This window comes from Tyto alba, unplaced genomic scaffold (assembly GCF_018691265.1).
Source record: "Tyto alba isolate M040663 unplaced genomic scaffold, T.alba_DEE_v4.0 Super-Scaffold_5, whole genome shotgun sequence".
Taxonomy (NCBI): domain Eukaryota; kingdom Metazoa; phylum Chordata; class Aves; order Strigiformes; family Tytonidae; genus Tyto; species Tyto alba.
In genome coordinates this window covers 17,373,468-18,526,900 of record NW_024881326.1, presented here as the reverse complement: position 1 = coordinate 18,526,900, position 1,153,433 = coordinate 17,373,468, and the positions used below count along the sequence as shown (strand labels likewise).

The 1,153,433-nt window shown below is 36.1% G+C and overlaps 1 protein-coding gene across 3 annotated transcripts; it reads right to left on the bottom strand.

Annotated features, from left to right (window-relative positions):
- Positions 1–199,321: 199,321 nt before the first annotated feature.
- On the bottom strand, positions 199,322–709,304 carry PCDH11X (protocadherin 11 X-linked). 3 transcript variants are annotated; one of them, XM_032982731.2, is made up of 7 exons: positions 708,742–709,304; positions 657,266–657,849; positions 632,565–632,612; positions 627,082–629,568; positions 463,477–463,548; positions 336,241–336,439; positions 199,322–202,225 (listed from the first exon to the last, which is right to left on the bottom strand). In XM_032982731.2, exons 2-7 carry the CDS (start codon positions 657,803–657,805, stop codon positions 201,834–201,836), a joined length of 3,738 nt encoding a protein of 1,245 aa, XP_032838622.1. In that variant the 5' UTR covers positions 657,806–657,849; positions 708,742–709,304; the 3' UTR covers positions 199,322–201,833. The 3 variants fall into 3 exon arrangements, with proteins under 3 accessions (XP_032838622.1, XP_032838623.1, XP_032838624.1); XM_032982732.2 differs by lacking the exon at positions 463,477–463,548; XM_032982733.2 differs by lacking the exons at positions 199,322–202,225; positions 336,241–336,439; positions 463,477–463,548 and adding an exon at positions 616,767–620,716.
- Positions 709,305–1,153,433: the final 444,129 nt, after the last annotated feature.

Sequence of the window (1,153,433 nt, the reverse complement as noted above, 5' to 3'; positions counted from 1 at the left end):
TGCATAGTGAACTAAGCAGTGTTTGAGGAGGAGGAAATAGCAGCTGCTTTCTGACAGGAAAGAGTTTTTTTCCTTAGTAACTTTGATACTATGAGCTGTTTAAGGAGCCTCAAGGGATATTGTGGAAGGGAGCATGGGTTGAAGGTGAGATTTGAGCCAGTCAGAGAGCAAGTAAAGTGTGTCACAAATCAGTGTAGCACAGCTACAAGAGCAGGCCTCATGCATGAGCTACCAAAATCCTCTCTGCCACTGCATACTGGGTAAAACACATAATACCAAACATTTTCCCTTGTGTCTTTACAGGTAGATGTGAATAAAATGTGGGACTAGGGCTACATTCTTCATGAAGAAAAACAGATGTACTTTTTCTTCTCCACTTTCTCTTTCAGTGAATCAGTTGAGGGAGCAGCCTGGGCAGGGATACATCTGACTTTAAGCAGGGCTTTTGCTTCAAACAGTTGTTACAGTTGTGCACAAACTCAGGAAAGTCTGATGGCTGCCAAAAGTCTGAAGAGTTTCAATAGATTGTGTGTGCTTTAAATCACAAGAACTATCAGACAGTTTCATAGCTACAGATAATTGCGATTAGCACACTTGGGAAAATATTTTTGTCATTAGTGTCTTTCCCTCAATGAAAGTCAAAGATTAAATAAAAAGGCTTCCTCCATCTGAAAAAGGAAAATAGGTTTTAGAATTTGTCTGATAACTGTAAAATATAAAGAACTCATTTTATGAGTTTTATTTGCACTTCTCAAAGCTTTTTATAAGTGTGTTAAATAATGAGTGTGGTAAACATTTAGCTATCACATTTTATAGCTAGGTCAACACTAAAAGCAGAGATATTGATGTACTCTGCATTGAATCCCTTCTTGTACACAGCTTTTATCTGTAATAGTAGTCATACAGATATGAGGTGGTGTACTGGACAGTTGCCTACTCTGAATATGTTAAACATAGCTAATACGAACTTGGAATAACAGAGTTCTTTGTTTTTATCAGTTTAAGGGGATTTTTTTAATGCTTTGGGATAACGCTGATGTGTAAAAGGGATTACTGTTCTTCTAGAGATGAACGTCAGACAAGTGTCAATAATGCAGGTGATAGATTTTCCTGATACATTATGCTGTGATTCAGGTTCAACTATACCATAAATGAATTTCAGAAAGTTTTTGATACTGGAAAAGGGTGGTAATATACTGGGTGCAGGAGCAGGGGAGCACTGACAATTCAGTGCTGGGTGGATGTAAAGTCATGGAAAGGTGTTGACCTCTAAGCATTAATTATGTTTACATTTGTCCTCTACACTCCCAAATGCTTTGCCCCAAAATGGCTAATACCTCACAGCTGGCATTAAAAGCATTGCAGCCTGGACAGTCTCCATTAAGCAGGGTGACTATATTTTGTTCAGTGAATATTTTGCAAAAGGAGTGGGCTTAACCATATATTTATTAAAAATAACACACTTTGGAGGTCATATATGATAACATAAAGAAAAGTCAAGGTGGAACAGTTAACCAGACAGATGGCTCTTGCCCACCTAAGCATAGTTTGGAATTGGATTTCTCAAAAAAAGATTTTTTTTTGTGTGTGTGTGTGTGTGAACTAAGTAAACCTGTAAGGAACCCTGCCTGAAAAACCAAGTTTCAACAGGTTAGAGCTTACTCTATTTATGCTTTATTAATAAAGTTCAAACCCCAGGCAGAAAGTGAGTGTTGATGATGATCACTTTGTAATGCCCGTATAGCCAAATGAGAAAATCAGCTATCAAGATATGATATAGGCTGAGGGAACAAAAGCATCTACTTCTGATATTGCATTAGCTCAAAGTATAATGTTTCCATTTCTTATTTATTTATTTGTTTAAGATTGAATACAGAGGACTGAAACCACTTGTAATTAAATAATAAACTTTGGAGAAATTGGTACGATGCACAGAAAAGCACTGAACATTTTAAAAATAACTAGAGTTTTTAACAGATATATTCACTTGTGAGGAGTCCCTGTGTAAGTTAACTATGGAGATGTATTTTAAATGTTACAGCTTTAATAAAAACATGAAACATAACCATAATTTTGATCTCTATGCTGATGTAAAGGTAATAAGGAAAATGAAGCTCAAGCTACAGCAAACATGAGAAGAAAAGGGTAACATTTGTAGAAAGTTTGTTTTGAATTGCACAAGAAATATTTAGTACTTGAAAAAGGTATTTATTTGATTGATGTGCATAGTATTTAGCTAAATAATATATCAAGATCTTTTTCTATGAATTCTGTTGGTACACATATGTCTCTTCTCTAATTTCACTCTTTCAATTTACAATGACACAAACGTTTTAAATTTAATTTATTCTAGGTGGTAGACCAAAAAATAATCCTGAAATCCATAAGCCCCTAAAACTGTAGCTTGATACAATGTTGGTTTTGGAAAAGAGATTTTGATAAATTAATTATAATATTTTAAAATTTTTGAGGCAGCAGTCAGTGAAATACATCCTATAAGTAGTAGTCACTGTGGAAATTCATTTATAGAGCTATTAGCTAATCTGTACCTGTTTTCTGAAATTTCTTATCTAATGTGGAGAAATTGTCTCTCACAGCTAGTTTTATTTTTTTTTTCTATCCAGCTTAAAAGATATGTTTGTTTTTAATTCTTCAGAAATTGTTAACAGAATAAAAGGGAAAATATAAACTATCTATGTAGTAACAGTCCCTATGATTTTGCACATTGTACAATTGGCATCACAAGACTGAACTACATTTAATGTATTTAAATTCCTTCTGCCATTTCCGAATCTTTGAGATAAAATAATAATGAAATGGTCAGTGGACTTTTGAGGGTTTTTCTCTGCCCACATCTCAGCTTTCATTTAGATAAAATACCATGGAAAAAGTCCAATCTCACTGAGCATCTGCATGAGCAAAAACCACTTCTCACAGAGTCTTGTGTAAGAAATCTGTGAAATTTCAAGGATATTTCTCTATTTTTTTCCTTTTAATATTTCTCAATTCATTGGGTATAAAAAGAAGTTATTGCTGATATTGTACCTCACCAGCTGACACCTGTCAAATTTCTAGTAAAGTTTTAGCAGGGTTACAGTTTAACATGCTACAGCATCTTATTGAGGTTTCTTCTAGATTAGACATTTCAGAAAAAGGTTTTTTTCTTCCAGTTTCAGTGGTGTATGAAATATAACTAGGCTGATTCGGTATGATAGAATTATTCAAATTGTTTCAAAGGAAATTTGTCAAAAAAAAAAATCCAAACCAAACAAACCACAAAAACCCTTCTCAGTTAAATTAAAAGACCACTTCAACAGTCAAATGAAGCAGGTTTTTCAGAAGAGACACAATTTATGAGAAAATAGAAGTTGAAGAGAAATATATAAAGATGCAACATTGAATATATGTAACATTTTTTTATACATTCAGGGCCTTGGCTCCCCCTAAAATTTATGTTTGTGAACTTCAAGGAATTTATCTATACTGAATTCTTTAAAATTTGAAGTTCATCCAGCACTTCATATTCTTTTTTTTTTTTTTTTTGGATGTAAAATATTTGTTGACAATACAAACCCTTGTTTTGAGACCAAAACTATTTTTTTACATCTGTTTACAAAATCCAGAAGAGGTTTTTATACCAAAATCTTTCTGAAGACTTGGATAATAAAATGAAATAGATGATATTCACATGCCTCAGACTTTAATGAACAAAGCAGAAAAGAGATGAGATATTAAACACACAGACATCCCTTAGGAAGAGTTAAAAAGCACAGACAATCTGCTGAATGAACACAGCAGTATTTTCTGTTCTATTCGTGCAACAGGAGATTGCGGGGGCTTAGTGGGAGTTACTGAGAAGATTGTACAGTTACTGGTGAACTTGCTCCAAAACACCTATAGATGATGAAAAGTCCAAAGCTTTGCACGTATGAGCTAATATGAAATATATACCGTTTGATTTCTCAACTATTCTTTCTTGAATTAAAAAGTTTGTTGTTGTTTTTTTTTTTTTTTTTTGTGTGTGTGTTTTTTTGTTGTTGTTGTTGTTTGGTTTTTTTGTTGTTGTTTTTTTGTTTTTTTGTTTTCAGAAATACTAATGCCAAATTTTATCCCCTGAACCCAGAAAACAGGCACCAAAACCTACAGGAGTTAAGTATATCTTGTATGAGAAAATTCTTGATATTTACAATAAGAAATGTTTAAAGGTATGAGTCTGTGTAAATAGGAAAAAGAAAAAATCTCCCCTTTTTCTCTCCCCCGCACCCTGAGTGCTGTTAGTGTTAGGGACAATGAACTAATCTTATTCTGTAGCAGTTCACTCAAATTTATTTACTGTTAACCTTTTTTTTTTTAAATAGAAAATATTACGACTAAGTACTTTTAAAAATTGTTCTGAAACAGGAATATGAGGTACCAGACATTCATTATTCCCTTTATTTAGCTTATCTGACTCTCCTGTTGGTACAGCTGGGAAGGGAGACCAGACTGCTATGTGCAGACAAACCCAACTGCTCAAGATTTGATAAAGCCTCCCTAAATTTTTCAGCCTGGATTTCTATCGCAAATCCAGTACTCTTAGGTGCTTATACTTAGTTGTTTATAAAACACCCTTAGTAAATTCAACCAGGTAAAAACAAGCTCAAGCTGAAGGCAATGGTGCAGAAAAGTACTCTGGAAAGCTTGATCAAAAAGCATAAACTTCAGATTATGTGGTAGACAGAAGTTGTATGAAGTTAAGAGGTAGGAAAGTGAATGTCAAAGAGGAGTGCTAAAACAGAAAATAAATAAACCCTAAGTATAACCTGAAAATGTTTTCTTTTGTTTTGTTTTGTTTTTTAAAAAAAAAAAGTGTAAAAGTAAAAGCTATCTTGTATAAATGTAATAACTAAAAGATTAACTAAAAAAAAAAATTGATATAGAAGATGAGAATATTACTTTAACTTTTTTTTTTTTTTCAGAGACACTTAGAGGCAAAATATAGCATCTATGATTTTTGTGTTGGTGTCTAAAAGTGGAAATAGGAACTTCTAAATTCAGTGTATTTCCAGTCATTTCTTTTAGGAATTTGATCATGATATAGAAATGTAGCTTGTACTATCTTTGTAAGATCACTTGTAAATTGCTGGCTGAGTTTCAAGTTCTTTTTCTCTTGGGAAGTCAAGTCTTTTCCAGCTTCCTAGTAATTAAAAATAAAAAAAAAAAAAAAGACTCCCACTGTGAAGGTATGGCATATCAGCATAATTTTTATAATGCTGGAACAGAATGATTTCATAAGCTTTGGAAGGACAAAAAAAAGATTCAGTGCTTTGGTGGTTCATTAGTTCATATTCTCTAGCTACTGATTGCGTTCTGGTGTTGTCATTTTGCAACTCTGAATTTGAGCCTTTGTATGAGAATGTGTATGCTTATATGTTAAAGTCCACCTCTTGGAGATCAGTTTGCTTTCTGTATCTCAGCTGTAGTTTACTTGAAAAGATAAATATGTGTTCATGTTTTTAAACTTCTCAGTTTTGTTGTCTAGTTTACAAGTCAGTTTTCTGTGTTCTTCAGTCTTCCCTAAAAATATACAAATTAGTCTGAATTCAATAACAGAGTACTTGACTTGAGGTGTGGCCATTCAATCTTTAGTTTACATACTGTAATAAGAGAGGAGGCAAAAGGGCTTGCTGTACAGCGGGAAAGCACTGGTAATTATGATAATTCAGAAAATACATGCTATAGGTTAATCCTATTGTCACAAATAACTGTAAAGAGCCCAGAAAGAAAATACAGGCAATTTTGTATGCGACTGAAGTCTCCGAAAAGAATATCACTCTAGTGCTATATATATTGTATTAGATCAAAAATATACAGGTGGTGGTGGGTTATAAATATAACCAGAAGGATGTGCAGCTAAGTCTCCACTGCAATGCCAATTTAAACGGCTGTCTGTAGTAATCACAATTCACAATTTGGACCAGAGGAAAAAAAAATGTAGTTTTAAAAGAAGCAATAAGCAATCCAAGAAGAATGAATATCCCATCAGGACAATATCATGAGATGAAGTATTCTATTTATATTTGTATTGAATTCCTGCTGTGAAATGAAATGTTAAAAGTTTACAACATCATGAAGAACTTCATGTTTCTTTAGATGTGAAGGTGTTCAAGTGTTTGGGAAAGTTTTTTTTCTCAGTTTGCTTTGTTTCTGTAGCATTAGTTAACTTTGACTAAAGAGTTGGCTGTGAGTTGGCCAAGGAGTATGACTCACACATCTCATAGCTGCAGGAATAATTCAGACCTCAGACAATCATTTAGGAAGCATAAAAACATTTTGAAACTGGTTTGCAATGTTTTTACATCATCTGTATCTCCCCTTTTCTTCATGTCACAGTGCTCAGTGTAAACTGCTGCTTAAAAGAAAGGACTTTTACCATGGCTCAGTTTTGGACTTTGAAGGTATGGGTCTTATAGGTATCAGGTACTTATATACTTTTTTTGAGATATGGTCTGAAATAAAATAATCTTATTATATAATGCTGTTTTCTGAAGATTGCCTGAGAAACCTTGTTATCACCTAGTCCAGTATGCTGGGCTAGAAATGCTCTCTGAAGTAACACACTCATTTAAAAGTAAAGTAAATTAAACTAAATGTAACAGAAATATTTCTATTTTCTGGAGAATGAGAAAGTGTAAAGAAACAGTCCAGAATGTCATATCCAGTATGGGCAGCTACCTAACTGTTGTGATTTGAGGACACTAACATGAGGAATAACTAAGAAATAGATGGGATAAGCAGAGCAAAAATGGATCTGTTCTAGTAACTTATTTCATCTTCCTGGTAGCAGGATTTAGACCCACTTCTGTACTTCTAGTAGAACTCATTTAGAAACAAAAATAATAAATGACTAAGCATGATAACTGTGGGACTCTTTATCAGGGAGTGTAGTTATAGGATGAGGTGGTAACAGTTTTAAACTGAGAGAGGGCAGATTTAGGTGAGATCTAAGGCAGAAATCCCTCCCTGTGCGGGGGGTGAGGCGCTGGCCCAGTGTGCCCAGAGCAGCTGTGGCTGCCCCCTCCCTGGAAGGGTTCAAGGGCAGGTTGGACGGGGCTGGGAGCACCCTGGGCTGGGGGAAGGGGGCCCTGCCCGGGGCAGGGGGGTGGCACTGGGGGGGCTTTAAGGTCCCTTCCAACCCAAACCATTCCATGATTCTGTGATTCCCTGTTTGTACTTCAGACACCTCTTTGAGTTGTCTATATCCTGGAATAGTATTTTAAATTTCCTCATCAGCATCCCTCTGTTCTTCCTGGTTTGGGTTACAGAAATGGAACCTTATCCTTTTTGGTTATTTTCTTACAACTGAAATTCTTTGTTATCCCTTAAGAGAATATCTTGATATTTTTTCTTGATCACTTGTATTCATTTAGTGATTAGTGGTAACTATTTCTTGCATTACAGGTACAGAATGTTAAGATATTTAAATTATTTCAAATGGACATAAAATATTTTCCTGTACTATGAACATATGTAGTGTACATGAAGGTACCATACAAAAGGTTTTACTAGCTCTCATTTAGGATGCTCACCGGAGCTGACTCATAAGTTTTGCTGCTTGTGAGTAATGCTCCAATCTCATACACCTGCTACTGTAGCTTTTGTGCTGTTCCACATCATTGTGCATGCTTTATAGCAGTAGTTTGAGCACAAGTTTATGTGTTAGAAACTACAGAATCCTGATGCATGTCAGAGATCTAGCTCGGACTGATTTGGATACAAATTCACATACCTGGAGCCCTTCTAATGAAAGACCAGCACACATATTTTTTAAAATAAGGAACAGATTTATTAGTTAATAAGCATTCAAAAACATATGCTAGCTATCATAAATGATAGCAAGAATTCAGTGTCAGAATCTGCAATGACAAACTCAATATGATAACCACATTATGAAAGATGTACAGTGCCATCTATTCAATCTTTATTCAAAGAGCTGAGCCAGGAATGGTCCAAAGATGGTTGAAGGTCAAAGGAAAAGTGCGACTTCAATAAAATCATTATATGAAAAGCAAATTCTTGCTGGCTGAATAATACATCTGCCTTTTATGTTGTGTCTGTATAGCCATAGAACACTGCTGTCTGAAGATATTTAGTACTTTTAAATATTATGAATCCTTTTGTTCTTCCAGGACTTGCGAACTAAGTTTTCCTAAGGAACTAAGGTTTTTGACGTGTTTATTCAATGGTTATGATTAGGTTTAGATTTGTTCATTTATTTCAACTTAATTTTTTTTAAACCCTAACAGAAAAAGTTTGAAAGCTCAAATATGAACAGTTACTAGTTGTCAGCTTTATATGCTCTTGCATATATTCATTCTGGAGCAAATAACAGTTAAATACAGTTGCTTCATCCACCACCAAGTAATCCATGCTTAAAAGTTTTAGGAAGACCAGGTATCCTTATGCTCTCCTAGCTTAAAAATTCCTATCACTTAAACATGAATGACTTAATGTTGGCTTTGCTCAGTGTCCTTGTGCTCATGTAAGTCATCCTCCAACAACATTAAAAGCTCATTCAGAAAATCTTATTCTGTCAGAAATGAAGGATTTTTACATGACTATCTGATTTTTACCAAAACATTTTAGGTCGATTGTCACCATCTGAGGAGCTTCACTGAAATGTCAAGCTAATGAAACATAAAGCTTTTTCCTTTTCTCCTTTCTCCAAGTTTTCAGTCATTAGAGTAGAAACAGGAGGAGTATATGATGACGTTGATTGACATATATAGGAGAAAATTAATTCATTTAATGTGGAGGAGAAAGAGATTTAAAGTAGATTAATAACAGGTAAAGTACAAGCTTCATAAATGATTAAGGAAATCTTGGAAATAGAAGTATCTACTCTTTTGGGTTTCTTTTTTCTTTTTTTTTTTTTTATTTTTCGAGAAATAATCTTTACAACATTCTTGAATGACAGATATGAAATGACAAAATCTGATACTTGCTGAGAGGGGAGGATGGTGAAAGATAACAAAATAAGAACAACAACAGAAAATAAGAGAAAGATGTGGCTTTTCTTTTGTATGTATTATCTGAAAACTTCTGTTTTACTGTCATACTACATTTGTCTTCTAATAAAACAGGGTACTTTTATTTACAAAAGCTGCTCTTTTATAGTGTTAGGGAAAGGAGAACTTTCAGGTTTAAATCCCTCAGTGAGCCAGAGAGGGGGGAAGTTATCTACTTCCTCTAAAGACACAATTTGTTTGTTGTCTTATAATGACCAACCTTCTTTCATCTCTTTCTGACCCTTTTCTCCCTCTCCTTCTCTTCTTTCCCTATTCCCCTCTTTCTCTTCTTCTTTTCCTCTTTCTCCTTCTTTTCTGTAAAACTTTTGACATCTAATCCAATTATTTTGTAGTCTGTCTTCTCCATGCCTCAATTTTCCTTAATGTTTGAAAGTGTTGGGTCGCATATTCTCCTCGTGGGCTGCCTGAAGAGTATCTGTTCTCTTCCTTTTGGAGAAGGTTTTGTGAGACACCCACATTGAACAGCTAAAGTCTGTCTTTGACAGGAATACATACACTGACCTTCAATTAAGCTGCAGGTTAAGACAATACAGGAAAAATCAATAGCTCATTTTCTGTCTTTTGTGCTCAGATTTTGATGTTTACTAAGATAAAGGATGACAATGCTAAAGGCAGGAACCTTTCCTGAACATTCGTTGATGTTGCCACAGGCTCAAGGGCCAGGTATGGCCTAATCTTTGCAAAGCTTCCAAACACCAATATGTCAATAGATATAAACTGTAGCTTTATACAACATCCACTATCTCTGAATTTTCAATCTCTGAATTTTCATAAAGTAGTGTTCTCCTCCAGTCTTCTGACCCAGAGATTCCCAGGAAGGGTCATGAGTAATGAAAACTCGGTTCACTGGAAGTTAGGGTTACTGTGGAGAAAATCTGTAGCATGAAGGTTTAAACTGTTTATATCTAATTTTTAGGTTCAAGACCTAACTTGTAGGTTCTGGTGCCTGCAAGTTTGAGTTTCCTCTTTTCTTTTTTTTTTTTTTTTTTTAATATGTGTGTGGGAAGGATTGGTTTTGTTTACTTATACAATATAAATCTACCCTGATAGCTTCTTCCTTGTCTCAGCCCTTTCAGCATCTATATGGACACCCAGAATAGAGAGAGGACATTAAACTCCACTTTTAGACACATATCTATCTGGTAAGGTAACTACTACCTCCAACTAACATTTGCCTATTTGTACACACAACAGGAGTATAACCTGTGAGACCAAAGTCAATGGTTCAAGGCAGGACCTTCCTTACAGTGGCAAAAGATAAACCATCAGCCAAAAGAGAGATAATTTTGTATATGACAGGAGTAAATGTATCTTAACTGACTTATTTTCTTTTCCATTTTGACAAATCTTGAAATACCAAAACTTAACTTTTAATCCAAATATGATTTTTCTGAAAGCAAAAATATGGAAATTTTTTTATTTAAAATAAATACTATTTAAATGTTATGAGCATCTATTAAAAATACTTGTAGCAGTGAAAAGGGAAGGACATGATCCCAGTGTGAACACATTCAGTCCTGAAGCTTCTCCCTGTGGCATTTCAGGAGAGCTCACGTGGTGAGGCTGACTGCCAGGGAGAGATGCAGGACGGGAGATCTGAGGAAGAAAAAGATGAAAATTAGAACGACGGAATAAAAGGGGAGAAAGGCTAATTATCTGTCTCCCTCTAACTCCCTTTCCCATTTACTGCTGTAATGACAAACTGTTTGACCTTAACAGTAGCTGGAAGTTATAAGTAATGCACTGGATTTATCATAGATGCATTCATGTGGGCAAACAAATTGACTAAGCAAGTCAGATTTCAATCATAAGAAATTAAGTATTTGCAAAGAATGAAAGTGAAATTTGCTCCTTGTCCTAAATTCATTTCAATTTTGACCTGAAAGATATTGTTGTCAACTCTTATTAAACCTTCACAAATTGATAACTCTTAATAAACTCGGTCCAAATATGAAAATCAGATGTAAAATCTGGACTTTGGAGAACAGTTTGATATGTTATGTCATGTTGTATTGGAAACAGTCTTTGGCTTTGCCCTGATGTCTGTGTTAGGCCTGCAAATTAAACATTTGTTAGTATTGCATGTTGACCTGGCTGGCTAGAGTAGTATTAACTAACTCTGACTGTCAGCCTCCAGTTCTTAGCTAAAGATCTGGTAATTGTGATGTGAGACCCTGAAGCAGAGAAGTATAAAGGTCAGAAAACTTATAATGTCCCTTACAAGCTCCTGGAGGGAGGATTCCCAGGAGACTGCCTGTTAAGCAGGAATACAGAGAGAAGTGGAATAGTCGTGTGTGAAGGAAGTGAAATGTAGCCATGTTCGTGTATATGAATAAGAAATCTTCCACTCATTCTGTGTTTTGTGCTGGCTCCCAGCGCACTTTTTATTTTCTTTCACATTTTTTGCAGGTTAGCATCTCTTCTTTCTTCAGGTCTATTTTTTGTTAGCCTGGCACCTTGAATTCTAAAAAGAATAAAAAAGGGTACAATTCTCCCCAGGCAAGGTTTCTGCCTACCCAATAATCCCACTGACATGCTGCTTTCTGAGGCACTTGCTGTGCATGAGTGCAAGATTTTACAGAGGCAGAGTAGCACAGGAGTGCTGGGGGCGTTCTTCTAACGAGCTGTCCAGGTTACTTTCAGATTCTCTATTTTATATGCCTCCTTGATTCAGGAGAAGCTAAATACTGGGATCTCCCTATCACTTCTTTCCATGCAGATTTTAGAGAGAAGAGCCCACTTCTTTCCTGAGCTTTTTCAGTTTTTTATTTTTAGTAGTAAAACTAATAGCAACGTGCTCTCATACATGAATAATGAGTGTTCATATCTTTAATATTTGGTATGGTGATTCCATCCCAAACAATGCACTCAAGTTCATTTCTTATGTGATTATTTTATTATCTTTTTAAAAACTGAAAATAAACTCAGCTTTTACATTGATCATAGAAAATCAAAGAAGCAGAACATAGTATGCTGTTTTCTTCCATTCTTACAAATCCTGCAGTGATAAGTAAACTAGAAGCATCTTCACATAGGAATAGGAAGCCTGGATAAAACTTTTTGAGCCCTCTAACTCAATTTTTGTATTTTTACTTTGCATGTTTCCTAACAATGTCCACAGCTGGTAAAATCCAAATATATTTCTGGAGCAGAAATATAAGCAAAGCTCTGATTCCAATGTAGTTTAGCAACTCAGAAAATAGTAGTAAATTCCTATAAGGACAATTATTGAGGCTCTATTTCTTCCTCAGCATAATGTGATTTTGTGAGAAGTTCTTCAAAATGTGATTACAGCATTATAGAGTGAATTTTGTATGAAACTATCATTACTTTCCTTAGAAGATGATTGTATAGATTAATGCTTTAATTCATCTTTTATGCTGAAAGTTACATGAGCAACACAACTGGAATCTTTACTTGAAAATGGAGAAAAATATATACGAATTTCAGTTTTCTTACCAAGAAGTTTAATGAACCAAATAAATAATGACTCACTCAATAAATCAAATAAAGCTGTATTTTCCACAGCCATCACCTGTTATTTCACTCTTCTGGAGGAGAAAAAATAATCTGGTCTTAAATGGGCTGATATGGAAGGAAAGGAAGGACAAATTGTGTGCAAAGCTGGCATTGGAACTAATATTGGATTTGCATTGTTTCCATGCAAAAAGTAATCAGGAAAAAAGCCCTATCCAATTGACTTCTACAAATATGATTTTCCATGAAAACTCTATCAACTAAAATTATAATTGAAGATTGATGGAGCTAAGTGGTTAATATGTTCACTATAAAACCTTAAGCCTCTTTTTCTGCTTGTTCTTTGTGAGAAGATTTTTTTTTTTTGTTTTTAAACAAATGTTAATACTTTATTTCAAAACTTTGATTTTTTAATTTTGAACTCCAGAGATCATGAGCAGTTCCGTAGGTATTGACTGCTGGAGGTTGGGATTAAGTCAGATAAGTCACATAGCAGTAAGCCCTTCCAGCACAAATACTTTAGTGTGTGGATTTTACTTTCTTTTTCCAAATACTGGTGCATAGTACTTTGAAATTAACTTTGCACAAATGTGCATGCCAATAAGTTAGTCACTCAAATGTTCATGAAAATCAAACACCCCAAAGGATGTGAGCATGACCTAGGAGAACCGATTTAATAAAATCAGCTGAATATTCAGACATACTGTTTTCCTCAAGAAAATTGTTATACCATGGACAGAACCTTAATGCTGGCAATTTTGATAAGTACCTCTGTAACTGTAAAGTGATGTCTTTGCCTAGGAGGCCTCATGCATTCAATCATAGCCAGCTTACGGGGAGATTTAAAGTATAAATAAAGAATGACAATGGCACAGTTTACATGAGGTAAAAATATCTTAGATTCTTAGAGATTGAGTGAATGCAATTGCACTCACTTCTGTGTCATTCCAAAGCCTTTGGAGTCCATCAAATGCAGCTTTCTCTGTGGTTTAAGTAGCAGTGATACAATTGCATATCTACTCCCCAGATCAGGCTCTGCACTGGATGAGGCTGTGAGAGATTTTACTTGGTTCTCAACACATCCACTTGGGAAAACCTTACTTTGGCATAGTAACGACTTGTGAAGTGGTTTCAGCTGTGGTATTCCAGCCGTGTTTTGCAATCTATACATCTCATGTGTCTTTCAGCTGTGAGGCCTCCCAGAAGAGTCCCACTGAAGTCCTTTTCCCTAAGGATGAAAGGAACTTGTCAATGAAGAATACAGATTTTATTCCCAGAAACTTCTGCTATTTATATGTAAAGCATTTATATATCTATATATATATTCAATTTTTATATTTTTATATATATATATTTTGATTTTTGAAAGCCTTCCTTAAAAATTTTTAGTTTTGTGATGGTGAGATTTCAATATTAATTTTGTGAATAAGATTCAAAGTAACAGTTCTTGACCAGGTCCATGATCCCAGACCTAATTTAATTTTCAGAAATCATCTTAAGATGTCCAATAAAACAAAGATTACTCTTTAATGAGGTGCTGATATAATTTGTCAGCTGATCTGACAGATTGGAGCAACCTGATCTAGTTGAAGATGTCCCTGCTCATTGCAGAGGGTTGGTCTGGATGACCTGTAGAGGTCCCTTCCAACACAAACTATTCTATGATTCTATCCCAGTAGTTTTCACTAAATAAGATCCCTTAATGTGTCCAAATTACAGCCAGCAATGACAAAAACATTAGATTTGCCAGGACTACTCTGGGTGTAAAAAAATAATTCTTAGTTATGAAATGGCAGGACATGGAGAATTATTGCGTATTCTAAAACTGTGCAGTAGATTTTCTTTTTCTTCATAGACATCCAACATTTAGAAAACAGCTCATTTGGAAACAGAAAAATGAATAAAGAATACAGATAACTGCTATATATATATTTGGTCTTAAAATACAAGCATAGCTTTGTATTGTGGTTTAATAGAATTTAGAAGTACAACTTGAAGGTGCCATTCAAATCCCTATATAACTAGTAAGTTAAAATTTAGATATAAAAGCATTAAAATCAATAACTTTGTATTTAAGGTCCAAATATTAAATTAGTTCTTCATCTCCACTGAAAGTAACCATAAGAGCTCTAAACTATGCTGGTATAATATTTCACTGGAGTCTACTTTGTCATCCAGCATCTGGAAACTCCTTCCAAACCATTGCTGTGTTTCCTGTATAGAGTTGAAAAGAATGACCAAAATCTGGAAGTGTTTATTTATATCCCTTTCCTGTATCACCTTCTATTTGTCCCAAGCCATTGTGTGGGAATGTAAATAAGAACAAAGGTATGACCTCTCTATGCTGAACATGACAATTATTTTTTAAGGCTTCTACAGGGTTTTAAACTGAAAGCTTGTAGAGAGTTTCTGTTGTTCCGCCTGTGTGCAACTGCTTTTTAACATTGTTCTGAAATAGCAGTTGCGCAGATCAACGAAAACAGGGTTAAAATGAAATCAAAGACATTGTGGATACAATTTGTTAAAAAAACTTTCTAAGTAATGCTCAACATCATGTCATTTCACAGGAAAACTGTTCTTCAGTGTTTGTCATGCAAACTCACGCTTAATGGTTTCAGGAGTGACCAACCAATTTGTTCTGGTACAGAAGATTTTATCCATGATTTTAATTCATGTGTTGCCATTTAAACCGAGACCAAATTAATACTAATGTTCTCTGACCTCTTCAAATGCAATGACAGTTATATGCTATTCTCATTAAAATGAAACTGCCTTCACATCTGGAGCAATGAGGCTGTAAACAGTTTGGGGTAATCTGGACAGGTTATGATGTGCCACCATCAAAATACACTTTAACTATAGATTACACAGGACCACACTTTCTCTTATTAAATTCTCAAAAAAAGACTAAGTATGAATTTAGTGATTTTGTCAAAGAAGCTTCTAAATTCTAGATGGCAGATTAATCTGGTATTGAGAACTGTTGGGTTTGCATTTTGTTATTTGATGTCTGGTACATGTCTGGTGTAATAAGTTCACACATGTTAAGAAGTTAACCACCGTTTTAAACAGCAGTTGTTGTGTTACTGGATGCCTTATGGTTTACAATCCATAATCATGCATCCATCTGGGCTAGATCATCATTATAGGTCCCTTCCAACTGAAATAGTTTATTCTATTCTATATGAATAGTTTATTCTATTCATGAATAGAATACTGTAGATGGCTGACCTGAATCATGAAAGCACATTCTTGCCACAATTAAATAATTTGAAAAAGAATAAAAAATCAGTGACTGCAGACGTGACATTTGCAATGTAGCACGTTAAATGACAAATTGGTATTGATGAAGATGTATCTCAGAATAAGTGGCAGATGTGTAAATCATCTTTGAACAAGTACCGATGGCTCTTTTATTTCACTTCATACTAGGTCATCCTTTTAGATTCAATGGTTTTGTTCTGTCTGAGGCATGTTAGCCAATATGGTAACTGTTGTTATACTTTTAAAACTATCGACATGTGCTTCTGAAAATCCTGCCAAAGTAGATTATGAATTCAATTCAGATTGTCTGTGCTTTGTGATTATTTTTTCTTTTAATATCAACTATTGAAGTGCCAATAAGGCATGACAAATGAAGGTGGCTCGTACACATTCATGGCTAGAAATAGTTTTATGGCTGAGCTATTAACACATATCATCAAAGAGATAGATGAAATAACAGTAAATACAATCTGTTTATCAGACAGAGTCCAGACATGGAGGCAGAAACAGTTATGATTATGGAAAGACCTCTGTTTGAAGAGAGACTAAAATGAATAGGCCATAACAAATACAAGAGTAGGCTTGGCAAATAGAAGAAACAGCATAGATGAGCTGATTTCCTCTGGAGTTTACACGGAGTGTATGTTTATGAATTAGTAGACTTTCATTCTTTAGTTACTACTTATGTGGTTGAAACTAACCTCAGTTCTCTTAGAAGAGCTAAGCATTTGAGACCATCCATGTGCTAAGAGGTACAAAGGAACAAAGTTATTGTTAGAAATTATTCATCAGATGTCCTGTAAAATGTTTTTGTACACTTTCTGTAATATTTGGATAGTAAACTTAGACTTTTTGTGAGGTGAAATAGTAATTTTTCTTTGTCTGTGCTGTAGGAAAAAGGAATGCCACAATTTCATACAGTAGATAGAAAAGTATTGAAGCAATTGTGATCACTAATCTGCCTGCAGTGCTTGAAATTTGGTAGAATGAGTTAAATGTAGTGCAGAAAACCCTTCATGCCTGTAAAAAAATGGAAGTATCATGGTATTCATTTTCATTGTGTGCTGCATTTACCAGGTGCTTTCCATTGTCTTAACTGTTATAAGGTGACCTTGATTTTCTAGATTCAAGATTTTTATAGTTCTTTTTACTGAATTCTGGTGATCACAGCACAGCAAACAGTATTTGCACACTGAGTCCTACTAACTTGCAAACATGTGGCCAGCTGAGCCAGAACACAGAAACATAGAAATTCTATACAAAAAATTTGAGTCTGAATTACATTCTCCTGTATAAAAGACATAAGGATACTCCATACTGAATTAAAGGCAAATTACATGTTTAGAATTATATTCTCTATAAATATCTGTAAAGAGAACGACTGCATCTAGCAAATGTAACATTTCAATACGGTTATACTTCACAGCTAGTTACTAAATTCCCTCATGCAAAATACAAATTAATAAATGGGCCTAAATATCACACTGCACACTTCAGCAGAATTGTTCATGTGTCCTTTAAGTATATTTTATTTGGAGGTAAAAAGACTCTGTTGAAATTTAGACCATCACAGTCTATAAATTTAGCATAATTGTGCAAAAGCTTTCTTGTATTTTTGGTTACTATTGCTGATCATAATTCTGTTATGTATTGATAAATTTTCCTAAATTTTAGAGGTTAGAAAGGAAGAGAAATGGTAAGATTGATAATAGAAACTTCTTGTCACTGTCAGGAACATCAATATGACTTTACTGATATGGTGACCTGGAAAACTGGGATTATCATGTTGATAAATTTGCTGCAGGTGAGTTGAGGATGTCCTTATACAGAGGCAGATCTTTTTTAGTATTGTTTCGATGTATGTCCTTTAATGGCTTTTTGTAAGGAACTGAAGGAATTGATCCCTCAAACATTCATCAACGCAGAAAGCCTCAAGGACGAGCTGTGGTCTTTGTGATTAGTCTAAGGAACACTGCCCAAGGAAGTGTGGAGTGTGTTGAAGGGTGCAAATCTTCACTCCCTTGTGGTTGTACTGCCAAATTCCTTAGATAAGCCCCAAGGCGGGGGGAGACATAGACTCAGTGAAAGCAGATGTTGGGTTAATGCCTACACTTCAATTTATGACTATACCCTTGAAGAAGGGCTAAAAAGACTGATAACTAAAGGCCAGACAATTGCCCAACAAGCAAAAACTGAGGAAGAAGTGAAGAAGATAGTATGGGGGAGCACAACCACTGACTCAGTTGAACAAATGGATTGGTTCACTCCCCTTCCCCCTCAATGGATATGCAGAACCCATGCTCCACCCTTTTATTGTCTCTCATGGAAATGGGTTCATGGAATACCTGCTTCTCTTGGTCTACTATGCTAATCAGCTGATAAAGATGAACTTAAAAGGCAACAGAAAGTTTTGCTCTGGGTGTACCCACCACCCAAGATTTCTGGACCTGAGACAACACTGGAACCAGGGGGGGCGACTGGGCTCTTCTCCTTTCCTTTTCTTTTCTTTCCCTCCTTTTCTTTCTTATAGATTTATCAATAAGAGACCACATTGCTTACTATCCTTTTACAAGATTAAGTTGTTTCTACTGCAAGTAAAACATTTTAAATGGTTGTTTGGTGTTGTTTCACCTTAATTTAACCAGAGGGGATCACAAAACCTTTGCAACTCCCCGGGGCCCCCAGTCTGGATCGTAACACCCTTGTGCTATTAAAGCTTTCTTGCTTCAAACCGACATATGCAAGAGCAGGATAGGATACCATATTCCAAAACTGTTGCTTATAATGTAATTTAAATTTGGGTGTTCTGGTGTTTGTGTTCTCCTTGTGAGCACAGATCCCTATTACATGTATGAAGTAAAATGATTTAAAATTCATGAATAAATGTGCTTCTAATAGTGCCCAATTATTTCACTCACTATTCACATAAAATCACTTAGAAATTTCTAAACAAGGAGAAACAGGTTTGTACCCAATCCTTTCTCAAGCAGAATTTTTGCGAAATGGAAAATAAAACTGGTCAAGTCATCACCTGTTAGAAACATTTCCAACAGTTAGAGAAGTGTCTTCAAAATTATACTTGTTGCTCTACAATGAATTGTTTGCTTTTTCTTTATTAAAACTATTCTGATTTCTTTATTTTGATTATCCTTTTATTCAGCCATCATCATACACTATTAGATATTTTAGTGTTTGGATGTTGGGTTATTTTGCTAATTTCTTTGGACTAACTCTCATTCCAAACCCATCAACTACATCTTTTGAGAAATACAAGTGTATTTTATCAGTGTCATATATGTATTAGTTTAGTGGTTGTCCCTCTTTTAGCTTTTCATTTTCTTGTTTCCCTGGAACACAGTTGGTATATTTTCTAAGTATAGTCTTACCATATTGAGTTTATCCTCCCCATTTGAGGTTCCTTTCTGTTGTCTTTTTAAAAGAGGAATAAAATAATTATTAATAAATTCTTCCTGTAAAATAGGGTAATTAGTTGGTTGATGACAGCAGTATTGGGTACTACAAGAATTAGCTGTAAGAGATCAGCATATATTCACTCAGAAGACATCATTAAGTAGTAACAGTTGCATTTTTATGACCAGTACATCTATATGGATATATAGGACATGGACATATGCATCTTATTTTTTAACTATATGACTAATAAATTAATCTTCTACCACTTTGAAAAAGTAAACTAAATAAATCAAAATAAAAACCAGTTTTATAAAAATAGTGGAAAGAAGTTATAAAGATGTAAAATGTACATGAAATACAAGATGATGATTACATGTTCTAGTTCTTTAGTCTCCAGAAACTTTTGTACTCCAGGGGAAAAATATAGCATAATTACTATATTTTATGTCACTACTGTATGCTGCTTTACCTTATTTTCCTTAAATATACAATAGTGATCTTTTTTGATGCATTTGGAAATCAGTGGTATGCCTCCAGAAGACAAAGCTGTATCAGCACTTTATGTGATGATATAAAGTATCTATCACACATTTATCCAAGAACTGCATATAGCAGGAAACATATATCCATGATATTTGAATGATTAGAAAACTTTCTACAATTAAACCAACAATATTTTGTATTCTCATCAAAGGTAAAAATCACTGTTTAAATGAAACAAATAGAGTTTATAATTAGGTAAGCTACTTTCAAACTGATAATCATTATGTTTTTCAGAAAAGGAATTTTACCACTTCTTTTTAAATTATCATATTTTAAACAATTATTTCCTTAGAAATTCTTAGACTCGGTGGATTATTTTATTTCCAGGATAACCTTTTAGCCACTGATTCCCAAATTCATTGGTTTATAGCCCATTATTTACCGTCAACAATTCTCAGACTACCATGGATCCTTATCATAAAACTTTTAATAGAAAATGTTTCAACAGTGATAAGATTTGGAGGCCACCTGTGGAATACTTGGTAATGTATTAAAAACATAATTTGGTAATTACAGCCCTAAACTAAGAATCCTACAAATAAGAAGCTATTTGTCTAACAATGAGTTTATTTGTAGCTTTGGGGCATTTCTGAAGTGATATGCTAAATCGACTCTCTAAATCAATTAAATTCACTTCTGAAAAAATTAAGACTCACTCTACAGCTGTCACGGCATAACCAGAAGGAAATGAATATCATGGGAAAACTAAACTCTTACCTCTCCTGGGCTTTTCTTCAATTATATGTTGGCATGTCACAGGAAAGACACTTACTGAAATTTATGAAGTTCTATTGAAATTTATCTTGTTTTTTAATAATACTTTGAAAAAAAAATCACAATTTATTTGTGGAATTGGATTCCAAGCTCCACTGTAAATTGTGTACCTCATCTATGTTTTGTATGTGTGTGAATTTGTCAAGTTGCAGTGTGACAGACAACATTTTGTTGAGTTCTTTGTTCTAAATTTGCATCTTATTTCTTTTATTAAGGAGTGATCAGGCAAGGTGACACTGTCTGGAGAGAGGGGAGACTGTACCTTTCCTGGTCAAACACTGAGCATTGTCTGGGGAGATTATGCCAGGCAGAAGAGAGAGACAGGGTCATAACAGCAAGCTGGACATTCACAAAGGATCTGTAGACTAAGCAGTGTAAGGAACATATTTCCAGGCCTTGACAACCTTCTAAATAACCTTCATTGATCAGCAGGGATTATTAAGATTTTGCCACCATTCAGAATAGTGCACAATAAACTGAAAACCATGCGGAAGCAGGGATGTATCTGGGCACTTGTTTGTAGCTTTTATATTTTTACCTGGGTTTAGCTATTTTGAATTTTCTCTATAAAAACAAATATTCAAATGTATTTTCTGATAAATCCTAACTTCTGAGTTAATTTTGTTTTAGTCTTTTTAAGAGCATCAAGACAAAACTACCCCAGAGGACTGAGTAATTTAGAATTAAGTTGCTGTGAGTTTTTTCCTTCTGAGTAAATATCTGTTTACCTTTGATCAGAAAGTGAGGAAAATTAATTCAAAATAGATTTAATAATTTGTGATATAATATTTTATGAAGTCAGTAATATAGAAAAATGTGTAAAACTGAAAATTTTCAGTTATGTCTATTTTTACACCACATTCAGTGTTTTGGTTGTTTTGTTGGTTTTGTTTATTTAAACAGCAGTAGCCTTCACAGCAGTTCACTGAAAAGTGTAGTGGTTCTTTTATTTTGAATGTTTGACTGAATCAATAGAAATAATCAGGTTTCAGAATTTCCTTTCAATAATATTCACACAGAAGCAGAGCATACTTTTTTGGTGTGTGGCATATAACTCAGCTACATTACCAGTCTCACTTCTGAAATTGGGCTCAAAAGCTCAGGTTTAGTAATTTTTCAGTTTATCTGTCTGTAATTTGATTGGTGCTTCTGGTTCTCATTTTGCTAAACTTTTCCTTCAATTTTCCCTTGCCACCACAGTACTGTTGCACAAGAACAGCATTTTTATGATAGAAACATAGCCTTCTGCAAGGATGTTAGACATAGCTTACATATAAATAGACATCTCAACGATGAGCTGCTTTTATATGAGAAGATAGAAAAAAAATTAATCCTATGAGTGTTCACTCACTCATGTTCAGGAAAGAGCATAGAATTTAATTATCTTTCTCAGCTTAGAGATGAAGATAAATAGGCTGTTGTCTGGACCATGCTTTGTTCTTTGGAAGACTCTCTTGAATTGACATTGGTTAAGAGAAGGATGCTCATTCACTACATCAGAATTCTTGAATACACACAGTTTGCTTGTTCTAATCTGTTTTGCTGTACTGTGCTTGTAACTAAGCCTGGGTGTGAAGAATGAGGATCTCATGAAACTCATTATGCTTCATTCGATTTGAAAATTAAGTTTTGCAATTTGAGAGTTGTAAACACTTTTGAGGAGCATTGCTTCCTGTAATGGATAACACCACATTCCTACAGTGTTGTTAGGAAATAAACTTGTATCATGAATCTTTAATAAGTCTTTCAATATGTTGTGCCCTTGGGCTATCGATACACTAGGAATCATACCTGTATCCTGGAAAAAATGTGCAATATGGAAATCTTTTATTCTTTCCAAGATGTAACAATTTGAATCCTATTAAGTTTATAATAAGCCACAGCTATTTCAGCCTTTTCTTCTTACAATAAAGCTTCTCAAAGATAGATAGCTTTCTGTCATATCTGTTGTCCACCACTAAAATTTGACATGTTTGTTTCAGCAGTACTGAAAAGACAGCATAATTCTATTAGCTATCACCCTTTCCAGTATATATTGCATATATTTTTGGTATCCTGTAGGGTTCATGGTTGAGTTAGTTACTATTGTATCAGACTTTCAAGACACTATACAGTGGATAGTCTCCTGCCCATACAACTTCAAGCTATACACAAAGTATTTATTAGAAGGAAACTGAAAAGAGAAGACCATGTTCTCTTTCCAGAGGTCTAATGTAGAACTTAATGTGTTATCTGTGGATAACAATATAATTTGTGTATGACAGTACAGTGTACTCTTACACAGACTCTTTAAAATATGCTTTTTTCTTTGAAAAAAAAAAAGCTGGGTTCTTTTTTGTGTTCACATGCACTCACATTCAAGTATGTTATTTAGTAACTTGAATAGATTTAAGAAAGTCTAAAAGAAAAATACTTTCAATACCTTCTATATAAAAAGAAAGCTGCTATTTTTCCAGGTGTTTTTAGAATAAGTAGACTTGTAGATTAGATAATTAGATTTTTGAAATTTCTTTCCTGGAGTTAAAAGAAGAAAGTATGTCCCATTTAAATAGTTTCTGGCTAAGTTTTCAGAAACCTTGACTCTTTTTCTTCCACTTCAAGAAGTCATTGCACCAACCTGTTTCTGATTATATTTTTTAATTTGAAAAAATAGAGATAACAGCAATGTTCTCCTTTGGTCTTTTCTGAGATTAAAATTCTTCATGTAACAGTTACTCTTAAAATAACCAGTATTTTTATTTATTCCATGGATGGTATTCTTTTCATAATACTCTATTAAAAACAAAACAAAAGAAAAAAAAACAACAAAAAACAAACAAACAAACAAACCAACAAAAAAAATCCAAACAAACAAGGAAAGCACTCTCAACAAAAAGAACAAAACTATAACAAGCAGAAATAAAGGTAACAGCTGATTCTAATATTTCAATAATTGTTCTGAAATTCACTGATGAAGGCAGGGGTGATCAACAGCTTTTCCCACTTGTGTAACTGGATCATATGTTTTGTCTCATCTATTTTGTTTTGTTTTGTTTTGTTTTGTTTTGTTTTGTGTACTCAGACTGGTATTATGGAATTCCTGAAACAATTGTTCATACTGAGTATGTGGTCCTAGGGCCACACTTTTAAAATATATTGAACATTGTTACTTTTCTGAATAAATGCATTCAGAGTACAATTATTTATTTTTCTTAATAAATGCACTCAGAGTACAATTATTGAGCATCTAGGAATCCAGGATCACTTTAGAATGAAATTTTAGAAGGAAAGAAAAAAAAAAAATCATTTCAGGTAAAGGATAATTTCCTTTGAAGGTAATTGATTAGCGTCTTTGCAGACCTTCAGAAAGAGCAATAAGAATTTTACCAGTTAGAATATTCTGTTAGTTCAGAAGCAAAAATCTGTTAACCATAACTTCTCTCCAACTTACACATTTTGACTTTAGCATTATGTTTGTTTTCATCTCATGCTCAGTAACTTCCATTCTGTTGTAGGATCCTATCACTGACTTAAAGCTTGTTTCACTTGATCCTCAAAAAAAATATTTCTAAAGCACAATGTAAGAGCAGAAGATAAAGCTAAGCTGCTATAGTTATCATTATTATGATTAATACTTCCAATCTGAAAAGCTGTGCTGTAGGAAAGACCAGACCAACTCTTTACCTGTACAAAGAATGAAAGAGCTCAGGTTAAGACTAAAATTACTATTGTGTGACTGACCAATAAATTACCTTTGAATGGCAATAAATTAATACAGTCAACATAATTTAATATAATTCTGAGTAAAGGTGATCCAAAATAATGCAGAAGAGGAAACTTAAATACTTATTTCATGCTGTATGGAACAAATCTCAAGGAAATTATTTTTTCAAATTTTGACTCTTGCTTCTCCCTTCCCTACTTGAGGAATATTAAATTCTCTGTGGTATGATGAGGTGAAAGACACATATGACTGTTCCAATGTTTACTTGAGTTAAAAAAATAATAAAAATTAGCTTACTTAGGAGAAAGATCTTCACTTTACCATATTTATTTCCAGTGCACAAAATATAATTGAGAGAAGGCTTGAGAGAATTTAAACAGAACTACCCCCTTGTCTATACTCTTCATGTAACATTGTTCCTGGTAAAAGTTTATCTAACATATTCCTTAAGATCTCCAGTGGTGGAAACCCTACAGCTGCTCTGTTTTTTTATAGTCTAGGGCTTCATCATTGCTGTGAGAAATGTTTCCCCTTCCCTCCCAGGTCTAACACTAATTTTTCTCACTGCAATTTAAACCCACAAACATTAAAAACAGATTATTTCCTTTCTCTTCATACGGGCCTCTTAAATTCATAAAGAACTCAGTCTTTCCTTTCAGTGAAATATTATCTAACTCTATCTTTACTAGTACATACTTCGCTTTACCTCTTATCCATCTCATTGCTCTCCTCTATGTATCTCTTGGAACACAATGTCCAAAACTCCTGTTTCAACAGAAATTCTACCCATACTGTGTAAATAAGGATCACTTAATATATCTTGCAAGTATTAACTCTGGTTTGTAGATCCCAGTATGATATTTGCCTTCAACAATATCTTGACGTTGACTCATACTTTAGTCGCAATCTAAAATAATGCCCAGATTTTGTTCTGAAGAACTTCCATCTAATCTTTGATTATTTATTGTGTATTTGCAAAACTGATTAGCCCTACTTCAGTAGCTCCCTCATACACAAATTTGTTTTTAGAAATGTGTGTGTAGATGCATGTAAGACTACAAAAGTATGTAAGTGGAATTAATGTACTTTAGTTGCATCGCTTGATTAAGACTAGGTATAATGCTGATAAAAAATTTGTAGAATTGTTGAGTTTCAGTGTCTTGACCTTAGTCCAACAAAATGTTTAATATGCTCTTAGAAGTAAAACTCTGAAGTCGCATTGTCGGGCTGAATTAAATAATTAAAGACAGCAGCAGACTCAAGGCTCCTGCACAAGAAATTGACTTTTGGTCTTAAACTCCATACAATAAATTGTTGGGTTTTGTTTTTTTAGGTGTGTTTTGTTTTTTTGGGTTGTGGGTTGTTTTGGTTTGTTGTTTTTTTTGTTGTTGCTGTTGTTCTGGTTTTGGTTTTGTTTTGTTTTGTTTTTTTACATAGCATGGGAGGAAGACATTTGTTAAGTTTTCATTTAGTTGTGCAGGTTAAATTAATATAAAAAACTGTTGTTCTTTTTGTGCAAGCTAGGTTTCAAGTTAGCAATTGACTATTGTGAGCAGGGAATATGAGTAAGATATAAACTGCAGAGAGAGAACCCTTGTGTAAGGAAGATGGACTTTGGTCATTTAAATGGCTATGCCTTGGCATTTCAGCTTCTGACTTCTGCATATGAGCTTTGTCTGTTTTACACTAACAAGCTGAATTCTTCGACGGGGAGTGAATTCTTATGTTGAGTCACATTAACTTATGCAGCTATTCACAATGTAAATTGGGGCAAGTTACTATGGTAACCTGCTACATAAAACAGCTATCTTTGCAAGCTGAACAGGCCTGTCTGATGTCGAACCCCATGGTGTTCAGGATCTCCTTTGATCCCAAGGATCCAGTGTCAGATACATGGTGAAGAGGACAATATTGTACAGCCATCCTGTTCTGTGTGTAATCAATGTGCATGTTTGTGCTATGAAACTCACAACCTGCTCTTCCTGTACATGAAAAACACCAGCCACACATTTATTTTTTTAAGGATTTTTTTTTTCTTATGTTGAAATTCAGGTAAGTGATAATTTGTGACAATTAACTGTGACCTTCAGAGTTTTGTAATGACAGAACTCTTCATAGTTTTTTCTAGTGAAGAATTATTTATTCTGTGTTTATATTAATTTCTCCATTATAGTCCCTTTGTATTTGTCTAGAAGTTAGCCTACAAGTCTTCTTTTTGGATTTGCCTTAGTCTTTCACTTCAATAACAGAAGCCAGTTTTATTTAATTTCACTAGAAAACACATTTTTGACATTTTTAGGCAGAGTGAGCAGACTGCACTAGTAGTCAAATATTATGCAAAAGGCTTTAGAATGGTTAAAAACACAGCAATGCTGTTAAAACACAAATGCCATATCATTCACATCTTGCTCCTTAAGAGGAGCAATGTTTATAGAAAGGCTTAAGGCATACAGCTAGAGTAGTGCAAAATATAAAATAAAGCAAGCAACCAAAACAATTGATGAATTGGTGCAGAGATTATCTTCATGATACTCATTTTTCTTTCCAGTCTGTATGCTAACAGCCTTTACCATGGAGTCAAAGCGTTCTTGTGTTTTTCATTGAATTTGCAGTATAACCTGGGGGGTTCTTTAATTTTCAACTAAACTGCAAAGTTTTCTTGTTAATTCATATGTAGGCAAATCTGATCTCATTTGCAGAGTCCTCCCAACAGTCGTGTGCCTTTTCCGAAGCATGCATATCCCTTTAATGTCTCACTGGACAGCACCTCAGTAGGCTTGAAGAAATTTCAACAAGCCCTTTAATCTTATTGGGAATACGGGCTTAGAAAGGCCTTCCTCTGCTGAGGTTGGTTCTTTAAATTTGTTAAGATTAATTTTAAAATTAATGTATTTTTTGCTTTGTTGTGTTTCCCTCCTCTCTATCCCATTAGCCCATGAGAAGGCTGCTTCAGAATTGTACTCTTCTGGGAGTTATAAACCGGTTTCGTGTTTAGAGCCTAAATTTTTTCTTTCCTTTAATGCTGATGTGACAACACTATCAGGAGCTTTAACAGCTTTCTCCTCGCCAGTGGTTGCTATCACTAATATATTTGCAAATAACAGTTGCTCAGTCAATAAATAAACTTTATTGTGTATTTAACCTAATGCTTAAAGTAATTCTGGAACCAAGAATGCCAACAAATTTTAACTTGATTCCCAGCGACAATTTAGCTTGAGTCCTGCAGCTCTGATGAAAGTAAGAATGTGCTCGGAGACTTGTGCAAGCCCATTCCTTTAAGATAGTAGGAGCTAAATTGCTTGTTAGAGGTCCTCAACATAACACCACCACCACTTCTTTTTTTCCATCCCTACTTCTCCACTCCAGGTCTATTGTCAGCCTTTAGAAACAATCCAAGACTCCAAACAGAGTCAAGACAGTGGACTAAAATGTATAATGTAAGAAACGTCATAAGAAGATGCTTATGAAGAACTGTGACTCCTATGATTTGAACAAGACAAGGGTGACCATCAGGGTTGACTGTAAATCTCAGTATTGATACATAACTACACTTTTCTTATTACATGTGGGTAATTATCCTTCAAAAACAAATCCATCTCACTGGACAAAAGTTGAGAGCCTGGTATATATTGTAATGTGTTCTAAATATAGAAGTTTAGAGAGAAGAACGTAAAGCACACAATCGAAAATTATGATTTTTCTGTTGAATTGATGCAAACAAGTGTTTAAAAAGAAATTTACTCATTTAATTCATAATAGCATGATGAACTCTAAAATTATTAGATCCAGTCAAAATAACTTTCAGTCCATTAATGTATTCAGTGACTTGAAGACAATGATGACTTATGCATGTTTCTGGTCTTAAATCCCTCTCTGAAAAATATTTCGGACTATACAGTTCAGTGTAACCTTCAGTAAAAAGTGACTGTTGTTTTAGTGGCCATTGCATGTACTGTTTTTCTAATTTCTGAAAGAGATTGGAATATTACGATTTGCAGCATTGAGCAGAATGTGGTTAAAGGCTGGATGAGTGACAAATGCCTCTGGAAACATTTAACGAGAGCCATCTTTTTCACAAGGACACTTAAGAAAACAGCTTTGAAAAGAAAGAAAGATAAACTTTAGAGCAATCACTTCTGTATCAGAAAAAAATGGACTATATTTTATAAAGAGAAATACTCATCTAGTAAAACAAACAAAAAAATAAAGTTTCGTAGTCCCAGGACATTGTGTTAATAGTTTTATTTCACTGCATATAATAGTTCATTTATATACCATCATGTGGCTTTTTTCTTTACAGTTAGTACATTTGATGTTCAAAGAGATGTATTTCTTGTTCAGCACGGCAAGGTCTTGTAGAATCATCTAAAACAAGGGAAATTTTGACAAAATTTTCAGTCCCCTAAATTCAAAACTATCCTGATTTTCCTTTATTTTCATTGATATGTAATCTTCGATAGTCATAAGTCAAAGCATGTTAGCATCTTAGAATCTGGATTTTAAATGATAACTGACAATATGAGTCTTCAGTGGTCATAGATATAGAGATATATAAATAACTGTAGCTACATGGTTATGTAATCAGGTAAGAATTTGGAGTTTAAATATATTTTAAAATACCTGATCCTTGGAAAATGTATTTTTTTTCCAGAATGACTTGTGTATCATGTGAGGCACACAGTTGTATGTGTGAGTTTGTTGGTTTGCTACTCATTAATTATTTTCCTTTGAAAAGAGCTTGTCTTAAGTCTCAAATTTAGTGGAGAAGACCTGGTCTGGCAGTGTGGGATTGGAAAAGCTTGGAAATCTGGTCAAAGGATTTTCTGGATATTTTTTTTTTCTATCTATTATTTGTCTTTATGGTTTAGTAATGAATAACAATACTCTTTAATTGGATACATTCAGAAGGCAAGAATAAAATTTAAGACTTATTTTATCACCTTTCATTTAAAGATCAGTAACTAGTTTGCTTTTGGAAAAAACTTTTTAGCACTTCAATTTTTTAAAGAAAATATTTACATGACAGAGAGGGACTGCCAATTCTGCTCCTTATAGTTATTAGTAATTAACAGTTAATTCAATAAGATGTTTAACACGTGACATAAAAAGCAAAAGCATGTTGTCTTTAAGCCAGTATTCTTCTGCAGACAAGAAGTTGTTTAGAAGGAATAGTACTATAGAACCCCATAAATATTCAACTCTTACTTTTTCAGCTATATGTACAACAATCGTTTTCTGAACTGCTGCGTTCTGTAAGCAAGAATATTTTAAAATTAAAACCAAATTATATTAGACACAGATCTGTCAGCTTTATGTATGCATCATTCATATTATGATAGTTACAATTTACTTGTTCTCTTGGCACAGAAGGGAAGAAGCAGGAGAGGCCAGCATTTCACCTTTATGGGATTGTTTTCATGAAGGACAGCAGAAAGATGAAAGCACATTGATATATTTGCATTAAAAATAAATTTAATTTAAAATATCATAGGAAAGAATCAGGTAAAGAATATTTAAATACATTCCCAACCTGATATTAATTATTTCCAACTTAAATCTCCAGCATCTGATTAAATAGCACCACTGATTCCATTAAATACATGTGTGGAAGGAATACACACTTTTAACATTAGGTTCCAGAAGTAATTTTAATTAGAAAGAAGCAAAAGTTTTTTATAGCATGTAAAATTTTACTTTTCTTTTTTTTTTTTTCTCTCAGTTTTAATTCAGTATGGTTTCCATTAAAGTTATTGGCTGTCATGATATGTGCAATTCTGGACAAGGAAAATGCACCTTCCCACCACTAAAGATAATCTACCTAAAAGCACGAGGTTTATTGTAACTTTTGAATTCACTTAATGAGAAAATTCCCATTAGGGATCTGGTTTTCCCCTTTGTCAAAAGTATTATTTATGATATTATTAATAACCTATCTTTATCATTGCTTGTTCACAATAGTAGAAAATAGCACTTAAATGCTATTTGTTTACACCAAATGCCACTTTACTCAAAGTTGACGTTTTCTTATTTGTTACTTTTACATCTGAATTTGTTTTATTAATAACAAAATAAGCATCTGAGACTGTTTTTTTTTTTCTCTTACTGAAAAATGTATATTAAAATATATATAAAAAACTGTATGTAACAATCTTTACCCAAAACTTGAACAGTGTAGTTTAAGGGGGTAGATTGTACAAGAATGGGAGTATGCTTTTGTCAATTTACTTTCCACACTGGAATTTGCACTTAAGCATTGAAGTGAATATAAGAAGTGAAGCAGGGAGGCATCAGTGTTCAGGGAGGAAAACTAAAAGAGAAGAAACAAAATAGATATCGGAGGTAAGTGGTAAAAAGTGTATTCTTTCCTCTGTCTATGCTTAGTTATATTAACAGTAAGACTTTAACTGTAATTGTTTCATTTTCCCTCATTAGAAAAATAATGGATGTTATTCTGTATTTGGCTACATTATTTTTATGTTGGAGTGACTTTAATACAGCTCTTGAAATCAGAAAACTCAATTCAATATGGATATCACAAAGCACAGTCTGCATCCACCTTGTGTGAAATCCTGACCCAGTGAAATCGATGGCAAAATTCCCATTGACTTCAAAGAGGGTTGGATTTCACACCCAATCTCCTCTTTCTTTTTTTCTTCAGCCTCTCAGCTTTTGTTAAATGGGATTTTTTTTTCCCAGGTGGACCTCTTAATGTTATGCACAATACTCATTTCAACTTTCTTTTATAAATGATGAGAGTCTTCTAAGGAAAATTCTGTCTTTTCTTCTTTGGTTTCTTTTTAGTACAGTACTGATTTCCTCCGTAAAAAGGCCAGAGTGCCATCCCCTGATCTGTTGTCTTAAGAGTATTTTGTCTCATTTTTTTTTACTCACAATTTAACAAGGCATGGCTTTCAGAAGTTCAGATTTTAAATGTAACTTGGCTATATATCAATGGAGCACAAGTTTTAGATAAGAACTATCTTCCACAATGAAGGATTATATCCAAGTCAATTACACAAACAGCTAAACTGCAATGTATTTTAAAACAAATTTGCACCTTATACATAACCTCAACTCTGCTATATTTTAATCGTCACGTTACCTTCTTTATACTTCTTTGAGAAACAAACTAAAATTATTTATGTTTATATACTTTGAAAAATTTGAGCACTAGTACTATTTTTGGCATTCCATTTAGAAGTTGAATTGCTCATTCTTGATTAATTTAAGTTTTTTTCCATGAAGACTACCACCATATTTGCAGGTATGGTTGTTCCTTAGATCTTTCTATCTATTGATTATTTACTAGGTACCTAATGTTTTATCTAATTGTTATGCCTTATCCCTAAACATCTTAAAAGTGCATTCATATTTCTTTAAGGATTACCCTTTTCCTTAAAAATAGCTACTGAATGAGGCTAAGCAATTTATTAGAAAACATTGGACCTGACGTACAGTCATTTTCTTTGCAGTGGTTGCTGAGTAGTTGTAGCTTTTATGTTCTGTAAATGAGGTAAAATCTTTTTGTAACTTGTTACATTATGAGCTATACTTGTGATTATAGTATTAATCATAGAGAAATGAAGCATAGACTAAGCCCTCAAGTGTTTGGAAGTTTTTAATGTCATCCAAATAAGAAATTTTCCATAGGTTTGAATGGCTTACTCTTGCCTGTTGATCCAAAGCTGTAAGTCTAAAACATTCCCTTTTGTACTAAGCTTTTTTGCATCAGGAGTATACTTACTAAATAACTTAAAAAAATATGTAGGTAACTCAGACAATAATTCGAATGAATTTATGAAAGACTGACTGAACCCTGACTGATGTTGAACCCTATTATGTAAAACGTGCTGACTACTGTATGGACATGAAGCTCTTAATCACACTAATTGCTGACAACAGTCGAAGATCATCTTTCTGAAATGTTTCCATTCTGCTCGCTTTTAATCTTTCTTGAGTTACAGAAAAAAACCAAACCAAAACAAAACAAAACCAAAAAACAACAAACAACAAATCCACAACTCTTAACTCTAATAGTCTTTTTTTTTGTATTTTGTATTTTTTTTTTTTTATTTTGGATCTGCTTGACCCCAATTTATGGGTTTTTTTCCTCATAAATTTGTCTGTCTCTTTTTTTTTTCATTTACTAGCTGTATATGAAGATGAAGTCTTTCATTTACTATTATTTTATCCATTCCTTTTCATCCTCCCTTCACTTTTTTTTCTTCAGACATCTGTATGTCCTTTCTTCCTTGTTTATTATTTCTTTCATACTAATGTAATAAAAGCAATATGCCAAATGTTTTTTAACATCAGTCCCCCCAGATGTTGACAACCACGATTTATATCCTTTGCAGCTATCCAATATAAAAATCCGTGCCACAGACCTGATTATTAAAAATTCAGATATTCTGATGTCATTGAGAACGTAGCCAGACTCTACATAAACCAGTCATGTTCTTAAAACATCACAGATAAAACAGTAAGGTTCTTTAAAGTTATAATTTACTTTTAAATTATAACACATAAATATTTTCCTGTGGTTATAATATCTAATTTGCAGTTAAATTCTGTCTGATATGCTCTTACTCTCTAAATATGTAATTTGACATTTCAAAAGTTATTTTTATGTTTCACTCCCGAAGTACCTAATTTTTGCCATAACACTGTTTCATTTTCAACACCTTTGAATAATTAATATACTTTAAAAATCATACATAGCTTTTCATGGAAGGTCTACAACAAATAGGCATACAGAAGCATGCAATTATCATCCAAAACAAATTCAATTTATTGAAAGCAATTAATACACTAGATTGGTTAGCAAAGGAACTCTTATGACATAGGTTGTACAACTGTTTATTTTTAAATACAGGCAAATTTTTGACAATTCTTTTCGTATTACTTGGTAGATTTGCTGGTAGCTATCTTACTTAACTCTCAGGCTACTTTCTGGTTCAAGTACCTGAAAAACAAAAACAGGTCTAAGTGTATCTTTTTTTTTTTTTTTCCCCCTACCCTATTCCCTATTGCCAATAGCATCCTTGAAGTTCAGCAGCATCCCCTCATGTGAAAATGTTCACCAAGGCAAGAGTTTGTGTGCATATCTATGCTAGGCTGTTAAATAAGGCCTTGGATTATTTGACATTACTTGGGTGTTTTAAAGCTGTGATGGAAATACTGGTATTAATTTACTACATGATTTTTCTCTGCCATTGTGGGAATACTTACTGTCAAATAATCTGTGAAATACAGCTTTCCTTTTCTAGTATTGTCTTCTGATATTTAATTGAATTGCTGACATATATAGTTCAGTCCCTCCTTTTCCCAACTATCCCCCATTATAATACCTTTACATCTGTCACTGAGGTATACTGGAGACATTCTGATGCTAGTTTCTAGCACTGTTTGACTTCCCTCATGGTGAAAACAGCATTCCTTACACATACTTGGAATTTCCTGTGTTGCAAATTGTGTCCGTTGTCTCATCTTATCACTAGGCATCTCCAAGAAAAGTCTGGTTTCATCTTTTCTCTGCCCTCTCACCACAGAGGTGTAGACAGCAATATGATCTCCCATTGACCTTCTTGTCTGAAGGCTGAACATACTCAGCTTCCCTGGTGCTCCACGCGGTGCTGTACCTTGGACTCACTCCAGTATGTCTATGTCTGTCTTCTACTGAGGTGCCCAAAAATGGACATACACACAACTATCAAGTAAGAGGCAGTAATCATGTCCCTCAGTCTGCTGGCTGGACTCTTGCTGAGACAGCCCAGGATGTTTTCAGTTGTCTCAGTCACGAAGACAGGTTGCTGTCTCACGTTTGACTGGTTCACCAGGATCTCCAGGTCTTTTTCTGCAAAACTGCTTTCTGTCCTGCTGGCCCCAACCAGTGCTCGTGTGTGGCGTTATTCAGTTCCAGATGCTGAACTTGCATTGCTTTTTGTTGAACTTTGTGAGATCTTTGTCAGCCCATTTCTCCAGCATGTCAAGATTTCTCTGAATAGCAGCAGCTCAGCCTTCCAGCATATCAGCTACTCCCCCTAGTTTGGTATTATGCAGATTTTCTTAATGTGCACTCTGTCCCCTATTCCAGGCCGTTAATCAACATACTTATGTCTATTTACCACAGTATTTGATACCTGAGGAATGACGTTATTTACTTTGAGCTTTGAACTCCCAGTCGCAACCCAACAGTTGATACAATTTTCCATTCAATTTATCATCGATTTACCCAGTTTGTATCTTACCAATTTGGCTTCAAAAATACTGTAAGTAGCAGTGTCAAAGGCCTTGCTAAGATTCCAAATTATATTAACATCAACTGATGGCCTACAGAGCCTGTCATCTTGCCATGACAAGCAATCAAATTGTCAGGCATAAGCTGGCTTTGGAAAGGCTTCCAGAAGGATTTGCTCCATAGTCTTTCTATGGACAAAGGTAAAGCTCATCAGCTTCTGAAGAAAGCTTCATCTATATCATCATTTTGATCAGCTGATCTGTAGCAGATGCCTGTCACAATATCACTTGTGCTGATGCCTTATCTTTTCTGACATGCTCTCCCCTGGCCCATCGGCTGTCAGAGGACAAAACCATATGTGTTCCAGCCACTCCTCAGCATAGAACATAACCCTTTCTCCACACCTTCCTAGCTCTTCAGGAAAGAGACTCTATTTTTTCAAGTTTGATTTATGTAGGTAAGGTATGATTTTGACTGTTGCACAAGAAAAAACATGGTCTTTGCACTTCATGTTGAGTGTTGGAATGGGAAATACAGGAATCTTTGTTCTAATAACATTGTCTCACACTGTGTCTGTGTCATCAGCTGCTACAAAGAACTACTCCAAAAGAGATGCTTTCACTTAAAATTTGGGTGCAGGTAGGAAATAGAAGCAATAAAGCTAGGGATTATAAACAAAGATGTTTTAGAAGAATAGTCTTAATATTGCCTGTGACAGATAAGCAGTGTTTGAAGAATGTTTGAATTACTACAAACTACCCATACATTCTAATTATATTTTCTTTTTATCTTTGAAACCATATCTTCTTCTAAAATTGTCACAGACACATGCAGAATCATAGTTCGCAATTAAGTAAGACTTTCTGACAACATTAACCTGTTTTTTTGATTTTAACAATTCTCTTGGAGTGAAAAAATTATATCCTCTGGTAAGATAAAGGTAAAGTGCTATGTATTCCTTCAGCAGGATTTACAGCTTTTTTCTCATTTTGGTTTTAAAAGCTACCTGGTTTATGGGATAGGAGCTATAGACCTACCACAGTCTAAGAAGTAGTTATGATAACACTGTAATAAATTATTAAGTAATGAATGGAATAACTTTACAAGTTTTTGCCATGGAATTTTTAAGTTCTGTATGAATGTTGCATTTAAGGGATTTGTGAGTATTTTGTCCAACTACTTTTTTTTTTCTACCAATATGAATAGTTGAATGTATTCACCCATTTCTACTCCTCTTGGAACATCTGATCTTGTGCAAAGGGTGTTTATTTTTGTAGTCAGAAGAAATATGGGACTCAAAGGCTCAGTGGGATTCTTCAGAATGACTACTGAACAGTAGTCAATAATAACAGTAGAAAAGGAGTCTGAAATATTTTATCTTAAATATGTTTTGACTGTCATTTAAAGCTAATTGGAAATCATACTAAATATTTACCATACTTATCCTGGCATGATTTTTTATTTTTTTCTTTTTTTTAGATATTTTGGGCCTATTAGTGCAAAATTACTAGTAATTATATTAGAAGTATAAGACTTATAAATATTATCATAATAAGTTCCATCAAAGGTTGGTTTCTAAAATAATTTTTTATGCAGATTGATGGTACTATAATCACTGTTGTCTCTCTTTAAAACTAAATTACAGTTTCTTAGCTGTAAGAAGTCACACACTCTAGAAAAAGTCCTAGGTAAGAACAAAAAATTACAGTTTTATGATCTCACAAGGAACACCTCTAAGGTGTATCTAGCATGATGATTAAAAGTAACACTTTTGTACTTAATAAAATTTCAGTATTAGACAATAAAAGATTTTAAAATTAGATACAAGAATTTATAGAAATTCAGACTAGATAGATTTATCTAGAATGTTATTTATTTCTATTATGCGTGTAGGAAAAAGTTAGAGAAGTTGACCTTCCACTACCTAGCATGAAAGCATTTATATCTCTGCTAAACTGAGGATGTATGTTTCAACTAGTCTCTGTCTTCCTCTGAGGCATCTAATTATGCCAGCATTTACATTAGTTGGAAATAAAAGGAATTATATCAGTAACCTGGAAACATGAGTTGATGTATCAGGATTGTGAAACATCATGTTTTCTGATTTTTTACTTTTTAATGGGTGGGACTCTGCTGCAGCTCTGAAGCATGACACAGAGCAAGGATTGCAGATAGAAAATATCCTTATAAAAACTGTCCTTACTCATTGGCCTTACAGATATGTGCATCCATTCTGAATAGTCTCATGTTTGGGTTTTTTTTTAATATTCACTAATAATAAATGGAAGTTGGTCACTATTTTATCAGCTTACCAGTGTTCTGAAATTTTACCTTCTTGTTTTCTAAATACATAAAATATGCTCTTATGAAACATTTACCCTTTGGGCTTATTAATAGTTTTTAAGTAGTGAAAAAAAAAAAAATAAAAGTTGCAATTTACATCTATTTTGACTTAAGAATACTAGAATAAACTGAATGGAAATGATAACTCCGTGGAAAAATTTTTTTCTTCTTTTCCTGTAAACTTAGTAAAGCATTGGGACAGATGAAAAATTAAACCTCATAATGAAATTCAGGTTAGGTTCAGATACTGCTGCACTGCTCTTAGGTGAGAAAATAGGTTTTCCAGTTGTCTAAAGGATAGGATGATATAATTTAAAATCAAAGTATTGTCTATTACATTTGCTTACAGTCTGGTAGGGAAATTGTTGTTGCCCCAATATCTGACAAAAACTCTTTGATGTTTTGTAGAAAACTATTTTGATATTAAAAGTTTGTATTGATTTCTCAAATTCATATTAGCATTTCTATTTAAAGTCTGTCATGGTATGAAAATTATGCATAAAGCCAACAATGGCTGGAAGGATTAGCAGAGTTGAGAGGAGAGAAAGTCTTTTAACATGCTACATGGAGAGGCTTGATAGTCTTCCACAACATTTCCCTGTTGACCAAATCTATAATCCTCTTCCAGAGTTTGACTCAAGTGAAATGCAAGGAGCTTCAATTCTTCATCTGCTGTCTTCAGGGAATGCTTTTTTTCAGTTTCATTGTTTCCCTCAAAAAAAGAAAGATGATGATGAAGTGAGGAATGAGGAAAAAAAGGATGCCAAATAATTTCAAAGGTCAAACAAAAAAAGAAAGTCAGAGATCCTCTTGTGAAGCTTTTTAAAGTTAATCAGAAAGTTGGTTTGACATCTGCAACAGTTTCTTTGACATTTAAATAAGGTTTTCACTTACATGTTAAGCGAGTAAGTTGTGGTTTATGTTATAACATTCCATATGTTTGTAGTCTGAACACATTTTGAACAGTGTCATTAATGACTATTTTATGTCTGTCAGCAGTTAGTCAAATCATGTTTTTTAAAAAAGGGTTAAAAGAGACTTTTCAAATTCCTAAATATAGCATCTATTTAACAGGCTATAGTAGATGATTTAAAATTCTTTGATAGAACATAGGTTATAAGCTTTTATGCCAGATCAAGTAGCTACATTTTTCATAGCTGAATAACTTAAGTGAAAAGTGCTGCAGGCTAAAGCGTGTATAGAGTAGAACATAAACTAGATAAAATTTATCTGTGTTATTTTGATATCATTTTGAAATACAGCCTAATTTAAGGCTTTTATTAATGTAATTACCCTACTGACTTGTGAATGAAGAGATGTATTCTGATACTATTTGTATAGTTTAAGTGAAATATACTTACATAACTTCCAGATTTAGAGTCTGGAATACTGATTTCTGCTGAACGGAATGGTCTTACTACAAAATATGTCTTGCTAATGGGACCATCTTGATATTAATTTCTAGCTGAAAAATGTGTATTGATTTGTCCATTATCTTACAAAAAAAAAAAAAAAAAAAAGGCAATATAGTTTATCCATACCTTCAGTTCAAAATTCTAATCAGTAATCACATAAGTTCCGAAGTAATTTTTAATTTTAAAATATTTGGTTATTATTTTTTTCGTTTACTATTTCCTGTATTGCGATTAAAGAAAGACAGGTATTGTGTAAACAAACTGAGATCCAGTGGGTCAATCTGCAGTAGATCATGTTGATACTGAATGTCCAAGATCTATGAGATGAGGACTGTATTTTCTGTATTTTCATTAGTTCCTTAGGTTTGAATCTGTAATTTGGTAGAAAAGCTTAAAATTAACAATATAACACGGAAAACATTGTTATGCAGGTAAAAAGGAAGACAGAGCTGTCAAACAGGAAATACTGGAGTAAAGCATGTACTTCTACAGAATAAAGCAGCCTGTTTTCCTGATTACCCTTGATTTTCTGGTTTTTTTTTGGTATCTCAGTTCATCTATAAATTTCCAGAAATCTTGGATTTCTGAAAAGATGCACATTTTGTATTATTAGTTTAATCTGATTGATTTTCATCTTTACCTTCCAAGAGCTCATTATTAAATCTCCCAGAAGTTTTGTTTCAGAAAAAAAAAAAAATGTATTCTGAGTTGTCTGGTAACAACCTGGTGAAGTTCATACATTATTCTTACATAAATTGACCTTTAGGTATTTCTTAATGTGCTTAGTCTTTTGCAAAAGTATTATTTTACTAAAACTGTTGATGTTTATTCTCTTAAACTGCATTTAATTACCACATAAATTTTTCAGTTAACAGAGGGAACTGTTTCCATTTATCTGTATACATTGCTTTCTCTAGCCAATTAACATCCTGACTTTGGGGATCTAGTCAAGCAAGGACATTCTGCAGGGTCATCCCCTCATATCACACGAAGGTCTTCTGCCCAGATACAACTTCAGCAAAAATAAACAGTAATGTTGTTAAACAAAAGCTAATTATCAGAAGTGAACAATGAGTTGCCTACAGCATGCTATGTACTGAAGTAGTCATTTAACAAAAAGACATTATGCAGATTTCCAGTGATTATGAAAATACTATTTCACCAGCATTATATGCTCTCAGAATCCCCCCAAATCTGATGTTAATGCAAATATGTGAGTGAAAAATTAGGAAATTTTCTGACAGTGGCTCCTGTAGACCTCTTACAGTATATATTTCCATTGATAAAATTTATGCATGATTGAATAATACATTTCCAAATTAGGGAAAAGCAAACGAATTTGCATTTACGATTTTTGCCTTTCCTAGTATTTTTTTTTTTAATGGGAGTGCCAAAATTCTTTATTCTATTATTTGACCCACTCTGTTTTTTTCACAGCAATGTTTCCTAAGTGGAAGACAAAACAATATTTAAATCAACCCTTCTAAGTGCCTGATTCCGCAGATGCTTTTGAACTAAACTTAATATAGATATATGCCTTTAATTTTGGAGGTCATTTATCCCTCAAATAAGGATTTGTTCAAGCTGTATACAGTTTTTCTATCTTACATCATTCAAGCTACCACAAAAAAAAAAAAAAAAGAATTACAAACTTTCTCACAGGTCTGGTGACTAAATCATTACAGGTTCCTTCTATCTGTAAAAACTTTATGAATATAGTTGTTTGTACCATCTGGATACAAGGAGAGATAATATTTTTTTATCATTTTTTGTCCCATTTGAACATCGAACCAGAAGGGTGTTTTTTTAACATAACTTCATAACATAAAGCATTTCATTTTTGGCATTGTCTTGAAGGATAGATTTGTGACAGAGCAGAGACATACATTATTAGTTAAAGGGATGCGTGGAAGCTATTGGAAATCTCCAAGGTTGAAATTCTACCTCATATATCCAGTTACGTGGAGCAAGAATTTGGTTTACTTTATTGCAAGTTTCCAGCCTTGGAACAATAAAATAACTATTGCAAATGAGGACACAACTTACATTCCTATAAAAAACACAATCCTATGTAAATCTCATAAGCTAATTTTTAAAAAGTTATTTTATTTTATACTGCAATTATAAAGAGCTTTCTTAAAATGGCTTGAAGGATTTGTAGTTTTTAATCATTTGAACACAAAAGGAAGTCTACTGTGGTTACCTGGGGCACCAGGAGAAAAACCTGAACTACAAAGTTCTCTCTTTCTTTTTTGGTATTGCATATCTAATTGTCTATCTAAACTGCAATAAGGACCTCAAAGCGTAGCTCACACTTATTTCCAGTTAATAACATTTAAAGATAAGAGAACATTTTCTCCTCAGTGCTCCACAAAAACAAAACTCAGACTGAAATTGTTCTTTTAAAATGAATGTAGTTAAATGCGATTTTGCAAAGGGTAAAGCAGCATATTTATGATAATACATGCAAAACAAATCACTTGTCTGTGATTTAATTGGTACATTCATGAGACAGTTTCCTTCAAACCATTTGTTACAGTTATTTTAGCCTCGTGTCCTAAGGAAATAGTATTTGTCTGATAGCGCTCTCTGTCTTGCTCCCCTCAGTAAATATTGAATCTCTTGGACAATTTCAACCAGATTTGACAAAGGGACAGCAGTCTCAAAGACAATTAAGTTCCTACAAATTTCATGAAACATACTGTGTTTAAAGAGGTGTTTTGAGATTTTTTAAACATATAAAATATATCACACATTGTGATATGTCATATATACTATCTATCATATATGCCATGTAATGTAATTACCAATGAAATGATAATACTAAGTGCAGTACTACTGTTGTATTAAACTATTCAGCATAATTTATAAGCTTTGATGCATTTAATTTGCAGTATGATTAATAAGATACTAATGTAAAAACTCAGTTGAAATGCATCATAATTAATGTTTAAGTTAATAATCTAGGTTTATATTTCACACTTACTAACAGCAATGAAATAAATACTTCTCAGATCTCTGAGTATAGAATGAATGATTACAAGTAGAGGAATGATAAGTGAAGGACTATTTTAATTCTACTAAGTCTAATTTGAAAGCAAAGGATTTTTTTTTAATTACTCTCAATCAAAAAACTGTAAGTTTAGGTTCTATAAAATATTACATCTTTGGTCTATTAAATGTATCATTTGGAATTCAATTATAAAGAGCATAAGTTTCTTGAATGTTTTTTCTCACAGAAAGCAATGTATGGTAGTGATAAATATGTACATATTTTCATGGGGTAGGCAAATAAAACTGTACAAAGTTACACAGATCATTAAATTAAAAAACAAAACAAAACCAAAAACATACAAAACTTTCCTTAAACTATATGTAGCTTCTACGAAGTGTTCACCAAAATGCGTACATGAAAGATAATTTTTTTAATGCAGTTTAGTTTTATATGAACCTGTATGAACAAAATAACTATCAAGCTCTACAAGTAGAAGTCCCCAAGTTTTTATTTATTTATTTATTCAAATCAATACTTTTTAGCTTTGTTCTGGCAGAATATTAATTATGCATCAGCTTATTTACCTGCAATAGATTTTGCAGATTAATGCAGCCTTGCCTTGTGTTTCCTTATTCCTTTCTTTCAATTTGTCAAAATTCATTGCAGGAATTATGACAGGAAGTTGTATTTGAAGTTAAAGACAAAGCAAAGCAAAGCAAAGCAAAGCAAAACAAAAATCCCCTAAACTTCTCGCTAACCATAAAGAACCAACTGGGATCAAGATTAAAGACAGAAGTGGCAAAAAATGCATAAAAGTATTCCAAACCTCTAGGTGTTGCGAAAGATAGAACATGAAATGTTAATATAGATAAGGGAGCCCTCATGAAAGAACAGAAATTTGATCACTACTGAATTTTATCATGACATTGTTTGGAATAAGAACTAAGGATCAAGAAATATGACAGCCTTTCAGCAGATAGGTAGCCTTACAGAGTTATCTCCTTTATTAGTCAGCAAACAATAAACTGGAAAGAGGCAGAAAGGAATTGTGTCATGGTAGCTGAACCAGATATGGTAAATTGGATAGAAGTTTGGGAGTGTCTTTGGAGTGATTCAACTAGGGAAAATGCAGGCAAACTCAGGAAATATATTTCAGTAGACAAATTAATAATAATATTTAAACATTGCAGCCTCTTGAACAAATATAAATTGGGCAGAAAAATTATGTTTGTTCTTTAAACATGCAAGGGAGTTTATGGCAAAATAGTGAGCACTTAATGTAAATCAATATCAATAGAATAAAGCAATAATAAAAGCCATGTTATGGTTAATTCTAGTCTTCCCCTGACTCACTGGGAGCTAAAACCAATAGATGTTTTGTGATCTATATGAAATTCTGGAATCTCTTCTTTGGATTCAGGAATCTACAAGAGATTACCTAAGATGTCACTAGAACACCTATGTACACTGTATAGGGCCAAGTCCTACAGTTTAACAATTTTATAAAAACAGAGGTTTCTGAAAGCCATATAACTATGTAGGCATCTTAGTAATTCAAGCTGCAGTAACCGAATCATTCAAAGATCATAGCTGTATTTCTAGCTGAAGAAATATTTCTATTCTAGAGTAGTCATGAGATGCAGAAATATGTAGGAGTCTATGAACTGTACATTAATGACAACAGTTTTGACTGGGTCACCTAATTGTGTAAAGAAAGAATGAAAAATACATGGTTTCTTGTATTCAGAATATATAAAAAGAAAGATCAACTATCAACAAACTTTTAAAAATCCTGTTTTAAATTAAGTCTCACAAAAAAATTTCTATTCTGCTATATTATAGTCTACCTGTACCAAGAAAAGTGGATCTACTATGTAGCATATTATTTTGGGTATTGGCAAGATATTAATAAAAATATTTTAAATATTTGAGGGAAAACATTTAAATCCATATTATACCTTCAAAATAAATATTAGAATTGCACATATCCTGCCAATATTCAAAATATAAGTTTCTATTATAGATATTACTGTAAGTATGTTACCTTTTTTTAATGATCCCTAACTAAAAAGGCAGCAGTCTTCATAGATTTCTTGCTTTAGAATGTTACATTTGCTTTCCTTTGTCTGCATTTTGCAGAGACTATTCAAGATTATTTTTTTCCTTAATAAAGCAAATTGAGATCCTCTAAGCTTTGAGTTGCAAGAAAAAAATATGCTGAAGTGTAATCTTAGCTGTATCCACGGAAACCAGCTGCTTCACTAGAGTATATTCTGTATTCCATTCAATAGATTTGTGTACCATAAAGACAAAAAGAAAACTGGTTTGGACTGAATCATCCTCAAGAAAGCATTAAGTCTAAGGTTATCATAAAGGTGTTTATTGTTAAAAAGCATTCAGCCTAATAGTCCTTTATGAGTTTACTCTGGATATCTAATCAAGGTGTCTGCTGGCCCGTCCAGACTCAACAGTTTTATTATGGGTCTACACTAATGTTTAATGGATAGTAGAGACTGTGGACTCCAAATCACACTTGTGTAGTAGTGAGGAAATTTTCTCTAAGACTTCATCAGCATGTCTGTTGGAAACTGCTGGATGAAAGCTCTAATCCTAAGTGATTCATAATTTGATAATATTAAGGTTTTGTTGTTGCTGTTTGGGTGGGTGCTGATGCCTGTATTTTAAAGGGTATGATTCATTGAAAGAATTCACACATTTCTGCAGAGCTTTAGTATATATATCCCTCTTCTGTATATGGAACAGTGAGGAAAGTGAAAAGTATTTTCCATAAATTACTTCCCTCTCCAAAAAACTGAAATGCCTTGTTAAAAACTGTCTAATATTGTTGTCGTCCTTTCTCTGTCTAAGAAAGCTCTTGCAAAGTATAATGAAAACTTTCTGAAAGTGTGAAGTGTATTGGTGTCAAGAGAATGGAAAAGAGGCTGCCTCTGAAGAAGCTGAAACTGGAAGTTCCAGGACTTGCCTGTTGAGGAGGCAGCAGCCTGTGCACCAAGAGTGGCAGGTGGAGAGAAGTGCCTGAACTGCTGGGAGGGTTGCTTGGCAACTAAAACTGGCAAACTCAGAATAGGGGCTGAAAAAATTCACCCTCAGATTCCATCATAATCTTTGGAATTATCCAGCTTTGCCTGAATTTCCCTGATATATTCATAAAATAAAAAGCAACAAAAAGGAAGAAAAAATTATTCACCATACAACTGGAACAATTTTATATAATGGTTCCTCTTTATTTCTTTGTGAAAGAGGTAGCATTGAAGAAAAGCAATTACAATACTGAATAGTTTATAATATTATAAAAACACAAGGCACAAGTAGGAGGGCATTATAGGACAATTACCCTGAGTACTCTGTTAAAAACGTCATGCCCTTCTTTAATTAGATAGTGGTCCTGGCATAGATGGCAAATGGGTCCCAGGGTTTTGTGTGGGATGAGGTAAATTAGAAAACTAGAAGCTAAGAAATTGAGGTTATGTATTGGGTTGTTGTTTTTAAGTGATAGAAAAAAAAAAATGACACGGTATCATTCCTGCTCATGAAGTGAATTGGTGTAACTTGATTCAGGTTAGTGGTGACTAAAAATGGATGAAATTCATTGTTCTACTGTTTCATACCTTCAAATATTATACTGTTAACAACTTAATACTTCATTTATACGTAGTTATAATAGCAACCTACATTTCTGTAATTTTGTTCCTCTGAATGTATCATTGAAATGTAGACATCCATCTTTGTAAAGCCTTACAGTGCTCTACTACTTTGACTTTCTGAAGCAGTCTCTGCGGACAGATCTCAAAGGGCCTGATAACATTTTAAAGCATAGCTTTTTGGCGCATGAGTTCAGAAAGACCTGACTGTACTGTGAAATGGGATTTCACAACTCCTTGACCAAGTCTGTTAGTGAATGTTAGTAAAACTCTTAGGATTCATTTTTGGAGTCTGAATAGTGAATAAACTTGACTAGAGAAATCTTTTAGTTTTCAGAACTTTAAAAAACTAGTCATACAACCTGTCTCATACTGAGCATCTTATAATCAACAATCACTTCAGAAAACAGAAATCCTGACTATGTCTCAATTTCTGTTTATGTAGGTTCTTGCTAACATCTAGAATAAGGACTTACTGTATATGTTTGAACAGACTTCATGATATTCCTATAGCAGAACTGTAATGGTTTGAGAACTGAAGTTTTTAAACTGAAATTTTAATTATTTTCCTTTTGAAAGCATTTCCAAGTATTTTTTCAGAGAATATTCTAATTTTATTAATTAAGTGTATATTTCAAAATGAAAATAATTTTGGCATTGTTTTCTTTTGATACTTCGTCTACATTCAATTTCAACATATCAATGCCTCTAATTCAGGCCACTACTAAATGTCCTCACTCTCATGTAGTTTAACTTCTTAGGGTTTCTGATGTGGCCGCATATGATGTCTATAAAGAATTACTTTTAAACACCTTTATGTCCATTCATTTCAAAGAGAAAGAGCAGTAGCCTTTATGTCATCAGTTAGAGATTAATATTGACTGAAATCAAGAAAGGTGTTTTGTAAAACATGCATCAAACATTTGACTTCTTTTAAAACAGTATTACAACTTTCACAGAACCCTAACCGTGTTATCATTCCAGTGACATTTGTCTTCTCTTTTATTATTAACTAAATACTTTTGATTAGGGCCTCTACATTTTTTATACTGAAATAAAATAATTGTTTGATCAGTGTATTAAGTAACTAAAAAGGGCTATTTCCAATAAGAAATGTACAAAGTAGCTAAATTTACAGTCTACTTTTCATACAGTAATCAAATAGTTTAATCAGCATTCAAAGATATATGTGTCCTGATTAGTATCTGAAATCAAATAATTCAATCTCTTAGCCATGTTATTCAGTATATTTCAGTATCTGAATGCTGTGTGACATCTTTACTTTATCTACAGTGTTCTAATAATTTTGAAAAGTTTTCCCAACTAGTTAAAGTCCTTTAAAAAAAGAAACCATAAATTATTTGAAGTGTCTATGGTAGGATTTGGAGTAAGGACTAGTTTCAGAAGATTTTAATACTAGAAACTAGGTGACAGCAACTTCTTTTTAAGTAATAATAGATAGATTTTCAGACACAGTAAACCTAAAATGGGGAGCAAAATGAAACCAAACCTTTTTGATTGCATTTTTTATGTTTCTGAAGGAATAGAATGCACTATTATGGTCTGTTTTGTTTCATCTCAAGTCATTTATAGTGCTCACTTAAAACATAGATTGTCAAAGCTTCATTATACAGTTATATAATTATGCAAAGTTCATTCTGTAATTCCAGTCAGATAATGAACCCTGGGGATGGTAAGTTTGCATTGAGCAACGTGACAGTTTTTCTGTAACTACTGAAATGTAGCTTTGAATGTTAAAAAAAAGTTATTTCAGCACTTTTTCCAATCAGGCATCTGCTTAATACCAGCCAAACCGCTCTTTCTCTGACAGTGTGTGGTAGCAATGCTGCTGTTACATTCCTGCCCCACAGAATTGAAGTAATCATCCAGCTCTTTCTATGTGATCTGTGACAACATTTACACCTTACATCTTTCCTTTTGTGGCACTGAGCTGGTGCAGTATTGGTGAGACAGAGAATCACAGAAGGAAACCATGTAATATTGTAAAAGAGTGAGTTATGCTTTATAACCTTACACCTGACTCCAGGAGTGATGTGTTCTGTCTTTCTGTAAAGACATGTGGAATGCTTACGGAAATAAAAAGAAGAATTGTGTATAGATTGAGAAAAGCTGGAACAGGAGCTCTGTTGGTTCAGCCAGATACCTGCTAGCACTACAGAACTGAGAGCTAAGCTGCAGGTGGCATTGCTTGCTGGATCAGGCAGCACTGGATCTCCAGCAAAAGGGATGATGCTTTAAACATCACAGTTAAGAATAACTGCAAAGTACTGAAGTCATTGCACTTGGGGATAGCTCCCTATGTTCAATTCACATATTTCTAACAATGTATCTTGGACCAATAATGATTGTAGTTAGACCAGTATAGTCTAGAGACACTTTTTGATTTTAAGAACTAAAATGAGAAATGGTTCCAAGTATGAGTTTAGTTGATGCAATATGTTGTCATGGAAATTTCTTTTCTTGCTGTGTGCTCCTTTTATACAATCTGTGCAGTTTATATGGGGAAACAGACCCAATACCAAGGCTGAATGCACCATTCAGACTGTATTGCCAAGATTGACTAGGGTTATGGTGAGGAGAGAAGAACAAACAGAAGAGGTAACCTGCAGTGATGCTTCTATCAGCTCGCACCTCTGTGTGGCTTCTGCTGTCATTGTCAAGTTTTCCCACATTACCGCAATATGAAGGGATGTGACCTTAAGAGACATTCTCTTTAGCTGCAAATGCTTCTTCAGCACATTACATGGGACAGTGGCTTTTGGTAGTGGAGTGATGGAGTGACCTCTGCAACTTTTTGCACTGATTGATTTTCATTCCCACTGCTCCAGTACTTTACCTGAATGTACCAATTGATCTGTGACTATATAATGTTGAAGAGCATTTCATTTTCAAAGTTAATAAAATTGGCATTTAAAAGAAAAAAAAAAAAAAAAAAAGAAAGAAAAATTCAAGCTTAAAATATTTCTGAAACAGACATTAGTGATGGTAGAAATAAAATTGTTGCTACTATTTGGCTGACATTAATTTAATGTGTATTGATTTCAGTGTACTTATTCTGTTGAGGTACTTCAAATAGTTTTGCCTAAGTCTTTCCCTTTTAAATCATGACAGACACTTAATAAAAGCACTAAACTCTCTAAATCTTGGAGATACATATTCTCAGGGCTGCAAGAACAAAATAAGATACTTAATACAGTAGTCTGGGAAAGCAGAAGTTTTTATTACTTCAGTTAGCTGAGTATCATAAAGAGTATATCTCCCCATAAAACAGAACATCATCCTCCAACACCCAGAAAGAATATGTAACGGTGCAACTTTCAGCCAAGTAGGGTTTGGGGTTTTATTGTCTTGTATTTGGGAAAGTTTGATTGGGTGTTTTTTTTTTTATAATAGTGGATTACTCCTCATTGTCACTTGGCTTGTCCAAGACAAGCTGATGTCTGACAGTCTTATCCGTTATATTCTTTGTCAGTCTAATGTTAAGGTTTTTGTTTTTTTTTTTTTGGTAAATTATCTGAAAGAACTTGCACAGGTTTAAGGCAATAAAAATGTTTTCAATATGGAGATAAATGGACATTTATAACTAAGAAAGACTGATACAGTTAATAATCTGTAAATTCAATTTCTAAAATCTAAAATATCCTTCACGTCACTTAAATTGTCTTACTCAAAGGCAAGTTGAGAAAGAGAAACATCTTTCTTTATGCTACCTTACTTCTGTATTCAGAAATGCTCATTTTTGCTTCAAGTTTCCTTCATAACTTTATGCATGAATATGAAAGTTACCATAAAGTTCTGAATTCCCACTCCCAAGGAAGAGTTACTGAAAGCAATGAAGGATGTGTTCTTAAATTACGCTCTGAAATATTGCAGGAGTCCAAGAGAGGAGTTAAATTTATTTTTTAATGCCATTTCAAAAAACACACTCTGTTTATCATGAGTCATTTTCTGGTAAGCCCTAAAATATGGATATTATGCTTTAATATCATTTTCCGTAACATTAAATTTGCAATGGAGAAAAGCACTAGATCTGATTCATCATTTCATTACATTGCTCAGATTTCCTTGACTTCAACAGAGCAAATTATACTAAGATAAAGGACAATCTGGTTTCTCTTCTCTTACAATTTTTCTGGTTAACTATTTTTTTTTTCATTCCAGAATTTCTTTTGTTCTAATTTGAGTGAAATCATGTACCAGTTTAAAATGTTTTTGGTTTTTGTTTTTTCTTTTTTTTTTTTTTTTTTTTCCATTAAAAAACACCCCGAGTAATCTGGATTCAATGGAAGCAAACTGTAACTAAAAAGCTTCTGGTATTGCTTTAGAAAAGATTTTAAAGAAATATGATTTTGCGATAACTTCATTGTGATTCAAGAAGAACTGAATGCTTAGATGAGAGAAAGAAAGTTCAAAAAGGCATAAACGCAAAGAATAAAAACACATTTACCTATTGTTGTCCAAAGATTTTCTCAGATTGTTGTTTAAATTTCCCTTACTCTACATTCATCTGACTTCTTCAGATGTCTGTGCTTTTAATGTAAATGAGGCTTGGCAGATTCTAACTCTCGTTTTTAAGTATATTTTGGGTGATGGTTCTAGGACCACCTTCCCTAAAGATGAGTTGCCAATACTCAGTGACTTGTGCCAACATTAAGAGCCTATCCAAATGCTGAACACACCTTTATCCTATTTATAATTAACTTATTTGGCAATAGCTGATGGCTAAGAAAAGTATATAGATTACAGTTTTGAATTAACTGTTTTAGATCACATAAGAAATGTGTTGATCTAAAACAAATAAAAACTCCCAACGCCCCAATAATTCTTTGCTATCTGGTGTCTTCCTTGTTATCCTTCGATTCTGGATGGAAAATCTTATGATATATTACCAGACTTTTATTCTTTAAGCTTATTGAGATCAACAGGAGTCCTAGGTCACTGTTAGACTTGTAGCTCCTCAATTTTTATTGCTTAGTTTGTGGAGTGGAGTCCAAGCTCAGTTCAGCTTCTGTCAATGCATGGAAAGATTACAAAACTCAGAGTGAAAATTTCTACATAGGAAAGAGGGAGCTACCTTATCCCAAGGATGTACTCTTAAATCTTGCCCTTCGGAACTTAAGCACGGTGGATTCATTGTCCTCCCTACTCTGAAGCTCTTCCTGTCAACAAAGTATGCTGAGCAGGATTGTTCCTGTTCTTTCCCCTCCAGGAAGGGGTGGAAGATTCAGAGGATATCAAACATAACACCACCACCACCCCCCCCAAAAAAAAAAAAAAAAAAAAAAAAACAACACAAGAGAAGCCTTGATAAGGATTTTTTGCTATAGAATTATTTGTGTTCCCTAGTAAGAGCTATTGTGCTCAGGCTCTGGCTGACTGACTTTAATAAACGTTGAGAGAATGCTGTCTTCCAGTCCATCCCACAGTCACTTGTGTAAGCAGCATACAGTAAAAGTGCAGGAAAGACATAAGACTGTAGATGGTTATTAAAACTGGAGTTCACATTAAAGCTGGCACTCATAAATTACATACAAGATCCCCAGATTATCACACCTCAATCCTCAGAAAATAATATGAACCAGAGTGTCATGATATTTCACATCTTCCTGTAACTTGGAATCCAAATTATTCTCTGAGTAATGCATAAACAAAGATTACTAGAAGTACAACACAAATTCTTCTAACAGTGCCTCACTAGGAATGAAGACTTTTAAAACCTTTTTTTTTTTTCCTAAATGTCTTAACAAATCTGAATAAACAAGAAGTAAATACAGTCATAAGAACAACAGCCCAAACTCAAGACTGTTCTCAGAAAAGAATTTATCAGAAAAACAAATCACAGTGCTAAGAAACCTTCTTGGTTTCCTTCTCAGCCCAGTGAAGTGATGACTATATGAGCAATTACCACTGTTCTCACCCACTTGGCATCTTTTTCACCGAAGTAGTGACAGATGAGAGCAGCATGCTGAGAGAAGGTACTGACAATACCTATCATATTTATTATATACAATGGATTTGCACAAAGAGTACCACAATTTTATGCGTGCTATCTCAGATGCAGCATTGAGAAAGACCTGAATATATATTTTACTCATTGCACCCAGCGTAGCTTCACTAAAAACTAACGCTCTACTGGATATTTATGGAGGACACCAAGACTAAAGGAAGATGGTATTTGCAATGGAGATATCTTTGAACAGGGAGGTGTGAGGGTGGAAATGTTTTCTATATTAATATTCAAGAACATCAGAGAATATGCTGCAGGTCCAACATAAGTGCATGGCCTTCAAGATACTGTAGTTTATGGTGTTTCACTGTGATTTGCTGGGTAGCATGTTTGTCAGAAGTTTTTCTAAATTTATGTCCTTGTACAGATAGTTGTTATTTTGGCTAATTACTGTTTGTTGAGCTCTGGGACATTTTGTTTGTGTGAACTTATTTTCATTATAGTTTGAGCTTTCTTTATAAATACCTCCATGTGAATGTATTCAGAGGAGTGCCTTGAAGCTGTTCTGTATATTGATGTACAGATCTTTCTTATGAAGTAATAGTACAGATATTTAGTTATATAGAATAAATAGGAGGTCTTTAAGACTTAAGACTGATATTGATGTATTGTTTGTGATTGGTCAAAACTTTTAAACCAGCCTTGATAATACTGCAGAAACAGTCTTACTGCTTGAGTCTACCCATAGCTAACTCTTTTCTTCCTTGGAGGGACTTACTTTATATGTATACTTTAGACTCTAAAGCTGGAATCTTCCAGATTCCATATATAAAAAAGGCTATGCAATAATAGCTACCATCATTTCTGTGTAAAGATCACATTTTTTCTGCTTACAGAAACTACTACAGTTCTTTTTAGACATCTAAAGGCAGAAACTATTTTTATTTAAAAAGACAAACTAATGGAATCAAGCTGCTGTTCATGGACTGTGTGCTTGTCTCCTGGGAATGATTTGTTGTTTTGAAGCAGACATGGTTATTGTAGGACACTAGCTGCAGAGTACCATATGACACAACCACCATTTTTATGAGCTGGTCAGCTTATACATCCCACATTCCATTTTTTTTTTCCCTTTTTCTCTTATAATAGAAGTTGAAACAGTTAAAACTTTTTATGAGAGCAGCCAAGATCATAAATTCTGCCTGATGAATAGACTGGTAATAGCCCTCCTCTTAGAGAAAATTAATTCACCAAGGTCAAATGATGTGGATAAAGATACAAAGAACAATCAGAATAGATGGAACATAAGGATTTCTCGATATTATTTTTCTTCTTTGTCTGATAGATTAGAGATCTATTTGTCTTACCTACTTGGTGCAAGAGAAGTCTGCTTTTTGCATCGTGGAACTGACTATACTGGCTATTTTAAGAGCTGTTCCAAAGCTGTTAACTGACTACTCTATATTGGATGCAGTTCTCTAGATACTATTTGGGCAGGATACTGTTTTATGCCAAACAGTCACTCAATGAGTAAAGTAAGTATTCACTGGATGCATGTGCATAATTAATTCAAGCACTTGAATAACAGAATGGTTTAAGAGTTGATTTGGAATCCAAATATACGTCCTAAACATTTAATAATATGAATGTATGACATTGTTGAAATCACCCAAGATGTCAAATAGTCAAAAGGTTACCCTGAGTACAGCCTTATTATAATTTTCTGAGGCTTGTTCATTACTCAATAACAACTGTGACTTTATGAGAGGAGCTAAATATTAAATTAAACAAAGCTTAAGTACCTTAATTTTAATGTAATCTTCATGTATTTTTATTATTACTGAATTCAGCCCATTAATCAATCCTACAACAAATCATGTGTGCCTACTAATAATTGAACCAAAATAACAAAAAAGTCAGTGTTTTATGCATTACCAGCAGAATTGTCCATAAGAAAAAGCTTTCTGAAAAATTTCTGTGAGGCATCAGCAGAATATCTAATCACACGTTAAAGCAGCACTTCTGTAGACCTAGTTAAACCAGCCACCAGGTATCCACAACCAGCTACATTCTTTTATTTTCTTCCCTCTTCCCATGTATTTTTTGGTCTTTCTGCAGCTGCTATTATTTTGGATCACAAATTCTCTTTCTATTATTGTAACAGACAAAAATTAAGGTTTTTAAGATCTTTCCATACGATACCTTTTCTGTAATATGATGTTTAAAGAAACTGTTTAAAGAAATTAAATAGGTAGGAAAAAATTACTAATGACATAGTTTAGAGGAGGGTGATAGGAATATTTTTGTTCTTCTGTATGAGTAAGAGATGAAATTTCAATAGGCACTTCATATTTTTAAAACAGAGAACTTAGATGTTTTAGAGCTTTCCACTTATAGAAAATCTATGGGTAAACTAAGTGTGTCTGGTAGGCTCACATTTTCATTAGATGTGTGATAATTTTTCAATATTAATTCTGGATGTAACTAATTATAATACTAGCCAAAAATAGACATCTGATTTACCATAACTGATTATGTAGGATATGTAATTTATGTTTGTTTACAGAAGGAACTTAAAACTGAAATTTTTCATCTCATTTCAGTAAATGTTAAATCAGACTCCACCTGGAAACTTGCCTTTGATTCCTAGGCAAAACTTCCACATATCATCTGTAGGTCAGTAAAGACTGAAACTCTTTACACAGGCTTCATTGATTCAACATGTACTCACTAGTTGCTATTCAGGCTCATCCTGCTGTGCTGCTGAATTAACAAACCATAGAAGTTATGGTTATCCTAATTTTCTTCTTTTAGAAATATAGTTTCCTGTCAATTAATATGTGCTGATACATCCACTGTTTTTTTTCTGAAGACAGGAATTACAGCCAACTTCTCTTAATTTATTGTTTAATGACCATGCTTTTCAACATTCAGGAATGTTGTTCTTGTTCTTTATTACTAGTCACACATACAATTTTTGCTGAAAATATCTGTCCAATGATAAATTCAACAAATTAATACTGTTGGAATTCTTACGGTCCTGGAATCTAACTTATTTGAGTGCAGAAACATGACAATGTACGGGACATTCACCATTGAACAGCATAATACAAGAACACACATATTTTTCCCCCAGTCACATTAACTGAGCTCTAAAAAGTGTAATATGTATATCAGACAATAACTTTACTAAAATAGTTAAGATGTCCTCAAGTAATTTAAACATGGTTTTACTTCCTTTTCTGTCTACAAAGTTATTATCTGTGTTTTCTGGTGAATTAAAAAATTAGATATTAAACACAGTTTCTTTTTAAATGCACTTACAAGTGGGTGGGTAATAGTCTGATGTGTTGGCTTTCAATTATGATTCACAAGTCTTAGGTGATTATGGATATCTTCCCTTTCCAACACATACTTCCACTGACTTTAAATAATATTTTTACTTCAAAACCACCCCATTAAAAATGTTGATGCTATTTCCTTGTATCTGTGCTCAGCAAAACAAAAAGGGCCAGCAAAATTTGGCTGAACAGCAATTAGACTGATGCTAATATTTGATTCTTGCAATATTTAGTACGTAGAACATCAAATTTTGCCCAAAACTTAGGGGAGTGAGCATGAGAGACTTAGAAGCCTATGTAAGTCCTACAAATGTTAATGGATATTTGGCATGCTGTATGTCATAATATAAACATGGTCCTCCTGGCAATATTCTTTAACAGGTGCTGAACATCTGTACCTTTTATACAAGTTCTTTGGAGCTGTGGATGCTAAGAGACAGCTTTAAAATGAAGCTGTTAATCTCTCATTCTACACCTACTTTTTCTCAGGCTTAGAGCTACTCTGCTTATAAGGAATATTGGAAAATATTCTCAGACTAGAGATAAGAATCATGAAAAGTTGTTACTGTTCAAATTTGGAGCCTTAAGTATAAGTACATTTATATGATAAATGCATAGACTGAATACTGACAGTTTAGTCAGTTGCTGGCATCTTTTTGTTTGGATATTTTTGGCTTTTTAATGAAGATTTTCACGGGATTCACCAGAGCAGTTGACAGTTTAAATATCTCAAAAAAGTATTTTTGGAAAAAATGAAATTGGGATCTGATGCAGAATCAGCTAACAAGAATCTTATACCCCCAAATGATGCCAGTCTGGCCATATTTCCAACAGCTTTGTCTTGTCTTTCTTATAAATTGTTTCTAAAATTCCCATTGTCATGAGGATAGGTATTCTCAAAGTTCCTTCCTGATGAGAACTTTAAAATTGAAGAGTGAAAATTGTTGTTGGAAAAAACTACTGTGTTCTTTAAAACAATACTTATCTTTTAAATAGTCTAGAGATGAAAACCTAAATTTGTTTTTTCTTTTATCAGAACACATTCACCTGTTCAATAAAAAGTAGAATGTAGCAAAGTGTTATATTCAGCTCACAAAGCATACTCATCAATATCTCTACTAGCAATATAATCTGAAAAGTAATTCACTTATTGGCACATTTAGCACTCCTTATTTTATGCATCACTCTGTCAAGCCTGATTGGAATCAAAGCAGTGGAACAGTCAAATTTACTAATTCTAACAAGCAATAGCCTCTGGTTACTCAGTTATCAGAACAGTGCCCTTACTGAGCCCACTGCAAGGTGGATCAATACAATTATCATCCACTGACATATGGCAAGGAGCTATGAGTATTTTCACATGAACTAAATTGAATGGGACATAAATCATTGACTTATGTCAAGGAAACCAAAGACAGCGCCTGAAATACAGCAAATTTCAGAGGGGGCTGACAAGCAGTGAGAGAGGAAAACAGAACTGTGTGTTGTTGATACTATTCTAGACAAAAATCACCCAGCCACAGTGCAGCTTAATATTTGCTTTGTCATCCAGAACAAGTTAAGTAGTGCAGTGTGATCTGCTTCCGGTATGTCTTTATTTATGCTAGTATTTTCTTGTTCACTTTCATATTCTTTCCAGAGGGTAAATGCCCTTGTTCTGTTTAACAAGTAAGTTTGGTTAAATATAATCAGGAATGCTATAACTGCTGCTGACAATCTGTACAGTAAATAACAAGGGTTTCAATAGTCAAAATACTTTCCACACACTTGCCAGCCTCAGCAGTGAAGATAACAGTTTAAAAGGACTATAAATGCCACATTTTTTTTCTTTTTTTTTTTCATTTTTCTTTTTCTTTTTCTTTTTTTTTTTTTTTTTAATCCAAACATAGACTGTCATTTTATGAAAAAATGTAATAGTGGTAACTTAATTTAGTTTGAATACTGGAAATTCATTACAGCTCATTAACTCCACATTTCTAGATGGAAAGAAAGTGTCGTTCAATGTATTTAGTTCAGCCTATTTTGTACATAAAGAGATAGCTGCACCATCAAACTTCAAGAGCTTTTGGTGCCTAAACCAGAAACTAATCTCCTTAAGCCTCCAATGAAATTCATGACAAGAGAAATAGATTTCTCCAGAGAGTAACTCAGAGTAAGAATTTAACTTAGGTGCTTTGAAATGGACTCCTCCAGAGAACATCTTCCTTCTACTTTTAGGTATATAGTGTGTGAAAAGCTTTCTAATTTAGGCACTTTAGTTAGGTGAATGAAAAACCATGTGAGTATCTCCTTATAACTCCATGAAGTTTTGGAATGGGACAAACATTTTCTTGCTAAATAGTGAAATCTTTGTAAAATATAATTTGCCTGTCTTGAAAGAATTCATGGATATGTGTAAAATTCACAAAATGAATGTAATTCTGCAGATAGGTTGAGTGGAGGAAAGTACAGTTTGCTGGCAAGTGGTAGCTGTGTTTTTCATAATTAGTATATTTGAATGTTATTTCATTTTCATTATACTTTTAGAAAATATGAATTGAGTAGGCTATGAATGTGCAAAGGTTAAATATTTGAAAGAAAAAAGTAGAACAATGATAAAAAATGATATATTTTTATACTATGTTCAATGTATTTGTCACTTTAAGTAAATGTTTGAAATAGATTTGCAAGTTGCCTTGAGTGTTATATATTTATTCAGATACACAGTTGCTGAATTTCATATGATGTATTATTTCATTTTTTTAAGACTTCATTTCAACAGCTAGTTTAATAAAGTTTAATCTTGCAAGCCACTTTGTTTGACCAATATGCTTTTAATGTAAACCAAAGACTGTTTTGATATAAACACTTAAGTAGGGAAGTCAGCATATACAGAGCACACAGTGAAAGCAAATTCAGCTTGGCAGAAAGTTCAGATAATCTTGATCCAGGTTTTGAGCAGTTGAAATCACTGTACTGGGAAGGGTAGGGAGAAAAACACCCAGTAAAGCTCAGACGTTCATTTCATAACTGTTAGACTAGCAGGACCCCCTGACTGCTTTCTGCCAGTCCAGTTCTTCAGGAAAAATGGAAAACAACAACAGAAAGCAGCAGCCTAAGGATTCACTTTAGTGCTTTTTGAGTTTTCTCCCTTTTGCTTCCCTTGTGGTTGTCAAAACCACCTTATTCTTTCAATTACCCCAGGCCTGGGCACTCTCTTTCCTTAGACTATTTCCTTCTAAATGCCTTTTGGCTTTTACTCAAGTCTCCATACATCACAGATTCATTCTGAAAAGCTTTAAATAGAGCAGCTCTGATGAAAACTCTGGAGAAACAAGACAGCTTTCTGGCCTTTCATATACTGACTGGAGAAAAAAAAGAATGGAGAAATAGGCTTATGAGAGTACACAATGAGTTGATATTCAGTAGAAAACCAAAAATACCCAATGGCCATTCTAATCCAGTCTGTCCTTCAGCTGACAGCAAAAAGATGGCTCAAAACCATTTTTTGCTTCCATTTTTGATGTGTTTTAGAGGCCATCGTGTTCTCTGGTAAGAAAGCACCCTCAAAGACTGCAGCCTCTAAGTTAAGCTCTAACTAACCAGAGTGACGTGCTCCCACCATGTTCCTGTTAGCTAGTTGGGGAAATAGCATTGGTGTAGTGTTTCTCTAACAGTTCTGTTCTAACCTGAAGAAGAATTTTTCTCAGAGGCCATGCTGAATGTGTATTCATTAGCCATATAAAAAAAGCTCTAGTGAAATGGAGATTATAGTAACAGGAAATTTGGACAGCAAATACTTTCAAGAGTTACTAAGAATTAATGAAATCCAACTATATCCTTATGCATTTTGATTCTTACTTTTCTACCTGGATTTGGTTATGCTGATTATGTTTCCGTTGATTTTTTTTTTCCTAAATGTGTTTTAAGAAATTTGCAGCCCAAAAATAAAAGTCTCTTATCCTATACCATATAAGAGATGCTTATTCTATTTAGATGAATAATTGGGTGTGCCTATGGTTTAACCATATCCCATCAAGTCCTAAACTTGTCAGTGATAGCTAATACCTTAGCTGAGAGTTTCCTTTAATAATTGTCAACTTCTTTTTAATTAATGATGTCTTTGTTTCAAGTAAGTGTACAAAATCACAGTGGTGTTTTGCTAGATCTGATATGCCTGAATACACCTGTTATTTTGTTTCTGTTGATAACATGTTCTACCTTTTGGTTTTCTGCATGTTGCTTGTCTTCTCCCATCAGAAAAAAAAAATTACAGTTTCTGTCTGTTGAAAAGCCTGTGCATTTTTTATGCTTTCAGGCATAGAACAAATTACTGAGTATAGTATACTGTAAAATTTCTTGGCCACCCACTCTGAGCTCAGAATGGACATCTTTCAATTTCACATTAATATGTACTTAATCAAATAAGAATTCAGTAGACCTCTGTAGATAACTTTTTAAGGATGAAGGTTAAAAATAATGTTATTCAGAATTTCTGTGGTTTGTAAATTTCTACCAAAAAAAAAAAAAAAAAGAAATGTTAGATCAAGGTTATAACATTTTTCATCACTCAGAGTGAAAGAGCCTTTTCTGAGTTTAAGTCTACCACACATAGTTTTGCCAGTAAGTACTAGGGTAAAAATGAATTTGGATATTGCTGTGTTGCACAGCAGTCACTGGAACACAATTAACTCTCAGCAAGCTAATCTTTAAGGAGCAGATTCTTTTTGCCTTCTTAAATATAAGAAGCTGTTACCTAAGCATTATTGTATGATTAATTTATTTTAAGACTTATACTTAAATAGCTTGTAAAGTAACAAGACAAAGACAGTATCAAGTAACATCATATTCATATTCAGTATTCATACGTTGTATCAGATAATTATTATTAAGAGACTTTGTGTTGAAATTCAAATACTTCCAAAAGTGACTATAATAAAGTTTATACATCATTAAGTATTAGAAGGACAGAGGAGGCGTTCAGGTCAAATAAAAACAAGAATTAGAAGTAACTGATACTCTGATTTATAGAGAACTGAATTTCAGAGTACTTTTACGGTATGGGAAACCCTGGCTAGAGATTTCATACAGCATGAACTTCCTTACTACATCTTTTCTACTCTCTTCCCAAGGAAAATAAATTGTAGGGCTTGTAAAAAAAAATCTCTTTTAAACTGAGTAAAGGAGGAAAGAGATGTGTGCAAACAATATTGTCATACACAATTCCTTTATTTTGGGGGCTATCATTTTGGCTGAGCATGGATGAAGATGTCAATGTCTGGTACAAAGCTTTGCAGGGAAATATCAATGAAACTATGATGCTTGCATTAAATAAATTCAAGCCTATTTATACATACATACTTTTTTTTTTTTTTTTCCAGATCAATGCAAGAGTTTGTCGGTACCATGCAGAACATATAAATCTGGTTAGTAAGTTACCTGTAAGTGTATGTGATTGAACCTTGGATTCATTGAAAGGTCAATGTACCGTAAAGCTCAAGGTAACTACATGACAAAGCAATGAAGGTTAAATTCTGCCCTTAACTAATATTTTGTAGCTTCCTCAATGTCATTCTTGTCTTAAATGGCAGAAAGTTGCTAAGAGTATCTGACTTCAAAGATGTGTAAAGGTATTGTAAGGACAGTGAGAGGAAAAACAATTGGTCCAGAGAGCATTCAGATAAAACCAAGTCTTATCTCTTCCGTTGTACAGAGAAAAACAATTTAACAATTGTGAAGCTTCTCTTCCCTCAAGAATCTTGCTGCCTGCTCACTCCAATCCTGCACTCAGCTGCTGTTCTGCTATCCATTTATTGTCTCTAGCACCACTTAAAAATGGGTGATCATGGACCGGGAAGCAGCATGAGCTGAGAACATGAACCTTTGCTAGAAACTGCAGCTGAAAAAGAAGGAAGGAAAGGGAGTTCAGGAACTCTGAGTGCTGAAATGCTCTTGCAGCCTTTCCTTCTATTCATACATAGCTATATCTTTCACAGATGGGAATAGAAAGCAGATTAATGGACACATCCTATCCTAGTTATTTTTATTTGTAAGAGACTGATTCACCACTGGCAAAATATACTTTTTTTTTTCCTAGTATTTTTATCCTTAGTCTTATTTATTTTTGTGTCATACTGACTTGTCGCTTAAATGGGATGCATTTATTTTTTCCATAAAAATCACTTTCTGATGCATTTAAACTCTGTTATTTTATTAAGCATTTTTTTAAGAATTAAATTAAAAACTGAAGTAAAATTTTATTTGCAGACCCATACTTAAGCAAGTAGCTACACCAGAGTCAAGCAAATCCACAGATAGTGCAAAGAAAGTCCTGCAGCCATATGTGGTATCATATCATTTCAAACATATGGAAGAGCATGATTCTGGTTAGCCACCAACGGGAAGTTGTGAGCAATATTGCATTGATTGTATGCCATCCAGACCACTGAGGGCTGCACTATCTTAATCAACAAAAGTATCAGTAATTCTGATCTTTAAAAGCAGTAGGAATATTTGCTCCAATAGATATAAAGATATATAATACTAACTATATTATAAACCACATAGATTGGAAATAATTAAATGTTTTGTTCCCTACATTGTTCTCTAAATAAAGCTACAGTGTGGAAGGCAGTCATCTAGGTCAAAAAGAGACAGTAGAGCAGCAATAAGACAGGATAAGGGATATAAAAACAGGAAAAAGGCAATAAAGACAAACTACTATTTAAAAGATTCATGCAATTACTAAAGGGGATAAAAAACAGAAATTAAAATATTTTTGTTTTGTTTTGTTTTTTTTTGTTTTTTTCCTGGTTGTGCTAAAAGTACCACAGTTAAAAAGGAATACTAAAACCAAGTGGGAATAAAGGAAACTCACAAAATGTATCCAGATTTTGGATACATTGTCTTATGTTGCTAAAGGTGGACTTATCCATAAGGAAGTTGAGAGTAGACTTGCTCTCTCCTTAGAAGTGTTTATCCATGGATGCATACGAATAGTGTGAGGTATGAAGATCCTTCTATCCAAAGACTGTAAACTCAGATTAGAGAAATTCATTGCCTAATTAGGATATGATTTCCTAGCACTCTGACAGATGATGCAAAGACACATCTTATTCAGAATCTTTGATGTGAGTTGGAACAGTTCTGGAAGATGTGTACAATTTAATTCAGCTTTTCTGAAGAAATCTTCAGCCTATGTGTACTGAGGAATCATCCTAAACCTTTCAGGTGGTTTAGTGCACCTTCCTGGAGCATTTGGTGACACATTCTTTTTGCTCTAAATACTCTCACAACAGTTTCACAATAATGTAACATTTATTAGTCTCATGCTTCAGAGCCTCATTTAGTCATCTGACCAGTCAGAAATTAATATTTGTTTCCCTTCTGCGCTGGGTTTTTGGTAGCAAAGGAGGGATCTACAATGGTAGCCCCCCATAAGAAGCTTCTTGAAGCTTCCCCGGCTCCAAGTCGGACCCACCTCTGGCCAGGTCCGAGTTAATTAGTGACAGTGTCTGCACATCTGCAATAAAGTATTTAAGAAGGGGAACCTGAGAGGGGGTTGGGACTTGTGAAGAGGCTTTACGAGAAGGACACCCATGTGAACACCGAAGTCTGGAAGGAAGGAGGAGGAAGAGGGGGAGGTGCACCAGAGTAGAGACCCCTGTATCCCATGGTGAGATGGCAGGGATGCCACCCATGGAGGTCACTGGTGGAGCAGAGGCCAACCTGAAGCCTGTGGAGAAGCCCACACCAAAGACAGGTGTCTGTGCTTAAAATAAGCCGGGACTCCGAGGTGAGGAGCAACCCCCACTGTTGTAGTTCAGCACTGGGAGGACTGCAACACATGGAGGGTGACCCACGTCAGAGCAGCTTGGGAACAGCTACATCCCATGGGGAGGGCTCATGCTGGAGAAGGTTCATGGAGAACTGTCTCCAGTGAGAGGGGAACCATGTGGAGCAGGGGAGGAATGTGCGGTGCCCACCCCCCCTCCCACAGGAAAGAACTTCGAGCTGACTGTAACCCCCATCCCCTGCCCCCTGTGCCTCTGGGGGAGGAGGGAGAGAGATCAGGAGCAGATATGAGCCCAGGGAAGAAGGGAGAGGTGGGGGGAGATGTTTTCAAGATGTAGTAATGCTTCTCACTGTCCCACCTTTTTTGTTGTGTTGTTTGTGTTAGTGTTTGAATTAAAGTGATGTTCCATTACTCTAATGGGTGAGCCACCCCTCCCTGTCCTTATCTCCATTCCTGAGCTTTTTACTTTATTTTCTCCTTCCCAATCTTGAGGGGAAACGGGTGAGTGAACAGCTGGCTGGTGCTCAGTTGCCCTCTGGGCTCAAACCACAACACCCTTCCATAGGAATATTACTTTACCATGACTTGATAGATTCTTTTCTCCTCTCTGAAACATCAGGGTTTTTTTCCAAATTAAGACAGGATGATACACTGTGGGTGCTGCAGGGAGGTATTACAATTGCTACTGAAATGACTGATATACTTGTCCCTCCTGCTCAGGGCAGAGCAAGCCTTTCTTCAGCCTCTCTTTGGTAAGATAAATATATAAAGATTCTTAAACTTTGCAACACAAGGCTGATTTTCCAATTTTGGGATTGTTCCTTTCTTCGGTGTGTGGTAGAACTCACCAGCTGGATCATCTGTGTATCTCACTAAACAGATTTCCTGCCATTGGGGAGGTATTAGGTATCAATGGTCTGATAGGCTTTTTTTCTATTCTGTCAGTGTGTTTTGGAGGGTTTTCTGAGAATTCAGAATTTCTGAGTAATTGAAATTGCTGTTTGTTAGAGGCAATTCGAATGATACAGAAGAATATATGATGTACAGGTGGTTGACTTCAAAAGTCTAAAAGCCTGTCTGAGGACATTCAGCTAATATCTGTGTTTTAGTTAGGTACCTAGTCTACAAAATGCATCTGGAAGTGATCTATAGTCAGTGAATGTGTTCTCCAGAGGACAATTCAGCCCATCAATTTTAAGAAAGAATTTGTTATCTTTTGGTAATTGATGGTGCAATAAATTGATATTTTAGGATTGACTATACTCCTTACTTTTCGGTGGATAAAATTAGGTGAGCTGGATGACACCTATTATGATAGAAAAGTCTAATAATATATTTTTTCTAATTGAAATATTACTAACTTCACATCTGGCTACAGACAGGTGATATACAGCATTTTTTATTTAGATAATCTGATTCATTTTTCAGGAATTGCAGTTACCATAGCTGTATCATTATATTAGCAATTGCCACATAATTTTGGCCACACTTATAACAACTACTACAGAAGCTCTGTAGTTATTAAATGGGAAAATGAAAATTGGTTTCTTGAGCAGCATCATTACTTATAAATGCTCCCTTTGTTATATAATATTATCTACTGTATTTTTCTTTTAGAATGAATAACATTTAAGATCAAAACAATTATGCCAAATGTAGAAAGTAATTGTACAATATCTATACTCAGACACAAGATTTATAATAGATAATAAGAACATGATCAAAATACAATTACACATGCAATTTGTTTTGATGTACATGTTTTTATGTGATAAAGATGCTTTAATTCAAGCCTTATTTTTTTGTTGGATTTGGTTTGGTTTTAAATGTCCATTACTATAAGGATAGGTTAAATTAAAGAAATGGCAATTATTAATTGCAGTCTAGCTTTTGGTCCGAATTATTTCATCCTCATAATAAGTGAAGCATGAAACGACATGTGTCTGCTGCTGTAAATTGGAAGACCTAACCCTCAGGTTTGGCTAATACTTTCACTTATTTGGGGGTGTATTATAAGATATTCATACTGTAGAATAGAACCATTGTTAATAGGGAATCCCCTGCCAGAACTGTGATCTGGTGGTACTGGGTGAGAAACTGTAGTAAAGAGATAGTACAAGGCATGAAGTGTTAGGATTAAGGACTTTACTATTTGTTTCTTATCTTGTTGTTATATATGGAATGATCTGCAAATGAATGCTTAAAAACACCGTGATTCTGAGAGGAAGTTCACTATGAGAAAATTATGTAGCATATACAGCACTCACCCCTTTGGCATATTGTCCTGTTATAGCTTTCATTTGATGTTCTGTGGCATAGATTTCCAAGTGGCATTAGAGTGAGGATCATGGAAGTTTAAAATTCAGATCCTGTGCTCAGTGTGATCTGAGTCATCTATAAAAACAAACACCTTAGAAGGAAAAGATGTCTAATAACCCCAAGATTAAGTTTCTCTTTTGCTGCATAAAGCTATGTGTATTTGGGGGTGAAGGATAAGGAAGGGTTATCCAATAAATGATGTCAACACATTTTCTATTTCTAACGTGCAACTAGATTTCTCATTCAAAACTGGAGAATTTTTCTCATATCTTATTTTTTAAAATTCAAAAAAAAATTAATTAATCTGATCAAAGGATGCATATAAAAATCTATATTACAAATAGATTTATGTAGCTTTTACTATCATAGCACGCTTCCTGATAATGAAGTAGTTTCTGTTAGCTGCTGGAGTATTATGTAAGACTTCTGTCCAACAAGCAGTTAACACCATCATCACATTATATGACAAGTCTCTATGCATTCCAAAACATGATGATTTTGCTGCCCCTGCCTTATACTGTTTCATTAGTCTCTATTCTGAATTTTTGTACTAACCATTTACTACCTCATTTTCACTGGGATATCACAAACAAGAGAAACTGTGTGTAACTATCAGCTTGTTTTCATGCACAGCAGAGATGTAGGTTGAGTGTGCGCATGAGCTTTTTCATTTTTTCAGCTCTCTCCTGCTATCAGAGTTAAAATAGCTGTACTCCAACTCTAAGCTTGAACTTCCTGTTAAAAAAGTAAAAGTAACTGCTAGGAAGGAAGAACTAACTTACTGGATGTCAGAGGTCCCTTGACGATGCTAAACTTTAATGGAGGATGAGCTGCCTCTATTTTTCCATGCTGAGATGCCTACCTATTTTGTCTGCTCAGACTGACAGGTCTGAAAATGAATGATTTTTCCTCAGTCATGATGGATACCATTTCTAGACATATTGTAGCATAATGGACAAATAACTTCTCTTAAAGACTTGTCATATAATTTGAAGGAAAAAAAAATTGTGCCCCTGAGACAGACATTTCTATCTATATCCTGTGGGAATAATGAGACCTTAGAGCAGAATCTAAGGCTAAGAGTTGGTTCAAAATACTATGATGTGATGTGCCCTTATCTTCTTTTACAGATAAGACAGGCAGACTGTTTCCTGCACAGAAAATCAAAGAGTAGGCTGTAAAATCATATGAAATAAAAAACGACAACTGAAATCTCTCCTTTCCTTTGAAAAAAATGTCTTCCAGAATTTTTTTTTTCCTCTCTTTATTCCTTGGTGATCCTCACTTAACAAAACTGTATTGGCCATAGCTAAAGCCCAAATGATTCATCTGAATATGGAAAATATAAACCTCTACATTTAATTTCAAATACTTGTGTTGTTAGTAAGCCACCTCAAAAAAAAACCCCAACCATTTGCTAGTTAACAATAAGAACACAGAGCTCGAGACCATTAAGTCCCTTACACTCCCAAGTTTATCAGAGAGACATTCAGAAAAAAAGAGAGCTTTGTAAATTGGTATATTGATCTACACTCTTCCCTCAAAGCCCTTAGAAGTCCCTTGGGATTGTCTTAGAAGCTAGTATAGATGTTGTGACCCTTACTTAGCACGAAGAGCTTGTGAAGCACAACGTGATGGGAGGTCTGGGACTGCTGCAAGACATGGTCAGATAGTGATTTGCTTGTACATTTGTATAATCTCATTTGTACAATGTTTTTATTGTCCTCTGGGGAGGAGGCCACTGTTACCCACCACCCCTCTTCCCTTGAGCCCTAACAGATCTGTCTCCTACGGACCTTTGAGTTCTATAGGTAAAGGTGTGCATCCATTTAGCAGTGACCCTACAGCCAAAAAGTCATAACCTCACACCTGCACAAAGCATCATGCACACACTGTGACCATGGCAGGCCTGGGGGCAGTTCACTGTGCTGGAGAAGATGGCCTATAAACCTGTGAGGATATTCCAGGTTGAGGAGGAGCCAGTTCCATGGCATCAGGTGGGAACTGCGCAGCTGGGACAGAGTTCTCCTAGGAGAAGACATGGAGCTGAGGGGACCATGTGTGGAATAACTAGCAGTAAATTCATGATTGCATCTGAGAGGTGTGTTCACCTGAGTTCAGAGGTCATCGTCATCAGTGTGTAAAGAAGCAATACCTTCAATTTCCTTCAGCCAATAGCTGATTAGTTTCCTGTTATCAGCACAAGAGGTCAGATGGTTGTCGTACAACTTTCTGTGCTTGCATCAAAAGCTGGTTTTCCTCCTCAGATCATAAAGTCAATCAGAGCCCAAGAGGAAGAGCTGATTGATGAATATGCCTATCTGTGGATCATAATGGTAAAGATGCTCATGATGGGCTCTGAGAGGATATTCTTTTTCCCAGCTCTTCTCATCTATAGTGAAGAATCTGTCATATGTGCTGAAGGCCCTGCTGGAGGAGGATGTCAGGGGCTGTTACTGTGGGATGACTAGGATGTGCCCAAAATGCCACAGTACTTAAGATTTTGATTCTTTCCATAGAGAAAAGGACACCTTAGCAAATAATTTAGAGAATGTTAAAAATAGACTCAGGGAAGATGTGATATAAAAAGAAAATATTTTACAATAAAGAAAAAAGATTGGCATCTGTCAAATATCATTAAGTACAACAAATATTAATCATAACAAAGGATTTAATTTATTTTAAATCTGCATAGTAATACACATAGAGAACATTATACTATAAAGTATGTAATCAGTATTTGGATACATGATGCTTGGGCATGACAATCCGTCACTCTACCTATTTGTTTTACAAATTGCTGTGTGGACTGATTAATTGTTTCTTGTTCATTAACAAGAGAGTCCTGGTTATTTCTAAGTCTCTCAAGGTTTCAGAATTTCTTATTACTACAGCCTCATCTTTTTGAGAATATAGAAAGAATGCTGTTTGATATGCTTCATTCAGTGGCAGTGAGTAGCAGTCACCTTCTGTGGACATTTAAACAAAGAGATATCTGCAGCTGGGTGAAATGTCCAGGGTGACTTGGGTCTGCAGATTCATATAGACTGGCAAAAAGTTGTGAGTAGTTGTTTTTTTTTTTAATTATTAGTATTTGGCAAGTACATTGCACTATCCATACCAAAAAAAAAAAAAGTCAACTAAAATTCCAGAAAGACATTTTAATATTTGAAAAGAAAAATATATAAAGCCTTTTTTTTTTTTTAATTTAGAAAAAACATTTTATCTAGAAAGCTGCCTAAGACTAAATAGCAGATTTTAAGGTTAAAACAGATAGCTAAAAACAAAGTTTCATTTGACTCAAAACAGCATCTGTTGTTTGTTCTAAGCAAACTAGAAAAAGATTGACCCAGAATTGATTAAAAATTGTAGTCTCACCAAGACAAAAACTAATATTTTTTTCACAGATTTAGTGAAGTACTTCTTAAGATTATATATTAAAATATCTGATTTGTATGTGAAAACATCTTACAAAATCCCTTCTGCTATTTATGAGGAAAAATATTGTTTGCAGCCACTAACCAATTCCTATATGTCATTTCTCTGGATTAAATATGATTTTTTTTTACTGGAAAAGTGTCTTTGATGAACAGACTGTAATTAATAAAACATATCAGTCTGTTTTGCTTTAAGTATAAACCAGACTTACAGGATGGACCTGTTTCTTCTATAGATGATGCGAGTGATCCTACAACAGAATAATGTATCCCATGTTTGATTTGACTCACAAGCATTTACCCATTTTTCACAGAAAAAAAAAAAAAAAAAAAAAAAAAAAGCAATAAAAGCTTTTGCCTCTCTCACTCACTATTTGGTCAAAATACCTCTTCATTTCAATGAGCTTCTTGCCTGATAGGAAAAATGAATTGTGAGTGGACAATGTACAGCATCTTCCAGAGAAGGACCACAGATACCTAGGATGTATGAATCCTTGAATGCCTAAATTTTCCTAGAGTATGCTTTCTACTGTTTTATCTGGGATGCAGAAAATGTAAGGCCAGAAGTTTCAAATGTTGATGCCCAATTGCCGAAAATTCTACTGTGACTGGGTACCTGGAGCGTTGCAAGTGCATGATAATGGTGGAACTCAAGTAATTCATTTAAAGGATATTTGAAGGCTTACAAAATTTACTTTAGTCTTTAGAAAGGGATACACTGAGAATTAAAGCTCCTAAATTTCATCTTTTATTGTTGCTTCTTAAATTACAGTGGAATTGCAGTCCACAAATTAAATCATTGACCATGACCCTCATTAAAAGTCAATATTTATGGAAATTACTGCATTCTGGGATCTGAGAAACTGAAGTATTTCTCTATACACAGAAAAGCCAATGACTATTTCTATGGCACACACATTTAATAGCACCACCGAGGCGAAGTACCTCAATTATAACTTCAGCATCTTACAATGAACTGTGTGTAAATCTCTGAAAAATATTTTAATTTTCTTCTTTTTTCATCATAGTGTTGGAAAAGACATTCTTACAAATGTAAGCATAAGTACTATGCTTAAATAAATCTGTTTATATAATAAATTCTGAGATTCTAGTAGCTAAATGAGTTAACAAAAATGCAAACCAATTCTAATGGAGGACAAAAAAACAACTGACCGTGGTTGCTCTGGTAACAAATTGCCTTTCTCTGTGAGTGTGTGCAGGCATGCATGAATATGAGACAGATATCTGTCTATAGCTCATAGCTGGTTGCATATTTGTATACGTTCATTTATGTATGCATAATTCCCTCTCTCAGATTCCTTCACATGTTATATTACCCAGGGATCTATCTATTTTTTTCCCCTTTAAATTTCATTAATCATTCTTGTAAATGGAATACTTCCCTTGAGTGACATTTTTATGTTAAAATTATATTATATTTGATTTGAAAAGCAACATAATTAAGGTAGGCTTCCTGTAAGCTATTTAAGTCTCACCTCCCAGTGGAATCATGGAACATTTAGAAAAATAATGAATTACATCTTATATAATCTTTATTGCTACTTTTTAAAATGAATAATATATTCAGTTTGGGTTGAAATAACATATCCCTAAGGTACAATTCGTTTCCACAAATTAGATTGGTCCCTCACATACAAGATTATTAAGCATGAAGAAGAAAGGTAGTGGGTTCCGTGTGCCCCATAGGAAGAGTGGCTTTTTCCTTCACATCTAAGCTTTAAATGTAGCCTGATTCAAGACAAATCTCATAAATAGTTAAAAAAATGATGCAGTTTCTTGGGCTTACAGATTAACCTTTTTTTTTTAAATTTTCTTCCTTTTTTGTTTTGAATACATGATTGAACTGTACAGCTCAATGTGAAACACAAGGAACAGAGATATTACTGTGATTCTCCATTTTTATAGGTACTGGATGGAGTTTTAGTTCTCTTTCTAGCTTTCCCCAACTTTTTTACCCATCTTTTAGTTGATTAAAAAATTCACTGTGATTCACTTTGATTGTCAAAGAAGGGTTGATTTACTATTTCTAGACAAAAATGTAATTATACCAGTAGTATGAAGTGGGGTGAAACATGTTCAACACAGAGTTACCATTAAATAATTTATGAGTCTGATAATTCCTCTGGAAAGGCTTGAATAACAAGTTATGTGATAAATCAAGGAAAATTATTTACAAATTATGGGACAAAAAGATTTTTAAAAATCGTTGCCTAAGACAGTTATGTTGTTCTCAGTGTGTTCTCTTTGTAATTACATTAAATAATCATTTGGGGTTTTACATAGAAGGTAGAGGTATATATTTGTTCCAAGTCACTTTAATAGCTTGAGGAAAACAAATACTACTGCTCAGAGCTAAAAACTCCACTCGAAGTTATATTTTAAAGCCACAGTTGTATTTAGTGTTTATACTAAATAAGGAAACTAGTAAAAGCAAAATAAGATCATGTAGTATTTCCTGTCATATCTGTTGATTCTGTTAAAGCATATTAGTTGATGTAGTGAAAAAACAATAGTAATTTTTTAAGTGGTCTGGTAATTATATCTAAAAGCCCTGTTGAATTGGAACCAAAAAATAAGAAATTTTGAAACTGAAATGAATATGAAAATAATGTTTCTTTAACTTTTTTTTTTCCTGAGAATTTTCCACCTTTCTTATTAAATATCTTTTTAGACTAGTTTCTACAAGTTATATAAGCTTGTATTCTGCTAGTTGAATATCTATTCATCCAATTTGTTCAGTGCTACAAGTAAGTTGTCCCAGTCTGTTTTTCACCAACATCAAAAATGCATGTATTTTAGCTCTTAGATTTCTACGCTTATGGTTAAGATCATCCAAATGAGTGCTTCATGCAATTCATAATGATCAGAATATCAGATATCCCAGAAAGTTCCAACTGTTCTTGTCACTGGTAGCATTTGGAAAAAGCTGTTGCAAAGAATGCCTAGAATTTTAAACCCCATTTTCATCTAGCCTTCTAGCTTAAATGTTACAACTGGTAAGAGCTGGGAAGATCTAGCCTGTATAAGATCTTATATTATTGCTTCCATCTAAGCTAGGAAGAAAAGATTTTAAGAAGTAAATGAAGTAAAGCTACTGAGCTCATTAGAATTTTTAGCATCTTTACAGATCAATAGTAATAGACACTCATATTAATCTTGGATTTTGTTTCTTTTATTGGAACAAATTTTGTTCCTGCAAGGCAAAGTATGAACTTTCTAAATTTTCTTCAAAGAAAAGATATTCTGATGGTTAGAGAGCTAAAAATTAATTGGGAAACCAAGGCTCAACTGCTTGTTCCTTTATCTGCACTGTAGATCTCAGAAGAGTCAGCTGGAAGGTAGAAGTAGGGATTTCTCTCACAAAGGTGAAGGTGTAAGGAGGTCAAGCTCCCAAATCTGCCCAGGGAAAGAAATGGACTACTCTAGCTAGTATTTTGGAGAATAAAACTTACTATAATATCACAGTTCTTCAACTGAAAAATAGTAGAAATCGAACGGAGAGATAAAAAAAAGGTCAGAAATATGGTTTTGAGGAAAAGTCTATCACATTGTCCTCTACAGGGGTACTATGACTTGTATATCAAGGAAACATGTATTCCTTCCTTAATAGATTTTTACCCAGTAGTCAGACTCTAGGTGTTTGACTATTTAATGCAGTAATATATTAAACCTAGCCTATAGTATGTGTACACACATATAGAACAGCAGAATGAATTACACCTTTCTGTTCTTGAGTGTGGATTTGCTTTTCCTTTGTTTTTTATTTAAGGAGAAAAGTTGATAGCTTTTTATCATAACTGAGGGGCTGTTTTATTTGATGAGACACAGCAGATTTTGATTTAAGAATAGGCTGGTTTGTCTTAAGAAAAACTCAATGTGTGAAACAGTGAATCACTCCCAGGTAATTGCTGCTATTCAACCCAGCCACAGCTGGAACTAATTTCAGGTATCTCAGGTGTGCAAGGGAAGTGGAGCATGGTGGTATTGCTGGTGTGGGTGAAACATGTGGTTGGTTGTAGTGGTCTTTATGGTTCCCTCTGGCCTAGGGATCCAAGGAATTCTCTCCACATGCAGTAGAACTTCAGTGTCATAAAGCTGAGTGTTTCTGCGTGAAACATGTTCTGAAATGTTATAACAAGGCTGTTGTGAGCTCTATGCAGTTCTGACTCACTGAGAAGCAGAAAGTACCTCAGTAAGAGAACATATGTATTTATTGCTATGTTTCCAGTCAGTTGTGTTTTTGTATGCTTCAATTGGGTAAAATGTGACAGCTTCAAGTATTGTTAACATAAATTTTTCCTTTAGGAGCTAGCATGATGTCTTGATGCCTCTCCAAATTCTTCTGTGTCTGAGGTAGTTTGCTACAGCACTCCAGTCCTAATACTGCTGGAAATTGCTCTGCTCCAGATGAGAGAAGTGAGGTGCTCTGCCATGTAGACTAACTGGGGGGCAGGTCTAGAACTGTGTCCAAAGCATGGATCCCGAGTGCTTGGACTGCTGTTGATAAGAAGGCTGTTGACATAACCTTACTGTTTTTTTTCTGAATTTTCATGACTAGAGCTTTATTTCCAGGCAGATTCTTTGCAAAGTCACCTTGTTTGGAATTTTTCCAGTTTAGATTATAGGCAATGAGTTAGGCAAGGAGTATTTTTCTTTTTTGTGATGGTATAAAATAATTTACAATTTTTGTTTGTTTAATTCTTTGGTCTCATAATGTTTTTCTTTCCCGGGATTAATCTTTGGAAGGTGCCTATTCTTCATTATCACCAACTGTGAATTCAACTTCTATACTGCTGTGTCATGCCAAAATCTTTTTTTACTTTAAAATTGACAGTGGTGTCACCAGAGGTCTGGGAAAGTGAGATATGCAAAGACAGTGCCATGGACACTGATCAAGAAACACTATTGTGTGTTGAACATAAGTAATGATTATTTGCCAAAGAAGACTTAGAAAAAAAGGAGTGGGAAAATGGAGAGCAGAGAAAAAAGAGAGATTTAAAAAAAATGGTGGATGTGGTTTTTGTCCCTGGACCCTAGCTCTTTGAAAATACAAAAGCCAGAGAGGATCAATAGTGCTGATTCTGCATACCAGCTCACTCTGATTCATCTTCCTGAGTTATTTTTGGCATTTGAATTGAAGATTAACAGTTATTATTTACAGTATCAGATTTTGCCACCATTAAGGAAATCTCAATAGGATCATATGACACTTATAAGATTTAAGCAGGAAAGCAGTTTACCTGGAATAATTTTTATTCAAATAAATATCATACCTATTAAAGCTTTCTGAAATTCCTCTTTTGGTTATCATAATGACTTAATCTAGTGCAGCTGCTATTTCAGTCATGGTCTCCTTTGAAGAGATGTTAATGGTTGTGCTTTTTAATATAAACCTAAAACTCTAGGGAGACTGGATTTCCTCTTGTGTCTGAAATAGTTTATGAATTTTTCCCAGTAAATCTTATTTCCACTGAGGCCAGTGGAACTTTTCCATTGACTTCAATGGCATTACATTTTTCACCCTTAATCTGTGCAGGTGACAAATAGACCATAGCTTATACGTCATATGACACTATTCCAAAGTCATCAGAATGCCTCTGAATCATCATAACCAGAATTTCATGCACTCTATTGTATCTTGGCCTTCTAGGAACTTGAATTAATGCTCACAAAGACTCAGTAGTGAAAAAAAAAAATGGTCACCTGTTGTAACGGATATTTGTTATCTCACCCCCTTCCTGCACTGAATTTATAGAAATTCCAGGTTCCTGTTCCAATATGCATGATAATTACAAATCCAAGGCTTGTTTTTTATTTTCTTAATGAGATCCACAAATAATAAAGCTGTCTGATTATATTAAATTGGTATTCTAGAGAGGGGAAAAATAACATTCATAAATTGTCTTCAGTTAATAATACCCTTTTTATTTATCTTAAAGAACAGATTTAACAGTATGCTTAGGATGGACAGTAGCTTTTATTTGCAAAAAAAACTTGGAACTTTTGTGTGTTGGAAGAGTGGAGGAGTCTTTTTTTGAAATATTCCAGAGCAGGAACAAAAATTAAATACAAAATATAAGTATTACCAAAAAATAGAGCCATGGTCCAATTCTTTCTATTGTATTCTGGGCATGTGCCAAATATACTGAAATACCTTGCATTGCTTGATATATTTGAGATGCATTCATTCTTTGACTTTATTCTATCTTTGTGTCATTCAGTTTTAAATGTTGAATGATATTGCTGCTTCATTTGGGAGGTTGGGGGGTTTATTTTGTTGGGATTTAACATTTTTTCTCTTTTTTTTTTTTCTTTTAAATACATTCACTACTGTATAATAATGCTTTCCTCAGAAATTAAACCTTCACCTATTCAAGGGTAGAGGTAATAGAATAGTAGTAAAACACAAAGTTCTAAGTAAGTCATGTTTAGAAACCTTTTCAAAGGAAACCATGTGCATATTAAGAAAGAAAGCCTTATCTTGAAAAAAATTCTCTGTCACACACTTCACCGTGTAATACTTTAAAAAGTCTGGTATTAAAAAGGATGCATCACATAAACTCAGTGTTGTTGAAGTGAATGTATTTGAGTCCCTGTTTACTGTCACTTAAAACAACTTGCTGTACTTGGCTCTGTAAAGTTTTGTATGTCACCCTTCCTCACTGCTTTTCTTTTCATTCCTGTCTCTAAAGATTTCTTCAAGTAAACCTAATAGATCAATGTGAAGACTTCTTCTTGTGATTTTTATCCATGCATCTCACATGCTACTTTTCCACATTGTGAGTTTGTCCCGCTCACCGCTGCTGCTGTCAGAGAAGCCCAAAAGCCCTTTACGCTTCAGGGATGTCTCTGGCCTTAAAACTCATTTTGTCCATTCAGTCCAGATTATTCATAATATGCAAACCATTTGAAGTAGCACTGTAACTTCTTAGATAGTGGCCAAAATCTGTTCCAATTCCAGCATCTAGGTAATGTTTCCTGGATTTATCACTAGCCTAAATTCAAAATTCAGCCAAGCCGTATGTAATTCATACGTAGTATTTTCCATGAAATGTAATGTGTGAACCTACTCAGTAACAATGTCTCACTAAGATGAATAAATGCCAAAGGCTAGTTTTTATTGCAGTCAATATGATGGCTGGGGTGATAGGTTGTTTTTCTTCCTTTCTGTACGATGTTCATAATTTCAGTAGCTTTGTATTTTAATGACAGTGCCTAATGCTTTTCTTTTAGTCAGTAAATATACTGAACAAATTACACAGAGCAACAATGGATATATTGGTTAAAATGTGGGATCACCTCCAGAAATGACTCAGAGTTAAATGGCAAAATATCTATCACTGTCTGAAGCACTAGAAAGGATTAACTTTGGCTTCTTTTTTGTGTGAAAAGATATGTGTGCTTACTAGTCTTTTTGCTTATTTGACCATTTATATTTAAAAGTGAGTGATAATGTCCAAATCAGTTCGTAAAGCAAAAGCTTTACTTCGGAAGTGCACAGTAGAATGTCTGCTTTGCAAGGCAGTTGGTATTTTCTTTGTTATCAAGCAGCAGGAATACTGCAAAGCTAAGGCAGAGTGAGCAATACAAACCCATAAAGACTTGTCTTTGTTATTATAAGGATGGTCACTGGACCAACAATCGTGCTATAATCTCCTCATGTAGCAATAAACAGCTTCATTTATCATTAGCTTAACAGTTTAAAAATTATCCTGACTAAATCAAAGTATGCCAACTGATGTTATTGCTAAATAAAGAAAGTTTGGTAAAAATCAGTTAGTGTTGAATGTTCGTGTGAGTTCTACAATTGTCACATGAATTATGACTCTGATATGCAATAATATAACCATATAAATGAGTTCACCAAGATTTATAGCAAACCTAATCTGTGTTCCACTTGCAATTCATGAAGAGGAACAATCACATTCGCTCTGTCTGAGAATGAGAAATCTGCATCTGCAAATTTCCACTGACTGCATTTTAAAGTTTATTACTCCCTTTCATGCATTCTTTGTGCTTGTCATATTAAGATGTAGGAGGATAAAATTTAGCAAAAAGAATATTTAAAATAGTAGAGCTATGCTATCTGTTTTGTGTTGAGGGTGTTTCTAAATGAAAGAAAATTAAGAAAGGACATACAGACTTGGAATTTAATGTCTATACTTACTATATTGGAAATCAGTATAGATTCCAACCCCAAATCTGTGTAATGCTTATAGTTCCTACATGACATATTATATAAAACATAAAAGGCAGTCTGTACTCTCCTTTTATTTTAGAAGCAAATTGTACCATACAAATTGCATAACAAGCTGCCTAGATGAATGTTCCAGGATTTCTTAAGTTTGTAAATAAATGGTGTGTTTCTAGAAGATATGCAAAGTGCTGCTGTCACTTTTCTTATGTAATATGTCCTGAGTGGTGTAAGGAAATTTGTTCCTAGAAGAGTGCTTGAATACCTAAAGCAAAGTCAGTGATTGAAAACTATGTTATGTTCTATAAGATTGCTTCAAATGCTATCACTTGTAGTTCTCTTGTGCTTGAGATACAGATTGTGTCTGAATTCAAATAAAGTTATACTTAATGTATACTCAGATTCTATTTAATTGATTTCTTCTCCACTGGGAAAAGGTCTTGCAAGATCTTGAATATTTTCTGCAACATTCCAGAGAGACAATAATGTCACTTTCTGTCAATTTTAGAAATAAATTGGTAGTACAGTATTGAATAATTTCACAAGAGTTGAAAACCAATTGTAATTAGACCTATTTGCAGAAAACTCTACTCTTGTGCTTTTAAAGAAGTTTGGTTTGAAATCTGTAACTCCACAGAATCTTGTAATTAAGCTGTTAGTTTTTTGGGAATTATTATTATTGTTGGAAAGAAAACTGTCATATGTTATGTCATGATTTGCTTGAAAGAACCTATATATAATTCAGAATCTAGCATAAGAAAGTAACAGCCTGTGCTCAAAAAGCCCATGTAATTGTAAGATAGGTAACTGTACTTCCTATGTATGGAGATGTGAGAGAAGGAGATTATTAATTTTTAGATTTTTTTAAGTGGTCAAAAAGAATAATGTAGTGCTTCTTCCACTTAAAGGTTGAGATATGGCCCTATAACCTCTGAGACAAGACTACGGACCATCTGTCAAGGCAGAGCTTTCTTTAGTATGTCATGTATGAGCTATGGAGAAATAACTGCTGAAATTCCCTGCTTTCAGACTCTTCCTTTCTGTAGATAGTGCTAACATGAAAATTTAGCTTGTGTTTTTTAGTTTATGACAGGTATGGAACTGTCTTACCCTTTAACTGTCTACTTATGTACTGATCGTATTTTTACTTTATTAGATAGCTGACTACTCTGTAGCTGCTGGAATATACTTGCAAAGCTCAAGCAACACAAAAGAACACTCTTGAGTCAATAACATATTTCAGAATTATTCTGCAAACTGTTCCCACATCAGAAATTCAGCAGCTAAACCTGTTGCTAACACCACTAAGACCAAGGTCCAGACTGGCAGTGGGTATTTTTGCATGAAGTTCACCTATTCATCATTGCTATATTATTTTAATTTTTCACTAATGCCAGCCTTATGATGTTTCCAAAAATCCAGATTCATATACACAACTCTCAGATATGAACTTCACCGACAGCTTGTCCAAATGACAGGTGCAGTAAACCAGAAATAGATGGGCCCAGCCATACTTCTAGTACCAAGCCATCAGAGGAGATGTCAGAATAGGGCTCTCAGTTACACACACAAAGGTTTCTATCACATTGGAACTTTTCAGATAGGTTTTAGACCTGTTTAGTTGTGAATTTTGCTTCAGCTTTCCTTTTGGTTATTTTCCTATTTAGGCAGTGGTGACTGAAACGCAATTGTTCTTTCTGTCAGAACATATGATTCAAATGTGTCAATTTGTAGGGTATAAACACCTATAGATGGAAAGGTGCCAATTCTACACTAAGTCTGTCACAACATATTTGAGCACTGAAATAGGATGAAATAGTTATAATTAGTTCTTTGTGAATGATTTTTGTGATATTTAAAGGGCAAAACCCATGAAAACATTAGCAAAAAAAAAAAAAAAATCAAAATGTAGGTATTGGGAAATAGGAAACAAATTTCAACATCACTAGAAAAGTAAGAAACAACTGCAAGTATTCATTTTTTCTAAAATCCCTCTATACATATTTAAAGAGTCTCACACTGAGCATCGTCAAACTTCCAGCACTCACATAAGGAAGGGTAATAATTTAGGATGTACTGGTGACCTATTTGACTTCATGTCTGTCCTGGGTTTGAGTAAGTGGTGGGGTTTTTTGGTGGCAGAGGAGGGGGCTATAGGGGTGGCCCCTGTGAGAAGCTTCTCAAAGCTCCCCCAGCTCCAAGTCAGCTCCACTTCTGCACCAAAACTGAGCCAATTGGCTGCGCCTCTGCAATAACATATTTAAGAAGGGACGTGGTGAGGAGTAGTCAGACTTGTGAGGAGGAGTTGCAGCAGCTGCATGAACACCAAGGTCAGTGGAGGAACGGAGGAAGAAAGAAGGGGGGAGGTGTACCAGAGCAGAGACCCCCCTGTATCCTGTGGTGAGATGGCAGGGTGGACCCCCCTGCCACCCATGGAGATCTACGGTGGAGCAGACATTGATTTATGGCCTGTGGCTTCTGCCCGAATGATCAAGGTGCTGTGCTGGAAAAAGGCCAGGGTCTTGTGGGAAAAGGTATCCCCGCTGTTGTAGTTTGGTGCTGGGAGGATTGCAGCATGCGGGGGTGTCCCACGCCAGAGCAGCTCGGGAAGGGCTGCAGCCGTGGGAGAGAATCCAGTTGGAGAAAGCTAGTGACTCATGACGGAGCAGTGTTGGGAACGCTGCGGCCAGTGGGAGGGACTCATGTTGGAGACAGTTTGTGGAGGACTGTCTCCTGTGAGAGGGGGACCACGATGGAGCAGGGGGAACAAGTTCCAGAAGCTCTCCCCACTGAAGATGGAAGAAGTAGCAGCACCAATTGCACCCCCCCATTCCCTGCACCTGCGCCGCTGGGGGTGGAGGTAGAGATATTGAGAGCAGAGCTGGGCCTGGGAAGAAGGGAGGGGTGGGGGAAGGTGTTCTCAAGATGTGGCGATGCTTCTCACTGTCCTACTCTGTTACATGTTATTAGTGTCTGTAATAAATGTATGTTCTTTTTTTCTTCCCGTAATGAGTCTGCCTTTTCACCATAATGGGTGATCTACCCCTCCTGGTCCTATCTCGAATCCTAAGCCTGGATCATCTGTCCCTTCTTATTGCTGGAAGAGAAGGGGGAGTGAGTGGCTGCATGGTGTTTGGCTGCCAACCAGGCTCAAACCACGACAATGTCGTACTGCCATTCCTCCCCATCCAGTTGATTAATTCCAAAGTAATTACCAGAACTGACTTTTTTTTTTTTCCCCACGGTGGTCCAGATTTAATATTCAAACTCTTGTACCAAGGTCAGTTAATCTTTTAGAGATGGTCCCTCCTTGAATACATTCAAATATATTGAGTATGAGGGAAAACTGAACTATAGAGTTACGCTGCCTGTTCCTGACAAGATTTCTCTCCTGATGTCCTAATTTCCATTCCAGGATGATCCATCCGTGCAGAAAATGTAGGCTGCCTCTCAGTGCAGAATCTAAGTTCAGGCAGTCTACAAATTATTTCTGAAATCACAATAGGTGATGCCTTGGTGTCCTTTTAGGAAGGACACTGAAACCACTACAAGAAAGGAATCAGAGTTGTCTATTTTATCTATCATGAATACTGAAAGAATGGGCATGATAGCTGACATAGATTTGGATAATGCAAAAAGTGCTAAACTGGCCCACAGAGCAAGTAAATATACCCCAGAGGATTCTTCAGAGTTTACCCTCGAATTGACCCTGAGGGTTTTCCTACAGGAAGTCAGCTAATTTGTTTTCAGGACTTCTCTGTATAACAACTACTTTCAGCTTTTGGTAGGGAAATGTGAACCCAAAATTGCATGATGTATGACACATACAGAGATGTATGCATTTCTCTGGTGCTGTAACTGTAGGTTGAGTGACTCATCATACAGAAAATACAAAAGACAGAAAAAAAAAAAAAAAAAAAAGCAAAACCACAACACTCACCACCATGACTTTGATGACTTTGGTTCCCCTTTTCTTCTATGTGTTATTTTTATTCTCTAGTTTTTCTTTGTTAATTTCTTCATGGACTTTAATTAGGCTCTTGCTAGACTTCTGACTTTACTTGCTACAGAATAGGGCTTTCAAATCCTCTGCAGCTTTAATCTGAACTCTTCAGAAGAAAACAGTGCTTTCCAAATGTGACTCAGGATGACTAAATTTATGATTGGAGATGCCTGAAATGGTTTATATTACTTTTCTCTAAGGGCCTTCCGTCTTGGGGTCTATTGATGTTTTTTGGTACTCTCACTATTTCCTCTGTTGGATGAAAGAAAAATTGTTTAAAACCTATTTAGAAAGCTCAGCACTCTGCATTGTTGGCTGTGTACCGAAACATGCCACTGTCACAAAGGTGCAAGCAGCAGATAGGCAGAACACTTGTTCAGGGTAATGTGAATAAGGATGTTTCTTTAGGCAGGCATAATGTCTGTTCCCTCCCCCAGGTCTAATCTAGGACCAACTACTTGATATAACAAAGATATGAATAAACACTGGTTTTGTCTTCCAAAACAATTCCCTTTCCTGTCAGGGTTTCCAACAAATTGTTTCATTATGAAGACTTAATCATTGCGTAGTATAGTGTTCCAAACTTTAAGATTCTTAGATTGCACAGAAAAAATTAGGAATGTAACTTCTTACCTAAATCTCCCCTTCTCATATTTCATTGTATCAGTATTGTTGTACAAGTAATCAGTATCTCACTGAATTTTTGTAATAAAATAAAACATTTCCTAGAGCATGCAGGCACATTTTAGCACAAGAGATCTGATTTGCCTCCTGCAGTGAGGCAAAACAGGGTAGAGGTGGTCCACGGCTTTTTGACATCATTAGTCCTAAATTGTCATCAGCACTTAGACAATAGAGCTGATTTTGCCATTTCTTTGTTTGCAGTCCAGCAACCCTGGTGCTTTGAAGCAGTTGGTGACCATATGACACAGTACCTCCAGTGAGGCTTGGGATAGTGACAGTCACTGTAACACAATGACTTATTTTTTCTGTTAAGATGTGCCACTTTGTAGCTGATGGAAAGCTGCTGGAAAATGGGAGCTATGTATATTATTATCTACAAAGTACATTCTGTCTGGCTGTTATATTCAGTGCACTTGAGACGAATGCACTTTTTCTTCTCTTCACCTTTCTTTGCACTCAGGAGTAAAACTATAATACATGATTAATCCACAGATTGTACAAACACCAGCTGATAAGAATCCAAAAGATCCCTTATTTCATGAAATAAACAGTAAAACTTAAAATAAACACAGTGGGCAATTGCATTTTTTTTTCTTTTTGAAGTTCAGATGTGAAAGAGAAATTGCAAAATGCAAATTAGCGGAGATTGAACTATTGAAATTAGCATATGATTAGCTTCCTGTAGAACCTGACTTCTTGCTGCATCCTGTCCCAAGTATGTCTCTACAAGACTACTTCCTAACGTGACATGGCCATACTCAGATAGTTTCCACCTCTCTGTGTTTTAAGTTTATTGAAGACCCCTTTCTACCTCTTTGAAGAAAATGTTCAAAAGCAATGCACTGAGTATGAAGGCTGGGGACTTATCTTGGGTAGCGGTGCAGAGCACTACTGAGCTCCAAGTATCACAGTCCTGTTTATTGTGTGTGAGTATGCCTGACTGTGGCTCGGTACAATGCACAATACGAAATGCAGTCATGTGGAATCCATTTTGGTAGGTAATAACTTTGCATAGGTTGCAGGAGCTGCATAACAACAGTCAAGTGCGTACTGGGGGCGTGAAGTAATCCTCACATCTAAAAACATTTATAGTTTTGTCATTTGTGCTCTTTTCAACCAGCTGTGTCAATTATCCTGACCACTTTATTTTTTTTTTTATATAATTTTAAATTTAAGAATAATTTGGGGATTTAACTTCTATTCTCTACAACACTTTATACTTACTGTGTTGTAGTTCAGTTTAATTTTTGAAAAACTTGGTAGTGGTGAGCCTCTGGTCTCATATATTCAGGTGATTCAACAGCACAGTACTTACCTTATATAAAATCAATTGTGTGTATATGTATGAATCACTTTGGCATCCACATAAACAACTGTCACATAATGCCAGCCTTTTCTGGACCTAGCTGGGCAGGGTACAAAGACGAGGGATGTGTGTAGCCATGAGGAGCCATGGAGACTTGATGCAGCTATCCATATATTTCAGACTGTTGATGGTATGCATGGCAAGTCTGATTTTTGGAGGGTGTTTGTGAAGTAACACTTAAGTTATCATGAACATGGTTTCAGAGACTCAGATGCAAACCTGTTCAGATCTCATACAGAGGGAGGACAAAAGGTACCCACTGATAGCTCAGGGGAACTTGCTTTATGCATTTGTAATCACACAAATAAGCTCTGCCTCATCTAACATGGCATATCATTCATCGAGGGAAGTGTTGGAAGTGATCTGTGACTGCCTTCTGTCAAGCAAAAATGAGTGGGATCCTGATTTACTTCTTCCTATGCTTATTAGCAATGAAAGCTGTATATTGACCCTCATTAATCCTGATTGCGAGGTACCAGTGCAATTTGCAGTATGCTAATGATATTATGGCAGCCAGTCTGCTGTGCATTCCCACTTTCTTTTCAAGTTCAAGTCTTTTAGGAAGATGGCATACTCACATACCTGGAAACACCAATATTTTTTCTTACTGCAGCTCCTGCTTCAACCCACCATATTCATATAGTGAAATGGCTGTAGGTTGGTGAACAGACACAAGCAGGGAACAGACATAAGAGAGGGAAGGTGGCATATAAAAAATGTCATTAAGATTAGAATCTCTTGACTTTCTTAAGAAAATGAAAACAAAAATTACCAGAGCATTATTGTGATGGTAAATTATTAAGATAATGTATTATCTTCATTCATTACAGCCTAAAAGTATTGCAGTGGAAGCAGCAAAATCCAAACAATTTAAAACAAAAATCAAAATGTTATTGAAAATCATGAGACTGTGAAGGGAAAAAATTACCACAGAGGCAATAATCTCTGTTATTGTTTGTGCTGCAAGAGTTTTCTCTAATTTCTTGGGCTAACAAACAATCACATTTAATTACAGAAACATTCTTGTTGATTAGGGTTGGCTAGTCTTTGCTTGCTTCTTACTGTATTTCATGAACAGATGAACTAGAAGTTCTTGACTGTGTGACAGTCTCGGACAACTGTTGCTACAAATTTAAAAAAAAAAAAAAAATAATCTGAATGCAGTTCAGCAACCTCTATTTGTACCTTTCCGGGGCACCAAATATCCTATTAAATCCCTTTGCACAAAGTCTTGCATACAAAGAGGATAAAGAAAAATAATGTTTTTTTTCCCATGTAGCAGTCTCATTCCTCTCAGATCTCTACCAGCAGCCATCAGTCAGTATTCAAAGCCTGGAGCGTTGCTTTGCTGTGCTGGGTGACCCAAACAGGAATGGCTGCCATCAGTTCTCCAGAGAAGCTGAGGATGAACCAAGCAGAGTCCTGTGGCCACGCTGCAGAACTTCAGGCAGAAAAAAGCAGGCAGTGTACTTCAGTGATGATTCAAGTAGCATTGCTTTTGTGCTATCTACAGAGGGCCTTACAAACTAGTCAACAGTTCCTAGCATCCTTTGAGTGTAACATATCGCATAAGTTGTAACTAGAATGCAGTGGTAAATGTACCGTGTGCCTATAACCTCTACCCTGTGCAGTGACAAGTGCTGCAACACAGGCCTGATACCTAATGTAGTTACTTGGTAACTTCAGGTGACAGATAGAATCTAATATTCTTAAGCAAATGCGTTGAAGCTCTCAGTGTATAATTCCCAACTTAGAAAGAAAGCAAAACAAACAAAAAGGTGTTATAGGGGTTTCACTTTGGCTTTACTGTTTGTTTTTTTCTTACCTCTCTAAAGATTTCCCCTTTAAGAAACCCCCAAAAAACTGATTGTCCTGAAATCTAAAATTCAAACTATTGGAATATGCCAGGATAATGACTTACCTGTCTCTTTTGTTTTCATTTGAAAGTATAACAAAAATATCTCCTGTTTAACTGAAAATCACTCAGAGTGAAAGTCTCAAAACAAGATTTAGATTAACATAGGACTGAGAGCTGTCTTTTTGTTACATTAAAACTTTTTTTTCCTCACACAAAAAATAACTAGTTTAACAGTTGCTGAGATCTGAATTGTACTGTTGTGTTAACTTCAATATTATATTCTCTACACTAATGCAATAGTTTGTTGAGCTGAGTAGGAAAAATACACTGATAAAGGGATCTTTTATAATTTAGCTAGATTTTAGTCCCATCTAGATGAGTTTTGCCATTAATTATACCTGAAAGTCTAATGATTTGATTGTACAAAATGCTTCAAAAATGGTCTCCTTTATTCAATAAATATTTTTTTCTTCTTTTTCTTGCAAGGAATTTCAAGCCAGCTTTAAGTCTGATCATGTTTAAAGAGTGAGAAATTTTCAATTGATCAGTAATATTACATTGTATAGAAAGACAACAGTTTTTCTAAAGCTAGTACTGTTTAAGTGAAACTTTTTAGAAACTTTCCAGCTAGAAGTATTTTTTCCTCAGAAAATTCAGTGTGTCTAAATTAAACTAATCAGTTATGCTGTACTTTGATAGTGAAAGACTGCTCAGGCACAGCATATGGTCAAGGACCCAGAATAGATGAAGAAATTTGGGATTTCAACCTTGCCACTTGAATGAGGTGAAGTTGAATCTCAGTGTTCACAGTGAGATTACAAATCACTTGGATCTGTAAAGTGGATCCTAACAGCATTGAGCAGTATATACCTGTCAGTAGGGTGTCATGTCACCAGGAAAATAAAATAAAAATAAATATATGACATATCAAAAGATCGTTTTCTCATTTCAGAAAATACATTTCTCTCAAAAAAAAAAAAATAGGCAAGAATGCTGAAAAAAGCATTCCATAAAGCAGGTGAACATTTCACTTGGCTATCCCAATTTCTGTGATAACAGTGAGATATGATTACAGACAAAGGCAGGAAAGAAATCATTTAATGGTATTTCAGTTTTCTAGCTCTGTTTATCAGGATTATCTTGAATCAAATGAATCCATCATTTACTAAAACCAATTTCCTTTAATTAAAAAAAAAAAAAAGTATTCAGTGCAAATACTTGGATTATTTTTGTAAAATCTGTGGCAGTCTGGGCTCTACACTTTATCACAGTGACACCTGAAAGCACTTCTAAATAAAGCTTCTATCAGTGGTTTTCATTCTAAATTCCATTTTTAAGTCAAAGTGATTCACTATTTTTTCCTCCACTGTCCTTTCTGAACTGGCATCCAGCATGTTAAGCTACAGACCATGTGAACTTCTGCAACACAGAAAATAGTATTCCTGCACCTAAAATGACAAATTAATGACAAAATTATAAATTGCTTCCCAAGTATGAAGATAACATGGATAACAGCCTTGGATGAAATAAACACTAATCTGGCTCAGATTACTCATGCTTCCTGCCATGGTAAGAGCAATCACATAATGGAAAATGCACAACATTAATAGCTGGGATATTTAACTTAAATTTTCAGTTCAGCTAACAACTTCTAGTATGGGTTTAGGTAGGTGTGTTTCAGTTTTCCCAGGATAAAAATGGGTATGTCTCCTCTCCTTGGAAATACTGTGAAGACAGCACATTTGATTCCAGAGTCAAGATGACATATAACAATTTTTGTTTAACTTGGAAATGTAGCTGATAATAAAGAATGGGTAAAAATCTCTCATGCTACTGAAATGTCATTTGCAGCAGCCTGCTCTTTTGCTTGTACAGAATTTTGTGTTTATAATTGTTTTATTCAATACATGTAGCTGGTATTAGATTTGTATGCATATATGAACACATACACAATGTTTATTTTAATTTGTATATACTTTATTTTTACATATACAGGTTATGTACAGATACCATTTTGTAGTACAAGTCTGATATTTTTTGAATGCCTAAATGAAACTACATCTTGTTACCTGATCATACTTAGTGTCAGCTTAGTAGCAAGTCTAAGCACTTTCTTCCTACTTATATAGTAAACAACATACTGAGAGGAAGTGCTTTAGTGTGCAGATGCACCTGAACTTTATTGAGAAATAAATTATAATCAGTACTTGACTTCGCCAGAACCTTCCCTCAAGAAACAGTACAGTTTACTTAAATGGGTTATCCTAGTACCATATTTAAACTTCCTAGACTTAGATCAGCTCCCAGTACTTTCTGCACTGTCTTGCACAAGCAGCTAATAACATTTATTGCAAAAGAGAATTTTGAGGCTAAGTATATTGGTAAATTGAAAATTATGAAGTTATGAAACCAGTATGAATGTCCAGCTTGGGGGGTAATTTTTCTCCCTTCCACTCTTACTAGTGAATAAGAGGCACCTGTAACTACTGATAAACAAGTGAGAACTATAAAATGTAACAAGATAATGATGATGAGAAGTAGTAGAATAATCAAGTTAGCCCAAACTAGTAAAAATAGTGGGTTTGGTTACTGTAAGGTACTTAATTTTTTGACAAATAAGGGATGACATGCATTCTCCATGCCTATGAGTGGGACAGGACAGAATCAGTCAGGACCCATGGCAGGATGCACGCATACCTCAGTTAATGTTCTATCTGTGGCAATGAACGGCAACTGCATCCTGTAGAAGGGCGCTGGTATGCAGAAAGAATTAACAAGAGAGAGCTTGAATAAGTGTGATCAATGTCAAATTTGCTCCCTATGTTTTAACCATACATGCCAGGCAAGAGGTTGATGGTCTGACTGGTGGTCAGAAATAAATTTCTGGTGATAGCTTAAGAGATCTGTTTAAAACAGACTGAGATGCAGCTCAAAACTTGGTGCATGTGATTAGATTATCAAACACACAAAATAGAAGAAAATCAGTCTAGAGTAGAGAAAGCAGCTAATAGGGATAATTAAATATAAAAAAGAAAACGGTTGCAGACAAAGGAGAGAGGAGAATGGGAACCAAGGACAGTCTTCTGGAAGCCCATAGGGAAATTTGGAGATGAGCAATGAAAAGGAACAATGAAAAAGAGAAAAAGGAAAAGGGAAAAGAAATATAATTGCAGAAAGACAAAAAGAAAAAGGTAAAAAAAGAGACAAGGAAGATACTGAAGACATCTTACAGGTTGTGACAAGATTCTGAGTCAGCCTGCGTCCTGAAGAGGAGCTATCAGCAAGAGTTTTAAATTGAGAAAACAAAAATGTTTCCAATCTTCATATAATTATACCTTAGAAAACTAGTTACAAGAGAGTAGAGAACTTTACATTGAGAACACAGATTTGCTAGGTGAGAAATAATGCAATCTGAGGTAAATTCCTTTACCCTCTTGGATAGTATTTCCTGAAAAGAAACAGTAAAGAAATTCATCTTAATATGAAAAGGCTCTGTGCTATATTAGATTAAATGAAAGGAATCCTCTCAATTCCATGTTTAAGGTATTAAGCAGAGGGGTTTTTTCTGCATTTGGCTAGGAATGCAAAAATCTTAAAATTTAAAAACCTATTTAAAAACCTATTGGAAAGTTGCCTGTGGGAGCTGACTTTTTTTTTTTTTTCTTTTTTTTTTTCAAATAATAATTCAATTTGCAAAAAAAAAAAAAAAATACACCTTTCAGTTAGTTTCTTGCTTTACCTCATTGTTATGGTGTAGTTTTTCTAATGTTCTCAGTTTTCTCCATGAACAAGCTATGGGAACTTTACTTTGCTTGGCATAATTTTTTACAAGTAACTTGGTTTATAAAATATACGTAAAAGCCATCAGCAATCTGTCATTTTGCATCTCTAACAAAGTCCCTCATGCTTCCTAAAGAATAAGGGTCCAAACCCATCCTAATGCAATTTTATTGGCTTACACTTCACTGAGGCTTGATGCACTAAACAGCACAGATTTAGCCTCAGTCATTTTTTATGATATTCCTGCAAAACATTCAGTAACTTAACTGAAGGCAATGATACAACACCAAAAATTTGGTGCCTGGGAGAGAAAAACAAAATCAGGCAACTGAACTTTAAATCTCACTGGAAAACATGTTAGTGGATCCCTCTTCTTTCCAAAGGCCCATCTTTTGCTGGCACAGAAATACTCAACAGATATTCACCATACAGCTTGTTGTGAATCAGGATCATGATGTCACTTCTTTCTTTTGGAAACATTTGTTCCAATTTTGTCTGTCTGAGAGTAGTGTAAGATGACAACAGTGATATCACATGGAAGTTGAGCAATGTAAGCTAAGAGCTAGGCTAAACAGGTTAGTGAACTTCAGATACTGCTGGGAAGAGAACAGTTTGGAGCATTAAAGATATCAATGGAGACGGTATTGCTGCCTCATAACCTTAGCAAATTAGCCTCCGGATTTTGAATAGGTCAGTGCCTGCTATTAGTACAACAGGGATTTACAGCCTTCAGATTTTCTTCTCAAGTTTTTATACTGCTCTTAGAGATCAAAAGGCACACCAAGAGTTGCATTGTAACAAGAATGAACAGACTGACTATATATTAACTTAGTGCTTTTATTTCTAGACTTGAACAGAAAGGGAAATGGTACTTGAGGCCATGGAGATTTGAGTCAGGTGGAATGGTAGTGTCTAGAGAAAGGAAAATATTTTGTTCCCGCAGTCATTCGAAAAAAAAATCTAAAGAAAGTGCCTGCAGGCTAAAACATCATCTTTTCTTCTGTTCAGTCTCAAACAAGGGAAAAATGGGAAATAGCAGGTAGCAAAGAGAAAGTTAGAATATAAATAGTCAACCAAGTTCTTATTTTAATTACAGTTGTATATTCTTCATGAAAGCTGTAGCAAAAACACACAGCACAGAGATCCAAAAATTACATAGATGGGTTTTGTCTTTATCAGTACCATGACTGGATCATAAGATTTCTACTACAAATATGCCTATACAATATTTTTTTTTTTTTTTAATTACACTTACCCACTTCTGCTGCAGTCTGAGACTTTCCAGGCTATTTCTCCTATACACCTCCCAAGATCTTGTCTTACTAATTTGAATGTTTTAATGATAAGTGACTGTCACTAGATTCTTGGCAGAAGAATCCAGGGAAGAGCGATACATTAGGGCAGGCTCTTAACTGGATAAAAGTACCTTAGCTTCTTCTTAGGAACTACTGTTTATCACTTGCTAAATATAGTAATTTTTATATATTATTTATAGAATTACTTTGTAGTATAATAGCCTTCTCTCTAAAAGTGCTTCCTCTTTATCAGTGATGCCAGTGAGTTTTTGAGTACTCGAATGAACTTTTTAAGCAGATCTAAATTTCAGATGCTGATCGTAAAATTTAATGTTTGTGTCCTGGTTGGGGCTGGCCTAGAGTTCCTGTTGGTTCAGCAGCGGGAGGAGTGCTGCAGCACCCTGAGACCCCAGGGGCTCCCCAGGTCCCAGTGCCCTCACCTGTGTGCGGGGGCGGGGGGAGCACAGCTGGAGGGCTGGGCCGGGATTGGCTGATAATCCATGTCATGTGACATTGTGCCCACTATATAAAGGAAGGCATGAGCAGGGAGGGGCTCTCGCTTCTGGGGGTGTTGCTGTGGGGCCTTTGTGTTTGCAATCGCCAGGTGGGGGCAGGTGGGTGGTGAGCAGCTGTATTGTCCGTTACCCGCTGATACTGCTGTCACTGTATTGTTCTGTTACTATTATTAAACTGTTTTTATCTCAACTGGAGAGTCTCCCTTTGCCCCTCCAATTCCCTCCCCATTCCCGAGTTGGGGGAGGGTGGGTGAGCGACTGCGTGGCATTTAGCTGCCAACCAGGCTCAAACCACAACAGTTTGCAAAGCAGGTTAGATCTCAGGATAGCAAGCAAAACTAATAGTTCAATAATATACAAAGCAATCAACACAGGCAGGAATATTTTCCCTAATAATCCTCGTGGATTTAAGACAAGAAATAATTTTTTATTTCTCCATTTCCCAAGCAACTTTAGCCATGTACTTAAAAATTATTCCTTTATCTCAGCTATTCCCAAAGTTGAGTTTGGTGCTTTTGTTCATTTTCTTGAGGCTTGTGATCTGAATCTGACTTTTATCTCTGGGCTTAGAATTCCAAACCAACATAGTTTTATAAATACATTATTCTTTTTGTTTACATTTACAATATCCAAGACACTATTTTATCTTTTCACTTTTATTTGTGCTACTGGTCTTATATAAGTATACAAATTCACTTACAAGTGGAAGATGATTATAATATGTATTTATTTGACAGATCTCTTACTATATTTTACTGCTTCTTCAGTCTACAGTTGCAATTGTTTAGGAGATCATGTAATCGGAGATAAGAACTCTGAAAAAAGAGCCAGGATGATTTTAAGATCTTTACAGACTCCAAACATTGATGATCCCTTTTAAAGCAAATAAGCATGGCAATGCCAAACTGCTATAAAAACAGACAGTATTTTCCAGTAGTTTGTTTTTACATTTCTTTTTTTTTTTTTTTCAGTGATAATTCCTGGTCCCATTTAATTCTCCTCTTTCATTCTCTCCTGAACTGGTACTTCATTTGTTTTCAGTCCACCTGCTAATTATTGCTTTTGCAGAATTTCTTTCTGAATATTTTCAGTATAAATCTGCCTTGAACAAACACTAGAAATGAAAATCCTCATTTTATCCCAGGATAGAAATTTTTCTCTGTTGGATGCTTTCATTTGATTTACCACTCCCTGAAGTTTTAACACATTTTTACAATAGTTCTAATTCCAATCTCTAAAAAAAATATTTCACTGCAATTGACAGTGGAAACTTTGCAGTTCATTTCAGAGCTGCAGGTAATTAGACAGTCATTACAGTATGCTTCAGTTAGATGACAGAGCTTAGTAGCATTTTCCAAGCTACCCAGTCATAAGGGCATGACAACTGTGTGTTATTTGCCAATGACTGCAAAATGAAAGCTTTAAGTTTAGCATGATAAAGAAAAAATTAACCTTTACAATAAGCTCTATGTTTTAATGCTATATCACCTCTGAAACTGCTATCAATCTGTGCTTTGACCACAGCAGGGGAGCATTTGATTAACTACCAACAAGAAAGAATGCAGGGAACAATGAGACATCAAAGACGACAGATTTCTGACAGCATTTATTGAACAGTGATTAGTGAATGACATAAATGAAGAATGTATAACCTCCAGTATATTTAAGAGGGCTAATCGAGTATCATGAGGTGAAGTTCAAGAGTGTCATTAATTGTTAAAATAAAGAGCAGCAACTTAAAAATATGATTAAAATTTCACATTTACTTTGGTTTAAGAAAGATCAATTGTATAGGGTGACATAGCTAATATTCATATTGCAACTTTATTTTGTAATGAAAAGATCTTCTTAGATAAATTTTTCCCCAAAATTAAACTAATATTGATTTCAAAAACATTACAATAACTCTTAAAATACTGGCCATGCTTTAATAAAAAACAGTCCTAACTTACAGTCCTCATTTTTTTATCATAGCTAGTTACTGTTTTCAGTGGCAAAACTGAAGGGTTTAAGGAAGAGCAGAATTATTAGAAATATCAGTGATCTGTAGTAAGGTGAGAGATAATTGAATGTTATTAGCACTTAAGTAATTTTTTTCGTGCCCTTGGTTTATGTCACCTATAATTAATGGCCCAAATATGTATGTAACACATTTCATTGCAATCAGATACAATGTTCAGACCAGTATTAATCCTCTAGTTTGCTTATAATTCTCTTGTGCTGCAAAATCCCATTCATACTGGCCAGAGTGTGATGATGTTGTCATCATGTGGTCAGAAGCTCAAAACTGTGAGAAAAGTAAAGCTTGCCAGTTTATGTGCTGCTTTCTTCCTGGCAGCTGCTTGATGCTGGTTCTCCCCTTCCCACATATCTTCCTCACCACTCAACAAAATGCTCTGCCATAAATTACTTGGTCCTTTAATTTTTCATATCGCATAAGTTCCATCCAGCTGGAGGGAGCGAGGGCCGATATACCTAGTGGAATTCACAGTTCTTTTTCCAGGGAGGAAGAGCTGGTAACATGTTCAGATCAAAGCCAGTGTGTTAAGAGGTAGGCTGTGCAATCTGCATAAACAGTAGCAGGTGCTAGGCACTCAGGTTTGTCTCAGTCTTAACCAATTTCTTGGAACTGAACAAGACACCCATCCGCAGACAGAGTGAGGCATGAGTAGTACATTGCTCACAGAAGGTGACCACTAGAAGCCCTCTGCTCCCCTTGGTAGTAGCACAAAAATGAGGACAGTCGTTGGAATTAGAAGAGATCAGATTCAGCTCCCTTCTCTGCCTACAGGGATTGTTAAATCTCTCCAAAGAGTCCTAATTAGTGTGCTATGAAGTATTCCATGGAAGAATGCTCTTGGTCATTCCTGATGTTATTGCACTTGGCATTAAATAATTAAATCTTTGCTGGAGAAAAGATGCAGGGGAAAGGCAGGGGACAGGATGGGAGGAGAGAGAGACAAAGAGAGAGCACACCGACATGACTTTTAAGTATAATGTCTGAGAAATTCAGACTTGTGTTCTCATTCCTATAAATACACAAACATTTCACACTACATAGTCACTGAAGAAGGAGACATGCACCTCCCCATCCCAAGGAGCTCCCTGTCTACTAGACAAATCTAATTCTCTTTTAATTAAATGTTAAGAGATTTTTGGGAGACGCACAGAAAGTCTGTCGTTGCACATGTTCATAACACTTCTTTCCTGCAGGGAGGGTCAGACACCTTCACTGAGCAGAAATGCGTTAGTGGCCCTGAGTGGTTGGACTTGGAGATAAATCCTTTCATCTTGGTTGCTGAAGAGTGCAAGGTATCTAGGAGGGAGAGATTTATATTTGTGATCTTGATGCTTCTGAAGTGAAAGTTTAACATGTGATAAGGCAGATGTATGGCTGAAGTATTTAATTTGACTAGGAAGATTTAAGACAGAGGTTTGTATGAGTGCTCTGGAGTCTTTCCTATATGAGATCACTATGTTGTTTTTCTTATTTGGGACATGACAACAGATGGAAAAGAGCTGCTCTATTTGGTGTCAATCATTTTTGTGACTGAATGACCTATGTAGTTCTACTGATACAGCTACTTAAAAACATACAATTGTAGTGGGGGTGTGTGGGTGGGGTGTCTGCTGTGAGTGAGAAATTTTTTCTGACTTTAATACTGGATAGTAATATTTTTTGTGCATGCATCTACATACAAAACATACTAGAAAGATATGCTTGGGAAGTGACTGGTGACAATTGTTTAATTGTATCTGTAGTCTCTGTAGGTGATAGCCTAAGGATATATCATTTTCAGAAATGGCATATTGAGGCAGTGATGAACATGTTCAATAATTGTTATTTCTGGGCTTTTTGTAATGCTTTAATAAGACAAAGTGATATCTGAAGTTAATACTTTTCTGTGAGAGATTTAATATGTAATCTACTAATAAGGAATTATCATTCCAAGATAGTAAATTTTCTACATTTATCAAATGTTTTGGGGGCTTGAGAAAAGAATGTTCTTTTCTTGAGACTTCTAGCATTGCCTCAGTCAGGCTAAAAACAATGTTCCACTGCTTTTATACCCAGGAAAAGTCAGTTATAATTAGTAATGTTAACTGAAGGCTTTCAAAGACTCTGTTACAGTCTGAGAAGGCTGCAAGGGTGAGGGAGGGCAAGGTCCCAGTTTCCAGTGTTATGATCCTATTAGTACAGAGCACTTAAGATAATCTGTGCTGTGTTAAGACTTAGTTAACACCAGTGCTCGGAAATGGTGCTGAAAGTTCAATAGGCAACACTTAAGAGTTGATATGACCTCAGAGCTTCTGCATGGCATGAAAAACCTCCCTGGCAGTGGCTGATACACATGCCTTATTAAGTGCTCTGGCTGCAGGTGCACCATCGTGTTAGTGAAGAGAACTTGTTGTACTGTAGCTCTAATTGTGCTGTTTGTGACTAGATATTCAAAGTACCAAATATGCTCTCCCCTACTGAGCTACCTGGCTTGAGTCTGTCTGGAAATCAAGGTCCATGCATCTTGCTAGACTCATATTCAAATATAGATCTGTATAATGTTCTCAATTTGGTGTACCCTCTTCAATCCCTCGTTATCCCAAAGGAGGATTAATTTCAGTGATGAAGGAAATTATCTCAGTGCTCAGTGATGAAGGAAAGTGTATTTTTTGGTATTCCCATGATTCAAAGGCACATTATAAGTGTAAAATAGAAATTTAATATTTTGATCTAAAGCACCAAATACAAAGTTATTAAGCTCCTATTCATCTGAATTCTGGCAAAACCTCTGGTGTCTTATGGTGATATTCTCTGTCTGCAGCTGTGTTGTAGAAACCAGATGGCACTGCAAAGCTTTACATTTTGCATACTCTTTATCTGTGATCCTGCATGAAATTCAGCTGCAATTACATTATGAAGAGAGATTCTTCTGCACTCATCTAGAGTAGAAGAATAAGAAGCAAGAAGCTTCCAAACTTGAAGAAAAAATGAATTTAAATGTTCTAGCTCCAGAGGGTGATGATGATGCCTTCTACTCTGAATATTGCAACACATCTTTACTTTCAGAAGTCCGTATTGTAGAAAAGAGGTTATCTTTTAACTGAAATTAGCATTTGACAGTCACTGTGGTCATTGCAGAATTTACTGTCTTTGGGTTTTCTTAGTTGTGATTTTGATGTCAAGACGTGCATACAGATACTAGTATGCAGCCTGCAGTGCTGTGTGCTCATTGGACCGAGATCACCACGCGTTCTGGCTGTCTTAAAGGGCTGCTCTTTGACTTGGACATTTCTCTAGGCCTTCCCATGTGTTATGGGTTTGTTCTGTGTTGGTTGTCTAAGGAAACATCTGTCACAGCAAACAGCTGAGTCAACTCAAGACTCGGTTATGGCAATAGCTTTTCAACATCCTCTGTCTTGACAACTGCCATCTGCATGTTTCTTTGACAGCTCTGGGAAGTTGATCTTTCATGTATCGTAATGCTTGTAGCACTTCAGTCTTGGCATTGTTTTACTGCTGCCTCCTGGCCATGAGGTGAACAAGAAACTGCACCCCATGCTCATTAGAATTGTGATTTCCTGTCTTTCTCTTTCTAATTGTTCATTGGCCTGTTTTAATTGAACTGCCGGATCTTTACAGCAGTGATTATTCCTATGACATCATACCTTGAGCAATGATAAAAAAATTATGGAAAAACAGCTTATAAGTGAATTTGGAAAACAAAGTGATGAACAGAAAAATTTCTTCCTGATTATTTACCTTATTTTTTTTAAAAAAATGTACAGATTAAACCACTAAATTCACTTAATAAACTAATCACATATGTAAAGTTCAGCTATGCTGATGTTTGTTATAATCAGGAGATTATTAAAATGCAACAGATTTTAAATGCAATGTCAATGACCCACTGAGCCATGAAATAGAGTATGTCAAGCCCTGGCCATGCTCTCTGCTTCCACTGCTCACCTCTCTAGTGTGTATGAATCCCAACACTGGACTCTTGGGCTGGTGGGTTGCTGAGCGGGAGCAGACTGTTACGTATAGGTCTGCAATTTATACCAGTCTATAACCCGGCTGTGTAGGCCTCTTGGCTCTACTTTTTTTTTTTTTTTTTTTTTTTTTTTTTTTTTTTTTTTTTTGTTCTGCAGTAATCTGGGTACTTTTTCCTCTCCAGGATCTCCAAACTTACAGTACTAGTGTTTCTGATGGATTTCAAGAGTATATTACTCCTTGACAGGTTTTTCTTCTATTGCTGCACTTTTTCTACTGCTGCTTATTTCTGGAAACTCTTTAAAAGTGTAGAGGTTTAACCTCAGCTAAGAGCTTTCACTAAAAGTGACAGGAGCTTGAATTAAGGTGTCTATCTCCTTTTTCTCCTAAATTAGATGTTATAATCTATGTCTATAAACATAAAGCCACCACAAGAGAGAAATTAAGCTTGATATTGTATGAAAACTATCAGTTTGTCTTCATTTTATCTATTTATCCTGCATAAGTATTTTCATGACATCTTTCAAGAAGGGCCATTTTTCTCAGCAGAAGTTATAGGTGTTTGCTAGAGAAGTAATGATACATAATTTGCCTTTCCTCTCCTACAACCACTTCTTTTGCACTGCAAGTTCAAGGCTCTGCTTTATCCACTTGTATAAGCGCAAGAAGTTACCTCAGCAGAGGTTGGTATTTATTTACAAGTTCTGTAAGTAAACTGATTTTATTTGTTATCTGCCTCAAAACTTGCATTCATTCTCACACCAACATACTCAAGCACAGGCATGTGTGTGACCAAATAGTCTGTCCAGGATCACCCATGCTTGACATAAGATAACAGATATGAACTAGCAAATCCTGTCTCCCATTACATCATGTCTCTGAGCTTCCTGTGTGGCAATTTTTGGATTTTCAGACTCTTGGGAGTCCACATGTGTTGTGGAGCAAGCCTTCGCTTCCAAACCATGCCTGCAATAATCTCCATAAACTGCAGGCAAAGTTGCTGTCTTGTTGTCTTGTTCTTGTTTGAGACAGACCCATCAGTATGATGACAGTCTGTTTTCCTGGTGGGCTAACTGGAAAAGGAGCAGGCTACTTGGCATGATGTAACACTGATGCTATTGCTCTGCTTGCAGAATGCAGGGACTTCTGCCAACACACGGTCATGGCCTTGGTCGTATCAGAGTGCAGGATTTCTGGTTTTGACAAAAGCAGCACATTCATCTTTTTATTGCTGGATATAGTTTCATGTGTTATCAGTATAGGACATTCTTTTCAATCCTTGTTCTGTTGCTTCATCTCTTGCTTACATACACACATTTCTATTCGTACTTTGTTCATACCAGTCTTTGTACTTCTATTACTAGTCTTTCAGAGAACACTTTAGCAACGTGCTGAACTGAGCAAATTACATTGCATTAACATATTAACATTGTTAAATGCATTATATGCCAGCTCTGAGATACTACCAGTTTCATATAAATTGTCCTCCAGAATACAGTAACAATGAAGTGTTCTAAATATGTACTCAGATTGCAGCCTATAGCAGCTATGCTTGTTTTTTCCTTCTGCATTTGCTGTTTTCCCTCTGAACATTAAGGTCCCAGATATATTTTTTCTGTTTGTCATAATTTTGTACTGAAGACTTCTGGAAGATGTGGAGACTTTTGGAAAAAATAGTTATCCAAATGGGAGAAAAAGATAATATGTGAGTTCAGCCTTCTGCATTGCTACTTCATTTACCTATGACATTCTCAAGCTTGTTGCAGTATCTTTAAGGAAATATGCTAACTTAATTGCAAAGTCAATGTTAAATGAATTTATAAGTCATGCACACTTTGCACAAGTATCTTCTTCCATTAATTTGAATTGTCATGTTAATTCAGCTTTCTCCTAAAGGGCTTTGAGAATGATAATCTGATTTTCTCATCTAGTTTCACATGTAACAGAGAAACAGAGATGACGAACTACTGGCCTGGAGCACAAAATCCTTCAAATGTATAATAGTATTTCAGGAGTCGTAAAATATAGTGAGCTCAGTGTTTTCTTTTTAAAAATATATTCAAAACCTGAAAAATATGCTGCATAATGAAAAGAGATATGAAGTGATTGCCTTGAGAATAACTTATAAAGATGACTTTTACCCTTCAACTCATACTCTATACCGAGCTTTTCTCTCACATATTAGTTTCCAAGTGGATTTTTCTGCCAATAAATAATAAGTCTTTGAAATGGCTAGAAGTAAGGAAAGTTCTCCTCTTAGGATTAAAGAACAGTTTTTTACAGAATCCCCTCAACCCCTCAGACTTATGCTGGTAACAATCTGCAACTATAGTTGATAATCAACTCAAATTCAAATGGGCAGTCAGCTGTGGGCTTGTCTGAATGCCCAAGGGGACTGATATGGTTCTTAGTTATATGAAGAAGAGAGTATTATATAGAAAAATTCCAGAACCTTTTAATTTAACAGAACTGTGATAATAACAGGAGTAAAGAAAGTGGTTATGTTAGCTGTATACTTGATAAGGCACACATACAAAGTGACAGAAATTTGTGCAACACACTTGGGTGTGTTTTCTGCTTCACTCCTCAATCATCTTACAGTCTGGGAAAGCATAGAAGCTCCAGTTAATGTCAGAGCTCAAGAGAAGCAGATCTGAATGTTTTTTGGGAAGATCTGGAGATTATGAACATTGATGGCTATGCAAACTGAGTGCACAGGAACTGAGAAGTGGCAAAGAGAAGGTGCATGTAAGGAGGAGTTACCCTACTGAACAGGTTTTTATTCCAGAGGTGCTTGACCTTTTCAGAGCAATTTACTGCCGTAGTGACATCCCTGAAACTCAGAAAAACCACTATATGTGGCTAGTAAGGCTTACAAATTCAGTCTGAGCATCAGCATTACTGGAAACAAGTCTGGCTCTCATACAGCATGTGGGAACCGAGCTTTCCAATACTGGCATTCTGAGAGAGATTACACCACCGGATAGAGTATCCTCAAGAATATTTGACAGAACAGTATAGAAATAAGTGTGTCTTCAAAAACCAAATCAGACCTTACGGCATTGGGTGTGTCTAAATTCATATTCTTGGCTGCAAAAGACGGTACAAGATCAGTGAAGCTTTCCATGCACTGTGCAAAGTAGGTTTTTCATAACATCTTTATCTCATGCTACATGCTAAATAAGCCTCCATTGGAACAAATTTCTAAAAATTAGATGATTTTGGTTTTCTTTGAAATGTCCTAGTCAAGCAGGAATTAATTCAACAAAATCTATTGGTTTGAGTTCAGCAGGAGGCTCTTTGACATCATAATCATGGTTGTCTCTGAATTTTAAAACCTTGAATCTTGACTCTTAAGCATTCTTTAATATGTTTCCCTTCCATGTCAGCTACCATACAGTGGTTGGTAGGATTCCCAGTTGAGGTGGAATAAATTGTCCTCTGGCCAGAGCCGTGTGCTAGGAGAACACGAAAAAGGTAGGTTGTATTTTGTCATATGAATGAAGTCCTCTGTTTCTGGACTCCTGGACAATAAACTAAAATGGTTCCCTGTTAACTGTTTTATTGAGAGAGATTTCCTTTCCTGGTGTTTTAATCTGGTTATAACAATAGGCAGGATGGTTGTGAAGATTTCCTCCTCTTTTGTGATAAGGAACACATGTCTGTGTTAAAGATGGAGGAACATGATTCTCTAACTTTCTGTGAGTAAGCCTTATCTTTCTTTTTTATTTTGACACTTAAATAAGAATGCCACGTATGTGCAGAATTCTTACCAGTGCCAAAAACTTGCCTACAAAGACCCAGTATCTATTATGAGAGCTGCCATTTTAGAAGCCATGCTCTTAATTCTAACAGAGATTCTGTTGCTTTTAAAAGAATAAATAATTGTCTACTGTCCTTGTATCTGTCTCTCTTCCAGCCTTCTCTTGGTAATAAAGAGTACTATAAATGATAGCTGAATCTGGTAATTAGACAAGACTTCCCTTTTCTGTCCTGGGTTTTTTTTGCTGTAATTCATTTTTTCTGTTTACTGGCTTGAGGTCCCTTCCCCCTGTGAGACTTATCTTTTTAATGGCAGTCATTTTTAATATGCATAATTTTTCTGTAAGCATGACATTCACTATCTTTATAATAACAATCATTTGGCTTATGATTTAAACCATTACAGCAATGTACCATGCTGTGAGACTCAAATGCTGGCTTCACTTTTACATTGTTTACTTTTCTATCAGCATGTTGACAGTTCATAACTCTTGGCTACTTCCACACTGACTGCAATTGCTGTAAAGCTCTAGTGGAAATAAAGAACTCCATCAGACAATTGCTTATTTGGATTACTTGCCTAAGTGTGCTGTGGAGTTGGTAAACTCCTAGTAAGATACTGAACTTGATAGTAATTCTAACATGTCACTAATTTATAGTAAGGTGTGAAATAGGTGTAGCATAATTTTTTAAAATGTATCTTAAGTCTTAAATGTGATAAACAAAGATCAATGAATACTTTTTAAAAATATAAATATGAGGTGGGACATATAAAGTAGTAAATGAATACACTGACTGTTGCTGGACCAATTTTTTTTTCCTTGCTCCACCCCTCCCCTTTTCCTCTTCCCCACCTCCCCTCTCCAAAGAATACCTCTCCATTTGAGTGATGCTTCTTTACTTGAACATTTAGCCATGATACTCTTTGAAAGTAAAGGAAACAGAATGGTCTGGTTTAGAGGAGATGGTTTTATTTGGATTAGTGGAATTTATTTTGATTATCTAATGGATCTACAGAGATGGTTGTTCCCTGCAATCACTTTACCTATTTGTACTGCTCTTCAGTTTTCCAAATAAATCTCTGTAGCCAGCCCAGCCAGCAGGAACATGAGAGTGCATTGCTAGGGAAACTCATTTTAGTGCAATTGGACTCTGGAAACTTAGCACAAAAACTCTTCTATATGAGCAAATGACTGGGGTTTGGGGTTTTGAGAGGTTTATAACTTGAATGAATTGACTGGAGTTTTTTACAGCTGTTTCTCAAGTCATCTCTGCCATAAGATTCTCAGCAACAGTTTGAGTCTTGTCCTATTTCAAAGAAAAGATCTGAAGAATTTTTCACATGGAAAGGAATTATTTTTCAAAGACAGCCAACCTGAGATGTACATACGTTTAACTTGGGCAATGTTTTATGAGGCAGAGGGTTTCTAGTCTGCATATTTTAATCTTTATGAGCCTTCCTTATAAAATACACTCTAGTATTCTGGTCTTCTATACATGCAAATGCATGTGTTGGTATAGATCAAAAATACATAATAAAGCTGAAAATTTTTGTTGTACTCATACATCTTTTACTATGCACTTTTATTTCTTTTCATAATTTTGTTTGTTTTGTTGCAACTGTTTGTTATTAAAATGGAAAATAGAATGAGGGAGAACTTTTTGTCTTAAAGATGGTTGAATCTGGCTGTCATAAACAGTGCAGAGTCAGAATTTGTTTTATGAAAAGATAAATTTCTTTAATAAAATCTCATTTTCCAGCCTTTAATACTAATGAACTGGGGAGTTTATACTTTCAGATACTATTGATGACTTACGAGTATGTTATGCTACATGAGTACAGTGTTACCTAACTGCACAATTATACCACAAATTTGTCTTTCTTATATGTAAGCTTCAGGAAATTTGTGATTATACCTCTTAAAGAAAATATTTCCAGTGTGCTTCGTTGTAGATAAAAAACCTTGAAATTTTGTTTAAGTATTTATTCTAAAGGCTTAAAACCTAGAAAAGTTAGAAATATTTCAAAATGTTTTTTAATAAATCTTATGTTGGGAAACTAACTGAAAATTTCTGACTGGAGTTGTAGTGTACTTTTTGCACGTGGCAAGTATTGCTCATAATGAATGGGCATGTACCTGTATCTTCTTTAAGATAGGATTGTAGGGACAGGGTGAGTGAGTTTCATTTCATTCTACTTTTGGTTAGATGACATCTTGTATGCCCTGAGGGCACCTTGCCCTTTCTTGATGCCTGGAGGTGAAAACGTTTGGGTTGTTTGTGGTTTTTTTCTAGTTCTTAACTTCCTTATAAGTGTTTCAGTGAAGCTGGACAATATAAACTGATGACATTTTTAAGGAATATTTTATTCCATTTTACAATCTGGATCATGCTACTGTAGAAATATATCTAAACTTTACTTCTCATTTATCTTGTTTTCTAGTGACTCAATTCATATTCTTGTAAAAGTAAGTGGGTAGAAGGAGAGTAGGGTAGAAACTATTCTTGAAACATTCTTCCACTTGGATCTTGCCTTTGCTTTTCATCTTGAAATTAAAATTGATGGACAGAGAATAATTTGTGTTGGTGCAGCTGTTACTCAGTTTGAAAGATGACTAACAGGAAGATAGTGCTTTTAGCTGGGGAACAAAGGGTGACAAATGTCATTCTACACATCAAGTTTTTCCAACACTGCCTCTGAAGCAGACAGTACACTAGCTTAAAAAAAAAGAAAGAAAAGAGCATTTTAACCAGTACAGTGTCAATATGCTAGAACAATCTCTTAAACCTCTTGTCATCTGTGACAAGGACATCAATAATAGTCATTGTCAACATTCATTAAGTTCAGATCTTCCATTTTTATGTCCCTCAGCATATTTTCCATTGATATTTTCCCTCAAAAGAGAAAAGGCCCTACATCAAGCTAGTGTATAAAGTTTGATTCCTTTCCTCAAGGCTCTTAATTACAGGAGAAACAAATTATTTTAATTACTCTTTTTCTGGTTTAGGTTTTTGGTGGTTTTTTTTTTTGGTTGGTTTGTTTTTCTTTGGAGTTCCTCTCAGTTATTTAACCTATTTCTAGATTCAGAAGAGCCCTTGTTTATTACTCCACATAATAAAATCTAGGAAAATGGGAATGTTCCACTTGCAAACAAATAAAAAGGATGATGTCAAGAAAATTAGATCCATGCTTCCCCTTCTCCAGGGATTTGTCTAAACATGGTTGATGATATTCCTTAGTTTACACATGTCTAGAGTTAGTTTTTTAGATTCTCGTTAGCTCTTGCAGGTTGAGCTACCAGTGACCAACACCATGCAAGTTCTTTACTTTTGTTGGTTTTATTTTCTTTGTTTGTTTCGTTTTTGTTTTATTTATCAGAAAAGACAACCAGAAGATAAAATTACTGAATCTGGATTGAGTTTTAAGTCTTTTCAAGCATAGGAGATAGGTGGTTTGGAGAATGGCTGTTGATACTTTCAGAAACAAGTGTCTTAGCTTACCATTTGATTTTTATTGAAGGAAGAGAAGGAAATAATTTCTAAATTCATTCAGTGTTTTGCTCTTTTCAGTGCTCTCAGCAGTTCTTTCCAATGTGAGGAGAAAATATACCATGTCAGAGGAGGAAGGTTCACACATTCAAGATTGTTACAATTTACAAGGAATTGTATATATTGTACCCGAAGTTTTAGGAGTCCATGACTTGAATTGTTGCTCCTTGTGAAATTATTTTCTTTACAATAAATTCTTTTTCAGACCTTGTTAGAGATTGTTATTAGAGAAATATTCTCACACAAAAAAAAAAGAAAACATCGCAAAAATACTTGGAAGAGCAAGCAGACTTTCCTGAGGCTGCAAAGAAGTGAAACCAGATATTAAGTCCAAAGACACTTCTGGTATTTTGCGTTAGTGGTTTTTTTTTTGGTCTAAAATTCAGAATATCAAGCCATTTTATGGAGCTGGTTTCTCATGCTGAGAACACAGCGTTTAACAGAGGTGTTCTTATAACTGGAAATTTTATAATCCAGAAAACATTTTGGTGCCAGTTCTGTAGACCTCTGTGAATTCAATTGCGCAAGCTACCTTGCAAATTATTATTTAAATGCTATGTAATTTTTACTATAGATTTGGTAGTGTTACACTGACAGTTTTGTGTCTGTTTACCCCAAATTTGATCACATTTAGAAAAAAAAAAAAATTACAGCACAAAATAGAAATAAGTCTATTACAAAATCCCTTGAACTGGATGTCATTTTCTGCTTTCAACTAGATCTACCAAAAAATCATCCTTTTTTACTATAACTTGTCCAGCTGAGTTGAACTGCATGTTCAGGTTCAGTTAGCAATCCAACTGATAGTAAAGCTTGTTAAAGAAGTGAATATACTTCCAGCCTAGTTATAAATAAATCTGCTCACAAATTCTCATAAATCTGAAATGAGTTTCCAACAAATCTAGACTGAAAAATTTAAAATGTGAATAGCAGTAAATATAAATAGCTCGTTGGGAGATATCTCAGATTCTGTGATCATATTTTTGTGTGCTAGGCAAAGAATTTGATGAGTAGAAAGACATGTCTGCTCAATGTAGAAGCTGGGGTACATGAAATATTACTTCTTTAAAAGTATCTATCAGTGGAGTTCCATATAGCAGTTAATTTCTTTGCTTGTTTTTGAGGCTTTTTCTTTTTTTTTTTTTTTCTTTAATGAATTTTGATCAACTGATCCCACTTGAAGTTTCATTAGTGCAGTGTTTGCAGAGCCCAGGAAATTTCTTTCTCTGACATCACTGATAAGAGACTCTTCAGGTGGTGAATGTACTCATCATCCTTCTTTTGTCAGTGTTACGGGACTTCATTACAGTGTGCAAGCACTTAAAAGGGCAATACCTGCTGTGTGAAAGACCTGTACAGCTTATGAAAGAAGATATCCTATAGTGTCATTATGAGTTGTCAATGCAATTGTACCTCAGGCCATTCCCACAACATATCTAATTCTGTTCCCCTCTGACCCCTTTCATGCCAGAAAATGGTAGAATTGTGCAGTTCTGTCTTTGAAAAGTGGTGTAGAACCTGGCACAATAGATTCCTCATAATATCATACAGCATATTCAGTTAGACCTACAGAGATTTTGAAAGAGATGAAATTATGCTGATCATCATATGGGAGAGCTAAATCTTACTTTTAGTCTTAAAAATAAAACATGGGCCTATATTTTTTTTCTGTTGAAAACCACCCTATAAAATGATGCATGAAATGATCTTGACAGTCAGTGTCGGCCTGAAAATGCACCCTATTTTTTAAAATAGTTCAAATCCAAGGATTCTGTGTGAAAGTTCCTAACACTAGAGCACTGTCTAACGCATATCCACCAAAGGGAGTGAGCTTTGTGAAGTAATTTAAATGTCTCTGGCATCTGAAGTAGTATAACGCTCTAAGAATTTTTTGCATGCATGAGGAAACTGGAAAGACAGTATGGTTCTCTAATGTGTCTTATAAATATCAGACAACTTATGTTTTTCTCTTAGTGTGGACTGGAAGTGGTGTATGTGATGTAGCCCTTCCTCATCCCTAGTGTGAACACACAATCTAAATTCATTATGTGAATCACATGTTGGTGAGAAAGCAGTCACTGTGGCATCTGGTCACATCTTCCAGCCATTGCAGGAAAGGGATGGAGTCAAAGGTTTTTGAGAGGAGGGAGGAGCATTGCGGGATCCTGCTAGGTGTAGTTTAGGGATGACAGACATGCATGTGAATCTGGAATTTATGTGCAGGTAAATACTTCCCTTCCTTACTTCACTTTTACACTTTGTTAAATCCAGATTTAGTGCCTGATTTTCTTCTTGCTATATAGTTGTGAGGACATGTAGTCTAGAAAATCTTGATTTGATTTACTCCTTTTTCCTCTACCTTCCCCAGTTTAAAGCTATACTTCCTGGGAGAAGGTGCAGGAATATTATTGAAAGCAAAATTAGGTTCACCTCCTGATTTTCTGTTGGAAGTGTAATATCCAAAGTGTTTTCACCATATTAATGTGTAGCTCAGAATTGTTAATATTGCCAGTGTTTTACTGATGAGCCTCTTAACTTTAAGCAATGCTGTGACTCAATCCCTTTCCCTGTAGCATTAAGAACTAATTTGACAGTTGCTACAGGCAAAGCTGCAAGATGACTCAGATTGTCAAATGTCCTTTGTCCTCACAAATGCAAAATCCTCCAGCCAAGTTTCAAATGCAATTCCATTTTATTCTAAATTATTGTTCATTTCTCTTCTTGACATAGCAGCTCCCTAACAAGTCTGTACATCATTACTTAAATGCTTTCTCACAAAGGACTGTTGTCAATCACTGGCACAGAACATCAAGCAGAAAGAATGTCTGATCAAACACATTTTGAAAGGTCTGCCACAACAATAGAGAAAAGCTGAATCAAACTGGGGGGAAGGAAAGGGCTAAACAAGATTTACTTGTAACAAGCAGATGAGATTATTTTAAATAGGCCTAAAACTGTGAAAATCATGTAGAATTAATTAATTTCTAGATATTCTTAGAGTGTATATTTTTTTAAGCAATGATGATAATGCATGTAGTGAATAAAGTAATAATACCAATGAACACAAGAAGAACAAACCATCAGACCATTCAGACCTTCCTGGGGCTGCAAAGAACCTTGTAGTCAGCCTGAAAATTCCTAAAAATAAAATGAGAAATGACTGCTCTGAGGGTGAATCAACCATGGGTAATCTGTATTAACAGTAGTAAGAGCATTTTTAGTAATCATATTTTTTTCATGTATCTTCTTGAGTCATGACCTTGATATTATTTATTTTTAAATGCCCACAATAAGAGAATATCTGTGGTTCAGTTTTACAAACAATATACTTGTTTTTAATTTATTCTAAGATATAATTGTTCTTTACATACTGGATCAAAGCCTCCATCAGTTCAAGAGGTAAACTACACAAAGGAATTGATCAATTTTAAATTCAAAATACTAAAATAGATTTTTCATTTTGTGTACCTCAATGAAAGTAATTAGATTTTTTTTTCCTAATCTGAGAGGAATTTAACAACAGTGTATAGCCTTGAACTTCCCCTGATCTATGCACTGTAGCTGCATAAAAATCAATAACACACTTCACTTACAAGACTTTATGTCCTTGTCAGCTCAAAATTCTGGTCACTCAGGACTGTCACGCTGAAGGTGAGCTTTGCACATCTCTGTGGATTTGTTTATCACTCCTGGTGAGGCAGGGAATGGGGGTGGGAGGAAAACAGCAATGGTTATATGATTCTTTGCCAACCCAACTTCACCCCAAATCTTAAAAATAACAAAGTCTTTCTCACAAATGGGAAAATGTCTCAAACCCTATGGAATTTCTGGTATGACGTTCCTCTGAGGACATCTCAGTGTGTTGGGCAGCAAGAACAGCTGACTGGGTTTCAGTTGTACTGAACATGGTTCCCACTTCAGGCACTGGGGCAGGAGACCAAAAGGAAAAGCAGTATATGATAATTTAATATAGTAATAATTCACATGCATAAAAAGACAGTGAAATATGGATAGAGTTATTTTATCTCTAACTTTTACGTGCTTCACTGTAAAATTGCCTTTTAGATTGCTTTAATGTAAATTCCCTATGTTAGGGCGTTTTTAAGTAAACAAAAAAAAATGCCGCCAACTCCATTGTGTGAAACTTCAATATTCCCATGGTCCATCATTTGGCTTTATATAGAGATTCTTTTGATGAATTGAAAAAATGAACTAAAATCATTATGAATGACTAAACAAAATTACATAAAGTATATGAATATTCTTGAGGTATGGTTACAAGAAATCTAGGTAGGAAGCACCATTAGTCTCATAAGTGCTGAGCAGTTTGAGACCAGCATGCTGTAAGTGTGTGTCCTAAACTAAAATTGAGAGGAGATCTGTTATTTGAAACAAGTCCTCTAATCTCCCCTTCGTCAGTATTTGCTGGGTCTTGTTGGGAGTTTCTTCACCATTTGCTTCTTTGTGTCTACCTGGTGATCTGGAGCACCCCATTCTCTAGTAAGAAAGTGGACATATTGCACAATCCCAGCCATAACAATAATAAAAATAAATAATAATAGTAAATTAATATCATTATTTTTAATAATAGTATTCTCATTCTGAGAGCCAGCCACTAGAGGTAAAGAGACTTCTGCTGAAAGTGAACTCTTACTGATCATGAGAAAAACTGGGACCTTGAGTCCTGGACTCAGTGGCAGGGTCTGGAGTATACTCCTGTGACTGCAGCTCAAAGCAATGCTATTCATGGAGTAAATGACAACATAAAGATGTTATAACCTTTTAAAAAGACTCTGTGGAACCTCTGGGATTGTTTAATCTAGAAACTGGTGGCATAGTTAACAGCAGAGACTTGTAGCTTTATTAGCATTGGCATTCATCCATGATAGAGTTTAGAATAATGAAAGACTATGTGTATTGGAAAAGGCAATGGATAAATAAGCTACATTTATTCAAGGGTTGAACTCAAGCAACTGAATCTACTCGATGGAGGGGAAAAGCTCCCATAACATCCTCTCTTTATAATTTTATTAAGAATATTATGTCTTGTCTTCTGTTATAGCATGAAAATATAAAATAATTATTCAAAGATACCATCAAAGAAATTAATGATATCCAGAAGCAATGGGAGGTCTTTGGTAAACCTGCAACACGATTATATCAGTTAAATTTTTGAATAATTTAATCTCATAATCTCAAAACTGGAGCACATTTCATTAATTTACCTATTAAAAAATTTGAGAAAAACTTCTAGGAAAATATCATTAAAATTAATTAAATTGTAAAATCTATTCAGAGATAGCTTCAAATTTACACTTCTAGGAAGAGAAAAAATAATATACTAACAGTAGATTCTTTGTTGCTTTGGTTGATGACTGTTGGTTAACTTAATAATACCTTGGAATACCGCAGATCCAATGGTATCTGCATTAAAAACTTCTAAATCAGTTGCATGATTTAAGATGTGCTTGTCCTCTACCCACAAAGTATGTTGATTTAATATCCAGGGTTGTTGGTAGCTTAGGTTCTGTTTTGAAGTGTCTTTTTTCCCCATGTATTATTGGAGGCTCTGAATTGAGTCCTGGTTTCAGTTCAGAGATAAGAAGTTAGAGGAACAGTAATAAGTATCATCTGGATTGAATAGAAAATGTAATATATATTAACAGTGGGTAAAATTGAGCAGCATCAGCTGGAAAGGAAGCAAAGGAAAGCACCAGTGTGAAGTGATGTATTGGTTTGATTTATATTGGATGAGAAAATTGCTGGTAGGTTTATTTTATTGAAAAATTAAGTAATGACCAGTAGAGTTTTTAAAAATGGACAGATTGCTTTTGAGTTAACAAACCATAAAACTGATTCAGTACTACAAAAGTGGATAGCCATTGTTTTATTCTTTTCTCGGTTTTCTTTTTGTGATTGTATGGATCACTACTGTGTCATAAACTAAAATCTTAAAAGTGAGCTTGAGACAATAAAAAGAAAAGCCTTAAAATATTTTCCTGGGATTAAAAGACTGTTTGATTTACTTTTAGCTTGTCTGAACTTAGTTGTATTGACAAGGTCAATATTTAAGTCATTTTTTCATACTATATAATAGTAATAACTGGCTGGGGAAAAGATAGCAATTTCTTCCATTACACCTCGAGCAGAGAATGGATTGAGATGTAAAAGTGAACCTTTTTGTAAAGTCGTCATTTCTAAACAGCCTTAGGTAGCCTCCAGTCTGGGGAAATCCATATAAAGGAGGAATTAATGATTCATAACACCACCAAATGCATATTTATTGCCGAGGTATTTATCTTCTGTCCTTTATTTTAATGGGAATCAAAGAGTCCATACAACTCTTCATAAGCAAACAAACTGTTAAACTGGGGTTAAAAAAGCTTCTGGACTAGATAAGGTTGTTGAATGGTTTCACAAACTATGTACTCATATCCTGTAACTCCAGAATGCCTAGAAAGCATCAAAAATACTGTATGTGCAGGCAAAAGCCTTTTGCAGTAAGTCTAGCACCTCTTAATAGTAGTATCTTACTGCAATGAACTTGTATTTGTACAGGAAATCCTGTGAAATCTTAAATATAGAAAAATTATCCACTGTCATTGACGTAATTCACACTTCTATTCCTCCCATTTATCACACCTATCTCCTTTGATATTCTTAATTCTATAGTATGAAAACTAAAAATTGTTTCACTCAGGAGACACAGAGCTTCTGTGTGTTACCCAGAAACAGAGTCCCATCAAGAGCTAAACCCCTTCAATAATTTCAAAATAAAAGATCTGACAAAAGAGTTAATTCTGTTAAGGAATGACTCTCAGCAAATGGTCAAACTAAAATGTAGCTGTTAGCGTCAAGCACTACATGTGCAGTTTGCAGAATAAATGGGTTTACTTAGCGCATATTCCTCACCCCCTAGAAACTAAGAAGAAAAGGCAGCAATTCTGTTAAAATCCAACCTTTCCTCTGTCTTGATTCCAGGTACTCTAACAAAACATTCCCTAAACTGATTGACTTTCATCAAGAGCTCTTTCAATGTCACAGAAATAGATTCCATTGGTTTTGACAGCCTGGCTTGATGCTAAGCTTGTATCAAAAACCTACCAACAGGAAAAAGACTGCTGAGTTGAACATAATGGTCATATTAGGTATTTTTGCTGTGCCTGTCTCTGTGGTGGATGTGATTTCCTATATTTTGACCCCAAGATGCTTGAACAGCAGCTCATTTAAAGTTCATGTCTCCAAAAGGAAAACAGTGGAAATACAAAAAGCAAAATGATCAACTGCACTTTTATTTTGAGTAGCCCTCCCACAGTCTGTGAGCTCTGCAGGGAAGCAGGAGCTGGGAAATCAGTGTTGCCCTTAAAACAGAAGAAATGTTTTCCTAACATAACATACATAAAGCACTTCAGTATTCCCACTCTCTGTAAATGACTGAAAGATAGTAGGTACAAAATCTAACAATGAGGCCAGCTCTTCTAAATCTCTGCCCTCTTCAAGCTTCCCATGCTCTTGTTGTCTTTTCCTATACACTTGGCCTCCTAAGGGTCTGTGAATAATATATCTATCAGCAACTTTCACATCTTCTGAGAATCTTGCCATGTTCTAAAGCAGTTTGGATCAAGGGTGTAATTGAAACAATACACTGAACTAGTGCTTTTATACTGGCCACTCTGAAATCTGGTCCCATATTGAATGAGCCATTACATATTTTTGTATCATTTTATTTTCTTGTATGGAAAACCCCCACACAAACAGTCTAACACCTCCTCTGAAGACACAATCATTCCCCACACTTCCATTTTCTTTGTAGTCAATCAGTAATATCAAGTAGTGCAAACTTGAGAAAGGAAATACGCTGTCTCCTTCATGTACCTGGACAGAGTATTTTCTATATAAAGCTGAAGAAGGACTATAGTCCTTCATTCTGTTTCTTCTTGTCTGGTCAATGGCAAGGTCATTGCTATAGTCAATAAATCCTGTATATGTACACAGCCTCTCTGGCCATGCAGTTTGTTTGGTGGTGACATCCTCTCAGTGTGTGATACAGAGCTGTCTCCATGGTGGAGAGGGAGAACTGGGAACACAATAACTAACAGGCAAAATCCACTTTTGCCTCCCACTCTTCCCATCCTCATTAAATAATCCTGGTTTGGAAACAGAAGAACAAAGACAAACCTGTAGCCTTTATGAAACTGTAGCAACATCTTAAAACTTCACAAGTTATTCACATCTGCCGGGTGATGTTTATACTAAAGTTTGCTCACATTTTTGGCAAAGAAGCAGAACTAAGTTATACTTTTATTCTTAGCTATGACTTTTTGTGAGTGTGACTCAGGCACGGAAGGGACCTTGTGTTTAATATTCCAGTTTAGTGATGATGTGTGCAAATCTGTTCTCTTAACACATTTTTAGATATTTTTTTTGAAACTTTTTTCCCCTTTGAGTTCATATAGATGTAAAACTTCTCATGTGAGATGTGGTTCAATTAGTGTAGAGAAATACAGTTAATTGTTAAAAAATATTTTTTAAATGCTGTTATTTGTTACAAATAACTTGAATTATAAACAGCAAAATTAAGCTTGGTACTAATTTTTCTTGTGTTCCTCCCAGTTGGCAAAAATAGAAAATGGCTAGTCAGCTTTCCCATTGTTTACATAGTTTTGAGTTTTTAATTAACATAATCTGCTTATTGCAATGTAGCTGTTAATTGCAGCCAGTTGAAGGAGAGGGGTACAAATTGCTGTGTTTATGTGGTAGAAGAAGGAGCCAAATAATTAGGGAAACTGTTTCCCATATAGAAAATGATAATATTTTCTTTCTTTACACGGAAACGTAAATAAATCTGTGACCAACTGTTCAGACACTATTTAAAAAGCACTGTAGCAAAGCAAAGAACTTCAATACATTCAAATTGGTTCAATTCTCCATCAACTTTCCTGATCACATTTTTCTTTTTAATTAAAAAGAAGCTAGTGTTAGAAAGAACTCCATGGTCAGTTTCTGAGGATTTAGGGCGACGTCTGCAGAGGCTCACTGATCTTTCCCAAGACCACTCCCCAGTAGAGCTCTAAAGGTGAAGCAATACCAGTTATTGACTTTCAATATCTGAGACTGTTTGTGGAGTTTTTCTGAGTCTGTACAAGGCTGAGTGTAAGTGTCTGTGAGCATTCCAGGGCTACTTTACTGTCTTGTTTATTTGTAATTAAACTGATGACTGTTTAGGCACTGAGTATTTGTATTTATTTTCCTCCAAACTGAAATGGTTTTAGTAAGGAAAAAAAAAAATCAATGGTGTTGACAAATATTCAGATAACCAGCCTAGCTCTAACCATGCTTTATTATTATATAAAATTCTGCAGGTGCATCTTAGGCAAAAAGAACCAATAATTTTGACTTTTTCTGCAAACGTAAGTAACAGAATCAAACCTAATTACAGAACTGACTTTTGTCCCAGCCATATAATCCAATGTGCAAATTTTACTCTTCTTCATACTTCCACTGCAGCCAAATATGGTAAAGATTGTTAAGTATTCTAATATCATAAAATAAAAAGGAACAAAACCAAATGCTGTTAAGATGACTAGGTTCTCTTCAAACACAGCAAGATTTACTTTATGCTAGGGTGAACAATGATTAAGAAGGTTTGACTGTATTATTAGGTATCTTTAATTGCAAAAGGAGAAGCAGCTATGTATTTCGTAAAATGTAATCAAAATCATTTGCACTAGCAAATTAAATATATTCATGAGTAAAAGTTCCAAATATTTTATCTGTTGACCTTTATTGTACATGGTAAAATTTTAGTATTGGTGTTATTGTATAACTTTAGAAACAACAGTGCTGAAATGTGTGGACCTGATTCTGATTCCACTTACATCTAATGTAATTTTTTTGAACTCTGGAAGCAACTCTTGATTGGCAATGCTAACAGCTAGTTGGAATCATGCCTTATGGCTCAAAGATTGTCTACTGTACCTGTTAAGGAAACAAGTATATTGTCTTAAGACACATGTAAATGCATTTAGAATGCATATAGGGGTGACAGTGTTATTGTTCTCTCTTCCTGCTTTAAGAAAAATAAAGAAATCAAAACTTGTAATGTATTGAAGAAGTTAAAAGAATCAAGTAGATTCAGTGTTCCCAGCACAGAGCCTGAAGCTGAGTTCAAAATCCAAATTTGTATTTTATTGAAGTTAGACTTTATATCTGAGACTGGTGAATAGTATAAAATGTTTGATCATGTAGCTAAAATATATGTCAATGATAGATTAATAACAAAAGCTGTGTCCTTGAAATCCTAAAATAGTCTTTTATAACATCTGATATTTCCTTTCTTCGAACAATGTTCACAGACTCAACAAAGTAATATATCAAGTATGCATGCACGAGCACCAGTTGTGTAAAAGAGGCTCCATGTGTTTGAGCTGACAAAGAGGATGACTGCATGTTTGGTATGAGCCAACAAATTCATGAAAGAGAAATCAGTTAAGGGTTATTAAATACAAAGAAATCTCCTCTGGGTATGGAAGTCTGACTTGCAAAGTATTGGTGGCTCTGAGAATAATTATTCATGTTTGGCCTGTCTGTATTTCTTCTGTGAGGTCAGCACATGTTAAGGAGTAGTTGAAGTTGTCATGCATGGATAAGAGAATACAATTTTAATATGTACTCTACTTTTCAGCTTGCACTAGGAAGTTGCAAAAACTCTCCTACCAAAAAAAAAAAAAAAGAACATTTGAGTTAAGAGTTCTGTTCCAAAACAACAAACTTAATTTTTTTTTCCCTAATTCTTCTCTTTTTCTAAAAAACAGTTTGGACAGGTGTCAACGAATATTTAACTGGGACATAAAGTTTTATACCCTAATTCAAACTCCAGGATGGAAGCAATCTCAATTGAAGCTAAAATGTTGTAGATCTGTGTTATAAACAAGACAAAATTTGGACCTTTATATATTTTTAATATTAGCTATTTTCTCAATGATTTTCCATCTTTTTTTCCTACAGTTTATTATGCCAAACTTGTTAGCCCATCACATTGAAGTGAGCTCAACACTTCCTTCCTTTTTTGTGTTCGTTTAGGAGCAGTACCAAGACTGCAGGTGTAAGGTGTAACCTGAGTTCTCCAACTGCATTTTCAGACCTGGCTGCTGCCTGGCATTGCAGTGGCAGCGGTGACATTGCACAGAGGATGCAAATGGTTTTGTAGTCATGCAGACTTCGGCGTTTCTCATTCTGCCATGATGAGGCCAAGTGATGTCTACTTTCAGAAAACTTTTCTGCTGTTGTTGGCTACATAGCACTTAACACAGTGTTGTTAATAAAGCATCTGTCATCTGTGACAGAGGACTGGTGTTTATAGTAAGATTTAACTCAGTCTGACGCTACAGAAGAGTGTCCCAGTGAATTGTGTTCAGTAGTTTAGCAGAGGATAATAGATCCTGAAAAAATCCTAAAATGACCACTGATGCTGTTATTCAGGAGAAGCAGTTCTCCTATTTACAGGATATGAAGAGGGGTGATAGAGTGCTTTTAGACAGACAATGAAACAACTCTTAAAACATCCTAATGACCTCAGAATACTACCTTGCTCCCCCTCTTTCTGGTTCTTTATGATTCCAATCTCCTTTGAGTGAAAATGCTACAATGAAATATATTATCCCTTTTATCGAAATGACAGAGATAGAACACTTACCAAGCAATTTAAGAGACGCAACTGAACCTAATCACTCCTGAAATCAAAAGAAGTAAAGGAAAAATTCTTTTTACCCTCCTTTTCCCTGGTAATGAATGTGAATACTTAGTTTTGGACTACTTTCACCATTCTGCCTCAATAAATGAGCAGAGGCAGGGAATAGATCTTCACATCGCTACAGTGCTCCAAGCTTAGTGCTTCTGCTCCTTTATCCTCTGCTCCATTTCTCTAGTGTGCCACAAAAAAAAGTGGGTTTGCAACAGTGGTTATCAATCGGTTCAGTTTGCAGAACAATTCTTCTATAACTATGCTGATGCACAGCGTGAGGATTAAAAAGAACTTGCATTTCATGTGAGTCAATATTCCTGATATACAACAGAATCCCTTAAAATTTGTTTCAGTTTTTTCTGTCTGCATAAATGGGTCATTCAGGTTTTTGCACAAGAAATTTCCGGGACCATGTCTGCTGTTCTGCCCACAGGGTAATTAATAGCTTAACTATCAACTGGTTAGAGACAGGATAATTTAAGCAGGTCAAAATTGCTTGTAAATCAACATAATTGAATGCTTTATTTAAGAGAAGATAAGGAATGCATAGGATTTATGCTGAAGTCTGAACCAGGCATGGGCTTTGTTAGTCCTATTAGTGCTAGAACCCCTCTGATTGGGACTCACAAGCAGAAAGTGAAAACAAAGACAGGGCTAAAACAAAATGATGCAATATATGCTTCTGCTAGACCTTGCTCCTGCAAAAGGTGTCTTGTTTCAGCTGGTTTTGTGGTGAGTGACCAATGGCCACCACCACCAGCAGCACCAGAATGCAGATGGTAAGAAGATAAGAAGGTGTTGCATTAATCAGTTCACATTATTTTGCATACTTCAGTAGTAACTTGTGGAAATTGGTCCAAAACGGTACTGACAATTTAGAGCAGATTAAGCAACACATATAATAGACTATAAGACAAGCTTTAAGTAGTTTGCTGGTGGGAAGAAAGATATTTGGAGGGGACATGTGCACAATACACTGTATTTGATTAATTTAAATTGCAAAAGAATCAGCTAGTGGAACGTTTCTTTTTTTTTTTTTTTTTTTTTTTTTTTAACATTCCAAATCAAGGGAACAATTCAGATGTTATAATAAGATTTTGTCAAAAGCCCAAGGGATAAAGGAAATAGTTGTTTGATACAGTGGCATTTTTGCAATTCAGATGGCTTCTAATGATAAATAGGAACATCCAGAAACACTTATTTTGTTTTATTTTCACTTTAAACATGTCTTGGTAATAAACAAGCTCTATGAATAAATACACATCATGAAACTGTGAAATATACTATGTGCTATTGAAAATGTTCCCCCCACTGCAGTGTAGTAGTTGGAAAATTATGATACAACCACAGCGACATAGTTCCCCCCCCCCTGGAGCATTTTTGCAGCAAGACAAGTTAGAAGTAAGAATAAGATAAAATGTTATTTTAGGGCCATTGATCTTCTGTTACCTAAAAGAAATGAATATAAGTGTCACAGCTGACAAAGTGCTAAACTATCCCAGCCTATGCAAAGCTCAGTACAAAACAGTGAAAAACAGCCTTATCAGATCTTTTCCCAGCTTAAGGGGGAAGGGAGAGAAGGTGTCCTTTAGAACCAATAGACTACAAAAGTTGTCAGGTTCCCAAACAAAACAAAGTTTGGATGACAGCTGCAAGTGCATACTCTATGAAAATATAAATTCCACTTTAAAAAAAAAAAATTGCTTTCAAGCATCAAGTCTACTTGCCAAGTAATATCATGGAGTCAGATTTTATTGCCTAGTTATAAAGTCCTAATACAGAGATTCTGAAATAGAAGTGTTCACACAAAATGATCTATAGAGACTCCAGCAGTGCCACTGGAATGGTGGAATTCAGAACTGAGAGACAGGCTGTCGCAGGAGCTTCCTACAGACCAACGGTACCGCCATCCAACGACACCAAACTCTGCCGCTCATCCTGCCATCTTGTAACAGACTGGCATGTGTAAGCACAAATTCCTGATGCTGCTGTCTAAGCACTTAGCATGATTTGAAGTGCAATTCTCTTACATACTCAGTGATAATAATAAAAATTCATTCTTCCCTCATGCACTTAGTGTTGATCTGTCTTTTTCCCCTTTCCCCTTTATTTTCATTCCTCTCCCAGTCCCTTCAAGTATGAAGATCTTTCTACTATGTGTCTTTACCCGCAGAGGTACAGCAAGTCAGTACAATGCATATCTCAGGGTTGATTTTTTTTTCCTTGACTACCAAATCACATGGTATGTCTCTTTGAATCAGTGCTTTTTCTGTTTTGAATAAATTTGTAAAAGATTTACTCCAAAGCTTATATACCACACTTATGCCACATTCAGCATTGACAATCTTACCAGAGTTAGAAGTAGAGCAATTCACTGATGTAAATAATTTCGAAGTAAACTGACAAATTCTATCTGTTTTGATTTCTTTTGATTTCCTACCCATGAATCATTCAGGAACTGACTGAATATTCTCAGAACATACCTCATTTCGTCTCAGATGGGACTTGCTTGTAAACTCCTCTTTCTGTCACCTGGTCAGATGACTTGGTACCATTCAGTATGATTTTAATGAAAAAGTGGAAACTACTTGCTCAAATATCTCTCCTCCTCTCTCATCTAGAGCTGTGCTTACAAAGGGGATTCTTGTGGAAGAAAAATGCCATGAGGGTGCTCATGTGTACTCTCTGCTGAAGGAATTCTGTGTTAGGAAGAAGTACTGCAGTATAATATCATACAGCACAAAAATGAGTGCTGAAATGTGAAGAGCTTGTTTAGTCCACCCACACTTACCCATCAGGGGCAGGATTAGCCTCCTGCATCATTCTGACACGTTTGTCCAACCCAGGTATCCTCGAGGTGTCTGTCTGGCAGTTTACTGTGCTGTGAGGGCACAGAAGTGTGGTGACAAACCCCAGTATCTGGGTAGAGCACGTAGCCGGTGGGCGACGAGGCATTAGATGTGTCCTGTGAAAGGCTCAGCGAGCAGCCGTGGGACTGGTGCCCATGGTGACGGTGTGCTGGGGGAACTGGCAGTGACTGCAAGTGATTTTGATTCTGGTCTAATCTGGTCATTTTGAGACTGGTTTAATCTAATCTTGAAGCTCTCCAGTGAGGGGGATTTTATATTGCTGTGTCAGGCAATCTATTACAGTGTTAAGATCTCCTTTTTGTTACAGAGGTCTTTCCACTGCTTCTCAGTGTATAAATCCCTGCAGAGGAATGCGCCCAGCAGCCAGGATTTAGCTGCAATCCAAGGAAGGTGGACATTGTCTGAGTGACCATCAAGTAAGATCTACCTTTAGGCTCTGGCACCAATATTACTAAAGTTTTCCTAAATTTGTTTTATTTTTAAAAAGTGTAGAATATGAGAAAATCATACCAGAGTGTTTCTTGTGAGCACAAAATCTGTGTATTTCTTTTTACTGTATATGATCAAATTGTGAGTAAAGGAAGGATAAGGTAACACCCAGTGTGCAGAAGCACCCCACCCTCTATTTATTAATATATATGCCAACTAAAATAAGTAGCAATGGCATGTAAAGAGCATGAAAATAAATGTCAGAACAGAGGTGGTAGTGAGGCCAGGCTAGTGGCTGCTCTCTACCAATGGTCCTTCTAACACCTGCTGTGTGGGCCACGACACCCACTAGATCTTGCTGCTTTTATTGAGGAGATTCCTAGGAAAATAAATAGCTGGTGGGTTGTGACAACAAGCCAGACATCTTTCCAACTAATTTCATAGCACTGTTGTGTGTTTATATACTGGTTGTGTTTTCTTTACCTTAGAGAAAACACTTTGAAGTAATACAGGTGAGTTTTTTTATGGTCTCCAAGAGATGGTTTATATATCTTTATTATTCCATATAGGCTATGTCTTACCTGATATGTGGAAACACAATGGTCAGCATTTCATTTGCAGCAATGTTACTTAAACATAGATACTAACCTTGGAGTCTTTGGACAGCATCTGTTAGAAGGTTGTATCTGAAAGAAAAATATCTGATAAAGTCTCTATGGCTAAACAGCCATAAATGATGACCTAATATGGACCTTTTAACTTCTCGGCTGCTTACAAACAGCTTAAAGGGGTTTTACAATCCTTAATTCATATGCTTACAGTTTAAATTTTTTTTATTTCAATATTTATCCTAACACAAAACCAATCATATTGTTAATTATTCAGCACAGTGTCTTGTCTTAGCAGGAATATTATCAAAATACAAGGAAAACTGTCATTTGTGGGCATCACTCTGTATGGGAAGAACTGATGCTCAAAATCCATATTAGGTTGTTTTGTCCACGTCTCTACAACAGCTCATTTGAGGAAATGTATTTGGATGTAATTTTTAAGCCATTTTAGGATCCAAAATTTGGTTTCCACATGAGCCCTTAGACAAAGAAAAATGCACTTCTGCTGGGTGATGAGCATATACAGCCACTGTCATGGGAAAATAAGTTTTCTTCTATTATGCCTGTCCTTATTATTAAATGTCAAATATAAAATGGAGAAGATAGCAGCCAAAGACTGTGCTGAAGTGAAATCCAGTGTGAGACCACCTCCATCACTTTTAAGTTTTAAAGATAATTCAAGCCTATATGTTGCAATGGAGATGTAACATCTGTATTACGTTCAGCTTGAGTAAAAGATGTGTTTTTAGACTTTGTCCTGGGTTGAGTGGTGGGGTTTTTTGGTCGCAGGGGAGGGGGTTATAGGGGCTTCCCCCTGTGAGAAGCTTCTCGAAGCTCCCTCAGCTCCAAGCCAGCTCCACCTCTGCACCAAAACTGAGCCAATCGGCTGCGCCTCTGTGATAACGTATTTAAGAAGGAATGTGAGGAGGAGGAGTCAGACTTGTGAGGAGGAGTTGAAGCAGATGCCTCCTGTATCCTCTGGTGAGACGGCAGGGCCCCCGCCCAGCACCCATGAAGATCTACGGTGGAGCAGACACTGATTTGTGGCCTGTGCTTTTCACCTGATTGATCAAGGCGCTGTGCCCGAAGAAGGCTGGGGTCTTGTGGGAAAAGGCAGCCCCGCTGCTGTAATTCAGCGCTGGGAGGATTGCAGCATGCGGGGGAGTCCCACACCGGAGCAGCTCGGGAAGGGCTTCAGCCGTGGGAGAGAATCCAGTCGGAGAAAGTTAGTGACCCACGCTGGAGCAGTGTGGGGAACGCTGTGGCCTGTGGGAGGGACTCATGTTGGAGACAGTTTGTGGAGGACTGTCTCCTGTGAAAGGGGGACCACGATGGAGCAGGAGGAACAAGTTTTGGACACTCCCCTCACCGAACATGAAGGAAGTGGCAGCGCTGACTGCACCCCCCATTCCCTGCCCCTGCACCGCTGGGGGAGGAGGTAGAGATATCGGGAGCAGAACTGAGCCCGGGAAGAAGGGAGGGGTGGGGGGAAGGTGTTCTCAAGATGTGGCAATGCTTCTCACTGTCCGACTCTGTTACGTTTTGTTAGTGTCTGTAATAAATGTATGGGTTTTTTTTTTTTCTTCCCCTAACGAGTCTGCCTTTTGCTTGTGACCACAAAGGGGGATTTTTTTCCCCATCCCAGTCCTATCTTGAACCCCAAGCCTGGCTCTCTGTCCCTTCTCATTGCCGGAAGAGAAGGGAGAGAGAGTGGCTGCATGGTGTTAGGCTGCCAACCGGGCTCAAGCCATGACAGCCTTTTATATTAACTCCAGCAGTCCAACTTCTGCATTTATGTCCTCTATGTGCTTTTCAGATACTACGGTTGTTGGGGTTTTTCATAAAAATCCATGCTTTCTGGTCAATGAGATTAAGCAAATTGACATAAAATAAAAACTAATTAAATAATGTGATTATAAATTGTTTATCCTTAGAGATAGATTATAAAAAATGAAAATAAATTACGTCAAGATGCAGTCTGAATAATAATAAATTATTACAGCTTTTGGCTGCCAGTAGCCATCTACCAGCTGAGTCAAAATCTACCCTCGTCTCCTGCTTGCTGCCTTTGAACAGCAGTTATGGATTAAGTCTGACAGTGTGAAAATAAATGGGAGACTGTAGCTGAAGCCAAGCATTTATCAAGACTGGTTGTACTCTATGCAAGTCTGATACAATTTAATAAGATAACAGAAAACTTAACACTGTCTTCAGGATGTCAAAATATGGATTTATGCCCTGTACCAATGCTACTACTGTTAACTTGATGAATTTTAAGCTATTTCAGGTTTTGGGTCTAACATCCATAAGTCTGTGGTGCAGTAGGAATAATTTTCAGATACAGAACTGAATACTTGTGCATACATATGGCAGGAGTATTCAAAACTGTCAGTTACCATAAAATGGAGTGAAGAACTAGAGATAGCATTGAGATAACAAGTCTTCTCTCTCATTATAGGCTATATTGTGCCTTGCATTCTCCAAATGCATTGTTTCAAGAAGTTTGGGAACTAAGTCTGTGAATGCAGGAAGAGATAGACCAATAATAAATTAAAAGAACATTTCTTTACCCTTTTTTGTTACCCTTTTGAAATTGGAGATGTCTGTCACACACCCTCTTTTCTCTGTTCTTCATTACATTTAAACTGAGCAAACTTAAGATGCCTTAATCAACAAGGTTATTTTCTATCACTCAGTTAATATCCTTACTGGTTACCAAATCTGCAACTAAAGTAACATCCTACTTGGTGGGTTTGGTGACTTTTTATTGAAGAATCCTTTGAACTTTCACAGCAAAGTATATATGGACCCGACTGTTGCCCATAGCATTTATCTACAATGAGAGAAAATTAAACAGTTGCAGGTGGGTTTTGTCCCTCTGTGTAATAAATGCTATTAATATATCAATCATGAGTTAAGGTAACCTTTTGGACTACATAGAAAAAATCTTCATAGTCTCTCAATGGCTATTTATCATTCTTTTCAAGGTGATTTTGACCCAAATGGATTGTTTTCTTGTGCTACTCTATCTTTATGCCTTAGTCCATCTTTAACATATGGCACTATCCATTCTTGAGAGTGCAAAGACTTTGATAAATGTACTCCAGTCATCACTGCTTTTTCATACTAGGTATCTATTGATTCTTATAATATCAACTTTCATGACTTGCATCATTTGTTAGAATTCCTCTGTTTAGTCTTGAAGGCTGTCTACATTTATATACAAACAATTAAGTTATTTCTCACTGGTTCTTTTCAGCATTCTTTATAGCTCCTTTTATCGATCATATCTGCCTCAGTTTGAGTAGGACATGCCCCATTTACTCTGGCTGTTCAACGAAGTACCACGGAATTGGGTCCAGAGCTCTGCCAGGGTCAGGCCTTTATACCGAGCAGAGTGAAATGGAGTAAGTAGGTGATATTCCTGAGCCCAATTTCCAGAATAGGAGGCTATGTTTAATACAGAGAAGTCAGTAAGTACTTTTTTTGTCAGAGACGAAAGGAATGGCTTTGCCTTGATCTATTTCAGAGATGATCAAAGAACAGATTAAAAGGCCTGAAAGCTCTGTTCAGCCATCATTCATCTGTGTGCTGTATAACAATGCCGCCATGCTTCCCTCCTGCCTCGCTGTCAAAGAGGTAGATGGGTAGCTCAACTTAGACTGGCTTTTTTCCCTTACGATGATACTTCTTCCCCCACCATTCACATGTTTTCATAACTGCATGTGTAAAAGCTAATTGAATTTATCTGGCAGCAAGTGGGTATATGCTTGAGGTTAAATGAAAGATGTGTCCAATAATAGGTGCAGAACTTCCATCAAATATAAGGGCTGCTTTCTTGATGGGGTGAAGGCTCTTCTACACTCATACACTGGGATGGAAGCTAGGAGGCCAAGGAACAGGAAAGATTCTCAGTGAAGTAAAATGGATGCAATTTTACTGCATAGCTTTTCCTGCCGTCAAACAACAACAGTTCAAGTCTTATGAACAGTCTACTGTTTGGAGACAATCAGAGAAATAACTTGGAAGATAGCATTGTAAAGAATAACATTTAGTTGAAGGGATATACAGCAGTCATACCTTTCATCTATTTAAGAACAGGGCAACTGGGCAGCTATTCTACATGCAGACACTGCACCTTCCATTCAGTTATTCTGTTCTTTGGTTGACTTACTGGCTTATTGGTCTGCTAAAATGCTAGCCCGTGGTTAAAATTACTAGAAAATGTTTTTCCATTACTATTTTGTATATATAATAAATTGCCCATAATAAAATGTTTTTTTTACCACCAACTATTGTGATGATTGCTTCTCTGGAGTTTGATGTATGAGACATGAGGCTATATTGCTAAATTCTATTTTAATCAAAGGAAATGAAAATTTTACTATTGTGAAATGTTATTTTTATTAACTTATAGAAATAGTCCTAATTATTAAGAAATTAGGTTATGTCTTCCACTTCAGCAAATGTGCCAATACATCTTGCTGATGTGAGAGCTGATAATCCTCTTTGTTAGATTTATGCGGATTCAGACACATCTATCATTTAATCAAAACATCTATTTTTAAAAATAAGTTAAAAAAAGGAATGTCATAGATACTAATTCCGTTACATTGTAATGAAAGAAAGAAAATCAAAGTCAGTGAAATCTACAATAGAAACTTTTTCATAAGTTGGACACTCTTTCCCTTTGCATTCATTATTCAGTAGGCTGAAAAAACACTTATGCAAAGCAGATGCTGATCTTGTTTTCACTTTTGGTAATGTTGCCAAAAGAAATCTATAAATGTTGTAAGAAGACCAAAGCTGACAAGGGGTTGAGGGCAGGAAGTGGTGAATAATGGCATTTTTTCAGAAGAAAAGTGAAGCACAGGCAAACCAAGATGAAACCTTGGTTGGTGCAGTATGAAAATTTTGCACTAAAGAACAAGCTGAATGAGGTCTTTTTTCTCTGAATTGCACTGTTCATGGCTGCCATGCTCAGAAGGAAGAAAACCAAAATATGTTCTATTAACAGGTTTTTCTTTCCTCTTTGCAACCACATTAAAGGAGCCAAATCCTTCTAATTCAGTTTGGGCTAATCTTTACGTACTTCAATTCAGTTTAAAGGAGCCCCAGGTTTGGTTCGCTGGGATCATGGCCTAAACACTAATCTGAGTATGGAGACACTCCACAGTTTTAAAGAATAATGAGTTGATTACATATTGTTCTGTCTCAAATTAAAAAAAAAAAAAAAAAAGAAAAAAAAAAGCATATTTAAAAGCATATTTCTCTATTGTGTAAGAGCACTATCTATCCTTCCTGGAATACTTTTTGCTTTCTACACAAGAGTAGAAAAGGTGAAAGTGACTAATATCATTTCACTTGATCTCTTAATGAAAAATGGATATGGTCAAAGTTATACCTCTCCTGGCAAAAATATGACAAAAGCTTTTGACAGGGAACAGGTAAATTAAGAAGCAGGAAGACCCAGGGGAGAGGTACAAGCTGGTGGGGCTCCAGTGACATGTGAACTTGTAAGAAATTGTATGGACCATGTGCACTTGTTAAGCATGTGAAATAGAGCTGGTGCTATATTTTCAGGTCATAGATCAGAAACCTGTAACCACCTCAGAGAACCAAGAAAGGTCTTAGAAGAATAAAGGAATTTGATGAAGGATGTTGTAATGACAATCCAATCCTGAGTGTTATATCCAAGGCAGTGAAGGAATGATTGCAGTATAATGTGTAATTCAGAGTAATAGTCAACATTACAGAAGGTGAATGATAAATTGGAACTGCACGGTATGGAGCAGGGAACAGTCACCAACACTGAACATTGTGAAAGGATCAAATATTTTATGAGATAATTACCTGAACAGTTTTCAGGTGAATATGGTGCACTGTTCAACTTACTTATTGGGAAGTTAGATAATTTAAAGAGCACATACTAGAAAAGTGCTAGTAACAACAGACTGGCAGTTAGACTATTTTATATCTGAACAATATTAGGCTGAACTAGCACCTTACCATTTTACTGAGCAGTGGCCTATTGTAAGTCACAGATTACAGCTCAGAAAAGAAAAGAAATACAAATAGTACGATTTATAGAAAGAAAATAGTCATTTTGTCTATTAAGGGATAGTCAAACTCAGTGCAATGTAAGGGTGAAATCAATATGCTATGACTCATAAATGTAAAGGCAATATAAAGGAAATATGGAATGATTTGAAGGTGAACTAGCTACAATGATCACTTTATTTTGAACATGGTAAGCAGTCTGACGGTTTCAGCAGCAAAGATAAGAAGTTTATAAATTGTAATAAAACCCTGAAAAGCCAGAGCTTTTTGTTGAGTCACAGCACAATATTTTTTGAAAGAAAATGTCAGCCATGTGTCAGATATTTCACTGTTCTGGATTTCAGTACCCATATTGAACTTCTGTCTTCTTTCAGGAAAAACTGGACTACCAATATTACCTTCCAGATTTAAATAATCATAAAAGGAGTGATTGTGATTTCTATTGTCCACTTCATAGGAATCCATGCAAATGAAGGCATATAACCTTCCTTCTCATGATTAACAATTTTAAAGGGCTGTTCTGTCCTTTTGTGGTTTGTTTTTCTTTTTTTTTTTTTTAACCTTGAAATGCAAACCCAACAACCACATTATACATGGTTGAGGGGATTTTACTTCAGATTGACTTTAATCCGGTCCCTGGGACTAAAATCCCAATAACAGCTGGTGTTCCACCACATGAAGCAAAGCATAGTGAGTGGGGAAAGTAAGATCATATATATAGGGTTCTTAAGATTGAAGTATTTAAAATAATAAAAATCTTGAGATAAACTGACTAATGAAGTAAAGATCTTGAAATCTTGAGCTACTTAGAATCATTGAATTCCATGCTTATTCTTTACTTGAACAGTTTATCTTCTGTTTAGTCCTTTACAAAGCTGTCAGGTCTGAATAATCTGGTTTTAAAGCTAACATTCGAAACTATAACATCAGTTTTATATTTATTTTAAATTATTATAAAACAGACTTAAAGTGTAACTCCTTTGTCTTGTTTTTGAATGTCTTTATAAATAAGAATAATATTATTTGTTTGTACGTTAACATACAGGCACCCTACTTACAGATCAGGAAATCTGTTGTCCTAGCCACTGAAATAACTGGAAAGAAAAAGATGTCCCAAGATACACACCAAATACAGGCTAGTTATTGATGTGTGCAGAATTTGAAGATGATAAATAACTTAATTCCCGTTATGGATATACTCTGTAAACCCATAGTTTTACCTTTACTAACTTTATTGTGGGAATAGTAGCAAGGTGTTTTAAAGTGGGGTTTGTTTTCATTTTTTTTTGAGGTGATAAAATCTCCTCAAGTGTGTTAGTTCAGCCAAGTGGAAGAGTGGAAGCTGTAAAGAGGGAGCAAGCAGCGTACAAGCAAAAGGTACTTATTTCTCCCTGAAAAAGACTGCAGGAAAACCCTGAAATGGCCTTGCATGTGTTTTTGTAGAAAGGACCTCTAGACTGTGAAGAACAGCACAACACAAAGAACAAATGTGTTTGTCCCTAACTCTAGTAAATATCTGAACAAGCTGAGATCAGAAGCTAATCAGTGGTGGCACTTGATGTATCAGTAGCTCATGTGAAATGATGAGTCGGAGGAAAGGCCATAAAGGCACATGACAGTCAGGTTATCTGTAAAGTGACAGAAATGGGTAAAAAGGAAAAAAAAAAAAAAGGATACAAAAAGAGGAAAAGAGAAATGCTGCTTGCAGAAGCAACTCAGATGGCTGTCAGTAAGGCAAATTTGTACTTGTAAAATCTGCAGAAAGATGTTGCAGATATGAAACCTCCACAAAACTGTGCAGGTGAAATATGGTCCACATGATTACAGAGCCCTGAGGTCTGAGCCCAGATGTTATCCAGGTAAGGGACCTCAAAAAGGAGCATGCAAGTTCTCCTGGGTCCACTTAGCACATGGTCCTGTCTCTGAGACAGACAAGTTTCAGATTCCTCTGGAAGAGAAGCAGTACATAAACAGAAGGAAAGGATGGCAATACCTTGAGGAGATGTTAGGATATTTGGGGACAGTGAGGACTGACTAAGAAAGCACAGCTAAGCCAGACTCCTGTTGGACGCTTCTTGTTGTCTCCAGTTTCTCACAAGTAAGACTGCAGCTTGAATAGAAAGCTCTTTCTCTCCTACCCCTTTATCACAGAAGAAACTGCTACTCTGTAGTTCCCTAAAGAATTGCCCAACAAAATCAAGAAATACTAAGCTTAACAATGATAATGTTTCTGAAAGTTAATGGAGGGAGAGAAATAACCCAAAACCAAGAACAACAAGCCAAAGATTTTCACACACATTATAAAGAAAAAGACAGAGATTCCCATTTCCTATCATTGTAGGTCACTCTTCAGTGTTTCATCTTGATATGAATAGATCCCTCAATAGTTAACTTAGCCAAGGGAGGATTCAGATCAATCCTCCTCAGTCCAGCCATGCCTTCTTCTAAATCAATAATGGCTGATGAATACCTCTGCCAAGCTCACAACACAGACACAATGGAAATCCTGCTCTTTTAGAAAGTGCCTTTGCAAGCCCTTTGGATAAGGGGTGCTTTACTGCTTCTCCACTAAATCTTAGCAATGAAGCTGAATTCCTGATGCTGCTGCCATTCTGCAGAAACAGCACTGCACTGGTAATCTGCACCTTTCTGCTCTTCGAGGATTTAGCAAGAGCTGTTCAAATTCATTTGGAAACAAATTCAAACACAGGTTCTATATAGCTTTCATCTTTAATAAAGTCTGTTTTTATGAGTTAGACTTTGATTTCATAACACATGTAACTTTGTTTTTCAGAATATCTGATAACTGGAGATTTTCCTCTTTTTAGTTTAGAGTTCTATAAGGAATGAGAGCTATCTGAATTAAAACTGAGTTTAAGGGGTTCATCTTCTGCAAAAAAAAAAGAAAAATTAAAAGAGGGAAAGATCAGCTGGATCTTGTAGTTCACATTCATAAATCAAATCCCTCAATTGCACTGAAGCATTAAAAGGAGAATCACTTTTGTTAACTTGAAAGATAGGATGCACTTTTTTTGAAAGTCATTCCTTTTTGATGTAGATATTCCCAGTAAAAACTATGCCTGATGTCATGGTTTAAGCGCAGAGGGCAACTGAGCACCACATGGCTGCTTGTTCGTTACTTCCCCTGCCCTGTTGGATGGGGAGGAAAAAATATAACAAAAGGCTCAGGATCAAGACAAGGACAGGGAGGGATGACTCACCCATTATGGTTATGGGCAAAAAGCAGACTCAACTGGGGATAAAAAGAACATCAATTTAATTTGAACACCACCACCAATTTACCAATCAAAGAGAGTAGGACACTGAGAAATACAACTGCATCTTAATATCACCTTCTCCCTACTCCTCCCTTGTTCCGGGGCTCAACTTCACTCCTGATTTCTCTCCCTCCTTCCCTGTAGTGATACATGGGGACAGGGATTGGGGTTCTGGTCAGTTCATCACCCTTTGTCTCTGCCACTCCTTCCTCCTCAGAGGGAGGACTCCTTACATTCTTCCCATGTTCCAGCGTGGGGTCCCTCTCACCGGAGATGGTCCTCCATGAACTTCTCCAACCTGAGCCCTTCCCACAGGCTGCAGTTCTTCATGAACTGCCTCAGCGTGGGTCCCTGCCATGGGCTGCAGTCCTCCCAGCAACAGACTGCTCCAGCACGGGCTTCCCTCAGCATCGCAACCTTCTTCAGTCACAGCCTCCTGCTCTGGCATGGGATCCTCCAAGAGCTGCAGGTTGGCATCTACTCCATCTGTGACCTCCATGGGCTGCAGGGGCACAGCCTGCCCTCTCAGCAGGGGCTGAAGGGGAGTCTCTGCTCCAGTGAACCTCCCTCCCACCTTTCTTCCACTGACATGAGTGTTTGCATAGATGTCACCCTTGCAACTCCCCATCCCAAGTTACCCTTCTTAAATACCTTATCACAGAGGTGCAGCCACTGTCACTAATTGGCTTAGTCTTGGCCAGAGTCCGACTTGGAGGCAAGGGAGCTTCGAGAAGCTTCTTACAGAAACCACATCTGTAGCCTCTCCCCTGCTACCAAAACCTTGTCACACATGAACTCAATATATCTGATTATAACCTACAGTAGCATTGTCCATATTTAAAAAATATTTTACAGGATGCTTTTTCAAAACTCCCCAATAATTAATAATAAATATGTCTTTTCAACAACATACGAATCTACAATAATAAAAATGAGGTTACAAGCATACCACTCTAGATTATGCAAACAGACTTGGCAGTTATAAGTGCAGATTTATGGCTGGAAGGTTGCGTTCTCCTTGAGGATATCTGTGCAACCCACTTATCAGAAGAAAGATATTTCCTGGAGATTTCCTTTAATTAGTTGGAACAAGCCATTAGTAAAACAAGCAACTAAAAACATAAGTATATGAGCTATTAGTCTTCTAGTATAGTTTATTTTTAAAGATAAATAAATTAAAATATATCCCAAAATCCTATGAGAGAGTGACCAGGTTCAGTAATAACCATTTCTGTGTGGACTACAATGCTTATAGGAATGTAGGAAGGGAAAAGTTAGCAGTCTGCCAGTAAAGAAAATGAGAAAAGACATGATCCATGTTAATGTGGTGTATATTCCTCCCTTTTTAAGCTTCTGAAAGACTCCACTTATTCCTGTGGCAATTAGGAGTAATCATGACTGCCAATGATGTATTTGTGCTAGGTAATCAATACAATACAATGTCATTTCCAAAAATTTTGAATCAGATCAACTTTAAAGCTTGAAATGTAGCTATTTTACTTTTACTGTTTACTGGAGTAGCCACTGCCCAATGTGATTTGAATATGAATTGCGAGGTGCATTTTCAGCAGCTTATGTGAGGCATAGTTGTGTTTCTTCTATTAACCATAATGAGAATTGCATGACTCATTCCTCTCACACCAGGCTAAAATGTATCCCTGCGGTTCTGTACTATGTATATTGACTTGAATGAAGCTTTGTGTAATAAGATTTAAATTGTAATGAGTCATTATGTCAACATTTTTTTACTGGTATTTTACATAGTAAGTCTACTGCATCATGTGCAGTATGCTACTGCAGAAAAAAATCCTAGAAAGTATGATAAATTGACTGTGGGTAGGTATTAAAACAAAAACAAAAACAAAAACAAAACAAAACAAAAACACAAAAGCAAAAAACAACCTACCATGAAAACTTCTCAGAAAATCTTAGCATGACTGTAGTTTCAAAAGCCTATTTTTGTGTGTGTACTTATTAGAGCCATTATCATCAGTCCAAGATACACTCCTGAATCCATCACATTTAGATATATGACCTCATTTGCGGTTAGTGGGACAAGACAGTCTTCTTTATGTGGGCTTGAGGTGAATACTGTCAAAGTATTATTTTTCAAGATTGTTTAAGCGTTGAGACATGCACACAGGCAGACACACACAGAGAGCTGTTTTCTAATAATCCTTTTATCAGCCTGAAGCTGAAATAACTTTCTTTCTTGAAAGGATCTATTATTGAGAGTTTCTTATTAGTAACTAGATGCTGACATTGATTTCATTAAAAAACAAGTACAGTCCCAAAGAGCTTTTGATTTATTTTTTTTTTAATTGCACAACATGTAGAGTATAAACACAAAATGCTTTGTTTAGAACTGTACCTCTTTAATTGCTTGAATTAAAAGGATTTTTGGATCAGTATTTTCTCTCATTTTTTCAGTGGCATGTTACCAAGGTACCTCTGAAACCACTAAAACCAGCTTAATCTGAAAGTGATGTGGAAAAATTATTTTTGTGTTCATTGTAAAGAGTGTTCAAAACACACTAAAAAAACCCCTTTAGTTTTACAATAACAACATAATGGCTATTTTGTGTAAAATCATCTGTAGTTAAATATCTTTTCTTCTTATAAAGATTACCTATGTAGGACCTAAAGAATTAACAATGTCTTGAGATCCCATTTTGTGTCTAGTGGCTTTAATAGACAAAATTTGTTAATCTACACCAAAAAGCAAACAGATTCTAAGACCTGACTGTGGCTCTTTGATGCCATCTTTTTAATGACAGAGGCTAACAAAACTCTTCATGAAACACACACACATGGCCATAAATGCCTTTTTCTATATGATTCAGCATGAATCTACAAAGAGCTATTCTCTGAAATTGAAATTCTGGTGTTCCCTATTTAAATATCCACAACAACTATGAACATGCTTCTCTCCTTCTGCTCACTTCTTGACTGAAAATTTAATATTGGCAATTAAATGACTGAATACTAAAAGAGAAGAGGTTGGGGAAGCAGGAGAAGGACCAGAAGATTGACAAGGAAATGGGAAAGATAACTGAAGCTTAAAGATTCTTATAGTCCCTCACGGAAGCTCATATTACTCTTACATTTGTACTATTTCTTCTCTTAAATATCTAAGTGTTTACAAGGTAGACACCAGAGGCTGTAATTGAAAGCTACAGAAGTGGCAAATATCAATATCTAATAGCTGGTACCCTTCCCTGTTTTCTCCCATATTATATATTGCTTGTGAAATGGTGTCAGTGAACAAAAGATCACATAGCTGGCTTTTTATTTCCACAACTCATCCTTAGATGTACCTTTTCTCACCCTTGCAGCAAACCGTTAGGTATTTTAAGAGTGGTTTGCTTGTCTTTTTTTTTTTGCTGGCAGCTCTTCCTGCTCTCATTAGTACATGAAAGTCTAATTGTGCTGGGCAGCTCTGTCTTGGCAAGCAACTTACAAATTATATGTGAAATGGGACAGGAATCTTGGAAAAGCCTTGTACTAGACATCATTAATTCTACTCTTAGTAGATAAGTTTTCCTCAGGTTAATGATGTGCTCTGCTTCTTACCTAAAAAGACACTGTATTTTTTTCTAAGTCTTCTGCATTGTGATATCAATTAAGGTATATAAAAAATATTCCTATAACTAATTAGAAATCAGTGAGAAACTCAGTGTGAAATTTAGAGACAGATTAATACAATAGAGAACCAAACAATTAATTTATGCTCAATCATCTAGTGACTCAATATCCAGCTTGTTACTTCTGCTTATTTTTTTATCAGTATCTTAATTCAGGAGCAAGCAGGGAATATATCCATATGTTCTACTTCTCTTGTGGAATTAGCTTAAAGGAAAAAAAAACAAACCAAACCAAACCAAACCACCACCAAAGATAGGATTCCAGATTCACCATCTTTTTTCCTGAGAAGATCATAAATTATTTAAAGTTTCTTCATCTTCAGACTGCCCAGATGAATTCACTGAAATATTCAGAGGTTAGAACCTAAAAGATTATACAGGTCATTCAATAATTCTTGCCAATAACTGACATAAAAATCATGCCTTTTTCTTTATATTTTAAGTATGAGGAATTAATTTTTCTCTCTTAATTTTCCCCTGTATCAACAAATCATTTAAGATACATCAGTATTAAATTAAAAGACATAAACATAGCTGAATTGCAAATGTATGCTATCAGTCCATTTTTATTTTCCTTGGAAATACCTTTTCACTTTTTCCACTCAGTTCTCTATACTTGAAAAAGCTATATTTCTTCATGTGTACACTGATAATTAAGTCTCGTATTCATATTTTTTCTATTACTACTTTTCTTGGGTTTTATTTAAGAACTTTGTTTGCAAAGCTGAATGCACAAGGTTCCTTTTCAACACTTGTATTGATTTTCTTTTGTCTGTTAACAGACAGTAACCTATGCACAACATGGGAAAAATAACAAGCAGCCAGTGCTCAAACAGCAAAAATCAACATTCTTATTCTTCTTCTAATGACTATTATGAGCAAGCCAAGATCCAGCAGTACCCCAATAGAAAATGAGACTCCTTTATTTCTCAAGTATCAATGTTATGGTCAGTAGTTAAATACAATAGGTGTCAGGTTTTTCCCCCTCTTGAACCTAAAAATGAAGAAATAAATTCAAATGCAAGTTCTTCAGCTTTTTTTCTTTCCTTACTTGGCTTTTCAGAATACATGAGCTACTTGAATTCAGGTGCCTGTCTAAAAATGGGATGCAAATATGTTAATCCAGCAGGGCATGGAAAATTAAGCTTGATTAACATTGTCACTATAGTCCAGATAGTCAAGATATGGGTATGCATCTCAATCCTCTGTGCATAATCTGACAGGAATACAATGTTATCATAGCATTTTTTGTACCTACTTTTCAAAGTTCAGTTGTGTGTGTCACGCCCTTCTGCATGAAGTTGTGCAAAATGTTCCTAGAGGTACCAATGTGTGTAGATGGAGAGGAAGTTACCAGAAAATAGAGAGGGTAAGTATGTGTGGAGAGATAGTGCTTAAAAGCCTTCCAAAGTCTGATAAGCTCTGAAGACTATTTGAACCTGCAAAAATGGATAAAATGCCAAAAGTCTGCTGAATTTGTCCAAAGCCACCAGTACACTAGCATCAACAAGGGGTTGTATCACTCAGACCACAACCGAGAAGGTGGTGGCTACTGTATTCAGAGATGCTAATGTCATACACATACATTTGAGCATCTTCCACACCTACGAAGAATCTGGCTGGCATCACCATGACTCTCCATGTGGTTGGCCTCCCTTTTGTTTCATCCACATAACCATGAATCACCTCATGTGAATGTGTCTATGACTGAACTGTATGGGGAGTAAGTAGACGTAGTTATCTGTAATTGAAAATAAAGGCTGGATTCTATTAATAATACCAACTTAATAAAAACCTTAATAAAAGTTTTTAATAAATATTGGTTGTGATCTGTGTCTCCCCCAGCTTGATCCCCCTACCAGGGAAAAGGGAATTTATAATACTTGAACATTTTTTCTACTTGGAAAAGACAAGGGATGAAACATTGAATGCCAGGTCTGCTACAAGGTTGCAGAGAAGTCCGCTCTCATGGAAGTAACTTCATTTCCTGAACACACCCATCCATTATCCTCTGCCAGCCATAAACACCTTCCGATTTCTGTTTAGTAAGATCTCTATGAGCCTTCAGTTCATGTTAAAAGGGTCAAATTCTTTTGTGTTTTGACAAAGCAAAGGATTCTGATTTGGTTTTTGTTGGGTTTCTTTTGGTTTTGTTTTTGTTTTCTTTCTTTTTAAATCTTAGCTATAATCAGAAGGCTGGATCATCAATAGAAATAATACATTATTATTAACTACATGAAGCAATTTTTCTTGTACAGTTTTGCTAGTGCAGACATTCTAGCTTTTAGTTTAATCGAATTTGTTGATAAATCTGTCATGACATGCTTTCTATATATGAACTTTCTACAGAAAAATTATTTCTACAGAAAAAAATTCACCTCTTGAATAGGATTAGAACAAGGCTTGTACATTATTTAATCACATATTGAATTGGTTACTACTAATCAGTAGGAATGACTTAGATTGGCCCTCTGTTCATTTATGATTTTCCCATTAACATTTCCAAAATAGGCAATGAGAAAAAACAAAACAAAACAAAACAAAACAAAACATGTTGAAATTATACATTTTAGCAAATGTTTTCATTACATATTACCAACTTAATCAATAAATCCAGTAAAGAAATGCACTATTGCCTGCAATGTCTTTTGTATTGGAATTTCAGTTTCTATACTTGTCCCCAAGGCCAAGAAAGAGCATGACTTTACGTCGCCGATGTGCTTTGTTTCATCAGGTTGTGTCTTAGTATATACATGTTACTTTAGATCTAAGCAGATGTGACAGAAGGTAACAGACTATACTGCGGTGCTGCAAAGTCAGCCTGTGCACCAGAAAGATTGGAAAATGCTATGCTGTAAGCACGTTGACTGGAAAGCAGAAAACAAACATAGTAACATGTAGTTTTCTGACAGGAAGTCAAATAATTGGAGTGCACACGCTCCTTCATTGCAAAAAACCCTGCTACTGCCATGAGAATAATAACGGTTTGCTTTTCCTTTTGGTTTGACAGCAAGTGATTATCACCTTCAGCAGATCTGAAGCAGACAGTGAGTACATTGTATATACAGGGAAAAGGAAATAGAGACTAGGCACTACCAGATTTATCACATTTTATTACTGCATGCAGTTTCATGGATTTAAAAAGTGGAAATAATTTTCCCTTTTTGAATTCTGATTGCAATAATTTTTACTTTTTTAAAATGAGAATACTTTGGCTTCTTTTGGCATGTTTCTTGATAATAAGACTGTCTTGGTTATTACAGGACTGTTTCATATCTCTGACCACAATACAAGATGTTCCATTTACTTAAAGCTTTCTTGATGTTATCAGACCAAGAAAACTTGCTCCAGTAGCCCTTGAAGCCATTCCAGGAATAAGATTTGATCATGCACTCAATTATCAGTCCACATTCCATCAAACATCTGTAAGGAGGTTAAACAAAATATAAGGACACCCAGGCCTTAGATTAGCCAGTAAATGTTACCTGGGAATTGACTTTTTTTTTCCCCTAATACAATAAAAATTAATGCCAGCAAGTCTATTGGTTGTATCAAAACTAGGCTCACCTTCATGATGCCAAACTGTTTTACAAACTCAATTATCAGTCATTTTAATTTCACTATATTTCACAAAAAATGCAGAGGAGGACTCACATCTCAGAAGAGGATGCAATGCCAGTGTGGTCATGCAGAACAACATTGTCCTTAAAAGTTATTAAAGCCAGTCAGTGGGAGAAGGGAAATAAAATTAGGTCATCTTAATTCAAAGCCCTATTTTATTTTCATTGTCATTTGGCTTTTGGTAATCATCAGCCTTATCCAAACATCATACTTACATTGTCTCTCTCACTTGGTAATTATGTTTTCATAAACAAGCAAAAGTTTACCTTTGGAAGTGTTTAACTGTCCAGCTTCTCATACTTTTCAAGTAGACCTTTTAAATTAAATGTCCTTTTGACATTGAGTAAATTGGTTAAATACATAATGAGTTACCATACCTTCTTATGTTACCAAATCAGGAACTAACCATTAAAATTATTATGAAAGATGAGACATGCAGTTATTAATTTGGTCACTGTGGCCACTTCAGCATGCTGTGTTTTAATGACGAATTCTATGAAACTTACCATGGTCTAAAACTAAAATGGAAGATTGTCTTTTGGTATTAGTAGTTCAGCTAGGTTTGCCCACTTGCATTTATAAGCACACTAATGCATATGACAGCACAGGAGGCATTGAGAGAGAGCATAAGTGCCTTACGAAGTGGAAAGACAGTGAATAACCTTAAGGATTAAAGTGCATCAGATCCTTATATCAAGTGACACAGGCCTGTTGTCAGTTACAGGAAAAATCCTCTGTTCCTTTCATGAAGTAGCTCTCTCTGTGAGGTTTCAAGGACAAAATTAAAGGGTTTGTTGTTTTTTGGAGGTCTGTTTTGCTTTTCCATCCAGTTTTTAATATACAGGCTTGAAGACAATCCAGGCTGCATGGATTTTTGACCTGCAAGTGGCTTGCTGCTGTTTTAGGGCACGATAAACTCTGACACTCCAATCCCTATTTGGGGTACATATTAATAGGTGCTAGACCCAAAATAAAGGCACATGTTAACCAAAAGGGTTCACAAGTTTGTTGGTTTAGTGTAGCTGTGAGGAAGAAAAAAGCCCAGAAAAAGCAGATAAGAAGGTCTAAGCAATATGAACAACTTGTTAGCTAGTACAAAGAAAAGCCATGTAAGAGAAGAGTTTAAAAGAGAAAAAAACCCTGAAATTAATCAACCCTTCATGTTTCCTTAACCAACAGAGGAAATTGTGTGGTTATTTGTAAATATTACCAAGGAAAAAACTAACTTAATAATGCTATTGCTTCTTAGTAGAAGGAACTTGTGTCATGCTTTGCCCCTTCCTCCCCAAACATACAACCCTTTCTGGACATAAAGCGTAAAACTACAATAGCTGCATTCCAGGATGTTTCAAAAAGGAATGGTTTTTAGTAATATTTTCCCATCTGCCATAGAAAAGTCAGTTCTGACTTTGGGATATGAAGCAAATTTTTATCTAAAGTCTGGGCTCCTATTTAAGTGCAATATTACCTCCGTGGAACAAATAACTCCTATAAATTAGACAGCTCAGGAAATGTCTTTTATAATAATAATAAAAAAAATCTTTTACCATCTTAACCTCTACATTGATGCAGAGATTATTCTAATCTACTTTTACCTCAGGTGTTAAAAGGATCTGCCAAAAAATAAAATGAGTTTTTTAGAAGCTGCACTTCTCCCCTAACCATGAATACGAGTGTCCACTATAGATCTGCTTGTTTCTGAGACAGAAAGCCAAACCGTGTAGGAAAAACTAATATATTTTCGCTTTTTCCTATAGATCTAGCCTTTCACTTAATTACAAAATGACAAACAGCTACGTTCATGGAATATTCCTACACAAACTCATCCTTTACTGCTATTTTAAGACTAAAACTGAAAATAGCTTAGATTGTGGAGGTTTAACTTAGCTAAACATGAGACAAACCTTCAAATTTCAGGTGTGTTACACTATTTCAAATATCTTTGGGGACTGCTAACCAAGTTTTTACAAAAAAAAAAAAAAAAAAGACACAGGTAAAAAACTTTATTAAGTGGTTTCATATCCAGTATGCTGAAATCTGGGACAGAGAACAGCAGATGACATGTATGTCAGCTGTTCACTCAGGCTCTTCAATTTATATGTTTGAATTTACAAAATCTTGACTGATCTGCATGCTAGACACTGACTGAAATCCAGAACTCTTGTTTTTCAGGCAACCCCCATTTACACAGGCTACTGCAGAGACAGACTTTGTGCCCACAGCCTCAGCGCATAGTAGGACAGAGTAATAATTCTCAGTGACAGTAAAAAAACCTGAACTCTTGTGTCACCGACTCAATTTCTTGTTTATGTGGGTTTTGTACAGCAGATTACATTGCTGTCAAATGAAAAGCAGCCTCATGTTTCTCAGTAGTGTTAGCAAGTTGGATGGGTTGGGTAGAAATATGTTGTCCTCCTGAATGCTCAGGACATGTCTATGGAGCTGCTGAAGAGTAGCAGGATGGTTGCGGGGGGAATTCTGGTTGACTTCTGGTTTGATGACAAGAGGTCCTTAGGGACAGTTGCTTCTGTACTTGGCTTTCTGTGAAGAAAACTTGGGTGAGGGTGTAGCTATACATTCCTGGCCAAGTTATGAAGGACCAGGGAGAAAGGCACATGTCCAAAGACAGCTATTTAGCACTTCGAGAGAAAAGACTCCTTAACTGAATCAACACTGTAGCTCTTAAATTTAAAGTATGAATTCCATCATTTTTAAGTTTTGTAAAAAAACTTCTTTGGCTCGTCCTTCCCACACACAGAACATGATGAAAACAAGCAAACAAAATATATAAAACATGCCTGACTCAAATCTTGCTGTGTCCAGCACATGGTAGTGTATCAGGGGAAACCGTAGCCTAAGACAGAATATTCACCATTTAGCATGTGGAGATTTGTCTGGTTGGTGTTTGCCATGTGATTTCCCTCCTCCTTCTCCATCATATACTCTTGGACTATAGTAAGTGTCTGTCTTAATGACTTCATTTATACATGTCCAAAGATAACTGCAGTAAGTAGGGCATATTTGTTCCCATAACATCAAATGATTTCAGCTACCTAGGGTGGAGACCCAGAATCTCTCAGAAGGCTGCCCTACCTCTTCCATTTAGTCATGGAAACATAAAAAGCAGAATCAGGCTTTTAGTTAGGTTATTTTTCAATTACACTGCTGCAACCGAAGTCTCCTCTACGAGGTCTTATACAGTTCTAAACATTGCAATGACTCTGAGATTTTTATTTTTTTTAACATATGTGTCCATCCACAGGAGCTTGTTTTGCATTTCTTCAGCAGCTATACAACAGCTTGGTTTCATTTTTGAAAAAGTACAAGAAATTATCCAGGACTCAAGACAAAAATGTTCAAAGCTGAGTTTTTGATCATTTAAACGTCAATACCACTGCCTGCACACAAACTGTTCACAATCCTTTCGCAGGGTTAGCAGAAAGCAAAGAAAAACATTTTTCACAGTACTGCTATCAGTTAAGCCTCTTGCATCCCAAAGGCAAGCTCATGACTTTGGATTTGTCCTTTCCCAAACAGATTTGGTCACTGGCAGCCTCAAATAGAAACCCAGAATGTCTTCCATGCTTTGATTTCAGATATGTGGTTGTGTAAATTATGATTGACATTCTTATTGTAAGAATGTAAGATATACTGGAGAAAGCAGAAGCTTCATGGGGGAGAAATACCTATTTTTTCCTCTCTAGATATAAGGTCCAATTGTCTTGGTTTCTTGTTGCAGTCCTTAAACTATGGTAAACAGTTTGCCTAGGACATTAACTGACTCCATTTACTGTCTGGTTAGGCAACAATCGGGTATTGCATGTATGTGCAAGGTAAAACCTAAACAACATTTTTAATTCACCCAGCATCTCTGCACTTAATGAAGAAATCCAGGAGCTTCAGCAAGCACAATGGGTAGTAGTCCTAAAGAGATAATTTTCCTTGTTCTTTGATTTCACTTAGCAAGCAAGATGAAGAAACAGGAACAAGAACATTCCACAAAGCATTTCTTTCTTGCATGTAAGTGGTTCCAGTTCCTCTAAAATGAGGAGATGATACAAAATAGAATAAACTCTGTGAGTTTATTATCTAATGTTTCATGCTTGTCCACAGAATGTCACTGCACAGCCATTCTTGTTTCCTCCATTAATTTAATGATGCCCATGACACCTTCAGGGCACCAGGTAGCAGAAGCCTAATGAAACCTCTTCTGAAGAATTTCACTCACTCATTGTCTCCTGATGCATCCAAACAGCCTTATAGCCCAACTGGAGCTCGTCTTTAAAATTAATAAGTGAGCAGTCACTGGTGTTTTAGTAGTTATATATATGTATATATATGTGTGTGTGTGTTTAGTATCTGATATATATGTATGCATATGTATATATTTTATATAAATACTGGCGTTCTTTTAAAAAATATTAACACATTAAGTGCCTGAGTATCATTGTCGTACCAGAGGCATTAGCTTTAATTAGGTAGCAAAAATAGAAACTGGAATCTGGTTAATAGCTTCCAAAGCTGATCTTAATTGGCTTATTAGTTGAAGACCAAGAAAATAATTTTTTCAGGCATCAGTTTAAGTGAATGCTGAATAAGTTACTCAAAATAACTTTGAGATTCTAATAATTAGACAAGTAATACACAAAGTCAATAATGTGTGATCATCAAAAAATTACAAATGTATGAACAATGGAACAGTATTATTCTTTTAGTTCTACTTAGCTGCAGAGAGTTCCTGTGTATCCATCAGACTAATTGTTTTTCCCAGTTATTACATTCATTCAAATGTATAAGAAAGCAAACCATTGATTTACTGCTGTCAGGGAGTACTTAGTGCTGCAATTTAAATAAAGCATGGCTGTTTCCATATATAATTCATGTTTGTTATAAATGTAAAGGAGAACAAAAATGCTACAAGAGTATGTGTAGGCTCAGCTATGTAAATTCCTGTTTTCTGAATGTAATAAATACAATGTTTACCTGTAGAAATAATCAAAAGGAAATTTCCTGCACTGAATAGGTAATTTCCAGAAGGAGAGACAGTGTTATTAAGAGCATTCTCCAACCACTGATTGCTTCATTCTAAACTAAAGCACATGATTTGGTATTTAAAAGCTGTTTGGATTTGCTGCTCTTTGTTCTTAATATGCTTGACACATATGCCTCACAAATCTTCAAATGGATCTAAAACTTGTACTCAATTATTTCTTGCTGGGATAGCACTGACTTGGAGAATGCACAATGGTGCAGTCTTTCCCCCCCCTCTGAACTGCACTCTTCCCTTCTTGAGCTTATTGTAATTCAAAGAGTGTTCAGATATAAAAAGGGCATTCAGATCCTGTCACTCTCACAGACCTGACTGCAAGGCTGAGTTATATTTTGGATTTAGGCTAGTAATATATCAGTGGTTATGTCAAGTCTTCGGAATTTTGAACTTGTGGTTCACTCCATTTCATTAGATGAGGTTTTCTCCTTTCCCAGCTGTGAGCACCACATTACAGCAATGAACTCTCTCTCCTTCCAGGAGTCTCTAATGCCTTCACTGGTTAGCCCCTACTCCTTTCCTATCCTAATAAAAAGTAGATCACTCGGGCTTTGTTCCTCAATTACATATTCTCCAGTTAACTCTGACATAGGAAAAGTAAAGTTCTAGATGCACATTTCTAATTAAAATACCACTTCAATTATTCACTTGAAATCAGAATCCTACTGTGCAGTGGTTTATTATGAAATATATCTGAAGAAAGCAACACAGGGCAATTCATAACCCCTTTGTTTCAGTGACTTCAGCAAAATAATAGGTCCAGAACACGAAGATATTCAGATACAGCATATGAGAGTGAACTGGCGTGTGTATAAGTCCCTTGAAGGCATAATAATGATAGTGCTTTTTAAGGTCACCATTTTCATTTCAAACTACAATAACAACTATTTAAAAAAATAATCTACAACCAAGAAGAACTTGGATTTAGCCCAGTGTTGCAGCGTATTTACAGATGTTATGTCATGTCAAGTCTATATTAAAAAAACCCAACAACTTTGAAAGTAAATAATTTCAGCTACCTGAAACACATAAACCTACTTAGACCATAAAGAATTATCAACCAGGAATTCTAAATATTCTGGATAACAGGAGTAACCAATCATCATCTATCTACCAGTGTCGATATGTATGCTTTTAGAGAAATTGTTGCTGTGTTAATTCTCATCTGTTTCTTTGCCTGCAAGGTCTTAAAAAATTAATAAATCTGATCTTGAAACAAATAAGGGTTGAACTTCTCTTATACTTTATTATAATTCTTAGCAGATTAGACTTGGTAAGAGTCTTAGCATTTTAAATCTTAAAATACAGTCTTTAAATAAGCTTGTCTTTGCTGACCTGTCACCTTTAAGTTATTTGCAGAGAACTTTGATTAAGTGGCATTAACTAAGTCTTCTCCTTAAATGATTTAAAAATGTAACTTTAAATAGGTCATTTTTTAAAAAAACTTTCTGAGCTACTTTCTTCAAGTCTCTCCCCTACGGACTGTCTTAATAGGTAAAGCGCTGTTGGCATTTGCTACAGGTTGCAGCCTTTACTGGCAACAGTCAGTGTGTTCAGTCAGACAGATTCCTACAGAGACCTCAGAGCTTTCATGTGGGACCGCTGTCTCTTGGAAATGATACTCTATTTTACACAGAAAGCACCTTTCTCACTCCCACTCCTACAATCACTGAAAAATGTTGAGTTCTGCAGAGCACATTCAAAACTTTCTGCAATCCTATTTAATCAGCTATTGAGGTTTCCCTCCACAGCTATGGATTATTCTTACTGGCCACTATGACCTTCCTGTTTTATCAAAATACATTCATGGTTCTCACTTGGAATATATTTCTTTTTCTGTGTGAACAACCTGAAGCTCTGTTTTGTGTTTTCCACTTATGGTTGGGGTGAACAGCTAGTTGCAGTCTAATAATTATGAAAGAAATAGTGGTTTTAAATGGCTTATGTTTCCAGAGCTCTTTGACAATCTGCAAACACAGAGCATCATGCTTACACCCACTATGTGAACTTAAATAAGTCTGAAAAACTGGCCTGTTCAGTTTGTAGAGCAAAGCTCTTTCAAACGCTGTTTTCCATCACACTAGACAAAGTTTAGGAGCAGTGCAGCATCTTAATATTCTCACATTCTTGGTTTTGACAGAGGAATTCAAAATGAAATTTCTCACACTTTTTTTTTTTTTTTTTTTTCAAATTTCAGAGAAAGCCTAAGCTAAGGACTTGAACTTCTGTTATTTTTGTCAAGTCACTTTCAATAGTCAGTCACCACTGACAGACTTCAGTCACTGCTAAGGAAACATTTGCAAATGTTTCTAAAATAATATCTAAAATCTAAATCTAATATCTGAAAGTTTGCTCCTACAAACTGGTGACGTAGAATTGAAAGGCTTTTGTGACACTGGTAACTCCCTTGGTCCCAGGATCTCCTGAGAGCTACCAGTTAGCAAGGGAAGACTGAATGATACACAATTTCATTAGCAGATACATTCCTCTTACCTTTGAGAACTGCATATACAGCTAAAATTTTCCATAACAGTTTATGTGGCTGGTATATCACACTTCATTTTGTTAGGTCATGCATTGGGAAGTAATCTACAGCAAAAGCAAAGCAACTAGACATATTTACTTACCAATAAAAACACCCTTCTTGGAATATTTTCAGCTGACCTTTTTGGTCTTGTTAACTCAAGAAGGAGATGTTACTGAGATTGTTTCAGATGCAATAATTTTTTAAACATGACATTTAGGATTTGCTTAGAGGTGAGATGCAGTAAGGCACCTTTTTCCAGCCAGTGAGCAGTGTCTTACATTTATTCCTGTGCTCCTATCCTCAGCTGTTCCTAAACACATATCGTACACACGAACCTCTCTAGAGGATGCAGGAAATTCTCAGCCTGTAGGAAGTTTGAGCTGTTAAGAAGACTAGCATAGCACTAATAAAATCTAAACACTTATAGTCAAATCTTATTCCTGATGCTGCTAAATGGGAACTTACAGCTTAACATAATAGGCAATTTAGCATATAAATGTGTCCCATAAAAGCAGGATGTTGGCAGTGCAAAACTATAAATGTTAACCTTTGGGCAAGCTGTTACAAATGTGCTACAGGCTCTTGCAATTTTAATGAACTTGTTTGCTCATATGAGGTTTATTTTGTACTAAACACTAGGATACACACACCCAGTAAGAGGAACATCTTCAGAAATTCAGACCTTGTGAGTTCAACATGAAGGTCTGGCCTAACAAATTTGTCAGCTAGCATTTTATTTTTTTAAAAATCTTGCCATTCTGAAGCTATGTCCTACTCATGTGTTACCAGTGGTTTATACCAACATGCAAGGAAGATGGCTTTTTTACTCTCAGAAATGTGACAGAAAAACAATACATAGCTCTGATAACAGTGTTAGAGAAGATGGGAAGGGTTTTATAACTACAAGGGCCTGTGGTCAAGACTTATATCCTGGACAAGTACAGATGTTAATGAATGTGATTTTCCTGAGTTGTTATTTCATTTTTGGTAAGTTCCTGGAAAGACAGAGGATGCTGAAAATGTGAGAAATCTATAGTAATTTTAAATCTAAATCAGGGCTAACATTTATCTTATGAACTAGTTAGGCACCTGTGACTTTTCCTTGAAAGTAATTTGGGTTTAATGAATCAATGTCTAAGCATTTTCAAAACCAGATAATCCTGCAGAGCAAGCAAATTAAGTTGCTCCATGTCAGGGAAGCATTTACAAAACCACACATTTTCAGGCAGTTTTGCTGGTCATAAACACAATTACTCATGATCCAGACTTGATGGTAAGTATATTTTCAGTCCAAGTCTCTCACATTGTTTGGCTTTAGTAGGCCACTTCATTCCAAAGCAGAATTATTCAGTTACTCTTTCAAGCTAAATGTGTGAAAGATGAATCATAAAAAAATATGATATTTCACTCCTATCTGACTTCACTGTCAAATTTTCTTCACCTTACAGCCTATGATTGTCTTAGCAAAATATCAAGTTTTCAGTTTGCATTCACAGTTTAATAACATGATGTGTACTGAAACATGTGTAACTAAGAACATTTTTACTTGCTTAGTCCTTCATGTAATGAAAAGGAATGCAAAGAACTTTCTTTTTATTTGGCTATGAGGTTCTTTTTCCTTGGTTAACAACCTTAACTGACAACAAAGCATGGATCTACGTTGTAAAGAGAATTCATAAAGAGAAAGAAAAGTACTTATCACGTATTTCTCCTCTCTCTAACAACTCATTTTATTCCTCATTGTGAATATATGTATCTATACACACATAGGTAACAATCTGGAGACTCATTAAGAAATAAAGCAAGAAGAAAATGATGAGTTTCATAGTAATTTACATTATTGTAAAGCCTAAAAAATTATATGTATGTATTAAATGTAAAATTAAAACATGAAAGAGAGAGAGAAAGAAAGAAAATGTAGGGAGTGTAAAGTGACTAGAAGGTTGCATATTTAGAGACACAGCCAGTGAGAAAAGATTGTCTAATGTTATCCTTCACTATGCAGTGTGGTGTACTGAATTTGGATCCAAAAATATCAGAAAATATTCCACTTTATGTTTACTTGCATACACAATAAAAGTTTTATTACAGGTCCCTGTGAGGACAGGGCAACCTGTCTTTACACATCTCTTTTCCAACATTATTCTGCTGAAAATCTGCTGAAGTTCTCAAAAGATTTATATTACTCTTTTTTGCATTTCACTATAAGAAAGATGTAATAGGTCATGTTTCCTAATTCAAGCAAGCAGTCAGGAGTCATCTTCCATCCCCACCCAAGCCAAACTAAAAAGTACCGCTCATAAAACCAAAACTTTACATGGTTTTAAAAGCATGCACTAAGTACCTCACAGCACTTCTGATTGCAGAGTTCTATAACTTTGAAGGACTTTTGTCCTCCAAATAAGAACAGTTGCTTCCTTTGGGGAAAGAATCTATCCGCTAAGACTCTCAGTTATTCACCTGACCTTAGGTAATGGGCTAGGAGATCTGTACTCGGTGTGGGGCCATGTTATGAACTGAAGGAGTTAATGCCTCAAACATTCCTCAACACAGAAATCCTCAAGGACAAGTTATGATCAGTCTCAGGAAGGATGCCTAGGGAAGCACAGAGTGTACTGAAGGATACAGGTTTCCCTTCATTGCAGCTGTATTGCCAAATTCCCTAGATAAGCCTCAGAGGAAACTATATATTCAGGGCAAAAAGACTGATAAGCTAAAGGCTGGACAATTACCCAAGAATCAAAAACTGAGGAAGAAGTAAAGGTGGTAAGGGGAAGCATGAACACTGACTCAATGGGACAAGGGTGCACCCCATTCCCCCTCAATGCATATGCAGAACCCATGCTCTACCCTTTCCTTCTCTCTCATGGAAATGAGTTCATGGAACACCTGCCTCTCTTGGTCTAGTATGCTAATCAGCTGATAAAATGAACTTAGAAGACAACAGAAAACTTTGCTGTGTGTGCACCCACCACCCAAGATTACCAGATTTGAGACAACATTGGAACATGAGGTGGTGATCTGAGCACCTTGACTCTTCCTCTCTTTTCCTTTCTTTTTCCTTTCTTCTCTTTCTTACAGATTTATAAGAGACCACATTGCTTATTATCCTTTTACAAGTTTAAATTGTTTCTACTGCAAGTAAAACATTTTGAATGGTCCTTTGTTGTCATTTCACCCTAATTTAACTTGAGTGGATCACAGAACCTTTACAGATACCTGGACTCCCAGTCTGGGTCATAACAGGCTAGAAGTGTCAGTTTCAGACACAGTCTATTTTTTTTCATGTCTTAATAAAAAAAAAGCAAATCTTTAGTTACAATGCAAATCCTTCTATAGCAGAAAGAAGCAGTATAATTGTTAGGATTCCAGTATGTCCCAGAATTTTAACGCTGGTCTCAATGACAGCACACAAGGAAGTTGAAGTATATCACAAGTAATAATAAACATGAGTAAACTGAAAACATAATATTTCCATATTCCTTATCTAGTTACAGAAAACTTGCTGGCCTATTAGTTAGCTAAGAATTAACTTCATTGACTAGCTTGCCTGGAAGCCAGATCAAATAGTTTTTAGTGGATCAGATTTGTTTGATTGGTATGCACAGACTGTATCATTTTAGTAAAAATATATTTTTTCCCTTGGGTATAAGTGCAATACAATCAGAAGATAAAAGTGCTTTTCATGTACCTATTCCAAAGGTAGCTTTTGTCTAGCACATTCATGTAGCAATAATTTTATGAGCTTGGTAGCAAAAGGTACACTCTGAGTTGTAAAGGCCTGCAGAGATCCTAAGCACATGCTCAGAGTGTCACTTTTATAGCCATCCTGTGTGTGTCTTTGTGACTGACTTACTGTCACATTCTCTAGTTGAGCATTGGCTAGTTCATCTGGAAAGTAGCACAGAAAGTTACTTAAATAATGGAAGTATCCCATTACTTTTAAAGAGTCCACTTATTTAAACTAAATATTTTGTACAAAATAAGATCGAAGAACACAGTATTTGTATTATCTTTCTTCCCTCTGAGCTATCTGAAAGAAATTTGATAATTAAAACCTAAAACCATGTCTGAAAACTGAAAATCAGAGGTTCATTCATTTAAAAATTCATTTTCATTCATTTAAAAATTATTTCATAGTAATACAATTACATATAATTAATGGAATTATTATTATTGTACTGTACTATGTATGAGTAGCACTTAGCACACACAGGTTTAGAAGATGGAATATTTTAGGTTTTAAATTTAAGAACAGAACTTCACCTGCATGGTTGGTTGCTTTTGTTGCTTTGTGTTATAACAGTTTACGTACTGTTAAATATATCCTTTAACTTTCTGTAGAAAACTACTAGGAAAATAATTTGCATAACTGTAAAAACAAATCCCCTTCAAGTCATTAGTATTGAAAAATAGTCATGTTCATTTAAACTTGGCCTATGAAATGTATAGTTCGGTGATTTCCAGTTGGACTTTCTTAGTTTAACTTAATCAAATCTAATGTTGCAAAAGTAATTATCTGTCATCTTCTAAGTTCCAGAATGTAATGAAACTCGTTACCTTAGGAAGACGATTTATTACCTGTACAATGACAGAAAAAGGTAAAGAAAAAGCAATTTATGGTAGATCCTTCAACACTTATTGTATTAGTTGCAGTGCAGGTTAAAATTTTCATCTTCTTAGACTTAAATTTACGGAACTGAGAAAGCTTGTGAATACATGAGATGGAACATGTAAAATAACAGTGAAATTACACTTCTTGCCTTAGTGTAGCTATATTTATATAACAGATGTTGATTCATTCTTTTGGTGTTATTCCAGAAATGTTGTTTTATGGTATGAAAAGTTACCCTGAAGTACAGAAGGAAAATCCTTGGGGTTGCATTCTCTTTTTCAGGTTGTTGCCTATTATGACCCCTTGGCAAAAAATGTTCAGTCACATTGTGGCTCCACTTATGGCAAAAGACAGAATCAGGACAGAAATATATTTCTCATTGCTCCTATTAGTCCTGTGGAAGATACTCAGTGTCAGTAGGACTTGAAGATAACACAGATTATACAGACCATTGGACTAATGTTATAAGAAGCTCAGCTTCTTCAAGACTTATTGAGTCTGCCTTTTCTGAGTATTATTAGTATGTCAAATAAAACAAAAAGAATAGAAATATTTTTCAGACACACATTTTCTGAAAATATCCCAGTAATAATGGGAAAAACTTTCTTTTTCATTTTCTGGTTTAGGAAACCCAGCAATTTCTTTCCATATTACATCTGTAACAATTGCACTACATTTGCCTAGAATGTCAGGAAACTGTGAACCTGAAATACAGCAGCCTCTCTTTGGCACATACTACTGCAATATTTATGGGTTTATATATTTTCTCCTTATGTGCCAAAGTTATTTTGTGTCCATGGTGCCCAGTCTCTCTCATCTTTCTGATCCAAGAAACTTGTATGTTAAGATTCATGGGGAGATTGAGAATGATGCTTGACTGAGCTTGACTGATCTGTCATTCAGAGTTTAAAATTTATTACAGGTTGTTGATTATCTACACAGATATTTCCTCAATTTTTTTTTGCTATTTTGTCAGAACTAGTTTGGGAAAGCCTTCAAATCTAAGGTGGTTGTGAGCTATGTGAGTTCTCCTCATTTACACCAAACATCTCCATTCCATCTCTCACCAAGCATAGTCATTTTTGTTTACTATTAAAGAAGATTGTGTGTTTGTACACCCAAAATTAGCAGTTGTTTTACAATCTGATTATTCTAATGGTATTTTTGTTTCTCCATTTTCAAAGCATGTTAATTATAAAATACAGACAGAAAATGAACTATCATACTGTATACATGTGTGATTTCATACTGAAGTTCAGAAAAAAAAGACCATGCAGTGGACTATACTCTAAACGACATGTTATCCATTAAATTTGTGATACCACTTCCTGAATGTTATATAATATTCAGCCACTTCCACTGTTGCATTAGATATAGTATCCACAGCATGCATCCCCTCACATCAATCAAGATGCATCACCTTTCAAACAAGAAACATCACCTGATTGAATTAGATACATTAAGAATTGAATCTAATACATGGTATATTAAATCACTTGATGAAATCAACTTGTGATTACAGAATCATGGAATGGTTTGTGTTGAAAGGGACCTTAAAGCCCCCCAGTCCCACCCCCTGCCCCGGGCAGGGCCCCCTTCCCCCAGCCCAGGGTGCTCCCAGCCCCGTCCAACCTGGCCTTGAACCCTTCCAGGGAGGGGGCAGCCACAGCTGCTCTGGGCACCCTGGGCCAGCACCTCACCCCCCCCACAGGGAACAATTTCTGCCTTAGATATAATCTGTATCTACTCTCTGTCAGTTTAAAATCATTACCCCTCATCCCATCCCCACCCCCCTGATCCCGAGTCCCTCCCCACCTCTCCTGTCCCCCCTTTAAGCCCTGGGAGGCCACTCGAAGGTCTCCCCGGAGCCTTCTCTTCTCCAGGCTGAACCCCCCCAACTCTCTCAGCCCGGCCTCCCAGGGGAGCTGCTCCAGCCCCCCCAGCATCTTCGTGGCCTCCTCTGGCCCCGCTCGAGCAGCTCCGTGTCCTTCTGCTGTTGGGGGCCCCCGAGCTGGCCCCAGCACTGCAGGGGGGTCTCCCCAGAGTGGAGCAGAGGGGGAGAATCCCCTCCCTCGATCTACTGGTCACATGTGTAGTTTCCCCACTGGAATTTTATGATTAAGAAGGCCTATGTCCTTCAATGAGACTGACATAACTGTGTGACTTTTCAGAGCTGTAAGAGCTTATTCATCTAGATATATTCAGGAATACTGGTTAAAAAAAAAGTAAATTCTTTTTCACTGTATAACTATTTTACTGCCAAACATACCTCAACGACTCCTTTTCTAAGATAACTATATTTTTTCCCTAAAAGTGCTGATAACCTGTTGCCAAGCTTTCCTATCTACTCTTTGGTACCATTCAATAAAGTACATTCATTATACTCATGCAAAAACCTCTGTGAGATTGTGCTTATCAGAAAAAGGGTTTCTGAATGTGTATGGATTCACTTTTATGGTCCTGTTTCAAGACTAGCATCTGTGTCTAGATATGCCAGAGTAGTGATAAATAGAGCAAAAGGATTGTTTATTACAGACGTTTGCTATCTTGACTGTCTTGCCATCTCCTTACAACATGTTTCAACTTCTGCATGGTCAGGTCTCTTACATGCTACTGCATTCATGTAGGGAACACGTATATTTAAGGTGGTAGCAGAGTGAAAGGACACTATTTCTAATAATTTTAAATATTCTTTTTTCATTATTTTTAAAACCAGAAACTGATGACTCTGTATCAAAAATGTAAAAGTTTCTGATTTCCAGATTCTTAGACTAAGATGATTATGGTTAAAGCTTAGAACTGAGACAAAAATTTATGACAGTCTGGGTCACCTGAGCTTCTGAGAGCTGTCAGCCAATCAACACATACAGACAGTGAAAAGTATGGATTCCTTTTGCCTCAGACTCCCAAAGCAACTTTAAGGTCACTATGGTACCATGAGGACTTTCAGACTTAGAAATTTCAGATAAGATGGTGCAGCATGTCTTTTTTTCTGCCCTGGTTTCCATAATGTCATCGTGTCATTTGTGATATAAATCAACATGACAAATTTTACCTATATAACTCTATACAGCCTCAGTGGAATATTCACAGGTAGATAATCAGGACATACTCTGTATGCAACACTTATTTTAGCTGTACTCTCAATGAGCTCTGTGAAGAACCAATTTTATTATCGTATATAGCAAGTAATGAAATTATAGTTAATTTCTGGAATTCCTTAAATAGATGAAGAAATTACTCTAAAAATAAAGAACAAAATTCAGACCTGACAAGTGCATCAGCTGTTGGAAGTCTGCCTGGCAGCTGATTAAAAGTGGAGTTACTTAGATGTAGTTACCAGGGCCCCTCATGTTTTGCATTGCTGGCTCCCTGGATGGTGGGTGGAAGGCACCCTGTGCAAGCTCACGTCACAACGAATGGGCCCAACTGCACTGGTTTCCTGGATGCCCTCACTGTCATTCACAGGAATCCTAAAAGATTGAAAAAAATCAACTGATAGAAACCTATCAACAAGGTTCAACAAGGGCAGATGCACAGGCACGTCCTTGGGACATCACAATCCCATGCAACTGTACTGGGAGTGCATCAACTGGCCAGTAAACAGGTCTGCAAAAAAGGATCTGGGGGTCCCAGTGGAAAAGTTAAAAAATTATACAGCAGTGGCAATGAACACTATCTTTGTATTATGCTTCATTTGCAAAAGCATAGCCAGGAGGTCAAGAGAAGTAATTATTCTCTTTTACGTGGTATTTGTTGGACCACACTGTGCTCACTTTGGGAATCTCAGTATCTTGCCTAACTTCTGTTAATGACAGATCTAATATCTGTTATAAATTACCTAGTGAGTATTTCACAAGGAAGACAGAGGCCAACTTTTCTCAGAGACGCATGACAAGACTTGTAGCAATGGATATAAGTTGTGGCAAAATATTTTTTTTATTAGAGCTAAGAAAAACTTTCTTCATGCTGAAAGTGGTCAGACATTGGAACAAGGGCCCAGAGAGGCTGTGAGATCTCCATTATTGGAGATATTCAAAACTCGGAAGGAAAAAGCACTGAACAACCTCAACAAACTAAGCCTTATTTTTAAGGGGGTAGACCAAATGATGTCCAAAGGTCCATTTCAACCTAAAAATTTCTGTGGCTCTAGAATGTTACATCTACCCATCATTTGTTTGCTTGTATCTCCAGCCAGAATTTTCTATTGTGTTTGGTTTGGGTTTTTTTCCCAGGGGGATTAGGTGCTGAGTTTTTCTGATGAAACTACCCTTAGCATCTATTTCTCAAAATAAGAATCTAATGTCAGAAAGATTCTTCAAAAGACATTGACTGACTGAAATTATTCCATATTACAGATTTCCAAGGAGGGTAATTCATGGCAAATATAATGTTTTCCTCATACTTCCTATAACCTATTTCTTTGAGATCCAAATAAATGCTGTCAGAACAACGAATAAACTGTTCTTCCAGAATGTGAGAAGAGCAATCTTTCCACATTATACTATCTCACTCTCTAAGGAGTGAAAAAGGATTTGCTTCAGTAAAGAAAGCACTCTGTTATATGACTCTCTTTTGTAGTCTCATATCTTATGCTTCAATGGGTAAACTTTGCAAGTCAGATTTATATTCAAGTCTAAAGTTATGTTTTGTTGCAGTAAAATCAAAGGAAGAAATGACAGATTGATCTATAGAAGAACAGGTGGGAACCGAACAGACCTTATTAATCTTTTTCTCTATTTGGTGGCAGTCATGTGCCCTTAATACATGGAGAGAACTTTATCTGTGGCATGTAAAGTTAACCTTGAATAAGACTTAGAATTCTAAGCACCAGCTGCAATTGTTTCTGAGTTAATACTTTAATATATTATACTTTTTTGATATTTTGAAGACTTTGGCAATGTGCTCTTGTCCTCAGTGCTCTCTGCCCAGCTGAGCAACATTTAATGTGGATCCCCTTCTGAGATATGTCTTCCCATGTTTTACATCTGAGACAGTGAGATGAACTCCCTCTGTGGAAGAGAGGCTGATGGAACTAAACTTTCAGGCATCTCAGTCCACTATCTAAGGCATTTTAGCAATTTTACAGTGCATGATAAAGAATTTCATCTTCCTGTTGAAGCTACTTTATTTCAGTTTAAGGCATAAAAATTAATTGAGCTAAATATAGGCTAGTTTAAGCATGACATTGAAGTCTAATGACTACAAAAAAATGGGAGGATCTTGTGTTCAAGAACCCACTGCTCTGTGTATTTTCCATTAAAAAGTTTTGTGTAAAATACAAACCATAGAGCCCAGACTGACATGCCTCTGCTGGCTCTCTTTAGCTGCCCATCCAAAAGACACAAGTATAAAGCTAACCTGTAAATGGGGTCAGAAACTAGAACACTGACATTACAAGTATGGCATATATATTAGTCAACTGTCATTATGCATGCTAAACAGTTTTAACTTATACCTACTTAAATTTAACTGAATTCAGAATATTACCAAGCAGTATCTTCACTACATCATTTATTTCCTTCTGATTAGGACACTGTATTAGTTATCTAACTAGGCACTGAAAGAAACAAGTGAAATTTTGCTGTCTTACACAAAAGCCATGGACATAAAGGCAACATTATTGTGATAGCTGACCAGCTTTCATCCTGAGAGAAAATGAATCAAGCTGAAAGAGATGCTATGGGGATGTGGTGACTAGGAGGGGAAATCATCCCCAAACTATAGTGCTAGTTTGCTTTTTATACTAGATCTGCTTATTGAACTGCTTATTCTGGCATGAAAATTCTCAGGAGCAGGACAGAAACTGAAGACCTGTGTAAGTCACTGGTTGTTGTTGTCTTTCAGACAGTTTTGAAAAATGCATCTACTGGTGTTAATGCCATTAAAAGAATTTAACAAGTTAATGCAATAAAATTTAATTATCTTGATTTGAGTGTGTCTCTAGTTGTTGCATTTACATGATGAAAGTGCTATAAAGCTCATTATCTTAAATAAACTCCTAATTTTCTACTCACAGTTACTAAAAGTGTTGTTCCAGAATCAGCAGCACCAAAATGAACATTTCATTCACTTCTGCATGGTTACAAGTCTTCAAGCTTAAAAACTGTAACCCTCATGCCGTGATTGAAAATAAATTTTTCTGTAAGAATGCGAAATTGCCATTGTTAATAACAGGCCACAGGCTTTGTCCTGAGTTTGCAAGACATTAGGACTAAGGCAGGTCAGGCTCTATCCAAATTTTACGTGAACTACCCAGAGGTTTCCTTTTCTCTTGATTTTGCTGCAATAGCAACCTTTCTAAAGACCCAGTGACTATGCCTAACTTCTTTTGGTCATCTTTGTATGATACAGCCTTTCTTTTTATACAGAGAACAGTAACAAGTAGTTTAGTTATTGTGTATTACAAGATATTTATGAATGAAGCATAATGACTTTGTGTAGAGGAATACGGGTATGATATGATAGTAGAGGTATTAAGAAGTGGAGACTCAGGATGCTGTATAGAAGTGTGCAGGCTTGGGATGACAACCAATGGGCATTGTTTGGCCTCAGTCACTCTATAGCACTGTTATATGCAAGCTTCTAAGTTTCTACCCCTTTTTCTGGTGCTACACTACCCTTTCCACTTCCTTTTGGGTGTCCTAATGTTGATGACTTCAGTCTGGTTGGAGGGAGTTGGAAGAGTGGAGGAGTATGGCATTTCATCAACATTCTAAGTCCTTTGCCCTGAGAAGTATGATGCTGATGTTGTGGGTCTCTTTCCTTCCCTCCTTCCTTATCTTTCTATTCAGCTGCTGCCATTTTAGGTTTCCTAACATACTTTCACATTTTGCTCTTTTTTCATTGACCTGCAGCTGCAAATTATATCCAAATTTATTAAGTATGGTGCATCTAGTGTACGTCAGCTATTTGTTTGTTATCTTCCACCCTTGAAAACAATTCTGCCCAGATCCCAGTCTGCCTCTCTCTAGCTGACCATCTGATTATATATAATGTCACCTAACTGCAAAAATCAAGATGAGGTTCTTGAACTAGCTAACTGGAGAAAGAATGTGTTATCCTTAACTCACCAGGGAAAAAAAAAAATATTAGAAATTTTGTTTTGCAAGCTACAGGATGAAGAAATGTAACAATAAAAACAAAACAAAACAAAACAAAAAAACCATTCTATTGTGCATACAAGCCCTTCAAAGCAAAAGACTGAATTTGAATAAATGAGAAACCAGATTTTCTGCTCTCAGGTTTCATTGGTGAAACTTCCACATGAGGGTGTTGCATTGTAACAATTGTAGTCAATCACTCAGCAGTAGGAAATCAGTCTGAATATGTGACAAAACAAACTTACCATTTTCTAGCCACCCCTAATAGCTTAGGTAACAGCTCTGTGGTTTTCATCAATATTGCAGTTCATAAGTCTCTTTCAATAGCAAGTCTTTTCAAGATGAGGGGTACACATTTGTTTTTCCAAACTACTATCACTCATGAATAGTCCTTCCCGTGAGACCTGAATGACAGAAAATATTAGTCAAGTGAGTGTCATTTAGTTTATTTTGTCAGAAGACAGACACATTAGTATCTTTGGTGACAGAAAAAAAGTTAAATTTAGTACATGGTACATTTTTCAACTTCTGTAGGAGAACGGTTAGTCTAAATAAAAACATGTCTTTTTTAAAAGGGAATTGGCTTCTTGCTGTTTCTCTGTACAACTTCTTAGTAAGCTGAATCATTTATTTTTAAAATAATACCACAGAACATTAAGTGGGTTGCTGATCAAAAAAAAAAAAAAAAAGAAAAAGGGAACCAGGGGTGTGTGTCTGTCAGTCAATACACTAAATAGGTTTAATGAAACTACTTACAGAGAATAATTTTTTTACCATAGTCTAAACTACACTTTGATCTTGTTCTCTACTCTTTAACAATCATATATTGTTATAACTTTATTAGAACAATGGCAGACAAAAACGGTCTTAAGGCCATAACAATTTAATTTAACATGTTAGATAGTAGCCAAATATCATCATTCTGTTATCAAAACCATTAATATGCTAAATGAACACATGAACAACAAAAGTTCCTCATTTATTCTCCCTGCATATCAGCAGAATTACTGTTAAATACTTTCCAGCTTTCTGAATAAAATATTCCTTGTTTTCAATGTGATAAATGAGAAACAAATCTCAGCCTGAACCTTTTAATGAGCTGATTATTTTATATCATGATCTGTACTTTTTTGGTAGGCCCAAGTTCCAGGTGGACCAGAGATAATACCAGTCACCCATCCGTGTTGCAAGAAAGGCAGCAGAAGACTACAGAATGCTAATCCTCAATATTCTGTTCCTATCCCTGTAAAATTCAGAATTTCCTATGAGTTGCAATTGTGATCTGATTCCATTAAAATAAAACTAAGATGTATGTTAAAAATTTTCCTAACAATCTTTAGGATATTCCTTTTCTGGTGCAGAGACCTGTGGAAATAACCACTCTTGTTGTGGGCTGTCAAGTACATGAATGCACATTATCAGAGACTGTGTGATACAGCATCTAAATCTCAGAGAAGTAAAGAGCAATTCTATTTGCTCTCTCTGTAGAGGATAAAATCAGGTCTTCCTTGTTTTGTCCTCAGAATCATGCAAAGACACTATTAAAATGGTTCTCTCGCTTCATTTAAGGGTTTATTAAAAAGCTATTTTCTTAAATTATTCCTGGAGTCTCTAATTTTGCAGAACAGCCTAGACCTAACCACGGCACAAGCTAAAAATGAAATCTGGAAAAAACAAACTGTGATATAAATTTAAATCACTATCTCAGGATCAAAAACATCATTTATTGGTGTATAAGAACTTCTCTATGAACTATGAAGCGCTATATATCACAGTTAGGAAAACCAAAGGAAATCATCACATATTATACAAAAGACCAAATCCTTCACTCTTCCAGCCTTACAAAGAGTACTCTACAAGAACATTTTTATGCAGAAAGAATCCACATCTAGAGTAAAGGAAATCAATTATTTATGCAGAGGTTTTTTCAGATCATTTTGTTGTTCTTCAGAGATTGGACTAGAATGGAAAGAGGAATATTTTAAGCTAAGGAGTCTTAAAGATTCTCTGCTAGGAATTCCCAACTTTATTAATTTTCTCTCGCAAGCAATACAATTTTGCTTTGAAATAAATTCCCCCTTAGTATCATCTTCCTTCTTTGGGGAGCCTTTAAGGCTGTTCTAAGAGTCACATTCTGCATATTCAGTCAGAGAAAAAAAAAAAATATCTAACTGTGAATTTACTAATGCCAAGAATAACACCTCTAAAATGAAAAAAAGCTTATCTACTAACTATTGCCAGAGACAAGGCTACAACTTTCAATTCAGCTAGACTAGATAAAATGCTGTTTATGAGCTGCGTTAAACCATTTGGAATAATCAAAGCAGCTACAACAGAAAAAAGAGAACTGGAAATTTCTTCCTAACTCACCCAATAGCAGATCTCATCCTACCATTTTCAGTTCCAAACTGACACATGCAAAATTTTTGATGGCTAGATACGAACATCATACAGCCCTAAAGTTCACTTTAATATTAAGGAATCTAAAAAGCTACAGCTAGTGATAATGAAGTTATCAGTACAGGTGCAACTGATGTTCAGGACCTTCAGAAAATTTTCCAAGACAAATCTTTCTAGGGAATTCCACAGAACATTTGACATGACCTGCCCTAATGTTTTGCTTAGGATTTCATCTGCCCCAAATCAGTGCAGCTACATTGAGCCCAGACCTTCTGAGTAATCTTAGCTGGTTTTTAATCAGTCAACATCCTATGCTACACACTGTGTACTGTATAGGCAACCCTGTGCGATTTTATATTTAGATTCTATCCATTATACTGTGATTCCAAATTGTAATGTATCCCTAGAGAAGCAGTACTGATAGATTTGTGCAGCCCTCCGTGTTGTCTTTCCTAGTTCAGGAATCAAATTTTAAACAGCATCACAGAAAGAAAAAAGAAAAAATAAAGAAAAAAAAAAAAAAAAGACCTTTTTACCCACCTTCCTACTGAATTTAAATTGATCATTGGATCAAACTGCTGTGAAGAGCCTTCTTTTTCTTCTAATTGATTTTTCTTGAGGTTATTTAGTGTTTCTGGAAATGCTTTATTTTTCCCAGGGATACACAGATTTTGGTTTTTAAACCACTAGTACCATAGTGGATGATCCCAATTCTTTCCTCTTTCACATCTCTGAATAAGACTTTCTGCAGTCGTTCTGGTGCTAGTTTGACCAAGTGTGAAAGTTAATTCAAGGGATAAAAGCTTTGTATCCAGAAGTTCTAGTTATATCTACTGTGTTCTGTGCAGATTTGGATATCATTTCCTACAAAATTAAGTACTGCAGAAGGACTGGTAGGAAAAAACTTCATGGTACTCCCTCCCATATGAAGTTACTTGATTTATCAAACAAACAATAGATTGTGCTTTGAAGTCTCATTTTCATGATATTGTTTCTATTGTATGATATGCCATTTTCTATTCTTTTATATATATATTGGCCTGTCAATTAAATAATGGTCTATTTAAGTTAGTAATTTGAAAAAGATCATTTATATTTATTAAATACAGGAGTCTCTATGACAACTAATTGGATTGTATATGAAATTTATTGACTTGTAATTAGAATATATTGGTTTATGTGTAGCAAACTGTTTATACTATGTGTGCTGTCTGCCATGATCAGTAATCATCACATTTAAAACAGATGGGACTGTATATAGAGCATATTGTGGTTTATGTACGTTATAATACATTGTAGCAGTTCATATGCTCAAATATATATATGGAGTTACAGAACTCTATTAAATAAATGTTCTCTTTATATCCTCCAGCAACAGATCCTATATACTTCAAGAAACAGTCAAGCTATTAAAAATGTTTATTTATGATTCTATTTATTCTATTCTCATAGCGTGTCCAAATCAAGGAACTATATCCTACTAGCTGTTAATGAAATTAAGATTCTCATTAGACTGTATGAATTTAACATGAGCATATTTTTGCCTTTGACATGTATATTTACTTGTATTAGTATATCCAAGACAATCTGATTATTGATAGTCACCTGGAAAAGTTGTAAAGTTGTAATCAATTATTCAGTATGCAATACAGTGGAGAACCAAGGTTCAAAGCAGATTTTCCGTTTTCTTTTGTCATAGTAAATTAAATCCATTAAATTAAGGCAGGATTATGTGTGGGATTGCAGTCGGCCATTGTCCATGGCAGTCCAGCTATTCCAAAGATCATACACAATGCCAGCATGCTCAAAGTCCTAAATCAGAGGAAGGAGAAAACACTGCACTAAAAGGGTTAAAAGCTAGAAACCTAGTTTCAGGAAAACATGTAGAGGAGCCATTTATGGGAAATCTGAGCACCACGTGACATAACCCACTTTAAACTACACGTAAATATGAACTAGCTTAAAAAAGAATTACATCACTTTGGGTGCATATTATATAGTCATATTTTTAGCAAGACTGTAACAGTGTAAGAAGTCTTACAATAAAACATGAGAAAATACAATGCTGAGATTCTCTAAGGAAAAAGTAAATATATTTTTGATTTTTTTTTCTATATGTTTAGAGCCAGTACAGTAAACTTTGGACCAAACCTGTTAAAAATTCCTTCGAATAACATGGTCCTCAATATTGACTCATCAGTTATTAAAAAAATATATTAAACATTGCATAGTATGTACAGGTTCATGATTATTTTTTTTTTATTTTATTTTATGCTATTCTATATATACTGGTATATATAACATGCAGATGATTCCTTCCAAAAAGCTAGATATTTATTTGACTACAAGGGTCGTATGTGGTCTATTTCAATTAAGTACTGAGTGCCCTCAAATTTTATGGGACGTATTTGTGCCCTGTTAAAATAAAACAAATTGATTGAGTCTATATATATGTACTGCAACAAGTTCTTAATGAAGAAGTGCCTGCTCATCAGTGGTGCTTGGGAATCTGTGCTTTATGGCTTTCTCTGGTGTTTATGGACTTCTCTATTTCCCCTCTGGTCTTTATTCTGATGATCCACTATTCAATACCAAAAACTTTGTAAACACCTTCATGCCTTCTCCTTGGATGGGCAAACCTCTTTTCTTTTTGGTCTCTTATTGTCAATATTCTCAGAACCTTGCAAAATTTTCAGAAATAATTCAGATTGTGGCATCCAAAGAATGGATTTCCCAAAAAGCTAAGGCATAAACTAAAAGTTGTACTCCACTAACACATATTTACACGAAGCCTTGCTGAGTCAGATTCATTGTATCTAATACCTTCTCAAATCCTAGTATGAGTCATGAAGTGATCACATTTCTTTTTGATTTATATAATATACATTATTATGACCAGAATGCTTCCACACTATACAACCTACTTATTAAAAGGGTCAATAACTTTTCATTATGTTGAATTATTTATATTATTTTGATAGATTTGTGACTTTGTGCAAGAATATTTTACAATAAAATTGCAATGATCACAAATGTACAAACTACTAGCTGCTACTTCATTTCTCCAGCAGCACGCACTGTATCATTAAAGTTGTCATCTACTTCACACTGAAGTTAATAGGAACATTCAATTTTATCATAAATAAAATGGGGATCATATCCTAGAAAGATATTCCTAACAGCATTTATTACACAGCACTGCTTTTTTATTATTTTACTTTCCACAAAATTAGGGGGAAAGTTTGAAAGATTTCTTGGTGAAAAATAGAAAGTCCTCACTGAGTTTGGCAAACTATCCAGAGACTTTTATGGAAGGGAAAGAATCATGAAAAACTAAACCTCAGGGTTCAGTATTTTAAGATATTAGAAAGACCAAAGACTACTACAGGAAGAAGACTTCATGGTTCTCTAACTAGAATGGGAACCTCACAGTAAGCATTTTCCTCTGTTCTTTATCAACTGTCCAGAAGCATCTATGATTATTCTGTTCAGTAGCAATAAGCAATGAAGTTGCAAGCTGTTACTTTGACAAAAATTTGTTTACCACCCGCTATAGTTTGAGCAACACTATGATTAGCTCATAAATATATGCCACAGGTGTATATGGAAAAGGGGGTTAAAACTAGATGCATTTGCAAAATTGGATAGCCAGCACCTACAATTAATTGGTTTGGATTGTTTTTTCACTGCTTTTCTGAACACTACAAATCTGACCTAAAGACCTTATATTTTTAGAGATTTCTGATGACTTTTGATAATGTCTAAATTCATACTAATTTCCTGTAGAGGACTGCATGTTAAAGACATTTCTGAGGACAAGAGAGTTTCACATGATACAAGCAGATTTCCATATTTCAAAAGGTCATTCAATTTTAGAAGATAAAATTGTAAGGGACCACAGACCAGCAGAGCTTCTAAAGCCAATTGTCTGTATAAGAACTCAATCAAGTTGTAGCAAGATGTGGGATGTAGGATTTGATTAGCATTTGCTTACTAACAACAACTATTACTCTAGACTTTTTTTCACTAATATTAAATACATTTTCATTTGATAAATGAAAATAATTTAATCCATTTCATTTAGATCACCAACCTGAAAGTTTAAAATGTAGGACTTTTTTTTTCCACAGTGTATGAACATACTTTAAAAGAGGTTTATGAACATAGTGGGTAGCAGTTCTGAAAAACAGATGTATGTAGCACCCTAGTTCTGGCAGAAAAATGGAAAGCTTTCATCACACCTAAAATGTTTTAAAGAGTTAAGAAGAACATTTAAAAAACCATTCTCAGAACAATTTTGTCTCATTTTTCATACAAGTTCTATTTAAGTGGAATTATCTCCATGTTTCCAGAGGCAAAAAAGGGGGCAGACATTCATATAAATCCTCCAATTTCTCCCTGGAGTGTAAAGGGGAGATGAGAAGTCTTCAAAGGACATTTTTCTGTTTGTGTACATCTGTTTGCAGAGTCCTGTAGCTTTGAAGAGTTGATGATTTCAGGTCAGTAGGAAGCATCTGGTTGATAGCACAGAGATACTTAGTATGTAACTAGGTAAACTGATCTCAAATGCTTCAGTTGGAGCCATTCATTGACATGTCTACTTGGTAAAATCAAGGGCAATGAGAAGTAAACAGGATGTCCTGCAGCAGTAGGTCATTCTCTAGGCTATAGACATGACAGTTTTCAGGAAAACAGGAAAATGAAGCAGTGAAGTACCTATTCTAAGCAGAAACTTTAAGAGATATTGAAATTAAACAGAACAGAGATGGAAGGAAACAGCTATTTCATCCTGCTGACAATTTTGTAGTGTTCCTGTGAGTATTAGCATATTGTTCAGAATGGTGTTAAATATTCCCTGGTAGGAGCTGCCTTTCTTTTTCTTTTTTTCTTGAGAGACCATTTCAATTAGAACAAGTCTTAGTATCAGGAAACAGTCTTGTCTGTACCTTAAATATTCGTATTCCTTAATTTCATTCTATTATGTCTGCTTACAACATGACACATACTGCTCTGTCAAATGTCTATCTTGGTTAACTCCTTCAGATACTGAATACTGCTCTAGTGTCTACCACAGATTGCTTAGTCAGAAATCAGTCCTGTTAAGAGTTCTTTTCACACTTAACCTCTTGTTTCATGACTGAATTATTCTGCTGTTACTGCCATCATATCAAATATATATTCTAAATGAAATAGAATATCTGAAATTTGTCATTTAAAAAGCAACAGTGGGAGAACAAACTCCAGTGTGAGTTATTTTATGTCAGCTGTCATTTGCTTTAAAAGTTCTCATCAGTCTGCCACAATAAAGTATGAAATAGAAGACATACGTTCCTCTGAAAATATCCCCAAAGGTTCAAACTTAAAGACTCCTACTGTGTCAAATATCAGGCAGTCTGCCAATAAGCTCAATTAGAATTTTTGACTAAATTAAGTAGCATACAATCAAAGCACATGAATGAAAAAAAGCACCCTCCAAAAGAATAGCTTTCCTGTGGGTGTAACAAAATCTTTCATTCACTGTTCAAAATAAGTCTCAAATTATATTGATGTTATTTGACTTTAGGAATGCACAGATGTGTTAAGTATTTCATTGGGAATAGAGTGTGGTTAGTTGGACAAGCATAAAGCATACATAATTAATTTCACTCTTGCAGTGTCTCTGCTCTTTAACAAGATATTTGTTAAAGTAGCAAAAGAAGCTTACTAGACACCATGTTTAGCTGACTACATTGAAGGGAATTGTTAAAACAAGAAGAATCTGTTTTCATTCCACTCTCAAATTTGCACCTAGTTTCAGACCGTATGTCTGCACTTAGTGTTTTAAAGCAAGCACAAGAAGAATGGCAGGTTCCTGCAGAGAAATATGTCACTGGTGATAAACAGTCCCAAAGTCAGTAGAGCAGATAATGCATTACAGGTCAGAAACTACACCCCTGACAATACTGCACATGCAGGTAATACACCAAATGTCACATCTGAAGGGGGTAATGCTTTTTCTACTGCTACATCCTCAACAAATTGTAGTAGTTACTTGCTGACATGGAAGCACAAAGGAGTTTTAGGAGGCAGAAAATACAATGAGAGACTGAACAATATAGACCGTCAAAACACAAAAATCCAGCAAAATTAACAGCCCAACTCTCATCAGAAATATAAACCAAATAGTAAATCATCTTCGATTGTAATTGTAGCCTATAAAAAAAGTAATTGTTCTTTATAGCTCTGTATTAAAAGAGTAAACCCTCTAGACAGAAAAGCATCAAACCTTAATAAGGTAAAAAATTGCTTCCTTGTTTTTATTTAGTCTTCACACATTTTATCCTTTATGTGCAGGATTTTTAACAGCACATTTTCCTTTAACAGATGCAGTTGAATTCATCTATGTTGCTCATAATTCTTAGTTACATACATCTTGACTTACATCTGTACAGCATTGACATTAACTCATTCATTCTTACCACACATAGATGAGCTGGAAATGAGAGGAGGAGACAGTACTGGAAAAACCTGCCTAAAATCATACTGGCATCACTACTGGCGTGCAGTGTTCCTGCATTTCACTCATGCTCATTCTCCCAGCCCACGCTTCCTCTTCCTCACCATCCACCTGGAGCACTGAGGAAGACACAGACTCTAGTATTAATTCACAGTCTTTAATACAAAGCGCAGAAACCACTAATGGGCACAAGTACCTAATTAAGTTTCTCATCCCATATCTTGGGTGAACATATCAGAGGTCAACACCTGACTGCACAAGCATGCACACATACATGAAGCTAATGCAGAAGACTCTAATCCAGAACAGGGTGGGGTGGAAAGAAGCACTGTCAATTAAATAGCCCACCTGAAGTTCCAGGGCAGCCTAAAGAATGAATTTTAAAGGGGTTTCTTTTGTTGTACACACTATGCAGCTTCCAGATTAGCTTCACATAAAACTGCTAAATTCAGCAGAGCATTTTCAAGCAGGAATATGTTAAAATGTAGAAATATTTTCAGTAGCAGAGGATTGCAGGTCTATTTTCTATAATGAGTCACTTCTTGATGATATGAGAGTTTTTCTTTCAGATTTGGAGCCAAGTAAAAACCTGGAATATTTTTGAATCATCACTTGTCTTAGCCAGCATGTAATTCTACTTGTGGTTAACTGACCCAGTCTTGTGCTCACAGTTTTAAAAATAGTTTTAAAGTAGATTTTGCTAAAAAGTCATGCCATCTTCCATGGACAGTTTGATCATTTACAGAAATGAGTCAGATGATGTAAGGACCCATCAATCCACTAGTTTTGTTATTTTTTTCATTTTTCAAAGTGCTCTTTGCAGCACATTCTAATCAGGTATATGGTGATTCCCAGGATTTGTGGAGATAGTACCAGGAGTTACAGAATGGATAGCTATACACAAACATGATGAAAATCGGCAACAAACCATTAACCTTAGTTCTTTCTATGGTATGCAATGTCATACCCAACTCTGCAGCCTTGTCAACAATGGTGTGACACCTTCTTGTGCTAGATTTTTAATTTTCAGAATACAGAGGAAGGAAATGCCTTCTAAAAGGGAGAGGCACCATGTAAACTTCCTGGAACTACTACAGTTCTTTATTTTGTTTAATCTCTTGAGTAGATGTTCACAGCAGTGATTCACTCTACACGGCTGTATCTCCAAGTCTAGCTGGACGCTGGAGCTAAGACATTGGGATAGTGAGTAAACTGGAAGTTTGTTGAAAGAAAAAACATGCTTCATCTTTTCAAACTAAGTGAAATACAGTGTTTTATCAAAACCATATTCATGGGCTAATAACATTCAGGTACTTCAGATTTGTCTTTGGTGAGGAACTGATGATGAACAGAGATACTGAACCATAAATACAAAACCTTACCATGTACTGGAGGAAGAAAACAACTACATTTCTTACTACATAGATGTACTCTTGTTGGAAAATGAGGATTTGTGTTGTGGTGAGTTAAGCCTGTCAGGGTGCCAAATGCCCACCAAAAACTGCTCTATCACTCCCCTCCTCAGCTGGACAAGTGACAGAAAATAAAACAAAAAGCTCCTGGTTCAAGATAAGGGCAGGGAGATCACTCACCAGTTACTATCATGGTCCAAACAGACTCAACCTAGGGGAAAAAAATAGGGGTTTTAAATTAATTAATTATTTTTAAAATTAAAAATAAATGTTATTTAAAATAATTTTAGTTAATTAATTACCAATCAAATCAGAATAGGATAATGATAAATTAAAAAATAAAACAGAATCTTAAAAAAAATACACCTTCCCTCCACACCTCCGTTCTTCCCAGGCTTAACTTTACTCCCGATTTCTCTACTTTCTTCCCCACAGTGACACTGGGGGACAGGGAATGGGAGTTACAGTCAGTTCATCACTTGTTTCTGCTGCTCCTTCCTCCTCAAGGGGAGAACTCCTCACACTCTTCCTCTGCTCCAGTAGAGTCCTTTCTATGGAAGACAGTTCTTCAGAAAATGCTCAAGTGTGGTTCCCCCACGGGGTCACAAGTGCTGCCAGCAAACCTGCTCCAGCGTGGGCTTCTCTCACCATAGGGCCACAGATCCTGCCAGGAGTCTGCTCCAGCATGGGCTCCCCACAGGGTCACAGCTTCCTTCCGTGTGGTGTCCTCTACAAGCTTCAGGTGGAGATCTGCTCCACCATCAACCTCCATGGGCTGCAGGTGTGTACCTGCTCCACCATCAGCCTCCCCAGCTGTGTGTGGTACCTGCTCCACCATGAACCTCCCCAGCTGTGGGTGGTACCTGCTCCACCATGAACCTCCCCAGCTGTGGGTGGTACCTGCTCCACCATGAACCTCCCCAGCTGTGGGTGGTACCTGCTCCACCATGAACCTCCCCAGCTGTGGGTGGTACCTGCTCCACCATGAACCTCCCCAGCTGTGGGTGGTACCTGCTCCACCATGAACCTCCCCAGCTGTGGGTGGTACCTGCTCCACCATGAACCTCCCCAGGCTGCAGGGAACAGGCTGCCTCACCACAGGCTTCACCACAAGCTGCAGGGGAATCTCTGCTCCAGCACCTGGAGCTCGTCCTCCTCCTCTGACCTGGGTGTCTGCAGACAAGTTCTACAGTGTTGTTTCTTTCACTTATTCTTACTCCTCTCTCCAGGTGCAATTGCTGTTGCACAGTAACTTTTCCCCCTTTTTAAATAGATTATCCCAGAGGTGTTACCACCATCGATGATGCACTTGATCTTGGTCAGTGGTGACCAAGTGGCTCATCTTAGAGCCTGCTGCGCTGGCTCTGTTGGACATGAGAGAAGCTTCTGGCAGCTTCTCATAGAAGCTGCCCCTGTAGCCCCCCTGCTACAAAAACCTTGCCATGCAAAATCAGTACATATGTTCATAAACAACCTAGATTTACCTACAAGACCATCATGAAAAGACAAATTTGATCTGGTACATGATAGGGCTGTCATATAGCCAGCAGGTCATCAGTGGAGAGCTACTGTTCATGCACTTCACTTTAATTACATTACTATTTATTATGAAATCTGATACAGTTTAATGTCACTAGTTATCATTAAGAAGTTCTCCCACATGGGCAGGACAACTTAATGCAACATGCTGTTTGTGCTACCACCTTTTACCTTTCAGTGTTCATGTATTTTCCACTACTGAAAAAGAAATCTTCATATGCCTGTGCAACAACTTATTTTAAGTTACAGAAAACTTGCAAAGCCTGTCATGTCAAATTCAAATATAAAATACGTGATACAGCAATACCAGATCAAAATGGCAAGCTGTATATATGACAGCCATCTGTAATAATAGTCTTGTCAAGTGCTGAAATGATGGTTAAATGTTGATGCAGGGACCAGGTAAGGAATCACGCTTCCTGACAGACAATGACTTTAAATACTTCATTTTGTAAGTCCAATTTTGCCTTAATTTACACAGGTTCAGCTGATGTCAACCTTTGAGAAAAGATGTGAAATCTTATTTTTCCTGCTCTTAAAAATAAAAATTATAAATATAATCTATAGTAATAGTGTGAAATTCTTCAAAGGAGAAAGGAAAATTTCTGTATATGGAATAAGCTCGTACTACGGTCTCAGCATAACCAAGAATCCAAACAGAACCAGCTCATTATGATCTTCCTAATGCCGTAATTATGCAGCTGTTCCTGACAGAGTAACTCAAAACAGATAATTGGATTTCTCCATACTATTTAGCAGCCACTGCAGTGGACTGATATCCACTGATTCCTAAATCAAAGAATCTTGAATCCTAATCTATTTCATAGTTTCCAGTAGAATATTTTCAGGGTGGGCAATAGCACTTTCTGTATGTCTGCAAAAGCATTAGAATGATGAAAATATGCTGTCAGAGAACACAAACAATGGGTTGATTTGATACGAAATAACATACAGGAGCCCAACTCCCTACTAAACTTGTTCTTTCTTTGTATTTTGATAGATAGGTATCTGCTACTGTCTACCTGGTGAACTGCTTTCCTCTAAATATCTCATGAAGTCTAAAGGATCCCATTAGGATAGAGAGAATTTTAAACCAGATGACAAAACTAAACCCATCTCACGTTAAAGGGAGATTTGTGTCTCTTTCAAAGGAGAATTGATCTTGTAGTTTAACACCACTGCAGTTCACAAGCCTGAAAGCTGAAAACCACTTGTCACTCTGTCAAAGCTGTCTCACATTGTGATATGTCATTATTAAAAAATAGATATTTTTTTTCATTAAAATTATTAATTTACTGAAAAAAGCAAACACTGAATACCAGTAATCACTGCCCTGACCAATCATTTCTGCCTCAGTTTCTGGTGAACTAGGATGATAGTGTCTCCTACACAGTTTCCAGAACAACCTCACACCTCATGCTGTCCTACAGTTCCTTTCCAGGCATTGGGAAGTTGTTTAGACAGAGAAAATATCCAGCCACCTGAACTGTTTGTAGCATGATGTGAAACTTGTGAAATGCCTTTCTTTGTTCACATACAGACTAGGTGATTGCTCTGATAGCAACAGTTCATACTGTTACAGACCTAAACTTAAGATAAGAAAGATTGGAAAAAATCCTGGGTGAAATCTGAAGGGTTTTAGCAGGATAACAACTTCTTTTTCTCACTGAGGGGAGCCTGGTAAGGAAATCTTGCAGGAAGAGATTTGTTATGTATCAAAAAAGGGAATGAAACAGACAGCTTTTTCCTCTGGAAAAACTTAAAATGTTTTCTGTCTATAACCCCTGTTGGTAATTTCCCACCAATACGCTGATTTACACTTTTTTCCTCACAGCTCAAGTTGCAGACTCCCTTCACTGAAACAGCCCAGGACTCTGTGTTTGGACCTCATATGCTGGAACTGTGCCCATTTAGGTTTCCTTTATGCTAACCAGCACTGTCATTTTTAACTTTTTGACATGCTTCTTGAGTACAACTTTTGTTTCCCTGTCTCAGAAATGGGCATTGCATTGCCCTGAAGTGTGTGAATGCATCTGACCTTTCCCAGGGTCCTTACCGGCATTAGTGCACTATTTCCCAGAGTCCCAGACTTTTGGACAGGCTCATTTCTAGTCTGTCTCTGAACAGAAACAGTGGGCTGATGCGTACTTTCCACAGACTTTGTGGATGGGCTTGGCAAAAACAAATAGTCTTCACTTAAAAATTACAATAAACTTATCAAGAAGAAAATATTCTCGTATTTCTTCACCCTGCTATGCTATCTGGAAGCATTCCATGTGTTGAGGTTGATGAACTAGAGGTTAATGAGTTGGGGGATAACAATCCTCCCTTTTATGTTCTGTTTCTGGCTTCCTCCATTTTTTCTCTAAAAATCTGGAAGGACTCTCCTTTTATAAATGCAAGATCATATTGCTATGAGAGTCTGATAAAATTCATCTGGTGTCCAGAAGGTGTGTAGTTTTGCACGGTTATTAGCCTTTTAAATACTATTCCTAAAAGGGCAGTGTGGTAAATGCAAGATGTTCTAAAATTTCCTAAATATTTTGACCTAGTACAAAGGTGTGCCTAAGAAAAATACAGAACTATTTTGCAGTAAGATATGATCTCAAATGTTTTTTCTTCATTTTCTTACTAGCATTTGTAAGTGAAAAATTAACAAGGATCCATGACCCTATAATTCTTAATTTATGCTTTCTGATGCAGTTCAATCTGTTACTATAAATAAAAATAATAGATAGATGAATCTTGGTCATACAAGTCTTTAGTATGATTGTAATTTCCAGCTGATAAAATTTCATCTGAATTTGTCTTTCTCTTACATCTTCAGCATGGTTTTACTTTCACTGCAATATACTTAGCACACAGACTAAAATGAGTAAAAGACTGAAGCCAAGGAGAGACACTACTAATAAGACTGCATAAGGATTTCATATTATGTTTACAAAATATGAGACACTAATATGAAACCAGTTTCATCAGCTTGGTAAAGAGTATAACTTTCATGCTTGTTATCTTGCACATATAATTGCTCTCTTCTGTCTATTGAGTTACATGTGATTCAGCTGAAAGTAAACTGCTCTGTAAAAGCAGAATAAAACTGGGTTTTAAGAGAATGTTGCCACTGTCTAGATTATTTACTTATTGAACTGTCCTGTTGAGGATAAAGTTGTATCAGTGCACTGTTAATATTAGTATGCCCTCAAAGTTACAGAGGAAGCAAGGTAGTTATTTAAAAGTTAGGAAAGTAGGATAGGAATGAATCAGGCAACTCCAGTTAGATAGTAAATCTCAGATAAAGACTTTAACTTGCTTGTAGAAAACTTTTTCTGCTAGCCTTCCTTTTCTCAGGAGTAGAGATATCACAGAGGCTGTATTTGGATGGGTCACTGCTCAGTATGCAGTCTGGCACTTATTTGTTACACTTGGCCTTGCAGCACCATCATGTGGTTACTGTTGAGGAAATAAGATAGCCTATCACCAAATACCACCTGCCTGCCATAAGTACAGATGGAATTTGTAAGCAGTCTAGTATTAGATGGAGCAAAGCCTATGTAGAGGAGAGATGGGAATAACAAGAATGAGGAGTGTGCTTTCTCAAGGTCATCTGGTTTCTTCTCCCTCATTAGTAAGTTTAATAATTTATACTACTTGAGCTGTTTCTGCTTTCCCTGTATATCTTTCACATAAAGAATGGGATTTCGATATTTGTTTAGGCTTTCTGAACATAAAACGATGGCTGATCTTCACTCTTCTATATTCCACCTGACTTTAATGTGTTAGAACTTTTCTGCTAAATATTCTGACCATGGACAAAAGTGTAACACCTTGAATTCCTGCAGTTCCTCTTCCATTTTGGGGGGGGGGAAGGAGGGAAGATCCTCTACTAGTGAGAAAATATAGGGTTTGTACATGTTAATTCACTGAAAAATCTCTAAGTGAATGATTAAGAAACATGTCTGAGAAGTAATCGAGCCAATTTTATTACATGTGTAGATGCAATAAAGCTATGGTCTTATCGATGTAGTCATAATAAAATTTCAGTGGTTAACTTCTGTAGATAATCATAACGTACATTCTTTAGGTCACAAATGGCACAGTGTGTCATTTTAGAGTATATTATCCAAAGTGGCAATGGCCTATTTTAACTAATAAGCAAGTCTTTTCTTCCTCCTAAATTAAGAAATTTGCTGAAGCCATGGTCTAGAATGCATTTACTCACCCTGTTTCTTTCCAGCTTCTGGGTGCTAAATGGGCTTTCTTCTCTATTCATCTTCCCAAGTTACTAAAAAAACTCCTGTGTGTAGGAAAACAGTTAAAATCAGGGGACTGGCAGAGCAGGATAGAAGACATTCATTCAATACAATTATTATACTTTCTCACTCTTAAAAAGTGTTGCTCATCTTTCTCTACATTGGTCTTGCATAAAATAAAAGTGAATATTCACTATCCTGCAGAAAAAAAAAATTCTATTTATATTGGAGAACATTTATCACCAGCTCCAAAATTCACAGGCTAAAGTTTGTTAATATCTGACAATACAGTAAAATAAAGGAACAGCAAAGTGCATTGCTATAGCAGGGTATTCAGCAAATCCTCTGAGGAAGGTAATGCAACATTATCATACTTTGTGCTTCTCAGAGACTGACTACATTACTCCTGGTATTCCTGGGACAGTTGGATCTTTCTAGGCATACAGCTTGTCATGTCACAGACTCTGAGGCTAGCTCCTAAATTGTTTTGGTGTTTTACAGACTTTATTGATCAGTCAGGCTCTTAAACTAGATGGGATTATTGGCAGCATCATTGTGCTATTTTCTGTAATGCTTAAATACTTGTTGTCCTTTTCTATACTATTTACCCAGCTACTATTCACTAACAAGAATTTAGATGTCCTAACCATGTGTTCATTATGCCCACTGCATAGATAATTGGTTCCAAGGAGCATCTCTACATCATTATTTTCCACCAGTTTTGTTTTTTTCCCCCAAGAAACGTTTTATCCAGAGCATTATAACTTTGAAATTTGAGGATTTACTGCAGCTCTGGGATATATTCAAGATATTACATGTCCTATGTGCTCTGTTAAGAGATATTACAATAAGCCTGGATTACCCACAGTCTGATTTGGGAATAGATTATTTTGTGATAAATTTACAGGACTACTCAGTATTCAGCATTACTCATGAGGAAAATCTCATATGTTTTCATGCAGAATGAAGCAATTTTATTTGATTAGGGAACATCAACATTCTCAACTTGTCAAGAATTCTGTTAAAACAGCTAGTCTGTGGGAGCCTGTACAGTTCAGCTAGAAGTGCCTTAAGCGTTAAGGATATGACTGTTACTTAGTAGGAAGGAGATAACAGGTCTCTACTCCTGTGAATCTGAGTACTTGTTCCTTATTTAAGAAGATAGACTGAAAGAATAAGTTGAGCAGAAGTCAGAGCAGTGCACGTGGTATAAAACACTATTGCAAGGAAGAAGGTCATGCTTTCCATGTTCACAAGAGTACAATAAACAGCAGTGGATCCCTTAATATTGCAGCAAGACAGACTCAAATCAAACATTACCAAAACCTTTGTAACACTTGAAACAGATAAATTTTGGAACACCCTTACCATACAGACAGTTAATGACAGTTTACAGGAAAGGGATAGTCCTAGTGATTTTTTGAGCTCTTTTGGACAAATTTCTCAGTCATTATTTCACTGTTTTTCTGTATTTTGGCATTTAATGCAAAAGTGACCAAGTCAGAGTATTTATTTCCAGTCTTCAGCTATTCTTTTATTTTTTACTCCAGACAAAGAATTCAAACATTTTAAATAGACAAAGAAGGGACCTGACTTTAGTTATGTTTTACGGCTTTGAATTCCACAGATAGTCTTCAGCATAGTCACTTGAATAACACTGCTAAACACTTCAGTGATTTTGACAGCTTTCCAGCTATCACTTGCTGTTGCTTTCACAACTTAAAATCAAAGTTGTTATCCATAAAATATGAATTATAAACACAAATTGTAGCTTTCCACAAGGTGTCAAGCTTTCATGGCTTTCTTAGGCAACACAAGGCACAGTGTACCAATGAGGTGATCAAATTGGTACTTGTCTTCATTACTGCTTTACCATTTACCCATCCTTCTACTGCAGAAACAAGCCACTGCTGAACAATACACAGCTGCTGTCCCAGGTTGAAGATGCAAGAAGCTGACTGAGAAATCATTAGGACCAAATACACAAACTTTTCTCTTCAGTCTGCCTCATTCTCTTTCTTTTGTAGCGTAAGAGTTGGTCACACAATTCACAGGATTTGGCCTGATAACTGAGTAGAACTCAGAATACATGGCAGAACTAACGTGACATTCAAGTGAAAATTAAGCTTACAGGGATGTTGCTATATCTTGCCATACTTCATTTAAAGATAAACTTGAAATATTGATTTCCAAATTTTAAATGGAAGAAAAATGGCAACATTTATTTTAAAAGGCACCATGCATAATGGATTATAAAACAATCTCCGACTTAATGCAATACCTTTAAAGGGTAGAAAATTGAAATACGAGACACATCGAAGACCTTTCCTAAAATTTCTAACAACTTATCTGTATTTTTTAGTTTCAAATTCAGACTATTTCTTGTTTTACTTCTGGTAGTACACAGGGTTTTTCCCTTTCTTAACCACGATAATGACATACTATTCCTGTAGAGTTTCATTAAAAAACATCAGTAGCTTTCTTGAGTTGGAGAGTTTGGGAGGTGTGTGGGGTATAACAGAAGTAAAGTTTTTTAGTAAAGAATATGAAAATACAAAATGTTTATTTATAATAAAATGCTTCAGACACCTCCTCCCCAAGTACACTTTATATATGTATAAAAAATACAGATTTGCAGAGGGATTTTGTACCCATTAAGATTTCTGCAAGTACTTACACAGGTTTATGTGCATATATTTAACTACAGGCCTGGTGTTACACAGGTTTATGTGGGAAAAAAATAATGCAGATACCAGTACTTCTACTAGTAAGAGAAAGTATTTTAAATTTGTGCTATGTACTATGAAACTACTCAAAGAAATACCTGTGAAGGAAAGGTGTAACATGAGGCAGTACCCTGAAGGACAGAGAAAGTGGTTGCCTGACTGATGATCTTCTGTTAAATTCCTGAGATGGGAAAGGTTTATTAGTTATTTTGATACTGCTAGAAATTTGTGCTCAGATTTTGTATGTCACTGTGTGGGCTGAGCTGATACGTCTAAATGCTATTTCAGGGCACTGTTGCATAAGCTAGATGTTACATTTAATCATGTTTCGGCCACTGCTAACAAGAAAAATCAACACAAATTCCAAAATATTATTAAAGCATTACTACCCAGGAAAGTGTATTGGTATATTAAAACCAGTATACTTATACCACTCTCTATGTTAGTACAAGTCTCTATCTTTGAAATTTAGTGGGTTTTACTTCTTAATTTTTTTTTTTTGTATTTTTGATGGTTTTGCTAAAACTGAGCCACTTCCAGGGAGACACAAATAACACTTTAAACCATGTTGTAAGTCCTGAAACAGTGTGTTTCTAGTGATACTCATATCACTACAGCTATATCACTAAATTACCCCATTTTGATATTCCTTGTGCTATGCTTAAGCTTATTTAATATCCTATAGCCTGTTGTTTTGTTCATATGAAAGTGGCATACAGAACAGCAGAGCTGCAGAATCACATTAGATAACTGCAATGGCTGTCATGGTGAAATACTAGACTCGAGTCACTAAATGCATGAACTGTGCAGCACAATGCTCATGTATTGCAAAGCACTTTTATAGAACTCTACCCCCATATCTTATAGTAATCAGTAAATTAAAACTTTGCTGAACTATTCTATCTGCTGTTTGACAATGTTAGATTTAGTGTTATGATGATAATACAATATGTATAAGGAAACACCCTTAAACATGAAATCAAACACATTTTAAAAAGCAAATTGTTTAATATTCCCAGAACTCCAGATGGTACGATCAATTGGTTTTTTTGTTTTTTTGTTTTTTTAAAAAGACCGTAGAGAAGTTACTGCACACGTCTGCTAGTTTACTGCAATTCTTAACATCTTCTGTAAAACTGTTGGAAGAGTAAAGGCTTTCCTGACAGGAATAAAATACATACGACGAAAGAGCAGAAATAAAAGTGAAGAGTTCAGGAAGTTCAGATTAATTCTCGAATTGAGGCTTTCACAGATAGCTCTTAGTACCAGTCACATTTATATGAATTGCATTCATCTGTCATTGACTTGTCATTGATTTCTTACCAATTTTTTCTCTCATTAATTTTATTGCCTTAGATTTTCTTACTCATTATATAGAGAATATCTCTACAAATGGGAGTTACTAACCTCCCATTAGAACTATTAAATCTTAGAGACATTAAGCAATGCCTTCTATTCAATGGAAAACACTTAATGAAACCCCAATACTGGTGAGTGCAAATAGAAATTCAAATTTACAAATCTGATATTTTTTCTTTAAAAGGTAAATAAATATATATTTACTTGTCTTTGCCTGCATCTCAAATGATGCTGACTCGGGAGAGAAAGAAATTTTTAAAAAGTAACAGGTAGAGTTAATGCATATCCTAAATTTAAGATGAAAAGGAATTAAACACATTAGTGAAATGCTTTTAAAACAATGAATTCTTTTTAAACTGGCCACTGCTCAGAGGACAGGTTAGCAATTTATCGTGTGGGAGACAGTCTATTCATCTCTATTCAGCAGCCCATAGTAAGACTGCCACAGAACAGGGAGCCAAGAGCCATAGCACATGAACAAATTTGTGAGGCAGCTCCTCCTAGTTTTTGGCTACCACCCTATTCCAAACCCATCAGAAGGGTGTTATTGGCACCACTACCTCTGCATTAAGGAAAAAATCAGTAGCATCTTACTTCTTGAGAAGGAAACTCAGCAGGAGTCAGGAGACGATGAGAACACATAACCCCTAATTTGGAAACGAAAAATCAAAGTTAACACTTAAATGAGGTTGCCAAAGTCTAGTCTGCAGGCCAGACTCTCCAACTGTTTTGTTCAGTGTTGTATAGGAAATGAACACAGAGTGTGGGATGATGTTTAAAATTGACAGGCTCAAGGATATTACATTTGATAAGAATTTATTTGGAAGAAAGAAACTGGCACATATATGTTTGTACACACACAAAGTACTACAATAAAATGACATTTAGAGAAGTTAAAGAACACTGAATGATTCCTACCAATATGAAGCCAGTGCTGGTCCTTCAGGACCTGGAAGATCTATCTATTAAATGAAGCTTGTTTACCTTTCAATGGAAAAGGCATGAAGGCTGTGATTACAATTAAGTTTTGCACAAATAAACTATGAAGAGATCATGAACTGACCCTACTTAAAAATAACATTTTTTTCAATAATTAATCATGACCTACCCTCACCTTGGGTTTAACTACAGCCAAATGATAAACTAAGATAAAATGAAATGTTAACCAATAATCCCAGCAATCAAACCTAACCCAGCCTTTGGATCATCTTTGTAACAGAGAAGCTATATCACAAACACTGATCAATCTCTACAGTGGCACAAACTCAGACCATGTAGACTCCACCAATATACCCCACCCATCAATTCTACTTTTCATACACCTTGTTGTGTAAACTGTACATCCATCAAGAAAGTTTTTGCCATCTCCAACCCTCACTCTAAACGTTAGGACCTCAGCAATAAACTGAATGTACAGCCTCCTTCCAAGCCCAGATCTAACCAAGCGCTTATGCCAAAACTAACCACCTGCACTATGTAGAGGTTTAGCATTACATAGTCTATCTGGAATCTTACTTCAGAGACTCTTTTCCTAAACCCCAGCTTAATCCTTGGTCCTAATCCTTGATTATTCTAATTTTATCCCTAATTTAATGTCTAAATGTCACTGACACATCCTTCACTTGATCTAGGACATTCAATAACACACTATGTAGTCTTCATGCATTCATAATAATCCCAAAGACATCTCTAGCATCAAAAAGTATTAGCCATCACTATATTTACTTTTGATATAAGCTACTGGCCTTAACAACAGTAGGCTTCTCTCTAGACTCTCCAGGATAGAATAGCCAGATATCTCCTCAGGTTTTTTCTTTTATTATAGAAGTAACTCAAGCCACAGTGCCAGCCTAGACTATACATGTGAGATCGGGCCTTTATTTCCCTTTTCAAATCTATTTGTCCTTAAGAGGAATAAGAAGTTATCAGTATAAGAAATTTCTGCAAAGCAGAACAGATTTTGAACTCTTCAGAGTGATGTTAAATTCCTTTTTTTGAGCGTCTATACCAACATACTGCACGACTTCTACTTCAGTGCTGTAGAATCAAAGGTCACACATATGTCTCCATCATTCATACCTTCAGAATACCTCCTGTTATCAAGAAGACATTTCTAATTACAGTTTCCCAAACTTGTGGTGGAGCTAGCATGTCTCATCACAAAGTTGTAAGCATTAAACTATTATTTTTTGTCTGGGTAGGAAGGTTTGTGATGCAGCACTTACTATTAACCAAAATAACATAACATTGTATGTATGAAGAGCTATTTTGGAGATAGTCTGACTGAAGATGTGGACTATATGTTCAAAAGACTTGGTAAATTATCATAAGTAGGAAAACCAAGTAAATAGCTGTAAAGTAATCAGTTTATATTCTAAGTTCATTTAAAGAAAACAAGCTGAATAAATATCGGCTTTTATTTTTTCTTTCTACAAAGAACTTCTTTATGAAGAAAATCCTGAATTGGCATTTTTTCTTCAGTTTACACTTATAATAGGAAAGCAAATCTTTCATGGCTTTAATCAGAAACATTAGGGCTTGAAGTCTGAACAACTGTTTACTATTTCACTATCTGATAAAACTTCAGAACCATAGGGAAAATAATTTAAAAGAAAGGCCTGAGATCTAGACAAGCTACTGCAAATCTAAAACTAGTCATCCAAAATGGAAATGAGAGAGAATTTCAGTTTACCTGATAAATCTCTATTTGAACAGTAGTGCTATAATTAATGAACAATAATGAATAGAAGAACATGATAACCACTTCAAGTTCCTCAATCCATAACTCACTAGAAATGGAAAGAAAACAGGTTTCAGGGTAATTTTATGATGTAATGCAAACTACACTCTAATGAAAAAGGAAATATGCCTAACTACTTAAGCACTGGTTACAGGAAAAATTAAAAAAAAAAAAAAAACAATGAATGTTGCTAAATTGAGCTTTGATTTCTTTGACTAGCTTTAACTAGAATCTTCAAGGTGTTTTGGGGTAAATTTTATTCTTCATAGCTGATATATTAAATATCACTTAGACTGTTAGGAAGTTAGAGTTATCAAGCCTTGATTAAGCAGAATATTTAAGCCTCTAAATAAGTCCTTCCCTATTCAGCAAAGAAATGTATACGCACATTTATGTGCCTGACATTATATAGGCTATTGTAAAAAAAAAAAAAAAAAAAAAAAAATTGACCTTTGAAGGGAATCAAATTAAATTACAAAGAGGAAATAAACATATTTTACTATATTCAAACATATTTCCACTTCCTTAAAGACCTTAAAAATGTTTTAGCACTCCCTGCATCTTATTGGACAGAATAAAGCATCCTGTTGAAAATGAAGTGATGATAAAACTTTGGTAGATTAAACAAACACAGTAAGTCAATCAAAGAATTCAAGAACCAAGAGGCAAAAGGAATCAAAGCTAGCCATCTTTTTTTTCATATACATCAATAGCAGAAAATCTTTCAAAAAGTCTATAAGGTCAACACATATACTCCAAGAGAAGCAGTCAGAGAGGCTAACTCTATTTCTGAGAAGACAAATTCTTTGCATACAGCCCCTGTGACGGAGAGAGAGGAGATTCCTACTCTGGAATCCTTTTCTGTGGAGGACTCAAAGGATCTGTCTGAAACTGAAGTGACTATAGAAGAGATTTCGGGACATTTTTACATTATGAACAATATAAAATCACAAAGACTAAATGGTATTCATCTAAGACTTCTAAGGGAAGTCAAATAGTCAAATTACTCAGAGGTGAATAACCATTCATTTAAAATCATCTTGGCATCTGAGTATTGGGGAGGGAAAAATATGGTACAAAATTTTAAAAAGATGCCAGGATAGATGTGAGAAATAACATGTCTGGAAATAAGACCTCTATAGAAACGATAAAGAAAAAATTAATGGACATCTTGAAAAAAATAATGTACTTAAAGAGAGTCAACCTGCCTGCTGTTAAAGAAAATTATCCCTCACAAACCTAAAAGAATCGTCCAAAAAGGTCACCTCTGTGCAGTTCAAGTGATCCAGTTGATAAAAGTCTATGTGTATTTCAAAAAGGCTTTCAACAAATTTCTCCATTGAGGCTTTGAAAGAAACTAAGAAGCTATGGCATAAGAGGGAATGTCATGGATAAGTGATGGCTTAAAAGACAGGAAACAAAATGTAGGGATAAATGATCTGCCCTTATGAAGAAGGGAGGTCACTAATGGCATTCTTTGGGGATGTATACTGTGACTTGAACATTCACAAGATGGAGAAGGGATTGAGCAGTTAGGTAGTTAGGTGGCAGCTCAACAAAACAAAGTCAGTCACAGGAGTAAAGACAAAGAGCATCCGTGAAGAACTGCAGAAGGATTTTAAGTTAGAGCAGCTAGGCACTAAAATCAGACAAAATTTGATGAAGAGAAATATGAAGTAGGTAGGGTGAGCAGAACAATCCTAATTTCATATATAAAATGACAGGCTCTGAGATAACTATTATTCAGGACCAAGAAATTGGGATTTATTATAAATAGTTCCATGAAAGTACTATTAGTATAGTTACATAGAATAGTCCCATGTATAAGAGAACAGGATAAAGCACCATAAGCAACAGCAAATAAACCATGATTCATTGATATCTTGCATATTGCATCCAGTTCGATTGTCTCAACTCAGAGAATATACTAGACCTTGAAAAGATTCAGAGAAGGGCATAAAGCATGATCAAAGCTATGAAAAGTCTTCCTTGTAAGACATGATCAAGTAAGCAAAGACTCCTCTGTATCCTTCAGATGCAACAGAAATATGTAACTGAGTAGCACTGAGGAGGTGGCTCTGAATCGGTTTGTTGATTAATCACGAGCCCTTCATATAGAAGAACTAGATGTCATGAAATAAACTATCATGATCCAGGTTCCAACCTGCATTAATCCACCACCAATGTAACATGTCATTAGGAAGGGAAACTTCTTGCCAAAGAACATCATTGATGCCAAAAGTTCATGTGAGTTCAGTAAGAGGATGGATGATGCCAACGGAAGAGAAATCCTGTGTTAATTAGGCATTACTAGCTACATAAAAACTACATCTAGTTTAGTAAGTAGCCGACCAAAAATAGTTGAAACCAGGAAAAGTATTAGGTCAAAGTCAGCTGTTAGAGGAACCTGTTATTCTCTTCTTCAAGCATCCACTTACATCCACTCTGGGAGGTGGAATCCTGGGCTATATGAACTTTTGACACAATTCAGAACTATCAGTCTTATGTTGCAGTGAAATAAAGTTGGTAAGATAGTCCTGGAATGGTTTCGTCCTTAAAGTGGGACCTAGAAACACTTATCTCCAAGGATGTATACCCAAGGACATCCTAACAGCTTTTCAGATTGTCTTCTGTGTTGTCTGTGCACCGCCCTCTGGTTGCTACTGGACAGAAATCTACTGCATCTTCATTATCTAATTATCTCACCTGAAAGGCTGGGAATAAGGCTGACAGGGCATATGCCTGAAGGCACCTGTCCCTACCTATCCACACTGCCTTTGGGACTAATCTGACACGGGAATCCTAAATAAAGCCTTAGAGCTGACACCAACACAAAAAGGTGTAGGAACAAATTAAACAGACAGTCCATGTTACAAGAGATGCTGTCATCCTTTCTGTCTACTAACCACGTCATAAAAGTCATTATCCTCTTACAATAGATATCTCTATTCTGTTCTTTCTTCTGTTATTTTCTTCTGTTATGCACAGAGATATTCTGGGGACTAGTACAAGGTTAAGAGCAGAGAATTTCTATATCCTGATAGCAAAGACTAATGAAAAAGATACATTATAACAGCCATTTCTGTTTTCTTTTAGTAACAATCCCTTTGCAGAAAGGCTGACAAAGAATGTTAGCAATAAGTAAAAGTGCCCTATGAGTTTTTAGCAACACCTGTGTGGTAAGTAGGTAGCTTCTTCTGTGAGACTAATATTTACCCTATTTCACAATTTTTTCTTAAGACATATATTGTATGAAATTCATCTTAGGGAAAATATAACGTCCCAGAAGACTCATACTGATCTGAGGCTATACTTTGTCTTTCCAAAGCTCCTCCATTGAATTTTTCAGCAAAAGATCTCTCATGTGATTTTTGAGATAATACAACACATCACAAACAAAGTGTTGAGGAAACCCATAGAAGGAAAATGTACAATTTATAGTAACTACTCCTAGATAATACATTGTGCATATACTGTGTCGGCTGCTCCATCAGAAACAATGCAGACTTTCAGTGATACACAACCTCAAGCATGGTGTTCCTGACACTCTTGCTTTCCCAGAAGATAACTAAAACAGGGCACCAGAATGATAATTCTTTTTTACCACAACTTAGCTTACTTTTCCAGAAGCTAAAAGAGACATAACAATGCAGGTTAAACATTACAATCAGAACAGGACCTATGGGAAGAGAGGAAACTGCTCCTCTGGCCTTTTTTTTTTTTTTTTCCAGAAAGCACAAAGGCAGTTGTACATGAGGGTAGTTTATATTTAAATAATAAAAAAAAAATAGGAGAAGGCAGAATATCTGAAGCTATTAAGAAAAAAAAAAAAAAAAAACAAAACTTTAATAGAAAGCCTGAAAAAGAAGACATGGCAGCCTATATGGAGTAAGATTTTAGCTCTTAGAGCAGTTGTGCCCATAGCATACTCTTGATTAATTTCCTGGTTTACTGGCTGGCTTACCTTCCCCTCTCTAGTCTAGGGATGTGAACAAAATGTTTTGTCACACAGTTAAAAACTACAGACTTAGAACAATAGAACAGTTTGGGCTGGAAGGCACCTTAAAGATCACATAGTCCCAACCTCCCAGCCCCGGGCAGGGCCCCCTTCCCCCAGCCCAGGGTGCTCCCAGCCCCGTCCAACCTGGCCTTGAACCCTTCCAGGGAGGGGGCAGCCACAGCTGCTCTGGGCACCCTGGGCCAGCTCCTCACCCCCCCCACAGGGAACAATTTCTGCCTTAGATATAATCTGAATCTGCCCTCTGTCAGTTTAAAACCATTAACCCTTGTCCTACCCCCACACCCTCTGATCCAGAGTCCCTCCCCACCTTTCCTGTCCCCCCTTTAAGCCCTGGGAGGCCGCTCGAAGGTCTCCCCGGAGCCTTCTCTTCTCCAGGCTGAACCCCCCCAACTCTCTCAGCCCAGCCTCCCAGGGGAGCTGCTCCAGCCCCCCCCAGCATCTCCGTGGCCTCCTCTGGCCCCGCTCGAGCAGCTCCATGTCCTTCTGCTGTTGGGGGCCCCCGAGCGGGACACAGCACTGCAGGAGGGGGTCTCCCCAGAGCAGAGCGGAAAGGGAGAATCCCCTCCCTCCACCTGATGGCCAGACTTCTCTTGATGCAGCCCAGGATGTGGTTGGCTTTCTGGGCTGTGAATGCACATTGATGACTGTCAGTTTTCCATCCACCAACACCGCCAAGTCCTTCTCTGCAGGGATGCTCTCTATCCACTCATCACCCAGCCTGTCCTTGGGAATACCACAACCCATGTGTGCAGGACCTTGCACTCGGCCTTGCTGAACTCCATGAGGTTTTCACAGGCCCACCTCTCCAGCCTGTCCAGGTCCCTCTGGATGGCATCTCTGCCCTCCAGTGTGTCAACACACAGAGCTCGGTGTCATCAGTGAACTTGCTGAGGGTGCACTCAATCCCATGTCAGCAAGAAAGATGTTAAATAGTGCTGGTCCTAACATCGACCCCTGAGGAACATCACTCATCACTGTTCTCCACTTGGACATCGAGCCGTTGACTGTAACGCTTTCAGTGTAATCATCCGCCAAGTTCTTTATTCACCAAGTAGTCCATCTGTAACATCCATGTCTTTCCAAATTAAAGACAAGAGTGTCATGTGAGAGTGTGTCAAATGTTTTGCACAAGTTCAGGTAAATGATGTCACTTGCTCTTTCCTTATCCACAAATGCTGTAAAGATGTAGAAGGACACCAAATTGGTCAGGCACGATTTGCCCTTTGTGAAACCACGTCAGCTGTCACCAATCACCTCCTTATTTTTCATGTGCCTTAGCACAATTTCTAGGAGTATCTGCTCCATGATCTTGCCAGGCATGGAGGTAAGACTGACTGGTCTGTAGTTCCTCAGGTCTTCTTTTTCTCTGTTTTTAAAAATGGGGGTTACGTTTCCCCTTTTCCAGTCAACGCCATCTTCACTTGACTGCCATGACTTTTGGAATAGGATGGATAGCAGTTCAGCCTTTTAACCCATCAGTTCCCTCAGGACTCATGGATGCATCTCATCAGGTCCCATGGACTTGTGCACTTTTAGGTTCCTTGGATGGTCTCAAACCTGATCTCCTACAGTGGGCATTTCTTCATTCTCCCAGTCCCCACCTTTACCTTCTGCGACTTGGGCAGTGTGGCTGGAGTATTTGCTGATGAAGACTGAAGCAAAAAACGTCATTAAGTACCTGAGCCTTCTCCATATCCCAGGTATCCAGGTCTCCTGTTTCCTTCTGGAGAGGACCCACATGTTCCCTAGTCTTCCTTTTATCACCAACATACCTACAAGAAGCTTTTCTTATTGCCCTTGACGTCCCTGGGCAGGTTTAATTCTATCAAGGTTTTGGCCTTCCTAAATGGATCCCTGGCTGCTTGGACTTTAACAAAGGAAAATTCTTATTCATTTTGTGTTATGTTTCTACTACTTCTACAAATTATTCTTTCACTCTCTCCTGACATCAAACACCAAAAAAATCCCTCTCACTAATCTATTTTAATGTCAGTATTGAACCCTGAACACTGGTCATGAAGATAACAAAAAGTAAATTTAAAAAATGCCATTGGTAAACTTAGAATTTCAAAAGCAATTTGTTTTTGTTTGTTTGTTTTGTTTTCTTCCAGGAATGTTATTCATAAGTTCTTGTGAGAAAGTATTTCAGGCTTTCCTCTTCCATAAGCGGAATGATAATCAGGAAAAACATGCAAAAAAAAATAAGGAAATGTTAGGTAGGATATTCAAATTTCACATAGGCTATTTCTGTTAATACTTTTATTCAAATCTACTGCGTGTGTAGTGCCGAAGAGATGTATTAAAGGCTTACCAATAGGATTCCTAAAATCATAGAATAATTTAGGTTGGAAGGGACCTCTCAAGCTCATCTAGTTCAATCATCTAGCTTGCAGCAGGGCTAAGCAGATCACGGTTGCTCAGAGTTGCCCAGATGAGTTCTGAGTGTCTCCGATGACAGGGATTCCACAAACCCTGTGATCCCCTGTTCCAGTGTCTGACCACTCACGTGGTTAAAAAAAGAAATCTTGTATCTAACTGGCATATCCCTTGCTTTAACTTTTGCCCATTGTGTCTCGGCCTATTCCCTGTGCATTTCCAAAAAGAATCTGGCTCTGAATCCTCTAGATCTTCCCATCAGGTAGCTATAGAGAGCAACAAGACCTCCCCTGGGTCTTCTCTTCCAAATGTTGAACAAACTGATTTCTCTGACTCTCCTGAAGACAGAAAAAAAGGCCACAATAGCCAAAGAATAGTCCATAGCCAGTATTAAGTGTCACTCTTCAGGATGATCCTTCTGCTTATATATACTTGAATGCTTAACAAGGCTTTTTAATAGAAGCACAGCTTAGTCCAGCTTGTAAGGAACAGAAAAAGGTCAAAATCAGAAAAAGACTTACCCCAAAGTTTCATATCTACTATGCTACTATAGGTAAACTTTGTGCCTGTAAGATGCATTTGTACTCACACATTTGGCCAGAACATGCAACTCAGCTGAAAGAAGCTCAGTTCAAGGGTCCAGGGGAAGGCCCCGGGCCCTGCCTGCCACCCCAGACAGGCTGGTGTCTGCCAGCACCAGGAAGTAAGCCCGCAGTGTGGCCCCACCATGGCGGAGCACTCCCACACCTTCCCCTTCCTGGACAGTTTCCCAGCTCCAGCCCCCAACCCGCCAGGGACAGCCCTGCCAGCCAGCTGCCGGGTAGGCACCCACTTACCAGCTGGGGAGGTGTTCCACCCCAGGCAACCAGCACACTGACCAGTCAACAACTGCCCTCGCAGGCCTCTTTTATTCAAGAACCAGCCAATCAGGAATCAGCTACCAACCACAAACCTGCCAATCACAGCCCACAGAAGCTGTGGGCGGCAGAACCTTCTAGCAGCTCCCAAAAGCAACTGCAAGCAGCAGTCTAGTGCTCAGAAAAACAAAATGCAATGCAACCACAGAACCAGAAGCAAACAAGTAAGTAAATGAACAAGTTCTAATTTGATATAACTGAAAAGTAATTCACAAGGAGGGTAATCAGGTGCTGGAACAGAGGCTGAGCAAGGCAAGCCCCAAGCAATCTGACCTAACCTTGGCTCTGCCTTAGTGGGATGGACCAGATGGCCTCCAAATGTCCCTTCTAAACAATTTAGAAATAGTTCCCTGATTTATACAAGTGCACATGCATAGATTAAACAATGTCGTGTTAATTGACGGTCCATACTTGAGCTAAATAACCTAAATGGATGGCTGTGAATCAGGAACATAAGAGAGTTTGAAGTGGATTCAAGCCAAAATTCTGACTAGCCCAGTGGAGATATACCTTGATGAGACAATAAGAGAATGTTAAAGCAGGTACAGTACTTCTTCTTGTTACTCTCTCAGGATCCAAACATCTGAAGCTTCAGTATTTCCTGAGCTGACATTGTTACTATACATTTAATAAATTACTCTGAGGATTTGCTATGTCTCCTCTTGAACCCAGTAAGCTCTAAGCATTAACAACATCCTGTGACCAGGAATGACATATGTGAACTGCAACTACCTGAAGAGCCACCTCTTTTTGTGTGCTTTGAACTTTTGCTAGTTTTGTTCTAGTTCTTTGATAAACAACTAATTCCTCTTCACGTGTCAGACATCACTCATCATTTTCTAATATAGTTCTAATCATTCTACTTTTGAGTTTATTGCCACTTTACACATGCAGTTATAGAGTGACAGGATGCAATGAAACTGTGGCTGTAGGGTAGGTATAGGACTTGAAGAGATTCAGGCTTAGTTAGACAAACCTGTCTTGCAGCTAAGTCTGCTCATGAGGAAGGGTTCGAGTATTAGCTTTTCTGATAGTCCCAAGATGACGGCTTCTCATCTGTGCATACACTCCAGCCATTCAGGGACCTGGACAGTGCTGTGTTTGTTCCTGATAGATGAGCTGTATCGTCAGGTGTCATTGGCTTTTGAGTCTGGAACATCTCATGTTACCCACTGCTGATCTGACAGATGTTGAATAAGATAGAGGACAGCATTAGTTCATGTGGGACTGGCATATGAGAGCTTTCAGTATTAAAAATAGCTGCCCGTCTCAGACCTGTGAGATATAGCAGAAAAGAAATGAGTGAAGACAGGATAATGTCATCCTAACGATTCATGCCATGTTGTGCAGCTGGACCAATTATACTTTATGACGGACTGATAAGACAGGAAATGGAGATATTTTTCCCAAACATTATCAGTGCTTTGTGTTCCCTATATTATACTTGAAACAATTTTTTACAAATTATTTCCATTAGATTTTGAATCCCTCCCAAAACTTTTACATAATCAGCATACACCAAACTCATCCTGGAAAGTGGTCCTCTGGCAGGCAGCCATGCCTTCATCCAGAGCTCCTTCTGTATAGTTCCCAAGTTCAGCCTATACCAGATTAGATCAACATTTGCCAAATACCAATCTCAAAATCAAAGCATACCGACATTGCATACCACTTTAAAACACTTAGTACACTTGCAATTATTTGTCTAGACATATTCTTGTATAAAACTACGCTGCAAATAAAGACATTGTTTATTTTAACGTTCAGCATAAGGGCTAAATATTCTGGAAGGAAAAAGGTGGTGTGTAGGATACTAACAGCAGGGCAACTAACATACTGAAAATACTGAAGGCATGAAGAGGGCTAATCTTCAAAGTAGATATTAATATAAAAAAACTTCTACCAGCTAATACTAAAAATGTTATCTTTTTGACAGGCAGTGAGGCATATATTTCAGGACTCTCTAAAATAATAATTATTAAAATATATTTTTTTTTTCACTGCTATAAAAGAAGCCATATTCATTTAGTACCTGATTCAAGGTCCACCAAGAGCTGATAAAAATTTTTTATTGCCTTCAATGAGTTTTGGATCTGATATCTCAGCTCCTGGAAAATCCAGCCCCCAGCAAAGCATATGGATAAGGACTCAAGATTTAAATGGGATAATCTATATTTCATTCCAAGATATATTAAAGAAGAAATCTGGATAAAGAATGTTCCTAACCTTTTATCTGTAGCATTTTGCCAACTCAATCATTCATCTTCCTGCCACATTTGAAACTAGGAAATGTTTTGTCAGATAACTCTCAAACTGCAGCAGAAGTTTTATCACAGGTTTGAAATGGAAAGTAATGCTGCTGTTAAAATCTAGTCTTGCCAACATATAAATCTACTGACATTATTGAGGTTGCCCTTCCAGTGCATTTCAGCATGTTTTGCTAGATTTATGATGAATACATGTAGATGGCAAAACAGATGAAATTGAATAGAATATGTAACAAATACATTCTCTCTGGCTCTGCTTTGACCTGCTCACACTGTAATGAAAAAGAACTTGTCTGCATATATAGATATATAGCATATCACCATTCACAGAAAATAATTTTCAAGGTAATCTATGTATGCATGTAAACATGCTCAAAGTTGAGTAGAAAAATATATTAATGCTTAAGTGACTCTTTCTTACACGTCAATTAAATCACATAGAAAGAGCTCAGTACGTACTCAGTATGTTTCTAGATTAATGTTAGGTTCTGAAAGAAATTTGCATGTTCTCCAGGCAGAAGTTGCTTTTCTTCAAGACTATTGCAGATTTTTCAATGTTTTTGAAACACAACCAGATAAAAATATCTTTATTCCAGAGACACAGCACATAAAGCTAATGGGAATATAGGTATTTGGAGACGTTTTATTCCTTCAGGACTAAACAAAAGGGGGTTGTAAATCCCATAGCTCCAGCTTGTGGCTTTCCTCTAGGGAAAACTATCCGAGGTGAAAAAATTCTCTTGCTCTTTATCCTTTTTGTCACAAAATACTAAGCACATTTGGTTTGAACAGATGGCCACTGAATTCGATGGAAACAATTCATTGATTTCAATATTAATTGGATCAGATCTCAAACTTTCTACTTGATTTGAGCATTAATTTGATATCTCTGGTAATAGGATCATGGGTCAAGGTATGTCTCCTAAACCTAAGGTTCCCAAATGGAAGCTGCAATTCCCAATCTTGTTCAGAAGTGTACTACTTCCAGGTTGTTGACGTAGTTTAAAAACAGCTGTGTGATTTATATTGCAGCACACAGGTAAATTCATATTAGAATGTATAAAATACGTTCCTTCAGCACTGGCTCTCAGGTTTACATAAACAAAATTCTCATATCATAAAGGCTGCTCAAAACTATTCTAGCCACTCTTTAACTTATCAGCCCCAATGACATGAAGTCAGACACTGTGAGTGTGTCTGAAGTAACATGCTATTAATTTTCAGATGTTGAGAGATAATATGATAATATGTATGTCTTCCTGAAGATTTCTTCCTTCCCTCTCACTCTGTCTCCTCCTGAGAAAATTTGTTGAGCAGACAAACTAAAACCAAGAGGGAAGAATTTATTATCTCAAGAATTCAAGACTGGATCACAGAACCAGAAAGGAATAGAATCACCAAATCCATTCTCCTATAGGAGTTTATTGCTTTACTTCTTTCTGATGACTATCATTACTTTTACCAATGTGACATTCTTAGCAGTTCCTGAGCAGGTCTATTGGAATTATGGAGAATCTATTCAATAAAACCATCTAAATAAATCGGAAATCTGAACATGACATACTGTTGCACAGGACTTAGGAGGCTCTATTTGTAAGAATGAGATTTTGCAGATGTATTTAGAAATGTGGTGCAGCTTCTGTTTGTTTTTTTTCTTTTTTTTTTTTTCCAAAGAAAACTGTTACTGGGGAATGCAAATATCTTTGGGGGTATACAGTATAAATAACACACTGCAAAAAACAGGGTGCTGTAGTGAAGAATTCCTGAGGCAGTGCCAGAAAATTCATTGACATAAATGGATCGTAATAGGGAGGAAACAAACTCTGGCTGCAGGAGCTATTTTTAATTAAATACTTGAGATCTCATCATTCCTGTCTTGCCCTTGATGCTGTCACTCACTGGTTCAAAATGCCATCAACTCAGCAATGCTCACTTTCTCACAACAAATGGTAGCATTTTTCACATGTTCTCTGCACAGCTGTTTAATGACTGCCAACCTGCAGTTTACCATTAACTGAGACATAATTCTGTTGCACAGGAATAGTTTTACCAGCTTCATTTGAAGCATGGGGCACCTGCCCTGACAACTGTTCTTATGAACATAAACATTATTTAGAAGGCTGGTTAAAGGTAACTAAATGCAGAAGCTTACTCCGCACCATTTTGCCCTTTCAAAGTGGGTAAAATATTTACATTTATTAAAAATAAGAATAAAAATCCCATTTCCTGTTATGAAAATGGATTAGTTAATACAACTAGAGATTCTTTTTGTTACATTGTGAATATTCTATTCACAATATTCAATTTGAGTACAAGTTGCACTATTTGAGGTCCTTTGAATAATTCAGATGCATTCATTTACTCTTGATTAGTGGATCAGGTTCTTCAAAAAGTGAGTATTTATTTTATTTTATGACATGTAACATTAATAATGTATTACCATTCTCACAAGCTGCTTTTTAAAGAAAGCAATAAAAAATATTCAGACAAGACTCCTGAATAGATATTATGGAACCATGGAGCCACTTAAGCTGTCATTTTGAAAATTGCCTATTATAACTGCTATGTCTCAGGGACGAAAAATAGTCTTGATAATGCAAAAGGGTGAGTAACCTAGGTTGAACAGATGATGCAATGCTTGAGTATTACAGTACTGTTTTCCATACAATAAATGATAGAGACCCAATCGTATTCCATGCCTTCACTGTGATGAGTATGTGTTTGGAGAACAACTCTGAGTATTTTTATGAAGTACTATATGAAATTTCTCTGGATTATCAAATACTGTTTGAAAATTGCAGTGGGAAAAGGCCAAATAAAATTACTAGGACCAGTAGTAATATTAGTTATGGCAAATGAAAAATAAATCACAGCTGCAAGGTCGGAGGACTTTAAAGCTTGCATTCAAAGAAGAGTAAATGTTTTTAAAAACATCTGCTTATGCAGAAACTCTTCTGAAGAGGGGTAATTTCTGCAGACATACTAAAGAAGTGGCTCCTGGGAGACATGATTAATCTCAATGAGCTGTGAGCACTGTTAATTATCCAGATGTCCTTGACAGACTGCACAAACACATGAGAAATGCCCTACTTGGTGAGACCCGAAGTGTGTCCAGCTCTGTGTTCTGGCTCTGATGGGGGCAGCTGAACATGCTGCTTAGAAGGAGCAAGTGAACTTATTGTATCTTCTGTTGTCCAGGCCCCCCACAGTCCTCCAGTGGCCACACTGTGTTAACAATGTTAGAAGCTGTACCCCTGTCCATCCCTTTTAGTATCTGCTTATAGGTTTGTTGTCCATGAATTTGTCTGATCCCTTATTGGTCATGCTGTTGCTGTCTCCCTGTGCAGCCTCCTGTGACACATATGTAGGTAAGTATGTAGGAAAGTTAATGACAACTAATTAAAAGGTTGCTATCCCTTGTGAGTAAAACCTTCATGTGTGCTTTATTTTTTTGAAAATAATCTCTTCGTTCTAGCCTAAAATATGAAGATGTGACAAGGACAAGGTTAAAACTAGTAATAGTAGAATAATATTTTACATCCCTTTAAGGATACATTTTTTTAGATAGAGAGCCCAAAGGGGAACATCTGACAGTGTAAGAAGTTGAATGTAAAAGTTACCACGTTAGTATAAATTTTAGTGCTAATTTTATTCTCTTACAGAATTCAAACCCTAGAACTTCACGATAGCTTTAGAAACCACGATGTCCTTTGTCGACAGTTTCCATATTGACTGCCTTCCTTGAACACACAATTAATGCAACTGTTTTCTCTTAATTTAACTTGTTGATAATTATATTAACATTAGGAAGGCTCAGTTAGTTTTGTTAGCTTCATTTCTAGCATCACAAATTACTCTAGAATGCAAGCTCCCTTAAACAGAAATTGAGAGGTAAATTTGTTTTCATTTTTGCTAAAATCTTTTTTTTTGTTGCTGAAATTGTGGTAGTTGTATGGAAGGACCAGAGAGGAACAATCTGTCTTAGTATCCAGAGATATATACCCAGACCTTTTGTCATTCTCCAGCTTTTTTTAACTGTGCCAGTTATAGATAGAAGTATGTTATGTAATACTTATTGATTTGTACAAACCATCTTTGTCATAGTTGCTTCAATACGTGTAATTTATCACAGTATGAGTACTACTATAAATTAACACTTTTCATGACTAAAAAGTAATTTTACTACACCATCTACTGTAATAAATACATTAAATACATGTTGGTTTTTTGTTTTGTTTTGTTTTGTTTTTTTTTTTTTTAAATGGACAAGGTTACAATAACCTTGACTAATTCAGCTTTTTTACTGAGTAATAGTTACCATCTGTTTATGTCAAACTTCTTAGACTTATGCCAAACACGTAAAGCCTCTCTAGAGGGTCAGCACTCAGTTGATTACTGCATTTTAAATCCTTTATGCAAACTATGAATTATAGAATCAATAGTCACAAACTCTGGCTTTTTAAGTTATTGTTCATAAACTGAGCAAAAATAGGCACATTCGTCTGCACAAAAATCTGTAAACCCTTTAGTTACTACAGCTGTCATAAACCCCATTTAAGAAAATGACAAATCAAGTTTATAAAGTCTGTGTGAAATACAAAATGAGTAAGTAACTTTGTCACGTGCCTGCACTTCAAGGTAAGAATTGTAATGTAGCCATATAAAAGAAAAATTTTCTTACTCCGGATATTAACTTTCTGTACTGAAATCACAAGAACAACTTTGAACTTATATTTGTTACGATTATATTTTTATGTCACATCTGGTCAGTGAAGGTAACTGGCAAGGCAACTAAGCTGTAAGGATTCGGGAGAAAATTGAGAAAAAGGTGAATAACTCACAGTAAGAGGAGTATTTTTGAGTAGTTAAATGGTTTATGACAGAAAGACTGAAGTTGAGGGGAAGATAGAGTGGAGATGATTCAAAAATATAAAAAAAAATACATAGCTCATACTTACATTACTGTGCATATTTATGCCCAGCTTAACTGAGAACAAGGTAAATGTAACTTTTATATTATTAATAATTTCCTTCATACCAACATCCCTACTTTTACTGCCTGCGCACATTTCTCATTTTAATCTTATCTCTTGGGTCATTTATTATCTAAGAATTGACTTAGAGAATACCACTAAAGATGCTTTTCAATCAGACTGAAGTCACCATTGCATGTGCTGCAAACTTTCTACCGCTGGTGTTACTACAGCTGGCATTACTTTAAGTTGCTTCCAACTACAGCCAACTATGACCTTACATAATAGGTGCTTCTGGAAATCTCATGAGTTGAGGGCTTTTATGGAAAGCAGAAAGTTGCCAGACCTGGCAAACAAGTCCTAATTCTGGTGCCACATGCTCTAGCACATGTGGCAGATGTAATGAGTAAAGCAGCTGCTATTAAGTTTTAGGATTTTGGCAGCTCATTCTTGACCATGTAGAGAACATGTAGTATTGACACAGTCCAGCAAGTATCTAACAATTAGTAATAAACTGTCAAAACTAATGGTGCAGGCTGGAAAAAACTTGTGAAACTTAAGTGAGAAGGAGTTTGAAATGTGTATAGAAGGAGATGCTACATATTGAAACAATTTCTAGAAAAACATATTTTAGTACTTTCCCTGTTAGAAATGGCACTGTCAGATTTGTGTGACACAGGATGATGGCATTTCAAGAGATTTCAAAGTAAAGGGGACCTGGGGATCCCACCCAGGTCAGCCCAATATGACCTTCTCACTGAAGTGCTATTTCCCTGCATGTGACCTTCCTTCAGGTGATCAACTGTTAAACTGAAGCTGAGGGAAAGCAATTTCATTGACATTATTGTTTCCTTGGTTTGTTGCAGCCCCAGGTTGTTCAGATGTAAGCACTTGGCAAACAGGTAAACTCATAAAAATAAGACACTTCTTCCCAGTTCAGAAATTTTGTTTTTTTTTTTCATGAAACGACAAGAGCATTTACCAATTTCTCTGCATTGTGGCAATGCTTCTTGCAGAACTTTTTTGCTGTTGATGTTTCTCCTGCACAGAGAGAAACATTATTTAATGTTTTCATTTGGTTCCTCTATGGTACAGGTGCACATGCCTAAGCACAGTTGGCTCCCTGTTAGCTTTCCGAAAGACTTGTCACAGAAAAGAAAGTGATGTGCCAGCACAGCATTTAGCAAGGGAGTGAGGAAAGGGAAGTGGAAACCCAGCAACTGTACCTACCTTCTTAAATAGATTCTGTTTTACACTGTAGGAGCACACTTCTCTGCATGGCTGGCTCTTGTGCTAGTTAAGCAAAACTTGTCACAGGAAACAAAAATATTTGCCAATTTGGCTTTAATGCAAAACCTATTCTTTGTTCTTTTGCATACATCAAATGTCAGCCTCTCTATACCCCTCTGACAGGAAACTGGCACGAAAGACAAAACACAACCAGGTGCATCCTGGCAGGCAAACCATTCTGAAGAGGCTAGTAGTCATGCCTGGTGGGAGAAAAGGGGTTGGGCTTGTTTTATTTGATATCCACCAATCACACTAATTTTCATACATAGGATATAGAATAATCTTTTATGCAAATAATAGGTTTTGGATTTGTTTTATTTTAGCCATCTGAAAGGCAGATATGTATTCTTAATTCTCTAGCTTTCTTCCGTCATCAGCTGGGCACATAAACATTCTGAAAACTGAAGGAATTACCCCTGCAAGCACCTTTTCCCCAATACCCAGCTTAGAGGTGTTTTAGAACAATTAATTTTGACAAAACACCTCCTTAATTTTAAGACTGATGAATCTGTCCTTGGCTATTGTGTTCAATTAGAAGTACATAGGAAGAATTATTTTTGATTCCAATATGTAATAGGCAAATGTGCATATATATTTATACGTTTGTTTCTATTCAGCTTACAGTCTAAATTTACTTTCATTGTAATTAGGTTGAAGTACTCACATCAGATGTTATGATTAGAGTAAACTTTAACATTCCTGAATTTTCATTACATTTCATATATCCTGTGAAACATTTATGTAGAAATTCAGTAAAATTTTAAAACATAAATCTTCAATATTAGTGTTTTCCTGGTCCTTTCTGTGTATTTTAGTAGCATATTTTGAGGGAATTTCAGACAAACATTTCCAAAACAGTAATAGGCTTCAATAACTGCCTTTTGTAGACTGAAGTAACAGCTTTTGGGCTGGAAAAATTGATATTTTCTTTAATATTCAGTAGTAATACACTGACAAAAATACATTTATGATTCAGTAGGCTGAAATCTGATAAAAAGTATTTAAAAATCCAAGTAGATTGTGTGTAATCATTACAAGAGAGTGAATTCAGCTAACAAAAGGGCTTTCTTACCATTCTTCACTGTGAAAATTTTACTTTTATATGGATATAGCTGTGCAGCACATTATTTGCAGCATATAAGCTGCAAATACAACTCTTTAGATTATTTTTCTGCATTTAAAATACTTGTTTAGAATTTCAGAGACATGTTTTCTTTGCCAATTTCCTCAGTGTTGCTTTTATGAGCCAGTCAGCTCAGACAGTCTAATCTTTTTAGATGTCAAGGTCTCGTATTACATTTCCTGTGCTACCAGGCAGGCACAGTGCTAAATGTCTCCACTGCAATTAAAATAAACAAACAGCAACTTGTATCTGCCAAGACAGGCGGCTTTGACTTTGTGCACACTTACATAATATAATGAATATTTTTAGATTATAAATAGTAATTGGTGTGACGCTCAGGGATGACATTTGTCTCTTGTACATAGATGAACTTTGAAAACAAAGAAAATTAAATTGAGAGTGTGTATATTTACATGTAGATTGATTACACATCTTTATTTTCTCATTTAAATTTAGTTTTTAAACCATTATGGCCCATTCTGGTCCGTCTAGTTAGAATCACTTGAAAACATTAGCTCTTGCACAGCAACAGGAAGAGTCCCTTTATATTTACTAGACATTAGCTTGTTGGCCTACCTGGTACAAGGGCCTTTTAAAATAAGCCTAAAAAGTAAAATTCCAAGTATGCCTTCTTTGCAATTACAGATCTTGATTATGATGACTTTAACAGACATGTATCTGCAAAACAAAAATTTTACATATCTACAAAATTATAACAAATAAAATTAGCATTGCACTGCAAGTCTGCAGGCAACACACTGAATCTTAGTATATCTGTTAGCTGGAAAAGTCACCCATTTTACCTGCTTCCCTGAGTCTTTATAGCATTTTTGCTAAAGCATTCACCTTTTTCCCTCCCACCCACCCACCCCTCTTACTTCATTGTTCAGACTGATTTTAACTTTTCTCTGTTCAGTCTCCTGAAACTATACATTGTCTTACTGTAGTTCCATACACTTGTAAATTGAAGCTTGATCTACACAGCTGAGAAGCAATACTACATCTTTTATAGAACAGCTGACATTTGGAAAGTTTAGACAAGCTTTTGGATACAGCCTTTTATCATTTCTGATAACTAAACAACAACTGAAGCTAAGTACATGTTAAAAGCAGTTTCTCTTAGTTTAATCTCATTATGTTAATCAACTCTTTTACTACATACATAACAGCTGCAGTAGCAATGAACAACTATATTTCAGTGCCTTAGAAAATGTCTTTTTCTTTGCACATCCTACTCATCTGCTCTAGAACACATCACAGCTGGTAGCTTAAAGCTATGGGTTGAAGTCTAGTACAGTGCTTCCAGGCATTTCATTTATCTGTCTCTTTGATAGGTGTACATGCTAACTTTCTTTTTTATAAATACAGACTTGTTAATCCTAGTGGAAAAAAAAAAGGTGTAAGAAGAGGTAGCATCAATTTCTTATTTAAAAACTATCCAGAAAGCATGGACCTACAGATTTAAGTTTCTGCATTGAATTGCTTTGAATTAAATATGAAGACATCATACATGCATTTACTTTTAGAGCTTTAGTTTTAAGCGTGAAAATAGCACCATCCAAAGACCTCTAAATCACTAAAATAATCAAAATAAAAATGGAAATCATTAGTTTCATTGTAGTTATCATACATTATATATTTTCATACAGGATCATGAATGCCAGGACAAGGACAAAAAGATTATATCTTGGAAAAACATGTTTTTTGAAAGTGGAGTCCATATGTACCTTCTTAAAACACGACTTTCACCACCACACAAGGGAGCAGAGCTGTCTTCTATTTGCTGTAGAAAGTACCTTGCTCATTTCCTTCTCCTGTTTGATATGTAACACTTCTGAGGTGGAGCAGAATAGCTGCTGCTCAATCAAACTACAGCTCAGCCCTCAGGTTGCACCTGGAAGAAACCTGAAGAAAAGACAAGAATGCTAAATAATCATATGGACCGCATATCTTCAAAAATGCCTGCTATTGGTAAATATATGTTATTTAAATAAATTTATGTGTACATTCTAACAAGGCGTTACCTCACCACAAGTTACCTAGCGGAAGGTCGTGGAGTCCATCTTACAGGTTAAGCGATGTAGTCCCTCAGGGCTGCACTGCTTTGGTGAAGATATTGTGCTGTATAGAGCTACATGGCAAATACCTGGGATTCAAGTATTTCCAGCATGCCCAGAGAAGTGCTCCAGGTACTCCTTGTGCCCACAGGGAGGAAAGCAAAAATATTACTTCCAGGGAACATTACTTCTGCAATCCCCCTGCAGTCATACACAGTGACACCAATGCTAAAATTATGCACATCTTCAGATATTACATAGTTCTGCCTTGCTCTGCTATTCTGGTTTATCAGATCTCTGTGAAATTCCACAGTTTCATTTGCCTCCTGAGGTTGCCCTTCAAAATATTACTGAGACCAGCTTAAGAATTAACCATCCAAACCAGGGAAACTCTTCATGTCCAGAAGTTTTTAGCCTCTTTTTCTTTTTTTAATCTGTAGACTGAATACAGCCTTTAGAATAACAACTAATGTTTCAACAGTTATTGTCAGCAAAGGAATATACTTGTGTACAGTTTTGATGCCAAAAGAAATATTAGTTTCCTGCTTGAAAAGATCCCGCAGACAAGAAAGCTATGCTTGCAAAGTCATAACTGTGTCAGAGAAAAAGATATTACTGCCTTAGTGTCAGGACAGCTATCAAAAGAGTTGCTTTTTAAATATGGACTTAAATAATATAGAACAATGCATAAAATATTGTTTCATTTGACAGTTATTTCTTTATATCATATTCAGGGTGAGATGATAATCCCTTTAGCTCAAGAACAACTTGTTAACCATGTTCTCTCAATTAGAAACAGCTTATTTTCTAATGAAACAAAACCCATAAATACCCCTGCCTCCAGCTCATAATGATTTTCTATAAGTAAGTGTATCAGAGGCATAGTAGAAGGAGGGAGCTTGATATGAGAAGTGACACATAAATAGAAGATATTTATGATAATATAAAGCTAGATTGCTGTACAAATTGTTTCTGAATATTTCTACTGTGTACCAAAAGCCTACTAAACTGCATGAAACGACTGCAAATTAAGTTAAATTTTCTTGACTTTCTGACAGTTTGGGGCTTGACAGAGAAATGAGTTTTAGAAAGCTGGAAATGGGAGAGAAGAGGAATACTTTAAAAGAAGAGAGAAGCTGGAGGAATACTTTAAAAATCCTTGTATTTCATAAACACAAAGAAAACAGTGCAAAGGAGAAAACTGCTTTTGTGGATCTAGTTTATTAATAAGTATTGTAATTAACAAGACAACATGCTGTACAGAAACCTGAAATAGAACTACTGCAAATTTACTGGACTTTAAATGCTGCTGGACTGCAATATATGATGTCCAACTGCATGATTTGTAAAGTGTGCTTAGGGCTGTTTCAATACACAGACATACACTGCTCACTCTCAGATCCTGTAGTATGCCATAGAGCAGGGAGATTTCCCAGAATTACAAACTCAAATATTTACAAGAAATCGTCAATCTCTTTCTTCACTAGGGATAACATAAGTTATACACAATTTTCCTATGTATACCAAATAAAATCTTTGCCTTCAACTTTACTTTGTGTCCACACAAACCAATCCCTTCCTTTTTATTTATCCAGTTAAATAATGATAGCTAACTGCACTGCAGTCATTTAACTGATAATCATTTACTGAGGATTGGTATTGAAGCTGCAAAAGCAAAACTTAAGCAAACAAAGCTAATTGTAAATTTTCAAGCTTTAAAAACTCAAACTTAATAAGCTTGAATCAAACAACCTTGAGCTAATCAACCATTACTGACTAGAAACTATTTAGGTCTACTGTCTTTGGCTTGACCACGCTGGAAGCAGGGTAATAATGGTTGCTCAGGGCTGATGGGGTTCCACACTCAATTACAGCTTGCTCAGAATACAACAGAGCAAACTTTCACTTCTCTTACAAAAACCCAAACAGATCTATACACACTGGGGTCATAGATATCTGATACAAAGCGGCTGCTCTCCTCCAGCCCTACGCCAAGCAAAAAGGCCTGGCTGGATTCAGAACCACATAACTAATGTTATGTCAAGCTGGCTGTCATGCTAACATTCATAAACCCTCAGGTCCTATTAGCATGGGCTCATTGCCATGATAATTAGCTAAATGACCTGCATCCGGCCAGCTCACAGCCCAGAGAGAGCAGGTGCTCAGCAGTCTCTGTCTGGCTAAGCAGACATGCCTAATTATTCTTTCTTTAGAATTAAGTTACACTTCAGAATTCAGCACAGTTTAGGAAAACAAATATCATATTTTACTTCAAACAGTTCGACTTCAGTTCTTTTTTTAAGTTTGGTTTTTTTTTTTTTAGGGTTTTTTTGTTTGTTTGTTTTTTTTTTGTTTTGTTTTTTTTTTTTTATAATTGATTGCTTTACAATATGGAAAGAAGTACCTTTCTTTCTGCCACCACTAACTGTAACTCTGATGCAATACTTAGTAGTGCAACAAGCATGTACTGAGCCTAGGGGGCATGTGGGGGACTAATAATCTAGGCTAGACTGTGTGACACAATACTTTGAAGGCAAAGGTTTTCCTTTAATGTTACACTGTATGAAACAAATCTAATCATGTAACTACCATTTTACTGCATATTGTATATAGGATTGTTTTCTCCACAAATTCACACAAGTAAGATAAAATAAGTTAAATGACTAAAAAAAAATTACACAAAAATATACAGTCTATGTACTAGATAAATTATTTATATATATGACAAGATGTGTGAAGAGTCTCTAGTAATATTATTCCTCTGGATACTGACATGCCACTCAAAATGTTGCCTTGAATGCATAATTTTATATATTAGAGATGTAATATATAAAAATGAGGGAACCATTTAACTCCTGATACAACATGTATTTACAATTAATTGTTCTGTATCTTGTTGACAGAATTTTAGAATATCACAACATGATTTCATGGATATAACATTTAATACTTCCTATAATCAGATTAATCTTCACAGTGTTTTTAGTTTAAACAGATTTTTGTTGTTTGGTTTTGGTGTTTTGTTGATTTTTTGTTTGTTTTCAAGAGAAAGAGAGATGGTTAATTGCTTCTGTACCTTAGAGGAAAAAAAAAAAAACACAAACCCTTAAACATTCAAATGTGAAGTTTGTTGTTTTTTTTCCCCTACTTATGAAAAGCCACTAATTCTAGTTCCTTCAACTTTTCCTGTGAAAAACCTGAACTTGTAGAAATAATTCTTTGCCAAGAAATTTCAGTTACAATTTTCAGCCAGAAAGGAAATGTTGCAGGCAAAAAAATTAGAGTTTTCCAGTGCAGCTGCCAAATCTGTAAACATTTGGTATGGCAGCCCTCTGTAATAAAAACTAAAGTCCTCTGCTTACAATAGGAAGCATTAGCTGTCAGCATTTTCTAAATTTGCACAATTAATATGTTTGTTAAATCTGTGTAAACTACAGATAAGCTTTTTTTTGTGTATGCCTGACAAGGACTGCTGAATTTTCTCATCATGATGTCTCCAGAGCAAACCACAATGGGCTTTGTATATATTAGGTATGAATTAATTTGTCAAATTTTTAATTGTCCTGGAATTGGAAATGAGTTGTGTCAGCTATTGTGTGTCAGTACCCAAAGGATTATTATTTTTTTCCAGGATTTACATGCAACTGGAAGCCAGTGTCCCACATCTTTTCTAAACGTTATTGAAAACTACATTAAAAAAAAAAAAAAAGTACATCATTAGATAATCTGATGTTCATTAATTAAACCCTATCAGTAGGTTAAAAGTGAAGCTTCTTTTATTTTGCACATAAAATCTAAATGTGATTTGAATAGATTTACAGTGGGGACAGCAATATATAAAGCTACTTATACCTGCTGGGCACATAAGAGAAGCTCTTTTAGCATTCATTGGAAACCCTCAACAACTTGAATTTTTGTAAATTTTACAAGCAGCTAATATTACAGCATTTTTACACACAGTTTTGTTTATAAATTACAGATTTAAGTTACAATATGAAGCCTACATAGAATTCTATCCATAGGAAATATTCACACACTGTATTTTTTCCCCTCCATACAACTTCGATTGTCTCACTTAATGTAGCAATAAAACTAAACAAAGTTATGCAGCTTTTTAAAGAAGAATTTTCTTGGTATGTACATACTATAAATGATTAAATGGTTAAACAGCAACAAAATACTAGAAGGAAAATGTGTTTTTTCATCAAGGAAAGGAACGTCCTTTTTATCCACTATAGAGTTTACTAGCTTTTTTCTGCCACTATAAAGAATATATCTTCCAGTACATAGAAGACTAAAAAAAAATCCCTTGTCTTTAATGAGAATCATCTTGAGACTTTCTGAAATAATATGATTGGGGTGTGTTTATGATTACATTTGTCCAGCTTTCACTAACTAGATTCTTCTTTCTTTGCTGAGAACTGTCAGTCATTCTCTAATAAACTAAGCCACAATGACGAGTACTCCTTCATCTAATACGTTTGTGGTGAAGTAACTAATATTATAGCTAACCTTTTACTGAATACTTACAATAGATGAATATAGCTGTAAGAAAAAAACCCATATATATCACTATAATATTCTTTTAAACACCAGTAGCTTGCAGCCAAGACATCACATCAGCCAAAAAAGCTACCCCATTTTCCCACTGTTTTCAGCAGTGCCCATGTAATTTTCAACAGGAACAGTAGCCAAAGCAAGCTCTGCAATATGAAAAAAACAAACAAACAAAAAAATTGAAATAGACTTATGGTTTGAAAAACATAATATGTATCATATTGTTGCTTGCATAACTGAAAAAAGGAAAATCTTGGAAATTAAAAAAAGTTATTTATAATTTTTTTTTTCCAGTTTTGATCTTGCACATCCTATCATTGTCATGGTGTTTATTTCACACAGAAAAGCCTAGTTGGGAGCTTTCTATTTCACCTATTGCATTCTTTCAAAGAATAAAAGCCTGTAGATTGAGCCAGTAAAAATTAAAATCAAAAGCAGTTGTCATGTCTTTAAGTATATTTTCCTTCTTAATTAGGTAAAAGATAAATTTTGGTGGAAATATATATCATCCTTCTTAGGAGTTAGATTTTAGGATCTTGTTCATTCTATTATGTAAGGTAATCAAATGAGAAATTGCCTGCTTGATCTCTATTGCTAAGCAAATGGAAGATGAAATCTATGAATATGCTATAAATTATAATGACAAAGAAAAATTTGAGTAAGCTATATTTAGACTGTAATATTCCCCAAAGTGTACTAAGAAATTGATTTCAACAGGGAGGAAGAACTGCTGGCAGATTTTTGCACTATATGGCCTGTATAAGAAAATGAACAGGATTTTGTGTTTTAATTTTGATAGTTTCTGGTTTGTGGGTTTTCTTCTCCATTTTGTGGATTTTACCAAGAACTATGGTAAATTTATTTTATGTAAGTCCTAAGGATTTAGCTTTTCAATTTCAAATTTAGGATTCTATATACATAAGTATTCACAAGCCTAACAAGTTTGTATACTCACTAAGAACAGTGTTAGGCTGTGACTATATACAGTCACACTTAAAGCCTGAAATAATGGATTTGTCAGATATGCATTTATAGCTGGTGCTCGTGTATAAACATAGTGCTACTCCCAGACACCGGTGCCTGGTGGGACGCAGCGAAGTTTGCCAGAGGAATGACTTTGACAGGGTCTTCGCTGGCACAATGTCTTTCGCAGGTGTTGTAGAACTGGGGCCTGGGCCCACCCTGGCCTTTGTCAGTGTCGTCCTTTGGAAGGGGCCTCCCGAGAGTGTGCCGTCCCTCCGGCCTGGCTCCTCGGCCCCAGCCTTGCTGGAAGCCAAACGATGGCAAAGGCGTGTTGGACTGCTGATACTGTGTCAAAGAAGGTGGCATCCAGCAGTTGTCAGAATGGCCTAGGATGAGACACTCCTGTGTGCAGGTTTCAGAGGCTTCAGCCAGGGCTTTCTGGAGATTTACTTCAATAGCTGGAAGGATGGAAAAAGACAAGACGTTATCAGAGGTCCTAAGACTGATGTGCCCAAGGAGTCAAGGTTAACAAAGCAATCCCAATTCTACAATAACGGTCACAGTTTGGAAAGAAAATACCTCCAGGCATACAACTTAAGCGAAGGTTTAGAAGTTTGCAAGTTTGGGGCCCACAGTGTTGTCATTGGCTATCATCAGAAAAATGTTAATGTTTAATGAACAGATGATACCATCATTACAACTATGTTACTAAAGCCCTTGTATAGTCTACTTGCAATGACCTTTTCATTTTTTGAAATTGTCATTTGTGTAATAAAGATAAAAGCTTTATAAGAATCTAATACCATAATTCTGTATATTTGCATACAAACAATTGGAAAAATATAAATATTAAAATCAGGAATTTTTTGAATGTTCTCTTAAAACTGGATTTTTGGATTCTTTTGCTCTGCTTAAGGCTAAGCAAATTAATTTGGACACATAGCCAAACATGGTACATTGGCTTCAAAGATGTACTCATCTTTTAATAAAAAGGCAGTATAACAGCTATATTAAAGAGAATTGATTTCTCCATGCATTCAATACTGGAAACCTTGAAAAATCCAAGGACAGTAGCAAAAGAAGATGTAACCTCTGTAGTTTACTAGCAATTGAACCAGATTTCTTCACTAGATGCAAGGTTTGTGATCTTGAAAAAGGATTATAGAAATTATAATTTGTTCAAAGGCAAAGTAAACTACTAAATCTGAAAGACGTAAGTTGCAATACATAAACAGTCTTGATCAGTTTCATTTAAACTGTGGCTTTGCCATGTTGTGTAAATTCAAACTAAAAGAATTAATCTTCTACAAATCATTCATTGAAAAAGTTTTCATATTATATGTGTTAATTTTATATTCTCTTGCTGTATACATGGTTTAAATACATCGAGGAGCAAAGAAGAGCATATGATTAGATATTTCACTGTGCTGTCTCCACAAAATTTTCCAATGAAAGATACATACTTATTTTTAATACCTGTCTTCATGAAAATAACATTTAAAATTGGATTCTGGCTCCTAACCACTGGAGAAAGTATGCCGCTAGTAATTACTTATTGTAATGTGTGTTCTGAGTAGGAGCCTACAACCCTCTGAGTTTTATGTTTAAATACATGCCGCATTTCTGCTTTAATAAATACTTTGCATGTTGAAATATGGGTAAAACTACAAAGCACAAATACATATTTCCATGTTACATCTCAATACAAATGAATTAAGTTTTTCCTTCAGGCACTGAAATACATAATACTGCTGTCCAAAATACAGGATACATCTTTTTAAAATCTACCACATTTTAAGTAGACAACTGGTTGCTTGTCGCATCATGAATACTATATTCTTGATTATTTCTCCTTAAGTACGTTCTATGAGTAGGTGCCAGTTATAGAAATGATTGTTTATAAATGATATTTTGCCTTATTACTGCCATTTCAACATGTCTTCAGTCATTTTGTCTCAGTATTTTTCAATGTAATCCTGACAAAGCTGTGGCACCTTGCTGTTGAAATATTAATCCAGTTTTGATGGGCAGTACGAGACATAAATATGGAAATAATTCAGGAGAGGCAACAGTTCCTGCAAAAAGTTAGTACTGGTAGATTAGACTAATCTTTCTGTGTCCTACTATCTTCTATTAGAGACATAAATTTGAGTATATAAAAGTCTTGCTAAGCTCTTTAATAATCCAGGTTTGCTTCTCTTCTGATCAAGGCAATTCATTGAAATCAGGTACAACCTTGGCAGAATTATCCCTATTTTATACAGAAACTGATCTTTTTTGTATTTATTAAAAAAAACTTTTTTATACTCAGTACCTCAGCATTTCTTTTTATCTCAGACTTTCTAATCACTCTTAAAATGCTATTAATTCTGTTAAACCGAAAAATACACAACTATTTATTTGGAAATAATACTAATGCATTTTTAGTCCTTCACAGCAAGTGGTTGCAATACTTACATTGCACTATCTCTCTCAAACTTCAAAAAGTAAACAAAGCCAAACCATCAAAATAAGCATTTGGCAATAAAAACTTAACATTTAATCTTTAGACAAGGCAACTGCAGAAATAAAAGGTCACTTACAAAACATTCTCTACATCATCTCAACAGATCAGTAGGACAGTAATTTAGTGCCATGTGTTGCCAGACTACCTATAGACTTGGAACTTGTTACCATGCTAAGAATAAGAACACTGTCAGAATGACAGTCTTGTTTATTCTGTTAATAAAGAGATATTTTTATCTGATTTCTAGTTTTATCAAGAAAATAACAAAAACTTTATAACAAACCTGGGCATAATCATAAGTTATGAATACAAATTATTTTGGCTCTGAGTTGGAGTTTTGTTATACAAACATCTGCCAATGCAGGATTGTTTAGAAGATACAGCTTTTGTAGCAGTCATCATCATTCTTTCAGTGTTGGTATTTGGTATACATAATCTTGATTGTCAGAGTATGTTTTTAATCACTGCTTATGACTAATAACATGTAAAATATACTGTTTTCCTTAACTTTGAAAAGACCCTTTACTGCTGAGCACCTCTGCAGTATTGCAGAACAGGAAATAAAAAGTATTTAGCAAATACATGTACTTTTCTGTATGATGTCTGACTCAATTTTTTTTTTTCAATGGTAATAGTCAAAGTTTTTTTTATAATATACTGCACTCATAAAAAATAAAAAAAAAACAGTGATGACCTTAACCTTTAGAATAACTTCGAAAGGAGTACATATTAAAAAAAAAAAAAAAATCACAGTCATGTGGGTTTTTTAAATCCAAATCACCTGTGTATAGGCCATAGCATTACTGCAACCTTGAGGTAATCTTTATGAGACTGGCTATTCTGTAGGAAACCAAATTAACTAAGGTTGTTACAACTAATATAGTGTGAAGCAGGCAGGGTCCTCAATATGTGCTTTTAAAGGAAACTTAGAAAAATCTCATCAAGAAATCTGCTGTAGTGAATACTACTAGCAAGAATAATTGGGATGCAAACCAGTTTCTGTTTGGTATAAAGTCAAAATAAATAAAACCAGCAGTGTGAAATACTATGTTTTTAGCACAATGAAATAGAAATGAATGTTGAAGCATTATTCATCTGTTTTTGAATGAACCTAGAACAAAATGCAGGAAATTTCCTGCATGAATATTCACCAGGCATTATCTTTTCTGCCTGCCCTTCCAGGCCATGAAATGTAGCTTCTTTCTGTCAGTCTAATTAATTCTCTATTTTCCTAACATATCATCATTCTCCTGCTCCTTTAGCACCTGAAATCTTTCTAAATAGCTACTTGGCACTGGCATTGTACTGTCATCTAAACCATGCTTTACTTATTAAAAACACATTTTTAACAATTCCCTATTTTATCAGCGAAGAGAGCTTTATGTCAGCAATGTATTATACTAGTGGTGCCAACTTATAATACAATGCAGCTGATTTCCAAATACTCTGTTACAGACCTAACATGCAAAGAGATCACTGTCACTAACACTGAGATGTTGTCCTCAGCACCCTGCCTGGCTTCCCCTCCACCACTTGCTGCCTACTTCGAACAAAGGATTCTCTGGCTGGCTCAGCCGAGCATCCCAGAGGATCAGCTGAGGAGGAATTCAAGCCACACAGCTGGGTGAGTGTAAAGTTCAGTGCTCCAGTGGCCATTTATCAGAGGCTGTATAAATTGACCATGGCATTTTCTAGCTGCTACTCTTTAGGCTTCCTTCTTTTTTGCATCTTTGCAAGTCATTGCTAAATGTGGGTGAAAATAAAATTTTCGGAGACCTTATCTCTCATTTGGAATTACTAATGTAGGCAATTATTCTGCATAGTCCGATAAGTACTCAGTGGTAGGAAACATCTGTGACATCTGCCTCTACTAATCAAGTAAAAGAAGGTTCCTGCTGCCTCTGAATATTTTCAGAAGAAATGATGGTTTTCGCTACTGAAATTCAGTATCTAGTAACATCTTCTCAGATAAGATATGACTGGTTTCTAGATGGAAATAGAAGTGTACATATCCCCTCATGTATTATGAATAAACAATACATTCCATCAAACTCTTACCAGTCTACCTCATTTCTTACTTCACTCAGTAATAAACCCTTAATTTTTGTTTTTTTTTCATACTACATGGAGACTCTTCAACCATCATATACAAGTAATATGAAAGAGAATTTTTAATTCATAGAATAGATCACACTCATGCACATGTGAGTTCACCACTTTGATTTGAACTCCAGATTGTTTTAGGAATTAAACTATTTTTTTAAATTGTCTGCCTCAGAACTAAGAACATTTTTAAAGAATGTATCTGTCAGCTCTTCTGAAATGTTTAGATCAGAACTGTCAAACAAAACTAAAAGCACAATAGTTAAGACTTTCTTCATTGTTCCACAATCTTTATCATTTATAGGTCAAAGCAGTTTTCAGTAAGAATATTTACTTTCACTTAAGAAAACACGGAATTCCAACCTTGCCAGGTAGTGGTCCTTCAGTCAAAACAATTATTTTAAAATACTATTTGATATTTTATTCCTGTTTGTTTTGGTTACAGTCTTTCTGTGGTTATAAAATCTGTTTAGGATTTTATAGATAGTAAATGAAAATGTTGGTTATTATCTTTGCTTTTGGGGGATGAAAGCTGAAGAAATCTGCAATGCTACTCTCCCTCTCAGTCTACAAAATATGTGGCACAGTACTGCCTACTCTGGCATTTCCAGCTTAATATTATGTTCCAGTTTTACTTCTCATAGAGGATTCTCAGAGGAAGACAGCCTGTTAGCACGACTGTGTTATCAACAGTCTCAGAATGTTGGAAAGTTAGAATCATAGAATCATTTAGGTTGGAAAAGACCTTTAAGATCATTGAAGCATATACTTGGTGTATACATGATACACTTTCTTTCCTACCCCTATGCCCTCCCCTGCACCCCCAAAACGGAGAAGTACTACTAATACAACATCAAGAGGGTTGGCTCTTTTCTCAGTCTGCCACAGAAGTTATCACTTGTGTCACAGAATCACACGAAGACTGAGGCTAGAAGGGACTTTTGAAGATGAGTGGTTTCACCTTCTGCTCAAAGAAGGACATCTTGGTCAAAACAGAAGAGAATAGTTTTTCCAGAAGTTTAGGTCAAACTTTGAGAATTTCACATATAACTTAAAAAAAAAAATATGAATGCATGTGTTAAAAGGGAGATGTGCATTCCTAAGAGCTGAACAATCACAAACATGAGCTCCTGGAGAAGCCTTAAAACATCTCCACCTTTATCCACAAGTGTAATAATGATCAAAAGACATTTGTAAATGTATTAATTAGCATAGTACTCAGATGCATTAGAAGTTCAAAAACTGTCAGACTGCACTGTATTGATGTAGGTTTAGGAGCTTATAAATTGTGCAAAGAGAATTTCAAAAACAATTTTTTAAAAAATAAGAAAACAACTTAAAACACAGAATATAGAGTGCTTGAATTTTAAAGCCATGTAGCTGAAGTCTTAATGAAAAGCCAGTATTGAATTTGACACATTTTGGATGCAAACCATCCAGTGTTACATTTAGAGCACTCTTGTTTCATAATAAAGCAAGCAACAATTAGCAAGCAATTAAGCAAATTGCCCATAATTATGCTATTGCTGAGCTATTTTTCATATTTTCACAACACAGCACGTATATGAATACATGGCTTGCAGTGCCAATGCTATTCTGTCAGCATCCAGAAGTGCCTCTCATTTACTGAAGCGTTTCGTATTAAACAGCTCCCATCGCACTTTCAGTGCTCTCTGCTCAGCAGGAACCCACCAGAGTAATGAAGATGACAACCTTATACTACTCATCTCAGCCAATAGCTCCTAAGGAATGGGTCATGTCCCCCCCATTTTTTGCCCATGTGTATTTACTAAATGTGGTACTAAATCTAAGCAGGAATTTGAGCATAATATAGGGAAATTATAGTCCAGAATTACCCTGGTGACCAAAAGTGGCCACTTGAGTAACATCATTTAGCAGTCTCCACTATATGAGGAGAATAGAAATGATATTAACAATAAAAAAAGGAGGGGAGAATAGTTGTTAGTGTAAACTGGGTTACTTTAATAAGGTCAGGAGGAAGAAACTTGAATGTAGAAACCCTAAATAACTGCTGCTATAATATACTCTACTTTTTTTGGTTTAATAATAAAATGCCTCTGGGAGAAGTTTCCTATGAATATTTTATTTCTTGTACATGTCTCAATAAATTAAAAACCTAGAAGAGTTACTTAAGTTCTAGCCTTGGAACCTTTTTATTCAATGAACAAGTAGGACACATCACTTCCTTTAGTTTTCAGCTGTGGGTATAGAGCTTGCCTTGCTTGTGAGAAATCATACTTAGAAGAAGATTGATCCTCCAGATGTTCTAACCGAAGAATCAACAGGCATGCAGGAAATCACACATTTTCATGTGCTACCTGGGTTTGCCAGATTTTACTGGATATCTTGCAAGAATAAGCTCTGCTTCCATTCCAGTGAACACAGTTTACATCCTAACAGCCATGGTTTTAATCCAAATTTAATCCTAAAAATTGCCATGAGTTATGATGCTTCTTATAAAATCCCAATGGTAGGAGGTGTGAGTACTTTGCACCTGGCTTCAATTAGTCAAGCAAACGTTATCAAAGATGTCTGGGAAAAGTTAGTGAGGAAGAAGACAAGGAATGGAGGAAGTATCAGGGCAAAAGAGATAGCATATGGTAATTCCTATATCATTAACTATGCTTGTGAAATGAAGTGAATCTTTCCTTCACAAATAATAGCCATATAAATAAAGCACATTAATTTTTGATTAAGTCATCTCCTATTGTTATTCTGACTAGAATTTCAATCTTGTATTAATCAAAACCAAGAAATGGTCTAAAAGCAATGCTCCCATAAAAAGTTCAGTTTCAATAATTGCTGTTTTCCACAGGAAGAGATTTCATCAAAAACACCCCAAGCTCCCTGCAACCTCTTCTGTTTCAGCCTAATGAACACGGGTGTGACAGAGTTGTAGAATACATGGCACTGACCCTTACTACTTCAAGTGTCCAACTGTATTCACCTTTGCTGTCCATGTTTTGTTGCTAATTATGGGAAAACAAATATGGTAATTTGCAAAGGATGCATGTTTCTTGGCCTATGAAGTGTATATTGTGTTATCAATGAGAATTTTAACCATAATTCATAAAGTATAATGACCATATAAAATGAATAGCCTAAAATCTACTGTATTGATTACAATACTGGATAATACAATGTGCTTTATTTAATATTTAATTAACTGCTTCACATTTGTACTGAAGCTTCTTAATTATTAATACATGGTTCATTATTTAACACAGAATATAAATTTAAATTCAAATCAATTAAACAAGGTGAAACGACATAGTGAAAAATGGTTTATCCTCCAGCAATAACCTTCGACCTGGAAACATAGTGAAGAGTGAAATTTGCATTTCTTCCCCCATACCCGAGAAGACTATGCATTTTAGGTGATAGATATTAAGCTCTTCTACTGATGTAAAGTTTCTCTAATAAACTCAACAACCTACAAAAATATGCTGTATGAAAAAGGGCTTCAGCTGTCACTTTTCATCTCTGGTGCCTGAAAGAGGAAACATTTTCAATATGAGTTTTCTGTAGGGCATCAGTAACACAGCAAACTATCTCTCTTGTTGTGTAAAACTTAATTTTAAGCCTTTCAAGATACAACTCTTCTTATTTACAGCAAAGGAAACAAGAGTCCATAGAAAGTTGTAGATACCCAGCAATTATCACCCTGGAATGATTGCTTCTTCAAGAAATATCTTTATCTTAAAGTAGTGGGCTGACACCAGCCAACAGCTAAGCACCACACAGTCACTTGCTCTCTCGCTCACTCCCAGCCCCTCAGCGGTATTGAGAGCACTGAAAACCTTTTACCTTCTCTGGAAGATGAGCTGTGCTTATCAGTGCTAGCTGTCACAGTGAGCAGGAGAAAAGAAAGTGTAGTAAAGTTAGTGTATATGCAAGCATTATTAGAGTCTGAAGCAATAAGTACACTACTTTCACTAAATAATTTGATGATGTTTCTGAAGCCTTATTGCTCACACATGTATACACATACATAAAAAAACAATTTTTATACTTTCTTAGATATCCTTAAACATTACTTGAAATATGAGATGTAGGAGATCCATTAAGTATAGTGTCTCTCATACGGACTTCTAGAGATTAAATTTCAAATGTTCAGTAAAAGTTGCTCTTAAATGTGCAAGTGGAAGTCATCCCTTAATGTCAGTCAAGTTCTGCTCTGCTGTGACTGATACTTCTTTGGGAATTAACACCCTTTAGCAATTTCCACCTAAAAAGTTACTTTTACTATTTAACAGTCTACACTAAATAGTATTAGAAAAAAAGTCTAAAAATACCACAAAATATAATCAATAAGGCAAAAACTGGACTAGAAATAACTGATTATATGTTTTCTCATTATCATAATGCAGACATATTTTTCAACTTAAAAAAATTATCTAGTCAAACATGTTAAAACAGAATGGGAGCTAATTGACAGAAAAATCACTTAACCAATTCAAGGCAACTCTGTACACTCTGAAATACCATTTATATCTCCCTTTGGTGATCAGATTGTTATTCAAATACCTCATAAGGAATGTAGATGAGGATTCATTACCACCAATTAAACAGATGTGTATTTGCTTAAACTCATTTATTTATTTAATTCAGAGTCAGTTCAACATAGTATGTTCTTTCATTTAATTCAACATTGAGGAGAATCTTTTGCATGTGGGTTTGCTGGGGAATTTAGGAGCATATCAATACTATTTTAAGAGGAAATCAACATGTTAAAAGGATAAAACAAAGTGAGAAAAAAGAGTGGAAATCTGGCTGCTACTATATTTTCCCCATAAAAGTAGGAAAAAAAAATACATTAAAACAATATAGAGTTTGAAGATTTCTCTGTACAGAAAAGTTGTCTGTCTGAAACAGTGAAACGAGCAGTCTTCAAAATGCAGCTTTGTATAGCTCATCTTTAGAAAAAGAAATTAACTTAGCAGCAATTTCTACTGATAATTCTTAACATCTGTTCTCTCTCTTCTTCAAACATAGCTAAAGAGGTTTCTCGGTTTCATTTACACTTGCATTCAAATATATGTTTTAAAAAGAAATAAAAATCTTGCTTACAATATCTACAATGTAAGTATACTAGAATATCATATACTCAGTTTTTAAGGTTTAAGTTTTAAATAAAATGTTATGTGTGTTTGTGTGAAGGACAGGTAATTTACTGATTTTACTATAAATCACTAAATACTTCAGAAGGGTGAAGACTCATCTTCGTAGAGAACTAAAAATCACTGAATCTACATAAAGTCATTTGGTGTAGAAGCAGCAGAAAATACATTTCTTAAGTTTGGGCTGTGGACTTTGTAACCAAAAAATCAATTACCTTCTGTTTCTTTGGCTAGAAAACAAAGATCTGGGCTTGAAGATAAGAAAAAAAGTGAACTTCTAAAACACAAGAAGGGAACAGAATTTCTAGGTGGAATAAGGTCAGTAGCATTTATTCTTGATCATAGACCTACATTAAAATGTTAGTGTACTATCATACTACTCTAATAATGAATTCTAATACTTCTGACAATAAGCAGATCAGGTGACTCATCCTCAGCAGAATGCAGAATACAGACAAGCTGATGAAGAATGGAAAAAGCAGAAGTTCATTTTCAGTTGTTTGAGATACCTCACATACGACAAGTCCTTCAAGGGATAAGTGTGGGATAAAAGGCCTACAGTTCCACTTCAAATATCTGTATTCACACACTTTATTCAGTTCAGTAAGAGTTTCTTGATGTATCTACATGCCAAATGGAGCTTTGTTTTGTTTTTGTTAACTATACAGTAAAAGTAAACAAAAGTTTGATTTAAAGTAGAATTCCGAGAAATTATTTTAAGTGTTTGAGGAATTATGGGCAATTGTTCATGGTTCAGACACTTCAACGAAATGTTAATTTTCAGAAGGAAACCATAGAAAACCCAAATGCTAAGGAAGCTAGTAAGCGTATCTTTCCTGTGATAACATAAAATCTAGATGTCTGAAATAGTGTTTTCATCAGATATACACAAACAGAAATTTAAAGTCAAAGGTCACTAGAGCAGCAAACAAAAAAAGCCTATAACATTCTAAAAATATTCTATTACTTTTGTGCTATGTCTCCAAATGCATTTCAAGAAAAGAAAAAAAAAAAAGCACGTTTCTTTTAATTTTCAAAGATTTGATTTTTTTAATGAATACCTGACTTTATTGTGTGAATACTTCTAAACATTTTTACAATATACACCTATGCTGATATTTCAGTAACACACTAAGCTTAGTTGAGTGCTAATAGATACTATGTTTGACTGGAACATCAACAATATTAAATCTGTTTATTCCAGTTGAATATATAAAGCTCACTGAAGTTTTTTTGATAAAACAATTTTCCATCAAAAAATGTAGTTTCAAAGGTCAACTGTTTTGTGATAGTGTTTAGTCAAATGACATTTTGGGGTATAAAGTATGTAAACTAATAGTTTCCACTTTATTAATTTTATTTTCATTTAGATTTTTAAAATATCAGAATCTTTAATATTTCCCCACTATGCAGAAATTAAATTATCAAAAGGAAATGTTCTTATTTCTTCAATGCTTTTCCTCAGATTTTCCTTGTCACAGTAAATTCCACGTTCAAATTATGATTCTGAAAAACAACACTGTTTACATTTCATAGCATCTCCAACATGGCCTAACACAATCCAAAACCATTTCCTTTTTCTCAATTTCCTGTGACTCCCTTACCATTATGACAGAAGAACAAGCCTTGTTCTCCACTTAAAAACTTGAATATCCAGAATAATGAGTAATCAGGATAACGATTACAGGACCAAGAGGGCACACTTTTTAATTCCCCTAAAGCAACCAGTAACATGTCAGTTCTGGTGTGTTATTAGATTCCTTAATGACAATCTACAACCTTGTGGAAGGATAGACTGAAGGAGTAAAACTTTGAGATTTCATATCTCCACAGGACAAAAGGATTCCCCTCCTGCAGCTTTCGTCCTCCCCAAGAGGACACTTTCCTCCATATGGCTGCAGCTCAGGCTGGTTTTTCTCTTGGAAAACCGTCTGAACCACAGACTCCTTCATGACTAGACAACATTTTCTAACCAATTTTTCACAGCAGTTTTCTGTCATTATCACTTTATCAATCTGTCACAGACTACCCTCAGTGGAACCATGCAGATACTCATCCCTTTGACAAAGACCCCCAAAAGTGTGAATACATGGAAAGGGCCATGTTTGATTAACAACTTTGTGATTGCTGTAAAAATGAAATTTGAGAAGTAATAATTACATTTGTAATTACTTAGGTCTAAATCTCTTATGTTTCCTACTCCCTCTATTACTGGGCAGCTGGAGCAATGACTCATTAATAATAATAAAGTCATTTAACCCTGCAGGCACATTACAAGGAGAAAGATGTCATTTGTCACCAACGCAAACAGAACAATCACTGAAGGATACAGAAAGACCACCATTTCATAGTTATTGCAAATGATAAAAGGGACATTTTGCACTCATTCTCACCATGACATCCCAATCTGCTTTTTAATTATCAGCAAACATAAGGGGACAGCATACAACATATGAGGGACTACTAATAATGTATTGTCCTGCGGTGACATTTCCATAATCACTTTAAATCTACCCTATACGTATGTACTAGTTAAAGCTTTCAGCTCATGAAATCATACCCCCTAGTAAGGAATGAATTATCCTCTGCAGATTGAGCACACAAAAGCAACTCTTTCCCAGAGTTTGAGGGTCTGATGGCTAATGTATGTATTGCTATTACTTTATGTGATAAGGTTTGGCATTCTGTTGCACTTACGATTGAATATAGTATGACTTAAAAATAAGTACATTGGTACACTTGTATATTTAGGACAGGAGCTTAACAGCTATAATTCTCACTGGCAGTAATTGGACTTCTGCAAGTCGCTTAATTTTCCAGTGCTTTTCACTACTGTTCTGTACTTCCCTACTGCAAGGACTCTGTAAGAAGTACTCTATCTTAGATGAAACAAATATACTTATTGGGAACTCAAGTAAGCAACTTGGAATTTACTGGATTTTAAAAGAATTACTGATATAACTGCCTGTCTATGAAATAAACTTCTGAGGAAAACAAAAGACTATTCTTTCCCTAAATGATTTATTCAGGAGACATGAAACCTTGAGGAAAAATATGGAGAGGAATTTCTATTATGGTATTAGTATGAAAACAAATGAAAGGAAGTTTCATGTAAATAGAAGTCACCATAACCTCAGTTTCGATTATATCAAGCTAGAACTTCAAGTTCTTTGTTGCTTTGCTTTATCATCAGCACTTATCTAACTATCAGGCATGTAGAAAGACCGGAGAAAAATTGTACAATATGAAGTTATAAGCTGTTATTGTGTAGGGTAGAAAGGAGGTAAGCAAACCTCCTAAACCTGTTTATGTTTTCCCCAGGTACCACAGTAGGCTATATAAAACATTATTTAAGCAAGTTAAATAAGTAATGTTAAGAAATAAGACACATCAGGAAAGAGTAAAATGCACAGAGTAAAATGCATATTTTCACTCTGGAGATAGTGACAACACAGAAAAGCTTATACATGGAGTGAAATGTTTTGTCAAATTGAAAAATGGAAATAATATGAACACTACAATTTTCACATCAATTTCAGGTAAAATGTTTTGAATTACAGTCATTTTAATCTTGTTTTATAAAGGAAATTACTTCAAATGGGTGATAATTTAAAACAGCATAATCCAAACTTCATTGTGCTCCAGTCAGGCATAGAAGTGTGGTTTTGACTGATTTGGAGCAATCTTTGCACATTAGCTCAGACCCTCATTCAGAATAGACATGTGAAGAAGAAAAAGGATGCCTGATTAAAGTTTCCATCCTTTACCTATAAGTTCAGAATTACTTACTGTGATGGCCACAACTTCCTAACTGGGTCTTTATAGGCATTGCTAGCACCTTCAGAAATTTTGGTTCCATTCTGATGAGTCAATACTTCCACAATTGTCTCTTTAAACATTCAGTTGTGGCCAGTTTCTCCACTGAAGGTTTGCTGTTTGGCAGTTTCTCGTATCACTTCACATAAGCCTTTTCCAACTATTAAGAAGTTTTTGGCACCAAGGAGTTTTGCTGACAGGATAGAAATATAACAAACTTTCCCCTTTTCCTTTGCTGAAAGGAAACATATTAAATGAGGTTAAATATTAGCATTCAGATTTGTCAAGGAACTTATCACTTCCTTTATTATGCAAGCCTCAATCAGTCATTTCTTTATTGCGTATGACAGAGGATCCCTTAGAAACAGATTTAAGAAACTCTCAGTTCTTATAGTCACTGAAGCTTAGCATCCAGCTCTTTCAAAAGCTGGAATTTTCAAACTATGGAAATCCTGGACATAGCAGGCATACATTAAAATTAACCAAATAAGATCAAATCACAACAGTTCATTTTAGGAATGGAAGTTCATATACTACCCTAATCTCTAGTTTATAAGAGCAAATCCACAAAACCCCATAATTTATTTTTTCATAAACTCTACAGAAAGGGTATTTTAAGTCTGCAGTAAGTGCTGCTCTGGCAGATGTATACAGAAAGCTGTCGCCATGTTTGGCACACATATTTCTTTTTAACAGGGTACAAACCTGAATGTCTGAAGCTGATGTTCCTTAAGCTTCAGTGGAGTACATTTGGCAACCATCTTTTCTACAGTTAGTATGGATGGCAGGAGGAGTTCATGCTCAGTCTGTATTCTAAAAGGTTGCTTTAAAATCTTTCTATGATTTTTAATTAACCATAGGATATAAAAGGACCTAAATGAAAAGCTACCAGTCAATTGCTGACTAAGTGTTCATCAGCCTGTTATTGAACCTATTTCATCTATTTATTCCTTAATTCATCCATAGTCTCCAAGAGATGTCATTAATATGCTCAAAGTTAATTTATTACCCTCTATTGCTTCTATTCAAGCTCATGTTAACAGAATAAATTCATCAAAAATGATCAGACTTGAAAAGGCAGATTTAGATTCTGACAGAGAATAATTTATCATGGCTGGGAAAAAGCCTCCCACCAACTGGGCTGTTCGAATTCTGGGAGATGAAATTGTAATGACTGCAGAGCTTCTGCAGAAAAGGACGTTAAAGTCTCAAGGGGAAAACAAACAAATAAAAAAACCCCAGAGTCTAACTCCCAAAATATGTAGGTTCCTGACACTGACTCTTTTTTATTTTCACCCTCACAGGTCCTTTCTCTCACCGTCTGTGCTGCCTTGAGGCAGAAGTAATCATTAAGGCTCTGCTCTCTGTCATTTGCATACCACAGAGCCTAGAGATATGGGGGGGGCACCATCACACAAGTACAAGGAGTGACAGTGACATTCAAAGCTGTACAGAAATGGTACTGATACTCAGAGGGCCAGAAACTGTTAGTTAAGAGATCCATACAGCAAAGGACATAATTGTAATGCTCTGTAAAGTAACACTGATTTACTTTATTTATGATTTGTTGTAATCATCCCTTCTATAACAGTAATTAATAGATTTTAGGTAATCTACTACGCAAAGTATTATACCACACTGTCTACATATCTACAAATTATCGGACTTCCAGAAACAGCTGGATATAACAGCATTTATAATGTTTCAGATGCTATTACAATGAGAAAAAAAACTAATCAAGTTTTTTTTGCCATTATAAGTACATTACGTAGTACAATTGGAAAGCATTGTGATACTGTCATGAATGTGGTACAACTGTAATTGCAATATGGGTTGTGGACATCTATTTTAAAGCCTGGAAACATCTGATTAATCACCGCATTACAGTCAATATTCTAGCTGTTATTGTTTTATTCCCAGTTGCAGCATAGGGAGAATTTCCCCTTCCCTATAGTCGAAGTTGCTTTATACTGAACGTGGCCCCTTCCCTAAGGGACTGTTACTCCATTTATCCATCACTTCATTACTTATATTCTAATTCTGTATATACCAGAGCCATTTCCCTGCTTCTAGTCTTGTTACACTGAATAATTATGCAGCTTCAAGACTTGAGTAACTAAATTTCCCCAGGGAAGGGGGGAAGAAGAAACCCAACAGTGAGTACTCCAGGCCTGACCAAAAAATACATAACTCACCTGATTCTGCCTAGATACTTTACAGGGCATCTTAAATATGAGTATAGTCACAAATATCAGTGCTCCAGTATGTGTACATTTGTAGGGTTATCTGGCTGACTCAATCAGAACATACATCCTAGCTCCCTTTCCTCCCTTTCTTCTATCATATGACAAAACCCGATAGAATTGTGCTTCCAACTGCACTGCTATCAATATTTGGTATTTCTAACTCAAGATCTATACTTACTTATCTTTATTATATTAATGCCTTGAAACTAAGAAATTCAGTGAGGAAAACATGCCAAGTATCTGAGCAGTACATTATGGCATACTGAATTTCTTGTATTAAAAAAAGAGTTAACATTTCCTAGTAAAGCACTAAAAAGTTAGGAAGTGCAAATTCTGCAATATTAATTCATCTCCCTCGTGTAAATATGTTTTGATGCAAACTTTAATTAAATTATCATATACTATTTTTCTCACAGGACCCTTGGGCTCAATTCAGAAAGTAAGTAGTTATTCAATATTTCTCTTTATCTACTCTAATCAGCATGTGGCCAGACACCTATTTAATTAATACTTTCAAAGCCTTGTGTTGAATGTAGATTTATTCATTTCCTTGTGTACATTTTTGTTGTTTTTGTAGCACAATCAAAAGCTTCATGAACATGAATAATATCCCACTTGCATTATTTGTTTTTCTGAAGACATTTACATCTGGGAAACTGAGGCATGAAGAAATTAAGCAAAATTATGCAGTCTCCATTATTTCTGCGTGTCCAACTTGACATAGCTTAAACCAGATTTTTGCACACTTGAGCACTTGATATTGTACTAAGCTTTCAAAGCATATCTGTTGGAGTAGTGAATAATGCCCTTGGAACTGAAAGAAACCTGAATGGCACAACTTCTTAGCAAAAATTCAGTTTTCTCTTTCCACCAAAAAGCTGTGTTGTACATTTCAAAATGTACAACCAAAAATAAACGTATTAATGATTTATCTTTCACAGTCATTAGCAAATCTAACCAAATACAACATCACAAGCCCATACATACCCTTTAAATAGTCCTCCTATTGAGAAGAGCTCAAAATTTTAATAAAGCACTAAAATTTCCAGGATTTTATGTGCTTTGACGATTTGATATGGTATCAAATCTTTCCAAAAGATATATCTGAAAATTTATCATTAACTCTAATTTAACAATTTCCTACAATTTTATATAGTAAACCAATTTCTAGAAATTTCTCAAAGTGCTTCTTGGAATCAAACTTTAATTCTTTTGTAAAATAGATTGGACTATAGTTACAACTATTCCCATTATAAAATCTCTGTGATTTTTGTATGTAAATTAAGTTAGGCCATATGTAATTAAAAATAGACACGTACATCAGTATTTCTTAGAACTACTGTGTTATTACCTCTAACCAATGTGTATTTTATTTTGAAGATATTTTTTCCTGTATGTTTCTGGCATGGGTTATAACCTTTCCTTCATAACCACTAGAGACAGGCTACAGTTTCTATGCAGCAAAGTTAAATACTTATTTCCTTAGGGAACAAGCCAAATACAAAGACAACTAATGAACAGAAGGGAAGGAGATACATGCAGAAGAAAGTAAAAAATACTTTTGATAGCAGAAAGTCTGCTCTCCCTTTCTATTTCCAATACAATCATCATCTGCGGAAAAGTAAATCTTACAAATTGTTATCATACAGATGGCAGAAAGTTAAGAATTTATTCAGAAGGGCTGTGTACAGCTATGTACAGTAAGAGAGGTCTATTCTGCAGTCAGCACAATATGCTCAGCAAAATTAGTTATACCCAAGCCAGCTCAGGCATAACTACCATTATGGCTAAGCAACAGGGAGCTCAGGATAACAACTGTGCAGCTTTTATGTGACTGTGTAGAAGCATTTAAGATACACCCATGTTACTGCAATGCAACACTTGAATTTCCTTGGATAAGCTTTCACCCCTTTTCGCTAGAAAGACTATGTTTCAGATACAGAGGAACTAAGAAGCATATAAAAATGGGTGAGAGCTTTCCATTTCATGTTAGTATAGATTATATCAAAGTAATTATCTAACAGTGTGTAAATGGGCTTGAGGACAGATACAAAGGAGGAGAGGAAGGCGTATCTAACTCTTATCACGTAAAAAAAGAGCTTCACATTTAGCCCCTATACTTATGTCAACTTGAAGAATCAAAGTTCTGAACTGAGCAGTCATATTCTTGTAATCCAAAGAAAAGAAGAAAAATAGGAGATATGACTATCTTTCATGATAGAAAAAAGAGAAGTGGGGAAAGGAAGACATACTCTAAAAGAGTTCTGGTCTATCAGGCTTTAATGCCAGATTTTTTCATTGCAAGGTTTCATCTTCACAAGCAACAAATTGCTGGCCACCCCAGAGGTCTGTTCAGAAAACTGTATTTTCTAATTTAAGCCTTAAGTACCCACTAGAAAGGCCATTTGTCCAAAGATTTTTAGATACAATTGTGCTTCAGAAATTCCACAGGCTCACAGTAAGCATCCTGAATGTAAGCTTCTCTCTTCCTCCAGCAAAAAAACCTGTTACAAAATCTTCACAGCTTAAACACACCTCAAGCTAGGGCTCATAAGTTTTGCTGGTCCTGCCAACTGACCTGAAATGATAATGCACACATGTTGACATGTCAAAAAAAGAAAATATTAAAAAAAAAAAAAAATGCCTGGAGCACATAGTTTCAAGTATGTATTCAAATCCAAGCTAATAATTACTATATTCCAGTCAAATGATAAAATGTTAGAAGAAACTCCTGAAAAAAGAATATATCTGATGTAGCCTAAGAGTACAAGCAACTGTGAAATAAAACGTTAAAGGAAAAATAATCTGTTCTGATAACTGCCTTTCAGCCCATCCATTGACCCTGTATGATACCAAAATTTGATGCATTCATATACTGCTAACCATGTGATTCATTACTTTCTGCTCTGAAATAGATATCATTTTCTGTCACTCACCAGTCATGTATTGTCCATTACAGATCCATTTTTTTTGACTTATTTTATGCATCATATTACCTCATCATATTACCAAAAATGGTTGAAGGGAAACACTTGGCTTGCTGAAGAGGAGGCACAGGAAAGTATTGCTTAAATTTAGATTTTAAAATGGCCCTGAAACCTTGAATGGCATTATGTAAACTCTTAAGAACATGTTACTTTCTGTAAATTATTGGCCTAGGTTTCTTCATCTGAAGAATTATCTTCTTTTATATTCGTTACTGTTTTATCTTGTTCATCAAAAAGAAATACAGAAAGGAACAAAAAACTACAGGGCACCTAAAATGTATCTAGTATGAGGCAAAAAGTTTCATCAACCTCTTTTTAAGCAAAGGCTTGATCTTTTTATTTCTTCTGCTTCATAACAAAGCTAGCTAATGCACTGAGAAAACTTCATTATATTCTCAGACAAGCTTTTATGAACCTGATAATACTAAAATATTACCTCCCTAAATGGTATGCCATTACCATAACACCACATTAAATCTATTACATTACCATGCTATTTCCATGCTAAATGATCAATACTAAATTACTGATCATGCTAAATGATCAGTGAAGTAGATCTTAGAGAACATACTTGATTTCCAGTCAGCCAAATGTGGCCTTCTTCTCATATATTAGACAAAAAACAACAGAAGTCACCTCTATATCCAAAGTATTCAAACTACTCTTATACTTTTCTAAAATTGGGTCAGAATTTTAGATCCTGAAACATATTTGAATTCAAGTGCTTCTGTACATGAATCCCAGTGACAGTTCATGCCAATCATTCTGTGGAACTTCTGACATAAAACATGTTGAATAACTTACAAATTATGCTGGGAAAGAAGAAAAAGGTGAAATGAAAAAAATTCCCTTGAAATCAGTGTTTTGAATTTCACTTTTTTTTTTTTTTTTTTTTATTTTAGTACAGACATCTGAGATGATTAACAAAAAGTTGGTTTAGATATGTACATCATGTTATCATAATTTTGAGAAGATCGGTAAGGATTGCTGGAGATGCTTACGATAAGATGCAAGAAGAATGGATAAAGGAATAAAAATAAACCCATGGGAAGATATTAGGATATTTCTCTTAGCGACATTTTACTGATATTGTTACAGTAAGTAAGCCTGCAATATGCAATAGAAAAAAATTTTAATATTTTGTATTCTAATGTGAAGACATTTCAGACTACTTTTCATAAGCCCAGAAGCACTGATAAAGAATTATTTTAATTTTATTTTTATTTCTAAGGAAGATTAAATGTTATTTTAAGAGGTGACTGGTTACAGAGGTACAGCAATACAAAAAAAATTAAAAGTTAAGTTGTATACAGAATGTAAAGATTTCAATTCACAAAAGATTCAATATTTGTCTAATTTATTGCTTGTTTCTTCTTCTTTCCCTTTCTTTCCCCTGCCTCCCTCCCTCTTTCCCAAACACCGTATGTGCAGCTGGGCCCTTCTGTTTAGTCTGTAGCCAATTACAACTTCTCAGACGCAGTATTTCATCCCAAGGCAATTTGATAATCTTACACTGATTAATTAAACTAGGGTCTCTAAACAAACTGTTAAAACTCCTATATTCACAGCTTGCATATCTAATCCAGATAACAGGATAAGTAACATGATTGTCAAAGTTCATGAAGAAATGAAAACAAGAATACTCTGTATTCATTCTTCTTTGTAGAGTTCCTAAACAAAGAATAAGTTGTACTTCTAGGTAGAAAATCTAATCTGCATTTAAATAGAATTTCTCCAAATAATAAACAAAAGCCTGAAGCAGCATTTTTACAGCAAGTCTTGCTGCTAGTTCACAACCTAATCCTTCTATCTCTATCTGTAATCCTTTCTACCCTTGTGTATTAATTTCCTTACCAGTTTATCAAGGCATTTTAGCAGTTTGAGCTCACAATAACAACACTAACTTTGTACTTCCTGAGTCTAAAACTGTTAAAACTTTGGGTGGTCAGCAACTCAAGGCAAACTCATATAGAATCACCTTTATTAAAACAAGGGGAAGCTATTAACCCAAAGAGTGAGAAGAATGACACATAGAAGGGATGTGCTTTGCACATGAAACACTAAATACAATAGAACGGTTTCCAGGCTGTGGCTCCAGTGTACAACGTGACATTACCGAAAAGCTCTGATGCATTTGAAGTTGGTATTCTCTGAGCTCTAAAGAGCTGCCCACGCAGATCCTAAGGAGAACTACACATCTCCCATGTGATCCAAAATAACCAGAATGCCGCACCAAATGTCACTGAAATCAGCAAGCACATGTGGATTAACATGGTAAACAGTTAACCAAATGGCTAGCAGTGGTGAAAACAAGCCTTTTGGGAACCTGAGCATGGGTGACATTTCTATTCCCTTTTTCTGACCATGACTTTGCTTCTCTTTCAGGCTGTAGGGTAGCACCTGTGCCCTCTTGAGGAAATCTAAACCAGTGGCAGCATAGAACTCTCCAGGTGAGACGTTTATGTTTAGAACAGGAGGATGCTAAATGCTAGAGATTACTTTTAAAAATCTGTTGAAATAGAGAGAAGTTCAATTTTCAGATGTTAGTTTGCTACTCAAGCAGAGTATTTTATTCTTCTGTTTGAAGGCAACAGATCTGATTCTAACTTAAAGTACCCACCTCTTCTACTGCTTTCTCTCTGAAAGTAGTATTTACATATTTCAGTGCAGAAATTAAAAGATAACCCGAAACAAAGAGGGCTCTGTCCTAAATTTAAAAACAATGAAGAAAGTTATTATTAAATGAAAAGATGCCTCAGAGGAAAAGATGGAAGGATACAATTAGCATTCTAGATGAGATTTACAAAATTCTCAGATATAAAGAAAATTAGTACCATATGAGCAATAACTAATTTAATCCAGACAGATCTACTTTAATAAAGGTCACTTCTAATTAGACAAATGCCCACTAGATTTTGTCTACCCAATTCCCACTTTAATCCTAATATTGACAGACCATCAGCACATCATCCTTGAAAATATTTTCTCATTCTACAGCCCAACAAATTTGACCTATAACTCTGCTGCATTATTAGACGTTGTTCTAAGCTGGCTTATTCTTTAAAGGGACAAGGAAACTTACCTGCCTTTGAACCACTATAGTTTACAGGCAGAGTGATTCATCTTTACAGGACTCAACAATACAAAATATTTTTTTCCTGAAAACAGACTTGTAACTCACATTTTGTGAAAGACTTTTTTGGGATTTCAAGGAAGAGTGGTAACTTAGAAATCGGCTCTCCTCCAGACTGTCTGTAGCATTTATTCACATTCAGGGAAGAAAAACAACAAAATTAAGGATTCTGTAAAAGGACTTGATAAGCTTCTTTGGTAAGCAGGGAAAAACCAAACACAATTACTCTATTGAGGAAACATTCTCTTTAGGAAATGAAGCTGTGTGCCAATAAACATTTCTTATGTTTTAAGTAGAAGACTCTTGCTCTTCAAGGTAGGAGATGGTCACTGCATAAATTGGGTGTTAAACTGAAGGAGAAAACAGTTCTAGGCAGGAAAGAAACCAAATAAAAGAAAAAAAACTTTCCACTTTACAACTACTGAGAGCATGGTAAAGAAAGAAAATGATAGACATTTGCTATTGATGGATTAATAATATATTTATTAGAGACAGAATAATAAACTTTGCATCACTAGACTGCCACATATCCAGAGACTATAAACTGTTTTGCAAAATATACAGGGAATATTTTAGCTATGGCCAGGGGCTTAATGTTTCACCATTCCACTGAAAAACATGTAGGCATCCAAAGGGAAAACAGTCTCATGTAAAAATCAAACCACAGCAAGAATAATTAAAACACCATTTTATGCTACTTGTATAGTTAACTATGGAGATTGTTATTGCAAGAGGTATTACAAAAGGTCAGGTTTCCTCACCTAGCTGGCAGATACAGGGATACTATACAGAACTTACTCAAACCTTTTTGTGCAATCAGTTTAAAAGTTAGGTACAGGACAAACGTTGGCTCCCTGATGAGTAACAAGGCATGATGAAGTGAAAGACAAGACAAACTTTAGGTATTCTCTCATTTCTCATCTGGTCAGGGTTACACTAGACAGAGAATTAGCAACTTATATCTCAAGGTCCTTAGAGAAGAATATGTAGGGTTAGCAAAGAGGCTGACATCTGCCCTTCTTTCTTTTTTGTGGAAAGTAAGTGCATTTTTACACTACATTTGCTATGTTTTGACACCAAAGACATCCAATGACACACAAGAATTGTCATGTTTCTTAAACCTAAGCAATGAGATGACTTTGAGAAAATCAAATTCAAAGATCAAGCAATACATCACATTTGGGGAACATTTTATAGAGCTGCATTCACTTGTACCTTTATGATTTTTGCATCTTCAGGACTCATGTTTTGAAGCTTTTTATCTCAGTCCACATAGGTAGAAGCCTTTTATCAAAAAGTAAGTCTCTCCAGATTCTTAGAAAACTGAGATCCTGATCAAGTAGCATGAAAACAAAAGGGGGAAACTACTAAATAGATCTGAGAATCAGCAATTCAGAGAAATTATGAAATTGTGAGTACAAAAGCTGCTAGACCTACATGTAAGAATGATTACATTCTCCAAATTATAATCTCTTAGAAAACAAGTTTACCTACATAATAGTCTATTTGAACAGTACTTCCTGTAGGTATTTTGTTATTTTTAATGAAAAAATCACAATATTATCAGGTTCTCCTTAAGGAATCATACAATACAAATAATGGCGTTCATAAAGTCAGTTAGAAGTCAAAAGTAAATAAGTGTTGAACTGAAGTAATTAAACTATGCAATATAAATGATTAATCCATTAGAGTTCAGAGCAAAGGTAAAATGCTGATCTTGCGTGTACAGTGCCCCTAATGGAGAATAGATCTAAAAAACCCTCTAATTAGGTGGAATTAAGTGGTCACCTCTCTTAATTGGAAGGAAGACAGAATTCAAACTTAAAGAGAAGCTCATGTTTAATACAGGAACGTAGCTCTCCCTCGCCCGTGGCTCTGTCACTTCCCCGCGCAGCACCACGCACCCCGGGTTGATCTCGCCCTGTTCCCACGCGCCCAGCTGGCCCAGCCGAGAGCAGCCCCCAGCTCACAGCTCCGGCTGCTGCCTCTCCTTCAGCCCGAGGAAAGGGTGACTGCTGAAGAGGTAGTGCCAGCTCTTCCCATCTTTACTTCGAGGAACGGAACACGCTGATTTCTGACTAAATTACTGACAGTTCAGCTGGAGGGATGAGATGGAAATAAAAAGGTGTGATCTATAACTACTGGGTCAGTGGCCACTCCAGTAAAACAAGTATATTGCTATATTTCTTAGAGTAGGTATTAGCAAACCTGCATCTCCCCTTCATGAAGTTAAATTTTACCTTGGGTGACTGTGGCATTTGCTACAGATTCAAAGATCAGGGGAGATCATTCCAGAGCCAGGTAACAGACAAAAGAGCAGACTGTATTAAACAGTACCACCCCAGGACCCATGCCCAAATTATCAGTATACCACCATGTTACCATTTTCTTGGCAGGGTGAATCAGAATTTTAGCCTTACACCAAATGAAAGGGGTTTCTATTTTTGAGGAACACAACTAAAAATCTACCAGTCACCTCTGACCACTTTTTTTTTGTTTGTTTGTTTGTTTGTTTTTTTTCTTTTTTTAAATTCAGTTTGTTGTTAACATAAATCACACTTCCCCTACAATCTTCCTGGTACACATGTGGATACCATAGCAACAATCGCAACGTACAAATCCTAAGCTCATAAAACACACAACTGAGTGATGAAAGGATTGCTATCTCAAAATCCACAGATCTGCAATCACCCCTTAGCCATGGCTTAATAGTGTAAGTAATTGTAGTATGGGTTTTTTTATATAGAAATCCAGCAATAACAACAACAGAAAATCAAATATTGCTTTTCCATTTGAGCTGCATCAAGATATGCAGCATTACAACTCTCTTAAGAAACTAAGTAATTAATCACATTACCTTCAGTATTAGTGAATAACTGTCAGGAAGCAGACTTAAAACTTGGATTCTGTTTTAATTTATGTTATTTATGGGCACAAGTGAGGCCTCCAGGTCACCCAATACAAAATAAATAGAACTGTGAATGTTAAAAGACAAGTAGATTTAAAATAGGGATAGATTTAAGTAGAACAGATACTTAAAAGAATTGCTTGAAAACAAACAAATCAACCTGGCAACCAGAGTAAACATAAGACTGGGAGAAGGAACACAAGGCCAACGTGGAGAGGAAAGCAGGACTACTCCCATCCCTGGTAGTCCACAACTATATCCCCAAGTTAGCTGGGATAAACTGGGGTCTAAGGTGCTAAAATATCTCTCTGTAGCAACTTTTCAGACTCATCTCACATCTTTTTGAAACAGTCGTAGTTAGAGCATGCCTTAGAAGATTTTCTAATGAATATAAGCTTGTTTTTAAAAACATTTACTTCTGGTTTAAGTCAGGTGAGGAAAAGTATATAGCAAAATGTTATATTCAGAACTGCTCTCGTTTCACCTGAATTGCCTTTTTTCCTCCATCCAAACTAATTAAAAAATGTTCAGAAGAATGAGATTTCCTCAGCTTTCTTACCATGGGCAGGGATTTGTTTCTGGGTTACAGGATTGCATAGGTATTATTCAGATAATAAAAAGGGACAGAGATTTGTAAACAGTGGAAAAACAGCTTAACCATTTGATCTGTGGTTTCCTAATGGTCACAATTACAGAACTTATTTTGTTATTATATTACCTTCTTCCAGAAATCTCAGGAAAAATAAATAGTTCAACTTATCCTTGAAAAACGTTTTAGTTAATTTTAACAAAACTTAAAAGTTTCTGAACATTTGTATGCTTAGATCTGTACTGCATAGGACTCAACAATTCCTGTAAAGCAGAAGCCCTAAAGAAGAGTCTCTTGGCCACATATTCACTTCACAAATTTCCAGATGACACAGTTTACAATATTCCACTGAACTTCTGACTTTCATCTACAAAGCTCAGAAGAGAACTCAGCCAATGCCATGGCATTACGTTCACCAAAGGACACCCATTTGATTAAGGCTAGCGCTTTGTTCTCCAAATTTGAACAGATAGAGTAGGAATTGGTTTTTCTTCTCCTTCTCCTCAGTATTGCAGTTTTTTGTTTTCGGTGCAAGCCTCTGTCATATAATATTTAGCTATAAATGAACTAAAAAAGCAAAGAATATCTTCATGGTAGGAATATATAGATTACATACAGAAGTAGATGGAAAGGTACAGAATTAATTTTCAAAGGGGTGGTAAAATCGCACCTGAAATATCTGAAAATATCTGAATCTATGTATTTAAATACCAATGTGATTAGTGCTTTCAGAAAACAGAAGAGCCCCTTAAACCCATCTTTTAATGTTTGAAATTTAAAAAATTTTTTGTGTGTGTTACAGATTTACTTCTTCACCTCAGCTCATATAAACACTATTTGCTGCATACAAATGCTTATGTATGATAGTCCAGCAGTAAATCTATTGTGCATTCACCTCTAAGCCAGTGGCAATTAAAGAAGCAATAACTAGTGCAATAGTATTTTATTACAGCAGGGCCAGAGTAATGAAAATGATCAAGAATCTAATTAATATTTTTGCCATCACGTGCATGACAACTGCCATTCATCCATATATGTCAACAATAATATGTAAGTACATAAAATCATAGGATGGTTTGGGTTGGAAGTGACCTTTCAGATCACCTAGTCCCACCCCTCTGCCCCGGGCAGGGCCCCCTTCCCCCAGCCCAGGGTGCTCCCAGCCCCGTCCAACCTGGCCTTGAACCCTTCCAGGGAGGGGGGACCCACAGCTGCTCTGGGCACCCTGGGCCAGCGCCTCACCCCCCGCACAGGGAACAATTTCTGCCTTAGATATAATCTGTATCTACTCTCTGTCAGTTTAAAATCATTACCCCTCATCCCATCCCCACCCCCCTGATCCAGAGTCCCTCCCCACCTCTCCTGTCCCCCCTTTAAGCCCTGGGAGGCCGCTCGAAGGTCTCCCCGGAGCCTTCTCTTCTCCAGGCTGAACCCCCCCAACTCTCTCAGCCCGGCCTCCCAGGGGAGCTGCTCCAGCCCCCCCAGCATCTCCGTGGCCTCCTCTGGCCCCGCTCGAGCAGCTCCGTGTCCTTCTGCTGTTGGGGGCCCCCGAGCTGGCCCCAGCACTGCAGGGGGGTCTCCCCAGAGCGGAGCAGAGGGGGACAATCCCCTCCCTGGCCCTGCTGCCCCCCCTGCTCTGGCTGCAGCCATAATAAAACAGTTAGCCTTCCTGTCTGCTACCCAGTCACACAAAAAATAGCATAAAAGTGCCAATACAGTAAGCAAACAAACCAGACAGCATCCATCATAAAGAGTTACAGAGGATTCACCTGGCACGTCAGATGGACAGTTACTGCATTAACCAGCAACTGCAGCAAGTTGTGACTACCATTGCCCTGTAGGGAATCACAGCTGTGTTCTCTTGCAAGTGTAGTGCTCAGAGTCATGGACTAAATTGACATTGGTATTGAAAATGCTGACTCAGATGTATCTAGTCTGAACTAGCCATACAAAAGCATAAAATGGTTGTGGGGTGGTTTTTTTTTTGTTGTTTTTTTTTGTTGCATTTTTTTCCCTGTATGTGAGGGATAATGGCAAACCCATCTGTGTTCATTATCATGAAAACTCTCTTAAATCCTTCCATTTGGCCAAGGCAAAATATGTCTGTGAATCATTTTACTTGCTCTATGTTTCTGGGAACCTTAATTAAAAAAAAAACCAAAAAACAAAAAAACAACCAAAAAAACCTGTATGTACTGCTTTAGCCTGAAGAGAATCAAATTATTTTTAGCAAACATCTTTGAGAGCTATCATTAACATGAGACGTTAAGATGTTAGTAACATGTTGTTCAAAAAGTATTCACACATGTACAAACGCAGACACACATGCAAATGTATATATTCTTTTGCTATTATGTAACTTGAATTTTCAGGGATCCTGAGAAATTCAGGAACCCTAGAGTAATAATGTTTGTATAACCGAGAATATAGTAAGGGAATCTTGAACTATGCTTGGAGAAAAATGAGTAAGACATGGTTCAAAATATTGTTAATCTGTTACTGAGGAAAAACATATCGTGATGGATGGTTCACAGATAACCAAGTTATGAGAAAATATATGGTCCACAAGATGAACAAGTTATATGAGAAAATGTAATTGATGGATGTCCAGAGAATGAATACATTAGCAAATTAAAAAAAAAACAACAACAAAAAAAAAAAAAAACAAACAAAAAACCAAAACAAAACACCAAAACCCAACCAACCAACCAACCAAAAACAAAACCCTCAAACCAGAAACCCTTTGTGGGAATTAACGCAGTACATGAATCACACAAATAAATGTGGAGAATCAAAGCTGACCATAACTAATAGCACAAGTGAAAGCACATCTAAATTGCATAAGTAATACTACAACAAACCTTAGTGAGCTGTACACAGTCCCCTTTTCTTCAGAGTTGGGTGAAACAGAATTAATCATTCTGACAGCCTGTACTGCACTGCTTCTTTATATATAAATTACTGTCTTATTATCATTAAAAGGAACTGTATCTTAGAATCTTGTTTAAGGTTACTTGTGTTGTATTTGATTGGTCTGGTTATCTTTGAGGACTAGCTGATAAGACTGGATGCAACAGTACAGAAATGAGAACACTGGTGAAAATATGAGCTGTTTTCATTCAAGTCATAATACCTTATTATATATTAAAATTCATTCTGCTGTGTCAGAGTCTGCTAAATGTAATAATTAGGTGCCATGCCCCTATATAAATGTAAGCAATATGACAACCACTAATAAAGAAAGAATTGAAGGCTAAGTGAAAAATAATGAATTAATGGAACAGCTAGAGATTCAACAGAGGAATCCCAATTTCTACTCTAAATACACTTCTGATGAAATTTGTCTAAGGTCTCAGATGAGACTTTCTGTTTTCTGAATTGTAGAGTTCGGACATTTAGAAAAGATCTAAGTTAGTTCTAATTAATACTACAACACGAACAGCAAATTCACATGTTTGGCCTGAACTTTAAGGCACTCATTGCAATATCCTTGAAGACATGACATTATGAGAACCCCTCACCAATTAGCTCACATAACAGAAAATAAAACTGAGTTTACCCTTCAGTAAGACAGAGTTCACAGTCTTCAGGTTCTGAAAGTAAAAATTGGAGCTGAAAAGAGGCCAAATTGCTTTAATATTTAACCAATTTGGATCAGCCTGACTGAAGTCTACGGTCACAATGAACTAAGCGAAATATAAAGGAAATGATTCTCCCATTTTGTTCTACTGAAAAATGGGTTTCTGGTAAAGCACAGTTAATCACAGTGAGGAAATGACACGTCATAGTTATGGCACAATTGTGACAGCTGTGCTGCTGCTAATTTATGAACTCTGTTACCATTTGTGATTCTCTTTTGCATGTAGCAAATCAAAGGCTGATGACCAGAGTATTCCAGGTTTGTGTATGATTTTGCTTTGATGGCCAGCTTGTGCAGCATAACCTTATAAGATAAAGATATCTATTATACTTACCATTTTGAAAGTTTGGGAACCAACGCTTTAGGATAACTCATCTAGGTACTACTGCATGGCTAAAGTTTTGTGGGGAACCCTTTTGCCTTTTTTTTTTCCCCGAGTGATTTCAAAAGTAATAAAAATTGCCCTTCCTTGCAAATAACACACCAAGAAATACCACCTAGGGGACAAGAACAATTTTTGATAGATTGAGGACACACTTTGCCTTAATAATGTTTTTATTTTACATTTGCTGTCTAGGAAGTTGCTTACTGAAGAACGGAAAGGGACACTGCCGAACAAAATAGTTTATTAAAAAGTTATTTCACACAGATGAATCTATGCAATGGAGGTCTATTTGCTACATCATGTACTGGCTAATGAGAAAAAGTGTCCCAACTTTTAAATCCAATTCCACTTCAGCTGACCTACAGTTCTACTCATACAGACGTAGACGGGAAAAGATAATTCCCACCTGACCCAAAATTTCAAGACAGTAATAAACTTCAAAAAATTATTCTTCCTTAGGCTGAGTAATCAGAGAATTTCTGAGAAACTGAACAGTGAATATATTTCTGCTGATTTATCCACTCCAATCTGATGAAAATAAGTTCAGGGAATTCACACTATTCAAGAATTTTATGGCCTGGGAACCACAGTTACATGATCCAAAAGGCTAAATTTCATTGTTAATGAGAATAAGTACAGTTCCCCACTTGGTAGCTTATGCTCTAAGCAGAACCATCCCAGTTTCTGCTTGAGTAAAGCAAAACCCATTCTTCAACATGGTGGCAAGCATGTTAAAAAAAAAAGTCATTCCAACACAAAAGGTGCAACGATCACATCAAATTACATCTGGCCTATAGCAGACATGCTGTGACTTAGATGGTACCTTAATAAGCAGGAGGAAGAATAATCTTGTTTGCTGAAGACGTAAAATAATTTTGAAGAAACTGAAATTGTTGCCTCTGTATGTGGTGGGCTTAAACAATATTTAAGTGGCTATTATTCCACTTCGGAAATCTGTTCTGCTCTGTGTTCCACTGAATTAGATCAAGAAAAATTTGGATGATGTTAAAGTGCCAGCTCCATCAGTGAGCGTGGAACAGAGATCACACTCAAGTCAGAGGAATAAAAAGAATGATTAAATGAGGTCTACGTGCTTTTTGTAAGATGTACAGCTGGAGTCTCTTTTATGTGAATTGAGTTCAAAGTTACCTTGTAAGAGTACATTAAAAATAAAATAGCACCCAGAAAAGATATGAGAGGGCAGAATTTTTACCCTGAAAGTTTCTGCTTTTTGTGGTAAATTACAGATAACACTCATCAGTGGTACTTAAGCCCACTTCTCTTCCAAGAACTTGACAGTGGAAGCTAGGAATGTGGTGACAGTCCAGTTTCTTTAAGTGGTAAAGAGACAGCCGAGAAACTCCCAAGTGACAGGAAGATAGTCTTAAAGGTACAATGATTGTAGGGACAAACCTCTACATGCAGAAGCCATCTACTGCATATACTGTAATAAGGACAATCCTTCAGCACAGAGAAGACACTAAACTGTACTTTCTAATCTCAAACACTGACTTTACAGATTGATATTTGTAAATTTACATACACCAGTACTTACTGACGCTGCATACAACCTAATACTATACATGTGCACCGATGGAAGAGATGGTACTCTGTCTTTATTAGAGTAAATATATTTGGTATGCAATCCTTATTTTTTTTTATAGTGTCAGATTTTATCCTGATGCCTACACATTTATGAAGCAAAAAGCCTAGAGATGGAGTTAAATTTTATACTTGTGATGGGAGTACTTGCTGAGATTTTTCAGCCAATATACTATGTCTTTAACAGACATTTAATATTAAATTCATGCCAATATATTTGCTACATAGCATATCTGTGAACCACTTAGATGTTTCAAATCTCTTCTCTCTCTCTCTTTCCACTAACTTGCTTTCTCATTACAGAGCTGTAACCTCTTCAAGGATGTAGCTGTAGTAAAGTTGCCAGTAGAGGCAATTCTGGATGAGAGGAGCCATCTCTTCTGCTCTCATTTCAGTAGTGCTGCAAGTATCCTCCTCCTTTACCCATTCCTGTGTCAGCCTCCCATCCACCTTGTCCATGGAGTTCCTCTGCTCTGTGCCCCACCGATGGTAAGAGGAAGGTGCTCAAAGCTAAGGAAAGGAAAGGGGGCATGGCCACCCTCAGATCTCCTCCACTTCCACTACCAGGTGAGCTGGGAGTTAGACCAGATTCTGCATTCTGGAGAAAAGGAGGAACAAAGATACTGCTGTTATACCTGTGCCTACCACCTCTAGTACGGTTTGGTATCACATATGTACGGCTGAGCATTCTGAAAGTATCACATACATGAGAAGATCAAAAAGCAGATCTTTAAAATTGTGATATACTGACAGCATTGATATATTATTGTCTATCATCATCAGATATTAGAGACAAACTTCAGCCTACCGACTTTCAGATTGAAAACTTGATTTGGCTAGTAGTTGGGAACTCTTACATCTCATACTGACTTCAGGTGAAACAGTGGAATAGAGAGTTTGTTGGTTGAACAGGTGCACAATACCATGCATGTCTGCATTCTTATTTTTAGGCAGATGTTAATATCTGATGATATACAGCCAACATAGTATTAAATCAAATATTCTTATAAAAATATATATGGGTTTATATTTTTAAGTGAAGAAAAACAATTTAAAAATCAGGTATTTATACCCAGCAAAACTGGTAGAGTTGCGCTTACAGTGAATAGGTAAATTTTCAAGAAGTGCTGATGATGGTTGTCAGGTGGTTTCAAGAAGTACTGAATATTACTTACTATGTTTTACTGACAAATACACAATCTGAGTGTTTATAAATGAAATTACTCTATCAACTAGCACAGTGACAACTTCATTCTTATTAGCAAGAATTTTTGGGAGTCTATTTAGAATTAAAGTTAAATTGAAATTAATAAAAGATTTCATGTATTTGCAAAGTAGTCAAAACTATCTTGATTACAGCATTTAAAACTTTTGATGAACAACATTATGATGTCTTTTCACTGAAAAAAAAAATCCTGTGTGTTATTACTTTACACAGATTTGGTGTTTTATCTAAAAATGGAAGGCAAAGGGTTGTTAAAGCACTAGCAGCCTGAATTTTGATGATGACAATTCAGAATTTTCAGTGTCCGAGTCAATTCAAACTGAAAAGCAATTTTACTCTTACATTTACTTTCAAAAGGTATTCTACAACAGTAACTTTCAATTTGTAAGCCAATGTGAACCCATTATTACTTACAAAGCATGTCAGCATTTTCTTTAACCCTTCAATGCACTAAGGAATTGGTAACTTTTAATACATTATCTCTCTATGGATCTAAGGTAGGATGTCACCGTGACTCCATTTTGGAGAACTAGACCTGTGGAATCACTTGCCTAATGTTTTGCAGAGAAAGGGACACAGTATCAAATGAGGATTTGTTTTCCCATTTGCTGTGGACTGACAGCTCACATCACCAGCCATGAAACTAGGGTAAAAGCTTGATGAAACAAGGATGGAGAAAACTTGCCATACATAGAGCAAGAAGAAAGCTATACCACCTACCACTTCTTGCTAATGCTAACTTTAGCCATGCCCCTTCCCAGCAGGAAAAACAAACATGAGACTTCATTATTTTATATTTTCCTTATCTTAATTCTATTTGTGAAAGACTGCATTTTTTTGCACAGAGGCTCAGCATTTCTTGAAATTTTTTTCCACTTCCTGATCTCTTACATACAATAAACTCTATGCAAAAGACCCCCATGTATGGAAATTAAGCTTGTGATCTTCTAGATACTTTGATGCCTTTTTTTGTCACCTAAGTAAGACTGTACACAATATAAATACAGGAGATATGGCCCAAAATTAAGCTATTTACTCTTGAACAACAATAAAACATCAGTCATCTGCTATATTTTCAGATTACCTCACTATTATTTGTAATTTATTAATAACTGTGGATTGGGGGGAAAATGGAGAGCAAAATAGAGGCTAGAAGGGGAGTTCTTACAAAACAGTTCCATTTGTCACTTTTTTTAAACTTCATGAACTTGAAGACAATTTCCAAAAGAATTTTCTCCCTTACAAGTTAAATCCTTTTTCTCCTTCTCCTGTTCCACTGCTGTTAACAAAAAGCAGCTCATAAATCAAACTTTAATCAAGCTGAAAATCCCAATTTTATTTCTTCACTTCCCTAGGGGGTCAGAGCATTTTGCAGAATCTTTTATATTTTGAACTTCTTCACTTCAGAACTTCTGCTTGCTGCTTGCTTTCTCTCCTAATAAAATTACTTTCATTTAAGATTACCACCCTCCTCTCCTTCCTGACATTGCACTTGCTTCTTCAGCCTTCTGTGATTGAAAGTATTTAAAGCTCTGCAACTTAATTGGAAAAAACATGATTGTAAGGGATTAGCAACCCCTCAATTCAATATACAGAATTATGTTTACACAGCCAAGGAGAGATTAATCTGCTATTTCTCTAATTTTTTTGGTATTTTCCTAGCTTTAGACTTCAAATCTTTTTAAACTAACACTAAGACCATATTCAAGTAGGACAAATGACAGAAGCACAGGACACTGTCACTAACTACTCATACAGTTTACAGTGATTATGCTGAATTCACTTCCTATAGATTTCAGAAATACACAAAATTCTTTCTGACACAGCTGATGTAATGAATCTTGAAAAAATTCCCAGATTACTTTATCGTGGAATGAAACATGACTTTTAATTGACAGATAGCACACAACAAAACATTCATTTCGGACAGATCAATTCTGCTTTAAAATTGGACTGGATTGTAAACTTTTTACCCCCCATTCTGTGTTATTATTTTAAAATATAGTTTACAATGTTAGATTTGAGGCACCACAAAGCCTCTTTAAGGCTTATTTTTGAATAGAACAGAGCAAGAATTAATAAAGCTATGCAAGCTATCGTTGGATAGCATGATACAAGAAACTCAACCAGAGTAAGCAAATGAAATGAATGTTTCCTATGAGACTACCTTATGAGATTTCCAGAATGACTAAGATTGTCTTTAAGGTGATAAGCCAAGTTTTATACTGCAGTTTAGGGAATCACTTCCCAAGAATGAATAGAATTATGCCTATGGCATTTAGTAAAAATCAGTGTTGAAGGACAAGAAAACCCCACAGCTAACACTTATAAAAATCTGCCTCTTTTGCTTCATTCTGTTTCCTAGTTGATTTCTTGTATTATAGGATGGAGATAGCTCTGAGCTGCAAGATGTGAATAAGAGAGAAAACTTCTTCAAACAGTGAAACTTCCCAATTCAATCTGTAGTAAACGCAGGCATTCCAGATACGGAATTTAATTTCTTTTAAACTTACTTCACTACTCAACAAAAAAGATAAAAGCACTACAAGCAAGTAAAGAGAAAGTTTTACACAGGAGGAACCTTCTTTATTTCTTTTAAACAAGGAGCTATTTTCCTCCAAAATAAAAGTTCTGAGTAAATCAGTCAAAATGATATATCTGTAAAAAACTTCCCTGAATCAAAGTCCCATTCCAAGTACATATTTTTATAGCACAGAACCCACGACAAAGTTCAGAATTGAATTTCCTGTCATATAGAAGTGGAAATGTGTGGATCCTCAGGACCACATTAAGGAATTAATACTTTTGGAATGGTTTGCTTTAAATGCTATAACTGTATAGAATACTCACATTAATATCAAAGTAGAATATAAGTAATACATGTAAATCAGCACTAAAATCTACTCAAGTGCTACTTGGACCATGTGCAGGGGTTTAGAAGTGATACATTGCAGACTGCCTGCTATTTTGTTTCTGAAGTTCTAAAGTCTCTCCAGGTACTTGCTGTGTTCTCCTGATTATGATGAACAGTTTAATATTTTTAGATTTTGCTGACTACCACTTTTCTATTGACAATTAATTATATTGTGAGGTTTTTGAGCAGTACACTAAAAGTAATAAACATTGATTGTCAAGAAATCTTCCAGTGAGTTAGCCCTTTTAAGCTGAGATCATCTTGCTAGTATAAAACAAGTAAAAGCCTACAGCAAGGTCACAATCTACGGATGTTTATGTACCACTAGATTGTATCACCAGAAACATTTTTTTCTGGGGTACAAAAGTCATCATAATAAATTTGGATGAAAAATCTTTACAGCTGATTTAAGTAGGCTGAATGATCTGGTTCAGTCAGTAATATGAACAACAACAACTGAACTCATTATTAATGTATTTTAATTTTTTTTCTTTGGTTTTGTCTCACTGTTCAAATAGACTTTCAATACAGTAACTTCAACAGTAACCAATAATGGATTAATTCTTTGAGGAACTGTTATTAATTCAGCATTGAATGTCATGAGTTTATCCTTCTCCAAAAGTTTCAACTGCTTTTATAAAATTTTGTTATACCCTTAATGGGACCTTAGATAAAACTAATTCTCAGAGTAATTATCCATATTAAGTAGTTTACTACCTCTGCTACAAATGAAAATGTTGAATACATCCAAGTGTGCTTCACTTTAGGTGTTATCTATCTATCTAGTCTTCCTGTGAACAAGACTGCACAGTTCAAATATGATTCAATGAACTGTGTAGATAGTACACGCCATCACTTTCAAAAGTACAGGTAGGAGAATAGGGATTTGCGTGAATGTGCTGATGCTTTGGAGAAATGGGGGACTACTTTAATGTGTCCTTCACACAGCAGATGGTACGTGAAATCTGTTTCATGGTTGGTAAGCTTTGTAAAGGCTTGTAAAGATTTGTTGCACACCACTTTAGCCACAAAATGAATATATATATCCACACCAAAAGCATCAAAAAAATCAATTGTAATAGCACCACCTTATAGAATAATCCAGGTTTGGTTTTTTTTTTTAAATTAAATAAATACTTGGGTTTAGTTAAATCATGGACTTTAACATGACAATGAGAAATTTTGCACCCAAAGAATGAAACTATGTTCATATTCCTCTGAAGCCATACTCTGCGATAAAAAAGAAGATATAAAAAAGTAGAAACATGTATTACAATGTTCAGTAGAATGTAAAACACACATTGCCACAACACTGTATAGGATGTACATGCATAAACAATCAAAATACTGGTTATCATAAACTGGTGAATCCAAGGTTTCTCAGCTGAGATCAAATCTTTGAACACCCTTGAACCTCTCTCTGACATTCACTAATCTATTTTCTCATGTGCCATCTATCAGTTTGCAACTTCTTTTTTAAGTCTTTTTTTTTTTTTTTTGTTAGTGTAGCAGATTGGAACCTTGAAGCAACACTGTTCTAAATTGTTTATTTACTTTTACCCTATTTTTAGTGTCTTATCAAGTTTCTAATCCAAAGCAATAATTTACCTGACAATTCATGACAACTTCTTTTCTATTAATCTGTCAGAAACTTTAATCTTTTAATATTCCAAGGAATTATTCCAACAGGTTTCAGTGTATCTGTTATTCAATCAACACAGGAAATCCTAAAGAAGCAAGATGGGAAAATGTACTATTACAGAAACTATGCCTGCATAATTTAGTTTTTTAGGATTCTTTTCAGACTGATGGGAGGTTTTAGATCTTTTCTCAACAAGTTTTCTCATTTTGAAATGATCCCAGGATCATTTCTAGCATTTTGTAAAAACTAGATACAGCAGCTGCAACCTTCTTCCTTCCATCCCTGTTTATTTAGATGTAAACTACACACTTTTGTTAACAGCTTGCTCATGTTAGTATGTTCTTTCGAAATTCATAGATCAATATAGTCTACACTTGATGATTTTTTACACTTTTTTGACATGCCCTGGCACCTCCATTTTTGGCTCAGTTTCTAATGGCACTGGAATAATGCAAGTAAATGATCTTGATTTTTCACTGTCTCATGATTGTTAACTATGATGTTTCCTAGTATTCTGACAGACTTGCTGATTCTTTTACAGTCTTCATATTTCTGATTGATCTAGTACATGACATATTTTCCATTGGCTTCTACTATTCTGTCTACTTGTTCTACGCTTTCTTATTTGGCTCATACAATTTTTTATTGACTTCATTAAATTTCCATTTGTTGGTGTAAAGAAACTTATTTCAGACTCTACTACCAAGACCTTTGAACTGATATATAAGCATACATTCTGATATATGACAATTCCTTTTTGCCAAGAAAGAAGATCTAAAATACAACATGCAGATTTTCCAGACCTATCTAACAAGGGAAACATCATACACACAGAATACTTCATAAGGTACACTGAGGTGTAAGTCCTTGCTCTAGTTCATAGCTTGAACAGTCCACAGCAAAAGGTTTGCAAAGACTCACAGACGAAAAGCTGAAGGTAGTAGATAGGTTTCCACATTCTATTCTGCTGTATGCATTTGATTAATTGTCTCTACTTCCCCAAGCTCACTGAAAAGACCCATAAATGACTCTTTACACAACTGAACTACTGCTGCAGCTGACTGGAAAGTAGAGGAAAAGGTGAATGACCAGCTAATAGTTGTAATGAAGCAGAGAAACAAAGCTGGCAGCCTTAATGGCTTCTAAATTTACTCACTTATAATTTCAACTCCTTATTATGGTATTTCTATCTATTTCTATTCAGAGTAGTTGTCCATTAAGAATTTGTGTTTACAATATTATAAATATTTCAGAAAACTGTAATACCTTGCAAGATCCTTGAAGTCTTAGCCATGATTTAAGGATGCTGGCCATGCAAAATAAGTCAAGTTTGTTGATTACAGCAGTTACATTATGATTCAGTTCAGGCTTTAAAAGTGGGTATTAATACCCTATTATTACACATATAACATACAGATGTATATATAAAAACCATAAAATAATTCTACTGAAAAAGTTCTTCTTCTGAGAACATATAACATTTTGAAAGAGTATTTTTATCTATTGGTCATATCATCATGACATATTATCATCTGCTTTCCAAAAACATCACAGATAGTCTAAATCATATCGTAAAAACCCTACAAAGCATTTCCATATATAATAACATCTTTTCCATGTTCTCCTATTCACGAACCAAATACTGTGAATACTAGAATTCTGTAAAAATTTATTTCAAACGAAAATACTACAGAACCAGAGACAGTGATATAAAAAAGCCATCGTTCCTCATCATTTTCCCTGACAAGGAGAAAAAAAAGACATCTGAAACCACATATTTTATTGTTTTTAAATGTGAAAAATAAGCAGTGTGCCTCTCATTAGTGACTTTCCTCCTCCTTGACCTTATTTTCCCAGAGAAGATATAGGGTTTCTTTTTTAACCATCCCAGCTTTTATCTTACAAGATTTCTAAAAGCTACATTTTGGAAATTGAGTTTATGCATCATGGCAGGTCTGGCATGTGAGGAAATCAGCTACACGCTGGATTTTCCCCTCCATTCCTGTCCAAAAATACGCAGCACAATTTCCATCCCATCATTTCAGCTAAGAAGAAAATCTGACAATTTATTACAGTCCTCCTGTGCCAGATAATAGTCCAATTGATGGTATGTGACAGAGCAGCTTAACTTCAAGAGCCAGCGTTTTTTCATATAACTGCTGTCACTTTTGCTTTTTTCAACTGCACCTCAGTAACTGATTTTTTTTTTTTTTTACTGCTGTTTTAATTTTGGTATGTCTTGTTTCCTCAGGAAGTTCCCAAGAAAGTGAATAAAAATTAGGCTGATACAAAATACTCTGTATAAGGTACATAATTTTCCATCTAATGTATCCACAAAGAAGAACAGTGTGAAGATATTTGCCACAGATCTGCTGTATACAAACAAATGCTTAAAGTGTTCAGTTGGAGAACTGCCGATCTGTCTATGCATCTGCACTGAGAAACCCTGTAAATTAGTTTAAACCAAGGTGTATATTACTAGGGTTAGCCTGCTACTGTACTAGTTCGGCTGAATTACTCTGCAGTCACAACTAAGCATTTACAGTACAGAAATATATTAGTGTAAATAAGGTGGAAATGATGAACAGAAGACTAAGAAGTTTTGAAAGTTTTGGGCCAGGTAAGCACTCTATTTCTGTGCACTCTATCCTACCAGTTCAAGAGCTTTTATAAATTTTGCAATTTGCCAAATGTATTTATCATTTATACACATATATCTCAATGTCATAGAATTCTCCCTCAGAGAATTGCCTTAACCTCACTATAAAAGAACATTTGCACTGGGTCATGCCAAAAGACCATTTCCCCCAGCATCATGACTCTGGCAATGACCAAGCAGATGGCTATAGTATCCCCAGCCTGACCTAATTTGCATCTGAGGAACCACCTGAACCAGTGGAGGGGTTGTGTTCATGAGAATTGGAAATGCATTGCAAATGAGTGTTCATGTTCATTCATTATTCTCATAGAACTCTACATATATACCCACCCACACAGAGTGTTTTAGAGGCATAATCACTAACACCTCCAGGTTTTTCCCCTAGTGAAAATTTCTCCTTTAGGGATGCCTGCCTCAATTGTAAAAGAAATCAGTGAGAACAATGCAACTGTTGTAATTATACTTTATAAGTAATGTAGTAACTTTAATTTATCCATTTGTAAAATAAATAATAGTAATAATAATTAATTGTAGAACACAAAGCAGCTCAATTCTTGTCATATCAAGACTGTACTTAACTGGAGACTCTACAGACATGGGATGAAATTAAATCTGAGTTATGAATTAATGCATATACTTAGACTTTTAACATGCTTAAAGTATTTACCTTCACAAGGGCTCAAGAAGTAGTACATAGTGATATTCATACATCAGATATTACAGTATCTTAGATGTAAATTAAACAACAGTTAATTAACTTCTCTCAAGGTTATACAGGGAGTCCTTGCCAGAAACTAAAACTTTATTGTCAGAAACTGAAACTGAAGATTTTTAACTATTAGCTGTTTGGTTTAAAGGTTGCACAGAAATTTTTTTTGCAGCTGTATTTTTTATTTTAACAAACTCTTTTCTAAACAGAAAACAAGAGTTAGAATCCTTCACTGATGCTTGCTTCTTTCTATAAAGTATCCGAACAGCCTGTATGTTTGAATCTCATGTTACTGAACCATACTGAAACCTACTATTACATTACAGCCTTTAATGGCTGACCACTTTTGAAGAGATCCATAAACCATGCCACGTTCCCTGCATCTTTTAAAGTAACAAAAGCACTTCTCTGAAATACTTAAAACTTCTTATTTCCTTTTTTGAACAACAGAAATTATTTTTCTTTTAGAATTATGTATTTTCTTATAATGCTTCCTGGCTGCAAGTCTTCTCAAACACAGATGCATTTAAACAATCAAAATGTGATTTGCTAACACTAACACAAAGTAAAACGACAATCTGATTGCACTTTGGAGATAATGCTTGCATCTTGTCTCCCCTTCCACTCCTCTCTCTTCTCTGCCACTTGCAAATAAAAGTTTGGGATAGCTGCTAGGCTAGACAAATCTAGTCAATACTTAGTACCTATTCAGACACTGGAAAATAAAAGGTGAATGTTGTGCATTCTAATGATGTGTTTATTACAAGTATCTTCCTTCAAAGTGTTTGTTTGTTTTATTTACATACTTATACATCACTTAATAACATGGGAATAAAGCTTCACTGTTAAACATACATTGTGTGGATCATCTTTCAGTAGAACATTTATTAAATTAATACATAATTTAATACAGTATAGAGAACAACAACAGAATTCAGAAGCATTAGTATTTTTATTGAATCTGAGCCCCTAAGTGTTTGGAAAGTATTGTAAAATTAAAAGCTTTTCAGCCTCAGCTCCTTTAGCAGTCACAGTTATTTCACTGGGTTTGCCTGAGAGTTCAACCCAGAATCTACTGAAAGAAGGGCTTTTGTTGAATTAAGCAAACAAAAGGAAAAGCACTAAGCTCACTGGATCAATTAAGTCACATTGCAATTTGTATATGGTTGAACGAGAGAAGAGTAGTTAATTCCGTCAACATGGATCACCCTTGGATCTTGCTCTGAAGTTCCTGCCCACAGTATTCACATGCTAAGTCATTTCTAGAAATCTCTTTTGGACTGGAAACAATAGATCTCCCACTAGACAAAACTTGGGACTATTCTATGAGATAGTATGGCAAAAGCTGCATCAGGCATCACTCCTTCCAGCACAGTCTTCCAAACAACCTTTCAGAACCACCCTCAAACGTCATCTGAATGCTTCACACACTCTAGTATCCTTCTATAAAAATACATATACAGTTCTCTGTGAGTCATGCTGAACATATTATTAAAAAAAAAATAATTTCTAAGTGATCCACATAGAAATTGCATGTTTCAGAATTACAACATTGAGCTAGGCACATGACCTTGTGACAGTGTGTCTCATAGTATCACAGCCTTATCAGGACTACATGTACTCCTGTGAAAATCTCCTTGGCCACTTTTGTTGCAGTTACCTTAATAAAACAGTTTGAATCCTAGAATATTATTTTGATTTTAGTTTAAAAGTATGATTTTGATTTAACATGAAGCTACAGTAGTTATGAGAATATGAAGTACACTAAGGCCCTTAGGAGTAAGTAAATAGTATGCTGTGTGCTTTGAACATTATAAGAATCGTTATGGACTCTGAATTAATACAATGGGTACTGGTTATGGATCTTGACTTGAAACAATAGGTACCTGAGGAAAACTGGTTTTGGTTGGAAAGATCGGCCAAGGGAGAGGTGAACATTAACCAAAGATGGAGTGAGCATGCACAAGGATGGAGTTCAATCAGCCGACACAGTGATGAAGACTATCGACGACCACCAGAGGACCCCCGTCCAGTATAACCACGCATGCGTTAGGGACATTTGCATATGATAATAATTTCCAGGAAATAACATGAATATGCTAATCATTGTCCTCCCCCAATTCTATTTAAATCAATCAGTAAAGATGACCAATGATTTCTGTAAAATAGGAATATAGATAAGATGAGGTAATGGAAAGCCAATCATTATTAAGGTCAACTTAAACTTTATGAATTTTGGTGATCTTATGTAACCATGACTGCTGAAAAAGTGTATAAATATGTTGTGCTTTGTACCTGTCGGCGAACACGTCTTTGGCGGAGTTATCCCCCGTGTTCCCCAGCGCTGGAATAAAGAAGTGCCTGCTTATCTGATTTGTGTAGATAAGTTCTTTCGCGATTGCGACCGCTAACACTTTCAGGAACTTCTGACTTAGAGTCCTGAAAAACCCTGGTCAAAATACAAAATGCTCCCAAACCTTCATTAAGGTCCTATAATGAGAGCTGTAAAGGTCCTATAGAATACAAAGCAGAAAGGATTAGGCATGCTACATCCTCTGGGTTAGAGACCCTGGGGATATAAGCATTTATCGGGCAAATGCCCCAAGCAAGGGACAGCTGTGAGAGCCTTGTGGACTGCATGTACCAGACTGCCCTACAAAATGTAGGTCATATGTATGTGAATACATCTTAAGTTAAACAGGCAGAGATCACTCCCAAAATTGGATTAAAGCAGAGAAGCATCTTAAAAAAAAAAAGCCAACCCTCAATGTAGGCACAGCTACTGATACACACATAAAAGAGCTCAGTAGAATTTCTTATACGCAACCATGAGAAGAAGATCTATTTTTTCTAATCAATTTTTAAAAAAGTCTTCTTCACAGAAGACTTTATCATTCCCACCCCTCCCCAAAGTAAAAATCTTCACCTGTTATCGATAATTAGAAAATATACTTTTAGCAGAGTCATAGATGCTTATACATCAAGAGCTTTTTAGCATTAATGGCAGTTTTAAAAATTAGGCTTTCTGGATCAGCATCTGTTGTGTTAGATGATATGTCCAAATATTTGTAGATCTCCCAGCCTACTGGTTTCAAGGTAAGCTGTTTTTCTATGCAGTGTCACTGATCCTTAATAACTATGATCCAAATTTAACGCCACCCAAAAATACAAAGGATGTTTATTGAATTCATACAACCATATACTCTTCTACGAGCTGACATTTTAGGCTACACTTTTCCAGTGAGCATTAGATAAACTAAGTTTGTACAATAAGAGCAGCTTAAAGTTTAAGATCCTGAGCCAGGATGGTCATGGTTAGGAACGATTAACTACCAGACTGTATCACAGGATTTTCCAAAGACTGGAGACTTTGAATACCACATGTGTTGTGAAGATGTCCTAAAAGAAGAGGCTATGTAGTGCTTCAAGTTAAAAAACAAAAACAAAACCCAAACAAACAAAAAAAGAATTGATAATTTTTTTTTATAAAGAGAAGATGTAGGATGTAGGGTGGAAGGGGAAAGAGGGGGAGAGGGGGAGGGAGAAAACAAGCATGCACCATTAGTATTTCCTCCAGTTAATCAAAATAAAATCATGTAACTTCTAGACAAGAAAACACAATCCTATTGTTTAATTACTTGCATAACCATTATTCTGCAATTCTTGAAGTATGTACTATTTAAACAGTATTTTCACCAAAATTAATAGCCCAGTTTATGACATTATCTACTTGTCAAAGGCATACTGACCTTCATTAACAATAACACTTTTCAATAGATGTAAAATGCTAGCATTTGGGAAATAACTTCAGACATCTGCTTATTCCTCTCTCAAACCTTTCTCAATCCAAACAAGGGCATTTTTTTTTCTGTCACTGTTTAATACATGCAACAAAGACAAGCTGAAATCTTTAGTAGGTGATAAAATAATCTTCAATAGATTTTTTGATACCCTCTTAATTACAGTATCACAGGTTACTCAAACAGGGTTAATGGCTCCTTAACATTTTCATTACTATCAACTACTTTTGAGTAGGCGATAATTTGTCAGTAAATGTTCACTGCTGCCTAAAGCTTGACTGAAAATCTCAAGCCATCACAGCACTCTGTCAGATCATGGAGCAATCCTCCATCTCCCAAGGCAGCCAGATGATCAAAAAATCTTCAAGGAGACAAGTTTTACTCCTAGAACTCCTTGAGTGGAGTTTCAAGAGGAATGGCCAGCACAGATCAAAGCAGTCATCCATCTGATCCCAAATCCTGTCTTGAACAGTGACATTTTACAGAAAAAAAAAAAAAAAAAAAAACAAAAACAAAACAAACAAACAAACAAACAAACAAAAAAAAAACAACAAAAAACAAAGACACCAACTCTTCATTTAGGAGACAAATCTACCCTGTGAAAAGTGTCCTTTTTACCACATGTGCCACAAGACCATTTATGCAAGGAAGCATAAAGATTTGTAATCCTTTCAATACTCTGACATATTTTAAAATACAAATCATTTCAAGTAGAGTGTTATTTTATTCTTATTAATGTTCAGTTCAGGATACCATATGGCAATGAGTGACGCAGATTAATCAGTCCCAAGAGAAAAACAATCTCTCTGCGCTGGTTTTGAATAGGCTAGTTTTCCATTTCTATGCCCTTCCTCCTTAGAACATGAAGAGTTTAGAAATTATAAATCTATCCTCTCCACATCTTCCATGATCTCATATCACAGCTTTACCACATCTCTCCAAAATTAATTCTCTCCCTTCTATTAGGAGAGTTCAGGTTACTGAAAATTAAACAGGATTATTTTCTTCATATGTGTACTAGGTTAAATGTAAGGTGAGAATCAATACTTTGTAGTTTTAAGCAATGTCAGGGAGATAAGGAGAAGGAACACGATAGGCAGTAGGTGGAAGAATAGACCACCAAATAGCTGGAGAGCTGTCCTACATCTGGAGACCCCTTCCAGTTACTTGTACCTTCTGCATGACCTTATTGTTGTTTCCATTGGTTTTCCCCTGTAATAAATTTTGACCTCAAAATTGCTTTTTGAGGTTCAGAAGGATTCTCAAGTACTCCAATACAACATTAATGGACAACACATAACTACAAATATAAGGATAAAGTAATTAGGTCTGTAGTGTTGTAGTGAGTGATAGCTGTACTATAAAAATAAATGAAACAGAAAAGATGGAGAGAAGTACAGGTAACTGATACGCCCTTTTTTTTTTTTTTTTTTTTTTAATGGGGGAAACTATAGTCATTGAAAGGAAAAACTACAGGTTTCTGGTCACATTCTTGCTTCTCACCTTCCTGTTTATTTTGTGTAAGCCCTTTGGCATCACAGGCAATGTAACGATTTTGTACAGTGCCTGATATGTCTTGGAGGCTACTATTAATAATATATAATCCAGCTAGACTTGCAAATTTTTTTTTTACATTTGTTATAACTGTTCAGGCAAGTTTGACAGGCTAAAATATTCACTTAAACGATGCCTCAATTTACCAGAATATATTGCAGGCCAGTATATGCCATAACTTGCATTAATACTTTAAGTTAGCCTTCCTAAAGTAGGAAAGGTATTTAATTAAAACACCAAATCTCACGTCATTCATGATAACTTGTAAACTCCCTTTAGGAAGTTTATACCAAAAATAACGGTAGGTGTGGGCTTTGCTTCTTGGTTGCTATATGGCTGATTAAATACCTGTTTTTCTTCTCGCTGATGGCAGGTGATTTTGGCCATATCACAATTATAGACAGTGCTAACAGCTGTGCAGGAGACAAATGTCAGTGAAGCCCAGTCATACTGCAAGACCTGAATTTAGGTGTTCTGTGAACAGAGTAGATACTATTCTTTAATAAATGAGACAAAATAAACAACCACAGACAGCACTATTACTGTACTAGAGATATACACTGGCCTTCCTAGGTACTAGCCATTTAGCCAACTAGATATTGGCCATTTTATATTCTGAGTATTTTTGTGGGAAAACGATAATACTTTAGCATACACTCCTGAAACAGTGGCTGCACAAATTTGTACTGCTAAATGGAGTCCTACAGATGATAAAGAACTGAATTATTTGCAGATGTAGTTGTCAAACATACATAAAGTGACTCTCATATACGATGCTTTCTGTATGGATATAAGAGAATGTATAAGTACATTAATTAACCTAGGATAGGCTACCCAATGGGAAAATACAGAGACAGAAACAATCTTAAAATACAATATAAAGGGCCAAAAAGAAATAACAGTGGAAAAAATAGATCAACTGCAGTATGATTACAGGTGCTACATGCAGAGCAATTAGCAAGAAAAAAACAAGGGACATAAAAAGTTCTAACTTGAGTCAGTTAGATTTATGCCTAACATCACAGGCGGCATAAAGAATTGATGAGCCATATGCAGGTTAGGAAAATCACCTGAATAAACACTGCTTTCAAAGTGTAAATTTGTCATATAATGACAATGTAAGATTGGTCGTGTTTGTGCACATTGTTCCAGCATGCCAAGCCTTTTTTTGCTAGGAACGTCATTCTGTTCAAAGTGTTCATAGTGTAGTGTCAACTGGTTAAGAATAACCAATACTGTTATTTTAGGGGAAAGTATGGGAAAGACTGATAAAAAATAAAATTCAGAAGTGAAAGAACTAAAGCATTTGGTTTTCCTATGTCCTCATGTACTTGGGAACAACAGGCAGACTCACTGATGTAAGAGTTAGCTGCACAGATCTTATGCCATACAAACATACTGGTATGAAAGCCACATGGAGACTGTTCCCATTGGTGCTTTCTCACCCAAAAGGAGAAGTCTCTAGAAAAAGGGAATAGCTTTCAGCTCCTTCACTTCTCAGCACTCTGCAGCCTGGCTGGAATGATGACTCACATCCTAAGAGGGTTCTCATTAATAATTGTTCACTAAGTAAGCGGTCAGTGTTACCCTTTTGTCCCAATGAAAGAAACAGCCTGAGAAATCTGTAAATATTCACCCCTAAGCATATATACAGATCAGCGCTCATTACGATGTCACAATGAATTTTTGCTATAAGTAAGAACAAACATGCAGTGTATAAAACTGCTTCCAAGTAGTATTTCCAGCTACCTGGACAGAGTAAATCCTATTGCAGAGCACGTAACTATTCTACCTACTCTCTTTTTCTCTAGACTTTTACATGTTTATGTATTCCGTAAATTATCCAAGTAAAAAAAGGGCACATTACTACAGTTTTGCTCTAAAAAAGTTACTGCAGAAAAAAAGTCTGACTACACATGATGTCAGTTTTTTCTTTATAGAAAAAAGTGATAGGTGCACTGCTTATACAAGTATCATGACAACCATATCAAATAAACTTCATTTTTCATGGAGTAAACTGACAGTGACATTTAATATGGGGAACAGGGGACAGATTTTCAAACCTATGGAAATCTTTGACAGCTTAGATACAAAAACAAGCTAGGATACCTTAGACATGGCAGGGCCGAATTAAATCCAACTTTTTCACAGACTATAGACAGGATTTTACAACTTACATATTTATAGGCTCATTCAATTACTCTGCAGCAAAGAGTATAATCACTATATTTTCTCAAATCAATCAATAATTCACATTCATCATATCTAGCTACTCTGCTTTAAAAGGGGTGTTGCATATCTTAAAAGTTCAGGTGCAAGATTTCTCATGGTTTGCATTTACAACATGAAAGTCATATATCCAACAAATAAAGGACAAACATTTTGGTTTGAATAATATTTAATTTTTCATTTTGTGGGGCAAAGAGAGGAGAGCTTTATAAAATCTGTAAAAGCAATTCTGCAAAATGATACCAGTTTCTTTACCTCAGTCCCTGGAAAGTAACTGGAGAAATACAGATATTCACACACTGAACAAAGAGAAACTTTAGATTTCCATTGTACAGTATGGGAGCCAGATTACTCCGGAATCCTAAATGCAAATTATTGCTAACAGTACTGTCTCCCTATGACACAACATTATTTTGGTGCTATAAAACAAAAAGAAAATCAGCTTTACGTGAAAATGGAATTTTGAGGTGAAACAGTAAGAGAAGCTTATGAATTTCAGAACTTCCTACAGCTTATGCTTTATTCAGTAAGATTTTGAACATTTTAGGTAAAAAATTCTAATTCTTCTGTTTCCAAAGATAGACTTTCTATTGCACATGAATTCATGGCTGTCTTGTTTGCTCACAACCAAACTGAAACAGCAAGGCATTTACCAAGGCATGAACAGCCCCCATTTATCTGAATAGAATGGTAACATCCAAACACAGTTTTCACAGATTAAATGTTAATAAAATGCATATGGATAGTTTGTTAACAAAAAGTAATAATTAGCTACTACAACTTTATATAATGCTGCTAATTCAGGATACAACATCATTGAAATCATAACTATATTGAAGTCTGGCTAACTACAGTTTCAAAATAACTATGAGGCCTGTATGGAGGTAGTATAGATTTCAGCTTTGTAACACATAGCTTGCCTATGAAAAGCCAACACAGGATATAATTACACAATACATTTTCTTCAGAAGTGGTTTAACACACCCAGCCCGCCCATCATTCTTGTCACTCCTTTTGCTGGCACTCCATACTGCATCAGTACAGCTATTTGCAGGCCTTTAAGTCAAATTAAAAACAACAGTTGAAAAAACATTGGTGTTTATTTTTTTGGTTGGTTGGGGTTTTTTTGTTTTGTTTTGTTTTTTCTGTTGTTGTTGTTGTTTGTTTTGTTGTTTTTTTTTTTTTTTTTTTTTCACGTGCATGTGTGTATAGGGTTCATCTAGACCATTTCCAGGGTACAAAAAGAGATTATCAGTACATATTGGGAATCGGAGGCAGGAGGACAGAGATGGCAGCAAACCTGATGTAGGAGTGAGAAGGGCAGACAGAAGCAGGGGAACAGAGCAGGACCTTCTCGAACAAGATATTCTGCTGAAGAAAATATGTTGTCTAATTATTCTGAATTAAGTATCTCTCAGGAGTTTGTAGTGTAAGACTGTATGAGCAATGATTATAAGCAATGACAATGATTGTTGATAAGAAAACAGTATAAACAAAATAAAGCAACATGCTGAAAACTAAAGAAAGATATTGCAAAAAACCCACACATTTTTGCGTTCAACATAACACATGGAATAACCCATTATCTTACATTTATCTTAGTCATATTAAATAATGTTAATTTTTGTCACAATAATGTCAAGAAATACGGTAGATCTTCATACTGAAAAAACAACCCAAAACCCAAACAGGGATCTATATAACATTCTATATGTCATTGTAAAATATGATTAGATTTGCTTACATATAGAACCAGAGTTCAAGGTAGAAGTATGTACTGTCATAATTTTTGTTCTGAGTGTTTTTAGCACACCACTTTTTTCTTTATTGTGTGTGTGTGTGAAATACCAGGACTCAAAGCACCTGTAGGAACTTAGAAGCAAATGTTAGGTTTCACTGAAAGCATGGTGGAATAAACCAGCTTGGTAGTCACTAAGTTTCAGAGGGGCAGGATACTATCAAGGAGCTGACCAGAAGGACCCTGCTTCTGAAAACTAGTGATTTTTGACTCCTATAACCTGATGAGGCAGGTCATCCAGGATATACAAAATTATTTAAGATTAAATATATATATATATATATATATATATATAAAACTTCAATTTATTCCTGAAATGACAGTCATCGTTCCAAAATTACAAATAATAAAGTGGGTATGATTTTCCTGCTCTGTGCAGCAAATTCCACTGTAGATACTTGGACTGCTCTCGTGAATCAGGTAATCAAAATGTTCCCCATACCATACTCCTAGGCACATTGCAATATTCTATTTTATTGTATTTGCATGTTCATGTCAAAGGTTTGATTTTTTTCCCAGTGAGAGAAATTCAGATATAGTTTGAATTATTCAGAGAAACAAGTCAGAGAGGCAGCAGTCCGTACAGTGCATAAAAACATGAGTATTGTAATTCCACAAAAAAAGAAAGTACTTAAATTACTTGGTGTCTAAAATAGGCTGCAAACATATAGAAATAAACTATCTTTTATTGTTCAACTCTTCTGTGACAAGTTTCTCTTCCACACAGAGGGAAGAAACCTGTAAGATATTACTTTCCTTGTAAAGACACAGGGGGGATATGATAAATGGGATGACATAGAGCATAAGCTTACCCACGACTCTGGATGTCAGAATGATAACTGATTTTATAGATAAAGGACATGTGGTAGAACTAACCTATCTGAACCTTAATATTAAGTATTTGACACATACAAGAAACTATTAGTTAATCTTCAGAAAGTGGTAGTAAAAGAATTGTAAAGACAGATAAGGAACTGTTTAAAGGGTATGTAGCAAAGACATTGCAAAAGAAAAAGGAACAAGTGGGCTGGAGGCTTCTTATCTCATGTTAATGTATTCCATAAAAAAAGGTACTGGTGGGGTTTTCTAGTAGCAGGAAGTTGGAAGCCATCAGCTCGAAGGGCACTAGAATATCAAATATGAAGAACTAGATGACCTTAAGAATGATGGTAGAATGAAATTTAACACTATTAAAATTTAAGTGTACTAATAACAGGAAATGGTAGTCCAGGGGATAGTTCATAGGAAAAAGTTACAAGAGGAAAATATCTTTTGAATATTAATTAAGAGGATGAGTGTGTCCCAACATTCTTCCACCCTACCAACTCCCATTTACTCCCCCATACTTCTTTTTAATGCCTGATTTTCCCATCTCTGTTTCCCTTTCTTCCTTACATGACATATATTTAAAGAATTACAGATGCATTTCTGTCTGGGAGAGAATGGGTCTCTACAGAACTGCCCCAGCTGCTCCTCTCTCTAAGCATTCCTGGTTAACATGATCATGAAGAAGATAAATGTACTTTGCTTGTCTATGCAAGCATTTTTGGTACTTTTCTATAGATATTGGGAGTCATTCATGCTCTAGTTCAATGCATGAAGGTCTTACACAATTCTTGTAAACAGCAATGAAAAAAAATAAGTTAAATTGACATGGGTGTACAGAAGAACTACTAAGGAAAACCGGTGAATGGTGAACTCTACAACAAAGCAGACCAAAGGGTGCTTGCTCCTTTGTCTAGTAAAATTAAGTCCAAAATACAATTATGATTACAAAAAGAAAAAAAAAAAAAAAGTAACAGAAGAGTAAAAATTATTGATTTAAAAGAATAATGTTGGTATAAAACAAATGCCATTAATAAACTGGAATGGAAATTAGAAAACCTAGGAATCATTAAAGGAATTTGATAGCTCTAAGCAGACATAAGAATCAGTTTTAAGACAGAGCCTGACATAAAAGACATTATATGACATGGTTGCCAGAAACAGAGGCTGAATTTGTTTACCCAGAAGTGTTCTGTGATCATAACTCTGAATTTGGCAAACTGCTTGTGCCTAAAATATGTGATGTACTTTAATCCTAGGAATCTTTCTTGGTATATATATAGAAATATTCCCATAAGACATTTACATTAAAATATGTATATATTCAGACAGGTTTAGCTAGAAAGAAACACATTAGATCCTTGCATGAATAATTTTACATAATAAACATTTTTCAGTTGCTATTGTTTTATGAAAAAGAAGCATATACATTTCAATTATATATATACATACACAGGTATGTCTGCATGCTTGTGCACAAAACTGTGCTTGAAAAATGTATATACTTGGAAAATAACCACTGACATTTTTTGGTTTTATTCTGGATTCATTTCTGCAGTCAACAAAAGTATTTGTTATAACTACGAACACGAACAGTAAAACTTCAGTGAGCTACTAGTTGGTCTATTAATTGCACCAACACCACTTCTTCCAGGAGTGGAGGGTCTGTGTGCAGGTCCAGTGGAACCCTCTATTATTTCTTACAGTTTAAAAAGTCACTCTACACAAAACACCTTAGCCCCAAGATTTTTTTTAGTAGACAAAATTTTATTTTTAAAAATTCAGCCCCATTTTTCCAGAATAAAAAGTAAAACAGTTGATTTGTATTTTTCTTCTATAATATGCATTAGAAAAGTATGTAGGGGAAAGCCCTATATTTTTGGTCAGCGGATCTTTTTAGAGGTCTTTTTTTCCTCAGTTTACATCCATGGTCTCTCTGCTTCTTAATAATACTAATTGAATTATTTCCATTTTTTGTCTCCAAAGGCCAGCTACTGCATATTTCAGAACACCCTCAGCCTCTGAGGCACTTGTCACTTATATAACCAGAATATAATTCTGTATGTACAAAAACTGCATTGCAATTTTAGGAGTTTTAACTCATATTTATGGAAACAGGAGTGGTGTAACACGGAAACTCTTTATAATTCACATCTGCTTAAACCTAAACCCTATGGTGAAAAAGACATACATAGCAAAAAAAAAAAAAAAAAAAAAAATTTATTCTCTGAGTAAAAGTTATGCTAGCCAACAGCTACTCTAAGTCACAAAAATAATTTTAAAAGCATTAACTCTCTCTTAGTGGTGGTCAGCAATTCTTTTTGGACAAATATCCTTAAATCACCACACATAATGACTGTGTAACATCTCACACACTAGAGTCTTCTGACTTGCTGCTTTGAAAACACCCCAACGGTTACAAACTGCTCAGTTTTGTTAAGGCATCAGTTTAAATGCCTACAAGTAACAAGTGAGCCAATGTACAGATAAGCAACCCAAACCCCGCCGTTTTACTCACAGGCTGACTTTTGGGGGTTCAACCCGTGCAGGACCGCAGGTCACTGCCCTCTCCCCAGGTGTGTGCCATGCAGGGACACAGCCTCACCGGTGCATTCACTAATTCACACCACCTGCTTAAAAGCTGGTGACCTTAAACCCTCCTCCCTCCAGGACAGAAAGGTCTGGGCCTACCAGCCAGAGCCCAGGAGCTGCTGCCCAAGCCCCATGTCCCTGGGGGAGGCAGGCCAGAGCCGGGGCAGTGAGGCCGCCCTGGGCTGTCTGAGATGGGATTTATTTTGTTTGTGCTCCTTTGGTCGAGTCCCTTTTCTTTAAGTGACTGGCACAGGAAGAGCCCTGGGGAGTGAGGGAAGGCTGGAAGTGCTCCAGAGAGCAGCAAGAAGGAGGATAATGGGCACAGCCCTGGGGCTGCCACGTCCTACAGTGAGGTCTCTGTCTGCTCCTGCAACTTGCTCAGGCCCACATATGTGGGATTTTTTGTTTGTTTAATTTAAAATGAAAGCCTCTTGGAAACCCTAAAGAAGGTATATTTGATGCAATTTATACATGTGATAAATAACAGAATAATTTTGCTTTTGCTAAAAGTAATTAAACAATTACTTTTATCGAGTTAGGCTAAAGCTATTATTAGTACCACGATCCAAATTTTAAGAAAAGCAAAAGAATTTACTACTGGGAAAATAAAAGAGGGGAATTGATCTGAAGAAACACTAACCCAAAAACACTCCCCCCCCCCCCCCCCCCCCTTGGGATGCTCACCAGATGGTCCATATCGAAGGCTGGTAACTCCTTTGCAATGGAATGAGAAAGAACAGGATGGGCCATCTCTGGTATCTCTTGTCCTTGAGATAAGAGAGGAACTAAAACCACTGAGCCATAAAGACAAAGGAGCTGCAAGTTAGCCCAGACTTGAAGGACAAGGTGTAGGTGACTACAGGACTGAGTTTGGGCAGAAGTAAGGGTCAGCTAGTGAACACAGTGAAGAAGACTATGAGCCTTCATCTGAAGACCCCTGCCCATGACCACCAGGGAGCACTACGCAAGCGAGATGGGAGGAATTTGGGGTGGGGGGATATGTTAATGGTTTCTCAGAACTAATCGTAATATTTCCTTCCCTATCCTTGGAGTAGTGATGCGTATGTATTAGAGTAGATGAATATGTAACCTTTTATGCAATAAAAGGGAGCCCCTTTGGCTCCAGAGGGCACGCCATTGCGCCCAGCGCTGTATTCTTTGCTCCACTGACTTTGTCCCCAGTGAAACCTTTTCTTTATATATATGTGGGCTTGTTTCTCACATACATATGGATCTAAAATTTAAGAGTGTTCTTTGTTTTGCTAATTGGCTGCTCATGTGACTTCATTAACCCTGAGAATAGGCCTCACAGTGCTATCAGATCAAACTAGTAAGGAAAAAAAAAAATAGAAAGCGAAATATGTATGGTCCTGTATAGTAAATGTTTTAAACAAAGATTAATTCTTTAAAAGATGGCTTCATACTGTTCATATGTAGTTCAAGCATTCCCTTATTATATGCAAATAATAAATGTTTATTTCTTTGGATGGCTTGTCAGTATATGTCAGGTTGTGATGTTTATGATAAAATGTCAACACAAATCCTCAGTATATAAGGCCCCTTGTGTTTTAACCCATGTAGTGCTCATAGTTCTATCTCAGTAACTGTACATGAAAAAATGCATAATATTTTTTTCTACTTGATAAGACTACACTTAAGGGATCCTTGTGTATTAAAACAGTTATGTATGCCCTGCAGGTTACTTTATTTTTTTTTCCCCTTCTATTTCTAGATCCTAATTTATTTTTGTTTTTAACAGAATTTAAAATTAAGATTATTTTAGAGCAGATAAAACAGTCAAGTGCTCACTGATGCTTTTAGGAAAATCCCTCTTTTGAATGCAAAAGCTGTTGCAGTTCACGCTATCAGTTCACGCTATCCATAGCAGATCACACAGAAAAGTCTAACAAGCTTCTGCTGAAGCAGTGAGCTTTTATTATTATTATTCCAGTCAGTCAACTGACAACAGCTCCAACCCGGTTAGAAATCCTTTAAACTGCACTTCAGCAATCACCATCACAATTACTACTAATTGGCACTTTTCTGGCAGCCTCGGGAAAAGAAAGAAGCCTGGAACTGAATGGGCCATGGAGGATGAGCTCCCCTCCCGTCAGAAACCCCCTCACCAGAACAGGGCTGATGCACCTTCCTGTAGCAGTGGGGGTTTTTAAAACAAAACTGCCCCCAGCCCAGTCCATCTAGGCTCTGTTTGTAACTGGGAAATGTCACTCTTGGGACTGGCAATTCCAAGTGTTCCAGGGATACTAAGAATAATCTAGGAAAGGCTGTTAAAATATTTTTTTAAAATGGTTATTCTCTAAGCAATTTGTTGCAGGTTATCTTGTTAGTTTTCTAGCTTACCATCTAGAAAGAAACAAATTGTATGAGGCTGGATGAAAGAAAGCTATGAGCTACTGCATGCCCTGTGAAATCAGAGCTGAGAGAAGTTTAGAATACAGAATGAATATATTTAAAATTTTAGAAACTGTATTCTCATTTTTAATGAAGCTATTAAGTCTATGTGCCGTGATTACAATCTGTACAGAACTAATCTCCTAGCCCACTTTCTCTGGTACAAACGTTTACACAGATCGTGTGTAGTAAGGCTCTTAACTGAAACTTCACAACTCTTTTTTATAAACTAGTATTTCCATGACCTGTTTTCAATTCTTTTTGGTACCTAGTTGTATGTTAGGACCATGAAAACAACCCCTAGGTTTTGTTAGGAGCTTATTGTGAACCATTTAACTTAAGGAAGACTAGGCCTTAACTCATGTTAGAGGAAAAGCTGGTTCACAAGTGTGAAACCTGCAGAAATTATGTAAATTACCAAAGTGATTACCCTATTGCTTCTTTGATAAAATGGCTTTCCTAATGTGTGGCCATTAAAGGATGGTGGCACTTCTTTCTTGAAAGGCTAGTTATTGTAAGTCAGACAAATACAAAGATTTAGGTTTGTGCTTTACTTGGAAGTCCCACTGCACAGCTGGATGCACAATATTCCCCTGTAACTATTGAATTGCTGACATGGTTAGTCTTGCTAAGCATAGCATTAGCATAAATTAAAGCAACCTGTTCACTAAGTTCAAGGAACACAGAAGAAATTATTATACTTATTTCATACATTAATGGACAAACACCATTTCCCCATTTTGAGCATGTCTGTTTTTTTGCTGAAAGCTTTTCAATGTCAGACATGCAATAGCTTAAGGACATTCATGCAGTTAAGACTAGGACTTGGGCCTACTGCTTGGATTTCCTTACTATTCTCCCAAATGATGGTTTAATGCTGCAAAGGTGGAGAATTGTAGATCAAACACACCATCAGTTCATTGCCTCTGCACCATTTAAAAAGACATCTTTAGTCTCTATAAAGCAGCTGACTTTATCAAATTACTGATCCTAGGCTGTATCACTGCACAGAAAAGGAAACAACCTGTGCTTGCAAATTCCTCTCAGGACCAGGTCAAGAGGTCTGTTGTGCACTATAGAATAATTTGGATGGTTCCTTGGATCCATCCTACTTTGATGAAATATCTAATTTATTTCTGCAATCAGGGTAGTACAATAGTTAAAGTGTAAGTCCAGATATAAAATGTGGTGCTTCAGCTGCTTAAAACTATATTGAAATAGCCCAGTCTAAAACATTGCTCTTTGCTAATGTAGGCACCAGAACTGTTAAAAAAAAATTAAACAAATCCAAAAAACCACAACAAAGCCCAAACCTCTTGGCGTTGCAGGTCAATTGGGTAATAATTGAACTCTTCTGGTTATTAAAGGTTAAAATGTTCTTGTCAATATCCATTGTGTAAATATCATGAGATATAATAGTTTTATGCCAGTTTAGTGTAAACCAGAAAATAATTGTTTTTTAGGTATTGGGAAAACAAAATTTAAATCACTTTTTTTCTCCTTACAATGGAAGCAGTTGCTAGCAGTATTAAATATTTTTTCAACTTAGTGATTTATTTATTGTTCTGTCAGGCTAAGAATATTTACAGTACTTCTGCATTAAATATATTCAGCTTCAAAAAAATCATGTACAGAATGAGGTGTCAGAAAAAAATTAGCAAGATTTTTTTTTTCAGTGAAAGTTGTAACAAACAGAGCTTTATATTTGGTGCAATTTAACTTTTACTTTAAAGTCAAAGTTTAACCTTTAAAATAAACTGTGGAATTTAAAATTGGAATCCAGATTTTCTGAAGAGGAATTTAGAAACAATATGTTGTTATGTATATAATTAATTAATGGAAATTATTGCACAGGCCCACATTTGATTGACACCTGATATTCAAGTGGAAAATGAGTAATTACATTACGTGGTTTTTGTTCAATATGTTAGTCAACTGCAGTAAGGCTGTGGAATATAAGCATTAACACCCACCAAACTGCTAAATGAAAAAAAGGAAATTACTTAACTACAAAATATTAACAGAAATTTTCACCAAATTGAAATCTCAGGGGAAGGTAACTTTAATCAGACTGCAATGGACTTTGTAGCATGACTTTTAGTATGCTAGTTAAGACTTCTATGAATGGTAAAACTGACAGATACTTAACAGAGACAGGAGGAAGGTGATTAAAACATAGCTTTTTCACTCTCTTGGAGTTATTAGTCAACTAGAGAGTGCTAAACTATACCTGATATTCACTATATCTTATTTTTCACAAATGCCAGGTGTTAGAAAATACCTTTTGAGATTCTCATTTGCTACCTATTATCAGGAGTAAAAAGTAGTCAAAATTGCAAATTTAGTTTTAGTAGCAGTTGCTGGTAGCAAGTGCTGGGGAGAGTTATAGATCCTCTTACAAATTTTTCCAGAAACTTTCTACACAGTCATGTCAGATGAGAAAGGGAAAAACATTGTTTGATTGGTATGGTTAAAACTCTGGAGTGGAAAGTATAAGAATCTTATTATACTGAATGACTGAAGTAAACTGAAATTCAGATCATGTCATATCATCATGATAGACTCTAACTTTAATGGGCATTAGCCCTTATGCCAGTCAGCTATGACAGCAGTAATAGTGTATTTAGGAACCTAAGTTACCATGGAATAGTCAAACACTGAAAACTTTCAGTCTATATGATTTAATTAATTCTCCTACTTTGATTAAGCCGGCAGCAAAATGCTTGGGGACAGTTGTTTTTTGCTCTCTCTATCTGAGAGGTGTTGTATCCTTAACTCTTAACATATTTTTTACAGGTATAAGAAAATTGGACTAACTGGCACCAGCACTGACTCCATTTCAACTATGAGTGGAACCACTTATTACTCCTCGGGTGAGTTTGCCATGGCTTGAGTGATATGCCTCCATTTAAGACCTAAACCCAGGATAATACAGAAGTGGAAAACTCACTATAATAATATATCTTTCAGGTAGTAAACCTCTTTTTTGGAAATAAATATGATATTATAGACACTTAAAAATGCATTTAAAGAAGGACAACACTGTACTTGACTTGTATGACTAATTTGCAGTGCAAAGATAAGAAATCAACTACTTGTTCTTGACTCATATTTTCAATGAGCTTGTTATTTGCTTTGCTCAATGTTTGTGCAAGAAAAATTGATCATTGGAAAGTAAAGTAGAAAAGGACAAAGGAAAATATTTTTAGCTTAATTTTAATTTGTGCATGCTGGGTAAACAGCATGCATTTTCTTGTAAAAATTGTGGTGAAATTGGAGCTGTTGAGCTAGGGAGTGTTCGATCTCAGTTTTGCTTGTTTAACCAGTTCTTGATTTCTATGCAAGTGATTCTAATGCAGTATACTTGGGGATGTTTCTTACTGTATTTCATTACAGCTGCTGAGAATTTAAGGCAATTAGCTTTTCATGTTTCTCACTGTTTCTTTTTGTGTAGTGTTCCCTATCATGGGACCGCTCTTATTATCTCATATGTTAAAGCTCATCAAATTTGTATCCTTGTTTGTTAGGCCAAAATTAGCTATGAACTATATGAGCTGAGCTTGAGTTATATTATGTACATGTTTCCTGATTTTACAATATGCTCCTGTTCAAAGATCAGCCAGTGGATTACACTGGTACACCTTCAGGCTTAAGTAGATGCTCTCCTTTTTGGTTAGTTCATACTAATTTGGACACCAAACATTTAACATTATGTGTCCTTGTTGTTGAAAATATTTGAAGAAACTCCCATGCTGTATAGTAGGACATGAATTCTAACTGGTGAGTTATGGTTCTGAAAGAGAAACTGTACAACAGTCACTTTATTTTGCACAAATGGGGTGATTTTTTTAACCTGTATAAAGCTATCCTACATCCTGATTGCCCCTGTATTTTGTGACCTTTTTTGATAATTGTTCAGATTTACACTTACGCAAAAGTGCACGCAACTCCCAGAAACTGAGGGAGGCATTCCATTAGTTTAAAACAAGCTCCCAAAATCTCTAGTAAAGTTTCCTCAGCATATATGACAATTTTTTTCTATTTTTCAAGCTTCAAACTGGAGTAGGGAAACCTATTTAAAATGCTAGAAGTGGTAAGAAATTGCTGTTTCATTAGTCCCAGGAGTGCTGCCAGTGTGCTGCAATCATTTCTCAATAATGCAGTGCTTTTTTCAGTGTTTTAAGACTGAGATGATGCAAGACTCCAATTCAGTCAGGCTTTGAGAGCCTGGATCTGTGCAGATTTTTGATTTATAATGAGGCCAATAGACAAAAGGGCTTTCAAATGCAGAAGGCAAGTTTGGTTAGAACACACCTGGAGCTATTAGCTTATTCAGTAGTTCAAAATCAGGATGAGATAATAAAACCAAAGGATTTATAAACAGGTCACCCTCTTTGTCACTGCTTCTTTACAAGATACTGAAAGGGCCTTTCTTTCAGCCCTGCTCTCAGTCTAGCAACTTTGACATTGTTACAAGCTCTATTCGTTCTGCTCTAAGTCCCTAAGATGTTTCTGTCTGCTGCCTCTCAGGCCTCCACATCTGTCTGCATGTCGTCTCCCTGCTGGTTGTCTTTCATTCTCAGTCCTCTCTCCCTTTCTTACCTTATGCCAAAGAAACTTGAGAGTTGGATTAGTTGCCCTCTTAATTTAAGAGCAGATATGGAAGAATTACTGCTCTCTATCCTTCTCACTAGGTGACCCAGTCTGCAGCCAGCAGGCCAAGACAAATAGCAGTCTATACACACACTTTTTAAAAAGAACATAGCAAAATAAAATGCAAACAAATAAAACACTTTGCAAAAATCTCAGGCTTGTGCACAATGGGACAATGATCACAAAATCCTTGGCAGAAAAACTTACAGGTGTGAGGCTTGCATGGCCTATTTTGTTCAAACTAGAAAAAAAGAGAAGAAAGGGGGGAAAACCCCAGACAAATAAGACTACAGTTTTGATGAAAAACACTGAACTTGTTGAAAGCTTATTCTGAAAATTTAAATGTGTCTGAAAAAATAATCTAACCTTTCTCCGCAATGGACTATAGCCCCACTCAGAATCCCCTGTCTGTGGCACTCCAACACTGTGCACTTGGTGTCAAGCATACAAGGGACAGAAACACAGTGCCATAATCTCTGGATAGGAACAGGACAGTCTACACAATCAGATTCATTTCACAGAGATATATCTTTCCAGACACTTTAATAGTTCACAGCCTTGCTGTTGATGAGCAGTAAACTTGTACTTGAATGTCATTCTTGTTTTCTACCACTTTCTGGATGCACAAAAATACACAGGCCATAAAACGAGCATTTCATGAAAAAGTATGAGTCCTCATAGTTGTAAGCATTTCCTATTTAACTCATGTTAAAGACATGACAAGAGCTGCCTGAGAAATATTTTCAAAATTGAAAACTCTGTTTCTATCCTATTCATTTTTTGCTCTATTGCAACAGTTAACAATAAGCAAGTTAACTATGGTGCTCTTTTAGTTCTACAGGAAAATAGTCTGTAACAAAGCTAACTCACCTTTAATTAGAATGTGCAGTAGACAAACGAAGCCTACATAATAATACAAGTACTACTTTAAGCCTTCTGAATGTAAGAGAAAGTCAATCTTGCCATCCCAGGAAAAAAACCTGTAGCCAGTCCTAGATGTTTTTTTCCTGTAAATGGTTGTGTGTGGGAATGGAGACCTTCCTGACTGCAGAGGCTGCCTTTACCCTAACCCCACCTTGCTGATGGAGCCGTTGTAGTAGGCACAGCTCTCTGAAGGTCTGGCATAAACAAGATAGTGAAACCACATCTGGTCCTTTCCTTGTTTTGTTAGTAATTAGAACGGATCCCCATCTTCACACTCTCCTTTCTTGAAGACTCAATTGTGTGTCGTAGTCCCAACTCCCCCAAGTTGAAGACAGTATCTAAGACATTTTCTTACATCTTTTAAATTTTGATTCATGTGTTCTATTTCTTTTAGTTTGGGGATGGGTTTGGGGTCCTTTTCTTAAAACTGTCATATGGGTAAAACTGAAAGCTTTTTTTTTTCTTTTTGTGGAATATAGTGAGTGCTTTACATCTAAACCTCTGTTCTGCATTTTGACAGTAAGCTTGAATCTGGTAATCTAACAGAAGGAAAAAGCAGTCTCAGCAGACATGCTCCAACCTTGTCTTCAACCATATTAAGAATTAATACTTAGTCTTGCCGTACAACCCAGCTTTAATAAAGCTACCTAAATCCTCTTGGCTGCTGCTTTGACAGGGCAGCATCAATCAGAGTGTTCAACTTTTGTATTTGCTAATTCAATAGGCAGCCTGACAAGGCTTTCAGATCTGCGTTTATGGGATAATGAGGCTTTTTACATAGTTTCAATTTTTGCTATGTTGACAGAAAAAAAGCATTTTTGAGAATGATGGATTTGAAAAATATTTTCATAATAAATGCTTCCTGCATATTGAATGTTTCTGATAGGGCTAACCATTTGAACTTTCTTTCAAATTGTTTAGTAGCTCTTCAGGAACCTGGGACTTCCGATATGCCTCCTTTTTGTAACTTCACTGGCCATTTTTGACAGAGAGGAAGCCTTAAATCATCAAATCATCATTAGGTTAGAATGAATATAAATCTAAGATTTCAAAATGGAAGAACAGGCTTTTTGTGTCTTTTTTTCTTGCATTTTATGTAACTTCTACTTCTCTAGAGTAATACTGCTACCTTTTTTGGCAGTTTCAATTACCTTTTAATATTGTAAAAGCACAAACGTACATGTTTAGCTGGTTTGTGCATCTGAGTGGAAATTCAAAAGATGGCTTAGTGTCAATCTGGTTAAACACACCATCACCCAAAAGAATTTTGTCTCAAATCTGCCCACATACAGTTCTTTGTTAAGCCTCATGGTGCAGCAGAGCAGCTCATCTGTATGTTGTCCTGCTCTGGCTCATTGGATGGGGAGCACTGTATAAATGTTAACTTAGTGATATTTTAAGACTTGTTATGAGAGTGAAAGGACTCTGTTAGGCTTTGAACGATTCTTAAGCAGATTTATAAACTGACATACAGAAAGCTAAATGTTGGCAGCAATGATGCATTGTGGCAGGTACAGACAAGAATCACAAATTCTGATTTGAGTACCTTATCCTGTGTTTAATTGATAAAGTTTTTTAAGTAAGTAGAACTGGTCAGATGACTTCTTTACTCTTTTGGCTCAAATGATTTGGGAATGTGCTTTTTTTTGTAGACAAAATCCAGACTCAAAGTGTCAAGGACAAAATTCAGACAGATTTGATAATGCCAAAATTTTACTTATGATTAAGGAAGATAATTTTCCAAATACAGTTCTTTAAGTAAGCTTTTTTCCCCACTCTGGAGGCTCTACTCTGAGACCTCCTCTCTTGTATCTTTGGAAGCTTTTGTACCATTCCATTTGATTTTTTGTTTATGGAGTTCTTCTGTTCACTTCTTTTTCAGTACATATTTAATCATGTTTGGATCTTGATTGGGAATTTTGACCTCTGAAGTGTTTCTGTTTTAAAAATACCTGTAGTGATCAAAATAGTTCTGATTTAAAACTCATTAACATGTAATATTTAAAATCAAGAGTCTTTCAAGCCTAACTTCAATCAGCAGTTAGGGACTATGGTAAAACTGTTGACTTTGGGATATCTGTTCCTTATATGAGTGCAGTTCTACGAGTATACACATGTTGTCCTGAATCTTGCTGTACATTTCTACGAGAGTTAGATGAGAAGTAAGTATAGCATATATTCAGGTAATGGACAAATAAGCCATGTTACAGGGATTTGCTTACCTAGCTGTTCTGACTTAATTGGAACTACTCATCTAAACAGATGATATTACATATCTGCAACACCACCTTTTGACCTATTAGTACTCCTCTCACAATAGGTGTTTCTAAAATGCTATATGAACATCACTTCAGCTTCTTATCTATCCAGTATCCTCAGGGTAACCTCAGTTCCAGCTTCTGTCAACTATGCATACTTAACATTTTGCTCACAAAGATGGTGAGGTGGTTCCCCTGTGACTCTATACTTTGACACTCAATCCTTAGTAAATATTGGTCTATATAATTTTTTGATGAAACATCATTTCAGAGGCTTTAGCCTTTTGTCATCTCTGCAACCAGCTGTTTTTTGGGATTGCACAGAACAGCATTTATTTAAAAAAACAAACAACAGAGTTAGGAACTCTTAAATTACAATAGAAATTGAGAGTGTATGAATATACAGCCTCCTCTCTCATTCTTATTTTCCTCACCCCGCTGGCAGAGACCTTGTCTCTGTAACCTGATAATTTAGTTGTTTCAGGCTCTGAATCTTTTGACATTTACTAAGGTCCTTCATTGATTTATCTTAGTTAAGTACATTCATATGTTGACAGCTCTTGATAGTTTATTCTTCTCTGCCCAATCGTGGCTGTACCACCTAATCTCTCTCAATCTTCAAGGAAATAAATTGCCACAAATCAATGCCCTTAGGTAACAACAGAAAACTTGGTGGGCAAATTTTGCTAACTGAATCACCTGTTACCTCCCTAAAGCAGGTTTTCCTTACTTCTTCCTCAGTTTTGGAACCAACCTGAAGAGTGCCCAGAATGGATTTACTATATAATAAGATTCAGCTGTGTTACTAGCTCTATTTATGAGGTTAACTTGTGGAAAATGTTCCATAAACAGATGAATTTGACACCTTGCTGTTTAAGAGCCATCCTTGCTACTTACTCAAGTCATGAATGGTAGTGCTGATGTTGTCAGGGAGTTAGTCTCCTATAATACCCAAGTGAATGTAGATGCCTGTTCACATTAAAAGCCATTTCTCATGCAATATACAGTGTTGCTCAAAATGTGAGTTTGTCCCCTGCTGCTGCTGAGCCATCCCTTCACTTCACACGCTTCTTTTGCCCAGGGACATGCTGGTTTCCATTCATGAAGGCTTCACATCAGTGTCCCACTGCTGCCTAATTGCAGCTAGGAACTCAAAAGAGCAGTACTGTGGCTTTCTCTAATGGGTTGTGGTTAGAAATTCCCATGCATAATACACTGTGGCAGGATATCAGATTCCTGTCACACAACAAAATTCTAGTCAGCCATTTGAGTTGTAATTGTGTTAACAGCAAATTGGCTGTTGCTGAATTCTTTTTGCCCAGTAACAATTTGTAAAAATATCACAGAGTTTTAAAAGTAGAAAAATAATAATATTTTCACTAAATGTGTCTATAGTTTTCCCTGCCCTGGAAGTACTGTATGCATTGCCATTTCTAAGCCTCGTAATTGAGTGAGTTACTGACTCCTGCACTCTCACCATGACTGTAGGTCAGAGATGGTGACAGTTTTGCAGTCTTGAAAAACCTCACTGATCTCTGAAGCCCTGTAATGACAGTAGATTTACACAATTATCAGCATTTTTAGCTCTAGCCACTATGGGGTTTGTGACTCAGTCATAAAAATAATCATGCAATGCTGAAACCTGACATCTAACTTGTAGAGCTATTAATATTGGTGATGCATTTTAAAAGGAAGTCAATGAAACATTTTTCACATCATAAATATATGACAAAGAACAAACCAGTGTGGAAGCTGTTATTATTACATCCTTCTATTGTCAGATCTCTTTCTAAAGAAGGTATTTGACAAGGTGAAGCAATACTGATGACTGCTGGTTATTTAATGCACTATTGTTGGTTTGTTATATACATACACCTCCGAGCACAACGAAGCTTTGATTGTCCTTGAATTACATACAACCACTAAATAAACCAAAAAATAGACTACCTACAAACAAACGTTATACTTTGAACTTTGTTTCTTAACCACTGGATGTCCAAAATGACTGAAAAAAGGCATAACACTTCTTTATACCAGTCTAACTAGTGACTTAATAAACAGGAGAGATGTTGTAAGAAGTGACGATTACATAAGCTATTAAAAATATTTTACATATTCTGAATTGTAATAACAACAGAATATGTTGATATAACTGAATTAATTAGTGCCAAAAATGATCTACAAGTTTTTGTAAAATCAGTAAGTGGAAACTATACCAGCATTGTCCTCTTTAAAGAGACTACTGTCATTAGATAAAAAAATAGTTTCAGATAGATTTATTACAGGCTTTTATGTTAAAAGTTTGTTTAAAGTTTAAAATTTAGAAGATAATCAGACTTTTTAACAATTTTAATATAATCCTAAAGGATTTCGTAAAAGTAGAGATGATCAGTGAGGGCATATTTTCCATGTGCTGTAAAGCTTCTACTTTCAGATCTTCTCTTCTGTCTCCAACAGTTGTGTGCTTATGGGCAAAAAGCATTAGACATACCATGTATAGCACAAAAATCTAATATCATTAATTCTTGATATATCTGAAGCATTTGGAGGTTACCTCGCTACACAATCACACATTAAAAATGCCAAACTTAAAGTTTTTAATTATAGTTTACATTGATCTTCTATAGTTTAACTGGAAAATGTATTTGTTCTCAATTTCTGTTCGCAAATTTCAATGGGGAAAAAAAATCTACTTGTAATATTAAGATTCATGTGTGAATTCTTGTTTCCTGTATTTTAAAGAGAATATGAGCAAGAAAACAAGTTTTACTGATTAAGTGTTGTCTTGGTTTGGGCTGAAATAGAGTTAATATTCCTTTTCAGGGACTAGATGAGTGCTGTGTTTTGGATTTAGCTTTGGGTTTGGTATGGGAAAAATGCTGACAGCACACTGGTGTTTTCAGCTGCTACGGAGACTTCAAGGACTCTCCGACTCCCCATGTCCTGCCCGTGCGCCAGGGCACAGGGAGCAGGGAGGGAGCACGGCCACAGCACCTGACCCGAACTGGCCAGTGAAATATTCCATATCATGGAACGTCATGCTCACTATATAGAGGAGGGGTGGTTGGGAAGGAGCTCTCTCTCTCTCTCTCTCTCTCGCTCTCGCTTCCGGGATTGCGATTGTGGGATCTTGGTATCTCGGGGTCGCTGGCCGGGAACGGGCTGGGGATTGGTCAGCAGGCGGTGAGCAATTACGCTGTACATTGCCTGTTTATATATTTCTTTTTGTTTTCCCCCCATCATCCTTATTGTTCTCGTTTTATTGCCATTATTAAACTGTTCTTATCGCAGCCTGTGAGTCTCCCTTCACCCCTCTAATCCCCTCCCACATTCCCAGGTGGGGAGGGGGAAGGGAGGGTGATTAGCTGTGGTGGTTGGTTGCCGATCAGGCCCAAACCACAAGTGTTGATAGGTACTTGAAGAAACTTTATAATGGTTATCACTGGGATCTATAAATGAAAATATCCAGACTGAACTAAGCATATCATAAAGCACTGCTAATCCCACAGATGAATCTTGCATTAGAAGAGGAAGGTAGAAGGACAAAAATAAAGCAACTAGAGATGCTTCTTTAAATATCTGAGTGTCAGATTTATGGAATCTACAGCATTATCCACTTGTAGTGTGAATAGTCTTCATCTGATACCAAGAGTCTAGAATCTTACATAGTAAAATCTTTCATTTCTTAAAAAAGATCCTGTTGTTTTAAAAATAATTTTCAGTTTTGCATTTTAACTGCTGAATTCAATATATAACAACACATTCATAGCAATTTCAAAGGAAGTACTTCTCCATCAAAATCCAGGCTTAAATGGGACCAATCAATATAAAATATACAGCACGGATTAAAAAAAAAAAAAAAAAAAAAGTTCAGGTCAGATACTTTAAGACATATAAAATGTCATAGTTAATTTTTCATTCATCTAGACTGGAGAGGAACTACTGAATTATCTATGAAAGTGAACTAACTTTGATAATTTGGCATCAACGCTGCATAACATCATCCAAAAGAGTATAGCCACTCCATTATTTACTATCTTGCATGCAATATCTATTAACTAATATATAGATACACACACACACACACAGAAACAGGGAGCCTTTGAAATTACAGTATTATAGTACAAGATTAATTTTGGGAAATATAGAAGAAAATGTAAATGGTGGAACTAAAGGATGAGTGTACGTATATGCTGTGTCTTTCTCTCTCTGTCATGCCATGTATGTAATGCTTCTACAAGCCATACAAAACTATTTCTATGCACAGACTAGGTTTGGGCCATTGCAAATTAAATCAGTGTTTTCTACAATGTTAACCTTAATCATTTTATTGAAATTAACTTCTGCAAACTGCACTTCCACTGAATTTTATTCTGTCTACTCAATTGGCAAACTGTTTTCCTCATCTTCAGTTGTTCAAGTGGCTGTTTTTTAAAAGACAAACAAAAAAGCCTCTCACTTGTTAAAAATCCTTTGAAAGATTTTTCTTCTGATTTTCCTTCCTCTCAAGTATTCACCTTCAAGCTTTTCCAAGCCAAATGAGAATAATCAGTAGCCGATGTTAATGGCTACTCTCACACTGAAATTGCAAACACTTATGCAAATGTCCTGTCTATCAACTTTAAATAAGATACCTGTAACAATCTCATAATGCAAAAAATCTGAATACTTCCTGCAATTTCTAACTATTAGACAATCCTTTGCCTTCTTAGACCCTACACTAGTAATATTTTCTCCTTTGTTTTTACTGAGACATTTTTCTAACTTGTCTTGGTGGTAACTATGGTGACAGTGATGTCAATGAAGAACAGATCAAAATATATCAGATAAGATAGAAATTATGAGACCCTGAGATGTATGGAGATTGTGTGATTCTTGGTATGTTAATTTGTATTCAATAATTAATCAGTCAAATTAGGATTTCACATATAGATATACAAAAATACTGGTATCTAACTGGCAGCCATCAACTTTCTGCAGCCTTGAAAATGAATTCAGGATTGGATTACACACACACACACACACAAAAAAAAAAAAAAAAGCATCAGTCATACTAAGCACCCATCTGGAAATTAAATGTCAAAGATAAATGCAAGAGAGGGGGAAAAAAATCAAATGAGAAAGTCAGTGTGCTTACAGGAAGACACAGTCTGTTCTGAACAAAATTACCAAAGAAATGAGATATTTGCTGAATGTCAAATACTTGCTTTGATTATTTTTCCATAGTATGACCACCTAAGCATCTTTTAAAAATATGATTTTTTTGGTGAACTTTCATTACAAAATTTTCTGTGATACCTTTCAGAGGAATTCAGTTCACAAAAAAAGTACAGTTACACTTCCATTTTACAGTTTACAAATTGCAATTTATTGACATGTAAGGAAAAATCTTAATCATTATATCTGTACATGGATATGTTCTTTCCCTTCTGTTTCTTGAGCGGATTTCTCCCCTCCACATGTCTTGCTAGTGACTGCCATTAGATGACTGATCAAAAGGGCCACATTGTAAAATGCAAAACTTCCATGTGCTTTTATGGCATGTAGGAAATTATCAGATTTATATGTGATATACTAGCAAGCCCATAGAAAGACAGGTAGAACTATAGCTCCATTTCCTGTAAACTTCAAGGAAAAATAATGGTTCTTCACTCTCTAACTTATTCTAATGGCATCCTTCAAACAGACTTTTTAAATGTGCGTCACAACTATTGACAATCTTCATAATTATATATGTGGAGATATTCAGACTTCTGTTGGAAGAAATCACCAGAGCCAGCACATGGGCGGTTGTAGAAAACCTGAGCATTAAGAAGGCTGTTGAAAGAGAAATTCTGGCAGGTCTTCCCGTGATAATCTAAGGAGTTACCAGCTGCTTCTGCAATGCTTCTGCTGGATGTTATCACACACAAAGGAGTCGGTGGAAGAACGGTGAGAACAGCTGGTGGCTCCATAGATTCTCACACCCACAGCAGTTGACAAAAGGAAATGTCTGCGTGTATCTTCAGTACTTCAGTACAAAGTCTGAAAACTGAACTTAAATCAACCTAGCAGTGAGATTCTTCAGAGTTTACTTATTAATACCCTCTGTTACCTGCCAGCATTTTGGTAATGGGAAATCACCTTTCTTACTGAGCTGCTATGAGGAAAGCAACAGTTTGCCTGAGAAATAGGGCTAAAATCAACTCTCCCACACACATCTTGTTGCACAGCCTATGTCTTTATTTTGATGGAGTTTATCAGTTGTTAGGCTACTTCTCATTTGTCTCAAATGTGTAGTTGTGAAAACATGGAAAATTCACATCAAATTCAGGTTTGGGATCTTAATCACATATGTTGCTGGACACAGGGGGGCCAAGTCTGCTTCTGTCAGTTTTTATATCAGGGGTAGAGATTACCAAAGTAATGAGAAATATATAGTTATACAAGTATGAATATGCCCTGAAATATTTGCTTATTGCTGTAGTCCTTATTTCATTATACACTAGGTCTTGACAGGATGAATGGTGCTGCTACTAGTTTTGCAATAACTTTCATGATACCTTCCTAAATGTGCAAGTACAAACAAGGTGAAAGTGTCACTGAATTTTATGACACACAAACATCAGAGGATATAACACAGTGACTAACCTGAGCGCTCCCTTACTTAGATTAGGTGCTCATTAATGAGTGATTCAGACGTTATATTGTCAGATTTGAATTTCTGGGAAATAATCCTTTAATCTGCAAAAAATTGTTCTAGTGTCTGACACAAATTCAACCATTCTGTACCTTATTGATTTGCCCCTCTGCACAGAGCTAAGCCACCTCTTTTTTGTCCTGAGAATTTTTCTCACTTGAGAGAAAATTACTGCAGTATTGAATGCTATTGATGGTAGCTGTGAATCAAATGTAAGTTATCCTTGAGCCAGTCCGGACCTTTTTTCCATCAAGCTGGAAAACATTCTTACAATTACACTTTGTGAACTAGACTTAGGTAACTCAGTTACTTTCTTGAAAAAAAATGGAAAAAAAATTGGCTGCCCTTATTTTGAAAAAGAAATAGTAAAAAACATAAGTGAGAGTATTTCTCTGAAACTTTTAGGAGAATGCTTATAGGTGTTATAGTGCAATGGTGAAGTTCAGATTATTTTTACTTTTAGTGACAATGTAGGAAAGAAAAGAAATTTGATAATTAATTATCAAGAAATATCCTGAGATAGCCATTAGGGACTAATCTTTATGAAAGCACTACCATAATCAATTAGCAGGGATGCATTCTTAATGAAGTTCAAGCAATGGGAATGGTATATGCTGTAATGCTAGTACTGAGTTAATAATTTGTAAATAAGACTGTGGGTAGAAAATGCAATGTACAATTCTTATAAAGAATCCACTCTAAGAACAATTATACATTATATTTACTGTAGATCTGTCATTTTATGAACTTTAACCTAAACTAATTAAACTCAATAATAAGATTAGAAAACACAAAGTGTCTGCCAAGCACTTAAAAATTACCTTTGCTTTAGAAGTGACCACACAAAATCACTAACATGAAGAACATGACCAATCACTAGAATGAAATATTTATTCAATTTCTGCTGCAGAAATGAAAGCACTTTTTAAATGATTTTGACAACTTACAGGAAAGTAGTAGAAATATAAACATATTTATCATGCTGCTTCTTGAAGCATGCAATTCCAGCATTCATCGGCAACTGTGTGATTGGTCTGTGTTCACCAGGAGTACCATTTCATAAATTAAATTACTGGGTATGACATTTTATTAAAGTTTCACTGTTCTCAAAGCCTTTCTCCAGGAAAACATAATTTCTATTCTAAGAATTAGATTCTTTCTAAGATTCTTTCTTACAGATACAATAGAGCAGCTAAGAGCAAGGAGTGACCTATACCACTCCTATAGACATCAGCTTCAATAGTGATATTGCTGGACATCCACTACTTTGGCTTCTCCACAAAGCACTTCACATAGCTTGCCCTTTCGAGGTTGTAGTTAAGACAGCCTTTCCTGTGGCATACAAAAGTACTTATTACTTTTCTTATTCTGCTGGAAAGAAGAACAAGATTTGTCTTGGATTTCCTATATAAATAAAGATCAAGAATAAAATCTTTACTTATGAACAGTGTTGTACTGCTTTTCCAGTGGCATTTCAGTTTTCACTTTAGATGACCCCCAGAGGTTCTTTCCAACCTAGGTGTTTCAGTGGTTCTAGCATTATATTTGCAATATTTCCTCCAGCATTGGAGAAGTTTAACAAGCAGGTCATAAACTATAATATAATAATGTAAGAGTAGAGCTATTGAAAGTGGTGTGAGCTTGTTAGTGTGTAAGCATAAATGAAATGATAAAAAGAATTTTCTACAACTCTGACTAGTTTTTATCCAGAGCCATGTCATCTTGGAGAAGAGGGAGAATGAAATTTTAATGTTAGATTTGTAGCTATTATCACATATCCAATGACAGATATGTAGATGAGTTTTCATAAACTGGGTGAGTGGTGTGCAAGGAAGCCATTAGTGCATACTGCTTGCTTTTACTGGCACATCCTAAAATTGAAGGATGACTCCTGCCTCAGGGTTTATTTATATTATAGTATAACTGAAATAACTAATAATCACACATTACTGTCAAGAAAGTTATTATTTAGCCAAATCAAGATATGTAAAAATAAGATTTTATTACTCTGCAATACCCATGCCTGTTAGGATCACAGAGTAATAACGTACTAAAGGACATTAGTAAGCCACTCTTGAGAGTACCTACACATTGGGTCTACATCCAGTTACTTCTCCTTGGCTCATGCTTGAGACTCTATGCTTGCTGGGTAAGAACTTTTCAACATTGTTTTCCCTGACTCTGTGAGAAAAAGCTCTTAAAATATGTATTGGTCTCTAGTTCTGTCAGTATAGCACAACTCTAAAACATTTTCTGCATACAAATTTGTAGCTGTCATCACAGTTTTGGCATAGCGCTGTTTGGGTGTCTGTATGTCCCAGTTAGATTTGTGGTGTATGTGACATGCAAACAGTCTGTGCAAACACAATAAATCTGATGTGTCCAACATCAGGTTTACTTTGCATGCACAACTTGTCTGCATGGAAAATGTGCACTTGCTCTGAAAATCTGATGCTGGGCTGGTGGGTTTGGGGGATTCCTTCACTCCAGAGGCATCAGGCCCTGAGCAAAGACCATATGAACCCAGAATACAAATACCTGGTTTTACTTTTCTCTGGGTTTCTACCATTCATCTTGGATTCCTTCATGTTAACCATGAATTAAGTGGGGGAAGAAAGAGATTGCCCTGAGGTACCTCTAACTTTTGACTCACTATCATAGTTTAGCTATCAGTGTATATACTAGTGTGCATTTCCAGGAAGAGGAACATAATTATCAATTCATTTATTTTTGGAAGTGGAACAGCCTTCAGCAGTAAATTCTAACCACTAGGCTGCAACTCCACACATTGCTGAGTGCCTCATTGCAGGGGACACCAAAAAAGATGGATCCCAGGCTGGATACTTTTGGCAAGATTCTGCTTCTTTCTTCACTTAGTTCATGAGGAGGCAGACTGGAAATTTCACCAGATTAGAACCTTATGTAATTTTAGTTTTCAGTCATCTCTTCATTCATTAGTATCTATTTGTCTTCTATGTGATCAGCTGAGGAACATGACAAGTTACCAAAACTACCCAAAATATGTATTTTTTACTAAATCAGCCTTAGATCCTTTGTCTCTCACATTGCTTTTCAGTATATTCTGTATAAAGAAGCATATTTAATAGTGGCCCTCAGTAGTGAAGAAATGCATACTTAGATGTTAATTTTGAAGTGACTTACTCATTTTCATGAAAAATTGTATATTCAATATTGGATATACATTAGCCAAAGGCTATCTGTCCTTAGAATATGCCTTGTTAACTTTCCAAGGAAATGGGATCCAAAGATATTACCATAGATGAAGCATATAGTGACGGAGTCATTTTTTGAAATGCCTTTGATTGAACTGCATTGCTATAGCAGGTATGCAAGAGTGCACGCTGAATGCATTTTCAAAGTGACCCTGTCAAACTCATAGTGACTGTATCTTCTCTCTCTGAACTTTTGATTAAATGCTCATGATTACATGCTGATTTTGTCGGAAACTCCATCCAGGCATGAACAGTGTATCTACTGGCAGCAAGGTCACGATATAGCAAGTTTCCATCCCACAAAATAACCTACCATTAAGAACTAATTTTTACCAATTTATTGCCAAAGCTCCTGTGGAATGTATCTATAGATGTTTTCCTTTTACACACAGCTTAGCAGATGATCTGGTATCCAGTGAATTCTAACAACTCAGAGAAGTGCAAAGAAATGCTACGTGTATACAGCCTGTGTTAAAAAAGTATCCGGATGGCACACAGCACTGAGTCAGGAAGCGTTTTCATGCATTGTTAGTAGTTCAGTTTCCCATGCCACTATCATTTTAACTATCCATATTATCACTTGACTGCATTTATCTTATAAAAATCTAAATGGTGACAAACCAACTTCCGTATATTTTTACCACTTCTGCAAATGGATTTGTTGGAATACCTGCTATTACCAGGGCATCATCTTGTATTCAAATTTGATATTCCCTGTTAAATCTAGCTGTTCTTTTTTCAGTTTGTTTTTCTACATCTTCTGCTTTGTTTTTATTCTAGTTCAAATGGAATAGGAGGAATGAGATAATTTCATTGTATTAAATAGACTTATGACAGTGAGAGATATTTTTGAGACATACTATAATTTGCTTACATTTTGTTCTTTCTTAGAATCTGAATGCTTATTCTTTCTCCACTTGAATACTTCCTTTAACTTCTGTTTCCTCTCTCTTTGGCAAAAAACGAAAGAAGGAAAACAGATTTCTGTTTTATTCTGGTAGAGCTTTAAGTTCAGCAATAAAAACCACAAGAACAACTGATCACTGCTTGTGAAAGTGGCAACAATTTCTGAATCACAGTATGTTCTGTCTGACCAGATTTTAAGATGTTCCCCACAAAAATTCTGATAAATTCATTATTTTGAATTGTGTTCAGTTTGTGTTTTGGTTTGTGTTTTTTTCCCCTAAGTTGTAAGTTCTCCCCTCTTTTTCTTCATAGCACTGTCTTAATCCATTACTCTCTTAATTGTTTTTTTGTAATAGCATAATTATTTATTTGTCTGTTGATGGATTTAAACCACACCACCAAAATAAACTTTCATGATCTACAGTAGAAACTAGTCTTTACATATTGACGCACAGATGAAAACTGTTACTTGCATTATTTAATAACTGCATAGTCTACATTTTTTTTCTATAAGCCTATTGAATGGTGAAATCTAGAGTCTGCACTTGAATCATCTACTTCTAAGCTCTGTCACAGAGGTCTTCAGCCACACAGTTTTCCCTATTTCTCCATGTTAAATCATAAGACCTCATATGAAAAAGGTTGTCTAGAACATTATAGGAAGTTAGTAAAGACTGAAGGGAAAAAAAGTTGTAATCACATTTTCTATAAACTGCATTTTTCATCCTCTCTTACTATTTGTCTCTTGTTTCCATTTTCTGAATTTAATATAATTTTAGCAGTGTTCCATTTTCTACAGTCTAAATAGTAGTTTTTCCTTCATGCTTAGGCAGTTTTACCTGTCAGGGCATTAGGGGGTAAATGCTTTTAATGAAACTCGTTCACCTGTGCTGTATATTATTTGAACTTTCTTTTCTCTCCCCAGGAGGAAAGAGTTGTGTACCCTACAGGGTGTCTTTTGGTTTACTACTGAGTGTCTTTTGCATGACAACAGGCAACTGAATACAGTAAGAAAAAAGTACTTATGCCATTACAGAGATTTGCTGCATTTATGAAGAGTCCTATTGCTATTTTAGGAAGCAGGTACAAAGAGTTTGTTAAAAATAGAAACAAAAGTCATTAGGTAGTAAAGGCACTGGCACTACACTTTGATCATTTCCCAGAGTCTCTAGCGTCTTGAAGGGGTTATTGATAAGGCAGCTTCGTGCAACTATTTAAAAGAAATGCTACAGTTTGGAAAGCATTCAGTGTTTAACTGTAAAGTGAATAAACTTCTGACAGATGAATTTCCTTGCAACAACTTCTATGAAATACTTAAGAAACCAGTTCTGACTGAGTCATTGAGACCTGACGAAATATTTAATAAATACTGAGCTTTTTTAAATTCTCCCCCCTTGACCGTCCTGTCTTCTCAGAGGAAAATAACTGCTTAAAATTATTTACTTCATAACTTCACAATCCTGCCACAATATACAGTATAATCACATCAATTCTTTCCTTGTATACTGACTTTGCTGCACTACATAAATGGAGAGAAAACTTTTCTGTATATTCTGAGTATTACAGATTGACAGAACCGTGTTATAATGATATCTGTCAGGACAGGCCAGATTTGATATAAACATGAATCCTTGCACAGTAGTTGACTTGAAGGCCTGTTACTGAATTAGAAATCTGTTTTATATAACATGGTGTTTGATGTACTAAAATATGACATGGGTGACAACATCACTAGTGGAACCAACCAAAGTATGTTAAAATAACTACTTAGTCATTTCAGAAGTGTGCCCTGACATATGTCTTGTAGTATTGCCAAGGAATCTTTCTGCCATTTCTTAGCCACCTCCAGCACTGGCACTGACTTTAAGCTTTAATACTGCTGCAGCTGTCAGCCTCATAATTCTGCAGTAAGGTCATTCTTGAATTTTCTCAACCTTGACACTTTCCAAGGGAAAAGCATCTGATCTTTAAATCCCTAGATGACCTCTTGCTCATCACAGATCTGAGAGGAACACATACCTTTGTTTTGAAATTTAGATTCTTCCTTATCATAACCACAGTGAAACATCACAATTTGGAAATTGGTTTACAGATTCTTCCAAGAGCTGTTCTCTTTCTTTTCATCTCTTGGTTGGAGATACTACTACTTTTGTTCCTTCAAATGGTATGTATTAACTCTTACAGTGTGATCTTTTAGCTTAGTGGCATGGACAATGACAAATGCAAGAAAACAGGGTTTTCATACTTCTGTAGCGGTTAGACCTAACCTACCTCTGATCTGTACCAAATAGTAGGCTTCTTATCAGCATGACAATAAGACCATCAGTCTTAATTTACCCTTGGCCTACCTGCAAATGAGTGACTTTATAATGCTGCTTTATGTTGAGGATAGTAGGAACTGCATGACAACCTTAATTTGAAAAATCCAACACAACAGTGCTTGCTGTTGCTGTGCAAATGGCTGAACCTGCTTAACGGTTATGTGAGTCGAGTTTAGTGCTCAGATTCTACTAAAGATCTTGAATATTCAGTTTAAGATTTGCTACACAACTAAGCTTATTTAAAATATTATCAAGGTTTCTATTTCAGAAAAGACATTAGTACTCCATACATATATGTCTGTGTATTTGATAGACATTATTTTGTGTAACTGTTACTTTAGAAATACTCTTTATCATTCTAAAAAACTCATTTAAATTCTGCCCTGTCTGAAATTTTTTGTAGCATTTTGCCTTTTTGCCTCCTGTCTCCCATTCTGTCTGGAGAAGATACGTGATACTGTTATTAATTAACAGCCATACTTTGTGGTATGCTTTTATGTTGAATTAAACTATTTGATTTTATTTTTTTCTATACAACTTTTATACTTTGCAGAGTCTTTTTTTTTTTTTTTTTTTTGGTAATTTAAAGCAAACTGTATGTGAGTAGGATCTTTTCATGCAGCCTAATAAAACTTCGATAGCACAGGCTTAGAGTGAAAATTTTTTCTGCTTACTTAAGGGTTGGTGACTCTCAGATAGTGGTGTTATAATGTTATGAAACTGATATGCAACAAAATGAACAGAAAATTTCTCAGGTTTTCATGGCATTGACAGTGATAAGTTCATTATTTGTATGTTAGGGTTCAGCTAGCATTTGCCACTCTCCCAACAATATATGTTACTCTGCAGTAGTATCTCAGAAAGTAGTATCCACTATAATTGTCCTACCTCTGTGTTCACTTGCTTTTTGAGGTGTTATGCTGTAAGAATATTCACAATTTCCGGGGGCTACAGGAGAATATTACTGCATAAAAGTACTTTTTAAGTTACTCCATATACTCATCAAATACAACCATTTAAATATCATTATATCAAGAGTGTAAATAAAAATATAGTGCTCATGCATTTAATAACACACAGAGAACACCAAAGAGCAGGTATAAGAAAAAATATAAAAACAAACTCAGCTTTGTTCCTATTCTTATGAATGTTTCTATGTTTCAGCAAATTATATATGGTACATTTGAGTAATAAAATACCTGAAAAAGTCAGAAATACTTTATTAATTTACTTTTTTCCACCCATTTTCTTCCTCAGCTGACAGCAGGTATATCTGATTCATCTGTATATTGAATTTTTTCCTTACGGTAAATTTAATTGCACTGAACAAATTGAAATGTATTTCAACAACCAAGAATTTGTCTGTAGGAGAAACATTAAAACTGTTACCTGACAAACAATGACAAGACTCATGGACCTTCCATTTCAGGCTTCAGAACAGAACATCCTCTTGTGCATACTTCTAGTATTAACAACCAAGTGTAGTCTTTGTCATAATATTGCACAAGAATTGCAGAATGTTTTTTGTGAGAAACTTCCAGCAGTGACCTAGCATGCCTGATTTGAGCAAGAGTTAGAAGTCTGCCAGAATTACAATCATGTGTAAAAAAGTTTTATAATAAGCAGAGTATTGAGCAATGTTAATGAGGAGACAGCACTACCATATAGACTTCCATAATTTATATGAAACTATTTTCCATTTTCTAATATTTTTTTTAATGCAGGAATTGAGATAGCAATTTCCTCATGTCATTATCAGGACAATAGTTCAAGCACACAAGAATAAAAATAGAGATTTTTTTTGAAAACACAGACTATTAGCAAAAAAATGTGGAACTGATTTTCTTTAAACTTACTATTTTTTCCTTTTCAGTGACAATTAAACACTCCAAATCTGACAGTTTAAGTTGTATAGTGGTTTTTGGTAGATAAGTACTGAATTTAGAATATGTGCCAAAGTACAGGAGGTTTTTGTATATTTACATAGTTCAAGAACAAATTTCTTCTGGTCACACTTTTCCAGTGCTTATTTTTTGGCTGACTTACCCATAAAAAGTTTTAAATTAAAGAGGTACTTGTTTGACACATTGTCTGCAATAGTGCTTCTGAACCCAGTGATTTGCTCAGTATTGACTTAAAGTGCAATTTATTCAATGAAAAGACTCTAAGGAAAACTTGGATGCTTCAGGAATAGCATGAAGTATTGACCTAATCCAACCTTGCTTAGACAAACTGGCAATATCAAAATTGAAATAGTACATCTGGAGGCAAGAAGAAAAAAGTCTGGTGCCTCTACAATTTACATATTCTTCCAAGTAGCAGTATAAAATAAAGCCTGAACTGCTTCTGCAAAGCAAACCTTCTGGCTATGTGTAAATTTCTGCATAAAATTCTGGTAGCAGATCCTGAGCTGACATAGACTTCAGACACAGTGATTTACATCGGCAGATGATCTAGCTCTGCTTGGCTTTTTATGCTGCAGTGTGATAGAAAGATCTGGAACCATATTTCAAGCACCCAGCTTATGAAAACCATTTCCCATATAGCTCATTGATCCCACAAAGATCACTGCATGATCTGAAATTACTGAGCCCCATGTTTTGGCTCATAGTGAAAATTTTCACAGGCACAAAAAGACACATACTTTACAAATGATTCCTGAATCTTCAGTTGCAATCTGTGCTGAACTGCAAATCAAATACCACCACTGCATATAAGCAGGTGTGGCATCCTTAACAGCAGAGACAGAGTTGGAGCCCGGCATTTCCTTCTGATCTTCCTCTGTTTGTGTGCTTTGTAAGGGCTGCACATCTTTTTTTTCAACACACCTTTTTTATCTTCTTTTCACCGTAAGATATTTAAAACGTTTGACATGCATTCATGCTCTTTGTTATGCCCCCAAACCAGTTCCACTCAGCTTTTGTGGTTGCATTTCTCCAGTGAATAGTAATTGGCCATTTGTGATCTGCATTTATACGTTTGGGATCTCTAGTATCATCACGTGCCTGCTCTTTCCTCTGTCGCTTGTACCCTTAGGGGCATTTGCAATACAGTAAGCCACAATAGTTACATGTGTTTTCAAAATGTGACATTTTTTTTGTTGTTGTTCTAGCTCTGTATGCCATATATTTTCATGCTATTTTTCAAAAGCTAATTCAGCAGCAGTTTGGGTTATATATAATTAAAGGAAATAAAAGTAGAATTGTACCACAAAGCTGTACTCCCTCTACACCATCTCGCACTAACCATTTTTGTCCTGTAATCTACAACTGTCCCTAACCTCTGCCTAAGGCTGGGGAAAGGCTTGGACCAGAAGGTGCCTTGTTGTGGGGAGAGTCGCTTCACCCACCCCAGCTCACGGCTTGAGCTCCCTTTCCAGCCTAAGAGTGCCTGTCTATGATTCCCTACTGTATATTCCTACCATAGCAGAGATTTTTTTGAAACAGTGAAATAACACTCTTTAATAAATTTTGAAGGAACAAAATGTACAAAAGTCTGCTTATTCTGATGGCACTTGTAATTAAACATTTTTTTCTTCATTGTTCTTGTTACTCCTCTAGATTGCAGTGAATCTTTATTCTGGGGGAAGGGCTTTTCCTTCTGTTTTCACTTCTAAATCAGTATTAGTTGTGAAAGAAGATAATTGGTTAGTTTCTCTCTAAGGTTAAACAAAAAGTAAATTATTGACTATTTTCTACGCGAGGTCACATGAAAACTACAGTATTTTAGATTACAGATTCATGAGTTTAATTTTAGACTTCAAGTAAGATATTATTGAATCATATATGGACAATAATAATCAAGATTGCAGAAACTATTATTCGATGTTTAAGGGCATTTTCATTGAAAAGTTGAATTACTTTAATGCAAGAATCCTACACTTCAGAATGAGCTTTATGGACACAGCTTTATGAATATGTATTGCATAGCTGTTTTTCTTTTCTAACTTTATACAAAAAGTCTCATATGCTAATTCCCACTGCAGAGAATCTCTGATGAGCCCTAAATTTACTTCTATATTATACTCTCATTTTTATGGACTAACCTTAGAACGTTCTTTCTCAATGATCAAAACCAAAATTTACTGTACTAAAGGTCAAATCATGTGGAAAAGTCCAAGTAAAAAACAGCACACTTGAAATATGCAATGACATAATGATCCAGTATCTCTTTCCTGTAAACAATATTAATTTTAATACTGTTTTAACACTAATAACAGGTGCAAAAGTAGTCAGTCTTTCCTGACATATATTTTTGGTGATTCTGCTTATAAAACTCATATGCAACAGTTATCCTGTACTCACGTTGGTGGTTTCAATCAAAACTTTTAAAGACTGGATCAAATTTCCAGTCGTAGGTTCAGGAAATATTAGTTTCACAATCTTATTGTTAACTAGAATGTTTTGAAGACTGGGGCCACTTAGAAGTTTTATATGTGCATGTTAAAAATGAGATAGATACCTACGTACTTTGACTGCAATGCCAGCAGATTTTAAACTATTCCCTCTGATTAGCTACAAATTGCAACCCTGCTCTAATGCCATTTCACTGAAAACCATAGAATTGCAGCATGTTGTTCTCATTAAAGCAGCTTAATCTACTCAGCAGCAGAAGTTGATGTTTTACAAGCCATTTCATTCCTCTCATGTCATGAAGTGTTTTAGAAACATTTTGTTTACACAATGCAATTCTGTCGTATACAGATTGTATGATATTCCATGGTAGTTTTTCAAAGATGTGTGCTGGACTTTGGTGAACAATTCTCAAAGGTATTGGTGAAAAATATCCACAGACTTCATGCAGTTTTGAAAACTTTGTATTTCTGCCTATAGACTTTGACATAAGTGAATGTTTGGGTTTTTTATGAAGTCACTGAAAACCACAAAATACTTCCTTGGAATGACTTGATATAGAATACACTGTAGGATGAAGTATTGTATTTTGTTTTATTTTTCCTCTCCCACTTTTGTTTATATGATGAAACATCACTAGTCTACTAAGAAAATAATGTAGCATTGTAATTACTGGATAAAATATTTACACTGCATCCAGGTAGGTATGATTATTACCCTACAGCTAGCCCTAATTCACAGTACTCTATATGCTCCTTACTACGTGAAAATGTTACTTAGCTTTACACATTTAAATAATGTCCTAAAATTGTTAATGCTTGTGCCATGCTTAATTTTAACCATTTTAGTTCTATAAGCCATTTCTGTATATGTTCTCAAATTTCTTTTCTTACTTAAAGTTTACTAGCTTCTTTGAATGAAATATGGTTTAAGAAAAAGCTAAACTCATTTAAAATGTTAGGATTTGTATTATTACAAAAATAAAAGCCCTAATTATGAAATAAAAAGGTGTGTGTTCTTAAAGAACAAAATACATTAAGACAAATGAAAGACAGGTACAGCCGAATTCCACAACAGGATGGAATAAGCAAACACAAGGAATTACAAGATTGAAAAAAAAAGAGCATGGCTGACAGGTAAAAGCATTGATAGATCAGGTAAGATGAGAATGACTTTCAACTAAAAACGTGTGATTAAAAAGTTGATAACAGTAGTTTTAGCTTAGTGCAGAAGCTGGAGTGGGGTAAGATTGAGAGAAGAGCTCCAGACAAGCTTAATTAGAATACTGCGTAGAACAAAAGAAAATGGGGAGAAGAGCAGAAGCAGTGTTTGTTTTTTTATAAAGGTTGAGAGGCTTAAGGCTTAATCATGTTTTTATTGTCATGGGAAATAAAAGGGAAGATAAAAACAGTGCAAGAAATATAAGGAAATGTGATGGGACAAGCAGAACAGTTAGAATAGGAGATAGATGAGAAACTTGTGGTTTTTTGTGTCGAAGGATGTTTGTGATGGAGAAAAGAATGTCAAACCAACAGGAAGGCATAGATAAACACCTCATTTTGCATTTTTTTTTTTTTTCCAGAAGAAAGCAACAAGATATTATACAGTGATATAAAAATTAAGTGGAAGGGAAGAATAAGAAGGTAGCACAGATTTGAGAGAATTTTAAAACAAGTCCAAAAAATGTAGGGCGCTACACGAAGGAAAAAGCTGATGGCAGTATTGAATAAGACATCTGCAGAAAAGCAGAAACAACAACATGCCTCAAAGAAAGAAGAGTGTTCAATAAAATAGTAAAGAAAAGCTATTTTGGTGCAGAGTAGTGTTGTAGTAGGGCTGTAGATTAAATGAAAACGTGAACAAGGAAATACACAGCTCAAAAGGAATTGGTCATTAGCCTGTAAGCTGAAGCATCCAGAATGAAGTAGGATATTGCAAGGAAGAAATCAGAGAACCAGGTGGAAATCTGCTCCTGCTAATGGGATAGAGCTGATTGAAGAGTAAATGTCAGTAAGTTAGAGAAAGAAAGGGACAGAGAAGCTGCTTGCAATATTGCTCTGGGGAAGAGAAATGATGTGAAGAGAGAAAACTTGTTGGAAAATAAAGTAAATTTATTTCAGGTGAGGTGTATGAACATAGCCTGTCCAATATCATGTGATTACATTTAAACTTTTTTAAAAAATAGATAACTGATTATTTTATTTTTAGAGACTATTCTCACATTTAATATGTTTGAGCAGATCATAGTACAGAAAAAGATTCTGGAGCCTTGCAATTAAAGGTCTTGAAGAAAGGTCCTTATAAACTTGAAATTTATTGCTTTTTGATAAAGTGGTCTTTAAAAGTTTTAGAGAAAAAGAGCTGAAGATTAATTACACTCTTTGCATGTACTTTTGCCTTACCTATCAGAGTTGATATAGTACTAAGCAATTAAATATTAGGTGCAGTGTAATGAAAACACTGTGCAACTGAACTCTGATTCAGTTTGAAAGGAATGTATGGTAAAGTGACTTTCTATTTCATTCAAATGTATCTTCTCATAGGCAATATCTATGTGATCTCCATGATCTATTTGCTGTGCACAAACACACAAGTGTGCACACTGTAACTGATAGGGAAAAGGTAACTTGGAATCTGTATATGAGGATGAATATTGCAATCTGCATAAGGATGAAAGATAAGGATAAAATTCTGAACCTGACAATGTAAATAGTGAGTTGGGCTGAGCTGGAATAACAGAACGCAATTCTGATTCAAAATCTGAGCATGAAGCCAGATATTTCAAAGGTTTTTCAGGGTGAGTCATGAGGGCTAATAGTCTTCCAAAGTAATGGTCTCACTCAGTTGGCATAGGTGACTAGAAAAAAAACACACCCCCACCCCCACCCAAACCCCCAACATCCTAAACCCCAAAATGGGATATAACTGTACACATGATAAAGGAGTGTGACTCCAATGATGAAGCTGTGAACTGATGAGAGAAGTATACATTAGTATGAGTACAAATGCTTAGAATTCTAGAAAAAGTGAGATTCTTGTTATTTGGAGTAATGCTGAAGTTACAGTCTTTCGTACTGCACATGCATTTATGTAAACATAGAAGTGTCTGGGGTATTTTCTTCTTCATTAGAAAAGTAAACCTAAAAAAATCTGGAGCCTAGTTAGACAAAGCAGAGTAACATACCCCAGAAGAAAGAACCATCTTCAAGAAAGTTGTTCTCTGATCTCATTCTGGAGAGAGATGCCAGAAGCACTCCTGTTCATCTACAGTACTACACTAGAGATAGCCTGTTCATAGGAATTTACCAACATGACGATGCTCAAGAAGGTTAATTGGAATTAACTAAAATGTATGAACTTTGAAGTGGATTAATTACATTATCTAAAGTCCTTGTGTAACTATCCTTATTTAAAATTGAAATGATCTTAATTTAGTTTATCTTATTTCACTCCTAAAGATAAAATGAATTAAGATAATTTCAGAACTCATTTGCATTAATTTTCCTGTGTATACATGTGTAAACAAGCACTAAGATCCTAAAACTTAAAACCTCATTCAGTTTCATTAAGCATATCAATAATGCATCAGAACTGTAAGATAGGTCTTCCGACACAAGCTTTTCGTGATGACATTGTTTAGGAAGATCACAATATCCAGAATAATGGAGACCACAAGTCTACTAGCTCTGTAAAGTTTTAAAATCCTTTAGAAACAGAAAATCTATTTTATACAATTGTACTAAAAAGTGGGTCAGAGCAAATAGAAGATTTTATAAACATCCTGATTTATAAATATTTAATCTTTGAAATAATAGCATCCTAAAGACAGAAGAAGTTTGCAAAGTACTTTACAAAACCCAATACAGGCTGTGATTGCCTTGCTTCTTTAAAGGCCAATGAGCATAAAACATGAGAAAATGTGGAATTCTGTAATATACAATTAATATAAAATAAATTTTTCAGCAGTCTGACTGAATGAAGGCAGACTGTATATCGAGGTTATTCAGCAAATGGATGATGAAAAAGGAGTTCTAAAGAAATCTAAGGATATAACTCAGGTATTCTAAATAAAATGCTAGAAAAACGTGTGAATCCAATGTCACAGACAGTTTATCTCACATTATTAGCAAAAATCACAATTGTCTAACAATTGTAATAAAAAGAACTCTAAAAAATACTTTTAAGGACATTATCTCTGGTGCAAATTTCTTACATTTTTTTATCAAAATTAAGGAATACATAGATTGGCAAAAATATAATCACATGAGAGAACTGCTGGAATGTTTGTTGTGTGACAAAATGTTCCAGTGAAAACAATCAGAGACAGTAATAACACAATAGGTAAATTAAATCTTACTGAATAACACTACTAAAGGAGCAGTGCACTGAATGCCCAGAACCACTATGCAGTAATTAGGAGGCCTTTCACCAATAAAATAATTACAAATTGCATTGTATCTGCCTAATGGCTGAATCTTACTAATTATGGATACATAAATTGGTAGAGTTGAGCTATATATTTAGTACTACTGTTAGACTGATAAAGAATATTTCTTAAATATAAAACCTTTACTAATTAGTTTTTCCTAGAGGAAAGTTGTGACAAATGTGCTTTAAAGATGTTCTTTTTGAATGGAGTTCTCACTGTCTTTTACCCTGTGTGAGGACAAAATTTACTGAATACTATTATGAAGAAGGGGTATAAAATACTGTAACAATGCAAATAACAGGTAAGGAACAGGAATCAGGAGAGACATTTGCTATTTCTAAATCTACCACTGGTGTCTTGTGTGTCCCCAAGTATCTAAACTTTCAGTTTCTCCATTTTCAACTGAAAACAGTATTTGTATATCTTTATGATACATAAATCTAAATAGAGATACAAGAAAATGTCATTCAGCTGAGTAAGGATTTTATTATTGTTAGGCTAATTAAAAGAAATACTTTCAAAGCTGTTGTGCTTACTCAGTTGTTCCCTCAAGAAATGGGAGAATGCCTAAAAAGAATCTGTAGTCCTTACTGAAAAATGAACTTGTAAAAAATAGTGGAGGTAGATTACCCTGGATTAAAACAGTTTTGAAAATAATCAGAATGTAATGCTTTCTTTTAGATTTCTGTCAAACTAGATGTTCTTTCTGCTATGTTTTACATCTTATAATCAGACACCATTTGTACTGTAGTTTTGAACTACCATTCTCCCTCATCTTAGGCACACTGCTTTGGCAACTATTTGCTGCTTTTTCACCACAATCAGAGCAGTTAGAGAATAAAGAATAACATTAGTTCAGATTGCTGCTGGTTTGACTGCAGTTATAAAACAGAACCATGCCTGGTTTGTGTTCATTAAATAGGAAGGTCACAGGTATCTTTGAAATGACAATCATTCTTTGTGTGCAAAGACATTCTCTTTCATGTACTTACCCTGCCTCGTTCATACTATCCAGTGTGAATTTTTTGACACTTCTTAAAATATTTTAAAGAGAACTTATTTAAAAATTGGGAAAGCCAACTCATTAAATAACGTATTTGTAGTAAGAACCTTTTATCTTCCACTGAAGGCAATAACAACAGTCTCTCTGAAAATTTTCAACAGACAACAAACAACCTCTTTGAGTTCAGTGCTTTCTGAAGTGACTGATCATGACTTCCTCAGAAAGGTATTTTCCATATGTACTAGATATATGGAAACACTGCAAAAAAGGAAAGCATTCTAAATTACATTTACTAAAAGTGATACCATTTTACATCTTTAGATTTATTGAAAGTCATTGAAAGTCATATGGCTTTCTTATTATTGCCTTTATTTATGATGGCTTAATTAAAAACTAAATTCACTTCTTGACAAACTGTACACTAACTGATTGTGACCAGCAGGACCTCTGCATGTAATCTGCATACGTAAGTGATGCAGTTAATAGACATCTCTCTTAACAGGTACATAAGTAAATTACAACTCGGCTGATAATTCTGAGTGGAACCTAACTTTGATTTTTTTTTTTAAAAAAGCATCATTCACAAGAAGATCTATCCAACATTAACTGATAATTACGTTGATCTACAATAAGTATGTGTTGTTGATTCTACCCTGCATGTATGCAGAACAATGCAAGAAACTGAGATTCCACTATGTAAGCACCAAAAAATAATCACTGGCCTGCAGGTCAAGAATTCAACAAGAGGCTGAGTTAGGAGCAATATGGTAAGTGAAAATTCTTTCTTCTACAATCCTAAAATACAACTGTGGTATACCTGCTGCACTGAAAGATGTGTCTAAGATGTTAGTACTTTATCTGAAGCACCTCATACATTAGAAGGAAAACAAGGTTAAACTGCCATTTAAAGCAGAGTATTTGGGCATTTGCAGATTGCCTGTAGGTCCTCCACATTCTTTATAAGTTTACTTTTGGTTTATGTATTTTTTTTATTTCCTACTAGTAATTTTATAGGACAACTAAATCTCAGTTCTTTCATTCCTCTCCATTTAGGTGGAGAACAGATAGTCATGTGTTGAACTAGTTCTTATTTGAACTTCCTAGTTTAGAACTGCTCAGCCAGGAATGCAAATTACAGATCCACGGTGATCCTGTAAATTATGTCACTCTAATGCTCCTCACACCTCAGCAGACTCAAACTTTTTGATACCATGATATGCAGAACCAGAGAAGCACCTTAAATACGCTCAGTTGTAATGCAGTCAAGAAAGAAAAGGAAGAAATGTGTTTTTTGTAAGTCTGTCTTTTCTGTATCTCACACTGAAACTATTTCTAAAAAGAGCAGAGATTTTTACTCATTTAAAAAAAAGTTATGTGATGATTACCTCAAGGAATATTAACCAAAACATGAGAATAATTCCATCAAGGCCTTTAAAAACCTTGTATTCAATTTGTCTTTCTTTTCTGAGGGTTAAGAATCTAAACTGCAACAGCAGAAACAACCATTTATCTGCCACTGTTCACTCCCAAGAGTTATTCATAAGCACTGCATTAGTTTTCAGAGGGAGCTAACTACCTCTGCTTTTATTCAGAACATGTACTGTCTGCACTGTTCATTGGTTGGGTCACATAAAATTTACTCTTTTATGCATTCTCATCTCATTTTTGCTTTCTTATTTAAATGCAGTTTATTTATTGTGGTGTAAAAAAAAAAAACCCAGTCTCAATCCAAGGTGATTTCTAAGACAAAAAAAGCAATTAAGTAGCTTTTGTCATTACTGCCCACATAGTGTAATTTTCTACATAGCTGTGCCTAAAGGTGGGAGAGTGGGAGGTTGTTGGGGGTTTTTCCAGGTCTTTATTTCTAAGATAGTTCTTATATTTTGTTTAATTATAGAGATGTCAGTAGTCCAAAGAAATCTAGGAAATTAAGAACCAGAGGCATAACACACCACAACAGCGTATGATGTTGGCAGAATGGATTTTAATTGCTGTTGTTGTTACTTCTTGCTCTTTTTACTTCTTGCAAGTTTAAAAAAAAAACACTTAAAAACTATGAATTATGCTATGTACAGTTTTCCACATGCTGTAAAAATATATATGCTTTGGCCAATCAGTAGGAATCATGTGTGCATACATATATTCCCTCACACAATAATTTCAGACAGAACACTGTTAAGTTTGAAAAAGTCAAGTACTCAGAGAAACGATATGCCTGAATTAAGCTTGTGTTTGCAACCTCTGAGGCCTCAGTATGTATGAGTTTGATATAGTGTTTGATTCTATGGTCTTGGACACAGACTTTCTATTTAACACATAGTTCATTTTGTTGGTGTGTCTTCGTTAGTGTGTGACTTGTTTTATTTTCAGTGCACATTTCAAACTCAGCTCTCAGGTAAAGAGATCTGTTCACCTCTTGATGGGAGAATTATTCATCTCTTTACTATCACTTTGTAACATTCATCACTGGGGTATCTGACTCTTCACAAATAATAATGAGTCTACCTTCATGGAGTCTTCATGAGATGAAATATGTGATGGAGAAGAGCTAAAGGAATTAAGGTGGGAAGTTAGGCAGTTAGGACCCACAAATTCAGAGTACTTAGAGCACTTTACAACAAAGCTTGTTGCAAAAATTCTATAGGAAAGTTTTAGTTTAGAATTTACTGATTTAACAGAATTGTAACATACACTGAGAAATACACTATTTCACTGACATAATTATACATGGTCTGGGCTTCATGTTTAATTAAAGAAATAATGGAAAATTAAATCACAACCTGCTATCTATCCACCCTTATAAAAGATTATGTAAATCATCTTTATACCCAAATGTTAGTAATACTACCTGAGAAGCATTCCGTCTTGTTCCACTGATGGTCCATAGTGTGCTAAGATAACATCGCACTCTGAATCTATGCATTAGAAGAATTAGGTAGCCCTAGTCTCCATGTTCTTAAAACAGAAACTCAGCAACCAAGAAACATATAAATAAATCCATCAGTTTGTTAAACAGAAATAAAAATAAGTGCAGTATTTGTAAGAAGAAAATAACAGAATAAGGAAAGGAAAAAGACAGTTGTGACTAATGCATATGCATGTCATTTGCTTTGCACAATATATTTCCTTCTTAATCTCTTTAAATAAAAGGTATAGAAGAACATAGTTACACTCAGGCAGGTTTTAAGAAGTTTGCCAGAGTAGATTCTAGTCATTCTATCAAGTTCTGCTATCTCATTACATACTTCACTTTTGCATTTCTACATGCATGGCAGCCATTCTACTTATTTCCTAAAGGCTTACTTGTATTTCACTTCTTTCAGGAAAGCACTGTGTATTATCTGTTAAGGGGGATGATACATAACCTAAGTTATAGTGTGTTCACACTGGACTTCAAGCAGGCATTGCAGTAGATACTCCACCCAGTTATGAGGAGGTATGGGGCAAGATAGTCCTTTTCTGGATCTAGAATTATTTCCCATTAAGCTGCCTAATGACCCTAGGATATTGGTGAGTCCTAACCATTTCTTAATAATGGTTACTATGACTCATCCATCCATCCTGCCTTACTTTTCAATGCACCACTGCAAAGATAGGAAGCCGTTTTAGTAACATACCCTAATATATCATAGCAGTTTAACTTCTAATAGATTTTATTATTAGTTTTAATTCTTGTTTCTTTCAAGAATATTGATTTTGAGAGTACACTATTCTTGCAATTAGGTACAACCAGTTTTTCTGTATGTAATCATTTTTGCTTTGTAACTTTTGCAGAAGACAAACTGCCTTAATATAACCTCTGATCTCTCTGAGTCATATACAGATGTTAAAATAACAAGGACATAAATATGATACACAAGTTAGTGAATACAAAACAAGACTGGACCTATAATATGTTAAAGAAATGGCTCTATTGTCTGACTTGCCAACACTCTAAAACCTAAAACTGATACATACTTGCACACACACACAGCACTTACAAAGCAGCTAGGTAAAGCAGCCTAAGGTAACAGCTCGGTAACACAAAACACTCATGTTTTTTTTAAACACTCATGTTCTCACAAATAGTCTACCAAGAAATGCAGCAGGCATCTCCACTGCAGTCTCAGACATCCATTTCTCAGCAAGCCCATACTCCATCCTCTGCAAAACTATTCTAGAAAGAACATATTTCATGGTCTGCTTCTCTGGGAAAATTTACATAAAACCAGCAAGCTTCTTCAGTTAGAAGGTGGTGCTTTACAAGGCTAGATCACTGTTTGTTCTATCAATAGTACTTGTTTAAGCATTACACTGTGAGCTGCTTCTCTTCTATCAATGATTTTGCTGCTGTTCTGCACATAATAAGCAGCTTCCCTAGTGATGCAGAAACGAGGCATTAAACCATGACAAGAAACATTATTCTAATATTATCACAAAAAATATATTATGTTTACTATTCGCAGGAGGAGAATCAGTATTTCTGTTTAGTTCTTTTGGAGAAATAAAGTGTTAAAAAGCACATGCAATTTTGTCGGTACCTTTTTCCACAATTAATGCTGATTGCTATATGTATAACCGAGTTTATTGTCATAATCTATGTCACTCCATCATAGCTCTTTTATTTTTAATTCCAAATTATCTTTTATTTTTGGTGTACTTAGAGCAAGAAATTGTCATTTCTTTAGATAGCAGCAGGGTGGTACAAGTTCTTTTTTTTGATGATGTACATGAAAACACAGTCATTACTGTAATATGGAGTTTGGTGTTAGTACAGACAGAATTAGCCCCACGGTGTCCTTCAGACTGTAGCTTGTAATTATCAATGCCAGAGTAGATAGCAACTTCCTGGCAGAGACTATAAGAAACTAAGCATGGCTACTGGTTTGTGGTCCAGAAAAGAAATAGTTATTTCTCATGATTCTGTCAAATTTAAGTAGGACTTAAACGACACAAAGATGTCAGGCATAATTCAGTGACAAAGCTGTCTTGTTTTAGACACCTTCAGTGTGCACACCAAGCCTTTAGTCAACAATGCCTCAAAACCTTTTTCAAGCAATAGTAGAAATTACCATAAAAACTTTCATATTTTGAAGTGATCATGTTCTTTTCCTGTCTGTGATTTTGATTAGCACCTTTTTTGAGAAAGCACCAGAAAAACTGAGTCACAAACCAACCCTAAACACCTCTGGAACAACACAGAAATCACTGTGCTCCTAATCACCAAGAGCTGTCCCAAAACAAAGCACCTGGTCCTGTGAGCGACCTAAAAACTAGTAAGAACAAATTCAGGAATTAGCCATTTTGTTTCTCTTTTTAGTCACGGGAACATAGTGACATACATTTTTCTACCTATATTTCATACATTACATACATTTTCTACATAGTATATCTTTTTGTGCTTCTAAGAGAAATAATAGCTTGTAGTGTATACAGCATTTAAGACACCAAATGTACACCTTTCCTCAGAAACAACAAGCTCTGCACCAGCACGGGTATCTGAAATATTTAAAACTATAAAACTGTCTAAGACCATTATTGATTTTACCGTGTATAAAGCAGCTGAAGCATTGGACAGCAGACATTCCTAGTCATAAACATTACAAGGTATCTCTGTATCTTCAGCAAATACATAATGCTGCTATTAATGTAGCAGATTATTCACTTTGGATTCCGAGTCCTGGAAATGTCCTTGGTGTCAGCTTCTACATACTTCAGCTGCAATGACAATCAGAAGGGCAAGGCTACTACTACTTATTACGATGTAATGCCATGTTAAGCACATACATGAATAGTCATTTTACTGGGGACTTATCCTTGTAATTGCAGTTGCAAATCTGTCGTATCTGGAAGCCTCTGGAACTTTTTGTAGCCTTATTAGACATGAGAGAGTCAAGCAAGCTCAGTGGCACTGTGCTCATGAAAAGCATCCCAAATCAACTTAACTGACTGTATCACTGGTTTTACTTATGGATATCATAATTCTAAATTCTATAAAAACCAAAAACCACTCAAAAGTGTAATGGCCTTGTTTTAAATCACACACTGTACTGGGATTATAAAATAATCCCTCTTTTAGGTAAAAAGATTATCATGCCACTAATTATTCTCATCAGAACAGGAGAGATGAGAAAATAATCTAAAACTTTTCCTGATGGAACTAAAGTCATGACTAGGCTTAATAGGCTCATTATCATTATCAACAATTTTTGCTTCGCTAGTTCCAGAAAGAACTGTTACTAGGATAAAATTTGAAGCTGACTTTCCATATACAAAAATTCTGTTGGCTGCCTACACTATTACACAAATAAAGATGGAATAATCTCTTTGTAGTACTTTGGAAATAAATTTAATTAAAAAAAAAAAAAATCTTATGATTTAATGGTAGCATATACACAACCTGGGGCAGTTTAGAAGCATCTAACCCGGGCAAAGGAATATGTGGGCAAATTTGGGTAATGGAGCATGTTACCCATATAAGCAGGGAAGGCTAACAGCATTCTTAGTGCCCCAGCTAGCACTGCTGCTCTGTACAGCTCAACACTGTTCCACTGAAGGCATCCTTTGCAGCTGGTGCTTAAGCAGCACAAAGCTTTGCATCTGCTGTGCTGCCATCTAAAGGCTAAGAAAAAATGGAGGAAGTTTAGATTTTCTATGCACTCTGTGAGAATTACAAACTAATTGGCACTTAACTATCCAAATTCTAGGCTTTAATTAGAACTGCACTTGAAAGCTGAGGGATATTTCTAAGTGTTGACTCAATGTAGTGGACTGGATCACCACCAGCAGTAATGTAACGCTTGTACTTTTAGAGACTTCATTACATGGGAATGTCAGGAGTCAGAAATTATTTATGGACACTGCATGACAATTTACAGCTCAGAAGAATTAACACAGATAGCAGATACTTGTGTAAACAAGAGCCTCAATATATTCTTTTCCCATTCTATGACTGAGTAATCAGACATACCAAAGTCCTCTTTAGTTTACCTCTGCAATGACTTGAAAACAAATTGGAACTTAGTAATATAAATTAATGAAGTATAAGCTCTTACTCACCAGGTGGGTTTTCCCAAGAAACCTACAATGCTAATTATAAAACTTAATTAATAACATTTTAATTTTCTGTAGTTTATCACAGCTTTATGTTTATACTTTGCTATCAGATTTTTAAAAATTATTTGCATTTTTTGCAACTACATTTTAATCTACATTTAACAAACAAACAAACAAAAGATAAAACCCAAGTATCTTAGGTCCCATTAAGATTTTAATCTCACAAATAGCATATTTAAATTTATGTAGTTTGTTTATACACAGTATTATTCAATGATGGATCACAAACCAAGAAGTATAAACTATTAGAGAATTGGTTTTTTCAGTTTTTGTCCATGCACTTTGTTTTAGAATTTATTCTGTGTACTGTAAAATGTTCTTAAAACATGATCACCCTGATGTTCACTTCTTGCCTATAAAGAAGACAAAGGTATTTCCTCAAATCCTTGGATGGTAAATTGTCCAGTCTACCTTCAGACACACAATGGAAAATGTACTAATTTCTAAAGCCATATAAGTTATTCATATGAAAACAAGGCAATTAAATCACAGACTGGAACTAGACAATATTATTTGCAATTAATCCCAATTTCATATTGAAAGTCATCATTTTTGGTAGCACTGATTGCAAAGCTCACCCTTAGGTTTATGGCTGGAATACCAGTAAAAAAGACAAGCTGTTAAAAGAAATAAATAGAAAGAAGTAAATATAGGTAATTAAAAGAGCTTTTGTTTAAAGAAGAAATATGAATTAACATAAAAGAAGGAACGCCAAATGAAGTGAAACTGCCTATTAACAGATTATTTAAATTGTTTTTTTACTACGGAGTTACCATAGTCATTACACATTGTTTCAGTTGAAACCAGTCAGAATAGTATGAACGGTCTGGTGATTAAAGAACTGGACTACAGTAAGAACAATTTCCTGTCCATCATGGAGTTTCTAGATGCTAAAAATTTTTTATTAAGTCTTCTTCTGCCCATGTTTCCAGCTTTTAGAATGGAATCTGATCACACAGGAAGCTTTATGGAGATAAACTGAATAGTGTTGATGAAGTACTTGGATAATGTAGGGGAAAAGGTCAAGAAGAAAATTGATCAAGCCTTTTTTTGGAATAAGTATTTATTTGAACAAGCGAATACACTGCACTATGATTACAATAGAACACCAGTATGATGTTACAAAGATTTCTGCCTTCTTAAAATCAATGAGCTCAGTGGCCCTGAAATCTGCACATTTGTCTTCCTAAAGATAGAAATTAAACATATCCACTTAGAAACTGTAGAAAAGTATACTTAAAATTGAGACTGTATAAGCAAAGATCAGAGAAAATTTCCCAGGCACTGTTCCCAGTGGACATGACATGGAGCACCAAATTCAGGAAATTATGATGATCCCTTACTAATTGATGTTACTTGACCTACAACAGTAACCGTGCAAACTCCTGACAGAATTTTAGTATTTTTCCGCACACATTCCAGAGCAAATAGTAGCTACTGAACCACAGCTACTTGAAGTCAGATATCCAAATCTCATTAGCTAGTATCAGGCTGTCAATTCTGCTCAGCCAGATCCCTGCAAATGAGAAGGTTTTATAAGGTATATTTTATGTAGTCAAGTGATGAAAATAGTATATATTTTCAGCAAAATATGCCAAAAATTCACAATGATTATTTCATTCATTCTATGGCTTATATTCTGTAGCAGAAATGAACTTTAAAGTATAACACATAACACAAAAGCACTGACTTCCCTAACATATTAATAGAAAAAGTACTTGTAGAGAGGTTTGTATATGGAGGACAATGAAATGTGAAATATTCAATTCAATTTTGTACTATAAGAGTAACCAAAGGTGACTTTAATCCACATTTATACATGCCACAGCATGAATTAACCAGCTCCCTTCCTCATGAGTGGGCAGAACAAGTTAAAGCAACCGGTAACATGGTTTGATTTATACTTTCTCCTGTAGTCACATTGAATAGTATCTACACCGCCATGCACTGGGCTAGGATCCCTGCCATGTGTCCTGTCTGAGAACAGACTATTTGATCTAAAGAAAAATCATCTTTGTTCTTTTCCACTGATTTTAGAAGAGCTTTAATACTTTTTGGCTGCAATTGTATTTACTCAAATTATAAAAAATAAGAGCAATTTTATTGATTGTATGCATTTGCTACTGAAAACCAAAACACCCTGAAAAGATTGAAGACTTTGACATTTAAATAATAAAACATTTACTTAAAATAATTCCAAAATGTATCTTCATTATGTTTTTTAGATTAAAAAAATTTATTTGAAAATACAACGACAAAGTATGTGTTTTTATCCAAAAATAGTATTTTAATTTAATTTTCCTGAGCCACATTTCCAGTGTTTTTTTAAAACAATATTTTAGAATTTTTATTTAACTAAATATAAGATATTTGAACACCTCAAGTAATTTTCTGGCAGGTCTTAACTGTATTATAAAAATATGAGTTACTGTGACAAATGAACAGCTCATCAGAGTAGTTGACAGCACATGAATAAGGACTGATGTATGTTTCAGTTTGTATTATTAGTTGAAAAATAGGACTTCCAGGGGTTTTCAATACTGGGTTTGGTGAGGATAATTTTAGAGGGATGTTTAATATATTGAAAAGTATCAAATATTTTAAAAATATAAATTCATATCAGTACTTGTCTGTCAGTAGTTAAGAGTAATAAAAAGTAGTAAAATCATTTAAAATAAAAGCCTAATGGAAAATTAGATCTCCCTGAACACACTCAAGTTGCAAAGAATCACCTTACTTATCTTCTGCAAAATCCAAGTAAAACCTTTGTCATTGGAAGCTGTAATTACAGAGGCCAAATTTATCTTCCCAGACAACAATGTGCATCCACATCTTCTATGCACACATTTTATTCATTTAATACATGTTTAGAGCTCTCTTTCAACTCGAAGATCATTGCTTATTTCACTGCATAAGAAGCAAACTGCAGACTATGACATGGCAGGAAAGCTTCAGTGAATCCTAAATCAACATAGCTCATTTGCTGAGGTCTTAAGAACTGCTGAGTTTGTGGCCAGCTACTTTGTTCTCATATTTTTTTGTTTTGGAGGAATTATCTCCTGGCTTATTGCAAGCTTTTGCAATAAGTAAGACATGCAGGGCAGAAGTTGGATACATTTACCCTAAAAACTGGGTCAAAAGATTGCTCTTTTAAGAAATATTCAAAAATATCCACCCTACACAAATGCACAATGCATTATCCAGGGCAAGGGGAAATATGGACTGCTTTATCTTGTGTTAAATAAGCTAAGACGGTTAGAGCAGCAACACTCTGGAATTATTTATTAGATGGAAATCACCGCCTGGTTGCAAAAAGAATGTACTTTAAATGTTGTGGAGTTTCTCAAAGAGAAGAAAACAGATAAACTTGGAGATACGATGTTTCTTTTTATGTGAATCTGATCACACTGCTTTTAAAAACATATTTCAAGTGTGGGATGGATCATATATGAAGTAAAGTTTGTACCTTCCTATTAAATAGTATAAAAAGGTCAGGTTGCATTCCCCTAACATACTAAAAATTGCAACAAGGAACGTGACTCGGACATGCTGCTCAGAAACTGAAAAAGGCTCATTTCAAAATTATTGGGAGATTCACATCTACTTATATTGAACGATGACTCCAAGGCATGAGCAAATAAGGAAATGCAAGCATATTTCTACCATACCAGCTGTAAGCAGAAGGGATAGAATTAATTATCAAATGGAGTTAAATGTAAGATAGATGTGATGTTCCTTTGCAGGGAAACCAGGGCAACACATGAAGATCTCTAGGGTAACATGAAGTTAAAACTGTGCACTGTTTGGATAAACTTAGGCTGTCTCACAGTTTAAAATGGTATTTTTTCTAAGGTTTAAGAGTAATCAGTTGAAGAATGTTGGTGAGTCTGCTTGCCTCCAATTTCTTCTTAGCCTCTACGGATCATTGCACCTGAGAGTTTATCTCCCTTGGGAACTTATTATGCAGTAAATAAGGCTGTAAATTTATAGGGGACTGTGCACTTACTCCACTTGTAGACACCGTTAATGTGCCATAAGAACCCTCTGCAAGAGCTCACTCTCACTGTTCAAAAGTGAACAACACTGAGCATAGGGAATCTACATGGGGAATCAGTATGGATCGCTGAATGGGATGTAATTTCCCATCTACATTTACTTCATTGCAAATACAAACTGATCTATGTAGAAAGAATAGTAAACTTCAACCTATAATGCCAGATCATTTGCTGCAGACACTCCTTACCTAAGCTCAGGTTTCCTAAATCCAGCAGCCTCCACTACCTATTGCCACATGTAACATGTAGCTTTCTCTCTACTGTAGATGTCAGAATTGTCCCTCCTTATTAAAGAATGAAAACAAATATAAATCAATACAGAAATAAATACAAGTGGAAATAACAAAAACAATTGCAAAATAGAAAATATTGCCCTCAGAGATATATTGTGCTTCAATGTCTCAGAAAACACTGTGTACAAACTGCAGTGCCACTCCCAGTAACCTTAGATATAATTTATACTGAATATTAATAGTAATAATAACAAACGCACAGATGTTTTAAGAGCTAAAGCATGGAATGGCAACCTAGTTGTGAGCACTGTCTTTGCTGAAGTTTCTGAGTTCCACTAGAGCTTGAAGCTTACAACAGATTTTATTTCTTTTCAGTAGCAAGTTAAACATTTGCAAATGTTACAATTTAACAGACTTTTGTGGCCTTATCCTAAAGCAAATGCTCAAGATTGAAATTGAAGGCACATATTTAATAAAGTTGTGATTTGTTTTGTTTTCTTTTTTAATTAAATTAATTAACAAAAACTAATAGCTGCTTTTCTTGTGCTAAACTGAACCGAAAAGAAAATTTTACTTAGCGTTCCTATCAGAACTTCAGATGGTATGGTATTTTATAGACCATAACATAGCCTGAATAAGCCTTTGAATCTTGCATTCTTTGCTCTTGTACAATTCATTTCTTTTATTAAAGCATCAGCTTGCACACGCATAATGGAATTCCATTTTCTGTGGTGAGAAAAATAAAAACAAAGCAGCAGTAAGAGTTCCAAACCCAGCAGTGCTTCTATCATTTATGGCTACAGAGAATAACCCCCAGAAAATACAGCAAGTTTCACAAGAACAAGTGAAAAAATATCCAAAGCAACACATCCTCAAGTTTCAATATTAATACAAAAAAAGAGCCTCATGATTCTTTCTAGAGTGTCCTTCACTAAATTTGAAAACATGGGAATATGACAATAGTGAGAGCACATTCTTCTTTTGTATCCACTGCAAGTGACCAAGTTGTGGAATCGGAACCAGGAATCAGGTTTTTTTTCTTTCACTAATGTCTCGAAAAGTAGAATTTTCCAGGCAGTTAATGCTAACAGTCGAAGCTGATAGAGAAAACAAAAAAGGCACAGAAATAGAAAAAAACAAAGCAGTACAATGTTAGCACTACTCAATCTATATGACTTTATGACTTTAATAGAGATACTTGACCTTAAAGGATTTTTTTCCAATATTTCAATATGCTGTATCAGTCTGAAAACAGAAAATGATAACGCTCTGCACAGTCAAATAGGTACACACACATATACATGAGCTGAATTATTTGAGGATAATTCAACTCATCACATTATTTGTAGCATTTCTTAAAGCAGGATGTGAATATATTCAGCTGAAGGCTTTCCAATACAATTTGCAAGGAGTTATGAGAATTGGATGTATTTTTCCTTTTATAATATACACTCTATCACTTCTCCAAAGCTACTGCCATTCTGTAATGAATATTTCTGATTATTTATAACAGACTAAGGGTCAGGGAGCATTAGAAATTGAACTCGGGCAGAACAGAGCTGCATCTCAAGATACAGTGCTAGCAGGCAAAGTCTGAGATTTCTTTCACTCTGTTGTTCGTGACCTCAGTCCTGACCTGTCTGTAAATGTGAGAGGTAAATATGTCTGCTTCCAGCACAGTCCAAGGTCTTTGACAACCAAATATCAGGTAGCTGTATGTGACTGAATATGTCCATCTGCTGAGCCTTCTTTAAACTGCAATCCATAAACCTGTCATCTTGAATTTGAAGAATATTATTTTTCTCCCCAAGCCCCGGATTTGATGGAATTTATTTATTCTTTGTTATTTTATGTTAATCAATCATGTTACTCATCAAACAACTATCAACTACATTTCAAAATTGGTTAAAACATGCATAATAAATTCTGTGAATTGAGGAATCAATTCCAGCAGTAGCTAATAACATATACAACCTACAATAACATACACTATAATAAATGACCTTACTCCAAAGTAAGGGAATAAGTGCAGCAGTTATATATTTCTCAATATGATTTGGTATCTGTGAGTATCTGCAATAAATTTTTACCTCAGGACCACTTGCAAAGGAAAATTAAGTAGATATTGTTCTTTTTTGGACTGGGAAAAGACTAAGCTAAACACCAATAGAAAAACCCGGAAGAAAATGTGCTTGGTGTACATATGCATTTCCTGTGACTTCTGCTTTGCAACTGGTAATTCATAACCTCAGTAGGTACACATATAGTCTAAGAAAGTAAGATAGGAGACATTAATAAGAAGAAAATTTGGTATAAAATTATTGGAACTTGTAAAAGCAAAAGAGCAAATAGATACAGATTATTTTATAAGAACTGTTTTCCAGGGTATTTTGTACAACAGTAGGGTGATTTACAATTAGAAAATCCTGATTGCTTTCACTGTGCTGGTTCAAGATAAGCATCTGAACAACTTTTTTTCTTCATCAGTAATACTGTGATTGATATTTAAAAAAAATCTGCATTTGAGGTTTTCAAGTAGGTATATTTTTGGTTGATATATTTTCATTCACTTCAGATGGCATTGAAGTTTTCATTTTATGCTATTGGATTTGTGTTTAAAAACAAACACAATTTACTGTGTTCAGTAAGTAGACGGAAGGTTTATTAAAGATCAAAAGTAAACATTTTTTCCAAAATACCTTCCAAACTTTCGAGGAAGTTTTTTAATATGGTATGAATCATGGAAAATATCTGAGAGATCTCTAATGAATATAAGTGTTACCATATATTTCACATTCCCTATTTTAGCTAACATTTCCCCCTCCTTTTTTGAAAAAGTCTTTGACAAATTACAACCAGCACAGTTAATAAAAGGGATTGATATGACGAATGTTGAATATACGTGTATCGATAGACACACAGATATACTTTTCTATAATATAGTACACATACAACCTATTCTGATAAGTTCTGTCTGAAAGAAGTTCATACACAGCCTGGAAACAAAGACAAAAGCTGTATGATGTTGTGTTACTCTTTACAAGTGTGTTTGGTGGGGGGAAGCCTAATCATTTCTTCAAATTCATGTAGTCAGCAAAGTTGTATTCTAGTATTAAATGGATTAATGCAAAGCTACTACTAAAATCAAAATTGTAAAACAAACAAAAAAGCTGTTTTGCTCGCCAGTCCTGTTCCTTTCTATTCTTGACCACGTCTGTAAATCCCAATGTACTAATTCTCCACCTGCAATTCTTTTGCTACAGTGACAATATTCAGAATATCACCTATGGAGTTAGATAAAGGGTACCTGGGGTGCCCTACTCAACTGAGACACAAAAAAACCCAATCAAGCAACTACAGACTTAAATAAATCATTTCTGCAGATTATGTCTTTTGCTATTCAGGGAAAAAGAAAAGCTACTTCCTCTCATTCTCAAACATTTTTAAGACAAGCAAAATCTCTATTGGCAAAAAGGTTAAGTCAGATAAACATAGTTTTATTTAAATCATTATAAAAAATAGTTTTCTTTGTAGAGATACACAAATGTCAGATATCACACTTCCATATTCCAGACAATATAATTTTAAAATTACAAGCTCTGAAATCAGTCAGAAGATGTTCCAAAAACGCTGAGTAGTCAAAACATAAAGACTGAAATTAGCTCTACAAAGAAAAGGCAAATAAAAAATACTTTGTAATGGTAGACTTGATAAATGCTTTATGAGGGACCTGTAAAATAACCCACAGGACACTCCAGGTGGCTGCAAAACCATACAATGCTGCATTCACTGTTTGAGTCCACACTGTGACACAGATTCAAGTTTGATATTTACAATTTCTTTTTGTAATCCCTTATCATACATAATAATTTGAGACCAGGATTTGCAGTGATCCCAACATCTTCCTGCCAGTCTAGACATTGACTGGAGAACTTCTAAATCTTTTGATTAAAAGTCTCTTGGCAAAAGTTGAAACTGAAGCAAATTGCAATCTATACTTTTCATTTTGATATTTCAATAGCTAGGAAAGTTTATCTACGCTTGGATGTTCAGATGGCAAACAGCTTTTCATAAGCATTTTAATTTTAAATTATTTGGTTATTCTAAAATTAGTGAATGCATTCTCATATATATAAAAATCATAATTAATGCTACAAGCATAGTACACAAGGAAAAGATAAGACTCAGATCATGGGAGTCTTTAGAGATTTATCATAGTTATCAGATCTTGTGAGTTACAAAGTATTAGGAACTAAATCCATAAAACACATGGGTTTTGCCCTGAGCACTTTTAATGGGTTAAAAGACATTTCACAGACAAAAGCAATTAGTGACTATGTTCAGAAATTGGTACTATCATCTTGATATGGAGCTGAAGATGCCAGAGGGTTCAATTTGAATCTTTTTGATGTTCTGAATTTTAGTTAATGATAAATCTCTTTCTGCGGGAGTTCTGCATCTATCTATTTTCAGACAGTAAAATTATGTCTGTGTCCTCCTCAAACACTACCCTACCCTTCCCCCCACACTTCTTTCTAAGAATTATGGATAGTTATTAAGATTAGGAAATACAATTTTTAAAATGTTAATGGTAAATATAACAGAAAAGTATGCTAATTCTGTGCTGATATCCAGAGAATGAACAGCCCATACAGAAGCTGAAAAGTATAAATATTTGTACATAGACATATATTTAAGCTATTGAGGGGAAGTTCTGAAATGAAGCATGCAGTTTTGTATTCAAACCCGGTCTCATGATATGTAAAGCCTATCCAGGTAGCCTTTCTAGATTATAAAACAGTCTATTGAATAGAAGATAAACAGTGTAATATTTGTTCTTGTTCTTTCCTATATTCCCTGAAAATTGATGACATTCTTAATGGTATTTTAAAAATAGAAATGTATATCTGTATGCATACAATACATACATATTTTAATATATAAACTGGCTTAAAAACATTAACATATTAAGAAAAATAGTCTGCACACCTTTGCAGAATGCGCATTGAATTGGTATAAAATTGAGCTATTTGAGAACACTCTTGCCAGCATGAGACAGCAGGAAGGAAGGAGGGAAGGAAGCTTACTGTTTCCAAGCATCTCCCACTTTGTCCTCAGCGCAGGCTGTGTGGTATGCAAGGCTCTTGGCCAGTAGGCCTGGAGGGCCACAGCTCCCGAACTGACAAAGTAGAAACCTTTACAGTCAATGTGGTTTAAATCCATTTTTCCAGTTTGGGAGCTGGCAACGGTGTGCTTATTACAGCAACCTGCTGAAATCAGTAGATCCAGCAAGATGGTAATTTAGTATTAAAATATGTAGATAATTTATCTGTTAAACTACAACGTGAGGGAATTAAAATGTAATAAATACAAGTCATCAGAAGAAGCAGAAACTCCATCCATGTGTCCTTGTAGTATGAAGGGCATGTGTGTGTTTGTGTGTGTGTCTGTCTGTCGCTCAGACTGCTATGTAAGCGTGTTTTAGTTAGAATTTGAAGAATCTTCTATATCTTACTGTTAAGAAATAAATTCAGAAAAGGAATCCATAAGTCCCAGTCTCTTTCATGACTTCCTTGAGTGAAGTTTCTCCAGAATAAACTGTAATAATATTATAGATGTAAATAACAGACATACATGCTTTTAAATAAGGAAATTCTGAGATAAAGTTCTCTGTGTAAAAACACACACAGAACTCTGAAACCGATACTCTCTGTATGCTTCATAATTATGTATATGTACCTAAGTAACCTCCTAAACTGGGACATTGGACTGGGGGGAGAAGAGCAGTAATTATTTGTAAAGAGCATGTCTGAAGACCTCAGAAAAATAGTTTGAACAGAGTAAATTTTGTTATTTTCAACAAATATGCCATCACCAGTCTCAACCAAGCTTTTAAAGCAGTCACTTTCCTTCCAGAATTGCATACTGAAAGGAAAATAATGTTTTGGTTTCCATCTATAAAAAAGGAAATACAATAGAGAAAAAGGCAACTTCATACTTCAGGATGTTGTACCAAACTCCTGAAACCATAATGAACAGCTTCTTTGTAAAAAGGTTAGTGCTTGCAGTGATTACATCCTCTATTGCTGGTATATGAATCCCTGAATATTAAATGACTTTTGTCTATCAGGCCATTCCTTGCAAACAAATTATTAATGAGTTATGACTGCAAGTGGATTATGAAATGACATGCAAGACCTTGCTTCTGCATGGATTATACAGGTATATCCGCCAATGCCTTTTCACAGTACTGTCTTTAGTTTAATGTTCAGATATACAAATATAATTCACCGAGCTATCATTTTTTGGTAAACTGCACTTTGCAGACAGTGCAGAGCGATTTGATGTTTCTCAAGGTGGATAATAGCATGAATAATTCATTACATTCACTGGAGTTAATGCTGTTGTACTCAAGGTTAAGTATTCCCCCATCTCCATATAAGGAATTACTTGATTGCTTACCTTAAAAATGAACTTTCTTTTAAAAAGCCATTATATAAATAATAGGATATGTCTGACAGCCATAATTTGTAAACTAATCCATCAAGGTACCAGCAAATAACTATATACAGAACAAGCTTATGTTTTTTTTTCAGATATGTTACACATCTTTACAACAAACACACCCATTTAGTAAAAATATCCTTGCTCTGAGATATTTTTTACTCCTTACAGTACCTCTGCCAATGATAAGCATGATTTTATTTATTAAGGACTATAATAAAAAATAAAAGAAAAATCAAGGGACTGTGTCCAGATTGGCCATGAGCTTATTAAAGGTTAATAAAATTACCAAGAGTAAAGCAATGTGCTATTTAGTCAAAATCACAAATAAGCTGTAGCATTCAGATTATCCTTGGACAAATTGGGGGGAAAAAAAAAACCTCTAAGAAACAAGGCCATGGAAACAAGCCAAGTTATTTGGCTGGTGGTCGATTTAATTAAAAGCAGCATCCAGACAGCTAGCTACATTCAACTGCAGCTAAGTAAATGGTTTCACCGTGTCCTCTACGAGCAAGTCCTTCTGCATGGGAAGATCAAATCCTGCAGAACAAAAAGTACTTTCTGACAAGTGCAGCCTTCACCTCTAGCTAATAACTTGCTGATCAAACTCTGATTGAACCCAGTAGGAATCAAGAACTATGTTGAATCACTCTGAAGGGACTCAGCATTTTGAAGAAAGGTATCTTTGTCTCTCCAAGTGATAACATATTGCAGATTATTTGGAAGATGACAATGCCACAGGACACCGAAAGAAACTCACGTCAGTATTCAGTGGACACTAGTTACCTCACACTCTCCGATTCTTCAGATATCCCCAGTCTGGAGCACATATTAGAGGATCATTTATGTTTGTGTTTAATTACGTGACTGGCTACAAAGGCTTGTTCAGCTGCACAGGTAAGTGAATGTTGAAACTTCTGCTTCCTCTGCTGCAAGATGAGGCTTTGTACGCATGCCTACACAACAGCATGCTCCATTTCAGAATATTGATGCTATCCCGAATCACACTGACGGAACAAACACAAGTTGATAGCACCACTGAATGTTCATCTATTATTAACACACTGAAGGTGGTAAACAATTGTAAGAATCTACTTCATTTTTATTGCATTCTACCAGTATATTTGGAGGGTTGACTGTTAGTGATATTTACTTGGTTTCTACAACTGCAGTACTCCTGCCTATTTAGCCAACTTCCAGTTCTCTTATTTCTTGCTTCAGCAAATGGTAACAAATTATTAATTTGTCTGCAGATAACATTTACTGCATAAAGCAGAAAGCTACACCAAGGAAAATGGTAATACAATAGCTTAAACAAGCCTAAGTGCCAGCTACCAGGCACTGTCATTGGTAAAATAAATTAGCGAGATTTCTGTTCTGCTGATGAAATAATAGCCCATGCTATGAAAACTGTACTCGTAAAGTGATACTGAACTCCAAAGAAAGATTCACTTAACAAGTCACCAATTATCCTTTATTCACATTTAACAAAGACTAAATTCCTTGCCGGGAATTGTAGAAAGAGAGTATGTTGTCCTAACATTAGCAAAGGCACAGGACACATGTCTAACTGGGGATTTCACAGCATTCAGGTGAAAAAGAAAAGCTATGTAAAATTTTGTTATTATGGCAGATAGATAATGACTTTTCTAAAAGCTGTTAACCAGCAAAGTCAGGAACTCCTTTTCAATGTGTGTATGCACAAATTCTTTTTTTTTCTCACAAAACATGGATACAGCCTGAATACTATAGAAAGTTTGGAAGAATCTACCTTGAAATTACAGTTAGTAGTTTCAGAATTCCAGCAGGCAGACTTAAAAATAACGTTACCTTTTTTTTTATCTTAAATCACAAATATAAAGTCATAACCAGAGATTAATTTAAATCCTTATGTATGTACCTAACACATCAACCGTTGCATGAACAGAAAATCCATTAAAAGAGACAACAGGTTTGCATTTCTTGACTTCCATTCGGAGATCTTACCTAGAATTTCTTATAACTAAAAGTAACTACCCATGCTGAATGAATAACAGCATTTTCTCATACTTAAATAACATGAATATATATCTATGATTTCTACATTATTTTAGGACCCTTTTAATTGCAAGTATAAGGAGACAGAGTACAGCATCATGTGCTTGTCTCTGTAAGCATGCTGGAGAAAAATTCACATTAATTTCACAAATAAGAAGGTACTTGCATGCCATAATAAAACTACGCCAAAACCAAACTGAGCAAATCAAGATTTATAGGATAACAGTGGCTACAGGTTCCTGGCAAGCCGTATAGCTCTCAGCTCCAATTTCCATCGTCACCTTTACTACTCAGATTACACAGTAAATGATTTTATAATGCTGGCAGGAATGTTGTGTCTAGCTAACGTGCAGTTGGTCACTAAGTTCAGTCAATCACTATTGTCTCTTGCCAAAACTCAGGAAAACGTTCTCCATGACTGTTATTCCAGAAACTTTCCAAACCATTTCAGTTGAGTGGGCTTGATGAATTTTTTGTCTAAATTTTCATGAAATGCATCTTTTCCACCTATAAATCTTACATAGATAGCCTTTTCTTAAAATTATTCTTGGTCTCAGACATCAGTGACAGCATATAGCAATCACACCAGGAAGTTTATGAAGACAGAGATGGCATTGCTGGATTAATGTTTCAGAATAATAAGAATGAGTGATGTCAAACAACAGATTGGCAAAATGAAAAATGTCAGCATAGCTTTGAAAAATACATGTGAAGAATTATTTCTTTATTCATTTCTATTTGTTGGATTATTCTTAGCTTTTTCTTATGTTCTACTCCTGGAATTTCAGGTTTAATCTTACTTCAAATCTCCACCTCTTCCATAATTTCATTTGAAAATTTAGTTATTGAGTGTAGACTGGCAGAAAGGTGGGGGTTTTTATTAATAAATTACTTAATCTCTGCTTCTACAATAAAATGTCCCCTAAAAAAAAAAAATCTTATTTCATAACTGCTAGGAAAATTCCAACTCTTAAATACATCAACAACAGAAATTGAATAAAGCTTCTTAAAATTTAATAACCTTTTCTTACATTACCTTGATACAAACATCATTTGAAGTTGGCTATCTAGGAAATTATTTAATTATAATAAACACTTATGCGGAATGTTTAAAATTATGAACATGAAGAAAATATTTGAGAAAAATATACATATTGACCTCTCAATATCTGAAAATCCCTGTCATTTTCACTGCTTGACAAGCCTCCTATAATTAACTACCTGACAATTTTCCCCTGATGTAATACCATTTTCATAGTTTCATAACTCATTTATCAAACTTCAATTTAGAATTATCAGTTTTTATTATATTTGGTATTTTATTAATGTCTTGTAAAAACAAATGAAAACATATTAAACTGTTTTTAACTTCCTGAACAAAACCAGTATCTATTTCATCATTTGAGACAGTATGGAAAAAAAATCTGAAACAGCACCAAGGACAAACCAGTGACACAATTTTTTCTTACCTGCCCCATCTTGAAAAAGAGATCTTATTTCAAGTGATCATTCATACTGATGAATATCTTAGGGGAGACTATGTATCCTGCCTACAGACTGAAAAGGCAGGCAAGTGTCTATTTCCTAGTACAATACCCAACATATCTCTGTATTACATCAAGATACGTGGCTAAGTGGGCATTTACAATAAAGTAAAAACACGATATCGAACTTCATGTAATGGGGAAAACTTTCATATATCCTTCCATAATATCGTTATTTGTAAATATAGATGAGATATGAAGGACATGGGCTAAATAAAGTTCTCAGAGATGCTGACAGGATGTCATCTTGCCCACTTCTGCACTCTAGTTTATTTACTGAAAAAAAAATAAATAATTTTGCAGTTCCTTGCCTAATCCTGCTGAAAACCATTTCATTGTCACATTATTCAGGATTTATGAATATTTCTAATATGACAAGACTACACATCCTTTCATTACTGCTTTTTAGCTATCTGGAAGGCATGTCACAGTCTTGCCAGGTTTTCAGATACTGCTCTTCATTTATCATGTGTAGCTAGTTTATCATATTTGTTAGCCACAACGTTGCTATTTCTCTATTAGGTGAAACAACTATCAGATAATACATACATACTTTTACTGTTTTGAATGTGGAATGGAAACATCTCACTTTTATCAAAACATCTAATTTCTAGCAACATATTAATATTTCCTTAAATATAGATTATTATCCATATCTAATACCTATCTTATAGTTTGTACAGAGACAGGTTTTAAATTTCCAGTTCTAACAAGATCAATAGTTATTCAGTCAGCTTCACACTGAAACAGTTTTATATCTATCCTTTTTAATACCTTACCTCATTTAGATTATTAGTGTTGCCTAATCTTTAAAGAAAAACAAAAGCATCCCCTGCCAAAGCCTCAAATAATTTAGATTTCCTAACAACATTTTATATTTTCAGAGAAAACAAACTGGAAATGCAAGGAAGCACAAAGAGTAGAAAAAGATCACTTTCACCTCCACATTTGAGACATACGTATGGTATCTATTGCACTTACTGCATAATAATACCTCCATATGAATAAATGAAGTCTCTGCAATGATTATGTGTTATTCATAAGCACATCATTTATAATATTCTGCAGAGATACTGTGAGAGTTTTTCACGTTGAGGGTCTCTAATCTCAGTCTCTTTTCCCTTCTAATTTCATGGAATTTACAGAACCAGAAGAGATGGCTTGGGATGTCGTCCTTCTCCATGGACATTTGTGCTGTTCTTTCCAAGTCAGACAACTCCAAGCCTGTATTTGCCAAAAGCAGCAGAGGCCTGAGATTGTGACTCTGCTGCTAATGGAGTAAGCCAGTCTAAGAGAAACAGCTGGTATGATCTGTTGTCTGGAACAAGTATGACTACTATTAAGTTCTGTTAAGGGTATATGAAAGTCTTGATATATGATGCAGTTATGTAAAATAGGGACTTTTCAAGACAATTAAACCTCTGTATGTTCCTTAATATATATATACACACATATACATAAACTGAAGTGTTTGTAGAGAAATAGATTTAAGTTTAATCCATTAAATTTAAATTTATGATACGTATTCCACAGAGATTGAGAAACTGTTATACATTACTATTGGAGAAAAAAAAAAAAAGTTGAATAAAGGTCAGCTAGAAGAGATGAAATCTTTTTTTTTTTTTTTTTTTTTTTTTTTTTTTTTTTTTTTATATTTAATCCATCTGCTGTTCTCTGGCAGAAAAATGTATTTAATCAAAGATAATGAGATTATTAAGGTTTGTTAGAAGGAGAAACTAAAGTCAGTAGCTCCACACTGCAGTCTCCTCTATTGGACTGGTAAGATAGATACTAAGTTTATAAATCACTGGTATCAGGAAAAAAAAAATTAATTTAAAAATGAAATTTAAATTTTATGTTTTCCTCTTCATTTTGTTCCTGTTATTATTATTAGAGAGTTGTTACATTTTTAACAAACTTCTCTATTTAAAACAAACAAGCTTCCTGTTTGTTAACTTTGTGGTATTTCCATTGAGAAGTGCAGTTAAAACATAAACACTGCCTGTGCAAGTTCACTGGACAGATTGAATGCAGCAGGGTCAAAATTCATCTTCAACACAAGTTTTCTACTTTTTTCATCAGTTGCTAAACTTGCCTTATGCTGAAAGTATAACACTGTATGATCAGATCAGCAAAGGAAAAATATATATGCATGAACTATATATAATGGATGTTTACAGTATACTTCTTTCCAGCTCTTCTATCTTGAAAGCAGTACAGTCTCAAGTGAAACATGAGTATCTTACAAGTGAAGCACTGACATTACATTTATTATTTACCAGCCTTTCCTTCAGGTTTCCAGCATTTTTATAAGACATGTTCGATTGTTGTGATGATTGATTGTTATTTTATGACTAGACTTAAAAATGGCACGATTCAAATTTTTGTCTTTTATTTTTAAATACATCAGAAAGGGTGACTTTTTTTCACATGAAGTTATTTATATAGTGGCAAAATTGTGATTTGACAGCATGATCAAAAGTGAAGAGGCAATGGATCATGCTCTGTCAACCCCACACGGGAAGTTATCTTCATCCTGCATAACCCCATGCAGCAGTTTCACCTCATTAAGTATGGCAAGGGAGAATACCCAAACAGGTGTTTTCTTCCCTTTTTTGGAGGAAGTCATGCAAAAATATGTATTCCTGAGGTGCATAAATTTTTCATCATTGCAGTGTGTGGACAAGGATGACAGTATCAGTACTGCGTCTGGGACAGAGAGCCCAGCCATTCTGGATGAGCAGTCCTCATTCATTAGGGAGAGAAAAGGGATTCCAGCTCTTGGCATTTAATGAAAAAAACGCTAGGTCACTTTTAGCCTTCCTTGCTAGAAGTGCTCGCCAAAATATTTGAACTAAAGAATCCATTCACTGAATGATGGAGGGTAGAAGAGTGCTCTAAAACCAAGAACCTTTTTTAACAGAAATGTCTCAAATGTTTTGCCATAAAAATTAACAGCTTGCTTACAATTCTTTTCTGGGCTCCCTTTTCCCCTCAATGAAAATGAACAGAAAATATGAAAGGAATAATCTGATTAAAAATTCACCCAATTCTTAGAAACGAACCCCCAAATTAATGATATGATTTATGAAAGACTGTTGGAAATCATAGCAGACCTAGAATGGTTGCCACAGAGCTGCTAACATTTGGGCTCCTTAACAATATCTGATAAAAGAAAAGGAAGGAAAACATTTAGCATGGTATCAGCCTTTCTTCTAAGATAATTAAGCCAAAGACAATATTCCAAGTATATTCTATCTAGACTAATCAGATTTACTGCAAAACAGTGTGCTACTCTATTAACAGAAATGGGATGTGCTCAGCTTTTGAGCTACAATGTCAACTTGAAGTTCAGCAGATTTTTTGAGGGTAAATATTTTAACGGTTCTTACACAAGGGGAAAAAAAAAATAATCATAGAATCACAGACTGGTTTGGGTTGGAAGGGACCTTAAAGCCCCCCCAGTGCCACCCCCCTGCCCCGGGCAGGGCCCCCTTCCCCCAGCCCAGGGTGCTCCCAGCCCCGTCCAACCTGGCCTTGAACCCTTCCAGGGAGGGGGCAGCCACAGCTGCTCTGGGGAACCTGTGCCAGTGCCTCAACACCTTCATCAGATAAAATGGCATAGAACAGATTAGTTTTATAAAAGGAATTTATATCTATACTATTCAGAGCATCCTGTGAAACTACATTGCCAAGTATTAAGATTTTCAGTGACTTTTTGCTACAAGTGAAGAATAAATATCAGTTTCAGGAAATACACAGTTAAAATTCCACTAATTAATAGGGAGAGAACTTTGTCAGGCAGTTAATTCCAAGGATCGCCAATAAAAAGCAGATGCTGCAAGCTGATATTATCTCCGACACACTCGCTGCAGCCCGTGCTAGCAGGCAGCTCCTGTAGCCACTGCAGACACGGCAGCCTTATGGCACTGCCTCACTCCTGTCTCTTGCTCTCTTGCTGCAAAGTCAAACCATGGTGCAAACTCCATGTAGCCTCTACATACATGTCAGGCTGACATTACAGATAACTCTTCTGAATATTCACTCTATCCATTATACAGAGTATTATAATTATATTTTTATAGCTGCTGGATAGGCACGGATAAGAGTTTCTGCAAGATTGTTTTCCCATTTGTAAACAGAAAAATATTGTCACAGCTACACTGTTAAAATAGTTCTATTATAAAGATCTAGCAAACAAAAGTTCTTGGCTAAACACATTTAACTGGCATTACAATTCAGTATAATAGAGGTTGTTTACAGAATTTATTTTAAAAAGGTGTTAGGGAATTGGGATTGCAGGTCAGTAAAAAATCAATGTGTGTAACTAATGAAACGTCTTCCATTTTTTAAACTTTTTTCAGACTGGATTTCAATCATCGTTTTAGTGAAATTCAGTGACTAAAACTAGTGCAACCACCCATTTGTATTTACCCGCTTTTATGGCTGCTTATACAGGGAAAATTAAGTCTCACAAGAGAAGCTTGAAAACATGACTCTGGTGTTTGTTCTGTCAGATATTATCTGTGGACAAAGCTTTGCTTATCTCCAGGTCTCCTCTGCTCTTCTGATTGCAATCTCATTTCACTTGTCCTTGGGATCTCATGTCTGCTATGACCTCTAGCTTGTTAAATATTCAGCAGAAAGTTTATGGACTTTCCCATAACCTTGATTAAAAGCCTATGGGGAACCTGAATGCTGAAAAAAAGCCCTTTATTGGAAAAGAAACTTGAGTACACCGTGCTGATTTCTGTTTCACTAATAGTATTTATAATCAGCAGTCACTGGCACAGAGTTGAGGCCAGAGGAAAAAATGATGATTCAATCTTATCTGTTTAATAATTATTGTATTATCATGCCAAATCAGAATTTTATAGTAGAGCTTAATTTAACTAAGTGGAATTTGTGGGAACAATGCTGAGAGGAAGTGGAAAGTACATACTGTAAAAAAATTGGTCTTTCAAAGAAAACAGGAATAGTATTTACAGAACTACAGAATTTTATATCACTGTCCCCTTTCGAGAAGGAACCCTATCACTATGTTGAAAATGTGAGTTTTCATGGTTTTGAGTAACTCCAACTCCTAATCCAAAGGATTGTTGCAGCTCTGCTCTCTCTGGCGCTCCAGGCCAGTGTTCAGGCTGGCGGCTCGCCACTGATGTGGATGTGTTTCCACACCTCAAGCCCTGCATGCACTCTGGGTCCACCACTTCTGTTTTTCAGGGAAACATTACAGGAAAACAAGCAGACACCCAAGTTGTCTAGGGGCTTTTCAGTATTTTGTGTTAGAACAATTAAAATATAAAGCCAGATGAAACAAAGCTCAATGTACTCAGGAAAATGTCTGCATTTCCCTATTGCTGTTGAGCATCTTTAGGCACCAGTAAGAGTTTTTAGATAGTACAGGAGACCCCCACCCCCTCAAATAGTTTAGTTTGTCATTGTCTCTATTTCTATTCTTGTTTTTTTGTTCCTCTTTCAATAATGGACAGAGATCTTTTCTTTTATAATTGTCAGGTGATTAAAGACTCATCAGGTAATTTTGTGCTTAACTATTATATCCTTCCTGCTTTAGGCTTCAAAATAATTTGTTCTGAGTGATAGTCCTATTTCTGATCAAGACACACTCACTAAATGGAAGATGTCAAATTTTATTGTGCCTTTACAACTCTATCAGTACAAGATGCTGTAATTTTCTTCATCAGTGTTTTGAAATTATCTCAATATGGGAGGAAAAGACAGCATGAAAGGCAAGTAGTGTCAAAAATTAAAACTGTATTTAAGCCTTAAGTAGAGCTATTGCAGGGGATCCTATCCTGTCAAACACAGTTCTCAATCATACATCAAAAGATCTGCCATATGATACTAAGATTGTTTCATGAAGACAGAAGACTATATTATACAACATGTACAGTGGAGCAAAAAATCGAAATACCCGTTTCACAATAAATTAGATATAACATAATGCTTAACATTTCAATAAGTCTTTTTGTTCATAAAAGCATTTTACAGCTATTAATCAGTGTTTTCTTTCTAATTCTCCCTCAATGATATAATAACAGGAGGATGAGCGAGATGCAAATTCTAACTCCAGCCCAAGGCTAAAGAAGGAAATAAGAGAAATATTACTAGCCTCAGGAAATCCTGCCTCTTCATTGTATTGGATTACCATAGATCAGAATACTTGGAAGAAACCCTGTAATAAAATAGGAAACATATGTTGTCTTTCATTATTACTATCTCTTATTTAATTATCCTTGAACTGAAGTTACTTTGTATAAAGTTATGTTTGTTATATACACGATTACCAAGATGCATACAGATTATATTAAACTATAATCATACCCACACAGCATCACTTTCTGAATGGATTATCTATGTGTTGCATTGATTGGGACCCTTGAATAAGTTGCAAACCACTAGAGAGGTTTAAACAGCTATATTCTTTCTAAAGTACTCTTTAATTAATGTTGTCTAGAGCACTAATTATGAAAGCTTGTAAAGCCTAAAGCCTGAAAACACTTATGCACCTACTTAACTTTGCTCATTCAGGGTAGACCCACTGAATTCATTGGAACCGCTCAGAGTATGTAATTTCATTAAAGCATGTACGTGGGCTATTGCAGGTTAAAAGCTAAACACTGAACACAGCTTTGCACACTTACAACCATGGTGGGCTTTAAAGCAATTTGTTATTTCCAATTACAAGTCTGTCTTCCACGGGCATATTTGTCTTTCCGCAACAAAGCATGGAACTGCTCCCTGATAGTCTCTTTGATAATGTTGGATTGAGCAAAACTGAGCCATGAGTCAGTGGGATATGAGATGTATACATTTGTATGTACATATGTTTAGATGCACATATAATTTCTTCACATTATGAAGGCAGGTAAATATGCACATATGTGCATATATACAAGCATATCACCTACACAGTCAAAAATATTGAAATTAGAATAGAAGACAAATTGTTGTCTATTGTCAATGGAAAATTAAGTCTCTTTAAAAATAGAATTCTCACATTTCTAGTTAATTTATTTTAACATTATAAACCATTTTTATTTTGCTAAACAGATTTCTATCTAATTAACAGTTGCAAACAGAAAAAAATTTTAGCAGGATTAACAACCTTCTAATTTATAAGCAGCCATTCAAGCTTTTGTTATTATCCCCCTCCACTTTAGCTGTAAACATTATGTCATTGGAAAGTTCTGACACATACATGCTTTGAAAGTGGGACTAACAGCTGTTAAAAAAACCTCACTAAAATTCCTGTTCTTTTTAGAAAAGATTCTTCCTAGATTTCCACACCTTATTTGAAAGAAGAGACCCTGACTTGAGAAAGAAAGTGGGACACTACATGCCCCAGTTATATTTCAGCCTCCTCATATTCTCATCAATCCTTTCTAATTTTTGGCCTGGTTGTACAACCTCTGGTTCACATGTGCTGGTTGGTCAGACAGGAGGCAAAGATCAGATTTTCTTGTCTCAGCTGTTGGCAGGTCCAACAGTAGCTTTGGAGGCAGTGCTTGGCCAAGGGGGCATAAAGTTCCCCTTTGTAGACTTGTTAGAAATATGTAGCTAAATCCTATCATCATATCCCAGTCCCATTCTTCTGCCCAGCAAAACTAGATTGTCTGTGCATTATCCCAAAGATCGCTCACTGACAAATGTGCTAGTGCCAACTGGAGCATTTAACTTTAGAAATATCTCCACTGCACTCCCCAGCTATCTTCATAAGAACCAAGGAAGTGTTGAGGAGCAAGAGGAACACTAGTCTTTATACAGGGTTCAATAATTGCAGTATTATTAAACATTTAAAATAAAAATCGAGAGGCTTCTTATTCAAACCACACTGACCATCCTATGACTAAATAAGCAAAATGTTCTGAAGAAAAATAAGATTTGACCCAAAGATCAACTGAATATCATGCAGCATATGCAAAAGACACCAAATTAAGACTATGTAAGAAGTCTTGATTCTCATTTTACCCTCTTCTTCATGTTCGGCTTTGAAACCTTAACAGACTCTAAATGTAAATCATGGGCATACTGATAATAATCATATAATTCAGGCTTAACACAGAACCCCTGCAAACCCTCATATTTGTGAAATGAACAACTACATAATGAAAAGTCAAACCAAAGAACTTTAATATGTTAAAAAGTAACGTTTTTCACATTTAAAAGCACACTAGAAGAAGGGCATGTGACTCATCAGAGAATTTATCTACAATTCACTCAACATAGTGTGTCATTTATGGAACTATGCCATTAACTAAATAACACCATACAGTGCAAAGGCATCATTGGTTCAGACTGATACCTTTTCCCTCCCCTGCATCACATTACTTATGCCTACTGCCTTAATGCAAGACATCAAGTTCTTCAATGGAAATTTTGTATATGCTCATAGATTTAAGATAGCATAAGGTACTATGGTGTAGTAAATTATACATGGACATGAACAGTTCCCACAATAAGGAACACACTTGCTTCAGATTTGGCTTTTATCATAGAGGGATCTCACTGACAGGAGACCCTGAAAACCACATAACAGTGGTACAAAGTCCAGGAAGTAACACAGTTTCATACAGTTAGTATTATATATGCCATATAATTTCTAGATCATTTGGGTTTTTACATACAGTTTTTGGGGAATGCTAGGGAATAAAGCCACTCTGTCAACAGCTGGTGTCAGATATCACAGTGATGGGTCCATAACATAAACCGAAGATGCAGATAAACACTTTTCACTCTCAATGGAGAGACATGAAAAAGCAGTGGATGCAAGATGAAAGGACAGACTTTGAACTTCAAGACGCAATCGCACTAAATATGTGCAACTCTTGGAACAGAGTATAACATTATGAAATAAGTTTATTCTACTGCCACAGCCTGCCTTATCCACATGATTCACAAGGAACAGAATTTGAGCCTCCAGGAAAAACATGTTGTTTATAGTTTTGACATGCATCCAGAACTTAGCCAGTGTGTTTCTCAATGTATAGAGTACTCTAAGATAATTAAAAAAAAAAAGAATATTCCACTGTATAAACAGAATATTTAATTGCTCCACTGATGGTCTGTCCATACAGTATATTCATTAATCCCTCTCATGCACTCTGGTTTTCTATAACAAATGGGTCATTATGATATCAATATGATAACATAAGAATTTGTGTTGCTCTTACAACAACATCGATACAAGGCCCTTTAGTATTCTTAACAGTGAGACCTTGAAAAACTAACTGGTGTGGATTTGATAATAAGACAATCCATAAAATCTTATCATGATCTTGCAGTCCTAATCTAATGCCTGTATTGCTTGCTCAGTGTTACTGACCGAATGATGCTATTTCACTAACATACACTGGCAAAATACATAGAAAACTCATTTATGAGGTCATCTGAATTCTATGAAAAGTTAGAGACAGACTGTATGGAGTGGTACAAGTGGAATGATAAGAGAAAGGTTAGACTATACAACAGTTAATCTGTGAAGATGTGGCCAAGTCACACTAGGGAGAGCCCAGAAGAATCTGAAGAGTAAGTATTTTTTTCTTGAGCAAAAAATGTGATTTAGTATGCTGATATGCCTAGAGTTTTCAAGACAAGCACAGCTCTGTAGACCCTAACAAACCCAAATCTTCTTCCCCCTGATACAATGCGATCAGTTAGACACAATTTCATGCATGGATTCAGTTGATGGCTGGAAATACACACAGACTGGGGGACTTTTCCATGTTTCTGCCAGCTTTTCAGTTACTCCCACAGTGGGGTAGGATGGAAGCTTGTGACATTAGCAACAAGAAAAAAGGCTTTTTCTACATCTACATATTTATTTAGAGAGCATCCATGGGGCCCTGACAACAGGAAAATAGGCATGTCCTCTGTCCATCAGCCTGCTACATCCAGGCTGAAACTGGACTAACATGTAGTTACATTTATGAATCTATCTTATGAAATTGATGCTGATGATGGAATGAACAACATCCTTCCCTTCCTAGAGTAGTGAGTAGAAGCAGAAGCAGACACTTTGGCTCAAGTCACATTTCATATGTACATCCCATGGTCCTAAATCCCAGACGAAAAAGGGGAAACTCCACATTGAGTTTTTCAGCATACTGCTGCTACAACAAAGTTATCACCAAGTCCTCCAACTAAAGAGATGGATGACAAAAATTACACTACATATCTACGTAGTCACGTAGAGCTAATGCTGCCTTCAGTTGTACATTTATCCCCAAAGACCTTAGTAGTGTCACACTTCCAAACAGGATTGAAAACATATTTCATACAATGTGTGATTTGCTTGAAACAGTATCATCTGATTCTGTAAGGTGTGTGAATGGGATTATTGGTACTATTTAAGGATCATTAAGCCTTTTCTCATCTCACACAAAAATGATGCGTATTTGCAATCCATTTCTGTAGTTGCTTTATGAAGTGCAATAGCGACTAGGGAACTGAGAGAATACAAATGAGACATTATCATTTGATCTACAGAGTTTCCTTAAAATTCCAAATCTTGCTACAGGACCTCTCATGCATGTTGAACACTATCGTCATTAGATAATTACTCATTATAAATGAGCACAGGCTAAAGCAGACATACTGTTCAGCTTTCTGCACACATACAAGTTTCAATGTTAAAGTGAAAATATAATATACTTCAAAACAGTTTTTACTGATCAAATGTGCTGGATTTAAATCTAGGAGTAGTTTGTTTTTTTGGTGATTGGAAAAAAAACTTGTCTCTGTAGTATTTGGTGACTTTCAGAATCTCAATGTAAAAGGTTATTTAAAACTTAGATTAATATATTTTTTCCTTTCTGAGTTCCAGAACATAGACCTTTGGAGAAAGTAATTTATAGGACACTGCATGTTAACTAGATCTTGGGTCAGTATGATGCCTGTAAGTGATGTGCATTGCATTACCAGCATGTGTTATCTGCTGGATGCTTTGGAAACTACCTGGTAGTTTCACTTTACTTTCCAGTGGGAAACTGGAGACATCCATCTTTCAAGAGCCCATGACAGTAAGTGTAATACATTAAAATGTCTGAAGCCAAAGTATGCTACGTCCCTTGGAAATACAGCCTAGGATCCATGTTGAACTACTATTATTTCTTGTGTTGTGGATGAACAATTCAGCCTTAACATCTCCCACTAATACAGCCACATTCTAGATGTGGTTGTATGCCAGCAATGGTCTTCTGTCTATTTCCTTCACTGTTGAAAAGCTAAGTAATCTCCTTCACCACCCCAAGCCCAAACTTTATGTCCATTTTATTGGCATTTCTTCATAGAAGATGTTATTTCTGCAGATCTATCACTTTATTTATACACTCCACTTCATAGTGAAGCTTAGCCGTTGTGCCTATTACACTGGTGCCCAGAGTTTCCTAATTTATGTTTTAGCATTCATAATTGCAAATAGCAATTGTAATGATTTATGGATTGATAGCTCTTGTTATTAACCACTCCACAGTTTCACCATATTTGGAGGCAGAAAGCATCTGTCCCTCAAGCTTGTGTCATGTACAACTTCTACCCCAACCCCAAAGTTAAACTAGAAAAATATATCTACCAACAGGCAGAGCAGGACTAATCAAAATCACACTAATACCAGAGGCTCAGTCAGTGGTAGATATGTTTTTAGATAAGATCCTGGGTGGCAAGCCAGGGCCTTGCGGGAAGGCAGTGCTAAATTCCATATGCTTGGGGAAAAGTATATTACAACCCTATCGTACTGATGCTGAAGTACATGAAAAAATAAGAGAAAAGCTGTACTGCCTGAGTGAACTGCTCTGTCCAGAGTTTCAGAGCTCGTTCCTTCTCAGACATTCACCTGTCTGCTCTATTTAATCAAGGCTGCAAATTGCCTAGTTCAGTCAGGGTTGCTTATTTTTTCCAAACAAACCTCGTACAATCAATGCAACATTATTGTTATATATTACATATCTTACACATTAAACTCAAATTATTTTCACATCAAATAAACCAGGTCTTTTAGTTCAAGATTCTCAAACAATAATTTACAAATACATTTTACAACTGAGTCTTCTTCTGACATCAGCAGAAGTTAGATAAATTCCTGACACAATGGGAATAAAAATGCAAGTTCCATCAAGGACTCCAGAGAAAGCTTTCTTATTATTACAAACCTTGAAAGAAAAGCAGTATCCCACTTTTCAGCTGAAGTTTTTCTCTGGAAAAAGGAATTTGTTGAAATAGAACTACAAAGTTTGGGGTTTATCTTACTGGTTTTACAGTGAAGTCTGCTAAACACAGTGCTGTTGTTTCTTACCAATAGCTTTACATACCTGTACTCTCAGACTGGGTTTATTTTAATTTTTCTCTCTTCAGTACCTGAAATTATTCCTTGTGTATTACCAAGAGTCAGAGAGACTGCGAACAATCCAAAGGTAAGCTTTGAGCAGATGGATGGCTTGTACAGTGCACAGTGAGAGTCACAGAGATTGAGGAGTTAAAATTTTGCAAGGTTTATCCACTTGTATCAGTAATCTATGAAATTATGTCTCTTTACAAAATGAAATCAGAAGTCACTCATAGAATCAAATGGAATTGTTAAGATGATTTAAAAAAAATATATATGACCTCTTTTTTGCAGCCCAACTCATATCTTCAATTAACAATTTTTTAATTTCCCTCCATGAAGAAGTCACGCACATGCTAAGCGGGAAAGAGGTGTGTTTATGAAAAAGGATTGCTTCAGAGCAGAATCATAACAGAAGCTCAGACAAAGTGTGTAACATTCAAATGTGTTCCACAAATACCACTGATCCTTGGGTAAAAAATCCATTGGTTCAAAGGGATTTCTGTTGAGAAAAGAGCTAGTATATTTTCCTCTTTTTCTTACTATGGACATCTGAATAAAGATAGTATACTTTTACTGGAACCATCTTCTACTGCTGTGGAAGAAAAAAAGTTGCCATCTGCATTAAAATATGGCCCTCTGCAAGTAGCTATACATGCAAGAAAGATGATGATAATTTGAACTGAGTACATATGGACCAAACACCTGAGAAAAATCTTGCCTTCATACAAATATTTTAACAATGGAAGACATATATGTCTTAGTTATATATATACTCTGACACTGGATTTTAAAAATCTTTTTATGATGTATTTTGTTGCATTCACAGCTCTTTTTTTTTTTTTTTTTTTTAAATCTCTTTCTTCCTTTACATCAGCTTAGTTTGAAGGAATGCCATCTTTAACCTTGAGATCCCTGTTCTTGCCGGTTTGTGTCATAAGCTTATTATTTAAAAGCAATTCTTTGTATTTAACATCTCACCTCAGCACGCAAAATGGTTATGGATTAGAGTACATTTGCTAGGGGGGAAATGATAGAGGGAATTAGAAATGCTGGCTGCCTGGCTGGGTCACAGTTTCGCTTCCAGCTTCTGGACCAGAAAAATCTTGCTGTGACCCTCCCCGTCCACTCTGTTTATGTGCTTATTTCTAAACTGTGCATTACTAGTCAAAGACTGTTTAGCGCAGGATGTTAGATCCAGATTCTCTCAGTCACTGTAAATAGTAAGATACAGTTACAGTATATGCTTAGAGTGTAATCAATTTTTAAAGCATAAATGGAACACAGTACTGTACTATATATTCTGGATCTTCATCACTGTTGCCAGTAAGAAACTATGTTCTCGCCTTGCAGTGCAGGCAGCTGTCTGGATCTGGTTTCTAAATTCATAGATTGGACCATCTGTAATTCACCTTGCTAATGATTTGGCTAAAAAGCCAAGATCTTTTCTGACATACAGTCTATACTAACCAAATAACCTAGAAAACTACTTAAGTAATGCCAGTTCCAGTTGAATAATACGGCGAATAACCTGTGTCCCCACGTCAGTGGTGATCACACACGCTGCCTGTATGGCTGCCCAGTGTCCAAAGCACTGGGCCGGGGTGTGCAGGCACCCCGGGCTGCTCCCCAGGCGCTTCTGTCGGGAAATGGGGCGATGACTGTCAGATTCTGCCATGAGAAAAATGGCAGCTCTATTAGAGAGCTAAGCACTTATTTTTTCATGGTCAGGAAACAAGACCAAACCAGCCCCCCATTTCACAGAGATGTTAACTTTCTGTCTTGATGAAAATTAGCAGCTACAGTTTCTTTTAAAGAAATTCTGAAATTTTTACTGGATAACGCATTCCTCTATTCCTGTCAAAGAGTTGTGCAGCACAGCTGTTTTTAACAAATTCCTATTTTTACTCTCTGACTTTTGACTATCATTATGTATATGAGTTTCTTCAGCCTGCATAGCACGTTTTAACAAGAAATATTAATGTCCCTCTACATATATCATCTTTTCTCCTTATTCAGCAAGAAGAGGTGTTATACAAAATAGAAAACATCTGCTTAGTTGTATTTAAATTTCTCTTGAACTCATTAGATTAGAAATACAAAGTTGATAGCAGAGGTTAATGATGAATGTACGAAGCAGAACCACGTTTCTCTGTAAGTATGTTTCAGAGGGAAAACAAATACTAAAACTCAGTATTTATAAAAAGCATAAAGAGAGAATTATGAGGGAGTTTTTTGTTAGGACACCTTTTAGTGGCTATATTAATATCTTAAATTTTGTAATGTTTATAATGATTCACTCCTAACAGATGAATTAGAACAAGGTCAGGGCATTTTCTTATTTTCCCTGCTCCTAAATATCTTGTCTCTTTTGGGATTTGTCATAGTATTGTCTATCAGAATGTTTAATTTTTATGTCAGTGCATTGCATTAGCATGATGTGGACAGTTGTCTCCGTGGCAATTTTAATCATGCAATGCGAATCCTTCTTTTCCGCTCTCTGTTTTCAACTGCCGGGGCACTGTGCAAAGAGCTCTGACTGCAGGATGCCTGTCATGGCTCTGTCTCTGCTAGAAACAAACACTTCAGGAAACACTCCTCAAAGGCCTCACCAGACTCCCCTCATCTTAGCTCAAAGACAGAAAATCTCCTACTGCATTAAGATTTAGTGAGTCAGCTTTCTTGTTACAGATAGGTAGTTCAGATAAAACAAGTGTACTGATTAGGTACATTGAGCAGTTAAGTGTTAATGTTAGAGCCCTACTAACTATCATATTAGCTGATATCAGTAGCAAAGAAAGTCCTACTAACATCACAGCTCTTTCCTTGGTGCTTTCTTCTATTGTGCCAGTTGTAGGATGACATTTCGAAGCTGTGACATGTATTTGGCAATCTGCTGCATACTGACACAAATTAAGGGCCAGGGGCTGTACAATGATCCAGACACAAACTCCCTCCACAGAAATAACCCCACTGTATCAAAAAATTAGATTTCAGAGGGAAGAAAAAAAACAAATTGCCCTTTTCCAACTCCAGAATAATTCACAGCACTGCACTTTTGAAACCTTTCTCTAATTTAGCAGATATAAACAAAAATAAAACTGAGGAGAAAGTACCTTATCCTTTTCCTAAAAGCTAAATATCTTGTAATTATGAATCCTTAAGTGGACAACTCGATACTTCAATATCCAACCTAATTATTTATCTGTTAATATGCTTTACAAAACATAAACCCCATACTTTAATCATCTAAACTCCTAATTATCATATGACAACTCAGACCCCACACACAGACATAACCAAATGCTATTCCATTCACAGGACATAGCAGTGAAAGGTAAAGGACCTGTTTTATTTAAAGATCTTCTCTGGCATACATCTTTTTCACAATGCCATGAATACGTTCCAGTATTGGAGTAGGTCAGAGTAAAGTTGACTGAAGATGGGTCGACAGAAAGAGATTCTTGTGATCTTCACAAAAAAGAGAAATAAGTAGATAATTTTAGAGACAGATGTATGAGAGCTACACCCCAGCAGAATCTGTAATCAGCGATATTTGACCCCCAGTGAAAAAATGAGCATGCGTATAAAGAAAAGCTTTAATATCGGTTGTAATAAGATAAAACCGATTTTTGCTTTTATAGTTTTCAAAGTGCTTTCTCTCATCATTCCTATTTCCCTTTATTGATACTGTTTTTCTTCATATGTACTACTCCTGAGGAGGAGAGGCAGAGGTTGTCTTTCTTTTTCTAAACAGTTCTTTGGTATATGATGAGTACGTGACATGAGTAAAGCCTTTCTTGGTAGAGAAATGTTTGCTTTCTTTTAAAGTATTAGGTGAAGGCTAGACTTTATAATGTCTCATCCTATAGAGGACACATCTTCTGGGACACTGGTTTTGCAACATCAGTCAAGACAACCAGATAAAAGAACAGCTATTGAAATAGTGTCATTGTTCTTCCTGATATTTCAAAGAAACAGAGTTATTTTGGATGAGAAGAATTTAAGTACAGTAGGCCATACAGAATCAGCTAACCATGTCCTTATCCTGGAAACAGCATTTTAGATGGATCAGTTGTTACTTCCTATTGTTATTTAGAGAGAATTTTAATTTGATGCACCAAGGCTTTAAGTAGAACTTTAAGCACTGCAAGGACAAGAATTGCAACAGTACTGCTTGGCAGCAAGGCATATCAGAAAGCAGTATTTTTTTTTGAAGCACAAAGCAAAAAAAAAAGAAGGGAAGATGTTGTTAACTCCTGTTCCACCTCACTATCCCATCCTATTATCTCATCTAAGCTAAGATATTCAGGATGCAGCAGTGTTGCTCACACTGACAGAAGTAACACAAATCCGAGGAACACAGAAGCATTTGTTACAGGCAATCAGCAAGTTAGTGTTACTAACATGCAGAGATGGAGGGGAGTATTTGCCAGGCAACTTATACAGTAAGGTGTAACTTCTTGCTGCAAGAACTCCTGTGAAACAGTTGATCTGGCAGCTGGGTGACTCTGCAAATTAAACCAGCACCATCCTGGCCCACCACAGGACTGCTGGGCAGTGTTAGCACCTCTCCTCGTCCACACATGGCTCCTGCCTTTTCACAACATGATGAGTTACCCAGTTCACATCATCATCAAGAGTGTGGTTGAACTTAAGGAATCCAAGACAAGACAAGCTAACTATTTTTACAGGATGAAATGGAAACAGAAAGATGTGATATGCACTTAGAAACATTGCTAGTATAGCATATGCTATTTGTATAGATCAGCACCATTTCTATTATACCAGTATTAGTGATTATTTTTGCTGCAAATAAATAAAATATAAAACCAGCATAACAGCCACATTGTGCTTGGAGCCACACAAATACGTAGAAAAATTTCTGTCTGTAATCCAGGGATTTTACCACCTAATTCAAATGGAAACATGTGGATGGTTATGTACAAATAACCAGGACAGTGAGAGCAGGATAAAAATTATGAAAGGAATATGTGAGAGAGGAGCTGCTGGCATTACTGAAATCAGTAATGTCTAGAATCAGAGTTAACTCTGAAAACATGTATGAGCAATTGGAATGTCACTTGGTTTCATTATAAAAGTACTGAATCACACAGCATTCTGAATAGAACACAACCTATACAAAATACTGCAACTAACTAGAAAGCAGCAACATTATTTATTGGTATTAAACACAAAGGTGAGAATCTCAACCTCTGATGTAATATAAATCCCAAAGTATCAACATAAATATTTTGCCTAGGTCTCACCAGCTCAACCCAGACAAATATATTTTATTTTTCAGAATGCGTATATAAACCAATGGGTTTCAAGAAAAAATGGTGTTATACTGTCTAGATCAACAGCATGTACCAAGGACACCAGCCCTGCGTTCCCCTGATGCAGAGCCTGTGCAAGGGTTTCTGAGCCTTCCCTTGACCTTACTACAGAAAAGTCAAGGTTTGAAAAGCATCCAGAAAATAAAAAGATCACAATGCAGATTATACAACCTAAAAAAAATACAGAAACATCAGTTTATTAAAAACATACTGCTTTTCCAGAAGACTAAAGTCAAAAATATCTCCTTTATTCAGGAATATATGGATGTACACAAGCTTTTTGGAAAAAAAAAAATGTAGCTGTTTCTAATGCATAGTTCAAGATTGGATCTTACTTCCCTACCAAAAGTTCAGTTAAAAGGAAAACATCAGATTAAAGGATGACTACATCTCTACATAAACAAGGACAACAATCACTAGATTTATTGAGTTGATCAGATTTGACTCAGCAAATGTTGTGACTTTAAGAGCACTGTCACTGGACGATCTTCTTTTTTCAATAAATACAATTCTTCTATTTAATTTCTAAGACAGATTGGTAGCTGCAGACAGTCATTAAGTATATTTCCTGATACATTTTTCATTAATCACAGTGAAATCAAGTAATAAATTATGATGCTTCAAACAAAATTATAATCATGCAATTTTTCACATGGCTTAAATGATATAATATTTTTTAAAAGTTTTTTTCTATATTTCTGTTTTTAAACCAGAAACTAGATGCTAAGAAACACCTTAATATTTCATATCACTAAAAGCTCCTCCTGGTGCCACTGATTATCTTGACTTGACAAAAAGAAAACAAATTGCATCATCTGTTTCTTCCTTAAAAATATGAAAGAAGTGAAAGCTTGAGACAAGGTAAGACAGACAGAAGAAGGACATAAAATGAATTGCTTTGTGGCTCATAAGTAGTAGAAACACAAACATCATATGAAATTATCTTACTGTGTGAGTGGCCTAATGAAAATTAGAAGCAAAGAAAGGCTTATTGTCCCTCGGACAGGGGCCTCGCCAGCGCGGGGTGACTCTGCCCCGGCTTCCGCTGCCGCCTGGTACTCCTGCCCGGCCGTCACACTTGTCGTTTGCAGACCTGGTGGACAAGATAAGGGATTGCTTTGCTCTCACAGGTCTGCTTCCCCGTGATAAACTTCTATCTCGTCCATAACAAGATTTAAGATACGTAGGATAAACTCGTCTTCAAAGCTGTCATCAGAAGGGAACTCTATCAATGACTTCAGCTTTCATATGCTCCAGATAAACTTTCCATTTTAATCTGTGCCCTTTGTGACTTTTCAAGCTATCGTAACCATCAAAGCCCTAATACACTCCTGGATACAGGATGCTCCAAACCAGATTCCATTTACCCAGCCAAACTTAAGGGCCTCTGTTTAATGCAAATATGACAGCGAGTCAGATCTAGAAGGAGTTTAAAAGAGTAGAGGGAAGAAATTTGTTCTCTCCCCACCTCTGCCCCACCAGACTGCTTGCTATAGTGATATATTTTAAAACTTTTGTAAACTTCAAACAGAAGAAAATAGGATTATCCATTACCATGTCAGTTTAAGTGATAACATAAATATATATCACAGAACATCTGCCACTAAATCACTATTTATAGATGTCAGATCTCATTTATTATTTAAAAAAAAAAAAAAAAACAAACAAATAAAAACCAAAACCACAAACACTTTAAAGCCTTCCTTATTATTTCACAAGAAATGACTGATTTCTAAACTACAAGGTGGAGTTATTCTTTAGAGTAACTTCTATTATAAACTTTAGTCAATAATAACATTAGATGGTATTCAAAAATACATTATTATCACGTGAATTACTTCATCCCAGTATGGAGTCTAGAAAATCCAACAGATTTTCCCCACTGATTTTCCTCATCAATCCCCACTGATTTTTCACAAAAGAATATGGCACATCTCGGAAAACTTGTTTTTATCTCACATTTCTTTGACCAGTAGGAAATGTACATCAAGGCATTATATTCCAATATCAACAATAAAACATCTAAAATTTACTTTTAGAAGAATTTACAGAGAGTGCTCCTTTTTCACAGAAAGTATGAGATTTTAAGAATCAGAGTCTGTGTTTGACTGATAGAGTCCAAGCATTACAATATTATTGCTTTTCCATTTTGTGTCAGCTGCCTTAATGACTCTTAAGTCAGGCACTAAGGGATCAAATTACCAAATCATGAAATTACTTCTGAATACGCAATCTGTATCCTCTTAGGTACAAGCTAAAATCCACTTGCAAAAGCCACTCATCCGTATCATTGCACATTCACCTCTCCAATCTGACCTCTTCCCCCCCTCTCCAGTCTCCAGTCATCAACAAATCAAGAATATCATAGTGTTTAGTTTTATAGGAGATTCTCTTGGCTTGCTTCACTGTACATGCTTATGACTATGACAGTTACGTTATTTTAGAAACAGATAGCTAAAACATCTGGAAAATACACACAGTTGTCAGCCCTGTGACATTCAGTGCCCTCAAACATATGCCATGCAGATATGAAGTTGCACTTCTAAAGGAGACATATTTGAAAATGTGAATGTTGAGCACATCCTAATTTTGATGTCTGCCAGTTCCCCATCTTTTAAATCAAACACCCACTTAATGATTGCTGTGGAGGTTTATAGATACGTGATTCATGGGCATGCTCTCAGGAGGTCATCGGAAAGGTTGGTATTTCACAAAGTGGTTCAGTACCATAGTCAGCCGTTACATTCTCCCACCTACATACAAGCTAATTTGATTAAAGGCAGAAGATCAATCAAACACTATTGCCTCAGAAAGATTAATTACCTCAGCACTTTCTGAATTAATTATTAGTGTTCCGCCGTGGGGATAGAAAAACCCAATACAGTAGAAGTAAAAGGACCCAACAGGCAGATGTGGTAGAGTGGGATGTATTTTAGCCCAAGATTTATTATCTTTAACTAATGACAGTGTCTTCCTTTTTTACTCAAATTAGACCTAAGCACTACAGTGTGTTTATAACTTATCAACAACCAAATTCAGATATCACTGCTACATTTCAACCTTATTGTGGAACTAAAAGTACACAAGAAGAGAATAAAAATAATGAAAACAGCATTAAAAAAAAATTACATCTGCTGGCAAGCACTCTTAGCCCCAGTTTTCGGACAGGGAACAAGACACTTAAAACTTTGTAGTTTTATTTTCTCTTGTGCCCCAGCATGAGGTCTGAAGTCCAGCTGCCAGAGCAGTCTTATTGATGATGTTTAAAGAGTATATTTCAGCAGCTGCAGAATTTCTGATTATCAGACAAGTCAGCATGGCAAAAAATGCAGCCGTTTTTCCTAGGGAGAGCGAGCTTCCATCTTCAGCTGTCTGCCGTCAGCGTGCAGCGCTGACCCTTTCTTCTTTGAGACGACATTGATGAGATTTACAGGACCCTGCGGGCCGTCGGGAAGGCAAGTGTCTCCCAGCGGCTGTGAAGGGCCAGCTCGTGCACCGGCCTGGTGTCCAGTCTGGGGCTGGAACTGGAAGCCAATGCTATCTGAGCCTCAGCAAACACACACACTGACAGCTTTTATATTACCACCCTAGAAAAGGGACCTCTTGGATCGCAGACTAGATTTGCTGCTATTACGGAGGGCAATTTATCTGCCCTCATAAATTTATCAAGCTTCTATCTAAAACCAGTTAGCATTCTCATCCCCTGCTTTTATACTTCCTCGCTGATCTTGTTTGAAATCCCCAAATTTCTGGCCTCTGCTGCTTTACAGACAGCACCTGTTTCTTTGCTTGGGAAGCAACCCAGCACTTCATTTTGGCCCCCATTCTCTGCTATTACTTGTGCGCAGTCCTAATCCCCAGCCAGCCTTTACCTTGCAGTTTAAACAAGCCAGTATTAATTCCTTTTTCTGTATATAGGCATTCCATTCCCTTGTTATTAATAATATTTCTTTACACCTGTTTCTCATGTGAGTTCACCTTTCTTTAATGTGGGAAGCCAACACTATTTATAATAAGCCACTTGGGGTATCATCAATGCCTTGGGTTTTTTTTTCTTTTTTTTTTCCTGTTCTAGGAGTAACACAGGATTTTTTCACAATCACATTAGGCACTGGTGATTTATAGTTTATCTTTGTAATACACAGTTGTTTTTTTCCTTCTGTCATTTTCAGCTGGTGATTTATATACTAGTTAAATACACCCATTCCTATGAGAAAGACTCTCAACTATTAGATTTCATCCCACTGCTATTATTCCAAATCCTTAGCAAAATCCAATTCTTGTGTCATACGCATCTCCTCCTCTCTATCTTCAGTGATGCTTGGCTTTGAGATAGCAGAGTATTTCATTGACACGTTCCTGCTTTTTAACGTCAAACTCATTAATGAAGATAATGATGGAGATCTTTCCATTCTTGTATTAATCTGTGTCTTTTCCTTCTTAATTACTAATGCTCCGGCTTAATGTCATAATAATAGTTATTAGTTCTTAAATCTATATAGACTAACTATACACGTATTCCCCAGTATTAAAAATACATGTCATTGAAGTGAAGTAATAGAGCTAATCTAGTACTATTCTTGGGAAATATACGATATTTATTGTTTTCTGTTTACATATATTTTAGTTTCTTGTAAATGTTTTGTAAAAGTAGCAAAATGTGACCAAGCACTTTTTTTCTTGACACTTTGTCTCATAGAATTACAAAAAAATAAGGAAAACACTATTAGTTTTGATAACGTGGGAAGAAGATTATCTCCTCTCCTCCACATGAATGCACTGAACCTGCTCTGACTTTTACTTCCATTATCATCATTCTTCATCAGCCTGTCTTGCTCTCATCAACATCATCCTTATCAAAAATTAAAGCAAGGTGAAAGCGTTCTTTTAATTTTTGGGAAGAAATATATGCTATCTTTAATCCTTTCTGCAAGCCTCCTTCTTATGTGGCTAAATACCATAGATTACAGTCGTAATTCTTCTTTAGACTAATTCTCTTGAAGTCTGATCATCACTTAAAGCCAGCACAAGCTTTGCCCCAGATACTCATTCACTCGTTTGCTGTCCACAAGTAGTGCCTCATGTAACGAATGGAATTGGGGAATTGATCTATTTAAAAATAACTTCCCCCCCCCTTAAATCAGGTTGAACCCAGGTTAATTCTTCTATCCAGTTCCAGTTCACCCAAATAGCTCTACAAATGCTTGTGCTGCCGCAAGAGAAGGTGCAATTGGGAGACACAAACAAGCAGCCGTAGCTTGAAGTGACCATGAAGTTACAGTACCTATCAGCTCACCTTTTGACCATCCTTTTCTTACACTGATTCATGTTAAATATCATTATGGAGGCCCCACCCTTAAAACACCTGTTTTCTCCCATTCAAAACCCTGAAATCTCAGTGTGATTTGCCTCATTAACTACTCCTATAATTTTCGACTAGCTTTGTTTATACTTCCATTTTCTTTATAGAAAATAATTGCAATTATTTAATTGCAGATTACTTGCAGGTTTTCTGGCCTTTTTTTGCCCCAAAGCTGCAATCATATTTCTCTTTCTTTGCCCAAGTTCTTAGCTGAACTGGGTGAATTCTACTTTCTCCAAATAAAAGTAAAAAAAAAAAAAAAATATTCTTTAGAGAAAAAAAAAAGCCATATTGTTTTCATAAGGCTATAAAAACAGGTGAAGTATGAAAATTTGTCATTAATATGTTTCACATGTATTAAATAAACAAGCATAACTGGGGTTAACATGTACCTTTCAACCCCATCGGACTACATCACTGCTTACAGCCACTAAGTGGGCACCATTGAGAGACAGTTTGCTAGGGAAGTTTACTCAAAGAGAATTTGTTACTTTTTACCTACATTCATAGTGTGTTTTGTATTTAAACATAATACGAGGGTGGAAAAGAGAGGGAAAAAAAGAAGAAGTGGTATGGTTAAAATCCTTAGCATAGGGAGTTATTGGAGCACCCTTATTGGTTTAAGAAATTTATGAGAAGAAAATATATGAATAGCACATACATTAGTCCTTAAAGGAATGTTACTTAAAGGTAACATTCTCTACAAACCTACATACGTTTTTACATTACTATTTACTTAGTGTGACAATTTATTGGCATCTCTTCCTTATGATGCATCTACAACACTGCACATTATGCTTTTTTGAGGAGGCAACTAAAGATAAGACAAATAATTTTAAATAGCCTATTGCTAATTTTAATTAGTACAGTCGATTAATTTTAAAGGTGAACATCTAGATTGCTCATAGTTTTCTAACCACTTGATTCTTACAGTTATTCCTTCCCCCTTGTTTCAGTCCTATATTGGATGTGAATTTGTAAGGCTAACTCTCAACAATATTTCTTGGCTTCTGTTGGTTTAAATTATGCTTATCTTTTTCAGTGGTTTGTAATAAATGTTTTGCTATTGCTAATAAATGGAAAGTTTCCAAAAGACAATAATTTCCAATATTAGAGAAACAAATAAAATGTAAGAACTGTATTCAGGAAAAACAAGAGGGAGAAAACACTTTAATATATCCCTGTGTGATGTGGCATCTGCCATCAGCTTTTCAGTTGCCATCAGTAGGCTCTAGATGTTATTGGAGTTATTTCATCCCAACTCTATGTCTGCTTGGTAGCCAAAGTTTAACTAAATCACCATCAGATAACTATTGGGCTTAATGCTTTAGACAATTTTTCAGATTAAGACAGGCCAGATATTAAAGATCATGAAACAGGATGAAGGCCACGCTTATTCTGTTGTACGAATTCTACTCAGACTTTCTGACCATATATTCCTTTCTCTTTTCACATTAACAATAGTTTGGCCCATGAAACAAGAATAGAAACACTTTGAATATATCATGCCACTCCAAATTAGATGAAAAAAAACAACACTAAATAATCCAGCAGCATGTTTGTAGAGGGATCTATCCATTCAGAACGGTTTTCACTATTTCACTATTGACTATGTCATGCATGCACATGTAAACAAAATGAACCTCGGGCAGCACACTTTCACCAATTAACACACAAGATATTTTGGTTGCTCTTACCTACAGTAAGTCACTTTGCAGCAGTATACTGAATAAAAATATGCTGTGGGTCTTCCCCTTCTTTTTTACTTAGATGTATGAGAGCACACTACAGATAGCTATTTATATCTGGTTGTTTATTTCTGCCACTAGTTGCTGCCATTAATATAAACCTAAAACACTAAAAAGGACTGCAAACCACACTTTCGGCACAGCAAGCATCACGCTATATTGTGTCAATTAAACTCTTTCAGTTTACATGTTAGAAGGGCAAAAAATCTTCACATAACTTAAATGCTAATTAAACCATGACTTCAAGTTTAAAACTGAACTGTCAGATAATTAGACAGGTGATTAAACTTTCTTCAACTTCACACTTGAAAAGACATCAGATGCCTGCTTAGTCTCTACACAGTGATATGTGCCAATAATATTCAGATGTCAAAGCTGTATTACTTTTAGGGCAACATTCTAGAAGAGTCATGATCCATATTTCTTCTGAAATTGCAAAAACTGGGTTCAAAAAGCATTGGTAAATCCAAAACCTGAGCCTCTTAGTAAACAGCAAGACAGGATCCACCTGCATGTTCTAACAATTCTTCACACACCAGGTCCTGTCCCATGCTCTCTGCATAGAAGGACCCCAATACTGATTTCATGTACATCATGCTCACTTTAGTACAGCATAAATATCAGAGTTATAAACAACAAAACAGAGCCGGAAAGCAAGTTCAGATCATGAATATGCATAGCAAAAGCAGCAAGCAATATATGTAACTTGATATTTTCTTTCTTTGGGGTTATATTTGTAGCCCTTTAGACCCTCATTCTGTGAAGAATTAAGTTTTTCTGCTTAGAATACTCTTAGGGGTCTATTACAGAGTCAAATGTATAAACACAAGCAAGAGCAAATGATGAATAATGTTTTCAACATAACATCCAAAAACTCTGATGGTTCTTGTCAGCTATCAGCTCAGAAAAAAATAATATTCTGGCATTATTTCAGGAACCATATAAGTTCACAAACTTTCAAAAGTCTAAAACTGAGGATCCCCAGTTAATACTTTATGAACTAAAAGGAAAAAGAGAGAATGGACCTTGTCTGTGCAGACAAGCCCCTCAGACTCCAGTCTCGGGCAGCACAAGGCAGAGGCAGCAGTGGGATTTCCAAGAGCCAGGCTGAAGTTGTCAGAGACAGCTCAGAGTCAGAGGTAATGCTCTCTGCTGGATGCTGTATTTGCCAGTGCGGAGATGTAACTACCTTCTCAAAGAGCTATTTCAAGTGCATAGGACTTACTAATTCATTCTTCATGTTACACTAAAGCAGCTGAAATACACCTTTCGGGCCAAGGTTTGCCCAGAACAGATGTATTTTCAAATCACTTATTAGGCCGCTAACAAGGCCTTAGAGGCTTACACACATTCAGGTGTCTCTTTATCAATGGCACAGTTCAATTTAATCCAGATAAAGAGCCCCTGGACAATTAACGATTGACTAAAGTACAGTGGAGTCTCTAACTGGCTATCACATCACAGCAGAGAGAGCAATACCAGTATCCATAGCTCTAGCGCGGTCCTGAGCTCACCTTGATTTTGCCTAACTGTTTTCAATATCATGAGAAGCCAGTGATAATGGCAGAAGGTGACAGATTCTTTTGAGATTATTTCTACATACCATAGCTGTTCTCAAAGACCAATTAAGAAACCCTTATTTCTGGAGACTGCAGTCTCTTCACAGACCTACTCATCATCCAGAAGTTCTTCCTGTTAAAACAAGCTACAATGCGCAATAGTGTTGGATAGGGAAACACATTAAAAAGCATAAACTCCCTCAGCGCAGTATATATGACTGTAAGGGCAACAGTGTTAACCTCATCAGAAAGCTCTTCTGCACATAGCACTGCAGCTCTATAAAAATACCAGGTCATCCATGAACTCTTTACAGCTTGAGAGTGTTTTATTTCCAACGGTCAGGCTTCACATTTTGAAAAATATAGGGCTTCTTTGGCCACATTAAAATCAACATTGAGTTTTAATAATTTCCTGAAAAAGGAACCCACTTCCGATACTCAAATGATTTAACAACTAAGATGACCAGAGTTCATCACTTACTGGACTCCGGGTCTGAGTTGCCGTCTCCTTCTGTCCGGCTGTTGGGTGAAGCTTGCTCATAGTACTCCTCCTGGGGGAAGCCGAGGGGCAGAGGGTGCGATGTGCTAGCACCGCTCGTGGGTTCATGGTCTCCGAGCCCACTGTCACTGCAGCTTTCCTGGGAGCCATCTGGTAGGTGAAACGTGACACGGCGCTGAGGCTACAAGGAAGGAAGAAAATTATATGGTTTCCACTACAGTATCAGTAATTGCTTAATGCAAGCAATTTAGGAAATGTATTATTTCAGTTATCTGCTGAAGATGCATTATCTAGAGTTGTGCACAATTTTAGGCTTTCATGAACAGGCAGCCTGCTTTCAAACCCGCTTCACCTGACAGCACTGCTTTCTTCTATTTTTTAAAAATGTAAGCCCTGATGCAAAATGAAAGACATCTCAAACTAAAGAGATTCTGTCAGACTTCACAAGTCTTTGGATGCCTTTTGTATATTGACTTGGAGATTTCAATCACTTTTTGAGGCTCAATTTATTTCACTGCTCAGTTTTCTAGTTTTCAAAAAACATTTTCTTTCCCATTAAAAGCTGTTCCACACTTTTGGGCCTAAAAAATGTGACACACTTCTAATGTTGTCAGATTCTTCTAAGGCAGAGAAAGAACAAACAATAACAAGCCTTACGTATTGAAAACAATTTTATTGGATTTTGCACATTCATTAAACTAATGAATTAAAAGTAGATTCCACTACTCTCCTTCAGACATTTCATTATGACACCTTTGATTCCTGTTAAACCACAGACCTGTGTCTTAGCTGTAAAAGTCTGGAAGCTGGGAAACAGAAAGCTGAGAAAGTAAAGCATAACAGTACAGCTGTTGAAGGAAGGCCCAGGTGAAATGAAGCACCTGATGCATCAGGCATAGGACAGTATTTTTGTTACCTAAGTGACTCTCCATGATTTAGGAGCTGAATAACTGAAATGTAAATCTGTCCCAGTATTAAAAGAAAAGATGAACAAAGAAATAAGCAGCTCTCCTGCTTATTTCCATGCATCTTATTTCCATTAGTTTTGGAAACACGGAACATGAAGATGCAAAATAAAAAAAAACAAAACAAAAATTGAAAATGTTTTTAGCTTGATGTTACTCAAAATTATATTTGAAAGGCAAGTCAAAACTTCCCATTTCCACAACTGCTGGCACTGGTAAAGCTGGAGATCAGATTTTTGATGCAATTATGCAAAAAAAGTAGACACTGTGTTTATAATACAGCAGATGTTGTCAGAGGTCTCTAGATATTTGATTCCTATAGGTGACGGCGTTGAACATCATCAGTTATATGAAGGTTTTGTTAAAAAGTTAAGTTCCTCTATTTTTCAAAATCTCTTTTTATTACTGTGACATTATTACATATTCCTGCAAACAGCTGCTGTACAGTGTGGTACAGCCAAGGAAATGGCAAGAACAACTCCACCTGTGCAATTCTGGACAGATGTGAGTAAAAACTCTTCTTAAAAGCTAGCAGTAAGAAATTCATGGCTTTCCTAGACCTGTTCCAGTGCTTCACCATTGTTAATGGAGAAATTTTCTTCTAATGTCTAACCTGCTTTTTTCTTGTTACAAAATAAATCACTGCTTCAGTCCCATCCATCATGGTCTGCTTATTCCCACTCATCTTTCTGGCATTTGGCACTTTAGTCTACTTCAGAATAAACAGACCTTATTATTTCAATCTGTTGTGTGCCTTCTGATATCTCTTATTGCTCCCCCCCCTGCACACATGCTCACACATGCTTCTCTGTGCACTGCTCAAAACTCGTTACAGAGCTTCAGCTGAGATCTTGAAAGCGTGGAGTAGAGCAGAAGGATCATTTCACATCTCCTGCAGGCTCCACTAATGCTTTGCCTTTTTTCATGGCAGCGTAACATATTTTCCTTGCCAACCACCATAATGCCCAGTGACTTTTCTAATGATCTTTTGCTAGCTCTTCCCTTTCTGGTTATTGCCATTGATTGCTGGAGCCTAAGTGTGGCACTTTGCATTCATTCTTCCTGCCATTCTGTTTTTCCAGATGATTTCATCTGTTTATCATCAAGTACACTTTGCCTTGTAGTCCTGCTTTCCTGTTTACCAAATTTGCAGATTTTAGACTCTCCCTCATTAGGCAGATCTTTAAGAAAAATTGGAACAGATTAAGCCAAGACATCAGTTGAGCTCTGAAAACCTGAACACAGAATGACTTCCTATCACACAGGATGGAAAGGCGAGAAGACATCCCCCCGTGCCTGCAGGAGAAGCCTTACAACCTACTGAAAAAAATTCATATGGTGAAAGGTTCACAGCTAACACCCCCACATCCTCCCCCCATACATTTCTGATGTCACCAGGAGAATCTTATTATTTAACTCTCTAGCAAGCTGTCTGCAGCTGCTCCCAGGGCTTTCTGTAAGGCTGGCTGGGACAGTGGTCCTGCTCCTCCCACTGGCTGTCTCATCCTTTTCCCACCACAGACGGGTAGAGATACATGGAGTGTCTCTGCACAGTGCAAAAACCAGATGGATCAACAGAAATTATTGATATGAGTTATACTATTCTCCTTGTTAACTGTCAATTGACTCTCAGAGCCCTATTCATACTAGCAGTTTCAGTCAACTCTTAACCAAAAGTCCCAATAACTAAAGTTTTATGGAGTTGATCCAGTGGAAATATTCATGTAACATTTCTGATTTACTCCCTGTATACAAAACTGCACCAAGCTTGCAAAGATGTTGTCGTGGTTTGAGCTCAGAGGGCAACTGAACACCACGCAGCCGCTCACTTCCCCTTTTCCCCAAATGCTGGGAAGAAGAAAATGAAGCAAAAGGCTTGAGAATTGAGATAAGGACAAAGAGGGGTGGCTAACCCATTATGGTCACAGGCAAAAGAGACACTCGTTAGGGGAAATAAAAAAGAACACATATTTAATGCAGACACTAACACCACCACTTTACAGAGTAGGACAGTGAGAAGCATTACCACATTTTAGATACACCTTCCACCTACCCCTCCCTTCTTCCCAGGCTCAACTTTGCTCCCGATCTCTCTACCTCCATTCCCCAGTGGTGCAGGAGGCAGGGAATGAGGAGTGCAGTCAGTGCTGCTGATTCTTCCTCTTCAGGGTGGGGGGAACTCCTCTCATTCTTCCCCTGATCCCTTATGGTCTCCCTCTCACAGGAGACAGTCCTCCACAAACTTTCTCCAACATGAGTCCTTCCCACAGGTTGCAGTGTTTCCCATGTTGCTCTGGTGTGGGTCACCCCTGCATGTTGCAGTCCTCCCAGTGCCGAGCTACAACAGTGGAGGCTTCTTCTCCCCTCAGAGTCACAGCCTTCTTCAGGTGAAGTCACCTGCTCTGGTGTGGGCTCCTCCACAGGCTGCAGGGGGGTCTCTGCTCCACTGCAGACCTCCATGGGTGGCAGGGGGGGCCACTTTACCATCTCACCATGGGACACAGTGCAGGTCTCTGTTCTGGCGTGCCTCCTCCTGCTTTCCTCCTCTGTTCTTCCACTGACCTCAGTGTTCACACAGGTGTCACAACTCCTCCTTCCAGGTTCCCTTTCTTAAATACATTATCACAGAGGCGCAGCTACTGTCACTAATTGTCTTGGCCTTGGTGAGAGGTGGGTCTGACTTGGAGCCCAGCAATCTCCGAGAAGCTTCTCACAGTGGGTCACTGCTGTAGATCCCTCTCCCACTACCAAACCCCACCACACACAGACCTAGCAGAGACATATAGCTATAGCATGTGGAACTGGAATATACTATTTATTTGGTTTTAAATAAGTCTACTATTCACAGTATCTACAAAAAATCAACTTAATTGTATGAACTGTTTGCAAAAACTCTGCATATTTTGTGAGACTTACATTGCCTTCATGCTGTCTCATGTTGCACATGTGCTGTTTGGTACTCATGCTTGGTTGTATCTTCTCAACTCCACACTATCAACGAATCTTAAGAATAAGGTATTCTTCAAATGTTATTAGCCCAAGTTTTAGATTTAGATACCAGTATTAGCTTTTGCAAATGGCTGGGAATGCAACGGTTACTATTGGTGCAACCGGCATTCACTAAGTTTAAACAAATGAATATTTCATGGTTTGTCATCAAACTAAAGCAAAAGATGACAGTAAAGGAGATCAGAAAGTCACCAAGTCTTTTTATAAACTGCCTAGCCTATTGAGAAAAAACAAAAGGCATTCCCCAAACAAAATTAAAAATCTCACTAAGCCTAACATTCAGTAAAAAATTGTAAATATTTACTTACATAAATTGAGATGTTATTAGCAGGAAATATAAAAGCCATACGATTTAAAATAATCTAGCATCAGCTAAAGGCTCATGATTTTTAATTTGATATTGTCCATGACTATGTCACACCTGATAATGCTGATGACAGAGCACTTTTAGAAGAATTTATCAAGATGAAAAAAACCCCAGCTATTTCTCTACATGGCAGTGCTGCCATTTTCTTAATTCATGCAGGCATCAGACAACGATCTGGAACAAGTAATTCTAATAAAATTTTGCCAAAAGCTGGGACTTATCTTCTGTCACAATTATTTTGGAAATTTACTCCTTGGGGCATTTAAATTTCAATTTATAAGATTACAAAATATCCTCAGACTCCAGCTGCTTTTCTATTTGTCTCCAAAGGGAGTTAGCACTGATAGTAATAGAATAACAAGGATTATGGTTTGTTTTATTTATTTGACTGACAGTTCGTGTACTTTTTCAAAAAGAGAGAAATGCAAGCAAACCCATTATGTATTCTTAGTGGATTCTGAAAATGCTGATGTAGGAACTTGTAATACAGACAATTAGACTGATGGGGGAAAATGAAGTGAAAATTTAAGGAAAAATGTACAGTAGTATATCGTTTCTCTGACATATTTAACAATATTAAATTAGTCTTTAGTGATATGAAAAAAGAATTTTGCTTCCAGAGATGTCACGAACCCAGACACAAATTCTGTCAGAGGTCTCACATGGCATCCACTGCATTTTGTAAAAGCAGTGTGTGTCTGGAGGGATCAAATTATCTCAGAAAACCGCAAACCTTTTACTCTCATTATTGAAATTTATATGAAGACTGATCAAAGCCCCAAACTATTCTGAGTTCAATCTTTCACTACAATAATTAGACTGTGGCAGTGGGAATAATAAAAGATGAGTCTAAGTAAATAGCTTTGGATACATTGAAGGGATGATTTCTGGAATTATACACCAGGGGTTAGCCAATTTATATTCAAAATCTGAAAAAAGGTAATAGAAAAAGCAGCAGATATCAACTGAGGAACATTAAACTATTAACCTTATTATCTTAATTCATTGAAGCAAATTAATATCCTTTTAAAAAGAGATCATAAAGAAAAAAATGTTACTGTTTAATTTATGTTGAATTAATTATATTATTTAGATTATAATTCTGATTTAAACAGACCTTATTTAGGAGATGCTGTAAGATAGCATAAAAGTAAAAGAATAGGACTACTTCAACATTTTTCTCCACTATTAGCAGCCAGTGAATAAAGAAACAGTCAAAAATATTTTTTTACTTTAAAATCTAGTCTTGCTATTAATATTATTTTTCTCGGTAGCATATGTCTTTCAAATGCTAGGAAGGTATGAAATGCATGACAACAACTATCTTCAGGTATGACCAGTACTTCTCAGTTGTTAAAGAAAATCCGTAATCAAACTAGAATTTCCAGCTCAAATCTTTTTATACTCAACTATCACCTTTTGTTCCAAAACGACTATCTTTTGTTACATATGCTTTGATTGAGACACACAGGACCCAACTACTATGCATGTAGAATTCTCAGAATAACATGAAAACAAACAGCTCGAAAGGATGCAACTACAAACCCAATGGGAAACATGTTTTTGTGTTGAAACTGAAGAAAGACAAGCTAGTATTTCTATTTTTCGTTTCCCTAAACTGAGTAGTGTACTGCACAGCTATTATGGCCCAAACTGTTTCTATCAATTGTTTTATAAGTCTGTATTTCACATACTTATTGCCTCTCAGACCATTACATCTAGGATCTTACTATGTTATCTCAATTGCTTTGTAATGGACAAAATATATAATGTAGCTCATTAGTCTAATTTGAGTAGAAAATGATTGCTTCAAAATTTTTACCAACACTGATCTGTACCTTCTCTTGGAGCATCTATGAAGATGATGAACACTCCTGGTCACCTTAATTGCACACAACTAGAAACACTTCACTAATAATGAATCACTGTTGTAATCACCTGTTACGATTTAGCAGTTGTTTTTTAATGATTTCTTCAATATGGCCTGCAGTGATCCTGCAAAGGACTATTTTGTTTAAAACGAGCAAAATGATGAACTTGTCTACTGGGGGGAAGAGGAGAGGTAGTGTATTTCAAGGTGACAATATCCAGCTGATTTCAGAAGTCCAAGATTTGTGGACATTAAAATCAGTATTTTCCCTATCTCACATGAAAAAATAACACCCCCCAACTACTGCCAGTACTGTTAGTCTTATTTGTCACCTCATAGAGATCAAGCTTATTGAACAAGCCCTTCTTTTTACTGAACAAGTTCAGCTGCATCAGCTACAATCCTATCTTTATTGATTGCAACCCTTTCAGCTTCTGATTTTCTGTATGTTTGTCAAATCAAACAGACATACCGTTTTCCCAGTTTACCTTCAGAAACACAACAGAATCCTTTTGACATTCTTGTTATAAATTTATCTAGTCCTCCTGCTCTAATATCATTAACATTAACAACTGTTATCATACATCCTCACAAATTACTAAGGGAAAATACAGTACCTGGTTTCCTTCTAAAGAAGAGAAAGCTTTGAAAAATACTTTTACTTTTCCTCACTCTGATTAACAATCTAACTGTTCTATAGTAGTATATGTAAATAGTTTTAGGCTTTCACTTATTATTGATTTAAATAAGCCCTCTCACTTTATTAATTTATTCAGATGTAGTAAGCATAATCTATTAAGTCCAAAAAAGCAAGTAAAAGCTTGGTTGGCTGCCCAGACAAATGAAAATTCAGTATGGATGGTTATCCTAGACAGATTTGTAGTTTTTCAATGAAAGAATTAGTAACACAGCAAAACAGTGGAACAGACGGTGCCCCTTTACCTGTTCAAATGGAAATTACTTAAAATTGTCAGATCCTGTAGTTGGATTCACTCACACAAAGATTTGGCTCAAGTGATGAGAAATAATCTTGCAAGACTATCATGTAACTACCACACTCATTTACTCAGGGTGCCTCTTTAAAATTATACTTACATGCCCCTACAGACATCTCTTGCAGGCATGTAAAACTGCGCCTAAGTGATAAGCAAAAATGTCATATATTTCATCTATGGGCGACTGCAAAAGAACAATACAGTGAAACCCTTTTTCTTGTGGGTAAGCAACAGAAATATTTTTAACACCACCTGCTTTAAGAGGCAAATTTTCACTGATGCCATTTTTCACTGAAGTGTCTAGAAGCTAAGCTGATACTCCCATCTTCCTCCTGTGGTACAGAGGTCATGGAACAAACACATTAGCCAAATCATTGCTGATCAAATATGTTATAAAACTGGAACTTCACAAATTTCTGATTAACAACCTCAATTGGTATTTATTTTCAGGCCCTAATCCTTGTTGTACCAAAGATTATATCTCATATGACAGTTCCCAGCAACATTTAACAATTAAATTGTATTTTCTGAGCTTCTTGAAATAACAACAAAGAACTGAAATAAAAAAGCAAATAAAACTGAAAATAACATTTAAAGCATGTCAAACATTTTATTTAGCTTTTGAAAGGCAGTTATTGTATGCTAACTAGATGTCAAAATGATAGCTGAAAGCATGCTTTTTAAAGTTTAATCCATGTAAGTCTTCAATTTGACATGTGATTAAATAAAAATTACACATGAAAGTTGCACTATGGCTGTGCTGTTGCTAAGGTTGAGAAACAGGAAAGTCTCAATTCTGATTTCTTTTTTTTAATATGTTCTTCACTTTCCCAGTTGTCATCTTTGATGTTATTATCTTGAATGTTTGATTTCTGATAGGTAAAACCATTTTAGTTAAAAGAACATAAGCATAAACAATAATACAGAAACATTTCAGTAATATTTGACATCACTTCTGACTGCTGGCCCAACAACATGGATTTAACAGGAATATTGATTGTGTGTTATTACAGTTCTGAATATTTCTTTTAAAAGCAACACTACTGCTTACCTAGTATTTAGTTTGTATTAATACTGAAATAGAGCAGAATTTATACTTTCATAAATGTACATAACACTCTAGCTCTAATTTCATTCTGTTAATTTATACATTAGTTGTGGCTCAGAGAAATAGATTTCATGTTTCTTCATGAGTAAGGTATAGATTTATGGAACAATAAATGTTGTTCCAGTGAATTACTCACTGACCTCCAACCCTTACTTTTGCATCATAGCAGTCAAGGATAAGCCATTAAGTTCAAGCATGATGAGGTGGTTAGAGCTGTAGACACCTGGAAGAAATCTCAAGAACCTGATTCAATTTCCATTTGCAATCTTTTTTCTATTCAGTTTTCCATTCAAAGGTCAAACCTTTCTGAAGCAATACACATGCGTATAGCTTCAGAAGCTATCACAAGTATTCACTTGAAGAGGCTTGAAAATGTGCCTTCATCATTTCTAACCAATAAGTGGGGCTATTCTTATCAGTGTTTCCCAGAAAAGGGACTTTAATTTTGGTTCTTTGGGTTGAAAGTGTACCAAAGTCAGAAGAAAAACACAGACACGTACTTTCAGTAAGACATGCTCAAGCAGTATACTTAAATACTCTAGCAGAAGTAGTTCTGTATCACTTTAGTTGTATTTTACCCTATAAAATAAGTCTTGGCTCGACAGAATCTTTTCCTGCAGGTGTGGATAGGATATCTGAGTGGGACGATTGTCAAGCAGTTTGTATGTAACACAGACATGGAATAACCTTATGTTTGGTATTCACATATGTAGTGGTAGAACGTGAACTCATTCTTTTATGGTTAACAAAAAAAAGGTACACAAATTAGGGCAGAGAGCAAGTATGCAGTATAAGCTTAGAACCTGAAGAGGACGAGGTACTTATTGTATAAAGAGAAAGACAGACAGACCTCCTCAATTTCTTCTAGAAATAAGCCCCATATTTTTGGATCCAAAGTTTTTCTAGACTACATTTCCAATAATTTTGACATAATTCACAGTAGCCCTCAAAAGCCTTGGGGACCACCTGTTGTTCCTGGTCCCAGGGAGCAGCCAGACCTTGATACATCCTGACATAGTAAAGAATCAGGATTTCTGCATTATATCCCTAAGAAGAGTCAACACAAAAATTAAAAAAAAAAAAAAATAAAGGGCCTTTAAAAGTGAGTAGAAAAGCAGCTCTTTAACATGCTACTATCTCACTACATTTGTTATGAGAGTACACCTTTGTTACAACAGCATTTAAATTGTTATAGCAGCAAATATATAACATTCGATATCGTATGTTTGATTAGCTAGAATGGGAACTAATGATAGTTAAAATGAAAGCATAAAACTAATACATTTTATGCAGCTTTGAAAAAAAGCATCTTGCTCTTTCTGGAGAAGAGGAAGAACAGAGAAAAAGTTACCTGTTTGTCCAAAATGAGCTATCTGGAAACTAAAGATTTGTTTAGAGTGCAGTGAAGGCGTTCTCTTCCTATCTATGTATCAGTATTTGCTTGCAACATTTCTCTTTCTGGCCTTTAGGAAATATCTTTTAACCACCTAGATTACCCATTCTTAATTTTAAGTGTACAATGTGTTTGCCATCTGAGGTCACCTATCTAAAGTATATTCTCATGGCAACAGTAATTAGTCCACTTTCAGATAAAATGGTTAAGGAAGAGGTAAGAGAATACAAAGAAAAGATGCTGGCCTGTGTAAAATAAAGCTGTAGGCCAAAATTTACAAGCAGTGATGCAATTCATACTGTATTTGCTTTCTACAAAGTAAAATTCCAGTGTTTCAGTACAAAGACTTTTATCAGCCTTACACTTATTAGTGGACTCCAGTGGTCCAGGACAATCTTCTCTGGATCAAGAAAATTTTCACCAGAAGAGGTACCACTAGAGAAGAATCCAAGAAAGCTTCCAGGGTCAAAACACCTATTCTGAAATTGCCTTTCCAACTGTCAGTCAGAAGTTTTACTCTCAATATGAGAAGTTATTCCATATACTGAAATTTTTGACTGGTACACTTTGCTTTGTTTCAATCTTCTGTTATTGTAAATAGGAAAGATGCTATGTGATAAATGCCATGGTGAACACTGTTTCAATATTTGGTTTTATTTCAAATATTTGAAATAACCCTTTTTCTCTCCAAGTTGTTTTAAGGAAAAACATTATGTTTTTTGATTAAAGGCATAAATCTCCCATTTGCATCACTATTTTCACAGCTTATATTATCAGGGTGATAATCAGTAAGTTTTTAGCTGTTGTTTACAGTAGAATACATGAAATATTCAAAATTACTGAGGCGAGTTGAGCTACATGCTACTAACTCAATCTTAAATGGATGTCTGAAATACTTACTTGTAAATGGTAAAAATTTTACAAATTGAAGTGCTGTATTGTATCATTGCTACCATTCTTTGTTCCTACAGAGCAATGACTCTGCAATTGTCCTTTCAGATAATCAGAATATATAACTGTCTGTCAGAATTCACCACCTGTGTAATTTCAGTAAAACAAAATATAAACCCATTAGCCTTTTCTTGTTCTTTAAATCTTCCTAGCTTATTTTCATATTCAGTGCAGCCATTCTTTCCGATTATTAAGATTACTTACTCATCTTTCTTCACAGAGCAAAATATACAGTACAAATTACTGAAGTCATGCAGCATATGTTAGTTTGCATAAGGAAATATTGCAGTTGTGGGCAAGGGGAATCGAGGGACTCCAGCGGAAGCCTGAGGAAAGTCGCTTCCTCTCACAGCGAGCTGAGAGCTGCTGTGTGCCGCCGAGAGCGGGCAGCCAGCCCACGCCAGGCCTGAGAGCGGGCAGCCAGCCCACGCCAGGCCTGAGAGAGAGTGGGCAGCCAGGCCTGAGAGCGGGCAGCCAGCCCACGCCAGGCCTGAGAGCGGGCAGCCAGCCCACGCCAGGCCTGAGAGAGAGCGGGCAGCCAGCCCACGCCAGGCCTGAGAGCGGGCAGCCAGCCCACGCCAGGCCTGAGAGAGAGCGGGCAGCCAGCCCACGCCAGGCCTGAGAGCGGGCAGCCAGCCCACGCCAGGCCTGCGCGCCGGCGGCTGCCCCATTCCAGCCCGGCCGCGACCTGCACCCCTGGGCCTGGTGCTCGGAAATCACCCTGAGAGTGCAGCTGTGGAGGGGAGGCTGTAAGTGAAGCTCCAGTTTTGTGAGGTTCAGGGACCTGGCTTTATAAAGCACAGACCTGTGACCTCAGGTTGCTTTCCTGACAGTTACTGAGGTGAGTGAGAGAACAGGTGAACTCAAGACACGCACAGTAAGTAGAAACTGAGTCAGCAGTAACTCAAGGAGTCAAGAAAAAGGTATTAATGCAAAAATATATAAAGCACCAAGGGGAAATAGTAGAGAAGTCAGCAAAAGTGAGGACTGGGTGCTGGCAGTGAGCCACAAAGGCCAATTCTTCCTCACCAGGCTGCCGAGCCCCCACAGACCCCTGAGTGCCTCTGAGCATACCAACATTTTGCTTAAGAGTAACTTAGTCCCAGCCATTTGCTGTATAAAACCAAAAATAACATTACTGTGTACTCATAAATAGCATAATCCTGAGTCTACGTCCCCACATCTTTGGAAAGATGATCAAAGGTGCCCCAAAGAGCTGAGAAACAAAAGGGGCAGGGGAGGGAAGGCTAAAGGCATGGGGAACACTGCTTCTGCAACTCAGAGTGCATCCAGTGGCTACCTCTACTTCCTCACCTGCCACGCAGAAGATTGACACTGGTACTGTCTTTACTTCAGGATTATTCAAATATGCTTAAATCAGAGGTAAATGTTATTCTCTATACAAGCAACACTGAACTTCCAACCTACGAATCTGCAATACTTTCACAATGCTTTCTGACAGCAAGGAGATCATCAAGAAAGGCAACGGTTTACTCTAGTTGATCCAGAAAAATGCGACGGTGCAGAAATCTCCTGTAACATGCAGTCATGCAAGAACAAGTTCAAGGCTTTGCATCTACACTGTACCCTTACAGCTCAGGTGAAGGCAAATTGTTGTAGATATCTGAGAACCAGGGAAGACCTTTGAAATAAACCAGCAGGAAAAATGTGTGTGCGGAAGGGTAATAACATTAATGTCAGCAGAGCTGACGTGACACATGCGGGCAACAGGGAGACACTGTGGGCACGAGTATCTTCCACACACAGCTGCACGTACATGCACACAGACTTGTATTCCTGTATCAATTACACTATTGAATACCCATGGTAACTGCCTTGCTTGCTCACCCTGAAACCATCGTCATACATAAATTTTCCCAACTAAAGAATTCAATTTAATTATATTGTTTAAGATATTTCTTAGCGGTTTTGTATTTTCACTGGCGTACAGCGTCTGCGCTTTGCACAAACCAAAATGCACTTCACACATTTTCAAGGCAAAACATGTAAATACAAACTTGCAGCATTAATTATGTTCTTCCTTCTACTGTTTTTAATTAATTTGACCTTTGGTCCTATTTTTGTCAATTCAGGAGGCATATTGCAATCAGAAGAAAGCTACGGTGTAAATATTCTATTCTGCAGGTCACCAACTAAATGAGTAAGCAATGGAGGAAAATCTATAGCATGCAATTAGCATTATCCTTTTCTTTTTTTTTTTTTTTTTTTTTTTTATCTTTGCAGAACTCATTAATAACTTTTAGTAGGTAAAAAATTGAAGCTAAGAACCCTCCTACACCTTAGGTGTATTATATTCTACCTTTGCACAAAAGAAATTCTTTTGATGTACTAGAAATCTTATTAATACATTCACCAGAAAACAAGCATGTAAACTGGCAGAGGCAATTGCAAGAGGTAAAATGAATGTAAATGACAGATGAAAGAAAATTTCCATGCCATTCAGATCAATATAAACAAAAGTGCTGCAGCAACTACAGCACAGAGATGAAGGGAATTCATCAAACTTGTATTTCAGATTATTTGTCCTGTTCCAAATGCGCCCTCTGTGTTCCTGAACTATGTTCTTCCTTTACCCAATTAATACTGCATTAAGATGCACTCCTGCAGGGGCTTTTTCCTTATGTTGTTGAATTGAAGTTTTTCAGTGCACTCAGATATGGGAGGAGGGGAGTGTAGAGAATAGCTTCTTGCTTCTAAATACTGCCATTTGGAAAGCCTGTAATTGCAGCACTTAATAATTTTCTAAATACTTAAGCCGGAATTAATTATCCCTGCTATTATTGCAGGAGTATGGATCATATATTGGGTATGATGAAGAGAATGTGTGATAGAACATTTTATTGTACTCAATGCATGCAGTGGGTCTGCAAGGCACTTAAACTGTTAGAATTAACAGGCTTCTCTACTTCAATTATATCTCAGTATGATCATCTGATATCTACAGAATCAGTTTTGCTCCTTTTGTGCTTTTTGTTGTTGCCTAATTAAACACTTTCAGGACCCTTCTTTACACCAGGGACTAATCATGATTTTAAAAAGAATCCTACTTTATTTAAAATCTTATTGGTTCTTGGTGAAGAATTAGAGGAAGGTAAATGCTTATTGTTAAACAGCTTCCATCTCAACAGACTTTGAAATGTATTTTCATTAGTAGCCAGAGATCAAGGCACGTCATGAACTTCAGCAACAACCTTTAATGGAGTGAATTCTATAGTCTTCTGGTAGTTTTATATGGTGTTGAGGAATTGGAAATATCTGTAGCCACTGTTACAGCTAATTGCTCACATTGTTTAAAAATCCCTTTATGCAGAAGATGGGTGAATGCAGGAGGGGTGGTGAGAAGGGGAGGAATAGCTGCAGAACTGGTTATAATTGATTCAGAAGTAGAAATACTAACTGTAATTTATAACACATTTAAAAATTTTGAGATATACAACAAAGAGAACACATAAACATGGTATTTGCAAGGGGGAAATCAAAGTGACAAGGAGATGAAGCTTCACTTCCAGAACACTGGATTCAGACCTTTGCGCAGAACAAACTAAAGCAACTTTGATCTCATTCTAGTGTGTCAAAAACCAAAAAATAATTTCTTAAAAAAAAAACAACCACCCTCTCTCTGAAAAACCAGTGCTTGTCTGAGATTTGGTGGAATAATATTAAACTGTTGAGGCAGGCTCATTGTTTGAAAGAAGGCTGGCAGCGTTGCTTTGGTTTCAAAGTAGTTTACTGGGAAACCAGAAGTGAAGCAGCAGCCTGAAGCACACCAGCTGACTCTCTCTAGAAGTTCAAAAGACTTGGGCTGTGTTGCCGTAGGTAGCTGAAGCACAGACAGGGATATATTTACTAGAGAAATGTACTGTTATCTCTCAAATGAACACAGTCAAAATCAGCACAGATTTCACTCAGTGTTCATGTAGCAAGCTGTCCATATACTAAATGCCATCAGAGGCAGAGAAACAAAAGTGATCCAGAGCAACACTTTGTCCCTTTCACCTACATCTCTAGAACTGCTTTTGAGGCTCAGGACCATGATACGTTCATTTATTTCAAAACAGAATTAATGACTAATGCCGAAACTCTCTGATGAAAGAGATCAGGCAGCTGTGGAAGTAATTTCCCTATTTGGGAGCAAATAATTTCCTCTTATGTTATATGCCCTTCTGCTGGCTCACTGTAACCTCTGCCAACAAATTCCCTTTCTGTAATTGTTTACATCCCTGCCTCAAAAGATATACCCCATTTTCCCCCCACAGTTAAAGACTATAAATCCACCCTTGGTACAGACTACAGACTAATTGCCAGCTGAGTCCCCAGGGACTTGCAGAAGAAAGAGAAGACAAACAACAGCTACAAGAAGATGACTCTCCAGCTCCAATCAATAATTTGCCTGTCACTCCACAAGCGCATCACCCTATCGGCATAACACTGCAAAGTTCTTTATCAGTGATGTACTCTTATACTTGCTAGGTAGACGTGAAGCATTTTTGCATCCCATGGGGTTTGCATTTCACTAAATCTCCTTCTCTCAGAAATACAAATGTACAATAATGGCCACAGACTGACAATAGATGTTAGAAATTTGAAAAACAGCCTATAGCGTAATAGTACTTTGCGCATATATATCATTCTTTACTCAAATGGGTTTTAGAAAGATTAATTCAGATTCAGAATAACAGAATAGAAAAGACAGCTATTATAACAGTTTACAAATCAACAAACCAAAGCACAAATGGCTATATCCTCTTGAATCTCATGATTGAAGGTTAGGCTAAGTATGTGGCAGAATCCAAAAATGAAATCAGGAGTCTTGGACCTTCTGTTAGGCAAGTTGTAATTACATTTCACATTCTCCATCTAGCATGCCACCCCAGAGAAAAAGCTCTTCTCTCTCAAAATATACCAAAAAAAGGTATTTACATTTCAATAAACTATCACAGGCTGCCTGAAATAAGGAATTATGCATGTGCATTTTATAAGAATAATGCACATAAATACAAGCACATAAAGCATCACTTAAAACTGTATCAAAGCCAGACAATTCATCACAACTCCAAAAGAAAGTGACTCAATAAAAACTGTTTTCTTACTAGTTTGGTTAATACTACTGGGTATTCACTGAAGTGAGCGCTAATGCAGTCTGTTTCGATGGAGCCATATGGATTAAAAAATGCCATTAGCAACATCATCTAACACTAAACCTCTGTGAGCAAGTGCGAGAACAATAATGATCTTATCTGCTCTAACACGACTGAAAAACTGGTGACTGCAGAAGATTCATTCTGCCAGATATTCCATCTGTGAGTAACAGACCAGTTCATTAATGGAAATCTTCAAATTAGAGCTGAGAAACCCATGGCTAAGAAAGGACTGCCTTGACAAGCAAAGGTCCTGCTTAAAGCTCTAGAGGTTCATGAGGCTTAAGACTGAGTCATTACAAATATCTGCTATCACTTTTAAATATGTTTTTCTCTCGTTCTGAAGTTGCATTGACAGCAGTGCTCCTTGCCAGCATTTGCCACTTGTTCCATGAGAATAGTCTGAGCTTTGGGAGGAGCTCTAAGAACAGAGCCTGAAATCTGTCACGTCCAACAACTCACCAGCTCTGCAATATAATGCAGAATTTAGATTAGAAGCATGGGTGTTCCTTTTAGCATTTAAATCGATCTTACAATCTGCTCAGATTTTTGAAATGCTTCAAGGTAGTACCACCATACCCCTGACAGTTGCATTACCTACGTATGGCAGACTTGATCCAAAGCTCCCTGACATACTGCCCTAGCCCTACCTCCCCACCAAATAACTGTGGGGTGAAGTGACAGATAAAGTGTGAGCAATTTGAAGATATACAAAACAGGGATAAATCTTGAGTCCCAACAAGCTATCATTGGCAAAACCAGACATCTTCAGATGAAAAATGGACATTATTTAAAATTTTAAGTTTCCCTTCACAAAGGAAACATTAGTAGAGAAATGTTCAGTGATTTTCCCACACCAGTCTTGCAATTCAATATTGACGCAACTTGTATCAAAATATCGGAAGAAATTACATCCTACAGAAAATGACCATAACATTTTTCCAGAAGATTGTTTTTAATCAAACACCTGCTATAAAGCGGCGTAAGAGAGATACTTCAGGAATGCTAGCACAGAAGTTTCATGAAGCTTCACCATATTAAATGAATGCTGAAATGTTTTATTGTTACTCATTTTAGAAACTCAAACAGAACACCAGAACTCTGTTCAGCTCCAGGCCTACTCCAGATTTTTTTCATTTAATTTTTCAAGTTCTAAAGCCAGGCAGGAAGGGAGCTGCATTCGGCAGGAGGGCAGAGGAGAAGCGAGTGGCATGTATCAATACAACATCTAGGTAAAAGCCTAATGGGGGATCAAACAGAAAAGCCCACATTTCTAATACCAGCCTAGAGGTAATCAAACAAAAACACAGGCAAATCGATGTAAACCAAATCCAGCCAAAAGGCATTATATCACAAACTAACACATCTGTCTGTAAAGGTTTGATTTTGTCTGAGCTTAAATCTCTTACAAGCACACTGCTACAGCTCCAGCTGGAAATACTCTCAAATAAGCAGCTGAAGTATTGAAAAGTAGCAATACTGAAAGCGATAACAGCAAATTTACCTGAACAGACTATATGTTTAGGCTGAATTATTGCATAGGTACCCAAATATGCTGCTTCGTTTTAAACACCAACCTGTGGAAAACCTGCTAAAACCCTGCACATCACGCTCCTTAGCAACAGGCCAGCCAGGAGAAGCGCACGGCAGCAAAGAACTCGGTCAGCTCCAGCGCGGGTGTGGAGCTGCCGTGGAGTCACACCGCGGGGGATGAGTTACTCAGAAGGCTCTTGAAAACCGCATTAGTTCTCACACCAGCATTTTTTCATTTATGCTGTGTTCTTTCTCATCTCACCACAAGCAGCACATAGATTAACCAGTTCTTCAGCTATTTTAAAGCCTTTAAAAAACAAAAATAATCCCCCCAAGAGAGCAAACAGGAAAAAAACCCTTCCATCTTTTAAAATTTGTTTACAATTCGCTTGTTCCAGGATAATTTCTGGAAATATTTAGTGATATCATGGTTAAATCCAAAACAGGAACCAGAATGGATCCAGCTAATTTCCAGACAGCTGAAAACATCATGCCAGATTTTTACTGTTTTGGTCATTCAAAATAATTATATTATTACGTGGAGTTTGACTCCTACACTATTTTAAGGATACTCTTGATATTTCCTGTGAGAAAAACTAATTTGAATTTTGCACAGTTTCAGTGACTGAAAAATACTGAAAACCAAATTGATTTTAGACATATTTTCAACCACAGCTGGCAGATATCTTGTACCTTAATGCAAATACGCAAATAGATTTTTCTTTTTCTCCTTTAAAAGGACCTCTTACCAGGAGAGAGGTCATTTGTGAGAGTTATTTAGCTTTAAATTGCAAAATGCTTGGTTCATTACAAATAAAAAAATAAAAATAAAAAGGTCAAATTCTGCTGTTAATGATGGCTGAGCATCACCTCCAGAACGTTGTCCTCCCACGGTCAGATGCCGCATCACCCAGATGTGCATTCACCTCCCTGCTTCGGCTTTCTTCAAACAAAGGGATGACATTGAATTAGAACACTCCAACTAAAATACTTGTGATACTGGTTGCTTGACAAGAAAGCGTAAGGTACATTTTCTCTCTAATGAGTCTGTTTTGCAGCTCAGAAATCCAGCGCAGACTCTACAACGTGCTGCCTTAACTTCCACCCGTGCTGTAAGTGTGCATGTTTGCAGAAAAAGCTGAAAACCTGATTGATTTGCAGAGGTGAGAAAGGACCAGACAATTAACTTCAGAAATGGAAAGTTGAAACAGTCAATGTCTCCTCAGTGCATGTTAATGTCTGACAAAGGTTCCCACTGAGATACCCCTACCAAAGGCAGAAGGTTCAATTATTGCAACTTATATTTTAAGTGTAATGATTTGCGTTATCCCAGCTAGCGTTAAACTTGAGTAAAACAATCAATGGCTGTTTTCCCATCCATGAAAATAAAGCATTGGAAATGTGTTTTTTTGGGGGTGGTTGTTTGTTTCTTTGTTTTATTTGTGAACTGGATTGTTTGTTTTTAATTTAAGTTTACCAGAATGGAAATTCAGGCAAAATCCAATTTTCTGACCCTATAAAGATATGTCCGAAGCCACCAAACAACAATACTGAACTTCTGCATGAAACTGAAGCAAAACTTAGGAACAGAAGAAATTCTGAAAATACAAAATTCAAAACATACTTAACCTTGGCTTTACATCATTCTGTTTAAATTATTTTAAAAAATCCAACAAAAAAAGCAAAACCCCCAACCATTCTTTTCCTACATTACCATATTTGTATAGTATTATTCTGCCATCGGAATAAATCCAAAGGTTGTTACTCTTCAGGTCAAAATTCATGCCCATCCCTCTGAAGTGAGGTTCCAGCTGCTGACAGCTAAACACAGACCCACTGCTTTTAGCCACTACCTTCTCAGTAGTATTTTAGTCATCTCTAAACCTAGTAAACCCCTACAGACAGGTCACACAAAATCTTTCAATGCTGAAATTGTGGCTATAATCTGGCACATATAGCACTGTTTGCCACGCAAGCACGCTCCCTCACCCTTGGGTATGTTGCAAGGAAGATTGATTCTTCCATGCGCAATAAAAATGCTACGATGCAGAAGCAGTATTACCATAAAACAGAAGCCATGAGGCTGGAGGTCTTCCTCCAGCACCAGGAGGGCACTAAGTCCCTCATGGGTCCTGAAGGAGACACCACGTTCCTTTGTTTATAAGACCTGAGTTACACCTAGAGCTATTTTTAAGTTACTCCATCAAAACCAAGCATATTCCTCTGTCTCTCCCAGGAGGAAAAAGGGTATGAAAGAAGGTGACTGCACACCAAGAAAGACTCTAGCAGAAAGAAAAAATGTGTCATTCCTAAACAATATGTACATATTTATTTCTTACCACTTAGATGATTTTTGGCAAGAAAACAAATGAGAAAATAGAAATGGGGATAGGACACAACACAACCTTCATTTATACCTATAAATCACTTAAGTTCAGAGACATTTATCTTCCCTGATTAGGTGATGTCTAGTGACACAATGGTCTATGTCTATGAATAAAATATATTTCAGACACTGTTTCTCTACTGTGTTTATACTTCTGACATAGCTATATAATTTGTCTGTCAAAACCACAAGCTTGAAGCAGACTATATATGCCTCTGTGGATGGAATTCCGGTAGGCCTTACAATAGGTAATGAAAATGCAATACTGAATTGTGGAATATCATACAGAACTATTATACAAAATCCTGCTTTTAAAAATATCGTATAACAAAATATATTTTTTCTTTAAAGAAGAAAGGAGGGTTTTTAAAGAAGATCAAAAGAAAGAATGAGCTACCTCTTAATACAAACAGTAAACAAATACAAAAAATAGTGACTGCAAAGTTGCTCCACATAGTTAACATCTCCTTTTTTATTCCTCAGTTACACAAAGGTTGTTCACACTCTGATCCAATCCTAAAATCAATGTAATGACCAGTATAGTGGCCAGCCATACATCTTAATAAATGAATCTTGATTAAGCAGTCTCCTAAATCCTTCAAGAGCTGGTCTGCCACTTGTAAGTGCTAATGAGAGGTCAGCAGTAATACTGCAAGTAATAATTTGCGACTGAACCACAACCTCTCTTTTGCATTCATTATTTATTATATACCGTGACTCAAATCAGACCATTGTGAACAGAAGAAAACTCATTTCAGACAGTGCTTGAATGGATAATTTACCTTAGTACAGTATCAGACATTAGACTCCAAAGTTAAGCAGAAATCTTCACATACTGACCTTTGGCAAGGCACAGGAGCTACAAACTGGGGAAAAAGCCAGCTGGTGTGACATCTCTACTTGCACAGTAAGAGCATAAAAATAGCATCTGTTGATTCTCAAGAGGTACAGCTAACTCAATAAGATAGAGGAATATTTTAGGGATAGGCTGACAGTTTAACTTGCTCAAATAAAGGCTTATTATTCATTTGGGTCCATTACTGTAATCACAGGCATTATTGTCAGTGTACAGGCACAGCAATGCAATAACAGCCTGCTTGTGTCCCCTATTTCACATGTACATTCTCATTATTCCCTCAAACCTTATTTTTCAGAATCACTGACCCAGTCTAATCTATCATACAAAGTCCTTGAGAGCTTGGACAAATAAATGAAAGCCTACAGAAAGCCTACAACATACAAAAAAAGGAAAATGTTTCAGAGGTATAGCAAAATATATTTTCTTCTCCTTTCTCTCTTCTTCTTTGCATTTTTTTTCCAGTAAAAGCAAACAAGCAAAATCATAAAAAAACACAATAACATTCCCAAATCTGGAAGTCAGTACAGAGAAGCCTTAGACAACACACAGTTTATGAAATGGGAAACTGTGGTTAAGGTGAGCTTGAATCTGTACCAAATCAGCATTCCATTTATTTCTTAAGGCTTGAGGAGCAAGTCCACTTAACAGCCTTCTGGGATATTTAGCCTTTTGACACAGAGGGAGACTCTTTTAGGCTTCTGAAAAGACTAATTACATTATATAGGCATACAGTGGTCAGATTACATGTTTTGGTAGTGAAGTACATAGGAGAGCCTGCCCATAGAGACTCATCAGGAAAGCATTTCTATATGCAATTTGATTAGCAATCAAGGAAGAGGAGAAAAAATGGGTGCTGAAAATCACGGGGGGATTGAGCACTTTTACACTTAATACTTGGCATTACTTGTAAGTGCTTATTGCAAATTACTTGGAGTCCAGAATTTTCTCTTTGTGCTCAACATCTGCACCAGACACAGCCATGTTGCCTCTGCCCAAAACACAACATTTAAGAATGCAGGGAAGGTACACAGACATAGATTTCATCCCTATTATTCATTATTAAGAGGAATCATCTATAATTTTCCAGCATTCAGAAGATTCCACTCTGGTATCTTTCAAGAGTCATCTACAGGTAAAGAAAATGAGCACAGCAAAGGGCAGGAATGAGCCAAGTGTAGCAGATGTAGGTAGCAGCCCAAAGAAGATGGACTGTTGGTATAACAAGGTTAAGTTTGCAAAAAGGTAAGTGTGAAAAAGGCAACTTACTGTGGTGAAAGAGAAAAGAGAAAGGTTTAGTTTGTGATATGCCAGTGGAAAATAAAACTGCTTTCTTTGTTATATAGCCTAGTAGCCCAATAAATATCATGTTGCCATTGCTTGGAACAGGCCAGAGGCTTTGTGCTAAGCTGCAGCACAGGCCTCAGGGGGTCCCAGGCTTGGCTCAGACTTGCCTTGGCCAGACTGAGGTGTGCTTTGCTTTGCCTTCCTCGTTTGTTTGCTTTGCTTGTAACAGCAATTCTCAGAAAGGTGCAATTGTTTCTGTGCTTCTGGTATGGGGAAGCAACTGTTGTTTTATATATACACATATAAGTATATGAAACTAATAAATAGAAATACATGCAGCTATTCAAGGTAAAATGAGCTGTCTATGGCTGTAGATAAAATGCATCATAGAGGTGTACAGGTATGGGATGACTGTAGGGGCCTTAAAAGTATAGGCACAGGATGATACTGGAGGCCCAAGAGCTATAAAAACCCACCTTAGTGGTGAATGCACCCTGGGATCTGGGTAAAACTAGTTTTAGGGTTAACAAAGGGAACAAAAAACAAGTATCTCACATATGTAAAAGACACTATATTGTAAATTTGGACCTAAGCAGTCCTATGAAGAAAGAGCAAGGTGTAGGACATTTAGCAAGCACATAAAGATGACCCCAGCTGAACTGAAGGGCGAGGAAGGAAAAACCAGCAACATCAGCAACACATTTCTGGCAAAGGACTCGAACACGCATGACTGAGGTATCCTCACATCCCTCCACAATGAAGCTACTGAGCAGCGAGAGAGTGGAAAAGTAACATAACACCTGACAAATGGGCAGATAATGGAAAGTTTGCATATATTAAATTTGACTGTATATAATTTGAAATATAATTGTAAGTATCATTGTAACTAGTCTAATAATAATTCTTTAGATCACTATGACTTCAATTAGACTAACAAAAATTCTCAGTTTTGCACGGAAACTGTGTTTTCTTTTCCTGTAATAAGATTTTGACTGCAAAATTATGGAGAATTCAAGCAATCCTCTCTGTAATTTGGATGCAACAAACCAGTAATAGTGAAAGTGTACAAGACTATGTTTGTGGAAGCAATTGGGAGAGATGCTTACTCACTTGAGTGACTATGAAAACTGTCACATTAAACCTCTGACATTATCCTACATCAATTCCATTTTCAGAAAATGGAACTGAGAAATTGAATTGAGAAACTGGAAAAGACCAATATTGATCTTATTCCTTACAAAGTTAATTAGTGTTGTTCCTTCTTCCTAAAAAGCCTGGCTTTAGCATGCTTCCCAGATTAACTAAAATATTATGTAATTTGAGATGATAACAAGCAATTACAAATACCTGTTCAGCTTCAGAAAAAAAAATAAACATGCAATAACAAGAAAACTTTAGCACCTTACGCTATAAGCATGTAAACACTATTATAAAAAAGCAAAAAGCAAAAGTCATTGTGCTGATGCTTGCATAAATGTAATTATATTTAATTGGCATATCAGGACCTTTGACCCTAGTTAGTTCTTCATCTCTCATTTCCAAAGGTGTGCTCTTAACATCTCTCAGAAATGCAATGGCTCCCTCAGAGCCAATTCTGCAGCCAAATCTTTGTGGTTTACTGTTCAGAAACCCCCCCACCCCAAATTCTGACAAGCAACAGTGTGAGTAAGGGAAGATGAAAAGCAGCATGTACTCTCTGCGAAGATAAGGTCTGAATCCTGAACAGAAATTTCAGAAAACCAATTCTGATACCTGATAGTCAGAACTTGTAGTGAACAGTTCACTGAAGCTCTAATCATCCCTCCATTTGTTAGAGGTTGCTCCAAAACCAATGTCCTGAAATCTAGCACCTGGCCAACAAATATAATTAGCTGTGATAAAAAGTGAGTTAAGCCCTTAATCAATATTCTTTCAAGCTGTCCTGACAGACTACAGCAAAAGAGGTGGTATAACTAATGAGATGAAACTCCAGCACCAAAGGAGTTCCATCACCAAAGCGTTGTGCAGCCATCAAGGGGGAATCATTTCAACCTTTTGAGCTGTAGCTAAGACCACATCAGAGCAACCCTGAGTTCATTTCTTTTGTTTCTGCAATAAGTAAATAGGCATTGGTGTCTAGGGTTTTCATTACTTCACCTTCTATACTGCTTAACCCCAATAACAAAAAAGTTGAAAATCTACTTCAAAACTTAATTTGCTTTGTGAACAATAGTAGTGGTTGTAGAAAAACAGCAGGAGGGTGCAGAGATAACAACAGGGGTATAGGATATGGAAAGAACAAAAATCTGCTTCTTTCCTAGTCAATACCCTAACTCCACGTATGCCACTTCAGCTCAGCATGTCCTCATCAGGTCACAACTTCCTTGCACTCCTGAAAAATGGATTGGGATGTGATCCACATTCGTGGATGACACAACTCTGAACTTTCAGCATGTGTCGATGCCTAATACAGGACAGGTATCTTTCCAAAACCACAAACTTTCTTACAATGACCACTTAGAAATACCGTGGAAAGATTATTTTTGAGCTAAAATAAAAGGGAATACATGTTACTGGACCTGTCATAAACTGTAATGAAAGGGTAGATAGAAAGCAGGAAACCAGAAATATAATTAGATATCCATTCTTAACCTATTATTTCTTTTAATAGCAACACAAACAGTGGAGCATTATCAGAGACACTACCTTTCTGGTGTTGTAGCCACCTTATCAGGACTCACAAGGACAACTGTCTGTGCATGTGTCCATTCTTTTTTAACTTTTAACAAATGACCTTCATAAAAGGAGGTGAATCCCTGTAAATTTTCCCCTTGAATACCAGGAGTGAAATAGGAATAAAATGGATAACATCCTGTCATGCCAGGACCAGCACCCTAATACTAATCATGTGCCTGGGGGAAATTCAGTAATAATGTGAAGGAAATGTCTGCATATCTTCTGCAAGATTATATGAACATGAGTCTAAGTATAACATCAAGTCAAGATAACACTGATGATGGAACCACTGTGCCATCACTTCTTTAATTCCTTTACTCAGTGGTAAATCCGAATGCAAGCATTTTAGACATGAACTTTTGTTTCTCTATGCAAAGAAAATACAAACTGGATACAAACTTAATTATGGTATGGGGTCTTTACCTCTTTGCAGCTGTATTTTTCCTGGGGGGTAAGAAACTCAGAACATTTAATGAAGTGGGCAATCAGACAGTGCTAGTAATGAGAAAAACTGAGCATCAGAGCAATTCACAAGCTGACATCTGTCTGCAGGAAATACTTAACAGGTAATTCAGAATAGGAAATTCATAATGATGAAAGCTTGCAGATGAGAAGAAAAGGAGGTGAAATTTGTCAAGTCGATTTGTTCATTAAGCCTAGTCCTGCTAGGTGTACTCTGGAATATTCTTTTCCTCAATGTATGCCAAAGCATGACCGCCCGCCTTTGCAGGTGCTCAGCACGGTTTGCTTTTCTTTTCAGCTGTTTGTTGTCTGACTGATTTCACATTATTTACTGTTTGTGTGAGGGTGGTGGCAAAGTAATAAACTGCCTTTTGGGAAATGGTCTGACACATGCTGAAAGATGCCTATGTGATCCAGCAGGTTCTGTCCCACAGCAATGTTCACTTGCACATTTCCTCTCTCATCTCCACCCCTGTCCATTGGCTCTGGTGGTTACAAAGCAAGCCAACAGAAAATCAGTCCATATAGCACTAGCAAAACACATTGATCTCAAAGGGGACGTATTTTGGGAAGAGAAAGAATTATAAGATTACTTAGGCAAAAACTAAAACACACACATGCTGTCTTTCTGCAGGACCGGGTCCAAAGGTTTGCTGACCTCAGCTGACTCTGATCATAGTCCTAGAAAACAACACTGACATAGTCCTAGGGATTGCTCATTACAAGTCAGGGATCTTTCTTCCTCCCTACAACAGATTTTATTAAAGCCTCTTCTTAAATGTTGGCTGCAAATACCCTGTTAAAATACTCCGGAATAGGAAAAGTATACTTTGTTGCAGGAAGGAACAAAACCAACTTGGAACATTCAATTCAGCCTCAAAGTACTTGCCAGAATATATGGAATGCTGTTTTGAAAAAGATGTAGGCAATAGTAAATTTTTTTAAAAAAATTTAATGCTTGAGATGTAGAAATAATTTCTTTATTTTATTATAATTTACTGTGTGTTTTTTTTTTTCTTTTTTTTTTTTTTTTAATACTTAAATTCAATATTCTTTTAAAAGCAACTTGCTTTCAGAATTAATTTCCAAAAACTTCATCAACTTTTAAGAATGAATCCTCAAAGTGTTCCTTCATAAATTAATATTATCCTCATTCAATCTAAAGCATAGCAAGACCAGATGACTAAAATGCAAGAGCCTGAACCAGGACAGAAAGCTTCTGGAAACTTCTACAAACCCAATTCCTTAACATAGCAACAGGCATCTATTAAAACCTTTCTGAAAAATATTACTGTTTATGGACTCTGAACCCTAGTGTGATAATGAAGATTAATATCTTTCCTCTTCTGATCAACATTGGGGTGGGTGTTCATCTAAGAAAGAAAATTATGTTCTTGTGATTGTTCTCATTAGACAGAGGGCTCAGAACAGTGGCCACATATGTCTGGTCAAAAGGTCCTTCGGGTCTTCCAGAGCTGCTCCTTCTCATACATGGCACAGAGCACTATAGTTGCCATGTAAGTCCTAAAATTTAGGAGCAGATCCAAGCAGCCTGGTGCTTTTTTCTTTTTCTTTTATTTTATTTTTTAAAAATAATTAAAATGCATCAACTACATATTCCACTGAAATTTTTGAAATATCTAAAGGTCAAAGATCTCTATAAATTAAGCCATTTTCTTCAAGAATGCAGATGCTCAGCATAGAAATACATATGGGTTCAACAGAGCAGCAGAAGACAATGTAATCAATGGCAAATGTCATTCAAGAAAATATACCTGTGCTATGACATTAAAGGTAAATTCTTAAAAAAAAAAAAAAAAAAAAAAAAAAAAAAAGGAGAAACACAGAGCCTGCCCTATAAGAAAGGTGATCATAGCACTGAGAACTCAGAAGACCACAAATTTACTTTTCAGATTTCAGCTAAGCAGACTCCAACTGCACTTATTCTTGTCACTATAACTCATTAGTATCCCTGTTAAACAGGAAATTAATTTGAACGATGACAACAGCACCTATAATGGTAATTTCAGGCAAAGGGAAGTGTTGAATCCTAGGCAGACAATGCTCAGAATAAGGGGCATCAAATATATTCAGTACGTAACCTCACATGAATAGTCAGATAATTTTGCTTGAATGAGAAATGAACACTGCAAAACAATATCGGATCTACACAGTGATTGAATTAAAAAGCACAATCAAAGCACTGGAAGCATTCATTTCTTCAATGATTCAAGTCCCTTATGGTCATAGGCAATCAGATTATACATGGGCATTATAGAAAGACCTGCAGAACAACTGTTTCACAAGCCACTGCACAAAGAAGCTACTAAATAACATCCTAATGTCCAATAACTAACTCTATTGCTGCAGTTTTAAAAAAATAAATAAGTAAAATAATGTCAAAAAATGTCAAACTATGGTGTGTTGGAGGAATATGGAGATCACAGACATCAAGCCAAAAAGTGAGCCGAGCCCTGCCTCATGTTCTACAGAAGTGATACTTCAAGCTAACAGTTGGGCAAAAACATGCTCTTAACTTGGCAGTGCTACTGGTATGATGGGGGAACGTGGCTTCCCAGAGTATTGACCACAAACTTTTGACAAGTCAGACTGGTATCTGACCAGGAAAAGAGTTCTTTGTTCTAAATTCATTACTACTTCTTCATTAATTAATGAATTATTAGACATTAAATCACATCTATGAGTTTGGCAATGTGATAGCCCAATCACTAGCACAATGATTGTATCAATAAATCTGCACGCATAAAAGCCTCGAGTATATTGTGAAACCAAGGTGGAAGGGCAAACAGCAGCAACATTGGCTACATAAAGGGAAACTTGTTCCTACTAAAATAATGCAACAAGACAGGGAGACATAAACCCCTATTTGTAAGCAGTAAGATAGACGGGTTACCAGCATGGATATAGAACTGATTTTCTTAGAAGACTGGCTGTTCTGGTCAATGCTCTGATAAATTTTGACTTTGCTCATTACCTGAATTTTAGAAATTCAGAAAAGACTATGTCCAATGTGATCCAAATTATTCCTGTGCCCAGTATCAGATGAAGTGCATACTAAAGGAGAATATTTTATCATTGCTTACAACCTACGGAAAGCATAGAAATCTGAGTTAACAGCAATTATGGAAAAAGCAAATAGTCAATTGCTTTTTAAAAAAATCTAAAGACACATTCAAGGTCAATGATGCTTGAATCGTCTGAAAACTGAAATTTTCATGGGCACTATGGAAAACTACTGATGGTTTGTTTTAATACTTTGAATGTCAGCATTCCCTAGACTGTCAGAATGACAGCTGTAGAGGAAGCAATGTATTTATGTCTGTAGTCCCAGGGGGGGTACAGCGATAAGGGTAAAAGCATGCAGCAATAAATTTCATGTGTACCTTAAGTATTCAGCTGACTCATCACAGTATATTCCCTCTTATGGGGGGAAAAAACCACCATGAAGCAAACAAAACAGCTGAAATACACATCTTGGGACATGCTTAATAAAACCTACCGTGCTCTCGAAGGAGAAGGATGTCTCTAGGCTTACACAAGACAGAAGTGCTAGAAAGGGGACATTTTTAAGCCAATTAATGGAAAAAATTCAGTCTGAGAGCCGAAGATTTAGATAGAGGTGACTGCTGTGTTTGTTGTGAGTATATGTGTATATATAAAGCGTCAGTGGACCCTGTTTAGCACATGAATTTCACAATATTGTTAAAACTCCAATGGCTAAGTCTTTTATTTTAATGAGTGAAGAATGAGATAACCAAATTAACAACATTAGCTTTGAATATAAATATAAACTGAGTTCTGATTTGCCTAGAGATATTCCTGCCTTCCAACATACTCTGGCAAAAATAAACAAATGTGACTTTACAGTGTGGTCCAAGTGAAAAAAATACATAGTCTAGGGTGTTTTGTTATTGTGGGTTTTGCTTCTCTGCAAATCTACAAAGAAATCTGGTGGATGTAGTTTGGAAAAGGTAAGTTATTATAAAAGGGCAAATGAAATGAAGAGAAAAATAGTATTTCTTGCCCTAGGCATGAAACAGTGCCCTTGAATTATGTGTTACAATCAATTTCTAAGCTTACACTATAGATAACATCTTTCAGTGATGTCTCATCAAACAAATTAGATCTGACCAGTGAAATACTGTAAGTTAGCTGGAATTGATGAAAATATTAATGCACTTGCTTTACTGACCCCCTCCTTTTGAGACCAATAGCTACTTTACGCTCTGAGCAGAGTATAAAACAGAATTTAACAAAACCTATGTGGATTTACAGTTAAGAAAGAATAGCATTCTGCATTAAGCAAATGCTCCAATTAAAATCTGGACTGGTAGAATGTGTCTTCTGCTTATTAGATAACAGTATTTTGGGAGAAGAGTCCCAGTGCAGACATGGGCCAGCATTCAGCAGGGTGAAAACTTAATGGGCAGCTGCACTTGGGAATCCTGTAATTCTGTCAGGTATCACAGATCTGAAAACTTATATAAACGCACAGGAGTCATCTTAAAAAGTTTGACTTGAACATAGTTTATAGGTGAAAATAAGCTTTGATCCAGAATTAAATCTTCACTATTAATGTCACTATGCCATATTTGTAAGTTCTAATAAAAGTGCAATCAATATATTGCTTATCAGTACATCAGAGATTCAAGATTAATTCCAGGGTTTAAACTGTTTATCTTGCTTCTTTTTCAGAATAAGGTGTTTAAATCTACATTCCCATTTATATTTTTAGAAAATCAAAACCTGTCCTGGTGAGGCAGATGGGGATAGCAAGTGACTGGCATTTAGAAAAATTAGGTCAAAACTTACTTAGGAACCTAAATCTTGCAATTTAATTTGTACATCTAATTTGATGTACCTGCTTGTATGTACCCTTGCTTTCATTTACTTGGAAGTCAGAGCTCCTACTGATGAATCAGAGGTATATCATTGCTACTCAAACAATATGGGATGCCTCCACAGTGTAACAAGATGGGCTTTTATACTAAGCTGCACTCTTCTTTCCGAAGAAATGGAAATGCCTATTGTGCCTCTGCCATGTAAAGACATGAGAACAACATCCACCTGCAGAATAGGATAAATCATATTTATATTAGCAAAATATTTGAAAGAATAAATTCATAAATAAAGGGTTTGCAATAAATTAATCGTTAATTTTGGTGAATCCAAACTAAACAAGTCATAGAAGCCGAAGCTTCAAACTGATTGAGTAAAAAAAATAAAAAGGGATAACGGTTAATCTGTAGCCTATGTTTTTATAGGCATGAAACGCTTTAATACTGATAATGGGATTTCTTAAGGAAAAAAAAAAAAAAGGCAATCTAAATTGCACCTTGCCTCCAGGTAAAGTTAAAACAGTTCTATGCATAAAGTAAATTAAGTTCTAGTGCATCAAAGATGCACATAAAGAGCAGTTGGATTTTTGCTTTGCTTTGCTATTCAGATTATCTCCCAGGGACTACTTCCCTCATGGATCAAAGGGTGACTATTTGCTAGGAGCACTGACATGGAAAAATATCTCCGAATGTATTCACACCCTAGAGAGCCCCCGTGCAGGCTCTGTGCTCTTCTGAATCTCTGCTATTGACTCAGAGCACAGAGAGACTCTGCTCATGCCCAGAGCCCAACATGCAGATGTACCATTTATGCCACCAACTATGTAAGTCAGCAGAACTTCTCCTAATGCTCTGCTAGGATACTTGAAGGGCAGCAAAAAAACAGCGGTGCTTTGGTTTCCTTCAAGACATGCTGAATGTGAGAGTCTGAGGTTTAGGCTGTCCTGAGAATTACAATGACGGGTTGGATTTGCACAGACATTGGACATCTGAGATCACTGCACTGGAGATCTTGGTCAGAAACCCACAGGTACTTCTCAAGGTAATGACTCCTATCACCATAATCATACAGTCACATTCTGTCTTAATTTCTTGCTGAAAGTAATAAATAGGACCTCATATATACTATCACACATGCACCACCGAGCAGTATCACTAATTGTTTATGTTACAACTAGTGTTGATTACAAGCATGCCACAATCTCTTCCCTGCAAATCTCCATCTGACAGAGGCTTTAATGCAGAACAACGCAATTCCTTTTGAAAGAATGTATTGGCAGTGCCCCAGACCTAGTCAAGCACAGAGCAAACAAGCAGCCTGTAATTTGCTGATGCAGTAATGAAGTAAGAAAGATCTTTACAGATTAGAGGCAATCAGGGAGAGTTTCACTGTATGATAACTGCTCTGCTGGCAAATGTGGAATATGCTTCGGAGTGCTAATAAGGAAAAAAAAAATAACAAACATGGTGGTTCATGATTCCCTCACTAAAGTAAGCTTTTCAATCAAAATTGAAGAAACATGTTGTATACAATGCTAAAACACAGGATGACATTTTAAAAGGCCTCAATCCCAACTAACAAATTGAACACTGCATCTGTTAACAAGTACAGAGCAGACATTTAGTTGCATACCTAAATGCAGATTAATAGCACATACAGCTGCTGAAAAACATGAACACAAAGGGGGAGAGATAGTGTAAAGAGAAGCAAATGATTTGTGATGTCTGTGCTTTATTTATGAGGCTGGATTGGCTATGGGACAGGCTTGCTTTCCTGTCAGTGATCATGCAAAATTCACCACCATTCCTGCATTTAAACATCCTAACTTTCTTAATTTTATCTCCCTGGACATATATTTTCAGGGATAATCTTGTAGAAAATTTTGGACTATCTGCATGTGAAGAAAATTATTCAAATGCTAAATGAGGAAGTTATTCTGCTGCATGGTATCAAGCAAATAATGTAGGAGAAACTACAACATCGTGCTTTTACCTTTCAGTAATCAGGTTTGTCTTTACATTATTAGCCCCAATGTTAGTCAGGCATTTCTTTTCATTGCTCTCCCTAAAAATGAAGAATCAAACCCAATTCTAAAGACAACAGATACTCAGAGAAGTCAAACCTGCATTGTTATTCTACCTGACCTCACGAAGCCAAAAAAGTTTATATAAGGGATTTTTCTGAGCTCTACATAAACAGATTTCAAAGCCCAAAACGATGGAAGGACTCAAACTGATTGAGGCATTTATGACCTGACCTGTACAAACATGTCAAGAAATGTCACTTTGTCTGTAGTTATACCCTGTACAAGCCACAGATAAAAGTTTCAGAGATCAGTAGAGTTAGTGGCAAATCAGAAAACTACTCTAAAACATTTTTATTTTTCCAAATCAAATAAATATTTTTGTAAATCAAGTTTTTAAAATCATTTTCCATAAACAAAATGAGGATAAAATTAAGGTATATGTCAATTAAGCTAAAACATTTGTTCAGTTTTCTAACTGAAGAAAAAAAAAGGAAGTTAATTTATCCAGTAAATTTTAAACATATTTCCACAAATGAAAGAGGAAACTTCTACCTCTTCTATTTCAAAGTTCTCAAAGTTTGAAAAAGCATTTTTTAAAACATTTATTCAATCTTGATATATTCCTCTGGGAGAACACAATGCAAAGGTACCAAATTTATTCCCTGAAATCTCCGTATCATAGGACTTTATCACATACAATCTATGCACTATGAGCCCCCCATTCTCAAACCATCAAACCTCCAAGGCACACCCAGGAGATGCTCAGTGATTTGGATACACTCAGGGCCTAATGGATTTACTGTGAAATCACAGATCACTGCCCAGCACATACAGAGTTGCTCCAATCATTCGTATTGGTCATTGTTAAAACAATCATTTTTTCCGAGCATGCCTGAACCACTATCAGGGGCTGCCATATGTCAGGCAGCCTCATGAGATAAATATTCAGAGAGAAATAAATCTGGCACGCCCTTTGAAAAAGAGGAGCATATAATAATTGAAGACTCTTTGTAGAGACATGATTACTTTAAAACACAAAAAAACGTTCTTAGTATTAGCTGATCATCACTTGCGTGGACACCAGATTTTCTTCTTATTCAAAAGGGTCCATTCTTGATGCTTACTTTTAGATATGCAAAAATTTAAACGAAGACAAACACTCCTTCGATGTCTATGGCTAAAATGTTGACCAGTATTGTCTAGAGTGTGGAAATAGTGTAATAATTTGCAATTATCAGGTGAATTTTAAAAGATCAAAAGTTATAATACTACCTTAAAAAATAAAAATTAATTAGTTAACAGCATTAAGAATTCACTAAAAAGAAGTATTTTGGGATTTTCTAGTAATGGCCAACCCCAATCTTACTCTTATTCACTTTTGACAAATCACCTCAAGTTGGGACACTAAATTTCAAAATATGAAAGTGGTAGGCTCATAAAAATCTTGATCAAGATCCCATTGAAGACAGTATCTGCTATTTAATGGATGTAAGCATATGCTGAACAAAACTCATAATTGGATGCTAAAGAGGTTCATGGAAATACATGGCTGCCAAACCTAGATGTTCATCTTACGAGACTTTCATAGCATGAGACTCAATGTACCTGTAAAGATAAATTTCCTGGTTGGGCACAACTTATAAAGAAGGTAAATGGTGCTCACTAAACTAGAAGCTTTTCCATATTTCATTCTCCTTGGTTATTGTAAAGAAGCATACTGTATTTCTGTATACTTTTCTAAGAGTTTTCTCAAACTTCAGATGAAGACTTCATTACTGATCTTCCTAATAATCTTCTACACTATCCATTAGTGTAGTTTCTTAGGAATTCAGACACTAATTAAATTACTATAACAGTAGTAATAGTAAAACATTTTCGGTATACTTTTTTGTAGTAGCAGTAAAGAGAAAAGAACCGATCTAGAGAAAGGACAGGTTTCAAGGGGACTGTAGTCAGTTTTTACACAACAAAAATGTCCACCCATCCCCCTGCTATCCCTTATTCTTCCATGGCAGACAGCAGGCACACAGAGCTCCCCCATACCCCTCTGTCTTCAGTGGTTCTTGCACCTGGAACTTCATACCATGAACCTGATTCATACTAATGCTTTCCTAGGCAGATAAAAAATACAATTATTTCATAATGAATATAAAAAATAGGACTGATAGTTTCACTGAAGCTGTATTTCTAGTACTTTCTAATTTTTCAGTGACTGATTTTGTAATTTTATTTCCTTTTTCCATGAAATTTCCTAGTTTTCAAAACAACTCATTAATACCACCAAAACAATTACAAATTCAAATCCTTTTTATTTGCCATATTACATATATGCTCATTCACCTGACAAAATAACTGACAGCAGAAGTAGGTTCTTGTCCCCTGTAAGAACCAGAAAAGGACTGAAATACAACTTGCACCTCACATCTATTTCCTTACGGTTAGGAATGATAAAACTCAACATCCTCTGAGTAAATCACAGATTTTACTTCTTCCCTAGATTCAATTCCTGTCCCCTCAAGCCAAGTGCCTTTTAGATCAAAAGATCATTTAAATACCCTATAACGTGCATGTAAAGTTGCTTCAGGAATAAATTGTCTTCACTCAAAACCACTGAGGATGCTACACAGTTTAGAGAAACTAAGATGCATTCCAGCTTCATCTTACATTATCCCACACACTATCCCATGACAGACACTGCTACAGGGCCCACTTTTTCTGGTAAAACCCCTTCAATTGCTGAATTCAGGGAAGTATAACAGATGGCTATGCTAGAATAATGTTAGATGCATGTGAAAAATTAACTTTTTTATAAATACTGTTAATATCTAACAAAGTGTTGATATATATTGTCATTACTTGGAGCCAGAGAGATTGGCAACAAAACTTTCCATGCTGAAGTCAGAAAAATGCAAAAGTTTCTTCATATTTCCTGCCATTAAAAATCTGAGGAAAACAGGAGAAAGAAAATCTGTAAAATAAAGGTTAAAGCCAATCTTGTAGAAGTCAAGATAATTTTAGGTTCTGAATTGCAGAAGTATCTGATTAGGCATTATTGTTTCCCATGGTCTGGAGAACAATAGAACTGTGATCACTGTAAATAAATAATTTGCTTTGTATGTTGGTTAAAAGCTGGAAATCAACTGCCAGGCTTACTTTTCCCCTCTGAATTGTGAAATGTTCTGTATGGGTTCAAAGCTCCTAACAATCAAAGGCAGAAATGCAGAGATGACTGCCAATTTCCTATGCCTGTTACTAAGCAAATATTTTATGACAAAATAGAAAATAATCAAGGCAGTTGTAGAGAAGAAGAAAACATGTTTAATAACATAGTGAAAGGATGGAATATAAAGCATATCACAAAATTCACACGCCTACATACATTTTGAGTTTCCCAATGGAAGTCCCTACAATATTATCTTCCTATAACTGCATTAAGCAAGACAGTCAGATTTGTTTTTTTTTTTTTTGTACGGAGTAACACAGAAGCTTATGGGATAAGCAGGCATGGTGTTAGGGTGTCTAGATACTTGACCTATAACTCAGCTCTAGGTGATTATTGATGCTAAAGTAAGTTTTGTCAGTCAAAACACAGCATGCATTTCCCATTTCCGCTGGAAATGTCTTAATATTTCTCCCAAAGTGCCGAGGAACTACAGCTCATCCAATAACTTTTGCTTTCCAGCACAGAACAAGGTGATGTGCTATTTTCACTTCCCCTACCCTTAAATAAAGGATGAAAAAAAGTTGAAAAGAGTGTTTGGACATTAACTTTTGTGGTCAAACTGAAGTATATAGCAAGATTTCCATCTGAATGAAAACAAAACAGGGATTTTTCCTGTGCATCATGAGCTTTATGGAAACACAATTAAAAACTATGTGGATTTCAAAGACTGTAACTAAGAGGATCAATGATATAGAGGAGTCTAAAGCTCTCAATTTCCAAACAATACTTTATACTAAACCAAAGCGCATGTGCATCCATCCCAGGAGAGGGACAGTAAGCCCTTGCACTGTATTTGAATTTAAAACCAAAACAAAAACACAACAGTAATATTAACCAATCCAAGTTTTCCCCTTTCTTCTCTTTAAAGAAAAATCTTGGTCATGAGATTGGTTATAAACTAATTCAAGAATAGCTTTTACTACCTGTCCAATGTTTTCCTATCACAGGTAAACTGTTAGGTAAGTTAAATTATATTTAACTATAGTACTAGAACTACATTTTTTCATTAACTATATTTTTAGAATATTAAAAAATGAAAAGTAACAGAGCAGACTTGATATTATGAGAAGAGAACAAAATTCCAAAACAGAATTCACTGAAAGGAAGAGGACAAGGATAGAGTCCAATACTTCACAGCTTGAGAGACTGGGATGCAAAATGATTTTGAAGTTGAAAAGCACTTGGTCTTTTTTTTTTTTTTTTTGTTGTTTAAAACTTGTCTGAGCTTTTAATAGATACACATTTACAGAATGTTGCTATTGTCTGCTTTCCCCTTATTTCAATTTTCTGAAGCATTTCTGAAAGAAATCTACATGCTGTAAGCAAACCTTTAATGGACATGTTAATACAAATTATACAGATGGGTGAGCTAAGGATTTATTAGGAACTCCAACTGTTAAATTTCCTTTGAAGTGTTCGGATTCAGCACATCCGTGATATAAACCCAGAGGTGAAGTGATAAATTTTGTAAATTGAAAACACAGACACAGTAAGCTCCCAGTTATTTAAATGGTTGCTCAAGGGATTTAGGGCAGAAATTGATTAGCTTATGAAAGAAAGTTAGATGACACGGTTGCCGAGGATAACGGGGAATCCAACCGTGCTCCAGTCACGGGTTCCTCATCTGCCACAGCTGAAACACACCTTGTATAACTGTTATGGTGCGGTAGTGAAACAGCAGAGAGTTGTCCAGAACTATCCATCCTCTTAAAACTCAACTGTTTATTTCCAATATAAACTGTCCTTGATTTCAATTGCTGTTATAGTTTAGACTTTACCAATATTTTGATTTCTCCTTGAGCTTCAGAGTCCAATGCTTTGTTGCTTGTAAATAGCAAACATGAAAGAATAATTATTAATGTAATTATCAAACTTATCATGAATGTTGAAAAACAACAACTCTTCAATAAAACCTTCTTTGTAAGATTAAAGCTTCCCAAGAGACCCAGAGACATTTACATGTTTTGATCTGGAAAGGAATGTAAAATAATACTAATGATAACAAATCACACCATACATTAACAACTCATTGCTCCTAACAGTAACAAATCACACCATACATTAACAACTCATTGCTCCTAACCAGAAGGTATTGAAAGAAAGCAAAATTCCAGAATAATAGAGAAGAAGGTAGACAGAACCCTGCCCATCAAAGGTAACTCCTGAAATCTAGGACAAAACACTGTAAAGGTACCTGTCTATACAAAATTGACTTTGCTGCTGTGACCTGTGCTCAACTGACATGACTCTTGCTTTGTGGCTTATGAGGACTGTAAGTTGATGCATGTCCTCTGTTTCTATCAAAAAAGCCTCCAGGTGGTTATGATAAGTAACAAAAATCAGGAAAAATAATGTTTGATAATGAACAATGAAACCCAAGTGCGGAAGGTAGAGGGAAGGGATTAAGAGGAAGATTGATCCTGAAAGAGAAATTTTAAAAAAATATTACCATAGGCAAAGGTGGAGTAACCAGTGACATGAAGGTACTGGAGAAAAGTAGAATAAATAGGAGAAAATCAAAAAGGGGAAGAGGAACATAGGAAAAAGTGGCAGGAGAAGAAAAATTGAAGAGAGTAACATATAACATAAACTAATTACTTATGTTTATTTTTCCTAGAGTCTTAGCTGCCAAAATATTGACCTCACTTGCTTTATGGTAACTCCATAAGGACTGTAATTAAGTCCCCTGTTTGACTAAATAACCCCCACTTCCTTATTTTTGAATGGCTACTGCTTTGCCAACATACCTAATACTAACAAAGACACTGATTGATTAAAGTGTATTGCCAGGTCATTACTCCTGATAGCGTAGGATCTTTTTAAATTGCACCTAAAGTATAAGAAACTATTTATAACCAAGTAATGCCGTATTTTATATTAAATATTGTATTAAGTCAAACTGCATGAATATGCAGTGCAATATAATTTGCCATCACTTCTGAAATTCCTTAATAGGCTATTTCTGTGAAAGAGTTATTTCAATCATTATTTATTAAATAATATTCACCAATTATTGCCAGAAATAACGTGAAATTGTTAGCTATTAAAAAATGTATCTTTCTTTGAAGGATATTCCTTATGTAGAAGGGCACAGTGAGAAAAAGCTATGTAGCTAATTAAAAAGCCTCACATGTGCACACACACAGACACACACAAAAAAATACACTCATCTGCTAAAATTATTTTAGTTGCTGGTAATATCAAAACTTCCTCTAAGCATATCAATTTACAGGTGGTTCAATTTTACCCAGTTTTATGCCAAACCTCCATGTGTACAAACCATTCAAATGCACATACGCACATTTAACCTCAAGGTAGACTGCATTTGAATCCTTTTTATTTTAAGGTGGGGAAGAGTAGTAGTAGTTCAAAAACATAACTCCACAGAGTAATAAAGTAAAAGCTATTGCTCTTATTTCTATAATTAAACTATCATGACTTCCAACAGTAATTTTTTTCCATTTTTATAAAGCCCGTAAAGGTTTAATAGAAGAACAGAATCTTATTTTATCAATAAAGGAAAGCTTTAAAGTAATATTTTTTCGAAATAAATCGTTTACGTAAATATATACGTGCTAGAAATAGATTCCTAAGACAGATGAGAGAGATGGAATAAAACAAAAAGCAGTACGGAATTGAAGTTGTTCCCTTTACAGAGCTCAAAGTCAAACTTTATGTATTAAAATGCTTTTATTTACTATCCCTTCTCTTTTGCCTTAAGAACACCACTGAGCACCACTCATCTTAATCACTTTGGTCAATGGTTTGTTTGGCTTCTCTGGCTGTACGTTTAGCCAAGAAGGAAAAAGGACTTGCAAAATCCACTCTGATCAAAAAACGTGAAATATTTTAATGTAGTAATATAAGCCTGAGCTCACTGAGTCTTTCATGATGTTAGATACCCGATACAAGGATTATTTTGTCAAGAATGCAGAGGCTGATTCTGGAGGAGAAAAGGAAAAAGGTGGACACTGCATGCAGGGAGAATCATGGTGTAATGGTAGAGGAATCCCATCTGAAAATGACTTAGGATACTTAGGATTCTGTTATCAGAAGGTTTAAGTAGTATAAACTTTGAGGTATAAGATAAAGTATAGATGCTTTGCTCCAACATGAATCTCCATCTGGGCTGTTCACTGACATTAAACAGACATTTCTATTTTACAGGAGACTATGACTGCCTGATAAGAGAGACATGACCTTTCCTTTTCCTCTCTCTTTTCCTCAACAAAAATGGTCTACTTCAAAATGTCATGGAAGTGTAAGAACTTAATCTCAAATCTGTCACAGGACCAATAGATTCATAGCCAATTCAGTATTTTTTTCTCCGTTCGTAACGTGTGGTAAATAGCAAATCAGCCTTTGCTTTCCTAATTACATTTGCTTGTGATCTTACCCTCCACAGAAGTACAGAATGTAAATGACAATACGTTAGATGAACTGCAGATTCCCGTTTTAATTATTTATGTAGGTTATCAAAATCAATTCAACTGTCCATGACAATCTCTCATATGCACGCAATAAACTCTTAATATAAACTGAACAAGTATGTGAGTTTGTGTTTTGGATGAGATTATTTAATTCGTAAAGTACTGATTTTTTACTTTAGAACACAACAAAAAGCTGTAAACGCTTCTTGACAGTGGTCCTGAAACCCTTCAAAATTTAGCAGCGTAGTACACGGTCATACTAACACTGAACAATTCAGAAATAATACTACAGCTGATTTTCTGAAGGCAGGTATTTGCTGCTGACCTGGAATAGCGGTGTACAGAGTGGTTATATATCTGAGCATAGTTTTCAGACTGGAAGAGTGAAAAAAATAATAGTGTATTCAAGCCCGTTCTGCAGTTCTGTATATGAGAATTCTGTTTCTTCCATAGCATACTTTATCATGAAATATATTCCCTCTAATTTCAGTCTTGTAAGTAGATGGGACTGGAAGATATTAAACTTAGTTGTCCGCTTACCACCTCTCAATGACAGCCTCTATCTTGCTGAGTTCTCATTCGTAGAGTAAGGTTTCATGAATTATACTTGAATTCTTCATGTGAATGCTCTGGAAAGATCCATCTACTTTTTCTCATGATTTTGAAACACCTTCTTCTTTGGGATAGGGGTAATTTAAATTCATTTTGGGAAGAAAGTGGACATATAAAGGATGTATAAAGAACAGATGATTCATTTGATTTTCCAGTCAGCTTTTCTTTTTGCAAATGATACTATTAAGAAAAGCAGAATTCTTTACTTCCATTTCCCACTAATTCTTGATTAAAATATAGCTATAATACACGCCTTTTAATTGACTTCAGATTATGTCGAAATGTGGTATTATTACACATATTACCTGTTCAAAAGAGATCAATGGAGTATCTAAAATGTTAAGAGAGTAAGTTACAGTGAAGACAATCTTACAATGAGCTCGATGTCCTCTGCTTCAACCCATATGGCCTTGGTTTCCATTGACTTTAAAAAAGGCTGAGAGAACTCAGTACTTTATAAGATTGCATTTCAAATGCACGTACTTTAACACTGATTCGTGAGGTAATATTGAGTTCAAGGACAAGACTGTTAAAGCTGATGCCATTATGGCAAATTTTTAACATCATTTTACTCAGTAATTCGAAAAATCTGCTTAATCACTAAATGCAAGTAATTCAATAAAGTCAGAAAAAGATATAAAGAGTGTTATGTATTTCTTCACATAATTTAATACTATTCTGTTGGAATTTATTTTCAGGAAAACTCTACAAAGCTCATGCTTGGAATCAAACCTCTTAAGAATTGCTCTGACTTTTAGTGGGAGCAACACAGACAGATAATCAAAAAGCCTTTAAGGAAAGAGTTTTGCATCTCACACACTAATGGCTGAGCATGCTACAGCAAATTACAAATTAACAACTCATATCTAGCAGACTGTCAATTATTTGCCAGCACTCAACCTGCATGTATTTCTGAAACTTCCCTGATGCAACACTGTGTAGGTTGCATCATGGGCGAAGTTTTCAGGCATGCAGCACTGCGATGTAATTGCCCAAGTATGTGAGAAAATACATGGGAAAGCATTACAAGGCAGTAAAACATTATTATGCAGTGGAAAGCATCCAACTTTTAAAAAAGCCTAGCTTTATTTATGTGCTATCCTGCAAATTCAATTACAGGATTGAAAATTAGCTACAGGTTTTCTACTTAAAAGTGCTTGTACTCATTTTAGTATAGACTTCTTTCTATCTCTATGCCTATATTATTCCATTAAACACAGGAACACAGTGACAATCTTCTGCAGCTGCAAATTCTGCTCAGTGCTCTCCTAATGTGGACTGGTCAGATTAATACAGCATGTAACTCATCTCCTCTGAACCACCAGTATTTCATTTGCCATTAACTTTATGAAAAAATATCAAAGAAAGAAGAGGGAGCTATCTACAGATATATGCCTGAAAGGCCTAGGCAGGCAGATTTCAGCTGCAATTGTACTGTGTAAGAGTATCTATGTCATCTGGAAAGTGTCTAAAGGAACACCTACAGCTATTATCTCTCAGTACGGTTTTACTTACATGTTTCCATTTAAAAGTTCAAAATCAATGTTTGCAAGTGGAATCATTAACCTTTTTCTTTCTCCTTCCCAGTACGCTTTGAAAATCTTTAGACTACAGGACTGTTTTAATTTCACTTGAAGAGTAATGTAAAATTAGCAAAAGAGGGATTTTACAATTTTATTATTTTAAAACTCCAGTTTGGAAAAGAAAATAAGGCAAATACAAACCTGGATAAAATGTATATTTCCAGTGACAGTTTACAGCTAAGAATCCACATATTTTGAGAAACCTACAGTGTCACATTTTTATGAGCTCAGGTAGCAAGACCTCAAACTCTGTAGCCAGATTCTACAACCAGATTCTACAACCAGATTTATACACTTTTCCTGGTCTGACTGCCCTATACCATCCTGGAATACATTTTGCTGCAAAGACTTATTAGACCAAAAAAAGATAAGCATGCAAACGAAGCTGTCATTGTATGTATTATAAACTAAGCTTGTAATGGGATTATTCTTTGGAAAATTTGTAAAAGAAATGAAGTTCATGGTGCAGCAAGCTTAGAGAAAAATTAATGAATTCACAGATGTTCACCTTAATGAACAACAGATTGAGAATATATTATTAAATTCAAAAGGAAAAGTTTGCATATGTTGTCAAAATTAGGTTTTGATCTTTACAAGCGTTGTGCTCATGTGAATAATCAATTAATAATTGATTAAAGGCTTCCTCCAAATTTATCATGTCGGTACAATTTATTTTTTATTTAATTTCTCCTGAGAACTCAATAGATCAATGTGTGAACAGGTTCCTCCTGGGTACCTTAATATATAATAACTATCTCTGATAGAAAAAGTCCCATTAAAGTGGTTAAGAATTTGTCATATTGTTACAGCTAAGCAATAACAACCTTGGTAGCACAAAAAACCTTTTCCAGATTTTTTTTCACCTTCCTCATGACTGTGCTAAGTAGCAGTTACATTAGGAATCTTATCTTCCACTCAACATGGAAGGAAGGATGTATTTGATCTGCATTAGCCTTGTATCTGTTGCAGGAACCACTCGCATTACAGAACAAGAGGTGGGAAGGCAGGAAGGGAAGCATGGCCAGCTCCCAAAACTTACATGAAACCCAGGCATCGATCCCCTTGCTCCAGGGAAAAGGCCATCTAATTCACAAGGCATTTAGAAAATGTGAAAGTAGTGCCACATAGAACTGCAATTTATGGCACTGTAATTTAAGAAATGAAAGCTAACTACAAATCTATTCCTAAAGAGTTACTTTGCATTTAATCCTCAAATAACTTCAAATTCAGGACTGGGAGAAAAACTCTACCAAACAAGGGAAGAAATTTGTTATTCTACTGCTTCTCCCTAAACTGCAGTCTGGACCTTGGGCCAGTCCTGTATGCAATGCCATATTAAATTAACAGCAACAAACATCATGGAGCTTAACGAGCTCCCTGAGGATGGTGGGGAGGCACTCGCTGGATCCTGCCTGCTGACAATCAGCAATGCCTCAGACAGTAGAAACTGCTGTGATTTCAGTGGATTAACTATTCATATCAGCATTCTGAATGTTCATCCCTGCAGGACAGGAAGACATGGTGAGAAAATATTTTACTATAAATAATTACATCTTGGTTACAAGAAGAAATGATATCCCTTATGTGACTTTTGCCCTGTCCTATAAAGTGAAAGGAGTGTGGTATCTACTACCAACCATGTGTCAGAGAAGAAGACACAGAACAAAATCAGTACTCTGTTTTTCATCAACAGCGTGGCAGTGAAATGATGGTGAAAAATAGTAATGGCAAGTCAAGCCATTAAAATGGAGCAAAACCAATACTGCGTGTATGGATTAATGTTACTCCTTTCAGGTTTGTCTCACATGGGTTACAACAACATATATAAGACCCTTAGAAATATACCTTACTGCACTAGATCTGGCTTAGAGGCTTAATAAAGGTTAATCCACATTTAATAAATGCACTGACATTTGTTGCCATAAACTTTGTATCTGTAAACTCAATAATTTAGAAAAAGCATAAACAGAATAAATACATCAAGATTTTTTTTTAAGGTCTATATAAAAGTAGCCCACATGCTTGTACCTTACTATATAACACTCAATCCATAAACCAGCCAAGAATACAGCCTAAATACTGTTTTATAACTGAATCAGATTCCAGAAGTTGTTTTATGGGAAAAAAACAAGAAAACAAACAAAACTCTTAAAGACAGATAAGACTACAATAGACTATATTGAAGAACCCAGATTTCTACCAAATTCAGGCAAATTATAAAGCAAACTGCACATTCAAAGCTATGAAAGGTCAGAATAAAACTGCCTTTGAAATATTCTTCCACTATCTATTTCCTTTGGCAGTCACAACATGGAATATTCCTCATTTACTCACAAGAGTTCAAGCCCTCAACTTTAGCATGGAGCAAAGTGCAAAGGGAAAAGCAGTGGAGTCAGGATGGTGCTCGGTGTCCCACTCACTTTCTGTGTAGCCGGTCACCCTGTGCAGTATAGTAGAAGATGAAATTTCCAGACAAACACCACCTGCAGCGCTTCAGCACAGTTAACTCACTATTAGAGGCTTAAATCAAATTGGCAGCAAATTGAACTGGGACAACTGGGGAAGCGACTCTCCTTAGCAGCCTGCCCAAACCTGCTCCTGGAGGATGCTACTCTGCAGCTCCACCGCAAGCTTGCCGCCCAGCCTCTCTGCTAATGCAGCTCACGGGCTGCTGGGTTAAAGGGAGCAGTTTCTGTTTTCTTCACCCAGTTAGGTTTGAAGAGAGACATTTCAGGAGTGCCTGCATCCCACCGCAGCCATCCCCGTCAGGGACGTCACCCTCTGTAAGGCAGGTAAACAACTCTGCTGTGTCAGTTTAGTGCAGAGCTCCTCATGAACCAGCACCCAAAGTGTTCAGCACTCCTCCTGGGCACAGGGTTTCTTAACAGCTTTTCTTCTAGTGCTATCTAAAATGTTGAAATGTCATGGCAAAAAAACAGAAAGGGAAATAAATTTCATGTACACACTCGCAAATACATGGAAAACACAAATAAAATCAGCATACATTGGGTAGCAACTGAATGGCTCTTTGATGTAAATGCAACCTGTCCCTACAGGAATCTTAATACAATGTAAATAGCATTTTGGGATAAGATACATCATCACTATCACCTCGACAGCTCTCAAAAGTTGTGAGAGAATGTCTTTGATTTATAGCACTGTATGCATTAGCAAGCTATAACATAAAGTGAATTTATGCCACCATAAAAACAGCTAAAACTCTCCAAACAAAATGAACGCCATCTTGCCAGGACTTAAATAACAGAGCTTATTTTCTAAGGGATATGGGAAATAAGAATTCATTTCTATACTAGTTCTCTTTCACTGAAATTCTAAATTTTTCAAATAATAACATAAGACTAAAATGATTTCCAGGTTTACTTCAAATGAGCTGGTTTTTAATACCAGTAATTTAACTCAGAGTCACAGAGCCTCATCCAGAATATTTCACAAAACTATTCCTCACATATCAATTCATTTTAAAATATTCTAGATAAGGGCATAATTTAACAAACCTTTCATCTCTAAAATAATAATTTGAAACTTGGCAAAAAACCTATCTTGTTTGAATGCAGAATATTCTGAAACCTAGACAAATAGAATATGAAATAGTGTACTTTGAGAGGGCTGATAACAGAGCTTGTAGCAAAGCATTATTTTTCACCTGGCTTTTGCAGACCCTAGAAAATACATTCAACAAATTCAAATGCATATTAGCACATAATGGAAAATACCCAGATACTCTCAAGATTCATCAAAAACACTGAAAGATAGGCCCTTCTGAACTGTCTGTATTTGCAAATGGTTTACAATAGTTGCAATACATATGGAAACTGGTCATCAGAGACATTTGTTTAATAGCTTTATTACTTCTCTTTGTTTATTGAAAGTCCTTAACCAAATTGAATATTAATGTTATTTTCTGCAAGACATCCCAACAAACCTAATCCTCAGATGTGTAGCAACTAATTAAAAAGTTGCATGGATGAGAATTGGGTTACCCTTCACTTTGTCAGCAGACTTGCACATCGAAGCATAGATTTTCTGTACTTACTTAGATTGAAAGTGATTTAATTATGAAACAGAATGTAACTGTAATGTAAATGCAATTTATTGAAACAAAAGTTCCAATTGTAACTATGTAAAAGTGTAAACCTACAGACTACATAATCTTTTACTGTGTTATGGTATGTTTTTTGAAATACCATAAAAACAGCAGTGAAACGTTGAAGACCTGCAGTAAAACTAAGTAAAAGAAAATTAAAGCTTTATAACAAGAAGAGCTCCTTTTCTACAGAATTGGTCATATTTGCCAGAGCTACTGCTCTCATACAACTATTCTTATTATCTTCCCTCATTTTAAAATTACTTTGAGGCATAAGAACAAAAAGAATAAAAATGATGAGTATTGAACGGTTGAGTCTAGACAATAGACTCAAACTGGCCTTTTTCTTCTCTTGAGAGACCTTCTGAGATGATGAGATGCAGTACCTTTTTTTTTCTTTTTGAGAAATGGAAGACTGAAGTCAGCAAATAATTTAAACAAAACCCAGCTTTCAAAAGCCTAGTCAGGAGAATATTTCTCTGATGTTTTATTTTCTTTATAAGAATGCCTCTATTCATTTAATGCATTTAAATACAAAAAAAAGTGGCACTAAAATGAGGGAGATCTTAATTTCTGCTCCCAAGAACTTCAAAAGAACAAAACTATTATATAAAACCAAATCAGACAATATTTTCTGGTTTAGAATACTAGGTCTTTTCTTAGACCTGAAGAACAGATGAATTATGACTATTCATACCATCGTTTATATGAATTAGTACTTCTTTGCCACCCAGAGTATTATTACTAGGTGCCAGAGATGAATGTAGAGACATATAGAGACATGGAAGTGCTTTATGTGTTTGCCAAGATTATAATTTGTTGTATACTTAACATTCAAGACTAGAAATGCAATGTGCTGGCAAATACTGTTTTTCTGTGAAAAATTATGACTGATATTCATATCCCTAGGAGACAGCTTTCACCTGCTTACAAATAATCTATTTGAAAAACAAAAACCAGAGCAGAGAAGAGATGTAAGGCAAATGGCCTATTAATAACACACAAAAAAATCCCCACAAACCAACCAATCAAACAGAAAATTGGTTCCTTTGGGTTTTTTAATATATTTTTTCCCATTTTCAGTATTAAAGATTAAAGCCCCACGAACTGTAAATAATACACCGTTTTGAATTTGTAGTGAAATGTGACTTAAGTAGTTACTATGGAGTTCACACATTTAACAGACTCTGAGTGAGGCAGAGTCTAACCTTGGCATTGTCTAGTTGAATCTCAGGTTTAGTAATGCAAGACTGAATCAGTACTGAAGCAGTGGCTTGCGTGGTGCTTAAGGAGGTATTCCCCCACTGTAGAAACTCAAGAATGAACCATTGCTCCAGCAATATGTTAGTACGAGGACATAGTTAAAGTTCCTAATAACTGGAAGAAAAATCAAAGTCTTCTTACATGATTAGGTATCTCCCGCCCTGATTTTTAAGACAAAATGTCCAACTCGTCTAAATTGCAATATTTTGTCTTGTAAACTTACAAGCATAAAACTGCACAGTGAACAAAACCAACAGTTGTTTCAAATTTGCAACCTTGGACTCCTCAGTACACTTTCTGCCACAATTAATTTGAATGCAAATTTCTCATTTTCTTAGACACACCTTCCTCAGCCAGTACTTCTGTCAATCCCACCAGGCTTTTATAGTGGCAACGTTATTCTAATACTTGAGAGCAACCACAGGCAGTAACCAATGTATTATAACACAGTAAGGACCAACCAAGACAGCTCTAGACATATTCTGGAGAGGTCTTTAAATGTCACTTATCCTTTGTTCCAAAACAGCCATTTGTTTCTCCCACGCTTTAAAGGCTGATATGCACAGGCTTTTATAACAAATCAGACATTACACTAAATTAAAGGACATAAAAACGTATTAAAGGTCTGGTATAAATGCTCCTTTTAAAAATTGGAAAAAAAACAAACAACCAACCCACCAGTAAATCTTATTTCCAGTGAGATGTCAAAAAAACCCCAATCATTTTATGACTCAACTTCTTGCCATACCTGCCAAAAGAAAGTTATTTATGTCACTGGTAATTTCTTTTTTGTTCCTCCTAAATTAAATAGAATTTAAATGATTTGAGAGTGGTTTTGCTTTCTCTGAATCATAGATATGATTAAAAATTAAAGCCAAAGTTCCATTTTCCACATTTCTCTGTTAGAAACATATGGTATGTGACATATGCAAGACTTTGTTTCATTGTGTGTGCATGCCTCTACATAAACTCCAAGAAGCCTATTCCCATCTTTGAAAGTCTCACAGATACAAGCTCTAGACACAGATCTGTTCAGTTATCAAGTAACACATGGAAACTCTGCAGGCAATATGAAGTATTTTAAGACACTCTGAAGCAGGGTTCCTGCACGCTTTGTACAGCAGTCCAGTGTGCAGTCAGCAGACTGCAACATCATAGATGAGAAATGAGAAATTTTGAGGGCAATTGAGCACAATGAATTTTCACAGTGGATCAACACGAAGTCATTTAGAATGGGTATTTCTGAAGCACTGATACAATGAGCACATTTACAGTGTTCAATGGCCCTAAAAATTCACCCTTTCACCTGTGGCATAGCTACTTCTGTGAGTGAATTCTTAGACTGTTTTTAAATGTATATTTATACGCACTGTGCACAGATATACATGTAGATACACACACATGCATACCTCCAACGTACCAATCAGCTTGTTGGCACATTATGAAAGAAGGTATCTATTGAAATAGAAAAGCTTCACTGAGCTTTAAAAACCTGATGCTTTTTGCCTCTTTCCGGCTGCAAAGCAAACTCCATGGTAATGGCAAACCTCACCTGAAGAATACAAACCCCATAAAGCTAGTGAGCTCCAGAAATCTGATCATCTTAAAGAGAATGAATGGGATACCATTTTCCTCTACAGTTCTTTTCTTGCAGGTAAAACAATGAACCGAAGAGTGGGTCGCCATCAGCTCCCTGTGCACACTTGTGGCAAGAAGCCCAACTATGGTGAGAGAGAGTTGTTAACACTGTCTTTCAGCTCCTGACAGTCTTCCTATTGTATTTTATAGGATGATACACATACTAACAGTTTTCTATTTTTCTTTTGGACTTTCATGATTAAAGTCATCTGGGTTATTAAGCAACAAACATCAGATGTGTACTTTTTACCATTCAGCTATTTCATCTGACCCAGTAACTCATTTGCCAGTGCTGGATATTTTAAAGCAAGCCTGTTTCTGCATCAAAGCCTTGATTTGGTCAATAGCTGGTTATTATACCTGTAGACGTGGCAGCTAACAACAGGCGACACCATTCCAATTTTATTCTGCATCACCTCCATGCTTCTCTTCTCAGAGATTTAGTACCTTAAAGCAACCATCTTGTTTCTATTTCTGTGACCAATGTCAGTTATTTCTGAAATAGCAATACATGCCTCAGTAATAACAAGTTATTTCCCCTTCCTTTGACTGCAGAATGGATTTGCCACATACTTCTATGTTAGTATTTTCAAGACCAGTCAAATTAACCTTTTGCCTGTGTAACAGCCCGTTGTCAGTGCTCTGTGCCCTCAGCACAAGCTGTCAACACAGTTAAGTACAGCAGAACTGAGAGATTCCAAGCTACCATTCAGCAATTACATAGCATTTTGGCACATGTCTCTTCTGAAGTTTGGAGAAAGAACGTACTACTTTTTTCTTACACAGGGGCTGCACACCAACCATAAGAGTTTCTTTTCACAAGTAAAGCATGATAGAATGCATTGCAGTGTCAATAAAGCTGTTCTGAGAAGACAGAATAGGTCTATACAATATTACTAAACTATAAGGTTAGGTCTATTCGTTATTACTAAACTATAAGATTGTAAACGATCAGCATGTGATCATTTTAAGAGCAGGTGAATCCTCATTACCCTATTGTCCTTTCCCTTTTGACTTCTCCAGCCATCGAAAGGCTGCTGATGTCTCAAGTAGCAATGACATGAATGTGTGACACCAAAAGAGAACATCTACTAACAAGACAAGACACTTTCTAAAATAGGGAGCTAGAAAAAGGATATTTAGCTAGATAGTGGCAAGCCTCCAGTGGCACTCCTCACTTTGATATACATCTCTAGGTTTACAGTACAAACTTTAAGGTATTAACAAAAAAATCTGTTTGTTGTTTGACATCTTTTCAAAAAGCATTGTGATCCCAGTGGTATGAACAGTGTTGGAAAATTATACTTTAGTCACCACTAATTCTCTACAGTTATTTTCATGAGTGGTGCTATCTAACCCTTTCCTATTACAGAGATTTTCTTTCACTTAGTAGAAGCAGGAACAAAGCAGTAAGTAACCCTCCTAAATCTTGTTTCAATTCATAAACTGTTGCACTAGCTGCCAAAGGTGGTTCACCGAGGTATCTCCTTATCTGCACCAGCCAGTTTATAAAGTCCCTAAAGGCTCTCAAGACCCAAAGTGTCTTCAGGATATTGATAGGTATTCACTCACTGCATCCTTGTACATTTAATAGCCTGATGCAAATCCTCAGTGCCAAGATGGAAATTAATCTGTGTGAATCTCGGTGATAGGCAAACACAGGCTGTCAGAAGCAATTGCAGTCGGGAATGGGAAAGCAGAACTTCATCTGGAGAGCTGTTAGCTTTTTGACTTTGGAGTTCGACAGCTAAAATACGATAGGGAAGACAGTTGAGGAAATACAAAGTGCATAGATTAAGATGTTATCATTTGTACCAAATGCAGCATTCATTTCCACTGCCACCTCATTCCTGGGAGCATAATTTAAGACAGTTTATTTCTTGAGGTTCTCAAAGAGAGTGCTGAGATCTGAACAACCTTCATTGGGTTTTCTGGGTTTTTTTCTCCCATCTTACTCATGGCTTTTTTCTACAATGGCAAATATTTGTTGATTTGTACTGGTTTCTGCGTTTGCACAAACAGTAAAATGAATCTTCAAATAAAAAGTTGTTTGTTTTTTTTTTCCCTTAACTGCTTTTGTAGATGATGAAAATATTTTTACAGTATATTGATGGGATAAAAACTAATCAGAGAGGAAGAAAATAATTTTGATTGAAAGCAACTTCTGGAGCTCACCTAGTCCACCTACTCAGAGTATGTCCACCTGAAAGATGTTACCCTGATCCCTGTCCAGATGGGTTCTGAATGTCTCCAAGGATGGAGATTCCAGAACATTTCTGGGAAACTGCTTCTGCTGTTTGACCACAATCATAGTTCCTCCATCTTTTCTCTGCTCTGCTCTTTTTAAAGACATCTGCAGATTGCAGTAAGATCTTCCCTTCACCTCTTCTCCAAGCTGAACCACCCAGCTGTCTCAGCCTCTCCTCACAAGACATGTCCACCAGCTCGGTGACTATTTTGGTGGCCTCTGCTCAACTTGCTTCAGTAATTCAAAGTCTGTCTTGGAGCAGGGAGCCCAAGCCCAGACACAGCACTGCAGACTCGGTCTCACAAGAGCTGAATAGAGGGCAACAATAAAGTCCTTATGGACCTACTGCCTGCACTCTTGCTAATGCAGCACAGTATGTGCTTGGATAACTATACATACAGTGTTTTGCAATTGAAAATCTCTTTTCCATCCAAGGAATCCTCCGAGTCAAGGAAAAAACATGCCTGTCCAAAATATATTAAGGTCTCAGAGTTCAGGCTTTGGAAACTTCTGTTGTAAAGGTTATTATGTCAGAGTGTCCTCCCAGAAAGGGCTGACAGAGGAAGAAAATCTCAGAATATGACAGAACATACTGTGCAATGCTTTTCACAGTTCACTCCAATAAGCAACCAAGGACACAACCTCAATAAATTCTTAATAAGTTTACAAATGCTTAAACTACAGATGCTCACAGACCATTTATATCTAGCTTCCAATATATTGCATCTGGTAGTACATGAACTTTGTAGAGTCAAATAGAATTTCTTTTCTATACTCAACAGAAACAAGAGAAGCAAGTATTTCAGATGCTGTCATAAAATCAGTAAAAATACAGATTAGTTTAGCTGTCAACATTCTAATAATCTAGACTGTATTTATTTTAATATTTAATTGTATTCTGAAACTGCTACAGAAATGTTGCTCTGAAACTGATACTATCATCTACTTTAAATTATTGCCCTCATTCTGAACTTATGAATTCACTTTGTTGCAGTTGCCCAGACAAAAAGATGATAAGCTTTGTAAATCCTCTCCACATACAAGTGAGAAACTGGGGTAAAAGAGCAGATCCTATATCATCCCTGTCAACTTAATGAATGTAATCAAGGGACTTGATATATATGGCTTGTGCTTCTCTGCAGAAACAGCTCTTATTTCAAAGAGTGACCCATCAAAGAGAACGGGGTAAAAAAGTGCCTTTGATTGTGATCACCCTCAGGATGTTCTCTGTACTTCTCAAACAGAGCTCAAGAAACTCCAGAATTGTCCACCTTTTTTTTTTTTTTTCATGTTCATTCAGAGTTACTGAGTAATTCTGGCAACTGGTTTACAATTTGACAGTTAACTTGTGTTTTCATCAGATGAACGACAATTTGAAAGAATTGTTATAATTTCACTGAGTTTATAAAGGCTGTTTACAAGACAGCACACACAGCCATTCCTTGTCTGCTTCAGCACTGTATATTATATCTGCATATTATTTGCTCAGATATTTCTGGTCTGATCTGCTTTTTAGTGGCTTTCCTAATAAACTCCTTTAAAAAGATGCAGACTATAACTTAATAAGGTTAAATAACCTGAAGAAACTAAATTATTTATAAAAGAAAGTTGTACTACATTTTACCATAGTAAACCTCTCTTAGTATGTAAGGTTACGTTACCTTTCTCCACAACAAACCTAGTCAAACTTCATGTTGGTTACTTAAAACAGTTGTGACTGTGACTTCAGTTGCTGCCCTGAGCCAAATCTTCACATTAAAGGCTATCTGCAAAATTTTTAGCTACAAATAACGTGCAGCACAAGGTGGTGCAATGGACTGAGGTCCATGGAAGGCAAGTAGATGCAAGGAGACAAAACTATTGTAATATTTAATTGCAGTTAGTAGCTCTTCTATTTACCCATGCAGCACTCCTTTCCTGTTTCAGAGAGCATATCAGAAATAGTGCCCACCTGGCCTCCTCTCCCAATATTATGGCATATGTTGCAGACAGGGGAAATGGGAAAGCTCAGTGAGAGAGCGACATACAAAAAATGAAACATTTTTATTTTTCTATAAAAGCAGAAACCAATATAAAGGCAATACAATGCCAGCTAAACTGGTGTCATTGACAGGTGTAAGGATTTAAAATATGCCAACAATTAGAAGCCATGGCTAAAAAAACCAAACAAACATATACAACTTTCAAAACCATGCTACTACTGTACACATTTCAGCCATCTCAAAGCACTGGTATTAGTTTGCAGCTGGCAAGTAAGGAGGACCTGCCCTGAGGGGGATCCTGTGTGATTTCTCTCCGATCTAACAACCCCTTTTCTCAGCACTGAACGGGATCAAATACCTTTTACTTCAAGAACCTGGTCTGGAGCAGGAGGCCCAAAGAAAAGTATTAAGCACCCTTACAACAAAGACAGCAATTATGAATATGAATCCTTCTCTGGTATCGAAGTACCTTTCATCATGGGAAAGGTGCTCCACATGGGTGAAGCATTCAGGAACCATCTGCCACCTCCTCCTGATCCTGCTGGATCTGCCCTGTGGAGCAAGAGCCCTGGCTGGTGCAGGCACTTGTCCTACAGCTGTCTGGTCCCATGCAGGAACCTGGAGGAGCTGCAGTTTCATGCTGACCCCAGCATCTGAAGATAGAAGCCCTGATGGAGAATACTGAACATTTTTTGTTGTTGTTTTTTTTTTTTTTTTTTTTTTTTTTGTTTGTTTTTGTTTTGTTTTGTTTGTTTGCTTGCTTGTGGGTTTTTTTTTTGTTTTGTTTTTGTTTTTTTTTTTTTTTTTCAAAATTTCTTACATTTTCATATTTTTTTGAAATAGGCAGGCAAGGGATTGAATGAGGCTTGGAGGCTTCTGAGGGCAATAAAGCAGGTGATTCAGTCAGGACTCGGGGGCATGCTGTACATTGTGAGGTTCAGGTTTTATTTCCTCCTCTGGTAATTTGTCAAACAGATTGTTATAAAGAGTTACAGAATCAAGAAATGTCAGACAAATACAGAAAAGCTTTGAAACCTTTTGTGATAAAGCAAAAGTAACAAGTATAGTTACAACAGCTGCATGCACAACTGTGTTTCCAAGGCAACAACTCACAATCCTTACAGCTATAAAAAATCCTATACACCATGGGGGAGTTGTGAAATTAGGGAGACTCCAGCTAAAATAGAATATAGAAAAACGGACTAAAGCAGAGAAGCAGCAGGAACACTGAAATTATGAAACTCATGCTGCTTTTAACAGCTGCAGCCTGAGAGGACCTTGGCGATGTTTTGGTGAAGTCAGTCACACCGGTTTCCCTTTGTCTCCCAGGTTCCAGATCGCTCACTCATCGGTGCCGTGGGAAAAAAATTATTAGCCTAAAATTGGCAGTGCAGTTACTGTCACTCTGTTTACTTGTAGGATAATGGCACAGTCCTGCCCCTATTATTTGCTGGCTTAAGCAAGTGTCTAGCTTATCCGCAAACCAGTGCGCTGGGATAAACTCATACTGCAGAATCACTTAATGGAAAGAGAGATGAAAGCTCATTGCTTTCCTTTTAATATTATTGTTGTGTTTATGTGACAATAAAGTGTTAAACTTTAGGATTTAAAAAGTAACATTTGTCTTGTATGAACTGATTTATAAACATTAAATTACTCAAAAAACAACTTGCAGGTTCACATACAGAACTTCTCCAGCTTTTGAAAACCTACAGCTGCCTAATTCCCAGCCCCTGAGTAGCCAGAGGGAGGCTGGGTCACTCCATAATGATGACTGCCTGTATGATTCCTAGAGTGCAGAAGAATAAACTCTGAATAATTTTCAGTTACACACATATATTCAGTAAAAGCTAAGTTTGTAGCAGAGGCTCATTTGTAAGTAGCATAGGTATTTCTTAGATGCACTGGATTGCATTTCATGTAAATGGGTATGTGGGTGTGCAAATCATAAACAGGGAAAAGTAAATTTTGGGAGCGAAAAACATGAAATTAAACACCCCATATGGGAACTGATAGGAACTATTAATTTAAAAATACAACAGGCTTTTTAATTTGCAGTGTGAAAATTAGAAAGGTACAAAATCAAGTTACGGAATTTAACAGATATATGATTGCTAGCCCTGGTAGTTGGTACACAGATGAAAGTATCCTGGACAAGTAAATAGGCACTGAACAGTTTTACATACTGGTATACAGGAGTCTCCTCTGTTTCAGTTGTGTGAATCCAGGGCAATAGCACTGAAATTAATAGTTATTTTGCATTAAAAACAAATAAAAGTACACCACTGTTCAATGCTTCTGTAGAACCATTGGCCATGTTTCTGTGCCATAGGATCAGCTGTACATTCAGTCCCTTAAATTCTTTCCTCTAAATTAAAGACACTAGTTCTCTCATGCCTTGCTGCTAAGTGCAGTATTACAAACACTTGATTGGCACGATTTGCATTTTTTTTTTTGCACATAGTGAAGTTTTCAGTTAAATCCTAACACCCTCTCCCCTTCACACCATCATTTCCCCCTGCTTGACAGTGCTCAGGACACACAAACAGTGTGACTTGATCATGGAGCACAATTCTCCTGTCTCAGCAACATTTCCTAGATAGGTGCTGATCAAAGACTAAGTGAAAAACTATATCCCGAATCCTACTTCCATCTTTCATCAAAGGACTATAAATAAGAGATGACTACAAACATCTCCGCAGACATACCTGGGGAATTTCTAGATCAAGATTCTTGTTTGTTTTGCTTTTTTTTTTTTTTCTTTGTTATTTATGTGAGTAAAACCACATTTTGATTGTGAGGCAACACTTTACAAAGATGGCTCTAGATTGACTAATGTGAGCTCTTCTATACCTTTTTTCTGTTCCCATCCATTTTCATTTTAACAGTGATATCTGAGCCACAAGGAAAGATTCATGACTTCAGGTATCATGACAGTGGCAGAACTCAGGCCAGTGCTTCCAGCCTACTCAAACACTTGTATTTTGATAGTTAAAAGCCTTCAGGGGTACATTAACCACCGTATACATTATATATACTTATTCTAGAGTGAAGGCAGGAAAGCAAGACAATGTATATGCTCTGCTGAAAAGAGCTAATTTTCATGAGCTAATGAAGTGACTAGTGAATTTTAATGCTTTGTGAAGCATTAATCACTCATTTCTATTAAAATATTGAAGATATCACATACTATATCACAACTCCTACACATTCAGTGATACAAAAGGCTATAAAAAGAAATATGAATATAGACTTAACGAAACGTGTGATTTTCTTCAGTCTTCACTGCACCATTTTCTTATGTGTTTGGTAAAAATGGGACTGAGTTGTGCTTTGCAGGTTGAGTTTGTTGTGCAGTCCTCAGTGTGACCCTGTCCCCAGACACGCTCGGTTTGGTACTCTTGTATTTCCAAACGATGCAGAGCTCAGTTTGGCCATACTGAAGATAAAGATTTTATAATTCCATTAGCAGAAACCTTGGACCCACTCTTTCTAGGAAATATCGTCATTCAAGAGAATACAAATGGACTATGAAGCCCCACATCCCCCCAGTGAGAACAGATTTTGCCTTTTCTACTGAAGGTGTTGCTAGCAGCTCAACACAAGGGGAAATATCAATAGGTTCCTTGAGAATTAAAGCAGTCTGTATATAACAATGCTTTTGTCTTTGATGATAAAGCTAATTGTTCTCTACTTTCTAAAATGCCTCTGTCTCTCGTATAGATTTTCCATACATTATTTTTTAGCCACTTCTATTGGAAAATGTAAAGCTTTCTTAGCATTTCAGTCAATAAATGAAAACATAAAAGTCTTTATTTACACTAGCAGACAGGGGCTCTAATGCAGTCCTTGTAGTGCAATACATCACAGGTCTATAGCTTTCCTTAGGGTTTATTCTCTCTTGTACACAACTACAAACGGGTCTAAATCAAACCAAACACCTGGAGACTTTCCAGTCGTATTTTCCTATCCTAAATGAGTAGATGTCGCTCTACATGTCATATACCAAATCCATACAACAGTGAGCAACAGTTTTAAAGTATTAGGGAGAAAAGGAAAGAGTCACGCTAGCATATCCTCCCATTTGTATGATGCAATAATTTGTTCTTTTGTATTTATGAAGAAAAACCACTTTTTTAATTGCCTGTATCCTTCAAATGGAAGGAACTCAACTTGTTCTAAATAAAGTAACAGTAACTACTTGCAAAAATTTCAGAATGAAATAGCCCTAAGCCTTTCCAGAAGCATCTGCACAGATTGAACTAGATTAGATGCTAAATCATTTCCACATTTCAGATACTTGATATTTTATCTGTTTAATAGGTTTCCCATTTCTTTTCTCTTTACAGCTGTGACAGCAATTACAAGTGCAATGAATATTGATATGACATAAAAACAAGTCATTTTTTCCCTCACACTGCTTTTAAATATGTAATAGATATTTAGACACTACCAGTGTTGTGAATAACACATTTCACCAACATAAATGATACTACTGTGGACAAGAGGTGGCTGAAATGTCAAGCATAACAAATGCTCAGCAATAAGGACAGACTCTTAGGGTAAAAAACAGATGCACATGAAAGAGAGAGAGAGATTACAGGGAACGGAAGATGAAAATTTGTTCTTTCAGCATCTGAAAACAAACTACTTTTGAATTACCCGTGTGCCTGATTGATTTAGGAAAAAATCCACATATACCCACAAGTGTCAAACAAACGTGAGATTATTTTCAGACATGGGGACATTGCAATACTTTCAGACACACACGCACCACATACCAGCTCTGCACACAGTTCTCATCTGAGGCTCATAAGGAGAACTTAAACTGCAAAGACTATGAGAGTACTTCTTTCGCTTTTTCATGTGGTACATTAATTCATGCCTAATTGTGTGTAGCTTTTTTAAATTTCTGCTAACAATTAGTGTTCTGAGATACATTGGGGATGAAATCAGTTGGGATGCTTGATGTATGTTGTTTCAGGGTAATGAAGATAGCCTAGCAGGTACACACTATAAAATTAAGAAGGGAATATTAAAAAGTAAGGTGAAATTTGTGTGTATTGCATGAACATATATTAGAAACACACCTTTGTATTTAAGAAAAACTCAGTATCTTCTTAATTTCAACTCATGTCATCCAGTAATTTGACTTCCCCAGTAGAATATCAAATTTTGATGAATGCTCTCATATAGAATATTTACAACTTGCACAAATTTCCAGACCAATTTACACATGAAATACAACTTAAATCACAATGTACCTTAATTCAACCTTCTCACTGTTACTGATAAATCATATACTTTTACATAGTTATCATGACTGGATGTGAAATCAGAAAACAAAAGCCTCAACACTGAGTTACTTTACTACTCCTTTGCAAATTAAATGTGTTTCCTTCCATCTGTTTTGGTTTTCTCTATATTGAAAGCGTACCCAGTCATATTCTAAATGTGCTGATCATTTCACAGAACAATTATTTAATTAATCAAAAAAATATCAAAACAAGAATAGGGAAAAGTATCAAATAAAGGAGACTTGCATTTACCAACTTATATATACATACTCAACAGTGACAAACAAAAACCCGATACTTTAAAAGACAGACCAACACCTACACAAAAACAAGTGCAGTTTCCTAATGGAAACAGAAAAGCAACATGGGAATTTTTCTTAAACACTGTATGTTTCTCTTCAGTTTGGAGTTCCCTCATGCAGAGTGAGTTTGTACACAAATGGGAGGCACGTCATGGTAGATCAGTATAACTAACTCGTTGAGAAAGAAGATGGCCTTGACCATAAAGAAATGGTCATTATCAGTCATGCAGGATTATGCTTGTAGAAAATTAATGTTCTTTGCAAAGCTTTATCGTATGATGTATTCATCAGAAGTTGTTTTTTCTTAAATCAAAATCACAGTTTTAAAAGCAGAGTAGCTTATTACATAGGTAATATCTGTACAATTTAGCATCCATTAACTTTACAACTGTATCGTTTGTAAAACGTGGGGGAGGATCAGTTCCTCTTCCAGAAGTAGCATAATGACATTATCAGATTCATAGTGTTAAAATAAACATGATGAAAGCAAAACAGCTAAAAAAAAAAAGTAACTGCTTTATACCTGACATACAACAAAATTTTTAGAAGTGTCTCAAGTGACTGATAGCTTTGAGCATCCAACTACCCAGCATATCTTTTATCCATGTGACCATGGTTGCCCTCTATTACTACGATCTTCCAGTATTGCTTTCATATAATTATATCTTGAAGATTATGATCATTCCGATGGCTGTCATGATCAAACAAATACATTTGCTGTAACCTATTCTGGACAAAAGTTCCTGCAGTTAATTTTCTTAACATAAGCCTTTATCTACTCTTCTGAAATTTTGCCAGCACCGCACCTCAAAGATTTAAATTTTCTTCCTGTCAGCAGTACTTCTTTCTCATGGTTCATATTCTGGCTACTGCAAAAAAAATGCACTTTTCCCAGTCATGTCTTGTATAATTCATGTTTCTGAATTATTTTACTTGGGAATTTTGAGAACTCCCAACAACTGATGCATTTAACTGACAAGTAGCACAAACTAGCAAATAGTGTAAAAGAGCATAGGTTGGGTCCTAAGTAACTATTAATTTACTGCCTCTACAGTTTGATAACACTGATGTCTTGCATCTCATTTTCATTAGTGAAATCTAGATTTTTGACATAATCACAAACAGTCCTTATCCTCTGCAATATTTTGTTGGTTCCAAATTGGTGTCCGTGGAAAGATGCTGTTTTGTTGTTACAGCTGAAATCTATTAAAGGATTTTAATGAATGGTAAATCAGTTTCACTGTGTAAGGTCTTTTCCTTAACCTATTTTATTTCCCCTGCCACACAAAGGAAGGGCTGCAAACTGAATACATTCTTGTCTCATACCCTCCCACAACCCCTTCGCTTGCTGTGATGACTGAAATTATCTGTCTTATACATATACACACATATTTTTAGACACACACACACCATCAATATATATATACATGGACAAAATAATGGGAAATAATGTTTCTAAGTAGTCACTAAACCAATCTTCAGTTGCTCGTTCTAACCCGTTGTGGTGGGTTGACCCTGGCTGGACAACAGGTGCCCACCAAAGCTGCTCTATCTGAGGAGGGGAGAAAAAATATAATGGAAGGCTCATGGGTGGAGATAAGGACAGGGAGAAATCACCCAGCAATTACCAACACAGGCAAAACAGACTCGACTTTGGCAATAAATTAAATTAATTTTCCCCATCAAATCAGAATAGGATAACAAGAAATACACCAAAATCTAAAAACACCTTCCTCCAACTCCTCCCTTTTTCCCAGACTCAGCTTTGCTCCCAGTTTCTCTAGCTCCTCCCCCGCAACAGTGCAGGGGGATGGGGGTTGTGGTCAGTTTATCACATATTCATTTCTACTGCTCCTTCTTCCTCAGGGGGAGGACTCCTCACGCTCTTACCCTGATCCAGCATGGAGTCCCTCCCATGCAGACAGTCCTCCATGAACTTCTTGAACACAAGTCCTTCCCATGGGCTGCTGTTCTTCACAAACTGCTCCAGTGTGGTTCCGCCACGGGGTCACAAGTGTTGCCAGCAAACCTGCTCCAGCATGGGCTCCTCTCTTCATGGGGCCCCAGGTCCTGCCAGGAGTCTGCTCCAGCATGGGCTCCCCACAGGGTCACAGCCTCCTTCCGTGTGGTGTCCTCCACAAGCTGCAGGTGGAGATCTGCTCCACCATCAACCTCCATGGGCTGCAGGTGTGTACCTGCTCCACCATCAGCCTCCCCAGCTGTGGGTGGTACCTGCTCCACCATCAGCCTCCCCAGCTGTGGGTGGTACCTGCTCCACCATCAGCCTCCCCAGGCTGCAGGGCACAGCAGCTTCACCACAGATTTCAAGGGAACCTCTGCTCCAGCACCTGGTGCACCTCCTCCTTTCCCTCCTTCACTGACCTGAGTGCCTGCAGAGTTGTTTCTCTCACATATTCTCACTCCTCTCTCCGCCTGCAGATGCACGGGTTTTTTTCCCCCTTCTTAAATACATTATCCTAGAGGCACTACCACCCTTGCTGATGGGCTCGGCCTTGGCCAGAGGTGAGTCTGTCTTGGAGCCTGCTGCATTGGCTCTGTTGGACACAGGAGAAGCTTCTGGCAGCTTCTCATAGAAGCTGCCCCTGTACCCCGCCTGTTACCAACTGTTGCAGTTTGAGCCTACTCAGCAGCTAAATGCCACACAGCCGCTCACCCACCCTCCCCCCACTTGGGGATGGGGAGGGAATCGGAGGGGCAAAGGGAGACTCGCAGGTTGAGATAAAAACAGTTTAATAACAGTAACAGAACAATACAGTGACAGCAGTATCAGCGGGTAATGTACAATACAGCTGCTCACCACCCACCAACCAACACCCACCTGCTCCCAGCCAGCAATCCCAAACACAAAGGCCCCACAGCCCCACTCCCAGAAGTGGCAGCCTCTCCCACCCCTCTCCTGCCTTTATATGGTGAGCATAATGTCACATGACATGGAATATCAGCCAATCCCGGCCCAGCCCTCCAGCTGTGCTCCCCCCGCCCCCGCACACAGGTGAGGGCACTGGGACCTGGGGAGCCCCTGGGGTCTCAGGGGGCTGCAGCACTGCTCCCGCTGCTGAAACCAACAGGAACTCTAGTCCAGCCCGAACCAGGACACCAACACCTTGCCACGCAAACCCAACACACCCAAGTATCTTCCAGTAATTCAAAGGGGCAATATCCTGAAACATAAAACCATTATTTGTAATGGCTAAAGACAATTTCCTCTTATTAATCTATTGGAGCTTCTAGCCTATAAATCTTGCCACTATGTGCCACTTGTGGATCATCTTGTCTTTTATACTTTGACAAAAAGCATACTTACTGTCTCTCTGCTGCATTCCTTCCTGTTTGTAGCAGCTGCTGCTTGTTGATTCCACACAGATTCCACTTTCTAAAGGCACTTTCTCGATTGGGAGTCCATGCCATCCCAGGAATAAAGCCAGTCAGAGCTATTTGCCACTTCATAAGGTTTGAGAAGTTTCAGAACTACAGCTCAGCTCCAGCTGCCAGTCAGTTACAAATGCAATTGCTGAATATGATTCTCGTAGCTGGACTCAACAAGAGTGATAAGATTTACATGAGATTTGTGTTAAAAATGCATTCCCATTATCCAAATGAATTTGTCTGAATACCTAACAAAGTACACATTAGACAGAGTCATGACATTATTTTCTAACTGTTCTACAAATGAGCATAAAAAGAAAAATGTGCTCTAGAACAAAAATCATGGAATTATACCAACAACTCTAGAGAAACTGCCATTCATCTTTGCGTCTACAAAGGATCAAGAAAGTAAAGATTCTGAACCTCCTCCAGCCACCTGAATAAACCTTGTTGATAATTTTCCTGCAGCCTCCACACTATTCTCTACACCTCAAGTCTACACATCTACATTAAGTTGGTTATTTTAGTTTCATCAATACTTTGACTCTGGGACTGCTCTTTTGTTCAACCTAAAGACTGATCTTAAGTATAGTATTTTGTTTTTCAAAGAACTATATCTATTTTTTTTTTAAATCACCTCTAACCTTTTTCTATCTCTCAATTACCTTCAACTGTTCTTCAAAGGAGGTTGTCTGTATTTTCTCTTCATCAGTCCCATTTTAAATTATAGACAGTAATATAATCCAGTTCCTAAACATCTATCTATAATCTGCATCTTTCCATGCAGTTAAAAACATTCTTAATTCTGTTTTTTCAGCAACATAATTTCAAATCTATGTTCTTTATAAGCAAACCAATTTCACACTAGCTTCAATACTGCTTTCAATAATCTTGTGTAGCACATATTTACCTTCCTTTAGCACTAACCCCACTCTTTCTGAATTCAAATGGATTCTGTATTTTGAGATACAACTCTTCCACTACTATTTCATTTTTAATCTGTTATTGTCAGTAATTTCACTCTATAAATAAAATCATGCCTTATGCAATGAGATCTTGAAACTCACTGCCAATTGCTGCATTATTAATTGCTAAATCAACTAGTGGCAACAGGGATTCCAACTGCTGTCTCTGGAGGGCCAAAGGGATTGTCAGAGAAGTAGCTTCTTTTATCAGCTGCTGTGTTTTCTTTCTTTCTTTCTGGGAATGCAGTCTGTGTTTTTTTCCTGAAAACATGCAAGAGGTGATAGAATGTAAAGAAATCCTACGCAATGGACTCAGTATGCTCTAAGAGAAGCATACTTTAATTAGATTATGTCACTAGACTTGCTTAGTAATGACTATTGAAAGGCACAGAAGAAGAATGCTACAGCTATAATTATAGTACCTGACAGACCAACAAATTAAGTACTAGGTACCTCCAAATTTACCAAGCTTTTCCTTTCCTGTCTTTCTACTGATGCAATATTTTAAATGCTTCACACAGATTCATGCATGTGCAGCATGACAATTGATTGGCACGAGGTGATTTGTTTTCCTGAATGATGCCGGTATGATCCTCACGCACAGTCTTTTATTGATCCTGGAAACAAATATCATCCTGTACTGGTTTCATTAGACAGGCTCTCTCTTGTTAATTACCGCTCACTCAAATCTTTTGGTGTTTCATTAAGGTGAACAAATTGGAACAATTAAATAAACAATCCATGTCAGCTGACACTGTGGCGTTCTCATTCCTGGTATTTAATTCCCCAGAATGCCAATAAGGAAAAGGTTTCCCCCCCCCCGCCTTTCTTTTTTTTTTTAGTATTTCTGACATCAAGTCACAATAAAGTGGTGCAATGCACCATAAGAATTGACTAAATCAAGTTGGAAAATAGTCTAAAAGGCTTGGCTGACTACATCCCAAATCCTTTTGGACTTCAGGGAGAGCTCCTCTACCTCACTGCAGATACACGCAGTTTCATCAGCTTCTCTGAAACAGATCAAAGAGAGTTGTTTTCCTCTATTCACAAGGAAGAGAGTGAAGGACTAAACAGCAAAAATAATTTGTATGGAGATTTCCAAAATGAGTGGTATTAAACCGCTCTGATAAAAACATTTGAAAATTGATTTTGGAGAAAAAAAATACTTTCAAATTTCCTTTACAAATAAAATAAGCATTTTCCCCCAATGGGTAAAATCTGGAAATCTGAAAAAAAGGGAGAAGTAAAAAATTTACTTGTTCCCTACACTGGGTAGAACTGATTTTGGAAGGCTGTAGAACACTAGACATTGGAATTAGAGAACATTCCCTATAGTCAGGAATACCTAATACAAGGCTCAAGATTCAAGATGATTAAGAACAGCCAGGGCACTTTTTCCTAATGAATCTTTTACTCTGTATGTTCTCAGGCTTCTGGAAATGACTAAATCTCCCTAAGCGTATTAGCAGCTTTATCAGTATTAATGTAATGATTCCCACATGTCTTTTCATTGCACTGTCATCCAGTCACTAACAGATTTCTTTGTGACTTGCAGTGAACCACTAGAAAAACAGAAAGCAGCAGAATTCAGTGGTAGCTGCTATTTTTCAGAATTTTCCTAAAACCAGAAACATCTGAAAATAATTCAGCTGCTGCTTTAAGTACCTTTTTCCCTGTTCTTTTCACATCTTTACTTGCTTGTTTTCTCCACGACACAACCTGTGCCGAAAGAAACCCCAAGACCATCTAGAGCTAAGCTGCGATGAATAATGGCCCAGGAGGGGATTTGGGTAAAAGTCTACTTTCTGTTTCCAAGATAACCACACTCTATGTCATATTTACACTAAAGAAAGTGAGAGAGAATAATCTTACGGTGTAAACTAGATAGTCACTATCTGCTTCAAGATGTCAAAAATCTATCCTGAACCTATGCTTTTGGTTTTGGGGATCTGAGGGGGCATTCTAGTTTTCAGTAAACATCTGCTCAATTTCAGAAGGATAAAGCACAAAACCCAAGAATTACATGGATGACCACCACTGTCAGTTGAAAGCTGTAAGAATTAACAGCAATATTAACATACATTTAAATGAACCAGAGACCAAAGGAACAGAACTACAAAGTGAGGTTGAAAATACTGATTTGTCATCTTCCCTTCCTCCTCTATCCCCCTTTCACGCCCCTTTTCTTCAGTTTTCTATCTTTTACTCATCTTTATCTGAAAGGGACCTATCAGCTATTATGTGGCTGACTGGTAGTGATGAGACTGCCAAAATGTGACAGCCTTATCTACAGCACAGCCCTGCAAATTGCCAACCATTGATCCAGCAGTCTGTGCCAGCTGATCAGTGCAAAGCTGTTTTGATTTCTTTTCTTCTGGGAAAGAAATGAACTTCTCTGCCAGCAGCCACTATCCTGCCAGTGCTATTCCCCAGCCAAACAAAGGGACTGAAAATTAGAATTTAGTTAGATGAATTAACATGACATCCCTTTCTCCTCACTTGATTTTTGCTGTATTATGGATGTTGCATCACATTCTGAAATGCAAGGAAAAACAATACAATTGATTATAATAATTTCTCTTCAGGCTTTATGTACATAAATGTCTTCTAGGTACATAGTTTAGAATTGCCAGATCCCCAAAACCTTGTATGACAGGAGTTTTTTGAAGCAGTCTTCCTCTGTTATTACAATCAAATTTCACTACTGAAGAAATTTCAGCTAGTTATGTCCCACTGAGAGAAGGAACAATATTTTGCTTAGTTTCTTCTCCACAAATTATGTCTTTGTGGGACCATTTGAAAAAGAAAAGAATGAATCCTAAAAAGGCAGTCTCAGGATTCTGTTTTCACACCTACATTTTATAGCTTATGTACATTTGTCCCTCAGTCTATAGGAACTTTACAGAAATAAAGAACGTGTGTATGCTTCAACAGGCAGAACAGGCTAGATATACCCAAGAAAGATCAACAATATCACTTTCTTGGCTAATTCACTCAAAATGGGGTGTTTCATAGCTTCTCTCTGTTTAACTCTGAAATCTATATATTCTCTTCATGAGCAGAGGTCTATGAATAGGTTTTTATTTATTTTTTTAAATTAATCAGTGACTCTGCTGAATGAATAGCCCAAATGTTGGCAAAGAAGAACTTGCTGACACTGGAATCAGAAGAGATTCGTAACTAAAAAGATACAGTGTCAGTCCTGAAGCTTTGACTCTTGCTCTAATATACAGCAGGATTAAGTGGAAAAGCGTAACATTCAAATGATTTTGTCTCTCTTTACACCAAATTGCCTATCTAAACTGAAAGATTTGGATTTCTTCCTTTTTTCCCCTGAAGCATTTATGTTTCATCTTTCACAGGTTTTTAATTTTGTAACATCATTTCCTTTCCTAAGTATTTCTCAGTTTAGCTAAACTTTCTGCAGAGGCATGATTTTATTGGATTTGATTTTACCTCTGAAGACACTTTCAGACTATTTTCTATTTTATTCTGAATTTCTGAAACATTTTATGGAACTTTTAATTGACTTCATTACAACATTCTGTTGTCAGAATATTTACCAACCTAAATAGTATGTTGCAGTATGTTTATTAACCTACAGAGTAAGTTAGCAGGGTATTCATTTAAACCCTTCCTGTCTTCACGAATCCAGGTTGAGTGTATCAGGAAACCCAACTCTTCTTTCCAGTTGCAAAAGATTTGTTGGTCCTTCACCCAAAATAACACACTTCATATTGATGGACATCTTCTGGCTCCAGGCAAGTATAAATCTGTATAGCCAGCTCTAAAATGTAACATCAGAAAGGAACTCACACCTCTCATTACATCAGAGAAAGATGTAAAATATGCATCATGGCAGCTGAACTCTTCAGAGGAAACTGGGTTTGTCACACTTTATAGCACTTCTTTCCAACTGCTGCGTTACCTTTAGTGAACTTCAGTGTATGGGATAAATCAAAGGGGACACGGGCAGTCAGACATCCACAGGCAACCACTAAGTAACATTAGCACAGCCTTCTGCATATACAAGGCTCTATGCAAGTCCTGAGGAATATTACAATGCTTTTTATCTTGATTCCTCTATGCAGATTGGAATGAGATCTCATTCTTCTTTTTCTGGGAAGAATGTATTTAGAATTACTGCAACACTGCTTTTAATTCCTCTTTTAGATGTTACTCTTGCTTCCCCTCCCTTTGAGCTTGAAGTCTTCATTACACTTGGAAAAACACACAAAAATTCAAAGATGCTGTACTAATAAAAAACACTTGAAGAATGAAAAGCCATGCAGAAAAAGAATGAATTACTAAAAGATTAGTGTACTAATTAGCAAGCATAAGCTAATTCACACTGGTAACACATGAAAGAAATAACTCTACTTGTCTCCAGTTCCTTCACCAAGAAGTACAGACTGTAAAATCTGCTGCAATTGTACAAGTTATATTCCATATTCAGCTTGAGCACTAAGTAATGTTAGATGGAGAAAATATCATCCACATCTAAATAAAGCACTTACAAATGACTTAGCTGAAAGCACATAAGTAACTGAAATTAGAGTATCTAGTTAACTGAAATTAAGTGGGCATTTAAGTGCTAACTTAGATTAACATAATTTTACTAATTTTTTATCTTGGTATCTTCTTCTGCATATTGGAGAAGCATCAGTTTATAGTTCCATGGGAATACCAAGTTTGGAATCATTGCAACACTCTTAATTTCTCATTAGGATTTTATTTGCTGACTGCAGATGTGATGGGGTTTAACTGCAGCCTACGTTTTAGGGTTCATGAATCAGAGTAAGTTGCAATTACAACAGTTTTCTTCCATTTTCTTTCACTACTTGTATTGGTCTCAATCACCCCCCAAAATTTTAGCCAGCCAGAAAACTCTTACCAAAATAAAAAGTCATTGACTGACTACAAGCAATTTGCCAAAGGAAAGATTCAGTCAGAACCAGCAGCAGAAAGAGATAAAAGCAAAAGAATCCAAGCCAACATTTAATGAGCTGAAGGTCTAACAGCTTATTGACAAAAGCAGGCAATCCCAATTAACAGCAAATTACATAAACAGATGACTGTGCAGTTCTGAATTCAAGACTACATTCATCCACTGCCTACTTACAAAATTAACATTTGTTGAAAGCCTGGGTCAGGAACTTTCAAAAATCATATATCAAATATGCCATTCTATGCTTCTTATTTTATTTGGAAAGCCTTGAAAAGTCTTATTATACCGATTATTTAACAAAACCAGACAATTAGACAAATAAAATAATGATGAGCAAGTTTCAGACATGAGTGAGAATATCATCAATCCACAACTTCAGCACAAAGAATTAGATAAATTATTCACTTAGGATGATTTTTAATGATCTTATACTTCAGGAAAAAAAAAAATTAGTGAGACAGGCTAGAAATAAAAAGAGCTAGAATAGCACTGTAAAATGGGGATGCAACCTGGTATCTTTCCACTTGTTTCAATATCACTCCTGTGATCTCTTCAAAGCCCAGCAACCCATTTTGCATACTGCATCCTATGAAGCATAAATTTTATGCTACTTCCCAGTGTATTTGTAATCTTTATACTCATCACAACTACTAGCTAGGTATGATGTCATCCACAGACTATGTAACAGATCATCACACCGCACACTACACCACCATACTATTTGATGTCTCAGAATACTTGATGAAGGCAGGAATGAAATCATTCTGCTATCACATCCAGAGTCCTGAGCTGGTGCAAAATCCCGAAACCCACTTCTGTTTGGAGCATTGAGCCCAGACAGTTCTGTAGCCATAAAACAGCAGCAGTCATTAACTTTCATGAATTATGACGTCTACTGAGTTTCCCTGGTATTACAGGATCACAAAAACCAGAAGCAGAGAGATAATATTTAAGTCACTTTATTTTTATGTTGGCAGAAAAAATAATTTTGGTTCTCCTAAGGGTTTGCATTCTGTTCTGTTTTAAGAAAATACTTGATGCAAACTACCTGTAACTCCACAGGTCTTTCTTTACACTGACCTTGACTGTAAAGAAAGGAGAAGCCAATTCCTACCTTATTTTTAATACCTTTAAACACAATATTATTCTGTCTACAGACACAAGTAACTTTGTAGTTTTCCGTTTCTGCAATGTCTGCTTTTCTCTTCAAGGTGAGCGTGTGTATGAATTAATCCTGAATGCACACACATGAACCTCCACAATTATATACACAAATACATTGAAGTCTGCTAGCGTGAATTCAACCACAAAAATGAAATTATGAAGATAAGTTTTTTAATTAGTTTAACACTGGCATATCTTTGTGTTTGCTCCCACTGCATCTGTGAGCTTCTAATGAAGCTCTGGGAACATGGCTAACTGCAGAGACTCTCCTGCAGGCTCCCAGTGCAGCCCAGTGAAAGAATAGAGCTTCTCTTCATTACAAGTTTCTGTGAACAGCACAGAGAAGATAAGTGTACTGGGGTCATGAGCCTGGACTTCTCCTGAAACTGCCAGCGAATCCTCCAGGCTACGGACGAGCAAGGGGAGGGATTGACAGCAGCTCAAAGCAGCGCAGGGTTCTGTGTGGGCAAGTCAGCCTGTGAGAAATACGTCCTGCTCAAAGTGGTAGCACTGTGCTGCTGAATAAAATGGTGGTTTATTTTTCCTTTTATAGGCTTGCAGGAGGAAGGTGAATCGTTACAGGGATCTGACCTCTGCTAGCTGCTGTCCATTCCTAACCCTCATTATCCACTGGAGCACAAAGCCTGCCAAAGCGCTCCCAGGCCGCAAGATAAGGGCCCTGCCACAGACAGAGGCAGCCCTGATTTAACCACACTGCTGGACGAGGTTCTTGTAAGCCATTATTCTGCTGACTAAAAAACTAAGAAAGATTTTCACATTTCAGAAAGATGAAAGCACCACTTGTGCTTAAAACACTCATGGTGTGGCCTCTGCTAAGAAAAGTCTATTTAAGATATACATCTAATTATTGCCCATTCTTACAGGTACCAATTTTAAAGAAAGTTGTATTAGATGTTTCAAGTTTTTCCTTCCCCTTGAAGGGCTGCTGTCATCTCCACTTCAGTTCTCCAGTTGATTAGAATTATTTCTCCCAGCATTTTGCATGTACAACCTCCCATCAAGAGCTAATGATGTCTGTGCTGGTCTATTACTATCACATGGCAGCTTTTATTTTGTTCATCCACAGTTTTTCAACGAAATCATAACATAAAATTTTGTAATTTTTCAGCACTGCCTACTAATTGGTTTACACCCTGGAGCAGGAAGATTAAGAATCTTAGTAAACAATATCTTATGTAATTAATAATTTTATTTACATGCTGTAAATATGTAATCCTTGACAAATCTAAGCTATTTAATTGATGAAGTTATGCTGTGTTAAATGCCACATTTCTTAATATAACTTCATTCTTCTTCCCTTTTAATATTTGAGATATAAACAAAATGCACTAATGAGAAATGAGCCAGAACCACTTTTGTTAGAGAAAAACTGTAAATGCCATTTCTGTTCAGCTCCTTGAAAACAGAAGTCAACCTGGACAAGCAAAAGCATTGAGAATGAGAGCAACAGAATGGGGATTTCAAACTAGCTGGTGTTTGTATAGTCTCTGTTGCAAAGCTGGATCATCTTTACTGGCTAGAACAAGTTTATCCAGTAGAAACAGCAGCCTGTTACAAAAATGTTAAGTCATATACCAAATAGTACCTGATAAAACCAACAATGACCAAGCTTTACCACAGTAAGATCCTGTAAATAAGTCTATTGCCAAGGAGGAACAACACTGCATGACACACTCACAAATAAATGCTGAATTTTTATTTCAACTGCCATGCATTTGTTAGAGCTGTGCAAAATCTGTAATTATTTCCAGTAACATTTATTTGTATATGAAGCCCTGGATCAATCTGTTATTTAAGTAACGCTCAGCTCCAGACTTCTCTATATATTAGACACCTTTCAAATTTTGATGGAGAGAGAGAAAAGGCAAGAAATAAACAGGGTTTGACTCAACTCAGGGGAAATTTGACACATATCAATAATGGGGAAGCAAATTAATCTTAAAATTACTACTGGGTTTGACAGTATAATACACACATAAAATTTATTTCCATCTTTTCCTCTGGAATATATTGAGCTTGCAGTGTTTCTTCTTACACTTACCCATGTGGTTGCATCTACTCCTCCCCTGAGTAAACTGCAACAATTTCCTTCCAGGTGGAAAATTTCTGCAGAGGCATGTTTGTTGATTTCCGTGAACAATCCCAAAAGATTCATGCACGATAGAAAATTCACCTTTTTGAAGAGGCCAGCATCAAGCACTTATATCAGTAATATCTTCTTGGCTGTAATTCAAAATGTCATTTATGACAAATAACTTTGATATTAAAAGGTAATACCCTACTGAGGTGAGCCACAGTTAGACATGCCGAAGGCTGAAGCAGTCTAGGACTAATTAATGAGAAGGTAATGGCACAGTATCTAAACACCAACAGATGGGATAGAGAGAAGGTTAGAGTATGAATGAGGAGCATCCTTAAAACTAGAAGTACAAGAACCAGGACCACAGAGTACATACAGGTGTATTCTGTGTCCAAAATCAAGTTGCCTTCTTGTACGCCTGTTATGTTTCAGGGGTACACAATGCAAAATAGGTATGCTGAACAATTAAGAACAAATAACCTAGATCTGGTATTAAATAGATTCCACAGAGAAAGAGAATTTTGCATTTTAGCAACTACATTCACCTTGCTACTCAATGGCTTCATAAGTTACCATTAAATACTGGTAATTATTTGCCATAGCAACTATAAAAATATGTAATTTATATATAGTTTTGAGCTGTAACGATAGGCCCATTTTATTAAGTAGCACATCTAATGTGTAGTGAAAATATACTTTCAATCAAACTAAAAGAAATGTATTTGACAGCAGGGAGAGATGGCTATTTGTCCTTATTTTGCAAAAACACTTAATCATCTGTTTTTCTTCAAAACAGAGTGTATTTCTGTTATTGATTGTATTAAAGCAGATCAAAGCATTTAGTTCAGTAGGAAAATACAAAGTCAGTAATTTAGACAGTTGCCATTTAGCTTAAAAACAACCAAACCTCAAGGTAATTTCTATAGAAATATTTAAAGGCATATTTTAAAAAAAAAAAACCTTCAGGGTTTTTCAGCCATGCCCATTAGCATGTATAAAAACTTACATTAATCCATTAATTTCACCACTAGTGGCAAAACTAGAAAAAAATAGAAAAAACACATTTAGAAAATAAAACAGAATCGTGACATTTCACTCAGATCTTTTCCACATAGCTTCATAAATGTCTGATTTTATTCCCTGCTCCATAGAAGCCTCTTAAGAAGAAGGAAATCTATTTTATGATAAATGGACCAGAAAACCTGATCCAGATGCTTTAGGTTTTTTCCCACAGTTGCACAAATCTGAGCCTGTCACTGCTGGTGGGAGAGCTGGGGGGTTACGAAAAGCTGCTACAGTGGTGTCAGGGCAGATCATGTGCATTGAGCATTGCAAACCTGAGAAAAACCTTTGGATTCACCACAAGAATCCCCTGATGGTAAATGAACAAAAAGAGTGGGAGAAAATCAAAAGCCCTTAGAGATTAGGAAAAGGAAATGAAGGGTTAAAGGAAGATTAATGAAGGGTTAAAGTATTGGGAGAAGGCAGGCAGATTTGATGGAAATCAATAAACAAAGATTGGGAAAAGGGAAAGCAAAAAGCCAAAGAAACACGGTGGTTCAACCCTGGAGATACACCCAGGAGGAGAAACAGCTAGAGACTTGTGCCCGTTTTGTGGACTGACAGCAAAGAAGTGAACCAGCAACCCAAGGACAAGAAGGCGCAACAGATTTACTGAGCGCCTTTGACAGATTACTGTAGCTCTCCATATATTGTTTCATGGTGCTGCTGAGGAGGGACTCACTGATGTTAAGGAGGAAAAACATGTTCATCCTAGTATTTAGTATTTCGTTCCTGCTGCGAGCCTGCAGACTCATTTAGTGGGAGCAAAAAAAAAAAAAAAAGCACACTTTGCCACCAATATACATTTTTGTGATGTTAGAAGCTTTTCTTGTGTCACACTGCAACAGAGATGTGGAATTTTATACTAAAAACTTGTGGTAGACTGTTTTACATGATGAAAAAAAAACCCACAAAAAGAAACCCAACTGCAAAACACCTTTAAAGTGTTTGTACAAATTCAAAGCAAAATACGAGATGAATTTCAGCAGATACAAAGCCACGTTACTCTTTACAAATCCAACATAAATCCATCAGTAAATATACACTAAAAAAATCTACTGTGTGTACTCTGTTGTCTTTTCCAGCTTCAGATGAACACAGTAATATCGCAGTCCAAGAAATCTTGCTGTCACCCAAGAATTTAGCTGGGTATTGCATTATTTTAGAATAATTACTGTATTTCACTGGACCGCTTCAATCACTCATCCATTGGAATCCTTTTAGCCTGATTTTGATAAAAGCTACCCATAATCTGCAAAACGGTCAGGCTATTAAGGATATCTGACACAGAAGCCAAATCAAATAATGAGTTATCAAATAGCTCATTGCAAAAATATTCTCAAAAATGAGCATATTTATTAATGCCTTCCATTGCACCCGTAACAGTTTTATTTTTGCATATCAATAGTTAACAAGCTTTAATAGCAGTAGCATTTTCTGAACTCATTAGATCAATCTGAAAAGAAATGTCTTCCTAAGGAATCATGCATTTCCACTAGACATTGTACTATAATGGAGTTAAATTATTTAAATGTAATTACAAATACAAGCAAGGCACTGAAGCCATGTACCAATATTACAAGCTGACGTGATAACAATATATAATGCATTTCTATGAGGTGTGTTATGAATGTCAAGAATTTTTTCCTTGTATACAGAGTAGATTTTAAACTTTATGGACCGAGAGAACTTTCATCTTTTTCATTCCCTTTTGTGACACTTCAACACGTTTCTTGTACAAATCCAGGTACAGTGTGCCAACTAGATGACCAGGCTTGATTTAAAGCTAAAAAACAAACAAGAACAACAACAGAAACCCCAGAAATAACAAAAACAACAGCAAAACCTACTGCAGATGAAGGAGAATGACAGCCGAGTGACAGAGAATCACAGAAATACTTTTACACTCCCTCACTCGGAAATAAGTAAATTATATTTCACATACGAAAGCACCACGATAACACAGTGCAATTGCTTGCAAAGTGAAACCATAATCCTAATATATCCATGTGACTTCAAATCTAGGCTGTTATATCCTGTTGAAAACCGATGCATTTTTCCTTTTAGTACACATTTTAGTAGAGGAAAAGCAGGTTGACAAAAGCATTTGAAGTATGGTTAGAAAAAAAGAACAAAAAGCAAACAAAAAAGCAGCAGGCTGACTTTTAGTAGTTATCAGCTAGTAAGTCAAACTCTGGAGCTTGAGGGTAAGTGGTGGAAGGCAAGAAACAGGCTATAATAAAGATGAACAGAAAATGGACAACACAGACTAAATAATAAGTACTTTGAGTCTCCTGCCTGTATTGTAATCAACTTTTCCCTTTGTACTGAGTCTGAGTGATCAAATCAAAAGCCACACAGACATTTGGACATTATTTTGCTGCAGCAAAACTGTTTTAACATCTCTCTCATACTTCCTATTCAAGAGAAGCATTAAGACACACTGCAGTCACAGACCAGCTGGAAGCCTAGGATTTATTTTTTGTATTTTCACTTGGCTTCTGGACCCCTGAAGAAATCTTTGAAACAAACAGTGCCTCCATTTCCTCCAGGTGCCTACTGTGTTATGAAGGCTTCTGAATGTTACAAATCTCAGTTTTTAATTGAAAACACCTCCTATCTAATATTTTCCTTAGATCTCTGCTTCTAGACATGTGATTACATGACACGCAGAGACTGAAGAGATTGCAGGAGGATTTAGTGTATGAATCTTAATCAAAGCTGTAAAGCAAATGCAAAAAAATCTTCCTAAAATATTCAATGCAAATATTATGATTTTCAATCCAGTCTTATGATCCCCAAACAAATGAGACTGGAAATGTTGGATAAAAAGTTCCTAACTTTGGAAAAAAGGATAGGTACAAGTTATTAATTTATTTTTCAAAGATTTCTGACATTACCAGATGGAAGATGCTATATACTTCATGTAGCACAGTGCTAATTAAGAATTCCAACAGAAAACTCTGAAAGATGATCTGTCCCATCACCCCAAAGAAGGAATAAAACAAATAGTTCTGTCATTTTTTTCTTATATGCTGTTCTTCTAGGACATTGAAGATATCCTTGAAGGATAGTTAGCTGTGATTGTGTTTATACGAATCAAGAAATAAGTGCACCAGAAGTGTCTCTCAGGACATTTTCTGAGGGTGCCTGCAGAGCAGCAGCTCCCACCACTGAGCTGCTGGCCAGGACCTTCCTTTTCTCCGAAACACTCTCGTGCAGCAGCCAGCAGCCACTCTCCTTCCCGACGCACCTTGGTGTTCCTGATAACAGGACTCTGTCCAGGTGCCCTTTCCCATGTTCTTTTATAGGTTCACAGCTTCATGGAAAAGTCAAAATGAAGAACTGCTAAAAAGCAAAGCCCTTGCCCAGTCAGGATATGCTCGTTTCATGTCTTCTCTTTCCAAAGCCAGCAGATGTCATTGTCTCCTAATCTTCTTTTTCTTATCAGAAGTGATACATTTAACTCAAAAGCTCTCATTTACAAGTCATCCAGACAAATTTATCTCAGCTAGAAACGAGGGAAATTGGCTGATTTGCCACTTCAGCTCTTTCCAGAGGATTCCAGCATGTCTAGGAAGTCTCAGTTCACAGAGACTGCTCTGCAAGGTCTCTACCTGCACATACTGCAATGCTAAAGCTCTCCTTACTTAATTATCATTCTGTACCTTCTGGCTTCAGGTCCTCCCTTGCGTGGGTAATGCAGGCACACGTTCCCTGGTGGGGAGCAGTCCCCCTCCATGCAGCAGCAGCAAAGCAGGAGCATTTCAAATGATAAGCAGCCCTTATGCTTTGTAAGCGTTGCTCTGACTTGATTTCAAAGGGGAGCTACAAAATAAATGGTCTGTGTACGGCTCTTAGCAGTCCTTCCTGAGTGATAGTAATCGGATCAAAGCAATTAAAGTTGAGGGGGTTTGGGTTTTTTAAATATTTTCTGGTAAGAACTCTCCATCCACTTCACAGATTCAGTGAATGGAAATATGGGGGTGCACGGTGTCTTGTTAGAAGAAGAAAAATTAAACGGATATGAAAATAGTGGTCACAAATACAGAAAAGTCTTTTTAAAATGTACTAGGTTTTAATTGTCAAACAGGGAGTAAAATTGACATTTTTTACACAGAGTCTGACTTTGTCCTCCTATTCAGAGTATGGATTTTTACATGCCAATTTTTTTAAACTATTTATGCTTTCAGTCCCACAGAACTCAGCTCACATAAGAAGTGCCTTTGATTTTCTTTTCATCATTAATATGTTACTATTTCATTTACTGCAAGAGCATCAATGTTGGTTTTATTTCCCGATTTGAAATATACTCATATTCTCACTCAACAAGCACAAAAATACAATGCCACATTGCTAAGGGTGCTACAACAGAAAAAGTCAGTCACAATCATTTACCAGTAACAATACAGTTTTGATTGGAAGTCAAAAAGCTTGAATGGTGATTCATATACCTGCTTTATACATAATTTTGTCATATTTAATACAAATGATCCTTCAGACTTCAATCATACTATGAGCTGCTCCTGCAGAATTCAATTCCGTAATAAAAATACATACTTCTGCAACTAATGAACACAGAAGAGGTTTGCTCATTATCACTCTAATCATTGCCATGATTTTAAGGACGTCATTAATATTGTTACATTCTACTGCTTTTATAGAAGTTCACAATCCAGCAGTTGTTAGTGCTGCTGCAGTAGGTAGAATTAATATTTTGAAAGTGGTACCATTGTTAAAAACATAACAGAAAACACCTCCATGGAACATGGAGAGCAAAACATAATGCTACTGGTCTATTCACTGAATTGTAAGATCTGGAGCCTCCCTTGTTAAATTAATATAAGCATGATTTTACTATGAATAAAATCAAAACCCCAAAGCCTAGATTTGGTTTTGAGATTGAGGCACAAAAGTAAGAATAAGGATTTCTTGATTTTAATGCCAAGTTTCTCACTAAATAGATGGTTTGGGATATAGTCAACCACATTTAAAATCAGAAAAGATGGAGATTTCATGTGTATTTATATTTCACGATTACAGAGCAGTCACACTACTTCAATATGAAATTCAGCTCTGTACAAGGAAGCCATGCAGGTTGTTGAGCACCTGAAATTGTACTTTCTCCTAATGTATCTCTTAAAATGGATTGCAAAATGTATGCAAGACTTTGGACAAGAGGGAACTGCCATATGTCAAAGTAGATAATATAAATTTTTTACTGAGATTCTTATTTCACTGTTCTTGCATGTTTCCACACAAAATGTATATGTCTTAGACTTTGCTGTAATCTTGAGAAGAGTCTACCAAAAAGCCTGACACAAACTAACGTAAAAAAATAAGATTGGAAGTGATAATTCCAGCAGATATCCACATAGCAAATATGCTGAAGAATTCATAAGGTTAAATGATTACATTTTCTTTCTATTATTTGGGACAGCACTTATGGGTTCTTAACCTATTGCAATTACAGTGTGTGCAAGTAATTTTTTTCTAATAAGTCATCCCCTTAATTTGTCACCAGTAAAGTAGTAGTGCTAATATAAATGCTACATGATGAAGAGAATAAGATTTTTCTCAGAGAGATTTATTCATTTTGAAATTTCTATTGTAGTATTTCTTTCATCAGGTGTGTGTGTGCGCACTGATCTCTCCTACATACAATAGCAACACTGAAATAAGAATAGGCATAGGATTTGCCTTGAAGGATTTATTGCATCACCAAATGAAGCATTAATTTCTATTTTAATTAAATAAAAATTTTAGTCTTGCTTTAACACTAACTATTATTTCAATTCCAGATTTACCTGTGTGGTCAACACAACACTTAAAATTGGATGGCTAATTGGCTGACCCTTGATTAACCTTAGATACCTTTAATGCTAGTCTGACTTGGATTGCCACATTTTATTCATTGATAACAGAAATTATATGATAAATGATACAATAATGTATTTAAACTCTATATATCTTTCAACACCTGTTTTCGTCATCTGAACACCATCTTCATGCCCTAACACTGGTTATGTGTGCATGTGCTCCTGCTTATCACTGAATAAAAGAAGGTAGCTGTAAAATACTGAAATATTAAAGTTTAAAGTTACATTAGACTGAGATTAGCCGTGGTTTAAGCATTTTTAAATACATACTTGGGAGAAAGATCCTTAACTAAATATGAAGCCTGACAGAAAAGATGAAAGAATTTACATTACTGAAAGGGCATCATATGCAAAAGGATTTCAAAGGGTTACTTCAAAACATATCTAGCTGTGGGATAATCCAATTTCATATCTAAGAAAACAGTTTGTGCCATGGATCGAAAGCAATATCCTTCTCCTTTCACTAGGAAGAGCTGGGAAGACTACATAACCTATAATTGTTCAGAAATTATTTCATACTTTTGTCTTTGAGCCTTGCCTCATTCAGCTAATCAGAGTACAATCAAATGCATTGAGGAGAAAACAAATGGTGCAAACACCTGTATATCAGAAACCAATCGGTTAGCGTTAATGTCATTATATTATTCCCATCTGTACAGATATGGAAATTTATATACATGTATACTAAAATCTCAAGTTTACGTTAAATGACTCCATAATGTGGGTATCCAAGGTGTATGAAAAAACTGAACTTAATTAAGAGTAGGCACCACCTTTTCCTATTCAACAATTTCATTAGAGTTTGCAATTTAGAGAACTAAAACATTTCTGATCCAGTTAAACAGGAGGTACCTTAGCTCTGATATTTATATTTTTGAAAGACCTAAGCAAAAAAGCTAAAAAAAACCCCATCTCTTACACTATCTATGGGACTTGATATTGTGCTTCACCAGCTAGCTGAAGTGTTTTCAGTAGTTCGGTATATCTCATCGGGATTTCAAATGAAATGTGAAATACAGCACCTGATGTGGTAAGCTAGTATTTTGTACACAAAACCACTGAGCAATAGGTCTCTTCTTGCACAGTATTTTAGAGAAATTACAATGCACTAGTAACATGCAATCCAAAAGAAAAGTATAAAATTGATAGTCTAGAAAATATCCCATGTAAAATATTAAACTATATTTATAAAAAAGAAAGAGTTTCCATATAAAACTATGTCCTATAAACTTCTAGATGAAGGTGAACCTTCACCTGAAGAAAAACTGTTCTGTCAATAATATGCTAGTGTTTGCTGCAGACAAACAAGCACTTAGAAAGCAACCCTAGTTTACTGCCAATATAGCCCTGGGTTTTTCATTCTAAGATTTTATGAGGACAAAACCACCATTTGAATGTCAAAGCTTTTGAGGGAAAGACTATCAAAGACTTTGGAAGCTAACATGTGTATTTTTTTTTAAATTTGCTTATGCATGTCCGTGTGTATGTGTGTCTCCTTATTCACAAAACACAGAATGTCTCTGTCCCTAAAATGTCCCACAAGTGTCTTAGGTTTTTTTTCTCTCCATCATGATCTAAATTCTTCATAATACTGCAGTGTGACTCAATAACTTCATCAACAAATGGAGAGTATAATGTTCTGTTAGCGTTATGATGAGTGAAAAGACAAAATAGTTAACATTCACAGTATGCTTGAAGGTATTCAACTAAAAGGCCTTACAGAAAAGTCAAAATGTTTTTGTTTTCCTAATCTTTAAATAAGTAAAGCAAAAATATAGATAGATTAAATCTTCTTTCACTGGAAACCTAGAATGTTTACATCAAGCAAGTTGCCAGAAGTTAACCTGCACTCTTGTTCAAAACATGGAACCATTTTACAAGGCCTAAAACCCCCAAATGTATTGTTTCCCTTTGAAAGAATTACCAAAACACACAAGGAGTTATATGCATATATACTTAAAAATAGAGAGACATCAAGACTAGCAGACTTTTCAGGTTCTGTAGTTTGGTTTTCCTTCACACTGCCAAGGACACCATAGTGGAGTACCAGTTCACAGGTACTTTCCCATGGCTAGCTGCCCCACATACTCGGTGACATTTGTCTCCCAGGAAAACTTAATTCCAAAGAGTCCATGTATACCAATGTGGATTTGCCTCAAAGGAAAACAATTTCCTGTACTACTCTTTAGGTAACTGAAGAGTGGACAAGTGGGCAGATTTTATTAGAAGTACGGGATAAACCATGCTGCTATGGAGCATTTATTTTAGAACCTCTGCAAAACCATACATCACAGCAGGAGAGGTGCTAACCCCATTGTGTTAGAAAATAATTTGATTCATGGCACTTGATAGAGAATCATCCCGAAGCGACAAATCAAGCTTTAGACACTGCATCAAAAGCTGTAAATGGTGAAAAATGTATTTGGAAGCATAGATTCCATCTTACTGGGCAGTAATACAAAACAAGTCCCATATTAATGATATGGTATTTCAGATGAAAGGGAAGTGTGTTAACTGAGTGACTCCATGCTTCTGACACCAGTCTTTCAACTTAGACATCTTTATTTCAGGACAGGAAGCTAAAAATAAAGACTGAAGAAAGCTACAGTTATTGGAAGTCACAGGACAACAACGCTTGCTGTGACTTTGATCCACCATTAGCACCTTCTCTCTCCTTCAGAGAGTTCCCTCCACACACCACCACTGACCTTCAATCCAGAATCAACTAACTAGTTCAATTATCCCAATCTTTTTAAGCTACTAATGCAATTATGGAAATTTTACTTCTTTCTCCAGATCACAGCTCAATGTATAAACAAAACTTCTCTCAGGTTCTTCTATGTCATAGAATTAGAATCACAGACTGCTTTGGGTTGGAAGGGACCTTAAAGCCCCCCCAGTCCCACCCCCTGCCCCGGGCAGGGCCCCCTTCCCCCAGCCCAGGGTGCTCCCAGCCCCGTCCAACCTGGCCTTGAACCCTTCCAGGGAGGGGGCAGCCACAGCTGCTCTGGGCACCCTGGGCCAGCGCCTCACCCCCCGCACAGGGAACAATTTCTGCCTTAGATCTAGTCTGAATCTGCTCTCTATCAGTTTAAAACCATTACCCCTCATCCTATCCCCATCCCTGCCCAATAAAGAGTCCCTCCCCACCTCTCCTGTCCCCCCTTTAAGCCCTGGGAGGCCGCTCGAAGGTCTCCCCGGAGCCTTCTCTTCTCCAGGCTGAACCCCCCCAACTCTCTCAGCCCGGCCTCCCAGGGGAGCTGCTCCAGCCCCCCCAGCATCTTCGTGGCCTCCTCTGGCCCCGCTCGAGCAGCTCCGTGTCCTTCTGCTGTTGGGGCCCCCGAGCTGGCCCCAGCACTGCAGGGGGGTCTCCCCAGAGCGGAGCAGAGGGGGACAATCCCCTCCCTGGCCCTGCTGCCCCCCCTGCTCTGGCTGCAGCCCAGGGCACGGGTGGGTTCTGGGCTGCGAGCGCACGTTGCTGGCTCACAGTCAGTTTTCCATCCACTACTACTCCCAAGTCCTTCTCTACAGGGCTGCTCTCTATCCACTCCTGGATTTGTGCTTGGGATTGCCCCAGCCCATGTGCAGTCCCTTGCACTTGGCCTTGCTGAATTTCATGAGGTTTGCACAGGCCAACCTGTTCCTTTCCAGAAGCTTCATAAGACTCTGTACAGACCTTCTTTGTCTGTACAGCCGCCCTGTACAGACCTTCTTTGACCACATAGCATGTTTCAGCCCATACCTGGAATCACTGGGCATGTTTTTCTTTATCAGCAAGGTTCTAATGAAGGGAGCATAATAATATATGTCTAAGAAGATGATGGGCAGGGTAATGGTTTTTTGATCACAGGTGCATCAGTTCTATCATGTTGCTTGCTGAAATAGGTGTCTTACGTTTTTAGTAGCTATATGCTATACAGCTTGTTCCTCCATACAGAGGGAAGATATAAATGTTTGCTTTGCAGGCATGTGGAATTTGTAATGTGCATGATGATTAATTTAAAACTGTTACCTGACATCATTATTCTACAAGAAGCTTTATAGAGGCATATTCAGCCGCCATGTATATTTACATGTATTTTCATGGATCTCTTTGAAATCTGTTCAATTAATATGGACACCCAAAGCTGAATGGATCCTGGAAAATGCTAAGGAATGCTTGTGTCAACTGGAACTTGTTCATGGACTAACAACATTCAAAACCGTATTTACTGATAAGTTAACCATACAATCAGCAACCAGCTAAGGAAAAAGAAATTGAACCAATATTATCTCTGTGGCTATCTAGTTCCTTTGGACAAAAGAAAAATACAAAGATAGTAAAATGTGGCTCCATGTTTAAAGTAAAATATTAAGCTAAACATCCTTTGCAATGGAACAGTTTCCTATCATTTTGTTATTTTCTTTAAATTTTCAATACCAAAGGTCTGCTTCAAATTGCTAGAAATTAATTTATCTTTAAAACACCTGATCTAACCTTACAGTGCAAATTACCACAGACAAGAGTTCTGGGGATTCTTGAAGACAAAACTCAGTTGACTCTATACATTATTTTGTTGACAATGAGGATATACAAGATGCCTTGTCCTCAAGAATAAGACCATCTTTTGGGCAACCAAAACACTACTACAGACTCAGTGATAAACACAGATTAATTGATCTGGGTTCAGATGATTTCAACATCTAAATTAAGCACTTGGTTTAGACTCTGATTCTTTCATAATCTGCCTTCTTTGATCCCAAGTATCCTCTAGCTACTAACCTTGAAGGTAGCACATAGATTAAATTCAGAATGATGTACTTAAATAAGTTGCTGTTAGCAATGTGTTATCATGTGACACTTGAGTCTATGAATTCTTTCAGTTGTCAATGACAGCTCAGTGATAAACTTCCCTCTCAGCCATAACATCGCCTTGATGCACCTTATTTTCCCATTTGCTTTTATGTTTAGCAAAATGTCACACAGATACAAACAAATAGGAATATATTGCATCAACTATTACTCACACTAGCACTTTCTTAACAGACAATGACACAGACAAGAGATATATTTGTTTCTTTGGAAAACACAAGAAAATCTCAATGAACCATCTTGTTTGTCTTCAAGCTTAGACCCCTAGAACAGACTGCATACCTCATGAGATTCCTTCTCTCCTTGTATTTCCAGTTCTATAATAATGTATACATTCATATTCTAAAAGGTTTTTTTTAAACCCATTTTGACTGTCTTCCATTTTAAGCAGTTGTTTTCCCCCCTTCTGATCAGAAAAGTTAAAGAATCAGGAAGTCTTTTTAAAGCTGGTATCGAGGACCTCACGGAAAGCATGCAAGTGCCATATTAATTAAGGTAACTGCTGCAGAAAAGTGTGTTATGCTGCCTCAGCATCATTTAGCTGACCCAAAAAGAAGTTGTTTCTTAAGCCATCTAAGCTCTGTGTAAAATATAACAATAGCAGACTAAGTTGAATTGCATTTAAGACACAAGTTTAAGCATATTTTTCTTCCCTCTGAAAAAAGAAGTGGAAAAAAAAAAGGATATAGAATCTTGTGAGTAAAGAGAAGAATATCAATATTCAGTAGATTATAACACAGACACACATAACACTCATAGTACTGTGTGAAGCACTTCAATGAAGGTGCAGAACCCCCAGTTCTTTACTGTCAAGAATACTGCCAGGGATTTTTTTTTTTTTTTTTTTTTTTTGTTTGAAAAAAAGGAAGTAATAATATCATTCTCTGCCAGCAAAAACAAGAAACATCAATAATCAAGACATGTTACATAGTTCAGGGTACAATAAATATTTTCTTTGAACAAATCTGTCAAGCCCACATCAGAGATTTTTATGTAGCATAGATGAAATACTATATGCACATAAATGATTTCTTTCAACAGGCCATTTATTAAAGTGGGTCAATAATCTCATTTATTGCTTACTGTTACTCAACCTCTCTGAAGAATTTAAGTGGTTGTCTTAGTGTTCAACACACACACACTCATGCACGCCAGATAGTTACAAGCACGCCAGAAAATAATCCAGATTTCCTGATAACTCAATTGCCTTAACCAGGAGTTTTCTTTCTCTGCGCCATGTTCACATGTATGCACCCAGAAAAGGCTATCTTTCGATAACAACAAATAGGGATATACATGCCCCATTTCCAGATGAGGTTACTTAAGGAAGTTTGCTATGCTTCATTTGCCATGCTATCCAGCCTAGGAGATCAAAGTAATATCACACCTTCTCAAAGGTTTTAAGAATATGAGCCTATTACAGCATGGAAAAATTTAGGTATTATAGATGAAGGTACGACAGAAAAACTCCTAACAAAATAAAGCAACTTATAAATGAATCATTCAGCAGTATTCATATTCTGATACCTTCTCCCAGAGACAGCCTTCCCTCTGGAATACTGAAAGAGACACAATTTCATGAAAAGATAGAGCTTTATAATTTCAAACAGCTCTTATTAAAAGCATGAATAAAAGTAATAAACCTACATAATTTGTAGTTTTAATGTTTCCAAAATACATCTATATTTTAATCCTGCCATACTATTACTGCTATGAGATGGATAAACTATGAGAGGATGTGAGCAGAAGGAATGTTTTCCAGCTGTTGCTCCAATTACTCAATAGGTATTCCAATATTGTATCCAAGAGCTCTAATGTACATCATAGAAACACAGGGGCAGACAGCAAGTTGAGATTGTGGACCTAGAGAAGCCTTGTTCACTCTCCTGCTGGCTCCTGCAGATCTACCTTTACCTCCCGCACCTCCAGCTACACACTGCTGCCCATCTCTTGTGCTAGTTCTGATCATCCAACCCTTTCCTAAGCCATTGGGCTGGTAGAAAGGCTAGCATGGTCCCCGGGTCTGAAATTCTTTTTCAATAGTTTAACTCAGTCATTACATCAGTATATGGGACAGCATTGTAATGAACCCCATTACCCATATTCTTCTCCCACTGGAGAAAAGATAAAAGCAGCAACAACCTCTTAAACCAGCATTAAAATACTAGAACTAGAAAAGTGAAACTAAAGAGGTTTCACTCTTCAAGAAGCAGCACAGGCAGGGTCCAGACTAGGTATTGCTCACTGGAAGCTCTCAGAATTCTAGGGAATCCTATACTCCAAAAAATAACAAAAATAGAGTATTCTAATTTTAAGTAAGCATACACACACAGAGAATCCAATTAAAAAGGAAAAGGGCTTAACACAGGAAATAAGTGTATGAATCTGAAAATCAAACTCGTACAAAAAAGCATTAGTACCCTTAGAGTAATAAGAAATTATTTAACAGAAAGAAATTAAGTTAAGAATAGCCTGAAAGGACTGACAAGATTTATTCATTTATTTGGCATCAATGCCCAAAGATCAGCTAAAAGAGGTGGCTGGAAGAAGAGATACATATGTCCTCTTTGACACTGGTTCCAGCCTATTGACAGTACTGAAAATATATGCTGATGCTCACTTATGATTATCAAAACTCTCTCCTTAAACAGCTGCAGTCCTATGAAAGAAAGAAATCCACAAATATCTGATTTTACATTAAAAGCCTAATTATGTGGACAAAACTACTTTTGGCAAGTACTCTGGGTTTCCAGGACTTAAAGTATTGGAACAAAGTGACAGCTTCAGAATTCGTTATTCCACTCAGAAATAGATTACATCCTTCCTCAGTGAAAAATAATTTGGTTTTGGATGCTGAGGCTAGGATAGGTCTTTTGGGGGGAGAGGGAGGGAATTTTTCTGTATTATTTCTCAAAGTATTCTGTTCATTGCCTATTTTGTCCACCATATTACATATTAAATTTTTACAAGTTAAACTTGGTGACACAATATCAGACTTCCAATTTTTCTACTATTAAACCTATGACTGAATACAGGTAAGGTGTGAGGACATTGATTATTGGCTCCTGTCCACCACCACCTTTCTAGCAAATGTGTTACTAAACCAAAAACCACCCCATATCCTCTGAAGCTCTGTGGGAAACACTACTTCACAGTGAATTGTTTCCTTTACTATACAGATGTGTGTATGTGTGTATTTACATGTGCATAGTAAAAATACGTCTACATGGCAATTCAACTTGAATAATCTCAGAGACAAGAATTAGCTCTCCTTCATACATGTATGTGCAATATTGGTCATCACTAGCGACCTGAAATACATAGTTTCTAAAGCTTCAGCTGTTGAAAGATTTGTGTATTCAATGAAAATTACAGGAAGGGTATTTTAGGCTGGAAGCTGAGTGAAACCTATCAAGGACTACATAAACTATGCAGATACAAGTCATACAGAGGAGTGAAATTTTAGTGTCTACTCAAGATCTATAATTTTCCAAATACAGCAGAAAATGTTTCAACATTAACAGCCAGATATCTGAAACAAATGGTGCTGGATAAAACCTCCCCTGACTTTCAATATTTGAACTATTTCCAGACCAAGAACACACTAATCTAATCAGTTTAGAAGTACAGATTCCAGTTGCTGTGGAATATGTAGGTCCCTCAGCAATCTGTGGTTTTCATCTTTTGAGTCGGACTTTGCCTTGAGTTCAACAGAACTGTTTGGTGTGAGAGTGGTGCTCAGCATGAGTAAAAGTAATGGTTCAGATAACACTTCATTTCACTGTTTAAGATGGAGAATTTACTTTAACTGCATTAAAATCCATGAACAGCTGAATTATCATCCTTTCTTTACAAAAAAAATAACATACACAGCACACTGTTTTATCAGTACTTTGTAATTTATATGGGATAATAAAATTAAGCTAATGTTTTGGTCTTTTTCCTAAGACAGCACAATATACTGAGTCAGAATTAAACCAGTGCAGTAGCCTAAATATTGTGTAAATGAAACATTTTAACAGGATCTTGAACAAGATGCTTCTTAGTTGACGTGTCCTCGCTGAAACTTAAAGACATAACTACAGTCTCTGTGTCCTCATTCAGCAGGTAGAGATATACAATACTTCATCTTTTTGACTTGCTATTTTACACAGAGATTTAATATTTAAATGACTGCTGGTGCCCAGCCTCCAGGTAGCTAGATTTTAGTGAAACATTAGGGGCTGTTACTGTCAATGCAGTCACCATCATATACAAAGTATTACAGCATTATAGACCTAACAAGTTGTGCTGGCGCACACTTTCATCCACTGAAACTGGAATTTTTGTTATTTAGTGTTTCAGTAGAAACTAGTACAGAAATGTCTTAGTTCCATGAAATAAATAAGTAAAAAAAAAAAAGTATTTCAATTATTCGCTGTTAAAAAATGTGCTAGAAAGTGTTCAAATTACAAAGACAAATATTACTATAAGATTAATATATGACACCCAAATCCATAATACACACCTATTTGAGACAGTTTAGCAGCACTTCATCAGCCAAAGAATTTGCATGTTCAAAATTGCTACGGCAGGCAGAACATAACGCCTGATGAGAGCTGACAGGCAAGGGATTAACAAGAATAAAGACAAGTATTTCCACCATAGGTTTTACCTGCAACTGACTCAGGTAGAAGTATTTAATTAATTATTCCAAAGAGATGAGGGGAGTGGCAGAGCCCTCCACCTGTCTCTTATCAGCTCAGGCACTGTTTGACAGCTCTTGGCACCTGGCAGTATCCTGCATAAATTCTAAATGGGATTGCTGTATTACTCCCATAGAAGCAGGAATTAGTTTTAAACAGGTGAAATGCAAACCGACTTTGCAGTCCCTCATGGTGGGATCTTGATACTGAATATGGATATAAATCCATACACTAACAATATTTTATATTACATTGTTACACTTCTTTCTCATGACAGTGGAGAAACAATTAAGCAACTTGTTCAAGAATATATAACAATCCCTGTACAAGGAGTCCAAGCACTCTGACTTGCTGGTATTATGTTTTCCTTGGAGGATCACCCTCTCATTCCCTTGGCTATCTGCGTGCATTACTGAATATTCATTTTGTGATTCACGGGACTACAGCAGTTTTTAGTTTGCCTCTGGATCAGAGATAAAATTTCTGAATAGAGCTTTGTAGCTTGGAGTGTTTAGTTTTCCTGTAACATCATTACTGAGCTAGCTACACACATCCTAGGACATCAATTCCAAATATCCTGCCAAAGATCAGATGAGATCCAAAGGACTGCATTCATTAGCTGCCAAAAAAATGCTGGGGGGAAGGGATATAAAATTGCTTACATCTGTGACAGTGGAAAAAGAAATGCAATGTAGTTAAATATGAAAATACAAGCAAATATTTACACAAGTTAAAAATGAGCGTAGCAAACCAAATTTTATTTTCAAAACACAAATAAGCTTGCTGAATATTATAGAGAACGGATTTTTGAACAAAGCCTTACAAAACCACTAAAGGAATATTGTCACCTGATAGTTAGGTAACACTTTAATTTGCTTACTTTTGTACTGTGTTCTCATAGTACTCTCCCAGGAAGAATGTGAGCTGTTTTTCTTGATTGTTCCATTATAGAGCCTGAATATTCTGTATTCTCTACAGATGGAGCCGTATATTAACAGAGTTGGTTTTGTACAAACAGCTCAATCAATATAACACAGGGATTAAACATCATGTGCCTGATTTCCAGTAAATGCAGGGGAGAGAAACAGGACCTTGCAAGAAGATTCCTTTCAGCCCTCAGGAGCTGTGTGTTTTTCAACCTCTTGAGACACTTGGGCCTTCAATGGAGCAGAAAACATTTAATCTTCCTACTGGTCGGCATCCACCTAAGTATCCTGAAAGTAGTATGAAAGGAGCTGGGGCATTAACCTGCTTCCTGGCATTGTGCGTCTTATAAACACACACTCCCCTTTTCAAAGCCCTCTTATTCTAAAGATGCTTTATTTTACAGCTTCCTGCTCAAAGGAAGCATTTGACTACTGCGTGCGTGTCTATACTGCTCCTCGACCAGCTGGTTCAGTCCACATACTAACTGAACAGCAACGGAGACGGAGCTATGCTGTTCATCCTTCAGAAGGAATGGTGATTACATGAATGGCTGTACATTAAAGCAAGATACATTAAGATCTTTATCTGTCAGAAGTGTGATTTATTAAAAATACACAAATATATTGGTTTTCCCCTCCATTCTATGTACCTTTGTAAAGTTAATCTGAGACATGTAACCTCATCAGTACTATAGTTCCTGGAACTGGAAATAGAAGTACAACAATGCCGACAAATGCAAAGCAAAGACAATTCCATTTTCTATACTTTGTTGCTAGCATATTGTTAACTGATACAATATTATCTTGTTAAAATACTGTTTATCATTTTAAATGCACATATAAAGTTTCAGAGTAAGGTTTTTTTCAGTAAGAAACAGCCAGTCTTATTAATTCCTATTTAGACTACAGTTACAATTGGAATTTTTCTTCTAGAGTTATTTTAACTTTATATAAACTGTTCAAATGTGGCTTTGAAACCCATATGCAATGGTGAGAGGGGTAAAAGAATATAGAAACTTTATTTTAAGTTGTTTCTTAATAGAAGTTTAATTCATAGAGTAGGTCCATCAGTACTTTAGACAGTAAAGAACTAGTCTAAAGGAGAACACAGACACAGAATTTGTAAGTTTGTTTGCCTAATGGTTTTCATGTAAGTTAAATAACTGCTTAACATTATGTTTGAAAACTAACAGGTAATTTATTTAGATTACACAATAATTTCTAAAATGTGTTTAGTACTAAAATTTTAAAACATACAAAAGTATTTATAAAACACAGCATTATACTAGAATCAAGAGGAGACCTCCTCTTTTAAAAGAAATGGAAGAATTTAAAAGATTATGTAAAATTATTTTAATCTTAACCAAGTCACATGAACCTGCCTACCCTTTGAATAGAAACAGGTGTAGTTTCATGGCTCTTTATTCTTCTTGCAAGACCTTTCTGAGCCCTGTGTTGACAGTACCTTACTTCCTCTACTACAGACCATCAGCTCTGACCAGACAAGCAAGCAAGTACAAAGAAACAGTGATTTCTTTCCATATTCATCATAAACCTACACATCAGTAAGGGTAACTGCAGTGTAGGACTGCATACTGATACAGGAGTGCCATAAAGCATCACAGACTTACTTCAAAGCTCATTCTGAGAACTGGAAGACAATTTAAGGAAAGGAAAAATGAGAGGGATCTTTCAGCTGCTGCATCCATGAGCTAAAATAAAAAGGGGCTCTTGAAACTCTATATAAAGTTCTCAAAAGGCAGCCAGTACTATCTAAACATGGGGTGGCTTGGACTACATTTCTAAAGAAAGTCTGTAGAGCAGAACATCCATCTGAATGATCCTTCACAATGGCTCTATTTCCTCCCGCTCTCCCTCACACCCAGTTATTTCTCTTTGGTGTAGGAGCTCAATAAATTTCCCGCTTCAGAAAGAGGATGTAACAGGGAGCCCTGCTAACCACAAAAGTCTACATAATTAAGCTCTAGCTTCCTATTTTACAAATCATCTTTGACAATCCTTAATAGCTACTTAGCAGAATAACAGCATAAATATTACTTTTATAAATAGGAATGATCTATTTAATACCTTTTTCATTAATTAAGGCATTTAATATAGAGGAAATAAAATTTCCCTAGTTTGAAGCAGTGCATGCAGCTTGCATTCTTGAAGTTTGCTTCATTTAGACTATGAAACACAGAAGAGACCTGAAGGATCTGCCCTCTGATAAGCACAAGCTGTACTCCAGCCACTTGATTTGAGCTGAGCCTTACAATTTTACAAGGAAGTTTGGACTCTGAAAAACAAATGCATGAAGCACTGTCCAAAGCACATACTGAAAGGTGGAACTGAGTCAAGATCAGAAGAAAATTGTTGAAGGAAGTAATTTCCTAGTATGTTGTAAAGCCACGAAATGGTTAGTGGGATACCTGGGGACAAAAAGGTGCAGTATGACACTGGCAGGTGAACAGGGAAGTTCGCATTCAAACACATGTTTCCTGAAGGCCTGAGCGGGCTCTGCACGCCTTTGCGTCAGCACGAGCGCACCGGCAGCACCGCTGACAGCTGCTCTGAAGACGAGCGGCCAGGGGCAGGCAGCGACTTTTACATTCCCAGCTACTGAGCTCCTATTTCAGTTACCTGCTCACCTCGGCGATAGGAACCACTTTGTAACTTCACCTCAGGCAAATACAGAGTGGTACGTACTGCGCTCCTCTGAGATTCCCCCTCTGTTCAGCTCCTGCCACCTCTTGTTTAGCACTTTGGTGAACACACTCTTTTACAAGGCTGGCCATTTGCTCAAGGCCTGAGGGCAATTTTGTTTTAGACATTAGTGAGAAAAAAAAGCCTCCGTGCTAAGAGAGAACCTTTCCGCCTTAGGATCTATAGGCCAATTTAACTAAGGGAATGATGATTTTTTCCTCATAGGAATTCCACCTCTGTGAAATAGCTACACAAAGAAAAAGAGTCTCAGAGGGACAAAACCTCAGCTCTACCTTTAAAAATACTCTGGAGAAAGTCCTGAAATATCTACATATATTTACATGCACAGGTACAGATTCACTCCATAAGTGTCTTGTATAAAGGCAGCAAAATAACTCAATCCTTAATGCATTTTTAGTTGGCAAAAATGTGGTGAATTTGTGCTTATTTGTGTGATATTCATTGCTCTCTTCTCTAATGCCCTTGCTCAGAGAAAATTGAAACTTGTATTAATTAAGAAAAGTTCATTAGTTCAACAGATTCATTAACCTTTTTTGGGAAATGTACACTGAGCACCAAATTAATCAACATCCTGAAATCAAGTCACAATTTACCTCCATGTGTATCATTTTTAAAAAATATTTTTCAGTATAGATGTGCATAAACCCACTATACATCAGCTTGGGAATACTTATTTCATACTATAATTCCCTAATTGTCAGTTCTCACATAAAAATACAGTTTTTTACCTTATTTAAACAAAAGACCAATTTAAAAAGCCACCAGGGATTTCAAATCTGTTTTCAGACATTATTAATTGAGAAGTATTAGGCTGTGCCCTCCTCTGACTCCAGCAGTGCCCACTGAAGAAGTCTTTCCACCAAATTACCCCAATCCCCACTGATAAACCCTCTCCAGACAGGTGTCTCTTAATCACTTTCAGCCAAATTAGTTCATTTAATTTTAAGCTCAGTTTTTACCTATCAGGCCAATTTTATTTTACTTGTAAGGGCACACCTGAGGCTGTGGCCCATTTTGGTCTGGTTCCTTTTGGCTGCAGATAGCTCCCACAAAGCTACAGTATGTCGAGATGGTCAGGCTGGTGACTACCAAGGTTGCCCACCAGTTCCTTGGGTATCTTACTTGTATTTGTTTATAAAGTCTCCACCAGATGTTAATAGTTCTGATTGACCTTTTTTATGGCCATTTCGATGTAGTTCATTACTCAAAAAAATGTGAAAAGTACATTATTTTGACTGAATTAAAATCCTATCATGATACTTTATTTGAATTTTTCTCCTAGTTCCATAGTTAAGGACATGGAGCTTGTGCCAGTGATCTGCTATTTGTCAGGCATGTGAAAAGCTGACTGTACTGCAAAACCTTTATTCTTCATAAAAAATAAGGGCAACAGCCTGCAGACCTAGGCAAGACAAGCCTAATTTAGGATCGATCAAGTCCTTTCAGTGGCAATGTCGACACAGATCTGCCGGGTGCCCTTGCAGCAAAGGCCAAACACATCATCATTTTATCACCACATTTGTTTCAGAACCCCTCTCATTACTTTACAACTCCTAGTCACTAATTTTTGGCACAGTTAAACTGAGAATTAATATCCATGTAGTTCCCTTTATCACTCTGTGTTACATTTTAATATAAAAATATTTCAAAGTGATGTTGCCAGCTGCATGTAGTTTCCAAACAGAAGGAAATACATTATTGGTGGGAAAATAAAGTCAGACTGAAAACTGCTCACAAGATGAGCATCAGTGTTAGCACTTTAAAATACTTGTCTCACAGAAATCAGCACATTTATATCAAACAAAAGGACCCCGGGAAAAAGTTCTTATCTCCAGTCACATGTAACTAGCATTTAATTTGCTGTTTCAAATGAGTTTAATTCTGAAGAGCCTCTATAGTCTTTAGCAAGATCCCAGTTTCAGAAGAAACACTAACTCATTTACAAACAAAGAGGTAATTGTAACTGCCTGATCAGCACAGGAAATAATTGACAGTTAATTGTATTAGTTTTTTAACTGTTGATAGACACGTAAGTAACTGATACTGTTATGTTAGGATGCTTTCTTTGCTTCTTTTTACAAGTTGTTTATACTTATCTTTAAATTGGCACCATTGTGTCTTATTTACTGTGTTGGGACTAGACTGGGATAGTCGGAGGTGAACATCTATGTTTGGCTTTTTCATCCCAGAGGACACAAAGACCCAACAGTGCCTGTGATACAGCAAAACCCAGAAATATTCCAAAAATGGTCATCTGAACTTCTTGATTATCATCATTGCTAGCCATTACCTAATTCAAACCTGATTAAAAAGCACTACACATGGCTCAAAGCTTACACACAATGTGTGTGAAGTGTTAGGGATGAATAATATTAAACTGGTAAATTTTCTCTGTAATTTTATAAGGAAACTCGTTATAAGCTGTTTAATCATAACTAAGATTTTCTCGGATATGGTCACGTCTCAGTCCAGAACACAAACCAAATCCAATCCACATCACTCTCGTTACTCCTGGTAAGTGAAACTGGTAACAGATTTTGCCCAAGTTTACACCTCTCTGCTCACAGATGTGGTGACTTCATTAGCACACGAGAGATCATCCTACACTTGACCTATTACATACATTTCCTTAACACAAGCCACATTTGCATTGCTTCCTTGTTTCTTATTTTTGCACAATTTTTACAAAGTGTTAAGCACATAATATCTTCCAGCGCCACTTGGGTTCCGTTATTCACCACAGATCCAAAACACTTGGATGATAATGATAATATGGGGGAGACTGAAATTCTTGTTGAAAAATCCATAATCTTACATTTTAAATATTCCTACAGTCTAATTTAACTAGCTCTTCAGAACTCAGAGCCTAGGAAGCGTCTACTTAATATTCAGAAACTATCATACCTGCAAGAAGGACCATTCCATTCTGAAATTAATCCAAGCTGTCATTTATCTATTACTGTTTACTAACTTTTTTCAGCATATCACTAAATCCTAACTGTCTGGAAAAACACTGCTCGTTGCATTGGTTTAATTCCACAATCTCATCTATTCCATTAACTGCTAGAAACTAATTAGCAATAGTAAAGCCAGTGAAGACTGCTATAAATAATTTTATTTCTCCTCCTGTTAGTGAAGAAGGAATTTGGTGTGCAAATTGCATATAAATACATGTTGCTTATTGTTCTGGGTTGAGTGAGTGGTGGAGTTTTCTGGTGGCAGGGGAGGGGGCTATCGGGGCAGCCCCCTGTGAGGAGCTTCTCGAAGCTCCCCCAGCTCCAAGTCAGCTCCACTTCTGTTTGGGAAATTGAGCCAATCAGCTGCGCCTCTGCGATAACATATTTAAGAAGGGACGTGGTGACGGGCAGTCGGACTGGTGAGGAGGAGTTGGTGCAGCTGCGTGAACACCAAGGTCAGTGGAGGAACGGAGGAAGAAAGGAGGGGGGAGGTGTGCCGGAGCAGAGATCCCCCTGTATCCTGTGGTGAGATGGCAGGGCGGCCCCCCCTGCCACCCATGAAGATCTACGGTGGAGCAGACATTGATTTATGGCCTGTGGTTTTTGCATGGAATGATCAAGGTTCTGTTACCGAAGAAGGCTGGGGTCTCATGGGAAAAGGCAGCCCCGCTGCTGTAATTCAGCGCTGGGAGGATTGCAGCATGTGGGGGAGTCCCACGCTGGAGCAGCTCGGGAAGGGCTGCAGCCGTGGGAGGGAATCCAGTCGGAGAAAGTTAGTGACCCATGACGGAGCAGTGTGGGGAACACTGCGGCCCATGGGAGGAATTCAAGTCGGAGAAAGTTTGTGGAGGACTGTCTCCTGTGAGAGGGGGACCACGATGGAGCAGGAGAACAAGTTTCAGACACTCCCCTCACCAAAGATGAAGAAAGTGGCAGCGCTGACTGCACCCCCCATTCCCTGCCCCTGCACCGCTGGGGGAGGAGGTAGAGATATCGGGAGCAGAGCTGAGCCCGGGAAGAAGGGAGGGGTGGGGGGAAGGTGTTCTCAAGATGTGGCAATGCTTCTCACTGTCCTACTCTGTTATGTGTTGTTAGTGTCTGTAATAAATGTATGTTCTTTTTTTTCTTCCCCTAACGAGTCTGCCTTTTGCTCGTGATCATAAAGGGGAATTTTTTTTCCCCATCCCAGTCCTATCTCGAACCCCAAGCCTGGCTCTCTGTCCCTTCTCATTGCCGGAGGGGAAGGGAGAGAGAGCTGCTGCATTGTGGTTGGCTGCCAACCAGGCCTAAACCACGACACTTATTGACATCTAAAAGCTGGAAACTTAAATAATGGAGATATTACCTAGAAGCTTCTGTTATCAATTTTTACTTCATACCTGTGATAAATTCTGATGCAATACAAAGATAGATTTTAGATTAAAATTTTGGGTGGTAGTTTACTATTTTGTATTGATTATTGGCCTTTAATCATAACGTTTGTCTTTATGTCTCTCAAATTTTACATAGTGTTAAATTTAACAGTTCTACCAATATGGAGCATAACTTAGAGGCTACTATCTATCAAACAAGCCCCTCAGAGACAAAAACCAATGTCCTAACTAAGCACACAGAAATTCAGGTGTGGTTAAGAGAAACTAGATGTCTTGCAAGAGTATGAAGAAGAAGAGCACTAGCCAAAGTGTAGTTATAAAATTCCCAGTCTCTGCAGGCTGGAAGTACAAGGACCTACGTGAGTCTATTGTTACAAATTGTGAAATTGTTCACCTATACAAACAACCTTCCTAAGACTAGTGGCCCCATATTGAAGGTCCCCGATGCGACCAAGTCTTGCTGCTGACTGAACATAAATCTCACATCTTACTCCTCCTGCCCCTTTTGATTATGAATCTATAGAGCAATCTGTGCAAAATTCATTCTGTTTTCCTTAGGAAAGTCAAACTCTATTGCATGCACTCTCTTTTAATAGAAATATTGGATACCGCATCCCCAGAGAATCTTGAAATCTTGCAGTTAAATGGAAAGAATACACTTGACCATAGATCGCAGACTGATGGAGATACACTTCAAGCAAGTAATATAAATAAAATATTAATTCTACGGTAATGGGAAAAGTGCCCTTCTAAACTTTCCTTCAATTTTAAAAGACTTGAGACTTTCTTAGCTCAAGACAAAAATTCCAGCAAGTTTTGAATTTTTATATATGCAATAAAATACCTTTAGCAAAAAAAAAAAAAAAGTTCTCAGATCGTCAAAGGTATTTAGACATTTTTCTCTCTGCTGAAATCTTGTAAAATTAGGAGTCATGCAATTCTGAAAATGTGTCCGAAATATGGTTTCGCACCAATATAAATGAAGATTGCACACACCCTTAAAACTAGATGAAGAACTTAAAGTTTAACTAATGCAAATATAGTAAACATATAAACCTGTAAAACAGCTCATGTGGATGGCTAGAAACACCCATCTCCATGCATATTTTAATTACTAGTCAACATTTAGGAGTGTTTTGGCGAGACACATGATTTATATTAGTGCTGTTATAGACCTAAAGCTGATTTCATAGAGGTCATGCTCCAAGGCAAAATTGCACCACATAGCAGTAAGCCAGTACAACAGGCAGAGTATTAAATCAATGCGGTGTCTTGCATTAGCTAATAAATTACAAGTGTGCTATCAGACCATCTGCTGGGGGCGAAGCATAATGAGTTGCAGTGATCGTGCTGATTGACATTCTGGTTTGAACATCTAGTCAGAATTAGTTCACCTTCTTGGCTTCAATAACTACTTCACTCATAATACATATTTACAACATTGTTCATGGGGCTAGTAAGAGGCAAGTTCATCCTCATCCTCCCATAATCCTTCACACTTTGCCTAATAGAGTCTCCAGAGAATGGAAAAAGTAAACACAGCATCATTTGCAACTGGTTACATTAAGCTGATGATTTTTAAAAATTGAGTTAATGGTTAGATATTCTTCACCTGGTTTCTATAGTATTAAACTATCACATCAACGGTAAGTAATTTTGAAACCACGGAAGTACAGTTTTTAATATATTCTGTAAGAGGATAGAACTGAAACCTGAAGGAGAAGAGCTACATCCCAGATGGGTTTTATGCTACGGGAGAAAACCCACAATCCTTAGGAGTTTCCCAAAGTCCCACCCATTTATCCAAAAAATGTTTGTCAACCATTTGCCTTTGTTTGTACATGGTTGGGTCACACAATCCTCTGTTCATGGCATATAGGATAACAGACTGCTTTGGGCCACACTTTGGGATCTCTTGCACTGCATCTTCTGCATTTTGATCCTGACATGCTATTTACTGTTCTCATCATAACACTTTGCATTTAACTTTTCACCTAAGGATGTCATAGGACTTAAAAATACCAGCTGGTTAAGCCTCACAAGAAAACACCCATACATCAACTAATTATCAACTAATTTTTAATATATACTTTATACATATAATAATATATGTGTGTCACATATAAGATCACTCTTTTGTTGAACTGCAGTCATTCCCAAAGGTAAGGAAAATGAAGACTCAAACACGGATGACACTTTTTAAGTAAACAAATTATCACTTTCTGGTGGAACAAAGGAACATGAACTGTGCTGTTGTATGGCACATTTCCAGGACAGTTTCTTTGGGTGCCACAGCCACAGTGAGGTTAGTCATGATAACTAGTGATTTAAGAAACAAACTGTAGAGCAAAAATGTTTGGTTATGGTTAGTCTGATTCATCAAAAATAAACAGCTGAATTTGAGTTTCTGGCACAAACACTGTTGGAAAGCTTTGCTCATTCAGCAATTTGACCTCAGCTACAACAGAAAGGGTGACCAGCAGAAAATTCTGACAGTCCTGCCTTTCAATACAAAAATATCACATTATTAGGTAAATCTACAGTATGAGGTAATTCTAAGCATAAGCATTCCAAAGATTACAGCACAGTAATAGTTTTACAGCCTTCATATTTAACACATAATCTTACAATTTGAAGTCTGCAAATCTGTTCACTGAGCTAATTTGACAAATCAAGACACAAACAGTAATTCTCCAAAAACTCACAGGCAATGTGCTAACAGTTCAGAGATTAAATATTTCTATTTACTATACCTCTGTTCAGTAAAACAGATACACGCAATGCATATGGAATATCACCTGAGCACTGTAACTGAAAGTACATTTCTAAAACCTTTGCTTTTTTAGATTTACAGTGTTGATCAACAACCAGGAGATGACAATACTTCACCAACAATGGAAAAGCACTGCAAGTGACATTGCTATGCCAATGCAAGGAACTCAAGGCATCACATTTGCTGTCATTCACATTTGCTGTCAGTCAGCAAAAGATTAAATGAGGTAAAACCCAGCAGAACCGTCTTTGTGCTGCTCTCTATATAAAGCTACTTGAACTTAGTGACAGAAGTTAGAAAATAGGTTTCTATCACCTGGGTAAGTCTGAGCAGACTTCAGGCAGCTGAAGCGTTCCCTGTGCCATGGAGGTCACCTAACCAGCTTTTCACAGCCTAATGCAGAAGTGCCGCACTACACCAATAAAGCATTGCCATCTGGCCACATCTCTTCCATTGCCTCTAGAACTTAACAGAGGACGCAAGAGCATCTATGGAAATAACGTACTAAAAGGTGGCCAATATACCCTTGAAAGTCAGGTGCTTCAAGTGTGGCTCCCATGCTGTAGCCCTCCACTGTGCTTGAATTGCACTGCCGTAGTCCAAATCTGCATATAAATGCAAAAAAACGTGAGTGAAAAGAGACTGCTCTTGCTGAGTGGCTGCTGAACAGATGCAAACCCAGCCCATGTCCACCTCTGTGGGAACAGAGGCAGTCAAAAATCCTGTCTGTGAATTAATTATCCCTCTTCCCAATCAGCTTCATAGGTCCAGGACATACACTTTTGCCCATAGAATCATTTAGGTATGAGGCTCTCAGATTTAGATATGTGATTGTGCTGACCTGTAAAGACCTTTGATTTCACAAAACCAGTTAGAGGTTTTACATGACAGACCTGTTGTGTTTCATGCAAAAGACACCAGTCTCTTCTCTAGGATGTTCCCTACTTGTGAGATCAGAGCTTTGCCATGCAGCACCCTCTCTGCCCCAAGATCTATCTCTGCTAGACCTGAACAGCAAGGTATGTCTCAACAGTGAAGGTATTACTCAGCATAATGGCTTCATCACCTTTATCTTAGGAGAATTTCTGTACTGGGGATGCAGAAAGTTGAGTCAACAAAAATGGTTATGAAAAGTTCAGTAATGGAAAGGTTATCACATCTAGTACAGCAGTGACAGCAACTGGGCAAGGCAGCTCCCCTCTGATACATGAACTGCAGCACACATTAAAAAAGAATGCTAATGAGATTATTAGTAAGATACTATATTTACAAAGCAATGCCACCTTTGTTACAGAGTGAGTAAAAAACACTGCAGAGTGGAACAAGCAAAAAACCGTAAGAAAGAAAAGATACTGAGAAATTTTCCCTTTCTAATATTGAAATGATGTCCTTAACTGTTTAAAGAATAACAATGACCATATTTTGCTCAACAGAGAGTTGTACAGAGCGGCAAGTAAAATCTGGTGGAGGTTGGCAGTAAAGTCAAAATTTACAATCCGTAACATGCCCATGTCTTGACATAAGAATTACTTTTATTGAAAATGTTGTATATTCTCCAACATAGTTTGAAGCCAAGTTGTTCCACAGATGGCATCTATAATGAAAACAAACTCTAGCAAACATAAGACAACTTCCACATTAGAGCAAAGCACCAGTAGAAAAAAAAAAAAATTAAAAAAACAAACATTTATTGCTAAAAATCATTATAACAAAACACTGCATGCACAAGGCTGTAGACCTGATATATACAAGGACACTACACCTACTTGCAAATACACCTTCTGCCAAAAATTAAAACAAAGAAATTGAAAGATTTCCTCAGTTGGTATGCAGCTCTAGTTCAAAGTAAACTTGAAATACTAAATTACAAGATGCAAAAAGTGCCAACAAAATTTACTGAGAGAGCAAATTATATATGCTGAAACAACAAGAAAGCCCTAGAATCTACAGTAAATCTAAGGGTAAGATATGGGATAGAAAAAATTATTCTCCTCTTTGTCTAAACAAAATCTCCACGTAACTAGTAATTAATATCCTTCTGCCCTTTGTTAAAGGAAGTTTTAGGGAACTGAAGGATTGATGTAAATGGGAGAAAAGCTTCCTCACATCATTTACAGGAAAATCTTCATATCCTATTTGTGCCACAAGACTTAAGGGACTACCTTTACTGAATCAAGCTAAAGTATCCAAAACCCTTTTCCAGGCATAGATTTTAAAGTAAAATATTCTCATGGAAATAAAAAAAAATAAAAAATAAAAAAATTAAGAAAAGCTTATAAATCTCTTGATTACCATAAATATGTCACATAAATTGTATGACCTCTTTTTTCTAAGCTGAAGCTCCTACTACTGGAAGATACAGTGAAAGAACAATAATAAAGGTCATAAAAGGATCCTATACAAAGGTTTATGAATATTGGTTGTTCCTAATACTCATATGTATAGTGATTTTACATAACTTCTCTTTACTGCATATTCATTTTTATTGCATATTCATTTTATCAATGTCAAGTGAAAACTAGTCTCTTCAACTGATGGTAGAGTGACTTCCTTTTTCTCTCTCTTCCTTAAAATCCATTTCATTCTTGCCCTTCCCTTATTGTAAAACTTCAGGCTGCAGTAGTTATGTTCAGTAGCATATATTTGGTACTAATGAATCACAGCCTTTCACAACCTGGGCAAAATGAGTCATCGTAATGGCACCTTTTGCTACACTGTATTTATTTGCCAGCAGGATCCCAAATGGCAATACCTGCTGTAACACAGGTTCTGCTGCTGCTATTTTCAGCACTTACAAGAAAGGGACAAATAAGGAAATTTTATTATTTGTAGTACTCATGGAAGAGAGCCTTTTTCATGACCCAAAGAGTACTAGAAATTGGCTGCCCTGAGAAGTCCAATCTTAAATGCACACCAATAAACATGCTTACACAATACAATGTACAGAATTGCTCATAGAGAAACTCCATTCCAGAGTAAATCTGAAGTATGTTGATCTGTAGTATCCTTAGTTGAAGGTGTAATATCATACTGCTTTATTTTTTATACAGCATATATAAAAATCTGTGACAGTATGAAAGAAAGTATGAAGGAAATGGTGTTAAGAGAAGAAAGGAAACACGTATTATAAGAACAAATAAATAGCTTTCTGCATTTCTTTCTTACCATGCTCTGGTCTTCAATATGATCAGCAAAGCAAGATAACTGTTTTAAAACTCATGTAAGTTTTCTATAATATTATAAGTCCTTTACATACCTGAACACATTAAACCAGATTATAAATGCATTAAAAAACCCATGGTCATGAGTATTAGGTAACTATGGCACGTAAAGCACACGCCTTCAGCTACTACTTAATATAAACCTTTAATAACAGAAAAGAGTATATACCTATTCATTTCTAACAAACTGGGATGGCATCAAAACACATACAGGCAAAAATTGTTTCCACACCACCCTTAGTAGTGCTGAACTCTAGACATAAGATGAAAAAGAGAACATTTACCTAAGCGAAGACAAAAGATAGTAATTCAGTAGCAAGTATGAAGATGGTGATTATATTCAACCTCAAAACTAGTTGCTGGGCTTAGCTCCTCCTGCATGAAAAAGTGCTACCAACACTATTAAAGAGAATACAAAAAATAACCATATTTGTAAAAAAGTATTAGATAAGCCTTTTAAGAACTTGCAGCACTTGCCAAAAATCTAACAGTAAGCAAACAATTTAAAAGAGTAATTTGTTTTCTAGAAACATTTTTTTTCTCATCCATGCTGTTATAAAAATTCAGCTATCTTCATTCATTTGGTCTATGCTGAGACTTTCACTGTTTATGATATCATTTAAAATGAAGAGACCATCCCAGTGATGTCTTTTCAGACTAGTAACTTCAAACTCCACCTAAAATTCTCAAAATTCTATATGTAATCATCTTGTGGTGAACATCAGTGAATTAACAAGAATGCAAAAGACCTTTTTTAATTTATTTGAAGCCAAAAGATTTTCAGCCAACATTTCTTCACAGATTATAAATTTTCCTTGTATTATTGCATGGACAGCATAACATAAGGTAGGGGAAAAATGTGAAACATCTCTTCATAAAGGAAGGAGAAAGGGAGAGGTAATAACATCAATTGAGTTTTAAGTTGAAGATCTTCAAATTATTTCTATTCTTATGTATCATAACATGCTTGTATTGAAGAGGATGGCAGTCACCTGTTCTATCTGTAATAATAATATCATATAATTTAATCCATGAATGTTAAACCAAGCACACCATGGAAGCTCAGTCCAATTGCTCTTAAAACATGTGGACATTATTTTCTCTCTAATTTCAACATTTTGTATAGAAAAATGAGTGTTGCTCAGGAACATGAAAAAATGCCATACAAGTCGAGTGAATGTCCCATAAGAACCAATTCAGCTGAATTCAGAAGACCACTGTTCCAATCTTCACACCAGTTCCCCTTGCAATGGTGACAAGCAACAACTTTTGTGTGTACAAATTCTCCTGAGCAACAGCCTCCAAATTCTCCCATCAGCACAAGCATAATTTACAGAAGAGGCGCCTGCTTACACATGGGAAAAGGGCAAAAGTCTTAAAACCCACCTGAGAGAACCAGGATTTAACTGAGCCTCACAGAGAGGTGTAGCTCCTTATAACTCCACTGAACCTAGTTACTAAAGATACAGTTTCTGTTTCTTTACCCTAAGCACCTAAAGCTTCAGAAGCTGTATGCAGTCCTCCCTTTAAGATGCACGCTTTGCGAAGCAGTACGAGCAGTAACATCGGCTGAGCTGAATGGATCACATTTGATTGTGATGAAGCAAACAGTTCAGAGCCTCAGTTAAATGAAAAATAATAGGAATAGCAAATACCATGCAGAAAACCAAAACTTACTTTCAAACAGCCTCTGAATTGAAAAAGAAGCTAAATTCACTAACTGAATTATTTACCATTAAATTATTTGAAAAGCTCATTTTCAATAACAAAGTATTTGATTGTGTTGGCTTCAGCTCAGATCATTACTTTAAACTACTCAGATTCACCTCAATCAGATGTGATTCACCTAATCACTGGGTCAGAATTTTAATTCAACTTTTCAAAACCATGTATTCAGTTCAGAGACACCTTGTAAAGCAGTTTTTCCATTTACTTCTACTATTCATTAGGAACTACCTGACACTGTACCACAGGACCCTACACCCTTGTTTAGGGTGGCTACCTCGGAACAGCAAGCCACCCACTCTGCTGAATAAAGGGGTGATACAGAAAGAGCACAGCTCTAGTACTATTCCTTCAAATTAACAGTTTTGAAATAATGATCCAGGTGGTCTTTTATGTGTATATATAAAATAATTCTATTGTTCTACAAGATTAATTATCCCATGTATAATCAGCCTGCTTCAAACATCAAATCAACATCCAAAATTCATTTGTTTTCAATTGTCTCCCTGGCTTTAGCACATTCAGTTCAATAATTTTATTTCAGAACAGGTCTTATCTGAGTTTTTCTCCACATGGGGAAGCTGCTTTATACACTGGCACCTGCAAGGTCTACGCAATATCCTATGAATACTGCAATGTGGAATCACTTATAAAATCACACACAATTCGTAGCTTAGAAGGTTTAATATGGGAATCTTTAAAATGCTCTATTTGTTTTTAGAAGATTACTTATAATCTTCTATTCAAAACCAAAAACTTTTGCAGAGATTTACTATAAACATGAATGACTGATAAATATAAAGTGTTGATAACTTCAACAGATATTCGTGTTTCTGACAAGTTTCACTTTGGCTGAAAAGAGTTTCAATAAGCCTCTGGAAAATGTATACAACTCCCTGAAATCCCATTTATACCAGCTTCCTTCTGGTGTCAAATTATTATTTCAGTTGCCTTAGTTACATCATTTCAGTATCTCAAACACAGATACCTGTGGCTTATCTCCACATATAGATTTTAGAAAATTCATTATTTCTCTATGCATGGAGTCTTTATTTTCAGAATGTTGCTCGCACATTGTTGGCTCAATTTATTTGTGTACTTAGAGCAGATAAGAGAGCATGCTAGTGAACTCGAAGAATTTCTCTGGAAGATTTATACAAAAAATGCTCCTGCCAGCTAGAGGTCTGAAACAGCAGCACAAGATACATTTCCCTATTTTTGGCATAGCTGGACATACTGGCTGTTAATGCCATTAGAAAGTTGCTCTTTGGTTACAGAAAATCAGGCAGAGCACTCTGCTAATTTACCATTTAACCACACATCTGTTCGAACCTTATCAAGAAGCTGAGGCACAATGAGGGAATTGCAACCAGATGTTTTTCAATGCACAGATTAATAAACAGACTATGTCCTTCATTTCAACATCTTTTTTTCCTGTCTGAGAGTGAGCACCACCCAGCAACTGGAAAGCCAAATCGCCACAGAGAGATCCAACTGTAACAAACCATCCAGCTTTGAATAGAATTCGTAAGTCAGGTTAAGTTTATTAAAAGCTTTAAACATTTATAAATCTCCGGGGAAGCATGACTTTAATGCATAGCATTTAAAGGTAAATCATTGGCGTAATAGAGAGGCTCCTTCCTGCAACCTCCTGGGACCAGAAGGCTGGCTCAGACGATGAACTCTTTTATCATCCTCATGCTAATTGTAGCACATCTTGAAATGATTAGATCTATTGTTAGAACAGGCCTTCTCAGCAGCTGGGACATGGTGATTAATAGAAATTTCTCTTTAATTCCTTAGGATGTAGAAGTATAAAGCCACAGTTGAGCCCTGGACCCCAATTATTAGGTGATTAATGAAATTATAATTGCCACCCTTCTGTTCACATTCATCACTAGGTTTACTATTAATCATTAGAGGTAAAGCACGGGAAAAAGAAAATATTTTACAACTGCTATGCTATGGATACATGGGAGAAGCATAAATGGGTCAGGAAAATATTCTCCAATGCACCAGGCTGCAGCAAATGTGTATCATTACCAACAACTTAACAGTACTGACGGTTCAAGTAAAGGTCAAACTTGCTAGTAGGAATCATTTTCTGCCTGATAACAACAACAGCTACCACCTTATCCAGCACTTGAGAGACAGATACAGACGAGTTGGCCATCAAGGCAGAAGAAACAGTCTTTAGCATCCCTGTCAGTTAACGGGCCAATCAACCCAAATAACAGCATTCCCTTCTGAGTTTTCAGAATGTTTCTTTTAAAATCATGCGATACAGAGATCGTATCTATACACTGTGTGTGCCTGTCTGTGTGCACAGACAGCCTTGCACCACTGAACCTGTCCTCTGGACATCACGTACCTACAGCGCAACGTCACACAGCTGACAGCAGCTGGGTCCCTGCTAACGCTTCCCTCCGCTCCCGCTTCCCAGCGGTTTACTCACCGGTGCCTCTGAAATTTTATGGGTCGTGTTTCCCAAGCCTGATTTTTTTCTCAAAGACAACTCGAAGTGGCCAACACTGTTCCAACAATTAGGAATTAAATGAATAATAATTTTGTCTATAAAATACGCATTTGGAAAAGAAAAAAAAAATAAAAATTAGAGGTGCTTTAGCCCAGTAGTGTTAATGTCAGGAAAGGTCCAATCCATGATTTTTTTTTTTCCCTTCTCAACTGATCAGATTTTACAGAAAGAGTAATTAGTTTTTCACAGATCAGAAAACTATGTAAGGGAAGGAAATAAAATGCAATTGAAGAAAAAGACTGAGGGCCCTTTATCTCCTTTGGCATGAACTGCTCTTAACATTTAAAGGGCCAAGCAGCCATCACCCCTAAAGACAGACTGGGAGAGGAGTAAGGAAGGTTTCTTGGGCTGCCAGAGACCTGTCCATGCCCTCAGGAAGACAAAGGGACAGGACTTCACCCCTTCCCACGCTGCAGCCTCTGCTCTTCAACACTGTAATACCTTTACGTACACTTGCAGCTACATGGTGTAATGTAAATGACTATTTACTTCGCACTGATCTGTATCAGGTGAAAAATCATCATAATTTAGACCTCATTTGTTTATATAATAAATAATTTGTTTATACTGAACTTGATGTTTCACCTCAGCTACTTGAAGTTTCATTAAATAACAAATCACTTGTAAAACCATGCCTAGGTAAGTCAGAAAAAGCAAGTCTGTCACACACGCTCTCTCTGTATTAACATCCAAAGCGCACAAACACTTTACTGTGTTTACCGGCAGAAAGAAATGATTTCTGTGATCAGCCATTTCTGAATATGTCTGAAACTCTGATTGCAGGTGCCTTTTTCAGTGCCAATTTAAGCAAACATCACTCAACTTACATCCTGCGAATTTTAAAACTGGAGGTGGGTGAGGACAGAAATGCTGGTTAATTTTCATAATGCTAAATTTCAGTCTCCTGGGAAAAATAAAAGACCTCACTAATCTCTGATGTAATTCATCTGAGCATATGCCAAAGTGTACTAAATCGTGTAAGAAAGGATAATAAATAACTACAGTGCATGACAGAGTAGGAATAAAGCGCTGTGGAGTTCTATTGCAGTGTTCAGTTAGACGGTTGGGTCAGTTAATGCATGAGCTCAAGGCTGAACATCAATCTCAGCAGCGGCTGTGACATCCAGCATCATGGACACCAAGCAACTCATTCCTCAGCTGGCTGGGCATGAAAACAAGAACGTTGCAGAAATTTACAGAAATAACCGATATTATCAATCACTTTACCCAATTCATTTCCTATAAACCAGTAAATACTCTTATGAAATCTCATCATTAAATTGGATACTAATATCTCCAGTTTCTGTTGGAAACTAACGTATATCTGTAAACTGGGATACAAATTTGGCAGAGGCCTATGCTTATTTCAGATGTCTCCTACTGCAAATTGTAACAAAGTTGCCTGTCCATCATTTCTTAATCTGAGGTCTACATGCCAGGTACTAGAAAGTTGTTGACTTTCTAAACCTGAAGAACTGCTGAAAACCGAGGGCGTTGGTTTTTTTTTTTTTTTTTTTTTTTTTTTTTTTTTTACATTCAGATTTCCATAGCAGAATAAACTATTCATTTCTCTTTTCCCCCAGTTATGGTTTAATAATAATTTCACAGTAAAGTAATACAGCATCACCTAAATGCTAGGAAAGATTTTGAAGTCATATTAAGGTTCTAATAATTCATTTCTAGTGGTGAGATGACATTTATTATGCTAATATTTAGTCTAATGATGTGGAATTTTAATGATTTTTTTCTTCTAGTAAAGCTTACAAATTTTCATACTTTGGAAAAGATACTGTTAGTGTTTAATGTGCAAGTGAACTTATTAGACAAGAATCCCTCAAAGGCTGGTGTATATACTCTAATCAAACTTTTCACAAGCACACAGCACTCCTCATTTCTTCTACATACACATGTACACAGCAATTTTACTTATTTTGTGTTGTGAGGGAAATCACAGCAACTTTGTTCACAAGAACAGCAGAGCCATTTTACAGATATGATCACAAAATATAATTTACTCTTCAGAAGTAGAAATTAATTTGCAAAGGTTAATCACAGAAATAAAAATATCATCCTCCATATACTCCTCTCTGGATTCCTTAGCAAACTGATAATTGTCTGAATCATTAACCCTTTGAGAGCTCTATACACAAAATGAGAAGTGACTAATTGAATAAATTATTTATGGCTGCTGGTTCATAGTCCGAATGTGACATAGCGTGGCAGGTGCAGGCAGTAGGTAGGTGCAGGTAGGTAACTAACGCAGGTAGGTGGTTACACAAAATAAGCTAGCTAGCTAACTCGGTATGTATTTGGACATGCCATGGAAAGATGGACTTAAAAAGAAGCTGAAATTCGGTAGCTTCTTGAATAGACTAACTCTAGGGAAACAATGGCTTTCTAAATAATAGAGCACATATTATAAAGGTTCATATTTATACTGACTTTATCAGACCCAGGAGAGAAACTACAGTAGTTGTCTTTGATCTATTGGCCTATATTAAACAGTGATATGCTGGAGCACTGGGAAATGTCCTAATTTATTCCTGGAAAATATGTATGCATATTGACAGATGGAGTATTCTTTATACTGTGGTGGTCTATTATATGGGGAAAAAAAAAAAAAGTAAAAGGAAACAGAGAGGTATGTCATTCATCCAAAATTGAACAGAATGGTTGGCTAAATTGCTGAGAAGCAATTTTGATTGAACTTCTTTACATCAAGATATTTACTTCATTTTGTCCAACAAAATGCCCCTTTTTAAGCTCATAAGCAAAGGGAAAAAAGCTTGCAGGGCTCTTCCAGTCGACTCTTGGGCTTGGGAGGTCCAGAAGTGGAACAGGACTGTCACATCTCAAACATCATATGAACTGCACAAAGATCTGAACACACCCATAGAACTTTACAGTCTTATATCTAGTGGTAGTGTTCACAAACTTCCTGACCTTTAGAGAGTGCTACAATTATACCAGAACTATGCAAACTACACCATGAACTCCACACTCATTCCAGCTTATTTAAGAGTTTTGGTAACAAGTGCTAATTAAAAATAACAGAGCAAAAAACCTGCTCCAAGACTGGCAAAGAGATACAGCTCTGTTCTCAAACGCTAGATACGTCATCTTTTTTGGAGCACAAATAGCAAACAGAAAAAGAAATCCTTTTCCTTTACAGTTTCTAAAATTGAATTTTCCCTCTTTTCCTCACATGCTCTCACTGCACTGCAGCATTACAGTCTGACAATACTTTCTGTAATGGAAAATGTTACACATCTGTTTCTAATCAGAAGAATTTAATAATATTCCATCAATGGAGGCAGTTTGCATCTCTACCATCACGTTTATTTTTTTCATAAGAAAGAAGTGTGAATATTCTTTGCTGGCCAGAGTAGTTGTGGCCATGAATAGCAGTCTAACAGCCTCCCTCTGCATACAAAAAGCATACCCCTTGGTACCAGCTGAAATTCTAATCAGAGCTCCCTCACAACACAGATATTGTAGGTGTGCTGTGCTAGTCATTTCTGTTATTATAAACGACCTTTCAGGAATTGAAAAAATTGTAGCTTGTCAGTTGAGACTTGTAATCGTTATCCATTCAGCTAAAGGATTTAGCAGGTCTGCTTGTAAAGGGAGAAAAACCAGATTCCCTTCTCACTAATCTCAGAAAGACACAAGTGGTCTAAATTAACAATTACCTTAGACATTGAGGGAGATTTCTAATAATGCTGTATTAGAATGAAAGTTAGTATATTCTGATGGGAATTTAATAACCACAATCAGCCGCAGCCTGACCAGAACATGTGTGGCAGTTTGATTACCAGAGAAGCAGACGTGATTCCTGTCCCCCCGAAGCATCATCTTAAATGTGCCCAGTGAATCCCCCTCCTTGGGTGTCACCTGCATTGGTTACACATTTAGTGGAGGCCATTTGACCAGGCTGAGGGTTCAAGGGGCACATGAAATAACAAAGAAAGGTACATAACCTAAAGCAAGTAGAGGCCACATGACACATTTACTGTAGAAACAAAAGCTGTTTAATGTCCTGTGTAACCCAAGAGGATTTCCAGTGCCTGGTGGTGTTATTGCAGCCTTAAATGGAATGTTATTTTAATATGTTCCCTTATGATAACTTCAAATTGCTCCTTAAAATGTAATAAATGAGAAAGATGGCTTAAACTTTTGGTTCTTTAACTTCATATTTATACATGTAATCTGTATAACATGCTTGTCCCTGTCTTTTCACAAAAAGCAAACTTACTTATATTCATAATCTGAAGTACATGTTACATTATTAACACTTCAAAATATTTAATAGCCTTTCTAGATGATAGCCTGTATTAGAAATAAACATTCGTGAATAATTCATAGTACAAGCTGATAACTATGAGATAAGCAGTGAAAAAAAGATAATAAGGAACTTGATTAATATTAAAGCTGTTGTACTGGACTATTGGAGAGGAAAAAAAAATAGAAGGTAACCACTGTTAACCATAGACTTGAAACTATGTCATCTTCAAAACAAACTAGAGAAACCTAAACCGTTTGCAAGTATCTCTGTTCCTAACAATATTACTGAATTATCAAATCTTATCATTCTCCGAGGAGGGGCTCAGCCAATAAAGTTAAGCAGAGCATTCTTTTTTCTCCGTGCTCTCCTGTGTTACTTATGCTGCTACAACCCCAGCACTGCTGTCAAAGCAAGTTGAAATCACACTGTCCACTTGGTCATAAAATCAGAGCCACCTTTCCTTCACATGAAGCACTTCATACTCTGGTAAGCTTAACAAAAAGTATGAAGCGCTCTAGGGAGAATGGCTGTGTAATAAAAGCATAATTGAAATGGCTCTTCTGCTGCCTTATTTCATCACTTTCACTGGCCTCCGCTTGTTAAATTTTAAGATCTCTTGGGAAACCAGCGCATAATATAACTATACTCCAGAGTGTCAAAACAACCACTGCTATAACTTATCTCATGCATGACATCAAGGATCTATTTTAAATTAAAGATTTTACCAGTAAAACAAGTCCTTAAGATTTCACAATTCCCTTAGTTTAAAGAATGTAGGCTAAAAGTTTTGGAGGAACTTAAGGAATTTTTAGACTTCAAGTTGTCTTTGCCTTCCAGGAATGTTTGAGTCTCCCTACTCTTTTGCATACCCAAACTCATCATAAAAAGAAAAGCTAATGTTGACTTCTTGAACAAAGATTAGCATAAGAAAACAAAATTTCATCAGCAAGGCAACTAACAGAAGAAAAAAGAATTCAAATGAACACAAAATCCATGGAAAAGTTTTAAACTAAAGAATTTCTAAGTAGTCTTGTAAATTATTTTAGGTTCCATTCAATACACAGGGATTGTAAATATTTCTGGGTAACACACATTAACACCTTCAGGAAAGGATATCTGGATACCCAGCAGATACACTTCCCATGCCATGAGGTGCTCTCCTGGGCCACCTCCCCACTGGCCGCTCTTCCTGCTCAGCGCTTTGCAGTGGCCTTTTTTAACTACAGCTTTACTAACATGCTGAAGATAAAATCTTAACAGCATATGTTTCTCACTTTTGTTATCTTCTCCTGTCAAAAGCAACTTGTCATTGTCCTGACTTGATCTTTCTTATGACACTGAGGAATTTGTCACCGACCTCCAAAAAAAGTAGGGATCTGCATATTTGCTGCGGGAGCATTTAAAGCTCTCTTCAGACAAAAATAACTTGAATCTATATAAATTGTTCCACTCTCATATGTCTTCTTTAAGGATAATATGACATAAAATGGGCTATTACCTCTCTTAGGAGAGAGGCAATATGATGACAGAGGCAAATGATACCTGCATTTCTGCACCTCCTTACTAACTTTACCAGTATCTACAATTAAACTGGAAAATCCTTAAAACCACAACTAGCATTTGAAAAATTCCTTCTACCTCACACCGCAACATTTCTTACTTATTCCTTACTTATTTCTAAGGAAAAGTACCACATGCACAGCATCAGTGCCATTTATTCATTTGGCCTTAATTTCCTCGTAAAGCCCACCACAGACATATGATGTCACCTATAAGAAACACACCATAAAATTTATTTTGTCTAGGCTTAATTAGCAGTTATACATTTAGTTCCTTCTACTGCACAGAGAAGCCTTGCCTGCTCTGTAGTAATGCCTAGAAGTCAGTAATAGGCCATATAACATACAATATTACCTTTTGCTTTCTGTTCCAATAGCTTACGGCAGCTATGGAAGATTGATCACTTCCAGTATGTTTTTATTTGGAGGCAATTTCTTCTTTGTATTAGGAAACTGTCGCTAACTCTAAGGCAAGCACCCCGACAGAAGAACATTCAGAAGAATACTACAATAATGATTTAAGCAAGCACTTTTTACACCCACCCACCCTTCCTCCATAAAAGCTGTCCAGAAGATCAGAACAGGCTTAGAAGTGACCAAAGGCAGTTTCCCTTCCAGATCCTACACCTGCTGTTTTGTTCGGTACAATGCAGCCACAAGAGTGTGTGTCAAAAGCTTAGATGTTATATGTGCCATGACACCCCAATGCTCTACCTCAGAGGAAAACCAGCAAGAGGACACAAATTACAAGGGAGATTAAATCATCTTTTTGAAAAATTCACCAACAGTAGGAGTAGACACATCAGGTTTTTGTTCTTTGTTTTAGTGTTTCTTCCTTGTAGATAGATAAAGTGAAACCTTTAAATTATGACTACTGTTCATCACTTAGTAACCCTCAGTTTATTCCAGCATTGACTGGCATAAAAAGAAGTGCATTTCCTAGGCATTGATAAGAGAAGAGGACAGCATGCTCTCACAGTTAAATTTGGTTACCAGCTGCCTTTCATTCTTCCAGCGAGTGCTGATCATTAGTCCTCAGCCCTCAGAAAGTGGCAGAACTACCAAATAACACAGTCAGATCAATGCATAAGGAAACATGTAACTGAAGCCCCGTGTCTCCACACTGTTAACATACCCTGTCTATTCTCCCTATTTTCTATATAAATTTAAACAATTCAAACCTTATAGTCTAAAACATATTGGGGAAGTAGAAATCAATGGAAGCTTTGTTATTTTAAGAAAGCAATTCCAAAGAATCTGAAATATTGTCTCCTTAAGACTTCAGTTTGCATTTTCATGTAATTGTGTGGCAAATTCTTTGACTACAGAAGAAAAACAAATGAAGGAGCTGTGTGGATTTTTTGTGCAATGTTCCCCATAGAATAAAATGAATCACAGTACTTGACTTCCGCTTTGCATAAACAGTACAGGTCATTATTTAACTTTCAAAAAAAAAAAAAAAAGATTTTTATTGTTACAGAATCTAAACTCTTTCTGAACTCTGCAGTTCTGCCAGGTGGATAGACTGTAATGATCAAGATCTCAAGGTCAGAAATATAAAGAACCAAGTAAAACAGTAATTTCACACTGTGTAACAGTCTCTGAGAATGCTGGCCCCTGACATACAATGCCATGAAAGAAAACAACGAAACTTTCGTTTTTGATTTAAGGAGTGTAAGTTTACTCAAAGGTGCTTTACTATCCCCAAAAGTTTTAGAGCAGTATAACCAGACTTTCTCACTTGTCAACATTTAATAGCCTACACCCCAATGATTGATTTTGTTCAACTGGATTTTTTTTTCTCTGCAACTCATGTATTTAGCTTTTAGCTGCAGCAAGTTGACAACGCATCTATCATAGCTAAACAACCTTATTCAGAAGCATTTATTTTCTGCGGCTATGTTTGTTTGGTCTTCTGCTATACATATTGTGTTCTGTATGTTCACATACCAACACAGGTTTACATCGTGTCTGTCTGCAATATCACATAAGCTGTTTTGTACCTCCTCTTCATTCTGCATCTCTCTGTTTATCATCACGGCTGTCACCTCTGTCTTCTAAAGGAGCTTGGTTTACTTGGAGAATGAAGATCACTGAGTAAGGACCAGTATAAGTGTTTTGGTAGTTATTAAAAACCATTTAAAATATTCCTATGCTCACCTCATTTAAAAATATGATCTCTCAAGACACTATTTAAGTGGAATGGGAATTTTCCTATCCAAAAAGGTGGTAGTTATACTTCCTAACAGTTTAAATGATGCCCTCCAATAATTCTGATAACCGAGTGCAATTGATATACACTATTTTAAATGTACAGTGTCGGTCATATTCCTATGTTTCTAAAGCAAAGTGATATCAATGAAAAAAAGTTATATAGCACAGCTATAGATAAAACTTATCCCTGAAGACCTAAAGTATGCTTCCATGGAGGGTGAAGTAATTCAGCAAAATACACAGCACGAGTTACCTGCAATCCCTTAAACTAATACAGAAGTCACAGGGCTTCATGAAGCTATGGGACTGACTTTTAAAAGAAAATAAATAATAATAGTGGGATCTACTCTGAGCTTCACCTATCTCAGAGTGTGGAGATACAAAAGAGGGAGTTAAAGACTGTGTAGGAACAGAGCAGAAGCAGGGCGGAGGGGAACCTTCTGACAGCAATCTTTCTGCTTCAGGAAAACTGCACTAGGCAATGTTTTTAACATGTTTCTTAAAAGCGAAGCCCCACCTCCTCTGTAGGAAAATAATTGGGAACTGTCTTTCATCTCACTGTTGTTTGGTAGTTTGGTGAGGGCAGGAGCAATATACAAATTACTTGAGAAACAGCTGAATTAAATCATGCCTGTTTGCAAAAACTAAAATCTGTGAGGGTCTGAGTACTGTTTTGTAAAGTATCAGTAATGGATTTGTAGTCCACAGAATAAACAAGTAAACTAATATTTGAGGAGTATGTGAGCAGCAACTATTTCATATGTAGGAAAAGACTTCTTCAATAACTGCCCATCTCACAGCTATTTCCCAGCTCCTTCTATCAGCTCTCTCTAGGTAGTCCTAGCATGCAGATTTATTCCTTATAAATATTGGTTTATGTTCTGAGGGCCAAAAATCCTTTTTTTTTTTTTTGTTTGTTGTTGTTTGTTTGTTTTTGTTTCATTCAGAAAAAGTGCAATAAAAAACTTGATAGAGAAGTTGCCTGAACAGAGTGCAACTGTCAGGCACGACTGGTTTACTTTACAATAGCTAGCAAGAGAGATTCATTCCTTCTAAGGGGAGAACAGCATTTTTCCATTAAGTGAACTCTTGTATAATACAGCAGCATATCTCTGCTTCTTAGAGTCTACGCAACACTTGCTATCCATGTTTCCAACTGAGTTGTTTACTTTCTCTCAAATCCTCAACTTGGCAGAGCTTGTGAACAGACTGCCACTCTGCCAAGCACAGTTCCACAAATATGAAAGAAAGAAGCAATTCTGAAGGAAGCACATCTGAAAGAAGTAAGATAAAATAGTGATGGCACGATTATTTTTATTTTACCAAGTTGCTGTAAAACTGCCAAGCCCAGAAGCCTTCCATTTTAGCTGTGTTCTGAAAAAGAAATAAAGCAAGCTAGTCCCTCTCACTGCTTCTCTTTTAAAAAAAAAGTTCAGATACTTCTAAGTCACAACACTTGTAAATCCTGGAATACAGAGAATGAAATACATCATAAAGCATCATTGCTTTTACTTAGACAAAGATCTGTGTGTTAGACATATATATGAAAGCAGTTAAAGAAAAAATGATCAGAGTTCAAAAGCACCACAAGCCTTGTTCTCACTGAGACCTGCCTGCTCTGTCCCATCACCTCACAGGCAGGCTGCTGAACAGGAAAATAAAACTGGTGGATGTAAATCGTAAGAATCCACTGTGGACAGCAAAGGTTTTATGGACCTTGAGAAACGATCCTTAATGTTCAAAACAAAATCTGGTAGGAGAAAACTGTAACATGCATGCGACAGATGATCACTGTGAAGACCAGGATTTTCTATAGGGAAAAGTGGAAGAAAAGAACAAGTAAAAGCCAATGAAATACATGAGCATGGTCAAACAACTTTATTGTTCATCTTTGATTATAAAGACTGTGCTTCTTTTCAGAAAATAAAAAAAACTCACAAAATTTTCTAAAGGCCTTAAGTAATAGCATTGTCAAAACAAAACAAGCCACCAGTTTTAGACCACAGGTTTTTTCCACAAAAGAATGAGATACAAAATCATAAGCAATACTTCTGTATTTTGACTTATTTGTATAAAGTTAGCAAACAGAAGAAGAACCAGGTTTACTGTATACATTTCTGTCAGTATGCTTACACTGATCACAGGCATGGCCCACCACTGACATACCTGATAAAATGACCCTTTGGTCTGTGGAAGGCTGGCTAAGCAATGACACGTGTGAAGTGAGACATAGCAAAACTTATAAAAAGACTGAATCCATTTTAAAAGCTTTCTGTACTGCATGCTGATCCATCAATACTGGTTATTATCTTGATGAAAAGCCATCACAAGCCAACATTGGTATAAGATGTACATCCCAGCTGCAGGACAGACAACATGTTCCTTACACTCCCCACTCTACCTGGTCAGTGCTGCTTCAGGGTCAACCTGGGGTTTTTTACCAGTAAACCAAGGAACTGGATGCACATATTCCACAGCCTGGTTGCACAGAAATACCTGGATAACTGTTCAAGACCCTCCAGCAAACATATGCTCTGTATCAAACACACAGAATAAAGTAGATGGTATTTTATCATGTCATCTGAAAACATTGACCCAAGAACTACAGCAATATGGAGAGTAAAAATGTAAGTATACAATATGACCAGATAAACAACCCAGTAATAAAAATATCCCCATATTGTAAATACTTAGGGAATTGTTAGCACTTCAGATTAGGACAATACTGCCCTGAATACCTTGAACTGTAAAAATGAGCACCTAGAGCTAACCTTCGCCATTGCAATGACTGTTTGTGGGCACCTTGGGGGAGGAATTTTCCACAAGTGGTGGCAACTTGACTATTAAACATCAATCTGCCCAACAGTGAAGAGGTATTTACAATAAAATCCTAAGGGACAACAGTAGCACAAAGAGAGGGCATGACAAAACATGAAGTGCAATTTCTCCCATGGTTCATAGTTTACACCATCCACATTGCACCCACATAGTGAAATTCATCACATTACAAAGTACTGTGCTACTGGTGAAAATCTAAGGATTTAAAAACAAAGCAGTAGAATATGCATCTTTTCAGGGATGATGAATTATACTACAAACACCAACCACTGTCCCAGGGTTTGCAGTATTAATTCCTTTCTGGGTCTGAGCTACTTCTAATCTCTGTTAGAGTTAGAAAAACAGCATAATGCACAACAAATATTTTTACTATCTTTATATGGTATTTGGAAAAGCATAGAGGCATTTCAAAACAAAGTAAAAATGCAGAGTTTTGACCATCATTTTCCAAACTACAGTCTTGGTCAGCAGCACCAACATCTACTATCTGAAACCTGGCATTCTTTTCTAATGGCATTTTCCCTAATTTAACTTCATAAATACACAGATCAATTAGAATCAGTTTGTAAAATCTGTATTCATAACATCATGGAAGAATGTTGTAGAAGCCTTCCAAGTGAAGAAGTTCATACATAGGAAGAATAATATATACCAAAAAAAACTTACTTTCATCATCAGAGTTAATTGCTAAACAAAAATATTTTAATTTCTAAAAGAAGACAAATACTATATTATACAAATCTACTTTAAGCATCTTTGGAGTTAGCACATACACTGTGTTGTTTATCCGTGTCCTTCAGTCACAAGCAGGCAGCCTGCAGGCTGGATACACCATTTCAGCAACAATTGATTCCAGGCCACCATCTTTTCAATACCCCCTGTAATTTGACTCCAACTGTTACAAAAACTGATGCTGCTGGAAGGTGACGGAGCAGGCTCAGTCAGATGGACAGAAGTGGCTTGGAATCATATGGCTAGAAAATCAGCAAGTGCTCCTGCTTTGCAGGAATATGAGATGGGAGAACATGCGGCACAGAAGGAAGAGATCTGGAAGAATGTCTTATTTGTTGAACTAATTCTGAGAGCACACACTTGCCTCCCTACACATTGCACAGACACTTGGATGTAGCTCAGGGGGCACATGCAATGGAGCGGCGTGGCCAGGCTGCACTCTGTCACTCCCAGCTCAGCATCAGAATCTGCAGTCAAAAGCTATCAGAAAACCTCCATATCTATTTTATTTTATTTTATTTTTTATCCCCTCCCTATTTTGCAATGCCTTTTAAATAAAGATAACCCACAATATCTTAACAAGAAGTACTGTGCAGCTTTGCTTGCCAGCGAGCCTGGGGGGCGCGGCCCGAGGAGCGGGCAGTGCCCGTCCCCAGGGCCAGCGCTGCCCCGGGCTGGAGGAGCGCAGCGCGGGCACCCTCAGCGGCCCAGCAGCGCCTGCCCCCCCCGAGCGGGCACCGGGCTCTTTGCAGTAACATGCACGCTGTAAACGCTGAATATAATGCGATCATCTTCCCTTATATGCCTCGTTATTTATTGGATTCTTTCTCAAAGGCAGATGGAGAACAGTGGTGTTAATCTCATTTGGGTTCTGAATGGATACATAATATCCATTACCATGTAGCCATTGGAGCACCAAGTTGGAGAGTATCTGCTTTGTATGCACTAATTTGCAGCCAAAAAATTAATCAGCCCATAAAATATCCTTTAAGAAAAACAACTGGCTTCGTAGATCAGAAACTAACCGAGAGGGTAAGTGACCTGGCAACAGCAAGCCAGAGCCACCATCTCCGCTACGGATACACAACAATAATCATACAATTTAACAGACTGGTGAAATACCTCTTTTCAGTTAACCAAGCTCAGTCAAAAGCTATTTTCAGCATTGAAGATATATGAACTATGGTTTGGTTAGTGTGTACTGGGGGTCCTAATAGCATTTGTGAATAGTTTGTCCCCCTTACCTGAAAGCTAACACTGGATTTCAGTCTTCTTCTATCACGATCAATAGTAAAACATTCAGCATAACAGATTCGTGACCAGGATGGACATCTCCAGGTGAACAGCTCACACGATGTGACAAGACCTTATGGTAGTGTCTGTGTTTGCTATCCAGGAAGATAAAATTTGTGTCGCTAATCAATCAGGAGGAAAGACATAATGTTTTTACTAAGCGTTGTAAAAGTTTATAGTAAAAAAACCTCATCCAATCACAACTAAACATGCCATCATTAAACAAAAACACCACCAACAAGAAAAAGGGGTTAAAAGTTTCCTAAAAATGTAATGTGGGAAAGAAAAACCTCAGGAGATTAACAGACAGTGGAAAGCCCAACAACTCTAAAAGCTTTCCCTCTTAACACTCACTCTTCATGCAAAGGTTCACACTGAAGCCAGTTTGAGGCTTCAAACACAACACCAGAAAGCTTTTATTACATTCTTGTTTTCCTAAAAGCTTTTCAGACCACTCCCCTTACTCTGAGATGCAGAAATATATCTACTGGCTGCAGAAGTGAAGAGGATGGATCTGTTCCCATGCACAGCTCCCACCCAACATTACAGCTAACTGCTTTGTGAGTGACAGCAAACTGGACACTGGAAAAATGGACACCTCAGTGAATCACACCTCGTTTATGGTTTCTGTTTTAAGATTTATGCATGTTGAGCATAGCTCAGAAAAAGTAAGTTACAGTCCAATGCAACTTAATGATATTGATAGTTGGTGCTTTCTCCTAAATAATGAGGACGTCTCTGCTTTCTCACCACATGTGGTGATGGCAGAATAAATACCATGGGGAGGAAAGCCATTCTGAGCATCTCCATAGATAACTAAGCACCTCAAAGATCTCATCTACATTTTCTGAAAGCAGGCCCGTGGTGATTTACGTAGACATTGACAAGGCTTTCCATATCTCACAAGATGAAGGAGTAGCTGTCTACCTGCCCTTTTTAAACAATGTCATCGGATATTTCACTACTGAGTACCTCATCTCCTCCAACTCAGCATATGGTAATGGAGAATAAATCAACTGCCCGCGTTGAGCAGTACAGCTCCCTCCTGCAGCTCCAGTACGATGCGCACTGACAGGAGCCTTTCTGGGGTTACCTGTTTTCATGCACACTGGGTTGAATTCCCAGGTGACTCTCTACAGCTGAGCTTGCCACTTCTGTTACCAATTCCTTCCTCATTTACATCACTGTTCAGGTCCATAACAACAATGCTTATATATCAGAGGCAAGAGGAAGGAAAAGATTTAACACTGTGAGCCAAAGAAATTAGACAGACAACAACGCTGTCATGGTGGTCAAAAAAGGAAAAGATCTTCTTCAAAGTCTTGGTGAATGACTTAGAAAAGATTTAAATATTTCAAGGTAGTAAGCACCTGAAACCTTTGTTATCCTGCAATTTTCCACTCAGCAGCTTTGACATTTGGGTTCTGAAACTACATGGAACAATCTGACAGAGATGAGCGTGCAAGTGCCTGTCCTCAGAGATACCGCCCCCCAAAGCAACTGGCTTTCTGCTTCTGTACAGCTAAACGCCTGAAAATATACTGAGTACACTGTATGGAAACTGTAGAGTTCTCATTTATTTTAATTAACTCATAAGAGATCTGTAGCTTAGCTTAAATTGAGAGTTTTTATTCATAGAATCATGAGCTGGTCTGGAAAACAGACAGATAAACTTAAATGAAATGGGAATTTTTTTCTGCCTTTGTAATGGTCTCCCCTGCTGAAATCAATAGTAAATTCAGTGCTCACAACTCTGCTTTTTTTTTCTTATTTTCTCTGAGTGACTTTTCAGCTACATCAGCTACTAACTTCCAATGCTCATAAGCTATGGCAAAACAAGATCTTGAAAAAAATATGTATTTATATATATATGTATAAAATTATAGCCTGTCAAACGTACCAAAATCTTACTAGATCAATACAAATAGAGTTCTCCCTGTTGGTCAGGTTATTTAAGCAACCCTGTTCCACTGCAGAATAAGTCTCTATTTAGACTATAACGATATTTTTCATTTGCAAACATCTCTTCATTAAACTTCACTTTTTAAATTTACAGTTGAATACTCCCAGTGGCCTAATACAACCACAACATATGCTGATATACTGGTTTATATATGGCATATTGGTATTCTTCTATTCCATATTGAATGGAACAATCAGGAAAAATGATCGCTAGACAGGAAATGGTTAATGCCCACTTCCAATTAATACTTTGCTTTTCCATGAAGTTACCTTCCAGAACTGTACCCTGATTTATGGATACATTATTTGTACAGAATGTCAGGAATACCTTACAGATTATAACCTAGAAACAGGGCTAAAATGAATTAGTGTTTCTATCTGTGAGAAGCCAGGTTTGTACCTTTCAGCAGCCAGGTACAGTACTAGCTGCTGCTGGAAAGTTTAAATGTTTATGAGGGTATACACCATAATAATTTTCAAAGTGCAAAAAGTAGCATGTTTTTCCTCTTCTTTCTTAATAAAATACTATTTCACTCCTGCTAGTACTCAAATCAGACCAAAAAAACTGTCTGCCTCCAGTTGGCTTATGGCTGATGAAGGCTCAATTTTGAGAAACAAAGTATCAGGTTTTAAGATCAGAGTGTTCAAAACCAGTTCAGATATTTATGTAGGCAATTCTAATTGCTTTTAGAACCCCCACACCTTCTACTCTGATCCAGATTTTTTTTTTTTTTTAATTTACTAAGTCTTTTGTGCTAGAACTCAGGATTACAACTGAAGTTCCATTAAATAAGAAATACACTTGAGAGATACGTAAATTTATTAAGGCACCAAACAAAATGGGAATATTTTGAACACATAGATTCTAAATACTAAATATAAACAGGGTATAACTAGACTGTGTATATCTATTTAGGTGATGGGTTTGTATCTAAGCTGAAGAGACCAAGTCAGAAATAAAGTTTTACTTTCATTCTGACTTTCACTGATTTTGAATCCTAAAGGCTGAAGCTGTGAGGTAAGTAAACAGAGCACACCAGGAATTAATGAAAAATAATTCAGTTCCCATGAACTGTGGGAACAAAATATGAACAGAATTCTTATTAGTTTCTTCTCTTCAAATATTTGACCACAGTTGTTAATATTTCTTCCCAAAGTAAAACACCCTGTTCATAATTTAAAAAAAGAAAACTGTTTTTCTTTTGACAGCTTTTTAAAACAAGATAAAAACAAAAGCCATACTGCAATACATCTCACTGGTCAGTAAAATTGGGGTCTAATCTAAGTGACTCAAGCCATATGTATCAGAAGCATAGCAGTGAACGTGGCTAGATTATACTTATCCCTGGCAGCTCCTCGCTGTGTGCAGGAGGCAGACTGGCTCCATCCCTCCCCAGCACGGCAGGTGAGGGGAACAAGGTGAATCGCCAACTCACCTAACAAGACATCTCTGTCAGAGGGTGTTTGGAGACTTCTCTCCAGAAGTCTCTGGTTTTGCATATTGAAGGTGAAAGAGTGGCTGCAGATTAGGGTACAAAACTGATGAAAAGAACAAAAAGTACTGCACGTGGTTCTGCCTGCAGTTGCCGGGCATTTAGAGGGAATGAGAATTACATGACTTGATTTACTTTACAAAAACTGATTAGTAAAACCCCCTGTGGATTTCTTAACTATACTGTGGAGGGATATAAGATTAGTGTAGCAATTCCCATCATCAAACGTATTTACTGTTAAAATATTGGATTAGTGATGTTGTTATCCACTGTTCCAAGATTATAAAGTGATTCTTTAAAATTCAGCAGAAAAATACTACACTCTATCATTTGTAATTAGATTTCAGTCTCAGTGTTTTTGCCTTTCCACAAAAAGTAATTCTGCTTTAAAAAAATCCGAAAACAACAACAAAAAACAAAACAAAACAAAAAAAAAAAAAAAAACCAACAAAAAAAAAAGGACTGTGCTCTGCACACAAAGAGAAAATAAAACTATAGATGCAAAATAGGAAACAAATTATTTGCCTCTTCTGCTTTTGAGAGATAAATGGTTTCACATGGTCTGTATCTTATTGCTCCTGCTTGTCTTGCTCATTGTTGTGGCAATGCACCACCATTACCACCTGGTGTAACAAAGTCATGTTGGTGCAAGACATTGCTTATTTTCAAGACACACATGAATGTGCACTACCTGAGCCTGACAAATCTTAGACATTGGATATTTAACCCTCAGAGAGAACTTCGAGGAGAACTATAAAGCTTAAGGGTCAAGATTGTCTGGATTTCCAGTCACAACATGGACTGTGAAGGAGGAATAGCACAAGGAAAAGGGAAAAATTACTGTGTTCATTAGAGTAATTATGCTACATTTAGGCCATGAAAAATAATGCAACTGTACCCTGGCTTTTTAGCCATTATCTTAAGTGAGTGAGAACACTTGGAGTTTTTACAATTAATAAACAAATAAAAAGCTACAGCACTAATAACACCACCTTCTCACATTTTATCCTGCCAAACACCTCTAGAAATCACAGTATGCAGTATTTCAGATAGACATATAATAGGAAGTGATTAAAAGAAATTTTAAATTGGAAATACTCTGCAACTGAAGAGTCTGAATTTTGCTGTATCTGCCATGCTGGTAAACCTCATTATTTGCCACTACTGCAGTTTTAAGCTATATAACCTTAATCATTGTTCTTTTTCCTTACTTTGGTAAATCCTTATTCTCTTTCTAGATTTATCATCCTAGAAATTTGGAAGAATAAAGCAATTTGTTTCTGAATCAGAATCATCATAAACACTATTATTTCATGTCTCTACCACATAAAATTCAGAATTTAAAATAGTGTCAGCAACTTCAAAAATTTTAAACAATCACATATTACTATGATTTTAAATTGTCCTGTTTCTGACCACAAAACTAGAGGTTATAATGTCATTTATCAGCTAAATGTTTAATTATGCAAAGCAGCAAAAAACAGAACCACAGAAATACATAGTATTTAGCATTTAAATAAAGCTTCTAAACCAATGACAGGTCTATTTGGGCAACTACCACCACACATGTTCCTTATCTGCAAAGGTCTTGTCCCAAACTTATCGGAACAAGTCTACCATACTTTATTTTCCAGGCAGTAACATCAGTTTCCATTCACTGAGTTTGCAGAAAAAGATACAAAAACCAGGAAGTTAAGATGCATGGCCATGAAAAGGAATTCCTATGTTGCCAATGTCTTATTGCTCTAGGAACTTATTAAATCACAGCCAAAAAACCAAAACCATAAAACCAAGAACAGAAACCTCACCACAGAATAAGAAATGAGCCTGACAAAGCACTACAGTTGTTCTTTTTTTGTGTAATTGAATAGTTCAGTTTCAAAATTTCCAGCTACCTGGCTGCTTCTAAGATGAAACCCTGAACAAATAAGGCAATCGAGAGCCACGACAGCATAGGCAACATAAAGCCTTTCCTCCCTCTGCACAAAAAGCACCATTTCTTGTTTCCCCCAGCCTATAACCTCTGTGTGAAATTGCCCGACCGCTAACAGGTCCCAGCTTCTCACCTCATGCTATCAGGGGCCAGATGTGGTACTTTCTGCTTCACTGACTCCTTGGCCCTGCACACTGAAACTGTGCTCACAGCTATTTCATTCACTCTGTTGATAAAACATATCCCACAGCAGCTCTCAACATTGAATGGCAGTAAGTAGCCTAAGAAAATGTAATGATTTTTTCTTCTTATTATTAGGTAGACAAAAGTAGCGAGTCTCTCCCTTTGGGGGTGGGGGCAGGATCGAAATTATTTCATGTAAATAACACCTTTTTGTAAATAGGAGTTGGTGTTATTCACGGTTCATTCTGGTGGCTTTTAAATATATTTTTCCTCCTTTTAGAGTTGGGAACCATTTGCTTTATGAGCACCATTTGGATCATTTGCCTGTTGCTCATAAAATAGACAAAGCTTTTATCCATGCCATGAATTTTTACTCACTTTATACAAAATATCTAAGGAGGGATTTGCAGGGGCCAGAATCACATCTATGAAAGAATTAACAGCTAATTTAATTTTCTGTTACAATAATGGTTCCAGCAGTTTTTGATTTTGTTGATTACATTTCTTCTCTCCATGAAATAAAAAAGCTTACAGGTGTTAGCTTCTTTGTACATATTCTTTTAAAAGGCAGATTTCTTCTACCCCAAAATTAATAGAAATGTCAAAAACATTTCCAATGTTTTGGTCCATGTAGTTACTAAATAAAGCAGCAGTAAATGCAGCTTTCAGAAGTGATCAGATAACACGGTGACAGTCTGTATACTCAGGAAGAACACTGATTCTCATCAGCACTGGAACAGTCCAACAGAATATTTCTTTGACAGTGCTGCTGGCAACAGTCACACAAACCACCACTTGCAAGAGCTCACCTCTGACACCCACGTTCATGCACCAGGGCTCCCCTAAATGATGATCACCGCATCAAGCTGCTTCAATGCCTCCTCTCACAACTCAGAAGCCAAAATTCTCTCTTCTGTGCCAACAAACCAAAGCCCAGCCCTAACTCCAAGCTCTTTACCTGCCTGCTCTGCAACACATGCTGTAGGCAAGGAAACAGGAGGAGCCTGTCAGCCCCCCCTTAATGATTCATCAGCTGGTTAGCAGTAACTGCTGGAACCAAACACTTTGCTCAACAGTTTTGTTCCTGCACATAAGGAGTTATTGTCTATTAGTAACTATGGACCACAGCAAGTTGCTGTGGTCCTGCACATAAACATTATTGATTGCAGACACAGATCAATGCATGCTTAACTATTGTGATTAGCAGCTGCCTGGGTAGAGGTGTTTGGAGGTTTGGTCATGCAGTCACTGGAAACAGTCAGGGCACACGCTGCACCTGTGAGCCTTTTATTTAGGAAGGAAGATCCTGTGTTTTGAAGAGTAACAGTTGAGGGTTTTCCCTACAACACAAGGCTTTCATGTTTACAAATAACTCTTCTTTCTGTATGTAAAGGTACACAAACATAAATACCACATATCTGTGACTAGAGTGCAGAATTTACCATTTAAGAGCTACTATATTTTAATCAGCTGTATAGATTGTACCATGAAAGCCTGCACAGTTAGCACTTCAACTTATGAAAAAAAAAAAAAAAACAAAAAACAAAAGCACTCAAGCATGAACAAAGGTAGCAGTAAAAGAGATACTGAGTTTTTTTAATTTCTGCTTCTAAATTCCTACACTGTATTTGCCACATGCTTTTGGAGTAAACATGACTAGATCAAGACTAAATTCTAGGATTTCATAGATGTAGTTTGTAAAAACTAGAGACTAAATAGGAGAATATTTGTTTGGACAGAGCGCTTACAACCTGAAAATACCAGGCAGAGCCTACTTAGACTACAGACACATTATAATTACAGATCAGGGGTTGCTACCTCTGCCTGGTTCTCTCCATCTTTGCCAAGAAACTCTCAACTTGGGCATTACAGCTATAGATTCACTGCTGCCTTTAGCAACAGGTGAATCCTGCAAAGCAGAGGTAAGTGTTTCTGTCAGGAAAAGGCACTTTGCCATATGAATTTCAGATGTGGTAGCTGCTAAAGGAAAAATGCCCCCACATCCACACGAAGCAGCAATCTTCCCCTGGGAATTTGAGGAAGCAGCCTGATTCTCCAGGTTGTTCTTCCCATCACACTACTTCATCTCCATCCCAAGCCAGCACATCCTCTTGTACAGCCCCAAGCCTTGTCCCTGGAACAGCAACATCCAGTTTCACCTACACTGTGAACCAGCTCTTTCCTTCCCTCCCATCACCTTCGAAGCCAAAGATTTCAATGTGCAGTACAGTACACTGATACACAGGCAATAAACAGCAAAAATGGCTCTGAACTCCTAAACGTAAGAAATTTATAACTGATTTGTTCAAGTAAGTACACAACTGCAAGGCCAAAACATCCAAAACCACTTTGTGTTAAGGAAGATTGCGCATTAATATCCCTATTTCTTTATCTCTTTCTGCATGATTAAGTATTGCTTCATTTTTGATTAAATCCTTAGGATGTAAAAGGTTGATCTTTCAAACCTTCCTCTCAAAATAACAAACTTCCACAAACTTTATTTCTACACAAGGAGATGCTCATAGTTTCTTGATACACCATTCAGAAAGCAGTTTTGTTGTGTAAAGTCCTGCAAAGTTTAAGTACATAAGGAACACAAACTGAAGGCAAGACAATCCTGTGATTTCTCCCTTAGAATAAATCTGAGACTTCAACTAAAAGGACACTACTGATAGTCTGGGCAGCCAAACATCAAAACAAGTATTTTTGACATACGATGCCGAGAACCACAGAGCTACCTCTTGCAGCATTTCTTCAGAGCCCCATATTAATTCTAATAAGATTTACGGAAAACACATTATCAGAAAAGTTGTTCCAGCCTACCTGTGGCTGAGTCCAAGGCTCCAAGGTTGTTTCTTTCAAAGGAGTTTGTGGCCTTCCCATTTCTTTTGTGTGCTTTTAGGAGAGAAAAGTATGCATCAGTTATATGTCTAAACAGCATTCAGCATTATTTTCCCTTGAGGGAATAAAAGAGTCAGGTACAAAATTCATACAAAATAATGGTGACATATCACAACTGCATACATTTGGAGTAGACTGTAGGTCTGGTATTTTTGCAGCTAAGTAATTTGATTTTTATAGAGTTGCTTTAACTTTCAAGGTGTGAGGGTACACACCTTCATCTGTGTGTACAGATGAAAAAACTCAGACAAAAATATGAAATGATTTGCCAACAGAGTAAGGTTCAGGAGCAGAATTTCAGAGGGAACTCAACTCAGTGGGCACCCTAAAAGAACAATATACACTGCAGCAGAACTAATTTAAAATAGGTGAATTAAAAGAAATACTATAGGAAATTTTTTTAAGGTCTGCATCAACTGTCTCCTCAATTTTCCACTACCTTGGAATATTTCAAGATTGACCACTCCAAATCAAAAGTCCGCATAATCAAATAGATTAAAGTAGTCTTCAAAGAAGTAGACTTGCTGACCCTTCACACTTCCTTTTTTTTTAATATTACCAAAGCATCCTGCAATTACTTGTTAACGTCTGTAATTGCTTTGCTTCAATAATAAATATGTAATGCTTTTGAGCACTGGGACTGAGCACTGAATAAGATGTTGGTTCCTTTTAATTTTCTACATATGCATCTCCCAGGAAAGGAACTTTACACATTGTTGCAACAATACAGACAAGTCTCTCAGATTTTCTTTCTCCCTAAATTCTTTCTGTCATAAAATGGAAACTGACACTCACAAAAAAGGTCCTCTGTTGAATCACACCACCGAAGTAGTGCCAGGATTCTCCTCCTCCTGAAATACATCTCTAATGTATTACCCTTTGGATACAGCCTTTGACAATATGTAAGAAAAACAGCATCTGATCCAGGTCTCACATCAGAGTGATCTAAATGCCCATGGAGACTGCAAGGACTGACAAAGAGAGGATAAGATACGCCATTGAATTTTCTGTCATATATAGTAAAATATGGCCACTTAAAAGGAAATTTTTTTAAATGCAGAATTTGTGGGCAGCTTCAGCTAGCATGGAGCATTCACAGGGCTCATTTCAAAAAACCACCTTATTAAATGGCAATTTTGTTTTGGCAGGTTGGATTGCCTGTAATAATAGATTACAGGCAATCATTTTTACCATTTTTGTTATATTTTGGGGTAGCAACGGAACATGATTCATTCTTGAAATAGAACAATAAGTGCATTTCAAAGGAAAAAAGAAATAACCACAGATTTAGTGAATGCTAAACAGAGTTAAAATGAATGCATCTGGAAAGGTAAGGTTGTGTTTTTCATATGTTCAAAAGCAAATGTATTCCACCTTATAATCTTTCTTTAAATGTAATAATCAAGCATCAAAGGGACACAAACACATAATGAAAATTATTAAACATATCAATTGTGGTGCCAAGATACCATAATAATTCCATATGGGATAACCTGCCAGGAACTGACATTTAAAAAATCACACTATTTCTCAAGAAATAGTTTTCCTTGGAATTTCGCATCAGTTTTTTATACATTTGTTCAGTCCTATTTTAGAGCAGACAGAAAAATGAAGAAGTGAGTGTGTGAGTATAGGAAGGGATGCAAAAGTACCTTTAGGTGAGACAATACTTAAAATGTTTAAGTAACACCTGAAAAGCATGATCTAAATCTTAGATATGGCTTAATGAAGACTCAACCACCTCTTAATGCTGAATTTCTTATAGACTAGCACCTTGTGTTCTTCATTTACTTCCTACTGTTTCCACTACTCAGCACCCAGAGACCCTTTCACCCCTCCAAAGACAAGCGTCAGAAAGTAGTAACAAAACACAGAAAGAGTGAAAATAGAGCAGATTCTGGGGTAACTACTAGTCAGTCAGCAGCCTGCATCCTGGAGCAGGACAGAAGAAATAAAAAACCAAGCAGTAACTGCTTTCAGCCCCTCCAGGCTTTCCGCACACAGTACACATCTTTCTAGCTCTCATTCCATTTTTACAATGCCGTTTCAGAAATAAAGGACTTGAGCTCGAGAAGTTAAGGGCCCTAACACACAGCACAGATCTGGCTTGCCACGGTGAACCTGGAAGTGTTGCATTGTCACTTCTCAGTGTAGAAAAACATCTTGTACGTGAGCTTTGACTACACACAAGATAGCTTACAATGAACCAGCACTTGTACCACTAACTAGCAGCACATCTGGTGCAGCTTCCAACCCAGCATGCTGCAGAACTCAAACTGTTCTGAATTCCTGTTCTGAACTACCTGCTACTATAGCGATTGTGCTTCTAGTACACCAGCTCCCTACTTACCACTTGCTGAGATATACACACATTCTTAATGGATCACATAAGCAGCACTTATTCACGAGTTCTCTTTTCTCTTTCTTAAAGAAGAAGAATGTGGTAATGAGAGACAATCCTCCCGGGAGCTTCTTTCTTCCAGCACAGATAAAAAACCTCTTACTAAAAGTGGGAAGTTTTCAGAAGCCTTTATCCCCCCATTTTGCTTGGAGCATCTTCCCACAGCCTTCTGCAGCTTCTACAATTCCTCTAAAGAAACAATAGAATATGCCCACAGTCTTTTGTTTATGTTCCCTCCACTTCCTCAATTTAACATTTAAGTTTCACACATAGAAGAAAATTGTACTCATAATGAGATAAAGATGGAATGATTTCAGCCTGGATATTACATTATGGTTTCAGCAGTGCCATTAAAGCTCCCTTAGCTCTTGTGCACGCACTGATTACAACTTCTCTAGCAGGCAGGCTTGACTTCGGGAATAAATTAGGTTCTTTTCATGTTTGATGAACCACCCGTCACTTCTGTTACAGCCAACTACCGTCCCACAAGCACAGGGTGTATCCGGACAATTGATTCAGTTCCTACCATTCATCCAATGTCTTCTGAGATCTCCTCCCGCCGCCGGAGTTGAGGGATACTCATTTTGCTCTAAATCATTACCTGACACCCTGTACTGCTGCCCTGGTACAGGCACTGAGGAAGGCAAAAAAAGACAGGAAACCACCTAAGGTCTTGCTGGTTGTAAAAGTTTCCTTTATCTCAGTAACCCCTCTTGCCTAGTGGGAAACACAATACTGTCAGCTGTTCCTCAAGGCCTGGCAATCCTGTCTATTCACAGCAAGTCCAGTTTTCAGGTATTTTCAGTATGAAAGAAGTTTTAGTTTGCTGACTCTTCATATAGCTGGTCACATCAGTCTTCCACATGACCACCTAGAAATTATCCTGATCAATTATGTTAGCAATCAATAAATCCCAGCATAACGTCCGGGTAGTAAAAAGATTGTGCAGAAAATACTTTGCTGATATTTGGGATTTTCTGTCTAGTTTTAACAGCAAAAGAAAGTTTAATACTTAATCAAGGTAGTTATTAAATCTTTTTTTAGGGAAAAATTAAATTCATCATGAATATTTCCTATTATTTATTAGGAACAATAAGTTAACAAACATATAATTACCTATGACAGCTCGACAGGTAATATTCAGGCTTATAAAATCTACTAGAGAAAATAAATTGTAAAATATCTTTTAAAAGTTAATAAAGTCATCCTTTTAAGTCAGATCTCATTTTTATCTTTAAGATGCCTCACTGGTGGTCCCCACTCTGAAATATGAGGGGGAAATCTCTTGTGCACCTGAGATAGTTCAAACCAATCTTACAACAACCCCTCGTGCACAGAAGATCTCCCTTCTGACGGCATCCTTCCCCTGTGCTACTCGGCTCCTGGTGTCCGTAGAGGTTAGGCTGATCTGTACAAGACAGATTTGCTCCACCTGTTTTCTCCATCGGACTCCGCGCCGCTCCGCCGGCCCTGCAGCACCAGAACAGCTCGCTCTGCCTAGGCCCTGCCCTGCCCCGCGCAGCTCCGGCGGGCGGGGTGCAGGTGACGAGGCAGAGGGATGCCCGCTCCGGCGATGCTGCCCTCGGCCTCCCGCCGAGCTCTCCCTTTGCCTCTCCCTGGGCACGGTGCCTCGCCCAGCGGCGGGAAGCTGCCCGGCTCCCCGCGGGGCAGGAGGCCGGCAGCCGCCCGCCCTCGGCCTCCGCCGAGCCCAGCCCGAGCCGGCCGCAGGCCTGCTGCGCCCCGCCGCTGCCTACGGCCGGGACTCCTGCGCCGCCAGGCAGCCACCCCTAGTGCTAAATACGTGCTCTGAAACTGTGGGAAAAGTCCTTCCCTTTTTGCTGGAGAGAAGCTAAATTATGTTCAATTGGTTGGCCTCAGCTTTGTGAGCTAGGGTTTTAAAATAATCATAAAAACCTCTAGTAACGTGAACCATGGATATGACTAACTTTTCAATGACTGTCACTTTTCCAGCCTGCAAAGGGAATTTGTTCCGGCCCTCAAAATTTTTATTCTAATACTAACTACTGGATCTGTTCAGCTAGGTGTCATCTCCTTTTCATTCCACTTCCCTATTGACGTTTTTTTGCTTTTCTTCAAGGTAAATCTAGATTTATGAGAATTAAAAAGAAAATAAAAAGTTATAACATGACAATTTTGGTTTATGTATTTTGATTTCTGGAAAAGCCCTAAAATTATCTAGACAGATACTACCTCCAATAATTCTAATGGTTATTGATTGCTGTGAGAAGCAAAAGCAGACTGAAATTCAAAGATAACACAATGCATTTTTCTCTGGTGCCTTGCAAAATTGCTACAGCAGCATTAAGATTGTCTGACTCAAAGTGTTCCACTCCTGCACTTTACAGAAAAGAAAAAAGAGTGCATTACAAAATTGTCTTTCAAGATGAAATCCTGTGTGGCTTGAAGTGAGATTTAGGAAACAAACAGCAAAGGACATTTTGTAAGTAGTATATTAGCTATGTTACACTATTGAAGTCTGGTTGGGATTGCACAGTTTTATTTGGGGCAGCTTTTGTCTTTTCTAGTTATGTTTAAAGTATATGGCCAAAAGCTACATTTTAGACAGGAACTGCAGACCTTACTATTTTTCTGTCCCACATTATAATCAGGAAATCATGTATACTAATTTCACTGTCCAGGCAGAACATCTTTATTATTACACTGAGACAGAGAAATACTGTGATCCCGAGAGGGAGATTGTCTCCATTAACAATGTCTCCTTCTTGCCTCTAAGTTGATTTCAGGTAATTGGATTTCTGCAGTCCTCTCCTTCAGCCTCCAAAGAGGCTTCATGTGAAAGGTGAACAGAAGGGTTAATTTAAATGAAGAAAGTATAATTTTATGTAACAGATTGCTAGAACAAATTATTTTGTTCCACATTTCCAAGCTTTATATAAATATGAAAATAAATCTGTATGACAGATAAGTATATGGGAAAGCCATAGGACAGCTGAAATCAAGATGTTAGCAAGGATTCATACAGGAGGGCTGTTGCTTTGTGTTCGAGAAATACATTAGGTCTGCCTTTTGCCAATGAAGAAAAATACAATTTGGAACTCACAGATAAAACCCCCTTTATGGAGGTATCAGCGAGGAACCCACAGTCTAGAGTGCTGAAATGTGACTTAGGAACGATGGGAACAAACAGCTTTCCACACCAAAAAGCAACCTGGAATCACCAGACACAACTTCTACACTGTTTTGGCTGTAACAACTGCGGCTCCATTTCTGAAAGTATCAAAATGCCTTGTGATGTTGCTATACATTCTCCCAGTGATTCCTTGGCCTCAAAAGCCACAATTTAACCCAGCAAGTCTCTAATGGTTCTGCCAACAGGCAGCTTTTATCTTGCAATTACCTCTTCAAAGATGCAATAAATCACCTACTGCATATCCAGCCAGCCAGCAATTATAAGGGCATGATTTCCAGAGGTGCAGCACACCCCCAGGCTCCATCACTTACAGCTGTTACACTATTCCTGTAGAAAAATCAGCCCTTCGCTTACTTATTTTCTTCTTTTGTTCCAATATATCTATGAGCAAAGAGGGTGTCTGTCAGGAGACAGAAGAATGGAAGATAAAAGCAGGGTGTGGGGTGGGGGTTGAATGACTACAGCATACTGAGAAAGCTCAGAGGTTTAACAAAGCCTGACATGAGATTTGCCAGATGGTTCTGTACCAGATTGTAAAACTTTAAACTAATCTTCATTTAAGAGTTTTAAGGGCTGTATCCCTCTTATAAAGCCTCTTGCTCTTTTGCCTGGTTGATTCCGGTAAATTATAGATCAGACTTTAGAAAACTGCTTCCATGAACAGCGGCTCCTTAAATCTCAGCTAAACTAAGCAAGAAGATTACATGTTATTATGATGTAGCACAGCAGGATTTTTGTACAGCAAACATAATGATGTAGAGAAGGATAAAACTATCATTCTGTGCAAGGAGGTCATCCATAGAAGAACAATGTTTTTTATACAGCTAGGAAATCCATACATACATTGTGAATCTTCACATGGCAAATTCTTTTTCTTAATGTCTCTGTAAAAAAATCCAACCGTAAGCAAAACCCAAATCTGTATTTCAGGATTCAATGATCAAGCATCCTACAGGAAAGGAGATGTCATTTGGGATAAATCATTCCAAATATTACTAGAAAAAGTATCTATTTCAAGGTCAAATTTAGGGTAAATGCATCCTTTTGGTTTAATGCAAGGAGAAAGGATTTCCTCTGAATCCCCAGTGAAATGTCTGATACTTGTATGTAGCATTAAAAATTTAAATGCTTACTAATCTTACAAGTGCATATATATACTTTTAATTGAAACTCAAATACAGTTAACATGGAAAAGCACAAAGTAAAGTCAGTATACTAAGGTGTAGAAATTCTTTCCACCTGCTGTCACTATTTGTAATCTTACATGGTATCTTCACAGTTGAAATTAGTAGTAGAGAAAATGTATAGCATTCAGACACAAAATGAAGACAAAGTTTCAGTGGGAACAACGGAGAATAAAACCAAGCGCTCGGTAACTAGCAGTAGCAAAATTTAAAAAATCAAGAGACTGAGACGACCAAGTTCAGAGACTTGATATAGTAATTTGATACGAAAACTGTGGCCTATCAATCTTTTGAACAGGTGATACAAATGTTTAAGCCTTCAGCTTTGAGTCAGCAGCCTATTGCATTTGCTCTAATTTTCTTTTTCTCTACATGATTCTGTATGCAATGTAGTAATGTCAAATGGCCTCCTCCTTCTCTCTCTTTTTAATTGAAACATTATTTCCTGCACATGAAAGCTTTTGACTTGAAAGCAATCAGGTGTGATATTCACAGCTCTGGTCTTTTCAAAATGTCATGCACAGGAATTATATGGATTTATCCTAAAGCTCTCTGTAAGAATATCAGCATTTTGGAACGCCTAAAAAAATGCCTATCTATGAAAATATGCTGTTGAATACTTACTTGCTCAACTGATTTTATTACATGTAAGTAACAATCAGATATTGTGTTACATTTCTGTTTTATCTTTCACATCATTGCTAACATACTTCAGATTCCCAAATTTCAGAAATGACAGAAAGCTCTTAATCAATGGATAGTTAAATTCTTTCTGATATAAGAAGAGGCATTCCCACAAATGCAGACAATCCTAAAAGAGCAAAATTGCTTTAAAATTTGATAAACACAGAACTTTTTTTCTTTAGTTTGTATATGTAAAAATCTTAGTGGTAATAGCTGATAAAATACGCTCACACTACATGTTCTGACTTGAAAGTATTTACATATATAAAACTAATGTGACATTATATGCTAAGGTATTCTTACATCAAGTGAAAGGGGAAAAAAGAACATCATATCAAACAACTTGTTTTAGTTGCCTGAGCTCTACTTAGCTTTTAAAGAATGAATATAAATGTACACAAATCCATTTTGTGACTCAGATATAAAGCATCATGTTAAAAATGTAGTACATGGTAGCAAAACTACAAATTTTTATATTCCTGCATATTTTCTTCGGAGTTGTTAAAATTCACATTTCTTGTTATATCCCTTCATAAAAACAGTTTCTCTTTCTGTAGGTTATTCAGGAAAAATAGCATAGCCTCTGCCAGTATCCACCTTGTCCAAAAGTTTTTTTTTTCTACGGCTTGTCATCTTCTTTCTCTATGGTGTGACTAAGTTACACTTTATAGAAATCCAGCTTCTTATAATGAACATTTGCAATTTAAATTGCTCTTTCTCTCCGAACATTAAGTCTGAATTGGATAAAGATGTTAAAAGCTAATGCTTCCTAAGTTTTTTACTTTACTAATCAAGCAAACTAAAATTACATTATCGGAGTCGGCCAGGTGTAGCATGAACCTGGCTGGTGGAGAAAGACCTGAACAGGAATCTCACTGAGATTATAGCCAGGAGAGAATGGCTGACAAAGCCCTATACTTTAAGCTTTGAAGTGTGGCACAACTAAGGAAAATGTGCCACCTTAAATTAGATTTTTCCAGAAAGTTGATAAATAGGCTTACTTATAAAGAGCAGCAAGACTAATCTGCAATTCTCCTGACATTAGAGACAACATGATCTATAGGAGCATTGTTGGATCATCAGCTCTTTTCATTTGATGTCACCCTATTTATATTCCTTATCCCCAGCTGTTACTATTTGTCTTATAAAGTATGTTTGATTTTTCTAGTGCATATTGTAGTTCTTAGTATATGAGGTAAAATAAAAAGTCAGATTGTTCTTCAGGTGGCAAGAGTATGTCCAGAACAGACACTTATGCCATAAATAATCCCTCAGGAGATAACAAAGTATGCTTGGAAATAACTTTTTTTTCTTATCAAGTCTCAAAGTAAATTATTCAGCATTTATCCTAACCTATGGCACCAAATTCAGACTGAATGCAAACAGTGTAACTTTTAAAATAGGGAGGAACAGGGAAATGCATGTAGGAGGCACCAAGGATAAATACAGGTAGGAGTAGCTCCATCTATTCTAAGGAAGGTCAGTGCAAGGGAGATCCATCGCCCTGCTTAAGACAAGAATGTCTGTGGGGTATATCAGCAGAACTTGTGAAAAATATATATGAGTATTTTATAAGCATAGATGTATGTAATCACAGACTCCTGCCATTTGTTACTTTACATGTGGTGAGGATAGAATCTGAAATCACAATATTATAACAGTAAAATCAATTTAAAGTTATGTTGCATTCTTGTTAATGAAAAGAAACTGGTGCCCGTCTGCCTCTCTGAAGCTTCTTCCCTTCCCTTGGAAAACTATGAGTGTCAGCTTTCCGTCAAGAAAAACAGTACAAAAATACTTATTTACTTGTTCTAGTGGGAAACTGCTATCCACAGATGTCCACAAAGTCCCATCACATTTCCCCTGATACTCATGTTATACCAACCCCATTTTCACTCTATGTCAGGAATCGCTTCTAAATTTGCAGAAAAAATCCTAGCTTGATATCATACATCTAGCTGTGCTAATAGGGTTTGCTGTCATGAGAACAGTAATTCTATTTCAGGAAGAATTATAAAATTCAAACTTTTTTTCAGCTAAACAAAATAAATAATAACATTATGAAATTACTTCTCTTGCTGCCCTATATACATCTGTCTGCTCTGCTGCCTTTCTGTGAAGAGGGAACCTCCAACTCATCAGAAGCCTGGGTGGGCCAGGGCCATCACCTAAGGAGGCTGCACTGAAGCACAAGATTTCAGAAGCCCTGAGGCCAAGGTACACCAGTGCCAACATTTCACTGATACTTAACGGCCTCTGTACTTTGGGTAGATTTGTATGTTTGGGACACAGTGGCGGGATTGCAAATCAGGCAGGCTCAGAAACATTCTCAGTGGTTTTTGAGGTTGTGTATTTTGGAGAGGTTTTTGTTTGTTTGTTTGTGTTTCTGGGTTGGTTTTTTTTTTTTTTTTTTTTTTTTTTACACACATAGTTACAAGTAATAGGCCCACCCAGGAGATTTGGGGAAGTTATCATAACACAGATGTGCTCTCATTATTGTCTAGACATCATTACAAGATTCCTTGGCCCAGATATTGGGATGGCTTTAAAACATAAGTACTTATTAAAAGTATTAACTCTAGTGCCTCTATTATCTTGTCCCTACTCTCATCAGAAATATGCTCAGAGCACAGGCATGGAGCAAAGGCAGAGTTCATCTGCTCCTGTCGTGCCCAGCACCAAGTGTGGCAAGGACACAGCAGCGGTGTGATCAGCAGGGATTGCACAGCCTGTGCTGAAGCTCACATTACTGCAAAAGTGTACTGCTATTGTAACTGAAGACAGATAAAGTTTAGAAGGTAAAATAATGAAAACAAGAAGAAATAAACCCCATGCTCTCCATAGGTTTTATAGACAAAGTGAGAATTAAGAATGCAAAGAGATCAGGGGAGATCCAAGTCTTTTAAATAATGGGGAGGGCAGGAGGAGTATTTCTGAAGTACTGAAGAACGCTGACAAGCGGGTCTTACAGTGGTGTTAAGGATGTCTAAACTTAATCCTGTGAGGTGTCTTCACTTACGATAAATCAGTTTCTGACAGTCTTCTAGCAACTATATTGTACCTAAATCCAAGTGCATTTTCACCTTCTACTTAAAGCTTATTTTAATCCTGACATACCCTGTTTCTCAAATATTTTTCATAGAATCACAGACTGGTTTGGGTTGGAAGGGACCTTAAATCCCACCCAGTGCCACCCCCCGCCCCGGGCAGGGCCCCCTTCCCCCAGCCCAGGGTGCTCCCAGCCCCGTCCAACCCGGCCTTGAACCCTTCCAGGGAGGGGGCAGCCACAGCTGCTCTGGGCACCCTGGGCCAGCGCCTCACCCCCCGCACAGGGAACAATTTCTGCCTTAGATCTAGTCTGAATCTGCTCTCTATCAGTTTAAAACCATTACCCCTCATCCTATCCCCATCCCTGCCCAATAAAGAGTCCCTCCCCACCTCTCCTGTCCCCCCTTTAAGCCCTGGGAGGCCGCTCGAAGGTCTCCCCGGAGCCTTCTCTTCTCCAGGCTGAACCCCCCCAACTCTCTCAGCCCGGCCTCCCAGGGGAGCTGCTCCAGCCCCCCCAGCATCTTCATGGCCTCCTCTGGCCCCGCTCGAGCAGCTCCATGTCCTTCTGCTGTTGGGGGCCCCCGAGCGGGACACAGCACTGCAGGGGGGTTTCAGCAGAGCAGAGTAGAGGAGCAGGATTCCCTCCCTTGATTCCCAAAACCTTCCGTGTTTTCTACTTTATTTTCTGTTATTCACAAATTTTCAATGAGAGATTGTTTCTCCCCCTTGGGGCAGGGTGCAGAAAGGACAAAAGGAAACCCCAGAACACAGTATCTGAAATCTAATCTTCTGTAAATACATGATAAAATTAGCTTTTGCAAGTCTTTCCCACTAATAATGCCTGCAGTGGAAAACCTTTCAAACACAGTCCTTCTGTTCTATAAAAACAGTGATGAACTGATTATTAGTATCACTTCTCTAGAAGGACAATTTTCTTCATTTTAAAAATGGTAAACTAAACAGGAGAGTCACACATAAAGTAATCTTTAAAGCAACAGAGAATTTTTATTCCTAATGCTAAGATGAGAGACAAAATGCCCTCTCTTTAAAAAGATTGGGAAGAAAGCTACTGCCATAAAGCAATACATTAGAACACTAGAAGTAGATTTCATAGCACAGAAGATTAGAATTTGGAAGACACCTTTCAAAACAGATGCATATTCACACACATGCTCTCTTGCTCTCTGATTTCCAGAGCCATTCCAGAATTCAAATATTTCAGATGTGCTATATGAAAATGTATTTGATTTTTGTTATGCATTTTTATAAAACAGACTCCGTTACATTATAGAGGGTACTCTTATTAAGCAATGCACTATAACAATCAAGCTTTTTTTCTAAATCAGTGCAAATGATTCTTTTTCTGCATCTGACTTCCCAGCAGTATGTTACAGATACGAGGCACATGAAACCTGAGAGAATGAATTAGATGATCTGATACAACAGGTACAAGCTCTGGCCCTAATCAGATCAATATGAAACCCTTGGAATTTCAGCAAAATATTAGCAAAGGATTTTTAATGTTGAATCCAAAACATGGTAACATGTACACATACCTGGTCTGGTTTAATTCTAACTAGTTCGAACACCAAAAATAGTGAAGACATGATAGCACAGACTTCAGTTTGAGACATCTTACAAAAAAATACAGGAAGCTTTGCAAGACGCTCCATTTTTTTTCTTCACCAAAACTCAACGTGTTGTTAGAAAACAGTGCAAAAACTTGAATTTGTAGTTTCAGGTAGATAAGCTCACAGATATGAACTCACAGAGATCACTTTAAATCATCCTTTTTTGTTTATTTTGTAGAAAAAAACCAAACAACCTAGTGGATTAAGGAAAACAATATCAAAGGAGCTACTATTTTGTACACAGAGCTGTTATGCATATTAAAGAAAATGACAGTTTGTTTATTAGGGGGAATTGTTTCAATTCTTCCAGATGATGTACCCCAGGAATACTTTGAACATTTAAAAATAGTTAGAGATAAAAATTGCTGAAGCATCATTCTGATGGATGTTGATGGTTTTGCATCTCTTACTTAAGAGATTTGCAAATAAACATTTGGAGCATGTAAAAAGCGATGACAAAAAACCCCAGAAAATCTCCATCACTCTGTTTCTAAACTATTTACACTGAATTGCTACTTATCTTAGATAAAGCACACTTTCAGTGAAATAATATATGGCAGTGAAATCATACACAGTAGCCACTTTCATTAATTTATTATTCTGTCTATATGCAATAGACTGGGAATCACTGCATTTAGAAACATTGTGATAATTTTATAAAGGGTTGTGCAAGTTTTGTATGATCTTCTCCAATACTTATGATTTATGTATTCCATTAAAAAAACATTCTGTTATCTCAGGATTATTTCACTGAACCTGTGGGTGTAAATTCAAAATCTTAAGTAAAAGAAACACTCTCACACTTACATGACAATGGCCCTTAGATCTTTTCAGACTGTGTTCTTTCTTATTCCAATTCCTACATCCCATGAAGTACTATTGAAACAAAAGATCTGAACTCACCACAATCAACATTTATAGGGGAAATAATGGTCTAAGGCTCACTACAAACACATCACCCCCACTCCCACCCCAATAAAAAAATATCCACGGTTAGTATATTCTCTATTTTTACAGTTATTTTTTTTTTCTAAATGCAAATATAGTTTATATTATGTGTGAATTGAAACTTTATCAACAAGAGAAATCAAAGAAAATTTATTTAAATGATCTCGTTCTGAAGTGGGGAAATGGAAATCACTTTGTCCCACAATTATTTAAATATTCCTGTCACTCCCTTTGTAACATAAATAGATAAAATGCCATTATTACAATAATGTAAAGCTGTTATGATCTATCTATACATGTATAAAGTCTCCATGTTCAAAGGTATAAATAGTATGTTTCCTTTCTTTACTATTCCAGACTTATCTCAAAGGGAGCAGTTGGAAAGAAAGAAGAGGCCGCATAAAACTTGGTGACTGAACCAAATGGAATTTTCTAAGCAATCACATGCAGTACAGATATGCTGGCTATACAAACACACCAGCTTCTCTTCCCCTTCCTTCCCTACGTAGCTGAGCACATACAGTGATGTTCAATATTAGTGAAGTGGAACTCAAAAAGGAAACATTATAAAACTTTTCATGTCCTTCAAAATTTCTATGTTCAATTCTGATGCAGCAGTGTACCTGGTACAAGAACACTTGGCAAGATTTATATCAGCCAGCCCAAGGAACCTATGCTGACAACATCCTAAAATAATCAACCCATTCTGTTTCTTTAGCAAACAAAAAGTTGGAATAAAAATGAAAATGAGAAGAACTAAAATGTCACTGCTGCTCAGTCACTGGGTGCTAAGAGAACCTGCTGATTAAGATAATAACTGAAAAGCCCCAAAAGACAAACCTTTTGAAACAAGGAATGAAAAGATACTTGTTCTCCTTTGTAGACATGCACTGATTATACTACGAAAATTTAACCACTGCAAATATAAAAATCATAGCTAAAATAATTAATGAAAATGACACACCAAAACAATGACATAAAAGAGTTCCCTCAAAAACAGCTGCTTTTGATACATAGCAAAATGAGCATGTGTCACACAACTGATGTTAGACAAAAGATGTATCAGCAGGGATGGAGGAAGACTGTTGGAAAGCTGAAGATCAAATAAAAAAGTAAAACAATTTATGTGTTATGTATGATAAATATAAACTTTAAGACAACAGACATAATCTTGCATTGTCTTGAATCCTGTGAGTTAGGAATTTTACATAACCTTGCATAACCTGTTTCGTGGAAATTTTTAAAGAACTGTGTTACATCAGTGAATTTTTAGACTCTTTTTTAAACAGTCTGAGAAAGGCCAATAGCAATAAATAGAAGATAGCAAAGTATCATGACATATTATACTTCTATTCTTAACACATCAATGAATCACACTGAAGATTTAAATTACATGTCCCTCTCCTACTACCCATCACACAGAGAATCTAGAATCACTCTTCACTAGACGAAATACCAATAATACAGAATTCATATTTAAACTTCTGTTCAGATTATACATTTAAATTCATGAGCTATTTTAAAATCACAAGATATACAGAAAAAAATCCACTGTGGAAAAAATTTTTCTACTTCTCTATTTCCAAATTTTTCCTACATTTACCTCTTACTTTAGAGAAATACTCTGCTGTAGCATAAGATACCACAGATTCACTTTAGGGAAACCAGCAAAAATTATCGTGGAAGAATTTTATCATAAAAGGCTAAAATGGCTATAAAGGAAATTACACAGCTCAAGTAAAGTCTTAAATAGTTATCTCCTTACAGAAGTTTAATATTATACCTCAACCAGAAATCAGATTCACTTTAAAAAACTGTAACATATCTCTCCCAGAAACATACTGGGATTTGAGGTTTTTTTTCCTTTCTCTTCCTTTCTCAGTCCTTACAAAGCTATCCCTAGTTCATAAAATTTCTTCAAGCAATTTTCTGCCAACAATTGGCTTCTTTAATTTACCTCTATCATAAATTCCCAAGCACAAGAGTAGTTCTTTGCTGCTTTGAGATCTGCATTTAATTCTACATTCCTTCCTTTCATTTCAGAAATGTCTGCCTTTATCTACATCATTTTACTTTGGGGCATTATTTAACTTAGTCCTCCCTAGCCACAAGTCCTAGCAGACCCTCCCACAAACTTCTCGCTTCGGTAAATTGATTTGCTGTCTCCTCTAACTATCCTTCACAACAAATCAATCCTTTGACTCCTCCAACTTTTCTGAAGGCTAACCTCTTGCCTGCAAGAGAAAAGTTGTAATCATCCTTCTTCTCCTCCTTTTTTTTTCCTCTCTCTGTGGCAGTGGGAAAAGGTTCATCTTGTATTAAGCATTTGCCATCACAACTGTGTTCAGACTGAGCCAGTGGACCAGTCAGTGCTCCCTGTCTCACTGCCATTACTGTCCAGCAGAGCTGAAGGATAGCGTGAACAGTTGTTAATATGCTGCCCCACAGAAAGGAGTTACTTAAGCCAGGAGAGGTCCTCCACACACTCACACACACCAACACGTACCAATTCTCTTAGGATATGACTTTCCACCTCATAGTTTTGGAATACTTTCACTTCTTTCCATTTGCCTCACTCACTGAGCGTACCAGAAAAAGGTATCAGGGAAAACAAAACAAAACAAAAGATCAGGATCTGGGACTTTATCTCAACTGACTAATAACTAGAATTGGCCACACGAAGAAATACCATTAAGAAGCTTTACTGAGAGTGACTGCTGTACCTCAACAATCTAGAGCATAATTAAAGACTGAGCCAGTTGGGAACAAGCCAGTAACTTCATATGAGACAGTTTTGTATCTCTGAAAGACCACCACATCATTAGATAGGTCACAGAGGCAGGAAGAAAATGCATACAGATAAGGTAAACATACCCCTCCTACAAAAATATTACCATGAATGACATTGTTCATCTTAGAAGAAAACCAAAATCATGACATATGAGGATATATGTACTGACACACAGAGGTACATTTGTAGGTCAAGTAAATGATATGGTGCTGCTTGCAAAATTCTAGTTCAAGAACTGCGGGTAATCAAATTAATATGTTGTTTTTTTATGGAATAAAAAAAAAAAATTGTGCTCTGTGGTTGGAGTGCTGAGCACATCATGGATTTCACAACATGGCATTAAAGAGTAACAATATTCAGAGCTATAATAATTGAGACAAAATAGACACAATCTCCAGAGAGCAGTGCAGAACCTTATTTTCCAGCACCTTTAAGCTATTCTAAGCTGTGGGAGTGAGATCTTTATAAGTGATAATTCCACCCAATGGCACTTCTAACACATTTTTCATAAACAACTCACATTTGCCCGTGTTAGTTCTGGTGTACTTTACAGTTTTAGCAACACAGTGTTTCTTGTTTCTGCAGATTTGCATTTGTCCGCACACGTTTGATGTAAGCTGGCAAACTATAGCTTGTCTCCAGAGTGAAACAAGCCCCTGAACAACACAAGAGATCCTGCTGATAAGCAGGCTATGCCAAGATGTCACCATGTGTGTGCTCCAGTGACTTAATTTCAGTAACTGAAAGTCAGAGCTCTAAGGACATGACTCTCCTGGTGTAGGCAGGGCACAACACAGCATTTCATGGTTCTCAACACAGCCCACGTCCAAACCGCATGACCACAGCACCAGCAAAACCTGCAGAATCACTGAATCATTCAACAGTTACCATTTCAGTAAGTTACAGTGTGGTGAACTGTGTTTCAGCAATAATAAAAATAGTTCATGGAAGAAACCACTAGGTAGCAACAGGCGATCTGTTGTCCTGCATTTGCTAGAGCATGTTGTGATAGTTGCCTTCCAATCCTGTGCGTTAATACAGGAAAATTAGTTTCTGACTCCGGAAGAAATCAACAGACTACAAGTTTTAGGAGAAAAAGCTGTAGGGTGTAAAGGTTTTAACACAGAGAAGTAAAAAATAATAAAATAACAACAAAAAAAATTCAGGGAATTTAAAAGTAAAAATAATTAAATGTGCTGGGGCATTAAGGTCAGCTCCCTAATGCACAGTACGCATTCACTGGCATAAAGAGCTTTTATGGTTTCCTCAGGCTCAACGTGTTCTTTTATGCTTTTAGATGTCAACAGGATCATCCTAACCCTGCTCTTAGCATTCATAAATCATCCACTTCATTATCAGCCAGTGTTGATAAGCTGTGCAAGTAAATCTAGAGAAGTTAACTACCAAATGCAACAGCCCTGGTGCAGCACACTGTACTGAATTTGAAACTTTTATTTCCAAGATTGCCCTCTGTGCCAAACACACAGAGAAGATCACCTCGCTGAGAGCTGCAACAAATACAGGCTGTTGTGAATGCAGCACTGACCAACAAAACGCAAGCACCTTGGCTTTGTCAACCCAGTGTTAAAAGTTATAGCCAAGTTCTTCATCAGAATCATTAACTGCTACGTAGCACAGAGGAAACCGAGGCAGTGCAGCAAAAGGGCTCGCATGGAGCATTTCATGCTAGCTGTCCTCCACAGCTGCCACCACACAGAACCAGGGGAATAACCCCCCCAATCCTTGTTGCTGGGGATAAAACCAAATTGATTACACATTTCCAAAGATTCTTCCAAAGCTGAAAGATCTTCTATTTCCTACTGTATATAACTTTGTAAAAGTGAGAGAACAGATTCAACTGTAGTTCATTGTCATTCTCATTTCCAAAGAGGTTTCTCCAGTGTTTCTACAGCTGCATCCATCCTGTCCTTTGCTTCTTTGGTCCTGGTTTCCCAGTCTGAAGGTTTGTTGGAGTCTGTAGCTTTGATACATACATATATAGAGACATACACGTTTAGGTTTCTTTCATATAAAGATGAATTGTTATTTAAAGTTATCAGGCTATAATAAGAAGTCTTGTGTGAGGAAAAGTCTTCTGGAATCTGATTTTTAAACCCTTTTTATGAAGGCTGTATGAAGGTTTTCTTGTTTGTTTGTTTGTAAGATTCCTAACAATATAAAACAGTACTATGAAATCCCATGCCCATAAATATCCTGGTTTTACAGAAAATCAGGAATATATGCCCATTTGTATGGAACTCACAATGTGGTATCTGGCAGCACAACAACCGCATTTTATATAAGTTGTCACCAAGAGACTTATTCTGGCCAGAATAAATTTGCTTACCCCCAACTGGTATGTGCAGGAATGTCCCACCAGTATGAAATGACGTGCTTTGTCCATATTCCATAACAATTGCAGTCAGAAAGTAAGAATGCTTTCAACATAACTGAAATTCTTCGAAATTCCTTAGTCTACTGTTTTGTTTATGTGGGAATACAACCAAAACTCTGCTCAAATCTACCTTCCCAAGGAACAATGAAAGCTCATCTTTTGTGCCCAGTATCTTTATAAAGAACAAAACAACCAGGGATGTCTGTGCTACTATTTATATCATGCTAGTTGTTACTGGGTTACGGCATACCATAAAATATTAATAATGATTAAAAGAGTATGATTATTTTCATACAGGGCATAATACAGACTGCATATCAAATGACAAGTATTTTATTAGTTTTTATATTTTGTTTTAGTATATGAATAAAAATGCTAAACATAATTAACATTTATCCCTCTTTTGTACTCTTCAGATATATACATACATACCAATTTAGATAAGTAATAAACAGCGCAGTATATTTTAAAGGCGAATAAGCCAATTAAAAGAATTTACTAAAGTACTTAATCATACAATAATAATGTCATTTGTTTCAATTATGCAACTATTGTGAACTTTAACATCTCAAAGTGTCTAGTTCAGATATTTTTTTTTCTTTTTCAATCGATAACCTTCTCCAGTCTCTCAAAAATATGTTTAAACATCATAGGTACAACATAATTGCAGAACTACGAAGATCCATTACAACTGACATGACACTAATAGTCCTTGTGGGTGTACCTTTATTTTAAGAAAGAATGAAAACTTTTTGTTTTCTTTGTCAGAAATTGCATTGTTGTGGGTTTCTTTTTTAAAAACATGTTCAAGTACTTTCCTCACAGCTTTTCTTCCTCTTTTCAAAGCTGAAGAACTTCTTCACCGTTTCAGATACAATAGAGCAAGTAGGCCTCCTACTGAACTGCCAATGTTTAAATTACTGAACTAACCCTTAGTGCAGTAAAAGTTGAACTTCAAATGTTTATTTAATTTCACTTACTCCTTTATCCTTTTAGTTATCTATTACTAGCCATCTGGATTACCACCATCAATAAAAACTGTTTTGTGTTGTTAGACAGGGGTCAGCATCTTGTAAAGGCTCTCCATCTAATTATATAGATTTACAATTACAACAGTGTAGAACACTTAACAACCACATGTTAAAGCTATAACTTATAGCCTAAACTGAAATAATTACAACAGTGAATACTGTTATGTATTCTGTTCCTTTGAGATAGGCAGTGTAGGATCTACTCACAACCACTGTCATGACACCTAAGGAGATGCACGTCCCAAACCCTAGACTAAACCATAAAATGGCAGCCTTCAACAGGGTGCTAATGTGTGGAAGAATAAGAAGAGTTGTAGGTACATCTCCTCACTTCTTCACCCAAGGGCTCCCGCCTGGGTTGGCCTTCGGGCACCACCTCTGAGCACCTCACAGCTTCTCTACAGTCAACTTCGGTCTGTGTGGCAGAAGATTTAATGCCAGCTTTCACCCCCTAGAGACGCAGGGCTGTATTTGAGCCATCCTACAAATCAGACACTGAAGGGGAGAATTCACAGCACAATTGAATTATAAAACAACAGTCTCCTGGATTTTGACATAAAGTAACCAGTGCAAAACTTCTGAAACCTGCTGGTCAGTAATCTCATTGTGTTGTTCTTAACTACAACATTAGTACCCTAAAGTCGTTCAAGGCAACTGGAAACCTTCAGAAAGCACTTTTAGTGACTGCCAGGATGAATGGCTCCAGTAAATATATTTTAGAAGCTGGAAGATAAAGATCTGAATTTATCTTTTGTCTGAAAAGCTCTGTCTTATATCCTCTTCCCCCTCCCACTGCTGATGCCTCCAAAATACAAGGAATCCACAGAGTTGAAAGGACAGAACTGTGGAAGTCACAGACTTAGCTTGGCTTCCTTACAGGTCTGCTTTTATTTGAAATCTCTTTTTCCACCTTTTCTTTCTCTTTACACACTTTAGCCACAGAGCTAATTCATCCTTATAGACAAAGAATGACTACTTTTCTTTTAAATACAAAATGACATGTTTGGAAAAAATTCAGAGATCAAATTAGGACAATATATGCATATGTGTATTACCATTTTATTTTAAATAGGCTGTTAAGTAGAACAAGGCAGAAATCTTTTCAATTCACTTCTCCCAACAGATGCTAATAAGAGAAAGATATGAGTATTTTAAATTAGAGAGGTCAACAGGTTTTCTAAAGGTGAAGTAGAGATATTTCTGTTACCGTTCTTATGCAAGTATCACCATGGGAAAAGGAAAGCGCTACCTTACACGTAATGTATACATCATGTTACACGTATTGCCACAGAAGCTAGCCCCATTCTGAGTCTTTTTATTTCTTGAAACAAAAGAGTCATCCCAAATATCTTAGTAAATGCTGTGAACAGTATGTAAATTTGAGCTTTACTTACAGATATACTATCCTGAACTGTATGCTTGGTTAGAGCGAAAAGATGGCATTTGCAACATTAACTGGCCATTACTAGAACAGATAACTTCTATCTACTGAATTAAATTTTGTTTTGTTCTTTCTGAGTTGGATGATTTTTCTAAAGATTAAATATGCTTGGCAGTATTTTATAGCTCTTTCAAATGCTAAGTAATTAATTCTCCAAAGCACAAAGACTAGAAAGATATCAGTGATTCAAATAATTCTCACTCTACATAAGCACTATTATCCTGTGTGGTTTTTTCAACAACAGAAAGATAAATTGAGAGATTACATGAATTGTCCAAGGTGGTATGTTGAGAAATTCATAGAAACAGTATTAAGAGAAGTAGCACCTCCTAACACTAAAACATTTAGTCTAGCAGACTAGTAATGTTCTAGATGAAAGATGTGATGCCTTTCTGCACAATATCATCTGCACATTTTACTTCAGACATCAAGTAATAGTGCAACAAGTGCTAATGATCCCTCTTAAGTGAACAAAACCAGATATTGCACAATGGAGCAGTAGGATGAAACCATGCTGTTCATTTCCATGAATTATTTTATTCAGATGGGAATATATATTTCCAGAACAGATGCTTTAGCATTTGATTCTTGAAGAAATACATCTGAAAATACTTACAGAAATAAGGCAAATTCAGACTATATAAAAATTAGTCACAACTGTTACATGAATTTTTTATGCCAGTTCTAGATACAATACAGACTACAGTAAAAGGTAAATACGTATGCTATATCTCAGTTTCTGTATTTCTTTGTGTCACAGATCTTGCAAATTAGCTCATTCAATAGCAAACACACAATTTAACAATAGGAAATCTATTCATTTGACACAGAATTATTCAATCTGTTAGAGAATACCCAATTTCACCAAAGTAGTAAGAAGTCAGACAAAAGCCTTCCTCTACTCAAAGTACAAAACACAGACCACACTAGAAAGAGAAGAAACAAATAGGATGGAAGCTAGGAAATGTAAGGAGGTACTCATCTTGGAAGTATCAATTTAATCAGAAAAAAAGTTAAAATCTCATAAGTAAAAATTTCACTCTAAATTAAAAGTTTAGAAAGTCTCTGACATACTTATAAAGATGTATTTAAATGTAGAAGAATATTTTCCACTCTGTTGAAGATCTCTTTCATAGTGCACACAGTTTCAAAATGGTCATCTTCTGTTTTAAAGACTGTTTTTAACAGTAAGTTACCAAAGTTTCCAAGACTTCCAAAGTTTTTGCGGGTTTGTTATTTTCTTTTTTTTTTTTTTCCTCCCAAATAGCCAATCTCATACAACAATTATAATAATCTGTCATGACAGCACAAAAAAAAAAAAAAATGCAGGTGTCTGTAGCAAGACACCTTCTTCTTTTGTTTAGAATCAAGAAAAGTGTAAGAGTAATACTTCATTAATACCACCATTCATAATGCTGAAGTTATTTTAAAAAGCGTACTTCCTTTAATGGAATGGATGACTTCTTTGTCTCTATGACTTTCTTTCCAAACTGCACGTACTTTATATGAAACATAGCTTCGAGGCTGTCAATTGAGCTTGAAAGTTAATGTTCCTGTAAATCACCAACTGCCAAAACGAGTTACACCATTTACCTTGTGACTGTTTTTTGAAAGTTATCACTGAAGTGTTTAGCTAATTGCACTTCAGACCCTGTTTGTCTCCCAAGCCTGTGTGGCCAGCAGCCATTCACGTATACAAGACTGAACAACAGAACTGCACGCTCACTGGATAAGCAATGTTATGGTAAGTCATTAGTGGGCTATACCAGTGATAGATTTCAGAACAGAAACTGCCATGAATCATGTCATGAACTTAAGATTCTCTTTCCATACTAATGCACGTTATGGCAGAAGAGCCAGAGAAACAGCAGGGTATTTCAGGAAAGTGCTTCTCAGAGAACTCAAGAGGTAAAATGAAAGGTTTTCTTTCTTTAAATGCACAGTTTAGACAAACAAGTTTGCAAGCAGAAATCTTTATTTTTTTTCTGTATAGAATCTTCCTAGATTATTTGTTCGCTTATTTTTACACTGTTCCTTAAATCTACTCAAAAAAAACCCCTACAACTATGTCACAGCCTTAACCTCATACAGTGGGAGTAACTGCCTGAAGTTCAATAAACATTAGAGGAGGTAACCATTGCTCTGACTCAACTCAACGGCTGAAGAGAGACATTGTGCAATATCCAGAGCAAAAGACCAACCAGCTCATTCTTATCACTTACATTGCTAAGTCTCAACTGAGCATGGCATTTCAAAATAAGGACTGGAAGAGACAAAGTTTAAACTACAATATCAATATGGAGGAGAAAGCTCAAATCTGAGAAGAGATTGGAGTCTGTGAAATGGTTGGTGACTAACACAGGTGGTTTGTCCTGTATGTGTTTCAGGAGTTTCAGTCTAGCTTCAGTTTGGCCCCATTCTTAACAACCAGTCTTCACTGAAGCACAGAAGGTGTCCTCCCAAAATGTATCCTTCACTTAATGTTACCTAAAAACAAATCCAGTTTGCATTCCCCCAAAACCATTTCAAAAAAATAAATGAGGTACTGAAGTAGAGATCACTTTATCTGAACAAAAATGCAGACGCACCTTCTGCATCCAACTGGCAAATTCAAGATCATTTTCCAAATGTTCAAACAGTCTACACAAAACTTCAAGAGATAGCTTATTCTATCTAATATTTATAATAATAATTTATAGTCAGCAGTTTTTTAACTTAAGATCAGTTAAAATAATCTGATTGCTAATTTGTAATTACAGGTTTTAGTCAAGCATTCCCAGAAAGGAAAGTAGAACAAGGAGCAAAACTAGTCTCAGGTTGAGTACCTTTGGTAAATAGCATGTTGCCAAGATGCCATTTATGAAAAGACTGTATTAGGACACTAAGAAGGGTCTGCACTGTTGTAGACAGGTGAGGGAAAAAAGAAAAAAATCTACTTCATTTCCATTTCAGTAGAAAATAAATTTTTATTAAAATTATGTTTTGCTTGATTCTTTAAATCAGTGGAGGATCCCTATGTCATTACAAAGTTATAAACAGCACTTCAGCAATGATTATATGCTAGCATTGTAATTTCTTCCTCATGCTTATTATGGGTCATATTTCTACTTAGATTGCAAGATTATTGTAATGTTTCAAGACGGCAAGGATTAGTAAAAACAGTACATAAATAATACAGCATGCAACTGAAATCAGGGTTTTGAGGAAAGGAAGAGGAAGGTATGGATTTTAAGTGACAGGGAACTGATTACTTTAATGTTCATAATAATAAGACCTGCCAACAGAATAAGGAATAGAGTCATCAGTTTACTACAGTGGTGACATTTCTTGTTGTCATTCAGCAAACTAATTGCCTCTTTTGTCAGGTATGAATTCCTTTTAACAGAGATGTTAAAGGCAATGGTGCCTGGCCAAGAACATACTCTGATTCTTAAAGGTTCCTCCTGTTTCCCAAAGTTCCTTTTCAACTTTGTTTATCATTTATGCTGATGTCTGAGGAGTTACTGGGTTCTTGCTTTTCAGAGGATGGGATAGAAATAAGACAGAAAGCATTATGAAGCAATTTGCCAGCCTGTATATAATAACCTAAAGCAAGTACCTATTTCTTCTTCAGAGAACAGGAAGTATTTAATCATTTCTGAAAGACCTACTTATAAAACTGAATTACTTTAAGCATCTTTCTATAAATCACAAAGAAAAAGCATTTTATGTTTCCAGAAATGAAGCTTCTATTGCAGTGAGTGGAAATGTTAGCAAAACAAACACATCATATTACTATGCTAAATTCTGCAAACTCCTCTAGTTTCCCAATGCCTACTTTATGAATAAAATTTTTGCTCAGCAATATCACTCAGTCCAAAACCAGTGATAGATAATTAACATGTCGCCTTCTTAACTCTAGCAGCCCACCTTTAAAAGATACACACAGTTCTGGGGAAGCCTGTTTCTACCCTCCTGAACTTTTGCTCTCCTCTTTGTAGGCACCCACTGAAGCACTTTCTGCTGTCAATCCTGAATGACTGAGTTCAAGAAAATTATTGATATTGATCAGGATTTACTCCTTTTGCATTATCAGGCTATATATCAAATTATCAGCCTGAAAACAAGAATCATACCAGATCTAGGAGATTTTACTTAAAACAGCTGATGCGCTCATATCAAACAGAGCTCCTAACATTAATATTTGACTTCTGTTTGCCAAATAAAACCTTTTTCTCAAGAATTCAACATTTACCTCAGTAAAGCACTTATGGTTTGCATTGGTATCAAACAGACAGCAGCCATTTTCCTTTTCTCATTTGCTTTAAAATCAATAATATGTCATCCTTACAAAAGGGCAGCAGAGATACAGGGCATTACATAGTTATAAGCATACACATTTACTGGAAAAAAACATGAACAAAAACTGTCTTATGCACAAAATTTCTTTCTCTTAGTTTGAACATCTGTAACATCACATACATAATGGTTTCGGCCCAAAGAGAAAGTTTTAAACACCATTTTCATGTCATGTATCTTTTTTCAGAAGAAGAGAGGCCAGAAGGCAAAGTAGCTGAGCACATTCGTGGTTATCCTTTCTATTTACAAAGCTTATGTGCCATTACCAGTAATGACACTTAATTGTAAGATCAGAACCATGATCTGAGCTACTGTACAAGTCTCTTGAAAGCAATGATATGTCCTATCAAATAATATTCTGATATTATAACTGCAGCACACATGAACACATGATTGTACAGCGTATACACTGCTAATCAGTGTGCCAAAAAAGCACAAGCATCTTAAAATGTCTCCCCCATTGACCAAGTGCAAAACTGGAGACTGAAAATTAGTGAACAGCACGAAGTAGGGATAACAATAACATTGCAGTTCATCTTCAGTTTCCACCAATTGGCTTAAACCTAATTTTAGTTAAAAGCTATCCTAATTTCCTTCAAAAAACCTCTGGCACTGGGATGACCTCAAGTTATGGTTTAGCAAAAACAAACTGAAATAGAAGTTAGATGTCTAACATCAGATACATTGAGAAAACATTTCTAAGCTGGTACAGAGTTGGGGATGTTAGCGCTCAATTCAGCCTTAAAGATGGATAAAATTAATTCAGTCATTTTCACAAATCAAATGCTGACTCCTAAAATTTCATGGTCTTGAACATAAACTACAAAAAGGATAAACACGCTCTGAGCTCTACATATAAGATTGCAAACTTTTCAGATTCAAGCAGCTGTTAAACACAGATTTAGTTTTACTAACTCACTACCATTGCCCATACATTTCCTTCTGTAACAATTGGTAATCTATCAATATAATTTGCATTTCTGAAGCTACAAAATTCTATCAGAGGAAACCAAATAAAAATATCTTTCATGTTTTTGTTTCCCCATGAAAAAGGATGTATTTTAAAAATACAAGTTTTAGGGTCTCCTCTATGTTAGCACATACCTACAGGTATTTAGAAGAATTAAATTTAGGTTGAGAAATATGTATTCAATTTCTTTTCAATTAAATATTCCCTACAAAATTTTATCCTAAGAACTTTATCTAGCTGCTTCATGTGAGTGCTTTCAAAGTAAACTTTTTATGGCTTGCTGCTGATAAGATATACCCGAAACAAGACCAACATGGTACCTTTCATGGTCTCCCTTAGGGATATCATTGCCTTTCTGATAAAAACACCCTAAATTTTTAATAAATCACCCACAAATGTCATCAGAATACCACATAGGTTATCAGGACTTTCCCAATAAAGATTCACACTAAAACACCAGCGGCAGCTACAAAGCATAAGGCAGTTTCATTTATCTGTGTTTCCATAGCGTGTAACAGAACACAGTATGACCATGGTTAACTTAGTTCAAAGTCTTTTAAAACAATGGCTGAACAACATAACTATTAACAAGAACTTTTGTTTTATATGCAGGGTCTTTTTAATCCCTCTACTGTTACTTTATACTTGATTTCACTTCTTTACTGAACTCACTTCATATTTTAAGCTATCTCCAAACACAATTTGATCAGATAGTTTCAAATCGAGAAGAAAACAGAATTTGTCAGTGGACACAACGTGCCCTAATTTAGATACACAGTTAATTTAAGATGGAAGAGGCTTATTCCACTTACTTTCTTGTTCCTAAATTTGAACAGCATGATAGTTGTGAAGAATCTGTGAAATGTTTTCAATAAGAGGGTATTTAGGAATAATTTTCCCTGGAGAGGAATATTTTTCATGCATTCAAAAGAGAAAATTCCCCTCTGTTTTCACACACTCATTTTATGACTACATGACTTAATACTGATGTTATGAAAAGAAGTAAATCTTTTTCTGGTTTTGGTATTGTCAATCAAGCTTTTCTCCAGTGCCCATAACAGGATCCAGCCCTCGTTGTACTATCCACTTTCATGCTGTGCTGCTAACTCTATACTAGGAGATGTGCAGTTTGAAAGAAAGCCAGACATTTTATTTGTCAGTTATTCAGCAGTAAGATAAGAAGAGAATCCAATTTGGAGTGGGAGGGGGCGGAAAATATTAATTATATCAGTTCTTACTAAAGCATAAAGAGTTACTTATGGTCTCAACATATAAACAGGTTTTCACCTTCCTGCTCACGTACCTTAAAGTATTGAACAATCATCCGTGTGATTTCAGATGGACTGCTTGTGTATTTAATGTTAGAAACACAGCCTAGCCACATACCGATGCAAAGCCACTGAACATAGTGTAAGTGAGCTATTTCACTGATGTCTACTTTTGCTGCATGTACACAAGGCTTTGCATGTTTTTTGCACCCTTGAAATCAAGGAATAGACTGCATGAAGGTGGCACGTATCTGAGACTTCACTATATTTTTCTTAGTACATTATATTTCAACAGAGGACTATTTTAACATTCTGATAATATATATAAAATATGTATACACGTCTTTATGACATTCCAGTCACCAAAGTGCAAAAAGGTTTTTCCTTCCTTAACCATAATTAATCATCATTATCAGTATCCCACCAGGACACAGATACATTTTTGTCATTAAAAATTAGGTATTTTAAGACAGGAAGAAAAGAGACATAAATTGGTTGTGATGAAAATACAGGAACTAGTATGAGTGAAGGGGTTTGTGACAGAACACTGATTAAGCTCCTGAATGGATACTGATTATGATCAAAGTGCTAAAAACGGTTTCTCAGCAGATTTGCTAGGTGTTACAAAACCCCCTACCTAAGGAATGGAGCTACCTTGAAATGTTCTAAATTATATATAAGCATCAAATATGTGCTGACTCTGGTCAATAAAGTATTAGTTACTGATATTAAAGCTCCCAGAAATAATAGTTATGAGGGTACACAAATACTAGCCAGAAAGGAGTTTGAAAGCCCAGCAAGGAAGTGCTGTGTCTAGTATAAGAACATTGGTATAGCATAAATATCATATATAAGCCTACAACTGAATGTAAGTCTACAAAGGAATGTAATAGTAAAATAATTAAGCAATTGACCCTGTGTCACATTAACACACAATTAAATAAACTAAATAACATGCTCCATCTGTTTTAGAATTAACATTTTAGCCTTTAGCCCACGTTTTTCAAGACAAAATGAATGTGCCAATATTCTGACATAGGCGATATTGTAATACAAGGGTGATTTAATTTCAAATAGTAAATCAGTAGGATAAAATATTAAAAACATCATGAAAGGCCTTAAAAAATGATACAGCTTACAAACAGCTGTGAACTGGATAGTTCAGAAGTTATAAAAGATACTTTTCTCTGTTTCACAAAGCACCTGTCAATTTTGTTCACATACTCAGGCAGTTTGCAAGTTTGATGACATTCTTAGGGTTTAGTGTTGTTAAACACCTTATTTATTAATGTTAACGAATGTTAAACAAACATCACTATTTCTATAGTACAAGCATACAATACTTAATATAATAATTTATATAAGTTTTAGTTTTGCATGACTTTAAAAAGAAGACCTAATTAAAGAGTATACATTAAATAGACCTATTTTTATCTGTATCTAAATCAAGATTTAATTAATAACCTTTTTTGAGCCAACACTTAAATTTTGCTACTGTTCTTCGAGGTGTAAGGAACTCCACACTTTAACAAATTCCATACTCTGAACCTCCCCAAAGATAATTACATTTGCATTGTACAGTCATAACAAGAGAAAACTCTGTACGTATTTACATAATATGGATACTGTAATAAATATCACATTGATCAAAGTCTCCAAAGAAATAAAGTCTGACTCATTCAAAACATCTAAAGGCATACTTCATCAGCACTGAAAACTAGTCACTTCTGCTTGGGAAGTCTTTAGTTCTTGTGGCAAGAGCTGTGGGATTTAAGGTATAAATGAGTTGTATGTATCAAAGTCCAGTTTGTGCTTGAGTTACACGTGTGGTGGAGATGGGTACGAGGGCTGCATCTCCGAGCACACCCAGCACACTCAGCTCATGGATTCCCTGGGAGGCCCAAGAGCTCCCAGGCCCGTTCTCCAGATGGATGACTCTGACTAGCAACCCTGAAACATTGTCTCATAGGGTTATCAAGTCCATACTTAGTTCTCAATGCACATATATTTTCCATGTACCAAAAAAATGAAAACTGCTGATGAAAAAAACAGCAGGGACAACTGCTGCTGAAAAGGCAACCATGACTTAGAAGCCTACTTTGTAGACTTGAATTAGAACAAATTTTAACAACAACAACAAAATTATCAAAACATGTCTAAAGCATTTTGATCCTCTATTTATGCAGTGCACATTTAGATTGATAAATAACAGTCACAAGATTGAGGAAAACTGTGACAGTTTTATTTTATGTAAGTAAACAATCCAAATCAAACCTTATGGGGGGGGGGGGGGGGGGGGGGGGGGGGGGGAAAGAAAAAAACCCCAAATCAACAAAGCCAAAACACTAAAGACTGTGTTTTTAGCTTTCGCTACATTGATCGAGACATTTTCAACATTCAAAGCATTCATAAGTGTTCACGAATGGTAACAGAAGCTACATAAGCAAACATAAATCTGCTATATCATTTGCCAACCTTAGGGAAAAATCAGTTCTTTTGCTTGAAAATCTTCAGGTACAATATTTGAAAGAGCCAAAGAGTAGTTCACACAAAACTAAACAGTATTAGTTCCTATCATTGTACTCCTATGAAAGTATAAAAGAAAAAATTACTCTCTATTCAGTTTGTTAAAATATAGTTTTTGGGGACATTTACTAGCTGTGGCTGTTGATGCCTATTTATCCCCCATCCCTCACCACAGGCCTCATGATCAATGAATACCCTCCCCAATATCCTGCACAGCAACCTCACTGCTGGTTGCTTCTAATTTTGGAGATTCCTGGCTTTTCCTGGTTGCAAACACCCTGCAAGTACATCCACTGATCTACTCTATCTTGAAAAATAATGCATGCAGGGCTTGCTAGAGTTTTCAGAATTCAATCTTGCCAACAGTCAAGTTCAAAGCAGAAAACCCCTCCCAAACTTGAGTCTGTTCTCACCAAATACATTAGTGATTTTAAAAATCACAAAAATTAGAAACAAATAAAGAACAAAGTGCAATTAAACATGAGTAGATAACATCTAACAATCAGACTCCACGCTGACCCTAGTTGCTGCATTACTAAAACAAATACAGACCTCCTCCCACTTTCCACAGAGCTTTCTCCCTGGAAAGCTGTTTCTGATTCTTCATCTTTTTTCTTTAGGTTTATAAACTTGGTGCACCCTTTCTAGCTTAAACAGCCTCCCTCCTACTCACAAAATCATGAGAAGCACTCACTGTACCGACAGATAATGAAATACAATCTCTGTACCACTATTTATTCTTCACTGAGAACACTCACTCCACCTTAATAATGCAGGTAACTTATGACACTCACCTCTCCCTTCTCTTGCCAGTCTCTTTCCCTCAATTACCTACCTTCTGGCAGTCTGTCAAACTGGGTAAGATAGGGTACCCTGTCTGGTAACTGATAAATGAAGCACTGAGAAAAGCTCTAGAGTTTGCCCCGTCTTCTGAGATGATTAAGTTGGCAATTTAGTAGATGTCTTTAGCACTCAAGTTCAATGTCAATTGAGAGTTCTGCAGATGAGATGAAGTAGAAGATGACACTATCTCTTGAAAAGGGGGAATTGAGGGGGCATTTGCAATCTGCTTTGGAGCATTTGTATTTTCTGACACAGAAATGAAGTTTTCAAAATAACATATATGATGACTGAGAAGTATTTGGTGCTTGGAGCCTGAGGTAAGATAAATGCTTACATTCACCATGCAGCATGGATGGGAAGGCCTGGGAGACAGTATCACCACAGTAAAACAGGTGCGATATTCAGATGTAGAGAGCTGGCAACTGCTTTTATCTCCACTAATGTCACACTTACATTGCTGTCCCTGTGATAGATTGGGTATGGATACCATGCCTAGGAACAGAGCTCAGTATAGGACATGAAGACCAACCACATTGCAGCATTACGTCTATTGCAGGAGTGTATGTCATTTTATATGAAATGTGAATGACTGTAGCAAGGGCAAAATAAAAATACATTTGCTCAAGAAAGTAGCTTTTGTCATAACAAAGAGATTTTCAATTCATTAAAACCAGAAACCTTCTGACCTTTCAGTCAACTACAGACGGGGGACATTCTGTTTCTGAACTATGCAAATGGTAATACAAAAATTGAGAATTTTTTTTATCCTTTTCCATATGCATAAACCACACATTCCCATTTTAAAATTACATTATACTGTGGCCTTCTAACTCTGAGTGACTGTTGCTAGCTAAGTTTCATCATTTAATATGTAGCACCTGCATTTGGCATAATAAAATTAAGCATTCCCTTGGAAATCAGATAGCTAGAATGTTTCTGTTTCTTTTTTAGACAAGGAGAAGACCTGCCTCCAAATTAGTATCTTTGATGTTGACTTTTCATCATTAATAGAGAACCTGGTTTAAAAATTAAAAACCCAAACATCAAAATGCATGAAAAAGCTGTTAGAACTATGCAGTGAGGTAACAGTACAAAGTCACTGGATTTGAAAGCTGCTTCTGCTCTTTAGGATCTGATGAAAAAAACCCAAAATTATTTGGGAATGAAAGCAGAATAATCTCCATGAACTTTCTGTCGATAAAGCTAAAACCGGCTACTATCAAAGAAAACAAGTATCTGGGTTCAGATGCAGGCTTAGCTCCTTTAGCTCTAATTCAGGCTTCCTTCAGAAAGCTACCCTATGCTAGTTGAGAAGTAAGCGGGAAAACTCTTCAGTCTTGATAGTTTCCTAAATGTTTTTAAGTGCCTGCAACCCAAGGGGTGGGCTGCCCAGTGCTGCGCTGCGGCACAGGGAAAGGAGAAGTGGTGGTTGTGGAACGTCTCGGGAATAGTGAGGACTCTGCCTCCTGCTGACAAGAAGAACACAGCACCACAAAGGTTGTCCTGAAAAGGAATACTGTCAGAAACTGCTTTTAGACTTGCAATCCTGGAAAAGGACTTACATTCAGCAGATCGGGTGCTGCTCGCAAGTACTTTTTCAGCTCCGCCTAGGCCGACGTCTCTGTTTAGTTATTCTGAATGCTGTTAAGTACAGTGTACATGTATGGGAAATAAATCCTTTATTCACCTTCTTTTTCTTTGACAAAATATATGAATGCAAGCTGTGATCATAACGACTGGTATATGTAAACCAGTTATACTCTCAGGAGAGATGAAAGCTGCATCAAAGAAAAAGGAATGGGCAAAAGAGACTAGGACAATTTGAGCCATCACTTGACCAGGCTTAGCATCAAGGTAAATCTTTAGACGTGCACAGAAATTGGCTACTGTGTTAAAATCATTGTTTTTGGACAAGCTTCTTTCCTACTGCATAATACTGGTAACTGACTGATGAAAGAAAAAAAACTTACAAAAAAAAAAAGTCAAAACAAACCCACCGTGGTTAAGAAAGTGAATCACACAATGAAGTATCCACAAATCCAGTGGGGAAAATGAAGGGTGACACTTGAGATAGGCGAGATGCACAGAAAATGCTCAGAAAGAACGGGGGCAAAGAACCCCAAAGGCTTTGCTAACCCAGTGAGCATTTCAAAAGCGGTTGCAAAGTGCCCTGTTTAAAGTACTGAGAGCATTTAACAAGCTAATTCTAAGCTCCCTGTAGTGAATAAATGAATGACAGCAAAAACACAGAAGCTATGGCAGGACAAAGCAACATAAGAGTGTCACACAGCACTACATTTGTCCTTCTGCAAGACATTAACAGAACCTTCAGATATTTAGGATTCCACAGATCTACAGACACACAGCATAAAAAAAGACATTTCTTCCTCTTCACACTGATAACCACTAGCTCCAAACAGCATTGTTAGCCTCCTCTGAAATCTGCAAATGACGTTCTGCAATTACAGGGAAGCTCCTCTCACTGCCATGATGGGGGCAGCGGGGGGACAGAAGCAGGGAGAGGAGAGAAAGATTTGCAACAGATGAATCCTTTGCTTTCCTATGCCCTGTGCAGCTCCAAAATGTCCCTCCCTCTCCTGGGAGTACCTACCATCTATCCCTGGTCATGGTGTTTCTGAATTGTTATTCACCATCTGCAATTTTATACCAACAAAGTGATTTTATGATCCTACCATATTTATGAATCACTTCACACACTTCCTGGGCAAAACACAAACTATTTACCATTGCATAGCAAGCTACATAATTGTTCACAAAATGAAATCAAGGAGGCTGCATCTAATTAAAAGTACATGGGGAATCTACTGTAAGCAGAAGGTATTGTAATCATCTTGTTTCAATGCAAATGTACCCAGTAATGAGAACAGCATAAGCAAAGTATCTAGCCTTTACCTTCAGGGACACACAGGTGAAGCTAGAAACACTTCTGATGATACTACACATGTAAACACAAAACCCCCTGTCAAATAAAATTCATACTATAAAACTCTCAGATGCTTGACTTTTAAATGGGAAAACTCACTCCAAATGTTAGCAAGTTAATGCATTACATGCATGTGTGGGGGACTTTTCCAGGTATTTCAAATTAAAAAGCAGTTGCAAAATGCGAAACTAAGAAACAACCACAAAACCTATCAATAAAAGGTTTGCTTATAACATATTGTCAAATTTTACTTTGTGTCTTAAAGAAAGTGTGCATGTGATTAAACAGGCAGAAACTCAACTTTAAAAATTATTTTCTGGGTTTCATTATTCTGTAGTACAGAACTGTAATGTATGTTTTATTTTTTCACATTACCTAGACATAATTGCCTGCAATTTAATAAAGTTTAGGTGAGTAAATGTTCTGGCACAACAGCTTACTAGCTCCACAAACATAACACGATATTTAGCAAGACCCCAGCTTTCCTATGTCAGTCAGTGTGTGGGTAGTGTTCGGCCTGTTTTCTTCTTGCACACTAGCATCTTCTTTGTTTGATGTGGGAGACCTGGCAGGACTTCTGTTAGGTCTCCTGAGAACAACGCTTCTCCAACAGTGTCAGGCTCACTCATGGAATACTGCTTTCTGACTTTTAGCTCCTTGCTCAAACAACATGGAAACTCAGATAAATATAAGAAGATCTAAAAATCCCAAACAACAACAAAACAAATATAGTTGTAGATAAATGAGGCTCAAGAGCATCTGCTAAGTGATTCTAGCAGCTTAATATGAGCACAGAAAAATCCCCACCAAGTTTAAACACATTTTCCCAGAGAAATCCTTCCTTGTGTGAAGCTGTGTGTTCCTTCACTCATCATTTACCTGAAATATCAGGACTCATATTTATTAAGCTATGGCATAACCTTATCAATATTTAATTTCTATTTGATTTGAGTGGGATTTATATACATGTCAACTCCTGCAATATGACTGAAGTACATGGAGAAAAATCTAGGAGGAAATGAAGGAAGAAGATTTACTCAAAAGTTCAAATCACACTGACTTACCAAGCCACAAAGACTTGTGGAGGATGAAGTAATAAACCAAACAAAGAAATAGATTTTTTTGGGGGAAAAAAAAAATCAACACATATTACCTACAATTATTTTAATTAGAAAGTGAATTTCTCTCCCATATACCTCCAACCACAATATGAACACGATTTTACTATGACAAGGAAATAAACCAGAATGAGGCATAAGAAATAGTGATAACTCCTACATGACAAAATATGCGCTCTTCAGATTTGTCAAGCAGTCAGTGTAAATAAATCTGTAACTAAGAGGTGATTTGTTTAGCATGAATCTTCACTGAAGCTTCTTTCTTGCTATATACATATCTGTGGTGATCCCTATATGGATCTGATGGGAAAGGCTATAGATGTAGCTAGGCTGGGATGTGCTCTTTAAGATGAGGAAATGTACCTTAACTGCACTTTGCTATTTAGGAAAGCATTTTTTCAGTAGAATAGATAATATTAACTTTGAAGAATGTTAAATCACTCCCCTACAAAGGAGAACAAAAAAATTAAATGGAGGGTAAGCCACTAAATTTATAGAACCAGTGAAGACCTAGTGCTAAATGTCTGTTCCACGCTATTTGGTTTTCACTTCTGCACTAAGACCTCAAAAGCAAGTGCCTACAAGCATTTTTTTTGAATGTATGTAATCTGTCTCACAGTCACTAGGTGAGCTTTAGTGCAAGACTTGAACTTTCCATAGATGCACCACAGCTCAGAGAATGTCCATTAAGTGGTGGTTTGCAGTGTCTGATCACAAGAGCTGATTAGCCAGAAAGTAGGAAAGAAGGCTGCCAAGCATTAGCCTGCATACATTAGAAGCAAGAAGAAACTACTTCTACACCTAGAAACTATAATTTACAAGATGTAAAAGGGATGAAGTAGGCAAAATTAATATCTAGAGGATAAAGAGGACAGAATGAAAATACAAGATTTCACAGAAACAATTTGTAATATTTAAGCAAAGGAGACAAATAAGCTCAAAATTCTGTTATCAAGCCTGCTGACAGCTGGACACAGCAGCTGTATAAACTGTTCTAGAGCATTTGACTGTAAATGCTCACTTCAATTCTGAAGTTAGAGTGCAAAAATAATAATAAATCCAGACAATTTAATTAGTTCAGAGTAAAGATTTGTCTTTGAATATGGCTGAATAACTCATTTTTACTCAATTAAAACACCATCTTCCAGCTCAGATGAGGTGCTGATAGTATCTTACTTTATAAAAAGGGGAAAGGAAAGTTCATGGAGGAAAATCTAAGGTAACTTGTTTAATTTTTGTGTATACATGATGATCCCGCATTCTGTCAAGCCAGAGCTCATACAAAAAACATGGCATTCTCTGGTTTGTTCAGTGTCGCTGCTTTTAAATGCAATACATTTAGTAATAATTATAAAAAATTATTTGGATGCAACAGCAACATTTCCAACAGTGGCACGAGTAACACCAGAGAATGTGCTAGTGCTCCCATTCACGCATTCCTCAAGAACTCCACAACCAGACAGGCAAGCAAGAACCACTGCATTTTCTACCAGTCGATAAGGGCTGACAGGGATTTCAATCTGCCTGGTTGTTTCACGCTTGTATAACCACCCATTTGGCCTTAAGCCAACAGCCTCAATTCAGCAAACCACTCCCTTCAAATTAATAGTGGTGTTTTGTCCATTTGAATTGAATAGTGGCTTTTAATTTTGTCCAGGTTTTCTTTATTAGGGATAAAGTTAATCCTAGGTTTAAAGTGCATGTAGATAAAGAAACAAAATGAAGAAGCACCTCATAGGAATAATCATTTTCATGTTGGCTAATTCCACCAATACAGTATCGTCACCAATAAAAAGAAAATACAGATATAAAAACATACAAAATTTATCTTGGCAATGTACAGGTTAAGGAATAAAATTAATTACCATAGTAAAATCAACCTTCGTATTTTGATCACTGACCTGCCAGTAAGTTCACTGATAGAACAGAAATTAAATACAAATTAAGGTCTGGGCTACACAGACATACCAAAATGCTTTAAGTTTGCCTTACATTTCAGTCATGCAAGGCAGCTTTCCTGGCATTGAGGCACAACCAAAAAACTATTTTGGTGCTGTATCCTGACTGGACAACCCATATCATCTGTTCTGAAAAATAAGAGAAAAAAGGTCTGCACAGCTACTGTAATCTGGTAGCCTTCTCCAATAATGAAAAGAATTTTCTAGTAAAATAAAATTCTTTTTCTGATTCCTTGTACTGACTATTTAATAATGTATTCTCTGATTATTTTATTGATAATGTACAGATGTATGCTTATTCCAGTAGATAACCTGGAAAATACAAGAGACTATAAATCTCTAGCTTTCTCAGCTCACACTGGTGACCTGTCAGTGGAACAAGAATGAATGATGAGCTGTTTGGTCTCTTCTTCTTTTATCCAATAAGAGAAGTTCTTATAAGTGGGTAACCTTTGTATTTTTAAGCTCTAATTCTGGTAAGCAGAAAAAGGCAAACCTTTTCTTAAAAAAAAAAAAAAAAAAAGATAGAAAAAGAAGAACAACAACTTTGGAAACACTCTGGGTTAGAAGCTGGGAATTTGGGCTATTTCAAAATACAAGCAAAGAAAGTAAAGAGGACAGATAATGGGGATACACTTACTTTGCTTTTGAAATGAATATTCATGTGACATGTATCTTACAGTCTTCCCTGGGATTTGAATCCTAGCGATAGTTTTTTTCTGGCATGCTAGAAAGACCAAATTTTATCACTGGCCCAGTGTTTCTATAGGATAAGAGTCCAGTCCTTGGACTCTTTTTTTGTTTGTTTGTTTAAAGGTCAGGTAAAAGTTTAGAAGCTAAGTCTGCATGCAAACATGCAGTCCAAACACAAGATACAAGTATATAAGGGACTACACAATAGCACTATAAAAGTCCAAAAGCAGGTCTAACTTAATTTGTGATAATCTACTTGGCAAAACAGCACACAAAGAAAGCAAAGAAAGGAGAGTTACATGTCTATTGTGTTCATTTCAAACACTGCAAAGAAGAAGACATCACACTGAGGTTGAGGAAAAGGAAATTATTCTAAAAATTTCAAATCAAAGGAAAAATAACTTCTGTTTAAATTAACTGTTCCAGACCAGATGAAAGCAACCGATGAAAAGCACACTGTTTGATAAGGTCACTTATTTGCGAGCCAGGTGATCAGCATTCATTAAAAAGGGAAAAGTAAAAGTTGTGTTATTCACTAGCACAGAAGCACAATAACAATTTTAACCAGCTTTAATTGAAATGTTTCCTTTGCATTTCCCTCTGCAACAAACCAATCTTGTAACAAAGTCTAATGAACCTTCTAACAAACAAACTAAACCTCTGACAACTTTTCTGCCAGACCCTGACTTGCTGCAGCTCAGAGAAATTTTAATATTTTCTCTAGATTATCTACTTCTTAAAGAACAGCTATCTTTTTGCCAAGAATTACCATGCCTTGGATCTGAAATGCTCCAGCAAAATCTTAAAATGTTTTTCTATAAATCAGCAGTACCACTAGTCTTTCTAAGTCCTTTCATCATCTCTTGTAGGCCAGCAACACTGTGTGCATTCATCCTCTCACTGCAGCTTTGGCCCATTTCTTACCAATTTACCTTTAATTGGCCAGAGACTTCAGAACAAATAATTCAGTTCACCATATCTCCTACTTCAACAAACCTCCTAGACTTGTTAGGGAAGGTAAAAAGTCCATTTTGCCAGTGAGAAATGTCAGTGCAGGAAAGACCCAGGAAAAGGACTGCCCAGTAATAAGCAAAGAAAAAAAATAAAGACTGTTGAGGTAAAACTAAAAAGCAGAACTCACTCTGAAAAAGCAGTGTAAGGTCTCTCACCAGCTGGGGGTTTCATCTGTCCTTACAGGAGAATGAAAGACATTTAAAGCACAGGATCACAACTGAGCTGAGTAAGACGAATAGTCTTCCTTGAACCTAACTCATATACAATGCCAGCAAAGAAAAAAAAAAAAAAAAAAAAAAAAAAAAAAAAAAAAAAAAAACAAACAAAAAACCCACAACAAACAACTCTGTTCTTATTTCTCTCTACTTCCAGCACATATTCAAGATCTACCCAGGACTGTGGTTTTCTTCCTGGATAATGCAAATACCACCACCCCACCCCCACTCCCAGATATAAAATATGCATATACACGCCTATAGACAGGTGATTAGGAAGTAGAAGAAAAAAGCTGAACAGCTCAGATTTTACAAGGTTTGTCCAATATTTGAAACTCTTTTAAGAAATGTTTAATATAGGTATCTGACACCTACTTTTACATTTTAGAGTTGAGAAACTTAATGTGTAAGCAGAATTGGTCAGAAGATCTCCACTAAATAAAATATTGACAAAAAGAGGTTCTGAAACCAAGAAATGTTAATAAAAACATCCTTCTCATGATCAACAGCAAAAACCCAGCAGAGATCAGGAAAAAAAAAAAAAAAGAAAAAATCCATCCGTTGTATTCCTAAAGCACAAATTTGGCTCTAATATAATAAATGCCTAGTCAATAGACAAAAACAAAACCAAAGTAACTCCACACTTTACTGGGAATTCCTATAGGTACTCGTTAGAGGCCAACCTTTGACTTTCTGCTTCAAAACTCCCAGTGAGTAATTTTGGCAATAGTGCTTTGTCACATTGTAACTCTAACAGTTGAATACAGCTAATGCTCCTGTAACAACGGGCCCTTTTTTTCTGCAGAATCCACCAACCACACACAAAACAAAGTACTTTAAACCTCAGTCTTACAAGAGTTCTTAAGCACTGTAGAGGCAGCAATTCTAACAAACTAATGCCGTACACAATACCTGTTTGCAGATCAGGTTTATATAAGTAGCTCTTTAAAAATAACTGTGCAGGTGTTGCAGCATGGCAGTGCTTATGAACTACCAGAAAAAGATCTTCTGAAGCATGACTCCTAGATGCAGGGAAGTGGCCTACTGCTGAATATTGATGGGCTCCTGAGACTGATTTTATTTTAAAAGAACCAAATCAAGAACGAATGAAATTTTTACCAGAGCCAGGCACAGCTGAGCTAACCAGTAAGCTTGTGGGTCATCAATAACTTGATGTGCAGTGGCTCCTCGTGGTAGAAGAATATCTACAGTACAGGCTTCAAGCTTGCGTGAGAAACTAGCTGTTTGCAGTAGTAAATATTCTTGTTATAGAACAATACCGCTTAGAAAATTCTGCCACTTGAATTGTATGATAAAGATAAGACCAGCAGTACCTGTGAAAACCCATGGAAGTTAATGCAAAACACTCAAGTCAGCAATACAGAATATTTTTCATTAGATCTGTTGTGCCATTTCTGATATAAATCATCCAGGATTGCAGAGAAAATATGCCCAGTTTCCCCACTCTTACATGGTGGTAAAGTGTTGCATGATCCTTGGCTAAAAGGGTCAGGGGTAGGTAAAAGATGGAAAACCAAAGGACTTGTCAGTGATGAGCTGCAGGCTATGGCTAGACAAATTCTTTTGTGAAGTGCTCACAGTTTTAAAGACAATATTTTTAAAATTTGTTTTGTTACCCCAAAGGTCCTAGTAACGTTGCAACTGGAAACACTGAATTTATCTATAACCTATGCAATCTATAACTATGCATTAAACCTCAATTCTAAATCATTGGTCAGATGGGGAAAATTCAGGAAATACCTCTGGGAGCAGTTCTAACTCAGGCAGAAGACTAGATTTTGCTCTTAGTCCATGTATATCAAATTCTATCCATGTATTAAAATAATTTCTTGTTTGCATATAGGAACATACATATGGTTCTCATCTATTCTTTTATTAGTAGGGCACAATACTTCTTTCTCGGTATAAAACCCCATGGATACCATTTTCTATACAAAGAGGATTTCCTGCAGTGTTTAGTTGTAATTGTGCAAAAATCAGCCCCATCAGAAATAATTGACTGAAATTTACTGTGCACCCAGCAAAAAGCCTGAAACACTGGGCTTCTAAAACTGTGGAACAAAGAGAGAAAGCTTAGCAGATCATGTTTTAACATAGCAATCTATACCGTAATTTGTTTGCTGTTGTGACATCCAGTGTGTTAATTTCCAGTGTCATGCTTAAGAGAGTCCTCAAAAATTCCTCTCAAAAAGACAAAGGCTAGTTCCATATGCAATTTCAATTATTCAGCTTAAATTGAAAAAATAGACCAGACATCAGGACAACGCTTTAAATATTTAGGATCGCTGTTCTGTACATCTTTATTGTCTTCTCTTAAGGCAAGTACTGCAGTTTACTAGGAAAAAAAAAAAAAAGCATTAAAAGGAATCTCAAACTGTGTCACCAAAGGAAGTGTGCAGAATCTGACGAGAAAGCAGTCTTCTCTTGCACAGCCATTCACATCTGCAACAGGACTTTATGGCCAGGGATTTATGAATATTCATGGTGTCTACCTGCCAATATGGGTAACTCCCAGGGAAGTGTTAAAATTCACGTCATATACTGGAAACTAAAACATGTCATCTGCTGTGCTTTTGTGGTAGGACAGATAAGTAACCATCTCACCTGAATGGTGTCAAGCAGACTGTGTCATGAGCTCAGCTATAAACCAACATAACCAGAAATGGCACTGACACATTCTCAGAGAATACGAGAATAAGGGAAGAATAAAGGCAGTTATCAGTGAATACAATACACAAACATCATGTTTGCAGCATGCAGAAGAAAGGCAGAAAAGCTCTTGCTTGCAACTGCCAAAGTCTGATTTGGTTCACCTCTTGAAGCAGCAAGTCCCGAAAGCATATTTTCATTGGTATTTTAGGGTGGATTTTTTTGTTGTTTTTTTAGTTTTTGCAACTCCATCATGTTTCCCCACTTGCTACGCATATTACATTATCGGTAGCATGGCTCTCATTTCTTTACTCTTTGAAGGTAATGTTACTTCAACAAAGAAAAATTTTTGATAAGTGTCTTCTCACTTACAGTTTTTTTTTAATAAAATACATCTTAAGTTACAGATGTAACTGAATAAACATTTGTTTTCCCAGTGTTTCTTTAATGCATGCTTCATAGCTTTCTGTTAATATTTGCGTTTGCTTTTCCTGCTTGGATGTAGCAGGAAGGCTAAAGATCCAGGAAAGGGAAAGGGAGGAGGGAAAAGAGACAGCTTTTTCAGATAGTGATTCTATCTCCTAGAAAAACTGAAGTGTGCCTTCAGACATAACTAGATTAATATCAAGATACATCACAGCATAAAAATTGTTGCCAAAGTTCAGTCATTTAAATAGAATTGTAGTAATCAGATCTCATTAAGCAGATGTTTCTATATTCTGGAATATCAACTAAACTCTGACTCCAGTAAATGAGATCAGTTTGTGAGTGTACAAAATCCCAACATGTATTGGGGGAAACAATACATTGTAGGAAATGATACAGCAAAATTCATTTTAACGTATTACATATAAACACATCATGGTTTCTGAAACTCCCATTGGAAAATGGAATTTTCTTCTCTTAAAGTTATCTCATAGGCACATATGCTTCATTTGCTGCTAGAAGTAGCGATAGCATTGTGTGAGGCAGCCAGCAGGACTATTCAAGGCCCCAAATCTGATCTTTGGGAGAAAACAGATACCCTTCAGCCTGAAGAACAAGGTGTTTCAAGCTGATTGTTTTCAAATACACACTCACTCTCTTTCCCTTTATTTTACCAGATGCTATATTTAACACACATAGGTTGAAGCAAGATGACACCGTTTCTCTGTTAGGTACAATCCAGGCAAGGTTAATCAGAGATCCTGCAAGCACACAGCAGCTTATCTGTCCCAGCCGCTCACTGGAAGGGCCAACAGGGTGGAACACTTGCACTTGAGCCTCCACATTTGCAACTTAATATAGGAACAAATCACATGATATTTAAGTGGCTATATAAAGATCAGCTCACATAAGCATTCTTATCTTCACCATGTCCTGGGGTCTATTTCAATTACAGTAAAAATAAATAAATAGATTCCTTCTGTGATATCAACTGTCTAGATTTGTAACAATTTTCTCAATAAGTCTATTGCTTTAAGCCTGTATTCAACAGGACTACCCACCTGATTAATTGTTCATCAATATAAACTTCAGTTTTATAAGACAAAATTTTAACTGGCTGGGATAAGAGAGTTAATTCAATATATATTCACCTTTTAAACATGTGACAGTGCTTGCAGATTCTTTGTTATCACGCTGTTGAGAGTAAACCTGCAGAATGAGGGGGAACAGCTCTTTCTAGAAACACTCTCACTGATTTCTATAGGTACAGCTGACACTTCAGTATGTAACAGTAGGAAATAATTACCACACATCCAACCATGCACCACGACCTTTAATGCTTTTTGCACTGTGGTTGTCAGCTTAATAGAGTTTAGCTACTTACAAGAGCTAATTAACATTCCAGCAAAGTAGACTCATCTTCACATATCCAGCTGTACTATACAGGTGTTTGCACCTTGTGCTCCCAACAAATAAATGGCAGGAACCCACTGGCTAGATGCCATTCAGACTGACTTGAATAGTAAATTCAGGCACTGCTTTCAGAGAGAAGTGTCCATGATTTCTCAGGAGCTAGCAACAAGTTATTTCTCCACCTCCAGTCTCTTTCTAGTATATTAACTCACTTTGGATCAACAGTCTAATTCAGATTAACACTTATTAGTCAATGTTGTCTTTCACATACTTCTACTGTTTCAATCTCCTAGCTGATGTTATGCAGCTGCCTGCCCAGAAAACCTTGCTACAGTCAAACATCACATAGGACACTAAGGAACTGACATTTTTTGAAAACTACATAAATTCAATGAAAATGAGATTAATACAGCTGCCTAAAATTTAAGTTATGATTAACTACAACATGGAGCCTCAAAACTATCAATTCTTTGTAGAAATACTAACAAAGCTGTAAGTGAAAGACAGAAGACGGACTTCACTCAGCTCCAGTGAGACCTCAGGAGGAGCAGAAGACAGAGACAGACCAGAGATAACAAAATGGTCAAAAGTTTAGAAAACATGATATTGGGGGGCAGACTGGGGAAGTTAAGAGTTCAACCACCCTTTAGAAAAGGCTAGGACAGAACATTAGAAATGGTAGAATATTTGTCTTTAGGAAAGAGTGATGTCAGGAGTGTCTATGTGTTTCAAAGGCTGATGATCTATTTGGTCTTCTGCCTTTTACAATGAATGGTATCAATTCAGCATTATCTACAACTGTCTTGGCAGTAGTGTTTATTTTCACTGAACTTCACAAGATTGTTAAGGACCACTCCTGTCAGGTTAAAGCAAGCATTCAAAATTTTCTTCAAGTGCAGCAAAATAATACTTTATTTCTCTTTATGCCAAGCCCTGTAGTAGAAAACATGATTATACAGATGAATGAAGATTTTGTTAATTGTTACATTGCTCGGTTTTTGGAGGTGATGCAGTGCAAGCCATGCTCTGAAATGAAACAGGAATGCTGAATACTGAGAAAGAAATTTGTCAGTACCTTTTCTTAGGGGAGGATTCTTGGTGTTGCTGAGCAAAAGTAGCAACACCTGCACTCAGTGGCTCAGAAGGTGTTTCGGTTGTGAAGCATGTGCCACACTGCTCTGATTCCCTCCAGCTTGTTCAAGATGATCACTTAGTGAGCAAGTAACTTTCTGGACCAGTTTTCTCAGGTGTATAACCCTCTCCTTACTGTACATGAGATTTAAACTATAGGTTTAGGATTCCACCATAGGGGCAGAGGTTAGACACTTGCAAGTTGATTTCTGCAGTGCTTAAGGCATTAATGGGATTTAGTCCTTCAAATCTGTTATGTCCTCAAAATCATTCCTCATTTAAAAAAAAAAATTATATATATATATATATATATATATATATATATATATATATATAAGGCAACTGAAGTATCTGATCATTTCTCATGGGAAGAATTTCTTGTTTTCCCACGGCCTCAAAAAGATTAGTTATCTATCTCATGCCAACACAGGAGAGCCTTTAAACTACACAAAAGATTAGCATCACTCTCCTGAGATAGACGGCCTCATCAGAACCAATTTGTCACAATGATAGTCTAATTAAATGCATTATTCTTCTTCAGTAAAGAAGTGAACACTTGACATGTTTGAGTTAGACATAGAAGTCTACCCCTCTTCTTCAAACTAGACCTTTCTTTGTAATGGCAGGCCTGCAGGGAAAGCTATGGGCCTTCATTTACAATGAAATCAGTGAATGTAAGAGTAATTTTTTTACAACCGTTTTCTGTAATGGTTGGATGAATAAACCCCATGTGTTCATAGGGATCATGCTTCAGGGTAAACACTGAAGTTAGCTTTGGCTGGTCCTTTTAATCAAAACATTTCTGTTATTCTAAATCAAGCAAAATGAAAGTGCCAGTGCCTCAAGGAAAATGTATAATAAAGCCTTGAGATGTCAAGTTGGCCTGAAAGGTAGAAGCAGCTAGCTGGCTATTGTCTTCAGTAAATACAAGGTCAAATGTCCAATTTTTCCTCAAAGTTACAAAAAGGACAGTACTTCTCCCTAATATTATTTTAATCATAAATCAGGCAGCAATTCAGAGTAATTTCAGCCATTTTGCAGTAGTCTAGGAGAATTCAGTTGCATGCTTGTGAAACTTGCATGATGTGCTCTGCAAACTACAAGAAAATCAATATGGTATAATGGAAAAGTCCAGACTTACGGACCAACTCTTCCTGTGACAAAGTGAGAACTGGGTTATATTTCCCAGCATTTCACTGTTTTAACCTCACAGTAAGATAGAGAGGACCTTTACTTGCTGTATGTTTGGTTAGAGATTACTTCTTTTTGGGTACTGAAGTTAGTTATATTACACAGGATTTTTGATATCATCAGAAATTCCTTGCTATTTCCAACAGTAGTTAAGCATAAAACTTCAGACTTGTTTATTCTACTTTGGAATTAGCATCGAGACAATTTTTAAGAAGAGTTCATAAAGTCATCCTTACTGCTAATCTCAATGCTATTCCATCTGTTATCTTTCACAAATTTTTGTTCTTCCTTGGACAAAGTATCCCACAGATGTGCTATGGTTACTACAGATATCAGAGTCAGCAATTCTAGTTACTCAATTTACAACACACTGAACAAGCCTGCTTTGTCAGTGTTTACAGTACTTTACATCTTACTGGTGATGGTTGGTGATTGTGTGCCGTGTCAAAATCACGTACTAGGCACTGGGGACTAAGTCTATCTCCATTCCCTCAAAGGGGAAAGAGGGAAATGTTTCTTCATCTATAAGGACCCACCGGGAAACTCAAATCCAAGAGAAGATGTAGAGTAGACCTCCCAGAATTGGTCATTAATTTTTAAAAGCAGTCATTACACATTTGGATACTGCTCATGCAATGATCACATGAACAATATAGCAGAAGTAGCAACCTGACTGACTTAATTGAATCTCTATTTACATCAGCAAATTTTTCAATTATTATGCTCATTTGACCAAATTTGTTAATTTTATGTAACAAAAGAATAGGAGATCATCATGCATCCTATTAGACTTACTGAAAAAGCCTGTGCCAACTTAGAGAAATTTAAACAAAAACTAAAAAAGGCTAGTGAGAAATGGATTAACCTGGCATAAAAGTATTTCAGGTATTCATTTGATGAGCCGTGATTACTCAACATCAAACAGCAAGGCCTTCTGCAGGTAGAACCCCAAAACTACCTCAACAGTAACAATTAAATAAATATATTCTTAATAGGAGCTTATCCCTAGAAGGTGCTACATTGTTTTTCCCCTCACATCCAGAAAGAAATCAAGCATGCAATTCAATGCAAATCCCCATTGCAACCAATCTCATTCGCAATTGTAAGTATGCAGTTATGTGCTTTACTGCACTGGGTTCGAAGTGCTCAGCATTTTGCTGGATTGAGCCCTATGGTCCTATTACTACAGAGCATCAGATGACCTTCAACATTACAGGCTTAATCAATTTGAAAGAAAATAGAAAATGCAGAGAAAAACAATGAAAAAAAAAAAAGGATAAACCCACATTTTTCTATTTTTTACCTGGCTTCTAATCTGTATATGCAGGCCCAAATCTGCTGAAGCTATATATGCATTTCCTAACACACACAAAAATCACATTTTGGCATCTGGGCTAAGACAAAAAGGAGAATCCCACCAGCCAACCATCTCTTTTCCTAACAGAATAGGCTATAGTTAATGTCCAAGGCTGCAAGTGAGTTATTTTTCAGCATACTATATTTGCACCATCTGCCTGCCAAGTCAATGCACTATCAGCATTTAACTCATTATTTTGTCAGTTCCAGAAATAAAGAGCGTTTCTTACTCAGTCTAAACTAGATCCCATTTTCTAGCAATTTAAAGACTCACTTTTCACTCCAAATGTGGGTATGGCCTTTTATTGTAGATACAACAAAAAAAAAAAATAAAAAAATCAGACAATTCTGTCTCTTCCTGGCACATCTTCCTTGTACATACCATAAAAAGTACATCTTAGCTTCTACAGAAGAAGTCTTCACATAGTGTTTCATGATTATTAAGAAATAGTTTGTAATAAAACTGAATGCACTGTAGCATTTATCCAGAAGGGGAAAAACCTCAAAAAGCCTCATGCGTGAGGTGCTTAACCTACATTAATGACTAAAGGAAAATAATCAGCTTGAATTTCTGGTTAAAACTCAGAGCTAGAATGTATAATCATGCCCAAATCAGAAGGGGTGTTGAAGAACAGTAGGCATCTTCATAAACCAATCATCACAATTTATAGAACATCTAAATTTTACTTGATGGGATTACATACTTTTCATTACATGACATTGTTCACTGATTTATAAATGTAAGATTTTGAGTGGCTTTACAAGGAGAAAAAAAAAAAATTAAAAATGAAGCCAGATAAATGTTTTTCCTGAGCATCACTTCAGGATAACCAGAAGTTGTGCGCATTTTTCTGTGTTAGTTCATCATAGAGATTTGCACGTTTGTACAAATTCAGATGGAAGCAGTGGATGATCCAGGATAACCTAAAAGAGACAAGTCACAGCACTGTGTATTTCTGGGCCTCCACAGACATTTTTATACTCAGCATATTAGCATACCACATAGTACTGCAATACTTAAAGAATGATTAAATATTGCTGATATTCACTATTAATTAAAACTAAAAGCACTGCCATACCTTTACATTTTTTCTTCTTCACTGATTCTTTCTTTAGATTACAGTGAAAAAGGCAATTTTAAGGTACATTCTTCTCTGTCACTCTAGATTTAACTTAATTTATCACTGTAGCACTTCATGACCAGAAATAATGAAGAATTTGAGTTTGGTATTTTAATTATATTCATTTATTTTAATTTTACTTTTTACTTTGTATATTTATTTAAAACATTACTTAAGCTTTTCTCGAGCCAATGTTATTCTGCAGGAAAGCCTAGTTAAAAACCCCCAAAACAAACAAACAAAAACCCATAAACCACAGACTTGTCCTATATCAGGACAGAAACATGAAAATTGCTCCTCCTTGTAAATTCTGATTCATGCGTCACCACATCAGGTAATTTTAATGTACGTTTATAAATTTCACACTGACTTGTTTCAGTTATCAGTTCTCTCTGCTTTCAAGTAATTATTGGATTCTATTAGAAACAGATGAAAAAGGAAAATGGCACAGTATTTTCCTATCCTTTAATTATGGATTTCCAATGGTTACCTGGGCAGATACATATCACATCTTACACTGTGAAGGATCCCAGAACTGTGAGGAAATGGTGTCATTTCATTAAGATTGCTTCAGCTACCACACACCTGGACTCATGCAGTAACTTTTTAGCAATCCAGTCCATCACACACATGCAACAACATGGAGAAAGAAATGCTGTACAACACAGCTTCGGCACCCAGTGTAAACTGGTGTGTCTTCTCTGCCATCAGTGGTGCAGGATTAAGGATTAAGGTGTAAAGCATAATCTGAGGATGAAGTTGTAAGAAATTTTTACTTGGTATTACATAACTGAGAATTGGACTGGATCATTCACCATTCTTCCAGATTTACTGTAGGTTTTTAAATGCCCCAAAAGCAGCACAGCTTGAGTCCTACAACTCTTCCAATAATACTGGTTATCAGTGATAAATAAAAATTATTGGCTAACAGTGCTACCTAAACCCACTCCAGAACACACTGAGGGATATTTTAGGGGGGTAGTTTGCTCTATCTCTACTGGAAAAAGTAGCATCCTTTGGTGTGCACAGCATTATTTCCTCAATTAAAAACATTCTTGTCTGCAACAGACATGCCACATTAAGAAAGGTTAAAGTCAAAAGGACCCCATTTTGTTAGATTACAGCAGAATTAATTGATGTGTTTAATCAAAGAGATGCTACTTGGCAATGGCATAAAGCTTCTCTTCTCTGGGGATGGTACCAACCTCAGTGGCAGACTGGCAGCTTTTAAATAAATACAAAACAATAACAGTAAATGTATGCTTCTGTCAGAGTCCATGGTTTATAAAACTTCTTTTGAGAAACAAACTTCATACTGTACATCTCTTTTTCTTACATATACTACTAATTTTTTCTTAGCATGAGAAAGCAGTAAGAACTATATTGACACTAACTGTAAAATCAAAAATATGCTAAAAGCACACAGAAGAAAAACATAAACAAAGTGTATTCACTTGTTTATGACAAAATCAGAGTTTACAATATTGTAAAGAATTTCATGACTGCCCTACAGAAAAAAAAAACATATGCATATAAGGACAAGTTTTGGCCAAATCTTAGCCTTTGCTTTCATTTCTTCTTACAGAAAGCTTATGTCTTGAGTTATTTCTGCCAAGCACTTTTTTTGAAATTGCAGTTTGTGTACTTGCAATGTCTATTTCTAAACTAATCCATCTTTCACCAGCAAATAAATAAAAAGTGATGATAAGTAAAAAGACTCTTTATGCAATATGTGCATGCATCGCCAGTTTTTTATTAGTGTCTTCTGTTAAAAATCTGTGAAAGAAGACTGTACATTGACCACAAAAAAATAAAGCAGAAACCCCAAAATCTTAATTTTCTTTGGCAGTACCTCACCAAGCAGAATAACTTGTTTAAAAATTGAACGTCACAGGTTCCACACACCCCTCACCCCGCTCCCCCAATTACATAAGAGTTTAAATAAGTGCAAGTGTTTGGGCAATGGGGTATAAAAAACAGAATCTAAGAGAGTATTTTGAAGAGAACGGTAGAACACAGCACAAAGCATTTCATTACAAATGGACTATTTGCCAAATAAGCAGTCAAGTTCATCGAGCAACAATTCCCATAATTATCTTGCTAATTTCCCATGATGCTTATTGCAGTTACACTGGAAAAGTATCTACTGATATTCTAATTAGACTAATTTTTGGAGACTAAAGTTTCTCTGATCTTTATGTTTTTCTAGAATTGACTGAAATTTTCAGACCATACGCTTCTTAAGAAAGAAATCCTGGTTCCTGAACCATAAATAAAAGCTCATATTGAGAAAATCGCTAATAACAACACTGCAGAGCAGATTAGCCTAAACCAGCAAGCTTTATTTAGAAATCGCCTTTGGATGCCAATCCAGTGTATTAGCCATTTAACCCCAAACAACTCCCTCAGTTGTTAGGAATGCATCCTTGCCTTTTCTGTCTGACAAAATCTCTGCTCTTTCAGATTTCCCTTCAGCTGAAGGAAATAAAACTCCCTCCTCTCTTCCGCATGCTTTCACTAGTGAGCAAACTGCTAATTGGAAATTCCACATGTCCCTGATGCCAGGGCCCACCTAGGAAATACTCCCACATGTTCCCCTTCATCTTTTCCACCATTATTTCTGTAAGGACAGATGGACTAGCAGGTATCCTATCCTTGACTGGGCTCTATAGCAGGGGGTAAAAATGAGGTTTCTTTTTAGAAATATCCGCATGATCATTCTAAATGATCCAACTCCAAAAGCTGCCTTCAGACAACAAATATCTGTGTAGATAAATTTAGACTAATTTTCTTGGAAGACCTCGATACAGAACAGTATAGATGCAGACACTAAGAAGTAATACTCTTAAATATGTCTCTTCTGTTAGGCTACTTTCTGCAAAAGAGAGGAATTGGAAATTTGGAAAAAGCGTATCTGATCTTTTGTGCATTATAGCAATATGTTTCTTTAATTAGGTATCATTTTTTTAAGAAAAGAGGTACAATATTGTTTCCTACAATATAAAATATAAGCAGCAGAAACAAAAAAATAGCGTATTTGTTCATTAAAAGCAGTCTTGCAGTATTGCCTAAGACAGCATACAATCCCTTTATCTGACGTACACTGCACAATTATGTTCTAAGACAAATGTTTTCTCATTTCATAAAATCTCATAGTTACCATGTAACTTCAGACTTCAGAGTAGCAATTTTATGCCTTATCAGCATGTAATTTTGATCCTAAAATAATGTACAATAATATTATTCCTCATATTTCCCTCCCAGCACACACAGGAGTTCAATAAGCTAGATGTAGCACACCAGTATCTTCCCATTTTTGGGACAAAATTTCTCATGGCACTTATTACATGACTGACATAAGAATGACAACTGCAGCTTGTATGACAAACTGTAGATATCCCCATAGGAACAGAATGATGCATTATTTTTAAGAAGCAGAGGAATGCATGAGTGCACTGTTTGGCTGTTACCCTATTCTGGAACTTGTCAAGCTGAGAATGTAACTCCAGCCTCTTCAAAAGCCCTGATCTCCAGAGAACCATTGCAACAACTTGTAGAAGAGCTCATAAGATACAGCGATGCCCCGGGTAGCATCCTTTTGCTCAGGCACAGCTTTGCTAGATACCAAAATTAGCATGCCAGTTCTGCTGGAGCTTGGCTTCTTCTTATTCCATATGGATTGAGAAGGATGGGGAGAGAGGGGTAGGGCTGCCACTGCTGCTGGTTCCATATGGCCCAGCTGGCTCTGAACTTGGCTGTTTTATGGAAATCACTTGCCAGAATTTCCCTTTTCAGAAGAATAACGTGTATCAGAACTGGCATACAGCTGCCATTGTGGTTTCCAAGCAAAACTCTACCAAATTCTTCAGCTGCTAATGGGGAGTCATTTTTTCTAGCTAATTATCTGTTGGTTTTCAGTCTTGCTCTTCTCTGAAACTAATTATAAAACTTCCATGGTTTGTATGAACTATAAATTACTTTCAGAACTTCAGTGACTCACAATAGAGACAGAGTACTTTAAGGAGGATACAGAAACATAGCAAGTAACCACAACAGTCTCAAATACTGATGAACTTTACAGTACCATGGGAGACAGTCCTTGGGATTCAGCATAAATTCCTCCTAAATTGTTCAGGTAAGTCTGACACTAGCATATCCTGTGCTACTGAATTTTTTTTTTCCTTTCCTCATTTCTTTCATTTTTTTTTCTCTCAAGGTTTACAAAAGTAGAAAGAAAAAGCTATCTCTGCTAATGCTGTTTATAAAGTCACCAGCAACTAATAAGATGAACTTACAGTCAGGGTATTAGCCTTCTGAGGTATTTCAAGTTCAAATAAATTTAAATTTCAGGAAGTATTACAACAAATCCCACCAAATATGAAGGCTTAGTCCAACTAAATCTGTGTACTGTTAGACAAACTGAATCGTTTGCTAACACGAGTCAAATTAGCTATTTAATCAGTTTACTTTTAATGGCAGTACAAAAGATTAGAACCTTAAAATGTGGGCCATCGGCCTACCTACAATGTAGCACTTAGCTAAGTGAAAATACTTAAAGATGTCATTGACAAAATCTAAAAATCATGACAGTGATAGCAAAAAGTAACTTCTTTAACTGTTAAAGTAAGGAGACTTTTAAGAACTTTATTCAGCCTGACATGAGTCTATCAGCAGATGTACACTTGAATAGGCTGACACAGGGACTGCAAAAGCCTACAAGAAGCCACTTGCTAACACTTTTCTCCAGCTTGTTTGACAGACGCATTTATTTTCAAAACAGCTTAATCTTGAATTTAAAACAAGAACAAAACATTCTTTTTCCTACCTGAGCCTCTCCTGTCAGTACTGCTCCTGTTGCAGTACTCTGGCTAAACTGTCTTTGGTTGTGTCACAAACAAGTTACTATTCACGTAGAAATTATCTCTGTAAAAGCAGCTAATCTTACTACCAGGGGGGAAAAAAGAAATAAAAAGGTGTGCTTCTCCATTATGTGATTAAGTTACCTACTGTGCTGTAGAATCCTAATGGAGTTAAGTATCTCCACTTCATGATGAGACAAATGAGACAGGGTCAGTCTTCAGGTCAGGAAGAACTACCAATTTAGCTTTTCAATACAAGTCTTGCTCTTTGTTTCTCTCAGGGTTTAAAGTGAGATAAAAATCATGGGTCAATGATCTCACTGTAATAGTTCCAAGACTTATGAGAGACATTCACACTGTAGGAACAGAGGAATAAGGAACTGATGAAGACAATTCAGTTGCATCAGTTACCTGAATTTTATTCTTTCAACAATAGGCAAATACATCTTCTCTTCAAGTATTTCTTTAAGCCTCTGGCCTGAAGTAGACAGAAATATTACTATTTTGAGTAACTGACACTGATGGAGACATTTTCTCTGTTCTTGAAGTATTTCTTAATGTACATTAATTTTCTTTTATTTTCTTTGGTTTTTTTTTTTTTTTTTTTTTTTCTTTCTCCTTTCCATTATTAATCGTTCCTCTTCTGATTGCCTCTTTCATAAGGAACCACCTTTCAGGTGGGAGAAGTTCTTAAAAAGCATCCCAACATTTTGGTATGCATTTTGATATCAATTCTAGCATGTCAAGACTATGGTTTTGGGATGATTATTTAAATTTGTGCCACCAATGAAAGAATCACACTTCCTTAACTTACCTTTACTACAACCTGTGTCTTGTCACACTACGAAAAAATAAAATTCTATTCTGTATTTAATTTCCTTGAAAGTAAATGTATTAAATGTAAAAAAATCACATTGTTCTAATTAATTTATATTTTGAAGTGCTCTGTGGGTCTTTTGCTTGGCAATCAAATCCTCTGCATGAATGTAGTGGTTTGGACATATATTATAGGAAACATCTATTAAGCATTCCTTTTTGACATTCATTCTAACTTGTAGCCTTAACTATAAGAACCTCCATCCGCTAATAAGCAATAAGCCTGAGAAAATACTTGTTTTTTAAAGTCATGAAATGTTGTGTCCAAAAAGTTACAATGTTTGATTTACTGAATGCAGTGCTGAACTGATCAGGCATGTCATATTCTGTGTGCCTGGGTACTTTTCCAGAAGTAAAACACTAAGTGAATTTTCTGCATTAACACTATAAACTGACCAATTCTGTTCTTCGGGAAGAAAAGAAAAGCAAATCTATTGCCCTGCCTTAGAAAGGTGTCTCCTCAGCAACCAGAGGAGATCTTTGATTTAAAAGTAGTCTTTCGAAGCTCTCGATTTTTAGCAGGAGTCTGGGGATGGTATCACTGCTCATTACGGAGTATAAATTTCATATGTACATCTGGGTTGAATTCACAAACTGAAAAGTCACATACAAAATAGATCTACAGAAATTGTAATAATGAAAATGATCAGCAAGCTTGGAGTAAGGAGTTTAAATAAAAAAATATTAGCCTAGAGGAAACAAACTGCACAAGGAAAATTTAGGCTTACTTTACTATCAGAAATCAATGTTATTTTTCAGTGAGACACCTTCCATATTTGCAATTCAAGCCTGAAATAATCTTCATCAGTGAGTTATGGGGTACCATATGAATCATAGTTAAGCTTATTTATTAAGGAACACAAAACCAGCAGGAATTATTTCAGATCACCACACTGGCTGAATACACACAACATAGGCTCATTTATACCCACACATTTGCACAGAAACATTTCCATACACAGAGCAGAGTTTAATAAACTAAACAGATGTCTAGTGGTTTACATTTGAACATATGTTTCCCTGCAGACAAAGACTTGGTAGCTAAAGTAACATACCACTTCAGCCAGTAAATAAATGCTGCTTCTCTGTCAGGGCTACTACTGGTGAAGTTAGCATTCGAATGACTCTGAATTTATATTGGAAACTTAAATAATCCATCTATGTTACAGCACCCAGTTTTGATTTTTTTCCTATTGGAATACAAATGACTCACTTAAAAGGACTCTTCTTAATCACTGGTGAAATTCAGAACTTCATGAATTTAATTGATTTGTTGTTAAATTAATAAATACATTCCACGCTGAATGAATCCCTCTCCAATAAATATTACAGAAATCTTACAAAATATTTTCCTTGATACGCAAGCAATTTATTGAATATTAATCAGGAGAACTGAGAGATCTTTTAGTAATGCTCTTTACAGAGACTTTAATGACTGAGCGAAGAGCAGAATTTTAACAGTTTTGGCCATAGGTTTACTTTGCCAACACTTTGTGGTCGTTACAATTAAGCAATGTTTTGCTAGGTTTTAAAATCTTTGAGTTTAACCTAGAAAACCTGGAGGACTAGACCCTTTACATACACCAGAAATTTAACCTACATCCTACTTAAGATATTGAATAAATCATTAAAATAATCCAATATAAATTTAGAAAAAACCCTGAAATTCAGAATATTAACTAGTGCAAGGTTACAGAGCACAAAATATCTAAATCCCATTTATAACCACATTACATCTTTTACATCCTTCAAATTGTTTTTCAGTTTTCCCTTGCAATAAACACCAAATTATTGTCTATGAAACACATGAAGCATATCTCGAGTTTTTTCTCAGAATAATTGTATGTGTATATATATGATCTGTAAAACTACAGTACCTTAATGTGTCCTGAGTATTTCATCTATTAAAACTGTCAGAAAAATTGAAAGTATTAATATTCCAATGAACAAAATAGAGGCTTGAGGCAAAGAGAAAATTCCATGATTTGTTTATGCTCCCCAAAAAAAGGTTTGTGGCAAAGCCAGGAATTTAGGCCAGCTCTTTTAAGTATCAGTCCAGAACTAACTGTTCTCGTCAAAAGTGTAGCCAAAGAAATGTTTCATTTCTTACCAAGGCCATAATAAATTCTCATTCTGCTGAAAATACTTATATTACATGAATGCTGAACCAAACAATTATGAGGAAGATCCTCTTTTGAAAAAGATATAATGATGTGGTGGGTGTACACGTTGAGTTTGTGTGTGGTGGGTTTTTTGGTAGCAGGGGTGGGGGCCACAGCGGTGGCCCCTGTCAGAAGATTCACAAAGCTCCCCCGGCTCCAAGTCAGAGCCACCTCTGGCCAAAACAGAGCCACTTAGCAACGGTGCCTGTGCCTCTGCGATAATGTATTTGAGAAGAGGAACCTGAGAGGAGGTGGCGTGGGGAGACACTTCTGCAACACCAAGGTCAGTTGAAGAAAAGAGGAGGCTGTGGGGAGGGAGGCGTGCCAGAGCAGAGACTCCCCTGCAGCCCGTGGGGAGAGGGCAGGCCGTGCCCCTGCAGCCATGACCGGGGCAGCAGGTGCTGACCTGCAGCCTGTAGAAGACAACACGCTGGAGCCGGTGTCTGTGCCCAAAGAAGGCCAGGACTCTGAGGGAAGCCCACGCTGGAGCAGTCTGTTGCTGGGAGGACTGCCACGTGGGGCAGGGACCCACCCTGGACCAGTTTATGAAGAGCTACAGCCTGTGGGAAGGACTCGTGTGGGAGAATTTCAAGGAGGACTGTCTCTTGTGAGAGGGACCCCACACTGGAGCAGAGGAAGACTGTGAGGAGTCCTCCCTCTGAGGAAGAAGGAGCCGCAGAGACAATGGGTGATGAACTGACCACAACCCCCATCCCCTGCCCCCCTGCACTGGTGGCGGGGAGAAGGGAGGAAAAAATGGGAGCAAAGCTGAGCCTGGGAAGAAAGGAGGGGTGGGGGAAGGTGTTTTTAAGATGTGGTTGTATTTCTCACTGTCCTGCTCTGATTTGTAAATTAAGGGTTGGTGGTGATGTTCAAATTGATGTTCTTTTTCCTTCCCACTTGAGTCTGTCTTTTGACTGTGACCATAATGCATGAGCCATCCCTTCCTGTCCTTGTCTTGATTCCTGAGCCTTTTGTTTCATTTTCTCCTCTCTATCCCTGAGGGAGAAAGGGTGAGCAAGCAGCTGTGGGGTGCTCAGTTGCCCTCTGTGCTTAAACCACAATAGCATATTCAGGAAAAAAAACTTGCATCTTCTTAAGAAAAGAGACAAAGATAGGAGACACTTTGACGAAAACTCATCCATTGAAAATGCAGTACTAATCAGGCCTAAGAATATAAAAATACTGAAAATGTTGTTTTGCAGAAGTTAAGTAAGAACTATAAATAAATACAGCCCAAGTAATGAAGAGTAACAGCTTTGGAAAAGACACTTGGAATTTAATTTGTATGGCTTTGATGAGGAATTTATCAGCAGAGCAGGTAATCATTCTATTCCACTCTAAAAGTATTATTTGCAAACTGACAGATAAAGGTGGACTCCAGATATGAATATGGTTTTGACCGTTTATTTTTTTATTGGTATTTCTCTCTGAGAAATATCTTTATGTGTGCTGGGGAAAGACTGCTGATTTCAGTAGTTTGAGTGAAAAGATAATTAAAAGAAAATTAATCTATTAAGTTTTTAAAAACCAGCTCAGATTTGTTTGCATATTTCACATAGCCTAAACCTGTGGAGGCTCATCTATAATAAAATACTGCAGATACAAATTAAACAATTAAAAGCCTGAAAACACTCCTTTCAGTTGAAGAAAGCCAAAAGAAGTAACACTTGAGATTAGTAGACATTGAAAAAAATGCCACATTAAAGAACTATTAAGTCTATAAAGGACCGGGGTTTTGGTATCTGAAAGACAGCAAGACAGAATTTTGTAGATGAACAGGACAAATATATAAAAGGAAAATATAGATCTATCTTGAATATTTTGAAATGCCTAAGGGATAATAACAATTCATGTTTTGGGATAAAAAAAATCCAAATAGCTAAGTATAACCCTTTCTTCAATGTTAGGATGTAAGAAATGACAAATTATTATTCATTTAAATATGACCTCTACAGGGTCACTGTTATCTGGTGATATGTAATGGGCAAATATCTTCCTGACAATATCAGCAATAGCTTCTTGAGACAGGTGGTATTTCGGAGACTTATCACTGTCCTTTAGCTAATAATCATGGAGGTAAATTGAGTTACAATCTATGCCAAGAAAGTTGCCATAAAAATATAAATATGTCAGAATCCAGTTTTGATTATGTTTTCATAAACTTTTATATGCTGTACATCTATCTTTCAATCTAGCAAGACAAACTCTTCTGAAAACTCAGTTATTCTCATTTTGAAAGAATTAAGGTATTGCCCTTTTGCTGGCAAGAACCGCTCACAATCCCTGTAACAAAGGCTAAGAAAGCAAGGGTTTCTCTACCGTGTATTTTCTTTAGGAGGAGCAACTTTTTCTTAATATCTATCTTCCAATCATTTTTCTGCTCACGTTACTGCTAATTAGGCTTCAAACTTCTATATTTCTCTTTGAGAGTTATTACAGCCAGTGTTCCTATCATCTGTGATTGTATATCTAGATGTATACAGTTGACATACAGAGATGCATGCAGATGTATATCCGTGTGGCCATAATGTGAATACTTTGATTGGATTGCTTTTTAAAATGCATGATTTTGATTTAGTTTGATTATTTAAAATCTTCAATCAAATTAGCTGAATGGTTGAGCTTATTAGGTTTTGGTAGACTACTGCAAGGATGAATTCGGTGATCTATTAATTTTTTCAATCACTTATTTTTTATAAAGAGATATAAATATGGCCAATGACAGCTCATACACTCCAGCTCTCCTACACTTTGGGCTCATGGTATACCAGCATATGTTATTCCTTTATAAATATTAATGGCAGTAGTTATGCTGTAAGTCAGGCAATTTGCCTCTTAGACTCTACACATGCCAAAGGGCAAGTGGCTGCCTCTACGCACTTATCTGATGTGGGTACTTTGATTGCATTACCCCTCAGCACAGATTAAGGAGCAACTTTATGTCAAGCATATATGGGAACTCACTGGTTTAGATTTTAGTCTTTTACTACTGCACTGCTGCTTTATTAATCTGAATGTCACAGAAGCTGCTCAAGAAGCTATGATGGATCTACCTACAGAGCTTTGCCCAGGCACTAGATTTTTGGAAAAAAGCCACACTTACGCTCTTTAAAAGTATAACAGTAGTATGACCACACTTTTTAGAAAGTCATCAGTGCATTCTTGAGAATCCGCTTTTGACAGTTGGAAGGAAATTTGTTTTAAGATGGTAAAATATTGATGCTTACCAAGCATGAGCTGCTATTAAGCTACTTTCACTTGAACAGTCAAAAAAAAACCCCCACAAACCAACACCCAAAACTCCTAAGATAGTGATCAGTTTTTAAAAAGCCTTGCCTGCATCAGTTAAAAAATTTAAAACACATGATGTTAACTGGAGAAAAAGGATGAATTCCAAGATCCAGTACTTTTGCCAAATTCTTCAAAAGTAAAGATAGAAAATATTTCCTACGGTCACTTTTAAAGATACTGTGACCTTCAAACCTTCTAATCTATTAAAGGGAGAACAGAAACACTGTCAAGTAGCAATTCAAATGGGAAGGAGCTCATGCACAATGTGAATTATACACATTTTGATTTTGGTCTGTTAAAATCGTATGTTCTTGATTTAGTTTAATTTTTAAAAGACCTACACTCTAAACTGATGGATAAAAAAAAAAAAAAAAAATCTTCAGAAGTACAGAGTTTCAATCCACCTTCACAAAATGGGATTTGACCTGAAATTAGTTTAATGATCAGTTGTTTAAAATCATATTTTAAAACACTTGCAGTTTTAGAATTCTTTTCAAATGCAAGTATTAAGAATAATTTGGTTCTGATATACTTTGACAGACAATTAATATAATTTATTATTTCAAAGTACTTCGGTAAAGTAAAAATCTTTGATATTAACCTTCCCCAAAAAAGTTTTCTAGAATGGGTTACCCAAGATCACTAGTAAACAAATATAAAAAAATATGATTCTTCAGCAAGTTCTTTTGAGCCTCCTAATCAATCAACACTTGGCAGCGTTTCTTAGCTTGCTCTATGAAAAGCCATGTACAGTTTACAAACGTGTCAGTTGCTCTAATAAATCTAATAACGAGGTTTATTATTTCCTCTCTACAGATGAGAATAATATTAGCATATAGGCAGTAATCTGTTATTAGCACATTCCTGATAAATGTTTTTATTTTCTGATTCCTCTGACAGAACTCACCTACAAATCTCATCTGATTTATACAGACTTAATGAAATCAGTAACTTCCTCTTGTTAAGTGACTGCCACTCTTATGTGTATTCATACTAAGTCTGTTGAAATGAACCTGTTGTGAAGCATCTGCTTACTATACAGAGTAAAACTTCCATAAGCATTTGAATCTTCTTCGTTCTGACTATGTATCTGCACTTCCAGATAGAATACAGGAGTCTTTCTATTTAAAAGGAAATACAATGCATTTCTGTTGCAGCCACCTAATTACGTGCCAGTTATTAGACCAAAATCTATATAAATCATTATATAAGCACATATATAATCATATAATCTAACTGGGAGGAGTGAATTTTGTACATTGTTTTGATTGGTCAAAAACAAATTTGCACGGAAAAGGTGTTGCCAACTATTTTTTAATTATATCTAGATCTTCCATTTGTGTTATCAAAAAATTTACCCACGCTCAATTCAGTAGTATGTCAAGAATGCAGAGAAGAAAAATAGGTGACCAATAGCCTAAGATAAGTGATAACTGCTACTATGAAATTGCTATAACTTAGTTTCTTTAAAAATCTAGTAAGAAAAATACCTAAAAAATTATATTTGCAGTAGAAATGCTTCAGCATGTCTGAAAACAATAGAAGCAGTAATTTGACCTCTCACCTCAAGTCAAAATGACTGAATTACATAAATTGGTGTTATTATCCTGTGTTATAATATATTCTAGTATATTCAGAGCAATAAATATTAGGCAGAAGTATGAATTACCTGATATGACAACACATGATGCTGGATAGTGAAAAATAGAGGTGCTAGGCTGAGACAAAACAAATGGAACTTCTGGATAGACTATTTTGATGCCAGACAGATAAGTAAGAGATTGCATCCTAGAGAAAAAGGGATATTTTAGAGAAACATAACCACTATTTCATCATCTGGAAAAGAAAATGTAAAGGTCTATGTGTTAGAATGGAAATTTAACTCCTGAAACTCTGGTCCAACAAGTCTCATTATCTGTGCAAACACTAATTGCAAAAGTGCTCATACACACGTTTAAATTCCTTACTATAGTGAGCCAATTCAACCATTCTCGTAAAGTTTCTCCTGAGCAGGAATTCACATTTACACAACAGCCTCCTGCAGGAATGCCACTACCTGACTTGAGATGGAATTCACTGCTACACACACTGTTTGCACAGACATGTAACCTTGGTATACAAAGGGTGTGAAACACTTCAGTACGTATATCCAGCTGTTAAGGAACTCTCAAAGTTCACCCGCAGCATAGTTAGGGCATATAGCAATTACTGTACAGTGATCCATAATTAAGAGCATCCTTACCTCACCACCTCCCCAAGTATACCAGCACCTGCCACTACCTTCCATAACAGACAACCTTTTTCTTGCAGCTACACCTCCACCTGGGGAACTATCTCCTCAGCTATCTTGCAATTAGTAAGCTTCTGCCCAGCTGAAGCCTACAAGCAATCAGCTCCTGACCACCACCTCAAGTTGTTGGGCCCAGAGAAATGAACTTTCAGTAGTACCTAATGGAGGTCAACTCCCTACAGCAACTTGTCAGATGGTTATAGATTCCTCTGGGTGATCCAGAAATAGTAGAACAGTAAGATCATGTTTTGAGAGGGAGAGCAGAGAAGAAGCTCAGGGACCATAAGATCCTTTTTTCAGTACCCAGATAAACAACCAAGCTGAAACTGAAGCTGCTGAAGCTCTAAATGGAGGATAGTGAAGACTAATGGCTTTGTTTATGTGGCTTCTTTAGACAAACCTTAAGTGCCAAATGGGCACTATTTTTTTTCTCTATTTCCTCTGGAGAATAGACTAAAAGAAGTAGTTTCCAGATTTGCATTTTTTTCTCAAGGTTGTATGCTTTGCTGTTGGACAAGATGACAGCTTGTATTTACACGTACTCCAAATGAACATTAATTTCAGAGAGCCCAAAAAAGAATTACAGATACCAGCTCATCTCACAGAACCAGGAAGCTTTGTGCATCCGGAAATCAGTATCTCACTGCTGGTTATCTGACTTCTGGAGTGTCTGTGCATGAACGGAAGTATAAAATATATTTACTACCCAAAAGATAGCTAGGACTCTGTTAAAAAAAGGACCAAAATGATAAGCAATTAGTGATTAAGACACCAGGCTCACTGATCTGATACCACATAACATCTGTCAAATACGTACACACACTTAATGGTTTTTAAATTCTGAGAGTATTTTTCACACAAAAGTTTAAATTTAGATTATATACAAATGATAGCATGTACCTATACCACAGGCCCACTTATGACATACTCGTCTTGCTAATTTTATCAAAAATTAGCTTCACCATCATCAGTGTGCAGACAAAGGATCAGACAAAAAAGCTGGGGGTTTGCTGCCTGGCATACCCCTATGATTCCTATGCTTCTGCGATTCTAGGTATCCAAGCACCACCTGAAACAGCTGAGGCTGTGTTTGACAAGTAAAGAGGGATTCAAAACTGTCAGAGATGCTGAACAATTAAGGCTCTAGGAGTTAGTCTTGGAGGGTTCTTTTTGATGTTTTCTGCCCATCTTATAGGGAAACTACCTTTGATAATCTGGATGACTGGCTCTGAACATTATGAAATCAAAGTTAGTTCCCACAACATCAAAGTTTAATTTAGACAGAAATGCCTCCCTCAGAGTTGAAATGCTCTTAATACATGGTTAGCCTTAATCTTGCATGTTCCCCTGATTCAACATAATATTTCATCCTGACCTTTTGCTGAGAATTAAAAATAAACGCTGACAATTATAATTATGTACAACAGAAGATAAAAGTAGACTCCATCAGTCTACTTTATACTGGAAATATTCCACCCATTTTGGCCAGTTTGCCTTCTGCAAATGGAAAGGTGAAAGGAGGGAAAGATGAAAAGATAAAATGGCAAATGGAAAACTTGTACAATGTCAAACTGTTAGCTTTCTCAAGATATTGCCTGCGAGTGCATGTTTTTCTAAAGAAAGGGACAACATCCTTCTAAAACATGCTTTCATTGTTTCTTCTCTGAGAAAGACATATTTATTTAATGTTCTGCTTTGATGAGTCCTAAAGAGGAGAAGTTTCCTTAGCTTTGCCATTGAAACACAGCCTAATTATGTTACTACAGGAATCTACAATATCTATATATTGTATATATGCAATTATATATAATGTATATATACAGTTATGAAGAGAGAGGAAAATGTAATGACATATGGACCTGACAACAGAAGACAATAAGTCTAAGAACTAATCTATACTGGAACCTGAATATTGAAGTTAAAATGGATGCATCTGCAATCAGAAAGATGCTGCTTCAGTATACTTTTCTGCCTTTGTCAAAAAGCTTTCTAGCGATGTGTTATGTAGGGTTTTGAAAATTGACTTTCAGTTTTAAAGAAGTAGAAATCCCTAAGCCACTTGATATACCATGGGAGGGTGAAAAGGATCACTAAAGCCTTGCTGTTTATGCTAATAAGAGAGTAACTCAATTTACTTGAGTACTGATCAATGCTAAACAATCAGAGGAGTTCATGTATTATGTATTTCAGAAGAACCTGTGCTTTTTAGCGGAATGTCACAAGGTTAAACTACTGGTAGACACTGTTTCCCTTGAGCCCAATTTCTGCTACAGTGCTTCCTATCCACATAATGAAGAAACAATAGCAAAATAAAGCATTGTTTGGAACACATAATGAACTTCTCTCATAAACTTCAACCTTCAAAAGTCATTATATTTTACAGTTTGATGCAGCAGACAATTATCGGGCCTCCATTTGGCTGGCTACATGAAGCAATGTACACTATTTTTTACCATGTCTCAGTAATTATTGATAGAACAATTGTCATGGCTTGCACTGTTAATATCAGTGCATTAGCAATTGAAACAGTTTGTTACATACTTCCTGGCAGGTATACTGCAGTGCTATAAAATCTGCCTCTACTTATCATAGTTAACAATTACTTTAGGAAATATCCAAAATATAAAACTTTCAAGTTATCTCTTCTTCCTGCCACTGACTGTTTTCTGTGGTTTATTTAATCCTTTCACACTTAATTGCACTACAAATACCAATCACTTTTTTTTTTTTTTGGTTCACAGCAATTCACAAGAAAGTTTTGTTTGATTTTTAAATCAAATGAGACCATTTCATACCCATAACTAAAGACAAAATATTTCTGCATTCTTATGCAGCATTACCTGTGAGAGCTGTTAATCTAAAATGGTAACTTAAATATGATTACAAAGTAATAATAATTAATACAAAAATTCAATTGGTAAAAACAGAGACAAAATTTATTCATTTAATGTTATCATGTTACATGGAGGATCTCATTCTTATGCTAATTAACTGCTCCTCTTGTATTTACAGGACAACTATGATGTCTTAATCATAATACTTCAAACCCATTTTTATTGGGTTTTGACCCTGTAACATTCACAAATATAGTTTGGAATAAGTTGCCCAGAGTTTGTGGAATCACCATTCTTGGAAATATTCAAAAATAACTGTGAAAGGGCCTGAGTAGTCTAATGCAACACCAAAGTTTGCCCAGCTTTGATTAGGGTTTGGACAAGAGAACATCCAGAGATCCTGCATGGCTTAGGTCATTCCATGATTCTTTGATGATAATTGACAAAACTAGTTTCCCAAACTCTCCACACACAATCCTACGTTTCATGTGAGCAAAGCAAATGTAAAACAATTAAGTTGTAGAACAGCTCTATATGGGATCAGGCTCTGAGAATTCACTAAGAAAATGATATATGCTAACAATGGCTTTTAGGACTGAAAGTATGAGAATGTATGGTACCATGAAACACTTAACAAAATGTTCAGAGGCATTAATGCCACTATTTATATATCAACATATATTGCAAAGGTTACTTAACATCTCCTTAGATTAGCATGTTGTTCAGAATCATATTAAAATTTATGATTGGAATTTTGAATAATTTATAGATATCACATGCTAGGGTACTTCAGTTTCAATTCAGTGGAATTAATATGTACATCTAGATCAAATACATAATATATAGATATGGAATTAATTGCGTACAGAAAGAAAGGCAAGGAAGAGAGCCACATGAAAAGGAAAAGCAGGTGCATGTTCAGCTGAACATCAACACATTTTTGTGAAGTAAGGAGAAAATACTGCAAGAAATGAGCCACAAAGAGTAACAAAATGATCAGAAAATACATCAACCTTCTATTCTGAAGTCTACAGGAATGGAAAATTTGTTAAGTCCAAAGGGCAGAAGAATGGCTCTGTCCTGACAGAGAACGTCCTGAATGCTGCAAGTCAGTGAAGATCTCTCTGTCTCCAGTCAATGCTTTAATGCAGTCAGACCCTTTCCATCAGTCCCTACCTGACTTAGTCCCTTAAACTGTAGTTTGAGGTTAATTTTCAAATTAATCTGGTAGAATGTAAGCTCACTCATCATCTTTATTAGAGAACATTAATTAAAAGTAGTATTAGAATGCATTATGACGTTGGTATCCCAGAGTAATTTTTCAAGGTAAGTTAGATGTGACATGATGAAAAGAGAGCCCTTTTTATAGTATTTTCAAGATAAAACTGTGAGCCCTTAGGAAAACCAGTATCATCTGCTATGCACTTTGACATTACAAAGACTAGAACTTAACATACATAGCCTTTAGGTCTTTTAGGTATGTAATTACACATTTCTACTAATAAACATCAGCATATATTTACTGTAACTGTGTTCTTGATTTTGTTTACTAGTAGTGATCTGTGTTGGTAACTGACAGACTCAGCATAATTACAAATGGTTGCAAAAAGATGTTTTGTGTGCTCACATAGACAAGAACCAGGGAAAATATTATTGATCTATAGGATGGCAGTCTCAATAATCTTCATAGTAATTAAAATCTTCTTATACTAGTGGGTAATCAGATGAGTTGGATCTCCCTTCAGGACTTGCTTGCATACCCCTTGAAATTGTTAAAGGAATCAGAACCCCCAATCTTTCTATTTTAACAATTTGCATTCTAAAACCCCACCCTTAAAACTTCAAGGCTCAGGATCACTATTTAAATCAAAGCTTGAATATGCAGACACTTGATTTTCTCTTCTTTCAAGTGAGTCTTTTTGAAAAAAATAAACATTCCTCTATTTCCACTAGATCAGGTTAACATATTTCCAAGGAGATATTACTTTTGCAGATGGCTTGAATTAGAGAACTGCTATAGTTATCATTATGCAGCTTTTCAAACAGAAAATTTTTAGAACTTGGCAAAAAATAGAAAAATAATCTGTCTCATATACCCTGTCCAGACTCAGTGCAGGCAGGCAGGAAAATGAGAACATGTAAAAATCAAAATACTAAAAATAATCAACCAGAAGAATGCCTGAAAAATTGAAAATTGTAAGTATGTCTGACATTAAGATATGGAATTAATATATCCAAGGTTGAGAAAAAAACCACTGTGGTAGGATTATTTACATAGAAAAAAGAATCTGAAGTCTGAATGGCACACAGGAAAGAAGTAATACTATGTAAAATTTAAGATCTAGAGGTGGAAAAAAAGCTTTTTTTTTTTCTTTGTCTTTTTTTCTGCAGCTTTTTACACTGTGCTGTAGATGGATCGATATGTACAATCACATATACACACCAAACCATACTAAGTGTGAGGATTTGATTTTTAAGTGTTTATGGATACAACCACAAGTCATCACAAAAAATAAAAGAAAAAATGCCACTGAAATAGCTAATGACTATAAACATCCAATTTATCTCATATTAAATTTTATTGTGATAACATAACTTCATGAACTGATATACTATCTTGTGTGCTTAGGGGAACTTGACTCTAATCCTTCTTTGGGAGTTAACTAGTAGTGAAGAGGTGTTTAAAAGTCTTCATCTAGCCCGTACAAGTAATTGACAATATCACAGATTCAGTCTATAATCAGAGCTGGAGAAAAAGGTGTCAATCAGGTCAGAAATTAGATTAATTCACAGATATGCAAAGAGACACTTTTGCAAGTCTTCCAAAGGTTTTTAATCTCTACACTTTATCAGTGCCGTTTACTTTAATTCATTATCTTTTTCTTCAGGCTGCAGGCAAACAGAAAAACAAAATAAAAAGTAATTTAAGTATTAAATCATAGAATCACTGGAAATGGCCAGATCCAATAGGAACAGAGTTAGGTCAAACCTCATTTGATTTAAAAATCTTAGCAATGTGCAAATGACTCAAATAAAATGGTCTGATTTTACTGTAGTGATGTCCTGTCTGCAGGATACAATTATACAGGATAGACCTGAAACTAATCTTAGAATACTTCACTGATTATTTCATAAAAAGTAACTGTAACAATTAGCAATTTAATACATTTTCATTCATGAGCAATGAAGAAAGGTCTTGTTCATGTTTGATAAGAGCATAAAGCAGATCTGAGGCAATGTAATTTACCACCTGTACTTCTTATTAAAGTTGTATTTTCAGTCATAACTGATATTTATAACTTGCCATCTGAAATAGTTCATCTGTTTTCACCACACTGCTGTATCACATAATGCTGAGATTTTTGTGTGTTTTTGTTAGAAAAACATCAAAACTTCTAAATAATCATACAAAGGCCTCCTGTCCTCAAGTTTCCTACTACAGAACCCTATATACATATATAGTTATATACGTATATATCAATAAACATGCTGAAGTCTGGACACAAACAGGATACATGATGGTATGTGGCTAACAGTATTTTCTATAATTCTTTGTGGGACTAGTCTTTGTAAAGAATGGCTGGCAAAAAATCAAAATATGAAGTTGCGCTAACCTTTTAATAAAGAACTTCTATTCTACAACAGAAAAAAAAAAATCACAAATAGCTTAATTACCATTTCCGACCCTTTTTCATACGTTTTTTATTATACTGGTGTGGCTAGAAAATCATTTAAAATACAGCCCTGAAGAAAACAAAAGTAAAGGAAGGCTGCCGAAGCATACAGATTGATGCCTCCTCCTTCTGAGAATGTGCAGAATGGTAGTCTGTTTACATTTATTTAATCTTTGAAAGCCACAATAGAATACTCCTCCTATGAGTTCTGAGAATTAGTGTCTCCACAGATGTAAAGGTGATAAGACAAAACGTGTTTTGCCTTGACCTTTCTAAATGGTTTTCTAGAAGTTTTGTTTTGTTGTTATTTTTTTTTTTTTTTTTTTTTTAAGTTTCAAAGGCGTTAGAACTGAAAATGGAACAGGACTTATACTCAAAATACTAAGAACTGGCAATTTTCTCCCTGGAACATTTTTGCTAGCGTATATCTTAAAACCCAGAAGTTGCTGCCTTTTTCATTTTGAAGCTGAGCTATACATGATTTGATAGTTTAGTTGCTTTGTTTCTTATGTACTATTGATTTCAGGCTTCAAACATCAATACAAACAAATTTGCACCCCAATTAGCTTTCATTAATCAGTTTATTTCCTAGGGCTATACACTACCACATAGCAGACACCAGCTAAACTACTAACTGAAAGCAGCAATATGCAACTGTAACCAATTAACTTAAAGGGGCGGGGGAAGCTATGTTACAACCTTAGCCTTCCACTGATTTCTCTTGTGGGCCAAACAAAATCTGGTTCTGATTTTTCAGTTGACAATTTTCCTATTAAAGAGATCAATATGGAGGATAACAGAAAAGGGATGATAAAATACATCCAACTGCAAGAGACTCTACAGAAAACCCAAGAGATTTAGCCTTTAAGCAAATATTTTGACTAGAGTGGAATACAACACACCATATTTTTAAATGGATGAAAATATCTATTCTTGATCATTTTGTTTACTAGTTAAAAGGAGAAAGGGCACATATGACTGCAATTCTAATTGTGAGAAGCTGTAGCAAAGACCACATGGCAATCGGGAGATCTTAGGCGTCCAAAGACGCCTGATCTAGCTTTGAAAGTAGAACAAGTCAGGGCCAGCTGCTCTTAAATCTCAGGTAATTATCTTTAGACCTTCTTCTTCTTCCCCCTTCCCTTTTCTTCCCTTGAGCTACAACAATAAAAACTTTTAAATGCATATGCAAATAAATAATTTAACTAAATCACTTTGATCACTAGAAACTGTTAGTTAACATTAGAATGTTTCAGCTGAGAGAGATTCAGAGAGATTAATTTGTCTTCCACTGTGCACAACAGCTATTCAAAATCCTCTAAAGACCAGGCTGTGTTGTAATGAAGCATATTTACAGCTTTCTTTATATTTTATTTAGCAAGTAAATACTCTGGCATTTTCAAACTGAAGGAATCTTATTTGTTTTCATGGAACATATCTTTCCAAACACCACCATGTGAAGACAACACTATTCTATTTAAAATGTACTCTCTTCAGCCAAGAACCACGTGGGAAATTCTTGCCATGGGTCTCCAGATTTTTGTATCATATTTTATTGTTCATGGATATTAGATTTCCTACCCAACCATACCCTTAGATTTGGAAGAACATCATGATACCTTGCTGAGTGCAGCTATTAGTACCTTTTTGCTTTCCAGAGACCCATCCTGGTTAAAACTGCTCACTAGACGACATTTCTTCCATACCTCAAAATCACATCACTAAATGGCCTATGAAATTTCTAAGGGGCTACACACCATTACTCTTTAAATATCACAGAGTAAAGCATTAATGAGAGCTGAATATTTATTCAGATTTCAGTATCCTGATTTACAGGTGACACTCTTCAGTGGAAATTTTTGATGTTGACCAGGAAAACCTTAACACAAACTTGCTTAAAAGTAAATTGACAATAGAAGTATTTTATGTTACCGTTTCACATAGCCACAAGGAGAAGAAACAACAGAGAAACCACACTTAACCTATCAAACTAGGATTACATCTTGCAGGCCTCTCTCTTCCTGTATCTAGCTGACTTGCTTTAGATGCTTTCCTGACAAAACCTCCTCAGGGACTCTGCCTTCCTCAGGTTTCTTTAGTCAGAGGAGCCCATTTGAAAATGGAGCCTGTTAGCTTTTAGAGTTAAATCACTGTTTTTTCAAGGAGCTGCACAGACCAAACACATTGCTCCCCCCCTCACTTGTTCTCACATCCCAAACATGTTTATTTTTAATTGCTGTAAGAAATGGTTATGAAATGTATCCAAATAAATGAAATATGTTGATGATTTTATTCCTTCTTTGAGATGCAAATGTGTTTTCCCTGATCAGGCATGCTCTCTTTATCTGAGCAGTGAGTTAGTGATCTGCTGGCCCTGTGAGAAGTTACGCTTTTAAGCTCTTCTCCCTTACTCATCTGGTAATCAAAGGCCTGCAGGTAGACACATTCTGCAACAAATTGATAGTGAAAGTGTTTGTATCCACTGAACTTTTATTTTTCATCAACCTGTGCATATTGTCCTTTAGATAACCTCCAAATAAGATTATGTTATGCCATGTGTTTTTCATTGAAACTAGATATAGAGATAATAAGTCACTTTCAAGTGACAGTAGTTTTGGAATTTAAATCTCTTCAAGGAATATTGTAATATCATCAAAAAGTCTTCTGTGGAGATGCACACTTTCATGTCTTTAAAGACATCAAATATCATTAACTCAGAAATATAAATCCCTGCATCCCTTCCAGAATCCAAACCTCTCATAACACAGCACAAGAAGGTATCAGTGGGTTTAGGCTAACTATGTACACTCACATTATTCTAGTCTTTCATATGAATTTGTAGTGCAGCTTCTTTTTATTAAACAGTGGGATTAATTATGTGATATTTAGATTATTAGTAGGTAAGTGCAGAATTACACATTTTATACATTTACCAGAAGCAGGTTTTTAAAATTCCTTGTGAAGATCATTGTATGCAGCTCAATACCTGGACTAATGTATGAGGGATGAAGTATTTTAGTACAATTCTTATTGAGCATTTTAGCTGCATAAACTTAGAAATTATGACTTGTTTCCTGACAGTGACTAGCAGCCTCATGGACCAAACAGAACATGGTACACCACTGCTAGCAGTCAAGTATTAATGAAGAAGGAACAGAGTATATTACAAACTCCCAGCTTTCTATTTCAGTCTTAAAGAAACTAGCAAGTTCTTATTCCCCCAGGCCATAATTACTACTAAGTGGAAAAAGCTCATGAATTGAAGATATAACAATTGTGATTTTCATAATTAAGGATAAAATTTTAAACATCGTTCAGATTTAAAGGAAGAAGAAAATTAAGGTTAGACTAAAAAAGATTTCAGAGCTAAGACTTTCATAATCCTTACACTAACGTTGTATTGAAGCTTTGCCATTCACTTTGGGGGATAAAAACCACAGTTTAAGAGCTATAATATTTAAAAAATTAAAGAGGTAAGAAAAGCCAAGTTGAAAAGATACTTTCTCACACATTTTTAGTCAGTAGACCTAGCAAGTATGCTTTTGTGTACAGGATGTCATCAGAAGAGGTGCCATGATTTGGAAGATTGTTTAAAAAGACTGTCATTTCAAAACTGAGAGATATAAATCGTGCTCATAATGTGATCTGAAGGAAAGAAAATCCCCAATATGCCCATCTTTGTTCTCAGGAGATCAACCGAATTGCAACTCTGCTTTTCCTCAGCTTGTCACAGAACAGCAAGACAAAGTGTGTCTGTAAATGTCAGTGACAGCAGCAGGTACTAGCAAAGCTGTAGGAAGGCTTTTAAGTATGAAAATTCCAAACTTGAGTGCCAAATTCTTACCTGGTTCAAATGGGAAATAGTTTTATTGAGATCAACAATGTTAACACTTCATGCTAACTAAAGGTTTGGCCAGAAGAGAGGATGCCTTGCTGCATGGACAACTTTGTCACTGTGTGGGATAGAGAACTGCTAACGGTGCAGGGCAACGGGCCGGATTCAGACCCTTGTCCTCAGCACTGGGAAAGCCCCGGAGGACAGCAGATACACGGTGACCACTCAGGACAGTCACTGCCTGCAGCACACTACTGTTGAAAAAGGGATCTTGCATCTTTCCCTTGCATCGGAAGGATGATGGTTAAATTGCAAAGAGAGTTGCTTCAGCAATCTGGGCTGACAGAAGCTGCATTTCTCAATTGTCTTGCTTTGTATTCCTTTTTGGATCATGAATGGTATCACCCAGATCACTAAGAGATCACTGCATACAGCTAGAGTGTGCAGATAAATTCAGAGAAAAGAGATGTCTGAGGTGAACATTTTTCTAAATAGCATTTTTTGTTAAAATTGTAACAAAGATGTTTAATTATTGGAACAAATTTTTAAGGAAAGAAAAATTGCCTCTAAATGCTCTTTGAAATATAATTTCCAAGAGACTTTTTATTCCCATGCAATACCTGATTAATATTTTCTTTATTATTTTGCTACATAGTTATTAATTTTATTACTTAGAACAGGACAATTTGCAATATGTTTCATTTAAAATTCCATTGAGCTATATACTAAAAAGGAAACATTTTTGGAGACTTTTGACAGATGCAGAAGAGATAAAGAAGTAATTGGACAATGTTATCTGATGGCATACCTTCACAGATGACAAAGTTAGATGAGAAAGTAGAATTTGAAAAGTTACCCCTAAAGGAATGTTGTCATCATGTTAAAATGTTTTATTTGCCAAATATTCCAATCATGTTTCGTTACAGATTTACCACTGAAGCATAGTAACTGAATGGAGTATAGGCAGCTATAATTAACTGTAAAACACGACAAAGGTATGTTATTAGCTATTAAGTTTCAAACAAGGAACTATATTTATCCTTCACTTGTTAAAACATGGTTTCTTCACACAGATTATCCAATTAGTAGCTCACAATTTGTTTAAGACCTGTTGTTATCATTATTACACAAATAGCTTTAAAAAATGTAATAAACACAATGGCCACAATCAGTTTTTGAAGCATTAAAAGCCAAACAGAAAACAAACAAAAACTTGAAAACATGTGTTTGCTAAATAGGACTTTAATGGAATTCCCTAAGAATACAACATTGAAATTTTTGGCCATGCTGCCTACTCAAAAGATCAAGTAACTTTATGCTTCTATAAGAAATAAATATACTGAAAAATGTTTTTCACTGCATATTCTGAGCTGAGATACAGGCAGCTTCTCCCCACTACCCTAGACTACAAACAGCGCTGCAGTGGATGACTGACTTGCTTTGGCCTGCACTTTGAGAAACCATGCATGGTGAGAAAGTACCTCAAAATATAATTTATAGAATGTAATTTTATGTGTAAAAGAGTTTCAATTTCATAAACTACATAAAGGTAATCTTTTTGTTGACTTCATAGGGGTGCCAAAGGGATGCCTACGTGGCCACAGATAAACTGTGAGTACCCACATTTGACACGACCCAAGGCAGCTTTGCAGAAGAATCCTTTCTCCTCCTCAGCACAGCACCGACCTGTGCTGCTGTGTCCTGCCAAGAGGAAGGACCAGAGCCAGCCCCCATGGCTCCAAACCCCGAGACAGCAACACAGCAGCTCCGAGGTTTGTCCCACAAACAAAAGCTGAAGAGTTTCATCAGATGGTGGTCAAAGTGCTCCTGCTCCTACAAAAAAAAAGTAAGCTAGTAAAATATATCAAGATTAATTTATGTTGGAAAAATATAAGTAGAGGAAATTGGATGAATCGCCTTCCTCAAAAGACCCAACTTTGATCCTTAAAATCTTTCAGTAAGTTTAAATTAACTACAAGTAATCACTATTCACCACTGCAGCCTTTTCTTTACCCTCGGAACCTCACTTAAGGCTTTGATCTCATTCTTACCCAGCTAATTTCATTCTGCTTAAATATTACAGATTGCTTTGATAAAGTCTTCCTGTGCTTCTCTATTTTACAGGTTTGGCTTCAATCGCACCACCCAGTACAGCTGCTAACTTAAAGCCACATTTGCAAAGTAGAATCTATAGGTCACTTTATCTTTGAAGATATTATATTGCTAAAAAATATGAAGGTTTCCTGATCAGTTTATTACACCTGTAATTATCCAAAGCCAAGCCAATTATGTCAGAAAAAGGACAAATTGCCTAGGCTGACGTTAAATAGCTCCAACCAGAAAGTCTTAATTTACACAATGACTGAACTGCAAAAATTTACCTTTATGTTTTTATAAGCCTATATTTAGCCATGTATGAACAAACCTTTAGGAAAGTAGCCATTAAAACACAATTATATATTTGTCCATTCATTCTATTGTCCAGCCTCTCTCCAAACCAACTACAAAGGTTTAACACAGAGACAGAGAGAACCAAAAGCTGACAGAGACAGTCAGGCGCTTTTCCGAGCTGAAAGCTTGCTGCTCCATAGATTACGGAGACAATGTCGCATCAGGAAAAGGGACTAACACGTCAAAGTGATTTTGTCAACGCTCATTTTGTTATTGTTATCATGCCAGTGTGAAGTCAAACACAGTGATTACAAATTGGAGGCAGGATAAAATTATGATATAATCCTGCTACTCTTATGAAGCCAAAATTTTATTATGGCAGAGGTTTTCACAGAACAAAGGACTGTGAAAATATGCAAACAGCATGAAATAAAATGCTACAAATAATATTATAAAACTTCATTTTATTCCAAGTCTGTATATGCACCTTTCACCAGCCCATTTAAGTGCCTTTTTTTAATTCAGACCTACAGCTGACAATACTAGTAGTAAATCCAATAAGCTGGACTCCATTCCATCAGCCAGTGGATGTGACAGTAATTGTCTTTCTCAAGAGGGACTTCCAGGACAAACAGAACTCCTAACTTCTAAAACAAATGAAGAACAAGATCAGACATTATTGAATTCAATGACAAATACCAGTTGACTTCAGTAAGCATAAGGAAGCCTCCTATAGAAAAAAGACCAAGGCTACAAGTTTGTGAGTAGAATCTGTATTTGTTTTCTTCATTTTTCACTCCCTTATAAATGTAACTGGGAAAGTGAGACTTTCTTCTGGAGAACTTATATAATTACCATGGCATCACTTAGAAATGATGAAGCATAAATAGGGAAATCAAGGGGATGGTAGTTTACATAAGCTAAAAATTCTAGAACAATCTCTTTGCAATAAAATCATTCTTCCAAAATTAAGACAAAGGTCTACATACAACACAGCTAGATCACAACACCAGAAATGCAAAAAAAGATAAAAATTAAAATAATTAAATAACCACTTATAAAGCAGCAGCTGTACTGACACATTAAAACATTAAAACGGTGATGTTATTTAGAAAAACACTAGATTTATTCACAGGGGATTAATAGATGTCTAATATACAGAAGTGTAGCTGAACTGGGTGCTGAAACTCACTTTGTTTTGAGAGTGTAAAGTCTGCCATAAGCTACTAATAGTATTTTATTTTCTGCATGTCTTAACTTTATGAAACTGAGAGCATGCAGAAATAGTCTTTAAAATTACATTCCCCTACAAAGAAAGAAAGAAATCTCAATATAATTGAAGAGCACCTTGATTATTTCACAAATTGCTATTGTACCTACAAATTCTACTCTGATGAATGCAGTATAGGAGTTCATATGACAGAAATTTTGAAAATAGAATGTTCAGCAAACAACTTCTAACTTCTTACCATGGATTTAATCGTATATTTTTCCCGAAAAATCTTTTGGAACATCATACATGAGAAGGATAGTGTTTCTAGCACCTCTTCAAAAAGTAATTTAAAGATGGAACATGTTTTGAAAGCAGCATCTGAAGGTATTCTTGGAAATATCTACCATGTGTTTAATTTTTTCTGTTTCATTTCTTCAGTGTGGCAACAGATACTGAAACTATAAAAATAATCAATTCTTGAGCACTGAGAAGTGTTTTTTCTCTGTGTATAATGCATTCAGTTGATGTGCTTATGTCACAGAGATGCCAGTGTGAGCAAGGAATAAAACACTCAATAAATTTGTTGGCCTGGGAATTTCAGCAGAAGGAGTCATAGTAAAAATCTCAATATTACCACCATTAAAGAACATTTTAAAGATATTATTTCATTCATCAATCGTGTGAACCAAATGTAAAAAAAAAAAAAAGATAAATCCCTCTTATCTATGTCAGATTCTACTAATTTGTATTTGGATTCAGTTTTTTTTCTTTAACTGCAATGCCACAGATTGCAAATCAAAGTTCTAGGTGAGACTGCAGGTAAGCTTATTTCTATATAGTCTATATAATGCAAGTATTGTCAGTGTCAAAAGAATTAGCTTTATTTTTTGTTCAGTCAGCTTATGAGGTATCATCGATAACACCCATTTGACAATCCTCTAGTGAAGGGAAAAAGGCAAAATACTGATCAGAGAGATACGATATTATAATTTCTTACTGGATGTTTAACTACTATGAAAAGAATAATTTTCCAACTACTTGTGAAAATTGTAATGTTTAAGATATGAAAAATCATGAAGAACATTTAGAATGAAAAAAAAAAAAAAAAAAAAAAAGAAAAAACACCAACATTTTGCATTGCATAAACTGCATTGAAGTGCAAACAGTGATGTTCAGCCTCTTTGTGTTTCCACCACATTCAAACTCAATTCAAGTCAAATCTTGGTATTAGACTAAAAGAGATCCTTAAGTATCTGCAAAATAATTAAGGTAAGAGGATCTTCTTCCAGCTGCCACAGTAAATTTGGATTAAATGTTATCTGTCCAGCAAGCCGATTTTGCAACACTAAAATTTGTTAAAGGCAATGAATGTTTAACTTTTTGGAAAGTCTGTTGAAGGAGATATACAGGATAGAGAGTATAATGGAGTAAATGTTTCAAGGTCTTGTAAATGCTGGATGTGTAGAGCACCTTCATACTGCAGCAAACCACTCTCATGCACAATACAGGTAATAGGTAGATCTGCAGCTAATTAGGCTTATTACAAAAGCACCAGCTTGACACATGAATAAATCATCTGTACTCTGCATGTGCAATGGGCACCTGCTCCCTTTGAGCATTCAATGGGAGCCAGTAAGACACCACTCCCAGGACATTTTAAAATCAGATGTTTGAATAATATTCCAGGATGTTAAGAAAGGAGAAAGCTGCAGATAAGATTGCATCCACAGCCCTGATGCAGACTATGTATCACAAGGTGAGAAAAACCCCTCAGAGACTGGACTTGTCTTCAGGCTTTTCTTTTAACCCGGAAAGGTGCACACATTCATGCACTAGCTCAAAACCAGACTTTATATTCCTTCACATCTCCATGTGTCATGTCCTGTGATTGACGTTTTCATACCCATATTTACTGTGTCTGAATGAAGGATCTCAGCCTCCCCAACTTTATTCCTTTATGCGAGTAATAAGTAAATACACTCCCATTTGCATGTAAGAACAGTGGGAAAATCTTATTTCAGTGACACTTTCAGAAGACATGTATCTGAAGCCAAATCAGCATAAGGCAAATGGATTTTTTTTAGTACTCTGAAGTGGCTCCTTTGCTTACTCACCCCACATACATTTACCCACCCGCTGCTCTCACTAGTATCTCACTGGTATCTGCTTCACTTTCAGTATTGAGCTCCTTTAAAATAAGCTAAATTGGGAACTATTTGATGTCTCTCGAATTAGCTATTTCTAACAGGAACATCATCCTGAAAGAAGCCTAGCCACCCGGGAAACTCTGTCAAATGCAGCAGACATCAAAGAGAAAATGCTGCCTGCCATCCTCTACTCAGCTCAGCAAGAAGCATTCACCCACCCAGGCTTTGCTTTTCTAAAGCTCTCACTGTTCTAGCATCAGCCATCTACAAGAAAAGCAAATGCAGAAGGATTTCCTGCATTCCGCACATCATTTTGGAAAGCCAACAGCCTCTGGGCTACTGGGGAACTGACTGTACCTCTGGCATCCAGCAGCTGTTCCAGCAATGGCTGTGATTTCACCACAGAGATTCTTTACACAGAATTTTCTCTTCTGCACCACTTTGGCACACATGTGAATATCTACCCACATGTTATTATCCAACACATAGAGAAGTAAGCACTGCTGTAGGCACTAAAGACTTTTTAACTTGTCTTCATACTGCAAATGTATACTGAGGTGATCACTTGCAGCCAAGGTAGCTGAAATAAATTCAGGTATCACAGTTCTCTCCCACCTTTCAACAAGCGTACTGAACACAATTTCATGTATGCTGTTTGGCCATTCCTATGCTCTACTTTCAGACAATAAGTATGCTATCTTGACATCTCTCTGATTAGTACTCACACCTCCATACTACTGGCAGTTTCACCAATCTAGGCTATCTTAACTATCTGAAGCAGCAATGGCCCCTACTAATCCTGTCAAGAAGTTTGTACAGACTCATGATAATCTTAGAGCAATAATCTTGCAGATGTTTGTGTCTGACATGAGCAAAACCTGTGATTTTAACAAAGAAGAACATTGAACAAACCAAAGTGTTTCTAAGAAGCTGCAGGAAGAACATGAGATAAGGAGGCTAGACATCAGTGTATAGGAAAGATAAAGTGATTAAAGGAAGAGTACTCAGGAGTAATAAAATATATTTCTTTTTTTCATTCAGTAGTAATTCCAGGTGGTCCCTGAGATTTCTTGGCATGACAAACCTCACACTGCTACTACTGCTACTTGCAATTCCCATTTGGTTATTTATCAGTTTAACTGTCAAAAGACATACAAAAATTTCTTTAGCAATAACAGATGGCCTCAGTCCCAATGCATGAAGTAACAGGTCTTTCTTATATTGTATTATCTGAAATATCACATCTTGTAAAGTTGCAGTGGCTGCAAAGAAGATTTGAATCATTAAAAGGTAGAATTATCCAACTATTCCTTCTTCTGTAATAATCTCAGTGTGTATATATATGTAAAACAAATTAATGTCATTCTTTTGAGTAGAACAACCAAAAAAATCCTTTACTATTTAATTGTAATAGTGTCTGCATATGCAAGAAAAACATAAAAACAAGCTCTCATTCTGGAGCAAATATTCGACCTGTCAAGAATAGTATTTGATATCAGGATTCTGAAGTTGTGGATGAAATGACAGACCAGCAGAGGAAATCTGATAACAGATTAATGAGATATGCTCCACGCAGTCATAAAAGTACTTGAAATAAGAAACAAGGAGATGGGAAAAAAGAGAGAAACAACAATGGAGAGAAAGGAGCTGCTTTCTGAGCCTTCTGTTGTGATCCCATGAAAAATGTGATACAGGATTTTATAGAGAAATTTCAAAAACTGTGCATCAAAAGCCAAGGGAGTGAACTGGAATACACTTTGAATATGCATATTTGGCTTCACATACTCATGAGCTACAACATTTGTTATGTGATACTTGGGGCACTCACTCTCTTTGGACTGACACTGATTAAAGGCAGCTATACATCCACCACTTTAAAAACTATCAGCATGTGCACTTCTACAGAAAGCAACTGGCCAAGTATGCAGTCAATTGTGCATTTTCATATATCTGCCAACCAGCTGAAGAGGAATCCCCATCTGGCAGGTAATGCCACTGTAAATTAGATTTGTTGATTTAACAAGCCCATACTGACTCAGAACAATAATAATGGCTCTGTGACTACATTCTTCTCTTGGTATTCCCCCTTCATTTCTCATCAACACCCATTCACATGGTGTGCTACAACTGTCTACTGTAATGCAATGAGTAGCACCTAAGACCAAAGCCAACTCTTACTTGCTCAGTGTACATTTCAAGTGTCTGTTTACCTGCTGGCATACAACTCAGCATGAGGATTACTCAGACAGGGAAGAGAGTGAATGAATGATGGCCTTTCCAGAGGAGTGAACACTTCTTTCCAACTCTGTCATTTTGGTTAACAGTAGTGAACAGGTCCATGGGACATCTTTGTATCTTGTTCCATTTTAATGTCCTACTATATACACCAATTAATATGTTTCAAGATTCTACAGACTTGACCCTAAAGGTCTATATAATAGCAAAAGTATTATTTCCTAAATGTGTTTGCTTAAAACAGTATGTATATGATATTTACTTATCTGCCTGAACAGCTTGGAAACTTAATGTATTCCATTCCTATGATAATTAGAGGAATATTTTCGTTGTTGACAACTCAGAAGACAACACAGCATTAATGGTGTCATAAACCTCACTGGTCACAGTGCAAAATTCAAACTTTCCAGCATCTCATGCTTAACAAAAACGGGGTTGCCATTTTTCCAAGGCTACACCATTCTTCTGTCAGTAACAAACTGGACCAGGGCAGAGACTCGGGCAAATACAACCTACTGCACCGACAGTGGAGCACTGGTAATGAAAATCGCAGGAGTCAGGGTGAGGGCAGCAGTATGGCACAATCACGGATTACTGTCCTCCACGTGACAGTACTGAAATGTAAATAAAGCAGAATGCACTGTATCACATGTTCTTCAACACCTCAGAAAATCAGCAGCTCTTCAGTCACATCTCACTGATAAGAAACAGACATATGTATCATCATTGTCAGTATTACTATTCACAAAAATGCAGCCTCGGGTGAAAGAGGTAGTCATTAGCTTGAAGATATCTCAGATGGTTTAGTAGCCAGTTAACACATATCTCACACATACACCACTGTGTCACCTTTAGCCCCACAAAGTCGAGCGTAATTAACTAGCAGAATATGGCCTGTCATATTTGGCTGTTATGATAGAACCCAAAATGCGAATGTGTCTTGAATATTATACCTGGTGTCTATGACGATTCTAAGGTACAATGAAATGATGAGCATTTCCTGAATTTATGGATGATGACAAAAAAAAAAAAAAAGAAAACAAAATAAAGAAAACGCAGTACATTCTAACAATATTTCCCTACTTCAATTTAAAAAAAAAAAAAAGTTAATTTACATTTAGGCTAAGTTTTACTTTTTGTGAAGAAAATTGAAAGAATTCTTACCAAACTGTCTAAGTTAGAACAACTCATTTAACTTTTTAAGACATTTAATTCAAGAACAATAGGTCTTTTTCCTTTCTGAGATCTCAATCACAAAACTTCTGTGACTTCTAAAGAATTACTTCAGTGTTTGTCAACTCAGCCTAAATGTGGAAATCGAAAGGGATAATTCACGAGACAGATATACAGCAACAATAAACCATACAGAAAATAGAGTCTGGTGTGAGGTTCAGCACAGTTACTGGTTAGGCAGTCTAGATAGTACTAGACTAGAAATGCAAGAATTAAAGTATTAGAAGCAAGAGGGATCATATTCAGAAATCCTTATATCTTTTAGCTATTTTTAGGTATTTTTAGCAATAGCTTTCCTGGTCAAGAGTATTAATTTGAAAACAAGTAATATCAGTTCTGATCAATGAAATAACAAAAAACAGCTTTATAGTGGCACACTGAAGGAAACTGAAATATTGTTGTATTTCAAGTTCAAGTATAGGAAATAAAATACAGCTACATAGTGAGACTCCTGGTAGATTCTTATTTGTTGCCATTGTTTTTCTTCACATAAAAATGGCTTTGGCTGTAAACTTAAATTTAAAAAAGGAACAGAAATAGCACATTTGCTGCTGTCTTGCATTTCGTACTGTTTTATTTATGGATTATTTCTTTTTACCTCACAAGTTTAATGGAATTTTTACTGTGACTTTATAGCTGTGTGATTTATAATACATCAAACAAGTCAAATCAATCAGCAAAGGCTTAAAAATCAGCACAGGTTGATATGGCTCCTTTAAAACAAATCATTACAGCTGTTAGAACTCAAACATACATAACAAGGATTGACCACTAATGTGAGTTATTTTAAAATCTCATTTTCTTAGTAAGAAATGCTGCCCTTTGTATATAACTTTTTAATGAGCTAATAAAATCATCTGCAGAAATACAACACAAAACATAGTTCTTCCTTTTAAAGCTCTTTAAATACTCTTTACCATTCTTTCAAAGGAAACCTATCCATATTCTTACTGATATGGAAAGTTAATTCTCTTTAAATACTCTGTACTATTTTTAAATATGCTATATTATTCTTTTAAAGGAAACCTATCCATATTCTCATTGCTATGGAAAGCTAAATCAGCTTTTTAATTGGCACACCTCTGTCATTAAGCTTTAGAAGTAGTTATTCCTATTATGCTATAAATATAATCGTATATACTTTAAACACTATTCTTAAGTCAGAAAAGGTCTTTTCCATTATTTAAGTATCTAAATTATAGACAGCATAAGGCAGTATAACTGTGACCAAAACCAATTTGAGCTCAAAGTCACATACTTACAAAGACTTTTAGAAGGGAGATTTTAAACTGCCAGCTGTGGCATGCAAGATGAACATGCCCATTGATGCTCCTTCCTATTTTTTGCAATCTCTTTCTGCCGCTGGTTTCCATGCCACAAGAAACTAGTCACTAGGAACATTAAAAACCACAAGATACTGTTCAAGTTTCGAATGAACAGTTGCACAAAGACTGGGGGATGTGCCTGTTGGAGACAGGTTGGCTGATACTTTTTGACCATCTAGAAAAGCTGGAAAGTCTGAACTTTGGAAGCAGTGAGTGTTCGATGTGGTTTGGCAGACAGAGATGGCTAAGCCAGGAGGACTCTTCATGAAAACAGGGCAAGCCAGTCTACCTGGGGAGGCTCTTCTATCTTACAGATAAGTAAATCTTGGCAGAAAGAGAGCTATAAGTATACACTATATATAGGAGACCATTAGACAGTTTTAACAGCACATAATTTTGAACCTCAGGGTTATGTATATAGGAGTTTATGAATAGAAGTCATACACAAACACTGAGATGTATTCCACTCACTTGTTATTAGGATCAATAGACCTATGAATGTTAATTTTAATTTGTTATATTAAAATAATCTTGTTCTTAAGATAGAACTACATTTTGATTGTCATCAAATTAATACAATCACCCAAAAAAAACCTGTCAATTTGAATAAGCTACATAATCATTAATATTTTATGTATGTCCTTGGAAGAGTCCCAACCACCAGTCAGGGTCACCTTGAGAACTAACAGCACTACATAAAAAATAGGAAAAAGAACTATTAATTTTCTATTCCCAGACCATTCAGCACAGCAGATCCACTTTACAATCCATTACAATGAAGAAAACCAATGATATTTCCTGCAAAAGTTCCCTTCTTCCATTCTAAGCAGAACATGAATTTGTAGCATTCAGAACTCTATTAAGCTTGATACAAAATTGCAATATATCCTTGCATTTTCCTTTTTGCTATCAGTCCAACAGTTTTGTAAATTGGTGGTTAATGTTGCTCCCCAATTATCTGAATAGTCTGGGAATTACACCACTGCCTAGACACAGCTAATAGTAATTTACACTAAATCTAGAATAGAGATACATTTTGTCATGCTTGAGTTTGATCAGTGTTCATTGGTATTCCCTACAGCGACAGCAGAACTGCTTATAGAGACCGGGTCTGCAGGTAGAACAGAGTTTCTTTTTAGCCCTGTTTTGCATAACTACAGTTTGCTTTTCTTGTATTTTACTTTCTCTCACTGAATTTCCTGAAGCTGATGTGGATTTTGGTCATTATTTTTCCCCTCAGAAACAATGTTTTGGCAGCATTTGTGTTGATCTTCTAGTTCCTGCCATATTCTTACTCTCCATCTTCCCTAAGATGGGCATCTGCCCTGCATGTATGTTTACTCAGAGGTTTTGTTTGTTTCTGGAAACAGAAAGTGCTAATGAATAAAAGAATGTATGAAGAAACGAACAGCATACTTCTGAAATCAGTACCAGAACGTGTGGTGGTGTCATTAGGTAATTAAAGAGAACAGCACTTGAATTTCCTCTGAAATTCAGAAACCCCCTTGTTCCTAGATTTTCAGACACATGCAGTGTGTTCCTGCCTGACCATTCCCCTAAAATTCATGTTAACATCATTATTTTTTCTCAAGCAGAAGTCAGAAGTGTTATATACAGAAAATGATCCTCCTCACAATGTCACTATGAACTAGAAAATATTGTAACTCATCAGTTCAAAAAATGAACGTCAGATGAGACATGATGCAATTATGAAACAGCCACCACTTTAACATCCAGTTATAGTCACTTCTTTCCAACACTTACTGAGTTATTCCAGTCTACTCTGATTCATCTCATTGATTTTTTTCCAATATGCTATTAAATTTTTTTATTAACACGCATTTTTAAAGCTTCACTAGGGAATGTACAAGGGGATTTTTTTGTTTGTTTTAAGGAAGCTCTTTTCAGAAGTACTTTTAGTCCAGGTAGATGCAAGAAAACACAGAACATGCACACAGAATACACATCCTCCAATATACTTTCATTTTCAGAGACACTTCTGGCTACTTCTGAATCCATTAATATTCTTGATGTCTCTTCTTACCCCTGATAACCATGATAACGCACCGTCATGTTTACAATTGCTCTTAGCTTTTCATTTTTAGATCATGCATCATTGTTGAAACCCTTTGTTAAGGCATCTATGCTTTTACTGCTTTGAGTCTATTATCTTGACAAGCATATACACAGATTGAAAAAAAAAGCACACACACATAAGAGAAGATGTATTAATAGTTTGCTTTAGCACATTTTCCCCAAATATTGTTCTCTCCTATGGATTTTAAGATTGGACAATAAAAGAAAACTAAGAATAAATGTAACATAAACTCTAAATCCATTTAGCTCATTTTCTAAGTTTGTTTTTTTTTTTTTTTTTCACTTAGTGAAGTCAAACACTGAGTTAAATGATGGCTAATAATTAAGAGGCTACTGAATCAAACAAAACACAAAGTATTTAGAATGTGCAGAATTCTAAAGAAATGGTGCCTAGTGTTTTCTGCTATATGCTTCTGTTTTTCTTGAGACACTTATTACTAAAAGACAAGCATACAGAATCTTCTGTTATGCTGAGGGTGCTGTGGGCAGGTGTGCAACTGGGCAGAGTGAATGCTGTCCTGAGTGAGGCTTTGGTCACAGAATGCTAATTCACTCCAAACTCAAGACATTCTTCCCGTGTTGTCTGTGATAATGCAGCAGAGGAACCAAATAAAAACAAAACTAGAAAGTATTTTGTGGCATTGGAACCCAGGTATTCTGCTGGCAAGAGCCAAAAGGTGAGGTCTAATAGACAGAGAAAAGTAGGAAAGTCTTTTTCAGATTATTTCAAATCTATTTCAGATACCCATGCATCGTGCAAGTGAATACACAGACACACACACACACACACACACTCAGATTTCCTTAAGAAAATATAAGTTAACTTTGACAGATTTAATTCTGTTGTCCTGCTTTTGGCTTCGATAGATTTAATTTTCTTCCTAGCAGCTGGTACAGTGATGTGTTTTGGAATTTTGGATAAGAATAATGTTGATAACACAGGGATGTTTCCATTCCTGCTGAGCAGGGCTCGCACAGAGCCAAGGCCTTTCCTGCTCCTCACCCCACCCCAGCAGCCAGGGGCTGGGGGGGCACAAGGAGCTGGGAGGGGGCACAGCCGGGACAGCTGCCCCCAACTGACCCCAGGGATGTCCCAGACCATGCGGCGTCACGCTCAGCACATAAACTAGGGGGAAAGCTGGCTGGGGGCTGCTCCTGGGAACTGGCTGAGCATCAGTCAGCGAGTGGTGAGCAATTGTATTTTGCATCACTTGTTTTGTATATTCTATTTATTTTATCATCATTATTATTATTACTATTATTATTTTCCCTTCTTTTTCTGTGCCATTAAACTGTCTTTATCTTAGTCCACAAATTTATTACTTTGTTGTCCCCTCTGCGGCGGGTGGGAAGTATTCAAGTGGCTGTGTGGTGTTTACTTGCCTGTTGGGTTAAACCACAACATCTATCAAAAATCTTTAAATACAACCAAATATTTTTTGCTCCCTCAGAAAAATCCTAAAACTCCCTTAGGAAGATGATGCTTGTGAAGTCACCAGAGGCAGTTTTACATATGGCTTCCTCCTGTTCAATCTCTGAAGTCCATTTAGTTCCTTGTGGTTTTACTGTTTTAGTTCATTCTTACCACTTTTCTTCATGGCAACCTATAACACAAATCATGAGTATTTGTCAGGTCTGTCAGCCTACTTAAAAAGAGGTAATGCTTGGATTTCACCAACTTGCCATTTTATTTTGTAATTCTCTGTAATTATTTCCATATTTGGTCTTTTGAAATAGTCTCTGAAATATACCCTCCCTTCATAAATGCAGTCCTTCTCTGGTGATTACTATTTAGGATACTATCACGAATTTATTTTCAAAATCCTGACTGAACACATCAAAATCCTTAGGAAGAAGGGCCATGTACCTAAGATCTTCTCTGCCATAAGCTTTGTCTTGATTATATCCTTAAATCGTAAGTCACAACACCATAAGAGTGCATCTTCTTTGTGCACTTTATCTGCACTTTATCCAGTGATGAAGCCAACTGGTCAGGAAGTGCCAAACATGCTGCTGCTGTGCTACAGGATAAATGGACTTGCCTGGACCTGCCGGAGTCAGGGAGGCTGCCTGGGAGCAAACTGGCAGTTAGCTACAAGCAGACACTGTCAGATCATGTCATCTCAGCTGCAGTCTGCACCCTGCCTGTGTACAAGATCCCTTCAAAATAGAGGATGGGTAGGAAAAAATAAGATGAACTGTCTTGGAGTTGCACACAGATGTAGCTCCAATAGACTTGACTGTTGTTTAGATAAATATTCCATATTATCACACTGGGGAGACAAGGAAATGCATTTCTCTTTTCATCAGTTATATCTTGTTTTGTACTAAGTCTGTAGGCTCCTGGGTCTGTCTTGCTTTTTTTTCTTTTAGAGGACACAGGGCTCTGGTGCCCTGATCTAAAGATGATTTACAGGTAGTGAAGGGTAATGTTATAAGGAATTCCCACCACTCCAGCCACTAAGTCAGCTCCACTGGGGGCCCAATTTAAACATCCCTATGCAAAGTCACATAGCATGGAGAATAAACAAGGAGTTAGACACATATGCACTCTTGCAGGGCTGTGATCTTGTGAGCATCACAGGGATGTGGTGGGATGACTCCTGTGACTGAAGCATTGGAATGGAAGGATACAGGCTCTTTAGGAAGGACAGGCAGGGGAGGAGAGGAGGGGGGTCACACTCTATGTCAGTGACCAGCTGGAGTGTAGGGAGCTCTGCCTGGGGATGGGTGAGGAGCTGATCGAGAGCTTGGGGGTCAGGATTAAGGGAAGACGAGGACAGGAGGTGTTACAGTGGGGATCTGCTACAAGCCACCCGATGAGGAAGACTGAGTGGATGAGGCCCTGTATAGACAGGAGCAGCCTCATGTTCACAAGTCCTGGTCCTCATGGGGGACTTCAACCACCTCGATATCTGTTGGAGGCACAACACAGCAGGCCATAAGCAATCCAGGCAGTTCCTGGAATACATTGATGGCAACCTCCTCCTCCAAGTGATAGAAGAGCCAACAAGGAGAGGAGACATGCTGGGCCTTGTTCTCACCAACGCAGAGGGTCTGGTGGGGAGTGTGAAGTTCAAGGGCAGCCTTGGCTGCAGTGACCATGAAATGGTGGAGTTCAAGATCTTTAGGGCAGCGAAGAGGGTGTGCAGAACCTAATGAGATGCATCTGCAGGTCCTGAGGGAACTGGCAGATGAAGCGGCTGAGCCACTGTCCATCATATTTGAGAAATCGTGGCAGTACAGTGGTGTTCCTGCTGACTGGAAAAGGGGAAACATAACCCCCACTTTTAAAAAGGACAAACCAGAAGACCCAGGGAACTACAGGCCGCTCAGTCTCACCTCTGTGCCCAGCAAGATCATGGAGCAAATCCTCTCGGAAACTGTGTTAGGGCACATGGGAGATAAGGAGGTGAATGGTGTCAGCCAGCATGGCTTCACTAAGGGCAAATCATGCCTGACAAATCTGGTGGCCTTCTATGATGGCATTACAGCATTGGTGGATAAGGGAAGAGCAAGTGACATCATCTGCCTGGACTTGTGCAAAGCACTTGACCCTGTCCCACATGACACTTTTGTCTCTAAATTGGACAGATATGGATTTGATGGATGGACCACTCTGTAGATAAGGAACTGGCTGGATGGTCACACTCAAAGGGTTACTGTCAACCCAAAGTATTTTATGATTCTGTGATAACAGGAATACAACTCATAGAATCTCATGTTTCCTTCAGTCAGGTCCTAATTCATAACAAAACATGCTTTATGTCTCTGATCAAAAGCTCATAGAGTTCTGCAGTAAAATCTGATGACTGTAGGTAAGCTTGACATTTCAACAGTATGTCCTGTTATATTCGCCTGTCTTTGTTTAGATTAAAAAAGCAAAAACTCTCCAACCAGAAATACTTGCATTAGTAAAATTGGGCCAAAGCTGATATTTAAAATAAAAATTATTTATTGTTGTAATGTTTTAAATTAAAGCAATTAAAATATTCAAACCCATCAGAAAACTGTCCAAATTCAACACCTGCAGTCTGTTTTTTAACACTTAGTTTACTAGTGACAGAGAAATAAAATACCCCTTCTTGTGAAATATTCAGATACCTCAGATGCCTAATAAAAATGCAGGTATATTATCTCCATGTTACTTATCTTGAAAGGAGGATGATGTTGAGACAATAAACTGTTTAAAAATAAATCCCTTTCTGACAATCCACAAAACAATGGCAAATGTATTCATCTCCATTTGCCTTACTTACTGGCAGTAAAAACTAATAGACAACATAGTCATCAGAATTACTTTGTCACAATTCCACAGAGTTTCATCTAATTCTTTTCAAGTCCATTTTATTAGTCAGGAAAAAAAAAAAATTAAGTCAAATCCTGATTTAATAAGTGATGGATTTGAATAAATTACTCTAGTTCTGTGTTCATTGAACTTTAAATGAATTGTTCCACAAACCATTGCCAAGCAACTAGGATATATCCTTAGGAAGTTCAATAACATACTTCTATTAAATTGGTAGGGTGAACAAATAGTTTGCTGGGAACTTCAGGCTTGCAAAATGAAGATTTACAAAAGAAGAGTTTTCCTCATTAATTCCATCAATCACAGTTAAATAGAAGCTTATGATTAATAAATTGATAGAATCACATTAGGTTTGAAAACATTTGTATTTCTGATAATGTGTTTTCCCAGGATACTGATGACATTTTGAGACTGTTGAAATACTACAACCCTATCTTTAGCCGGAGTCAACTACAAGAATTGGAGTCAACCTTTCTTACAACTGCATACATCCTGAAAAACTGTTAATAGAATAGAGATTTGTATCTAAAAAATTACATTTGAGGACAGAAAAAAAGTCACAACTTCTGTTTAGAAATGTATTGGTATGTCTCAGGTTTATTATCTTGCATCTTTGACCCACTGCAGCATGAATGTGAGAAATCATTGCACCCTGAGAATGTCTGCATGAATCAGGGTGACAAAATATCCAACAACTTTAAGTACTGAAAAAAAAGGTCCTTCTGAAATAAGGGGTTTGGATATTTATTTTCTTTTAAGTGAAAATTTGGGAAAGTTTCATTTTGTTATGTATTTGGGGATAATAGAGAGAAATGCAATTTAGGATCCTTCTACACCTACATATATTAAATTCTTACAGAAAAATTAAAGTTTTCTTTTTTTGCCTCACAGTTTGGATAATATGAAAATTTTATCCTAGTACAGAAGTTTAAAATCTCCGTTTACTACCGCTTTACATTATGATCTTTGCTATTCGTAAAACATAGTTTCTGGATTTGACTGCCAGGCTTGCAAGGGAATACATCAGGAAATAACAATCCTTCAGCTCTTTACAGTAACAAATTCCTACATACAGGAGTCATGTGAAAATTCAAGTTGAATGAGTTCTCTTAATTCTAGATTTTAAAAAGCTAAACAGTTAAAGTCATTCCACATTACTTTTGGTATCTACAGGATTACAGAGGGGTAAAAAGTTCAACTCAATCCACCGGACCCACTCCACTCTGCGAAAATAGACAATTTAGAGCTATTATGAGAAAATAACTTTCATTAAGCTTTCATCATTTGTAGTCTACTACTTACCATCTCAGCTTTCTAAAATGTCAACATCTAAAAGTATCATCAGTCTTCATTATGCTGGAGGGAAAAAAACCCAGATCAAATGGAAACAAAGAACTATCACTTCCCTTTCAGATAAGCAGAGAGCGCTACATATAATTCCATAGCAAAAATGAGGGTCTAATGCTTTAGCATTTAGACTTACTCTAACTATTTATAATAATAGAAGCAAGAACATACTTGCATGTAAAACCCGTATATATTCGATTGCATCTCTTTCCTGTCATCGTTCATGTGAACCTTATTAGGCTGTCACTTTGTTCTGGTCCAGGACTGTATCATCATTCATCACCCAGGTCTAGCCAGGAAATATTTATGAAGGAGCTCTGGATATCACTGTATGAAAAACATACCCAGTTTGCAGCATCCTTTGGGCCCTGATTTACAAATGAAGATGGCTAAACCTGTGACTTCCACAAAAATGCCATATTGTAGGCTCTAACGCTCATATAACATTCACTAACTCATTGAAAACTACAAGGAAATGTACTTATGAAAGACAAAAATCAATGCCTGTTTAACACAATAGGGGATAAATCATAGCGGTCAAGCTGCTGTTTAACAAAGATGGGAATGCTAAATGAAACAACAGAGGAGAGCAGTAGACTATTTTGAGCAGAAACAATAGCAGTGAAGTTAAGCAAGTCCTGCATTGGGAGTCAGTCCTCACCATCAGCTTCCTGCATAGTCACTGACTTCAGCGAAATCACTCATAGGAGCAGGGATTCACTGAATAAGACTGAGAAAACCTTAGTCCCTTCAAAATCTTCCAGCAACTTTTAAAATAAACTCTGACAACTTTGTACAATGCACAGGAATTTAGAGACAAGTCAATCCCCACTACTTTACCCAATTTAAAAAAAAATATTTCCAAATATTCAATACGTAACATTTTCCTGATTAGGGAGAATGAGACAAGACAAGAATGGAGTTTTTATTTTCATTAGCCACTGAAATTTTTGAAATATCTCCAAAGATCTTACAGGATCTAATATTTGAGTTTATATGAAATTTTATTTAAGTACATCCATTGAGAATTATCCAGATCCAGAATATTTTGTTGTTACTTTATGTGATATATCTAAGCTTTAGAAGTATTCCATATTACTGTAATATAGCTCCCTGAAAAAAATAACCTCTTTAAAAATTTTCAACAAGAAATCCACTATTAAGCTTTAATGCTGTTTGATGCAGGTCGACTTAGGGTATTAAATGTCTCTCTGTTGCAAAGATAATTTTGAATTTCAAACTTTAAGTATTCCTCAAACTCTATAACTAATATCCCTATTTAGAAAAACCTCAAGATTATGACAATTCTATGTCTATTTTGTAAAGCTAAAGGAAATGTTTAAATATTCACTTAAGTGCCAATCATGAATCCAGGCTGATCTGTCCAATAAATGTCTTTCTGAAACATGTTGCACTTCAGTTACCCCGGAGATGTAACTCTCAACCCAGGAGTTCAGCTGTCTGTGATCCAAGGCTTAGCTTTGATGCAGCATAGCCAGGTGACCTTGGCTCAGGTTACTGAGAAAATTGATAAATTGTTAGAAAGAAAGTGTGAGAAAATAAGCTAGAGACAAAAAAAGAAGAATAAAAACAGAACAAAATGGTAGTAGCTACTGGCTAAAGGATATAAGAGGAAAAACACTGACATGAAAAGGTATGAAATCTGAAGGGTCAGGGAGTGGGGGAAAGGGGACAAAGGGGTAACAAACTTGAAAGATGGCAGCTCAGTACCATTGCATTTCAGCTTGTCCCAAGGAGCAAAGGTGGCCAGCCTTCCCCCAGCCAGCTGATGACTGCCTGGCCAGTAAAGCCCCACTGTGTGTGGTTTTGGGACCAGTGAGCATATTAAAACCTAATCTATTGGCTTGTTACCTTTAGCTCTGGTGTGTGTGCATTAACCAACAAATACGTACTTGTATGTTGAGATTATTTTGTTTGTAGAGTCTTTTTTATGAAAGTTGTCTAAACAAAACCAACACAAAGCTAGAGGGTAGAAGACAATCAGGAGGTATTTTTTGACCCCTTTCTTTTAGAATATTTCTTACAGATACCCTTTGGTTCTGTATTAGATTATTCTATCAATAGGATGAATCAAATTCAGGTCACACAAAAAGACACATAAATATGGAAATGCAAATCATGCTAACAGACTGGTTCCCTCTAAATGAACCACATATATCTGCATGAGGAATACTAAAAGATTTTGTCCTTTAACTCAACCTCAGTAGTCCATTCCCTCCTTCAAGCAGCTCACCATAATATACCATCAGTTCAGTATATATACTTGCTAATAATATTTTAATGTTTTCCTACATATTCAATACGAAATAACTCTGTATTTACAGTTCTTAAGTGGCTGGAAAACTGCAAGGTTATCCAAGATAATTCACTGATTGTATATTAGATTTTCTTTTTCTCTTTGGTGTTTAAAAATGTGAGAAAAATTTTACATGTGTTAATTGTAGCTGAACTAGATTCCTGCAAAGGTGAGAAGGTGCAAACTAAATCTGCACATGAAGAAACTTCTTAGCCTATATAAGAAACACATATTCAAAGAAGCAGATATTAGAGATAGACTGCTTCAGTACAGAAAAAAAAAGAAGAAAAAAAGAGAAATATTTTCAGGCAGAAGATCCACAACTGTTAGTCCTGTCTAAAATGCCTGTTATTGTTGACCATCAAGGACTCTCCATAAAACTGCAAACTGAAATGTCTCCAATGGTTCAAATATTTTCTTTCACTTCATGATCTGAAAAGGTCTTTATTTTTCTACCAGTCTTTCATGTTACTTCCATTAAACTTGATCTCGTCCCCATGTGGCTAAAAAAAAAATTATATAAAACTCCTGGGAAATCTGGAAATACAGCACACCTACAAGAGTGTACTTAGAAGACTGTCAAGAGGCATTACCTTGGCCCTTCCATCTCTTTGACATCATATGCAAAAGAACTATTGCCTACCTTCTTCAACATGCAGCCAAAATCAGCAATTGAATGACAGACTTTACAAAGTCTGTGAGTTTTTCCAAGATGGTTACTTATGTGCTTTGTAATTTTCTCCTTTCTTGCTGTAGAACAGTTGCATTTAAACGTTCTATCAAAGGATATAACTCTAGGTTAAGGATTTATGGATGTAACACATGAAACAAAAAATGAATAAACACTACGTTTTTTAACATTACCACCTGCATATATCAGATGTTTTGCAGCAGGACCTACAAGGAATGCAGCAGTACGTAGAAGATTAACATTAGTCCCGTCCTTTAAATGCAGCTCCATTTTCTCCTACATAATTAATTGCAAAAAGTTGTCACAGGAAAGTATCGAAGCCTCTAGCACTGAAATATGCTGGACCTCAGGAAAGGGCTGGTCACAGGGTGCATGCCAAAAAGAAATCAGATATGATACTTAAAAAGATACTCTTTCAGCAAGCATGGGGCAGAGACACTGATCATCATATGCTGAAGACTATACTATTGAAGAAGAGATTGAAGAACAGAGATATGCTATGACTGAAATGCTGGTAAATCTGGCTTCGCAGAGGGGCTGAGACTCCAACTAAGGATGACAGAAGATGTCTCATGCACTGTATAAATAATTCCTGCTTTATTGCATTTTACTGATAAGTTTAACAAAGATCTGTAAGTACTCTTAAGAATGACCTCAGCTGACCAGGAATTATTTTAAACCTGTACTACCTACCAGCCGAACATTTATTTACAGGAGATCACATTTATTTACAAGAGATCATTGCTGAGATGCTAAGAGATAGAATTGTGAGCATAAGGTGGCTACGCTGAAGTGTTGCATCCCGAGAAGAAGTGCAGAGTCCAGGAACATTGCTAAGGATAGTGATTAAAGTTCTCTCTAAACCCTGTTGTCATGAAAACACAAATAATCCAGCACATGGAAAGACTTTTATAAACAGTGTCTAAGACTTAGTCAGGTTGCAATATATACTTCTGGTGACACCAGATAATAGATTCATAGTTAAAAATAGAGAATGATATTGACAGTATCAAAATGCATAATTACAGATAAATAACATATATTTCAAAATTACCTGCACTTTTCTCCAGCAGCTAGGGTGCTGAATCTTACCTGTTCAAGTTTCAAACTAATTTATCAGTCCCTGTGTATCAGCATAATTTCTCTGTTCCCTGTTCACTTATAGGTTCTTATGTCAGTGAGACATGTTTTAATCACCAGTTACAGAAATAGCTACTAAGTATATGCAGCCACCAAACCTGTGCTTTGATCTGATTTCCTAGATCACAACTACTTCTTTACTTGGTGTTCCTCAGCATAACTGAAATCCCTGTAAGCAGGCTGTGTGTAGCATTAGGGGCAATTGTTACAATCTTTAAGGTACTTTGAAGTCTCCTGAACTTCATGAACAATATGGCTAGAGCTAATGAAAAGTTTCCAGATGCAGCACTAATACTTCGAGCAAAAACCTTCTTGAGATTCACAAATGTTTTCCTGAAAACTTCTACTTAGAGATAAAACTGTGGAAAAACAATACTACTCTTAGCAATTTGTTCTATAAAATTCAGAATAAGAAGTAGCTTTCTGAAAGTACTTTATATTTCAGCTTTAATAGGCTAAAGACAGTGTCCTCAAAAACTGTTGCAATACAGAATGACAAAAGGGAATACTTGTTAAGTGAATCCAAAGAACTTCTCTGCTTCTGATAAATAGGAGAACTCATTTTCTTTTCAACAAGAAGAAACAAAATGAGAAACAAAATTGGATAAACAAAAGATCTGTACTTAACTTGCTGCTAAAGTATTCCTTTATGATAATTTAAGAGATAGTAAACAGAATGAAAACAATGTTAAAAAATTGTAGTCTTGAAGTAAGGTAATCACTCATATGTTTTATATTGATATGGATTAAACTTATGTACTGTTGGAAGTTCTGAAAGTAGCACAGCATTAAACTGGTATTAGTTACACACATGCCAGGGAGAAAAAGGTGTTTGTAGCAGGAAAGGAAAAACTCTGCTTGCATTGCTTACTCCAGTTTATAGCAAATCATAATTTCTCTTGCAAAACTGCATCCAATTCACTATCTGTGCAGGTGACTTTCCAAGGAAAATTTTTAAAATTGTAAATTTTAGCATTTTTTAGGCTAAGGAATGCACAAATTAAACCTTCTCTTTGTGTGTTATTGTAACCATCTCCAACCTTAGGGGTTAAGAAGGAAAGTAAAAATTAGAAGGAAAGAAAAAACATTGCAAGTAGAATTGCAAATAGAAAAGCAAGAACAGTGGCAGCCAACGTGGGAGCAATTACAACTTTGATCGATTACAGAAGCAGTCCTTGCAGGCTGGTGCAGTGACAGCTAAAGCGCTGGAACCAGCAGTCACCTGGGCCACCTTGCAACCAAGGGTGCCATATTTCTTTCACCAAAAAACAGCTGAGCTTCATCATGTCTATATGAGATCTCTCCATGCTCATTTGGTGCAAACGTAAACATACAGGTTATATATTAGATACCCTGACCTATCCTTTCCCAAAGATGCTCGGTGACCCTGCAAAATATCTTCAACTGTTTAAAAAATCAGTCCCAAAATGGATAAATCCTATCCCTGAAAGAAGGGTAACTATTGCAGCACCACTTGTCACCTGCTGACACCATCTGATTGCATAAAAGGCCATGGAAAGACTTCCATTAATGGTTGTATATGTCTTCTTTTTTCCCCCTTCAGTATTCTTACCATATGGCACAAAGGGTAAAGAACTTCTCCTGCAATATACTGCACTGCAATTTTTGTAATACAGTACAACTTACTGAAGTATTACAGGTAATGTGGTAAGTCCTTCAAAAACCATTATGGAACATTATTTGTAAGACACATAACAGAAAAAAAAAATATACTTGCATTTACATAACATTTTCTTGCTGTCCATCTATTTCAGGAAGTTCTTGCCCTATGATTCTCTCTCCAGCTCTTGAATTATACCAGCACCTGGCTGAGTCTCATCCCAAAGAGCTGCTGTCATTCAGTGACCTTGTGGATGTGTGCTAGACTTGTGAAAAGGCACTTCACTCAATTATCAATCTCTAAACATTGCCATCTAAAAAATCCAGCTTTCTTTACTATTTCAAAATATACTTAGTTTTATCTTTCTAAAACTACACTCTAATGAACAGCCATACAGAGAAAAGATTCATCAAAATCTGTATCACATCGCTAATAGTGACCAACGGCGGATAGACCCCACAACATACTGCACTAGATTTTTCCCTCAGCTTCTGCCAGCTTCTGACTCAATTGTCTCCTGAACAAGAGACAGTGTTTCGTATTAAAGTTCCCAGTGGATTTTCTTATCATTTTAATTCATGTAAGACATTTTATCAACAATGCCATGTGGCAAAGAAATTCCAGAGATTAACTATAGCTGGGAATTTTTATTATTCTGAATTTTCCAGATGGTTGCTTAACTTGATGTCTTCCAGTTCTTGTTTTGGAAAACAGTCATTAGTTGCTTCCTGGCCTCTTTTTCCATTGCACAGGCAGGTTTACAGAGTTCTGTCATATCACATCTGTGTTCAGGTGCCCCTTCTTCAGTTTGAAGAGTTCTGTTCATGCAGTTGCCCTTCAGACAGAAGCAGCTCCATGCTTCTGGTCATTCTTTCTACTTGCCTTCAACTTCTCATTCCACTACCTTTTTCAAGTCTACAGTAAAAGTAGTAACAAGCACCTCAGGCAGCACCATTTCTTAAGTTAGTGATGTTGTAGAACAATTTGTAATGCGTAGAGCAGCACTTTCATGTAGTCTAGCCTTGCTGAGGGGAGTAAGTGTAAATTTCTGCAGAGTTACTACAGAACACTTTGCCTGTCATTTGCTCAAACTTTCATTCTGAGCCTGCATTTTGGGATGCTTCTTCACTGTACAGCTAGATCTGATTCTCTTTGGTCACGGACATAATTGAGTGTTTCAAGACCAGTACAAGGTGCTGCTGTTGGCCACAGAAACTTTCTTTCAGGGATGCAGAGCTAGACTTTCAGCAATGCTCTGCAATAACTGGTCCTGCTTTTACTACAGTGATAAGGGAATTTTGATTGGTTGGGTTTTTCGCTCACACTTCTCTGAACTGTCTAGCACACACACAGCTGACATTTCACAGACATAATATTTAATGTGTGGCATAAGTAATGCTGGTGTTCACTTTCTTCCTGATGTGTTCTTGTGTCATGAGAATGAGCCCCTTGTCTTTACTTCCTTACTTTCTACAAGACAGAGCTGACAGGAACATCACATAGGTAGTTATTTTTCATACAGTGTGGCCAAACAGAAACAGAAGAATACCACTGACACAGAATGTCCTTCTTTCATAATTTGGATATGAAGAGAGAGTCTTTATTAATGACATTTACAACTTTAGTAAATGTTTTCTGGACAAATTTTGAGACAAACTGATATGACAAAATAGTTTCAAGGTGCTTTAACTCACTGAGCTTCAGAACACTCTGATGTATCAGTTAGATCCAATTTATGGATACTGTAAAGCCAGCAATTTTAAACATGCTTATACTGAGAAAATGTGCATTTTTGTTGTACCCAGTGACAAGAAGGAGCAAAGCCAGGATTCACTGCTGCTTAGCCAGCTCACACTTGCAACTATAATTTCATTAAAAAATTAACATACTTTATGTTATTTGAAGATGTTATTCTACCACTATACAGAAAAATCCATTTTACCTACAGTAAAGGGAGGTGGAAGAGTGATTTAGTTATCATCTTATCTCATACCTTCTGATGAGGTATTGCACAAAATGCAATACTTCAAAGTAGTCCTGCACTGCAGCTCATTATGTCTAGTTACAATTTTGTACTGCACTAAGATTTATTTTAGTATATACAAAAATGCTAAATACAATAAATAACAACATGCTAATACATACTAAATTATGTGCTAAGGCTACCTAAATTATTCTAAATACCAAGGTTCATTTTAATAAATTCTGAAACTACGTATATTTAGCAAGTTGAAAGTGCTGTACAACCACCAGCTTTGCTGAACAATCTCAAAACAGGGAATTACACCCATACACCCAGGATGATACAGATATACAGAAATTTTAAACTGGCAAAGATCCACCTTCATCTAAGTACTGCACTGGTAAAACACAAAGCCTGAAGAATTCAAATACCAGGTGTGCCACATTGGAAAAATGTTTTTCTACGGTCCACGCACTATCAGTATTTTGCAGATATCAGAAATACAGAAAAATAAAAGTATTAAATGAACTTTAAATTTAGCACAAGATTGGTTTTATGTATCACACAGACTATATAAAACATCCACTGTGGGAATACTGTATGATATAGTGTGTGGAGGTTTTGTTGTTCCTGTTGATAAACTTCGGTGGTTAGGTAAAACAAGCCTGAAAACTGGTGCACTGAGCTACGTAATCCTGTTCAAGATTTTTGTTCTGAGTAAAATTTAAGTTTTCTTTACATATAACTGCTAACAATTGTTTTGCTATGTATTGTATTTACAATAATGTTCAATCTCTTGTCCACTGGTATGATTAGTCATAATCCATTAAGTGTTTTATCCTTAAGCATTAAATGCAAAGGAGACTGCGAGGTAGTTATTTTTTACTTCAGCTGTGTATTACTCTCTGCTGGTTAGATCAGTAATCAGTAGTGCTGCAAATACATGCTTATTCTAATATTCTGGGGGAAAAAAATCATATAAAACTGATTCTCTGATAGATAATACAGTACCAAAAGCAAAATTTAATAACTTTATGTGAATTTGTATTTTCAGGAAAGAATAGCGGAGTAACAGAAAGACTGAAAGATTTTATTTTCTTTTTAAACTTGCAGCCTCAAGTTTAGATCCTGGCTGTCATGCTGCCACTATGTTTTTCCATTTCCAATCATGGCATTCAGTGTGCATGACCATTTATCAGCAAGGGTAGAGTGTAAGCATTTGTTTAGTTCTTTGTATTTTAATGAGGAACATTAATTACTAAAATCTCTAACCAATTCATTTAATCAAATGCAATCTGATCTCTGATCACTTGAACACATAATCAGCCTCACACTTCTGCCTACTTCAGAATTATTGATTTTGTCTATCAACCCAAACAGAGGTCCAGGTGATGCATGTAATAATTACCACAGCTAATGTGATTACTGCATGTGAACTGATTACTATAATTAGGAAGTGTTTGTTTGCATTAAAAGGAAAAGTAAATTGCCTCACAGATTTTAAGGAAAAATAACAACACCATCAACCAAGAAAAAAATAATATGTAATTATACAGTTCCATATTAAAATATGTCAGGAAATCTATTCTCTGCACAAAGGTAAAATATTATTTTCTGAAGCAATAGTATTCAGTAACATATTGTTAGGAATACAGTATCAAAGAAATAGAAGAAAATTCTCTGTATACAGCTTTCCTATAAATGATATTGAATAAGATACTTTTCTGAAATAGTGACATAAATAACTTTCCTCTTCTACTCTAGTATTCTATTCCTTAAATCACTCCTCCTGTACACTACTTTAATATCTTGGATAAACTGAACCACAAACATCTTCAATTGTGTTACACCTTGCTTTTTATAGAGAACTATTTGATACTTTTTAGATGTTGTTACTGAACAATCAGCACCAAGAATCTGACTTATGTTTTACACACCTTATTTCACTAAGAATGGAACTGGACATAAAACAGATTTCCTTGGGACATACTCCCGCGTATGCCCAGAAGATAAACCAGTGTCCCATAAGCATTTTATATACAGTATTTTATAATTCCATGCAATTTATCAAACAACAATCTTAGCAGAGAATTGTGAAAAATGGCAATAGTAATAGAGATTTTATTACACTATGCATTACTCATTCCACAGGCAGAAACACTCCCACAATCAAGGTGTTGAAAACTGCCCTCAATCACTAACGACTTGACTTGGCAAAATGACGGATAGCTCCATTGGGCTGAAAAATTTGCTCATTACTTGTATATATTCTGTAACCTGCCTTAGGTTTATAGTAACCAATTCAATTTTGGCACACAGGAGGAAATTCTACTCTTATATGAAGCTAGTTGTGTATGTGTTCCCGATATTTTAAATGAGAAACAATGATGGAGAGAGGGACAGAAAAAGAGAAAAGACTCAGTCTGTGTTAGAGCCTGATCTGTAAAGTGATGACACAGCAGCTTCTTTCCTCCCACCATATCTTTATCTTGTAAGATTATAAGTTAGCTAGAGAATAGCCTTTCTTTTGCTTGTACATGTCTATAGTGTCTTATAGAATTAAATAGTTATTCAAAGCTTCTCAATGCTTCAGTAATATTGATAATGTGCAAACCTAAATAAATTGTAACGAATAAAACCAATTACATCAAAATAGAAATTAAAAACTAGTTCATGGGGTTTCTTCCAACTCTGCCACTACCTGTGTTTTCATGTACAGTAACAAGAACTGAATGATATGACTGTATACTTCCAAAACAACTGGAGCTGATCCAATCCCTGAATTTTTAATGGTCATTTCTGTAAGTGATTAACAGAAAAACCTAGGAAAAATCAATGAAATATTAACATACTTCTAATATTATTACAGAATCACCAAATGTTTCCAAATAACTAAAGATATTGACTGAATAATATAGCAAGGACATAAATCTAGAAGCTTAGTGTTTTTGTTTGACTTCACAGCCTAAGCAGTTCTACATTTAGAGGACAGAGAACTTCTTTTTTTTTTTTTTTTCCCCAGAAAACTTGCATTTAGTACCTAGACATTTGTCTACATTCTCTACTATTACTGGAAGTTTTTCAGAATTAGAACAAGGACAAAAATGTAGCCAAGAGAAAAGTATCCTAAAAAGTGTGAAGACTGTCACCCAAGTTTAGGTGCTGTTTTTCACCCTTCAGCACAGGAACTTTATTTCCATTGCAACTTCTGTAAAGAATACACAGGTGATTCTTAAAGAACAATGGTTGTTACTCTTCCCACTCATAGCAGTGAAGTTTCACTACTGCTTTGGAAAAAGTCAAATTATAATTATTAATTTCTAAAATTATAGTTATAGTTATTAATTTCTAAAACAAAATACAATCAAGGAAAAGCATATCTTCTTCCTTTTTTAGCTATTTCTCTGTACAAAAAGCAAGACGTGATCTTACAGGAAAACCTGTTTTAATGAAATGTAAAGGTGATTAACCTAAAGGAGGAAGGGAAACATGTAGAGAAGAAAGTAGAAAAAAGTCCAGATACTAAATGCATGTTTTCTGGGGGGGGGGGGGGGGGGGGGAAGTTTTCTAAGAAACTGTATTTACTGTGTATCTTTTTAATACAGTTGATACAGGCAACAGAGAAAGAAGGGACTAAAGTAGAAAGCTCATTCATATTTTGTAAGCTAAGTGCTAGAAAATAAAGTGTACATGTTAAAACCTAACACTCCACTCTAAGGGGAATTAGAAACACATGCCATAGCCCTCTTGTCAAAGGAATATAAACAAAACTAATTAGTTGAACTGTGTTTTCATTGTAAATTTTGTCAGGAAGTCATTAAAGCTGTTTTAACAATAATACATTCAGATCTACGGAAAACTCCGCTCTCCCGATTCATTATCATTGCAATTGACAGGGCTGCATGTTTGGGATACTCATTACCTTTAATGAATGCACAGATCTCCAACACTGAATTCCATCTCCTATACTGCAAGGTATCCCTTCCCATCCAGTGGCAATGTTCATCTACGTTCATCAGCTTGACAATGTAAAAGCAACACTGACTGCAATTTCAAACATACGTCCAGACAATTCAAAGAAAAAATATTTCTAAGATCAGCTCCATTTTATAATATTTTTATTTGCAGAGTGCTCTGGTTTTGCTGAGATAGAGTTCATTGTCTTCCCAGTAGCTAGTATGGGGCTGTGGTTTGGATTTGTGCTGGAAACATCGCTGATAACACAGGGATGTTTCCGTTCCTGCTGAGCAGGGCTCGCACAGAGCCAAGGCCTTTCCTGCTCCTCACCCCACCCCAGCAGCCAGGGGCTGGGGGGGCACAAGGAGCTGGGAGGGGGCACAGCCGGGACAGCTGCCCCCAACTGACCCCAGGGATGTCCCAGACCATGCGGCGTCACGCTCAGCATGTACAGCTGGGGGAAGGAGGAGGAAGGGGGGGATGCGGAGAGCGATGGCGTTTCCCTTCCCAAGTCACCGTTACGTGTGATGGAGCCCGGCTGGCCTGGAGGTGGCTGAACCTGCCGGCCCGTGGGAAGTGGGGGGTGAATTCCTTGGTTTGCCTTGCTTGTACGTGCAGCTTTTGCTTTCCCTAATAAACTGTCTTTATCTCAACACACCAGTTTTCTCACTTTTACCCTTCTGATTCTCTTCCCCATCCCACTGGGGAGAGTGAGTGAGGGGATGCATGAGGCTTTGTTGTCAGCTGGGGAGCATATAAACCCTGTACCTGACTGTAGTCCAACTCAAAAATGTATCAGATAAACAACAGAAAAGATATATCTTATAAGAGACAAGATAAGACTTGCATAAAAAGTTCAGCTGTATTTTCAGAGAAATAAGCAGCAGATACTGAATTAGGCTATAGCACGTATACCTTAACTAGCAGCTTTCTGATTCAACAAGGTATTTGTTCCCATGTCTAATTAAAGTGCATGCATGATCTCAGTGGGTTCAGTGCTACTACAGTTCAGCAGGATGGTAAAAGGAACTATGGCTTGTGTTTGCTTTTCAGAACTTTTGCTGAAAATCTGAGAAAAGAATTCTTGTTTGATCATATCTTCTACTAACCTTATCTATCTGTCTCAATTTCCATTTTCTTAAAATCCTTAGTAGTATTTTAACTGTTTTACTGTGTTGGGGTACTCTTACTAGTACCCACACTTGAAGGGTTTGGTGCTGCCTTTGCCTCAGTCATCCCTAGGAAGGTCTTCCCTCAGTTACTGTACAGACCTGCATCTAGTAGTAAAGTTTATGTAAGCAAGAAAACTTACTCACAATAGAGGAGAACCGAGTTAGGGACTGCTTGGATAAGCACACATACAAATCCAGGTGTGAGATCAGATGGGCAGCACGCAACGGTGTGCAAGGAGCTGAAAAATGTTCTCATGAAGATACCTTCTGTCATTTCAAAGACTGTGGGGTCTGAAGGAGGCCCCATGAATAGGAAAAGGCAAATACTGTGCTCAAATGCAAAAAGGCAAGGAAGATTTCAGGACAGTCAGCCTCACCTCAGTCTCAGTGGTGATCATGGAGCAAGTCTGCACAGAAGTCACATCTAAACACATAAAGCACATGAAGAAAAAGCCATAGTGGAACTAATACTAAGCAAACCATACTTGACCAAACTGATCAAGACTTTTGCCGTGAAATAGATGGCTCTGTGGATAATGGAGAGCAGAGGATATCGTTTATCTTGGGTTTTAGGGTTTGTCTAGGTTTTTGAGAGTCTACCATATCATACTGGTAAACTGAGGTGATATGGATTGGATGAGCAGAGTACAAGATGGATTAAAAAATGCCTGTACTACTGGGTTCAAAAGCTTGGTTAATGATTCAAACTACAACTGGCAGCCAGTTACATGGGGTGTTACTCAGTGGTTAATGCTGGGGCTAGTACCATTTGACATCTTCATCAACAACCTGCATGAAGGGATAGAGTGCACCTTCAGAGAGTTTGCAAGTGACGCAAAATTAGAGGCAACAGTTAATGTGCTGGAGGGCACAGCTGGCTATCCACCTTTGTTCAGGACTTGATGCCTTCTACGGGAACTGCAGTATAGGAAAATATGTGAATAAGAATTTTCTAGACGGCACGACTGTCTAGTGAAAACTAAAAAATTCACCTTGACTGTTTTCTAGTTGTTCACATTATATTTTAGGTTGCAGTGCTATAGTTAAATTTAGATTTAGGATATCTGTAGACTCTCACAGAAGGAATCTAGATTCCAAGACAAAGGTCATTTTAGAATGACTAGGAATGATGTGAGGACAGAAGAAAAATGTAGCTTGTATTGGCAATCCTAGCTGTGAAAAGATCCCTTTATAACTCTTTTTGTCTTCTTAGCAGCTTATAAAAGAAGCCTATAAATTAACACAAAGTCAAACCCAAACATAAGCCTGTTTTTCTCTGAATTTCCTCCTTAAGGAGAATACTTCCTTGGAGAATCAAATAATAAGTGATAGACATAACATTGTAATCCTATAACTGTGGTCCATATCCCTCCCTCTGGTTGGGTATTTAAATAAAATGTGAAATGGAATCACTTCTTAAAGCAAGAAGATGCATTTTTCCCAACTGTCACAAACCTACAAAGCTGGTTTTGCAGAAGTAATGAACAATCTCCTTAAGGTTATCCATTTATTTACCTAATGCATTCACATCTCCCAGCCTTTTTAAAGGTCTCCCAAAAGTTTCTTTCCTGAAATAATATTAATTAAGCTATGATAATTCAGTGTTTGTTAACATTTTACAGACAAGCATATATTTGCCTCTCTCCAAAATGCCAACATTTCTTCCACAGGTGGGACAAAATTCAAATCCTTTTTTTATTGTCATAAAACCAGCACTATGACTACTCTCCATTTTAGCACTTGCAGCTGTCCTGTCATGCCTCTGGTTCTTACATTTGACAACAAAGGGATAAGTGCTATTTCTTACAGCCCTTCAACAGATGGAAATCTCACAAAGGCATTTTCCACCATGTTCTTCTTTCATCTACCTGTTTGAAAAGTGTCGATTCATGTTTTACAATCTTTTTCTTTTATTGAAATTTAATATATTAAAAATATTAGCCCACTAATAGAAATGAAAATACAAGTTTTGGACTTGAAGAAATATGTTTAAAAGTAGAGAGGATCAAAAATCTTCAAACTTCCTTGAATTAAGAAATGTTTATTTCACCATTATTGGATTATCATGTTAGAAACAACTTCTTACAAATGCATATGGTTCCTACTAGTACAGAATATGATGCCATTTCAAGAAGTTCTGAAATTTATACTTGCAACACTGTACAGAAGAAAAATACAATGCAAACAGGCACTTACATACTAAATATAATGGGTCTAAGCTGTCTTTTAAATTTCCTGGGTCACTTCAAGATTCCTTTCTTCATCTGTTTTTTCCCATCATAGTTTTAAATCCTCTTTGGTTTATTTCCAGATTAAATATTTTTATAAAAATCTCACCATCTGCAGCTCTCATCTCCATAAAGGAAGATAAATATGTTTGTAAAAGCAGGATTACTTATGAGGATTTGGAAAGGAATTGAATACATAGAAAATTAGGGAGACGTACTCACCTGTCCCAGGAAAAAAAAAAATAGATTTTTCATCTGCTTGTTTACTGAACTCAAATCTACTTTTAACTGGGGAGATTAAAAACTGATTTTCAACACCACGGGAACTGCTGCATACAAAAAAAAAGGGAAAACAAGGAGCACTTATATCTGGTTTTGCTTTGAAAAGGATGAATTATATCACCAGGGTGACTGAGTATGAAAGACCAAATGAAATGTTATGGAAAGAAGGGGAAAATACTTCTTCCATTGACATTTATTTTTATGTAAAAGCTAATGGACAACTTGTCTCAATCCTACCCAATTTGTTAGCTTGAGAAATAAGGAAAACAGGAAGATGAGCCAAGGATCAGCTGATGTTCTTCCTTCTCTGAAGTCAAAGTAGCAGAGCATAGCATTTGAGGGGAGCAGAGTTTAAAACTTCACCTTTCAGAGCACATGTAAGCTTAGTTCTATAAAGGTGACATCTCTAAGGAAGTCTTCAGTGAGATCAGGATGGCTGGGCAAAGAAGGCAGAAGGAATTGTCCACTTGTACAAGGATCCTAAGGGCTACACTACACACACATAAATCCTCGTTTGAGTGTTCACACATAAGACCAGGCTGATATAAGCTTTCTTCCATTTTCAGGGAAGCAACCCCTGAGAGAAGTGTAGTACACAGTGCAGAGGGGTGCCAATACATTTTCTCTGTGACTGCAAAATGCATGAGGAAGAATATAAGTAACATGCATTATATTTGCATAGACTTACGATGTACATTACTTTTTTAGGGTTCAGATTTCCATTTATTGACTATTTTTTCCCCTATACGAGAGTAAAAAAAAATTACGATAGTAGATCAGGAAACCTAAGTCAGTTGATTAGACTGGGCTGCCAAGAAATCAAATTTGCAATTTGTATTTTAAAACATTTTACAATGGGATGCTGACTAGAAGCAGATGGTAGAAATGACTACACTTAATTTGCCTAGAGTGGCCTTGGAAATGAAGTATAGCGCAGGTCACAGAAATATGGGAGAGAGTAGAAGACAAGCTTTCTTAGATGCAAAATAATTCTGAAAGGATGAGCTGTTGTACAAACTGCATCGACTGACTACTACAGCTTAAATTAAACCAGCCTATGAAAAGATTCCCCATTAGGCCTTCAGAGATTATACAGTCACAAAGTATCTTGACTTGTGATACTAAATCACATTCTTTATGCAGCTCGATTTAGACTACTTTAGATTACCTAAGGCAATTGCTTTGACACATTCCCTAATAAGAGGCAAATTGCTTTACAAGTTAAAGGTACGTCAAAGGGATTTAATACAGGTCAGTACAAACCTGGTTTAATGCAAAACCCACTAGTAGTTTTTGTTTTTCATAAAAATCTACCAGATTTCTACTTATTAAAAAAAATCTTCCAAAATAATTTACAGGCTCATGTATGACATTGTGTAGGTCAAAAAGATTGAGCCACCATGATCAGGAATATGATGGGACTTGCATCAACACATTCAACCACATTAAGGCCTTAAGTATCTCCACTGCAGCAAACCAAAATATCCTAGAAATAATAAAGGCTTGTCTGACATCTGTTCTCTTTCAAAATTCAGCAAATGAAATCTCAGAACAGCAGAAAAAGTCACTTAAAAGGATAATGCATCAAGTCTTGAAGACAAATTACTCACTTAAGATTAGGTAACTTGCTCTAGAGAAGAAACAGCTGTGTTATTAGGACACAGTTCTCATGATCATATCACCACCTGTATAAAATATTCAGCTACTTCAACTTTAATGAACATTTTCTCTTCTGGACTAAATTCATTACCCTTAGAACTGACAAATTGTCTTGGTCTGACCTCTTGGTCTTCCACTTCCATGTGAAAACCCTGTTCACCTGGGGATGAGGTGAAAGCTGAGTGACTTTTTTTAGTTCAAGTTCTCCTTTTCAATCTTCCTCCTTTCCTTTTCTCAGACTCTTCTTTTCTTTCCAGTTTACAGACTACCTCCTTTAAAAACAGAAGTTACGTGTCCTTCCCAACTTCACAAGTGTCCAAGAACAACCAAGTGAGTTAGTCTAATTGAATTATTTTGTTTTTTTCTGAAGTATGTTAAGTTGCAAGCCTTTGTTTTGCTATCATAACCTCGGGCTACAGTAAATGAATTCTCTGCTACCTTTGAAGGGAGAGATGAAGTAAAATTCCCCAAGTGCAAAATCAAACAGAAAAGAAAGCCTCTTCTGGTTTACTTGAAATATACATCTTGTCCTGCTGTTCCTTTAATGTTTTCTTTTATGATAAGAATCAGTGAAGGGCAGGTAGAGGGTTTTTCTCCCCCTCCTACAAGTACCAGTTTATTACAAAAGCATATTGATGACTGCAAACCATTGTCACTCAGATTAATCCACTTGTTTACGTCAGATCAATCCACTTATTTATATGCCAGATCAGACAAGAATAGGTTTTCTTCTTTGGCATCCCACACTCTCCTAACATTTTAACACATTTTTGAGCATCGCTGTGAAGCAAAAGCCTCCTGTGGTTAGTTTGTTGATACTGGATTCTTTTTTTTCTTTTTTTAAGCTATGAAGTCTGGCTGGCATTCAGTTGAAACTAATGAAGAATGATTTTTAAATTGCCAGTGAGTCATTATCTAAGATGAATACTTAAAAACAAACCAGGTCTCTGCACTTAGTCACTCATCTCACAGCTCAAAACTGTTCCACCACTTAAACTGCTTTGACATGTGGAAACATTTGAAAATGCCCACAGGCTTCCAAAGAGTTCCTCCCCAGATCAAACTAAAACTCAGGCAATGAAACAGTTCTTTTTAATAGTAGCCACTTTCTAATCAACTCTAAACACAACTCTACCTGCACCCCCCCTTTCCCCACCCCACCCCCCCGCCCCCCCAAAACCCCTACAACCCATATGGGAAAAATAAGAACATATATTCTTTTAGGTTATAATGAGAGATCTGATAATTTACAAGCTAAGAGGGGAAGTTCACTAATTAAGAAATACATATTTGAAAATTCAGGATCATTATTAAGTCATATTGTCTGGACACCAAATACCAACCAAGAAGGGTACAGATCTTCTCTAGACCACATGTAAGACTTCTTATCCCCACACTCATACTTTGGATATCCTCTGACAGCAAAAATAGCACTGTGTAGTGTTTATTGGCAATTTAAGTAAAATAAGATTTCTAAAGACACACACAACCCCACCCCCATGCCTTCCTTCTCTCCTCAGCCCTGCTCCACTGTTCATTAACACTGTGAGTGCATTTCTACATTGCAATAAGGAGAGAAGTTCTAAGCTGAAAGCTTCTTGAAAAAAACAATGGGGACAAGAATATCTTCTCCCTAGAAAAGTCTAGAAAATTACAGAATACTATATTGACGTTCTACACCTCCCAGTAAACTTGTGAGAGCTTAGCCTGAGAAAAGTGGTCAACACAAGGAATGTTTTCTGCAGTATAAAGACAATGGCAAAGATTTAAACTTGAACATTAATCCGTATTTAGGTATCAAATATTTTCAAGTTTCAATTGTTTGGTCGGCACGAAGAAGAGAAAACATGCAGTGTTTAAAGACTACCAAACGCCTTTAAAACTGTATGATAGTAAGAGAAACTGCTGTGGGCTGTTAAGAGATCTATCTGAACTATTTTAAAACAACCGAGAGTCTGAGTGGATAATAGGCAACCATCCTGTAATTGTTTTAATGCTTTAGAACATGAAGTATTCCATTCCCAGAAGAACGACACAAAGGTGCTGCACTAATGAACACAATCAGAAAGCATAAACAAAACCAGTCATCATTAATGAGGGGAAAAATAAAAATTCCACTTGTATATATCCAAGTGGAGCCTTAAATAACATGACAAAAACTTACACAGGGTTAAACTGAAAGTCTACAGTATCTCAGCCATATCCCCCAGCAACAAATGCAGATGCCAGGGAACACCTGATGGAAGAACACAGCAAGACTGCAGAGGTATTTCCTTACCTTCTAATTGGAAAGAGGGTCAAGGTACCAACCCCAGAGATTTGCAACTCAGACTTGGAGAGATGGGTGGTTGCATTTTAGACTCCAGAAAACAAAAAAAATTGTGAACAGTATTTTAACTTCTTATCTCATTACGTACCAAAAGTGCTAAAAACCATTTTTAGCTATCACAAGGAATAACTTGTGATTTTACAGTCTTTCCAATATTCAAAATCTTGCTACATTGTTTTTAAATCGGATGTGAGAGCTTTGAGCTAGTATATTTATAAGTAAATTCAATTAAATGTGCTTTTTTGCATATTTTAAAGCAAAGCTCAAAAAATTCCTATTCTATTTTGAGCTCAGTATCTGACATTATATTTAAAAACCCGCAGGAAACAATAAAGTTTGCTGTAAGAGTCTATTTAATGAGCCATAAAATATAACAGTATTCAGCACTATTTAAACTTAATTTTAGTAGTCTTTCTAAATTCTGGTTTTTAGCTATTTGCATGGTTTGACACCTGTAGAACAAGAAAGGCAGACTGGTAATAAAAAAGGATTTCTGTACAGTTCTTTTAATTAGTGTTGGTGCAACCATTTAAAGCTTTCTAATACAAAAATAAATTATGCTGGTTAATATAGCTTGGTGTACTCTAATTAATACAATTTGCAATACTAATTTTGCTTGACTAAAGCTTGTAGTAAGATCTTGACATTTCTATAAATAAATAGGCTGTTTGCAGGAACTTTGAGGACTTCATGTCAATCCACAAATAACAGAGCCAATATGTCAACTACTTCTTGCGACTACAGTTATACAATACTATGTGTTTGGACATTGAAGAATGTAAATGTTCACTTAGGAAGAATGTCTGCTTTGTACAGTGACAGAAAATATCAATAATTAATAAATAAATATTAAGTTTATTACTTTAGACCAGTGTATTATGAGCACTGTCATAGTTTAGAGCTTATACTAGTCTGCACTATAATTAATATATTCACTTTTAAATCAGTAGTAAAAATACTATTCACAGTTGGTTGACTTTTTTTAATTAACAATTCTCAGTCGAAACTCTGCCCCTCTCTATGTACAGACAGCAACATCTCACTTCTACCAGCAGCCAAGCGGATGGGACACTCACATTACAACACACACTTCCAAGTGTGATGAAGTCAACCTTCAGGCTTTCAGCCCCCAAAGTATTTGCCCTGAGACAACTTTCAGGCTTTCAACACCCTGAGACAATTTTTCTATTGTTTTGAAAAAAATCTGAAACAATATGTTTCCAATACATTCGTATATAAATACATTAACTAGCATAAAAACCTAGATTAGTCCCCCCTATGTACTAAACAAACACAAAATGTAATAATACCTTAATTTGTTCGCAAAGTAGTGAGTTTGCTAGAGAGACAGCCATTTGGAGACGTCTCTTACTGGAGATAAAGCAGAGTTTGAAGCAGCTCTGCAGTCTCACATACAGCAATTCCCTGTTCATGTTTCTTCCCAAACATCACTTCTCTTTTCCTCAGTTCAGTCCGCTCAACCAACACCAGCTCTTGTTTCACCCTTTTCGTTAGCAATGAGTCAGGAGGAGATAAGTTGCTCTGGAGACTACAGTAGTGGTTAGCTGCTCCCATCCTCTGGAGAGCTAAACAAGAGAATTATTTGTTCTGGGCAAGGAGGGAGAAGATAGATATGCTTTTTACAGGAAGCAGTGCTCAAGTGTTCCAAGGAGTTGAAATATTCAGATAAAAGTAACTTGCAGTGTACAAACTAGATGTTGAAAATCCATCTTTGCTTGCCTATTCCCAAATTTCTTGCTCTTTCAGACAAGCATGCATTTCAGCTGTTATGTTTGCAGAAAACTTTTTATTTCCATTCACCATATGTAGATTTATCTGGGAAAGAGTCCAGTGTTGACACAAAGCTGCATTCTTGCACATTTCATAAACTCCAGGACAAAAAACAATTATCATTTATTTTTCAGCTTTTTTTGTTAGTCAGCGTTGAGGATAACCATGCAAACACACACAAAATCACAGAAGTATGAAGATTTGTGTACTGTCAGCTTCCATCTCATCTGATTAGTGCATACTGTGCTTTCATTCTATATATGTCAATTATGAGAAAAGAATTTATTTGGATTGTATGTTCATTCAATTTTTCAGACCTATATCAGGACTGTGACAGAATATTCCCAAAGCAGAGTTCTTCAGAAGACAAACACAATTTCTACTTATCTTTATGGCGATGTAAAAACACTTCAAGGTGGACGAATGCTAACATGCCTTCTGGCAAAATCAACAACCTTCAAACTGAAGAAAGAAAATTGTGCCTGTGTGTTTGAACAGTTTATAGGAAGGAAGAGTGAAGAGGGAAGATTAAAAATAAATAAAGCATAAAGATTTTCTACCACCTCTGATTATTGTGAAAGACTTCTTCAGACAACCAAGATGATGTGCTTTCAATTGATCACTCTCTCTAATTTGAAATCTCAATATAGTAAGTCTATTTATAGCGTATGTGAAAATTTGATCATAGGTGCCTAGGATTTTCCCCTCCCACATAAATAATGAAAGCATCATTGAGAAGAAAAAAGTTCAAAACAGGACAATCAAAACACATCAAGCAAACTAAAAACAAACTTCCCTTTATCAGGTGTTGACTTGCAAAAAAGATAAAAACTCCCTCACAACTTTAGTCACTGTCGTCTGAGTGTAACTCTAAGAATGGTAGGGCCGGATTACAGATTGCAAAACTCAAATCTCACTACTTTGAGGTGTTCAAAATATCCTATTTTAAGGAGTCTTAATCTGTTTCTTGCTTAGTCTTGCCAACCTCCGAACAAAGAAGGATGTGTGTACATTTCCATGTATGGATAGCCCACAGATCTGAATCTCCACCTTTTTCTCTGAAATACAGAAGTTGTTTAGAGTAATAGGTTGTCACCAGTTGTCACCTTTCTGGTCCCAAAAGAATGAAGAGCTGGAAAAAATAAAAAATCCATTTGACCATCCATCCATGAAGGGAGAGGTTAATATTGGTCCGTTCAAGTTATGGATATCTAACCACAGATTAAAAAAAAAAGGTTTCTATAAAGTTGAGGTAATTTCTTTAGAACAATTACTGTTTTTCATTACCCTCCATTGATCAACTGCAACTATATTTAGTGGTGAAACTAGGACCACTATGTGTAAACGTTGCAAAGTTTGAGATGTGTCAATTCCATGCAGGAAAATTTCAGATTAGAAGCCACAATATCAGTAGAAACCTTCTAAATATATTAAGAAAAATAAGAGTATTGGCAATCAGATAGTTGGATATTTTTTGTTATTATTTTCTTAATATTCACCTTGTCTAAGATAGCAAAAATGTTTTCATCTTGGAGATGGGTATATACTAAAGGTGAAATTGTACAAAGACTTCCTCTGCCTGCCTGGGGAAAAATAATACCGACAGATATTGGTACTATCAGTACAATTGTTGCCCTGCTGTTTTAATCTGTTTGCAACAGGATTGTTGCACAGTAGTCCATGGAAAATAGCTGCTGCAGTTTGCTGACTTTCAAATGCTTTTTGTTCTAGGTGTTTTTGCTGTTAGTTTTCTGTTCCTCTGTTTTAAAGCTGGAGGGTCAGTTACAGTAAATTCAGCAGACACACAGAAAGAACATAAACCATAGATGACTAGTCCCTATTCCTGCCTGGACAGTAAGTAAGATGTATTCTGACTACAAAAATAGTCTACACTGAAACAAACATCTCCAAAATTTATAGAAACCCTCTCAGAGTGTCATCATATATCTGCTGTTATGCCTATACAAGTCATTCTATGACTGTACAGAGGAAGCACATATGTAATTCACTCTCTCATTAAATCCTATTAAGTCAACATTAAGTCCTCCTCTTATATTATGGAGCTCATAATACTCACTAGCATATGTTACACTGAAGACATTGATTTAATATATGTAAGAGATATTATGATCATTAACTTTCCTATTGGCGTTCTGATTTCAAATCTGAGATGTAAATACTTCAGAGCAAGAACAGATCCAGCTATTTCTCACTTCGAGTCAGATATTTGAAAAACATGTCAAATGATAACCAAACACTCACCTCAGATTCATCTAGTTGTCAGGTAATATCAATCTAAATATTAAAAATACCTTTACTACTCGACCACAGTCTGGAGCTATAATCTTCTGGCAGCTAAGCATGAAACGCTGTCTAAAGCACTAACAAATATTTCAATACTGTGTGTAAGCTTGGTTCCACTCATCAAAAAACATGTAAGGTACTTCAAAAAACCCAGAGACAGTATAATCAAAGATATGGGATGTTTTCTGTACCAAGGGCAGCTAACAAACAACTCTTCTGTCAGAAGAGTTGACCTTGGGGTGTGTGACACAAAATCTTTAAATTGAGTGGCATAGAGAAGGCAGAGACTCCCCTTTACTATGTTTTCTTTGTACTGGAAGAAGAGTAGAAGAACTTATGGGAGGGGATTAAGAGAAATTACAAAGTAACAAGTAAAAACCAAAATAAATTGCTTGTTTAGACACCCTGTAGTTAAACTGGGGAATTCATTGTTGCAGAATGTTATGGATGTTGTTAGTTCATAAAAAGCTGGACTAATTTGTGAAGGTAAAATACATTAAATGCTATATCAAAGGCATAATTAAGACACATACTATCACAAGGTGAGAAGAATTACTTCTACCTTTCCCACTTTTTTGTCTTCTCAAGGAATAAGATACTAGTCTAGATAAACATGAGAAAAGCCATACCAATTCAGGCTAGTTCTTAACTTCTAGTTTGCCATGCCTGAAATGCATCAGCTATAGCTTTCTTTTACATTTTCCTTTTGCTGTTATTAATCAGCCTAGTATTCAGACCCAAATGGTTGGTGATAAATATGTGTTGGGGGTGGGTGGGGTGGGGGGTGAGAAATACAGAATCATTCAAAGAACCATTCCTTCTTTCACAGTGTCACTACTGGTGGCTAACGAGATCACTTCAATGACTAGAAAGTTCATTACCATGGATCTGGTTTTCTGGCCTAATTGTGTACTGTGCTACAATACAGTAAAAAGAAATAATATTGTAGAGTAAAAGAATTCTAAGAATTGCTTTCTCCTTATCCACTGCCTGCTGCTCCGCAAGGGCATTGGGGGCCCTCTGTCCTCTGCTTACAGCAGTTCCTCATCTAGCTATATTCTAGACAAAATGAAGTCTCATTACACATTTTCTAGCTACAAGAAAATAAGTTTATAGGTGCTACATTTACATTATCATATAGTCAAAAATGCTGCTTTGTGACTGAGGACAACCTTTTATTCCTCATTCAAGGATATTTCCTTGATTTAAAGCACTAAGTAAATTGTATATTCTCTTGTTCAGACACAGGTAAAACAATCATGCCACAGGCAATCAGCTTTGGAAAACAAATGGTTGAAGAAGGCAGCTCCTTTCGTCAAAGAGCACCTTCAGTTATCAAACATTATTTCAGGGACAATCACATATTGAAAATTTCTACAGTTGGAAAGCTTGGAATGACATGTCTTTGCACACAGTTAAGAGAACAAAGTGATTCCTTGTGAGACCAGCAGCACGCTTGCACACACAGCTGAAATGGACAAAGAGGTTTGGATGGGTAAAAGTGTATAATAGTCCTGAATTATAACGTACAATGAAAATGCATTTGGGGTTTGTCTTCACTACCTGCCAGTCTTCCCTTGCAGCCTTTAATATGTATGTGCCAGTCCTCTCAAGCTAAAAATGCAGTAAAGTTGAAATCCAGGTGGAGTTTAGAGCTGATCTACCAACAACTTGTGTGCTTTCTTCAGTGTGTTTTTTTAATACTAGATTGGTAATGTGTTAGATACCTTGTAGCAAAAAAACTTACTTATATTTTTTCTTTTTTTTCCCCCAGTAAAAACAAACCCTTGGAAGTAAATTAATGACGAACCAAATGGCAAAGCAGATTGGATTGTTACTAGCAAATGGTGTTACAAACACAATCTAATTAGGTGATAAAATGGACCAACATACACTGAGACTAAGTAAGCAATTAACTGCTGTGTATCATAGAGTGGGAGAGGCATCAGTTATACAGGACTGTAGCATGAGACATTTGGCATTTAGCTCTCTAGCAACTTATCTATCTCAAGGGAAGAATAAAATGAATCACAGAGTAGAGGATGGCATCTTCAAATTGAAGCATCTTCATTTTCATTCCGATTTTATGACGAGTCAAAAAAACCTTTAATGTGTTGATACTAACTCTCAGGAAAACAGCTAACCTCTGTACAATAGATGATCATGCTGATCTTTGACATTATCAGCACTTACATTTAAAAAAACAAAACAAAACCAAAAACAAAAACCAAAAAACCCAAACAACCGAAGACAACAATTTCTATAACAAGTTTAACTTCCGATTTCAAGACAGAAGCAGCACAATGTGTTTGATATAGCAGGAAGAAACTCAAAGCATAAATTTATCAGCCATTTACTCTTTTTTAACTTTCTAAAAATTCAAAACAAGTCACAACTCAGGCAGAATTATTCACACACTGAACATAAGCACATGCATACTCAACTCACAAAAGAAAGGCACAGAAAGCCACCCCTGCACAAAGGTACACCATGAGATACTAATGCTATTAAATCTTGAGAGTACTTTCACGATACTTCTTCGATATTACCTGTTCCTTTAATTGTGCCTATGTGATTCCAAATGGACAGTATCTAAACAAAATAATCAATTAAATTTACAGTTGAGAATTTTTAGCACCAACAATCCAGCCCTAGCAGCAATGATTTAGGGAAACTGAGCACTCCCAACACTCTTGAAAAAACTTTAGTTTCTTTGAGTGACAGTTCTCATCCTGCATTCTTGGGAGCCAATTACTATTACTATACTACCATCAATATATCTCTTAATCCAGACATTGAACCACGATATGACAACACACATATCACATTAGCTCTCTTTATGCATTTTCAATATGAGAAACAAGTTTTACAATCAGGCTTCTATGTTTCTATTTTGATTACTACATATACTGACATTAACTTTTACTAAATAATACTAACAAAGACGAAATTTGCATACATGTAAGCTTTTACATAGCACACATGCTAGCCAATAACATGCTGCTTAAACTCGTACAGTTCAGCTTGTCAAAATAGCAAGTTTAAAACTGTTTTCAGATGTCATATGAATATTCTATGAGATTCTCTTGATAAATATTATTTAAAAGCTCTGCTAACTTTGCAAAGTACTTAATTGCTGTTAAATCCTGCTAAATGCTTAGCCCCAGTGAATAAGACTGATAATTATTTGAGATTTATGTGATTAACATGGTAAAGTTAACTTTGAAGACATTTTCTAATAAAACCAAGTACCTTCATGACAGTTTTTTCAGCATTACCCATTTCATTTAAATGAGTTCTATTTAACATACTTTACCAGGAATCTATAAAAAATGTCATTTAAGAAAGATGCAGAATGTCTAACATTACAGAGACCCAGTAGGTACTGATATACAAAATAAATATGAAAGTATTTTCAAATTCTTTTGTAATTGACAAGTCTGTACCAACATTTATTCAACACCCATAAACATGAATAAGCTATTATTTGTTGCATGATTGTACTTTGGTTTTGATAAGTCATATGATTCTCATCTATTGCTGTACTAGGTGTAATGCACAATTATAAAACAACCTCAAGTATTTCTGTTACTACTTTAGGGGAAAAAAGTGCAAGCTACATAGAGACTCTCAGCAAGGAAACACATTCGAATACTATAGAAGAAATTGTGCACTAGGAAAAAAGTTTAATTTCATATGCTCATGTGGCACACATGACAACTGTTTTACATCCTTCATTAAACCTTTCATCATTATGGAGGTTAAAATTATTTTTCTCCCCAGTATTGCAACACAGGTGTAAGGAAAGGAGATATTTTTGCTTTTAAAAAGCCTTCACAACTTTTGGAAAGAACTTCTGAATTCACAGGAAGTTTTATAGAAAACTACAACAACACAGAGAAGATATTTGACCACTTCTCTGAAAGCTGACTAAGCAGATAGGTAGCACTTTGACTTCCACAAACATAAGCAACATATTTACTAATCATTTATGAAAATCAGCAGTTTCTGTTTATACAATTTTTAGTATTTAACTTCATCACATGGTTTCATATTTACTCAGCTTTTCACTGAAGTAGAATAGTTCCAAAATATTATAAACCTTTCCAGGAAACCATTGAATATTTCTTATTTTGTACCATGAGAAAGAAATCATTTAAGGACATCCAAACCTTGCTCAAACCCATTTCATATTCCCATACTTCTAAGTTTATTCATTGACATATCTACAAAGTATGTATGCACTTCTGTTTTTATTCACAATAGAACATTTAATGAGAAATTATACTCAGCAATCGTCAACTAATCTACTTAAGTGAATACAGTGCCAAATATATAGTAATATTGAAACATTTAAATATAGAGTAATATTTAAACATAGGGTTTACCATCACTTGATATTGTTGTGGATTTTAGGGGCATTTTTTTTATTTGTTTGCTGGGTTGGTTTTGTTTTGTTGGTGGTTTTTTGTTGTTGTTTTTTTGTTTTGTTTTGTTTTTTAAGATATAACTGTCTTCAGGCTTAGGCCTCTGTCTCATGTGTTAAGTTGGGGTACAGCAGGCTTTGCCCCAAACCTGAATCTTAGTTGGAAAAAGAAAAAAAAACAGACTGCAACAACAAATCCCTAACAAACCTCAGTTAAATAACATGGGTCCTTAGGGGCTTACACTGATTTCAAAAGACTAGTTAGGCCAGTATGCTCAAACCCTTCATTTGATTCACATCAGAGAAGTCAAGCCTCCTGGATACAGGTGATGCCTGTGGCCAGGGAAAGAATTACTGGTTTCTCACTCCCAGAAATGATCTACATTAACACCCACAACCTCAGAATAATACATTAGTGTAAGTCTTGCAAAGAAACTACTCCTTTGTCTCTGATAAATTGTAGCTGGCATTTGGTGAACAGGTTACTGAGCAGTGTCAGTGAGTGGTGCCCTTCACTGGGAATGAACAGCACTCACTCCATCAACTATTCCAGGCTGCCAAAGTTCCTTGAAGTGATTCAGGGGAGGCGTAGGCTAAAAAGTTGAAAGACACTGATCTAACATAATTATAGTTTCTTTGGGGTTTGACTTTTTCCCCAAGAGTGGCCTCTTGGATCACTATACAGTATTCAGTATAACACACATTCTTTCATTCATTCTTTCTTTCTTTCTTTCTCTCTCTCTCTCCATCTCTCTCAAATCCTGTCATTCTTTAATGACCTTTTCCTGTATTTCTGTGTAATACAAGAACGAAAAAATACAGTAGACTTAGCAGTAGATGACTAAATGCTGAAAGAGCATCTGTATTTCTATCCTTACTTAAAATAAAAGACTACAAATACAATATTCTTAATTAAAAAAAAAAAAAAAGTAACAGAGTATGTACTTTATTACGTATATCTGAAACGGGAGGATCAGCAGCAGTTGAAAGGTACATTTTAAGATTTTGTACACTATCTAAAACTTCAGTATATTCTAAAGTCTCGGCTATTAAGTATCTGTTTGCCTGCTGTAAGTTTATGAACTCACTCTTTAAAAGGAAGAACTTATCTCTTCTAACTGCTGTGCCACTGCTCTGTGACATTCACTCCTGGGACTCTACAGTAGCTCAAGCTGCGATCCATGGGAGATGCCAGTGTTAAAAACAATAAAAATCATCACAGTAAAGGAGCCTTACAAATTTGCAAAGTTTTGGGTTTTTTTTTAGGATTTCCAAATGAAGATCATAAATTAATTAAACTTTCAGTTTCAACCCAATTGTGGCTGATGCAAACATACCGTTTTTTTCTATAAAAATAAGACTTGTCTTCAAATGTGTGCTTGCTTTCAGGTTTCATTCTAAAAGGACTCCAGATGAGCAGAGATATCTGCTAGTAGTTCAGAAATGAAATTAAATCTTCAAGGTCAAAATAAAAGCCTTCTTAGCAAGTAATAATCCAAGTGAGCTATTTATGGCAGATGTATAAAAGTTCTACACAAATGGAAAAACAAGACTTGCAGGAAATCTTACATGAAGGAAACCATTTATCAAAGTCTTTGAATTTTGTGATCCAAGGAAATATAATTTTCTTCTAAGTAGTGGGAATTTCATGGAAGGTAAAAAATTAAGTAAGAAGGGCTAAGAACAAGCTAGCATAGTTATCATGACAATTTATAAAAGAAGTGGGAAAAGTGTAAAAGGAATTAAAAATAGTAATTTATTTATTTTAAATTCAGCATTCACCACAGCCACAATACCCATTAGTAAAACAGTGCCTTAAAAGAAATGGTAAAGCAGTTTCCTGCCAGACTGTTTCACAGAAAAATGTATTCATTTAACTTGGAGCTCAGTTCTTTTGATTCTTTTTTTAGCAGACACATCAGCATGCTTTATTTTCATGATCTACATGTTACTGTATGGCCAAATGGCACATTTCACATGTAATCTCTTGTGTTTATTATCATACCCTACCAATCTCACATTCTATATTTTACCTCTCATTTATAAAGGGAAAAAAACGTAAAAATGACATCAAGCCTTAACTAGTAATGGTTATATCTAGGAATTCATAGTGTCACTCAGTTTTAAAGGACAACTAAAAACCCTGTTACTTCCCAGTTTGCAGAACAAATACAAGTGTAATTTTTGAAGCCTATGTTTCTGTTAGAGTTGCCCTTCCTATGGAAAATTATGTAACAGATTTTGTATACCTAGTTAAAAATCAAATGCCCAGTCTAGGCAGACGTTCCAAACTGGTAAATATCCAGATTTTGTGGTACCTCTAGTCTCCTGCTGCGATGAATTTTTGTAGTCATGGAAGATCAAAGAACCAGGAGAAAGAACCAAGGACCTAGTTAACATTTGCTAAAATTATCATTTGGAAGAGAAATGAAACTAGTTTTTCAAAACTATTAACTAATGCTGGCTTTCAGCTGCATCCTCAAGATCTAAATTCAGACTGAAAGTTTGAAAACAATAGTCTAATTTCCACTAAACAATAAAGCTCTTCTTTCATATTATTTTGCATCCTCTGTGCTAATTACAGTCTTCCAAATTAATTCTAAATGCATGTACATGGCAGAGTAAATTAACTGATGCTATACTTCAGTTTAGAATTTTAAGTGCCACCATACTTATTCAAATCAGGTTTGGGACTTTAAAAGCCTTACTCCTCAAGGACTGTAAAATGAAATTTAAATTAATCAGAATTTATAAAATAAAATATTTTCTATTATTTTCCTTTACCATCTGCATAGGTTTTTTTCTTCAACCAACATGCCAAAGATTAATTTTCTTTGGGGCAGTGTAACTTGCAAAAGATTATTTCAACAGCAGAGCAGTACACTGTAGAAATACATAACGTGTACACTACAGCCTTATGTCAGCTCAGTGATATATCGTGAGCTTGCATTGTGAAGAATGGAAAGTGAAAACCACTCCTCTAAAAAATAGCATTTCAATAGCTTTAATAGCAAGAATGATACAAAAGCCTGGAAAAAGACAGGTGCAGGTTTTGGTACATTAAAATGCTGACATCTGAGGCTCACCACTGTTGCTACACTAATTTATTAAATGAATTTTTTACAGTTTCTAAATACTGACCCTCAAATTAGTGGGTCACGTTTTTGTCTTCTGTAGCCATTTAAAAAAGTCTCAGTGCAAAAAATGGAGGACTACTTGTGTAATAAAGATGAACTACTGAAAATGTGCCACATGAACTGCCACTACATGCAGTCAAAATAAAATATGATGCATCCTCTTACATATAGATTGGATAAGAAAACTGAGATCAGATTGCGATAACTTGATTTTATTAAAACATGTCTAGTTAGCTGTTCCTACTGCCCTAGAAGGGACTGCAGCAATGGACGTATCAAAAGAGGTGGAGCTCTTATTAGGTATTGTTGTTACGTTTTTCTTTTTAACTATGGTTGTGTTTGAACAAGAGCTTGAGAATTGCTTTTAGCAATATTCTGTACAGTAAAATAAATAGGCTTTAGAAAATGACAACGAACTTGCACTTCCTTTTTGCCAATATCCAGACAACATGAACAGCTTAAAGAAACTTAGCAAAAAATCATTTTTTAATAGATTCCACACATTATATATTGGAAATTATGGATACACTTACTTTATTCATTTATTGCTATCTGTTATTTTGACTAATAGCCTCATCATAAATAAACTGAATCTGAACTCACCAAGCAAAGGAACAACACTTAATACTCTCTTTCTCCTCTCAGTTCTAAGCACTCTAGTATCTGGTTATAAACTGCTGTAGATGCCATGCAGGGTACCGGCTTGGGTGCTATATAAGCCACAACTTTCTGAACAACAGGGAGAAAATATGTCTTGCAGGCTTCAGAGAACAGAGCTGTCTAACTATGCTCAGGTGAATAAAACAGTCTAGTCAGAAACACTGCTAACATTTTCAGAATATCTTATACAATTAAATTTAACCTCTTCTGTACACACACCCACACACATACACGAAAAAAAATAATCATCATTTAGCATGTTATCTCAGAGACATATGCTCTGAATGTATTTCCACAGAGATACTTCTCTCCTATTTATGTCTTCTTATGCAAAAGCCACAACCAGAGATGTAAGCTAAGGTCCTTTTAGGCTTACTTCTAGGCAGAAGACAGTGATAGGTTTACAAAGCAAATGAATACTACACCTACAATTACAAAAAAATAAATCACTACCTGTTAATTTTCAAAGGAGATTGCAGAAGTGCTTTAAGCATGTGCTGTACAGGTAATACAGAACTGCACAATCATAGTCACGGCAAGAGGCAGAAAGACCCACTAGAAGGATTAGTGCCAAATTCCAAACTGCACAGGCAACATGCGCAAGCAGTTGGGATGCTTGAAGTGTGATACACAAACTCCTAGAGAATTTTGAGAATTCTACATGCACTAATCTAAACTACCTACTTTTAAAATAAGGAAAACAAAAAACCAAAGGAACATCCACACTAGAAAACATCAGCCAAAGCTTTGTGCCCCCACATATTGAATCAGATTAGTAAAACATCAATATTTAATTAAGATAAATGATGAAAAAGCAACACATTAGTAGCGGTCCTTTTAAAATCTTTCTGAAGTGTATATCAACATAAACAGCTATTCACTGAAGTGAATGAAGCATGGAAAACAGTACCTAGTAGAAACAGATCTCCCTTTCTCTGCATTGCACCTCATTACGGGAATTGATAAGCAATCCTGTAAAGCATGACATAGTCACACTTTCAGCTAGATATGATAAATATTGGATGACAGTGACAGATCCCCATACTGGTGCAGAACAACTTCAAGGATACAAGTGGAAATTTGTCTCCACCTCTACATCTATGATTGTGTAATATGAGAGGGTTTTGCTGTAAACCAGAGTTCCTGAGAGCATACATATTTAGTAACAACAATGAACATGGGCCATAAAAACCCCTCTGCTTTCCCATCCTCTACAATCTATTAAAGAATCCAATGTTTAAACTTTGGAATTCTTACTTTTTAAAAATTACAAAGTCTACTTCAACCATAAGGAGATTTATATGAAGTTGTTTTGAGTGACTTGAACTTCTGAGATTTATCTGGCTTTGGGGGGAAATAAAAAAAGTGATGGATAAAGCCAACAGCTTTGATCTTTATTTTATAAGTAAAGAGCTTAAAAAATCTTAATAATATAATCCAAAATGATGGCACGAAATAAAACAGAAATCATATCTAGTCTACTGCTCCATCGTATGAAGCATCATCACACAGATAGAAATATAATTCTGAATCAAAAAAAAAGAAGGAAAAGAAATAAAAAACTATGGGTACTACAACTATGAGGACTTATTCAGTAGCCTTTCCTTTAATAATAGCACTCATTAGCATAATTTTTGTATTATTAATTAACTTTTCTGTTTATCTTCTATGGTAATTGAAAAATAAAATATCATGTAAAATATCATTTATTATGTAAAACATAGTAAACTTCTGCTTGCTCCCTTTTTGTTATTTCTGCTCCTGTCTGCTTCAATTGCATGCTTTGTCTGAATGTTCATCTTTATTTCAATTTATTTAGTATACTCTCAGTAGTGGTCACACCACATGACAAAACCTGTTGCCAGGATATTAACGTCGGACTGCTTCGATAAGGAACTGGACTGCATGAAATGAGGAAAGAGTGCAAGAGTGTCGAAGGGAGGAAAGCAGCATAGCTGTCATTCTTTTATTAATAGCCCGCAGTATGTTACTCCCAAAGTGTCTATTAATCTTTCTTGAAAATTTATTGAATTATAACAAAAAAATCTAGGAAGCAAAGCTAGCTTTCATGTCTATTCATAAACACAAGACACCGCAAATTGACCAAAGCCGTAGAATGACTAAGGTTACCTTTACAATCTACTTTTGGACATTAGAGGTGTACCATCTGCAAAATGAAGAGATGAGAAATTAGTAAGAAAAAAAATATTGTTTTCTTCAGAAAGTCAAGTAACAAACAGTGGAAGAATCCACAGGTCCACTTCTCCTCAAATAACCTTTTCACCTTTCCTGAAGCATTTGCAAAGCCAGGCAAAACAATAATTTAGTTTAATTCAATGAAATGAGAGAAAGGTCATATTTGCATGAGAAAGTAGTTAGGTGAGGTGAGCCATCAGAAGAAATAAACTACTACATCTGTGCCCAAAACCTACAGGTAGGGCAGTAAATGGGAGTTTTCTCTTTTCAAAAAATTACCACAAATAACAGCTAAAGATACTTGAGATACAATTACTTTTAAAAAGTAGACTCTTACAGACTGTGTCAAATTTTGTCTGTCAAAATTCACGTTAGAAACAAGATTATATTTTCTTACACACATCATTACTGTTTCTAAACAAGGTTTATTTTATTTTTCCATTTTCCTTTTAGAAGCCCTTGGAATGCAGATGCAAAACAAAATTAGTGAAAAAATAGCCTGTTTGCCAACCTCTCAAACTGAACTTCATTAATAAAAAGTTAATGATTTCACATCTAGCTTATAACGAATTCCCTTTGCACATTTAACAAATCCCTCCATGACCATATTAACATTAGTACTTATGCACTGATCCAGTGTACAAATTATGGTTTACTCTGGCCACGTTCAGGTCCCAAATTGCAGAGGAAAATTAGGCTGCAAGTGATCAAATCCTGCCAATTATTTATTTAAATTACTTGTTAAGAATGAGAAAATCTTCTCATTCTAATGTGAAAAATTCTAAAACATAAATATACCTCTCCCCATTCAAATGAATAAGGGGAAAAAAGTAAACCCCATTGAGTTTGATAAATATTAGAGTTATTTCTGTGATCCTCTTATCTCTTAGCCTGCAGATGGATGGACCATTTAATGAAAAACAATGGTCCCCTCATATTAAAGCCACAAAGGACTAACTTCATAATGAGAGAACAGCTAAAATACTTCAGAAGTGTTCAGATCATCTCATGTGTTGTTTCCAACTGGAGCCATATAAAATGACTCAATTTTATCAAAATAGGGTCTCCATTTCTTAGATGTATTTCATTAATTAATTTGTTGAAATTTAGTTACTCAACATTCATAAAATCGTGGCTATATTAGCATAATTCATAGCTATAGTACTAAAAGATACTGTGCTATTCACCATTCTGTAATTCTTCTTAGGAACATGAGTGTTGAATACTAGCATAAGATCTCAAATATAGAATGTTGGCTATTTCTCCCTTCCTGCACTCCTAGAAGCTTCTGACTATGCATGACATAAAGTTAGAGATGACCACCTGCTTTGGATCTCTTGTCATTTGGATATATTTGGATAACACAGAAAATGTAAGAGGAAAAACAACCTAAAGACTTTGGTATCTCCTGCATTTTATAGGCAGGTCTCAGTCCTTCAAGAAAGGTAGAAAAAAACAGCTCTTGTTCTAAGGACACCTCTAGGTGTTCACTCTTTCTTCCTCCTTTGTAGGTATGCAGTGCAAACAAGCAGAGGACATTCACACTTTGAATCCTTTAGGCGTTGATCTGAGACATAAGGTAACCAAGCCAAGCAGTTAAACATATGCTTAAGGTTAAGTATCCTAAGGGCTCTAGAAGTGAGAACTGACAATTCCAGTGCTGTGACAGCTCATTCCACTATACAGCTATAGAAATAGAACAAAAATGTCATATCATTATATATAAGTTCCTTCAACTATTTTCTAGTTGTAAGCATTACTCCACCTTAAAGTTAAAATTCTTGTTTTCTTTGAGTATTGCAACCGGGTCTCCACTGTCAGGCCAATAATCACAGTTTGTCCTTCAAGCATTCCCAGCCTCTGTCTGTCTCTGCTTTCTGATTACTGTCTGGTCAGTTAATTTCTACAGCTTTTCAACTGGCACTAATAAGGAACTAAAAGCTGCCATCAGCTTTGCTAGATACAGATTCCTACCCCCAGTTAGCAAGGATTTTCAAAATAGGCAATTCTGGGCCTTTTCTGATTATCTACAGACAAGCTCATAATCCAGTCACTAGCATTTAGGAATTCAAGCAGTGAAGTGAAAAACATTGACTATAATCTATTGTTCTTTTTATTTGTTTGTTTTTGTTTCTGTTTTAATTAAGAAATAAATAAATAAATAAATAAACCTTCAGCATTCTAATCCTAAGACATCTGTTTTGTTTTGTTTTTTTGTTATTATTTTTTTTTATTATTTTTAATTCAACAGGAGAATGGATTTGGGTGAAGATGAAAAGGAAAGGCAGGAATCCAATAAAAATAGCCCTTTTTAGATGATGCATTTATAATGGCCAGTACATTCAGTGTCTAACAGTTTCTTCGGTGGCAAGTAAGCACAGACATTTCAGTCAAGTGTACTATGATTAAGGTAGTGATTAAAGAGATTTTGCAGTTTTAAATGGGTAGATTTTACGGGGAGGGACGTGGGGAGATGTACCACGCAGACTAGATGGGAAAAATTTCCTTTTTGTTTTTCCACACACGGAAACTCAGAATAGTCTTCTGACTAGCCTATTACCGTCAAAAGAAAGTTCACAGAGTAATAGAAATTCCATTGACACCAGTAATAAGGTAGTTGCAAGTTTGGATAGACTATCATCTTACAATTCACATACATATTCCTATTGAAACTTTCATCAGCATTGTTGGTTCTCAAATTTCCTTCAGATATCCATTTCTTCAAATTGTTCTACTTGCTCGTTTTGTCTAAAATAATGAACCAACTGGGTTTGAATAACTCTCTTCAATATTACATCAACCAGCAAAATTACCAAAAATCCAAAATCTTCTTACTGAATTGTCTCTGAATCGACCTTAACTGTTCTTTCTGTTGTCAGGAACACTGCTCTGTCAGATCACACACACAGGATTTGGGACAAGAACTGTGACAAACCACAGGGAAAGACCACTGAGGGTAGGCAGGCTAAATATGCTAAATATTATCAGGCAATCAGTGGTATTTCTTTGTTAAATGCATAGAGGCCAGCCAGTCCTATTTCTACGACTACAAACAATATATCAACTTTTAAAAGCTGCACAAATTTGATAAGGTAAAATGTATAATACACTTGTATATCCATAATATGAGGGTTTTTTATAAATACTGTATCTTATTTTTCTTGCAAAGCTGTAATAGTGTCTACACACTTAAGCTGCTGTCATTTAAATTTGGACAGTGTCTATGTAGTATCTTTTTACTTGAAGCTTCTGCCTTTAGAAAGTCAGAATATGATTCTATAGTTTCAATGAATACTAAACATGAAGGCAGTTTAAAAAACAAAAACAAAAACCACCTGGCTACAAAGGACGCAAGATTCTGAGGAGATATGGTGTTGTGTACCACACAAAACTTCTGGCAATAAATTAAACTGATAAAATGTCTATGTACTATCCCACATTCACACTGTGAAAAGAAATTAAAATCCCCTTGTGAAGTCAAGCCCACAAAGTAAATTGGCTATAGATGTGTAGCAGATTACAGCAGTGCACATGGAAGAGATGCACAGAAAAAAAATCAATCACTTGATGTCAAGCTATGGTGCGTTGATTCATTGTCTAAAAGTGACAATGCAAAATAAAAAACAGAAAGGTCTGTAGTTCAGTAACAGACTAAAAAAGTTCCACTGCTCAACACAGAAGTGAAATAAACAGGTCAGCATTACATCTGGACCTAATGTTTTATCATCAACTTCACACTAAGTGTGATCTTGTTTGAAAGTAAGATAATGTAAGATGTTTCTTGCACTTATATGTAGTCACCTACTAATTTTTTTTTTTTCCCAGTTTGAATAATTTGAGGAAAAAGCTGGAAGAACTTCAGAAGAGATAGGAAAGTTCTGTTGTCTCCAGTATACTGTGTGTCCAAGTTGATATGCACAAAAAGAATCATATTTTATCAGAATTGTACTACCCATTATTTATAGTAATGTCCCTTTAAAATGTCACACCTGCTGCATGGTAAATTCTAATAATCCTCTGCTTTGAAAGTGAAAGGTGATTCCTCCCTTTCAGGACGTTCTCAGATTTGAACCAAATAGACAAGTGTAATATCCAAGATGGAGCAAAATCTAAGAAGATCACAATAATGATCTAGCAAACAGTAAATATGTGGGCATCAAAGCGTTCTAGGAAGAGTCAAGTGCAAAATGCTTCTGAATGGAGTATCAGGTGAGAAGCAGTTTGTTCGTAGGTGCTGTAACCTTAAGAGAATCAAGTATGTATAAAGAAAATACATTTGAAAACTACTAGTACCACTGCCATAATTAGGTATCAACAAAAAAAATATTGAAAAAGTATTACACATATATAAATATATATGCTTTTAAGAAACTGTTATTTTGAAGAGTGAACTGTCAATGACTCTTTAATAATATTGCATATTGAGTGAATCCAGTCTGAGAGCAGAAGCCTTAAAGATGCAGCCACAGGATGCAGAAGCCACAGAAAAATAAATGTAGATGACCACTTGTGAATAAACACAGAATACAACCTGGAAAGAAATTTGCTTCAGGACATAACAAAAGCAATGACAAAAACAAGGTTGTGAGCATGGCTTAACTGTGTTCATGAAGCCATTAGTTATGTTATCAGAAATCTGTATCCTAAGGAGTGTTGGTGAAAACAAAATTATCCTGTTGTACAAATTTCTCATTTTGAAAGATGGCAAGAAAAAAAGGAACCTGTTGTGAAACACTGACTAGCTGTTGTGTAGGGGTCACACACTCGACTCCTCTTGTAACAACCGGAGAACACAGGTAGCCTTGTCTTTAAATTTTGTAGGCAAGCCTGAAACAAAAAACCCACTAGTTCTGCTGCTGCCTTATTTCACATTAATCTATGAAGCACTGATGTCTCTAGTAACCTCTACTGTTATATGTAAGAGTATTTTGTTTACTTTAAAGGGAAAACATTAGCTTGTGTTTGGGTTACTACAACACTGTGCTTAGTCTGCTATCCCATCCTCAGAACTTGCTAATTTAGATGCATCACAGCGAAAGCTAGCAGTCAAGGCTAGAAAAACAATCAGGAGCATAATTCTGTTACATTTCAGTTTGATGTCTACAGGAGATATGGAATGTAGAGTAAGGATTTAGAATTGTGAATCATCAGTACCATGATGTCCTTTAAACTCATCATATTCAGATGTATTATCTAGACAGAGACAGAAAAGGAAATAAGAACAGGCCAGTGATGAAAATGGACTGAAAGAGTAGCAGAAGATAGGAGATGATATTCTGTTGGATAACACCGTAAAGAAATTATCAGAGAACCAGGAGGAGGATGAGTGGGTGACCAAGTGAACAAAGTCATGACACTACTGCAAAGGTTTTGAAGCTGTATTTTCAAACCTGTAAAATAGCAGTTGCAACTGCAGATATTCAATGAATTAATTCAGTAGTGGCAGAATTTCAGTCAATTTTGCCTTTTATTTTATCAACTAATTTGTATTAACATTTTAAACTGAAAATTTCCTTAGCAGGATAGTTCCTCGTTGTTTGAAAAGAATCCGCATTATTAGTTCCTATCTGTGTAATGTGAATTTTGTGAACTGTACTAGATAGAACAAACATTAAAAGTGGTAGTCCTGAATGTTTGGGGTTTTTTTGTATTTGTTCACTTTATTAGACCTGGCACTTAATACAATTTTTTTTTAACAATAGCACATCTCTATAAACTCCTATCAACATTGGCAAATTGCCTGCATATAGTGAGAACACATACAACATCAAGATTGTGCAAGACTTGCCTTAAAATGAGAATGAGTGCAATGTAATTCAGAACATTAATTCAAAACTTCACACATACAGCACAGACACACAACTTGAATGGGTGATGAAAAACAAAAATGCTTCTGGTAGCCTGAAAGAGAATAAGACTGGCTTATATTAAATAAAATGATAGCCTGAAAAGTTTTACTGACAATCATAAATGCTTCAACAAAGGAGTACGAACTGTTCCCAGAACTACAAGTGGTTTTAAAATGATGATCACTGATAACTGACAGAAAGGAATAGAAAGCAGTAAAGAAATAAAAGGATAACAAGAAATATTTGAAATCACTGCTCGTATTTCCTTTTGTTCCAATGTGCTCTCAGACCACAAAAGGTGAATGTGATGTTGAACCCAAATGTATTGCTTTCTGTTTGGCCTCTGCTATGCACTCATTATTGCAGGAAGCTTAGCTTCACAGTAGAATACCAATGCTTTGCTGCTGTCACCCCTTGCCTCTTAGTGTTTTGTGAGGACATGATTCTCCTCTTCCTTAACCTAATTTTACACCAGTAAAACCCTCTTGATTTCAGTAGAACTTCCTTTGATTTTCAGTAGCATAAACACAAGAATCAAACCATCTTTTCCAGGTTTGCATACCAAAAAAAAAAAAAAAAAAAAAAAAAAAAAAAAAAAAAAATTGCTTTTTAAGTTGAAGTTCTTCTGTTAATACAGTACATAAAGTATATTACTTGGTAAATGGGAAAATAGAAGTCTGAATTATTTACTGTATCAAACTTGGCTGGAGTTCTAGAGAAAGTGCCTCAAGTACAATGCAGTGCATCCCTATTTTATACACCATTGAACATAACATCTACAAACTGCCCTGGAACTCACATACTGCCATAGGGCTAACTGACATTATTCCTGGGCTGTGGTTACTTCTAATGCTCTGTTAATCGTTCTGTGCTCTAACATGCTCTGGAGGAAAATCTGTATGTTCCCACAAAGTCAGAAAAGTCCCACTAATGAAATTAAGTAAAAGGAATATAATGTATTTTTGTCAATGTGAGTCCCTTAAGCTAAACTTTGGAGGGTGAAGCGCATGTATTATTCAATAGAAAAGCTTTAATTAGTGTTTCTCTAAAATTACTGTGAGAAAGGACTGAAAGAATGAAAACAGCCCATCAAGATTGTTGAAAGTGTGACCAAGTAAATCTACAATAAGCGAGTGTCACTGTACCAATGCACTTGAAATCTACCCGAAAGCTAAGTGAAGACAAGTGACAGTAAATCAAATTCATTTCACAGAATATTCAAGTTCTTTCCCATGGTGTACATGACAGTAATCTTAATTAAGGTCTGGCATTCCTATTTTCCTAGACTATTTTTAATAATATTACCTGATTTTAAGAGTCCTGAATGTAGAATATAAAGTGCATTTTAAACACAGTAAGTGCATTTAGAAACAGTAACTCAAAGCCTGAAGAGGGAAAGTATTTAGTTTATTTTAAATAAGCCTGTGCAGAAAAAAAATGCAAATATCTCGCATTTGCAGATATTGATTTCCTACCAGCCTAACATGTGACTATAATTGCTTTAACAAACCATTATCTACAGCTTGTAAACTTGAATCAGCGTACATCATTCTTTAACTAGAGGATCCCAAAGCATATTGATTCAAACATTGTCTCTTAAATTGAGATAATCTTTTTGAGATTTCAAACTTAATTTGTTGATCACCTCTCAGTGACATGGGTTCAACATTGTCATCAGATGAGTCAAACTGTCCTTGACAGTTCTGACACTTTAAATAGTTGGGTTTGCGCTGAGTGATTCACTGGCAATGGACTTATTATCTGTAGTGCTATGTGGCACTTGGATAACTTGATTCTGACCTAGGTAGTTTTCATCTCCTTCTGAGGAATGGATAGCTGTGAGCCCCTACTGAGTTTCAAAGTAATTCTCCCTTTTGTATTTCTTAATTGTATGCTTTTTTATTTCCTATCAGTCTCCTTGTGGGGCTCCTTTGTGCTGCAGCCAGCAGGTGACACCCTGGACATGATTTCCTAGAGAGACTCACTGTCACTCCTAACTACTTATCCAGTGGCTGCCTAGTGCTAAGTTTCACTCCCAACTGCTATTTAATGTCCTGCATCTCATGCTCCACAGAGAAAAACAATTATCATACAAAAATCAAAGTAAAATAAAAGTATTAAGTGTCTGATTTAGGTTTATAAACCTGACCATGCACTGCAACACAGGATCTATAGCTAAGGCTGGACTGCTGAGCGGTACACCAAACTACGTGTTTCATTCTTTCTACCGACTTAACTCTTCACAAAAGTCATAAGCACAGAGCTTGCTTAATAGGTGCTAGTTAATTAACATAGTGGCAATATTGGTCTTTCATAATCTGTGCTATGACCATGGTTCAGGAAGCCATGATTCTGCACTTTCTCAACTACTTGAGCTCTGCAGGTGACATGAACGGCAAAACCCTGAATTACTCAATCTCTGTGTGCATGATGGCCCCGTTTGACCTTTTACTTGTTTGTAACGTTGCTAGATTTTTAATCTTTACCTCAGTATATTTCCTGTGAATTCTCAGAAGACTTCATCCTACATCACACTGACAAAAAAAAAGCCTCTCCTTTTAGAAGTTTTCATTTAGTTTCTAACAATTTATTTTACACTTTTTGGAGCATGACAGAAGTATGCAAGAAAGTGCCTTCAGGAAAACTCCAAGAACATACTTCTTATTATCCATTTTGCTCTCTTAGAAGACCCCAAATCTCGTTGATCTTTCTTAAATATAAAATAAAACAGCAATACTGCAGCTGTGCAGTTTATCATTCCTAAAGCTTTTTCAAAATATCTGTCTAATCACAGTGGGTCCTGTTCAGCACTCTTTACTCATTACTCCCATCAAAGTCATGCTTCCGTGGGAACTTAGCCTGAGGAAGGAATGCAGGGTAAGCCAAGGTGATTATTGCAATCCGTTACTGGGGAAATACAATAAAACCTAAAACTTTTTTGTCTTCACATTTAGAGAAAGTTTTATATGTAGATTGTGCTGAGACACTATGTTCTTAGGAAGAAAACATTAAAAAACAGTCTGAGCAAGATTTTTAACTGACGATTTTTAAAGGATTTTTTTTTTTTTTTTCACTGAGAAAGAAATTTTTCAGTTAATGTAGAGGGTAGTTCACTGTTTTAAAGAGTGGTAGAAACACATAGCATTATGCCATACTACAGTTTATAATTCTTGTGAATGGTCATGTCATTTCCATTTTTTTTAGGCATCTAATTTGAATTAGATGATTGCAATGTGTGTTTGTCACATCCAAAGTATGAGCCACACTGCACACAAGGTTCATTTCTGGGCTTGAAGACAACCTGAAGGGGGATTCTGATTCCTGGTTTTGGAAAAAACAGTGCCAGACAAGCATTTTGAATCTTCCTCATGTTGTGAATTCAGCTTCAGTCATTGTCTAAGCAGTGGCAATATCCAGTGGTAACCAGAAAGCAGAGGGAGAATTTACAACAGAATATACAGCGTCAATATCTTTGAGCACACTGATTTATGATGTCAAAAACTTTTCCTCCCCTCCTTTCTTTCTTGACTGCTGTATGACATATACATTAGACTTACATGCTTAATTAAGGATGCCTCAACAATCATTGAGGGAAAATGTGTTCACAAAATTCAGATAGGTAAACAAAATGTAAAATAAAACTGACATGTAAACTAGTTTCAAAGTCAAAAAATATATGGTTAATTCCTTTGCTCAATCAAGTTTTGGATAAGTGACCCAGTTTGACAGAAAAACTAGCAGTTGCTTTCTGGTTTCAGTAAGATGATTAAAACTCCATTACGTGATTTTTAACCTTGGTACAGAATACAATCACTTCATTTATTATTTTCCTGCCATCAGGGTCTACATTCCCATGTATATTTTCTAGACTATAGATATCACGATCGAGTATGTACATTCATTTCAGAATGTAGCTAAATCACACTGTTGTATTGGTAACGTTTTGTTTTGCTGACATCATGCCAAGTTACATCTATGTTTACATAAGCTATATGTACATTAGCATTTTGAAACTTGTCAGATGATTTCTGTGGAAGTAACTGTATGAAACGGAATATGTTTCTGCACATAAAGGACAATATTAGATGATGTTAGCTATCATGCTTCATCTTTAAGAGGCTGTATGAAAATCAACAAAGCCTTAAAACTTCACAGGAATTTGGGCAAGGATTGTTACTCCAGTCATAGACATGCACTTTACATCACGTGTCCCTAGAGAACATTCTTATAACTGATGTAATCAGATATTGAATATAGCTCCTATTTTGAAGAACATATGGTGATAAAGAATTTATCAGGTTTCCTAACCCAGCAACACTCCTGCAAGTGCCAATGGGGCAGGCCTCAGCATATGTCTGCCTGATCTGAATGAGAGTCATGGAGTGGGGAGAGGGGGATTTGCTCATTGTGTACGGCTGAACTGTTCTTTTCTTTGTAGCTGAAATAAAAACTGATCTAGAGATTTCTCACTTGAGTGGCTGAGACATATTTTCCTGGGTTGGCAGAATACAAGGCCAGTTTAAGAGATGTTCCTGCTTTTGTAATCACTATGTAATGTCACTACACTGCTACTCACTTGGAATTAAAATAACTGTTCATCTGTGTTAATTTATGCTGGTGGATCATTTCAGTCCATCATTCCAATCATGCGTTCCCTGTGTTCTCCTGCATGCAGAGAAAGAAACTGGTGTATCATATTCAAATTTTTTATACTTCAGTTATATTTTACATACTAAATAACTTGCCACATTTGTATTTTTACACCATTGCCTACAGTCTAAAGATGAAAAATGGTCTTTAATGTCCATAAATTATCAAATCAGCACTTGTTTTCTTTTTAATTACCTTCGTTACAGCAGAAGGAATTAAGAACCCTGGCATACAAACACATAAATTTGTATGTAAGCCTGGAGTATTTTAGAGAAGTATCAGAAATATTTGCAGAAAATGCTTTTGCATTTTACTAAACTTAGGCTACTCAATTGTCTAGATAATCTATAAAATATTGAATTGGGTTTCTTTCTTACATCTCTCTATTCTGACTGATGTAAAATGAAAGCTACAGCACATAAATTCCTTATCATGAGTACGAATGAGAGTTAAGAGAATTAGGAGAGTTAAGAAGTTTCTTGTCAGATAGCAAAAGCATTTGATCCTGTTAGGAAGAGAAATACATATAACTAACCATTTCTGAACTCATTAATGTTATAATCTTTTAAAGCTTCAAAATTTCAGAAAATATCTGATTGGAATCTTATATTGACCAACAAAGCCAGTCAAAGCATTCAGCAAAAGCCTCTTCCTGGTGATAAATTGGAATAATCATTAAATGAAGGGACACCTTTAAAGTAACTTAATTGCTGAAAAAAGTTATTACTGCTGAGCAGTTAATTCACATGAGAAATTCCAACTCTAAGGAAAAAAAAACCAACACAACACAACTAACACAGATGAGATGACAATACTCTTCCATGTCATTCTGAGATCAGTTAGGCCTGGTCAGCAACATGCCACAGCACATGGCTGACCTCACCAAGCTTTCATTGTGGTGAAACTAATATGCCCTTTTATTGGGCTTTTACCTCGGGATAGCTTCTTTATCTAAGTTAATTTGAGCAAGAAACATTTAGCAACGAAGAGAAGGTCTTTGGCTTCTAGGTGGTTTGTGAAAGGGCTTGTACTCAGAAACAGTTTCACATTCTCTATCTTATTCTTTATCAGAATTCATTTGTATGGCATTTAAGGACAGCACAATTTAAAACAGGCTCCTTCTAGTCCAAGCTAGGTTAGCCTAATTATTATTCAAACAAAACTCTGAAGAATACAGAACTGCAGGATTCTCCAAGTTCTTGCTTTGTAGGCATTTAGATGCAGAATGCTATAATATGGAAATGAGGGATTACAGATCTATCAGAAGTAGAATGTGAAACAGCTTCCACTGTAACAGACACCTTCAAACTTCATTTATTCAAGTTTATTACTACTAAACTTGAATACAAGTAAACTTCATTTATCTAGCTGGATGGAACTTCAGCAAGTATGTAACAATAACAGGTAAGGGCAATAAGGTTGTTAGTATGATATGTTATCTCCTAAGACAGATTTTAATAGAGTTTTTCAACCTATTTTCTTCTAGACAGGGGTAAAGCTAAATATAATGAATTATTAGTACAGCTGTATCAACAAGAAGTACAATCAGTTGTATTTCCAAATCTTATAACCTTTTCTTTCCAGGGAGAAAAAGTCTGATTTGAATGTCTGTATCAGAAAACATCCTGCACAAAGATATCTTGCCCATTCTCCAGTTACTATTACTTCTTCCAAGACAAACCAAAACAGAGATCCCCAGTGAAATCCATCATCTTCTAACGGAGCACCATTTACACTACACAGTTAATTGAGAAGATTCTCTTTAGGCATAGTGAATCAGTATGTATCTAATCCAGTCTCAGATCCTTTCTAAGTTTTGCTCTTGGTTTCCCTCTAATTAATGGGTCCCATCTGCTGGGAAAATTCTCCTACTACTTAATATCAACACCCATCAATCAATGTTCCTCTCTAAGAGGTTCCATCACAGGCTGCTAGGCTGGGTTTACAGGGGTTTATTAACCATTGTAACAGCATTAAAAAAAAAAAAAATATCCTTTAAAGAGAAAGTTTTAAAGGTGTTTTATTTGGGGAGATTTTTTTTTTTTTTGAATGAGACTCCTATACCATACATACTCTGAGTTCTCTGGAGTGGTTCATTATATTCCTTTTGCTAAAAGGGCAATTTTTCTTAAACTGTGAATTGTTGAAGGATAATTAAAGAAAATTGTTTCAATTTAATAAAATCTTTTTGCTGGCCACCTAAGAATACTCAGTTTTCTGAAGTAATAGAGTTCCCTTAAATGATGGATAATAAGTAAGGTTAGTCCCTACCACATGGAACAAGTGGTCGATAATTCACAATAGTTCACAGTAGTAATTACTTTGAATATTTTTTCAAAAAGCTTGCAGTGTCCTTGATATGGAAATATAGCTAATGGAGATTGAAGACTATTAAGCCATAACATCTGTTATAAATTTAGTAAAACTAATACCAATGGTTTCCAAATGGTAAAATTCTTATCCAAAGTCCGAACATCTATTAATGTATTTATCAGACTGTGGAGATTCACACTGTTACAAATAAACTATCACTAGGTTCTACTGTGAATAGGTTGGTTAACATTAATGATAAAAAATTATTTTTTTCAACGAATTTTGGGATGAGACTGAACAGAGAGTGCTACAAGTGAATGTTGCTGTTTGTCTATAGCATTGCAGATAAACAGATTAGCTGGGCACTACATGTTTCTTCTTGCATCCCACTGTGATTCAAGCCTTTCTGCCTCTCTTTACATTTAGGCCTCCAAAGCAAAAAGGGACACAGGACAGTGTATAGCAACATACTTCTTCAGGAATGCAGTACAGAAGTTGTCTTCAAAAACAGATCAAGAAATCTCACATTTAAAACTCTCTCATCATCCACAGTATCTAAATCTTGCTCTCACATTTTTCCAGTATATATAATAATGGGCAATGTCTTCAGTGAATCCTTGCTCTTTTTGTTTGCTTGAGCAACATTTTATTTTAGTTAAATTTAAGATTTCCAATAAAATGTTCATTAGATCCTAACTGTCTTTTCTTGGGATGACTGGTGAGTATGACCATCAGAATTTATCCACACACTAATCATCTACCTTTGTCATTCAAATGCATTTACATTCTAACTTCCACTGCTAAAATATAAAACTTCTTTTCCTTCCCTTCCACTACTTCCTAGTAATCTCCCTTCCTTGAAAAGAAGGTTCAGATTGTCATTCCTATGATAATAATTCCTTTCCTCTCCAAGTAGCAAGGTAATTAATTCATTACACCTCACTTGGATCAATCAACTATCCTAGTCCTATCAAACCAAAGAGGTCTTGTTTAAATTTAGATCTATCTGGTTTAATTTAATCTGTTGGTAAGAAAGAAACCCCAGTAAACAGATATAAGTACCAGTGAATTAACAAGAGAAACCTTGATTTTAATAGCTCTAAGCATAGGCCTTCCTTACTCCTGAATGTTTAAATTCTGACTATTTAAACTTTTTTTTTCTGTAGACATCTGTAAACAGCAAGTGAAATAAATGTATGTGTGCACACACATCTCTGATTATTCAAAACCAAAGTAATTTCTGCTTCAAATTTGAGAATGAAACTAAAATTTAATTTAATGCTAAGTTTAGCTACTATAGTGCTTCTTTATACAGACACACAGAGAATTATCTGATTTGATATAGTATCATAAATGGTGTAACTCTCAGTGTACTCCATACCAGTTTGTCATGTGGCTAAAAAGATGGATCTCTAAACTGTACAGAACACTGAAAAATTAAGTACTTCAGAATAAATCAATATGATATTAAAGAGTGACAGTAATGAAGTCATGTGTAACTCCAGTCATTTCAACGACACCTGCATTCACAGTTAGCCTCCCTGTTGCACACTGGCTACCTTCCTAATGATAACCAGGAATGACAAACAGATAAATGGAGTTTTGTAAAGCTTTGTGTGTTGACCTGACACTGCTTCTCCAGAAGTCAATGGCTATGCTTCTGTACTGAAAGCAGAATAAGCCTGCAGAGTCTTGAAAAGCCCATCTTAAGCACGTATAAGAAGAGAAATGACCTCATACTCTACCAGTGACGCTCAGCAGCTTCAACTCCTGAGCAAGTGCAGTCTCCCCTGAATTCACTGTAAGATACGAGTACTCATTCACTATGATAATCAAGTTCCAGTGCTTTGAGTCACTAAAAGCAGGTAATAGAGTGTGCTAAAAGCAGATAACAACTCTTCATCTGGAACTTCAACAATTTACTAAAATAATTCCATTCCTGTATCTTCACTTTTTGCTTGTTGTTCAGTACTTGAGATCAAGCAGAGAAGCTTGGTTTCTTATAAAACTCCAAACAAGTAATTTCCTATGAAGCAATTGAAACCTTTTGTTACTGAACAAAGAAATAAAATACAGATGTCAAAGAACAGTGAAGGACAGATGATTCTAAAAATTTTAACCAAAAAAATTTTAAAGCTAAAATTAATACAGCAAGATAGGATGGAACAAACTTGTAGCAGTCACGCAGGTTTCAAGGCACGTGAAGAAACACACACACAAATAATCTAGAGAAGGGCACTGGGGAAAAGAGATATCCCTGTAACTATTCAATAATGAAAGAAAACTGGACATAATGAAAATGTACCTCTACTAACTAGATTTTCCCAAAAGGTCTTTTCTTCTTTTGTATTAAAATTCAAGTCATACATCAAAGCGAGTGAGAACTGATTGGTTTGCTGTTAAAGAGCTGCAGATTGCTTCTGAATAAAGAAAATTGTGTGGGACTGCACTGCATTTTTAAAGTTTAGCAAGACACCTTATGCTCTGATACTGTTTGCTCTCATTTCATAGGGCTTTTTCTCTTGAGATTTCATCTCCTTGTAGTTTTCTTACAGTGCAAAAGCTGTGAACAAATATAATGCAATACAGTGTATAGTATCGCAATGATGTCTTTATAGAATATCATTCTACTTCATTATACTTTTTTCTTGGCCTTTCATTCATACAATAAAAGCATGTTATTTCTCCAAACTAGAAGAAAGTAAATGAGATGAAGCATCAAATAACTGTACCTTTGATTTTTCATTAAAATAAATTCAAAATGTGGCCTTAGAGAAATAAAAACTAGCCAAATAATAAACAGTAATAAACAGAAGTTCTTTTTTAAGGTTTATCAATATGGAGCCATCAGAAATAACTGTCTTAATAGAACTAGATTAAAATATAGTTTGGGGTGTTTTTTCTACTCCTTAAATCTCACATGTGAGCATCAGGACTACCCAGGAAGGTTCAGGTTTGAAACCTCTCCAGTCTGAAAATGTATGATAGCATAAGAGCACATTTACCATACCACTTTAACACATGCAAACGTTGACATGACAGGAGCTGCACTTATGCTGAAAATATAGTTCAGCTGTCAGATGCTAATTAGACTTTGAAATCCTTCTGAACATCACAATAAATGTGTTAATTAATATCACACAGGATGGTAGCTTATGAGGATTGGGAAGTCTATCTCTGGCAACAGTAAAAGAGCAATAGGTTATTTTGGCAAAAGAAATAATTGTATTACAGTGGAGTTTAATTTTAGTTTTCCCACATCATAAGGTACTTTTCACCCTGAGCACTACTACTACCAAAGGAAGGATTAAGTAAAATCTGATTAAGACACATCCAAATTCCTGGACGTTACTAAAAGCTGTGTAAAGCAACAAGTTTCTTCTGCCTCAAAAATTTCTGAGGCTTTTCAGGAGTTTTTACATTTAATTTGGATAAAATCCTCTCCTCATTGTGTTTAATTCCCATCTTGCTATCACCTTACTTTCAACTTCTGCTCCTACACTTTTGCATGAAGTTGTAACTTTGCTGCTCACTTTTCCAAAGGTTTCTGGGAAGAGGAAATAGACAATCAAATACAATGGTCTTCATTTATGTCCCATCTCAGAATTATTATACTGAGAAATTACCATTCTTAGTCTGGTTTTTCAAAAAGCAATCCTGGCAGCATAATCAAAAAAAGAACATGAACTCTTTAAAACCATTAACTCAATTTAGGCTTTCATAGGAGTACTTAAATGGGAAAATATCTTGTGTTTTCTGAAAACAAGTTCTCTATTGGACTACTTCTCCCAAACTGTTTTGCTTCAGGTTCCTGAGTAGCAGTGTAGGAATGCAGCTCAAGAAGGCACTGACTCTGACTTCTCTTATAACATGACATGAACTTTATCTTATAATGATGTGTTGCCAAAGGGACTTACTAAACTGACCAATGCTTCATTGGCTGAGCTCGGTAGTGACTACCAGACAGAATGCAAAGTGAATGGCATTTTCTCCAAAGGTTAGATGCTATCAAAGGAAACAAAAACATGCATGTTGACACCTGTGAACTTTGCAAACAAGAAAGTGATTACACTATCTACACTGCCTAAAGACAATATTTCTCACTTTCTCCTCAGACATGGTTTATGGATTACTGGAATGTATCAGGATCCACTGTAGATTTTCTGCTGGCAATATGGAGGCATGTGCTGATATACTAAATAAATATTCTCCAAAATCTTTGTTCTTTTTTCTTTGTAAATACACTACTAATAAATTACATGCTCAAATAAACAAGCAGAAGGTACGTACTTGATTCTTTATCAGCTTACAGTGACGAGTGATGGAGGTGAATCAGACTGATGGAAATACACATATAAAAATGATGTAATGAAGAGAAATTACTTCAAAGGTAAAAATGTGATCATTATAACATACCATACAGCATATTTATTCTATAAAAATAAGAGAAAATAACAGATAATTTATTTTCTCTTTACACAGTAAAATTTACTAATATTTCAAACAACTTCTAGCAACATAAATGGAATAAGCACCGTAACACTAGAGTCAATGAAGGTGAAAATATCTGAGTACAATACTTCTACTCACTTCGAAAACTCCTCTGCATTATCTATAATTTAATTACCTCAGGTCTTTCTAACTGAGTACATATGCCTATAGTATCGAAGATCATAGCTTCAAAGTGCTCTCAGCTTTGTGAGCCCTAGTTTTTAAAATTATTTTTGTATTACATTTAGGAAATCATCTTACTCATCTTTAGCTATCTAAAAGCTAAGTGTTTATTTAGCTTCCTCCTACAGTACATAGAGGAAAAGAGTTACCAAGTGACTCATTACAGCTTATGCTAGGTATTGGAGACAGCTATAGCAGATGATTCTCTAGGTGTGTGTGTCTTCACCTCCTACAGAAGAAATGAATTCCAACCTAAATCCTTCATAAACAAAAAATATATTTCTGCTATGTTTATAGTAATTTAAAACACAAACTATTATGACTTGGAAGGCATCATTATGAGATTCTGATGTCTGCCTTCAACATCAAGCATTGCGTAATACAAAGTAATTAATAAAGCTGTATTTGCTCTACTTATTCTCTCTCCCCAAGCTTGTGCTTCAGCCTACTGACAGTCCCATATTTACTGATGGAGCATGTCAGCCAACCTGTTCTCAATTTGCAAAAGAGAATTAAGTAACCCAAAGATAGTAAAAAGAAAAGTAAAACATTACCTCATCACTTTTCAGCATTTCTCTTAATAAAATACATACAAAATATTCACTTTTATCAGTTTAAGGGATTCAGTATGATCACTGCCACAGTGACATCATACCTACACCTGAACACAGTCTGTGTACTTTAGATAAACACCATGGTGTACAACCAATGCAGTTGTAAATTAGAACTCTGTCTTTCTTTAAGCAAACCCCATTCATCCTCAACGACACTCCAAATGACAGGGTTATGAAATTCAGTTTTCTTTAATTTTCTCTGTCATTTATTTAGTAAAGAAGGAGTGTTCCATTTCCATCCATCTGGTTTTGGAAATCCATTCCAAATTTTATTACAATATGTCCTACTGATTTACCTTTCCTTCTCACTATCCTCTTCTGGTTACAGCTGCTGTAGCGCTGACCTGTAAGGTTTTGCACTTTGCATTTGTCTCTAAAATTCAATGGTTACTGGTTGATCCAGCTGTAACCATTTAAGCTGGATCAACCAGTCTCTCCCTTTCAAAACCCAAATTGCTATTAAGCTTTTCTAACCTTTTCTCTTTTTCTTCCCGTCTCCAGCCACACTATGGCTAAGGCAAAAACAATTATGAAAAAGAAAATCCATACAAAGCCTATAACCACATACAAATCATGGAACAGAAACAGTGTAAAACAATCTTCCACAATCCTTGAGGAATATTACAATACATTCACTTGTGAATTCTCATCACATAACATTTTTTTTTTTTTTTTGACCAGTATTGGAACATCCTGCTTCAGTTCCTTACTCCCTGCCCTGAATAACACCTTAAAGTCAGTATCAGATGTGTCATACTGCCAGGTAAAACCAGAAATAAACAGAAACTAATTAAACAATTAACAACAGAATAATAACACTCTTCTATCTTCAAAAAAAAAATGACAGCCATGACCAATTATATGAACTTAGCACATGACAATTTTTGGTTCATTATGCCCAATCTCATTTCTTTACTCATGGAATGTAGTACTTCTGAGGTGTATAAATGAAGAGTGACTAGTCATATACTTTTTCCTCTAGAAATAATTCACAATAGTTACACTGAAACCAGTCCAAATACTACAGAACTCCTTTGGAATAACAGGCTATACAGATTTACCCATAAAGCTGTGACATCCACTGGTAAATTCTGATTTATTAATAGAATATTCTGTATTTGAATATGAAAGAACTGAGTCTAATTTTTAAATTAATTTTTGGATCAGATGAGAAGCCACTGAATACAGGGTTCACATTTCAGCACACAGAGTACTAGACTAAATACCTCCATTAAATCTAGATCTACATTCTTGATTTACAGTCTTTAAATCTGCCTGATGCAGAATAAAGAATAAGTGGCATTTTTCATCAGGATTTTATCTTTTTATAAAGTCCTTTTTGCAGATATATTTGATATTCATTATGTTCCTGTAAGAACCTCTGCATCTTAAATGTTATCAAACCTTGGCAGAATCTTTTCATCTTAATAATACAAAAGTAGACTTTGTGTTCTCAACACTGTTTTGTTCAGATTATCAATAGGAAAGTTTTGATTGACATAGGGAAAGGAAAAACACTTCTGATTAAATCTGAGAATTTTTATTTGGACTGGTTTCACAAAGAGAAAGGTTTACCTATCTGTTAAGACATATGTTAGACTTTTTCAGGCCATTATATTTTAGATAGACCATTTGACTATTATTTTCAGGAACAAGTGTAGGTAGCCTTCAAGTAAGTTCTGCATTTGTGGCTTTGATAAATACCTTTAGCTTATCAAGCAGCCAGATTCTGTCTTTTGCTTCATTTTCAAATGCGACACAGTGAACAAGTTATTCAGCTCATCAAAACAAAATTGACATATGTTTGACATTACTCAAACCAACTACAAATTATTTCATCAAAACACTAAAACAGCTGTTGCCCTCTACTGTTTTTAATTTTGTTTCCATGTTATGTCCACTCTAATGACACCTAACTTTTAGATGGTAATGATTCATCAGTTCCTATAACAGTTTCCCATGCTCTCAACATTTTTTTCTTCCTGTTACAGAATGGATAAATATCAATCAGTTGCACCTACTGAAAATTTTGTAATTACTGTACCACAATATTTCCTTGTTTTATTGCATACTATGCTCTGGGTTTGTGTATTGCTCAAAAATAGCTTTAGTATAAACACATCTAATATACAGTAAAGACAAGTATCACTCATAAGGAATAATCAATAAACAAGTAAAGTTTCTGTTACAACTAATTTTTTTTTTTTTTGGACTTCAGATTAATATTATATTCAAAATAGTCAACTGCTCTCAATACAGTTTTGTCTTTCTTTGCTCTAAAATGTTAATTTTGAATCCTTTCAATACAGGATTAAAACCAACAGAATTAAGTTTTAAAGACAAGACCAAATGATGTCACTATTCTAAACTTTTCAAATTTACTTACAAGTCACAGAACAGGACACAAGGGCCTGTCATATACAGTATTTTTGTTACCATAAATTCCAATGTATAGAACACAGATTCACACTGGTCCTGTACCCAGCATTGAATGACTTCAAAATATCATGCTGAATTTGAGGATCTACCTCACTTCCTACCTTCCATCAAATGGTAAAACAGCTGTAAAAAAGTGTATGTGCACTGTCCAGCAAAAAGAAAAAAATATATTGTAGGCTACCACATAACATATTGTGTACTTAGGAGAAGCCCTCAAGCATTTAAAAAAGAAAACAAACAAACAAGATAACACCAAAAAAACACCAAGGAAAAGAGGGAAAAAAAAATGTTTACACTTGCAACAATAAAAGTTGTCATATCAGGGTTACCTTTTAGGCAATCTCAGTGCTTCAAAAATCTTCTTGATCTTTCAAACAAACATTTATCAAGACACGTTTGCAAACAAGAACTGTGTACTTCCCCATGTTTGTGAAGCTTTCCTTAAAAGGAATTTCATTTCACATCTCCCGGTCCACGTACTAACTCCACTGAGAGGGAATAAATTATTTTACATGAGCCATCGGTTATATGTAAACACTACAGTTTACACGACTTGATAATTATGTCACCTGTTACTTAATTTCTCTACCTATGACAATGAAATTTAGTAAACCCTGTAAAGTTCAACTGCCATAGTAGATAGTCACTATCAACTGGACAGCATATCTAAGAGTGATTTTCCTTGCATATTTTCCCTATGCAGGCTTCACAAATAGAGTTTTCGTTTCATTTATGAGAAAGCCTTGCAATTAATTGAGTCATGCTGATAGTATATCTCTTACCACAAGGTAAAGAGTTGACTCAATTTCTCTTTTTTGCCTTTTGCACTTCTGCATGTTGAAACTTTTCCTCAAGAGACTAAATTCTGTTTGTTACAATTATCCCTTCATGGGACTTTCAGAGCGCCATATGCTGTTGCTTACTTGCTTCTTTTCTATACAGGTAAGTGGGAAAAAAAGTAAGTCATTATGGAGTATAAATAACTTATGAATATACAGCTAGAAACTAAGTCAATATTGAGCCAGGCTACACAGTATTCTACTGATACAAGGCCCACTAATCTCAGCTGTCCACTGAAGAAGATACCCTCTGAGGATCTCCAGATACTATGCAGTGGTGTGCAGATTTTGCCATTCACCCACATCCATCCATGCTATATCTGGTACAGAAGGTACTGAGCAAGGACCATGCTGAGCTAACACAGCCAAGGGGGTATAAAGAGAATATAAAACCAGTTTTGGATTTATTCCTCTCCCAGATTTTCTCTGACAACCTCTCAATAGGTTTGGGTGCTTAGAGTCATTTAGCCCTGAGTTTTATCATTTTCTCTTTCCTTCATTTTAGATATAGGGATGCAGTTTGCAAATGCAGTTTTATGAATGAAATTCAATTTGAACTACATTTAAATGGAAAATTTAACAAAATATATTCTGTAAGTATCGGCAGGAAAAAATATTTCAGGGGTTTTGAGGAAAATATTTTACTCTTTAATCAGAATTTTTGAATGGCAATTCTGGAGTTTCAATTAAAAAAAATAAGAGAAAAATAGCATATTAAAAAGAAACAATAATTTTTGCTTAATTTCATTAAGTGAAAAATGACATGTTTGAAAAGCATTGAGTTAGAGACTGCCATTCAGCTGCAGAAGCATAAATGATCTACAGTCACAAAAGAGGCATCAATAATGTGAATTATTTCCTGCAAGAAAATAATAAAAAAATACTTGGTTTAGTCAGCTTGATACTTTTTTTCTATTTAAGTATAAATATGTCTATTATACTTTTAAAATTTAATCCTTTCCCCCTCTCTTTAAATATAAGTATGCTTACTCCTGAAGGGACTCTGTATGACACAGGGAAGAGTTTTAACCTAGAACATACTAACTTTCTTTGAAGCATTCCCTACCTCATCATTGAGAAAGAACAAAGCCTTAAAACTTTCGATATGTAAGAATGGACTGTGGATGTTGATTCTGTTTGTGGCACATGTACAGATTTCACTCAAGTAGTGAATGCCCTCTGAAAATAAAGCTCCAAGGGGCTTTGTTTTTTTCCATGCTAAAATTGTAGATTCTCCCATCCATCTCAAGAAGAATGATGTTCTACATGAGTAAGATTATTGCAGCTCATTCTGTGAAATTCCACAGTTATCATATCCTCATGTGAATTTAATAAAGCTTAGCCTTAGCTGCTCTTGAACAGCAGCCAAGCATTTGATTTGTTCTGTTTCATGTTATTCATTTATATGCATCTTGCTACCATCTGGAATCATAAAAACAAACAGTTCAAGCAGTTAATGTGTTAAAAAGGGGCAATGAAATAATGAAATATTCTCTTCCAATCCCCCCACCCCCCCAGCCGCATTTACTCTATTTCTTTCATATCCATTTCAGAACTCATGTTGTCATTTCCTAATTCCAAAAAGACTTTCTGTAAGAGGATTGTCAGGACAGATGTTGGATCCCTTACACAACTGAGCACGTGCTGTCTTATCCATGTTCAGTGCTTCAAAGCCAAAATACTGTAACTAATAAATCATGCTTGGTAGCTGAAAGCAAACAGATAATTGTAGCATTGTATATATTGTATACAGAAAACATTAAAAGAACATTTTGCCCTCCAATTACATTTCCTTTTTTAATTGCTATTGACAGAAATATTCTGTCACTTCTATCTGCTTTTAATAGCCAACCTTCATGATAAGTTTCTGGTAATGTTTGACTCACCTATTACTTTGTGAGTGAAATAACCATGACTCCGTCAACTTATCAGTGTTTTCACTAGTGGAATTAGATGGAGTCCAAATGAAAACTCACAACTTATTTATAAAATAAAGATGAATACAAAAGTTGATGAGCCATAGAAGTAAGCAGAAAACAGCATTGTTTTGGGATTTACCCCCAAAATGGAAATGAATAGATATATTTAAAATATTTACATCTATAAAAAAATTGAACTCATTTGGATATTCATGCATATAAGTAGTGTCTCCATAAAAACAAATAAGATTCTGATTTCCACTCAGACACCTACATATACTTGAAGATCCAGAAACATTAAGTATTTGTACTGACATAGGAATGTATGAATCTCAGAGAATTCTGAGAGATTCCCAGAGGATCTCAGAAATAGGCTGAATGGGAAAAAGTACTTTCTTGGAAGTATTGATGTGGCAAAAAGTCAAATTCTCCCAAATATGCATGGTTTTCAGCAATAGTTTAAAATTATTTTGTTTGAATATTCACATATTCTATATTAGCAATAATATGGAGTGACACAAAATATCGTGATGACGCAACTTACTACTGTATGCATTAAAACAGAGTGCAAAAGACATTAAGACTGAAAATGATAGACATGTTCGGTGAAGCATGATGAGACAGCTGAAGATTGTTCAATATCTAGAAGTGAAGAAGACGATGATACAGACAAAAGTGAGACTGTGAGTAAGGAAGGAACTTACCCTGCAGCTTCCTCATGTAAAGTGATTAAGTTCTCATTCAAAATTAAGCTATTTTCAAGATAGGAAGTAAGGAATGAAGAAAGAAACACCACCTGAATACATGAGGGCCTCACTAGCGCTGACTGTATATTTTCACCTTATCCCATCATGACTTTTTCAACTGGGATGCCAGGGAACAAGCTTCTTGTTTGAGAGCTCACAAGACGATCACTCTAAGTACGATTGTGAGTGTAATGTTGTTTGTGATATAATGCACACTTTTGTCAAAGAAACAGAGAGATATGTCTGAAAGAATATGAATGACTGTGATCTGCTTCAATGGCTTCTGTTCAAAATAGACTTTGCTGGATTTTCTCTAAGGCCCCAGGAAAGGTTTCACTGATACTCACGTACTTCATATCAATATGTAAAGTATATATGTGCTCTTTCAATAAGAATTAAATACAAGGCAAATTCCAATTCAGACAAGGAAAACATATTCACCATAGGGGTAGTCAAATAGGAACTAGTGTTTCAGAAAGGTTTTGGAATCTTCATCCTTATACATATCCAGAAGTCGACTGCACAAGGCACAGAGCAAACTGTTCTAAACTAGCCTAGTTTAGAGCACTGTGATTGAACTAGGTGACTTCCACAGGTCCCTCTGAACCTGAATTACTATATGATTCCATGATACATAATCTTTAAGGACTCTGACACAACAAATAGATGTATATTCTGTGACCCACCAACATAAACTAAATGGTTATAATAGATCGTCAAAGGGTATTTATGCATTTTATATTAATCCCTTTGATTATTATCACAGAGCTTTTGTCAAATGCCAAGTGCAAGAATTTATGAATGCCTGGACTGTTACACAAAACACCCCAGCATAGTTTCAATATATTAATATAAAAGTAGGAAAACATATAAATAAGACAATCCTAAAGCCTCTATTAGAGATCAGAAAACAAGAATCTTATGGTGTTAGACCTTACAAGTATTCCTTTAAACAATGAAAGAAAAAAGATAATATTTGATGAACAAGGTATGAAGTAACTTGAATTAGGAAGCAGGCCAAAGAAATAATACAAGGACGCTGTCTTAAAATAAACCTGAAGAAGAAAGGGAATTGAATCGGCAAAGATCACTTACCAGGTATTACTTCACAACTTTGGCCACACAACAGCCAAAGAATATTATCACATTCTTAAAATGTATTCAACACATACTTAGAAGTTATTATCTTTGAGTTAATAAATTTGAAGGACCCCTCAAGCCTAATGTTTTTAAAATTAGTAGGTTTGATGATTGCCTTAATTACAATGTCATTTTGCTAGATAAAAAAAATCTACTTCAAGCCATTCAAAAATCCACTCAGCCATGATACTAAACAGCAAAAAATACTTTAGAATACTCTCTCAGAGAAATAAGAATTTGAAAATTATTAGAAAGTTACCTTCTTTTTGTGTGTATATCTAGGTATAAGCTTCTACAGCCCTATACTGTATAAAGTAAGAGTTAAAAATGTAAATATTTAGTGTGAAGAAGACAGATCCACATAGAAACTATTATCTTACTTTAATGTGTCTAATGGGACTTACTTCTGAAAAGTATTAGATATATGTAATTGGAATAATAGCTTACTGCTAATTTGAGGGAGTAAAAAAGGATTTCCTTGTAGGATTTTTCGTAAATCCGTTGTTCCCTTTCAGTTCCAAAAAAATATCATAGAACAAGCTGACTCAGCATGGACTGTAGAACAGCAAATATAACAATGCTGATCACCGCTGCTAAGAGCAGTATCAGACATACCTTCACAAGTGGCAGCAGCTCTTAGATGCAGCTGTCACTGAATTCCGAGTTTAACATGAGTTGGAAGAAACATTTCTTCTATAAATTGTAATGGTTTTGGCTTCTAACTTTTAAATCAATAGCAATCAAAATCTCAGCCAGCTGTAGAAGTCATTGCCTCCCTTCTGCTAAGCTTGAGAACATAATCCAGTGCTTTCCTCCCCTCTTGAAGTTTTGTTTACAAATATACTTATCCAAAGTAGAAAAGCACTTTCCCAGCTCCAGTTGGATTCATTGGTATATTTGCTACAGATAGTTTCATGTTAACACTGCCAGAACCTGATGCTTTTGAAAGCAGAAGGTAGAAAGTAGAAAATGTTTATGCTTTCATAGTGTATAATTCTAAATATCTATATGTTTCTGTAATTTCAATAACTGCGTACTTGCAAACAGAAGTACTTGCCTTTTTTTTTAAAAAAAAAAAATAATGTATTTCAAGAAATAAAATGCAACAAAGTTAGAGGACAGTTTATCATTATAAAGAAACTACAATTTTACCTCAGGTAAGTTTAAAACTGGAAAAAAGGTAAATCAGACAGTAAACTTTTTGTACCATCCTTAAGAACTGAAATTGTTTCATCCAGTTAAAAGAGCAAAGAAAACTGTACCATATACTTTTCAAGTCTAAGTTGCATTACTTTTTCACTTCCCATTCAAATGCACTAGTTTTCAAAGGAAGGGAAACAAAATTTCTCACGAACAATAAAAATCAGTCAACAATACAATTGAGGCATCTTACCTTACACTCATGACAAACCTGATCGGAATCAGACATTTCAGCTTAACATCGGAACACATATCCATGTGTTCACATACATTCAAAGTTAATAGGCAACATTCTGCTACTTTTATCCATAATAATAAATCCACACACATCCAGTTAAGCAAGTATGCCAGAATGTGTCAGAATGTGGCTCAGAACTACATCTGCAAAGATCTCTGATGTGGTACTTGAGATTTTGATAGAGCTATCTCACCACAATAGAAATTATACACTAACAAGATCTTCCTTTTATCTCATCCCTTTTTATCCTAATATCGCTTAGGTCCTGTACATGACCATAACCTTCTCTATGCAGACCCTGGAAAATTTGGTTGATAGATAATCCCAAAAGATATACAGCACTGAACAGCTGAGACAGGTATTTTTCATTTAACTGGGGGGCAAGAGTGGATATTACGGCTGCACTCCATTAGTTTCTTTCAAATACTTTAATGTACTTTCTTGTATCTTAGCAATTAAGATTATACAAATCACCTTATCAACAAATCAATTTGAAAATATAAGATAATTTGACTGTTCATCCTAAAATATAAAAAAACACCATACCATATCTGTGTAAGCCAAAATGTCCTCTTAACTTCAATTCAGATCTTCTAGTACAACTCCAGCAATGGCAGGCTCCCAAATAGACAGAAGTTTTGGCATACCATACAATGACGTAATAACATAATTCTCTAAAATTAACAAAATACTAAGATTTATTCTTACTTTATAAAGATGCTATTTTATAATTCCACTTCTCCTAGAAAATACTGAGCTGTTATTTTGTATTTACTTGTAATTAATTTATATTTTTAAACTATTAAAACTGTTATTCAACACAAAATAACAGTTAAAAAACTTGTGATACTATTTGGTTAGAATAAAAGGGTTTTTTTTCTCTCCCCTAATTGCTCTTTATCATAAAGTATGTCTAAGTCATGGAAGATGTGTTTTCTCTAATATTTCCAATTCCTCAAATACTCTAAATGTTCAAAGGAAAGAATGTTCCAAATTCCATTCACCTGTCTGTGGGTCATTTGCTTATCTGAAACACACATGCACTACTGTCAGGACAAGATGTGAATTTGTCCCCTGTTGTTTTCTTTCTAATAGAAGAGGAAGAGAGGAAGAAAGAAAGAGTGAATGAATCAGCCCATCGATGGTTCTGATACAGATCTGGAAAAGTATTTTTGTGTGGGGAAGTCTACAGATGGAGTCTTTCAGATGCATGTTAGTGTCAGTGTGTCTATATGCCTGCAACTTGTTTGCTACGATGTACATGAATAAAATGAAAGTTTTACTTCACTACTGCCTAGACAATGAAAAGGGAGGAAATTATTTTGGGTAAAGGTCTTGCATTCAAATTTCATGTCAGTCTCTGGTGATCATATCAAGAACAAAGTCAAACAACATCACAGCCCAGAAGGAAACAGAGAACATCAGCAGAGGGCAGCTCATCCATCTGACAGGCATGGGCATCTCTTAGCAGTGAAAGGATGAAAACTATGATGAGAAAACAGACTGAAATTCAGCTCATAATTCTTAGCTCCAATTCAGCGATTGGAAAACAAACCTCGTATCTTTGATATCATAATTCAGTTTTTATTAGAATTAAGTTAAGCTTTAATGAACACCTTCCATAGAAACAAAAAACATACTAAATACAAATGAATAAAACCTATTTAAAAGATTGCAGAAAGTCAGTAGTACCCCTGAAAAATTCCTGATAACACATTTACTTAATATCCATCTGTATGAATATAAGAAACTGAGTTTGAGTTACATGTGTTTGTTTATGAAATAAGGAGAGGCTCAAAATCTGGAGGTAATACAGAAACGTCACTTTCATGACATTTTCACTGGCAAGACTTAAGAGATCAACTCTATATAATAGAAAAAATAGTATTTTAGAATAGTGGTAGACAGTATTGGAATGACTAAAAGTGAAAGGCTGGAAGAAAGAGAACTAAAATTCAAAACAGTACTTTTTCTATTGTATCTTAACCTCCAAGTTAAAGATTAACTTTCTGATATAGTGAGAACCCAGTACATTCTCAGAAGGGAAGATGACCTTTCCAAATCTCAAAATAATGTGGTAAAGTAAAAAACCTTAGTGCTTGGCTATCTTTCATAACAATATATATATTGGGTACCAAGATAGGCACATATATACTGCCTATAAACTTTGCTAATTGAATATGTGAAAAATACGTTTACGCACCCTCATGCTCTTTCTTTATACATACATGCACACAAAATACATACTTACACAGAGATATATACATATAAAAGCACTATCTCTCTCTCTCTCTAGCTCTAAACACTGTATAAACACTCACACATACATGTAAACATTGTTAGAAGATGTACAACTCTTGGAATTCCTGCTTAGACCAGATTTCTTTGAAGAAAATATAGGCAAAAGAAATTTACTGCTAAGGAGTATGAGGTTTTGAAAGAAGCATGGTTTTTTAGATAGATTACTAGGAGGCTTTATGGTACTTCATGTGTGGTAAAGTTATTTTAATAATTATAGCTGGTAATCACTGTAAAAAGTATATGTATATACTTGATGGTGTGCATGCATTAAGCAAACAGAGCAGAGTTGTATTGAAAAACAGTGCTTCTCCAGAAGGTATACAAATATAATCTTCAAATAAAATTTATTTTAGAAATAGATAAATTAGACATTAAAGGAACAGTGCTCAGTAATTCAATATGAAAGCAAAAATATATATTAACAAAATTTAAAAAAAAAAAAATTTACCAATAATACTTAACACCAGGATATACCATAAATATATGTTTTATGGTAAAATGGGAAATCACTGAAAATGTGTAACAAAAAAACCTCCGCAGCATTACAGTTTGCATTAAGAAAAAAATAACTAGAATTATTTTATATCACAAACCAGCTTTGTTCCTGACAGCACCCTACTGCCCTTCAGCAGTCCTCCACTCAGTTAAATTCAGAAGGATTTAAATCCTCCAAAGTCCTAGATATTTTCTGATACGATAGGCAGCTTTCATACAAACTGCACAGAGTGCGCCATAGCTTTTCCTTGGAGTGACTCGCTATCCGGGCATTGCCGAGTTGGAGTGGCACTGAGCTTTGGTAGACACGTCCATATGAAATCCACACACTGACAAGATGACACAGGATGCAGAACAGCAGATCTGAGACCCATCTTTGGCTGTTGGCATTGTAGGCTAAAAGCAGCAATGCAATTAATTTACTCTGTAAAACTGGCAACATATAAAGAACTAGTCTTTTTGCTGAGGCACACAGAGCACTGTAACTACCCAAAACCAGACTTTAGGACCTGATAGACACAGACTTGTCTGCACTGGTGACAGGGGTGGCAATGCATACCAGCTAAAAGAATGAATCTCCTGAGAAGTTTACTGAGATAATCATGAGTTTTTCCATTTCAAAAACGGCATTTTATCAACTCAGTGATTTTTGTTCTTAATTTACTCTGACATCAACGCAGTCAGAAAATAGTATTTCTGTAGGTGAAAACATTGGAGAAAGAGTTGGTTTTGACACATGGACACCTAACTTTCACTCAGGACAGGATGCCAATACTCATTTTAAACAAAAAAAAAAACAAAACAAAATATAGGATTTCTTTACTAGCCTCCATTCAGCCTTCACATCATTGAAAAGTGTAGAAATTGATATTTGGCACGCATACATATTCGGTCAGTATGCAGTAGGCTTTCATGAATCCATTTAACCATCAGAAGGAAATGAACTCTCTGAACAAGTCTTATGCCAGTTTATGAAATAATTACTTTTTAAGAAGTGGCGCTTAGATGTAAGAAAACAAAAATTGAAACAGAGGAAACACATGAAACTGAACTACTTAAGAGGTTGATGGCTTTTCCCTTGGTGCATTTGGAGGGTTATTATATTTGGCCCTCCTGAATCATGAGAGAACTAGAAGAGAGATATTACTGATTTGGACCGATTATCCAACCACTTGATGTATATTTTATTTCATACATGTAATTTTTTTAAAGTTTAAAATCATCTGATTTTTCTTTTTATTATTTATTGGTAGACAAGAATTATACGACCAGTGAAACACTAGGGAAAAGGCAGACCTTCAGCTAGGTTAAAAGCAAAAGAACTAGGAATCTCATGAAAAAATATTTTTTTCTGCAAGCATAGAACTGGCACATTTAAATTAGAAAGGTACGTATCAAAGGTTCTCTCCATACTCAGTGTAAGAAAGTAGGCACTTCTGGAGGGTGTACAGTCATAAAATCAAAATAACCTCTTATAGTATATCTATGCCTTTCCTTACCAGAGAAAAAAATGAGGGCAACTACATGTCCACTTGAGATGACTAAATTACATGTTTGAGATTAGATTAACCTAGTCTAGTATCTCATCTCAGTATCCCTCAATTCAAAAAAAGAAGAAAAAAAAAGGTTAAATTGTAAGCATTGAAGTTATATGGTGCTTTTCCTAATAAAACATTAATTCTAGGTATATGAGTCATGATGGAGATTTCTCATCAAGGAAATCCAACCAAATTATCATAAGAACAGAAATCCGAAGGTTCAACAAAAAAAATAAAAACCAAACCAAACCAAAACAGAAACTGAAAGTCTGTGAAATCTTACTATCTTCCTGACAAAGAACTCTACTAGGTCAAAGGGTTATTACTCTTAACAAGTATCTTTGAATGCTTCCCATCACCCACCTACAAAGCACCTAATTAAACAGTTGTAACAGCAATAGCAGGACCACTCTTTGTCACAGTAAACAATACTTCTTGAATAAATTACTTGCTATGTCAGGAATGAACTTTCAACCCAAAGCAACTGTCTGAATTCTGGCACTGAGTCAATAAATATCATTACTGTATATCTAACCACTGAAACTGCTGGATTTTTAATTTGAAGCATAAATGCTGCAAGGGTATGATAAATAGGAATGGCAAAAACTGTCTCACAGATACATAAACTTCTTCCAAAGAAAATGATTTCACTATTGGAAATTAAAAATTTTCTGTAACAGTCATAGCTATAATTATGCAATACAATATGCTAAATTACAATACGTACTTTCATTATTAAGAGAATTTATTTTACAGATCAAATAGCCAAATACACATTTTTAAAAGAGCCAGATAGCAAATGTGGAGGAAATTATAGGCAACAGTCATGGTAGACATTCTGCAGTTCAAGAACTGAGGCAACGTGATTATTAAGTACAAGCCTATAAATATCTTTACATCAAACATACAGTAATGTGTAAGAATTCCATGTTGTAGTCTAATTCATGAATCATTAATAACTTTTTCTTTAAAAGAAAGTTATATATACTGTATACATCCTAGTCAAAAGCAGTGTCTGTATTTCACTTAATTCTAGCAAACTAATATTACATGTCTTCATATAAGTGCAGAAAACAGGGTTCTTTATACTCCTTTGCTTCCTAAGAGATTTTGAATTGTATATGAAATTCTAATATTATAGATGATACATATTAAGCATTACGCCCTAAATTGTGAGGCAATATACAATAACTTGCAACCAACCTGCAAACAAAGCTATGATATTCAAATTTTATTTTTAAAATGAGCCGTGCTAAATAACAAATTATAATGTAAAAAATTTAAATTTTTAAAAAAGTTAACTATATATAGAAATAATTTGGGAAAAAACCCAACAATAGGCCATTTTTTTTCCCATGTGCTGGCTAACAGTGAAAAAATTACGTATGCTCTTTCCTATTTTATCACACTGAAAACCAAGTCACTGGATTTATTATTCTCTTTTAAAAATAAAATTACTTCAAAAGGTTAAATGTATACCACCTGCTACACAGACATTATCTAGACTTCAGCAAGCAAAATAAAAATTAAATTTTATTTTTAAAAGTTAAGTGAATATTTTCAAGTTATTTAAAAGGTGATCATTTATTACAAAATGTTGTGGATGAGAAAGCAGGAAGTACTCATTTTTCACTACTACTATTATGCCTATAAAATGAGAAAGCAATGATCTGATCAATTCTATTTATGATCCATAGCAGCAATATCATCATTAAAAATATTATGGAATAGATATAAATAACATTTAATTCTTAACATGTATAATGGTGCTAAAAGTGACAACAATTCATTTGTTTTTCTTTTCAATGCAGGGAGTATAAAGAACTTTACATTCTCTTTTTAATGTATGAATAAAATTTATTGCTCCCTTCTAATATAGAAACAAAATTCCTATTTGTTTCAACTAAAATAAATAAGGAAAAACTCTGGGACAAGAAGATGATTACAAGCAAAATGGATTTACCATAATCACCAACTATGAAGAAGGATGGGTCACATTACTTTTTCCTTAGCAAAACTATGTTACTGAACACTTTAGCACAATGTACTAAAATTTCTTTGTCTTTTCTTTTTAAAAAATTCTTGCCCTTGATACCTTTCAGTAGGGCAGCTTGAACAGTTCATCGTCACTTCCAAACCCCTCTGGAGATGAGACGATAAATTTCTTCGGCAATCAGAGACAGGACAAAGAGCTTTCTCGTGCTATTTCCTTGTTTTCATGTTTGCTGGCTTAACATCATTGTGTACACGTACGACTTCAGTATATAACATCAGATGCGATGACGTTCAGAGCTGGCAAACAGAGAAACAGCATGAGAAAAGCCCTTTCCTGCATAATTTTCCCCCTATATTGCAAATTTTGTTTCCAAATTTCTACCATGTCAATCACTGTATGGTTTGAGAAGTACTGAACTACTGCGGTTCTAAGTAACCAACCATTTTTGATGTGTGTGTTTTCATGTTTCTATACACAAAGATCTACACAAAGATCTACACACATGTACATTCACAGCCAAAATGCTGAAACAGGAGGAGCCACAGAACTAACTTCTATGTATGTTGTTCTAGGCTTCTTACTAATTTTTTTTTGCTTTATCAGCTTGAAGCCCAACGTGCTGTTGCAAGATTATAGCTACCAAAAGACTACCCTACTACCTAGAGCATGTTCTACAGGGTTTTAGCAGACTTAATTCAAGAGCATCATTTGTAAGAGCATAAAATATTTTGATTTGAAGAGTTATTTTGCATTCTGAATCTATATTTGTCATCAGAGTTAGATGCTCACTTCACAGCAATTAAGCCTTTCTGATCAATTATTTCACAGGGAAGAAAGCACTGTCAATACCACAGTCACCAAGACACTAGCCACTCACTGGTCAGGAAATTGCTATCAACTGCAGATTATCGAGTGCAACACCTTCTGGAAGAAAATAGGAAATGAAGTGTGAAAATTAAATCACAGTGAGATCAGACATCATTTTTGGCAATGGTTTATAGCTATAGATCATTTAAAAAAAACCCCAAAGTTGGGTCATGAGAAAAAAAGAGTAAATTTTTCTTTTATCCCACTGAAAAATTAAGGTGAAATGCACTTAATGTTTAGGAAAATTTATGCTGCTACTACCCCAAGGCAAGATGCTACTGGAGAAACAGTTGCATATCTTTCTAGCTTGCACAAAAATCACCCAGTTATTAACACTGGGACTTCATCCATTAACTTCAGTATAAACTCAGTCAAGGAGTTCTTACTTGCAAAAAAAAAAAAAAAAAGAAGTAAAAATTCATAGAAACCAAAGGCTTTAAGTGTCATATTCAAAATCCTTCACTTTTCCTCACACAAAAAATAGATTTCTTTTTCATTTTCTTCACATTTGTGCTCTTGTTTTGTTTTCTATTATGAGGCAAGGGGGTCACTTTCCAGATATCTTCCCCCATGCTTGTCCAGTAAAAGATATATATTAAAAGAACAATTCTGAAGAAGTTTTTCTTCAAAGTGTTCTGCAGAGGAAAAGCATTTTCTTGACCAGCTTTATTGTAGTAGTACTGCATGTTTAAGTAACTGTTCAGTAACTTGCAAGTCACAGACTTTCACTTATCCTTCCGTTAGAGATCTTTTCTCCAGATGCGAATATATTTTTTTTCTGAAATGTATATAGATGGCAGTACATCAGAACTACCAGAAAAATTACCAGACATAAAATTAAGAGAAAATAACAAGAATATTTAGAATCATAGCAATCAATTTTGAGATGTCTTTTAGGAAGGGCTTATACTAATAGCTATTTACCTGATACTTAGAAGAAAATGTTCTTTGAGTGTAAGTTACTCTGTATCTGTCAATGCAAAGTTCCAGTGTTACCTCTCTACCCTTTTACGTATCAGAAACGTCAGCACTGCCTACTGATGACTACAGTATACTAGATTAAACTCACTAGTCTCACTGTTAATAAACAAAACAATAAATCCTGCAGCTAAAGGTTTAAATAACAGGTGAGTTTTCAGACCTATTAGTCTCAAGAACAGTGCAATATTCTTTCAATTTACATCCTAAGCACACTGTTAGCATAGAGAATGGGAAGCTGTAATGACTTTTCACCACATTTCAAATCAGAAACAGAAAACCAAATATACCATAACTGTAAGCATGTATAAGCAGCCACTAATAGAATCATAGAATTGAGACAGTAGGGCCTCAAAATGCAGTGTATTTTAATTGAGGTCTACTTCCCATTCAGATTTCTATAAGGAATATGTCTATCTCTAATCAGTTTCTAACAAACAAGTTCAGCAGAGATCACTGTCATCTGAAATTTCTATTCATCAGTACGTATATGTTCACAGGTGATAGAAACTTGGCAACTAAAATCAACTAATGAAAATTTGCATTAGTAAATATGAATCAAACTGCATGCCTGTGTACTCCCTCAACAACTTCCCAAAGATGGTACACTGTATTAGCAGTGGAGCTAAATTAACATACAGACCAGAGTCCACTGTGAAGCAGGGAGAACTACTAAAAGCATGTAATCATATATTCAGAGCATGACTGCACCTTCCAGCTCTATCAGTGGAAAAGGTGCTGCCTTCATGAACACTCACACTTCTTCAATAACCCAAAGTCAGAAAAAAAGCTTGTTCTTCAGTTTAAAATGACAATACAAAAGGTCACAGGACCCTTCCCAAGTGACCTGGTGTTTATTTTCAAAGATTTCTACCCTTCCTATCGTATGTATTAAAGTCTTACCAAATGAAAAAAAAAAAAAAAAAAAAGTCTGAAATAGCATTAATTAAAAGAAAGCAACAAAAAGGAGGAGGATGTATGGGAAGTTCTATTGAACCTTTGTAGCAGTAGTTTCTTCAAACCAAGTTGTCACAGATACCATTGTACTCTATATTTATGCATGTTTAGAATAGACAAGTGATACCTAGACAGGCATTTGAATTGTCTGAATGTTGTTTAAAGTACTTCAGCAAAGATTTCAGATTTTAAAATGTGTTACATACTACATGGAAACTAGGCTGCAATAACCTCTCCTTTCTTTTCATCATTCCAACGCCAGTGCAAAAAGAATTAGAAAATTTGTGTCAGTGTGGAATACTTCACATAGCCTACTCTCACTAACGTAAATGTCAAAAGCAATTGAGCTTTTACAAAGCTTACAGACAGATAAACTTCAAAGGTGCTGTATGTTTTTCTACCAAAGGAATGCACCATTCTGTGAGGCCCATGACTACCAAAACAGTGCAAATCTGATGACACTGAAAGTCTGTTTGATTTTATGAGCCTCCAAATATACTAGTTTGAAAAATCTTATTAAGAAGTCTCTTCACAATTTTACACTTGGTAAAACTTTAAAAGAATTATCTCTATTACATCCAAAAAGAAAGCATGCTATTCTGAAGGTCTACTGTCCCTCATATTTATTAATTCCTACCGTGTAACTATAAAATAATATTAACATCTCTCTCCCTTGCCCTTTCTCACTCACAGGTCCAACAGAATCTTGATCTCTCTCTTAGGGGACACTACATTCAGTCCATGATTTTCCCTCTTCAGCTTCCTGTAGTTCATGATTCAATGTGTCCTCAGCTGCTTCAGGAGTCTATTTCCTTCTCCACAATGATTTCAGCTGTTGCACTGCTGTATTTATTTTCCCACATGACCACTAGAGATATTTTGTTTTTTAATAGAAAAACCTTTCCGTCTTCTTTTGCATGCTTTTTGAGTACAATTGCTATAATGACTTTCTGTCATTTTATAGATCACTTAGACAAATTTAGCAGTAAAGCAAAGACATAATTTCCTTTCGTTAAAGACCTGAATCAATACCATTCAGACATAGACAAAATTTAGAGCCTCAAAAAACCCATATATTTTTAGCTTTAACTCAATATTATTTCAAATATCTGAGTAGAAAGTCTTGCATGGACAAAACTAAGAATGGTTGAGATGTGCAACCTATTAATATCAGCACCCATTAGAAACTGAAGAGATATCTTCACAGTGAATGCAATCTTCTTTGATCTCCTTCTGGGAGCTTTTGGCTTGTAAAAGAGATGCATTACTGTAATTGTTAGTGATAAAGTAAAATATTTATTCTCACATTATACATCTTATTTTCATTTTTCAAATGAGCACATCTCCCTTTTTAACTGAACTTATCATCCTTCAATTCTCCAGGCTGTCCTACAGTTTTCTGAAAATTCAGAGAGTGCATATTACAAATGCATCAATAACCACAAATATCCTGTTGGTCTCTGAGGCTGGAGGATGGCGGGACAGCATGACATCTGCAGCACTGTGAAAGCAGCTTATTTTTGTTTAGTTTGTTTCTTTACTGGCTAACATTGACAACTCTAAGTTAGTCTGTTCTGAGTCACCTTCTAGAGGCCCACAGAAGACAAAACTATACAGGCTAAAATATACAAAACCAAGTTAGGGGTAAGGCTGATTTTTAAAAGATCCACTGATGTTTAAGAAATACTTTGCTTGGTTTTAGTTATCATGAAGTATAATTCTGCCTTTGTGATCATGGTCCAACACAAAGGATTTAACTCTAATGGCTTTTGTTGCCCAATTTCTGTAAATAAATGCACTAATGGAATTACTTATATTTTATTTAAATAAGTAAAAAAATGTGAATTCACATGTTTAAAGGTAAATGCTGTTTTCAAAAAAGTGTAAAGGGCCACTGATAGTGAGCAGTTATACCTCCTCCAGCAATGTGATCACTTTCAGACAGAAAAACATACTAAAAGAAGGGCAGATGTAGATTTAACAAAATCAATACAAATAGGAACATTAATTAATTTTTATATGTTCAATGCATCATACTAATATAATTTCAGGTGCAGCTATATGAGGACAAGCTAATATCAGGCAATGAGTATTAAAAAACACCACAGTTCTATACAGATAGGAAGCCCCCATCATCGACTTTTAAGGTACAGATAAAAGAAAATGCACTTTTCCCCAACCAGCTTCTGCAGAAGAGAATTGTTTTCCATTCTTACTTTAAAAGCCATTACTTTTGGAAGAACTACATTAGTAAAAACACAGTCATGAGCTTGGTTTCTTTGTTAGCAGCATTACTGCATGACAAAGTGTATTTGAGCAGATAATGGAAGAACCTTTTTGGCTCAGAGAAACTATACCAGAACTCTATTGAAATGTCATTTAGATCAGGGCTACAGAAATGCTGAAAACAGCACCACCCTCTTCACAGTTCCGAGAGTTCAAACATATGAACAAATTAGCAAGAAACTATTCTAATGTGTAATTTAAACTAACACATTCAAATACCTTGAATATAAGATACTCAATTCTCAAAAAGTCATACATTTTTCAGTGCTGTCATGTCTTAGAAATAAGAAATCCTTTTTTTCCCCTTCAATTTTTCTGTTAATGCACCTCAGAAAAAGATGAAAGTTTTATAAAGTGTAGATAGACTAGCACACACATTTTTGTTTGTAAAGGGAATAAAATAGAATAAACAACCCATCCTGCAATTTTCAAAAATGCGATGACTACTTTGAATGAGCCAAGTTTTTAAGGCACATTTTGTTATCACAATAATGGTGATAAAACAAAGCCCACAGAAAAAAATTTCAAAACTTCAGCTGGAGCAAAAAGTCTAACAGCCTTAGTCATGCTGAAGATTTGTTCCCAAGCAATAGTATTAAAAAAAATATTATCAACAATACAATAAACTCCTGAAATATTTCTTTATTATTTCCTTGACCAATTAAAGCTTCTCAGTGAAAGTAGTTTTCTAGTTAACTTTGTGATATTTGTGAAGACAACAGACAAATAGCAAAGCTTTAATATTAATGAAGCTGTCCAGAATATGGATAGACATGAGATTCAGTTTCCAGTGACTTAAAGCCTTTCTGTAGTATCTTGAAGAATAAAAGGTACTTTGGTTTTCAATTTATTTTTAATTTTAAGCTGAAAATTCTTTAGACATTTCCTTTGCTGTACTGAATTTGAGAAGCTAATATCTGGTTTATCAGGCAGAACAGCAAATAAGTGAGAGCAATTATACTGATGCTTCTAATTTTCCCCTAATTTTGCCTGTCGACTGTGTCGTTCCACCAGATCTAAGTACTCCAGTATACTTCTAGTCTGAAAATGGCACTGAAATTCTCAGAGGAAAATCCTTGCCTGCTTTTGAGAGACCTTGAAGTAAAGCTGTGCCCAAATGAAGGCTCAAACTCCAGACTCCATTAATATTAAGAACCACTTATCAGATCCTGTAAAGCTTTATTGCTTTCCACCTGGCCTAGATTACTTCAATTCCTGAGCACACACCACTACGGAGGACAGTGCCATAAGCCCTCCGTCACAGAGCTGCGCTAGGTCCTGCAGCGATGCGGGAAGCGCCACACTGCCATCTGCAGTCAGGAGCACCCACCGGTGTAATAATTCACTGTGCAATTTCCTCACAGCCAAGTCATTTTCTTTTCATCTTCTCCCTTAACACTGATGAATCTCAAATTGTTTACTTTTCAACGCCTCGATCAAACATGACCTTTCAAACTTTTAATCCTTGCAGAAAAGGTTATTTTGCAGTGCTTACAGCTATAGGAATGTGCTTAGAGTTATAGGAATGGCAAAGAAGGGAAGGAAAAAGATAGCACCTTAAATTTTCCATTACCTGTCTGGTGTGTATGGGGCCTGGGGTCTTGAAGCCTCCTTGACAGCTGCATTCAGAAACACTGTAAGGGTCCGAGCTGCTGGACGAGCACTTGGAAAGTGAATCACAGCCCACCACAAAGGTGTTATCTAGAGGCAGTTCCTGAATGACATGGTGCTTCTTGGGGGGTACAGGAGTCTCAGGTTTAATTTGAAAGGTAGGCTGTGGAGAAGCAGACTTGTAGTGCTTTGCTAAATCTGGACTATCGGGCTTAAATGTGGTTGGTGTGGTTGCCCAGTTATATTTTCCCATAGTCTGTTCTTCTAGCTCTACAGGAATGTCTAAAGTGCCATTTATATGCTCGTGGCCAGGATCATCAGGCTTAGATTCTTCAATAGTCACAAAGTTGAGGAGAAGACTTTTTGGAGAGCGCTTCTTCTTCTTCTTCTTCTTCTTGATCTGCCTATTCTCTTGGTTTGGGGAAACCCATTCACCACTTTGCTTGTTTTTTTGGACAACCTTGTGCCTAGGTGTCTGGCGGCACCGTACTAAAGCAGTAACAAAAATTACCAGAATAACTGTCATAGTGCCTGCAATAATGGCAATGATGATCTTGACATAATCATTGGTTTGTGGGGTTATCTCACCATCCCCAACATTCTGGCCAACTGGAGTTTCCATATTCCTGCGCACTAGCTCTTGTACGTAGGAACTGTTGGTGACTGTCTCATTGACAAACAAATGCACAAGAGCTACAGTATAAAGAGACTCTGGCTGTCCTAGGTCATTGACTTTTATCACCAGTCTGTGCAGGCCATGATCTGACGCAATTACCTTCTCTTTCAAAGTAATATTGCCTGTCAATTGATCAATTGTAAACAAGCCCCTTGAGTTCCCACCTATGATGCTATAGCGGAGCTCTGCATTCATTCCTGTGTCATTATCAACTGCAAAGACTTTAGTAACTACAGACCCTGGATTGGCTGATGTTGGAACCAACTCATAGGAATAATTAGATGAAGGAATAACAAAAACAGGCCTGTTATCATTTACATCAACAACATTGATGGTCACTTTGGCAGTTGAGGAACGCTGCAGTCTTCCTCCATCCACAGCTTTCACCTGGAAAGTATATGACCCCTGTTGTTCCCTATCAAAGGTAATATTAGGTCTTATTACACCAGTAAGTGGATCTATAATGAAATTATCTCTACCATTTAATATAGAGAGAGTGACTGCAGCATTCTCTCCCGAGTCAGCATCTGTTACTGTAATAAGCCCCACTGTGCCATACATGGGTAAGTTTTCTGGCACATAAAAATTATATTCATTATGTGTGAAAGCAGGGCTGTTATCATTCTGGTCCAGGACTGACACTGTCACAGTAGCATTGGTCTGCAAGGGTGGCATCCCGTTATCCTTAGCCAGCACAGTGAAGGAGTACCTGTCTTGCTTTTCTCTGTCCAGCTTTCTCACTGCTGTCAGAATGCCTGTACGGCGGTCAAGGTTGAAAATAGGGGGTGCATCAGAACCCAGGATATAGCTGATCTCAGCATTACGCCCACTGTCAGCATCTGTAGCACTTATCTTGGTTAGCTGAGTTCCAGGAGCATTGTTTTCAGGGATGGAAAGTCCTATGATAGGCTGGGTAAAAACTGGGGCATTGTCATTTTCATCTTTAATTTTGATCAGGAGCATTGCGGACTGATTTAAGGGAGGTTTCCCTGAATCTGAAGCCACTATTTTAATGGCATATTCCCTAGTGGCTTCATAATCTAGAAATGTGGCTGTCTCCAGAAGAAACTGGTTATCAAACACTGGCTTTAGCCTAAAAGGGACATCATGATCTGTAAAACAAGTAACTTTGCCATTCAGATCAGCATCCTTGTCCATTACTGTTATCAGTGCGATTTTTGTATTAAGGGGAGCCTTCTCAGACAAAAGCACTGTCCCATTCACTGGATTGATGATATATCTCGTGTCTATTGATGGGACATTGTCATTAATATCTGTGACATTAACAGTCACTGTTGCTCTTGATGGAGTTGAGCTGCCATCACTTGCCAAAACAGTTAATTTGTGTACAGGAGATTCCTCCCTGTCTAGTGGTTCTCTTATAGTGATGAGGCCAGTGGTGTTATCAATGGCAAACATCCTTTTGGCCAAACTGGAGATCTGATTGCTGAAATAGAAGTGGATTTGTGCATTTGAGCCCAGGTCTGCATCAGTGGCATGGAGCTGAGAAACCGAGGTGCCCACTGGAGCATTTTCTGGAACACTAACTTCAATGTCATTCTCTTTGAAGACTGGGCGATTATCATTCACATCAGTCACTGTGACTTGCAGGATGGCAGTGCTAGATCTTGGAGGGCTTCCACCATCTTCAACTTTAATCTTCATCACATAGGTATCCTTCTGCTCCCTATCCAGGATCTGTTGGACAATCAGTTGAGGCCACTTATCTCCCTCGGGTGTCTCAATTATATCAAGACCAAATACATTTTGACCCTACAAGATACAGAAAGAATATACTTTAGCATGACAGTATATGTAAATAGAAAGCCTTCTCATTATATATTCCTTGACAATTTCAGAACAATATTTATATATATACTGTATACACAAATATACATTTATATATTTACCTTTATTTTGCAATATCCAATTTTGCTTTAAGCTTTGGGGCTGTAAGAAAGCTTCAGAGCAAACTTCAGAAAAACAGGGGTTGGGTGTTTGGTGGTGTGTCTTGTTTTGGTTTTTTAACCAGCTTCTCTATTTCTAGAGAAAAGTTATTAAATTTATAGACAGATGTGATTTGGTTTCTCTATTGTATGAGTGAGTGTGAAGAAAAGGAATGAAGCCAAACTTCAGCCACATCCAAAGGAAAGATCATATGCATACACTGGAAGACCTCAACTAATACTTAATTTCAAGGAAAACAGGAAAGATAAAGGGACTGTTTCTCTGTGAAGCAACTCTGGACATGATCTGAAACCACTAGCATCAAAAACCAACACCATCATGAAAAAGGGCTTACTACGTAACTCAAGTGTTAGATGGTAGAGACAAAACTAAGTCACAACAGTTCTTTAGAAATGTATTTTAAAACTCATTGAAAGTATTACTTTGTTCATCATTATATGTTTTCTATTTGTAGTGAAAATTACAATCCCTGTGAGAAAAAATATCACAGAACTATGAGATCATTTTGAAAAAAATAAATTTTTTCATGGGGTTTGTTGAACACCTAACACACCAGGAATTGCGAAGAAATGCCACATCTATCATACAAGCATAGCTTATTCTAAAACACTAATGTTAACAAAGTAGTCTGCTAAAATAAAGATTGGAATCTAGCCTAGATTCCCTCTTCTGCTGTCTCTTCAGGCAAGCAGGGATTAAGAATATCACAATTATTCTCTTCCATTTTCTCACACCTCTCACCCCTCAGAGGAATTAAGGCAGTAAAGGCAGTTTTCCAGCCATATCTTCCATAAGGGCAGGGCTAGAATGCAGTTCACTAAAGCTGAAGGTATAGAATAACCAGAAAAAAATGCACTAATAAAGATGCTAATTAATTAGCATTTTCATGTGTCATATTTGTAAAAATGAACAACTGTGTCTAGCCTGCTTCTTTCTCTGTTCATTGTGTCCATCTTTCACCTTTACTCATGTAATTGTGTGTTCTAAACTGGCTTGAGACACTTCAGACCAAAGAAAAATAAAATGTTCCCAGTGTACAAGGTTCCTTATTCCTTGTAAAAGGTTCGTATTCACTTGCTACCCACTGTTAAGTGAATGCTTTTATAGGTCTACTGCGTAAGGCTGTAGTCTTTCATCGATTTGTTTTCTCAAAGCCAGAATTTGACCCTACATAAGTAATCATTTATTTCATGGAAAATAACTACTCATTCACATTTCAAACACTACTATGCCACTTGCACAGTATTTGTGACAACATTAAGTTGCAACTAGGGACAGTCTAAAGTGAACTGGAACACATTTTGAAACAATATAAAAAATGCAACTTTGGCTTCTTTAGCAGAAGGCATATGAAAAATACAACCCTTGCAAATCATTTCTAAATCAAGATATACGATTTGAACCAATTAGATTAAATTCTTAAACAGTAATTCTACGTTGATCTCTTCACGAAGACAGAGTGCAAGTTTCCTCTTCATCTTCAATGCGGCTAGCAGTTATTTGCAATAAATTTCATAATTACTGAGAAATGATGAATTATATACAATATGCTTTAACATAGATTTCCAGGGAAAAAAAAGTAACAGAAGCTATAGGGAAAAAACCCAAACCTGTCAGCTAGCTTTTACTTCTTTATTTGTATACAAGTTGACAGATGGGCACTGATTATTCTGTCATTAGATCCCACAACTACAACAAACACTTCATATAAACTTCGAATACATGCAGCTAGACATATGCATATCCATTTCTGCTTGTCTTTATCAAGCATGAGAAAGATATTTTTCATTATAGCATACAAGTTTGATATAAAATAGAGTTCACTTCCCTGTCACTAGCAGTAAACTACTGGAGAAACAGAGAAGAATGCAAAGATCTTTTCCAAGTTAATTATTAATGCTTGAGCAATTTTCTATAGAAAAAAATATTATCCAAGAGTATTTCTTGCTATTCGTTATAGGTTTATATATCTCTCTAAACCACCACAAAAAAAAGTTACAGAAAATTATACTTTCTCTTGATTCAAGCAAGCCTATTTCACACTGTTTAAGGGATAAGGTTAGGTGTGACATTATGCTGCATTTTAACAAATGCATTTTATAAGAACAGACAGTTCTCCCATTCTAATCACTCCAAAAAATTATTAAATATTCAATAAATGTATTTTTAAGATTATAAATATCTAGTTCTCTACCTCATGAGCAAAGAAATTGAGAGCTAGAAATCCTGAGAGAAACATGAAGAAAAACCTTCAGGAGTAAATCCATGATGTTGAAGTAAATGGCTCCATCATCATTAAAACCTCACTGAAGTGAAGATCTCTACTAGGGTCAGATTGTTACTTGGACAGAACTGTACCTCAGTCACCACATTATGCCAGTGATCTGAAGGTTTCATTCACACTAGGAAGAGTATGAGTCGACAGGAAAAATATAATAGATAATTAACATTTATATAGTACTTTTCACCATGAAAATAACTGACTGGTAAAAATTATCTGCTACATTATTATCTCCACCACTACAGAAGGATGGGAGTGAGAAATAAAACAGGTTGACTTTTTTATCGGAAAAGACAGTTTAAGCAATGTAACCTAACTATTTGAGGCAAAGCAAGGTTACGTCCATCTCAGAGCCAGGATTAGTTATAGCTTTGGCCCTGATCACAAGATCTTTATCAGGGTAATAAGCAACTCTTACCTTATTCAATTTTCATAACATCTTTTTCAGTGGATTCATGCACACAGTAGTCTCAGAAATAATGAAACTGATATTCTTGAACACTCCCTATGGTATATTTACCTGATCATTTGTAATGGATCCAAATGTCCTTTTCGGAGCTGTTTTGGGCTGCCATGTAAATAAAAAAATCAGAGAGTTTTTTTTTTTAAATTGTAACATTTAGGTAGATTAATAAATACATAATCAATGACACATGGACACAATGTGATAAGATAGAAGAGCTTCTACTATTACGGACAGGACTGCATGTGACAAGGTGCACTAAAGTCTACAGGTAACTTGCCTCTAGACATAGTAGACATTGCAGTATCTCAGTATTTCATCACAGTGTTTTGTTAAATCCATGGGGTATTGACTACCTGGACATCGTTGAGAGGAATGGGAAAAAAGACCAGCTTCTCGGTAATGCTCACAACACTGGCACAGTCTGTTGTGTTCAAAACATCTTATGAACTTACACTTGCAGATCAGTAACTTGATAGAACATAGTAATTTCTCAATGAAATAGGGAAGGGAAAGAATAATGTGCTAAACAGCCATATAAAAATGACTGCTTGCAATACAAAGTACTCTGAAATTAAGACAGTCTATTAATAATTATTTCTTGAAACATTGTAAATTATGTAATTGCATATGGTAACTATAAATTGTTAACTGATAGAGCAGATCAACACTGTCCTCAATCTTCATTCAAGAAGAGTATTCTGAACCTTTAGAGAAAGACAGAGGAGCAAAGACAGCTCATTTTATGTCTACAACTTTGCCCTATAACTATTATCAATACTTATCCATGCACTGTAAATGACAAACACATTATAGGATGTACATCTTTAGTTCAACTGAATCTTAAACAGAAGTCAAGAGCTACACATGCGTATAATAAACTTTTACTAAAGTTCTACAGTAACTCTTGTCAATGAATATTGCAACAAGCTAGAAGTCCACGCTTACATATTGCATATCAACAATCCTCTTAAAATCAGCTATTTTTCTTGTACTAAAAATCTTACTCTGCCTGAAGTCTAAAATAAGCAAATTTAGAGTGACTAAATCCTCTCAGGCCAAATACAGCAATATTTGAAAATAAAATTAACAAAATTAAAAAAAAAAAAAAAAAAAAAAAAAAAAGCGCGGGGGGGAGGAAACAGGGTGGAAGACAAAAAAAAATCAGTTTCCCATTAGAACATAATTCAATAATTCAATAAGGTAATTATTTCTTAAAACCCTTGGCTGAAACGTAGTCTTGTTTCTAAACGACTCTAAAATCTTTTCAGAAAGTCCAGAAAATAACGCATGTTTGCTAACTGGTAGTTATTTCACATGTAGCAAAACAGAACACCTTTGCAGGCCGCTTGCAAAACTACAAGATGGGTCCCAGCCACTGTTAGCTCCCTTGTCTGGTTTTGTCAGGACATATGGAACTGGTCTACAACTGTAGTGTTATATTAGTAAAGAAAAGAGTATAATAGCACAATTTCAATTCCTAAGGCAGAAAATTGGGCAACAGTTATAGAATGGACAGTATTTTCAATAAAAACTGAAAATTAAGCTTGCATTGTTTTTTCAAAAGCAATACTTTTGATGTGAAATTGTGAATTCTCAAAGCCAGGCTAAATCCTTAAGCAAAATATTCTAGATGATAGGCAATAATGGATGTAAGTTCCTATAATTGGTGCATATTAGTACACTCACATCTATAATATCATAAGCATTGTAGCTCTAATAAAGGTCCCTTGTCTGCTATTACTTACACAGTGTGCAATTCATGTGTTCAAGAAATTTAAAATGTGTTGGACAGCTGTCCTGTTTAAAGACTGCACAGTCACTAACCCTCATCACATTGCACAGCTTACAACCCAAAGCTACTTGAAATAAGGTTTATGAATACTGACGGTTACCTTATGAACTGAGTGACAGTACCTCAAAGGAGAAAATAAAATTCCAAAGGTAGGAAATTTTTATAATGCAGAACTCAGAAGATGCCAAGTTGATTACATATTTGAAACACTAGCTCTTCATCAAAACAACTACAGTCTTTTAATTTGTAGGCCAAGATTCCTATGAGTCTTGTTCATTTTAGGGCTTTCTGTCGTTATCACAGTTTCACGTGTTTTCCTTCGAAGCAAGCCAAAGATTAGCTCTGAATAAATTGAATTTAGAGGTTCAAATCCACAGTAAAAATAAGACCTGGAAGCTTCCAAACGTGCATGAACCTAAAGTGAATTTTGTGCATTTAGAATCCTAAGTAGCTCTACCGCTACATAAAATTTAAGGACATAATTTATCAGCAATATCTATATCATAACTTGCTATTTTTCCACCTTCAATCATAAAAGAGCTTCTGTAAATGTAAAGCATCGCCAGAGATTTCCACTCCATATATACAACCACACACAAAACCTTACTCGTCCTATGAAGCAGATAGAAAGCAAAATGCTGTAGATGGGATCAACAGAACTTAAGGATAATAATGAACCACTTCATGCTGGAAAGGAACAGTAAAAAGTATAATATGGAATGAAGCAGCAGACAGTCAATGCGTTTAATACAGATTTTTCTGAGGAAGAAAAAAAAGGCTAGGATATATACCTAAACACAGTATTACTTCCTTGGAAATCAGAATTTAATGTTACTACAAAAAGACTGAATCAGTTTTAACAATTACATTGCTTGAGCCTCCTTAATCCTTTCAGATGATTTGTTCCTTCCCGTAAAGAGTTCCTTTCAAACTTGTCATACTCTGAACATTGTCAACTTTATTTTCTAAGATAGATAGCCATAACGCAGATTGGTAGATAATTCTTTTCAAAGACAGAATATTTTTGCATCCTACTCAATTCTTGGTATCCAATTCTCAGAATGTATTTATTAGATCATGTTCATTTCCATTAAGAAGAAACAATTAGACAGTGAATACTACAATTTTAATATATTTACTTTTTTCCTGCCCTAATTTCTCCAGTCTACATTTAAAGCAAGCCTGAAATTCCATACCTGAAATATGTTAATATTTTTGATCTACAACCTTTACAAGGGAGAGAACATGGAGAGCTGGAAGGTAGCAATACACACTCTCAACATTTTCAAGACCACACCAGGTTTCAAGGGTAAGCCTTCCCATATCACATCTTCAGTCTGGAAAACGGTGTTTCAACTTTTTTTTTTTTTTTTTCTTTTTTTGTTAATAAACTCTTTTGAACCATGGAGCACAAATAAATAACACCTAAACAATGACAAAAAAACAAACAAACAAAACCCCAAACACCAAAACTTTTCTTATAATAAAAATTCAGTTCACATACCTTTACAAACTAGGGTAGGAGTAATGGTGTATCCACATTACTGCATTAACATATTAAATTACCAAGATACTTGCTTACAAAAAAGTGGCAGCAGGAATTGGGCTGTCACTTGAATAGTCATGCACAATGTACTATAGAAATACAATTATGTAGTTCAGCAAAATACGCAGCTGCACCATAAATCTTTAAGGAATTTATCTTCACAATACTCCTGCTATATAAATAGTTGTACCACTATGCCAAGATGCGAAATTGAAGTAGAGAGACTTTTTATCAGTTGTCCAAGGCTTGAAGCTTGTGTGAAAGAGCCAGCAACTTCTGAATTACTACTTATGTTTTAAACTATACTTTAGAACTTTAAACTTTAGTACCTAAACTTTAGAATTTTAAACTTTAAACAAAAAAAAAAAAAAAAAAAAACAAAAAAAACCCAACCCTTTCATTTAGAGATACTCTTCCCAAAAGAAGAAATGTCAACAGCTGCAGGTAAGGCAATTAGGGAACTAACCTCCATTCTTAATCTCCTCCATTATAGTTGTTCAGAAATATTCACAGGCATCCTATTGAGCAGGAAACTACATTTTTAACACACTTGAAGGAGGTCATATTAAATATGGAAGAGAACCAAGCATCTCCAAAAAAGAGAAATGAGCACATGTTTTAGCGATGTAATTATCTATCACTGTGCTTTTGGTGGTAAGAGCAAACAGTTCTGTATTACTGTTCAGAACAGCTTCTAAATCACAACCTCATTTTGCTTCAACAGCCAGACAAGGTATCTTAGGCTCCTAATCACACATTTCAAACCTCACATGAATGCTGACTGGGCGCTGTAGCAGTGTGAACATGTAATGACTTCCTATTCACTACCTGCTCTATAACCAGATGAGTACTTTCAGGCAGGAGATTAAAACTGACAGCCGCTTGTATACAAGAAAAAAGAAACAACTGAGATGTTTCTGAAAATTCCTTTACCCTAAAGAAGAGACTGTTCAGTATGCTCAGCTTCCAGTAATTTCAGTGGGAACTGGGGGTGATGGACATATATGGATTTGGCTTGTTACAAATGGAAAAACAAAAATTAAAATAGACATAAGACCTTTGTCCTTTGTTAAGAAGGAGTACAAATATTTGCAAACCAATGTTCATTAAATTAATGTATTGTTATCTCATTCCCTCTTATACACACACACGCACACACAAAAAAAATTTCAACTAAGGTACATGATTTCTTTAAATTCATGGCATCTTCATTAAGACAAATCCATATCCTAACCTCTGATGTTATAGTTTTTTCAAGAAGTTATTTAGCAAGGTGATCTTATTTGATCCAAGGCCCTTTTAAACTAAAGTTCAGCTGTGAGCAAATACACTGTATATTCCCTTTATGTTTACACTTTCAGGAAAAAATGTTGACAAAACCTGAATGGCAAGAGTATCTCACACACATAGACCCCTTTCCCTTCAGGGATAGTAATATCCAGAAACACAAAGAAAATAAATGAATAAAGGTAACATGTTCTCTAGACATACATCACAAGGACATTTTTTCATATGCAGAGACCATACTTTAAAGTGCATGTATCTCTGTTTAATCAATTTTGACATTAAAAAATACAGAGTCTTGATGCAGAAAATTCACAATTCATGAAGGCAAAAATATAACAGAATGAAAAAAACCCTAATATAACAGATTTCACTTCTTTCATTTTGAGTAGTCTTCCCTTAGCTTTCACAACAGCCTTTATGAATTGTAGGCCTGTCACAAATCCTGCCAAAATGAACATGACAGTAAGCCTTTCTCAAGACCTCCACTCTTTACAGGGTTTTGTAAAACTCAAAACAAGAGGAAGTTTGTCTGGGACATTTAAATACCACAGGATCATTTTTGCCTTTGAAAGAAATGAAGCTGTGCTTTTGCAAATAATGAAAACTTACCCTTTTCATATTATTGTTAGAAAATAACAGTGGAACTACTATAGAAGTATGTGACACATCTAAGTGCAAGATGTCACTTCCCTACACATTGGAAGATAATAAATAATACTGAAATTTCAGAGCAATAAATCAGAGACAGTTGCTGAGAAGATGTACAGAGTGACATTAAGTACTAAAAATAGTTCCAGAGAGACTGAATTCTAAAACTCATTACATAAGTCTTTTCACCATGTTGATTGGGGAATGTAGAGGATAAACCAAAAATTTTTTTTCTGGCATGAGATTTATCAGGAAGACAGCTTGTCTTCCTCCTCCAGTGTTATGGACTCCTATTTCTCTGAATCAGTAGAACAAAAGCAAGATAAAAAGGAAGAAACACTTCCTTACTGTAAGGCAGTAACTAGACTCCGAAAGCCAAATCTGAAAATAAATCTCATGCTCAGTGTGTATATTGAAAATACTAGCATATAAACTGTCATGACTTCCTAGTTAACAAGTTATCTTCCTTAAAACAGCTTCCTTGTGAGTTGCTTGGGATCAAAAATCTTAAAAGCATATTTGACACATACTCTTATAAGTGGTTAAACTCAATAATATATTCCTTTCTAAAACAAAAATAGAAATCCAGTTTTACACTAATTGAATACACTTGTGCTATTTCTCAGACTTAAAATCAGCGATGAAATGGATACAAATTATTTGTAAGAAATAAAATAAAATTCAGAATATCGGAATGGCATCTTTACAGCCAAACACTCATCATTCCATTCCAGTTTTTCTGCTCAGTTTTTGTTCACTGTTTATATTCTCTAGCAGCAGTTCAGTCTTGAATATACACTATAAATTTTGCCTAACAGGCCAACAGAAAAAATGTCAAAAAACCCCATAGAACCATAGAACACAATAAGTCCCCATTTAAGCATGAAGAACACCAGCTTCAGAAGGTAAATATAACATCCACCTCCGGTTGCCAAGATCTAGATTAGTCCCACCAGGTAACAGGTACCCTCCAATAAATTGCAAAGTATCTATCCTTTGAGGCTGAGACAAGCTCTTCCACAAATCATAAAATTCAATAAAATTCACTGAGTGGTTAATCTTGCTAGTAAAGTGAATGATGGGGTGTATCTCCCTAGGAAAGCTAACACCGGAATAAACAAAATAGCTGAAGTGTTATTTAGCAATATGACTGACCTCACACAAACTATACTATACCAGAAAAGGCAAACTAAGCGAAGATAGTTGAAGCCATTTCTGCCCAGTAAGAACTCATGTAATCCAAGTCAGAGAAAAAGCAAGCCTTCTCAGGTCTGGATCCACTCAAAGGTCTTTCCTGAGGTTAATTCAATCACTATCTTAAAGCAGATGTTTCCTAATAACAGCACGCATTCTGTTTGTGGTACAATAAAACTTTGTAATACACACACAGAAATTGGACCTGTAGCCTCTTTTTTAGTGGAAAATAACAACAGCTTTTGGGCAACCAACATGATGCCAACCACCAAGGTGTCAGTGTGGCAAGTAAGAACTGAGAACTTTCCCTGGAGTCTTCATAACTACTCCACTATGATAATAACCTCAGGTTAAAGAACCATCGCAACGCCCACAGAATTAATCTTGCTTTGAGACACTTGCTAACGAAGACAGCATCTCTCAGCTATATACAGGTTAGAATTAGAAAAATGCTTGTAGGAAAGCACCCTCTGGGGATGATAACATGCTCTGAATAATTCAATGTGAAGTTTAGCCTTCATATTCTAAAAACGTGATGTAAACAATTGAATCTATCAAAGCAAAACTACTAAAATAAATCAACCTAAAATCCAGCAAATTCATGTTAACTTAGGTTCACCAACTGGGAAATAACCATCAGCATGGAAAGCAAAACACACCTCAAACAATTTAACTTAAACATTCCTTAAACAGTTTTTAATTTAGACACAAAGACTTAGCCTAGACCTTGATCTTTACATTTACTTAATTTCTACTTCTTCAAAACGTTTAATGTATTGTTATGATTCTTGCATATTAAATTATTAAGCTATGAACAAGAACTCTAGATCTTATATTTATGAAGCAGTGAGTTAAATGAACAGTTGATTTTGAATTCAAAATTTTTGTTAGGTTCATTACTATTTTTAAAACATAGCTAGGACATACTAACAACTACTACACCCGTCATTACACATCAAATTCACAGTTACTAAAATAAGACAAAACAAGTACTATCCAATAAAGGATTCAATTTGTTCACAGAAATCTGCAGGACTGCTCACTACAACAAAAGAGTTTTCAGTTGTTACATGGATTCCCAATTTAGAGTAGTATCTCAAAAAACAAAGGTGACACTATAAAACTAGTTGCTAAATTTGTTATGCTTAGAGAGTCAAAACTCTAATTCCACCCTCAATTAACTTTACTGTTACCATAATAAGAGGCCTACTGTGGACATACGTGAAAAAGTCCATTGTAAAATGTAAAAATTAAATCTGTTTTGAGATTCAGCATTATGACTTTTAACAAAACAGTAAACCTGGACTAAATTAGTGGAAGTGAGTACTGCAGCTGAAATGACAGAGCTTCTAAGAGGACTAAGCATTATTAAAGTTTTTCCTCATTATGTTCTTAGACACAACCTGATTAGTTCCAACAGCTGCCCAGCAGGAAAATTTAGCCAATCATTTCACAGTAATATGCATATTAATGTATGTTTTTAGTTTTCAGTCATTTCAGAGCCAGGTAGCACATGACAATATAGCAAGAACTTGTATTTTTTGATTTATAGTGATATTGAATATTTCAAATGCAAAGCATGTCAGCATCACTGTAAACCACTACAATAAAACCTCTCCTGATAGATAAACTTGTTCCATCCAGTATTATACAAATTATAAACAACAAATATGGAGGGGGGGAATCCACTGTACATAACTTAAGGTCTTTGTCAGACTTGATGAGTAACAAAAAGCAATTTTCTTTGTTACCTTGTTCATGACACTCAGTAGCCTGTAGCATATGCTATGATGTGACAGGTATGTAGTTGAATTTCAAACCAATATTCAATATACTTTTTGAAAGACTTCATTCCTGTTTATAAGAACTCTTCTAATATTACCTGTAGCTTACAGCAGCAATGAGGAAACTGTTGGTTTTACTGTTTGCCCTAGTCCTATGAACATTAGATATGATTTCTACACACAGACACAACCTCCCCCCCCCATTACTAATTGTGAGAGGCTTCAAGATTGGGAGTGATATTTTCAGCAAAACAGAACACTAAATTATATGCTTATACATAAAAACCCCTTGAAGTTATTATCAAAGTTAATCATTAATATGGAAGCATCTAAATTCCCCAGGTTTTACTTCCATAAATGTAAATTCACTTCTTAAAGAGCCTTGATTGTTCTTCCACTTCCTTAACACAGGAAAATTTAGGAGAAAACCTTATTCCTTGAGTAGTACAAAGTTTTCTGCTACTGAGTAGCAGATTAAATTCTGCTTATATCTCTGGCCTTTTCTTATCATCTTAGCTCAAGCATCTATGCATTTCTAATATGAACCAAATTAATTTTATTTCTACCTAATCTAATACAATGAGTATGTTTATTTGTGAAAAAAATGTATTTGCACAGTTTCTGATTCTCCTCCATTGGCCTACTATACACATTTTTAAGTAAATTAATAGTTTAATTCCTTCATCACTGTATCCAAAACAAATTTCAAAGACAGGGCTGTTGTCATGGTATAAAAATGTCACCAGTGAACTGATATAAACAGAAGATAAAGTAAGTGTTCGTCACATGATGTAGTTTCTAAATCTTTGTCCATATTCTGAATGCTCAAATTTTACAAATCACAATTTTTTACAAAACAGATTCAAAACCTAACTGCAGAAACTGCACATATGAAAATAATCCAGAACCACCACTTCTGTACAAGAAATCTGTGAGCCTCCAATTGCTGGAGACTCAAGAAAATATGCTTGTGTTGTTCTTAAAATCTCTTCGAAGTATCTGATATCAAGTGTTAGAGACAGGATCCAAGATATCAGATGAAACTAATTTTCATCCAGCAAGGCCATTCCCTGTTCAAGTCAGTAGCACTGGTATCACTCAGCTATAAGGAAACTGAGGCACAGAAAGCAGAAGTAACTCATTCACAACTACTCTGCAGGCCAGTAACAAAACCACAATGACCCAAGTCTTGCAGTTCAGTGACCCTCAAAGATCACATCGTCAGATTAGAGAATATGTGTGTTACAGAAAACAACACAAAAGCACAAATACTACCGGTCTAGACAGCATTACAAAATGAGAAGGGGATTTCAAGTCAATTAGAAAATTGCCTAGGCAGCTTGATATAAGACACAACTATTAGGCACTGCTCTAAATAACAAAAGACTTTGATTCAGATTGCTCATTTATCCTCTCCAAAAGTTATGAGAAAGAATGATGATAAAACTGACCTTTTATAGAAGTAATAACATGGTAAATAATCATTCTGCTACCCATATAGCACAGTACTAGAAGAAATACCACTGGAATGGTTTGTATCCTTTCTATTTTTTTTTATTCAGACACTTTGACCAGCTTTTTATATTTATTTTTCCCTTCTTTATGATTGAAATGCAAACACTTCTGCCTTCTAGGACCCCACCCTCACAAGCAACCTTGAAAGCAAAAACCACCACAGAAACAAAATAGATTCTACTGCTGTCCATGATGCTTATTGCTGTCACTGCCTAGCACTTAGCAGGAACAACTGGGCCCGCAGAGATAATTATTTGAGACTTTAAAAACATAGAGAAGGAAAGACTGAAAAGACAGAAGTCCTGCTAAGATTCATGTGTGATGGTGTACAACAAAGGTCACAAAGTCTTAACACAATACACTTCAATATCAGAATAATAAAAAAATAAAACCATCAGAAGCAGACATTATAACACAATCAGTTTTTTTTTTTTTTTTCTTTAACTTTGTTAAAGATCCAGTTGGACATTCATCTTAACTGGCAAGAAGTCTGGATGATGCTGGTAGTTGAAGGTTTAAATTACATAAATGACTTTTTTTTTTTTTTTTTTTTTTAATGAAAAAGAGACAGCTACTGGCTTACTTCAGAATTTAAAAACCCATAAAATTAACATAAAATCTTACAGAGAACTACATAATCTGTAAACTTCAAGGAACTGATTAATGTCCTGGTATTTTAGAAGCATAATAAATATCTTGAATATTAATCTTGGATTAATATTTCATTTATGTGAAACAATAAAAGGTGTGTAACACTGATGGAAAGCAGGAAAGTTCTATCAATCTTTTATGGTCTGTTTATAAGACTGACTTTCAAACTACAGTATTCACACTTAGCATTGTCTTTCCATTCTAAGGTTAATTCACCAGTGGAAAACAATAATATATAACTCCCAGACTACTATTTTTGAGGTTAGATGGGATACAGGATGGGGAACAAACCAGAAGCTACTACTTTGTTTACACCTTTCAATGTGCTACAATAAACATGTTTGGAAAGCCCCTAATGGAAAGAAGGATGAAAATTATATGGCTGGGGTTAAAATGAAGAGGAAAAAGTAATCTCAAAGTGAAAAAAAAAAAAAACAAAAAAAACATAAAATATCTCATTCTGAAAGAGCACTCAAAAGAAAAAGGAAAAGAAAAAAAATAAAAAGAAAATGTCAATTTGCTTGATAAAGCAAAGAGAAAAAACTACAATTATTTGACTTTGGAACATCAGCAATAACCAAAGCAATAATACACATCACATTAATAGAGCTAGCAATTATAGCACAATGTGAGAAAAATGTATTTCAATACCGACAGCTGATGACTCAGAATTCATTCCTTTTACCAATGTTTCTTTTTGTTTCTTTAAAATTGTCTGAAATGCTCTTTGCTACATGTCCCAGCTTCAAAAGCTCTCCGGGACTTCAGTGTTCAGACCAATTATATTTCTGGGCTAGAGAATATAAATTACTTTGTAATAAACCTTTCTTTCAGGAATAAAAATAACCATACTAATGCTGTCAAGTGCCACGATCCATGCTTGACACTCGATTTAAATGTATTCTTTGATAGCTAAAAGAATATAATTTTTGGACTTACCTGTTTCTGCTTCCTGTACTTCCTCTTGAAAGAAATAAAAATACTACATGCAGTGTATTTGGGGGAAAACCAGCTAGAACTATTTGAATCTTTATCAGTAATATCCAATATTAGAAAGCTAAAACCAAAATTAAAATTAATAACACATTCTATTGGAAAAGCCTCTAAGATTTTAATTGTGTATTTTACAGCAACTAAACCCATGAAAAACTAAAACTAATGCTCTTATTTTCAAAACTTATCTTAAAAATTGGAACTCTTCATCCTTCCCAAAAAACATAGGTCATAGAAAAGTGAGGTAGACAAAAGAAAAATCTGAAAATTTTGTGAATATTCTCATTCACCTTTATCTTTTCTTTATTGAACATTTTGAAAATAGTAGTATTTTTTTTGAGCATCTCGTGTATGTGAAAAAGACAACTTTTCCTGAGTAATTTAGAATTTTTAATAATAATAACTGGAATAATTTTAGGATTTGCATGCAGTCTGCTGGAAACCTAATTCAAGGTATCTCATGATAGCCAGCCAAAATACAAGTAAAATATGCATTGCTACATCCATTAAAATAACTAAAAGAAGCAGAAAAAAAATAATCCTCACAAAATTATTCTGAAAGCAGAATTACTATGGATCCAAAGAACTTTTACATCCCATTCAGCAATACAGAACATGATTAGTTAATTTTCTTCTAGAACTTGTGATTATTTTTTTGACCAAATTAAAAACAATTATGGTCTTTAAGTGTAATACGTTTCATGCTTGGACAGTGATAGCTCTTGCTGCCTGAGCTGCTTGATAGGTCTTTAGTAATATGGTTCTTATTTAGTAATAAACAAGTTTAGTGACAAACTTTTTAACTAAGAAATTTATCAAAACAATTGAAAATCCTGTTGGATACACTGGTGATGACTACTATATCAAGCAGAAAACCTAAGTCAGGTTTTGCTAATGTAATTAATAAATACATGGTCTGAAATTCAGAAGCCTATGTCTCGTCATTCTTTAAAGATAAAATACAGGCCAAAGAGAAACGTCTTTATTCATAAATATTGACACCAAATATATAAAAATAATGTACCAGCACAGTGGTGGTAAATGCTGAGAGTATTTTGAAAAGGCTCCTACTTCTTTCCTTTGTGACATACAAAATGTGAAGTCTTTAAAATATTGCAGATTTTGAGATAGTAGTAAAGATTGTGGGTGCAGCATAATTTGTCCTAAGTGCACTGTTAGCAACCTGCCAGAATATATAAAATTGCTAAATATATGTATAGTCTAAGCCACAATTATTTCTTCTACTGCATCTGACAAGAAGTTCCCAGAAGTAGTAATTTTTTAGCACTGTCCTCACCTATCAGATCTGGGGAAAGATGATGACCAGAAACCTGAAAGCCACATTTGATCCCTATATATTTTGGGGGGCTCTGATCTATGCAAAGCATGTTGGACAGATGACTGCCCAACAGCACAGGAAAGAATGACACAAATAAATCAGATGTCTTATCACAGAGTCAAGAACAGGCTTTGACACCATTCACTGGATGGCTGCAAGATCAGTGCCTGTCCTGCCAGAGATATCTGGTAGCAAACAACTGCCCCCTTATTGCAGCAACACACAGGTTAGGGACATATGAAAATAACGCCAAATGGGAACATGTGATGAAATCTGAGGCCCCTGAAATTCTTACAAGTTGTCTGAAGATCATCAAGTCATGAAAACTTCAGCAGAGACCTGCTTAATTCCTCACTCTTCTCTATCCTTGCACTCTTCATTACACTGTAAAGCATCAAGAGTGTCTTAATACATTACGAAAGCACACAGCAATGTCATCCTTTTAACTTGAGTACTTTGGTGGCAAATTTGGGATTCATTAATATACACAGTGTTCAAAATTGTTCTGATTTTAAAAACTATACATATGGGTTAAATAATGATCAGGAGCTGCTTTTATCATTTATAAAAGCACTTGCTCCTCAAAAGCACTGAAAAACTTATTTCATTTCAGACTGAAAAGTTATTGATTTTTCAAAGACTGAATTTCAATGTTAGATTACCTTGAGGAAACATAGATAGCTGTAAAAATTAAAATTTCAATTTAGAATTTTTTACTTATATATTTTTAAATATAGCCCCCAGACAAGTGTGAAATAGCTTGAGACACAGTACAAAATTCTACTCTCCTAACTCAGATTAATTTTCCAAGTGGTGACATACTTATACACAAAAAATCTACATGCAACTATAACAACAGCATGCTCTTCAGCTATACCCAGTTAAAACTGTTGTCTTCCTGTTGTATCTTGCAGAAAGGAGAAAATAGAGGAAGTTAAATCAAATAAAAATAATAGTTTCCTACCCTCTGAAACTGAGGATTTTATGGCAAGCATAACACAAGAACAAGTTCAAGACTCAAGGCAGCTTCTAGTGAAATCAAATTAAGTTTTGATGAAGTGACCAGTAGAACTCCATCATGGCTTCAGTTTTAACTTTCAGAGACGTCTTCCTAGAGATGGTTTTTGTTTGTCTGCATCTATAAAATGTTTACCCAAAAATCTGTGTAATTAACTGGTAGAAAAAGCCTTCAATGATCCTCTGGGACTTTTTGAAATATTTTTAACTGTCTACATTCACACGCTTCATAAACCCTCACAAGTCTCAAATTCTATTAAGCCAGACATTCTGAGCTAGTAACACTGATTTGTTTCTTTCCTCCAAGTAGCTCATAAGATACAGCTATCTGAAACCAAATAAGCGCAGTAAAAGGAACCCGTCTTCCAGGTAACCATCACCAGCATCTAAGCCTACAGAAAAGGGAAGAAAGAAGTTCTTGGTATGCTGTTGCTTATGTGAAGCCTTCAAAGACCTTCAGAAAGTTCAGTTAATGAGTGAGCTTACTTAAAAACTTGTAACACAAAAATGACATATTGAAAACACTATTTCTGCCATACATTTTACACCTGTAGTCAATTCAGATATGGCCGACATTGGAAATTTTGGCAACCTGTAAAGATTTTTAAATTATTAATAATAAAAAAAAAAAAAGTTAAGTTTGGAAAAATCAGTTGAACATGAAATATGAAATATCAGATTTTGAACATGACATTTAATATCCTTTATATAAATTTGCCTCTGAGGTGCATTATATTGCCATTGTACAGTAAATAAAAATTCACCATTCACATGAGGATACTTCAGAACAAAACACACTTTCTGTAACTTTGTTTGACATTGCATATTTGCAGTGCCAATATCATAAATGTATGCAAACCAAACTATGATTTTATTGAGATACATGGGGTTCTGTTACTGCTTTTATTGTGGTTTACTGTCGAGAGCATTATAGATTGTGTAATTGGCAACTTCTTTCCACATAAATGAAACTGAAGTTTTTACTCACTGTATTTGGGGAAAATATTAATTTCTATGTGTTGTCTATATACTTGGTTTCAAGAGGACTGTGTAAACAAATCCTTGGTCTATTATGTTCAGAAAGCGTCGCCACATCTGTGTTAACTAGCATGCTGATCTGCCTGGACATTAGCAAAAGATAGTAGTCATATAAAATAGATTAAGTGAAGATCTGCATTTGACAGATTTGTGCCTTCCAGCCTGAGTCTATCATCCTTCCCACACAGAGGCATGCTAAGTTATATATTATTGTTTCATGACAGATACTGTGAAAATCAGAGCCTTGAATGCAAAAAGATACACCAACTTGTCCCTCACCCTAGCTCACTGAACTTACCATGCCTGGAAGCAAGACTTTCTCCTCCAGTCTTCAGTCTGTCCCCCAAAGGGATGTCAGGATAATGGAACCTGACAGTTTTACAGTAATAATGCCATAAACCACCCTAAAGGAGCCTTGTATCAACGAACAAGCAGCAATTACCTTGACTCCTGACTCACTACCACCAGTCAGTAGTAGAGTTTTATCTACTTAGAGACACTAATTCACAGCTGTAAGAATGCAAATCGAATATTTTCCCCTTTAAAAATTAGACCCAGTGACTTTTTCAAAACAGTGTTCATAGATGACCACTTAACTGTCCAGATCTCTCTGGACAAACTACCACCAAGCAATATTTTTATTCTATTGCAAAATCTTCTCATATGGACTATATACTTTGATATTTCTGAAAAATGGGTAAATGGGGGATGAGAGGGGACACTTTGTAAGAAGGTAGATGCTGACCTACATCATAAAATAATGAAAATAATATTATGATGCAAAGATGATGTAAAAAGATTTTGAGGTAAGGGAGCTATGTAAATGAAAGAGGTTTGGTTTTGCTTTTGTTTAATTTTTGTCGTTGTTGTTTGTTTGGGGTTTTTTGGTTGGTTGTTTTGTTAATTCGGTATGTTCCTGAAGCTAAGTAATTAGAAAACAGTGAGAAGCAAACATATTTCACTAGATGTACAAGGATAATGACAAATGTAAGGGATAAGAATTGTACCTACAAAGAATTTCTCCCTCAGTCCACCTTCCGAGTTTTCCTGTATATACTAATAGAAAAGATCAATATGAAAGTTACTTGTCCCTTTCATATAAATGTCCCTTCCGTTTGCATGGGAGCTTTTCAAGATTTTTAGGATGTCACTTAGCACTCATAAGCATCTCTCAAGTTTCTGTACCTCATTTTATAGCTTATTTCAGCTGATGTCATGTTATCCACAACCCCAAAACTAGCCGATCTAGACAACAGAAGTGGTGGTAGGGAACCAATTACTTTTCACCTAAACTGAAAGCTACATAAACTCTCTATTCCATTCTATTTGAACTATTCCTCATTTCCTCAACATATCTTTTATATCATAAGTAAACTGGTAACAAGAAAATTCTGCACATCTTTGATATTAGGATTTATTTAACATTAAGGAATTTGTAATACTAACAGATGTTTTTCTCTCTTCTCTCGAGACTAACAGAAGGGGTTATCTAAATATATCCTGCCCTAATTATTTCATGTGTTCTTTAAAGCATTTATGACATAGTTGCTGTGTACACCTAAAGCTTCATTGGATAGGCTAACTACAGATTTCTTTTATGAGAAGATACTGGGGTAAAAGTTGGGCAGGGTAATTTAGGTTGGTATACAGGTAAAAACAAGACAGAAATGCAGAGGGAAAAGAATGTTGCATAACACAAGTTCAGAAACAAAGCTATTATCAGGCCTAATTGTACCTATCAGTCAAAAGCCTGAGTAAAAGGAAAATCATTCACTTCCAGAAATATATATACTTTTCAAGAATTGATTTCTAGAGTAAAGGACACTTACTTATGAAGTTAACTCTTAGATTGTTGTGTCAAAGTTATTACTTCATATGAAACCAACTGATCTCATGTTTCTGGAACAAAAAGGCTCTTTTCCCAACTAGAGATTTACAGAGTCAGCATCTGAAACTCTACACAATGATACTAAGGACAATGTTAACTAAACCATATAATCAGTGTGAAGTACTATGTATTTGAGAATAGTTTTAGACAATTTCAGGCTCAATCTTTTAAAGAATTAAGCCTTTTTACTAACTCCTGAACTTCCATACAGCTAAAAACTAACTTTCAAATTTAGCTCTGTTGTGCAGCACATTACTACCTCATGAGTAAAATTAAAAAAAATCTTAAGTTATTTGGAAAGTAGGTGCATCAAGATTTAACAGAAATCTGCAATGTTACTTGAACCTCTACAAATGTATACCAAAGGAAATAAGTTTTTACAAACAACATCTATTTGTGAAGTTGGTCATCTCTGCAAGTAGTATTTGTAAATCTTAAAGGGACTGCTTTAATTCTTGGCTCTTCAGATGGTAATTATCCAAGTCTCAGTGGAAAAGACAAGGAGAGGGAATGACTCATGAAAAAAGTGAAGCTATGTTATAACATTAAACAAATACACTGATCTTCTAGCAGTAACAGAGAAAGGTAAAGATGTTTCAGTTCTGACCTATTCCCCACTACCACTGTGGACTTCCGAAGAAAAGTACTCAGCATCATTCAAAAGACAGCCTGTCTGTCCTAGAAAACCTCTCTGTTCTAAAGGACAGCTAAAAGTTACCTTAGAAAGACAACATCTCCAGTTCTGCATAGTTATTAAATTACAGGAACTAGAGGGTGACCTTAGAGCTTGACTGGAGTGCAACTCCAGAGCAAAAAAAATCCTAAATCTATTTCTAAGCCCCCTAAATCTATTACTTTCCCCATCTATGCTGGCACATGAAATGGGAAAGACGACACAGTACTGTTCTGGAAATATATGAAGTATAATATATATGAGCCATCACAATGAAGATGGAAGTTAGCCTGTTTTGCAAAGTTATGCAGAATGAAATTGCTATGCTAACTCAATCAATGGACTGTGAAGTAAGAGAAACAAGCCATCCCCCCATCCAAGCAGAAACTCAGAATCTTAGTCTAAACTACATGTCATTTGGAGGAGAAAAAGAAAGAAAGAAAAAAAAAAAAAAACAAAAACAAAAACAAAAACAAAAAAACCCACACAAAACCAAAAACAGCAAAACCCAACCCTCAAATACTTTTTTTATCACGGATCTTATTTCTAACTTGTATATAAGCACTGTCAAATCTAGGATTTAACAAAACCATTATTTCTCAGTTTTAGGTTCAAATACCTAGGACATCAATATGTGTGTAATTGATTTTGATTTTAGTGTCAGTGAATCTTAAAATATCACTGATCACCTAGGCTTTCTCCAACGAGAAGAAAGAAATACTGAAAAGTCATTCTCATTGTCTTATCAGGAAGAAATTTCTTACCTGAATCATATATTTTCCTAAGTATATAAAAATCTGTAAAATGAAAAATCTTGGGATTTCAAATAGCCTTCTTGTACAATTCAGCCAGATGCCCCTTACACAATTATTAGAAAGGGTTCATAATAAGAAAAAAATTAGGAAGTGCAAAAATACTTTGCTACTAGTGGTTTACCATAAATTTACAAAACATTTTTGAAAATGGGAGAGTAATGAAGTTGGAGTTTATCTAATCTTATTAGTGTATAACTGCAATATTCAATAAGATATGACAATCTTAATAAATGTCAGTTTACATGTAGTAAAAGCTCTATCTTAGCATTTTTTTCACAGAAGTCAGATGTTGATAACAGCCACCTCAGGCTTTCCATGACCTATTTAAAGGGCCAATATACCACTTCATTGTCCTCTCACGTTGCTGAAGACTACACAGAAGAATCATCCACATTAATTTCAGTAAAATGAGCTGCAGGATGCTCCCTTATTCAAACATGGTATGAGAGTGTAAGTGAGGGTTGCTGATTCAGCCTCCATTTAAAGGAATGAAAACAAAAAAGAACAGAAATGAGAGGTTTAAGCAGCTGATGCTTGGGATAGCAAAGATGAACAACTGTGTTAAGGAAATGCAAGTCTGTGTCACTGTGCACTGAGTTTCCAGGAGCGTTCGCTGTGCTAATTTACTTTCTCTCTATGTATTGAACCACTCAGATAGTATTGGTGCAACATTAAAACACAAACTGGCCACAGAAATGTTTTGTTTGTCCTCCTCCACTGTTAGTGTTTTTGACTATCAAATTTGCATCAGTGCTTACAATATGATTTTCAACAATGATTTAATTAATCAGAATTTCTGGTTTTGATTTAACTACAAATCTAGTCTCGCTGTATAATTTTGATTTAACTATCTTCCTAACTTTCATTTGACATAAAACACATCTCCTTGCATTCTTGATTTTTACACAGTGACATTAGTTACTTGATCCAAAACTACTGTGAGGCTCAGAAATAACCTAGTGCAAGAACAGACTTGAAATATGATGATTTGTGATCTCTCTGTTCCACAAGTCATGGAACTGATAAACTATATCAGAAAGAAGGGGAAAGTTTCTAATGAAAGACATCAGAAGAGATGATCTACAGTAGGAAGAGGTAACTCTCCTCCTCAGAGGCAAGACTGATGTGTTGTGAGACTGAGTAAGAATCTATTTTGTCAGATTACAGAAGTATGAACTGACAGCTACAAAAAGATTGTTATATTATTCTAGAAAGAAGGCACCAGCTGCTTTTGATGATAAGTAAATACAGGAAAATTACTGTAATAGGTAAGAGTAATAGAACAGCAGCACCAATCTAATTTCCCCCCAAAACTGCCACAGATTAGAGAAACAACCTATTAGCACACAGGATTAGCTCACAGAAGAAAATTATTTGCTCCTATGAGAGCAGTTACACTTTCACTCTAGTCCACTGCTAACTGGGTATTGTTGCACCTATGCAACATCTAGTGTATATGGTATACCTAGTTGACACAAAATGTTGCTTAATCAATAAAAAGAATTTAATTTAAAACATGCACTTATATTAATCCTTTTGGCAGTAGACATGTGACTCTCCGTTACAGTGCTTAGAGCTGGAATGCTATTCAGAACCTGTTCTGAAACAGCTTCCCTTCTTAACATCTAAGAGAACAAAGAAATGCTTCGCATTCAAATCTTCACAGTTAAAGCAGAAGCCTGTGACACCTGTAAATTTTAAGTGTATTAATCAGGTTATACTAAATATCAGGTTGCCTTGATTTCAAATACAACTATACGGAAATAGTATAATCAACAGCAGCATGTAAGTATTTTTAACACTGTGGTGGTATTGCCAGACACAATGTACATTTTACATCAGTGTGTAAGCAATGTGAATGCCCTGAAGAGGTGAACAAAGACCTGTAGGCTCAGCTGCCTACCAACGTTAAACCAGAACATTAGTATTTGTAGATTCATCTTTAATCAGAAATCACTGCTTATTAACATTTCAATTTAAAATCTGCTCTTACATCCTGCTGTTTTAATATACTACTACTGTTTATGAATGCTTGTCTCTTTTTCCCTATCACTGCCAGTTTATACTTTAAGTAGTTATCTTAACTGAGACAAAATCATTGGGTTTGCGTCTGGCCATTGCTTTCTCTGAATTACTTCATTGTCTTAGGTGCCTTTTCAACCACCTGCTACTATCAGTGTTATGCCATCTTTCTGGCCAATCTAGACTTGAAGCTATTTCTCATTATAAATGCTTCTTCTTTTAATTTTTAAATCATAACTAACTAAGTTCTCCCTCCCTAGCCTTATTCATAGTAAACACTATTTACCATTCATCATTTGAACCCTTAATGTGATCCTATCCATGGTCAGCTTTGGGCATCTCAGCAGAAAAACACGATTTTTTATAATGCTATGCACAACAATTTATTTGGGTAACAGCAAGATGCTTTGCATGATTGCTTCCTGGAAACCCTCTTTTCTATGGAGAGGAGAAAAAAAAAAAAAAACAAAACAACACAACAACAAAAAAAACCCCATCACAGACAAAAAGAAACAAAACACCAAAAAAACATGTAATGTTAAAGCATCACTACTTATAAATAATTCAGTATTAGTAAACTTCTACCAGAGCAACTCTTGGTTAATCACTAGTGCTATTACATTGGCTGGGTGGAAGATATGTGCAAATTTTCACAAATAATTTTCTAAATAAGGAAACAATAAGTATAATTCAAAAGGTAACCAAAAGACATGTTTGGATCTTCATTTAAAAAAAAAAATAAAAAAACCTAAACAACAACAACAAAACAAACAAACAAAACAAAACAAAAACACAACACACTTTCCTTACAACATCTCTTAGAACTCATCATCCACATAACTCTTAAATCTTGCAAGATATGCAGAGGTTAAGTAAAACTGTTGTCTTAAAATTCATGCATTTCAGAGAGTGCATAGTTGAATCAGACACATAGAAAGCTTTGAATGAAGTACCATGAATCAGTTACATAAATGAGCTGTTTTCTATTGAGGTACATATTGAGAAAATGCAGGAAAGTAAAATTACCTGACTGCTAGTGTGTGTGGTAATTAAAGTTCTCTCTTGTATTAAATAGATCAAATCCTGTGTTACAAAACTGCCAACTAATGCTGGACCCAAGATACAGGAATACCTTTTTTATGATGTTATGTTTTCTTCTATTTTAAAATGATTTTTAGAAAGAGGTAGATTACAATAACATGAAAGTCTGTCATATAGTTAAAAAACTTTATCATTAATGGTCTGCTTTGAAAAAGAAACAACAACTAGGTGAAACCTTTTCCCCTATTTAGAGAATGGCAGTAAGGCAAGTGTAACAAGCCGAGGAAATATTGTAACACCGGAATGTTGCCTTCATAATGAGACACAGAATAGCAAAAAATGTGTTTAAAACATACAAACTGTTTCCTTGAGTTTGTAGTGAGATGCTTACTCTTTTTTCAGAAATTGTTATGGCAAAACCCTCTATCTTCTAACAAAATAGGCTTGGCTTCACACAGACAAGAAGCACAGTTCAGCTAAACTGTTTTTTAAAAGTGAAATATATAACTGAAGAACTCTCTCTTCATTGCACATCTTGTCAATTTGCTATTACTTTCTCTAAATTATAGAGCAACACATTTCACTGTTGCTGCACGCATACTAAAGGATCAGCCTTTGTGCTTCTACGAAGTGACTTGCATATCTTATCATCTCCCACTCCTCTGCCATCCTCCAAGCATGCTGCCCTGCCCATCATTCTCATATCTGGTGCTTTCCGAAATTCCCCACAACACGGTCATATCAGCTCTGCTAGATTCATCCTGCTCAGGAGGCACGACAGTTCCGTGTGCTGCAGTTTCCCCACTTCTCTGTATGCTGGTTATAAGAGGAAATGAAAGGTCAACACACATCAGAAGCTGGAAGACATCAGTATCTTCAAAACATATACCAGAATCCAGCAGAGGTAGCACCCAAGAAGAGCATTTTAGAACAGGCAAGCAACATCAGTCCTGTGCGCCTGCCGCCCTCTCTCCTAGCATTTCAATTTTACCCAAGAAAGAGTTCCCAGGCACCACCATTATCCTTTTTCATCTCCCTATCCTTCCCCACTGACAGATGGATCTTGGTACATGCTACATTCTTTGCCTAGTCACCAGAACCCTTTATTTCTACCACGTTTTTTTCTCCCCTCTTCTTATATGATCACTTTTCCTATTAACATTGTAAAAACTACCAATGGAATAAGATCGGGATATTACTATTCCAAACGGTGTCTGACTGTCATTAACTGCTTCTTGGTTTTACAGATACTTTCCCAGGTATGTGAAATTGCTGGCTTATTTAAAGGCAGTGGATCTGTAACTCAAAAAGCACCTGACCAACAGGCATGAAAGAAAAAAATGCAATTAGTTCATTTAGGAGATCTGTCTACAGGGCTGTGATTTTACAAATTATTTTGGTTGCGGCAAATCTACCACAAGAATTCAGAACTTTCAATCCATACCAGTGTGTGTTCATACTCATCACCTTCCTTTTCCTTCTGTGACAAAGGCAGTTTTTCAGACACACTTGAATAAGCATGTAAGTAGTTTTATTTTTATTTGGGTTTTCTGTTTGGTTGGTTGGTTTGTTTGTTTTTTTTTTTTGTTCTCCCTCCAATTCAAATACCAAATTATATGTTTTGGTGTTTTGGGTTTTTTTGTTAAAGTTATTTGTACACCTCTTGCCAAAACCTGGGTCTCTGGCAGTCAATCTCATCTCACACTAGATCTTAGACAAGGCCTTACACCCTACCCTACTTTTGGTACAGAACCATAGCTTGTATTTTTGATGAGCTCCCACTTGTGTGATACAAATACTCTATCATTCTGCTGATCTGTTACATTCTGTTTCTGAACACACAGTCCAAAAATAAACTCACAAAACAAGACTGCTGTTGTGGTGATCTGAACTGTTTGTTGCCCATTCAATCCCAGGGATTCCTGATCTTGCTGTTTTCTATGTTTTTCCTTTTCCACGAATAATAGCACATTTCTCTCCGATATATTAACTAACGTTTCTCTATTCAGACTGTACATTATTTTGGAACATTCTGTCTGTAGTCCTGGCTTCATTATTTTTTTCTGCTCCTACTGTTATTTATTTAATATGCTGTTATTCATTCCCCAGATTCTCATTAAAAATGCCAATTAATGAAGACGGCATCATATTGGATGCTTCTGGTTATCTATCACAAAACCATAACAAAACAAACTACACATGTAGATCTTTCTGCTCCTCGTATAACCTAGGAATTTTAAAGTTTTAAAGAGCTTACTACAAAGACCTCAAACTTCGTAGTAAGTTATTGAGAAGTTTTAAATTCCTAGGCTACACTGAGAACAGAAAGATCTACATGTGTGGGTTGATATTTTTTTTTTTTTTTAGATAGCTAACCAGAAGTGTCCAGTGGGAAGAAGTTTACTGAAGTAAAATTTTATGTCTTTGTCACTAGTTAGTACCCACAGTGCCACAACTATTTCAGGTTGTAAGCAATTTAAAAGAGCTAAAATAAGGCAGCACCTTATTTTTATTAAATTGCTAGTAAGTACGGATATAGGTGAATATTAGCTATCAAGTCAATTAAGCAATATATTGACATATATAATATATATTCAGTCAGTATACTCTATATACAGTCAGTAATGAGGGTGTCAGATTGGATATTGAGCAGTGAAACTACCCAATAGCTCCCAATTCCAAATCAAGAGACAAAGACGTTTTTAGCTTCCCACATAATAACCCAACAGTTTTGGAATAAGTTTCTTTCTTGTTCTAAACTCACTACTTAAGTAAACTCAAATGAAATTAATCCTTTATTTAGCAAATCACACACTTTTACACACCACAGGATCACAGGTTATTCTTTTGTTCCCTAATTGCAGATCTGTTATTTGCTAGAAAGGGCAAAAGCAGCAAGAATATGAAATATCTGCTCTTACAAGTTCATTGGCACTGCTATCCTTCCTTTCATGAATATCTTGGACTTTCTCCTGCCCAGACATTATGCCCGCCCAAACATTACAAAACTGCTTTGACAAATGGACTCCTTTTCATTCTGGAAGAGTTCATCAGTATACAGATGAGCATTACATCACATAAGCTTCTGGGCTAAGTTCTACTGCTGAAATCTAACAGCTGTGCAAGAGGAAGACATAAAACCAAGGCAAAATATTGTTGCACTTGGCACTGTCACATCGGTGGCAATAAGAATACACCTTTAATGGTCTAAGACAACTGTTAGTCAAAGCATACAAATGCTCTGAATGCTGGTGGAGAGTTCATGAAGACATGCATGTTTCATCATACTGTTACACAGGCACACACATACATAAACAGCTTTCCACACAGTGAAGACACAATGCACTGGAATGCACTCAGGTGTAGATTAACATTTCAAGACTGGTGCCTGTCTGCAGTGTACCAGTACTGTGGTACACAGCTTCGTATTTATAATGAGTTGATGAGAACTGACAACATTTGTTGGAAGACAGCAACACAGACAGTAACATAGAAGAATGGAAGAAACCCACCTTAAGGAGTTCATAATGTTGAATACCATTCACACCAATGTCTGGATCAACGGCAGATGGGACAGAATAGCGAGAATTGATTGCTGTGTTTTCAGGGATAGAGATGTTAATAACTGTTGAGGGGAAGAGAGGGGCATTGTCATTTATATCCTCTATTAGGAATCTGATCTTGACCAGTCTGAAAACTTCATCAGGCAAAACAGCAACCTCCACCTCATAAAAGCAGCGATTCTCACTAAAGATGCCAGAGCACAACTTCTCTCGGTCTATGCGGTTTGCAGTTGTGAATATCTCACCAGTGTTCTCCTCCACCCGTACTAAAGGTACATCCCCAGTCTTATACACAAGCTTGAACTGTAGCGGTGAGGAAAGGGGCACATCTGGGTCCAGCGTTAGGTTAAGATCCTTGAGCAAATTGCCAATGAGGACATTTTCAGGCAGTTCTTCCCGTACAGTATAATTCTTCTCCTGTGCGCCAGATTGAAATACAATACAGGCTAATAAGACTGCCAAGAGGTAGGTTCCAGACAGCAAGTCCATCTCCAGAATGACTAATGAGTATTCGTGTAGAACACTGAGAGTAGCTGGAAAAAGGAAAACAAAGAAAGAAAAATGCTTAAAATCTTACAAAATTCTGTGTTCTTAAAGTGATTGAGACATGAAAGGAGTACCTTCCCTATGGCAAATAACCTGAACTGTTTGGAAACCCTATTAGTAAAGTGATCTTTGATTTAACAATCTTACATAAAATGTATAAAATTTCTTGCACAATTTTTTACTTAAAACTGTTCACTAAACACTGAGGTAAGAATCTCAGAACTGAATCAGAATGAACAAATACAAAAATCCCTAGTTCCAGCATGAGATTTTCCTTTGCTCCTTAAGAAGACCTCTTCCTTTGAGCCCTCTGCCACATTGTCCTCAAATTTTTTGTTTCCAAACAAAAAGGTAAGAAGTTTGCAAGCAACCAGCTGCTGAGAACCAGATCTTTTTATACCTCTTGCACAGGGACAGGAATTCAAGAACAGTTGTCTTAATTTTCCCCCAAGTTTTGCACTGACAAAATTATGTAATGTTTGCTAACAGCAAAGAAATCTGGCTATTTTTAGTACAGGAACTTAAACTGGCACGAAAATGCTATCTAGATGGAGTCCGGTGAACTTCAGCCAATGATGGGTGGAAATCTAACACCCTTCTTTAAGATGACAACATCTGATTTGATCTGTGGAAGTAAACTAAATACTAGTACTCAATTCACTGAAATTTGGATTATGTGTCGAAAGGGCAGTGCACAAATTCCAACACAGGAAAATCCCAAGACATCGAAGGTTTTCAATGCAGAACTAACACTAAAAGATGTTTGCTGGCAGGAAAGCTAAACTCCTCAGTTTACCTTCCTAGTTCCACATCTGCCCACCATACTGCCATATAACCTCTATTTGTGTACTTGCAATTAATTTCTAAGACAGTTGAGGTTTTTTTACTTTCTTCAATTTTAGGGGTGGGAAAAGAAAAAAAAAAGGAAAAAAAAAAAGTAAAAAAAGATAGACTAGGTAGCAATAATTTCCCTTCTGGAATAACACATCTCCTGCAGAAGGAACTTTAAGAAATTTTGTATAATTTTAAGTCTGGTGATGGCTGCTCATATATGAGCTAAGTATTCTGAGATACCAATACCTTTAAAGTGAGATATAGATTTGTTTTGGGATGAAGAAAAGCAAATTCAGTCCTTTTCAACCTAGTTTCTGAATAACAATATATTATCCTCTCAAGATTGTTAACAACCTCAAGAAAGATGAAAGTAGAATGGGATGACTTATAGGTACATACAGATATCTATGTACATACAGCCTTCAGTGCAAACTTGTAGAGAAGAAACATACTATTGAACTCCAGGTATAGAATATGCTGCTTTGCCTAACCTTTGCATAATTCTGCCCTTCCAGAATTTAAGATACCCTAGGATAGCATTTCTGTAAGGTAGATGTTCAAGAATACCATCTAAAATGACTTTTTTACTTAAACAAAAAATGTAGCTCCTACCAGCTTAGCATCTGCTTCTAATATACCTGTACTAACTCATCTACATTCTTTTCGTTGTGCAGGTAAAAATTTAATCTTTTTCTGCCTTTTCTGATTTTATTCTCCCTGTCATAGCATAGATTGATTTACTCCTGCAGATCAAGTTGCAGTGGTTGAAGAAATTACTGAAGCCAGTAATTGTCTTCACCCATTAGTTACTGGCTTTCAGCAGTACCACTTGCAGGCTAATTTAAATTAAAACATTTGACTTTGCAGTGAAACAGATTAGGAACAATTAATATTGCTATTCCATTTAAACTCTGCAAACTGCTTTTTATTGGGAGTAAGTAACAGATAAAGAATATTCCAAGTAGATCTGCAAGGTGTATCTTCCCACTTCAGCATGATTTAACTGTAAAGCATTTTCTGGCTTTCTGATTCTACAAAAAGAACAACATGAAATAAAAATCCAATCCTGCAAGTCTTCACTTATGAAAAAAGGCATCGCTCACTGGAGTAATTCAATTAAACTGAATGAGATTGCTGACATGGGTGAGAACTGGATATGCAGTTTATGTGGCATAGTTACCACATTACCTGCAGTATTTTAGTAATTCTGGGACTTATTTGCAGTACTTCAGTAACTCTGTATAAGGCACAATACAACACTAAGCAGGCATTCAGGAGTGAATAAACAGTCTACTATAAACAGCCATTTTATTAATCCATTATAATATTAAACCCTAAGTATGTAAATAAGGAAGCCATCAGCAGATACTGATTATCATTAATAGTAACATTATGGTAGCAGCATCAGTTTAATGCAAGAACTGTGATGATATTGTACAAATATATTAGTTTGACTGTTATGGTTTTATTTATTAACTGTCTTATATTTCTATAAATACATCTCCAGCAATTGTCACCCCACGAAAGCAATTGCCCAAGTACATTCAACCTGCAGAAAGCTCTTATTTCAAGAAAGTACATTTTTGTATCCACTATTATCAAAACAAATCTATTAATATTGTTTCTATGCAAAACATCAATAAAAATGTATGTGTTACAATGAAGAATTGATATTTAAATATTCTCCTCAAAACAAAATTTCAGAATGGTAGCATGTTCCACATATACTGGAAAGCACTATTCTGTCACTTTTTCTTCTCTACTAGAAATTAGACTGAAAAAAAAAAAAAAAAAAAAACAAACCAAAAACAAAACATGAGAAAAACAATCTTAATTGTTCAGAGTAATATTTTAAATTTACAGTTAATTTCGAATTCCAGTCCCTATCGCAAATTCTTCTGTGACAATATGAGGTAAGGATTGCCTATAATAATAACAATATAAAAATATTGTATTGTCATATGTATATATATCTTCCAAATAAACAATCTTATGCTAAAGAACAACTTTTTATTATTAACAAGGTTATTAATGCTACACTGCTCCTCTCCCTCTTGTTTTGAAGATACAAAGAATTTAGTCATACTCAAGACAAAAGTTTGTGTTTTATCTATCAAGTTTTACAAATCAATTTGAGAATGAGTACACAAATCAAACAGCCTAAAGAGTTCCTGAAAAACTTTCCCAAATCAATTCTGAAAGTTGGGATAATATCAATAGATAATTTGTATTAAAAATAACTGATAAGAATTCCTATAATCCGAGTTTAACTGCAGTGGAGTTTCCAGGTATTATAAAATAATAACAGCAGGACTCAGAAGTTTGTCAGGAAAACTGAGGGGTGGAACTTCTTAGCATAAAATTAAATAAAAATATGCAAAGTTATGTATTTAAATGAAACAACGTTTTAACCATTCTATTAAAACTATTTTTGTGTCATATTAATGAAATTGCATTAAAACATTGAAATAATAGAACACCAGTGTTATAAACCATGTTGGATAAATGCTAACGTGACTTTTTGTAACGTCTTTTACTGCCATAGATTTTCCTAAACTACTAGAGGGCATAGACATGTAATAGGTAGAGGTATGAGTTTTAACAGAAAACTGTTTGGTCTCAAAGTAAAAAAAAACACCAACAATGGCTTGCAATTCTTGAACTTCTGTAGAATACACTATTTTTAAATGATCTTTACCTGTCTTTCTAAACAATTCTAGGAACAGTTTTGAGCCTTTATAAACCATTCTAGAGCTGTAGACCTTTAAGGAGAAAAAATCCCAACATGACTTAAGTTTTCTGCTTAAATATACAGTGGAACATCTTATGCCATGGGGAAGGTGTTGTTCTTAAAGCAACCTATTTATATAGTCATAGCTGTATGTTGCCTGTCATTTGTGCCACAGTACTGATAGGAATACTATGGCAACAGCAATGCAAAGAAAAAGAGCACGAGGTACTTTCTAGCAACTAAGCATCACCCTGAAAGACATTTATGAAATCAGAGTATTTAACATATCTCATATTTGTCCATATATCATAAACATACATACTACAAAAATGGGAAAACAATATAAATACAAATGCAAAAGGGAAAGGAAAGGCTAAAGAAAGTGCAGATGGAAATGGCAGAGTCAGACAAAACAGGACATTAAGAGAAAATCTCAAAAGAGAGCAGGGGAATAGTAACAGATGGTAGAAAAAGTCAGATATGAACTAAGAAATAAAAGATAAAAACACAGAAAGGAAAAAAGAAAGGAACAGGGCAGAAAGGCAGTCACAGTACAATGTGTAGAAACAGGCTTTCTTGATCACTGGAGTATAGAATAAAAAAAAGTACAGAAGGCTAAATAGAGTAGTTCAACTCTAAAGGACCTTTCATAAGCTCCAGCACTCACTAACACTTTTAAGGCAGTAAAAAAAAATTAGGAACAAATTAAATTGTTTAACAGAAGGTAACATTAAGCTTGCCAAGCCATTTTCCCAGCTTTCAAAAGAATGCATTGATGTCTGTACTGCTGACTTCTGTAACTAGTAAGGCAAATGGCCCAGATGGACAGGAAGGAGGGTAGGAGGGGAAGAAAAAAAAAAAAAAAAACAAACCACAAAACCAAACAATTTCACATTTGCTCTTTCATTTGAGTATCTATTCATTTAAATATACCTGCTCTTTTGTCCAATATACTAAATATTCATGGAATAATTTAAATATTGTCATTGTTCGTTATTAGCTTCATTTAGCACCTGTCAAATCATACCTTGAGAAGTAGACAGAGTATAAAAACTTCAACTACCTAATGGAGTATGATGTGAAGGTGGAACCTAAATCTGTTCTTTATACCCAGGACTCAATCCGGTCCCACCCGAGTCAGAATTCCTGTAGCTTATTACACGACTCAATTGCTACTTCTTACTTAAAAGGATCACAAAAATGTAGTAAATGAAGTAAAGAGGTTAGGTGTCCACTTCAGATGAAAAAGCAACATTATTTCTTGATACCTGGGTTCAGATTTAACTTAGAGTAGGAATAAACAAACTGCAGTAATATTCTGTAACTGCTAGATCAAGTATTAAGAAAAAAATATCATAGACTGCTTCAAAACTTTAGGAATATTCATCAAAGACCAGAACTACGTCAGCATTAAAAGACTGAAATCATAACAGAGAAGTCCTGGAAATATCACTCCCATTCTTCATGTTCCTGAAGTTATCTTAATTACATGGACAAATTTAGGTTGTATAGGATACTTTTTTGATAAAAGATCCCTTTCATTTACTGCTAATCCACTGTGAACTCCTTAAATAGGTGTATTTAAATCCCTGTGTTAAAACAGTTTCTCAGAACAACAGGTCCCCATGACATGGGCTCTATTTGTCAGTGGATAGCATGATTACGATGTTCTTTAACTGAAGAGTCAGCTATTTGCAACTATTTCAGTTCACAAAGGCTGCTTCTAAAATGTCCATTGATAATTAAGCAGTTTTATGCCATATGCCAGAGGTTTTGCATTTCTGAATCATGTTGATATGGATTTCAATTTCATCCTGTAGACCTCAGCTGCTGGATTGTTAGGTAGGATCTCTTCTGGTACTGCAGATTTTTAGTGTTTGGTTTTTTGTTTTGTTTGTTTGTTTTTTTTTTGTTTGTTTTTTTTTTTTTGTGTAAGTCACTAATGTTGCTGAATGCAGCAAAGTCTATCCTTTGTCACCACACATCCCATGTTTCATTTAAGGAACTTGCTGGTTTTGATGGTGGTTAACTTTTTTAAAAAACATAGATACTTTACTGGCATTTTTTACCAGTTTCAGTGACAATAAAAAATACTACAAAGCTGTTGCCTGTCAGGAACCCCCCTTGCATTTTTAAGGCCAGGCACAAATGGTAACAAACAGCCTGAACTCATTTTTACACTCTGTAACGTTTCAAATATAAGTTACTTTGCAGTCATCAGTATTTATCCACAGGATCCACTCCCTACATAGTATATTTTATGATCATATTTAAAGAAAAAGACCTACCTCAAAGAGAAACAGACAATTTGTTATATTATCAAGACTTTCAAATTCATCCCCTCATATGATTTTACTCTAAATCCACTAAGGGACTGATTTATTCTTTGATCTATTTTTTATCAGTGTGATGGTGCTGACTTCAATGAGGTTTCTTTAATTTGATTTTTTTTCCAGTGATGAACAAAATGAAACTGGAAATTCTTATCATCAGGAGAAAACATCACCCCACATCCATTTAAGTCAACAAAAGAACTAAGTAAGTGTGAGCCACAACTTGCTTACAGTTGCATGTTCTCCTGATTCAGAGTCTTCACTGCTTTAGAAATAGAGTATTTTTAGGTTTGTTTTTTTCAGTTGTTTTCTTGTTGTTGTTTTGGTTTTTTTTTTGTTTTTTGTTTTTTTTTTTTTTTTTTTTGTTTTGTTTTTTTGTTTTTGTTTTTTTTTTTTTTTTTTCCATCACAGAGAACAAGAAATACTCTTCACTGGAAGAAATAAAGTTAATGACCAAAAGGGAGATTCTTCCAGCCACATGAAGAAGCAGCCAAGGTATAGAAAACAAGCAACTGAAAAATTCTCACTGAAACAGATTTCTATATTCCTGATATTAATCTGCAACTAATAGAAAGAGTGCTCATTAAAACTTGTTTCAAGATGCTGGAAACAGTGAACAGAACTATAAATACACAACAGGCAGTAAGCATGCTGAATGGACAAATTGAACTCAATCACATTGATATATGGCATAAAGAGTAATTTCTTTTAATTGTTTCAAATGAATCCCTGTAAAGCTGTAGTCTCTTATTTACTAAAATAGTAAGTACAGTCTGTGTTTGGGAAAATGCATCTAGCAACCACTCAGCAAATATTTCAAAAATATCCTGTAACTTATTTCAGAAAACTGAGAATATGCAGTATCAAATTTATTTATATACCAGTAACACTAGGAAACATACAGTCCTATTAGCAGTGAAACTGTTTTGCACTACAGCCACAGAGAAAGCTAAAGATTAAGAACATAAATGTTGGAAAAAAGGTGCAGATCGCCCTGATAAGCATGACTATTGCCATATTATTTGAAAGAAACACTGCCATATGTGAACAAAAAGGAAAAAAAAACAAACCAAAACAAATCCAACACACAAATCCTCCATAAAGCTGAGGAATGTTGTGACCACAAAGCTAACACAACATTGCTCTAAAAGTTCAAACATATATTCACTAAAACTTAATCACTAGCTTTCAAAAACAACACCAAAAAAAAAGTTATTAATGGTATGATTCATAATGTAATTTTCTTAGTGTTCTATTTGTGTTTGTACACATGAATACATTTTACAAATCAAGTGAAAATTGCTCTAGTTTTGGTCCTTGAAAATCTGTTCATGCCTCAAATCTGAAAATTAAATCTCTGCTAAAGCAAACAGAAGAAAAGTCATCCATGAACCACTAGGCAAGAGAACGCAGTATCACAATAAGAAATTATATGAAACCATATATGTGATCACTAGATGTATTTCAACTTAAAACACACTTCTTTATTTAAAAATTGAAGTAACTCCGATTTTAGTCAATTATGTCAAAGCCTCTGAAATGACAAATGTCAAGATCACCTGTTTCATACATAATATATTTTGCTTTACTGCCGGTTAACAACTTTCATCATTGGATATTAGCAAAATACATTTCACAGTGTCTACTAAACAATTCAAGTATTTGTAAATAAGGATAGAAATACTGCTCACAGCTGAAAGCTGTATCATCTATTACCAACTTACACTAAATACAATTCTGCCTAGAGTCCAGTCATATACATAACATTCCAGATTATCAGAAATGAGACACCTTCTTCCATCCCACCTTTCAGTTCAAAACACAGAGATGAAGTAACTACATTAACTTACACTTCTCATTTAACCAGTGGTTCCATTTGTGAGAACACTGTTCCCAAAATATACAGAAAAAAAAAAAAAAAAACCACAACAAAAAAAACAACAGAAACTATACATATTGCCACTTTTTCCTTTTAAAAATCTAGAGCTAACAAAAAAATAAATCTATTTATATTTTTTAATTCTTGTTAAACCCAAGATATCTGGAATTTTACACTAGTTGTATTGAATTCCTGAAGGTGGGAAAAAAGTTCTTCTGAGTGTCATGATTCATATATTGAGATTTTAACTTGTACCAGAACCTTATTTTTCCTACATTTTTCAATTGTTTAAACTTCTATATTTCCATCAGTTTCTCTCTACGTCAGCATAACATACCCAGAGAAGGCTGAGAGTCTTGCGCAATTACTCTTACAGATTTTCATAACAGGTTCTTACAGTACCCCAAGCTTGAAAAGAAAACAGTAGTTCAACTTTCACCATAATTCCTGCTCAGCAAATTATCTGCATGACTATGTAAAACAGGACCAGGAGATAACAACAACAAAGCACCTATAGAAAAGATTTTACTATTTGTTTATTCCAACCTCACAACAGGCTGTCTGGAAATGGACACTGTGTTCCATCTCTGCTGCAGTAAGGCTTGTGAAGGATCATGTTAAAACACACAAAACGCATACACTTATGCAGTCCTTAACTAAACTATTTCATTACTTTTTATTATAATTAATAACTAAGCATCAAATAAGTTATTTTCTTCTTCCTCAGTAAAATGGGAAGCAGGCAATTTCACATTCATCTTTGCAAAATCTTCACAGAAGCAAAATATTTCCTATTCAATCTATTTTCTTCAAGCCAAAGTTTATACAGTACAGCAAAAATGAAAATTTTAACAGTGCTGTAGTCTCCATGGAAGCCTTTAAATAAGAAACAGTATGTTTTTCATCCAGCGGCAGCATAGCTACTCATTTTCATAGGGGAATTTTTGTTCTTCTTAAAGATAGATTAAATGTAAATGAGATTCAAACTAAAATGTACTGGTCAAGAGTTTAAGATATAAAATACATCATAAAAGGCATTTTCTATCCCTTAGCATATATCTCACCAATTAACAACATAATGACCATGTTTGTCCAAAGTTGTCACATATATGGATACAATACATAAGAACACATATTTATAAATAATAAACTCCACTCTGGAATCTCTAAAAGTACCGTGAAGATAAGAACTAATTGCACACGTTTGAAGGAATTTTCTCATAATTTATGTATGCATCCAAATAGCAGGGAAGCAATCAACATATTTTTTAACTAACTGACCCTATCTAAATACACTATATGAATAAAACATCGCAGTATGTAATATAAGACTCTCCTAAGACAACATTATTTGACATCAAGAGTTTTTCAAGGGCAGAAAAAAACCCACCTGAAGATAGCTTGTATTAGAAGATAAACCAAAACTATAGTCCTTTTATGGGGAAAAAACAAAAACAAAAACAACAAAAAAAAAAAACACAAACAAACAACAACAACAAAAAAAAGGCTACAAAGCAAATAGCAGATTGAGACAAAACGGAGAAATAAGATTATAGGTAAATGCCTCTCCAGTTGCTGTGCAGGCAGGCCAGTCCGTCCCGGCCAAGCTTACCCTGACCCCAGCTAACTCGAAGACTTACCACGCCCTCCATAGACGCTCAGGCAGCTTCTAGCAAAGCCCCGTCTTTTTCATTACGCGAGCACGAAAACTGAGCCTCCCCCCTCAGCTCTGGCAGGCGTTGAGGAGATGGCAGTGGCAGGCGTTGAGGAGATGGCAGTGGCAGGCGTTGAGGAGATGGCAGTGGCAGGCGTTGAGGAGATGGCAGTGGCAGGCCGGCTGTGGCAACACGCCCGTTTCCCACCGCAGCTCTCGGCCCCGCACACGGACCCTCCGCGCCGCCACAGCAGCAGCGCCTGCCGCGCGCCCCCTCAGCACCAAGCACCGCCCGCGGGGCCCACGTGACCCGCCCCCACCGCCTCCTTCTCGAAGCTTCTCGGGGGCGGGAGGGGCCGGTGGTTTCCTCTTCGCGGGCGCTTCCCGCCGCCCTGTTGCTCTGAGGGCTCCGCTTCCGCAGCTTGGGGAAAGAGGGGCGTCTGACAAGGTACCCCATCAGGTGCCATTGCCTAGCAAGCATAAGTAAATAGTGATTCGTAAGCCTGTTCGGTAGAAACTGTGGCATAGGTGTGCGTATGGTCTTTTGCGTTAGATATGCAGGTGAAGAAAGCTGGGGTAAAGGGAGATGGTAATTTTTTGGTAAGCTTTTACATGAATAAACACTTCAGAGATTTTCTGCCAATTCTGGACTGAACTACCACAGATGGGCCTACATAAATGCTAATGTTTCATAGGTTCAGGTGGAGAGGTTATTCCTTGCTCCCTTTCCTAAAGCCACTTCAGTACAGCTCTGCTGGTACAGCCTGTCAGTGGTATGAGGAAAGAAATCCCTGTGTTTAGAGTCTATAAAGCAGTTTGGGGATCACTCAAAGCGAAAGGTGCTGTATACATAAAAGGTGTTGGCAATAGCAACTACAGTGTAGTGTGGCTTTAGAAGAATTTTCTCCAAGGAAGAAGTGAACCACCCTTTTTCCTCTACTAACCACAGGAAATGAACGTATACAAAAGAAAATGAAAAGCAGTTTGATAAGATTTCTTGTGATGTATTAAGTGGGAGACCAAAAGCACCTGAGTTAGATCCCAGATGGTTATAGTTAAAAGGATTAAGATCAAGACTTACTAATTTGCATTTTACATTATTAAGGACATGAATTTATCTCTCATGATGTTCTAATATAGATGGAGTAAATATATATTTAAAAATAAATCAAATTCAGTAATACCTTTTGATTATTTCCCTGTGACACAACTCTGTCTTTAATTACCTGTTGTTCTTCCAATCCTCCCAAGGAGGAATTCTCTCCCTACTACATTTGTAGCTTGAAATGACCTTTGCTTCAGTATGTTGATATAGTGCAAGTAGCTAAAGATAGTAATAATAATTATTTTATAATGTGCTTTCTGCACATTTTTTTCACATTATTTAATGTAACATTCACGCAAAATACGTATAGCAAATTATGCATGAATTACAAAAAAATTTACCTTAATTGTTCATATACTAATGGAGTAGGACTGAACTTTTAGTACTCAATATTAGCATATGCCTGACTGTTAAAGATGTAGCAACTTTTGAAAGGTGAAATCATGTAAATATTTTATAAATTTCTCCTACTAGTAAAAAGTATCATGCTTTATTGATATATAAGGAAGATACTTCTTTAATTATATGGTTTATATAGACAAAAATGTAAAGTATTTTTCTCTGTTATTTAGGAAAAAAAAAAAAAAAAAAAAACACAACAAAATGACACTGGCATCATCTAACTGCTCTGGTAAAATACTTTCTGTTGAATAGCACCTCCCATCCTGACAGATCCCCAAACTGCTGTAGAGATTGCAAACACATGGATTGCTTCTCAAAGCACTGAAATTCTGTGCCAGGAGCACTGCACTAAAGTGATTCTGGAAAGGGGATTGAAAACTAAATTATCCATTGGAAATGATGGAGCATAACTGCTTAGACTTGGGAGGAAGCAGCTACCAAAAGTCCATTGGACTACTTGTACAGAAAATACTGAGTAAAAAGAGTCACACAATTGAATGAAACGGGAGTTATAAGGATACTTTAAAATGTGTTACAGCAGTTTGATGTTCAGGGCCTGATTCTGTACTTTAAATTTTGTTTCTACCTGTATTGCAAATACTGTTTAAAAAGTGAAGGATCTGGTCAACGATTTTCTATTACATCAATTCAAAGCCCACTGAAGTCAGTGGTACCTTCTATAGGATTTATAAAATTTGCCGGGACTATAGCTCTGGAAAGGGAATGACTTAAGTGTAAAGTGAGAGCGTCTACATTTCTCAACAACGGAACTTTATTAAATATTTGCATAGATTATTATGTGTCATCTTTCAATACTTAATTTTAGATTTTATTACAACTGTCAGGCCAGATCAAAACAAGCTGTACTTTTGACTGAAGCCTACCACGGTAAAGCTGATGCTTAACAGAATCTCAAAAAACTTGATTTTTGAAGTTTTGCCTAGATCCATAAAGTTTATAAAGAGACTGGAGCTCCTTTGTGGACTGTACTCCAATAATGGAAAAAGTATTGTTTGCACTGTATTTGCATTTCTTTGCTGCCTCCTCAAGGCAACCTGTCAACAATTAGGATAAAATAAAAGGGGTTTTGTAATGTGGACAGAATACCTCCAGGTAGAAATCTGCGTGTCCATTGACTCAGTGTGGCCAACCGACTGTCAGTGATGTCCAGACACAAGTGATGTGGCATAGATTCAGGCTTGTAATGTACAAAAGAAAAGTTTGGGTTGTTATTTCCCATCCATTCTTCTTCTTCTGACATAATGCAACAACTTCAAAAACTTTTTAATGGGGGAAGGGGAAAGCCACAACTACAATAATAATGAGAACAGTGTACATCTGTATATCCTGTAGGTCATTGATGTTCATGAAAAGCTTTTAAGAATCATATTGAAGCGTATTTTCTCAGTATTATGGGCCTATGATGTGTTTTATCATTGCTGGTATACTGCACAGACCATTTTTGAAGAAAATAGAATATTAGTTCCTAAAGGTAGGATTTAAATGAGGAAAAATCTTAAAGGAATAATATGAACAATGATTAAAGTTTTAAATAGATTTATATTCTTCTTTCTCTGTTCTGTATAAAAGTCATGTCCCTACTCCACAAATCCAGTGAAAAAACTAATTTTGCATATAAATGGAGTGACTTCACCACTTGATAACAGCTTATTATTTAAATGTTGTAAGAGAGACAGAAAAGAGCACAAAAATGCCACAAAATGCATACCAGCCTATTAGCTGAAGTAATCACAACACAGAAAATCTTTGAATAACATGGGATTGTATTAAATACTGTATCATTTGTAAGTTTTATTGTGCTTCACATTTTGGTGACTTTGCCGTTTCGGTCACCTAGAAATGACCAAAGGCTTTTGGTTATTTCTAGAAATTAGACATTTACGTTAGGGTTGTAATATAAATGTCATGAAAACACATCAGATAGACCATTCCTTTACATCAGCTAATTATGCCTCCAAATATAAGACCTACCAAGACAATGGATGTTTTTCTCAATATGCAGAAGGTTTTGAATGACTTGAGCAAGATCAACGCAAATCACACAAGGACGTAATTATATGTTGCTTCACCAGATAGAACAACAACAATGATAAGATTAATGGCTCCATCAATTACTGGTATAAGAAGTAGAAATATTGACTTGTAATTAAATTAATAGAGAAAATAATAACACTTCAAATCTTTAACTTCTGACAACGTAACTGTCAGTCGGAACTCCTAATGATTTCCAGTAAAACAAGTGCTCAGAACTTTCAAAACTCAAACCCTGAGTGTTTAGTAAGGAAAACTTGTTGTTCTGCTACTAAAATCTGTCAGAATTGCAGAGTTGTGTTATATGCAATATGTATTAAGTGCACGAGAGCTAATTTCCCAAAGAAAATACTCTCTTCTGGTATAGGAACTGGAAGTAGTAAAATGTTGTGCTATTGAAAAGTAGCCACAATTTCTGTTGCAACATAATCAATAGGAACAAAATATCAGAAGGTTTACCAGGATTACTGGAATACTTTCCTGAAATTTAATGATGTTAGTCCCATGTGTACTGTAAAGTATTAGGAGATATCTTTATTTTTTTCAAATGTGCCAGTATATAAAAAGAGTGTAATATGCTGTCTTAAGTTTGCAGGTCTATTTGGCAAATAAAATTCCACTATGTTTTGTGTGATGCAGTACATTACACTTACTTCCTGATATCTAGAGATGAGTTCCTACATGTAGTCTAGTGTCTCACAGTGATGTTTCTCTACACATCAGTAGAACTGTGTATATTATCAGTAGTTCATTCACTACTGCTACTACCAGCATTAGTGATAGGATTTTTTTTTTTTTTTATTATGCACCATATATCACAGATTTTTTTCTTTTTTTGGCAGAGTTTGAGGAAGTATATTATTCCTCAGTGCACAGTGTGGATGGACACTGCATTGTTTTAAATGGGGAATCATTCTCTGTAACCTGAGGGGTACTGCCAAGTCTGATTTCTTTAAAATCAATTCAAGAGATTCATGCTCAGACTTGGCTGGAATATAGAGACATACACTTTTTCAGTAAATAGCAAAAAATACAAGTTCTTGTACTTCCTCTTGTATTGGGATGCAGTGTTTTCTGGTAGGAAAAAAATTAAATGATTAGAAGTTTTCATGGAACACTCTATATTCTGCCATATATTTGCTGGTGTAGTCTACTCTTACTCAAATTTAAGCACACAAATATCAGGTTGAAATATTTTTTCTGTCCTAGAAAAATATGATCAGTCATCTGAATCCATTGTGAAATCATTCATATGATTTCAGGAGAAAACGAAACAAGTAATTACACCAGCCATACAATGCTCTTTCTTATACAATTAGAAATCAGTGCAATGGGGCTTTCTGTTGTTCGCTCGTTTATTTGTTTTATAACAGAGACATTAGGGGAATTCAGTTGAAAAATATCTGCAAGATGAATTTCCAAGCTGATGACAAAAATAGTGTTGCCTGGAATGCAGATTATGTTCCATTCCTTGGTTCAGATATATACTTCTCACATGGTCTCTGCAGAACAGTAAAAGCTTTGCACTTTCCTTGACTGGTAATATTTTAGAATTCTATCAATGACAGATCAAATAATCATTAGAATATCAGCCATCTCATTAGTCTTGCACTTGACCTGAAATTTAGACCTGAAATAAATCTGCGGTTAATTATTTAGCCATTCAATGGAACAGTAGAACTATTGTTAAATGAAGGCTTGTTACTGAAATTATTATTTCATTACCTTTTAAATAAATAAAATTGTTACTTTTTTTTTTTTTTTAAATCAGTGTCCAAAAGCTCAAACTGAACACCACCTCGTCACCACATATCTCCTTCTGCTGACACTAACGAGAGTCACAGAGCAACAAATGAAAATATCAAAATTGGTGAAAAATTTAGTTTATCATGGTTCTAGCACAGGAGTTGGGTTGCAGTACTTGAAGACCACGGGTCACATCCAGCCTTTAGTTACTAAGAAACAAAGCAAAACCCAGCAAGGTTTTGCTTTGCTTACTATTCTTAATAGTATTCTTAATTCTGTTTTCTGTAGATTGCTATCTGAGATCAGACTGAGTGTATGTGTACAACTAACTTCTAAGACATTAGCTGTTACATATGATCCTTAGAAACAGTAAATAGTACTGACTCTTTTCATGTTTCTGAGCATGATCCAATAACCCATTAGGTTGCTAAAATAAATGCTTCTACTATGTGGTACTTGCTAGTTTTTGACTTCCCTCAAGAGAACTAAGCTTACAATTTAGAGAATAATATACAGGTTAGTATCCCATCATTTGGTGGGAAACATTGAACTTTTATGGTAATGGGGAGGGGAAAAGATGCACATATAGCTAGATAGTTTTTGATGCCAGCACTGTTAAGACATTGCTGGGTAAGAGAAGAATGTTTTCACCAGAAGTATGAATGAGTTACTGGTCTTCCTTAAGCAAACATACAGAGAGGAATGAAATATTGTCTGCAAGACAAGAACAAAATAATTGTGTGCTGTTGGTTTTAGGTAGGTTGTACTATCTACAGATTTCCATGCAAATGTTACTTTGCATCAGATAGTTTAAATGCATCATCCTCTATTAGAAATTAAAGATGCATTTTTATTTATTTTTCACTCAGTGCTTTTGCAAATTGGCTTTGTGTAAGTCCTTACTATGTTTTAGCAAGCAGGCCACCTAGTGCTTAACAATAACAAGTACTTGATAATGACCTTAAGTGTTTTGCAAGAAGTAACAGTAGACATAAGTCAACTGGATATCAAATTCATGTTGTCATGTTCCAGCTCTGCAAAAATAATGAAGAATTAAGTTTCCCCCACACCCTAGAGTAGGATTGTGACAGTTTCCTATAAGATTTTAAAATATGCAATATATATGCACCTTTTTCTTGTTAAGAAAGATAAAATTCTTTTATTTAAAAGCTAATTTGTAAGTAATCAAGCTACTTGTAAGATTTAAGTTATTTCAGTCTGTTGCAGAAAAAATGAATGCCAGTCTTTTTCTAGAAGTAAAATTTCCCATTACCCTTGGACACATGTAATTTTTAATTTAATCTAAGAAAATTAAGAATAATATAGTGTTGTAACAGTGTGACTGACACATCTGGTAGTACCGTTGCAAGGTGTATTTCCTCCTTATTTCATTTATGTCAGTATTTTAGAGCCCAGTTCAGCTTCTTTTAAGACTGTTGGCAAAGTTTCCATAAACATCAAGAGATACAGGGCCTATTAAGCTTCCTGTTTCATTTTGGCAATATACTGCTTTCCTGTACACTGGAATGAAAATTCAATAATCTCAAGAAGCCACTAATAATACCTCAAAGTAAAAAAGATGACTTCTTTCTTTACTCAATTTTAAACTACCCTTTGTGCTTTCTTTATAATAGTGAGATTTTAAGCCTGGGGAGAGCCTATGTTCAAAGCTATTGAAGATACTGAAAATATTTTCTAATTCACATTCTACAGACTGACTTTTAAATATCCTAATTTGACATGTTTTGTGAAAGTGAGATCACAAACGGTTTAGTCAGAACCAATGCTTTAGTCCTCTGGAACGTCAGTGGAATTTAGGTTCCCACTGCACTGGGAAATGTATAACCAGCACTGGATATGTCATCCAGTTCTCCTAAAGTCCAAGTTAAATATTTTTTTTAAGAACTTATTTACTCTGGAAGCAAAATACCCTGAATCTTCTGGTTCAATTTATAAACTTATTTAGCACTTACATTTGTATATATATACTGCTCATATGGAAAAGAGAATGCAAAACAATCAGTGAATTAAACTTTTTGAGTATTAAAGCAATATTTAAGAGAACATGCCTACTACTTTCAAATCTACCTCAAGGGAATAGTTAGATTTTCTTTCCCCAAAATACTGAACTTTCTGTAGGTGACTGTGACCATAGAACTGTCCGATATTATCCAACACCATTTAGATTGCACTGCATTTACTAGTGATGAGATTTACTTTGTTGTGCATTTATATTTACAAAAACAAACAAACAAAACCCCAACAAACAAACCCTCCAAGGTGTTAGACCTGCCTAAAACAGGAAGTAAATTCTGAGTATGTTTGAAAGAAAAGCATCTTTCCTTCTGTGCGAAATTAAAGCTCCCATTTGCCTATTTCCAAATGTAAAATTTAGATTCACAACAATAAAATTACCCTGGAGCATTCTGTGAGCTTTTTGGAGTTTCAGCAGGAGAAGGAATTACCCCTTCTGAAACATTTTTGTCTTATTACACATCTCTTGGTATATACTAGTCATGTATTAGAAGGATAAAGGATGCTCATCGATATCTGCTTGACAGATTACTTCTGCTTTTGTGATCTGAAAGGCATCATCCCTGCTCAAACATTAGTAACAGTAAAAAACTCCCAACTGAACCATTATTTAGCCCCTGCCCCGAAAAATCTGGGGACTGTATGATAGAGACAGTAATATCTGGGATAATTACAGAGTACATGAACCAGATCATGACATGACCATGAATCTCTCCCGTGATGGATTTTTAGTTGGATATAAATGTTATGGTATATGAAATTAAAATCTATCAAAACAATACAATCTAATGCCAACGTTCTGGGGTGAGGTAGATTCTTAGAATTAAGAATCCTGGCCTAAATTGGTCTCTCATGGAGATACAGTGGACAATATCATAATATAAGGATTAATTTGCAGGTTTGCTGGGGCTCCTGAAGCTGACAATTTTCTCTTTTTCCAGTCTTGAGGAATCAGTTATGAAGCAGGATCCAACAAGTTAAAATGTCAATACTGGCTGCAAGAATGCTGCTTGTCCTTTGCTGCCTAGCAGTTTTCCTTCTTTCAGTGTGACAACTGTAAAAGAACTTAATCTAACTACATGTTAGAGTAGAAGACCTGTGACTGGTTGTTGTCATCAGTGTGTAGCATCCCTTGGGTGACAGGTTCTATCATTCATCTGAGTGGCCATGCATACTGACAAGGATGCTGCCTGCCAAAAATGACAATACTGTACGGTATTTCTTTAGCTGTATCTCGCCTCCTAGACTGCTGCATGCCACAGCATAGTCTGCAAACCCAGACTCTTCTTCACAAGTAGATACCACATCAACTGTATTCTTTCAGGTCCTTAAGGACCAGGGTCCTTCCCTGGAAAACCAAATTATTTATTTTCTGATATGAGTGAAGGGACTTCAAGGGAGTGAAGTCGTGCTCAACAAGGCTTGTCCTATTATAAAGCTAATCTATAAGGCTCTATCTTTATTCTTTCTATCCTCAGCATAAGACCAGAATATAAATAGCAAGAAAAGGTTTTGGTTTCCTGACGGACTAAAGTTGAATGGAGGGACAATGGAATTGGCTGTTGCAATTACAACATTGGCATCTATTCTAAGCTCCAGTACCATGCACTGCTGCAAGTGGAGTGTAAAAATGACAGCATATCTAGATATCAAATCTAGTCCTGCAGTAGAAACACTGGTATTATTTGCAAAGTGGTTAATCATTTATAATTCTTCTATTTGAGGAAATGGCCAATAGTATTAGCGAAGCGAGCCTCTGTGGGCTAATGTAATTAGTCTTATGCATTTTAAGACCAGATAGAATGGTATTAGAGAGAATGGAGGACTATTTTAATTGGATGATGGCAAAATCCCTCTAAGCACTATGGCTGTCTCCTGTGTTCAAAATCCTTTAAAAAGTTCACAGATTCCAATTGTTTTTTGCAGTAACAGCATTTCTATCTAAATCATATTAAATGTGTCAGCTCATTTCCAGAGTAAAAATGATAAAAGCACATTCAACTTTGGCAAAGCTGATCACTTTAAAGAGAAATATAAGATAATTAAAAGCTGTTACAACTAACAATACAACACTGCAGCTTCAAAATTCTCCCCTAATTACAGCTGCTAACTTTTAATAGCAACTGTAACAGTGAGTCAGATTTGACATTACAATAGCATCCCAACCTCTTCTTTGGGAGAAAGGCTCTTGGGAAAATACAATTAGAAGGTGAGCATATCCAGCCAAGACCACTGCAAGTTTTGAAAAGCCAGTGATTGCTTTCATTTTTGTTCCTGTTGAGAAATCAAGATCTGTTCCCCTTTGTTTGAATACAGTCTTTTTAACAGGGTCAAATGTAACCAGGTGGAGCTGATTCCCTGAAAACATTAAGGGGTCTTAAAGGGAGTGGGCACTGCTCCTTGAAAAGACCTTTTTCTATAGGTAATTTCTGAGCCAAGCGTAGGGCTAATATAAATAGCTTTATACCGTTCCTGTGCTTGTGAAGTATTTGCATGATAGATTAGAGGAAGGGCATTCTGAACCATAGTATATGTCCTGGTTTGATATTAATTAACCTTTTCTGAATTTGGTATTAATGTGTTGTAGAAGGCAGAGAAATTCTGAAGCTGCTATAGCTTAAAAACAGGTGGATGTTTTTAAGAATATAGTGTCTCCATTGTATTTACCAGTGATTAAATAAGGGATGAAAATGAAAATTAGAGCCAATTAGTTTTTTTTCTCAGCTGTACAACAGAAGCTGTTGACTCCTGGTCTCCCAGTTAGCCTGGGATGTGTCTCCTTTAAGCTTGTGCAATTGGCATTTCTTTCTATGAAAGGAGGATACAACAGTGGAAATGTCTGAATTCTTTGTCAGCACAAACTGAGAAAATTCCCATAATGGACATTTTGTCCAGAGCCTGGCAAGTCTTTATAGGTCCTGTGTTTTATATGTTACCTGTAGGTTTAAAGTCTTAAGGCTACGCACCTCTATCCTCCAAGGACACTTACTAACCCTCATGTGAATTTAGGGTTATAGACTGTATCTGACAACCTTTAAACCAAAGTACTTTTTAAACAAAATCATTTTCAGGGATTTTTAGCCATCACTGAGAATATGCTTATATGATGAAGTAGTTCCATTGGATTGTGTTCGTGATTCAGTGTATAGAGAAATTGCAAAATATCTTATGATAAAGAAAACACACAGAGTTTAATCACTGGTCTGCTGTACTGAAATGAATGCTAAGATCATTTGAAGATCAATACAGTGTTAGAATAAAAACTGAATCAAATTCTTCTCTCAGCAGTTTGGGGTTGTCAAATTAATGGGCAATTTTTTGTGGACTTCATGGCTTATCCTGTCTGTTTCTCACATTAAGCAAAATTACTAGTAAATAATTCTTTCAGAGGAAATATTTTGGCTTAAAGCTAATGCCAACATTCAGGTATGGAATATTTATTTCTGTAGAGTTTGACCTGCTACACATCCAAGCAGAAGGAAGAGGAACATAATGCTGAGGCTTTCTGTGCCTATATCTTATGATTTGTGGTATTGCATAATTCCCAAAGAGTGATACACAGTCTGTTTTGAGAAAGGGTAGAACAGAACAGTGAGAAAATATGAAGCGTTGACTTACCATCCTTTAACAGAAATCATCCTTAAGATCCAGCTACTTGTAAAATCCATATCTGCATCACTGAATAGCTACTAAGAGATGCCCCCAGCATGGAGTTTGGAAAGGAGCCACCATCCTGTTCCCAGAGTAGGACATCAAGACATCAGTTAGATATCCTGTATCAAAGGGGTCTGATCCAAGGGTCCACAACAAGGCAGTTTGTATGCAGCCATCTTGCAACATTTCTGGTTCCGTTATAATTATTCTAAAATATGTGTCTATCATGGAGTGAACTATGTAGAGCAATTAATACGGACCCATACATTGTTTCCATCTGCTATGAAATTTTCAGAGGACTTAAATGCAAACCATATGAAACCCTTTCAAGGCCACTCTTGGTCTGACTGTAGCCTACACAGACCTTACATCTCTCTGTTTCATCGGGTAGTGATCAGCTATCCTGAACCGATGACACTCATTCCAAAGCAACCATGGTGAGAAGGAAGATTGTCAGTGTTGTTTCAGGTCTCATCTGGTTTTAAAAGTAATTGAAGAGGAACATTTCATTCCATTTAAAGTATCCCAAGAGTAAAAGTTAGTGGAAAAGAACTTCTAAGAGCAAATGAGGAAGGTTCTAAAAGCAAAATACCCGAGGGATCATATCAAAGACACAAATATTTTTTTAAATTACAGGTGCTCACAATTACTTGTAAGGGAGAAAACTAATTATGGCAGTCTTCAGGGAGCTTAAACATAGTAAATACTGAGAGAAAGCAGCCTGGGTTTCTTGAAAGTTATTTGTATACATTGCTTACACTTTCAGTCTTCGCTGGTATGGAAGCATCTCTTCTTTTTTTTTTTTTTTTTGCATTTTGTTGTTACATAGAAGTATTTTTACCTGTGGTAAATAATGAGAAATAAACCTCAGTTCTTCCTGAATTTCCTGCTTTTAAAATTTTTAAAAGGTTTTCTTCTTATAAACAGAATATTCCCATGCTTACTACATGAACACATGAAATCTTGCGTTCATCAGCAGAAACACCCATCTGAGTATATTCTGAATACTGCCAGTATATATATAAGCCATGGTGGAAAAAATGTATTTTTTTTTTTTAATGTGAATTAAAGACTTCTTCTACTGAAACAAATAATAAACATAGAAATATTTAAATATTTTTCATATATATTACTATGGAAAATTGCTATTGTACTGGAACACACCATATAACAGATACAGACATGTCTTAAAAGATCATATTAAAGCATTTGGAACAGCTGAATGTGTTTTGAATAAGGCTTTTGCATATGTCCTAGGTACTGGTATCTTCTGTATACTGTGTACTTAATTGTTGTTCAGACTCAAATTACCACAACCACAGTGAAAACGTGTACAAGCAATAAGACATGCATCCCTTGCTACATGTCAGCTATGTTGGCAAAATAAGGAGTAGAGAATAAAAAGTCAGGTTTTTTGTATATTACTTAGCTAATAGATAGTACGTCATGTCTGATTTCATCAGCAAGTTCTAGAATGAATCACAATAAATTAGAATTAAGTATGCTTTTTACACGATAAACTGTGGCTATTCAGCACTGTGGTTTATCATATTTGGTTTCCAGTTGCATGTCATTCAGACAGGATTCTATGAGGTTTAAAAATCTCCTCTTCCACTGACTTTAGCAAAACAAAAAAGATCAGAAAACTGAATGGGAGAAAATAATAAAAATTTTCCAATAGAGGAACCCCACTTCTTCTAATCTTCTTCCTGTTTTTTATACAATTTTTTTTTTAAATAAACCAAATCAAAGCCTACCTCAGTATAATCCCAATAACACCAATGTTATAGAGATATAATTAATTTTAAAGAACAGTAGAGCTGTGTACTATATTTTTTTTTCTTTGTATTTAACTTTCATTGACTTGGACAAGAATTCCTTTGCCCTAGTTCGATTGGAGTCAATGTTAATTTTGACATGGTGAGAGATTCACTGTTGTGGTATTTCTGAACTTGTATCAGTCCAGAATATTTGTGTAGCAAATATTATGTTATATAAGAGGCATAAATTGTCTCTAATATTATGTTGTTACAAATTTTGTCACCTGAATACTAAATTTGATGACAATGAGTAACTCTACTTACTGTAGTGACTACTCATGGTCTCAGTGTATGTTATGTGTCTTTAAAATAAATCACCTTGGAAGTGAAATCCTGTGAGTGAAGAGATAAAGATCTTTTTCATTATCAGCTTTTTACTTGATACAGCTAATTACATGATCAGTTAGGTCTAATTCTAATATTATTTTTTGTATACTGTCCGCCTAGATCTAGATTCATTTGAATTTGTAACAAGCAGTCTCATTATCCATTCCATCTAGGTCCCAGTGACAAATTCTTAAATGATCAATCGGTAATTATTTATCAGAACAGAGCTACACCTCTGAATTTGGTAAAATGTGTCTAGTTATACAAGTATGTTAACTGAGAGATTCTCATATATTGTTTGATGAGTTATAGCATCCTAGCAGTCTATTTACAGACAAAAACATGATAAACATGGGTATTCACCTATTTAAAATATTTTCCACATACTTATTTTTACAATTATACTCTCAATTTCTTTGAAAAACTTGTATTTTTCTTAAGTAGGGCCACTCTGATTTTTAAAATATAACATTTTATGAACTACTTTAGTAATGGTGATTAAACAAATTTATTGCAGGAAGAATGTTTCCAGATGTTTCTACAGTTTGGACAAGTGATGTTCTTACAGCTAGGTTCATTAGATATGTCTTTGAAAAGCTGGTGGGATAATCAAGCTCTCTGATTAGCCCTTAAAGAAATAATTTAAGAATAGTATCCTTCTGGCTCCCAAGCTCAGAGAACCAAACAGTAACTCTTGTATTAAATTACCAAACGTGCTACTGGATCTGGTGGTCACAAAGAAAGCAAGACCAATATGTGATAGTCGGTGGCAGCCTTTCCTTTAATGACCATGATCTAGTGATAATCAAGATCCTGAGGGGACAAAGGAAAGCAAAGTAGCAGAGTACAGACCTTGGACTTTCAGAGGACAGACTTCAGCATAGGCAGGGATTTCTTTCAGATGGGTGTGAGACAGCTCTGAAAGGAGGAGGAGCTCAGGAGACCTGACAGACCTTTAAGGGCAACCTTCTGCAAGCGAAACATTCCATTCCAATAACCCAGGAAAATAACCAGGAGATCTGCTTGGTTTCATGGGGAACTTATGACTCAGCTCTAGTATGAAAAGGACATATCAGGACATGAAGACAGACAATAGAAACTTTGCCTCTCTGCCTCTGTCTTCAGGAAAATGGTCTTTGTGCCTAGAGACACAATGTTCAAGGAGGAAAGGAACTACCAGCATGGAAAAAATCCCAGGAGGGCAAGGCCAGGTCCTTTACTGAGGTACACAGTGACAGAACAAGAGACAGGCTCACAAACTGGAATGGGGAAGGTTCTGACTGGATATTATGACCAAAATAATCACTTGGGATAACTAAGCGTTGAAGCAGGCTGCACAGGGAGGTTGTAGAATCTATCTCTCTCTGCAGGATAGGACCTGACTGGACAAAGCCTAAAGCAACCAGATCCAAATTAAGTGCTGACATTGCTCTGAGCAGGAGGAGACTGGACTAGAAACTCCCAAGATTCCTTCCTATGTAAATCACTCTGTGATTCTGTAAAAATTTAATCGATACAGGTATAAGTATGAGCTTGATTCATGATATGCAGTACTTCAATTTATTTAATCTTTTGCCAGGGTACAGGTATAAAAAAATCCTTCACAGCTATTACATTTGTGTCAGGTCAAGAAGTCTGTGTCATTTTTTTAATATCAGCCAAAGATTACCAAAGACAAAAATCTGATGAGCATTTGCATAATTGAAAAGGCAAAAATTGCTCCTCAGAACTATGTTAAATAATTCTTTGCAGTACCAGGCTTACTGAGCATGTTTTTCCTTTCTGCTAATTAAAATTATTTGAACCATGAAAAGAGGTTCACCTTTAATCCCAAATACTGATTCAAGGGGAAAAAAATAATGTATTTTGTATGTATTATAGATTCATTAAACTACTCAGCACCCCTTGAAATCTAGAAAATTTCCTAGCAAGTGGAAAGGAAAAATAGTTCTCACACGATGTAAATAGCACTTAATACTGTAGTGAAACACCATTTTACGTTCAGGAACAATGCTTCAGTATTTGTTAGAAGGGTATGTGTTTTCAGTGAGAGAGAGTATTCATCCCCACCATCAAGTAAGTTAAAGTAATGTCTGCACAGAACAAATACTTTCCACATATTCCAGATTTAAAAATGACTGATTCAAAGCCAGAATCTACAGAACTGTTTGATATGAATTTCTGCTTTCTGTGAAGCAAACATATATAAATTCCCCAGCCTTGTTACTAGTGCTTTGAGGGATATTTATATGAACCCTCAAACACAATGAAAGTTTCCAGTTGTTACAGCTGTGCAACTTACATGCTGCAGTGCTTGTAGACATACAGCTGGAGGACTCCGTTATGTCCACCTAATTACTGTCACTGCTGTTCCATAATGATCATCTTAGGAAATCGTATTTGTGTTCTGTGTATTTGAAAAACTTCAAGACAGTTTTTCCATTGAGGAATGACAAAATCTTTGTACAAAGCAACTGTTAGAAAGTGGAGGAAGTATATTGCCTTGAAATATGGAATTAAATATGGATCAGGCATAAGAAATCTGGTTTCTAAAAGAACCTCTCAAATCATGAGCAATGTTCTAAGCACTGATAAATTCAGATTTATTTTTAGTGTTGTATTTGTGTAGAGTCATGAACATTTTCTGTAGCTTCCCTTGGTAGATGGATTACCATCCTGCAATTTCTCATAAACAAGTATGTTAGTTACTTTAGTTTGTTACTAGATAAAATGTAGTAGGTAACTGAAATTGATAAACATTTTGTCTAAATATAATTCCAAAGAAAACAAACCTATATTTTTTTACTGCATTTCAACATTATGGCTACAAACTTTTTAAATGGATGGAGTATATAAAGGATTCCATATCTCTAGTTAGAAGTTAGAAATACCTCCGAAAATTTCCTTATGCTACAGGATGAAAAAAGGAGACAGAAAATATATTTTTTTTGCCCAAACTTATCAGAAATTATAGCCAGTAGGCGGTCATGCTTTAACTTTAAAAAACATGCCTGAACTTTATGACTTTACCTTCCAGCAAGGTTTATTTTTGGTTCCTTTCCAACTGAAAAATGGACTATGAGATTCTCTTCAGGTTTAAAATAATTAGTAAACCCTTAGAATACTCATTATAAATAGATCAAAGCTTCAACCCAACTTCAATACAAAGGCAAGCCTTTTAGATCAAACTTGAACTACTACCCATCCCAGATACATCCTGCTGATATCTTACTTTGGATTCTGTTAAATTATTAACACCAAAATACTGAATAATTCATTATTTAAAGAAAAATAATAAGAAACTTAATTTAGACAACTTTTATACCAATTTCATTTTCTCTTTCCTGCTTTCCTTTTTAATCTGCTTTTTTTGCTGTTAATTTAATGGCTCAATCCCTCATTTATAGGTGAAACAAAACTAGCAGGAATTAGGAAGTTGAGAAAATGCAAGCAGGAGGCATTAGGCATTAGTTGAAAAGGTAAAAATAAAGATGGTTGTAATGATAAAACTCTCTTAGTCCACTAAAAAGTACCTCGAATTCCTGACAACACTCCTAGATGTCCAGTCGCTAGGACATTTCAGAATTAATAATCAGATAAATGAACGTGTCACATAAGAGTAACAGACAAAAGTGCCCACTGTAATTTACAATATCCAGTGAGATCTGAACAACATAAAAGAAGCTACACTAGGAAGCTGAATTCTGGGAAGAACTATATAATTTTTTATATGCCAGAAGGTTCTCTTCTTTGCAGAGTCCATAGTTTGTCTGAATGGAAAACAGTCAATAACAACTGTGTGTAAAATATTTGGCCAAACAATTTTAGAAATACATGAAGGCTGAATATAGCACAAAGAATGCAAAAGTGGCAAAGTACTTGAGTCTCTGTACCTTTAAAATTTATGAAAAATATGTAATATCAGGATCATGATATTTAATGAAAACTAGCTTCAATTTGTAAAAATAATAGCAAAAAGGTAGTTTATCAGTCAGCTTCTGGAAACTGAAATTGATGGCACATTCCTCATGATCTGTTTACTACAAACTTTTCAGTATTCACACAAGTACACTCACCTTGCCTTGGGTGCTTAGCACTTATAAATCAGAGCAACCCCTTTCATACTGAAGTAACAAAGGCATTTAACAAGTTCATAACAGAAAATGCCCTTTCACAAGGCATTAGTTTAAATTATCAGTACATGTCAAAAAATAGGATCACTGCATAAAAATGAATGCGCACCAAGTGCCTCATGCTTTACTGACAAAAATACTGTGATAAAACACTGGTACTACAAGGTGGACCATAAATTCACACATTTTCTAAGAATTTATGTGATTTTATTGGGTGGGTTTCAGGCAATTTCTGACTTGTGTATTGGCCAATGTGAAAGGGGACAATAAAACCAAAGTCCATTTTGCCAATATTTTCTTTGGACTTGGAGATACCTATAGGTAGAGAGGGCAAATCTGGCACTAAAATGTAATGTCATTGCCTAGATTTCTTTTTTTCCTGTTAGTTTTTTTCCTTTTCAAATTGCTAAGAATGTAATAATACAGGCTTATGAAACCCATAGTAATTCTTTTCATGTCAGCATCAGAAAAAGCACAGAAACCACATATATATTTTCACTTCATACTCATTATCCAGAAATAAAGTTGATCACTGCACTCACTTTATATTCCTAGATTCTTCAGGCCAGAAGCATGTACTTATGTTTGTACATCACCTTCAGCAATCAATTCTGATGAACTCTTTTCAATTCTCTATAATACATTTCCAAATGTCTTATTTTACTCTAGTATTATTTAGGTCAGAATATTTGCTGTGCTGAGAGTCATTACTATCACAAATAAATAAAAATATTTACAATGAGTTAAAAATAAAATAAAGTTATAGAATTTCTCTAAAGAAAATAAGAAAATTTTATAAATATTTATTTTCTCCTTTTTATTTTTTGTTATTCCTAAAGAAATGTTTACAGTGACACTGCAAGATTGAAAACTTAGAATTAATATAAAGAAAAGAACATGTAGTGAACAACAAAGATTCTTCTAATTCTCCCAGATAAAAAATACAGCCATTCATGCTCCAGTACTGCCATCTCAATAACTGTTTTTCAGTATTCTTCTAGTTTGATTCCTTCTGCTCTTGCTTGAATTCACCATATAGATTTAAACAGCTGCAGAGTGTATAGTGCACAGTATATTACTGTATAGCAGCTCAGACTAAATAGGCAGACCTTTCTTTGGGCTTTTTATTACCACCAGACTAAGATGCCTCTATTAATTCAAGTCCTCTGGTATAATGTATCTGGCAAAATGATGCACCAAATGTTTGCCACAAGTTAGAGAGCAGTGATAAAACTTGAAATAAAGTATTCTGTGCCACTACCCTGGAAACTGAAAATGAAGCAAGGTTCTGGGACATTTTGCAGTTGGGTGGGTTGAAGTTACAATGTATTTTAATTTAAATAGGATTGGGAATTGTTGCTATATCACACTTACGCGCCTGAGACCATATTCAGATTAACCGGTAGTTCTAACAAAAGGTATAACTCCTTAAACTGAAGAGTAGCCTTAAAAAACAAAGTCTTGTTATCTAAGTGGTTACATTTTATTTACGAAACATGATACTAAGTTTAGTTGATACTCATGCAATTAATCTGCTTTACACATATTCACATGTATTCACATTTGTATTAAAAGTGTTTTTCTGCAGCAAAATAAAATGTAAGAAATATTCAGCAGGTGAAGCAGAAATCAAAAAGTGTTTCCTCTGAGACATGAATATCGATTCTTATCCAACTCTAGCTTTCAAACCAGCTTCATACAAACTTTTCGGTCAGTTTAAACATATGAGAGTGTAGTTGCACATGCCTCTCATTTGCATTAACTGATGATTGAAAAGCAAGAAACAGTTTTCTTATTTCTCATAAAACTTTGGAAATCTAATCACTCTTCCAGGATGGATGATTTGTAGGTAAATATTCCGATAATCTTAATGGGAATTCCATGCATAAAAATGGGCATGGATACCAAATTCTAAGAACATAGATTTTTTGTTTAAAGGTTTCTCATTTCCTTTTCTATGTGCATGCAAATCACCATGGCTAAACATAAATTGAAAAGGAATTTAGAGAGATTACTTTGTTAGTGGCATATAAAAGGATATTCACATGATAACATGGAAACAGGCAGCGCTATGGAAGTAAGAGCTTTCCAAGGTCTGTTAAACTGAGAAACGTGATTTCTCTTCTCTTTGACTTGCTTTGTAAAGAATACAAGATCTTAACTTAGCTTGTTGGCCTCAATGCTTACTGAAACTGGATTGCCAATTCTACTACTAGGAATAGTCCCTCACATACTCCCCTTCCAGCATCTCAGTACTCAGTGCTGAGTACTCACTGCTGTGTGGGTTTCCTTAGATAATTTTCACAACAAAGTATTACAATTCACTGCAGTCACGCATTCAAGGAACAGTTCATTCTAACCTTCAGGTAATGGGCTTCTGGAAGGGAACGTTACACAAATTAACATTAAAGACAGTTTAATTTCATAATTCATAAGGATGCATTTTAACTCAGTCTATGTACACTGGTATAAAAAGAACAGAAATGGAAGAACAAGCTTTGTGTGTTCATATCAAACTTTATTTTCAGAGTACCAGAATGTCTGCAAAATTGTGCTATTTCTCCTGAAAATCTCTCTTTGGGGTGCCAGGCAAGTTGTTATAAGGATATTTTTATGAACCTTTATATTTTTATTTACTGTCCTTTGTTTGGTATTCCCATTGCTGAATTCTTCTTGGGTTTATGCTGGGCTTGGTAGTTCAGTTACTGATGTCTATAACTGGCACGTTTCTTCTAGGCAGCAGTAAAAGCAGTACTTTCTACAAGCTCTTGTAGATAATTTTGGATAATTTACTTCCTCATTTCTATTTCTGGAAACATATTTAGGTGATAGGAACAAACACTGAAAAAATGGATAAACAGCAAATGAATATTTGTTATGCAAAAAGAATCTATACCATTTTCTCCATCCATTTCAAGTTATAATAGCAATGAAGACTTCATTGCAAGTGTTCCTGGCAATTAATAGCCACCTGAGTTCTCTTGATTACTCCAAAATAGTGGCTTCTTTCAGTCTGTCCTTAATCTCTGAAATACTTTACACTCAATCACCATTGCTTAAACAATTTTGATGGAACGCCATATTGTGCCACCTTGTTGAATGCCCACTGGTACTGATGCATGACTTGAGATTCTGGCTTTTCACAGTTTTCCTTATCTCCCATTTTATTTTATCAGTTGCTGACTGTTGTTGTTGTCTTTCTTTTAAACAAACTTCTTTTTTTTTTCAGTTTGAAGTGCCTAGAGAGGGAAATTTCACTCTCACACTTGAAAATAAAATTGGTTTTAAAAAGAAATCTCTCTCATGTATGTGTAGGTATGTATCTATAGAGCAGACAAAGACAATTGGAACCCACGAATTTAGACATTTACAACAAAATGTAGGCTCAGTTTGAACTGAAATGGCAACAATACGGATATTAAAAAGTGAAGCGAATGCAGGTGCACTTGCATATAGCATCACAAACAATACCAAATCTCTGTGAATAATTCACATTTTCACTGTCTATGAGAGTCTGTTCAACTCACAAGAAATGCCTAGTTTAGCTAACCACAAATACCTCAGCACTAAATATTTGCATCTAAGAATTTAAAATTGAAAGAAAAAAGTGATGTATCACTATGGGAATCTGTTGGAGTTTTGAAATCTTCGGTAGTTTATAAATTCTTTGTTGGCAAGAGGAATTTTTGTATTTATCTACTTGGGAAAGGGAAAATAAATAATAGAAGTTCTGAGGTGTGTGAGAAAATCATTATTTGCAACAAAATCTTATCCCTTTTCCATGCTCTTTATAAGATTTAAATAATCTATAAGTACCTATATAAAAAGGACTATATAGTGAGGTGTTTGCAGCTGCAAGGTTCAAGATTACTAAGACCTACAAGGTCCCTTCTAGTCTTCACATACTCATGTTAGGAGTAAGACTAGATGTGATAAATAATCCCGTTAGTAAGACTTTTAGCAGTCATATTCAATCTACACGTAATTTGGTGCACATCCTGTTTTGTGCAGCAGGCAGAGAAGCATGTGACCAGACATGGAAGAGAATTATTTGAATCCAATCAGCTGTATTTTAGCAAGGTAGATGTATGTTTCATTTTGCACATTTTTACATTTATTGTTAGTATTAGCATTTTACATTGTGCTGTAAAGTTAGTTAGAGCTCAAGTTAAGATTTTTGCAATTTGTGGAAGATATACACTGCTATTTCCAAAATAGTAAATATTTATGGGACATAGATAAGAGTCACGTTCTCGGATTTGGTAAACTAAAGCCTTGGATATTTTTAACTTTGGTGGCAAATTCTTGATTAAAGTTCCCAAAGCTTTAATCATCAGATAAGTAAGATGATTCAGATACGTATGCAAGATATGTAGCAAACAGTATACTGCTAATAAGAGCTGCATCCTGTGGTAGCCTGCACCTATGGTACAGTAAGAACCAGCAAAGCAGCTCAAAGCTCAAAGCAGCCCCAACAGGGCAGCTGCAACTCATATGTCATTAATATAAAAATAACAAAGCACTGCAGCAGTGTGGTAAAAATCCCACAGCAATGTAGAATGAATGAGTATTGCACAACTTGCTTCCTCGGGATTTGTTTTCTTTTGAATCACAGTCCAACACTGTATTCTACAATAAAAATAAGTTTAACAACCTTGCAAACATCACAGATAACTAATAGCATTCTGTTTAGGTCCCCACTGTGACTTCATAGGAAGTCGCTGAATCGTTCACGTTGGCAGGGTCCTTGGAAGGGCTGTCGTCCAATCTCCTGCGCAGATCTGTGTGAGTGCTGAATTCAGAGCAGATTGCTTCAGGCTTTGGCCAGTTGGATCCTGAAAACCCCCAAGGACAGAGATTTTACAGTGTTTCCGGGCAACCTGCTTCCCTGTCTTTATTGTGACACCGGTAAATATACATTCCAGAAGTGAACAGAAGTCAGTAACAAATGACTTACATTAAAATTTTAGTATTGTTTTGAGCAATTTGTTGGGGCTTTTTTCCTCTCTTAGGGGGTCAAAGACTCCTTTACTCTATTACACACACATGTTTCAGAACCATACAGTCGTGCTGGTAACTAGTAGTTGAGAACAATGATCATCAACAAAAAAAATCATTACTGATTACAAATGGGTGACACTTATGAAATCACTCTACTGATCGCCAGGTTGAACAACAATCTGTATGCACACTTATTATGCAGACACCTTATAAATAGCTAATAAATGATTAAATTAAATTGCTGTTTTCATAATGAATTAGTACAAGATCTGTTGTACATAATGTTTGGAATATATAAATGGTTTAACATAGTCCAGTTATAAGTACTCTGCAGCTGGCTGTTACAACACAGATTCATCACTTAAGTATTTTTAAATTGTTTATATGTGTTGTTACAATATGCCAGAACTTGTATAATTTTTTTTTTTTTTTAATCATTTGTAATTACTGGCGTTGAACCACAGGCCAGTTCTCTGAAAAAAAAAAGAAAAAAAAACCAAAAACAACAACAACAACAACAAAAAAAAAAAAAAAAAAAAGAGCAAAACAAAACAAAAAAAAAAAAAACAAAAACAAAACAAAACAAAAAAACGGTTCTCTCTCTGGGCAAAATGGAACAGAGCAGAAATGGGGGCTTGATTTGCATCACACTTGAATATAAACTGCAACAGCTGCTGCATTTGATCAAGACAAAATTTCTTTACCCAGATTCTCATTCTGGGAAGCAAAATGGCATTTTTTCTAAATTGTTTGTGAAGCTGAGCCTGGTTACATATTGTACACTCTTCCCAAGTTTCCAGCATGCTGTATTTGCCCGAGAGAGACTTGGATCTTGTACAAATTTTGTTCTGAATCTCCAGTAATTCTCCCACAAATTTCCAGTGCCTATGGAGTTACAATGTGTTCAGCGCTATAGACCAGCGCTGCAAACACTTGAAGGGTAAAGGGAAAATTTGTCTGCTCCAAGACCATTCTTTTCCAAGCTGAGGGATCCTTCTATATGCATCTGTGTGATTTAGCCTCTGAACATTTTAAAACCTTGCATGAGGCATCGCTCCTCTTCTTCCATGAAGACGACATTATGGAAGATGGTAATCAAAATATATTTTCCATATTTCATATTGAATGTGTGAGCAAAATGCATGCATCTATGTTCTGTTGCCATCAATCTGTCAGAATCTGCACAGAACACAAGATACTGTATAGAATGGAAGTGTATGTCATTTGCTGTCTGAACAAACAGATGAAATAAAGTGAAACAACACTGGCCTTATCAGGTGAGGTAATATTTATGTCAGACTGATAATTGACACGCTAATCAGAACTGTAAAACCTCTTAAACTAAAGAAGAAGGAAAGAATGAACTGTCTCTTAACATAGTACTAAAAATGTTACCTTTATTGAAAAGCTCTGCAACTATCAAAAAACTCTCACTGGCAGCCCCAGTCAGTCCCTATGTAAAGCAATAGTTTATACAACTGCGAACAGAGCAATTTCTAATGGAAAGCAATGCACAGAATTAAATGGTATATTACCAACTCCATGGACAACCACATGCATAGAGTATATACAGTATTCTCTTTCAGGGTGCACTGATCCATGACAAACATGCATTATTTTACATAGATACAATTTCACACACAGATTATCATCACTGTGGTTCCTCAACCATTATTAGACTGAGATAAGTTTACTCAGGGTTGAGTTGAGTCTTTGTGAAGTTTATACCCATCTCCCCCCTTCTACAGTTTCGTCACATTTTGCCTGAAAATAAGCTAGGCGGGCAGCGTCTTCTGTTCTGCTAAAACTTGCATCTCATTTCCCTTCAGCAAATTTCCACACCAGTCACAGGACACCATTTATCTTATAGTCTCCACACTACTTTTAAAATAAAGACATACCGATGAAAAATACATGAATATTCAGTGAGCTGAATACTGAAGAAACTGTACACTTCTACTGTATTAAAAAACACGTCCCCTTTCCTGAATTACCATGCACTCCCTTTACGTAAATGAAAGTGAATGGGTGTAAGCTAAAGTAACCTTTCCTGAAGATCTTTAACAGTCGGATTCATATCCTATAAAAATGCAAACATGTCATATAGCTGCTAAACAAGCCTTTGATCTTAAGGCACGTTGGTGCCATTGGGTAGGATTTTGTAGATGTTAATCCTCCTAAGGAGAGTTTTTACCAAAATATTTTTCCCCTTTGAATTTTATACACAGCAAATACTAGGAGGGGTGCAGAAATGCAGTATTTTCTCTATATGTTGTATGTTGCCATAAGCAGGCCATCAATCAAAACCAGACTGAATCGTAACATCAGCTTCCCCAAAAACATAGTTTCAAAGAATAGAACTAATTTGAGTATTTCCATGATTCCTCTGTTCACCCATTCAGTTTGAAGCTCTTCAACTCTGCACTTTTGGTTTTGCCTGTTAAGCAGTCTGCATTAGAACCATCAATTTTATCTGAACATTTTAGCATTTTCCTTCAGCACTTGGGTGCTTCTCCATGAGAATTTAATGTTTCGCCTTGATTCTTGTTCTCTGCTAACTTGGCAAAACGTCTCAGGCTTTTTGATATTTTTCTCAGTACTTCAGTGTCTTGCCTCAAAGCTTCTCTTCATTGTGAGGCTCCAATGCCATAGTGTCTTTGAACATTTTTCCTTCATACTGGCACTTTGCCTTGGTATTGCAGCATATTCATCTCAGTACTTTGGAGTTCCAACCATGTACTTCTACAAACATGTCTTCACGACTAGGAAATTTTCCTCTAGGACTCAACTCTAATTATTTCCTACATAAGTGGTTCTTTTCAGCTCCATCGTAAATTTACCAGGCTTAAGGCAGGGTCTGACTTATCTTAGTGGCATAACACAGTGCTCCTAGGTAACACAGTGTACTCTGCTCCATCCCTCCTCCCCACCCAAAATAAAATGAGCAGAACTTATTTAATGAGTAATCATCAGCTCCTGATGCAGAAAGTTAGTGCGGTGAGGTTTGGCCTACTTCTTTTCTTATTCTGATACATCAGAAAGTCCTGGGAAGAAATTCTCAGGAGAATTTTGCTGCTCCTGGCTGGGTAGCCTGTTACAGTGGTACTGTCACCAACGGTAGTGGTGTAGGACTGTTGTATTACTGTTGCTACTGCTATCATTATTTTATGTCTACTTGGAACATTTTCACTCTTCTTCAAATCAAATCATATTATGTTTTTCTGCATTTTCAGTCAGAAAACACTACCAGGAGAATGACATCAAGCTTCAGGTCTTTCCCAGTATATCTGAGTCTAATGATTCTTAGTGTTGGTGCTTTCTTTTGGAAATAAACGATCATGTGGAATTCCAAATTTCAATGTATTACCACATCATGTATCACTGTCAAGTCCATTCTGATTGTGTCATGACAAAAATATACTATTAAGAAATCATTTACCAATATTTTCCAAAGTTGGCCACTTCACTGAGCAATACGTGGAAAAGTTAATACATTAGACAGTCTCAAAAGCGAAGCAAGCAGGTCTTAAACACTGAAAATATTTCGTTTCATTAAATACACTAAGCTAAATTTTTATATATGTCTGAAAAACAGAGATACTGTAACTTTGAGTGACATATGATAGATAGAATCCATGTTTTTTATAAGTCAGCACAGCTCAACAGACATCAATCATGATATGCACATTTATATAGCTGTAAAAAAGTCTTAGATGAATGTTTACACTAGATACTGTAAATATATTCAGCTCTCTTAACACTGAATTTATTTTTGTAGAAAAAAAAAAATAATCCAAAATTCCAGATACTTTCCTGTCAATAGTTCTTAAAAAAACAGTGGCAGATTTGAGTTTATTTTTTTCCCCTCATAACAGTGATCTATTTGTTAAAGTTCTATCAGTAACATGCTGGTCAGTAAGATGAAAGAATTTCATCGAGACCCCCATCACAAGCTATCCAACTTTTAAATCTTACTCCTCAGTAAGTGCTGTGCAAGAGAAGGGAAAAAACCCAACAAGCAATGAACAACGTTCTTATTAGAGTCCTCATCATGGCCTGAAAGCAGCAGGGTTTTGAGATAATGGCAACATGCAGCTATTTACAACTTGTTAACCTTAACACTGGGCTCTGAGAGCCAAACTGCCTGTGCACTAGCTGGCATTTTTCCTAAAACCTTGCAAGCCTTTTTGAAGGAAATAGTCACAGGATTTCAAATCATCTTTTGGAACCTATTGCTTTCATAATAAGAAATGTTCCTTTTAGGGCCCATGTCTATGGAAAAGTAGGAGTCACTGGGAGACAAACAGGCACAGAAAGGTAGTAGTGGATAGTGGATATATGAAAATTGGCAAAATGCTTTCCAGTCATCTAGAGAAATGACAGTCCAAATGTAAATTCACGTAAAAAGGCAATGTCAAAACCATTAAATATAACAAGTTGCAACACTGATATTTAAGACATACCAAAATGCAGTGCCACTAGAAAACATGTCACAAGACCCTTCCATTAATCTTCTACCAACAGGCTACATCACAAAAATAATTCTACATGAATGAATAAATTTCTTCACGTTTTGTGGTATTTCAGTCTTAAACTAGAGCCAACTTGATGTCCTTATTCTTATCCTGATGTACCTTCACTGTCAGTCACACCGTTACAAATGCCATGACTGAAGTCTGCTCAAGAGCATTCTGCACATGGCCCGTTCAGCTCAGAGCTGAGTTTTACTGGGAATGCATCCCGAAGAAGCTTGCTCAATGTTTAGATCAGATCAAGGACATAAGTTACGACTTTTATGACCACAGCATGTCCATGCATATATATAAGAAACACATATGCTTTTAAATTAAATTAAAAAAAAAAAAAAAAAAATGCACACACACACACATCTTGAAAAAAATACTCAGTGGCAGGTAGTCTTTACAAAATATTAAGAAAATCCAGCAGAAGTATCAATCCTATTGGTGTCCCAGTGATTGTAGTTTGGAGTCCTGAATATTTCCAGTATGACAGTAAGACCAGATTCACAGTTGTGTACTGAACTGGTAAAATCATATTGTGAATGGCAGTGTCAGCTGAAATACATACTATTCCTAATGATGAGGCACTGTGAATACCAGAGTTTGTTATGCATATTATTTGCAAAGGGTGTGACCTCTTGGAAAGCTGAATGAATGCAAAACTACTGTTGTTGTGTTCAACAGATGCGGTTAGGACACAGTTCACGTTTTGTTGTTATCCAAGTTTTCAGTACATTTGTGCTTCATTGAAGAGTTACACCAACAAAACAAAACCAATGCCAAAATTCACCCAAACTACAAACAGTCTTCTTCGTGGCAGATCTAGAGCTTTCTGAAGAAGCAGGAGATATTAACAACAAGAAAACGTTCAGAGGAATCTTAGATGACCAATTAAGAAGTCTGAAGCAAGGATTTTTGATGAATTAGTTTATAAGTATTTATCTGCATTTTATCTTTTAGCAGTATATTCAGAACTGTTCCCTTCATGGCATCTGTAATACTTCAGATGAAAAAAAACAAAGATTAAACAAACTGTTTCATCACAAATTAGGAGTTTTTACTAGCATGCTGCTGGTTCAGTCAAGCTTGAGTGAGTAATCAAGGGTATCAAGTGCCTCGTGGAAAGACAAGCCTTTTAGCAGTCCTGTGCTGTCACTTTTTGATTTACCAAAAAGTAACTCACCAGAGGATTGAGCTGGTTTTTTTGTAATTTATTTATTTAATCTACAGACCTTTTATTAATTCATTTTTATTTAATTTAGAAAATCAGATTTTCAACATAAGGCCCTCCAAGTTGATTAACTATGCAGTAAGGATTTTTTCTTCCACTCTAATGCTTTTTCTAATCTAGAAATGAAGGAAATATTAGTCTCAGGCTTCTTCCCTTCAAATTCAGATCAACACTGTCTTAGCTATTAAGTTCTCCAAACAAAATAGTGAAACTACATCTCATCTTGCAAACAGACTTACTTTTAATCGTACTTTGTATTTTACTACATAATGCAGCAGTACAGACCATTTAAAAAGAAACAGCTTTTTGGTTTGTAAATCATCTTCAGGATTTCTGTTTCATAAGAAATGTACAGATAACTCACATTCATCTTCTCTTTAATGACTGCTCCTAGTTGAATGTTTACAGATTTTTTAACCTGTAAATCTGATGAATCTCTCAAGAGATTCATTAAAATCTTGAACAGGATTTTCTTCTTTTACAACAAAAAAATACTCTGGTTATACCTTCTAATAATGAACTCATTCCAAGGGAAATTGAAAATCAGTGATTTCCCTATGGCTATACAACCCATACGTATTATCCATGAAGGTAACTATACATCTAAATTACGCTCTCTTGCCTAGCTATGATTGCAATGAAATATGTTTTGAGAATTTTTTAAGGTGATTCAGGTAAGGGAAGGATCAGAACAACTGTCTGTGTTCTGAGCTTGTGGATACCATCTCATATTTGCCTAACACTATTTCTTGTAGTTGCACCAATGCAAAACCAAACAGAAGTTGTTCACATATATATGTGCCTTTTACAGAACATTTAACATGAAGTCTCTACAATGAACACTTGCAGTAACTTAATAGATACAGCCTGGATTAGCACTCAAATAGTGTAAGTAGCTCACTTGACATCCAAAGCTGACCATGTATGGTTCTATGACCTGTTCCTGATCATCAGTCAAGGAACAGCTTTTGCTGAACTATCACCAGTTCTCACTGGTTCATCTGGGCATTTCTTTTATTAAGATTTGTCCTAGTTGACGACAAAAATAGAAAACCTAAATGATGAAGTGTAATTGAAAACCAGTTCATTCCCTCCTCCACACAGTAGAAAAAAATTACAAAAAATTAATTTCTGCTGGAGATGACTAATTATATTGACATTTTTATCTTCAGCACCATCAGGGTTGATCATCTCAAAGCAAGCCTAAGCCTCATGTCTCAAATACGTGCAAACAAGCATAGAGTGCATGTTGCAGATCTTTTTATGGTATTCACTTTTTCTATAGAATATTCTGCATATTTAGGAAATTCTACAGCATACTGTAGATCAGCACTTTATTATTAAATCACCTAGTAATGGAAGAACACTCCCAATGTAGGGTACCTCCTGGAACTCAGGGAAACTTTGATTTAGCTTCTTGGCCTACCAAAGATTTCCCTGTATACCATCTGCTCTTTTCATTTATTTAAAGTCCACATCTGCAGGGTTCTGAAAATATCAGACTGAGAATGTCTAATCGTACAAATGCAATACAGCCTTTTACAGGCTTTCATTAAGATAAACAAATAATTAGGGTAAGAATCTTTCCTCAGTGTAATCTGAAGGAAACAGTCCATCATTGTGGAACAACTATGTTTAAAGACCAAGCAACTACAAATAAACTGCAAACAGTGGAAATTTATTGAAATATTTTGTAACACCTAAGTATTTTTCAAGGGAAATAAAGTGTTCTTCTTCAGACAGCAGAAACAAAATGGATAGTGAAATGGTACAGCAAGAGTCAAGGATGGAAAATACTGAATGAGTACATTCAGTATTCGGCTGAGCTTTCAGTTAAAATTGGCCCAAATAAACCAACAGAAACCCGTGGCAGTAATTTTTAACATAGATTTCAGTTAAATGTAGATGTTTAAAAAACATACCAATGACATCGTGTTACAGAGGGAGCATGGAAAATAAGTGGAAGTACCTGAAATGAAGAAATGGTTTAATCTAGCTTTAACAACAGCAACAAATCATTAAATGCTAGTTCAGACTCAGGCACCTCCATCACTACTTTCCAATGCACAATATTTGTTTGACTGCCTGCTTTGACAAATAATTTCACAATGAACCAAATAATACATCAGAGCTTCTGTAACAGTAAAGAACCTTTTTAGAGAATTATTAAGAACCTTGGTTTCATTTACAGTGGTCTTCTATCTAACAAAAATATTTACATTTCTGTCCATAAAAATATTGCCTATTCTTAACCTTATCTTATTCTCTTGTCCAAACAGTCCATACACTGTCAAGTCCCTCTCTAGAAGAGGGAAAAGAAAAGAATCAGTCTCAGGTTTTCTTGCCCTCATCTCAGTGTATAAAGCTAAGGCTTCTGCTTTCCTGTTGGTTTGTACAGAAGAACAAAAACATACAGTGGGTCTTCCTCAGGAAGAGAAAGGAAACTAAGAAGTGTTTCATAGATCAAAAGCAGTACTTTAAACAGTATTCAGAACAGCACTGTAGAAAGCCAGTGAATAGACAACTTGTTGAAGTGTCAGCCTATCTGTATAACCTCAGTTGAAAGAGGCCTCCAGAATTGCACCATGCTGAGACAGGAATAGCAAACAACATTGAGATCCAAATCCAAGATCGAAAATAACAGCTCTCTTCTGGTCGCTAATAGGTTCCTCTTCCTGTCCTGTTCCTCACTTCTCCACTACACCTTCAACAACCAGAGCAGCAAGGACATAGCAAGCTCCTGAATTTGAGCAAAAACTATCAGTCCAGACAAAGTGAAAAGGCATGACCTATAAAGAGGAGTCAGTGTCTTTTTCATAGAACCACAGAGAAGTTCAGACTGGAAGACACCTCTGGTGATGCTGTCAAGCCAAGCCTGCTTAAGGCTTCTAAGTTACATTAGGTTGCTTAGGGCCTTAGGTCAAGCTTTGAAAATTTCCAAAGATTCCCCTGAATATTAAGTGAACATTTTTGTCGTATGCAAAAAGGAGAAATGGCTTCAAGTATTTCTTTTAGTTTACTACCAAAATTATCTTCTGTGCTTGCAGCTTGAAATAATTCACACTTTTTATCACAAGGAAACTCAGATGAATACACAGTTTAGGTTCGGGAAAACAGAAAATGGCAAAGGATCTAGTGCAAATTAGCACGTATAACCCAGCCTAAAATCCCACTGATGTCAAGGACATCAGGCAACTCTTCATATTGACAGAAATACATGACTACAACTAGGGCTCCCGTTTACAGGGTCCTTCATAAAACTGAGTAGATCTCCAAAATCTGAGACAGCTGCTGCCAACCCACAAAGGATTTTAAATCTTTCTTCCTCTAAAGCAGGTAAGACTGAAGTTGTAAGAACTACATCAGTCAAAGCTGTATGTATTAAAAGAAGAGGAAAGGAGTAAAATCTCCCATAACTGTGGTTCACGAAGTGATGGATGGCATCCTTAATCTGTTCTTATGGGTCACAAAATAGTCTATTAAAAATTATAATTCCCTCAGTGATCAGACTAAGAAATATCTGAGCATATAACTTTTGTGAGGCTCATCAACAGGTGTTTTACTACCGTAGTAACTTACTGAAGCTGTTTCCAAGAGTATTTTGAAATTTCATCACTTCAACTTCACCGTCCCCTAGAGGTTCCATACGCTTTATCTGTCTTCCCTATCAGACATACCTGTAATGTCACAGTCTTACATATTTATTATATGTACATATAACAACATACACAGCAGTTAAAGAGATGTCCTGACCAAGTTGTCACTTCAATCACTGAAGCATCCCAAATTTTTCAGAAAATAGTTTCTGTTGGTTGATTAATATCTCCATCAACCACTGTCTCGCAGTTCAGCAGCTCAGCAAAGTGATGACTTTGGCTTCAGCAATGACTAAATCAAGACATAAATCCAATACATAAATGAAGTGACTGAATTTTCAGAATTTAGGTAATCTTGCAATAGTCATACTATACCACCTGCCAGCCTCATCTAAATCACTTAGTCTAAACCTTTTTCTAATTATTTCTTTCAAGCTTTTTTAGCATTTATAATACAATAAAACCTAAAAGTACTGTACCTGCCAAAATGAATTACATATACGCAACTGAGGCTACACATTTTTTGCAGACTCACATTGCACTATTTTTGATTCAGAAATTATTCTTTAGATACTCATTTTTGTTAAGTGCAGTACAACAAAAATACAAACATTGACATTAAGGGGACTCATAACAAATGGCACTTATATGAAGCCAGATTAAGCTTTCATCAAACTTAACAGGAAAATATTTGGGGTTTTTATATTTTCCCACTGATGTTAAACAATAATCCAAACCCAAAACCTGCTTTGAATTAATAAGATTAAAAAATATCCAAAGAAAGCAGCTACTGAACAAATTGTATAACACAATATGTGACACAATAAGCTGAGCAGTCCCAAACAACAATAATATTTTGTTAATTAAAATTTTTTTGGTAATTTAAAAATACCCTACACAGTGATTCCAAAGAGCACTACACAAATACAGAATCGGAGCCAAATTCCATTCATATTGTTAGAAACTTCTTACTGAATTTGAGCTGTGTAATGCCATACAATCACAAAAGAATGTCCTATCACAGCAAATTTACCAATGTGTTTACCCTTTTCTCCAACTTAATGGATAGTACAATGGATTTCAGGTTTCTATAATTCTATAATTCTATAATTTTTTTTATTAGTAAATTAGGCAAATTTCAGTCAGTTCTTTCACTAAACCCTTCCTTCAGTGTTTTAACTTCTGTTTATTGTCTCAGCTTGTCTGACTGGATTTTAAAGTTTAGATGAACAGAAAGGAAAAAGGATCTCTTCTTCTGACGGGAATTCATGCTTAGTGTGATTGTCTTAAAATAAACCGGGTCTTTTTCCGGTGCTGAAGGTTCAACTCAGTAAACTGTACAGGCTGGTTGATGCTTAACCGTGTCTGTTCGATGAGCTGCAAAATGCAGAACGTTAAACAAGGAGTAATAGGCCCCAAACTCAACCCACATCATGATACATTTCAGCCTTACTATAATAGATTCATTTCTATGACAGCTTTTCTAATTCTTCTGCTCCTCCTTCTCCTCTCTATTTAAGTATTTAAAATCAGCTTGAATAAAATAAAGTTGGTAAAAGGACATAATAATTCCTTTAAGAAGTTTATTTTGTGCAACTCTGTTAAAGACAAGTTTTTAGCTTATGTTCATCATCTGCTTTTAGGTTTTTGATAGAATAATCATCCTGGAGTTCCACTATATTTTGAATATTGGATGTGTCTAGTTTTAATGTCCCTAATATTCAAAGAAATGTAAGAAAATGTGGATGAGGTACAAACTGTTACTATAACCAGTCTTTAACAAAAATGGTACTGTTTTCAAAAACACTGAAAAGATTCCTGAAAGCAGACAAGCGTTAGTCTCTTTCAGACTCCAACTCACTTTCAAAATGGGATTTATATACCCAAACCATGGAAGTCCTTTTGAAAATATTAGTCCTGCCTCAGGAACATGGTAAAAGTTACTAGTTTACTGCTTTTCAACTTCAATTAACAAAATTAAATCAAAGACACATTGTTTTCAAAGAACCAAAACAAAGTTTTTGCATAATTGAAGAAGAACATGAATTCTTTGTTATTTTATGCTTGTTTCCTCATTGTTGTGAAGATGAGGCAGGGGTTATTAACAAGTTTGCAGCTACATGTTAAAATGACACTTCTGTTTCTATTAGAAAGTATCCTTCCACTCTGTAATATCATGCTCTAATAAACAATTCAGTCAAATATAAAAAGTTAGAAGAGTGGGCACCATGTAAATTCAATTTTCTTTGAAGGGACAGAAGAAAGCAGGAATTTTTAAGCGCTTTAATTAAACCACTCAAAAGTGACACAGGCAACACCCAAACTCTTTAGAGAGTCACTAGTATTTAGTCACCAGGAATATCTGTTCCTTTAGCACACCAGATTCAGATTGTTCAGTGGGGCTCACGGCTCCACACTGACACAGTACCGCAGCCAGAAGATGCTACTGGTTCATTTCTCATCATAAGGCTATCAACGTTCGACACACCCTGGCCTTATTCCTCGGTTGAGAAAACAACAGATTCTGCCCAAACACACCAGTGATACATTTCTTTGACACAGTCTATTAATGTCTTTGCTTTCTGACTCACATTCACTTTTTTTAAAGCGGTCAACTTTTTTTTCTGATATGCCAAATGCCTTTTTTTCCCCCTCTTTGTAGCTTGAAACACCCTGAGTTAATGTTCTGTGAACTCATCTCAAACACACTTTGTATTATGCTTTAGGGTACTTTCAGAGCAGCTCTTGAAAATAGTTTTCTTTGTATATGTAGATAAAGCTAGACTGTGAAAGATAGAAACTAACTGATATTTGACTGAACATATTGTCAAAAAATAAACGAATATAACTGATGGCCCACAATTCCATAGCCTTTTGAAGAGGTATTTTTAAAGACATTTTTTTGCTAAGAAAGCGTGGTTTATGATGTTCTCCTAGATGTATTGTCTTTTTAAAGAGCTTATATATGAATATCAAGAGAGTGGGGAAAGAATACGTGAATACCAAAAATGTTACAAGAGTTTCATTTTGTAGTCATAATTATTCCAGATTGATTATATACAAATAAAAGACACTTATTTTCCAGTAGCCAATGACCCTTCTACAACATTTACTCTTCAGATTTAACTAATGCCATAAACAATTACACATATGTGATTTTTTTTTCCTCAAGTTTACAGTGGAACCACAGAAGATAAAGTAGTAAAACCTGCTACTTGAGCTGCTGTTTGGCCAGAGGCAAAGGCCATTCTCCATTATCTTAGAAAACTATAACAAATTAACTAGGACAACAAAACCCATTATTTACTTTATATCCAGCTTGCTTTAATAAGTCATAAAAGTACAGATCTCCTGAACATGAATTTTAAAATGAATTCTCGGGTGGTTAGACACGAATGTACGCTTGTCTGTCAAGCACTTAACTCATCTCCCATAGTAGAGTCCCGATCCCAGGAAACTTATGAAACCCTTAGCTGGAATCCATTCATTCCGGTAAAGTCTCACATGCAGACAAGGCAGGGAGATAAAGAGAAAATTAATTTTATGCATTTCATTCCAAATTTTCGTTCCCCAAATGATTACTGTGTTGCCTTGTATTCTAGATCTTAATTTGCAACACATTGCCACGTACATTTTCCAAGGGTCAATTAAACAACTGACAAAGTAAAGCCATTACTGCATTTAATGATGGCTTTAGTTTCATGCCTTATATCTTGCATATATTTATAAATTACTGGCAGTGACTGTAATCCGAACAAACTACTGCAGCAAGGTCCCAAATTCTTTGAGTCCAGAGTTACATGTGCACATTACAGTTCCTATTATGTCACCATTTATTGTAGTTTCAAAACTAGAGTTCCTCTGCATTTTTCTCTAGGGAACGCTATGGCATGCTCTTTGGCTATTTAACACTGATGAGTAAGTTTAGGGCTTTCATCCTAAACATCATACAAGTCCTAAGAAAATCTCATTCCAATTTGTGAATCCCACCTGCACCTTGACATAACGCTTCCTCCTGAAGCTACACTGCATTTCAGGAAGAAAACTACCAGCATGCCTAAGAAAAACCAGTGATCCCGGTAACCATGTGCCTGTCAGGACACACAGCTTCAAACTTGTTTGTCAAAAGACAGGATGATACATCTTTTGATGATCACAGAAGCAGCCACAAGGCCTGCATAAATGACTAAACACGGGTTTAAACTATGACTTCCATTAGCCGAGATAAAACTCAGTTCCTCCCCAAAGTCATGAAACTTCCTCTCTCAGGAGGATTAGCAAACCGTGCGACCTTCTAAGGAAATCTGAGTTACGGGCGAAAGGCAGGCACTGTAATTTTATAACTGTTCCCTACACTCTGTTCTGATGGAACCTGCAGTTCTGCCATCCCCCAAATATTTTTCAGTTTTCTTTTGGTGGGCAGGTATGCATCTTCTGTGCCAGGAAAAAAACTGGAAACAAGACTGTATGTGGCTTTAGTGTGATCATACACCGAATAGATCATAGATTTCCATACATAAGCATTTATTTATTTAACAAGTTAGCACAGAGTAGTAACAATGATGGTGTAAGTAGTTGGTTAAATGAAATATTCTGTGCCTAAAGCATTCCAAACTTTTACTTGAATTTTTTTCCCTTTAGCATGTATTTCCTGCTACTTCAGTAGACAGCATAAAGCACACATAATTACTAATTAAATTCCTACAAAAATAATAAAACTATGTCCTTAAGGATGTAACAGATAAACACTGATATACAAACAGACTACATCACCAGTGACATCTTATTTCTAGACCAGCTTGGAGGAAGAAAATCATCCCCAAAGCAACCATATCAAATCAAAGTAGTACACAATGCAAGATGTTCCCCTGGCAGGAAAATGAAGCACGCATTTTTTTTAGCGCAGTGAACTGCCATATTAAACCCCACAGTGGTGGGTTTTAAATACCGTGGGCCACCTCTGTTCATAATTTCACTATTGAATTTGGAAGTTTCCAACAGTTTCAATGTTCATCTGTCTCTCGGAGAACATATTTGGCTCTCTGCTGATCTGGTGATGTGGGTTCCCTTTAAATTATATAACGCCTGCGGAGTCTGTCACAACTTAAGTGAAGTAAACCAACAGTCATTTAAAAAGAACTTCCCTGAAAAGTTAGTAAAGAGCTTGCTGCTGAACAGGCTAAATTCTGCCATCCTTGCAAGCAAAACTCCCATACAGCAATGCCTGCTATACCACGTTAACACGTCGAACTCCTAAACAAGTGGCAGTTAAAGTGTGTGCGTTATGTGATGTGGGAAGCAATTACCGAAGGCCCTGTTCCGACAGGGATTTTCTCCACAGACTGCGGGAAGCTTTGGCTCAGGCCATGTTGGATCAAGAAGGCTAAATCTTACGTAATCTATGGGAAAACATGTATTTTCTAAGCGTATCCGAAATGAAGTAATTTTCAACAGGATATTTATTAAAGGCAATAGCAAAAGACTTCAAAGTAAAACAATGCTTCATTATGACACAGTTACAGGAAACCTTTTATAGTTTCTTGTTTACTGTCAAAACTACCACGATTTGATTGTACCTACAGACTAAATTCCACCTTCTTTTTTTATCTGTATTCTAATTTTCACATTAACTTTCCCTGGACCTTCATGAAACCTCCCAGGCAAGTGAGGTGGGTTTGGTGGAGGTTTTTTTTATTCAAATATGAAATTTTTCTGTGTGATTGTGAAAACATTATTCACTTTCCTCATTTGGAAACATAAGTCTTTTTCTAAGAAGTTATTTAAAAAGTAAAATATATATATAGCTTTTATTCGCTTGTGCCAGAGGTTGTAAATACTATTATTATCACTCAAAATGTATTTTCCACTAATCCCACTCTTACTCACAATATACCACCTTAAAGAATAATTTAAGGACAATTTAAACTCCTCTTTCAGTGGAGCTTTTAAATGTGCAAAAGCTATAGAAGCTTTTATGCTTCCTGGCAAGTCACTCTACTAATTCAGTGTGTGTAACTGAGAAATTCTGTCTTAAACCTATTTTCCTTACTTCACTGTTGGATAATGAGAATGGGAGTCTCCCCACAGATCTTAAGGGATAAACAAATTCCCATTTCCACCCTAAATTTCCTGCTTCATATTACTTCTCTGTATATTTGCAGGGAGCATGAATTTTCAGAAGACCCAAGAAAGACATGGTCACCGCTACTTCACCGCACTGAAGACAGACAACTGTTACAAATTTCCTCTCGGTGATCTCACCGCGGAAGGAGGTAATTGGAACAGAAGACTATTAATCTCCCTTATGAATTTTTACTTAACTGACAAAACTTTCATTCAAACAATACTAGTTTATTTCATCCAATCCAAAATACTTGGACTACAGCAAGCTGTATCTGAGTCTACTACTTGAACATAGCTACTATAACACTGCACATGCAACCGTAACATTGAATCCAGGTGTATTTTTAATTCTAGTCTTTTAACTTCTGACCTGAAATAGGCACAGAGTTACTTTAAGCATTCACATACTTCATCTGCAGAGATGAAGCAACTACTTCCCTGTTGGAAGACGTTGATTTGGGGATGCTCTAGAAGAAGGGGTTGTGTTTAAGTGTCAAGGGACCGCTAGTCCCACCGGCCGTCCCCGTGGGGGAAGGTGTGCTGACCACACGGCCCTGCGCAGGGGGACTCCCTGGCAGGTGTGCTTCGGCAGCAGCATCCCCCAAATGCTTTAAACACCTGTGTTGGACAATCAACACCAGTTCTTTTTAGCTTATTGAAAGGATAACTTCCCTGGGTAAAATACAAGGTTTGGGGTTTTGTTGTTCTTGTAACTTAACCCTCAAGAGAACTAACTGGAATAATGCCAAAGGCATTAGTTCCAATGCAGTCTAAGACTGAACCACTGAACTGAGATCTGATTAATTCCTGTTCTGAGCCAGTGCTGTTCCCCTTTAAGAAGCCCTACTGCCTGCTTAACAATCACAGGCCCTTTTAAAATCCAGGTACAAACGCTCATCTAGAGCCAGAAGGGGCTTTCTAAATGTGAAAGGTTTTGGTTTCTTTTTTTCCCTTTTCATCTCTAAATTTTTCAGGCAGATGTTATTTTCTACAAATTCATCTTAACAGTGCTCTATTAGCAAATGCCAGTTGTTAGTATACTTCATTGCTTAGGGTATCTTTTTTGGTGTTTTGTTTGGCTTTTTTTTTTTTTTTTTTTTTAACTATGTGAATGTGTTTAAACTTAAGCTTAGAGCCTGTCTTCAAAACTAGCTGTGAAATTACTAAGCAAATGGGTGTTTTAATGGGAAGACTGACACATTCTTAACTATGGGAGTGTGAATGGCTCCAGTATAAGATTACTCAAGTCCATGTAGAATACAAATGCAATACAGGACCACAGGTTCAGATCTTTGATCTCCTTTTTTGCAGAGGCTGTGATGTATAAAGCCAATTCCACTGAGCAGACAGTACTACACTGAATATAAATTATCCTTTAACTATAGCAAGGCTCACATTTAAAGAAATGCTGCAAGGATGAACAATGCAGCCATGAAGCAGAGTTCTTCTGTAGCAAAAATACAGACCAAGATCTGCATGGATAACCATGGTTTCCAAAGACTAATTTTTCCTCAGCTGTTATTTGATAAAAAATAGAGTCAAATCTGGAGCATTTGTACATACAGAAGTACAATTAAAGCACACTGCTTGCTCTTCCTATTAAAAAAAAAAAAAAAAAAAAAAAAAGTGATCTAGGAATACTTGCTTTATTTTCCAGATTAATCACCATTCCCCTAAGAAGCGTAACAAATGCTTTTAAAATGTGGAAACCAACAGTCTCAACTGAATATGGCTTGAAATTTAAACACATCTTTTCCAGATATCTCTTTAGAGGAAAAACCTTCTGCCTACTGAGCTAACACTAAGCTCCCTGGAGTTTAGCCATGAATATTCTAAACCCATCTCTTACAAATCACTGAAAGTTGTCTTTTGCCAAAATAAAATGCTTAAAAGGAATTCAGTATGCTTATGCTGCTTTTCTTAATTTTATTTAAAATAAGTGTTTCCGTCTCAACTTTATGCCAAATACACAGCAAGAGAGAGACTGAACCGTGGAGCTATTACCTCAGATTTTATACACAACTCAAATGGGAAAACAAATTACTTCGGAGAAGGTCAGATATTTGGGTTTGGTTTACTCAGTGCAACTTTGTATTTAACCGGCTCTTTTGCAGTTGCAGCTAGATAGGGTTGAGGATTCTTACAGGAATTTCTCTGCTGTTTACATCAGTTATAACTTAGGTGGTTCTAAGAAATGGTGCTTTCCCACTCTGTGATGTTTATTTGTATGCCAACTTTGTTCCTGCGTGGAAATGTTAGTAAATAACTAAATAACATTTTTCCTATCTTACCTCTTTTGACCTGTGTAATCTGACAGACCAATGCTACTTCCACTGCTGACAAGCAAAAAGTTAAAATTTATCTTTGGCTTAATCTTTCTGTTCTCTTTAGCATTCATTTCAGTAAAGCCTGAAGAAGGTGCTCTTTGTGGCTCAGATCTCTATGCCAGAATAAAATTTAGCACAAAAAGAATGCAAGGCTGGGTTGATAATATCTGCTGTCCTCAGCTCTGCTTTGGTTCAATAAACTTGAACATCTTCTCCCCTCCTTTGCCAATTGAGATAAGCAGCAACAATTACTCAAAATGTATTATCAACTCAAGCTCAAACAGACAGGATCCGATGAGTCGACGCCATCCCTCAAGCTTACAGCTTCTTTCAGTGTCCGAGAGGGGCAAGTCCCTGATTGCCTCTTGACACACACCTCGCAGCTACTTCTTACAGGCAACTACACCAAGGTTGCAAAAGGAAAGTGAGATAAATCCTCTGCTTTCCAGATCACCTACAGCGTTTCTGCTTCTAACCAGCAGGCTGTAAGCTTTGTGCCATTATGGCAAAAGTCACAAGTGAACCACCCTTCTCTTCCCCAAACGATAAAATTCTTCTCCTTGCCTTTCTGTGCTCTCCTCTCTCCTTGCCTTTCTGTGGTCTCCATAGCTGAAACCAAGAATTCATTGGACATCACTGCAATGCCTCTAACCAGTTCTAACTGTATCCAGAGCTTGAGTGAATGAAAATATGTTTCAGCTTGATCTGGTTTTTATCCCACTCCAGCACTCCACATATACAGCAACTTTAAGCTTACAGACATCCCTTCATGGTTCAAGAAAATCTTTCAACCAAAGAACTTCATTTATGATCCAGCATAGTTTTTGCTTTCTCGTCCCTTCCCAGCAGCTAGGCGTTTTGATGCAATCCTCATTTAATGCAATCTCCATTACAGGATTATGATCACATCAATAAAATGTTCCATATGTTTGGGCTTTTTTCCCATCCCTCTCCCTCTCTCATTAATACTAGACACTATATCTGCAAAAAACAACAAATCAAACAGGATGATGGGATGCTCTAGGGAGGTAGCAGGGGGTACACATTCAACAAAATGCAGCAGCCAATGCAAACTGCCCATCAGAGACTGAGATCTCCTCATTCCTGAGCTGTGTGAGTTAGCTCGCTGTCCGTGCTGTGAGCAGGGATCATAAACGTGCTGTGCTATCAGACCAGAAATAAATGCATCTTTTGCAATCACTTGTGAGCTCCGTGTACTTTTCACAGGAGCAGACTTTCATTTTGCTCGATCAGTTCCAGCCTATCAATACTACTCTGGATGAACTGCTGATGCTCGGCTGAAAGGGGGATGCTGGACTAAAAGATATCACACAAAAGGACATAAAACCCCCTCTTTTCCCCAAGCCCCCTTCTTACCTTCAATGCCTTCTCTGCACAAGATGTCAATCTACATGGGCTCCTCAGCACATCGTCAAGGCGTTTAGAGTAGCGAAGGCTGCCCCACTGCATGGAAGTTAGCCCGCTTTGCAACAGCAGATCCTCGATCCAAAACACAAGCCGCTTCTTCCCATGCAGCGTGCCGAGCACGATTCGTAAGCGACTTCCACATAGGGATTCAAATTGTAAAGGAAAGGGAGGAAAAAAAAAAAAAAAAAAAAAAAAAAAAAAAAAAGGTATCCTAACTTTTGGGTAAGCCTGAGTTTGTTTTATTTCTGTTGGGTTTAATTGCCTGCTTTTGCAGCTGCAGAAAGATGGAAACGCGATCGCGCCCGGGAAGCCCCACGCCAGTCCGCAGCGGTCCTGCCGCCTCACCTAAGTTGCGCGGAGAGACCCTGACCGGGGCGCCGCGCAGCCCGGCGCAGCTCCCGCGGCCGCGCGGCTGAGCGGAGCGGAGCGGAGCGGAGCGCAGGGGCCGCTGCCCCCGGGGAAGCCGCCGCCGCTGGGCGCTCTCCCGGCTCCCGGCGCGGCCGCTGCGCGGCCCTGGGGGCGCGGCTGCGCTGCCGGCGGCGCCCCGGAGCCCGCGCTGTCCCGGCGGCGGCGGCGGCGGCGGCTCCGGCTCGGCTCTGCCGCGGCCGCCCGCGCCCCGCTCTGCCGCCGCCAGCCGGCCCTCCCCGCGGCTGACATCAGCGCCAGGAGGAGGAGCGACACCGGGGATGCGGGCGGCCGAGCCGAGGGGGGTTTCCCCCCTCCCGGAGCCGCCCCTGCCTCTTCCTCTCGGAGAATCCCCCGAAAGCGGCGGCGTGACCGCTCCGCCGCCTCGCCGGGGGGCGGCCTCCCCCCCCCCCCCCCCCCCACCTCCTCGCCCCGCAGCACCGGCCCGCAGGGGGCCGGCGGGGCTGGGCGGTGGGCGGCTCCCCGCGCACCCCCTCACACACACACCCCCCGCCGCCGCCCGGGACCGGCCAGGACCGGCGCTCGGGCGCTGAGCGGGGCGCAGCGCTCCCTGCGCGGGGCGGCCGGGCAGTCCCGCCGCTTCCCGCCTGCACAGCGGCCGCGGCGGTGGCGGAGGAGGCGGGAGGACGGCGGAGCCCCCTCAGGCGCCTCGGCCCGGCGAGCCCCCGCCGCCCCCGGCTCCGCCACCCGCTGCGCGGCCGCCGCCCGCTCCGCCCCCCCCCCCCCCCCCCCCCCCCGGAGGAGCCCCGCTCCCGCTGCGGAATCGCCGCCGCGCGGAGCCGCCGCGGAGGGACGCGCTGCCCGGGCTCGATGCCCGTGGAAGGGGCGAGGACCCGGCGGCGGTGCCGGGCGTCCCGCAGGCTTCGGCGGGCGCTGCTCGGAGCCGGGGTGTCCTCGGGGCTGGGGGCGTGGGGGAGTGGGGGCTGGGAGAACCGAGGCGGGGGCGCCGGGACGGAGGCGCGGGGGGAGATCGGGTGCTGGGGGGGGGGGGGGGGGGGGGGGACACGGGTGGGAGAGCGGCGCCGGCCCCGGATCGCCGGCAGCCAGCCGTCGGGCTGGGGAGTCCCGGCAGGGCCCCGCTCCCCGGGACGGGGCGGGACCCCACGCGCGGCCGGTGGGCGAGTCACGGGGCGAGGGGCCAAGCTTCGCGGAGTCGGTTGGCTTTGGGTGCAGGATCAGGGATTGTGAAGCGAGGTTGTGGTGGTGAGTTCAGCTGCTGCTGCTGAATGCTCGCGTGGAAATGCAGTTTAATTAATAGTTAATTTGTGGTGTTGATTTTAATAATTGGAGTATCTTGAATTATTTGCAGCATTTTGCCAGATGCCTGCAGTAGGCACTTCTCAGTGAACACAATAATTATTTGTAAATAATTTAGCATTTTTTCTGTACTTTGCTGTGGGGTGAGGAGGCGGTTTTAAACTCTTCTGACAAACAAAAAAAAGAAATTGCACTTACCCTAACAGCACACATTTTTGCATGTGTCCTTTAAAAATAGTATGAAAATGTATGTGAAAGCCTTGTTTTACCTTCTTCACTGTAGCAAGATGTAGGTGATGTCTCACTTCTATTGCTAAATATAGTTTAAATGCCAGAATTTATCTGAAATAAAGGTACACAAGAGAGAGGATGAGAGAGTTCTAAAAACGGCTTCTAAAAAGCTCCAGTCATTCAGTGAATTGTATCCATCTTACCTGTTAGCTCCTATATTCAGTGACATTCTTTAAATACGGACACAGAATGAACAATTGCATGGCCATTAACCAGGCTAAAATACTACAGAACAGGCGTAATTCCTTTTCTTCTAGGCTATATTTCCACACCATATTTCAGTCACCTGACTTTGACCAAATGCCCATTGTATTTTACTGTACTGGGTGCTAAATTCTATGAATTTAGGGAAGTTGTGACTTCATTATTTTTGTCCCGTACACACATGGACAGCAGAGGTGCCTCGTTATGTACAAACAGAACATTACCCACAAATTAGAGTTCGCGTCCTGGCTGCAGTGCAGCACAATGCTGAGAGTCATGCCCACCAGTCACTTGTACTTATCGACATTGCAGAAAAATTAGTAATAAAATGTGAAATAAAGCACAGATAAACAACAAGAGTACAAAAAATAAAAGCAGCTTGCATCAATGCATGTTTGGTTTACATCACGTTGACGGCATACAGATTAGGGCCAGTTGTCAGTCCTTTTAATACCTATTTCATGGAACTGTCATTACAATGGATTTCTAAAATAGCCAAGTCCATCAAAGGCATATCCTAATAGACAGCTGCATTTTACACCTAAGAAGAGGCAACTGGTGAAGGAGTTTCTGTGTATTGTTTGGACATTTCATGTTCTTGTCCTTGCTTCAGATTAAATGAAAGTGAAGATTATTTCTTGAAAGGAAAATAAATACCGAAAGAAGTTTGAATATTTCTGGGAGATGAAATGACTTACATGATGGTTTGTCCTGTGCAGAGCAATCAGCTGCGACAGCATCGGCCATTGCAGGGAGGAAAGCGAAGGGCACAGCATGTCCGGGGGGATGGCCCGTCCTGCTTCTCACCGTGGTGTCTAGGGGTAAGCTACAATGGAACCAGCAGCTCAACCTCAGCTGGGTTTGAAATACACATTCAGAAGTCAAATTTAGTGAGAATAGCTATTTCCTTTAAAACAAACAAACAAACCAACCAACCAAAACAAGGTGGAAGGAGTAGATGGCTTTATTTAACTGATATCGCTGGTGAACTGGTACCCTTGAAAAGGGCAAAAGCCCTCCACAAACCAAAGCAGTTACGTTACGAAAGAGTCAAAGACAGAGTAACGCTAACTCTGTCCTCACAGCAGATGCATTACATTGCTATCAACAAAAATATTGCAGTATACCAGAAGGTATTGCTGCTACCCTTGGTTCAGATCAAAGTCTAAATCCTGAAATTGTTTGTTACTCTAAGCACATGAGGAGGCCCCACAGGAACTATTCACATGTGAAAAGAGCTAGGACCAGAGCCAAAGTTTTGTATACTGTGAAGGTCAAGCTTGCTTCCTTTCTAAAACTTGCACTTCACAGAAAACTCTCAGAAATACAGTTTCCATATAGCATCTTCAGCTGATTCTCCAGGATGCTGTAAGCACTGTGGCTGATTTACAGCAATCTGTGTACTAGCAGGTCCCTGTGACTCGGGTGCTGGTTGCCTTGCAGGCAGGCTGCTGCCTTGCAGAGCAGGGGCTGCCCCTGACTTTCCCTGATTGCAATTATTGTGGTTCCTCGTCCCACAGACGCTGATTTTTTTATAGACTTCTCAAAATGTAAGGAGAAAATTCTCATTGATATTATACAACTACTGGCTTGTGGAATAAGCTGTTAATAACATCGCAGTGCCTGTAGGACGAATTCTCAGCATTTTTGCAAAGGTCACATAAAATATATTGCTTGAGTAGCCTTACTTTGGTCACCCAGATAAGTCATGGAGAGGCCACGGTAGATGACAGTCTCGAAGAAAGATTGTAATTCACTTTTATGTCTCCACGCAAGAAAGTGAGAGACACAGGCCTCCCCTTCGCTACTGGGCATCGGGTATGTGCAGGGAACAAAGAGGAGCTGCTCTCGCCAGACACACAGATAAAGTTGGAGGGCTTTCTCTGCTGAAGGCCTCACATAATTCCGCTTTGTTTCCTTTTTCCTGTCAGAGCAACAGAAAAACTCAGAAAACAAATTGCAACTACACTGCACCACATCTTTTACTAGGATTTTGCCTCAATCCCAAGTAAGACTTTTATTCTCCATATACTTACATGAACAGTGGTTCCTTTCCCTCTCTTTTCCCTCACCCCCATTTACTGGAAATGTAAAATAAATCCCACTTGGGATTTTTGAGCACTAGCACTGTTTTCACTCCTGCTTCTCGATAATGGAAATTCCCAAGTTTTACCTTTTCTAGGAGCAATGTTTATCTACGTTGCGCTGTGCTTCAGAAATGCCAATTGATACTGTATCTGGACTTCATAATGAATACAAACTGTGTTTCTCAGAGTGCCATGGCCTATAATTTACAATAGCTGATTGGTTTTTTTTCTAAATTATTTGTATAAATGTTGTTTTGTTTGTTTGTTTGTTTTTCCCCAAAACCTGGCATAACTTCAGGGCAAATCAATTCAGGTCAATTACAGTATTAATTAGAAATGGCAGATGTAAAAAAAAAAAAAACAACCCTGCAGCCACAAATCTAGAGGAACAGTTGTCACATGACTATATGGTACTTACGCCTTCCATTCCGAGATTGGAGACATTATACATCTATTGATAATATGTAGGAAGTTTAGACTGCATTATTTTCAGAAGAGTCACTATTTCTAAATACATACATTTTTGAGGCAGAGCCAGGCACCAGTGGTCTTTATCGTCTTGCAGGGCTATTGCCAGCACAATTAAATGTGGAGCTTTGGGAGTCCGGTACCTAACAGCGGGAGGTAGCACATACTAATTTTATTATCATCTCAGCTGTCAAGTGACAATGTTTTTTAAATGTCATGAATTATGCATAAAATACATTCATTATTGTACTGCACATTTGGAGAGTTCATGCACGCATAGCAAAGGGGCCTGTCTCTGGCAGAGGTGCGCAAGGCAAGGTGTTGGAAAGACTCAAAATGGAAGGTCGTGCACAGGCAGGAGTTTGTGGACCCAGTTCCCTGTTTGATTACATGAGTCAGGCACTGAGGTATCGCTGACAATACAGGTGATATCTTAGGATGACTTAAATAAGATAAAAATCAGACCCGGTCTTTAACCTAGGAATTCATGAAATACCTTTTGTATAATAAATATTTGTCATATATACTTGATAACAGGAAACTACTTGAGCAATAAAAATCTGCAGAAACTGTTAATTTAAATTAATTTTGTAAACTTAACAAGTGTTACACTGTGCTGTTCTCTGCATCTTTAAGAGTGGGGATTTATGTCTTGCAAAATAGAAACAAACTAAGAAAGCTGAAATATATTGTGTCTTTTGCTGTACTTTACAGCACAGCTTGTGTTTAAGAAGCAGTCTAGACATGCAAAAATGCTAGAATAAACAATATTTTTTTCATTATTTTAAATTAGCTTGTACTGGAAAGCTATAAATTTCAGAATGATGCACACTAACAGGATTGCATATCTATTCAAATATTCAAAACAAAAGATACTAAAAGGCTCTTCTGTTACCTGCCATTATAAATATAAATTTCCTTCCGAGTTAATGCAATTACAAGTGATTTCCTATAAAAGAAAAAAAAAATATTGCCATAAACCTTCTGGATATTTTTCAGGACTTTTTACTTAGTAGTATAAAAAGTCACATACTTTTTTTTTGTTCCCTCCTCCTTATTTTAGTGTCTTGTTTAACCCATTTTAACATTTAAACATTATTAAATACTATTTAATATTCATTATAGTGCTTCAAATATTGGTTGGTCTTAAATAAATATTTTTTCTTTATTCTCCTTTCAGCTGAATTTTGTGTGCAATTAAAGAATAATCAGCTAGAGTCATGACTGAGATTTTGAATTTATGACTGAGTGTAGAAATGAGCTGTTTGTTCTGGAGAACAATGACGGAAGGGCTCACGCCAAGGTAAGCGATTTTTTTTTCCCTGTGGCTACGGAGGGTGATGGAAAAGCAGGTGGATACCTACCCTGATGACTGTTCTTCTGTTCAACTCCCCTGGCTTATGGACAGAGAAACAATTCAATGACATAACAACTATTCATCGAGAGACACAATTTCAGGGATGCTACTGAGACAAACTTGGCACAGAAACTGAAGATTTCAGTTGAACTCTTGAGAAAGTATCCTTGATTCAGCTATATAACATAATTATAAAACATTAGTTCATTATCCTTAGGTGGTAACAAAGATGTTGAAGAAGTAGTCCCACTGTCATCCCAGGAGATCTGTAAGATTGTAAATGAGTGGTTTTCAAGAGTATTTCAAACAGAAAACTGGCCATTCTTGTCTGGCAGGTAATAGGCTTAGTGTAGTTCCTTCCTTGGCTCCTCCTAGAGCTCAGAATGCCGGTCTGCACCACCTGCAGCGGGGTGCAGCGGGACCGCGGTAACTCAGGTGCTAATCTGGCTCTTGGAAAACCCATCTTCCTTTTCTACCAGGGCACTCTCTTCAGTCTGGCTTTTGGCAAGTCATCTGATGTCTGTGCCTGTCAGATCCTTATTGAATAGGAAAAGTAATACTTCAGTAGTAGAAAAATATTAAATATTGCTCAACTTATGTTTTAATGAAAAGATATACATATCTTGTTTTAATAGATTGTTTCATATAGCTCAACTTTTTCACATTCAAAAACATAATTGATTTAATGAGTATTTTACATGTCTAGATTTATTTCTGTTGTCCTGCTGAGAAAATAAAGACCTGTTAAAATAAAGTGCTTTTAAATCTTCATCAGACCTGGATTTCTTAAGGTGTTAAAGTATGTTGTATTTTGCAAAAGGGGAAAACATTGCTCCTTAGTGACAGGATTTTTTCAGGCATCCTTTTTGGTGTCACTTTAATACTAATGGTATTGGTGGCCATAGAATACTGAAGAGAGTTCCTTGCAAAAAATTAGATTTCTAAAGTTTCCTTGAAGTGTATATATTCAGGAGACTCGGAAACTTTACACTACTACATATTTATGGTTGTTTTTTTGCAAGAGTATTTCCATTTACCCAATGTGATGGTGCTGAAAACTTCCAAAGAACCAAAATAGACCAACTTTTTTTTTTTTTTAAGTGGTGTAATATGAACTGCTATAATGTTTCCATAGGTTGGACTGACTAGTTCTATTTTGCAGTAAGGGTAAAAGTGGCAAACAAATTACACAGCACTTTTTGGAATTAGGAACTGTAGCAGCTGTATTGTTTTTCAAAAGATACATTTTATATTAGGTGACTAAGTTCCCAGCAGATTCAGTGAGGCATGTCCAGACCATACCTAAGCAAGGTTATTATTTGCAAATCATTATCACAAAAGAAGTCCAGTAACATCAGCAATATAAGATCAGCATAACAGAATCGGCCTACTTTCAAATGAATATCCAGAGGAATTAAAAAAAGGAGACTCTTCCAATAAGCAGATGTACTTAGCATCTTTGAGAAGTTAGGAAAAGTCTGTTAATGAGATAGTGATCTGACGAAGCCTCATTAAAAACCAAAATCCTGAAGTTCTGATTTCTCCAAGTAGGAGAGAGGTGTGCAAACCAGGTTACTTTGCTTTCTGATGCATGATTTGCAGGGAATGACATTCACTGGCTTTTCATGCTCTCTAATCTGAGTATCAAAAATGGTTATCACTATCAGTTTTTATAATAGGACCTGGGAAGGAAACACAAGAACTTGGTGTCCATAGTCTCAAAATCCTTCAAACCTAACTCTGAATCATTTACTCCCTCATGTGCTATCGAATGGAGGAATCGCTTTGCAAAACAAAGTTTCCAAGACAGAACACTAACCTGGACGCAATCAAAAACTGTATGCATTCAATGTAAGTAATTACGAGGTAAGACTTCCTGAATAAACATCTGCTACGGGGTCAAAATAATAATGGAGAATGGGTATGAATGCTTTTAGCCGTGTAATGCTATCAAGTGCTTAGTAATTCCCATTCCAAAGATTGCTGCATTCCAGTGCTGAGTGAACTTGTTCATTTAAAAGATGTTTGGGATTGTTTTGGAAGAAAGAGTTATGTAGAAATGCTTGCCACTGGGATATGGATTCCTTTCCTTCCACTTATATAACAAAATATTTATTATTAAGTTTTTCACAGGATTATGTAACATACTCGACTTTCCTTTCACAACAGGAACATGAGGTGGTTTAAGGACAAGGAAACTAAGGATTCAGTATTGACTAACATGTCAATCTTACCTGGGGTTTGGGTTGACATCACAGGACATTATGTTAACTCATTTCAGTTTTGGCTATTGGGTGTGGACTCTAAATTTACCTGCTGAAAAAGTCTTTTTACCAATCAAAATCTGGAATTGCACGTAGGTGTTTTTTTCATCAAAACTACATCTGTTGTTAATGCTTCAATGATCTACCCATAAACATTAAACCATGAGACACCTGCATGCAAAAAAATACCAATCCAAACCCCAAAGCATTATTGAATTATAGCAAATCACTTTTCAATATTCACTTCCTCTCACTTCTAGGATACTTTTATGATTAATGAACAAATGCATTCTTCCTCTTTTTTAATACAGAGAAGACCAGGATATCCTTTGCTATGGATAGATGTTCTGAGTTGTCTTTGAGAGTTTGTGGCAGACTGGAAGTAGGCCCTTATTTATACACAACTGGCTGATAACATTTCCAAACCTGACCACAAACAAGATATCTGATTATGGCAAGGAAAAATGCTAGCATTTCTCTGTGGCAAAAGTTATCTATATGTGGAACAAAGAGTATTTGCAGTTAATAAAACTCATACCTTTAAAATGCCTGTGAAAATTGAACACGATTGTAAAATTTCTTGAGATAGTGTAAGGATATCAGCAACTGATGGTAAAGGTTAGCGAGTATTTAAACTGGAGAGAAGACTCTAAAATGTTAATGGTAGTGAGAATGCAAATTACAGCTAAACATAATGAAGTGGTTGTACGTTGATCACCTTGTGACATTCTGTCTTACTGCATCAAAAAATGATGCAAAAAGTGATATACAAAGTGATGCAGTAAGAGCACTGGAGTCATTTTTGTGTTGGAGTTTCCCAGTTATCCCAAGAAGACTGCTCAGCATTGCTTTAAAATGAAGTGCATTCAAGAATATCAAGCTAGGAATGCACTAATATATTAATTTTTACCACATATGCTTTTATTTGTATTGGCTTATCAGAGTTCTCCATTAAGTAGAAGGAAGAAAGGCTCCTCTCAGCAGAAAATATTTATTTGCTTCAGAACATCAATTTCCCACAACAGTGTGTGCTCTACAGTACTTTATCCCACTGCGTATAAAACCTCTTTAATTTACTGAGAATTCAATTGCCATTATGAAAAAACTCTTTTCTAGATGTGAAGAATTTATCTAGTGGTGAATTCGGGGTGATTTCGTATGGCTGGCATCTGTACCTGGCTGTATTTCCCATAGCAGAATCACTAGAGGGAGTCATAGGCAACGTTACTCCTTCACAATCTCCAATAGCTTTGCAACTAAAAAATTAGAAAGGGGTTTTTGATAATATTTAGCAGGAAAAATACACAATACTTTTCATCACTATAATTTCATTTCACTGCCTACTTGCTGATTATTCCTGTAACTGTTTAACCTCACAAGTCACCTATCACAAATCATGATCTTGCTTAACAGCCACAACAAACCAGCAAGATAAACGTCCCACATAAGGCTTTAAATTTAGATGTTTCTTAATTATTATTAAAAAACACAGATGCGATGCTGATAATATACTCCCAGGAATTTAGGACAAATATCAAAAGAAAACCAAGATATAAGTAAAATTCTGTTAAAAATATATTGATCTGGCAGTTTTAGTAAGACTTACACACCTTTGTCTAGTTCATCTTAGCGCAGGCCTCCTTTGCTTTTCAGTTTAAAATGTAGATTTCTATGCAGTAGAAGAAAATTAGTTTTAATCAAGTTTAATATGGCATTATTGTTGTTGCTGAAGGAAGAAAATGCTTCTGGGGGAAAAGAAATGTAGTATTTGCCATCCTAGACTGTTTCCATGATGAAACCGAGTTGTTAGCTCACATACTTTCTCAAAACTGAAGAATTTGAGGGGAAACCAAAGCAAGTTAAGAACTGTTCTTATCCTTACTCCTAGTAATCTTGAAATACAATGAAATAATATGCAGAACTATACAGTGACAGTTTGCAGATAATGCATTTGATTTATACTGAGCCAACTGACAACAAACTATTGTTTGCTTTTCTTAACACAAGTATTTTTTTTCATAACTAGTAGCTACTGATACAGCCTAAAGGCCTTAAATTTCCATTTATCCAGTGAAATTAGTGTGTACTACATTCCAGAGCATCATAATAAATATAATTTAAAGAAACAAACAACTTTGTACTTACGGTACTTAATGGTGAAGCACAGCTTGCTTTCAAAAGATAGCTACTTATGCCTATTATTTGAAAAGAACATGAGACAAAAAATATACAGGTGACATTTTCTCAAGTGGCTTAGATATACAGTTTAAAAATAGGTGTAATTATCTGTACCACTATGGCATTTATGGCTGTGATTTCTTTTCTACAGACACAATCATGGTAATAAAAGCTCTAGCAGTGGTTCTGGTGCAAAGAGGGTTTATGTGAGTAAGATTTCTCCCTCCTGAACTCTTATAACTATTTTTAAACTGATATTAATCAATGATTTTTAGGTTTTGTCACTTTAATTGTATCAGTATAAATTGCAAAATTTATACTTGAGCATGGAAGCACCCTAAATTTTATGAACTCTCCCTGAAAATTAACTAAAAAATGAAAACAGGACTACAGAGTGCCAGGATAAATCATCACTGATTTTCAAAATTGTTTGACAGAGAAATTAGAAATCAAGTGATTGGCAAGAAAACTATTAATCCCAGATATGATACAAGTCCAATAAATCTTCATGTATTTAAAGTATACATTCCTAGAGAACATACTCCTGCAAACATTTTGCTTGTAATTTGTGTTAAATGCTGCTAAATTTTTGCTAATATTCTTAGCTGTGTTCTTTGAAAACATTTGAAAGTCTTTAAATATTCTTGATGAAACGGATTTAGGAATGAATGAGTTTTCAACACCACATCTTTCAGGTTATTATCACAGATGATGTCATTAACTTTTCTGAAGATATTTGGATTTTTCTTTAACAAAGTAAACTCACTAACCAAAATAATCCTTAGTGATATACTGTGAAGTTTCTTTAATGTAAGTACCCCAGAATATTTGTATTTTTATTTATTTTTATGTATGATATTAGCTATATATTGATGGTGGAACATAGTTTGATCCAATAATATCTAATAACATAACCAGTAATACACATACTATAATGGATCATAATTTGAGAGAAATAATTTAGCTGGCTGAAAAGGCATAAGCAGGGCTGTGTTTCCAGCCCAGCAATGGATCTTGGGCACAACCTTGAAAAATTGCCTCTGCTTTAGTTCCACAGTTTATCTTTATGAATAAAATTTTTAAATAATCCTTAAGTATTTTTCATAATCTTTATTGTTATCTTCATCACCGTTATCAATAACTTCAAATATAAAACTCAGCAGGACAAGCTCTGTCTACTCCAGGTAGCTGAGATTTGTATTACTGTAATTATTTAGACCACTCATATTTAAGTTCCTTAACTTTTGCCATTATGAACATGTATTTTGGATTTTTTGGCAGGAAGAAATTTTAATATTTGTGTTCTTTATATTAATTTGGTGGAGAAGACAGCTCTGAAAAAAAAAAAAATCACTGTCATGCCTTGAATACATATGAAGCCAAGGTAAGCCAAACTAGAAGCAAGCTGCTCTTTCTTCTTAACATTACCTCAGAGTGACTTAAATTGCTGTAACTACATAAAGAGGGAACTCAGACTTGCTCACAAGTTATTGAAGCTTAACAAGATAATCCATCATCTGACCTATGGAGGTGACCAGGTCAGCGCTCTCTGCCCGTGGCAAGGGCCGGGTAAACTACATTAGTTTAAACTCTGTACTGCACTGCCACCCTGCAGTACAGCGGTTTAGACCACACAGGTAGTAGTTGCCATGGATAAGCTGATACTATGCTTTAATGCATTACTGTTGTAGTCACTTGTGTGCCTGAACCCCTGCTTATAGCAATATATTTCTGCTCATAAAATTCCCTGCACAGACAAGACCAGCTTTTGCTTTTATCATTATTTCAATCGCTTTAGTGTAGATCCAATTACACAGGTATAAAATGTTTCTGCTGGCATACCCTGGCATCAGTACAACAGCAGTTAAACAGATACCTCTAGAATCGGGATAGATGTGTGAATAACAACGGCTGATCAACAGCTATGCTGAAAAAATTTAAATGAGATCAAGCCTAAATCTTATCCTATGCTGATAATAAGAATGTCTGTTATGTGTCAGACTTACTGGACGTGAGAAGAGAGTAAGACCAGAAGCTGATCTCAGCAAAAGCTCCCTCAAGTTCTTGGGGGTTATCCTTTAGCACAAGTCAGAGCTACCCAGGTTTCTAGCTACACTGTAGGCAGTTGTGTCCTAGCCCAAAACCACACAAGCATGGCAGCAATAAATGCCAGATTGATGATTACCACTTGGGCATAGAAATTATGGCATTGTCTAACTTTACTACATATCACCATGTTTTACAAGTCCCAGTGAGCTCTGCACTGTTTCAGTATGTGAAACAGAGAAATAGACTGGAGATCTCTAGAGAATACTGTTTTCTCCTGACCACAGCCTTGGGTCAGCATCTAAAAATTCAAAGGTGAAGTATTACAGTCTTTTTTCACTTCTGCTTCTATTAATTTACCTGCAACATGTAGTAAATGAACAGCAGAGGCTGTGATCAGTGTTAGACCTGAGCTCAAAGTGTCTCTATGAGGGAAAAGAAGCTCAACCTGTAATCTGTACTACAGTGTAATTCAGGGCATATTCTAGCCATAGTTAAACAACATGATTTATCTGAACTGAAAATAAAGTATCCATTGCTGTTGACGTGTCTGCCAAATTTAAAACATGCTATAAACTGAAGTTGACAGCATCAGCTACTCAAACAAGGCCTCAGGGATTCCAAAATGTGCCTTAATATTTATTTTTCATATTAGATTGCAGGTTATGCACAGGTAAGTGTAGTGCTACCCTGAAGGTTTTAAGTGTAATGTAGTCAACCATGATAATACCTTCAGTATCTCAGAAGACAGTTCTCACAATGACTAATATGAAATGAAAGCAAAGCTGAGTGTTTTTCAGACTAGTGTTAAGTTTTCTCTAGAGTTATTTAGTAGATTTCTGAAATGTTTTCAGTATTCGCCTGCTAATAAGACGAAAACAAGTATTACCCCACTGGTGACACGTTACATTTCAGCCTGTTCAAAAATACTAACATTAACTTGCTTTTATAACCCTGTAATACATGAGAAATTGCTATCCTCCTGCCTATCCACTCCTTCCTGCAGTAATTTGTACTGGTATTTACCAGTCATTTCCTCAAAAATTAATCACTAACCACTGACACATATACATGTAGTAGTGACAAAAACAAATTAGCCAGAATTAGTCTTCTTCAGGTGCTCCTATCCATTTTAACCTATCTCTTCGTGGTGAGACCTAAGAGCCTGTCATACAAATACTGTGTGCTTACAGAGACTTTTCTTAGCCTTATTTTAAAATAAAAATGCAATCTCATAATACATTTGAAGATAATACACAGACATGTGCAAAAACAGAGTTGTGCCTCAGAAGAAAATAGTCTTCAGATTAGAGTCACCAGCTCTAGCTGCCTCATGTTGTTCAACTGATACCGACAGATCCATATCTGGCTTAACAGTGAGCAAATTTCAAGCAGCTTTATGTTGTTAGAATAGCACAGGACACCAAAAAGTACTACTGAACTTAATTTTATCTCTGATAAAATAATAATAATAAAAAAAAAGGTAAAGTTAAGCCTAGGCTTCTTACACAGTCTTTTACTGAAAGTTATACTTGCAGAATTGGATCAACAAAAATTAGCATGCTAAGTGAAGAAACACAGAACAGAATGCTGTATCTTGAATTTCTGCCCCTCTGAGGCTTATTGTCACCATTAGGTCTTTCCATTATTTTGACATTTATAGCACAGAAATTTCTCTGGAAATACACAGTTTGAGAAGCAAAAAGTTGTATAGCAGAAAGGAGGGATGATGTCCTCTTGCTCTTTTGCTGCAAGCAGCTCTGTTGTTAGAGCGTATTCACAGGAAACCAGGTTCTGTTGTTCCCTGCCTGCTCTCAGGTTAGACTAGTCCCTTTTTGCCTGGAGTCTAAGCTTAGAGGATGTTCTTCCACTGTCTGTTAAAATCTGGCTGCTACCAAAAAGGACTTACCTCTGTCTCATTTGTTTTAACACCCATGTTTGTAGGGGAAGCAAAGTTCTACTGGAAAATATGGGATAATAATCATTCTAATGGCTGTGGTTATGATCTCTGCATTGTGGTTGTTTTCTTGGCTGCAAGAAGATGCTTTATCACAATCCAGTGTTAAAGGTTGGAGGTCCTGTCTTGTGGCAATGGGGAGCAGTTCCTTTCACCTTATCATCATCATCATCCCCATGTCAATGGTTTAATTATTAAAGCATAACAAATATAGACCTTAATCTATTGTAGTGTTTCAAGACTACTGTTAGTTACTTACGAAAAATCAAGAATTTTACTCTTGGTTTTCTTGCTTTCTGAAAGTAGAATGTATGCATGTGTAAACCAAGAATTAGTGTTGGAGATTTCTGTGGATTATAAAATTATTTACTTCAAGGAACTTTGGTGACATTGCACTAAACTGAAAGAAAGAGATAAGAGGTTTGTTCTGTCACCAGGGCACCTGAAATGTACTTGCAACCTTTTTCATAGTATAGTACTCAAATTTTAAATTTATGTTGCAGAAAAAGAAAATTAAAATCTTATTTCCTTCACTTTATCCTCCACCCCCTTGCTTCTTCATCATCTTGCAGACCATCTACCTGTGATATTTCTTTCTATTTTCTTAAAATTATTTGCAAGAAGATTGTTATGTGCTTTATCTTAATTTTAAACCTTTGTTGTTTTGTACACCAGTAGTGGGGTTTAAATTGCACCCTTCTGTAAGTGAGGTTATCAAAGTGGTTATTCAGAGTTTACAACTTTCTGCTTCTCTCTGAATGTTGCTAACGATAACTTTCTTTCTCATTGTTCCTTTGTCCATTATCTTGAAGAACCATATAGTATTAGGGTCTTACAGAAGGTAAATGAGCTTCTTGTATTTCTTATTTTACACTATGTTCAAACCTCAAATTGTTCTGTCTTATCCTTTATTAATCTCCAACTCTAAAAATGCTTTCCTATCTCAGCCTGTAATTTTGCTACTAATGAAGTAAGATGCCATTATCCTAACCCAGCTTACTTCACCTTCATCAGGCAGATCATAGCCTTATCTACATAGACCAGTGCAGTAGAGTGCAGAGATCCCCGAAGCAGTATGGCTTCATCAAAACAATTTGCAGCTCGGCACATTAGCTCTGCCTTTCAAACCGGGCTAATACGATTATATTCAGCCACACTAACGTGATTATATTGCTTCTAGGCTTTATTCCTGTACTTCTGCACACTGCTGCCATTATGGCATACCGACCTGCCTACTTACTTGTTCACAACTGCATTGTTTCAGTTTTCTGTGCCGAGAACTCCTTCACTACATTCCAGTGTTATATTTATAATGACCATGTTTTGTGACAGTGAGAATGCTCCGCTACAGTACAAATGCTTTCCTGTTTCCTCCTCCCTGCCATCATGGCTGACTCCAGCCTTGCACTATTTTCCCTTTATGTTTTATTAAAGTTATTAAAGATGTTCTTTTTGCACTATGAGAATGACAATGAAATCTAGCCTGCCAGAGAGTGGTGAATCCAAATGTTTCCCAGAATAAAAAGGTTAATTCCTAGTGAGTTGCAGACCTCAGTCTGAAGGAATAAATAATCATTCTTATTTCATGTCCTAAGCAGTCAATCCCTATCATATGCTGACTGCCTGCACCAGTGACAAATTTCTGCAAATAAATCTCATAATGGGGCACCCTTCTACTCTGTACCAATCCCAAAATGCATTACTGCAATGGCTATTTAAACACGGGAAAGTAAAAAGCATTTCGCAGAATTAATTTCCTCTTTCAAGAGAGAGATATAATGCATTAACTGATTTGAAAACAGAGTGAGTTTCTTTTATAACGTGGGCACTCACTAGTCAGGCTTTCCACAAGGCACAGGAGCTAAAGTAAACAATCCCTTCAACAGAAAGAAGCTCTGTAGTGCCCTGCCATGCTGATGTTTCTAGAAAAAGAAAAAAACACCCAACCAACTAACATTTCATTGCATGTTGAAAAGAAAGTGTAAGCACTCTGTTTAGAAAGCTTTAAAGCATAATTGAAATTCAACATGCAGATTTCTGTATTATTACAATGCTGTGTGCACTAGATCATTTGCTGAGCAGCCAGCATTTTAAACAACACATTGCAAGAACTTTGTGCTGGTACAATAACAATGTAGAAAAATTAGGATGACAGCACAAGTATGCTCAGCCCCATAAACATTCTTCAGCTGAAATGGGAACTACAGTGCAATGATAGCCTATGTATTATGAGAGGGGAACATTTCTGATTCCATGTACAGATGGAGCACAGATCACTATCATGCTGACAAGCTGAACTCAAAACAAAGAGGTAAGCTACATATGTACCAGCAGGTAAGCTCACTGATCTTTTTAACCCAATGAACATCTGATGTGATGTGAGATTCACCAAATTGTATATTGCAAATCAAGGTCAGTATGAAGGGTGACTTAGTATTTTGTAACATTCTCCCTGCTTCACTGACTGAAAGCATTCGTGAATTCCAGAGTGCTTTTTCCTATTTAATCTGATAGCAACTTGAAAATGTATTTGACTAGAGAACTAAGTGCATCTAAACTCCAATCCACAAGAAGTGGTAGGAAAAATAATTTTAAAAAGTAATTTTATACTTGTTCTAATACTGTCACGATGCTGATGCTGCTGTGCACAAAGGCCAGTGTCTCTGTATGGAATTAAAGTATCATGTTCACTGCTAAGACGGCCAGAAGGTTAACCTGGCACTGTAATATTTCAGGCTAACCCTTTGTTTTGCTGACTGCGGTCACAGCAAAGAGTTACACTGGTATGAGGATGTGTATGGCTGGAGCCTCCTCTTTGCTTTGGGAGATGGATGACGCTGGCAGAGCAGTCCAAAGCCACAGTGCACAGGAGAATCTGGCTCATTGTGCAATGTGCTAGCTGTGCCAAATCGTAATATTATCGAAATGATCAGACCACTAACCTAAAAATGAGTTCTTGGTTGTTAAGTGTATGTCTTCAATATACAATACAGAACAAAATTTATTGAGATTGTAAGTTGCTTTGTGGTTTTATTCTCAGAATAAGTCATATTAAAGGAAAGTACGCACAGAGGAACAGTGTGTGAAAAAGAGTATTTACACACACGGATGTGTATTTACACTCATTGAGGTTTTTACCATTCATGGCATACCACAGGTTTCACTGTCACTAGTAGGACTCAATGAAATGCCTGTTCTCCGAATCAGCCTCCTATTTATCTACTAGATCCTTCTACTTCATCCAATCTAAAGAACTATTTGTAAATGGAAAATATAATCTATACCTTGATAAGAGGAATACATTAGCTCTTTAATAAGGACGTGAAAGAAAATGTGATCTTGGATTATAGCTGTATTTGCCTATAACTGTAGATCATTAGCAAGGCAGACTGAGTGAAAATAAAAGATTCCCTGGCAACCCTCCCCCTCTTCAAATGCCTGCTCAAGCAGAAAAAAACAACCGCTCTGCATACATATTCCAATGAGCCACTGTGGGGCAGTAACAACAAAAACATTCCTAAGCAAAACAAGGGTCTTTGAACAGCCACTTTGCCTTTTCTGAGCAAAGGATACAAAGAAGCAGTTCTTCGAAGCAAATCTGAACATTAGGATTTCCATTCTTATATTATAAAATGTTATTAGTCTTTTTGGGAAACATTTTATAGATACGCTTAGCTTCAACTCCTTCCACAGAGATGCTTGCATACAGCTATTTTGAAGCTATTATTCATTTTTAGAGCAGTGAACAGAGGTTACATGTGAGATGTACAAGACTCTGGTTAAGACACTATCTGGATTTTCTGTGTGTGTGTAAACTCCTCTACCTGAGGGCTAAGTAAATAAGTTTTTTTCAAGTGATTATTCTCTGTGCAGGAATTTTTCCTTGTAAAGTACAGAAACCTCTGAAGATTAGATATTTTTGTGCAGTTTTTGTTCCTCTCAGGGCAAAATCTTGAGTGAACAGAAGTCATTACAAAAAATTATTCTATATCTTAAGGGTAAAATAATATACTTTGTTCAATTTTGGATGTAATGTGGAACCAGAATTACTGAGCTGCTTTGGATCCAACAATTCACAGCTATAGGTTCAAAATTAGATTAATAATTTTATCTTCCTTTATTCTACCCCAACCATTCTGTGGGTTTGATAATATCAATGAAATATGAAGAAGTTAACTGTTGTTTCTTTTTACATAATACCAAAAAAGAAAAAATGCCTGCTTAAAGATCTCTAGTTACAATCTGAATTTTGTATAAATACAAAACTTCCTGTAACAATCATTCCAAATAGACACGGCCCTTTAGTGCTGCAGAAATTTCTACCAGATGAGTAGTGTATGCTGAAATATAGAATCTGTAAAAAGCCGAAGTATCATACTTCAACTGAAGTGTCAGAAAAAGAGGATCAAGACATGCAGAGAGCTGACTTACAACCGTGGCTCTTCAGTTACACTTTGAAGATCATTTTCATTTCCATTTTGATCTTCAATTTTACTCATAAGTAATTAACATTTGGGGATGCATGACAGATGGTGTGTACCACCTTGTCTTTTGGGGCAGTCTTTTCTTGTCTTGGCTTTTCTAGATATATTGCAGACCTAAAATAATTTTGGGGAAAAAAAAAAGAAAAAAAAAGAAAGTGAACTTACTTTGGCTTCCACACAGCAATGTGAAAAAGCTGAAAGTTTCTTTTAATATATAAACATTCTTCCGATTTTATTTTTACATATATATTTATTAATATTTAAATATATTTCAAATATTTATTACATCTGTAGGTTTTCAGATCTAGAATACCACTCTACTTTTACAAAGATAAGGCTACAAATTGAATGCAAATAGCACCAGGAGCATTATTCCACATACTTCTCTTTAAATATCCCAGCTAACGAATCTTACAGCTGATCCTACTGACATTCCAGGATATGAAGGATGATGCTGTCATTTCATCTCCAAACTGGAGATCCCTTACTGATGTTCCCTGGGTTTACAGCATTCATGATTCTCACGTTTAACTTTATCTCCACAGTTTTCTTTATTTTGCTTTACTTTTTCATCAAGTAGGAAGATAATAAAAAATTATTTTAAAACTATTTGGATGTTTTATTAATTTAAAGATACCTCAGGGACTTGGCAGCCAGATGAATTTTCAATTGAAAGACCTGCAAGGCGGTATTAAGCATCATCTTCAAATTTTAGAGTTTCCCATCAGTTCTTTAAGAGAACTGCAGTGAGATTCTTGTGTTTATTCTTAAAGTGGAAAATGTTCTGAAGAAGAGTAGAGCAAACAATTTTGTCTCACAGGAAAAAGGAAATAAAACCCAAAAAAGTTAGAAAGTTGATAATATCTATTCACCCTCATTTACCCTGTGGAATCAGGACAGTCATAGGAAGACATTGTGTTTAACTGGTATGTTAATAGAAGAATTAAATGAGTTGCAGTAGCAGAATATTTAGTTTGAGGTATGTGGAAATAGTAACTATACCATGTTTTTAGCTATGCTTCATGAGACATTTTGACTGTGCGAATATTAGAGACAACAAAGCACAAGGCATACCAAAAAAAAGATCATTGGGATTTTCACATTCCAAGATCAGTTTAAAGAGCTGCCAGTCACAAAAGCAATCTTTCTGACCATATGATACCTAAAAATTTGTCCACATGGTAGCACACATGGTTACACTACAAGGGGAGATTCAAACTGTAAGCAGACACTGGGAAATGAGGAAATCAGTCAATCGGAAGTCCATAAAATGAAAAATAGGAGACAATATTAGTAGAGCCTACAGTAATTGGATTTACAAGTTGCTACTTTTAATAGATCTTTGTGTTAGCCCCTTGCTGAACTCTGAGACAGCCTTTTCTATGACAGACAACTCTATAACATCCCATAGCCATTACTAATCAATCAAAAATCATACTTTAGGGCCCAAAGTGTTATGAGAACACAACTTGGGTTATTTTGATTTAAGATCTTGGGGTTCACTTTTTCAATCATCTGTCTCCAAACATGTACTTACCCAAAAACAAGCCTTCAAACAGTCACATAACTGTTTGTGAATTAAGGGGGAAAAGACAAAAAAAAAATCAAGAATACCTTCCTTAGGAAAACTGAAAACATTAAATCTCACCTCAGTACTTCCTACACCTTGCAGTACTGATCCCTGGGCTGCAAGTCTTACGTGATAATTTGAGCCAACCCACATCTCCAACTTCTGCAGTCCTTTCCTCTCCTTCCTCACCTATTTTTTAATTAGCATCCAGATAGTTTATGCTCTGTTATCTTCCAGTTAATGCGCTTTTCTATCCCTTATCAACATACAAATACAGCAATTCAAAGTTTTACAATGCTCAACAAAAGTTATTTATCAGTGTCACACTTATCAGTAGCAGGTTGCCTCATTACCTTCTGTGCACTATCATGGCCCCACATGAAATTATAAAGAACTTCAGCATTTAGAATTGGAGTAGAATGGGGTACAGTTCTCAATTTTAATCATATTGTTTTCTGGTTTTCAAGTAAAATTTTGTTAATTTACTGTCTTATCAGGAATCTGCTAATAGGTATATTTACTGCATAGATAGGTATCTTAGACTCTCAAAGTCCATATTCCCCTACCATTTATTTAGGGTGTTCTTTGTTTACCTCCTGTTTAGATGAAATTTTAGGCCTAAACTGGCTGGCTGGGGATAGTGAAAGAGGTTAGAGTAGGGGTTCCATGTTATTATGAGCTTGTCCTGGGTTGAGTGAGTGCTGGAGTTTTTTGGTGGCAGGGGAGGGGGCTATCGGGGAAGCCCCCTGTGAGAAGCTTCTCAAAGCTCCCCCAGCTCCACGTCAGCTCCACTTCTGTTTGGGAAATTGAGCCCATCAGCTGCGCCTCTGCGATAACGTATTTAAGAAGAGACGTGGTGACGGGCAGTCGGACTGGTGAGGAGGAGTCGCTGCAGCTGCGTGAACACCAAGGTCAGTGGAGGAACGGAGGAAGAAAGGAGGGGGGAGGTGTGCCGGAGCAGAGACCCCCCTGTATCCTGTGGTGAGACGACAGGGCAGCCCCCCCTGCCACCCATGAAGATCTACGGTGGAGCAGACATTGATTTATGGCCTGTGGCTTCTGCTGTGCCCGAAGAAGGCTGAGGTCTCGTGGGAAAAGGCAGCCCCGCTGCTGTAATTCAGCGCTGGGAGGATTGCAGCATGCGGGGGAGTCCCACGCTGGAGCAGCTCGGGAAGGGCTGCAGCCGTGGGAGGGAATCCAGTCAGAGGAAGTTAGTGACCCATGACGGAGCAGTGTGGGGAATGCTGCGGCCCATGGGAGGAATTCATGTCGGAGAAAGTTTGTGGAGGACTGTCTCCTGTGAGAGGGGGACCACGATGGAGCAGGAGGAACAAGTTTCAGACACTCCCCTCACCGAAGATGAAGAAAGTGGCAGCGCTGACTGCACCCCCCATTCCCTGCCCCTGCGCCACCGGGGGAGGAGGTAGAGATATCGGGAGCAGAACTGAGCCCGGGAAGAAGGGAGGGGTGGGGGGAAGGTGTTCTCAAGATGTGGCAATGCTTCTCACTGTCCTACTCTGTTATGTGTTGTTAGTGTCTGTAATAAATATATGTTCTTTTTTTTTCTTCCCCTAACGAGTCTGCCTTTTGCTCGTGATCATAAAGGGGGATTTTTCCCCATCCCAGTCTTATCTCGAACCCCAAGCCTGGCTCTCTGTCCCTTCTCATTGCCGGAGGGGAAGGGAGAGAGAGCTGCTACATTGTGGTTGGCTGCCAACCAGGCCTAAACCACGACAGAGCTGCAACCTGTTTGTGGTGAGGACTCTGGGTAAATCACCTTAGTCGTGATATTTTTTCAATGTTTTTTATAATTTTTCCCTATGTAATGATATTGGTGCTGGTTTGTGTTTTTAGTAGAAACTATTTAGTTGCCCAGAACTAGCTGGGAACATGATTTTAAACAAGATCAGGGTGAGTTTTATAACAATCCAGCTATTTCTGGTATCAGTCCAGTGTTTGTGCACAGGATTTGTACATTTGACACCAAACCCCCAGGACTGGCTATAATTGTGGTTGGAACTGGTGGAGGAGGGGAGGAGGGACTGGGGCTTAGGCTTGTACTAGAACTCTTAAACCTCCATTTTTATCCATTTGATTATCTTCCACTAAATGGCTCGTACCAGAGAAGATGGGAATCAAATAAGACAGGTAAAAGATTGTCAGACTTTGGAATCTTAGTTGCTAGTTGTAAGTTTTCCTTCTTTGATGATCTGTTTCTTCTAAGTGCTATGTTTAGAACTAGGGACAAGTAGTCCAAATGTATATTTTACTCAAAAAAATAAAGGATCACTGTGAAAATTATAAGAAATGCCAGAGAACGTAATCTTTTCTGAACTGTCATACATTCTGGAAACAAATCTGTGCTGGAAGCACTGATTATATACCAGGTATAAAAGCAGAACTGGCAGTTAAAACCTTGTTGAACAACGCAATGATACTTTATTTCTTAACTTGGAAGGTTGTTCATCCAGCCTGCTCAGCCAGGATGTTCATCCGGCCCGTTTACCATTTATGAGACATTGTGTTAGCATTGAATTAGCTTATAGATTGTTTTAATATGACTCGAAGCAGTAGGGTGTATAATTGTTTGAATGTTTCTTTCCACTGACTGCACAGCATTACTTCTTTCTGCACCTGAGAAGACTTTTTCCTCCACCTGAACATTTAACAAGCAAATTTCTAGATACTAGAAAGCAAATGCAAATAATTTAGAACAAATCTCATTCCTGTGATTAGGGCCTAAAATGAAACTCTACCAAACAGAGCCAGTACAGCTAAGTTTTGTCACGTTTTCTCTTATTTTCAGTGGTTCTTGTTTGTATTTTCTTCAGAAAGGCATTGCAGCACAAGACACCCTTCCTTATCATAATTCCTGTTTTCTGGAGAGGAAAGTAATTTTAAACCCTCTATACATTCAAAGGGCATGAAGACTCAAAGGCATGAGTAGCTTTTGATACCATTTTACATTTGTCAGACTGCTGTTTATTTTCTGCCACAATTTTGTGGGTTTTGTGTCATACTGTTGATGTTACAAGTTAAATTTCCCACTAATTGCTAAGAGGACTTTACTAATGAAAATCAGGCTTGGGAATCCCTAGTAAGATTGTGCTTTGAATTGCCTACACATATACAATCTACAAAGTACTTGCATCAATCATACTGCATGATAAATACCATTATGTGAATTAATGTCTGCATAGCATTTTCAGATTCATAAGCAGTCAAAAAAACTACCATTCTATGTTTTCACATCTGCTAAACTTTTTTATAAGCCAGAACTAAAATACTGAGTAAAGGTGGTCAGATGGGTTGGCAGTTAATTGGAAAGTCACCAAAGACTACATGGTGAGGAAAGCAATTACTGCAAACTGTAGAAATGAGAAAATGCAGCCATTAGGGATATCTGGTATTAAACCTTCAAAGGAATGTAAATATTTAATTTTTAAAAATTATTTTTGTATAATGCATTAGCTCGCAATGAATGTGTCATGTAATGCATGTAAAAGTACTCCTTGGTCAGCATGGGAGGCAGCAAAACACCCACCATGTTAAAGCTTATGTCTGAAAATTTTTACACTTAGTTGACTGGTGAGAAGACAGCACATTTATGTTATTCTGAGTATAATATACTGTATACTTGTATTTATACTCTTCTTTAGAAAGTCACGTAACTTATGAAGCCATGAGTTTGGATCAATAATGTTTAGACTAAGCAGAAGTTCCATGAATGGACTACCTGAGTGGCATGACAAGACCAAGTAAGGTAATTAGCTATCATAAAAATTACAGATATTTTTCATTCTAAGTTTATGATATGCTAAGGCTTGCAGTACTCTTGGACAAGGCATAAAATGATCGGTACAAGTAGATAAAGGTTGAAGTAACCTGATTGAGAGCTCTATGTGTGATCCCTATACTTAGGTCATACTTCTGTGTGTGCTAACACACATGATAAAATTGTACAAACCAAGCAAATCCTATTCTAAATTAAAGTATCTCTCACTATAACCTTGTCATTCCAAAGTTATTAGGAAAATCTGTATCAGATTCAAAAGAACATCAGGTAAATGTCCATCATGCCTGAGTTCTATGATCTATATTATGATATATTGATAATATATGAGGTGAAATGTTTGCAGTAGTGACGAATGTCACAAACGCCACTTTAATTGCTACCCTTTGGGCAGATGGTGAACTTTGTAATCAAAAGTACAGGGGACTCTGCATTAAACTTTGGTGGCTAGCCAGCTGTAAGTTTTATTTTGTACTGTTTGCTAAGTAAGAAACATATGTTCTACACAAAGCACTGAATTATGTGTTTTTATCCACTTAATAATACTGTAGTACACAGTTCTCAAAGAATAAAGATGTCTTACTTTGGTAAGACACATTTTGTCCTCTGAAGAGCTTTCAAGCAAAGCAGATGAGGAACAGGATAGGAAAATGGCCCAGAGTGACGTGGTTGGGTCATATATGAGAGAGGAAGAAAAACTCAGGTCCCCATGCTCCAGCTCAAATACTTTGTCACATTACTTAGCCAAGGCTGTAGTGGGAGTTTCGTTACTATCAGCTATACAGTTACGAGTGCTTACAAGTGCATGACAGCATCTGGGATCCATTGTGTCTAGTCCTTAACACTGAAAAACAGCCTAGGAGTTTTTTGCTCTTGCTTTTTCAGAAACTATAATTGACAGAAGGGAATAGATATCAAAAGAGGCTTGAAAATGATTTATAGAAAAATTTAGTTCTCACCAACTGAACTAGACAGCTGAATGTAGAAGCAGCCACTCTTTTATTAGACTAGCATAAAATAAGAGGTGTACATAGTTCTGGAGTCCCTTAAAGGTCCCTTCATCAGTTATCATGCACCATTCTTGTGAAAGGAGCACTGAGATCTCCAAATCAAGTGTATCAGCCAGATCTTCTCCTCCCCCCCAACCTAATAAAGGCCTCTTTATAGCAAAAATGCTACTGCCTGTGTGTCTTTCTCTCTGTGAAAAAAATCTGCTATAACTCCATTATGGGGAAGGATCTTAAAAGATAAACAGCACTAAGGAGATCTGTTTGTGTTTACCAGTTGCTTTGGTGAAGGAGAGGTTTTACTGGTGTGTATCTCTGTAGATGCAAACTAAAAACAACAGTGGGTGACTTGTCATTGAATCTAAAGCTATATTTCTATTTGGTTCCTTATAATGTGATATTTACTAAATATAAATATGAAAAAAACTTAAACGACAGGACATCAGAGAAGGATTTTTCTAAATAAACATGCCTCATTTCAGAGAAAAAAAGAGTGATTTTCAATAGTGATTTAAACACACTTGTGGTGTAGCTCTCTTGCTAAGAGGAGGTAGTGCTACACCTTAAGGAAATACATGTAAACAGTATGAAGAGAATGAAAATATGGAGTAAAGGTGAATGGGATCAGTAAGATAGATAATAAATGGAACTGAGTAGGAACTAGGATGCAAGACAGATGTGGAATTTCAGCAAAGATGCTGATATAGGTGGCAAGACAAAGTATCTTTCAGTAAAGAAAAATCTAAGGTTACACTGCCAAGGTACGAATTTTACAAAAAATTGTACTTACAATTCTGCTCACACAGATAGCCTTCTGTAAGGCTGCATGGGCTAATACCTAAAAAAATACATCACTACACTAAATACTACCGCATTTTAATCATGATGTTTAATGTAGAAATGGTTAAAGAACTCACAATTTGCTACTACTTTGAAATGACAGTAAAATCTTGTGGTAAACTGCTAACTTCCTCTTCGGCTTTCTGCATAAAAGTACATCTGAAATACAGTGTTTTGTATGAAATTGGAACAGGAACACTTTTTGATATCATCTGGGACCTGAATCTCAGTCTATGTGGGAAATGAGAAGGCTGCAGTAGGCTGTGCAGCAGAACGACAGGTTGTGTGCTGTAAAACAAAGAGAGAATTTTGGCGCATCATATTGGTGTGAAGAAGCACTGCCGTGGGGCTGTGTAAAAGGTGTGCAGGGAGTGGAAGAATAAAGAAAACAGAAACGGAGAGAGAAGCCAGCTGTGAACAGCACTGTTTGAGTTCTTTACTGAACAAGCTATTCTAGAAAATGTGAAAGAATATCATCATCTTTTAAAACCACTGTTACATGATTAGTAATGTGACCTCAATTATGTTTTCTTTGCCTGTACCCACATGTTTACAACCTGAAAGAAAACGGTGAGAATGACTCCTCCAGGTGCCTGATAGTGCATATTTTCTTTGGAGTGTATTTTAAGCAAATGTCAGTACAAACACCTTCAATTTGTATTTCTTGTAACAGTAACAAATAGACCTAAGATGGGTCACCACCGCTCTCTTGGAATGAGGTTATTGTTACTTTGTGGCTGCTACTGTCTGTATGTTTGCGCTTGGAAATGTAAAGAAAAGCATGTTGATTATTTAATAAACATTGCTCCTTGCTTACAAAAAAACTGAAGTAAATGCCAATACACAATCTTTAGTGAAGAACAGACTGAGAATTATGATGGATTTCGAAGAGAATACTCTATCAAAATTCACTGTTTCTTTACAAGTAATTTGGTTAACAATTTCAAGGTAAGTGCAGAAACAAACTGAAATGTGATGCTGTGAGAAAGACACTGAAATTAATTTAGAAATGATGGCAGGTGCCACGAGAAAGAAGAACAAAGCTGTGAGACTGTACTTTTAGTTTCTGCTTTCTCCATTTTACACAGCTGAATACCCTAAGATCAGTGTGTATTAGTCAGCAGAAGAGAACAAGATTCTGGGCTGAACTTTGACCAGAAGCATATTAAATTTGTATTCATTCCCTTCTGTGTTGGCTGACACATTTGGGTAGGAAACAAAATCTTCACATCTCTTTGCTCTGTGCCTGAGAGATGTGGAAAAGACACTAGTTGCCCACCCTTTGCTCCATCCTTTGTGCCTGCAGTGAACAAATGAAGGGACCGCACAGATGTTTCTGTCTCCTGGTATTTTCATGTCACAGTTTGTCCCTGTAAATGAAAAACCAAATGGTGGTTTTGAACAGATAAAAGGTTTGATCCTACTTATGTCAATGAAAATCTGTGAAGTGGTTTCTGTGAGGAAGTGGTTGAGAAAACACCCTGTGGGGCACTTGCAGATGCTACGCTCAACATTTGTATAGAAGGTAGGATGAAATTATCCGATACATAAGAACTGAAAGTTGCAATATTTGGTGTGTGGTTTTTTGTTATTAATTTCAATTATTTTCTTTTGATTTATTTTTAACTTTTGTGCAGTAAAAAATAACTTGAAACTTTTTAGAAGTGATGCATTCTAATATTACTGTGTTTGTTTGATGGCTTATTACTGACAGTCTGTTTACCCACTTGTACGTTGCCTATCTTACTGCAGGAACTGGAATATAATAAAGGACTGTAAGTGTGTGGATATAAGTTACAAACTTCTGAGATAAAACAGTACTATTTTAGTTCACACTCTTGTTCAAACAATTACACAGGATTCCACCTAACAATATTGTGGAAGGCACTGAGAGATTGTGTCTGTCCGTCAGGGTGTCCTGCCTTCTGCTATTGTTAACAGGCACATAGTACTTTTTTTTTTGTTACATTGAATTACACACTTGACAGAAATCAGGATTAGAATTTCATGCATTTTCTCTAGAAAGTTTTCATGATTTAACCACAGATGGCAACTAAGCACCACATAGTCACTTGCTCACTCCTCCCGCCCAGTGGGATGGGGAGAGAATCGAAAGGGTTAAACTGAGAAAACTTGTGGGTTGATATAATGACAGTTTAATAGGACAGAGAAGGAAGGAAATAGTAATAATTATAATAATAAGTACAAATAATAATAAAAGAATCTGAATATACAAAACAAGTGATGCACAGTGCAATTGCTCACCACTCACTGACCGATGCCCAGTCAGTTGCTGATCACCGGTCCCCAGCCAGCCTTCCCCCAGTTTATACACTGGGCATGATGTCATATGGTATGGGATATCCCTTTGGCCAGTTTGGGTCAGCTGTCCTGGCTGTGTCTCCTCACAACTTCTTGTGCCCCTCCAGCCTCCTTGCTGGCAGAGCATGAGAAGCTGAAAAGTCCTTGACTTTGGGTAAGCACTACTTAGCAACAACTAAAATCATCAGTGTGTTATCAACATTATTCTCATACTAAATCCAAAGCACAGCACTGTACCAGCCACTAGGAAGAAAATTAACTCTATCCCAGCCAATTTATGAAAACAAACAAACAAACAAACAAACAAACAAACAAACCAACCCTGGTTATTCCTATCTGTTAATAATTATTTAAATTTTTAACATACCAAAGAGAAAAATGTGTTTAAAATGGTTTATATGGTGTGGCTGAATCTGAAAAAAAAAAAAAAATAAAATCAGTAGTTTTCACAGCTCCCCATAAAAGAAAAATACAAATAAAGGTATTTTAGTGTTGGTACAGAGCAGCAGTCAGGAAAACACCACTGAATCAACTATACCGAAATTCAAACAGTAGGTAAAAAACCAGTTTGTATTAAGAACAAGTACAATCAAGAACCCATTCCCTAAGAAATTAAGTGCAGTAAGAGAAATTCTTTCATCCTAAAGGACTGTTCTGCTAAAGATTAGGCAATAACTGGATAGTAAGTAAAGAAGGCGTAGGAGAAGCACTGTGACTTAACATTATTGTTTTTTAAGGTAATTTCTTAAGTCAAATACTAACTGGTACTGTGTGTTTATGGAATACTCCATAATATCTGACTCACTGATAAATTATTCACAAAATGAAAGCATCCATGAAATTTGTATGTGTATGTACAGTGTTGGTTGTGTACCTTTTACTTGAAGGCACCAGAGAGCCACAGGTCAGGACAACTGCATGGATTGGCACATGTGGCACAAGCGTCCCAGGCTCTAAGCACCTTATACCCAATCTAGAAAAAAAACCTGCAGGATTCATTTGAAAATCTACATTGGTATCAGAGTTGACCCTCTTAAAATGGAGCTCCACAGGATTGGCTTCAATGTCACTTTATACAGCAGTAAGTAAACTTTTAGAAAATTTTCAGAAATTTTTAGAAAATCCATAAGAAACTATAAGGGCAGCTGTAAACCTTATTTAATTACCCGTAATTCTAATGTGTAGCATTTAGTAGGCTCATGATCATCCCTCTGTCCTGTCTGGGATTTCCTGTGTGCTCTTTTCTACACTTCTGTCTCGTTAGACCAGCTTGGGTTGATCATGGCCTTTTCTATAGAAGACACTGATAGACTCTTTCAGGGGAGATAAAACTGCTAACTTGGAAATAAGCCTTAAGCAATGAATTTGAGGGTATTTTTATTCAAGTACAACATTAGGGCATGTGCATTGCTTAGGTCAGATCTGTGGCCCAACTTGTTGCCTGACTTCACTTAAAATAATGCCCTTGTGTCTGTAACACAGAAGTAGTTATCAACTCACTATTCCCTCCTTCTTTGGAAAACTGTATTGTATCATGTTAACCTCAGAGGAAATAAAATAATATCAGTACAAATTAAGACGTATTATCTACTCACTGGATATAATATTTTTTTATTCTACTTTTTCTTCCCATAAAGTCTTGGAAATTTCTTTCATTACCTTGCATAGTCAGGCTTCTGTTAAAAAAATAACTGATGCAAATTTTTATATAACAATACTGATTTTTTTATTATAACTAAGTAGAAGACTGTAATATTCAACTGTGTGTTAGAAATCACAAGCTTCTCATAATTAGTAAGATATTCCTGATCAATTTTCAACAAGCTATAAAAAAGAAACTATAAGAAACATAGTAACTGGGTTTTTCACCTGCCAGTCTTATGAGATTGGTATAAAAATCCAAATGCTTTCAGTAAATTCTTAAAAGCAAATTATTTTTCTAGTAGTTCATGATTAAAAGCTAAGATTTTTTAATTGAGAGAAAAAAATTCTAACAAGGAATCCTGATATTCTAGGCAGTGATGTATTAGAAAATTAAAACAATACATTTAAGGAATTAATAACTGAGAAGTCAGAGGGAACTTGTCACCCAGTTGAAGTCTTTGTGATAGGATCCTAATGTAATTGCTTCTTTGTCCTTCACTGCTTGACATTTCATCAATGAGCTAGACGAAAACATCAAATCATCTAAGATAATTACTGTGGATTACAAAAAGACAGAGAAGGAAGAGGCCAGGTCACTAATCCAGATCGCTGGGGTGAATTCAAGCAAATACTATGTGTTACAATACAGCCAGATTTAAAAAAAAAAAAAAAAAAAAAAAAAAAAAAACAAACCAAAAACATACATCCAGGCCCCAAAATAAAGGTAGTACTTACAGGATAAATAAAACGTGAGACCGCTGGAATCATGGTGAGTGGATGGCTGAACTTGAGCTCACGTTGTTAAGACGGCCCAGGGAGGGAGGTCAAGCTTTGCCCTGCAGCTTTAGCGGCCGAGGGAGCAGCAGCCAACGGGCTGAGCGGGGGGCGGCGGGAGCCCGGGGGGCTCACTGGTGGCTGCAGCCCCAGCGGGGGCAGAGGCCAGAGAGCCACGGGCCGGGCAGAGAGCCACGGGCCGGGCAGAGAGCCACGGGCCGGGCAGAGAGCCACGGGCCGGGCCGGGCAGGGCCCTGAGGAGGAGGCCGGTCCTTGGTGAAGCCAGGAGCTGAGGTCTGCAAGGTCAGGTCAGGGTCAGCGCAGCACAAACACACGGGCGTTCATTGCTTTCGCTTTTCTGTGGGTGCATTTAAGTATGTTGTATGCTCACAACCTGGCAGGCACCACTGTTCACAAGCCTTAAATCTCATTAATATCTGGGTTAGTTAGCTCATCTCTACTTAATAGGTAGCTAAAAGACATAAAGCCTACTGCTAGAAAAAGCTTACAACGGTCACATTTAATTGGCAGGAAAATTACTGATCCCAAACACACACATTTAATCATTCTCTGTCATCCTATGAAGAGAGAAGGTATTTTCTTAGTAATCCCTAGAAGCAGCTCAAAAGGGAGAATGCAGCAGGTGTATCACAAGAGACCAAGGAGGCTCAAGGCACTGGAACTTAAAGGTGTGACCGGGTGTTTTGGTGCCCTAAGGCTGCTCCTCACCTGCGCTGCTCGGGGAGGTCCCGCGCCGCCCTTGTGTGGGAGCTATTACAGATGCCGAGTGGCAGCGGCTCCTCTGCCACCTCAGGAGGCTCCTGTTGTGACCGCGGCTCCTCCCACCCTGGGCCGCCCTCCAGAACCTTCCGCCGCCCTCCAGAACCTTCCGCAGGCGGGAGCAGGCAAGCTGGAGAACGGGAGCCCTTTGCCGGCCGCCTTTCCTTTGGAGACGAAACCTCAACCCGCGGCCGCCGGGCCAGGTGAGGGCAGCGCGGCGGCAGGGCCCGGGCCCGGCGGGGTGAGGCGCCGACCTCCATGTCGCGCCGCGGGCGGGTCCCGGGGCGGGCCCTGCGGGCTGGGGCACAGCCCGCGCCCCTGCCCGACCCCGGACCTCTGCGCCTTCGGCCCCGCGGCCACGCCGCGGTGCAAGTCCCCTGGGTCTGCAGCGTGCTGTGGCTTTTGCCCCGGTCTCTCAGCCAGCCCTTCCCCAGCAGGGGCTGGTTTGCTGCCCGCCTCCCCAGGGCCGCCGTGTCAGCTCTACCGGTCTGCCCTCGCTTCGCTCTCGTCCACCCCAGCCGTTGCTTTTTCTTTTTTAGTGACATATTTAACACGCATATGTGGGGATGCCATCGCTCCTGAGCCGTTTAAAGGTAAGCCTTTGTGGGTCGATGCCGCGGGATGTTTGCATCCTGTTTATTTTTGCCGGTGCCTCCCATTGTCTTTCTTAACTAATAAAACAATAGGGAGTCTTGAAGATGAACTCCTGGTAATCAGCTTTTCTCTTCATTTTAGAAGACAGTAGGGTAGTTCTCACCTACTTGAGTAAGCCTGTGTACGAAATGACAATACACTTATCTCTTACTTAGTGGTATCACCTCTGTGCTACCGTTAAATTTCATGTTCAAACATGAGCTAATTTAGAGAGGGGAAGGGCCTTTCTCTAGTTAATTCATCATCCACAATATACCAATTGAAAACGTTACACTTTGTAAAAGGGAAAAAGAAAACAAACTGAAGATGCATTTTTGTGATCCACCAGCATGTTGTGGAATTATTACCATTTTCCTTGAATTTTAATTGAAAACTGGATTACTTGCAATTTGTAACTCCCTTATAAAATCACTATGGTAATTACAGCTTTCTCAAGCTTAGGTGTCATTTGTGGCTGATAGCAGTGTTTGAAAGGTTGATGAATAAAGGGATTAGATTGGTTGAAATGTGAGTTAGTAATTTTTAATCACAATGTTTATTCTTCTTTTTTTGAAACATTGCTTAGGTAATGATTGGGTGTGTTTTTTCTTTTTTTACATATTCCGCACAATCAAAATGTTGAAATTAATGTCTTTATCTATTCGTGCTGTGTCAAACATAAATAATTCCTTTAGTTTTTAAGTTGTGAAGTTATGTCATAGAAAATGCTATTGAACTTTTACCTGTGTATACATTTATTCGTTTTCCTGATCTCTATGTATTTCTGTCTGTATTTATTGTATGTTTCAATACTGTTGAATTTGGTAGGCTTTAGACAGATGCCTGAAGGTGAACATACATGCTAGGCTTGTTTGAATGATGACTAGCGTCTCAGTAAAATTTAATGATAAAGCTGAACGTTGTGGCCACTGAAGTTCCACTCAGAAGGAAGAGAATCTGGAAAGGGCTTACTGATAGTAAATAGGTCTTAAAAGTAGAGGTATTTCATATTACTGGTGAATTTTATAAATCTGTGATCTTAGTTACTGCTTTTTGGTAGAGCTGATAATCAGCATTATTTTATGTTCAACAGGTAGAGAGATTTTTTTAACATTAAGAGTAATAAGTTTTAAGTGTGAGAGAAAATGTGTGATGGTGGAAAATGAGGTGTATGTACTGGTGGTAGAACTTCTGTAACTGTAACGGTTCCTATTCTGAAACATGAGGATTTAATTTATTCACTCTGTGTGTGTGTGTATCATAAACTGTATGTTAAATATGTAGTTAAGTCTGTTATTCAGAATTCTTTATATGGACGCTTCAGTGTATAGGGCAAAATGGCTATGAATTTATGTCTTCCAGAAGCTGTGAATATGATCCAAAATTCTGTCCAGGATGATGATCATCAAACTCTTACTAAACCCAAGGTATAATGTTCAGGCAGGACGTGGTATTGTCCATGTGTTCTAATTTCTCAGCACGATTCATAAGTAGATCGCATTCTCATTAAGAATACTCATTCTTACCACTTTTCACTAGGGATCTTTGGAACTCTTCTGCAAAATTGATCTACTTCCTGTTATTCTTGTATTATGCTCTTCTGAGTTCTTATCTATTTATTTTAAACAAAGAAACTAGTTATATAAAATCAGCTTCACAAATGTTTCACAAAATACTTTTTCCCTTTGGTAATAATTGTACCAAATATCCAAGTTGAAAGAACAACACAATTGTTTCTGAGAATAGATCTTTCTCCTGCACATCTCTGTAGAATATAACTCATTAAAATGTTGTTGCTTTTTGTTTTTCATCACTGTCCCATTCGTAGTAGCATGAACCCTCTATGTGTGTGAAATGTATAACCATGCTTAATGCTGAATGCCCATGCTTTAAGTGAATATTGTCACTACAGTCCATGTGGCATTGTATAAATCTTAAGAGATAGTAAGAAGAATAGTATTCATCATAATATCGATTCTTGTGACACTCCTGTACTTGCTGTACTCCTTCAAAACTATTCCCACTTGCAAGCCTCTTTGATTTGAAATATGCTTTTATTAATCTACTCCAGCAATTCAGATATTTTAAGGTAACTTTGAAAATTAGTTCTTTATATTGGGCTGCCTATAAAGCTTTGCAAAATTGTAGATAAAACTATATTACTTACCTTGCATCTTTCTTATAAAGTATCTTTTCCCCTTAAGTCTCCAAAATGTCTTTAATATCCTTTATTAATGGCTGAAGCAATTGAATGGTTTGCGAGGAAAGGAAAGGCTATTGTATTCTAACATCCTTACAGCATGTTGTAAAGGTAGGGAAACCAAAGGAGGGGGTAGGGGGAAGAGCTTTGGCTGGGGAGTTGGACTTAGATCTAGGAATCTTCTCCTGCTTCAGCAAGCTCAGGGGCTGGTTCATGTGAAGACAGGGATTACCGTGTTAACCGAACGTCAAGTGTCTGCAGCAAAGGAATCTGGCGGGGAACCACTGAATTTAAGTGTTCATCCCTTTTGTATTTTGACACTTGTGCTGTGACTATGGGCTCTGGTCACCAGCTTCTCTACTGAGAAGACACAAAAGTGAGCTGCAGCCATTAGTGAATACTTTGAGCTTTTCTTGTATATACTACGTTGGTTGATTGTACCCAGAAATCCTCTTGACAGCCTTTCTTCTGCAACCACCTTGGTCTTGTACAATAACTGTGTTTTAAAGTGGTCATCATAGATTCATGCACCTTTTCTGCCTGAGGAGAGAGAGAAAATAATTGATTTGCATATTCAATGAATATTTTAACAGAATACACACCTGTACTACTTCATCTCTTTCCTTGTTGGGAATAACTATTTAGCAGAAAATACTGTAGAAAAGCCAATGTTGTCTATGTGCACAAGCAGTATAATGACTAGTTGACTGCAGCTGATATATTATAATTTTAAGATCTGTTTAAAATTTCAGACTGACTCTGCATCCTCAGTGATTCTTTGGGCTAAATACTAGCTTCAGATATTACCAGTGAAGAGTGAGTTATGTTTTCTTCTTTCCCTTGGGCCATGACGACGAGTGTGCTAAAGATTCTTTTCAGGTTAAATTATAATGCTTGGGATTTGTTTTCCTGTTCAGTTCTGTAATTTATTTTAATTTTCTTGTTGATCAAGTGCCTGTTCCTAAAAGAATGCTAAGAGTTTCCTTATGCTCCTTTTGAGCCCTACCAAAGAGCTCCAAGTTAAAATCCTCATAATGGAAACTGATACAGACTTAAACTGAAACAGATGTTAGTGTGAGAACCAGTGAAATGGGCAACAGTCACTGCTATACATACACTTTTTGTTAAACAGTGCCCTAGAGCATAGCCTGGTTTGGGTCCGGCCGGGGTTGCACTAACGGCCCTCACTGCCCTGAGGGGCCTTACCCGGGGCCGCCTGGCACCCAGATCCCGGGCCCAGCCTGCCCCTCGGCGCAGCCCTGCCGGGTGGTACCACAGCTCGGCCTCTGCCCAGCTCTGCCTTCCTGACGCCGGGATGGAGCTTGGAGCTGTGCTGTGGTGCTGCTTTGATCTGGTCTCACTGCTGGCTCTGTCTCAGGGAGGAGGATTGGTTTTGTGTCATGGCCTGCCTGCACTCCAGTCCTGTCTCTGGCTCTGCCTTCTCCCCCCGTGGGCCTCGTCCTCTCTGGACCCTGTGGAAGCTGTCCCTCTCCCAGCCCAGCCCTGTTTGATCCCGTGGGACTGTGGCCCCTGTTTGGTGAGGCTGCCCTTGCCTGTGCTATGATCACCCTCAGTTTCTGGCTTGTCTCTTCTCCGAGAGCAGCCCCTCTTCTTGCTCTTCACTGACAATTTGTAACCTCATGCTTACAGTCTCTTGCAAAATTGTTCAAAAACGTTGTGAAGGTTCTGTCATCAAGCAAAAGCTTGTATTGCACAGCTTACACAAATGTTCTTTTTACACAAGAAATCCACTTTCTATTTGAAGGAGAAACTTTTCTTGCCTGTGGAGTTCCCAGGTGACATTCAGATCAGCAACACTGCGGAGACTTAATGGGCAAAGCAAATGGAATCTGATTAAGGAATGTTTCCCTTAAAGGTAATCTTACAAACATAAGCAAAACTGACAGTTGCCATCTGTGATCTGGAACTTCTCTAGATTTCATTCGATTTCTCACAACCTGTGAATTTACTATAAAGAGAAAATCTCTGTGGTTCACGTAGCTTAATATGTTTAGAGACATGAAATGCCTGGACAAAAAAGCAAGAAAGGAGAAGGGGGTGGAGGGAGGGGGGGAAATCAATCATAATGATATTTCTGCATGTGAGACTACTAAGACCTGGTAGAAAACTCTAGTATGGGATCAGAATCTCTTGTATACCCCTTTTGGACTGCATTTAGGATCCAGATTTTGCTTTTGAACAAATTGGGGTGATTAGTGGGAATATTTCTTCTTAAATTTGATAAAAATGAGTATTAAACCGTAAAATCTGGATCTATTTTCTAGTGAAGGAACTGTAATTATTTTAGAGTGGTTTTGATTCCTTAACATGGAGTTAAATCAGTCTTAAGCTGTCTGAGAAACAGGAAAAATTTTGTAGAGTAAGACTTGCAGAACTGTTTGATACCTTGCATTTTGCAGCATTTTTGTGTATTGGTGCTCTTGTATTTGTGTCCAGCATCATCCTGTTGCTTCCTCCTGCTCCCTGCACTAGTGTGGAGAGCAGTTCAGGGCAGCACGCTCGTCCTCGGGTGGGGGATGCAGAGGTATCAGTCTGGTAGTGCTGGTGTGTCAAAAGAGGGGAAAAAGGGATGTTTCTTGTGCTGTTTCTGAGGAGATACAAAATAGCTCAAAATGGGATGACATGAGGAAAGAATATGCTTTTGAAAGCCCTGAAGGGACTGCATGTTTTGTAGCAGCAAGTTGGTTTCTTAAAATCTACTGTTATGTGGAGGATGTGCAAGATGATAAAGCTTTTCTACAAAGTGTGTTTTCATTCTGCTTATATAGTAGAATAGTTCCATTCATGTAGTTGGATCTCTACATAGCAAGAAACAGTGTCCAGTATTAGAATGGTAACAGAATTAAAACCTGAAAAAAATGTGATATACTGTAAATTCAGTATGTAACAAGTGAAAGACAGGTAGATACAGATTTGTATTCCTTTCTTGCCTTCATTTAAACTGCTAAATAAATGATGTTCAGTATTTCAGTAATGTAGATGTAATTTTATTCACTTAACATTTCATAAAAAAAACTACTTAAGTGCTGTATTGTGAGTTTACTTGCACAGAAGATCAGACACAGGAAGAATCCAATGGTAAATGGGCAGACTGACAGTCCTTTGAGGTTTTGTCATGTATGCATAGCTTCTGTAACACACACCATGTTTCATCTTTTATGATTCTGTATCACAAAGATAACTATGGGAGCTCTCTGCAGGTGTTCAGCAGTTAGGAAAAAGTTGGAAAAGATTAGAATTTAAACAAAGAGTGTTTAGCTGATTAGGCTATAGTAGAATATTTTAGACAGCACACACAACAGGGTGCTACTACAAAGACTGTTACAGTATCAAACTAAGTAACATTAAAAGGAACAATATGATTTTAAGAGCCATTTTAATTTTTTTTTTATCTCTCTGGTAGGGGTTTTTATTATGTATAACTGTGGTACCTCAGAATACCAACTAAATTCTAAGTAACATTGAAAGGAACAATATGATTTTAAGAGCCATTTAAAATTTTTTTTTATCTCTCTGGTAGGGGTTTTTATTATGTATAACTGTGGTACCTCAGAATACCAACTAAATTCTGCACAGCAGAATTTCTAGTGAGTCTTTCAATATTTTTGACTGGTTTTTTTACAAACTTATTTTGCAGTTACACAGAAAGTAAATAGTATCTTGTATATTTCCAGCTTGTTTACAGTGGTAACAGTGATTTGTTTGGTGTGGGGTTTTTTTTGTTTGCCTTGTTTTTTTAAGATAACAGGGTGATTATAAACTTTTTAAAAATCAGTGATAGAATGTGGTCCTTATTTTTTTTGGTGTTACTTGTGTAAGCTGAGAAGACTAAATAAATGGTAAATACATTTCATTGTGTTATGTGGCCTGAAATCCATTTCATTTCACTTAATTTATACTAGCAATTTGCTCCAGGAAACAACAAAAAAAAGAGATACCAAGAAATCATTAGATTGTTTTACATAAACATGGAACTGTTACAGTTTTGAGGTTGTCATTGTGGTGATGCTTTCTACTGGATCACTTAAGGCCCTACCCAAATAATTTAGTTTGGGACTTAGTATGTTTTTAAAGCTTTCAATCAAATGTTTGTTTTTGTTTTGTTTTGTTTTGGTTTTTTTCATGAGTATTCTGTTTCAGAACTTCCAATGTCGTTCAAAATCAAGCCATTTTATTTGTGAAGAGAGCATCAGACAAATCAAACACCTGGACCAAATTTGAACCAGTGAACAGCTCTTTCCTGTTAGTCTGTTGACATTTCCAGTAAAGACATCTAGAATAGTAATCCTAAATGATGTTTTGTACTTGATACTGGGTAGACCTGCAGTGTCTGACAAAATGGCAGACTTCTGCAAAAGGGAGCATCGTTTGGTTTTGATGCTTCAGAGAGCCTTCATATGGCTGTAGCACTTGCTGCCTGTCATGTTATTTCACTTGTATGCAGGCAGCTCTAATGTCAGAGATGGAAATGAGTTTACACTTTCTTTACCTGTTGTGCTCAATTTTTTAGTCTTGTATATGCCAGGGCTTAGTGATCCTCCTCATCTCCAAAGGCTTGTGACTGTGTCAGTTTCTTGTGTGATAGCATGAAAATGATTAAAGGATGGTCTCTGCACCACCTTCAGAGTCATGTTGAAGATTTGGGGAATTGTTATAGAACTTATCATACTTGAAACCACTAGCTTTGTAGTAACAATGGTGATACTTTTATCAGTGATCCTGCTGACCCTCTATATTTTATTACAAAGTCAAAATTCTCATTAACAAATCTTGTGGTTTTTTAATCTGTCTCTGATGTCAAACTATATTGTGCATGTAGTTTTGTTGTACATTTTTGTCTGACTTTTGAGTAGAGCTTTCTACCCAGGGCTTTCAGCTAGTTCAGGGAGTAGAGCTGAAAATAATGTTTTCTTCAGTAACAGCTGGTTACTTAAGATACATTATGAAAATATTTCTGGGAATGCAGATTGGATGTCTCTTACTGTGATTTCTTTAAATTGGTTTATGTACTTAGAGGGCTCATTGAAAATCTGTCTAGATTACTTTGTCACTTCTAGACTGAAGAGTTTGTGAAATTTTTACCCTTTGACTTCAAAAGGATATCTTCGGTGATTAGGTCCACAGTACAATTCTGATTCTTCATGAGTTGGATACAGAAAACTGATTCAAGTGCTAAATAAACTGTGTTATGTATTACATGTAGGAAACCAGAAGAAGGTCAAACTTCGGCATTCTAATTCCTACTAGATCAGATGGCTATGCCATGTAATTCAGTAAATCATTTGGGTTTTGTAACATTTTTATTTTTAATGGGAGTAGGATGTCTCTCTGGGCTATCATCCACTAAGTAGTATCTTGATATGAATCAGAGACAAGTAATACAAACTTTTCTCCCACTCTAGATAAAACTGTTATACTCATCTATTCTTGTAACATAATGAAGTGTTGGTGTAAATGTACTTAGCTTTTGTGGGGGTTTATGTATTAATTTATTTCATTTGAAAGAAAACTGTATGCACTTATGAAGAAAAAGGAAAATTATCAGTAAATGCATGGTTTTACCCAAAAGTCTGTATACAAAGTAGAGAACGCCGAATTGAACTAGTCAGGAATTGAAAAAAAAATAACTGAAGAACTATTAATAATGTCAGAAAGTAAATCAAATTAGCAAGGCAGGCTTAGTGGTATTAATTTATTAATGATAGTGGCAACCTGCTTAAAATCACTACCTGACAAAGTTGCTTGAAACCATTGCCTCACTAAAATGCTGGAAAGGCTACTCGTCAGTGTTTTACATGCATAACTCGGTGTGCTGATGTTTTCTTGCGCAGTTTAACTTGATGACTTTTGCCTGGGTGGTTTAGTGACTTCAAAGAGAAGAGCTCTGAACCTTCAGCAACTGGTAGAACTCAGTCTGATATTCTGGTTACCTTAAATATCTTTTTCTTGAGCTTCTTTCTTCCACCTTGCCCTGAAGCATAGAATCTGCATCCTCCAGTTTTTATGTCCCAAGGTGTCAGCATAGCCTACTGTGGCAGCTGCAGCGTGAACTAATTAGTGAAAGGGCTATCCTTTCTTTTCAATGGCAGCTGTGTAACGTTTCCATCATAGCAGTGAAACATTAAAGAAAGCTAAAGTTTTGGCTTTTGTGAGTATCTGAATTCAACTAACTCAACAATGTCTTACTAAGATACATAGTATAATGGTGAGTACAGTATTTTGGCAAGTGCCTTTTTATTGATGTGAACTGTTGCTACTTCATATTTGGTAAAGATAACTGACCTAGTCTTGTCTGGAATAAATGAATTAATGCAGTAAGTAAAAGGGACAGCAGCACTGAAACATTCTTCAGAATTTGCCTTAATGCCATACTGTGAGAGCTAAAAGAGGTTTGTTTCTATGATGGTGCTTAACTTACTGCTGAAAATTTACATAGCTTTCTGTTGGGTTGGATGCATGCGTATTTATATGTCTTACTCTACTAATGACCTTAAATGGAACACATAGAATTTGAAAGTGGAGTCTGGTTAGGTGTTGCTACATTAGGATGGAAATACTAAAACTTGTTCTATTTCGGTTACTGTGCTGTCTTTACTGCTACAGTAAATCAGCTAGCCAGTATGCCGTGTTTCTTAATTTAAAAGGGAAAGGAATACTTCCCTACACAGAGAGTGAATTTGATACTGTATGCAAAGTATTCTGATTACTAATACATTTTGTATTACATATGTACTTCTTGTCAAAGATTATAAAGTGCTTTAAGTAAATCGAAACACTCGCTTAATTTCAAATGGATTGTATATTGTTGTGAATTAAAGCAAGTTATTGTATTTATATTTAACTGCTGACAGACGCGGAACTGGATCTCTTTGAGGGGATCCTACCATCCTTTCACTCAATAACTTAGTTACCTCTATGGGTATATCTTAATTAGGTTTTAGGGAGCTTGTGGGTGAAGTGTGATACACTACTATCATGTCTATTTAATGGATGTCAATTAGAAAAGTTGCAGCACTGTACAACTATTAACTGTGATGAAGCCATACACAGAACACGAGTCTAGACATCCAGCAGCTGTGAGTATATTCTTTCACTCTGTAACCTGTAATGGAGGTTTACTGTCCTTAAATCTCAGTGCATTTGTGCAGTGTAAGTGTCTCAGAGCTGAAAAGCTGGGCTATGTAAACCAAAGTGTATTTTGGAAAAAGTAATAAGAATGGTTAGTTTTCTGTGATTCTGCTGCTGCAAATTATATAGTGAAGACTCTATCCATTTTTTTCAGGTGAAAGAAAGGAGGCAGTCATGCATTAGCTTATCTTGGGCTGTGAGTCTGATGTTAGTTTTGTGGGTAAGCATAGCTGTTCAGCTATTTTTTGTGCCACATTATCTTTGACTAAGTTTGACCTGGGTTTGCATAGTAATTTTGGAAAGCCTTGATAATGTAGGTAGCTGAAGTAGTTTTTCTTTTGTAAAGAATAAAACAGGGGAGGAGTCGGATTTATATGGTTATGATATTTGCTAAACAGTTTCAGAATACATAAATAAAACCATGTAGTGCATAACTGGAAACTTTAACTTTAGTTGAATGGGTGTCTAAGATTGTTTCTCTACTGAACTGTACAACATGGCATCCAGAATGGAAGTATAAACTACTGCTTATGTAAAACTGAAATACAACTTACAGAACAAAACAAGAATCTGTGAAGCCACTTCATTAGAATGGGATTTATCAGTGCTTAAGTTGGTTTAATATCTTGAGATTCCTTTTTGCAATTTATTGTATCAGAAGTGCCAAAGGGTTACTGATTTTTTGTTGAATTTATGTGCCTCACCAGTACTGATAATTGAAATGCTGTGAACCTGTTGACTTTCATGATATTTGTCTGTTCAGTGAATGGTGCAAAAGTAATGAAGAAATAAACGGGTAACTTTTAATTTGTTTATATAACCAAAATATTTGAAAACAAGAAAAGCCTGTACAACATGAGAATGATGGAACTAAAAATGTCATCATTGTAATTTTTCTAGAATGGACAATATGTGTTTCTTGTTTTGAGCCTTTTCAAGAGAGTGGTCTGGTATTTTGTCCAGATCATAGGAAAGACATCTTGCATTTGGGAAAGTAGATTGGAGTAGGAAAAGGAAAACCTCAATCTAAAAGCTGTTGACTTCCATCATCTTTGCCTCAAGCCTAAAATTAAATAAAACAATAGGAAACAACTGATCTCCCTAAGTCTAATCAGGACATCAGAAAAATCAAAGTGAATGGTTTTGGGCTCCAGTGTCCTCAAGATGTGGCATCCATAAGGTGACAAGCATGGTGACTGGGCTTCTGGATACCCTTGTCTGTTCCTGGGAACACCAGCCTCAGGTAACCGCAGCGTGCTAGATTTTTGACAGCCACCCACATGGAGCAGAGGTAGTTCCTTCTTCTTGTTTTCTGATTTATTAGATGTTGCATTAGAGATCTTTGTGCTCACTGTGTGCCTGAAAATTAGCAGACAGATAGTACGGACAACTTCTTAATGCTTTTGTTAAAAAAAAATTGCTTAAACCCTGAAGGCAAACTTGAGTTCTGTAAAGTTTCCTCATCAGTGGATGTTGACAGTGAGCTTATCCTTCAATGTACTCTACCAAAACTGTAGTCTTAACTGTAGTTGTAAATTTTCTGTGTTAATTGACTTGAGAGGCAACAGTCATGTGTCTCAGAGGAATCTACTGCAGATGACATCTAGTAATTTTACTTGAAAATAAAATTCAAGTGCATGGAGATCTAAATCTGGAAGTTCTTGGCTATTTAAAGAGGAGTAATTCTGTCAAAACTTGTAAACTTCTATGAACGTGTATGTATTTCATGGATACATATATATTGCCTGTCCTTCTGTTATGGCTTCATTTATGTTAATCTATAAGAATTTATAACTGTGGGGAAAAATGTGGACAATGTTTTAGCTATTGTGGTTTTTAGGTGTTCTGCTTTTTCACTGAACAAATCTTTGGTCAGTGCCGAAAAAAAATCCTCTCCTTTTTCAAGGACATAGTTCTGTGCTATCAAGATTACAAGAACAAATGCCAATTTTTAGCATGTTTTAAGTATGCTGGTGTAATTCCACAGCTGTCAGTACTCAAGAAATGCACAGAAACCACTGCTGAGGTGATGTACTAACATGAGACCACAAAGGGTGGGGATTTTGGAGTAATACCCAGGAACAATTCAGCTGACTTGCTTACCTGCTTTGTAATGTCTTACTTTAGCATTGACATGTGTCAAATTCAAAACGCAATAGTTAGATTTGTTTTCAGGACACTTTTTTTTCCCCACTTCAAGAGTTCTTTTATGATTTTTATCACTGCAGATGGCCAAGATGACAGTGTTTTAAATTTCTGAATTTCAGTGAAGGAGAAACAGTTAGCCCTTCATTGTGGAAGCAAGTAATACTGAGCAGGGAACTGTCTGTTGAAACTGGTCCAGCTCTTATGGTTCTGATCTTTCTATTTGGCAGAAGGTTAGTGTAATGCCTATACAGTGATGCTATGAGGAAATTATTGCATTATCTGGGCACAGCTGAAGAGAATTCAGTCCAATGACACAAGTATGGTAGCATTGCCAAAGCATAAGGAAGAGCAAAAATCCTCCAGATATCTCTCAGGGGGCAGTTTGTCCTGGAAGTGCTTGAATGCTGTGTTTGGGCACTTATCCCTTGTGTCTATTTGTCATTACTGTGCTTGATTCAATGAGAAGATGACTCAAAGCACAGGGTTGTGTGCCCCTTTCTCTCAAGTTGATTCATTTGTCGTCATTTCCAAGTGAAACTTCTGTGATTTCTGACTTCTCTATTTTAACTGTCTTATTCTTCATGTCCTCAAGCAGAAAAGCATGCTGCTTATTATCTTCTCTTTTGTATGTTAGATGTGCTTCATGCTTTAGAAGAGCTGTGCTTCCATTTCTACTGATACTCCTGTTGAAACATCTACTAGCTCAACTCGGCACTGAATCTGACCTTTGGAGGATTTTGAGGTATTAAGGACATCATACATCCACATTTCAAGTCTGTTGAATGTATAATAATAAAATGAAGTCATGTATTGTATATTTCTTCCTCTGCATACCTTCCGATTCTTCTGTTAAGTCAGGATGACTTCTGCATAGAGTTGTGTTCATGAGCAGTGTGTTCCTGTGCTCCGAAGTAGCCAAAATATCCAAACATAGATTTGATTGATTTAAAGATCTTGCTGGGAGAGCACCATCCCTTAGCTGGATGTGTAAGGTCACTAGTTAGACTTTGTGAATCAGTAATATGTAAAAAGTGAAAGACTAAAAAGAAGGGCAGTATTAAATTAATCATAATTTAAGTCAAGAAAGAAAACACCTAGCTTTGCAGACTGATTTCCAACATACTTGAAGGAGGACTGAAGTGTTTAACGCTACAGCTTTGATGGACTTCTGTTTTGACATTACTACTTATTGGCCTTCGTTTTTATATTGACAATGTAAAGCTTTAGTCAAGATGGTGCTTAAGACAAGCACTAATTCCAGTTGTCAGGAGCACAACGGGGTTCATATAGCAAAGCAGCAGACAGAGGAGCTGTTATTAGTTGCACATGGTGGATATTCCATGTGATGAATGTGTATTTAAAAAGCGTCATGTCCATGTTGAAGAGCAGTGATTGACTTTTCCGGAGTGATTTTCTTTGACTTTATTCTCCCTTGCTTATGCACACAGAGATGTGCAGAATATTCTTTGTATGAATGATCTGTTACGTTGGCGATACTGCAGATAATGACATGTCTACTTATAAATACTGCCTCACTGTCCTCCATAGTATACTATAGCTTAAAATTACCTGTGAAAAAATAATCTTTTTTTTCAATTTTAATTCTGACACCTGTTGGTTTACTTTGCCCTCAAGACCTTACTTGAAGAGTTTCTTCATAGTCATTGCGGGTTTATGTTCTCTGTTCTTTTTAGATATTAGTTAAATCTGTCTTATGCTCTTCAGTTCCATTTTTTTAGTTCAGAGGATTCTAGTGCACTAGTCATGTTTAATAATAAATCTAACTATTTAATAGTATTTTGAAAAATTATGCCAAGTATGTGCTACAGCGCTAGTTCACAGAAATACCAGGATGGCTTCATTTGACAGTATAGCCTCCTTTCTGAATTGTTTGTTTTAAACTAAGGTCTGGCTGATGTTTTAAAAGGGATTTCTTGATGAGTCATTTGCATATGTCTGAAAACAATTTGCAGTACCAGCTGGCCAAATCCGAGACAACAGAGAGCACGTGGTTGTGCTGTGTTTCATCAGTGCAGGAGCTGGGAAGGTCAGTTCTAGGGAAGTCACGAAGTGTTGGAAACATCTAAGTGAGGAAGAAGAATTCTGGGTGCTTCAGTAAGTCTGTCCAAGCCTGGTGATCCCCCTGAGAGATTAGGGCAAGATCTAGGTGTCTAGTGCACTACAGATAAGATCTGAGGTATACCATATATCTCGCCTATTATCTTTTAATGACAAGAAAAAGTAGATTCAGAGCATCTGTGTGGTTGAAATTCTAGAACAAAATCTGTTTAAGCACTCATGAAGCCCAAGAAGTGCTACACCTGAGGTCTTGTGTACTTGTTAAATTTTCACAGCAGTTTAAAATGTAGTCATTGTCCCAAAAATGTGCCAAGAATGTGCTTTGTTATCACTGGGAGAAAGAGCACAGCAGTCTTTATACTGGAACAAGTATGGTATTAGAGACAAGGGTACTATTAGTGGATCAAGAGACAGAGCTAGCATGACAAACTCCTCTGACTTTTATTTTTAAAATATAGCACAACATAATAGGTCTTAGATTGCAACTCTGGATTTACTGATCACTGCCTTGACTTCCACTCTAACAGAGAATGAGAAGATAAAGTTATATCTAGCTTCCCTTGAGTGTGAATGACTTTAAAAACAGGTATGTGTACAAAGTGTTAATAAAATTGGCTTGGATAAAGCTTCTTTCTTTCTATTTCCAGTGTAAGTTTTTTTTCATTTATGCATGGCCTAACTCTCTTGGTTGCTTGCTTACCCCTTTTGTTTCAGTTCTTAGTTTATATTAATTGGATGGATTGAGCTTTTAATCAGGAGAGAAAGGACCTGAGTACTCTAGGTTATTGGTCTGATTTTTTCCATGCTTCTCGCAAAATAAGATTTCATTTCTTAAATGGAACAAAAACCATCTTTATTCCATAGTGGTAAAAGGAAAATTCCTTTCTGTTTCAGTAGCATGAGACCTTTATCATATCTTTTAAAATGGTTTAAAGTAGAGTATTTTTTGTCATCTGTCAGCCTGAAAGGTCATGGTTTAGACGGTCATTCCTAAGCCCCTTGGATAATGTTTACAGTGCTCTCAAATGACTTAAAATGGACTAAATTGTTTTCAGCCGACAGTAGTAAAGGTCATGGAGGAAATCTGTTTAGTCAGCCTTGCTTGCTTCCTAAGTACACATAGTAAAAATGTGCCATAAACTGCAACAAGAAAGAAGTTTTAACTTTAGAAGACACTGGAGGCTAAGGGAATGGAATGTACCTCTTGTGGATATAAATTGCTTGGCAGAGGATTTGCTAAGCAAGGGTTGTTATGGCAAACTTTTGTCCAATCACTGCTAGCTTCTACCTTTTCCTTTTGTTGTCCCCTTTCTCATTACAGTTCATTACTTGGAGAATTTGTGCATTTAGGGGCATATTCTAATCTCAGTGTGGGTGCTCATAACTACTAGACACTCAAATAAGAATCAGGCATGCTCTTAAGGAGGTGGGGGGGTGGCATAGACAGAAAAAACTATACCTCAGTGTTGAATTTCCTGGAACCCCTTTTCAGCTCTCACTGGCACCTAAAATCTGGTGCTGTTAGCCTCTGTGCAGTTGTGCCTCACGGCCAATGTCATTGTGTTGATTACAGTAGCAGTTCTTGCTGAGTAAGGTATTGCCTTGTCTTACCATTAGAGAAAAAGGAATAACTGTCTCCAGTTTGCCATGATACCATGTAGCAAGGAGTAAGTTCCAAAACTCTAGCTACTAACTAATGCTACTGAGCTGATTTCAGGCAGCTTCTTCTGCATTTGCCAAGTCTTTGAAAATGGGACACTAAAACGGTGTTTATGGCCTGTTTGTTAGTACTTAGTGGTGGTGGTATATATTTTATCTAAGGCATCTCACATCAACGCAGTTGAAACTTGTCCTCTATATATACACTTATACATAAACAGTATGTCCTTCTAATGGATTCCCATCATACTCTTGTTTTAATTTAGGTAATCATAGGGATAGATTTTTAAGACTGAAGTTCATTCAGTGGAGGACCAGTGAAAGGAAGGGGGAAGTGGTAGGTTGACGAGTCATCTGATCTTGGAGCTGGTGAAGAGCTGTTAGAACTGCAAATGCAGTGGTTGTCTACTGAGCTTCTGTTAGATGGATTTTGCTTTGGTTTGGTTTTGTTTTGTTTTTTTCCCCTCCCCTTGCCTCCCTACCATACTGTCTGTATTACACAAAGGGAATGAAGTACTACTGAATTGAAGCATTTGCCTTATGCCTTCCAAGGACTACAGTATATGGTGCCAAAGCACTTGAAAATAACTCACTTGTTACAGCTGACGAAGAGAAAATCTTTAGTGGATTAATTTCTTTTGTCATTCTGTGTAACGTTAATTTCTTACTTTAAACAAGCATGATTAACTCATGGTATACAAATTACTTTATTTCATAAACTAAATACAATCAAACCTGTTTCATATAATTTAACTGGTTTGTCTCAACATGCAAAGTAAAACTGAAAAGATCAACTTGCCCAATGTAATCAGCTTTTATTTATTTATATTACATTCAAAAAGCACTTTATTCAAGGTAGAATATTCTTTGAATCCATTGAAACATTGATATAAATCAGGAGAATTACCTGTTTGATTGTACATGAAAGATTTCACCTGTGAACCTACATTTAAAATCTATGAATTATAGGAATAAAAACATCAGAAAAGGAGAAAGAACGAGTCCCAGCATTATTTCAAGTACAGCAGCATGCAAGTATCAGGTTGGCTCTTTTGGTAAGTTGGAACTGTTCTGAGAAGGAATTGAACTCTCTGGTCTTAATATTACATTAAGGAATTTAATTGGCCCTAATGTTGATAACCCCACAAACCTCTTTCCAAACCTGGGGCTGGATATTGCCATGCCACTCCTAGCTCAAATTCCAATTAGACATGTGATATTTGTCTTTGTGTGTGTGTGTGTGTGTGTACACCCCACCCCACACCCTCCCTGGGATCACTTATACCTTGCAAAATTGCGTTTTCTTGTTCCATGTCAAGTCACATAAAGAAATGCAAATTTAAGATGAAGAGCAAGAAGGACTTTGCATGGATAGAAAGAGTAATTTGTCTATTCACTACTGAAAAATATCGGTGGATTTCTTCTCAGTCTGATTCTTCTGTAATCCAGCTGACCAGTATTTGCTAATTTGTTATGGGGAAAGAAATCGTATGCTTGGCTGTAATTGACATTGACTTTCCTTTTGAAAAGGGTAATGTCTTTATCCAGGCATGGATCCAGACAGGTTGCAGGCAACTTTGCTGAGACTCTGGGGACAGTCGGTGATGATTCAGAGAAACCCCTCCCTCCCTTCTGCACTCTTTGCAGGTACAAAGTAAGCTGCTTTTCAGGCCTGGCTGCATAGTGTTCCCGGGGCTTCCTTCAAAGGCAAGGGGCTGCCAGGATATGCCACAAAAAACCCTGACATGGGGTCTTTAGCATCATCGTGTGTGCAGAAGTGGGGGCATCCAATCATATCCAGGATTTGCTCAATTTTTTTTTATATATATTATTTTTTCCCAGCATAAGGCCTGATAGATGTATTTATTATGTTGGTTGATGGATGATCTTGACTTGTAAAAACATGTTATGTCTGAGAATGTTAGAGAAAACTCAGTTCTTTACTTCAGTACAAAGCAGTCTTCCTTCAAACAGTAATTCAAGCCCCAGCAAGAATGGTGCGAGGCTGTACACTTAAATCTACATGTCATTGATCAGGATTCTGAGGAACTGAGGTCTTCCAATTAATGTGATTTTTGTCTGATGCTGAGCCAAGACATTCCTGTTTTTTTCTGTGTTTGTACTCTCCAGAACAAGAATTGTGGTCCCTTAGAAGAGCATTTACTTTCTTAAAAAAGTCCTTTGTCCACTGTCAGAACCCTTGGTGCTGTAGGTCTTAATGGCCCTGGCCAACCAGATTTGAATTTTTAAGGTAATCTGTCATCCTTGAGATGCTGATGACAGTTGAACAGTTTGTATGGACAGGCTGATGTAGAAACTTCCCTGTGACAGAAAAAGCTCTCAAAGTTTCTTGCTGAATTTATTTTTGTATTGAATATGTTTAAAAATCAATTTATTTTAGATGTAGCTTTTACTCCTTTTTCATTTTCAGATGGATTATAATTCTACCACTTTGGGTCAGGTTTCAAATAACATTTGCCTGTGAATTTTTCTCATTATTGATGTTAGTCCAACCTTCCCAGAAATGTATTCTCTGATACAACAAATAAGTAGCAATTGGATTGTCTTTTAGTAACTGGTACTGTATACAAATACTATTTTTCTTCTGTAATTTCTGGAAACAACAAAGTGGTTGGACTTCTTCACTGGAAGTCTCTGAGGAACCTCTTTTCACATTACAACAATACAGTTCAATTCCAAAAATCTAATGCAGGATATAGAATTAAATGTTAACTAAAGTTTTATTTCAATCTTTAACATAAATAGTATTTTAAAGCTCTTCTGTAGACTTGATGACATCTGGCTTCCTGTAATATCATATACTGTCTCCCATTCCTTTAACATTATGCCGTCTAAGAAGCTCTTAGATGCATTTGAATATTAAGGACCATTCAGTTGAAATGAAACTTCCAAGAAGTAGTTACCAAAAAAAAAAAAGTCCTAATGAAGTCCACCCAAGATAAAGATGCAGAATCAATATTTCTTTTATTATGATAAATTCACTGCTGAGGTAATATCAAATATTAATGTAAAAGTTACGTTGAGCTTAAGGAATTGCTGAGTATTACAAGTAAAGAATAATCTCTTTCGTAGAGGAAGCAGGTGGTTGTACAGTAAGGTATAGATGATCATTTTACGGCACCATTGATACTAGGAGAGGGGGAAAAAGTGTTTTGGGGAATTTGAGTCAAAGGAATGGTATGTTTTTTGGTTTTGTTTGGTTTTTGGTTTGGTGGGGTTTTTTTGATTTTTATTTTTTTTTTTTGTTTGTTTCTTCATTTGTTTTTGTTTAGTAGGTTGTTTTTTTTTCAAATATAGGGCCAGATCTACATCACTCCATTTTATGTCTAATGCTTACACTTATAAGCCATAATACTGTTTTACCAATAAATAGTCTGAACAAATATTTCTAGTTATAGCTTCAAAGCAGTATTTGTACAATTTTCTTTAGGATATTTTTTGAGGTACTGCTTTGTTGAAGATCAAGGAAGTTCCATACTACCCAGGTAGGCTTATCTTCAGTACTTCTGAAGTAAGAAAAAGACCCCTAAAGTCCCTGATGCACTATGGTTTGTAGTGCACATGAGCTACCTTAATGTGGCAGTTCACTGGATGCTGGGTGAGTTAGTCAGTAAAAGAAACCTGAAAATTTTGTGCAATTGGTTTGTGTTTTCTTTAAAGACCCACAAGACCTCTGTGAGTTCTGTATCCTTACTGCTAACTTAGCCAGACTGGTTTTTTCACCACCTGTTAAATGACTCAGGTAGTCTAACTTGTCATAAGGTTTTTACCAAAAGTAGACGTGATCTAATTTGAGGAAACTAAATGAAAGGATTGTCTTCCATTCTCAGATGGTGTCAGAAATTCTGCTGCTTTCCTTGAAGTGATGAAGAATAAGCAGCAAGAGTGCAGTTGCTTAATGTTCTTTTTCCACAAAGATACGGTAGCAGAATGGAAGAGCTAAAATCTGTGCTTAAAACATGCAAAGTGCTTGCACAATATATAATTACTGAAAACACTATATTCCATTATGGTAATTCTATTATTTCCCAACTAAGTGGTTAATTCAGGGAACATAAGTGATACAACATTATGAAAAGATTAGGTTTCATCTTGTGCTTCTAAACTGTGGAGCATTTCTGCAGAATCAAATGGACGTAGAGTAAGGTCATGTTATAAAGATTCCATGGGAATATCATATATTTAACTTACCATGTTTTCAGTGTAGAATAAAAGCTAATTTTAATGTGTAAACCGTGTGAATGTGTATTGATGTGATTTTTATTTGATTTTGTTACAGACAAATTTGTGTACATTAGAGTTTACAGTTAACTGAAAAATCTTGCTTTGAATAGCCATAGACAATATGTAAAAAGTAATGGTGAAATAGAGAAGAAACTTTGTTATTTCTATTCCTATAAACAGCAAATTAAGAGTGGAAACAAATGAGCCATAAAGGCTAAATAGGCCCTAAAATATGTGTAGTCCGAAAGATTTTCGTAATTATTATTATTTAATACTATTGAAGTTACTCTGCTAAAGGGTTGAATTCATCCTAATTGCCCTAATCTGGAAATGGAAGAAAGTTTGAACGCATTTAGCTTAAGCCGAGTTTAGACAGAACATCTGCCATGTAGAAAAGAACACAGTGCTTTGATAATAACTGGTAAGAATTTTTTTTTTTTTTTTGCTATTTGGAAAGCAAATAAAAGGAAAATTTTCCTGTAAAGGAAAAATAATCTTCCTTTAATATACTTGTCTCTTAGTCTTGATTTTTCTTCTTATTGATACTGTGCTGAAAGGTCAACAATTTAATTGTTTGTCCCTGAGCACATAGTCTTCATATTTCTTTTGAATCTCTTCTTTGCTCTGTGTGGTAGTTTTCAAAACAAATAATTCATAATCATCATTTTTACGTTCATTAGTAACTTGAAGTTAAACAGGTGTCTGTGGACACCAGAGGAAAACTTTTGAAGAAAATATACTTTTGAAACAATCTTTTTCATTGACTCTTATGAAAGTAGTGCATTTACTAAAGACTTAAAATCCTAACACTCCCAAATGAGAAAGCTACTGAGCAAATCTTGTCAGAAAGTGCCTGTCTGCTGCAGAAGGTCAGAGCAGTTCCCTGTTTAAAACAAACATGCTGAAGTCCATTGAGATCTATTGTTCTATAAATGCCAAGTGATATTCTTAATTTCACATCATTATGGGAAATGCCCCTCTTGTTTTCATGAGGTGAATTAGAGTGTTTTTTCATCTGATAATTAGGCACAGCCTTAGAACTTCTGCACTCTATATTTGAAAATGGACATGAACATTGAAATGGTGTCTGAGGTCACTTTATTGCACCTCACAAACCTCATTTTTTAGTCATGTGACACTATGTCTGTAGAAAACAACTTATTTCTGTACCTCAGTACGTTTAGGGCATTTGAAATTAAGAGCGTGTGTTCTTTTAAATGTTGATGTAGAAACTTTAGTTGAAATACTTCTTTGTACTTCATGTAACTTCTAAATTGATGAAAGGAAACCCTTCATCTCTTAAGTAATCACCAAAAGTGAGAAATACAGAATTGGGCAGCTTCCTCCCTCCCCCCATATAACTGTTGTGTGGCATAGGGCTGATGTTTAGTGTGACAGATATTTGGTAGTGGCTTTTTCTTTTGGTTTGGGGTTTTTTTGAGGGCTTTGGGTGTTTCTTTTTTTTTTTTTTTTTTTTTTTTTTTTTTGTTTGGGGTGATAAACTGTGATTTGAGTCATTTGCTGTCTATAAATCAGGCTGAACTGAGTGAAGCACTACTTCTTTCTGCCTCTTTGTCTCTCATCTTCCTGTTCCCATAACAGTTTATCATCATGGCCAGGAAAGAGCCAAGTTAAAAGGTTAGGAAGATCTTGCTATCCCTAGATATCCCTTTTCATCTCTAGATATTTTTGTGTCAGATAAGTATCATTTTCCTGCATGTCACATATGGCAGACTGGAAGTCAGCAAACTGCCTTATCCAAGCCTATACAGAAAGATTGTTCCCGATTGTATGATCATAGTTTTTGAGTATTAGCTCTTGACCAATTTGACAGTGTTTAGAAACAGAAAGTCTGTGTGTGTGTGTGTGTCTGTGTGTTCCATTAAATCATTGTTCTGGGATAGTTGAGTTCCTGGCAGTGGCTAACAGGTTACATAAGGCTTGTTGCTAGTGATCAGAACTGTGGAGTGTAACTGAGTTAGTAGATTTATATGGCAGAATAACATATTAGATAATACACCTATCACATAAAGCACGAATTAATTGAAAATAGAAGTTAAAATGGTTACAAAGGTAGGTGGCCCATTAGTGCCTTAAAAAAAAAAAAAAAAAAAAAAAAAAAGAAGAAAACAAAACGCCCAAAAACCTTCCCTTTGGTATAGGAGACTGCTATTGAGTTTATCTTTGACATGTACATAACTGAACACAAACAGGAGGCTTAGAAAATCAGTCTGTCTTTCTCTGGAAAAGTTTAGTGAGAAGTTGCTACTATCATTTACATGAGCTTTAGGTAGTAATTAAATGTTATACTACGTAAGTAGCCCTTTAAATTTGTTTACTTTGCATAAGTATTGAGAATCTTCACACTCTATGGGTGCTGGTGTGGGAAGTTGAGAGGCCGCAGTGCGTTTCCCTTCCTGGGAAGCTGTTGAGGCAGTCAGCCCCCCCAGTGCAACTGCGGCTCCTTGGGGAGGGGGAGGAACCATGAGCTGGGTGCCTTGCCTTGGCTTTTAGTACTTTACAAAAACAATAAGGCATAACTAAAATGTGTATGTAACTCTTAATGTCTCTCTTACTGTGATTAAATTTACTTCAATCAAGTGTCTTTTTTCTATACGCATCTGCGTTGACCTTTTTGTAGTACCATAAGCTTTTTTAATGTCATCTGAAATTTACCCTCCCCCTCAAACCAAGAAGTATTTTAATGAAAAAAGAAATAGTAATACATTATTCATTTGATTTATTGATGGTCTAATTGATCTGCATGGATCAAGGGGTGTAGAGATGCAAAGCCTGTTCTACAGAGCAGCCTCGTTTCTTTGGCCTTTTATACTTCAGATGTAATTCAACACGGAAACTATTAAATGCTGAGGTAAAATGCAACCTCTGCTTGCAAATTGAATAGATAGATATTGACTAGGGGTTGTGTCACTAGAACCAGACATTCAGGCTCCCTGAAGTTTTAATTTTTGATTTAATTTTTTGATAATGTGGCACAGTTGTAACTATGTGTCTGAGGCAAGGAAAAAATGACAAGCTGAGCCATTAGGGAGTCTGTATCTACTTACTGTTCCCCTCCACCCCAACTGAATCCTGGATGTCCCCAGGTAATAAAAGCATGCGATAGAACCATTATCTGACAGTAGGATAGGGACTCAGACAAAATTAAACAAAAGATCACTTTAGTGCTTAAATTGTATTACTCTAATTAACAGACATTCACATATTTTTAATGTAAAAATACGTGATTATATCTAGTTCCCAAATGTTACATGTTTGTATATGTGCAGTTTTGTTGCTCAGGCTGAGTCAGACTTTGATTAGTTTCTCATAGATCTCATGCAAAATATTTGCATTTGTGGTTTATTCAGATATAGTCCACACTTTGGGAATTCATGCAGCCCTATTTTTTTTTTCATGTGAAAAACTTTTGTGAACATCTCTTAAATGAGAAGTTAAAGCAAAGCTGTTGACTGTTGGCAGGAGTTGAGGTCCCAGAGTCAAGACAAGACACCTCCAAGTTCTTTGAGTTTTTGTTGGAAATGGTGTGATTACTCAAAAGTGAGTGAACAGGATAAGGTAAAGGCTAGGATATGTTAGTAAGCTCTAAAGTAGGTTTACAAGCTTCTCAAATCCACACTGTGGAACTAGTTTTTAGTAGCTGATAAATTTATATGGTAATGTGCAACAGCTTCCAGTGCAAATAGGGTAAGTTCTGGAAGCAGTTTAGCCCCAGTTCATCAGGCTTCAGGCAGCATGGTGTCTTAAGGAGCCCCTCCCTCTGGTTACAGCCTCAGGTTTGGTTTCTGTCATTAGATTACCAGCACTGATAAACTGGTGGTTTCTGCAGCATGAATATGTTGTAGGTCAGGTCTCTGCGACGTATAGTTACTGTTCTTGTTTTTCTCAGTAGACTTATTACAGAACTCATGTCATCAAAACCCATGACTTTTGATGCTCTGATAAATGCAGTTATGGTACCAGCAGTGCAGTTTCAGTGATGTACTTGATGTCTGAGTAGGAAATGTGCTGACCATCCTATACCAATATGTGACAGTTTGGGCAGTAGAGGATGTTGTTATATTGATGAGGTGTTCTTAGAATAGACACAGCATGAGGAACCATAATTTTAATGGCTTTCAGTAGTGCTCAAACTGCTTTAAGTATAAAACACCTTTGAAAACAGGATTTAGGTTAAGTCATTTCAGACATCTCATCATTATTTCATAGTCATCTTTCTCATATCCAGAGGTTTTTTGTTTGTTTGTTTTGAATCTTTTTTTCTTTTTATTATTCTTGCAAGTGCTGGAGTATCTTGTCTAGCTGCAAAAAGAAACTTTAGGGAAAAAAGGAATCATATTACTTCTGAAAAATTATTACTAATTGTATTATATTGTGTTTTTGTAAAACCTTAAGATGACAGAAAAATTTGCTATATTTAAACACTGCAAACCTGAAAAATGAAACTAATTACTTCCAAGAGCTATTTAATCTTCTGAAATAATTTACAAAAGTTTTGGTAATTCTCTTCATGAACATTTGATTCCAGGATTTTCTTTGGTAATTTAAGTTTCTGTATATGATCAACACGGTAAAACAGTCTCAGTGATGGGTGTGATTCTGATGTATTTTTTGTGTACCTACCCAATTGGAAAACCACTTACCTAGCTGAGGTCAAACAAACAGTATTGCCTATTTTTTCCTTTCCAGTGGCCAACAGAATTTACCTATATGAAACAATTAACTGTGGGTGCTACACCGTTTTAGAGATAATAGCAAGAACACATCTATCTTCTATAAAGAACATAATACCATTCGTTGTGTTTCTGGTATTGCAAATTTGTGTCTAACTGCATTCACCAAGACTTCAGCCTTAGGAAGACATACAAAAGCAGTATAGGATCTACCCCTCGATAGTCTCATTGATTTAATCTTACCCACTACTTCCTGTTCTCTACTTAAATTTTTATATTGCTAAAATAGTGCAGTTTATTCCCAGGTCCTTATCTACTTGGTGAAGTTTTGTATCTTTATTAGTTAATTTATCGGGAAGGGTGATTAAAAACAAAGCAGAAGACATGCTGGGTGCAGCTTATTAATAATTAAACCCATATGAGTTGGCAAATCTGTAAGCAAACAATTGAGAGAAAGCAAGCCTGTTGAGCAAGAAAGTCTGAATTATAAAGTATACTTCCCAGTTGTCAAAGACAAAAGTCTTTGCTTGTGAAATTTCTGCTCATGGTTATAATGGTGGTGAATTTTGTTCTTAATTCTCAATTTGCTTACACACTTGTGTCACACCTAATTTTGACCTTTGCTTTTTTAAAAAAAGTCATGTTTATGTTAAATGCAGAGACTATTTGTTAGTAGGTAGAGTGGAAAGTTAGTCTGGGTCAGCGTTAACTTAAGTCTCACTTAACTTGTCCATGAAGTGGAATACTTCTTTTTGTGGAGCACAATCTGATACTGAGTCATATGCTTTTTGAGTACTGATAAAGAGCTTATTGTTCCTATTAAAAGCTGAGATAATTGTTGTAATACAATTGCCTTCATCTATAGGTTCAGAATATTTGCAACTAAAAAACAGATGCTTTAGCAAAGGAAACAATCATAAAAGGTCACAACAAAGTGTTTGCATCTTCCTTAGGAATAGTAACTGAGAGGCCACAGTTATTAAGTGGCAAACACTGGTTTTACTATCTTCAGATATTAATTTATGGCAATGGTGGTATTTTCATGCCATCGTAGCAACAGAAGAATATAAGAAGATAAATAAATACATGGAAGATAAAAGACTGGGAGGCAAGGATGGAGGGAAGGAAAAGCTTGAAATAGTAGATCTAGATAGCCAGATGTAGTGTCAGCTTGACAGAGACTGAATAAATCTGCAGACATTTGTGGCATAAAGAGAATGGGCAGCAAACGGTTCAGCTGTGCTGCTAGAGATTGTTTACTTAAGATGTACTGTCTCCATGCGATCCCATGAGAGCCATATGAGGCTATTTCTACAAATGAATCAGTATTTAGAGGGGTTTATTACTTTTTTACCCCCCTTAGAAGAATCCATAAAGAAATACTAAGCTATTCCTAGTGGAATTAGCACAGTGAAGAAAGTGGAAACCTCTATTTCTGGAGAGCCAACCATTACTTTAGAAGGAAACCAGCATTTGTCCTTGTCTTTAAAAAATAAATAAATAAATAAAAAGTAATTGTGAATTGGTTTATCTAAAGTTATGAGAGTGAAACCATCTTAGTATAAGAAACTGACAACAGAAGGGGAATTAATATTTAAAGATTCTATATTACTTGTGTATCTCAGAGCCGGTACTCTCTCATGCACTTCATCTCTGCTTTTTCCAGAATGAGATGCCACTCAAGGAATAGCTCTAAATGGTCCTCAGAATCAGTTCAGTCCTCTACAGCAACTAGGCATGTAAAGTAATATGAATTTGAGCACCCAAAAGACAGTTTTGGGTGAACAGATTTACATCAAATGTTTCAGAGAGCTTAATTAGATTTCTGTTGCTTTGCCATAATGGCTGAAAACATCAGTCTCCTCCTATCAGAAGAATATACAATACCCTCGCACTGGTGTCTGCCTGGGGTATTCTGCCCTCACTCTGATTGTTATTTCACACTTTATACTTGAGCATTAATTGTTTAGTTATTCATTAACAGAAAATGTAGATATTTTTAATCAAACTTGAATTGCAAGGGACTGGACAAGCATTTTAACAAGCAATCCTAAGGAAGTTTTCTAATCCCTCTGGCTCAATAAATATTTATGTATTTTGTATCAAGTAGCACAGTTCTCAGAGGAACTGAAGATAACCCACCTCAGAAAGCTTTAAACTGGGTGACTGCTTTGAAAGGTGGTAGACTTCAGTTAATTAATTTTTGACACTAATTGAGTAAACTGAACCGGTAGACTGTGTAACAAAAAAGTATACAAAGAGGAACACCACCTCAGACTGCCTTTGAAGACCCTTGCCTAGAAGGTTGGTATTTCCTCATTATTTCAGATATTTTTTATTTATTTATTTATTTATACAAAGTGCAACAGTTCCAATAGGAGAGACTAAGGAGACTTTTCTGGGCTAAAACAGGGAACTTCCAGAAAATGGCATGGAAGCTTAGACTTCCAGAAGTGTTCTGTGATCTGATGCACAAAACAGTATAGATGAATTTCTTCCTAATTTTAAAATAATCTTAAACTGCTCCTTTAATTTTCATGTCTTTTTCTTGATTGACCCTCCCCCCTCCTTTCATTTTAAGTCAGGTAAAAGTTGTGTTGAATGTATGTTTCCAAAACACCTAGTAAAGGAATGAGAGGGAAAAGGGTATGTTCAGTCTGAAGTAAAATTTAGGTTTTTATTTCTATCTTCACTTTTGAGGAACCAGAAGATATTTATTTGTTTTGTGTGTGTTGTTTTTTGTGGTGTTGTTGGTTTGTTTTCTCCCTTAAACCCTCGGTATGTGCTTTATATCTTGTGCCTAAGAGGGAATTTGGGGCCTTAGATTTTTAATTAATTTTGTCCTGGTTCGGGCTGGACTAGAGTTCCTGTTTGTTTTAGTAGCTGGAGGAGTGCTGCAGCACCCTGAGACCCCAGGGGCTCCCCAGGTCCCAGTGCCCTCACCTGTGTGCGGGGGTGGGGGGAGCACAGCTGGAGGGCTGGGCTGGGATTGGCTGATATTCCATGTCATGTGACATTATGCTCACCATATAAAGGCAGGAGAGGGGTGGGAGAGGCTGCCACTTCTGGGGGTGTGGCTGTGGGACCTTTGTGTTTGGGATTGCTGGCTGGGAGCAGGCGGTGTCGGTTGGCGGGTGGTGAGCAGCTGTATTGTCCATTACCCGCTGATACTGTTGTCAGTGTATTATTCTGTTACTATTATTAAACTGTTTTTATCTCAACCCGCGAGTCTCCCTTTGCCCCTCCGATTCCCTCCCCATTCCCAAGTGGGGGGAGGGTGGGTGAGCGGCTGTGTGGCATTTAGCTGCTGAGTAGGCTCAAACCACAACAATTTTTAACTTATTATTAATTTGGTTTCAATGCTTACAAAAATTCTGTATTTTACAGCTGAGACTGTATGCAGACTTCATGAAAAAAGGTGCATCAACTCAGTGACATGGTCATATAGCAGAATTAATTTTACTCATTTCAATGTTGATTCTCCCCTTCCACATTGTTTTGCTTCTTTGTACACATATATTTGCCCATTGGAAGCTGAAATGAGCTTTGCAACACTTTTCATTAAAATTTAGGTATTTCTTTGGGTGCTGCAGTGCAACTGATCAGTTAATTACCCAACAGAGATTAAAGGAGTCATGCAATACAAAATTCAATTAAAGGGGATGGTTGCTTAATATCTTTAACTCTTTCTACAGGCGACCAAAATCACCGTTATGTGAAGCTAACTGTTTTATTTTGTGTGTGTATTTGCTATTGACTTTACTTCCCCCCTCCTTCCATTTTATTATAGTCTTGAATGCTACCTAAGCCCCCTGTAGTTATTTACTGGTAGTACTGAAAAGGGTGACTTTTGGACTTTGAAGTGAATGATTAGAAATTCATAGACTGAAGAAACAAATTCACAGATTCAGTGAGTATGATTATAGAAATTTAAGAGGATGATCCATTGCTCATGAAGTGAGAAGACAGGTTTACCCTTGACTTAGAGCACAAGAATATGAAAACCTTTAGACATATTTTGTCATTTGGAATGAAGTTGTGTGTAACTTCGTTTGAGTGCGTTTATGGATGTGGAGGTGACTGTAAGATTATCTGAACCTACAAAATCTAATCCAGAATATTAAAGTAGGTTTAATTTCTACAATAATAATGATGCAAGGTCTTTCAGTACAACTTTTGTGCAAAAATAAAAGTAGGAGTTGTGTATTGAATGTGCTGATTCCCACCAGGCTTAGGAATCTGTAAGTCTGACACACATCTGCTCTGTGTATATGTTGTGAGTACAGATTCTGGATGTAAGATAGTTATTTTGAGTTATCATGTAAAATAACTTAGTATGGTAAGAGCAATATCATAAATGTTTGTTTGAAAATAAAATCACTTAGAAGTAAGTTAAAATACTTAGGTCCTGAGCACAAATGAAAAGGGAAGAGTTAGATTCACCAAATAAGGAATTTTGACGTAGTGGCTCTGGTTCCCGGGTTGAGTGTTTATGGTTCCATGCTTTGTGAACTCCCAGGATAGTATTACCATGTCCCTTGGTTTTGGATGTTCTAAGAAATCTTCCTCAACCTGTTAGAATTGTTCCAATTTGAAAATGCTTGGTCACTGAAGTAGAACAGTATGTTTTACTCAAACACTAAATCATCTTGTACATCATGTGGAACATCTGGGTTCCTGTTCCTCCTCCAGCAGTCCTTTATTTATAGGAGTTGATGTAGAACTAGAACTCCCCAGGCCAGTCCCCTGACAGACATCAGTGCCTGCAGTGACTGGGAAATGCCTTTGGGATGAATTCCAATGAAAATGACCGTTTCCTTTATATCTTGATTAATCTTTTGTGTTAAGTGGGATTTAGTAATAGTAGCATACATATGTAGTTATAAAGTATGCATACTTTATAACTGTATATTGTGACTATCTACTGACTTATAAAATTCATTTTCATTGTGTAAAAATGTACTGATTGGATGAAGTGGTTCCTATGTAAAACTTAGTAATAGAAAGTTTATTATAAAACACTGGTTATTTAAATGCTAATTATTTTAATTTTAAATATTTCATATTTTCATCTTACATTTTAATTAATCTTATTTACTATCTTATTTTCTTGAACTCTTTTTGCAGTTTTTATTGCACAGGAACATGAAAATCGATGGTGTCGAGTTTTTTTGTTTGGTTGGTTTGTTGTTTGTTTTTTTTTTTTTTTTTTTTTTCACCTAAAAACACATCTACTTTGAAACACAGAAAACCTCAGAGGAATAACATAAAGAAAAGCAGTAGCACAGTTTGGTCATACTGCCATTTTATCAGCTTCCCTGAACATGTATGTGTTTCAGTGAAATAAATTTTCTCATGCTGCGTCCATTTGGACTGCCGTCTTCAGTTTTCTGGATTGAACTTTAAAGAGGAAAATAATCTAAAATGGGCCTTTTTTTTTTAAAAAAAAAAAAAAAAGCAATGAAAGTTCTTTGAGCGTATCTTTGTAAAATCCAAGGAACAGAGAGGTTATTTTCATCAATTATAGTAGGAAATAAAATGGATTCACATTCCAAGATCAGTTGGGTGCTTTAGAAGATCTCACGGGGTGGGCTGTTACTTCCCCCTGTTTTTTAATCTCTATTTCTTTCTCCAGAAGTCTACCTTCCCCTGAAGGAGTCTGTCAGACCTTTCTGCTCTGACTGTCATAACTAATTACAATATCATCCATCTGCAGTGAGCAAAATAATATATTTTTAGAGCTAATAAACTCTGGAAAATCTGGGTGAAAATCTATTGTTTCCTTTCACAGGTACAGCTGGCGCAATCTCTTTATAGCTGTGCAGAAGTAAATTAGTTTTTATCTTTACTTTTCTGAGAGATGTCCATGAAGAACAGTCTTTCTGTTCTGTCACGTGCACTGATTGTTCCAGGATCTTCTGCAGTCCACTGGAAGTCGCTTTACTTGTGCAGCTGTGATGCTTCATTTGGGATTGGAGGGAGAGTGTTACAGTAAATTCTGGAAACTTAAGTGGTGTTTTGTTTGTTTGGGGGTTTGTGTTTTGTTGTTGTTCATTTGTTTTTTTTCTGTAGCCTTTCATGTCCAGCTTTAGTTAAGCTGCAGTGAATCTTGTTTTAAAGTTTTCTAGGAGGCGGAAGTGTCCAAGGAACTGATAATGGGGAGTTTTATATACAAACAAACTGTGGGAAGAAAGGATCTGGGGCTCATGTTGACGTATCCAAGCTAGGTTTAAACAAGGACTATGATAAAACTATAATAATGGATTAATGCTTCTATCCCACAAGAAATGCCCTTCCATCCTGTGTTCCCTTGATAAGCAAAAGTGCTTATAGTTGCTTCTGTTCTGTTAGAGGGAGATTTTAATAAAATACTGTGATGTACGTCAGTATGGGAATAATAATAGTAGTTGTTTAGGCGTTCTGTTTCTGCAATTATTGCACACCCACAGTCTTTTTATTCAGACTTAGCAGACTTAACAGTTGCTTTCATAGTGTCAAGAACACTTGGAAGATGACAGCCGTGGCATATATTGAATGTATCATTGTTTATTAACGAAGTCTTAAACTTGGTCATAGCTGAATAAATGATTGAAACAAGTTCTAAATTGTGTTAGGTAACTTGTGGCTAGCTTGATATGTAATTTGTAAACTGTTGGTGAAAACATATTAACAATTGTTACATGTTGAACAGTCTTTGCCTCTGCTCTGCCTTTCTAGGTGATAGTTTGTTACACTTGTCACTAGTTAACAATAACTTTTTTTGATTAGATGTTCTGGTGACAGGCTGGTATGCTGACGTTCCTTCCTGGGATGAGCATAACTCCTACTACCAGAATGCTGGTGCAGGTGCAAATTATAAATTTTCTTTTCAGGAACATTGGCTGGTAGTTCAAGACTTCATTTAAAGTTCTTGCCAATAAGCGAAGTGTTAGAAAGTCAGCTAAGCGTATGTAATGCTGTGAACACAGTTGAAGTCCTAAAAAACCCAATTGCGTGATATAGTATGCATGATTAATATAACTTCAAGGAAGGAATTCAGTCTGTCAAACTTCACTGCCAATTGCATTGATGACAACCTGGTGCCTTTTTGCAGAACAGTTTCTCTTACATAACACTGCAGGCATTTGCTGTCTGTGATGCAGAACAACTTGATAACAGAACAGCTTTTAAACAAACCAAACCAAACCCTGAAGGTTTGTTTTTCTTTGCTAATAGTTTGACTAATGGGATTTATTTATTTATTTAATAAAATAACTATTTTAGATGTATCATTCAAGCTTGAAACCTCATCTTTCCTCTGGAGGATTTCTGACATACTTTACCTGAAGAAAATGGTCTTGAAAGACTCAGCAGTAGTCTATTGCTTCTGTTTCACTTTGTCCTAACACCTGAAGGTGTTCTTCAGAAGTGAAGACTAAGCTGACAGATCTTTCTGATGTATCAGAACACAAGCTATATTTTAGAACAATAAACATTATTCTCATGCCACTCAAGCATGAAGTGTTTAAACATTTTCCTTAATAGTATATGTGTTCTTAGGTATTCTGTACACTATTTATGAAACTATCACTGACTTGTGACTCCCCGACTAACAAATTGTTTCTAGTGGAGTTGCTACTGATGTCATCAACTCAAAATTCTGGGTAGTGTCTCAACAGGAACAGATTTCTATTGTTATGTTATTGATTGTTCTTTTGAAAAGTACATATTTAAACTACACAAAGATGAGCACTTGAAGTGTTGTTTTGAGTCAATCGAAAATAAAGGTATGTTTCTCCAGCAGTGCTCCCTTCATTGAAACACTCTGCAACAAGTGAAAAATAAAGCCTTGCTTTATTTAATGTGTGGAACCCAGTCACTCCCTGTATGCATTTTGACAATGAAAATCTTTCGTGTCTTCAAGTGCTATCAGTAGAAATACAAGCAGGGATTTCTGTTGTAATTTTGAATTCAGAATGGGTCATGGAAAGTTATAAACACTGTCAGTATGCATGAAAAGGAGAAAATAATTATTGCAGGCCGTGAATAACATTCTTGAGTAGAGTGGCTAGACGAAGCAACAAATTAAGGGCATAACCCTGTACTGTGATGAATGTTTTTATATACAGTACATAGAGATTTTCCTTTCTCATAACCATAGTAAGTAGAAGGAAATACAACATAGAGGAGGGTTCTCAGGGAATAAGAAGTATTTTCGTCTAATAGTATGCTGTGGCTTGCAAAAGAGTCTATTGAGAGAAGTGAGTAATACCACAGTTGTTAGCAGTGTAACTATAAACAGGATCAGTTTTTTGTTCTGGCCAAACTCCAAACGGAAGTCTTTGTGAAAAGAACAGTTTAACAGGGATCCAGGCCTCTAGCTGGTGGAACAAACTGTTCAAACCCCTGTCCTGATATGAAGTTATAAATAAAAACTATCATAATAGCTTGGAAAAAAAAAAATAAATGTCAAGGCTGGTACTTGGACAGAGGAAATCTGCACTATACTCCAAACTGTTGAAATTATTTGCCCAAAGACAGGGTAAGACCAATGCGATCCAGATCTCTTGAACTGGAAAGGTACATAAAATCAAATGAAGTAGCTTGGTAAATATTAATTAGATGACAAAGGTCAAAACTGGAGTTGTCAAAAAGTGTTGCTCCTTACAGGGGAGGAAGGGAAGGAAGATGCTGAAGGAAAACTTAAGTGTATGTACAGGAGACGGTCCGAGTTTTCATTTTGAATTAGTAAAATAATATTCCTGTTCATAATCCCCTAAATCTCAGAAAAGTATGGTGCAGGTGGTATACTACTGGTATTGCTGATGCAGTAGCTTTTAGAACATGTAGGTGTATAGCTTCATACATCTTGGTTGGTGCCTGGTGATTATTTTAAGCTTGTGGTGGTCCTTGAATTTGTTAGATGCTTTGAAGTGTTAATAAGCAAAATGAGGTACTCATGACCCATTAAAAGGCATACTTTTGGGCACAACATTTCAGATGTGTTGAATCATATCGTGAAATGTGTATCTGTTTAGTTTCACCTTGTGATTTTGGTAAACTAATGTCTTAGAATATTCTAAACATTTGAACATCATATGCTGCTGAGACTAGATTAGAGTGTTAGGTACAATCTAAATGGCAATTTCAATTTTTTTAATTGCAATCTCAGATTCAGTCCTGTTCTGTGCTGACCTGACAACCTTCCCATGAGAAATAGTGGCTTGAGGGAATGGTCTTGTATTCATGCTGCCACTGCTGTGGCACCCTTCTAATACAGACCACCATAATCAATTAAGGTATGTGGCAGAACATCATCCTTTGAAAGTGCCGTCTTCTACCATTGGCTTATGGGTTGAGTTATTTTAATTTTTAATTGTCAGTGCTTAGAGATCAAGGGAGATCTTTTTGCTTGTCACTCTGTCAGCAGTATAAAGGCCTGCCTGAACAGAAAGTCCAGGAATCTTAAGTAGATGTGTAGGAAAAGACAAATAATAATCAAAAAGAATGTACAGAGTTACAAATCTTAGTAGGAGGGGAGTACTCTACCTGATATGTATCATCTATGCCAGAAATAAATGGGGAAGATGGAGAGGTACAACAAGATGGGGTGGGGGGAATGGGAAGTGTGTGCTAGTAGACTGAAACAATAGAACAGATAGGTCAGAAATAGGGCAGAAAAGGCTGTCTAGCTATTCAGTACAAGGGAAAAATGTCATGGTAAACATTCTAAAAACAGTATTTAAAAAACAACCAAACAAAAAATAATCCCAAATGTTGTATCTCTGATATTCTATCGTTGTTGTTTCTGAGCTGATGATGTTTTGTGTGAATATTTAACTAATCAATTCTTGTTCGAATTGTGGATTCATTGCAGGTATCTCAAGGTGTGCTATGTTCTTTAGGCAAAGAACAAATTTTTCCCAGATTTACTAATTGCTTCTGTGTTGCCCCTGTCCTCCCAGAAGGAGTTCAACATTGGTAGCTATTATGTTCCTTTTGTTTGTATTTAGCTTTATATCCCTAAGTGATCAAATGTAATGAAAGAAATCCCAAAACACCAGTAGAAGTTGGTCTCTAATGTTAATTGCTTTGTATTCCTCAAGTAATTTAAAGAGGCAATCCTAAGTAGTAGAAGTAAAAGTGCATTTTACATACCAACACTTTTAGCAGGCTAATGGTAGCACTTGTAAAAATAGCAACAGCAGCCCATTCAAAACTGCTAAAAATATCACATGGCTATTAAAGCTTAATTGTCGAGCACAAGGGGACTAAAATAACAAAGTAGAGGTCTGGCCTTGCTCCTGCCCTTCTGTGTGTGTGAATTGTAATTATTTTTACAAAAATTGTCATTTCTGTAGCAGTGCATCTTACATCAGCCACTATTTCTCATTCTACACTAATGTTACTAATTCTATTACGTGACATAATTTTCTGAAATTCGAGTGCTTGTACAGGTTTTGTGGTCATCATAGTTCAGTATATCCCTGCTGACTTTAGTTTTTTTTTATAATATAAGTTTCTTTAAGTTCCATATTTTAATACTTCTCTCAGCAGCTGTGTGCTAGAAGTTTTATTGTCAGCCAGCAGCGCAGGTTTCTGCAGGTGCAATTCACAGGATGAAGCAAATAGTGAAAGCTAACAAAGCTGTAATTTGATGTTAGATATCCTAGAGCATTACATGTGTGCAAACTCTCACTATTGTTCTGGACCACAATTGGTAATGTCTTGAGGACACATGTTTCACTGCATTTATTATGCTGGTGATTTCTATGACCTTTTGATATATTAGAGTGACTGTTAGATTTTATTGGTGTTTTCAGAAGAAATCAAATTTAAAAAGCAGTAAGTTCAACTGCTTGGTCTGTTCTGTCAGAAATAATTGCAAATAGTCTGGCTATGACTGCATATTAACTTAAATCTGGTTGTGTCTTCATTTCCTTATGCTTTAATATTCAGTGATAACATTTTGAAATATGTTCTTTCAAGGAAAATTGGTATCCCTTGAAGAGACAAGAAGGAATACCTTTTTTTTTTTTTTATTTGTATCCTTTTTCCCTATCTCAGTGAAGTCATCATTGGTATCTGTAGAATTAATTTAACTCTTAATTACAGAAGAAAAGTGATACATATGTTTTCATATGTACAGGTTTTAGGTCTCATACAAAATCTCTTGAAATAATAAAAAGTATGCAGTTATTTTATTTACCTGATTGAGACCCCTGTTAAAAGTGTAGGGTAAATAAATTAGTGTGATTTGCAGTAAAGCATCACAGAGTAAAACGGTGAATAGTCACTTCTCAGCAAGCCTGTTCAGGGTCTGTAGAATTTTGCCTAAAGTGGTAAGTGCATTACGTGTAAAAATAATAAATGTATTCTTCTGAAAATATTATTTAAAATAATCTTGAAATGTTTTTAAAATTACACACACTATGAAACCTCTTTCTATGTTTCTGAATTCCAAGTGACTAGAGTAATTTGTACAAAAATTCCAGAAATATGCCTTCAATTGAAATACAAAGCTAAAATGATTTGGGTACAAAAGGTGGAGACTACTTAATGAGATGATAAACTGAAAGCAATTAAATTAGACTGGAAATATTTCTGCAACCTTACGTGTAGTAGGAATGGCCTGTTGAAATGAGTGTTATACATAACTTGGTACTCCCTCTGTTTGGCAAAGTTGTTTTGCCACTTGGTTCTTTAATTTTATGAAAGTTACCAGATCTCCAGACAGCCAAAATATGTTAATTCATCTTGTTCATCCGATGTTGGTTAAAAGAGGGCAAATAAAATTCCTAGCCTTTGCCTAGTGATAGGTCGTAGTTCAGTTCCAAATCCTGTACTCCTTTTTTGACACAAGAGTGCCAAATGCCACTCTCCTCTGCCTTGATCAAAGGGGAACTGTGGACCAAGTTAAGGACAACTTTTATTGAGTAGCTGACCAAACAGGTGTGACCATTTGCATCTTTCACAAAAGAACAGCCCATGTCTTTTCCCCTTGACTAAACAAACGGGCAACTGCAGTAACTGCAAGTCCTTCCATTTTAATTATCAAGCACCTGCTCATCATGAGGTGATTGTATTGAGCAAGAGAGGAAGAAACTGTGTGAAACAAATTGAGTCCTATTCCAGAGGCATGCAAGCCTCTGGGCAGCTGACTCAGCAGTTAGTGCTGAAGTCCATTCTCAAGGTTGGAAAAGCAGTAAGCAAAACTCATTCATAAAAACCCCAACCAAACAACAACAACAAAACCCAACAAACATATAAAAAGCAAAAAGTCCACATCTCAAACACCATAAAGCACTCCCTGCCACTAAATTTATTAAAATATTATTTAAAAAATATTTTTAATGTACATATCATTACAGAAAAACTGATTTACAAAACACTGGATTACAAATGCTGGTAAATTGGTGAGGATGGCATGCACTCAACTCCCTCATATAATTAAATGGCAAAAGGAGTTATTTCCCCAATTTCCATACCTCAGAGTTTGACCAAAGGAAGCAGACAGTGTTTTGGCAGTCCGTTCTGCTTTTGATTCCCGGCAGGAGCTGTGTGGGACGGGGCAGAAGCTCTCTGAGGCCACAGCTGCTGCCGGTGCTGGGCTGGGGCCTGGGCCCTGCTGCTGCAGCAAACCTGCTGCTGAACTTGGGGCAGGCACGGAGTAGCAGCGTGGTGTGGGCAGCATTAAGCAGGTGATAATTGCAAATAATTTAATGGAGCTATGCAACAGCAATATAAAGAAAATAGACGGGAGTAGCTGAAGGTGAAATAGCTGTGCCTACTTTGTCACCAGTAGTTAGAACAGCCTGAATGAAAAGGGCAGTGCTATAGAGGACTTGTGAATAGCCTGACTTAAAAATATCCCATTTTGGATACACTTTTGCAGTGATTGTTTCTAGATAAAGAAGCTTAGTGGGCTGTTACTGTCTTGATCTTTATGCCCAGGGATGCAGTACTTAATTCTCCTCCCACCACTAGACTTTGAATCCATTTGCTTTTATTGCAGTTTTCTATTTTAAAAAAATCAAGTTTTGTAATTTTCTTTACTGTCACATTTGCTTCTGAAATTATGTTCTGTTGCTCTGTGGGTCACATGCTTTGTCTGTAGATATGTTAATACCGTGTTTTCTCAAGCTGAGATTTAGGGGCACTGATTTTGTTAATGATCATAAATTAAATACTCTAAGCACAAGTACCTCTTCACAAAACAGAAATACAGATTCATTGTTTCTAAATATAATTACAAGTAATATGCTTAAGTTTAAGGATGGCTGCCTCTTTCTGAGAGGAAAAGCTTACAGTGCATTTTCCTGTCGTGTCAAGAAGGACCAGGCATCCAGAGTGGCTGTCAGAAGTATTGCAACTGCACTCCTAGCAAATCTGGAACTACTCTATGTCCCAGTGAATATTATTTTTCTAGATTCTGTGACACTCTGAGATCACCTCCAACACTGTCCCTATCACTGCATGTTGGAGATGCAAATATACCATAGAGATTCTCCATCCACAGCTACTGGCATGGTATAAATTGAGGATGGACATAGCACCAGGTTTAAGAGTAATTTTCCCCTCTCTCAGTGGATATTGCAAAGTGTCTGTTACTGAGGACTATGGAAGAGAGATAAATGAAATAGGATACTTCAGGACATTCTTTTCTGCATTATTGTCTACATCTAAGTGAGGCAGTGTCACAACAATCCTGAATGTTATTTGTGTACATCAAGATGCTCAGATGTGCTTTGATGCTGGATGCTGTTATGGTAACTGTGGTGTGAACCTCACCTGCCTAGATTCATCATAGAGTTCATCCTTGTACAGTATCGAGGACACTGTTCCTCTTACTAAGCAATACCCATATTTATAGCTGTTTTTTCCTTTGTGACTTCTAAAGCAAAGTCCATTTTAAAGGACACTCCAACTTCCCACTGGTTTGGGTTGAGTCACTGCAAAGATAGTTGCTGAGACAGTTTTGTTTCTTACAATGCTGAGTCAACAATTGGATGTTAATCGCAAAGTTCCTAGCAGGTGTTTTATAAATATCTTTTTATGCTAATGACTTCCCAAAATGATATTTTTTCAGGCTCAATGAAGCTGTTAAGGGTTATGAGAGTGGCAGATAGTCACAGAGATGAGACTTTATTCATTGCTAGCAAATATTAGAACAACTATTTTGTCCTTTCAACGTTCTGAAATCAAGTAAATCATTAGTTTTTTCACCTCAGTTAAGGAAAAGATGCCAAAAAGAAGGCACAGAGAAAATGTAAATTGAGGGAGAAGAAATGGTGTGGGGTGTGCGTTTATTTTTCTGTGGTTTAAAATGGGTATCATTGCTCTGACAGTTTCTTTCCACTGCTGGTAATTTGTAAAAACTGTTTCTTTCATCTTTACTTTTTTTTCCATAACCTGCATAACAAATCCCTCCACTCTTTTACTGTCGCTAATTATTCTCAAAATATTTAAGGTTTTTCTTCTCTTCTGTAACTTTGATTACATGTATCCATAGTTATTGTGGTTTATTTTCTAGAACACCCCCATATCACAGACCCAGTTCCATGACATAGTAGACCTTTTCTTTGTTCTTGTTCACTGACATAGCAGCATCTCTTTAACAATGACTTCTGTGGTTCAAAACATCTTAATTGACTTGTTTACTTTACTAACTATAGTGGTTGCTATCTTCTATTTCAGTAGCTAAAACACAGAGAAGTTACTTAAGCAACTTTGAAAAATAGGTTTTAGTGGTATTTTTCCACTAGAGAATTGATTCTAGCAGTTGACTTTCACCTTACCATTGAGGAACTCTTAAAATGAAACTTCAAATATATTAGCAAACTCTCAGTAAGTATTCATAGCTTTTAAACTAACCTTCGCAATGTTAATATCTCTTTGTAGGGTAGATATGATATAAACTACACAGCCACCTTCTCAAAGTTGTCATGGAATATATTGTTTATTGACTGCCTGGTTTGGCTATCATGAAATTTGAGCTTTGCAAGGTGATCTTATATGTTATGCCATTATAGCTTTGTTAGGTGTGGGAGCAGGCCAGGATTTTTTCTCTTGAAAATCTAATTTGAAGTATAAACATACTCAAGAATGTTATTCTACAGTAGTATCTTATAAAAGGAAAAACCTTGTCTCAACACAGGCAGTTGGAAAGCATCACTACTTTCAAGAAGGAAAGATGATCACTAGTTTTAACCATACCAAGCAAAGGACAAAAGATGGGGAACAGGAAAATGTGAGGACACTACATTTATCTAAACAGATATTTAGTTTAGATAGATTTATGCATTTCTATAAAGGCAGAATTACAGTAGATTTTGCAGGTTAAGCCAATAAAATTATTTCTTAAAATATCTCCTAGGAAATGTAAATTACAAAATTACTTTTGTAACTAATTTCCCATGCAAGAGTGGCCTATAAATGTGCCCCCTCAGTTTACTCTAGCACTAAAACCCAAGACAATATTTAAATTTTCTCAGGCTCCTTTTTAAAAACAGAATGGGTTAGCATTGTGTGTGACTTTTTTAACCTTTCATACTGTTTTTAAAACATCTGAAAAAAACTGTAATTGTTGAACAATTGATTTGTATTATTACAACTACAGTACTTCTGTGTTTCTTTGAGTTGATTGTAATTTGATGCTAGCATCTGAGTACTGGTATAATGTAATCTGTTACCAGTGACATTTTTGTGCCCTGACAGCTTTGTTTCTAGCATGTGGATAATTGTAAATTAGGCTAATAGAGTTTTTAGCTAGAAGAAAGAGACCTCTTCTTCACCTTGTTCTTGAATGTGTGTTAAATAGATGTGTACAACAGTTACTCATTTTGTTTAAGTATGTAATATATTACCCTTATTGTTTCACTTGTCACTGTCAATAAGTAATGATGTAACTTTATCTAGATTGTTGAGTGTCGTGTTGTGTAACCAGCCTTTTATTTTTTTTCTTGATAATATCTTAAGTAAAAAATTTCTTACATAGGAAAGTAGTATGTAACCATATTTGTAGACCTACTCTAGTGACTTCTACAACCTTTCTGAAAGCATGTTTCATCTATAATTACTCAAGCAACATAATTCACTGTTCTAGATATTTATACTTTATAAAAGCAAGTAATCTTCAATTGCACTAAAACAATAGATCTTCCTAAACTAGTAATTATTTAACAGTAATTTTATAACTGGGATTTTCTTACTTTGTCTTGTATGATCTTTGTTGTGTTGACATCATGGTTTTATTCACAATTTTCCCTATTTAAGATTCATAATATACTTTTAATTCAGGTTTTTTCCTAAGTCTATAAATGAAAAGGGAATTGAAATGACTCAGCAATTAACTAGATCCCTCCTTGGAAGTTATACTTACATCAAATATTCAGGACTAATTTGAGGAAATAAATATTTTGACTTTCAAATATTAGGAATTAGATAACTGGATAGCTTCTTGATGCATCAAGGAAACTTGACTGTTATTTCCTTCTCCTTCCATTTAGTTTATTCAAGAGAGAACCTATTTTTCTATCAGAGTTCAGGGATAGGTTTCCTGGTAATGTACCTGGATAAGGTAAGAAACGTTACACTAAAAAAGTAATAAAATTACAGAAATTGAGTCAGGGATTGTCCTATGCTGGTTTTCAATCAGAAAACTGCCACCCCACTATTAACAATACTGATAAACTGTTTGTGTAATGCAGTCTTAAGCATCTCATAACTCTTGTGTTTCTGTCGTGTTTGAGAATAACTTGCTTTTAATTTTTCAGGAGTTTAGAATATCTGTAAAATACAGCGTTACCCAGTAAAGAATAATTACCATTTAAAGATTTTAATTGTCATGTATAATAAAAAGGAAATGCATGCTTGGACTGCGTAATAAAAATAGAGTTGAAATACATTTAGGAAGAGTTAGTCCTAAAAGAATACTCAAATTGTGACTACCTCATTATAATAGTTTTTGCTATTTATGGGAATTCAACTTTCACAGATAAGAAACCACTGAATATTTTCATGGTAAGAAGGGATCAGTGATTCAAATTAACCAACTGTATTTTCTGTATGTATGATAAAAGCTTTAGTTTTACCAATCTTAGGTGTTGTGTTTTGGTTGTTTTTTTTTTGTTTTTTTGTTTTTTTGTTTTTTGTGGAAGTAATACATACCTGTTAATAGACTCTTAAAAATCTTTCTTTATGTTCCTTTTGGAGCATAACAATAGTATGGATATTAAAATAGATTGAAGTAGTAAAGCAAGTGAAGGTTAGGACTTCTCGCCTGGGTTTCCTTTTGTAGGTGTTTTTGGATATTTGAGCTGTGCAACAGTGTTGTGGGGTTCAGATTTAGATGCTCTGCTTTCAGAGCAGGAGAGAGGGATGAGGACCCCATTAATGTTAATCCCTTGTATATGAAAATGCTGTAATAGAGGAACAACTCCTTCACTGTATGTGTTGACAAGTGGTTGAAGTACTGTATTTTTCAGTCCAAGTCAGGATTTAAATATACTATTTGTCATTAATCTGTCGGTGTAAAATAAAAGGATGAATTCTTAAGTGCTTAACTGGTGTTTCATGCCGCAGGAATTTGATCTAGGATTACTGTATCATGACAAATGAATGTGTTTGTGGATACATTTTTTTGAAGGCAGTAACCTGATGTATGTATCTGCAGAATGGTTTAGCAGAACTTATGCTTGCTGTTGCTGTGAGAGCCTGTTACCATCAAACCCAGGTGTAATGTAGTGTTAAGAGTAATTAATAAATGACATAATGATCTCAGAAAAGAGGAGAGAGTGTTCTATGTATTTATATGCAGAGAACACTTATTTAGATTTTAATGTATTCAAATTATTACTTAGTAGTAAAAATTCAAGACTGCTAATAAAATGTACATAACTAATCACCAAGAGTTTTGGGTTAAGGAGTTTGTAACCTGGCCTACAAGATGATGTCTGTCAGAGTTGCATCTTTTGATGAAAGTTGAAGCAGGGCCCTTGGATAAGTAAAGCCTGTAGTACTCCTGGCATGCCAGAACCAAGACTTGTTGGATTCAGGTTGCTTGGGAATGCATCCCATAATAACCTCCATGGGAGGCTGAGCACCGGCCTGAGACTAATAGTCAACAAGCAGTTCCCTCTGTTATCAGCATCCTTGATGAAGGGTATCTGAGAAAATCCATTGCAAGGCAGCTGGAGAGGCTGAAAGATGGACTTTAAACATGAATAGGGTGAAGGTGAATTTCCTTTTCCTGTTTTCCAGATAGTTTCTTTATATTTGTAGCTGCAATGCCTATTTAAAATACTGTAAATAAATATTTTTATTTCTGAGGAATTTTGAATTCAGGGTTATTTAAGATAATAATAACACCAAGGATACAGTGAATGTAAAACTCAAACCTTTTATAGTGCTCAGTAAGCTGTTCTAGATGCTGTTACTGCTTTATGCCTGTATCTTCATAGCTCCTTACATAGTGGAAAGTACTTTAATGGCTTCCAGTCTAGAGGTCAGGAAGCTGATGTTTAAGAAATGGAAGATTAAACTGTATCCCTGAAGCACAATATAACTGTCTGGGTTTAAACCCTTTAGAATCTGTTCCTGTTACAATCTTAGGCTGGTCAGCAGAAGAGAGAATGAATGGGATAACTGCAAATCATATTATTCCTCTCTTTTTTTCTATGTATTACTTCATGCTCCACTGCTTTTATCAACATTTGTAAAACTTCAGTGGTGTGGGAGTCTATCAGGAACTTCTAATTGCCACTACAACTCTAGGTGGTGTACGTGCCCCCACTCCCTGAACTGCTTGCTCCCTGTATCATCCCTTGCATAGCACAATGGCAATAGGCCCTGCCGCTAAGGTCGTGCATTTCCTGCACTTGTATAAGCAGTTTACTTCAGGATATTTCAGTTTGTTCCTTGGCTGTTTGCTGAGGTTAACTTACTATGAATTCTTAGTATTCTAAAAATAGTATTTAGATTTCAAAACTCCCTACCTGTGCCTAAATCACACATACATTTGGTTTCACCAGCCCTTCGGAACTTAAAGAATTTGAGTTATTCCTTGATGGAGCAGAATTCTTTCCTGACAAAACACTGATGCATTTGTTAATAACAGTGGAAAACAATAATAAAAGCAACAGAATGACAGTATTGCAAAATAAAAGTCACTCTTATTTGCCTCGAGAAAACTGGAGATATGACTCTTAAGGGAGATAAAGGGTTACATTTTGCTTGAACAGTAAAAGACAAATGTTTTCCAACATTAAAAATTAAAAGATACTGAAAGAGGGAAGAAAAGTAGCTGCCAGATAGAATCTTTTTACTTTGTGATGGACCTGGCTTGTTGGCTCAAACTAAGAAGGATGGAAAAGCGTTTCTGTAATGACATGAACATGCTGGATGGTGAACGCAGTCAGCAGTTTGGACTGAGACCTGCCACCAGCGAGCACAGGTTTGATCCCGGCGGGCTGGGAGCTCTGCTTGTGCCCGAGCCAGGGGCTGTGCTGCCGGGCAGATGTCTCCAGCCTGCCCTGCACCTGTGTTGCCTGAGTCCTGAAGGCTTAGGGAAACCCCTAGAATGGATGGCAGGTCCCTTTCATTAGTTTGTTCTCTCTGAAAAGAGGGGTTGGTTTGCATGTGTGTGTCTTTCTGTGTGTGCTGGAAACATAAACCTGAAGCCGTGACTGTAGAATGGATGCTTCATGCAGGGGAAATCAAACAAAAAGAATTTAAAGCATTAAGAGCTCATTAAATTAAATCTTTATGTGGAAGACCTTTATTGTTTCTTGTATTGAAGTTACTGTGGTCAAAAACAAGAACTAGAAGCCTGTTTTTATTCAATGAGCAGCTGAATGTTTTGCTGTTCTTCCAGTTTCACCATTATTTTAGTTCTAGCAGACTTGAATTCTGAGATTAATTCTGTGATAGTTTAGGGTTTTACTGCACTGTAATCACCTGTTCAGGAGTCTATTTCTTTGCCATGAAAGACAGCACAGTCTTGCATCTGTCTTTATTCACTTGGATTTTAACAAATTCAGCTAACAGAAGACAAATGATTAATATGAGTTAACTTGATTTTGTTGAATAAGGCAGTAGATTTCTCTTTCTCAGTAAACTGCTGAGATCCTGTTCCTGTGTTTTGAGTAGTTCATTTGAGCAATGCATTTACAATTTCCAGCAGCATCTTTTTCTGTGGACTTGGTACATCACAGGAAAGAGACTGCCATATAGGCCAAGGCATGCTGGAAATCACGAAGTGTAAAATTTTTTGTTTGTTTATTTTCTTATTTACTGCTTGCTTGCTCACATTTGGAAAATAATGGAGAACTTAACCTTTTAGTTATAAATTTGTGTAGCTAGCACCTGGAATCTGATATAGTGATGGATTAAACTGAGAACATGACAAACTAAATAGTTTAAAAGGCAGTGTTGTAAAGTACAGGTGTGTAGGATTATCTGAAAATGGTCTGAGTTAGCAGAGGGCCTCAGAGTGACACATACGGTAGACTACATCAACAGTTACCATCTGTGTAAGATCCATCACGCAGTTTTGTCTTAAAAATAAGAAGTGCAAGTTAGATACACTCATGGAAGCTCTGCTAGTGGAAGTTCAGTTCTGCTGAGCTGAAAGTGGTTCAGTTGAATTGAAATCAATGAATAGTAGTGGAAGACTTGACATTTAATTTCTCTGCTCACAAAATAGATGTGGATGTTTAAGGCATTGAGGACAGTCCTCTTGGATGAGTTCTGCATGAGTTGTTTTGGTCCATTTTCTCATTCACACTCTGGTTCCTATAAAAATGATTTATTTTACAAGGAAGGTCCTAAACTCTAGAATAAAACTCTAGTTTGGAATCATAGCATAATAGGAAGTCTTCTGGCTCCTAAATGTTAATATAGGTTTACTCAAAAGTACATGAAGTAGCTCTGATTTTAGGTTTTGATACAGGCAGTCTCATAGTCAGCAGAAGTGTTAGATTTGAGTTTGTTGAATTAGTTTAGGAATTTTAAGAGATATAGCAACGCCAGGGTAAGTATGCTTGGTTGTATTGCTACTTAGCACATGATTTTCCCTTGATGGCGTGAGGATTACCCCTTCCCTATCCAGAGGGTAACTGTGGACTGATCAGAGCACTGTTTAAGGTGGTTTCAGATTTGACACACAAATGTGATGTGCTGATCAGGATGTTCTGTCACTACTCCTGTCAGTGCCTTTCATCACAGTCTATTCAGAGAGGCAAGATTTCAAAGGTCTCAGGTTTTTGCTGTACACTGAGTATTACTCAATGACTCAGTAAATCGCTATAGTCAAGTACACAATGATTATCTTTCTGTACTAGCTTAATGTAATTTTCTGTCTCTATTTCTGTATTCCATGTCTTGTTGGTACAGAGCTGATCTCAGATCACAGGCAGGGGGTTAATATCTTGCAGTGGTCTGGCAGGACACAATGTCAGTAATTGTCATTGATGGATTAACCAGCTCCATCACTCACCTTTTCTTGATGTGCCAGATCTGTTCTCAAAGCTTGCTTCTGCTATCTGTTTGTGTACTACCTGTCCTGAGGAAAAATGGACAACTTAATTACCAATGACAAACTATCATGCAACTTTCAGAAGCACTGATGTATCGTAGTGTTTTTTTTTCAAAAAATCATTGCTAACATCATGAGTTTCTTTGTCGATGTACATTTCTGAATGAATTCTACTCTTCAAACATTTTGTCATGCTAACTCAGTAAAAGATATTCTTTATGTTGTTTCTCTTCATCTATTGAATGTCATCTTTCTGATTTGCAAATCTAGCAAAATGTAATAAAATATAATAAAATACAGGATTAACTGTGAAGTTATTAGGGTTTTCAGATTTTCTAGGTGTAGTTGTTTTGGCAAGTGGTTTTAGGACTGAGACAGTGGTAGTGTTGAGGAGACTGTCAGAGAAACATCCAGATGTTAGCTAGAAGTCATCACAAGGCTACTAGTCCAGAAGAGGTATATTTGCAAGAAGATATAACATGTCTTGAAAAATTAATGGAGTTGGCAGGAACAACAACTCAAAGTGATTCAGTAGTTCCTTTACTGTGGGGGTCTCAACCGAAATAATTTCCTGCAAGACTTGGTTGAGCCACTACTGTGAAATTGTCCTTTAATACTAGATGAGGTGCAATGAACATGAATATCTTTCTGGTTTTACTATTTAGATTTCACTGTTTGTAAAGATTAAATATCTTCCAAATGTTGGTCATAAATTCTTATAATAGAGTTGTAGAAAGAAGACAAGATCTTTGCCAAGCAGTCTTGAACAGCATACTACTAATAAACTTAAGACGTCTCTCCTAGGAAATTTGAGCTCTGTAATAGAAAGGATGTTTTCAGATTAATCTAAATGACTGTATTATTAGAGTGCAATGGGATGCTCTCAGCCAATCAAGAATGCTTTTTTCCCCAGTCAGTCCATGGGGTGAAAAACAGACATATTATCTGGTTCCCGTTGATGGGAACCAGGAGGAGAATAATCAGCCAAGAGTTACCCAGTAAGCATATGGATGATACACAGATAAGGATGGAAAACAGTGCAGTGTGTTCTCTTCTCATTTATACTCATTGCAGTCTGAGTTGCGTAGATGGGTCCTGATGAATAGCAGTGTTACATAACAGACAAACTAGTCTGGGAATGGAATAGCAGTACAACCATTATGGCCCTCTGAGAAGACATTTTGGTACAATGCTGCTTGTGTCTGAAGTTAGTCTGAATTAATTAAGCAGATACATGGTTTGTCCATAGGACAAGTATTAGGTAATGGCACTGAGTAGGGAAAGATTTAAAATGCTTTCGTAAGAAAAGGTAAATTAGAGGCTCAGTTCTAGTTCTGAGTCGTGTCCTTTTCTCCTCACCCCTGCATTTTGGAATGCAAGAGGTATTTTAAAAGGAGAAAAGTAAGAACTTTCTTCTTCCCCCTAACTTCTTTTACAAGGAGAGGTCATTTGGGCAGTTGGGAGCAACATAGATTTTTGTACAGAGACATATGTAACTGTTGGGAATTATCATGAGTTTAAAGTGAAGAAAAGAGTGTTTGCAGCATTGTAAACTGCAGTTACTGTCCCACCAATGCAAAAAGGGTAAACTGGAATCTTGGTGTAGGTGGTCTCACAGTACTGTGAGAGGCTATCGAGGAAGGGTAGCTCCTTTAGGCATATGTGTCGCTTGTGTTTACAGTATCTGTTGGTACTTGTCTGATTTTAGACAGATTATCGGTGCCTTGCATAACTTGATGTAGTCAGGGAAAAAGTCTTCTAGAACAGGCATACTACACAAGATGAAGACTTCTTGAAAAAAGTTTGTTGTTCATAGGACACAGCAGGTATTTTACTCTCACAAAACTCTTTGACGTGCACCTGCCTTTCTACTATACTTACAAAGTGTGCAGCCATAATGTTAAATATAGTCCTTTTGGGCAGAGAGGAAGAATAGACTAGAGAGGCAGTAGGATATTTATATAATGAATAAAGGCTGAAACATGCTGCAGGCTTTAATTAAGTCTCCAGAAACATTGTGTCAGAAGAAAATAGATACCAACATGAACTGAGTACTGATCTACTATTCAGAGATCATAACCTTGGTCTAATTACATTATTAGTATATAAATTATTGCATGAATTATTTAGTTAAAATTAATATTACAGATATTAGTTGTCATTAATAACATGGAGGTGCCTTTTTGTCACAGAAGAGCAGATTAACATTATAATTACTGCATGAAAAATAGATATTGATGAAAAATTGCTGTTTGAGACATATCATTGTCATTACATTATATATTTTTTTTCTATTCACTTTTCTATGTTCATTACTCTGCATTTCTAATTATTGCCCTCAAGAAGATCTTTTATCTTTGTGATTTATTAGTGTATAAATATCAATATGGGATATTTCAGCAAATAAAAGAATACAGATGCTTGGCTACCTGTGGAGGGTAAAGCGGAGACAGATGAAACTCTGCAACAGCTTAATAAACTAACTTGCAAGTATTGCAGCTATGGTTTTGTGAATCTGTACTGACTGTGAAATCCTGATCTCAAATAAATGGCTTGCCATTTATTTTCTTTGTTTGAATTCTTTTTTTCCCCTTTCATCTTCTTGACGGAGGTGAGAAGAATCAGCAGTGTAATTAAAGCCACGATACACATAGCAAGAAATTAGAGGTGTTGACATTTTACTTTTTGCTCAGTGCCAACTGTTGGAGAATACTAGCTAGACAACAGTTTAACACAGAAAAGGGTTCTCAGTTTGAGATCTTCAAAACAAATGTTATGACTATTTTGTAATATTTGTGCAGAAATGTTAAAACACCCTATTTGCTAGTGACCTCCTGGAAGTGCTCAGAAATGAGTAACAGCTATAGTTAAAAGCCCCCTGAGTGCCCCTGTAGATGGATTTTTTTTAAGTAGAAAGGTCTTCTGCATTTGAATCAAAGAATCCTCATTTATCTTTGGTTGGATAAACATTTGGAATCTAATAGTAAACATATAATAACAATATTCTATAAAATTATTTTAGTGAAAGAAACTGAGACATCTGAGTGGCTTATCCACAAGTTCTACTTTCTTCTCATTTTAACTGCCTGTTATTTTATGGAATTCCATATGTGGATCTCCTTTCAGATGTCCTCTGTTTGGGAGAACCTCAGAGTTAGGCTAAATTTTCCTGCTGCATAATTGTATGCTTTTCTTAGCCTTCATGCATTATGTATATCACTCCTAGGTTTTCAGGTGTGAGTTTCTTTTTTTTACTGCCACTAAACAGTCATGTTTCTGTTAATTCCAGGTCATATGCAATTGGCCCAAAATCATCATTTTCCAGCTTTATCACTAGAGAAGTTAACAGGAAAGCTCTTCTGCCTTTCATGGGAGGCTGCTGGTCTTAGCACAAGTGTTCTATGAAACTGGTAAACTGCTGCTTACAGTTGCGTCACTCATTAAAGGTGCTTTTGTGGCTGATTCCTAAGAAAATGAGAATTGTACTTGGTCTAGCTTATAAGAATGAGAGGTCTGAGATTTTTAACAATTATTGACAGGTTTCATTCTGTCACTGCAAGTCTCGTGTATGGTGATAATGAAGTTTCTAAGTACATAACAAGCAGCTAGTAGATCCAAACTGCTATTTTCAGTAGTTCACACATTTAATATCTTTATTAAATGCTCAGGAAGGGACATTATGATTTTCTGGTACAGTGATTCATTGTCTTATGAAGGACTATACAAAGTTACTTTCATGGCTGGCAGAGCTTCTGTTAAATTTATGCTTAATATGAAAAATAACTTATACGTTTAATAAGTGTCACTGAAATTAGTACAGTACTTAGCTTTAAAAAATTGATGAGCAAATCCAGTAATGTTTATTCTGTGTTTTGTTTTGTTTTGTTTTTCTTTTCAACACTGATAGTTAAAGTAAAACTAGGATTTAAGGACTTTAATGTTGCCTACACTATAGGCTGGATGAAATCTACAGCAGCAGATGAATTCTTGTTGAATTGCTATCTATTTTCACTTCATATAATGGGCATTTTTAAGACTGCAGGATATTTTTTTTTTACCTACAGGGTTGCAAGCATTATGTGCTTTGGTTTATTTATACAAAATATGGAAAGCAGGAACTGTGTGTCTTGTGGCTGTCGAGTTGTGTGTTGCTCAGTCACTTGATCAGCTTTTGATCATGATCATGTTGTGATTAGGTCTTTTTTTTTTCAGGTGGATCAGAAGTACCAGTATGAATTGTCTTAATCGAAAGGCTCAATCTCAGCCTTTGATATTTTGGCTAAATTACCTGGAAAAGGATAACCTCTCATTTTCTGTAGGAGTAGTCACTGCTATGTTATCTGCCTGGCCTGTTATGATCGGTGTACGTTCCACAGATCAAGAAGGAGGATTACCTTCTTTATTGATCCCAGCAGGGAATACATGTTAACAGCATTACAAACACTGACAAGAACTGGTTGCTTCTGAGTGTGTGCAAAAGGATAAACATAGCTACTTGGATGCTTGCTGATGAAAAATCTTCTTCAGGCACTATACCTAGATGACTTAATATTAGGTGTTGTGTATTACCCTATGAATGGTTTCAAGACTCCTTAGAAAGTATTATTAGCGATTGTTTCTGATGCCTGTGTGCCGTTGTCTTTCTAAATTTTAGCATTTTTGAATGTTTCAGTTCTTTGCCTATAAAAGAAAAATAAAGTGATTTTTCTGAATTACAGTAAAGATGCCAGGTGTCAGGACACTCCTGCATCAAATTTTGTGGAAGTGCTATTCTGATATGTGCAAAGATGAGTCAGACAACCTGGGGTTTTTTTCTTGCCTCTGCTACTTCCCTGTTGCATGACCCTAAGCTATTTGTGTCAGTTTTCTGTGCCTTGCTGTGCTTGTGTAGGCTTTTTCTTAAAACACAAACACACATGTGCTCACAGACATACACACAAAAGGATAAATGTGTTCATTCCTGGTAAACAATTTCCAGATCTCTGGATGGAAAATACTCTAGAAGGCAGAACGGGGGCAGGGGGATAATGATGTCTAGAAACAGGAAAGAAAATCCAGAAAAACATAAATACTTTTGCTTTACCAAATACATTGCTTTGGTAGTTGGTAAGCTGTCCATGCTCAAGTTGCTTTATGGGCTGAACCTTGGTTCTGGTTAAGTCAAACCCTTCTTCAGTGGAAATATATTTATGTACATCAGTACAAGTAGTTCAGGAGCACAGTCTTTCACTGGGCAGACATTTCTTTGTTGAACTTAGTAGTAAAATATCTCTGAATGTAATTGAAAAAAAATGATCAAGCACTCAAAAATGGATTTAGAGAAAAATACCATGAAGCGTAAATAGTTGGAGGCAGAATAGAAGCAGTCATGTTTCTGGGAATCCATTTCTGCCCAACATTTGACTAGACCAACTGATTTTGAAAATTCACTTAATGTAGCAGTTCAGTGGCGAGCCACAAAATGTATCTACAAACCAAAATACTTGAAAAAATCCTTATAAGTTAATAACAGCAAAAGGCAATTATTGCTCTTTTGGGAAAGGGAACATTCAGTTAACTGAAGAGCAATTTGAAGCTGAGGTGCAGCAGAAGTGGGTATTTTTCTTAAGAATGGAATTTTATCCAAACAATCTAAAGCCAACAAATTGTGCATTATGATGTACTCTGCGTGTATTCTTGTCTAAGACCAGTATATTCTTCTTTGAGTTTTACTATTATGGATAATAGTACTCCAGCATTTAGACATTTAACTCTGTTGACATCAAAAGAAATTATGTCCATAGTGTCTCTGTCGGTACAAATTTTTTGCCTTCATCTTAGACACATCTACTTTTCTATCTTTTGTGTACAGATTTCTGTTTCCCATAATGACACAGATGTTAAATTTAGGCTTTATTTTCAAACTAAACTATGTGGTGGTTCTAGCAGGAGCTGAGTTTGTTCTAGCTCTAGTAAATGGTGAAGGAGTAACTTTTCCTAGACTTGCAAGTCAACTCCTAGACTGGAAGAAAAAGAGGGGAATTCCTTTTCTGAGTAAGATGTTACAGATGGCACTTCTCTTACACACAAGTTGGACTGGTAACACTTCCACGCTCATTTCCATTTCAAACACTTTAAAGTTGAGCCCCCTCTGAAAATGTGAATATAGAAAGTCATCTAGCAGCACAGTGCATCATGTATGTGTAGCCATGTATACTTCATATATGCATGTAGTCAAAATGTGCAACGCCTCTATGTATCTGTATGGAAAAAGTGGAAGAACTTGCTCTGCAATTAAGAATAGGTAGACATAAACTCTATAAACACTTAAGTGCTAATATGTTTACATCAACTACATGGCTGAAGAGTTTATCTCCACAAAATATTCTTGAGTCATTGGGTTCATATGGACATTTATATGTTGAGAATTTCTACTAGGAAAGTATTTCATACATTTAAAATACAAGTGAGAACACTCTCCTGCTGTCTGCCCTATACAGAAGATAATATTATATTCTGACTGATTTCTTCTGAAAAGATTTTTAATTACTCAGAAAACCTCAGCTTCCTTAATGATGAATGAAGACTTGCAAGTTGTGACCCTCACCTGAAAATGAAAACAAAAGATGTGATTGCTACTTCAAGAACAGCAGATTCTACTAAACTTGAAGTAAGTAGCAGATAAGTGATAAGTGCCTCTGAATTATTCGGCTATATCTGGGAAGTCAATAGACCTACAAAAGCAGGACTATTCTAATGAAGGTACTCTGAATCACAGCATGTATGAGACTGTCCCTGCCTTCCCCTTGTTTTCCTCTATAAGCAATACGCAAATTCAGCTGTTCTCTAGGGAAATGACTAGAAGCACTGGTGGTAGGCTGTGAGGATTATTTCTTTTATAGGTTAGGGCAGTACTTTAAAACATGAGAATTCATTTCATTTTCTGCCCAAACAACTTCGAGCTGTTAATCTCTTCTGTTCATGACACTTTTGTGACCTCTGTGCTAGAGGGTGTTCTCTGTCTTATTCTTTCCTGTTAATTCTTTTCTGCTTGGCATAAACACACACTTATTGACAGCCACAATCCACTGATTCTCAGATGAGTGTCCAAATAATCAGAACATCATACCTGGGTTTTTTATTCCATGAATATCCACCTATTTTAATACATAGTGGAGCAGCGGCTTTCTGTTACAGGCAGGAGTCTCTCATCAGCACACCCCAGAGCCTGACATTATGAGGTCAGTTCAGCATATTTCACAATCTGATTGCCTGCATGAGAAATGTTGATTGAAATATTTGCAATTAAGCAGGCAAAGGAAGAAATGCTAGATTTAGCTCACAGTTGCTAGGAGTGTTCTCACTCTGGAGTTCGGTCTCCTGAAAGGAAACAGCTATTCCACCCATTCTCTGTTTCTGCATTCATCTGTAGTTACTTCTGCATTTTCTCTGCTTATAAGTGCTAAAAGTGAATTGTTCCATTTCAGACAGAGTATTTTACTTCTCATAACTATTGTTTGCTTGCGCAAAATGAGCCAGAGTACGTTTTCTGTTAAATGTTACAATTTTTATACACTGTTTGAAACTCAAGTTAAAAATCAGTTATTGAATACAATTTGTTATCAATCAAAAAGGAATGCCTTTAAGTTCTGGCTTTGTGTGGTGATAGGAGGGGAGAAAGGAATATATAGTTATTGGAGGATTTTTCTTTTCCATGTTATTAGCATTGGTTGTACACATTTTGGGTTGTGTTGGGTTAGTTGGTGTGTGTCTTCACTTGCTTTTTTGTTTGTTTTTGGAAATGGTGAGTTCTTCAGAAAAGACTAAATCACTACTACACAGTGTAGTTTACAGATGAGTAAAACTTTTCTTTAGAGCTAGCAGAATATGAACAGAAGCTTCTAGCAATAACTTTTTCTACAGTTAATGAAATAATTGTGTGGAATTTAGCAGTTGTGTTGGATCGTTGTTTTCTCATACAGTGGTGATCTTTGCTATAATCATTGTCCATTGAGATCACATTTGCACTGCTGGTGGAATGGTTTCTATATAAAGATCTATAGAAGAATGAAACTCTGTTGGGAAGAACTTAACTGACAATTCAGTGGCTTCAGAGAGAGCACTGCGTCACACCAAAATCAATCATGGTCTGCTACAGCTGAGTCTTTACAATTTGCCAGAGGGCAAATAAACAGTCCTGGTGCTAATGTACATCTGTTAGGAGCTGGAAGAACAGTAGTGACTGTGAAACTCAGTGGCTGAGATACTAAATGATGATTATTCTTGTAATGTGTTATGTGACTGTTTGGAAGCTGTCAGAAAAACTTGAATAACGCAGCATGTTCGTCTTCTGAAAAATGTAGGGAAAGGCAGATCCCTTTTTGTTGCATGTAACCTTGTGTGGGGTGGGGGGAGAAAGATAAGTGGGCAAATGTGTAGAAATGTTTGAGAGAAGAGAACCCACAGAAAGATGTAAGGAAGAACAGAGGGGAAGAGGTATGGCAGACTGGACCATGAATGAACAGACAGCAGGTCACAAGTAATCCAAGAAGTGAAGAAGTACAAAGAGAAGAAAATAAGAAGATGATGTAGGGATAAACACTTCCAAGAAATAGTGGTTATTCACTGAAAGTCCATTTTTGCTGTTTTAAGTCTTAATGTATAGACAGGATTGTTCCACCATTATATCTAAAATAGAAAATGTCCTAAGAAGGGAACTTCCAAACTTAATATGCTCCTACTGAATGTGAAATGTCACACTTAGGCTTTTGCTACCAATGTTTAGATTCCCCGTTTGTTCAGTTTTGATGATAACATATAAGCAGTACTTTGAGATGCATCTGATTTTTATCTGCTCAATTCTAGCAGCCTAAATACAGAAAGAGCATGGCTTCAGGAATTTTTTGTGTATACAAAAGATGCTGGTGCTTTTCTGCAGGAATATACTGAGGTTAGCAGAAAACAGTTACTTATAAAGATGGCTAGAGATAGCTTCGTAATATTTCTGTGGTGATTTCTTAGATGCAAGCTAAAGATTAACAGGGAATAAAATTTTGTCAAGGGCATTTCTAGCAGCAGATGCTCCAGAAAACAGCCACTGATATTTTATTTTTACACTTCAGTCTGATTCTTTGTAAATGTGTTTTTAATTTTCAGTATGGAGAAAAAAATATTTTTGTGGGGTTTTTCTTCTTCCATGCACTCCCCCCTGAATCAAGTCACAAAAGTGACATGCAAGCATGCCTGTGATAACTTAAATATTTTAGGGGGTGGAAGACCTCCAGGATTACAAACCATAATTACTGAGAAAATTATGTTCTTTTTCTGTGATCTCTTCTGCCAGTATTTCTGGAAGTTAATTTCTTCTGTAGGCAATCAAAAATATTTAATTTTGAGACATTATATTACTCCAGATGTAAAATGCACTGTTTTCACTGCACATTGTGGTCAAGAGAAAATTATGTTTCATTTGGTTCATTCTTGTTATCACAATATTATTTGATGTGCACAAATGTAGAATTCTTGATAGTTGAGCAGCCATATGATACTGGATTCATCCAGAGCAATTGCTAATGCTTTTCAGTCTGTTAATCCAGGAATATTGCTGTGATCACTGTAAATGTTCCTGTAGAAATGAACTTCTTTCTACTGTATGGGAAGTTAGGTAACATTTACATTTTCACTTGGCACAGCTTCTGACTTGATGAGGATTCCTTACACATTCCAGCTTTACTGCACTTGGCTATAATTAAGTTGTTTCTGATTATAAAAACAGTATCTGAATTGAAACGGTCTCCAGATTTTTTTTTGATTTCCTAGAGTTACAGCAAATGCATATCCAGCTAAAATGAGCTTAAGATGGGCAGGCAGCCTGGAGAAGCATACAGTACTTTCAAAGATTAATGCAAGATATTCAAGATAATTTTATACTTCTCGTGTTTGGCCAGTATGACCTTTTCAGTGGTGGTTTAAGGATTTTTAAGGATCCCTTTTGGCTTTGAATCTGAGGAAATGACAGCTTTGTTAAGAAGGAGAAGGAGGACACATAACTTAAAGCCTCTGAAGATGCAGTAGCTTACTCTTACATACTGCTGACTTGACTGCTCACTCTGCTGGCTTCTCCCCAGCTGCTTGAATTTCTGTTCCCTGCGGAGTTGATAATGAACGTTCTCTGAACTCCCACACTTTCCACATGCCTTCCCACACAGCCTCTTTCTCTGGCTAAAAACGAATGGAAGAATTCTAACTCACTTGTGGAAAAGCTTCACACAACGCTGCTGAATCACATCTCAAAATAGGAACAAATCTTTCAGATTATCTTTTTTTAAAAAAAAAAAAACAACAACAAAAAAACCCCACAAAATTTAACAAAGCAAAACACAAAAAAAAACCCTGACCCACCCTCCAACAAAACTGACAAGACATTGTAGAAGGGCAAAACAACTGTGAATCAACTCTAATTCTTGCAGCATAAATCTGAAAGAAAGCTTGTAGGTTAACTGCCATTTGAAGAATAAAAATCTAGGATGTGGTTCACATAGCTACCAGATGGCAGCAGCTAGCAGTGGACAAGTAGCACAGATAACTTGCTAGTCAGAAAAGTGTGTAAAAGCTCACTTTACAGTAAATATAACAGCGAAAGCAGTAACATTTTCAAGTTGACTCTTGCTTATTTGTCTCTTTACATGGTTTACAGCTAGACCCCAATGGAAGGAGGTAAAGCCCATTAGCAAGACCATTTACTGGCCAAATTCCAGTAGCTGTTATTTAGAAAAATATCTTGATATTTGGAGGACAGCAGAATCTTTACATTGGAATTGGAATCAAGGCATAGCAGTCTGACAAAAATGTACTTTATAGCCAATTCTGAATATACCTGGAAAACCAGTGCAAATTCACATTTTTAACTGACTCTTAAAGTGTGAAAGCTTATTAGAGTACATTTCAAATGTAACAGGACCTTGCCAGACTGAAGTTGGAACTTGTAACCTTTACTTGATGGATTTTAATTTGCCAGGTGATATCAAAGTCTTCTGGTGTCTTAAGCATCATTTTCTTTCATAATTTTTCCAATAATAGAAACTGCCTAAATATCAAGAACCTAGGTATTTTAGGGATGTTCTAGGGAAAACTGATGCATGAGAGAAATGGAAGTTGGAAAGCAGTCAGCCTGGCCTCTTGCAGATTCTTGCCTTGTCTTGCTTTTTAGCCTAGGAACTTAGTGGTTTATTCTAATGAAATAAACTGGATATAGTCTTCCTCTTAATTTTTTACTTCGTTTTCTCACTGTGAGTAGGACTTCTGGTTTATTCCTTGTGCTTTCAAGGTCCCTATTCATGGGTCTGTCAGTCTGCACCAATACCACAGCTTTCACTCTTAATGAATCTTTCTCGACCTTGTATTCTGCTTTCTATGGGGTTTAATATGTGGGTGAACTTGTTTTTTCTCTAGGAGAGGCAATTTCTTCTCTCTCTCAAGAACATAGCAGCTGTGCCAAGTAAACTGTAAGCATAACTTAGCTTCACAGAACAAGTAAGATATACTGAGGGAAAAAAAAAAAAAAAGAGGGTAGGGCAGGCAAATGTCATCCTACTGTATCCTTACACTGCTGAAAAAATTCTTTTTTTTTTTCTTTTTTTCCTCAGTAAATTGTTTTCAGTTGGCACCCATCAGACTAACGTGGGAGGACTCAATCCCTCGAAATCTGTCCAGAGTTCAGTCACTGCTCCTGTGTTTTTGATATCGAGGCAGAGCTGTTGTGTAAAGCTTTTTGTTCTCTTCTGAGAAGCGATGTTCACCGTGTAGTTGCATAGTGCCTATCTCAGTATGAAGCCTTCTGTGTTTTGTTTAGTTTTGGTTTTTTCCTCTTTAAAAATGTTCTCAATGCCATATCCAGAGAGGAAGCTTCGTTTCTCTCTTCTCTAAGTACACATTGCACATGTCTACACATGGCTTTCTGCATACCTCTCATCTTTCTTCAGTGTTGATAGTATTCTTTAGTCTATATATTTGTACATACTTCCAGCAGTACACATAAATAATGAACTATACATGTGCTTCCTTGCAGTAATTTTCTGAAAACATTTTTGAATTTATGATCACAATTTTTAAAACTTAATTCCTTCTGTTTACCATTTCCTAGCTCTGAAACTCTCATTCTAAAATTCTTTATGTTTTTGTCCCATGTTCTCATAGTATTTTTAAGGGCTTCAGGTAGTTCTGTTCTACTGCTTGTAACTTTCCAAATATCCACCTCACCCTGCCTGAGTTTTTTTCTTATTAAAGTTTTCATTAGATCTCTGTCACATTTGTCAACTGAGTGTGTGTGGAGAAAACAGGACCTTTAAATCATTCAGGACATGTTTTTTTTACAAACTGTTTAATTTTCTAGCTAGGATACCATATGCAAAAAATAGTCGCAACGTCTTAACCCCCAATTGTTGCATAGGCAGACAAGGATTTCTTCTCTACAATCCTCCTGAAAGTGATTAATGTACAGGAGGAACCAATCATGACACTTGATTTATTTACATTCTTATTACTGGTGTTCCTTTTCAGTACTTTAAGGGTTTTACTTATTTTCCCTCAGTATGACCTATTTTTTTCATTGATAGTTGAGAAGATTTTCATGGTTTAAAACAGTGCAAGGAGATAAAAAGCACTGTGAGTGACTCACCTGCTGGCTACATCTTAACGAGTTTACACAAAATCAGAGTCCAATTATACACTGTGTTATCAACAACAATGAGAACATAATAAGGAAAGAATGGCCCAGAGGGTAGAGACTGCATATCCTATCATGGCTGGTAGTAAAAACATTGATAACATTTGAGTTCTGTTTTTAAGTTTAAAGTGAAACTCATAGTTTTGGGGTTTTTTAAATGTTCAAATAAAAATCCCTATTATTGTATATGACTATCAGACATTTTTAGTGTTTAATTACACCAGTCTGTAGGTATGGGCTACCCAGTATGCCAGTCATCAGGTGTGCGAACTGCCTGATTGTTTTGCGGGTCATAGCAAAGCATTGAGCTGTGAATTCCAAACTCGTGTAATGCATGTGTTGCTTCTCTGGAGTACTCTGTGTACGCACTCCTTGTTTTAAAAAAAATCAGTAGAAAATCTACCCTGGCCTCAAATATTTATATTTGTAACATCTCTGTTAATTTTGGAACTCAGGAATACATTTTGTACCATTTGACAGTGCTTGATACTTTCTTTTGAGGGGGATAAAAAGCGGTTATATTCTTGAATTCTGTTTCTTTCTAACTTCTTGAATGTGTAAGCCCTCTCATTATTGGTACAATTAGGTGCCTAATGCAGGATTCAAAGGAAGATCTTGTCTGTAAATTTTAATCTAGGAAACAAAACTAGTAAAAGAAATATAAATCTGTTTGCTTCTCATCTCTGATATTGATTACTAAGTCTGATTGCATCTGTCAGTAACTTTGGACTACCACCTAGCAAGTTGTTTAAGAGCCTCACATGGCTTGTTTGCCAAATACAGGTGTCTGCCAGTTTACATCCACAGAGGAAAAAAACCCCATTCCCTTTACCATTTAAGCACTCCCCACATTAGAGAGACAAAAAACTTTTTTTTATGAGACTTGTGTATAAGGATAACAGGAAGAAAGATAGGTGGGAGATGGCTGCAAACCCCTGTCAGTCATTGCTGGCCTATTGTATTTTGGGCATCATCATCATCTACCTACCATCTATTTATCAGGAATCCTGAAAGTACATTTGCACAGCATCAGGTGTGTATCAGTCTCAGCTGGTATTCTCTACAAATAGAGTTTGTCCTGCAAGAATTACTTTATCATGTTAAAATAATGTTTTTTCTACTACACCTGAATGTCTTTGTATGAACTTAACTAAACTATGACTTGCAGTGTCTCTACCTCATGTTTCGTTTTAAATGTTGACTTCTCATAGCATTGATAAACCACTTCACCTCATGGAAATGTTTGCATCTTCTCTCCACCCTGCCCCCCTCTTCAATTTTACTTCCATGCTGTTAGCTCCTCTTCAGGTGCAATGGTAAAATTTGGTTAGCTGAAGCAAAGCCACCAGGTACATATTAAATGCAGCCCAGGACCAGCCCCAGCTGGACACATCAGAGCTGTTTGAGATTCCTGCTCCAGAGGGTTTGTCATGCCCTGCTGCCCTGCAGGGAAGGGACCTTCTCTGGGTGCAGGCAGAGATCTAAGAAACATGCTTGCCAGGCTGAACACATTGAACTCCTGGTGCTTGTTGCTGTTGAGTTTTGGTTTTCATTGAAGTCAGTATTCTGATGTATATTTTATTTATGGTACTAGGGAAAAGCACAGTGGGTATTAATCATATCTTCCCCCTTTAAAAAGCATCTGTTCTCTTATGATATGGAACAAGTCTCTTCCATTTTGGATTAAGAATTAATAGAGCGCTGTGTTCTCTGTATAATGTGATTTAGATTCAAAGACCGCTGAATACCTTACTATATATTTCTAGACATGGACTGATTAGTTTCCCAGTGCAGCTCCATTACAATGCTCTGACGGCACGAGGTAGTGCTAGTGTGTAGATGGTGAATGATAATTGTTGTGTCAGGAGACCCTAGCAGGCCACACAGTCTGTGCTGTGAATTTTCTGTGATGAGCAAGAGAAGCATGGCAAGAAAGTGCTGCCATGCTCCAGCAATACCTGGGTAAACAAACAGTCATCAGGGCTCATAATAACCTGTTGTGGATCAGAGCAGGACTGAAGTGAACATGTTGTTGAGAATGCTGAGAATTGAGAAGGGCATGAACTCCATTCTCAGTTCTGCTAAGGCACAATGTAGCTGGAGATGAAGTGTAACTATAAAGTTGGCATTAGAAAACAATGGGTAAATCAAATAAGTCTTTAACAGAGAAGTTGCTTGTTTCTCATGCATGTGCGCACATGGGTGTCCAAAGCTAGGTGTTAATTCATACCTAATTTACTCTGTTTTTACCCATTTTTATGTATTTTCTACAAGTTGTGTCACATACCCATCTCGAGTAACTACCTTTTACATACATTGCAATAGCTTATTTTGTAGTGCACACTTAGCTTTTTCTCATTTTATTTCCTATAACTCTATCCACGTAGTAATTTGACAATTTTCTATTTGGTTGGTATGCCAGCGTAGTAATCTTCAGAATGACAGGAGAGCCAACTTCACGTTGCAAGGAGTGGTAGTTTTGTTACTGTTCTATAATGCTTTAAGGAAGCTCTTAGTAATAAAATGAAAACAGGAAACCATTTACTGTTTTACATAAACCTATCAACATAACATATCTCTGTGAACAAACCAGAAAACTTTGAATTATGTTGCTGGTTTTCTGAAGCATAAGGAATACAAAACTTCAAGTTCCTCTGAGGTCTGATTTTTGTGCAAGACATTAGTTTGTCCAGAGGCCTCAAGCTGAGATTTGAGCGAAACAAAATTCTATGTAATTGTTCAAGTAAAATAGTTTCGAATCAATTTCACATTTTATTAGAAAGGAAGCAAAAATATATTTTAATTTTTAGAAACATCATTCTTTCAAATGAGTCTGGAAAAATCATGAAGTGATTTTTTCTATTATATAGAGGCTTATTTCATCCAGTAGCATGTTGTGGGTGGAAAATACAACTAGTGGTTAATTCATTATTTCTAAAACAAAGAAGCCAGTTACAGTGAGTGGAATGGTCATGACATGCTGCATCAAATCTTGTCTCTTTCTTATAAAAAATCCTTAAAACGTCATCTAGAAATATGAAAAAAGCCCTCTTCCCCTCCTTCCTTTAGAAAAATCCCAAGGTCCAAACCAAATGGAAGGCACAGACTTCTTAATTAGAAACACAGAGGGATGGGTGAAATATTTAATTTAATGCAACTACTTATTTTTACTCATTTTACCTTGCAGGATGTATTTTTAAAGTTCATTTAATTGATTTTGAGGGTGAAGGAACTTGAACTTGCAGTTTATTTTCAATGTTCTCAGAAGGAAAATCTGTTTAAGCTTAGTAGCAGTGATTCATGCTTTTGGAGTTAGGTCCTCAGTTTAAATTAGTGTAACATTGATGTTTATATCCTGTGAGTTTTCCATCCTCTATGTTCTGCATTCTGCTTAATTAAGCCTGGAGACTTAATAGCATACCTTTAAAAAAAGCCCACAAAAAAAATCAGTCTTGGATCCTGAGGATACCCCAAGATTGTAATTCAAAGGCTGAACGGGATGAATCATTTATCTGTGGTTAATGGATTGGTGTTTTTCTACAGTTGCATCAGACTGCTGCTCCACAGACATTTCTAGTCAGGGATCAGGCCTGGAAGGATTGGGGTTTTATCTGTGGGGATTTGTGCTTTGTTCAAATCATATGCAATATCCACTTGTTACTTCTGATACTTTCTGCAAGAAAATTAGAAGTCTTTTATTTATGAGCATGTCTTAAGCTGCAAATACATTGATCTAATAGATACTTCTAGCACATCTAATGCAATTCTGCTATCCTCTTAGAATATGGAAGGTAATTGGTTTTTTCATGTGTATATTTCAAATTCAGGTGGCAAATTATAAGAATAAAAATAGAAAAGAGTATACCTGTGACTGTCCCAAAATAAGAAATAAATATATTACTGGTCTGTCTACCCAAAATTCATTCTGAGAGCTGACAAGGACTTTCTTACAGCCATTCTTTATTAACCTTCAGCAGGTTGATAGGCTAAAATTTGTGAATTGCTGAATTAGAGCATTGTGACTTTTCAGTACCAAATTTGAATATCATACAAGCCAAAGATATTAGTATTTGCACCATTTCTTATTTTATGTTTATATGCGCTTTTGAATAACATAGCCTTAGAGATTTCTTTGGCTTAGCTTGTTTTCTCTTTTTCAAGTGGAAATTGTATTTTTTCTTTCCAAATGAGATTATGTACTACTACATTAGTCTGTAATGAACATCTAAGACTTTGATAGAATGTAATACTAAAAGTTTTTCTTGTTAACATTGCTAATAATGTGAGAGCAAAAAATAGCAAAACACTCTAGAACTCTCTAAAAAGCTTAAAGCAGGATCAAGAGAATTTGTATTTTGGAAATTATTTGTTCTATTAAATTATTTCATTCCTAATTCATAGATGATTCCCAAGATTATTCCTAGTAATTGCAAGAATTTTCTAGTCTTTTTGTTCCTTGTTAGGTGCTTATTTCCTTAGCTTCAGAATTCTAATTTCACTTGAACATGAAGGACTTCGGTATTGCTTCAGTGCACTCTCTGCTCAGTGAGATCACTGGCTTTTTTGGCAGGTTGAATTCTGACTGCAGATGAGGGTGGGTAGAAAACCCTCCTATCACTGACCAGTAATCCAGTAACAGATGCTATGCTAGGCAAGGTGCTTAATTTTCTTTCTCTAGGATGTTTTCTGAACCGCACTCACAGTTTTGCTCACAAAATGGAGAAACCTGCAATAAGTAATAGGCAATGCCTAAACTCTTTAGCAGGGTCAGAAATTAAATTTCAGTCTACCATTTGTAGTAGACACAACTTTCTGTTCTAGCTTTGTCTTCTGCTTAGAGCTTTCTTCAGCTTCTGGGGACATCTGAAATTGCTGATAAGTTTACCCTATTCTCTTGCAGTATTAAGTTACTTGTGTTTTCAAAAGTTTTTGTATTACAAGGATTGTGATGGAAGTCTGAGCAAAGATGATCTACAGCTTCTCAGCTCAAGTCTTTCAGAAGTAACTTTGGCATTATTCTGGGTCAGGGTTGATAGTGAACATGAAGTTTAAAAAGTGCAGCTTTTGCAGGAGCTGAAAGCACAGTCAAAGAGTAGAACAGCACTCCAGGCTGTGTCTGTCTCCCTCTGCTAAATAAGATATTTAGTCACTTATGATGTCTCATTATCTCAGACTCCTTGTACTGAATGGTAGAAACTATCTGGACTAAACATGATATGTGATGGTGCTAATACCTTGCTCCACAGCAGCAGTTCTGTGTCCTGAGTCTCAGAGATCAGCAGTCTCTAATTCCTGTTACCTTAGTGAGTTGCTCCAATTCTGTACATACTGAAAATTATTCAAAAAAAGCGAAGAGAAAATGCTAACACTTGTAGGGACTGGTCATTGTGGTTGCAGTAAAAGGGAGTTGAGAATATACTTGCACGTGTAAGTGCTGATCATTTTGTTGCAATAAAACGTAGATTCGTATTAAATAATAGATTTTTAAGAGTGTCTGGAAGGAAGGACAAATAAGAACCTTCATATCTATGAATTTGCATAGCTCTCTTCAAAAGAAAAATTGGTAAAACACAGAGATATGTTAGAAGTGTTGCAAATATGTAAGGGCTCTAATACCATGACCTGTACTTATTCCTGTGGAGTTTTGCAGGAGTGAAAGTTGATCACTTCAAAATGTGCCTTTCTCCCTCTGTCTCCAGGTATACAATATCAAGCTTTAACAAGCTCCTCATACAGTGCTTTGACTGGTGTTGTGCATTACATACGTAATGCACTATGTTAGAAGTAAGCAAATACATGTATTTTTAATTCTTAGTTTTAATTCTCTTTTTGACTCTGCCCAGTTAAGGTACCATATGGAGCCTATCTGACTGCATGTTACAGAAATGCCACCTCTTTTCATACATTTCTCATGTGTCAGTAAAAACCACAGGATGAATAGTACTGTGAAGTTGTGGCAAAATAGCTTATGCAAGAAAACATTGTTGAATAAAGCAGTCAGTATCATGATAGGAATTTTCATCTCTGTGCTTAACTAACCCATTTCCTGCTGAAAAATAGTTTTAGCTTAGTCCATGCACCCTGCATGAGGTTTTCAACCTACTTCCAAGAACTGCTTCAGGTGGACGACAGGTTTAGCTTGCTGCTTTTCTGTGTATTTTAGAAAGAAAAGTTGACAGCTATGCTCTGCTCCAGGTCAGTGCTAAATGATCACGAAGTCAGATAAAACAGAAGACCATGTTGCACTTGTCTTTTGCCTACTCCAACATAGTGGTAGCAGCTGATGAGTTTTGTTCCTTGACCCTACTGATACTCATGCTATAACGACTGGAGAGTTGTAAAGTAATGGTTATCGTATTTAATGCTGCAAAGCTTTGAACGTGTTGTGCTTCCTCTCTATCACAGTTGCAGAGCGCTCAGTTACAAAAAGAAAAGGTGTAGAATCAGTGCAAAATATGTAATTGATATGTTGCTAAATACTTAGAACTACATAAATTTGAATATGAGCCATTAATTTACTACATTAAGAAAAAACAGGCAGTTTCCTTAACTTTTGGCCTGCTGTAATCATTAATGGATATTTTTTATGAAATTTTCTTGCTTTTTGGCCTGCCTTACAAAGATTTAACACACAGTCAACCCCTGAAACAGTGTTCTTAAATTTGATACATACTTGGGAGAGAACAGAAATTGAAACAAAACTGAAATATTGCTTATGTGCTTAAGGTTGAAATTCTGCTTGTTCTATCATGTCTGTAAACTTTCTGGTGAACGTACAGGTGAAATTTTGCCCCTGGTAGAAGCTGCACAGGGAACAGAGGAATGTTTACTGTGTGCTTGCTGCAGTGATGGAGAAATAATCTGACTTCTCTGCAACGAAGTGTGATGTGTATGCTTTTACACTGAGGCATATGCCATGCACAGTAGCTACGAAATACGGAGGGGCTGGGGGAGTCATGGGATGCTAGCACAGATTAGAATCTCACTGAGACTCCGTAGTGCCCTGGATAGCTTTATTAATCTTGCGTCATTGGTAAATTAGAGAAGCACACAGAACTAGCTAGTAATACAGAGATATTGGCTTCTCAAAGGAGCTGAGGATTCAGATCATATCAGATAATTCTTTGGTTATATGAGCAAAGTACAGAGCACAGTTCCTTCTCAGTGAAGATAAAGAAAAGGGTAAAATTAAATATGTACTTCGAGTAGATGATTCAAACCAGCAGGTTGTAATTTACCCTTACAGTTTCAGGATTAATGTGTGAATAGTCTTTGGAAAACAGTCTTGATCTGCTTTTTTTATACAGAATTTTCTCCTCTGTGCTGCATTCTGTTTAGTGCTCACTGTGTTGTATCTAAAATAGACCTTTCTATTTCCAGTTCTTTGTCAGTTAATGTTTGTCTTTTATGTGTGTCATCACAGTTTTGTTGCTGGGGTAGCAGATTATGATTTCTGCCATTAATAATGACACCAGTATTCTGGTTGCCAGAATAGGAGGAATTGCTGAATAGGACTTGTACTGTGGCTTGATTATCTTTGGCTTAAGGAACAAAAATACTAAGGTGATTATGTAGTTGAACACTACATAGAAGACTTTCAGCTGTAGTTCAGATCATAGCTTTAACTTTGATTTTTACCTCCAGATTATATTTAAAATAAAAGATTCAGTTCCTGGAAGACCTCCAGAGGAGTTCCTTTTTTATTTTTGTGTGTGTGTGGTTAAAAACAAACACCTTACCCTCCCCGCCCGTGACACCTCAAAACCTCAACCACCCGCAATCCAATTGTGTGTTTTCTAAAATACCAAGTCTCAAAACTATCTGCTATTAGTCCTCTTTGTCATGTTTTAATGAGAAGTAGATTCGAAGTGACAGGCAGGAGGTAAAAACTCTACATTTGAATTTATTCTTTTCTTGTGAGGCTGATTTCCATGAAGATGAGGAAGGCCTCAGGAAAGTCTGGTGCAATGGTTGGAATTCTTGCTCCAATGTATTCTGTTGAACCAGGAGGTGTGTAGATGTCTCTCTTTTTTCTTCTTTTGTTTCTTCTTCTTCACGCTTTTCTCTCTGGACAATGTAAGAAATGGATAGACTATGCCTCCAGTTCTAATACAGTCAAATTATAAAACTTGGCAGATAATTGTAATAAAAGGTCTATTTAGTTTATTATGTCTAGTGAATCTTAATATAACATTCTCATATAGAACAATTACCTCAGAGAAACTGTTCTGAAAGTTGCAGTAATAACAGATTTATATTTGTAAGCTTACTAGGTGAAGATTTAAATTTTAAGTTAAATTCCTTTCTTTAAAATGCCCCTGAGCCGCCTTTATTTCTGTCCATGTTGGTGGTATTACAGGGTGGTCTGAACTGAACTGTAGCACCTTTTTTTCTGTTCTCTTCCCTCTCACAATATTGGGCTCCAGATTTGAATAAGGGGTCTGACAGTTGTAAATTAAGATATTTTCCTAATTGCCATACTTGAAAATTAAGTTTATTTTTGCCTACCAAATGTTTCAATGCTATCCTCTTCATACTGAAACCTGTATCTCCTGTTATCTCAGTTGTCAAACAGTACATCAGTATGCCACATTTGAATGTAAAACGAGAAATTAGTCAAGTCTGATATCTTCCATTTTATGCTCCTGAAAGAGATTAGGGGCTGGGTGTCTCATTAAAGTATTATTGGCTGAAAATTTAATGGTATTTGGTCTTCTACACTAAAAGGAGTCAAAACTCTCTTTGCCATTCTTTAAACATAAGAAGTCTGATTGGGAATATCTGTGACAGAATTACAAGCCTGGCACAAATACAGACTTCTGAATCTTTGCAGTTTTCATGATCAAGTAATTTTTTATTACATACAGTGTGTGTTATATACACAGTTCATTGCTGCTATATCTAAAAACCTCAGACATGCTATGAAGCAATGTGACTAACAGCACTGGGTAAAGTTATCCTCAAAGTACCACACTGTGAGCACCGTGGTCATGTGAGGGATGTAGGAACTAGGAACCAAATAGGCTGAGGGTCAGTCGTTGCTTTTAAGCAAAGAACTGCACAGTGCTTGCAACAGTGGAAAACTTATTTTCCTATACCCTGATAAGTGTTACAATACCCCTCTAGTTTGCCTTTCAAAACTGAAAACAGCACAAAGCATCCCACTGATAACTATGGAAATGGGCAGTGTCTGTGTTGAAAACCCACAGCCAGTAAACTGAAGGAGACCATGTAATCAGGACAGAAAATATGAATTATAATTACTACATTTCCTTCCCGGGGAAGAGCCATCTGTAGGACAACTTTTTTGATCTACAGTAGCTATAACAGGGCATACCTGTTCAATTGTGGCAATGTTTAAGTGCAAACAAAATCTGTGATAGAAAAGAATTGTATATTTCCAAATGTTCATGCTTTGCAGATGGGCTAAAACAATAAACTGAATGCTGAAGTGAGGATAATAGCCCCTGAAAGCATACTGAGATTGTAACTATTGACTGAACTGTGCTGACTGTATCTACCAACCCAATTTTATTCTTAATGTATTCCCTGTTGCTTTACTTGTTCTGTTCCATTGAAACATCTATGTCATGGAGAAAGGTTTAAAAATGCAATGCAAACTGTGTAGTTTCAGCTGCTTACCTAGTCTCAAAAATATTTTTTTTAAAGTTGGATGTGTTTGTTTCTGTCTATCATTTGGTATTTTTATTGTAAGTGTAAAATAAACTTGTTTGTTTGTTGTGATTCCAGAACTAATACTCTTAATCAGATTCAGAGCTCTCCATATGATGTAACTTTGATCTCTTTGAAGAAGCATATTATTTGACATGAATATGAATAGTAGAATTTCACATTTTGCCAAGTTGAACTGTTTGCTGGGCTCAGGGTTATGAATCTCCTGTTGATGTATAGTGTATATATAGATGTATATGTGCCCATTTAGAGAATACATGGCTTTGCAAGCACATAAAGCATTTTTCATTTACCTGTCCAAATCTTATAATTGAGTATTTGCATTTTTTTTTTTTTTGGGGGGGTGGTGGTGGTGGTGGTGTGGTGTCTTTCTTAATGCAGTGTTCTTCTTTCTTTATTTTTTTTACCAAGTAAATTGAGAAGTCCTGTTTGGAAGTGGCAGTATCACTTAAATGTTTTCCTTTGAACTTTTGCTTAGAAAATATCTTTTGGTGTTCATCAATTGTTAGTCTCAACCTCTTTGAACATACACATTTTTTTTTAAGCAAAACAGCACCTCTTCTTTCAGGGTGCAAGGTCCATATACTAGTGATACAAGAATGCACAGCGCTTTCCCTCAGAATCAGTTTGAGACAAGGACTGTAACCATTATTATGGTGGTGGTTGAAAAAAATATTTATATTAAAAGCTAATAAACTAATTGACAACACAGACTTCTCAGATGAAAGTAGATTTCATTGCTGAGAACTGTTGTGTTCTATCAGATTTGATATGCCATATGTGCATCTTACTATGGTTCACTGAGAACTGTAGGGAACCTTGGGCAACCCTTCCTGCAAGTATTTTAAGCTATACAGCTAATCATAAATTCAACAGAAATCATTTCACTTTCTTATTTTGCCTCTATTAAGATCATGTTAGGTGATATATCACCTAAATAACTAGACTGCGTATCTCCATGGCTTTAAATCTTTAACTGTCCACCTAAGTTTATCAGTTTCATTTAAAATGTTAAAATTTTCATAGTTACCTCTGTGATAGCTCATTTGTGGTGAATGGTGAAGTTTCATGTAAACCGCAATTAGGAAAATATCCCCTGTAGGTCTGTGAGTGTTGCTGCATAATGTGTTTACAAGAGGGGCACTGAATGCTCTCATGAGGAAACAATGCAGCTACATTTGGGAAGGCTTTTAAGTATTGCGGGTCCTCTATTCATATCTTCAATTAACAGTTCAGATCTTTCACTTGTTTGGGTTTTTTTTGTTTTTGTTTTCTTTTTTTTTTTTTTAAATTCTGGAACAAGTGTAAACAAAATTGTGTCATATTTATAGTTTCTTTTCAAAAGCTTCTAACTTCTTTAGTACTTGGACCTGTAAGCTAGATGCCTTGAGTTTCCAAGAGAAGCGGCCATTTGCAAAACAAGATTGAAGCTTCAGGCATCAGACCAAATGAAGTGGTAGCCTCAATGCTCAATGTCTTCTTTTGAGGATGGAATCAGAGAGGAATGTAAACCAACAATAGTGACTCAACCGCCTCCCTGAGTCAAAATAAAACTGGTTTGGGTTTTTTTTGTTTTTTGGTGTTTGTTTTTTTTTTTTTTTGTTATTACAATCAAGACAGTTGCTCAGTGCTCTGCCTTCCCTAAAGAATCCCACAAGTATCCCACGGCAACAGTGAGCTGTTGCACAGCATACAGTCAGGTTTGCTCCACTCTGGTTACTTGTTGCTATACTTCAAGTAGCAATTTCATCAAACTTTATTACTATCTGCAAGATAGAATATTGGTTTTATGATTTTCTGCACAAGTAGGGTGTAGTCAGCTGTTACCTGCTTGAAGTCTCAAACTAATTTTCTCTTACTGTCAACACTTTTTTTGTCTTCACAGGTACTGTTGTTTATGTCAGCAGTACAAAAGCACTGCCACGGCAGTTGCTTGGGATTTGAGTGCTAGAATTCAATAAATAAAACTAAGAAAATTTGGGATTAATACTTCAGGAGAGATCATGATGTTTATTAGTAATCTTTAGTATGTCTAAGTTACTAGTTTTGGTATTAGCTCACTATTCTAGTCAGACACTTTAAAACTAAGACCACTTCGCTCACCAGGCTCTGAAATTTTTACAGTCCCTACAAGATCTTCCTGCCTGCTGACTTTAATCCCATGATAGAATTCATCTTCTTTTTTTCTCAACACTTCTTACAGCAATTTTTATGAAATGCCTCAACTACCCAAGATTGTTCTACTGAATTTTACAGAATCTTCTAAGAATATGTATATCATTTATTCTTGCCTGTGCTCATTCAACAGAGTACTGTCAGTTAGGAAAAGACTGCAAAAACATTAATACCTCAGCACAAATCTCTTGCAACAACAGCTAGGGCAACCCTTTTATTAATTTAGTTATGCCTGAGGTACTTCTGTATTTGAAATTAGTTGTGAATTTATAGAATAGCATATAGATCACTGTCTGGTTATTGTTTTCAGACTTGATAGATATTATGTATGCTTGAGATCAAAAGTGTACTTCCTTCAAGCACTGACAAAAAGCAACCCTGATGCTTGAAATTTCATTAGTTATATCTAATACAGAAGTTAGGAAGACATTCTGCAACTAATTAATTAAGGAAATGTCAGGTTTTACATGCATTATATCTGTCAAAAGTGATAGTGGAAAGAAATGGTATTTTGTTACATAAGTGTTTTCTGGAGAGAGGATCACTGCTTAAATTCCAGAAATTCTTTAAGGCTTCATAGAATTAAATTGCCATGAGCAGTTAGAACAGAGCTTGATGTCACCTGTATTCTTTGTATTCTGATTATTCATATGTAGGAATGCTTAGTCCAATCCAGCAAGTCCATTGATAACTAACTTAAATTCAAACAAAGAGTACAGAGTAGCAGCAAATAAACAAGCTTCCATCAAATAAAGATGCTAACTGCCAAAGTCCTTATCTCATGCAAATGGAAATGTTAAACCACTGTATCTATGTCTTAAAACACTTCCTTGAATCTGAGACACTTCTTTCAAGGCTTATAGTTTATATGATTAACACCGTTTGACAGAATAAATGTAAAACTCAGCAGCAGGCTTTTTTTTAAGGGTCTGTTATTGAGTACTGTTTAATGATTTTCAGTTTGTTGATCATTATTTGAATCCATGTAAACCTTTAGAATCTACAGACTATGAAACTTCTTGCTGCAGGATTTCGTGGGTATCAAACGTGTGCATGGGTTCAGTAAGAGACTGGAAAGGTTAATGAAGTGAAAGTTAACACATGGACTATTTTGGGCTTGGAATCTATGAACAGAAACAGAGTCTGAGGAGAAGAATTATTATATTATTTACCTTGTCCTAAGACTCTCCTGTATGTATCTGCATTTATGCCACAGTGGGGAAAAAAGAAGAGAGACAACAGTGCTACAAACTCAATTGGTGCTACAGTGAACTTTGATTCAATGAAGTAGAACTGTTACTACTTTCTTAAGCCTAGGCAGAAAAAAAGGCAGAATGTTTTCTTTGCATAACACAATGGACTGCTGCTGATTTTTTTTTTTTTTTTTTTTTTTTTTTTTTTAATAATAATGGCAATCTTGGAATAAGCAGAAGCTCTTTTTCATCTCCAATAGCTATCTGTGCAATTGTAGGAAAACATATCTTGAAGTAATGCATAAACATTATTTTAAAAACTACATTAGCCTTGCAAGAGAAAATAGCATTTGTAATTGTTATCTCTTACAAAGCACATGGGGAAACACAGAGAAACTGCATCTAGCTGGATTATTGTGTTATATAATATATAAACGTGAGTTTGTTTGTGATCTTTTGAACACAGAATATTACAGAAGTGTCAAAGGTGCTGCTGCTTGATAGTTTTTGCCAGCAGATAAATCCATCCAGATTATATTTAAGCCTAATCAGTAACATAGCTCCGTGCATCAGTGTATGTATAATTCATCCTCACTAAGTGCAGGTACTGATGCACAATTTTCCCCTGTTCTAAGAGGATTTAAGGACAAAAATCTCCAAACCAAAACCCACTCGTTCCCTGTCATCTTAGAAGAGATGGTAGATGAATGATAGCAGTGTGACAGAATTTGAGGCGTGGTGGTGACACCTCCCCTGGCAGTCTCTTTGGGGGCTGTTAGCTGTCAGCTGCTGAAGTTTCCCTTTGCTGTACGTGGTGGTAAGGGAATGCATTCCTGTGCTTCAGCTGTGACCCACTTCTCCCCGTGGTTCTTTGTGTAATACCTGCCTGTGTTGGAGATCACAGGCTAACTCCTAGGAAGAGCATGGAGCAGATAGCAGTTTACAACACCTACAGTTAGATACAAGATTTGCCAGAATCTGATTTGCCAAATCATTTTTTTATTTTTTTACTTCCATCTGCATTCCGTAGCTAGTACGTCATGTCTGCTCTTGCTTTTTCTAGTGTATGGGCTGGAGTGTATGGTGTGAAATGCTGTCTCCCCAGTGAAACCCTCAGCACTTTTTTCTGTTGGTTGCATACCCTCTTCAGGTGGACAAAGTAGAATCTGGGACCTATTGGAGAACTTGGTCAAAGTAGGGAAAATGTCTTCTTTAGTATGCACCGTTTTTATTCTCTCCAGATTGAGTTTCCAGATAAAATGTTCTTAAAAAAAAATCTATATTTTCTCCATCTCTCTTTTCCTAAATATTCCATATTTGACACTATTTGTGTTAGTAGATTCACTACTAAGAGGCGTGGGGCCCTATGGCTACATGAGTGGTCTGAGAAGATGGATGGGTATTCACTACAATGCTCTTTATAGATCTTTCTTCAGATGTTTCTAAGGGATGAACAGTAATGCACATCGTTCTTACACTAATTTCTCCTGCCGCTTTCTAGATTTCAACCCAAATAAAATCTGCTCTGTGCAGATTTTTTAGTATCAGTTTCTAGCCAAGATTGTCATGGCGTTTACATCTGGAACTTGAAGTGGAGCTCTGAAAGTCTGTTAAGATTTATGAACTGGCTTTGCAGACCTGTGAAGCTTTTCTTGGCTAACATGCGTTTTCTCCCATGTGAGAGATCAGGAGACTGTCTCCTCAAGTCTTTTTTTTCTCGTATGTTATATGCGACTGAAGAACTGAGTAAATGACAGATTTCAAAGTGATTTTTGAATAGCATGGTTTTTTAGATTTATCCACTTTGGATTTCATGTGGAGGTAGTTATCTCTCAACTTTGCAATGCCTCTATTAGCATGCTACCTCATCAAAACCATTTCATTAATTAGGTCTCTAAATGCTTCCTCCCTCATTCCTCCCAACAAATGACTTGCTGTATATGAAAGCATTGGTGGGACTTGGTAATCACTACTTTAAGAATGCAAATGTATGTTAAGCAAAGCTTATAAAAAAGGGTTTTTTCCATGTTTCTGCTGTTTAACAATATCCATCTTTAACAGAAATCAGTTTTCCTTGAAATCAGTGCTGTGTGGTGTTTCTTACAAATATTAGAAAAAAATAGAAGTGCAAAATAAATTGTTTAGCAGAGCATGGAGAGTTTGTTTCTTTGAATTACTTTGTTAGAAGCTTTAGTGCTTCCTGGGTATATTGTGTGTGCTTTTTCAAATAAGCTTCAATCTTAAAAGTTATAATGCACCCCATTTCCCATTTTGGTGATGATTTGAGTTTGTGTTTTAAAATGTCTGTTCTATGTGTCTGCTCCAAAAATCTCTGTATCTATGTGTTTAAAGTGCAATGTGTTTCCATATAGGATATTTTAGCTTAAATTTCATTTAACAATTAGCATTTTCTAATGTTATTTTCTAACTGCAGGAGCCAGGCAGTCAGCCTGTCTGACTTGCAGCGACAATTTTCAAGACTAATGAAGCCAATTATAATGTCAGTGTAAAACAAATTTAAAGTAAAAAGTCTCTAGATCCTATATGAAAGTTAGTGAGCATTGATTACATTTTACCTTTTCTATTTTAGTTATCCATATGCATTTCTGCCTCTGAACTCTGATTTGTTTTATGTTTTTGCTGGTATCCTACTGTGGAAACAGACTGAAGGTTGCTTAGGCATTCAGTTAAAAAGGAACACTGCCCCAGAGTTTTCTGTCTACCTGAACAGAACATGTTGGCTGCAGAGACACATCAGATAAAGGAATATTAGAATTTTAAAAGGAACTAATAAAAAAATCCAGCAATGGGAGCGGGAACTGGCTTGCTTAAGAAAATGAATCATGAGGTAGAATAAGTGGCTAGATTAAGCAATATGAAATAACTTTTGTTATATAGTGTGAAATTTTAAAAGGTTTTACAAGAGAGAGCATTTTAGAACTAACAAATAATACTGATTCATGCCAGCTCAAGGAAACAGGAAAATAAATCCCCGGAGTATTTCAAAGTGACAGTTTTCAAGCAGGAATAGATTAAATGTGATGTTAGAAATCAGAGTGTAAATGCATATGTGTTATCACTAATGCTCCCTGAGTTTTATTCAGTCATCAGGAGCCCTTTGCTCCCTTCTGCTGTGGGGATACTGAAGTGCCAGATGCAATGGGAAGGGAATAGATGGTAAAGTCAGTACACTAGTCCACAACAGTTCTGTCTTGATTTTATTTTGTTTGGTCTCTGTGGGATTTCGAGACAGAACTGATAGATTGATGAAGCAGCTACAGTGTAAATGCTTCTTTCAAAAATTTGGGCTATTCATTTTTTCAAGATATTTTTGTAGCTACTTCTCACGTGCCTTACCTAATACCAATTAACTTAAGTAAAAATAAAAGCTTTTTTGAAGTTCATAAGGTTTATACCAGCTGTACATTGCAAGTGATTCCACAATGATAACTTTCAACATTTTTATATTTGCTAAAACATTGTCACTGTGTCTGTTTGATACACTGTAACATTCTCTGTGTATAGAATGACAAAAGCTGAAGTGCAATGAATTTTGCTGTATAGTAACTGTAGAAATTTCTGACGTGGTTACTGACAAGTAATGTATACGCAGAAGTTAAATGTCCCAAATCCTCAATTTCATTCTGTTTGCCTGCTAAATACATCAATACCAATGCATTTTTCAGTCATATTATTCCTGTCTTCTAGAACTTCTCCATTTCCAACATTTGCTGTGAATTAATATTGATGGATTTTTAAAAATTATCTAAAGACTATTTGGGAGGAAAATCTACTGAGAAGCTGGAGTTATTCTGTACCAGGTGTATGGACCATAGATGTCAATCATTCTTCAGCAATTAACTTTTATTTTTCCATTATTAATTATCAAGCACAGACTTTTCTGCTTTTGTCCCTGTCTCAACTTGTTATGGGTGATTCTTAAAATTGAACATCAACCTAATGGTTTGGAAAAATTTCAGACTTGGAAAAAATGCTTAGTATTAGATATAGGCACTGAATTGTCATACTGAAATATTCAGAGTTGGTATACACTCGGTGTAAAATCATAGGCAAAGAAACATGATTAATTTTCCTCAATGTTTTTGCTGTTGTTAAAAATTACAGTATATCATAAGTGCTTCATCCTGATCTGTGAATCTGTGCAATGAATTGCATTGTGAAACATAGGTATTCTCAAAACTAAATTGTAGCTTTATATCCAACCACCTGTTAAAGAGTGTATGCAGTGGGGGTGTCTTATCTTAACAGGAACAACATTGCTGGAATTAAAATGTCTACAAAAAGGTGAGTGAAGTGGCTCAGCAAACCTGCTTCTTACACGCTGTGAGTAACTTGTCTTCAGTCTTTACTTTCTTCCTGTGCATAACAGCAAATTCTAAATGCCTTGTAAAAGTCAAAACTATTTGAACATGAAGGCAAAATGGGTCTGTTTTGAGGGATATTATTGCACAAGCTTGAGAGTTACAAAAAATGGCAGCACTTTGTGTCTGAACACCTGAGAGTGCATAAACAATATAAAAAGTTTATACTTCAGTGTAACCACATGTTAGAAGACCAAATGTCCTGCAGTGAATTTGTATACTGGCGTTGACGTAATTTTAACCACTTACTATGGATAGCACTACCAAATCCTGTGTCTTGTTCAGACATCAGACTGCAGGCTCTTCCTTGCATTCCAGCCCTTCTGCAGGTCTCTGTGTGCTTCTGGTTCATAAAAAAGAATGGCCAGGAGCAGGCTGAATGGGAAGTCTTTCCGTGTAACCTCTTGCCCTCTCTACTTGATCTTCTGACATCCTGTTGTGCTGTTGCTGCACTACATCCACATCCACACCTATATGTAAATGGATGGGATTTGGCCTTGGGGATAGAGCAGTTTTTAAGAATGCAAATTATATATGCATGTGCTTTTCTGCTACTGCAGTGTAGCAGTTCTGATATCTGTAGGACAGGGGAACTGAATGGCTTTCCCTTGTGGAGAGAAGTACTTTCAAATATTGGTCACTGATTCTTTATCTAAAGTTGCTTTCCTATGGATAAGAGAATTTGGGGTTCCAGTCAGGTTATTTGTGTGCAGTTACTTACATGAACAAAACCAGCCTTTAAAGTTCACACTTGTTATAATAGTAGAAAACTTTGAGGTACATGAGGTAGGGCTTTTTCATGTTAAATTACAAATACTTTTAAAAGACAGTAAGAAGGAAGCTCACAGCAATGCACTGGAGAATCTCTAAGATGACAGATCCCTCTTCCTGTATTTATTCCTTTAACATTGAAATTGCTAAAAAGAGAATGAGGCCATCTAGCCAAGACAACACCTTCCCATCTGTGTTGAAAATGTAAAAGGGAAATAATCCCGAAGTTGTTTCCAGTAGTTTTTTGAGCTTGCTTTTGTCTCTGAAGTCCCAACATATTATTAGGCTGTCATGTTTTTCACCTCTAACAGTAAGGCTCTCTGTTCAGAAAGCGCTTTGTCTCTATAAAATTTCCAAAGCAGCTCCAAAAAAGTGTCTTTTCTGCAGCACAGGCATTTTAGAAAATTCACCTGGTGCGATAAAGAGAAAAGACGGTGAGAATACTGGTAAATATCTGTTACATTGCTGAATTGACACTAGAAAGATTGAAATCTGTGCTGTTAAAAACTGAAAATGCTGAAGACAAAACCAATAGGGTTGTTTCTTAGGTGGGTTGTTTTGTTTTGTTGTTGTGTGGGGTTTTTTTTGTTTTTTTTTAAAAAAATTTGCACCGCAAGTCTCTGTATTAATCTGCAAATAGCATGAAAGACATCTATGTCAGATTTGGAGCTAAAACCAGCACAGACTGACTAATTGCATAGCAAAAGAAAAATTCCATTTGTTGCATCCAAATTTTGGGAGAAATTTGCAGAAGCAAGTGAGATCTGAAGTTTTTTTTTATTTTGAAAGGCAGCTCATTCCCAGATATTAGCAAGCAGAATTAATTTTTTTTCATTCGACTGTTTGTAATTTATACTGGAATCATCAATGTTATTTTTGTGTAGCTTTCCAACACTATTTTCAGCTTAGTTTTCTAAGGTGAGGATACTCATTTAATGTGTGTGTGTGTGTGTGTGTGTGTGTGTGTGTAAAAGAAAAGCTTCCAATAACTATTAAAGCTGTGAAGTGATTTCAATAGAAGTAGATATAAGAATGGAGACTGCTTGAATTAGAGATTCCTACAGATCTCATTAAATAGTTCTGTAGAGGAAATCCTCACTCGGAAGACTGAGTAAGGCCAAAGCTAGAACATGCAAGTAGTTGGTCACCAGACAGTCCACATGAGAAAGGATTTATGATTGGGAAAACATCAAATCAGCTTAAAATGAACCTTGTGATCAAACGTAACCAAATTCACAGAGGACTAAGATTTAATATGGGCTATAAGATTGGTATCGGTAGTTGATGATTCTAACTCTTGTCCTTGAGTTAGGCAAAAAGCACACAGTCCAAATCTAACAGCTAAACAACACTGACTTCCCATAGACTGAGGGCAATCTCTTGGTCACCAGTTGGACAGCTTCAGTCCTAATCATTATTTTTCATGGCTCAACTAATAGTATGATGCCATAGTTGTTTATTGTTCGCTTTTTAGTAAGTGAATAGCCATCAGCAGTATTTCTAGCTAACCTTTTATTTGAAGCCTTCCTCTATGCAAAACTGCAACAACTGACAACTGCTCATGGCAACTGTGGTTCCCGCTTCTATTCCCATTGCTGTAAAAGTCTGAAGGCAGTTTCAGTGTGATGGATTGTAATGGTTCCAAGGGAACATACAGCTCTGTTCCAAAACAAAAGTCTGCCGTTAGCAAGAGAGAAAAGCAAAGCACACACAAAAATCATGTAAGTAATATTGGGATTATGGCTATATATGGCCAGGTATTCTGCAAAGAAAAACAACAGAGGAGTTCACTAACATACATGGGGTCATGTTACCTCAGTCAATGTGCTTTTTTACTGTATTTTTATTCTGTATATGTAGCATTAGTAGTTATATCTGAAAATTTGCATGGAAATGTTGATCCTTTTGTGTGTGGGTGAAGTGAAAGCTTAGGAGCTCCACAGAGATCAGAGCCCCATTTTGATGAACAGTACAGATTTATGATTTAACTGTTGTCCAGACAGCATGTGTCAGAGGCAAGAGACTGAAATCTCCAAATTGTTGTCTGGAAATGCCAGTTGCCCTAACATTTGCTATTTGTTTATAGTAAAACATATACTACAAAAAGCTCAGTTTAATATGCTATCTGTATTGCTGAAGAAAATAAAATTAACAGCATAAGTAAGCAAATACAAGCTAATTCCACTTTAGCTAGCATTGGTAAATATGTGATAATTGAGCAATGGGAGCTCTAGTGACCCATGTACAAATCCAGAGTCCTTGATGAGTTGTACAGGCTATGCTGAAATTTGGACTGCTGTGTCCTCACTGCACATGGTGGTTGGACTTAGTCATATTCTAAAATCTTAATTTGTTTTAAAGGAAATTAAATAAACTCTGTCATGCAAGAAAATAATGGTAATTAAAGATAATTCTGGAACAATAGCTTGTGGAAGTGTAAAAGGAAAAAAACATCTAACTTTTTAAAAAGTAGCTTGATCAGTTTATAGAAGTGCTAAGTAATAGGACTGCTTTTACTAACAGTCCTGGACTGTTGGTCCAAGTTGTCCCTTTGACTACTAATATTTTTGCCCTATAATCCGCTGGTCTGCTCCACAGGACTGTAACTGAGGGGGAAAATTGCTATGCACTACCGTGCTTTTGAGCAGTGCTGAAGTTATTCAGGAATAAGATCTGATTAGAATAAAAATACAGATGCTTCAAGAAGCTTTCAAATGAGAAGGGGAAAAGAGATGTTTTCATTAACAAGACCAAGCATGAAAAGCTTGCACTATGACACAGGATTGAATGTGGTAACTCATGAAATTGTAAGCACAGACTATCATTGATCTTCCTGAATCCTGTTCTGTTGAACTCGGCTTTGCATAATAGGCCTGCACTCAGAATTGAAGCTAAAACTCCCCCATCCCTTGTGCTTGGCACACTACACTGAGATTCAAAGCACAGGGTGATTAGGTAATGCAGCAAATACAGCTTATGAAATCATCATCCACATCATGTAGCAGGTGGGTAAATTACAAAAGCGTCTAGACTAATTTCTTTGGCATTTATAGTTGAAGATGGAGCGTAATGTTAACAGAGGGATTTTGTGAGTAGTAGTGGATCTTTTTATTGTGTGAAACAAAGATCATTGTAAAGGCATTAAAGGCATCCAAGCCCAGTCTCTAACAGTAATATGTGCTAATTAACCATGCCCTTCATTAGTGGATAGACTTGCTGTGTGCAGTAATTCTATTGCAGTCCAACACCAGAAGACTGTAGTCTAAACTGAGTAAAGTTTTTGGGGGGTTTCCAGGTGTTATACTTCCTGTAATTATTCTTTTGATTGTTTCCTTACTCTCTAATAACCAGTATGGAAATGCAACATAACCTGCATGTCTTTTCTGAATGCTCCAAATCTTTTCCATGATTTGTACCAATGGTCTTAAACAGATCTGATTGTTCTGTGTTATGTGGGAAGTAACTCTCCCTCTGGAGCTCATAATCAAATAATTTGACAAAAAATGAAAAAAAAATGTTCTTCCTATTTCTCTTTTATAACATTCATATTAGACATCAAGTCTCGCACTGCAGATGAAAACAGTGCACTTATAATTCAGGTAAGCAAAATAAGTATGTTAGATGTCACTACCAATCTCCAGAGTAACTTAAACTTGCCGTTTGCAGTAAAGCTGTGTTTCTTAATGGGTTTTGTTTTGGTTGGAAGCCCACAATACGCTGTGGTGCTTCTGAGATTGCTTTCTAGAACAAGGCAAAATACACTTATATTGGTAATTAATTTAAAGTGTTTTTTGCGTACTTTGTATTTAAAATGTTTTTTAAAAGTGCCTTTAGAATCTGCAAAAGTATTCTTCCTTGCATTGATGATATCTCACTTGACAGAACTAAGAATCTGATCAAAACTCAGTTTCCTCATAAAAGCTGCCAAGTTGCTGTACCTTATCAATTTAGTTTGGTTTGGAGAACATGGATGTCATCTTACTGTGAGGATAGCACTGGCTGTAAACTGGAATTCACTTCCATATTGAATATATGGATTATAGCCAGCATTCTAAACACATACACAAACACCAAAATTCAAGGGAGAGGAGAGAGGGTTATTCTACACGGCATCCAGAGCTTTAAATTCTTCAATATTATGTCCATTACAATCAAGTTGAGCTTCAAAGATGTCTTAAATAATTTGGCTATGGATCAATAAGTTAACAATGTCACTGTGTTCTTTCTATCTTGTTTACCTTAATTAGAATGTACTTCTATAAACAATGGTAACACTGTGTAACAAGGTGGATTTGATAGCCACTGCCAAATGCTGGTTTTAAGATGTTTTTATTTTGCTGGCTGTATCCTTGCTGAATAATAATCTGTATCAACTTATTCTTATAACAAGCTCATCATCGCTTTGGGATTTCATTTATGAGATATGCACTACATAAATGTTTATATAGGAAAGAAATGAATTGAATGAAGGGTGTACATTAAGAAGGTGAAAATGAAGCTGACACTGTGGTGGATGTCTAAATTTTTTCCCTTAGGAAAAATTCTACATTCTTTCTAAGGAAAATTTTTGACTGAAGAAATCTGTTCTGATTAGAGACCACTCAAGAATTACTTTATCGTTTTCAGCTTTTTCATGATTAGGGTTGATATATGTGTATGAGGTTAGTATGTCCAGGAAAGGTGCACTTTTTTTGCTTCATGTTTCTGCAGAAGGCTGGGATGATGAAAAACATATTTGGAAGTATCGCAGTTATGCTTTTAACTTGTGGGTTTGTATAGTTCTTAAAGGTAGAGCACAGTTCCATGCTGTAGCTGACACTACTTCCATAGAAATGCTTCTTACTTTCCTAAAACCATCCATTTGTTTCTTTGGGGACCTTTTCCAGACAGATGCTATTTGGATTGGGGCTGGCTCTTCCTGAAAATTTATGTAAATAAACTAATTCAGTTCACTGATGTCAGTTAAGTATCATAAACATAGATCACCAGTTTTTTGATTCCTTATGTTTTGAATGCCTAAGCAGATGCCCCAGTGATAAAGTTACATTTGATCTGTCTCTACAAACATGGTTTACATTATTTATCTCCACTGTTGTTGTTCCTGTTACAAAAGTTAATTTGTTCAAAGACCGTGAGTTCTAGCTTTCCCTATGGAAAGAAAATCCAGAGGATGGAGGGAGCACTAGGTTCAGTGTGATTTTAGTTTAGCTTTACTACTTTTGTATTTCCTAATATTAAAAAAAAAAAAAAAAAAAGGAAGAGAGACTCTGCAAAATTAAAATACTGTCTTGATCAGACTGTGCTGATACACAACATTGCTATTCTAAGTGTCTGTTGCTCAAAGAACATTGAGAAGGAAACATTCCCCCCCTCCATTGATTTTAAAAATCCCCACCACTAGAGTGCCAGTCTAAAGCTAGAGATAACTGCAAAGAATTAACCAATGCTTAAAATGAAATCACAGAGACAAGTAGAGTCCTTGAAGTACCAGAAAGTGCAATTCCTTTATGTTAGTATTTGTGTTAGTACACTTGTGTTGTTGTGGGCTGTTGTTTAGTTACAGCTCCTGGCTAGCGGTTGGGGTGTGATGCTGCTTCTCAGCCCATGCTGTGTCTGAAAAGGACACTGTTTCAGAGGGAAATAAGTGTAGAAAACCTTTACAATACTTGCTGAACTGTGATGCTGCAGAAAAAGTATAAAATAGGATATGAATACATAGGTATGACATGCTAAAAACATACTGCAAGCATGGTTTAACTAGTTAGATCATAGCAACCACTGGTGATGCTTCATGACTGAACAGAGATAACAAATTAAGAATAAATAAAACTTGCTTGTAAAACATTGAACGATACCTGGTTTATAATCCAAAAACCCTTCTCTACAGCTGGAATTCACTCTTGGTGCTGGCAATGCATTTCATAACTCTTCTAATTAATTCTACAGGTTACAGAACGTAAATACTAGTGTCAAACAACTTTTATATGCACTGAGCTCCAATGCTTCCACTATAAGGTGTTCTCAATTTTGTCACTACAGAATGTTTATCAGCTGTAGAAAATATCAGTGCTGTTCAGCACAGTAACTGGGGCCTCTGTTCAAGGGTGATGCATCTTGCTAAGTCAGCGTGCGTGGGGTTTTGTGTGGGCAGTTGGTACATGGACTTTCGGATGTGTGCACTGCCAGGCAGTATTTCTTTACTTGATTATGTAACAGTCCTGTCCTGCTATCGGTACCTTTTACATGTGAATACTTGAGTTGCAATGTTTACTTGAGGACTTGAGTTTTTCTGTGAAAGGTTGAGACTGCCTTTAAGGTAAAAGTGTTGCTCGTGGTTACTTGGAAAACCAAAAAGTTTGCATGACATAGGTTTTCTTTATGGCACATGAAATCCATGAAAAAAGGTTGCAAACCAAACCAAAAAGTAAAAAAAGACCAGCTGTCTGTCTCTCCCCTGATGAAGTGGCAGATGGTAATTATGTGGCAATGCTGCTTTGTACATTCAAAGCAAACAAACACATCTATACATATGGGAAACTAATTTATGATCTTATCTGTGACAAAGCAAGAAAAAAATACCTCTTTTGGACATGTATTCTCGCACATTGGTACTACCCCTCAGCTGGGTGTACTGTGGGAGGAGAGGTCATCAGTTCTGGTGGGATGTGATGGGGGATGAGGTGTGAATGCTGATCCATTGCTCCCTCACATTTCTGCTGAAATCATACATACCGTCAATAAATCTGTTTAATAGTTATGTTACTGTGCTGAAGGGGGAAAAAACAGGGAGGCAAAGTGTGTTTTCTTTGTTCTATTGACATTATTCTCAGGAATATCAAATCTCTCTTGCATTCTACACTTCACTGTAGCTCACCTAGTCTTCTATGTATCTGGAGGAAAACGTTTGCTAAAACTGACACCTGAAACTGAAATCAAACCAGTCTTTTAGAATCTTGTAATGCTGGAAGCCACACAAGTATGTACTTACAGGTATGAGAAATTCAAAATCATAGAGGAAGGGGTAAAACACAGTGCTTCTTTTCCCAACTCATTAATCTATTTCTGGTTGACTTCTATACTTGACTACCCTTGATTAGAGGTAGAACAACAACACAGCAAAAATAGTTTTCTCTTAGAGTTTAGGGAATCTAGATCTATAATCTCACTTTTCACAGCTTTTGACTACTCCATGTCACTTGAATGAAAATGTCAGCAATTCATATGTTTTCATTAAGTGTCAAACTCCAGCTACTTTTGTCAGGTTGAGCACCTGAGTCCAGTGGGCATTGTGGAACATGCACACTGTTCTTGCTTGGTTATCAGACTGATCAGCTCAGCCTTCTTCACTTGTACTGTTCGTGAATAGGAGGCAATGCTTATTTAATTTAGAGTAAGTGTTGAGGTTTGTGTACTAAGGTGTATTATATTTTGCAAAGTAAAAACATGGTGTCTAATGGAACATACTGCCATAGAGCTAAACTACAGGGGTATCTGTACATGTATGTAGTTATCTAACAGATAATGGGTTTCTCTTGAACATTGTATTTTACTAAATGGTTTTTGTATTATTTCTCAGTGATTTAGATTTAGGTTAAATTTTTATGCTTCTCTAATGGGTGAATGATGAGAAGATAGACACTGGAACCAAGATTGTTTGAACTTGATTCTGTAATGGACAGGTAGTTTTACATGTAATGTATTAACAGATTTAAGCTCTTACATGCAGGTATGGAATATCATGCTAGTTGTACATTTACTGGCATACAACGTAGAAGATGAAATTATACACCATGCAATTTTTAGATAAATAAGATTAGATGTCTACAAATCTCCCTCTAGAGTAAATCAGATTACAAGCACTGTCTGGCCAAAGACCCAGGAGTGAAGATGGCTGAAGTCAAACATGTCAGTGGTTCATAATAATGCACAGCCAGGCAGAATCTTAGATTCCATATTTTGCATGCAGGATGGAGAGAGGGCTTATTCAAAATATAATATACTAACATACACACACACACACACATATGCTTTTAATCAGATGAATAAGGAAAGGAACAAGGAAGTTCTGGCTACCTTTCTGATTATTGTTTCTAACTTTTCCCATCTCGTTTTTCCTTTGTGACTTCCTGAGTGTGAAAGTGGCTTCATCTGGAAAATGTTTGGTGCCATGAAGCCCACTTTAAACAAAGGGGGGAAATGGAATCAATGTTCAGTACTTCTAGGAATGGTGCAGACTTTCCATGAAATATCAGTCTGATTATATGTTTATACTGAAATGGAGGAGAGGAATACTCATGCTACATCCTTGTTAAGCTAATTGAGAGCAGCTGTTTGCCTGTGAATAAAGACACACATTTTTTTCATATCAGACATGATGATTTTAAAAATTAAAGTCATGCTGTTTGTGTAATAACTGTTACCCTATTCACTATACATCATGTCCACTTTGCTAGTATTCAAACTATTATGGAACGATTTAGTAGCGCTCTCAAAACTGTTCTTTGACTTGGCTATCCTCTAGTGTATGCTTAAGCAAATCAACTCTAAGCAGAAACTGTAATATGCAATCCTAATGAAACAAAAGTCCAAATTAACTCTTTAGGAAAAACCTGTATTGCTAGGAGATCAGATATTGCTGTTGTTTCTGTATGCTAGGTGTACTCCTTCTAGCAGTGGTGTTCTAGAATATTTCCTATCAAAGACTATGAATTTTTCATATATTTATATTTTAATTACATTTTTATTATTATATTTAATAATATATTTCTGTAGACTCCATCTATCTAGGAATGCAGTAGTAGGTAGAATGACTAGAACGAAAGTAGATAGATTTGAAGAATACAGAGAAATAAAGCAGAACTGGTTTCTGTTTGTGATTGTCAGGATATCTCACAAAACCAGGAAGGTGTCCCAGTTATGTATAAGGGAAAGCAAAATGCAGACAGACATTAGATTAAGACCTGGAATTCTTCAGGTTCAAAAAACACTGGTTTTAGGTTTTTAAATTGCCCTGGGTATAGGACTCACCACAAGAAAGAAGAACAGTTTGGTTGTTGAAATTCTCTACTAAGCTAGTTCCGTACCTGGTTAATATTATTTTTTTTTTTTCTGCTACTGTTACATTTGTTGTATTATCAATTTGATGGCAATCCAATGGACAGTCAAATTGTTTGGGATCACTTTTGCTTTTCAAGGTCTGAAGTATAGCATATTATAAGGCTGTATTTGAGGTATACAATTTCCTAAGTGACTGAGTAATACAGCAGTACAATGTAACTAAAAGGCAAAAAATGAGCAGAAGCCTGACTTAAGTTAGAATGAATTCAGTGGAAGGGTGAGAAGAGAGTCTAGTTTTGAAAATGAGTGATTACTAAAGAGCCATCTTACTGAAAAAAAATTGGGCCAGTTTGAACAAGATGTTAGGTATTAGAGTGCTAGCAAAACTAAATGAATGTATGTAGACTGGGTTGAGAAGCTTTGCAGTTACCAGTGTGATGTATTAATTGTAGCACTGAGAAGTTTTTTCTCTTGTCAAGTTAATATGTTTAACTCTGACCTGCTGCTTTGTCCTCTGACACTGAGATTTAAATTCTAACCTACAGTGTGCAATGAATATGTTGATACACTAATGAAAACAATATCCTCATATGTGGAAAACACCATGCGATGTATCACAATTCTGGTATTTCTGTTGCTGTTTTTGAATGGTAACTAGTGGCAACACCAGCGTTAATCTTCCAAATGTAAGTTGTTTTCATTGCAGCTGAGGTACAACAGTTACTGTTTAGTGAAATGAGAAATGTGGCAGCATTGTCCTTTAAAAAAATGCCCTGGAAATTCCATTATTTGATTTTATTTTATTTTTCCTTCTGGTAAGGGTGAATGAGGAGTTTCCAGCAGCCTGTATTAAAATATAAAGAAAATGTGGTGTATCAGTGTTTTGTGCTGACATGGACCTTCAATACTGTGCAATGACCTTAGACTTTAGAAGCTCCTTTAATTTCTCCATAGGGAGCATTTTACTGATTCCTGTATGCTTTTAATTGCAATCTAATTTATCTTTTGCTACAGGCCTTGCAATCATTTCATCACACTTTGGCAAGGAATGGTTTCTACTTTAAATGAGATCTATGGTCAGCTGAACTGCTGACTTAACAACTGATGCCAGGAAGCTTGAGGGGTTTGAAGACGATGGCTGCAGGGGCTCTTGTGTATTGAATGTTATCACCCTGTCATTGAATGTCCCTCAGAGAGTCAGTTTCTTACACAGAGGGCCAGTGATAACTATTGCTCTTTTTTAAAAAAAAGATCCTGCCTGCATAACCAGTGCTGTATAAGACAGGAGAAAACATTTCCATAACTTTTTTGTTGTTGTTGATAAAATACTGCTTTTTTGGGACTGAGAGATTGTGACAACAGCCATATTCAATGATGTCACAATTTCCTGAATGCAGACAGTGTAACAGCTGTATTGTGAATGATGGCAGTCCTTGTGCTCCAGGGAATACCAGTTGGTTAAGCAGTGGCAAGCTGTAGAAGGATTGTGTAGTTCACTGGTGCGTGTTCTCTTCTTGTGTTGCATTTGATTAGTAAAACCCAGACTAGAGCTGCTTAGAAAACTGAAATTCTAGAAGTTGAAGCATATTTTGTCAAAAATTTTCCATCATCATGTATTTGAAGGACAAAGACCATTCTCCTTGAAAATTTTCTTTTTAAAAGGACATCTTGAAAAGGTTCTTCTTCTCTTACCCAGTATTCAGATGCCTTTTCATCATTTTGCACAAATAGTATAAAGCTTTGCCTGAGACGCTGATGTTAATGATTTATTCTGAGAATAAGGGGTTGAGGTTACAACATTTTTTGACTTTGAGTAAGTGGTTTCCAAACTAAGAAACACTGCTCAATCAATAAACTGTTTCTGTATGCAAAGAATAAAATTCTAGCTAGGTTGTCTGTTTCAGTAAAGCATGGATAAGTCTGAGGGAACCATTACCTGTTTAAAGTGTTTTCCCTTGCAGGGGTCTGAGTTGTTCATGTAAATTCTCTTTCATCAAGTCCAATGACAAACCAATAATTCATTATAAACATATTTTGAAATGGAAACGGAATATGTTTCATTGAGAGGGCTGTGGAAACTCAGGTCATATTTCACTTCTCCCACAATTCTAATTTGAAGCTGTCTACCTAACAAGAAACATTATAGTCCAGCTGCATATTAAACAGTGCATGAGGAGGGGAAGAGGAGCGTGTGCGTTTGTAAAGTCCACTGAAGCTGCTCAGTTTTATTTTCATTGCTTGGTCATTATGAGTGGCTTACAGGAGTCAGTACAAACTCCTACTATTCCATGCCTCACAAATTAAATAATAAGAGTAATGCCCAAACAACATTACTAAAGTTTGTTTCCCCTTCACTTAGAATTTTAGAATGGATTTGGTGGAGATCAGTTTCTTATGTTACATCACAGCAGAGTTGCTTTGACTCTTGAAATATCCACTGCACAAGAGATGGATCACAGTTGGACTGTCTGGCTTATGAGTTACAGTGCTGTAAAACTAATTCTGTATAGCATTTGGTCCCAGCGTGGGAAGCAAGAGTGACACAAGTGATCCATGTAGGGGCTGTATCTTTTTTACATTTTAAGAATAACTTCAGTATTATGATATCATTAACTTTCAAGTCAAGGTTAGAAGAGTCTTTGCTTAGCCTCTACTTTGCAACATGTCAAATAGTTCTTTCTAGTTCTTTTGGTACAATTCTAGCAGTATTTAGATTGGCTTAGTTTCTTTTTTTTTTTTTTTCCTTGTGGTTTTTTTTTGTCAATAATCTAATTCTTGATTCCAGGTTAGATTTTAATTTCTGTTTGAGGAGGAAGACTGTTCATCAAAACTAACTTTTATCTTGAGAGAAATTACCCTCCTATCTCTGTCTTCACGATCAAGAGATACTTTCATGCACTGATTCTGAAGGGATAAAATTAGCCTCTGAATAATATTATGAAGTCTTCTCCATTCCTTCCTCCTTGCATATTTTTCTCCAAGTACAGTTATGATCTTTTGAAGCAAGCACTTCACTTTTTTTTTTTTTTTTCCTCCAAACATGAGGAGTCCTGTGCTGTCACAGTGTAGCACCACAGAAGGGAAGACAGCTGGAGAGAATATATGCTTTACAAAGGCAGTGTGCTTTTTTGCTTCCTTTGATTGGGTTTTCTGCAGTCATCCTTTTCCTGTCCCTTGCCTGATTTCAATAATGAAATTTAATAGGGATGCAAAATTTGTGGTAAAAAAGATGGGCATTAATCATGCCTCTTCTGTCTTCAAACAGCCTCTAAATCAGGTCTGGATAGCTATCTAGACCTAATTAATTACCTTGTGGCTACCTAGTCTGTGATGGTGTTGGTACTCTTCAAGTTCTGCACAATGATATGGTGTTAGTATACCAGCTTTGGCCATAGGGCGTGGACTCTTCTTGTGATGTTTCTGATCCATGGCCCATAAGTCACACTCTACCAACACTAATGTTACTGAGAAAAACCTGTGAACAATATTAAACACTCCTAAGATATATATAAACCTTTCTTCACAAGAAAAGTCAATTTGATAAACATACATATGCACCAGCATACATAATGTGCACATCAAATCTTGAATGTGTTTTCCAAAGCTATATTTTTGCTTCTGGTTTTTAACTTCTTGGAGTGTAAACCAGGTCACCTCCTCTTGGGTACCATACAAGACAAGGTGCTGGTGAGTTACTCTGAAGGGTTAAAATGCAAGCATGGAGCCAGCAGAGATAATGGCATGCAACTGTACTGCCTTTGCACTGCAACTGCGGATATTTCTGAGGGCTGCATTGCACTTTGTAGGCTGGCAAGCTTGACTTCAGGCTCCCTGTCTGCCTAAGGATGGTTTTCCCTGCCTATGTTACAATCTCCTGCTGTTCAACATATAATTTTATTTTAATACGAATAGAATGGTTTTATGTACTTTCATTTTTTTGAGATTACTAAATGAATAGTTACTCTCCTTATAAATGAGTTATTTTCTTTGCACAGATTTCAAGGAAATATTTTTTCCCTCCAAATCAGCCAGCCCATCACTGCAATTCATTTATACTTCTAATAAAGCTGACCATAAAATCCTATCCATGAAGCAATGAATGTTTCAAACAGTTAACATTTCTTAAAAATGAAATATCACCTTCTATCGTAACATCTGAAGGGTTTATATGGACATTTATAGCTTTATAAATTATATTTTCTTGCTTTGTTTTCATCGTTACCTTTAATTTGTGGCATGTACTGCTGTCATGAATGTAAAGTTACACACAATAAAAAAATTAAAATGATCAAAGAGATCCTTGTCTAGTTTAAAATCTGATTAAACATGATAGAAACATCTACAAGGGAAAGGGGAAAAGCATTTCACCACATTTTGGAGGCTTAGTACTGCAAGTTCTGTCTTGCTTATCACTTCTTTTTGGTGTTGATCAAGCCTTAAGGTTTGTACAATGAAAAAACCCATTGCAATCCATCCAAAACAAAAGCCTGACACTAAGCCCTATTTTTTTCAGTGCCTGAAGGATCTTTCTCTAAAGCAGTTTGAAAATTTTTTTCTGGTTCTGCAACAGAGTGTTCTTCATATACTTTGCCTAGTGTTTCATCTTTGACAATGAGATAAAAGTACTCATAAAAGCAATTTGATAAATATTATTTTATCCAGTTTACATTGAAGTCAGTGAGAACCCACGTAGATTGGAGAGCTACAGTTCAAGTCTTAATGCTTTTGGACTGTGAGCTGTGTAAATGTTTGAGACACACTAGTAAATGTATTACTGCAACTGTCTGCTCATGGCTTGGACAGGCATATGCTTTGCTGGGTAAAAAACTGGCTGGATGGCCAGGCCCAAAGAATGGTGGTGAATGGAGTTCAATCCAGTTGGTGGCAGGTCACGAGTGGTGTTCCCCAGGGCTCAGCACTGGGGCCAGTTCTGTTTAATATCTTTATCAATGATCTGGACGAGGGGATCGAGTGCACCCTCAATCTTTTTGCAGATGACACCCAGCTGGGCGGGAGTGTTGATCTGCCTGAGGGCAGGAAGGTTCTACAGAGGGATCTGGACAGGCTGGAGCGGGGGCCGAGCCCAATTGTGTGAGGCTCAACAGGGCTCAGGGCCGGGTCCGGCACTTGGGTCACACCAACCCCACGCAGCACTACAGGCCTGGGGCAGTGGCTGGAAAGCTGCCTGGTGGGAAAGGACCCGGGGGTGCTGGTCAGCAGCCGGCTGAATGTGAGCCGGCGGTGTGCCCAGGGGGCCAAGAAGGCCGGTGGCATCCTGGCTTGTATCAGCAGTAGTGTGGCCAGCAGGACCAGGGGAGCGATCATCCCCCTGTACTCGGCCCTGGGGAGGCTGCATCTCGAATACTGTGTGTAGCTGCTCACTACAAAAAAGATGTTGAGGGTCCTGGAGTGTGTCCAGAGAAGGGCGATGAAGCCGGTGTACGGTCCAGAGCACAAGTCTTATGAGGAATGGCTGAGGGAACCAGTGTTGTTCAGCCTGGAGAAAAGGGAGGCTGAGGGAAGTCCTTATTGCTCTCTACAACCAAAAAGGAGGTTGTAGTGCAGTGCGATGGGTTTCCCTTCCCAAGTAACAACTGATAGGGCAAGAGGAAGTGCCCTCAAGTTGTACCAGAGGAGGCTTAGATTGAATATTAGGAAAAATGTCTTCACCTAAAGGGTTGTCAAGCACTGGAAGAGGCTGCCCAGGGAAGTTGTGGAGTTACCATACCTGGAGGTATTTAAAAGACGTGTGGATGTGGCGCTTAGGCACATGGTTTAGTGGTGAATTTGGCAGTGTTAGGTTTATGGTTAGATTCAGTCTTAAAGGTCCTTTCCAACCTAAATGATTCTATGATTCTATGACTGACAGTTTGCAGTGGAAGCCAGAAAGAGTTTCAGAAGTTAGCTTTCTAATATTGTCCTGGTTTGGGCTGAAATAGAGTTAATGTTCCTTTTCAGGGACTAGATGAGTGCTGTGTTTTGGATTTAGCTTTGGGTTTGGTATGAGAAGAATGCTGACAGCACACTGGTGTTTTCAGCTGCTACCGAGACTTCAAGGACTCTCCGACTCCCCATGTCCTGCCCGTGCGCCAGGGCACAGGGAGCAGGGAGGGAGCACGGCCACAGCACCTGACCCGAACTGGCCAGTGAAATATTCCATATCATGGCACGTCATGCTCACTATATAGAGGAGGGGTGGTTGGGAAGGAGCTCTCTCTCTCTCTCTCTCTCTCTCTCTCTCTCTCTCTCTCTCTCTCTCGCTTCCGGGATTGTGATTGTGGGATCTTGGTATCTCGGGGTCGCTGGCCGGGAACGGGCTGGGGATTGGTTGGTGGGTGGTGAGCAATTACGCTGTACATTGCCTGTTTATATATTTCTTTTTCTTCCCTATAATTGTAATTGTTCTCGTTTTATTGCCATTATTAAACTGTTCCTATCTCAGCCTGTGAGTCTCCCTTCACCCCTCTAATCCCCTCCCCCATTCCCAGGAGGGGAGGGGGAAGGGAGGGTGATTAGCTGCGGTGGTTGGTTGCCGACCTGGCTCAAACCACGCCAAATATAAACACTAGATCAAGTTTAGACAATAACTACTTTCTCACCCTCATTTCTGATTTGAAGTTGTGCTTGTAGTAGCGTACAGGACCACAGGCATCATTGTGCCGTGTCCTTTACAAGAAGCTCCAAGGGCAACTGTCACTTCCACGGAACGCTTATGATCTGGATGTCAGAAAGGGCTTCACCATTAACTAGAACATAAAATTGGAAGCAGAGGTTATAAAAAGATCTGTCATAGCAAATATCTAAGCCTTGCAATAAAGTCAGTCTTAATAGTTTGAACTGGCTGTGACAAAGGTGGGTTCTTCCCTTCCTTCTTCCCAGCAGTGTATCAGTACAGTGACTGGATACATAGCTTCATGATTATAAAGGTGCCAGATTATAAAGGTATCATCACTAGAAACAAAGGTGGTTAAGGTGTCATGCCATGAGCAGTGGTTGAGGGATGGGTATAAATACAAGGCTGACTTCTGAGTTGTCTACAGTTATTTTGACTATAATTCTCTACCAGTTGTCTCAACTATAGTTAGAAATGTTCTACTGAACATACATGCAAGTCTTTGCAACAGGCCATGTTTTTTCCTATCAGCAGAGAGAATCAGAGCTTACTTTGCAGTAAGAAGAGATTTAAAGAAGTTCTCCTCTCCATTTCTAGAACTTCTGCTTAAAAAATAAGAGTCTTTATATAGCATTTTCAAAAAAGCACTTCAAGGTAGAATTAGTATTGCAGTGTCCACCTACACTACAATTTAGCCCTGAGCCAAAATGCAATTCAAATTTAGCGCATTAGAACCTGGGAAAAAAATTTGATTTCAGCCTTCTAAAATGAATTTTTCCCAGGAGAATAATTATTCTTGCCCACCTTATGTGGTTAATAAAAGTAATTTTTGAAAGTGTTAGCTTTCTCTTGTTGATTTTACAGTTTAAAATCTATTGATAAGTCTAATGTTTGACTGTTTGTGGGTCTGGGGGACTCAGATAAAACCACTTTGCTGGAACATACAGTTTTGTGAAAAACTTTATTTTACTGGAAATCCATTTTGGGACACACACAGACACACACAGTGTATTACTTTTTTGCAATTTTACTTGAGAAACAACCTTTTCTGTATAATTTATAAGAAAATATATGGAATTCTAAAAGAAAAGTATTTTTTTTTGTTCTGAGAAGTGTTTTTTATTTGTTTTTATTTTTTTCCCCCACTAAGCTTCAGTGTAAAGACCTATTTTTAAATCTTAGGATCATATTGATTCGGAATTTTGGTGGTGTTTTTTTTTTGCACAGCATTAGTGCCTCTGCTTTTGATTCTGGTATCATTTGTAGAGAATAGATGATGATAAATATGCATTATGTTTTACTATATTTTTTTAAGCTACTGCTTCAGGTTTTGCAATTTTCAGTGGTTTTAGCATAATTTGAGCAGTGATTAATTCAACTATGTGTACTTAGTGGTGCTTTGTAGTCATTCCAGAAGAGAGTGGTCACAGAGGGAAGGGTTTTGTACTCAAATTTATTTTATTATTGAAGTTTACATGAAATGCACTGCCAATTCCAGAGTGAACAGGGCTATTAAGATCCAAGGTAGTTTCCTATAATAACTTCAAAATTGATACTGATTCCCATGATCTAGGCAGCATTTCAGCCCGGAACCTGGGTATGCAAGATTTCTTAGTTTGGGGCACCGTTGTGTAGTGGGACTTGGGAGGAACCATCTCCTACTCTTGTTCTCACTACTGAGTGCCATTCAGCCAGTGGTGGTTGTTTGCTGAAGTAGGTTCTGCCTCATGGCATAAACCAGTATTTCTAGTCTAGAGAAGAAATATAAAATTATATGAAAGTAATCAGGTATGTAGAAATGTAAATTTTACTGTCTGCTGCTTGCTTTCTAGAAGAAATTGTCCATTATCAATGGTAAAAAAAAAAAAAAGGATTCTAAAACACAGAAATGTGTATAGCTTTGCAGCTGCATTGTATTGCTATAAAGCTGTTACCTTTGTTTTGATGTATGCATACATGCTTGTATTTATTTTTCTTCATTAGTTGTAACCCAGCTGGATTATTGAATTGAAGGATAATTACCTTCTATTAAAAAACTTAGCACAGAGTGCTAACTTCAGATTTAGAGTAATATCTCATACAGGTAGCTTGAGACGTGCCTTTTTAAGAAGCAGATAAGCCTCATTCCTTGTAAAAAATAATAACAATAAGAGATCCTGTCTGCAGTAATGATCACTGGTTGATTCTGCAGTCACAGACAACAAAGCTGTACCAGATGAATGAATCACTGCTGAAGTCTGAGGGCTTTAGGGCATTTTGCTCCACACAGGAGAGTTTTACAGCATACAAGAGATGAAAAATAACCTTCTGAGAAGATGTGATATGCTGTAATGGTAAAGAGGTTTGTGGCTGCTTTGTATCTCATCGAGAGTTGTTCCAAGTGCACAAATTTCTTGCTACCATCCTGTGATTAGGTAAAGCTTTGTTGTCAATTTGAAAATGAAGATAGGAGATATGCATGTGTGCTTTCAAGAGCTGCATACTGTATTACATTTATTCACCAAGATTTAATATAAATTAGTTAAAAGTTGGCTGGCATTATTATTGAACTTTAATCACCATGACCTTTATTTAATTAGTTGTTACTGCTCTTGGCAGAGCATCTAGTTATTGTTATCTGGTTGCCGTCATTCAGTTTGTGCTTGTTTACATGTACTCCAAGAGAAACAACATGACTGTATTCCCAAATATGCAGTGATCATGAGAATAAAGGCACTTACAAACCCAGGGAGCTGAGACCCATCTGTGGAGGGGACTGAATTAGGTTATGAGCTGATATTGGGATGGGTTGCAACATCAGCCGCTGATGACAACTGAGCATGTCCCTGGAGCGAAAATCTTCACTGCAGTGCTCATCTTCCTTCGCTGAATGAAGACAGTGAAAAATTTTGAAGTATTAAGTATTGGAATGACTCAGATGTGGTTAATAAACTCTCCTCCTCAAAAAAAAAACCCCGAACCTCCCAAGAAAGAAACAGACATAAAATCAGAAGCTCTTTTACAGTCAAAGCGTGGAGAGGAGAAGCATGTTAAGATAGCAAGATAAATTGTTAGGGTTTACTTACCCGGTTCAGAAACCTAAAGTTTCTTTCAGAAATTATATATGTATGTATTTATTTGCCTTCTCCAACCTCAAATGTAACCATTATAAAGGTTTTTAAATATCCAGAAAACAGCAACAAAAATTGTACATTAAAAAATCATGTCCCGAAATACCTTGACTGATTTCTTAATTGAAGAGGTTTAGATAGCTGAAATGTGCTTTAGATACTGAGCAAAAGATTTAGATTCTGCCTTGACCCAACTTCAGATACCTTTGAGCCCTTGCTGTCACTAGAATTCAGCCACAGAATACCTATGGGAAAATAGCAAGCCTTGTCACTTCATTACTCTTCATAATCTGAGGTTCAAACTAAGAACTTGAAGATGTTTTCTAAAATATGCTGGTTACCCACAGCACTTAGTGTTAGCTAATAAGAAGTTAGATCTAGTTTGAGTAGTTTAAGCAACAGGGAAATAGCTCAAATGTTATTTCCAATCCAACTATATTCTAATTCATAGGCATAAATGTGGACATCTTTCATAAAAATTAGCAGAGAAATAGACTCTGAGTTGCAAAGATGAAAATTACATTTTGGTGATTTTGTATGCAGTGAAGACTCCAGGCTGCAGATGAACAAGCTCTTCTGGGTAGTCTAATGCTGTGCCAGGCAGACTACACAAAATGTATCGAATGAGCAAAAAAAGGGGGCATATGAGTTTCAGTGTAGATAAATTTAATGTAACAAATCTGGAAAAAAAATCTTATCTCAACCTGATAAGATGCTGACAGATTTCAGAAAGCAGAACTTGGAGTCATTGCTAACAGTTTGAAATTGCTGGCTCAGTGAATACCTGTTCTCAAAAAAGCCTTCAATGTCTTTGGCATTATCAGGGAAAGTATTGAGAAGGAGATAAATGCTATTTAAAACCTTATGTTCGTATCTTGACACGGTAGAATTAGGTTATAGAAGATTAGAGATAAAATAATCAAGAAGATGAAGAAAACTACCGTGTATATAGGGGCTAAAAGGTTTGAAATTCTTCATTGTGTAGAGTAGAAGGCTAAAATGAGGGAAATTTGAGGCTTATGGAAACATAAAGGCAGTGAGTAAAGTAAATACAGTATTGTTACTCACCAAATCATGGTACTAGAACTAGGAGGCACTAATTAAAACTGGTCAGAAATCAATTAAAAATTGGTGCTATAAAGTACTTGTACACAGAAAAATCTGGAAATCTGTTGGTATAGGAGGTTTTGGAGACAGATAGCTTCAGCTGGTTTACAAGAGGATTGGAGAAATTCCTGGAGACCTAGCTCACAAGCACAGACTGGATGGAAGGACTGAGCACGGACAATGAGCAGTAATCCAGTGATTGCTGCTGCTGGGGCAGCGCGGGCAGGAACGGAGCTGCGGGCAGCTAGGCGTGCCTCTGCTCTCCCCGAACGGCTTCTCCCGCCTCTGTTCTCTCTGGGGCTGGGTGAATGATGGGCATTTCTCTCTGTAGAGGGTTTGAGTGTCAGGGTTCTCGCCCCTTCCCGCAGTCCAGGTCATACACACTGGGGAGATTCCAGATGAAGCAACAGGGGGTGTCCATTTCTGACATCAGCTTGTTCTCCCAGCATTACAAAGGCCAGTGAATACAATGTATTCAGCCATGTATATTTATAATTGCTTACTGTACCAAATGGCTATATACCAGGAAGTACAGAAATATCAATTTAATTTTACTTAATGTAGTTATAGGAGGCTATTAGTTTTATCTTTAATATTAAATTCTATTTTTGTGTAGAGCAGTCTAGGACAAGGATCAGATAACAAAATCATCAAAGATACTAAATTAAACTTTGATTATTATGTTTATTATTTATGGACTTGTAGGATTTCCTATATCTAATTTCTTCTTTCCACTTTTTTACTATCAAAGACTATTTTATGGTTTTCTAACTTCATGTGTTTTGTCTTTCTCTTTTTTCATATCCATGTGTGTCTTAATGTAGCATTGAAATATCATGTTAATAATGTTGTCAAATCATCTACACCTGTTGTATCTGGTGGGTTGCAGGAAAGTCAGATCCTAATTTAAAGTACTTAAAAGTATTAAAAGAAATATAACGGAAGTTGAGGTATTTTGTGTAGTTATATCACCTGGTTCCAGATACTGTGTTGCTTTCTAGTCACTGCTAAATTTTTCTTCTGACCTTTCCTCTTTTCCCTATTTTTCACCTATAGTTGCATTTATTTAAGTTGGCTTATTTTGGGGCCTGTTTTCTTGCTTTCCTTTTGGATCAAGTGTGTTGCTGTTAAGTTAGAGTACTTGCACAGGTACCTACTGCAGAGATGGACCCCATTGGCATCCAGAATAGAGAATAGACAAGCAGTCTTACGTGTTATGTTAAAGATTCTGGTAATCTGTTTGGACACTTCATGTATTCCTTATTCCAGCAATTTCAAGAACCCTAAAAAGGCAAGTCAGTAATGCAGTGGAACTCTGAATTTCTCAAGGATGTCTAGGGGGGATCTCATTGAATATTTATCAAAATCCTAAGAAACTTTTTTATAACGTTGAAAGGAACATCAATGGATGTTTCCTCTGGCTTTTTAAGAATCTGAAAGTAATATGCAGTTTCATGTGTATACATGTATGTATTTTGGCAGTTTATAAACAGTGATTTGATCACCAGTATTTTGTGATGTTCAGGTGGAACTTTTCAATTGCAAATTGTAGTTGAATGTTTTCATCACTCAGTGGTTTTTCTTTAAATTCCCTGCAGTATATATACACTAAATTCCTAACAAACCCTCATTATCTAAGAAAAGACCTTCACTGAAATGGTTTAGTTAAAATACTACTTTGTTCAGTAGTCAGAGGTCAAAGCTTTATAGTAAAGTGGCTATTGATAATATCTTTTAATAGCCATTTTAAATCATTATCTATTAACAATACTAAATCATACACTTGCTAATAGTCTGTATTCTGAAGGATTACCGTTAGCTGCTTCTTGGGGCTGCAAGTTGTTTTATATGATCAATGTGATTGCTGCTAATGGTTTGTGATTTAAGTGATTACTGGGCATGAAAAACAGTTTTGTAATTTGTTCTCCCCAGTGAATAATCTTTAGTTTCCTGGATACATTTTTTTTCTCTTTATCAGTTGGTTAATTTCGGGTAAATGGAAGAGAGGAGTGCATAAAACTATATCAAAGTACAGATCTGTCTGTACTAGGCAGTTTTGCTTTCCTGTCTGCACAGGGAAGTGTACTTTCCTTATGGAGCATTGGTCTGTAATGCAGGGCTTCTTTGAAATACTGTGTGACACAAAAGGTGAGAAACTTCTGAATTTATTAAAGAAATCCAGTACACTGAAGAACTGAAATGGTGAGATTCGCAGGCTGCTTATGGCGTAGTTCCTGTGGATTTTGGCCCAGTGTGACTGCTATCTTCATAGCAATGTGATGGGAAAGAAGGCATTGTTACCTTCACCAAGCTTGTAGTTATTATCTACTAACTGGACTTATAAAAGAGGTGGTCTGTACAAAATGCATGGTAGTGCTATACAATATAAAGGGTTTTAACAAACTGTTGGAATAGGTATTCTGCTTACTACTGACAAAGCTGTGATGAGCTATTCAGGTCATTTGAAATAAGCACTGACAAAATCTTTACAGTGTACTTTGCTCTGGTTTCTATCTATTTAAAAGATCCCTCCCCTATTTGAAAAAGAAACAGTATCTGTTTCAATGGGAGTGTGTTTTCTACCTATTGCTTTACTACTAGGTCCCACTGTTTCCTTGCCATGTAAGACAGAGAAAAAGGCAATGCTTTTATGTGTTTTTAAAACTTTCTGAAAAACATATTCTTTACCATAATAATCTGTTTTAGAGTTTCAGGTATGAGAAGTGGGATTTTATTTCTTGGTGAAATTAAATTCTTGTTTATAGTAGTTATAAGCCCTAGAAGGTAAATTTACTGTTTCAAATACGATTTTTCGTCATGATAAACAGCTCTTGCACAAGAGGCACTGCATCAGAGCTAGCTGGTTCTCCCTCACATGCAAGAAAACCATTAGTTAACATTTGTAAGTTACAAAGTTTTGATTCTGAAATTGTGACAATGAGTTTTACATGTATATCTCATATACAGATGTACACATATGCACATGTATGCATTTTTCTAGTTATAACAGCTGTATTAAGTTAGAGGAGGACAACCAAAAATAACTTCATGACACTTTAAGAAGACCTTACATTTTAGCAATTTTAAAGCAAGTATGAAATTTATCCTAGCATATGGAGAACCCATCCCAACCATTAATGCCTCTAGAATACACTGTATGAAATTAAGATCCCATGTCTTGGCAGAAATTTCAGTTTCAAGGTGAATGGCATCACCTGCAGAAAAATACTATGTTTATAATTCAGGTTTGCTATAGGAATAGTTTATACCTGTTGGATTCTCAGTTCTGGGTAAAACTGGAAAAAAAAAAAACAAACAAAAACCCCTTACCTCTTTTCACACTAGTAATTAGAATTTGATATTCTGCCGTTGCAACATCCCTACATTCTCTTTCCATTTCTTTTACAAGCAGTGTTTTGTTCTTTTAAATATCTTTAGTAAAATAGACGCAGGTAAATTTTGTCCTTCTTATGATCTAACATAGCCAGACTCATCCATTCTTTGTACATCATTAGTCTTGACAGATTCTTGTATTTAGGTGAGATCTTTTTTGGCTGTGGCACATGGGGATAGGCAGTGCCCTCAGTTCTCCCTTACCCTTGTAATCAGGATTTTGTAATCAGGCACACATTATGCAAGAATGAGAATGGCTATAGCATCACCTCAAATATGATGCCAGCGTTAGTTAATTTTCTGGGCTGGGAAACGTTCTTTAGTGTCTGAATGTACCTTTGTAGCTTAAGGTAGAATTCAGAGATGGTCCAAAAAAAAAGCTTCATTTCAATTTGGTGAAATTACCTGAAATTGTAGGTTGGTAGATTTATTTCTGCTGTATGGTTATCTGAGGGCATGGATGCTGCATGTACCTTGACATTTAATATTGTACACTCTGGGCTGACCGTTATCAAGCACAGGATGATACCAGAGGCCCCAGGGCTATAAACGACTCACGTTTATAGTCAATGACTGGTTGTTAAATGCAAGCAACCTGGAGAGCAGGGTATAACCAGGTTTAGAGGTAACAAAGTGAATAGAAAAAGTATCCAGCAGAGAAAAATCAGATGGTACATGGAACTGCAGACCAATGAAGAGAGAATGAACAACTCGTCGTTCAGCAGGTTCCCTGTCACGGCCCAGCCTGTTCTGCTCCATCCCAGAGACAAGGCTTTGTATTCACCTCTGAACTTCATGAGCTTCCCAGTAGCCTGTTTCTCCAGCCTGTTCAAATCAATCTGAATAAGCCCTGCCTTCAGTTTACCACTTTTCCCAACTAGGTACCACTTGCCAGTTCTGGACTGATGTGTTGCAGTGGGTGATTTGAATGACTACACATAAGTGGGCACACGGTTTTGTATGAGTCTTACTAATTTTTGTGTAGGTCAATCTTTTTTGTAGGCTGCTCCAAATGAAATATGAAAATGTCTTGATCTTTTCCTGCTAGTTTTGCTATAATGGTATGGATTCACATCTTGAGTTATTCCAATTCAATATTCTTATATAAACAAGCCCTAGGGAATTCTGCTTTATTCCAGGAGGCTCCTATCATTCTTTGGCTAACTTCTGTAATACACAAATGCTTTATAACCAAAGAGAGGGATATAAAGATTACTTTTAGCAGTGGGAGAGAGACTTATAGGGATGCCTAACAAGGAGCAATCAGAAAGAAGGATGTCAGACAGCTGGTTGCAGTCTGAACATGGATGTGGCCATGGGAGAAGAAATTTGAAGGAAAAATGTCTTTCTACAGGAGTTCTATACAAGGACTTTTGAAAAAAGTCTTAGTGGTTTTAATTCTACTTTACATAGAAAAAAGTGCTTGCCTCACTGCCTTACAGAGTGACTGGAAAGACTTTTTGAAAGTTTAGCATGTCTTTTTTTAAACTTCCACTCAAATTAATGACACTTACTGTAATGCAGTTCACTATAAACTAATGCACACTGATTCCAACAGGGTTAAGGCAACATCGTATTTGTAGTTAAGGTACAAAGCTTGGTGTACCTCCATAAGCTTAAAATATCAAAGCAGTGTATATAATTTCAACAAAAATGTTAATAATTTATATAACATTCATAGAAGATTGATTTCTGTTTTCCAGTTTTCAGTAGCAGAATACACTAACGTACGTGAAGGTTATGGCCTTTTCAAACTCTGTGCTCCATATTGTATTTAGTGGTACCAGACTGTCCTGTCAGGCAGAGACTGTGCTTGTTTTATGGCTCACCAGGATGAGGTGAATCACAACTAAGTGAGATCACTTGAAACCAAATCTTTGAGCAACAGGGGTATGGCATGGGAACCTAAGTTGATCTAATAATAAGTTTTAGTTGCTGGAGTTAATGACTATTTGTTTTTAAAGTATAAGTAGAGAAAGCTTTTATTTCCAAATATAGTATTGTGTCAGTCAACTGTTTTTCAGAAGTAAGTTTCTGACAGTGGCTTTCTCAATTATTCTCTATTTTCCTTTGAGTGGAGGATGTCCCTCTGTTGTCTTCATTTAAGTCAATCCTGGAGTGAAACAAGGGACTGGATGAAATTGTTTTGTAGACTTTCACTTAAATCCTTTTATTAGTGTAAGTTATTGACCAGGAAAAATAAATTTTAGTTAAAGAAAGTCTTTGAAGCTGCATTTATGTCTTAGTTTTCAGTTGCAATGTAGTACTTACTGATTATGCAGTATTAAAATTCATCAATGTTAAATGGTATTTTGTAAATTTAAGATTTATGGGTAGTTATTTACAGGCCTGTAAAACAGATGCTAAAACCAATAGATAGTGAGGTAAATAAAATGTTACGCTGAAATCCCAGTATTGCCTTACATTTTTCACTGTGTTTGACACTACCAACAATTACTGTCTTAGGCCTCTCTTAATTAACTTCACACTGGGGAGTAATATAGGGATTTGGAAATGGCTAAAAATTGACTTTGTCTGTATATGGCCTGTTAAATAAATATCTAAAACTGATAGTCCTGTTCACATAAATATGCAAAAATAATAGTAAATACAGTTTTATTATTAATTGTCTTCTTTTTCTGTTATCCATCTCTAACAACAATGAAAATTATTATATTTTGTAAGATTATTAATTGATGACCAGAAAGCTATTTTAGTTTAGAAACATTTTGGTAGTGATATGAAAAACAATTATATATTTCATCTGTGACCTAATAAAATGAATTATCAATTTAGGGGAGGAAGGGAGAAGCAGTACTGTGTTTTTTTTCCTATAGTCCTCTCAGCATTTCTAATTACGTACAAGTTACTCAAGATACATACCCAAACAATTCTTTTATAATCTTATTATATATTTCTTATTTACATGTTTTCATCATCCTTCCACTATTAGCTGTTGATACCATATAACTATATTGTCTACTAATGTATATGCATATTAGTCTTTCAGCAAGATTTTAACAAATTTCTATACAGGAAATCTTTTGCTAACACACTGTAGGAAAGCATGTAGCAGTCAAGGCTGCGGAGCATATCTAGACAAAAGTGTAAAAGAAAGTTGCTTTCCTATGTGAGAGAAAGCAAGATGTTTATGAGAGCCCTAACAACTCAGAATAAGTTCTAAAGATTATTACTAATGAGATGTTTGTGCTTATTAGCCTTGTGTTTTCTAAATTTATATTAAATTTATCTTAATATCTATTTAATAATGATTTTCAGGTGTTCATGTCAATAAAAAAAGATCTTAATCTCAGTGTTTAAGTTAATACAATAGAAATTCAATTCTCAACTTGATCTTCAAACATACATAGCCAATTTATCAATAATCCTTTGTTGGAAAAATAAATACATCACTATAAATACAGAAATCAATACAGAAAATAGAAAGTGAAAAATGTACACTTTAACATATCAGAAAAAAATATCTGCAACAAAGCCATTGGAAAATGGAACAAAAATTAGTGTGAAATAAGTGGAGAAAGTGTGATTAACAGTATCAACACAGAAGCTTCAAACATGAGAAAAATTTATTTTAACATATGCTTAAAATTGGTGGTCAAAGGACACTTATGGAAGACAGAATGTTTTTTCTCTTCCAAAACAAAAACAGACTTGCAGGGGGTAGAAGCAAGGACAGATGGCCTGGGATACACTGAGGGCAGGGATGCCGTCACGAGGGACCTGGGCAGGCTGGAGAGGTTGGCCTGTGCAAACCTCATGGAGTTCAACAAGGCCAAGGGCAAGGTCCTGCATATGGGCTGGGGCAATTCCCAGCACAAATCCAGGCTGGGTGAGGAGTGGATTGAGAGCAGCCCTGTGGAGAAGGACTTGGGAGTAGTAGTGGATGGAAAACTGACTGTGAGCCAGCAATGTGCTCGCAGCCCAGAACCCACCCGTGCCCTGGGCTGCAGCCAGAGCAGGGGGGGCAGCAGGGCCAGGGAGGGGATTGTCCCCCTCTGCTCCGCTCTGGGGAGACCCCCCTGCAGTGCTGGGGCCAGCTCGGGGGCCCCCAACAGCAGAAGGACACGGAGCTGCTCGAGCGGGGCCAGAGGAGGCCACGGAGATGCTGGGGGGGCTGGAGCAGCTCCCCTGGGAGGCCGGGCTGAGAGAGTTGGGGGGGTTCAGCCTGGAGAAGAGAAGGCTCCGGGGAGACCTTCGAGCGGCCTCCCAGGGCTTAAAGGGGGGACAGGAGAGGTGGGGAGGGACTCTGGATCAGGGGGGTGGGGATGGGATGAGGGGTAATGATTTTAAACTGACAGAGAGTAGATACAGATTATATCTAAGGCAGAAATTGTTCCCTGTGCGGGGGGTGAGGCGCTGGCCCAGGGTGCCCAGAGCAGCTGTGGGTCCCCCCTCCCTGGAAGGGTTCAAGGCCAGGTTGGACGGGGCTGGGAGCACCCTGGGCTGGGGGAAGGGGGCCCTGCCCGGGGCAGGGGGGTGGCACTGGGTGGGATTTAAGGTCCCTTCCAACCCAAACCAGTCTGTGATTCTATGAAAGTTCATATAAAAATTTTCACTGACAATAATGTTACTCAATGTACTGTTGCAAGATAGCTAGAATACAGATGTTAAAGGTACTATCAGCAAAATTATAAAAGTTTATCTGAATTTTTAACAAATATCTTTTGACATAAACATTGATATTAATTTTTGACATAAAAGTTTTGAGTGGTTAAGAGCATGACTATGATGCTCATACTCCTAAGAGTACTCATTTTGATTTCTAATATAATAAATGATCATTAAATTGAATAAATGTAGATTTATCTGTATCAATCTTTTGTTATCATACGCATTTTATGTATGTATATTTACTGTGCATTTATGCAGTAATTTGAATTTGTAGGCTTTATATTTAGAGGACATTATCAAATTATGTGCCTTTTTTTTTTTTTTTTTTTTTTAAGATTCAAAATTATCATGGAATTGGTTGTGTAAAATGAAAGGATAGACTGTTATGAGTACAGTCACGTATACTCAACAGTCAGTTTTGTGTATCCTGAGAAATTAATCTTCAGACCTTAGCAGTAGAAAAGCAGGAAAGTGAGGCTTCTAGGTGTTCTGAACCAGCATCCATGTATTAGAGAAGTACTTTACAAAAATTTTAGATTATGTCATTCTGGACTATTTAATTTGTATCTACAGCTCTGTAGCAGGAGAAAATCAATATCTGAATATTTGTATTTCAAATATATTTATCTTTTCAGACGTATGTCGGAGATATTTTTGCCTTTATTTTTGCGAAAGAATCAGCCAACTAGCATTACTCTTACCACAGTAGGAAGCAGTGATTTACGTGTGGCTATTGTCTTAATACATTAAATACAGAGATTTCAGTTACTGTATTAATATAATAGATTTCATCTTCTGGATTTTATCACCAGATTGCTGTACCATAATCCAAAATTCGGATCTGCTTTGGGTCGCCAAGTTGTGGCCAGACTACAGGTGCTACATTTTTCCTGTCTCAGCTCACTTCCTGAGTATTGAGATAGAAGTTTATGATTCAAAGGACTACTGCACAAGTTTATGATTCTCTCAAGATTTCCACTTGCTAAAACACATTGAAAAAGATATTCTCCTTTAGAGTCTGTCCTTTTCAGGGCTGTATGACAGCTAAATCCATAAAGAGACAGACTTTACTAAACTGTTCGTTTTTTACTTTAGACAGAACAAGAGAAATATGAATCTATGGAAAATAAGAAACATATCTATGAAATGACAAAAGGAAACCCACATATAGAATATTTCATACTTCAGTTTCTTAACTCCAGTTTTGGAATTCAGACAGTGTTAGTTCCCGAGTTTCTGACTTTTATTCCTGCAGTATAGGTTTCTCTTTTATGTCATTATCTCCTCTTTAACTCAAACAGCCAGCTTTCTTCAGTCCAGCATATATTAGGATGTAATATCATTCATTCAGTGTTGCTTCAGAACAGTATCATATAAAATGAATAACTGTCCACAAAGGGGGATTATTCAAGACTTGAGAAAGTCTTTGTGGATAACAAATGACTTCAGTTGGCTTTGGGATCTGCCTGAAATTTTAAAAAGGTAAAAACTTTGATGACCAGCCAAATCATAGGATTAAGTTTTTAGAAAGCAACAAGTGAAAGAATCATTTGAGGAAAGAGAGACTGGGTACTCCATGCTTTGTTCAGCATGTTTGTTATGGCATTATACGTAAGCATGGTGTTCTGAGGCTCTGTTGTCCCACCATTTTGCTTCTTTCTAATTCACTGCTAGTTTTAACCAGGTTGTAGTTTAAAAGCCCGCACCATCAGCTAGTCTGCACTGTCATATCACTGCCTGTAAGAAGTTTACTTTATTTGGGGCTGATTGTAGGAATTGCGTAGTTCATAGTAATCTCTGAGAACCTGGGCTGGACGCTGGGCGTGGAAATAAACGTGAAGCTGTATGAAAAATCCCTGTCCAGTATGGCCTGTCACGAATGTAGCCTTGCTGGTCCTTAAGATCATTCAGTGCTTCATTTGGTGAGAAGTAATAACTGTTTAGGCACAACTGTGGCAAACCCCCCCTATCTAGATTTTGAATGTGTTTGATCAGTGTTTACCTCTTTAATTTCTAGTTTTCTCTTCTGAGCACAGATGTGGTTCCCAGCTGGTGTCAATGATTTCCTCATTGTGCAGCACTTTTGTATTCTGAATATTTGTCATCCAAACAGATGGACTGTGGAGATACTTGAACTGACATGGACGTTTGACATCGCAGCTCAGATTTATACTAAATTAGCTCCAATTTTTCTTTAATATTTATTTAAGTTGCAGCCTGCAGGGCAGCAAATCCATGAATATGATACCAAACTATACTTTGTAAAAAAAAATTATTTATGTATAGATTTATGTCCTTATGCAAAAGTATAAACATTTATTTAATTAAGATAGAGTGTTGATGTAAAGAATGTTTTAACCTTTTTATATTATTTAAAATTACTTTCTTTGCCTGTATGTTGTTGCTAGCTCTTATGACTTCAGCAGGCCAAAACCAAAAGAGGTTTAATTCACCTTTAATCTTACATATTCATTATGTCAATGCAATTTTTTAGTGAAAAGCTCATTGAATTAATAGAACACTGTGTATCAGCTGGAAGTTTTTAAACAACCTTTTATGAAAACTGTAAACAAAAAACGTTATGTCAAAAATTTTAATCAGTACATTTATTGCCCATTAACAACTTGATTTTATATATGAAAAGGTTTCTAATTTATTGAATATTTATAGGTTTTTTAATAAGGAATAAGATATGAGATAGTTAAAAAGCAGAATATACACGTTTTGCTTTAGAAATATAACAGTTTGATTCTATATTGTCCTACTGGTAATATCTGGAAAAGCATTCTGTTTAAGTTCATCTACCTGCCAAACAGCTTAGCGGTTCTTTCTTAGTGCACTTCATTAATGTGTTGTAGCAGTCATTTTTATTAATATCTTGAGAACCTTAGATACAAGTCTTTTAAGTGTAAATAATTGTATTTTTGTTCATAAACAAGCATGTTTAAAGCACTGTCTTTTCAGGAGATCACCAAGGTTCAGGAAAACAGAATATATATACACACATATATTCCTTACTGATATTGAGAGCATTTCTCTCACCATTTTTTAGCTTGCTATGATGATAGTGCTGAGGCCCCAGCTGAGATCAAAACGCCATTGTGCCAGGCATTGTGTGATCATAGAGTAAAAAATAAGCAACTGAGAAGAAACATCAGCAGAGATGCTTTGTAATCAGTAGGACAGTAAACATATTTATTTATTAGCAAAATATCTTACTGGTTATAAAGTAGTTTTCTTAATGCCTCTTTCAGTGGTTTATTTCTATGCATATTAATTTGTTTTCTTTTTCTTGAAAATGTTTCTTTGTTCTTACTGCAATTGGGTGAGGTTCTAGCTCTCATGCGTCTGGCTGGCAGGGGAGATGAAAGGTTCGTTACAAAGTCCCTGCAAAAGAGACAGCATGGAGCACAGTAGTCAACCTGACAGTCTGTGTGTCAGTGCTCTGATGGCCTTGCCTGGCCCCACCATGGTGAACCCTTACTCCTTGAACTGAGGTCACTCGAGTGGCAGGCTGTGACTCTGGTGTGGCAAAGAGCAGGATAACCCTTCCCCTTCCCCTGAAAAATAAGCCCCTTTGAGCAACTGTCAGCAGATATTAAAAATACGTATCTTAAGTTATATTTCTGTGTGGACAAATTACTTCTTGATTCCTGTCTGGTTGCTACCCTTCATGCCTCTACCATTATTATACTCTGAGTAGTGATTGAGTTGTTCATTTAGCCTGTTAGATACCAGCTTCCAGTAGCACCACTTTAGCATGAGTAAATAAACAACTGTGCATTTCCAGAGTTTGGCATATTGTTGTATTTGCATTTTACTCCTGGTTTAAAATACCTGAAGTTGCTAGTCTAGGGGCTCTGGAGATCTGAATATGGTGTATGGCCATAGTTAAGGTTAGTGTGTTCATTTTCGGGATGTGCTGCAAATGTGAGAGGGTCTGGCGGTTTCCAATTACAGCTTCCCTGATTATTTCAGCTGACCTGGCAGTGTGAGAACACTGATGCCGTGAGCCATGGCTCTGCAGTGCTGTTTTGCTTGGGAGGACATGGAACAAAACTGGAAATGAAATGTTTGAGACATGTCAGTGGCTGCAACAAAACTGTACAAAGTATGGGCCATCAACAATGTTCATGGTCACATTTTTGTCATAAGGTTTATAGCTCTTCTTTTTAGTACCTGTGGATGCCTTCTTGAGAGAGATCTGTTGATATGGGGGTTTGTGTGGGTTTTTTGTTTGTTTGGTTGGTCGGTTGTTTTTTTCTGATTTGGTTTGGTTTTCTTTTGTTTTGTTTCACTGGTTAGGGTAGAAGTGATGACTGTAGGTGAGCCCTTTAGAGTGAGTAAGCTTAAATGAGATTTTTTGAAATCATTTCAAAAAGAGCTCATTTAAGCTCTTTTTTGATATTTTTGAAAAAATCTATTTGCACTTAAAATATAGTAGCTGATTATCCAGTGTCATAACTGCTATGAGTGGGGAAGTCAGAAATTAAGTGTGTTGAGATCAAGGGTTTCCTTATTTCCAGGTCCCTAAAGATAGCAAAAGGTTTCAACTTTAAAGGGACAAGCTTTATTATGATGCAAACTTGAACCCCAAGTTTAATAGTGTCAAAATAGAAATAAAAGTTTGAGAAATACTTTATTTTTTTTAAAATATCTGCTTATTTCTCAAATTTCCAGGCTTGCAATGTTCAGTGGCTTTGTGGATTGCATAAATACTCTCTTTTGGGCCTAAAGAAAATTCTTTCCATCACTTCTGAGGTCTGCCTGTGCACCTGCTCCAGGTTGCTTTCCGCAGTGTCTCTTCACTGTCTCCCTGCGTTGCAGATCTGTTCTGACCCGGCTGGCTTTGCCCTTGCTGTGTCTGCCTCACATGCACCCAGGAGAGGGGAGATGTAATCCTGCCTCCTTTCAAGGGGTTCCACAAGACACTAGTCCAGCAAGGAGGCAGTGCACTACTTGGCTGCCCAGGACTCTTCTATAAAAGGAACAAGATGTGATGAATAAAATCACTGTGATATTTTGCTTAGATACTTTGTTCCCAGGTTTTTTTCTCTATTTGGTTGCTGGCATTATCAGGATTAAAGTAGTAAAAAAAGTAGTGACCATAATAAATGTTTTTCAGTCTACTTCCTGCACAAGTGCAGTAATCTGATGGGCATAGAGGATCATTACCCTTAAATGTTTCCATTACAAGGTTAAAAAGTGTTGTGTAGTTCTTGAGCAATCCACAGATGGGGTCTATTATGAAAAAACACTAAAGATGCATAAAAGCCATTTCCACAGTACAGTTTCTTTAGCTACAGCTTTGAGTGCTTTTAGCTGTTTCAGATGTGTTTCAGTTGTAAGGAAATGGAAACATCCTCTTCACTTCTAATATGAAGATTAAAGATAAATATTAGATTTAATGTTTTACATTTCCAATGTGTAAACAAAAATTAAAGTGCCAGACAATGAATGGATTTACTAAAATTTCCCACTTAGTAAAATTCCCCTTAGAAATAACATACTTAGTGTCAGAAGTACCAGCTTTATATTCCAGTACAGCCAAACATCCTCCAACAAATAGATACTTGTTTGGTGGACATTTTTTAGTATGTGTGTCTAGAAAATAAAAGGGTACCCTGGTCTCGATACATGCCTAACATTACCAAATTTCTGTTAAAGGAAATCTGCTTCAACATTCTTGTTTAGTACATAGCTGCTTAAATTAATTTCAGTCCTGAGTGTCTGGAGTAATAAATGGTGAAAAGTAATACAGCTAAAGTTCATCTATCATTGGATAGCCACAATAGGTTTTTAATGACAAATATTTTATAATGATTATTGTATAACAGAAATTTCTAGGGCATGTATTCTTTAAAGGTATTCATAGCATAGAAAAAAAAAAGTAATTAAGCATTATATTGCAATAAAGAATGCATCTATGATGAGTTTAATGGTTTTGAGACACGCTAAACAATCACCCGGTTTGTAGCACCTCGAGGACTTGTAACTAACTCTGCTTGCCTGTTTATTAGAGTGTTTGAATTTGAATGAATTTCTTCTAATAAAAACCCTGGAGAAAAGAAAGTTTGAGCCTCCTAATATTTCCCTGGAATCCTCAAAGAGGCTCTGGAGACTTGAATGACTGTTTCATAACAATACCCTAAAACAGTGGATATGTTTCCTGTTTCCCATAGGTGGGAGCCTGTCAACAGCTATTTCCATTCCAGCACTTTTCTTATATCATATTCAAACTATTCACGCTTGAAATCAAGTGACTACATAATTGGAACAGCTTGGAATAAACTGAATGTCAGTCTGCTTTTTCTTTTCTAGCTAGAATAACTAGATGCTATAAATAAGAGAGTAAAGGAGTTGTGACACTAAGAATCCCAATTTCTGCTTATAAAAATAACTATTTGTATAATATCAGGCAATAATTACATAGATATATAAGGAATATAGACAAAACTGTGCTACAGTCAGCAGTTCTTTCCTGTTTATATCAACAGCTACCTTGCCTGCAAGCTTTCAGGCCACACCAGTTCATTTGCTAGTACTGCCTTAAGACCTGAAATACTGACATCTGTCTAATCATCGTTATGTAGGCTACCTAAAATATAAGGCATCTGTTTTGTACAAAGCTCAGGACCAATGGTTAGGGACCACTTGATTTTGTGCAATTGACTGTCTGCAATTCCATATATTGATGCAAATCCATATCTTGAACCTTTCCTACGGTTATACATAGTATTTATTTTAGGTATGGATGTAGGCAAACTTCTGTGTATTATAAATCAAATAAACTGAATGAAATCCTGTCTTCAGTCAAGACAGAAGCTTTTTACCTCTTGGACAAACTAATTTCTCCTATTTATTATTGCTTCCGTTGTTAATGCTTGATTTTTTTTTTTTTTTTTAATTTTGTTTTTCTCCTTCCCCTTAATGTTCATGATGGATAAATGGCTATTTTGAATGGGGGCCTAAAGTTCAGAACAACTGGATTCTGTTACTGCTTTGTTACTGACTAGTGATGTGAAATGTTCTGAGTCATGTAATATCCTTCACATCAGCATCCTTTGTTGTAAAATGAAACTAATTCTGCTTTGAAAAATACTGGAAGTAAAGTTCCATCCTTTACAGACTATATGGAGTTCTGCTGGCATTCTGTGTCATCATTAAAAAAATACACACATTCCTAAAAGCAGTACTCATTATTTATGCTGTCAGATCTTCAGATAGTAACCATTAATTTTTGGACCTCTCATGATTAGCCTTTTAGCAAAATATTCTGTGAGTTTAACAGTATTCGGCATGTTAAATAAATACGTATACATAATTGATGCTATTTTGAGCAAATGTGTTTGTATGTCCAAGTGTTGAGCACAATATATATGGTGAAAAGTGGCCCTGTATTAGGAAAGATAAGTAATTAAGTATCACTCTTAAATGTAAAAAACACTTAAGTTGGGGTTGGTGTAATTTAATAAGACTGAAGTAAGACTAATAAAAATAAAGGAAGTAAAGTATTTTTGTCAGATATATTTAATATATTTTTAAGCTACTTATCTTGGTACAAACAGCAGAAAAAAACTTGGAGATTTAAAATCGACTTGATATCTGTACAGCCTGTTACTTGTAAAAGTGTAGTCACCTAGTCTGTAATTGTAAAAGCCTCATTCTTCCTTAGTCTTTCAGAATGAAAGCAGCACCTCAGGCATTCCTTCTTTTTCTCTTTTTTCTTTTCTTTTTATAGTCTTTGTTTTGTGAATTGAGGCTTTAACCTTTCTTGAAATTTGTACTTTCAGAAAATGGCCAAAACATTTGATGTGTGAGGACTAAAGTATATGGAAGTGAAATTTTTAAGGATGTGTAAAAATTATCTGACTGCAGTTTGTGGTTTGTAGACTAGGGAAGCCTGAGATCTACTTTTGCAGTGCTTAGAAGTGTTAAGAATCTCACCATTAACAACTCAGCAGTTTGCACATTAGACAAATAATTTGCAGTGCTCTGCCTGAATCGTAGCAGAACAGGGACCTTGCACATATTCATGCTGCTCTGATGTTGCATTTTATTTTCACGTGAGCAGATTTTCCTTGTTGAAGTGTTAAAATATGTTCTCAGAAAAGAAACTGCATAAATGTTCCTAGGATGGGGACAATTTCAGTTTCAGATATGCTCATCTCTTCTTTATAAGTGAGTAAATTTAATTGGAAGAAAAGACAAACCTAATAGTTTAACTACAAGCACTCATAATATTATTACTTTTTAAAAGGCATTGCTTTAATGAAGTGGCTTTAAATTACTGAGTGGATAGATTGGGAAGGTTGTTCATTTTAATGGCCAAACAGCAGTATGCTTAATTTCATCTGATTTCCAGTATGTGCTGCAGTATTTTACTGAACGGCAAAAGGAAACCCTTTTACATTTACTGCAACGTGGTCTCAAAAGTAGCCAGCCCATACTGTGTGGCACTAGTAATGTGTGAGTGACCAAAAGTTTTGAATCACAGACAAGATATCTGAATTTAATGATTAACTGAAGAAAAAGAAGACATGTGACCATCTGTTTTTAAGATGTTCTTCCTTGCTCTTCCCCTCTCTTTCATATGGGATCTCTGAGAAACTTAGGAATTTAGTTGGATCACAAGCCCTAATGTGAACTCAAGGGGAGGGTGATTTTTTGATGCTGTCGATGTGTTCAGTGCCTTTCCTACTTGCACTCACCATTCTCTTGCTTATGTTTTTCAATTGTAATGTGCACTTCTGTTGGTTTAAGATCAAAACAAGTCCTAACCTATTGAGATTTAAATGAAATCTACTGCAGGAATTTACAAGTGGAGCAAGTATATATGTAAAATCACTGAAGATTTAAAAAGCACAAACTATCTCCTATCCTACCTGTAAAATTGTGATGTATCAAATTGAGAGTTACTCATTTGTAGCCAGATGTTTTTATGCACATTTCAACTGAGAAAATCTAACAGCTTATTTCTTATCATGATGGGAGAATGTTGAACTCAGATGTTTTCCATTATTTACATGGATTTCTGTTTTCCATTGAGTTTTATATTGGTTATCACGAAACAACTACTTAATTTTTAATCTGTATATTCAAACTGACCTTTTTAATTAGGTTCACTATGTATTTCTCAACTTCTTTGCTAATTTTTCTATTAGAAGTTAAACCTAGTGTAAGGTATTTTAAAGAGGGTTTTCTTACCAATACATAGCCTGATGATTAAATTGAGCATTCTGCAAGAGGTGGGTTATCTAGATTGCAGTATGTCTGCTTGATTTGGGTGAGGAATATGAATCAGGATCTGAATGCGTGTTCTACAATGAAAATTTTCTTACCACCCCATCTTTCTGAGCTGATTGCTATTGCATGGCTCAACTTCTATGACCCATGTGAAGACAGGCATAGTGCTGCCATAATCCATCAGTAGTTCTTAAGCATTTTTGGGTGTTAAGAAGAAGGAGAGGTTTATAAACAGCCTTTTTCAGGCCAAAAAGAAACTTATCTAGTAAATAGAGTGGCTGCAAGTTTGTGTGCAGTGTATTTTGTGTTAATTTTACTGATTTAGGTAGTCAAAAATTGTCTGAAATGCATGTGCCTGCAACTTCTTGGCAACAGTCTCAAGAAACTGCCCTGTTCAGGCACAGCAGGCTAGCTTCTCATAGACCGTTTTTCTGCTTTATAATGAATGAACCTTACTCCTGAGTTTAACGGTTGTCAGTGAAGTATTCGGTCATGTTCAGAAAGTCTTTGCCATAATGGATCCATTTATTGGTCTTTATGTGGCAGTGTTTTGGGAAGTAAGTGGAAATCTTGCTTAACTAAGAATCATGTTTGTTGTCCACAAAGTGAAACTACAGAGATCTGTGATCCTTAACAGATTTAATTTAAGGAATGGCCAGAAGGGTTGCAGAAAACTGTAAATTAAGTATATGACCATGAGTCATGATTAAAGTAATTTTGGACAAATGACATGGGGGATATTACATGTCAATACACACCCAAAATGTTATTTGCCACCTTTCTGCATTGGTCTAATGGAATAGGTGCTATATATACCGTTATTGCTATGTAAAGGGATAGCACTGAATAAATAAGAATGCATTGTTTATTATTATGTATTGTATATAAATATGTTGCAGCTATAACCAGTGTAAAATAGATCTTTAAAAATACTTATCCTAACATAACGTGATTTGCCTTGCAAGTCTGTAATGTGTACACCTTTGCCCCATGAGATCTCCACAGGTACAATAAATATTTGGTGTATCCATATACAAATGGTCGTGAGAGAGGAACATGATACAGAACTTCAGAGGCAGGTCCCAATGTTAATTCTCCTGAAAACCTTGCTGTCTTGATGATTTCTCCTTTGAGCTGTCATCCGTGGAGAAATCAGACAAAGATTGTGTGCTGTAAAATAGAGCAGCACCCTTCCTGTCAAAGCTGGCTGTATAGTACAGGGCTTGCTGATTTGACTACCATATCACCAAATTTCCAGGAGAAAGTTATTTAAAGAAATTAGTATTTTCCTGAAATTGTAAGGTTAATATAGACTCTGACCCATGTTCAAATTCTGCTGTGATTATTGTTTGAGAGGTTTGTCAGAGAGGTGAGACACTAGAGGTAAGGCCACAAGTAGGCAGAGCTTGTTATGTTACCAATAATCATATGATTTCCAACACTTTTAAAATATCATTTGTCCAACATACAACTGGAGCATTCACACATACACTAAACTAATAAATTGGACTGGATGAGGATTTCCTAATTTTGCTGGCCTCCCTTCTCTTTTTTATTTAAATCACTCTTTTAACCTTATTTATTTAATTTGGTAAATGAATACAAAAGACAATGAGACTACAGAGATGCCTAAAAGAAAAGATTATTTAGATTAAGTAAGAGATAGTGATAAGTCTTGTTAGTCTTCAGGAGCCATACATTTAAACCAGTTGATTGCAGACCTGTTAGAGCAGAAAGGAGGTGTGTATATGCAAAAAGGACAGGTGAATGAACTGTCAGTTTTCAGCATCAGTTACAGTTCTCCTGATCCATTCTAATGTCTTTATTTGCAAGCAAGGCAAAATGTTAACATTATCCACCTTCTTTCCTATTGAAAATTTTTGCATCTAGTAGGGTGACTTTCACACCAATCAGGCATTAGGTGTCAGTCTCCTTTTACTCTTAAGAAATCAGGATGTTTGAAGATCATCGACTTGTGTGTGAAATTAAATTGTTCTATTATTTTCCCCAAAAGAGTAATACGTTAAACTCACAGCAGCATAGCTAGACTATACCCTGTGGGTCCTGACCTACATTTTTTACTCTACAGAGCATGAAATATCTTGCTATATATGATCCAAAGTCACTGTATGATTAGAAATTATATTAAATTGTATGGTTCTGGTATTCTGGATTATAAAGTGACTTAAAGTTGGATCCAGCTAATCATTATAGTAAGTAAAGATTTGATATATTGTAAATTTAATGTTTCTTTCTAGTTTCCTTTTTTTCTACCTCATTGTTTTTCGTTTTTTTTTTTTTTTTTTTTCTACTTTGAGAGGTGCTTTTTTAATAAACAGACTTGATACCTCAGTATTTAAACTATTGTAAATATATAGAAAACCCTTGTTCTTCCTGCACTTTCTGTGAACCAGTGATGATACTGATGGGTGTTTCAAACCCAACTTGAACAAAAAGAAATTATGCCTGCAGTTTTAGTGTCTTGGAAAATCAAAACGCCTGTGCCTGTTTGTTGTGGTTTGAGCTCAGAGGGCAACTGAGCACCACACAGCTTCTTACTCCTCCTTCACCCCCAGTGCTGAGAAGGAGAAAATAAGAAAGGTTTGGGATCTGACAGAGGACAGGGAGGGATAAATCACCCATTCTGGTCACAGGCAAAAGGCAGACTTGTTAGGGGAAGAAAAAAAGAACATGAATTTATTATAGACACTAACAACAACAACACTTAACAGACAGTAGGACAGTGAAAAACATTACCACTAAGAACACTTTCCCCCCACCCCTCCCTTCTTCCCGGGCTCAGCTCTGCTCCCGATATCTCTGCCTCCTCCCCCCAGCAGCACAGGGGGCAGGGAATGGGGGGTGCAGTCAGTACTGCTGCTTCTTCCATCTTGAGTGGCGTGGAAATTCTGGAGCTTCTTCCCCCTCCTCCAACATGGTCCCTCTTAGCACAGGGGCCACTGCTGTAGCCCCCTCCCCTGCTACCAAAAAAACCCATGACTCACATAAACCCAGGACACTGTTTTTTCCAGCACTGTAATTAAATAGTTGTTTTCCTACAACTCATTGAATATAAATGACTTCGGTTGTTTAGTAAATTAAGACTTTTCATATTTTTCTTCCCACCTCAACACTTTTTTTGCTTATAAATGGGTTCAGTCTCTTACCAGTGAGATCATCTACTGTATGTCAGGTTAACATGTTCTGGTCATGAAGTCTGAAATTGTAAAGCCAGTGATATTTCTTTGAGCTACACTTCTGGCTTTTGAACTCTGCCATAACCCTTGAAGCTGTTTCTGTTAGTGTGAGAATTTCTCCACAGGAATAGAGAGATTACTTTTTCTGGCCCTTCTCTGCATCCCAAAATTGAGAGAAAAATAAGCTTCGGGAAATAAGAGAGATCTTGACTGGTATTTTGTGAATCTTTTACTGAAATGCTTGCCATTTTTGATCCCTTAACCTTAAGTTGAAGCCATATGAAGGTATGAGTGTAAATTCTCATGAGTGTAGTCCTTGGTCTGTGAATGAAGTGTCACAGTTATAAATGTGGTTGTTATGCAAGATGTGACTTATAGCACAGCCATGGCATAAATTTACTGAACATTGCAAATTACGTAATGTATGATGGTATATTATTAATGTAGTTAGTGATGATAGTTAAAATACAGGAAAAAAAGACAAAGTAAAGAACTCTAAGCCTGATTAAAATAATACTTGTAATATGTTCTTGGAGAATATTTTGATAAATTGACTAAAGAGGTGAAAACTGCAACAGTTACTGTTGACCAAATAATTCTAGATTTATTACATTTTTAAGCAGGGAGAAAATTTCCTAAGAAATCCTGAAATAAAAAGATGTAAAGGTGAAATATCACACAGTTTTTGTTTTTGTTACCTTGAACCTGTAATGTTATAGAGAATGTTGCAACAATCAGTGAACTTCTCAGAAGTAGGTCAGAAGCAGAAGATGGTTGAAATTGTCTAAGACTATCTCTGACCACAGTCCCACCTTAGAGAATTCCTGACAGATTTCCCATGTATTATTGTCGTCTCTTTCTAAGTCCGGATGAGGAAAAAGAGGACAGCACAACTGTTTTCCATGGAGCATTTATTTTCTACTATTTCTCCTTGCAAGCAGAACATAAAAGTGGATGAGCTTTTTGTGAAGGGGTGTGTGTCTATACCTCTTCTAAGCCTTAACTTCTTCTACTGGGGATATATAGAACCATACTGGGGATCTAGGGATTTGATAAAGCCCTGAAGAAAATTTCTGAGTTGTGTGGGATATCTTTATTTTGTAAAACTAGGAGAATATACTGTCCTTCAGAATTCTGCCTGAAGTGTCAAACTAGCAATATTTCAGCATCTCATGATCAATAGAATTGTCCTTTCTTCCCCAGTGAAAACATGTTTTGTGCTATGCTCATATATAGCTAAATTAATTTAGTGTATAGATCAGCTGATCTTAAAATCATATTATTATGATGTGTAAGAAAACAATGACACTCAATTTTGATTGATTTGTTCAATATATTTGAACAGATCTTTAGCTTCTCTGAGTTGGCTTTGCTCCACTGAATTCATTAGAAGTACTTTGATTTATGTAGTGCTGTTACCTCAGTAGCTCTATTTTTTTTCTCTTGACTCTTGTTTGCAGGGGTTTTTTATTGAAGGATTCATTGTACTGACAGAAACTTTCTTCACAGGAATGTGAAATTTCTAGTATATGTGGTTTTCGCAGGCAGTTGCATTCCATGAGTCCACAGACTTATGAATGGAAGCCTCATTGAAATCCATGGCACTTGTATTCCTGTTCATTTAGGAATTACAAGAACAAAAAAAAATTCTTTTAAAAGCAAAAAAAGCCAAGCATTAAAAAAAAAAAAAAATTACTTTTTTGGGAGGTCAGTAATGTGATGTATGAAGTCTGTATTGTAAACAGGTACAGAGACCATCGTGCTCTTGATTGAAGTCACTCTCTCATTCCTTGTATGACTTTGGAATTTGAGAATTATTTGACAGTCTAGGTTCTGTGATGGTAAGTACATGGTGCTATACTGTAGTGTACGTGCACACACAGGTGTACGTGGTTTCATTATACTGTATAGAGGGGCCTTTTGTTCTTAAACAAGAAAAACTATACCTGTCAATGAGAATTGACTGCACATCTTTAATTTCAGATTTTAATTGCTATTGGAGGGTAACGTATTGTTCTTTCAGTGCAAGAATTAAGCTATATCTGCTCTACTTTAAGCCATAGAAGAAACAATAAAAAATAGCAGGGCATTCAGCTACAACTCTAACAACTGAGCAATAATTTTAGAAACTGTGTAAGGTACATACATATCCTATATACTTATGTTTGTGCCAAAAAAAAGTGCTATAAACATAAATAAAGTTAAAAATGAACCTTGGAGCCCTTACTAATATTGCTTGCAGAGGGTTTCAATGCACTGTGCAATCAATTTTCATTTTTATATTTCGTTCAAACTTATCCCCTTTACCATAGAAAAAAAAAAAAAGGAAGTTGAGAAGTGTCACTGAACGAGTCTTGAACAGACACAGTATCTGTGAATAAGTGGGTGTGAATTTCCTTCATTTTTCACACTCTCCCTCTATAGGAAGCAAAATTGTTGTTTCCAATAATACAATCAGGATTTTTGGATTGAACATAACACTGATCTCAGCTATCATTTTCTATCTTAAATATGAATTCCTGATGCAGAAATAAAACCAAAGTGAAAAAAAAAGAAATAAATTGTGTTTCCACAAAATACATTGCAAATGCATTTCTGTAAAATTATTTTGTCATAGTAAAATACCAAAGAATTGCTGCTTTGCCCAAAGCTATTCTCTTGAACAGCAATTTGCTAGAGAAGTTAAAGGGTGCCTATGAAATTTTACAAGAATGCTGAGTTCTTACAAAAATCAGGAAGATAATTTTATCTGTCTCATTTGAAAATCTGGTTTTTTATTTTAATGTTACCAATAAATAACCAGAATCTATTTTGTCTGATAAACCCTTTTCTAGGATATATAGTAATAAAAGTTAGAAATGCTGGCCACAGACTAAGAGACAGTGCGTGACAGAGCAAATGGTAATGTATGTGATGGCTTAGAATATAAATCTGCAAAATACCCAACTTCCCTCACATTTGTTCCTTGAGAGGAGTTGAAGGTGTTAACGAAGACATTACACACTAGGAAATAGGGATATTGAAATGTATGCATTTTTAAGTTATGAATAAATTTTCAAGAAAAGCTATTCTTTTGTGAATTGCATCTGCAGAAAAGATCTGAAAGTAGCCAGAGATGTTTTGTTGACAGAATGGTTTGAATTGTTTGACAGAATTTTTTTTAATCAACAGAATAAAATTAGAGATTCATCCGAATTAATTTTGTTTTGTATGTAAGTCCCGCCTGACGTGAGGTATTCAAAGAAAGAGAAAAACACTCTGGATATAAAAAATGTGTCAATTAGAAGACAGGAGCATGAAGTCTCCATAACAAATTGTTCACTAAAGGGTAAGAAGTGAGTTTCCTATGTAGATAGCTTCGTTAAAAATACTTTTTGTTTTGATAAAATTATTTCCTTTCTTCCTTTTTTTTTTTTTTTTTTTAATTGAGAAATCTTGACAGCTATGTCAACAACAAAAAAACCTTTTTTGTGCTGTTACTAGTTTCAAATACTTTTCACCAATACTTATAAAGGCAGGGCACAAAATTTTAGGGAGAATGCTGAAGGAAAGATTAGATATTTTGTTCAGTTCTTTTCAATTGCAAGCAGAGCCATTTTTTGGGGCTTCTTTTCACTTTGAGATTAAGTACTTATTAAAAATACAGCAACTCTATAGATGGTAGATATTTTGTAGGCAAAAAAAATGCAACTGAATATTAAAATGTATTTTATCCAACTGGTTAAAGTACTTCATGAAGAAACTGGAATTGCCAAGCATGACTCACCAAGACATTTACTGGTCTTGCAGAACGGAGCACTCATATATAAGAGAACAGCGAAGACATTAAACAACCTTTGAAAACACACTAAACCTGGTTCTTGTGTAAAATGCATTTGTATATTTCTATTATGTCAGATAGAATTGTTGGAGTTACAGCAGTATCTCCAGAATCAGGATTAGATTAAAACAGGATTCAATTAAGCAAAATTTCTACAGTTGTTGCTGTTATTATTACTACTACTACTACTTCATTATGTAATAGCTAGTTTCTCCAGACAATCTCTTGCCCCTCCTCTTTCCCAGACTATGTTGATTGTTTATACAGGTACAGAGTCCGTGGGCTGTAAATGGGCACCTCTGCCAGTCCTGCTGATGTTGCTGAGAGTTCAGAGTGGGGATAGGGGTAGAACTGATACTTCTGTAACATTCTGATTTAGATATACCAGTAGTTCTGGTTTTTTGGCCGTATTTTGGAAAGGTGATGTTCATATGGACTTTCATTTACTTAAGGAATTATATTCTATGTTGAATTTGCTTTATGTGGAAGTAAATCAGCATTTGCTTTATTTGAGCATTAAAATTTAGCAGTTCTTTGTTGTTGTGTTTTATAGACTCTTCCATTTGTTTCTAAGGTTTTAAATACCTAGTACTGTGATGGATGGGTGTTTTCCATCACTGGCTCACAGAAGAGAATTTTTGTGAGCAAATTTTTTTGCTCCACCGCTCCTGGAAATGAGCATGTAGATTGCATCAGTGAAACTAATTTGAGTCTTGATTGTATGCGATATCAAAATAAGTCTGTATTTTCTTGCAGAGATCATTAAAAACCAGTCATCCTCATACAGTACACAGAGGTGAACAGTCGTTCATGTTCTACAACAACAGCAGAGTAAAACAGCAATTTATTCACCTTATGTATTCAGATAGATAATGCCAAGTTCTGAAGTAAATTCAAATTCTGGATCTGCTTGTCTATTGAGGAAATAAGCTGAAACAAATGATTTGGATCTACAGTGACCACAGCATCAGTATATATGACAAGCCAGTGCAGTAAGAGAAACTTTAGAAATATTGCCTTGAAGTAACAAGACACGTTTGAACTGCAGTTATATGCAGCTATCTGATACATAACATAAGCTGCTCTCAGTTAATTACACTTTTAATTTTAAAGGTAATATCGTTGATGCTTTTTATTCTAAATTCAGTAACTAGGCAGTAGTTTATGATACTTACACATATATCTCAGTGGAACAAGAGACTGTTTCACTGTATATCCATGTACTTCATCTTTGTGTCACTAATTACTAGCATTTACTTTGTGTTACTAGTGTTTTTTCTTTTCCTAATGCATGAGGGTGATTAATATTTTGACCCCTGATGATGATAATGAACTATTAAATATATTAAATAAATGCGTCAACAAGAATATTTCTCTCATTACTCTTTCATACACTGATATATAAGAAGAAATGCAGGAAGGTACTCTAAGAGTCATTATATACTCTGAGAGTTAAATAGCAAAAACAGATTCAGACTTTCTGAAGTTTAAAGCATCTTTCAGCTGAAGGGCAACCAGACTGCTCCTTCAAAAATTGGGACTTTGGGCCATATGCTTAAAGAATTGCATTTTTGGATGGACACAGTCTCCAAACCTGCAGACCTTCATTGTCTCCAAATACTTTAATTCAGTGTTTGTTTTATATGTTATGATATTATCCCGCTATTTTAGAGTCTTTACTTAAAGAAGAGCATGAGAAGTTTGTGTAATCAGACAACCACTATTTCAAAGAAGTGTGTTTTGCATTATAATATTTTTCTGAGCTAGGTAACAGTAGGAGAAAGACACCTGAAGAGTATAATATCCATTGGGGAAAAAAATCTCAACTGTTCCCCACAGCTGCAAAGTCAAATTGATAATAAATACTACTATGAAGTCTCTTATTCTGGCTTTTATGTGCAAATAAGCTGTGACGATTGTTTATGCAGTCAGACTGATAAAACCTGTTGAAGTCAACATTGACTCTCAGAGGAGTATGTGCTAAAGCTTCATGTCTGAATGCCAGGCAAACACTGTGGTTTAGTTTTCATAAGCACTGGCCTTGGAAGCCTTTTTCCTTAAAATGAACAAGGAAACAAACAAAATGATGAGTAACATTTGTATTTAGATTTAAAATTATCAGTTAATTTTGTAACAGAAGAAGGTTCATTTTAAGGCTTTGTGCTCAAACAGGTTCATAATGTTGTCTTTTTGCATTTGTTTACATTCAACTCTGACAATAAATACTAGATGTATTGCATGAGCCACAGTAAATGTACCAGATTATAAAAAATTACTGTGCCTGGCTTGTTGAACAGAAGTTTGAGGAGTTCCATTACAAGTCGGTGCGATCTTGTGCTCTTCTCTTTACCGTTCACATTGTTAGCCTTTTCCTCATTTCTTTGCTACATTAGGGGAGATGCAGGTGAGATTGCCAGAGATTTTAATTCTTGATTCACACTTTCTAACTCAAAATACCATTTTCCTCAAAATTATTATTTTTAGTTTTATGCATTTTTCTGGCATATTCTACTGCTTATAATTGCTTATGAAGTGTTTAACTTTACTTGTAATAAAGTATAAAACTTAATCCCTTGATGTTACATTAAATCCCTTTAATCTCCTGACATTAGGCCATACTTGTGATTGGTGAAGCATCAAGATAATCTTTGCAACATTTCTGGCCTCTGATTTGTCTGGTCTGCTGAACTATTGACTATATTCATTTTAACATGTTATGTGCATTAGAAAATCAATGTGGCAGAGCAGATGGAAGCTTTTAAACTGATATGACCTTGGTGATCAAAATGTTTAGTTTTGAGATCTTCTGTACTGAGCTAAAAGGAAATGTAGGAATAATGGACAACCTTGGTTTATGCAAATACTTATTTTTATGTACTTCTATTTTTAAAATATTTATTTTGCTTTTCATCAAGAAATGCACATTTATGTTGTATTAGCTAATAGAAAAGTCTTTATTTTGCTTCTCTGGTCAAGGTCTTAGAAGGAAAATGACTTGTCTATTACTGACAGAGGTAGCTTATTTTTAACTAGGTTACATCCTCATTTGACACTGAATAAACCTCTTGCTAACATTCTGGCTTTTGAACCATATCAATAGATTGGACTTCAAAACTCTCTCATTATTGATCTTTCTAATGCATATACTATGTTACATAGATCAGTATTTAGCAGATCAAGTGACGTCAAGTACAGAGAACACGATGAAACTTCTTCACACAGAGTTTGCTGTCTGGGAGGTTTGATATGCAAGGGAAAAACTGCGGGTGAAGTGATGGTAGAATATGCTAATACCAATCGGGGAAGAAAAAGAGGTGTCAGAGGAGATAATTAACACTGCCAAGGTGCAGAGGCGTGTTCAGGATTTATTTTGTACAGTTTGCAGGGCTTACAACTTTCTGCATGTTTGTTCTTGTGATCTCTGTATTAGGTTCCTGCTCCAGAGTGCTCAGATAAGGTGAAAAACCCGTTCACTAGATAGGGCAAGTGGCAGCAGTTGTGGTGATGCCTTGATCCTTCCCATCACTGAAAATGGAGTGTCTACATGTCTCACTGTTTTGCATGCTGCTTTGTATACTGTTGGTGCTACATACAGTACATGTTGAGGACACTTGGGGTCAAATGCAGCAGCCCTGAAGTCCCAGGATTAGCAAATTGTGCATAGCTTTACATAACCAATTCATGCTAGTCATCTACATCTAGATTGTAGACAAGGATGTTGTGAATTTACCACTGAAACCTTACATACAACATTTTCTCTGTTCTGAGTATAATATCATGAAAGAAAGTCAGAATGTACCTTGATTTGTTCTGAAGGAAATTTCTTATATTTCCATTTTGGAAAAATATTAAACATAGCTCTGTAGTTTTTCATCAATAATTATTTTAAAGCATAATGGAAATGTCTATCCTGTCTATTTGTAAAAGCTGAAAGAAAGAAGGAAATAACTAACTGAACAGGTGATCAAGTTCAATGCAGATCTTTTCCCTATTCATAAGTGACAATAGATATTAATGCTCATGAATTATATAACTGCAGACCAGATGACTGGTTTGAGTAAAAAATATAAACATAGGTTTAAATGCTAGTCTGTGAAATGGGTGAAAATCTTAACTATAATGTAATGTTTAAAATGGTCGCACACTAATGGCCTACAGAAAGAAATAGGCCATTGTCCCTTTTTAAACGGATTGAGAAATGTTATTTAATAAAATAAATTAAGTCAATTGCTACTCTGCTTAGTAACATAATAAAAATAAACATGATAAGACATTTTGAAATTGAACTAGTTAATAATATCATCTTATTAGAATTTGCGTTATAACCAAATTAAATTAGTTTAATGGGGAAATGTAATAGTACTCTCTAGATTTTTTCCTGTTAAGTTAACTTTGTATACTTTAATGAATACCTTAATTAGGCACCTTTATTGATGCAGACATTTCAGAAATAAAATTTGGTTCTATATTCTCCTTCACACACCAGCATCCATTAAAATAAAAACAATCTTGTAATGACTAAAGGGCAATTATTTTGAAAACTTCCTGTGCCTGCTGAAGGGACGTTGATGCAATGGTTCATCTGTCTGTATGCAGGGATGTTATGACTTCCGTAGGCATATAACTGTACTGTTTATTTGTTATTAATTAATGTGATTGAAAGCTCTTTAAGCATATTGCCAATGGTCTGTTGCACTGTATATGTAGCACGCGTGTGTGTGTATATCCTTAAAATAAGATGAAAACCTTTTGGAGTTGGTTGTTGTAATCAGCAGTTATGGTATATTAGATGTAAAAAATAAGGCCATCAAATGATTACAATCTGTGCACTATGAAGGGAGAATTGACTGAGAAAGAATATATCTGAACACATTCTGTCAAAAAAATCAACCATATGCCACAAATGTAGTAATTTATGTAGTAGGTTTTGTGGACTTGGAGGCTTATGATTTGGCAGAAGTAAATGTGAGTTGGTTTCTTTAAATATCCCTTAATGCTACAAGAACTATACAGTCAGGCAGCAGTGGTTAACTGCTAACATGTCTTTCCTTAGTTAAGAGGCAGTAATGAGGTGTATGTATATAATTAAGTACACGTCATGTATGTCTTTAACATTCAGACTGGTAGGAGAACACAAGGTCCAGTGAAACATGCCAAACAGTAGCAAATAGGGCAGGGGAAGGGAGGAAGGAGCAACATCATACATCTTATTGAGACAAGAGGTTAATTGTTGTAGATGAGTGTTAGTCTAACAAGGACATACCTACATAATTCAGCAGTGAAACTACTTTTTTTTTTTTTTTTTTTTTGTTTCCTTTCATTAGGAAAGTGCCCAATAATCTGTTGAAGGAGAGAGCAGCATACTTCTTGGAAGGGATGCAGAATGTTAAAACTGTCTATTAAAACTCTTCAGAGAGAAGACTGTCCATGAAAGCCCATAGTTTCCAAGATTGTAAGGGAAAAAGAGTAAGTGCAAATCCAAATCTATATTTGAATGCGGATCATGGAGTACTTCTATTTGTATCCTCTGATGGGAGCTCTTTCCTGTGGGTGACTTTCCTGACAGAGGTTTCTGAATAAGCATAATCTGAGGCATAAGTAATAAACAAAGACTTTTACATTTTTCCATAATCTCCATTAGGGATCACAGTTGTCCATCTCTGAAGTTTAGTACTAGTTGTCTTCTTGCCTACTGTGAGAATGATTTTTCTTCAGAGGATAAATACCTTCAAATGAGATGTTGTTCATTTCCAGGTGTTTGTTCATTTTGAAAAATTTTACATTTGCAAAAAGTCAACATTCAAATTATTTCACATCTTACAAAGAGTTTTTATTCTTCAAATTTGAGGTAGTTGCAAAGAATCATGGGTTGCGCAAACGTAGTTTCTATTTCTGAAACAATCACTTAACAGAGGCCTCAAAAGTAGTACCTTTACATACTTGTGGTGAATGAGGTTCCCTTTCTCTGTCATACCTGTGATTTACCAATTCCAGCTGTGGTTTAGATAAGATAGGTGAAGCAAGTTGTCTTGTAGTAATGATAAAGAAACAGAAATATCCCCTACAAAACCTGGAAAATCCAGCAGTATATTGCAGTAAGAGTTTCAAATGTCATCATGATGTAATGTCTAAAGTGTTATTAAAGAATACTGTGCTATTGCTGTAAAAATACTTTCTTTATAATTGCAGATTTCAGGACAATGCTGCAAAAATACTTCACTTGCCTTAATTATCTTCAGACATGTGAAATTTCTAAATATGAGAAACTATAATCCTTTTACTTAGTTTTTAATTTACAGTATTGCTACTTGACATGAAGCTGTTAAACCCATGTATTATAAGTTCAGAATAACTTCTTTTATGTTCTGGCACTAAGCTAGAGTTCTTGCCTTGTCTACTAATGTTGAATAATGGAAAATAATTAACTTTAAATTAAAAGTGTTGCTTTTTATTATGTGACAGTATTAGTTATAATATGGATTTCAGAAGGCTTTTTTAAATGCCGGCACAAATCAATTATACACAAAGAATAAATTATCCCTACTGCAGAAAGTAATATTTGTTTGATGAAAAGCTTGTTCATAAAGTGAAGTGCCATTACTGTCATAGATTTGTATGTTGTCTGTATGTATTGGAAATTAAGATACACCAGATAGTTGTAGTGCGGTTCAAAGTGTTCTTGATGGGCTGGATAAATGGGCAAACAAGAATGTTATGAAGTTTACCAAAAGGAAATGTGAAGTCCTGTACCTGGGGAGAAATAATCCCATGCACCAGTACAGGCTGGGGGATGACAAGCTGGCAAGTAGCTTTGCAGGAAAATACCGGGGGATGTCTTTTGGACAAGTGGTCCACGGGCCAGCAATCTGCCCTTGCAGTTGAGGCAGCCAACAGCATCCTTGACTGTGTCAAGAAGAGCACTGCCAGCGGGTGCAGGGACATGATTCTTCCCCTCAACTTCAGTGAAACATGTCTGGTGTGCTGTGTCTGGGTCTGTCGCATGAAGAGAGGCTGGGGAAGCTGGGATTGTTTAGCTGCAAAAAGACATGGCTCTGAGGGCATCTGGTCAATGTGTATAAATACAAAATTGGATAAAGATAGGGGTGGCAAGAGGCAGTGGAAATAAGCCAAAATACAAGAAATTCTATATAAACATAAGACAGAGCTTTTTTATGGTGAGAACGGTCAAGCACCAGAACAAGTTGCCCTGATAGATTATGATCTCTCTGTATTTGGGAATAGCCAGAACCTGACAGTACATGGTGTTTTTTAGGGCTCTCAACTTGAGATCAAATGTTTCAGTAACATCTTGGGGAGACCATGGACAGCAAATGAGCATGATCCATCTGCTCTTTGTGGCAGGTGCACCCGCCCAATGAAAATGTGGCTTTCTGGCTGTTGAACCTTTCCTGTGCCCTTGTTCTCTGGGCTTTACAGCAGTTGGGGCCCTTGGCCATTAGGGGCTGGCACTGACCACAGGCCAGACTCGGCCTGGGTGTAAATGGAGCCCCGGGGGAGCCATTTTGAGAGCGTCCCGCCAGGAGCAGCATGCTGCAGGTGAGGACTCTCCCCTTGGGTTGGGATGCCACCCAAGGAAACTCCTCAGGCTTCCTATGGGTTGGGATGCTGCCCTGAGATGCTCCTCGAGATTGAGAGTCCTTAACTTTTATTAGGTGAGTGATTGAGTGTTTTGGGTTGTCGTTAAACCCCTGGTTAGTGTTTTAGGTTGTTAAACCCCAGAAGTTTGTGGGGTGATAGTTTGCTCTCCTCTTACAGACATTTGAACCTGCTGTTTGTATGTTTGCGGAGTGTTGATTAATTTTGTAGAAAAATAGATTTTGGATTTCTTATTGTCTATTAGTTTGGGAGTTTCCGCAACACTCTTGGGTGAGGACAGTGATACGCGGTAGCTGCCTGCCCTTGTGCACCTTCTGCTGAGGCCTTAGAGAAGAGCCGGTGGTTATCATTTGTGAATTGCAATGTTTTTTCCAAGGATTGTGAGTTAAATACACAATTTAATATATATATATATATATATATTAAATGCAATGCTTTTGATGTCTTCTGTTTCATTTATAGCTTTTTCTTTGAAATTTTGTTGGTATTTTTAAGTGCGCAGGCCTTTGATTTTTTTTTTTTTTTTTTTTTTTGCAATACTTTCGTTAGAAACAGAACTCTTTAGTGATGGTCATTATAAATTTGATGGTTTTAACTGCCCTTTATGAGTGTCATTGGTAAACTCTAACTCCAAATGTAAATCACAATTATTGAGAGGTTTGAATGGAAAATCTCATTATCATATAGAAGATGATTTATGAACAACTAAAGGACTATAATTTGTTTCATCATCTTTATTTTCCATTACAGAGAACAAAAAGGTCGAATTTATTGGTTCTGTTTTTATTTTTCTTCTCTCTTCTTTTCTCCTCTTCTATTTGCGAGTTTGTATGATGTACCAAGAGATTAATTTTTTTGCAGAATTTGTATATACTTTTGTGATTACTTGTGAAAAGAGATGATCCTATATAGAGAACAGTGCCTTTTCGTTGTATAATAGTTACCATAGTGAACACATCATATGCATTCAAATTGCTTTAGATCAGTATAGAACGTTAATAACTCATACATTTAGAGAGCATTTTTAAATGAAAATAGAATGTCCATAAAATGTAACATTTTTCCACACTGCATAAGAGAGTCTAATGCAGAATACATCTGAAACGTTTTTTCCTACAGCAATCAATACTGTGTCTGCAGTGTTGCTTTTCTCTGCAGATCTGTTGACAATAAATTCTTTTGTGGTGTTTTCCATTGTTATTACCACAGAAACAGCTCACACAGTGGCTTTTTAGAATAGGGAAGGGCAGTGATTTAACAGCAATGTTTTGACTCCCTGTGAATATTGTTAGATGAACCAATGATTAGACTGTCAGAAACCATGTCCTGCTGTTGTATCTACGCTGTTGTAGTTGGGATGGTATTATTTTAGAAGAAAAGATTAATGCAGCTCTAGCCTAAGATAATTTAATCTTTGAATTATGAAATAACTCGGACAAACATATGAAACAGTATTTTTGCACCACAGTAGCTTTTTTTCCATTCAGCAACAAAAGTTAATTTTCATTCTTACTTAGCATTAAAATTAAATAGTTATTCTCTGTGTGTCTTTAATATTTCTCAAAGTTTGCGTGGTGTTTATATGAAATCGAAAAATGAAAAAAGCCCAGAATATGTGAATAGGATCAATTTCTGAAGTTTATTCACCTATATTAAATACTTGCATATTTGGTCCTTCAGATATAAAGAATTGTATATGTTTCAATCCACACATAAAGTACATCAATGTGTAGTTAATAATAGTTTTTCATTACAATCCATACTTTTCTTGGGGATGATGCTTAATAATGAGGATTGATTCCACAGAGGGAATGCTGGACATGAATCCACTAGGAAAATAAAGAGCTGGGTTGCGGTCTCACAAAGCTTCTTTAAGCTGTACCAGCCCACAGGGCTGTCAGGAAGGGGGATGCTCAAGCTGTTCCACCTGTCAGGATAATAATATTCATTCTCCAACACATACTAAATACAAACAAGTTCTTCTCAGCTTTCTTTACTGTATTTGAAGGGATACTCCCAGGAGGAAGTAGCTAGGTTACTTTCAGCAATGGTGACAATCATATATCAACTGCACTAAGCATAAAAAGTTGTGGCTCTTCATGCACTCATGCAAAAAGTCTTCACACTGTGGCTCAAATGTAATTTCTTCTGTGAAACAAGGGATTCCCCCTTCTCCCAAAATAATAAAATTCAAATAAGGAGAAGAATCCCTGGCCCCTGATTTTCTGCTGGAGCATACTCTGAAGTCATTTAAACTCACGCACTCCAAGGTCAAACTTGTTATTAAAAGCTGTCAGAGCAAAAGCATTTGCTTGGATGGAAAAACCTTAAAAATACAAATCCAAACAATAAAAAATTGGGCCCAACAGTATTCTCTGGTAGAAGGTAATGTGAAATAGCACACTGGATATTTTCAGCAAAGAGGTATGGCATTTGAACAAAGATTGAAAACAAAAGGTAAGGTTATAATCAACTGCTGTCCAGCTTTGTAGCTGAATCAGTCATAAATTTTAGTTATTCCTAAGGATGTTTCATTATTGATGATGTATGACATATGTTAAAATTTTCATCAAATTCAACAAATTCAGCTATTTTCAGAGTAAAGTATGAGATTTGCTAATAATTCTTGGTGTATAGAGAATTCCTGGGAGGTAAAAATGTCAGGGCTTTCAGGTGTGAGGGTTCTCTGTGTGCTTAAAAGGGATGTGGCATACAGAATTACACCTGATTTCAGACACCAGTTATGCCACTAAGATCAGAGTCCTCTCTAGGGCCATCTGTGTAATGAATAGCTGTATGGTGACTCAGATTCTCTCTGGGGACACTAGTGACCTATCTCGTATTCATTGAGGAGAATCTCTTGGATTCAGGGCAATGGGACTTTCTTCTGTCTTCTGAAATGGCACTTGGTCCTCCTTAGAGTTTTTGGGTTTTACTTATTTTTATTCACTTTGTGTGGCTCTGACAGATGTGGAGTAAGGTTATCATGGTTGAGATTTTAATTTCTGAAATTGTCGTGGTTTGAACCTGGTCGGCAGCCAAACACCACGCAGCCACTCTCCCTTCTCTTCCGGCAATAAGAAGGGACAGTGAGCCAGGCTTGGGGTTCGAGATAGGACTGGGATGGGGAAAAAAAAAAATCACCCTTTATGGGCATGAGCAAAAGGCAGACTCATTAGAGGAAGAAAAAAAGAACATACATTTATTACAGACACTAACAACACATAACAGAGTAGGACAGTGAGAAGCATTGCCACATCTTGAGAACACCTTCCCCCCACCCCTCCCTTCTTCCCGGGCTCAGCTCTGCTCCCGATATCTCTACCTCCTCCCCCAGCGGTGCAGGGGCAGGGAATGGGGGGGTGCAGTCAGTGCTGCTGCTTCTTCCATCTTCAGTGGGGGCAGCTTCTGGAACTTGTTCCCCCTTCTCCATCGTGGTCCCCCTCTCACAGGAGACAGTCCTCCACAAACTGTCTCCAACATGAGTCCCCCCCACAGGCCGCAGCATTTCTTTACACTGCTCCGTCATGGGTCACTAACTTCCTCTGACTGGATTCCCTCCCACGGCTGCAGCCCTTCCCGAGCTGCTCCAGCGTGGGACACCCCCGCATGCTGCAATCCTCCCAACGCTGAATTACAGCAGCAGGGCTACCTTTTCCCACAAGACTCCGGCCTTCTTCATGCACAGCACCTTGATCAACCAGGCGAAAAGCACAGGCCATAAATCAATGTCTGCTCCACCGTAGATCTACATGGGTGGCGGGGGGGGGGGGCCGCCCTGCCGTCTCACCACAGGATACAGGGGGGTCTCTGCTCCGGCACACCTCCCCCCTCCTTTCTTCCCCTGTTTGTCCACTGACCTTGGTGTTCACGCAGCTGCAGCAGCTCCTCCTCACAAGTCCGACTCCTCCTCACCACGTCCCTTCTTAAATATCTTATTGCAGATGCACAGCTGATTGGCTCAGTTTTGGTGCAGAGGTAGAGCTGACTTGGAGCTGGGGGAGCTTCGAGAAGCTTCTCACAGGGGCCACCCCTATAACCCCCTCCCCTGCCACCAAAAAAAAAAAATCCACCACTCACTCAACCCAGGACAGAAATTTATATTAAAAATTAAATCACTTTGTCCTGGTGGCAACTAGAAGGCACTTCTCCTATGCTGTGTAGCTGTGTGTTCCAAGAGAGAGCATTAGGACAAGCAGCCTACCAGAGAATGAGGAAACAAGATATGGTTTTGTGGGGAGTTGTGAAGGTGTCAATAAGTTCAGTGTAGGCAATCATTTAAGGAGGAGAGAATTTGTGCATAGAAAAGTGTGAGGATGGCCAGAAAACTCTGTGGAAACAACATAAGGAAAGAAGGATAACAAGGAAAATGTGTGACACTGGAGTGGGGTAAGGCATGGGCTGATGATGAGGAGCCATTTACCATTTGGGAGATACATATTTATCCCAAAGATATTTCTTCACCTTCTTCCATGCTTTGTGATTAAGATACTGATGCAGTGTGAGCAGTCTGTGGAAAACTTGGTACATTTTATCTAGCGTACTTTTTATTAACATTGGCAGTTTCATTGCTAACCAGAATGGTGCACTGGCCTTGACAATTTTATGCACTCTGCTCGGGAAAGGAAAAGAACATGTGCTCCCAGGCCTCATGTATTTGTCACATCTGACAGCAGGCTTTTTAAATGACTGACATTTTGTTCTGAGCTAATATATACTGTAATCACTTCTCTACCTGAATCCTGTTTATGCTTATTCATATTTCCTGACATTTGCAATCCTCTGCCAGAGCCTTTCCAAAATGGATAGTGATTATGGAGGTTGACACAAAGGTGGGATGAAGGCTTTTTTGTTGTTGCTTTTGTTCTCAGGCATTAGATAAATTACAGCTTCTCACTTCCAAGGGAGTAAAGACTTAAAGTTATTCAAAACATTACACAAGAGTATCTGTGCATCATCCTTGAGAGTCAGTGGAAGTTGGCTAAAATACCAGGTCAAAATTGTGAAATGCAGCTTCACTCTGCATAACACAGACAACAGTAGTTCAGGTTTGAACTGTTTGTGCTGAATTGGTAATAACTCCAAAAGAGTAGAAGTAAGAGTTTTCATGATCTGTAAATTGCCATAATATACACAGAATGTCACAGACTAGAAGCAGAGTGTCAGCCTTCAGCTGCAGCGGTGAGCAGAGCTGTAATCTCTTCTCCAAATTTAAAAATTGTCCTGAAAAATTACTCCTAAAAACTATAAAAATGTAGGTGCTGATTTTTGAACAACTTTTTGTCTTGCTTTTCTAACAGCAGATCAATATTTACCGCATGTACAACTTAAGTAATATATGCAAATTATTCCCTTTTAGCTTCCCTTTTAGAATGTGTGAAACATCTTGAGGCATCATGTAAGCCTAACAAATTATAGTGGAGCTCAAGAAAATGAATACCTGTTAAAGCAATACATCCTATATGGGATATGTTTGCTTGTGGAAGATGTCAAAAACTTGAACATGAGATCAAATGAGTAGATATGTGAAGAAGTATTAAGCTCCTTATTATAGCAGTAAGGTATTTTTACCATACAGAAATAGAAAACACTGAGTCTGCTTTAGAGATTCCTCTGTCCTCAGATGACAAAGCATCAACCAAGCTTCAAAGTATTTCTGTCTTTATTTTAGAAATTGTCATTTGAAATCTGCTTCTCAAGTCTTCTGTTTTACATAAAGATGTTTTAAACAAAGGCTGAACAACTGTGCATTTCTCTAGGTTCCCTGGTACTTGGGATAGAGATCTGATCCTACAACACTGCACAGCAGTGTTACAGATTTAGTTCCTTCTCTCAGTGTTGACACTGTTCGCTGTAGTGGGCACATATACCAGAATAAAATAAGAATGCAGTAAATTAAGATAAGTAGGAATATCTGAAAATAAAGGTTCTTGTCTGTTCTAATGCTGCTGGTTGTAATAGTAACTAAAGGTGAGAAGTGAGTTCAAACTTGTTCAAAATACCAAAAACAAAACCCCAAACTGAAAAGCAAAGGATTTCTTCACCCAAGGTATTTTGTATTTTCCTCTCCTGAAAACCTTCTAACTGTTTTTTTGCTTTTTGGTTGGTTGGGATTTTTTTGGTCTCCATTTGTACTTCAATCTGGCTACCATAAAATCTTTTGAGTTTTTGGTATCTGGTCTTAGGTGTCCCATCTTGGGTAGTTCGGGTATTATCAAAATCATTCATCAGTTTATAAAGTTTTATTACTTCTAAATATGTTAGCTAGCAAGTCATAACTCATAAATCATGATGCAGAATATCTTTTTAGAATGGATGTTTAGTATAATTAGCTAATGTGTTTTTAATTATGATTATCCTTGCCCAAAAATGAAAATTGTGTTCTACTTTGCTAGCTACAACACATAAATTAAAACACTTGCTGACATGATTTAATCAATACAAAGTAAGAGCAAGTCATTTTCTTTGGATCTGAGAAAAATATACTGGAAATAAAATTAAGTAGAGGTAGCTACTCTCAGAAGAATGCTATGCAGTCAGTGTAAAGTTGTTTCGTTTTCAAATAAAATGGAGTCAGGGATACAGTGCTAAATGGTTGTATCTCATGAGGAAATTGTACTACTCATCTGAATTTACATATCCTTGTAGTTTTTTAGAGGTATTAAACTCTACCCTTGACCATTTCTGGAAGAAAGGTCAGATTTTAGATTCAAAGATTCAGATTGCAATGTTCTTAAAAAATGTCTTAATATTTGCCACATGTTAGGTGTTGGTTAGCAAGTTTCCTAATGGGAAATGATTGTAATGTGCCCATCTGTAAGCTGCTTTATCACAATGAATTTAAGTAATTTAGCTAACATTTCCCTCTTTTCTCAAAGGGTCTGATCTTTAAATCAATAAGGAAGATGCATAGGGGGAAAATGTAACAGCCTTATGGACTGCTTTGTTGTAGGACATCTTTTAATTCACAGTGAAGTGTTTTTAGTTTTAGAGTAACTAGCAATGTAAGAGTTCCCAACATTGATCAGTATTCAAGTTTTTGTTTCTTCTGCATATGTTCCTCTCCCCAGCTCACAAGCAGTCTTACTGTATATCTATAGATGTAGCTGTTATCAGCACAACTTTGTCACCACATACACTTTCTCTGAAATTCTGGGTTCACTATAGTGTAAGCGTGAGTCATCCACCAGTATCATTCAGGTCTTTTGTAATAGGAGTATCTGCCAGAGTTCATTTTCTGTTAATTTTTAGTCTCTCTGCGAAGTTCAGCCTCCCCCGCAAGAGCACTTAAAAACGTGTTTCACTTTAAGCATATATTTTACCCATAGGTGAGCATGTGCTTACATTCTTTGTTGGTTAGAAGTCTTTGTGCCAATGGAGGTGATGGTTTGTTTTCAAGTTGCGAACACCTGCCTGTTAGGAAATGAACTGAGACCATCAACTCATTTCACAAAGGCCAGCAAACAGCTGTCACATGGCAATGATACAAACTTTACAACAGCAATCAAAATTCTTGTGAAACTGCCCAGAAATGATTCTGAAGGAAGGGAAAAAAAGGAAAAAAGGTCATATAAGCAGCAGTGTTGGAAATGAATCAGCTATGTCAGCAGAAAGAACAGTGCATTGGGTTTGAGCAGTAAGACAATACAGAGAGAACATGCTTTTAGATAACATTCAAATGAGCCTTTCCTTGCACCTCCAATGTAGGCAGTAGCTTCTGTTTTGATTATGAGAACTCATTGTTAAAAGGGTGAAGTCTCAATATTATGCCATGTAAGATACATGCTGCTATAACCATGTTTGCTTGCAATCCTCCCATCACTTAATGCAGAAGTTTCTTCCTGTATCTCTGAATAAATAGAAGCTTTCAAAGGAACAATACAGAAGAAAATGGAATAAAAATAATTATAGCAGATAGACACTGTCTCTAGTGTTAATATGTAGTTCTTGACAGCAAATTAATTCCTGATAAGTTATTAAGCCAAAAAAGCATTGATGATATTTGAAAAGTGACTGTACTCTGTATAGGTATACTTTATTCTCTTTCACAGGTCTACATTGTACGTTGTAATGCTACCATCAGAAAAAGCCTTTTTACTATTGTATATTTCTGACAATTGTAAATGTGTTATTATGTAGTTAAAGTTATGGAGAAGAGATGCAGCGGAAAAAGGTGATCTGTTCTAACTGTACTGAGGGTGCCCTCTGCAGAATGTTACATTATGCTAGTCTGCAAGGAAGACTAAATCTTTTTTTTTTTTTTTTTTAAATTAGAAATACTGTGAAATAACATATTATTATGTCATTTAATTGCTAATAGATGTGTTCATATTGGAAAGGAATAAGAAAGAGGAAACTATGAAACCAATAATGTCTAAAATATTAAGCTTACACTAAAGATAACCTATTCAGATTCTGGTATGATACTTGCTTGGGGACTGTGTGATGGATAATTATGATCATGGAGTTAATTTCTTATATTTTCTTACTTGATGCCTATCAGGCACACTTAAATTGCCACAAACTGGATTCGAGCATACAAGCTGACAGTAAATTTGACACTAATAGAAGGTTTTGTGCCCAGGTTATTTTCCTCTCTTCTTTTCAGGAGATGGAATATAGTATATTTCAGATCTTGTGATTTCTTCAAAAAATGTCATATGTTCTGTTAGTACAAACAATTCATGTGTTCAAGGTACTTAACCATGCAGCTTCCTAACAAGGTGAGCTGTAGATAACAGGATTAGGGAGAGAAGAAAGTGAAAAAATGCTTAAAAATAGGAGAACATATGGTGAGTACTTTTAAATTTGTGCAAAATACTTTTTCTTCTCCTCCTCTACGGCAATACAAAGATTCCCATTGATTCTGCAATTAGTAACATGCTTTTATGTTACTGAATATGTGGTAGGAAAGACAGGATACGTTCATGTATATAAATTGTCTTTTTTCCTTTCACCCCAGTAGGTTTTCATAATCCTTCCCTCCACTTTCATCTGTAAGGTAGCAGGACAGGGAGAGAACTTTGATTTGTGTTTCTTTACTTCTGGAAGGGGAGACACTGTGATTTCATATGCAGATGCTCAGGCATCAGGTAAATATATCACCATCAGTGACCAGCAAATAATTATTTTCTTAACAGGAATTGTTTTTTTTCCTGTCACTTACAATGAACTGTTATAAATTTCAAGTATTCATGTAATGAAATTTGAGATCAACATTACCTGGTCTCAGATTTTTGACAGAACCCAAAAATCTGACTTAAGAGTTGTTCAAAGCATTCATTATCTGTTCAGTGATTCTAACATTGTAAGTAAATATATGTTAAGTTGCAAAGGAGTTTTATTACAGTTTAAAATAATTTTAGTGAAAACTGATAAAAACAGCTTGACCATTGACAGACAAACATAGAAAATATTTTATATAAGGGTTGTACTTTGTTTCAAGTGTTGTGTCATCACAGTGCTGGAGCTAGTCTATAAATAGTCCTTATATGGCATTTACACTGATTAAGCTTGAGATAGTAGTTGGAGTATAATTATGGATTGTATATGCTGAAAATGAAGTAGCAAAACCAAGTAATTTGTGCAAAAATATTTAAAGTGAACCTGAAAACATAGGAATGTCACTGTAGGTCATCTAGTTCAGTATTCTGTCTCTGAAAGTGGCCATAAAAGTCTAGGGAAAAGGGAGGACAGGGCAATCATACATGATCTTTCTACCTGATACCAACCATCTTCCATCTGATTTCACCTCAATAACTTTCAACCTCAGTTCATTTCTGTGTGTTTAGTTTCTTTATGAAAAGAGAAGTTAGGCTTTTTAAACATGTGTAGAAATGTAGCATCTGCAGCATCTTTCAGCAGAATTTCCAGACGTCAGGTGTGCTACTTGTGTGAAGAAGCCCCTCTTGTTTTGTTTGGTGGGTTTTTTTGGTTGGTTGTTTTGTTTTGTTTAGGTTTGGTTTGTTTTTTGTTTTTTTTTTTTTTTTTGTTTTGGTTTGTTTTTGGTCTTGGTTTTGTTTGTTTGTTTGTTTGGGTTTTTTGTTTGTTTGTGTTTTTTTTTGTTTTTTTGTTTATTTTCATTTTCCTTTTGTTAATTATTTTTTGAACCATGTGTGTGTTGCCATCTTCTGGAACCTTCTCAATTCTGTACTAAAGGGGACAGAATAGCCAGTTCCTACCCGCTTCTTCCATGCACCAAATGATTTGTAGGCCCCAGCTCAGCTACCACCAACTCCACATTGTCCTTCCTTCCTTCTGAAAACTGCCAGTCTCCATTTCCTGCCTTTACCAGTTGCTTTCCATGCAGGGACCTGTCCTTCAACATCTGCATAATTGCCTTGAGAGCCTATGGTGAATGACTTCATCTGAGGTATGTGGCTTAAAGGTAGGCAGTGTCAGTGCTAACCCCTGCAGACAACATCAGTAACTGTGTGAAGCAGAACCCTGCAAAACGCTTCCCCTTGGCAAGCAAAGTAAACTAACATTAGATTCTTCCAATCTGGGTTTGGGATTTCAATCTTGTATGGATTTCATTTGGTTATTTTGTTAAATTGATTTCACTCTAAGATCTAATATCTGGCAGCACATCATGACTGTCACACTGAAGTTTATTTTTACTGTACAATAGTACCTACAGAGGGATCAAGAGGAAAATAAGTGTATGGGAAAAAAAACCCTCAAATCTAAGGGTGATCTTATAATTTCACATGTAGCTGAATGCATAGAGTAGGATTTAAAGGTACTTTCATAGTATGTTTAATCTGTTCAGGAAGTCTAAATAAGGTTCAGTTATTACTTAGTTATTTCTAGTAGAAAATTTTTCTAATGTTTTTGCTCACATTGCTGCCCTTTAAGGCCACTATTTCATGTCCTGTGCCACTGGTTGTGGTATTGCTTAAAATTTTCTACATCATTTTACATACATATGCCTTCATCAGCACCTGAAGAACTTTAACTGTCATTGCTACTTTTTTTTAATCTTGGTTCATTATAATAAAAACCTTGAATTTTTTGCTTTATTTTTTTAAAAAAGGTACAAACCATCCTACCTATAATGCTTAGTTATATAAGAGGTGTTCCTGTATGCTTCTCTGGTGGACAACATTATCACCGTTAAACGTGTCTGGTAATTAGAGTTGTTTATAGATAGATTCAGAGAATTAAACAGACCTTGTAAAAATATTTTAGAAGCAGTTCCATTAAAACTCTACTATAAAACTGTCATCAGTAAACCTGTCCTTTATTCAGCAAGAATTGCCCTTTCTGAAAATGCTGTCTTATGATAAAATTATTTAAAAGAACAAAGGCTTATCAAAGATTCCCTTTAAGGCTTATAGAAGCTCTCCTTAAACAAATTCTTTAGAATCATAAACCAAGATTATCAGCATTACCTCAGAGGCATCTCTGGTGGACTTCTATAATTAAAAAGTAGAACCAAACAAAGTCAAGACAACAAACAGCAAGAAAATCATATATAACATAAACGACTCATTTTAGCTCATAATTAAAAAAGGATAGGTATGATGAACTTGTATGAATAGTACACAGGGTTTTAGCAACACCTTGTGCTGAGAAGGACAGACTGACCTCTGTTCATGACAGACGAGATTTCCATCTGGCCTTGGCAGGTTTCCCACGTCAAAATCTTACAATTTAACTGCTTCATTTGACATCAGAGAGTAAAGCTCCACCGTTACTTTGTTCTTCCAACATTCACTTGGTATAACTGCCCACAAATATCAGTCTTTTCCCTCCCTGTCTTTCCAAATACTTTCAAAAGGACCCTTGAGAAGGTGGTGATTTTTGTTAATGCAGATAAAATCTGCAAAAGTAATCATGAATGCCCACTTAGCTGGTATTGCTTATAGGCTGGTGTCTTACTCCATCATGTAAAGTGCTTATATCAACAGTAAGCCTTCTGGTTTGGTAGAGTATCCAATGAAGTTTTGTGTTCAGTCAGGGAATCTCAAAGATGAGGTATAATTCTCAAAGCAAGGGAGCAATAGAATAGAAATTAGTTCTTCTCTTAATCACTAAAATGCCATTATTTCAATTGCAGTATTTATACTAGTTGCTGACTGGTGAGACCATTTGGAATATTCTCATCTATTCTTTTCTTCAATTATATCTCAGTGCTTTCTAGTCTGTTTCACTGTCTCAGTTCTCTAGCTGGTGATTTTTCAATTAAGATGTGAAATATTCTTTTTTTTTGTTATAGGTTTAATTAAAATTCTTTGAAATATAATGATTGGGTGTTGGGTGTGTATCTGTTACAGTTCAGGGAAATTAAACTACTGCTGCTTGTTCTATCATTTGGAGAAAATTCAGTTAATTATTTTCAAAATGTGGGAAGTATCTCTGGAAACACATATAAAAAGCTCTGGTTATTTATTATTCCTAACAGTCTCCTAGTTCTTTAATAATAAAAATTATTATACGTTTTCAAGCCCACCAATAAGAACATGTTTTTGCAGGATTTTTATTTCCTTTCTTTACTGGATTATGAAAATATTTTCTATGCTGGTGTTTTTATAATTAGTTTTCTTAGAATTCAATATTTAATATCCAAACTATATGACAGTCAGGTGAACAAGATCCAGAATACTGTTTCTACCTTAGAATTTCTCTGGCCTTCCAGTAGTGTTGCTTTAAAAGCTGCAAAATCCAAAACATCTCTAAAAATAATAGCCACTATTAGTTTACAGTATCTGTTTCTGTACTAGACTAATACCATTTTTAAATTTATCCTAAGACCTAGGAAATGCAAAAAGGAAGAAATACTAAATTTATGCATTTGATCCCTGCAGGTTCATAGCAAAGTATGAAGATTAATAATTGTTCTTAAAAATCTTTGAGATGGAAGACCATACTAAGTATTGGCATTATTTTATTATAATGGAATATTGAGCCTTCACCTCAGTATGACCTATTTCTATCCACTGCTATATGGGCAGAAGAATTTGCTGTATGTCAGATTTTGTTATGTAGTGAATGATTCAGCCCCTTGCTTCCTGAAGACGTTTTCTTTTATGAAATAAAAAGAATCCAGAGAATGATAAAGCTCATATTTTCAACAGCGCTCAAAAGTCAAGTCAGTTAGGCAGGTGGAACAAGCATTACCTGTATCTCTTGAACTATTCTTGAACCCAGTTGTATGAGTGATGAACATGCATGTTAATCATCTGTGATAATCATGTTTACACTTTTCCTTTAATATGCATTTCTGGATAGTAGTAACTCAATAACTCTCAATTTGCTTTTAATTGTGTCATTACACAGTAATGGATTAATGCAATAATGGATTAGTTGTTTAATACACATTTTACATTCGAGAAATTCAGTATATAAGATGGATAATAGTTAGTAAACAAAGTGAAAGACAATTTATACCTCTGCTATGAATGATTCCCTCTTCTTATTTTATATATTTAAAGTTTTTTTTTCAGCACCATTGTAATGTGAGGAAAACTGCTATTCCCACCTTTTTCAAGACACTGAAATGCAGGACATCCCATTTTTGAATGTTCAATAATAGATTTTCGACATACACTTTTTAGTGCTCTGCATGGAGGACTGCATCTATAGCATTTTAAGCAGAATTAATTCACATGTTGGGTGCTAACCCCAGTTTCTGAATATTTCAGTAATATAAAACTGTAATGTCCTGCCTTCCCTTAAAAAAAAAAAAAAAAACAAACCAAAACAAAACAAAAAACAAAGCAAGTGGAAGAAAGGATGAAAAATCCAGATCTGTCACTGACACTGTAGCTTCAATAAAGAATGCGTTGAAAGATGAAATTATTAATGTAACTGCTTTGTTTAAATGGCAGGTGTGACAAAGCTTGAGCAAATGAATTACAGTTGCATCACCTATGCCCACATTTTTGCCTCTTAATATTTGGCCTGGACAGTGATGCTGAGTTGTGCAAAGGGTTCTGCTCAGCTCTGAGGGGTTCTCCACTCTGCCGTCACAGAGGGCATCAGTCTTTCAGGGTCTGTGCCTTGGTCTCCTCTGGATTACCTGCTAGTACTGTTAGTGAAATAAAATCTTAATTTATATTCCTGTATTGTCCTTCCCCCAGAGAAGAATTTGCAGAGCTGGCTACTGCAATGGCCATGCAAAGTTATCTTTATTTACATGAAGGCCTTTGAAAGCGTACAAGAGAAAAAGGACTGACTAAACAAAGCTTGATGCAAAATCTCCTTAAACTTCTGTTTAATTATATAATGACAGTACCTAAAGAACTTACAGATCAAAGATTTTAAGCTTTGTCAGCATGTTCTGCAAGACCACTGAGTAGTAGTAAGATTCCAGGGGAAGATCACTCCTTCTCCTGCTTTTTGCAGTAGGCTGGAGTGAAATACTGAAGCTGTTCACATTGTTGTTTGCAGTCTGCATCTTGGTTGTTCAGTCAATGCATCGAAACTAAATAACCACCTGCAGTGGACCTGCATAAGCATAACAAAATATTTTAATATCAAATAAAAAAAAGTGGTAATTTGCTTCACTTAGTTGACAAGATTAATGAATCACAAAACATAAGATGTGATAATTAAATGGAATTATTTCCAGACTTCATTAACTACATTTATCTCTCTTCATTTTCAAATTGCTCCAAGCATTTACTCATGTCCCCCTTGGGAGATCAAAGACTTTTATAAGTTCAGAATCAAATCTAAGAATTCCTAATTCACATATCAGATGGATTTCCATTTGCTGAACTGAGGATATTTCAGCTGTGAAATAAGATAGTTTTAAATCATTTATTTACAAACTTTTTGAAAAGTACTATGTTTAAACCATAAACAGTTATTATATTTTTCTTCATAAGTTAGTTTTTAGAGAAATAATTCCAGAAAAAGAATGTTAGAAAAGCTTAAACTATTTTTTAGTGGACAGTGGGACTAGTTATGTGTATGGGATAGAAGTCTGCTATTTCCACTTCTGTGGCAAATAAAGAAAAGATCATAAGCATGATCTGCATCAAAATCTATTCCTGATAAATTGTGGAGAAGCTCTTTCTCAACATTCATCCTTTCTTTGGCATGGGTTTTGAGAAACTGCTCCCAGAACACCCTTGAGAATCCCAAATACAGGCTACAGTGGTGTGTGATTTGAAGAATTCTGAATATAAGCAGGGAGAGGGGGTAAGGAGATGGCTGCTGCATAAACACATTGCATGAGAATCTTGGGACTAAAAGTAAATGTCACTTGAAGCAGATTGGTTTGGGTTAAAGGCCTAATTAGCCTGTCTTTTTACTTTATTGACATACCTGGGGTCCTGGTTTTCAAATCCTAATGCATTTGGAAAATGAAAGGGCTGGGAGATACATTTCAGCTATCTTTTTCCAAACACAGATATCAAAGCAAAGGGATTGGAGCAGACTTATAGGTAGGGATGTACACATCCCCAGAATCTATTTAGTTTATGCAATGTCTGGTAGGCAAGAGGAAAGTAACTATACCACAGTAAGCTGGAGTAAGTAGCATGGAGTGCCTATGCTGCTCTGAGGGAGACAGACTTGGATAATATTCTGAAGATGCTTATGGATTGTAGGAACTGATTGAAAGACAGCTGAAATCTTTTAGTTGCAGGAGCTTTGGAACTAGTACTTGGTAAATTTGAGTATGTGTGTTCAGAAACAGCTCCAATGATTAAAGTTTTTAATAGAATGTATAACATCAGATACCAGTATAGATAGCTAAACCTAAACAGCATAGTAACAGAGAGCTATGTACCACTCAAATCAGAACAGATAAACGTCTTAATGATTTATTTTTCATGTACTTTCATAGGTAAATATATCACACCTTTTCCAAAGCTAATCCATCAAAATTTCAGTATCTAGCAGTTTCACAGGTGCATCTTGGGATGAATAAATAGAATTAGTAAATAATATGAATAATAGAATGAATGTGTGCGGGAGTGATTAAAAAATTAAATTGATCTGAGCCTTCAAGCAGACTGCTCTGCTTTGTGTTTTTAAAACATCAGGGGGTTTTTTATTTCCTTCTGACACCCCAGTTTAATTTTTTTGTTGGTAATTAACTTGAAAGCTAGATGTACAACCTAAATACATATATATAATTACTGGATTAGTTACCTATACTAAACAGTTAATTTTTTAATGTCTAAATGCAACCATTACTGTATATTAACTCTTCTTCATGCCACATGCATGTCATGCATACATTCCTTCCACTTACTAAAATGTCTTTAATTTTTTTCTTATAGTTTTAATTGATTAAGTATCTCCTGAAAGAATATATTTCTTAGATGCAATAGTATTTGGAAACTATTTATTGTTTTTCCACTATTAATATGAAGCCACATAGATTTTGTTGAATTTTACTGCACTCTCAGGAGTGACGGATGCACTCAGCACTTAAGGGAGAGATACAGCTTTGAAATGTGAGCCGTATTTTTGTCTGAGAGGTGAAACTTTCCCTGTCTACATGCAATGCTTTCTAAAATATTGGAACAGTTGCCTTGGAAATAGCAGAAAGAGTACTTTTTCAGCCAGTAGAACCACATTGCCACAAAACTACAGATGAATTTCCAGATACTCTTTTCCCGGGGTCCACTTGTTAGTGGACTGCTTGGAACAAGAAAGAAAGAGAAAAAGTCAGAGGTAGAGAAGAACTATGTTATTGACTTTATTTGCAAGACCTTGTTTCTACTGATAAATCACTGTGGCTGGTAGAGGTATAATTTCAGCTTTGTGTGCTGAATACAACAGTTTATAATCTTAAAAAATTTGCAAACCTTCATTTGCAAGAGACTTTCTCAACCTTAGTAACTTGGAAGAGATACAATAAGTCAACAATCTCAGATTTTTTTTTTTTAATTATTTAATTGCTGTTGGTTAGAAATACAAAAGGTATTTAGTAGTATAAAGTGATTAAAATTGATGTGAAGTGCTCTAAGTTGGTAAAGAATCTGGCCCTTATAGTGAGAATAGAATGTGAAGGTCTTTTAGACCTGGATTATATTGAAGAGATGTGATATGCAAGGGCTGTTGTTTTTTAGGTTAAACAACATTTTTATTCTGTGGAATAATGCAATTTTAGTCTCCCACATAGAATTTTATTGCCCATCAGCATAACTGTTTAATTTCCGTTCTACCCTTTCTTATGTTATTCTGTCCTGCAGGCTCTTCAGAATGATAAAATAAATAATATATATCAAGAGCGATGTAATAACAATGATAAGAATTTCCTGTGCATTATTTTGTTCATGTTGCTTCTGTTTAAAACTAGGAAATGATTTGGTTTGTTTGTTTTGGTTTGGTTTGGTTTGGTTTTTTGTGTATGTGTGTATGTGAGCATGTTCTTCTAAACTAAATTATTCAGAACATAATTAAATAAATTCCCCAAATTCTTTGAGTACTGTTCTGGTAATAGCAGCATTAATAACAGTACTCCCCTACTGCTTTCTTAGTGCCTTTCCTACTCATTTTCCATTAAACAAATGTGATTTCCTGTTTTACTGAAGATGACAGTCCTAAAGAACAGCATTTGTAATGCATGAGTATAGAGACACAATCTCTTGAAAGACTGCTTTAATTCCTACTAAACTGTCTAACGTATTCATGTGTTACCTGCTTAAGTATTAGTGGTTTAAGAATCAAAAACATTAATAGACAGTCAGTACTTAATGAACAGTGAAGTCAATTTTCTGTCACAGGACATGAATAAACATTATAATACTGCAACAGTTGAAAGTTTCCATCGATGTCTAGCTCTAATGAGTATCTTCTGTGGATTTCTCTGTTGCAATTTTGCCTGCAGTGTTGCAGAAATGCGTGTGGTTTGTGGAGTACATAGAAGAATAATGCTAGCTAGTTCATAGGTCTAGTTTGCATTTGAGGGTTTGGGACCCTGGGTCTGTAGTTCTTTTAAACCTGAACTTCTTCATTACACTTGGTGCTGTCACACCTGTGCTTGTTTGTTATTTATCTACTAAAGATATCTTTCAATTTGCTTTTCTATGACAGCAAAATATCATAAGCATTTTGGTCTCACACCCATCACAGAGTAGTGCTGAGTAGTTTTGCCAACTTCAGAAATTTTGATTTTTTGCATATTTGCTGGGGGATCATATAAGGACTTGACCCAGAGATTCTGAACAAACCAGACTAAGCAGGCTGAGCTGTCACTGAACAAAATCCTTTGATAAGTAAAGTCTTCAGCTCATTAGCACTCATAAGAGATTTTTTGTCCTTAGATTTCAAGTCCTGAGTCTGGCAGAAAACCATTGTTAAAATAGAAAGTTGTAAAAAGGAAAAGAAAAAAGTTACTTTTGCCAATATGTGGCCAGAAACTCCCAAGTAAATTAATATTGTTGATAGTGTAAAATTTAATGTATTCTATAAGAGGGAAGCAAACCTTGGGACTTCATATAAGCGAACTAAAGCTATTCGCTTAACTTTTTCTCATTGCTAAGTGTATATGCTTTCATATATATCTATCTCCCTATGTACATATACATAGAGAGATATAGATATGAAACACTCAGGTTTAGTTGATTTTAAAATTAATTAACTTAAAGAATTTTACATCTGGCTTGCTATATTTTCTGAAGTGTAAGGAGAGTAGCAGGTCCCATGAGTTACACTGACTATCAAAGCAAATACACCAAAATTCTTAACTGCTAAACTGAGCACTCTGTCTCTCTTTATCTAAGGCAGGTAGATGGGCAGATTTGTAAGACTGGTTTAGCACCTCTACTTTATTGACTCTCTCTGTTTTGGCAGTTCATCTTTTCTTTTCAGTCCATGCCAAGAGATTATAACCGCTGATGAAATTTATTGACTTACTGAAGCCTCCAAGTAGGCTAAGTCCCTTCCAGAAATAAATCAAAATGAATAGGTGTTCTTTTAGATGAATTAACATCAATGTATGGCAATAACTTAAAACTAACTGCGTGACTTTGGGCTACTACTGTCTAGAGCATAAAGGCTATCGTGACCTTGACAGAACTAAGATAAGAATGCTGTGTTCCCCACTGCTTCTGAGCTTCTAAACACAGATGTGCATTAAATAACATTGCCATACAGCAATCGGGTAAATCTTGTTTATTAGTTACCACTGTTTTTTTCCCCACTTAAATCTTCCAAATGCATTAGACGTGGAGTAAGTCTTTGCATTCCTATTTTTCAGAGTTATAGCTGATTAGAAGATTATAAAGAACTTTAACTCTATGAAGTGGAACATTATTTTTATTTGTTATTTGCCTTGATTTATGGTTGCATAGAAAGGCACCCATTATTTACTCTGAACCTCTTTGACAGTATTTAAAATAGAAAGGCACTCCAAATGAGATTGACAGCATACCTCTGAAAAGAAACTCCAGTAAGGCTGCATTCCTCACATAACCCACTAAGGCTTTCTCCAATAAAAATTCTGCTCAAAGAGAACATCTAGTTTTTTCAAAAATGCATTTGAAAACGGGAACTTGTAAAGATTGTCCTGGAGGTCAGTGATCTGGTATTAATGTGTGCTCAGCTAACAAGTCTGGCTTTGATTAATGATGGCCAGGATTTCTACTGCAGCATGGGGGAGAGGCATGCAGTTAGAGCGGGTGAGACAAAAACACATAGACTGGGAAAGAAGCAAATGGCAGGTAGCAATCTCATGTAGTAATTAGCATCTGCCCTGTCCCTTTTAATGCAATTTTACATTTCTAGAGTAAGCAAGAGAGTATGGAAAGGAATATGAGAAAGCTCTTATATTTCTAAACTAATAACAGTATTTGAAGCAAACATTGAAATGGTAGAAGAATCTTTTTACTTCCCATTGTTCCCTTCTCTCTTGAGCGCTTAAGTATTTGCTAAGATCAAGTTCTAAGAGATGTAAGAGGAAGGATTACCGGCTGGGATGACTGTATGGGAAACACTGAAAGAAAAATCCTTAAGCCAGACATTGCTGCCAAGGTTGGAGGCTCAGACTTTGTTTTTTAACCCTGGGTTATAATAGCTGGGCGTTTTGTCAAGGCTTCTAGATAGTGTTCATGATCCAAGGGATCACTTCAGGACTAACAAGTAACTGCTGCTGGAACTTTTGAACTGTGAAGAAGTAATTTAGCTGTTGCTTCTATCCCTATTTCTGCTGAGCTCTATTCTTCTTTCTGTCTCCTCCTCCTTTGCTAGAATATTGCATCATTAGTGAGAGGAGAGAAAGGGGACGAGAGCAAGGTCAAGACTTGATTCTTCTGTACAAAGGAAAGAGAGAGGAAGGAAGTGAGGCCCACAAGGTTGAAGAGAAGCAGAAAGGATGAGTTTTTGGCATTTTGTGTGTGTGGTCATCCCAAACACATCCCAGTGGCAGTGGTGGCAACAGCAGAGAGCTACACACTAGAAATAAGGGAGGATGTTCCACCTGTATCCTCAGCCATTAGAAGAAAGAGGTGCTACCCAGCACCCTGCTGTACTTGGCAGCTGGCTAAGTGCCTGTGTTTCTGACAGCCCTCCTGCCAAAGAGCAGGAAGCTAAGCTCAGTAATAAAAGCTATTTCTGTGACTCCCAGACGGTGTCTTAGTTGAAGACTGTATTGCCTCATTACTTAAGAGTAAAGTGTAATGAATTTGTGAAGATATGTGCATGTTTCACATGCAGTGCATTTCAACTAACTCCAAGTATGTTAAGATAGCCTGATCAACACCTTGGGGGGGGGGGGGGGGGGGCGTGGAAAGAAGAAAGAAATTTTGCTGCCGTCTGTAAAATCTTGAGAAATGCTAGCTATGACCCACTGCTACTGTAACGAGCAAATGTCTTGATTGAAGGATTGCTTCGCTGTTAAACAGGAGAAAGTAAATGCACTGGCTTCTAATTTTTGAACCCTTTATGCTGTGCAGCATATTAACATTTGTAGTCTTTTCCATCACACTACATTTATCACATCTGAGGTGTGGTTTTAAAAACCCCTCTGGAGAAAATGTAATTTGTTCTCTGTTGTCTGCACATTCCACTAAATGCTCATTATTTATAAAATTCTATAAGGTCTTTCTATAAAAACGCTACCAATCTTTCATTATAGAGTGCCAGCACTTTGATTCACAATCTGAGGTGTAAATGTCTCAAACTAGTATATGTTCCCACCCATTATAGCTTGACATCTATACAAGGTGGCAGACTAGATTATCAAAGAAGGAAAGTTTGTGCTTGTAAAGTCTACTTCTTGAACATATTTTAATCAGCAGAAGCATAGAACTTTTCTCTTGTATTTTTGTAGAAATACAATTTCTTGTATTGTTGTTAAGTGTTAATATGGTGAGAACTGGCACAGGTTATTTTTAGAAAGTTTTAAAGGAAACAAGTTATCAGTCTTCACTGAATGTGTTCCATTTGTGTTCTGAGTTAGTTACAGTTATAACTTGCTTAAAACTTGTCACTGAAACTTTTTGAAAGAAACTGAACATTGAGCAAAACTACATTTTTAATGGAAAATGTCTGATCATCCTGAAAACTTTAATTTTTACTTGAGAAACCAGAAGCCAACATTTTGAGATGAGGGTGCTGGAACACTAGATTAGTTTTAACTGAATTTTTTTCAGTCTAATTAGGAAAAAAAACCCACAAAACTGAAGTGACACTGTGGAATGGGGGTGGTAATGTAAGAGAAGAGTTTTAGAATTGCTGTTGGTCATTTCAATTATGGTATCGTTTCATTACAGTAATATCTAGAGAATTTATCTGCAGAGGGAACTATGTGTACACGTAAGAAAACTCTTGGCCTGAGAATCACAAAATGTCACAACATGAGTACACTGCAGTCCCTTTCCTAAAGAGGGCTGGGATCCCCATCCCTTATGATAGTGATAACAGTGTTGCTTTAAATTTTTTAATTTTATTTTTATAACTCTTCTGCTTTTTTTGGAAATACCAGTTTCTGGGGAGAATTCAATCCATTTGGTGGTGACCATTTTTTTTTTTTTTTCTGTAGTAGACAATTACCTGCCTGTACTGCATTTTTATGTGCTTTCATGTGTTAGTATGATTTTTTTTGTTAGTATTACAAAAAAAATAGCCACACCTTACTGCCATTTAATCAGGAGGAAATGAAATAAGAGAATGTGCAGATCTTTTGAAAGGGCAGTGATCTCTCTGTTTAAAAATTGCTATTTCTGCCATATCTTAGCCTCTGTGTGGAGCAGTGGGGTAAGGATAAAGTCATCCCCCTCAATATTGCCCATTTTACAATACTTCTTACTGTTAGAGAATGATTCCTACCCGAGAAGACTTTTAGTGAAGATAGGCATGTATTTAGTGCCGTAGAAAAGTCAATAAGGCTCTGCAAATGGTGAGAGAATAGAGTCATAAAACGAATGTGTTCGTGCTATGGGTCTGTGGAACAGAGTAGTATTAACCAGAGGGTTAACAGCAGCAGTGATAGAAACCACAATGACCACCAAAGGTTAAATATTTGGAGAAGCTTTGGGGAACAATGAAAACTCAACTTAGAAAAGCTCAAGTTGTTCTTTTGACTGGACATCCACAAATTTGCATCAGAGAGCTTGAGATTTTTCTAAGTAGATAAAGATAACAATGCATGTAACTAAATGTGATGCAGAGACAATGGGATTTGAGCTGATACTCCTACACAGGCGTAAGATTTTGGAGCTGTAGTAGTCCTGTAAAGCAGAAAATTAATTTGAGAGATTATCCTGAGGCAGGTTACAGAGAAAAAGTAGGGACAAAATCCAGAGTTGTATTCACTGTCCTCAGGAAACTGATGTGGGAATGCTTGAAGAGTATCTGTGGTGGATAGAAACACAGAAGTTAATGATGATAAGATATCATGAAAAAGAAAGTGGCTGATGGGTGTCAGAAGTGGCTGACAGGTCAGTTAGGATAAAACAAGTATCGATTCTGAAGTGTAACCAGTGAGATATAATTAGAGACTTTGTCGAAAGCAGTGTCAGTGCAGTGCAGGGAGCAGAGGCAGAGTTGAGGACTATCTAGAATGGAGTTGGAGAGGTTTTTTTTCCCAGAGGGCATGTAAAGACAGAACTGTAAATAGTTCATTCAATGAGTACAGGGGATAAAAAGAGAAGAAAAATGGGATGATATTTGGAAGGATGAATGAGAGAGACAAATTGCCCAAGAGTGTGTGTCATATAGGATGGGAGCATCTAAAACCTGACTTTTAAATAATAAAGACTGAGTTTATTTGAACCAGTTCAGGAACTGAGATTTTACAATGAGAGTCCTCAAATAATATATTTTGTGCTGAGACTATGACATGTTGCAGTGTCGTGCAGCTTTTTGTTTGCAAAATAAGCTCAGAGCAGTTCACACCACTCTTTCTAAGGATAAGTGCATTAGCTTCTGGTTTTCTTATTGCTTGGGGGTATCTTTTATGCCTTCACTAATGCTTCAAACATAATTCCAGCTAATGGTCATTAGAATCATTAATAATTAATAGTTGATTGTCACTGTAGTTAATTTTATATAGCTTTGTTATAAAAGTCAAAGTTCTCATTTTCAATACATAAGATATATTTGTTCCACAGAGTTTTTACCACGAAGATATCTCGATGATCTCTTCAGCATTGTATAGAATGACAATGATGGTAATCTTTAAATTATTTAATGAAAGGATATTTGAATTTCTTCTATGTAATTTTGCATTATATTATGTTATATATTTACTATCCATTGCAAATAACAAAGGACAGATGCATAATTAGTATTAATAACACCTTTGCTAACTGGTCACTAATTCTGTTTAGATTGTTAATAGAAAGAAACATAGACACCTACATTATCATTTATACTCTTTGAGTATATGACCATCTAGCCAGTTCCTTATCCACCGAGTAGTTCACCTGTCACATCCATGTCTCTCCAATTTACAGACAAGGGTGTCGTGGGACAGGGTCAAGTGCTTTGCACAAGTCCAGGCAGATGATGTCACTTGCTCTTCCCTTATCCACCAATGCTGTAATGCCATCATAGAAGGCCACCAGATTTGTCAGGCATGATTTGCCCTTAGTGAAGCCATGCTGGCTGACACCATTCACCTCCTTATCTCCCATGTGCCCTAACACAGTTTCCGAGAGGATTTGCTCCATGATCTTGCTGGGCACAGAGGTGAGACTGAGCGGCCTGTAGTTCCCTGGGTCTTCTGGTTTGTCCTTTTTAAAAGTGGGGGTTATGTTTCCCCTTTTCCAGTCAGCAGGAACACCACTGTACTGCCACGATTTCTCAAATATGATGGACAGTGGCTCAGCCACTTCATCTGCCAGTTCCCTCAGGACATTCAGATGCATCTCATCAGGTCCCATGGACTTGTGCACCTTCAGGTTCCTCAGATGGTCTCAAACCTGATCTTCACCTATAGTAGGCAGTTCTTCATTCTCCCAGTCCCTGCCTTTGCCTTCTGTGACTTGGGTGCTGTGGCTGGAGCACTTGCTGGTGAAGCCTGAGGCAAAAAAGTTGTTGAGTACCTCAGCCTTCTTCATATCTTAGGTAACCAGGTCTCCTGTTTCCTTCCGGAGAGGGCTTGCATTTTCCCTAGTCTTCCTTTTGTCACAGACGTACCTATAGAAGCTTTTCTTGTTGCCCCTGACGTCCCTGGCCAGATATAATTCTACTGAATTGACATCCAGATTTAATTCACACTTGAGTTTTTTTATGACAAGAAGTCTGCCGTAGCGAGTTATTTTAAGTTGTTGCATGAATTTTATTTTTTCATCATGAGAAAAGCCTTGCACAGAATATGAAGAGAAAAATGTTATTGCTATATTCTGTTTAGGTTCCATAGTAAGTTTAGGAATTACCAGTTTTGAAGATTTTACTCTAACATTTTTGAGGCTGATAGGAGAGATATATGATTCTGAGAATTTAGAAACTGCACCATTTTCAGGTATTTTACAGTGTTACATTGCAATGATAGTGTGATCAACGGAGAGAAAATTTCATGGTTTGCAGAATGACCTTGATCATAAGTTTATTGTAGTGTAAGGACATGCTGTTTTCTATTTTTATAACAAGTCATGCAAATTTGCTAGCACATCTTTGAACATTTTGTCACACACATTCTCTGTAAGGGTGGGTGAAAAGTAAATTATTTAAAAATCAGTGTGTGTTAAGCACCTTCTAGTCCTGCAAAACTCCCGCTTGCTAGCCTGTCTGTTGTCTTCTGAAGCCATTAAACATGAAATACTATTATGGTTTCAAGTGTGAGTGCTGAAAAGAGGGAATTTACTGTCATTCTGCTGGAGGGAATGGTTTGACTTAAACATAGAGGGTAAAGAAGTGGCACAGGGATAGAAACTTGGAAGGGATAGGAGGTGCAAGACATTGAAAATCTGAAGCAGCACTGCTTTCCAGGGCTACATATAAAATATGTTTTGTGTGTCTGAACAGGCCATTCCCATCAGTAGCAGTCTTCAGTCTGTAGAGAAGGGGTATGTAAAGATGATGCTGACTACGTCATTGGGATGCTCCTCCAGTTATTGGTGTGGAGGTGGGCTCTTGTGCAGTGCAAGGCAGTGGGAACTGTGGTTTGGATGTAATGCGTAGCAGTACTATGCAGTTAAATAACCACTAATGCAGCACAGAAAATGAGTGAAGATTTGTAACTAGTACCTTTGTTCTTCAGTTTCTTGTTTCTAAAATGGACTATAAGTGTGCTATGAAGATGAATTAACTAAGTATTTGTAAAACATTCAGATACAATATTGATGAATATTACCGATAACCTTATGAGATAAACTGTTTCTTGTGTTGAAGTGGTTTTGGATAGCATGCAATTCATTAGAAATGAGAGCATGAATTGCATGGTGAGCTAAAAGTAAATATTAAATAACTGTATTCAGTGATGCAGGGATCCTCTAGGGGATAAACGGTGTGTGATCATGGAATTGGGCTTTATTAGAATTTGTTCTTTCAAGTTTGCAGTAATGATGTAATTCTCTCACACACTAATTTTTGAGTCATAGATTCTACAAATTTAAATAGTTAACATATTTTGGAAGGTGCTTGGAAAGTGTATGTAAAACATGCATTTATACAAAGAATTATGTATGTGGATGATGCTCTCAGAAATTATGGCAGTAGAACTGAACCTGTTAGATCAGCTGCATAATGTGAACTGTGCAATGAAGTGGCAATGAACTGGCAGTTACTATTCACTTAAGAGATCCATTACAGAGTGCTTTGAACATTTTAAATTAAATATTAACTTTTTAAATTGGGAAAACTCATGGAGAATTTTCATAGTGGCAACTGCATGAGACATATTTTCTCTTTACATCAGTATTTTCATAAAATCAGAACATTTTAGATCCATATATGTTTCAAATGCATGAATGCCTTTTGAATGCTTCAGTTAGACTGCCTCTCCTCCTCTTCATCTGTTTTTGCTTTGGCTTTCTGTTCTGAAATTTAGATTTCACAGATAGACTGGAGAACAAAGACAACAATCAGGTATGAGACATAAATGGTCAGAATTTGTTAAATCTATTTTACACAACATTCTTCTTTTTATTTACATATAGAGATTTTATTACTGCATCATCTATATGTTAAGGAGCACTGCTGAAACTCATATAGACCAAATGTTTCTTTTTTCCTGCTGACATTAATAGAGATACATATTCCTTTAATGAGATACTTAGATTAATCTATTTAACTTTCTTTGTTTTGTGTGAAATGCTCTGTGATGGATGCTGAAAGAAAATTGGGTTTTGACTTAACAAATTACTGGCAACTCTAAGGAAAGGGTAAGTTAAGTCAGAATGGTTGTTATATAAAGTCAATAGAGTTTGGATTTAATTCAGAATGCACATGTTGAATTGAAAAAAAGTGCATCCACTCTGTCTACTGAAGGAGGAGAGACTTTAATGGTATGGATTTCCAATAATTTAGTATTTACTTTCACTTCTTCTGTTTTCTGTACAGAGATTATAGTAGTGGGATAGTTCATTAAATTATGAAATGAAACCAGAGACTCATTTCTCACCCTGGCTGATTGTATAAATGAGGTATACCTTATGGAAATGTATAGTCCCCATATCTGTACTATGGTCCTTATATCTCTGACTGGATTTAAGGAAAAACTTTTTTATGATGAGGACAATCAAACATTGGAACAGGTTGCATAAGAGAAGTTGTGCTGTCTTGGAATTTTCAAAACCAGACTAGATAAAACTCTGAACAACTTGATCTGACCGTGAGTTGGTCCTGTTTAGAGCAGGAGGTTGGACTAGATGATTTCCTGAGATGTCTTCCAACCTGAATTATCCCATGGTCCTGGTTTTGTTCCAGTGTTCTTACTCTAAAAGAATTGTCAGTTGAAATCTGTTTTTTTGAGCTTCTGTGGATTACAGGTGGTTTTCATTTGTCTTTATTTTAATATACTGAATATCTCACTGAAATTACTATAGATCATATGAAGGAAAGGAAGATAGATGTTCATACAGTTATCACACATGTACAAAATTTAAAAAAAAAAAGATTAATCTTGTATGCTATCTCTGATGGATTATATGTCTTATTTTAGCTACGTAGCCTTCTTTTTAAAAATGTTTTGTTCAAAGGCAGTTAATAGGTTCAAAATGTTTAGCATCAATTGGATTATCCCTGGTTTCCTATCTTCATCCTTGCTTTTGAAATAAAGTAGAGCATAAGTCTAAATTAGCAATGGTTGTTATTAATTCTCTCTTTAAATCCCTTGGCATCCTCTCTGGCCCCATTTAATAAAAGCTGCAATACTTGAACAGTAAATATTGTGTAAAAGTTTCATATTTGAAATTAATTTCCTTCAGGCAAATAACAGAAGTAAGATGATATTTTGCAGTGTTGTATATTAAAATAAATATACAGCTAGTTAAAATAGGAACATTTCCTTGGAAGTAGAGCCAAAGAATGTGAAACAGAGCTTTAAATTGATTAAACTTTGTGTGTTTTGAAATACATAACATTTACCAATGTTTACCTATGCCACTTTACATTCAGAGAAGAAGGTAAGTTGCATCGGCCTCATAGTTTTATTTATAATTTAATATTGAACTTCCAGAATGGATCTTACCAATTTGTATCTGGTTATGCGGATTATATTTCAAAAGCCTAACGTATCCTGCACAATAAGGTCATGGAGAGATTGGGAAAAAAAAAAAGGTTAATATCTGATTTCCAGAGAACTATAGTCTTTCCATGTTTTGTTTTGCTTTCCTCTATAAATTGTATTTAATTTCTTCAATCCACTGGAGGAAGAACTCAGCAGAAATAATTACCTGTGTGAGAAAAAAAATGAGCTCAAGTAAAGTTAGCATCTTGGTGACAATGAGCTTTCCTATCCTTCATTATTTTCTTTATAATTTCTTTCATATACACATGAAAACTTCGGTTCATTTAGATGGTATATTCAAAAAAGTCGGATCTGGAGTATCAGAATGTGTTATGCACTGGAGCAATCTAACCTTTGTTAGAGAAATAAGCTTGTAAAAAGACCTACCTTACCTGTCCACAGTTACAAGCATTTAACAGTTTTCAACTGTACTTCAGAAACAGATTTATAATCTTTTCAATTACTAGAGGTTCGTCAAGAATCCTTGAGAGATTCTTTGGAAATACCTATGTGGCAGAAATATTTTATCTACATTATATCATGATATTAAAATCCTTCACAAGTCTGGACGTAATTCTTTATAAATAACTATCAAATACTTTCAATTTCCTTTGCAGAGTTACAAATTCCCTTTGGAATCAAAGGTTATTCTTTGGAATACTTTTTTTACAGTGTGTCAGACTGTGTGAATCTTCAAAATGTATTGCTTGCCAGAGATTTATATACCATTTAAAAATATTTTGAAATTATTCAAAAGCACAAACAGAACTGCTAACATACCATAAATTTTTGTATGAACCTGAGTTACTGTTGTGGTTTAACCCCAGCCGGCAATTAGGCACCATACAGCTGCTCACTCACTCCCCCACTGAGAGGGATGGGGGAGAGAATTGAAATAAAAAATAAAAAGTAGTACTTGTGGGTTGAGATAAAGACAGTTTAATAGGACAGAAAAGGAAGGGGAAATAGTAATAATAATAATAACAGTAGTAATAATAGTAATAATAATAATAGAGCATACAAAACAAATGATGCACGATACAAAATGATGCTCACCACCCACTGACCGATGCCCAGCCAGTCCCTAAGCTGCAGTGTCTCCTGGACAACATTCCCCAGTTTATATACTGGGGCAGCAGCACCTGTTAGATCATAAACTTTGTGATTGAAATTGCTTATTGTGAAGGTAAACTGTAGATACTCCATAATTATTTCCTTATAGCATGTCAAATTTTACGTTAAATTTGCTTAATGTTTCCCATTATAACTCCCTTTTTTCTGTTATTTGTGAAGGTAAAATAGTTCAAACACAGGCAATCTGTGTTACGTAGAAATGTTCTTACAAACACATCACAAATAATAGAACCTCAAGCACATCTCTGAAAGTCACTAGAGAAAAAATAAAGGAGGTTTTTTTAACAGAACATACTAAGTTAGTTTGCCACTCAAAAATCCAATATGAAAATACTGTTTAACTAGGGACTTCATATCAGTCTTGCTATCTGAACTTGTAATTACACAAGGATTCTACATGATATTCTAGTGAATTTATCTATTTTGTGTATTAATTTTCTGGATAAACCAGTTTTGTAATTCATAGCCCATAATCCCACAGAAGTATTCTTCTCCAGCCTCTAGAACATGAACCTGCGCTGATTTGGGGAAGGGAGCTGCAGCGCGCTGTCTAAATAACTCATTTCTGATAACTGCTGTGAAATATTAAGCCTAATATGTGCTTGTACAGGAGGCCTCTGAAGAAGGTACTGGAGCAAAAGGAATATATCAGTACCTCCTAGTTGTTGGCTGACTGCACAAGACCCTGTTATTAAGATTAATGTATCACAGAATCCCCCCCGCCCTTTATTTGCTCATTTAGTTACGTCAGTAAAGCCCTGGGAAAGGCAGACAGGCATGTTTGGAGTATGCTCTTCAAGGGCAAACATTTTATCATTCTTGGAATCCCACTCTGCAGGTACAAAGTTCCTGGGAGATCTGGAGGTGTGTTTTTAATGTCATTAATTTATTTTCTCATTTTAGCCACCAGAATTACAAGTAGATAGAGAGAAGATGAGTTGTGTTTGTAAATAGTTTGGTTATCAAGTCAGTGCATGTGTGCTGCTCCTATGAAATGAAGAAACGACAGTGTTAAGAATAAAACTGATATTCTTCTAGTACATTATTTCCTACAGTGGTATCAAGTATGCCTTTTGGAAGTTATATATTTCCACAGGAGAAATCTCTATCTCACGTCCGTAGAAACTATAGAATTAAGTGTAGTTTGGGCAGGCAAACAAAGTTCGTCTCTCAGTGATTGTATTAATTTGTATTAGAGGCAATAAATAATTAGTGCTACTAAGAGAACAAACTTGTTTCATTCTGCATTGTTAATTATTGATGCAGAATGGTATTTTTCAGCAATAGTTTCTTCAAAATTTGATAACAGATAACAAGTAGATTTTCCCTTGTTTTCCATGTGTATCAAAGGCTGGAAGCCTGATGACCCTTCCTGAGTTCAGTAAAGACAGAACATTATTAAAATGCTCTAAAGGAACATGTGCATGTGTGTCTTTACTGATTGCACTGAAGAAATAAACAGCTTTTACTTATAAATATACATCACAGTAAAGGTGTGATAGAAAAAACTATTATCTGGAAAGTGCCATTCTCACTGGCAGAGGTTTTAGAAGTTGGAAATTCAATTTTACAGGGTTTTTTGTTTGTTTTAAAGAAAACTATTGACAAATTTGACTGTCAAAACAGAAAATAAACCAGAATAGTTCTTGTATTCACGTAGTTTTCTTCTTTTTAAGGCAAAGGCTTTGATATATACTCAAAAATTGTAGTTGTTAATGAAGAGATGGCATCACAACAGCTGTAGTTGGATAGTAACTAATGAGCCAAAACCAGTAACAGCGTATTTCTGTCTTTCAGCCTCATTGTTCTACCCTATTACATGCATTTCCCTATACATCCCATGCCTGTTTTCATAGCTGTCTGCTTTTCAGGTGGAAATAATTTAGGGGGGGACCAGCAGAGTGCTTACTGAGTCTGCGTATGTACCTCCTGTTCCTGCTCAGACACTAAGTGTGGTGGGAATATGGTTGCGTGGGCTTCAACTGTTTAGCAAAACCACTGTATTTTGAAGTAGGCATGCAGAGTGAGCGGGAACCTGGGGTGTTAATCGACTATCAGGTGTTTATTTGGGTACTAATTGCTATTGTGACACTAATATTAGTAACAGAAATGTCTTTACAAAGCATCTCCCTGGATTAACAAGAGTTTTACTCTGAAGAGCCAGAGCTGTCTCACGCTGTGAGGAGGCGGCTGCTTTCCTGTGTCTGCACTAGCGCTGGCTACACCAGGCATGTCTAGGAGACTCACAGGGAGAATCTCTGAGATACAACTTTAAGCACTTTTTAAGTGATCTAACACAGGGGAATATCTTTGCCAAATGTGATTTACTGCCAAAATATTATTCCTAGTGTTGATCGGTATTGCTGATTTATGAACAAGTTCTGAGATTTACATTCCAAATTTCTGATTTATAGAACGTGACTTACAGGACAAGCAACTGATTTATTACACTGAATCTGTATTACAGTTATGTCAGTGTTTCTATTATAAACCCCAGGTTTCAGAGATTTATAACTTGCCTATGAAATTGCTCTAATTGAAACTGTTTTCTCTCAATTGCCTGGCCGTATTTAAAGGCCTGAGAAAGGCAGAAGAGTCACTTCAGTGTGAGTATTGTTCTGCACATGGGACTAAGAATATTTTGAGTTCTAAAATGTTGAAGATGGTTAACATAATATTCCAGAAGATTTCATGCTTCTACTGCTGTTGTCTCTCCAGAGACCCAGTGATTACCCTAGACCAAAGTCCAGCAAGTGATTTTTATTCATGAGTGTCTCTATGAATTCTCTACAAATGCAGCTTTAATCAACCCTGAGAAGTGCTTAATTTGCACAAAAAGCTATGCAAACATTTTCTTGAACTGACAAACATTTGTTTCTGCATTAAGCTCATTTCAGCCTAGTCCATGTGTGCTTCTGTGTCTCTGCAGAATTCCGTCTGTGCTCCAAAGGTTTCATAAGGCAGCTCTGAGGTGGTGGCATCAGGCAGTCATGGGAGTGGGTAGACCTCCCAAGCCCTTTGCAAAAATCTGGACAGCAGACAGCAGTGAACATGATCCTGTATATAATTTTTAAGGGAGCATCTGGCTTTACCTTTTATGTCAGTGTGGTTGTAATTCTGACAATTAATTATCATATTTGAAATGTAATGTTAGATACCAGTGAGTAGAAGCCAGACTGTCTGGCCAAACCGATGAAAAAAGTTTGCAGTGCTGTTTGTAGAGACAAAAAGCTCCAGTCTATCCTTCTCTTCCTGTCTTATTCCAAAGAGTAATTGTGAGAATGTACTAAAAGTCTTGCACAGGGCAAAGATGAGAATATATTAAACTGTCTCCTAGAAAATGTGTCCCTCCCTCTTTAATTTGTCTTAGTGGTTTGGCAAGGGTGCAGGTGGGGCTAAGTCATTTGAGGAATGTAGAAGAAAATTAAATGACCTGCATATAAAAGAGGTTTAATACAGTTTGTTGTTTTCTTATGTATTGGTGAAGGTAGAGAATATCTTACTGAAAAGGTTGAGAAAGAACAGTAGGAATTGGTATTTTTTTTCCTTAGTATTCTGCTAGTGATCAGCTTGTAAGTGAGTTAAATCAATTTCTCAGATTTTGAGGGGGAAGTTACTGAAATGAAGATCAAAACAAGCCAAAGACATTCAAACAGTTATTCCTCTTGTGAATTTGGAATGCCTGCTTGCTGGAGGCAGTGGGGCCAACAGATTGCTTCAGGTAACATTAATAAACCCAACAACAGATTTGTTCTTGGCAGTGCAGGCAGTGAATAGGTGCCATGTTGCCATAGGAGGTTCAGGAGTATGACATTTTTGTTGTTGAAATCATTAACCCAGTAATATGAATTAACTGATTGAAATATGTTGGGGAAATGTTAGCTCAAATCTCAAAAAATGCCCTAAAAGAATCTGAAATGTTAGGATTTATCAGAAAAGGGATTTAAAAACAAACAAACAACAACAAAAACAAAAAAAAAACCCAACCAAGAACAAAAATGGAGAACATTATTAAGTTCTTTTGTAAATTTATGGTGTACCTGCATTTTGAATACCTCATGTACCTCTGTTTCTTGCAATTTAGGAAAAAAAAAAAAAAAAAACAGTATAATGAAAGCTGCAGAGAAAGTTGAAATTGATGTTCAAGTGTGTGGAAGGACTTCCCTACAAGGACTAACAACACACACCAAGATGCTTTAACCAGAAGAAAGGATGGCTGAGGCACACAATAGAGGTCTCTAACTCATGCATCGCATAGAGAAGATCTCTTGAGAATTATGTTTGTTGTCTCTTTCCAGACAAGAAGTAGGACATAGCAACTAAAATTAGCAGGTGCCAGGCTCATGAGAAAGGAAAGAGTATGCTCAAACAAGGGAACTCAAAGACAAAAACATGTTGAAAATTTACATGGGCAAATAATGGTGTATACAAGCACATAAAAATCTATTCAGAGCTAACAAATATCTTCTGGCTCAAAACCTCCTTGTCCTGCAGTTCCCTGGAGGCTGGGATGCCTGTTTTAGAGAAGTAACATTGTGTACTCATCTCATTCTCCACCCACAGTGCCAAATAATGGTATGTATCCACAGTTTGCCAATGTTCAGGACTGCACAGAGGAACCTGTAAGTCTGACTCTGGGTTTATGTATTTACATTACAATCCTCGGTATGCGTTAATGGGATCAACATATGCGCTAGTAAGGCAGTGAGAAAGTTGAATTGACCAGCAGAAATGTTTATTACTTTTGTATCATTTGCAATGGTTGAATATTTATTTTGCATGGTCTTACTTTTTAAAACTGAGATGCACTTTTAGGATTAAAAGCTTGCTGCAGTATCAGGGATTTTTCGTTTGCTCTGTTTTGTTTGTTAAATTCCCCCAAATTTTGCTTTCTCAGAAAGCTTTTTCAGAAGTTATTGGCTATCCTTTCAAACCCTAAAATGGAAACTGTCTCATATTGTGTGAGTGATTCAGGAACTCTTACTGAAAGATTGCTGTTGACACTTGACTTGGCTGATTTCTTTTGTGTAGGAGTGAATGAGGTTGCTTTTGTATCTAAACAAAGAAAAACCATGCTCATTTGGTTTTGGCATCCAAAGCACCTAAAGCAGTTAGGAAAAAAAGACAAAATTTTCAAATTGTTTTCACTACAATTCTTTCAGTTTGGGGACTATTGAAACTAAGTTCACCATTTTCTGATGCTGCGATTGTGCGAAAAAGTGTGCTTAGCTGTCTTTACCTGTTTCATACATCTGTGGAGCACATATGGTTATAGTTAGCTAACACACAGTAGCTGATCTGGTAATTAATTACCTGGTAAATAGTGAACTGTTTGTGGGCCATAAGTCCTAAATAGAAAGAAATTAATGATATTTATTTTAAGGTTATGAGAACATTGCCAGGAGTGAGTACCAGGGCCTTGCGTGCATGTGACAGGCCAATTCAGTAGTCAAATTGATGTCAAGCCAAGGTACCATAGCAGGATCTTCTCTTTATCCTTATAAAACAATGTCATTTCCTCAGAATTCCTCATTCTGTGAGGGGTTTTGTTTGTTTATTTGTTGCTATTTTCTATTATCCAAACAGAATATGACTTATCTGCTTGGTTTGTTTGTTGTTTTTTTGTTTTTTTTTTTTTTTTTTTTATGGGGGTTCAATGTCACTTTCTAAAGGATACTTAATAACAGGTACTTTGTGCCAGAACACATTTGATGGTATAGACATGTCACCCTGAAAAATGTGTGCTATAATTTCAGGAGTCAATCAAGGAGGCTGGAATGATTATTGCAAGATGTAGTGAAATCAATGCAGAGAAACGTTTTATGTTTCATACTTCATTTAGATTGATCACAGTGTGCTTCATTGAATCCTGTTCTTTGCCATAGAATTGTCTTTCACTGGAACTTGCCAACTAGGCAGACAAATCACTTGAAAATGTGAGGATTTGGTAATCATTTTTCATTTAATGATTTGCATAGAAATTATTTGGAATGACTATTCTGAGTTGTTGCTTTGAATTGTGGGTAGGGTTTTCAGCAATCTTTCCCAGAAAACCCTAGGCAGAGTAGAGTGTAACCAGCACTTTCTAAAGCCACTTCCTGAAAGATTGATTACTGTACTCAAAGCAGTACCACTCATGAAATGAACCTCTGGATAAAGCTCACAAATTCAGAGTTTTTTTCATTCTATTTCAGTCATGAAAAATACTATTCTTTAATGTTTCTAGTGGAGGTCACAAGAATGACAGATGTAATAAAGTCTATTAATAAAGAATCAAGTATGTAGCAAGTCTTTGACATTTATTTTTGATTTGATGTCCATATTGAAATAAAGTACCAGCTTGGGTTATGTCAACCAATTAAAACCGAGATTCTGACCAACTTTGAACCCATTTGTTAGCGACATCAAAATTTTTTTTTTTAATCAAAAGAAAGTCACATCTGCAGAAAGGTGAGTTAGAGGAATATTCTATAACCATTTAAAAGTTAATCATTATTCTAAATCCCTGACTTTCCACTTCACTTCATACAGGTTATAACCCCCCTTTTTCTGATTCCTTTTGTAGTTCTCACACTCCCTGAACATGCATATAGCAGTGTTAATGAAAAAGGTTAGTACTACTTCATTAGAAGTTTAAGTTAATTGTCAAAGGATACCTAATTTAAGCACTATCATTATTATTTTACTGTGTGCTTTAAGAGTTTGTTACTAACAGGGTAGGTGTACTAGGACAGGAAATCCAATTTTTTTTCCACATCCAACTGTTAATAAAAAAAACCCATATTAAATTACACAGTAATCCATTGTAAATGGATTGTAAGTTGTAATGGGATATTTGCAGATCTACTATAAATGAAATTTAGTTTTTGGTTTATAGTACTCTGATGATGTTTATTCCACTAATCACACTATACCACTAATCTGAGTGATTTTAGATTTGATAATAAATCATTAATCCCATAGCAGACTGTGTTTAATAAGACATCTCTGCCAGAATATTAAGGGGATTATTTTCCTTCAGCACAAATCATTGGAATCACAAGATGATCTGTCTTTAGGAGAAGCAATGAAGTTGAGTTCTTGGCTGTTGATGGTAGTGCAAATACCCATAGGAAAAACATGGGGAACCAATAGAAAAATATCTTTTTTTTTTTCTTTTAATTATACATCTGTCCATCCAGGCCAAAATTGCCCTTGCTCTGTTTGATGAAAATAAGTAATGGTTTCAAATTCTTGTGGTTATAGATTTTGCAGCTACTTTGTAATGAACAATTCATAGCTAAATCTATATTTTATTAAAACAGAGAAGAAACAAAATATATTATGTCCCTACCAAATATGAAAAGTTCTTACAAGAAATGTAAATCTAGAAAACTTAAACATCACCAATACAGTTTTTGTTGTGAGCATACGTTACATACATAAGTTTGTATGATGTTGTATGTTACATGAACCAATTTTTCTCGTAAGAGCCCTTCTTTGTAAGTAAATTTGGTGCAGTTTTGTAACATTTGAGACTAGTTGTCATGGAAACACAAAGCTCAGTGATGTTTTTCAATAGTGCTGATTGGTTAGAAAAAATATTTTGACACCATGTTATTTTCATCTTGAAAACTTGGTTAAAAAACATCTTAACATTGTTGTGTAAAGTCAAGAGCATAACACAGGAGAGGCAGTCATTTAACGCAGCTGTCATGATAATATATTACCTTCTTACTACAATTTTTAAAATGGATTATTGTTGCTATGGCATCAGATAACAGGAAAACCAACCATGTCTCCTGGAGTACTTTCAGCATAGCTTTCTTATTTTGGTTGAAGAACTATTTTACATATGCCCCATATTTTTATATCTAGCATTTCATGTTGTGTTCATCTTCCATGCACCATGTTAGAACAGATCTAATGGAAAGGGACTCTCGATTTACCTTTTTATCCAAGAATTTCTAATGTGATCCTTTGCATTAGTGTACTTACTGAAGGTCCTTGCAACCCTTTCCCAGTCTCGTCCGTCATCATTTTATAGTTGACATAAATAAATGGATTTCCACTTACCTAATGAATAATTTTGAATTAAAGTAGGTAGAAATTGTGCTGAAATTCATAGAGCTTGAAATTTCACTGTGGCCCATTGAAGCCCAGATGCTCATTACATTTTTGTTTGTTTGTTTGTTTGTTTGTGTTTTTTGTTGTTGTTGTTGTTGTGTTTTTTCTTTTTTTTTTTTCAGAAATACAGTATAAATATCTGGGAATCAGTAAGAGCACGGCCAGAGCCCACTGTTGTCTCTAAAGAAGTGAGCTAGAACAATTCCCATTCTAACCCTAAAGGCTTTACTCACCTGGCTAAAAGCAGTAATACAACAGTTAGCTATGAGATTACTTTTATTTGCTTTTGAGATTTTGATGTAATCATTTGCTAGTGTGGCATTTTATATAGTAAATTCATTAGCCTTATTCCCATTCTCCAGGTGGGAGAGCTGCAGCATAAAAAAATGGCTTTTCCGGTGATGGTTGTATGGCAGAGCGTAGACAGGAGGGGAGGTGTCTGGTCTCCCATGCTGTTGCCTTACCCACAGGATCAGGGCTGGCCCCTGATGAGCACTGAGACTATACAAGGATCACAGAACTGAATCTAATTTTTCAACGCCTTGTCCTTCTCTGCAAAAGTATCATTATGCTGGAAAGGTAGCCCACCCCCACACAGTGGTGAAAGCAGTTTCTATGCCCAGAAGGTGCTTCGCTGTGGTCTATTTTACAATAATCACATTGCAAAATGTTTTCAGACCTTCTCTGGATTCTTTGAAAGATGTAGTGCAGGGCAGATTCTATTTTTCCTAATCACTTGTAGTCCAAGGATTTATGTCTTCAGATGCAAAGGCCTTGGAAGTTTATTAGTATATTAGCTATGAGAAAATAGAATTTGTAATATTTGATGCAATTCTGTATTTTCACAATATCCGGGCTAGCAGTAAGAAATACTTTATCCTTTCATTTATCAATTTCCCATATAGAGGAAGAAAGAGCAGTGTTCAGGGTGTGCTTCATTATTTGTAAAAACTAAACTACTTGACCTCTTGTGGCTGTACAAGCACAGCTGAAGTTAGCCGAGGTTGCCTAATACAATGTGAAAATTATGTTATTAACCCTCCAATCTAAATTCTTCACCTGCTCTTCACCCGTGACATATTATTAATGTACTGTCTTGTAATGTAAAACACTGCCAAGTTTGGAAACTGGGTTCCATCAGATGAGTTCTTTTGAGGTTTTCTTCTGATCTTTGTGTAATTTCTGTCATGCTCTGATATATAATTATTTGACTAACATCTTGGAAACTGTAAGCATTTGGGTTACTCTTAAATTTGCACAATGAAGAAGCAAAATAAATGCAGAAGATGAAATAAAAACTCAAAGTAGATCCGAAACCAGCTTAATAATATATTGTTTATTATTACACACTATTCCTAAGAGCCAAAAGTAAAAAAAAAAAAAAAAAAAAAAGACCAATTTGTGTTACAAATGGTGTATAAAGAAAGTTATCTATGACAGAATAAAAATAAATAGTTTTGATCATTTTACCCAGCAAACTTTCTTTAGCTGCATTTTGGTACACCTGGATTTCAATTCATCCATCATACAAGCAGATGAAAATAGATTTCATTTTCAGATTGTGTACCAGCCTACATCAAGACTGTGGTTTGTCTCATGAGTAAACTATAAGTGTTAGGTTATAATAGATTGCACTGTCTGCTACGGACAGGAGACTTCAGCATCAGTGATTTTTTTAAAGTGAAATAGTTGTAATGATTATATGTATGGAAAAAACAGTAAGGAAGATTAAAGTATTCAAGGTACACAAGATAAACTCTAGGAGCCCCAGATAAAGATTTGCAACCCAAGCTTTAATAGCAAGTACTGTTGTCCATCTATAACCTCCCAGGTTGTCCCTTTACCTATGTATGATTTTCATGTATAGAATGTTTGACAGGACAAGAAAGTAATAAATATTTTCTCTATTAACATATTATAAGATGATAAAAAGAAATTTCATTACAAAAATGAGTATTTTCTAATCTTTGAAAGGCATCAAACTACTTTAAATGACTTTAATAATAAAGAATATTTGGATGCATAAGTCATATATTCTTTTCCTTTTACAGTATAAAATTAGGAAAAAAAAAATCAAAGCCTTTTGTGAAACAATTAACTAAAAATTTCCCTAAGGCATTTTTGTCCTGGATATTGTGGTTATAATATTTGTTTTCAAATTCTTAGCAGCTTTATGTAGAACTGTTCCAGCAGTTAATCACCTCTTACCTATAAAATGTATTGAGAACTAAAATATACTACAGAAGCAAGAATATCTGTGTCTCCAAATTCAAGTCATTAAAAAAAAAGAGAAAAACAGTTCATGTAATAAAGGTTGAATGAGTACTAAGGAAATAGTTTATTTCTAGTGAGACTTATGAGGCTTGACAACATGTTTGATGAGTCAGTAAATGATTGGAAGTTATGAAGGTAATGTGCTGTATGGAGGAAGAATGCAAGGAAGCATGAGAGAGCGAGGACCAATTATGTATGTCTCCTAAGTTGAGAGCACTACTCATGGAGCAATACTCTTGGGAAACAGGCAATGCAAAAATGGGGGGAAACACTGGTTTTCTTTTCTTGAAGAAGCATAAAATACTTCTAAATGTATTGCCTTCAGTACTAAACCATCTGGAGAACATATCTCTCACAGGAACTACAGTCATTTCTGTAATGCTTGACTTTATACCTTTTGGGCTCCATTTTTATCACTTCCTCATCTTTACTGTGAGGTTTGGTTTTTTTTAGTTGGGTTTTTCTTTTTTTTTTCCTCAAAGTTTGTAATCTGCTCTGAATTACAGAGAATTGTCTAGAAACAAGTAGTTCTAAACAGTACCAAGGAGATTGCTACTAAAAAACATCCTTGTGAGAAAAATAAATGATACAGTTTTCAGGAAATGGACTTTGAATTAAAATTTTAGCAGGTTTAGAACATGTGAAAAATTAAATTACTGTTGTCAACTGCTAAGATTTTAAAATGTTGTTTAAAAATGTGCACAGTCCTAACATTAATTTTGGTATAGTTCAGTATATAACAGGGAAAAAATATGAAGTGACATGCTACATAGAAATAGCGGGTGCAGACTTACATTTCTGTAACTAAAATTAAATTCAGGCTTCGGTGTTCACATAAAGCAGCTCACCATATTAAAAATAGAAAAAAATAAAATGCTTTTAAAAAACATTATCGAATGAATTAAAACTCCAGGAAAGGAACTAGTTTTTGTATAAATGTTTTTTCTTCTAGGAATACCATGGTATCTCAGTTACTTCCCATCTTTAATCTTAAATTTAGGCCAACATTATCTGGTAAACCCCATGTTTAATAGTTGGGACTGAATCTTTACTTGCTTTATATTATCCACTGAAGTCAGTAAAATGGGGTATTTTGTCAGATGAAGTTATAACTTGGTCTGGAGGGAGTTGTTTTGTCTTACAAAATACTGCAAAAACTCTGGTATTGAGAATTAGAAGTGCAGAAAGTTTGTTAAACATAGCTCGAGTTCAGAATATACATATCTTTCAAAGTTTCATCCTGTATAGTCTCAACTGCCAGTTTTGACAGTCCCAGATGTCATTATGGCAAACTGCATAGATATGAGTAATTGTTTCTGCTACACTATATTTGGCTAATTCCCTTTCTCAGTATTTTTTGTGATTAAGGCTCAGCAATTAAAATTCACAAGCCTGCTTTTCTGTGTGGTTTCCTATTCCCTTGAACAACAACAAAAAAAAAGGTAAAATTCTCATCGTAAAAAATAACAACAGCAGTGTAATTAGAAGTTGGTACCATAATTGCAAGGCATATTAGAACTGCACTTGATGACATTGTATTATTACTTTGCACACATAAAAGCTAGAAGACCAAGCCAATAAGTTTAAGTAATGGTTCTGCTGAAGCTTCTGAAGCTTCAACCTGTGTCATCAAAGTTTCATACTGCCAAAGAAATAATGGTTGTGTGGGATTCCCATAGTGATTACTTCATTTGTGCAAAGAACGGAATTAATGCAGAAAAATTGTCTTATGTTAATTGTTAGGCTTGCACTCAGCAGATTTGAGTACAGTTGGGATCTGTGGACACCGAATGCTGCAGGTGCCTTTAGGCAGGTTGCTTTGGGTATTTGTAACGTGTAAGGCTGATGTTCCTGAGCTTGAATAGTGAACTTGAAGCATTGAGAGGTATAGTTTATCAGCTTGGGTACAGTGATACACTACTTTCTCTACTGGTTTTGTGACCATCGCTAATGTGTTTTTATCTGTCAAGAGGAGTACACACTTTCTGTGTGCTTTGTTTCAATACCTGTGCTTTGGGGAATATTAGAATATTTGAACTGTTAGAAGTATCAAAATTTAAACTGGATTCCTCATCAAACATGTAAATGATCTCAGACTGAGCATTGACTGCTAATATGGTGTGAGGTCCCTATCACATATGAAAAATTTGATTGCCAGTTGATAATCTTGCATAGCATGAACAATCCAAGCTAGAGGCTTTTATTTCTCAAATTAAAATCTTATTTAGGTATAGATAAAAATGAACACTGGCCACAGGGGTGAATGAATTCTCTGGGTGATAAAAATGGACAAATATATTCATCTGGTGTACTAGCTGTACTGAAAAGTCTACTGTTGTTTCGTGTGGTTGCTCTTTCTTTTACTGAGATGCTAAGTAAGAAAAAAGCATACATAAAAAAGACGTATTTCTCATAAAGCGTTTAACTTTTCTATGTTATTTCATATCTGCATAAAAATGTGTTTGGTTTTTCAGAAACAGTGGCCTAAAATGAATGACATAGAGTGTTGTTGGCCTGCCACTTTGGCCTCTCAGATTCTGTCTCCAGGGCTCAATAAAGGGAGTTTGTGACGTTTTGAAATTATCTGTCCAGGGAGAAAAATACTGACTTAGAGGTTTTAGGATGTTTTCTTGTTGATTTTATTCTACCTATACATTTTTTTCTTCTGGAATTATTTTAGTATTTTACTTTATATAGGTTATGCTTGTGACAAAATTTTCCTTTAACTGGAAAACACTGAAGCAAGAACGATGAATACCCCAGTGATTAAAACACTCATTTGGCTGTGGGTGGGTGTCATCAAATTAAAGTCCCCAGTAGAAATCAAGTACTATAGCAACTCCCACCAATATTTCTCCTCCACTGCAGGGGAGTCTTCTGATTTCTGTTGTCTTTCTTGCATACTTTACACCACTATATCCGAACAATCCCATTGGAAAATTTTGCATCTGTCAGTATTTATGACTGTGGATATTTAAATACTGTTATCTCCATATATTTAGAGCATTAGTGAACACTTCTCAAGTTCAGCTACATAGAAAAGTAATTATATGGATCGCTGATTAGGGAGTCTCCCTGGTAAAGTTGAAAATTGTCCTGAAAAAGGTGATTTAATCACCAAGCCTTCACAGTCAACACAATGCCTTTATACACAGTCTTCCCTAATGTTGAAAGCTCACATATGAGCAAATTGTAGTCTAGATATAAGCAAATTGAAATCTCAGCTATCTTATCCAAGATGATTAGACTAGACAAAATCAGTCACCTAGGGATATTTTAGAGTATTGCCATGGTGGAACTTTGGGAAATGTTCTTCTACTGAAGAAGACTTGCAAGCTGATGGTAGTTAGAAAATTATGTTCTTGGTAGCTGGAACATGAAATGCCAGTTTCCACAAGGAATTATGAGACTGTGAGCTAACAACAGCAAAATAATTACTGCTACTTCATCTCTGCTGCAGTCCTGGAAAGCATGGTGGGTAGCTGGTGTCATTAAGTGGGAGACAGTTGTCTACAAAAGCTAAAGCTACTTCTAGAAGATATGGCAGTTATCTCAGTGACAGTATTCTCTATCCCCACCTCTCTCATTCCCCAAGTGAAGAGGCGAGGAGGCTTTCCAGAGCTTCCTTCTGTGGCTTTTTGAATTCACTACATCTTTTACCACGTATGAATAACTCATATGTTTGGAACATAGTCATTCTATTTTGCATTTTATCCTGTTGAGAGACCTAAAAAAGTGACTAGAAACAGACAGCATGATTCTCACCTCTGCCTGCCTCTTAAATTTCATTTTAAATTTTCAGTGATCTGCAGTATCAGTGATAAATCTTCTTGACTCCACAAGCTCCATAAAATACCATCAAGACTCCCAGGATGCTTATACCTCAAACATAGAGATGATAAAGAGTGCTCTAGGAATACCATGCAGCAAAAGATGATGATTCTTTAAGCAACCTGATACTCCATGGAGCTGAGCATTGCATGTTGTTGTATTGCCGAGTCCCCTGGCATGGTTAGGATCCACATCTAAGGACCCACATCTCTGCTAAGAAGCCTATTTACACAGAACTCAATTTACTGAGCAGCCCCCCTTGCTGATACAGCTTTTCACCTCTTACACAAGAGAATGGAAGCAACCCTGCAACATCTCATGAATGATGTATCTCACTCATGTATGAGTGATACTCTGTTCTGAACTGTGCAGATGGCTGCCAGTTCCTTCACTGGTAAACCAGGAGATTCTGTATTGCTTTGCTTCCTGGAGAGTAAAACAAAGCATAACTAGAGTGGCAGGCAATCCTGAAATACTGTAAAATTAATTCTGCTCTGATGTAGTATATTTACTGCATCTCTGTATTAACAACAGAAAGTATATGGGAAAATTTCTACCCGCTTTAAGCAATTTCATTCTGGTAGATTAGGAAAAAAGGCTTTAATTATAATGTCTAGTGGATCTTGATTCAAGCCCTAGCTTGAAACCAAAAATTCTTTTCTGATTTCCAGATGCAAAGATACATCTTTCCGAGAAAAATTGGTTATGGTGGTGCAACTGATACAAGCAGAATTACCGTGCTGATGGTAGCTTACAGGTTGCACAGAAAGCCTCAAAATACTGCAACATATATGCAATTAAATGGAATGTAAAATCTAAATTGATTTATGCCTTCTTTCCTTATCCCAGCAGTCAATCAGAACATATTAAATGCTTTGGAATAATGGAAAATCCCCTTGCTCTTTTCTGTGCCACGTATTTCAAATAATGTCTGTGAACATTATACCTGTCTGTGAACAAATACCTGGGTGCTTTATGTTCCAGTTGCTAGACTCTCAAGGAATCAAAACTTAGTGACATTTCAGACAAAACAAATAACAAGTTTTTGAACTATATTTTGACCAGTAGTTAATGATGCTGTCAGCTAACGATGATACCAGTTTTTCATACTTGGTCTGGTGAACAATGAAAGATAGTGGTCCTCAGGAAGAAATGAAAAGCAATTTGCTTCAGAAGATCACTCAAACACTTGTGAGCCAATAGACTTGAAATTTGCCCCATTCCCCTTAGCACTGAGAAGAATGACTTCTGTGCTGCATATAGATTAGCATTTCTTGCTGGTTTTGGATTTATGGATATATGAGAGAGAAACAAGTCCCACTGGCTCCATGATCATTTACTGAATTATTCTCTGACTGCAGCACTTGTAATCCAGACCCAACCCCCCACCTGCTCACTTCCTCCCATATTGTTCTATCTCTATCTCCATGCTGTATCTGTTACTGTATCAATACCCCACAATATGGACAGCTTATGCAGTAAGGTAAACACGCTGCTGTATTTTGGATAAAATACTGCTACTGTTTCCCTTTATTATTAATACACCAGTAGTCGCTTCTTTGAAATTTGTCCAGGAGTTGAGTTGTGCAGACTAAACACTGGGGAAGGTGTGCTGGGTATTGACTGATACTCCCAGGAGACCAGCTCTTCATTCTTGATGGGATGTTCTTTTGAGGATGGATTTAGACCAAGTCCATCTGTTTATGACAGACTGTCCATCATGTTACAACATCTGCTATGAAAAAAAATGTAGTTGATTGGCTCAAAACAAATGAAAGTAAAAAAAACCCTCAACACACAAAAACTTATTTGATGGGAGAGTGTCAGAAGTAATTATACTGAGTGAAAGTTAAAAAAACACAACAAAATAAACAAACTTGTAGAGCTAATGTAGCTATTAGAATGAATGTGTTTATGCCCAGATGAACAGCTGTCCAAAAAATTCAGTTAGATTTATGAACAGCACATGAATTTAGTGACAGCTGGTAATTCTGTTAAACATAGCAAACCTACAGGCAAAAGATACCACAACAACACTGTTTTTAGGGAAAGATTAAACAAAAACCATTTTTATACAAAAAGGGTGCATGTCCACGTGTATATGTGTGTACATGTGTATGAGCTGAGTGAGTCAATGACAGCACAGTCTGCAGATGTACTCTCAAAATAACTAAAATGTTTTCAGAGCAGGAGGAAGACTGAGGTAGGTAAGACTTGACACTGAAAACTTTTGCTAATGAATGAACAAAAAGTAGACGAGAAGTAGGATGGACTGCAGTAGTTGTTCGCCTCTGGCAAGCTTGAGGCATATTTAAGAGACTTAAGGCCACATCAGCTTAGGAAATAACATTACTTTGTTCTATGGTCTTATGAACTAAGTTGGCTTCTTGCAAAACTTCCATAGCTTTTGATCTTCTTTTTTTCTTGTCCTCATGTTCTTCTGCCAGAGTAAAAAAAGGGTCAGAATCGAAATGCATAAATGCATGGCTTTTATGTGAACTGCATCTCTAACAACTTCCCTTTGTACTTGTATAAATTTAAGCTCCTCTGACCAAGTTGTTCTTATTAAATCTAGCCCTCTGAGTCAGTATAATGCCTGGAGTGAGTTCAAGAGGACTAACTTTCCAAATGTAAATGCAGTGTGAGGTTAACACTTGCAGTGGAATAATTTAAAGAGTCCATAAAGTTGGTATTGCAAAGTCTTTGCCGTTGACTCCTTACTGGTCTGTTTCCTGGAAGACATGACAAAAAAGGAGGATAACATCTACATGGCTGCATGCTTCAATTGGGCAGAGGGAAACTGTGCTTCAGGTCTACCAGAAAAAGTAAAAAAAAGTACAGATGAATATATTCATCCTCTAAAGGAAAATGAAGAGGTGGTTGGACTACAGATGTAAATCATATGATAAACTGACCAAATGACTTTGTGTTAGATGTTGTTTAAATTAGAAGTTGTGTCAGTAGAGCACATAGGATTGTTGTAATATCAGGAACCATTGTGTTTAGCAGAGTTGCTAGGTACTGAGTGATAACAGTAGTCACTGAATTTAATGACAAGTTTGTCCACTTTGGCAGTCTACTTAAAAAAAAAAATTAAAAAACAACCCAAAACCAAAAAACACCAGGCTTTTTTGTTTGTAGGGTTTCTTTTGCAGATATTTGAAAAGAAGTAAAGGCTTGATGAGTGACCTGACTTGGTGTTAAAATTACAGATACTTTTGTCACTTAAATTTTAGTATGCTATTTCAAATAATTTCTTTTTTGGTTTAGCTGTTGCTGATAATTCATTAGGAAATCTAGAGATTTCCACACTGTTGTTTTGTTACCTCATCTGAGGTAACAAAACCATGCTACATCACAGAAATAAAACATGCTAGCATTTTTTCAGTGACTTTCCATCATTCATTCTTACAGACTTCAATGACTAGCTTTTTCATGACAAAAGGGTGAATAAATTAATATATCTGTCTTTAAAATGGGAAGGTGATAGTCTGAGAAGATAAATCCTTACGGTATACTAAGATCTACAGTTCTTTTACTTAAAGCAAAATCCATTTGAAGGAAAAAACACTTTATTTTCTACTTCCAGTAAGTGCAGGGAACATGGATTATGTGTTTTTGTGGAATATAAGATGGTGAGTCAAAGGACTAAGCATACATAAGGGCTGTTTCTTACTTATTGTCAAGGTATTGGTGTTTGACATTTCTGGTCTGCAGTGGCATTACTGTGATTCATCTCAACATATTAACATAACAGAACGTGACTGATATAACAGCATGTGACATATCAAAACAACACCATCAAAGGCCGAAGAATTCCATTCTTAATACTGTTGCAAAGAGGCTAGTAATTTTTTTGAGAGTTTGTTTTCATTCTCAGACTTGCTAAATTTTTGTAATTTTGGTCTGAATCCAAGTGAACTTCTGAGATGTTATGATCAGAGCCTTTATTGTAAAAGCCAGAAAGTCCAAACACAATGCCCTGAAATAGAATCAAGCTCTGAACGTACAACATTTATACTGGACAAAAAAAGAAAGCTAAAAACCAGTATTTAAATCATAACTTTTTTTCAAAAATGTCTTTGTTTTGCATCTGCATGATTTAGATGTTTGCTTAACTTCAAACCTGAGATCAGAGTCTGCTTTCAGGGCTTTTGCTCATTCTAAACATATGAAGACATCATAATCTTCAAACGGTACTTTTGACCTACTAGCTATTGCTTCTTAGGGAGGTAGAATTTCACTGTATACAGCCTTTTATCTCTGGCTTCCAGATGTCATCCATAGTTGGAAATGAAAATACTGTTACCTTCATATTGCTTTGGTTGTTCCAGAATTTCTTAAGTTTTCCTAAGCTTTCTGGCAGTGTATTCAGGAATGACTGCCCCTTGGAAAAGGGAAGGCTTTGGGGGAGGCTTGCAGTTACTTAGAGGGCCAGCTCAGGTCCCATGAGAACTCATTCACTTCAAGCTCTCCTTGAGCTCTGAAGTTTTCATTGTTGATCTCTTTTGAAATATGTTTTATATAGTTTCATATGGTTTCTTTTTTCCTTGGTTGGATAGAGTCACAAAATTATTTTCACCCCTGCTGTTTTAGATATATTTAGAGAAGCAGTGTCAAATGGTATGTACATTGCCACACTGGAGAGCTGTGCAGATGTGTTCCTCTCTGGGAGAGGATCCAAACCTGATAGATCACAGTTAATAGCTGGACAAACCTTGGATGTCCAGCTTAGAGAAACCAAGGAGCAATGACCACTTCAGTTAAAAACAACCAGGCCATCATGAAACATGATCAGTATGTTAAAACTGCAGCCATCTTTTCTTCAGGAGATCCAACTGTTGGCCAAAAGGCTGAAAGGCCAGAGAGAACAACAATAATTTTCTTCTATGGCTAGAGAAAAGAAGAGGTGAAAATGTCAAGAAACCTTTGGGATCTTTTGTGTTCAAAGGTGAAGGTGAATCACTGTGATTCTTTTTTTTCTGATCTGTGCGTACTTTCTCTAGAAATATAAGTACTCCTTGGAGAATTTGTACAAAATTTCTTTGGCAATGTAGTAGAAGGCTAAAGGAGTTTAAGAAAACTTTTTATTAGGAAGAGTTTGAATATTTCTTTCTTCACCAACATTGGAAAAAATGTGGCTTTTGTTATTGTAATGTGATTTTTGCTATTGATGGTTACTCCAGAAATAGAACAAGTACTATCCTGGAGATCACTTTTTTTTTCTGTCTCTGAAATACTGTATCTTAGCATTTTAGCATATAAAATAGCAATCAGTGAGTATTGTGCTTTGTTTATTTATTTATAGCTATGATGAACATAATAAACCCAGAAAAACAGAAGAGCAATAGGAGAAAGAGCTGAAAACATGAAATGCAAGCAGGAAAGGGAAAGAAACCATTAAAGAACAGAAAGATGACGTGTCTGATGCTCTGCTGAACTCTCTGGCAGATGCTGGTTACAGAATACATTGGAGCAGTTTAGATCTCACTATATCAAATGGTCCCAAATCAGCACAATTATAAACTCTTAGATTAATTAAGTGGTCATTTTAAAACCTATGAAGCTATTTCTTCTCTTCCATGCAGATTCCTAGCTAATGCCTTTATTTTGCTAGTAGGCACACCTATCAGATTTTCAAATACTGATAACTAGTTGAGCCTAGGTGGATCTTTTCCCTGTTTGCTGAGGCTGTTGTGTTTTTATTGTTAGCTTTTCAGGCTATTGGTGGAAATAAAATGATCTTGGAGTCATGAAATTGGCTTGGATTGCAAGTAACGAAGAAAACAGATTACTTCCACTTCAGTATAAATTGAGACTTTGAAGAACCTTCTTTACAGCTGTCTTCTGCCAAATACCTGATACATAATTCATAGCATATATCTTTTTTTTTTTTTTTTTTGTGAAGAAAGCACAAATATCAATTTTGGGGTGAATTGCATGTCATTTGTCTCTAAAATTTCTTCGGTTTATTACATTTTTGAATGACAAGATTAACATATATGATAAGGCTTACTGGAATCTTCTGGCCATCAAGTTCAATCTTATGTATTGCACACACCTCCACCATGTGATTTCTTTCATAAACTCCCCAGATCTTTCTTTTAGGTCTTTCCCCACTATCCATCTTGGAAGTCTGTTCCAGAAAATATTCACTACCTTTTCGGTTGGGAGTCTTTCTCCAATCTCTATCATATTCCTATACCTATGACATGATGCCAGTTACTCTTCTCCTGGAAACTGCTTGCAGATACATTTATTTATATGAACATATTTTTGCCAATCAATCAGTGGTAATGAGTTACATGATTTGAATGTCAGCATTCAGATATCGGTATTCATAAGAGACACAAATAATAGAGGCTAACTGAAAAGTAATTGCAGTCTTACATCTGTAAGTTATGTTAGTTATGACTGAAATAGCTGAATTATCTAGATATCTGACTTGAGCCCCCACTTCTCTCTTACATATTATCTTCCCTTCAGGAGCTTATTCTTCCTCTTAAGTAGTGGGTTTTGATAACCCATCACTCTTCATATAGTTAAAAATTGAACCTCTGTTTTGAACTGCAAAGAAGAAATAACCATCACTGGAGTGCTAATCAGCTGCAGCCAGTAGATCCTGTTCTCATGAGTAGAGAAGGCGACAGTTGTATTAGTTCTTGTAGAAATAGAAGAAAAGTTGGGGAGAGAGTATAAAAGTTTGTCTTGTCCTCCTCCACCTCATTCTAGCATCAGTTCCTGTCAGATACTTATGGAGTTCCCTCCTGCTTAGAATAAGCCTTGTGTCGAGATGTGCAACCCCCTGAATTCATAATGGTACCATATACTTGCTAATATATATAAAAATAGTATTATATGTGAGAGATTTTATTAAATGTGAGAAATAAATATGTCTTTAAGATAACACCTTCAAGCACAAATGAAACAATTTCATGTGAATGGAATAGTCTTCATTTTGTTCAAACGTTAGTGATGGGTTAGTGTAATGAAGACACTCCATTTTGTTGGATGTGCCAAATTTCTGAATTAAGTAGAATATATGCCTTGTGTGGGGCATGGCATCTTCAGTGTAAGTTCTTTATGAATCAGGGTGCTGTTGAATTTTTGCACATAATTTTACTTTACAGGGTGGTGGTTTTGTTTGTTGCTTTTTTTTTTTTTTTTTGCGGTTTTTGTTTTGGTTTGGCTTGTTTTTTTCCTATCCTTGAAAGAATGGTATGGGAAAATACAAGATCTCAAGTAGAAGGAAATCTGCTAAATACTATTTACTGTGTTTTCACAGCTAATGAGTTTGCTTGGGAAATATGTGCAAATATTCTGTGCTATTACCATAATGTACTTGTGTCTACTCAGTTCCATGCACTATCCTCATCTACCTGAAAACTCTGAAGGAAAATAGAATTCTGAAAACTATCAATGGTATACACTCATATCCAGAGGAGATTGTTATCCACCCAACTGCATATCGAGGGCCAAGAGTATTTTGCAATACCTGAAGTATGAAGCCCTTTACTTGTCTATAGCTTTCAATTTTAATCCAGTGTAACTATTAGGAAATATGCATGTGCCTTTTAGTGATTTCCATAGATTTTTAAATACTCAGTGTGTAAATATTTGCTTTTTAATGATCATGAATACTCTGATAAATGCCTCTTGTCAGAGATGTCAGCATATGACCCTCTCATATACATGGTTCTGAAGGGTAGGATACAAGTGATAGAGGAAGGATTATTTGGATAGTTTTGATTCATGAACTAAGTTACATGACCTGTTATAGGTTTCCATTTCAATAGTAGTAATTAATGTTGTATAAGTAACTAAATATTTCCACTATTAGTTACATACTGGACTATTAATTGTTTCTTCCAGGCATATCTCTGAAGAACTTTCTTGATTCTTAAGAAAACGGAATTTGCATTTCATTTATAGAATTTGTTTTAAAAGCTAGATTTCTGATTTTTTCTGTCATTGCCAGAGAACCATTAGCAACTGCTGCAAGATTTATATTCTTGGAAATGTCTACAGTAGATCATGGTCTTTAACTACTGAAGATGATACAGGGAGAAGAGAATGCATGTTTAGACAAGATGAATTATGTTTGTCTTTCCACTTAGTTTTGAAATATTTATGTGTATTATTGTAACATTACATTAGAGATTTTACATGTTATCCACACGTCACATCACATTAAAGGTGATGTGACCTTAAACTATATTAAAACAAAAGTACGAATGGCAGTAGGAGTACTTTACATATAATACTTTATACTCTCAAATTCAATTAACTTTTAGCCTTTTTTTTTTTTTTTTTCCTGGAAGATTTTATTTCCTAATTGCATTTCTGTGATCACCTTTGTACTTTACCATATTTCACTGCCATGTACAGATATAAAGTATAAATTAATTTCTGTGCCAGATCAGCTGAGGAGTGAGCCTCACGTAGTATTCCATTTGGTAGTAACCAGTATCAGAGATCTTAAAGAAAGCTACAAGAAATACTTAAGTGAATAATAATGGCACCCATTACTGAGAAGGTAAATTTCTTCCTCAGATACATTGGTGATTGACATTACCCTGTATAATAATCTACAAACATTTTATCGGGGGGGGGGGGGGGGGGGGGGGGGGGGCGGGAATTATTGGAAAAGTCTTCGCTACTGGAACTCCAGATATTTTTGGGTTTGTTTGTCATGCTGTGTTGTGGTTTTTAGTATTGCTGGACTCTAGTAGTGGAAACAGTTCCAGTGCTTAATTTTGTACATTATAAACCAAAGACCTCTTTTCACATTTAACATACATTCCTTTCTAGGAATTGCCTCAGGAGTTTGTCCAGAAAGATAATTCAGATGCAGGTAGTAATGAAACTAGGGTGATTAGGGTGTGTGGTAAATAGAAGTTTAGAAGAGTTATCTTGAAAATCCAAGACCTCCTATACTTTGAATAAATTTGAAATAATCTATGTTTAATTTGAATGTTCCTGAGATGTGTGCTGAAGGAACACAGCCTGCGGGTCTGCATCATAAGGACCACCGCAAGCACTGAATGGCCACTGGTTTTGATTCCCAGTTCTTCCAGGAGCTCCAGTTAATTTTTGCACTGCCCATGTGAATGGGAGCCAGTCCTAGAAGGGCTAGAAGAAGGATGAGAAAGACAGTAAGCTAGCCTGGTCAATGTCTAAAGCTAAAATATTCGTGATGGAATGCAGTAGACAAAATAATGGCAGTAAAAATCCTCTTCATCCACCTTCATTATGGCTTTACTGCTGCAAAGAATTCTAGATAAGCCAAGCCCACTGTTCAGTGATTCATGGTAATGGAAAAGATGCTAAAAATGTCACTGTTTGTCCCCTCTCTTTTTTATAGACCAAGACATTTAAAACCCCCAAAAGCTCAAGTGTTTCTCATTTGTCCCACCTGTATTTATTCATTAATCAGAGCTACTACGGATTGTGCTACCAGTGCAGCCACTCATTCCCCAGGTTGCTGTGTACCTCACACAGCTGTCAAGTAGCAACACTCATTTATCTCAAAGTGGTATAACTGATATTTAAAGGTCAATATTGGCTTAAATCATCTGTGGGTTTTGGTGCTTAAAAACAATGTCAGCAATGTACATACATACACACACACACACACACACACACAGAGAAAATCTCTGGTCAGCTACTTTAAGTCTAAACGATTGCAGTTATCAAAAGTGAAGACAGGTCTTTTGGGAGCTGATATTTCCTTTTTTTCTATGGGCAGAGAACATTTGTGATCTGGTATTTCTTTGTGAAAACCCTTAATATTTTTTTGCTGAGAAACTTTCTTGCACTCAATCACAATGACTGTGTCAAAAAGTTCTATTATTTTTCTAGATAGATGTTATTAATATGAAGCACCTTACGTTTATGATAGTTTATGGGAAAAAAAGCCCCAGATGATCAGGAAAAAATATTATTCCATTTTTAAAGAAAATATTTATTTGATTTAAAATATTTTAAATGTAATTGGAGAGATTGTCAAAGGACAGCATAATTTGAGCAGATAAACATTATCATACTTCATAAGGTACAGCAAAACTTTCATCAGTATATTCAGTGTAGGTCATATGGAAAGACAGGGTTTTCTCTGTCCTAGCCACCATGATTCTTAAGGTGAAGACTATTCTTTTCTGTTATTTCTGTATATATGCCTGCATGTTGTATATTTCTGTATACAGAGCTATGCACCTACATTTCAAGTCCTTTCCTGCAAGTGCAGTCAGAAAAACACAAGACTGAAGTGATATCTCCATTACTTTTTTTAGTTTTAGTAAAATGGTTTGCTTTTGTAACTTGGAAGATAAGTTTTATAATGTAACTTTAAATTTTTAAACCAGTTTTCTCTACCAAGGAGCCAGGAGAGGAGAAAATACAGTAGATATACACATTTGTCTGGTTATTCCCCTCAGTGTATAGTTGCACACAGTCCACTGAGTTTCTGCTGCATAAAGCCTGGAACCTTCTGATCAATAGCTAAGTAATGAAATGCTAAGAGTATCAAGTGTCATGTATAGTGGCTTTCATGCAGGAATCTCAAAGTTCTTAAAACCCTCCATTCTTCACCACAGCGCAGAAGTAGGTTTGGCTTTTGTGGACTGATGCATATGAGGTGATATGTGTCCAAAGTCAAACAGATTTAATGTATCAGAAAGAAGATGGCTTCTTCTCCATTTCCTTACTGGTACAACTATTCAGCTGCTACCAAGAGAAGGAATATTTTCTGAGCTCTTCTCTTTTTTTATAGAGTCATGTCGGATGATTTTTCACAAAGCCCTTTTGTTATGCAATCTGTAAAACAGAATTCATCAGTTTTCTTTGTAGCATTTGAGTGTCTTCATCATCCTTTATGTATTCTACAGCTGAAGTCAATTAGAACTCTCCACTCGCTTCACCCTGTAACATGATAGGGCTCATGACAAGAATTTTTTCAATTTTAGCTTAGAAAGGAAGGATTAAAGGTTTTTCAACCCCATGACTTCCAGTAAATGCTTCAAACCTTTGAAATGTAAATTCAGTTGTTCCTTTTCTTTGTTTTTTGTTTTGGTTTGGTTTTTGGTTTTTGGTTTTTGGTTTTTGGTTTTTTTTTTGCACCTTATTTATCACAGACATCTCAGATAGGTCCTTCACCATACAAGCAAGCCAGTTGTCTCATCTAGGCTGCAAAATTATCAGTGATTATGATCTATGTTAAGCTGGCTTGTATATGTGTGTGGATCTCACTTGACAAACTGTTCTGGATGACTGTGAGACTTCCTTTGGACACAGACTTTAGGGCTCCATGGGGCCTGGAGTTCTTGATATTATGCTTGGCATGTCAAATATTTGAAATTAACTGACAAGTACCTATTAAATGTGTTACTCTGATCCTAAGATGAGTGCTGATTTTCTTCATGTTGCCAAACTGAAACAGGGAGTTCAGTAATGGCTGACTCTGTAAACTGGAGTAGCAGTCTGATGATACTAGAGTGAAGAAAACAGGGTCAGTTCCTGGTCTTGGATTGAACTTTCCCTTTTCCTATGGACACATTCATGACTCCACATGGCTTTCAGTGAAGAACTCCTTTATCAGATTAAGGGATAAAACATTATTTGAGTAGGACAGCTGCTCAGCTAGTATGAATTAGCATAGCTCTGTGGGAGTCGACAGACACATGAAGGATTAAGAACAGCTCAGGACCTGGCCAAGCATCATTCTAACAATCATTTCTGAACATAGGCCTTAAAAACCTTTATTTGACATAATGCCAGGGAAAATACTAGGTAACAGCACAAGTCTGGCAAAATTTACTGCCCATTAGGAAGATATCTTACCCTAAGGAATGAGCTTTATAAGCTTCTCCAAGCAGGATGATAAATAACACTGCGGAAGGTGATTCTGTGTACCAGGGATGAGTGTTGTAGATACTTGCATTTTACACATTTGGCATTTGCTTGGCAAAAGGAATAGGGTTTTTTTCCCAAGGAGTTTCATACTGGCAGGGTTGCAAACTGGTATTGTAAACGTTACTGAGAAGTAGTCTGATCTCTGTAACAGAGCTGGTCAGTAACTAAGAGCGTGTGGCAGCTTAATCTGCTTGAACTCTTTAGCAGGCCTTATTCTGTCCAGCATCTCGTCTTGGTAGGGCTTGAAGCTTTAGTTCAGGACAGAACATGAGTTTTCTGGGCCTATGGGACTCAACGTTCAAGTCTAAGTCCTTATTTTCTGCATTTCTCCAGGTTTAAAAAAAAACCCAAAAGGTAGACAGAGCTCAAGCAGTAACAGGAACATCTCCCAGACACATCATGCTTTGTTTACAAGAAACTCATTCAGGCAGATAGCAAGCGCCACTCCCATTCTTCACATGCAATGAATCAAGCTGCTTGCAAATAGCAGTTTCTCACCAAATGAATCTATGTTCTAGTAAAGTGTAGGCTTATCACTTTTTTTCTTTCTAAAAGCTTGTTATTTTAAACTACCTTGTATATGTTTGTATATTTTTGAAATGCCATCATGAGGATTTGTCAGCATTTAGTGATTTACAGAGATATAGAAAGGAGAAGCACATTACAACACTCAAGTGATACTTGCCATTTGGATGGTGTTAGTGCATGATAAGATATAAGTTCTGGAGCTTCTCCAAGAGTTTAAGATTAATTAATTGAAGATATAGCACAAATAATGGCCATTATGTATAATCTAATACTTGCATTATGCTCTATATGGAAAAAGACTATGATGATTTGGGCTGAGGAAAGGACAATTTTTGTTTCAGACTTAAGTAATACTAGGATTTTACATTGAAAGGCTAATGATGGCACTGGTCATTTGAGATTGTTTATTCAATCTGAGCAATACCTAATTTTTTGCAGTTAAATGGGGCTGCCCATGGAATGAAAAAATATGTAATGTGAAGGCAACAGAGTATTTCCCTCTGCAAGTATATATTATGTTTCTTTTCTCTGTTTTTTTCAGCAATTTATATTTTATTCAAATCTTCTTGCCTAAACCATCTCTTTCTCTATGCTTATGAAGTGTTCAACAAGTTTTAAATATTACCACTGTATAAGGAGTGACCTCTATTTTATGTGGGAGTAAAATCCTTTGCATAATCCAAGTCAAAGGAGAATGTTTCCAGAATGTCATGCTTTTTCCCTTCCTACTTTTAATTTAAACTATGAAAGATCAATTCCTGTTTTATCTCTGCGGCAGGGGAAGCAAGTGAAGGGAGCGCTTTCCTTTTTTGTGTCAATTTTCCTCAGTTTATTTGGGTTTGGTTGCTAATATGTAATTTGCTCTCTCTGACGATGTAATTGATGATTACAGTGTCTGACTCACTTACTTTGTTGGAGGATCAGAGTTCTCTACTTCAAAAAGACACACATGAGAATCAGGTGCTGATATATTCACTATTTAGTGAAAGTAGGCTCTTTTAATAAAGGAATAACTTTGTTCTTCTGACTTCAGAAGTTCAGAAAATAACTAGCATTTAATGTGACTAGAGGGCAATATGTTGGTTTCTGGCTCCAGTAATATTATTGATTTGAACTGCATTGTAGAAATATGACAATAATTAATCATCAGAACATCTCTGAAAATTTTATGATATGAAATTGCTCTTCAGTAATTTAAAAATTAGACAAATTTGTGTGTTTATTTCTTGATTTCATATTCTTCTTTGCATGTATAAATGATGTAGGTAAACCTGGGTGAAAATCTTTTTGATCACTGACCTTTTTTCTTTGAAATTATCTGATGAAAAATTTGTTATTTTTATTTTTAAAGTATCTGATGGACATAACCATACCAACTAAACAAGGATTTGTGTAATTCTTCTATAACACTTACACAGCGGTTTGGGATCTAATGTGTTTTGAGGTCAGATACTCATCTGATGTAAAGTGGTGAAGCTCGATATACACAAGAAGTGGATCTGGCTCATCTTCTCTCTTTGTAATTGGTACTTGCATAGAAGACTCCTACATCACCTCAAATTGCAAGACTAATTTAAATAATTGGGGCAGAAATGGGAGATCTCATAGCAGGGGGTTTCAGCAATGTATTGGAAGCGTAGCATTTGTTTTACTGCAGAAAAAAAAAAGAAGCCAAGAACACTCTACTTCATTTAAGAAACCCAGCACATGAGCACTGCTATTTTTGAATCAGTGGAAGGTGGAAATGGGTCACTATTTAGGTAAATAAATGAGTGTATGTCCAGTGTTAACCAATGAGCAGGTTAACAGGAGAGGGAAGATGTCTTCTGCTTTTTCTTTCCACAGTGGAAAAGAAGCCTTAGCATGTCTGTGATGTCTTCTTACTTTTCTTTCTAAAATGAAAGAAAGATTTTATATTATGTACACATAAATCCCAAGCATCAAAGATTCTTCTTAGCTTTTTCTTGCAGGTATTTTGGAGACTAAAGCTAGTACAGATAATAATGTGATAATTCGTGAAACTAAAGCAGGTGATATCAGGACGATCCTTAACAGTGTCAACTTCTGATTTGCTTCAAGTTTGCTCTGGCTATACAACTTCAGTTGTAACAACAGAATGACTGCAGAAAGTCTGCTTTAGGGGAAGATAAGCGTATGCTGAAATAGCCTGGTGATTAATGTGGAGGAGTAGCATGTGGGAGGAACTGGGCTATAAGTTCTGCTTAGTCTAACTCTAGATACTTAATTACTCTCCTGAATTTAAAGCTGAAGTCCTAAAGATAAACATGTCAAAAAATGAGAGGGTCTTTTCTTTCTCCAAGAGATACTTCTATGAACTGTTTTGACTGCAAAGAAACAACGATTTGGTAAAATTTTATTTAGCATAAATTAGATAGGGCTATTGACTGTCTGTTGTTTCTTCCAAAACCAGAGATCATTTCATATTCTTATTCATCCACCAGGCTTTCCTTGCATTTTTAGTGATTATGTGATTACCATTTGTAATCTATAACTAGATAAATAATATTTGGTACTCTGTTTAATGTTTCTTAGGAAATTTTAATAAATTTTAAAGATTTCAGGCCTTTGCTCCTCAAAATACATATCCATATGATTACACTATATGTGAACTCACTGTGGTCCCAGTTAGGTATACAAACTTACACCGTTTTCTGACTTCTCCTCTTAAACCTATCCCAGAAGCCTGACTTGGCATAGCCCAGAGCTTTAGAGTATATTTGGGTGGGTTGTGTCCACAATTGGATAAACACACTTTAAAAATCTATTTGCAATTTGTATTGTCTGACATGTTTTAAAATACAAGGTAGGCTTTGAAAGAACTTGCAACCCAGGTTTTACTTCTTATACACGGTTCCCATCAGTAACATTTTAAAATACTGTGTCTTTTCATAACAGAAACCAGTTCACAGTCTCTTAAGACCATCTAAAGCATAATTTGATAGTGAAAAATCTGTATTTAGATGAAGGACATTAACATGTTTTGTAAACTTTCAGCATACAAATTCAGAAATTAAATAGGGGTTATGGTCCTCTGATAAGAAGCTCTCTGTGCACATGATACAGAACTGGACCCAAAGCTCAGTGGACAGGATCTAGTAGATAAAGTTTCTTCCTGCCTGCCATTTCTAACATTTTTGCATTGATAACTGATAGTGTCACTTGAAAAGTCACTTAAAAATCTGTTACTACTAGCAGGTATATCTTTTAACAGACTAGAAAGCATATTTAAAGAGGCAGTTTTATTAGCTGTTGTTCTGCCTTAACACCTCAGCATTGGTTCTGCCTTCTAGTGTTCATTAATCAAATCCTCTGATGCTTGTGAAGTTTTCATTGGAAGGTGATGGTTTGCATTGATTCTGGTTATGGTAAGCAAGCGAATTCCCTGTGTTCAGTGATAAAGACACAGGGTCTTCCTTGAAGAAACATTACCTGTACCCTAGCTAGTTATGCCAAAAGAAGTCCCATATCTGACTACTCATGTCTAGCAAAAAATCACTGTAGATACAGTGTTGACAAAGGGAAAACTCACCACCTCAGTTTTTGAACATCTGTTGATGAATTAAATTCTTCCTGATAAGAGTACTGCATGAGAAATTAGGCATCTTGTTTATATTACTTTGAATAGAGAAAAGGTTTAAAGATTAAGAAGAGTAGAACAAAAATATAGTTGCCAGGGGTAAAGAGATCCTTCCTGTGTTTCCATCATATCACAAGAAGGCAGTGATTAATCTGCTTTTACAGCTTTTCCCAGATGTCCAGTGCATACTGCAGGGTTTTGCATTCAAGTATATGATGAGATGCTAATGAGTTTATGGCTTTTAGGAAACAAAGTAAAAATGTTTCTATATGCCAGGAACATCTATCATTTACAATCTACCAGAAAACAGTGGAATTTCCCCATCGCATTTGCAGTGCTAATTTACTGTAGGTTTCCTAGAGAGAAGAGCTATCATTAGATGATACACAATTTCTGCAATTAGCTGGTTAAGCAGCATTTCTTTTTTAAAGTAACATAAAAATGACATGTTCAGGAACAGCACATTAGATTTTCTTCTAAGTGGTTACTCCAGGGAATAGTATTTGTCCTAGAACATAAAGGTCAATGATAATTGAAGAATGTCAATAATTGCCAGAGCCACTACAAAAATTCATATAAATCTGTTAGACCGTTTTATATGTACTTTCTTCAGTAATATCACAGGAGGTGATAGTCCCATAAGTCAAATTCTGTAAGTAGGAAAGTGCTCAACCTATCCTTCAGATGCTTGGCTTGTAGAAGGAAACATGTTAAATGACTACATTTATCCTGTAACATATTTCTTTTTAATTAGTATTTCTAATGGGTGGAGTCAGGTGGCAACCAAAAACTTACCACGATGCATTTATTGGTGATCTAGGGAACAGTACAAATGAACAGTATGTTGGAGTATGTCCTTAGGAGAGTATAATTTTGATATGCATAAACTTTATCTGCTAACCTGCATTATCTATAACTACTCTCTGGGTATGGGTATGATTTGAAGAATGACAAAGAGAAGGATGTGAAAGAATGAGAGTTTCTTCCTTCTGTTCAGTGGAAAGCCTTAATAGTTGTCTTGAATCCAAAGAAATAAAAGGCATCTGGGATATGGAAGCCTGGAGGACAGGATCAATTTGCATCCGGGAAGGTGTGTCTTCCATGTGCAGAAAAACTGAGGAAAACAAATGGGTTTTCTCTGTCCCAGTCCTCCTGCTTGAAGTGTGCTGTCTTGCAGCATCTGCCACGTTTCATTGTATTGAATTGGGCATCTAAAACACATGCATGATTGTGAACGTAGGAGTATTGGAATGCAGATTTCTTTAGTGAACAATTTTAAGATGAATGAGAAAATTTCAGGGTTCCTCTAGATAAAAATACAACTGGGAATATAATATTCAATTTCTCAGTTTTAAATCTAGCAATTAATTACAACAGTACTCGTAGTTTGTTGTGTTATATGTCTTTCCTCTACAAACTAGTTTCCTTTGATATTTCTTGGCGATTATGAGCTTATTTTGTCATTCTTTTAAAAAAGAAATAAAAAAAGTACTTTTTCAAAAGGAAAAAATTTTCCAGGATCGGAGCAGGATAGATCAGGATTTTGTGATGTGTGAGACTAAGTTTCATTGGAGAAGAAGGTAAAAGTGGTGAGGACAACAGACTAAAAGCAAGCTACCAGGTGTTTTTCCTCAAGTCATGTAGACATATGCCTTTTTTTGGTTTAGTATTGAAAGTCAAATGCAGATACCTCTTGTTTCTGTTTTACTGCATTTGTTTTACTTTCTGCATATATATTCGAACGTGTCTACTCATTTCTGTATCATATTGTACCATGTGTGCAAGTTCATACCTGTCAGTGCTGTGTGTTGACGCATGATGTATCTTCTGCTTATAGAATTTCTTTGTTAATTGCATTCATAAACATAATACTGTCTTGCATCCAATTTTCTTCTCTGTTTTTCTTTCAAAAACTAACATATGAATACATTGATTGACATTTTTATTCATTATAGGTGGGCTGAATAGATTCAGAAATGTTCAGGTACAAGCTGCTAGTACAGTGTGTTTTCCTTTGCAAGAAGCTGTTCGCCAGATCTAAATAAGAAATGTTTTTAAATACTGTGGAGATTTGGCTCTACTGACTACCAGATCTAGTGTTATTCTCCTAAAGTACCTTGGGAAAGTACTGTTTCTCACACCTGGAGGCATTCATGATGGAGCATTACCAATTAATTTTCATCGTGGCTTCCAGTGGTATTAAAGCACAGCATAGCAGAGGTACAAATGAATTAGTGTAGGGTTCAAATGCTTTACTTCTGTGTTTTTCTTAAAAAGCCAGTAATCACTTCAAGTTTAGAGCAACCACTGCCTTGATCCTTAAATGTACAATTCATCCAAAAGCACTTTTCCTGTTGATAAATTAACTGATGGGCGTAGAGTTCACTGATGGTATTAGAAGTCTGCACAACATGACATAGCACAGGATAGTGAAAGTACAGCAAAAGAAAATGTAATTAGCTTGTATTACACCATTTGGAAATCAGTCTTTGAATGTTCCATAACGTAAGGATGTAAAGCTATGTCAGTGTGGTGCCATGCAGAAATAACTGAGCCAGATCCGAACAAGGCAGTGCCTGTACCTGCAGTGATACATGCTTAAGAATCAAAGTGGAATGCTACTGTGGCATTGTGAGGTGTTTTTTTTTTTTTTTTTTTTTCACCTTGATAAGAGAACAGCTCAAAAATAGCTCAGATATTTATTTCTGAGCTATGCTTCTGAGGCTACATAGTATTTGATGTTCAAGCATCCACAAAATCTTTCAGTGATACATATCCATATACCTGCTTTGTATCAGAAGATGTGATTGTGAGTGCAAATCAGACGTGAGTTTATACAACTAACGCATTTTAGTCTGGAAATTCTGGGACAAAAAATTGTATAAATGGCCCATGGCATCTGTTTGTGATTGTTCTGTGCACACCAAGTAATTCTGGCACTTGTGCGTGTGTTGTACTTTCTGCAGAAGTGGAAGTCAGTTGAATAGCTTCTTAGAAGTGTTAGACTCTCTCCATGGGCCCAAATAAGCAGTATAAAGTATGCTTGGTAGATGTGGTCGGCACTTCCCTCTTGAGTCAGTGCTGCTGTGTTGGGTTCATGCCAGTTCAGAGTTCTACAGCAGTCTCTGCTTCATGATACATAAACATCTTGTTAGAGAGTTCTATGCCCATCAGACTCAGTGATAAAAAAAGTTGCATTAAGGGAATTCTGCAATTTGTCTGTACACAGTCAGTAAGTGCATCCAGGTTTTGTGTAGATAGAATAGTTTGGGTGTGTGCAGAGGGATCCAGCAACACATTGGACCTTCAGAAACCCGTGATAATGGTGGAAATCTTGTACTGGTAGCTTTATTTAGTCTAATAATTCAAGTTCCAATAGTAAGCATTTAAGTAATGTATTTTCATTCAGATATGCCACAAGATTTCACAGATAATTTACAACTATTAAACAAAATGTTGAAGTGCAGATCTGACTTTTTCCATAAGAAATGCAGTTATGTGTATTTTTAACACAAATGGAAAGATTACTCCATTTATAGTAAAAAACCCCATCCTGCCCATCTGAAATGGAATAACTGATTTTTAAGCCAGGACTGAAAATAATCGTATATGTGTGAATGTCAGGAGTGTTCAATTTACCAGCCATTATATTAGGCACTGGATACAGCAAGAGTATTGAAGCAAAACTTTAGAATCTGTTGTCACATTTTAAACAGGTTTGACACAACAGAAGAAATATAAAAGTATTCAGGTTGTACAAGTTAGAAACAGAAGTGCTACAAAGAAAAAGCCTCAAAACCAAAAAGCAATAAACAAACAAACTAAAAGCCAACACCCCAAAATACCCAAAGCAGTAGACACAGGGGAATCCCAACAGGCAAGAGCTGCAAGATTTCAGTCTTTCTGGGTTTTGCTGTTCACACAAGTACTGTTTTTTGAAGGTTTCCATCAGCAGGTATTTGTCAAAAGTCAGTACAAGAAAGCCATTTTTTCTACTTAATTTTGAGTCTGAAATACAATAGAACGAGATAATCAAAGGTACCAAAAATGACAAAAAAAGAGGTTCATGGTGATAGTTCTTCTATTCCTCTTACAGCTAGAGTGGTAGTGAAACTATCATGGAATATAATCCAGAGAAAGCTGTGCTGGACTCGTTCATTTTGGCAGCTATGCCTGGAATGATTCCAGAGCAGCTCATCTTTTATTCAATGAAAATTTGAAAAGGGATTTGACTTGGCATAGTGTCTCATCTATAGAACAATGAAAGCAACAGAGTAAATAAAATAAATGCAACAATAAAGGCATGTCAAAACACAAAGCCACACTAAAAAAACTGCATAAAATTGACAAACAGAAAGGAAGATGAAATAATAGAAAAAATAATTGAAAAAAATAGTAGAATAACTGAAATAAAGGAAAGTAGGAAATTACATGTCAGAAAAAGAAGTGCAATAGAAAGAGTAAACAGAAGAAACCATGTGGAGAGAACAAATAAAGCAGAACAATATTGAAAATCAATTTAAAGGTGAAAATATATGATTTGTTAGAAGTTTGTTTCCTATGAAAGAATTTAAAACATGAAATTATCTATTGTTTGAAGTCTAAACTGAAATTGTTTTATTTTATTCAGCAATGTACAGATTATTTTTGCCTAGACAGTAAGGAAAATACAAAGATAATTATATCGTTTAATAAGTAACTGCAATTAAAACTGAGATGGTTAAAATATCCAGTGAAGTCTTTGCTGGTGTTAACAAAGTTTATGCCTTTGAAATAATGGAAATTAAACATTAAAAACAGAGATATGTATTATTTTTGATACTTTTATCGTAATGCAAACCATTAGTCTGTTTCATGTTGGTTAATAAAAGATTGTAAATGAGGTGAAAGTTAATGAATGAACTAACAAATGAACAAAATATGAAGATCCACTCGAGCATCATAAATGTGAAATCTTGTCATCCAAATTTCAGACATTTAACCTCTGTCTTTTACTACTTAATTGCTCTCTGCGTTCCCTCTCTTTCAATAATGTTGCTTTGCTAGCAGCAGCAGTAAATGCAGCCTAACATGGACTAGGAATGCTTTTCTTTTAGTGCCAAGAGAAGTCTTGGCCATAGGAGTATATAACTAATCACAGGTAATTTAGCCCTCATCTAGGTGGATTTTGCAGCTTTCTCTGAGCTCCCAGTACCCTGTCCAGGCTCTGGGTCAGTGGGACACAGCGCCGGGCTACTGAGATGACACTGTTTGCTCCAGAACGGAACTTGGAGCTGGCTGCTTGGAGCAAAATTTGGGAAATTATGGCTACAGTGAAGCAGAGAGGTAAGTAAATCTGTTATCATGGGCTTTCAGTGCTTTGCTATTCTGACCTAAGAATTCTAAAATAGTGTATTCCAATTGACTAAAATAGTATGTTACAATGCCAACTCATTTGGAAAAGGCTGTTCTTTGTCTCTGCAAACACCTGCTCTTGTATGGGTCCAATAGGGATAAACTCTTTATCAGAAGTCTAAGCTTATTTAGACTTGCAGGGAAAGCCTTACTAGAAAAGAGGTTTGCCCAAACCACAGAAACTCATCCTGGAATAGTAGAAGTGTAGGATCAGAAAACAGTTGATTAGGGCTTGGAACTAAAGCATGTTTTTATAAAAATCATCAGCAACAGAAGTTTTGAAAACTTTTAGGTTGGTTCTGAGAAATTCACCTGTGCTGGGCAGCTAATTTGAGGGAAGAGAAATAAGAAGTTTCTAATGGGGATTGAAGTTACTATATTTAAAAAACAGGATGTGAGAAGAGAGAGAAATGATTTGTGTTTTTTGGTATTATTTCTTACGTGCTTTACTGCAGGTGTTTCCACAGTTTAAAGAGTATGTTACATCCCGTGTTTCTGTTATTATTTTCTAAATAATTTTGTAAATTATTTGTAGTTAGGGATTTGAACATTCTTGATATTTCAAGTGGTTTTATAACTCCAGTAGGTCATCATGTAACTGAGCTGAGAATATAACTATAGCTGAATCTGCCTTTTCATAGAAATTAGAAATACTTATACAGTTGTACAGATGCTGTTGTGCCTTTGACCTATACCCTTCACACCAAAATCTATAAGAACTGTGCATGTATCTATAAGATATGGCAGATCTCTAAGGCAAGTTTTCTGCTGGTGAGTAATGGCTGGAAGCGCATTTGATAATGCATTGAGTTTTCTTTTGAGGACCAGCAAGGAATGAGCCTACTCACACCCTTCTGAGTGCTGCATACAGTTTCTGTGATAGTCAAATGAGAGACAAGGAGCTTTTCATGTTCCTGTTGCTACAGAATCACTTGCATTTTCACTATCGAGAGTAAGACAATTTCAGTTTTATAACAGGTTAAAGCTTTACTGTCATAATCCAAAATGTGTTACTTCTCCTGAAGATATATTATGGCTTGACATTCTTTACTAACTTTGGTTTCTGTCCTCAGAGTGGAGCTTAAATTTGGATTACCTTTTAAGAATAGATAAAACTACAGCTTCTCTTTATTCTGGATCAAACACTTGTCACAGGCGATGAAAACAATGCTGCACTTTCCTTGAGGTGTGAGGCAAGCCCTCATCTGATGATCTCGTGACTTCAGCATAAGTTCCCATCACATCCAGAGCCATTTGTTTCTGTGCTATGCTGCAGCATAGTGCTCCCTCAGTTATACTAACACAACTGTTTATGGAGTCATGTTGTGAATTGGATCAGCAAACTCATCTGGGTTAAAACAAAACAAATAAAACCCCTGCAAAATGGGTGTAAGGGGAGCACTTATAACTGCTGTTGCTTCTGAAATTCCTCTATTTTCAGCCATGCTTTGAACTATAGTGTCTTTCATGTTTATCTTGGGCTTACTAGTTCTTTGAGCTCTGGGATGGCATCCATCATCATTCTTTCTGACAGTATATTCTTAAAGTCTTAGGACTCTTGCAAGATTCTTAATCTTCACCAATATCTTCTTCTGGTGGCCCATGCATGCAATCCTGTGATTTCTTTATCAGCTACATAGTGCATCTTCTCTCCCCCACATGAATGTCCCTCTGTTGTTTTTTATATCCCACTACTGCTGAATTGATGTTTCTGCTGTTAAGAACAGTAATTTAGACACATGATCAATAGCTATTTCTGTGGAGAATATGGTATTGAAAGGAGTTAATATATAGACTTAATAATTACATTTCTATCCACTAAACACTATGTGGAAAAAGTAATAGATAAATACAAAAAAAGAAAAAATGCACCCATCTTCAATTCATGTTTCAAATTCTTAATACTGTAGAGCATTTTTTTGAATCACAAGACCTCAAATATCACACCTATAGCCATACTGCATTTAAAAATTATAATCAGTTAGAGCTTGGAAGAATCCATAAGATTCTTTCACAGTTCAGCTGTCTTGACAGAGAGTCTCATTTTTTCATACTAAACCTATTTTTTGAATACTGGCAGCCATAAATAGCTCTCATCCACAGGCAGTCACTAAGGTGTAAGTCTTAAACTTTTAGGCAGAAACATATGAAGGATTTATGAAATCAGATAGAGATACATAAGTTTAAGTTACTTGCAGTCTATCAAATCACCTGAGATTTGTGGGTTGGACTCTATTGAATTTTAGTAAAAATCAAAAAGCTGCTGAAACTATATTCTGGTCTCTTTGATCCCTTCCCACTATTCAAGTTAGACTAATGATTTGTCTTAAGTTCTGCTGAATGTTCAATATAGGCATTTAAAGGCTGCACAGACAATGTCGAACCATAAACAACTTCATTAATAATTACATAAAAATTATTCCCTTGTAAGCAGATTCTTCCCTGTCCACATTCATTCCAGTTATTTGGAACAATACAGCGTTCAATTTTCTAAAGAAAAATAGCTACTTATTATGGTGGGAACAAGATACAGATTGCATTAGGATGGCATTTCATCTTATCTGTTTGAGCTTCTGGGATTATTCTTTCCTTCTCCCATTTCAAAAGGAATTAATTATGCTGTGAGGTACAGAAGGAGTACAGCTGCCTTTATAAAATTATTAAGCTGCTTTACAATTAAAATTGCCATCTTTTGTCCTGTTGTTGTTGTTTATAAGTGACAAGAAGAACTGAATACTAAGCAGAATTATTGTAAAGTACATGCTTATTCTCCACAAGTATATTTTCCATTTTCTTATGAAGTACTGATGTTGCTCTAGTGTGTATTATTAATCACATATTTTATTTATCTCGGAGTAGTAGAAGCCCCCAGTTGGGACTGGGAGTCCTGCTGTGTGATTGCTGCACACACATGTAATATAATAAAAGAATAAAAGAGATCCTGCTTCAATCTGTACAGGAGGTTACTACCAGCACAGCTACAGGCCTCCTTTCTGCAGGCCTTGTGGGGCAGCAGCTTCATTCAGATTTTGTTAACAGCATTCTTTCACTGTCACAAAGTCCACATGGAGGAATTGCTGCATCCAATTAAATCACTATTACTAAACGGCAATGGATTTTGTTAAAAAAAAAAAAAAAAGAAAAAAGGAGAGAGAGAATTCTGCTGTCTTGTGGCAATTTGTTTGGCACTGCAGCCTGCTTTATAGATGGTGTTACTCTAGTATTGATTCTTGATGTCTTCATAACCCAGTACACAAAGCAGAACTTAGTTTTTTGGATCATGTTGGGAGATCCAAGAGGGAAGTTCAGTTATTGCTTTCCACCTCACAAAGCTTTCACAGGTGGGACTCTACTAGGTTTCACAGTTTATACATGGAGCAGTTGAAGGGGCTAGGAAGGAGACATTGATTAAGATAAAAGTATAATATATTGATGGTGCTTAGCTCTCTTGTTTTCATTCATCAAACCCAAAAGTAACAACACTGTACATCCTAATACGTGGGATGTGAACGAAAGCTTTCTGAGGCTGAATCTGAATCTGAGATGATTTTGGCAGTTACAAGCATCAACAGGGTTAAACTAGTACTTTTTTTTTTTTTCAAGATGGAGCAATACCAATGAAAATATCAGATAACTGATGTAAAACTCTGACTAAACAGTAAATAAATTGGGGATTGCGAATTATCTAAAAAGTTTCCAGTCTGAAAACCTCTGGATTACTTGACAGACTGTGTATCAAGGATTAATAAATGGAGTATAAAGGAAAAAGAATATAGATCACATGGTCAAAGTGTGGAGACGTATCCTATAAACTTATGATTTTAAAAAGGACTTCAGAGAATCATTGTCAATACAAATTAAACATGATGTGATATCAAGATGGATTATTTTCATAAGGAATATCAAGAATGAACAAATTATGCCAAGTGAAAAGCTGAAGGCTGGCCTCAGTTCAGTTACTCATTCCTGTCTTCTGTTCAGTGTTTCATTCTGGCTGTTGGCAAGAGAGAGAATAACAATGCCTAGGATGTATTGTAGAAAAAAATTGCATATACTAAATTCTTTATCTTGTGCACTCTATATGATGAACATATGCCACACACTGGTGATAGGCAACAGATGCTGTATTGTAATTCAGCACTAATTAAGTGATGACACTGAGGTGATTAAAACTGCATTTTATATATATATATGTATATTATAATAGGCTTTTGTTAAAAAAAACCAAACAAACAAACAAAAACCCTCAGAGGTCAAAGATGTGAAAACATTAAGGTTGGTAACATTTTAAGTTTACCAATTATTTCAGTCAAGGGTTATTTTTTGGTTTTATGCCGAGAGTGTATAGTAATGGCAATAAATACATGCAGTCTTTATTAGTAATATGGCACACTGATGTAAAGAGTAAATACATCATCAGATTTGTAAATGTGCTTCATTAATCTTAACAAACTTAAAACTGACGAAGGATAAAATCTGTCACACCTCTTTAAGATTAATTTTAATTGCATGTGAATATTATTGACTGGTACACTTGAGCACAGAAGTCCTCTCTGCAGGAAACAGAAACATCAAGGACAATACCTATATAATTTTTATATACTGTTTCATCAATGTGTCTGACCTGTAATTGGACAAAGACCATTTCTAGGAACAAAAGTGCAGTTAGTTTCTAGCCTCATTAATCCTCAGCCTATCTAATGGGATGTTCAATGTGGATTTGAACTGATTTTTTCTGATACAGATTTTTATTCCCTGAGATAGACCGAATTCAGTCTACTCACTTTCCCAGGTAAATGATTTGCTGCTAAATGGCAATGATTTTAAATAAGTGTTATACTGAGAAATTTGCAGTTGTAGTCTGGAAGAAGAAATCCTTATACTTCTTCAATATCCTAACTTTCCCACAGCATTTTTTAAAATAAGTAGAATTCTAAAATGATTTTAGCATAAGCACATCATTGCTTTTTTGGAACATTATTGTCTGTGTCAAGAGTTGGTACCACCTGGGTCTTGATTTGCCCTGCAGAAATGATATGCTTGTATTGACATGTTCATTCAGTATTTTATGTTGTTCTTTGCAACATTAACTTTTTGGTTTTATTTGTTTTTGTTCGGCATGTTCAGCACAAAGAAAGACAAATATTGGTTAATAAAGTGAAAGTATAGTTTAACAAAGGAGTTACTCTGGGTTAGACACACTAAGTTGTTACCAACAGCTATTAATTTCTTATGTAGTATTTTCTGTTTTATTTCCTGCTCTCTGGTACTGTTCTTTTTTCCTTCATTAAACAGATAACTTGCATTAGGAGATAAATGGCTAATGTATAATGAATAAATCACACCTGTGCATGCAGTTGTATTTTACACACCTGACATACATGTATTTTTCCATACACTATTATAATCTCAAATAATTCTTTTGGTAGTGCTGCGTTATACTTTTTGTTTTATCATTAATGAGAAATGTAATTTAAAATGGTAAGAATACAATAAGTTATAAATTCTCATTGAACATTGTATCCCACAGCAGTTAGTGGTTTTTAGTATTGAAATGACTTCAGGTGACTGTGATAAGGTTTTGGCAGGGTACTGGTCTGCATGGGTCTCTATTTCTGAGTAATAATATTTACAAAAAATCATAATTTTTTGGTTTTCTTTTGAAATCCAATTTCAGCATACCCTGTACAAATTTATCCCTCCCTCCCCCCTCCCCCCCCCCCCCCCCCCCCCCCCCCCCCCCCCTTTCTTTTTCTTTCTTTTGAGAGAAAATGGGAGCAGGTTGGCAGCTTTCTCTTACTGACACACTAGTTTTGCTGTTAAAATATAACTTCCACTATGACTTGGAAAGACATGATTGTATATGCATCCTATACCATTCGTTACATGAAGAATTATGTAAGATTATAGCTGAGTTTTTGACCAAAGCGTACAAAAGTATTATCATAATGGCCTGCTATGGATTAGATTTTTTAGATCTGATGAGAATAAACTAAAATAAAATACCAAAGTGAAGTCCATCTGCTCCTTCAAAATGAAGAGATCTATTGTCTTGGGAGCAATCAAGTTTATTTCAGTTCAGGAAGGATGGGTTATGGACTCCGTCATTACAGCCAAGTTCATATAATTCTCTGGAGGGGGAATTTGGATAGGCTGTGTGGAATTACTGGATTGGTGAGAGGGGCAATAGAGTCTGTAGAAGGTGGTAGTGTTAGTGTATAGTGGGGTCTGAACCAATACAAGAGTTACCTTTGGAGGAAGTGTGTTGCAATACTGGAGTCAGGCCCCAGAAATGGTTTCTGTGTAACCACATGGGCTGCATCATCTCTGTATCCATTCCACAATGCAACTTCCTGCCACCTCTATATTTCTTATCAGTACAGGAACTTGTTAGAGTGTCTTTTCAAGCATGTTTTCCCTGCATTTGAATATTCCACTGCAAATTCTCGCTCTTTAGAAGATACATTATTGCCTAGTTTTGCTGAGCAATGGATTTATAGTTTTATCATTTCTAAAGATATTATGTCAAGGCTGCAGAGTAGAAAGGAAATGGCAAAGACTTGACAAACTCTTATGATTGTTTGTGACGTCTGAGTCAAAGTCTTGTCATGAGATGCAAAAGGAGGAAATGTCACTTGCATGGTAATTTTACCTTGAGTGAAACGTGGGCTTTTAGTATTTTTAGCACAAAATTGGCAGAACAGAAACACTTAGGAGATTATTATGGACTATCTTCTTGTCAATATTTGATTTTCAGGATTTGGTTATGGAACTTTAGTATTTTAATTTTCTGCAGAGTCTAATCTAATCAGTTTCTTTTTCTTTCCCCACAGATCCTAAGCCTTACATCTACATAGCTTCTTAATGCTCCTGGACATGACACAACTGATGCAAACAGATATATACAGTGAAAAAAAAAAGAAGGAGCCAGCACAATATTTTTCTGATTTCTAGTTCTACTTGCATTTGGGGGCAAGAGGTAGACATAGGCTCAGTATGTGTCATGTAATAGATTGCCTGTCAAGACAGATCCCTGTAAGACCACCATGTTTATGGTGGCATCCTTCTGACAGACAGCGGAGGGAGGACAAAGTTCTTTTTCTCTGAGGCTGAACTGTAGGGCAAAATAGAGTGCATTTGCCAGCAACCAGTATGAAGACAAAGTAGAAGCAGAATAATTAAGGAATGTTTAGGACTGTCATTCTGCTTATAGCTTGACAGACTGATGTTGTATCTTACATGTCTCAAATGTGTCTTTTACCTTTGATCCCATTCAACTCATAGAAAACAGATCAGCAGTGACACTGTTCTTTCTCTTGTAAAGCATATTTCACACCACTGCAGGGCTGGGTGGCATGGAAATGTGCAAATCTATGAGGATACGGTCACATTTGCACTTTGGGCTTTCAAAAGCCATCTGGAGAGAGGGTTCCCTGGAAATGTGAGCACTGTGCTACAGCACAGCAGCTACTCCATGAACTCCCTTTCATTTCGCAGTTGTATTGGATGTAACGTCCTAAAATTCTGAGGAAGTATTTGATGCTTAAACATCCGGTTTTCTGTTTTGGACATTACCATAAAATCAGATAGCAGCAGTATTTTGGTAATACCTTTTGTCTGAGAGGAAAAAAAAAATCCATTTCTGCCAAAAAGCTATACTTTTTTTCAGGAATATTTTGTGCTTCAAATGTGTCTTGGGCAACTCCAGCAGCATACTCCAAGTACTATTAAAGAGTAAGATTTGTTTTTATGATAAAGCCACACAGTTAAATGGGAAAATACAGTCAAAAGGGCTAGAATGTCTTGGTAGCCAAACTGTGAGTCATTCAAATGCCTGAAAACCCCTTGTCCTAATCTGCATATGAGACAAGCATAAGTAAAGGCCTTTATGGATGAGTGAATTGTAAATTCTATGTAGTTTTATAGATTGGGGAGTCTTCTGACACTTCTTGAATACATTTGTCTGCCCAGACATCTTTGTAGGATTCAGAAGTCACAAATAAAATGTTCTGAGAGAAGATACACAGGAAATATCATCATCTGGAAAGGAGAAGTCCATGACTGCACCATAGAAAAAATATGGTCTCCTCACTTCTTTGGCCTAGAGGCATTACTCTTGAGAATCATGTACCTTCCTGAGATCAGCAATGTAATTTTCAGATTATAATTTAGGAAATATAAAGAAAATGCAAATTAAGTTTAAGCAGAGGATCTGGGAGACATTATGAACACTGTAGCTATTAATTTTCTACACAGAAGAATAAATAAGACAAAGACTTTAATTACCTCTCTTTGGGGTGCATTTGACATTCCCCCTCTGCCACAGCATGATGTTGCTTGTTTTCTGGGCAAGAGTTAGACCACCTCTGCTTTCTGCAATGCAATTTCCAATGATGCTGACTGAGAAGAACCACTGTGGCTTTAAAATTAGTGTCGTCTTATTTGTCTTTTCAAGTTCATTTATGTCAGTTGCCACTGGAGCCAGAGTGCAATCTCTTTTTAATCATTTCTTCATTCCCCCTTGAATGGTCGCAGTATAGCCAGCTAGAAACTGAGATGAAAAACTCCACTTAATTTGGTTGCCTTTCATCAGGAACTTCACTTACTACAGAGCCACTCTATTAGACCACAGATGTCAAGGCAGCTCAAGACATTAGCTGTCAAAGTAACTCTCCATAACCACCTGCTATTTACATGCAAAACATGCCTCCCTGTTGAGACTAAAACTGTAAACACATTTCTAGGAGCAAACTACTGCTTTAAGCTATGACAGAAACTTTTGTTTGTTTGGTTGGTTGGTTTTTTGTTTTTGGCTTTTATGTGATCTGGAAAAAACATTCCCTTGCTGTCAAAATAAATGCAAGAAGCCCCATTTGGGAAGAACTCTTCTTGCTTTAAATGCTTCCACAAAACTACTTTGATTTTACTTTTGCAAAAAGGTTATAATTTGTTTGTCTCTCTCCACTCTTGTCTAACCCGATAGCAACTGTGATTATATACAAATAATAAAATCTGATTGTCTTGACTTGCAGTATGACAGAATTGCTGCTTCTGCTGCAATACTAATAGCTAGCTATTTATACCTTTGTACTAATTCAGCTCTGCTGAATGGTGCTTTAGAAGGTCAGCTTCTCATCCATCTGTGACTGTTTGCTACTCAGCTGAACATGTGAGGTGTCTGTTTTCTCCAGATCCACTGAACAGCTATTGAATGAAAGATAAGCCTTTTAGTTCCTTCACCCTCAGTTCATTCCCTCATCTTCAAGGCACATTGAAAAATAAGAGCTATTCCACTGTTAGCATGAGACTGTGGCCTAAAACTCTCAACAGTATTACTACCTTTTGGTCTGTGGTCTAGAGATGTTTGCTAACACCATATGGATGTGGGTAGATATTCTGTCACAACTTCTGCTGGTGAAACTGGTTGATTAGAGTAACTTCATTAAACAGATGTCCAGTTCAGAGGCCATTTAATATTTTAAATTCCTGCTTATGACAGCAGTACAAATAAGGTAGTGGTGTAACTGAAAAGTTGCAGAAGTAAGCAGAGGGCAAATATAGACCTGTTAGCTTTTGCAAACAGATTATTATTTTTTTGAGAGGGACTGCTAAAGTGTATCTTTAGATATCGGTAGTCATCTCTGTAAGAAAGTTAATTATTCAGGAAGTTCAAGATCCCTTCTTCCTGATAGAATTGGAGAGGTGTATTAGAAAGGCAGTAGTCACTGCCTTTGACACTGCATTGACATCAGATGAAGTTTAATCAAGACTAAATTTGTTCCAGTACATTTAGAAAGTAATTATTGCCACAGAAATGTTATGCCAGTCTAATATTTCTTTCTGTTAATACAGAGCCCAAAACTCTGGTTGATGTCAGACTTAGTTGGTGGTTTTAACGTCACAACTCTCTGAGCTTCTTGTCCTTTATTCCTTGTATATTCTGAATCTTGATTCCTCCTTGAGATTGAAAGGGACGTGGGGAAGAGTGTATTACTGTATTACTGGAAAGGAATCTGTGTATGGAATCCCAAGCAGGCAACTTCTTAACAAAATTGAGGATATTTCAACTGTGCAAACTCAGTTTGTGCAGAAAGATAGATTAGGTGACCTATTAGGAGTTTTTCCATTTCTGATTTTATGCTTCTGAGAATACAATGCTTGCCACCAATGCCTGAAAGTCATTATTCCAATGTTCCTTTTTTGCTGATGAGAGAAATACCCCTCGGAGATTTCTACACATTCTTGGTATCTAAGAGATGGCAAATTAGGCAGGGAAAATGGGAGTAAGTTAAAGGATATTGTAATGCCTAAATGGAAAAATAATGGACTCCCATATCAGAATATCCCATCTACCTACGAAAAACCTGAAAGGTTATTTCGATATGGCTTTTTTGACTCATTTTCCTCTTGTGTGTATTATGAGTAGAAAATGAAAACGATAAAACAAATTTGAAGGTATGTAAAGAAAACAGCAACCAGTAAATTAAAACGATCAGTTTTGCAAGTGCTGCTGCACACACGTTTCTTGCTAGTGGCTGCTGCCCCAGTCCACAGAAGAAAGTTGCCCTTGTTGGGAGAGAGAAGGCAGACTGTCCCGGGTGTGTGCAGCACAGCTACTATCTTCAGTGGAATTCAGGCAGCACCTGCAAATGACTGCAACAGCAGAGACTGCAAATTTGGGACAGCCCCCAGCAAATTATCCAAAGGACTTACTGACTAAAGGAGCGATAAAGAGTACAGACTTAGTCAAGGTTAAATAAGAACGACAGGACTGTGCACACATATTAATAGTCTGAATACAGAAAGGTAGATATTGCAAACATAACCATTTGTTTCCAGTTACATCTTTTAAGCAAAAGTCAGGGTATATTTTTTACTGATTGTAGGAAGACAAAAAAGCAAATGCATCTTGTAGCTCTGAGGTTGCATATCTTATATGTTGTAGCATCTCTTAGCAAGGAGAAAGCTAAGTGCAGAAACCTGCCTAAAGCTAGAGATACTCAAGGTTCCTTAGAATAAGATGTGAAAAGAGAAAGTGTTCTTTGGGGGGAAAAAGCTTTCAGGGATATTTCTGAACAGCTTTTGGACTTGCGCTGGAACTAGCTATGGAAAGGCTGTAACAGTATGTACTGTACACATACAGCTTGGAAATACTGATTGGCGTCATCACTATAATTGAATAATCATATCATTACTTGGAAAAAATTTCAAGGACAGAAACTTGGAGTAGCACAGTAGAGGTTCAGGTCTGTTTTATGTAGCCTATATACTTATTAATAAGGACTTAGTGATATGCCCAGCTGTTATAAAATAATGGAGTGGTGCTGCTCTGCACCACCTGATTCCTACCCTACGTCTTCTCAGCCTTGTACTAACTGTAGGTATAAAGTTGTAGCCAGTGGCTGAGTTTAACTTATATATCCTAGAACAGAAGACAGGCCACACAGTTGCAGCTGAGATTGTGTCTCTGACAAAGACTGGAACTTCAGGAAGCTCTACACAACAGGACTTGTTTGTTGTTTTGTTTTGTTTTGTTTTGTTTTTAATTTTAATTAGATATTTTTTTTAAAACAAGCAGGCACTTGTACATTTACCTAACATTCAGCTCTGTATTCTCCAAAATAATTACTGACATGAGTTGAAGACTCTTTTCATGTCCTCTTTACCAAAAGGCATTCCACAGAGAATTAGTTCAATGTTTTGGGCTTCCTGCAATCTCCCAATTATTAGTTCAATCAGAACACAAATTAATCTTTTAACTCTAGTATCTTACTGTAGAGGACTTGTATGTCATAGATTCACTCCTGTTCATAATTTTTATAACAGATAGCTTCAGAGCTATTTATTGTACAACATGAAAGAATGATAAAAACTTTTGATTACTAGCCTTTGATAGAGACCAGATAAGTTGGCAAGCAGATGGACTGGGAGATGATAAAAGAAATCAACCTTAAATATGGCTTGCTACAATGAGGAAACAGAATTTAGGCAAATACTGATATCCTAATTAAAAGTATATTTCCTGAATAGAAATGGGTTCCCGAATCAAAGAATTTCTTAGGTAAAACATGTATTGACCTTACTGGTTAGAAAGATACAGTCTCTGTATTATAGTGACTGGGATTGGTTCTTTTGTGTTGGATTCGTATCAGCACCATATGCTGATTTTTGTACAAAAGCACATGATGTTATAGTTCTTGGACATGTGGAGAATACTCAGAATGTAAAAGGATTTGGGATCCTGTCCTCTGTCATGGTTTGGAGTTGGAGGAGGAACCCCAGTGATGCAGGCTTCCAGACTAACTCCAGCAGAAGGGTGCCTCAAGGATGACTCAACACACAGAAGTACAGCACAGAAGCCAATATTAGAATCCTTACTGAAAAAATAATCCCATGTAATGCCAGAGTGCTTGGCACTAGATTGAGAATCTATAAATAGACCAATGAGTATATCACAGTTTACACCACTTTGAACTGGGGTCCTTGATAGTGGTTTCAAACTACTGACAAGTGCTGTGTAAATCTAATCATCATTAGAACAATCCATGTTATACATTTTTGTGTGACAAATAACAGAGTATTTTTTCAGAAAGTATGTTACTAGTATCGATGCAGATATACTGACCTATGTTGTTGCATAACTGTTGTTTTTCCTATGGTGCTAGAAATTTACACTAACAAAGAGTAAACAAGGATCTTTGTGGGTTTTTTCTACCACTTACCTCCATTGCAAGTCTAGAATAGTGTATTAAAGTGATTTGAGCTACAGTGTGAGAATGGGATCAAAAAATCTAGATTTTTATTACTTCCTTTACCTCTAGTATGTTTACAGTAGTTCCATGAACAGTAGCATTTTATTTGAATTATTAATTTATCCAGAGCATAGTTAATTTATTTCAGAGCATAGTTCACTGGAGAGAGCAGTAGCTGAAGAACCTTTCCTTCTTGGGAGTGATGTGCTTGTAATGAACGTTGTTGTCTCCTTCATAAGCAGCACCGCTGAGGGATGATGATGGGAAAGATAAAACGCACATGTTTAATGAAGGGAGTGAAAAGTAGAATTGCTGCTTTTTATCTGGACATTATTTTCTTCCTATACTGTTTTCATCCTGAAGTTCTGAGTTACTCAGCAAACAGGTGGTTTTAAAGGCACCATTATTTCTTTCTATGTGTGATTAAGGCAAAGGATAAATAAGCATTCTAGCTCTGAAGTTAAAAGCCAGAGGTTTTGTGACCATTCATATTCTATGCATTTGGGCTTCAGCTTTCATGTATGTTAGATTGTCTCCCTGCACGAACACTAAATTCAACATAAAGAAGGAAACTAAATTAGGAGATGAGTAGTTTAAGTGAACTGTTAAATTTCAATCCCGACTTTAATTAAGTGGCTATTATGTTTCTAAGTATCTGAAAATTTAGCTTCTATACATTAAATACATATTAAAAGGTAATTTTTAAAAATTACTAATACAACTTTTTATAATAGATTAAAATATAATATATGTACTTATATTAATATTTTTGGTGTTTGATTATAATTCTTCAATAAAACTAGCTTTTAATGATTCTTTTTGAACATACTTTCTTACATTGATGCTGTCCTTTGTAATACTGTATAATGAATACATGTAGAAGCATCTGGTGAGTTTTTGCTTCATGTACTTGACATGATTCTGTCCTTTTAACTTTTAAAACATTTCTCCAGTTAAGCTGTTCAAGCCCTTAAGGCTGTCCACAGCTGCTGAAATTGATTTCTCCCATGATGATATTTAGAATCCCTTGCTGAAACGTGAGAGGGCAAAAACCCAGCAGTTTTTAATATCTCTTTTTTATCCTTTTGGACTTCTTGTGCATTTTTAAAGGTAATCTGAAAGTTGCATTTTTCCTTCCTTTCTTCTTCATCATCTCTCCCTGTACTGATCATCTTGAAAATGTTTATTTCTAAAGGCCATCTTATCCAAGATTAATCCTTAAAAATGTCCCACGTAGTATCTTTGGTTAGAAGAAATCTGAAGTGTAAATGAGAAGGCCTGAAAAATTATTAAGAAATAGAGTTGTAGCTGTAGGCATGTGGTAGTGTACAATGATAAGGTTGTTTATGTTCAGATGTTTGCACATTTTTGCAGTTGAGGTATTAGCCAGCGGTAACCCATGTGGGATCACTCATTATTGGTGAAGTTGACCATAGCCTGAGAACTGAGCACCAGTTAACTGCTGGGATTCCTGTTGAGATTTAACTGATCTAGGGGTCTTCACTGGTCTTCTAGATGGGAGTGAGCTCTTCCCTCATCAAAAAAGTATTTCTCACTACAGTAGTCTTACTTCTAATAGTTCACTAAAGAGTTTCTTTGTGTTTGATCCAAAGACTTGTGAAAACATTTTGAGGGCACATGTTTGGTTTCTGGATATACCTGCACATCAGCACGTGAGCATGTGCTAACCTGGCTTTTATCTAGATAGCTTGTATAACATGTACAATGAAGACATTGTGGCATAGATTTCAGCATTAACTACACCATTGTAAGTGTCTTCAGGTCTATAAAATTAAAACCTTGAGTCTTCACAGTAGATTAGTTAGGTTAAAGATAATATATGCAAATACACAGGTACATATATATGTATATATGACATGCATGTACTACCATTATGGCAGTTTCACACAGCACAGTGGAAATGGAATAACTGAAATTTTTAGTTTTGCTCGTTACATGTTTTCTACTTGGGTGGTGTGTTGGCTTAGCTAGGTCACATAATACTGTTTCTGATTTTTGATGGGATGCCTTTTTTTTTTTTTTTTTTTTAATTGAGTGGAACATCAAAAGATGGCAAGCAGGTCCCTAGTTCAGAAATTCCTTCCTGAGTATTTGGAAAGATGGTCAAATCTCCAGAAATTACTGATTTTCTAAAGTTAACGTACAGCCAAAAATATCAAGGAACTCAGTTGCTTTGGAAAGAAAGAAAGAAAACTAAGTACTTAAGCTAAATTTGCCCAATTCTTAACATGGTTGCAAGTTTCTATATTTTGCCTGAACATTTATCAGGTGTAGATCCCCACTGAGGGAAAAGTTTAGGTAAAAGTTAGTCATAAGCAGGCAGACAGGATAATTCGTGTTAACTATCATTTAGGTAATTTATGTAACACCATAGAAAGAACATTGATGGTTATCTGCAGTCATTAATATATTGCATGTTTTTATATCTCAAGGTTTTCAAAATATTCCTTATAGCTTCCATAAGAACCTGTTATTAACTGTGAATTTAGGAATTTGGTTTTCCTCAGACCATTGTGTAATTGTTTTGCGATTAAATATTGCGCTAAGCTTTTTTGGTATGCTGGGATTTCAGTTTAATGTCTGTACAATAATAAATGAGGTTTTACTATTGCTGGAAGTTCAAATTTGGCCAATGAACCTGTTACAACATGGTATATGAAAATGGTGACTCCAAATTGACAAGCATCACAAATAGAGCTTTTATTATATTATTTAGTTTGACATTTAGTCTTAATCCTCTTATTAACCACTGAAATCTCCTACTCCAGTAAATTCAGAGAATTCCCCTCCCCCCAGGCACTTTATTTGATAAAGGCTAAAATATAATTTCTTAAGCAGAGTTTCCAGTGTCATTAATTTGACATTAAATCAGTTTGCTTACATGATCTTTATTTGCACACTGTTATTGATGGACATTTAATACTAAATTTCAACCTGCAGTGAAGTAAATTCTAGGCAGGCAACTGATTAGGTAACACAGTGATTAAGCCTCTGTTATCGGGAGCACCATTGCTCTTTTAAAGACTGTGTATGGTTTAATTTCATCTCATCTAATTGTTATCAGCAAGTTGCCATTGGTTCATTAAGAACCTTGCCCATTGTAACAGCAACAGTCTAATGACTTTATATAAAAGTCTCTTTCCAAGGGACTTTGTTGTTCATAGTAGACACAAATTAGAATGAATTATTCTGAGATTTTTTTTCAGTAGCTACATTTTATCATAATTTTAAAAGCTGTAAGTTGGAATCTAATTTGCTTCCTAACTTATTTTTAACATTTAAATGAGGAAGAAAGGAAACAAATTTTGCTAGTAATAGCCTGACTCTTTAGTGTATTTTTTATGTCTTTTTTTTAGGTTAATTGCTTCTTCTCCAAATTAACATTATGCCGACTAAGCTTATTGACATATTTATCCATATTTTCAAAGGTACATGCTAATTTTCTGACAGTTTTTCATAGCACTAACTTTGAGAGAATTTGGCATTATTCTCAGAGTTTGTGAGCTTTTTTGAATAAAGAATGAAAAACTCCAGTAATTTTCATATGGATGTTTACAAAATAATAAAAATTTTTAAAAAATAATTCACATAGACGTTATTTTAAATAATGGAATAGTTGAGCAAATTTTGGCCTCCAAAAATGTAATATCTTAATTCACTTTCAGACACTCAGTATTAAAAGTTCCTTTAGCTATTATATCTTTACTACTTTGCTGCCTAAAAAGGAAATTTTCCTATATGTTTTAACCTAAGAGGTAAATTATAAAAATGAGTATCGTACATTTTTTTAGTATTTTAAACATGGTCTGAAAAAGTTAATAGCAAACAACAAAGCATAAGAGAGTGTCTGGCCAAACTTCTGCCTTAAAATGCAACCTGTAGCCGGAGAAAAGTAACTGAACCTATTAAAAATATTTACATAAAGTCTCTTGGCACAAATAGCAGCAATGTTAATTATCTCCTTGTTATGCTCTGCTCACTGATTAGCATTGAAGGGGAGGGACTAGGGTAGAATAGGCATAGCAGGAAGGCAGCCAGCACATTAGCTGCCTCTTGTGTATACATAACTCTTAATAAATCAAATTGGCAAAACATCAGCTGGCACTTAGTTACTGTATGTGTTGTGCAGTAGTCTTAAACAAAATGTAATTTTTTTGACATAATCAATAATTATTATTGGAGACATCACAATTAAACAGTTAGAAGCAAATTATTAAACTTTGTTGATGGTGTTTTCTGTAAGAGGTAATGAACTGTGCATACTAGAATTAATCTTACTGGTTTCCACATAATTTGACTCCAAAGCCACTTCAAGCAAGCATCAACTGACAGCAAGGTTATCAGCTTTTATCATTATGACAGACTCTAACTGTCATGCTATGTCCTGAAGGCACAATATTTTTTCTCTCTAGCTTTTGTGTAAATCTTAGTGAATACTCAAACATGCCACACATGCTTATTTATGTTAGTAAGCAATTAGTTTTCCACTCTCTGAAGAAATTTACTACATGAAAACAAACAGCAAAAAGCATATCCATTATAACTAAGTTTTCACATCTTTGAACTTTTTCCTAGTCTAATGAGAAACTCTGTTTAGTCCCAGTTGTTCAGATTTTCATCTTTTCAACACTGAAATTTCTCTTTTGAAGCTTGACATTGATAACCAGAACTCATTGGTATTGCTTCTTTGTTATAGCCTTGTTTACTCTGTCTATTTCAATGCTGCACAAGTTATACTTGCAAATACTATAAATCCATGCAGGAGCAAAGGCCATTACTGATTCTGATAATCCTCTTGAATAAGAGCATCTTGCTTGGGAGTGGGCAACAGAGACTAATGCTAACAATTCAAGGTCATTCTCTGGGCCAGCGGAAATTGGGATGCCATGAACCTACGTTTATTTTGCAGTATGAGGTGAAATATGTGGTTTAGTCAAAAAGAAACTCTGTATATGCGTAAGTATGCATATATGTTTATCACAGAATCAACGAATAATTGAGGTTGAGAAGAGACCTCTGGAGTTTAGCTAGTCTAATACCCTGCTCAAAGCAAGGCTGACTTCTAAGTCAGTTCAGGTTGATGAATTTTTTTTTTTTAAGTTTTTATTCCTGTAAAAATTGGGTTTAAAAGGTGTGAATGAAATGGACTGAACAGAAGGAACAATCAGAACATAGGTGGTTAAAAAAAAAAACAAAAAAAAACAAAAAAGCAGAGTCTGAGGGAGGTTGTTTTTCCAAAAATTGGAAGGAAAAAATAAAAAGAAGGGAGAAAAGAGAAAAATCAGCAAAGTAGGAATGAGAAAATTCTCTCTCCCATAATTCAGCCTAAAGGCTTTTCTGGCAGCAACATCCTCATCAGACAGTGACGGAGAAGTAAGGGTAGCAGAGAAGAGTGATGTGTAACTGTATGCAATTCTTGCTTGACTGAAAAATAGCAGATGAAATGTGAATTTCTGTTGTTGCAGAAGGTGTCGTGAAACATCACAGTATTGCTTTTGTTTATAAGTTTTGTTGTCCTTCTGTGGTGGTTTGACCGTGGCTGGTTGCTTGATGCCCGTCCAGCTGCTCTCTCAGTCCCCCTTCTCCACAGGACAGGGGGGAGAAGACAAGATGAAAAAGCCGGTGAGTTGAGGTACAGACAAGGAGATTGCTGGGCAATGACTGTAATGGGCAAAACACACTCGACTTGCAGAAAACTGTTGTAACTTATTTCAAATTAAAAATGGGTGGTGATAAACAAAGACAAAACTAAAAGGCCTTGAGGGTCCCTCATGGAGCTGGCCAGAACCGGCTGGAACCGGCTGTGTCCGGCCCAGGGCAGCCCCGGCTGCTCCTCACAGAGGCCGTCACCACACATCCCGCTGCCAGCACCCAGGCATGCGCACCCAGAATGGTAAAAGCTTGTCAGTTAATTTATACTGTTCTGTTTAACGATAAATATTAATTGGGCTTGTCAAAAACAGTTTGGAGTCCCAGATTTTAAAAATGAATGTTAACATTTTCATTGAATGATAGTTCTAGCACAGGCTGTGTTGAGTAGACAGCTTCACAACAAGTGTCAGTCAGATCAGCTGTGTACAGGTTTGCCAGGGTTCAGGACTGAGCTGACGTTGTACACATCATAAATTTGCGATCTCTGTTGCTGCTTTTATTAGACAGCATTTTGAGGCAAAACATAAAATTTGCATTTGGCTTTAATGTAAGCAGTAGAGGGGAAACAGGGAACCTACTACCTCCTTGGAGTGTGGAGATGAGTCTGGAGATTTGTTCATGCTCTCTCTGGTAGGTCTTGAAAAATGCAAAAATTAATCAGAGTGGAAGATATTGCAGATGCAACAGAAGTTGTTCCTTCAGAAGGAAAGATTGAGGGACCCAGTTCTGATAATGGTGGGATTTTTACTTTTCAGCTACTCCCTCCCAGGACAAAAGAAAAAACTTATGTTAGAAAGTGTATCACCTTCACTCCTATCGTCCTCCCCCCACCCCCACCCCCCCAAATTAATATACTACTTTTAAAAAGACATTGCAACCCAATGGGCAGTTACACATTTGGAAGAGATGAGAAACCTCCAAGTTGCATGTAGTACTACTAAATGTTTTTGGATAATATTCATAGAGGAAAAAAAGCTTTCCAATATCGAGAAAGCATGTTCATTATGAGTACAACAAATATATGTACTAATCTGCTTCAAAGTCTTGCTGAGAGTAGTGTTTCTGAATGGAAAGTGAAGTTGGTGTTTCTCCCTGGAATATTCAGTCTGTACACCCAATTAGGGTTTACAGAGGCAATTAAGGCTGTAACTATACTAACGGAGAAGCAGCGGAGTTGTTTTACCATGGCACTAGACTTGAATTAATATCTTTCACTTCTTTGCAAGGTTAATTACTGCCAGTTGTGATGGAGATAGTAGATAAGTACATGCTAGGTTGAAATTGCTGACTCATTTCACATTTTAAACTGAGCAGATGTATGACGGCAGCCATGGATTTTTGGATGCTCTTAATTTTTGCAATATATGATCCCCTAGCCTAAAGGTAGGTTGATTTTTGTTCTTATTATTTTCTTTATTTCTTCTCTTCACGTTTTTCAATTAGCTTTAGTCTCAAATGAAATACCAGATTGTTTTCTATAGATATATAGCCAACACTATGTTGGCTTAAAAATTGAAGGTTTTATTTATGCCCTACTCCCTCTGTAACAATCTTAACAGCTTGCTACATAAAACAATTAAAAACTGAGCATTGCTGTTTCTCATTTGAAAGAGCTCCTGTCATTTTTAAACCTCTTCTAAACATCTGTCCTGCCGTTGCTCTCTGTCAGAACATTTAGACATTTTGTGATGTGTTTTTCCTACTATTGACAATGCAGGCAAAAACAAATGAACACCTATTGGGTTGTATGCTGCTTTGGCAGTGACAATTATCTGAGAATAACATGGTAATTATGTGACAAATGCCCTTGTAGGTAGTAAGGGGGAGATCTGTTATTCTCCAGTGATACAGTTGGATGCATGTCAGTATAATTCTGGTTCCTTCTGAAAAGATTTTCTTTTAAAACAAAATGAATGTGTTGCTGCATGGTACTTATTATTAAATTTGCAATTTATGGTAATTTTAGGTAGCATACACTGAGTGTCTTTTGGTCTTTGTTTCTTGAAGGAATGCCAAGCGCCCAGATTTCCCATCCAAGTGCTTTGGCAAACTTCGTGTTTTACAACATCTCAGTAAATTAGGGAAAGTAGCCTATGAACTATAAATGAATGACTGAGGTTCAAATCACAGAGAGTGTCTTAACTATTCTGGGAGTATATTGTAGGTAAGGGGAAAAAAGAATAAAAGACATAAAAAAATCTTAGAATGGACTTAAACCTCTAGTGACAAATTACTTGATAAAAAATATTAAAACTATCTCCCACATACAATTCATTGGAGATCTTTTTTAAAATATTGGTTGGACAGTGTATGTTGAAGTTCAACAGACCCATTAATTGACCTGTAGCTGATTTTGAAATATCCAAGATAAAATTTCCTTCTGTATTATGCAGGTATGCAGGGTCCCTGTGTCATCAGGCATATTCAAGTTCACAGGCTTAGAAGCTGAAGTTCCTTCCAAATAATTTTAGTGCTAAAAAAGGCGCAAAATTGAAATTTCTAAGCCCTCTTAATCTCAATTTTTGTGAAAGAAAATGCACTTTAAGTTTGTTAGTTACAGATAATTTTAATGTGTGTGAATATTCCTTTTTCTGAAAGTTGTACAAGGTATCCTATGTAATATATCTTCTCCATTATCCTTAATTTCTCATTCACTTGAATAATTTGCTAAGAAGTTAATATATATATCTGTTTCATTCTAGAAAGACCAAACACACTAAGTCATATCCACTCTGGATCTTGCTGGTTCCTACTAAATAACTTTGTAACATTAGTGACCGAGAGATACCCTTTCCAAAGCCCCAATTTTTTGTTTGCTTTGTTGGTTTTTGGATATGAAATCCTGATATCATCTTTGAAGATGAAGAGATCTTTGGGAATGAGACAAAGTTGCCTTGTCTGGACATGGCTAAACTGCATTGCAGAATGCCCACATCCCACAGTTCCATCATGTCTGGCCATGTTTTATGTACTTCTAATGGCTGGAGTTCCTGCAGTTAACTGATGCAAGGTTAGATTTTCAAACAGGCTAACTTTCTAGAGTCTTCTACAAACTGCAAAATTTTGAAGTATGACTACCATTCACCCTAAATTAAATCATACTAGGACACTTGTCATCTTTTTTGGCTGCCTAAATGATGATAGCTAGTCTTAATGAGATTTAGGTTTTATTTTCTCTGTGGTTTGACTTAGGAAACCTCTACTTCATTCTGTGAATCCCAGAAAGATTATGTCCTCTTTCTTCACTCCTCTTTTCTGAAGAAGCCAACAGCTTTGCAACTGATTTTAATCTGCAGTCAACCTGAAATTGCATTTTAGAAAAAATATCCATTCTGTTCTCAGAGGCTTAAATATTAGTTCTGTTAATCCAACCAACTGGTTTAGTACAGCACCTAGTAGCGTAAGTTTGAATAAGTATCATAGAAAAGTTACCAGATCTTGAGAAGAAATAAAGGTGCACTACCTTTCTTGGATGGAAAGAGAAAAAAGATTAAATTAGGTATAGATGGGGGCAATGATTGCAGCAGAGAACACTGAAACAAAGGTTTGTTGTGAGCTGCAAAAGAAAATTTTGGTAATATTTTAAATATAACATGAAAGAATTTTTTTTCTTTTAAAGTTCTGTGGTATTGTTATCCAGCAGCTATTTCCTATAATGTAGAAAATAGTTTGATTGGGTTAATTCTAAGGCTCATAAGTCAGGACAATATTTGTTTAAACACCTATAGCTACAACATTCTGGAGACACCCTTAGAATTTACCCTAATACACATGTTGACTTACCTACATGTATTAACACGCACACATAGATATAGATGTTTAAATGTGTTATAACTCAGTTTGTATATGTCAATGTATATACATGGTGCATACACATGATATATGTGTCTCATGTCTGACAGACATGTTATCTTAAAATAAAATAGAAGTCTTTGTTGATTATTTAATTCAATGGATTTTATTTCAATTGACTGCTCTTTTCACTGAAAAAGCAGATAACATCCATATTCTCTCCAGCTGTACTAAACTACCACTGAGTCTGGGGAGGGTGGGGGTGGTTACTGTGTTATTTGTTTTTTTAAGTAGAAGTACATTCATCTTCCTCCCTATGCAATTTATACTATGATTTATTTCAGGAATATTTATTCTTCACAGGATTTTACAGTACTTGAAGGAGCATTTTGGAGAGTAAATGCTTTTATTTTTACTGGACATTAGAAAAAGTAACTGTATGTGGTCAGCTGTTACACTACAAAAATCACACTGTACAGATGTTTGTTAAAATGACTAGGATTAGAATAGAGATCTTGCAATCTTATTTTTTTCCTCAATAGAATTATGTTGCACAAAAGAACTTATGCTGATTAAATATTTTTAAAGGAGATACTTGTACATGAGAAGCAATAGCAACAGTGAGCAAAATTGTCTGATAATCTGTAGTGCCTAAGTAAGGATTAATGCTGCTCCAGTCAGAAAGAAAAAAATAAATTATAATAATAGTGACATGTGCTTACATGACCCTGGTTCAGATTTTCTGGAAGTTGCGCTGTATTTGTTTTTGTTCCTTCTGCTCCATGTGGAAAGTGTAGCTGTGTATTTATTCCCCAAATATTACCTTATTTTAAAAAATGATTGTCAGTAACATAACTACAACGAAAGAGCCCACTAAATTACTGTCTGAAAAATGTCATCATCAATGTTTTGTTCACTTAAAAGTATGCTTTTGTATTGCAAATGTGCTATAGTAATTTTCTTTCATTTCAGCTATTATAACAGCATAAGTCATCTCAGTTATAAGCTTAGTTCAATTGACTATGATTTTGTTGTAACAAACTCTTTTCCACTGTAACAGCACTTCAGCTACTTGTATAACCATATAGCCAGCATTTACCCCAACTGACCTTGATCATCATTGTAGCTTACAATAAAACAAAATAAAATCAAATCTGTGCTACAGAGTATTTGTTTTAGATTTTTTTTTTATGGGATCAGAATTTATGTTGGAAGTAACAAACACATCTTCAAATGATATGTGAGAGAAAGTCTCTGAAGAATCAAAAACATGCTGAAATTTAATTTCTACAATCTCACTTTTTATGTAAAAACCCTTTAACATTTTTCTAATAGCCTTCTCTAGACTTTGAATAGGAATCTATAAAACTTTAAAAACCCATGCAATTTAATAGAAAATTCTGTATCTGTTGTAAAATTCTTTAGACTGCTTTAAAATTTGAAGATATAAGTTATAGTTTGCAAATTAAATTTTATAGGCATCTTCAATAAGAATAGATTTCAGATTAAAATGAAATAAAAGGCACTGCTCTTACATTTTACAACACTGTGTTGTGGGGGTTTTGTTGTTGTTTTTAAAATAAATATAACAGTACATGGAGGGTGGATTTTGGTAGAGAATTTAGTGTGGCCAAACCTAACTTTTCCAAGGAAATAATTCTAAGATAAATTTTGATAAGAACATCCACATATCTGATATTTTTTTTTCATCACAGGTTCAGAGGAAGCTGTTATTTTCGAGATACATCTTAACCTGCAAACAAGCTCTTTTTGGAGACCAGTGTGTAGAAGTTCTCTATGAAGAGAGAGATGGTAAGTTATTGCTAATATCACTTTTGCCAGAGGTTTGTAGTATGTACAATTTAACCGAACAACACTAATCAGTAGATGCCTGACACAAAATTTCAGTGTGAAGTCTGCAAATTAAAAATATGAAGTAAAACACATAGTTGGAGAGCCATTAGAAATAATTTTACTTTTTGAACTGTGATCCCAGTCTGACAGATGAAATTAAATGTGTGCTGTTTTGGTTATTTTATTCCTCTTAATAAAATTACACCAGTAACTGAACATACAGGACTCTGCAATGAATTTGGAGTTTGACTCTTGAAAATGTGAAGCTTTATATGGGTATAGAAGGCTATAATTTTCTGGTTTGTACAAATGACTTAGATACTGTGGCTACTTCAGCTCTTAAAATGGTATCCTTACATTTGGATATTGACACTGATACTACAATTTTAAAATCATTGATCAAGCTCTGTAAAGATTATGTGGGATGCTCTGTTTACCACTATTATTTGCAAAAAGCAAACACATTAATTTGTCCAAACTGGGTGGTTTTTTTGTTTGTGTATTTAACTGCAATGCCAAGTACAGTGACACTGCATTTTGGATGGAGTTGTCAGGCAGTACCTCAGCAATAGAAGGTAAGAGATATTTGTAGGAAACGGCAATAGGAGTGTCACTAGAAAACGTGTCCCAGTGTCACTGAGAAATAAACTGGGGATCAGTGAGGAGGAGAACCTGACACAGCTGTGCTGCTAGTCAGTTTAGAGTGCCATGTGCCAGGTGCAGCCTGGGCCAGAAACCTTCTGTGGGCATTAGCAGCTCTTGGGTTTGGGCGTGTCCAGCCCTGACGTTCCTCATTGCCATTCTGCAGCAAGGAGTAACTTTTGACATGTGGGGCTTGTTGAGCTCTTGGGAATTGTTTCAGAAAGGAGAAAAGACACCTAGGAGAGGATTTTCCAGGTGACTTGAGCTCTGTTTGTAGGTGAAATTCTCCCTTTGTTTCCATAACAGTTTCTCTGGTCTTCCCAGTAGTATACAATGAGAAACCAGCATGCTGATAAAACTACAATGCAGTGTGATTTCCTTCAGACCACTAAAGTTTACTCATTAAATTGTCGTCCTACATGTCTCTGATTCTAATGGGGTAGGGCTGTGGCTGATTTCATTCACTGCTGTTAATAAAGTGGGCTTTCATTTTTTTCTCTCTTATACTAGCTCCTAGTGGTGAAAATTGGGACTCCACACGCTAATTAATAATAAGCACAAACACAGTAATAACTGTCACTATCATGAGACTATGACAATTCATCAAATGTCTTTTGGCAAGAATTTTGTAACCTTTTCATAAGTACCAGTTTTGTTAAGTAGCCTACATTTTCTTATATCAAAAGTACTAATGATAAGGTACCAGGTAACTCTTAAAGTGGAAAGCATTGAGGTGTGCTCCTCATTTCAGTGTATGTAAAAGTAGAAAATACTGCGCACACTCATACAGAGCAAAAAAAAGAGATCAGTATAGATCGCATCCTCTCTGAATGCAGAATAGTTTGTATTAACTGTAGCTTAATGTGTGAGTAATAAAATCTTAATGTATGAGTAACAGAAGCTCGCAGTGTTTCCTGGTCTACCTGTGAAAGTTATTTCATTTCTGAAATATGTAGTGTGTTGGGCAGAAAATGCATGCGAGTAGAACTCAGCTTCCCGCCTACAGAATGGTTTTATGCAAGTGGGATGCATGAGGCTCAGGAAATTAATAGTCAGGTCACAAAGCTGTTCCAGCCTTCAGGCTCTAGTAATCGATGGCAGCTCCTATGCAGGGTGCTGAGATATGGTCATTGAAAGCGTTCAGTCAATAGTGTTTCCACTCTCCTGCTTTTGCTGCAGCCTTTTCTTTTACTGGTACAGAGACTTTAATTGTATCTAGTGCTCTCTGCTGCCCTGCAGTCTTCTGAGATGAGGCATGCAGTAGAGCCAAGGACATCATACAAGAAATGTAGCCACTAGGAAGAATTTTGTTCAGAATGGAGAGTGAGATGACGTTACCCAGTCACAGATAAAATTGGACTCCCTCACATCACTGCCACATTTCATTCTCAGTTGAATGGTTTCTTGGTGTTTGTCATAAGGAAACAATATGCTTCTCATGCATGTAATTTCAAACTAATTTGTTATTTATCAGTGGATAGTTACGCTAATACATGCTATTCTACATAATTTATATATGCTATATATTATGCAAAGTGGTACTTGGATGAAGTACAGTCTCTTTGATTGAGTTAGTACAAGGTGGAAAGACTTGAACCATGATCATCTTGTTAAACATTTCTCTGGACCACAAAAAGGAACAAATTGTAAGACTGGAGTGCTGTGTTACCTAGACTATGAAGAGTTTGCCTACTATGTTTTGTGTCACCATTGTGGTTTTATTCCTTATTCTGCTCTTCATTATTCTGCTGCAGGACAAAGAGCATGTGATGAACACTAGTTAGAAAAAGATATTGCTTGTACACAGACTGTTGCATTAACATCTCCCAGTCTGGACCATGAAACTTGGTAAAATAGAACCCTCCTAGCCTTTGAGAAATCTCAATCTGTTTTCAGTGAAGTGTACTGTGAGAATTTTAAGAATAGCAATAAACAGCATTGATAAGCATTTTGTTTCTCAAAAAATTGAGAGTCAGTTTTAACCATACACGATATTTAATGATAAAATAATGCTACTTAATGTAAAAGCAAAAAAGCCAAACTACGTCAGGTTTACTTGAGAGAAGGTGCCATTGTCTTCTCTCCCTTTTTCTCATGGGAGCCCATGCCTTGTCTTGTATAGTGGAAAACTGCATTTTCTGTTTAATTTCCTGTTAAGAAAAGGCAGAATCAAACAATTAAGCTAACAGATCTATTTACAACCAGAACTTACTGTATTTAAAGGTTGGTCTGAATTCCACTGAAAGTGTTTTCTGAATAACATAATAGTTGACTTAAAAGATTAAGGATAACAGATTTGTATTTACTGTAATCCCTGGATTTTGTCATTAAAGCCAAAGAAATGGTGTTTTAAAATGAAAGTGAGAGCATACAAAGTCACATATTCTCACTCACAGTGGCTGCCTTAAAGAACCACCTTGGCATTAGCGGTTCTGTGCTAGGGGCTATGCACGAGCACTGGCTGTCATGGCTAAACCCACTAATCCCAGCCTTGTTGTACTCAATCTGATAACTACTTGTTTCCTAGCACATTGCTAGGCAGTGGAATGTAGGTAATCTCCCCTAAACCTGCGGGTTGTCTCTCAAATGACCCAATCAGTTGGTAGAGGGGACCTATAAATGTGGATGATGCAGTCTGGAAAAAAAACAGTATGGACCTATAATAACTAGAAGTTGAGATCTCCATATGGGTTTAAATTAACTTTTAAAAAGTGTGTCTACTGAAATAGTAGAGGGCATGTCAGAGATATCTTAGTTAAGTATAAATTGATTATTAGAAGACTTTTCAAGGGTTAATAATTATGCTTGAAAAAAATCAATGTAGTGTGTAATTAATTTGAAAGTGCTTAACAGATACTTTAAACTGATACAGCCAAACAGAAAATTGTAATTTTCATTTCAGCAGTAAAGCATGTGTAATGAATTGAATGTTTTAGGACAGTGAAGCTATTGAACACATTCTCCTTTGCTAGCACAGAATTACCCCCTAAAACAATACAAAATTATTTTTTTAAAGGATTTTAAGTTCTTTTTCTCATTCTACTCCAGGACACAAACCAAATAGAAAGTCTTGGGTCGTTCATAATATTAAGTAACGTCTGTTACTTAACTCTGAGTCTTGTGAATTGTTGAAAGTGTTGCTCATTATGTATATTTGGTTATATAAAAAACATAAAGTGCACAATTTTCTCATTTGGCCTTTCTTTCCACCTCCATTGAAAGATGATGTATGAATAAAAATGCAAAATTTATATTTACAGTTGTCTTACTGGAATACTAATAATGTATCACTTTTTTGTTTTGTTTTGTTTTGTTTTTTTAATACAGCATAGTAATGTTTTTTGTTTCTTTTTTTTTTTTAATTCAGAAAAATATCAGAAAAATCAAAAAGACATTAAAAAAAGTCAGTGATGCTTTCAGTCACTGGGGGAATTCACTGCCACTTGTTCCAGGGAACCACAAACTTCTAACATCCTCAGCCTTGGCCAGTACATCTTCGCTATGCCTCTACTGGGCATTTGCAGTCTGGGATAAAATCTAGTTGCTTTGAATTAGAACTTTGAATAATTGTCGGCATTGGAAGAATCAAGATGTTGCAAGGGCAATTTTGACTTTTCATTGAGGCAGCATTTTTCAATAAAACAATTTGTCAGAATAGTGCTGACCAGCTCTTGTTTCAAGCTCTGTATTCTGTCTGATTGAGACCAAGCATTTGGAAACAACCCAAGGTTTTTAATCTCTGCTTTACTACCTACTACTTGTGACTTAGTTTATATTAAGGTAAGTTTCAGTGTGTTTTAAGGCCATCCCTAGTAGGAGGGGATATGTGAAATGGAGAAGAATACTGAAAGGTTGAAAATTCTTTTCAGCCCAGCCTTAATGTATGTCATTTGGGGCAATTTACTGCAAAATTTTTCTTGTATCTCACAAATCTTACTGATAGAATCATACAGAAGAAACAGCTGCTAAGAGTTAACAAAAAAGAAGAAAAAATCTTTTACAAATATTGATCTTAATTTTAAATGAAGTCCTAATTTGGCATCTTCTGTGCAGAGTTGAATCAGATTCTATGTTGCTTTCAGTGAGAATCCCGTAAGGAGTTTTGTCCATGTGGCAAATTTGTCAGCTGCTCTAAATCCAGGGAAGTATTTTATCAGTATTTTTTTCCTCTTCTTTCTCCAGCATGTAGCAGTTTTCACACCTGACAGCAGATGACCCAGTTCTTGGCTCTCAGACTGGCCTACTTCATACATGCCCTTCTATATGTTGCTAATCTTCCCTTTGATTCCAGAAGTCAGTGACAAAGTTCAGCCTAAGAGAAAGAAAACAAAGCACAGATCCCATGTTCTTTGCAGAAGCTAATCTCCATTTTGGTACACTTACAGAAAGTCTTTTGTAGAAACTGTATTAATATGAAAGGACATTTTCCATGTTTAGGGCTGCAAATATGAATACACATTCCCTAAGGGTGGGAAAGCCGCTTTCTCCCATGTTATTTCTATATAATACAGTATTCAGCTTTTTTTTGGGGGTGGAGTGGGGGAAGTAGGAGGGGTGGAGGAGGACAGGTAGGGCATTTAGACCTTTGGGGCCATTTTTCTGCTCTTACTTGAACCTGCATTTTTCTTGGCTCTTGGGAGATTTTACACATGTGACCATACAATAATAATCTTTCAGTGGAGCAAAACATTCGTCAGGAGTCCGGCCCAAACCAAACCAGAAATACAACTATAAGGTTTCATTTTCACACTTTGGTAATAATTAATGTTGACGTTTCTACTGTCTACTTTACAAGGATTTATTAGTAAGGTGAGAAAAACATTGTGTAAAGCTTACAAAGCGGATTGAAAGTTATGCTGCCAGAATTTTTATGAATATCCAAAAAAGCAAAAATCATTGTCTGAAAATTATTTCCATTCTATTTTTTGAAAATACAGTTTTCTAAAGGTTGTTATTTCCATTTGTGGTACAGTAGACTAAGTTTGGCTTGATAGCATTTTGGCAGTGTTCATTTATTTTGGTCTCTGAGATTGAATAGAGAATTTGCTGTGCAGTAATGTGTTGCCATTTTGAGTATTCAGTTTGCTTGAAACTCCCGTCTCACCAAGGCAGCATGTTTTGGGGTTCAGTTATTGTGAAATGTGACGTGCTTCCCGCAGTCAAGAAGTGCTTTCTGCTGCTCTTGCTTTCAATGGGAGGGTTCCTCATAGTGGGTGTTGAGGATGCTTGGTATTGTACAAGTCTGTGCTCAAGTTCTATTTATATGCCTTAATAAAATAGAAAAGAATCATTGCTTTACTCAGTCTTGTCAGCTTCTGACATAGCTCATTTCCTATTGTTAATCTTAAAAAAAAAGAAAAAAAAAAAGTAATAGGTCATAGCACTATTTCAATTGCAAACATAAGGAATGCTACCAAGTCCCATGTGAGTTGTGTTATTCTTTTCCTTAAAAAAACCCCAGATTATGGAATTGCATAAATGGAGAGAGGAAATAAAAGGTTTATTTCCTGTTTTGTGTTTGAATTTTTTGAATTCCTCTGAATTCCAAAGCAAATAATCAGTATGAAGTTTTTACTTAAACACAAAGAAATCAAAAGATGCTTGGATCAAAAAGAATCAAAAGAATAGCACTTTTTCATTGATGTCAGAATAATCACTTGTTTCCACAAATCTGCTCTTTCTGTTGTATTAAATTCACCATATGTTTAGACTAAGCCAGTAATTATTTATTACTGACACCAGTGCATCAAGATGTTTGATTTCCAAAGTAGAGGTAGACAAAAACATTTTTTTTTTTAAGACAATAATATTTAATAAAAAAAAATAGATTTTGTTACAGGAAAATAACATATTAGAATTCCAGCAAATTGTAAGGAAAATATTTTATTTCAAAAATAATTAAAATGTTTCCAATCTATAAATTTGATATGAAACTTTTAATATTTCTCTTCTGAAATCATCAGATGAAATTTTTTATCATAAATTTATAGGAAATGTTGGGGAAAACTATCTCAATGTAGAAGATGAATATGAATTTAAAATAGAAGTAGATTTAAATGTCAACAAAATCAACATATATGAAGTGCTTTAGTTTCCATATTTCCACTATGTCACTGGAAGTATTTTTTTTTCTATCTAGAGTATCTATAGGCAAGTGAGGAATGGCAATGTCTGTATTTAGACACCAAAGACAGAAGGCACAAAACTAGTGTGTATTGGCTCTTTGTATGATTTAAAGAGTAAATTAGAATAAATTAGACAGATTTATAATTCATGAAGTAAATTAGAACGAATTAGAATCTCAAAAATATTTTTCATTGACGATGCTATTGACTTCCTCTTCATACAGGTGATGCTTTACCTATGCATTTGATGTGTCCCATCACATTTGATGCTTACTCACATTGTAAGCAAAATATTGCGGGGAGCTTAAAATTCTGATCTTTCTCCCGTGGTTTTGTTTGACATTTGGTTTGCAAGAGACTTTTTCCGGAAGAATTGTAATTTTAACATTTGAGTAAAGTAAGTGTGACCATACTCTGAAGTGTCCTTAAATTGTGACACAGTATTTTTCTCTTAAAGTTTTAGTCACACTACTAGGAAGATTCGTGGCACTCATCTCTGTCCTGATGATTATTTATGGTATTGCTTTAAATCAAACCTGGCCAATTATTCTAGCATTTGTTGGTTTAATTTAAATATCTATTAATATGCATCATCTTTAAAACAAATATTTATATCTTCAGCCCTCCAAGCACCAGATAAATGCAAGGAAATTTTAAATATATTTCCAAGCTGACAGCCAATGAAGAAAGAGAACTTTGATTGAAATTTTAACTTTAGATAAGCTGCTTCTGAATAATAATTAATGATATGTAATAATATAACTGTGTCGCTTTTTTGCATATGCACTAGTAGATTTATTTCTTCTATGGCTTAATAAATTGGTTTTAAAAGTTTTACAGTTTTTCTATTGGTCTTCTACTTTGAATGAGTGCTGAGTTTCTTGTGTTTGCTGAAATGGGTGAAATGTGTTGCACAAACTGGTGCCCTACTCTGTGTCTGCATATTTCTGCTTGCTTTCTCTTCTGCTGTGAAGAGACTGGGAGCATCTAATACAGTAGTGTTCATAAAAATAGTCCAGAAAATAGCTCTGTAGACTTCCCTCTGGTCTCAGAAAATGCGTAGAGCTAGAAGTGTGATTGCAGTTCATTTTTAGCTCATCCCACTTGGGTAGTCTAGTGCTTGTAACAACACAGACCTTTTACACAGCTGTGGAAGTGGGAGACAAAAGTCCTTTTCTGTTTCTACCATTGTCAAAGTTGGGCAGAGTCCCTCTCCAGTTGTGCAGTGTTCTAGTTTGTAGGTTCATATTGCTACAGTATTATGGTAGTTCTATTTGTGTAAGTATATTTTATTGCTTATGTATATGACTGTACTTTTTTAAGCAATAAATGCTAGTCTTTATCAATTAAATTGCATACAATAATTTACAAAAGTATGGCTATAATTTTGTGTATGTCTCTGCAATTAAAGTGCACTATCTTAGTTACTTGAAAAGGTCATCTTTTTCCTTTATACTTTATTTCTTGTATGTAAAGAGAATAAATATAGACTAGTAATGAGCCAAGCATTTAACTGGCAAAGTTAGTTGTCCTAAGCTAATATTGTACTTACATTATATTAGGTCTCTTCTTGTTAGAAGTGGCTGAGTCTGCTTTTAAATATTAAAAATGATATTAAAAATTAAGTAGTTTTACATGTTTCCCTTCCTCAGGGAAACAATTTTTGTTCCACAGAAGTTTCAGATAACTCTGACTTCCCTGATGGCTTTCATCATCTCGGTTTCTGTTCCATTTCTGCCTTGTGGTAGTCCTTACACAAGGTGTTAGCTCATTAAAAATACCATTTACCCTCCTAAATCTAAAGATATAATTCTTAAAACATCTCATTAATATTCCAGAATCTCAATCCATTTTCCTTCCAATTAATGCTGTTTACATATGAAAAAAAATTAAGATGTATTAAACATAAAAGATACTGTTGACCGGACAAAAAGTTTCTCAGTAAGGAGAAAGAAATCATGTTGTTTAGATATGCAATGATACTCAGCTTCATAGACAAAAAGTCCTAGGCTAGAGGAGGAAACTCAAGCAGTCAAAAAATGATCTTGGAAGACTGAATAGATGCTTGCGTTTTTTCCCTCATACATTGTGCCATCAACTGTTTCACCTGTTACTTTCTAGAATTCAGATAAACCTATTTTTTTCCTGGAAAGAAGATACTTTTGTAAAATTCACTGGCTTAATTTATTAGGTTCTAACTGTAGTAGGAGTAACCTACTTTGCAAAGAATGGGAGGAGACACACAGAAAGGGAAAGACAATCGGCATGATCTTAATGCAGTATTTGTTGCCCTTAGGGAAGGCTTTTTATTCCTTTTGGTTTCTCACTCCAAATATCATAATAGCCAAAGTAATTATTTAATTTCTGCCTTAGTAGAGAAAAAGAGAAGTTGTAATAAGTAATTAAAATGTAATATAAAGAAGGTTTCTGTTGTCACATAAGCTTATGCATGTGTGTATGCATAGTATGGCACCATTTGCTCAACAGACTTTTTTTTTAATTTTCTATTACTGAATGCAACTCTATTTACACTTTTTTGGAAGGCTCATGACCTATCCAATAAGCAGGTGATAAACATGCATGTCTACTGCTCCATGTACGTATATTTTAGTCACTTTAAGATTCAGCCTTAAAGTGTAAAACTGGTAATATGTGGAATTTGATGTGCTAACTCATGATGGGTTTGATTTTCATAAAAATAAAATCTAAATTATATATTAAAAATTTTCATAATAAATGGCAACAATTATTCTTTGCCTCTAAAGTGGAACTTTTCTTTGCTAATCAGTAGAGATGAAATAATGGGATAATAAATGCATAGCACTGGTGTGTAAATGATTGATTAACAAAGAAAAAAAATAAGAAAATACAGATTTAAATGGTATTTTTTAAATTGAATTCTGAGTTTGAGTGGAACAGTATTTGACAGAAGGATGTGGATGAATTTTACCATTGATTTTAGAAAGGGGGGAGTCATAAGCCTAAATGCTTATACATAATGAATCTTATTTCGGTTTTAATGGTGCTGCCGCATAATTTTGCAAATAAAATTACCCTAGTGCAAAATGGAAGTCAGGCAGCAGTGAGTCATATCTATTGATTCTTCAAGTACTGAAACAGAACTGGTGTAAAGTAGGTGAGTACACTGGGAAATCAACTCTTTTATCAACCGTGGGATGCTTTAGGCAGCATCTTTAGCATTGTGGTAAACTTAGTAGCTCAGGTTAGTGAGATGTAATTTAGCCAAAGGTAGGTATTGTTTTGTATTTGCCCTAAACCATTTATGTACAGCAGTTCATTCTGATTCTTGTAGTTCCTCTTACTTTTCTCTGCACATTAATTGCCCACAGCTCAGATCCTTTATCTCTCTTTTTAAGAAATGGTGAGATAGAGCATTTGGTCGGGACTTGCATTCCCATAACTATGGAACTGTTATTAAATAACTATTGATTTCCACATTTAAGTGACAAGCCATTGTAATTTTTAATGCCCCTGCACATTTGCAGCTCCATCTTTTAAAGATGAGTTTTTAATTTTAGTATTTGAATATCCAGAATATGCCCCCTTGGCATCCCTGCTAATGTTGAGTGTATATAGCACATGTAACCAAAACTGAAGGAAGAATCGCTTTATACACCATTAGAAGTGACCATCATAATGAGCTGCCCAAATTGAGGATGATCTTTAAATCCATTCTGTGGTGTAACTTTTTCATATGCAATATTGATTGTATTCCCATTCTAATGAACAAAATGGTGATGCTTCAGCCTATGTTTGTAGGTTTTTTCTCTATTTTTTTGTTATCTGTATCTTAAATTACACAATTCGACTATCTTGAAATAAAAGAACCTGTGCCCTTCCTGCCCTGAAACTGGCATACTTCTATCATGGTCCACAGTCAATACTAGAAGCAAATATGAGACTGACTTATTTCAGTACACTGTGAATATAGGTAGCTTTCTGTTTCAACTCAAATACGTCTACAATAAGTTTCAAAACATTTTAAAAAATGAGTTTTAATTTCACAGTCTGGTGGGAAATAATTTTATCAGATTTTCTTATAAATGGAAATGCAAACTGATCTAAAACTAGTTTGCAGGGTCCAGTCCTCCCATGTGCTGCCAACTGTGTGTTCCTGCCTTGTGCCACACTGGCATTTTTGCCATTGTGTGGTAAGAGGGCTCAGAAGCTGATTATCAAAAAACTAACCCTATGGAAAAATATACCATTTTGGGGTTAATTTAACTTCCTAAAATGTTTTATCTGGACTAGTACAAATACTAGTAAGGCACAAGCAAAGGCTCTGAAATGCCTAAGAAAGGGCAAGGGAAATGTCAGTAGTAAGCCTGGCTTTGTGACTGGAACAGCACTCAAAAGACCTCTAGACCTCAGTTCACCCCTGTGAAATGTCTAAAACGTCCATAAATGTCCACAAATGTCCACAAAATGTCCCTTGATTTTGTTTAGTCCTTGGGCTCCATCTGTTGTGGTGCTGACCCAGGACAGGAGGGGTGGTGTGTTGCATGGAGCTGCTGGGCACCAAAGCCAGTTCAGGTCAGGTCACTGCTTCTGCTGCTTCTTGTAAGGCTTGTCCTTCGCTGCTTCAGGTGGGCTGTGGCACAGCACTCAAAAGACTTCTACAGCTCAGTTCTGAAAATTGGTGACTGAGTAACTCACTAACTGGCTGCTTATCTGAATAAAACCTGGACTGTGAATTTGCCGTAGTTACATTCCTTGTAAGTTACATGACAAAACAATCATAATCTTCTGGAAAACAATGTAACTTAAATAGAATGTAATTAAAATTCATCCCCCAGGTTATTGTTATTGATGTAGCTCTTTTAAAATACAGCTGTATTTATAAAGGGATAATATTTTTGACCAGAAAACCATAACCTGCTTGTGATGTCATATAATGCTTTGAATTTTCAAATTCCTTTTATTTATTTAAAAGTTGCAGATTATAATGTTTATCTATTACAGATTTAGAGACTTATGAAGTAAAGTTTTAAGAAGCTGAGGAAAACTTTTTAAAAAGTTGTACCTGAAATATAACCTATTCACAGCCATCTTTGCAAGCCTTTCTTGTAAAATATGAAAGCTAAATGCTATCTGTTCTGAAGGAACACTGAGCAAGACAAAGTATTTGATGTGACACATTCATGCTTTGCTTGTCAGGCAAAACAGTTTTCACCATTATTCACTGCCCTCTGTATATTGAAGAACATATCTAAAGTAAGCTGAATGCTCTTGTGTTTTGTGATAGTGTGTTACTGGGAAAATAAAACAGCTACAATTATCTGCTCAACAAATAGAAATTGTCAGCTGGCAGGCATGCAGAACTAATGCAGATGGCCAGCTCAGAAAAGCTGTCATACAGAAAGACTGAAATAAAATATATTTTCTTCATATTCTGTAGACTTTCTAAAATAATTCCTTCTTTTTAAAAGTCAGTTCAGAGGATTTTAGTACTCTTTCTTAGCTCAGGTGTTTTTCCAACTTCTGGAGGAAAAAAAAAAAATCTCTTCTAGAGGAAGAGTTACTACCAAAATAGTGACAGAGATCTTTGGATGTCAGGTTGAGACTGTGGAGAGGATCTTTGCATGCAAGTGTTCCTCTCCTTGGAATAAAAGAATAGGATTTATGTCTACTGTATGTAAAGATTTTGGAAACATAAAGTTAGAGATTTTGTATAATCCGGGACCAGAAACCATCTTCCTTTTCTGAATTAATGTCCTATTTTCCTCTGCTTTGACTTGCATATTGGTAGCACCTCAAAGAAACACTCTTTTATTGGAAAGCATTTTTATTATTTACTGTTCTGTCAGTTATTTTATTCCTTATAGGTAATAAAAAATATTCCTTTGTATCTACTTATCCTCAATAGGTGTTATCTCTCTATGCAGCGTAGACATGTAATAGATACAACAAAATGTCAGATGAAAGTAAAAAGTACATTAAACAGTTATTGCTAGAATAGGGACTGTTGTACATATTGGAGAAATTGTACCTTATTTATTAATATATGGTTTCACCCACCCTGCAGGGCGAATGTATTAAGAGAATGCTTTATGTAAAATAATTCAGTCTATCTGGAGTGTGTCTGTTAAGACTTTCACAGGTAACTATTAAGTAAGGTATTTTGATTTTGTGGCATCAGATTTCCAATTATTCTGGGTTTTGCCTTTTTTTTTTTTTTTTTAAGAGGATATTCAGAGGAGGCTTTTGTTGTTGGTTTGGTTTTTTTGTTGTTGTTTGTTTGGTTTTTTAATGAGTGCTGTGCTGGGAGAGAATTTTTGTCCTGTAGTTTGAAAACAAAGGGATGCGTTATGACTACAAAAGTAAATAAATTGGAAACAAATAGAAGGAGACTCAGAAGTGCCGCACTATATATTCAGATTGTGGAATGTATAGCTAGAAGCATTCAGTCAATCAGAATGGACTTTTCAAAGGCCTTATGTCTGAACACACACAATTGGTTGGTTGTATATTATATGGCGATGTCAGCCTCCTAGGGAGGATCACACACACCCTGATGGTCTGATCCAGTAAGGTGCATCCTTTGATCTGAATGATAAGAAGCCACCCATGTGCCAGTATAAACTTATTGGATTGCACTAGCTCTTGTTAGTTCCCTTTGCTCTGCTCTGTGGCATACCCTAGTACAAAGCTAAACTGGAAGATTAATATTCACTTTTGTGTCTGTATCCTTTGTTGTTCCCTCTTAAGGAGAAAAATGTTGAGAAGCCCTTATTTATTTTTAATAGAAATCCTAATGTGCGCTGTAACTTGCTGTAGTTCAAACCACTCTACATCCCAGACTGGTATGTGGCAGGTTGTACACCGCTCTTTGCTTAACTTCTTACAATAAAAGTAGCTCGAGGCTGTGTCAAAGATTAACCTACTCATGGGATTCATGAGATACAGAGCTGGATAGGGTGAAAAGCAGCTAGGTTTTTGGTGTTTTTTTTTAATGTCTCCAACATCTTATATATTAAAAACTTCTAGCACCTGCTGTTCTTTAAAAGATCTTTTTGATCTTAAATTCCAGGATCCTGGGGGATTTAAGAACATAGGCTGCTGAAGCACCACTTATGGGACCTCACGGGAAATTTATAAACACAAAAAATTGGCACAAGAATCTCGTGCTCCACTATGGAGTTTATTTCTTTAATGTTTTAATGAACTTCAAAATATTACTGTAAAAAGTTATAAACATTCTTTAAAATATTTTTATTTTTGTACAGATGTCACATGCTGTAAGGAAGAATAGTATTTAACATGTTTTTACTGAATTTGCAATTCATTGGGTCTTTTTCCTTTACGTAAGTGGATGGAGAATGCTAAACTTCAGGAAGAATTACAAAGTCATGAAAAGGACCTTTCTGAGTACATATTTATCTGTCTGTGCATGTTCTTTCAAAGATACAAATACATGTTTGCTTTAGGGGGCTGTGTGTGTATATATATGTGTATGTACATACACACTCAAACACATTTCACGTATTTTGTATGTAGGCTGGTGAGTGTATATGTATATATTTACATACATTTGCACACTCTGGCTTTGAAGAGCTTGTAACTTCTTTAGTAATTTAGATTTCTGTTTAACTGGGAGTAATATTTTGTCTCACACTGAAAAGCTGAATTGGATTAGTTTTTAATAGTTGAGACTGAAGGGCCTTTTCCAAATTGTAGAGCAGAGATTGGACCAAAAGTGTTGTCTTCAGTAAAGACCAGTTGTTTTCTGGTTTCTAATTTGTTCATGGATTCAAACCAATCTCACACCCTCCAGTCCTTTTCTTTTGCTTCGTTCCAAGAGGCTTTCAAGGGTCTGAAAAATAGCTTGGTGAACTGTTGAAGTTTTCCCTCATTGATTTCTATTATTTTGGCTGTGTTTTTCTTGCATTTTGACCATTTTGGTCATTCAGTGCTGACAATGTCACTGTTATCTGCTCACATTCTATTTGTGTTGAAATGTGGGTGTTAGAGATGTTTGACTTACGTTCTTCCAGATGTATGAGAAGAATTTTCATTATGGCATAAGGGAACACAGAAACACGAGACATCGAGGTTTATTAGTCTTTCAACAGAAAATTAAAGATATTATTGAATACTTTGTCATCAAAGCAATCCTAGCTACAACATTTTGTTACAAGAAAGTCCAGTGTAAGAAGAAGTAATTCCGGGAAGTCATTTACATTTTATTTTTATGATATGACAACCATGACTTTTTGCCTCTGTGAGGACTGGTGCAACATTCCTGTTTTAGCATTGGTTTTGGTCCAATTACCCCAGAAGAACAAAGGAAAACACAAAGTAGGATAAAAAAAGAACCCCATGTATAGAGATTCTCACAAGTAACATTGCAAACCATGAAACTTGTATGTTTGCACACACACACCACTTGTCAACCTGTAAGAAAAACAGCTAAAGAAGGAAAACAAGAAAAATCAAATTGATTTAGTATATAGATACATTAATTGTCTAATTACTCCAGAACAGTAGTTACTGCACAGTCACTAGTGCTTCATATAGCTAAGCATTCAAGTTGCACATATTGGATTTACTTCAGTGTATCATATATGCAATTGTAAATATATAGTTTGACACATATTACATCCATTTCCTAGTATTATGATATTGTCAGGCCTTTTACTGCTATTAACAATTTCTTAATGTTAGCTGCATTGGAGAACTCTTAAGTCTGTAATGGATTTGTTCCAGAGAGACTTCTAATTTCATTGTATCCAACTGTTAAAGTTGAGACACTTATACCAGTGCTGACTTTGGAAATGGTGTCCCAGTACTCACTTTGTCAAGCAGTAGGCTTTGCTAAGATTGCTCAAAGCAAAACTTCAGTATTAAGACTTTTTCCCCCAGTGCTAAACCACGCTGTACCTGGCTTTTGATGCCACATTCTCCTGTCATCATTTTATTATTTGATCCAGTTATTTCACCAGAACAAAAGACATGAGAAATACACTGAGGACTCCATAAATGGGCCTTGCACCAGTCATATTAGGTCTGGAAAGGCATGTTTAATTTTGCTTTTGACTGTTTCATTAGTAAGTACAGAACTTGCCAGAAAAGATCAGACCTTAAACAAAATCTAAAGCCCAGTTTATGTGTGACCAATAGGAAATGTGTAGTTAACATCAAAACAAAGGCAGAAGCAGAGAAATCAATAACCTTTGACAAGTAACTGATCATCTAGAGAGGGGCTTTTAAAATATGTTCTTGGTCATTGTAGCACCACAAATAAGCATGAAGAACTTGCACATTAATTATCAAATTTATTTTGAGTATTTCAATCATGAAAAGTAATTTCCTGGAAAGTTGTTTATAAAGATAGTAGGAAAACAGAAGATATATTGTTTACAGCTGACAGATGTAATGCCTGCTTTTTGATTTTATTTATTTATTCTTTCCCTCCCCTCCTGGGAACTCCTGAGGAAGTACAGTATATCCAGCAGCACAAATCCCAATGAAAAATGTTGACTGTGACTGCATTCCAGTGCAGGCAAAGCATATTGTAAATAATGTTCTTCCTTTTTTTCCCCACCTCTTTATTACCTTCTCTCCAGTGCTGACTCTATCAGTGCACTTTTCCATCTGTATGTATAAATTATCAGCATCCACTATTGATGTGATAGTGAGGATAAGAATGAAGTATTTAAATCTCAACTTTGATTTAAAAGTTTGTGTTGGATGTTTTTACTGCCAGAATTCCCTTACTGAGAAGCTGAATTTGGTAAAAAAACAGTAAGACGATAAACCCTATGCTTGGAGTCTTCCCCTTTCTCACTCTTCCCCCATAGCTTTTCCAACAGATATTTTCATAAAAGACAATTCAGCTTTCGTAGAAATTTTATGACTGATGTGAAAGCTTGCCAGCTGTTTTACAGGAGCAGAGCTTCTGATACAGAGCACGGAGTTGTGGATAAGACGAGTGCCACTACCTCCAGACAATTTTTATGAAGAGGGCTTAAGTCTAACTTTCTAAAGACTAAAGCCTAAAGAGTCTTCCTGGGCAATGTTCAGATATTTCTGCTTTGTTCTGGGTTATTTTTTTTATATACTGTGGCTGTTGCTGTCATTTGTTTTTGCTGCTTGATTCTTTGCTAATTTAGCTTAGAAAGGACTTTCTCGAAGGGTGCTGAGGTCAGTCTCTGTAAATGATGTTGGTTTTTGGCCATAGCTCATTATATGAAGACATTAGAGAGGTTGTCAGACCTTGTCTTTGACTTTGACACCTGAGGAAAAAACATGCATATAATGCCAAAAGAGCTACTTTTGACTTTGTGCGCGCACACACACACACAACCTCTCATTGTTATGCTTGAGAAGAAAACTCAAAACACTTCAGTGGTTCAGACATATTATTTTGTCAAGTCTTTACTCTGTCTTGTTGACAGAATACATTTTCTCAAAAGCTGAAATCATTCTGTCAAGGAAACTTATTTTGTTCAATAATCCTTGTTGACAAATGTTGAAAAGGGAAAAAAATTTTCAATTATCCTGGGAATGTTCTGCCTGGTATCTCCAGGTTTATTTATTTTGCCATGGGAAAGAATGGTTATTTGTTTGTAGGTGGACTATCCAGGACTTGATGTAATGAAAGATAAACATATCTTCCTTATACTTACATGAGTGTGCTTTAGGGGAGGCTTTTTTGAAAGAAGTTCAATTTTAGGTCACATTCCAAATGGCTGGTCAGCAATGGAGGATGGACAGCATGTGTATCAAGTGAGTGGAAGAAGGATGAGCAGAAAACAGACATGTCTGTTGTTCATTTCAAGCAGCCGTGGCAATGGAATGAAGACATATTTTCAAGTGGACTCATCTTAATAGTTGCATATACAAATAGAAAAATATGACAATTGTAAAAAATGTTCATCCTGGGCAACTTCTATTTGCATTCCCCCTCTGTCCTCCAAATTAAATCAGTTCCAATTTAAAGATGTGAATTCCTGGGTGTTGGGATGGGTTTTTTCCACTGAAGGAGAGCTGAAAATATGCCAGATTTAGTCCATTGAGTGACAGGAATGGTATGAACCATTCAAATCCTAATTGTCATCATCTCAGTACTGGACACTATGTAAGGATATCTATGCAAGGCACCATGAGGAATATAAGTGTCACCTTCAGTGCTTGTTTTTGTTTCTAGGTGGCATTGGTGACAATCTTGCACTGATTTTAGTGGGTTAGAAATAGGCTTTTGAGATGGAGACCTTTGTCCATTGACATTTCTCCAGTGACTGTTAATGGAATTTAAACTTTTGTCATTTAAGGTAGTTTGCAGAAACCTCTTGGACATTAAAGAATGTCAGTGAAGAATTTTAAGCTGTTTTTGATGGTATTTTATAAGCTCTAGTTTAAGCTTTTTGTTCAAAATTTAGCCTGCTGAATATTCTTATGTTTTAATAGTTAAGCTTTGTAAGCTATCACTGCTTGTAACAATGTATCCTCTTCACTGCATATTTGCAAGTGATGGTGATGTCTGTGTACTTGTGTTCTGTTCTTTACTCAGTTCATCAATAAACCTTCACTCAGTCTTATAAGCCAGTTCTACAAGAACTTATTCTGCTGATCTTTGGTTATGTTCAGGTTTCTCTTGTTCTCTAGACTCATACAAGTAAAATAAATACTGTCATTTGGTTTTCATTAATGATCCTAGTCCATTATTTGATGCCCACAATTTTTTTCATTCTTTAATAGTGCAGTCACTTTTTTATAGTGTTTTGGCTTATTATATTCTTCCCTACTATATTGTCTGCCACATTTGTTTAGTCAGAATGGTGAGTATATTTTTTCCTTTTAATACATTTCATTCATTCTATTGATTTACCAGTCCTTTGTAGTCTTACTGTCAATTGTCTTGATCTCTTTAATTCCTAATACAGAGCATTTTTGTCATACATTAAAAAAAGATGTCATCCTATCTGATTTTCCATTCAAAGGAAATTCAGATTTTTGAAATAATAAGCAGTATGTTATAATGCATGCTTCTTTGACACCTTTAGATCAAAGAGAAAACCAACAGGGTTTTTAATAGATACTCTTAGATGTAAATCATATTGAAAGACTGAGCAAAAGTAGAACAGTCCCGACTTTTCCTCTCAGGCAGGCAGCCTTTCTATTTATTAGTTTCATCTCACATCACAGTGTTAGTTTCACACCTGAACGTGTTCAGCAGAGTATCTGAACAACATTGTGAAGTTTCTACATCTCTGATGTTCTCATCTACAGACACAAAGTTTGAAGAATGTATTTTTATAGAACTCATCAGGTATGATACATTTTTGATTTCTTTGATGTTTCTGTGGAAGGTTCTGCTGTTCATGTTGTGGGTGTATTTGAGGATGGCCACTTGGCCCCTAGTATTGTGACAGATGTGAAGTGTTTATGTGGTGAGAGATGCCCAGCGCTCTCAACAGAAGAGCATAGACCTACTCCACAGACATATGAGTGCTGCACCAGAAGTCAACAGGGGAAAATATACATTTTTAGCAGAAGATGCTGAACCCAAGCAAAAAAAAAAAAAAAAGCTCTATAGTATTGGCAGGGACAGATGGTGATTTATTTTAAAAAGTCTTCATTTTGATAATGCCACTGTTATGTTATTTGTTAGTTAAGAGAGCTGTAGTGAGATATTACCAAAAACAGGGTAATGAGTTACTGACTCAACAATTATAGATTTTAAGTCTCAGATAAGCTTCATTGCAATCGGCCAGTAGATGCAATACATTTCCATGGTGAAAATGTTGAATATACTACATTCTCTGGTGAGATAAACTTCATCCAGGGTTTTCTAGTACCAACATGGTTTTGATACACTTGTACTTGGACATCTCTTTTCCAGTTATGCCATTCTCAAAGCTGATGATATCTGGTCTGAACTTTCAGTTACTATGTTCCTTTTAACTCAGCACTTTCTAGTCTAATTTCTTCATGTTTCTCTGACGAGATGAGCAGGTGGGCTGCTGATTCTTTGCCTTCTCAAGGTGCTCAGGTAGAGAAAAAGGCTTTAGTGCCAGTGGCATTAATTCACGTTGTGTATCATTTAGATCGTCATAAGTTGAAGCCTTCTAGTTCTGGTTTATTCTCTAAAGTAATGAAAGATTAAAGCCAAGTAAATAGTTTGAAATAGTTGCTGTTAAGTTTGGTTAGCCAATTGAGTGTCTACAGAGAAACCAAGGCAACTTTCAGTACCTGAACTCAAGATAAACTTGGAACACACCTAAATAGTCTTAGAATATCATAATAAGTCATTCTAAAATATAATCATAAATAATCATAATGATTTTTAAATGTTATCAGTTTCCATTATTTTAAACACCTTTAGAAATCATCATCCTCTTTCACAAGGTCACTAAAGTACAGAATCGCAGTTCTATTGTAGTGCTGTGGAAACTGTAAATGAACATTGCTCAGCTTAATGGTTATAACATTGTTGTAGACCTAATGCATTACACTATATTCAACCTATTTCTTTCTGTCACTTCATTCTCCAAGAATTGCTTTGTCTTATAAATTAATTTGATATTATATGGTTTCTTAGGAGAAATATTTTTTTTTCCTAACCACTAAATCATAAAATCATCAGATTGAAAGAGATCTCCAGAGGTCCTCTAGTCCAACCTCCTGCTCCAAGGAGGATCAGCTAACAATAACTGTTCAGAAATTTTAAATATCAGGATATGATTTAAAGTTTGTGATGGTGTCTTTTTTTAATTAAGTGAACGCACTATGGAATACAATGTAATCATAAATTCTTACTCCTTATTTACCATATGCGTTATAAGCTTTAGTTTCAATACTATTTTCATAACATTTTCTGCAATAAAGGAAACGAAACAATATGAATAAATATACAAGATTGGATCTTACATAGTTTATATTCATAATAAATTATTCAGATTTAATTCAATCATAAAAATATTCTCCTTTGTATTTTTAAGCAACTGTTTGAAATGAACAGCACTATCAAGTGTTTCAGTAAAACAGGATGAAAGATGCTTTTTTACCCCCTCTCCACACATTGCTTACAAGTGCTGAGGTAGAGAAATTAATCCCTTTGTTTTGTAGTACTTAACCTTTTGCTATGCAGTGTGCAATTTAATGCTCATGGTTGTTTTGCAAAAACAGGTAGAATAGTTAACGGAGAAAGTATATAATACAATTGGATTACTGCCCCTTGACTGGAATACTGCAATTGTCATTATCTAAATAATAGGCATTGACAGATAATTGTCATTTACTGATACAATTCCTCTAAAGACAGCAGATGATCACATCAGTAATGGATTTTCCTCTAGAAATTAAAAGAAAATAAAATCCTGTGAGATCTTATGCTGTCTTGAAGAAAGATTCTTTCTCCAAATTCTTAGATGAGATAAAATAATGAATCTTTATGGAGCTCAGTATTAGTACATAGTAGCTAAGAATCTGGTCTAGAAAATTCATATTAGAATACTGGGAATACAAAAGTACTTGATAGTGTTTTTACTGTCATACAACTAAGACACTGCTTTAATAATTCACATTTTGTGAATTATTTTTAATCACTGATTTTTATCTTTTTTTTTTTTTTTTTTTATGTGGTGACAACAAAAGCAGCAAGCAAATTTTGTGTATCTTTCTTGGGTGATGCTGAACAGTTAGTTCCTCTCAGTACTATAGCTTTAAAATATGCACCTACAGTTACAATAACTAACAAGGTAAAGAGATGTAGATCCTGAAGAAAAAATCTGAGTGTTTAGATCTAAAATCTCTCAAAGCATTAGTCATAAACCTGCAAACTTGGAATGTCCATCTCTAGCTTTCAAAACCTCTTTTAGCTGAATAATTATCAGTGGGTCCTAGAGAAGGGGAATCCCAGGCACCATTAGGTTTTGCTGAGAACCTGGAGCTCATATTTCTCTCAAAGGATCACACCAGGCTGCTATCTACCTCTCATCTAGAAAATTCCTAGTTAGAGAAAGGAATATCAAGAAGTGCTAGTAAAGTAGAAGTGGTTTCATCATGGGCATTGGTGATAAGTAATGTGGCAGAGTGCTTTTGAGGTTTACTTTGTGGAAGGACCAAAGGCGTGATGCCTAGAGCAGAGCACTGTCCTGCGAGATGGCCCCCATCGACAGCAGGGGCAAAATGCTGTGTGAGGAGCGCTGACCACTGAACTGCTCTCGCATGTTTCCAGAGCAGCTAGATGATAACCTAGGCTTAATGTGGATAATTCAGTAGATCTTTGTGAAGACAGGGGGAGTATTCAGGCAAGTAGCACTGTTCCACAAAAACTGCCTTTTTTGTCCGCTGACAAGGACAGGACCCTGGACTAGACAGGACCTCTGCTTTGCTCCAGTGCAGCTATGCTCTTAAGTTCTTGCATTCTTCAGTGCAGTTTTTATGTTTTTGTATTGTGTGTTCTTGAATGTCAAGATGTATGGTAGGAGAAGAATCCTGATGCTTAAGGAAACAAAATTAATAAACCTAAGGTTTTACTATCCTGTATGGATACCAATAAGGCCCGCATCAGATAACAATTGTGAATGTAACTGCACTGGTTGATCAAGCAAACAATAGTACAATAAATACTGGGGGGGGGGGTCTAACTGAATAGATAACAATAAATTCCCAAACACAATGCTTTATGAGTGTGCTCCATCATGTTTAGAGATTTAATATACAGACATGAATTTATTAAGGAATATATTATGTAATATTGTAGAATTGTTATGGAGTTTTAGTTTATAATAGCAAATCTACCTCTATTTTCATCCCCTGTTGTCTCATCTCATCTGCTGTACGCTCAAATCTTTTTCAGTGATTTAAGAACAAAGGAAAAAATCCCAGATTAAAATAGTCATACAGTTATAGCAAATTCATTTTCTTTTCACTGTTTTTAATAGGAGTATCCATTTAAAAACTCCCACTGTTTATTATATGCCAGAATGATTTTGAAAAAGTTTCTAAAAAGAACAATATGATGTTTTAGTATGGTCTTTGTTATGCTGTTTTGAATATGCTGTCAGAAAAAGCTATGGCATATTAAAAATAGATTTAGATTATTTTCAGGAACTTGTTCTGTAAAATCTACATTGTATTCTTTTGCTAATGCTTTTTGTTGGACTTTTTTCCCTCATATTTTGGATTAAAGTCCCTGAAATATGTATAACATTTTCTCTCATGGTCTTTATCTTGTTTCAGTGTGGTTCTTTTTTTTTTTTTTTTTTTTTTTTTTTTTTTTTTGCTTTAGTGATACTGTTGCATGTTGAAAGCAGAGGTGGGAAGTGTTTTTTCTTATACAGAAAAAAATCATATGTCTAGTCACATGGGTATGGATTTTTTTGGAATAATACAAGTTCTCTATCCTCTGAGACTTGTGAGTATTTTCTGAGTACACAGCCATAAGCCAACAAAGCAGAATTGATTTGTAGTATTATAAAACTAAATAATTCAGCAACTGTAATTGACTATAGAATCATTAACAAAGATACAAAGCAGGTGTCTATCCAAATCTTTTTTTAACTCAAAGTAATTTTCTGTTCTGTATTTCTTTTTTACATTCTATATGAGATAGTAGAAACAAGATAAACCGTATCAAATAAGGTATTGGCTCAGACAAGTTGTTAAACTTTTTACTCTTAAACATAAAATATTTCTTTTTCTTGTATCACAAAAATACTTTGAAATTGTGTTAAAGTTTTAATTTAAAACTAGTAGAACAAGAAAATGAATAGGGATTGCATTCTTCTACCAACACACAGCAGTTCAGAGTGGTATACTAGTAAGTTGCCACTTTTTCTTGACCTGGCAGTGAGGTCTTGACTCTCCTAATAGTTAGCTGCGAAGTGTCACGTTTTGTGTAACTGATGTCTTTATTATTTTATTGCTGTAATGAAGTATAAATGTGTAAGAACTGTTTCTGTTGCTATTTTGCTTTCTAATTGATTGTTGATTTGTGTAGTGTAGAGTTTGAAAAGATGTTAAAAAAGATCCAAACAAAATCAGTGCTCCAAAACTTTGACAATGTAGTATTAAGATCGGTGAAGGGAAGTCTTACACTTTTTGACACAACCTCAGCTATGTTCAAACCTTAAAGCAGGAGTGCAGCACCTCCCAAATCCCGTTTGGAGGGAATGTGAAGTGTACCAAGGATGCCTCTCCTCAGCTTCTCACCTTCATCTCTGATTTCTGTATCTCTGCTAGGGCTCTGGTGCTCATGATATCTCTGTTTTATGTGGCACAGTTGTGCAATGATGTATTGCAGCTGAGTTCTGGAATTGGCAAACCTTCATTGTCCCTTTCATCTCAATAATATCATTAAAATGGTAGGTTAGCTCTGAGGAGGAAATCTGAAGATGAATGCCATTGACATAAAAGGCAGGAAGGTCACAGATAGCTCAGTGCTTGACTTCTGCACACAATGGCTATGCGTTCACACCTGTGAATTTCTTTAGACTAGATGTCTTTTTAAGGATTATCTTTGATTCATCAAGAAGTTATGAAGAAAAGCTACAGGTTGATTCTGGTTTTTATCAACACTTCAATTGTTGAATTGAATTTGAAAGAATACAGTGAATGTTCACAAGAAGAAATTGTTACATGAAATTGCCTGAGCCATCACACTGTAGAACCTCTACACATATTCTTTGCAAAAGGAACTATAACACTTCAGGCCTCTTAATGCTTCATCATGTATTATTCTTGAACTCTTTTACTCTGTTCCATATTCTCTGTATCCTAGCTCCACCATCAAGCTGTTAAAGACAGCTTTTGTTAAAAACAAAAGCCAAGCAGTTCATGTGAGCAAGGGAACTTCAGTTTTAGAGATAACTTAACCAAAGGAGTTGCTGTTTTTGTTCTCTTAGCGAGTCTCAGTTCAATCATGCAAAACGTGTGGTTGTATTTCCTTATCTTTTCCATAACTAATTAATGTTCATTATAATAGTTCTGAGGTAAATCACATGTTTAAAATATTAAACCAAAGTCACAAATTTGAGTTTCAGGCAAAACATTTCTGGGTTCAAGCTAAGAGCAAAGTATGTGTACCATACTCTCAGAAAACTGATATAGATAGACTGTAAGATCATATCACCCAGGATACATCATCAGGACCTCCTCTACACTTTGATAAGTTGTAAACCTCAGTTGAACAATTCCTAGGTTAACTTAAAGGTATATTTCCCTTTATACATCATTTTCTGTTGCCTTGATTCTAAATGTTCACCTCAACTATTTTATAGTATTTCTTCCAATATAAGGAAAATGCATGTCATTTACCATCATTTAAGTTCTAAATTTATGAAAAAAAAACCAAAACAAAACATTAGAAAAAGATGATACAAACTCACTTGAGGTGGGAGCTGACCTGTGTCTTAAGAACCTGTTTTCCAAATTACCCAATATTTTGGCCACCACCTTGAAACATAATAATTTTAAAGCATTTGAGTCAGCAGGTGGAGAGTTTAGAATAGCCCTATATTAAATAGTAAGCGATTTTCAACCATAACTATAGTAAACTGCTATTCAGTTGTAATATATGGAAAATAAGTAAAATAATTCACTTGCGTAATACCTGCATTGCATTTTAAATTTTAACATCTCAGCAGTTTTTATGAGAAGAGAAGTATTAATATGACAAATCATATACTCTACGATAATTAGAAGATATGCTTAGCTCCAGCATTATATCAACTTTCTTCTTCAGAGGTCTCCTACTCTAAACTTTTATATTGGCCAAAAAAAATGTCTGTTCAGATGTCAGTGACAGAAAGACCTTATGAATCTTGCTGAGATGATCTTCACAAAAGCAGATGACAGTGATCAGGTACAATCTTGGTGGAAATAGTCCCTCTTATGTTACAGCGAAAAATAAGCCTGTAATGCAACTACTGTGAGATTGAAGTTTTGAAAGTTTCAGAGCTCCATCACTCACAACTGGACAACTAGAAGTGTCCTCCAGGAAGAGAAAAACACTGGTTTTACCTTTTTTTTTTTTTTTTTTTTTTTTTTTTTTTTTTAAAAAAAACTGTTGCATCTACTTGTATCAATCATGTTTGTTATTTTTTTCAAATCAAGGCCTTCATCAGTCTGTGTCTGGGTAATTTTCTTTCCTTCTTCTACTGTCCATTTTCTTGGAGCATAAACTCTTAGCAGTTGCAGTCATGTTTATTACTGTCTGTAGTGACCATGGTTTTAACTGCAATGTGTAGAAGATGTGATAAAAATAACTGATTAAAAGCATACATTCATAAAAAGGTTTATAAGAGCCAGTTTTTGCTGTACTTTCTGTACATGGTAGTCCAGTTGACTGCGAGGTATGCTTTTGACTAATCATTACTGAGCCTGGTATTTTCTCTTCCCCTTCTTCTCCTACTCAAGCCTTAAATTTGAAGATTGCAAATTGCAAAACACCACTGGAAAAGTTCACCTGAAATAAGACAGATTTTGGTAGAGAAAATAGGACTTATCTGTAGCTTCTCAGAATTACAATGTCAGATTTAATAGAGAATTAGATTTCTATTGCAGGACTTGATATGATGATAACAAAAAAGTATTTCACCAGGAAAATTCTATGAAGATGCCATTCCATGTAAGTTGTAGATTACGGTAAGTGATACTGAACTTCATTGTTGAAGCAGACGATCCAGTCCTGTGGCTTTAACTAGGAACGTAGTTTCTTCTGAACTCCCAGAAATTAAAATTTAAAGTATGTAAAACAATACATGATTTTATTATTCAGAAAGCTTCCTCAGCAATTTTGTCCCCACAATCTAACTATAGATGCTGTAAAAAAATAAATAAATTAGGCATATTTATTCTGTGCACCTTGATGATTTCCAAAGAAAGTCATACAAAGCAAGATATGTTCAAAATTAATGGTATCTGTATTTCCCTGATGCTTAGCTGCTGCAGATGTCATTCCAGTGCATGTGGAAAACAGGTTTCCTGACAGGTGTGCTTTTTTCTCTCACATAGCAAGAAAATTCACATTAGCAAATTAGACAATCTTTGTATGAAACATCAGACACAATTTGGGGGTTTCTGAGGATGATAAACTTCTTTTTGGTCTAACATCTGGACCTTGTTATTTCAATAGCTTTTCCTCAGTAGTGGAAACAATGTCTAATGTGCACCTTCTGTCATGCTGATTGGTTTAAATGTTTATTTGGGAGAAGAAAAAAAAACCTTTGTAGCATTAAATTTCTACAGTGTGAATCACAGTATTGAAAAAAAAAACCTTTGTAGCATTAAATTTCTACAGTGTGAATCACAGTATTGCATAGATAGGAAACGTGTTTTTAAATTCTGGGGAGCAAATGGTTCACAAAAACCTTAGGTAATATGCTTTTCTACCAATTTTAGGGCAAATGCAAGTATTTATGCCTGGCATTGTAAATAGAACACAACTGAAAAAAAAATAGCCAAATGACAAGAAAGTACTTCCCAAATACCTTTTTTATCATGCGACTACTTCAGCGTTAGTTTTGCTAAAAGGTTATTCCTTTGTCTTTTTAGCTAGTTTTAGATTTAGGTCTTTGAACCCAAAGCTCTATTCTCACAATTAAGATGTGTTCCCTTTGAATTTTGTGTCTGTTGTATCCTTTGTGTTTTGTTTTGTTTTGTTTTTTTTCCAAAAAAATTTGTATCACCTGCTATTGTATGCTTGGTTGAAGATATGATTTTATATATGATCATCCATTATTTGTGCTGTAAATATTACCATGAGAAATTTGCCTTAATTTTTGATTGCCAGTATTGTAGCGAATAATAATTTTACTTGGAATTATTAGAAGAAGAGTTAGATGGATGATTGTACAGATAATTTAGAAAGGCCATCAGGTCTAAATGCCGAGTAGCAACATGTTCATGAGTCACTAAAATTTTTAAAAGCAACTGTTGAGAGAATGGTAATTTTAAATACAGACTTTCTGAAAGAAATAAACCAATGAATGATATCTTGCTGAAATTAGATTATAGTCCTGTTGTTTTTATTGATTGATTTAACAGTTTTGGAAGTTTCCAGCATACTTAACAGAATTACAAGCTCTATCTCTGTCTTCCATTTAACTTCTGTCACCATTGCAGCATTGGCACTGTAGGACTGGTATACAGAGCCATAACTTCATAGTGGAGCTACAAACATTTATAGTAAGAGAATGAAACAATTGCAAATGCTTTCATCATTCAAAGCAGAAGGGATGTTTAGGGTGAGGGTGGTGGGGTTCATTAGTATTTATTTGTTTAATGTGAATTGGAAAGACACCAAACAGTAAATCAGGCTGACAGCAGTATCTCCCTCACCTCACAAATGAGCAATACAGAAAAGCAATACAAAGATGGAGGAATGTTATTACATGTCTTTTAGTCAGAAAAATTGAAATATGTTTTTAATCACACAGAAGCTTCACAGCATTTTAAATAAATAGAATAGCTAGGACATAACATTTACAGAGCTGAAAATGATGCTATGATCCTCCTCACTTAAGACACTGTAGGTATGACAGTTCTTATATTTACAGAGTAGCTAATCCTGTGTTGAATCACAGTCTTTTATAAAGATACTACTATTTTTTGAAATCTAGGAATGTAATTCTCATAACTGGCCAAATTCTTGTGATATGTAAGATGACAGCAGGCTTAAGTTTAGGTTTCAACACAGTATTCAAGCACTTGTTTAATGCTATACTTGTGAAATTAGTAGGACTCCTTATATCTAACATATTAAATATTATTACAAGGTACTGAATTGAGCTGTTTCAGAGAATATTGAACCGCAAGTGTTAATAAATATTATATCTAGCAACGATGTATGTAGATTTACTATTTAGATAGAAAAGCTTTCCAATTTGGAATGTAATTTAGTCTGTAGTCGCTACAGGAATGGTTATTTCCTAGTCATCTAATCTTTAAACATCTTCTAGGAAAAGACATTTGATAGTTAAATATTAATAATAGCATATAAAAAATGGAGAGAATAAGGCAGTATAATATGTAAAAGTGACATGGAAGAACAGCATGTAATTAAGGCTAGAAATGTTATGATCAGACTAATGCTGCCTGAAATATTCTTACTATATCACTTTTATTTAATTTTTAATGATTTATTTTTTATTTAGATAAAGTAAAAATAAGATCACAATAAGAGATTGTGTTTGCAAATTAGGGTATTGCTGATATTTTATAAGTTATGTCAAAAATGATAGGTGATAGTTTGATGAAAAATATAAGCATGAAAAGATGGCTTTAGCAGTAAAAATAAATTTAGAAAATATTACATTTGTTATAGTAGCTTATTTTTAATATTGTAAGCTGAAACAAAAGAAATATATAAGAAAAAAAATTCAAGTAAGTTACAATACAGACAAAAATTCTTTTTTATTAAAAGGAAACCAATTATTTGAAGTAACTTTTCTAAAGCTAACTCTCATTTTTAACACACCATTAAATGAAGTATCTGTTTATGTAAGATGCCAAGACTGATGGCCATGAGCATCTAGGTAATCGATTATGTAGGCAGAGGGGAGTATTGTTGTAATCTAGTCTGACTTCATGAATTTATTTTTGTTTTTATTGGTGCAGATCTTATATGAAAAAAGAAACCACCTCATCTTTAAGATGACTAGGGTTGAAAAATCTTCTATTGGCCCCTATGTTAGCACTGTTACAATATTGAACCTTATTTCTGACTGTTTCTAATTTATCTTCCAGCCATTTAATCTCATATTTCTACCTGGTAGACTGAGCCAATTGCCAAATTTCTTATCTACTATTCATCAATAGTTGATCTCAAAGGTTTGACCTTAAACTTTTTGATAAATAAAGCATAGTGAGCTAGTACATTCTCCCATGTTTATTGTCCTGGCATTTAACTATTCTCATTGAATATATCAGAACACTCTTGTGTTTAAGGGTTATTTTAATGGTTGGTCAAAACTTGGATACCACATTCTGAAGATCTTTGCTTACTTGAGGTTTGTTCTGTTTGTTACTTGAGGTTTGTTCTGTTTATTTGTGAGTATTAGATCTTTTGGATTTTGCTGAAATCTCACATCCTGCCTCATTATCCACTGGAATTTCAATAGCTTTTTAAAGAACCATTGCTTTGCAGGACAGTACCTACTGTGGTATAGTCATCATTCTTCTGATACTGAAGGTATGTGACTAAATTTGGCTGTTTCAAAGTAAACGTTACTTAATTTATGCACCTTACCAAGCTATCCAGATTGCTTTGGTTTCAGGGACTATCCCCTTTATAGTTCAATGCTTTTTGATCGTTGTGTATCTGCGACATTTACCAGAGGGTAGATTAGTTGGGCTTTTTTTACAATTAACCAAATAAAAGTGAAACAATGTAAGGCCAAGAATTTATCCTTTCAGACTCTTGCTAGAATATATTGATGAGAATTCTACTTCTATGGCTATAGCTAAAGACCTTTCGATTAGTTACTTTTATTAACTTTAACTTGTGTTTTCTTTATTTTGTATTATTCTTTCTAGTTGCTTGAAGAATGCGGGATTAATTGTATTTTCCTATATTTAATAATCCACTGCGTTGCATCTCAGCTATTCCATAATTTTGTTTGGGATTACATTTTATTAGATGTGGATCTGTCATGCATGATATCTCCCTAAAATCTGTCTTGTACCGACAGATATATTGTAGTCTAACAGAATGTGAGTGAGTGTAAACTGTTATCTAAGGGTAGGATTTTATGTACCTGTAGTTATGCATTTTAACCTCAGTTTAACATCTTTCTGTATTGAAGTTAATTGGAACTGTCAGACAGTCATCACAGGTGAGATACAGTCTTAGAGAAACACCTTTATTCAGGAAAGAACTAGTTTATATTTTGTGCATGCCACAATGCGTAATGCAATTCCTGGTGGACTGAATGATAATTATGTCTTCAGTTTGCTTTTTAAATGATGATCTTTCATGCATTCCATTTGATTAGGCCTTTTTTGGATCTTATTTTGGATTTGCTATAATCAGATACCATCTATTAACTTTTTAGAATTATACTTTGCTATCTTTCTTCTACCAGATCTTTTCAGGTGCACAACTTATAGGAAAATTAGAATAACTCAGTAAGATTCAATTCTTAGTTATTTTTAATGGCCTTTCAGATGATTTGTACATTTCTGACCATTTCTTTTCTCTTCTTGAGACTTGCTTAGAATATATTCAGAAAATTTCTTCTATTTTGACTAAACAACTACTAGACTATTAGCTGTTGACTTTCTCTACATCACTAAAGTGATCCGTTGAACAGAATCATCAGTAATTTGGGTTTTAATAATCTAAATGTATCTGTCACTGTTCTGCTGTATTTATTATGCCTAAGTCTTATGGGTGTTGATAGCTTTTCTACTGAGTCCTTAATTCTTGGATTTAGACACATTCTTTCCTCATCCTTTGATTTCTTCTCTGTATTGAACTATGTTCTGAGCTGAATTCCCATGATGTGCTGTTGATTTTGTTGCCGTTGTTGTTGAACCAGATGATACCCTGAGAGCGTCAAAAGATCACCACAGTTCATTATCAAAGGTCAAAGAACCCATTTTGCACAGGAGGATAAGGCAAATAAATTATAGCTCTTACAAGGCACTGTTGCTGCTTGTCAAGAGAGGTTAATGATAAATTGAATTGTAATGAAGTGTTTTGATTTGGGAATGGTTAAACTTTTCATTTTGATTTAAAAAGTCAAAGTAGTATTACAGAAGTTATGAATGGTCCTTTCTTTATCTATTCAGAGCAACGTATTTCAGAATTTGCTTTCAAATAGCAATATTGAAAATACCCTGGTATAACATCTTGATCATCCTATTTCACTTGAAAACAACTTCCTGTTCTACAAATAATTAAATTGAGAGACTCTTTTTAATGATTAGGTTCTTACTCAATGAGTTTATTTGTACAGTATGATATGTGGAGTAACACATTTATATATTTTAGTGAAATGTAGATGACAATTCTAGCTCTGAAGTAGCATAATTTTAATTATATCTGACACAGGGCCCCTTTGATGCTTTTCCATTGATTTATTTTTTGAAACTTATATCAGTCCAGATAATATACTGCAAATATATTCCAGAAGAAAGTCATACTGCTTATCTGTGCATTGGAGTTCATAGAGACACCAAAGCTGTGATATCGTGTTTAAAACAGTATTAGTACAACCTTGAAGATGACGAAAAAAAAAAAAAAATTATATGGAATGACTGGATATTTGAATATTGTACTATAATTGAGCCAGGGCTTGGAGAGCACCACAGAGGAACTAAGTATTTTGTTAATAACAGCAAAACCCCATAGCTGTACTGCTACTTTACTGCTCTTGTGAATCACTAATACTACTATGTTTTTTTCTTATACATACGAAGTAGGAATATCCTATCAACAAAGGGATATAAAGAAGGTTGTAATAAATAGAGCTGGGCTGGTTTATTTTTTAAAAAAAAAGTTTAAATAACTTCTAAAATTTTTTCTTAAAAGCAATCCATGGGCAGACAAGTTACACTGTTTAGTAGCTTTTATTTCACTGATATGATCACGTAGCAGAATAATTATAACAAATATGTCAGAATTAATAAAGGAACTTAAAAAGAACTTTTAAAATGTTGAAATATAGTGATAATGGGTCACTGTTCTGCAACTTTTTATTGTATCTAATTACTCTACATAGAACAAGTAGAATTTTACACTATTCAAAGTTCATTTTTTTGGTTCTATGACACTGTCTTTAAAAACTTCAGTGTAAATTGGCACATTTCTGATCTTTCAAATGTAGATCTTCATAAGAGAGAGTCCACATCCACCTTCTATACCCAGGTAGGGTATATTGGAACAGAGAGCTGCAGATAGATCCACATTCTGCTCACCTCATGGTCTGGCTTAATCCTTTCTAGGGGATGTATAGCTGTGTTAATATGACTGTGCTTGAGCTTATGTGTCCTGATGATAGATGTATAACAACCATAATCATTCCTATGGCTGATTTCAGATGTTGATATTCATGTAAACTCTATCATTAGTATCACTAATTTTTGTTATCACAGTGCTTCTACTACCTATTTGATGTGATTTTTCTTTGTAGAGTTTCTTTGTAATACCAAGGATCCAAAATTCTGTAGCCCAATTTATATACAGTGTTAGTAGATAGTAAACAAACTGAAACACTATCCAAGTAAAATCTTTACAGTTCTGACCCCTTGCCTCCTATTCAGTTCTCATATTAGACTTTTGCTTTACTAGAAAAGCCACTAGGATACTTTCTATGAAGTTTACTTGATTTCTTGAACTGACCCGAGTGATGTTTTAATATTTAATAGTTGGGAGAGTTACACAACTGGGAAAAAAATAAAATATGTATTTAATGACTGAAACCACTCTGAAGCTTCTTGCGAAGTATATTTATGGTTGGTTGCTATAATAGAATTTTAAATCTACTAGGAATTAAGACCACTGTTCTGGATAGTAGACAGTTTCCAATGGGAAACAAAATCTTTTCATAGCTTTCTTACTCACTGCAGCTGTTTTGCAGTTAAATGTTAAAGATTTTACTTTTCATTGAAGTGGAAATCTACTGTTTTCTTCAGTTAGCATTTAACAAACATTCCAAGTATGAAGACGATTATCAGACTAAGAATGAAGTGCTGTAGTATTCCACAATCACAAATGGTTCCCCAAAACAGTTGTTATTTCTGTGAAGTTAGTAATCAGAGAAGCACTTATTAAATTATCACTGTTAGGCTTTAGAGCAAATGTGTCATAGCAACGGGAGGCAGCAGCTTTGGCCTCTCTTGACACCTCTTGTTCCACAGGCAAGCTGCAGCCTCTGGGAGATAAACCTCTCCCATGCAAGAGGGACAGCATCATAACCACATTCTGGGTCATGAAAAGCTACAAGCTTTTTCCCTCTTATACAGAAATGTCTTACTGGAATTAAGGTTGAGCTGATAATTACGCTGCTATTACCTGAGACAGCACGTAATTCCTCTCTTCTCTGAAATCTCCTTGATGATGCCACGTGGTTGCAAAATGGAAGAGTTTTGCACTTGTGTTCTTTACATAAGCACAACAGAAGCATAGGGGAAAAGATGTCATTTTCACCTGAAATTATCTGACCACCACTGCAATTCAGCTCCTTTATAAATACCTTGCATTTATTAAGTGATGTTGCATTGCACACAAAATACTGGAAATATTTCTTCTTTTCTTTTTAGTACTATACAAGCAATAATATCTATGTACAATATGTTGGGTTTGGGGGAGCTAATGGTTTTATGAGTATATTAATCAGAGCATTTGCCTTTCGCTATTTTCTAAAGCCTGAGAAAGATCTCTTTTTTTTTTAAGACTATCTTCCATTAATTCTTCTATGACTTTACCAAAATGGAATATGAATATAATATAAAATTATATGAGAAAGAGTTAGTGGCAGTCAGTATGTGATATGCCTCATAATTTATGAGGTCTCCCCATTGAGACAGGGCATTCAGGCAAGCTCTCATACCTAGCTACAAGCCAGAGAGCCTTCCTGGTCATTACCAGTCACAGAAAGACTCATCTACTGACATCTGTGCTACCAGCCCTATACCTATGTGCCGTTTACTGGGACACACTCTAGAGAATGTGCTGGACAGGCAGGGACTTCCTAGTGCCTAAACTTTTAACACTGACAGTGACAAATCCAGTCCCAAGAGACAACCTCCCTCCAGTCTGGCTTCAGGTGACCACAGAGGGCAACTCCAGACTGCTGGAATGGTGTGAAATGACTGTGAGTCAGTTGTGTTTTTCCTTTCTACTGATTGCATTATTCTGATGAAGGTTTTAAAATATTGAAATTATTTTCATAACCCAGAGTTATGTTTCTGTTACTATATATTAAAGCATTGATTTTGGTCTTTTACTTCATAAACTTTGACAAACAGTATGTGAAAAAGATCAACGAAGAGGAATAATTATTTTAGACTTGCACAACTGTTTGAACAAATCTAAGCAATTCCAATGACACTAGCATTTAACATCAGTCTTTTCCAACTACATTTCACTTGTAAATATTTTCTTATTGGAAGCACCATATGATTCTCTAGGAAAAATACCAGTCTCCTGAGGTTTTACTCATTTAAATTAAGAATCAGATGGCATCAGGCAGAAAATAAGTCATCCCCTTATCCTATTCTTATTCTGACATTTCAGAAAAGGAACTTCCTTCTAGGGTGTAGCCCTGTATGAACTTAAATAAGAAACACAGCCTAAGGTAACATCCACTTTTCACATTACATAAAGCAGAAATTTGCTTGTGGAAGATGAAATTGCTGTTGAAGGCTTATATTTAAAAGGCTAGTGTTTTAAAGGTTTCATAACCTTAAAAGAAGCCTGTAAATAAGCTTTCCAATCCCCATCCCTAGAAGACTCTAGGTCAGGATTAACCATGTTTGGATGTGACTTTTAACTTATAGATTGGATAAAATTAAAACATCTGAAAATCGAAACTTCATAGTTAATAATAAGAAATATTTCTCAAATTTTGTAATGCTAATCAGTTAACAGACTACAAAATGGCAGAGGAGGTCCCCAGAGAGATGCCTAGGTATACTAGAATGTCCTGTGGAGATTTTTGCCACCTGTTGAAGGTAAGTAGTATAGGGAGAAGGGTAGTACAAAGCCCCTAGTAGATCCACCACTCCGAAAGTATTGTCCATGTTATTCTGTTCCAAATCTCTATGCAGATCTTTCATGATCGGTCTTTAATTCATATAGCTTTCTCCATATTACTTAATGCCTTTGCAGTACCAAAAGTATGGTCACAGGTAAATAAACGTCACAGATAACGGTAGAATGGAAGGTTGGAAAAAAGAAGGTTCAAAAATGTGTTGAGAAGAGTTAGAAGAATGAAAAATTGGCAAAATATTTTTTCAATAAGGAAACAAAGAGGAGGGATACATTATAAACTACTAGAAAGAAAAATCATCAGTGGTTTGTTTGCTATCCTACACATTCACTGCAATAAGTTTTCTACTATGTCATCTTTTGTCATCATAGATATCCTGCAAGTGGTGGATATATGGTTGTGATATTGGTGGTATTTGCTTTCTCAGTGACCTCAGAAGGAGGAATTATTTTATCATAGAGTTATAGCAAGCAGCCTTCTGTTAGAATGCAGGTACTTGTCTGCTTATACATAACAGTTTTCTGATTTAAAGCCAAAACCAAACCCTTCTCAAAATAAGCAATTACAATATGGTTTTAAAATACTATAAGCATGAAATCAACAATTCAGCAATTTATCAATTTAAAATGTCATAAAGCAAAGATTTAAGATATTGAGTAAGAGCATACTAGGGATGCTAAAAGTGTTTGTATTACAATAGCAAGCAATGACATCAGCTGGGATGCAAACCCTACCAGAGACTGCATAACTGAAAAGCGGAAGGCAGATGTTGAAGGATCTTTGCATTAAGTGGAAAAACATATCAGTGAGCAACCTGTTTTCAAGTGCAGAGTCTTCTGTGTGACTTATATCGCTTAATGACTTATACACATGAATTCTCATTGTGTAAAATAAAGATGATAATAATTCTATTATAAATCCTACTCCAGCAGTATTCCTATCAAATAAATGTTCATGACAATCATTTCCATGATAATCACAGGGGATATTAGGGATATCTTTATCTTTGATCTGGAAAAAAAAATCATGAATGTGAATACTTCCAAATGAAGCTATATGATTCTTGTACTGTTGCCATATTTAAAGGCTAGAGAATTGCGTGTCTTGAGAGCTTTCAAGGATATGTGTGAGATTTTACTTAATTCAATATAGGTATTGGAAGAACTTTCATACCAAATTTTATTATAATTTGTTTCATTTGATTATGGTAATTCAAAATTTCTGTATTATTACAGTGTACCATTTTAACTTTCTCAATTTTAACAATATTCAGATCTGACATTCCATTTCAAACATCTTTATAATATATGCTATAATTTATTTATCATGGAAATTTTTGGGAATGGAATTGACAAAAAAGATCAGGCTTCTAGTTTCCATAACGTCTACATTTTGGTTCACTATTTGAAACACAGTGTCACCTATATGAGAACAAGTACATACAAGTCAGAAATGTCACATCTTAGTTTCCATACTCTAATCCTGCATTTTAGGGATACCTAACTAGTAATGATCTCCACATTAATTTCCTGTGCAGGATAGTATAATTTCCTTACACATCTAAGACATTATTTGCTAAAAATATTGTGAATGTTTCTTGTCTGAGGTCATACATTTTTTTCTTGTCTAATGAGAGCTACTGAGTACTGTTACAAATCAGATATATGATGTTTCTTTAAATAAACAAATGTAAATCATGCACTAAGATCAAATTAAGTACAAGAGAAACATGTATTGGGTGTTATTTCTGAAGATGCTGCATTCTGTTTATATGTATTATGCAGAGAACTTTGACACTAGACTTTGATCTACATTAAGTAGAGCATATACGTAGGATGCTGAATGGTTGCAATTGTTGCTCTGAGACATTCTCATACAAAATATATCTCGTGTCTATTTTGGCTGTAAGACAAAATGCATGTACAGGCTGAACTGCTTACTTTGGCTCTGTTGTTGCTTGTTCTTCATCCAGAGGTTCTCATTTGCCTTACCTGTTATATTGTCTACTCACTGAAAGCAGCAGCGATATGTAAATGTTATTTAAGAAAAGATATACTCTACAAGTCCACAAGTGGTGACCTTCTATAGGTTGTCCTAGTTTAGCTCATGTTTCTGTTAGAATATATGACCCAGTCTCTGTGTTATGCAGTTTGAAGGACACATTCAAGGTCCACAACATCAGCCAGACAGAACACATACTTCTACAGGCCAAATCTAGAAATGTGTAATCTTCAGCTGTTGGATACACTCTACAGTTGTCTTCAGTTTTTCTATGAAGTCCTTTACTTGACTGTAAGGCTGCCACAAGCTTGTAAGTATGAACACAGTTAAAAAGGTAGGACCGTATCACATGGGGATCTGTAGTCTAGATGCTCTTCTATCAGTTTTGCTTAATGTGATGCTCATTCCTGAAGTAAATGAAGCAGAATAAATGTCAGAGACATTAAAATAGCATGAGAAGCTGCACTGGTTCTGTTCTCCTCTGCTAGAGAGAGATAGGAGCTAGCATCTCCTCTGTGCCTGCTCCAGCCACAAAGCTGGAGAGCCACCTGGATACGCTGCTGTCAGTCCTGATGTAGGGATCTACTTGTGTGAAACTATTGCATGGTCATAGGACCAGAAAAAAATGGTGAGAGTGGTCATGATGAGGTCTGAGGAGAGGTAGAGGATGCGTTCAAGTCTCAGCTCTGAGAATTCTAGTATTCTGTGTTCACAGAGGACAAAGTTTATGTGGTTTGTCAGCCTCAAGTCTCAAGGCTCTCAGATTTCGAATTGCAGCTTGTCATATTGGTGAAAGGAGGATGTCTCTCAAGAGGTAAAGAAAACCTGCTAATAATCAGCCACATACTCGTCCATATTCAGAACTATCATGGAGCGTCAATATTTTTTCATGTGACTGCACCACCTTCCACCTTTGCTATCTGCCGGTTCTTCATAATTTTAAGTTTTTCCCTCAACTTCTAAAATACTTTGTCCCAAAACTAAAGCAGAATCCCAGCCTTCAGGAAGTTTAATTGCAAAGCAAACCTCAGCTTTTCAATATTAAAGCTGCAAGAAAGAGACAACTTTGATAGCTTTATATCACACTCCCTATCACAGTGTCTTTCCTCACAGGAGGATAGAAGACAAAAATTAATCCACTAAAAAATAGTAAGCTATTATGGAATTGTGTCTGAAGTTTAACAAACTCCAAAATGAAATGGTCAAATGGTAACAGTATTTGAACTGTTGTCTGTCTCTTGAAGTTATGGATAGCTGAATTAAACAGGCTGTAAATACAAATTATTTGAGCCCAGTCATTCAATGGACATATTACAATTCTAGCAAGGCCACCAGCATTCAGTACTCCAGACAATATATTTCTTCTTACATCTGTTTTTTAAATGTTAATGATGACATGTTCATTTTCAGAATAAGGGAACCGAACCATCTTTTGTGGATGGTATTTATAAGAGTCATGTGCAAACGCTTGAAAAGATGACTATACTGTCCAAGGAACTAAACTTACTGTGACTGTTCCTAAATAAATCCCTACATGTCTAAGAATTTCTCTCTTTCCATCCACTCCTCAAGGGAAAACTTGTTATCTCCAATTGACCAAACATGACCTTTGATGTATAAACACTGAACTCTGATGCATTAGGAAATGTATGTTTTGGTCAGCTGTGATCTTTTTACCTTCCTGCATCTGATAGACTGCATTCATTAACTCCATTCTTCTGTTAAGTAATTCCTTAAAACATGCAATTTATATTTTAAGTAAGAGATGTAATTAGTCCTTATACCTAGCTACCATCAAAAACAAAGAACGCATCAAACCCTCTCTCATTAGTATTCATACACAGTAAATTGCTCCTTTCAGTTCTCGTTCATTATTACTTAACCGTTAATCCAAGAAGTTTATAGGCTCATGTTACAATGATGATTATTTTTTTGGTTGGTGTCCAAAAGGTCATTCTGAAAGAGGCTCATTTCAGAAGGGTTGCAGAGTATGTAGATTTGCAGGAGCTTTTAATGTGTTTTGCTTCGAGTCTTTCTCTCACTGGGCAACAAGCCAGGAACTGTCTGAGGTTTGCTTTGTAAGTACTGAATCACTAATGCAAAGGCAGTGAAAGTACATAGCTATCATACCCATCTGTCCAATATTACTACTCATGGAACTGACCGTATTGAACATATTGAATTAATTCCACTGCAGTGTTGCCCATCAAATTACTTGACTCTACATCACCCTTTTTTTGCTCCCTAATGCAAAACATCCATTTTATTTGACAAGCCCTTCTTTGGCTTTGGCCTAAACAGAGAATGGGGATGATCTTGGCTCACTTCACTCTAAATAATCGTTCTTTAATTACACTAGAGGTGGTATCATCTGCAGTAATTACTGAAAAGATGTCAGCTCTCAGATAATGGAGTAAAACATTAATGGAACTGAGCTGGCCCAGACATTTGCTCATAGAAACCAACCACTTGTTATGCAGTGCCTTGGCATCATTCTTAGCACCGTGTTGGTCCTAGTTAAGGTTTCAGCTAAGTACCTGACTTAGGATCTTTCAGAAGTTCCATATATCATAATGTTCATGTGTATTTTGTTTCAAAATTAATCTTGCTTTTTCTTCAAAAAACAAAATGGTCTGTGACTTATGACAGATTTTTAGATCTACCTGAGTCATACCTCTGCGACTTGCTCATAAGTACACAATCTTTTTATGAAGACCCATGACATCTTGAGATGAGCAGAACATACTGATACATAAACGACTTCTTCAAATTGGTTAACAGCAGCAGTATATTTTTGGTATAATTTGGTATATGTATTTGGTATAATTTGACCTGAAAAGGGTACCCTTCCCTTGTCAGAAATTACTGGATTATGTATTAGTAAATGAGAACTATTAGTTTATAATGAGAATGAACTTTTTTGGCAGATATGAGTGAAATAGAGATAGAATAAGATGGGCAGGAACACTTCCAGTTTCTTACATGCATTACAAAGGGTCACCTACTTGCAGGTCTAGATGCTGAACGAGTCTGCTGGTACATTCATTAGCAATAGGTTTTAATTCATTTCAGGGTAGTCACGTAAAATATCTAAACGTTATGTATAAGTAAAGCAATCACAATCTGATAATATGTTTGCTCTCTATTTATCTATCAATAAATTCGTTGTTTCATCTAATACATGTTTAGTCTTGTAATGACTTTTTGTAGTAGAAACCACCACATATACATGCCAGAAAGATAGCATATAGCTGTATTTCCAAGCTCTGACAGAATAATGCCCATAGTGTTTGAAATTCAGTCCTGGAGATATTTATTCCACTAAATAAGTTAACTCAGTTAAAATCAGATAGTCTAGCTATAGTTTTCAAAGAACTGACCAAAGTCCTGACACATTATCATGAAATCTATAATGGAAAAATAAAATCGTATCAAAAAATGACTTCAAGCATGGAATTGTACGGTTGTGACTTTCTAAATGGTACCTTTGATTATGCGTTTTTTGGCCTTGCTGAAGTTGTGAAATCCTTTGTATCTAAAGGCCCATTATAATTATATAAATATGATATATAAATATATAAACTTCCATGGCTTATATCTATTTCATAATATGTAGTCTTCATTCTCCTTTTTTTTGTAGTTATTTTAGATACTTGTGAATCCAGCTTTATATTCAAAGAAAACAACATCCAAATCTATCAATCTATAACTGACAGTAATAGTTAGTAAAGCAACAGCAATCACTTGTTATTCAGTTAGACAGAAAATGTAGTATTATTCCAATTAAAAATAAGCCAGATGAGATCTTTAGAAATCACTTCTTATGCATCTTCTCACATATGTTACTCTTCAAATGAAAAAAACCTAACATATGTGGAGAGCACTTTGATCCATATGGTATGCTCCCCTTGATATTTTTTTTCTATTAAAAATCTCTATACTGATAAGTCAGCCTTTTGATTTATATAGTTGCTTTTTCCTCAGTATAGAATATTGAAAGCTGTTTTTCTTCCTTTTCCTGCCTCCTCTTCTTCTTCCTAGATTTACTACTATTTTCAGTGTCAGGAGGAAGTTTCAAACTATAAATTTCAGGTAAGGAGCAAGTATGATGAATGCCAGTTTGCCCTTTCTTTCCCAGAACTTGTAGTGAAACACTAGGTTGTAGTGATCCCAGGTGAGGCTTGATGGGAGTTTTCTTCCCTATTAAGGACAGTAACATGCTATGATGCACACAATTCAGCAAAGCTTTAAATGGTACAGTGTACATTCAGTGGGTGCCAAGGCTCTTATTTTCTGATATTCTCTTTTCAGTTCACCTTTCTTCTGGAAATTAACCTTTCTTCTGCACCCTTATGAAATACAAAATCTCAAAGTTTTCTTGCTATTCAAAAACTGGCTTCATTCCAGTTAAAACTTGATATTTTTTTTCTGTTTAAGAAAAAAATTATATCAAGCTTAAAAATTATGTATTTATTGATTGATTGGATTAGCAGCTAATACAAGATGTAATGTTCACTGACAGGAAAATTTATTTATTGAACAGTGTTGGAATGAGCTATTTGATTTTGCAGAAATTAATATATTTGTAATTTCTTCCTATATGACACTATAGGGCAATTAAAATGATTTCACCTGCATTTTGATTACAGCAGAATTTTACACTTCAGTTGATTATAGCTCCATCCATTTTGTTTTTGATTGACCTACTTGTACTTTTTCACTTATATGTGTAAGATACAGCACAGCATATAGCTGTATATTTTCTCTTCGTGTGTTCCCCGTTGCCCTACTGCTATGAGTTTTGGAACTGGAATCAAAAAGAAATGGGAACGTCTGGTTTGACTGTGAGTTTCCCCAGCCCTTTGGCTAGAAGAGTAGCTCATCCATGTGCAGCTTTGCGTGAAATTGATAAGAAGTAGACTTAATCAAAGCACTCAAAAAATCTGTTTTACTGGAGGTATCAGAAATGTGTGAGAAAAAGGTTTAAAGAACTCTGCAGTGTCCTTTAATGTTCTGGGTACATTTTCTACTACAGAAGTGAATCCTGTCTGGATAAGAAAGTCCATTGTTTTTACAAAATTCAGAAGCTTTTCCTCCATTTTCAAAGATATTGCACCATGCGTTTATAAACAAAGTTCCTCTCTGCTTTCACTGGAGAGTTCTACTTATAAATCAATGTCAGGATGTAGCCTGTGGGTTTTGTAAGTAAAGTTCAGGAGACAATCCTAAGAAAATAAAGAAGCAGACTCATTAATGAAAGAAGTTAAATGAATGATGTATACTTCCTTCCCCCACCCCTAGGCTACTGGAATCCTCATTGTAATTATTTTTATTTTTCTGTCTGGTCTCTAGACATAGCACAAGTCTGCTCCTTATGTTAGGAATATTCCCACAATGAACTCAGTGATCCTGTCACATATTGTATGGAAATTTATATATATATGCATTTTTATTATACCACATTGATTAACATCATTATTATAGTATACTTAAGTCTGTGTAGGGTGCAGCAGCTTAACCATAGCATTAAGCCATGTGAAGGACACAAGAAACATATTTTAAGAATAAATGTTTCAGACAATTCAGTGTAATAATATTTCATTTAGTATAAAACATGAAGAAAGATCTTTAGAAAATTAGGAGACTGAGTACTTTAGTTATAAAGGGACTTAAGCACTTGTTCGGGGGAAGATTTCAATTTTGGATGCCCTGTTGTTCCACCCTTAAGTTCAATGTGGATCCTATTCCCTTTCTGGTCTGGTAGTTGAAAATACCACTTTTGGATTAAGATTACTAGGACCAGGTTAAGTATCTTTCCTGCCGAAAAGGAGAAGCTATTATAGAAAACATTCTACAGCTCTGAGAATTCTATTTTCACATGTTCATTTGGAGTGAGGGACACAATGAATATTTAAAGTCAGTAAAAATATACATGAGCTTAGCTGAATTGAAAAATAATTCAAATGATCAGAGGAATGTCTAAGTGACTTTTTAAAAAATTATCAGTTTATGTTAGTCTTTGTTAAGACATGAGATAGGCAGTATGCTAATGATATATGCTTTATTTTTTAAAATAATTTTTTTCTATAAAGAACCTACTTTGCTACTGGTAATTTTTAGGAGAAGGTTATAATTTTTTCTAATATTTCTGTATATTAGACTTGTAATTTAAGAGTGCTTATTTAAACCTCTAATGAACACTATCATAAACAAATTAATATAAACTGCTATTAAAATCTGTTGTGATGAGGGAAAAAGTTATGTGCTATGAAAAGCTGTATATGAATAATATTTATAGTAAACATCATTTATAATATTGGAATGAAAGGTGCATAGTCCCAGCAGAAAACCTGACAATTAAACTTTAGAATGAACTCACTTAAATTTAAAATGAAAATTGTTTTAAAAAATGCTTTATTTAAATTTACAATAGTTTTCCACAAACATAGAGTTTTACCTGAACATGGGAAGGATGACATTCAACTGGTATTTAGGAACCTGAACGTTCATAGGACTTTTTTCCAGTTTGTGATTAATCCAAGAGATTAATTTCATACGAAAAAAATAATGGTGGGAGTTGGATTTTGATTGACTGTGATATGATATCACATTGAAAGCTTATAAGCAATTAAAAGGCACAAGCTAGATGTATCATATTTTAAGATTAATTAATAAAAAAAAATGCTGAAAATCTTTTTTGCAATTGCAGCTAAAATCATCCACTGGTGTTCACTATGATATAACCTTTAAAATAATATCAGTGCTACCTTACTGCAATATAAAAGATATGGTATATAAAAGATATGGTATATGGTATATGCTAAAAAGAAACACTTTTTCTATAATAATTTGCAAGTTTTACACGTTATCATTTGAATGAAAGGACATTCTTTTGAGATGAGACACTGCAACATGACATTGCATTAATTCATTAAAAAGTATGAAAAAGAGTATGAAAAAGACCTTGGGTGAATAACTATTAAAAGGACTGGCATTTTCACATTGACTTCTGTGTGATCAGGATTTCACCTTTATTTTTTTTTTTCTTTCAAGTGTCTAGACTTAGAAAACAACCTTACTGAATATATGGTTCTGCCTGGAAAACCCTAGCCAATCTGTGAGAAAGATCAGAAAGGCAAAAGGTGATGAAAACCATGAGGGAAGCAAAAGAAAGTAGACATGAGAAATATAAAGTCTAGGAGAGGACAGAACAAGAAATACCTGTGGGCTCTGTGTGCATAGAAATAAGTACTTTTATCATAGCCCTGTAGTGATGTGATTTGAGAGTAATAACATATCTCCCAGCTGCAAGCCAGCCTCATTGCAGAAACCAGGACAGGATGAGTATCTGTACGTGCAGACTAGGCCCTTTTGATTTGCAGATACCTAACTCAGGAACATATAGGAATCGTGCCCCACTTGATTACTAGGTTCACCAACATACATGTGTGCATGCAGGCATGCTTACATGGTTGCTTTCCAGTGAGCATCTGACTCCTTGAAGACAGTTTTTCCTTGTTATTAGGTAAACAAACAATCATGTTAGCAGTTCACTGCAAGTTATATATAATCCTGTTATATATTACACAGCCACTGTAAACTGTTAGTCTGTAAACTTGATTGGCTTTTTGTCTAATTATATGCAAGTCTCTGTGAACATGTAATTTGCTTATAAGGGTATTTGGAATTACCTCTCCAACTCTTGTGACTGTACTGGAAAAAAGCAAATGATAAATTGCAGATTGAACTATGTTAATGTAATTTTTCTCTTTAGATTACACTAAGGCATAGCCTGCTGCTCTCTACTTGAATGGATAGTGGATACAGATTTGCTGTTTAGTAAGGTAGTAATTAAGCCTCACAAATGAGGTGAGCAATATCAAGAATAGCCCATCACATTTTCTGTAGAGGCAACCTCTAATTTCAGAACATTAGGATATAACACAGCTTTTCCTGCTCTTCACTACATTGGGGGTTTTTTTGGCTTTGTTTTTTTTTTTTTTTTTTTTTTTTTCCTTCTTATTTTATTCTGTTTTGTTTCAGCACAGGCTATAAAGTGGGTGGGTTGTGTTCTGGCTTTTTATTTCTGAAAAGCTATTATCAAATCCTTGCTCAAAGCAAGGATGCAACTGAAAATTAATTTAGTCCCATTGTAGTTTGTCTTGCAGAGTTGCCACATTGTTTTACATGGCTCAGTTCAAGCAGTAGTTTGCTGGAAAGGGATGTTGGTCTGGAAGAGTAGGTGTGAAGGGGTTAAGAGCTTGTGTAGGAGTGTGTGTAGGAGCAAGGAGCTGTGAAGAAGCTGATCTTGTGCTTGACTCCATTTTTTGTCTCAATCTGCCTAGTTACATCATCGTCTCAATTCCAAAGTATTAAATTAATCCATGGAAATTATAAATCTTATTCTGTGTCCTTCCCAGTTAGTTAGATTATCTAGTCCGTTTGCAGGTGACAAGAATTTAGGGTTCTTTGTGTTTGCTGCAGTTCATAACTGATACATCAGACCTTTTGCCTTCTATAGTTCAACCAATCTACCTAAGACTATATTGGCTACACAGATCTAGAGTCTTTGATGGAGCTTAACACTCTTACAGGAGACTTTTTTGGAGAAGAAAACATTGTATTTCAAAGTTTTCAAAATTAACAGTGATCACAAGAGCTCTTTGTTTCAACTTTCTCTGTGTTTGATCTTCTACAGCAGATCATATCCACCATCTTAGTCGTTCCATCTGACAGTAGACCAGTTTTCATTCTGTTTTATGAAGAACCCTTCACATTGTTCCAGCTATAATCTGAAAGTAATGTAAAAAACCCAAATCCTTTAGTGGAGTGAGTGAAAGTAAACCAATTTATTATATTAATAGGAATAAAAATTTAGTCTTTATTTGGATACAATTTACACAGTGAAGTCTGCAAAGATTTGTACTTTTTCTTGATTCTGAGAAGAACAAGAAGATTAAATATATCATGCTATGATTGTGTGGAAGATTAACTGCAACCTGCTGGAGAGCACAAAATTAGATACAGTAGGGATTTGTCTATAAAGAAAATACAGATAATCCTGCAGAAAAGAAACATTTGATGTCCTCATGCATTTTTGGTAATGCAGATTTAGCAATATGTTGATAATGGAACATTGTCCCTGTTTGTGATCTTGAAAAGAAAATAAATATCCTCTTTACTGCTCTTTGCCATGCTTATTCTGATGAACTCTGTGAATTTAGCAAAAGAAATCTGTAAGAAATCTTCCTCTTGTTAACCATAGATACATCTTTCTTTTATAATACACGAGCAATAGCAAGAGTACTTGGAGACCTTGACAGTTTGCAGCACTATTTTACAAGTATGCTACTGATTTGTCACCTTTTTTCTTGAAATAACTGGAAATCAAGATGAAGAGATTATATAGGATTAATTAATAGAGATTATATGTGAAAGAAAATAATCTTCTGAAGAAGAATGTGGCATTCACTTCTAAAAGTCTATATTGAGTCTCATTCTAAGAAAAGGTAACAGTGCAGGTTTCTGGCTTGAATAGAGCATATTGACCAGTGCTGTAGCTGAAAGAAGAGGTGAAGCTTACCTGTCGGGTAACCATACTGGGAAGTACAGTAATTAAAATTTACTCCACCGACCCTTACTTTTCATGGTGTGAATGCAGAAGTAGGCTTTTAGCACAGCCTGTTTTGTTGGCCTGTGGCTCCCATGTAAACTGCACTGCCATGCAATTGCCCAGCTTCTGTTCCCTTCCCATCTTTGGTCCCCCTTAGATGGAAATTATGTGCACCACTAATTTTTATTCAAAACGGTATCATGTGTTCTTGTTAAATAGTTTGACTGTGAAGAGATAGGTGAGTGGGATTCCAGTCTTTTGCAGTCCTCTTAAGCAGTTCAGCCCCACAATCAGTGCCATCACTGGAGGTTAACTTGCCAGGACACTTGGGAACTTAAAGTATAATGTGCTTCCTACTGAGTACACTTACATAGGATTAATTCTTGTCCCAAACAAAGGGTACAAATTGTGCAACTCCCTTTCAGGGAGAAACCATTAACAAAAACAATGTTTCCAGCTCTGATTTAATGGGAAATTTTTCATTTTGCTTTACTATTTTAGGCATAATACTTTGGACTCCTGGCAGTTATGTCTTCTTCACTGCAGGACTTTTGCCTGAGGCTGCTTCTTCTACAGTATCACTATGCCCTTGTTCTTGGTGCCTTATCTTCATACTCCACTGAAACCTGGTGTACGTTGTATCTCAGCATAGGAGTCTCAGGAGGACAGATTTTTCCAGGATAGTCAGCTAGATGCAGTTTATTTCTCTATAAGCCTTTCAAGTGTGCAACTCTGAATAAACTGAGTGAGAATTCATTGCTGCCATTTTGCTATTCATAACATCAAGAAATATGCTCATGGATCACTCAGAGTTACTCTGCAAGGACATGACAGCCTGGCCCAACTGAACAAAAGCAAGGAGATTTAATTCCAGCTGCCCTTATTTCACCCAGTCACTTAGAATGTTAGAAGGAAAAGTGACTCTGACAGAGCTTCAATGATATTATGTAGCTCACAGGCACCTCTCAAAAGAAAGCATAAATCTTGTGTTTTCTTTATTTTATCTTCTCTATTTTAAAGTCAACTTCTCAGACTAATGACAGTTTTTTTCATTATTGTGTTTGATGGCATAATTTGTCCATAACTGTATGCATGATTAACAGAAAAAGTTACAGATCATTAAGAGAATAAAGATCCAGATTTTAAGCACCCCATGCTAAAGATTCTGTCCTCTGCTGTTCCCATTATTTCATTTATAACAATGTTAGATCCACATGGTACAATCAGTGCTAGGTGTAGATTTCATCTTTTGTTAGTGTATTCCATTTAACAGTGTATTTACTCATATATCTACAAAACTTCAACATATACATAAGGAAATTGTGTAATTTAATTCATTTCTAAACAAACAACAATAACAGGAACTTTAGTTGAACTATAGAGGGAGGAAGGAAGAAGTTCAGGAGAAATCAAGGTATTTTTATAAATAAATCTTACTCATAATATTAACTCCTTTCAAACCCAAACAAGTTTGCATTGTATTTCCTTCCACTCTTTCTCTGCTCTGATCTTCCTTCTTTGCCGAACCACTTACCTTCTCAAGTTATTGCTGTTCTCTTTTTTATGTTCATGAAATTGTGCTGATCAAAGAATATTCAAATAGCCAGACTATTCTCCCTATTCAGGAATTGAAATCTCACTAATTTTCCTGATACCTTACCTTTCATTTCACCCTTCTTAATCTGTCTTCCAGTTCTTGAAGTCTTCGCTACCACTGTTATTTTCTAAAGTTTGCCATAATACATTCTTAATTTGATCTCCTTCAGCTCCAAATGGCTCCTTAAGACAGGCTAATTTTAAAGTCAATTTGATGAAAAGAAAAAGTAGCAGAAAAATAACAATGCTGTTGACTTTTTATAGTCATAGTCATAGCTCAAGTTACTGATGTATCTTGGAACCTGGATGGATAAGCACTAAATAAATACAGTAGTTTAGTCTCAAAATAACATGTGAGAAATTCTTCTCCATATGAATAAACTTACTGTAAGTGAGGTGAGGTGATCTCACCTCATTAGAGATAACCCCAAATTATTTTGCCATCAAAAGATGTCGGGGTTCTAACTGTAGGTGCAAACAGGACTTTAGCCCTGGGTGTAAAAACAAACCTTTGGCCACTGCCCTGATTACACCAACATTAATGGCACCAGAGAATACCAAGTCTAGTGATGCTGACATTTCTCCATGAGAAGCTATTGACAAAGACATGTGATTTATCTTGCAAAGTTTTCAGAAGGTACTGAGTACCAGTCAGCACTGAGCTGAATCAAGTTTAAATTGGTGACCTAAAGGTGAAAGAAGTTACTCCACTACTTGTTCTGCCTAATTGTCTTTAACAATTTCTGTTCCTTTGAGCAACTGAATAATTCCTTCTCAAAATTAATTTAATGGGTTTCTTTTTAATGTTGCTTTATGACTGCATCTTAGTGAACAGCATAGAACATATTACAGAACTGTTGGAAAATTGGGCTATGAAGCTGCATTTGTATTAAAATGTAAATATGTAAAATAAGACAGACTCTGTTGTCTGGCCCTGAGATGAAATGCTACTGCATGGCTTACATCCAGATGGTTTAACTCTCTTCCCCTCAAATCAGGATTGCCTGACCAGTTTTACCAAATGTGAATGATTCTTCGTCCTTGCAATACCCTAAACCATGCCCAGACATGTTGTGGGAGCATCCTAGTTGGCCTTGGCTAAATTGTCTTTGGGTGTACTGACAACAAGAGTCTGGATGATTGTCAGTTCTCAAACCTGAAATGTAGGTCCCAGGGATTCCAGAGCTCATCTGTTCCCATGCTTAGCTGTCCTTACCACCAAAACCATAGTGTCTATTTAGTGTATTTTTTTTCCTTCAGTTTAAAGAAGTGAACTTGTGATGTCCAATTTAAGATGAAGCTAAGCTCTCCTTACTTTGCCACTTCCAACTGTAACGATTCTGATCAAGCTTTTACTAGTAGAGTGGAATGAAAAGGTATTACATCTTTAAATTTCTTACCTGACAACCTCTACCAACACTTTCATAGGTTTAGTAGTAGTAGTATTAGTATTCAGGTGTGTGGCAGGAACACCCCACCCCCGCGCAGGGGATAGGGCTTTTAACATGGCGGCCACCGGCTCCTTCGCGCCCTTATTTCGGCGCCTCTGGCAGCACGCTGTGCTTGCTGTCACATACACACTGTGGCCGGGTGCAGCCCAGCACGCCCCCCCCTGCCCTCTGTGGCAGGAAAAGGGAAGCGGGACCCCTGGTCGACAGACGGCTCTCAGACAACAAAAGACCTTGGTTGAGAGAAGTTTCTAGAACACTGACCATATATGACCACAGTTCAGATCCAACCGGGCTCCAAATGAGGCCCCCGCTGGAGAACCCCTTTGAGTGGTTCTCCTCAAAGCAGTGGGTCTGTGATGGGAAGCCCTCTCCTTGGGACTGGGACGTCACCCAAGGAAACTTCCCAGGATGGAGTGCCCTCACCCCTCCTTGCTGAGTGAACATTTCTGGATATCCTTGAGCGAGCCCTCGCCCCTTTGGGTGAGCGACTGCATCTTCTGGGTACCCTTGAGTGAGAGGCTTCCCCTCCAGTGAGTAAGTGTGTGCACACTTGGGAGTCATTGTTCTTACGTGTTGTTCATTCTTCCGTGGTGTTGTGTAGTAATAACTTCCCCAGCTGGTACACCAAACCTGTAGTTTGGCAAATGTTATTGGAGCATTATTTTGGTTACCCCACCTTGTCTCCTTGGTTTCAGCTGTTCGGAACCAGTTACAAATTAAAGTTTATTCAAGTTTATTATCTGTGTGAAGTTACTTTGGTATACCTCCATAACAAGGTGTGAAAGGTAGGTAGAAAAACTGACCACCCATTCTCTTTATAGCAGAGTGTTGCATAATGGTGTTCCTTGCCTTTTTGTGAGATAGACTTCATTCTTGTCCAGCAGGAACATGGCATGAACTGTTAACTACAGAAATCAAAAAGAATTGACACAAATTGCCCTGGTTCTTAAATTCCCTAAGCCCTCTTACCACACCACTGTAAACATTGTTTCTGTCTCAGGGCCATTCATAAACTATGACTAGTCTCCATATAGGCACATGCACAGAGCAGTAGGGGACAGTTGGGGTCAGCAGGAGAGATGAGCATCATAACCATTCAGTGACGTCTCGGATTTGGGTTCCATGGGAGGATCACAGAATGGTTTGGGTTGAAGGGACCCACTAGGTCTCCTCTCTTATTTATCAAGGGGGGTATGTTTTCTTTAATCTTCCTTTTCTGAGCAACATACTTGTAGAAGCACCATATCTCCCAGGAAGTTATCAGGCAGGAGCGGAGTCCTGAAGAGAAGGAAGATGTTAGCCACTATTCTTCTTAGGAATGGGATTTATGAATCTCACGGACTTTGAAGTGCTTACACTGCATCTCAGACCCGTAGGGATGGAGCCTGACAATTTGCTAATGGAGTTCTTCATCTCCGTAGATAACAGCATCCGGGATGTGTTGCGGAAACTCTGCAACTGGGTGTAACACTACCAGGTCCCAGGGGAATTTAGCAGTCTTTCCTGCTTTACTTCTGTTCATGTACAGCTCTGTAGGTACGCCTCTATGGGGCAGAGATCCTGTAAGACAATATTTTAAATACTTAGCTTTGCCACGTAATAATTCATACATACTAAGAGGTGGACAGTTTTGAGATTTTCCCAGATGATAACTAGAACTGTGTAATGAATGCATTTCAGGGGCAAAAGAAAAATGCTTGCATATTTTTGTCAGCCTTTACAAATTATTTCTTTGTTGCAGAAAGCTTGATCGCAAAATCCATTTTATAACGTTTAATCAAATTATGTGGGGGGGAAAGTTCTGAAAAACAGAGTAATTCAGTAATTATTTTACATTATATAAAATATGGCATCTTTCTAAGTTTAGAATGTTTAATGATCACTTTGGTAAGCTTAACAAAAGAGTGGCTGAGGTTTTTTTAAAGTGAGACTTTGGAAGAGAATATAAAGCTTTTATATATCCTATTAAACTGGCACATACCACATTATTGATTATATATGCACAGTTAGCTTTTCTTATCCAGTTATGTATTATGGGTGGATTAAATTTCTCTGAAATACTTTATGGTGTATCTTGGTGTTTAAAACATTATTGCATCTCTGAATAACCCTTGTAATAGTTTCTGGTACAGAATTTTATTCTATGAAATGGATTTGCCATAACAGATGCATTTACGTATTATTCTTTTGTGTTCTTTGCAAATCCATGCACAGTTCAGAATAGGCACCTCTACTTTTTTATTGTGTTAAGCTTTTTCTTTTATCTTTAGTACATTGTCAGTGGTAGATAAAAATATTGTGCAACAGATAGAGGAAATGAGGAAAGTGCTATATTTTCCATGTCATTCTCTGAATGGCAATTATTGCAATTCCTTTGTAAAATAAGGAAAATGTGCACAAGACTTAGCAGTAATAAATATGTCTGCATCCAAGATATAATTTTAAGATTTTAAAACAAAACATGTTGGGTTTTTGTTGTGGTTTTGTTTGTTTCTTTGTTTGTTTGTTTTTGTTTGTTTGTTCTTTGGTTTTGTGTTGTTTGGTTTTGGTTTTGTTTTTTTTTTTTTTTCCAAATCTTTTAATCCATGTGGATGCTTTTGCAAGTGGAATAGTTTTCAGCAGGTGAAAAATCAGCATATAACTTCACAGTGTGTGTGGAAGTTGCTTTTTTTTAAACCTCTGAGAATTTGGCCTACTTGTGCAAGTTTGTGGTCTTTTGGATGGCAAGGTGGTTATCTAAACAATTAGATTTGTGAATTGCAATATCTTGTTTTGATATCTGTATAGACTTAGGATAGCTAACTTCACATTTTGATCTTCTCAGTTAGTGCTGGAATGACATTCCTGTCTCGCGTCAGAATTTCACAACTGAGAAGGCGTATAGGCTGAAGTATGCTCACATTTCAAGAAGTACCAGTTTAGAGAAACAGTCCCTGATTTGTTTCCTAGGTAAAGTGAAAACTTTAAGTGATACTATGAAGGAACCACTCTGAAAAACTGTACCACTGTGTTCCAAATTTATGGTAACTCAGTAATTTCCAGATCAAATTTTCTCATCTAAAAATGAAAAAAAAATAATTGTTTCTAATTGGCAGTCTTGCAAACTCATAGTCAAATAGGTTCCCTCTGTCTCATAGTTCATAAATAATAACAATTTTGCTTTGAGAGTGTAATTAGCAGTTCTGTAAATGTCTTAACCAGAATCCAGCTCCCTTTTCCCATTGGTATGTTGGCTTTGCAAAGCTAACAGGAAGAAATTGCATTAAAAACAATGAGGTACACATATTTAATGGATGTCTCTTTGACATAGTCACTTTTAGAAGTGTAATTCATATTCTGCTGTCTTAAGCCACCAGATTTCATTGACAAGATATTACTTTTTATGGAAATATGAAAAGCAATTAAGCAAAAATTAGTTATTTCCAGAATTGAGATATTTTTCCAGTGTTGGGAGTTAAAAGAGTGATTATTATCTAACACCTTGAGTAGGATGTGTATGACAGGTATCAAACTGATTACAGCATATTCACTAAAAAGAAGACAAAAGACTGATTCTTCAGTTCAGCATCAAGGATTTTTGTCCTTTATGAAGTGAACAGTTTGTACCAAAAGTAACAAATATTTTTGTTTCGTGTGTAGAAGGCACTGATATATGCAATCATATCTGTTTTCATAGTAAAACTCATAATTTAGCCCAATTTCACTTCAGCCATGGTGCAGAAGTAAAATCAAGGTATGTCCAATGTAGCAGTAGAAAAAGACGAAACTGAAGATGGCTCTGTATAATGTAATTCTATTTTTCTTTGGATTATTTGTTTTGCAGAGCTGAAGGTGATATTTTCTTTTATAAGTTAATTGGTAATATCACCATGATATTAGCAATCAACGTATCTGCTACCACAGCTAGCCACTGAGGTTAAATAATCATCTTCAGCTTCAATAAGCTTGTAGCTGGTTTTGTGCTTTCTTGGTGTTCTCCTTAAGAATAGAGCTGTATATCAAACAAGTAAATATTAATACTTGCTTTCTCCATTTGTATTAAAATTTGAAGTCAGTAATACTATGTTAGGGTTTTTTGTTTGATTTGGTTTGTTTTTTGGTGTTTTTTTTTTTTGTTTTTTTGTTTTTTTGTTTTTTTTTTCCAAAACGCTGGATCTAGCCCTTTATTATTAGAAATTTATACATAAAAATGTTTTTATAACTTCTGCTTGTGAAAAGTACCATATGTGTTGATTAGCGCTAGGTTTTGACCCAGAGTCTAAGTAGACAGATTTGTTTTTGTGGATAGATAAAAAATGATATGATACATATTTTTAGTGATAATTTTTACCATTGCTGATGCTTTTACATTATCTCTGGTAAGCAAAACTGAATTACACCTTTAATGAGGGAATAAAATGATTAACTAGCATTTCTGTGACAAACAGAAATTGCTTATTCCCATGACCTCTTTATGTATCTAGCCAAATATTACTTAACGCAAAGGCATGGGCTGATGGAATTTTTGATAGCATATGCTGAAGTCATATCAATATATTTCAGTATGCCTAATATGCACAGCTGATCTGCTGTAATCTATGGACCTGTTCTGCTACCAAGACCTGACAGTAAAAGTAATCACTTTAATTTTATGCCTTCCTACATCATGAGGGCAACAGCATCTTAAAATGTGTGTCAGACAGTTATTTGAAGATGTTACTGAGGTGATGAGATGCCATATATTTCATCTGCTCACTTAAAAGGTGAACTGGAACCAGAAAATCCAACATTCACAGATGGAGGTGCTGTTTAAGTTGATATTAAATCATAAGAAATGTAAATAGAAGAGAAGGAAAGAGACTTTATGGGCTGAAGAAAGCTGAGAAAAATGGTTTTAGTCTTATCAGTGTTTAAGGGGAGAAAAAGATGTGCTGGATGGCAGAGCTTTAAAGCAAAAGTATGAGCACAGATAGCTTTTCAGTGATCAGAGAAAATGCCAGAAATTTTTTTTTTACATCTTATGCATAACAATGAAAATTGAAGTGAGTTTGTTGGAAAATAACACCCCTGGGATGCATGTAAATACACAATGGCTTAGGACTCAAAACAGAGCCTTAGGGAATTCAGAAGTGCACAAGGAAGATAATAAAAATGTAATTATTTATGGTCACTAATTGAGAGCATTGACAGGAGGACTAGAAAAATCCTAACACACTCCATACAGATTGCATTTAGTGGAAATTATTCCAAGAGATTCAGCACTGAAAAAAAATCTGTTGCCTAAGAGGACATAGAAAACATATAACAAAGATCACCATGTTGACATATAACCCACAATCAACAGGAAAATCCTTTGAAATCACTTAACCATAATTTTTAGTAATAACAAGATAACAGAAAATGATAAGACAAGTTCTGATATAGTTTTTCTTTTTGAATAATGTATCTGCAGAAAATATACTTGAATATTTGTAGAAAAAGATGTGTTTTTCAGGCCTTAACTACACAAACACTGCCCCCAACAAAGTTTCCGTAATCCTCTGCTGCTATCCAAGCAACACTTTTATCTCCTTTGCCAGCTTGTCTCTTCACATACCTTGCAAGATTTACTCTACCCTGTCTGAAAACCATAAGAGACCCCTTAGTTTTTTCAGTGTTCTAAAAATGGGTTTGTCTACTTATTTTTTGATGCAGCAGTCAGGCCATTTCCTTTTCTTTGTGCATATGATGGTTTATATCTTTGGGTTTTTAATCAGTTTGAAGTAACTCATAAAAAAGAGTTGAGTCAGCTTGATTCTAAACAGTGCTGATCCCTTGTCCCCTAATTCCATTAATAAGCAATGACTAAGTTATAAGGAAGATCAATTTGTCTGCCTTTTATCCTCTAGCCATGTTGTTCATGGCTGATCACTTCTTCCTCATTCTGACGTGGCCTTGATATACCCAACAAGCTTAATGCTCTTGGCTCTGGGTTGGTTTTTCTTCTGAACTCCACCATAATTCCAACAGGAAGTCACTGATAATAAAGGATTTCCAGATGGAAGGCTCAATAGCTAATTTAATTTAGATTAATATAAGTAATAAGCTGCAATGGTGCTGCTTCAAGATCCTACCATGTAAAATAATTACAATATACTATAAAAAGATAGGCTTTTAACGTCATTTTTTGACTAGGAAAGAGAATCAACCACCACACTGGTCATACCAAGAGGGGTCAGTACAGAAAACAAGGTCTCACAAGTGGAAGGTCTCATCTTATTTTTGAAAAGATACCAGCAGCATGTCTTTAATACAGAAGAGAATAACAGAACTGTAACAAAAAGCAGTATTTGCTCTCCCTGAAGAAGGATTTATTTTGAACCCTGATCCACCTCATTCAAGTAATGTCAACTGTTACTTTCTTGACCCAGAAAGTAAAAGTATTCATTATAACTCTCTGGAAATTTAAACACACATAGCAAATGACCTTCTCTGGGACTTTCTTTGACAGTCTTAATTGAGAGACCTAATAACTGTGTTACTTACATCATCTTAGCATTTGTGGCTTGTACCTGGATAATAATAATAATGAGATTAAATTAGAAAATATATGAAAGATAAGGTCTAAGACTGCTCTCAAACTGAGCTTTATTAAAGTGTCTGAGGGCATGGAATAAGCTGGCAGTGTGTGATTAAAGGTATTTCCAAAAAAAAAAAAAAAATATGTCTATGGCACTGTCTTTGAACCTTGAGTTGTTCAGTGGGAGCAGACCCCTGTGTTTCAACAGGAATGAACAGAGGCTTTGACTGAACCGAGGGAGAGAAAAGCTAAGTCTGGCATCCCATGATGAGGGTGCATGTGATGTACTAGCCAGTAGCCCTGGGTATTCTGAAATGTAATGGAAAAGCAGTGAATTCAACAAGAGACCACAAGACAAGAATAGCTTTCTTGCTCAGAACAACATTCAAGATTTTTAAAAGATTTAAAAAATTGAGAGATCAATCTTAATATTTTTTTTTAATTGCAAAAAGAGTTTTTTATAGAAGTTCTTTCTCATATCTCTAAGATGTTTCCAAATTAAGTAACATAGGTGTTCGGTAAGCAACCCATACACTCGGAGTTTTACAAAAAATATTCATGAGCAGAAGAATGACAAGAAATTGCTCCTGTAAATAAAATAGCACAGTCTACAGAAGAATTTACTATTATGTCTACTTATCTTTTCCAGATCCATATTAAACAGTACAATAGGATAAGGAAGTAAAGAAAAATCAAGGTATGCAATAGTGTATCAGGACACTGAGTATTAACTGTGGGAAGAAATATAAGGCTTCACAGTGCAGTGAAAGCCTTAAATAAATTTCCCATCTCTAAATGAAAGTAATAGCCACAGGGGGGAAAGTGGAAGATAAACATTATAAAGAAATTGAGATTTTTATATATAATTTGAAAAGGAATAGTAGAACATTGAGAAACAGCAGTGTTGACTTGGTATTGTTTCTTGACGATATGCTACTCTTTATACTTCTAATATTTTATAGTATCTAATCTTGAGTGTGTAAAATAGGAAAAAGTTGTGGCAATCAGCCTTGTTCTATGTGAGCATTTTATAAGCTCATATCAGTCTCTATCTTTCTTACACTTCTGAGGAGATCAATAGATGTTGCCTGCTGAGGATGTTATCTTTGGTACCAACTTTTTAATTAACTCTTGTCCTGAGCTCAAAGAGCAATGTTTCACAGTAAAAACTCTTCATGTACAAAGCCCATCTGACATTTATCAATAACGCTTCATGGTATCCGGTAGAGTGATCAAACCATCAGGAGCTGCTGTAGTACTGTTAGTTTTCCAGTGATGGCAAAATAATACAGATGCCCACATCAAATTCATTTGCATCACTCTGCACCCATTCTGAACATGTTTACCAATCATTTTGTGAAGAATACTCTGTTGACACTAAGGAGAAATTGTCAATACTGAGACCACATTTTATGTATTACACATGGTAGAAGAGGTAATAAATTTAGTAGTTTTAATTTAAGTTGCTACCTTGATCATAACTCAATGAAAAGAAACCACTTTCACTTCCTCACTGCTATGGCTATACATTGAGAGTTCGTTTTGCTCTCCTTTGGACATCAGGGAGGCATTTTCCAGAAGATGAAGCTTTCTGTGGGCATCTGTGTACCAACCCACAGATCTATGCATTTGGCTTCCTCCTTTGGTTTTCAGGCTAAAATCTAATATATCAGAAGTGAATCAGGTGTGGTACATGAATCTATCTGACATTTTTTCCTTAGGGAGAGCACTCATCCAGACTGGCAATCCTGTGAATGTGTTTTCTTTTTACTGACATCTCTCAACAATAGAGCTGTTGTGTGCTGTAAGAGGGAGACCCAACACTGTTGGTAAGCTCCTCCACCGCTCACACCAGAGTCATTGAATATATGCCTGAATGTCTCTCATCCTGCCTGACAATTCTTATTTTGTGTTTATTAGTAATTCTTCAGATGTTTTGCAGAGATTGTACAGAATTTACATATTTTGTAAAAACAAAATAAAGTCTTAAAAGTTTTAAATCTACAGCTTTCTAAACTTTCCAATTAAAATTTATTATTTCATATTCCATCTTCATTATTATCTTTTTTGATTGTATTAGTGATTACTGACTATTTGACTATTTCACTTGAACACTGTTGATGCATGATGACAACAGTCAAACTAATGTTTTTTAAAAAAACTAACAAGGACAGCTGCTTCTTAATATGGAGTATAAGTGTTCTTATTTGTGTAAGGGGCTTTTACAGGATATCTAGGATGAATTTCTCTCCCTCTCTTTTCAGATCTCATAGACTGAAATACTGTTGAGGTTTCAAGAACTACTATGTTTTAGGAAGACCTCCTAAAGACATATTAATTCCCAAATCCCCTTGAGAGCCTGGGCACTCTTCAGCAACAAAGCTTTTGCCTCTGTTATTACTGTTTATTTTTGTTGAAGGAGACACTAACATCGAGAAACAAATGGCGATCTCTCCCAGCAGTCTTATTCTATTAAGGACAGCTGTTATTGTGTCTGCAGCAGTGCACAAAGCATAGGATATAATTTTTTGCTGTGGTCTGCTGATTGCTTTGTTCATCGCTGCTGGTGACAGATTAGCTTTGCAGCACATCCATAGGTCACCGACCACCCTTTTTGTATTTGTAGTGGTCAGTACTGTGAAGAAAGATTTTAAATTGAAAATAACACTTTCTTTTGTTGTCTTGTATTTTGGAGACCCAGAACTCTGTAGCAGAGGTGCCATAGGTCATACTAAAGATACGCTAGCACTGCTACATGCAAGAGCTTCTATAGTAGCAGCAGTCTTTTATTATACCCGCTGTCACTGGTCCTATCTGTCTATGACATTTATAAAATTCTTTTCATAAAAAATTTAAGGTTAAAAAGTGTTAAGAAAAAGTACACTGCCATGGTTTACTAATGAAAGAAGGAAAGGTTATTTTATTATCAAATGTACAAAGGAAAGCACTTTTCTTCATCTTAGCTGAATGTTTTCTTCATAAAATGCAAAACCCCTCATCTTTTATATTTAATTTTGATCAGGTTTTCCTGAAATAGTTCTAATTAAATACTCTTTTAAAACTTATTATCGAAGCATCAAAGGGGGTATTTTAAAACAAGATAAAAAATCTAAATTATTTACAGATTCTGTAAGATGTTGTTTGCAAAAACACCTTAAAAACAAACCTGTATTTTCAGGGAAGGAGATGGCATATGTTGACAGAAATTGAGAAAATTAAATAACGGTACTGACTCTAGATCCATCAAATGGACAGATTCATCCAATTCTTCTTTAAAAGGACAGTGTTACAGAAGTGGTGAAGCACAGTGAGGTCCTTTGTTTTGATTCATGGAATGTGTGCTGCTTCAGGAGCCACATTAACCCAAAAGCAACACCAGGGAGGCAGGACTGGTGTATCTCTGGCCTGATACAGAAATTCACCTTTTACTTCCTTCATGTCACTTCCAAATGGAGCTATTTATTTTTCTGCTAGTAATCAGGGGAGAAATACCCATCATCCCTTTCATTGTTCGGATGAAATTTTAAAATGTAAAAGAAGCTGTAGACTTTTTAAAATTAAAGAAACTGCCAATTATAAGCATTTTACATGAAATATATTGTCAGTGATGCAAATTTTTCCAGACAAGCAGACTGATTCCAAGAAGGAAGAGCCCTGTAAATAAATGCATCTGAGTGCATAGAGCAGTAAGTTAGACTCTAGGAGGTGGATTCTGCTTCTTTTTCCAAGTGTGCTAATTTGGTTCCTTCCTCTGTCTTTCTTTCGCCCTTCTGCCTAGCCAGCAGCACTAGCACTTGGCGTAGAACCCATCCCTTCTTATGTACAATTTCAAGACACAAAAAACCAAGGAGGATAAATCATTAACTAGACCTAAGGTTATAAATATGTTACTCTTTGGCTTAGATAAATAGACTAAAAATATAACACCACACAGACTAGATGGTTTCAAATTAGTTAAAAACAGAAGCTAAAACTAAAATGCTGTCCTTTAGATTTAACTAGGCTGTTTCAATTGAAATTGTGTACATTGATTCTGGACAAGATCCACTCAAAAGGTGGCCATACTTAATATTCTCACCAGCTGTCAGGGCTTTGGAATGAACATTTCTAGAATAACTGGAAGGTTAAGCCTCTTTCATAGAGGATTTCCTCTTTTTTTTTTTTTTTTTTTTATATATATATATATATATATATAATATATATATTTCATGAGTTATGGCATAGAAATCTTCTGGGTGAACTTCATTTTTCTTTTGGAGTCCTGGCTGGGGCAAGCAAGCAATTCCTGTCTCTTGTCTTCATTCTGCCTGTCTCAATGACAGAGCGAGAACCTTGAAAAGAATTACAGTTGATAAGTATGCCTTCATAAATGAAGGCCTTAAAATTGGAAAAAAAAAAAATGCTGTGTTTAAACTAATTTGCTCCTAGTCTTGAATATATTCTAGCCCTCCTCACCTTTAAAGTAAACTGAGAACTTTGGCCAAATATGTTTTGATAGTAACAAATGAAAGACTTATTTGGGAGATGGATACTGCTTATCTCCAGATATGTTCAGAGTGAATGAACATTCAAGTATATCTTGTACCCTTGCCAAAATACCATTTCAATACGGCTTGCCAAAGTCTCAGAGAACAGTTCTTTATCTTCTTCAGAGCCAAAAAATGAGTCTGCATTGTGGGATAGACTTACTTAGCAGCAGTACAATTCAGGCTTTCTTGGCCCATACTTCATTCAAGATAGAACCTATTTAATGGATACTCCTGCCAAAAATTGTTAACAGCTTTCTTGGGGTGTTGATAGCTGCCCATGCACCTCATCAATTCTGCTATCTGAAAGGAGAAGAACCATGTTATAGGACTGTGAAAATCCTTTGCTGGGACTGATGTGGAAAAGGATCTTGAAAGAACTATATATTTTATTTCTATAAAACAAGAAAGAGAAGAGAATATGGATTATCAATATACCCAAGACATCACACACTGAAAGTTAAATTAGAAGCACGGCAAAAATTACTTTTATAAAACCTGTAAGCTTTGATATAAAGGGGAGAGGCAGGTCAGGGAGCTTGCACTGACTGACTATGCTTTGAAAGTCACTCTAGTTTCCTGGTAGTTTTTCCAGTTCTGGGAGAAACACATTTAAATGCTATTCATTTTAAGGTAAGAAAAGCAACCATAATATTTGTAAGAAAAAAGGCCATTCTCCGTTTGTCTTTGAAACTTTCAGATATTGTTCAAAACTTTTGTCTTCAGTGTGATCCTAGTTTGCCATGCTTACATTTTTCCAGTCATGCTTTTCTGTTATCTGGAAACAAATTCCTCAGTGGAAAAAACTTGCAGCTACATTGTTGTCTGCTGAAGTCACTGTAATTTCCTGTATGATCTTCATTTTGGATTTAAAATTAAAACTCAGCACCCTCTTCAGTCCATTAATTTCTTACCATTATTTAAGTGATAAATATACTGAAGTAGGAAAATTTACCAAAAAAAGTGATTTCTATTAATATTGTTGATAATATACTGTACCTTCTCTATAGCTGCAGTCCTTCTAAGCAGCAAGTCCTGATGCTGTGATGTAAAATGATTCACAGCTGTATATGTAAAAGAGGCAGACATATGGAAATAATGTTATGGGTGTTTTCCAATTTCTTCAACAGCTTTTAGCCATCTCTAATAAGTACCTCTAATTTTAATATCTTCCAAAAGTTAGTTTATTCAAAAGCTCTGGCACAACCGAAAACATAATATGATGTTTTGATCACACTCTACAAGCTTTATAGTATCATGGAGAAATCATTATGGGATAACACTGAGGATGAGCTATGCAAATCTGCTTTTCTGTACTGGATTTTCAAATAGACTTCTTAGTACTGTTGGACTCTGGATGCCTGGATAGGAAAACAATTGAAATTCAACAGCAATTCCAAACTATCTGCAAACAGTTTTAATATTCACTTCAAAGCAGACACCAGTGAGTTCCAGAAAGGATTTTAGTAATGCAGTATCTGTTCAGATGGAATGACAGAAAACCTTGAATCTGCTTGAGTAAGGATACATGTGAACACTTTTGTGGCAAAGCCCTCCAACATTTTCTGAAAAGGAATCCAAATCTGTCTCTGCATTGCTATAGATTGTATGGATGTTATGACCAAGAACTATTTTATCTTACACCCATTTTTTATGTTAGTCAAGATATTCTCAACTCTTATTTTTAAGAGTTATCCAGTTTGTATTAACGTTTCAGACTGACTCATTACTTTTTTTCCAGTCCTTTTTTTTTAGCAGTCTTCAAAATCTGTTGAGTAATTATTTCTGCAGTTTCATCAGGAACTTCAGTGATACTCAGCAATTTCTTCTATAGACTTTTGAAAGTATTCTGTTCAAAAAGAACTATGACATGCAAAAGATTCTTTGGGCCATGGCAAGCACATTTTTAATAATCTGTTCACATTTTGTGCCTGAATAAGAAAATGTCTTCTCAGCAAGATTTTTTTCTATAAGTTTTCTTTTCTGACCTACAGACCAAATACTCTGTCTGTGTGTAGTGCCCACTAGGATGCCAGGTGCCTACCAAGGCCTCTCTGTCACTCTTCTCCTCAACCGGGCAGGGGAGAGACAATATGAAAGGCTCATGGGTGGAGATAAGGGCAGGGAGAGATCACTCAGCAATTACCGTCATGGGCAAAACAGACTTGAGTTGGGAAAAGTAACTTAATTTATTACCAATCAAATCAGAGTAGGACAATGAGAAATAAAAACAAATCTTAAAACACCTTCCCCACATCCCTACCTTCTCCCTGGGCTCAGCTTTGCTCCCAATTTCTTTCCCTTATCCCCTGTAGCAATGCAACGGAATGAGGAATGGGGGCTGTGGTCAGTTCATCACATGCATCTGCCGCTCCTTCCTCTTCAGGGGGAGGACTCCTCACATTCTGCCCCTGCTCCAGCTCCCACAGGAGACAGTCCTCCACAAACTTCTCCAACGTGAGTCCTTCCCATGGGCTGCAGCTCTTCGTGAACTGCTCCAGCACGGGTTCCTCCCACAGGGTGCATCCATCAGGAACAGACTGCTCCAGTGTGGGTCCCCCACGGGGTCACAAATCCTGCCAGGAAACCTGCCCCAGCGTGGGCTCCTCTCTCCATGGGGCCACAGGTCCTGCCAGGAGCCTGCTCCAGTGTGGGCTCCCCACGGGGCCACAGCCTCCTTCAGGCACACCCACCTGCTCTGGCGTGGGGTCCTCCATGGGCCATAGCTTCTATCAGCTTCTCACAGAAACCACCCCTGTAGTCTCCCTGCTACCAAAACCTTGCCATGCAAAACCAATACACTGTGATACAGCATGTAGTATTCTAATGTTCCTTCTTGTATATTTAAATAATTCTGTGTCTTTAAAGTTTTTTATTTTAGAGAAATAATCATCCAGACTTTGGGAGAAAAAAATAGTGATCTGATTCATCCTTATAAATGTTCACCACCTGTCTCATCACCTTAGGTAACAGAAAATAGAAACATTACACATCTTGCAAAATTCAGAAATTTCCTTACTAGTACTCCTTAAATACTGGAAGTATTTTTGAAATTGTTTACTGAAATGACCATTTTTTTTTTCTTCAACCAAGTGGGTATGCTTTGTATGCTAAATTAACCCAGCAATGTTAAGAAATTTTTCACCACTTTTCTTCTGGAAATTCTGTCTCAGTCAGTCCAGTGGGGTAAAGCCCATAAAGCCACTTAGAAATCTGTTTTCAGTACCCTAATTCTGTTTAGATACGAACTGCTCTCAACTTAGTTATCTTGTTTCAGTATCAGCATAAGTCAGTGGCAAAATATTTGTTAACTTTGAGATGATGACCAGTCCCTAACAGTGGAAGTAGACTGTACCATGTGAATTATGTCCACTTGCAACTAAGAACAGTAATTTACATTCTGAATAATGAGGATTGCAATTGATTAGTTGTCAAAGTGAATGCAAGTAAAAATACAAACACAGTATAATCACTGAATATTTCTGTATAAGAAAAAAATTAGATCTTTGCAAAGAATTAATTCTTCAGTATTCAACTTACTCTTTTTTGCAATTATTTCAGTCACTGCGGAAATGCAACCATGCAGTACAGTAGTTTTAAGCAGGAAGTTAAGAAGAAAACTTCTTCCAATTGAAGCTGCAGGACCAATTTTGGTAGCAATTATCTGAGGTTGGGTCAGCTCACTGGATGTTATTATCTCCTGCCAAACTAAAAATTAAATTTATGAAAAATGAAACCTGTAATGATCCTGAATAGTTAGACCCTAGTAATGGAAGTCATCCAGAAATACAGATATTCCTGCTGCAGAAGCTGTCATTTGGTGGCATTTCTTCTGAGTTTCCCTGAAGGGAAGAATTCCAGTTAAAGATTTATTAATAATATGTGAATATCATTTCCAGCACTGTTGATTCTTATCCTATTAGGAATCCTGAATGTATCCCATAACCATGTAGGCTGCAGGTGTCAGATGGGATAGGGAAAGGAGAAGCATGTCAGATCATTGGTCACTGAGCAATGCAATTGCAGACATAGGTCCCCTAGTTCTTTGAAAGCTCAAGTTTGTTTGTGACAATAGTCCTACAACAAAGTATATTGCTTGTATTAAGTACAAGGTCTATATTGTTCTTATACTGGCGGTCCCGGAGCTGGACACAGTATTCCAGGTGGGGTCTCATGAGAGTGGAGTAGAGCATGTAAAGCTCTGCATTTGTCCTCTTTGCTCTCAGATATATTTTAGATACTTAAACTCTAGGTGAGTCTCTTAAACTTTCCTTGTTGAGATAAACAGTCTGAGCTTTTAAATCTTTCATTCAGGCTGGTTTCCCAGTTCTTTAATCATTGTTACAGCTCTCTACTAATCCTTACTGATCCCAGTGGTCCTGAGGTGAAAACCATTGTGATTTCCTGCACCTTTCAGTTCAGTAACTTGTGACCAGTTAAAAGAGATTATATTTCAACATCCCAGTGATCTCAGTTTCATGAAATAGCCCCAAGGCAGAAGTAGACAGCTGTAAATAGAGAACCATTTGGACCACTTTTATTTGGAAATAGAAATTAGCCCATCTTCCAGTAGATGTGGATCTAGTCTTTTCAGCAACTCTTGATTTTTGTGACAAGCATAATTCAGCTAAACCATATAGTATCTCCAAATTATTCTAGCTTCAGGATTTTGTTCTGTGTAATATAGCTAGTGAGAGATATAGTGTGTGTTTCAACATAAAGCAGAAATGTCTCACAAATACTAATACCTAAGAATCAGAGGAAGTCTTTGTTCATTGAATTCTCAGAGGTCTTGGCACACCTTGACTTCTATCTCATATCGAGCTGTCTTTCGTGTATTTGATTTAGAAACTTCAGTAGATCAGAATTGGGGAAAGTACATCCAGCTTTCATCACTGACTTGTCAATATAAGGAGAAGTGACATGACAATAACACGTCCCAGCATGTTTGTTAGGGATTCTTCACCCATTAACTTTATAATTCTTTCAAACACAGAAACTGTACAATTTTAAAGGAGCTTTGTATGGCTCATGAAAATTAAATGCAGAAAATATGGAGCCAGTGGAAAATAAAGTAGCTTCAATATCACTTACTGATTTACTTTAATTGAAGGAGGTTTTAGCTGAAAAATCAAACTCTTTTCTGTTCTTACTAAATAAAAGAATATATGGCTTTTCTGTGTTGTCAGCCATTTTGAGCAATTGTGTGCAAAGTTTTGGTGTAAGCATGTTTATTTGAATGAGTGTCTCCATATATTTATTTATAGAGGGTTCCTGATAGTATTAAGTTTAATAGATGTGCTTCTGGTTAAATTGCTGATTTACATTAAAACAAGTTTTTAAAAACAGATTACTGTGTTGGAGACTAAAGCTCACCAACAGAAACAATACATTTAACGTCACTGTTGATTTCTGCTATCAGTAGTACGAAAGATCACATGCTGTCTTAGCAGATATTTCTATATAGTTGTGTTTATATAGAGATTAACATGTTTCCTAGGATAGCAATAGGTCCAGAAATATTAAGTATTTATGCTTTCATAATATTAAAAAAAGTAGTGAATTTGGCATATCCATGTCAAAATACACTTGCATTTATTTAAGTTAAATATATGTTTCATTTGGCACAGACAACTTTAGTGAGGGAAAATAGTGACCAGAGTTTTTAGATTATTTCTCCCTGTCATAGTTACAGTCCTCACAGTGGTCCTTGGATCTCATTTCTCAGTGCAGCTCTGGGAAGCTGCACCAGCAGACCTCTCCATGTCCCGTAGCTGCAGTAATAAATGCAGTGACTCTTTCAAGTGGGCACTTGAAGGGGCAGAGTTAAGGTTGCTTCAGTTTTTATACTGACAATACATCTTCTAGCTTTTCAGACATATAAATCTGAAGTACTCTTAATTCTTCATTCCTTTTTTTTTAGATGCTTGAGTGACAGTGAACTTCACTTTCTAGAAGCATGGAACACTGTCAATAACCTTAACTATGTACACGATGGGTTTTGTCACCAAATGAATTTATTTTCAATGACCACCTTTAAGGTGCTGATTTTGACTTTGCTGGTCATTGCCCTGGGAGCATGGCCAACAGATATTTAGGTATGGCAGCAGGTTAAGGTAGGGTTTTCCAAGAGCAACAGTGAATCATTTAGGTAATTTATCATCTGCCACCAACCATCTTTTTCTATGGTATTTTGTAGTATTCAGATTAGTTCTTTAGACCAGTTCTGAAATACTTTCAAGACAGATTTATTTATTTAAAATGTATGTGTGCAAGTTTCTTAAATTATGTGATGGACTGGCACTGCATCAACATAATCTTATCAGCATTCAGTATCACTGGCTTTAGAGAAAAATAAGCAAATGCATGATAATGAGACGAGATAAAAATTCAATCAAAAGAATAAAATATTTTTGTGATTGTTTTATTCATTTCTTTCTCACACAATTCCCTCTCCTAAAATACCCTGTCTTAAGCAGCCACATTTTGGCATATGTTCCAAAATATATAAAACCTGGCACACATGAGTGGAGGATTTTTAAATTACTAGCGAGGACTGGATATACTTTCACTTTAATCTGAATTGGAAATAGCTCAAGTAAAGAATAACAATGTTGTCTGCAGAGATGCTGATGTAAATCGAAAGATATTTCAGAGTGTAGTCTTTTATTTTTACTTTTTATTCATGAGTGGTTAGGAACTGTAAATAACTTCACAGGGGATGTTGCTGATTAGAATTAAAAGAGAAAAAAATATGGAAGTTATAGATAATTGGAAAAGTTCTGAAGAAGTTCCCCATTTACCCATTTCTCCCCCCTTTTCTTCTTTTCAATAAAAGAATTAGAGTTAAAATTCAAGTTAAAATGTTTTTTCATTCCTAAATTTGGACTTCTTTTCCTTATTTTTTCTCTCCTCTTTTTTATGGAACTAAAAAAGAGAGACATCCAGCGAGCTCTGCTCTAAGTGTGTTGTTCAGCTCCTATGGTAGGTCACTTTCTATATATCCTATTTTTCTCTATTCTTACATGTTGTTACATGCTTTCTCACCAGATTTGTTGGGAGGAGAGCTTACAACAGATGTTAGAATGAATGAGCCTGGTGTGCTTGACAAATAGATATTGAACAGTTTGCTCACTGGCTCATGTAACTGCAGCTTTGTAAATCTGAAGACTTGCAGCTTTTGGGTGGGGGCAGAAGGTCATAGGTAGTTTTGTAAAACTGTGGAATTACTTTTCAGGGAAATGCATCTTATTATTCTATATCTGTTATGTTTTTTTAAATATTAACTAGAGACCGCTACAAAGGACAAGCTGATATTTATCAATTATATATATTTCAGATACATATCAACTACATGGTAGTTTTTGAATTCTTTGTATTTCCTCTTACAGCCTGATTTCTATTAGCGAACTATGAAAAACTTGTATGTGCTTTTTAAGCTTCACGAAATTCTTCTGAGGTAGATAAAACATGGGACATTATATTTTTTGAATACAAATACATTAGAAAGTATGTATCCTGTATTTTCTGAATCACAGCTTTTACTTTTTACAAAAAGCTCATATATGTTTTTAGTCAGAGTTAGGATTTCTGCTTAGGTAATAAAGTTGCAGCATGTAACCATATATTAGATGTTTAAACTCCTGTCAAAACTGAAAGTGCTTATGTCATTTAGATACCTTGATATTATTTTTATATGTGTACACGTGCATGTATGCACGTGTACACATACTATTTTGTGTTATTCACTCTGCTTGTTTTGTCTCATTTGGACATCTAGCAAAGGTACAATCCAGAGCACCTAATTTTTAATTTTAAGCTTAAATTCTCTTTGTAGTAAAAAGAGGGGGATAGGTGCATCGAATATGATTCAGGCTGCACTAATAAATTCCAGTTGTTGAATTGCTTGCTGTGCTCTTGGATCCTTGTTCTGATTGCTGAGATTGAGTGTTTGGCCAGTGCACACCATGGTTCCCTTCCAGCTCATGTGCACGGAATACTTGACATGTAAAATGACAAGTAAATACAGTTTTCATCTATGTTTGGCATTAGCATGCAGAGGGATGTTAATCTGGAAGTGAGTCCCACATTTGACAATTTAGACAAAGTCTCCAAAACAAAACACATTATACGATACTATGAATACTTTATGACTTAAAAATTGTCACAGCTGCCTTCTCCAGAGAAGTTGTTTCCTTGTATAATTGGAACTTCAGCTGTAGAAAGTTTGACCTCTTTGTTATTTCTATCCAGACAAACTAAACTGTCCTTGCTTTTGTACCAAAGATTATTCCTTTACACCCACAACTTCAAAAATTGTAGCAAAGGTTGATGCAGGGTCCAAAAATGTTTCTGTATGTTTTGTATTTCGTGGCATTCCTTAGAGCAGTGCAACTGCAGGGTATGGTCAAACTGTATCAGCCACTCCTTGGCTGGAAGTGTCTGTAAAGTGTTTTTACAGTTGGGGTCTTTTGCTCTTCATTTTTTAAAGCTTCAACCATGAACCAATTACTGTCATAGAACACTCCTGGCTGTATAAATAACAAAATAGATATGGTATTGTATATCTTACCTAACTGATATTAGGCAAAATTAAAGCATCAAAGGAGCATTTTTCATATGTAAATGTCTACTTTGAATTTCTCTGATTGTATTCCTGATCATTTTGATGAAACTAATTTGAAAAAAACCCTAAACTAACAAAGAATAATTTCAAGTAATGTACTAATGCTCAATCGTTATCATAAGATAGTGATACATTAACAAGACATGCATATGTTAATATAGTCATAGAAGATCCAGGGAACAAACTTTTTTTTTTTTCCCTAAATTCCACTTTCTGAACTTGTTGCATGTACAAAGCTGATTCTTTTGTAGTTTGAGCCTAAGTATTAGATTTTTATATGCATTTATAACGTTTAGGAATATACACTGTTGTGGTCTAACAGAATTTCTATAGCCCAAACTTGAGCATCCTTAGGTTTGGGTATATTATCTGGTTTATACTCGATTTGTGATAACTCGTGTACCTTTCTTTAAAATAATTGGAAACTTTGAAACTTTCTTAAATGCGGTACTTCTCTAAAAATTCAGGCTGATGTATTTATAGTATTTATGTTCTGCATGTCAGTTGTAGAGATAATGAACATAACACCAATGACCTACAAACATCCAAAAATTATCCAAAATGATCAAATCGTGTCCACAAACAAACCATTTGCCAGGTTAACCTTTTGTATAGAAGTTAAATTGTCCTCAAACTACTACAAGTGTGTATGTGGGATGTGGGTTATTATTTTTGAAGCGATGCAAGATACATTATTGCTATGAATAGAAAAAAAAAAAGTTTAAACTTGAAGAGTCCCAGTATGCAGAAGAATGTCAAATGGAGACAAATTCACATTCTACATTTAGGGTGTGATTATATTCACTGTCTGAAAGATTTGCCATTCACATCCTCAACTTTTTTCAACTGCAATATGCATAACTTCTCTCTAGTTCAGTTGTGCTCAGAGTCAGAAGAGTTGAGAGGTAAAACTAGCTTTATGCCAGCTTTTCATATCTCTAGTTGGAATTCATTTCAATGATTATCATAAGATAGAGAAAAAAAATTAATATCATCTACATATTATATAGGCCAGTCTGTTATTACCTATAAATTAAGTGTTCAGAACATACCTTTTTTCCCCCTCTGTACAATTTCTCAGCTGCTTTCCACTTGGGTAAATTTAGCAAAGACAAAAAGTGCTGGTTTACTGATCTTAAAGAATGGCAGCATTTCTGGTAGGGCATAAGGAGCTCCCAGCATAACGGAGAAGTGATCTTGAGTCCTTTAATTTTTAATATATTGATTTTATATGTACCCACCAAAAAATAAAGATCCAAAAAAGCTGTAACTAATATTGTATTTGTTATCACAAATGTAGAATTTGTTTAAATATATAATGGCCGTGTCTCATTTTACATTAATGCACTGGCTTTCATTTAGAAAGAAAATATCATACGTGCTAGATAAAGGATACACCCTGCCAATAAAGTGAGTCATGCTTCATGCACTCAGTGTGTGCATCACCTTGAGTATTATAAAAACTGAATCCGTATTTCTGGAACTGTGGTCTGAGGGATTCTAGTCAGTACCTCAGTGACATCCCTGGAAACATCATGTACTGAGGACTGACAGATGCCGACTGTAGACACTAGAGATGTTTGATAAATAGATTACAATTCCAAAATAGGAATAGATGATCTCTGTTGAAAGTAAGGATCCTCCAGATCATTGAACTCACTCTGTGTCTCCATTCTTTAGTTTACAATAGTTTTTTTTTTTTCCTCTCTGCTTTCATGAATATCTACATTTGCAATTTTCTGCTATTACACTTTTAGGGGCCTATTAATTTAATTATTATAAGTAACCGGGACTCCAATGATGTCAGTATGACTACACACATTTGGGATCTGCCTCTTTATATATTGATGTACCTTTAAAAATAGCATTACATTTATCCCATACCAGACCAGAAAATTAGGCCACTACCTCTAGTCTACTGTGTTATTTTTTATTCTTTTCTAGTATTTCTTGGTCTAACTATTGCAGAGTATAGCTCTGGGGAATGTGGAGTTTCTACATATCTTTTGAAGAAATAAGCACAAATATCAGATGCGACCTGTTACTACCTGTTCAACGTGACTTCTAAGAAGCAAAAAAGCCTGACAGTGCTTTACAACTTTGACTTGTGAATCAATTATTTTTATCTAGCTTGAAGTTGTTTCATCAACTTCAACTTCCTATAATATATTGATACTATGAAAAACCAAAAGCCTCAGTTATTAGCACCTAGTAAATGTTGACCAAGTTCCATATTTATGTGTTATTCAAACTATTCCAATTTTTATAGTTTTAACATATTATAAAAGGGCAAGAAAACACATGATGGAAATTTTCCAGCCCATTAGTCCATCTTTGGCATGATTCAGAAGACTTAAAGTCCAATTTAGTCAGTCTCTGGGGTAAAAAGCTATAACTCATGAAATACAAAGAAGTGCATTAGTTTTAATTTGTCTGTAATGGTAATGGAGTTGATATGTTCACAGTTCTCTGTCCATTCATCAATAGAGAACCTCTACAAACCAGCATCTCCTTTCATTTTTCTTTCACAGAGGTGCTACAGCTTCATTTTGGAAAAAGTATAAGTGATTGCATTTGGGCAAGACTTCTTGTAAGATTAGTTACATTTTTAATCAAAATGTCATAGGGGCACAAATGTAACATGTGCAAAGAAGTTCTTGGTATTGGAGAGATACATTGCTCAAGAGCAGCTGCAAATGCGTAGCCTTGTGCTATACTTTCTTACCCAACAATTATTGAAAAACTTACATATAAACATAAGGCCTCTTTATGAAAACGATGGCTGGATCAGTTAAAGATTTGGAAACCTGAAAATTTAGTTCAGTGCCTAACCTCTAAGTGCTTATCCCTAGAGTAAAAGCCTAATATACTGTATATTAAGGCCTGACATACCCATGTAGTACATGGGGAGGGTTAGGTTATGTCTAAGAAAATTAAGTTCATTTCTTTTGATTCCAGTCACTGGACACATTATCCCTGAAAGGAGAAATTAGAATTCAGATTTTATATTCTATTCCTCTGTGTAGAAATCAGAGTTTGAAACAAAATGTACACAAAGATTTTTAGACTTCCAAGGAACGTGATGAAAATGTGGATAATATGACATCTTAAGTATGTTGCCTCTCTTGCGTAGGGTTAATTCTTACTCTGTGAAGAGGATAATGTATTTTTAAGAGCTGTCACTGTTACAGGGTTGGAAACAGTACGCAATGTTAGACCGAATTTGTTATTAAGTTCCCTGTGCCAATGTGCCTTGCTTCAGAACATGTTCAGATAAGCGTAGTCTATTGGCTGATTCACAGCTATTAAATGGATAAAAGATTGACAACCACACTCAAAATTTTGAACAAATATTTTATTGTTTTATCTTTAAATGTCTCAAATTTTGAGAATTCCATGCTTGCCTGTGAATATATCTTTGTCACAGAGTGGGAATTCCAACATCTCCTCTGTGCTGGGAAGTGCACTGTTCTGCTGATTAGTTAATTATTCACTTGGGCCTTCTCCAGCTGAGTATCCTGATATGAATGAATATAAACAAAATAGTTTCTGCCAGGTGTCAGCCCCTTAGAATAATGAATAAGAAAATAAATTAAGGTGTTGTTACTGCTGTAGTTTTTTTAAAAGAAGATGGAGAGAAATATCTCTAACAATTACATTGTTAAAATGGTATTTAAATAGGCTGGATGCGTGGAGGACTTTGCAATTTACAATGATTATATAAAAATAATGAAACTTGGTTTTTTTTTGGTCTTCTGTGAAATGGAATAATCAGCACTCTCCTGAACAAACCGTATTATTTCCCCATGTCTTTTCATTGCTGCATTTGAAGTTATGATTCATATATTATGGTGATTCATAGCTTAGCCTTATGAAGCAGAGGTTTATTTTTAGAGTGTTACCTTAAATTAGTATGACTAATGGATGATTTCGAGGTACAGTGATTTCAGTGGTTCTCCATCTACTTGTTAGAATTTAATGTGTTTATATATGACTTACTCTGACACTTTGCAGTAGACTTTCCAGGGAGTAGGTGACTGCTGGGTGTTAACCATGATATATTATAATCTTTAAACTCATGAATTATTAGGCCTAAAATGAAATGTGCTTTACTGCTCAGTTGAGAAACATCTTTGCATTTGACATCTGTTATGCAGCAACAGGGGTTACATTCATACCTTCATTGTGCACTATATCATCTCAGTGGCCTTGGGCAACTGTTTGGCATATTGTAGAGCTCCTCACTTGCTGTTGGGACATCCAATAGCACCAAAATAGTTTGTCACATAATTTCCAGAAAGGAAGAAGCTCCTTGGAGCTATCTGCAATGTGAATGTAAATAGTATTAACCCTCAAAGACCAGAAGATAAAATTAAATGGGAATTACTTTCTCGATCCAATTCTCTTCACACCTCAAAAAAAAAAAAAAAAAAGAAAAAAGAAATCAGGAAGGAAACCTGGGGAATCTCTGAAAATTACCCTAATGCTCAAAATCTTGTTTGAAGACTCTGGCTATTGAATATTTGTATTAAAGAGTAGTTGAAGAGAAGTCATCAGTGTCATCAAGATGAAATATATTTATTTATTTTTAACATTTTTTTGTGGAGTTTGCTATATATTGTGAAATATTGAATAGTTAGTGGAACTGATATTTAACTTGTAAATCCCTTCAAAATTTCATATTAAAAAAATTCACTTAAATATATTCCTAAATTAATTTCAGGTATTGTTCCTTGTAGAGCTTTTGTATTTCTCTCTGTGAAAAGATAATTGCTGCTATTGCTCCTCTCGGTAAAGTGGATATTATCAGCTTCACTACAATCAATATCTAGAAATAGAGAAAAATTGCAAGGTTAGGGGATTTTTCTTCTTCTTCAACTAATTCTTCTTCTTAAACTGCTAAAGTGTATGTATGGTTGACATTTTGCTCTAGACTTAGTATCTGTATCCTAAAAAATGTAACAGACACACAAAAAGCTCCTGGAACATGAGGTCATGGACTGTCATTACCTTTAAAGGGCAGCAGTGTGTTTGTTTTATGAGGATAGTTTTTATCACAGAACTTAGAGCCCTTCTTACTCCTTCTTCAAGGTTATGCTTTCCCTACAGAGTGTTTGTAAGAGCCTGCAGGTGATAGGTAATACCAAGGGAAGTAGTTTCACTTTTAGTTTTGACAGGCATTTGCTGCATTACTTACATAAAGAGTTTGCCACATTTGCTTTCCAAAAGCATCCTTGTTTCTTTGCTGTATTTGGTTTGGTGTTGAAGGACCCTGAATCTATGATCAGTGGAGTTGAAGGTAGTGTTGGGATAATAAGAGAGATTTGTTTCAAATCTGCCTGGCACATCTGCAGTATGTCTCAGTACAATTGCTTCTTTCTGCACAGTGGCAGACAAGTTGGAAGCATGAACTTCATAGGTTAATACAGCAATTTTTATGACTGTATCTAAGCCGACTCAAGCTCTCTCTTGAGGTTTTGAATCATTTCCTTCTAATGAAAAGCCATGGTGGTATTTCAGTAATAAATCTTTCCTCTGTTTAAATACCTCATATGACTGCACCCCCAGGGCACTGCATTTCTCTGCTTTGGACCAGGGACACCCAAGGGCTCCTGCCTTCTTTGCCAGGCATCCTTGCTCTGCTCTCTAAAGCCTGCCGGTTCTGCCTGCGTGGAGTGGCTGCCGGGGAGGCAGCGGGCACCACAGGAGCCGCGGGTGCTGTGCAGAGAAGCAGCATGGAATTCTGCGCTGCCAGGGGAAATGGTGAATTGCAGACGGAGGAACTCAATGGCCTGGAGCCATCCAGGGGCAGGGTTTGTGGCAACAAGAGGTAGGTGCTTTCTCTCACCATGCTTCAGTGTCCCTTTACTTACCTCCTCTCACAAGGCACACTTAAAAGCTTATTTAAGGGTAGACACATTAAAAACACTCCAAGATGCAGCTGAATGAGACATATAGAAAGACATGTAAACCTATTAATTTGACACCGGTTCCAGAAAACAGGCCTCTGTTAGTAATACTAGTTTTTATTAATCTGAGCACAGTAGTGTTCTAATGAAGCAGTGTGGTTTCTAGATGCACATTGGTTCACTTGGCAATTTATTGGAGCATCAGCAGAGCAAGCAAAAGGTAGTTTATATGCCGATGGAACAAGTGTAATGCAAATATGCACTTTGTGTATGTATCTGAAAATCCTACTCAGTCATCAGCAAGAAAATTGTTCCTCATGTTTGATTTAGATGTGACCATTTCCCATAATATAGGCAGAATAGTTTGGTGAAGGGGAAAAACCCTTTTTTGAGTGTTTAGTGTATTCTGTATTGTATACACTTCATGCTACTTTGTAACAACTGAGAGTGGGATTTTGAAGGGATTGTAAAATCATAAATGAAGTCAAACCATGTATCTGGAATGAACAGTTAACCTGAGCACCACTGGTGCTTGTAGTCCCATTCCTTACCCAGGAGTAAGTTAAACAGTGTTTTCCTCTAACAGTGGAATTGCTTCTAGAATTCTTTTTCAAGCTTTTATTTATTGTATTCACCTCAGGATCATGAATAAAACAAACAGCAAAAGATGCAACACTGTTCTCACAATAAGGTCAATAATATAGAGTGAAATCCAACACTCTGCAGGAGGCCAACGAAAGTCATACACCCCAATTAAGCCATCAAAGTAGATTTAAGTAGAATTTATTTGGTGTATAAGATTTGAACTATGAGTTTCACCTTCAGAGCAGCAGTCTACAAAGAACAAATGCTGGGCTTGAACTTGTCCCCAAATAAATCAATGTTATCCTGCTGATACCACAGGAAAAAATGACTTCTGGAGTCAAGTCACTTGACTCTTGTTTGTAAATACCTATTTCTAAACCTTTGGAAAAATAGTTCAGCACAGGAAATAAGGAGAACACATTCCTATCTTGGCCTTATGGCTTTTGTGAATTATTTATTCTGGGTTCTGGGTGGCTTGTTTCTTGCCCTTGCCATCTGTAGATCTAATTTATATTTCCACTGCAGAATGTTACCCAGGATTGAATACTGAGTACAACAGCACAAGGCATAAGGAAATGGGTAGGCACAAGAAATGAAGATCTTCATGTCAACCATGTTCAAAGGGTGAACGAATACAGAAAAAAGTTTTTGTACTATCATTTCATTATCTTTCCCTTTTAGTCTGTGTTTGGACATTTCTAGTATGTGGTAGAGACTACAATATCATTAAATTTTTATCTTCTGGTTTATACAGAATTTGTAGGCTCTGTGTAAGCAAATATTCCCAATACACTGTCTATATTAAAAGTCTCTATGATATATCTTGAAGAACTCTTTAGGGAACATTTATGGTTTTGTATATGCTGACGTTATGTATTGACACTGAGATTCTGAATTTGTGATCACTTGGACTTTGTTGTTTGGGTTTTTTTTTAATAATATACTTATTAGTTGAGCCTAATGCCTTAGACAATCCTTTTTTTCTCTCCTTCCGATGAACAAAATAAATTACTACTCTTGTCCCTTCTGTATTGTTTAAGATGTTCAGCTTAATATAAAATGGGGAAAACACCCACATGATTTCAGTTTCTTAGCTAAGCTTGTTTAGTTAACATAGTGTATTGTATCTAAAAGGAAGTAACAAAAGCAAATCAATCTAATTTGAAAGTACTGAGTTTTCTATATGTGCTGTACATAGAATTTGGACAGTGATATAAAATCCTGATCTGCATTAGCTAATTTATGATTGTGGGAGCCTTGTCTTTTAGTGGAGCGGGGAATGAGGATACTTCTCTCTTCATCACATATTGAAAGAAAAGCTAAAGTTTTTTCTGATGTAACTTGCTTGCTTGAAACAAGTACATGTGATTCAGTATAACATTTAAACATATTATTATGACATTTCATATTTATCTATTTTTAATTTTTTTTTTAATACTGCAGTAAATTTGGTCCTTAAAATGTATAGGTTTGCTCAAATATAGTTTCAAAACATCAGCCTTTTGTGGACAGAGCTCATCATGAAAGGAACTGTCAAAGATGAACATGCAGTTTGTTACTGCAGGGAACCAATAAATAAGAATTCAAGCTTGTCAACATTTAGCTGTAGGAAATTTTAAGACATTCAAGCTTTAATGTCACAGACATTCATGGACTGCCAAGAGAGCTGTTGAAATGTCTTTAATAACACCACTTAATGGGAGCAGATAAATGTAGAATGGGACCCAAGGCCTATACCTGAAAAGCTCCATAAACAACTCTGTCAATACAGGGAAAAATATAGATCACTGAAATCATACTGTGCATGGAATGAATAAGCTATCAGAATAAAAAATGTTGCAAGTGTAGCCCAACAGTCTGAGAAGCTGCCAGTAGTTTGATTAACAGTAGGGAATTCTACCAATCCAGATTGTTGTATATATCAAATTAACACGTTAAATAAGAACTTCAGAAAACAAGAATTTAAGACCACTATTGATGAGTCTCATCCAGTTCTCAGATGAAATCTTTGGAAATACCCTTTTCACAATAAGTATTCCTAAATTTCATGCTTTCTGTAAGGTAGCATGAGGTGACTGTGGTTGCAGAACAAGTCACACATATCATCTTCTGTCTTGGGAAAATTACAGTCTTCTCTTTTCCATTGAATTACAAGTCTTTCATCCCATGCGAGTGTTTTCTTCGCCTGTATAAGGACACAGAACACATCTCACTGAATAGAGACCACAGGGATGTCCCACAGCAGTACACATCTTTGTGAGACCAAAGTCTTCTTCCAGGATTGAGACTTGGGCTTTGATCAGAAGCTTTGTAGTAGTAAAATAAGGCAGCTCCTATGTTGTATCTTGTTGCATTTTATATATCTGGTTTCACTTCACTTCTCTTTTCTCTTTTTTGCCATAAAGTGATAGGAAGGATTAGGAAAACTAGACTTATCTTAAATTGCATTACAAATAATTTGGAATTGTTCATTTACACTCTGTGATTATTATGTGCAAATACTTATGTAGGTTAAGTTTTAGAAATTAACTCCTCTTCTCAAGGAGATGCTTCTAATTATCCATTTTAAATAATCCTCAGTGGAACAGGTACCATTTAAAAAAATGCACATTAATCATAAGTAACCTATAATTATAAGCAGAAGTAAGTATACTTGCGCTAATGAGCCAGGACATTTAAGGACATTTGTGCTAAAAGGAATACAGCATTATGAAACATTATGTCACAAAGGTGAAACATAGCTCCTAAAATACTTTTCTTTAATGAAAAAGATTGTATTTAACACTACGATTTTTCTGCTAGTCTTGTTTGTTGCAAGACAAATTGTTGTATGCAATCTGGGTTACAACAAGAGCAAACTGCATATTTTTGGCTGTGAAATGAAATTAAAGGTTGAGTGAATGCAAGAGGTCTCCATCTTTGGTCAGTCCTTTCATTCTGGGCAAGTATTTCATCTTAAGTGCAGGCTGCTCAACTATCTATTTGAGGTATAATTAAGGTTGTGATTAAGTCATTAATATAAGTGCAACTTTAGCAATATGCTCAAAACCTGTACTGATTAGAAATGGACTGCTGAATGCAACTCTAAATACTAACCATTGGAGAATTTGCATAGCTTCAGCTAGTTTCAGTGGACTTTCACCAATGTGAATTGAGAGTAACTCTGCAGAGAATTAGGTTTAAAAAAAATATTTAATTTTGTTCAATTAATAAACTGATGCCTACCGATGTGTTACAGTACCTATAAAAGGAAACAAATATCTGTAAAACATACCACAGTGAAATGTCAAAGGTAGTTTCAGGAAGAACCTCTATAGTTCTTTCTCTAATTTAAATATAAAATTAAGAATTTTAAATTAAATTTGAAAATAAATTGATGGATGTTACATAAGTGAAACAAAATTAATTTTAAAGGTATTTTCTGATAATTGAAAACTAGATTTATCATTAAAATTGTGAAAGGAAAAGCAACAGACAGATACCACTGAAGGGGAGTGTACTACAACAACAGGTGAGGAATATTATATACCTGCAATCATCAACTTTATCTGAAATGTCTATCAACAGGATCTGAATGCCTTTTTGCTTATCAGCCTTACAAAGGCATACAAGGAAAGGTCCAGAGAATAGGAAGGAAAGTGTTGTAGATCATTTGGCCACAGAATTTTCAGTCAAATTAATTACATTAGGTTTATGTCTCAGAATCCTGAAGGATATCTGCACTTTTTGGGGGTGTGTGTGTTGTATCCAAATGCATATGTTTTCCAGCATTGTTTTCCCACTCTTTATTTGATATTTTATCAACTGTTGTACATGGTAGGTAATTAACATGTAGCTCATCCAGATTTTCCTATGCATCTTACCTTAACACTGCAGGCGTCCTTTTACATCTGTATTGCACATATTCTGTGTCCCATTAATGTCATTGAGAGTTATGTGTGAGTTTGGAAGGAAAACAGAGCTAGGGAAAGAGCACCTGAAACTAATATTTACCTCCAAACAGACAAATCCTGCTTCTAAAACAGGATTTCACAGATGCACGTATTTTAAGGGCAGAATCATCACTGTATAGAAAACAATAAACATGCAGAGCCTTTATTATGTACTGCCTGATACTGAAATGCACTTCATTATTAGTAAATCATAGTATTTTATGATAGGCACATGGCTCATTCATCTGCCTTTTCTATAGTGCAGCTTTTGCAAAGCTGCCCAAGTTAATTCTAATATAGAAGGCCTGTGTGAAAATAGAAGCATTTCATTAAGAATACATTAAAAAGAAACTAAAGTGATGAAAATATGCCTGTAATGAATCTCTACAATTAATGGCTGAACTTAATGAAGGTTTCTCAATTCTGGAATGAAATAAGAGTTTCTAGAATACTTGCTCACAGATATCTAGCTTTCAGTCCCAGAAAAGAGAGGATTAATTTATCTCCTTTTCGATGGATTAATGTTATTTGGCACAATTTGTAAAGTTCTTTCTTCTCTCTCGTTCTTACGTATAGTATCAGACCTGTATGCTGAGAGCTATGAGAGGAAGTAGTGAGTAAAAGGAATAATGCATACATTATCCCTGATTCTAGTTAAGTATCCTGTGCATCTGCAGATTCAGTTAGTTTTGGAAATAGGAGAAAGTGCTTGGATAGCAATATTTTTTCAGATGTTTTTTATGTGGAGGTTTAATATGCATAGCCTGTCTTCAGTACACCTGTATGCAGTAGACTGAAATGGATCTTTTAGGAAAATGCATTTATTTTGCATTATCCTTGAATAAGCTTTAACATGTGAATACATTTTAGGTTGTTTTAAAACAGGAAGACAAATACAGGACACTTATATTTAAAGGAACTCTACATTTGACTTACATTGCTGGAAAATAATTATAATCTTGCTGATAATGTAATGGTTTATTTTTTTAAAAAAATCATTATGCTTATGAATAATAAGTTTAAATATACTTTCTTTAAATCTTGGACAGAAATTTTAAAAACCTGTATGTATTTCACATTACCTCATATACTAGCTGTAGGTTATGCATAGTTGACAAAGATGCAATGTTTTGTCATCCAAATTTGTCTCTTCCTGTATAATTTACCTTCAGGTGATAAGGTTGGATATTTATGTTTATTGGAAATGATCCACAGGGAGATATGCCTAACACTGTAGGCATATACTGAGATTGGTAACACACCAACTCTTACCAAGGCCTTCAGTGTTATTATAATGAATCATCCATAATTAGAGATAGTCAAAAGTTGAGATTTCTGCAACAGAGAGGTGCTAACATCAAACTTTCAAAATATTGTGGGGAAGGAAAAAATCTTCCAGAGCTTCATATTTACTTGTAGTTGCCAATAATGCCAAAGACTTACAAGAACCAGGAATTCCAGGGGACGAGCTGATACTTTAGCCTACAGAGGCTGATGGAAGTTTAGGAGTGTATGAAATTGTGGGTGACCATTGTTAGAAAAATTCACAGCACCCTTCCTGCCACTACTGGAATAGCATCAAGACTCTGATGAGGATGCTACCACAGCAGCAATTTTTCTGTCATTGTTATATCATAGTATTAAAGGACAGTCTCTGCTTTCTACATTTCAGATGAGACAGAATAACACTTGGGTTGGTTCCATGTTACCCAGTGTATTTGTAAAAAAAAAAAAAACCAGTATTTTAAGCTTGGTGTTCTTGGCAAATTCCAAACAGAATTGTTCTTTCCTTTCAATTTCAGTCAGTGAGTAGGCATTCTTATTATCAACTTTTGCCTAGTGCTGCTGAATACACTACTCTGGTGTATGGATATCAGGAACCTGCCTCTGAACTAATTTTTAGAGAAAATAATTGGTACTGTGTGAGTTAAACTGTACAATATGGCTGAGCCTGCTGAAAGGGGAAATCCATCTCCTCCCACCCCTTCCTTCATGCTGGCTCTGTGGCTTGTTGAACCATTTTTTAGCCTATTCTGTTTGCCATACCCAGCAGAAAGATATTAATTTTTTATTTGCTGCGTTATTTCTACTGGTGTAGAAGGCTTTAAGGTATGCAGAACTGGATCAAAATACCTGACCATATTGTCCAAATGCTTGTCAGGGTACATCAGGATAAAAACTGCTGATACCAACTCTGATAGAATTAGTAACTTCTGTCTGTACCTCTTTAGTTTTCCTGTAGGAATTTTTTTTTTTTTTTCTTTTATATCAGGTCTTTCCTACTCTATTTCCATTCTGTTTTACCAGGGCCACATCTACTAAATGTTTCTGTCCTCCTTTCTAAGGAAACTTGGGCCAATATTATGTGTGTGTTTTCCTTGCTGTTTCTTTTATGGTATGTATGTACATATACTTTCTTTCCTCTGGGTGCACTTCTAGCTCCTGGGCACATAACTAGCTTTTCAGTACTTCTGTCACTTCCAGTGTGTGAGCTTTAGGCATAGCCCAGCTCCTGGAAGGGATTAATCTGGTGAGTTTTCCTGACAGACAACGTGACTGTCCTAGCAGAAGGGGGACACAAGTTCCCCACCCACAGCTTCTGAAACCCTTTAGCCTTTCTCAAAGGAGAATAGTAGTAATACAGAAAAAAAAAAAAAAAAAAAAAAAAACATGAATACTGTACTTTTCTCATGCTAATATATCCTATTCCTCAGCAGAGATAATTACAGCAAGCCCAGCAAGAGCATCATGACATGTAATATACCCACAGAGATGTAGACACAAGGCACTGTGGCTGGAGAAGGGCATGCTTTCCTGCCAGGGGAGCCCTGCTTGACTATGGCATCAGGCAAGGCTTAACGTAGCTGCCTTGGAGTAAGTTACTAGCATGTTCCCTTTGTTAAGTATATTTCTAGGTACTGAGTCATTTCATAGTTGTCTCTACTTAGAAATACCTAATTTGTCCCCAGAACTCTGTGTGTGTATGTATATCTACAAAACATATACATTAATGATGTACATATACTTAAACGATTACACTGTAAAGATTTAAATGAGATGTATTAAATATTTGAAGTACAAATATTTAATAACATTTTTTATAATTAATAAATCCAAAATAGCTATTTTATCTTCTTTGACATTTGTTAGAATGAACTGAGCCTGTGCCATTTTTTCTCCATTTAGTACAATCTCTTCTGTGTAAATGTATTTTGAGACATTTTTATTATTTCACATGCACAAGGAAAGACTAATCAGCTAATGTTAGAAGACTAACAACGTCTAAATGCAACAACAGATGGCATTAGGAATATTGCTTGAATAGGGAATTTAAGTTGAGGCTCAGAACTCCACATATATTTCTGCCTAGGTTGTAGCACATACCTCTTGATGTACAGCTGCTTTTGTCTGCAGATCCCAGTTATATTTAGGCACTTGCAAAACAAGTTGATGAACTGAAAACCAAAATGAATATTGATTTAAATATCAAAACATGATCTTGCTTACCAGTTATTAGAGAATAAAATGTTTACATTGAACTGTATGAACATTGGCATTACTCCTGTCAAATTACATGTATCCTAACTGCAGAACCCTAACAATTTGGATTACAATTCTATGTACCAAGCACTAAGGTCAAGAAAATATTTCCTTTTGATTTTTTTTTTCAGTATATCATCTGAAAGGTTCTGTACATGCACAAGAACAAGGGAAGGAAATAAAGTTTTCTTCGCTGCTGTTAAAACAGAAAGAACCCACAGGGTAGTTACCTTTGAGAAGGCTTGGCACTGCTAGCTTTTGCAATAGGGAGTTGATATTTGAAGAGACAGCCATTTGTCTCCTTTTGTTGTTTCCTTAAACTCTTGACAGTTTTAGACTTTCAAAAATATTAATTTATTAGATGTTCTGTGCAGACTTCTTAGTATGTGGCCACTAAATCCTGAATTATGCCCTCCAGCCCGAACCTGCTCCAAGCCATGGAAACATACTTGGATATATGGATATGTACAATACCTGGGCATGTTCTACTGTTCTCAAAGACTGATCAGTCAAGCTACCCACACTGTAGAGCTGTATGAGCTCTGTAGACACCTTGTAATTCATACTTCATTTCATAGGAATTAAAATGGATATGTAGAAATACCATGGAATCACAGACTGGTTTGGGTTAGAAGGGACCTCAAAGCCCCCCCAGTGCCACCCCTCCACTCCGGGCAGGGCCCCCTTCCCCAGCCCAGGGTGCTCCCAGCCCCGTCCAACCTGGCCTTGAACCCTTCCAGGGAGGGGGCAGCCACAGCTGCTCTGGGCACCCTGGGCCAGCGCCTCACCACCCACACAGGGAACAATTTCTTCCTTATAGCTAATCCAAAGTAGGGGATTGAATATGGAAGGTAGGAACAAAGAGGTTGAACATTGAGGATTAGGACTGAAAATACATTTTTTCCTAGATTCCATGAAAATATAACACTGGAATTTTGTTTGATGAAAAATATTAGCACAGCTCAGAATTCTTATTCCAATTTGTGCTAAACTAAAAATATGGATTTGAGAATTCTAAGTTTTCGCCTCCTTCAAGAGAGACATTAATTACAGATTTCCTTACCGTTTCTTAGCCAAATCAAGTCAGACTGGCACCACATGGAAACAGAGTAACCTTCTTAGATAAAGTGCCATTAATTAGAGAGTTAACTACAAGTTTAATGTCTGATCCTAAAACAAAGATTAAGAGTATGTTTGGTAAAGAGTAGGGACAGAACATCTGAAATGATGCGTTGTGCAAGTCCCTCAATTGGATAACTTGAACTTTTTAATATGATACTACAGTGTCAATCAGTGTCAGATTCAGGTCAACTTTAACATGGAGTTAGAGATACCATGTGATATCTTATAATGGAGTATTACAGTTTGTATCCCTGATATAGGCAAGTAACTGATCTTTATCACTTCAGTATGAGTTACTCCAGTATTCAGTGTTTTTGAAAGTCAACCTACTGATTTTTAATACAGGTATACATGGTGAAATTTTATGTTCACCTACAAGGACAGGTTGGTGTGAGGATATTTCTATGAAGCTAAAAGATTTTTGGGTGCCTGAGCATATAGTCTAAATTGCTACAAATACAATACACAATCAAAATTACTAATACTAAAATAACTTCAAGATGCTTTGAGTTTTAAACCCCTTATTATGATTTTTGTCAGTAATTAAGTTATACACTTTTATTCTTAAAGCATTATCTAAGATTGACTCAGCTGTTAAATGAGTCTCTTGCTGAAAGTGCACGTTTTCTTTTATAGTGGTGCTGAAACACTAAATGCCATTTATCTGGTTCTCTTTAAGTATTGACATCATCACTCCAGTTTCTGAGTGTTTTCCGAGAATATATTGTATATTTCTGTGAATCAGAACCTTTATGAGAGTGGAATTGTTAAAAGATGAAAGCTAATATTTAGACAGATTTAACATTTTAATTGGTTACAAAGTTATGTCCATTTTTTAATGAAGAAAAATTGGCAAAATTAAAAATGTTTAAAAATGCTTGAAGTTCAGTGAGAATTCTTGTGAACATCTGGAATTTTTTAAATATTTCAGAACTTCATTTTCTGAATGTCATAATTTTTCTACTACATTTTTAGAAGTTCTAGTATATTGATTTATATATACTTTAAAATATATTTTTAAATTTTTCTAAATTTTTTAATGAGTTCTTATGTATATGTGCATCATATGAAATATATGCATGATATACCATAGCACAACAGTATACATACTGTAGTATTTAATTTTATATTTAACTTTTATAAGTCATTACAATACTTCATCAGATTAACTTGGAATTAAATCTGGTCTGTTAATATTTTTATTTTGGTTACATTTGTTTCTACCTAGCCATTCTGTATATACTAGAAATAACAATTTTATTTCAGGAAGATTTCCAAGATAAATCTTATTTTTTACTCATATAAATATATATTTACTCATATACATCCATAGGTACAGCAACCTGTTACTTTGCTTTAACTGGGCTCTGTCAGAAGGCCTGCTATCAATATGATTCCTGAGGAAAGCAGTTCCGGAAATCACCTCCACAAGCATGCTTTCATACATTATTTACTTTATATATTTATCTTCTAAGCATTTGTTATTTATGTTTGTTAACTTCTTTAAAACATTAATTGCCTAATTCTAAGTGCATATAATTCATATACAAACACATATACATCAAATTTACATTGGAACTCTATATTGTACCACAATGTTTTGCTAATTTTATTTGCATAATAGATGGCTTATTTACCAAAATAAAATTTAACATGCAAATAATAGAATTTAACAAATAATACCATTTTGTTATTTTTCTCTAACCACTAAATAATGTAACTCCAGCTTTTCTAAGTACTAAATATCTGTAGATTTACATACCAATAACAGACTCCAAAAATTGCCTGCTACTTCTATAAGCCTAGCAAAACCTGAGCAAGTTCAACAAAGGGCAGCTGCAATACAGAACAGCTTGAAAGATATTTTGAAAGGTGTTTGAAAGATGTTCCCTTCTCGCTGCTCTGAATGGGTGGCTGTAATGAAATAGCTTGACCTTTAATTCAGAGTGTTCCTATTTGTGTTGGTATGAAATGACTTGATACTTAAAAAAAAAAAAGCTGAAATTAAGGCATGAAATTTTAAAATAAAACTTTTCTGTGGCCATTTTATGTGACTGAAGTATAGCTGAAAATACTAAACATACTTTTCCTTAGTTTTCAAAGCAAATATGAGTATGTCAATGTTTCCCATAATCCATAAATTCTAAATTTCATGCAAATCTACTCAGAACCCCAAAGAGAGGAAGAGCTGGTTTTGAGTCTAGCATTTCCACGTATGATCAGTGATCGTTAGACCTGTTAACTGACCTCTTAGTGTCATAGTTGGAGCTCACTACAAATCTGAGAGCAATGTTTGGAAATTAATTTCTAAGTTTGAAAAATTTGTTCCTGACCTCATTTCCCAAAGTTGCAAATGAAGAAATTTTGGAGCTGACTATTAGCTGCCTTAACCACTGGGTTGTGACTCTTAGAAGGCTAGGGTATGAGGAGATCTGCAGTCATACTTCAGGGAGCTGAATTGCCTTCCATTTAGACAGGTTTTAAACTCTTTTCAGTGGAGTTTTTCCTTTTTCTCACCAGTGTAAAGTTAGGCCCTGAACAGTGATGGATTTTGCTGGCAGCTATTATGTACTATTAAGATCTTTGCTAGAGCTGTTATTTTACTAGTCTGATATCAGAGATTTTCACCACATCTTCTGATTTCTGGATAGAGCATATGAACAGAAACATACTGATTTGTCTAATGTAATTTTTTTTTTTCTTTTAAAAGCTACTTTTCTTTTTTCGTTTTTTTACTGGATAAAATGAAGTGGAAGGGATAGGAGCGAAAATAAGAGAATAGATCCATGAAAAACCTGGAAAGAGCTGTGCGGGGTAAAGATAAGAACTTCTGGTTTTCTCCTTTACTAACATTTTACATTCAGGTCCCACTATCTCAGCAAGGTATATCTTGGTAATGACTTGTAGATCCAGCTAGGAGTGGTAGCATCACAGAAAATAGGCCTATTTAAAGTGTTCTTTCCAAAGAAAGAGTCGTGAAATTCTCTCCCTTCTCTATTCTTCTGACATAGGAATTCTGCTTTTTTGTCATGACTCACTGTGGAATTACTCAGATGACAACAGCTCTGGTATACCTAGGCATAGTTTAACTGGCGACAGGTATTTTTCAAAAGAGCTTACATCTTAGCTGCATTTTGCCATCTCATTTTCTGAGGCATATTATCTCTTATAAGCACATAATATGTCTGCCTGAATGCAGGTACTCTACAAGAGCTATATTTTAATTGTTGTCTCATTCTCAGTTGGCTAAACACAGAACTGCATAATAAAATCACTGCTGCACAAGTGCAGTTGCACTGACCAAAGATATCATTCTTGAAAGTGCCGTTCACTTCAATAGGGAATTTCTACTCAAGAGCAGAAATCCTGGGGCAGCAAAATAAAAACCAAGAGGAAAAATCTTTACTTTTAATTACCTTGACAACAGGCTTCTCAGAGCTTCAGTTTTCCCAACAGCCTGCCCACTAAGCAGTTGACAAGTACAACACAGACAAAAAAAAAGGTTCTCTGACTAAAACAATTACTAGTCAGACCAGAGAAAAGCCCTAATGCAAAGTGTGTCCCAGTAGCATTTCCTTGAATCTACACCAAAGCCACTTTTAGCTACAACAGAAATATATAGATTTTTGACAAGGAAGTGATTTTTGATGGAGGTGGCAGTATCATATAGTTTTCCTGCTCTTTTATCAGCATAGCAATGGAGCTGTCTTCTATCAAGAAAAAGGGAAAAATGCCAAGGGAAATAAAATCAACGAGGCAAACTTTTTACATTTGGACTGATGAGCTGTATGCCCTTGTTTGGAAAATTTAAGGCACTACAAGCTCAGAAGCCTTTTTGCCAATGCGGAGTTTTAAATGATAATGCAAAGGCTTTTGTGAGATTGCTCACAATTTACTCTAATAAAACCAGTTCCGTTGTGAGTTTAACAAGTGCTTGTACTGTGTGTTATGTAGCAATGCTGTAGAGACATCTTCTTAGATTTTGATGGCAGGAATCTCATAGCTATGGCTCTGTGGTTTTGCTCTGCTTCTGGAGGTTTTGAACAGAGATTTGACAGAGAATGTGAGGGAAAGGATACTCAAGAAGTTAATCCTAGGGGAACCTCTGGTTACAGGCACTTTAGGAAAAGAGATTTGGGAAAAGTTCAGAGGCAGACTCACATCTAATCTTTCAAACTAGTCCATCTTATTAACTGAATTTTAGATTTAATTAAATCTCAATATCTGAGCATCAGATGCTTTCCTGGGACATTTCAGAACTATACTACAAATATTAATTTTATGCAGACATTTTCTCGATTCACTGATATGCTGGGGATGGAAGAATTTTAGTTGAAATAAACAGAACTAGGTTGAACTTGCCCTATCCCTGTTCCCTGCCATCTGGATTAATTTCTCTCATCTGATAATGAGCTCCTATCATCATTTATTCCTCTAGTAGATTTTTGGACCTCTTCTCAACCCTGCAATCTCTAATATTGCCTGAAGAGTTTACAAAGATAGCCCGGAAGGTAGCTGCAAAGGCATTCTCATTACTTTAATGAGTTTCTGACCAGTGGTCCAGGCTATCAGCCCTATATTTAATTAAAATAGCACAAGCTGTGTATCCACCAAATGTCTAGGCAAAGGTCAACAATCTGTTCCAGGCTCCAGCATTCTTGTAATTGTTGCTAGGACTGGAGGGAGGCTCTAAAAAAGACAGAAACCCAGCTCAACTCAGGGCTTTTCAGGGATGTGGTCCTGTTTCTTTTCCTCTGTTAACCTTGACCTGGCTCAGACAGCTAACTGCCTCCTCCCATCACTTTTTGGGGAGAGATATTTAGCTATTCAGCTCTCTGAAACGGTTAATTGCCCATTCATATACGTATCAGTGTCTGGACTGGGACAGGGATGGGGCTTCATGGATAAGGGTGAGGGGGAAAGAAAAGACCATCTCTGACTTGTATTATTTTAAGTTTCTGTGGAGCAGCATCTTTCAACCCTCCACTCTAGCATGTGCATGTGTAATTTAGAGTTTCTGAAAAATCTTGATGAGGATGTTTTGCTATCTTCTGTTTTTCCAGCTTTTCCCCCTGCTATGTCCCGAGGTAAATTCAGCAGGGTGTAAACAGATAGCCCCCACCCAGACTGCTAACAAGTAAAATGAGTGGTTTTGATGCTAAAGTAGTGTTTCTTCAATGCTCAGATTAATTTCTTCCTCATAAGCAAACAAGAACCACTTTGACAGTAGGAAGATGAGGAAGCAGTGTTTATCTAGACCATAGAAGCTATGTAGGTGACTGAAGTCCTTTTAAAGTTTGGGGATTTTTTTCAGTATTTAGAATTAATTGGGTAAGTGTTGAATGATCAAGACTATTTTACAAAAGGCTATAGTTCTGTTCTAATATCTGAGGTTGTAGAAGAGAGGTAATTAACATCTGCCAGCATAAAGGCAGGCATAGATTTTATTACAAGCATTACTTTCTGAGGACTTGAATGACTTTGACCTCGAAATGTTAATCTTACTGAACTCCAGAGCAAATATCAAATGTCAGGAAAATCCAAATAGAGGTGTGGACTTTGAGTACTTAAATTAGTCTACCTTTAAACAGAAGGGGGTTTACAACTTATTAGCAGAGCTGTCCCTCAACTCTAATATGAACAGAAATGGTTATTCAAGATTCTGTGGTTGGCTGATAGAGAAATAAGAGCAGAGAAGGGTGATGACCTTCCATATTAATGTGTGAACTACTGTTCAGAGTCTAGCTGACTAGGGCAGAATAGTTATCTTTCTTTGAGTTGATACATCTTTCCAGAGCCAGAAGAAGACACTTAGATGCCTGAAGTCTGTGCTACCTATCCCCCTGTTTATCCCTCTCTTATCACCAGAGATGTAATGCTGCTTTTCCTGAGCCGTGTCCACAGCTGCCAGTAGGTTTTATGTATAGCTGAGCCTGTGGCTCTGCCTCTATACCTGGCTGACTAGCAACAGCTTGTCATATACCATAACCAACTATACTATAAACTAGTCAGCCTTGGCAACAGCTTGAGGAAAGCATAGGAAAAAGATTTAAGGATTTAATAGGAGGCAACTAGCCTGGTTTAGAGACAAATGGGTTTTTTTGGAAAAAAATCAAGCTGTTTGAAGTGAACACCAGTACAAATCACTTTGTAATCTTCTCTGGTAGCTGGATTTCAGTGACTTTGTATACTTTTATAATGCCTGGTGGGATTCAGCTGGCTAGTAAATTTTGTTTCTCTTAAAGAAAAACCTACTATTTGTAGTATTCAGTTTAATATACATGGAACAAGTATAAAACTACCTATCAATAATGGCATTTGGTTTTGAATTACATCTTCAAAAAAAGATATGAATTTCCTCTTTCTTACATTTTTTTTTGTGGGTACAAATAGAAAACATCTTTCCTAAAGAATGAAATCTGCTTCACAAAAGTACAGACAGAACTGGAATTTTCCCTGCTTCTGGTAATTGATATTAACTGCTTGGGGATGCACTTTAAAAAGGCAACATAACTAGATATTTCCCTAATGCTGAAATACTGTTTCACAAATCTGGTTCTAATGTGTTTGGGATCTTTTCATGCTATTCACTCTAAAGCTCTTCCTGTTTCTTTGTTGCTGCTTGCCCCCTGCTGTTTTTGCTATTGTTCTCTAAAAGAAAACTTTAGCAACCACATTTCTTTGATTTTAGATATATATATATATGGAGGTATGCATGTGCCTGTGTATACATATAGGAAATCAAAGTCTATACATAAATAATTTCATAAAATAATTTCATATCTAAGCTGCTTTTCATTTGACATCTTGTGTATTGTGAACAATGAATGGAAAATCATTGATGCTTGGTTTGAAACTAAGCAAGATTTTCCTGTACGTAATATAACAAAGAACCATAAGCCAACTAGATTAACCTGAATGCATTAGTACAGGAGTGCTATGTGGTAATCTTTTGAAAGTTCACATTAGAAAACAAGGAAATTTGTACCAACAAAATGGGGATGCTTTTCCCCATAGTATCTTTTTTTTAAGAGAACTGAAGTCTTTGCTGTGCTCAAAAAAATGCACAGATGTAGTTCTGTGACTAGTGGCATTCCCACTAGAAAGGTTTGCCATTGGTAAAGAAAAAGAAAAAGGTATTTTTGCTGTTGTTTTGTATTGATTCGACAGCTGAGTAAACTCTTTTAGTAAACCTATTAGCAATGCCAGAGTGATCTTTTACTTTGGACTACTTGCAAAAATTTGCAGTCAGTTTTGTAGTTCTAGTTTGTGACCCCAGCCTACAAATCTTTGTTGTAATATTGTGGGCTCTATCCTTCTTAGGTCATAAAAATATTGTATCTTTGTTGTAATATCATGGGCTCTATCCCTTTTAGGTCATAAAAATATCATATCTAGGGCAAGAGGGTTAGAATAAGCAGATTTGTCCATTGGCTGCAAACTCCCTAGGTATTTTAAGTTTTGAAGAGGAAAAAGCTTTCAGAGAGGACCATGTAGGATTTCCTCAGCCTTTTCTTTTCCATAGGGAGTTTTTATGCCCTACTATGGGAACATTATCTCTTGAATAATACTAGTCAGTTCACTAATAGCACATCATGCATCTTTGTTCTGAAGAAACTAATAAAATAGCTATCTGTTTTTAAAGCAGATTTTGGAGATGGGTGTTTGTAAAAGCAATCTTGCTGTGTGCTATTGTATTCAGCCTCAGTGCAGGATTCCCAGTGCTCCTCTTCTGTGCTAGCGCTTGAATTCCTATATGGTGCCCCAAGAGCTCCCCTGACCTTGACATGAGTCCATTGCTGTTCTCATGCATGCACATGGAAACCATCGGTGAAGTTCTTTGCAAATAATTTCATGACTTATGAAATTATCGTATACCTAGAATGGGAATTTATGAATAATTATTTGTCAGTTATTATGTCAGATATGATTGATTATGTACTCTTGTGGACATAAGAGCTTTCTGCTGATTTGTTCTTAAGTTTCTGTGTGATAGAAATATGCAATTTGCTGTTAAAATTAATACTAGATGACACGTACTGTTCTTAGAGAAGTGGTGAAAGCTGTAAACTGTGTTTACAGGATGACAAGGTACTTTTTCACATAAATCTGTGGATAAAGAAGTGGTGCCATGAGGGAATGTGGAGTGGAATGAACAAAAGGGGAACCATGTCACTCAGTAGCATCAAATCTAGAATTTATTTTCTAAGTGGGATGCGTTAAGTGGGTAGATAACAATTTCTATTATTTCTGTTCAAAGGTTTCTATTTTATTATACTCACACACTTTAGACTCAGAGCAGTCAAGGCCCCTGCCCCTCTGGTCCAGGTTAGACAGGCTTCATAGACACTCCCTCTGAGCATGCAGCACACCCCAGAGCTGGCTGGTGGTCTGAACTCTACATCATGGGTCCACCTTAAGCTCATATTTCTGCATGGTATGAGGTATCTATATATGGAGATGGGTAATTCCATCTTCTTTTGAAATATTTCAGAAATATTTTTCTGGAAAATTTGGAACTGATATAATTTGAGATGAACTTTGGCTCTGGATCCTGAAGCTGTCTTTAAACATAATAAAAGACATGTTCCTTTACAATTCTTTTCCACTACTTAAAAAAAAAAATAAGGGCTGGTCAGGTAATATATTCTGATTTTCATATATTTTTATTATTATTTTTACATTATATTTAGCATGGGAGACAAGCATTCTGAAGCCTTTCCATCAAATCCCTTGAGAATTTATATTTTTCTACGCTTAGACTGGTTTTGTCTTTCAGGGAAGATGAAATTCCTTTGAACAATCATATGTGTTAAAGGAGTGAGAACTAGAAGATGGTTACTGGTATGATACACAAAAAATGCATTAAGGTTTGGACATAAACCTGCAGGAAGGAGGTGACTCATCCTTTAGTCACCTTGCTTTGAACTTATGCCAGGATTCACTATTGCAAAGTATAGCACAGAAGTTCATCTAATGTCTGGAGACACTCTGTAGGAGTACCAACTTTTAATTCTGGATTTCCTGACTTTGGTGGGTTTTAGTCTGACCACTTATGATATTTTAATGGAGACATTTCTATCTAATTTCCTTTGTTTCTTTTCAAACCATTAAAAAAAAAAAAAAAAAAAAAACAAAAAACAACAGAAGGGGGTGATATTAATAATGTATTATGCCTGAGACTTCTTTAAATGTGATCAATGTTAATGGGATCATTGAGACTCCTCTCTGGAGATCAGAATTACTCTTTAGAACTGCTACAGATCATGTTTTCCCTGAATGCTAAGTATGAAGCATAGTACACGATAGTTTGCTTGTGTTATCAGTGTCAGCGGTGCTTTAACAGCCAGATCATTGACACTGGAGACTATCCATTGTAACATAAAACTTTTTTTCCCATTAAATAATAAAAAAAAAATTGCTCTATTTTTTTTTTTTTTTTTTAACCAGTGTCATCTTATGTGGTAGACACATGTGGAATATTTAACTGGTTTTGAAAAGAAAAAATTTAAAAGTTCAAAATAATTTTACTGGCAGATTTCACAAAATTATGCAGTATTAACATATCTTTATAAAATGTCAGAAAATGGTATACCAGCCATGCAAGGTGTGATACATTTCTGATATAGGTCAACAAGCAACACTGTATCATAACTTTTTCAAGACAGAGATTTGTCTCTCATGAATGGCTACAATACTATTAGATTTTGAGAATTCACATTGAAAGTTGACAGGAACGACAAAAGATGTTTTGAACATTCGGTTTAAAACATGAAGATCAGAACAGATGCCTTTTCCATGGTTTCAGTGCAACATCTGTGTGTCTCTTCCTTGGCATTGTTAAAGAGGTTTTCAATCTTGTTACATTCATTTTTCAAATTGGGAAGTATAACATGAGTAACTGCACATGTAATAATCAGTTTTGAATTAAGAATGAAGTAGAAATATCATTTAATCATCCAAGGTGTCTTTCCTAGGAATAGCCATCAATTATACTTATGTAGTTCATATATCACTTGGCCAGTGAAATTTGCCCTGCTTTATGGAGGCTTACCTTTAAGTATGCCTGAGTCTAGACTGAAATATCAGGGCATTTGTAATGGTGTCCAAAAACCAACTTGTAAAGAATGGAAGAGGAAGAAGGTGGAAGTGCCCACATCACAGGGGTGAAGAGCTTGGAAAAACTTTCCGCCAGTCTGCAAAATAGGTCATTGTGCTGTAATTTGTTGAAATTTGATAAGCATCTCCTTCTGGTGACAGAAATCTGCAGGGAGAAGCCTTCAGAAAGGCTCTCTGCAGGTCTTAGCAAGCCCCAAATTGTGTGCCTGGGGCATGTGTGTGGATAGCCGCACTGCAAAGGGCTAGAAGAAAGCAGTGGTACAAGCCTCATACATATCCACCAGATCAGTGTTTTCCTCCTGTTTACCATCCACAGTGCGTATAAAATATTTTTATGGCCACATGTCTTCATGATATAGAAAAGCCCCAAAAGTTTATATTCATCTTTCAGTGTTGCAGTAGTTTAGAGGTTTTTGAAGCTGAGTCTTATTTCATGCCCGTCTCTTTTAATGAGGGCATTTTTTTTTCCAGGCTGGGCTAGCTTAGAAGCTGAGACAGCCGCAGCTGAGCAGCACTGAGCAGTTTCCATTTGAAATGAGGCAGTTGACAAAAGTTTAAGGGAATTGAAATGAAGTCTGAAATATCCTTCCTGCCTTCACCAGGATGTTTGGAAGCCCTAGGGTGCTACAGACTGTGAAAGATTAGTAATTAGAGGCTCACCTTGTGTATACTAATGAAAGGCTCAGAACTAAAGCTTTTAACATTGAAGGGATTGCTACATCCTGTATTTTTTACTTTGAGGTTTTTAGAAAAACTGACTGTGTCAGAGGGCATATCTAGCAAGTTATATTGAGAAAGTGACAGTATTGTTTAAGCAATTAGTCAGGGTTTAAATGTGTGCTGTGCAAAATCACTTCCAATGTACTTCATACCTAGTCGGCAGCAGCACAGCTGTGCCGGTGCCGGGCAGCTGCCTGGGATCCTGCCAGTCATGTTGGGATGCTGGCGTGGGAGGGCTCCTGCGGATGGCTACTACTGTCTTTTCTGTCTGGAAATACCATGTCCCATCTATCAGGAGGGGATACCATGTCCCATCTATCAGGAGGGGATACCATGTCCCATCTATCAGAATTACAAGAGGAATGAATAACATTTCTTTAAACATGAACTGGTACAATCCCTCCCTGTTCCCATGAAATGACTGGATAGCCTTTCTTCACTGAATTTTTGGCTTTTTCTGTAGGATTTTATAACAGTCAAAGAAAGCCTTGTACATCACCTGTCTGTCATATATATCAGTGTTTTGAATTTGAAAAAAAAAAAACCTCTTCTGTTTTGCTTTGGCTGTTTTCGTATAAAAAAAAAATGTTAAAAACAATTCCACCACGTATCAGTCAACTTAATCTATTTATAAACTTTTCATGTTTGTAATGGACTGTTGTGCAATTTATACTCTTATTTAATTTTGCCTTATAATATACTGAAATATAATATTTCACCTCTAAACTATAAGACTAGATATATGCAATATCCAATCTACTCCTAATATCAGAAGGGTTTTGCCTCATCAAATACAGGTATTAACAGATGTCAGAGAAGAAATTGATAGCACAATATTCTAGATTCTCTTCTCAAACATTATACAAGGACTGTCATTTCAAGAGCTACTGTTTCTGAAATGCAGATTGAAATAAAATTACTATGGAAGTGGCTAATTTGATTGGAACATACATTTCTTCTGCAGGAGAATGTCATGGTCTCAGGGGTTATGGTGTCTTTTCTCTTTGGATTTCCTGCCAACACAAAAACTGAATTTGTTATAAAGGCAGTAAGTTTGCTGCCCTGTAGAAAAATATTTTTCAAGGAGATCTTCATTCTAGCACATTCTTGTATATCTCTGTGTGGAGACTGAATCCAGCTAAATATGGGAAGAAAAGAGGAAATACATATTTTCCCCTAAGAGCCAGTAAGTTGGTAGGTGTTGTGACTTCACTGTTCATTTCTGCTGGCCACAATAAATGGTTGGACATCCGATACGAAATAATTTTGTCTAACTAAAGAGATGAAAAAACTTGATTCTTCCTAGTAGTAAACAAAACTGAAAAACCTGTCTTTCAGTTCTGCTGCTGGGTGCAGTGGAGAGGAATGCCACCCCTGACTCAGGATAAATTACACAACTTTACTGTATCCCAGATTTAACAGCTGCTTGAAAGATACATCAAACAATTCACACTATGCATGGGAGAAGCAGCAATTCATCTAAAGGTGGCAAATCTGAGACGTGACAGGTATTAAAAAGGAAAGGCTAAGTGAAGAACCACATTTTTATTCTACTGCCTTTCCACACAGGTCATGAGAGGCAGTCCGTTCATTCCCTCAGTACATGACCAATTAAATATATTCACAACCACTTTCAAAGCCTCACTTTCTCCCTTTTAATTTTATGTCAATCAGCAGTCATTGAAATAGTCTAAATCCTTCCAAAAACAAGTGTTCATCTAAATTAAAATGCACTGTGTATTGTCTAATGTGATACTATCTCAAGCTCTTGTGGTATGGATAATATCATAAATAGCAAGCTGTATTTTTAGAGTAGCTGGCTTCCCTAGTCTCTTTCTCTGCAGCACTGACTTCATAAAGTAGAAGTCCAAATATTTTTTTCATTTGTATTAATAATAATAAAAAAAAAACATAGGAGGGAATATGACTGTGAAAGTTAATGGAGTTAATTACATTCATATCAGTCAGATGCAGAGGAATGAAAAGGACAATTTGTGTAAGCAGAGAATTAGCTCTGGTATTTTCTGAGTCATATCAGCAGTTTGAAGATAAGGGGACAAATAGTCTATACCACTGAACTCTCACTTTTCAGAAATAGCATACAAAATGTGACAGGCTGGTGAGAACTGCAAAGACCCAGGAAGAGTACTAAAGTTGAAGCAAGCTGTAGGGTATCTAACAGTGTCAAGGGAGGAAAGGTCTTTAGTGATCTTAATAATTTGGCCATTTTACCAAGGACTCCTAATTTTTTTCCTTAAGGCTCAAGTATGAAATATTTTTGTCCTCCCCTTTTTACAATCACAGTCTTACTACTGGTTTTAGCAATACAAGTCTTGAGAGAACAATCAAATTGTGAAAAGTTGTTTCTCCTGAATCAAAGCCAGGAAATTCTAAAAGGTAACCTGGAAATGGCACTCTTCCCTGTGAGATTTCAAGGTGGCTTCAGTAGGGTTAAAGGAGACTTTCCCTCATGTCCAAGATGGACATAACCATCTTAGCCCTGGCTTTAGCCTTTTAGCCATCATTGAAACGAAACCTGTAGATCAAAATTTAAGCAGGGAATAATTATTATCACTGAAGGCAATCATATGAGAGTTGTAATAGAATTTTCCTAACACTATAAATTATATCAGATATTATTACCTCAGAACACAGTCCATGAAGAACTTTTCAGGAAGAATCAAAATTAATTTATAAAATCTGTAATTAAAATGTTGAGGATTAAATCAGTGCTTGAGGTCCTCTATGATTGCATTATACTTCTCTTACATTTTTGCATAATATTCAAATTACTCTTTTTTTTTCCTTAAATATGGCTGTCGAAGAGAGAAAAAATTCTAATAGATTAAATCTTCTTTCTGTCTTCCCTGATATTTCCCGCTTCATATTCCTGCAGAATTAAGGGCTTTGGTCTTCTCTCTGAAAAGATTAAAGAGTGATTATAAGAGTTATTAGTAAGATGCAAATAAGCAAAACATGAGTTTATATATCTACTATTTAATATTTTAAAAGGTCTATTTTGTATAGAGAGTCTGCTAGCTAGAAACCTGACTGGAAGAACCTGGAACAAGAGGTAGGAAGTGGATTAATGCTTTCTGGATGATTGCTAACTGAGCAAATTTCTCTGCCTGTCTTGTCTTTCATTTTTACTGTTCTGATGAACTGATTTTTGATGAAAGCATACTTCAGCAGGCTTCTGTAATTGTGGGCTCCCAGGATTAGTTTATGATATGCTAATTAATAATAGTATATCTCATGTCAAAATGAATAGGCTGAATACCACCCTTAAGAGCCTACAAGGAAGTAACTTACTGCAGAGGGCCCCAAACTGGATGTTCTGCTGTCCTCATTGTTCAGTGGTATCATGGTAGCCCCTTTGCTAATTGTAGGCAATTCAAACCTTCCTCACTCCCTGAGCTCGAGTTAAACTGAATCGAGGCTAGTTTTGAGCTGAACAACTTTCTGAATTGTCAGTTCCAAAATCATTAGTCAGGACCTGCAATGCTGAGATTTTGTGGTTGGGGAATGTTGTTAACTTCAGGGGCACCACTCCATACTTCAGTCCACACTATCTGATGCCCAGACACCAAAAGATACTTGGAAACTATTTTAACTGGGTGTTTAACACCTTTCAAACATGTAAGTGACTTTGATTACCAGGGCTCTGTGATCAGCACCTTTGAGAGCAGTGCACAATGCCTTCTATTTCTGATGTAAAAAGCGCTAGAATGAGAGTAAATTGCTCTTGCTGTTTTTGCATATGGTTCATTATTTCTGTGCCTCCCTCCCTTTTATTTCTTATTGCAGCCAAAACCTTTCCAAAGTGATGAAACGGACGGTGAGTGGCATCTTGTGGCTCTCAGCTTTACCACATGAATGACTGAAGCATTAGGAATGTTAGTGCCCTAACAGTTGGCAGTCTCCCACCTCAAAGACTGAGCAATTCAGTATAATAGGCTGAGCAGCCTCAGCTACCATTGTGTCTGAGATTTTGCCTGAACTGTTAAATCTAGGGCTTTCAGTTGGCACTTCTGCTGCTGCCTCTGGGCCAGTCATGCACATGAGTAATTTGTATAAACCACACTTTACAAGCTTGAAATGAGTTGTGGTCCTGCAAGATTAGAACAGATGAGTGCAGCTCTGTCTAGATGTCATTGATGGATATTTTTAAAAACATCTAGCATATATGCACAAGTAAAATAGGACAGGAGAAATCATGCTAAATAAAAGGATTTTGTGTTGCTGTTTCAGTTACCATTTAAATTTTACATAAAACAAAATATAATAGATATGTCTTAAGAAACTTAACAAATGTGTTGTCAGTGGTAAATTTCCATCATTCAGCAAAACACTTTACTAAGCACAGACTATTTCTGACAATGCCATTTGGACAGAACTGTAGTACTTTCACCTTACTCTTGTAGATAATTTTAATTCTGATCATGAGTATTAGTGTCTGTAGGCTTCTCAGAGGCAGAATGGCAATGCTGAGAAGATGGTCTTTGCAAAACTACATCTGCCTCAGTCCCCTACCTACTCCAGTATTGTGTCAGTACCAAATAATTTAGAGGAAGGGATAATACCTTCAGAGTTATACAAACACGTAACGTAGGATCTAATACAGTCTTGAACTGAAATATTTCTAATGTATTTTATTCAGGATTTTGGCAAATCTACTTTTGTGTTAAGAGGTTCACAAAGTTAGGTTACTGCCATACGTCTGTGCTCTTTTCATCATATTTTACATTATCTCTTTTCCCGTTTTACAGTGGGTTTTAGCCTAACTTTGGTAAAGAACATAGCTGTTTGTTTATCTTTAAAAGAATGCTTACATTCAGAACTAAAACTGGTCAAAAATGCAGCATTAGAAGTGCATAGTTTTTGCTTAGTGTTTGTTTTTTGTTGTGGTTTGTTTTTTGCATGAAATGTTTTCCACAGAATTATTTTTGTAAACCAAGCAGCAAACCCAAATGTTTTTAATATAACTAAGCCATCATGTAGAAACCATATAAACTGTAAGGAGATGAATAGACTTGCAAATGCCATATTCTCCATCCAGTGCATCTAAAGGAGTACTTGTATTTAGATTTTGTTTCATCCTCTTAGTATGAATTCATGTCATTACCAAATGATAAACAAAAACAGATGTTAAGTTCACTTTAGAAAAAGTGGTGATCTTGCAGCTAGATATTGAAGTAAACTACTTCTGAGAGCAGAGTTTTGATATACTTCTGTCCATCTCTTTCAAATTAATATTTTTATGTTGGAGATGCCTTTAGTGCCCTTAACTGTTCATAGAAGAATGTAGCCAAAAGAAAAAAAAAATAAAATAAAAAGGTGAAAATATCAGAGTCATTAGGGTGAAGAACTTTGAGAATGTCTGGTTAGTTAAGGGTATTTGTTTATTAAGAAGTGAAGAGAAAAGAACATCTGGCCATTAAAATAAGATGAGCAGGCTATGGAATAAATTTATATAAATAAGCCTAGCTTAAAAAGCAGAACAGTTGTGTGCTTTGCTACTAAACAGATTTTGTGGCAGTACTGCAAACTCGCCAAGATATTAAGTAAATGAAAGCCAACAATCAAGTCTTTAAGTACATACCTTAATGTCCTAAGAGTATTATGGGCTTACAGAGGAAGAAAGCTTATAAAAGTACTGACCTTCATCTATACTTGGAAAGACATTCAGGTGAGTTAAAATAAGACTTTTTACAATATCAAAAGACAATACCTCAGAACAAAAGAATTGTGTGAATGCAAATATTGTAGCAAAAGTTTATAATATAGGCTTTCATTATTCATGAAATCATAATAGATGGCAGTTTGTAGTCTTCTACCAGGAGATATTAGCATTCTCAGATACAAAAAGCATTTTATAAAAGCACAGTCAGTAGAACAGAGTTCATATTTGCAATGGAAATAACATTTTTTCCAATTAATATAGAAGCACAGTGTTTACCAGTTTAATGGTATTTAGCAAAAAAAATCACATTTTCTGGGATAACTGTTCTCAAGTACTGTCAGTAGCGAGTTCATGTCTACCTTAACTGCCTGGTTTGTGCCCTGTCCCCTTTTGTGGGTTAGCTACACTGCATCTTTATTAGTGTATTGCTGGGTTCCTTTTGGAGTGAAATGACTACTTCCCTTAGACGCAAATCTCAGATGAATTTTGGAGAACAGTTTATCTGAGCCTGATTTGTCTACCTCTGCCCTGCAGGATCCTTCAGTGCTAGTCCAGCAAGCCTTGAACCTGCACAACCCCTCATCTGTCAAGAGGTTATCCTCTCAGTATCATACAATTAAATGCCATTGTGGGAGATTATGACCCAGTCCTCACTTTGAGCAGAAAAACCCCACCACATCACAAAACATAATGTGGTTGGAGACGTGGGGGTGATACTAGGCCAATGCTATGCAGTGTGATTATGACCAGTCCACACAGAATACTCTGTAGTAGACTACCCTTGGGTGATTTCAGACACTCTGCATCTGATATCCCAGGTATCCCCCCATAAGGAGAATATACAGAGCATGAAGCATGGAAATGTAGTGGCATCATCACGGCCCTTAACACAACCGTGGTAGCTGCTGAGAAAAAAAGTCACAAAGGTTGATTTACCGTGTTATCCAATAGGCTTATCACTTCTAAGGAGGTAATTTCTCAACAGTGGCAAGATATATCTCTTTATAATGAATGAAGGAAGTTATGCTTCCAGTGATGTGTCCGCAGAGATTTGGATATCTAATGTACTTGCCAGCTTTAATGATTCAGCATCTCAATGGCATTGTGCTTCCTGCACATTTCTTCAGACTTAAGAAATCCTGTTACATGAAAAACAGCAAGATATATGAAACAATCATAATTTGAAGAAAATAATTTTTTTTCATTAAATAAATATTTGACTTAAAGCAACTGACTCAGTGATGAAAACCTTAAATTTGACTATTCCATATCACCTAAAATCACTGTTGATTTTATGGGTTTGGTAAATGACTAACAATGAAAGAGAAAAATCTGGAATAATCCAAAGCTAGCAAATATTGAAATTAATATCTGTTTGATGCTTTGGTAGAGTACACACAAAAGTGTGTACTGCAATTTTCTTATTAATTGAGAGCAATGAAGGATGTTTTCCATTATGTCAAACTGTTTAAATAGTAAAATTAATAAACATGTATTTTATTGAAAGGTCTGAATCCTGTTCATCTTACCTCACTGGCTCTACGTCTACGAGTAGGGTGAGTAAGCAGCAACTGACTACAATTTTCAAGAAACTGAGCAGTTGAGTGAAATTAGAAGTATGTTAATTCATAGAAAACTACTAACATTCAGGTTTCTTGTTCTACTGTGTTTCGTAATGCAAATTTATCTATCAAAGAAAGGAATGCAGTGCAATTAAAAAGTGATTAAGAAAGCAAACAAAAACTTCTGCTATCATATTACATCACCATCCCACCAAACATTTAAATTAGTCTTCAAAGGCTTCTCTCAGTTGAAGCTATTCTCAAATTCTAAGTATATGTGCTAAGAATAGAGAACTGAAAATCAGTGGGTTGTTTCAAATTATCAAGTAGTGTCTCAACATATAATTCAGTCTTTCTGAATTAAATGTATCTCCTTTTATGTTGAATTTTGTAGTAGATTTTTCTATATACTGCTATTTCCTGAAAAATTGTAACTTATCAAAAGATTGTTAAAGGGACAGTCCTTCTAGTGGTTCTATATATTAGCCATAAACTGAAAATACTTCAGGCTAGCTTTCAAGAAGCTTCAGAACTGGAGACTGAGAGCCAGGAATATATATGTCCATTATGGAGACTGATTAAAAAATTATGGAATATCAGAATATATGGCAAAAGACAACACTGGATATTCTTGTTCTGTTGCGGATCTGAGATTCATTGTCTCAGCTGTGGTAGCTGCACAGAATCACTGATCGTTTTATCTTGGAGAACTGCTTAATTCTTCATCACTTCTGTCATAAAGGAGTGAAATTTTCATGTTTAGATTTGATTTTTAAACAGATTAGGTAGTCATCAATAAAGGTTTAAATAATAAAATAGAGCACATCTAATTTACTCTAAAAATCTGTATGTACTCAGTTGCAATTTGAGTATTTCCCAGGCTATATTTGGAGCAAATGAGTTTTTAGGGTTCGAGGCTGAACCCAAAGGGCACTGAAGTCTATGAGTTTATTGCTCATGAGTAGAGTGTAGCTTTGATCAAGTTCTGTGGATTTGTAATCCTCTAATTTACACATGTTCTAGAAATTATTTCTTCAGATTATTTAAGAGACAATTCTTTAGTATCACTGTGCCCCAAAGAGATGGACAAATGGAAGTCAGAGATCACAAGTATCTCTTCTGTGTAGATGAATAAATAAACTATGCTAAGCTTTTATAGCTACTGACTGTAACAGAAGAATACAGCAGATTAATTATGACAATTATATAGAATGAAAGTATTGGATTAATTTAAAACAAGTTACATTTCCAAAACTGCAAAAGTAGAATAAAACAAGCTCTTATCATACAGTTCTGTCATGAAAGAATTAAAGGGGTTTGTTTAAGAAACTTCTGAACTCTTGAGACATCAACCAAATGGAAGACAAATGCTCAGAAGCTATGAATTAATGAATACAAATATGACCAGTTTAGTTCTGACATTAAATTATCAGTTTATCATATTAGGATTTATTAGTCATATCAAATGTGATGCTTCTATGATATATTGCCAATTTAACAGAAATAACACATAACATAGCTTGTAAAACACTGCCTAGTTTAATTTCTAATAATTTTCTAACTTTATAAAATGTTAAGAGAAATATAAGAAATACTACAAGAAAACATTATTATTAAGTGTGTATATGACCTTATAACCAAGTCATTTCCTTGAGGTTTATTAAGGGGTAAAACCATGAAACAGAATTCATGTAAGTGATTGTCATGGTTTGAGCCTTCTGAGGGCTCAGAGTTTCCCTCTGAGCTCAAATCACAACAATGATGAATAAATACAGATAGCTGCTGTTCAAGCTTCTTTCCTCATTGATGTCTTCTCTACAGTTAGATGAGTTGCAAACCAAAGTTCAGTGCAGCGATTACTTTGTCAGGTTTTAATATTACTCAGAAATCACATGAGATAAGAAAAATAAAACCCCAAACCAAACTGTGGACACTGATTGGATAAGTTTTTTATTTTTTTTAACAGGAAGAGGGAAAAAGATGGTTAGAAATGATAAATTGTCCTATTTTCACCAAGGTAGTGATTTAGGGATCATCTACGACTGCTTGGCGATATTGCCTGTTGCTGTATAGGCAATGACAAAGTGATATCAGCTAATTGGTGCTCGCATCCAGATGCATTAAAGAAAAACTGCTTGTTCCTGTGTGTAATACTAAGAAGTTTGTGTAAATGTTAATACAGGATTGGAGCAAAATGTTTTCTCGTTTACTCATAGAAAAGGACTAGCAAAATGCTGGTTTAGAATGCTTCAGAAGGTGTGCTTCAGTTGTCCTGTAAATGTTGATTCATAAGTCTTGATCATCTCTTCAAAAGATTCATTTTTCTCATTTTATTCAGACCTTACCATCTTTCTTAACAGAGTCAATAAAACTATATAAAAGAATGGAGGCTATTGAGTGAAAAGAAACAAATTGACAGAAGAATTATGCTGCTAGAATATACCTTAGAGATTGAAGCTTTAAATTAATTCCAGAGAATTTTAAGAATCAGGGCTAACAATAACAGAAACCCAGAAAGGATGAAAAGGGGTAAATTTGAAAAAGTTAAAGTATGTAATGATAAAAAATTACTTGTGAAGAGATTTCAATTATGTATACAGAGCAAACTTAATCTGATCAAAGTGAATTGGTTTTATATGAAAGAAAAAAAAAAAAACTCTCCACCTTGACATAAATCTCTTATGAATAAATATGTATTTGAATGCTACAGTACTATGGGAAGTGTCATGAGTAAAATAGGCACAAACAGAAGGAAACTGTTATGCTAGGAATTCTTCCCCATAACCTTCAGTCCTTCCTGGAACAGCAACAGCTATCTTGTCTGCAATCAGTTCTCTATATGATTTTGGTACTGAGAATATTTTAATTCATTTAATGGTAAAACCTTAGGCACAGATTAATCCAGCAATTAAAGACCAAAATGGAAAAAAAAAAAAAAAAAACCAAACCAAACCAAACCATATTTGCAAGCTTGAGTTTGAAAGGGCACTTTAGAAACCGAGCATTTAACATTCTGATGGAGAATTTATAGTACTCTCATGGCATTTAAAGAAAATGTGACAATAGAAAACAAATCACTATAGAAAGCAACAGGCAGTAAATGAAATCCTAAGTATAAGTAGAAAAAACCCACTACTAGGTCAATTTAAGAAACTAAAATATGTGATAAAATTTAAAGCATTTTTAAGGCAAAGTTGCTTTTTTGATTTTGTTTTGTTTGTTTTTCTTTTTTTCCCCCTACATGAATCTGTGTGGTTGATTTGTCATTAGAACTTTAAAGGAATAAAGGGTGCAGTAATTATTTTGGGTATTTTAAGTAGCTTTTTGCTACTTTTGCTATCTATGATATAACAATTTAAGTCTTGATCTTCCATCTGAATGCATGAATAACATTAATACAAATATTAATATCATTCACACACGTGAAAATTTGTGTTTGCATGGCCTTTCATATCTAAGTATCTGATGTGCTTGCACCTACTCTCACAGTAATACTGAACTTCTTAAAATGGTTAGTGCAGTCATGAGCACAACAAGATCAAGAGCAAAAAGAGGTTTACCCAGTCTTGTGACAAGGAGCAAAAAGGAAACCTTGATTCTCTGTGGACCAAGTTAGTCCAAGCATCTTCTTAAATAACTAATATTCAACAGAGAATTTATCTCTTTACTTCTGAAAGCTATCCTTTTAGATATCAGTTTGGCTTTAACTTAATGAATTATAATTTTCTTTGTATTATGAAGTCATTTAATGAAAAATACTTTTTCTGGGTAGTTTGAAATCCAGCAAAGTTTTAGGAATTAAAGCTATAAGGTAATAGTAAACCTGTAAATAGAATTATCAGACTGTTTTAATGGTGATAGCATGGTCTCACCAGGGTTTTTTCCAGAGAATTTGGCTCTCCAATTATTTTCTTAGGAGCTCTGCTCCACTGTGATTACTATTTCCAACAAATAACTTGTCTGTGGTACAACATTAATGATAGATCTCAAAGGTACATTAAATTTTTAAACATAGATGTTCCAAAATATGCCATGCATGTGGAATATTAATAGAGGATAGTTAGCTTGACTTGCTAGTTTTATCTCATGCTAGAGATAGCCAAAAGTCAGGAATTGTACATTGAAGGAATGTGTTTGTCTTTCTAAATGAGTTTTCATCCAAATAAGATCAAAAAGTGTTTTCACCTAAACTTATATGAAATGGCAATTTTCAGAAAATGATAGTTTAGAAAACAGCAGCATATGGTGCTTTGAAATGATTTCCACATTTACTAAGTGTATTGGAGGCAAGAAAGCTTTCAGAGAAAGAAACTAAGCTTAAGAAGTGAGCTGCATTTAATCAACCAGGTGGTGTTGTGGTTACTGAAGCTGTGGTTACTTAAATGTAAGAAAAAAAATTTTCTACTGTGAATGTAATTGGACACTAGAATAAGATTCCCAGAGAGTCTGTGGCATCTGCATCCTTTCGACATACTGGGAACCTGCCCAGACATGGTCCTGGGCTCTCTGCTCTACCTGACCCTGTTTTGAGCAGTGATTACACGTTCTTCCTAACAGAAGTCAAGGTATACATAATACTTTTATTTTTTTCTTTGTGTTGTGAACAGGGGTGATTTCATACATGAAAAAGTTTCCCTCTACTCTTGTGTAAAAGGTCCCACAGGTGCCCAGGAAGAAATAAATGCAGAAGATCAATGCACTGTACATTGCATATGTTCTGTAACACAAACCCCTGCATAATCAAAGCAGTTTTATTTGGATAGATAGGAGATTCATGGAAATTCTCTTTATCAAGTTGCATTTTTAAATTATCTGTATTCCAGTATTTGTGAAATTTGGGGAATGACTGGGTTGGCACCCAACCAGCATGGCATGTTGCCAAAAATTCATTACGTAGTTCTTCTCTGTTACCAGGTTAAGGTATCTTCATCTTTCATGCAGGCCACTTATCTCCGATTTTACCCTGATTTTTAATTTCATTCATTCTGACAGTATTCTGATGCAGCCCAAACAATTGGCTTCTGTAAAGTTACTCCTAATTTACACCGCAGTACGTGATATAGATTGCTCCCTGGTTGTTACGGTCCTTCTGTTAGCGGTTCTTCTGATATTCATTCTACAGCTTCTTTTCAAAAATCTTCTTTTTAGCCTCCGTATAGTGACTATTTTTTCTGTGCTAAGTTGAACAAATCCTATTCTGTTTATTCTTCTTTTTTTTTTTTTTTTTTTTTTACATTTTCATTAAGTGTCTTATAAAGATATCACTGTTATTCTAAATTAAATTAAGTACATAACATCAAATGTTACTTGTTTATTCTTCAAACTGTGCTTGTTCTTTTAAATAAAAAACAATGATGCTGTGTTGAGGATCCTAGCTATCCTGTCTGTATATATTCCTAGCAATTTTCACATCAGTGATTAAGGGATTAGCTTGAAACCACAAACACATGCCTCAAGCCAAAACATATCATGGTAGATTCTGTGATCCTTACAAGTAATACTGGGCCATCCCTTTGTTTATACAAGGCATGATTATAGAACAGCCAGTAATAAATGAGTCTTCTGCTGTTTTTTCCAGAATCACAGCCTTCTTCTCAGACCTACTCCAAATTCTTTCACAACACACTATGCTTTTGGGGATTCAAAGTACCTGGTATTCAACAACTTGAAATTTCTACACCTTTTTCAGTATTCAGTGCAGCTTGGAATAGTACAATCTCTGGCTCCACTCCCACCCAGATTCAGGGTGATGTGTCACAGGTTACTATTAATTCTTAGCATGTGTCCATCATTAAGCAGATCAAGAGTAGTTCAATTAATATTGGTCTGCACATCAACCTGATGAGCTTTCTCTAATGATTTAATTGTATTTATGTTACAACACAGCCTTGCACTTAGTAAAGCTCCTCTCTTGCTGTGAATTGCAGCTTATTTGGTTATACCAGTGACAGCTGTGTGAGTGTCCTCATGAGCTCTGCTCCACTGTGAAGTCCAACATGCTCCCCTGGTTCCTGAAGGGAAGCTCCACCAGGCACAAAGAGTAGCCACCAGCTCCTCTTTTGGGATACTTCCAGGAGACAGTTTTGTTATCAGATCATTCTCTCTCCTCCAGTGATACCTGCACATTTTGTCTTCAGTATGTAACACTGGTTACATTCCTATTCTTCTTTTGCCAGTGAATGAGCTGGGATGTGCTTCTCAGTTTAATGGCAATGGCATGCTCCAAATAACTTTCTTAAACTTTTCTACTCAAACCAAGAGAGTAAAGAGAAAAAAGACAGAGCTATTAAAAAGGGAGAAAAATCAGTACAGACACAGATCATATCTTCTAACAGGGTGGAGTAAACATCTTACAGGCTCATGCATCCACATTATATCAGGTAGTGCATGGCTGTGAATGAACTCTTAAGCTTGAAATCTTTAGGTATATTTCAAGGTTTAGGTAATTAATATATCACTTTGATCAAGAAAGTTTTTTTTAAAACCTGACATAAGAATCATTTTATCTGTTTATACTTAATGTTAAATTCAGATTATTACATTTTGATGAGAAAAATCTGGCCTAGAAAATAAATCTCATCAGAGTCTTTTGAGTCTGCATAGGCAAAGAATGTCAACTCCTTAATGTTGGCATACAGTTTCTTTTGAGCTTCAACTGGTCAAAGAAGAAAATGGACAAGGTTTTATTTCCTTGGCATCTTAAGTACCTTTGAAAATCCCCAGGTCATAAGGAGAAGAATGGAATTTAGCAACATGTAGGGAGACGAGCAGAACTTGCGATGTAAATTTTTATCAGAATGTCTTAGTGAAGACAAGGAATGATAACTACAGCCTGTAAGGATTACGTAGCAGGAGCAATTTTGGTAATAGTTATAAAACTGAACACATAGGCCTCTGTCACATTTTCAGACTCTTTTTTTTTTCTATCCACACTGCTCCTTTAAAATTTTCCAGCCTTATATTTAGAAGCAGTGACTGGACTAGTTCAGTGGCAGAAGAAAATATTAGACATGACCAAAATTTTCAATTACATCTAAATATAACTGATCCTGCTGAAAACAAGATATAACCTATTGGACAACAAAGATTAGTATAGTCGATTTGAAAAATGTTGTGAATCTTTGAACACAACAGTGTTTAGGGATTTCTGGGAAACATCTGTGTTTGTCTAGTTGCTCTAAATACTCCCCAGTGAGGAGGGTAGATTCTGAACCTAATATCCACAAAATTGATGAACCTCTTCTTGAACACTGGCTGCAAAACAAAACCTTCACAATGATTAACAATCACCTCAGTTTCATACCTCAGACCAGCCCCAGGGCTCCTTATGAAAAGATGCAACTTTTCACTAGCATTGCAAGGCCTGCATGTGAGCCAGTCAGTATTTCAGCTAAGAGATGGTAATGTTTTCAGGTACTAACTGGAAAGGCACTTTTGGTAGATGCAGACAAGAAATCTCATCATGTGGACTCCATGAGTGTACATCAGTCCTCACATGAGGCCCCCCCTCACATATTTGCAGATGAAGACTGTACAAAAGCAGCAGTTTTGATGATGCTCCTTGGTAAAATTTCTCTCTCCTATTATCTACCTGTATGTTACTACTGTGGAACTGATTGCAGGGCATTGGGTCTAAAAGATCGAATAGAATTAAAGTGCAATATGCAATGGAATCTTAACTTTATAAATTGTAACTTTTCTGAACTATCAGCATTCATCAGTAATATCACTGCTTATGGAAAAATTTTAAAAGTCCCTGATTTATATAGTATCATAGGATTTGTAATAAGCACATTTAATCTTAAACATAATTTAGAAAGCTCTGGGGAGACCTTATTATAGGGATAGGATGAGGAGTAATGGTTTTAAAATAAACAGGGCAGATTTAGATTAGATCTAGGGAAGAAATTCTTCCCTGTGAGGGTGGTGAGGCGCTGGCCCAGGGTGCCCAGAGCAGCTGTGGCTGCCCCCTCCCTGGAAGGGTTCAAGGCCAGGTTGGACGGGGCTGGGAGCACCCTGGGCTGGGGAAGGGGGCCCTGCCCGGGGCACGGGGGTGGCACTGGAGGGGCTTTAAGGTCCCTTTCAATCCAAACTGTTCTAGGATAATTTTTAAATTGAAGTAGAGAAAAAAAATCTTTTTGTATATCAGTTTCAAACAAATATATATTGTCTGTCCAACTGCTGAGATCTTGACTATTTTTTTTTTTTTAAATTACTAACATACACTTTGTGAAAACAGGCCTTCCACTTACTGCACTGGAGTAATTTTCTATTATTGTTTTTGTGTGCTTGAGACAAGGATACAAGAATAAGAACATCAGTAGGATGTGCTAATGATAGCTTTGAGTCATCTGCCCTGTTGAATCCTCAGAGAAGGTTAGAGAGGCCTCCAGGTGTCTGAATTATATTCAGATTTCTGTAACCTCCCATAAACTATTATGATTAGAGTTTTCTTCTGAATCATCTGAAGACGATTTTTTGAGTAAGCCTACAAATAGCTGATGACATATTGTCTTGTCATGTTTTCTATTTGTGTGCTGCTAACTGTCACATTACAATTCCAGTTTATTCTCCCAGCAGAGCATAAATAAGAATCCTGTACTCCAATTTTTGTAATTTTTAGGCTTTTTGAGGAAATCAGAATGGTGAGGTATTTCCAAACGCTGTTAGTGGACATTTAGCTAATGATTATAGTACCTATGAGTTTTCTCTAAGGAAAATCTAAATCTCTCTATATATGTATATCACTTACATGCAATATTAAGTAATAGTAAAATGAATATATAATGTTTCTGGTAGAAATGGTCCCTTGCTCTTGTGGCTGGAATGCATCCAGACTTTGTTGTTAAGATTATTACTGCTAGACTAAATTGTGAATTATTGTAACAATGAGAGAATAGTGATGCCAAAAAGTCTATATAAGATTGATTAGGTTATAATTATGTAAAAATTGAATTAGTAAAGAATGCTTTTTCGATTGTTTTGAGGGATGGTATGTTTTCCAGAAGCAACCACTTGCAGCTTCTAGAATCACTTTATTTAATTGCTCAGTGGTCAGACAGGTAGGCCTGCAGCACACAAGCTACGCTAATTAATTATTTGTATAGCAATAGACCTTGGAGACAAAAGGGTCTGTATTTTTTTTATTTATTTTTTGTACACTAGGATATTTTCAGAAACATCAGTGGAATTATTCCAGATTTTCACTGGCATGAGATATGAGTTGTTCTTACAGATTTATTTCTAGAAATATATTCTTGGGATGCACTTCTATGTTGCAAAAACAGTGTAGGAAACATCCATTCTCACTATAAAATGTGCTAGCATAAAAATGTGAGGGGAAAAGCCTCAGATCCATTTAAGAGAAGCATTTTAGAAAAAGTATTCTAGTTCTAGTATAGTATAGCGTTCTGTTGAATGGCTATGTTTAGGAAACTTTTGATGTTATATACTTTATGTAATTTAGGATAATAAACAGAAGATTAATTTCACTCTTGATTATTTCTTTTATTTGTTTGTATAGAATACTTCACATCTTGAAAATGCAATACCCATGTTATGGGACAGTTTAGTATGATTTTTTCCACACCAGGATGGATCTTATTCATCAGGGGAATATTCATGACAGTAGATACTTTGCTTTGTTGGAACACCAAAGTTAATATATGAGAAACTAGTCCTGTTAAATATATTGTTAAACAGTACATTAATCTAAATCTGCAGATGCGTAAGGTACCACATAAAGAAATTGCTTTTTGCTTATTGCTGCAGATTTAGTAAAACTAGATAGACCCTTCATCTGTCTTCCTGTTGAAATATAAGGAAATTATAGGAAAATAATAACATACAGAGCATGTAGCATGTAGCCTGTGTGTTTAGAGAAGTTCCACACTATCCTTCTGTTTGCTGGATTTACAGTTGTCTACAGCCCAGATATCTTAAATTCACCATGTTGCTGTATATGGTCTCCTTACTTTTTAAATAAATTTCATCATTCTGAAAACTGAAAGTAAATGCTGGTTTAATTCTCTTTCCTCTCATTTTAAGAAGAAAAGAAGTCTTGAAAGAAAAATTAAAAGCCAATATTATAGGCGTTTAACACATGTGCTGCAATATGTCAATAGATGAAGGATCTTGCTACCTGTTATTCTTACATCCAGTATGTTGTACAGTCCTTTAAGAGCCTCTGCATCTGTTTTCCAGCCCAGGTTACTGCGTTTGGCTTTCTACTCTGTCACAGTGAGTGCAAACGATGACAAATCTTTACTGTATTGCTTGCATTTATAAAGACAGATTGAAATTTGGCTATGTATTCACTAGATTATTCAGCTTTTTAATAAAATGAAATAATCACTAGGGTTTAAGAAAAACAAAGGTATATGAATGTATGGGAACACAGTATTAGAGCTGAAAAGAGTTGGATTTGGAAAGGAAAAAATCCTACTTAAAATCTGCATCTGAACTTTATTGTTGGACAAAAAAACCTTTGCAGTTGGTAAATGAAAGCAAAGTAAGCCAGGCAACCTCCCTAACCCTGCAGTACTATGGGTGAGTTTTTCAGGAGTAGAATTTTGCAGGAATTTGCCAATGTTTCTGCTGAGGTTAAAGTTTTCACTTTCTGTAGAGCTAAATGATGTCATTGGGTAAAATACAAAAGGGTACTCGTCAGGCTAACATGTAGAATATTGTATACCTCAGCATCCCAACTTCAACTGTCTTCAGAGATCTTTTTTCTTGGCTTTACAATTTAGGAGAAAGCAATATCCTGGACTTTATATTCTGGACAAGCATGTCCTATTAGGCCTATTCCAAAGTTTTAGAAGGGACTTCATTCTTCAGACACATTGTTTAGCTCAGCATTTTAATTGCATCTGCAGTAGCGTGACCTGTAAGTCCTGAAATTAGATGGCATTGCAGAGTAATTGCAGTTTATCTGCATGTAGACAGCAACAAAAGGCTCATACACAACCTGAAATCCATTCTGTGCTATGGGACTTAGAAGGTGAACAGGCTTCATTGTGACAGGGATTTCCTGTCATAGCAAGCAACACTGCCAGTATAATGTCATTCCTCTAAGTGTTGAACTGTAATTTTCCTCATTGTTAGGTTCTTTTTATGATGAATAACCATACTAGAAATGATGTTCTCATGAAACAGGACTGAAATGCAGAGAAAACAGCAGACACTGGAGTGAGAGGCAAGGAGACAAGAGATATAAAGGGTGGAGAGGACCTGAGAAAGACTAGTGGGTGGCTGGATGTAAGAAAATAGCAACATGCTGACAAAAGAGGAAGGCAAAGAATGTGTCCATTCTTTTTTTCTCTTTCTTTTTCTTTTCCGTCCCCTACCTCCGTTTATGCTCTTAAACTGTCTAGTGAGAGGGGCAGAAAAGTAGAAGGCAGATAAGGCTTTAAAAAGTGGGGTATTTCAGAGTTTCTGCCTCAAGGGGACACACTTATGAGAAGTAAATTTATTTCTAGTTTAAATCTAGTTAATTTATCTTTCTGTTGTTGCTTGGGGTTCTTTTGGTTTAGTTTGGGGATTTTATTCCTGTTTGAAGGAAGATCGTTAGTTTTCTTTGTCCTCTGTATGCTATGTATAATGCAATAGTCGCAGCAGTGCTTTGGAAGTCTAAATTCATTGTTCATTTATTCTTCCATTAATATAGGATATGGGATTATTTACATAACATAAAAAAAGGGTTTTGTAAAACAATCTTTGGACAAAGGCATGGTGTGTTTTGAATGCATATGATTTTAACAATGCATGACTATACATTCTATATGAACAAGACCTTTCATACTATGAATATTGTCTGCTTGCCTGGCAAAGCTTGGAGCAAAGCTGAAATCAAAGCAGCCTTACTTAGTGAAGCAATTTCATTCTACCTGAAACACTGAGGCTTAAATTATAAGCTTCAGGATGACTCAGTAGAAATAATGCATGCATATAAACTACGTAATTTTCCTAGTGAATTTTCACAATCAATATAACTGTGTGTTTAAAGTAGGGACCTTAGGTCAATCTTCTAAGCAGTGAATGAATAACATATTTTTTATCAGAGAAAAGCTGCTTTATGCAAATAATATCTGACATGAATATTTAATAGATTGTACAGTAGGAAGTAATTGCCAACTAGTAGGGCATGCTAAAACGAAAAAGAGAGGTACTGAAATAACAAATCCGATCAGATTTCACTTAAAGCATTTTCTTAACACTAGGTGGTCTGGCAGGTTTTGATGGAATATGTGTAACAAATGTAGTAACTGTTGTCCAGGTTCTAGATAGTAGATGTTCCTATTAAGTTACTGAAGAGGAGGTTAGCTGATACGTATGTCTTGATCTATCATAGATTTAATGTTTACTGAACATAATGTGAATTGATCTTTTTCATCTCAGGATATTCTCCAAACTGTCATTGCCATCACTATTCTGACTACCATCACTACAGTAACTGAATCCATACAACTTGGAGTGTCTTTATTAGAAAAGACTGCATGGCTAGGAACAGTGTCTAGTCTTTAAATTTCTCACAGCTGAAGAGAAACAGTAATTCTCTATTTCCCCCACCTCAAATACTCTTTCCATTCTCACATTTCTCTTTTGTCTTGGGAACCCTAGGGCAAATGGAGACCCACAAAGCTGAGGAAGGTTTCACAATGTTTTCTTATGGCCAAAAAAAACACTTGATGCTTTTGGTCCTTCTGGTTGTATATGAGTATCTCCTATAAAGGTGTCCAGGATCTACTACTGTATAGTGACTAAGCAGTTGGATGATTTGATGTGAGAATGTTCTTTAATGTGGCCACAAACCTTGTTGGTCTTTATGGACACTTGGCCATGAACGTTGCACATAAACCAGCCTTGAATGTGTACAGCATCTGGACCGTGCGCTGTATGTAGCACAGAGAAACAGGAATGCAGATGGTACATAGACTCACATACCTAACCACAAAGTTTCATTCGCACATTCATATAGTGAGTGGAAAGCAAAGAATTTATTGTACCTTGTACCCTCTTCCAATGAAATATGCTTGTACTAATTTAGAAGTTAGTGGATGTAAAAATTTATGCCATCCTTGTTACACCCTTTGTTCCCATGGGAGCTCCGAATTATGGATGTTATAATGAAGATAATTAGAGTAAGCTCTATTTTAGCTGAAGGCAAAAGGCCTTAAATCAAAAGGAGTATGTTCTAGTAACCTTGAAATTGGGGTGAGGATTACAGACTGCCTACTGGCATAACAAATATCTAAACTCATTGTTTGAAAAAGTAAGAGATGAAAATCACCATGGGAGTCAGTGTTCTATCAGGCCTAGGCTTGCTTTTCGTGGGTGAGATGTATATTCCCTCACTCCTGGTCCTGCAAACAGCATTTCTGATGATTGTAGTGTGGCTTGGGGTTGATACTCCTGCATGTTTCCTTGAAATCATATCTCAGTCTCTTTCCTGATGTATAGGTGGAAGAGGAACTGATGTGACCATGTATTTATATACCTGAACAAATTTCCATTAAATATTTTTCTTATCCTTTCACTCCAAATATTCTTGTATACCATTCCAAAAGATGTTATGCAAAACCCTTTCTGAATGTCTCTCTCTCTTCCAAGAGTTTAAAAAAACCCCAGCAAACTTAAGGAAATTAACTATAAGCACATATCACTGTACGTATCAGGGAGTGTATCTTGTTTAATTCTGGAAGAATATGAGAAGTGTTTAATTGTATGTGCATATGTACATTCACTGCCTCGGCCTTTTACCTTGAGGAGTAGTCTTTTTTCATGTGAGAAGATAGGTAGTTACTGTTCATTCTTTCCCCTTACATATTATACTTTGTAATTATGCCTAAAATGTAGTTATCTTTATTTATGCCCTATGACATGAAGCCCATGTGTTCACTGAGTTGACTTACATGATGTGGTCATTTCTTTACCAGGAACAAGACTTCAAACAGGCCTTCTTTCTCTCTGGTGCCCAACTCTAGTCATGTAGCAATGGCTTTTGATTATTCCTGAGCTGAGCTGGATGCTGATGGGTGAAATCATTTGTGGCATGTTATCAACCACTTCAATTCACTTCTGCTAAATAATGAAATCCAGTAATAGATTGAACAGACAAGCAAAATCTCTTAAACATGCTCGGGGGGGGCTCTACCTATTTTCTTTCTACCCTCATGATATTTCTTTTCTTTATATGTGAGCAGCTGCCAATGCCAGCATTTGAAATCAACCAACCAAAGAAACTCAAAAATACTGCAGAGCGTCTGATAAAGAAAATATGTGAAGCTGATCACAGTGTTCTTGACTCCATTTTTTATGACTTATTAACTTAGAGCTGGGACTGGAATTCCCATGGGATTGATAGTGAATTCTGGGTGTATACTGGAACATTATAAGTCATTTCCGAAATCTGAAAAATTGTTAGGCTTTTTCTGCCTTTTTCTTTTTCTTTTTTTTTTTTTCTTTTTCTTTTTCTTTTTCTTTTTCTTTTCTTTTTCTTTTTCTTTTTCTTTTTCTTTTTCTTTTTCTTTTTCTTTTTCTTTTTCTTTTTCTTTTTCTTTTTCTTTTTCTTTTTCTTTTTCTTTTTCTTTTTCTTTTTCTTTTTCTTTTTCTTTTTCCTTTTTTTCTTTTTCTTTTTCTTTTTCTTTTTCTTTTTCTTTTTCTTTTTCTTTTTCTTTTTCTTTTTCTTTTTCTTTTTCTTTTTCTTTTTCTTTTTCTTTTTCTTTTTCTTTTTCAGCAAAATTTGCATCTCCAGCTTGTTGGAGATACTGTTTTATTTTGGATAGTTTCAGATCTTAAAGGAGTCAAGGTTTATCCCTCACAGATGAAGGAGAAAATTGGCATCACATGGGAAAGCATAATCTGTAATGCACCCTGTCACGGCATGAGCTCTTTGGCACAACATATGGCAACAGAATTACCTTTGTACTTCCCAACTGTGGGAAATAATTTATCCAGTCCAAGGGACTATGGTGACAGGCAATAGATTTGATAGTGCACATGTTCAGCATGCTAAAATGCAAGACTGTCCCCTTTTCTATGAAATGCAGAGCTCTGTAGCACTGCAGAGCAATTCTGACTATTCCTGGCAAATTCTTGTTCTCCCCTTATGATGTCACTTATAGAGTGACATCCTGCGATAGTAATAAAAAAGGATGTGGTAATGTAACTGCTGGAGAGGAATGAAAGAAAAGTGATAAACTGCAATTTTTACAATGTGCACTGTCAGCTAAAGAATGAAACAATTTTAGACTTGAACATTAAGGACACAGAAGGTGCTTGGAGATTTATGCAACAACGATACTTCAGATCATTTTATGGTATCATTGTTTCAAATACCTGAAATTAAAACAATGTAGTACAATGTTACTTCAATAATTCTGTTCATTGGAGAACTGGGATTATTATTTGGAAAGTAAAATAGCATCACTGCAAAAGATAAACAATAGATTTTTATGGTTGGGCTCTTGTATTGTTAAGATGATTTACTTTCCTTTTCACTTTTTGCCTACTCTAGAGGTCTAAATATGCAGACCATATTGACCTTCAGTATGTCTATTGAAACTAAAGAGAGAGTTGAAATCTTATTTCTTGTCATAGAAACAAAATTCTGCAGTGCAATTTCTTTGAAAAGTCATATACTATCCATAAACGTGTCGCAGACACATTGGGAAAGATCTTTAAAATTTCTCAAAGGGAAGGTTTGATGTTATAGATCTAGCACAAAATGTCAAATAATAATCAGTCATTTGTCAGCTGAAAAACAAAACTGCTTTTTGCTTTGGCAGTAGTCTTTTGTATGAGCTTGGAAGAATTAATTTGAAAAAATTGTATTTGGTGTTCTTCATTCAGTGTAAAGAATACTGTAATGCCATAATAGCCATAGCTGAATTTGTTAATATATAGTGAACTTGATAGGTTTTCTGATATTAACTGTATTTTTCATGTTTGGGAAGAGTGTTGGTCAGCCCTTTGATGAGATGGGCTTTAGTAAACGTTACTGGCATTGGTTCCAAGTTAGAAGTCGTGTTGGTGGCCAGTTGAGCCTCCTCTACTGGATAAAGATTTTGGTGTTAATATTTTAATATAGTTATATAAAATATAACTATAGTTTAATTGAGAATGGGAATAATATATGGTAACTACCAAGGAGTGTTGGAGTGGAAAGGAAGGATGATGACAGAGGAGCTGATAACGCCTTCAGAAAACATCTGTGTGAGAAGGAGATCCTGGCTTGCTGCAGGCTGTGTCCTGTTCTGGATTGGGAACAGGAGTTGGGTGTTGCTGGGGCTGCTTTGAGGCAGTATCTCAGAGACAGCAAGTTCAGGCAATGGAGCAGGACGTTTTCATCTGCACACTCGGCTTCTTGCAAAATATCCAGCTTAATACTGATTGTCACTCTTAGGTCAGTTTACATTTATTTTTTTTTAAAGACAACAATAACAACAAAAAAATGTTGGTGTTTTTTTCTTCTTATTGAAGATCTGCTTGCAAGGAGGAATTGGATTAGTCCAGAGGAAGAGCCCTTTGACATAATTCAATGCATGACAAGGAACTGAGAATTGATGTCTGTCTTGTTTGAAATAATATATGCACAAGAAATCTTGTTTTGGAAATGGATTAATTTCTTTAATTTTTTATTTTTTTAAGAAGGGAAGCTTTTCCTTCCTATTTGAGATAAACATTCTGTAACAATATTTCTGATTTATTACACAGTGATTTTCTTTTTATAGCAGTCATTATGTGGAGCATTTTAAGCTTTTTTTAAAGCAGCACATACTGTGGATTTTCTTAATTCTTGATTTTGAGATAGTTTAATGATACAGAAATATTGTTGAGTTGTCAATCAATACCAAACTTGATTGTCTAATTGTTTTGATTATCTGAGGCTCAGCTTCAGGACAGATGTTATGAACCAAAGAGAAGTGGGAACAACAGTGATGCCACTTAGGGTACAGGATCTCCTCATTTTCCCAGAGAACCTTTTTGGTGAATAAAAGCAGAGGTAGGCCATCTCCTAGTAGTAAGGGGTCTTGGATATGTGCTGGCCATGTGCCCAAAGGGGTTACCAGGTACAGAAGCTGTATTTTTATGGTGTTGTGGTTAGAGCACTTGCTTGGTAGGGCTTGTCCTAATCTCTAGTCCTGGATCCCTCTTTGGTGGTCATTTTTATCAAGGCCTTGCTGTGCTAAACACACAGACCCATAACTCCTTTCCTACATGAATGTCTGTATGATCATCCTCTATCTGGTCTCCCTTCTTCTCTCTCTCCTCCTTTCAGTAAAAGAAATGGTTTCAGTGGGAGGGATAGAGAAAGAAGTGGTAGAACATTTCATGTGTTTTTCTCTGTAGTGTATGTGGAGTCTTCTTATCAACATGTCAGATGTGAGTGTGATCAGAACATGAGCAATTTTAGAAAATTTACGGATTATTTAACTGTGTTCAAAGATATGTGGCTTTCACAGTGTTTGGGTTAAGAGGTCAAAATTTTCATCAAGCTATACTTCAAGCACCTGAATCTGAGAATGCGCGTGCATGTTTGAATGTGCACACACACATGTATGTGGGGTGGAATGTATTTTGTTGTGTTAAAAAAAAAAATCAACTTATAATATTTGCTTAGTTATTAAATAGCCATCAGTTCACATTAAGCTGCATTTAAGGACAACAATTTTCCATTGTAGATTCCTGAATTTTTTCATCTAAATCCATTATTTAAATAAAATACTACAATCTTATCTTTAATCAGTGAGGCACATGAGCAACACCCAGGAGTATATAGGGCACCATTTGGAATTTTATGACTTAGCTGATATGAAAGAGACAATTCAGTTCTCCGTGCAGTTAGTGCAACCCTGAGTCCTGTTTAGTATTTCAGGTGCAGCAGCCATTGTTTAGCCAGGCTCCTACCTGCAGCTGGCTCACATTTGGCTAGGTTGGACTTTGCATACAACAAACTTGCATGAGATTGCAATATGCAATACAGAGATACCTAACAGCCAGTATGATATAAAAAATAAGAGAAACCATAAGAACTGAAATTGTTTGGTATATTTGGAAACGAGGCCGCTCTTGTTTCAATTTCTGTCTGCAGATTAAATTTAGATATTTATATATGAAAATTGAGAAGCATTTTTATCTTCTAAGCCTGCACTGTGAGATGAAAGGTTCTTCTTTAAAGAACTCTTTTCCGCTGTCCTGATGCTTTTTAAATAAAAGCAACTCTTTTCAGTTTGGTTTTTTTTTTTGTTTTTTTTTTTTTTTTTCCCCCCCCCCGCTTTGGTTTCCTGACAGAAGATACCTCTTTCACACTACCTACCTGTATAATACCTGTTTGTGGTGAAAGATAGTGGTCTCAAAGGTTGCACATCAATCATGTCAGACAAAGATGGGATCCTGTTATGACATACAGCTGTCAGAACACACAGTCTACACATATTAAAATGAAGTCAGCTGCAAGGTGGTATAGGGACACATATTACCCCAGAATTAATATTGGTACCTGACAATATCTAATCACACTGCAGCCTACCACATCACTACATGTTATTGCTTTGTGTAGAGGTCTCCTTTCTGTGTGGTTAAATCAAACTAAAACAACTAATAAGCTTAAAATTGATCATTTCTGCTCTGGAAACAGTTGTTTAACTCGTTCAAAGTCTGTTTACTTTTGACATTTCTTGAGCAAAGTCCTTTAGAGATAGATATCTTTTTGTAGACCTTCAAACTGAAACTCAAGGCAAATTCAAAAGACTGCAGCTCTTATCAGGAAACTTTGAAAACAGGATTACTCTGCTTTGGTCTGAAGTTATAGTCCTGCATTTCTGAATACTTCTAGGTGACTTTATGGTTTTACATCAATGAGAGCTGTATGACTGAATCTATGCATGCTTTTTTGAAATCATACAGACCTAAACCTATTGCTTCTGCATCACTGTAGTGAACTACACAGAGCAGGCCATTAAAATCTATCGGCTCTTTCATAGTCTCAGAATTCTGAAGCAATTCAAGCCTCCCCAGATCGTACTGTCTACAGTTAATATCTCTATTTTAAAATGAGTGTGGTAATGAATTTATTCTGGAGATGTATTCTGGGGTTGAAGCCAGAATGCATGTCACTAGGTTTGTCCAGTTTTAATTTGGGTACACTGTAATTCAGCCACTTCTTGTTGTACTAAAATGGAAAATAAGCATTTATTCTCTTACTACTTTTTCTGAAACCACTGCTGCTTGGTTTCCAATAAGGGAGTTAGAGAAAATGCTAAGTAAATGCATACTTAATGGGACTTTCAAGAGCCCTGTAAAGAGCCCATCTTCTTACTAATTGCCAACTTTTCAGGTGCATCTCAGACACAAATAACTTGGGAACTACAGTAAAACTCTGTGTTTGTGTTTTATTCTGCTACTAACAACAAAATTATTGGCCATTTGCTTGGACTGCAATGTTCTCGCTGTCTTACCATCCTTCCACAAACATGGCACTGGTCCAGCTGAATTCATTTACTTGGACTGTCTTTCTTTTCATTTGCTCACTCTGTATTGGTGAGGGTAACTGGGAACTACATGTCTTGGACCAAACTACTACTCCCTTGCTCTAGAAAACAACCTGGCTCCAGTGAAGGAATGTGACCTCAGAAACACTGTGCATGGGCATCAGGGCACAGGCTGTGGAGAAATGCTGGATCTAGAGCAGAAATCAAAGTCTAAACTGTTTAATTCCATCCCCCTATATAACTAATATTCTCCCCACCCTACAGATGATTCTGAAACTTTAGATATTGATTGTCAATAAGAAGAATGTAAATAGATATAAAAAAATGTCAGTGAAAACAAATGTTATTTTTAAAGTGAAAATAATATGAACAAATGCAAGCCATATAAATCATTGTTATTATCACAGATTTACATTGGTAAGTTTGCTATTAGGATTTTACTTTAGTACTGAATAGTTCCTGTTGGTTCAAGGGGCTTACTTATTTACACATCTGGAACAGTCAGACCATGACTTTCAATTACAGTGTTCCCAATACTGTGAATATATGTTTGTTTTAATAGGGACAGGAGTGTGTGTAAAGGTATGTTTCAAAAAACATTTAATTTTGTTGTGTCTAAGAAGACAAGCGACTCTTGGAGAAATTGTGGGTTGTCCCTTAACAGGGTTCTGTATATTCCAGCTTGCATAGCTAAGGTGCTCTTTTGGCCTTCTTTGGGTTGCTGATCCTTTAGAGCTTCAGAGCACAAAAGTTCTTTATTACATTGAGAATATAGATAGGTAATTTCACTATGAAACTGTAGATTTGGGGGGGTTATGTTAGGCAAAATGTAGTTTATAATACTTTTTTATCAAAGTTTTCAGAAAGCTAATATCCCACATCTGTCTGATACTACAAACATAAGGAGGGAAAGGGGATATCAGATGAAAGAAAAGAATCATAAGTAGGGTACTCAGTAGCTGTTAATTAGAGCAAAAATATTAATTAAGTATTAGGACAGCATAGTGTAAATTGGAATCTTTTACACATTTCTGTGTAGGGAATTTTATGCATTGAAGATTTTTGTAATAGTCAAAATCTCAATAGATTTTTTTAACATTTATTAGAACTTGAAATCCATGGTGACCAAATGTCTGGCCTAGTTTGATTTGAATAGAATGAGATCTGGAGTGAATTTTTGAGGCATGAAAGATTATACTAGAAGCATTCTTTTTAGTATTTTTCTAAATTGTTGTAAAAAGGAAATAATAAAAAAATCATTACTTTTAAGCAGAAGAAAATGAATGTTTTGCCTACAGCAAGAAATATCATGAGGGTGCTTGTTAAATTATTTGCAGCATCTATAGACAATCAAAACACACTGCAGCTCTCCACACAATGTTTATTCTGGTCATATATTAAAGAAAAATCACTCCAAGAATAAGCTAAAATATAGGACAGATTTATCAACATCTTTATGTAAATGTAAGGATACACCATCTCTAAAACAGTTTTCAAAATAGCTTGGTCAAGGGAAAAAAGTGTTCCTTAACCCTTTTGTGTTTTCTCCTGGTATGTGTGCCGATATTGGTTTATGTCATCACTACTAATGCCTGAAGATTTGCATATTTTAATGTATCTGAAATTTGATGTAAATAAAAACTTTAGGATGATGTTTCTTACTATCCATTGCGAAGAAATCTGTTAAAAGTATTTTTGTACACACATCATACACAGAATTATCTCCAAAGCCAGTCCTTGTATATAGCAGTGCATCGTTACAGTTTGACTTTATGGAAGTCTGCTCTGTTTGCTAGGAAATACAATGTCATGAGTTGAGGTGAGGAGGCCAACCACAGAAAACAGAGCAGTTGGAGCACTCTACTTCTGCAAAGCGGTGCTTGTTATTTGCCCTAATTTTCTTCCATCTCCCTTGGCCTGAGAGATGGGCTGAGCTCTGCCTGCAGGCAGGGAATGGGATCTCTTAGTGGGCAGTTTAAAAAATTGCATGGCCTTCGCTACCGCACAGTGCTGTGGCTTCTCCTCACCTCTGGGGACAAGCTGAGTTTCACATGCAGCTGTGCACGTTGCCGGAGTGGATACAAAAGCATGAAACACCTTCACTGGACTTAACAGTGGTAATACAAAACAGCTTTGACAATCTCCTTGCTTGAATGAGAAATTCTGTTTAATTCATTTGTGCTTTTGATTTTGGTAGAGGGGAATATTGTTGTTTAAAGCAGTTAAACCACTTCCTTTGTTAGAAGCACTAAGTAAATTGCTTGCCTTTGAATTTAAACCTGAGTAAATTTACCCATGCCCTCCAAGAGCTGCCAAGCAAGGAGTACAGGGCAGTAGTTTGCCTTCCCTTGTGATGATGCCTTGGAATAAAAGATGCCAGGAGGAGAGCTGCACAGAGGGTTAGGAGGAAGGGAGGTGTTTTCTTCCCTGGTGGGGAGCTCTGGGGAGGCAAGTACTGCTGTTAAAGCACTTGCGTCCTTCCACTGTGCTAGCAAGGGCTTAAGGTGAAATAAGGGGCATCATCTGGGACTCCTAGGCAGCAGAAAGGCTTTGAATAGAAAAGGATATATTCTGTGAATGAAGGTTTTCTAACATCTTTTTGGTTGTTGTCATTTCTTTTAAGAGCCTTCCAGGCTGGATTTTGCTCATTACTAGGGTTTTTTTGATTTTGTTTTTCTTTCCAAAACCTTGCTACTTTCATCTGCTCAGGACAAGAGGTCAAATTTTAAGCTGAACTATAGTATCTCTGGTTTTCATGGTATAAAACTGCTTTCCAAAAATTGATATAAAACTGCAGGACTGTCTGTCCCATTTGAAAAATGTATCTGCTGGGCTTTCTGTTGAATCCTTTCTACAGGATTTTCTCCTGTAGAAAATCATTATTTCTGCAAATGACGTTGAGAGAATGTTGGTTTTGACAGAGCCAAGTATGCTGCCCTGCCTCATTGTTAAAAAGCAACTTGAGAAAAGAAATTGATCAAGGGGAAAGAGAAAAAGTTTTAAAAATGCCTTTTTTATATTTCTTGTAAACCTGCCTTTATCTTCACTTCCTCTGTGAACTAGTCATTTGCTCATTGTAGGATGGCCCCGGTCATTCCCTGCACAATCTGAATAAAAACTCTTGTTCTTGGAAATGATAAATATACTTCTTTTGTCTAGAGTGAGGATTGGAAAATTGTAATGCACAATATAAACTATAAAATATTAATTCACAAGAAATAACCAGTGTGTTCCCTCGTGAGATTTAGAGATTACTATCAGGCTGAAAATCTTGCAGGATAACCAAGGCTTATTTGGGAAGGAAAAGTAGTTAAAAGGACTTTCAGAATGTGCATTCTAGTTGCTGTCTCAACTCTTCCCATTATAGATACTTGGAAATGCATTTAGTTTTACAGATGAAATTTATTGATTAATGAAGACTTGCCACTAGGGCCTGGAGAAGACATAATTCAAAGGTGATGCTACAGGCTTTCTCCTTCAGTGTTGGTTGGATAAGAAGCAAAACATGTAAAAATGTTACAAAAATTACAAATTATGGTACTTGTCATTAATGAGAAGCCTTATTTAAGAAAAATGTGTTAGTCGAAATCAGTCATTAATGGCTATTATATTTAGTAAGTACCAAGATCATCTCTGGGCTAGCTCTTCATAATCCTATTGTTCCTCTTGGTCATACAAAACTGAAGTAGCAAGGCACAGAGAATATTGCCTTTTTAAGTGTCTCCTTTTCTGAGGTTAGATACTGATGAATATTTCTGAGAATCCCAAGCAGGTCTGTAAAAACCAATTGCTGAATCTGAGGCTTTTCTTGAAAATGTGGGATCTATCAGTTGATTGAGGTATTTCTGCAGGTTGTCTACAGTGTATAAGAAAGGCTAAGGCTGTTGAATAAGTAAATAACTAATTATTATTTTTTGTGTTTTCTGGCAAATAAAATCTTGAAGTTTTTTACCAAACTAATATTGCTTTTTAAATATTCTAATTATTAAGGTTTTTTTAAAAAAATAATGAAGTTGGACATGAAAAGATGATTTGGATAAGATGTAGTAACAAATTAATTTAAAAATATTAAAATGAAATGTTTTTTCGTTTTTGTAAAAGACTTTGTATTAGCAATCCAGTATAAACACCTAGAAAAACTGAGGTGAACTTGCAATGGCTTTTGAAGTAACTTTGTTGCTGCTCTCTCAAAATAAAATTAACCTTCTTTAGGTGGTTACAGAGATGAGAGTTTGTCCACCTTTAAGAATGAGTTGCATAAAATAAGACAACAAACAACTAAAGTAACATTTTAGGGTGTGAACTGAGGATGTAATTGATCGGGTAGATTATACTTTGTAATTTTTTTCCCTCTGAAGAATTGCTTGCTGGAAACGATCAAGGGAAGAATATTAGATTAAAATGAACCTAACTGATATAGCATGATTGTGGTGGTGTTTTGGTTGGGCAGCAATGGTATATCCCAGAACCAGGGTTTGGCTTCAATTTGTGGTGTAGTGTGGTATTGTTGGTAGCAGTTTGGTCTTCAGGTTAGCCATTATTTGATCATCCACAGATTATTTATGTCAAGAGGCAAAACTAATAATAGTGCTGTTAATTTAAAGAGATGAACAGGAATAAATGTAGAAATACATGTTCTTTCCTCCAAACCTGATAATCGGATGTCATTATCCACATTCAGCCCTACGGGGTCTAATTTAAAGGCAGTAAATCCAGTCCTGCTGTAGTTAAGATATTTTATGTTTTTCTAAAAGGAATTTAATATCCTTCAACTTTCCCAAACTTGTCACATTGTCTCAGTATTATCTTTTCTGTCCTTTCAAGTAAGTGTGTTGGGTTTGATTCATTGCAGTATAGCTTTAGCTTTACAGTGGTGAAATTCAGTTGGGTTCAGTGAAATTACACTGAAGTGAAACAAATGCTGCATAATATGCTTATCTGTGTTGGTCAAAAATTATATGAGCTCTAGAAGCACAAGGATTTTGAAGAGCAGTTATAAGTATTACAAAGCAGAAACCTTGGATACAGAGGTTTCTCAGTGAACTTCAATGCTAACCTTGTTCTTACTTTTGACATGTTTCATCTTTTTTGCTCAGCCTACTGCATCTGAATAATGAAATAGTGACTCTGACACTGAAGCGCTGATTTACTCTTCTCAACATTTCACATTTTCCTCAGTTTTGCATCTGTTTTCTTGCTGGCAGCAACCTCTTCCATCAAAACTGTCAGTGTTTTTTAGAGCCATGAATTTAAGAAAAAATAGGGGAAAAAATCTCCCAAACCTCTGAAGTGAATTTCTTTACTTCAGAAGCACTTCATATGGTGGTTTTCTATCAAGAAGATATATAGTAGTGGTAGTTGAAAAAGAAAAATGGCAATTTGGAAGATCACTAGATAGAGATATTTGCTGCCTGCTCTCAGCAAGGTGTCAGTATTGCCAGCTACAAAGCTTTTGGGAAGGAACCATTATGCTGTTTATGTTACAAAAGGACAAAAAGTGGGGAAGGGCTAGGGTTGAAAAGGGGACTAAGCTAAATTCTGTTCCTGAAATGTAGCCGTCAGCAAGCTGATGTAGGAGAGAGTGCATGAACTAATAGTGCTCTAAAAGATGGGCTTAGTTCTCTACAGGATAAAATGATATGCTGTACTATGTTAAAAGATTATTGTTCTTTTGATTACTGTAAATAATTTATTTTAATTAGAGGGGTCTAAACACAGACTGTAGCCAGGACAGGTGTTTGTTTCTGAGTTGTAGGTCTCACATGTAACCACACAGAACACCACATGAAAACATACTGATTAACCACAAAGAGCATACCTGGTACTGGTGACCTCTGTAAAAACTCTTCCATTTCCTTAACTCTGTGCAACTTTTTAACGTTTCTCTTAAACTGTAAGAGTATGCCAAATGGAAATAAGAAACAGGAAGGATATTTGGGAAAGTCATAATAGTTATGAAGATCAAAGAGAATTTATGAAATATATATAATTTGAATTTTATAACCTATAAATCCTTAATGATAATATTGTTCTATGCTTCTCAGTTTAATAATCTACTATAAATTTTACAGTTCATTACAATAGAAACTAATTATTCTGTTCCCATATTTGTCTTCAAGTAGAAGATGTGGGAAAATGAAAGCAGGCAGACACTTTAGTGGCATAAATTCAGAATATTTAAGTTTTAACGAGAAACTTTCAGGGTGTTACAGTACACTTCAGTGGGTGTTCTTTTCAGTATGTTTCTTATTGATTCTAAGTGGTGATAGCTTAAAAAAAGCATGAAATAGAACTTCAAAAACAATTTCCAAATATCTCAATTCAGGAATTAATAATAGCAATAATTTGCTTGCTTTCTTGATAATGATAGTAAATTGAAATACCAAAGAATTCTTTAAGAAGAGAGAAAAAGGATGATTAGAGCTGATCAGGGGAAATGGATATGGAATCTGGAAATACATTTCTCCAGAGAATCAGGTTCATAAATCAGAATGTCAGGCAAATATTAGGGAACTGGTTCACAACCATTCATTTGCAACATCTATTAAAAAGTTTTGACTTGTGATGAGACATCAGATTCTTCAATCCTGTAATATTTTCAGATCACAGATGATGGCAGCTGCTGTAACAGAAAATTAGTAAGTAAATTACCTGGAAATGTCACTGTAGTGTCCAGCATGAAATAGCAGGAGAGCTGAGTGGCATTTTTTGAAATGTCCTTTTTCATTAGTAGGTATAAATTTGTTGTTGCTGAGACTGGTCCTAATCATATTGTTTCCTAGTCATCATTTCAAAGTTAGGCAGAAAAGATTCATGATTCACACATTCTTAAACATGTATTGGTGTGGATATGTAATATTTTGTAGTTCTGTATTTTTAGGTTGTGCTTATTTCATTTTCAGCTTGCAGCTTAAAGTTGGAAATTTGTTTTTTATGACCTCTGAGATTCTAAAGTAATCATTTTCTCAGTGTAAGGTGGGTTACCAAATACACCTTGAATATATATTAATAAATTTGATATAGCTTCCTTTCTACTTTCATAATCAAGAAGCAAATTTCCCTTACCATGTCAAGAAAGGTTTTGGTGACCACCTAGAAATTACATCCTTCCTAAAGAAATTAGAGACTATTGGAGATAAAAACTTGCTTTTCCAAATATGAGACATTGTAACTCTGATAAATTATTGCTGAGATCCACACTACAAAAAAATAGAAAACATATTAAAAAGAGCTTCCAAAGTAGTATTGAAACCTAAGATGAAAACTCATATTAAAAAGAGCTTCCAAAGTAGTATTGAAACCTAAGATGTAAAGGACTTATTATGAACTGTGAGCACACAAAATCTCCTGCTGTTACTATGTTTCAAGATGCAGAAAATGGAGAATAAACTGGGCAAATGAGCAAGAGGATTCCTATTTGCTAATTATTCTTTGTTGCTTCAGAGAATAACACTTAAGTTTTCTGGAATAAAAAGGAAAGAGATTCTTAATTCTTTCAAATGTGAACTTCACTCAGCTATTGCAAGGTGGAGTTAGCTGTGTTATCTGAAATCTCATGTTTTGGTTCTGTGCATGTAGCATACTCACATGTACCATTTCACTGTTTAACTTCTGACTGGAATGGCCAGGAGGGATCAAATAAGGTTAGTAATAAGATCATGTCCTGAGGCAACATTAAGGACTGCACAGAAGTTTTCATAGTAAACTACAATTATGTAAAACTGCAAAGGCTTTATTTTATTCAAAGCTTTTTTTTAAATTATTTTTATATATTTTAAAAAAATATTTTATTCTTCTGCAATAAACATTTCAGACATACTATGTAAAGATGAAGACCAGTATCTCATAAAATGAACTTACTACATCCTCTGCCCAAAGAATAGGGAGTTATAATGTTGTCAACCAGCACAGGATTAGAGAAAAATCCTAAAATGCCAGAAAGACATTTCCACCAACAGATGAATTTTTCATTTCAGATTTTGGAACCCCATTTGCTTTCAACAAGCACCAAGCCATGAGATCTCAGTAGCTCATCCAGTTGAAAACATTAGTCCATATATTATCCTCTTGTCACTGTATTATGTAACTGTCAAAGGATACTGGGTGGCCACTGAAATTATTTCTAGTGTGTAGACAAATCTGCAGAAGGAGAAAGTATCTTGTGTATTTTATGCTTTCTATATCATATGTTGCAAAGGATCTCCAAATTCAGAGTTGAAAATGTATCTGTTAAACTTTTTAGAAATTAAATCTTTTGGACTGTTTAGCCATTATCAGCTTTAGTGCCAGCAAATTTGTTCCCCTTGGTGATTTTAATATTCATAAAATTAGCATTAATGACTCCATACCCGGTGAATTTCTATCACTGTTTAGATTCATTACATCTTTTCTAACATATTCAGCTCCTTAATCATTTTCTCAATCTCATTGATATGGTGTAACTTTTTTCCAGTAAATTGAATAGCTACCTAATCCCTCTTTGATCGTTTTATAGTAAACTGTGAAGTTTATTTCCAGAAAGCAGATTGTTAACTGTGAAAATCTGTAAATTATTTATCTTCTAGAAACTATTTTAATGCTGATTTAGTTGTCAAGTAAATTATTATATGACCATTTTAATTAAGTTTTTCAAAATGCTTCCAAGCATATGCCCCTACCTCACATACATTTTGAACTAAAAATGATGGTCAGTTTCTTTCCTGATTTTTTTTCTGGAGTATAAGAGATGCTGTACCTATAGGAATAATGCTTCTTATTGACTTCTTATTCCATTTGTGGTTGTCTTCTTCCTCACCCAGTTATGTTTGACCCTGGCAAACAATGGTGAGGGTAGGAAGAAAAAGATAACTGAGCCAAAATGTGCACAGTAGTTATTTCTCTGTATGTGGGATTGAGAAAAGATGAGTGTACTGCAATGAAAGGTTGATTAGAAGAATATGCTGCAGGGGTACTGCAGAATATTAAAGTGTGATTCTTTTTGTAAAGAGACTACTTGGCTCACCAAGACTTAGCTTCATATTCTTAAAACTTCCAGTCAGAAAATTACCACTTTATTCCAGAGTTAGAAGACTTTTTTCCCTTAAAGAGCAGAAAGTAATGGAAGATGGCATATGACTTCATTTTATTAATAGTTTGCATTAACCAGACCTATCCGTGCTGACTGTTTCAATGCATCCAATGTTGCGTGCAGTTTTTCCAGCTCTCTCACTGTTGAAAAATATTGTTCCTCTGTGATAGCCTCACATTTCTTTGTTCCATTAAGTTGACTTTGCTTCTCCTTTGAGCAGTACAACAGCTCTTCATACTGGGACAATTGAGGGTTGTTACATGCAAACTTTGAATATACCTTGTCTCATTCAACAAGTCTGTGCATAGTAAAGTGTATGCAGGCATATCTAGCATTCTGAATGTTCATTTACTACAATTGATTACCCCACCCCTGCTACCCTAATTTATAGACTGATAGGCTGTAGCCACGCTAATAAATTAGAGGCACGGAACAGACTGTGTTCATACTATCAAGTTCACTGAGCTTCCAGAACAGATTCAAAAAAGTCAGAATATCTACTGGGAATAGTCCATTGTCTGAGCTAAGTTCTGATATAGGATTTGTTTAGAACTCTACCAGAACTATTTTAGCTATTCCATAGTATAGGCAATTGAATTTCAGTCCCGGTAATTGTTTATTCCTTTGTGCTGTTAAATTTAATACTAGAAGCCTAGCCGTTGGGTCTATGTGAGTGGAACCTTTTCTGTGGCAGCCATTCCCAGGAGTGTAATGTTTTTATACGTGTCCAACAGCACAGCAGTTGCATGGATATCAGATGGGATAAAAGTGACTGAAAGGCTACAAAAAGTGAAATAACTTTTACTGGTCACAAAAACCTTGTTGTTGATGGTACTCTAAAAAAGTTTAAAATACTTTAGTGAATCCTACAATTGTAACTTAATAGAATTATGGACATAAATAGAGAATTTTTGAGGAACAATTACATGTTCAGTTACTTCAAGCTTGTTTGCCATGTTAAGAATCTCAGCTTTACCTATGATATAGCCTAGTTCTTCTCTTGCAACATTATGTCCTTTGTCTTACTTGCGAACCTCTTGTTTCAGATTCTTCAAGTCATCCTCACAGTAAAAAGCATTGGGCAAGATTGTACGTAGCAAAAACAATTAAAAAATAATGCTAAGTGACTGGGGATTTTTTCTTACTATTTATTTATTTTTATATTTAAAAATATTTTAACAACAGCAAAAATTAAGATCAGGTGAAAAATGGGATTCTGGTATTTCCACCCAAAAGTAGATATTCAACACCACTTCTGCCAGCAATGAAGATGTTGTCATTCATTACAGTTTATCAGGATATCTTTTAAGCAATTTTCTGTGGTGATCTGGAAAACTTCAGATGTTGCTGACAATTTCTGTGTTGAAGTGATATACTGGAACAGTTGCCTGTGGGTATATATAGCAATATACTTCTTGCAGTCCTCTTCTGGTTTCATCTTATAATATGCCTGGAGCAGATAGTACTTTCCTTTTTTTTTCCACTCAGCCGTCCTATCTGTGTTTTACATGCAGTGTTATTCACTGATGATTGTGCTCTGCGTGTTAGTATGTATATGTATTCACTGAACACTGTGGATGAAGACATCTTGGCTATTTATAACTAAAAGCAATTATTTTTACTCTGAATTTGTAAAAGCTCCAGCTGTGGTTGTTTATTTAATATATAATGCTTATTATTCTCTTATACCATCCTATCCATGAATAGTCTCATGCCTTCTGAGGGGGAAGAATCTTCATTAATGTTTAGTAAAGCAAGCTGGTAGATGCAAACTAAGTCCCAAACGTATACAGCATGGTACCCTTTCTAAGTGTGAATAACTCTGAAATGTATTCTCTTGGAACAGAAGCCATTACCGACTGCCTCAGTCCCATCTACTAAACTGCATTTTAAATACAGTTTGGTTTGTTGTCCTTAGTTTTTATAGACAAGCAGGTAAACTCTTTGTTCTTACATCTCCTGTTGCACTTCATTTTGCCAAGGCCCCTTTTACCAGCATTTGTCTCTGTGGTCACGTATTAACTCCAGATACTACTCTGTCCTCCAGCTTGTTCTGTAACATACTTCCAGATTGGCAGTACTCTGTTATTGTGCATGGGTGGGAGTAAAAGACTAAAATTTCCTCTTAGGTTTTGATTGTTCATGACATATTGTACCCAAATGCTTGGCTTTGGCATTTAGTTATCTGATTGATCCTTTTAGGAGTCATCTAAACTTTTACTGGGGTTGCAACAAACTCCATAAGAGGAGGCAGGCTTTACTGCCACAAACAGGGAGATAAATAATATCTGTCTTCTTTCAGCTAGTAGTATGATAAGATTCTGATTTTGATGCTGCAATTGAGTACTGAATAGTCAAGAAAAATTTAGACTATTATGGACCAGAAATCTGCACCAATGAAGCTGGAGGACCTATCACAGTAATACCAGTATCAGCATCACTGAGTCTTTGGATCAAGCAATTTGAAAGACAGATTGTGTTGCGAGAGCAGTAAGGGATATATGCAGGCCTACTTTGTAATACCTTGGCATTAGGATTTTAACTATGCTTGTTATTTGTGAATATGCCAAGAAGATGATTAATTGCTAGATTAAAAAGAACTCTTTGATCTTGGAATATCTAATACCTGCTGTCCATGAAGACTGATATTAAAACAAATTACTTTTGTTGAAGTTCACATAACACCAGTCTTGTCTTATCTTTACATAGGCCCTTTCATTAGTTGGAGCAGAGAGAAGTTGTGGTGGTGTAATTCAGAGCTCAAAGACCCACAGAGGTCATAACAAGTAGCAAAGCAGTCTTATGCTACAGAAAGGCTTTGGTTGTCTTCTCACCTCACTTTAACCCTAGCATAGACATAAAAATGGATTGAAACAGATTAATTCAGCTGTGAGACCTGTCTTTATGCAGGGAAGACATGTAATGGACACCAGTTTAAATACAGGTAGACAGACTGGTATTTTCAGAGGAATCTACCAAAATTACATCTGTGAGTTCTGGTTTTAACAGTTAGCAGTTAGCTCTCTTACAGGTAGAAAATTACTACTCAGTTACCTGTGTGAGGCTGAACTTTGAACAGAAAAGTCTCTGCAACTGTAAATGCAACTGGATTCAAGGATCTGACAGTGAGGCTACAGCAAATCTAGTGCTGGCAATGTGAATTAACATGGGAAATGGGGTCTATGTTTCATTCATAGTTCATGCAATTGACAGTCAGAGTAACTTTGTGCTGAAATACCAGGTTGTGCTGAAAGAGAGAAGGTGATGTCACGTGTTTCATTTTCCACTACAGGGATGGTAACATCTAGCCAAATGACAATGAACAGCTGGGGGAAGTACAACTTTACATTGCCACAGCTGTTTGCTAGTGAGCATGAGTCGGAGCCATCAGTCTCCTACCATGCTATAACCTCATGACTGCATTAGAAGTAGACTTGAGATTTCTACTTGACTTTTTCCTAGGCTCCCTGTTGCCAACAGGAACTTCACTTATTTTATTATCAAAATGGTGTAATCAAAATAAGGCTTTTGTACTACTCTGCTAGATTCCTGAGATACTGTGTTAAATTTTAATGGATTGAGGTGTGTGTGGGGTGTGTGTGTGTGCCTGTCAAAACATGAATGTACTCTTCAAACAGACAACTTAAGTAGCTCTGCATATATTTGTATTTTGAATGTTTGTAAACATACACAAAAATCAAATAAAGTAAGGTAAGGCTGGTGAAGCATATTTCTAGATTAATAGAAAACTTAAAATTTAGTCTCTTCCTGTAATGGAAAGGCATATTTGGCATTTGTGAGTTCATCTTCAGGTGCATCTCTTGATCAGGCTGCTTCTACTGTAGGAGCTTCTGGCATATCTGGCAGCTCAGTCACTGACATTTTCATGAGAACTGTAATGCTCCCTCTTAGAGCTCTTCATACAGAGATCTGGCTGAGATGTGAAAGCTAATGACTGGTGATAGACAGGAAGCTAGATCAGATGAGATAATAGTCTTTTCTGACCTTAAAATCTTACAATAAAAATAACAACAATAAATCAAAATACCTCAGAGTTTCAAGCCTGAGTATTACAAAAGAATAAAACTTACTTTGCCTGCCACTTGCTACACTGGTGTTAAGTTTTAAAAGTTTACTTTGATAATTCATAATATGCAAAGGATTGCAGTACAGTCTTACAGGTTATGAAGGTACCATAACTTTTCTGAGTCCTACACTTTAACCGCATAGCTTATACCACTGCAATTTTGAAGTTCAGAGTATCATTTTGATCACCATTTTATATGAAGTCTATAAATCTGTGCTTAAAAATAACTTTTGCTTAAAATACAAAATAAACTCCCATGGCTGACTATTTAGATACACTGATGTTATCTCTTCATCATAGAAGTGATCATTGGGGTGACCACCTACATAATCAGGACATTAATTTTTTATCATAATGTTTAAATCAGGTGAGAATTATTAAATGTATTTTCAAATATTAAGACTAAGTTGTGGAATAAAAACATACCTTTTCTGCATTTACTTTTCTTACTGCATTACTGCTTTTTCCTGAGCATAGTGTAGGACCTTATGTTCGCTTTTGGTCTTGCTACCAATGATTTATTCTTTATTTTTTCCTTATCATTGCATAACTTTGTGCTCTATATTGCAGATTCAACAGAGATGGGCAACTGAGACTTAAAGTTGAAAGAGACTTTTCAGAAAGCAGTCATTAGTTAGTTTTTAAACACTGAACCTTCTTGTCATATTGATCTATAGCTCATTGATTGTTTGAAATAGATCACATGCCTCCTATGCTAAGAATCTAAGATGTTGCTAGCATGCTTCAGGCACAACTGGGTCGTGTTCAGGAAAGCCTTTGTTGGGATAAGCTGGGATAAGTTATCACATGCATTTGTTGAATATTCCAGGATGAAGAATGAAATTTTTGCACCAGCTAAATCAGTGGGAGTTTTGAAACTAACATCAGTTGAGTTGTGTGGTTATATAGGGTTTTCATTTCCAAAATCCTTGGCATTCAATGTCTTCATCCTATTCCTGTAATATAAAGATGAAATATCCAGTCTCGGACAGAAAATACAGTTTTTAGCTGCTCAGATCATCTTTAGTAATCAGAATCTCCTCAAGATCTATTCGGGACAGGATCATCTTCTGGTTTAGGAGCTTAAGTTTAGTTTGTTACATCTTCCACATAAGAGCAACTGCCTGCTGGACTGGACAGCAAAAGATCAGAATGCAGGGGTCTTCAAAATGCCAAGACTTGGACTTAATACTCAAGGAGCATAAACAGATAAACATGTTTCCAAACTTAAGGTTATGAAGATTCTGTTTTTCATGGACTCCCAGGCATTCCAAGAATCTCATTAGAAAGACATTAATAATTAAAGTAAATCAACAAAAACTGGACTTAATGGAATGAACATTCCTTTCTGGCAGAAACACAAGTTTTCTGTTTGTTTAGCATCAATCTTAACCTGTACTGATCAAGAAGCTATTTTGATTTTTAATAGGGTTTACTGGACAGATACCATTAATATCCACTGGTATTGGGAACAGGACTTGGAAAAAGGCAAAGTAGCAACTATGGTTCTACTAGTTCTGTACTGTGTGTAGAAAGGTGCATAAATACATCTGTGTACACCCATAGATGTACAGTGTACAACCCTGCTTCCTCTATTCTGGAAAATGCAGAAGCACCATCTCCTCCATCCACATGTAACATGCTAAACATTTTTTTGTGTAAGAGGTAACAGTATCACACTAATAACAAAGTAATATTTGAAGAAAATCTATTAACTTGGTTTTCATTCAATTCTGTGGTGTGCATACACAGAGTGGGTATCTTAGGATTCATATTTCACACCCTGACAGCCTTTACCATTGTATCAAGGAAGCATTGCAAATGGCCTATATAATCCTCATTGCTGTGATATTATTACACCTACACAGAGAAAAGCCTCTGAGCAACAGGAAGCAAGGTGTTCTGGGACTTGTGGCTCCCCTGTATGGCTTTATCATGATTCCTCTCAAATATATATATTTGATGCTGCTACTTTCTGATATGTGAGAGATTGTTATCTGGGTAAAATCAGTCCATGTCCCTTTAAGCCCATGTCCCCTTAAGGGCTAAGGAGAGGGCAAATATGTTTGCTTAAAAGATGTGCAGTGTCAATGCAAGCATGGAGAGCAAAGTCAGTAGATGCAAATCATTTGTAAATTATAAAACTCAATGGATGAGAATAATAATGAATCATTATTTACAAAAGTATCAGAAATACAGATTAATTATTTCTGTCGCCTTGGTTTAAAATCTAATGAATGTATGTGAAGATGAAATGGTAATTCTCCAGAAACCCATTCTGTGATGTCTTCACCTTTGAGTCTTTGATATTTATTATCTCCAAGTTTCAGACTGGTGTCTATGTCAGACAGAGCTAAGCAAAACTACAAAGTCTTTCTCTATTGTTTTCTGAAAATTACTGTGGCCTCTGCAATGTGTTGTTTGCTCTTTCCCTTCCACTCGCACGCTCAGCTCCTTTGGCAGCATTCTGTAGCCACATCCCATCTTCAGTAAGGGGAAAATATGATAATGAGGGGACAGATGGGATCCTCCTCACGAACTCTAATCTCTTTCACTTTCGTTGGTGACAGGTGCTGGGATGAATGCTGTGCTAATGGGAACTCCTGCACTACTGGGGTAAAATTTAAATACCTGGCAGAGGAAAATTATCATATGGTTAAAGTACCAGACTTTGGTTCGGGAGCTCTTCTGAAGGCTTTTGTTTGATTTGTGGCATGACACTTAATCGTCTGTACTTCATCCATAAAGTGTGAATAATATTGCCTTCTTTTCTTAGTCCAGGAGAGGGTGATGATTCACACAGGCAAGAAAGGAAAAGACGTACAAAATTATTGCTTGAATTTTAAAAGGCTCATATTAATACACTATGCAGAGGATCTGGAGCACACATTAAATGAATTATTGTTTTCACTTCCTATGAGCGTCGTTTCTTTTTCAGCCCTTGAACATCCCAAGTTTCTGAGCAAACCTGTTTCCTCTCAGAATTGCTTTTATTTCACATTGAATGAGAGAAAGGGGAATAAATGAATAAGGAACTAATAGAAGAACTAATACATGAGAGAAAAGGCAGGGACCATTCTCTTTATCTCAGTGATTTTTAGTAAATTTATAGTCCCATGTTAAAACAGAGAGCATGGGACAGCATTATTTAAAGGGATGCAAATGAAACAGAGTCAGATGGTCCACTTATGCCTCCATAACACAGTATTTCTGCACAAATCTCCATCTCTCTCTGCTGCAGTATTGCATCACTTTCTTATAAACTAAAAAATATCTGCTGTTTATGTATGAACTCCTATCTTTTTTCCTTGTCAGCCAGGTGAGGTGGAGGTCTGGAAAAAGAAGAGGTGGCATTAGGGGTTCAGGGGAGTGTCAGCACAGGCTGAAGACCCAGACCTATGTGCCTCCGAGGGAGATGAGTTCAAGAGAAAAAGGTTTTGTAAGTGGCTGCTTTCCTTGGTCTTGCAACAGGGGAGCTTCACAAACTCCACTGGGAAAGTCCCTCACAAAACATAGTTTATTTCTTATCATAAAAAGAATGCCATCTTTCTCTTTCCACCACCAATTTCCCCAGAAATGCCTTATTTCTTAGAATTACTTCATCCATTTCATCCAAATTTTTTCTTCCGATTTCCTATAGCATGAAACCTGATATCTTATCTATCAAAATTCTAGGAGGTTGGGACTGAACTATTTGTATACTTTTGGATATTGAAATCACTTTTCTTCCTTTTATGATAACCCTTCCATTATAATTTTCTTTCAACTGCTCTCTTAAAAAACCTTTCACTTCAGTGCTGAGATGACTTGCTAAATGTCTTAAAATTATTTGTGAATTTCTAGTGAATGTTCTTGAGAATAAAAGGGCAATAAAGGTCAGAAGAATGCTGGTAATATATGATTCGGCTGTGTAAGACTTTTATAACAGAAAACTTGGAATTCAGTCAAAAATAGATTGCAGATAATACTCTTATTACATGAAGTACAAAGTTAAAAAGAGGTTACTGCTCTTGTAATCCAGCTTACTTGTGAAATTTAGGAGTATTATAAACCTTGAACAGTTTGTGACAGATGTGACATTTAGGTGGCCTTGGTACGTTTAGAGTAAACTTTTCTAAAAACTATGATGGAATTTTTTATTTTGTGTTCCTTCCTTTCTGATACTGGATAGAAATAAGCAGATATTTTTTCTCTTTAAAAGTTTTGTCTCTGATCATCATTCAAGGACCTTTGAAACCTTATATGTACCAGAAACAACAGTTTAAACAAGAATGTAATTAGGAAACTGAAATGTTGCTTATTATAAAAATTAGTCTTTTTTCAGTTCTGAGATTTATTTTATTAGCATATACTTTCATTCAGTTGTTATGCTTTGTGCAAAATATGGGTACTAGGTGAGGTCACCACAAGGTGCTCAAACAGCAAGCCATATTTTCTCTTTTGTTATTTCCTTCCTGTTGTGAGTTAAGAATGCTATGGCATTTTGATATTATATATTAATGAAAGGAAATTATCTTTTACTGCTAGATTACAGACTTTAGCAAAGGACTATGCAGTTTAAGTCTGAGATAGCTTTGTAGTATCACAGATGGATAAAGAAGAATGTAAAATGGGTTTTGCATGATTATATGGATACGATGGAGCAGATGACTCTCTCGTATCTTTCTTACAATGCATTTATTTAGCTAAGGACTGTGCGTGGTAGCTGTTCCCATCTCACCTTAGCTTCTTAACAAAGTACCTCTTTCCTCTAGATTGCTATTTTTTTAATAACACGAGGAAGTCTCCTAATATATGTAGAGTTTAGATGCAACATAAACTTATTAAAGCCAGAAAATTGAGAGCTATTTTCTGCTTTTTGAAAAACTTCTGTAGTATGGTTTTTGTCCTTGATTCTGTAAGTCTCTGCATTGTTGCATAACGCTTCATCTAATAACTTCATCAACCTTGTACACACCAATTCATTTTTAACCACTAGCAAACCTCGTATCCACAATGAAGAGGATCACTCCTGAATATCCTTCAGCTCAAGAGGGTATACAAGAGAAAAAATACTTAGGTATGTAAATATTTTCTTTCTTTTGGCAACAGGTTTGCTAGAGAAATGCAGCATTCTGAAATTGGTGAGAAGTTTCTCCCCAAAGGCATATTGTAGAAATGATGCTTGGGAAAAAAACATTAATGGGGAAGGTTTTTTTTTTTTCTCTGAGTACAGGCTTTTTGCTTTTGTCATTATCTGCGTTATTCAATGCTGAGTGTATCACTTCTTATTGTGATCCAAATAGATATGCTGTTAGGAAGCTTTTATGTTACAATGTTCTAAGAAAAGGTCACTTTGCATTGAATGTTTCTTGCCCTAATTTTAATTAAAAATTTACACAAGATTTTCTTTTCTCTTATTTGTTCAGCTTTAGGCATTTATTTGTTGTAAGAAAGGAAGAACATGAAGGATTTCACATAGCCTCTCTTCTCAGAACAGCTTGTAAATCACCCTGTAAACTTACTAATGTTTAATGCTTTCCAATGGCAATAGCTTCAGCTTTGTAGATAGATTATTTTTGTTTCCCCTGGTTTTCCTCCTGTGGATCTTGGCACACTGTCACTTGGATAAGAATACTTATCAGGCTCAGAAAGAACAGGCAGGAGCTCCAGGAAAGCTAGTTGTGTCATCAACTGAAGTAGGCCAAGTGCTTAGATCACACGTCCATGTCTCCAGCTTCCCAGCTCAGCCAGTATTGTGTGTGTGAGGTGGAAGAAGCAATAACAATCTAACCAGCTCACCTTCCCACATAATCCTCGGATTCCATAGTGCAGAATTGCCTTGGTCAGCAGCTGAGGCTTTGCTTTGGAGATTGAACTGGCGAAGATGTAGTGCAGACACATCCTACCAGCCTGGTCGAGGAGGTGGTGGACCATTGGGGCCATCTTAAAACATTGCTGATAAATCTGCAAGTGTTCTTCTGGCAGATCGGTGAACAACCCATGAAACAGGATCTCTGAATTATTCTAAGAAACGATATTCTCAGTGTGCTCTATGAATGTACGCTCATCGCACTCAAGAGCACTGATATACGAATACTTGACATAGCTGTTGTGAAAAGTCTGTCTGGTAGTCAGACCAAAACTGAAATTTTTATTCTTCATGAAGAACTTCAAAGGTAGCCACAGCTGTCCTAGTATCCAAAATGTCCATTTTAATTCAATCTAAAGAATATTATGCATGGAGACCCAATGTTTATACATGGGTGTAAAGTAAGAATCAAAAGCATTTTATATCCTTATGAAGTTAAATATTACACTTGTTCTTAAAACTTGGAAAACTTGTTTGTTTTTTATGGCATTTTTAGTTTAAAAAAAGCAAGCTGGCATCTAAAGATGGCTTTTAATTCAATGACAAGCATCTTAGTTTTCAAGCTAATGATAACTGGGAACTGATAAAATAGTACAAATAAATGCTACCTACCTATTAATTTCAATTGCTGGTTTAATACACAGCAGGTTATTGTTACCTCAGTTATATCTCTCTTCCTATTCATTTCCATTTGTTGTTGCACTATTCTGATCCACTATGTTATCTATGCTATTATCCTGGAATAGCAGTATATACTGTGTCTGTGTGAAACACTGTATCTGTGGTGGATTTCCATTGAAAAATTAGAGAAAATATTGCAAAGTATGGTGTGGACAGCCTGCGATATTTTTCTATACCAGAAAAAAAATACCTCTGCAAAAATCAAATTAGACTTCTCCTTAGAGTTTATTTAGCAAAACTCTGTTATGCTAAAAGAATTTATTTTTATCAGAAAAATGAATGAAATAATTTTACATCAAAGGATTTTCTCTTTCACATGTTTCACTGATAGAGTTAAAGAATTACATAGGGTTTCAAAACCATGAAGTTCTAGGTCAGTTTAATCTACCCAGTGCGTCAAGATTTCACTGTACCAAGTAGCGTATTTTACTGGTGCTTTCTTTAGGGTAGAACTATATCCTAAAGAAAGGGATCATCTTGGCCAGGCTAGCAAGGTTGTCATTCAAGAAGCATAAACTTTCTCCCCCGTGCAATTAGGGAACACGCTCACTACTGACTGACTAACCCTGCCAGTTATGCTTCACTGAGGAGTAACTTGTCAAATGTCGCTTTTTAGCCTGAAAACTAGAATTCCTGAATGCTCTTTAAGATGAGTAGCTGCTGCAAGGATATTTGTTTCCTTCAATAAAGAACCTGCTGAAAGTTGCAACTGCAAGGTTACTGGGTCTTAGAAGGCTCTTAGGGCTCAATGCAGTCATCAGAGGGGGATATTCCTGTCTGCTTGGCCCAACAGCAGCCGAATTCAAGTGTCAGGCCTTTGTTTGGATGAGAAATCGCAACAGCAAGTTGTGGGATTTTCTTATTGTAATTCATTTATTTGTTAAAAAAAAATAATGTTTTCTCTTTCCTTGAAGAGTGGCAGGAACAAAATAAGCAAGCAGCATTCCTCCTCCCACTTTTCTGGAGGGACTCTACACTGGACTTGGAGCCTGTGCTGCTTTAGGAGGTGCAGAGCTATCCTTCTCAGTGCTGTGTGATAGTTTTGTCTCCACTGTGCACCTCTGAAATAGTGTAGGAATTACACCTGTTAGCTCCATGCTTCTCTCTGATGACTTTGTTTCAGGTAGTAGCACCAGGCATCCTCTTTTGTGATTTTACTATACAGAGGAATTTAATCTGAGTGCTTAGTATTCATTTATTTAAATGAAATCAGTTAACATATTTGCTTCCAACTCCCATAGAGGAGGACCATTAACACCTCATTCCTAACAATGTATCTACAAAACTGCGTGCATATCAAGTAGTATATGGAAATTGCCTCTGCTTACAGGTTAGCCACTAGACTGTTGTTACTGTACCTAAATTCTAGTAGCCTAACAGAAGACTGTGCTCTTGCAGAGAGATCTTACTAGAACTATTAGAGAAGGATTTTGTAAAGTATATTGCATGCATATTATTGTATGTGATCAAATCAGTTAGTGCACCTGACTGGAACAGCTGTATTTTGTTCCTTAAAGCATGGACAACTCTGAAGATTTGACTGAAATAGGCTATGTTTCTGTTTTTTGCACTAGGAAAGGGTTAATTAATGCCTTTATTGGATGGTTTGAAAGTGAGGACTGACAGTAGCCTGCTGGGGAGTGAGCTTGACATTCAAGGAAACCACAAATAGAAGCAGGTGAAACTGTATCAAGCAATAATTGCAGGCCAATTACCCTTTTAAAGCAATTATCCACCAATAATTGTGAAATAAAATAAAATGTCTTTCCCCAACATAGAGACTATTGATAAACTTTTGAGGCAGAAAGTTTGTAGAACAACTTCTTGAAGTAGTAGTGTGTCTAATGTTTATTGCATTTTCTGGTAAGCTTGGAATTTTTCTTAATAGGATGGTCAGGAATCAGTCAAACAGAGAAACTATAGCCTGGGAAAAAAAAAGTACCCTTTTGTTCTCTTTTATTGGCTTGAATTTTCTCCAAGTGAGTAAGTCAAGCAGAACAGGAAGTCCTGAATGCATTTGTTCTCTTGCTTGTCTAAATTTGGCTGCACTGCAGTGCTAAAATTCCAAATCAGCAGCTGAGGAGGTGAGATTTAAAAACTGTGGATACAGTTTGAATTAAATCAGCATTTCAGAAACTGAATTTCAGTGTTTCTGTGTTACAAATGAGAGAAGCTACTTGTACCTAGGATAAAACAGACTGCCTCATATTGATGATGTCCCCTTCTTCCTAAGCTTTGGATTTATACTGTATTTTCATTCTTAAAGGATATGGTGCTTTTCAGTCCCCTCGTGTTCTCTGGTATGTTTAGAGTTTTAAAAAGCTGTTTTATTTCTAACAATCCTCAACTGCCTAGAAAAAAAAGAATTTGTTTGGATCTTTTTGAGGAGTGAAAGGGAGAGGGAAATGGATGTGTTTGTTCCTTTGTGTTTCTTGATGCATTGCGTGTGTAGGCCACTAGCTATGTGTTGCTGTTTTTTTTTTTTTCTCTCTAGCTTTTGTGAGGAGGTGGAAATGTGCTGGGGGAGCATGTCTTCTTCCTCTGGGTTCCAGTTCAGATCTCTCGTAATGTGCCATGTAGAAAAAGAAAGAAAAAGATATAAACTCAACATCCTTTAACTAAGTTGAGCTGAGTAAAGTACACACATGACTCTGCTCTGTACTGTGTTAGATGTAGTTGTATCGCATGCTGTGACTTGACTCACAGTCACCCAGTGCAGATTGATGCACACATTTCACTGCTTTCCTAAAGTGTGCTGTCTCCTGTAACAGGCAGTTCCAAGTTAAAACTGCCCTGCTGCTTTATGTAGCTTTGTTTTACACAATATAATACCACACGTAAGAATTTTGTTGTTCTCATCAAAATTACATAGATTAACCTAACTTCTGTGGAAAAACATAGCGAGGCTGACAGCTTTTTTGCTAATCATGAAATAGAATATTGATAAAAATGTAGAATGGGTTGTCTTTGATTAGCTGGCTTAAATATACACTATGAACAACACTTAATGCAATGATCAGTCATGTTGTGCTCGACTGAGTCATTTTAGAAGTGAAATAAAACTGACTTTTACGAGAAACAGTCATACAGGAGATAGCTCAATACGTGTGTTTTAATTGTTGCTGCTGTTCTCTCTTTTTTATAAGGTTTCAGAACACTTCATGTTTTTTACAACAATTTACTGGTGTGCTGGGGACCAATGCTTTATGTACAAAGAAGAATAATCAGATAAGAGCCAAAAAGTAAAACAAGTGCATAGTTAAATTCATAGCCTACATAAAATACGTAATTCTCTATTCTACTTATTAACCCCTTCTGCAATCTAGCTCGTATCCAGTAAATTAAATCCCTTACTAGTTAAAGGGCCCTGTATTACGCAGTGTAGTAATATTAAAATGCAAGATGTGTAACTTGGTGGCATGAAAAAAAAAAAAAAAAAAATCCCTCAAACCCAAAGGAATAACTAACTTGGTGTAATAAACATAGGAAGTGCGTGACTTGGTTTAAAGTTCTTCTTTGGCAACTGACAGATCGTTTCCTCCTGTCATCCCTTACAGTCACTTGCATCCTCACTTGAAAAACTTATGGCCAGATCTGAAAATATATCTCAGTACCCAAATGCAGTGAGTGGGATTCTTAGGAATGAGTGGTAGTCTAGCACAGTGATAATAAGTGGTGGTGGTTGGGATGGTTTTAGTGTTTTCTTTTTGAAGGGTAATGATTTTATTTTCATTTTGTAATGAAAACTAAATATTCTTGACTATATGTGTTTGTGTGGTACTGCCCACACATTTAATTGTTCATTAAACCTCCCTAGAAGAATGTGTGTTTTAAAAGAAGAAAAAGGGTAAGAGGAGGAGGAAAAGGGAGTAGAAGACAGAACAGGAGGAATAAGAATAGGAAGACTGGGAGAAGTGGTGGGACTCAATGATGTTAAGGGTCTTTCCAACCTAAATGATTCTATGATTCTATCATGAGCCTGATATGATTATTTTCAAGGTAATTCTGAAGATATGGAACTTGCTTAAATATAAAAAAATACAATAATGAAACCTGTTCTACTTCATGTTTGCACTTCATGTAAAAACTCCATAGAATCTTGCAGGTGAATCAAAACATTGATAGAAGTTTGCCAAAACCAAACAAAATGTTTGATCATCTCATTCTGGGAATGTGACTGTTGCTCAGGTGCCTTTCACAATTCTGTCTTGAAGCAGACGGAATTGTGTAAATTACATTTCCAGGCAGAAAGTGAAGTAGAAATTTATGCCCCAAGGAAAAATACAATGGGAAACACACAATGAAGTATTTCATAGTTTTTTGAAGAGGAAGAATTCATTACATTTTCCTCAATGCTTATACAGATTTTTCCCTTCAAGTAATTATTTGCTCAGAGATGCTTTTGCTTCTTCAAGAGAAGCATAAGAAACATCTCCCCGGGTGCTTATATTAGTGTTTGTTTATGGTAGTTTCCTATTTGTCTTTCAGATGTCTTAATCTTTGCTGTTCAAGGAGAAGAAATACAGAGTTTGTTTGGAAACTTTACCTTTGTCTCATCAAAGAATTATGATTTTATTTTACAAGGTATAGAAAGTAACAGAACAATCAGATATACACATTTATGAAATATAAGTGTTAGTGTTCATGCAGGATTGAGAAAAAGAGGGAGCACTTACAACATTAACAGACCAATGTCAAGTATCCAATGTTTCACTAAGGGAAAATTGTGCCTGACAAATTTGGTGGCCTTCTATGATGGGGTTATTGTGTTGGGGATAATGGAAGAACAAGTGATGACATATACCTGGACCTGTGCAAAGCTTTTGACACTGTCCCACACGATATCCTTGTCTCTAAATTGGAGAGACATGGATTTGGCAGATGGACCACTCTGTGGATAAAGAACTGACTGGATGGTTGCACTCAGAGTGCGGTCAATGGCTCAATGTCCAAGTGGAGAGCAATGATGGGTGACGTTCCTCAGGTGTTGGTGTTGGACCAGTGCTGTTTAACATCTTTGTTGGTGTCATGGACAGTGGGATTGATGTACCCTCAGCCAGTTCACCAAAGACACTAAGCTGTGTGGTGTGGTGACACACGGGAGGGCAGGGATGCCATCCAGTGGGACCTGGACAGTCTGGAGAGGTGGGCCTGTGCAAACCTCATGGAGTTCAGCAAGGCCAAGGGCAAGGTCCTGCACATGGGTCAGGGAAATCCCAAGCACAGATCCAGGCTGGGCAAGGAGTGCATTGAGAGCAGCCCTGTGGAGAAGGACTTGGAGTGTTGGTTGATGAGAAGCCCAACATGACCTGACAGTGTGCAGTCACTGACTAGAAAGCCAACCATGTCCCGGGCTGCAGCCAGAGCACGGGAGGCAGCAGGGCCAGGGAGGGGATTGTCCCCCTCTGCTCCGCTCTGGGGAGACCCCCCTGCAGTGCTGGGGCCAGCTCGGGGGCCCCCAACAGCAGAAGGACACGGAGCTGCTCGAGCGGGGCCAGAGGAGGCCACGGAGATGCTGGGGGGGCTGGAGCAGCTCCCCTGGGAGGCCGGGCTGAGAGAGTTGGGGGGGTTCAGCCTGGAGAAGAGAAGGCTCCGGGGAGACCTTCGAGTGGCCTTCCAGTACCCCTTTAAGTACTGGCTACAGGACAGATGGGGAGGGAATTTTTACAAGGGCACCTAGTGACAGGACAAAGTGTTATGGCTTGAGGGTAAATTTAGATGAGATGTAAGGCAGAAATTGTTCCCTGTTCGGGGAGGTGAGACACTGCCCAGGGTGCCCAGAGCAGCTGTGGCTGCCCCCTCCCTGGAAGGGTTCAAGGCCAGGTTGGACGGGGCTGGGAGCACCCTGGGCTGGGGAAGGGGGCCCTGCCCGGGGCAGGGGGGTGGGACTAGGTGGCCTTTAAGGTCCCTTCCAACCCAAACCATTTTATGAAGTATTTAAGTTTATCTCTGAACATGTTATAATTTTCAAGGGCCTGTGGTAGGAATGTAATATCAAAACAGGATGTTTTGCAAAACTAAGTAAACAAAATACTACACGCTTCGTAAATATTGCTTACAAAATGTAACTTGAGTGAGAAAAAAATTATCCCTTATATAGTTGATGGAAATAGAAAAATAAAGAATTCTATTCTGTCCCTAGCATTATACCACTCAAATGTAATTCACACTTAAGGTTCTGCATATTTCTTTTATACCCACTATCTTACTTTTACTTATACAGTACTATTTTCTTATGAACTGCATTCATGCTTCTGTTTTAACTGTTATTTGTCTCCTAAATATATATTTAAAATATATTTTGTGTTTACAGGGAAATGTCAATTTAGGGTCCTATGTAGTCCCTGTCTTTTTTTTTTTTTTTTTTAAGATAAAATAGGAATTCAAGTTGACAGAAGTGGAAGCAGTTAATTAAAACAGTTACCTGCAATGTTATTACATGACAAAGGAAGGCTTGAGCTGGAAGGTTTTCTCTCTCTCATCTTCAGGAATTTTGGATTTGAAATCTAGATGGTTTCATAGCTGTCGTCTTTCTCTATAGGTGAAATAAGCCATTGGAATGAAAAAAAGGAATTACAGTTTCTGCAGTTCTGATCCAGATGTTCTGTATCTCCCACTTTTAGTTTATTTAGTTTTTAATTCAGTGTCCATTGTTTTACATGTACAGATAAACAATGTCGCGGTCATACATCCCATCATTTCTTTAATTTCCGCTCATATAAATTGAGAACTGTGTATTTGACCTTGTTTATGTTTCCTTCTATAGTCTTCCTTAAGAAACCACATTGTTTTTAGGTTCTCTCTTCTGATGAATCATTTTTGAGAGACAGGGAGCACAAGACCCAAAACATGTTTCTGTCTCCATGGTAGGAGACTTACCACAACATTACTATGTGCGTGAAACAGTTTATTTTAGGAATAATCTAGTAGTATATCAGGAATAAATCTCTTTTAACTATAGTTATATTTACTTGGACCATAATATAGGAGACATTCATTTTTAGAAGAAAAGTTTGTTAGGGAAACAGAATATAAAGGTTTACTAACTTCTCAGAGTTTTATAATTAGTCTTCCCCCCACACCCTCCACTCAGGCGTTTAGGAAAAATTAGGAACTGTCTGTATCCCCATGTTCAAATAAAACTTAGTTATTCCTTTTTTTTCCCTTTTACTCAAAGGTGAAGTGAAGTTATAAAGCTATTTTCAGGTTTTATGATCAGCTGATGTCTGTTGGAGACCATACTGGCAAGAGCCATTGCACAGCCGAATTCTCCAGCGGAGGGGCCGGTGGCAGCAGAGCTCCGGAGCATGGCCACGGGTGGCCCGCCCGACACCAGCTCTGCGGCCCCAGCTTCTCTGCAGTGGTAGCCTGCTTCAAGAACAGCAACATGGAGACATTCTGAAATTTCCCCTTTTCCCTTTCTTGAGAATAGATGTCTGGGAAAGGTAAGAGCAACCTTACCTTTCCCAGACATCTATTCTGCTGAAACAAGATGCCGTAGTTCGGAATGAGCTGTCTGGATGAATTTTGTTTATTTTTTCTTCTGTTGTGGCGCAGAAATTGAAAGGGGTTGGCAGCACTTATCACAGTAGAAAGAGCAACATTGTAAAAATTACAAAAGAGGACTTGACAAACATGTAAAGTGGTTTTTAATTTCAGACACCCTGGAGCATGATGCATTTGAAAATTTTTAATTGGGAGCTTGAAGTTTGATAGATTTAATTGCAAAAGATATTGGAATTTCTGATCCCAGTGAGTACAAAGAAGAATGTATATAGTTTTGAAGCTTTCTTTTAATGTTAGAGAGCCACCATGTGCATAATATGTGCCTTGTTTGTATCATTCATGATGTGACCCCTCTTTCCACAAGTGACCAAGTTAATCTCTAATTTCCAAAGCCTGTATTTTTGTATCTTGGAAGCTATAAAATGCACGTATTAAAAGAATATGAGTGGAGGAATTCATAAGCCTCAGGCCAGCCACGTAACCGCAGGAACCACACAAGGCTTTTTTGTTTGCCAATATGAAGGCTGATAGCACCCCGTGTAGAAACCAGGTGTTGTCAGCTGTCAAGTTAAAATCACTCTGCTACATCCTGAACAGGGTTATAATGCATTTCTTTGGAGAAAAAGATTCTGATTTTATATCATCTTGGCGTTTTTTCTGGGGGTGGTGGTGGCTTTTTTGTCCTATGTTAGGTTTGCTTTATAAATACATTTATTTCAGTAGTTCTCTCAGAATTACTCGAATTTTCCAACAGACAAATTGAATCTGTATGTCATCATCTTAAATTCAGGGTTTGGGACTTGCTTGTTTGTTTTTATCATACTAGCACAGAATGTTCAAACACCTTTCGGCTACACCCCTGTTTACTCAATTAAACAGAAAGGTCTACAGAATTAATCGGGTCCATAATCGGGTCCATCTGTGGGTCAGCTAACTTATGTATTCCTCTGGTAAATAGTGCATGCTTCATTTCAAAGGGTTTTTTTATTATTACTGTTAGGCACTGTTAGTGCCTGTACTGGTTGAAGCTTGGAGAGCTTAGTGCTGCTGCTGATTCTGCTTACAAGCATGTCATATAGGAAAGTTTCTTCTTCATCCTGGTCCCTGAAGGTAACTCTGTTTAGAGGAGCATTTTTAATTACTCTTTGTAATGTTGCAGAACTTCCTTTGGGCTTTGTAGAGACAGCTACGGAGAGAATGAACCTTATCTGGAAGCCAGGCAAAATTATCAACTCAAGATCTGAGATGAGAGTTAGAAATACTGATGTTGTAAACAGACTGACAGGCAGGTTTCTTCCAGTGTTAAGAGATTGCTGGGCCAATTACTGACTGTGTTAACCTGCTCTCTGAAGTTCCCAGATAGTCTCCAGGTGTTGACCCAAGTAAAGAGCTGCTAAAAAAATCCAAAAAAACTGTTAGAATATTTTGTTTGGTTGATTGTTTTTTTGGATGGTTCTTCAATTTTGTATTTTTCTGTACTCCTTTGATTTGGAGCTTGGAGGTTGATTTGGTTTTTGTTCTTCTAAGTCTTATTATCAAATGTCTCTTCTGTTCAAAATATCATAGTCAGGGAGGTAGTTGGAAAAATAATTACACTTATATAATAGAGAGATAGTTGACAATAAATCATGTTAAGTACAAACCTTCCTCCCATTTTACAGAAAAAATTTAGAGTCTTACTTAAACTTATTTTTGAGCAAGCTAAGAGTGAAACATTGGTACTAATATTCTAGCATTTTCTCAATCACACTGGGATTCTAAACTATATAATTTTATAATTACATCGTTTTACTAATATACACACATTCTGGGTGGGTAAAAGTTTTCTCAAATGGCTTAAAAATATCAATCATATAATATTAGTATCTTACTCATCCGTTGTGCTTCTTATAAGATCAAAGCTTTATAATTTGTTGGAAATATCTAAGAATTACATGGTTAACTTAATGAAGTGTTTTTGCTCCACCATTGAGTGCAAACATCATGAGTATTGAAAGATTATTACTGGAATACAGGCTTTACAGAGTAACAAGACTTAGTATAGCTATTTTGTGTAATATTCCTTTCAAAATGCAATTAGTAAAAGTACTTTTCTCGTGAATAGCTTGTATAGGGCTGACCAAAATAGCAAACTTTTTTTGAAGACATGAAATTGTTTCAGTCTATACATTAGCTTATAAAGGGTGGGGTATGGGTTTTGTGTTTTTTTTATTTCTGTTGAACATTCAAGACATTGGTAGAGGGAACACATACAACGAAACAAGTGGAAAGGTGGGAAACTAAAGTAACTGATGAACTGCTTTGTGTTCATGTATTTTGCTGTGAAACTGCTAAACTAATTTTGAAAAAAAAATGTTTACTCTGACATTATATGGTCTTGCTTCCATGACTTTGCCATTTTTTTTGAAAAAAGGGTATGTTTCACTGTTTAGTTAATTATTCTCTGTTGCCATACTGCATTTCTTATTCTGCAAGTTAATCTTCTTTTAGTTGAATAGCTGATGAATGCAAAGAATCTATGAAAAGGTATTGGGTGGCTGGTGATGGAAGGGTGGAAATTTGTCTTCCAGTCAATTGAGTACTGAAAAATACTGCAGAATTCTCTAAATTTTACTTAATTTGTGGGATCAGTTGGGCCATACTTTCTCCTTTTTATATTTAATTTCTTGTAGTTTCACTAAAAGTAATCAATTTCATACATTAAACCTGCTGTTGAAAAGAAGTAGGGTAAGGATTTAGGTCCGATTGTATAGGTATACCTGTATGATGTATTTTATGTCCATGAGGAAATGAGAGCTCAGGTTTCAGCAATGCTGTCCTAAGATACTAAGGACTTTGAAAGTTACCATTTTCAGTGACAGGTATCTTTTGGAGTTGCTGGGTTCTTGTATTGAGTTAAGATCTAAAGATGCAATATTGGTGATGCCTTGTGGGCTTTTCTGAGTTCTTTTTCTGTTATAAATTTCCTCTTTTAATCGTAACAGCCCTACCTCTCATTTCCCTTCACTGCCCTCTTCATGTAGATGCAGAAAATTACATTATCTTAATGACCATTAAGGGCCACATTTTAAAGGTATCCATTTAAAAATTCCTCTAATGAAGAGTTCTATTTTCACACCTTATAAACATCTCTCAAATCCTGGCCATTAGGCACTTGTTATCTACGGGTGACATTTTCTTAGAACAGTTGACTATTTTCATTATTTTACCTGGTCATCACATATTATTTCATTATTTTGACAGTTATGTTGCAGCAGGAATGATGTTTTCTTACTCTCTATTCCATCTCAAAGGAGAGTGGCAGCTACTCAAGCAGAAAACTGATGTTTCTGATTTCCTAGCTTCTTATCTTTGATAAACTGGCACTAGTGGTATTTGGGGACCTTGAACACTGGGGCATTTCTCACTTCTCCTGTAGATCATTCTTGTATGAATGACATGAACTAAAGACTGAACTTCCTAAGGTATGTTTGAAAAATTCAGAAAAGCTTATCTTGGATTTTTGTTATGTTTGTCATTACTATGATTAATCATATCCACTCAAAATATTTATATCTTTATGTTCCTTTAAGTAGTCAGAATCAAAGCCATTTCTAATCATTAAAAAGTCAACATACGTATATCTCCAATGCATGCAGAAAGGAATGCAAATTTTAAAGAAAACAAACCCTAAAAGAGCAGTACTGCAAAACTGTGCTTCTCACACATTTCGGTTTGATTGATTGTCACTTAATATTTTATTAAGTAGCAAAGTCTATTCCCCCTTGTGAGACCTCTAAGCCTCCTCTCCCCCTGCTCCTCCTTCAGAATATATAACATTTAAATCCATCTCTCCTTGGTGAATAAATCTATTTTTAACTTGTTTTCAGTACTAATCGCACTTAACCTGGTTTTCGTATGCATTGGGCAGAAACAGCGTAATTTAAGTATTATGAGATTTCTGTGGTGGGAATGGGAAGTCAGTAATTGATTCATATACTTCAATAAACCATTATTGGTGAAAATATACATCACATATAAAAGAATGGTGCAGTAGGTGAAATACAGACTTTACTTTTCTTGTCAAACATGGCACAAAACACAAAGTGCAATAATCGGAGCAGTTCACCAGGGTTTATGATAACTTCCTGCTTCACCTTTGGGCAAAGGGTATTAGCGTATTATTTCCATGGTGATGGTGAATATTCTGTTATAAATGGCTTTTTTTTTTATACTGTCGGCTGAATGGCAGGAAGGGACAAAAGATCTGAGCAGTCTGAGCTTTGAGTCTATAATTGTTTTGCTGATTGCTGAATTTTCCCTATATAACTCTTAAATTCATGGTGATTGTGGTACATTGAGAAAAGACTTAAAAATTAAGATAGTTTTAAGATAAATATATAAATGTACCTTAATTTTAAGAGAGAATCTGGTTTATAGCTGAAGAAGTGTATTCAATGTAAAAGAGAATCAACATTTTTCTCTGCCGACTAAAACTAGAAGGGGAGTTACAATATGCACTGCTTGTGCTGATGCAATTGCATTTGTTGTCCCAAAAGTTCATTCTGAACATGCTCCCTTTATTTCCAACACAAGCCAATAGAAGAGGCAAAAGTTACCAAGAGCTTAAATATAGTGATTTGAGGAAAACACTGCAGGTGGTCATTTACATCCCAGGAACGGTGCTGTCAGTGATGTACAGATTCCGGTATTACTTAAACAGAACAAAGGAAACTGCAAAGTCGAAGTGTGGCTAGCTTTTATTTAAAGTATTTATGTATTTTAATTAAAAATATCATTAAGGTAGCTGTCCAGTTGTAAAGTAGCTGTACAAAAACACTGAAATAAATATAGTGAAGCAAACTAAAAGGATATGTAATAGCTCCAGATTTAATCAGTGCATATACATTTGAACATATAAGAAATTTTTGATCTGGTTCTTATTATCATTCAGCATATACTGACTTTCACTACTTAATCCTGGGTTCAGTTTTACTAGGATGAATTTTGTAAAATGAATATTGATCTTCAAATAATGAAAACTTTAGCCAAGACAATTGGTCTGGGTGGGCCAGTTTTATGAGGTTTCCGACAAAAGAAAGAAATCCACATTTGGCATTTAACTATTTTACAGCCATATACTTGGTTACAGGTGCTATTGTTGTGTCAGGTTGTGGATATTGTTGAATGTTGGTAAATGGTATTTGTTCTCATTTTTAAAACTTGCAAGAAAATGTCATGCAAATGAACTGCAGTTAGCTGTATCTGAGTCCAATTAATTGGAGTTTACTGTATTAAAAGAATGGGATGGTTTGGACCGTACCAGTTGTATCTGTAGACAAAACCTAAGCTTTTGATTTGATTTGCTAGGCTTTGAAAGGAACATTTTCTATCAGTGTCCTAGCTTGAGCCCACAGGGCAACTGAGCACCCTGCAGCTGCTCGCTTACTCCTATCCCCCCTCAGGAATGGCAATGACAAAATAAAAACAAAAGGCTCGGGTCAAGATAAGGACAGGGAGGGATGATTCATACATTATGGTAAGGGGCAGAAGACAGACTCATTAGCGAAAGAAAAAGAACATCAATTTAATTCAAACACCACCACCATTTAACAATCAGAGCAGGACAGTGAGAAATACAACCACATCTTAAAAACACCTTCCCTTCACACCTCCCTTCTTCCTGGACTCATCTTTGCTCATGATTTCTCTCCCTCCTCCCCTGTATCAGCACAGGGGGATGGGGGTGCAGTCTGTTCATCACCCGTTGTTTCTGCTACTCCTTCCTCCTCAGAGGGAGGACTCCTCACACTCTTCCCCTGCTGTAGCGTGGGGTCCCTCTCACAGGAGACAGTCCACGAACTTCTCCAATATGACTCCTACCCACAGGCTGCAGCTCTTCACAAGATGCTCCAGTGTGGTTCCCTCCTGTGTGTCATAGTTCTCTCAGTGATGAACTACACCAGCGGGAGCTTCCCTCAGAGTCCCAGTCTTCTTTCATGCACAGTCATGTTCTCTGGAACGGGGTCCTTCACAGGCTGCAGGTTGGCATCTGCTCCACTGGTGACCTCCACAGGGGCACAGCCTCCCCTCTCATCACGGGCTGCAGGGGAATCTGCTCTGGTGCATTTCCATCCCCACCTCCTCCTCCTCCTTCTTTTTTCCACTGACATTGATGTTTGCATAGATGTCTTCCTCAGAGCTCCTCCTCAGCACTCTTCCTCCTCCCAGGCTCCCCTTCTTAAATACATTATCCCAGAGGTGCAACCACCACCACTAATTGGCTCCGCCTTGGCCAGAGGTGGGTCTGAGTTGGAGATGGAGGAGCTTTGAGAAGCTTTTCACATGAGCCACCTCTGTCACCTCCTCCCCCTCTAGCAAAACCCCACCATGCACACAAACCCAGCACAATCAAACAACAAACCTGCTTTGTGATGTCGACCCGATTTTCACTCATTGCAATATTTTCACTTTCTAGTATTTTCTCTCTTTCAAAGAAAGTCAACTCTGTCAAAATCCAAACTCTCCAGTTTCTGTTTCCATTTGCTCTTTACAAATGAACAAAGAATCTGAAGATTTCTTTTCTTCTAAGTCTTTGAACTATGAGACAATTACATTTTCCATGGTAGGAGCAGGTAACAAATTATATGTATAATGGTGTTCTGTTTCCTTAAGTCTTTGTTAAAACAGGTGCTTTGGACATGGTGAGAAATGAGAACTTTAAGAAAAAAACACTTCAGCAAAAAAAATATGTTACTTTAGCTTTAATAATTCGCATTTTGTGGAATTAAGATAAGATACAATAATTCATAGAGGGAAATGTATATATTGACAGAGTAGCGGAAAAATTACATACAGATCCTTCCCACTCAAGGTCGGTTTGTTAGCCTCTGAATTAATGCAGTTGTAGAGCTTTAGATTTCTAATAGATTTTTTTATTTCTGTAAAGAGATGTTGTTTTTATACCAATGTATTTTGATGGTTCATGTCTATTAATGCAGAATAATTAAGTGAAACCTGAATCCTACACTGGCACTCAGGGTTGAACTTAGAGATCTGTGAGGCATAGGACATTATAGTCTTCATTTTTCAATAAAATTTAAGCCATTTGAACACAAAGCCCCAGCTTTTCATCAAAACACTTGTTAGCATGCGAGTCACAAAATTTAACAAGTCCCTGTAGTTGCTGACAAGGCAACTGCTGGAGATGCCACACCAGGTTTTATTCCAAGGCATTCCGCCCTTACAAATTTTCAGGCTTCCTTTGTTCTTCTTAATATATTCTTAATATCTTCTTAATATACTTCTTCTTTATACTTATAGTCATCCTTTTTCTGAGGAGTCTTTCTGTAATTCAATGGTTACTCTGTAATCTAAATTATGCTAGGAGTAAACCTAGAATTTCCTCCATCACATAAGACCTCTCGTATACACTTGTCACTACATACATATTTCCCATATATACAAATAAAGTTAAACTTCTCACTCTCTGTGTTTTTTTATTTTTTTTTTTTTAATTTTTTTTGTAGCAATTTCTTGTTGCTACTCTGAGCTACAATTTTATGTATTGGAATGATATATCATTGATATAATCAGGAAGATTTTTCCATTAATTAGATAGAAAAGTCAGTTTATTTCCACACTGCTTTTCTTTTTCCTGGAGTCTTCTTGGGGATACTAAAAGCTTTTTTTGTTTTTACAGACTGTAAAGCTAAGAATTTGCTAAACAATTTTGGCTTATATTTTACATGAACAAATTGCTGACCTGCTCAAAAATTGCCTTTGCTAATTCAGTAAAATATTTTCTACATTTCAGTAATACTATGTATAGTGGTACTTCATTATTTGTATTTCAGAGAGGAGTTACTTTTAAAACATGTTTGACTTTACAAAGTGTGCTGGGGAAACTACAGGAATCACAGAGTCTTCTTTTGGGTTTTGTTTTGTTTTTTTGTTTTTTTTTTTTTCATTTTTCTTTTTAAATTGCAATATTAGTTTGTTTAATTTGACAAGTTCTGATGACCAAAATGTGATGCTGAAAGGCTTGAATAATAGCTCAAATGATTTTGTCCTTTTGGAAGAGAAATATGCCAGACACAAGCTGTCCTCTCTGGCAATCTTATTAGAAAGATTGAGAAATGAATGGAGCTATTAGAAAACCCAGTTAGAATGTATATCTGAAGAATTATGGCTCTGCCCACAGGGGTGAAAAGCAATGACTCCATTTAGATTTTCAGAATTATGGTTTCTAGAAATGTCGCAGAGAGTAAAGAAGACTCCGTCTTCATCGTTCATCACATAATTGGCTGAACTACTGTCAAGGTTCTCAAGACTCCTAATGTTGTCGTCATTAGTCTCAAACTTCCAAGACAAAGATAAGATTTTTGCTATGACATATAATCAAAAAGATATTACTTTTTAAAGATAAATAGTTCATTCTATTCTCTGATCTGGATCTAATAAACTAAGATCAAAAGCAAGGCTTTTTTTGCTATGTTATGAAATGCTACTTTTGGAACAGGAGTCAAAGCTTATTCTGTTTCTTCAGTGCTGCAATTCTGCAAATCTGAACCTTATCAAAGACTATCAGTTGTTCTTATTTCTTGCCTATGCTTTAGATTTATTTATTTCTGATAAAAGTATTAACCATTTGCTGTCAAAAAATTCAGCACAATTTGTTTTTAGCGTGCTCTGACTTCCTAGCTAAGTCCTCGTGTCTTTACATACATATACTTTATGTAATTCTTCATTATAATTAAGTGAAATAGGAAAATATGAAATATAAAAAGGCCTGAATAGACATTAAATGCCAGTATACTTTTGATTGTTCAACAGTCTGATAGGATTGTAGGGTGAGGTCTTTTATTACCTTTTTTTTTTCTCTTTACTGACCCAATACATATACTTAACTGGCTTTTAAAATTTCCTATGTTTTTTTGTGTACTGTATTTTTTAATCAGTAAACAACAGATGGACAAAGAACATATAATGAATTAGTGTGTTAAATCTAAAACCAGGCATATTCAGACAGGAAACAACATGACTGTGAATTTAATATTTATGATTGGTTTAGGTTTAATGCGTGTGATTTATTTTCACAGTGTTGTTGAAATTCTAGTTACTTTTCCTAATGCAAATAACAAAGGTTATTGTTCCACTAGGGTAGTAACAACCAGTGTTTAACCAAGGTGGTTCCAGTACCTCACACTGGAGAGCGTGTCCTATTCACCACAGCATTCAGGGGAGCGGGGCAGCAAAGGAGGGAGCGCTGCAGAGGAAGGCCGGCGCAAGCCCACCATCCCCCCACTGACCACCTTTGCCCCCTTGCTCTGTGGTGAAGATAGCAGTCAAAACCAAGTCATGGACAAGGGGGGCTGATCTACAGATCACAGACTGGTCACTTCTGCATGAGGACACAGCTGCAACAGCACCCGTGTTTTCGAGCTAGTTTCACCTCCATGCTTTTTTTTATGCATCTGTGGCATCTCTACTGTAAAATATTAATAGAGGTGTAGTTAACATCTTAATAATTTGCCAAAAGTTTTGGCCGTGACTGAATTATTTTTACTGTGCAATTTGATGTTCTGGCTTGCTCATTTGTAGGTTTAGGTTCCAGTATTTCCATTTAAGTAGTTTTCTGGGATCTCTGCATTATGTGATAAATGAAAACAAGGTCATGCACCTAAGGTGACATGTAGGTGTCATTCTCTGTTCTAAGTGTTGGTATGAACTTATGTTGCATTATTTGCAAGTTTCTGGAATATAAAAAAAATGTAGGGCATGAAGCAGGAACAGGTGACTATAAAAGTACATAAGCTTAAGTACATTTTGGGCCTACATTCTTTCTGTTCAGAAAGAAACAATTATCTTAGTTAATACTGCATTACTTGTTTGTCTTTCGTACCTAATGTAAAATACCTTTTTTAGTTTCTGTTTATCCATGACATGTTTGATACTGAATCAAATTTTTTCCTCTGCTTTAATAGTTTGTTTCTGATGTCACACACAAGTCATGTTATTACTGATTGACATCATAATTAATGGGTAAACAATAAGGTTTAATTTTACTCTGAGCCCATAGGACCTGTATTAGAGTATTTGTGAAGAATGCTAACATCTTTCCTGTTTTCAAATATGATTCTGTTGATTACTGAAAGAAAACATTATTGAGGCCAGCAATAGAAATGTTTATAGTTGATGATCTAGTTTGTAGTAATCTTTGTTGTCAGTCAGTTTGTATCACTAGATTTTGAAGTGCATTCCATGTTCCATACTCTTTGCTCATTACTTTGTTTTTGGTGACCAGCTCGTTGCTAACCTAACTGGAATTTCTTTTGTACAAGGTAGGGACATTTATACTACCAGAAAAATATTTTAATGTTAATATATTTTAAATATAAAATTAAATCAATGGTAAAATTAAAATTAAATTAAAATTTGCCCCAGGACAAATGTTCTCATGGACAAAATAAAGCATTTTGAATGGTATATTGCTACAATAGGTAATTGAAGGACAACTCCAGACTAACTGATGTGTAAGTATACTTCAACTTGTTTTGAGATTTTGAATAGATTTTAGTAACAAGATTTATGGAATTCATACAACTGCTACTTAATATATTGGTTTAGAAGGGTAGAATGACAATTAAACTGAGATTATTGTTGATTATAATAGAGAGTTAAGTTGTTATAGCAACTGGAACTCTCATGTTACTGTGGTGCACAGAAAAGCACATAGTAAAGAAAAGAAAGGGAAAAAAGACTGATCCTTTCCTTTCTCCCAATAGTCTGTAATCATAATTTTCATAATTGATATTCAGAATTTTTCCTTTTGCAGATTCTAGTACTGAAACATTACTATGCAAATACAGTTAATTCTTCAATCATCAGATTTACTTCTCTGAAATAATTCTATTTGTTTAGTTAATACTGGATTTCAGTTCTCTTTATCATTTTAACCATTAAATAAAAAATATGTAATTCTTTCTGTCCTTTTACGATTTATAGAGAGATTAGGTTTTGTTATTTTTCATTTCTCTTCAAGTGTGAAGGAGATGTAATGCTGTATTCTGTCATACTGGTGTTAAAGCTTGGTATATTCTGCTGATTATAAAACATAACAATGCAATTAGTCAACAGTAGTTAATGGAAGAGTTGAGGCAGGAATATTTTCTGTGTGCTCAATTTATTGGATTAGATTAAAAGCTATTAAAAATACAAGTCCAAGATTTCTATTCCAATTTATGTCAGCTGATTATTTGGAGAGGTATGATATTTTTCATCAATTTATGTGTGTCTTGGGGAGTCTTTTAGAGAATATCTTAATCAGCTGGCAGCCCTTTGAATGTTCTGTGTGTGTGACACAATTGAGAGTTAGGAAATCTTGAATTTGTTTCCTGTTTTGCCCCTGAGTAGAGACACTAGTTAAGTTATAGATGAGGAAGAGCCATGATTTGTTATCCATGGAAACCTTGCATCCTGCAACTTGTGTGTGTTCCTTTTACTTTTTCTTTTTTTTTTTTTTTTTTTTTTTTTTTTTTTTTGTCACTGTAGTATGGCAAAACACTGCTTCTGGGTTGTCTCTGATTTATTACCAATTCTTTTGACCTGTCCAAGATTCAAAGAATACGGTTCCATTACTCTTTTCCTTGAATTAATGACACTATAGAATAGCAATATTTTCCTTGTAAGTTGGTCATCGGAAGATGTGAATACTGGAGTCTATCAGGCACAGGAAATTGTATTTGGACTTCTGCTTGGATTTGTTTAAAAGCACAGGCACTTTTGTACTTTGTTTTACATCAACTGCAAAATAGTGTTGTTTTAAACTTAGAGGTCAAGAGAAGTTAGTTTTATGTGAATGAAATGAAGAACACTCGGAGTTTCGATTTTCTTAATAACTCACAATTATTTGTGTTGAATATGCTTACCATTTCTAAAGAGAACAATTTTAGGCTAGTTAGAGCTATTGAGAACTGAAACATCAACTATTAGTTTTAATTACTTGCTCATGATCTTTTGAAAGGTAGTTGGAAAGAAAATGAACACAAGCTCTCCATTAAAACAGATGAGATTTAAATGTATCTAAATAATGCCTAATTTCAAGCTGTAGAAATTTAGAGTTTATGTAAAGTGGGTGAACAGACTGTTCTGTGGAACCAGGACTAGCAAAGCTAGGGTGTCCCATTAGAATACCTAGCAGCAGAAAAGTAGTTAAGTCTGACCATTAGAAACCCTTATCAGAGTTTGTTATTTAGCTGTAAAAATTTGCTCCAGGCTAAAAATTAGACTCAGCAATTCCCAACATATGAGGCTTTAAATTACTTTTAAGATGTACACAAAAAGCAAGTTTGCTTTACACATCCATTACATTTGCATCAATAGTTCTCTTTCAGCTCAATATTTTATGTCCTACAAACTAAGTGCTCTGAAAGTAGACTGAGAATGCTTATGGTCACTTTAGTTAGAGCCTATTTTTCTATATGCTCCAAGTTTATTTCAGGTCTTTTATGGAGCCTTTAAATTACGTCTTTGCAAAGTCAAAGTATTTTATTTCCTCAGATTTAACTTTATGTTTCCATTTTAATAATTTTTTTTTTTTCTTGAAGTATGATATCCTAATTCAAGGCCATCTGCTTCTTTTCTTGCTCTTTTTAAGAGAACAATTCTGGTCTGGGCAGCTTGCCTTTGTCTGACCACAGGGTGAAATAATAGAATTGTCCTGGTTTGACTGGATCTCCAAGCCAAATCCCGCTGTAGTGCAGGTGTGTCTCTTCAGCAGGTGCAGCTTTGTTCAGCTTCATGTATATCATCTGTTTGCAGCCATAATACTATTTTGTAAAGAATCTTTCCAAAACACAATATTGTCTAATCTCAGAGATGGGAACAAAGTGTAATGCAAGGGAAGATTCAGAGCTGTAACAGTATGTAGGAAAACAATTTTTGTGTTTCAGAGGATTTTGATGTTGCACAGTGAGAGTGATTTGTTGGAACCCAAATTGCAGAAATTCTCTGGGCAAAAAAGTTCCACACTGGCTACTGGAGGATTGCAGACCTGGGAAATGCAACATTTTGGCAGGCTGCCTGTTTGGCTGCTAATGAGCCAAGCTCATATCTTTGCAGGGAGCCATGTAGGTCTCGATAGCTTCTGAGCCAACAGTCCCGTATTCCTTGAGCACAGATCCCTATGTCACTTATCATAGGCAAGAATACTGTCTCATTCCTGCATTTTCTCAGACCTATAGGTTTTATGTACCACAAAGCTCTATTTTCAATACCTGCCTTAGTCTCAGTTTCTGATCCTGTCTCAGGTTACAAGACAAACATTTAAATTTAGTACCATGAAAGGTAGAGATTCAAAATAAATTACACCTACTTTGCCTTTGAAGTACAGATTAGACAGGACACATTGTGATGGCCATCTGTAGAAATAGGATTTCATATCTGCTTTTTCTTTTGGAAACTTGTAATAGTCACCGGTACAAACTACTTCTGAAATAAATGAGGTTCCACATAGCATAGAATCTGCCTACTTGTCATTATTCTGGTAGTCAGAGTGAAATATCTAGTCATTGCAGATATAGTTTTCTTGATAAATTGCAAATAATTATTTTAATTAATCTCATTTATTCAAACAGCTGACAACACAATAGCTGTCAAGATCTATATAAAGGATGCTATTATATTACAGGTAGAATCCACATCTAATACCACAGTTTTAGAGTTTTTTCCCCTTTGGATTTCTGGGTCTGCATTCACTTTGCTGTTGTTTCAGTGCTGTCTACACCAGCTTCTCTTGCACTACTTCTGTTCCTTAGCAAGTATTAGTAATCAGATAATGCACTTAAAAATATTATTTGCAGTCTTTGTCCATCAATATGATTATGTACGTATTTATCATCAAAATTGTAATAGGCCTTCAATCTTCAAGACAATACTTGGAATTTCATGTCATCAAAGTTCTCCTGTTGAATGGACAGAAACTCTTTTTTGTGCAATTATCACACTGTCATTCTGTAAGCACAGTTTTGGTGGGTTAAGAGAGATGTAGAAGTCTTACCTTGTTCTGATGTGGGTTCAGATACTTTCAGATCCACTTTCAGTGAGACACTGCAAGCAACAGCTCTACTGGATTTTGCCTAACTGCTTTATTAACACTTTATCAGGCACTTTGGCAGCCTTATCAACATTGAGATATGTATATGAAAGTCCTTAGTTCTTCCACCGTGATCACAAAAAATGTGGAGCATTCTGTTTTGCAAAGGAGGCCATAATTAGCAAAGTATGTAGGGTAGGAACAGTAAGCTCCTTTCTTGCTACTGCTTTGAAAAACCTAAAGAAAGCATATTACAATATGTATTTAAAGAGATTTCAATTCAGAGAGAATTCTCAGTCATTCGCACAATTATCCAAGTTATCTGAGTCTACAGTTACTTCCTAAATCCTAGAAGGTGTCTGCGACCATGTTTTTCACAAAATCAAACCCTAAATAGCATATTCATCTCAAGATTGAACAAGATGACCATTCCTGATTTGCAAAAGTAGCTTTGAATGTTGTGTCCCACTTTATTAGCTGGAGAAATGCTGCATGCTGTACATTACATGTTTTTTTCACTGATCTAAAATAATGCTTGTTTTGTTTTTTTGGGTTTGAGATGAATCGAAGACAATCCCATCAAATTTCCTATCTATTTCAGATGAGAAAATCCAATCCTGAGATGTAAATTTCCTTGATGTTTGAACGGATAGTTCACCCTTGCCCATCCCAGGTATGCTCCTATGTGTTTGTTTGGGCAATAAGCGTAGTTAAACAAGTAAGTGAAGGCAGAGGTCACAGTTTTCTGTTGACATTCCTTTTTTTATTTACAGATAACGTTAAGAAAACAATTTGGGGGGAACTAGATGTTTCATTTTTTTGTCTTCTCACAATATGTTAACTCTTTTTTCTTTAAATGATTTGATTGAAATTAGTGCAGCCAATTTGAAATCATGCACATTGAAGTTCATGAAAACAGATGATGTATTACAGTTAGGAATTTTGTACAGAGTTATAAAAGTTCATATTAAGGAGATTGGGGAGGGGCAGAAGGAAAGATAGAACAATTAACCTTAGTGTGTTATGTAGAAGACATTGAGACCAAAGAAATGGAGTTTGTTTGGTGTTTTAAAATTTATTGTGTATTTTCAAAATTGTAAGCATGCTAACTAGAAATCTGATGGATGTTCAATAGTTTCATTAATTTATTATTTTGGAATAATATTAATTGAGTAAACAATTTTGTCTAATAGGGGCCTTAACTGATTTTATTCTGAAACACTGTAAAATTTGAAGAAACCTGATATATTTAATGTTTTCTAGTATTTGAGAATGAGACATACTAATTGACTGTGCTTTCTTCTGAGTAGCAAACCAGAAGTAATTCACCTCCAGAAGCTAAATTTTGAGAAATATATTTTTTTACGTACTTTATAAAGTAGGGTTTGCAGGCTAGTTGCTATATCTTTCCAGTCAGAACATAATGCTCCATAGTCATTTAGGTATAACATTTTAAAATCAGGATTGTTTCTGATCAAGCAAAAAAATTTATGTAAGTCCATCACAATAAATATCTGCCTTCACATCAGGCAGTCACCCTTTCATATCACCTGGAAGATCAACTCCCTCTGTTTTACACCCTGAGGAGCTGCACTGGCCTGATCCTAATCATCCTTCACTGAGGAGGAGATTTTCAAATCCGCCATCTGGGATTTAGTTACCTACACTGATTTCTGTCACCTATATATACTTATCTTACATGAAGAACAATCTGCTTTAAAGTTTCTATATGTCGCATTGCAAGAAACGCAAACCCTGTTGTAAGGTCAACAAAAAGAACAAATGAAAAAGAAAGATGGTGTTTCTGGCAGCATGTTTTCCAGCAGGGTATACTATACTTGGGCATAAGTCGAAGGTAAGTATTTTGTTATCTTCCATGCTTGTAACCAGATGGAGTATTCATTAGGGAAGCATGGCCTCTCAGAAACTTGCAGGGGACTTTCACCTTTTCCTTTGTGATACTTTTCAGTTTGGAGTTGGTTAAATGTGACCATTATTTACTTCTTGCAGACTTTCTTTTCTCTTTTCTTCCATATATTCACAAATTTCTATTCTCTCCCACCTTGATATTATACATTGTTCTTTAAAACAATGGAGGCGTTTAAAATAGTGTCTAATTTTTTTGCCCCCCGAGGAAGAAAAATTCCTATGAAGTCATACGTAAAAACAGAGTAGATACATAGAAGTCTGTCTGATTTTCATGTATTTTAATAATTCTATATATCTCAAGCATTTTATTTAAGAAGGAAAAAAAAACTTTGTGAGGCAAGGACAGTGATATTTTCACAGTAAGAGGTGAAGGCCTGATAGATGTAATAGTACTGAATGTGAGGCAGTTGTGTTTTATTTCTTAAAAATTTCTACTTTAATTTGTGTAAAAATAAAGTGTTCCCAGCATGCCGAAAAAAATACAACTCTTCCCATTAAACGCTTCATTGTATTTAAAAAAAAAAAAGTCATTGGTTGTAAATAAACTTTAGAGAATCTCTTTGACAGGATATAATTTATGATGTTTTCAATTGTAATCTCTGAAAGTAACATAAATTGTGAACTAATTATTGAACAAGCAGATTTATGGCATATTATTTTGTTCAGTACTAATAATTTTGGAAATGATTGTAAAGGTATTTGTCACATTAAAGGCCTGATTCTGCAGAGGTTTAAGTGCTTAAATAGTAGCTCATACAATTAGTTTTAAGATCAGATACTTGTTACAAATGGAAAGCTGACCATGACTTCTTTACCAGTGCTCCAGCCTCAGTCAACCTACTTTAAATAGGCTATAGCTTCTCCATTTTGAAAGTTTTTTAAAAAATTGCAGTCAAAACCATATACGCTTTGGCTTTGTTCTGATAATGTAATCAGCAATAGTCAATCTATAGGTGTGTAACATTTGCATGTGCAACTGTTGGCCTGCAACAAGGAGTTTAGGTAGAGTGATTTGAAAGTCTGCTGATGAAATGAGGCACCACTAGGTTGGCTAATCTGCAAGGGTTCATGAACATTAAAAGTAGCAGTATATCTGGTTTGCAGAGGTGTAGTGTAATCAAAGGAAGTGAGATATTCAAGAGAGTGTCTCTTAAAAGATTCTTTCCTAGTATTTATTAGCTTATCTATTGTATGTGTGCTGGTTTTGGCTGGGACAGAGTTCATTGTCTTCCCAGTAGCTAGTATGGGGCTGTGGTTTGGATTTGTGCTGGAAACATCGCTGATAACACAGGGATGTTTCCGTTCCTGCTGAGCAGGGCTCGCACAGAGCCAAGGCCTTTCCTGCTCCTCACCCCACCCCAGCAGCCAGGGGCTGGGGGGGCACAAGGAGCTGGGAGGGGGCACAGCCGGGACAGCTGCCCCCAACTGACCCCAGGGATGTCCCAGACCATGCGGCGTCACGCTCAGCATGTACAGCTGGGGGAAGGAGGAGGAAGGGGGGGATGCGGAGAGCGATGGCGTTTCCCTTCCCAAGTCACCGTTACGTGTGATGGAGCCCGGCTGGCCTGGAGGTGGCTGAACCTGCCGGCCCGTGGGAAGTGGGGGGTGAATTCCTTGGTTTGCTTTGCTTGTACGCTCAGCTTTTGCTTTCCCTAATAAACTGTCTTTATCTCAACACACCAGTTTTCTCACTGTTATTCTTCTGATTCTCTCCCCCGTCGCACTGGGAGGGACTGAGCAAGTGGTTGGGTGGGCCTTAGTTGCCAGCTGGGGTTAAACCACAACAGTATGTTAAAGATCCTTCTCTGTTGTGATGTCAGACATAAACTTCTCATTAACCACAGTTAGTCTAACATTATATTATCCCTGGAACGACTTATCAACAGTTAATGAAATAGTCATTGGCAAAGTCCAACACAGAAGCCATAGATCCTGAATTTATAATTGCATCTTGACTGCTTAATTGTGCACCCCTCGGTAGGCCAGGAATCATTTAAGCATCTGGTTAAAACATTATTTCCTTTAAAAAGTACTTAAGCATGTGTGTAACCACTTACTGATTAGAGAAGTAGATGGACTGTTATATCTAGGTCTGTCTGACCTTGGTACTCTGTCATAGAAACACAGTAAAAAACCCCATGCAGTTAAAAGTGAAATAGTTCAACTAATACAAAAGAAGAATCTAAAGCCTTATCTTGCTATATTGGTCCTGCTTTCCAATCTTGCTGCATTGTGGATAAGCACCAGTATCATTAGATAGGCTACCAAAAGTCAATTAAGAATAGTATTTCCAACAACAGCTTAGGAATAAAACAGAACATTAAAATTTAAAAATCAAGCATTAAGAGTATTACAGTTTGATTCAGTCATGCTTAGCTTATTTTATACACCAAGAAAATGATTTCAAGTGAGATATCAAGACAGTTTTCTTTATCCCATTTAATTATTGCTTGATTAATATTTGATGCAGGGTTTGCAGAAAGAGATTTTTTTTTTTTTAAAGGCAATAAAAACTAATTTTGGATAATACAGGTGTTTTATCTCTTATCAATCAATAAAATATAATCCTCCTTGTTAGTGGGTTATTCTGCCCTTTATTGTATCAGTGACAGTCTTTATCCTATATATATAATATCTACATTGACCAGAGCAGAAATCACTGCATTCATCCTGCAATTTATAATCCACTCTACCCAGCTCCTCATCAATTATTTTTGCTGCAAAATATAGTGCCACTGATAGGTATTTTATCTTAGTACTGTATTCCCACTGCCTGCAGACTGTTACTTTGAAGAGTCTTAAAAGCATTGCTATTTAATAGTACTAGCCAGTGCATCTGCTCTAAAATGTGTTCCAAGTTACTCACACTCTTTTTTTAACAATACGCTTTCATACATAGATAGTAAACACATTTTTTTTAGTAACAAGTTATTCTGAAGCAAACCTTTTCTAAATTCTTAGTGAGACTATGTTAAAATGTGGGATTTAAAAAAAAATGTTTACAATGTGAAAAAATAGTATTTTTCCTTTTAATTACTGTAATCGAATTTTGTATAATTAAAGTGTAAACTAAATGCTGTGTGCTTTAAAGAGGACATTGTGACTATTTTTCATATTAGCATGTTTCTCACAGAAAGGTCTCTCTGAAATCCTTATTTAGTGAGAACCTCCCACTGAGTAAATGAAAGTACACCAGCGGATGATCATGACCCATATAATAAACATCTAGTCACCCCATTTTCACAGTAGAAACTCCCCTAACAGGTTGCAACAAATTATTCATGTATGTGGTAACCTATAAATAAGTTAAAAGTACACTTGGGGGAAAAAAAATGTCTGTGTTTGTGAAATTAATTATATTAGAAATATTTGTGAGGCATTGGTTAACTATCTGGTTTCTTCATGAAGTTTTTTGACAGACTTGACTGTGTATTTTCCTCTTTGTGTTAAAATGTCTGTAACTGTCTATAGTGATGAATCTCTTGGACAATTCTGAACAGGAAGAAGCATTTTCAGGGATTGAGCTGAGCTGTATAATCTTTCTCAGATCTCTGCAGGTTAAACCAGAATTCTCTTTTCAGTGCTAGATCTCCATCCACGGGGCTGGATGTGGGAAATGGAATAGGCTTTGGCTGTTTACTTGTTTTTCTGATTTTTCAGAGAGTTAGGAAATCAAGGAGCATTGCAAGTTCTCTCTTACCACCAATATATAGTCCTTGACTACAACTAATCTAACATCTAATTTAATGTAATATGGAAAATGGACAAACAAACCTCTTTTACATTGAAGTCTTTGTGTCTCTCATTTTCTTCATGGAAACTACAAATTCTGAGGTTTGCTTTTTGGCAAACCTGATTCAGTAAAATGTTCTTTGTGTTTTCAATATCTGTCTGTGTCCATGCTGCTATCCTGAATGTGTATTTCTTAAATGTATATGTCCTAAAAAAGGTGTCCTTAAAAATACATTTTAAACATGGACAACAAGTGAACTCATTCCAATGTATACACTCTTGAGGTTTATGTCTCTTCTGGAAGATTTTATATTTGGCTGTTAAGTATTGGTAAAAGTACAGCGTATATATGATGCCATCTAGTTCATCTCTGTGTTCCTCTCATAATGGCTGTATTGTAGACTGTATGGCTGTGCAGATAGTCACGTAGTTCTACCTACTGATAAATCCCACCTTCTTATGTCACTGATCCTTTTGGTGAGTGAAATTGCATCTAAAGACCTTGTTAGCTTTTATTTTTTCTTTTCCATATGCTTTCCAGAGCTTTTATATTCTAGCAACTGTCTTCTGATTATATACTGTTGGTTGTGCTTCAGATAACAAGCTGACTTTATTCAAGGTTTCAGGCTTTGGCATATGGCAACAACATCATGGTTTGTTATGACACTTAGCTCTGCTAAAGTGTCTAGAAATCATCTGGGTATTGACCAACATAGGTGAAGTGGTGTCAAGAAGATTACTTTTTTCTATCTAGGGATGTGCCAGATATTATAATTGCTTGACCAATCTATTTTCTCACTTATGTGACTTTGGTAATAGCATAAAATAAAAGGAAAGAAATCTTTAGGAGAGATGAGTTTTGAATACTGGATAGCAATTATCTTGATTATGTAGGTCAGTCCTTTTGTAGATGCAGTATGAGATATAGCTTTGTTTATCCCTAAACATTACATGATAAAACAGTAGCATCCCACCATTTTTATCTTTATGGTACTGAGAACATTTTACAAATGGGTTGCAAATGTGCACTGGGGCTATTTTATCTATTTTATCTTTCAGATGTCATTATCTCATCAGATATGCACTGTAATCCATTGCTTGCTTTGACTGGGTTTTCTTGAAGTATAGGAACCAAATCTGGGATCAGCAAAAACTTTAATGGATTTTAAATATCAATATCATTAGAAGAAGTTAGATCAAAATAATGTATAATGGGAGAGGCGTAGAGTCAGGAACAGTAAGAACAAGAATGCAAGGATGGAAGAAACTGCTCAAAGAATGTGACTTTAGAAGCCAAAACACGGACCAGTGTGTGAAGGAGAACCCTTCTTTTTTTTTTAAAAAAAAAAAAAAAACAGAAACTAATAACATGTGATGGTGTTATTGCAAAAAGATAATTTTATATAAAAAACCTGATATGAAAATGTGTTGAAAGAAGAAGAAGGCACTTGTAGAAAATTGCAAATCTCTTTCTTGGTCTAAATCACCCAGAGATTGTACTATTTCCTGCATACTGTCAGCTTTTGTGACTTTGTTAATTACCAGTCAAAGAGGTGCAGGGAATGCCTGAGTGAACTTGTCATAAATAACAATTTGTACTGAGTATCAAGTTCTCTTTTGGTTGAGACCATGTTTATTCTTTGTCTAAGGAGATGTGTGTGTAACTCTCTCTACACTTTCCTTTTCTATTTTATCCAGCAGGAGCTGTTGCACTAGCAATAGCAGAACTAAGTGGAATGTGAAAATTACAGCTTTGGATTTTTTTTTTTTTTTTTTTTTTTAATGCCAACTTTGGGGTCTGTATTGCTTTCTGTGAATCAAATGAGTTAGTTTTTTATGTGCTCATTTTTGGGCAGATGAATCCTGAGTATATGTGAGTGCAAATAATTTCAAGCACTGGAAGATTTTCACCATGGAAAGTTGAACTGCAGTAGTGATTATTAGGGACTACAACCACTTCAGTTCTATGTTAATACACCAGTGTAATTACTCCATCCTGCTCCTTTCTTTGTGAGCAACTGGTAGGTGGTAAGTAATCTCTTTTTAAGCTATTTTCCCCTCAATATGTCAGAGGAATTATTTGAAATAATTATGAAATAGACATAGAATATAAATGTCAGAATAGATGTAGATGGAAAAATATTACTACAGAGGGGTTTTGTAATATGTTGGAAATGTCATTTATGGTTCTGCTTTAATGAATGGATAATTAGTTGGCTGAACATTGGCTCACTTCATAATGGAATCTTAGTGGATTAACTACATGCCTCATTCATATTATCCTACAGAATTTTTCTGCCTTCTTATAATGAATAATCTTTTTTACAGGACATCAGTCTGAAAGAGGAGGGACTCTTCTAATGTAGAGAATCTGTGCTTTTGTTCACTGTTGAATGGATGTGGATTCTGTTTTAAAAATACTTAAAATACATATGTTGGTGGTGTTACCATACTTCTGTCTGCAGAAACAGCCCATGTTGCTTTGGATACTAATCCTAACAGCTGCATTTTCTGCATTGTTTTGTTCTGGAGTTTTTAAAATTGTATTTTTACATTTATTTTTATTTTATTGGCTTTTATTCTCCCTTTTTTTTGCATGGCCTTATTCATCTCCCTCTTCACATTGCTTAAGAAATTTCACCTTTAGAGGTCCTAGTTCCTTTGTTGAAAGGATCACTCCTGTCCCCCATAGTTGTGCTTGCCAGAGTTGTCTCTCAGGATCTCCAAGCAGGGCTCCATTATTTACTAATGTGGTAGGTGAAGGCAAGAATGTGCCATTCTGCTGCTTGCATTTCCTTAGCCACAGAAAACTGTGATTTTTCTAATGCACACACATACTGTTTGCACAAAACTGTTGGCTTATGGTTGCCAGACCTCTTAAATCTGTCTTACACCCATGCTATCAGCTGGACTATACTGACAAATTGCACTCCTGAGCTTTCATGTTCAGTTTGGAGCTTGACTTTGGGGCTTATGACTAGTGTATGTTTTAAAGTTGTCCAGGTTCAGATTGACAAGAGTAGGAAGTGTGTAGTGTTATGTAAAATCAAATACTTCTTGCCTTAAAAATCTCCTAATATAAACACTTAGATTGTCTCTAGGTTTAAATGTTGATTTCAAAGTCTTTGCATTTTCAATCCTATAAAAATTTAAAAATGCAGATGTTGATTGTTGAGTCTCCCTAAAAGTGCACAAAGAAAACCCATTTCAGCTCTTTACTTTTCCTTATATATGAACATGTTGCTGTAGGAAAGTTTATTATTTCCATAAAAGATTTTAACATGTAAACTCTACTTTTTGCCTTTCTTAGCCTGCATTACATCTTTGTTATATATATATATATTATGCTTACTGTTATGTGTTTTCCAAAACCTATTTCTAATTGGGCAGAAGGCTGCCAAGGCATTTAAAAAAATCTTATAAAATCTGTTTAACATTTAGCTCTGCTGTTTACCCTAAAGCTATAATTACTTCGGTAATTTTTTCTTATCACCTGCTTGTAAACTCCTGCATTAGGTTATAGCTTACAGAAAAACCTTGTCTGAGGCACTATGTTTCTGGCTTGTGCTACATTCATATTTGTGTGTTGCTAGGATGTACTGGTAAACTTCTAAAACATAGGTAAGGGGACCTTATGATATACAGTTATGAATAAAGGCAACTTACCATGGTTTTGTCTTTTAATTGAGCCAGGAATTAATCTACTTCCTGAAGTCTATCCTGACAGATCAGAATCTAGGTATTCAAAGAGAGAGAGAAGAATATATACCTCATCAGTTGATGATAATTTTTCCTGTTGCAATTTCAGAGAATCCTGGTACAGTTGGGAGGAAAAGGAAATGAATATCAGTATTATGTGGTCTGTGCTAATACAAATAAGCGTGTGTCTCTTAGTTTTACTTTAAAAAAAAAAAAAATCGAATTTTCTGAATCAGCACTGGACAATGTTATCTGCTACATAATACCTTTCAGTAGCATTGTGTGCTTAGAAAAAGCAAGGTTTCAGCTAAAATAACTTGGATTTATAATTTGTTTTAATTTTTTTTTATTTACCATCTAGCAGAGTGTTATTTGCAGTGAAATTTTGTATCTCAGTTGAACCATTATATTCAGCTGTAATTAGAATAAACTGTCGACATGAATTACTGTACATTGGTTTTAGAGATCTGTTTGGAGACAACCATTTCTTACAAAGGCAGAGGCAGCAATTTGCTGTCTAACTTTGTACATTTGGAAAGTACACTTAGTGTAAAATTAATTAGGTCATTAGAAACCTATTATCTTGCCTCAAAGGAACTGATTTTAAAAGTAAGCGTGTTTTCTGTAAAAGGTGACATCTTCACATTCAAACCTAGTTGTGATTCATTCTTAAGGTTTTATTTCTTCATCAAAATGGAGAGGTGTATAAACAGGTTGTAAGTAATTCTCAGTATTGTAGTATGTGATAAGGAAGAAAAAGTAATTCTTTAAAAGCCAACTTTAATGTGCAATAGCATTAATCGTATAGTGTCCAATAACTTATATTTTGGAAAAATAGCTTTGTTTCCTTCATTTCAAGAGTTGTCCAAACACACAGTAGAATTTTAGTTCTTCAGTGTTCAGAACAATGTAATTAATACTATGTGGACAAGTTGCAGCCTGTCAAATGCTATTTGTTATGATAATGTCAACTATGGTTAATTCTTGCAGTCTGTTTAGCTTTGAGGCCTTCCCAGTATTTCACTGATGGTATATAATTGGTTTTCTTACCTATCTGTGTGAACTGAGCAAATAATTAGGGATTTTAGGCTCTATCTTTTCCTTTCTTTCATTCCACAAAGAAAACCCTTATCTTTGGCTAGGTACAGAACTATAACTTCCTGGGAGACTCCTGAAAATGAAACAGAAAAGCCAAAGCCATATTTACTTGTTATTTAACAGGTGTTGCCATTGTCAGTAGCAAATAGTAGTATTTGTATATAAGAGTAGAATCTTGGGGGGTTCTTTTGTTTGTTTTGGTTTGGTTTGTTTTTTGATTTGGTTTGGTTTGGTTTGGTTTTTTTTCTGTCTATGTCTCTTGCTGGGCAAAATCTCTATGGCTAAAGATTATAAGTTTTATATTCTTACTGTCTGTAACACCTAAGCTTTTTTTTTAACAGTGATCTGTTGAGAGGCATTTTTGAAATATTTAGTGATGATGATGTAACGTATTACAGGCCAAACATAAGAAAAAAATATAGAAGAGGTCAGTCTAATAAGGAAAGGTGTGTCTGTGAACCACACAAGTTAGGGTTCTGGGTCTTTTTAAAATTAAACTGGCTACATCTAAATTGCGGGTCTAACCTAAAGCTTTTCTTGTCTCTACAATAGTGTCTCCATTCTGAAGGGATCAACTCTTTGTGTGTCATAGATTAAATTAGTATATGATTTCCAATACATGTTTAAGCATTATCTTTACTGCATGATCTGTAATGAAATTTGCAGAAGAAAAAGCAATCTGAGAAGTTCAGTGGTCTGTTCTTAACTATATTTTGTATCATGTACTGTGTTCTAGGCATCTATTACACCCTTTCTGTACTGTTGAATTGCCTAGAGACAAATTGGTCACTTTATGCCTTACCTCAAGACTGACATTTTTATGGTGCCTAGAAGATAGAGTCTTAAAATTCTAGTATTTGAAAAATTGTCTTGATATCTGAGGGAAACAAATCACAATTCCTACTGAGGAAGGAAGAACTTGTCTGTTAAAAAGGTAGCTAGACTGAGATCTTCCAAGCTGCTTAAGTAATTTAGGCTTCTTGGTTCTATCTATTTTGATATGAAAAAATGCTCTCAGATGGAGACGTGTTAAAGCCTGGACTAGCAATCTGAGATAAGTGTCTGAGTGAATGCTGAGTTTAATTCACAGACAAACAGCTGTGTTTCAGAATGCATTTGCTTTTTTTTTCTTTTTTTTTTTTTTTTTTCCCTTAGTAATTGTAAAGGGCAGCTGTTCTTTTTTCTTTTGTAGCTATTTCTGAACTCTGCTTATTTCTCCCACCCTCAAATGATGAACTGCCTTTTAAAAATTCATAATTAATCCAAACTTTAGTATTTTGAAGCTCCTACTGACTAGTAATGATGAAGCAGGAATGACTCCTGTCTTTTGGATAAAGTCTCTGATGGGGGTATCTTACAGGTATGTCATCCCAGTGAAGGCATATGACTCTTTCTGAATCTTTGCTTTCAGGACAAGATGATGCTGCATCTACTGCCCTCGTGCAGTTTATTCCTCCTGTGTTCATGGCTATCGGCTGAATCTTTTTCTGACTGATTCCTTCAAACACTCCCCTTCACTCTGTCTCACTGGTTTCTTTAGTGTCTCCCTCATTCTGTTTCGAAAACAGAATATCTATGAAGAAATTGTCTATAATGAAGAAGTCTTCCATACATGCATGTGCTTTTCATGCTCTGCAATGCTTTTCTCTCCACCCCTCCAAGTAGGGGAATTTGTGTAGACCCCTTTCCTCCGCAGACATGCTCTAGGCAATTTAACCAATTTCACTTCTCAAGCAGAATTTTTATTTAGTACGTATTTCTGTGCTTTCTTTAAAGCCACCTGCTTAGTTTTCTCTCTCTTTTGGAGACTTCCCTGCCGGGAGTCTGAATGCTGCTGATCATACAGGCAGGATTCAATTCAGAAAAACACAGCAAGCATAATTTACCTTTCAGCTTCCAGCCCCTGTGTTGTGTCAGGGTTTTGTTTTTGCTTTCAGTGGATGCACAAGCTTGCCACAAAGATTGTTTAGGCTGTCTTTAAAACATGGGAAATTTTCTTTTCACCTTTTATATTCTAAACTTTTAGCACAAACCCAAACAGACAAATCCAGTAGGCACTCTCAATATGACAAAGAATTATTTTACAATTAGACTGCAATATGTCAAGAGACTCTATCAGATAAAGGAGAAAAATAGCCATACCTCATCAACTGACCTCTGTTCTGAGTCAATAAACTAGAAGAAGCAGCCAAACCCATCAGGTTTTTTGTAAGAACCATCCTAAAGGACTTGCTTCATGCACTGGTCCAATGAATACTTCTTTTTAGCTTAGGAATTACATGGAGTTATAAGCACAAGGAATCTTCCTTTTTAAGTAAAGAGGCTAGAATTTTTAGAGAACCCTGGAGAAAGTTGGATTGATCACATCTTAGTCCTCAGATATTCGTTAAAGTTATCTTAATAGGCACCTGTATTTTAATATTCTTGTTTTGAGACTACATTGGGTATTCAAATACTGAAATACATATTAAATTGAGTACATGTACAAATGCTTCATATCAAGAATGTGCATAATATTGATATAATCAACACTTTGTCCTCTTCTGAGCATTTTAAGGATAAAATGCAAGGAACTGACAGTGACTTTACAATTTTGCAGTGTAAGTTTGTTTGACCATAATATTCATCTGATACTTTACAAGCTAAAATATCATTTCTGCAGAATAGTCAGAATACAGTTAATTAGCAAAGCGCTGACCAGGCACAAACTCAGATCTCTCTAAAATGTTAGGATGACAGTAAGCTGATCCTGCAAGTTTGCTATGTTTTTAATTGTCTGCTTGTGGCAAGCTTGCCCAATATTGATGCATGCGCATGGTGCAGGCAACCAGTAGGCATGCTAAATACCTCCTCACAAAAGCCTGATGTAAACTTAACTTTGTTTTTGCAGATAAACTGCTGTAAATCCAGTATGAGGCTATGCTGTTCGTTTTTTTTTTGTTGTTGTTTTAAGGTAACCTTGGTAAAAGGTCTTAGATAGCTGAATTGATTCAGCTAATCTCAGGAAGGCAGAATACCATTGCAATTTTGCTGTGTCCTTTCAAAAAACCCATAGATTTTGCTGACTGGCTTCTGCTCCCAGCTTGCAGTAATTGGTGGCAAACACAAAGCTAATGCCTTATTACACAGTATTTTCAGGGGGTTAATGGGTAAGCTGTTGAATACAAAATAGTAAGCCAATAAGGTGGCACCTACAAGAACAAAGATCTGCAATTCATATTCTCCATTGCTGCATTTTTGTTTTATGTCTTTTATCACTGTGTTCTTTTCTGTAGATTCACTTTAAGTAAAGTAATATATAAATAAAAGCTGACATAGAACACAGAGAAGACCTGGCCACCCATATCCATGTTGAAAGTTCTGTGTGTCCATTTATATCTGTAGCTGTTTAGGAACTTATAGGGTAAGGAATTTTTAGTGGGGGGACACCTGAGAAAAAATTATTTATTTACAACAGTAGAATGGATATCTGAATTAGAGAATGAGAATGTCATAAAGTGTAACACTTTTATCAAAGTCTTCTAGCTTCAATAAAATGAATTCTCACCCTTCTTACCATAGAGGAGAACAGATGAAAATATAAATGCAGAGCTCATTTACTGTTTTTTACTCTGATTTTATCTCATTTGTTTTTCCTTTTTATTGACAGCTTCATTTTCAAATTAGGATAATGGCATAATATTCTTTCTCTAATTATGTATATTTAAGTCTCTTTGTCTTGAGGGCTTTGTGTTAGCATAAAGAAATCCAGCTGAAATGGAGTTTTCTCTTATACCATGCGCAAGCTTTGTAATCTGAAACTAATGTGCTCTTATTACAATTGCTCCCTCACCCCTACTTACATCCTTACTTCTTTCTAAAAACAATCATAAAAATAATAAAAACACAAAAACACTGCAAGAGGATGGCAAGCCTTTGAAGACTTAGGATCTTGAGTTTTATGTCCATTCATTTAGAAGGGTGTGTCTGCTATCACAAAGAAGTAAGGTGAACTCAATAGAGAATTCTATTTCTAAGTCACTAAGTTTCCTTTACATGTTTTACATTCAAAAAGGGTATTAGCTCAAGTATGTCTTCCATGCCAACTTTGCACAGCTCTATATTTCTAGAGTGAACAGTCATATTTCACATTTTGGTGTGTAATGGGAGTTGGTTAACACATGGTTAATTATTCTGCTACAGAGCTGTCTGCATTACATGGAAAGGTGTTATGCAGGTATACTAAAGCAGCCTCACACAGATAATAAACTTGAATAAACTTTAATTTGTAACTGGTTCCAAACAGCTGAAACCAAGGAGACAAGGTGGGGTAACCAAAATAACGCTCCAATAACATTTGCCAAACTACAGGTTTGGTGTACCAGCTGGGGAAGTTATTACTACACAACACCACGGAAGAATGAACAACACGTAAGAACAATGACTCCCAAGTGTGCACACACTTACTCACTGGAGGGGAAGCCTCTCACTCAAGGGTACCCAGAAGATGCAGTCGCTCACCCAAAGGGGCGAGGGCTCGCTCAAGGATATCCAGAAATGTTCACTCAGCAAGGAGGGGTGAGGGCACTCCATCCTGGGAAGTTTCCTTGGGTGATGTCCCAGTCCCAAGGAGAGGGCTTCCCATCACAGACCCACTGCTTTGAGGAGAACCACTCAAAGGGGTTCTCCAGCGGGGGCCTCATTTGGAGCCTGGTTGGATCTGAACTGTGGTCATATATGGTCAGTGTTCTAGAAACTTCTCTCAACCAAGGTCTTTTGTTGTCTGAGAGCCTTGTCTGTCGACCAGGGGTCCCGCTTCCCTTTTCCTGCCACAGAGGGCAGGGGGGGGCGTGCTGGGCTGCACCCGGCTGCAGTGTGTATGTGACAGCAAGCACAGCGTGCTGCCAGAGGCGCCGAAATAAGGGCGCGAAGGAGCCGGTGGCCACCATGTTAGAAGTCCTATCCCCTGCGCGGGGGTGCTCCTGACACAAAAGGAAAGGAAGAGGAGCTAGAATAATTTCTCTATTGCATTTAGCTGACTTATATTTGGATTCATTGATTTTGCATAGATGTGGGCATTAGCAAGGAAGAGAAGGCAACATCCGTATATGTTCTTTTAAGAGATGAAGCAGAAGATATAAGGGTTTGGTTTCCTTTGCTTTGGGTTTGCTGCCAGGTAGAAAGCAATTCTTATATTTCCCATATTTTCTCCTAGTGTTTGGGGGCCTTTTTTTTCTCTTACGGGGATAGTAACATGATATTAAAAAGAGATAAAATAAGATAAATCTTGCAGAATGTCAATGTAAACTACTCCTTCCTGCCTCTTAAGAGGGTAAACAACCAAAGGAAAGGGAACTTTGTTCTTATGTGATGAACAAGCAGTTGTGCAGAGAGCATGTGGGCACTGCACTTCACCTTTCTAGACTATAGGCATTTGCAAACACAATATTTTTAAAATTAGAAGTAGCCTCTTTTAATTTTATGGGACATCTGAAGCTAGGGATGTAGAATGGAGATAGCTACATGTGGAATAGCTGAACCAAAACATTTAGACTTTCCACTACCATCTGTTTATTGTTTTAGTTGTGGTGGTTTATACAGCTGTGTGAAAGAGGTCAGTTTATTTATGAATAGCAATGCTAACAAATTAATAACATGGCAAGCATGCTGCAAAGGTGCTGACCTTTAGAAAGGAAGAGCTGTTACACAGAGAAGGTTGACTTTATTAAAATCTATTAGATGCTTTTGCAACCAGTCCCAAGGGTGGAATTTCAGATAAGCCAGAACTGTGGGGCACCTGACGAGTCATTAGGAAGGTAAGCCTCATTTAATCAGAAAAATCATACATCTGGTAGTGACATCACATGCATGAATGGTAGCTTCACTGTTCTCAGTGATTTATGTTGATTTAAATAAAATCTTGTTTATTTTTTATTGTGCAGTAAGTATTTCCAACTGCTGTCACAACTAGCTAGATGGCTAAAGTTAGGGTGTATCGCCATTTTAAAATGAGTATACTCTCCCAGAATGATTCTGGAGAGCTTCCCAGCTGACTTTACTACAGATGCCAGACCTAAGGCTAGTTTTGACACTTTTATCCTTATGATTGTTTGTTTTTTACCAGTAGAATGTTCGGATTTAAGGCTTTTTTATAAGCGTTTTCCCCTAGTGCATTTGCTGAGTGGAAAAGGGATGAAGGTGTATAAGAGCTCTTGAGGGTATTTAATAGAACCCTTAAATACTTGGGTTTGAAGTTTGTGATGATTTGGACTTAGATCTGTCAACTTGACTTAAAATTACTGTTCATACTGTTTTCTGTTGTAAAATAACATATTGTAGGTCAGTAGAAAGTTGGGTGTGATGTTCTTTTTTCTGTCATCCTACTGAATCATTTGTTGTATATCCTGTTATGGATGTGTGATTACTACTTCTAAGAACAGTCTTGTGTGTCGGATTTCAATAGTCCTTTTTCCCCCAATCCTGTTTCTAATGAAGTCAGTGAGAAATTATTAAGTACCTAAGGAATGCAGACTTGGATTTTGAACTTCATTAACATCAGTATCTTGTATTTCCATATGAAGATTTCTCTCCAGGACTCCAGCTGAGTCATTGGTATGCCCCTTCTAGTTCTGTGTGCATTTTTAAGTGAGGTGAAAGCCTGCTTTTCATTTTAACCATTTGTTTTGAAAGCTGAAATGAAAAGGAGATCATGCAGATATCATGCTTTAACAAACATGACAATGAAGGAAGTGGAAGAATACTATTGGTGGCTCATTGCTGATGCTGCTTGCTTTGTGGGACTGTGTTAGATATAGCCCTCTGAAGTTGCTGATCTTGCATACATCCACATCTGAAAAGATGACTACACCCTGAAAAGTGACATGTCTATCGAGCAAATAAATACCTTTTGCTGCTGAATCAGTTAATGGAAGTCATCGGGATGTCTATTTTGTGTGATGATGTTGTGGTTTGAGCCTGGTCGGCAACCAACCACTGCAGCTGGTCACCCTCCCTTCCCCTCCCCGCCTGGGAATGGGGGAGGGGATTAGAGAGGTGAAGGGAGACTCACAGGCTGAGATAGGAACAGTTTAATAATGGCAATAAAATGAGAACAATGATGATGATAGGGAAAAAAAAAAAATAAATATATAAACAGGCAATGCACAACGTAATTGCTCCCCACCCGCTGACCAATCCCCAGCCCGTTCCCGGCCAGCAACCCCGAGATACCAAGATCCCACAATCACAATCCCAGAAGCGAGAGAGAGAGAGAGAGAGAGAGAGAGAGAGAGAGAGAGAGAGAGCTCCTTCCCCACCACCCCTCCTCTATATAGTGAGCATGACGTGCCATGATATGGAATATTTCACTGGCCACTTTGGGTCTGGTGCTCTGTCCATGTTCCCTCCCTGTGCCCTGGCGCACGGGCAGGACATGGGGAGTCGGAGAGTCCTTGAAGTCTCGGTAGCAGCTGAAAACATCAGTGTTTTTCCCATACCAAACCCAAAGCTAAATCCAAAACACAGCACTCATCTAGTCCCTGAAAAGGAATGTTAACTCTATTTCAGCCCAAACCAGGACTGATGATAATGTTTGAGAAAATTCCCAATGTCAGATCAAAAAATAAAAAAGTCTGCATTTTGTTTACCCTACTGAAATTATCAGGGCTGTCAGATAGTAAGGTTCATTTTCAATGCTTATAAATATTAAGGTACTTGAAATGTCCTAGAAATATTTATTCAGTTTATTCATTATTTCCGGACACCATAGTATAATTATGTTGACTGAATAAAAGTCAATGTGCTTAAATTTGGCCACATTAAGTTCAATGAAGAGTTTATCTGACTATACCTGTAATTCTTTTATGCAAGTTTAAGGCAATTTCAGATGAATGGTTTGTTAAGCCATAGTAGAGTAGAAAACAATGGTGCAAGATGCATTAGAAGATTATCCATGGGAAATATATTGGTTTGTATTCATTTAATTACTCAGAGTAAAAAATGCTTTTCCTTAAAGTAAGACATATCAGAAGCTTAACAGCTTTTGTTAAAAGTTTTGCAGTCTGTGTAAGAATCTTTACAGGAAGCCGTACAAAACCACTAATACTCTTTACACATGCAGACAGCAAGACTTGCAAGATAAATAGTAAAGAAAGCATTAAAGACCCTTGACCGCAGTTTTCATGAGGAAAGAAGCCCACAGACCTATCAGCGTTGTTGGAGTAAATGAGGCAGAGCTCCTTCACTTTTTGTTTTTACTGCAGAGAAGGGGCTAGTAGTAAAAGTATATTTGCATTAACGTTCTTTTAAAGTAATTTGAGGATAAAAAGTAAAAAATGTGTAACAAAAGTTTCTGGTGGAATGTGAGAAAAGGTGAAATCTCACAGAAAATGTGAGGACAAAACTATAAAAGGTGAAAGACTGAAATGAGCCTAGAATAGTATTTTTCTTTATTCAGCCTTGTGTTCTTCAAAAGAATTAAAAGATTGACTCTAAAGTCACAGCAAATGTGACTGATTTGATGCTGGTTGTATCAGCTGCACAATGGCACATACACACGGATCTAATGGTTCAGGATAACCACACACACACTACTCTTCACAGGAGAAGTCTTTGTTTTAAGCCAATGACAAATATTGTTTTAAGTGAAAGCACACTTCAGACAAAGATAAGGGTTATAAACTTTCGCATGAGGAATATTGTTGGTACTGTGTATTATTGTCAAGAGAAGAATGGCTTGAACAGAGAGACAAGACAGCTTGATTTAACTTCATATTAACTTCTTAGTGTATTGCATTCATTAGTTGAGGATACTATCTCTAAAAATAGCACTTGAAAGTGCCTATGAATTAGATTTTATGACATGAAAATGTCATTTCCAAAAGAATCAGATATTATACAAGATATGACATGCCAGTGCATAAACAGTGCCCAGTGAACAAAATGGGAGCAAAACATTTCTGTCTTTCCCTTAGGTGTTGAACTCTAACTTTGGATGTAGGTTAAGCTATATAGACTTAATAGCTGGTTGGTTTTGTTTTGGGGTGGGGTTTTTTTGATTGATTCTCAGGTCCTTAAAATACCATTCAAAAGCTATCTCCAATTTCAGCTGCCTTTTTTTGTACAACAGGTTAAATTCAAGAATGACAGAGATTGTAAATCAAGAAAGATTCTAGTAAATCTGTGTAAGTTATAGTATAGCAGAAAGAATAAGAAAGATGTTTTGAAAAGTGGCTTCTTGTGGGCATATGGTAAATTACTTTTTTTTTTTAAACTAAGTACTTGTTTGTGTTAGAATTTATAAAGGGTGGTTAAATCATAATAGAAAGACATCTTTGTAATAATATTACAACTGTAATGAGGATATCAAGTGCTGTACATTCAGTGAAAGAAAAACATTCACTGAAAGCAATCTAGATTGAATCCTTTTATATACTGCTAATATCTGCAATAATGAATTGATTCCTCTGGTCTAGATAGGCTATTATTGTACAAGTCCCACCTGAGAGACATGGTCTTATTTGATGTAAACAAAACTTTCTTTGTGCTGCTGAAATCACCATGTTTTAATCTTATATATATATGTATTGCCCCGAGGAAAGCATTGATAATTGACTCATGAAACTCCAAAGTAGAGCATATATAGTTCCAAAAGTGGCTGCTTTATTATTTAGCTCTTTAAAAGGGCAGTGTGCCACTGCTACCTGTGTTTTAGTTACAGTGACGTTAGTTTTTTCCTTCCCCTGCTATGACAGCTATTCCTTTTTTGTTTCATTGTTTGTTTTGGTTGGGATTTATTTAAGCTTGTAAGAACATAGGAGGCTCCTTGTAGTTCGTTAGTCTCTAATAAACACAGACCTATGTCTCTATTGCTACCTGGGACTGTTTCTTTTTCACATTGCTGCCTTAATATTCTTAATGCCATATTAAAGAAACTTAATAAATGTTAAATGTCTGCTTTAAGCCATTAAACCATTTAAAATGGGCCTTCTGATACAGAATCAAGTAATTACTAGGCAAGTTACAGTCTAGCATCACCCTTTTTTGATTCTTGCTATTGAAAACCAGACTACAATCATCAAGCACAATATTTAAAGAATCTTCAACTTCATAGCTTAAAATCTAAAAGACTTGGACTAATAGACTTTGCCTAGATTGAACAGGGTTGAATTTTTTCTTAGAATTAATGAATACTGCTCTTTTATTAATAAATTGATTTATGAGATGTAAATATATTAGTGGTGACTATTGCGTACATTGAACTGTCGGTCAATGAAGGTACATAGAACTGGAACCAAAAAATGATACCAGTGTCCTTGAATATTAATGGGATTCTGATTTAACCACAAAATAAATCTAGAATTGCTGGTATCACAGTCTGTCAATTTACTGTTGTTCACTTACAACCCTTGCATTTGGTGTTCAGGTGTATATTTTGAGATGGGAATCCAGCACACAGGAGACCATGGCTGTGGGCAGTCCAGCAGGCTTGAAGGTAGCACTGCTGAGAGATTAGTGCAAATAAGTGTATTGATTCTTCCCAGTCAGGGTCTTTACAGTTCAGCTGTTTGCACTGAACACAGTGGTTAAAAAAATATTAAATGCAGAGTAAAGAATACTTTATAATATTGATGTTAAAGCTTCTTTCAGCTAAATCATAATGTGAGAAAGAAAGAGAATGATACCTATTTTTTGTCCATGCTATAATTTTAACTCTGTCTATCTCAACTGTTCTCGACCTAAGTGCCTTACATACAGCCCTTAACCTGAGGGGCTTTTTTTTTTTTTTTTATCTTTTTCTTAAATATAATTAAATAAAACTAGAAATCTGTTCACTGAAGTTTTGGAATAAAGTACTTTTCCTTCAGTATTCTCTGCTTACACATATGCTGTAGGAGGAGGATTCTTTTGGTAAGTGAAGGAAAAAAGAACAATTTACACTAGACTCTTGGTGCCTGCTCCCAGGAGGTGTGCATCAGATGACTAGCCACTTGCAAAGTCTCATCACTGAAAGTGAAACTGCAGGTACTCAGCATCTCCACACTCAGAGTCTAATTTTGTGATTCTGTTGGAGCCCAATAGTACTTGGAAAAGTGACACTGCTATTGTATTGCAACAATATATAGGACTGTTCAATGCAGTATTTGGTTCAGTCTTTTGTGTGATCAGATTGAAAGCTGCAAAAGCTTGAAAAAAGCTATCTGGCAAACACTTTCTCACTGATGTTTTTTCCGGAAGCTTTTGTATCTACGGAGAGTTAAATTAGGGTTGATGGAGAATTTAAAGTTAAAAATTAATTAGAGTAGGTTGAAGTAGTAAAATGCTTGGTGGAGGAAATCATTGAGGACATCAATGAAGAGCAGAGAAATCAAATATTAAAAAAAAAAAAAAAAAAAAAAAAAAAAGAAGTAATCTATTGTAGAAAATAGAATGAGAAGACATACTGTGAGTCCCACCTACTCATTCTTAGCTGACAAATAATGAGTTATAATTATGCATGTCAAGTATATATGGTCACTTGCTGCTTGAAAATACTGGCAGAAATACCTGTAGCGTGATCTGAAAATATACACTTAATCATAATAAGTGAATTAGAAGTTATTTCACTAACAAGTCAAAAAGGGCAATTAAAGGAAAATAGAAAGCATTTAAAAATGTTACTTGACACAGAATAACATACCTAGTACTATACCTTGCTATTAATCAATAACCTAAAATCTGGATATCTGGTGGAATCTTGGCACCACTGAGATCAATGGTAAAACTCCTGTTGTCATCTTGGGAGAAGAATTCCATGCTTTTAATGAGTTTTTGACAGATATGGTGCCTTTACCAGTGCCTTTGCATATTCTTTTATTTTTTTTTCTCTTGAATTAATATATCACACTAGAACATGTTGTCAATGTCAAAGGATACTGTATCTCAGCATACATAGTGATTCAAAAGGAATTAGCATATTCTCATGAAAGATAATAATGTAATGTTAGAGTATCAGTTCTAGTATAGAGACATGTCAATGATGAGTGACAGGAACTTACATTGCACTAGATAGGCAGATGTTATGAATAATAGTTTGCTTAGTGAGGGCAGACATTTCTGTGCCTCAGCTGGGCCTGTAGGTTTCAGAAGCAGGTCTCAAATGCTTATTTTTCTTTCTATTGCATCTTGATTAGTTTGATGTTGTTTTGGTTTTAGTTGGAGCAGAGTTAATTTTCTTCCTAGTAGCTGGTACAGAGCTGTGTTTTGGGTTTAGGGTGAGAATAATGTTGATAACACACTGATATTTTAGTTGTTGCTAAGTAGTGCTTATCCTAAGTTAAAGACTTTTTAGTTTCCTGAGCTCTGCCAGTGAGTGTGTATGCAAGAAGGGGGGAGGAAGCATGGCCAGGACAGCTGACCCAAACTAGCCAAAGGGATATTTTATACCATAGGACATCATGGCCAGTATATAAGCTGGGAGGAGTTGGCCAGGAGGTGCAGATCACTGCTCTGGAGTTGGTCAGTGGGTAGTGAGCAATTGTAGTGTGCATCACTTGTCTTTTCTTAGGTTTTATTTCTCAGTCTTTTTGTTACTTTCCTTTTCACTACAATTGTTCTTATTATAATGTTATTATATTTTACATTATTTTAGTTATTAAACTGTTCTTATCTCAACCTGTGAGTTTTACTTTTTTTTTGATTCTCCTCCCTATTCCACTGGAATAGGGAAGGAGTTAGCAAGTGCATGCATGGTGCTTAGTTGCCAGCTGAGGTTAAACCACAACAGATGTAAACTAAAGATATCTGAGAGAAATGGTATGGACTGTAGTAAAGAAACTGAAGATAATCAGTAAATTTAATCTTTCAACAATTCCTCTCCCAAGTCATAATTGAAGTTATGGGACCAATATAGCTATGGCTAGATTTGCGAAATGTATTAAAATCCATCTACACTCACATGTGAGCCCAAGTTGCATGTACTTCTTTATCCTCATGTAAACTCAGTAATAAATTGATTTATGGTGGTAAGTGACTAAAGAGTGATCTTGGAAAGTATTTAACTCTAGTTCTGGTCAAGTTTCCTTCAGTAAAAGAAAAAAAAAATCAAAATGTATTGTGCATGTTTATTTCCCTTCACTCTAGGATAGATTTATTGTTTTTTCTTTCTTCCTTCCTTGTGAAATGGAAGAAACCATCACAAGAGAATCTCTAATGGAGTCTATGCTGAATCCTGCCATCAGGAGGACAGTATGATTTCTGACTTTTTCCAAGGCTCCCTTTTGGACACTTTTTCACATTGGTAGAAAAGGAATTAAATCATATTTTGAGGAAAACTAGCTTTTGAATGTCACAGTGTTTCTTAGTGGTTGATAAGTGCTGATGTGTTAATAGACATCTGGACTTTGAAAAAAATCAACAAATCTCAGTAGCAAAAAGAAAGTCTTCTTGTTTGCATTATTTTGGCTGCAGCATACTGGATCAGAGGAACCCAAGTGTGGGGGGGAAGAATGTTACTTTTGATAAAGAATACATGTAGGAGAAAAAGGAGAAACAGGAATAGTTTCTGCAAGAAAATATAGCAAGAGAGCTTTTAGCACAGCTAAAAACACAGAGAGCATGGAGAAGGTACAGAGGCAGTCCACAGAACCCATGGAAAGTAAGACTTTTCTGTTCTTCTACGTGAACTGTAAAAAATATATTGGAACCAGAAAGCCACTGAAAGATCATTTCATTGACATCCTAAATGAGAGGACCCATCTTGAAAAGGTATGGTGATCAGTTAACTCATTTTAGTTTTGTATTTTTCTATTGTCAATGTTCTCACATTTGTTTTGATGTAAGAATAACATATATGATAAAACCTTGCTAGGGTTTTTACAAAACCCTTTTGGTAGATTTGTATGCTTGATGTTAGAAAAAGGTGAAGACAGTACCACCATTTCTGTATTGCTTTACATCAGGCAAAATATTAAAATTTTGAAAATAATAAATAATCTTGATTTTTCTGTCTTCCACCCTTACAATTAAAGATACATTGCATCAGTGATAATCTTGAGAAAAAAATATTCTTTTTTATGAAACCTGTTTGCTATTTAAGCAGAAGAATAGATTCAGCACCAAATAAAAGCTTTAAATCTGTTTTAGATGTTTTTTCTTTTTTATGACCCAACATTACAAAGCTAGTAGACACAGTAATAAAGAACTCTGTGTGTTCAAGTATTCTACCATCTCTTCTGATTATCCAAGTGTAGCTTTATTTTCCTATTCACTTCATGTCAAGGAATACATAGTTGTTAACAACTGATGTCAAAGGATACCATCAGTGCTTTGACTTGATGGTGTCAGTAAAATTTGTACAAGACATGAGCTCAGATCTCAGAAACTACTGTACAGCCTCAGTGTAAATAATTTTATCTGAGACAGTAAAACAAGAATATTTAGAGCATCTTGTTAAAGAATAAGTAAAATGCTAAAAAAAAATATTTTCTAGAGGGAGTTAATAATCTGGAGATAAGCAGAGACTACTTCTTAGCTCTGGGAGTTAACTGTGTAAGATTCTTATTGACTGGTTCTTATTAACTGGGGTGGTGGAACTGGATATATGGTGTTTCTCAAGGCCTTGCCAATTCATGCTGTGTTGTGTTTCTTTGACTACAGCTCAGTTTACTGCTCATTCTAAACCTAAAATAAATAAAATGACTGAATATACTCTTAGAATAAAAAAGAAACAAGAAATCAGAATATGTAGTCTCCTAAGGTTTTCTGAATGAACATGAATCTAAACACTTGAATTTAAATAAATGCTTTTCCTTTTCCTTTAAATGATTAATATTTCTCACAGAAATAATTAAAAAATATTAAAATTTCTATTTGAGAGCTCATACTGTGGGATTCCAGTGACCCCTAAATGTTTTGTGACCTCAGAAAGCATTTGCTTTTCTTTTATAAACAAAATTCTTGAAACTTAGAACAAACACTCTCATGCATGTCTGCATACAAGTCAAAATAAATCTTTGATTAGATGAATTTCAATATAGGGCTCTAAAAAAGTTTCTATTTTAGATTAAATGTTTTAGTTCTTTAGGTGAAATAACTTTAGTTCTATAGGTGAAACTAGGTGAACAAGAAACAGCCAACAGCCATGATGGGATTATATAGGTTTTCTCATATCCAGAAAAACTTATATCAGTTCCTTGTTTCCATTTGGCTTCAGGTTTAGCAGAACAGTTTTGTTAAAATATGCCATTTACCTCTGCTTCTAGAAGATGAGTAGGCAAGACTATGGTTAAAATAAAACATACTGTATGTGTATGGTAGGGGATGAAACCACTAAGTGTAACTGACTTTGGAAATATGACCTTAGCTTTGTCTTTGAATTACATTGTCATAAAACCAAAGCTGAAGAAAGAAAAAATCCAGCCTTTTGAGGTATGATTAGTTAAGCATTTTGCCAGAAGAAAAGTATAAATATTACAAAACTGAAAATGCAAATTTTGAAGAAATAGAACATCTGGTGCCAATTGCTTGTAATTATTTTGCAAATGATGTTTTTCCCAGTGGCATTGTATTGTTATAATTGATTTCCCAATATTTGACAAAAATATAAACACAGACTGTATACCAATAATTAAAATAACTCTAATAATAATAAAGAAACTTCAGCATTCACACTGTTAAGTGGTGATATTATTTGGCAGGTTAGTTCTCAAATAAATGCCTTACTGAAATTTCTGTAGACATTCCTAGGCTATTCTTGTTGGAACAGAGATACAAGGGAGCAACCTGTGTGTGTATTTGTTGTGCCAGCGGCACAAGAAAAGGTAAAAGAGGTGCTGGAGTTAAAATATAAATATGCAGTTGGGAAATTAGTTCTCTGAAATGTTCTCTGGGTCAGACAGAAAGATGGAGATGCAGCATTTGAAGATGAAGCTGATGAAATTAATGTGCTCTGTGGAAAATGAATCAGCTTCATTACAAAATGGAGAACTTCTAGAAATAAAGGACTAGGCACAGGAGGAATAACCAAAATTAAATTGAATTCCTGGCATTAAAATTAAATCTAGACAAAAGAACGAGGAAAAGCTGTTGTACATGTAAGAGCACATTGCTAAGGTTGCTACACCCTTTGAATTAAGTAAATATATATATATTTAAGCAAAAAAGTCTAAGAAAAGTTTCCATATGGATTAACGTGTGAGTTAAAAATTACAGCATTCAGTGTCTAATATAAGAAGACAGTCTTGGCTGTTGATGTTAATTGGTCTATTTCTTTTTTGGTGAAGATTTATTAATACAAAAGCTTGGCATATTCTTGACTTAGTTTGCTTTGAAATGGAAAAACTTTGAACATTTCAACCATCTTTATAAGATGGGAAAAACATTGCTTAAGTATCTTAACTTCTTTCTAGTCACTTCCTGAAGTCATCCTGAGGAAATCAACGATGAGAAGATTCTATGAGTGAGTCCATAAACACTATCCAACAATTTCAAGTTGTTTCAAATATGTTAAATCACCCAAGTCTTCTGTACGAGAGTAAAAGTCTATTGTCCATCTCATAACTATATCAGATTTGTCTTGGCTTATTTTCTGGGGTTTTTTTGACAACATCTTGGTATCACTATTTATAAAGAAACACCGTAGTATGATTCAAGAAAATTGGCAAACAGGAAGGAATTCTGTATGAGTTGCAAAGCAGTATATCTCTTTTTTTGCCCTGGATTATGCAGGGGAACCATCAAGCACTTCCAAAGATGAATAAATCTATTAAATGAATACACTGAGTAACAAGATCTTATTTATAATATAAAAGCTAGATTGCACTAGGTGCAGCTGTCTTTAGCTTCTGTAAGTTACATCTGTGAGACTCTATCTAGTTTTAAAACTTTATGGCTTTTTTTTACATCTGTAAAGCAGATTACACCAGCACAGAAGAAGAATGTAAGTAGTATCATATATGTTATCCTAAAGCCAGATTAAAACTCTTTGAATGTGCCAACTGCAAAGCAGATCCATCAAATATTCAAAGGAAAGTGCCAGAAAGAGAGGTGATATTTATAATGGACCTTGTGCATGAAAACTTCTGTTGTAGGTATTTTGGTCAGAGTAATGATTTTCACTATTTAAATAATTAAATTGATGCAACCGCTATGGTGAACAGTTAGACTGCAATAAAATAGAGGCATGTTTATGTGACTATGTTAACCCTCATATAAGTATCTTCACACTGATACAATGCATGTTTTGAAGGAAATTGTTCCATTTGGTCATTATGTAGGTAAAGTAATTATGAACAAGGTCACAGGAACAAAATTCTCTCTAATGAGCCTTCTTTCTCACTCTTGGGAAGTTCAGCACACAAGAATTCATGGATGAAATAAATGTGCATACCCTTGGAGAAACATTTTCTTTTACATAATTATTAGGGAGAAATGAATTTAGGTTTCTGGCCAGCAAGAAAAATTTGCACATCTATGCTGTTGAATGTTTTTCCCCAGTAGATTCTCTTGATGCTGTATTTGTTTGATGTTCTTTATTGAATGTACGGTCTGAGCTGAGTGTATATATACAAATCACCTCGCTGATTAAAGATCATGCCTGAATGGAATATCAGTTTTTTACTTTATAATCTTACTTGCAATTTCTGCGTTGCATTTCTCCTTACTACTGTCATTACAGAGTTGACAGAAGTAGTCCTGATACTTCTGCAGTAGAGTCTAATATTGTAGTGTGATCGTTGTTTTACAAGACAGGTAAAGTTTCAGTGAATCCATTCTCAAGCCATTATGAATCACTCCCTACCAGATAGCACCAACAAAAATGGGTTTGTGAATATTTAAAAATGACATGCAATTAGTATGATGCTGGTATAACTAAAGCTTTTGTCTGCAAAGGCTAGTGATAGTAACAGAAACTTACTATATTGACAGATTTGTACAGTGAATTTACATCTGATGTAAATGAGTTATCTGACAATACTTTTGTAAATGAGATATATGAGTAAATATCAGGTCTACAGAAACAACATTTTATGTTTCTTCAAATGCCAAGAGCTGCTTTTGCCGAGTTTGCTTTTTCTTTTTAAAGCCCACCCTGACATAAGAAAATTCTTATACAACCCTGAACTTTTATAGGCCTTGGGCATAGTCTCTGTGAGAAGAACAACAAAAATATAGCAAAACTCTGGGGTCTGATCTTTGTGCAGGGACTATTTCTGGTCTTATTTGTACAATGCCTCCTACAATCCTTTAGTCAATACAGTATTGCATATAAAAATAATTCTGTCAGAAGCAAAAAGTTTATTTGAGTTTTACTGTGAACAGATGAAAATAAGAAATCTATTATGCACCAGCCATCTTCAAAAAGATTCTGTATGTGTGTGTGTGTGGTGTGTGTGTTTATGGATATCAATCAAGGACAAGTGAAAATAGAAACAACTGGATTTTGAGTTTAGGAAGGGCTCATACTTTCCTTCCATCAATTTTCCCTAATGCTGGGATGACAAAGTGCCATCCCTGCATGTTTGACAGTAACAGAAGCAAAAATCAATGGAATTATTGTGGGTTTGCAAATCGTTCTTCACAGTGCCGTGTGAATATCAGTGTTTGCTACAAACAGTATGTGAGCTGAAAGAGGAAGAATGACACAGTGAAAACTACAGTCTTTTACTTTTTCCAGTATTTTGGTGCATGTCCAAAATATTTGGTGCTAATGTCTTTCTGAGTCTTAAATTTCTATCCAAGTATCTTGCTGCAAATTGGAATGTACCTATAAAAATAGTGTTGCTCTGACTGCTCCACTAGGAAGTCTGTAACCTGTTCAGGTGAGTGGCAGTTTACAGAGAACAGAATTTTATATTGCCACTAACACATGGATGGGAAAATGACAGTGGCACACTTTAAATGGAATACACATGCTAGCCTTTATGGAATTCTCGTTAATATTACAGCATTAACTTCTATACTTAATAGGAAACATTAGCTTGGAAAGGACAAAAATTGTTCATAAAAAATTCAAAAAACGCACATGGAAAGTTCTCTGTTGCCAAAAAGTAAAAAAAAAAAAAACAAAAAACAACAACAAAACAAACACAAAAACAAAACAAAACAAATCAAAAACAACAAAACAAAAGATTATGTCCAGTTTTTGTATTTTTTGTTATCTTTTTACTTTTTTAATATAGGCATTGAATATTTTAAAATAGGCTCAGGACTGTTTTTGAGTTAACCTTCCTTATAGGTGATTCCAAATGTATACCTGACAAAGGCTATTTATCAGTTGTGAAGTGTTCTGTTAGCTTCAGTTTTGATGACTTGAGACCCTACCAAGACTCCTCTTGTCTTCAGGGTATGTATTAGCTCTTACTTTATTGTTGGTAATGGCACAGTGATTTCTAATAAATTCAGTAAGAATTTTCCACTTGAATTCTGTTCACTTTTGCAGTTTTGGGAGTCTAATTCTACAGTGTTTAGTACAAAATCAAATATAGTATCAAGAGAGTTGAGATACAAGAACTTAAATTCATAGACACTGGCCGAATTGCCACCTTTTTTAAGTGAGAAAAATTGAAATTCTGGTTCTGCTGAAAAAAATATTTTATCTGTAGGACTAAACAGTCTGTGCCCAATGCTTTACATAACCACCGTACTTGCTGTGAATTTTGTTCTGTTTGTGTTTCTTTAAAACTTTCACAGATTCCCCTGATGTCAATATATTTAATGAGTTGTAAATCAGTGCCAAATTTAGCTTCTACCTGAAGCACTAAACCAACAAAAGCAAAGCAATTCTGAATTCACTAAATCTTAATGTTGTTTTAAAATAGTTTTTAATGGGGTTAATTTCTTTAGGTTTTTCTTTCTCTCAGGGTACTATAACTTGATTGATATAGTTTCCTTTCATTTTGACATTGTAACACGGTCTCATTAGGCCTGCAATGAAATTGAATTGCCGTCATAATATCACATCATAAAGGCATATTAACAAAATCTCTATAGACTTCTATTGGAATCATTTTTCCATCATAACCTTAATGTCATTGAAGAAGGCTCTTCCTGAGTGTAGGAAGAAAGCATAGGTAGAAACAAACTGGCTCTGGGATTCTCATTTTTGGCACCTAGATTTGTCTTACATTTCTTACCAGTTATAGCAAAATAACTTTTAAATTTAACAAATAAATGTGTGTAGTATCTCAATTATAAGTCAAATCAATTCTATTGCTTATTGTTTTGGGGATTTATGTGTTCATACCTCAAAAGTTCTATTAGCCACTTATGCTTCACTGTTTTGTAGAATGCTTTTCATAACCCCTTCTCCTCCTACTTAGGCAAGCAAGATCAGTTTTATCCATTTATAAAATGGCAAGATATCGCTGACATCTTTTGGTGGCATGCGGGAGTTGTCAGACTTCCAACTATCCTTTGATCTTTCCTTGTCTTATCCATAAGATAGATTTTAATCCTCTTCACTGATTTACTGTCTTTAAATCTGATTGGTTGGCTGCATTTTCTAAAGCTGAACATTTTATACAGCTGAACTAAAACTGGTTTTGCCAGTTGATTACAGGGCAGAATGTAAAACTCAGGGAACCTTTTTTGAAAGCTTTTTTTGAGACTATTGCTAAACTTTATTTTCTGGACTGAGCTACTCTATTTTCATAACCATTACTTGTTTTAACTATGTGTAGGTGGTCTGTAGGTGGTCTAATCAAGGAATAGAACTTGGACAGTAGGCATTAGACATATGTATCATACAGACATATATTAGACATATATCATAGGGACATATATTAGACAT

Excerpts from the sequence above, each read along its gene's own strand:
- PCDH11X (XM_032982731.2), bottom strand. The coding sequence starts at position 657,805 with ATGGACTTGCTGTCTGGAACCTACCTCTTGGCAGTCTTATTAGCCTGT. Across the intron at positions 463,549-627,081 it reads GCCCCATACACACCAGACAG|CACACAAAAGAAATGGGAAG; the intron begins GTAATGGAAAAT and ends CTCTCCTAAAAG. Across the intron at positions 202,226-336,240 it reads CAACTCAGACCCGGAGTCCA|CTATTGAAGTAAATCTCCAG; the intron begins GTAAGTGATGAA and ends CCATCCTTCCAG.